Source organism: Heterodontus francisci, chromosome 30 (genome assembly GCF_036365525.1).
Source record: "Heterodontus francisci isolate sHetFra1 chromosome 30, sHetFra1.hap1, whole genome shotgun sequence".
Lineage (NCBI taxonomy): Eukaryota > Metazoa > Chordata > Chondrichthyes > Heterodontiformes > Heterodontidae > Heterodontus > Heterodontus francisci.
Window position 1 is genome coordinate 40,396,979 of NC_090400.1, and position 958,015 is coordinate 41,354,993.

At 42.8% G+C, this 958,015-nt stretch overlaps 2 protein-coding genes and 1 long non-coding RNA gene across 4 annotated transcripts; all 3 read right to left on the reverse strand.

The window, feature by feature from the left end:
- Window positions 1-8,255: 8,255 nt before the first annotated feature.
- On the reverse strand, window positions 8,256-10,899 carry LOC137346513 (uncharacterized). The gene is made up of 3 exons (XR_010968723.1): window positions 10,786-10,899; window positions 10,204-10,338; window positions 8,256-8,375 (listed from the first exon to the last, which is right to left on the reverse strand). It is a non-coding gene; the product is annotated as an uncharacterized lncRNA (long non-coding RNA).
- A 3,869-nt stretch (window positions 10,900-14,768) lies between these two features.
- On the reverse strand, window positions 14,769-103,312 carry LOC137346698 (PHD finger protein 12-like). 2 transcript variants are annotated; one of them, XM_068010406.1, is made up of 15 exons: window positions 102,570-103,312; window positions 102,094-102,275; window positions 65,056-65,128; window positions 60,096-60,513; window positions 51,500-51,620; window positions 31,931-32,063; window positions 30,562-30,726; window positions 27,865-28,023; window positions 25,053-25,914; window positions 23,749-23,883; window positions 22,132-22,281; window positions 20,341-20,439; window positions 19,857-19,939; window positions 16,601-16,739; window positions 14,769-15,930 (listed from the first exon to the last, which is right to left on the reverse strand). In XM_068010406.1, the coding sequence occupies exons 1-15, from the start codon at window positions 102,633-102,635 to the stop codon at window positions 15,602-15,604; spliced, it is 3,114 nt and encodes a 1,037-aa protein (XP_067866507.1). In that variant the 5' UTR covers window positions 102,636-103,312; the 3' UTR covers window positions 14,769-15,601. The 2 variants fall into 2 exon arrangements, with proteins under 2 accessions (XP_067866507.1, XP_067866508.1); XM_068010407.1 differs by lacking the exons at window positions 102,094-102,275; window positions 102,570-103,312 and adding an exon at window positions 102,016-102,090.
- Window positions 103,313-173,280: 69,968 nt separating this feature from the next.
- Window positions 173,281-660,310, reverse strand: sez6b (seizure related 6 homolog b). Its single transcript, XM_068009887.1, has 15 exons — window positions 659,425-660,310; window positions 646,277-646,410; window positions 466,690-466,882; window positions 332,744-332,929; window positions 321,347-321,515; window positions 320,234-320,400; window positions 298,750-298,944; window positions 288,603-288,741; window positions 234,029-234,225; window positions 220,681-220,875; window positions 197,997-198,188; window positions 184,936-185,130; window positions 184,212-184,250; window positions 177,866-177,983; window positions 173,281-173,558 (listed from the first exon to the last, which is right to left on the reverse strand). The coding sequence occupies exons 1-15, from the start codon at window positions 660,308-660,310 to the stop codon at window positions 173,393-173,395; spliced, it is 3,171 nt and encodes a 1,056-aa protein (XP_067865988.1). The 3' UTR covers window positions 173,281-173,392.
- Window positions 660,311-958,015: the final 297,705 nt, after the last annotated feature.

The following is a 958,015-nucleotide window of genomic DNA, read 5'->3' on the forward strand; positions in this document are numbered from 1 at the left end:
GGGGGGTAAAAGAGGAGGGGGGGGGTAAAAGAGGAGGGGGGGGTAAAAAGAGGAGGGGGGTAAAAGAGGAGGGGGGGTAAAAGAGGAGGGGGGGGTAAAAGAGGAGGGGGGGGGGTAAAAGAGGAGGGGGGGGTAAAAGAGGAGGAGGGGGGGTAAAAGAGGAGGGGGGGGGTAAAAGAGGAGGGGGGGGGTAAAAGAGGAGGGGGGGGTAAAAGAGGAGGGGGGGGTAAAAGAGGAGGGGGGGGGTAAAAGAGGAGGGGGGGGGTAAAAGAGGAGGGGGGGGGTAAAAGAGGAGGGGGGGGGTAAAAGAGGAGGGGGGGGTAAAAGAGGAGGGAGGGGGGGTAAAAGAGGAGGGGGGGGTAAAAGAGGAGGGGGGGGTAAAAGAGGAGGGGGGGGGTAAAAGAGGAGGGGGGGGTAAAAGAGGAGGGGGGGGTAAAAGAGGAGGGGGGGGTAAAAGAGGAGGGGGGGTAAAAGAGGAGGGGGGGGTAAAAGAGGAGGGGGGGGTAAAAGAGGAGGGGGGGTAAAAGAGGAGGGGGGGGTAAAAGAGGAGGGGGGGGTAAAAGAGGAGGGGGGGGTAAAAGAGGAGGGGGGGTAAAAGAGGAGGGGGGGGTAAAGAGGAGGGGGGGGTAAAAGAGGAGGGGGGGTAAAAGAGGAGGGGGGGGTAAAGAGGAGGGGGGGGGGTAAAAGAGGAGGGGGGGGGTAAAAGAGGAGGGGGGGTAAAAAGAGGAGGGGGGGGTAAAAGAGGAGGGGGGGGGTAAAAGAGGAGGGGGGGGAAAAGAGGAGGGGGGGGTAAAAGAGGAGGGGGGGTAAAAGAGGAGGGGGGGTAAAAGAGGAGGGGGGGGGTAAAAGAGGAGGGGGGGGTAAAAGAGGAGGGGGGGGTAAAAGAGGAGGGGGGGTAAAAGAGGAGGGGGGGGTAAAAGAGGAGGGGGGGGTAAAAGAGGAGGGGGGTAAAAGAGGAGGGGGGGTAAAAGAGGAGGGGGGGTAAAAGAGGAGGGGGGGGGGTAAAAGAGGAGGGGGGGGTAAAAGAGGAGGGGGGGGTAAAAGAGGAGGGGGGGGTAAAAGAGGAGGGGGGGGTAAAAGAGGAGGGGGGGGTAAAAGAGGAGGGGGGGGTAAAAGAGGAGGGGGGGGGTAAAAGAGGAGGAGGGGGGGTAAAAGAGGAGGGGGGGGTAAAAGAGGAGGGGGGGGTAAAAGAGGAGGGGGGGGTAAAAGAGGAGGGGGGGGTAAAAGAGGAGGGGGGGTAAAAGAGGAGGGGGGGGTAAAAGAGGAGGGGGGGGTAAAAGAGGAGGGGGGGGTAAAAGAGGAGGGGGGGGTAAAAGAGGAGGGGGGGGTAAAAGAGGAGGGGGGGTAAAAGAGGAGGGGGGGGTAAAAGAGGAGGGGGGGGGTAAAAGAGGAGGGGGGGGTAAAAGAGGAGGGGGGGGTAAAAGAGGAGGGGGGGGTAAAAGAGGAGGGGGGGGTAAAAGAGGAGGGGGGGGTAAAAGAGGAGGGGGGGGGTAAAAGAGGAGGGGGGGGTAAAAGAGGAGGGGGGGGTAAAAGAGGAGGGGGGGGTAAAAGAGGAGGGGGGGGTAAAAGAGGAGGGGGGGGTAAAAGAGGAGGGGGGGTAAAAGAGGAGGGGGGGTAAAAGAGGAGGGGGGGGTAAAAGAGGAGGGGGGGTAAAAGAGGAGGGGGGGTAAAAGAGGAGGGGGGGTAAAAGAGGAGGGGGGTAAAAGAGGAGGGGGGTAAAAGAGGAGGGGGGTAAAAGAGGAGGGGGGTAAAAGAGGAGGGGGGGGTAAAAGAGGAGGGGGGTAAAAGAGGAGGGGGGTAAAAGAGGAGGGGGGGGTAAAAGAGGAGGGGGGGTAAAAGAGGAGGGGGGTAAAAGAGGAGGGGGGGGTAAAAGAGGAGGGGGGGGTAAAAGAGGAGGGGGGGGTAAAAGAGGAGGGGGGGGTAAAAGAGGAGGGGGGGGTAAAAGAGGAGGGGGGGTAAAAGAGGAGGGGGGGTAAAAGAGGAGGGGGGGTAAAAGAGGAGGGGGGGGTAAAAGAGGAGGGGGGGGGGTAAAAGAGGAGGGGGGGGGTAAAAGAGGAGGGGGGGGTAAAAGAGGAGGGGGGGGTAAAAGAGGAGGGGGGGTAAAGAGGAGGGGGGGGTAAAAGAGGAGGGGGGGGTAAAAGAGGAGGGGGGGGTAAAAGAGGAGGGGGGGGTAAAAGAGGAGGGGGGGGTAAAAGAGGAGGGGGGGGTAAAAGAGGAGGGGGGGGTAAAAGAGGAGGGGGGGGGTAAAAGAGGAGGGGGGGGTAAAAGAGGAGGGGGGGGTAAAAGAGGAGGGGGGGGTAAAAGAGGAGGGGGGGTAAAAGAGGAGGGGGGGTAAAAGAGGAGGGGGGGTAAAAGAGGAGGGGGGGGTAAAAGAGGAGGGGGGGTAAAAGAGGAGGGGGGGTAAAAGAGGAGGGGGGGGTAAAAGAGGAGGGGGGTAAAGAGGAGGGGGGGTAAAAGAGGAGGGGGGGTAAAAGAGGAGGGGGGTAAAGAGGCGGGGGGTAAAAGAGGAGGGGGGGGTAAAAGAGGAGGGGGGTAAAAGAGGAGGGGGGGGTAAAAGAGGAGGGGGGGTAAAAGAGGAGGGGGGGTAAAAGAGGAGGGGGGGTAAAAGAGGAGGGGGGTAAAAGAGGAGGGGGGTAAAAGAGGAGGGGGGTAAAAGAGGAGGGGGGTAAAAGAGGAGGGGGGTAAAAGAGGAGGGGGGTAAAAGAGGAGGGGGGGTAAAAGAGGAGGGGGGGGTAAAAGAGGAGGGGGGGTAAAAGAGGAGGGGGGGTAAAAGAGGAGGGGGGGTAAAAGAGGAGGGGGGGTAAAAGAGGAGGGGGGGTAAAAGAGGGGGGGTAAAAGAGGGGGGCGGTTTGCTAGCAGTGTAGTGAAAGACAAAGCATCAGTGCAGAGAGAGTGTTAATGACAGAATAATGAACAGCCCTAGCCAAAAGCACAAACATGACTAAAACAATGGACAGGCACATAGTAAAAAAAAAATGAATGAAACAAACTAAAATCAAATAATCATTAAAAAAAAAGGCTAGTCATGTTCTGCAATTATTGAACTCTATGTTCAGTCCAGTAGGCTATAACGTGCCTAATCGGTAAATGAAGTGTTGTTCCGTGAGCTTGTGTTGCTGTTCACTGGAACACTGCAGCAAGCCCAGGACAGAGATGCATGCGAGCAGGGGGGCATGTTGAAATAGCAAGCAACAGGAAGCTCGGGGTCATATTTTCAGACTGAGCGGAGATGTTCCACAAAGTGGTCATCCAATGAGTTTGGTCTCCTCAATGTAGAGGAGACCGCATTGTGAGCAGCGAATACAGTCCACTAAATTGAATGAAGTACAAGTAAATCGCTGCTTCACCTGAAAGGAGCATTTGTGACCTTGGATAGTGAGGAGAGAGGAGGCAAAAGGGCAGGTATTACACCTCCTGAGATTGCATGGGACAGTTCCGTGGGAAGGGGATGAGGTGTCGGTGATAATGGAGGAGTGGACCAGGGTGTCGCAGAGGGAACCATCCCTTCGGAATGCTCAGAGGGGAAGATCCAGGTGGAATCACACTGGAGGTGGCGTAAATGGCGGAGGATGATCCTTTGGATGTGGAGGCAGGTGGGGTGGAAAGTGAGGACAAGGGGAACCCTGTCGCAGTTCTGGGAGAGGGGAAAAGGGGTGAGGGTAGAGGTGTGGGAAATGGGCGGGACACGGTTGACGGCCCTATCAACCACAGTAGGGGGGAATCCTCGGTTGAGGAACAAGGAAGACATATCAGAAGCACTGTTGTGGAAGGTTGCATCATCAGAGCAGATGCGTCGGAGACAGAGAAACTGGGAGAATGGAATGGAGTCTTTACAGGAGGCAAGGTGTGAAGAAGTGTAGTCGAGGTAGCTGTGGGAGTTGGTGGGCTTATAATGAATATTAGGTGGACAGCCTATCCGGGGAGATGGAGACAGAGAAGTTGAGGAAGGGAAGGGAAGTGTCAGAGATGGAACATGTAAAGGTGAGAGAAGGGTGGAAATTGGAAGCAAAGTTGATAAAATTTTCCAGTTCAGGGCGGGAGCAGGAAACGGCACCGATACAATTATCAATATACCAGAAAAAGAGTTGGGGGAAGGAGCCTGAGCAGGACTGGAACAAGGAATGTTTACGATATCCCACACAAAGACAAGCATAACAAGGACCCATGCGGGTACCCATGGCAACACCTTTTATTTGAAGGAAGCGAGTAGAGTTGAAGGAGAAGTTGTTCAATGTGAGAACAAGTTCAGCCAGGCGGAAGAGGGTGGTGGTGGATGGGAACTGGTTGGGCCTCTGTTCAACGAAGAAGCGGAGAGCCCTCAAGGATTTATATGCATTTGGAAAGGCAAGGTCTGATTAGGGATAGTCAGCATTGCTTTGTGCGTGGGAAATCATGTCTCACGAACTTGATTGAGTTTTTTGTGGAGGTGACCAAGAAGATTGACGAGGGCAGGGCGGTGGACATTGTCTACATGGACTTTAGCAAGGCCTTGCACAAGGTGTCGCATGGTAGGCTGGTCCGGAAGGTTTGAACACATGGGATCCAGGGTGAGCTAGCCAATTGGATACAAAATTGGCTTGGTGATAGGAGGCAGAGGGTGGTAGTGGAGGGTTTATCAGATTGGAGGCCAGTGACCAGTGATGTGCCGCAGGGATCGGTGCTGGGCCCTCTGTTGTTTGTCATATATATTAATGACTTAGATGTGAATGTCGGGGGCATGACTAGTAAGTTTGCAGATGACACCAAAATTGGTGGTATAGTGGACAGTGAAGAAGGTTGGCTAAGGTTACAACAGGATATAGATCAACTGGGAAAGTGGGCAAGGGATTGACAAATGGAATTTAATGCAGACAAGTGCAAAGTGATGCATTTTGGGAAGTTAAACCAGGGTAGGACATGTACAGTGAATGGCAGGGTTCTGGGGAATGTTGTTGAGTAGAGAGACCTTGGGGAGCAAGTACATAGTTCCCTGAAAGTGGCAACACAGGTAGACAGGGTGGTGAAGGCGGCGTATGGCATGCTTGCCTTCATCGGCCGAGGCATTGAGTACAAGAGTTGGGACGTCATGCTTCAGTTGTACATAACGTTGGTTAGGCCGCATTTGGAGTACTGTGTGCAGTTCTGGTCGCCGCACTACAGGAAAGATGTGATTAAGCTAGAGAGGGTGCAGAAAAGATTCACAGGGATGTTGCCTGGTTTGGAGGGCTTGAGTTATAAAGAGAGATTGGATAGGCTGGGTCTGTTTTCCCTGGAGCGAATGAGACCGAGAGGGTACATGATAGAGGTATATAAAATTATGAGAAGCGTAGATAGGGTAGATAGCCAGAGCCTGTTTCCCATGGTAGGGGTGACTAAAACTAGAGGGCATAGATTTAAGGTGAGAGGAAGGAGGTTTAAAAGGGATCAAAGGGGTAAATTTTTCACACAAAGAATAGTGGGCATCTGGAATGAGCTGTCAGAGGAGGTGGTGGAGGCAGGAACAGTAGCAACATTTAAGAGGCATCTAGACAGGTACTTGAATGAGCAAGGCATAGAGTGATATGGAATTAATGCAGGCAGGTGGGACTAGTATAGATAGGCATTATGGTCGGCATGGACACAGTGGGCCAAGGGGCCTGTTTCGATGCTGTACGACTCTATACCGTCCTGGTGAGGATGGAAGTGTAGGGAGATTGGATGTCCATAATGAAAAGGAGGCAGTTAGGGCCAGGAAACTGGAAATTGTCAAAATGACGTTGGGCGCCAGAAGTCACAAATGTAGGTGGGAAGAGACTGGACCGGGGAGAAAGGATAGAGTTGAGATATTAAGAAATAAGTTCAGTGGGGCAGGAATAGGCTGAAACGATGGGTCCGCCAGGTCAGTCCGTTTTATGGATTTTAGGGAGGGGGTAGAAGCAGGTTGTCCGGGGTTGCAGGACTATGAGGTTGGAAGCTGTAGAGAGAAGATCTCCAGAGGCGATGAGGTCATCGACAGCCCTGTAGACAGTGGCTTGATGTTCGGTGGTGGGGTCATAGTCCAGGGGGAGGTAGGAAGAAGTGTCAGAGTTGGCGATTAGCCTCTGCAAGGTAGAGGTCGGTACGCCAGACAACAGCACCACCCTTGTCAGCAGGTTTGATCACAATGTCGGGGTTAGACCTGAGAGAACAGAGCGCAGCAGGTTCAGAGGGAGACAGGTTGGAGCGAGTGAGGGGAGTAGAGAAATTGAGACGGCCGATTTCTCACTGAGTTCTCTCAAGGAAAAGCTCAAGAGCAGGTCAGAGGCCAGAGGGAGGGGTCCAGAAGTGAGCACGGAGGTGAAGGCAATGGAAGAAGAGCTCAATGTCATGCCAAGTGCGAAATTCATTGAGATGGGGGGGGGGGGGGGGGGGCATAAGGGGATAAAACTGAGTCCTTTGCTGAGTACAGGTTGTTCAGTGTCAGAGATGGGAAGGTCAGAGGGTATAGTGAATACACAGTAAGGAGTCAGAGGAAAGTGAAGGAGGATCTGGAGGGGCATTATTCCCCATCAGCTGTTGGAATTTGCATTCCTTACCCTTGAAAGGAAGAAAAAAAGCCTTTTGTTAACGCGTCGGATAAGATGAAGGATGAAATGAAACTGCGGAGTACAACAGCTTTGAGATAAGGTGAGGCAGTGCTTCTGGAGAGAGAGGTCCAGTGTGTACATGTGGCAGCGTATGGCACTGAGCGTGGATCTCAGGATGTGACGAGAGTAGCAGTCCGAGAATGTTGTATTTCTCGGAGATACCTGTAATCCTGGGTGGATTGAAAACATGAAGGATGAAACTTCAGTTGGAGTCCACGTAGAATAAGTCTGAGCCGGAGACAGTCACTGAGGAAGGGGATGTGGCTGTGAAAATGAGTTTTGTTAGACACTTTATCGAACACCAGGAGGGAAATAGAAAGCAATGAAGGTGAACAAGGTAAAAGAGACAAACAAAAATCCCGGAGAGAAGAGCAGTACTTCTTCAAGGTAGGCATTCCAAGAAGAGACATGGCAGTGAATTAAACACTAAAATAAAAGCAAAATACTGCAGATGCTGGAAATCTGAAATAAAAACAGAAAGTGCTGGAAATATTCAGCAGGTCTGGCAGCATCTGTGGAGAGAGAAGCAGAGTTAATGTTTCAGGTCAGTGACCTATCATCAGATTGGCAAAGGTTAGAAATGTAATAGGTTTTAAGCAAATAAAGCGGGGGTGGGGGAAAGGAGAACAAAAGGGAAGGTGTTGCTAGGACAGAAAGTGAGAGAGATTAACTGACAAGGAAGTTATGGGGCACAGGCAAAGAGTGTGCTAATGGTGTGGTGAAAGACAAAGCATTACTGCAGAAAGAGTGTTAAATGACAAAATAATGAACAGCCTGAGCAAAAAGTACAAACATGAAAAAAAAAGTGGGCAGGCACATGTTAAAAAAAATTATGAAAAAAACTAAAATAACATAAAAAAATAAAAATAAAAAAAGGGCCAGTCATGCACTGAAATTATTGAACTCAATGTTCAGTCCGGTAGGCTGTAGCGTGCCTAATCTCGTGAATCTTTTCTGCGCTCCCTCTAATGCCTTCACATCTTTGCTGAAGTGTGGCACCCAGAACTGGTCATAATATGTTTTGATAGGTAAAGGCATTAAAAAAAAATTATCCTTTCAGAAATGTGCTCACTGGCCCCCTATATACAAAAATTGTAACGTGGCCCCCAACGTGAATAGGTTGGACAACCCTGAAATAGGCTGATACTCCAGTGCAGTACTGAGGGAGTGCTGCTGGAGGTACCATCTTTCAGATGAGATGTTAAACTGAGGGCCTGTCCGCCCTCTCAGTTGGGTGTAAAAGATCCCTTTGAACTATTTTGAAGAGGGGAGTTCTCCCTGATGTCTGGGCTAATATTTATCCTTCACCTATTACCAATAAAGTCACATTGTTATTTGTGGGGTTTTGCTGTGCCCTAGTTGGCTGTGGTCTTTCCTACAAGTGACGACGTCTCAAAAGTACTTAATTGGCTGTAAAGTGCCTAGGGGCATCCTGAGGTGGTGAAAATCATGATATAAATGCAAGTCTTTCTTAGTAAAGCTGGAAGGCAGAATATGAGGAATTATCCTCTTGAATTTAGAAGTGGAGGGAGTATCCAGGGTTTAGCTGAAAAAATCCACTGAAACTTGTCTCAATTCACATGTCCCATTGAAATATAAAGGGCTAAAGGTTACACTGCGGAGACTGAACATGCAGCTATTGTTTTAAAGGTGTTGAAGGCACAGAGATCACCTTCCTGATGTCGAAGACCGCTGCTTCGGCACATTCCTTCCTCCTGCAAGCCAGGATCACTCGGGCTCCCCGCCGAGCCATGTCCAGCGCTGTCGCCTTCCCGAGCCCCGTATTTGCACCTGACACGGCGACAGACACACAAATGGAATTAAATTATTTCTTTAACACAATGTTAAAAAAGGTTCGGAAGTACTAAACTGCAAAAAGAAAACAAACAACGCTCCCCATTAGGGAAACGTGAACCATTTACAGTCGCCTTACATTAGAACTTGTAATAAAATTTCAGCAACTAATGTCTGTGTTATTACAAGCGAAAAGTTTATATGTTTTGTCCCAGAGTACTTAAGGAAGTGGTCCTAGAAATAGTGGATACATTGGTGGTCATCTTTCAAATTTTCTATAGACTCTGGAACAGTTCCTACAGATTGGAGGGTAGTTAATGTAACCCCACTATTTATAAAGGGAGCTAGAGAAAAAAAAACAGGGAATTATAGACCAGTCAGCCTGATGTCGGTAGTGGGGAAAATTCTGGAGTCCATTATCAAAGATTTTATAGCAGAGCACTTGGAGAACAGTGGTAGAATCGGACAGTGTCAGCATGGATTCACGAAAGGGAAATCATGCTTGACAAATCTACTAGAATTCTTTGAGTATGTAATTAGTAGAGTTATTGAGGTAGAGCCAGTGGATGTGGTTTATTTGGACTTTCAGAAGGCTTTCGACAAAGTCCCACATAAGAGGTTAGCGTGTAAAATTAAAGCGCATGGGATTGGGGGTAATGAGGTGGATAGCAAATTGGTTGGCAGACAGGAAACAAAGAGTAGGAATAAACGGGTCTTTTTCTGAATGGCAGGCAGTGACTAGAGGGTACCACAGGGATCGGTGCTAAGACCCCAGCTATTCACAATATATATTAATGATTTAGATGAGGAAACTAAATGTAATATCTCCAAATTTGCAGATGACACAAAATTAGGTGGGAGGGTGAGTTGTGAGGAGGATGCAGAGGGGCTTCAGGGTGATTTGGACAAGTTGAGTGAATGGGCTAATGCATGGCAGATGCAGCATAATGTGGATAAATGTGAGGTTATCCACTTTGGTAGCAAAAACAGGAAGGCAGATTATCTGAATTGCTATAAACTGAGAAAGGGGAAAATGCAACAAGACCTGGGTGTCCTCATACACCAGTCGCTGAAGGTAAGCAAGCAGGTGCAACAGGCAGTAAAAAGGGCAAATGGTATGTTGGCCTTCATAGCAAGAGGATTCGAGTATAGGAGCAGGGATATCTTGCTGCAATTATACAGGGCCTTGGTAAGGCCACATTTGGAATACTGTGTGCAGTTTTGGTCTCCTTATCTGAGGAAGGATGTTCTTGCTATAGAGGGAGTGCAGCGAAGGTTTACCAGAGTGATTCCAGGGATGGCGGGACTGACGTATGAGGAGAGATTGAGTCAGTTAGGATTATATTCGCTGGAGTTCAGAAGAGTGAGGGGGGATCTCGTAGAAACCTATAAAATTCAAACAGGACTTGACAGGGTAGATGCAGGATGTTCCCGATGGTGGGGGAGTCCAGAACCAGGGGTCATAGTCTAAGGATATGGGGTAAACTTTTTAGGACTAAGATGAGGAGAAATTTCTTCATGCAGAGAGTGATGAGCCTGTGGAATTCGCTCCCACAGAAAACAGTTGAGGTCAAAACATTGAATGCTTTCAAGGAATTAGTTATAGCTCTTGGGGCAAAAGGGATCAAAGGATATGGGAGGAAAACAGGAACAGGTTACTGAGTTGATCAGCCATGATCCTAATGAATAGCGGAGCAGGCTCGAAGGGCCGAATGGCCTACTCCTGCTCCTATTTTCTATGTTCCCCCACGCCAAGAAACTTGGCATTCATCCACTTAAAGGCTATTGCCGGCTGTGCATCATTGAGAGCCGCAAGGAGAAGTACCTGTGACTATGACCGTCTTCCTACGCAGCGAAGTATCACTCCTGCACTGAACTCCCGTCAGGAAATTGTAGTAAATTAAAAAGTACAGTGCGACCAGTATTGCAGCAGCTACTATCCAGGAAACCATGGCTGCTCCTGTGTGACAAAAAAAATGATTACACGTCTTGTTTAATGAAGACGTACTGCTCACATTACAGTTAAAACCCGGTTAACTTTGCTGCGCAACAGACTAAAATCACGTATAACAAAGCAGATCTCTTTGGAGAAATTTCAGCACCTCCCCGTAAATGATTATGGAAACACTTTCAGTAAAAACTATGGCTGTGTGAATTGAACACTTAAGAATGGCTGCCCCCTTCAGGTTGCTGTTAAAGACCGAGGTTCCTTGACTACTTTTTCTGCAGTTAATAAACAAAAAAATGTGGAAATTAAGTTTCTATAATTTGTTTTGGCATATTTAATTGCCGTCCATAGAAAATGTGCACTGTAATATGTATAATTTTATTTCATTTTGCTTTTCATCTGCTCTATTTTTCATAATTCAGCTTTCTCTTTTCTCTCCATTTTGTAGATTTTATTTACCTTGATTCTTCTCTCCCTCCTACTTCTCGGATTAACTTATTCCCTTGCTAACATTACTGCACTCGTCCGTCATGGGGTCAATCTTAACCTCCAAGAACAGGTAGCTTTGGGTCAGGTGGGAAGTTACCCGCCCACTTAATATTAGCGGAAGTGGCAATCAATCCACTCTCAGGAAGTGGCTGGTCAATAACAGCTATTAAGACTTCTATTTTACAATGCCTGTAATTTTTAGCCCATTTCAGCTTTGTTTAGCTGGTACATTGATCACACTACTTGTGAGCAAGAGCAGAGGTGTTTCTCCCAGCCCAAGATTATCTGCTTCACCACTACCAACAATGAGTTTTCTCTGCCTGTGGACTTGTACCACAGGAAACCTGCAAAAAAAAAACCAATCCTGCAGTTCATTATCTGCAGGGCATCCAGGAAACCCATACCTGTTGATTTCCGATCTAGAATGCTTTCCCCTCCACCACTTTGAATGCATGTCCCCATAATATCAAGGCCTTAATCTCACAATCAGCAGGATGACCAATATGTGGGTGGTGTGGGAATTGCAACAAAATGGCTGCCAAGATTTTCTTGGGGAAAAAAGTGATTGGCAGTAATTTTGGAAGTTGATAGCCTGTGGGTTAGGGCTGTATTAAAATACAGGTTGCTTGACCAATAGCTTTTATAACAGTGATCGCCTTGTCCATTTTATTACTCCATTTAACTCTTTTCAGAAAGTTGTAACTCTTCATCAAGAGGGAAGACACCGATAGTAGAGGTGCAGCTCCTTGTGGTTGAGTAACACAAACATTGGATAGCTGTGAGATTGCTAAGCATCTAGGCCTGAAAAACATACAAAAATTACACTTTTAATAACTGAAACTTTAGTTAATTTGTAAAATTGCAACACACATCTCAGTTGTGAAGTTCAAAAGTTCACATTTTCAGAGATGGGGACAAAAGTAAAATTTCAATCATGGCAAAGAGCTGAACAACCACTAGATCAGGACTCCATCTCAATGTCAAAATGTTCAGTTCAACAAAAATATTTAAACTGAAGACACCAAAAGCAGTATATAAATGTTGCCCAGGCTAATGCTTAGTGAAAAGTTATAAAAATTACTACCATTTACCTTTTCCAACACTTACAACCTTCAAATGCAATGACTGATAAGAAAATAACAAATGTGATAAACTGTCCATCTTACCTGTATTCTGAATTTGTAAGATCTCAGAGGCAAGTAAAAATTAACAAAAACCTAATTATTGTAACACTCCAAACCTGTTGTACCTATTGCTCAGTACAGGCTGTAGGATCTATCTAGACTTCCAGCACCAAAGCTCATCTGATTATTAATTTTGCATTCATCAGAGGCGCAATATTTGACATTCCCATTCTGACCTTATAGACATCTAATTCCCTGATCCATTTCGAGCAGCAGACGGGGAAGCAAGGACAAGATCGAATCTAAGCTCACAAGTAGCAGCCACTTGTGGGTGGATGACTAATGCTCATGGAGCTGTAATTGAACAAGGATCACCAGAAGGGAGGGAAAAATGTTCAACAGTGGTAACAATTTAATTACATCATACTTATTACAAGTAACCAATCAAAAGCTTAAAATATTTGTGGCTTTCTCAAGTAGCTAAGTAGAATGCTATAAATTTGAGATTTATAGCATATGTTAATCTCCACCCAGCAGTGCCTGAATGATGACGTATTCAACATCTTTTACTTTTGAAGTAGTGACTTCGTTTTCAGGATTCTGGTCTGTCATGAACAAATAACAGTAACAGACAATAGCAACACAACATTTCTGCACTGAAACCTTCGCCTGGGAATGTAATGAGACAACTACTTTAGCTTAATTTCTTACCAATAACTGAAGCAAAAAGCAACTTTTTTTTTTTTTAAAAGTCTGATGTCCTGGGTTCTGCAAGGTCATAAGATTTTGGTCTATTGACAGATAGACATGACACAAACTATGAACAATTCTATGTTATTCATCTGAGTTGACTTACTTTTATTGTATGCTATTTAAAAAAAAAAATCTTACTTCTACCTGATGGCACTCTTGTCCTCCAAATAGCTACTGTGTGGTTTCAGGCAGAGTCTCCATATGCTTTCAGGGGATCTGCCATACAGAAAAGTTTCAAAGTCACTGCTCCAAAATACAGCTTAAATTTCCACTTAATTCAAGTTTTTAGACTGCTTCATATTCAAAGATCATTTCAAAAGGGCTAAATAATCATCTCATTCCCCCACCCAAAGTGCTCAAGGATAGAAAATGATAAACCCATTCAATGTAAATTCCTTTTCATACAATTCTGTTGAAAATACTATTTGATTCTTTCTTCCTAAAACTGGAAAAGTTTTACTTCCCCCTTTACCAGATTTTTATTGGAGATTGGGTGGGTATTTCTGTGTGGTTGAGAACGAGACCTACGTGAACCCATTGGGCCCTTTCAGTTCATGCTGGAAGTGTACTTAAATCACTCTCTGATCCTGCTGGTGAACAGCAGGCTGCAAGTCAAATTGGCCTAAATATTCACTTATCTTGTAGCCTGAGGTATGCCAGCATCATTTTTGGGATGTTAACTATCTGCTCTCAATCCCATCACTTCTGAGGAACCAAATGATGTTTGCAAAATTATCCGGAGATAGAGTCAACTCATCTATGATTTTAAACCAGTGAGTTTGAGCTCTTTGGCGGTGTTCTTTGGCAAGCTACAGCCCACGGCTTCAAGCATGATGTTGCTGTCTATTGTGACAATTCAACAAGTTCCAGATAAAGATATGAAGGTAGTTCTTTGTGTCAACAACATTTCCTATGATCCCTTGCTTAGAACCAGTCCAACTGGCTGGTGTGGTATTGTCAATCTGCATTGATAATGGAACTCACTAAAATGCTTCATTCTGCATATCTTCTTTCCTCTGTCATAGAGTCAGAGTTATACAGCACAGAAACAGGCCCTTCGGCCCATCGTGTCTCTGCCAGCCATCAAGCACCTATCTATTCTAATCCCATTTTCCAGCACTTGGCTCGTAGACTTGTTTCAAGTGCTCATCTAAATACCTAAGTGTTGCGGGTTCCTGCCTCTACCACCCCTTTAGGTAGTGTGTTCCAGATTCCATCCACCCTCAGTGAAATTTTTTTTTCCTCAAATCCCCTCCAAACCCCCTGCCCCTTATCTTAAATCTATGCCCCCAGGTTATTGATCCCTCCACTAAGGGAAAAAGTTTCTTCCCATCAATGCCCCTCATAATTTTGTATACCTCAATCAGGTCCTCCCCTCAGCCTTCTCTGCTCTAAAGGGAACAACCCTAGCCTTTTCAGTCTCTCTTCATAGCTGAAATGCTCCAGCCCAGGCAACATCCTGGTGAATCTCCTCTCCACCCTCTCCGGTGCAATCACATCCTTCCAATAGTGGAATATTTTTACACAATATAATGGTTCCAACACTACATAAACTCCCATCTGGAAAGAACAGCAGTGGAGTAAACTGAGTACTTGATAGCCAAAAGCACATTAGCCATCACGATTTTAGCTCAGATTTTAGGTTCTCTTCCAACCTGATAATGGCTTTTTGACTTCCATAAAATTGGACAGAATCACTACAATGCACAGTCTCAATGGACTGGGGGACACTAAGTTGGCAGCCACTACATTTGACAACAAGTCCTTCCTGTTGAAGAAATCTTTTTTGAAATAACTGGAGATTAAAAATAATTTTCAAGCTCAGATTTTGAAAGTTAATGCGATACAAACAAAAGAAAGCAAACCACATTGACCAAGAAGGAAAAAAACAAAGGCAGTATAAGGATATATGTATATAGAATTGCACATTTCATGTCATGTGATCAGCTTATAATGTGCGATTCCAAAGCAAGAATCCTGAAAAAAAATTGTCCATCTCATTTTATATCATTACCTACCAGATGTGAAAGAATTATGATAGCACTTGGTATTAAAATATTCAACTGCAACAAGGGGTTTTTCTTTAAAAAATCTGATGTATTTACAGTCATAATAGACAGGCAGAGACAGGAACTTGGAGTCAATTTTTTATATACAGAATACATGAAAGTGTCTGTTGTAAAATTTGAAACAATACATTAACTATTTACATTTGAACTACTGTGTGAAAAAGGACCTTAACAAGCTTACGACAAACTTTTACGCTACAACACAACGGCAGCTGGTGCCATACCACAAGTTTTTAGCATGTTACACATTTAAAAACCACTGACACCATTAAAGGTGCATTAACACAGACTCTACTTTTAACACTTCTCCTTTCTCAGTGAAATAAAATACCGTTGATATTGGAAAGGTTTTGTTTCCTCTTTAATCAGTACACAGCAGCTACTTGTAGTGCAAAAGTAGCAGAAAACATCTGGGTCATAGGATTCCAGATACATTAAATAAAACAATGATCAGAGTAGATAAACATATCCTTTTATGAAAACTTTGCACATATTTATAAAAACTATTGTCACTGGCACAAAATATAACAAGTCTTTGATTATTTGTACATGTTTAGGGATGCAGTCTGAATGTATCCTAGGCTTTTCCAGTTCGTTCTGCAAAGGGCTTTACCATGACCTTCAAATAGGACCTTGTTTCTTTTTCTCATTCAGTCAACATTTACAACTATGACAAGTTACATATTTAAAAGAGAAGTCATTATACAAATTCTATGTGCAACTGCCCACAAAATCTGAGCAAAAAAGAAAAAATGCTGAAGATACTTCATTTCATGCAATATAAAGACAGCTTCTTCGGTTCATGGTTCCCCGTTTAGTCCTATGTACATTTCAGAAACCTCATGGAACAGAGTTGGATCGTAACACTGGCACTTGATGGAGTTTCATCAAATGCTTCTGTTCTAAGTCAGCATCGTGTACTAGGGTTGTTTCTTCTTTTGGCTGCTTCATTGCAAATTCTGTGATGCTGAACACAAACTGCAGGCAACCAAGCTTGATGTAACTTCCATGATGCAACAATGCAGTCCCTTCCCAGCCTGCTCCACTACCACCTATTAGACTAGAGCTGCTGGCCTTGCAGTTACATGTTTTTCCATGCAGTCCCTGGCCTTGGGAACTCATAACTGTTTCTTCCTGTTCCTCCTCTTCCTTTCTGCTCTTACAATATTCTGCAAAAGAAAAAAATCAAAAAATGTTTACCCTGTATTTCACAGTAAATAAAATGTTGCTCTGTGTTTACAAACTGTATTGGAATATTTAATGGTCCACAAGAAAATCCCACCTAAAATCAGCACTCATAAAATTATGTACAATATATCTAAGTGAGTTCCACTTTATGAACTTAAATTATCCCCTGACAATAACAGCAAATCTCCAAGTACTGTGGTCAACTGGTCTTTGGCAACTTTAATAGTGGTCAATCCTGCTGTTTATGCACCACTACTAAACTTTACTGGGGAAGAAATACACAGCGGTAGATGCCAATCACTCTTTAGGAGAGAGCCTGTGTTTTTGTTGCTGTTTCCTTCAACATGGGCTCCCAGTCCCACTGGAAGAATGGGCTACTCTCCATCCAAACAGTTTGAACTCAAAAAGTCTTGCTTCAAGTAATGGGGATGTTTACCAATATAAATTAAGCTTCCGTTGCCCAGAGCACAACAGTTTTATTGTACTATATACTTTGTTTTCTCAGTGGCTTTCACTGTTTAAAATGCTTCACTATATTGCAAAACTGCTCAGAGGGTTATGGCTGAATGGTCATATACTCTTACAGTACTAAGTTATTGTTCATCTACTCAGTTTAAATTAACTTTGGAAAATGTAAAAAAGTGTTCTTACTTATTACACTTTGAACTTTGGCAACAATACTGCTTGGTGGAGTGGGAGAAGTTTTCTCAGAGAAGTCACACGAATATAGAACGTTGTCAACAGTTGTCCCATGCTCACTGTAGTTTAGCAATTCATAGTGTTTTGTGTTCTAAACAAAGAGAAGATAAATTACCAAAAATTTATGACCAACATGCTTAGCAACAGCTTTTTACACTACATGGCTCAGTTTATTGGCAATTAACTCCTGAACTGGGGAATGCTCTATGTACCCAAAGTCTCAGGTTAAATGTGGACAAATCCATAAAATGTCACGCATCAGCTGTTTATGTGGCGCAGCTCAGGAAAAGAAAATGGATAGATAGCAGATACCTAAGCAAACAAGAGCTGCCTTACTTATCTATGTCCCACTATAAATAGTACATTATGAGTTTTAATATCCTCTGCTCAAACAAAACTGGTACATATAGACTACTGGTCACAAGGTGAATAACATTTTCAATTTAGACATTAATCTAGATTGTTATTATTCTTCCATTTGCAACTTCATTTAACAGCTAAAGTGCAACACCAGGAAAGAGACCTCAACATTGACGGTAAATATTTACATTCTTTTCCACTAAAAGCTTAACTCAGATCTGTTCCTGTTCATATCCAAACTTTCCACTTATACTGTTACATAAAAGACAGTATTCTCATTGCAATTACACAGCATAGACTGCTATGTAAACCGCTAGTCACTAAGAAGTTAAAGTAGCTTTAGCAGAAAATATTCTGAAGAAATACACAAAAAGGATCACTGGCAGACATAGGGCAACTATAGCGTTGTCATATCATCCAAATCCCTGGATTCCACCAGCCTTGTCTCTTTTGTCCATTTAAAAGAAAGTCAAGCTACAAGATGAATGAGATGTTGCAAACTGCATATTTACAGTAGCAAACTACATCAATTCTTCAGCTCATATTTACCTTACTCAAATTTTGGCAGAACATTGTGAATTGGACATTTACATAGCATAATAAATATACATTGTGTCATTTATGGCAAAGGAGGCCATTCGGCCCATCAAATTTATGCCCATTCTCTGTAGAGCAATCCAGTCAGACCCATTCCCCTGCTCTATCCCCATTGCCCAACTGCCTATCTAATTTTCTTTTGCAATCATTGATAGTCTCTGCTTCCACCACCTTTATAAGCAGAGTTTTCCAGGTCATTACCATTCGCTGTGTTAAAAAAGTTCTACCTCAGAATACCTGCTGCATCTCTTGCCCAAAACCTTAAATCTGTGTTCCTTAATCTCTACTCAAAGAGAATGACAACTGCAACTAAGTAGAGGCCCTGAAGATTTAATGCATCACCAATAATACATTTTGCATGGCAGACCAGTCTTCACTGGATGCCGCCGTGTCACAACCCTCCCCTGCCACCAAGAAAACAACTACTTTGAAGCTGGGTCAACCTTAGAAATGGTCATCACATGTTCCGCAAAACTGACATTCCAATCTAACTTACTAGGATAAGAGGATAAAAGTTTCAGCATAGGAAGCCACTTTGTCCATCATACCTGTGCCAGCGTTAGCTCCGCATTGGAGTAATCTACTCTAATATCACTTTCCTCCCTTTTCCCAGTGCCTTGTAGTATTTTTATTTAACTATTTATATCTTAATTGTCGTGGCTTCATTAGCTAACTGAGCGAAATGTATTCCCATATTCCAATAACCCTTTGCCCAAAAAATTCTGTTCTCCCCTTTTATGAATCTAGAACAAATCCTAACTTTACACCCCTTGTTACTGATTCACAAACCACTTGAAAATCAGCTTTCACTATTTACCACATACAAAATTTTGAACACCCCTACTACTTGATCCTCCTTGGCCTTTCTTTGCTCTAGTGACTGCAAGCCCTACTTTTCCAAATTTATCATAACTATTTGCTCTCATCACAGGTATGGTTAATGAGGTATTAATTACCATCTGGTCGCCAATTCTTCTCATAACAGTTACTCTCCAGTATCTTAAAGCGTAGTTATGGTCTTCCCTTTGTCCTGTTTGGTTGCCAATGTATTGTTTGGTGTCACAGGTTGTGCAATTTCATTCCATTCATGAGCATCTATTACTAATATTTGCTTTTAGCACTGAGCACTTATCCAATTTTTCTGGCCTCATATTACTTGCATTTTGCTGCCAGTTAACTGTTTTCCCCAAGACATCGATTATCAAATATATCCAGCTCTTTTCAACTATCCTAGAAGCAGCCCAACTGCAAATTTTAGTCAATTTGGACTTAGCACATCAGTATCGTACTGCTGCTCTCTGTTAGAACAACTCAAACTGCATTCTTTACTTTTAATTTGTAACCTATCAGAATTCAAATAATATCCTGTTGCATCAATGTGAATTGTTATTCTGAAGCAAGCAGATATAGTTTGCTAAAACAGGAGCAACGAGTGTGTAGGATAAGCAATTAGCTGTACAACATTAGTCATCGAGATAACTGGAAGAGCATTCCTGAGCGAACAAAGGTTCTTTTAAATACCGTTTAATTTGCAACTACGACCCCTGATTTCTCCTTGATAAAAGAACTGTAGAGGTAAGACAAGGGAATCAAGGGATATGGAGATAAGGTGGGAAAGTGGAGTTGAGGTAGACTAGCCGTGATCTTATTGAATGGCAGAGCAGGCTAGAGGAGCTACTCCTGCTCTTAGTTATGTTCTTACTTATTACATTCTTATAATTGGGTTTTCAGAGTTTTGTTATATCAAATTGCATTATTATGAAGGACATCAGCTTAGAGGCTTGCTACCTGACCCGAACGCAACGGGACGGGACCCGATGACATGTGTCGGGTTCAGGTCAGGTCGGGCCAGACACACGATAAGTGCTCTGCTGGTAAGTAATAAAAACAAAAAAAAAAAAAAAAAAAAAACTTATCTGAGCTGGGAGTCCGGGACGAAACGGAGTCTGCACAGTGAGCGAGTGACGTCACTATGATGTCACCACGCATGCACTGCAGCTTCTTGCAGGTTCGGTGTCAGGAAGGTAAGTAAAGGGATGGTTGGGTCGGGCCTGCTGTGGTTTGGTTGGGTTCTTTTACCCGCCCTAAAGCAGGCCTCTACATCAGCAAGCTCTAAAACCCAGCAAGCACTAAAATCACACAGAACTTTCAAGTAATTTGAGATGTTGTCCCGGCTAGAGGTCTATACAATTAACAATTTATTTTTTTCTTTGCATCAGGGAGAGGGTAGAATTCAGATTCATGACCTTACCTCATCATAGAATATGCAGGCATGTTTGCCCGAAACATAATTACAATGTCCATAATTTATAAGGCACACATCCATGTCTGCACCTGAAAAAAACATAAGAAAATAAATCTCAGTTACAATAATCAGTGTGCATTTTACCATTCGAATAACATAATATTAGCAGACTTTATTTTGAACATCATGATTTTGGTCTTGGTAGCTTGCCTTAAAAGATATTCATTTGTCAAATGTTGGTATCAGATTAAACCAAGCAAACTTTTTTTTTTTGAAGGTTGGGGGGGGGGGGGGGGGGAGAGATAGCAACAGTAAGTTTCCTGTCTACATTTCAAGTACATTTATTAACCATAAGACATGAGAGAATGCTACAAAGGGCACCTGGCAAAATGTAGAAGTCAGTTCAACACAGATCATTCTGAAATGCAATGATCAATCATTAGTAAGGCATGTCAATTTCAGGTAGTTGTTTCATGTAGGTTTTCTTTACCTGTTCCTATATAAAGTGTTCTGTAGCACATACTAATAGCTTGGCCTTTACCCATCAGTGGATAAAATACAGCACGTGCCTGAACCTCCTTCGCAGGGACTAGAAAGAAAAAAGCAAAGGAAATTATTCATAGTGCTAGAAAATGCAGTTGTATCCTTTCTGCAGGACAAGACACATTTGCCAAATTTAAAGAAATTCATTTGAAAACTCAATTTATAATTTGTAACTGACAAATGGTTTCATTAATAAGTGATGATACTCAGCAAATGCAACAGATGTATGTAAATTTGCACCTGCTCTGTAGGTGATGCTGGCAAGGTTACATTTATTGCTCATTCCCAATTTCACTAACGGATATTGTACGGTGACTGGCTAGGCCACTTCAGAGGGCATTAACAGTCAATCATCTGGTCTTAATTTGAGTCATATATAGGCCAGTTTAAGATGGAGTGAAAGCTCCCGATTTGGATTTTCAAGGCAATCCAGCCACTTGGTCATTTTTTCTCCGCAGCCAGCCCTAAGTTACCAGATTCTTTGACATCATATTCACAACTTGAATTTGGATTTGAATTTAACCTTTGGATTACTAGTCTTATACCTGAATAATAGGCGTTATACATCACAGAGAGAACAGAATGCACCTGGAAGTCCACTGTCATTTCATGATTCTCCAGAGATTCTGGAAGAGGGGGTGGGTGGAGGAAGATAAAATGGCACCAAATTGCTAGTGACGTACTCAGGAATGCACATTGAAACTGGTGTGTAACTTGCAAAATATTTGCACAATTCTATTACATCTCTTAGGGATGGGGATAACGTAAGGGAACACTTATTCTAAATGAATGTAGAATATTGAATGACAGTAACTACTGCCGGAACTTGCATTTATATAGCACTTTAATGTAGAAAAGCTTCCAAGGCACTTTACAGGAGCTCAAGTAAAAAAAAAAAAGATGCCATGCTAAAGAAGGAAATATTAGGAGTGAACAAAGCCTTGGGCAAACAGGTGGGTCATAAAGGTGGAGAGGGAGGTGCAGATGCTCAGGTGATGATGGCCTTTTCTTCGCAGATGAAGATCAAGGGAAGATTTGGCTCTATGGCATGCTCGCTGGTGGCTAAACAGTCCAATTCTAGATCTACAGGCTCTTAAGCATTTGGGGCACAGGAATTCTTGACCTAGGGGAGCTCGGGCGGAAGCAGCTTCCTACCGTTTGATGTCTCTCCTACAGCTTTGTGTCTTAAGGACACAAACCTATGCGCAGCATTCCTAATTTTTGAGCGCCAGTTTTTCCTGTCAGTAGCTTCCTGCTCCCACGTCTGTTGTTCGATGTCAGCCAAGGAGGGTATGCAGGGAAGAAATTCCAGTGTGTCGGGTATAGGTAAATGAAAGCATGCCCAACAACGCTGGGGTGAACAGAGGTCAAGGATGTAAATATGACCAGTCTCAGGAACAGTGGAGGAGCTGAGGGGCATAGGTGTTCACAGGGCTGGAGATGATGATTAGAGGTAGGGAGTGAAACCATGAAGGGATTTAAACTCAAGGATGAGAATTTTAAGTTTGAGGTGTAGGGGACCATGAGATATTGTAGTTCAGTGAGGCCATGGGGAGATGGGTGAGTAAGAATAGGTGCGGGATAGAATATGAGACCCAGAGTTTTGGATGACCAGAAGTTTACAAAGCGTGAGGGATGATATGCAGGCAAGAGCATTGTTGAGTCTGGAGGTGAGCAATAGATGGGATCTAACAGAAGAAGTGGGTGATGTTACGGAGGTGGCAAAATAAATGCATACCTTCAGTCTGCGTTGTAGCAGTAACTGTCTGGGTTTTTGAGGTGCTGAGTACAGATGGTAAGGAGGATGTTTTGGGAGGAAACAGTTGCTGAATCCTCTGCCAAGCCAGTACCTGGATCAACTTTTCATCGAGCTTACTCAGTTCAATCTCTACAAAAGGAACAAACCAATTTGAAGTTTCTTGAACAACTCTCTAACACAATTTCTATATAAAATTCCAAATAAATATATTAAAACATATAGTGTGGATGAAGGACATGAGTTATTGAGGTCATCTAAAATTGTAAGTACACATTTTCAATTGAGATCGTTTTTGATAGAGATGCAGTTCTCCTTTTCCCCACCCAACCTACAGTGCAACGACAGATGAGTGTGCTCATTTGCCATTTAAATTGACAATTACCAACCCTGAATACAAAGAGAAATAAAATGGATCAGTTACTAAACAAAGTTCTGCCTGACGCACAGTCCCCCTCCCCCACTGTAAGTTGTAGCATGAAATTTAGTTTTGATACTGTATTTGGCATTTTATTTCAAGTGAGCATGGAGGAGACCGGCAATTTGTACATAAGCATTGGAGGATAGTTTCCTTAGACTTCTCAGTTTTAGATGCATGTTTACAGAATTTTTGTGGAGTTAATTAATGGCTCAGACTCTCTGTACTTGTACAACTAAATTCATCTATCTTTTGAATTAAAAACTAACAAAACAAGCCGGTTCAGTACAAGAACACGAGATGAGTTCAGATATTGGCAACAGATAACCTTAGCATATAACCAACAACTAGCGTCTGGAGCATCCGCAGTATTTTGCTTTTATTAACTAGTGTCTGGAATTAGGCTCAAGATTAGCAATGGGACGAATGCAGCTAGGAAGGCACCAAAATACTAAATTCAATTCAATCACAGAAATAAAAAGCCACCTGTCAGTCCCAGAAAAGTATGTACTGAAGTGTGGGGGGAATGGTGTGAAAAGAAGAAACTGTATACATTAACCATGATTTACAATAAACTAACTGTATATGCTTCTACCTTTCCCCCTTGATAGCACAGGCATCTGAGTCAAGAAGCTGATCGTTTACCTGCGACCTCTCTCATCTGCTTCCAACCTTCAAGCATACCTTGTTGTACCTCCATTAATATCAATTAACATGGGCAGTTAGGGAACAGAGAAAGAAACCGGCAGGTAGACAGAAGTAAACCTGTATCAGGTTGATGTTTCAGAGCGTATTGATGTTTTACAAACAAATAATTTTTCCACAGTTCAGTGGTAGCAGAGATGACTTGCATAGGTACTTTGAAACCTCAATGAGCCACGCAAAATGTATCAAGCCCAATATAGTTTAAGTATCTGGTTACACTTAAGGGGATTACACCATACAGTGCGTCACCAAAGTGCATCCATTAGACAAGCTGCTCCTTTAATTGAAGGCTTCCAAGGAGAAACCTGGTCAGTCAAAATGAAAAAAAGTGCCACATACATTTCTGCAACAGGTTTTGGACCAACTGGTAGGAATGGCTTGTAATGTAACTGGAACCCAAAACTCCAATCTTTCCATCTACTAAATGGAAAGTCAACTTGAGAAACTAAGTTCAGAGGAATTTCCAAAGCATTTACCTCCACTTCCTTCCATAGCTGCCTGCAGAGAGTTGGCAAGGTCAAACATAACTGAAGTGTTTGATGGAGAAGTTAAGGGAACTGGTTTGTTTCCCATGGACATACTTGTTGACAGCACAGTTGGACTCACTTTACCTGAGAAAAAGTACATATTAGTTACAAGCAGTTTTTGAAACAGAAATTGTGCAAGTTCAGTGTCAATCTTTAACACAACCCAACAAGTCAACATGCATCATTATTCTGCATAAAATTTTCATTAGACTCTTACATATAGCAAGGAAGAGAAAAGTCCATTGAAGTTCAGCCATCCAGTAATTTACCTATCCAACCCAGTGTCCAAATGCATTCTGAACAATCCAGTGTCTGAATCTGTTATCTTACTTGTACAGGTGAAAGATATATTGCAATACTGAGTGTGCATGTCCTTGAATTACAGACAAGAGTCACAGAAACCATATAAACATTTTAATCTGACTTAAAAACACAAGATCTGTTAGCACTGAAGAACTCATAACAACTGTTAGGATTGCCAAATGTTTTATTCTGGAAAACTCATGCTTGTGTTCTACAATCTTCCCTAAGCCCAGTTTAACAGCTCCCAAATATAATGCTGGTGTACTGAGAAAATGTGCATGAACCTGGATTCCAAGGACTATCTTGACAAAGATTTAACCAACATATGCTGGTCTGTTCAGCTATTTTCTTTATAATCTGAAAACGTGAACCAAGTATTTTGTTAAGTAGTCTGACACACACTTATCATTCTAAAGTGCAATCCCTGTACTTAATAGGATTTTTAGCTACATGGGAGGGAAGTTGCATCTTCCTGCAACCAAGTCTAAAAGTTGAAATATCAAGCACATCAATTAAATGGGAGCGCTGCAGTGCCCTCACATACTCTAGTGGTAGTGTGCTTATGTGGGGCTGGACATCTCCAGATTAGGTCCTATCCTACCCTTGTCTAAGAAGAGACTGGAGCTAAACCAAGATGCAAGCAGCCTGTCGCTGTAACTGATGACATGAGCCATCAGTCTGAGGAGGATCCCTTACACTGAAAAATTAATATCGTCATGTAGATATATTTATGGATATGGTGCTCAATCATAGATGGGGTGGAGTATTGACCCAAGTTGTTACAAAGCATTAGCGTGACTCACGTATTCTGATCTCTTGATGGAGAACACTGCCTAAATATCGTGAAATTAACTGAACTTTTTTTTAACCCTTTTGTGGTTGAAAACTTGCAAAAACTTTTGTTCGCAAAATATAAGATTTTGCCACTTAACAAAGAACAAGATACTCACCTGTAGCTGCCGGTGAAATCAGGTTTCGTGAAGGTCCCAACACTGTTGAAGCACTATCTACGACTGCTCTTGGAGGAGTAATAGCCCTGGCTATAGCAGAGGACGTTGTAACCACCTTTGCCATAAATGTGGTAGGTCGCCCAGCAATCTGCACTGAGGCGGTGCTCTTATGCTGTGAGCTGCTGGTGGTCTCAGAACTGGCACACAAAGTAGATAAAGAAGCGGGCACGCTTGTCACACTGACAGGAATTCGCTGCAAGCATGAAACAGGTCCTCCTGCATTCTCTGATTTGACAAGCGCTCCCACAAAATGATTTTGGAGATTGCTGGCAGCTGGTGGTGTAGCTGGTCTCAGCTGAGAATGCAGCCATGCTTGTCCAGATATCTGGCTTGGCACCTGTGTTAACGGTCCCTTTGGTCTGTGTGTGTCTGCCAGCTGCCTGGATGGTTCTGATGAAATGGTGCATGGGAAAGGTCCATTTACTTTTACCTCTGCTGACAAAGGTCCATTAGAAGTTCCACTACTTGATGTTTTGCACGAGGTCTCTGGATATAAACTATGGGTATTTTCTTCCTGTGCTGTGGCAGCACCAGGCTGCTGAGATACAGAGGAACCTGAAGAATTCTGGCTATTGGTCCCTGAGGTGCATGTAACATTGCATGATGTCGGAGAAGGAGAGGATGTTGGTTTCTTTCCAGCTGTCTTATGCGTGCTGCTTAAAGAGCTGTCTGAACACTGGGCTGTGATGCAAGGCTTAATATCAGCCTTTTCAGTGTGTTCAGAGTCCCAAAATAATGGCATCTGCTTAGCAGATAAATGTTTGAATATGCTGCATTGAAGTGCAACAACACTACGAAGCCACTAGAGGAAAAGAAAAAACACTCGTTAAAGGGAAGGGGAAATGGTTCAAGAAAAACATGGTACTTGGTACTTTACAGCATTCATCGTCTAATGTCTACCTGCACAGCAAGGCCATAACTTTCTATTCTACGACAGCTCCTTTTATTAATATAGGGTATAAACTCAGTTGAGCACAGCAAAACCTTTCAGGGTTTCATAGAAGAAAACCTGGTGGTCAATTGATGATTAAAACAAAAAATGCTGGAAACACTCAGGTCAGGCAGCATCGGTGGACAGACATGCAGTGTTAACGTTTCAGGTCTGTGACCTTTCATCAGAACTGGCAAAGGTTAGAAAAGAATTAGGTTTTTAAGCAAGTGAAGTGGGGGTGGGGGGGGGGTGGTTGGTGGGGAAAAGAACAAAAGGCAAGGTGTGAGATAGGGCACAGGGCAGGAGAGATTAAATAGCAAATCTGTCATGGGACAAAGGCAAAGAGTGTGCTAATGCTTGCAGTGTAAAACAAAGCATTAGTCCAGAGAGAGTGTTAATGGCAGAATAATGAGCAGCTGTCTACATGAAAAACAGGCACATGGTCAAAAATAAATTTAAAAAAAATTTTAAAATGGCTAGTCATGCTCTGAAATTATTGAACTCAATGTTCAGTCCGCAAAGCTGCAGTGTGCTCTCACCACAAGTGCTTTCACCATAAGCATTAACACATTCTTTGCCTTTGTTCCATGACTGCTTGATTTAATCTCTCCTGCCCTCTGCCCTAACACACACCATCCCTTTTGTTCTCTTCCCCACCAACCATCCCACTTCCCACTTCACTTGTTTAAAACCTAATTCTTTTCTAACCTTTGCCAGTTCTGATGAAAGGTCACAGACCTGAAACATTAACTCTGCTTCTCTCTCCGCAAATGCTGCCAGACCTGCTGAGTATTTCCAGCACTTTGTTTTAATTTCAGATTTCCAGCATTTGCAGTAATTTGCTTTTATTTCAGTGGTCAATTGACAACACTGAACTGATTTATTTTGTAAATCAATGTCCCATCAAAGCTGTTAACTGACTTTTCAGGCTGGAGAATACTAATTCCATGATTAATCAGAAACATTTAAAAAATCTAGAATATTCAAGTTGCACAACATGATTGAATTTTTATCAGCGGCCTTCCAACACAGAAGTGCCACTGCAGAACCCCCGCGATATTATGTGCGGGGGCTCATTTAAATGGAGGGGACGAAGTGGCCACCCCACCATGACGTAGAGGGGGTGGCCGCCGCGTCTCCGGCAACGGCGTTCGGCGCCATTGCGCGGCCGACGCCGCCATTTTAAAGGGCTTCAAACCCTTCAGGCGAGATTTAAATATTTAAAGGTGCCGGTTCGATAAAAATGTCAATAAAAGTTTAACTTTGAATCCCCTCTTCCACCACCCCACCCCCGACCGAGTACTCAATACATAAATTGAATTAACTCCCCAAAAAAACACTTTTTGAAATTCCAAACTTAAGCATCTTTGACCCTCAACCCCTTCCCACCATCCCCCCAACCAATAGGAATAGTTTTCCCCACTCCCCACTACCCTGATAATTTTATTCCTCCCCCCTCCCCACCAATGTCTCGCCTTGGAACTCCATGCGGAATTCCGAAGGCGCCAAGTTGCAGCAGATGGCCGTTTAATTGGCGTGGGACAGCCGGCGGCATCAGGTAAGTTCATTTGCATGCTTATTACCCTCATTTACATGCTTATTACCCTCATTTACATATTTTAATGAAGGCCCTGCCACCAAGCGACGGGGGTGTCCGCACCGAGGCTTTGCTGCTGCAGCTAATATCCAGCGGGCCTTCTCGATGTCGTGTGTCGTGGTGGACCACTCCCACTAGCATTTTACACCACAACCCACGGCATCAAGGGGCTGGTAAAATCCAGCCCCATATTTCGCTCTGGTTTCCTTCACCATATTCATTACCTCCTGTTGTTCTTCTTCAGTAGCAAAGTGCTCATAGTTGGAAAGGTGCTTTTGGGACTCAGTAGGAGTCTCGTTACATATCAACTCTCCATCACGGATTCCTGCCGGTGGAAGGAGAGGAGGTGGATACTGGTACTGGGCCTTAATTGCTTCGGGAACCTTAAAGAAAGGTAAATTAAATCTGTCACATGTTGAATTGAATTTAAAGGGCCACCAAACTGAAGCTGTAAAATATAGACTCAAAAGTCATTTGCTGCAATGACAACTTTTGTTTTAGTCTAGCCAAGAACAGTTGCTGATACTGGAAGCTAAATGCAAGTTATCTAGGTATTACTAGTTATTTCAAATTTTCAATCCTGATGCAAAAAAGCTAGAGAGCCTAAGTCAGGAGGTTTCTGAGTCAAGCACTTCCCACAGTAGACACCAGGTTTACTATAATTCATCTCCCCACTCCCTGAGCCACACACAACCCCCAACAAGATATTTACATCTATGCAGCCATAAGAAAAACAATTCAAGGTACGCTGAATTCGCCAGGATATCTACTATCTTAGGAGTATCATACACCCACCCACTTTTTAAATTAAAAATATGCTGAGACAATGAGTCTCCTCTGTAAGTAGGAAAGGGTGAAGGCAGTTTCTAATACACCTTGGTTTACTCACCCAAAACACAGAATTTTGATCTTATTGATAATTTTCAGTCCAGCCAAATAGTTTGGGTCTGGTGAACCTCCAACTGCAAGTGTCTATCAAAAGCACTTCAGTTCAAAAATATTTATATATTGAAGGTAAAAATCCACAGACAATTTTCACTTTAGTGTATCTGCAGATTGACAACCTTTCAAAACAGTATTACTTGACATGTTTGCATTGATCAGCAATGAAATTAAGTGCAATCTTCAGAGGGAACTGGATCTCACTGGTGAGTATATCCTGTGCTATATAATTACTTTGGCTCTACATTTAAGCAAGCAGAGATTCAATTATTTCACACACAAATTTTACGAATATTTGGCATAAAACAAATTAGTGAAAAGGTTTTGATTACTACAAATACTTAAATTTCCTAAGAAATTTTAACAGCTCCATAAAAAACAGAAGTTGATAGATTATCAAATTTCAATGCAAGTAAAAATCGAGTAATTAGGAGTTAAAATAATACAAATGAACTAAGAAGTCAGATATGTGCCACTTTTCAGAGAAATGTTCTCAGTTCCTTTCTCAGCCATTTTTCATTCCTCTGGTGAAAGCACTCACTTGGTTAGGCAACCTGACTTGGAATATCTATGCTTGCTAAGAATCACTTTTAGACATCTCACAGCCAACCCACAATTAATGTGTAAATTCTTCCTCTTGTGACTGCCATTCCAACCTCATTAAATTACTTGTCATTTGAGGGAGAGGAAGAGAAGGGAAGGGGACTTGCACAGGACTTTGTGTCCTTGATCACTTACCCATAATTCTTAGCAGGAAAAATGTCATGGCAACCCAGGTAGCCTAAATAAATGATCATAGAGTGCTTAGATCAGAGGAACAATAATTAAACATTCACAATAACTGAATGGAGAAAATATTAGCTGCAACAAAAGGAATTCCGTTAATACGTTTAGTTCCTCTGCAAATGTTAGGACCCTTAAAAGGGTAAAACAATACGAAAGAATCCAGTACTTGTTTATTTCCATCAGGTGTTTCTAGCTACATCAGATGGCAACCCATCTGCACTATTCTATTTGAAATGATTAAAAAAAGTGATTTCTGATAATGAATTGAAATTATTTTATAAAAACAAAAATATTAGCTTAATTTTTTTTTAAAAGGCTCCTAACATTCAGCAGGCGTAGAATATTAATTACAAACTGTGCTACAGTATCTTAACAAAATAAAATTATATCTAAGGAGCATAAACAATCAATGCTGAATCTGAATGTTTCCCATTTTTACTATATTTTAGGCTCACTAAGAAAATTAGCCAGCTCCCATTATATCCTACTTTGCCACTCAAAGGGCAGCATGGATACAGGGAATGGAGACCAGCCAACATGCCCACACCCAACGCCATTATATTATGAAGATTGTGGTTCAAAATAGGAAGCCTACAGAAGGAGTTTTGATTTTTGTCAGTTTTAAGTATTTAAAAAGCCACACAGAATGCTGTCAAATAGCACCATTAATCCACTGATGCATAGATTTACATAGCTAAAAGAAGATAAGATTTTAATATTTAGCTCCCAGATGGTTCAAGTTAGTAAAGTCAGTGTGTAATTTAGTCACAGACTGGAAAGTTCCAGGTTAAATTGCTGGTCAGTGCAGAAACCAGCAAGGATGACTGCATGATTTTTTAAAAAAAAGGAATATTAAGTATTCAATATTCTGAGCTCAATACATATATGTATTACTCTACAACCCCTGCACTTCATGTACACATTGAAAAAAACATTTTTCACATATTCTTGGATTTTATCATGGGCTTAATCACTGACTTTTTTAGATGGCATCAACAATGCTGAAATTTAAGAAACCCTCCCAAAAGTGGCCAGGAAAGCAACAGTTGACCTCAGAACTTTATCCCTTACATGAAACTTAAGGCAATTCCAACCTATATGGGCAGCAATATAGTTCCTTAGTAGATTGTTTAATTTTCTTATGCCAAATTGCAAAATATGCGGAACGAGATTCCTCTCAGACTACTACTTACTTTCATATTTTTCCTCTTCACTGGCTTTATATGCCTGCGATTGGGTGGATACTTCCTGTGGATCTTGTTTAGAAAGTCTATCTTGATTGCATGCTGTGATATTCGGTCTTGAAACTTGTCAAATATTCTACACCTATTGCTTAACGTCATGTTCTTCTGATTAAGCTGAATGGAAATTAAATTAAGTTTAATAAGATTCTATAGATATTTTGACTCAATTAACTTTCAAAGTGAATTGTATTTCTCATTTCTAATTAAAACATGTAAAGCCGGTGCATGAACAATGTTATCATGGCAACCTGAGATGAGGACAAGGTTTTCAATGGATAAGGAAATTAAAAACCACTCTTGACAGACACATTGAGGAGGACACACTGTGCAAAATCATACCTTCCCTCCTTCAAGTTTACTTTATTAGCTCCTCACTTCTGTAATGCTAGGAAGCCCAGATTGTGAACTGAAACTTTGGTGCGTTTATGATAACTGATTTAATTCATATACAACACCCGCTGGATGGATAAAACCCTTCAAGTTTCAGGGTGACACACAGTACATTGCACCACCAATTCGGGATTAATTTTTAATGCATATTACTGAATTACTGATTTTGTCAATATTGTTATGGTACTGAGCGGAGGCTGAATAAATCAGAGTAACGGTCATTTTTGACTCTCCCATGCCTCTTTAGGATCAGTTCAGGGCAGCAGTGGCAGAGGTCCAAGACTTGGTGACCAGGGTAGGGAGGAAAAATAGCTCCTGCAAAAAACAGGGAAAAATAATTCTTTGGGTTTTATAACTAAGTCTAAAGTAGAGGACAAAAGGAATTTTTGAATTGTACATATAAATACAATCATGGATACAGACCCTAACATATCCAAGCTTAGAAAAAACAGGACAAGTTACTTTTGTTAATTACTTTTCCTGCTTGAGCTCATCTAGATTAGCATCAGGCTAGTTTGAAGCACCAATTTCCAGGTTTCTCTGTGAAACTGCTCCAGAATCTCGTGCAACAGAGTCACCCTACATATGGCCTCTACAATAGGGGGATGAGATGAAGCCTGAAAGCGAGTATCAATTTCTACCAGGTATGCAATTTAAGCCTTTTAAAAAATATATACTGGAAGTGCTTCCAACACACTCTTATCTTGAAAAAAGTTAAGTATTTATGCCCCTCTCCCCAAATTTCCCCTAAATAATTTGGGCGCTCCACCCTATATAGCATTAGCAAACTTCTGCAGTGCCAACACAAAGCACATATCAATTTAAAAATACATAGCACAAATGATAATCACACTCAGTTCTACATTGTAAAATAGAAAAGAGAGAGGATTTTGGCGCAGGTATTTAACAGGAGTGCAAAACTGCTTACCACCACATGTTCGATGTGATTGGGGCACATCCATCTCCCTGTTGGCATTGCAGTAAGAGGTGGGTCCAGGCAGTCCATGTGGAACAATAATGGGCAGTAATCACACTGGACAAGGGGAGCCACTCTACAACTCCTAGAAAGTAAATAGCACATTGTTATAGTTATCACTTAGGTGTAAGCAGAAACAAATAACAGACAGCAGACATGGAAGTAGATTTTACTCACCAATGGCAGTCCTTTAAATTTAGTTGGCAATTTACACAATTTTACTTACAGATAAACCATGAGGGGTAAAATGTTAGGAGAAAAGGTAGAAAATGAAAATAAGACAGCAGATTTTCCTTCCCTTCCACTAAGGCAGAATGCTGCATAGACAGAGTGCACAGAGGAAAACTGGATGGGGACAACTGCATACCGCTAAAAACCTTCTCAATGTTTTGCCCATTAATTTAAATGGACAGAAAATCAAAAGGGTTGTGTTACTAGCCTACGATCTTCCCCACCAATTTTCTTTCATGTGCTTCAGCCAGATGATCACTTATAATCAAGAAGAGGAACATCGGCCCCCATATGCCCAAGTGGTACACCATTAAAATGAAGGAATCAACTAGATTCCATGGATAGACTTATTAATGCAAATATCAGAGTGTAGTCCCATCATGACCAAAACCTTACCCATAAGTAAATGAATAAAGGAAATTCCTATATAGTGAGTGGTATGGGACTCGTTAAGTTATAAGTAGATCTGAATGTACTTTATTTTCCATTACAAAGCACTTCTTTTCTAAGTTTACTCACAGGATATAGAAACATAGAAAAATAGGAGCAGGAGTAGGCCTATGTTCAGAAGATACATCACCAAATTTTACTGTGCTTGCCAAGTACTGAATAATGATCAGTACTCAACACTTCTGCTCCACAATCTGATCTCTGGGGAATTTCCCCAAAGAGCATTTCTACTTTTTCCCTCCATGCATTATTTAGATACTTGGAGAAAAGCCTATAAAGCTAATGACAAAATGCCTCTGAAATTTAATAGCTCTTTTAAACAAGACAGTAAAGATCACAAGGTTTCAACGAAGACGACTTTTTCATCCATTCAATTTCATTTTTCCACGATACTGATTCTGCTTTCTTCTGGTTATAGCATCCAGCTTTTTCGTGAACAGTCCTAGCCTCAAAAGTCCTTCCAAGCATCACATTTCAGCTGCTGATCATACTGCTCTATGAAAAACATTTCCTGTCCTCTGTCCTAAACTTGCCCATCATAATTCTAAAGTTGTCCCCTCTGGTCCTGCTACTTTGATATATCTGTTCTGGGTTTACTTTCTCTATACTATAGATCTTATAATGCCAAGGTACCACGTGATGTCTTCTTTTTGAGGGTGAGGCAGAACTCCAGGTATGGCTGTAGTCTTACTTTTACACCCAATAATTGATTCTCATTCATCTTAGGAATCTGATTTGACTAGTCAAGGCAGTGGGAAGTTGGAGAGAGTTAACAGTAGAGATATCAGAGCCTTTATTTTCTTGTGCAAGACAAATAACTGGTTATGGATTCAGTCTTTTAATAAACCAAGATCTTGTCCCTGGGGTGAATCTCATGTATTTGAACTTAGTAAGCACTTACCTTAGCATTGGATGATGGCTTCTTGGAAGCACTGCACCATTTTATATTCAACCCTAATACCTAGGACTGCAGCTATCTGCATACGCAGTCGAATCTGGAAGCAAACACTGCACAATTCCTCACATTATGCAACAAATGATCCAAGAGTTCCATACTGTGTATGCTGCTTCACTCCTGTATCTAATACAGTTTAGTTTTTCAACATTCTATATTAAGGGAACTATATCCCTTCTATGCTGGTACAAGATAACCACAGTACTCACACTCCAAATAAAAAATGGAAATAGTGCTTATGGTGATGAATTCAAATTTCTCATCACACTGAACCAGATGCTGAGCCAAGGGAGCCCCCTTTAAAAGGCCAAAGCTAACCTTTTTCTTCCTCCAAGTTTAGAGGTTTGAAAATGATGGCCCGGCCATTACTACTGTTCAAACAGGCATGGGTTGGGCACCAAGATCAATCCCCGATGTGCAAGCAACAACAAATGCAAAATTAAGATTGGTGCAGGCCACTCCACCTCAATGGGGGAAACAGTACAAAGGTTTGGTTTAGAGGAAGTACTTCTGAGGCAGGTTAAGAGATTAGAAGCTGTTCCTCAAAACATTGCTTGATAATTAATGAACCAGCAATCATCTTTTCAGGCAACTTCTGCATGTTCTCAGTTGTGAGATAGCAAATGGAAATAGAAAAATTTGTGCTTCAATTTGTGTTTCTTACATTTGGCAGCTTCAGATACTCAGATGCTATTTGAGATTCTGGACCAATGTTGACAAAATCTAAAAAGCATCAAAGCCTACAGTCAGTTGCATGAAAGAAAGACTTGCCTTTGTACAGCACCTTTGATGACCTTAGGACGTCAAGTACTTTTAAAGCGTCATCACGGCAGCCAATTTGCAGTAAGGTCTTACAAACAGCAATGTGATAATGACCAAATAATCTGGTTTAGATGATTCTGGCAGAATGGTAAATATAGTGCCACGGAATCTTTTACATCCAACTGAGAGGGCAGGCTTTGAAATGGTCATGCAGGCAAATATCAACTAATTTACACACAAAATCCCACAAACAGCAATAAGGTGAATGACAAATTAATCTGCTTTTTGATAGTGCTGGGTAAAGGAGGAATGTTGCCCAGCAGACCAGGAGAACTCCACATTCTTTTTCAAATAATTCCATGAAAATTTCATCATCCACCTGAGCCAATCTAACAGGAAGATAAGGTCTCCACTTAAAGTTTTTCATTATTTTTTGGAAGAGACTCATAAGAAATAGGGAATTGTGCTAAATATTAAAACAATCAGAAGTCAGAGATACTACTTGACATACAGTACCCCTCATAAATCTGTACTGAAGTATAAACCCAGATTTTGCATCCAAGTCCTGGAATAGTGTTTCAAAGCTACAACCTTCTGATCCAGAGGCAAGGGTGTCGCTAGTACAAGAAAACATGGGGGGGGGGGGATGCAAATGTTACTTCAATACATGTGTGGCGTTTATGTAAAAACTTGATTTGTTTCATTTCAGAGCGATCTAGCTCAGCAATTTGCAGAGAACGCTTGTTAAACGAACAAAACTTCAATAAAAATGTTACATCAGTTTAATGCCCAACACTATATATCTAGAGACCCAGGTTAGCAAACCAATCTCTCCTGAGAATGAGATGTTAAACCAAATGAAAAAGTAGGAAACAAAACGCCACTAGCATTTTCTAGTGGTTAAATTCGGGGTGGGGGAAAGATGATTAATTCACTGGGAAGAGGTGAAAAGCACTAAAACAGAAACAATACTAATATAAGAAATGAAGCTTCAGGAGGATGACCTGATGTGTGAAACTGGCAAAGCAACCTCTGTTTATTGAATGCAGAAAAAGAGTTAAAGCTCACTGACAGCATGCTCAGACAAAATCTGCTGCCTGTACTGCTTAAAAATACACAAACGAAGGTACTTCAGAAGTCAGATTGAAATTTCAGGAGCATTACATTCTCAAGGTAACAACTCAAATGGAAAATGAATAGTGAAAAACTCTATTATTAAGATGAATAAGGTATTAAAAAGACAAACTGAGCCAATATTCAAAAACCCTGCACTGGAATTTGAGGAACGAAAATACATTTAAAAGCATCAGCAGGACGTTTGCATTTCCTCGCCTATAATTTACAAAAGAGCATTACTGCAAAGTTTTGCAATAGGTTTTTTTGAAGCTCAAATGCTGGTGTGCACACTTCCAATTTTTACTCCACTATTTCATCACATTACCTCTTTACTATGACCTCAGCTAAGACAGCTATAGGTGAGGTTTTAAATGATTAATTTTCACCTGTGTTCACTATGGAGAAGGACGATGTATGTGTAGAACTCAGGGCAGGGGATTGTGATTATACTTGAACATATTAGGATTGAAAGAGGTATTAGTGGTTTTAGCGGGCTTAAAAGTGGATAAATCCCCAGGCCCAGATGAGATGTATCCCAGGCTACTATGTGAGGCAAGGGAGGAGATTGCAGGGGTTCAGACACAAATTTTCAAATCCTCTCTGGCCACTGGAGAAGTGCCAGAGGATTGGAGGACAGCGAATGCAGTACCATTATTCAAGAAGGGTAGTAGGGATAAACCAGGTAATTACAGACCAGTGAGTCTAACATCAGTGGTCGGGAAACTACTGGAAAAAATTCTGAGACACAGGATTAATCTCCACTTGGAAAAGCAGGGATTAATCAAGGATAGTCAGCATGGCTTTGTCAGGGAGAGGTCATGTCTAACAAATTTGATTGAATTTTTCGAGGAGGTGACTAGGTGTGTAGATGAGGGTAAAGCAGTTGATGTCCTGCAAGGGAGCTTGGTCAAGAAGGTATAAGCCAAAATTGGCTTAGAGGCAGGAGGCAAAGGGTGGTGGTCGAGGGTTGTTTTTGGGATTGGAAATCTGTGACCAGCGTTGTACCGCAGGAATCGGTGCTGGGACCCTTGCTGTTTGCAGTGTACATTAATGATTTGGACGTGAATATAGGAGGTATGATCAGTAAGTTCGTAGATGACACGATGGTGTTACGAATACTGAGGAGGAAAGCCTTCGATTACAGGATGATATAGATGGGCTGGTAAGATGGGCAGAGCAGTAGCAAATGGAATCTAATCCAGAGAAGTGAGAAGATGATGCATTTTGAGAGGACTAACAAGGCAAGGGAATATACAATGGATGGTAGGACTCTAGGAAGTACAGAGGGTCAGGGGGACCTTGGTGTATTTGATCATAGATCACTGAAGGCAGCAGCACAGGTAACTAAGGTGATTAGGAAAGCATATGGGATACTTGCCTTTATTAGCCAAGGCATAGAATATAAGAGCAAGGTGGTTATGATGGAGCTGTATAAAATGCTAGTTAGGCCACAGCGGGAGAACGGTGTACAGTTCTGGGCACCACATTATAGGAAGGATGTGATTGCACTGGAGAGAATGCACAGGAGATTCACCAGGATGTTGCCTGGGCTGGAGCATTTCAGTTATGAAGAGAGACCAGATAGGCTAGGGTTGTTATCCTTAGAGTAGAGAAAGCTGGGAGGGGACCTGATTGAGGTATACAAAATTATGAGGGGCATAGATAGGGTAGATAGGAATAAACTTTTTCTCTTAGCGGAGGGGTCAATAACCAGGGGACATAGATTTAAGGTAAGGAGCAGGAGGTTTAGAGGAGATTTGAGGAAAAACTTTTTCACCCAGAGGGCGGTGGGAATTTGGAACACACTGCCCAAAGGGGTGGTAGAGGCAGGAACCCTCACAACATTTAAGTATTTAGATGAGCACTTGAAATGCCACAGCATACAAGACTACGGGCCATGTGCTGGAAAATGGGATTAGAATAGATAGGTGCTTGATGGCTGGCACGGACACGATGGGCCGAAGGGCCTGCTTCTGTGCTATATAACTCTATGGCACCAAAACTGTCCACCAGGCCAGTGAAAACAAACTAACCCTGTTAGGATGCTAAAGTTATTTTTAATTGCACATCTTGAACAATGCCAAGTCTTCGAGTATTTGGCCTTGACACCAATTCAGCAGAAATATGTGGGAGGATAAGGCAACAGTCAAGCATGTATGAGTGCTAGTTTAATAAAACAAAAAAGTGCCTGAGGAAGATCCTTAAGATTCAGCAAAAACCAGGCTTGCAAAATTCAAATAAATGTCTGCATGAAAGTGTTATGCTACCTGACCTATGTAATAGTGGATATTGGTTAAATTTACTGCAAGGTAATCAAATATTCCAAAACTGAGATGACACTTCCATCTTTAACCACAGAATATTTAATAAGAACAATGACACAGACTGACGCTGACAAGGAACTCATGAGAGGAAGCATTGGATTTGGCTCGCTTTGAAAATACTATACTTTGCCTGAGCAAACTAGTTTCTTCTTTAAGATACGGAGCATGGCTAATGCATACATTAACCCAGTAGCTGCTGAGATGACAGCTATCAAGTTTAAATTAAATCTTTGTGGGTTTCAACTAAAGTGGCATTGTCATTACAAATTTATGCTGATCAATCAGAATGAAAACACTTACTTTGATTATCAATTTAATACATCGGAAAAGTTCTTAGTACATCCAATGTGCACTCTGTCCAAGAGGACAGAGATCAATAGAGCATGTTAATCCACTTGCTATTGATTATAGTGCGCAATACTGTGATTAATCCAAAATTTGCTTTTAAATTCCATGCCTCAAAAGGATTTATTACTCATACAGATTTATATCTGGGTCTAAGGTTAGCAACTGAACTAGTCACCTGTTACATGTTGAAGAAAAATGTAATAACAGCTAAATTTTACACTTGCATGCAGTAGGTGCGCAGTCTAATTATCAGAAAATTGCATTTCCACAGTCCAAATTTCCCTTAATACATTCCTGGCAGGTGCGGTTCCATGTCAGGAGTGCTCAGACAGAAAATCTGTTCTACACTTATTTTTTCCCCTATGTTTCTTAAAGGTGTCTACTCATGTTGGAGTATGATTCATGATCAGAGGGCCCACAATACCTTCCTAAGTGACCAAAGGCAGCGAGCGTAGATGTTTTATTCAGCTGTGATATCACACCAGAGTCCAATCCTCGGCTTACCATATATATGCCCATTCCCTAAACAGCTTATTGGATAGTAATCAGAAATGAAAACTGTGACTGATTTGAACAGTCTCTTGCCTAAAAAGCTCTCAAGCTAACTGTATATTTTTGACATTATAGGAGTTAACACAAAATGGGAATCAAACCTGGGAACTTCCTGGCCTGTATGCTCATTGCCTCACCTAGTCTTGCATTTATGCAGGGACTTTATAGGAGCCAGTATATTTGTTACTGTAGTGACAGGAGTACACTCCATCATTGGAACTTCTGCATTTAGCAATATCTGCTGATGGACTTTGGTGAAGCATTCATATCAAAAACTTCTAAATGGTGAGACTTAGCCAAAAAAGTCTCAACAGCAGTGAAAATAAAGGTCTCTGATCTGCTCTGTGAAACAAAATCATCTTTGCTAATTTTTACTGCCTGAATGTCCTTTGTTCTGCCTTGTAAATCCAAAAATCGCCTACAGCAGGCAATGGGAGCACAACAGCAACAAAACTGTCCACTTCAACATATCAGAGGTACCACATATCAAACAGTTGGTCTAGCATGAGTACAAGTACAGTCTGTTCTCCAGTTAAAAGTGGCTTAATTTATCTACAAACATGAATTGAAATCAAGCAGAAGTTGCTCCATGCTGATTTACTTGAATTACTGGTTAATTCAATTTTTTTTGGAGCAAAGCAGAAATAAAGTACTGCACTCTAACTGGAGTCCGAATGATCCAGCCAAAGAGTTGCTGTGATTTATTAGCTTCACTAGCTTACTGCCTTGCAACATTCCAAATCAGCAGGCAGCAAATAATAAAATGCTACAATTTTATTTTTACAAAATCCTTCATGAATCTCAAATTGCTATGTTTTTAAATTCCCAAACACTTCTTTGGCTTATAGCTATAGGAAAAATGGCAACATGTTTTGAATTTCTGGTTGATGAAATGGTTCGAATGGACTTTCATTTAGAATATTGTGTGTGCTCATTCCTTTAACATTGCACAGCTGTGAAATTTTATCCATCAAATCCAGTATAAACCTAAATGCAAGGTTAAATCAGGGGAGTCTCAGTGCTGTCTGTCTGCACTGAGTGCTGCTGGAGGGCAGAGTGTTAAGGGAGTTTGGTAAGTAGGGGAACATAAATTAAGAAAATAAATTTGAGTACACAAAGTGTAAAGTGAGAGTTTGGTGCATGAGGGAGGCACTCCTTTCTTTCTCTCTTCTACCTTTTTTCAGCCTCCAGTAGCTGCCTCTCTCTTTGGTACAGGGGAAGGAGTTGATTGGTGAGGAACTGGTGAGTTATTTTACTTCTCATTGTAATACAAAGTTTTTAAAGTTACAGTATGTCAGCAGGTCAGCTTGGCCAAGTGAATTGTACATCCTGCGATACGTGGGAAGTCATGGACACACCGGTTGCAGAAGCTTGAGCTCTGGGTTTCGGAACTCAAGTGGCGGCTGGAGTCACTGTTGTGCATCTGCGAGGCAAAGGACTACATGGATAGCATGTTTCTGGAGGTGGTCACACCACAGGTTAGGAGCATGCAGGCAGAGAGGGAATGGGTGACCGTCAGGCAGTCTAAGAGAACCAGGCAGGCAGTGTCGGAGCCCCTGGAGTCTATCTTGCTTTCTAATCGGTTTTCCATTTTGGATACTGGTGAGAGTGATGGTTCCTTAGGGGAGTGCAGCCACAGCAAAGTCCGTAGCACCACAGGTGGCTCAGCTGCACAGGAGGGGAGAAAGAAGAGTGGAAGAGTAATACTGATAGGGGATTCGATAGTCAGGGGATCAGACAGGCATTTCTGCAGCAGTAAACGCAACTCCAGGATGGTGTGTTGTCTCCCTGGTGCCAGGGTCAAGAATGTCGTGGAGCAGCTGCAGGACATCCTTCTGGGGGAGGGTGAACAGCCAGAGGTCATGGTCCACATTGGTACCAATGACATAGGTAGGAAGAGGGATGAGGTCCTGAAAGCAGATTTTAGGGAGTTAGGAAGGAAATTAAAAAGCAGGACCTCCAAAGTACAGGCCGGCTACCCGACCCGAACTCAACAGGACCAGACGACACGTGTCGGGTCGGGCCCCTCTTCCGGGTCTGGCTTTCGTGCTCGGCTCAGGTCGGGCCGGACACACACGGTAAGTGTTCTGCTGTTAAGTATTGAAGTTTTTTTTAAAAACTTAGCTGAGCTGGGAGTCCGGGACGAAACTGAGTCTGCACAGTGAGCAAGTGACATCTCTATGACGTCATCACGCATGCGCTACAGCTTCCTGGAGGTTTGCTGTCAGGAAGATAAGTAAAGGAATGGTCGGGTGGGGCTTGGGTCAGGGTCGTGTTCGGGGCAAAATCGGAGCGACTTGGGCCAGGTTGGGTTCTTTTTCCCGACCTGAGCAGGCTTTTACTCCAAAGCAGTAATCTCAGGATTACTCCCAGTGCCACGTGCTAGCGAGCATAGGAATGAGAATTGATCGATTGAACATGTGGCTGGAGAATTGGTGTAGAAGGGAGGGCATCAGATTTCTGAGGGATTGGGACCGGTTCTGGGGCAGGTGGGACCTGTACAAGTTGGACAGGCTACACCTTAATAGGACTGGAACTAATATCCTCACAGCGAGATCTGATAATGCTGTTGGGGAGGGTTTAAACCTGCTTGTCAGGGGATGGGAACCTGAGGGGTAGCTCAAATTGGAAGGAAGTAAAGCTGATAACAGTAGGTAGAATAGTAGCAAGTGACATTAGAAGGCAGGGGAAACAAAGGAAAGCATCAACTAGGCTTAGAATGCAGAATAATGTCAAGACGCCATGGTTAAGGGCACTCTACCTGAATGCATGCAGCATTCGCAACAAGGTAGATGATTTAAAGGCCCAAATAGAGGTAAATGGGTATGATCTAATTGCCATAATGGAATCGTGGCTACAAGGTGACCAAGACAGGGAATTGAATACTCAAGGATATTCGACATTTAGGAAGGATAGGCAAAAAGGAAAAGGTGGTGGTGTTGCGCTGATAATAAGGGATGGGAGCAGTACATTGCTAAGGGAGGATCTCAGATCGGAAGAACATAATGCGAAATCTGTTTGGGTGGAGCTAAGAAACAGCAAGGGGCAGCAAACATTGGTAGGAGTTGTTTATAGGCCACCAAACAGTAGTGGTAGTGTGGGGCATGGTATTGATCAGGAGATTAGAGAAGCACATGGCATGGGTAATACAGTAATCTGGGTGACTTCAAACTGCACACAGACTGGGTAAACCTAAAGAGCACTAATGCTGTGGTGGACGAGTGTCTGGAGTGCGTTAGGGATGGTTTTCCAGAGCAGTATACTGAGGAACTGACTAAAGAACAGGCTATTATGAATTATGTAATGAGAAAGGGCTAATTAGTAATCTTGTTGTAAAAGAACCTTTAGGGATGACTGACCATAATATGATACAATTTTACATTATGTTTGAAAGTGAGGGAGTTCAATCTGAAGCCAGGGTGAAAAAACTTGAACAAAGGAAATTATGAAGGTATTAGGGGCAAATTGGCTGAGGTGGATTGGGAAAATACATTCAAAGGTATGACAGTACATAGGCAATGGATAGTCTTTAAAGAATTACATAGTTTACAGCAACTATACGTTCCTTCAAGGCACAAAAACCCCAAAAGTAAAGGCAGTCAACCGTGGATAACAAAGGAAATTAAGGATTGTATAAGATTAAAAGAAAAGACCTATAAAGTTGCCAGAAATAGAAGTAAACCTGAGGATTGGGAGGATTTTAGAGTACAGCAAAGGAGAACCAAGAAACTGATAAAGAAATGGAGAATAGAATATGAATGTAAGCCAGCAAAAATGTAAAAGCTTCTACAGGTATGTAAAAAGGAAACATTTGGCTAAGACAAATATGAGTCCATTACAGGCAGAGTCAGGAGAATTTATAGTGGGGAATAGAGAAATGGCAGAGAAGCTAAATGATTACTTTTATGTCTGTCTTCACTGAGAAAGATACAAGAAATCTCCCAGAATTAGAGATTCAAGGGATTAGGGGGAAATGAGGAATTGAAGGAAATTAGTAAGAAGGTTGTATTGGAGAAATTAATGGGGCTGAAGGTTGATAAGTCCCCAGGACCTGATATTTTACATCCAATAGTGTTGAAAGAGGCAGCTATGGAGATAGTGGATGCATTGGTGATCATCTTCCAAAATTCTATAGATTCTGGGGCGGTTCCTGCAGATTAGGAGGTTGCAAATGTCACCCCACTATTTAAGGGAGGGAGAGAGAAAACAGGGAATTGCAGACCTGTTAGCCTTATATCAGTCGTTAGGAAAATGGCAGAATCTATTCTAAAGAATATGATAAATGGACACTTGGATAATAATGATCTGATTGAGCATAGTCAACATGGATTTATGAATGGGAAATCATGTCTAACGAACCTATTGGAGTTTTTTGAGGATGTTACTAACAGAATTGATGAAGGGGAGTCAGTGGACGTGGTATACTTGGATTTTCAGAAGGCTTTTGATAAAGTCCCCCAAAGCAGGTCGGATAGCAAAATTAAAGCACATGCGATAGAAGGTAATGTACTGGCATGGATTAAGGATTAGTTAACAGGCAGAAAGCAGACAGCAGGAATAAACGGGTTATTCTCCAATTGGCAGGCTGTGACTAGTGGGGTACCACAAGGATGAGTACTTGGGCCCCAGCTGTTCACAATATACATCAATGATTTGGATGTGGGGACCAAATCTAATAGTTCCAAGTTCACGGATGACACAAAACTAGGTGGGAACGTGTTGTGAGGAAGATGCAAAGCGGCTTCAAGGGGATTTGGACAGACTTAGATGAGTGGACAAGAACGTGGCAGATGGAATACCATGTGGAAAAATGTGAGGCCACCCACTTTGGTAGGAGGAACAGACAGAGTATTTCTTAAATGATAAGAGATTAGAAAGTGTAGATGTACAAAGGGACCTGGGTGTCCTTATCAATAAGTCACTGACAGCTAACATGCAGATGCAGAAAGCAATTAGGAAGGCTAATGGTACGTTACCCTTTATCGCAAGAGGGTGAGAGTACAGGATAAGTGAAGTCTTGCTTCAATTGTATACAACCTTGTTGGACCACACTTGGAGTACTGTGCGCAGTTTTGGTCCCCTTACCTTCGTAAGGATATTACTGCCATAGAGGTAGTGCAATTAAGATTCACTTGTTCCCGGGATGGCTGGACTGCCCTATGGAGAGAGTCTGGGGAAACTGAGCCTGTATTCTCTAGAATTTCGAAGAATGAGAGGCGATCTCATTGAAACCTACAAAATACTTAAAGGGATAGACAGGGTAGATGCAGCTAAGATGTTTCCCGTGGTTGGGGAGTCTAGAACCAGGGGACACAATTTCAAAATAAGGGGGAAGCCATTTAGGACAGAGATGAGAAATTTCTTCACTCAGTTGGTTGTGAATCTTTGGAATTCTCTGCCCCAGAGGGCTGTGGAAGCTTAGTCAGAGTATGTTTTAAGCAGAGATTGACAGATTTCTAAATACAAATGACATAAGGGGATAGTGTGGGAAAAAGGCATTGAAGTTGATCAGCAGCCATGATCATACTGAATGGCAGGGCAGGCTCAATGGCCTACTCCTGTTCCTATTTCCCTATGTTCCGAAAGGAAAAGGCAAAATAATAGGCAATGTCATGGTCCTGTAGTTTTTTTGTTCCGGGAGTATGCGGTTTGCCTTTAAGGCTTGCAAAGGATCAGTATTGCTTTAAGAACCAGCAAGCCTCAAGAGTTATAGGAAGGTGCATTTTCGTTGCCTTAAAACAGCCATTTGGAGACTGCAATTCAAAGGGTGCATTCTCATTACCAGAGATACCGCCACTGGGAGTGAGTATTAAGCAATACATTTGTCGCAACCATTTAAACTGAAGGAAGAGGATTTTAGTCAGTTTAATATCTCTCAAAAAATTCAAAAAAAAAGTCAAGCCAAAACAGAGATCTCTGGTAATTTAAACTGAAGGAAAGGAAGTTAGACAGTGATAATCTTTTATCCCTCAAAAACTCTAAAGTCAGATTGATTCTACTGAAAGTGTTTGAAAGTCATTAATTGTTGAAATTCACTGGAGAAGGAAAGCATCACCTACTGCTGAAGTTAGACTACAGACAGTTCTACTGTGGAAGAACCTTTTTTTCCCGCATCGGACGACTGTGAGGACTTCAAGCAACATTGGACTGTAAATTTGCAGTGACTCCAATTTTTTCTATTTTAAATGTTGTTTATATCTTCATAGTGTTTAAGAATTTAACTCTTCTAATTAAAGAGTTAATTTGTTGATTTAAAGACACCTACTTTAGTTAGCCTCATTCGGGGGTTAATAGATGGTACGATTTGGCTGGGTCTTTCTTTAATTTGGAAAGTTTTAAATGATATGTTAGGTGATCTGTGGAGCGATGGGACTGAATTAACAGTGCGTTTCTCCCACTACAATCAGAATCGTATATTTTGATTGGGGGCTTTGACTGGAGTTGTCAGTCGTAACAGCGAGTATATACTGCTTTGTGTGTTCCAGGTTACTTTTTAGTCCCTTTACCTCCTTATAAACATGTAATGAAAAAGTTCCTTCAAAGTCCAAGAACTAACACACACACCGGCAGCAGCCCCCCACCCGCCAGGGGAATTTCAGTCAACCATCTTGGTTACCCACAGTTGGCCACCAGTGTAGCTGGCTCAGTTGCAGTCTGACATGAGAGGCCTTTCAGTTTTTGTTCAGAATTAAACTATAATCATATCATTGCGTGGGCGGAAGGGGGAGGGATTGGGCGGGAAACGTGAATCACATCGGCTGCTTAGTGTCACTGCTGCAGATGTTTATGAATGAAAAAAAAAACCATCATCCAGGCTCCAAAGAGGGTTTTTACAACTACAGATTTCTTGGCAAACAATTATAAATAACCTATTGTACATTAAGATGCAGGTACCTAGAAGTCAAACAATTTTCTAAGTTAATCTAGGCAGCACTAGACATACTTAGTCAAGTTTATATACAATCAATCTTTATCACAAAAATACTACTCTCCATGTTCCCAAAGATGATGCTTACATGGCACCATTGTTACCCAAAGTCATTTTGCTCTTCAATTTAAAACAAAATACGGCTTAAATAATCACTTATTAATAATCTAGAGGAATGTGTTGAAATATTAGTGCTAAAGCACATTTACTAAAAAGTCTATACTGTTGTTACATAAAAGGGTATGGGACAAGAGATAGAATAAGAAGTGCCAATCTAATTCAAAAGGAGTTAAAAGAAAGTCTGTGTGCTGCTGTAGAGCCCCAAATGGACTGAAAATAGTAACTGCGTAAATAAGATATAGAAAGATATACCTCAGTACTGCTGGATCAAGAAAGCTGTGGCCTATTAAACTAATGGTATTCTGGAGCTACAATGAGAATTTCTGCAAGTCCATACACAAAAGTTTGTCAAATAAAAAAACACAAACTTGGGAAAGTACACATCTAAATGTTATAATAACTTGTCTCATTTTATAGAAGCTAAATGACCAGCATTTTCCATTTTTATCTTATAAAGATGCGCTAACAGTAGTTAAGGATTCTTATGTTAACAGTACACGATATGATGGAAATAAACAGATTCATTAGCATCTGAAAAGGGATAGAACAGATTAACGTTAAGTTGTAAGTGAAAATTCCAACCCGAATGCCTTTTCTCTTTTCGATGCAGTTTAGCTTGATGTGCATTTCCAGCCAGTTTCTTCTAATTCCATATTTCTAACAGTTTTGTTTTATGCCTTTTCTCACAAGTTAAATGTTCTGACATATCATTTAACAGTAACTTGTAGCTATTGGTCTTAATGTAGAAAAATTAAAGACCAATGAGGAAAATGGACACCAAGCTAAAGAACGAACGATTAGTGGTGTTTAACAAAAGCTTCGTCAAAGTGTTATTTTAAGAGAGGATGATGGAGAGGCTTCGGAAAGGAATTCCAGAGAGTGGGACTTTATTAAATTCTTTCATGGGAATTGGGCTTTGCTGGCTAGGCCAGCATTTGTTGCCCATCCCCAATTGCCCTCAAGATTGTGGCGCGCCACATTCCTGAGCAGCTGTAGTCCACCTGGTGCGGGTACACCCACAGTGCTGTCAGGAAGGGAGTTCCAGGATTTTGATTCAGTGAGTGAAGGAACGGTGATACAGTTTCAAGTCAGACTGGTGTGTGGCACAGACGGGAACTTGCAGGTGGTGGTGTTCCCATGCATCTGCTGCACTTGTACTTCTAGGTGGTAGAGGTCGTGGGTTTGGAAGGTGCTGTCAAAGCAGCCTTCATTGCAGCAATGCATCCTGTATACCGTACACACTGCTGCCACTGTGCGTCAGGAGGTGGAGGGAGTGAATGTTTAAGTTGGTAGATGGGTACCAATCAAGCAGGCTGCTTTGTCCTGGATGGCATCGAGCTTCTTGAAATGTTTTTGGAGCCGCACTCATCCAGGCAAGTGGAGAGTATTCCATCACACTTCTGACTTGGGCCTTGTAAGTGGAGGACAGGCTTTGGGGAGTCAAGTGGTGTCTGACTCGCCTCAGAATTCCCAGCCTCTGACCTGCTCTTGTACAGACAGTATTTATATGCCTGGTCCAGTTCAGTTTCTGGTCAATGGTAACTTCCTGAATATTGACAGTGGGCGATTCAGCAAAGGTAATGCCATTGAATGTTATGGGGAGGTGGGTATATTCTCTATTGTTGGAGATGGTCACTGCCTGCCACTTGCATGGTGCAATTGTTACTTGCCACTTATCAGCCTAAACCTGAATGTTGCCCAGGTCTTGCTGCATATGTACACGGACTGCTTCAGTATATGAGCAGTCGTGAATGGGACTGAACATTGTGCAATCATCAGCGAACGTCCCCACTTCTGACGTTATGATGGAAGGAAGGTCATTGATGAAGCAGCTGAAGATGGTTGGGCCTTGGACACTACCCTGAGGAACTCCTGCAGCAACGTCCTGGGATGAAGATGACTGGCCTCCAACAACCACAACCATCTTCCTTGTGCTATGACTCCAACCAGTGGAGAGTTTTCCCCGATTCCCATTGGCTCCAGTTTTGCTCCTCGATACCACACCTCGGTCAAATGCTGCCTTGATATCAAAGGCTGTCACTCTCACCTCCCCTCCTGAGTTCAGCTCTTCTGTCCATGTTTGGACCAAGACCGTAATAAGGCCAGGAATTAAGTGCCCTGGTGGAACCCAAGCTGAGCATCAGTGAGCAGTTTATTGCTGTGTAAGTGCCGCTTGATAGCACTGTTGACGACATCTTCCATCACTCTGCTGATGATTGCAAGGAGGCTGATGGAACCGCAAATGGCTGGATGGATTTGTTCTGCTTTTTGTGGATAGGACATACCTGGGCAATTTTCCACATTGTTGGATAGATGCCAGTGTTGTAGCTGTACTGCAACAGCTTGGCTTGGGGCAAGGCTAGTTCTGGAGCACAAGTCGTCAGGACGTTGTCAGGACCCATAGTTTTTGCAGTATCCAGTGCCTTCAACCGTTTGTTGATATCACGTGGAGTGAATCAAATTGGCTGAACATCTGTGATGCTGGGGGCCTCAGGAGGAGTCCAAGATGGATCATCCACTCGGCATTTCTCGCTGAAGATGAATGCAAATGCTTCAGCCTGGTCTTTTGCACTAACATGCTGGGCTTCCCCCTCGTTGAGGATAGGAATAATTGTGGAGCCTCCTCCTTCTGTTAGTTACTTAATTGTCCACCACCATTCATGACGGGATGTGGCAGGACTGCAGAGCTTAGATCTCATCCGTTGGTTGTGGGATCACTTAGCTCGGTTGATTGCATGCTGCTTCCACTGTTTGGCATGCAAGTCGTTCTGCATTGTAGTTTCACCAGATTGACAACTCATTTTGAGGTGTGCCTGTTGCTGCTCATGGCATGCCCTCCTGTAGTCTTCATTGAACGACGGTTGATCCCTTGGCTTGATGGTAATGGTAGAATGAAATATATGCTGGACCATGAGGTTACAGATGGAGGTTGGACACAATTCTACTGTTGCTGATGGCCTACTGCACCTCATGAATGCCCAGTTTTGAGCTGCTAGATCTGTTCTGAATATATCCCATTTAGCACAGTTGTAGTGCCACACAACACGATGGAGGGCATGCTCAGTGTGAAGACTGAACTTCGTCGTTCCTGCCCATGTTTGACCTGATGCCATGAGACGTCATGGGGTCCAAAGTTGAGAACTCCCAGGGCAACTCCCTCCTGACTGTATACCACTGTGCCGCCCCCCCCACTGGGTCTGTCCCACCAGTAGGACAGGACATACAATGGCGATGGTGGTGTCTGAGACATTGACTGTAAGGTATGATTCTGGGAGTGTGACTATGGCAGGTGGTTGCTTGACTGGTCTGTGGGACAGCTCTCCAAATTTTGGCACAAGTCTCCAGATGCTAGTGAGGAGTAATTTGCAGTGTTGGGTGTGCCGACGTCATTTCTGGTGTCTAAGTCGATGTCAGGTCTTATCCTTTTTCATTTTTCTGTCCTGGTTTGGTACAACGGAGTGGTTTGCTAGGCCATTTCAGGCGGCAGTTAAGAGTCAACTACATTACTGCAGGTCTGAAGTCACATGTAGTCCAGACCAGGTAAGGAACAGATATTTCCTTCCCTAAAGGACATTAGTGAACCAGATGGGTTTTTACAGCAACCGATGGTAATTTCATGGTCACTATTAGCGAAACTAGCTTTCACTTTAATTGATTTTTACCAGTGCCATGATAGGATTTGAACCGGTGTCCCCAGGGCATTAGCCCGGGCCTCTAGATTACCAGTCCAATGACATTACCAAATATGCCACCGTCTCCCCATATATGAATAGGTAGCTGCAGGAGCAATGGTGGAACAAGGAGGGATAGATTCATGGCTGGAGTCAGAGGAATGTAATATTCAGAAGGCAGGATTGTAAGATTAGAGATGTTTACTTAGATAGTGATCTAAATCTAAGAATTTTAAATTTGATGTGCTGGGAACAGGGACCCCATATAGGCCAGTGAAGCTGTGGTTACTAGTCAAAGGATTCCAGATACATTTTATTGGCTTTTAGAAGGCAGAAAGAACATCTTTCTGATTTGTTTTTAAAGTTACCCAAGCACCTGGTAACAACTTGCATCCCTGTACATCTCAAGTTTTATACATAATGACTATTAGCAGCACAATGTAGTTTGTTGAAAAAACTGCTCCCGGGTTACTCAAGTGACAGGCCAATGTAGTGTTTAAAGAGAATCTACAGACTAATCGAACAAGTGGACACTGTTTTTGGGTGGGGGGGAAAAGGAAGTTAAATATAGGACTTGAGTTATGGATCAGATTTTGTGACAACGGAGCAGGGATTCTGAGTTCACTTACATATGTTCATTGATAGGGCTCTGTTAATAAGAGTTTAATAATCAAGCCAAATGACATACTTAAAAGCCTGTGAAATTCAGGCAAAGAAAACTGATGATTTTTTTCAGAAATGCTTTGATGGAAATTCGAGAATTCTAGCTTCCCTGATTCTGTGACACTGAAATAATTCTAGATACCAAAGCAGCTTTTCCTGTAATATTAACCCTCTACTGAAGCCATAATAACCATATGCTCCAGACAAATTAAAAACAAAACTTTAAGAACTACTTCTGTTGGGCCAATCTTAACTGAGGCATGCTTCCTTTTGTTAGTCACCCCAATATAAAGTTTACATTTATTCTGAAACATTCGTAGAGCCTCTAAATTCATTTTGGAGGCGGATTGCTTCAAAAAGACTGGCCTGATTGGCCCAAATACGACTACTTCAGCTAATTGAGGATCATGCTTGTAAAAATCAAATGGTTATGACACAGGTGTGGCAAGGTCAATTTTTGACCTTTGAGTGTCACCATTTAAACCAGAACAGATCAGGCAGTTATCTTGTGGACAGGGCTGGTAGTGCAATCAGACCCAGGATTAAATCATTCTTTAATTGTGCTCCAAAGTTTACATTATTGAGATGAATGCTTAGCACTTATTGAACTGTATCTCCTAGGATACCTATTTTCAAAAAGGGAATCTGGTATCTGAAGGAAAGAAATCACTTATCAAGTTTTGTAAAATGTGAGAAAGCTTTTGGAAGATACTGAGGCATGATGTTAATGTCCACAAATAAAATTAGAGTTCATTCACTTAAATCATTTGTCAAAATAGTGCATTTATGATTACCAATTCAAGATCAGAGTAAAAAAAAACTCAGTTTTGTTCAACGCAATACAAGTTACAGATTTATCCACATTTGGAACATCCAGTAGATTTTTAATATGTCAAATTAGCACCTAGCAGTCACTGTATTACAGAAGTTTAGTGGTTCAAATGCTGCAGCATGTTGGTTTACCTTGAGCACAAAGTGGCAGCTGCAGTTTCACACCTGCAATTCTGAAGACAGCAAGGTCACAACTAGTGCAAAATGGTGGGGCACAGAAATTGGAAAAGCTGCAGTTGCCCAGCATTATAAAAGACCAGTCAACTATTTACAGTTTGCCAGCTGCATACAGTTTCCTGAGCATTACTGAGTAGACACAAATTCTTCAACAGGTGGGCTGTCATCATGCAGATACAAACTAAATAATTTATAGTTGACAAAAGAATCTTGGCAAAATTGCACACTTTAAAATTATCTAGCACATTACTGACATCAAGGTTGAACAAGTCAAGTCTGAGTGTTCAACACTGTAGCAAGTTTTTGCAGCCCACTTGCTCACATGTTCATTTTTGTATCTAGGGATTCAGCTGTTTATATGCAAGAAGAAAAATGTAGAAATTAAATCCCCACCTGTTACAAGTGAAGCAAACTTTGACAGGCAATGGGACTAGGCCATTGTGGTCTAGTTCATGCTGTGCCCTCTTCACATTCTTCCCTGTTGTTTCCTCTTTTCTTCTCCTTTTACTGGTACCTGCATAATACAGTGTGTGTCAATATCTGCAGCAAAGATTGGTTTTGATTTACGTGCCTATCTCTAACTCCATGGTTAGATTTCCTTTAACCTTTTTTGCTCCAACACCTCAAACTTTGAGTTGAATAGGCAAGCAGTTGGAAGTAGGAATTCCTTCACAGTTCTACAGTCAGTGTGGTTCCTTATAAAAATGTAGTAGGATTCTTCCATCCATGGCTTGCTACAGGTGATAATGGATACCAAAGATTCAAGCCCCAGCAGGGCATATTTGCAATCCAATTGGAGTACCTGCCTTTGCTGTGACCTGAGCTGGAAACCACAGAAAAGCACGCTAAGTGCTTCCCAATTCATAATTGGACACTTTCCATTCCATTACACAGCAAGCAATGCATGTTTAACTTGCAGGCAATGTTCCCTCTAAGCTTTGCAGGTGTGCAACAATCCAGAATGTACCGTGCAGGGAACAAACAGGCTGTGCACAAGCAATGCTTCCTTCAAGATGTGCACATGCACAGCCATGCGGCAAACAAAGGGATCGCGCAGTGCAACAAGTAGGCCACACACAGCCAGGAGAAACTAGATGGAGCATTGCCTGCAGGCTAAATCTAGATTTCTTTCCCCCCCCCCCTCAGTGTGGTTGGGATAGTGCAGGGGAGGGAGGGGAAAGAAAAAACAAAACATTGATTTATAAAGTTCCAAATGAAAAAAAACTATATTTAACTGTAAATTTAATAGGATTATTAATGTCCCAGTAATAAAATGGAATGAAGAACAATTGCAAATTTATACTGTACCCTTCACTTTGAACTCTCACTGCCAGCACCCTCTTACAACTAACCAATCAAGATAGTTAGGTCGAAACTTCCCTGCATAGACGACAACCAAGAAGTGCTTTTACAAGGCAAGGCTATTATTTCACAGGCCCTCAGATAAGCACTTTGTCCATTAACAAGTAACCTAGACCAGAGCTCATGGAAACCCGGCCATTGATAGTTAAGTTTAAATGTGTGCTGTGATTTCAACCAATGGCTCTGAAGAATAAATCAGTACTCCACCAGTACAGCTGGTAGGCTGTTTCATGCACACTGCGGTAATGTTGTTCTTTGGGCATAGTATCCAGAAACGAATGTGATGAGGCCAGCCATTTTAGTTCTCTCCAATACGAATACTTCAAAGCACTAATACTCTCGTCCTTAAGACATCATTCGCAGTGCTTTCAAAATTCTCATTTACATTTATAAAGAAGCTATTCCTCAGCTTTAAAATGCAAGTACATAAATGAGTTCACATCTAAACATGGTCCTTTTCATTGCCTACATTTCTGATTTGTTCTAACTATATATCTGCACCCTTTGACATCTGAAAGCAAATAAGATGCATTTAAAGGAGTGTTGAGTGCCCCACTGATTGCCCAGTGGCTAAATGCACTAAGGAACAAGTTTGTATGAACTAGAGCGGCACAGTGGCGCAGTGGTTAGCACCGCAGCCTCACAGCTCCAGGGACCCGGGTTCGATTCCGGGTACTGCCTGTGTGGAGTTTGCAAGTTCTCCCTGTGTCTGCGTGGGTTTTCTCCGGGTGCTCCGGTTTCCTCCCACAAGCCAAAAGACTTGCAGGTTGATAGGTAAATTGGCCATTATAAATTGTCACTAGTATAGGTAGGTGGTAGGGAAATATAGGGACAGGTGGGGATGTTTGGTAGGAATATGGGATTAGTGTAGGATTAGTATAAATGGGTGGTTGATGTTCGGCACAGACTCGGTGGGCCGAAGGGCCTGTTTCAGTGCTGTATCTCTAATCTAATCTAATCTAGAGCAATTTCTCATTCAATTCCTAGTGTGTGCAGAATTTAAATATTTCAACCAGGAGTAGACGGAGGATTAGAATTTACCACCACATCGCTGGCCAGGGGCAGCAATCATGATTCCCTCTTCTAATCATTATCGAGTGAAAGCAAACATTGATAAGGATAGTTTTAATAGCTCCCTCAGATGCACAGCCCATAGAAACTTACTGTCTACTCAGACTAAAAATGGACACTTAGGCCAGGTATGAGGACCCTGTTGGCTACTGCAACCTCAAAAGCTGCAATCTTTGGGAAGTGAAAGGCAAGGCAGGAAAATCAAAGACTGAACTAGATGGGGAAAAGAAATGGACCTAGATTTGTGGCACAGGGGTTGGGGCTTTTAATGTACTGTTTTATATCAATAGCGAAGATTCTGTTCATAAATAAATGTGCTAAAAAGGTAACAGAGTCGAAGTAACATTCATTTACCGCTTTTGGCAACAATCCAATAAATCAGCGTTAAAAAGTCTGTATGGCATCTATTATAGATGTTGCAAAAATACTAGTTTTCCAGTTTTCAGATTTTCAAAGGAAACAGAGAAACCAAAGACAATATTTGTTGAGAACATGTGGAAGCATCTTAGTTGAAAGGAGACCATTGCGTGTTTTGGACGCTCAGACAAAGAGGGTTTCCAGTTTGCCTCTTTCCAAACTCTTGGCAGGTTTTGAAGTGAAGTGTTATGTTGAAGTAAAAAAAAATGTTTGACTGTATACAGAACTACATTTGCTCCTGGTTAATGCGATTCTAAAATTCTCATCCTTTTTCCCCCCAAATCACTCCAGTGGCCTCGCCCCTCCTTCTCTGTAATCTCCTCCAGCCCTACAATACTCATATGTGCGCTCTTCCAATTCTGGCCGCTTGATCACCCCAATTTTAATCGCTTTACCATTGGCAGCTGTGCCTTCAGCTGCCAAGGTCTTAAGCTCTGGAATTCCCTCCCTAAACCTCTTTCCTCCTTTGAGGTACTCCTTATAAACTATCTTTTGACTAATCTTTCAGTTATCTACCCTAACACCTCCTTATGTGACTTGTGTCAAATCTTTGTTTTGTGACGCTGCTGTGAAGGTCTTTGGCCATTTAAAAAAAAAATTTAGGTGCTATATGGATGCAAGTTGTTTTGTATTTTGTTGGCTAAGTGAGCTTTTGAGAAATTAATGTTATAAAAGATCACATTTGCTTCAGGGGCTGAGTGGCTTACTCCTGCTCCTAATTCATACGTTTGTATGTTATTATGTGCCTTTCCTTTCAGCAAAGCAAATGCCTGTTTCAGGGTTATGTACAGACTATTTTTATACAAAAAAATAAACATTTAGAAAATACTGAGGTAGCAAAATTATTGTATGGACAAATTAAAGACATATGGATATCAGCATTAGTCTTTCACAAAGGGCGATAACAGAAAGACACTATAGTTGGTAAAGTGCAGAAGTTAGCTTCTTTTCACATTTTATTTTGTTATAATTTTCTCCCCCCTCCCCCAAGGATATGACTCCTTGTTGGGTTATTGGATAATTTAACACACAGAAGACAGAGAATCGGGATTAATGGGTCTTTTTCAGGTTGGAAAGATATAACTAGTGGAGTGCCACAAGGATCGGTCCTAGGGCCTCAATTATTTACTATCTATATTAATGACTTGGAGGGGGCAGACTAATATATCCAAATATGCTGGCGATACAAAAATAGGTGGGAAGACATGTGATAAGCACATAAGGAATCAGCAAGGGGATATAGATAGGTTGAGTGAGTGGGCAAAAACTTGGCAGATGCAGTTTAATGTAGAAAGGTGTGAGGTCATGCATTTTGGTAGGAAGAATCAAAAGGCAGACTATTAGTTAAATGGAGAGAGATTTCAAAAAAGTGCAGCACAATGGCATCTGGGTGTTCTTGTTCATGAAACACAAAACGTTAGCATGCAGGTGCAGCAAATAATTAATGAGGCAAATGGAATTTTGGCCTGTATTGCTAGGAGGTTGGAGTTTAAAAATAGGGAAGTCTTGTTACAACTGTACAGAGTGGTGGTGAGGCTGCACCTGGAGTACTGTGTATAGTTTTGGTCCCCGTATTTAAGAAAGGATATACTGACATTGGAGGCAATTCAAAAGAGATTCATTAGGCTGATTCCTGGGATGAAGGGGTTGACTTATCAAGAACGGCTAAACAGGTTAGGCCTTTATTCATTAGAGCTTAGAAGAATGAGGGGTTATCTCAAGATTCGTACAAGATTCTGAGGGGGCTTGACAGGGTAGATGTCGAGATGATGTTTCCACTAGTGGGGAATCTCGAACTAGGGGACATAGTTACAGAATAAGGGGACACTCATTTAAAACTGAGATGCGAAGGAATTTCTTCTCTCAGAGGATAGTGAATGATTGGAATACTGTACCCCAGAGAGTTGCGGAGTCTAGATCACTGAAAGTATTTAAAGAGGAGGTAGATAGATTTTTGAAATATTGGGGAGTTGAGGAATATGAGGAGCTGGCACGAAAGAGGAGTTGAGGTCTGAGGCAGATCAGCCATGATCTTACTGAAGGCGGGGCAGGCTTGAGGGGACAAATGGCCTACCCCTGCTCCTATTTCTTATGTTATGTGCCCTTTGGTATCTCACCCAAGTGGCAACTGTACAAATGTTGACGAGTGTTGGTGGGCTATGGATCTAGTGGGAGGGGAAAGAAGACCACAGCGAGCCAGAATCTATTCTCTCAAAGGCTCCCCAACAGAATATATTAACATATTGCAATATATGCATATATACTTTCAGCTACTGATTAGCAATCGAACAGGAACCCTGGTAATTCCCCGCCACTTCACGCGAGGTAATGTCTGCAGCATAACTGAGATGAGCTAAAGAGATTATTGGGAATGCCTTGATTTAAACCCTATTGCCACCTCAATTTCATATTGGAGCCATGTCACATTTCATACATGAAACCAAAACGCTACTAAATATGGAAACAAATCACTGAACAGACAGACAGTTATGGGTTCAAATATGCAATGAAAGTGCAAGTAGATAAAGTCATAGAGTAGAAGAATAAAGATGTAATGATGAATGGCTCAAAAATTGCTTCGGCCACAGTTAGAATACAACGTGCCATTTTGGTTGTCTCATTATAGAATGAGCATTTAAGTCATATAGAGGATAAACATAAATTCAACAGGATGATGCCAGGGATAGGAAACTATAGCTAGAATTAACAACTTCAGATACTGGAACCCTTTCACTGCAGCAGAGAATGTCAAGAGGAGATTTAATAGAGGGTATGAAATAATGAATTTTGATAATATGGGGCAAGACAATCCTCTGACTGAAAGTCAATGATGTGGGCTTATCAATTTAAAGTTACTGAGATGATGAGTGGTTAGGAGAAATGTCTTTACACAGATGGCTGTTGGAGTATGGAGTGGCAGAGATCACTATGTCTTATGGGAAATTTGCATAAATATTTGCAGCAGAGGAAGATAGGCAGCCATGGAGAAAAAGCAGGACAGTGGGGCTAGCCTTGGATTACTCTAGCAAACAACCAGCACAGACATGATGGGCTGAATAATCCCTTTCATGCTGTGGACTTCGATGGCTCAGATATATTGGACCAAATTACTTTATGGGGACATAAAATGCATTTTGATACAGTAATCTGTTGAAATCAGGGAGAACATATTCTAAACCAATATATGTTCACCAAGGCAGTAAAAATCTATAATGTGCAGTAAGGCCCGCTTACCTTGTTAACTGACAAAAGGGAGTGACTGAATTATAAATTATTTTTCTAGTCTCCAGAACATCTTTATCCTCAATGGCTGTCAGCAACTGCTGCCACACCACAAGAATAAAAACTCAAGCATTTCAGCATGGGATTATGTGGTTATTTCCTCCCACAAGTATTAGACAAATACAGTTGTTTTGTTTTAAATAAAAGCAGTTAATAATTTTGTTTGCAACACAGCAGGCTTCTGCCAGTGCTGTCTTCTAATCACTGGGAGAAAGATAAACAGACCCGAACACAATTACTTTCTGAGAACACATCTCACCAAATATAGATATGATATAGAAGATCACCATGTGCTCTTCATTTTATAGTACATAACCACTTAGTATTGCTGCACACACAACAGGATGGAAAAAACACATGAAACAATGCTGAAACGATTTGGGGATTTTTAATAGATTATCTGGGCACCACTCTGTACTGGTTTTCTAAGCCATTCTTCGGTTAGTGAAATTGAAGGTTTAATGGAAGTGCCTGACAGTGGCAGCAGTGAGACAGGAGATTAATCAGCAGGAGAATTCATAGAGTCAGAGTCAAACACAGAAGGAGGCCATTCAGCCGATCGAGTCCACGCTGGCTCTCTGGTGAGCAACCAGTCAGCCCCATTCCCCTGCTCTATCAGCCAATACTTTATCCATGCATTTCCCAGCAACCAAATACATATGTTGCTTTACACCTTCTCAAAGTAAGTTGAATTGAGGTTGTGACTAAAAGCTGTCAGAGGGAGACCAGGGAGGAAGGGAGGAAGGGAGAATTGTTACAAGTGCACAGAATGAGTCGGTACAAAGCACTCCATCTACATCCTTGTAATTTGCCAGTTTAATCTTAGAGCCTAAACATCTTCCAACGTATGATACCATATGTGGCATTTAGAAAAGTTATCTCTGTATGGAATGGAACACGGGATGTAGTGAAACCAGAGTACCTCTTCATCTTATAGAAGGAATCTGCTGCAGAAATCCTCCTACCCAAAATCCTGTAGTCAAAATTCCAAAATGCTAAGTGTTTGACCCATTTGGGTTTCTAACCCTTTCAGCACTGAATGGGCATTTTGCAGCACAACCAAGAGAGTCACACCTTCCCTTTCTCTGCAGCTGCACTGCAAATGGTTCATTCTTTGACAGGAATATTATTTTCAACGACTGTTTAGGAATGAGACAGAAAATACAATAGTTAAATTCATACATCTGTAATTCCAATAAAAGTGTTCCAGAGATAAACTTTCACTATGCTGCAGTTTGCTATTGCAAATTTGTTTGTCTTGTTTTAAAATCGGTCTACAATAAAAGAGGACTTTCCTGCATTGCTAATTGTCTTACAGCACCAAAAAAGTTATTGGGGGGGATGGGGGGAAAAAAGGGGAGTTTCAAATCAACTTAAACATAAATATGACAAAATGATTATATATTATAAGCACTGATCCCATTCCACATTAGGGCCAGCGTTCAGATTACCATTAAGGGAATTCAAAGGCACAATTAATCTAGTTGGTACATATTATCCCTTTATAAAAGGGAAGGGTATTGACCCATATGTTAAGTACATACATGCCACGAGGTCAGTAATTTTAATCGAACACTCTTTGTGTTTGCTGCTCCCCACTATCCAGTCTGAGCTGCAACACACATTCAAATAAGGTACCCGAGACTGACCTGAACTGAAAGAGGGTTCTACTGGGTAGTCGGAAAATAACAACCCAAAGATGCCTTGTACACTTCTACCGAAATCTGAATGCCTCCCAAAAGATCTTTTCATGAAGTGCGTTGATGGGGCTGGTACACCGAGACGTTCACATTGCTAGACTAACGCCAACTTCACGACCTGCTTTTCACAAATGTTTATTATATTACAGTATATTTCTTGTTTATTTGCTGCAGATGCTTCAAGAACAGTACTATACTATAACTGCCCCCTTGGCCTTTGGTCTGACCTTGCAATAACACCAAGCTACTTGAAATTCTGTAATATTCCTACACTACACACCTGAAGACTACCCAAACAATTCTGGATCAATCATTTGGCAACTTATTCCCTCTGATAAAGGAAGACTGAATTCCCACTAATTATAGCTGCACAATGCTGACGTTGATCAGTGCTGATGCTGTATAGATGAGCAACCAATAATTACTATAAAAACAACAAAGATGGTCTTGTCTGAAGTTTCACAGGCTGTAATTGAAAGAGGTATCAATGGCAAAAACACACCAAGTCATTTAAAATCATTGACTGATGAGATTCCTTACACCTATTAAAAATTTATTTGTGACAACAGCAACGCTGCAGCTACTGAACTTAATTTAGTGCCCATTTCTTTAGAGTCAATTCATCCAATGTGGATGAAGTTCTCTTTTGAATATTCAGCAAGAATACAGGAACCAGGAATTACCTCTTCATTTAATCTCGTTAGCATGTCATTTAACATACTTGAGAATATATATTCACCTTTAGTTTGGAACTTTAATACACTAGTGGGCATACCAATTTTATATTGCAACGTGTTAATAATTTAAATGAAAGGTTGGATAAATGTATACCTGACCCAAATATAACATCTTGGCAAACCAACTGCATCATTGCCATGATTCAATTGTCCAAAATAAAATCCATAAGATGTGGTTAACACTTGCATTGACGCAAAGCTATTATGCAGCTGGAAACCTCAATGTGGCAATTATATTGAAATATTTATCTAATGACTATTATGATTTGTACAAATGTATACAACCTGCAACTTTTAATTATACTTACACTGTGTTCAACAGATTGGAAGAGTGATTTTGGAACTTAAAAGATGAAGGCATGATGATTCTCACTAAGAAAATAAGCAACTCGTTATATGCAGTTACACTGACTCCCTCACCTGGAAGTGCTGTGGTACACGTCAGTTCATTTGGAAGTTGAAACTGAGTTGGATTTCGCTCCATTGCTGCTGCTATAAGTATTTCAAATGGATTCCTTATTTGCAATTGGGAGCAGTCCACCTCCATGGCAGCATTTTCATCGTCTACATCAATCATGTCATCGTCCACCTCGTTCTGCTCCGAAGTGGGCGTGTCAGTGCTTGCATTTGACGTCGGCGTGCCGGGCCGGCTAACACGCCTTTCCAAACTTTTTGTTTGTGCAAATGATCTACAGTTACTTTCCACCCTGGAATCCAATGCTTTACTGGAAGTTTTGTCAGGGAATTCCATGTCGACAGTAGGGGATGCTGTCCTTTTAACCGTCTGTTTGTCCATAACTCCATTTACTTGGCTGAGTCTTTCTTTTTTCTCTTGCTTCTACACAAAGGGAGAACATTTTAATTATTTGCCAAAAGAGACAAGACTGTTAACAGAAATAAAAAGTATGAGAGCTGTAACAAGTATGTGACATGGCAGCTAACAAAGAAAAGCTGAAATGCTCTAAAATTGAAAGATTTAACTGAATTGAACCCAAGATCAAGTGACTTGTAATTAATTGAACAGCACAAATGGATTATCTTCAACTCCCACATAGTTTAGATACCTAGTGGATTTTTAAGAATTTACCACCATTGTACAATTAAGGGCAAATGGCGAGAAGGTTTCCAAATAGGTCAATTTTAAACAAGCGATTACCTAATAGACTTTGAAATCTAGTCAATTTTTACTGGGAGACATGCGGGACAGGAGGGTGATTTGTGAAATAAAAGCAAAATACTGCAGATGCTGGAAATCTGAAATAAAAACAGAAAGTACTGGAAATACTCAGCAGGTCAGGCAGCATATGTGAAAAGAAGCAGAGTTAAAGTTTCAGGTTTGTGACCTTTCATCAGACTGGCAAAAGTTAGAGAAGAATTAGGTTTTAAGCAAGTGAAGTCGGGGGTGAGGGGATGAGAGGGGAGGGGGGAGTGGGGTTGGTGGGGAAGCGAACAAAAGGGTAGGTGTGTGATAGGGCAGAGGGCAGGAGAGATTAAATAACAAAGCTGTCCTGGAACAAATGCAAAGAGTGTGTTAATGCTTGTGGTGAAAGACAAAGCATTAGTCCAGAGACAGTGTTAATAGCAGAATAATGAGCAGCTCTGTCTACATGACAAACATGCACATGGTTAAAAAATTAAATTAAGTTAAAAAAAATATTAAAAAAAGACCAGTCATGCTCTGAAATTATTGAACTCAATGTTTAGGCCACAAGGCTGTAGAGTGCCTAATTGAAAGATCAGGTGCTGCTCCTTGAGCTTTTGCTGATGCTCACTGGAACAGGTCAAAGACAGACATGTGGGCATGAGAGCATGGGGGCGGGGGGGGGGTGGGTGTTGAAATGGCAAGCAACTGGAAGCTTGGGGTCATATGTTCGGACTGAGTGGAGGTGTTCCTCAAAGCCATCACCCAATCTGTGCTTTGTCTCCCCAATATAGAGGCAACCACGTTGTGAGCAGCGAATACAGTATACTAAATTGAAGGAAATACAAGTAAATCGCTGCTTCACCTGGAAGGAGTGTTTGGGGCCTTGGATGGTGAGGAGAGAGGAGGTAAAAGGGCAGGTATTACACCTCTTGTGATTGCATGGGAAAGTGCCGTGGGAAGGGGATGAGATGTTGGGGGTGATGGAGTGGACCAGGGTGTCGCAGAGGGAACGATCACTTTGGAATGCTGACAGGGGAGGGGAAGGGTAGATGCGTTTGGTGGTGGCATCACGCTGGAGGTGGCGGAAATGGCTGAAGATGATCCTTTGGGTGTGGAGGCTAGTGGGGTGGAAAGTAAGGACAAGGGGAACCCTGCCACGGTTCTGGGAGGGAGGGGAAGGGCAGAAGTGTGGGAAATAGGTCGGAGACGGTTGAGGCCCCTGTCAGCCATATTGGGGGGAATCCTTGGTTGAGGAAAAAGGAAGACATGTCAGAAACTAATTCCACATCATCATCTATTGCACCTATATCACTACTCACCACCGCACTGATACCTTCCTTTATCAACAAAGCTATCCTACCTCCTTCTCCTTTTTGTCTATTTTCCCAGAACGTCAAATACCCTTGACTATTGAGTTCCCAGTCTTGGTCACCCTGCAACCACGTCTCTGTAATAGCTATCAATTCATACTCACTAATTTCTATTTGTGCCTCAACTCATCTATCTTGTTACAAATGCTGTGTGCATTCAGATAAAGAGCCTTAAACTTTGACTTTTTGCCATTACTCCTCATTCTGGTTCCAATTTCTGCTGCACTCTTCTGCTTATATTTTCTGCCCCTTCCTGTCACACCTCGATTACCATTTGCCTCTTCACTACCCTGCACCTCTGCTCTCACTTCTTTTTGATTTTTTAAACTTCCCTTGAATTGAACCCTCCCCTCCCCCCCCAATTAGTTTAAAGTCCTGTCTACAACCCTAGTTATAAAATTCGCCAGGACACTGGTCCCAGCATGGTTCAAATGGAGCTCATCCCAACGGAACAGCTCTCTTCTTCCCCAGTACTGCTGCCAGTGCCCCATGAATCGGAAACCATTTCTTCCACACCAATCTCTGAGCCACGCGTTTACCTCTCCAATCTTATTTACCCTACGCCAATTTGCATGTAGCTCAGGTAGTAATCCGGAGATTATTACCTTTGTGGTTTTGCTTTTTAATTTAGCCCCAAGCTGCTCTTAGTCCCTCAGCAGAACCTCTTTCCTCGTCCTACCTATGTCGTTGGAACCTACAGGAAGTGTAATACTTGCCCTTTTACCTCCTCTCTCCTCACCATCCAAGGCCCCAAACACTTCTTCCACGTGAAGCAACGATTTACTTGTATTTCCTTCAATTTAGTATACTGTATTCATTGCTCACAATGCGGTCGCCTCTATATTGGGGAGACCAAACCGCAAGGATCTGTTTTGGGGCCACTGCTGTTTGTCATTTTTATAAATGACCTGGATGAGGGTGTAGAAGGGTGGGTTAGTAATTTGCGGATGACACGAAGGTCGGTGGAGTTGTGGATTGTGCCGAAGGATGTTGTAGGTTACAGAGGGACATAGATAGGCTGCAGAGCTGGGCTGAGAGATGGCAAATGGAGTTTAATGCGGAAAAGTGTGAGGTGATTCACTTTGGAAGGAGTAACAGGAATGCAGAGTACTGGGCTAATGGGAAGATTCTTGGTAGTGTAGATGAGCAGAGAGATCTTGGTGTCCAGGTACATAAATCCCTGAAAGTTGCCACCCAGGTTAATAGGGCTGTTAAGAAGGCATATGGTGTGTTAGCTTTTATTAGTAGGGGGATCGAGTTTCGGAGCCACGAGGTCATGCTGCAGCTGTACAAAACTCTGGTGCGGCCGCACCTGGAGTATTGCGTGCAGTTCTGGTCACCGCATTATAGGAAGGATGTGGAAGTTTTGGAAAGGGTGCAGAGGAGATTTACTAGGATGTTGCCTGGTATGGAGGGAAGGTCTTACGAGGAAAGGCTGAGGGACTTGAGGTTGTTTTCGTTGGAGAGAAGGAGGAGGAGAGGTGACTTAATAGAGACATATAAGATAATCAGAGGGTTAGATAGGGTGGATAGTGAGAGTCTTTTTCCTCGGATGGTGATGGCAAACACGAGGGGACATAGCTTTAAGTTGAGGGGTGATAGATATAGGACAGATGTCAGAGGTAGTTTCTTTACTCAGAGAGTAGTAGGGGCGTGGAACGCCCTGCCTGCAACAGTAGTGGACTCGCCAACTTTAAGGGTATTTAAGTGGTCATTGGATAGACATATGGATGAAAATGGAATAGTGTAGGTCAGATGGTTTCACAGGTCGGCGCAACATCGAGGGCTGAAGGGCCTGTACTGCGCTGTAATGTTCTATGTTCTATATTGGGTGACTGCTTTGAGGAACACCTCCACTCAGTCCAAACGCATGACCCCGAGCTTCCGGTCGCTTTCCATTTCAAGATCCACCCCCACCCACCTCTCATGCCCACAGTGTTCCAGTGAACATCAACGTCAGCTCAAGGAGCAGCACCTGATCTTTCAATTAGTCACTGTACAGCCTGGCGGACTGAACACTGAGTTCAACAATTTCAGAGCATGACTGGTCTTTTTTTTTTTTAAGTTTAATTTTTTTTTACCATGTGCCTGTTTTTCATGTAGACAGAGCTGCTCATTATTCTACTACTAATACTCTCTCTGGACTAATGCTTTGTCTTTCACTGCAAGCATTAACATACTCTTTGCCTTTATCCCAGGACAACTTTGTTATTTAATCTCTCCTGCCCTCTGCCCATCACACACCTTCACTTTTGTTCTCTTCCCTTCCAACCACCTGCGTTCCCCGCTCCCCCCCCCCCACCCCACTTCACTCGCTTAAAACCGAATTCTTTTCTAACCTTTGCCAGTTCTGATGAAAGGTCACAGACCTGAAACGTTAACTCTGCTTTTCTTTCCACATATGCTGCCTGGCCTGAGTATTTCCAGTACTTTCTGTTTTTATTAAGGTTGATTTGCGGGTTTTGTATGCACTCAACTTCAGCATCGAATGGCACCACAGCTGAAATGGGGCACTAATCTCTTGGTGCAAGCATCACGAGTAGCCTTAGTCTCAGAGTTAGGAAGCATTCTAGGGTGAAAAAAAAAGTTGATAGTCTCCCAGCAATCACTGCCAGAAAGTGCATGTGTGCACACATCATTTAACAGAATAGGGTTTAACGACGATACCTCATGAAATGAAAAAGCAGCTTACTGAAACTCACCGTCTTGATTCACATACTAGATTGGCTACTTTGCATGAATCAAGAGGGCTACATTCCTATGAAACTGCCTTTGGGAGAGGAGGAGATAATGGGTCAGAGAATAGTTTATATTCCCTTCATTACCAGTAAAGCTCTATGCATTTTTTAAAAGCAAACCTACTTACTTTTCTGCGAACTGTGCACCTATGACACATCCAGTCCCCAGGTGGAAGCATCTCCTCACTAAGTGGAGGGTTACTGTAACAAAGAAGAAAGCAGTTCAGCTAGCTGCATTCAGAACTTAATACCATTTAAATGTCAAAACGATACACAATACAAACTAAATTCTAACTCATTGCAGCATTCCTTGTAGATAACTGAAAACAAATATGGAAATTCTGGAAAAACATTTTGAATACCGTTAAAGACTAGTGTTAGAACTGGAAAATCAGCAATCTCCAACCAGTTCAACAGACACAGCGGATTCTAAAAAGCAGTACATAGCCTGCTTATTCTTCCATCCCAGAGGGGATAGCTTGAGCCAACTGACAGCACTCACAAATCTGCATCACAAGATCGTGGGCTTACGTTCTAACCTACAACTTGAACACAGAAAACTAGTCTGACACTGCAGTGCAATATTGATACACACTGTCGGAGGGATTGTCCTTCAGATGAAGCCTTGCATGATGTTGTGGCATTCATTGTAATTGGGATGTTTCTGCAACATGCTAAAATGCTACATAAATTCATGTCATTTTCAGGATGAAGCCCTACCACAGCAACACTGCTAAAAATTAAGTAAACTTACTCAATAAGCATAGACGATACTGAAACTGTGCTAATGTTTTCTTCACTTTCCATTACCCGAGTTGTGACAGCATGCAATTCAGCTGCATGGGTATCATAATCTTCGCAGGCATCCACATGAGCGCATCCAGCAGGGGTCACCAAATGCACTGAGGCACAGGAATCATGCTTCATTTTTCCCTTTCCAACTCAAAAATACTGAAGCAAATCGTTGCACCCCCTTCACTGAGATTAGCTAACGCAGCAGAGATCAGCAATGAATCTTGGAACTTCTCTGGTATGCATGGTTCAACTACTCAATGGATAAACTCACTGAGCCACTGCAGAGCATCAACTGACTTTTCGAAATTGTCTTTAGTTGTTCATGGGACATGGGCATCGCTGGCAAGCCCAGCATTTATTGCCCATCCCTAATTGCCCTCGAGAAGGTGGTAGTGAGCTGCCCTCCCGAACCGCTGCAGTCTTTTTGGCATAGGTAATCTCACAGTGCTGTTAGGGAGGGAGTTAACAAGAATTCCAATACCTCAGCGACAGCTGTAACCAATTACTGTAATAAGTGGAACTTCTCTTGCAACTGCTTTGCTCTTTTGGAAGTGTGTGTTTGGCATATAGATAAAGTAACATCATGCATGTTGGCAAGACCAACATAGAATACTCATCATTTGCAGGGAACAATACTCAAAGAGGAGAGAGAGATCTAGGTGTTACTGTGCACAGGTAGGTTCATGGCCAATGTAGAGAAACTAGTTAAAGCAAGTAGTATTGGATTGTATTAACAGAATCACAGTATAAATCAAAATGACACAATTTTAACACTGGACTGATCACTGGTCAGGCTGCATTTAGAGTACTGCATCCAGTTTTTGTACCTCTGCATAGTGAATGATAGTGATCTTGGAAAAGGTCCAAAAGAGAGCTAAAGAATCATCCCTAGCTGAACAAACTTCAGCTACTCAGATAGGCTCAAAGACTTGGTCTATTTACTTTACAGCAGCATAGATTTGAAGGCGACCTGGTAGAAGTCTGTAAAATAGTTAAAAGGCTGGATAGCGTCCCTATTGATAGACCATCACAGTTTAACAGATTAGGCAGCACCAGGAGACATAGTTTTAAATTAAGAGACGGAATAGACTGGATATTAGGTGGTTCTCCTTTTCAGAGCTGTAAGCCTCTGGAATACACTGTTCACCAGCTGGTGTGGTGGGTGCTAACTTTTTTTGCCTTCAATAGAAGATTGGACCAGTTCTTGACAGGGTCAGAAATAGCATCATATAGAAGTTAAGTTTCTTTGTAGATAACACTTGGTCCACGAGATCTCCAGGATGGGTTTAGACTGCCAGAGGTTCAAAGTATTTTTCCCCTTATTTTCCATGCGGTTCTCTATTTTTTGCCTCTCCTAGGAGATTACAAAACTGCAAGGGTGGGTGGATTGGAAGAAGTGTTTAATCATGCTGGTGCGGCCATCAAGATGTGAACCAGACACGATGAACCTACTGGTCTTTGCCTGCCCATTAACTCCTTGCGTTTGAATATATAATATGGCAACTTTTTCTGGCAACAAAACCAAGATTCAATTTTAAATATTCATCACCTGGGGTTTAGAGATTACAAATATTCTATTAAGGGAAATGTCCGCTGCAGATTGCAGTGAGCATCTTTTAAATCTACATGCAACTATATACTTAAAAAGGTACAGGTCAGCAATAAGGGAGTTTAATTATCACTAAACACACACAGCACCTGTAAAAAGAAAAGGTAGTGCTTTTTGCCCCTAGAATGTTTTTTCAAGTATGAAACCGAGCTTCAGCTATCTGATGGCAGCCAAGTTTCATTGAAGCAAGCTCTATTAAACAGTCATCTTTCTTGCAAGCAAGTATACAAATTCCACTTAGTTTTGATAGGCAAGCAATTTAGATTCAAGTTATTCACAAGTATGCCTGATTCAATGCAGCGAATCATTTTATTCTCAATAAGCTAGACAAACAACCTGTAAAGCTAACTGGAAAAAAAATTATATTTCTACAGCAGAAGTTGGACAGGCTAGGTGTGTATCCGCTCGACTTTAGAAGAGCAAGATGTGACTTGATTAAAACATATAAGATTCTGAGGGGTTATGACAGAGTGGATGTGGATAAGATATTTCCTCTTGTGGGAGAATCTAGAACTAGGGGTCACTGTTTAAAAATAAGGGGTCGCTCATTTAAAACAGAGATGAGGAGAAACTTTTTCTCTCAGAGGGTTGAGAGTCTTTGGTACTCTCTTCCTCAAAAGGCGGTGGAAACAGAGTCTTTGAATATTAAGGCAGAGGTAGGTAAATTCTTGATAAGCAAGAGGGTGAAAGGTTATCAGGGGTAGGTGGGAATGTGGAGTCGAGGTTACAATCAGGTCAGCCATGATCTTGTTAAATGGCACAGCAGGCTAGAGGGGCCGAGTGGCCTGCTCCTAATTCGTATGTTTGTATGTATGAATAAGCCATATTAATAAATGATGTAATTGAAGAACCAGACAAAAAACAAGACCTTCCCACAACCAAACAAAAAAAACAAGTACCTCCCATTACAATGAGACCTTCTACACAACGCACAAAGAAACAGATTCCCCCATATACAAAAAAGGTGATACTTTCTTCAAACAAAAAATGAAGAATGCCACTGAGGTTGAAAACTTGGAAGCTTCTCAGGCCTTTAGGACTTGTAAAAGTTGATTCTAAATTTATGTCAAATGGATCCTGATGTCAAAATCCAGTTAGGAAGCAGCCACTTCCATTCTTCCAGGAAAGAAGTCAAAATCAGCTTTGTGCACAAACATGCAAAGAACAAATTGGGAGGAACTCTGTGTGCTAGTCAACGTCAAAAGACAGAGATGCACACAGCATAAATCTATCTCACCACTTCAAAAATAAAATGGAAATATTTAGTCATACACTATCAGCAAGTTTTCTTATGGTTTAAAAATAAAATCAGAGAAGCCTGAAAGGAGTCATTTGACAAGTTTCCTTGTCCATACAGATTCATCACTTTGATTTCTAATGGGGATGGAGCCATCTTATTAAATATATAAATCAGATGAATTTACACTTGTTCAGTAAATTTAAAACCAGATGTTTCTAAAAACATTACTCGTCACAGTTCACATAGAAAATAAGAGCAGTTTATATATGCTAAGTTATCTGGTAGAGCCATGTGCAGTAAAATACATCATAAACAGCTCACTGAGATCTAGCTACCTTCTTTTCAGACTTTATGGTAAACACCAGAAATCTGGCAGTTCACTACTGCAAAAACTCCTCCTCCTGCTGGTTAATACACAAAAGTGCAGTGAACACAATTTTAGTTTGCAAAAGGAATATGTTTTCTAGCCTTAATTTTGAATGCCATCTTACAGTTGGACCACATATAATCCTGTTGTGTGGTGAAATATAGGCAAATAAACCAAATCTTCCTAAGCCATCGCCAACTCCTCCAACAATGCAACTTTTTCTTCTAAAATCAAACTATTAACTGTGCACAAGTTCTTCAATACTTCAGGTAAGTCTTAATTACTTGCATATACAACAGATACTGACTTTTTTTCCCCCTTAAAAAATGAAAAGCAGCATCTCACTGACTCAGTGAAGATTGTGGGGCAGGGGCATGAAAACTAATAAAAATCAGGTCAGCCAGAACAACTGCACAGTGACCTCCTTTTAGAATGGGCACATAGTAGGGTATTGGATGAGACAAGTTAAGAGTTGCCTTTGATCCGTGCCACAATCAAACCCATCTATGCAGACAACTTGGGAGGAGATACTGAAAGGGAGAAAAGGTATGGGCAGGATAGAAATTAAGTCTCAAAAATGGATTTACTGTAATGTGTCTGGTGTCTCCCATAGGGTCTGGCACCTGAAATTCAGTTGAAAACATTCCACTGCTAAATCACTGCTTTTAAAATCGTTGCAGGTAGGGTGGCAAATACAAGCTGTAATAAACTACATATTTCGATGGCAAGCCTTTGAAACGCAAAGATGGTGACCTCAGTTAGTCAAACAGCCCTCAAATCTATGATGCACAACAGCTCCCTACTGCCTCAAAAGATCCAACTAAATTTATTATGCTCAAACATACAGCCAGTTCACCATGTGCCACTTTACATACTGCTATATAGTTCTAACCTGATTAAAAAAATGATTGTACTACTAAATTTGGATTATCCAGTCACTTAAATTAAGCAACAAATAGAACAGCAAAGTGGGAATATAATACTAAAAGAACTTCATAATTTAAACAACTTTGAATTACAGGAGTGGACAGTACTGTGCTGCAACCTTTAATTTGGCATGCATAAATGATGTGAATGGAGCCACAAGAAAAAACAGTAACCTGCACTTATACAGCACATTTATGCCAGAAAAATATCCAAAGACAATTCACAGAAGTGCAAAGAAAAAACCTGATGTCAATCCAAAGATCAAATCAAGGCTAGATTGACAGAGGTTTGATAAAGGTTTCAACAGTGGGGTGAGCTGGGTGGTGATGCAAACACAATTACAATGCGCACACTCCACCAAAACTGAATCACTGACCTTCAGTCTAGTATAATCCGAACATTCTGCACCAATGATAACAGAATACTCTTCTGTTATATGCGGTCATTTGCAGATTGCCATGCAAGTGAACAAGCTTTCCCTCAATAGTGGACATATTAGATTATTCATCAGTCTGTGCTTTGGTAGAACTGTAATAATGGCAATATGCATTATTATAGTCTCATTGGCCATGTTTGGAATGAGTCAAACCACATCTCAATTTTCTCAAAACAAAAAAGGGGCGGGAAAAGCATTCTGTAAAGTTGAACATTAAACCTTTGGATTTAAATGAAAGGTCTTGATTGCATGAATACAGAGGGTCCATGTGTCTTTGGTCCTCCTTTTCTTCATTTGTCTTACCTCAAAAGACTCTGAAACCAAGACACAGCCTGGAGCTGTGGTTTCAACAGTGTCCAATGAGAATGCTGGAGCACCACTCAAATCAAAAGGTAAATATGACCGTACTGAAATGAAGTCAGCTCTCCTAGAACAGGAGTGACATGTGAAGAGGATGGGGCTGGGGCGGGGGAGGGGGGGGGGGGGGGGCGTTTCAGATCAACGTAAATCTAGCAAATCCTACATCTTTACAAGAATGCTTAGTAAAAGATACCTGGTTCTGAGTCATTACCAAAACTTTCCTGGGCTTGTGCCACAAAAGCACAGGCATACTGACCCATCTACATTCCTAGTTAAGTAATAGACTGCTGTTGCAATTCCTCTGGTTAACACCAAAAGGCATCCAACCAATTTGTTGGGAGTATAAAACTAAGTTCACCTGCCTCAAGACAAATCAGTATAGTTATTTAAATGCATTCAAAACTAAAAAAAAACTCACCAGAAATCCTGAACTTATAAACATTTTAAAGGGTACAATGCCAACAATGGAAATTAATGTTCTTGTTGGAAATGCCTAAAGTTATCAGGCTACTTGTTCCTTCTTAAAAAGTAACGGGCAGCCACATAATTAGAAGACAGGCATTTTTAAAAACCTGTTTGCCACAGACAAGGGAACAAAGCTTTAAATTAGGTACCACACTTCCAGAATGCTAACAGGTCTGGAGAAGAGAAAGAATGAGGATCTATCTCTCCCTTTGGTGGGCCACAGAGAGGATGCTTAATGCATCTAGCATGTGTATTGTAAACTCTCAGTCTCTTCAAACTCTCAAACATATTCCCTTGTTTCTTTGAAGGTGGTGTAGTGGCATCAATTTCCTGTCACCATATTCCGTGTCAAAGTCAACTGCAACAGACATCAGACTGACACAAATTGCATCTGCTCAACCCTGAAGTCTTTTGTTGACCATCTGTTTGCGAAATCTAATATTTTTGTCTTGTCAGCAAATCGAGCACCCTACCGCAAATCCGAATTATCTACCAAAAAGAAACCAACACCAACAGGAAATCCAATTAACAAAGCCAACTCATTAGACAAAAATCAATATTCCAATCACGAAGAAGCAAGGAAGATAGAGTCATAGAGTTACACAGCACATAAACAGGCCCTTCAGCCCAATGCGTCAGCGCCGACCATCAAGCACCCATCCAACCTAATCCCATTTTCCAGCACTTGGCTCGTAGCCTTGTATGCTATGGCATTTCAAGTGCTCATCTAAATACTTCTTAAATGTTGTGAAGGTTCCTGCCTCCACCACCCCTTCAGGCAGTGTTCCAGATTCCAACTAACATCAGTGAAAATTTTTTTCCTCAACTCCCCTCTGAACCTTACCTTAAATCTATGCCCCTTGGTTATTGACCCCTCCGCTAAGGGAAAAAGTTTCTTCCTATCTATCCTACCAATGCCCCTCATAATTTTGTATACCTCAATCAGGTCCCCCCCTCAGCCTTCTCCACTCCAAGGAAAACACCCCTAGCCTATCCAGTCTCTCTTCATAACTGAAACCCTCCCGCCCAGGCAACATCCAGGTGAATCTCCTCTGCATTCTCTCCAGTGCAATCACATCCTTCCTATAAGGTGGTGCCCAGAACTGTACACAGTTTTCCCGCTGTGGCCTTACTAGCATTTTGTACAGCTCCATCATAACCTCCCTGTTCTTATATTCTATGCCTTGCCCATATGCTTTCCTAACCACCTTAGCTACCTGTGCTGCTGCCTTCAGTGATCTATGATCAAGTACATCAAGTACTTCCTGGAGTCCTACTATCCATTGTATATTCCCTTGCCTTGTTAATCCTCCCAAAGTGCATCACCTCACTTCAGGATTAAACTCCATCTACCACTGCTCCGCCCATCTTACCAGCCCAACTATACCGTCCTGCAATCTAAGGCTTTCCTCCTCACTATTTACGACACCACCAATTTTCGTGTCATCTGTGAACTTACTGATCATACCTCCAATATTCACGTCTAAATCATTAATGTACACTACAAACAGTAAGGGTCCCAGCACCGATCCCTGTGGTACACCACTGGTCACAGGCTTCCATTCGTAAAAACAACCCTCGACCACCACCCTCTGCTTCCTTCCACTAAGCCAATTTTGGATTCAATTTGCCAAATTACCCTGGATCCCATGGGCTCTTACCTTCTTAACCAATCTCCCTTGCGGGACCTTATCAAAAGCCTTACTGAAGTCCATGTTGACTATATCAACTGCTTTACCCCCATCTACACACCTAGTCACCTCCTCAAAAAATTCAATCAAGTTTGTCAGACACTATCTCCTCCTGACAAAGCCATGCTGACTATCCCTGATTAATCCCTGCCTCTCCAAATGGAGATTAATCCTGTGTCTCAGAATTTTTTCCAATAGTTTCCCGACCACTGGCGTTAGGCTCATTGATCTATAATTACCTGGTTTATCCTTGCTACCCTTCTTGAATAATGGTACCACATTTTCTGTTCTCCAGTCCTCTGGCACTTCTCCTGTGGCCAAAGAGGATTTGAAAATTTGTGTCAGAGCCCTTGCTATCTCCTCTCTTGCCTCACATAGCAGTGGGATACATCTCATCTGGGCCTGGGTATTTATCCACTTTTAAGCCTGCTAAAACAGCTAATACTTATTCCCTTTCAATGCTAATATGTTCAAGTATATCACAATCCCCCTCCCTGATTTCTACACCTACATCGTCCTTCTTCATAGTGAATACAGATGAAAAGTAACCATTCAAAACCTCACTTCTGTTCTCCAGCTCCACAAACAGATTGCCACTTTGGTCCTTAATGCACCCCACTCTCTCCCTGGTTATCCTCTTGCCCTTAATATACTTATAAAATGCCTTGGGATTTTCCTTTATCTTGTCTGACAGTGGTTTTTCATGCCCCCTCTTCGCTCTCCTAATTACTTTTGTACCCCCCCCCCTTACACTTTCTATACTCCATGGTTGAAAAAATGCAGAGAAAGCAAAAGGTAGGATTTATGAAGACAGCCTATAGAAACAAGATCTTTTCAGCCTCTGAAGAAATCCAAGAAGTGATCTTAGAGGTGCAAGATACAGTTAAGAAAGCGGAAACTGTAAATACTGCTTTAAATTAAATTGCAAGAGTAGGACAATCACAAGTTCAAATTAGTAAATGGTAAATTTAGGACTGAAAGTAGGAAGTTGTTCTTCATACAAAGAGTGAGCAACACTTGGAATTGATTTCCAGACAAAGGAGTAGTGATGCGAACCCTAGAATCATTTAACAATGACATGTAGCAATTGGGCATGGGATGTGGGGTCTTTCTGGATGAATTAAAATGGGTCAAAAGGCGTTCCTTAAGTATAATTATTTTGTAATCTTTGAAGGTGCAGAGAAGAGGAAGATGCATTGTGTCATAATATTAATCTTGATTCCATTTTTCTCTGGTTATACCCTGTATGCCAAAAAAGAAAGCTGGTGCTCAACACTATCCTGCAGTATTCCTGGGCTATTTTAACTTTGGTAGGCATTCAATATCAGAATTTTTTTTTTTACATTTCCAAAATGAAGAATGCAACATCCTACAATCAAATTTTGAACAGCAGATGAGCTCACATTTTGCAAAAGCATGCCCAGTAAGGAGGATTAGACCACTGCACTAGATAGGGTCTCTGGCACAATAGTTGAAAACACTTATTGCTCAAGCTACAAACATATGGTGGGGATTTGGACATGCCTTAGTTTCATGCTATATTCATTCTCCTACATATGGAAAACACAACAAGTCTGCCTACAAAATGGATTGAAGACTGTCAGTGATTTTTCATGCATAATGGCCAATCATGGTGATACCTGCAAATCCATCCCACCTTCTGGAAATGTGAATCACTAACAGCCAGTGTAATATTGCCTTCAGCGATACCAGTGTCTTTCTGTTTGCAGAACACACAAGGATTACTGAAGCACTTTATAACATCAATGCGCTTCTTTTAAAAAAAAGTGGACTTATAAAATGATTAAATGTAAGCATCCTGATTTTAGGGTTAAGCCAGATAACTATTCCCCAGATACAGCACAAACCCATCACTGGCCTACTGTAATAAAAACAAGAAATGCTGGAACCACTCAGCAGGTCTGGCAGCATCTGTGGAAAGAGAAGCAGAGTTAACGTTTCGGGTCAGTGACCCTTCATCGGACTGGCCTACTGTAGCTCAGGTATGAAGTATAGAGTTGTTTTCCCATTTTCAAATTCTCTCCACACTCATGGGCACAGCTGGCACCTTCAATAACTGCATGGCAGAGATATGAGTGACTTGCATTGGAAGGAAGAATTGAGGATGCAGTTAATCAAGTACATCAATTCATTTTGGTATTTACTTCATATGTTCCTTAAAAAATAACTTTGCTAATAAAATCCAAAATGCTTGATGATAAATTCTTTTATTTTTAACCTGAAAAAGAGTGAATTGGTTTGCAGCTGATTGCCCAAGGCTTTTCAGAAGGAATACAAATCAGAAAACTACAGTCAAACAGTTTTCGGATGAAAACCAGATCACACTACAGAACAGCAGCAACACTACACAAGAGCACATATGGCATCAAGCAGTCCTCGCAAAACTGGAGTCAATGGGAATATGGGGGAAAACTCCCAGCTTGTTGGAGTTGTACCTAGCGCAAAGGAAGATGGTTGTGGTTGTTGGAGGTCAATCATCTCAGCTCCAGGACATCACTGCAAGAGTTCCTCAGGGTAATGTCCTAGGCCCAACCTGCTTCAACAATGACCTTCCTTAGTCATAAGGTCAGAAGTGGGGATGTTCGCTGATGACCGCACAATGTTCAACACCATTCTCGACTCCTCAGATACTGAAGTAGTCCGTGTAGAAATGCAGCAAGACCTGGACAATATCCAGGCTTGGGCTGATAAGTGGCAAGTAACATTCGCGCCACACAAGTGCCGGGCAATGACCATCTCCAATAAGACAGAATCTAACCATCTACCCTTGACATTCAATGGCATTATGATCGCTGAATCCCCCACTAACAAACATCCTGGGGGGGGGGGTACCATTGACCAGAAACTGGAGTAGCCATATAAATACCGTGGCTACAAGAGCAGATCACAGGCTAGGAACCCTACAGCGAGATTGTTAATTTGCTGGCAGAAAGAACTGGATTCTCAGCTACAGTGTTGATAACCTGAAAGTTTATGGTAAATAACATTACGTAAAATGTTACACGGGTTCGAGGGGAACAGAGAAGATTGGGAGAAAATGTTGATGCAGAAATCGTGGAATCTGATGTATTGCAAATCACAACACTTTACTGAGAGACACCCATCATCTGTGATAGGCAATAGTTTACTATAGCGACAGAATAGAGAATACCTCAGACACCAAGCAAATATTTGTATCATTCCATAATTTACTGTAGGTAAAAATAAAACACAATTAACATTAAAATGGCAGAGCTCATAAATGTTTAAATCTGTTCAAGGTAACATTTCATTGCTTGAAATCAAAGACGTGCACCAAATGTTACTGGCCTCTGCTATTCTTCTTTGTTCCAGCTCTGGAATTCGCACAAGCTCAAAGTGAAGTTGTTCGGCCAATGGCATTCAAACGCAAACCAATCACAATTAACTTCCATGCAGAAGACACATTTACTTCTTCCCTATGGGGTCTCCTTAACACTTGGCAATAAAGATAAAAAATTCGTTACACTCCTGTAGGGGTTAGCCATGACTCAGTGTAGCATTCACACCACTTCAGAAGCTTGTGGGTTCAAGGTCCACTTGACAGACTTGAGCACACAATTTAGACCAACACTTCAGCACAAAGGTATAGTCCATTGGATGAGATAGCAAATAAAAGTCCCCATCTACTCTCCCACTTAAAGATTTAATAGCATGATTCAACCAGGAGCAGGGGGGCTCCCCTGTGATCTGATCAAACTTAATGCCTTAACTAACATCACTAAAATAGCTTATCTCTTCAATTATCTTGCTGCTGTTTGTGATACCTTGTTGTGCACAAGTTGGCTGCTGCATTTCCCTATGTTACAACACTTCTGGTCCTTCGCTGGCTGGGGAAAGGCAGTGAGCAAGCACTGTTAAAAATAATATCCCCATTGTATAATGAAGAAAATGATCAAAATAAGTTTTATTCAATAAAACTTAACTTTCTCATCTGACAAATAAAGGTTTTTACAGAAGTTCTTCCAGAGTTGCAAGCATGTTTTGCTGTGTCAAAAATCTCCATATTGGCCCAAATGCTTTCAAAAGTCTCCAAGACACTTCCTAGTGATCACTGCTTATCTGCTTCAGTGACAGGACCCAACCTAACATCTATGCCAGGTGGAAAAAATAATGTTTGGCTGTATTTTGTTATAGAAATAGAATAGTATTTTGAAGAAATATGCACTCTAAATGTTCCTTTTCCTTTAATACGCGCTTCAGTTTTGACAAGCTACAGAACTTCAACAGACTGGCGGAAGGAGATTGGCAAATAAGTGATCGTTCTTCTAGTGTACATGAGATCTACAGTGAAAATTTCTTAAATCTTGGTTGTAATTTTTTGACGTTAGTCATCTATGAAATCTACTGGTCATGAGAAGTTCGTGCAAATTCCCCCACCCTAAATTTAAAAGATTAAACAAAAATCTCAGATACTTATGCAATCTTGTTTTGGGATTTCAAACCGTGCTCATTTTTCCATAAGGCTATGCTGATACTTCTATATAATGTATGCATGTGAATTTTTATTCCTTCCACAATTAGTGGGCAGTATGGAAGAAGCTAATGCATACTTTAAAACTAGTAAACATTCAATGGAGCATATCAAGAACTTAGGTATTCAGCAGCAAACATTGGGAGACATGCTAGCTAGCAATGAATCTTGATTGTGTCGCCACCAACTTAAGTTGGAGGATTTAGAATGACATAAAACAAGACAGTTCATTTGCTAGAAAGTGTCACGGAGGGACTTATGATTAGAGATCTACTTTTACAGGTCAAAGAACGCCTGACTGCTTTCTCAAGTCACTTTTCAGCAATAAGTACACTTGGTGGGGGAAGTGGGAAGTACTGATTATTTTTCTTCAATGAACTTAGCAGTGCATTCAGCTGGGCAGTACTACTTCTATAGGGAGGAAGCAAACAAAAGCAGACATTAGAAGAATGGATTTCTCATTTTAATAAATAAAATCCCAAACTTACAGCACTTGGCACTATCGCTTTTCCAAATGTCAGCCTACTAAAATTGGACTTTTGACAGTGTAAACAAACTGCAACTTCCAAATTCCATTAAACTCAAGCAAAAATAAGTTTACAGAATTTCAACCTTTATGAACTTATACAAAGTCACCACTGAACAAATACAACTTATCCTCTCATTTTTAAACTTCGTTTTTTAAACCGTTTTGCACAAAGTATGCAAGAGCACAATTTAATTTTGACTCTTCTATTTTCTCTGGTCGGTGGTTGGGGGCAGAAAGCTTCACTCTTCCCTATATATATTTGCTCTAGTCATCGGGACATAATGGACAACACAGCAAACAACTAGAATACAAGTTAAGCAACTCTGAAATATATTCCCCAATTAGACCTTCGTCTATCCATCACTTACACTAAATGAGTAATTTTGGCTTCCAGCAGTGTATAATGGAGAAGAAAGAATACAGTCTTAAGCTTTGACACAGATTACATTTGTAACTTCAGGAATTTCACAAGATGAAAATACTAAATCATGACAGAGCACAATCATCTAAATGTAACACTTTAAATAAAAGTATACCTTGCATTTGGGTCTTTTGATGTAATTTCCTGAAATGCAAAAGCGTCATACAGGAACAAAATGATCAGAAATGCTATTATATGGAAATGTAATACCACGACTACACAGGCGAACTTGAGTATGTCCAAAAATAACCAGTGCACAAGCAAAGTAGCTACAAGTTTTAGAAAACTTTTCACTGCCATAAAAGTAAATTCATCTATAAAAGACAGTCAATGTATAACCAATTAGTTGGCCAACATAATAAATCACAATCAAGACATTATTTAATGTTCGAGATACTAAACTAAATATTTTAATATAGTTTGCATTTGCAATGTTCATAGTGATGCCAGTGAGGTCATGTTGCTGCAACCAAAATGAACATTAACTCTGTTATTTGTGCAGGAAAAAGCAAAGCAATTCAAAAAGGGACAGGGCACTAAAAATATCAGCAATATAAAAGATACCAGCATATTTTGTTTAAAAAAGGTTTCATTAGGCTCAAATGCTCTGAGTCAAAAAGCCAGCAATTAGTTTAGTATATTTTTCGACAACTGTGTAGTAGTCTGAGTAAAGTGATCTCCAAGCACCACTCTCCTGTTTATAATAAGCACATAAGAAACTTGTGGCGCAGTGGCTAGCACCGCAGCCTCACAGCTCCAGCGACCCGGGTTCAATTCTGGGTACTGCCTGTGTGGAGTTTGCAAGTTCTCCCTGTGTCTGTGTGGGTTTTCTCCGGGTGCTCCAGTTTCCTCCCACAAGCCAAAAGACTTGCAGGTTGGTAGGTAAATTGGCCATTATAAATTGCCCCTAGTATAGGTAGGTGGTAGGGAAATATAGAGACAGGTGGGGATGTGGTAGGAATATGGGATTAGTGTAGGATTAGTATATATGGGTATATATAAGAGCCCTTTCCTATCCTGAGTGGTGTGAAACAGGGCTGTGTTCTCGCACCCACACTTTTTGGGATTTTCTTCTCCCTGCTGCTTTCACATGCGTTCAAATCCTCTGAAGAAGGAATTTTCCTCCACACAAGATCAGGGGGCAGGTTGTTCAACCTTGCCCGTCTAAGAGCGAAGTCCAAAGTACGGAAAGTCCTCATCAGAGAACTCCTCTTTGCTGACGATGCTGCTTTAACATCTCACACTGAAGAATGCCTGCAGAGTCTCATCGACAGGTTTGCGTCTGCCTGCAATGAATTTGGCCTAACCATCAGCCTCAAGAAAACGAACATCATGGGGCAGGATGTCAGAAATGCTCCATCCATCAATATTGGCGACCACGCTCTGGAAGTGGTTCAAGAGTTCACCTACCTAGGCTCAACTATCACCAGTAACCTGTCTCTAGATGCAGAAATCAACAAGCGCATGGGTAAGGCTTCCACTGCTATGTTCAGACTGGCCAAGAGAGTGTGGGAAAATGGCGCACTGACACGGAACACAAAAGTCCGAGTGTATCAGGCCTGTGTCCTCAGTACCTTGCTCTACGGCAGCGAGGCCTGGACAACGTATGCCAGCCAAGAGCGACGTCTCAATTCATTCCATCTTCGCTGCCTTCGGAGAATACTTGGCATCAGGTGGCAGGACTATATCTCCAACACAGAAGTCCTTGAAGCGGCCAACATCCCCAGCTTATACACACTACTGAGTCAGCGGCGCTTGAGATGGCTTGGCCATGTGAGCCGCATGGAAGATGGCAGGATCCCCAAAGACACATTGTACAGCGAGCTCGCCACTGGTATCAGACCCACCGGCCGTCCATGTCTCCGTTATAAAGACGTCTGCAAACGCGACATGAAATCGTGTGACATTGATCACAAGTCGTGGGAGTCGGTTGCCAGCATTCGCCAGAGCTGGCGGGCAGCCATAAAGACAGGGCTAAATTGTGGCGAGTCGAAGAGACTTAGTAGTTGGCAGGAAAAAAGACAGAGGCGCAAGGGGAGAGCCAACTGTGCAACAGCCCCAACAAACAAATTTCTCTGCAGCACCTGTGGAAGAGCCTGTCACTCCAGAATTGGCCTTTATAGCCACTCCAGGCGCTGCTTCACAAACCACTGACCACCTCCAGGCGCGTATCCATTGTCTCTCGAGATAAGGAGGCCCAAAAGAAAGAAGTATATATGGGTGGTTGATGGTCGGCACAGACTCGGTGGGCCGAAGGGCCTGTTTCAGTGCTGTATCTCTAAAAAAAAAAGTAGCCACAGTAGACCATAGAACCCCCTCAAGCCTACTCTGCCATTCAATAAGATCATGGCTGAACCTGCATCAAATCCACTTTCATGACCTATTCCTTGATCCCCTTTGTGCCCAAAAATCAATCACTCTTGGTCTTGAATATACTCAACAACTGAGCCCTCTGGGGTAGAAAATTCAAAAGACACACAACCCTCCAAGTTAAGAAATTTCTCCTCATCCGTGTCCAAATGGCTGACCTGAGCCTATGTCTCCTAGTTCTAGACTCTCTGGCCAGGTAAAACCACCTCTCAGCATCCTTTCAAGTCCAAGAATTTTATACATTTCAAATGAGATCATCTCTCTTCACATCTCCAGAGAATATAGGCCCATCCTACTCTCCTTCTCCTTATAGGGCAGCCCTCCCATTCCAGGAATCAATCCAGTGAACCTCTGTTGCATCCCTTCCAAGGCAAGTAAATCCTTCCTTTGGTAAGGAGGCCAAAGCTGTACACACTACTCCAGCTGTGGTCTCATCAAAGCTCTATAAATCTTTTACACTACAACCCCCCTCGCCTTCATAATTATTTGCTGAACCTGCATGTTAACTTCCTGTATTTTGTGTACAAGGACATCCAAATCCCTCTGAACACCAACATCTACTAGTTTCTCTTTTTAAGAAAGTACTCTGCTTTTCTGTTCTTCCTACCAAAGTGGATAAAATTTCACATTTCTCCATTATACTCCATCAACCATCTTCTTCCCTACTTAAACGTTCTGCATCCCTCTGCAATCTTTTTGTGTCCTCCTCACAGGTTATTATCCCAGTTATTAGAACATAGAACATTACAGCGCAGTACAGGCCCTTCGGCCCTCGATGTTGCGCCGACCTGTGAAACCATCTGACCTACACTATTCCATTTTCATCCATATGTCTATCCAATGACCACTTAAATACCCTTAAAGTTGGCGAGTCCACTACTGTTGCAGGCAGGGCGTTCCACGCCTCTACTACTCTGAGTAAAGAAACTACCTCTAACATCTGTCCTATATCTATCACCCCTCAACTTAAAGCTATGTCCCCTCGTGTTTGTCATCACCATCCGGGGAAAAAGACTCTCACTATCCACCCTATCTAACCCTCTGATTATCTTATATGTCTCTATTAAGTCACCTCTCCTCCTCCTTCTCTCCAACGAAAACAACCTCAAGTCCCTCAGCCTTTCCTCGTAAGACCTTCCCTCCATACCAGGCAACATCCTAGTAAATCTCCTCTGCACCCTTTCCAAAGCTTCCACATCCTTCCTATAATGCGGTGACCAGAACTGCACACAATACTCCAGGTGCGGCCGCACCAGAGTTTTGTACAGCTGCAGCATGACCTCGTGGCTCCGAAACTCGATCCCCCTACTAATAAAAGCTAACACACCATATGCCTTCTTAACAGCCCTATTAAATCCCTGAAAGTTGCCACCCAGGTTATGTACCTGGACACCAAGATCTCTCTGCTCATCTACACTACCAAGAATCTTCCCATTAGCCCAGTACTCTGCATTCCTGTTACTCCTTCCAAAGTGAAACACCTCACACTTTTCCGCATTAAACTCCATTTGCCATCTCTCAGCCCAGCTCTGCAGCCTATCTATGTCCCTCTGTAACCTACAACTTCCTTCGGCACAATCCACAACTCCACCGACCTTCGTGTCATCCGCAAATTTACTAACCCACCCTTCTACACCCTCATCCAGGTCATTTATAAAAATGACAAACAGCAGTGGCCCCAAAACAGATCCTTGCGGTACACCACTAGTAACTAAACTCCAGGATGAACATTTGCCATCAACCACCACCCTCTGTCTTCTTTCAGCTAGCCAATTTCTGATCCAAAGCTCTAAATCACCTTCAATCCCATACTTCCGTATTTTCTGCAATAGCCTACCGTGGGGAACCTTATCAAACGCCTTACTGAAATCCATATACACCACATCCACGGCTTTACCCTCATCCACCTGTTTGGTCACCTTCTCGAAAAACTCAATAAGGTTTGTGAGGCACGACCTACCCTTCACAAAACCGTGCTGACTATCGCTAATGAACTTATTCTTTTCAAGATGATTATAAATCCTATCTCTTATAACCTTTTCCAACATTTTACCCACAACCAAATTAAGGCTCACAGGTCTATAATTACCAGGGCTGTCTCTACTCCCCTTCTTGAACAAGGGGACAACATTTGCTATCCTCCAGTCTTCCGGCACTATTCCTGTCGACAATGACGACAAAGATCAAGGACAAAGGCTCTGCAATCTCCTCCCTGGCTTCCCAGAGAATCCTAGGATAAATCCCATCTGGCCCAGGGGACTTATCTATTTTCACACTTTCCAAAATTGCTAACACCTCCTCCTTGTGAATCCCATCTAGCCTAGTAATCTGTATCTCAGTATTCTCCTTGACAACATTTTCTTTCTCTACTGTAAATACTGACGAAAAATATTCATTTAACGCTTCCCCTATCTCCTCTGATTCCACACACAAGTTCCCACTACTATCCTTGATTGGCCCTAATCTAACTCGTCATTCTTTTATTCCTGATATACCTATAGAAAGCCTTAGGGTTTTCCTTGATCCTATCCGCCAATGACTTCTCGTGTCCTCTCCTCGCTCTTCTTAACTCTCCCTTTAGATCTTTCCTGGCGAGCTTGTAACTCTCAAGCGCCCTAACTGAGCCTTCACGTCTCATCCTAACATAAGCCTTCTTCTTCCTCTTGACAAGCGCTTCAACTTCTTTAGTAAACCACGGCTCCCTCGCTTGACAACTTCCTCCCTGCCTCACAGGTACATACTTATCAAGGACACGCAGTAGCTGCTCCTTGAATAAGCTCCACATTTCTATTGTGCCCATCCCCTGCAGTTTCCTTCCCCATCCTACGCATCCTAAATCTTGCCTAATCGCATCATAATTTCCTTTCCCCCAGCTATAATTCTTGCCCTGCGGTATATACCTGTCCCTGCCCATCGCTAAGGTAAACCTAACCGAATTGTGATCACTATCACCAAAGTGCTCACCTACATCTAAATCTAACACCTGGCCGGGTTCATTACCCAGTACCAAATCCAATGTGGCATCGCCCCTGGTTGGCCTGTCTACATACTGTGTCAGAAAACCCTCCTGCACACACTGGACAAAAACTGACCCATCTAAAGTACTCGAACTATAGTATTTCCAGTCAATATTTGGAAAGTTAAAGTCCCCCATAACAACTACCCTGTTACTCTCGCTCTTGTCGAGAATCATCTTCGCTATCCTTATTGTTCCAGTTTGTCTAGTTGCCAAGACCTGTTCACAGTGCATCCTTATTTGTGTGTTACATTTAAAGACTACAGAATTTAGAGTCGTGGGCATTTACTAGGCCTAGAGTCTCTGGAGTTTAAAAGAATGAGAAGTGATCTAATTAAAATATATCGAATTCTTAAGGGGCTTGACAGGGTAGATGCTGAGAAAATTTTTCCCCTGGCTGGGGAATCTAGAACACATGGTCACAGTTTGTGAATAAGGGGTTGGCCATTTAGCACAGAGATGAGGAGAAATTTCTTCAAACATAAGTGAATCGTCCTCAAATTCATGTTACTCGTACATCTGCAATTTTCATCACTCTACCACTGGCAGTGTACCTACAGCTGCCCAGCCCATAAGCTCTGAATTCACTCCTAAACCTCTCCGCCCCTCTCTCCTCCAAGACACTCCTTTGACCAACATTTTGGTCACCAGTCTTAAAATCTCATGTCGCTCAGTGTCAAATTTTGCTTGATAATGTCCTTGTGAAGTGCCTTAGGACATTTTACTGTGTTAAGGTGTTAAGGTGTTATATCAATGCAAGTTGTTGTTGCTGACAGAGATAAATGAAGCAATGCAGTCTGGCCCAACTTGAATTATCTGATCTTTATTTAAATTTCATAAACAATCCTGGATTCTTCCACATTTATCTCTGAACACAACTACATGATATTTAATACAACCTCTTGGGATCCTTAGCAGATTCATTAAGGAATTCCATCACAACTTTCTAATTTTTCCTCAATCTAGAATCCTAGATTCATAAAGTTACAGTTATCAAGATTGCACTGCAAGTTACCTTCACTTTTCAAAAGTTCAAGTACATTACAAACCAAGCGAGAGAAAAAGGTCATTTATAAAGAACTGGCTTTTTCAGTATCCGATTTTCTGGTTCCAAAGAAATGCTTCATAGGCAACTCCTGCAGCTTGCTGAAGCCTCTGGACCAAGTTTAGTTGTATTTTTTTCTAAATTGAAGAGCTGTAGCAAGCAATTATGGCGTTGGAAGGAAAAAAGCAACAGCCTCAGTTAAAAAGTGACAGCCATGGATGTGAGGCAGAGAAGTAAAGAGTTTCCTTGAGAAGGAAAAATGAGAGCATCTGCTCTGAGGGAAAGTGATGAGAAAAACCCAATTTCTCTTTATGGACAAAATGTGATTCTCCTGATTTATTGATCAATAAAATCAGAAACCAGCACCAGAGCTCAATATGAGCTGCTCGATAATTTATGTTGTCTGAACCCCAGTGAAACAGAATGAGCTATGCTGGCTTAAAAGCAGGTGAGCATACATTAGAGTCAACTCTCAATTTGAAGTTTAGCCAAGCCATTAATTACAAGCTGTGATAACACATTTTCACATTACATTAGTCAAATTAGAACACTATGGCAAGTTTTGTTGTGAAATATCTAGTCCTTACATTTGTCCATGATTGTAATCGTGAAGATACTTCCTCACTACACTTAGAGCTCCTCTAACTAAATAGTTTTTTTTAAAAAAAAGAGATTATATATAAGCCTCAGATATTGAGTTATTGAAATATACAACACTCAGCTCATTATTAAGCATTTGTGTTAACTGTTAATTAAAACTACACAAGTTAACCAACTTCAATGTAATACCTTTCAGCATTATATCATCCAAATAATTTAACTCTTCAGCATTGACTACAATTAAACAATGGCCTCAATACTGTTAATCATATTTTCAACATCATACCTTAGGTGCTATATGTACAAAGCAGCAAACTTAACTGAAATAAAAAGAAATAAAAAATATTTTTAAAAGCAGACTCAACAAATCTGGATGATAACCCAGGTCATACCTTTACACAGCTCACTGCAGACAATGGAGAATGGCATTAGCAGAAATTTGCCAAAAGGTTGTCTTTCTCCCCATCCTCTTAACAATAGTATAGAGCAAGGGTTTCTAAATCGCAAACTAGAGTCTTATTTTAGACCACCAAGTCATTTTATCCAGACAGCGCAGAACTGTGAGGAGTTAAGATAGATTTACATTAGGTTTCTGTGACACTTGGGAAATTTGTGTTTGTTACTTTTCCAATGCCCTTACACCAACTTTGCATAATGGTCACAAGAAATCCCAAAATTGCCTGTGGTGTTGTCTTATGTAACATCTTTCATATATCCAAAAGGCTTCAGAAACTCATTAAAGTCACCTAAGACCCAGAAATGGCAACTGCATTGGCTGACTTAGCAAAATTGAACAGGAAGCGTTGACAGAAAATGGAGATCAAAAAATAAAATCATACAAGCAAGTATGGCTTGTGGACAGGAAGTGAACACCCCACATTGACAGTGTTAAAAATGGAAATTTGAGAAGGCCACGCCAACAGCCTCTTAGAACATCTCTAGTTATATTTTTCTCCTCTTTTACACCTCCTTGCAGGATGCACTGACCAAGAGGATGTACAAATATGTCCATGTTTTCTAATAGACTACTAGATACTGGAAAACTCTCCCTGCTGGGATGTTCTAGGATCTAATCAATGTAGGCATCATCATTCCTTGGCAAAATTAACTACAAACCCCAGAACACTGAAGCATCAAGCAATCTTTGCTACAACAGGTAAATTCACTTGGGTAAATAGTTACACAACAGCAAGACAGATATAATTATTAATCTGGCTTACATTTTTGTACACAACACATGCAGGTTTAATGCAAGTTGCACAGGCTGTGTAATCCAAAAAAAACTTACTATATTTGATCCTTATTGCTCCCAAATGCAATGCTGCAACATGGAATATATAACACATATAAACTATGCTCAAATCATCAAATAACAGAAGACTTCCATTCAAGACGAATATTGGTCACAGATGTGTTCACACAACACCAGTACTGGGTTCTATAGAAACCTGGCACATAGAACCCTACTGCTTTTATATAGGTTTAAAACTGACAACATGGCAACTAAAATCTCCCATCCCTGGAACCATCCCGGCAAATCTCCTCCGCACCCCCGCATCCCTCCCAAAGTGCGGCAACCAGAACCTCATACAACACTGCAACTGAGGCCCAAGCAGAGCCCTACAAAGGTGCAACATAACCTTCCTGCTTCCACACTCAATGTGGAAGTCTCCACCCGCAAAGCCCAAGATCCAACATGCCTTGCAAACCACTCCCTCAATATGCATGGCACCTTCAAAGATTGATGCACATGCACCTCCAGGTCCCTCTGTTCCTGCATACTCCTGATGTCCTGTGGAAAGTTGCAGACAGTTGAATAAAACTCAGGTTTTGCACCTTCCGGCTCTCTTACAGCTATCAAAATCCTCTCAAATTCTGGCTACTCACTTCTGACACCACGTTCCATGTGGTGTATAAAATGGCTACTGCTGCTATTGAGGGAGGGACAGGACTGGCAGCTCAATATTCCAGGATATAGAATCTTCAGGCATGACAAGGGAGGGGATAAAAGGAGGTGGTATTGCACTGTTGATCAAGGAGTCAATTCCTGCAGTAAGGAGGGATGATATCTTCGAAGGTTCCTCAAATGAGGCCATATGGGTAGAACTTAAAAACAAAAAGGGGGGAATCACGGCTGGGAGTGTACTACAGGCCTCCAAATAGTCAGGGAGAGATAGAGGAGCAGATATGTAGGCAAATCCCAGACAGGTGTAAAAATAATAGGGTAATAATAGTAGGGGATTTCAACTTCCCTAATATCAACTGCGATATTCTTGGTGTAAAAGGCTTAAAGGGGGCGGAATTCTTAAAAATGAATACAGGAGAGCTTTTTGAGCCAGTATGTAGAAAGTCCTACAAGAGAACTGGCAGTACTGAACCTAATCCTAGGGAATGAAGCTGGACAAATGGTCGAAGTCTCCGTGGGGGGGAGCATTTCTGGGAGAGTGACCATACCCCTAAGATTTAAGGTAGTTATGGAAAAGGACAAAGACAGACCGGAAATAAAGATACTGAATTGGGGGAAGGCCGATTTCAGTATGATAAAACAGGATCTGGCCAAAGTGGACTGGGAGCAGCTACTTGTAGAAAAGTCTACATCAAGCCAATGGGAGTAATTCAAAGAGGAAATAGCGAGAGTTCAGAGCCAACATGTACCCGTTAAGGTGAAGGGTAGGACCAACAAGTCCAAGGAACCCTGGATGTCAAGTAATATAGAGGATTGCATCAGGAAAGAAAAGGGAGGCTTATAGCAGATTCAGAGCGCTGAAAACAGCGGAGGACCTAGAGTATAGAAAGTGTGGGGGAAAATTTTAAAAAGTAATTAGGAGAGCAAAGAGGAGGCATGAAAAAACACTGGTGGGCAAGATAAAGGAAAATCCTAAGGCATTTTATAAGTATATTAAGGGCAAGAGGATAAGCAGGGAAAGAGTACGGCCCATTAGGGACCAAAGTGGCAATGGGTGTGTGGAGCCAGAGAATATAGGTGAGGTTTTAAATGATTATTTTCATCTGTGTTCACAATGGAGAAGGATGACGTAGGTGTAGAACTCAGGGAGGGGGATTGTGATATACGTGAACATATTAGGATTGAAAGGGAGGAAGTATTAGCTGTTTAAGCAGGTTTAAAAGTGGATAATTCCCCAGGCCCAGACGAGGGGCCAGGCTGCTATGTGAGGCAAGGGAGGTGATAGCAGGGGCTCTGACACAAATTTTTCAAAACCTCTCTGGTCACAGGAGAGGTACCAGAGGACTGGAGGACAGCAAACGTGGTACCATTATTCAAGAAGGGTAGCAAGGATAAACCAGGTAATTACATCAGTGGTTGGGAAACTACTGGAAAAAATTCTGAGGGACAGGATTAGTCTCCACTTGGAGAGGCAGGGATTAATCAGGGATAGTCAGCATGGCTTTGTCAGGGGGAGATCGTATCTAACTAACTTGATTGAATTTTCGAGGAGGTGACCAAATATGTAGATGAGGGTAAAGCACTAGTCAACATGGACTTCAGTAAGGCTTTTGATAAGGTCCCACAAGGGAGATTGGTTAAGAAGGCAAGATCCCATGGGATCCAGGACAATTTAGCAAATTGAATCCAAAATTGGCTTAGTGGCAGGAGGCAGATGATGATGGTCGAGGGTTGTTTCTACGAGTGGAAGCTGTACCGCAGGGATCGGTGCTGGGACCCTTGCTGTACATTAATGATTTACACGTGAATATAGGAGGTATGATCAGTAAGTTCGCGGATGACATGAAAATTGGTGGTGTCGTAAATAGTGAGGAGGAAAGTCTTAGATTACAGGATGGTATAGATGGGCAGAGCAGTGGCAAATGGAATTTAATCCTGAGAAGTGTGAGGTGATGCATTTTGAGAGGATTAACAAGGTAAGGGAATATACAATGGATAGTAGGATGCTAGGAAGTACAGAAGGTCAGGAGGACCTTGGTGCACTTGTCCATAGATCACTGAAGGCAGCATCACAGGTAGATAAGGTGGTTAGGAAGGCATATGGGATACTTGCCTTTATTAGCTGAGACATAAAATATAAGAACAGGGAGGTTATGATGGAGCTGTATAAAACGCTAGTTAGGCCACAGCTGGAGTACTGTGTACAGTTATGGGCGCCAGGAAGGATGTGATTGCACTGGAGAGGGTGCAGAGGAGATTCACCAGGATGTTGCCTGGGCTGGAGCATTTCAGCTATGAAGAGAGACAGAAAAGGCCAGGGTTGTTTTCCTTGGAGCAGAGAAGGCTGAGGGGGAACATGACTGAGATATACAAAATTATGAGGGGCATGGATAGATTAGATAGGAAGAAAAATTTTCCCTTAGCAGAGGGGTCAATAACCATGGGGCATAGATTTAAGGTAAGGGGCAGGAGATTTAGAGGGGATTTGAAGAAAAAAGTTTTCACCCAGAGGGTGGTTGGAATCTGGAACGCATTGCCTGAAGAGGTGGTAGAAGCAGGAACCATCACCACATTTAAGAAGTATTTAGATGAGCACTTGAAATGCCATAGCATACAAGGCTACAGGCAAAGTGTTGGAAAATGGAACTAGAATAGATAGGTGCTTGATAGCCGGCACAAATACGATGGGCCAAAGGGCTGTATGACTTTACATGACATCAGAAGTCACATGTACAGAAGGCTAAAGTGTGCAAAAGTAGGGAGCCGGGGTTGTTCTTCTTGGACAGGGGAGATTTGATAGAGGTGTACAAGATTGCGACAGGCTTAGATAAGTTAGACAAGGAAAAACTGTTCACATTAACCGATGATACAAGGACTAGGGGTAAGATATTGAAGATTTTGGGCGAGCAATGCAGGGGGAATGCGAGGAAGAACTTTTTTTTTAACGCAGTGAGTGGTAATGACCTGGAACTTGCTGCCCACTAGAGTGGTGGAAGCGCAGACAATGACTTCAAAAGGAAACTGGATGGGCACTTGAAGGAAATAAATTTGTAGGGCTATGGGGATTGAACAGGGGAGTGAAACTGACTGGATTGTTCCACAGAGAGAATGTCTGCATGGAAACGGGCCGAATGGCCTCCTCCTGTGCCATAAATGACAGAGAACAAAAGTGTTACATTATTGCAATCTCCAACTGCTTTTACTCAATACTGTACTGAATATAAATGAAAATAACCAGGTGGTTATTTATATTAAGCAAGAGATGTTCTCAGAATTTTACTATCATGCAACAGTTCAATGTGGTTCATCGCAAAAAAAAAAATCAATTCAGGGACTAAATTAACTGTTTAAAACACAAAATGATCATTCTTAAAATTTTCAAATCACTAACCTTTGATCCACGATCATATGAACATTGAATCACTAAAGTACAACAGACTGATGCGAGTTAATAAATGACTTTTGGGTAATAGTCTAGTGTAACAGTGAGCATGTGAAATTTTTGTATAATGTCCACTTGAACTGAGAAACTATTTTGCCATGTAGTTTTAAAAGTGTGGAGGATGAAGGGTTGGCCAGGAGAACATTGGAACAGCCAATTCCAGAAGTGTCTCAGGCACTGATCAGGATTTTGACAGCAGATGGGCTGAGACAGTGGTGGAGGCGAGTGACGTTATGGAAGTGGAAGTAGGCAGTCTTTGTATGGCAAAAGATGGGGGCAGAAGAACATTTAATCATCGAGGAGAAAAAATAGGAAGCTTAATTGTTTATGGTAATGACCCTTTTCTGTTTTTCCACATGATTTCTACTCAGTCCAAATTGGCTTTGTTGGACTGCCACAACCAAATGCGCTATTTTTCCACCTTAAGATTGAAAAAAATAAACATTCTCACAAAAAGCTTACTTCTAGCATCACCATAACATGTTCAAAGGTAATGAAAATATTAAGAAAAGCATAATATACGTCATTACAGCAAGTCTAAACTTTAGAGATGTTATATATCTTTAAAGAAAAGTAATTTTCACCATAATTATTTCAGTATGTGGTCATATGGCTTCTTTGCATCCCGGAATGCAAAAATAAACCTGCCTTCTTTTCTCTACTGCAAGCCATCGTCTTAAATCTGGCTACCCGTCTCCTCCATCCTCTACCTCCAACAAGTGCAAGGAGCTCATGGATTTCTTTGTCTCTAAGATTGAGACCATCCGATCAGCTGCTTCTGCCACTTTCCTTCCTTTCCCTAGCCCACCAGGACGAATGTCCTCTAAGGCTCCCCGACCCGAACCCGACTACATGTCAGGGTTGGGTGGAGTCTGGCCTATATGCTGTGTCCAGCATTTGCGCTCGGATCAGGTCGGGCTTGTCTGTACAGTTTTGTTTTGTACGGTTTATTTTTTAATCTACATTTTGACGCAATTTTTTTCTGTTTCAATAACATGTTTGATATTTTCGGGTCAGGCATGAAAAGTAATTAAAGGACTCTGGCTCCAGCTGGGCTCGGTTTGGCTGTGGTCGGGTCGGGCCCGGGTTAGGTTTTAATTTTATACCTGAGCAGGCCTTTACTCCCCCCTGCCCTACTACCGAACATGTATTTTTCTCTACTTTCTCTCTCATCTCCCCGCATGCCCTCTCCAAGCTCATCTTGCTTACAAGATCCAGCTCCTACTTTCTCAACCCTATTCCCACTAAATCACAGACCACCCAACTTCCCTTCCTGGCTCCCATGTTAGCTGACATTGCTAACTGTTCTCTCAGGTTCTCCCCCTCTCTCCTTGAAAGTTACTGTCATCACCCTTCTCAAAAAAACTAATCCTTGACCCCGCTGTCCTTGCAAACTACCATCCCATCTCTAACCTCCCTTTCCTCTCCAAAGGCTTAGAATGGGTTGTCACCTCCCAAATTTGTGCCCACCTTTCTTGGAACTCCACAGATTGAATCATTCCAATCAGGATTCCGTTCCTGCCACAGTACCGAAAAAGCGCCAAAGCTCACAAAAGGCATCCGATGTCACTGCAATAAAGTCAAACTATCTCTCTGTCCTTTGCAACCTGTCTGCAGCTTTTGACAAGATTGATTGCACCATCCTCCAACTACATCATCATCCAGCTGGGCGGGACTCAACTCGCCTGGCTCCATTCTTATTTCGCTAATCATTGCCAGAGAATCAGCTGCAATGGCTTCTCTTTCTGCTCCTGCTCTATTATCTCTGGTGTTCTCCAAAGTACCCTATTTCTCACCTACATGCTGCCCGTCGCTGACATCATCTGAAAACACAATGCCAGTTTCCACATGAATGCTGACAACACCCAGCTTTACTTCAGCACTACCTCTCTTGACCCTTCCACTGTCTAAATTGTCAAGACTGTTTGTCCGACATCCAGTACTGCATAAGCAGAGATTTCCTCCAATCAAATATTGGGAAGACTGAAGCCATTGCCTTCAGTCCCCTATTACAAACTCCGCTCCCTGCCATCAAATTCATTCCTCTTCCTGGAAACTGTCCGAGACTGAACCAGACTGTTTGCAACCTCAACATCATATTTGATCCCGGGATGAGTTTTCAACCACATATCTGCACCATTAGGACCGCCTATTTCCACCTCCGTAACATCCCAACTCCACCCCTGCCTCAGCTCTTCTGCTGCTAAAACCCACATCCATGCTTTTGTTTCCTCTGGACTTGACTATTCTAACAGACTTCTGGCCAGCCTCCCACAAATTTACCCTCCATAAACTTGGTCATCCAAAACTCTGCTGCCCATGTTCTAACTCACATCAAATCCTATTCACCCATCACCGCTGTTCCCACTGACCTACACTGGTGCCAAATTATGCAATGCCTCAATTTTAAAATTCATATTCTTGTTTTCAAATTCCTCCGTGGTGTTGCTCCCTACCTATCTCTAATCTCCTCCAGCTTTACAACCTTCTCGGATATCTGCACTTCTCGAATTCCGGCCTCTTGAGAACGCACCCCCCCTCCCCCGTGGATTTTAATTGCTCCAACATTGCTGGCTATGCCTTCAGCTGGCTAGGCCCAAAGTTCTGGAATTTCTTCCATAAACCTCTCCACCTCACTTTCCTCCTTCAAGAAGCTCCTTAAAACCTACCTCATTTGACTAAGTTTTGGTCATCTGTCCCAATATCTTATGTGACTTATTTTGTTTCATAATGCTTCTGTGAAATGTCTTGGGCATTTCATCATGTTAAAGGTGCTGTATAAATACAAGTTGCTGTTGTTCTGGAAACTTTGGGAGTTGAGTTCTAAGTTATGTTATATCCCACATCTAAGGACACTAACAGAAAGTGTTATACCATCAACATGCAAATACTTGGTTTGCAACAAACTTTTTAAATAAGCACAGAATTCATACTTATCAACTTTATCCCCTCCAACTGAGGACACTAACTCTCAATGGAACACAGGGCCACCAGTGCAAGTAATTTTCTTGCACCAAGTAAGTCTTTTTGTACATAGCTACACCAATAATATCCAACCTGTTATCCTGGGCCACATATAGTCCCCAATCCTTGGCAATCCAGCCCTCAAAAGCCTGGGTAATGGAGTCCTATCTGTATTTATATTTTTGTTTTGTGGGCCTGTAGGTTGGGAAAAGGCAATTTTCAGCATTGTTCCATTTGTGGATAATCTTAAAAATCAGATCAGCAAACTCTGTCAGCATCAACAAGTTGAGACACATGTAAGTTAATGGGAGCATAGACTTAAACTTTATAGGTGGCCTCCGATACTCCACAGTATAGATTAATGAAGCCAACAAAAAAGTTGAGATATTCACGGCCTAGATAACAGCTGTTTTTATGCTGAACTTGTGGTGCTAGCACTCGATAGGTGGCCTTAGCAAACCATGGAACCAAGATGCACAATGCAGGGCTAAAGGGATGCTTGCAGGCAGGCAAGGAGGGGGCTTGGAGAGAGAAGTGAAGTGAGGGAGGGAGGGAAGAGACAGCTAGATGGGGGAAAATAGGCTTTTTAAAAAAATCTCTAGACTAGGTCAAAGGATGTGGGAAATGAAGCCAATTGCAGCACTCTTAGCATTTCAACTTCAGATCTGAAACCTTGGTAATCTATATAGCTCAGTACCACACTAATCACAAAGCGATGGGGGAGGGGCAGCCAAGTCCTAATCCAGGTCAGTAAATTTAGTTAGGTGTTCAAGTGCAGAAACATTATAGCACTAAACAGTAAGCTTGCTTTAGATAGAACATAAAAATCGAATTTCATTTATTTCTGCTCATCGGTACTAAATGTAATGTATGCCAACATAACAAAAATTATTCAACATACAAAAGGGGTGATAGATATAGGACAGATGTCAGAGGTAGTTTCTTTACACAGAGAGTAGTAGGGGCGTGGAACGCCCTGCCTGCAACAGTAGTAGACTCGCCAACTTTAAGGGTATTTAAGTGGTCATTGGATAGACATATGGATGAAAATGGAATAGTGTAGGTCAGATGGTTTCACAGGTCGGCGCAACATCGAGGGCCGAAGGGCCTGTACTGCGCTGTAATGTTCTATGTTCTAAAACTTATTTAATCAATTGTTTCAGAATCCTACTTAACACACTATTCTGTCCAACATGCTCTTATCTGCTCAAACCATTAAGGTTCACGAAGAATGATAATTTAAAACAACCAGGCCTAATAAATAGTTTCTCCAACCCAGCAGGTTTGTCAAATGCGTGTAAAATGAATCTGTGTCAAAGTGAAAATCCTCTTTAAAACAAGCATTAGTTGGCTGTTTTTAACTGGCATGTGCTGCACTATGGTAACTACTCTTCTTCTAAATTACAAGTCACAAAGTTAGTTAACAAAGCCTGAAACAATATTTAGGTTCATGTGGCAGTCCAGTGACACCATAATCAACTTTGGCCAAACAAAAAAGGCACCATTTTCCAAATAAAGTCAATGCAAAGTATTCAAATGAATTGAGAAAGATTCAGATTAGGCCTGATAATCACCCAATTGGTTACAACAGTCCATTTATTTTAACTCCATTAAAAACAGCCATTATAATCAAGGAACCAAAGACTAACTTACTGTTTCCAGCACTTTCTGTTTTTATTTCAGATTTCCAGCATCTGCAGTATTTTGCTTTTATTTAACCAAAGACTAACTGCTGCATTTACCTAAAAATGACATTAAACAATGCTGATAGTTACAGCAGAGATACTGATGTACAGCTCATTTTCTTAAACTCTGATAATGCCAAGGCAAAAGCAACTATGGATCAATCCCTCCAACTAAACTTACCAAACTCTAGTTTATATAAAAAAATCACATTGAGACAGTGTATATTCATCAGAAGAATTTTCAACAACATACTGTTTAAACAGAACTATTCTCCATCATTTTTCCTCAATCAACATTATCTGTTTGTGGAAGCTTGCTTTCAGCAAATTAGCTGCCACGTTTCCTATACTACAACAGTGACTACACTTCAATAAGTAGTTCATTGGCTGTAAGATGCTTTGAAATGTCAAGTGATCATGAGAAGTGCTGCATAAATGCAAGTTTTTTTTTCTTTTATTGAGTTCTATGACTTTATTGCACTCTATTTGGCTGGATGCGATCACAAACTTCTAATCGACAGCATAAACATACTTTCTCTTACTGTCTTCGAAAATAATCTGGTAAAACTTCAAGTTTCATGATCCAATATATCATAAGCTATTAAATATTTTAGCCAAATACCTTTTTAAAAGCCTCAACAAATGTGGCATTCAATTGTTGGAAACCCACTATTAATGACCCACAAAACATTTTCTGCATTCAGCATTTTTAAAAATGCTCAAAGAATTGCCTGAAACTGTTCAGTTTAGAGTATTAATAACTGAAAAGAGGCAAAGTGGCAAAACACAAAGTAACATCACAACACAATTAACTGTCACCATCTCCTTCATGGTCACAATGACCTCAATTTAGTCATCACCTTCATGGCATTGCCTGAAATGAACACCATGAACTTGACTGAGGGATAAGCATTAACTCATCCAGACTTCTGCATTTATACAATCTATAATCTTAATAGGCAGAGTCTTTAATCCCTTTTAGTATTATAATGTCTGACCATTTGTGTTAATGTTGCTCAAGACGTTTCTGGGTTTTGCTTTATCATTTTAGGACATTTGCAGAACGAGCTACAATGCATCAATTACATATTATGATGCAACAGGGTATATGGGACTCGACTGATTCCTAGGATGAGGGGGTTATCTTAGGATGAACGGCTGGGTCTGTATTCATTGGAGTTCAGAAGGACGAGAGGTGATCTTATTGAAACATACAAGATCCTGAGGGAGAGAGACGAAAACTAGGGGACACAGTTTAAAAATAAGGGGTCTCCCATTTAAGACAGAGATGGGGAGTTTTTTTTTTCTTTCAGAGAGCCGGGAGTCTGTGGAACTCTCTTCAGAGAGCGGTGGAGGCAGGGTCAATTAATGTTAAGGCAAAGGTCGACAGATTCTTGACAAACAAGGGAGTCAAAGGGTATTGGGGGTAGGCAGGGAAGTGGAGTTGAGTCCACAAACAGATCAGCCATGATCTTACAGAGTGGCTGAACAGGCTCGAGGAACTGAATAGTCTACTCCTGCTCTTAGTTCGTATAGGTTAATCCTAGACTACCTAAAAGCATGTTGCCATTCAAATTACATAATTAACCATTTTTAAAAATGCAACCTTTTATAGAACAGAATCAAATACTGGAAATACACAGCAACTCTGTCAGCATCTGCAGAGAAAAAAAGCAGTCTTCAGACAGGTTCCTTTGTATGGTGACATGTCACAGCTAAAAGTGTTAGCTATTTTCTCTTGCTAGTTGACCTACAGATCTTTTTTTCTTCAGGGTGCTAGGTGAGAATCTCAGTTCAGAGCTTTGCTCATAGTCACTGTGGGTCAGAAACGTCGGGACTATACATGGTTTTGCCTCCACTACAACATTCATCGCTTTAGAGGCTCTATGCTAGGAACCCCACAAGATTATCTCCACTTCACATCCCCGTTTCCCCTTTCCATCACGACTTTTATAAATACTCTGCATAACAGATTATATCAGTTTCCAAAGACAAAGGTTTAAAATGGAAGCTAAAAGAACATTTGTGTATTCCAAGAGTATGAAGACTTAAACATCTGGCTACCTAATTAATTTTGATAAGGAAAAGACAGAACACTATTGCAGTCCTCAGAGCAATCGGAATGCAGTCTTGAAAAATCACTGCTCCCTCTGAGTCACTGATATTTACTGGGAAGTTTGATAATTAGTAGGTGTTAATACTAATCACAATCGAAACGTGCATCAGTTGCAGAAAATATCTTTCCAAAATATTTCAACTGGCACCTCGCCTCTGAAGAATTTCTCAACTTAAACTACCACTCAAATTTCAAAAAACCACTGTCCCAGCTAGTGCAATAACTTAATGTGCTCCACACCACTCAAAAGCACCAACTATGGAAATTAAAGAACAAATCAGCCTCTGCAACTAGTACTGGTAAAACATTAGTTTTATTAAAGTTGAGGGTACCACAGTATTCTAGGATTGCCAAAATTAATCTCTGGCTTCCAACAAATTGTAACAGCAGCAAAGACAGACAGCAAAATATAAAAGCCAAGATTATAGAATACCAAATTGTCCAAACATTAAATTGCTCTGCCCAAAATTTACTCTGTGCTCTTGAGTGTTATCTTGTGCCATTAAAAAAATTCACTCTCATTAAACAGGCAAAATTTAAGAATCCAAATCTTTATAGTCCCATGCTTTGTTAAGCATATACTTAAAGTGCACAGTATAGGCCAACATTTCTGGATTGACTTGATGACATTTGGCATCATCTGCAGACTTATTCAGCCTGAATACCTGAAGTCTTGTGTGGTCATGTAAATGTTATAATGGCTAATCTTAAATGCCAACATACAACAATTGTGCATTTCCTTCCTGTTTAAACCTGCAAGCTTTTAAATTACACAGAGAGGGCATGCAAGTAGTAGAACTCATTCAAGAAAATTTGCTATAGTAAGATTGCTGCCATTTCACAATTATGGCATCTACAATGTACAGAGCTGTACTATTAGTTGTATTTCCAAATGTACAGTTGAGACTACATCTTTAAGACAAGGGAAATATACCTCGAGCGATCTCAATTCTATCCTAATGTGCTACATTAATTGCATTTTTCTGTTAGTACAAACGCAAGGATCACCTACAGGTTTAAACAAATGAAAAGTTCAAAAGAAATCCAAACAAAATCAAGGGCAAGAGTTGCCATTTGGTCCACTGAAGATCAATTAATTAAAAAGACACAACCAATGCTGAAGCCACCTATATAATGATGAATGGTCAATGACCTGAAATGTTAACTCTGTTCTTCTCTCCACAGACGCTGTCTGACCTGCTAAGTATTTCCAACATTTTCTGTTTTTATTTCAGATTTTCAGATCTGCAGAATTTTACATTTACATAAGGTGGTTTGGCTTCAAAATACAGGTACAATATTACACAAAGCCGATGAGTCAGACACCCAGTAAACCACATCCTCCAGGACTGACAGAAACAAAATAAATGCCATCTGGTACAACCTAATTTTGTGGGCTTAATCAGTTGAATCCATGTTAAAGAATAAACAATGTTTTTTAAAAATGTGAGATGCAGTATTAGGGAAAGCAATCTGATAATGGTGAATACCAGAACTTATTTAAGAAATGAAACATTAAATGAAGACAGCATATATATTGCTGGTACAGAAAAATTGCCAACACTGTTGGGGCACCATCACCACAAAAACTTGCAGCAGTTCAAGAAGACCCACCACCACCTTCAGGGCAACACTCAATGGGGCAACAGATGTAACCTGGCCAACTATGCCCACAATAAGAACAATTTTTTCACCTCCAATCCATTCAATTGCACTTCAGTTTTAAAGTACAGAAATCCATAATTAAATGGAAGCATTAAACCACTGTATTGGATTTTTCTTTAAAATTATACTTAAGAGTACATGCCAGTTGACAAAGTTCCATAAAAAGCATTTTAACTGGAGTCTTAACGTAAAACTGACATTGTTTATACAGCAGCATATCCCCACGGCAAGAGGCGTTGTGTAACTTCCTGCACTCAAAAACAATTGCGACTTTCATGCCCAATTAAGACTAAAAACTTCAAAAATAACTGTCATACAAGTTAATGCAACAGCTACTCTCATGAAAGAACCACAGAACGGATTAGGAATTTATGATTGAGATTAAAAGCACCCAATAATGACGCGTCTACTGACTCATTAAAATGGCTGCAGACTTTTAGTTTAGAGTTAAAAATATAATCTGTACAGAAGAAATACTGCTTCTGATATCTGGCACATTCCCCTAATTATGACAAAGAACAAAAGTGCTTGAATTTTTATCCTATAACATTTGCAACCAATCAAATGACACTATTCTGCATGACCCCACCTTGCTAATACCATCCAAAGTTCACTAGCCCTGGTTAGTAAACTCAGGCATTCAGCACGGAGAGGAAGCAGGAAAGCAAATATTGTAAAGTCAATAATGATCACTGCAGTTTGAGAGAGGAAGTGGATTATAAAATTTTGGTTTAGCCCAATCTTCAGTACTTCATCAAAACAAGATGGTTTAATATAGCCTTATTCAGGGGTCATACTATTGCACAAAAAATAACTGCTCTACTTGCATACTAGCCGTAAAAATTACAAGCATAGATTTTTAAAAACTCAATATAATTTTATGTGTCATTAATATCATAGTTATCAGCTCAGTCGCTAGCACTCTCACCTCAAAGTCAAAAGGTTGTAGGTTCAAGTAGCACACCAAAGACTTGAGCACAAAAATCTAGGTTTACCTTTCAGTGTAGTACTGAGGCAGTGCTACACTGTTAAAGGTGTTGTCTTTCAGACGAGACATTAAACTGAGGCCCCGTTTGCACCCTGAGGTGGACGTGAAAGATCTCAAGGCACAATTTCGTAGCAGGGAATGTCCTGGTCAACATTTATCCCTCAATCAACATCACAAAAATATTATCTGTTGTTGTTGTTTGTGGAAGCTTGTGTGTGAATTGACTGCTGCGTTTCCTGTCCTACAGGTACTCCATTGGCCATAAAGCTCTTTGGGACACCCTGAGGTTGTGAAAGGCACTATATAAATACAAGTTTTTTTTTAAGTGTACTGTTTGTGGTGTTCAGTAAATATTGCAGCAGTGAGCAAAGAAAAACAATTAATAGAAACATGATCCCAATCATATTTTTTACTTGGCCTAATTGAATGTCTACAATATCAAAATGAATGTTGCTCAACTTCTAGACCTCCAGATTTGAACATGCTAGAAACTTATAAACCATAAACACTTGTGGACATAACTTGCAGGGTAATGAATAATCAAGAATGCTTTATTTGCTGAAATACAACACAAGAATTCTGAAATTCAACAATGTCAAATGCTTCAAGTGTATTTCTGTGCAGACCAGATGATGAGAAATTAGATAAAACTGGACAATGATATAACTACTGGGTGACAAGTGTGGAGTTAATTTACATATGAGAAATAAAGCCATGAACTATCATCTACTAGAGGGGCTCTGGAATCGATCAGACCAATTTAACAAAAAAGGGGGGAAATTTAATGGATTATTTAAGACACCAAACTGATCTAACTGAAAGATATATCTGAATTTAAAGCCTCAGGTACTAGTGGGGCTTGCAATGCATTACTTGTTCTGCATGATGTAGATACATATTTTGAAAACACACTAGATTTTAATAAGCCAATGTTAGGTATTTACACTGACCAAGTATCACAGTTTTAAAGTAAAAGTTTTTAAAATTTCGATCAGTGCCAAAAAAGATTAGAGCTGTGCCTGCATTACTAAGCAGAATGGAACGCCTTTCATGAAAAGCCAAAGTAATATGCTCCACATAACCCAAAAGGATAACGAGAACTTTCAAAAGGTAAGTTTTTTAAATAAAGTAGGAATCTTGAAAATGCTATGTCAATAAACGACAAAGTGAGTCTCGAAGCTTCCTCAAAACGCAAACACTTCTTTCCAAAATCACCAAGAACGTTGCCAACTCAGCTCAAATCTGACACTAACTCCCCGAACCGAGAAGTCAACTAAAATGGCGCTGCGAATCGAAAATATAATTTAAACGGAGGTCGCCATATTGCGTATTTGCAAACACACAAAGTAGGGGAAAGGAAGGCATCCGCCTCGGTGCAGAGATCGGTGCTCAGGGACCAGGCCTGTGAGCAGGAAGCGATCTCCCAGGACGAACAAGGCCGTGAAGAGGAGAAACACAGACGAGTGTTGAGTCAATAACATTCGCCCCCCCATTCACTTACACACCCTCATGAGCCCCTGTTTGCAAAGTCGAGAGAGAAAAGGGGTGAGGGGAGATAGAGAAGGCTCGGAGTAGCCAGGGCCTGAGTCAAATAACAATAGAACCTCCTTTGAATAACGGTGCCACATATTGAAGCATTAACAGCTTCCTTCACCTATCTAAAGTTCAGATTCAGCTTCAGGCCTCGCTCAGACCCCATTACCAATAGGTGGAGGAGGAGGGAACAGGTCAGGTCGATAGTTTTAACCGCAGCTACTGCAGTACAAAAAGCAGCCACCAAAACACAGGCCAGGTCCATAATCTCTGAGGCCCAGCCTTGGAAATCCCATTTAAAACATAGAGCCCGTCAGTATCCAGGCTGCAGGAAACACCAGAATGGGAAATCAAGAGACACAAAATAAAAACCCTGACCATTTGCACCGGGTTTCACTGTATTACCCTCTCCAACCCCGGCCCAGGCGCTCCTTCTCTGGGTGAGGGGGGTTTGGAAAGGCCGCGGCTGCAGGAGTGACTGACCAGCACTGGAGGTGGAAGGCGGCCGGGCAGTGATCGCAACAGAGCAGGTCTCCCCCCTCCTTGCAGCTATCGCAGGTGTCGTGGTTGGTGGCCCGGCCGCTCCGCCGCGGCTCCTTCTCCAGCTTCTTCGCCTTCTTGTCGCTCTCCTCGCTCTTCGGAGGGGCCAACAACGCTTGGATTTTCTGCAGCAAAACAGGGGAGGAAAGATTAAACATATGTATGAAAAAAAAATCAGCAAGGAAGCGGCTCTATCTGCGGCCCGGCCTTTATACAAGATTAGCATCTATTTACCCTCCCCACCAAGCCAATAGCTGGCAAGATGTGGCTATTTCTGGAAATAACAAAAGGACAAATAATTAATTAAAAAAGGAAAAGATCGAGGCCATTTGTACTGAGAAGGGGTTTTTTTTTTTGTAGCTATTAATTCCAACCTGGACTGCAGATTCGTTTGGGCGCGATCAGCGAGCAAACCTCACCTCCATCAGCCCTCCGGAGGTATCCAAGTCGTAGACAATCGTCTTCGTCTCCATTTTATCCCACATTCAACACGGCCGCTTCTTCTACGCGGAGAGGCGGCAGCAGCAGCCCTGTGATGGAGGAAGCCCTCCTGAGCCGTCACCAACACCCACAGAATCCGTCAGGGAGAAAAAAAAAAGAGGGGGCCGCCGACCCGCTTCCGACTCTCAGCCAACCGAAGAAAGATAAATGCACAGGAAAAATAACAGAATAATAATAAATCCACAACAATCCCCGGTCTGCAGCCGTGCGCATTCAACGGGCTCCAACAGCAGCAGCAAAGCCAGGCCTCGGCCGGGGCCTAACCGACATGAAGCCTTCCCTGGGCGACAATAATATTGGCGTCGAACCACTCGGTTTCCATCCGTGCGAAAAGACCCCAGAGACACAAGCATGAAGCAGATAATCCCGTGGCTGGACGGAGGGTCGGGAAACGCAGGCCGCGGGTGGCAGGCGGTGTATTCCCCGGCTCTTGGAGCTGCCTGAAGCCCGCCAGCGCATACACAAACACTCGGAGGCCAAGCTTCTCCCTTTACATTTTTTTCTGCCTCCAAGTTGGCGCAAACTTTCCACACACATCACACGTTCTGCGCAAGCGCCACAAGGTGGCGGGGGGGGGGGCGAAGAGTCGGGGAGAGGAGACCAACTGCGCACGCGCTGCAAAATTCCCAGCGAGTCCCCACCACGCAAGCGCAGCCCGCCGCGGTTTGCTGTCAACGCGCAGGCTCCGGATGCCTCCACTCGGCTTCGGCTGCTGCGCGTTCTCGTCCGCGGCGCCACAGGCTGCAACCGCGCATGCTTTGGCTGGCTGAGGTTGCGTGCCCGTGACGTCAGGCCCAAATCTTGTCGTGTGATCGCCGCCGAAGAGCTCAGCCAATCGCTTGCTCGGCTGCTCTTTCGTCATCACATCTTCCATACCGCCGCCTTTGGCCGAATCGGAGAAGGCAGCCGGTTAAACGCTTCCTGCTCTGCATGTGCGCTGTAGCCACCCCAAAAAAAACTCAATTACTGCGCATGTTCACTTCGAAATGAATGACGTAATTGCTTCGTGAGGGATCCTGGGAGTTGCAGTAAAAGTTACAGAAGTTTTTGGAATGTAGACCAATGTTCAAATAATGCAAACTGGAGTTGTTGGAAAATTGCTGAACATAGTAGTGCGAGAAATTGCTCTTATTTATTGGTCTTATTCATAACAATGGTTTTGTCGATATGCAACATGATTTTTTGCTGTTTCTTTGTGGACTCGCATAGGTAAACACGGGGTTTCATCAATCTACCCATGACTTTATGACTTTAATTTGGAGGTTTGCCCTTAAGTCCTTTGAAATGGTAAATGAGCAGGTTTAAGCCTATTAGGGATATCCTCATTGCATACTAAGTAATCAGTCTAACAAAGGCTGTGATCTACAATGAAAAGCGTTAGTAGTCATTTTTTTATGTTTCAAGTTTATTTTCACCACTTTAGTCAAGCAAGAGCATACTTTTGAAATTAGATCATGAACTCTGCACGTCCAGCTACTGTTACCGAAAGCTAAACCGGGTCAAAGAGGTAGGTTTGAAGGAGGAATGCAAGGTGGAGAGAGGGAGAGGTATAGGGAGGGTATTCCAGAGCTTGGGGTCCAGGCAACTGAAGGCATAACCACCAATGGTAGAGTGATTAAAATCAGGGATGCACAAGATGCCAGAATTAGAGGAACGCAGATATCTAGGAGGTTGTGGGGCTGGAGGAGATTACGGGGATAGGGAGGGGCGAGGCCAGGGAGGGATTTGAAAACAAGGATGAGAATTTTAAAATCAAGACATTGTTTGATCAGGAGCCAATGTAGGTCAGCGAGCACAGGGGTGATAGGGTAAAAAGGCCCTGGTGCGAGTTAAGACATGGACAGCAGAGTTTTGGATGATCTAAGGTTGACAGAGAGTAGAATGTGGGAGACCAACCAGGACTGCATTAGAATAGTTGAGTCTGGAAGTAACAAAGACATGAATGAGGGTTCAGCAGATGAGCAGAGACAGGGGTGAAGTTGAGCGATGTTACGGAGGTGGAAATAGGTGGTCTTAGTGATGGCACTAAGAATATGAAGTCAGAAGCTCATCTTAGGGGAAAATGTGACTCCAACATTGCAAACAGACTGGCTTAATTTCAAACTGTTGCGAGGGAAAGGGATGGAGTTGGTAGCTCGGTAACGGATTTTGGAGCCGGGACCAAAAACAATGGCTTCAGTCCTTCCACTATTTAATTGGAGGAAATATCTGCTCATCCAGTACTGAATGTTGGATAAGCAGTCTGATAATTTAGCAACAGTGGAGGAGTCAAGAGAAGTGGTGGTGAAGTAGAGCTGAGTGTCGTCGACATACATGTGAAAACTAACGTTGTGCTTTCAGACGATGTTGCCGAGGGGCAGCATGCAGACGAGAAATGGGGGGGGGGGGCAAGGATAGATCTTTGGGGACACCAAAGGTGATGGTGTGGGAGCAGGAAGATAAGCCATTGCAAGTGATACATAGAATCATAGAACGTTTACGGCACAGAAAGAGGCCAGTTGGCCCATCGTGTCTGTGCCAGCCAAAAAACGATCCACCCATTCCAATCCCACCCTCCAGCATTTGGTCCATAACCCTGCAGATGACAGCACTTGAGGTGCATATCCAGACTCCTTTTGAATGAGTTGAGGATTTCTGTCTCCACCACCTTTCCCGATAGTGAATTCCAGACACCCACCACCCTCTGGGTGAAAAAGTTTTTCCTCATGTCACCTCTAATCCTTCTACCAATAACCTTAAATCTGTGCCCCCTGGTAACTGACCTCTCCGCCAGGGGAAACAGGTCCTTCCTGTCTATTCTATCTCGGCCCCTCATAATTTTGTACACCTCAATTAAGTCACCTCTCAGCCTCCTCTGTTCCAAGGAAAACAACTGGAGCCAATCCAATCTTTCCTTCCAGGTTGGAAATAGTCAAAGGGTCATAATGACAGAGGGAGGCCATTCGGCCTATCAAGTCCATGCCAGCTCATTGAGCAATCCAATCAGTCCCATTCCCCAGTTCTATCCCCATAGGCCTGCGAGATTATTTCCCTCAAGTTCCCATCCAATTTCCTTTGAAATCATTCATCGTCTCCATTTCCAACACCCTCATGAGCAGTGAGTTCCAGTTCATTACCACTCGTTGCATAAAAAAGTTCTTCCTCACATCCCCCCTGCATCTCTTACCCAAAAACTTGAATCTGTATCCCTTAGTCCTTACACCATCAGCTAATGGGAATAGCTTTTCTTTGTCTACCCTATCCAAACCTGTCACAATCTTGTACACCTCTATCAAATCTCCCCTCAATCTTCTTTGTTCCAAGGAAAACAACTGCAGCTTCTCTAACCTAACCCTGTAGCTAAATATCCCTCATCCCTGGAACCATTTTGGTAAATCTCCTCTGCACCCTCTCAAGGACCCTCACATCCTTCCTAAAGTGGGGTGACCAGAGGATGCAATACTCTAGTTGTGGCCTAACCAGAGCATAACCTCCCTGCTTTTGTACTCAATACATCTATTTATGAAGTCCAAGATCTCATATGCTTTGCTTTTGTTACCCTCACAGTCAACTATCAAAAAACAGCTGAAGGAACTCCCTCCAACATAAGGTCAGAAGTGGGGATGTTCGCTAATGATTGTACGATGTTCAGTACCATTCGCAACACCTCAGATACTGAAGCAGTCTGTGCCCACATGCAGCAAGATCTGGACAACATTCAGGCTTGGGCTGATAAGTGGCAAGTAACATTCGTGCCACACAACTGCATGCAATGACCATCTCCAACAAGAGAGACTCTAACCATCTCCCCTTGACATTCAACAACATTACCATTGCTGAAACCCCACATCCTGGGGTTAACCATTGACCAGAAACTGAACTGGACCAGTCATATAAATGCTGTGGCTACAAAAGCAGGCCAGAAGCAGGAAATTCTGTGATAAGTAACTCATCTCCTGTCTTCCTAGGTACAAGTCAGGTATGTTATGCAATACTCTCCAATTGCCTGGATGGGTGCATCTCCAACAACACTCAAGAAGTTCAACACCATCTAGGATAAAGCGACCCGCTTGACCATCACCCCATCCACCACCTTAAACATTTATTTGCTCCACCACCAGTGCAGAGTGGTCGAAGTGTGTACTATCTACAAGATGCACTGCAGCAATTCACCAAGGCTCCTTTGATAGCACCTTCCAAACCCATGACCTCTTTCACCTGGAAGAACAAGAGCAGCAGTCGCATGGGAACATCACCAACTACAAGTTCCCCTCCAAGCCACCATCCTGACTTGGAACTATATCACTGCACCATCACTGGATCAAAATCCGGGAACTCCCTTTCGAAGCGCACCGTGTGTGTTACCACACATGGACTGCAACGGTTCAAGAAGGTGGCTCACCACCACCTTCCGACAGGCAATTAGGCATGGGCAATAAGTGCTGGCCTTGCCAGCAATGCTGACATCCAAGAATGAATTAAAAAAAACTATTCCAATGCTCTCTAGCCAGCTTCTCATCTTCATAAGCTTCAGTTCATTTAAAACTCTGCTGCCTATATAGGAACAGACCTCAAGTCTGGCACACCCATCACCCCTCAGTTCTTTGTCCTACACTGGCCATGAACGCTTCAAATTAACAATTTCTCATCCCTGTGTTCAAATCCCTTCATGGTCTCACCCCTCCCTGTCTCAGTAATCTCCTCCAGCCTTACAATCCTCCTCCAACTTTGTATTGCTCCAACTCTCTTCACAACCGACATTGCCGTGCCTTCAGCCATTAGGGCCAAAGCTCAGAAATTCCCTCCCTAAATCTCTCCACCACTTTCTGCTTCTTTAAGACCCTCCTTAATGCATACCTCTTTGACCAAGCCTTTTATCACCCTTCCTAGGCTTGGTGACAATTTTCTGTCTGATTATGCTCCTGTGAAACACCTTGGGATATCTTTCTACCTTAAAGGTGCTATATAGGTAAAACTTTTTCCTCCTCGTCTTTCTCAAACTGTTTGCAGCCTTTAATATGGTTGACCACACCATCCTCCTCCAACGCCTCTCCACCATCGTCCAGCTGGGTGGGACTACTTTCATCTGGTTCCATTCTTATCCAACTAATCGTAGCCAGAGAATCAATACATTAAGAGTAAGAGGATAACTAAGGAAAGAGTAGGGCCCATAAAAAACCAAAAAGGTAACCTATGTGTAGGGGCGTTAGATGTTGGCATTGTTCTTAGTGAATACTTTGCATCTGTCTTCACAAAAGAAGGGGACAATGCAGATATTGTAGTTAAGGAAGAGGACTGTGAAGTATTGGATGTGATCAACATAGGTAAAGAGGACGTTTTAATGGGATTAGCATCCTTGAAAGTTGATAAATCACCAGGACCGGATGAAATGTACCCCAGGCTGTTAAAAGAAGCAAGAGAGGGAATAGCAGAAGGTCTGACCATCATTTTCCAGTCCTCACTGGATACAGGTGTGGTGCCGGAGGATTGGACGACTGCTCACCACATTACAGGAAGGACATAATTGCTCTGGAGAGAGTACAGAGGAGATTTACAAGAATGTTGCCAGGGTTTGAAAGTAGCAGCTGTGAGGAGCAGGATGCATCAAAGTCCATCATCACGGTCACCTTCACAGGCACTGGTGATGTAGTCCTTGTCCTGCTGTGAAGTTGCAGTTGTGGATGCTGCAGTTGGCAGATTTCAGTGAGGACGTCCTTACTGAAATGCTGATATCTCATACATTATTGCTCACTGAGGTTCAAGTAGGACAATTGCTCCATGAATATCCTGGGCAAATATGGCCTCCTGCTTAGAATTATTTTCCGACTCCTTCCTGTAGCAACTTGTCCTGCTCTGTGCAGCTTCTGCTCATTTTCCCAGTCATTGTCCATTCTGAGGGGAGGGCCTACTAATGCACCCATGTCTGGCATGGTTTGTGTTACAAGCTCACAGGACCAGTCTAGTGTGTACTGAGTTTTTATTGAAACTGACTTTAATGGCTGCCCCCAGTCAGAATGCCTAATGGTAGAGGTCACATGACTATGGCAAGCAAGGAGGCACATTGGTACAGTATTGCATTTCTATCCCAAACTTCCCCCTTTTCATACAAACAAAACGCAAAAAAAATTGCATGCATTATCATTTATACTGTATGTTGCCCAAGTTACTCACTATGCACACAACTGTTCTCATGCGTTACTAGTTCAACATTCTTGTCGGTCTCTACCCGTGCATTGCACACATAGTCATTAAATCGTGCCGTTCTCTTAATAGTGCGCGTGCGCATTGTCGTTTGTTGTTCATCTGGTTAATTTTCCTTCTCTGGCGAGTGTTGTTCCCTTGTCACTTGTTGCCATGGTAACTGTTGTTGTTTCACTTCCGTTTTTGGTGTGCAATGGACCGCTGGGGCTGATGGTTGTTCTGTGATCTCTGCAGTTGTTGAGTTCTCATCTTCCTGATTTGCCGCCTGCCTGCCGTGAAGGAACAGTTTCTCCAGTTGTGCATGTGTGCCTGCGGTAGTGACGGTATCTCTGGTCCTTCACTGCCACTGCATATGATCGAGGAGACACATGCTGTATGCAGGTCCCAAGTTGCCCTTTGGGTTGATTCTTGTTGAGCACATTGAAGGATTGTAACCTGACTGGCTCTCCAATGCTCAATCCTGGCAATGGTTCGGCAGTTTTGTCAAAATGAAATTTGGCATTCTGCCATCTCACCTTGATTTTTGTCATCCGGAGCACCCAAATAACAGCACTACTGAGCTCAATTTCACACCCTCTTTCTCTAAATATATTTTTACAAATTCTTGCTTCATAATTTTTTAGAATGTAAGAAAGAGAGAAAAAGGTGCTAGCTAATTGATGGAGCAAACATTCCCAGTGTCATTAATTTGACTTTGGTAAAGTCTAGATTTATTACTTCAGTAGGAGCCAATTCTTTGTTTATAAAAAAGGAAAATTGGCACATTGCTGCTTCAGAGCATTAAGTCACAGAGCAGTTGGGCATGGTTCCACTCCTGTTATTTCCGGTCCTGTGTGTGCCATGAGGGTCAGGTGCCAAATGAATGCTTTATACTACCTAGCAGGAAGAAAAGTTGAATTGAATTGGTAGGTGAGTAACTAATCTAGCTATTTCTATATAAAGCAAGAAAATAATTGGTAAACAGCTTGTACATTCCTGCACTCACTCCAAGTTACAACAATGCCATTTTTAAACAAATGATTTTGGCTGGATTCTTAGTAAAACTTTCAGTTCTGACACCAGTCCTACAAGATTCCCCCTCCCAATATTTAGAGAGCATTTTTTAAAACAATATATTGAAACAGAAAGATATCCTACTGTTGGTGTAAAAATGTTCAAAAAGTATAAGGATTAATTATAAAGCCATAATTGCTTCTATACAGTGGCTAGGAGATGAGGAGCAGTCAATTTGATATACAGTCTCAGCCACAATTAGTCAGCTTATCCTTGGCTCTCAGGTATGGGCTTATGTTGCAATTGAGTGAGAACATGCAGATAGCGGGCTAAAAAGTGGATAGTGCCAGTTTTCCGGAGTGGGGATAACGATACACGAGCGATACGCCCGCTCGAGGTGATGCAGGCACGATTCAAACTTTATGCTGCCTGCTCATTACCATGATTGTAGCATGCAGCCCAGCGCTAAACTACTGGGAGTGCCGTCCTCGCCCTGCTCTGTGGCTGCAGGTCTGGTTGAAGGAGGTGGCACAGTTCAGTGACCGCCTCCTTACTGAAGTGTAGTCAACTCTGACACTACTCCTGGCTGAGGTGCAGGTAGGAGAAGCACTCTCCGAAAACCCTAGCTGGGTCTGGCCTTCTGTTGAGAGACCTCCTCCCCCTCCCTCTGCGTACAACTTTCCCTATCTGTTGCCTGTGTTCCATCTCCCTGTTTTGCTGCAGCCCAAGAGGGACTGCACTATAGCTCCCATGAATGATAGCATGCTTTCTGCTCAGAGGCCTTCAAACTTCATTGAACTCCTGGGAAAAGTCCAGTACCACTCCTTTCTGACTCCAACAAACTTCGAGAGCTCCTTCAACAACACAGTGCACTTCCACTAACTCTGCAGCAGCAGCAAAGCAATGTCAAAAACACCTCACCTGAAAATCCATTGTTGATGCCTTGAAACAGTGGGTTGGGGGTGGATTGGGAGGGGGGTAGAACCTCATGCAGCTGCACATCGTTTCAGCTGAGTATGTTTAAGAGAGGGCATTAACAGGACCTGTGAGGTCCAAAATGGCAGGCCAGGTGTCAAGTCAGCATTTGACTCTGAGAGATGTCACATTCTGCCCAACCTGCATGTTTCCGGCACATGCATTGTACGCCTGTACTCGTGCCCTTCCAAGCATGGCACACCACACGAACCTGGCCGGAAGTGGATGGCTGCAGTTTTCAGCACCTCCAGGCTCCCGTAGTGCTGACATTAGGGGCAATACAAAGCCCAACCTTGAAGCCAGAGTCCTTTAGCCCAATTACAGTTGAAAAAATAGCCTAGCTATGGTAAAAATAGAAGTACTCTGTTGTTAAAATTTTAAAAAGCATTCTTTATTTATTGGATTACAAGTAATAGAATATTCACAATTCTGATGGCTGTAAAGTGAAATTAAAGCATACTGCTCTTTAAAGAGAGTTGTTCCATATTGTGCTTGTTCTTATTTACAGGCTCTCTTCTTCATTGCACTATGATGTGCAAAACATCCCTGATCATTTCCAATATTAGTTGTAACCAAATAGTATCAGTCACAGCCTGAAGCTACGACTGGGGGTGGATAGCAGCTGATCTGGGGTTATTTATATGCAATGATGATATCACTGTATTGGACTGCTGACTTGACAATTTTCTTGATTTGGAGTACCTTCATCATATGGACTGAAGCATGTCAACAATGCAGCTCACCACCACCTTCTCAAGGGCAAATTTGGATGGGCAATAAATGCTGGGCTTGCCAGCGATGCCCACTCTTCACAGATGCCCAGAGCTCTTCACAGCCAATTGATTATTTTGAAGCAGAGTCAGTAGTGTTACATAGGCCAACATGACAACCATTTTAAACACAGCAAGTGATGATGTTGGCTGAGGAATAATTACGACCAAGATACCAGAAAAACTCCCCTGCTCTTCAAACAGGACCATGAGATTTTTTTTATGTCCACCTGTCCACGGTTTTCTGTCTCCTCCAAAAAAGGTACCCCTGACAATGCAGCACCCCCTCAGTACTATATTAAACTGGAACCCCGGATCTACAGGTATTTAAAAAGGAAAAGAGTAAATAAAGTGAGTGTTGGTCCTCTAGAGAGTGAGAATGGGGGGTTAATAGTAGATAATAAGGAAATGGTGGATGAAATGAACAAATATTTTACTTCTGTCTTCACTATAGAGGATACAAAAAACATTCCAGTAATAACTATAAATCAGGAAGCGAGGAACTTGGTGAAATTACAATCACTGAGTGGTACTGAGCTAACTGATAGAGCTGAGGGCTGACAAGTTCTCGGGACCTGATGAACTTCACCCTAGGGTCTTAAAAGAGGTGGCTAATGAGGTAGTAGATACGTTGGTGTTAATTTTTCAAAATTCGCTAGATTCTGCAAAGGTTCCATCAGATTGGAAAGTAGCAAATATAAGCCCTCTATTCAAGAAGGGTGGGGGGTTGTGGTGAGAGGCCAGTTAGCTTGACGTCTGTCATGGGGAAGGTGGTAGAATCGATCATTAAGAAGGCTATAGCTGGGCACTTCGAAAAACTCAAGGTTTTCGGGAATAGTCAGCATGGTTTTGTGAATGGGAAATCATGTTTAACCAATTTATTGGAGTTCATTGAAGGAATAATATGTGCTGTGGATAAAGGGGAGCCCGTTGACGTACTGTATTTGGATTTCCATAAGGCATTTGACAAGGTGCCACATAAAAGGTTATTGCATAAATTAGGAGCTCAGGGTGTAGGGGGTAACATATTAGCATGGATAGAAGATTGGCTGGCTGGCAGAAAACAGAGAGCATGCATAAATGGGTCCTTTTCTGAGTGGCAGGATGTGATGAGTGGAGTCCCTCAGGGATCTGTGCTAGGATCTCAACTTTTTACAATTTATATCAATGACTTAGATGAAGGGAGCGATGGCATGGTAGCTAAATTTACAGATGACACAAAGATAGGTAGGAAAGTACGTAGTGAAGAGGACATAAGGAAGTTGCAGTCCGATATAGATAGGTTGAGTGAGTGGGCAAAAATCTGGCAGATGGAGTATAATGTGGGAAATATGAAGTTGTTCTCTTTGGAAGGAAGAATGAAAAAGTAGAATATTACTTAAACGGAGAACCACTGCAGAATTCCGAGGTGCAGAGGGATCTAGGTGTTCTAGTGCATGAGTCACAAAAAGTTAGTACACAGGTACAGCAAGTAATAAAGAAGGCTAATGGAATGCTATCTTTTATTACGAGAGGAATTTAAAATATAAGTAAGGATGTTATGCTTCAGTTATACAGGGCATTGGTGAGACCACATCTCAAATACTGTGTGGAGTTTTGATCTCCTTATTTAAGGAAGGATGTAAATGCGTTGGAGGCGGTTCAGAGGAGGTTTACTAGATTGATACCTGGATTGAGCAGGTTATCTTATGAGGGAGGGTTGGACAGACTGGGCTTGTTTTTACTGAAGTTTAGCAGACTGAGGGGAGACTTGATTTAAGTTTATAAGATCCAACAGTCTTGACAAGGTGGATGTGGAAAGGATGTTTCCTCTTGTGGGTGAGTCCAGAACTAGGGGGCACTGTTTTAAAATTTGGGGTCGCCCTTTCAATACAGAGATGAGGAGAATTTTTTTCTTACAGGGGGTTGTGCAACTTTGGAACTCCCTGCCTCAGAAGGTGGTGAAGGCGGGGTCATTGAATATTTTTAAGTTGGAGGTAGATAGATTCTTGTTAGGCAAGGGAATCAAAGGTTATTGGGGGCAGCTAGGAGTGTGAAATTCAAGATACAAACAGATCAGCCATGATCTTATTGAATGGTGGAGCAGGTTAGAGGGGCCGAATGGCCTACTTCTGCTCCTAATTCATTTGTTCGTTTGTTTTCAAGTTCCTAGAGTGGGGCTTGAACCCACAACCTGACTCTGAAGCAAGAGGGTTACCACTGAGTCCAGATGCCAACTTAATGCAATCTACCTGGCGCACCATAACAGATTATTTTGTGGAGTATTTAACCAATATTTACCATGTCCTCCAGCATTAATCTATCTGAGAATAGTGCCTACTGTTAGTAATATCAGCATGTAACAAGAAAATCACTATATAACGCAAAATTCATGATTGATTTGTTAATAATCTCAGACCATGGAAAGTATTACTCTGATGACTTCTGAATAGAGACTAGTAAATGTATTCTGTATTTAAATCATGGTGAAAGCAACATAATGGAGCCCGTTTAACATACAAATTGACAGTAATATGATGGAGCAAGTTACTTTATTCATTCAGCTAGGAACAAATTGCATAGTAAATAGTGAGACCGTTAACAATGTAAAATGTTTATTACATAATCATAAAAATTTTGAGTATGAACGGTGTAAGGGTTTACATCTGTTACTTCCAAGGACCATTAGAAATTATATGCCTGGGTCATTATGAGCTGTGAGAAAATAACAGCTGATGAAGTCTAGCATGCACTTATTACAAAGAACAAAAACTCATGGCTTGCTTCATTGGTACACACTTAAAATTCAGCATTATGGTTGTTCTGGACCCTGGGCTTTGTTGCACTACACTGCAAATCCATCTCAAACCTTTGATACCTATTTCTGAAATGGTTCTACATTCCAAGGAATGACAGAACGGTTATGTCTCTTTCAAGACTTTTTTTCTGGAATTGGGACCAAGATTAAAAAGTATAATGGAAACTATGACTAATAAATACAAATTAAATCTATTGTATTTGTGATCCAGCCAGATAATCTACTCCCAGATTATAACCAATTTCATTCTGAACTGGCAGGTAAGAAAGATGCAAGGGCGAGCAAGTGATGAATCTGTTGCTGGTTGTCCTTCCGCCCATTCCTATGGAGATTTTGCCTGGGTGCTCTGGTTTCTATTTGCTATTCTCCGTAGCTGCTTGACTGAGAATAGGAATTCAGCAGATCAAAGGCATGAAGACACATCACAGCATTCTCTAGCCTCTTTCATTGGTTTTCTAATATTCTACCACATCATGAGCCGGCAGCTCTTAGTCCCAGCAGCACCACTGGGAGTGGTGGCCACTGCTGGGACTGCAGCCCAGCCGAGGACATGGAGCCAGGAGACCAGGTAAGATAGGGTTGCCTCGCCGGGCTAATTGGTCGCGCCCTGGTGAGGCAAAGATGGTCGTTTTTGGGGAAGGGAGCGTCTCGGGTCCTGATGGTGGTTGGGGAAGCGGGGGCGGCCCTCAATCGGGCACCCTGTGCCCATTTGTCCGGACTTCCCCTGGCGTGCTGAGAAGCCACCAGGTTTCACTGGGCAGCCTTCCACTTAAAGGCCTAGATTGGCCTGGGGTGGGCAGCCCATTTCTCGCCCCTCCCTCTGGCCCATGTAAAGTGGAGCGGAGGTGGGAGCGGGTCGGGAAGGCCTCCCGGAGCTTCCAGCTCAATTTTACACCACCCCCCCCCCCCACCGGCCACCATCTGTCTCGCTGGGGTGGCGTAAAATTCCAGCCCTTGTATTGGCAAATTAACAATCAAATGTATTACAGTAGAAAAAAAGGCTCTTCCTCTTCAATTCCTCAACAAGACTTAAATTAGCACTGCCAACGAAAAAGTGCCCAAATACAATGGTTGGTAAGGAAAACGTGTTTCCAATTTAAAATTATCACACCACAGAATAATTTACAAATCCCACAAGATTGTGGTAATTTCTTCTTTTTAACAAATTGGAATTAGAAAAACATCTCGTGCATAAAATAACTTCATGCAATATTAATAGAAAAACAAACAGAATCAAGGCCTAGGGACAAGACAGACATTAACATTTAAAATAAGATGTAATAACAGTTCCTTAAAGTTTATAACAAATTAGTTTTAATTAACATAATTATAATTATCATAATTATATGTGCACCTCATGATAAATCTTTACTGGCCAACCCAACAACAAGTCATGCAAATCCCCATCCTCAATGATGGAGGAGCCCAGCACGTCAATGCAAAAGAAAAGGTTGAAGCATTTGCAACCATTTTCAGCCAGAAGTGCCAAGTGGATGATCCATCTTGGCCTCCTCCTGAGGTTCCCAGCATTACAGATGCCAGTCTTCAGCCAATTTGATTCACTCCATGGGATATCAAGAAACAGCTGAAGGCACTGGTTACTGCACAGGCTATGAGTCCTGCCACCATCCCGGCAGTAGGACTGAAGATTTGTGCTGCAGAACTATCCGCGCCGCTAGTCAAGCTATTCCAGTACAGCTACAACATTGGCATTTACCCGACAATGTGGAAAATTGCCCAGGTAAATTCTACCCACAAAAAGCAGGACAAATCCAATCAGGCCAATTACCACCCTAGCAGTCTACTCTCGATCATCAGCAAAGTAATGGAAGGTGTCGTCGACTGTGCTATTAAGCAGCACTTAAACAGCAACAACCTGCTCACTGATGCTCAGTTTGGGTTCTGTTAGGGCCACTTGGCCCCTGACCATATTACAGCCTTGGTCCAAACTTGGATAAAAGAGCTAAATTCAAGAGGTGAGGTGAGACTGATTGCCCTTGACATCAAGGCAACATTTGACCATGTGTGGCATCAAGGAGTCCTAGCAAATTTGAAGTCAATGGGAATTGGGGGAAAACTTTTCACTGATTGGAGTCATACCTAGCACAAAGGAAGATGGTTGTGGTTTTTTGAGGCCAATCATCTCAGCACCAATACATTGCTGCAGGAGTTCCTCAGGGTAGTGTCCTAGGCCCAACCATTTTCAGCAGCTTCATCAATGATCTTCCCTCCATCATAACATCAGAAGTAGGGATGTCTGATGATGATTGTATGATGTTCAGTACAATTTCCAACTCCTTAGATACTGAAGCAGTCTGTATCCATATGCAACAAGACCTTGACAACATTCAGGCTTGGGCTGATAAGTGGCAATTTGTGCCAAACAAGTGCCAAGCAGTGACCATTTCCAACAAGAGAGAAGCTAACCAATGCCCTTGACATTCAATGGCATTACCATCGCTGAATCCCCCACTATCAACATCCTGGGGGTTACCATTGATGAGAAACTGAACTGGAGCAACCACATAAATGCTGTGGCTACAAGAGCAGCTCAGAGGCTGGGAGTTCTGCAGCGAGTTGGGCACCTCCTAATGCCCCAAAGCCTGTCCACCATCTACAAGGCACAAGGCAGGAGTGTGATAGAATAAAGGCCGGCTACCTGACCCGACCCCGACGGGACCCGATGACATGTGTCAGGTTTGGGTCAGGTCGGGTTGCACTTCCGGATCCGGCATTCGGGCTTGGGTCGGGCTGGGTTAGACAAGCTCTATCGCAGGTAAGTGGTTCCAATGTTAATGTAATTTTTGGACTAAAAAGGTAGTTTTGTTATAGTTATTTTAAGCTTGTGCCGATCAGCAACAAAGTGAAAAACGGAAGGTAAGTTAACTGATGGTTGGGTCGGGTCGGGCGTGGGAAAAATGGAAGGACTTGGGCCGGGTCGGGCTCAGGTTGGATGTGGTTCTGTCGGGCTCAGGTCGGGTTTTTTTTGCAGACCCGAGCAGGCCTTTATGATGGAACACAGTCCACTTGCCTGAATGGGTGCAGCTCCAACAACACTCGGGAAGCTTGACACTTGTTTGGCACCCCATCTACCACCTTAAACATTCACTTCCTCCACCACCGACGTACAGTGGCAGCAGTGTGTACCATATATAAGATGCAATGCAGCAACTCACCAAGCCTCCTTCAACAGCACCTTCCAAATCTATGACCTCTTCCACCTCGAAGGACAAGGGCAGCAGATGCACAGGAACACCGCCTAGTTCCCCTCCAAGTCACACACCATCCTGACTTGGAACTATGTCATCGTTACTTCACTGTTGCTGGATCAAAATCCTGGGACTCCTTACCTAACAGCACTATGGGTAGACCCGCACCAGATGGACAGCAGCGGTTCAAGAAGGCAGCTCACCACCACCTTCTCAAAGGCAATTAGGGATGGCCAAGAAATGCTGGCCTTGCCAGTGACGCCCACATCCCACAAACAAATAAAAAAAAGTACCTCAGTCTAATTAAATACAACATTCCAGAATCAAAGCTTTGTGAATATACATAATTTATCTTAAAACCCAAATTGTACTTCTACATAAATACGATAAACTGCTCCAAATATCATTTAACCAAAGTACTTCAAATGAAAGATATCAGGCTTAATGTATTATAGAATTATATAAATTATTGCACAAGGCCACAATTAAAAAAATACATGATATGTAAACCTTACTATTGATGGGTGAAAAATTACCCTTTAGAGTAATAATGCTCCTATTCAAATGAAATGGAGATACACTTTAAAACAAAAGGCACAGTGAATAATTACAATAGACATAAATGGTTTCCTTGCAACATAGGAAACAAATATTTCCAAACATAAACACTTTAATTGCAAAGTTCTTTACCACTAATCTATAAGCAGTGATACTTCAGTGATCAATGTATATTAACGACACTTTTCTTCTAAATGAATGCAGTAAAAATATTTTACAGTTCTATAGTCTCTCATAGGACTAAAACGGTAGAATGTTAATAGGCACTGGTAAACATGGTCCAGACAATTAATGCTGTTGTAAAGATCATTTAATGCATTTCCAATGGTTTCTCGTGCCAACAAAAACCAACCTAAGTTGGACCAGAAGAGGACACTAATTACAGTATATTTCAAGCACAATACTACAGAGTTTATAATGTTGTGTAGCTTTTGAAAATACATTCTCATCAATAAGGCTCTCCATTACAAGCCTTTCTCAGTTATAGCTAATGGACCTGGGTCACAGGTTTCTTCATTTAAATTTCATGCCATATTTGAGTACATTCACTCACCACATTATAACACATGGATTGCATGTCTCCTAAGGACTGTGTTATATAATGGTAGTAGACTCTCATTGCCATTAAGTACCATTTAGGTGCAATGTAATCACAATCAATTTTGCTGGATTTCTAAAAGATTTGGAGTGAACTTAACTACCCTGTAAGTAAGTGGTAGCAGGGTGCATGCAGAGTATACATTAATCTGAAAACAAATCCATACATTTTCATTCTGGATGGCACCTATTAAACTAACGCACAGGAATAGATATGAAAGAATAAAAATGAACTTCTTATAATGACTAGTAGATAATTCCTGATTTGCTCACAGTATAGATAAGTACACTGCAAATCTGTCAGAAAACCAATTTTGCGTTAAATCAATGACACCTTCTTGCAATCTGTCAGGTTGCAGTGATCCACAATAATCATTTAGCAAAAGAATACTGATGCTGTGTAAGAGCTGATGTGGAGAACATTAGCATTGCAACATGAATACAAGATTTGTCAACCTTTTGGGGAGATCAACTGCAAATAACCATAGTACAATTATATACAGTCTAGAAGATGATACTGTCAAAGAAAATCAGAATAAGCATTTTATTCATGCAAGAAGCACAATAGTTCAACAAGGTGAAAGTACTCAAAAGTCCTTTAGCATTTTCTATCATTAAGCAGGCTGTTTAAAAAAACATTTTTAGTCACACTGCTCAATCTTTTTAATGAGCATGAGATTGCATTGATTTCCCGCCTCCCCCCACGCTTCCCTCCCCACTCCCCATTTCACCCCACCCCAGCCCCACAAACCTCTATCAAGTGTTTTGGAAAATGTTGTCAGATAACAGATTGAGATCATTCATCATTCCATAGCCATAGCTTTTTGCTGCAGCTTTTCCCTTCAGTAAATTACCCACTTAGACCCATGCCTCAGTTTCTGTGAAGGCAAATGGGCAGTCCAGTCGCAGACTTTAACCAATGGCTGCTTTGGCCTGGCACAAGGAGGCAAAAAGTATCCCTCTTCCTCCCCCAATCCCTCATTGAGATGAATCATTACAATTTTCAATCTTTTTGCTCTGCATGGCTGGTGTGAAGAGTTGAGTGCAGCAGGAGACTGAACTCGTGCCTTCTCACTTGAGAGCACTAGACAACAGCAACCAAACATTTAGCACTACAGCTCTTCTTGTTTTAAATACATAATCCTTTGTTTATAATCATGTAATGAATTCAGGTTCTGTAATCCATGAATCTTTTATAGGAACATGCATTTTTCTGGGAGGCGCAGTCCTTGGCAACTTGTAGAGATTGGAGAAGCATGATATAATGCCAATATATTTTAAAACTGATTTTTAAAAATCATATATAGGTTTATTGTTCTTTGGATACATTTTGAAAAGTATATATTCCTTTAATCTGTATAATGAATGATAACCTGAATTACATCAATTTAAATTGGTGAAATAAAAAATGACAATTGATAATTCCAAATGCTACAATGATTTTTCTTACCCACAAATATGGTCCATTATTTTCACTTTACAAGTTGTTTTACTACTTTTAGTTAAACCTCCCATAACATTTGTCAGTGATAGCTTTTGTTAGACTAACAGATCTATAGTACTGACAAGTTTTCCAAACTAGAGGGCTGTTCCTCAAGTGCTAACGTGTTTTCTTTTCACTGATGATACCAAGCACAATTAGAAATGGCAATCTGAACGTTTATGCTATGAGTTTTGGAAGTTGATGGCAGTCAACAAGACTTGCTTATTTGTATAAGTTTGTCTAACATTTCATTTGACCATTTAAAAAAAAACTTCTTACTGTTTTGAGAGAATGTTGGCTTGTGATTCCTTCTCTCAACCAGGAAATTTTATGAGTGGAGGTGAGAAATTTCACTGAGGAAATGAAACTAAAACTTCCATTCCCCCCATGGGCCATTTCTACTACATTACCTAACATCAGTCTGAAGAGCAATGGAAACACAAACCTGGGAGCAAGTCTTGTGCCCATCCTTTTAGACAGAGCCTGGGATGTGATAGGGAAAGATCTGAAAAGGAAGGAAGACTGAAAAAACATAAACTGGAGGAAAAGAATGTACCAAGAGCAATGTCTGCAATACATGTTTAATAATTTACGAATACTTGCTCCGTGTATAAAAATAAATACAATGTCTAAACCTCCTTATTTTAATAAAATAATTTTTCTTTACACACAGTACAAATTATAGCCCCTGCTGCTGGATAACCTGCACCATTTCAATCTCTACTTAGCATAAACGTTCAGATTTCTGTTTCTAATTGTGCTTGGTATCATCATAACTTTCTCGTTCTGTGAATTGATATTGTTAAAGCCTATTAGATCAATATTTGAGGTGTTGGAAGATGCTGTATATCAGTGAGAAGTGCAAATGGGAAATGCAAGTCGGTAAACAGACAGCGCCACCTGCAGGGCTGCATGGGAGTGGTTTATTAATCTCTGACATTCTTTCCTAATCAGCACAGAAGAATTGTGTCTGTGCCAAGTTAACTGATATCAGTCTGGGTATAAGTAGGAGGCCTACAATTAACCCCAGAGGGTCTAGACTAGGAAGGGCAAAACTCAGTCAGAGTTTCTGCTCCTGATTCCTCTTCAGTGTCCACTTTTAGAAGAAGGTGTGTATGTGTATATTTGTGTATATATATATATATATCTTGGATAAGGTCAGGATTGTTCTTGGCTGTGATGCCATTCACAGCTGAATAGTCTGTCATGGTTAAGAATCAGATTTGGAGCAAGAAAGGTTTCAGCAGGAGTCCAGCATCTTTAGAAGAGGGAAACATTGGGAGAGAAAAGAATTGTATAAGAATGGAGATACAGCAATGCTGTTGTAGTTGCGTAACCATTTACTCTCATTAACTAGAGTTAGGTGAGCCTTAATGGTGCAGCACAATAGATTTCTGTATATTTCACACATTTACCACTTCAGATCTTGTTCATATTTTGACCATTTATTGGTGCAGCCCTTCTTTGCAGTCCAATATATTGGTGGTATTGATGTTACGATTTTATCATACTGTTTACAGCTTTAAGCAAACTGTGACAGTAGGATAAAGTGCACAACTTTAGAACTGTCGTCAGGACATTCTTCGGACAAAGATTGATTGACATGTGAAACAGACTTCCGAGTAGGTAATGGAGAAAAAACTCTGGAACTGTATGACAGACAGTTGAGTATTATGATGGGGAACTATAGGTACTTTCTGCATGGATGATGGGACAAATAATCTTTCTCACTTATATCTATCTGGTGGTTTTGGAAAGCTATATAATCTATTTCTTAAAACTATGCTTGTAATATTTATATTTTACAGGAAAGGACATCAATAAATTTGATCTGCATACTTCAGTGTTATTGTGTTGTTTAATGCTGATTTTAGAACTCCAGTATAGTAAAGATCATGATTACTATTATTGTAAATGTTAGAGAGACTGATATTTACCACACAGTTTAATCCAACATTAACACAGTGGCGGGATCTGAGTGGAGAGTGGTGGTGCGATAATGGATGGGAAGTGTGGAAGATTGTGGACTGGTGGGAATGTCCAACTGCAACAGGGTGCCTCATTCTTGTTTTATTTCTAGGGTTTATGTCTCTAATGCGCGTGAATGGACATGCGATGCACTTGCATGACATGATTTTAGCTCAACTATTTAAAGGGGAGATGGTGGCACAGTGGTAATGTCACTGGACTAGTAATCCAGAGGCCCAGACTCATCCCCTGGGGATAAAATCAGAAAGTACTGGAAATACTCAGCAGGGCTGGCAGCATCTGTGGAGAGAGAAGCAGAGTTAAGGTTTCAGTTCAGTGACCTTTCACCAGAAGTCCCACATAAGCTGCCAGTATTTCCAGCACTTTCTGTTTTTATTTCAGATTTCCAGCATCTGCAGTATTTTGCTTTTATTTTAATCTTTTGGGGGCATGGGTTCAAAGCCCACCACAGCAGCTGGTGGAATTTAAATTCAATTAATTAATATATTCAATTAATCAATAAAAATCTGGCATTGAAAGGTAGTCTCAGTTATGGTGCCATGAAACTATCATCAATCATCATAAAAAAACATCTGTTCAATTTAATTTCTTTAGGGAAGGAAATCTGCCGTCCTTACCTGACCTGGCCTTCATGTGACTCCAGACCCACAGCAAAGTGGTTGACTCTTAGCTGTCCTCTGAAATGGCCTAAGAAGCCACTCAGTTGTCAAGGACAATTAGGGATGGGCAACAAATGCTGGCCATGCCAGTGACACCTTCATCCCATGAAAGAATAAAAAAAAAGGTCTAAAGCACAGATGGAAATTAGAGGAGTTGAGAGCATTGCGGGAGAGACAAGTGTTTTCAGATGGAAAGGCAAAGGCTAAGCCTGGATTAATGTGACACCCCTTGAAGTCATGCTAGGTGCAGTGAAGGCTAGGAAGGAGGTTCCATTCTCCAGGCAGAGCAAGAAAGAAACCCGCTACTGTGATGAATGTGGTTGAATTGGACACCAGCAAGATTGCAGTGCTCTGTACCTAGATTCAGTGCAGGAAGCAATTTAATGACCGCACCAGGTTAGGAAATGTGAGCATATTTGCAGATTCACTGACATCCTGCTGTGCACCGCCCTCCACTCTGTCCTGTCAAGTGTACTCCTTCACATCACTCCTCACACCCGCTTAACTTTCAGCAGCACTCATTATTCCATTTCAATGCACTTCCTTACCTAGCCTTTTTTCCATTCACCGTTGCCACTCACTTCAATGTGATCCGACCTCAGTCAGCTCACCTGATTTTCAGCACACGTCCTCAAATGCAGTTCTTGATACATTGGCATGGTAGTTACCCCCACCGAATGTACTGCATCCATTGGAAGCACACGTGCCTTACACATCCTCATAGGTCTCTCCTGCCCCTTTGAGAAGAGAGCACAAGATACAAGCAAGAGGGAGAAGACCAAGAGTGGGCATCACAGATTGTTCGGTTGGCATCTGCAGAGCAGCAGGTCATGAAAATAAGCTCAATGCCAACATTCCTAAGCAGCGGAAATGGGGAGACTTAGACCGCACTGCTGCATGGTGACTGCGTTAAACATCTCTTATGTTTACGCCGGGTTGCTGGATATATTATACATATGATTTATCTCTGAGCAATGCAGTATCACACTTGTATTAAATCATCAGCTGGTTTATTTACAGCACTTAAAAATATCTCTGCACTACAAGATCTCAGCACAATGTCTTCTTCAGAATAGTCTGTGTTTTGTAAAACATTCTAGGTCTAACTCTGTCACATATCAAGCTTTGTGAAGACTGTGGTGTCATGAAATGATGCTGACAGTTCTTGAATTGTAGGAAGTGGATACTTGTCTGGTATGACAGCACCATCCTCCATGAGGAGATGTTCCCTAATTTGTGGAATTGAAGTCTTTTCAATTAATTGGTCACATATTAGTTCATTCGTTAGTGTGCCAAATTTACATGTAGATGCCAATTGCTGCAAAGGTGTCACATATTGTTTAATGGACTCACCATGTCCCTGGGATTTCTGGTGGAATGCGTATCGCTCTATCATCACACTTTTCTTTGGTGTGTAGTATTTTTCCAGAGCACTTACTGCCGTATCAAACATAGAGGCATCCTCAGTGAGCTGCTCAAATATCTGCTCGCCATCTGCTCCGAGACAACGTACAAGTATCGCTTTCTTACAGTTCGCTGCAACATCAGGGCTGTCCATCCCCGTAGTGAACAACTAGATCTTGAACCTCAAAACCCATCGCTCCCAGCACAAGGGAGCGTTGAAAGAAATTATTCTGGAGCGGATAACATTATATTTTGCTGAATCATCCTCATTGCCATGTTTTTGTTATGTTTACGCCAGGTTGCTGGATATATTATATATATGATTTATCTCAGAGCTATGAAGATATCACACTTGTATTAAATCACCAACTGGTTTATTTACAGCACTTTAAAATATCTCTGCACTACAAGATCTCAGCACAATGTCTTCAGAACAGTCTGTATTTTGTACAACATTCGAGGTCTGTCTGTTTTTAGATTCAGTTTCAAACTCTTTAGCTCCACCCATAGGCTTAAGCAATCAAGCACTGTGAACACAGATAAGTGGTCAGACTAATACAATAAAACCTAGATCAATCAACCACTACAATCTCTGACCTACACCTCATACAAGACTAGGTTGTGTTGGCTTAGTTTCAGCATCAAATGAAATAGGATCACCTTAATCATGTGAATTTCAACATTTTTACACTCCCGTGACTAAATCAGATCCATCTCTTCTATCCTCCAGGGCCATAATGCGCAGAACAGCAGCCCTTTCCCATTGCAGACAAAATTTCCTCAGAGAAACTGATTCCTTCTGAGGGTGCACTGTCACAGGACACATGCTTACCAGGGACCAGCACTGGTACGAGGGGCTGGATTTTTCCAGCCCCATGGAGACAGGGTTGGAGATGGGAGTTGGAGGGGGGGAGCTGCATCAGGACTTTTTCCCAACGCGTTCCCACTGCCAGCAAAATTTCCCAGGGTTGCACTGCTAACAGGATGGTCTGCCCGCTCCAGGGTGGTTAAGGCTCCAATTAGGGGGTATTTTACGGCATTGCCGGAACTTTCCCAATGGTGGAGCAGACTCTTGTTGCGTGCAGAGACTGCCAGCTCATTGGACGCTGACTCCCTGCGGCAGGCCGGAGGGCCATCTCAGCTGGAGGCTCCATGCTCCAATGAAAGGACCACATGGATCAAAGGCCTCCATCCAATCCTGTGGAGGGGTTTCCCCTCCATCCCGCTGTCCCTACTGGCTTTGTGAATCTTCAGTGCAGCTTTTCTGTGTTGGCCGGCCAACATGAGGTACCCACATCTGGCTACATGTTGAGCAGTACCTACTTCTCCCAGTAGGACTGCCTTAGTTCCATAGTTTTGGGTCTTCTGATTAGGCTTAATGGGACGGTGAGCTCAGAGGTGACCAATTAGGAGGCCGCGAACCAGAAGATCATGCCGCCGATCTCACTGCCAGGGAGTGCGGGCTCGGGACTCCCATTTGGTCTTGATGTCGGGGTCCCATAGCCTGCAAGAAAATCCATCCCAAGGATATCAGTGGGTCCTGTTAGATGGATGGGATCTCAAGTGCAGCTCTTGCGGGCCGCTTTGGTAGCCGGCTGCTTGCGGGGAGCTTTCCCTCCGGTCGATTTGCGCGCTGTCTGCTTGGTTCTGGCCATTCTGGTAGAAGATGTGGAACAAAGACACTGTAAATGTTGAGGCTGCTCAGGGACTGTCTATTTAAGACACTAGAGGGACCGCCCTAGTGTTGTGATTGGAGGCTGCCCCGTCCATCAGTCAAGTTTGAAACCAGCTCTGGGAAGGAAAAGGGCGGCGGGAAATGCTGGGCCCTGATTGGTTGAACTGCAACTGAAACTGAAATTTAATCAATTTCAAAAAGCCCGCCAATCTCAGATTAGCAAACAAGGCAAAGATTTTTTTTGATAAGACACCTAATATAACGGGAACAATTATAAAATCTCACTCCCTGTAGCTTTATTTGTTAGTCATTGGTCAAGTGGTCATTGGATAGACATATGGATGAAAATGGAATAGTGTAGGTCAGATGGTTTCACAGGTCGGCGCAACATCGAGGGCCGAAGGGCCTGTACTGCGCTGTAATGTTCTAATTCTAAAAAAAAAAAATTCTAAGTGGTGAATGACAGTTCACCAGTGAGCATGTGAAAACAGCGGTGGTAAAGACTGCTGTACAGAGTCCACGTCAGAGGGTGTATTCTTCTCCAAATTCTGCTCAGCTGGGCAGAGGTGCTGAACTCCAGGGACCGTCAATGAAAAGGAGGATGGTAGAAGATCAGCACCAAACACACGAGGTGCTGGCAGTCCTGTCAGGCACACATTCCACAATAGCAGAGCGGATGGAGGAGTCCAGCTCAAGTATTTGTGGATTGATGTTGCAGGCCATTGTGAGGCTGTCTTCCATGGATAGAGAGGCCTCCCCTGTGGAACTTGAATTGTATCATGCTAATTAGTCCCTGCACACTCTGACGACGGCCCTGCAAACTATGAATCCCACTATTTCTCTGCCTTAAACAGAATGACAGATACATCAGTTGTGGTCTTACAATGTATCCCTGATCTGCTCCAAGCTGTTCTCCTGCAGAGAGGGAGGATTGATGTGCCACTGGCCTAGGAGAGGGATGATGGTGAAAAAAGAGACATGAAAGTGGGAACTAATCATTATCTCACCTGTTGTCCCCCCACCCCCTCCCCACCCCCTCAACCAATAGCTGCCATGTTGCCTCGTCTCCCAATGGCCGAGTCTGCCCCTGCACTGGTACAGGCGGAGCAGTCTTGGGAGGGGCCCTTACGGGCTCCAACAACCAGAGGTCATCGCCGTGAGCATCTCAGCAGTCAGAGCAAGGGAACGAGCAGCCTGGCTCTACCTTTGCTGACGCCAAAAGGGTTGCATTATGTCGGAATGATTGGGAACGAAAAAGAAAAGTACAATTCTAAAGGGGGTGCAAGAACAGAAGGACCTGGGTGTGTATGTGCACAAATCATTGAAGGTGGCAGAAAGTGCTGGAAAAACTCAGCAGGTCTGGCAGCATCTGTGGAGAGAGAAGTAGAGTTAACGTTTCAGGTCAGTGACCCTTCATCAGAACCGGCAAATATTAGAAATGTAAAAGATTTTAAGCAAGTAAAGTAGGGGTGGGGCAAGCAATAACAAAAGAGCAGGCACTGATAGGACAAGGTCACAGAATAGCTTTGCGGAACACCTCCGCCCAGTCCGAAAGCATGACCCTGAGCTTCCGGTTGCTTGCCATTTCAACACTCCCCCCTGCTCTCATGCTCACATCTCTGTCCTGGGATTGCTGCAGTGTTCCAGTGAACATCAACGCAAGCTCGAGCAACAGCATCTCATTTGTCGATTAGGCACACTACAGCCTGCCGGACTGAACATTAAGTTCAATAATTTCAGAGCATGATGGGCTCCCCATTTTACTTTTATCTTTAGTTATTTTTTCTTTTTTCTTTTATTTTTCGTGTTTATTTTATTTTAGTTTGTTCAGTTTGTTTCTACTGTGCATACCCACTGTTTTTTTCATGATTGTGCTTGTGGCTGTTCAGTTTTCAGTCCATTAACATCCTATCTGTACTAACACATTGTCTTTCAACACACCATTAACATATTGTTTGCCTTTGCTCCATGACCTTCTGGTCAGTTATCCTGTGACCTTGTCCTATCAATACCTTCTCTTTTGTTATCCCTTGCCCCCCCCGCCTTTGCTTAAAATCTTTTACATTTCTTATCTCTGCCCATTCTGAAGAAGGGTCACTGACCTGAAACGTTAACTCTACTTCTCTCTCCACAGATGCTGCCAGACCTGCTGAGTTTTTCCAGCACTTTTGGTTTTTATTTCAGATTTCCAGCATCCGCAGTATTTTGCTTTATTGGAGGTGGCAGGGCAGACTGAGAAACTGGTTAAAAAGGTATATGTGATCCTGGGCTTTATAAATCATAAAGTACAAAAGCAAGGAAATTATGGTGAACCTTTATAAAACACTGATGCAGCCTCAACAGAAGCATTGTGTCCCGTTCTGGGCACCACACATTAGGAAGGAGGTGAAGGCTTTAGAGCGAGTGCAGAAAAGGTTTACAAGAATGATTCCAGGGATGAGGGACTTCAGTTACGTGGATAGATTGGAAAAGCTGGGGTTGTCCTCCTTAGAGAAGAGAAGGTTGGGAGGATATTTGATAGAGGTGTTCAAAATCATTGAGGGGTCAAGACAGAGTAGATATAGAGATCCCTTTGTTGGAGGGGTCGGGAACCAGAGGACACTGATTTAAAGTGATTGGCAAAATAACCAACTGCAACATGAGAAAACACCTTTTTATGCAGTGAGTGGTTAGAATCTGGAATGCATTGCCTGAAAGGGTGGTGGAGACAGATTCAATTGTGCCTTTCTAAAGGGAATTGGATAAGCACCTGAAGATAAAAAATTAGCAGGATTCTGGTGAAACGGCGTGGGAGTGGGACGAGCTTACAAAGAGCCAACACGGACACGATGGGCCGACTGACCTACCTCTGTGCTGTAACCGTTCTATGATTTTATGATTCTTTATAGGTCACTAAGGGCCTGCTAATCAGTAATTATGAAAATGTTGTGTCAGGAAATGTCATTTATTTATTCACATAAAGTTTATTAATTTGCATCACTGTGTTCACCATTCTTGCCTGGCGAGTGCCAACTCGGGTGTTCAGTTGTTTGCTGAATGCATGAATTGACTGAGACCAATTGATGCAGGTACAAAGGGTGGATGGTTGGTCACACGCTGCTTTGTTTCAGTGGTGTGTGAGGAGGGAGCAGGGGATGTGATAGTCGCTTTGGTCCAGTGTGAGTGACGAACTGATCTATCAAGCTATTAGTGTATCCCCAGCAATCTGAGCATCGATATGATCGATTGGCCAGGCATTGGAGGCACCATCTTTATCCACCTCTTTCCTTCATGTTCTCTGTGTTGGGACCTCAATTATTAACAATATTAATGACTTAGATAATGCAATAGACAGCCATATATCCAAGTTTGCCATTGACACTAAAATTGATGGCCTAGTAAGTTGTGTAAACAGGGGCATAAAATTACAAAGAGACATTGATAGATTAAGTGAATGGGTGAAATTGTGGCAGATGTATTTCAACACAGGTAAGCGTGAGGTTATCCATTTTGGAACAAAATTGGATAGATCTGTAGGTTTTTCATAAAGATTTATTTTCATAAATTGTGTTAAAAGTGAAGAACAATGTGACCCAAAAATGTTCCAGAGTCTATGTACACACGTCACTATAATTCAGTATAAAAGCAAAATTCTGCAGATGCTGGGAATCTGAAATAAAAACAGAAATTGCTGGAAATGCTCAGCTAGTCTTGCAACATCTGTGAAGAGAGGAACAGAGTTAATATGTCAGGTCAATGATCTTTCATTAGAACTAGGGTGTCACAGGGTTTAAGCAAGTACAGAGGCAGTGAAAAGGAGAAGGGTGGGGGCTTTCCATATTGGGAAGTCCCTAGGATTCTACCTCTCTTCTGCCGAGCAATCTGGATGCCAGGAACAACCTGACCTGTAGGTTAGTGTGACTCCCCATGAAGAAATGCTAATTAGTTGATGCTGCCCTAAACCCAGATACTCCAGTGAGGTCAGAGCAGAGGCCAGCGTGCCCATTCTGCCACCATTATGCTGGCAGAGTGGGGCCGAGGGGTTTTGGGCACAACTGTTTTACACAGGTTACAGAGGTAGGCAGTGGAGGTGGATGATATTGCAAATTCAGGAGGGAACTGGATAGAAATTTGGCAAAGAAACTGATTGGGGGATGTGGAGAGATGAGCTATTGTGTAATATCTTTTTTGCTAGATATTCCACAATGGGGATATGGATTTTCATGCATCTCAACTGGGAGGTATTACCTGGTAAGAGCATAAAAAGGAAAATTGGGTGGAGCGTGGATCTTTAGTGGAGCCTGCCCGATTTTTGTTTCATTCATTCAAATGGAAGGAAACTCTGACAGCTCTGTTATTGCTGTGTGATCCTCCTCAGCTGATTTCCTCTCTTCACTCCGCCCAGGCAATACTTTACATTCAGGTGGTTGAAGTAAAAATCTACCCCACGATCTCTTTTGATCTTGCGCATTCCTAACTTGTAGCACATGAAAAAGATTGCTTGTGCATGACATAAGTGCTTGAAAAGATATTTCTGCTTGAGACTTAAGCTTTAAGGAAAGGCAATTGGGATTAAAAATTTGAGTCCGCACTTCCAGTAGAAAGCTTCACCTCCAGGTAGTGTTTATCAGTTTTTTGGGGTGATTTTCCAACGATTGTTGGCAGTGCGTGCCTTAATATTCTTATGTGTGCATTCACAGTCGATGCTCCCGGCTGGTGATGTGGACTGTGCACTAATATAGAGAGGGTGAGTTTTATAAATGAAGAGGGGGTGCAACAGACTTTTCTAGATTTCCCTTCTCCCAAAGCAGACTTTCCTCTTGTGTTTCATTGTGAAGAGTCTTGATGATGCACCAGAGTCACATTAATCCAGACAGCCTCTGCAGGTGAGTCACATTTGCGCAATTTATTTTTATACAGGAAGGCAGAAGATCCACAATTCATTCCTGCGTGTCCTTTTTTCATGCCAATTTTAATGCATCATGGGGAAAAGCACAGGTGTCAGTTCTTTTTTTAATGAAAAAGAAAAAAAGATACAAAACGCTCTACTATCTCCATTACGGGTCAACGGCAGGACACAAGTTATAAAGATTCCCTCTCCAATTCACCAAGATATATGGCTTGAATTTCCTATATCTGTTATATTGATCCCAAGAATAAAGTCACAGTGTGGAAGCACATGATGTTGTGAGTTGCGTAAATGGAACACATGGAGCGATATCTACCCAACAGAGCATTTGGGACAAGCTGACAATCAATATTATTAACAAAACAATTCAAAAGTGTCATTCATCTTCCCAGTGCCTCATTTGTCTTGAAATCAAAAGGTAAATTGTACTTTTAGGAGATGAGTGCAAACAAACAAATAAAACCTAAAATTCAGCAACAAATGAACCCCACATGCCTAAACGCATGGACATACAGCCTGCTGAAAAGACCAGGCTTATTGCAACAACTCCAATGGAACATTTCAAAAGCTTTGTTCTGATACTTCTGCAGGAAATAGAGTTTGTCAGTTACTGATACAGTTACATTTCCAGAGACATCTGCATAGAATAACTGGCATTAAGCAATGCCTGTAACCAATCTCATGTCTGGGGTGGTGATAGAAACTCCAATCTCAGAATATGCAGAGTTTTAATTACTAAGAGTTTTGTCATCATTTAAAAAAGATGACTGTTGGAAAAAATGAGTCCTTTCTTTACAGGACTAAATTGGGTTGCTTTAATTTATTTAGTAGCACTGAAAGAGGTAAGATAGTTAAGGATGAATTCTGAAACTGCAGCTGGAATTTTACCGACACATTGTGGCTCCCACCCCTGGGACTAAGTGCAGGTCCCGATTCCATGTGGGAGAAAGGCGGGACCATGGAGAGGATTTTACCAGCGGTAGCCAATTAAGAGGCCACCACCGGGACTGCCATCCCATTAGGTAATGTAGCCTGCCTCTCTGAGCTGCCTGCCCAATCAGAGAACTGGCAGTTCTGCAGCCTTGGCAGTGCCACTGCTACTCCTGAGTGGTGACCACTCCTGAGGTTGCAAGGAGAAGGATAGGCGCCTCCATTTTGAGGTTCCCCCGAAGTGCCTGTGAGAATTTTTTAAATGTCTCGGGGCTAGGCAGGCAGGCCCCGGCGATCGGAGGGAGGAGCAGTTGGTGGTGGCGTTGGTGTTGGAGCCAATTGGATGACCATTGCTGCTGAGGGGCCGCTCCGTAGGACGTGAAGCCTCCGAGAAGGAAGGCCCCCGCACCCCCCACAAGAATCCACTGGGAGGTTGCCTCGAAGTACCTGGTTGTCTACTCATGTGGGTGTGGGGAGGGCTGTTCTGATGCTGGTAAAATGCCTGAGGGGGCGTAAAATGGCTGTTACTAGGCCAGTTAGTTATCTTAATTGGCTGCCCACTTCCAGTTGGCAGGTGGCTGAGCTACTGCCATTCCCGCCTTTCAGAATATCCTGTGGCAGCGGGAAGACTTTGGGCTTCCCTCCTGATGCCTTCCACTGCCATTTTACCAGCCCTCATGCCTCCCAGCCCATCTCCAGAGGGCTGGTAAAATCCTGGCCTATGATTCTTTAGAATAGGCGTTCTCAACCTTTTTGCTTCTGAAGTCCCCACTCCCAAGTTACAAAAATTCCACTAACCCTCTGTAACACAAATATTTTTTAAGAATGGCTCCTGCCACAAGGTAAATTTGCACACAGAAAGATCCCACAAGAAAGAAAATCAGATGGACCTCCCTATATGATTTGTTTCTAAGCTCTAGGCTCACTTCCCACAATAAAAAGTCAACTTTCATGCACCTCGCTTGACTGCTGACTAGGATCTGGAACCGCAAGCTCCTGGTGACAACATGCCACGGTCAGCTCTGTAAACAGCTCCCACGGACAAGCAACGGCCAGCTGAATAAAGAGTGAGAGGTGAAGTCAGCTGAACATGCACTAACAATCTTTGACTAATTCTCAGCCCATGTACTCCACAAAACAGACATCAAACTCTGCTGACATGTTGCTCTGCTTACCAGATTTAAACATGGCAGCAGGAAAGCATGTGCCATTGCCAACTGTCATTAACAGATTTGGGGAAGGAGAGAGGATGGGGGGTCTCCTCTCCTCCAGCATCAGCAGTGGCACCACACCAGCTCAACTTGCACCGGTGCACTGAACGAAACTCTTTTCTTTGGATGTGGGTAAAAATATATATCCAATTTCAAGGTCTCGTTCTTAGTAATAATTGTGGCACCACTGACATTGACAGTGATCAGTTTCACTCTTTTTTTTATCATTGACCCTGCTTGAAGAATGGGATTTTAAAAATCTTGAAAGATGCTGATTTGGCGACTCTGAGGGGACCGCAGACCCCCTCCCTCGATGGAGAAGTTCTGCTTCAGAACAATGCAATAAGCTCATAATATGTGTTATGTAGCCACAATTGGATTTTACATTGACATAATGTAGATGTCAATGGTTTTGCAAAACTTACTCAAATTGTATTTATGCTGGTACAGGGAGATGACATTTCATGGTCTTTAAAGGAACCCATACCAACATGACCCTGAATTAAGTGTGAGCAGTTTCCTTCCCCTTCTCCCCACACAGAATATTGTAACTTGAATCTTAACATTTCACATCAATTGGATGATTAATTTGAAACTGAGGCCATCCTGATTCCCACTGAGGTGGAGTGCTGTACATTTTCCCTCTGATTTCACATTGGTATAATGGTTCAGCTGCTAAGTTAAGACATCAGTCAAAGCTGCAGGAAAACAGTCTCTTCAAGGGAAATGTTTACTGTTGGCATATTTGAACTGAAGTTTACATGTCAATAGTGCAACATAAATTCAATGGGGCGGATCTTGAGTTTGTGCCTTGTTAAAACTGGTGATTAGTGAGTCAGCGACCTGTCTTACATCTCTCCGGACATTTATTTCCATTGAAGCCAGTTTTTGGTCCACCATGAAATGTAATGTTCACGTTAATAAACATAGGATTTGCTACAGAACAATGCCTTATTTCCTTTTCACACAAACACTGCTTTGCCACTGTATGAATACAGAATTATCAGCAAGAACAATCTTGTAACAACATTTCAAACAGAAGTACATGGAAGTGGTTTTGATATGTTCTCTCTTCTCTATTTCTTTATTTTATTTTTGCGGATTAAGCTGAAGAATTTCTACTGGGGAATGGAACAGTTTTCCTGTCTGCATTCATTATCCAGCATCAAAGACCTTCAGGTCAGAAGCAGCTTTAAATTGTCCTCACGTTGCCCCAAGATTGTGCCCAACACTATTCACAGAGGAGAATCCCCCATTGGCTGGACCGGACTTCCCACAGAATCCAATTCACTGTGATTGCCTCATTACTGCCAGAAAGTGCATTTAAATTGACTAGGTGCTGTGTTGAGATAGTGCAGAGTTGAGATAGTGCAGATTTATTTCATTGGGAGAGCATAACAGCTGTCAGAAGGAAGAATCTTTCATCCTGCCTGTCTATCTTCAGTTCAAAGCCAGGTCCTATCATGAGATAACAATGTTCTAACTGCCTGGGATACTAAGGCCTACATGAATTTATATTTTCCGGTACCAAATATGCATAAATAGGCACATCAGTGATATATATTTCTAAAGTTCCAGCAATGAACACATTCAATTCAAGGCAAAAGCAAAATATTGTGGATGCTGGAAATTTGAAATAAAAACAGAAAATTCAGGAAATACTCAGCAGGTCTGGCAGCATCTGGGGAGAGAGAAACAGAGGTAATGGGCTGGATTTTACCAGCAGTGTTGTGACATTAAGACTATTTCCGGGTCCCGACCATGCTTGTAGTTGTATGATATCTGGTAGAGTTTTATAGTAGGCGACCAATTAGTGGCTCACCTCTATGATTGCCGTCCAATTAGGGACGGTGGGCATGTTCAGGAGGCGGGAGCTAGATGTAGTGGGCAGCATTTAAAGGGCGCCATTCAGCTATCAACGTGGCTGCAGGCAGACTGCATTATTACAGAGAGCGCAGGAGTAGAGAGTAGCAACATGGCAGGCAGTCGTGTAAAGGCAGCCCCACGATTCAGTGATGCCTCCCTGGGGGTTCTGTTAGAGGCGGTGAGAGCCCGCAGGAGCCTTTTATTTCCTGAAAGTGGAAGGAGGAGACCTGCCAGCCAGACTAAGCAGGCATAGCCGGAGTTTGCTTGAGAGATCAGCAGCCGCAGTGTGGTGAGCAGGACATGAGTCCAGTGGAGGAAGAGCTTCAAAGACCTTCTGGGGTCTGGTAAGATGCAACACCCAGGCGTGAAGTAAATAGATGCTGAGCCCATCTCTGAGCAGAAGGTCCTCAAGGTAGGCATCACCCTGAAAGCTTGTGACATTTTTGCCCATGTCAACTCTTCACCCAAGGGAAGGGTTCACAGCACTTTAGTTTTTGGAGGATGTAGAATTAAATGCGTGGACAGTAAATTGCCGTGCTCATTACATGTGAATGTGCCTCGTGATGTTGTGATGGGAAGTATCACAATATTATCACTCTTGATCTGCATCTTGAAGTAAAAATGATCATGCAACACCCGGGAAAGGAGTCGTTCCATGGATGGAGTGGCTCACCTGGCAGTTCTGATGCTGATGAAGGAAGAGGAGGAGGAGGCCCTTGACATTGGCCAGGGGGCTGCAGAACAGGCAATCGCTGAGGGTGAAATGGGTGTCGGTCAGAGAGAGGGTGAAAGCTTCTTGTCCTGTCCAGGCAAGTGCCTTGGAGCAGCTTCCTCATTCCAGTAGACCACAGTTGACGGTCAGCCAGATGGCTGATGAAGCAGCTACTGAGAGATAGGTGATAGAGTAACTTATATGTTCTCTCTTCCATAAGGCTAATGCTGGAGGAGTAGTGCCAGCCGATGTTGGAGGCTGGGCTGACCTCAGAGGAAGAGATGCACTCTGATCACAGGAGTAAAGCGCACCCTCCATGAGGGCAGATAAATGCACCTTCGTGGGGACTCAGGCGCTGTTAGAACAGGTAGCATAAGGTGAGCATCACGTCACATATGAGTAGGAGCAGATGATGGAGGCAGCGGCAGCTGCGTGCAATCCCTATCGGAGGACGGAGGACAGCTCCAGTCATTCTCACCCGGCTGGAAATGCTGAGCCTCGAGGGTCATATACAAAGCAGGTGCTTGTGGAGCAGCAAAGGGAGAGGCATGGCTATCTGTCAGAGTTTCGTGAGGCAGTGTGGACCCTTGGGCAGAGAATGGAGCATTCCATTCATGACGTGAACATGGCTATGTCTAAGGCATATTAGCACAAGAGCTTCTCCATTGAAAGAGTGAACATCCTCGTGGAGAAGTCCAACGAACAGATGCAGGAGCTGTGGACTGACATGAACAGAATGTATAAAACATTCTGCAGCATTGGCACTCCATTGCAGTGAAGGTGCATGGATGCATGGACAGGCAGACAAGTGCTTCCTGCTCCTGGTTAGTGCGGATGTGCAGGTGCGCCATGAAGGGACTGAGTGAGACAGGGATGATGCAGATGGTGCTACTCTACTCTACTCCCATCTTCTGATGCTGTCCCCCTCGGCCCCTCTGACAAAGACACAAATGATACTTCAAGCCCCCATGACCAAGGCTGACCTCGCACAGATGCAGCTGGCGCAGCCTGGGCACCACGACTGCAAGGATGGGAACCACAAGCATCTCAGCCACTGGGATGCACACCAGAGCAGTATGCCTCCACTTATACTTCAGCCACAGGGGGAAGTACGAAATAGAAGCTCTCGTAAGAGGACAGAGTGGTCAGATAGTCCTCATCAATTGCATCCTCCTCCAACAAGGTGGATTGCTTTTCTACATGATCCGTCTTTAGTTCTATCCCTCTCTGCTGGGCCATGTTGTGCAGAGCCCAGCAGACCACCACAATGCATGACACCCTTGTTGGGGCATATTGGAGGGCACCTCCCCATCCCCCCGGTCAAAGCATTAGAATTGCATTTCGGGGGGGGGGGGGGGGGGTGGGGGGGAGCGGTGCGCGATGGCCTGCACAATGGTAGCTGTTGTGCTGAGATGACTGTAGTTGTATCACTCCCGCGCCTCAGTTGTGGGGTTGTATACAGGTGTCTTCAGCCATTCCTTCAAAGGATATCCCTTGTCAGCCAGGAGCTGTCCACAGAGGCTGCCTTGCAGCATAACAGCTGCAGCCCCTGCCACTGCCTGAGGATGAATGAATCATGATAGCCAGGAAACCTAGTGCATACCTGAAGGAACCGCTTATAATGGTCACACATCAGCTGCACGTTGAATGAGTGGAACCTTTTCCTGTTGATAAAAATACCATCTGGTGCCGCTGGGACCCTGATGGCCACATGGCCGCAGTTGACCATGCTTTGCATCTGAGGAAGACTCCATGGCCCTCTGTGCCTGCCTGGCTGCATCTGTGGTGAAGTTAATGAAGTCCAATGCCCTCTAATACAGGGCAACTGTCGCCTGCCATATCCCACACAAGTCCCTCGCCAATCGCTGAACTGAGCCAGATACTAAAAGATTCAAGGTGATTGTCACTCTGGCAGTAGGTGTCCACCTGCTGTTTGAGACCTTCAGGAGGGCAGACAGATCAGCCACCACCTGCCTCGATAGGTGCAGCCGTTGATAACATTGCTGCTCAGACATATTAAGGGAGCTGATCCTTTGTTGGGACACCCGATGCTGCGGGTGGCAGCTTCTTGCCCCATCGACTCATCAACCAGCACCTCTGCATAAGCCTTTGTTGCTGGGGCTGCTGCTCCTCGCTGCTGTTCCTCCCCACTACTCCAGTCCACCTCCAAGTAGGTGGCCCCCATGTCCAGAGACAGCTTCAATTACTAGGACCTCAGCTGCCAAATTTCCCTTGCACATTGCAGTGACCCAGAAGGAGCCCTAATTCAAGACCCACCCTCTCATTCAGCACTCCCAATCCGAAAGATCTGCTTCTACCAAGGCAAGTCAGTGGCAATGCGTGAGCTCCTCTTTTTATACAAAGCAATTAATGACTGCCGCTTTGGTCAAGGGTTTCCCACTGTGCAGCTGCCTCATCTGCCTGGACGAGGTGCTGACACAGCGTGGGGCCTGTGCACCTCTGACAAAATTGCGACAATGTGTCACACAACCTCTCAAGTGCTTGCCTTAATTGCCCTAATTGCCTGCCCACTGCTACCGGGTGGGTGGCCATCATCCCCGAGAAACTGACTGCGAAGGAAATCGTGTGGAGGTGGCAACATGTCGATCCACCGGCATGACGCCTCCTGTGCAAAATTGCCAGTACGTCCACCTTCAAACCTGCCTTTGCTTCCATGGTAAAATTCAGCTCAACATTTCAGGTCGATAAAAGACCTGAAAGGTTCTCTCTCCATACATGCTGCTTGACCTGCTGAGCATTTCCAGCTTTTTCTGTGCAATGTTGTACATGCAAGTACTGCAGCTATCAGACAAATTGTTCATTTTTTTAAACCGACATTGTGTTAGTCCTACTTAGAACGTTTGGCAGCCTGGCTTATTTGGCAGCACTTTCACCTGGGTTAGAAGGATGTGAGCTCAAACCTCACCTCAGAATTTTAGCATATAACCTATGCTGGCTGTCTAGTGCTGAGAGAATGCTGTGATATTGGAGCTGCTGTCTTTTCAGTAAGATGTTAAATAAAGATCCCATCTGCCTATTTACGTGGCTATTAAGATCTCATGGCACTAGTTCAAAGAAGATTGCTCATTCAATTTGCGCCAAAGAGTTCTTCCAGTACCCTGGCCAAAATGAACACCACCAAAAATAGATGAATTGATCATTCATCACATTGTTGTTCGTTGGATCTTGCTGTGTGCAAAATGGCTGCTGTATTTGCCTACCAAAACTGCACTTCATTGTAGTTCATGTGAAGTGCCTTAAGATGTTTCTGAAAGATAAAATGCTTTATAAATGCAAATATTTAAAGGCATGGCTATAAATGTATTCCTGGCGATTTAGTTCTGAAAGATGTCTGTTGGTTCCAAAAACACTTTTCTCCCTTTATTTTCTTCACAACACTTTAAGGTCCCCTCCAATTGCAAGGGGGGAAAAATTCAAGCAAAATTCTCTGGCTGTGGACAATATTATTCCTAAATTACCTAGTAGAAGGCTTTTAGTCTCATCCCCAATGGAATGAGCAATTTCAAAGCCATATTCTGTCTTGCTGCCCAGCTGAAAAATGATAAAACTCATTCCTCAAGACAGATAGAATTTAATAAAAGCAAAATACTGCACATGCTGGAAATCTGAAATAAAAACCGAAAGTGCTGGAAATACTCAGCAGGTCAGGCAGCATCTGTGGAGAGAGAAGCAGAGTTAACATTTCAGGTCTGTGACCTTTCATCAGAACTGGTAGAATTTAATAGTTGTATAAAAGGAAACTCTGTAAATGTTGGCAACACATAGCACATCCATCAGCATCAGAAAACAGTGAAGATAGGTTAACACAGAGTCTTCATCAGAATTGGCAACATTTCAACAAAAAAAATCTACTCCTGAATTAGTAACCTATCTTTTTGTTTCTTAAATGCTAACAAATCTGCAGTGCATTTCCAACAGCTTTGTTTTTACTTCAGAATTTAATAATGGCTGCCTTGAATGCAAACGTACAACTTACCAGCTATATGATGCTGCAGAAAACACTGTTAGCTGTTTTGAACATTGAGGGAACATTTTCCATTGCGCGATTAGAATTTCCAAGGCTATGAGTAAGTTAAACCTCCAAAGGGTCAATTTTCATTTAAACTACTGCAGGTAACATGATTTCACAACAGTTTGGAATCTTTTTCAGAACTAAACTAGAATACGGTATTAAGCAGCAGTTTTCAAAAACAATGAGAATTATAATTTAGTGGAATGATTAGTTGTTGTTAATAAAGAGGTTATCAAGTGTCATTTATGTGCATGCCATTTTGCTTGGTTATATCGCTTACTACATGCCCTCCTTTTCCGACATGCTTGTAAACTGTTGCTGCATTTTACATCTTCTTGTCCCAACAATGCCACTAAACCAAGCTCATTAAAGCTGGTAGCTACAATATTCATTTCCTTAGTAGGGCCTGGGAAACAAGAAGTATATTTGGTTTGGCAAATCAGTATATACCTAGTAAAAGTGCAACATTGACTATCAAATCACAACCATAGCCATTCAAGAGGCAATTTGCCATATTTTTAGAAAAAAATTATTTATTGCAGATGTGATACTCTTTTATAAAAAGAAGAAATGTTTGCAGTGTTTGTGTGTTATTCTTTATAGGGTGGCAGGAAAGATGGCCTAACACAGACAATTTATTTATAAGCGAGCTGGCTAGTTGCACTTTTGCTCCATTTATGTCTAAGAAGTAGAACATTATGCCTGTAGGAATGGCTGGTGGCAATCATTGATCTTTTTCCTTTCAATATTCCCTTGAAAGTTCTGGAGATTTTATTAGCTGTTCTGCATGGGAAAGGATTACAATGGACAGATGATTGGCAGCATGGACAACTCAATGCCAAATCAATAGGCTCTCAACTGGTCTGCTCACAATAAGGGGGGAGGACGTGGTCAGGTTCTTGTCTTGATAAAGGAAAAGTGGCTAGGAGAGTCACCCCATCCCACTCTGGACAAGCATATCATCCAAGGTGCAGCTTTGTTTGTATCTGTAGAGATGCCCACAAGAACCCAAAGAATAGCAGGAGAGGGGATGAAGAACATTGAAGAATAATTATAAAACCTTACAAATAGAAGTAAGCATTTAACTTTGCAAATGAGTAAGCAAAAGTAATGTCTGTTCATGTGTACGTGAGTGGAATATATTGTGCGGGTAAGGTGTAAGCCATAAGCTGTAAATGACAATTGGATATATTATGGATGCATGTCATACCATTATTCAAGAAAGAAGAGAGAGATAAACTAGGGAACTATAGGTCAGTCAGCCTAACATCGTTGGTGGGGACGTTATTGGAAACCATTATCAGGGACAAAATTAATTTTCATTTGGAATGGCATGGGATAATCAAGGAGAGCCAGCATGGATTTGTTAAAGGTAAATCATGTCTGACTAACTTGATTGAATTCTGTAATGAGATAACATAGGAGGTTGATCATGGTAGTGCAGTAGATGTTTTATATATGGACTTTCGGAAGGCATTTGACAAAGTGATTGAAACCCAAGGAATTAAAGGGATATGAAATTGGCTCAGTGACAGGAGCAAAGGGTGTTGGTGGATGGATGTTTTTCAAACTGCGAGATGGTTTCAGTGGTGTTCAGTTTTGGGTCTATCACTCTTTGCAATTTTTATAAATGACCTATACTTGGATGTAGGGAGCAGCATTTTAAAGTTTGCAGATGAGACAAAACTTGGCCAAGTAGTAGATCATGATGAGGATAATTATAGGCTTCAGGATGACATAGATAGGATGATAAAATGGGCAGAAGCATGGCAGATGTTCAATGCCGAGAAGTGTGAAGTGATGCAGTTGGAAGGACTAATATGGAAAGACAGTGCACTATAAATGTCACAAGTCTGAAAAACGTGGCTGAGCAGAGACACCTCAGTGTCCAGATACACAAATCCTTAAAGGCGGCAGAACCAGTTGATACGGTGGTTAAAAAAGCAGATGGGATATTTGGGTTTATAAATAGAGGAAAAAATATAAAAGCAAATGCTAGAACTTAATAAATCACTGGTTAGGCCTCAGCTAGAGTATTGTGGACAATTCTGGGCACCACATTTCAGGAAAGGTGTATAGGCATTAGAAAGCATACACAGAAGGTTTGCCAGGATGTTCCCAGGGATGAGGGAATTCCGCTATAAGGTTGGAAAAGTTGGAACAATTTTCCTTGGAACAGAGAGGATAAAGAAGTGACCTAATGGAGATACTGAGAGGTTTTGATGGAGTAAAAAGGGAAAGTATAGTCCCTCTGGCAAGTGGGTCTATAACTAGAGGATCATATATTCAAAATCATTAAACAAAATTCACAGGGAAGATGAGGAGAAATTTATTTACTCAGAGACTTGTCAGGATCGGGAATGCAATACTTGAAATGGGGTGGTGGACGTTGATTGCATAAACAATTTTCAAAGCGAATTGGACAGGTAGTTGAGGATGAGGAATTTACAGGGTTACAGACAAAAAGCAGGGATGTGGGACTAAGCATGACTGCTCTTCCAAAGAGCCAGCACAGTCACGATGGGCTGAGTGGCCTCCATCGGTGCTGTAAGTTTCCATAATTCTATGATTGACTGAAATATATGATACATTGTAGGTGCAAGTTATATTGGGTGAGGATCTTTTTTGTGAAACTATAGTATTTACAAAATAATCACACATAACCTTTTCTGGACAAAGTATCATCATGGTCCTTAATTCAGGCTCAATATGAGGATAGTAAGATTATTTCAATTCATTTCAATAATTAGTATAAACCGTTACCATGTCTTCAGCTCTGTGGCTTCAAGTAAAATGGAGCATTACACGGATAGTGGGCCACCGGATGAAGGCAAGCAAATGTATGTTTTACCACAACATTTTTTATGACTCTTTTTATTCCAAAGTTTCTTTTTGCATCAACACAGTTTCTACTGAGAATGGAGAAATAATTTTATTTTCCGTAGTAATTATACTATGCCTATCTCAGTCCCCAGGTTCAGGTATTTTGATTCAGCGAGCCCTGATGTAAGGGGACCTGTCCAAACTCAGCCAATTAATCCGATCCCAAAAGGTTCGTGTAATGCACCATGGGAATATAGATAAAAATGCATCATTACCACAACTTTACATTTTAAAACATTTTACATTTTTAAAACAAGTGGATAAATACATAGCAAAAGGCTAACACTGCAGAATAATTACTATGTGACTGTGTCTACAATGCACACAGAAATGTACAGGTACACCTATTACTGAACTTGCACTCACTCGACAAGCAGATTGACATCTCATTGGCACACTTAAGTGTGGTTAGTCTTTATTCTTTGTTGGGGAGAAAAGTTGTTTTGAGAAATAGGCTTCAGAAAAGTTGGTTTGCGGAATAGGCTTCGGAAAGCAAAGTGGATTTCAAAACAGTCGTGAGGGACAGGAGGGCAAGAAATGCTGAGAAATTGTCTAGAAGGCAAGAGGGCTTTTCTGTAGTGAACAAAGTCCATCTTTAAATTGAAACCTCATATTCTCGTGTCTCCTGAAAATCAAACAACATACAGTAGAGCAAAGTAGTATTTCCATGACAAATGTACTCAACACTAATGATAGGTTTTATTAATGAAAGCACTGAATACAGTATTGATTAGCACAAGCATGTCATTCTCGCCCCCCATTATCTCTGATTGCCAAACCTTTCGCCTGCAGAGATCTCCATGGCAACAATCAGCAATGCATTGCAAACACAATTGTGCACCTGTGAATGGAGACTGTGAGTTTGAAACATATTCTCCTCATTGCAAGACCAACATCTCATCAGATGGAACAAATAATTTAACAGAAATAGAGCAAAAGAACAAAAATGCAAAAAAGAGGTGATAGAAATGTAAAATTATGTGAAGTTCACATGCACATGGCTCACAAGGGTCACATACCTCTATCTCAGCTCCCAAAACATTGGAACATCTCCAGATTTCTGAATGATAATAGCCTTGAAACTTGTAAAGTCAAGACATTTGCAGGCCCTATCCAGTGTTAACCTGCATTAGTTGAATGGGAAAGGGGGCCGGGGGGAGGACAGGGTGCGGGGGAGTGGTGGCGGTGGGCAACAGTCAGCAGGTTTAACTCCACATTCAGGCAAGTATTTTTTAAAAAAAGAAGTACGTTCTTTTGTGGCAGGCTGCAGCCGTGCCTTTAAGGATCATCTGTTAGACTGCATGGAGACTTAATTTGCTGAAGCAGCTGGCCTGATACTAGCTGTCTTCAGGGCCACACAATTTTGCACAGGGGGCCTCAAACAGGCATTCAGCTTTTTATTTGTATATGCAAAGGGGCTAAGGCCTGTTTCAGGCATGGGCCCTGGGCACCTATTTTTGTGATGATACCAAAGTAACAGGCAGCAAAATTCAGACTCATAATGATTGCTTGCTTCCTGCCCGCCATATTGGAGGCTTAAGACATCTGAAAACTCCTGGAAACGGGACGCGACACCATTGAATTTCTAGGGCATGATGTGCATTCCTTACCACATTTCATTTGCTAATGGCATTTGAATGGCAAAATTGTCATTGTTTAAGCCGAAAACACAATAATACCATCATATATTTGTAATTCCCAGGCATGCATAATGCTGCACTGGACAGTAAAGACATACCACAAAGCCTTGCGGGCTACGTTTAAATAAATGTTCCATTTAATTTACCTACATTGCATATTAACTGTGGCTCAGTTGGTAGCACTCTTGCCTATGAGTTGGAAGGTTCTAGTTTCAAGTCCCACCACAGAGACTTGAGTGCAAAAATCAACACTGCCACTCTAGTGCAGTACTGAGGAAGTGCTGTGCTATCAAAGATGCCATCTTTCAGATGCAATGTTAAACTGGGGCCTCATCTGCCCTTGCAGGTGAATATAAGAGATCCCATGGCACTATTTCAAAAAAGAGAAAGTGAGTTATCCCCAGTGTCCTGGCCAATATTTATCCCACAATCAACATCACTAAAACAGATTACCTTGTTATTATCACAATGCTGTTTGTGAGAGTTTGCTGTGTGCAAATTAGCTGCTGTGTTTCCTACATTACAATAGTGACTACACTTAAAAAGTTCTTTATTGACTGCAAAGTGCTTTGTGACATCCTGTGGTTGTGAAAGGCTCTAAAGAAATGCAAGTCTTTCTATGTTGCTGATGTCAACAGATCTTGGGGTTAAGGGTTTGATTTAGAATTTATCCTAAATCTAACCTCCAAGCTTATGAAATTCAAAAAGGAAAAGCCAACGAATAAAAAGCATAAGCACACATCGGACTGAGTTATCTGGCCTATGAGGACCAGATTGCTGAGGCTTGGGATATGTTTTCAATGTTAATGGACTATGTAAATGCAAGTTATTCTGTTGCTGAGTCTTCAAACAGAATCATCACTATACAGCCGGTGGGGGGTGATACTTGATACTTTTTAAGTGCAGCTAGACTTCAAATCATCAGATCTACATTAATTATAAAAATACTGAAATGAACTGACATTTAAACACAATGCAAAATAATGCAAATGATATCCATCAGAATCAAAAGCAGAATAATCTGGAAGCATTTAGTTGGTCAATCAGTGTCTGTGAAGAACAAACTGTTGCTGTTTTAGGTTTCTATCCTTTCTCACTTCTGAGGTAGGGCATGAGCCCAAAACATTGGCTGTGTGTTATCCCCACAGAAGCATTTCAGCTTTTTCAGTTTTATGTTCCAATACTTAAGTAATCTATGAAAGGAAAATGCAGCATTTTGAAGACCAAGTACTAACAAAAAAAAAACAACTGGTTTCCAGAAATTGCAGCCTGAAACTATGTTGTGCTGTGTAATTGTCAAAGGTCAGGTCTTTGTCCTGACACACTCTCGATGTTGGTTAATTCCTTCCCCAGTTCACTTTCTCTTATTTTGTAGATTACTTTCTTCCCTGTTCCACCCATCTCTATGTGATACACTGGCCGGAATTTTATGTTGGGCGGGATGCCCCGCCCACTGGCTGAAAAGTCAGGGGTGAGCCCGCCGCCTCCGGTTCTGGGAAGCCATGCCATGAATATTTGCTCCCCAGGCCCTTAATTGGCCTTGGGCAGGACTTCCACCTCCTTGAGGCAGGAAGGCCCGCCTAATGGAGCTGTTGGCCAATCAGTGGGCTGGCAGCTGTTAGTCCCAGCAGCGCCACTGGGAGCAGTGGCCACTGCTGGGACTACACCCAGCCATTGCAAGCAAGATGAAGGATGGCCCCGGAATGAAGATAAGTTTTTGGCCTTGTCGGGGACAGTCGACTGGGCCCCGGGGAGGCAAGGGCGGGGGCGGGTGTTGTGCAGTGGGACTGGTTGGGGCTTTGGGGGCAGTTCTCCATTGAGCGCAGGGTGCCCGATCAGGAGGGCTCCCCTCGCCAGCCCGCATGAAAGCCGCCAGGTTTTACCTGGCGGTGTTCTTGGAGCCTTTGCCATCTGCCTGTGGCGGCAGGAGGAGACCCTTAAGTGGTAGTTAATTGGCCACTTAAAGGCCTTGATTGGCCTGGGGTGGGTGGGCCATTTCTTGCCGCTGCCCTGTGTAAAATTGCAGCAGGGGAGGGAAAGCATCGGGAATGGCCCCCCCTTGCCTCCCACTCAAATTTACACCCCCCACCACGCTTGTTGGGAGGGCTGTAAAATTCCGGCCACTATTTCTTAATTATGAGGTCGAAAGTCACTTATTCTCAGGTGTTTAGCTGCATCATTTTTGATGGCGCACACTGAGGTCAGTTAAATCCACCAACTGATTTCTGTCAAGATTTGAAGGACATTGGAAACTCAATGTGGAAACTGCATGGGAGAACTGTACCTACCACTTGGTGGTGTAATAGGTCAGCTCAGAAACATGCTGAGTGTGCCACTGCTGCTCTGTAGCTTGCAGTTGCAGATGATTGCACAGTAAAGCGACCTTAATGCTTGTTTACTACGACTTCCCAGCTGGGCATATGTACACTTGTAAGATCCTGCAATTTAGATTGAGCAAGGTTTGCCACATTCTTCTATCTGGAAAATTACCAGTTTCTATTTGTGTGCGGCAAACATAGATAGGCTTATAGGCTTTGTGTACATTTGTTGGAAGTTTTCTTTCTTTGCTCTCCCCATTATAAATGCTGGGTTACAACAGGCCAATATTGAGGATCACCTCAAAGATTGCTCCATGTCTTCATCAGATTTACACTAATTATAAAAATACTGAAATTAACTAACAGTTAAACACAATACGAAATAATGCAAATGATGGCCATCAGAATCAAAAGCAGAAAAATCTGGAACCATATATAATGTAGAAAATAAATGCCAGCTTAGATCCACTATGATTAAACCTTCAAACTCAACCACTTTCACACCTACTGTGTTCCCTCGAGAATTGTAGTAATAAATATAAGGGGGAATTTAACTCCTCCCAGCTGTCAGACACAAGCAGAGCTTAAAATGGAATGGGTCAGTTTCCTGCTCCAGTCGTACCCAGCGGTGATTTCAGTGCTGCAGTTTTATTGGGCCTGAATTAGGCAAGAGCTTGAACTAATGCAAATTGGGGTCCTATGACATACTTAGGACCACAATGGTAGTTTAACTGACAGCTGAACTGGCACCTGCCAGGGATGCCCTGCTCCATGAAACCCAATATACAGGGGGAAGATACCCTGTAAGGTAAGTTTTAAACTATCATTTGTGGTGCCTGGCAACTTAGGTTAAGGGACAGGTCAATAGAGATGCAGTGGCAGACATTTAAGGGGATATTTCAGAATACACAGAATAGATACATTCCAATGAGAAAGAAAAATTCCAAGGGGAGGACCCACCATCTGTGGTTAACTAAAAAAGTTAAAGATACTATCAAACTTAAAGAAAAGGCATATAGTTGCGCAAAGATCGGTGGCAGGTTGGAAGATTGGACAGAATATAAAAAACAGCAAAAAATGACTTAAAGGTTGATAAGGAGGGAAAGCTAGCTAGAAATATAAAAACAGATAGTAAGAGGTTCTATACATATTTAAAAAAGAAAAGAGTTTAAAAAGTGAGCGTTGGTCCTATAGAAAGTGAGTCTGGGGAATTAATAAGGGGAAATGAGGAGATGGCAGATGAATTGAACTAATATTTTGCATCGGTCTTCATTATTGAGGATACAGGTAACATCCCAGAAATAGCTGTAAATCAGGAAATGGAAGGGTGGGAGGAACTCAAGAAAATTACAATCACCAGGGAAGTGGTACTGAGCAAATTGTTGGAACTGCAGGCTGACAAGTCCCCGGGTCCTGATGGACTTCATCCTAGGGTCCTGAAAGAAGTGGCTAGTGAGATAGTTGATGCATTGTTTTTGATTTTCCAAAATTCCCTAGATTCGGGGAAGGTTCCATGAAATTGGAAAATAGCAAATGCAACTCCTTTCTTCAAAAAGGAAAGGAGACAGAAAGCAGGAAGCTACAGGCCAGTTAGCTTAACATCTGTCTTAGGGCAAATGTTAGAAGCTATATTAAACATGTTATAGCAGGGCACTTAGAAAAATTCAAGGTAATCAGGCAGAGTCAACATGGTTTTGTGAAAGGGAAGTCATGTTTAACCAATTTATTGGCATTCTTCGAAGAAGTAACATGAGCTGTGGATAAAGGGGAACCAGTGGATGTATGGTACTTAGATTTCCAGAAGGCATTTGATAAGGTACCACATCAAAGGTTATTGCAGAAAATACAAGCTCATGGTGTAGTTGACATGGATAGAAGATTGGCTAGCTAACAGGAAACAGAGAGTAGGCATAAATGGGTCATTTTCTGGTTGGCAAGATGTAACAAGTGGTCTGCTGCAGGGATCTGTGCTGGAGCTCAACTTTTTTCAATTTATATAAATGACTTGTATGAAGGGACCAAAGGTACGGTTGCTAAATTTGCTGATGACACAAAGATAGGTAGGAAAGTAAGTTGTGAAGAGGACATAAGGAGGCTACAAAGGAATATAGATAGGTTAAGCGAGTGGGCAAAGATCTGGCAGTTGGAGTATAATGTGGGAAAATGTGAAATTGTCCACTTTGGCAGGAAGAATAAACAAGAAGCATGTTACTCTAAATGGTGAGAGATTGCAGAGCTCTGAGATGCAGAGGGATCTGGGTGTCCTAGTGCATGAATTGCAAAAGGTTATTATGCAGGCTCAGCAAGTAATTAGGAAAGCTAGTGGAATGTTATCGTTTATTGCAAGGGGAATTGAATACTAAAGTAGGGAGTTTTTGTTTCAGTTATACAGGGCATTGGTAAGACCACAACTGGAGTACTGTGTACAGTATTGGTCTCCTTATTTAAGGAAGGATGTAAATGCGTTGGAAGCAGTTCAGAGAAGGTTTACTAGACTAATACTTGGACTGGACAGGTTATCTTATGAGGAAAGGTTGGACAGGCTTGGCTTGCATCTGCTGCAGTTTAGAAGAGTAAGAGGCGATTTGATTTTTAAAAGTTTATTTGTTCATGGGATGTGGGCGCCGCTGGCTAGGCCAGCATATATTGTCCATCCCTATTTGCCCTCGAGAAACTGAGTGGCTTGCTAGGCCATTTCAGAAGGCATTTAAGAGTCAACCACATTGCTGTGGGTCTGGATCACATGTCGGCCAGACCGGGTAAAGTCTGCAGATTTCCTTCCCTAAAGGACATTAGTGAACCAGATGGGTTTTTACAACAATCGACATTAGTTTCATGATCACCATTAAACTAGCTATTTTTAAATTCCAGATTTTTTAATTGAATTAAAATTTTACCATCTGCCATGCGGGGATTCGAACCCATATCCCTAGGGTTTTAACCTGGGCCTCTGGATTACTGGTCCAATTACATTACTATTGAAACATATAAGATCCTGAGGGGTCTTGTCAGGGTGGATGTGGAAAGGATGTTTCTTCTTCTGGGAGAATCTAGAACTAGGGGTCACTATTTAAAAATAAGGGGTCGCCCATTGAAAACAGAGATGAGGAGAATTTTTTTCTCTCAGAGGGTAGTGAGTCTTTGGAGCTCTCTTCCTCAAAAGGTAGTGGAAGCAGAGTCTTTAAATATTTTTAAGGCAGAAGTAGATAGATTCTTGATAAGCAAGGGCATGAAAGGTTATTGGGGTAGGCGGGAATGTGGAATCGAGGTTACAATCAGACCAGCCATGATCTTATTGAATGGCGGAGCAGGCTTGAGGGGCTGAGTCGCCTACTCCTGCCCCTAATTCATATGCTTGTATGGAGGAACAGGAGTACTTCTCCAGGCCCCACAAGGAAAGACTGGGCCTCTATTATGGCAGGCTCCTCCCGTCCCACCAGCAAGACCCTGCCAAACCCACCCACACCCACCCTGCCTCCCACAACCCTCCATAGCTTACCTGAGTGCAGTCGGACAGCCTCTGGGCCACCTGATCTTTGCTCAAAATGGGCCCAGACCAAAATCTACTCCACTGATTCATCGTTAAGTGGAAATAGTTTCTTCCTAATTTACCCCATCAAATTGCTCATAGGTTTGAGCAACCCTTTCAGATCTCCACCTAATTAATTCTGTTCTAGTGAATCTTAACACAGTAGGATGTCAATCCCTTTCGGAGATGAAGGAAGAGGAGAATATTGGTGAGAATTAAAAAAGTACATAAGAAAACGATGATGCACCTTTAAGGGATGATATCACAAACAAAATTAAAATTATCAGGTTACAATGTATTTTAATGTAATTATAGTTTTTAACATATTTTTAAAAAGAAGTAGTTATCCCTCGGATTTGCTCATGGTATGTCAGGGTGCAGGATACATGGAGTTACAACATTACGTCATGCCTGCAACCTGCAAAGATAATATCACTGGGATCTATTTAGATAGGGAACTCACATTGAATAATTACATAGGCAATTTTCAGTGTGAAATGTTGACATGAGTAGCATAACCAAAAATCATGACAATAGGAATTAAAATTTATGAGTAGGAGAGTTCTCTATGCATGCAGTTAGTTAGGATTGCAGCTATTTTAAAAGCAGTGGGAGAGAATGATGTCCATGATCCAACTCTTAGATTTTAAATGATCCCAATGGCACAAGGGTCTATGGCCAGAATTTTACGCACCCCCCCAAAGAGCAGGTTGCGGCTATCTGACGGCCTGGGAGGGGGGGCACTCATGATCAGGCACCCTGTGCCCAACGGAGGACTGCCCCCGATGCCCCAACCAACCTCAACACCCATCACACACCCCCCCCCGTACCCCCAATCAACCACCCTTGCCTTGCCGGGGCCTGACTGATCACCGCCGGCGAGGCCCCAAAAACTTACCTTTTCCCAGGGCCGTCCTTCCTCTTGTTCTTGAAACTGTCCTCTTGTTCCCGCTGATTGCCCGGCAGCTCCATTTGGCGGGACTTCCTGCCTCAATGAGGTCCGGATCCCCAGGCCATATGGAGGCGGGTTCGCCACCATCTTTTCAGTCGGTAGACAGCTCCCGTCCATCAAGGGTAAAATTCAGACCTATAATTCTGCTGTCAGCCAAGCAATGTAAACATTGGTTGCTCTTCTGTGATCTGAACTATATAAAAGTCTATTTGGTCTGTAGACACTGAATTACATTGGCTGCCAGAGAATAAAGTAGCACAGTGGTTGGGTCACACAGTCCCCTTACACTCATTCAGATCGAATGCACTATCACATGTTCGGCCAGTTGAATAGAATTCTGACCCTAAAAGGAAGGAATATTGTAGAGGCTACTGTTTCTCCTCCAAAGCTCACTGCGAGGCCCTTGTTAACTATCTGTTTACAGACGAGTTTGCGAATTTACACAAGTTAGATTGGACATTTTCACAAGTTCCAGTAATATTCAACAAACTCATCTAGAGGTTTAGCCAATGCTATGAAGTATGAATACCTTTAAGGAATATTTTGAAATAATTTTACCCACAAAATTTATTTTACTTAGTACAATATTGAGCGGATTTGCTCCAAATTAGGGATCCACAGGTTTGAAAGAGACAGCCCATTACAGATGAAGGCATTTCCTAGACTCCCAGCAGCCAAAATGGCTAGAGCCTTATCTGACTCCAGGCCAGCAGCACAAACTGTTGTTTGAGTTGCAGTTTGTCAGACTGAGCTTCAAGAGGTAATTTTCAATCTCCCTCTCTTTGCTTACTTGAGAACCAAACCCTACTTGTACATCTCAAGCAGTCTTTTAGAATTCCAATATGTTATACCAGGAAACTCCTGCTTTCCTTCTAATTTCCCACCTCAGGCCTCATGATCATGCTGATTTGGCATCTGATGGGAGTTCTGTTGTTTTTAATGGACCTCACTGAGTTTCTGACAGAAATACTTTTCTCTGCAGGCTTAATTTTAATCAGGCACATCAGAAAGGAAGCGTCAGTACCGTTTTCTAATAATACCCAGGAAGGGTATTTTCAGACATTAGTTCAAACAGCATACCAGACAAACCTTAGCTTCTGAACCTTTGCATTCTGAAGATGACTGCAAGTCTATTGAAGCCACTGATCAAATATATGTTAAGAACACAGAACACTTGTTGAATGACTTGCTGTACTCACAAGAGGGGAAAAAAACATACCGTTTTCCAATGTCATGGAGTACATAATAACGAGACTAAGAATTACACTTGTAAAGTGTGCAGTTGAAAAAAAACTTCAAAAGAATTATGATTGCAAAGAGTACAGAGAGCAGCTTTAAGTACAATGATGAATAAAACATCACTCAGGGTGTTTGAAGTTTGTTGTTCCTTCAGACTAACTGGCTATGTTCACAATTTCAAAATTCACTGGGGCCAGAATTCTGCAGAGGCGACAGAAGTCATACTGCTGAGGGAATGTAGGGTGGGGGTGGGGGTGGACCCTGCTTCGGCGGGCGATAGGATCCAGAGCTGTATTTTTCCGGCGCAGCCAATTAAGGATGGTGGCCAGGCCCCCAGGAGCTGCCAGTCCAATCAGAGGGCCAGCAGCCCAGCAGCCTCAGGTGCGCCACTGCTAGCGGTGGCCACTGCTGGAACTGCAGCTGGAGGATGAGGGCGCATTGATGACCGTGCATCCTCAAAGTCAGGTAAGTAGGATCTGGGGGCACTGGGGACAGGCAGGCCCCGGAAAGTCGGAGGGTGGAAGTGGGGGACGCTGAAGACAGAAAAGCAACGTATTATTTAAATGGAGAGAGACTGCAGAACTCAGATGCAGAGGGGTCTGGGTGTCCTAGTACACAAAACACAAAAAGTTAGTATGCAGGTACGGCAACTGATTAAGGCGGCAAATGCAATGTTGTCATTTACTGCAAGGGGAATGAAATATAAAAGTAGAGATGTTTTGCTACATTGTACAGGGCATTGGTGAGACCAAATCTAGAGTATTGTGTACAGTTTTGGTCTCATTACTTAAGAAAGGATATAATTGCATTGGAAGCAGTTCAGAGAAGGTTCACTCGACTGATTCCTGGGATGGTGGGGGGGGGGGTTATCTTATGAGGAAAGGTTGAACAGGTTGGGTCTGTATTCATTGGAGTTTAGAAGGATGAGAGATGATCTTATTGAAACATATAAGGTCTTGAGAGGACTTGACAAGGTGAATGTTGAAAGGATGTTTCCCCTTGTGGGAGAGACTAAAACTAGGGGGCACAGTTTAAAAATAAAGGGTCTCCCATTTACGACAGATGAGGAGAAATTTTTTCTCTCAAAGGGTGGTGAGTCTGTGGACCTCCTTTCCCTGGAGAGCTGTGGAGGCAGGGTCATTGAATGTTTTTAAGGCAGAGGTAGACAGAATTTTGACAAACAAAGGAGTCAAAGGGTATCGGGGGTAGGCAGGAACATGGAGTTAAGTCCACAAACAGATCAGACATGATCTTATAGAGTGGTGGAACAGGCTCGAGGGGCTGAATAGCCTACTCCTTCTCCTAGTTCGTATGCTCGTATGTATGATTATATGACAGGCTTTGGTAGGAAAAACAGAAATGCAGAGTATTTCTTAAATGGTGAGAGATTAGGAAGTGTTGATGTCCAAAGGTACCTGGGTGTCCTTGTTCATAAGTCACTGAAAGCTAACATGCATGTGCAGCAAGCAATTAGGAAGGCAAATGGCCTCTATTGCAAGAGGATTTGAATACAGGAATAAAGAAGTCTTGCTGCAATTGTATCGAGCCTTTGTGAGACCACACCTGGAGTATTGTGTACAGTTTTGGTCTCCTTAAGATATACTTGTCATAGGAGGAGTATAATGAAGGTTCACCAGACTGATCCCTGGGATGACGGGATTGTCCTATGAGGAGAGATTGAGGAGACTGGGCCTGTATTCTCTACAGTTTTGAAGAATGAGAGGTGATCCCATTGAGGCATACAAAATTCTTAAAGGGTTCGACAAGGTAGATGCAGGAAGAATGTTTCCCCTGGCTGGGGGTTCTGCGAACCAGGGGACACAGTCTTAGAATTAGAGGTAGGCCATTCAGGACTGAGATAAGAAGGAATTTCTTCACTCAGAGGGTGGTGAATCTTTGGGATTCACTAGTCCAGAGGGTGTGGAGGCTTAGTCATTGAATATATTCAAGACAGAGATCAATAGATTTCTATATATTAAAGATATCAAGTGATATGCAGATAGTGTGGAAAAATGGCGTTGAGGTAGAAGATCAGCCATGATCTTGTTGAATGGTGGAGCAGGCCCGAGGGGCCGAATGGCCTACTCCTTCTCCTATTTACATGTTCCAATGCCGCGGGGGTGGCCAATGCTGCCAGCGGGCCCTCCGTGGGACAAAGAATGCACAAAAAGGAGGGCCCCCGCACCCTGGAGCCCACTGGGAGGCTAGTGCTCTCCCCATGCAGTGGCGGCCCTCCCCACTTCTGGCAATATGCCAACGGAGGCAGGAAAAGGCCACTTATGTAGCTCAATTAGGCTCTTGGTGGGTGGGCTACCTGCCACCTTTCCCGCCACTGGCAAAATGGCATGGTTGCGGGAAGACATCAGGCAGACCCCCCAACACCTTCCTGCCTCCCAGCCCATCCCCAAAGGGCTGGTAAAATTCAGCCTTCGATTTCCTTCATCCTGTATTGTAACCAAAATTATTAAATATATTTATAAAAACAAAGTAGGACAAGATAGTAAGCCTGAAAGACTTGAAAGGCATGGTCAAAAAAGGAAAGGTACTATAGTTTTAAGGCAGAACTCATCAAGACATTCCTGCTCGTTTTAATCTACTTGAACAATGAGAAGGTTTGGGTCCAGTCAAGGTACATTCCCGTGAGGGTGAAAGGTAGGACAAACAAAGCCACAGCTCCCTGGATGACGAAAGAGATAGGGAGTAAGATGAAGCAGAAAAAGGGTGAATATAATAGATGTTAGGTTGATAATACAAGTGAGAACCAGGTTGAAATTAAAAAGTTTGGAGGGGAAGTGAAACAAGTAATGAGAAGCAAAGAGAGTATGAGAAAAGACTGGCAGCTAACATGAAAGGGTTTCCGGAAATCTTCTATAGGCATATAAATAGTAAAACGGCAGTAAAAGGAAGGATGAGGCTTATTAGGTAGCAAAAAGGGGATTTATGCATGGAGGTAAAGGGCACGGCTGAGGTACTAGGAAAGCAAATGGCATGTTGGCCTTTATTGCAAGGGGATTGGCATACGGGAATAAGGAAGTCTTGCTACAATTGTACAGGGCTTTGGTGAGACCGCATTTGGAGTAGTGTGCAGTTTTGGTCTCCACATTTAAGAAAGGACATACTTGCATTGGAGGCGGTACAGCAAAGGTTCACTAAATTGGTTAATGGGATGAGGGGTTTGTCCTATGATGAGAGGCTGAGTAAATTTGGCCTATATTCTCTGGAGTTTAAAAGAATGAGAGGTGATGTCATTGAAACACACAAGATTCTGAAGGGGCTGGATAGGGTAGATGCTGAGAGATTGTTTCCGCTGGTTGGGGACTCTAAAACACGGGGTTACAGTCTCAGGACAAGTCTTTTAGGACTGAGATGAGGAGAAAGTACTTCACTCAAAGGGTGAGTGGGTGGGAAAGTGAAGTTGAAGCCCAAGATCAGCCATGATCATATTGAATGATGGAGCAGGCTTAATGGGCCATATGGTCTACTCCTGCTCCTATTTCTTGTGTTCTTGAATGAATACTTTGTATGTGTCTTTACCAATGAAGAAGATGCTGCAAAATCACAGTAAAAGAGGAGGTAGTTGAGACATTGGATGAGCCAAAAATTGATACAAAGGAGGTATTAGAAATGTTGGCTGTACTTAAAGTTGATAAGTCACCATAATCGGATGAGGTGCATCGAGGATACTGAGGGAAGTAAGGGTGGAAAATTCGGAGGCACTGGCCATAATCTTCCAATCCTCCATACAGAGGACTGGAGAATTGTAAATGTTACACCCTTGTTCAAAAAAGGGTGTAAGGACAAGTCCTACAACTACAGGCCAATCAGTTTGACCTCAGTGATGGAAAAGCTTTTAGAAACAATAATGTGGAACAAAATTATGAATCATTTGGACAAATGTAGGTTAATTAAGGAAAGCCAGCATGGATTTGTTATGGGTAAATCATGTTTAACTAACTTGATTGAGTTTTTTGTTTAAGTAACAGAGAGTGTTGATGAGGGTAATGCGGTTGATGTGGTGTACATGATCTTCCAAAAGGCGTTTGATAAATTGCCACATAATAGGCTTACCAGCAAAGTTAAAGGCCACGGAATTAAAGGGACAGTGGCAGCATGGATATGAAGTTGGCCGAGTGGCAGGAAACAGGGTAGTTGGTGAACAGTTGTTTTTTAAACTGGAGGAAGATATATAGTGGGGTTCCCCCATATGTTAATCAGCTGGACTAGGATGTGCAGGGCACGATTTCAAAATTTGCAAATGATACAAAACTGGGAAGTATTATGAACTGTGAGAAGGATAGTGATAGACTTCAAGAGGACATAAACAGGCTGGTGAGATGGGCGGACATGTGGCAGATGGAATTTAATGCAGAGAAGTGTGAAGTGATACATTTGGTAGGCGGAATGAGGAGAGGCAACATAAAATAAAGGATACAATTCTAAAGTGGGTGCAGGAGCAGAGGATCTGGGGGTGTATGTGCACAAATTATTGAAAGTGACAAGGGAAGTTGAGAAAGTGGTTAATAAGGCATATGGGATCCTGGGCTTTATAAATAAAGGCATAGAGTACAAAAGCAGGGAAGTTATGGTGAACCTTTATAAAACACTGATTTGGCCTCAACTGGAATATTGTGTCAAATTCTGGACACCACACTTTAGGAAGGATGTGAGGGCAGTAGAGAGGGTGCAGAAAAGATTTATAAGAATGATTCCAGGGATGATGGATTTCAGTTAGTTAGATAAATTGGCAAAGCTGGGGTTGTTCTCCTTAGAGAAAAGAGGGTTGAGAGGAGATTTGATACAAGTGGTCAAAATCATGAGGCGTCTAGACAGAATAGATAGGGAGAAACTGTTTCCATTGGCTAGAACCAGAGGTGAATGGGAAAAGAACCAAAGACGACATGAGGAAAATCTTTTTTTGCAGTGAGTAGTTAGGATCTGGAATGCACTGCCTGAGAGTGTGTTGGAGGCAGATTCAATCACGGTTTCAAAAGGGAATTGGATAAACATCTGAAGAGAAAAGATTTGCAGGGCCACGGGGAAAGGGCAGGGCAGTGGGACTAGCTGAGTTGCTCCTGCAGAGAGCCAGCACAGATATGAAGGGCTGAATGGTCTCCTTCTGTCCTGTATCCATTCTACGATTCTATGATTTCTTGCATTTCAATCTGAAGCAAAAAACATACCTGTTGAAAACATCTATATTCTTCCCAGTACCCAAGGACAGCCACAATATGTCCAGGTCAGTTACTGGACCCAACAGTGATAATATAGCTGAATGATTTATTAACAGTAGGAGTATGTCTGAATGTGTCACAGCATCAAAGGACAAATATCATAATTTAGTGCTCCCATTGCAGAGCTTTGTATGACAGGAGCGCATATTGGGAATTTGAATGAGGTCTATCTGCCCGATTTGTAGCCTGCATGATTTTCTATCCATTGAAATGAATAGATGAAAAAATGTACAGGGCACAAATTGTTTGTGCTTATGTCTGTGCCAAAATTCTCTATATGTGAATCTCAGTAACCACAGTGCTAAATTGTTAAATTTATTTCCTTCCCTTCAGGAGAGCCAAAGTATGCAATAACATCATTGCCATGCCACCATTACACGTGAGTGTCTCCACAGATGCAGTGACATGGACATTGGTTCAGTCAGCTGCTGCCTCTAATGGTTTACACAGGGATGCTGTAGATGTGGACTGGTGCACAGCAGGTGAGCGAGGGTGATGTGTGGCTTGCAGAGCTCATGTCGGTTCCTATGGAGCAGACAGCCTTTGTCTGATAGGCCACTTCCGTACATCCCTACCTCACTGCTAGTCCTGCGTGCAGATCCTGAGTGCCATCTGCCCTCCCATGCGTCTTTCATATTGTAGTTCCTCAGCGTCCAGCTTCACCTCGATTGAGAGGGCTCCTTTAATGGTGACATCTGCAGGTGGTAGCCTGAGTGCAGTTTATGAGCATTACAACCTATGGTTCTCTGGCAATGGTGCCAGAACTAATGGCCCTTTGGGCCTGGCTGTGAGAGTCCGTCCTGAAGCGGACAGCCTCACTGGCCCTCTGGTGCAGGGCATTGGTGACCTCCCTGATGCAGGGGTGCACTGCTGACTGTGTGACCCCACAAAGGTGTCTGATGGGTCACTAAAAGGCTGCAGAGGCGTCAGGCTTGAGAACCGCTGCCACTATGAAGAACAAAGGCATAGGATGTCCACCGGAGCCCGTGGGCTGCAGGGCATCCTTGAGTAGGGCGCAGAAGTGTCACCACCCTCTCTATATGCGCAATCTCCTCTGACACTGGTGCTCTGATATCCGATGGCATGTCATGTGGGGCATGTAGATGCACGGCAACCATAATGGCGGGCTCCCCATGGGGGCTGCTGCTCACGACCAGGGCCTCTACGTGGATCACACCTGCCTGTTGATATTGCCTTTGGCGCAAACGGATCCTCACGTGCAGAGGATCACACAGTGTAGGATGAGCCATACCTATTTCCATGTGATAAATAAAGTTGAACACTGCATGTATTCGAAGGTTCCTAACAGGGCAGGGATTGGTGTTGATGGGTACATCAAATGCTTTCCTGGATCAACTCTGTGGCGTGCCATGGCATTGCCCATCTTGGCCAATGCTCAGAGTGGCACAGCATTGACCACATCAAGATCCTACCAGCTGAATTGATTGCCCCCATCATCCATAAAACCTATTGCTCCTGCCCTTTCTGGCACCCTCCCCACACACAGGGTGCCTAGTGTGCCATTGCCCCCTCACAAACACAGAGCGTACACTGTTAACAGAGGGATGGTACACGATACCTCCCTTCATACCAGCACAGCTTTCCCTCCAGTAATCCCAGACCCCCTCCCTTTCAGAATGCAGACTGCGACCCCTGTGTATTCCCCCCCCCCTTTTAGGATTGTAGAGTTAGACCCCTGTGTATCCCCCCTCCCTCCTCCCTTCTGTAATGCAGAGTGAGGACCCGCCGGCTTTTCAGATCGTGAACGGGACCGCACGTGACGGCTGCCCGTTCAACGAAAAATCCGGCAGTGTCGGTGGAGAGGCGGCGGGCTGCATAATCAGCATAGGTATGTAGGCATTACCATATGTTGATTGTGGTGCTGCGGCCATGCGGCGGGGAGGGGTGGGGGGGGAGCCACACTGAGGTCCCGCCACTGCTGGTAAAATGCTGCGGGCCCGTCTCGACGTAGCGGGTGGAGGCAAGCCTCTCCCTGCAGCATTTTAATGGCCCCCTCACCGCGATCCGTGGCATAGAGGGGCTGGTAAAATTCAGCCCATTGACTTTGAAAGAGCAAAACCCCCTCCAAGTGAAATTGGCATCTTGGGGCATGTGGAGCCAATTCCTAACCTTGAATTTCATTAGAAGGTTCCAGAAAACCTGAAGCAGCCATGTGACCATCTGCCCATCGCAGGGGGAGCTGGTTTTGTTTCCTTTGGACAAAGAGACAAGCAGTAACTGAGTGTGCTGCAGCAGAAAAGGCTGCAGGCTTCCCGTTCTCTCTCTCTCTTTCTCTCTCCCCATAAAGCATCAAGTTTGAAAACCTCTGCGTCTGTGGATCCTCCAAGTTTACAGACTGCTACAGCCAGAGACTGGGGGAAGAGAACCAACTACAACTCTGCCTTCAAGAAAACCCTGAGCAAAGCAGGCCAACCAAAGTGCACTTTGACCAGCCGAGGACTTCAATAGTACAACTCCAGCCAGACAATCACTGAATCATCCAACCTCAAACTGTGTATTTAACTTATTTATTCTGGTCTTTAATCCAACCACCAAATCTATTTAATATAATATATAATATATCACTATCCAAGGCCCCAAACAATCCTTTCAGGTGAAGCAGCGATTTTTACTTGTACTTCTTTCAAGTTAGTATATTGTATTCGCTGCTCACAATGTGGTCTCCTCTACACTGGGGAGACCAAACGTAGATTAGGTGATCGCTTTGCGGAACATCTCCGCTCAGTCCGAAAGCATGACCCTGAGCTTCCTGTTGCTTGCCATTTCAACATATCCCCCTGCTCTCATGCCCACATACTTGTCCTGGCCTTGCTGTAGTGTTCCAGTGAACATCAACACAAGCTCGAGGAACAGCATCTCATTTACTGATTAGGCACACTACAGCCTGCTGGACTGAACATTGAGTTCAATAATTTCAGAGCATGACGGGCCCCCCCTTTTTATTTTCAGTTATTTTTTCTTTTTTCTTTTCTTTTATTTCAGTTTGCTTCATCATTCATTTTTCTTACCATGTGCCTGCCCACTGTTTTTTTCATGCTTTGGGCTGGGCTGTTCATTTTTCTATCCATTAACACCTTCTCTGCACTAACACTTTGTCTTTCAATGCACCATTAACATCCGTTTGCTTTTGCTCCATGACCTTCTGGTCAATTATTCTATGTGACCCTGTCCTATCAACACCTTGCCTTTTGTTATCTCTTGCCCCACCCCCGCTTTATTTGCTTAAAACCTATTACATTTCTAACCTTTGCCAGTTCTGATGAAGGGTCACTGACCTGAAACGTTAACTCTGCTTCTCTCTCCACAGATGCTTCCAGACCTGCTGAGTATTTCCAGCATTTCTTGTTTTACACCAAATCTATTTTTCCCTCTGCAATCTATTTGCGTGTGTGTGATTCTAGTGTGAACATGTGGATGAACGTGTAGCATATTTAAATTATTTTTAAATCAGGTTAGAGCGTTAAGCATAATAAACTTACCTGTTTCTTGGTTGAACTCAAGAAAACATGTCCAATTGGTTCTTTCACAATCACATTAAAGGAAAAAGGCAAAACACTCACTGAAGTGGTAAGCACAACCACTTTTTAAAAAAGGAATAAACACTGTTGCGGTCAAATAAGAGGAAGGGGCGAGAAGGGTTTCTGAGACCCCCCCCCCTCCTCACCTGATCCTAACAATATCTGTGTCATGTTTCAGGATCTTTTGACCAGTTTTCCACAGAACGGTTTTGGGGAATAAGAGTTACCTTTAAATGTTGGGTTTGAAAGCATAATATATTCATACAAATTAAAAATAAAAACCTCTTAAATGATTGGTGGTTCAGATACTAATGCTAACTTTGAGGTTCTTTTGCCATGCGATGCAAATACTGAACTATTTGTTAGTATGTCTTGTCAATTGTAAAACATTTCATACTTTTTAGATTAGATTAGAGATACAGCACTGAAACAGGCCCTTCGGCCCACCGAGTCCGTGCCGAACATCAACCACCCATTTATACTAATCCTACACTAATCCCATATTTCCCTACCACCTACCTATACTAGTGACAATTTATAATGGCCAATTTACCTATCAACCTGCAAGTCTTTTGGCTTGTGGGGGGAAACCGGAGCACCCGGAGAAAACCCACGCAGACACAGGGAGAACTTGCAAACTCCACACAGGCAGTACCCGGAATCGAACCCAGGTCCCTGGAGCTGTGAGGCTGCGGTGCTAACCACTCCGCCACTTTGAAGGTGAAATCCATCTTGGACAGTACCACAAAGTGATGATAGCGAATTGATGGCCAGTTTTTACACTGCTCAATTTTCTCTTCCATTGACTTTAAGGAAAAAGAATATTGTGCGGAGTGTAAAATGGGCTGCCGATTCACTATCGTCTTGAGCTGCCTGTTATGACAAATTATTACTATGTGAAGGTGTCAACTGTGGCTCAGTTGGTAGCACTTCACTTCTGAGTCAGAAGGTTGTGGGTTGGAGTCCCACGCCAGAGACTGGAACACAGATGGAGCAATGCCCCAAGTCTCCTTAGACAGCACCTTCCAAACCCACGACCTCTACCAACTAGAAGGACAAGGTCAGCAAATGCATGGGAACACCACCACCTGCAAGTTCCCCTCCAGGCCACACACCATCCTGATTTGGAACTATATCACCACTCCTTCACTGTTTGCTGGGTCAAAATCCTGGAACTCCCTTCCTAATAGCACTGTGGGTGTACCTGGCCCACATGGACTGCAGCGGTTCAAGAAGGCAATCACCACCACTTTCTCAAGGGCAATTAGGGATGGGCAATAAATGCTGGCCTGGCCAGCAATGCCCACATCCCATGAATGAATAAAAGAAAAAGAAATCCAGGCTAACACTCCAGTGCAGCACTGAGGGAGTGCTGCACTCTCAGAGGTGTCATCTGAGGCCCAGTCTGCTTTTCAAGGTGAATGTAAAAGATCCAAAGCACTATGTCAAAGAACAGAGGAGTTATCCCTGGCTTTCCAGCCAATATTTATCTCTCAATCAACCTCATAAAAAACAGATTATCTGGCCATTATCACATTGCTGTTTGTGGGAGCTTGTTGTGTGCAAATTGGCTGTTAAGTTTCCCACATTACAACATTCACTACACTTTAAAAAGTACTTCATTTTCTGTGAAGCACTTTGAGATGCCCTGAGGTCATGAAAGGTGCTATATAAATGCAAGTCTGTCCTTCTTTCTATAAGTTATACTGAATGAATTAAAGCAGTACGACCCCATCTGGCCACAGCTTACCTAGTGTTTGCACAGTCTGCTGTTAGACAGCTTGAAGAAGTACCAATACAAAAGGCATGAATATCCAATTCCTTTCACAAGGATGTTACTGTTTTTACATCTCCATCGTGAAATACATAAAGAGACACATCTGAGAGCTTTTTACAGGGTAGTAGATAACCAGTGTACACTGAAGAGGAGGAAAGAGGAGAGTCAGGTGAAGACAAAGGAACTGTTAAAGAAAGGAGCTTTTAGAAAATGGGAAGGAGGTGGGCAAGGTGGCGACAGAGGGGAGGAGCAAGGTGGCTGCAGGAGCACACAGCAATGATGGAATATGTAATGAGAAGTACGGCAGCGTCGAGGGTGCAGACGTGGCCACAGGGCCAGTGGAGATCATAGAGCTTGGAAACAGCCAGGCCATGGATTTATTTGAAGGTGGTGTCAAAGATTTTAAGTCAATTCTCTATGTCATCAGAATATGGTGAAGCTTGGTGGGAACACTGGCGATGGGGATGTGGACCTTAGTGCAATTAAGGACACAGGACATGACATACATCCTGGATGACTTGTAATTTATAAATGGTGGAAGCGGGGGGGATCAGCATGGAGAGCACTGGAGAAGTTCACCAGTCTACAGGCAAAGGTGTAGATTAGGCGGAGGGGTAGGGGTTGTGGTGGAGACAGGCTATATTGTGGTGAGAAAGGAAGCAATCTTATGTGGGAGAGAAAATTGAGTAAGTACAGTGATAGCAATCTCACCTTCAAGTCAGAAAGATGGGGACGTTCAAATCCCACGCCAGCGACTTGAGCATAAAATCCAGACTGACACTCCAGTGCAGTACTGAGAGGTGTTGTTCTGTCAGAGGTGCTGTCTTTCAGATGGGATGTTAAACCGAGACTATGTTTGCCCTTTCAGGTAGATATAAAAGATCCTATGGCACTACTTAGAAGAAACGGGGAGCTCCCCCTTGTGTCCTGGCCAATATTTATTTATCCCTCAACTAACACCACAAAAACAGATGATCAAATTGCTGTTTGTGGGATCTTGCTGTGTGTAAATTGGTTATCAGACTCCCTATAGTATAATAGTGACTACACTTCAAAAGTACTTAATTGGCTGTAAAGAGCTTTGGGAAGTCCTGAGGTCATGAAAGTCATGATATAAATGCAAGTCCTTCTTCCCTTTTCTGATCAGCGTCCCCCTATTTAGTTATGCTCAGCCTTCTTACACACATGCTTAGAAACATCTGAATATAGAACCGCAGTCACAAACCATCCTGACTTGGAACTATATCACCTTTCCTTCACTGTGGCTGGGTCAAAATCCTGGAAGTCCCTCCCTAACAGCACTGTGGGTATACCTACACCACATGGACTGCTGCAGTTCAAGAAGGCAGCTCACCACCACCTTCTCAAGGGCAATTAAGTATGGGCAATAAATACTGGCCTCGCTAGCAATACTCACATCCCATGAACAAATAAATTAAAAAAAAATTAGAAGTAAAAGAGACACTTTTCATCTGCATAGTGTGTTCCAATTAGCTGATTTACTTGAACATTACCATACTCTTAGAAGATGAAAAGTTGACATTGGCAGCTTCATGTTTTACTCTCAGATGATCCTCAGCTGCAGGAAGAAACATAGCTAGGTATCACAAGTAGAGGTCAGGAATGACAACCTGCTGAGGCTAAAATAAGAAGAACAACAAAATTAAATTTGGTGTAAACAACATTAATGGTTCCCAGATGTTGATTATCAGTTGATTACCTCCTTATAAAAGTAAGGACAAAAATAGACGGCCTCTTGGCAACTGAGAACAGGACGTTAGACACACTAGCTAAATGTTGATGGGATATAACCCATTCCTATTAATTAAATTGAGAGGATTATTCTATGGGCTTTTCAACCATACTCGGATGCCACCAATTGTCCAGCATGTCAAACTATTTGTAACCAAACAAATGGAAAAAAGATTTGGTAAACAATTTGTTATAAAACAGCACTCCTTAAAACCATCAGCAATAAGGTTATAGACAGATGATGCACCATGGACATGTTATTCATGCAGCAAATGGATCCGACCACAGAATGCACGTGTGCTGAAGTTGCAAGCATATTATAATGTCAGGTCTTTTCATTAGATGATTGTGATACTCTGTGAGCTCCTAACACTTTCAGGTAAAGTCATTGATGTCATGCCCACAGTGAGGGAGCTATGATTGAAAGAAGTAGATCAGAAATTGGCCTGCACACTGTAGCCCCCAATTCTTGGACCTGCTTTAGCTTTGACCATGGTCATCCAGTGGGAGTATGATATTGATTAAATGTGCAGTGGAGTCTTCCCACTTATCCATCATTTCAGTGATATTCATGGAAACAGTCTCCACAGCTTGCACACAAGATCAATTCCCTTTAATAATTGCTCTTTTGAACTCTGTGCTGCTGAGGTCTGGGTCTCTAGGCACCTCATCCAAGGATGGGTATCTCTGTTCCCTGATCAATAGCTTAAAGGGGCAGGGTATCTTGGGAAACTATTTGTCCATTTATTTTTTGGTGAATTTAGTCAAATTATTTGAGACGACAAATTGAAAAGATCATGGGCTGAATTCTATAAGCCCGCCGCCGAAACTGGTGGCGGGTGAAAAAAAAAGGCGGCTCGCTTGTGTGGGCCGCACGCCAAAGAACCACCGCGATCCCAAGTGGGCAGCTCATTTAAATAGCCAGGGTGGTTCCCCCACCTCCCTACTGGGAAATTTAAATATTTAAACGGAAATGGAATTAAAATAAATAATATATCTCTTTTGTCCCTCTTCCCCCCCCCCCCCATAATAACAATTAAATGGATTATTTGCCCTTTCCCCCCAAAAAGCACTTCCCTTTACCATCTGACCTTCCCCCCAAAACCGCACAAACTTTCAACTTCAACCCTACACCCATGACACTAATATGACCCCATTTTCCTTGCCCTCCCCCCCCACCCCGATAAACTTACCTCACTACCCCCCCCCCCCTCCCCACAAGTGTTTCGCCTTATCCGAAGGTGTGGCCGTGCTGGCCACAGGGCTGAAGATCGAGACGGGACGTTAGGAGGAAACGTGAGATTCATTAATTGAATTATTTAAATATTTAAATTGTGGCCCTCATCGCCGAGCGGTGGGTTCGGCGGGGGGCTGCATCGAGGCCTCACCGCTGCCGGTAATATCGGGCCGGGCCCTACCGGCATCGAGGTCCATGGCGGGCCTGATCCGGGGGCCATCTTTAGGTTCTCCCCCACCCCGCCACAGATCCAAACATCAAGAACTCCTTAAAATCCAGCCCCATGGTACTCCAGATGTTGAGTCCCATGCATATCCACTTGCTATTGGCTACTGACACATCTGCATCACAGGGAAGTTCTCAGAGAAAAGTTGCTCTGAAGAGTCAGTGAGGTTATGCTGAGAGTAGCTGAGCTTTAGAGAGGAGGAGGTCTAATCTCTAGTACAGGAGTTTTGCTGAGTTCGTTCCTCTGAGCCAGTAGTATTGGGGCCTGTACAACAAGGTTAGGGAGGGGATAATCAGTCAGGAATGTCACTTGTGATTATTATCCAGTGACCATTGATGGAAGAACATAAGGGTGAATGAGAACAGGTTTGTAATCAGTTGTGATTCCTCCAGTCATTGAATACTGACTGTGGATACTCACAGTCAGGGCTCACAAGTAAATGATCTTTGGGCAATATTCTTGAGGTTGCCTAGCACCCATGGGACTGTACTTAACCATAAGTAGATATCTTCAGGAGAGGAAGGGAGAAAACTGGCAATGAGAAAAATATAAATTCCCCATTTAGGTCCAAGAATTCAGTCCGCTATAAAATGTCTCTGTACAGCAATACCAGTCCTGTAAAAACATGCTACACAAAACCCAACCAGATAGATATATTTTTAAAAAAGAAAATAATAGAGTACAGCGTAAGGGCAGGTGAATGGGATTAAGTGGTTCGCTCTTTCAGAGAGTGGATACAGGCTGAATGGGCTCACAATGCACTGTAAAGTGGAATGATTCTAGATCAAAGGTCTAATCAAAGGAAGAAATGACAGAAAGTCTGTGTAGAATCAGACTGGGACCTGAGAGGAAGTCAGTAACCAGAATAAGAAAGGCAACTAGTTTTGGGTTTTCAGGGATAAATGGACAGGATCATGAACTGCAATCCACAAAACATTGATAAAAATCCCAGCATCTGGTCTAATTGGCGCAGATTTATCAGTCCTAATTGTTGGGAATAGGCAAAGCACTGGCTTGTGGCATTCATGGAAAAAAATCGGAGAATGGGATCCCCAAAATACGATTAAAAATCCTGGAATCATATGTAATAAAAATGGAATCTGACTTATTCAGTCAGTGTACATTATTGGTCTTGATATTAAGCACAGAACAAAAGTGGGCACAAATGTGACTTGCAAAACACCAACAATAACTACTTGTATTTATGTAGTGCGTTTAACGTAATAAAACATCCCAAGGTGCTTCACAGAGGCATTATAAAACAAAATATGACCAAAAGCTTGGTAAAAGAGGTAGGTTTTAAAAAGTAAAAACAGAAAGTGCTGGAAATACTCGACAGGTCAGGTAGCATCTGTGGTGAGAGAAGCAGAGTTAACGTTTCAGGTCTGCAACTTTTCATCAGAACGGTTCTGATGAAAGACCCTACTTAGGGGCTATTTTCCATAGGTGACAACAGTTCCTGCTGTCAGACTGGCCTCCTGATGAATGCGTAGGCTGGCAGCTCCTTGGAGGCGGCCTCCTGGTGGCAGGCCGGGGGTCCATTGGAATTGGAGGCTCCATTCCCCCAATGATGGAGCCGCCAGGAGAAAGGCCGTAGCCATGGCCAAAACCAATTCTGTGGATGGGTTCCTCCTCCACACCAATGGCCCAACCAGCTGTAGTCCTCTTCATTCTCAAATTTGCAGGAGGTGTTTGACAGCTCTTCCATTTTGAGATGCTGCACTCATCTTTGTGCCTCAGCAGTGCCCACCTCTCCCGGTGTGGCTGCCAGCCATCCTGTGCTGCAGACTCTCTGATTGGGCCTCAGGAACCCACCCGCTGTCTTTAACAGGGTAGGTGCTTGATGGCAGGCACAGACACGATGGGCCGAAGGGCCTGTTTCTGTGTTGTATGACTCTATGACGGTGAATGTGGAGGCAGCCTCTTAATTGCCACCTTCCGTAAAGTTGATCTGGCGGGCGCGTTACCGGCAAGCAGGGGCTTGGCATCTGCTTATGGTTCTGATGTTGGGAATCACAACCCAACCGGGAACATTCCGGCCTAAGACTCTCTCACATCCTCCCTATGGAACATGCAGAGTAGTAGAGGCCGCACAATATGATTCTGACTACTCTCTGAGACAGGGAATGGATGGTGCTGAGCTTATTGGGAAAAGTGTTATAAATAATAGCAAATTGGATTTTTAAACTACATCAAGATCATATTGCTGTAAATTGTTATTTATGAAAGTTGATTAGACCCATATAAGTTTAGCAGCTGGAATGAGGCCATTTGGCCCATCAGGTTTGTCCCAGCTCTTTGCTGGAGCACTCCAAATCTAATCTCTCTGCCTTCTGGAACCACAATAGTTAACAGCACAGAAACAGGCCACTCAGCCAATCAGTCAAACCAACTCCATTTTCTTCACATAGTTTAGTAAATCTGGCCTTCTTTCTGATGTCAACAAATTTACTCTGAGTCCTAAAAGGGCTCTCCAATTACTACCATGTGGACAGTATGGGTTCATGATTGCTGAGAAATGAAAGGACCATAATGGAGTGAGATTCTGTCACTGCCTCCCAGAAAGGCAGCTGCATACATTTTCTGGCATTGACAACTTGACAAGTTTCTTTCAGCCCAAATAGAGACATTTGTATATTAATCAGTCAGGGGCACTTTTGACTGCCTCAGTAGCATTAAAATATAAAAAAAACTGACATAGATCAGGAGCAATGGCTGTGTCAGGGTTAAAATGCACGAGGAATGGTGACAGCCAAAACTAATGGCTGAAATTTGCAATGATAACAAAAATCTGAGCTGGCTAAGGTCAGAGCCAAGCAGCCGTTTTTTGACTGAAGCAGGTAAAATTTGTGGTGGCTCTAGAACCAAGTGGTAGCTTAAGCCAAATTCCTTTCCAGTTAGGAGTCAAAGCCACTGTGCCTGTGGGCAGCCGTCAATCTGTTTGACACTGCTTGGCCTCCTGATCAGCTAAACCCATGGCCAAGTGAAACATAAGCAGCCAATTATGTTTGTCAGAGAGATGTCAATTACAGTTTTAAATGGTGACCATTGCAAGTAATAGGGAAGCCCACAGGAAGTCAAAGACTTTTGGCACAAAACCAGTTCTATAAGTTAATTTTGGGAAACAGGGAGCTGTTAACCCTTTGTCTCCTGCCGGGCTGCTCATTCTCTGCCACAGAAAATGATGCCAGGAATATTTCACAATCCAGCCCCAGGTAGCCCATAAAGAAAAGCACAAAATGAAAGAAGAGTAAGAAACAACAGCAAACAAAATGAACAGATGCCACACACTTTAATAATAAATTAGTATTCATCCACAGTTGCTAGAGACCATATTGATTAGCAATCACATTATCCAGTATGGCGCAGATTTCTTATAATAAATAACAATTAAATTGGGAGTAAATCTTTATGCATATGGTACAATCCTTTAATTTGACTGACATTAGTTTTTTTTTGTGTTTATTAATATTCCAACTGGTATTGCATGTCATTGCAAATAAAGCTTTTGGACTCAGTAGACAGATTTTCCCCGCTACAGGGTATTAGCTGTTGTGTATTCTACATAATGTTCAGAAACAAAATAATACCAAATCCATAACTCGAATTAATGGACTATACGGTAATGCCTTGTGTATGTTTTGGTTATTACTGTTTCCATCTTAAAGCTTAATTTGTCAGTCAACCTGGTTTGAAAAATAAATCACTAGTTTGCAAATAACAGTCTTTATCAACTAGAGAATGGATTCCAAATGTCGCAAAATATCATTCTTTTCCACACAGTTTGGTCACACATATACCCTCTTCAGAACAAAAAATCAATACTAGATCTATTTGTAGTTAAGTGGAAGTCTAAAATTTGAAAGAATTTTTATTTTGTTTTTGACTGGGGTTTGGACTTTTGTGAGAGTCGCTGCGTTAATATTTTGATTCAGGACTGATAATAGTGCTGGTTATTAGATGATTTGCCACTTAATTTACTCACTGCCCACTGAGTACCAGGCCAAAGTTTTCCATGACCCCATGCAATTAGCGTGGGTCTCACACTTTGGCTTATTGTGAAATCATGGATGCATTGTTGGTCATCTACTAAATCAAGTGGAGCGGGATTCTGGAAAATTTCTCCCATAGAATACAATTTTCCTATCTGCGCTAAGGGTGCAACAGCATTTGTGAGTGAGCAAATGCTACCTGCGCTCCTTGACTACATAGCAAGGCTGCTTGCTCACTTTGTAGTCTCACACTTCTCTCCACAGAAGGTATTAAGAACCTGTTGCTTTGTCTCAATTAGTATATCTTTCACTTTGTTGTGGACAAGTTTTATGCGAACAAAGATTAGTGGAGTGAAATTATTCTGGGCAATGTCAGCAAACGCTTAATACATTTGTATGAAATTTAGTTTTCTGTTATTATTTGGAGGCATATTTTCAACGTGTTAAAGAGTTCATTAAAATAACAGACATGGGATTACCTTTGAACATGTTAAACATCCGTATTCGAAGGGTGTTTTTACAAGACCTAAGAAATGTGAAGGTTCATTTTCGATTTGGCCACAGGTCAGACAGGCAAGTGGCTGGGGTCTCCTCTCCACCTGCCCAATGACGCTGGTGGGGCATCCAATTAATTTTGAGCTGCCAGAGCATTTTGTGCGGTGACAAGTAGCTCACCAATTGTGGGCACGTAGGAAATCTGGAGTCTCCTTCATGGAGCCAAGCAGCATTCAAATAAGGGTGAGGGAGCAGCTGATCACAAAGAAGTGGTGAGACAGGGCGGGTGGATGGTCTGGCTGTGGGGAAGATGATTTTTGTGGGGCAAGGAGGAACATTCCTTAATATTCATAAGCTTGTCTGGAACAATTTTCAAATGGCCTCTGTTGATTCCTTGAATGACAGCTGATTAGACTGAGGTATGTCCAGTGCGTGCTGCCCTTTTGTAATGCTGAAGTTGCATCAGGGTCCTATTCAGGTCATAGGACCCCAATCTGAATAGATTAATAAGGCTCCTTCCTGTCTGGAGTAGGAAGGCTGGCTGCCTAAATTGAAAACTGCACCAGGTGCAGCAAAGGTGACAGGTCAGCACTGAGCTTTTTTCCTCTTTTCATCTCACTACGACCTGTTTAAGTTGAAAAGCAGAGCAGTAGCGAGATGAAAATACCCTGTGTTAGTGCAGCTGACTCTAATGTAAGACTCCCAGGGCACAACGAGACCGGCGGTCCGCTTTTAATGAAGCTGCACACAGCTATTCTTCCTGTTTGAAACTCAGAAAGTTCCTGACAATGAGTGTGTGTGGGGGCAGTGGTGGTGAGGGGGGAGGGGGTGGGGAGAAATGGTCATTCCCAGGTCTTTATTTTGTTCAGCTCTGGGCAACAACCCGCAAGAGGAAAAAATCTGAGCCTTCACTTGTAAGAACAAAGAGGTTGAGATCTCTTAAAATTCCTTGGCAGTGGCTTTATATCAAGAAGTAGGCTGTTAGCACCCTCAATGGAAAAGTATCAATAAGTGAACATACGGCTTTTCATATTATGAGTGAAAAAAATCCTATCTCCGTATACGCGCAGTCAACTAAACAAGGTTTCACCTCAGATCACTCCATTTACCAACTATAGCGAAAAGTAGGCATGATCATTAGGTGCTGCTTCTTGTTTTTGGTTTTATACTGGAGGCTTTTCCACTCAAATTAGTGAATGAAAGAGAATAGGGCCCCACAAGTGAACATTTCTAAATGTCAGCCTCTCTCTTCATTAAATAATTCACAGTATTTTAAAATCCTAAATCATGGACTATATTGTACAAATATTTTAACAGGTTAAACGAAAATGAGATTCAGCATCAAATGCTTTTTAAATTGAGGTGAAGGGGACAAGGCGCACAAGACTAAGGTGGAAAAGAACAGGGAGAAGATGAGGTAAATCATAAAGTATTGAATAGGTGAGCACAGGCTTGTGCTTTAAAAGCCTTTAAACTGGGATGTCAGTGCTTGATGACGACCCCCTAAGGTTTGTTGTAAAGCAGTGAGTTCAGTCAGCCCGTCCCTGGCCTATGGGAAAGTTGTTTTTAAGAGCTTGTAAAGTATCATCAATTCTCAGGTAAACTGCTGATGCTCCAGAATTTTCAACATGTCGGAAACCACATCTGCATTCTTCTTGATAAGGACAAAACTAATTTCAGGAGCTCTGGATGCGTTTTGTTCAATACCTACTAATAATACAGATTCTTCTGGCCAGATTGAACCTTTTTTAAAATTCATTTTATGGGGATGTGGGTGTTGCTGGCCAGGCCAGCATTTATTGCCCATCCCTAATTGCGCATGAGAAGGTGCTGGTGAGCTGCCTTCTTGAACCACTGCTGTCCATGTGGGCTAGGTACACCCACAGTGCTGTTAGGAAGGGAGTTCCAGGATTTTGACCCAGTGAACAGTGAAGGAACGGTGACATAGTTCCAAATCAGGATGGTGTGGGGCTTGGAGGGGAACCTGCAGGTGGTGGTGTTCCCATGCATCTGCTGCCCTTGTCCTTCTCGATGGTAGAGGTCGCGGGTTTGAAAGGAGCCTTGGTGAGTTGCTGCAGTGCATCTTGTAGATGGTACACATTGCTGCCACTGTGCGTCGGTGGTGGAGGGAGTGAATGTTTGTGAATGGGGTGCCAATCAAGTGGGCTGCTTTGTCCTGGATGGTGTCGAGTTTCTTGAGTGTTGTTGGAGCTGCACACATCCAGGCAAGTGGAAAGTATTCCATCACACTCCTGACTTGTGCCATGTAGATGGTGGACAGGCTTTGGGGAGTCAGGAGGTGAGTTACTCGCCGCAGGATTCCTAGCCTCTGACCTGCCCTTGTAGCCATGGTATTTATATGGCTTCTCCGGTTCAGTATCTGGTCAATGGTAACCCATTGGATGTTGATGGTGGGGTATTCAGCAATTGTAATGCCATTGAATGTCAGGGCTGCCGGCATTTACAGGATATAGAGAAAGCTGGGAGTCGGAGGGAGAAACCTCTTGGTTGTGTTGGTAAGGTCGCTCAATAAATATCGGATTTCTACTTCATTGTTAATCTTTACTGAGAGTGACTGGATTTTGAATCACCCAACCCCCTTTATTGCACATTCATATTCAGTAATACAGTAATATCCCTTTAGCATCATAATACCCAGAGACACTGCACCAAAGTAACACAGCGTACACAATCGATTCTAAAGCAATAGATACACAGAGACCACCAAGAATATAAACATAAATGTGCTAACTTATATAGAAGGTTTTGCAACAAGGTAATGTGTTTAGAAACAGAAACTAAAAGGGAAAAAAATAACTGACACACCAAAATGCCACACTGAAACTGGAGCAAAAATTATACTGAAAATAAATTAGAATGGTAATGATTTTTAAATATACAATGCAAAGAATTTGTGAGGCGACAGACTGATGGCTTCAGTACAGTTTCATGCCAATGGCATGCAGTCGGTGAGAGGACAACTGTGATGTGATGGAAGCTGCTCAGGTAAGGACAGGCGCACTTTCAGGATCCAAATCCCTCAGCTGGAGGGGCTCATTACTTACTCCTGTCTCATATATGGGATTGTCGAATGCCGATTCCACGGTGATGTGATTGTAAGGATGAGGGCCGGCCAGTGGCAGCCTTAACGTGGACTTTCCCTGGAACCTGGGAAGAGAAGTGAAGTAAAAGAGGCCGTCTCAGCTTAGTTAAGTCCCTTCATAGAGAAAGCACACTGCATGTTAGGTGGAGGCTACAAATATTCAGTTGTTACAGAAACTGAGTGTTGGTGGACCCTTATAACAACAACTTGCATTTATATGGCACCTTTAGCATGGTAAAACACCCCAAGACGCTTCACAGGAGAGTCATCAAACAACATTTGATACCGAGCCACTTCATGATATAAGGTTTCATTGAAGACGTAGGTTTTAAGGAGTGCTTTAAAGGAGGAGAGAGAAAAAGAGAAGTGGAGGGATTTAGGGAGGGAATTACAGAGTTTAGCGACTGGGCAGCTGAAGGCACGGCCACTAACGGTGGAGAAATTAAAATCGAGCAAGCACAAGCGGCAGCCAGAATTAGAGGAGTGCAGAGACCTCGGAGGGTTGTAGGGCTGGAGGAAATTACATAGAGGGGGTTGAAAAAAAGGATGAGAATTTTAAAATTGAGACATTCTCAGACAGGGAGCCAATTCGAGCAAAGGAGTGATGAGTGAATGGGACTAGGTGCGGGTTAGGATATGGGCAGCAGAGTTTTGGATGAGTACGAGTTTATGGAGGGTGCAAGGTGGGAGGTCGGCCAGGAGAGCATTAGAATCGACGCATCTAGAGACATCAAAGGCACGGATGAGAGTTTTAACAGCAGATGAGCTGAGGCTGGGCAGAGACTCTATGCAGTCACGGAGAATACAGTGTTACCTGAGCTTGCCAGAGTTTGAGATTTAGCTCATAAACTGTGCTGTTCATAAGCAGCAAGTAGCTGAGTCATACAGAGCAGAACGGTTCCAGGTTCAATCCCTTATTTTTGTTGAATTTATTGATCTGAGGCAAGGCAGTGATAGAGGACCTATAATTGGCTTTGGTGCTCCTGTGTTAGCTTGAGGAAAATCAGCTAGGTTTTCCATTCCTGATTGTTAATTGCTGCTGGAATTGTGCTTGGGCAGATGTCAGATGAGGGTGCCCAATGAAGCAGAGGTGGGAGCTACGTTTTTAAACTTCAATCCTTAGCTGACTTGTAAGAAAACTGGCTTGTGAGGTGAGATTTCCAGTTAATTAGGAGCTGAATAGAGTTAGATGTGCTCATATTATCAGAACAACCAGGTCAAATATTGACTTTATTTTTTGAGGTGGACTTTCTAATTTCAAAATTCCTGATGCGACATCTCATTGAACAGAAAATCTGGCGGGCTTCCTAATGGGCATGCATCTAATCCTCCCCCTTCCTCCTTGACTTTCCTGTATTCACTGCATCTCGGCGATCTAATATGCCCAGGCGCAGGGCCAAGAAAATGTACTCAATGTTTGGCACAGTCCAAAGTAAAGAAAGTGAACACTGTCGAATGTTTAAAATTACAACTTTCAATTTTCAGCTTAAAATTACATTAGCAATGAATATTTCCCCAATGTGTTCTGATTTAGATCCTTGAAACACTGGGGCAAACTTTAAAGCCGCTTAACGTAAACCTACTCAAATCAAACAACTTTTGTGGCTTTCCAATAGTGCTGATCAGATTTGGTCATTTCCATGCCAGGCTACAAAAGGCTGCACCATAGAGTAGCAGAGTTCTCCGTGCCATGAGCTTCATATCTCAGGGGAGGGACAGGACAGAACCTCAGGACGTCTCCATAACCAGGGTAAATCACCCTGGATGGCCATCATGTCTATTTTGTGCCTGGTTCCGGAGAGTCAAAAACAGGGGCCGAGGATGCTTCCCCACTGTCTCTCAACCGGGAAATTTTCAAAATAACAAATGCAAGCAAGTTTAAAAATGCAGATGATTGTTAACCAAAGCCTAACTGCATGTGCAGATTGGAAACTGTGGCCAGAATTTTGTCTTGGCAATGGGGACCACCGGTAAAAGTACCGGCGAGAGCCCTGCGTTGCCTCGTCTGGGGAAGGCCCACCAAATCAAATGCCAATTAGGCACTTAAGTGGACAGCAGAGGGCCTTCCTGGGATCAAGGACCCCAGCGGCGGTAGTCATGCCTTCTGAGAGCTGTTGGCCAATCAGAGGCCTGCAGCTCTTTAATTGAGCACCGCCACTGTGGAAGCGATGGTTGCTACCCGTACCAGATTCACTCGAGGCCCTGGAACTTGGCCACTGGTAAGTCACAGCGGGAGGGGTTTCACGGGGTGGGGGTCGCGGGTGTAGGGGGTCAGCAGCAAAGGCAGGGGGATGGCTCTCAGCGGGCTACTCCCTGTCCGATGTTGGGTCCCTTGTTCAGGCTCTAAGTGCCTTTTAATGAGGGACACCCCCGACCCTCGGAGCCAGCAAGCAAGCAACCTACACGTATTCGCTTGACGTGATCCCTGTACGGCAACAAGCCCACCCACTGCAGGTCTAATTCCGGCAGTGGGATGAAGCCCTTAATTGGGCATTAATTGGCCACTTGAGGGCCTCAATTGGCAGCAGGGTGGGAAGGCTGTTCACAGTGCTTCCTGTCCCGGACTTAATTTGGATGGAGGTGGGAAGTGGCTGGGTCCTCACCCACCACCATCCCACCCGATTATATGCTCTCCCTGGCTCCAAATCCAATGCAGGTGAGATCTTAAAATACCCCCCTGACTCTCTAATTCCCTCCCCATTGTACAACCAAGGCTCTCACTCCAAGGCGTCAGATTTGAATTCAACCCGTAGTTATTCCAGTTGGATAGGTAACATTATCCCTGCATTTTCTGCGGCAAGGGACATTTTGGGGTAGAGTTCCTACTGGGTTTTAGTGTAATTTTCCCAAAAACATCTATAAGAGTGTAAAAGATTGATGAACTACAAGCACAAATTAGGTCTCGTGCAAATTGAGTTTCTGCGATCTGTGCTGTTTTAAAAAATATTGTGCCGGAAGCCACCCCCATCCACAAAACTGTCAACACCCCCAGATTGAATTAATCACCATGGCGAGTTTCCGCTAGTTGCACCCATTTGCGGCCTTTAGAAGAGGTTCTTCAAGTTAAGCCTTTTTTTTTTTAGGTGCAAGGGCACTGGTAGGTATATTTTAAAAGTTTTCATATGTTAAAAAGTATTTAATTTACAAGGAACTGGCTAGCGTACACCAATGAAACTAATAAATGGTCCTGTATATTTTTTTTAAGTGATTTTCAGTGATAATCAGGTTACTGGCCCAGGGAGGACGAGACACTCTTAATAAAAATACCTATTTCTTGTGAAAAACCCATTTTCAGCCGTATTAATAAAACTGCACCAGGCTACCACTCTTAAATACATCAAGGAATACTTTTTAATGCAAGGGAAAAAAATATCAATTACATTTGTGAATATGAAAGTGAGTTCGAGTGGTAACTTGAACCATCACTTCACTTTGGGAAAGGTAATGCAGTTCTGGAGGAGGTGGTGGCGTAGTGGTAATGCCACTGGACTAGTAATCTAGAGTTCAGGCTAATGCTCTGGGGACATGGGTTCAAATCCCACCACAGCAGGTGGTGAAATCTGAATTCAATTAATCTGGTAATGGTGACTGTGAATTGATTGTCGATTGTTGTAAAAGCCCATCTTGTTCACTAATGTCCTTTAGTAAAGGAAATCTGCTGTCCTTACCTGATCTGGCCTACATGTGACTCTAGACCCACAGCAATGTGGTTGGCTCTTAAATGCCCTCTGAAATGGCCTAGCAAGCCACTCAGTTCAAGGGTAATTAGGGATGGGCAAGAAATTTGGCCGAGCCAGTGACACACACAAACAAATAAAAAAAAAATTTCGAGCACAATTTGGGCCCAGATTGTTGATTGTGCCCAAAGTGGAAACTCTACCCCATAATGTGTAATCCTTGGAATGTGTCAGATGAACGTTGTTTATTAAATTACTCATGTCACAATCAGGAAAAAGGTGCTCTTCATTAACGGAAGGCAGTCCTGCCGAAATGAGACCCAACAGACAATGCAGATCGTTAAGTTGGGAGCATATGTTTAGATGAAGGTATCCAACCATTAATAATTGGAAGAATGCAGCCCGCTATATCCTTCATGAAGTTAAGAGATATTTATCAGATTGCTGAGTAATGATCTTTGCCTGTCTATTCATAAAATATTTTATCACAACAATATAAGAAATGATTACTGCAATAGACTTTGCAATAAGAAAAAAGCAACTTCATAAGTTGTCTACAATAGTGCTTTAAACAAACTTTCTGAAAATGTACTTGTTAATATCCTTCATTTTTTATTCTTGCTTTCATGCAAATTTATCAGAAGTTACTAAGTTCAGTCACTGCTGCTAATTTTGCACTTTCTGCAACTACTCACTTTGTGAAGTAGAAATAGATTCCACCAATGAGGAGAGCTACGACAATCACCGGGATAAATACTGCGATGGCAATATTATTTCCTTCCATCTGGTTCAGAGAGGCTGCAGGCTTGGCCACTGCAAGAGAAGCAGGTGCCTTACACACATGTAAAGCATACATTCATAAATAAATAAAACCTATCTTTTAGGGAAGTGATAGATGAGAATATTCTAGGTCATAGTAAAAATCTGTAAATCTGCCAGCTGGAGGACTGGATTGGGCTGAAAATTGGCCATTTGCTGAATATTAACGAGTCTGAATTGACCCTCATTTTCGCAAAATTTGAAATTTTACAACACAGGAGGCGGTCATTTGGCCCAGCACATCTGTGCCAGCTCTCTGAAAGAACTCTCCACTTAGTTCATTCCCCTGTTTTCTTGTTTGGAATTTACATTTTTCAAATATGTATCTATGCCCTTTGTAAAAACTATCATGGATTCACCTTACTGTTAGGACTGTTACTGATAGGGTATTTAATGTCCTAATCATCCCCGGTAGAAGATAAATTCTCCACAACTCTTGCTTTAATTCTTTTGATGGTAATCTTAAATTTTGGCCTACTGTCATCCATTACCTGCCAAGACTGAGGCACACATTATTTCACCACATGAACATTAGAACTTAAAATTGTGGCTGGGAAGAAAAGAGGGCTTATCACAAGGAATTGCCAAGCCCCTGACTGGAAAGACATTTGCATAGTAACAGACAGTACTTGGAACGGACAAAGGGGCCACTTCCTGCTCCAATTTAATCCACAATGGACTTTTGATTACCACACATTGAAGGTGAAGAGGCTAACTGCTAAAATGGCTGAATACACAAACAGACATGGTCAAATAAGTTTAGTCACATGACTAACTGACTTGGAGTTTTTTGAATTTGAACTGGCTACAGAGTGTTGGAAACAGAGAAAACTGTTTGATCCTGGACTGAGAAGATCTCTCTCCTGTCTGCTCTCATCTCTTTCTCACGGAACTGAAGACACATTGAAGACACATGAACCCCAAAAGAGAAAAGTCTCCTACAGTGAACAAGGTTTAAGAAGAATACTGGGCCCCAACGAAAAGCAAGACTACTTACAAAGGGACTACAGTGAGATCAAAGCTCAGTAAACAAGAAACTCTTCTGATTGCCTCAAACCTCTCTACTTTATTTTTCTTCTGCTCTTTTCTGTCCCTATTTGCATGTGTGTATCACATGTGCATGCTAGCATGAAGGTGTCGTATATCCATAGGCGTTAACCGAATTAGAGTTTAAGTTTTAATAAATTTCACTTTTCTTTTTTAAACCTAAGAAAACCTGGTGTACTCATTTCTTTGCCTTATAATTGGAAAGCAGTGAACAAGGATTCACCAAGGGTGAGCTCAAAACACAGTGTTTTTAAAAATCAAACTCTGTTACAATAAGACCAGATGAAGACAGTAAAAGACCCCTAGACACCTTTCTCACCTGACCGGTGGAAGTATTTTTTCTGATTTATTTTTGCAAAAACTTCATAATTCTGAATGCCTGTTTGTTCTCAGCTTAGCCGTTGTCTAATGAAAGTAACTTCAGTTTCTCTAGTATCTCCTTGGAAGTAAAGCCTGGTCTCATCTTAGTGAATCTCTTCTGCAACCTTTCCATCACCTTGATATTCTTCGACAGTAATGTATCCAATACCTGGAATTTGTGTAACAGAGATCTCAGTAATAACCAGCTGGTAACTTGCCTTCAAGATGTTTTACACAGCTGGATGCTTATCTTGCCTTCTACATTCCTATGTTTTGCCTCAAATCATTACCCCTTTCCTGTATTTGATTATCCCCCAGCCATGCATTTGAGGAGTGTATTAAATTGAGTAAAATAGCAAAATTTAATTTTTTGAAACAGGTTTTAGAAATGAAAAAGTCAGCTACTGATTCTGTATCTGTACCTTTGTGGCATTGGCACATATTATATATATATAAATATTTAAAATGACCTCTGTGATCCAAGCTACAGGCTAGTTCTGCAAAAGTACATTTAATTCCCCAGTGTAAAACCACTATAATTCATCCAACTCGCAACTCCCCTTTTCAGTCCTGACCTTTGTCCTCCAGAAGAGCATCCCCTCGTCTTCCCCAGCTTGTGTCCTTGTCCTACGTTTGTAACTGGTAGTAGTATTCTGGATTTACCTTTTCCATTCCCTTAACAATCTTATAGGTCTTTATGTTACAGGTGACACCTTTCCAGGCTGAAAAACCCAAGTTTCTTCCGATTTTCCTCATAATTCAGGTCTTTGACGCGAGTGTCAACCTTACCTCAGTGCTAGCACCCTTGCCTCTGAGTCAGAAGTGTGCGTGCTCATACACCAGGATTTGAGCACATAATCTAGGCTGGCACTTTTGAGGAAGTACTATATTGTTGGAGGCACCATCCTTTGGAAGTGATGTCAAACTGAGATCCTCTCAGGTAGATGTAAAAATCTCATGGCATTATTCGAAGAGGAAAATTCCTTCTTTTGAATTCAGGAATTTTCCTCCACACAAGATCAGATGGCAAGTTGTTCAACCTTGCCTGTCTAAGAGCCAAGACCAAAGTACGGAAGGTCCTCATCAGGGAACTCCTCTTCGCTGATGATGCTGCATTAACATCCCACACAGAAGAGTATCTGTAACTACTCATCAACAGGATTGCGGTTGCCTGCAATGAATTTGGCCTAACCATCAGCCTCAAGAAAACGAACAGCATGGGACAGGATGTCAGAAATGCTCCATCCATCAATATTGGCGACCACGCTCTGGAAGTGGTTCAAGAGTTCACCTACCTAGGCTCAACTATCACCAGTAACCTGTCTCTTGATGCAGAAATCAACATGCATATGGGAAAGGCGTCTGCTGCTATGTCCAGACTGGCCAAGAGAGAGTGGGAAAATGGCGCACTGACATGGAACACAAATGTCCGAGTATATGAAGCCTGTGTCCTCAGTACCTTGCTCTAATGGCAGCGAGGCCTGGACAACGTACTTCAGCCAAGCGCAACGTCTCAATTCATTCCATCTTCGCTGCCTCTGGAGAATCCTTAGCATTAGGTGGCAGGACCATATCTCCAACACAGAAGTCCTCGAGGTGGCCAACATCCCCAGCATATACACCCTACTAAGCCAGCGGCGCTTGAGATGGCTTGGCCATGTGAGCCGCATGGAAGATGGCATGATCCCTAAGGACACATTGTACAGCGAGCTCGTCACTGGTATAAGACCCACCGGCTGTCCATGTTTCTGCTTTAAAGACGTCTGAAAATGCGACATGAAGTCCTGTGACATTGATCACAAGTCATGGGAGTCAGTTGCCAGTGATCGCCAGAGCGGGCAGACAACCATAAAGGCGGGGCTAAAGAGCGGCGAGTTGAAGAGTCTTAGCAGTTGGTAGGGAAAAAGACAGAGGCGCAAGGGGAGAGCCAACTGTGTAACAGCCCCGACAACCAATTTTATCTGCAGCGCCTGTGGAAGAGTCTGTTACTCTAGAATTGGCCTTTGTAGCCACTCCAGGCGCTGCTTCACAAACCACTGACCACCTCCAGGCGCTTACCCATTGTCTCTCGAGACAAGGAGGCCAAAGAAGAAGAAGATTCGAAGAAGAGCAGGAGAGTTCTCCCAGTGCCCTGAACTCTGCTGGTCAACATTTATCTCTCATTCAACACCACCAAACAAATTTAGCAGCCATTTATCTCATTGCTTTTGTGGGACCTTGCTGTGCTCAAATTGGGTGCTGCATTTCTGTACCAAAAACAGTAACTAAACTTCAAAACAAGAAGTAATTCATTGGCTATAATGTGCTTTGGTTCCGAGGATGAGAAAGTTGCTATATAAATGCAAATTCTACCTTCAGCGATCAGCTTAATGGATCTTCTCTACACTGCATCCAGAAATGCCTCAGTGTCCCTCTTACAATCTGTGTAATCTATAACTCTCAGCATTTTAAACAACTTTGATCATAACTCTTCTTCTACTCTCTTTTTTCCCGATGAAAGCAAGTTTTTCTTATTCTTTCATGGGATGTGAGCATTGCTGGCAAAGCTAGCATTTGTTGCCCATCACTAATTTCCCTTGAGAAGGTGGTGGTGAGCCGCCTTCTTGAACCACTGCAGTCCATCTTGTGTGGGTACACCCACAGTGCTATCAGGAAGGGAGTTCCAGGTTTCTGATACAGCAACAGTGAAGGAGCGGGGATATGGGCCCAAGTCAGGATGATGTGTGACTTGAAGGGGAACTTGCAGGTGGTGGTGTTCCAATGTCTCTGCTGCCCTCATCCTTCGAGATGGTAGAAGTCGTGGGTTTGGAAGGTACTGTCGAAGAAGTCTTGGTGAGTTGCTGCAGTGTATCTTGTATATGATACACACTATAAGTTAATTCCAACAATTCTTTCCTGATAATTGGAAGCCCCAAGTCCTGGAATCATTCCTGCTGCTTTGCTTGGAATCCTCGCCAAAACATCAAGGCCTGATTTTAAACCCCCACTCTGCCTGGTGGGAATAGTGCTGGGAGGTGGTGGGGGAGGGAGGGTTTTTGTTGCATTCCTGAAATATTCCCACAATCCCCCCCCCCCACCCCATCTTAACTTGCTGAATTCAGGCACAGTAAGGCCGTCTGTCTCAGTGGAGCGGAACCTTAAGTTTACGTTCTGTTATTTTGTTTAGTAAGTTTGGGTGGGCCATTTTCTCCTTGAATTGTGAGTGGAGTACTCCCTATAATGGAAGACATCTAGTGATATATTTGCCTGGGTGTGGGCTTCACTCAGTTCCACAATCCCCAGACTTGCTTAAATTAGATCTGTTCATTGTATGCGTGTTTTCTATTTCCTATTCCAAGATGCAACACCTTACATTTATCTCCATTAAAACTTTATAGCACTTCTCATTAATCAACAAAGCCAGGTCACAGCCTACAACACTTTATACTTTGTGAATTGATTAAATAATTTGTTGATTTTTTGAACTACATGGAGCAATACTTGCCACCAAGAAACATTATTGGCACAGATACGTAAGTAAATCAGCAGTAGTTTATATAAACCATAAAGTGCCGACATTCCAATACATTACTGGCAATCACATATTCCCTGGAGCTTCAAGTGCAATAAAAGGAACATGGTTTAGACGATCCACAGTCCATCTTGATTTAATGTGCTTGTTTGCTGATGTAGCATAATCAATCCACTGCTTTGTAATTGAAATACTGTTAGAAATGGCTCTCCCGAATCTGATGCACCATCTTCCTAACTGGGATAGCTAGTAAGGGGTCATTTTATGAGCTCATGTTCCCAGTGCATCTTCACTTGCATGAAGCATAGATCAGGAATATGGGTCTGTGCTCCCTCAGGTTTTCCATCTGTTTAATTTCAATGGACGACAATTTGTGGGGTGGAATCCCAAGTTCCGCACCAAAATTATTCATTCTTAATATTATCAATCAATAGGGATGACATGGACTAACCATTTTGAGGGAGTTTCTGTACTTGAGTTTTACATATTAAAGGCAGAGTTTGTGCTCTGAGACATTCCGAAATCAGATATATTTTGTCACCCACATCACCTTCAAAGTCTGAAGTTATGGAATGACATATGGGCACAAACAATGCAGCGAGGTCTGGGCTAGAAACTTCATGTCAAAATATGAAAACAATCAAGCTTTCAGTTAAGTTTATTTCAGTAACAATAATATCACAGAATTGTTACAGCGCAGAAGGAGGCCATTCAGCCCATCGTGTCTGCACCAGCTCTCCGAAAGAGCAATTCACTTAGTGCCATTCCCCTGCCTTCTCCCCGTAACCCGGCATATTCTTCTTTCTCATCAAATAAATTCAGAAATGATCAGTGGGCCTGTACTGTTTTCTAGTGCCACTTTATAAATTATGGGTAGATCATTCTAGAAAATTATCTTTATGATTTATGTGAGAGAAAGACTGGTGTAAATTGAAGATTCAAAAGTCCAAGTATGATTGAAGTGGAGACTGGGAGCCCAATTGTAAGTCCATGTCAGAGTGTGAATGGATTGCACTTGAGTTAGCTCTGCATTCTGCATGAGAGGTCTGCCTATTTGAACAGAAGAAATATCACCACATTGTGCCTCACACAGGGTCAAACCTTTGAACCAGATTCTGGCGCTCAAGTAAAACATTTAGTGAAGGAATAGATATTTATAAAACTATTCAATGCCTTTTTGGGGATATTTCTTTCAGGCAAACTATCCAATGAATTTAAGTTGTTCTTGGAATGTGGACGACACTGTCAAAGTTGTACTTATTACTCATCCCTGAGGGCATTAAGGGTCAACCATATTCCCTTACCTTCAAGTCTACGTTCATTGAAGTACTTGTCATCAGTAACTGAAATGAAAATCAAATAGATGTCATTTTAAGCAGTTCCAGCAGGGCCAAAAAGTTTTAAAGTGACTAAATAAGTCAATTCCATTCTTGTTTTAGGCATTGAATCCTGTGATTTTGCCTGTTTGTAATTAGACTCCTTGGTGTATAAGAACTGACAAGCCCTAATCAGTTTTTATTACATGCACTACAAGCTTTTATGGGATATTTAAGGGATTACGTTGTGATATTATCCACTCTTCAGCAAATAAAGCAAAACTCCACTGTTCCATACCAAATGCTTCCTTGGTGGTCCAGTGGTATAACAAATGAGTAACATCTGCACCCTACAGTGATGCAACACAAGGTCCTGCCTACCCTCCCTGCACTGTAAGCTGTCAGTTATACTTGGGTCATCAAAGGAAGGCCCATAGGCAAGTGCAGTAAAGTGTGGTAAATTGGACCCTTCATGATCTGGAGTCATTGCTGCTGACATCCTTCTAAATGAAGGTGGAATAAAGCATTAGTAGAGTGCACATGCACACACAAAGTCTGAGAGCATAGTCAAACTAATAGCAAGCCCATTAAAAGTGAATAAAACGTTAACATTTTTGACAAAGTCGCTTTTTCCCCATAAAAGCAATGAGGTTCACCGAAAAGAAGTAAGACGTTATAGTTTACTCTCTATATCATGTACTGCAAATATTACCTTTACAGAATGGAGGTGGGTTGCTCCACTCTGAGGGGTGTCCTGGGATGCACTTGATGCTGGCTTCCCCTATTAGCTCATAGCCATCATAACAGGCAAACCTCAAGGTCTCTCCTGCTTGGTACAACCTCTTCTCTGTTGTCTGGTAACCATTGTCAGGTACCCCTGGGTTGTGACAAGGCTCAAACACCTCCGCTATGAAAAACAACGTCAAAGATGTTTTCAGTAGTAGTAAAATTAAAAGAAAATAGATTTTATTACATTTCCTTTAATAGAATTACGCATCTGTTGTAATATGTTATTTAAGTACCAATCTAATAGTGCATAATAAAGAGACAGCAATATAAATTGCCTCATTGACTGTAGTGATGGTGTATGTAATTCCCATTTGTAATAAAGCAGCTACCCTGCTTCCAGCATTAGTTACAATGGTCTATTAGTGAGCACTGGGGTTGGAGGCATCTCTCCATTTCATTTACATATTTCCAGTTTGAGTATTGCTCAAAAAAGAGACATGCTGTCAAAACTTTTTGTCTTGCACTCATCAGCACAGACGCAAGAATGCCAAATTTCAAAGGGAGCAACAATTTATACTGCATGAGAAAAGGGTGCTGATTGATTGGCAAGTTAACTCTGGTCAAGGCGTTGCCATGGAGAATACACCAGGGAACTGTTGTCCCTCATGCCAAAGCACCCTTTTCTCATGCAGTATAAAGCATTGCTCCCTTTGAAATGTGACATTCTTGCGTCTGTCCTGATGAGAAGGACGAAAGGCTTCGACAGCATGTCTCTGTTTTCAGCAATACTCATATTTCCAGTTCAGAGAACCGTTAGATGGAAAAAAATGTTAGAGGGCTAAAGGTTGAGGAAATTACACTAAACAAATTGTATCATTGTGTCACGATCCTGTGTTTTGTTCTCCTTGGGAAATAAGCAGTCGCCTTTAAGGCTGTAAAAGATCAGTACATCTTTAAGGCAGTAATTCCAGAGACTGAGTGAAAGTGCATTCTGGTTGCTTAGCTACAACCATACAGAGAGGGAGAACAGGACATACAATATATCCATTTTGTTTTTGAAAACTGGCTAACTGGCTTGCTCAGAGACAGACAGACTTTTAACTCTAACATTTTTTTCCATCATGCCATCCAACAGTTCTTTGAACGGGAAATATGAAAAAAGAGACATGCTGTCGAAGCCTTTCGTCCTTCTCATCAGGACAGACGCAAGAATGTCACATTTCAAAGGGAGCAACAATTTATACGACATGCGAAATGGGTACTTTGGCGTAAGGGACAACGGTTCCCTGGTGCCAGAATGTACTGACGGGAGAAAGACAATTTGTGTAGCTTCTCTCTCAAAGTTCTAAAAACTTAAAGCCAGATTAATTCCTTGAAGAAAATAGTCAATTATTGATCTGCTGTGTTCATCGCTGGAAAGAAGAGTTTGATGCTTCAAATGCTGAACTGAACTGCTGAATTCCTGTCTCGGGAAAGATCCTTTCCTCATCAGGCCTTGCAAGACTGCAAGTAAACTTTGAATCAGAGGACCGTTCGTCAGGAAGTGTAATCTGCAAAGACTTTATTGTTATTTTACTTTTTTTCGGGCAGCTAATTAAACAACAAAATACTGTTAGTTTGAGTATATGGATGCGAATGCGGGAATTAGATTTCTTTAAATAAGTTATAAGGTCTTTAGATATTGGCTTATCTTAGTGATGTTTAAGATTTTAGTTTTTAAAAAACAGTTAATTTATTGATATCTAAAGATACCTGGTTTGGTTGGCCTCATTTGGGGGTTACTAGATTGTTTCAATTTGGCTGTTGCTTTCTTTGATTTGGAAAGCTTAAAGATATATGATGCGACCTGTGGAGCGATGGGACTGAACTGACAGTGCATTGCTCCCACTGCAATCAGAATCATATATTTTGACTGGGGGCTTTGTCCTGAGCAGTTGTACCATAACAATTGGAGACAGTGGAAGAAGTTCACAGAGGAATGAGTGAAACAGTAAAGACAACTAAGGGTCCAAAAGCCGAACTGGTCATGAAGTACAACGGACAGAAAGAGACCAAGCAGGATGAAAACTGTTAGGGCAAAGATAGCTCTCAATCCAAGCTACATATTTGGGCATGTAAAGGGTGAATGCTTTGGCTTTGTTCAGAAGTTGTGGCGTTGTCAACCAGCGCCGCTTTGATCTGTAGATAGCTGAGCATGTTAAATATTTATTTTTCTGATGTAATATACCACTTCAAGTGAACTGAAACTTCAGTTTAGGCACAGTGTAAATGTGACTATTTATAGTATCTGGGAGAGGTTTCACTATGCTGGTTGCAGTTTACTATTTAAATACCTGTCATTCCCTTCTGGGTGCTCGTGTGAGAAATTCAGAGAAAGGTCTGAGTAGTGTTAACTCTATTGTTGTCTTACTGCCAATATGATAACCCAGGCTTTCCACCTTCCCTTTGCTGATTTTTAGGTGCCTCTGGGGCTGGAAGAGGTGGAAAGGTACTCAGTGTGGCACATTGCTGCATACCTGCCATGTTCCGGAGCTCCAGTGATATCAGAGCACAGGATTGGCGCACTTATTAACAAACATGCTAACAAAAGAAATACAGTCTCCACCATGTTTCCTGCCATTTGCACTTCCTGCATGCTGGTGCACTTGTTAGGTCTTGGCACCCAGTGTTTAGACGTCGGCAGAGGAGGGAGGCCTGCAGAGAAGACTGGCATGTGCAAATGTTCTCAGAGTGTGCCTGTGCACGGGCTCATAACTAAAATAAAACATTTTCTTGCAGACAGCTCCTCAGCTGCCTCTTTCTTCCACTGCTGGAGCCTATCCATCCCCAAGGCCCTCAGATTAAACCCCCTCCCGGCCCCCGGTAAAGACTGGTGAGCTCGCCTCCCACCCTGCAAATGGCCCTCTGGCTGGAATCAGGAGGGCATCTCCAGAGTAGGTGGAGGTCCCTACCTGCCAGAGATGCATCTCAAACAAAGTTGGGGTGGTGAACCTAAGCTAATGTGATCACCTTGCCAGCGACAAACTGGCACCACATGTGCACAGTAGGGCATTTCTCTTAAAGGTACAGCCTATGCAAATATCAATCATGTGATCGGACCCAAATTTGTATTCATGTTTTGGAATTGAGCCCAATTTTGAATTGATTTGGGTTTCAAATTCATTGTTGAGGTTGTTCCTGCGGGGTCACAATCGAAACAGAAGAACGTGAAGAATTAAACCAGGAATGATCACAAGATTGCTATGAACGTGCGTCTGAAAATACTACATTAAAACTGTGTCTCAAATCTTTCACTTCTCGTGGCAGGACTGTCAGACAAAGCCATGGTACCAACTGGTGGACCTAATGAGCACTAGTGAGAATTAGTGAGTAAACTAGCCAGGAATATAAAAACAGATTGTAAGAGCTTTTACAAGTATATAAAAAGGAGAGTAGCTAAGCTAAATGTTGGTCCCTTAGAACAGACAGGAGAAATTATCATGGGGAACGAAGAAATGGAAGAGATGTTGAACAAATATTTTGTGTCTGTCTTCACAACAGAAGACACAAATTACATACCAGAAATAGAGGGCAACCAAGGGGATAATAAGAGTGAGGAAGTTAAGGTAATTAATATCAGCAGAAAAAAAGTATTGCAGCAACTTAAGGGACTAAAATCCAGCAAATCCTCAGGACCTGACTGCTTACATCCAAGGGTTCTAAAAGAGGTAGCTGTAGAGATAGTGGTTGCACTGGTTATGATTTTCCAAAATTCCCTAGATTCTAGAATGGTCCCAGTGGATTGGAACTTAGCAAATGTCACACCACTTAACAGGGAACTACAGGCCTGTAAGCCTGACATCAGCCATTGAGAAAATGCTGAAATCTTAACAATGCCTTAGAAAATCATAACATGATCAAAGTCAACATGGCTTTACGAGATGGAAATCGTACTTGAAAATTTATTAAAGTTTTTTGAAGGTGTAACTAGTCAGGTAGATAAGGGAAAACAGTTGATGTAGGATAGTTTGATTTCCAAAAGGCATTTGATAAGGTGCCATACAAAAGGCTGACAAGCAACATAAGGACGCATGGAATAGGGGTAACAGATTAGCATGGTTAGAGGATTGTTAATGGACAGGGAGCTGAGAATAGGGATAAAAGGGGCATTTTCCAGTTGGCAGAATGTAACTAGTGGAATGCCGCAAGGATCAGTGCTGGAGCCTCAGCTATTTGAAATCTATATTATTGACTTAGACAAAGAAACCGAGAGTAATGTATCTAAGTTTGCTGACAATACAAAGCGAGGTGGGAATGTAAGCTGTGAGGAGGATACAAAGAGACTGCAACAAGATATTTATAGATTACGTGAATGGGCAACAAGGTGACAGATGGAGTACAGTGTGCGGAAGTGTGAGGTTATTCACTTTGGTAGTAAGAACAGAAAAACAGAATAGTTTTGAAAAGCTGTGAAACTTTTAAATGTTGATGTTCTGAGAGACTTGGATGTACTCGTACAAGGAACACAGAAAGTTACCATGTAGGTACAACAAACAATTAGGAAGACAAATGGCTTGTTGGCCTTTCTTGAAAGGGGATAGCAGTACAGGAATAAAGAAGTCTTGCTACAATTATACAGGACTCTGGTGACACCATGCCTGGAGTACTGTTCACAATTTTGGTCTCCACATTTAAGGAACGATATACTGTGGAGGTGGTACAGCAAAGGTTCACTAGTTTGGTTCCAGGGATGAAAGGATTATCCCATGTTGAGTCAGAGGCTGAGTAAATTGTGTCTATACTCTCTGAGGTTTAGAAGAATGAGAGGTGATGTCATTGAAACGTACAATTTTAGGAAGGGGCTTGACAGGGTAGATACTGAGCATTTGGGCTGGATTTTAAGGAGCCCTCGACACCGGGATCAGTGGCGGGGATGGGCCTGAAGATGGCCTTGGATGAGGCCTGCCACGGACCTCAACACTCACAGGGCCCGACCTGATATTGCTGGTGGCGGCGAGGCCTCGTGGCAGCCCACCCCGCCGCTTGGTGACAGGACCGCAATTTAAATATTTAAATAAATTAAGATACCTGAATTAATTTCTCTCCTGTTGCCTCCTGATGTTCCACCGTGATCTTCACCCTGGTGGCCGGCACTGCTGCGCCTTTGGATCCCTGTTTGGGGAAACGAGGCACAACACTGGTGGGGAGGGAGGAGGAGGAAAGTTTTTCTGTGCGCTGTGCGGGGGAAGGGGGGATGGGGTCAAATAAATGTCATGGGTGTAGGGGATGGTAGGAAGGAAAGTTTAAAGTTTGTGCAATTGGGATGGGGGGAGTGGAAGTCAAATGGTAATGGCAAGTGTTTGGGGGGGGGGGAAGGGCAAATAATTAACTTAATTGTTACTGGGGCGGGGGTGGGAGAGGGGAAAAAGAGATGTATTTATTTAATTTCATTTAATCTTTCTTTAAATATTTAAATTTGTGGGTAGGGCTAACAGCCCTTTAAAAATGGCGTCAGTGCCTGTGCACAGGCCACTGATGCCATTGCTGGGGATGGACAGCCCGCCCCCTCTACATGAATGGAGGGTGGGGGGGGGGTGGGGGTGGCGGCCCGCCCTGGCTATTTAAATGAACCTCTGCGCTTGGAATCGCGGTGGTTCTATGACGTGTGTCCCGCACGGGCGGACTGCCATTTTTGGCGCCAATGGCGGGTTTATAAAATGCAGCCCACTGAGAGGTTGTTTCCCTTGGCTGGGGAATCTAGAACATGGGAGCACAGTCTCAGGATAAGAGGTAGCCCATTTAAGACCGAGATGAAGAGAAGTTTCTTCACTCAAATGGTGGTGAGCCTTTGAAAGTGTCTACCCTAAAGGGTTGTGGATGCTTCATTGTTGAGTATATTTAATGCTGAGATGGACAGATTTTTGGTCTTTCAGGGAATCGAGGGATAAGGGGAGCAGGTGAGGCAGAAGATCAGCCATGATTGTATTGAATGGTGGAGCAGGCGCGAAGGGCTGAATGGTCTACTCCTGGTCCTATTTCTTATGTTCTTAACCACTGACCTGAAACACTGGCACATCTGCCATCCAAAAATGTGCTCCAGGGAAACAAGTTAAAAAGTATAGGCTGAAATTTTACTGGCAATGCATTGGCATCACTGAGTGTAATATTAAAAAAGCACAATATTTTAAATGCAAAGTTGATCTTTTTGATCCATCCTGCTTCCTGCTGGAAGTGGCAATTATGTGAGCAAGTCACATCTGAATTCTTTCGCCTCAAAATGCACACATGCTAAGAAAAGCTTGCCAGCTGCACCAGTTCCCCAAGTACGTTGTGAAATAACCTTAACCTCACATAATTTTTCAATTTTCTTTTCATTATAACAGCAGACATGATGTTGCTTAGTGAATGACAATCAATTAATAAAATGACTGGATTTCCTCTCTCATGAGAGGATTAAAATGACAGACTTTACTGTATTAACAAGCTGTTGCACACTGAGATTAGCAAGGACAAATGTGGTTCCATTACAGGTGGAGACAGCAGAATTTATAATAGAGAATAGGGAAATGGCAGAGAAACTAAACAATTACTTTGCATCTGTCTTCACAGAGGACAATACAGAAAATCTCCCAGAAATATTTGGGAACCAAGGGACTTGAGAAAATGAGGAACTGGAAGAAATTAGTATTAATAAAGAGGTAGTACTCAAAAAAAATTAACTGGATTGAAGGTTGATAAAGCCCCTGGACCAGATGAGCTCCATCCCAGAATGTTGAAGGAGGTGGCTATAGAGATAATGGATACATTGGTGGTTATCTTTCAAAATTCTATAGATTCTGGAAAGGTTCCTGCAGACTGGAAAGTAATAAATATAACCCCACTATTTAAGAAAGGAGGGAGAGAAAATGGGGAACTAACGACCTGTCAGTTTGACGTCAGTAGTTGAGAAAATGTTAGAATCAATTATAAAGGATGTGATAACTACACACTTAGAAAATAAAGATATTATTGAGCAGTGTCAACCTGAAAGGGAAATCATGTTTGACAAACCTGTTGGGAGTTCTTTTGAGGATGTTACTTCTCGCATAGATAAAGGAGAACCAGTGGATGTGGTAGGCGGTCATGTGTCACCTTTGGCATGTTTCCGGCAGTTCCTGCAGCCATACTGGTGCCAAACGTCGTGTCCTGCACTCCTTTGGACCCCACCAGAAAGAGAAAGGCCGAGAGGGGGGTTTTGACGACTGGGCAACTCTCAACCTCCATAAATTTGCCCAGGCATGCGCCATGGAGAGGTCACTCCATAGTTGCCTCACAGCGACTGAAACAACACGGAAGGCAGCAGTTACGGGTTATAAGTCCAGAGAAGAGCCTGTCACTCCAGAATTGGCCTTTATAGCCACTCCAGGCGCTGCTTCACAAACCACTGACCACCTCCAGGCGCGTATCCATTGTCTCTCGAGATAAGGAGGCCCAAAAGAAGAAGAAGAAGAAGTGGATGTGGTGTATTTGGATTTTCAGAAGGCTTTTGATAAGGTCCCACACAGGAGGTTAGTAAACAAAATTAGAGCACATGGGAATTGGGGATAATATATTGCACTGGATTGAGAATTGGTTAGCAGACAGAAAGCAGACAGTAGGAATAAATGGGTCATTCTCAGGATGGCAGGCTGTTACTAGTGGGGTACTGCAAGGATCAGTGCTGGGACCACAGCTGTTTACAATCTATATAAATGATTTGGATGTGGGGACCAAATGAAATATTTCCAAATTTGCTGATGAGACAAAACTAGGTGGGAATGTAAGTTGTGAGGAGGATGCAAGGAGACTTCAAGGGGACTTGGACAGGCTAAGTGAATGGGCAAGAACATGGCAAATGGAATATAATGTGAATAAGTGTGAAGTTATCCACTTTGGTAGAAAAAACAGAAAGACAGAGTATTTTTTAAATGGTGAGATATTGGGAAGTGTTGATGTCCAAAGGCACCTAGGTGTCCTTGTTCATGAGCCACTACAAACTAGCATGCAGGGGTGCAGCAAGCAATTATGAAGGAAAATGGTATGTTGGCCTTCATCGCAAGAGGATTTGAATACAGGGGTAAAGAAGTCTTGCTGCAATTGTATAAAGCCTTAGTGAAACTGCACCTGGAGTATTGTGTACAGTTTTGGTCTCCTTATCTAAGGAAGGATATACTTGCCATAGAGGGAGCTCAATAGAGGTTCACCAGACTAATCCCTAGGAATAGAACGTACCAGACGCCTTGCCAGAGAGACAGTCTACTAGCCAGGAATCAACAGTGATGTTGAGACGGTGGTGAAATCCTGTGAGGTGTGTCAAAATTGCCAGCCAAAACAAAAGGAACCCTTGATCTCACGAGACACCTTCACATCTAAGGGCGAAGATTGGCACAGATTTATTTCATGTTCAAGGTGATGATTTCCTCTTTGTTATGGATTACTTCACCACATTTCCAATCATCAGACAGCTGTGAGATACGTCAAGTGCAGTGGTTGCTGATATGGTCAGTGCCATGTTCAGCCTGTTTAGCCTGCCGAAAGAAATTATCTCTGATAATGGGCTGCAATACGCAGGAAGACCATTCCAAGACATGTGTGCCAGGTGGGGAGTCCATCACGTGACATCATCGCTGCATTATCCAAAGTCCAACAGCATGGCTGAACACATGGTGTGCATCATCAAATCACTACTTTTAAAGTGTAGGCAGAAGGGACAATATATCAAGGTTGCAATGCTGCAACTCTGAGCTACTCCAACAAACATGGGCTTACCATCACCTGCAGAGTTGATATTTGGTAGGCAGGTAAGAACTACCCTGCCCAGTCATCATCGCTCTAAGTTTTCCACAGTAAAGGATATACTTCTGTCAAAACAAGGGAAGATGAAGGCATCGTATGACAGGCAAGCAGGACCAGATTTCGCTCCATTACGAGTAGGACAGAAGGTCTGAGTCTTCAATCATACTTAGGGAACTTGCTATCCTACAGAGGTTGCCAGGATAGGCAACCAGCCCAGATTGAACGAGGTCCAGACACCTAATGGTGTAACTCTCAGATGGAACTGAAGTTAACTCAGAGAGCTGTACGACAGCGTTACATGTGACAACCCTGAGGCATTGCAGACACGTCCAAAGACAAAGTCTGAAGATGAACAAACACAGAGGAAGAACATGCCAATCTGCATTCTGCTCTGGGAAGAGGTTTACGATAACAAGATCTGGATGAACAAGCAAACCTCCTCTTTTCGAGAGTGTTAAACTTACTTACTGTAAATAGTGATTTGTTTTAATCATGTATAGTTAGTCCAAACTACAACATCATTGTTTATTGTACACACATTTTTATCTTTGGAAAAAAGGGGGATGTTGTGAGTTGATTTAAGAGCAGACCACCTTAACAGGCTGTAAGTGAAGGTCACCGGAGGAAGTGATATGGCATCACACATAACAAAAGAGTTGTGGGTGTAGTCCGACAGAGTGGAATATGTTTAGACGTGGCTTGTGCAGTGACTGTTTTATATATATGTTCTAATTTAAAGTATAATAAAACCCCATGTTTTCTTTGGGTATTACATGCAGTCCTGAGAGTCTTACAATTGTTCACATATCAAAGGACCACGCAATATTACAGATGTTACATGAGGAGAAGCTGGGCAAGGTAATGAGTGTTTAGGATTTGGAATGCATTACCTGATCAGGTGGTGGGTACAAATTCAATAGTAGCCTTCAAAAGGGAATTGGATAAATATTTGAAGGAGAAAAGAATTGCATGGATATGGAGAAAGAGCGGGTAAGTGGGACTAACTGGATTGCTCTTCAAAAGAGCCAGTGTAGACTTGGTGGGCTGAAAGGCCTCCTTCTGTTCTGTAATATTCTATGAAACCTTAACTCTGTTTTTCTCTCTCCATAAATTCTGCCTGGCCGTAAGAAATAGGAATAGGAGTAGACTCCTCGAGCTTGCTCTGCCATTCAATAAAATTATGGCTGATCACAGATCTTAATTCCATTTTCCCGCCCCATCCCAATATCCCTTGATTTCCTTCATGCCTAAAAATCTATTGCTCTCAGACTTGAATATACTCAATGGCTGAGCATCCACAACCCTCTAGGGTAGATAATTCCAATAATTCACAAACCTCTGAGTGAAGAAATTCCTCCTCATTTTCGTCCTAAATGGCTGACCTGTATCCTGAGACTATGACCCCTAGATCTAGACTCCCCAACCAAGGGAAACATCTCCCAGCATCTACTCTGTCAAGCCCTCTCAGAATTTTACATGATTCAATCAGATCACATCTCATTCTTCTAAATTCCAGAGAATAGAGGCCCATTCTATTCTACCTCTCATGATAGGCCAATCCTCATATCCCAGGAATCAATTTAGTTAACCTTCACTGCATTCCCTCCAAAGCAAGTATATCCTTCCTTAGATAAGGAAACCAAAATTATGCACAATACGCCAGGTGTGGTCTCACCAAAGACCTGTACAATTGTAGTAAGACATTCATTTTCTTGTACTCCAGCCCCCTTGCAATAAAGGTCAACAGCCATGTGCCTTCCTAATTGCTTGCTGTACCTGCATGCTAACTCCCTGTGTTTCTTGTATGAGGACACCCAAATCTCTCTGTACACCAACATTTAAAAGTTTCTCACCATGTAAAAAAAATCTGGTTTTCTATTCTTCCTTGCAAAGTGAATAAGCTCACATTTTCCCACATCATGCTCTGTCAGCCAACTAGTTGTCCACTCACTTAACCTGGCTAAAAAGAGCAAGGAAATTAAGGAAGTTAATAATCAGCAGAGAAACTGGAGAAACTAAAGGACTAAAATCCCCGGGACCTGATGGCCTACACCCTAGGGTCCTAAAAGAGATAACTGCAGAGATAGTGGATGTGCCAGCAATGATTTTCCAAAATTTCTTAGATTCGGGAATGGCCCATCAGATTAGAAGTCAGCAAATGTTCCATCATTTTTCAAGAAAGGAGGGAGAGAGAAAACAGGCCAGTTAGCCTAACATCAGTCATTGGGAAAATGCTGAAATCTATTATTAAGGAAGTCTTAACAATGCACTTAGAAAAGCACAGTATGATTAGAACAAGTCAACATGGTTTTCCTAAAAGGAAATCCGGTTTGGCAAATTTGAGTTTTTTGAGGATGTAATTAATAGGGTCGATAAAGGGGAACCAGTAGATGTACTATACCTAGTTTTCCAAAAGGCATTCGATAAGGTGCCACACAAAAAGTTAATAGGCAAGATAAGGACAAATGTATTTGGGACTAATATTGAGGCATGGCTAGAGGATTGGTTAACAGACAGGAAGCAAAGAGTGGGCATAAATGGGGCATTGTCAAATTGGCAGGCAGTGAAAAGTGGAATGCCGCAAGGATCAGTGCTGGGGCCTCAGCTATTCACAATCTATATGAATGACTTATATGAAGAGAAAGTAAGTAATGTATCTAAGTTTGCTGATGATACAAAGGTAGGTGGAAAGGTAAGCTGTGAGAGGACACAGAGAGGCTGCAAAGAGATATAGACAGGTTAAGTGAGTGGGCAACAAGATGGCAGATGGAGTATAATGTAGAGAAGTGTGAAGATATGCACTTTGGTCGTGAGAATAGAAAAGCACAATATTTTTTAAAAGGTGTGACACTTGTAAGTGTTGATGTTCAAAGAGACTTAGGTGTGCTTGCAAAAAGAACACAGAAAATCAGCATGCAGGTACAGCAAGAAATTAAGAAGACAAATGGCATGTTGGCCTTTATTGTAAGGGATTGGAGTACAGGAATAAAGAAACCTTGCTACAATTATACAGGATTTTGGTGAGACCACATCTGGAGTACTGTGTGCAGTTTTGGTCTCCACATTTAAGAAAGAATATACTTGCACGGAGGCAGTACACCGAAGGTTCACTAAATTAGTTTCTGGGACAAGCAAGTTGTCCTATGATGAAAGGCTGAGTAAATTGGGCCTATATTCTTGGAGTTTAGCAGAATGAGAGGCGATCTCATTGAAACATACAAGATTCTGAAGGGGCTGGATAGGGTTGACACTGAGAGATTATTTCTGCTGGTCGGGGAATCTAAAACATGGGGCCACAGTCTCAGGATAAGGGGCCGATCATTCAGGACTGAGATGAGGAGAAATTACTTCACTCAAAGGATTGTGAATCTTTGGAATTCTCTACCCCAGAGGGTTGTGGATGCTCCATCGTTGAATACATTTAAGGCTGGGATAGATAGATTTTTGGTCTCTCAGGGAATCAAAAGACATGGCAAGCGGGCAGGAAAGTGGAGTTGAAGCCGAAAATCAGCCATGATTGTATTGAATGGCGGAGCAGGCTCATTGGGCCATATGGTCTACTCCTGCTCCTAATTCTTGTGTTCTTGTCTATATCACTTTGCAGTCTCTCTGTGTCCTCCTCACAGCTTACTGTCCCACCTAGCTTTGTATCGTCAGCAAACTTAAATCTGTCACACTTGCTCCCTTCATCTAAGTCATTAATATTTGCTGAATATTTCCAGCATTTTCTGCTTTTGTTTCTCATTTCCAGCGTCTGTATTATTTTGCTTTTGCCTGAGGAACTACATATCTTCAAAACACATTTAGAAATAAACATAAGCTTCAGTATATCCTGTGAAATTAGACCAAAAGGCAAAATCTGTGTTAACTGACAATGCAAAGGTGTGTAATGGTTCGTGCAGGTATCTACATGCCATTAATATGAGAAAACTCAGCTTCTCAGAGTGATGTACATTATAGATGACAATTACATTATTTTGGAAATGCTGAATAAATGAATACTTCTCTAATGCAACTTTTCCTCCTCACAAATGTCATCTCTTCTGGAGTGAATTTACAACGTAAGCCAATTTACAGTATATACGGGTGTGAGTTGATGCTGAGATATATGATACAAGATAGGTGTGAATTGCTAGTTTCTACACATGTGCATGCCAGTATGAAGAGAGAGGATTTTAGGTTAAAAAGTTTGCATGTGCAACAAATCTTATATGAAGTATAGAACACCATAGTAAAGGTTAATATACTCACGGATACACTTAGGAATCCTATCACTCCATTTAGGGTTCCCAGACTGCCTGTTGTAACATGTCAGTATATTGCTCCCAGCCAGTGTGTAGCCTTTGTTACAAATATACTGTACTGTGGAGCCAATTGAAAATTTGGGATCTGAAATAATTCTGCGGCTATGATCGATGTCACCGGGGTCAGTGCAGAATATAACTAGGATGAGAAAACACAGAAACAAAATATTAACAAGATGAGGAAAAATTATTAACAAGGAGATGAAGAAAAGTTTTTTCATCCAGTGGGTGGTGGGGGTCTGGAACTCACTGCCTGTAGGGGTAGTAGAGGCAGAAACCCTCAACTAATTTAAAAGGTGTCTGGATATGCACCTCAAGTGCTGTAACCTGCAGGGCTACGGACCAAATGCTGGAATTAGATTGGGTGGCTCGTTTTTTGGCTGGTGTAGATACGATGGGCCAAGTGGCCTCTTTCTGTGCCATAAACTTTCTATGATTCTAACCTGCATTTAGCGGTGTTTCATTTGCCTGTGCTTGAACGGTAAGTTGCTTGACCAAACCTGGCTGCTTACTGGTGTGTCCTCTATTGATTGCGCTGCAAGATTCCTCAAAATGGAGGCTTCCCCCAATGGCTCAGTGGAAAGTTGTGGAACACAACAACAACTTGCAGTTCTATAGAACCTTTAACATAGTAAAATGTGCAAAGGTGCTTCACAGATGTGTTATCAAACAAAGTTTAACTAGAATAGCCCATTCTCTGGTCTGGAATTAAATTACATCAGCCAAGACAGTGGAGGGAATGCTATAATTGGTCTCAGTGAAAATTGGATTAGTTAAGGGAAAATCGACCAGGGTTCCCACTCCTGGTCACTAATCACTGGCCTTGGTATAAAGTGGACACTTGTGGAGCTAGTTTGGATAAGATGGTCCCAGTTACTGCAGAGCCTGTGAACACTCACTGAACAATGATCACTTGGGTGAGGCACGAAAGAGCAACTGGGCCCATGGAGCCATATCCCAGCATGACTCAATGTCCTTGGTAGGGATGGAAGGGGAGGAAAGTTGGCCGAGAGAAAACCTTAAATGACACAAATGTAGCAGTTTTTAATTTGTGACATGTTTACACAGAATCTATCTAGTCAGGTGACAGAATCTATCTAGTCAGGTGGGTTCTCATACAATAAGCATACACGAATGACAAACAATGTACCATCCTGTATTTGTGGCCCATTGTAGGTGTGTAGCTCTATTGGAGGAAAATCAGAGTGCTGGAGGGGTGACACCTATGGCAATATTCATTCTGAGGACTCTCTCATGTTTCGGAGCAGCTTCTGTCCGCCTAGCTGAAAGATATGTCCATTAAAGGAATATCTCAGCTCACGCAGTCTCTGACATTTTAAAGAAGGTGAGCCCGATCTTCAGGACTGTTTGAATTGAACAAATTGCATGAAAATGTTTCTGCAGATTAGCCATCTTCCTCTTCTCTGCCATCCAGGCAAGGGAGCCTATAGCGAGGTTAAATTTATAGCTTTTAAAGGGCCACCAGGAGAACCACCAACACTGATCTAGATTTATGATTTGAGCTGCACACTGTGGAGAGTAAGCTAAGATACATGAGCCTAGGATGAAAGGGAATAGGTATGGTTCTTTCTTTCCATTGCTTTTCCATCTGATTCCCTGGCCTCTGGGGCAATTTTAAGGCACGTTTATCTTTCTCCAGTGCTGCCAACTCCTGACCTGCAAGCCTCAATATTGACAGCAACAGAGCCCATCTCTAATGATCTACGCAAAGCACGGAGCTGGATTCAGCATTTTGACTTATTTATATCATGAAGTAAACTTGTGTCATGGACAGAGGCAAGAGTACCAAGGCAAAATGGGACTGTGCTGGCAGAGGCACAATTGGTGAAATGTCCCCTGTTGCAGTGTAAAATTCTATGATTCTAATAAATTGCTATATTACTTAGCATATGTAGTAAAACACCCAAGGCACTTCACAAAATGACACCAAACCAAAGAAGGAGACACTGGGACAGGTGACCAAACGCTCCATGAAAGAAATAGGCTTTAACCAGCCTCTTAAAGGAAGAGAGAGAGAGGTGGAAAGGTGAGAAGTTTTGGGAAGGAATTCCAGAGCTTAGGGCCTAGACAGCCTTAGGTGTTGTATCTGTCTCCAGAGGACTCTACCACGCACAGTTAATTACTTCCTTGCCCAAGTAACAAAGTACCGCCTGCACCAAGGCTGTTGGGGCTGCCGTTTTGTTTTCAGCCAATGTGCCCATTCCTTTGACTCAGACTTTCATCCATGGGAGCCTACACGATGCTTCTCCATTATTGTGGAAAGTATGTGTTCGCAACATAAAGTACTGAATGTGATCTCTCAGCAACTACACATGTTCAAATGCTGTGCATGTACACTTGCTTCTCATATTGGCGTTAGTCTCTGCCTTTGCTCTCTACTGAATTCCCTATATCAGGGTACCTTTAATCAGAGACCAGAACCAGCAAAACACCTGAAGTATTTCACCAGCAGATGCAGCTACCTGATGTTCACAGCCGTCCCAGGATTATTTTACATGTGCGAGTAATTTCCAGTTCAGATCCCAAGGCCCATAACTGCCATCAATATCAGAAATATTATTGGCTTTGTCTGCAGGATACTGCTTGTCCTTGGGGCTCTCCAGAGACCTGAAAAGCTTATTCACACCTTAGCTGCTCAGATTGAAATCCTTGTTCGTGACCTGTAATCGTGCCTAGGCTTCAGGTGGTTAAATGGAAGCTCTGCTTGACAAGTTTTAAAGCTTAACTGGGCATTTTGTACAATTGTAGGACAATGGATAGTAGCGGAGAGTTATAGAATCAAAGTTCCAACATGCAATAGCATAACACAGATTATTTTTGCGGATCAAGCTATATTTATACAGAACTTTCACACACGAATGGGCTAGTCTATAGCGACACTGATTATACATGGGTTTTGGAAGGAATGGGAATTCAATGACTGAATAGTTGTCTGGGCATAATTGAGGAGCAGGGCATGTGTAGGCTCAGCACGGCCATTATGACTAAAGGGTACGAACTAGTTAAAGAAGATCTATAGGGACCATCTGTCAACTGCACTATGAGTCCATCACTACCCTATGCATTGGTTACCTACAGAGATCTCAGAACATTGTCATTGTTACCAACAGAATTGAGAGAGAACTGAAACCGCGGTTCCTTTCCCCATTTCTGTCCATAATCAGTGTGTTTTTGAAAAGGAAGCTGTGTGTGTTTCTTAACCCCTGAGTGTGTGGCCAATTTGAATAACCAGCAGCACACTTTTTATGGGTTTAAATGAAGAGGATTAGTTTTATTCACACGTAAACACACACACACACAAACACATGCCCTTAAAAGGAGAGTGGCACTTTGACAAATTACAAGCAAAGGAATAGTTCATAAGTCACGTGATTTGGCTTGTCTTGGGGAAAAGGCATGCGTTGCAGGCATTTTCATTCCTGAAATGTAGTTAGGTGGATTCAATAGCCGGAGTTGTATATTGAAATCATTGCAGGATTCTGTCAAAGAGGTGGATTTTCAACAGGTCACAAAGTTAGTTCTTTGTAGACTTATTACTACGTGGTTGGTTTTCTGTACTGGTGGACTTGAAAAGGAACAGGATTGGAGACCCTAAGATGTTATAGTCTCCAGTTCTCAGTTCATTTAAGGCACGATGGCATTGCCTTGCCTGCCTGGCTGCTTTTTCTGCTGTTGAAAGATCTTTAAAGGGAGATCAACATGGCTGCCCCACCAAGTAATTTCTCACAGTTCCTTTTCCAAATATGGTGGGGATCTGGGTTGATTAGCCTCATCCTGTTTATTGTTCTAAGACATTCCTCCTGAAGGGGGTTAAGCCAATCACCTAAAATAAAAGCATAATACCGCAGATGCTAGAAATCTGAAATAAAAACAAGAAATGCTAGAAATACTTAGCAGGTCTGGCAGCATCTGTGGAGAGAGAAGCAGAGTTAATGAAGGGTCACTGACCAGAAATGTTAACTCTGCTTCTCTCTCTACAGATGCTTCCAGACCTGCTGAGTAATTCCAGCATTTCTTGTTTTTATTTAAGACAATCACCTTCCTGGTTTCAGGAGAAAACTATTCAATTCAGGAATGTCTCCCTAGGGTTTCAGGATGGGCGTTGATGACTCCTCTCAGTCTGTAAGATACTCTTTTGTCCTCTCGGACAGCGAGTCAGTTCTTGAATACACAAGTCAAGGTCATCTGACCTTCGGCCATCTTTGCAGCCCATGTCCACTTTTAATGTCCACTGTGGTTCATTTAAAAGAAAAGGAAAATTCAGTTCCAGAAGATGCTATGCTGAATACAGCCCATGTTTAAAGTTATGAATAAGACATGCCTGTACTGGGCATGACACCAGGCACCTCACCAATAATGATGCAACTGAAGCTCTGTATCATCATGCACCCAGTCAAACAGCATTCAGCAAAGACACCAGAGCCCGCTAATCTTACAGGGAATCATTCACTGTACACATGGACCCATTCCTGCACCAACCAACAATCCTACACTACAATAAAAAGAAACATTTGTTATTATTCCACAAAATAATGCATGGCCTTGTCCACGGGGAAGGAGAAACCTCATTCTCCAGAGAGTGGGGAGAATGTGGAACCTGGGTGGCAAATAGCATAGATGTATTTCAGGGGAAGCTAAATAGGAACATGAGGGTGAAAAGAACAGAAGATGAGGAGGGGTGGGAGGAGGTTAATGTGGAAAATAAACCACATGGACTGGTTGGGCTGGATGGCCTGTTTCTGTGCTGTACATTCTATGTAATTCTATGCAATTGTGCGGAGGAGGGGTAAGCAGGCCCACATGATGTGTTCACCATGAGGCAAATCAGCACAGCTTTTGAAGGATTGATACGGAACATAGCAACAGGAGTAGGACATTTAGCCCCTCAAGCCTGTTCTGCCATCCAATCTCATCATGGCTGATCTGCAAATGAACTCCCTATTTGGCCCTGTTGGGCATGTGTGATTGCTGACCCTTCTCCAATATTCCCATACAATAGCAGTTACAATAAGATATGGGACAGACAAATCCCCTCATTCAGCAAATACTTTTCATGTGTTAAAACAATACTTCAGATGCTTGGACCAGTCAAGGGTGGCTTTACAATGTGCCTTAAAATTTACAGTAGTATGCCACACAATATTCCCATGGACACTTAGCAGTTGACAGGAAAAAAGACAGAAGCGCAAGGGGAGAGCCAACTGTGTAACAGCCCCGACAAACAAATTTTTCTGCAGCACCTGTGGAAGAGCCTGTCACTCTAGAATTGGCCTTTATAGCCACTCCAGGTGTTGCTCCACACACCACTGACCACCTCCAGGCGCTTACCCATTGTCTCTCGAGATAAGGAGGCCAAAGAAGAGAGTCCCATGGACAGAGGCCTCCCCATGGGCTTGAATGCAAACAGTTGTAAGTCATGAAGAACCAGAGGGATTATGATGTGCTGCAGCCAACAGCAGTAGTTCAGGCAGTGCATTTAAGGAGACAGTTTAAACCTTTAAGTGTAACAGCAGTGCTTAGAAAAAAATTATTTTGGTTGTGATGATTTGAAAATCCAGCAGGTGGTGCTAACTCCCCAATAGTTTTCTATTATTCAAACTGTTGAAAGCTGCTTTCTACAATTTTGCCAAATTGACCATGACATGGAAAATTCCGGAATAAGATTAAGACTTTGACATTTTTCTTTCCATGTGTTAAATGGAGCATGAATACTTTTTAGATAGAAGTCACTTAGTGATGGTTCTGTTGTTTATGCTTCTACTGACATGGAACATTAAAAATGAAAGGGCTTAGTTATTACAAGCCAAACTTCCATGAGGCACTTACCCAGGGAACTGAGCCAACTGGTTGCGTTTGACTGTTGTTGATGAAGTCTAGTTGTCAGTCATATTTCACTCTACAGGTGTTTGCGATACCTCCATGGCCCAACAGCACCATTAAGTACAGTGAAGGAACATAGTAACAGGACTAGGCCATTTAGCCCCTCGAGCCAAAGGAGGAGGAACTGCAGTTGGTAATCACTCAATGAAGGCTGTCGGTGGAATAATTGGAGATGGCAATGTTGAAGGCCACACACAGCAGAGTGTTTGGATGCCTTCCCTTATTACACTTAACTCACGCTCATACACTCAGCATGATAATCTGGGGGTGCATGGTGCTACCACTTGTACTTTGTCCCCACGTGCATACCCTTGTCCCTCTTCGCTCTTTCTAGGTCCATGAGACATCTTGGGTATTGGTGCTGCCCATGCTGAGTGGGGAGTGGAGGGGGCGGGGGGGGGGGGGAAGAACCCTCTCAGAATGAAATCTTTCATTCTGGCCTTCCTAAGCACCAGCACAGGAACTGGCACCTTATGTGTTATTGGTAGTAAGTTCAAGGGAACTGCACTGGGTGATACACCCAGCACAAGTGAGTAGCAGCAAGTACAAGTGCAAAGGGAAGCCCAGGAAACAGCCCATTGGAGTGAAACCTCACTTCCTAGCTCAGCTGAAGAGGTTACACAATGCAGACTTGATAGATCCAGCCTTTAAAAGGGATAAGTTCTGTGCACCATCAGTTGCTCACTGCATTGGACTGCCTGTCAGGACATTTCTGCACTATGGAAGAGTTTACTACCAGCTTGTTTGGGGTTTCTGATACAAGGCATTGTCACTCTGCAGTCATCCGTAGATCTGAATACACACTATAGCTGGTCCCTCTGGCACCAGTGATAACATCTCTGAGGGGTGGTCATACTGAGGTCATGTAGCATCCACCATCTCCTCCACCTTGCACTAGGCTGGATCACCAACTGGATAGGGGCTTCAATCGGTTCCCAGGTTCCCTATGGTCTGGTTTCCTGCAGATGAGGGAATCTTGTAATTTTAGGAAACCCCAGCATCCTATAATGCTGCTTCTAGATGTCCATGGTGAAAGTGATGGAAGTGTTTGCTCTAGTAAATATGAATCAGTCACTTGATTAATGCTAGCATGAGCCGCCAATTGACTGATTTGCAGATTTCCTCTGTGGCAGCCTTGAAATAACCACAGGCAAAGAAGCCGAGGGTTGCAGTGATCTTAACTGCCAGGGACAATGTTAGCTGTGGGAATTGCTGTTGAAGTGACCCAACTCTGAGATAGCCTCCTTCGAGAAGCCCAGCCTCCTTTAGCACCGTTCCTCAGACAACTGCAGGTATGTTGTCCTGGGTCTACACACTATGTTGGCTGGTTAACGAATCCTCCTTCTATTTGTTCTTCCTGCATCTTCAGCTCTGTGTATTCCTTCTCCTCCTCCTCTTGCCAGAGTGCAGCTGCTAGAAGGACAACACCACCACCCCCCCTCCCCCCATGATGAGAAAAGTATGCTGTCAAAAGCCTCTTAAAAGTTCTAGAACATTCAACAGGCAGTACAAGCATTTTGAAATGGTCTAAGTAGCCAAAATCCACAAGCAAAATCTCTCCCAAAAATTGTCACATTTTACCTGAGGTCAGTTGAGGATCCATTTAAATAGCACTGGAAATGGTCACCTCCTGACTTGTGCCACCCACAGTTTGTGGGTGGTATCAACATGCGTAGAGACCAAAATGACGTCCAGTTCACGATGAAAATTGCCCCAAGTGCCCTGACTATCAGCATCAAACACTCCGCATGGGATAAGACAGAGATGTACTCCCCACTATACTGCCCCAACAACATACTGCTGTCTCAACCTCAGGCAAGCACCAGGAGGCTTATCACGCCAGGGTGATGCAGTAATCGTGAATATGCTGAAAAGTATTGGCCTTTTCAGTTTCTGATTAAACTGTGCAAGCCTGTGGGGTTAGATCTTGCACCATACAGCAAAGCTGACTGTTGCTGAGTCACTGCTGGACCTCCCAGTGGGAAACCTTGGAGTCATTTGAGAAACTGCTGGCGACTGTGATGGGGACATTGTAGCTTTTTACTACAAAAAGGAATTATGACGGACTGAATATATATTTAATGATACTAAGTTGGCATACAATGAAATATTTTATTAGCATTAAAGGACAGAAAGTTTCATCACACTCTGGGAGTTGAGGGTGGGCCACAGGAGACAGCATATCCAACTGAAACAGTGGCCAGGTGATCTCATCCCAGCCTTTTTCCAATGCTTCACTTGAACTGACTATGAGGAGGGAGGACTGAATTGCTAGGTTATGTTACTTCCCACCTACTTGCAATGAGATCATACGTCCATACGAATTAGGAGCAGAAGTAGGCCACTCAGCCTCTTGAGCTCGCTCCGCCACCCAACAAGACCATCTCTGACTCGAATTCAAACTCCCATCTACCCCGACAATCTTTGATTCCCTTGCCTAACAAGAATCTATCTACCTCCGCCTTAAAAATATTCAATGACCCCACCTCCACCACCTTCTGAAGCAGAAAGTTCCAAAGTCACACAACTCTCTGAGAGAAAAAATTTCTCCTCATCTCTGTCCTAAAAGGGTGACCCCTAATTTTAAAACAGTGCCCCTTATGTTCTGGACTCACCCACAAGAGGAAACATCCTTTCCACATTCACCTTGTCAAGACCGTTCAGGATTTTATATACTTCAATCAAGTCTCCCCTCACTCTTCTAAACTCCAGTGAAAACAAGCCCAGTCCGTTCAAACCTTTCCTCATAAGACAAACTGTTCATTCCAGGTATCAATCTAGTAAACCTCCTCTGAACTACCTCCAAAAGCATTGACATCCTTCCTTAAATAAGGAGACCAAAACTGCACACAGTATTCGAGATGTGGTCTCACCAATGCCCTGTATAACTGAAGCATAACATCCTTACTGTTATTTTCAATTCCTCTCGTAATAAAGGATAGCATTCCATTAGCCTTCTTTATTACTTGCTGTACCTGCATACTAACTTTTTGTGACTCATACACTAGAACATCTAGATCCCTCTGCACCTCAGAATTCTGCAGTCATTCTCCGTTTAAGTAAGAACAAAGAACAAAGAACAAAGAACAGTACAGCACAGGAACAGGCCATTCGGCCTTCCAAGCCTGCGCCGATCTTGATGCCTGCCTAAACTAAAACCTTCTGCACTTCCGGGGACCGTATCCCTCTATTCCCATGCTATTCATGTATTTGTCAAGATGCCTCTTAAACGTCGCTATCGTACCTGCTTCCACCACCTCCCCCGGCAGCAAGTTCCAGACACTCACCACCCTCTGTGTAAAGAACTTGCCTTGCACATTCCCTCTAAACTTTGCCCCTCGCACCTTAAACCTCTGTCCCCTAGTAACTGACTCTTCCACCCTGGGAAAAAGCTTCTGACTATCCAAGTAATACTCTGCTTTTTTATTCTTCCTGCCAAAGTGAACAACTTCACATTTTCCCACATTATATTCCAGCTGCCAGATTTTTGTCCACTCACTCAACTTATCTATCTCCCAGCCTAGTTCACTTCAGCTAGCTCAGCTTTCATGAGATGGGGAACTCAATAAATGGAGAAGCACAGGAACACAAAGCTGTGGGCTGCTAATCTCAGCGTATCATAAACAATGCATTACTGGGCTACTTCACGTTGGTTCCTACTCTAAAGTAAACTGTCGCCAATGCAGCACAAAGATCCCTCAGAGTAGTAGCATTTCAATGACTGTGGGGTAAAACCAACATCCAAAAAGCACGAAGCATGGCCAGCTCCCATCTGGGTCTCGAAATATTCTTGGTCTTATTAGTTCCCATTTTGTCAGAAGTCACTTTCCAGAGCATTAAAGTTGCTTTATGCTGCATCACTTTTGAACACGCTCATTTGTTTTGTTTTTATAATACATAGCTAGTGGCTGATAACATCATCTGCTAATATACAGCTTATTGTTTGCTTAAAACAAAGATTTTGTCCATAACGTTGCAACTCTGTGTTTATCTGAGAGATTCAGTCATTAGGTTCTGGTGATCTGCTTTGTAGCCTTCATTGCAATTCTCATTTCCCCTTCACACAATTGGCTCTTGCACTGCATCATATTGAGTGTAGATGGTGCTGCAGTTCATAATGTACTAAAGATTTTTTTGTTAGTAGAAATAGCTTTCAGTCCAAATCTTAGCAACTGTGAATTAAAGGCTTGCCACGTAAATGGCTGTATTTGATGATTTGATGTCAGCAACATTTGGCTCTTGACAAGTAAGAATGTGGAAGGCAGCCTGACTAAGGAGCCAGTACAAGAATATCCCAGTCCATGTGAAGTCATTATACAAACTTGCTGTCGACGTGTTCACTGGATTGTGAAAAATGATGGCATAAGATAGTTTTAATCACTATTTATTAGTGACAAATTCCAAAAGCCAGTCAGCAAATAAGGACTTCTAAATTTGGCAACAGAAAATGGCTGTTCGCATTTACCCGGTATTGACAAACCAATCCTCGGATTCTACTTGCAGCAGACGGTAGTCAATAGTTACCCTGTGCACCAGATTTTGGAAAATATCACACTTGGCTCATATCTTTGTTATGCGAATACATCTGTTATTCGAATAGGTTGAAAAGGTTTCCCATTTGTTGGCAAGATCCAACCACTCAACAAAGAAATAAACGTGAATGGGTGAAAAACGAAGGGACTTTATCTTAATTACCATATCTGATCCATAATGTACATTTTCCACGGCACTGTTCAGGTGTGCTCATGGTGAGTTGAAGGATACATACTACAGTGGGGAAACAGAATGGGTCTGGATGGGGCAGCGGTGGGGGGTTGAGAGCATTTCAGGGGGATTGGGTTTGGGAACACTTGGGGAAGTTAGAGGGCTGGGATCACCAAATGGGTCAGATGTAGGACCACTTGAGGGAGGGGAGGTCTGTAGGTTTGGAAGCGTTAGTCTGGGATTGGGATCTGTGGCTGCCAGCACTGGCAGTGAGGGGGAGGAGTGGTAATGTTGTGTTGATAATGCGCAGGAAGAGAGAGATCGCGCAGGAAGAGAGAGATCGCGCAGGAAGAGAGAGATCGCGCAGGAAGAGAGAGATCGCGCGGGAAAAGAGAGAGATCGCGCGGGAAGAGAGAGATCGCGCGGGAAGAGAGAGATCGCGCGGGAAGAGAGAGATCGCGCGGGAAAAGAGAGAGATCGCGCGGGAAAAGAGAGAGATCGCGCGGGAAAAGAGAGAGATCGCGCGGGAAGAGAGAGATCGCGCGGGAAGAGAGAGATCGCGCGGGAAGAGAGAGATCGCGCGGGAAGAGAGAGATCGCGCGGGAAGAGAGAGATCGCGCGGGAAGAGAGAGATCGCGCGGGAAAACAGAGATCGCGCGGGAAGAGAGAGAGATCGCGCGGGAAAAGAGAGATCGCGCGGGAAGAGAGAGATCGCGCGGGAAGAGAGAGATCGCGCGGGAAAAGAGAGATCGCGCGGGAAAAGAGAGATCGCGCGGGAAAAGAGAGATCGCGCGGGAAAAGAGAGATCGCGCGGGAAGAGAGAGATCGCGCAGGGGAGAGACAATGATTGCGTGGGTGGGAGAGATCATGTGGGTAGGGGGAGAGAGAGATAGAATGCACGGGGCAGCGGGCTGTAGCTTGCAGCAGGTTTGTTTTAGGGGCTGGGATAACACTCCTGTTCCTCCTGGCCCACAAGCAGAGCTGGAACAGGACTTTCCTGCTGGATAGGAACATGGAAACAAAGGACTTAGGAGCAGGAGTAGGCCATTCAGCCCTTCGAGCCTGCTCCACCATTCAATAAGATCATGGCTGATCTGGTTGTGATTTCAAATCCACTTTCCTTTCTGCTCCCCATAACCCTTGACTCCCTTGTCTATCAAAAATCTATCTAACTCAGCATTGAATAAATTCCATGACCCAGCCTCCATTGCTTTCTGCGGAAGAGAACTCCACAGACCAACGACCTTTTCAGAAAAAAAAATTCTGCTCATCTCTGTCTCAAAAGGGAGACCTCTTATTCTTAAACTGTGTTCCCTAGTTCTAGTCTCACCCACAAGAAGAAACATCCTCCCAGTATCCATCCTATCAACTCCCCTCAGGATCTTCTATGTTTCAATCAGATCACTTTTCATTCTTAATTCCAATGGGTATAGGCGCAACCTGTTCTTCATAAGATAAGCCCTTCATCCCCAGAATTAGTCAACATTCTCTGAGCTGTTTCTAACACAATTATATCCTTTTTCAAATAAGGAGACCAAAACTGTACATTGTATTCCAGATGTAGTCTTACCAAGGTCTTGTACAGCTGCAGTAAAACTTCTCGACTTTTATACTCGATTCTCCTTGCAATAAACACCAACATTCCATTTGCCTTCCTAATCACTTGCTGTACATGCATACTTTTGTGATTCATGTACCAGGACATCCAGATCTCTCTGTACCACCGAGTTCTGCATACTCTCTCCATTTAAGTAGTATACAGCTTTTCTATTCTTCCTGACAAAGTGGACAAGTTCACATTTTCCCACAGTATACTCCATCTGCCAGATTTTTGCCAACTCACTTAACCTATCTATATCCTTTTGTAGACTCTTTCCCTCTTTTTGACAACTTACTTTCCTTCTTATCTTGGGGTTACAACTAGGTGAGAAAGGGGTCTAGGGTTCCCTCTCAGTCTTCACTTGGTCTTACCACAACGAGGTTTTATTTTTTAACACACCGTTTTTTTTTTGCTCCCTCTTAGTAAATTCTTGTTCACTGCTTTCCAATTGTAAGGCAAAGAAACCAGCCAAACAGGTTGTCTTGGGTTTAAAGAAGAAAGGTTGAACTTTATTAAACTTAAACTCTAATTCGGTTAATGCCTATGGATACGCGATGTGCCCACGCATAAACACACATGCAGATAGAGACAGAAAACAGCAGAAGAAATAAAGTGGAAAAGTTTGAGGCAATATTTGAAGATGGTTTTGGTTACTGTTCTTCGAACTCACTGTAGAGTCCTTGATTGTAGGTACATCTTGCTTTTCGTTGGGGCCCAGTATTCTTCTTAAATTTTGTTCGATGTAGGAGACTTTTCCCTCTTGAGGTTCACATCTTCAGTGAATTTGGAGTTCCATGAGAAAGAAATGGGAGCAGACAGGAGAGGTCTTTACAGTCCAGGATTAAACAATTCCTCTCTCAAACTGTCTGTACAATTAAAAAAAACTCAGGTTGTCCAGCAGGTTAGTCATGTGACAAGCTGGTTTGACCACGTCTGTTTGTGGATTTGGGCATCTTAGTAGTCATCCTGGAATGTGAGCTTCCTCACCTTTAATGTCTGGTGATCAAAGTCCATTTTGGGTTGAATGTGTCAGGGAATGGTCCATTGTCTCCACAAGCACTGTCTATTAGAATGTAAATGTTTTTTCCAGCCATGGCTGATCTTTTTAACCAGTCATTTCCTTGCTCCAGCAATAGTTCAAAATCAATGTTCATATGACAAAATTAATATGCCTCATTCTAGGCAGGTGAGGGTCTGGATGACACCTCCACAGCCAGCAGAATGAAATGCGATTTTTAAAAAGAGCATTTCATTAAAAGGGTAGGGAGATATACTGGAGAAAAACAAGCGTCTCTCTCTCTCATTCATTCACATTCATTTATAAATCCTAAAACTTATTACAGCCTGTCTTTTCTTGGTGTCAGTAGTACTTTAACTACCCCCTTTTTGGCATCCTAATAAACATGTGGTCCTTTGGGGAGGTTTTTCTTCAGTTTGTCCATTTTCATGACTGCCTAGCGTCTTTGTTCCTATTGAGGTCTGCAAAGGGGGGTGGGGGTAGATTTAATTAGCCCTAAGATGGAATTTTTTTTCCCTCAGGGGAGTGAGTAGTGGGTGGGTCTATTCTAAACTCTCTTTCAGTGCTTTGCTGAGTCATGCAAAGGCTTTTGACTTCAGGGGATGGTGGTTCTCTTTTTTTCAGACTGTGGGGGAGGATTCTTTGCTAATCTCCCCTTTGTCCTCTAGGACACTCCTGCCTGCAGGTATTTGTGTAGACTCTACTGCACTCCCCTGTGGCACTTCGACTAGGTGAGGCATCACCCTCACAGTTTATCTGCCCCCTGTCTCTGCAGATTCCTGTAAATGCTGTTAGCAGCTCTGGTGGGGTGCTTCTAGTGTCTGCATGTACATAGGAGACTGTGGGGTCTAACTTTTCACCTTTTTCAGGGTTGTTTGACTGGATAGTAGGGGTTTTCATCAGGGATTCCTCCCAGACTTCCTTTAACCTGCCCTCTTGGTCGCTTTTTCCCCTTCCCTTTCTATCCTTTTGCCAGGCTTGTGCCTGCCTGTCCCCTTTTGTTCATGGCAGGGGTCCCTTACAGTTCACCAGCCCTCTGCTGGAGGGTCCTCCTAACACCAGTACAGGACTTAGGGGTGCAAGTTTCACTGTAAGTTGGGGTTTCCCCTTAACCTGGCACATGTGACAACTCCTGCAGTACTCCACCACATCTTTGTGGAATTTTGGCCAGTCAAACTTCTGTCTTATGCGGGCTTTGGTCTTTGGTATATGGGCATGTACAACCACTGTAGTTTCGTGGGCCCTTCTTAATATTTCTCTCCGGTTCCTCTGCAGCACCATTAACTGGTGAACTACTGTCCACTCCTTGCTCACAGGTCTGAGAGGAGAACTCCATTTTCTCATCAGTACCTCATTCTTTAAATAATAGCAATCAGGGACTCTCTCTGCTTCAATTTCAGATTGGGCAGTCTGTGCTAACTCTCACAAGACTGGGTCAGCTCGCTGAGCCTCAGCTAGATGGGATTTATTTAACTCATTCCCTGGGTCTTCTAAATTTCCAAAGAAAGTCTCAGATAGACCTCATGGCCATCTGCCTGCAGTGCCAATTAAGTCTCTTCTGGGGGAGCTGGTTTGATCATGGCCTGATCCACTACACATTCAGGGAAACTGCAGGGGACCATCTCCTGCCGCTGCCCTGTCTCTCTGACCTCCTGCAGTCTTTCTTTCACTATTAGGGGGTGGGGGCTACCACCTTCACCCCCGCCAGATCATTACCTAGGAGCAGGTCAACCCCGTCCAAAGGTAAACTGGGGAGAATCCCTACGGTCACTGGTCCCGAAACTAGGTCGCACTCCAGGTACACCTAGTGTACAGGTACAGGCATACACTGCCCTCCAATACCATTCACCACCATTCTGGTGTTCACTGCCCTCTCTGGGGGAAAGGTCAGGCCTTTTCCCAGTAAAAGGGATCTGGTGGCCCCTCTGTCTCTGAGAATTACTATGGGCTTGCTTGCCCCACTCGAGGGGTATGGGATTACTTTCCCTTCAGACACAAAACCCTGATAACCTTCAGGAACAGTATTAAATTTTCCTGCACTTGCGGTAATAAACTTCCTGGGTTGCACTCTTACGACAGTTAAAGCTACAGCTTGCTCTGTTGTGCTCTCCTCCAGGATTCCTTCTTCACTGAGCGTGAGTGCTGTGAGTGCCCTGACTAACCCTACAGGTTTTTCCTTTAATTTCCAGCAGTCAGCTTTTAGATGACCTGCTTTATTATAATGGAAGCACACAGGTCTCTGGGTCTCACACCTGCTCACAGCACCATCCTTTTTGGCTGGTGGAGGGCCCCCTGTGTCTCCTGCTTCCTTTCGCTCCCAGGACTGCTTGGGCTCCTAGCACCTTTCCATCCTTTGTTCTTTTTGGATTTGTGGGGGTGACTAAGAAAGGTTTTCCTCTGGGAAACCGACCTATAAATTAAAGCAAACTCATCAGCCAGAACTGCTCTCTGAACCCACATGTGCCTTTATGGACAGTGGGAGGGAGTATTTAAATTCCTCTAACAGAATTACTTCTCTGAGACTCTCATAGCTGAGCTGTACTTTAAGAGCCCTCAGCCACTGGTCAAAAGCCAGCTGCTTACTTCTTTCAAACTCTAGATAAGTTTGAGTAGCTTGCTTCGTGTGGGTTCCAAACTTTTGGCGACAGGCTTCGGGTACTAATTCATATGCCCTGAGGATAGAATTTTTTTGTTTGTTCATAATTCAATGAACTCTCATCTGGCAACAGGGAATAAACCTCACGGGCTTTTCCAGTCAGCTTGCTTTGTAATAAAAGAGGCCAAGTCTCAGCTGGCCATTTTAGCTGCCTTGCTAGTTTCTCAAAAGACACAAAAAACACCTCCACATCTTCCTCATTGAATTCTGGGATTAGTTGAGCTAGTTTTAACAATTTTTTACCCAGCCCTGAATTATGATCCTCCATATTAGCCATGCTTTCACTGGGGTTACTCTGTCGCCCCCTAGTTAACTCAAGCTGCTTCAGCTCTCTTCCTTCACATTCTTTCTGGAAGGTCCTTTCTCTCTCTCTCTCTCCTGCCTCTCTTTGTCTTCAGTTCCTTCTGGAAGGCTCTTTCTTTCTTTCTCCCCTGTCTCTCTCTTTCTCTTGTTCTTTCTAATGCCTTTCTTTTTCTTCACGTTCCTTCTGGAAAGTCTCTTTCTCTCTCTCCTCTAATTCAAGTTTCCTCTGTTCCAATTGTACCTTTGCTAGCAGTACCCTGTCTGGGTCTACTTCTAACCCTGTTTCTGCTTCTTCAGATTCAAGGGAAAAATAGTTGGCCACAAGCCTTAGGAGTTCAGACTTCCTAGCCTTGCCATGTACAGTGATCCCACACTGCTCAGCCAATTTTCTCAACTCCTCCATAGACAGTGTTTTTAACTTATCTCAAGTTACTTCACTCTGACTTGGAGAGTTACTGGCTTCAGTCGGAGACATGTTAGTATTCTAGCACACACAACCACAAGAAAACCTGTATTGAAATCTTGCTCTTTTTCGATGGGGAACAATTTGGCTTCCCACTTCCAATTTCTTTCGTTTGTCTGTGGGTAAAATCCAGGACTGTAGCCCCCAAATTTCTGTTATGAGCAGGTGAGAAAGGGGTCTAGATTTCCCTCTCAGCCTTCACTGGTCTTACCACAACAGAGTTTTATTTTTTAACACATCATTTTTTTTGCTCCCCCTTGTAAGGCAAAGAAACCAGCCAAACAGGTTTTCTTAGGTTTAAAGTAGAAAGGTTGAACTTTATTAAACTTAAACTCTAATTTGGTTAATGCCTATGGATACACGATGCACCCACGCTAGCGTGCATATGTGACAAACACACATGCAGAAAGAGACAGAAAACAGCAGAAGAAATAAAATGGAAATGTTTGAGGCAATATCTGAAGATGGTTTTGGTTACTGTTCTTCGAACTCACTGTAGAGTCCTTGATTGTAGGTACATCTTGCTTTTCGTTGGGGCCCAATATTCTTCTTAATTCTTATTTGCTGGAGGAGACTTTCTCTCTTGGGGTTCATGTTTCTTCAGTGGATTTGGAGTTCCATGAGAAAGAGATGGGAGCAGACAGGGGAGGCTGTGGTGAACCAGCCAGGAGAGGTCTTTACAGTCCAGGAACAAACAGTCTCTCTCTCAAACTGTCTGCACAATTCAAAAAAACTCAGGTTGTCCAGCAGGTTGGTCATGTGATGAGCTGGTTTGACCATGTCTGTCTGTGGATTCGGCCATCTTAGTAGTCATCCTGGAATGTGAGCTTCCTCACCTTCAATGTCTGGTGATCAAAGTCCATTGTCGGTTGAATGCGTCAGGGAATGGTCCTTTGTCTCCACAAGCACTGTCTATTAGTATGTAAATGTTTTTTCCAGCCATGGCTGATCTGCTTAACAAGTAATTCCCTTGCTCCAGCAATAGTTTAAAATCAATACAAGAAATGCTGGAAATACTCAGCAGAGTATCCTTCCTCTTAGCTAAGCAGTCCTTTATCCATGCTAATAAGTTACCCCCAACACCATGTGCTCTTATTTTGTGTAGAACCTTTGATGTGGCACCTTATCAAATGCTGAGCATTTCCAGCATTTCTTGTTTTTATTTCAGATTTCCAGAATCAGCAGTATTTTGCTTTTATTTTGGAGTTTAAAATCAATGTTCATATGACAAAATTAATATACCTCATTCTTGGCAGGTGGGGGTCTGCCTGACACTTGGTGTCATTGGCAAATTTAGCAACCATACATTCAGTCCCTTCATCCAAGTCATTGATATGAATTGTAAATAGTTGAGGACCCAGCTCTGATCCCTGTGGAACTCCACTCATTACATCTTGCCAACCTGAAAAAGACCCATTTATTCCTACTGTCTGCTTCCTTTTAGCCAACCAGTTCTTTATTCTTGCTAATATGTTACCCCCTACACCATGCACTTTTATTTTGTGTAGTAACCTTTGATGTGGCACCTTATCAAATGCCTTCTGGAAATCCAAGTACACAACATCTACATGTTTCCCTTTATCCACCTTGCTTATTACTTTCTCGAAGAACTCTAATAAATTAGTTAAGCACGATTTCCCTTTCACAAAACCATGTTGACTCTGAGTGATCTCATTATGATTTTCTAAGTATTTTCCAGGCTACCTTTGCCAATCTGATTCGCCCAATCTGCATGTAGATTAAAGTCACCCATGACTATTGCAGTACCTTTCTTACACACCCCATTTATTTCTCCCTGTATACTCTGTCCTACAATGTAGCAACCATTAGGGGGCCTATAAACTACTCCCACAAGTGACCTTTTATCATTCCTATTTCTTATCTCTACCCAAACTGTTTCTACATTTAGCTCTTCCAAGCTAAGGTCATCTCTCGCTACTGTACTAATGATACTGTTAATTAACAGAGCTACCCACCACCTTCTCCTAGCTTCCTGTCTTTTTGAAATGTCGAACACCCTTTAATATTCAGGTCCTAGCCTTGGGTCACCTTGCAACCATCTCTTTGTTACGGCCATGATGTCATACATATTTATTTCTAACTGTGCTAACAATTCATCTATTTTTTTAAATGAATGCTGCATACATTCAGATACAGAGCCTTTAACTCTCTCTTTTTACCATTTCTGCAATCTTTGGCTTTATCTGCTGGTGTAGTCTTATGTTTGTACGCTCTGTCCATTCCTGCCACACTCTGGTTATCATTACCCAAATTAGTACCCTGCTTGATTACCTTGTTGTTTCCCTTTGATTTGCCACATCACCTCTCACATGATTCTTTCCCCCTACGATTTAGTTTAAAGCCCTCTCTACCACCCTAGTTATATGACTTGCCAGAACACTGGCCCCAGCACAGTTCAGGTGAAGACCATCCGAATGCTACAGCTCCCATTTTCCCCAGTACTGGTGCCAGTGCCCCATGAATCAAAACCCATTTCTACCACACCAGTCTTTGAGCTACGCATTCACCTCTCTAATCTTATTTACCCTATGCCAATTTGCTCATGGCTCAGGTAATAATCCAGAGAGTATTACCTTTGAAGTTCTGCTTTTTAATTTAGCCTCTAGCTGCTCATACTCCAAATGCAGAACCTCTTTCCTAGTCCTACCTATGTTGTTGGTACCCAAGTGGACCAGGACAACTGGATCCTCCCCCTCCCACTGCAAATTTCTCTCCAATACAGAGCAGATGTCCGGAACCCTGGCACTGGGCAGGCAACACAGTATTATGGACTCTCGCTCTTGGCCACAGAGAACTGTGTCTATCCCCTTGACTATACTATCTCCTACTTCCACTACATTCCTATTTACTCCCCGTGCTTGAATAGCTTCTTGTACCACAGTGCCATGGTCAGTTTGCTCATCCACCTTGCAGCCCTCACTCTCATCCAAACAAGCTGAAAGAACCTCAAACCTGTTGGACAGCTGCAAAGGCCAAGGCTCCTCCACTTTTGCCTTCTTGATCCCCTTACCTGCCTCACTCAGAGCCGCACCTTCCTGTTCTTGACCACTGACCAAATCAGAAGACCTTATCCTAAGGGGTGTGACTGCCTTCTGGAACAAAGTATCCTGGTAGCTTTCCCCCTCTATGATACATCGCAGTGTCTGTAACTTGGCCTCCAGCTCATCAACTGAGCCAAAGCTGCTTGAGCCGTAGACACTTACTGCAGACATGGTTGCTGTGGATCACACTGGTGTCGACGAGCTTCCACATACTGCAGCGGCAACACATCACATGCCCTGCCATCCTTATTGTGTTCCAATTAACTAAATAATTATTTTCTTAATTAATTTTTAAATTAATGCCTCTTCTCACCAACACTCACAGTACTAATTTAAACCTTGGTAATACAATAAACCTTACCACTTAAAAATAAAACAAAACAGGAGTCTCCCCAACTTCTTAGTTCCCTTCTGCTTGCGTGTCTTACTTAATTATAAGGTAGCTACTTAAATTTTAATTTTACGTTTTTCTAATTGCCAACTATTTACACATGCACCCTCACAGTAGTATACTAACCTAGCTATTTACAGGTACTCTCAAATAGCAGTTATCTACCAACCAATCACCTTACAGCTTTCCTGTGATGTCACTGTTTGAGTCTTTTTTCAAACTCAGTCAGTATGTGCCGACTCCTGAAGCTCCCTTGCAGGTCTGGTTCTTCTCCGGTCCCTGAAGGTAAGTGTAGGCCCTGAGCCTCGCTCTGTATTTAGCTGCTCCCGCTGTTAGGTGCTCCCTCACAGGTCCGGTTTCTCTCCGCTCCCTGAAGTTAGTTGAAGGCCCCAAGCCTCGCTCTGTATTTATCCTGTCCTACTGTTAGGTACTCCCTTTCAGGATCCTGTTTCTTTCTACTCCCTGAAGGATCTGGCAATTCCCACCTCCCTTCAGCAGCTGGGTTTCCTTAGTCCTGGGAAACTCAGCCCGCAACCATTAACTTCAAATGGCTCCCAAAATTTGAGGAACAGAGCCTCAGTTAACTATTATAATCACTCACACGCCTCTCAAGATCAGGTTACTCAGACATCCCCAGAACCGCGCCAGTTAAGTCAGAAATCGGCATGTTGCTGGCGGGTTGGGGCAGATTTCATATTTTTACTAATTTAATCCTCTCTTGTCATGGGAAGGTCACAATTTCTCCCCAAGAAGTTAGCAACTTCATGTAGTTTGATAAAACCTGGCTCTACCTGTCCAAAATTTCTCTTGACTCCTCCTCTGGGTGTTAGGCTCCTTACCCAACATCCAATCTTGGATGAGCTGCAATTTTCTCCAGTTAAACATTGGGATGTCTGAAGCCATCATCTTTGATCATCACCACAAATTCTTTATCCTTGCCACCAATTCTATCCTCCGCCTGCCGCCAACCACTGCCACAGGCTGGACAAGGCTGCTTGCATTCTTAACATCCTATTAGACCCTGAGCTGAGCGGTTGGCTCCAGGTCCTCTCCATCACAAATATCCAAAACTTCCATCTCTATCATTGTTCCCTGCTGCTCTACCTCAGCCAATCTGCTTTAGAAACCTGCATCCCTGACTATGCAGCCTCCAGACTCGGCTACTCCAAAGTGGTCCTGGACTGCCTCCCATTCCCCACCCTCTGTAAAATTCAGCACATCCAACACCCTGTACCCTCTATACTACCTTGCACACCACCCCTGTCCTCAACTATATGTGTCCCTCAATGCTTAATTTGAAATTCTCCTTTTTTGTGTGTTTAACACCTTTCATTGCCTCACCTGCCCCACCTCCAGCTCTGTAATTTCCTCCAGCCCTACAACCCCTGGCCACACACCAAACTTGCTGCTTCTCAGACTCTGCCATTTTGTGCACTCCCTCTTTCCTTTTGCCCACCTGCAACTTTAGCTACCAAGGCCCCATGCTCTGCAATTCCCTCTCTAATCCCCATGCCTCTTTGCCTCCCTCTCCTCCTTTAAGATACTTCATAAAACCCAATTCTTTGACGAAGCCTTTGACTCCCTCCTAATGGCTCCTTCTTTGGCTTGACACTTTTTAATTTGCTTACGTCTCTGTGAAGCACTTGGGGATGTTTTCCCATGTTAAGTGTGCTATTATATGTTACTGTTGCCACAGCCTCCCCCCTTCCCCAGGAAGTATCTGGCCTTTCTTTATTCAGTGATGTGCAGTGCCATCATGACTGAGACTGGGAGCCTGCTGCTTGGGGATTCAGTAGGAAGGCGTCCGTTCCCTGACACGCTGTTGTGCAACACATTCATAAAACATCCCAGTGCAGCAACCAAGGAAATATGCTTTAAATATGACTCAGCTAAATATATATATATATATATATATATATATACATATACGCCAAAAAATAAAGTTTGTGCATATTCACAAACTGAATCATTTCTTGTATGATATATAACAAGTGTTTAAAATGATGTTGTCCTTACTTATTATTTTACATAATCACCACCAGGACTGCTATAACCATTACTTTGTGCCAACCTGGATGTGTGTGTGTGTCTGGCTTGTGCCTTGTGCAACTGTGACATATTAATTCAGTCTCCAGCTGAGGTCCCTGTCTCAGTTGTTCTTTTAACCTAAACGCACATGAGTTCATGTTATGTTGAATGGCTGTGGGCTGCGATCACAGTTTAGTTGGGATTTTACATAAGGATTGGGCTTTTCTCAAATCAAGAGGTAACGACTGAGAAAATAGCAGCCATAAAAGCACAAAGGCACTTACAAACTCATACATTTTCCAGTGGCAAAAAGATAAATGTGGAATTCTCTTAAATATATTCTCAGTACTGACATTTACAGCTCAGGAAGAATAAAGGATCATAGCCTACACTGTATAGTGGACCAGTATTGGAAATTTTCTGAGATAACCCTTTGATCCATATAAGTAAAGTAACCACATTATTATGGGATAGAAAGAAGGGAGAAGTCCAATAAATAACTCACTCTTCTCACATGTTGGGGGATCCCCACTCCACGACAAATCCCACTGGCACATAAGGATGTCTGTCCCTATGAGTTCGAATCCTGGGTAGCACTGGTATGTCACCACAGTTCCATGGACTAATTCAGGATGGGAAGCCGTTTTCCAACCATTCGGAATTTCTGGCACTTCTGGGCAGGTATCGTTTCTCAAAACCTCTGTGGAAGAAAGTAACCATGGTCACGTAGGGAATGACCTCCACCAAGCTAATAGCAATTTAGATTTAAGCAGTATCCAAAAAATGTGCAATAAAATGTTTGTCTAATTACATTTTTTTCATTATCAAGACGGCAGAGATAATGGGCCAGAATTTACCATAATCGGTGAACGAACGAGTGACACCCGCTGTGCACTAGATATTAAATGTGAAAAGACAAGGCTGTAACCTTTTGCATGCAAGTTGCTGCAAGTGGAACATCAAAACAGTGTGACGCCCTCTACAGGGCATCTGGGATCTGTGTGAACCAGCAAAGCAACCGTCTTTCTCCTTAACCAATCAGATTGAAGAGGCTCAATCGGGCTCTGGGTAGGAGGCCGCCGAGCACCTTCTTTGCCACTGGCAAGGTGGCACAGCAGATTGAAGACAATGGGCACGCCACACTCCACCCACCATTTTACAGGCCGTCCCACCTCCCAGCCTGTTGCCAAAGGGCTGGTGATATCCAGACGCATGTCTATGACGTCAGGATAGGAACTTCACACCATTCAATACAGGAGCCTGACCACGAAATGCCATTTTTAGCAGTTTATGGAGGAGCAGCGGATAACGGACAGCAAATTCCAGATTTTCACATTTAACAGCACATCTGTACTTGCCTGAATTTGCTGTCTGATTTGCACATAAATAATGGTAAGTACTATTAGCCTCGTTATTTTATTTTAAAGTCTGGCTCATTGTACCACATTTCTCATAGGTAATTAAAGTAACGTAATCAAGAACCAGAAATGAAACATTGAACCAATTTATCTACATCACAGATTAGGCACTGCAAGTTTTGTTGAAGCAAAATTCAATTTTATTTTTATATAATCCAGAAGTTTACCTTTGCTCTCGACTCAATGCAACACATCTATCCTTGATGATAACTACCCAAAGACTTGGGACAGAATTTTACGGCCCCCCACATTGAGCGGGTTGGTGGCCGGTGGGGGGGCAGGCATAACATTGAGTGGGGGTGGAGTGGAGGGGCCGTTTCCGACCCTCTCCCACCCGGCTGCAATTCTACACGGTGCTGCGGCAGCCAATCAACTGTCACTCAAGGGCCTTCTCCCACTGCCGCGGGTATTATATCCTCGGTGGCTGGACAGCAAAGGTCCCAAGAACCCTGCCTGGTAAAACCATGCGGCTTTCTTGTGGGCTTAGGTGGAGGCCCTCCTGATCGGGCACCTGTGTCCCATGGAGGGCTGCCCCCGAAGCCCCAACCGCCCCAACACATAACTCTCTAACACCCCCTCTCCCCCCCAACAACCTAATAAAATCCCGGGCCCTGGTGTGGCCCTAAAAACTTACCTGAGATCCGGCACCGTCCTTCCTCTTGCCTCCAATGGCTGGGTGTGTTCCCAGTAGTGACGACTGCTCCTGATAGCGCTGCTGGGACCAAGAGCTGCTGGCCTGTTGATTGGCCGGCAACTCCATTAGGCGGGACCACCTGCCTCAAGGAGGTTGAATTTCCGCCCAAGACCAATTAAGGGCCTGGGGAGCGAAAACTCCCAGCCTGGCGGCGGTGGGCTCGGCACCGACTTTTCAGCTGGTGGCCGGGGCCTCCCGCCCAAAGTAAAATTCCAGCCCTGGATTCTGATCGACTGTCTCATTTTAAATTACAAAAAATAACAGACAAGAGCTTCAAAGAGAATGGAAATAAATTAACACCTTTTATTTTACTGTGGATTTAATTAAGTTTCTTCTGACTTACCCAGAGCGGCCAACATGTCCATAATATCATATTCCACTGTGAGGGTCTTGAATTTACTTTAATTGGAAAAAGTTTGTTGTTTCGTGACTTCAATCTTGTTAGGCAATGCCACTATTTTTATACACCAAGTGAAAGTATTAGCAATGTCTAATTATCAGTGATTTGGGACAACCTATGAGTTACTGTTAACATTTTTAATACCAAGCTGTAGTGTCTCCATTTATCAGATCTCAACACTTAAGCTTAGAATTTCTGCTCAGGTAGCACTGACTCCAGGGTGTAATCTGAGCTGAGGGCATTGAGAGATTCCTCATGAGCTCCCTTCTCACCCATGCCACTTTATAACAGAAATTACATTGGGATATAATATGGGTGGTGGGTGTATGATAATTAAATGTAACTCATGGGAATCCATCTACAATGTCCTTCCCAACATTTCGATATTGGAAAAACTGGGTTCCAGGAATACTGGTGTTCAAAGAAAGACCTGGATTTATATAGTAGCTTTGCAACCTCAAGACTTCCCAAGATGCTTTACAGCCAATTTTTAAAATATATTTATTTGTTCTTGGGATGTGAGCATTGCTGGCAAGGCCATCCCTAATTGCCCTTGAGGTGGTGATGTGCTGCCTTCTTCAACTGCTACAGCCCATGTGGTGCGTGTACACCCACAGTGTCGTTAAGGAGGGAGTTTCCAGGATTTTGACCCAGCGACAGTGAAGGAACAGTGATATAGTTCCAAGTCGGGATGGTGTATGACTTGGAGGGTAACTTGCCGGTGGTGGTGTTCCCATGCATCTGCTGCTTTTGTCCTTCTAGGTGGTGCAGATCGTGGATTTGGAAAGTGCTGTCGAAGGAGCCTTTGTGAGTTGCTGTAGTGCATCTTGTAGGTGGTACACACTGCTGCCACTGTGCGTCAGTTGTGAAGGGAGTGAATGTTTAAGGTGGTGGATGGGATGCTGATCAAGCGGGCTGCTTTGTCTTGGATGGTGTTAGGCTTCTTGATTGTTGTTGGAGCTGCACTCATCCAGGCATGTGGAGAGTATTCCATCACACTCTTGACTTATGTCTTGTCGATGGTGGAGAGGGATTGGGGAGTCAAGAGGTGAGATACTCGTCATAGGATTCCCAGCCTCTGATCTGCTCTTGTTGCCACAGTATTTATATGGCTGGGGTCCAATTACGTTTCTGGTCAATGGTAACCCCCAGGATGCTGATGGTGGGGGAATCAGAGATGGTAAGTTGTTGAATGTCAAGGGGTATTGGTTAGATTTTCTCTTGTTTGAGATTGTCATTGCCTGGCACTTGTGTGGCGCAATGTCACTTGCCACTTATCAGCTCGAGTCTGAATTTTGCCCAGGTTTTGCTGCATGTGGGCATGGACTGCTTCAATATCTGAGGAGTTGCGAATGGTATTGAACACTGCAATCATCAGCAAACATCCCCACTTCTGACCTTATGTTGTAGGGAAGACCACATTGCCTCATGGATGCCCAGTTTTGAGCTGCTAGATCTGCTCTGAGTGTATCCCATTTGGCACAGTGGTAGGACCACACACCACAATGGAAGGTGTCCTCAGTGTGAAGACAGGACTGTCTCCACAAGGACTGTGTGATGGTCATTCCTAACAATACTGTCATAGGCAGACACACGTACAACAATTAGATTTGTGGGGACAAGGTCAAGCAGGTTTTTCCCTCATGTTGGTTCTCTCACCACCTGTCACAGGCCCAGTCTGGCAAATATGTCCTTCAGGTCTCGGCCAGCTCGGTCAGTAGTGATGCTAATGAGCTACTCTTGGTGACGGAGACTGAAGTCCCCTATCCAGAGTACATTCTGTGCTCTTGCTACCTTCAGTGCTTCTTCCGAGTGGTGTTCAACATGGAAGAGCACTGATTCATCAGCCGAGGGAGGGCAACAGGTGGTAATCAGCAGGAGGTTTCCTTGCCTTTGTTTGACCTGATGCCATGAGACGTCATGGGGTCTGGAGTCAATGTTGAGGACTCCCAGGGCCATTCCCTCCCGACTGTATAGCAGTGTGCACTACCTCAGGTGGGTCTGTCCTGTTCCTGGGACAGGACATACTCAGGGATGGTATTGGAGGTGTCTGGGAGATTGGCTATAATGTATGATTTGGTGAGTATGACTATGTCAGGCTCAACTAGTCTGTGGGACGGCTCTCCCAATTTTGGCACATGTCTCCAGATGTTGGTGAGGAGGACTTTGCAGTGTTGACTGGGGAGTGTGTGCATTTTTCATTTCCAGTGCCTAGGTCAATGCCGGGTGATCTGTCCCGTTTTATTCTTAATTAATCTTTCTGTAGTGGTTTGATACAACTGAGTGGCTTCATAGGCCATTTCAGAGGGCATTTAAGAGCCAACCACATTGCTGTGGATCTGGAGTAACATGTAGGCCAGACTGTATAACAAAGGCAGAATTCCTCCCCTGAAGGACATTAGTGAACCAGATGGGTTTTTATGACAATCTGGTAGTTTAATGATTATTATGGAGACCAGCATTTTATTAATTAATTGAATTTAAATTCCCCTAGTTGCCGTGCATATATCATATCTGCAGAGGATTAGTCCGGGCTTCTAGTTTACTAGTCCAGTAACATTATCACTATGCTACTGTCCCTTCGAGTACTCTCTTTTTGAGTTGTAGCTTCTGTTGCAATGTAGGAAATGCAGCAGCCGATTTGCATGCAGCAAAGTATCTATTTTAGTGATGTTGGTTAAAGGACAGATATTGTCCAGGACACCAGGGAGAACTCCCATTCTTTTCTTTTAAATATTTCCATGGGATTTTTTACATCCACCTATGTGAGTATTTGGGGCCTTGGTTTAATGGCTCCTCTGAAAGATGGCACTCGCTAAGTACTGCACTGGATTGTCAGTCTCGATTATGTGCTCAAGTCTCTGGAGTTCAACTGGCTCTGGATGTTGCAGGGGTGTTTAAAAATGAAAAGGTTTTATAAAGCCTGTACAGTAGATCATAGGGCTAAGGTGGCTTTTAAGAAGAAAAAAGTATTATTTTTACTTTGGACGCAGCTCACAGTCACTGGCTATGCTACAATGCAGCAGGCCTTTGAAGCTAGTCACACCGCTTTTTTTGGCTGTTCCCAATAAGGGTCCCACTTGGATGGCAGGGATTCCAAACAAAATTATGCCCATGATCCCAACCACATAAATTTCTTTAGGGTCTGGGACTTATCTTTTCTGTGAGCTGTAGTTCAAACCTGCTTTTCACCAGGTTTATGTCCAATCGGAAGAACTAGGACTCGACATCTACATCCCCTTTCCCCCTTGTATGGCTAACCATGTGTTCCTTTTTTTAAAACTACTGTTCCTAATCTTCATTTCCCCCACAAAAAATTTTTCTATACTAACACTGTAACATTACTTGACCACTTGAAGAGATTTTAGGCCATACTTGTGTGATATTTAATGCAGTTTCTACCTCATCAATTTGTTATTGTTCAAGTACCTCTCGTGTATAATTGGCTCCTAAATGTATCCTGCAATTTATGCGTGCGTTGTACAAGCTGTGAGATATTTTAACTTGCAGACTAATTATGCTCAATTAGCTGTTTAAGGCGCTCTAATGGTTACAATTCAATCTGGCTCAATTAACATTGCAATAATTAATCCGTTGATATGTAGGGCGAGTAGAATGAATGGTACTGTATTAGCAAAAGATGAATGTGCAATTTATGTGGTTGACTTTTTCTGGATCATATACTTCGGTAATGTATGTAGATGACTATTATTTCACTATTGCAGGCAAATTACTTCTAGCAAACTATATTTCACAAGAATTGACATCAAAGGGCAGTGTAATAAAAAGACAGTTGCCCTTTAATTTTGCACAGTGAGCACTGTTGCCCTTTATGTTGTTCACTGGCATGAGCTTGAAACCCAGGAGAGCTAAATTTCCTTTCAAGCTTTTAAAATGTATTTATTTTTGCAACATAATGGAGTCATGTTCAGTAAATATTTAAAGCCAGACACTACAAAAGAGCAGTGTAGGAGATGAGTATGCAAGCATGAAACACCTGCAGCATTTCCTGAATGCAAATGTTGTTTTTAAAAAAACCATCATACCCAGATTGCCATTGAAATGTATGAAATAGAGAACAGCAAAATAATTGAGAATGGGAAAGAATACATATGTACATCTAAGATATGGGTAACTAGTTTATCAAAACACTGTAGGGCAACTAAGAAGGGCTAGGGAGATCAGAAAGTCTGGTGCATAATTCACTCTTCTATGTTTTCTTGAGTGCCCATTGAGTCTGTTAACCAAAGCAGCAAATGAGGGAGCAACTAGTATGCCGCTGTGAACTATAATCTGGATTTTGGTGGGACGTTTGCACCACCTGTTCCCCAAGAGTGAATTTCACACAGCAGGCAGCTACCCTAATATAATCCTCAATATTCACTCTGGAAGAATGTGTGCTGACACTGAGCACATTAAAATCGACAAAGATAGCAAAGTGTAAGTGGCAGTTTTATTGTGCCTGCTGGCTAGTGCACAACATGAACTGACACTTATTGTTGCTCGAACAATGCACTAAAGTAATCAGATGTAGAAAGGCCTGGAGTGAAAGTGGACAATTTCCACTTAATATGTCACAAAAAAGCTCAATAGCAACTGTCTCAGATTGGAAATATGGGCGAAACTTCGATCAATTTTCATCTCCCATGTAACCGTATGTTTGACTAGTGCCAACAATGTCCTGGGAAAAGCAATGGGACATGAAAAGATGCACTTCATGCTCATGCTGAAGTGCATTGCAGATGGCTTGAAGCTCATGCAGATCATTTTTAAAGGTAACACATTGATAGTGAATGCTAAGGTTTCATTTGGAATAATCACTTTGAAGACATAAGAGAAGCTGGAAGGACAAAGATGCTAGGAAAGTCAAGTTGCAGAAGGTGCGTACTAATGAATGGGAGCATTGGCTCAGTTGGTAGCACTCTCTCCTCGGAGTCAGAAGGTTGTGGGTCCAAGATTCACTCCACAAGTTTGAGCGCATGATATATGCTGACACTCAGTGCAGTGCCGAATGAGTGTGCACTGTCAGAAGTACCGTCTTTTACATGAGACGTTAAACCGAAGGCCCTGTCTGCCCTCTCAGGTGAAAGTAAAAGATCTCATTGTACTATTTGGAAGAAGAGAATGGGCATTCTCCCAGGTGTCCAAGCCAATTTTGCCTTCAATCATCATTGAAACAAATCATCTGGTCAATATCACATTACTGTTCGTGGGACAATACTGTGCGTAAATTGGATGCCATGTTTCCCACATTACACCACTTCAAATGAACTTCAATGGCTGTAAAATGCTTTGGGATGCCATGAAAGACACGATAGAAATGAAAGTCTTTATTTTTGCCTTGTGCTCTGTGTTAATATGGGATGTAATTTGAATGCTCAACCGAGTGAAGAACCTGGTAAAAGAGTGAATAGATTTGTGTGTGACATAATACATTGTCATTTGCCTGAGGAAACTATTCAAGATAGATTGGAATTACTTGGATTCAGCTACCGGTACCCTAGCTAAGCATTAGTAATATAAGAAAGGAAGGTGAGAAGAAAAGAACAATCAATTAAGTATTTTTGAAGCTATGCATTACTCCAATTACCAAGTACAAAGCGGACACCACCAGAACAGATGATCATAGTGGCACAGAAAATGGTGGCTATCATCGCAATGACATTATAAACTCTGTTGAATATTCGGAGTCCAATTCCGACCTTGAAGGATTTTAATTTACCAGAAAAGTTTAGTCGTTACATTATTTGAAAGAATTCAACATTAAAAGCCTGTATTTTTTTTATTGTGCATGCACGGTTGCAACACTGCCTCATATCATACACATGCATCATAGGTTATCAGGAGATTCCAGGCAGTAACTATAGGGGTTGCAGTATATGGGAGAATATACTGTAACTGCTAAATTAACTGATCTAACGTATTTTATTTACATTTAGAATTTTACACTTAATGCTGTTTTGCCAAACAGACTCAGAACTGCAAGGCAGAATGAATAAGAATAGGGAGAACATTAAGATCTTCACATTTTGTTTTTGCTATATTCCAAACACTTGTGCTATGTATTGTTGCATTGTCAGTGGTTTTCCAAAGAGGAACGATAAAATCCATTCCTGTCACTGACAAGAGACTCCATAGCATAGAATCTAATTACACTTTGTATTGGAATTTGGCTGAAATAATATTTTATTTTCATCCTCTAATACCTTCATTTGAGTTATTGAATTTTGTGAGACAGACACAACCTAATATTTTCCATGTGAAGATTCATCATTTAAAAGTCACCTTGAGACTAAACCAGTAGGTTTATAACTGAAAGATTTTGCCACCATTTCTCTACAGCCAGGACAAATTGATGATTTTGATTGTAGAAACACATTTCCACCAAATTTTAGCAATAAAGGCCCTAATTTGTATTACCTGTGCTATTTCATTTTGGTTTGTTTCTGTACTGCTGAAAATGAAGTCTAGTTTTGGGAGGAATGTGATTTCCTTTGGGAAGGGGTGCAGATATTTGCTCTAATACTGAGTGTACTATCTCTTACTAAGAATGGTGAGCACTATATCCAGGTTGGCACTTCAGTGTAACGCTGAGGGAGTACTGCATTGTTAGTAGTACCATCTTTTGGATAAGCCCTTAAACCAAGACCTCGTCTGCTTGCTCAATTGAACATAAAAGATACTATGACACAGTTTAAAGAAGAGCAGGGAACTTTTATTGGTACTCTGGCCCATATTTCTCCCTCAACCAATGACACTAACCCAGATTATCTGGTCATTTATCTCACTGCTCTTTGTCTGCAAATTAACTGCTGTGTTTGCCTCCATTACAACAGCGGTGACAGTTCAAAAGTACTTCAGTGACTGTGAAGTGCTTTGGGACTTCCTCAGACATGAAAGGTGTTATATAAATGCAAATTCTGTCTTTTTTTCTTTAGGCAGTGTGCATGCACACCCATCAATCCCTACAACAACTCACGCACCGCTGATTTCAGCAGAGCTGTCAATTTTAAATTGAATGGAAAACCTGCCTGTTTTAAACATGTATTAGTGAGTCAGGCGTGTAAAGAAGAGCCATTGCTGGCAGTTAACAAACATATAAGTTCCAAAAGACATGCAGTACTCAAAAGGGTTAATCTGCGCCAGTAGAAGTAACATTAGCTTGTTACATCTACTGGCGCAGATTAAAGAGAGGTGACTCATTAAAAAATAACCAGCAGTCCTGATGAACACAAAGGTTCTTGTGGATAATCAAGAACGCAGTTAACCACTGTACTCTTTTTATTATCACTGCCGACCAGATCTAGTGAGGTAATATACACATCATTAAACATTCACATTATACATAAGATCTGCTTATAAAATGCACCAAAATAAAATGCATCAAATAAAATACATCAAATGCAAGAAAAAACACAATGGGATGGATTTTAGTTCTGGGGGTTGGGAACCCGGCATTGGGCGCATTTCTGGGTCCCGATCTCGCAGAGCGTTGACACCTGACTCCCAGCGTGATTTTTCACGAGCTGGCCAATTAATGGGCAGGGAGTGCACTCACCATCCAATTAAGGATGGCAGTCGGGTTCCCAAGGCTGGAAGGCCAATAGGAGGCCGACCAGCACTCAGATCGGCAGTCCCACTGTCAGAGGTGGGAGCTGCTGATGTATGTAGGTGAGAGAGAGCACCTCAAGAAGGAACTGCCCTCTGAAGACTTTTGGAAAAGATTAGATTAAAACTGGCTACACCTGCCAGACCTCTACTGTGGAGGGTAGCCCCTTCACGGAGCAGCCTGCGACCACGGCTGTTTCCATCTCGCTATGTCTGCTGTGGGGTGGGGGTGGGTTTCAAACAGTGCTGGATCGCTGAGCCCCGTCCCTTCTGCTGCTGAAAGCCCACCTCCGTACATTGGCCAAGCTTTGGCTGCTGCAGGGGGCCCATCGGCTGACTGGAAAATTCCAGTCCACCTCAGAACATTGGCATAGATTGGCCCTTTAATAGCCTTAATAGGTTACCCGCCACTTGCGGGCGTGTAGCCAACACCCCACCCTCCCCTCCCACAACCTGCCGCTACCAAAATGGACTGGAGGCAGGAACATGCTTGCAAACCAGCACGCTGTTGTCCAATGCCAATTTTCTGCCCTCCTGTTTCGGGTCCCACCTCCGACAGGAATCAAAAATTCTGCCCAACATTTTCTGAAGTGTCTATGTTCTAGTCTCCCCTCTAGACAATCTTAGGATTTCAGTGGCTGCAGCCCCGTTCAAAATCATCAGTGGCTCAGATCGGTAACTCACTGGTTTGGGGGACAATAGGTAGCAGCCCTTGGCCCGACAGCTCCATTTTCCCTCACATTGTATTCCCAATGCTTGATGTCATCACCCTGCCTTCAAACAAAGCAGCTCCTCATTTTGCCAGAAATTTAAAAAAAAATCTGTTCAGGGGATGTGAGCAACACTGGCAACGTCAACGTTTGTTGCCCATCCCTAATGGCTCTTGAGAAGGTGGTGGTGAGCCTCCTTCTAGAACTGCTGCAGTCTGTGTGGTGTAGGTACACCCACAGTACTGTTAGGTAGGAATTCCAGGATTTTGACCCAGTGATGATGAAGGAACGGTTATATATTTCCAAGTCAGAATGTGTGTGACTTGGAGGTGGTGGTGTTCCCATGTGACTGCTGCCCTTGTTCAGTACAGATAGGAGGGAGTGAGTCTTTAAGGAGGTGGATGGGGTGCCATTCAAGAAGGCTGCTTTGTCCTGGATGGTGTTATGAAAGTACTTCCATTTTTTAATATTTTTGTGAGGACTCATATTTCAAAATTGTGGAAATGGATCCAGAGATGCTGGACGTATTTTTTTAAACACGTCACTGGAAGGACTTTATTTAAAAACACCTGCTGGACCTCACATCAGCTAAGTGACTATGGGAGCTGTTTACAGAGAAGTGACATATCAAGATTTATGGTGCTCAAGAGTTGGTTTCAGTTTGGATATTGTTTAAAGTCTGTTGGGATTGTAGCCTGCTGAGAGAAACACCAAGCTCATCTTTTCTCCACCTCTCTGAGAACCCTGAAAATCCAGTGTGTGATAGCAGAAACCCCTGACGCTGCATTTCTCCTGGAAAGCTTGTCAGATTAATCCTCAACGCTGCCTGAAAAGAACTGCTCCAGAAAGATCCTGGGATGCCAGAATAAAGGGACAACTGAAATCATTCCATATCTTCTTTTCCTTCAAGAATTAACAAGTATTTGGCCAAAGTATTCTTTTTTGTAAAAGATCTCTGCAGAGAAAACTTTTTTTTTCTTTAACTGGTGTGTGTGTGTGTGTGTGTGTGTGTGTGTGTGTGTGTGTGTGTGTGTGTGTGTGTGTGTGTGTGTGTGTGTGTGTGTGTTGGGCTAAGGTAGCAAGAAACTTTCATATTTCACTCTGTGTGTTAATGCTTTACATCTTTACTGGATAAGTCTAGTTTTAGAATAAATTAATAATTTTGTTGTTTATTAAAGAAACCTGATTGGTGAATTTTATTCTGAATTAAAAAGAGTATATAATTGGCCATATCAGTAACTGGGTAAACATTTAAATATACGTTGTGACCTGTGGAGAAGTTGAACTAGAGAAAGACAGAGCACTCTTCCCGCCTCGGCTGTGACAATGGTGTCGAACTTCTTGAATATTGTTGGAGCTACACTCATCCAGTCAAGTGGAGAGTCTTCTATCACACTCCTGACTTGTGCCTTGTAGACGGTGGATAGGATTTGGGGAGTCAGGAGTGAGTTAATCACCACAGAATACCCAGCCTCTGATTTGCTCTTGTAGCCATAGTATTTATGGAGCTGGTGACCACTGAGATATTGATGGTGGGGGATTCAGTGATGGTAATACTGTTGATTGTCAAGGGGAGGTTGTTAGATTCTCTCTTGTTGGAGATGGTCGTTGCCTAGCACTTGTGTCGCGTGAATGTTACTTGCCACTTATCAGTCCAAGCCTGAATGTTGTCCAGGTCTTGCTGCTTGCAGGCATGGACTATTAGACCAGCATATCCTCAATCAAAGGACAGCAAAGCTTGATGTTTGCCTGAAAGCAGAATGTATTGTGAAATATTACAGTTAAACTTGCAACTGCTTTTGATGGGAGTAAAGATTAATCGGCGATGCTGGATCAACTAATATATGTAAATATATTACCTTTTTGGTAGGTGGATGAGGAGAACACAACTAGTCCAGAGAATACCCCTCGCTATTTCTATCACATGGAAATCAAAGGGGATACAATCCACTGTTGCTAATGACACTGAAAATCTAAGAATTCTGATTAATTTTACTTGGAAACTTTCAGCCAAAATCACCTTGTAAGATGGAATCAAAGCAACTTTTTCAGTTATAAAACAGTACCATCAATCATTCAGAATATTAAAGCAGGTCTCTTTAGATCACTGTTTCTGCAATTTTAATAATTTTGATTGGCACACTCAGCTGAGATTTTTGTAATTATCTGTCAAATCTGTTTGCTAGAACAATTCTTAAATTGGCTATGCTTAATGAAACAACAAAAGCAATTAGTGCCACAGTAATAAATTGTTGGACTGACCTTTAAAGGTTATGGAAACTTTCTACCAATGATATGAGGTACAATGTCTGAATACAACAGATGGGACAAAACTGGAGGAACTGATAAGTCAAACGATGGCGAATAGTGATGTGAGAATTACAGAGGACACGGCAGCTAATTTAGGAAGCTGCTTAGTAATCATGATACCAGATTCTTGGAAAATGGACATGAAATCCAGTGTAGACTAATACTTGACCTCAAGCTTCTCTTAATCAATTTCACTGGGCTTGTCTTAGGGAGTCCACTTTCTACAAAATTCATGCATTGCCTCCAACCGGCAGAAAGGCCAATTATTGTGATTGATGTCGTCCGCCGGGACATCCATAGCTCAGACTATCCCACTCTCATAACTTCAGAACAATTGTTCAGCAATTATCTGTGTTTCACTAACCATTTGCAAGGGTGGAATAAAGTTTCTGAACAAAATGTGTGGCAGGAGGATAGAGATGAATGACATTGGATCTCAAGCAATGAACATTGCAATAATAGTAATTATTTGTGGCAAATACATACTGCAGCCTAATTATTGGTTGTCATTTATTTAGAGATCTGAGGAGAAGGACTGACTCATAAACCATTGCAACTTGTATACTAGATTTTTTTAGATCAGTTATATAAGGCATATTCCACAAACAAAGCTGTGAAAATCCCGGGTGCAGTTTGTATGCAGGACCTTCTTGTTTTCAGTCAAAGTTAGAAATTGTTGAGTTTAACTGGACAAACAAAATCTTTTGGCTCACCATAGAAATGAATGACAAATCCCTGTTGATATCCAAACACATTGCTTGCCGGATCAGATTGGAACTGGATGGTGACATCTGCCACGGTCGTGTACAGCTTGAACGGATGGTGGGTCCCTGAATACTGGCCCAATATTCTTGCTGTTAGATCATCCCCATCGTAGAAAGTGAGAACATCATTCTTTCCCATGTTTAACCTGTAAAAGTCACACAGTTGTCAGTCACATTTGAAGTCAACACTTTCCAAGACAGTGGACACTAATTAGTTATTGATCATAGAAAATTTACAGCACAGAAAGAGACCATTTGGCCCATCTGCCGTGTCTGCGCCAGCCGAAAAATGAGCCACCCAGCCTAATCCCACCTTCCAGCATTTGGTCCGTAGCCCTGCAGGTTAGGGCACTTGAGGTGCATATCCAGACACCTTTTAAATGAGTTGAAGGTTTCTGCCTCAACTACCCTTTCAGGAAGTGAGTTCCAGACCTCCACCACCCTCTGGGTGAAAAGATTTTCCTCATCTCCCCTCTAATCTTTCTACCAATCAATTTAAATCTAAGCCCCCTAGTCACTGACCTCTCTGCTAAGGTAAATAGGCCCTTCACCTCCACTCTATCCAGGACCCTCAAAATGTTGTACATTTGAATCAAATCTCCCCTCAGCCTTCTCTGTTCCAAGGAGAACAACCCCAGCCTATCAAATCTTTACTACTAGCTTCATTTTTCCAGTCCCAGCAACATCCTCGTAAATGTTGTCTGTACTCTCTCCAGTGCAATTACATCCTTTCTGTAATGAGGTGACCAGAACTGCACACAGTACTCAAGTTGTGGCCTAACCAATGAGTTATACAGTTCCAGCATAACCTCCCTGCTCTTATATTCCATACCTCGGCTAACAAAGGAAAGGATTCCATATGCCTTCTTAACAATCTTATTGACCTATCCTGCTACCTTCAGGGATCTGTGGACATTCACTCCAAGATTCCTCACTTCCTCTACACCTCTCAGTATTCTCCCATTAATGGTATATTCCTTTGCCTTGGTTGACCTCCGTAAATGCATCAGCTCACACTTCTCCGGTTGAATTCCACTTTTCTGCCCACCTGACCTATCCGTCGATATCTTCCTGCAGTCTACAGCTATCCTCCTCGCTATCAACCACATGGCCAATTTTTGTGTCGTCTGCAAGCTTCTTCATCATGCCACCTACATGTATGTCCAAATCGTTAATATATACCACAAAAAGCAGGGGAACTAGTACTGAGCCCTGCAGAACACCACTGGAAACAACCTTCCACTCGTAAAATCACCCGTCAACAATTAACCTTTGTTTCCTGCCACTGAGCCAATTCTGTATCCACCTTGCTACATTTCCTTGGATCCCGTGGGCTTTTATTTTTTTAACCAGTCTGCTATGTGGGATCTTGTCAAAAGTCTTGCTATTTAGACCACATCAAGAGCACTACCCTCATCAATCTTCCTTGTTACTTCTTCAAAAAATTCAATCAAGTTGGTCAGACAAGATCTTCCCTTAACAAATCCATGCTGACTATCCTTGATTAATCTGTGCCCTTCTAAGTGACAGTTTATCCTGTCACTCAGAATTGATTCCAATAATTTGCCCACCACTGGGGTTCGACTGACTGGTCTGTAATTATTCAGTCTATGCCTCGCTCCCTTTTTAAACAAAGGTACAAAGTTAGCGTTTCTCCAATCCTCCAGCACCACACCTGTATCCAGTGAGGACTGGAAAATGATGGACAGACCCTCTGCTATTTCCTCTCTGGCTTCTTTTAACAGCCTGGGATATATTTCATCCGGCCCTGGTGATTTATCCACTTTCAAGGATGCTAATTCCATTAATACTTCCACCCTCCCTATGTTTATCACATCCAATACTTCACATCCCTCTTCCTTGACTACAATATCTGCATCATCCCCCTCTTTTGTGAAGACAGACACAAAGTATTCATTAAAAACCATACCAACATCTTCCGCCCCTACACAGAGGTTACCTTTTTGGTCTTTCCTTTGTCATGTATTGATAAAACATCTTTGAGCTCACCTTGATTTTGGTTGTCAATATTTTTTCATGCCCTCTCTTTGCTTTCCTAATTTCCTTTTTGATTTCACCCCTCCACTTTCTATACTCTTGGCTTTCTGTAGTATTGAGTTCTCAGTGTCGGACTTAAGCTTTCCTTTTCTGCCTTATCTTACCCTGAAAGCTCCTTGACATCCATGGGGCTCTCGATTTGGCTGTCCCACCCTTTTCCTTTGTGAGAACATGTTTACTCTGAACCCCTTGAATCTCTCCTATGAATGCCTCCCAATACCCTGACACTGATTTACCTTCAAGTAGCTGTTTCCACTTAGCACTTTCGCTAAATCACTCCTCAGCTTAGTAAAATTGGCCTTGCCCCAATTGAGAACTTTAACTCCTGTTCTACCCTTGTCCTTTTCCATAATTAAGCTAGAACTGACTGAAGTATGATCACTATCACCAAAATGCTCTCCCACTGCCACTCCTTCCACCTACCCATCTTCATTTCCTAAAACTAAGTCTAAAACTGTGGCCCCTCTTGTTGGACTTGCTACATATTGGGCAAAAGGTTCTCCTGAATGCACCTCAAGAATTCTGCTCCCTCAATTTCCAGTTAATATTGAGGTAGTTAAAATGGGTGTGATCCCAACAAACAAATGGCATTGTATATTAAGGCAGTATAATGTACAGGTTGAATATCCAATAGATTATTACTGTTGCTTTAAGGATGTTATAGGATCATTATATCCTGTCTAGTCTGCAATCATCTGCATTGGCTATTCCACCGTAAAAGCACGCTGGAGCATTCATTCTAACCACACCAAGGGAGAATATGCCCAAATCATGTTTATGTCTGTACACATAGTCACTGCACTGAAGAGTAGAGTAATAGCAATACTAATAACTTTAACTGGGATTCCAATCGATAAAACTGAACAGTGACTGGAATATTTTGTATTTCCCTGCATGCTTCCTTATAGTTCAGGGTTTCAACAACACCATATCACTCTGGCATAAGGTAACATTGAACACAAAAGCAGTTCCTAAAACCTAAATTAAACACAAATATGTGAATTTACCCTTCCCCATAAGACAATGTATTTCATTTATTTTTATAACAGAAGTTAAGGTTTATTTATCCTTGGTGATGAAACAGAATGATGAAAGTTTTTATAAATCAAGTGTCAAAGCATTTCTGATCAATCACGAGTGCATCTGTACACTATTAGAAACCACTTCCAATCGGGCTGAAAGCAAGCTGGAATGCACAATCTCTGGCAGAATGCGCCATGTTTCCACAGCAACCTTCTGACATAAGCATTAACTGCTCAGAGCCAGTGCCTGAAATCAGTTTTTCATATCTCCTTGGCAGCATCTGAAATGTTTTAACCAACAATATTGTAAAACTGTTATAAGGGTGCAAAGAGTGTCTCATGGTCTTAGAGTATGTAAGATGGTGACAAGAAAGGATTTATAGGTGAATTAAATGGTACAACTATTCTCTGCACTTCAGAAACTCTTATTCTCATCTAGAACAGTTGATGTGAAGTAGTGGGAACCCATAAAATAATTAATGGAATAATGTTCACTCTTGAGATATAGGCAACACTGGTGAGGCTGGCATTTATTACTCATCCCTTGTTGCCCTTGAAAATGTGAAGGTTGGCCTTCTTCTTGAACCATCTGTGTGGTGAAGCTGCTTCCAGGGTTATGATCTAGTGACGATGAAGGATCAGCCACCCATGTCCAAGTCAGGATGGTGCGTGACTTGTAGGGAAACATGGAGGTGATGATGTTCCCATGCACTTGCCGCCCTTGTCCTTTTCGCTGGTGGAGGTCACAGGTTTAGAAGCTGCTGCCGAAGAAACCTTGGCGAGATGCTATAGTGCATCTTGTAGATAGTACACATTGCAGCTAATGCTGGGGTGGGTGAATGTTTAGACTAGTGGATGAAGTGCCGAACAAGCGGACTGATTTGCCACGGATGTTATGTTTCTGACCTTACGATGGAGGGCAGGTCATTGATGAAGCAGCTGAAAATGATTGGATCTGGGACACTGGCCTAAGGAACTACTGCAGCGATATCCTGAGGCTAAGATAGATGACCTCCAACAAGCACAAACATCTTCCTTTGTACTAGGTATGGCTTCTGCCACTGGAGAGTTTTTCATCTGATTCCCACTGATGCTCCTTGGTGCTACACTTTGTTGAATGATCCCTTGCTGTTAAGGGCAGTCATCTACACCTCACTCTGGAATCTAGGTTGTGCCCATGTTTGGACTGAGGCTGAAATAAGGTCTGGAGCTAAATGGTCCTGGCGAAATCCAAATTGAGCATCAGTAAGCAGTGAGTAAGTGGCTTCGACAGCACTATTGAACACCTTCCATCACTTTGCTGATGATTGACTGTAGGCTGATAGGGTGGTATTGGCTGGGCTGAATTTGTCCTGCTTTTTGTGGACTGCACATACCTGGGCAATTTTCCACATTGTCGGTAGAAGGCAGTATTGTAGTTGTACTGGAACATTTTGGCCCAGAGGGTGGCTAGTTTTGGAGTACAGGTCTTCAGCACTGCTACGGAGATATTGGCAAGGCCTGTAATCTTTGTCATGTCCCATGCACTCAGCACCTTCCTCATGTCATGTGGCGTGAAATGAATTGGCTGTAGATGGCATCTGTGGTTATGGGGACAGGAGACTGTGACAGATCATCCACTGAGCACTTCTGGCTGAAAATGGATGCGAATGCTTCAGCCTGTTCTTATGCATTCATGTGCTCAACTCTGCCATCGTTGAGGATGGGAATACTCATAGAGTTTCCTCCTTCCATTAGTTACATAATTGTCCACCACCATTCATGACAGGATTGCAGAACTTTGACTTGAGTCATTGGTTATGGGATCACTTTAGCTTTGTTTATATAACATGGTGCTTCTGCTGTTTAGCATGCACGTAGACCTGTTTTGTAACTTCACCAAGCTGGCAACTCATTATCAAGTGCACCTAGTGCTGCTCCTGGCATGCTCTCCTACACTCCTTATTGAACAAGGGCTGGTCATCTGGCTTGAGGGCACTGCAGGAGTGAGAGATATGCCGGTGAGTAGCCAAATCATAGTGCTTATGTTACTGTTAATCTCCAAGAAACAATCATGACTTACACCTCGATAAGTGATTATAGCCCGATCATTAATCCTGTAGTATGGACATCATTACACATTAACTGCGTGGAGCATACAAATGTATGGCCAACATCTTTCATGAACAAAATGGGCCCTGATTTTATTATAGAAATAAAAATGATTTAAAAATGAATACAAGAGGGTCGCTTCAAGGTGACAATCTCATCTCAAATCCAGACACGGGTTACAGAGTTTAAGTGACATCATCTAAATAAGGGATTGTCAGTTTTTAAAAATTCTTTTCATGGGATGTGGGCATCACTGGCAAGGCCAGCATTTGTTGCCCATCCTAATTGCCCTTGACAATTGAGTGGCTTGCTTGGCCATTTCAGAGGGCAGTTAAGAGTCAACTACATTTCTGTGGGTCTGGAGTCACATGTCAACCAGACTGGGTCAGGACGGCGGATTTCCTTCCCTGAAGGACATTAGTGAACCAGATAGTTTTTTTATGACAATCAATGATAGTTTCATGGCACCATTACTGAGACAAGCTTTAATTAATTCAATTTAAAATTCCACCAGCTGCCGCTGTGGGATATGAACCCCTGTCCCCAGGGCATTAGCCTGGGCCTCTGGATTACTGGTTCACTGACATTACCACTACACCGCCGCCTCCTCACTTATGCACATAGTAGGAGAATCCTCTGCAAATATTTAAACACTCCTGGGTATCCCTTGTCCTACTTCCAAAAGACAATGTCAGATAAAAAACAAACTGCATAAAAGACTTATTATTAGTTTTTAGTTTTAGAGATACAGCACTGAAACAGGCCCTTCGGTCCACCGAGTCTGTGCCGACCATCAACCACCCATTTATACTAATCCTACACTAATTCCATATTCCTACCACATCCCCACCTGTCCCTATATTTCCCTACCACCTACCTATACTAGGGGCAATTTATAATGGCCAATTAACCTATCAACCTGCAAGTCTTTGGCATGCGGGAGGAAACCGGAGCACCCGGAGGAAACCCACGCAAACACAGGGATAACTTGCAAACTCCACACAGGCAGTACCCAGAATTGAACCCGGGTTGCTGGAGCTGTGAGGCTGCGGTGCTAACCACTGTGCCACTGTGCCGCCCAAAGTACAGCAACATAAATAATGTACCAGCAGATCAATAAACCTGATGATGGATAGGCAGAAAGTTGATAACCTCGCAGATTGGGGACCCCACTTTGAAAATCTATGATGAGAACATTGCTTCACAAAGGCTTTCTGGCCACCATATCCTTTGCACAGCATGTTTTCAGTATGACTTATTTCTGCCTATCCTTTTTGCTACTGGCTCCTAATCATTTTGCAGAATAATGGAATAGATAGCAACTGAAAGATTTGTGTCTTTTATTTGAGAAAGTGAGACACATTTTTAAGATATGGCTCCATTTTTAAATTACCTAGGCTGTCGCAAAGCATCACAACATGATACATTGTCATGCTATCCACTATTTCTCAGCTAGCATATTAGGGGGTGGTGCTCAGTGTCACGTGGCTGTGTTTGACTGTCAGAAAGCAACCCTGACAAAGACAGTTTCTCTCTCACTGATGCTGCTGACTGGTTAGTTGATGAATTCTTGGGAGCTGTTGCTCAATGAAAGTGGAATACCATGTATCACTTTAATATCCTCTATCTCCATTCTTTATGGTGCTTGCACTTGGAGTTTTAATTAAAATGAAATGCATTAATAAGAACGGAACAAAAAGCACAAAACAGGCCAAAATTACTGGAAAATAATAAGCAAATTTACAGTCTTAATGCCAGTTTAGACTTTACTTACAACTGTGCAAGTTAAAGGCTGGCTCGGGTCTGCAAATGAAACCCGACCCGAGCCCGACAGAACGACATCTGACCTGAGCCCGACCCGGCCTGAGACCTTTAATTTTTTCCCGCGCCCGACCCGACCATCAGTTAACCCAGCCTCGGTTTTTCACTTTGTTACTTAACTGCACAAGCTTAATAAAACTGTAACTGAGCAAATTTTCTAGTCCAAAAAGTACATTAACATTGGAGCCACTTACCGGAGGTGGTGATAGAGTGTGTCCGACCGGCCCGACCCAACCCCGAATGCCGGACCCGGAAGAGCGACCCGACCCAACCCGAACATGACAAGTCGTCAGGGCCCGTTGGGTTCGGGTCGGGTAGCCATGCTCTGTTCCATGTCAGGATAACCCAAACTAAATGCAAGCCCCCTGGGTTTATAGTTGGAGTTAAATTACTAGTGTCACGCATACAAGAAGTGTGACGATGAAAAATTCTGGACTAAAACTGAAGAGTTATAAAAATTTATGTTTTCTTTTTAAAAAATGGACCTTTCTTTTAAAAAGTGAACAATGTACTCCAAAATGGCAGCCTTTGTATATTTAAACTGTCTGACGGGGACAGAGTAATACCTTCAAATCTAAGAGATATCAATTGTTCTCATCCTGAAATATTCCTGAATTAAATGGGCTCTACTGAAACAAAGAAGGTGTGAAGCGGAAACATCATAACTGGATTATTCTCATCCTGAACCCATCAAGAGACACTTTTTTGACACAAAGAAGGTGTGAGGTAGCCAAATCCTAGGCCATTATTGGTCACGACAGAGAAGAAAATACTTGTCTGCCAGCAGAGGCCAGATATAACACATTTTACCTTAAAAGGCAGCCTTCGCGAGAGAAAGAGAGACCCAGAAAAAAGCATCCGAGAAGCTTTTCCAGCTAAGGGGCTGGAGAATTCCAGCAACCCAGAAGGGGCATGCCCTGCTGTAGAATTCAACATCTACACTTATACAGCAGTGATCCATTGTCTTCAACTGAGCTTTCAACCAAGAGAGAAACCTAAAAGCACCTGAGGACTGCAGCCAACAAGAACTTGACTTCCAAGAGAATTCAACAGGTTTACTGTGATCCCAGAAACCTAACCCCCACGTAAACACACTTACCCCTTTACCTCTCTATCTGTCTTGTGCGTGTGTGTGTGTGTGTGTGCGTACATTCGCGCGCAAGCAAATGCGTGAGTGGATGCGGTTGCGCCAATTTAGGGTTAAGGCATATTGATTGATAAACCTATAAGAAAACCGGTTGCTGTCTGTTTATTTGACAAATAAAACACAAAGGGGTTAAACCCTAATGTTTAGATAGAGGATCTGGATCGGCGCAGGCTTGGAGGGCAGAAGGGCCTGTTCCTGTGCTGTAATTTTCTTTGCTCTTTGTTTGTTTTAATAACAAAAAACACTTGCTGTGGTCAGGTGGGAGTTGAACAGTGAGAACCACCCAAACCCCTCACCACATGGCCGTAACACTAGCTCGATACACACACTCACTGGCACTTTCTAGCTGAAATGGTGTCAATGTGGATAACTCCTCATTGCTTATACAGGACCAGATATTGAAATAAAAACAAAAATTGCTGGAAATACTCAGTAGGTCTGCAGCATCTGTGGAGAAAGAAGCAGAGATAACGTTTCAGGTCAATGACCTTTCATCAGAACAGTTCTGATGAAAGGTCATTGACCTGAAATGTGAACTCTGCTTCTCTCTCCACAGATGCTGCCAGACCTAAGTATTTCCAGCATTTTTTGTTTTTATTTCAGATTTCCAGCATCTGCAGTATTTTGCTTTTACCAGATATTGAAACTTGGCTGCTAATTCACATGAAATGCTGCAGTTGTATTGTATAAGCTGGCTCTCTAATCGGCTGTCTAACAAAACTATTAGTGATATTTAATAGTTGGCATTTTTAGATTTGCTAGATCTCATCAGGTTGCCAAAGCCATTGAATGGAACATTTTTTCCAGTATTGAGAGGTTGCAGGTCAAGTATAGCGTAGGCACACGTTGGCAGAAGCTCAGAGCTAGGATTATACAACATCATGAAAGATAGGTGACCATGCCTTTAAATTGCTCTTGTTACAAAATAATGCAGTTAGATTCCTGTTTATGAGATTAGAAATTTTTTTTAGGCGGGTGGTGCTGAGGGCAATTCATACTTCTAGTTACACAGAACAAAGGGTCGTTGCTCAAATGAGTGAGGGTTAAGATAAAATACAAGGTGCTCTCTCTGGCACATGCTCACTGCTAAGTATTATGACTAGTGTCCTTAACATAAGGAAAGGGAGCAGGAGTAGACAATACGACCCTTCGAGTCTGCTCTCCCATTCAATACAATCATGGCTGATCCTTGGATCAGCTCCACTATCCCGCCCACTCCCCATATCTCTCGATTCCCTTAGTGATGAAAAACCTGTCTATCTCAGCCTTAAATATATTCAATGATGGAGCATCCACAACCCTCTGGGCTCATGTAATTCCAAAGATTCACAACCCTTTGACTGAAGAAATGTCTCCTCATCTCAGTCCTAAATGATTGGCCCCTTATTCTGAGACTGTGCCCCCATGTTCTAGACTCCCCAGCCCGGGGAAACAACCTCTCAGTATCTGACCTGTCAAGTCCCTTCAGAATTTTGTATGTTTCATAGGAACATAGGAGCAGGAGTAGGCCATTCAGCCCATCGAGCCTGCTCTGCCATTCAATACAATTATGGCTGATAATCCACTTTGATGCCTTTTTCCCCACACTATCCCCACATCCCTTTATGTCATTGGTATTTAGAAATATGTCAATCTCTACTTTAAACATACTCAATGCCGGAGCTTCCACAGCCCTCTGATTAGAGAATTCCAAAGATTCAGAACCTTCTGAGTAAAGAAATTTCTCCTCATAGGGAGGTGATAGGGAATATGGGATTACTGTAGGGTTAGTATAAATGCGTGGTTGTTGGTCGGCACAGACTCGGTGGGCCGAAGGGCCTGTTTCAGTGCTGTATCTCTAAATAAATAAAGTAAAAATAAAATTTCTGTCCTAAGTGGCTTCCCCCTTATTTTGAAATTGTGTCCCCCGTTTCTAGACTCTCCAACCAGGGGAAACATCTTACCTGCATCTACCCTGTCTAACCCTTTAAGTCTTCTGTAGGTTTCAATGAGATCACTTCTCATTCTTCGAAACGCTAGAGAATATAAGCCCAGTTTCCCCAATCTCTCTTCATAGGATAGTCTCGCCATCCTGGGAACAAGTCTGGTGAACCTTCATTGCACTCCCTCTATGGCAATAATATCCTTCCTTAGGTAAGGGGCCCAAAACTGCACACAGTACTCCAGGTGCGGTCTAATTTTTTTATTCCTTCATGGGATGTGGGCGTTGCTGGCAACGGCAGCATTTATTGCCCATCCCTAATTGCCCTTGACAACTTCATGGCTTGCTAGGCCATTTCAGAGAGCATTTCAGAGTCAACCACATTGCTGTGGGTCTGTAGTCACATGTAGGCAGATTTCCTCCTCTAAAGGACATTAGTGAAACAGATGGGTTTTTACAACAATCAATGATAATTTCATGGCACTATTGCTGAGACTAGCTTTCAATTCCAGATTTTTTTTTAGTATTTAATTGAATTTAAATTCCATCAGATCCAGTGGTGGGATATGAACCCATGTCCTCAGGAAATTGGCCTGGGCCTCTGGATTACTAGCTCAGTGACACCGTCTCCCCCGCTACCTAAGATTCTATACAATTGAAGCAAGACTTCACTACTCCTGTACTCAAATCCTCTTGCGATAAAGGCTAACATACCATTAGCGTTCTTAATTGCTTGCTGCACCTGCAGTGACTGCAGCTTTCAGTGACTTACTGACGAGGACACCCAGGTCCCTTTGTACATCTACACTTTCTAATCTCTTACTATTTAAGAAATACTCTGCACATCTATTCCTCCGACCAAAATGGATAACCTCACATTTTTCCACATTATATTCCATCTGCCACACTCTTGCCCACTCACTAAGTCTGTCCAAATCCTCTTGAAGCCACTTTAAACCTTCCTCACAATACACATTCCCACCTAGTTTTGCGTCATCCACGAACTTGGAAATACTGCATTTGGTCCCCACATCCAAACCATTGATATATATTATGAACAGCTGGGGCCCAAGTACTGATCCCTGTGGTACCCCATGAGTCACAGCCTACCAATGCGAGAATGACCCATTTATTCCTACTCTCTGTTTTCTGCCTGTTATCCACTCCTTAATCCATGCCAGTATATTACCTCCTATCCCACGTGCTTTAAGTTTGCTAACCAACCTCCTGTGGGGAACTTTATCAAAAGCCTTCTTAAAATCCAAGTATCCCATGTCCACCAACTCCCCTTTATCAATTCTATTAGCAACATCCTCAAAAAACTCCAACAGGTTCATCAAACATGATTTCTCATTCATAAATCCATGTTGACTAAGCCCAATCAGATCATTATTATCCAAGTGTATGTTTATGAAATCCTTTAGAATAGCTTCTAACACTTTCCCTATTATTGATGTAAGGCTAACAGGTCTGTAGTTCCCTGTTTTCTCTCTCCATCCCTTCTTAAATAGTGGGGTGACATCTGCTACCTTCAATCTGCAGGAACCATTCCAGAATCTATAGAATTTTGGAAGATGATCACCAATGCATCCACGATCTGCAACACACTGGGATGTAGAATATCAGGTCCTGGGGACTTATCAACAATCAGCCACATTAATTTCTCCAATACTCTAATTCTGGGAGATTTCTTGTCTCTTCCTCAGTGAAGACAGGCACAAAATAATCATTTAGCTTCTCTGCCATTTCTCTATTCCCCATTATAAATTCTCTTGACTCTGCCTGTAATTAACCCACATTTGTCTTAGCCAAATGTTTCCTTTTTACATATCTATAGAAGTTTTTACAGTCCGTTGTTATGTCTTTTGCTAGTTTACATTCATATTCTATTCTCTCTTCGTCCTCCTTTGCTGTATTCTAAAATTCTCCCAATCCTCAGGTTTACTGCTGTTTCTGGCAAATTTATAGGCCTTTTTAAATCATATACAGTCCTTAACTTCCTTTGTTATCCACGGTTGACTGCCTTTAATTTTGGGGTTTAAGTGCCTTGGAGGAAGCTATAGTTGCTGTAAACTATGTAATTCTTTGAAGACTACCCATTGTCTATGCACTGTCATACCTTTTAATATATTTTCCCAATCCACCTCAGCCAATTTGCCTCTCATACCTTCATAATTTCCCATGGCTTCAGATTGAACTATCTCACTTTCAAATATAATCTAAAATTCTATCATATTATGGTCAGTCATCCCTAAAGGTTCTTTTACAACAAGGTTATTAATTAGCCCTTTCTCATTACATAACACTGGATCTAAAATAGCCTGTTCTCTAGTCGGTGCCTCAACATACTGCTCTAGAAAACCATCCCTAACACATTCCAGAAACTCATCCACCACAGCAATGTACTGCCTCCAATGCAAGTATACTCTTCCTTAAATATGGAGACCAAAACTGCACACAGTACTCCAAATGTGCTCTCACCAAAGCCTTGTATAATTGTAGAAAGACTTCTTTATTCTTGTACTCCAATCCCCTTGCAACAAAGTCCAACATGCCATTTGTCTTCCTAATTGCTTGCTGTACCTGCATGCTAATTTGCTGTGTTCTTTGTACGAGTACATCCAAGTCTCTCTGAGCATCAACAGATACATGTTTCACACTTTTTGAAAATATTCTGCTTTTCTATTCTTACTTCCAAAGTGAATAACCTTACATTTCCCCATATTATACCCCATCTGCCACCTTGTTGCCCATTCACTTAAATTGTCTATATCTCTTTGCAGCCTTTGTATCATCCTGACAGCTTACATTCCCACCTAGTTTTGTATTGTCAGCAAACTTAGAAACATTACTCCCTATCTCTTCGACTAAGTCATTAATATGGATTGTAAATAGCCGAGGTCCCAGCACTGATCCTTGCAGCAATCCACTAGTCACAGCCTGCCATCTTGAAAATGCCCCTTTTATCCCTACTTTCTGCTTCCTGTCCATTAACCAATTCTCTATCCATGCTAATACATTACCCCAACTCCAAGCGCCTTTATCTTGTGTACTAACCTGTTGTGTGGCACCTTATCAAATGCCTTTTGAAAATCAAAGTATATTATATCTACTGGTTCACCTTTACCTACCTGACTAATTACACCCTCAAAAAACTCGAATAAATTTGTCAAACAAGATTTTCCTTTTGTAAAACCAGGTTGACTTTTTCAGATCATACTATGATTTTCTAAATGCATTGTTAAGACTTCCTTAAGAATAGATTCCATCAATTTACCAATGATTGATGTCAGGCTAACTGGTCTGTAGTTCCCTGTTTTCTCTCTCCCTCCTTTCTTGAATAGCAGTCTTACATTTGGTAACTTCTAATCGGCTGGGCCTGTTAGAGAATCTAGGGAATTTTGGAAAATCAGAACCAGTGCATCCACTACCTCTGCAGCTACCTCTTTTAGAAGCCTAGGATGTGGGCCAACAGCTCCTGGGGAATTGTTGGATATTAGTCCCTTAAGTTTCAGCAATACTTTTTCTTTACTGATATCAATTACCCTAAGTTCCTCGCTTACCCTCTAGTTCTGGTATGCAATTTGTGTCTTCTACAGTTAAGCAAGTCCCTGTATGGTAAGCTGGTTCGAGGTATCTAATTGCATCTGCGTCACCAAAAGTGGCAGCCACGCAGAGGCAAAATGCACCTCTGGATCTGGTTGAAAAAAAAAGCTGTCATAATGTGATGATGAAAGTCACTTCTGCACACAATTGCCTCAGACAGACCGAATGTCACCTTGACAACATTATAATATGAACAGCCACAAATCTTTTCAAGACTGGAGGATGCCACCAATCTTAACAAAAATAAATTTTCATACTGTTATCTTCAGCTCCGTCTTGTGATGAAAAATTGCCCATTCTATCAACACACGCCTGCTTTGTCCCTATAATTTACCTCGGCTTGATGTCTACCAAGAACAAGATGTCAGGAAACAATGCATACTTTTGATTAGATGCTGCATGCAATGTCAAACTCCCCCCCCCAAAATTAATGAAAATCCATTATATATCAACCATCTCTGTGACCTATTACCACTGTTTAACTTACATCATAAAAAGCCCCAGGATATTAATTACCCTGACAGCATGTCATAACACATACTCTGTAAACACCACTGTCGACTCTTCAGATTCTCATGGCTGCCCACGAGCCGAATGAGATACACAACATCAAAAACCACTGCCACTTTATGTCTTTGATATTGAAAATATGTCTGGCAGAATTCATTAGGGGGCTAATCTATGGCAGTAAGCTGTAATAAGTATATGTTTTTGTAGTAGTGACATTCCTTTTCTATAAAACCTTATCAACCAAAGAAAATATATCTGCCTGATGTCAGTGGCATATAAGCTACAGTTTCAGAAGCTTGCATTCGTCCATGTGATTGTAGCTAACAATATTAGACAGGTCCTCCTAATATATATTCTAGTGCATAGGTAAAACAGCTGCATTTCATGTACTAGCACCAGACAGTTTACAGCAGCTCAGGATCAATGTTACTTGAAGATCAATGTCGCCTTGATCTAGAGCAGTGTTGCAAGTAATTTTTGTCAAGGCTTGTAACTCAAGCCGTGTTTTATTCAAGAACCACTCTCTGGAATCCTTTATCAATGCACCATCGAGTGAATGGGACGTGGGTCCACCATCTGGAAATCCTCACACAAGGTTAGCTTCAGATTTCATTAATTCAGTTATGAGCTATTGCCTACTGGAGGGTAGGAATCTTGTACTTCTGTTCTCCCCACCCTCCCCAATCCCAGAATGGAAAATTAAAAGCGATTTTCAAATTTAAAGTTGTTTGAAGGTTTTCATAGTGAGAGCCATAACGGTGAGTAAGATGGCTTTACACTATGTGAATTTTCTCTACGACTGGTGAGCAGGCCACTGTCTTAGAGAATGGTGTGCTGCTGATAGATCTCCATAGCCTCCCTAATGCATCTTGTATGTCAATGCGTAATTGATGCGATGAGTTCAGTAAGTATCCTATACAGCCCACACCAAACAAATCAAGAAGTTCAACAAGCTGCCTCTATACGACTTAAGCAAATCACAACCTACAACGACGACCAATCCTTGTAATAGGACCATCGTCAATCTCCTCAGCAATGTCTGACTACTCCAACTCAAAAAACACATCACCACCTAATCTGCAGCCAACAAACCCTGACGAGAACAACAGTATGTATCGACTTACCACAAGACACAATAGCTGACCAATCAGCAGCAAGAACAATAGCATGTACTGACGTATCATGGGACATAATTAACCAACCAATAGCAACAAGAACAAGAAGATGTAATGACTCACAGCTGTAAGATCCCCCCCACATTCCCATTCTCCACCACGTATAAACCCACTGTCTCCACCCGTTCCAGTTATTTCTCCAGATGACGGGCAAAGCACATGCCCGAAACGTTGAGGCCTGCCAGTTCGTCTAAGAGCTCCTTTTTCAAGGAAACAACTACTCTTTTCAGAACAAATTCACATGGTGTAAAACTGTAGAATCATCTTATTTTCAAATCGTTTTGTTATTGTATCTCTCTCTTTTTGGTTCTCTCTTCCACTTCCCATATTAGGAACTATTTCCCGAGTTCTCAGTCAACTTGCTGTCAGGCCTCAGCCAATGCTGTTCCATATGAACTAAACATTTATATAGCATATTTCACACCCTCTTTCTCTGCTACAGAATGAAATGCATTATGTTCTCCGTCTCTCCTGCCTTTCTGGGGTACACTTTTTAAGGGTGACTTCCAGTATCTCACCCACAAATCCGATACTGCTGAGTTGCCGGTCCCATGATTGGCTGGCAGCTCTTGGAGGCAGGATCCCCGTCTTTAAAGGGCTGTTAATTGGCCTGGAGCTGTAGAATCGCTCTGGGGGGGGGGGAGGGGGAGGTTCCAGCAAGCTGAGGCGGGATTCCTGCCGCCATTTCAGCCTGGTGCTGGGAGTGCTGCCGTGGGCACAGAACTCAGCCCACTGTGTGGCGCGGGGCAATGAGGCCCCAACTGCACCAACTCATTCAGATATTTTATATAGGTAGAGAAGAACCACCTTGTGAAACACTATTAATTATGAATGGGTTTTCAAAGATAACTAAGCTGAAGACACAGCACATGGGATATCTTTACTGAAGAAGGATGACAAATCATTTTAACATTTAAAAATTCTAAAACCTCCAGACCTAATTCTGGTACAGTTTTACATTTCCTTTACCATCTTTTCCAGATGAATTTAAGTCCTGAGCATGCAACTGGTGTGGGAACTCAAGTTTAAGTTGCATCTCAAGCAACATATGCAATTAGTAATGGAATACAGTTTACAAAAATTATGAAGTAACCATTCAGTTCAGCAATCATTTCTTTTTTCTCCCTCTTGGCCCGTTCTTCCTTCATCTCAAATTCACAATGCAAAACTAACCACAATTTAGCACAAAGTCATGCTGAACCACCAATTGAATCAGAGGGGCAACAAATGGAAAAGTTAACACAAGTGGATAGTTGAAGCAGTGTTGAAGCACTTGGCTGTGCTACATCCAACGTGGCAATGTACAAATTGGGGAAAGTGCTTCATTGCCTAGCCTTGACACTGTTTGCCTTGAGAAGTCTAATGAATAATAAAAAAACCCCTCTTGGCTCAGACTCCAAATGTCATTATTTTTCCAATCAGAAAGATGTAGCTCCAATATTTGTAGTGAATTTGCAGCCAAGTTGCAATCACTGGCCCAGTACAAGTAGTGAGGAGTACCTCACATTGACTGATTTGAGCCTAGAGGTGGCAGATTTACACCTGATTGGATTTACAACTCGTGTCAGTTCAGATGGAAAGTGTCAGTGTGCATCAGGCTGGTAACTGTAACTTAACTCTAACTGTAAACCTGGAGGATTGTATTGAGGCTGGATCATCCCGTTTGCATATGGCTGCAAGTAGAATTAGTCTTTAAGACTTCAATTTTAATGTTCACCTTCCTGATTATTAGTCCTGCTGTTGCACATTTTGTTCCTTTATGATTATTAATCTACATATTTTATTTAAATGCAGAATGCAAGTAGCATAAAGCAGAGAAATCGATAATGTGTCTGTGACATATATGATGGGCTATTTTATAGAGCACTAGCTCCTAAGAAAGCATCAGCTAACCTGTCAGCAGCATCAGAGAGATAGAAATTATCAGATGATGGCAAATGAATTTACAGCATTAACAAAACACCATCATTCTCTCGAATGTTTGATTTTGGGGCAGAATTGCTTCTGAGGGATGCAAGGGTCGAGCTCCATTGAAATGTTCTTGCCTTGCCACTTTGAAGTATTATTTGGTGCTATCCTGAATCCACACACTGCTCCTTTCCATGGCTGTAGGTGAAGACCAGCAGCTTTCAAATGCATTCGCCTCCCAGTCCTCTGATGAGACCAAGGAAGCGGTTTTCAACTAATGCCAACTTGTGTTTTGCCTGACAAATGAGCAGTGGCAATGGGAAATTGGGGTGCGGGGGAGGAACCTTCGTAAGCAGCTTCTCAACCTATTTCATGCACTGTGCCGATTAAAACAGGCCTGCCTGAAAATCGCAGCAGGCAGCTCTGTTAATGGGTATACAGCACAAAACAGGTGAGAGGCTGCTTATATATATGCAAATTGGGGTCTGACTACCCCACTTGCAATTTTGTGAAGTACAACTTGACACATATCTGCCCCTGTGTACCAGCCAGTGAGCACTCCTAACTTGCACTCTTTAAAGTGACTGTTGGAGATTGAAAACTGCCTGGAACATTTTTAGGGGACAATAGGGGCGGGAGATTTTTTTTTGCAGGAACCCTCCTCTCCTTCTGCTCCCACAAAAGCACAAAGGCCCACTACCAGTCACTGGATCAAGCCTCATTGGTCTCTTCCTTCTGATAGCGCTGGCTTCCGTCTGGCTTGATTCCTGGAGCTCCTCAACCTGGTGTGCTGGGCTGCCCGCTAGCACTCAAAGAGCTTTTAGCAGCTCATCCCAATTACTCTGGTAGGCCCGAACCTGAAAATGGCTCGGGCCTCCCGATGCTGGCTTTGGGTGATTGCTGAGGCTGTGCTGCTAACATCATGCCTGACTTGGGTGGAATTTGAACCTCTCCCACCCACAAAATTATATAATTTGCCCTACACTAGATTGTGAAAAACTGCCCAAGACTTCCTCAAAATCTAAACCGGATATAGTTCACCCTAAGAATCATTTACCTTAAACATTATAAGATGCTCCTAATCTCGCTGGAAATAGAAGTCTAAGTTGCAGGAGAGCAGCTCTAAACTTCCTTTAGCTTATTGCTCGTACCAGTTAATTTTAACAGGTGCTGTTTCCTGTAAGTCCGCAGGATATCCTTGGGGAATTTGGGCGCTAACTTTTTGCACTTGGCACAACGTATAATGGTATCAACAGGAAGTCTCTGTTTCTATCTCAGCATTTCAATTGGTTGGATTTTATTGTTATCAGGTGCTGGTGATGCTACAAAGCTGGCTCCATGGGGTTTTTAAATGTGCGAGAAGTGGAGCCAGTGGCAGCTCAAACGACCCATTAGGAAATTGCTCTCCGCAGCCACCAGACGATACAGGTTGGACTGTTTATGCTCGAGTGCAGCTGATGGCGGATAACTCATTTACCATTGGCACTCTTCCAAAGTAAAGCATTCATGCACTTTCTCTTCCCAATCTGCAGCTAAATTCACTGTCTCCACTTCTTCCTCCGTCTCCTGGAGAGACCAACTAATGTAATGTAATTTCGATTGTGCTGGATTGTAAAATGAACTCCTGCCCAAGAATGCTTCACAGAGCAGATTCCTTTCATCTTACAAGTAAATGGCTGCAAACGATTTGTTGTCAAACTGGATAGTTACTATTGCACTTGCAGGCAGCCTCTCTGGGGCGAAAAGGCAGCCAGATTTTAACATGGCTCTTTCAGAAGTTTTCTGCCAGCAATTTTAACATTCTTGCTAATTCATGTACTTGGAAATTGCTCAGCTTTATTGTTATTAACGTAATGGTTGCTTTCTTCAAATGATTTATCATTTCATCCGATAAAATGAAAGAGCAAACAAAATCCACATGACTAATTGCAACTTTTGCTGATTTTGTTCTCCCACAGCTTGCCATAAGGGGGTGCTCAATGTGCAGCTGCCAAACAACAGTATTTTATAATCAAACAATCCTTTGAAACTATTTGATCTCCTATGACGATGCTGACAGAGAAAAAAATGGGAACATTTTTCAGCATGCTGCATAGTTAATGTATCAGGTAACAGAGAGCTGAATAGTGAACAGAAAAGTTGAGGTATTAAATGCAAGTCCTTTACCTCAGGAGCTGTGCGTTGCTCTGGATACCAGAACAATGGGTCAATTTAAAAAGAAAATCAAATAATAAATATATTTTCAAACAATAAGGATATCTTCTTTAATGTGGTTTGTACAGAGTAGTTATTTCTAATGATAAATTAATCCTGACAGTACCAGTTTAATGCAGACTCATATTTTCAGTGTTGCAAATCAGGTAAATAGCTTATAAATGCAGAAAAGCAATCAGAATTTATGAATGATCTAAATTAATAAATTAATGTGGAGAATAATGTTTTATACAGTGGAGTTTTGAGTTATGCTTGTCAATGGGGACTGATGAAAAAATCCTCACCAAACATTGCATCACTTTTCACATTTTTCTCCAAATCTCTCAGTAAAATGGCTCCAGTACGTGTGTGGGAGACTTGTTTACAGTCTTACTTCAAGATACGAGACAGCAATTGATACAATTACAGTTCCATCACTGACTCACTTACACATAGGGCAGGCAACAAATTGATAGCTTTATTGGGAGGCCTGTTTGCTGGTCATTTACTTCACAATACATAAGGAAAGCAGCAGTTTAGTCAGCAAACTCAGTGCAGCAAAATCTTACATCAATATTGAGAATTTTCCTTTGATCAGTTTAATTATTGGATACTTTCCCAGGAAAGATGTGTAGACCATATTTTTTTTTTAAGACAGGTTTTTGACCAACCTCTTAATGGTCAGAAAGACAAATTCTCAGGTGGTATTGTCCGAGGAAGGTTGCTCCCCTGTTTTTGTTTTTTCTTGCTTCATTAGGTCTTCCTGTGACATTTGCCAGTCGCAAGGCCACTGTTTAATTGCCAAGTCCAACTCAGATGAAGTGGGTTTCAAAACATGGCCTCCCCGCACTTCATAAAATGGACATGGTTCCACTGTGGGTAATACCCAGAGTTCATGCTGCCAGCAGGGAGCCTTGCCTGTTGAGTATGCATACTGGGTAATATTGGCTGGGTGGTAGTACTCTCATCCCAAAGACAGAAGGTTGTGGGTTCAAGTCCCACTCCAGCGACTTGTGCACATAATCCAGGCTGATACTCTTGTGCCGTACTGAGCGAGTGCTACACTGCCAGAGATGCAGTCTATCAGGTGAGACTTTAAACCAAGGTGCTGATGGCCCTCTCAAATGGACATAAAATATCCAAAGGTGCTATCTTGAAGAAGGGCAAGGGAGTTCTCTAGGCCTTCTGATCAATAGTCATTCCTCAACCAACATCATTCAAAACACAAATTTCTGGCCACTATCTCATTGCTGTTTGTGGGATCTTCCTGAGCGCAAATTGATTGTCCTCTTTACAGCAATGACTACACTTCAAAATTATTTCATTGGCTATAAAGTGCTTTGGTGACACATAAATGTAAGTCTGTCTTTCTTCTTGTCATTTCCTAGTGTGCACTGAATGTGGCCGATGCCCCCATCAACAATGAAAAGACTGGGAAAGCTGGCCCATGTGTTTAAATGGCTTTGTAAATCATTTTTGCTCATTTTAATCATGGATTTCATTCCTAACAGTTTTCATTCTTGATCGTTGAAAGTAGGCAGGCAGGCAATTGTCAGCTCTTTGCCAAATGCTGCAGGCGGATGGGGACACCTTTTAGGAGTGAGAGTTATTAGCAGGGGGACTGAAAAGCCATGTCCACAAAGTGCCTCCACCACAGCCAACATGCAACATACATTTACAGAGGTTGCTGAGAGGCCATTGGCCAGGACTGTTTCACCTTCCCCCAGCAGAATGGCAACCAAGGTAGGAATAGAACTTGTATAACACTGTCTAAGGTGTCTGCCCTGGCTTGCCATTAACACTCTCACCTCTGAGATAGAAGGGTGTGGGATCAAATCCCACTCTGGAGACTTGAGCACATGTTCTAGGCTGACAACAGTGCAGTAGTGTGCTCCACTTACAGAGGTGCTGTCTTTCAGATGAGACTTTAAACTGAGGTTCCGCTTGACCTCTTGCAGTGAATGTAAAACATCCAATGGCACTATTGTGAAGAAAAGCAGGAGAGTTCTCTAAGTGTCCTGGCCAATATTTGTCCCTCAACCAATATCACTAAAGATTGCTCTGTGAAACTTGGCGGTCATGTTTTCTACATTATAACAGTGACTAAGGCCGGAATTTTATGGTGGGCAGGGGGGAGTTGTCCACCGACTGAAAAGTCGGTCGCGATCCTGCCACCGCTGGGCCTGGGGATCTAGACTGGATTCTACGGTTCCCAGGCCCTTAATTGGTCTTAGGCGGGACATCCACCTCACTGAGGCAGGAAGTCCCTAATGGAGTTGCCGGCCCATCAGTGGGCTGGCAGCTCTTAATCCCAGCAGTGTCACCAGGAGCAGTAGCCACTGCTGGGACTGCAAACCAGCTGAAGAATGAAGATGTTGGGGAGCACTGGAAAACAGGTAGGAGGGTCAGTTGGGGGGCACGGGGGGCGTGTCGGGCGTTGGATAGAAAATTGGTTGGCAGACAGGAAAAAAAGAGTAGGGATAAATGGGTCTTTTACTGAATGGCAGGCAGTGACTAGTGGGGTACCCCAGGGATTGGTGCCAGGACCCCAGCTATTCACAATATATATTAATGATTTAGATGAGGGAACTAAATGTAATATCTCCAAATTTGCAGATGACACAAAACTGGGTGGGAGGGTGAGTTGTGAGGAGGATGTAGAGAGGCTTCAGGGTGATTTGGACAAGTTGAGTGAGTGGGCTAATGCATGGCAGATGCAGTATAATGTGGATAAATGTGAGGTTATCCACTTTGGTAGCAAAACCAGGAAGGCAGATTATTATCTGAATGGCTATAAACTGAGAGAGGGGAATATGCAGTGAGACCTAGGTGTTCTCGTACACAAGTCGCTGAAGGTAAGCATGCAGGTGCAACAGGCGGTAAAAAAGGCAAATGGTATGTTGACCTTCATTGTGAGAGGATTCGAGTACAGGAGCAGGGATGTCTTGCTGCAATTATACAGGGCCGTCTTGCTGCAATTATACAGGGCCTTGGTGAGGCCACACCTGGAATATTGTGTGCACTTTTGGTCTCCTTATCTGAGGAAGGACGTTCTTGCTATAGAGGGAGTGCAGTGAAGGTTTACCAGACTGATTCCTGGGATGGTGGGACTGACGTATGAGGAGAGATTGAGTCGGTTAGGATTATATTCGCTGGAGTTCAGAAGAGTGAGGGTGGATCTCATAGAATCTATAAAATTCTATCAGGACTTGACAGGGTAGATACAGGAAGGATGTTCCCGATGGTGGGGGAGTCCAGAACCAGGGGTCATAGTCTAAGGATACGGGGTAAACCTTTCGGGACTTTGGGATGCCATGAAAAGTGCAAGTTTTTCTTTCTTTACTCAGCACACACTGCATCTGAGAAGAAAGTAGAATTTAATAATTCCGTCACAAAAAATATTTTAACTTTAATTTTAGTTTTGCTTCAAAAGCTGTCCCAGCGTTAAATATGTTCTCAGTGAAAGAGCCAGTCCGATGTTTGTGATGGATCTACTTACAACTTTACTTTAAAAGGTAAGAGGTCGCAGCTTCCCGCTACAGATACAGGCCTCTGCCACTTAAACATGGAACAAACTGACAGTTTCATTGGGAAGTTTGCCCACCGACTCACGCACCACAATACATGGCGAAAGCAGCAAATTAATTACCACCGTTCCCTCCAGAAAGACCCACGTTAATGTTTAGCACTTTCCTCTGATTGGTTTAGCCACGCAATCATTTCGCAGGGAGTGTGTGCAGTTTTGAGATAACCAATGTTTGGTATTAAATAAAAAAGCACAAGTGCGCTGTTTACATTCAATAAAAAATGGAGTGGAATCCTGCTAAATATATAAGTACCGCAGAGATGCTGGAATCTTGAAAAACAGGCAAATGGGGATGGCACAGTGGAGTTCAATTCTTTGATTAGATATTGATCTGTACCCCAATTCTTCTCCCTCATAAAAAGTAACATTCCAATATAATACAGTACTGAGTGGATTTACTGCTTTAATACCTAAGGATTTGTAAAAAAAATCCTCCCCTCCTCTGCAATGGGTTTTATTTCTTCTGGTAGCTCATGGGATAACACGTTGACATATTTGAATGAAGTTGCTAACCAATGCATTTTAAAGGGGTTATGGGCTTATTTCAAATGGGAGGACTATGTTGAAATAATGCAGGAAGCAATTCTATGAGAATGTGTTAAACACCCCTCTACCAGAGGCAAGGAAACCATCTAGGTTCCTAGGAACAGGAGGTTAGCCATGTAATCCTTCGAGCCTGTTCTGCCATTCAATGAGATCATGGCTGATCTGTTCCAAACTTCTACCACCCTTTGGCTGGGATTTTACGGGCGCCCCCCACCGAGGCGGGTTCGGAGTCAGGGGGGCATGGAGAATCATGACTGCTGGCGGGTGGGGTGGAGGCCCAGCGATCTCTTGGGACCGGGATAGGCCGATGATGGCCTTCCCGCACAGAGGCGAATTGAGGCCCTTAAGTGGCCTATTAAGGGTCAATTAAGGGGCCTCTTCCCGCCGCCACTGGGATCTTAGCAGCAGCAGTGGAGGTTGGGGGCGGGGGGCCTCTGCTGTGCGGGGAGTACACCTTGTAAAATGAGGCACCCTCCCTGTGAGTTTGGGGGGTTTTGCCTCCTTTGTGGCCCATGGAGGACCCCCACTGCGAATAACTTTACCCCCTGGGACACCCTTCCCCCAGACTGAACGGCTAACCCCCCACTCCCCCTCGCTTGGGCCTTCTGGACTGGCCTGGGCGACCTCACCTCACCTGCCTGTTCTGGGGTTCCACCTCAGGGCCTGGGTCCGAGGCCTCCGTAATACCGGCCTTGGCCACCACTCCATGACTGGCCAGCAGCTCTTGGGGGCAGATCCCCATCCCTTCAAAGTCTTTAAAAGGATGGGGCACCCACCTCCTAAAACTTTGACACAAAAAGACCAGAGGATTGCTCTGGGGTGGGGGGGGGGGAGGGGGGGGCAGAGAGGTGGGGGGAGGTTGGGGAGGCAGAGGCGAGGTTCCCCACATTTTTTGGCCCAGTGCTGGGAGCCCTGCCTCCAGCACAAAATCCAGTCCTTTGAGTGTAGTGTTAACCTAATTTCATTCTTGAAGGCAATGACTGATCAGAGTTATGGAGCCATAGGTGGACCAACCCTCAAGTATCCCGCTCATTCTTTCCGTATGAGGCCCGGCAGTTTGTCAATGGTCTGTTTGACTATGGAGGCATCACAGCCATCCCTGTTCAACACAAGCACACATGGGGGTAATTTTATTTTATTTTTACCCGGGTAAAGTTGCCAGTTTACACCTATCTAATGTTGCACTGGAGTGGGAATAAAATGGGTGGCAATTTCCTGTCGCCACACACACGCACAAAGAAAACGTTCCAGGAGGGAGCACTGAACAATGATCAAGTTGATCAGAACTGGTTCTGATGGAAGGCTCCATCTGAATTATAAGCCTATCTTTTCCTTGGAGATGCTGATTGACCTGCTGTGCATTTCCAGCATTCTGTGTTTGAAATTGCACTTGCTTCCTGTATCACCAGACTATGGATGACCCTGATCAGGGTCTTAGACTTGAAAATCCCCTCCCTCCACTTCCTTCCTGGCATATGATACAAAGCAACATGGTAAAACTCAGTGGCAATAGTGGGAGCAGTTAGCACTGGCAGGGAAAAATGGAATGCGAATAAATCCCAAACAGGGGCACTCAGAAATAAAGGTACGAAGTCACATGTTACAACAAAAAATGATGTTTAAGAATGTGTTCAAGTGGCTTTGGAGTTTTTAAAAAAATCATTAAAAGCTTGAATTTTGGTGCCACCAACTGAACTCTGAACCTGTCCAACACACTTTGGTCTCACAAACACTTGGTTATGTTCTGAAAAGTACAAGCAAATCATTTGCCCCTTTTACGTTAGATTAACATGAAGCAATTCATTTGAGCCACTTCCTGCGATTGTTACAGAGCCAGATGTAAACACAACATGATGCTCACAATACAAGCACCACACATCCACAGAGGCAGTACAGAGGCAGACTACCTGAGTCTTTGCATGTGATAATGTATGAAATTGAGTTACGATAAAGGTGCCTCTCATATTCCCCCATGGAGTGAGTTGTCCCACATAGCTGTCAAAGATCTGAAAAAGCTCCTTTTCTCTTCATCAAACTTGATTGCTTTCAGACACGTGTATTTCACACAGAAATGCAAAAAGGATTAATTTCTACAACTTGGCAATTTTATTTTTGTTATAAACAGAAACAAAGGGAGGAGACCGAGCTGTGAATTTGTACCTGATTTAAATAACTCCAATACCCCAATCCTCCATCTTTTTGTTTAATTATAATCTTTTAACTTGGAGAGTTTCCTTTTGTTTAGAAAGGAATTTAATCTTAATGATTATGTTATTATTTGGCAATGGGCAGGAGCCACAGTGGTGTCATACGTAACTGGTCTGTTTGACATAGTTTATTGAATGTGATTTGTGGAGCAAACAAAAGCTTCACCTGAAAGAAAATTGCCCCATAAAAGTGGAAGTTTTTCTTGGGCTTGGGCTCGATTTCCAGGCCCTGGGGCCAGGAGCGGGTGGGGTTCTGGGGGCATGGAAATACTGGTGCCGGCTGGCCTGCCAGTTCCCTGGCTCCATTCTGCCCCCAGGCCATTTTTAAGGAAGCAGGATGGCTGGGGGGGGTGGGGGGGATGGTGGGTGCAGGGATACCCGTTTGCACACAACGGGTAGCCAACCCAGCTCTTTAAGAGCTTATTATGGCCATTTGAAGGAGGACGACTGGGATTTTCCAGTAGACCTCCAGGTACCCTCAGGTAGTGGGAGCTGTGTTAGCTGCCTGGAGGCGGCCTCCCAGTAGAAGGCTGGCGGGGGTGGGGGGAACAGTTCTGGCAGGCTGCGAGGCCCTCTCTGCAGGAGCAGCCACAGGCCACCCCCACCCCCAACCCCCTCCACAGTGGTGGCCTGGCTGCAAAACCCATTTTTAGTTTAAATTTAGAAAAGCTGGAGAGAGGACACCTCCATTTTGAAGCGCCCTCTCCCTTACTTACCCTCTATTGCAGCCTGCTGCCCCTTTCAAGCTGGAACGCCTCAGATTGGCCCCAAGCCCAACTCCTAATTGGTCGCCCTGGGCAAAATCACAAAGAGTGACTATTTCCCACACAGTGTGGGCTTGTGACCCACATTCCAGTCTGATGGTGAGGTTCAGAAGCCAACAGAGAAAATCCTGACCCTTGTCTTTGCTCAGCATCCATTTTGTCTCATAGGTTTTCGAAGTTAATATATGCATGTTGTTGTTATTGTTGCGATAATCTGTATGTTTTTATTTTTGTCTCTACAAAGGCTGCTTGGACGCAGCACAATTATTCAAAGTCTCCTGAATTAACTTATCTACCTTGAAGTTTAAAGGCCTATTCGTTGGAGTAAATCTGGGAAAAAATTTTATTTTGGAGAATTGTGAATAGCAATGAAAGAGGATAATGGGGTTTGAACACTGTCCCTTCACCTCTTGAGACAGGACTTTAACTCCACTTTGTACTACCTGGATCAAAGCCCCCTCACTCCTGTCAGATGTAAGGGACTTGCACAGAATAAATATCAGCTCAGCTGCCAGTGGGTGTTTTTGCATGTACAGTGCACAACTCGGAATCAACTGGCATTCTAACTTGTGTGCCATAACGACTGCTGGTAAGGAAGTACAAAAACACACACTGGTGCAAAAGGTGTTTTTCTGAAGCTTGGGTTGAAGCACAATGGGGAGGGGTGCAGGGGGATGGGGGAAACAAAGTGGGTTGACCATTCCACTAACTAACACAGCACAAGGCAGAAAACTTCATTCATTCTTGGGGCAGAGTAAGGATAGAAGGACTCGTTATCTGGCACTGCTATCTCAGAGTTGGGAATAATTGATGCTGATTCTGGCGGGGCGGTGGGGGGGAGGGGCACCTATATTCAACATCGCTGTGGTGTTTTATGGGTGTAAAACAGGCACAGTAGTAACCAATTTGACCATGCACAGGCCTTTGTCTGATCTGCATGGGCGTTTGGACCATTGTTAAATTGGTTAGGAGCTTTTTTTAGGCAGACCTGAAATGAGCTCCTGCTACCATTTCAGATCCAGCCTAGTTTAAATTAGATGGAGTTTACATAGAAACATAGAAAATAGGGGCAGGAGTAGGCCATTTAGCTCTTTCAGCCTGCTCCGCCATTCATTATGATCATGGCTAATCACCCAACTCAGTAACCTGTTCCCACTTTCCCCCCATATCCTTTGATCCATTTTGCCCCAAGAGCTATATTTAACACCTTCTTGAAAACATACAATGTTTTGGCCTCAACTGCTTTCTGTGGTAGCGAATTCCACAGGCTCACCACTCTCTGGGTGAAGAAAGTTCTCCTCATCTCATGATTCCTGGTTCTAGACTCCCCCACCATCGGGAACATCCTTCCTGCATCTACCCTGTCAAGTCCTGTTTTATAGGTTTCTATGAGATCCCCCCTCACTCTCCTGAACTCCAGCGAATATAATCCTAACTGACTCAATCTCTCCTCATACGTCAGTCCCGCCATCCCAGGAATCAGTCTGGTAAACCTTCGCTGCACTCCCTCTATATCAAGAACGTCCTTCCTCAGATAAGGAGACCAAAACTGCACACAATATTTCAGGAGTGGCCTCACCAAGGCCCTGTATAATTGCAGCAAGATATCCCTGCTCCTGTACTCGAATCCTCTCGCTATGAAGGTCAACATACCATTTGCCTTTTTTACCGCCTGTTGCACCTGCATGCTTACCTTCAGCGACTTGTGTACGAGAACACCGAGGTCTCGTTGCATATGCACTGTGGGTGTACCTGCCCCACATGGACTGCAGCAGTTCAAGAAGGCAGCTTACCACCACCTTCTCAAGGGCAATTAGGGATGGGCAATAAATTCTGGTCTGGCCAGCGATGCCCACATTCCATGAATGAATAAAAAGAAATTCCCCACTCTCAGCTTAAAGCCGTTCAGATAATAATCTGCCTTCCTGTTTTTGCCACCAAAGTGGATAACCTCACATTTACCTACATTATACTGCATCTGCCATGCATTAGCCCACTCACTCAACTTGTCCAAATCACCCTGAAGCCTCTCTGCATCTTCCTCACAACTCACCCTCCCACCCAGTTTTGTGTCATCTGCAAATTTGGAGATATTACATTTAGTTCCCTCATCTAAATCATTAATATATATTGTGAATAGCTGGGGTCCTAGCACCAATCCCTGTGGTACCCCACTAGTCACTGCCTGCCATTCGGAAAAAGACCGTTTATTCCTGCTCTTTGTTTCCTGTCTGCCAACCAATTTTCTATCCATCGCAATACACTACCCCCAATCCCATGTGCTTTAATTTTACTCGCTAATCTCTTATGTGGGACTTTGTCGAATGCCTTCTGAAAGTCCACATAAACCACATCCACGGGCTGTCCCTCATCACCTCTACTAGTTACATCCTCGAAGAATTCTAGTAGATTTGTCAAGCACGATTTCCTTTTCGTAAATCCATGCCGACTCTGTTTGATTCTACCACTGTTCTCCAAGTGCTCTGCTATAAAATCTTTGATAATGGACTCTAGAATTTTCCCCACTACCGACGTCAGGCTGACTGGTCTATAATTCCCTGTTTTCTCTCTACCTCCCTTTTTAAATAGTGGTGTTACATTAGCTACCCTCCAAACTGTAGGAACTGTTCCAGAGTCTATAGAATCTTGTAAGATGCACCAATGCATCCACTATTTCTAGGGTCACTTCCTTCAGTACTTCAGTAGATTATCAGGCCTTGGGGATTTATGGGCCTTCAATCCCATCAATTTCCCCAACACCATTTCTCTACTAATACTGATTTCCTTCAGTTCCTCTCTCTCACTAAGTCCTGTGTTCCCCAACATTTCTGGTATGATATTTGTGTCCTCCTTTGTGAAGACAGAACCAAAGTATGTATTTAGTTGGTCAGCCATTTCTTTATTCCCCATAATAAATTCCCCTGTTTCTGACTGTAAGGGACCTACATTTGTCTTCACCAATCTTTTTCTCTTCACATACCTATAGAAACTTTTACAGTCAGTTTTTATGTTCCCCGCAAGCTTGCCATTTTCCCCTTCTTAATCAATCCTTTGGTCCTCCTTTGCTGAATTCTAAACTGCTCCCAATCCTCAGGTCTGTTGTTTTTTCTGGCAAATTTGTATGTCTCTTCCTTGGATCTAATGCTATCTCTAATTTCCCTTGTAAGCCATGGTTTGGCTACCTTTCCTGTTTTACTTTTGCGCCAGTTTGCAATGCTTACTTCTGGATTTTGAGCTGCTTAACCAGCTGTGTTTAAAGGGACCACTAGAGGCCACTCAAAAAGAGGCTGTAAAAGGAACAAAATTTTGCTTTTGCGGAGTTGGAAGGAGCTCCTCTTGGATCCATAAAACAACTACAGGCTGCTTTCAACACGGCCTTGTTCCTCTCCCAACCATCTCCCCTCCTCAGACTTCACTGTGGGTATTGGCACAGGATGAAATTGTAAGGCCCAGACTGGCGGGCTGTATTTAGGTCCCTGAGTGGTGCCCATAGCTTGCCTGAATTATGATACTGAGGCCTGAGGACTGACTATGTACAGGCCTCAGTCCTCTCCGTTCTGGCCGTCAATGCAGCAGGCTACCGCAAACACGCTCTGTTTGGGGTGCTAATGAGTTTAGATTCCCAGGTGTCAAAAATAATCCAACATTGACAACCTTCACTTTGATGAAGGTGCACAGAAATATAAACAGTACACATCAAAATCATTTGCATTTTCGTGTCTGAGAAATCTTTTTTTTCAATTTTCAAAGATGAAATCTCGAATTGGGGGAAAGAAATGAAAGGTTCCTCTGAAGGAACGTCTTGGAAGCTGTCCAAGAAAAACTTCATTGTGCAAACCGATCATAGTTTGAACACGGAAAGTGACTCAATCTATTCCCAAGTTATTTTGTGCTCAATGCTGATCACAGTCCTAGTCAGCTGTGCTGTAACAAATTGCTTCGAATTAACTGGGAGGTGGGTGGTGGGGGGAGTCAAGAAGAGAAACTTGGATCTGCGGGTCACGCAGAGGTCCTGCTGGGTTTAAGCATTGCGGGACGTTTACCATGTTAAAGGTGCTATACAAATGCAAGTTGTTGTTGGGGGGGCAGCTGAAGAGATCATCGATGGGGGAACATTATGGGGGGATTTTGAAGTAATCACTGGTCGGGTGGGGTGACTGTGGGTTGAAGAGAATGCAGATTGGAGGTGGAATGGGGAGATTGCAGGTCAGGGAGGGAGGATGTATGTTGGTGGAGACTGCGGATTGGGCAGGTGGTGATATCACAGTGGTCTTTGGATCGCCAGTTGGGCATTTTGGGTCATGGGGAAGGAGGGAGGTGAGAAGCAAGTTTGCTTCAGGGGCCTAGGTGAAACATTCCTGGTCCTCTTGGCCCTCAAGCAATGCTGGAAAGTCATTCACCTGCACTCTCGCCTCCCTGCAGCTCTGGGCCCTGGGAAACCCATGCTACAAGCCATTAAATCTAATAGTTTTTAAAATTTGAGGCATACATCCTCATTAGCATATTTAAATACCTGACCCGCCTCCATTGTTAGTCGCCTGCTCCCCAGCTTGCCTCCATTATAACCGGAAGCGGGTGCATTCGAGGCGGGTTTCAGATTTTTAAAATTTTAACCTACCCCTATCCTCTTCCACCCATTGTGGGCAGGGGTTAAAATAACCCCAGTGGTATTCTTTCTGAATCTAACAGGTTTTTGCACAGATCCTCAGACTCTGCATATCCTCAGACTTCAGGCTTTCAAAATCTGAGCTTGTCTCATCTAATTGCTGCTTTTGGCTGAACCACATATTTGCTCTCCTTTTCAACACTGTTGATATCCTGTACTGTAAACTTTACCTACACTTACGTTTCTCACAAATGTATCTTTTTGTCTGCATATGCAACGTGCGAATCAATGGGCAATGTTGGCGTTGGCCTTACCAATTATGCTCAAACGAAGCTGTGGACAGAGAAGTAGCGAGATAAATAATGGAATTCCGGATAGTGGGCCCAAAGGCAGGGCCGCTAATGGTGTGACGAAAGGAAGGCAGGGATGGACAAGAGGTTAGAGTTTGGGGGTTTCTAGGGCTGGAGGGGGGGTGGGGGGGGGTGTGGTTGGGTGGTGATGGGAGTGTTACAGAGGTAACAGGGGGCAAGGTCCCAGAGGGATTAACAGAAAAAATGTGAGGGCAATATAAGTAAAAATAATTGAGCCTAGTGTCCATTTTCAAATGCAGACAATATGGAAGTATTATAGCTATTGATGCTTTTATGACTGCTGAGGCAGGTGTTAGTGTGTGTGCAGAGCCCATCAGCTGACTGCTCTCCCCAGAGAGCCACTGTGCCAGCTAGCCAAGGAACATACCTTTTTTGTACTAAACTAATCAATCAGTTGTCACTGTGCATTTTGGCCAAAGTAATCACATGGCAGGTAATGCTGAAAAACGATTACAAAGAGCGATGAATGCGAATGTTATTAAGGAAGCTGCAGTTTAGTTTATTTAATAAGGCTCTCTGCATATGCCATTGTAATTCCAAATTGTCACCGCCAGCACAGGCCAGTAGTACACATGAATCACAATATTCTCACTTCACAATTAAGTTGCCAGCATCTGATTGACTACTTTTGTTCAGAATAATTTGCAGCCAGTGTTTGCCGAATTCTTAATTCACACCTTCCAAAGCCTTTCACATTTAACCCTTGCCGGGCCAGGGAAAACAGAATTGGTCCATTTTAAGGCAAATGACTGATAGCCACAGAGCTATCAGCATCGGACAAGGCTGAGGTGTGAAATTTTCCATTGCAAACAGTGTAGTTGAGGTATGATTAAAAGTGACAGCTACATCAATCACTAGGCCTGCAGGGAACCACAACCGGAATTAATAGATATCTCTTCACTCCTCGCTCTTATCCTCTACTTTCCGACTCTTCCTTTTCTCTCTCCCCACTCCACTCTTCCTGGTCTGCGCAATTTTCTGAATCAATGGAAACCAAGGAATCCTCTGCATCTGGAGCCAGCAGCCACAATGGTAGTGAATGCCTTGTGTTAAAACTACGGGAGGGATTCTCAACACCACAAAAAGGGGGCAAAGTGGGTGGGGCTTCTTCAGGGCCTGCCCAATGGCGTAGATAAGAGGCACAAGTCATGTTAAGGTTTGTGCCTTGTGCCCAGAGCACAGGCCAGCTGCCAACGCTACTTGAGCCAGTTATTAACAGTTTGTCCGTGGGGCGGGGGGGGCAGGGAGGAGAATTCGGGCAGAAGTGACGTCACTTAAAAGCAGCCTGCACCTCTTAAAGGGGATGTGCAGTTCGCCTGTGCTGCGTCTTGCGATGCTTGATCGTGGACAGTGCGGTGGAATGATTTTCATTTCAAGGTAGTGCCATGGAGCTCCTCGTGGAAAAGTTAAGCAAGAGGAAGGAGGTCCTGTTTATGGCTGATGGGACAAAGGTGCCCAGGCAAATAACCCAGCAGCAATGGACAAAGGTGGTCGAGCAGGTGAATGTGCAAAGCACCTCACCAAGGACCTGTCGGCAGAGCTGCAACAAATTCAATGATTTGGCTAGAGCTACTAATGTAAATCTATTAGAACTCTCTCACTCTCTGTTCAGCCCTATATGGCCTATAGCCCAAGCATTGCCAAACCTTCCCTCCACTTCCCATCCCTCACTTCCAATCACAGCAGCACCCATCACTGCACTGCCTTCTGCTGCCACATGCACAGTCTGCACTTGCTCTTGCCATTACAGTTACCACCTCATCTTCCTTACACAGTGACAGCAGTGTGTACCATGTACAAGATACATTGCAGCAACTTGCCAAGGCACCTTTCAAACCCGCGACATTTATCACCCAGAAGAATAAGGGCAGTAGAATCACGGGAAAGCCACCACCTGCAAGTTCCTCTCCAAGCCACACACCATCCTCTTTCTTCACTGTCACTGGGTCAAAATCCTGGAACTCCCTATCTAACAGCACCATAGGAGTATCTTCACTACATGGACTGCAGCGGTTCAAGAAGGAGGCTCCAACACCTTCTCAAGGGCAATTAGGGATAGGCAATAAACGTTGGCCTTGCCAGTGATGCCTATATCCCATGAATGAATAAATAAAAAAACCCTGCTTCTTCTTTAAAGCACCAACTAAACTATGCTACTCTGTCACAAGCATCTTCACAACACTTTAACAGGTCACACACTAACACACACTCCCTCTCTTTTTGCAGGATAAGCTGGCACATAACAACAGGGAAGATACTGCCAAATGGACGAGGCTGCCATGGATGCAGTGGGCAGAGGGCAGGCCAGAGTGTTGTGTGCGATGAGGCTGGAGGATATGCCCTGGCCACCCTACTTTCTTTCTCCTCACATACACAGTATGACAACCTGCTATTTTTTTAATTCATTCATGGGATGTGGGCATCGCTGGCTAGGCCAGCATTTATTGCCCATCCCTAATTGCCCTTGAGAAGGTGGTGGTGAGCTGCCTTCTTAAACTGCTGTAGTCCTTGGGGTGTAGGTATACCCACAGTGCAGTTAGGAAGGGAGTTCCAAGATTCTGACCCTGCGACAGTGAAGGAACAGTGATATGGTTCCAAGTCAGGATGGTGTGTGACTTGGAGGGGAACTTGCAGGTGGTGGCGCTCCCATGCGTCCGCTGCCCTTGTCTACCTAGTTGGTAGAGGTCGCGGGTTTGGAAGGTGTATTGTATTGCGCTGCCACCCAATTGCTACTACTTACACTTGCCACCAAAAAGAAGCTGCATTTATATAGCACCTTTAACATAGTAAAATATCCCATGGTGCTTCAAGCTACATTAGGAGATATTAGGAGACGGGGTTTTAAGGAGCAGCGTAAAAGGAGGAGGGAAAGGTAGAGAGGCCGAGAGGTTTAGGGCGGGATTTCTAGAACTTAGGGCCTAGGCAGCTGCCACCCCTTGTCCTGCTCTCCTCTTTCCAGGTCCATTGCAAAACTTAGTCCCAGCTGCAGCAGAAAATGTACAGGACAATCCTCTGGAAGATGTCGTATCACTTGCTCTCAGCCTTTCAAGCACCAGTTCAGAATTCCACAATCTACGTATTCTTGAGAGTCAGTTAAAGGAGTCTGCACTGGGTGAGTAACTGAACACAGGTCAGCAGGTGTCAGGCAGGGGGAAAAAATGCCCAGGAACCAGTTTTCCAAAAGGTAGGCTGGCACTCCACCTCTCCTATGGATGAAGACTTGCGTGACACTGCCTATAAAAGACTGTTGGCAATGCACTAGCAACTGCTTCATGTATTGGACTGCGTGTGTGTGAGGCCTTCATGTGTTACACCAATGCACTGCGGGTTAATCGTGGCATGTGTTGCCACCTCAATGCACACTGCTGTGCTCTCATCCTGTGGCAACTGCTGTCAGTTTTGACGGACACTCAGAATGCTGCTAACCATACTCTGGGTTCCACTATCATTACCTTCAGGAGAGATAGGGACAAAGTTGGCTACAAACAGAACTCAAATGCTCCCATATTGATTGGTATATCGAAGTACACAGTTTTTTGACCATTTGACAGTTGCAGAGGTAACGGTGAATTTCTAGTGAGAATTATCATTCAACAAATTTTGAATCAGGTACCAAATTCACAAAAGACGATTTTTCTTCCTTCCTTCCTCTATTATTTTATTGCTTCCAAATCAGTATCAGTGCAGTTCAGACCAGCCTTCAGGATGTGCTTAAGGCTGTTTTTGTTCATCGTGACTCACCATTTCAATCTCCATCTATAGCATTTTTGAGGCAGGAAGTTATGTAGATTTTTGTTTGTTGCCTTCTCCCTTGGGGAATACCACTCTTCCTTCTCCTCCCCCACCCCTCCAACCTACACAGGGAATTACAGATACAGAGATCAGCAAATGAGCTTTCAATCATACATCATGTTGGAAGACATTTCTCACTACACCGTCTGCAACCCGCCATATTAAGTAAAGCATTTCCAATCTTTTTCCTCCCTGAATAGGTATAGAAAAATTAACCCCTCACATGTTTTCCAGTGACACATATTCAGATTAAAGCAGGTTCCACAAAGGCTGCTCTGCTGCACAGCCTGAATTCACCCTGTGTTTTGCAAGAGAAAAATGTATCTTTAAGCACACGAGTGACAGTGTTTGCACAGCACAGGCTGTTTAAGACTTTTCACATTGGAGTGACCAGTTCAACCTCAACAAGTGTTTCTTTTAATGAAACTATTGTCAGAGTGTCCTCAAATTGAATGTGACATGATGAAGTCGTAATCCAGTAAGCAAGTTATTTTTCTCTGCTGCCAGGGAGAGACATAAGCTGCTTTTATATTGTGCTTATGCTGTGTTAGTGCTGCCAGATGCAAGTCTCCAACAACCAATGCCAAATCCCATGTCAACTTGCCAGGTTTGCTAAGGCTGACAGTCAGAAGACCTATCGAAGAAAAAGGTGGGTGGGGAAGAGACTTGTCTTCTGTAAAGTTTGACCAAACCCTTTTTTCCATCCATTCACAAACACAAAATACAATGACACAAATCAAGTTGAAACACATCACTGCATGAATTGCACATGATGATGTTATGATCAGCTGAGGAGGGGTGAAAAGGGTCCCCTCTTGCCCTTCTTCTTATTTGACCACAACACAGTTTATTCCTTTTTTAAACAATGAGTGTTTTACCTTTTACCTTTGTTGTGATTGTAAAAGAGCCAATTGGACAGGTTTTCTTGAGTTTAAACAAGAGGTGAGTTTATTATACTTAACAATCTAAACACTACCTAAATAAAATGTAAAAAATTGCACCACACATTTACACGAGAAATAAACAAACACACACACACAGACACACACACAATGATGAGGAGTACATTTGTGGTTGGATTAGAGTCCAGAACAAATAAAAATTAATCCATCATCTACCGCATAAAGTTGTATTCTTGAAGTCTTTGGCTGGTAAATGTTCACTTTGTGGCTGGCCCACCTGGTTCAGGGTTTTCTTGTAGGCAGAGTTATGGGTGGCTTTTCTCCCCTGGTGTCTTTGTTTTGGATCCAGCAACCAGCAGCTGGATCAGGCCTTCTGGTGACAGAGAGACACACAGCCTTGTCCAAGGGAAAACTCCCAGCTTTTACAGAGATGGGCAGAGAGTCACATGACTGCCTCAGTGTATTGTCTGGAACCTTCTAATGAGATTCAGGTTGAGGAATTTCAGTCCCTCAGGCCTCAGGATGTTAACATTTACACCTGAAAGCATTGGCCCTTTCAATGTTAATATGCCAGGATGGTTTTGAATGTCCTGCTGATGACAGCAATCTCCTGTGGTTCACTCAATAGACCAAGCTATTGTTTTGGGTACAGGTTCATCAGACATGTGTCTCCTGTTTGAAGCCTTGGAATGTGCAAGGTATTCAAATGCAAATTGCAGTGGCCATCTTGGCTGCCAGCTTTTAAAATAGTTACTGTCGAATTCTAGCTCTTTCTGTTACATTAAAAATTTAATGTAGGCTTCCAACTGATGAATTAAAAAATTCCTCCTTTAGCATAGCAGGTTTTCTTGCTTTATTTTTTATTCCTTCGTGTGATGTGAATGTCGTTGGCTAGGCCAGCATTTAATGCCCATCCCTAATTGACCTTGAGAAGGTGGTGATGGTGGTGAGTCCTTTGGGGGTAGGTACACCAACAGTGCTGGTTTCATTCCCTTTCTTAGACTTTATAGCGGTTTGATACAACTGACTGGCTTGCTAGGCCATTTCAGAGGGCATTTAAGAGTCAACCACATTGCTGTGAATCTGGAATCACATGCAAGCCAGACCAGGTAAGTACGGCAGATGTTCTTCCCTAAAGGACATTAGTGACCCAGATAGGTTTTTACAACCATCAACAATTGTTTCATGGTCACTTTCGACTAGCTTTTAATTCCAGATTTATTAATTGAATTCAAATTCCACCATCTGCCATGGTGGGATTCATACCCATGTCCCCAGAGCGTTAGTCTGGGGCTCTGAGTTACTATTCTAGTGACATTACCAGTATGCCACCGTCTCCCCATTTCTTGATAATGTCCTTGTGACAACAAGGCTCCAGAACTCTGTTGCTGTTTCCTCTCCAAGAAACAGAAAAATTGTTAAACACTTCTTTCACGAAGACCATATTTTTTAACATATGTCATGGGACATCATGCATTTCCTAAGAGCTCCATTTTTTTTTCGAAACCTGGAAGCAGCGTTAATAATTCTTTAAAACGGGCTATCTTGTTTAATAAACTCCTGCGTGCTCGAATTAGGGGAAATTAGTAGAAAAATTATGAAGAAATATTTTTGTGTTAAGGGGAGTTTTAAAAAAAAACATTTGCTCACTTCCAGTTTGCCCTTTATGCAACACTGTATTTGAGCACAATATTAAATTGTATAAAAATGTATAAATATTCAGACGCATCAATAAATAAATCTTTCTTACCATCTATTTGGTCAGTTTTCTTACTTGTTAATGGAACTGAAAATAATTTCAGGAACCAAGTGATGCTGATTTGGAGAATACTTGAATGCATTGAATATTATTGTTTCTTTTGTCCATTCATAACCCAACCCATTCAGTGTATAAGTCACATCCTCCTTTCATCATTTCCTTTTCCAGCAAAGCAGATTTTCACAATGTTCCTTTTCTGTGGTGGGAAGCAGTTTAACAGGCAAAAGACTGAGTTTGGAACAACATTTCAATGTTCCAGGCATCCTCCGTTCTCAAAATGTACGTGTCTGCAAGCTTTCAGTTTGCCTCAGTTGGTAGCACTGGTTCTACAGAGGCACAAAGTCAGGGGTTTAAGCCCCACTCTAGGACATGCACACATAAACCTAGGCTGACACTCGAGTGTACTACTGTGTGAATATCTGTCTGTTGACACTATTTGAAATAAAGCAGCGAGTAATCCTGCCTTGACCAAACAGCTCCAAATATACAAGCAATATAATGCAGATGCTGGAAATAAAAACAGATAATGTTGGAAATATTCAGCAGGTCAGGCAGTGTTTGTAGTGAGAGGAACAGAGTTAATGTTTTCAGTCGATAACCATGCGTCAGACAAAAGGGATCTGATTCTGGGGGTGGGGTGGGGAGGGAGGCGTGGGGGAGTCAGCCGGGGGTGGAGGAAGGAATTCAAACCCAGGGGTGGGTGGGGTGGATCAGGGGGCTGCTCAGCCCAGGAGTGAGGGAAGAGGTCAGAGGCATGGGACGTAGGTGGGGGTGAAGGAGGATAATCGGGGCCTTGGGATGGGAGGGGGGGGGGGAGGGGTAATCAGAGGCCTGGTGGGGGAAAGTTGGGGGAGGGAGGTCCTCAATTGCGGGGATTCCTCAGGCAGGCACACTGGATCCAGGAGGCAGGTGTATAGATACTCACCTCCTGGATCTGCTAAATCCTCACTCTGATGTAGCTGCTGGGTTCCCCAATGTTTGGAAAACCTGGCCAGCCAGAGTTAAAGTTGAATAGCTGATTGCTCGCTGTTATGATTTTCACCTGAAGCATGAAGAAACTGGACTCATGATTTCTGTTTGTGTGTAGGCTTTATTCAAGAAAGCTGCCCGGATCTGTCTTAGTTTCACTTTTGGAACCATGCCACCTCAGTGTTGTCTGACAGCATAGTGAGTGGTCTTGCAAACACAGCGCAGAGCAACCAAACACTCGCAGCCTCATTGTCATATTTAAAGTAGTTACCTGCCTCCTTGGAGCGGGTTGGCTGCCTGCCCACCTTTTTGGCTTCAGTTAAAGCTGGAAATGGACCAGGTTGGAGGTGGCTTTGGGTTGGGAATCTGATTTTTAAGAGTTTAACACGCCCACCAGAGGCGAGCCTGCCCATATTTTACAGTTAAAATTCCCCCCATTAACACTGTTTCTCTCTCCAGATCTGATGAGGGTTTCCAACATTATCGTTTTATATGCCATATTTTGTTGATTATTCATGTTGGATTTCCTTCATTCCTTTGCCTTTGGTTATTGCTGTACCCTATGTGTGAGAGCAAATTTTGCAACTCCTGATGATCAGTTACTTCTACTATCCACTGGTGGGGCCACCTCCATACTAGAGAACGGAGGTGCCACTGCATAGAGATGGAGGATAACCTTGACCCCATGGCTTACAGATGGGGGCTGGCTCTGCTGAGTGCTGTGGGGTTTTACTATTCCACCAGCCTGCTGCAGGGATGTTCATGTTCAGGACCTTTTTTCTCAGTTATGGCTTAGTGACTTTCCATGGACGAATGCGATGATGTGAGTTCTTCTCAGGTGGGGCCTTGTGTTATGTGGGGGTGGGGGGGGGGGGTGAATGGGCGGGTTTTCTTTTTAATTCAGATCCCATCACAACAGGATTTACAGGAACGATTGTGTGATGTAATTTACACACAGCTGGAATGAATCTGATTAAAAACACACGGCACAAATTGCCAGTTCACTACACATAATTGTTGAGATGTTTGCTTCTGCAAACAATGGTATATTAATTAAGTTGATGGTTTCTTTCAGAACCCCATCCAGAATGCTATTTATTATGCGCATGCTTTGCAACACACTTTCCATCTCTCAGTAAATATGTAAATAGGCAGGTCCTAATTAAAAAGCTGAACAAATTGGTTGCATGAATAATCTATCACAGTTTAGACATTGTAGGTCACTCCTCCATAGTTGTCACATGATAAGATAATTACATAAAACACTCATTTTGACTACTTTGTATAACTGGCTATACTGACTTTCCTAATGCATTGCTAAGTCTAAACTTAACTGTGAATTGAGAAACTACTCTGATGTATATTTCCTTAATTGCAAAAACTTAATGTCCATCTCAGATTATAAAGTGCTGGCTAACTTCAGTGTAATTGCCCAGCTGTCTCTACCATATGGTTACACTCAAGTCTTACTCAAGTTACTTTGCTTACATCTCAAAGCTCACACATACTCCAATTTAAACAATTATTTTCCTTCCTCCCCACATCCCCTCAGTACCCACTGTAGATATTTTGTTTAGAACTCCAGTAGAGAGGCTAATAATTGTATTAGCCCCAGTGACTACAGTCACTCAAAATAGCTCAGACTGAATGCAAGCTCGCAGGGTTTACACTGCTCACATTAAATTCATGCACCAGGCAGTTTGCACATCACTGACCTGACACATGCACTCAAGCCTTCTTTATGCCCACAGAAAAGTGCAGGAGATTCACACCAGGTATTAAGGCTAGCCAGACACACAAGTCCTGCTTTATATATGTGCTTGGCCAATTAAGAAGTCAAGAGTACAGTATTTTTATAAAGGAATGCATGACATGAATTGGTTACTCTGCAATTAGAGTTCCCAATCCTCCTGAATTTTGGTGGTCTACCAGAATCAAATACCAGTGATTGTTTTCCAGTATGTTGCTGCTGGCGACTCTGGAGAAATGGCCCTTGTATGCATGGTTCACGCATGCAGAGTACCCTGACTGTCATGACTTGCACACAAAGTGTCTTGTCTGAACTGCCCTGCTGCTCTCACTGATATTCAGAAGGCACTGCTTCATTGCAGGTTGTTAGGATGAAAACATCGGGGCCAATAAAATCAGCTTGAAACTTGAAAGTCCTGAGAGAACAACTCAGGGAGGGTGAAAACAACACAAACGGGGGAGGGAGAGTGAAACACGAACTAGAGAGGGAGAGAGAGACACATAATTTGGGCAAGGGAGATAGAGCAACACAAACTGGACAACGGAGAGGGAAAGCCACATAAACTGGGGCAGGAGAGAGAGAAACACAAACTGGGCAATGAGAGAGAGAAACACAAACTGGGCAATGGAGACAGAGAAACAGAAACTGGGCAACGGAGAGAGAGAAACACAAACTGGGCAACGGAGAGAGAGAAACACAAACTGGGCAATGCAGAGAGAGAAAAACAAACTGGACAATGCAGAGAGAGAAAAACAAACTGGACAATGGAGAGAGAGAAACCCAAAGTCGGCAAGAGAGACAAAGAAAGAAACACAAACTGGACAAGGGAGAGAGAGAAACACAAACTGGACAATGGAGAGAGAGAAACACAAACTGGACAATGGAGAGAGAGAAACACAAAGTTGGCAAGAGAGACAAAGAAAGAAACACAAACTGGACAAGGGAGAGAGAGAAACACGAATGAAGGGAGCATGGAGAGATAGCAACATAAATTGGAGGGACATAAAGTTCATGTCAGCCTGTGGTGTGCTCTGTTGTATTAGCTGTTTTATTATGGCAGCTTTGATGCAGCCTCACCTCCCTCAAGCTGGGCATAAGTCATAGAATGTGGGAGTCAGTGAATTGAATTAGGTTTGGTTTTAGTTTTATATTTATTCATTTTAGAACTTGCTGTATATTGGAAAATATCATAACATTATACGAAAACTTTAGTTTGCATTTACTTCTATTGAAGTTTTTGTCGAATCACTGATGTTAGAGTTTCTCACAGCAGTCAATACTGTGGAAACATCACAGAAGTAGTTTTTATTGAAATATTACTTATAATTAAAATCTTACATTCTTTGGTATCCTTTGATTTATAAATTATGATATTCATATCACTACAAAACAAAAAGTAATTTTTTTTAAATTCAGAGCTTGTGATACTTAGACACTCAACTAAGATAAATGCAAAGAGTGGACAAACATGGTGATCAAATGTCACATGATCAAGTCTCCAGGAATACATCAAGCCAGAGTGGGCAAAACTATCTGCAACAGGTCCAGCTGGCTGCATGCTGTAAATTTGACATCTGCATAAATTAATGGCACAAGTTGAAACAGGGTTTTAAAAACTTCAGTGCAGCATAGTGGAGTATTTTCAGAAATCATGTACTGCCAGTACAGTCCAATCGTCAACCTTTCACTGCCTCGACAGAAATAACACTTTCATTTCTTTTTGTTCTGAACTCTGACAGTCCCAAAATTCCTGGTCTGGTTAAAATCAGGATCCCTGATCAAGCATTGGTTAAAGTCAGGGTCCCTGGTGAACCACTGGTCAATTTTTTTAGCTGATGCAATACGAACGCTAATATGGTGGGATCTCAATTATCTGCAGTCCAATTATCCAGCAGAAGTCTTATCACCTCACTGCATAACCTATCAACACCAAACTCCTTCTGTCTGACATAAAGCACATTTACAACCCAAGCAAGATTTATGAAAGGCAAAATACTGCAAATTTTACAAATAAAAATAAAGCAAGTTGGAAACACCAGCAGGTCAATCAGCTTCTGTGGAGAGAATAGTCAACACTTTGGTTTAATAATCCTTCAATGAAAGATTTGCATATTAATAGGATCAAAAAAAGGAGAGGGGGGGGGGAAATCTAAAAGAGAAACAAGCACATAGAAGTAGTATTGGTTAAGTGATTGATGGATGATGTAACAAATCATCTCAGTCAGGCAATAGAAAGAATCACTGAAGAAATTAAAGACATTAAAGAGACAAAGGACGTGCAAATAGTTCAGGCAGCTGAGGCCAAGGAATCTGAGATAAGGAGAGGAAATGGAATGGGAATAGAGGCAGCTCTGAAATTTAAATAGAAGATATTAGCAACGTACAGTGGGCCCACCAGCTCCACAAAATACAGAACAGGCTAACTGGAAGGAGGAGGATGATTTGCATTGATATAGCGCCTTCACTGCCTCTGGCCGTCCCAAAGTGCTTCACAGTCAATGAAGTATTCTTGAAACATAGTCATTGTTGTAATGTAGGAAATGTGACAGCTAATTTGTGCACATAAGGGGCCGTAACTTGTTTCAGTGATGCTTTGGGCAGAGGAGGAGGTAGGTGTCCACCTCAGTTCTATCCCAAGACTGCCAGGACTGCATTAAATGAGATGCCAACTCCTTGCATGAGAAAGAATGACAAGATGGAATCTTCAGGAAGGTCAGAGGCATTTTGAATAAGCTTACTCACACAAAAAAAAAATCAAAAAACGGAGACCAAGCCAAAGGAGACATTAGGAGCATGCGCTACAGCTTAGCTTTAAGGATGGTCTTGCTGTGGTAGAGGCAGATTCAACTGAGGCCTTCAAAAGGGAACTGGATAATTATCAGAAGAAATGAATTTGCAGGGCTACAGGGAAAAGGCGGGGGAGTGGGACTAGCTGAGTTGTTCTTGCAGAGAGCTGGCACTGCCATGGCGGGCTGAATGGCCTCCTTCTGTGCTGTAACCATTCTATGATTCTATGAATTTGACAAGCTTTGGCTTCACCTTCTCAATTTGGGCATAGACTCTAAATCGATCCTTAGTGCATAGAGCGCAGCAAGGTGCTCCATACAGCAGTAAGATAGGCAGAGTCCCCACCCCTCTCAAACACTGTTGTGAGAAAGGCCTCCCTTATCCAATCCAAAACATCAATCAGTCTTCTCTTGTCTACTATCCTCCTCCACCTATCCAGGATATTGACAGCCCCTGTTGTAAAGGAAATGGAGGAAATAGCTGAAGACCAGAGGACTGCAGGATGCCTTGGAGAAAGCGAAGGTGCTGTTCCTGAGGCTTGCACTGAGTTTCATTAGAACAGAATAAGAGACCAAATCTAAGATAGAGAAGTCAGAATGGGAATAGGAGAGGGAATTAAAGTGGCAGGCCAAAGGAACTTAGCGTCACATTTTCAGGCAGAACGGTGGTGTTTGGCTAAGTGATCCCCTGATTTGTGATCCTGGTTTTGTGTATTGCCCATATTATTTTCTCACATTTTCCTTTGGCCAGCCACTACCCCAGCTATCTGCAGGTCCTTTATTTCTTTATTACTTCTTTCTATTATTTCTAACATCATTGAGCATCATTCCACTGATGCCTCCTCTCTGTGCTTGGCTGTTTTTACCAGATTCTCTCCTTTTTCTGATCCTATAAGTCTGTCTCTTATTTTTTAGTTCTGAAGAAACTTCAGACATCAATGGTCAGTTCTCTCCATAAATTCTGATTGACCTGCTATGTATTTCCAAGAAGTATCCAATTCAAGTTATTTTATTGGTTTTAGTATTTGTTTTCATTTGCACTCTTAACATATTCCTGCACCATATATGGACCATCAAAGTTTGGGAACTCTGCATCATCCCTCCTTAAAATGAATGCTTCACTCTCCTTCTTCTTCTTCTTTGGCCTCCTTGTCTTGAGAGACAATGGGTAAGCACCTAGAGGTGGTCAGTGGTTTGTGAAGCAGCGCCTGGAGTGGCTATAAAGGCCAATACTAGAGTGACAGACTCTTCCACAGGTACTGCAGATAAAATTGATTGTTGGGGCTATTACACAGTTGGCTCTCTCCTTGCGCTTCTGTCTTTTTTCGTGCCAACAGCTAAGTCTCTTCAACTTGCCACTCTTTAGTCCAGCCTTTATGGCTGTCTGCCAGCTCTGGCGATCACTGGCAACTGACTCTATTACACAACAAAGACCAAGGAATGGCCATTTGATCCACTGAAGTGTTCGCGCTCTTTAATATTTTCACTTTCCCAACCATTTCTATCCTGCCTGGAAGATTATTCTAGATCTTTAATACGCTTTGTATTCTTCACTAGTTTACAGTTACTTCCTCTGATCCTACCATCCTTATTTTTAAGTAATATTGAGAACTAAACTCATCTGAGGCAATTATTGTGCTACATAGTTCAACGAGTTCCAATTTAATTGTCTTCTTTCTATGCTGTAAAGACTGCACTTTATTAACCAGACCACACATCTTCCCCTTGGAACAGTTTCTCTGCATCTTCTCCAGTAGTTGCACAGTTATGTTGTAGCTCACCGATCAGAAGTGTGGTCTGAACAGTATAATTTTACAATCTCAGCATCACCTCAGTCGGAGCATTCCACATGAGCACTGGCTATGTATCACAAGATTTTATTATCAAATGTATAGACAATGATGACAACACACTGACAATGATGTCTAATTCTATTTCATGCTGTTTGTAGTTATGTTGCACACCCAGAGTCATTTTTCGAGTATGTGCAGATAGTGGGGGAACTTTGCCTCCTGGCATCACATTGTGGCAAATTGCCAGTAGGGTACTCGCTGTTTTCCCATATGCAATCCTGGTGGGCAATGGTCTACACCAGTAGCACATTATCAGAAAATGACCTCGATCATATCACAAAAGGTGCAACACTTGGCATTAAATGTTAGCTGCCATCAGCCCGCCAACTGACAGAAGTGATCAAAACTCTTCTGAAAATTTTAACCTCCATTAACAGTATTTGTTTCCCTCTCTCAGTGTCGTCCACAAATTTGGTTTCAGAATTCAGGCCATTTATGTAAGCATTACAGGAGTCCACTCAACACCTCCTGCAGTCAAACAAAGCTGACTTTGTTGAGCACTTGTTTTTGTAACTTTTATCCACTCCCTATGTGGTCTTTGGATTCGCAAGGTTTTCAGCTTACTTAACAGTTTTAATTAATAACAGTGATAAAATAGTTCATACATCTAAAGTAATTTTATTAACTACATTACCGCGGTAACTCTAAAATAAAGAATTAAGAAAACAAATGTAAATCCTTTCCCTCATTCTCTACTTCCTCTATTTTTATTATTTTAACTTTACTTCAAATCTATTTCTACATAAAACGTAACATTCTACACCCATTAAAATTTAATTTTAGCTGTTCCTTTTGACGCCTTGGACCCATCTGATATTTTAGAGGAAGGACCCACATAGAAACAAATTGGTTTCTAATTGGCTGAATTTTGCTTTAAATGTTTTCAGCCAGTTGAGGTTCAATGGTCTAAGGCTTGACTCATAAGCCTGACAAGGCTAACCTTCTAATGGTTTTATTTTGACAAGTTGTTTGCATCCCCTCCCGAAGGTTAACTCCTTGCAGTTTCAGAGGTATTTTGCAGATATGACCCTTCATGTATTAACCTTGACAATAAATGTCAGTATGGTATTTAATCCTCCGGGCATTAGCGTTGAGCTTGGTCCTTTCCTCACCTGAAATCCATACTTTCAGTAATGGCCACAGGAAACCAGTCGGGAGCAGAAACCTTGTCTGATTTCCCCCCTCCCTAACCCAGGGATGGTACAACTAATTGCAGTGTCCTCACTGCAGCTGCCCCAGCTGGGATCAGCTCAGATGTACATGGTCTGTCCGTCTCAAACAATTACTAATCAGACTCTCGGTGCCATCAGGGGAACATTTGTGAAGTTTCAAAACATCAAAACAGAAAGCAGAATCACTGCATGAGTCTCAGCAAAAACTGGCAGACATACTGAGACACAGGGGTCATTACATTCATTGGGCTCTATAGAATTAAAAAGCTCTGGGTTTGAACGATTGAAAGAAAGACCTGCAACATGCAATTGAGCTGGGAGAAACTGGACCTGCTTTACCCTGTTAACAAGTTAACTTTGCAGCAGATTTCCCATATCATTTTAAGAAAAGGTCAGCAATCACACACTCCTCCTCCCAGCTTCCCTAGCTCCTAGCTATCAGTAAATTGATCTGACATCTTTCAACGACCCAGCATTGCTAATAATAGCTGTATAATAGAAATTCAACCCATTAATTTAAACTGTCAGATAAACCTGTAGATCCTGTTGCAGATAACCTTGCCACAGGATGGAAGTTTTTGCATACCCAACTCCAAGCGGACACAGACCTGACCCGAGCTTAATAAGGATACATTTTCAGAGCAGTAGAACTGTTTGTGGAATGACCAAGTGATGGCTGCAAAATTGGGCAGAAATATTTATCACCAGTTTCCTGCCTGAATTAGGTACAATTTTAATTTTTAATTTTACAACCATACAGATATTAAAATGGATGGGAATTGTACTGAATGAGATTGCACTGATATCATCACAGGAAAGGTATTCTGTGCTGATTCTTCTCACCTGAGGCGAGCAATGAAGACAAGGCTTGTTAACTTGGACCACAGGATTTCTGATGGGTGGATGTTTCACAGTGTCATTTTCCTTTGGGTTTTTTTTCTGATTACTGATTAACTGGATTTTTTTATTCAACAAGATTTTTAATCATTGCTGACAAAAAGTGGAATACAGAAATCACTATAGGTGTACCTTTCTATTGATGTTTTTTTGGAAGAGAAAGGACATGAAGAAACAGGAGAGGATCGACACCAGAGGTGCACTGCCCACACCTGCTCTTGTCCATACATTGTTTTTACAAAGATAGGCAAATGTCTCAGTCAATGGTCTTCACTGACTGTGCTTCAGCAGGAAGACAGAGATAGCTGCTCGACAAAATCCAGCATCTGCATGTTCACCGTAACCCTCGAATTTTATGGTCTCAGGCTCATTTCAATTTACAGGGGATTTCAACAATATCAGGCAATTGACAATGCACCAATCAGGTCACTGATATATTGTTTACCAGGGACAACACCTTCATCACCTTCCTGTCACCAGAATGAGTGGACATTCATTCTGCTACAGCTCTATGCTCTATGCATCAACAAAAGCAGCTTGCATTTACATAATAGCTAGCAGCATGGAAAACTTCCCAAAGGTACTTCACAGAGGATGCTGAGAATTTGTAGCAAAGGTTAGAATTGTAGCATCTTACAGCACAGAAGGTGGCCATTCAGCCCATCATGCCTGTGCTGGCTCTTTGTCCAATTTAGTCCCAGCTTTTCCCTATAATCCTGTCCTTACCTGGATTCCCAAGTTAAACATGATTTCACCTCTATCTGGGTTACCTATTCTAGTGAAAATGAAAACAGAGCAGATTTCTCCACCCACTGAGCCACCATGACCATATTGTTACAGCTCATGTAGGGAGCCTCTGGTGGTAACAAAGACACATCTAAAACATTTTTGTGTGGGTGTCATGACAATCATTTGGAGAATGTGTCTTCTCAAAGCAGGTGTGGAAAGAGATGCAGTGGTTTTTGTCGAGGTTCATCCCAAGCAGCTCTGTAACACAGCAGTCTGTGCTCTACGGGCTGTTCCCAGGGACGCACACCGAGACAAACATCAACTGCTGCTGGAGGACTAACAATTCGGTGAAAGATGCCCTTTGGTCTGCCCGAAACTTGCTGGTCTTCCAGCGCAAAGAGTTGTCCACCACCGAATGCTGCAAACTGGCACATTCCAAGGTCCAGGACTACGTGCTGAGGGACGCACTAAAGCTTGGGGCAGCCGCAGCAAAGGCTCAATGGGGAAAGACCACAGTGTAAGGTTCCCCCCACCAAGCTGAACTGAGGGGCTGGATCCATGGGAAACCCCTCGAACTGTATCGGGAAAATTTCTGTCTCCTGTATAATGTAAAAATGTATCTGGCAGGACAAATGTGAAATGGAAGGGTTGTGAGGCAACTCATAATTGTATAGAAGGAAACGGATCACTTTTGCATTGTTTGTATTTTTTGACTTGATGCTGTTTTAAACTGTTTGGGAATGTAATTTTTACAGATTTTTATGAATAAAGTATATTTTGGAAATAAAAAAAAAATTTTGGAGAATTGTATCAGGAGCATAATTATACCTCTTCCAAGAGAGGATAGGAGAGCATGAAAGGCTTCTTCTACAGTAACATACTGCAGTACACACGAGGTTACAATTGACTGACTCATCAATTAGACTAACAAGTGCACTATAGTTTTCTGAAAATGAATGTTGATTCTCCTGTTTGCTCTAAAATTCAAGAAGATCTCATATTTTGTTGCAATGAAATAATGTTGCACAAAAAATTTGGGGGGTAGGGGAGTGTTTGTGTGCGATACAACACATCGAGGTTCTGCTAATGCTGAATGAATCAAATCAGATGAGATTTTAATCTAATTTCATCCCATCTAAGCCCTGGATTGTTTTCCAGGCCCTTTGTGCCTTTAAATGCTGTTTTCAAATCTCACTGCAGCCTTCTGACTCTATGGGGCCGCTTTGTCTAAGTGAATGGCTTTTGAATGGGTTAAAATTGGGCCTTATGGGGGAGCTTTAACCTCAGAAAAATGGGTGGGCTTAGATCGGGTGGGGGAGTAAAAGTGTTAAAAGTCTGAGCCCCACCTGGACCTGCCCACTTCCAGTTTTAGCAAAAGTGGGACAGGGCAGGCTGGTGACTAACCACTCCAAGGAGGTGTGTTGGCACTTTAAATATTATAATGACGTTGCATGTCACATTTGTATTTGCCATTGCAAGTTCAACTCTCGCCAAGCCTCGAGAAACCCACTAGCTAAATTGAGGCGAGGGACTGCTGAATCAGGAGGTAAGTGGCTTTCCACCGACTTGATGGATTCAGTGTGCCTGCTCCCACAATCGGACATGCCGCCCCTATCTTTCCCATCTCTGATATCCACCCCAGCGAGGCCTCCAATCCTCATCCCAGGCCTCCGACCACTCACGACAAACTTCCTCCAAGGCCTCCAATCTCCACCCAAACGAGCCCCACAATTTCCACCCAAGACCTCTCCCCTCCTCAGGCATTCAAACTACCACTGAGGCCTCCGACACCCCTCCCAGACCCCTTGCATAGGACCCCAGGACCAGAACACCGCCCTCCGCCCTCCCTCCAACAGAAACCCCGGGACTAGAACACCCCCACCATGGACCCTGGCATTGGACACCACCCACCGAAACCATTCCCCCCAATCCCTGAGATCAGCTGCCACTACACCAGGATCAGCACCCTCAGGAATTACCTCACCCCCACCCACAGGATCACCCCTCGACCCCCCACATCCATGGGAATAAGTCCCCCATAGTCAGTGTAGTGTATTGTTTATTTATTGTTCATTTGATATGCAGTGTATTATTCATTTGAGGCCATTGTACAAGCTTGGTGTAGCATGTGCAGTGTGACACTAGAGGGAGGCGATAATAAAGGTTCAGTTTGCAGCAGTAATCCAGAAAGTAATGCCGTGTATTTCTTCCAGAGATTTACAATAGCAGATCTACAATGTGAGATCTTACAGTCAGGGCGTGGACCTACCTGGTCCTGTGACCTCCTTTGGATTGCTCCCCGCCCGACTGGAAGCCACACCCATCAATCAGGCTGGCATCTGGGCAGGGAACCTGTTGGTGACATCACACATATGCTGCAGACTCCAAAGGGATCCAGACTACCGGGTTCCCCACCTCTCAACTGTCCCACCCACCCCCCCACCCCCGTTCTTGGTGGGTTAAGTAAGTTAAAATTCCCCCTGACACTGCAGTTATAACTGCATTGCACATCTATTTTTCACGTGCATCTTCTCATTGGACAAGTATCAAATCTTAGATCCTTTGCTTATCTTCACATAGCTCCTATACCTTGATTTCCCATTAGGAATTATTTTAAAGCCTATGGTAACCACATTTGGTTAAACTAACACCAGTTGAAAAATCAACAGTCTAAATTCACCAAAATGTAAAAGAGTTCACTATAATTTCAATCGCATCTTGTAATCATAGCAGAGTTCTCCTGAAATCAACAATAACTTGCGTGAGTACAGCACCCTTCATGCAGACGAATGCCCCATGTGGAAAGGAGATGTCAAACATGGCAAGGATTAAAAAGGGTGGGAACATAAAATGATGTCTGTTTTATATCACTGTGGATTAGTCAGAGTTTTGAGAGACTTTTGAAGGAAGAGAGAGGTAGTATGATTAAGTGGTTTTGGGAGAGAACTCCAAAGAGTAGGGCGAGGGTTGGGGCATGGAGGGGGGTGGTGGGTGGGGTGAACTGTAATCCAGAGACAGAGGAGCAGTGGGTATAGTGTTAAGATGTGTGGCTGAAGATGATTATTTGGGGCTTGTTGTGTGATCGCTTTAAGAGTGATGTCCCTTTAAGAACACTGTTAACAATGCTAATGAGCTAAGTACCAGGATATAATCATGTGATTAGAAGCCATCATCACTCTGCAATGTAACACCTTGGACAAAGGTTTTGTATATAGTATGCTCTGTATTGTATATACTAGTTTAGCTGTTAATAAACCTTGAAATTGTTAAGGAACTGGAATCCACGTAACTCATTGTGTTGCTTAAGACAACACAAGACACTCATGACAGGGCTGGTGCAGTGAGGCTATGGAGAGGTCTGAAATAGTTTATTTACTTCTCAGGATTGCAGCAGAGTGCCCTGGAGCTCTTATATAGACTAAAGTGGAACTATAACTCCCTTGTGTCTCAGTTATTTTTATAATTAAATGGACAGAGATAATTTTATATGTTTTAAAAAAAATACATATTAACAGATTAGTCTCAAATGACACATGAACAGAAGCTTGCAGTTCAACATTTGAAAATGCCAGCTTCCTATTCCTTTAAGTTTATTCAACAAAGATTTATTTTAAAGCTCTTCTGATTCCTTTGTATCCCCCAAGGTTTCCTAGCAACTTCTTTTACCTCTGACTTCTGATTGTTTGAATCCAGTAGCTTTATTCACTACCGTTCTTCTTGTCTCAATATTCTTGGGCTTTTTCTTGTCTTTTAAAGGTTTATCATTCTAAATTTGTCATTGATCTCAAATCTTTGAATATTGTCAGACTTTTAAATATTTTTCTCACTTGCCTTCCTTGAACTCCCCCATTCCAGCTTTCTGGTATTTGTAGCTCAGAAATGTTAAGGACTGATTACCATGGCGATAATCCTCCTTACCAAATGTGACACAGATTACATAGTGCTGCTTTGACTTTCTACATTATTCTTTGGAAGTTACAGTTGTGACCTTCTTTGTTTAGTGGATAAATGCACTGACCATACAGACCAGGAGCACGTGAGGTTTGATCCTGAGTATGTGCTGAGTTAGCAGATCTCAGATGCTTTAACCTGCCTCAGCATCACTAGGCTGCAGAGTGGAAAACCTATCCACAGCTTCCAAACTTTATCACTATTCAGTGATTGCTGCTGGTCATCTTTGTGAGCTTGACCATTTGAAGAGGGAACTGAGGCGCCCACGTTTAAAAAGCCCTCCGACATGCATTGTCTTAGCTTATGCCAAAAGGGTGATGGCGAGGTGGTGCTGTCCACAAAGCTGCAACCCAGTTACTGCTTTCAAGAAAAGAGAAGCAAAGGGAAAAAATAGTCTCATGGAAAAGCTGTAGGTACAAATGTAAGAAAAGATTCATATTGTCCTTAACAAAGTAGAGTTGGTTGTGATGATGGGTTAAATGAATTCTGGTGACAGATTCAGTTGCCAAGTTGAAGCACGGAGCAAGGTTCAGAATGAGTGATGAACCAGTGGTAGACTCAGGTCATAGGTGAATGCTGCTGTAAATGTTGAGACATGTGGAGAGCACTTGGGGGGCATGTAGGCAAACAAACCCAGGATCAAACAACAGACAGAACATTATGGGCAGAATTGGCATTGGCTTTCAGCCACATTCAAAAGGGACAGTGCCTTGTCTGACCAAACGAGATATTCTTTGCATAAACCAGATCCACAAGGCTTAAAAATCTTCATGACTTTTCATATAAAGATGAGAATAGCAATTCAATAACAAAGCAAAATGCAGAAAACCATCATTTCAAATGGGTCCTTATAAGGCGAACATCCCAAAGAGAAACCCAGTGAGTCTTTTTTGGTCTAACCAGCCTTTGTGCAGCAGATAGTAACTTCACTAGTGAGGTATACAAAGTATCTCGGAATGTAGTGTGTGTACTAACAGCTTGCTAAAGATGCCCAGATAGAGTTTATTGTGGAGCCTGAATATTGGAATTAAGGCGGAAACAACCAATTGCTGTTCAAAGTTAGCGAAGACCAATAGCTCTAGTTTGTGCAAAACAGAAAAGATCTGGTTTCACTCCAGTTTCTGTGTTGTGGTATTGATAAGATAGAATGTGAACTGTCTGCAGATACTTTGCCAGTGATTCAGTTGTTTCCCAACAAACGATGGCAAGTATATAGAGTCAGCATTGGGCAATCAAACTAAGTTGCATATCTGCAGAATGTGCTGCAAATATCCAACTAACGTTACTGGAACAGGTAAGATACTTATAGCTGTGGGACTTCTACCAATTAGAGAGCACAGGTATGAAATCCAATACTGAAATGCAAAGCTTTGCTCAAGACACTTTCATATTGATGTAACTGCAACAAATTACATTTCTATAGCAATCATGACATTTAAAATGGACATTCAGGAAAAGGTCAGCCAGAGAGTCTGAATGCGATTTTTGAAGAATGTTGGGGCACGGTGGTGGTTGTGGGTTGCAAGGGAGAGGTGCTGAGAGAAGGTCTCCCAGAGGGCAGGGCTAAGGAAGGTGGAATGGCAGGGAGCATGGAACAAGAAGTAGGCTAGCTGAAGGACATGTGTTGGGATATGGGGTGGAGGAGATGACAGAGGTAGAGGGTTTTGTGGCTATGGACGGATTTGAAGGTGAAACAAAAAGGCAGTTCTCTGTAATACAGGAAGCCAGTGGAGCTTGCTGAAGAGAGGAGTGTTGGTTTAGTGGGCTATAGAGCAGGTGGGAACACAAGCCCCTGGCATTCTCGGTGACTTGTGGTTTATGAATGGTAGAAGTGGGAGAATGCTAGAGAAATTCAACTGTGCAGTTTAGGGTTTTGACTTACAAGAAGGAAGGTGGAGGCAAAAGCGAGAAATGCCGAAAGATAGCAGCCTTGGTGACAAACCAGAAGTGGGGAAAAAAGCCGAGCTCAGGCTTCCTGACTACACCAAGATTCTGCATCTCTGGGCTAAGCCTGCGGTGTCCTCTCCACCTCTCTGACCTCCTTTAAGACTTGAACTTCTACCTCTTTGACCAAGCTTTTAGTCAGCTGTCCTATTATGTCGCTTAATGTCAAATTTTGTTTGATTACTCCTGTTAAGTGCTTTGGGGGCATTTTACTACATTAAAGGCACACCATAAATGCAAGTTGTTGTTGTGGCTGAGAAGGGGGATAGAAAATGGCTGTAAAATTGAAATTCACAGCATATCGCAGGTTAATGAGTATAACTTTATTCAAAATGCTCACAAATCTTCACAGTTAATAGCTTCCATCTCTCAGTGTTCAATTTCTACAGGCTCCAGGTCTGATGAAGCCATATTTCCAATTCCCAAACCAGTTGCCTTAATCATGCATGGTGAGTGCACAGTACACTTTGCTTTATTTTGCACTTACACTCGGAGGTCTAGCATGATTCGCTTGTCTTCCTCCACGTGTATCCCCCAAATGCAGTCCTGACCCTTGTCGTAGGCTTCTGGCCAATTGGGAGACAGCACAACGCCAGCAGAGTCTGTAATCTCCCCACTGCAGACAGCTGTAATAAAACAAACATTGTCAGTATCTTTAAGCAGTTGTAAAATAAACCTCAGTCAGCCCACTGAGATGCTATAGACACTCTTTTAACAGTTCGGTCTCATCAAGCAGCCCTTTACTTTAACTACTTGCTGCCATTGTTAAAGTTACTTGCATGTCCTCACTGTCATTTTCCAAAGTGATTTTCTGGATGGAAATTTGTAAGACTCTTAACCATCATTTTTGTATTTGCGTGTGTTTTTATTCTTCTTAAACTGCTTTCTCCTGTCTGTAATCAGATGTAGCAGTGACAGCCGAAATGCTTTGCTAACCACATAGCTTGAAATGTTGCAGCAACAATTTGTGTACAAAAGCATTACCTTTTACAATGAGAGACTGCTAAAATTGACAGTCACCAGAATGGTAAGTAAGATCATTTCAGTCAAAGGCCAATCAAGGTGCTGGCCACATAGAATAGTCGAATGGCAATACATGACCACAGTTTGTCACAGCGTGAGTTTCTGATATGGGCTGTCGGAGGTGGAATGCATTAAGTGGAGGTAAGACATCTCTGTTTCCTGAGGGGGGCGACTTGACTCTGGCATCTCGAAGTAGCCAGGTATAGGGCAACAGGATCTTGGAGCAGTCTCCCAGGTTCGGCTCCTTCCTGGAGATCTTGTGGTGGCGGGATGGGGGGGGGGGGGGGGGGATCTATTGAATGGCAAGAAATAAAGAATACAAATGTAAGATTCTTCTAAGATGGTGCAGCTGAAGAATTTAGCACCACTGAATGCTGGGTCTTGGCTTCAGTCTCTACTTTCTTGGCTTTTCAGATCTCAGGGAAGTTAGTGTGCGGAGAGGCTGTGAAGAGGCCAGGCAGAGAGGAAATGAAAACCAGAGGAAGGTTCACTGGATGGAGGGACAGGGGCTGCCACATCTAGTGACTTGCTTCAGAGAAGTATAGGCAAAAATACTGGGAATCTGCAGACCCAATGCAGGAAGTATATGGACTACAAGCATGACCTGTTTTTGAAATCTTCCCTCACACACACAATCTATTGGCAAAAGTAACCTAGTGAACTCAAAAGAATGAGCATATTAGTGGCTTCTTAGTCAAGTAACGGTTTTTGCATGAAATGCAAGTCTGAAGTACATTAATCATTTATTTTGACTTAATTCCCTTTCAGACCAGAATTTCAATAAGCCATTGTTTCAATTAAAACACCACCAGGCAACAAAGTTTGCAAAGTATTCCACTGCAAACATGGGTTCAAGGGACAGAACAGAGGAGGGGAGGAACACAAACCAGCAAAAGGACTTTTGTTGTTTGTGCAATTTCTGTTCATATCTGGCTTTCCATAATATGCACCTCTGCAAATTCCCGATCTTCCTTCTCCTACATTTAATTGCACAAGGGGGTCCTGCGTGGCTGACCCTTGTATTTCCATGTTACTCCCCATCAGGAGGTGCTTAGCCTCTATTTACTTTCTCCCTTGGTAGTGCAGCTAGGAGCAGAAATTATGGGAAATCATACATCACAAGCAGGCTGGTAACAGATGCCGTACACTCTTCCTTTTTGACACCTCCCATCATACTTCCATCCCAGGTGACAACATTTCTTCTGTCAGTAATTTTACTGGAAATGTTAGTGATGAGCACAAAATAGGAATTTCATTCTCCAGGTCATAGCACAATAATTCCACAAGTTCATTTTTAGCCTTCTCTATGCTCTCTGCCCAGCCACATAACACACACACCCTGCTCTATGCAACCTTGTCATTGTAGCACATTCTGTTGCTGTACTCAAACTGCTTTCTCATTACTCTCCTCTGAATTAATATATACTCCTTGCATCTTACTTATTCCAGAAGTAACTAGTCTCCATCTAGGCCAACCAGCCAACCATTCACATTTTGCCTGCGCAGTCAGCATTTTACAGCCAATGTCCATGTTTGTCAGTAAAAATCAGCAGGGATTTAAGCTTCCATGCTGCTCTGTGGTCACCTCAGGGGCCACCATGCTCAGTTTTAATGATGTCATTCCATTGCAGGCTTCTATCTGTTGCCTGAGAGAAAACGTTTGCAGGAAACAAAGATAATGACAGGAAGTGACATCTCATTAATCCTGAATGTGGCCTATCATCCTGTATTGCCATATAACAAACTATATTGATACTTGGGCACATACTGAGCTCACAGTTTAGTAAGATCAGTATTTGCCATGCACTTAGGACTGCCGATTCTGGTAAGACCATATTCCAGGAGATTTCCTTATATGATCTCTAACTGGCCCATCCCCTCACCTCCATATTCCAACTATTGGTTAAAATCATACATCAATAATGGTAGCTATAATACCCACAATCCTCTGTGCTATAGAAACTGCTCTAACCATCATGTGGTTTGGCCGTTAGAGCACATATGTACCAGGACTGCATTTCATCCTGGGTGCATGTTGGCCCTGCTGTTGGTTGTCAGTCTGACTGAAGTGATTTTTCACTCTGCCCACTGCTTATAGAAGAGCTGGATTCTCAATCAAAGCAGCAGTAGTTAGATGTCAGGAGCTATAGTGAAAGAGTAAATTGTGAGGAGAATCTCTTTGAACTAGGGTAAGAATGGAAAAAAGTTTATTAAGTAGGGAGAGGAGAAACAGCCTCTTTGTGAACTGCAGAGGTGGGACAGGGTGTGTCTATTTGTTGTAAGAAGGAAAAGAGCATCTCGGTAAACTTTGGGGAAAAGGATGGCTATCAGTGGAGGAATAGGAAGGGGTGTGATAAACAGTTCACCACTTAAAAATTCTGGAAGAAATCTTTTTGGCTTTTGAAAATGCTGGCAGACACTTGCTGCAATCACCTGCTGAACAGAATTCCTTTCCTCCCCTAGAAGTGGCAAAGTCAGCAGTGGAAGAAGCAGCAGGAGAACTTACAGCTAGAGAGGTGAGAACATCAAAACCTCTAAGTTGAATTTGAGCCTGCAATTCATTCAATTTTGTTCCTCATACTCCATGCATTTGTATAAAGAACACTTTCTTGGGTCACTTGCCTTAACCTGTCCTTCTGATATAATAATGTTTTTCTTACACGTTTCTTATTCCTTTCTCCTTGTAACTACTTTACATCTTTTAGTTTTCCCTTTACCTGTAGTGCCTAATGCACAATTTCTGACTATTACACTGCTATCTTCTTTCTCATTTGTTTTAGAATATTTATTTAGACTACCTTTTCCACCTGAGCCGTCCCCAACATTGCTAGTTTAAAGTCTTTGTGAGTGCCCTATTTTTCCTTCTGCTAGGACCCTGGGCCCAGCCCAGATCAGATGGAGCCCATCACAATGATACTGTTCCTTCCTGTTCATTACTGGTGCCAGCGTTCCATGAAATGGAACTCCTCCTTCCCATACTAGTCCTTCAACCATCCGTTCATATCCCCAATCTTCTTATCCCTATGCCAATTTGCACATGGCTTGGGTACGAATCCAGCGATTATAACCCTTGAGGTTCTGTTTTTAATTTAGCTCCTAGCTCCAGGTACTCTCTGAACAGGACCTCTTGCACACTCTTTCCTACGTTTCTGGTCCCAACATGAACCACAAAAACTGGATTCTCCCGCTCCCTCTCCAATATCCTTACAAGCCAGCTTGAGATGTCCCTGGCTCTGGCACCAGGTAGGCAACACATCAAGTCGACTCTCAATCCTGCTTATAAAGAATGCTATCATTCCCCCTAATTATTGAATCTCCTACAACTATGGCATTAGTTTCCCCTCCTCCCTTTGGACAGCCTCCTGCTTCAAGGTGCCATGCTCAGCATTCTGGCCATCCTTCCAACAGTCTTTATTCTTATCCTCACAGGTAGAAAATAAATTGTACTTATTGGACAGAATCAATTTCTGAAGATCCTCATTCTCTTTCTCACCTGGGCTCTCCTTACTCCGTATGCTGTTGATCAGAACTTACAATATATCTTCTAAAGGTTGCCACCATACCATTGGTATATAAGGAGAGATGAATATTTTTTTAACCAGATGGAGAAAAGGAGAATAGTGCCTTTGTGTCACTATAGAAACACATTATCGGATGTAGCAACATAGAGTACCAATACATAGCCACAATTTTTCTGAAAGCACCTTATGGAAAATTCTAAATATTTTTCCACAGTTCTCTGCTAAATAAAAGTGGAATACAAGAACACAAGAAATAGGAGCAGGAGTAGACCATAAGGCTCATCAAGCCTACTCCGCCATTCAAAATGATCATGGCTGATCTTAAGATTCAACTCCATTTTCCTGCCCGCTCGCCATACCCCTTGATTCCCTGAGACACCAAAAATCTGTCTATCCCAGCCTGAAATGTATTCAAAAATGGAGCATCCACAACCCTCTGGGGTAGAGAATTCCAACGATTCACAAACCTTTGAGTGAAGTAATTTCTCCTCATCTCAGTCCTAAATGATCGGCTCCTTATCCTGAGACTGTGTCCTCATGTTTTGGATTCCCCGACCAGCGGAAATAATTTCTCAATGCCTACGCTATCCAGGCCCTTTAGAATCTTCTGTTTTAATGAGATCACCTCTCATTCTTCTAAACGCCAGAGAATACAGGCCCAATTTACTTAGTCTCTCATCATAGGAGCAGCCCATTCTTCCCAGGAATCAATTGAGTGAACCTTTGCTCCACTGCTTCCAATGCAAGTATATCTTTTCTTAAATGTGGAGACCAAAACTGCACACAGTATTCCAGATGTGGTCTCACCAAAACCCTGTACAATTGTAGCAATACTTCCTTATTCCTGTACTCCAATCTCCTTGCAATAAAGGCCAACAGGCCATTTGCCTTCCTAATTGCTTGTTGTACCTACATGTTAACTTTCTGCGTTCCTTGTACAAGCACACCCAAGCCTCTTTGAATATCGACACTTATAAGTTGCACACATTTTAAAAAATATTCTGCTTTTCTATTGTTATGACCAAAGTGCATATCTTCACATTTCCCTACATTATACTCCATCTGCCATCATGTTGCCCACTCACTTAACCTGTCTATATCTCTTTGCAGCCTCTCTGTGTCCTCCCCACAGCTTACCTTTCCACCTACCTTTGTATCATCAGCAAACTTAGATACATTACTTACTTTCTCTTCATCTAAGTTATTAACATAGATTGTAAATAGTTGAGGCCCCAGCACTGATCCTTGTGGCACTCCACTTTTCACAGCCTGCCAACTTGAAAATGCCCCATTTATGCCCACTCATTGCTTCCTGTCTGTTAACCAACCCTCTATCCAAGCTAATATATTACCCCCAACTCCATGAGCCCTTATCTTGCGAATTAACTTTTTGTGTGGCAACTTATCGAATGCCTTTTGGAAATCCAAGCATACTACATCTACTGGGTTCCCCTTTATTTACCCTACTACTTACATCCTCAAAAAACTGTAATAAATTTGTCAAACAGGATTTCCCTTTAGTAAAACCATGTTGATTTGTTCTAATCATACCCTGCTTTTCTAAGTGTATTGTTAAGACTTCCTTAATAGTAGATTCCAGCATTTTCCCAATGACTGATGTTAGGCTAACTGGCCTGAAGTTTCCTGTTTTCCCTCTCCCTCCTTTCTTGAAAAGCAGTGTAACATTTGCCAACTTCCAATCTGATGGGACTGTTCCCGAATCTTAGGAATTTTGGAAAATCATAGCTAGCGCATCCACAATATCTGCAGCTATCTCTTTTCCAGCCCTAGGATATAAGCCATTAGGCCCTGGAGATTTGTCAGATTTTAGTCCCTTTAGTTTCCCCAATACTTTTTCTCGACTGATATGAATTTCCTTAATTTCCTCACTCTTCTTAGCCCCGAGGTTACTGCCTATTTTTGGTATGGAACTTCTGTCTTCTACTTTGAAGACAGACACAAAATATTTGTTCAATGCCTCTGACATTTCCTCATTCCCCATGATAATTTCTCCTGTCTCTGCTTCCAAGGAACTGACATTTACTTTAGCTACTCTCTTTCTTTTGATATACCTATAAAAGCTCTTACAATCTGTTTTTGTGTCACTGGCTAGTTTACTCTCATATTCTAATTTTTTTCTTTTTTATCAACTTTTTGGTGGCCCTTTGCTGGTTTCTAAAACAGTCCCAATCCTCAGACTTGCTACTCTTTCTTGCAATGTTGTAAGCCTTTTCTTTTAATCTAATACTATCCTTAACTTCCTGAGTAAGTCATAGATGGGTCTTTCTGTCAGAGTTTGTTTTTCAAAGGAATGTATTTTTGTTGAACATTTTGAATTGTTTCTTTAAAGGTTTCCCGCTGCTCATTTACTGCCATACTTTTAATCTATTTACCCAATTTACCTTAGCCAGTTCTCCCCTCATGCCTACGTTTAAGTTCAAGATTCTTGTTTGCGATTGGAGAATGTCATTTTCAAACTTAACATGGAATTCAATGGTATTACGATCACTGTTTCCCAGTGGATCTTTTACTATGACATTGCTTATTAACCCTGCTCCATTACACCATACTAAATAAGATAGCTTTATCCCTAGTTGGCTCCACAATGTATTTCTCCAAGAAACTGTCCCGAAAACATTCTACAAACTCATCTTACAGACCACTTCTGCCATTTTCATTGTCCCAGTCTATATGAAGATTAAGGACCCCACAATGATTACATTGCCTTTGTAACAAGCTCCAATAATTTCTTGTTCAATGCTCTGTCCAATGGTATAACTACTGTTCGGGAGCCTATAAACTACTCTCACCAGTGTCTTCTGATTCTTGCTATTCCATATTTCCACCCATCCTGATTTCACTATATGATCTTCCGAGGTCAGATCCTTTCTCACTAATGCCCTTATGTCATCCTTTACCATCAGTGCTACCCTTCCTCCTTTGCTATTCTGACTGTCTTTCTGAAATATTATGTACCCTGGAATATTTATTTCCCAACCTTGATCACCATGCATAACCATGTCTCTGTGATGGTGATTAGATCTAAATGACGTACCTCGATTTGTGCCACTAGTTCATTTATCTCATTGCAGATGCTTCGCGCATTCAGAAATAGAACCTTTAATTTCATTTTTTTGCTTCTATTCCCTTCAATGACCTTATTTGCTGATGTACAATTTCTGTTAAACTCTGTTCCTTTCTGTCTCATTCTGCTTGTCTTTACCCATAATGCTATACTGTTCCGTTGCCTTGGCCTTTCTCTTTGGATTTCTAAACCTCACTTCTCCCAAACCCTCCCCCACTTTGTTAGTTCACACCTCTAGCCTTACCCGCTGGCTCACTCGTGAGTTTGTACGCACTGTCCCTTCCTGTCACACCCTGATTATCATTATCCTTATTGCTATCTTGCTCTCTTGCCTTCTCCTCTCTCTTTAAATTATCACATCTTCCCTCACTTGATCCCTCACCCCCACTGTTTAGTTTAAAGCTCTCTCTACTGCCCTCATTACATGACTCGCCAGAACACTGGTTCCAGGATGGTTCAGGTAAAGACCGTTGAATGTTGATTATAATCCCCTCCCCTTTGCATTTTGTCTAATTGCATGTTGTGGGTAGGTCTATATTCAGGCCTGTTCTCAAGTGGCCAGATCTTTTGGTGGGGTGGGGGTGGCGGGTGTTGCTGGGTGCTGAATTAGTGATTTCTAGATTGGCAGATATGAACCTCTGGCTCTGATCCTGCTCTCAGTACCAGTGTTAACTGGGCAGAAGTGTTAGACGCCCTCCTTTTCACATTTTACTTAATCTCCCCTCCTGCAGAGATTTATTCAGCGCATGTCTTCTTCTCACCATTCTGTGGCACGGCCCATTGGAGTTCCAATACACTATGGCAATACAGTAGCTACCATGAGCCCTTGTTTTTTTAACATTGAAAATTGTTGCAGAACCCATTAGCTTTGAATTTACACCACTTGGTGATTAAAATTAACAGCTGAATGTCTCTGTTAAAAGGAATTTAATGTTAAGTGCTTGTATGCTAATCTTTGTATAATTTCAATGCCAGTTGACCACACCCCACCACAATTCAATAGTGTGCCTGTATCATAACTTCTCTCCAGCAAAAGCTTCTGTTAACTCAGTTGCTTCGCATTACTACTTTAGATGCATCACTTCATGATATTGTTAGAAAAATGCTCTCATATATCTGCAATAGGAGTTATATACTCAGATTTTATAGCTGTATAATATTCAGTAATTGATAGAAATACATTGCAGTGCTATCATTTCGTCATCTGCAAAATGGTTAAAGGCTCTCCATGGAATTATTGTTTATTTAGTGCAGTGTTGATGAGTGATTGACTGGTGCCACAAAACAACGGAAGGGACATTCTTCTGCCATCAACAAACCGCCACAAGTTCACACTTTCCACAGAAGTACCGATACTGCATTAGAAAGCCCAAGCATATTCAGGGCAAATCAACATGACACAGTGAAGAGGGATAAGCAACCCTTACAATAAGGTGCTGTCCACAGTGAATAATTACCATGATTGTCTTTAGGCCAGTGCATTACCACTTCAACTTTTTGTCATCAACAATCTCTCATGCACTTGCACCATGTAACAAACCATGACACTTTTCTCCAATAAGAAACAGTATTCCCTGGCTCAAAAGTTTCTGCCCCTTTGTTACTGGCCTGAGGCTTCCCTGTAGCAGGGCACAGGCTGGTCTACATTTGCAATATTCCCAGCCTCCCACTTCACTTTCCATCCTTCATTCTTACAGGATGTTCTGGTAAACGATACCCAGGAAAAATGGTGCTGTGAGCTGTCCCCAGGGCTCTACTATCTAGGGATGGGATCAATGAGAGAGCTGGGGCAAGGCAGATCAAAGTAGATCTCTTTAAACATTGCTTTTTGCCCTCTCCCTTTCTCCTTGCAGCTACAAATTGATTTTGGGCCATCTGACTGCCAATCTCCACTGGCAACCAGGAATATCTCATCAACCAGAACAGCCCCTTTCTTTCCTAACCCTAACTATAGTATTAGCTCATGTCAGGGCATGAACCTAGGCTTCAGCTGTCTCCTGGGTATTTAACTGATCCAGGGTAGGAAATTCAGATGATTTTGGGGCTGTTCAGATGGAGCATAGTGTGTTGTTCCTGTTTAGCGACTGGCATGAGGTTGCCAGGATAATCTAGGATTTTAACTTAGCTGTAAAAACATTTATATCAAATAAATAACATAACAACGGGCAATAGGTGAGTTAAACACATCTTAATGAATGATGCAGAAACATTTCACGAGCAGGAGGAACAGTAAGATAGTGTGTAACCCACAGAGAAGTGGTCAAAGAGTTGGGCTCATGTTCATTCAAATCAGCAACACGTAACTACATTACTATGGATGGGGAGATAAGGTTATGTAAATGGTCCTTAGGGAGTAATTATATCCATTACTACAAAATAAGTTTGCAAATAAAACCTCTCAACTCTTTCATGGTCCATGCACAATTTCAGTCGCCACTCTTGGCTGTCAGTGGAATCTCCTCTGTGTGAAATGGTCTGTAAACCATTTGTATGTGTCAATAAACAGCTCAAAATGATTTCATTAATTTTTTTCCATCAAAAGTATTGAACAGCTATTGAGTCCAACCATGTGAAAATTCTGAGCATTGGCAGAATCATTCCTGCTGTTGGGCTCTTTAACTCCCGCCAAGTGACTCCCCTGGGTAGCAATTGCAATCTCATTTCAATCAAAACATAATGGTCTAGAAATTTGGCGTGCGTGCGGCTGGGGCGGTAGCAAACAGAAGGACCAATTTAAATGAAGTTTAAGGTCTGGGCACTGCACACTGATTTTTTGGCTTTCACCAATCTGGTGGGTGGCATATTTCCAGCTTATAATGAATGTGCAGTTCCTGCCCACCAGGTTCGAAGAGATGATAGAGGTAAACAACGTGCTATCAAGACTCTGCTAGAATTCATTTGTTCTTCAAATGTACCAAGGTTCTGGCTTGCACTTGCTATTATTCCTGCTGTTGGTTCATGGAAAACTCATGTTCCTACATTGGATAAAACTGGTGTGATCTTACCTCTGCAGGCTGGCTCAGTCTCATTCCACTGGGGATCCCGGATGTCCACACATTCTATGATCACTGATCCTTGTTCCAGGGTGTATCCTGGATCACATGAAAACTCAGCTACGGTTCCCACTTGATAAGATGCGTCACCCGTTGTGAAATTTCCATACTTAATGAATGGCTCATAGCAATGACCCTGTTCAAAGGCTGAAACAGAAAGAAGATACACATTCAAAAAAAAAACGTAGAAATTCTGAAGAATTAAATGCAACCACCAGCAAATCATCCATGGCAGTGCTCACAAGAAGATGTTTTATAACATTAGGGGCATTACCAACAAAATGCAATGGGAAATGTGTTACATAGTAAGTGAACACTATAGACAAAATTGTTAATATATTTGTGACGAAAAACACACCTGCCAAAATGAGACATCGATTTCGTTACTGGACTTGAAATAACTGGTTTAAAAAGACCACAACAGTGGCTGAAAACATGGCTGCACATTTGCATTCTAAAAGACAGTTGCCTGAAGAAGACAATGGGAGTGCCTCCCTGATTCAATTAGCTAGATGGATTTTGATCAAGAGACATTGAATGTGTAAGAGCCAGCATTCCACCACCCCCTGCCCCCCAGAGAGTGTCTGTGAAGCTTGAAGGAATCTACAAAATCTCGCAGGCGAGGCTGCTCTAAGTAAGGAGCTAATCACATGACTAACTTGCTGGCAAGCTGGGGGTTGTTTGCATTATGCCAGACAAAAAGGAACAGTCTGCAATTTGAAGACAAAAAGAGAAGGAAGGTTTCTCCCTGTCTCTTGCGCTCTCTCTCTCTCTCTCTCTCTCTCAAGCAAAGTTCCAGGGAGCCACGGAAGTAACTTAAGCCTCAAGACAGAAGACCAGTGAAACAAGTTTGAAAGTGTGCACTGTGCCCCAATGTGAACTGCAAGACTTAACTTCAATCAAAGACTTTATATCAAACCTAAAGCCAGTAACTGAACTTCAGCTATTACCTCAAACCATTCCCCTTCTTTCTCCTCCTCTGTTTCTATTCGTGCGTGTGTTTATTGCTTATGCATGCTAGCATGGTCACGTTGCGTATTTTTAGTAGTTTTAACTGAACTAGAGTTTTAAGGTTAATAAAACTAATAAATAAGGTTAAGGGCGGCACAGTGGCGCAGTGGTTAGCACCACAGCCTCACAGTTCCAGCGACCCGAGTTCAATTCTGGGTACTGCTTGTGTGGAGTTTGCAAGTTCTCCCCGTGTCTGCGTGGGTTTCCTCCGGGTGCTCCGGTTTCCTCCCACATGCCAAAAGACTTGCAGGTTGATAGGTAAATTTGCCATTATAAATTGCCCCCAGTGTAGGTAGGTGGTAGGGAAATATAGGGACAGGTGGGGATGTGGTAGGAATATGGAATTAGTGTAGGATTAGTATAAATGGGTGGTTGATGGTCGGCACAGACTCGGTGGGCCGAAGGGCCTGTTTCACTGCTGTATCTCTAAACTAAACTTAGGTTAAGGTTAATAAACTTCTTCTTAAAATCTGAGAAAACCTACCTGGTTGATTTCTTTGCCATTACAATTAGAGAGCAGTGAGCAAGGACTCACTGAGAGGGAAGCTAAAACATGGCATTTTTCAAAGTTAAACCCTGTTACGGCCAAGCCAGGAAAAGGCTGAGAGGGGGAGTCCTAGACCCCTTTCTCACCTGGTCGTAACAATATTACTGGACCTAAATTACAACAGTGACTACACTTCAAAAGTACTTCCTTGACTGTCGACTCAATAAGATGCCCTTTAGCCAATCCCCCATGGCAATGCACATGGAGAGTGAAAACTAAATGGAGTTTTCAGGTGAAGCTGAGTTAGAGAATGGTTTATAACTGGTCCAGGACAAACTGATGTAATTTATTTCTCATTTACAGCCATAAAGTTTGACATTTTGTGTAGTATTTGATTCTATTTTATATATTTAAAAAAAATGCTTTGGATATTTGGAAAGCACACAAGTAGCGTTGGTTGGGGTATATGCATTTTTCTGAAGCTCAGACTGAGGATCTTGGAGGCACAAACTGAGATGGTACAGCACCACCGGTGGTGGGAGATTTTAATTACAGTGTGACATTTAAATTGGCAATTTCAACAACAGCTTGCAATATATAGCGCCTTTAAGAGAGTGATTGTCCCACGATGGTTCACAGGACTGTTATCAAACTAAATTTGGCATCGAGCCACATAAGGAGATATTAGGACAGATGACAGGTATGTTTTAAGGTGCATTTTAAAGAGGAGAGACAGGTAGTGAAACCTCTAGGTTCTCTTTCTAAGGGATGGAAAAAGATCTTCTCACTTGACCAAACGAGGCTGGATGGAGATTGCAGAGGAGGTCAGCAGCCGTGGGATCACCCAACGCAACAGGATCCGGTGCAGGAAGACTGTTAATGTCCTACTTCATTCTGCCAAGATGAGTGCTGCATACCTCTCTCCTCTTCAGGGCTTGTACATGGGAGTCAGCGTAACATAGGGAGGGAGTCACCACAAAGGCGATGGCAAGGGGGAGGGCTGGGGGGGGGTTCTACATCACCACATCCTGACAGATACACGGATCTCGGTGACAGGCCGCTTTCTTTCACAGCTCAGCTCCATGACGTCCCTGAGAATGGAGATGGGGAGGAGCCATGTCGGAAACCCCAGTAGGAGATGAGGCTTTTGCTCATCATGCAAAGTCTTACAATGTCCCTCTTTCCAACTGCAGGACAAATGGGCCCATAGTGCCAGGGGGACCTTGCAGACTGGCAGAGGAATAGCTGATATCCAGCCTCTTTCCATGGCTGAGGAGGCAGCACTGGAGCTAGCGGATGCTGAGACTGGAGTCTCCACACAAGACGGTGAGGATTTTCTTCATTCGACATCCACCACACTTCTGGAGATCCACATCATGTATGGGTGGCATGACAAGATCTGCACAGCTGAACCCACACACATTGGTGTCCTCTCATGCAGGTCATCGTCCTCAGGAGGCTCCAGCTGAAAGAGGGCAGTCATCAACCTCTGAGGAGGAGTAGTCAGAGGAAGCACGGTCCCATGACTCTCCTGCACCTTCCACCAGCGCAGATACTTTCACCTCAGTTGATCTGCGCTCAGTCTTAGAATCAGGGTTACAAGCTGGTGAGAGCAACACACACGCACCCGGGCAGCTGGCTGAGGCTGAGACAGCTAAGGCCTCTGACAGTCAGAGGAATGTGCATGGCCAAGCCCATGCTAAGCCTGAGGCTGATGATGAACCTCTGGTTGCTGACAGAATAGGGTATGCTGGAGTTGCAGAGAGAGGTAAGGCAACATCTGGCGAAACTGCCATAGGCCATGCACAGCCATAAGCGGACAATGGAGTCGTCCATACATGCCATGAGTGCTGCCATGTCTCAGGCATGTGAGCACATGGCTTCATCTATCGAGAAGTTGGTGACCTTCATGGAGAGCCAGATCCCACAAATGCACGCAGACCTGCACACTATTGCCTTGGCCATGAGCTCAGTGCAGCAGTGACAAGGCGAGAGGATGATGTCCCTGGAGTCTTCTCCAGCTCCTCCTGCTACTCTGGTCAGCAGGGAGGTTCAAGTGAGCCTTGAAAGGGAGGATAAGAGAGGCTGACCTCCATAGCTGGGGGCGTCCCTCAGGGCGTTCTGAATGTGGACAGTGGCTCCTCAGCCCATCCGCCAGTGAGCCCAGCTTCAGTAGCCGCGATGCCGGAGGAGAGTCCTGCACCTGTGCGGGAAACCCTCAGTCAGCCAGAGCCTTCCAGGCCTCAGACAGCCAGAGGACAGCTGCTGATGTCATTACAGGCCAAGGGGCAGTGTGATCAGCAGCCTGTCTCCAGCCCAGCTGCTAGTGCAGGGGGTCACTGACCTCACTGCTAAGGTGAATAGACCCTTCACCTCCACTCTATTAAGGCCATTCAAAATTTTGTACATTTCAATCAGATCTCTTCTCAGCCTTCTCTGTTCCTCCTTGCTGCATTTTTCCAGTCCTGGCAACATCCTTGTAAATCTCCTCTGTACCCTCTCTAGTGCAATTCCATCCTTTCTGTAATGAGGTGACCAGAACTGCACACAGTGCTCAAGTTGTGGCATAACCAATGTTGCAATTCCAGCATAACCTCCCTGCTGTTATATTCTATACCTTGGCTAATAAAGGAAAGGATTCTACATGCCTTATTAACCACCTTATCGACCTATCCTGCTACCTTCAGGGATCTGTGAAAGTTCACTCCAAGGTCCCTCACTTCCTCTATACCTCTCAGTCTTTTCCCATTAACCGTGTATTCCTTTGCCTTGTTTTACCTCCCCGAATGCATCACCTCACACTTCTCCAAGTTGAATTCCATTTGCCACTTTTCTGCCCATCTGACCAGACCATCAATATCTTCCTGCAGCCTCCAGCTATCCTCCTCGCTATCTACCACACAGCCAATCTTTGTGTCATATGCAAACCTCTTGATCATGCCACCTACATTTACATCCAAATCGTTAATATATACCACAAAAAGCAGGGGACCGAGTACTGAGACCTGCGGAACACCACTGGAAACAGCCCTCCAGTCGCTAAAACACCCGTTAACAATTACACTTGGTTTCCTGCCACTAAGCCAATTTTGTATCCGCCTTGCTGCATTTCCCTGTATCCCATGGGATTTTATTTTTTTAACCAGTCTGCCATGTGGGACCTTGTCAAAAGCCTTGCTAAAATCCACGTAGACCACATCAGCTGCACTATCTTCATCAATCTTCCTTGTTCTTCTTCAAAAAATTCAATCAGGTTGGTCAAACAAGATCTTCCCTTAACAAATCCATGCTGCCTATCCTTGATTAATCTGTGCCTTTCTAACTGACAGTTTATCCTGTTTCTCAGAATAGATTCCAGTAATTTTCCCACTACTGAGATTAGACTGACTGGCCTGGAATTATTCAGTTTATCCCTCGCTCCCCTTTTAAACAGAGGTACAACGTTAGCAGTTCTTCAGTCCTCCGGCACCATACCTGTATCCAGTGAGGACTGGAAAATGATGGTCAGACCTTCTGCTATTTCCTCTCTTGCTTCTTTTAACATTTCATCCAGCCCTGGTGATTTATCAACTTTCAAGGATGCTAATCCCATTAATACTTCCTCTCTCCCTGTGTTTCACATATCCAATACTTCACACTCCTCCTCCTTAACTACAATATCTGCTTCGTCCCCCTCTTTTATGAAGACAGACACAAAGTATTCATTAACAACAATACCAACATCTTCTGCCCCTATAGGTTACTTTTTTGGTCTTTCATGGGCCCCTACTCTCTCCTTAGTTATCCTCTTACTCTTAATGTATTGATAAAACATCTTTGATTTTGCTTGCCAATATTCTTTCATGCCTTCTCTTTGCTTTCCTAATTTCCTTTTTGATTTCACCCCTCCACTTTCTATACTGCTCTCGGCTTTCTGTGGCATTAAGTTCTCTGTGTCAGACATAAGCTTTCCTTTTCTGCCTTATCTTACCCTGTAAGCTCCTTGACATCCATGGGGCTCCAGATTTGGCCGTCTCACCCTTTTTATTTGTGGTAACATGTTTACTCTGAACCTCTTGAATCTCCCCATTTGAATGCCTCCCACTGTTCTAACTCTGATTTATCTTCAAGGAACTGTTTCCAGTCCACTTTCGCTAAATCACTCCCCAGTTGAGTAAAATTGGCCTTGCCCCAATTGAGAATTCTAACTCCTGTTCTATCTCGGTCCTTTTCCATAACTATGTTAAAATTGAATGAATTATGATCACTATCACCAAAATGCTCTCCCACTGCCACTCCTTCCGCCTGCCCATCTTCATTTGGTACCACTAAGTCTAAAACTGTGCCCTCTCTTGTTGGACTTGCTACATACTAGGCAAAAATGTTCTCCTGAATGCACCTCAAGAATTCTGCTCCCTCAATTCCTTTCACACTAATACTATCCCAGTTAATATTGGGGTAGTTAAAATCCCCTACTATTACTGCCCTGTCGTTCTTGCACTTCTCAGAGATTTGCCTACATATTTGCTCTTCTATCTCCCTCTGACTGTTTGGGGGTCTATAGTATACTCCCAGCAGTGTGATTGCCCCTTTTTTGTTCCTTAGCTCAATCCATATGGCCTCATTTGATGAGCCTTCCAACATATCATCCCTCCTCAAAGCTGTAATAGTTTCCTTGACATAAAATTGCCACTCCCCCTCCTTTCTTATCCCCCTCCCTATCGCGTCTGAAAACCCTGTAACCAGGAACGCTGAGCTGCCATTCCTGTCCCTCCTTAGGCCATGTTTCTGTAATAGCTAAGAAATCATACAGCCACGTGTCTATCTGTGCCTTCAGCTCATCTGCTTTATTTTCTATACTCCTTGCATTGAAGTCGATACCCTTGAGCACTGCCAACTCTTTTTATTTTCTAACCTTTGTTTCCTCTGTCTTTCAGACTCATCCATTAAGTTTCTGCTTTCCATTTTCATTTCTGATTTTGTCCCGACTGAGTCTACCCTCAGGTTCCCATCCTCCTGCCAAACTAGTTTAAACATTCCCCAACAGCACTAGCAAAACGTCCCGCAAGGAACTCAGTCCCGGCACTGTTCAGGTGCAACCCGTCCGGCCTGTACAGGTCCCATCTCCCCCAGAGCAGGTCCCAATGTCCCAGGAATCTAAAGCCCTCCTTCCTGCACCATCTTTCCAGCTACACATTCACCTGTCTTATCCTTCTATTTCTATACTCACTTGTGGGTGGCACTGGGAGTAATCCGGAGATTACTACTTTTGAGGTCCTGCTTGCTAATTTCTTACCTAGCTCCCTAAATTCTGACTGCACAACCACATCCCTCTTTCTGCCTATGTCGTTGGTTCCGATGTGGACGACGACCGCTGGCTGTTCATCCTCCCCCTTCAGGATGCTCTGCAGCCACTCAGTGACGTCCTTGATCATGGCACCAAGGAGGCAGCAACACACTATCCTGGATTCACGTCTGCGGCCACAGAAATGCCTGACTGTTCCCCTGACTATTGAATCACCTATCACTATGGCTCTTCCAGTCTTCCCTGTACCTCACTGTGCAGCTGAGCCACTGGTGGTGCCATGGACTTGGCTCTGGCTGCACTCCCCAGGTGTCACTGTCCTCAGTATTCAGAACTAAAAATCTGTTGGAGACGGAGATGCACTCAGGGATCTCCTACACTACCTGCCTGATTCTTTTTGACTGCCTAGTGGTCACCCATTCCCTCGCTTCCTGCATACTCTTAAGCTGTAGGGTGACCACATCGATAAAAGTGCTATCCATGTAGTTCTCATCCTCATGAATGCACTGCAGTGTTGCCAGCTGCCATTCAAGTTCCAAAACCGGAGCTCAAGCTGCCACAATTGACAATACTTGCTGCACAAATGGTTCTCCAGGATACAGGAAGCATCCTGGAACTACCACATAGCACAGGAGGTGTACTTTTGAGGTTGAAGCACACCTGCCATGCCTTTATTTATTAGTTGACCCTTTGGTACTGCTGAAAAAACCTTGCCAGTACTACAACACCTTGGAATTAATAAAACCTTACTAGTGCTGATAAATCCTACTAAAAATCAATACAGTTCACTAGTTAAAATAAACCTTACTCAAAATAAACTCATCAGCTACTCACTTGCTCCTTATTAATACTTAATTTATACTCTTTTTTTAGTCTGTCAGTTAAGAGGCTATAACCCAGTTATTTACACACCCACACTAACAGTAGTGTACTAACCCAGCTATTTACTGATACTCCCAGTTACTAACCAACTAATCACCTTACAGCTTTCCTGTGATGTCACTGTTCGCTGTGTTTTCAAACTCCGGCGTGCCTGGACTCCTGTCTGCTCCGCTCTCGCTGTTTCCCGCTCTCAGAGTGAACTCTCATTCTCTCTCTCCCGGTCTCTTTATGCTCTGCTCCGCTCTCGCTGTTTCCCGCTCTCAGAGTGAACTCTCATTCTCCATCTCCCGGGCTCTTTATGCTCCGCTCCGCTCTCGCTGTTTCCCGCTCTCTATCGTTATTATAGTTCATGTTCATCATTGAAAAATGCTTATTCTTTCATGCCTTAATTGTGAGATTCTGCCTTTACCCTTGCTTCCTCATTGACCTGCCAGTGTAGGCACAGCCCTCCTTTGGTAAGCGTCTCAGATGTGCCAGAGGGCCTAGTGAAGCTGAGCACTAGGCATGGAATCCAGATAGAAAGGAGGCGACAGATTGAATACATTGAAGTAAGTCTTTATTGTGTTCACTTCAGGAGGCCATTATGGTGGCTGGAAGTGGGTAACTGTGACATTGTCTGCTGCCTCCCTTGCACGTCGCTCAATGTGCCTGGCCTCCAGTGCTGTAAGCTCATCACCCTCCTCCACGTCCTCAACATCAGTTGAGGAGTGTCATTTAATCATGTCCTCTTCATGCAAGGTCTCCCCCTCTGCAGTGCTGGATTGTGCAGAGCACAGCAGACCAGTGCGATATGAGAGACCCTCGCTGGGACATACTGCAGTGCTCCACTGGATTGACCCAGGCAAAGGAATCTCATCTTCAGCAGCCCAATGGCCTGCTTGATGGTTTCTCAGGTGGAGCCGTGGCAAGTGTTGTACCTCTCCTCAGTTGCATTGCGAGGATTCCTCACATGTTGTCCAAGAACCCATCCCTGAAGGCGAGCGAGGATCCAGAATAGCTGTGGAAACCTGGGACTGTCAAAGCATGTAGCCATCGTGACTGCTTCCCGGGAAGCAGGCACACGCCTGTAGGAAACTGGTTCGGTGGTTGCAGACCCGTTGAACATTCATGGAATGGAAGCCCTTCCTGTTGATGCGGGTGGTTGGCTGGTTCCTTGGAGCCTGAATGGCCATATGCATGAAAACTATTACACCTTGCACCAGGGGGAATCCAGCGATGACCCTCTCTGCCTGACTATCATGGTTGGTCCAGTATTTTTTTTATTCATTCCTGGGATGTGAGCATTGCTGGCTAGGCCAGCATTTAATGCCTATCTCTAATTGTCCTTGAGAAGGTGGTGGTGAGCTGCCTTCTTAAACCGCTGCAGTCACATGGGGTATGTACACCTATAATGCTGTTAGAAAGGGAATACCAAGATTTTGACCCAGTGACAGTGAAGGAACAGCGATATAGTTCCAAGTCAGGATGGTGTGCGGCTTGGAGGGGAACTTGCAGGTGGTGGTATCGCCATGTATCTGTTGCTCTTGTCCTTCTAGGTGGTAGAGGTCATGGGTTTGGAAGGCGCTGTCTAAGGAGCCTTGGTGCGTTGCTGCAGTGCATCTTGTAGATGGTACACACTGCTGCCACTGTGCATTGGTGGTGTAGGGAGTGAATGTTTGTGGATGGGGTGCCAATCAAGCAGGCTGCTTTGTCATGAATGGTGTCAAGCTTCTTGACTGTTGTTGGAGCATCACCCATCCAGGCAAGTGGAGAGTATTCCATCACACTCTTGACTTGTGCCTTGTAGATGGTGGATGGGCTTTGGGGAGTCAGGAGGTGAGTTATTTGCTGCAGGATTCCTAGCCTCTGACCTGCTCTTGTAGCCACAGTATTTATATGGCTACTCCAGTTCAGTTTCTGGTCAATGGTAACCCCCAGGATGTTGATAGTAGGGGATTCAGCAATTGTAATGCCATTGAATGTAAAGGGGAGATGGTCATTGCCTGGCACTTGTGTGGCACACATAGTCCCCAGCCCTCTTGAACAGGGTATTGGTCACCTCCATGAGGCTGTGGTGGGCTGCTGCTTGACTTCCACCACACATGTCCCTGGTGAATACCCTGGAAATATTCAGACATGTGAATGTTTAGTACCACAGTGATCTTCAGGAGCACGGGCATTGGGTGACCCCTGAATCTCATAAGTCACAACTGGTCCTGCAGCATGGCGCATAAATCGATGACAGGCTCCCCGAAGAGCTGCAGTCTTCACTGACACTGCTCCTTTGACATTTGGAGGTAGCTGGGTCGAGCCCAGTACACTCTCTGGCAGAGGTGGGCCCTCTCTTGGCATGGCTGGCTGCTGTTGCACTCATTGTGGAGCTTCATGGGCAGGTGCAGCTGCCTCCTGGCACTCCCTCCATTTGAGGCATCACATCATGCCACGGGGGTTCAAAAAGACAGGGTGTATGAGACCCATGGCAGCTGATCAGTAGGCCACCAGAGCATTGTTCTTATAGAGATGAACTTGCCTTGGCACCTTTGCCTTTGCTACTCCCTCGGCTAATGTGCTAATGGCCCTAAGTGCCCACCCTTGCTGAGAGTCAGCTTAGCACCTAGTAGTATGGCCACCCGACCTTCTCACCCAGTAGTATGACCACCTGGCCCTCTCACCCAATACAGTGGTTACCAGGGAGTACCACCCGAGACCAAGCCCACCCAGTACTGCCACGAGACCAAGCCCACCTGGCACTGCCTCCCAGAACCAAGCATACCCATGCAGAGTGCACAGCACTGAAGGTTGACAATGGCCTCCACTCAATCCTCTTCCCCTATCCAGTGCTCATTATGGCTGCCTTCCCGTCACAGCACTGAGGCCTCGCCTCCATGTTGCCACCTTTCAATGGTTGGGAATCCGAAGGCACATGAGGCCTACCTGCCGTTCACTTAATTCCAAGCCCCCCAATGAATCGCCATCAATTGCACGCGAATGTATTACAATGACTTGCTCAACAATTGAAATGGCACTTACTTCATGTTGGGACAGCAATGCCGCCTTGGAGCTTTCCCACCACTGACCAAATCCAGAACCGATGTCATGACGTCAGATTTCTGGGCGGGAGCATCCATAGCTATTCTCCGGCACCCCCATGCCTCCACTCCCACTCTTAATGGCCTCACTAAATTCGGCCCTATATGTGTACATGCAGAGCTCCACGCCTCGCAATTTAAAATTGACAAATAGAGTGGGGGTGGTTCGGCACTCAGTAAATTTAAATTCATTTTTGGTATGTTTAAAAGACACTCAGGGTGTCTCAGAGATCCACAGAGCACATTATAATGCCCCATTGGATACCACACTGGAATTATGCTCCAGGCAATGTCAAGACCAAGCATTTGCGCAGTCTCTCACCATTCCCCTTGAGAGTCAGGTTGGAACCTGACTCTGCACTTATTTTGTGACTCTGGCAGAAGGGTGAAGAAGGAACCATTGCACAGCAACGCTAACATTGCAATACAAATGCAACCTTCCACTTTCAAGGAATAATTCTGCAGATACCCACTTGACATTGCCTCCTCTACTTCCCAAGCAAAACTGCGTAACACCTGTCTAACCTCACCTCAAACAATGCACTGGGTTGGTTTTCCTCCTTGATATGACATGTCCAAGGTGCCAGCAGTTCAGGAATCATCATATTCTGCAGTACAGTTCATTATTTATGCTTCTGCTTATAACTCTCAGTTATTATCCACCCCTTTTCCTTTAAAAGTGTTGACACAACATTTGACAAACATTTATTTTTCCTTGGAAAAGAACCAAAGACCCTTGTATTTTAAGTACAAGTTCCCAGGCAAATGGTGGAATAAAAAATAATGAAAGACTTACATTTATATAGCAGTTCACGTACTCAGGATACCCCAAAGCACTTTGCAGCCAATGAATTGCCTTTTCTTTTGAAATGTAATCAATAGTATCATTGTGGGGAAAAAAAATCAGCCAATTTCTGTTCAGCATGATTGCGCAAACTGCAAAGAGGTGAGCAAATCTATTTTGGTGCCGTTGTCTGATGGGTGAATGTTGGCTCGGCCATCATCTGTTGGTCTAGGGGTATGATTCTCACTTTGGGTGTATAAATAATTAACGTGTGAAAAGTCCTGGGTTCAAATCCCAGACGAGCCCTTCTCTGTTGGGCGGCACAGTGGCGCAGTGGTTAGCACCGCAGTCTCACAGCTCCAGCGACCCGGGTTCAATTCTGGGTACTGCCTGTGTGGAGTTTGCAAGTTCTCCCTGTGACCGCGTGGGTTTTCTTCGGGTGCTCCGGTTTCCTCCCACAGCCAAAAGACTTGCAGGTTGGTAGGTAAATTGGCCATTATAAATTGCCCCGAGTATAGGTAGGTGGTAGGGAAATATGTGGGGATGTGGTAGGAATATGGGATTAGTGTAGGATTAGTATAAATGGGTGGTTGATGGTCGGCACAGACTCCGTGGGCCGAAGGGCCTGTTTCAGTGCTGTATCACTAAAACTAAAACTAAAACAAATCCTCGAACAATGGAGCACTCTTCCAGTACTACACTGTCTAGATTATGTACTCACATCCCGAAGTGGGACTTGAACCCACAACCCCTGACTCAGGAGCATGAGTGCCACCAATGGAGTCAACCTAGCACCACGCTGAAGAGACATCCTTCACCAAATTGTGAATTGGCATTGCAAATGAAAAATATTTATTAAACATTTTTTCCATCCTGTAAAATAGATATTGTTTACTAAAACATTTACTTTTAGCTGCGGAGCACAAAAGGATACAGAATTAAGACACATGGATTAATAATTTTATTAATTTTATAATTTTATTTCCTGTTGTAATTGACTCTAAATTACTTTAATTGACAAAGGGCACATTATTTTGTGTAGTTAATTTATTGCAGTAAAACATGTCTAATAATCTCAGGCATTCACAATGCAAACTAATTGCTTTAGTGAACTACAGTACTCCCTCACACTCTGCAATACACCACAACCTTTTATATAAAGTACCGTTTACAGTTCTGTCACGGAACACTTGATGTGCACTTGTTCAGTCTGACAGATAGGACTTAGTGTTTCACAACATTTTCGGGGAGCTTCTCATGTCCTCCAGTTGTGTCTGATCTTCTATTTTATAAACCCACTGCTGCCAGTTCATATTGGAAATTATTCTAACAGCCCCAGGAAAAACTGTTCAGTATCATCAGAGTGTTAATTTGTACACAGTGTGAATTGGGCTGTAGAATTTCTCGGCATATAATTATTAATAAACTATTACTTCTGGACTCGCCTCAGTGATCTCAACTTTACACTTAATGAAGTTGTATATTAGATAGGTTACAAAGCATAAACAATGCAACATCACATATAGATCAGATTCATTGAGAAGACAAAATAGCTGCAGGGGGACTGAAAATGAGCCTAGATCATTTTTGTCAATGTAACCCATTATGTAGCCAACACAGCTCGTCAAGACAGAATTCACTTCACTAACATCCGCAAGGGATGCACAGACATATAATTTTCTTTTTCCGTGTTTTAAAACTGGAGAAGGACTGCTCCATTTCCTTTTATTTGATTAATTTACGATTTCATGAACTAGCTGGCTCCCTTTGCGAATCTCAAAGAGGAGGCTTGAACATTTATTGCCAGAGGTGCTACCAGAGATTTCGAGCTCTTTAATTAAGATTCTTTCTGAATATTGATAGCTTCTCAGTTGTGGCGTGCTGAGCTCAGTGTCCGTCATTGCAGGAGATGCTGAAAGTCACTCCCTGTTCCCATCTGTAAATCCATGATGGAAAAGGGCCTACACCATGAAATCTTACTAACAACCCATTTGTCACAGAGAAAAGCACAATCATATTCCACCAGCATGCTAACCGACAAAGGTAAAGCCTGAAGCTGTCATCAATAGAAAAACATCTTTACTAATATTCCTGCCTGAAGCATGTTTGAGGAAAATATTCCTAACTTTGCCTTTCAGACCTCTTTTATTACCTTGCAAAACTCCTTTTCTCTTTGGGATATCTGGGGCCACAGATGCCACTTTTATGATTAATAATACTTTCGACAAATGAAATCCATTCCCCCGCACAGAACATTATGGAATACTTGTACCTCATTTGATAACATTCTTGTTGTGCTTCTGCAATTTTTATTTAATTTTAATTTCAGTATGTAACATTAACAAGAAAAGCACGAAATCAAGGAAAACATAATTGTTGTTTTTCATCCCTGTTAACTAGACTAATTAAAATAAAGCTCTGAAAATAAGTGGGCCCGATATCCCCATTTTAATAGAACCCAGGAGGTGTTCCATTTCTTTCTGCAATTAATGATTTGCCAATGAAATCACAGGAATGCAAGGCTTTGAATATGAAATTATCAATGTGCCACTAATTGGGGTGGAAGGTAAAAGTGGAATATGACACCAAAAGTGTAGAACGACATGTATCAGCACTTGCTCTGGCAATGGTGTTGTACTTTTTTTTTTAAGAACAAAAGACTCAGAACTCAGAGAACATAAGGTGCACGAATGAGAAAAGGGAGTTCAAGTTTGTCAACCTTATGAGCCATTCAACTTCACATCGCACAATTTCTTATGCAAGATTCTCAATAATCGTTTGCCGGAGGGTTCAGGTGAGCGAGATTTAGAAAATTAATGAGAAAGGACAAGGCAATTGTGCAGGGTAGCGATACGGGTAATGATAACCATTGACATTGTGTTCTGAATTTTGCAAGTATGGGCTAGCACCCAGCGACCGAACAGTAAGCTATATCAATAGGAAGGGCTTCCATTCCCTCAATGTCCAACTGGTCTGTGACCACAACAGGAGCTTCCTCCATGTGTGTGATCACTTTCCTGGCAGCTGCCATGACTCTCTCATCCTCTGACAGTCCAGACTGCCTCGGTTCTTTACTCCATCCCCGAAATTGCATGGCTGGCTCTAGGGGACAAGGGAAATCCCTTGAAGAGATGGCTACTGACCCCTTTACAGGAGCCCCAGACAGAGGCACAGAGGCGAAAAAGCCAATGCCACGTGCTCAGCAGGCCAACCATTGAGCAGGCCATCAGGTTTGGAAGATGCAATTCTACTGCCTGGATTGGTCAGGTGGCACCCTCCAATACGCTCCTGCAAGGGTCTCAGTCATCGTGGTGGTCTGCTGCACCCTCCATAACATGGCCCTCCAGAGAGGTGAGGACCTTGAGGCCCTGGAAGGAGACAGCTCATCAGGGGAGGTGCAGGAAGCAAGAGAGGAGAAAGAGGGGGGACCTCCCACCTCTCCTTCACTGCCTCCGGCATTAGGTTCAGGTGGGCATCAATTGTCTGCTTTGCCCTCGTGCCATGCCTTCAGCTCCCCTATGAAATTTCGCTTCCCTCTGGTGCTGTGGAAGGCAGATTTCTCCCTCAGGACAACCAGCAGCCTCAGAGATAGCTGCTGTGGAAGTCTACATGAACACTGCACTTCATCTGACCCACTGCCATTTTCACTCCCAGTGCTCTAAAAGGACAGGAAACCCGTTCCATACCAAATAACGGCTTTGCCACTTGAAAACTGTAATCTGAATCAGCTTCCCAGAGGATGCAGGTTTCAGACCCAAAACCAGACCTGGTTCTTGTTTCCTGCCTCCATAATGAAAATCCAGCCTAAAGAGTCCGCAAAGAGATATAGATTGGGTAAGTGAGTGGGCATAAATTTGGCAAGTATAATGTGGGAAAATGTGAGGTTGTCCACTTTGGTGGGAAGATTAGAAAAGCAGAATATTATTTAAATGGAGAGAGACTGCAGAATGCTACGGTACAGAGGGATCTGGGTGTCCTCGTGCATGATTCACAAAAAGTTAGCATGCAGGTGCAGCAAGTAATTAGGAAGGCAAATGGAATATTGGCCTTTATTGCAAGCAGGATGGAGTATGAAAGTAGGGACCTCTTGCCAGAACTGTACAGGGCATTGGTGAGACTGCACCTCAGGCTGGATTTTAGAGAGGCCTCAACGTTGGGATCCGTGGTGTGGGGGGTATGAAAATTCCTCTGGATGGGGCCCGCCATGGACCTCGACGCTGGCAGGGCCTGTCCCTATATTGATGGCGGCAGCGAGGCCTTGTGGTGGCCTCCCCCACTGCCGCTTGGCAATGGGATCGTGATTTAAATATTCAAATTCATTAACTTACCCGAGTTAATGACATTCCCGTCGCCTCCTGAAGTGCCGCCGCGATCTTCTTCCCGGCGGCCGGCACTGCCGCGCCTTCGGATCCCCGTCCGGGGAAACGAGGCGCAACACCTGTGGGGAGGGGGGAGGAGGTAAGTTTCTCTATGCGGTGGGGGAGTGGGGGGAGGTGGGGAAGTGGGGTCAAATTATTCTGATTGTTGTAGGGGATGGTGGGAAGGGATAAAGGGATAAAGTTAGAAGTTTGTGAACTTTGGAGGGGGGGTGGGGGAGCGTCTGGTACACAAGGTAAGTATTTTTTGGAGGGGCGGGGGAGGGCCAGGAATAAGTATGATTAATGGGGGGGAGGGGGAGGGTGAGAGAGGGGCTGAAAACATGTATGTAATTTTTTAAAATCAGTTTTATTAAACTTTCCCTTTAAACATTTAAATTAAATGTAAAGACTGGACGCCCCTTAAAAATGGTGCTGACGCCTGCGCAGTGTCTCTGGACGCCATTGCTAGGGTTGGCTCGCCCGCCGCCTCCACATCATCGGGGGTGGGGGCCGCTCCGGCCATGTAAATGAGCCACCACATATAATATCACAGCGGCTACGTGGAGTAAAACCCGCGCGTACGGGCCGCCATCTTTTATGGCCACTGCCGTAATCGACGGCGGCAACATAACATTCAGTCCCTGGAGTACTGCCTACAGTTTTGGTCTTGTTATTTAAGGAAGGATATATTTGCATTGCAGGCAGTTCAGAGAAGGTTCATGAGGTTGATTCCTAGGACGAAGAGGTTGTCTTATGAGGAAAAGTTGAGCAGGTTGGGCCCATACTCACTGGAGTTTAGAAGAATGAGAGGTGATTTTCTCAAAACATAAGATTCTGAGGGGGCTTGATAAGGTAGATCATGAGAGGATGGTCCCCCTCGTTGGGGAATCTAGAACAACAAGGCACAGTTTCAAATAAGGGGTCTCCCATTTAAGACGGAACTGAGGAGGAATATCTTTTCTCAGAAGGTTGTTAATCTTTGGAATTCTCTACCCCAGTGAGCAGATTTTTGATCTATAAGGGAGCCAAGAGTTATGGGGTCAGGCAGGAAAGTGGAATTAAGTCCACAATCAGATCAGCTATGATCTTATTGAATGGTGAAGTATGCTCGAGGGGCCGAATGGCTCCTATTTCTTATGTACTGGTGCAATACTCTTGTTTTTTTTCTTTGTTATTTGGGTTTTGAATTACTCACTAACAACTCACAGCTCCAGCGACCCAGGTTCGATTCTGGATACTGCCTGTGTGGAGTTTGCAAGTTCTTCCTGTGACCGTGTGGGTTTCCGCCGGGTGCTCCGGTTTCCTCCCATAGCCAAAGACTTGCAGGTTGATAGGTAAATTGGCCATTGTAAATTGCACCTAGTGTAGGTAGGTGGTGGGAGAATTGTGGGGATGTAGCAGGGAATATGGGATTAATGTAGTATTCGTATAAATGGGTGGTTGTTGGTCGGCACAGACTCGGTGGGCCGAAGGGCCTGTTTCAGTGCTGTATCTCTCTATGACTCTAATGCCACAGTATTAACAACTGGGTTGAAGTGTCCACAAGTTCTCAATGCACTAGAACGTTTCAATACCACTGCTATGACATTACGATAATTATTCTGGCTAACAGGACTTTAAGTTATGAGAAAATCTAAAGGAACTGCAACTCATTTTTTTTGGAAAAGAGGAACCTAGAAATGATCTAACTGAAACTTTCAAAATGATGAAGGGAACGGAGAAAAACTGATCGAGGCCAATTGTTCTCGACGGTGAAGGCTTCAAGGGACAAGAGCTAAACATGAGGAAGCTAGGTGTAAAAAGGAAAGTCAGGTTGATTTCTTTCATCCAAAGCAATTAGAGCTCTGGAGTAAATGACCAGGTCAAGCTTTGAAGCAGCAAGTACAAATGGGACTGAGAAAGAATTGAATGCATTTTTGTAAAAAGATGGGATTGAGAAATACGGTTGAGAAGGGTTATGTTGATCTGTGAAAAAGGACAGTCAGTCTTTAACTGTTCCTAAAATTGACTGAAAGAAGATTTTTCCACCTGTAGGGGAGACCAAACTAGGGACCATAAGCACAAGATAGCCACTAATAAACCTACTAGGAAGTTCAAGGCAAACTCCTTTACCCAGAAGAGTGGTGAGAATGTGGAATTCTCCACAATTAGTTGAGATAAATGGCATAGGTACATTTAGGAGGATACAGGACAAAGAGATGAGACAGAAGGTTAAGCTGATAGAGTTAGAAGAGATGAAAGGAGGCTCGCGTGAAGCATAAACACCAGCATTGGCCAGTTGGGCCGAATGGCCAGTTTCTGTGCTGTGTAATTCTGTGACATATTTGCATATCAAGGGCTTGGGGACATCTGTAACCTGTACCTGATTTTACATTGGTATTGTGGTTGAACGTTAATTGTCCAACCCACAGCCAACATCTTCTGTGTTGGTTCTACTGAGGCTGACTTCTAGTCAGAGGCCTGAGACCTTATACACCTGATTCATGCTCTCACCAGTAACGCGGTAACAGTACCCACATATTCACCGTTCCGATGAAGGGTCACTGACCCGAAACGTTAACTCTGCTTCTCTTTCCACAGATGCTGCCAGACCTGCTGAGTGATTCCAGCATTTCTTGTTTTTATCCCACATATTTAAACATTGAGAATAGGATTGGAGTCATGGCGGAAAATTCACAAAATCCATTTGAGAGATGTCTGTTCAATAATACAAAGAACAGGTGTAGAAGGGGCAGGTAAAATAGTAGAGAAAGAGATTACAATGGATTGCTTTATCACAATGGATTAAATTAGTGGACAGTATTGCACAACATGATTTCAACTCAGATAAGATAGAGTTAAACAAATGTGAGAATAAAAGGGGGACAATGAAAGAATACTGAAGGAGAGACAAAAGTGACAGATTTCCAGCTGCCAGTCCAAAGTTTGGATTCAGAACTTCAGTTCAGTAATAAGATATATCCATTTAAAAAGTCCCCATTTCCCTTCCTGCAGCCTGAACCTCTGTCAACTTTCGTGAAATGGAATGACAGCACAAACACTTTAAATCCAGCAAAGCGCAGGAGGAGGTTCAGGCCCTGGGGAGGGGACGGTGGAAATGCCAGTGGAAACTTTTTAATGGATTATTTTGTTACTGACACCAAGTTCAAGTTCTGAACTTTATGTCAGCAGCTGGAAATCATTTAAAAACATTCCAATTTCTTCGCTGTAGTGGGTGAATAAATGCATTTCTGCTGAAGTGACCCAAACCAAATTGAGCCAGAAAGACTCTGAAGTCTCTGCTGAATTAAACCCTTGGAAGCTGGGTGGATTTGGAGTTCAGTTCAGTGCTTATTTTCAGCATTTTCCAGCATCCACTATAAATGTCTGTTTCTGCACTCCACACTATGGACTGGATTTTGTAGTCCCGCCACTGGGAGCAGCAGCAGGTGTGGAACATGGTGGCCGACCCCCCCCCCCACGGGACCCATGCTGCTGTGATTATGCGGCAGGAAGCCACTTTACATATTGACGGTGGCCTCTCTTTCCCACCCCCCCCCCCCCCACCAATCAAGTGGCGGGGCAGCCTCGGCGACACTGTGAACGGTGTCGCCTGATTTGCGAGCAGGTGTTGGTGCCAATTTTAAAAGGCTGCCAGCCCGAAAACAAAATGCAGAGTTGCCCCCATCCCCCCCATCCATAAAATAATGCAGAGGTGACCCCCCCCCCTCAATGTATACACTGAATGTAGAGCTGACCCCCTTCCCCCACCACCCACCCTCCCCCTCCCTCCCCCCCATCTATACTCAAAATGCAGCGATGACCCCTTCCCCTCCTTGGTGGCGCCAGCTTCTCCTGGATGGGAAAACGAAGGCGCGAGTGCCGCATGTCATTCTGAAGATCAGGAATGGATGGGAAGATTGCGGCGGATGACATGGTAATGTATGCAGAGAGGTATTTTAAATATTCTAACTAGGATCCCGTCGCACAGTGGCGGAGGGGGCGCCGCGGAACTTCCCCACCTCTGGGAAGATCAGGCCTGGCAATCCCGATGATGGGTTCTGTGGCAGGGGAGGGAGCTGGAGAATCGGAGTGGCAGTGGCTGCCATGGAATTCGACATCGAGCTGAGAATAAAATCCATTCCCATGGGTGCAGATGGCAACAGGAAAAGGGTAGAATTGAAGACTAAATCAGGTTAGGTCAACACCTCAAAACAAAACAGAGCTTCCAAAGAACCATGGGGGAGCAGGTAATCAGAGGTGTCGGTGGGGGAGGGGAGGAATGGAGTTTGGAGGTCAGGAGATGGCAAAGGTCTGGTGGGGGCGGGTGATGGTGGGGGAAATCACAGGCCTCATGCTGGGATCTGAGGCCTCATGGGGAAGCTCATTGGGAAGAGGGGTTGTCCAATCGTGGAGGCTTCTCAGGAAGGCATCTGGATCCGAGAGGTAGTGTAAAGACACTGACCCTCCTGAATCCCCCAAGTCCTCGCCTTGATGAAACTGCCAGGTTTTCTGACACTTGGGAAGACGGGCCGACAGGAGTTAAAGTTGAAACCTGAATGACAATGGGGCTTGAAGCCTTATTATCATATTTAAAGTACCAACCCGCCTTCTTGGAGTGGGTTGGCTGTTTGCCCACTGTCCAGCTTTAGTTAAAGCCAGAAACGGCAGATTTGAGGTGGGTTTGGGTCAGGAAACAGAATTTTCAGACTTTAATCTCACACCCGACCCAAACCCACCCGCTCTTCTAGGTTAAAACTCTCTCCCATGGGTTGGATTTTACTTTACTAATAAAGGTGAGGCTGTTAAACGCGGTAAATCCAGAGGTTGGCTGAATGATAACCCTGGTCTTCCAAAGGGTGCACTGCTGCAATCTTCACTGATGGAATTTGCACAAAAATCCATGATACTGCATGAACTTGGGCTAACTGTCCACTATTCTCACTCAAACAATGGCTGAAAAAGTTAAGGTTTATTCAATCAGGAGTAACTGAGTTTATAATGGCATAGTAAAAGATAATTACTGCTGAACAACTTCTCTGGCCCTGAGTAAAATTATTTGACAAGTGTGGAGTCTCATTCCCTCAGAAAGGTTATTTAAAAAAATGTTTAAAAAAAATATTTTTTATACAGTTTTCCTGTTTTGCTCTTTTATGTCTTTCCCTCAATCCCATGTGCATGTCCAAATCTTTATTTTGCCTCATGTACAATGATTTAAATGTAACTTATATTTCCTGTTTTGCTGTTTGCGTGGCTCTATGAGAATTCTTCAATTTGATTGGTTGAACAATTTCCCTGCTGCTTGTCCTGCTCACAGACATCATAAATCCCCTGTAGAGGGCGCTAAATTCAAACAGAGGCTGGAAGAGAGTAAGTTTTCACTGACAAGCCTGTTAAAACTCTGTGGACAACCGCACGTGAGGTGAACAGCAAAAGCAGTTCCTTCACCATTCACAGCAAAATCTGAGCCCAAAGCTTTCTTTGAAAAATCACAAGATTTTTCTTCTGTTTTTAAAAGAAAACAAATCTGACCCTTAGAAATGAAAAAAAAATCAAATGATCTTTCATGCTCTGAATGGTTACCTTCGTATCTTAAAGCCAATCCAGTAGATGTACCAGAGCTGTCAGTGGTTAATTCAATGAAGAAATGTTGAGACTCGCTGACAATGCCTTCAATGGGCAGATATTCCACTTCATAGGAGTCATAAACTGGAGGAGCATCAATATTATTTCCATTCCGAATTATGAGTCTGGCAAACAGAAAATAACTTTTCAAATACGCACTCGGATTTATTGCAGTTGACATTGTTGATAAAGAACCATTGAGCTGTATAAATTTATTTTCTTGTTCAATGCAAATAAGGGACAACATAATATATTTTATACAAGTATTTTGAGAAAGAACATGCTAGATTAGGATCTCCCAGAAACTTAGCAGCTACAGTAATGTCCTTGTTGGTGCTGTCATTCATTTTGAAGGCCAGTGCCAACTCAAAACCTCAAATCTCCTCCTACATTAGTCAGCCCATCAAGGTATAAGTTCTCTTCTACAAGGTATTTGTGAAACTCAGACTTCACAGCCTACTAACATATACTTATCCATTTTGAGATTCTTTAAAATACAGCTTTGCATACCACCTTTATACATACTTAACACCCAATTTGTCATAGAGTCATAGAGAGATACAGCACCAAAACAGGCCCTTCGGCCCAATGAATCCATGCTGACCATCAACCACCCATTATATACTAATCCGACATTAATCCCATTTTCCCTCTCACATCCCCACCTTCCCTCAATTCTCCTACCACCTACCTACACTAGGGGCAATTTTTACAATGGCCAATTTACCTATCAACCTGCTAGCCTTTGGCATGTGGGAGGAAACCGGAGCACCCGGAGGGAACCTGGGTAGTCACAGGGAGAACTTGCAAACTCTGCACAGGCAGTACCCAGAACCGAACCCGGGTTGCTGGAGCTGTGAGGCTGTGGTGCTAGCCACTGTGCCGCCCTTCTGTCCTTTTGCTTACTGAAAGCTGCTGCAGTCACAGGTCTAGATTTACCCTCCATTTGTGCTCAATAGGCAGAAAATTCAGCCCATGGATACTTCAGAACAGCTATTTGTTTGCACAATCAAGTCTATACTGCTTGCAGGCAAGAAAAGAGTAAAGAATTACATTTACTGCAGAAATTACCTGTCATCATCTTCAGCCAATGCAACTTTCTCAAAGTGCAGGTGCAACTTCTGTCCTTCAGGAGCTTCGATCAACCAGTAGCAGGTCAAGTTGTTGCTATAGTTACCCGGAAAGTTGGGCGAGGTGATGCGGCCTACAGTTGCATTCCTAATCAATCCCCCGCAGGTAGCTGCAAGAGAAAGTTTGCAGGTTTATTCAGTGCCCACACCTCAACTGAAAGAGTACAATAAGGAACAGCATCCAAAGCACTCACTCCTTGTCTCTTTGCTGTTTGTTATAGAATGTTAATGTGGCTTTGGAAGGCCTCTTGTAAAGGTGTGCTGAGTTGCATAAAAATATGCATGGCACCTTCAACATTTCTTCAGTACTTCACAAGTAATTGTAATATTTTTCGATGGTTTCACAAAGTTCATCAGGTTATTATTTGTGAAAACTCTTATATAAAGTTAAGTTCTATGACAGTGCTGGCATTGTCAAATATATACATAAACATACACACACACAAAAATTTTATATATATATACATCTTACAAATATTGGGCAATGCCAGCACTATTGTAGTATTCAGTGTGAAATTCAGGTTTGGCGAAGTGAGCACTTACTGATTCTGTGTGGCTCCGTGAAACATTTGTGAGATCACAAATGCCAAGGGCCACATTAATGGAAAAAATATATAGTTGCAGTCATCCACTTTTTCATCAAGGGCAGAAAGGATAATTCAGCATTAAAAAGGTGATTACCCTCCAATCCAGTGGCCCTAACACTGCACTCTGTTCGATTTCATTTCATGTTGCGATAAAAGATGTTCTTTGCATTCCTTGCAAAAGAACAATTAAAGGTTGTACCTAAATCAAAGGATTTAAGCAACAAATTAAATCATTGTCTTAGGGAATGAAGAGATAAGGATGGAGCATAACCTCACATGAGATACTTTAGTGAAAATTGGGTTTCAGCGTTCTGTTTGTCAGGGATGACATTTATTCTGAAAATTATAGTTCAAATGCGAAACAACCATTAAAATGACAGTGAAGAGGATTATTACAGTAAATGAAGAATAAAGCACAATGGATACCATGGAGAAATTACACAACAATAAATCAAAAAAAACACACATGGGCCTGAATTTTACCAGTGCGCCATGCTCTGCATGAAGGTTTTCAGGAGACATTTACATTTTTAAAGTGACACGGTTTCAATTCAATTAAAATAATATTTTTTTAAAACTTAAAATCCACTCTCCCACCACCCCATGCATAAATAATTAGTTTTATGCCCTTTCCCCCCCAAAAAATGAGTTCTCACTCATGACCTTCCCCCCCCAACCTTTATTCCCTTTGACCCTAAAACCCTTCCCACCATCCCCATAGCCAATAAGGATTTTTTTCTGCTCCCCCCACCCACCCCCCGCTCAGCCCTGATAACTTTATTCCTCCCTCCTCCCCACCAGTGTCTTGTCTCGGAACTCCGTATGGAGTTCCGAAGGCATGTGAGTTGCAGCCAGCGGCAGTAAAATTAGCATGGGATGGCCGCTGGCAGCAAGTAAGTTCATTTGCATGCTAAGTGAGCTAATTTCAATGTTCTAGTGAAGGCCCCGCCGCTTGGCGGCCGGGCGGGGGCGCACCGAAACCTTGCTGTCGCCACCACCATCCAGCGGGGCCTTTTCGGCATCGTGGGTGGTGGCGGGTCGCTCACGCAAGCATTTTACGCGCCTCCCCGCCATGATCCACGACGCCGAGGGGCTGGTAAAATCCAGCCCATGGTATACCTGAGGCCATTCCTCTTATTGAACCTGTTTTACATGCCTCACCGAATATATCCCATCATAGAATGCACACAAGCCATTTAATCTTCTTATAAAGGGTTCTTCAAACTTTATCCCAACCCCCTCCCAAAAGTAAATTGAGAATGCCACCAGGTGTGCTTAGCTTTACATCTTTATATTGATGCCCTTAACATGTCTCCAAGCCATCTAGTTTTTCATAAATCATGCATGCATTTATTCACCTATGAGGTGAGCTGAGCTTTATTCTTGATATCCATTATGACTGATTTCTTCCATCACCAGCCTTTGCCTTCATCCCTCCCCCATTACTGTAAAGACCTTCATCTTTAGCCTTCATCACCTTAAGACTAGACTTCTCTAATATTCTCCTAGACAGACTCTTAGTCTCAAACCTCCTTAAATTAAAATTTGCACAGATTGTCTCTTCATTGTAGAGCATTTTGATATGGTTTCCTGTAAAGATGCTACTTAAATGTAATTTATTGTTGATTTACTATTTATAACAGCAGAGAAAATAAACCATGTTAATGTGTTGTGCATTATCTCATGTGGCACAGCATGATTTCTGGGCTGCAACGATTGGATTTTTTTCTCATATTCAACTGATTATTATGTGACAAATGTGCCATAACTGTGCTATAGTTGTTTAACCATTCATTAGAAACAACAGGCTTGATGGGCAGATTGGCCATTCCTCATTCCATACCTCTGATGCTCTTGCACACAATAAGTTTGGGTGGTCTTAGCTCAGTTTCTAGTGAGTGTGGATCCACAGGATCAAAATGTGCTCCCAGCTCAGCAAGAATTGCAACTGTGCTGGAAATCTCCCAGAACATCTGGTATGGGAATTGCAAAACCTAACATTAGCATATTATTGTGGTATTGAGCTGGGGGTTAGATAGAAATTACAACAGTCCATGTTTATGCTCTATAACCTCAGAGAGTTGTGGAGGCTAGGTCACTAAATGTATTTAAGGAGGAGGTAGATAGATTTTTGAAATCTCGGGGAGTCAAGGGTTATGTGGAGCAGGCCAGAAAGAAGAGTTGAGGCCTGGGACCGATCAGCCATGATCTTACTGAATGGCAGGGCAGGCTTGAGGGGCTGAATGGCCTACACTTGCTCCTATTTCTTATGTTCTTATGAGCAGTTGTCCTAATGCCATGTGGGTACCTTGTTCCTATATTCAGTTATTGCCTTTTCCCTCAACCGTTTGTCTAACTTCTTCTTAAATGTTGTCATGGTGTCTGCTTCAATCACCAGCTCTGGTAATTTGTTTCACAACCTCCCAACCCTCTCTGCAAAAAACACGTCTCTTACGGTGTCCGAAATCTCTTGTATTTAATCTTACATCATTCCCTCTTCCTAGACCCCTCAATCGTTGGAAACAGTCTGCTTTAATCTACTTTGCCAAATCCCTCCATAATTGTAAACACTTCGATCCTCTATTGCCTCATCATTCTTCCTATAGTGTGTAGTTAAAAACTGCACACAGTACTCCAACTGTGGTCTTACTAAGGCTTTATATAGTTTCTTTATTATAATGTCTCAACTTTTATATTCTATACGTCTTGCCACAAAACTCAGTATTCTGCTTTTCATGGCCTTATCCACTTGGGGTGTTGCTTTTAAAACTTGAACTCCTAAATCCATTTGCTCTTTTACATCACCAAGCTTTCCCCCAAAGTATAACTAATTATTACTTTTTCTGAATAAATCAAAATATACCATGTCACATTAAATTCTCTCTGCTCCTTTCGACCATTCCATTATCTCATCAATATTTCCGTGCAGCTTCCTTTGGTCCCGAGAATTATTCACTTTGTTTTCTATTTTAGTATCATCTTCAAATTTGGATACTGCTCCCACGAGCTGTATATCCAAATCATTGATGTACACAATGAACGGAAGTGGTCCTAGAACATAACCCTAATAGACCACCACTTACCTCTAACCACTCTGAGAAAATTCCCAGAACTCCTGCCATCTCTTTCCCCCGTAAGTTTTTCATCCAATTTGTTGCCCTCTCCTTGATTCCATTCCCCTCAATCTTCTCCAATAATCTCTGCCTGGTACCTTATCAAAGGCTTTCTGAAGGCCCACATACACCGCTTCCACTACATTTTCTCAATCCATGATATCAGTCACCTCCTCAAAGATCTCTACCAACTAACATCACACATAATCTCTCTTTCTGAAATCCATGCTTGAAGTAGACACTTGTGGCAGAGTGGAAGAGCTGAAGGGGGAATGATCTTTGCTGACTACTCAAGGACATTCACAAGGCTAATGTCCTCAGTTAGATGATCAGAAACATTCACCAAAATATACCAGTTAGAAAAAAAAATCAGACTTGGAAGGTGCAGAGGTTAAGGCATTCACAGACAGGATTATATATTCATGGAATGAAGAAAGATTTAAATGTTACTCCATTAACATTTACAGGATCCAGTGGCTCCCTGTCAAGGTAAGCATTTTGGGGTCGAGTTTCCATTCATTGACGCTAACTATATCAGTGCAATCCAGGCAGAATTGGCCGACCAGTGCGAAAGATTGAGGACCTTTAAACAAGAGTGAGTTATACCCAAGTTAACTTATGCTCGTGTTTTCCACAATCTTTTACACTGGTTCAGTTCAGGATTCAATCGGCCCAAGTAAGACCCCGCCCATGAAACTGGCCACGCCCCCGAGTCAAAACTGCAAAACTCCGCTGGTTTGGGAAGGTTCTTCAAATTGAGTTCATTTTCTTAGGTGTAAAGGCATGTTTAAAAAGTTTTTTCATGTCAAGAAATATTTAATTTACGAAGAAATTGACTAGAGTACACCAACAAAACTATTCAATGGTTCAGTATGGTTTTTTTTTAAAAAGCCATTTTCAGTGATTTAAAATCAAGCTGCTTTCAGATGGAGGACTTGACATCCTGACTAAAATACTCAGATTTTTGATAAAACCCATTTTCAGCTGTATTAATAAAACTGCACCAGGCTACCACTCTTAAATACAACAAGGAATACTTTTTAATGGCAAGAAAAAAAAAGAAATAATTACATTCTAATATGCTGCCTGATTACACTGGCTCGCAGCAGATTTTAACTTTGTGATTATGCCAATAAATTTTAATGGAAACTGGAGGCCTAACCCAACCAGTGCCGTTTCAAGCACATTTTGGGTGCAAATACCTGACTGCATCCAAAGTGGAAACTCTACCTCTTTGATCTCTGCCTGAGGTCTGAACCTGCAAAAAGAAGCATGAACTTGCTTGAATGGTAGGGTTGGGATGTTGATGAAATGTGAGATCAAATAGGTATGAATGCCCTGGACTTTGACAAATTGTGGCCCACAGGCTGCAGTTTGGACAGATCCACTTGAGTAGTGGGGAAATGGGGGTCAGGTAGCTCCTTATACTGAACATTGGGAATAGGTCTAAGAGATAATTAGATATATTTTTGGAGATGGAAGGGACTGAGGGATATGGAGGGAGGTCAGGGAGGTGGGATTGAGAGCTATCAGAAAGGGACGGGATTGTTGGGTCTAATGACCTTTTCCTATTTCTCATTAACGTTGTTGCTCTTTTATGCTCATCTCTGGAGCATCAGGGATCATGGGACATACACCCACCACAGGCCTGCCAGGAACTAAAGTCATGTCATCCTCCACCACAAGAGGAAATGGAAGCGACATTTATTTACAGATACAGCACGGAAACAGGCCCTTCGGCCCACCGACCAACAACCACCCACTGATACTAATCCTACATTAATCCCATATTCCCTAGCATATCCCCACCATCTACCTATACTAGGGGCAATTTACAATGGCCAATTTACCTATCAACCTGCAAGTCTTTGGCTGTGGGAGGAAACCGGAGCACCCGGCGGAAACCCACGTGGTCACAGGGAGAACTTGCAAACTCTACACAGGCAGTACCCAGAACTGAACCCAGGTCACTGTGCCACTGACAGGAAAAACTGTAACGGAACAATGGGTTATCTTTAACAAAGAGATGCTTCAGGTACAGGCTAGGTACATTCCAAAAAGGGCAGAAAATAGGGGAACCAAAAACAAGGCTTCTTGGTTGACAAGGGAGATAGCGATTATGATGAAACAAAAAAAGGTGTATGATGCAAGCCAGGTGAATTCTTCAAGTGAGAACCAGGCCAAATACAATAAGTTAGGAGGGGAGGTGAAGAGGAAAATAAGACTGGTAAAGACAGAATGAGAGAATTAAATGGCAGTCAACATAAAACGGAACCCAAAAATCTTCGACCGGCATGTAAATAGTAAGTGGGTAGTAGGAGGTGGAGTGGCGCCTATTAGGGACAAACATGATAATATATGCTTGGAGGCACAGGGCTAGGCCAGAATACTGAAGGAGTATTTTGTATCAGTATTTACTAAGGAAGAGCAATCTGACTAAATATCAGTAGAAGCAGAGGCAATGAATAAGGTAAAAATTGAGTGTGAGGAGGTACTGGAAAGGCTGGCTATGCTCAGGGTAGTTGTCACCTCATCCGGATGGCTTGTTTCCCAGGTTGTTAAGGGAAGTGGGGGGTACAGATAGCGGAAGGGCTTTCCATAATCTTCAATCTTCCCTAGATACTGGGGAGGTGCTAGAGAACTGGAGAGTGGCAAATGTGACACCCTTATTCAAGAGAGAGAGTGTAAGGACAGTCCTAGCAACTACAGGCCAGTTAGTTAATCAGCGGTAGGTAACTTTTTAGAAACAATAATCGGGGGGGGGGGGGGTAACAGGCACTTGGAGAGGTTTGAGTTAATTAAGGATAGCCAGCACTGATTTTTGAAAGGTAGATCATGCTCGACTAATTGAATTCAATTTTTGATGCAGTTACAGAGAAGGTTGATGAAGGGAATGCAGTGGATGTTGTTTATATGGATTTTAAGAAAGTGTTTGATAAAGTGCCACATAAAAGGTTGGTTATCAAAACTGAGGCTCATGGAATAGGAAAATTTAGTGTACAATTAGATTGAAAAAATTGGTTCAAGAACAGAAAACAAGAAGTCATGGTAATGGTTGTTATGGTAGGATATTGAATACATGTGTGACACCAAATTATACAGGGACAAATACCAACTGGTCTGAATCTGACTAGATCTGAAACTTTGGAAAGAACCTGAAAATGGTCATCTTGTTTTCTGTTCAACACTCACATGCATGGACATGGAGGCACACAATTCTCCAATGCATACACTGTAAACAATAAATGTATCTTTCAATTGAAACATGGTGCTATATTACAGTTGGGTAAAGGTCAGTGTTCATGCCCCTGGCAAGTATTGATCTTGGCTCTCTAAAACAACAAACATTTTGTACTCTACAGATTTTTACAGATATTGAAAAAAGATTTTTAGTATTTTCAATACATCTGCTAAAGAAAAAAAAAATGGGAGAAAAGGGGGGCATCTCTCAAGTCAGATTTAAACCATTGAGCATAACAATATTAATGTAACACTCTTTTAAAGCTGTTTTTATGTTGCATTAAGACCTGTGCAAGAGGCACCAACTCTTGATGCTTATGTGTCACACAGCCAGCAACAATCCAAAAGTGAAGATGGCAGGCTTTGTGAAGGCTGGCAGTTGGTTGACCCCATTTTTATTGGGCCTGCTGGCAAGATTACTGCTGGGTTTCAGCTAGTAGTGTGAGACCCTCACAGAGGAGCCCACAGCCCCGAATACAGGTCTTGCACAACATAAAAGCAGCTATGATTCAGACTCTCAGAACAAACTGGTCTCGCGCAAATATCTGTATGATTCCAGCTGCTGCTGCTTGGTGGGCAGCATCTGATTGAACAGAGGGAGAGCAGCTAGGCCTTACCAAAGTAAGCTGACTACAGGTACCCGCTGGTTAAATTGTAGCAGTTCATTACTTGTGCCTAGAAGCAGATTGATCTGTTTTCTAAACTCAAGAAAGAATTTCGCTGTTAAAAATGTCTCGTACAAACGCCTCCAGATTGACATATGCTTTGAACTGGGGAGATCTGACCTCCCTCAGACTGAAACACCCATCTTGGTTTTGATATTCTCAGTTTGCTTCTGGGTTGGAAACTGCAGGCTTCAAAGGTCACTACAGAACATCAAACCACTGCAGCAAATCTGTCCAAGTATTAACCTTGCATACACCCAGACACACATAATACTAGGAGGCCAGAAAAGACATTTAAAAAAATATATAGGCAGTTATTACTAAAATACTAATTAGATTTAACAGCCAGAGGAAACCTTTCAGATTTGACTGAATCTAATGGGAAAACCTTCAAGGTGATTTTCCAATGTTGCGGAGGTCAGTTTCAGTTTAAAACAATGACATTGACTCCACCCCCGCCCCCCCCACCAGGAGTGCAGCAATGATTCATTAAATTTTAATCTGTGTAGCTATTTCATTGATTATGTTACAGTTTTACATATGGCCAAAGACCTGCAGCCTGTGAGTTAGGTGATCTCAGACAGAAGGGGCTCTCTACACCTCTAGGCTGGAGAGGAAAAATTTGGAGGAAAATGAAGTCTCCTGATTGCTACCCAGTGGAATTGTGCATTGGTGAGAACACTGGCTGATGATCCTACCACATATCTACACTAAGACAGCCTAATTCCAGGTTTGTAATATCACCCGACTTCGACCTCGTCTCAGCTCATCTGCTGCTGAAACCTCATTCGTGACATTGTTACCCCTAGTTTTGATTATTCCAGTGGACACCTGGCTGCCCTCCAACATTCTACCATCTGCAAACTAGAGGTCATTTAAATCCCTGCTGCGCTTGTCCTAACTCGCACCAAGTCCTGCACACCCGTCTCTCCTGTGTTTAATGATCTACATTGACTCCTGGTCAAGCAGAGTCTTGATTTTAAAATTCTCATCCTTGTTTTCAAATCCCTCTATAGCCTCGCTCCTCCTGATCTCTGTAACCTCCTATCCTACAACACTGAGATGACTGCGCTCTTCCAATTCTGGCCTCTTGCGCATCCCCGATTTTAATCGCTCCAGCATCGGTAGCTGTGCCTTCAGCTGCCTCGGCCCTAAGCTCTGGAATTCCCTGCCTACATCTCGGCCTCTCTTCCTCCTTCAAGAAGTTCCTTAAAACCTACCTCTTTTGGTCATCTGGCCTAATATTTCCTAATGTAACTTGGTGTCAAATTTTGTTCCACAACGCTCCTGTAAAGGGCCTTGGGATATTGTATTACATTGAAGGTGCTAGATAAATGCAAGTTGTTGTTGTTATCCAATAATTCAATAGGACTACATCATGGCACATTCAGAAATTCTGTTTTACTGGCTTCAATGCAGCAACTCTGCAAATTTAACAGTTTAGATAGCTCTTCAAAGTACACCTTAAATACCAATTGGTTATTTGACTACAAGGGCCATCACAGCTGAGCCAGATGCATTTTCCATCAGGCTCACTAGAAAGCGATAAGGAGTGTGAATCCTGGTTGATATTTCTCTACCTGACCCAAGGATACTGAGGCTAACCGGAGTGCACCTAATACCATCTCAGTTGAGATGAGCTGACTCTGCACTCTTCCTGTTCTGGCTCAGTTACTCATCAGATAAACCTGCTAAGCCATGGAAGAGGAGTTGGGTGGCAGAGATATTTAATTTTTTTTTCAAAGAAGTGCCGCTTTTTATTTTGAAACGTCAGCTGTGCTCACAAAACCCTAAGAAATTTGAAATGCAAACTAGTTTTGAAACCGAGTTAAGGGAAATTATATCAAAATTATGCTTCATCTATCATTAACAGCAGCTTTTTCACTTGTAAATATCCATGAGTATATTTATGAGCAGTAGCTTAATTTAACCGTCGAAGTAAGACACACTGAGACTGTTATTTTGATCGTATTGCTTAGTTAAATGGAAAATAAATTGGATGAGTTTTTGTGCTCCTCAAGGTGACAGATTATGAAGCGAGGAATGAATCACTTACCCAAGGGAAAATCTGAATTTTAATTTTAATTAATCAAAATGCTCAACTCTTGCTGTATCCCACCACACTCTCAGTTATGTGCTCAAAGGGACCAGGGAAAAGGGAGTCGACAAGCTGGAATTAAATGGAGTCAGCAATAACAGGACTCTGCTGCTCCTGATGGTATAAAACCTATTGAGAGTATAGGGTCTGTTCGCTTTGGCTTTCGACAAGGTAACATGTGGTACCCAGAAGAACACTACAGAAAAATCAAACCCAGCTTATTCTATTTTGACAGAATATTGATGCCATTGCCTCCAAATTCTAAGCAGTTTATATCAATAATATATGGAAATAAGAAACAGAATTTGTTGCTAGTTAATGTATTCTATTACAACTAGCAATTATGCTCAAACTGTGTCACATTAGTATTAGTTTTAGAGATCTATTTATGCTTAGTGGTTTACATATAATTTCGAGTTTTATATAAGTGTACAAACAAAATCTGTTTCCATTGATGCTAAATGAATTTTTGTTCCATTTTGTCCTCAGTGATAGCATAAAATACTCTTGGGTCGGAAATAGAATGGTCCGTTAAGCTATAAACCTCATCCTACTCTGGATCAATAATACATCTTAACTCGAACTTCAGAAGAGCACCGTCTACTGCATTAGCGTGAATGATTCCACTTTCAACCACAATTATAGCCTCCCCAGGAAAATTGCTCATTTATGTCAAACCGTGGGTTGTTGTGCATTGGGCCTTCGATTGTATCGATCAGGGTAGAGCATTCTTAGAATTGACAGATTCGTCTGAACTGGATTCATACACATATGCCAGAGATTACAGGACAGACTTCTCACTCACGGCAGGAATCCTTTTTAGAATCTTCGCAATACAGATTGTGGAGGAAATGAAGCTTTAATAGCTCCACAATCAGGCGACACAGAGCAATGACACTGAGGAGGCCCATGGCTCCCCTTAGCAACAATACTGCAGCAGGAGATTGCTGTTTCACAACAAAAATGAATAGTCTTACAGGATAGAATTAGTAAAAAAATCTGGAATCAAAATACGGGGAACAATAAGGAGGAAATGAATTAAAAGAAAATAGGTTGGACAAGTTAAAAAGAAAATACGAGTGTGCTCAAATTATTGAACCACTTAAAATGAAAAAGCAGGCATGATGTTAAATGATGATCATGATTAAACAGAAGTTTACAAAGGCAAAGAAAGAGTCATACATAATTGATTTGGAAAATTATGCATTTTGAAGTTCATCACAGTTGACCTCATTTTCCTTCAGTTACTTTTCAGACAAGCACATTTCTTTTAACATGATGGGATTTGGTTTTTCCCTATTTTTCCAGAGTTGAACAATGATGAGATGCACAACAACAAGTTGTATTTATATAGTGTCTTTAATGCGGTAAAGCATCCAAAGTCACTTCACAGGAGCGTTATCAAACAACATTTGACACTAAGTTACCTCAGGAGATATTTGGACAGATAACCGAAGGCCTGGTCAAAGAGATAGGTTTTAAGGCGTGGCTTAAAGATGAAGAGAGCAGTGAAGAGCACTGCAAAGCCATATCTATTCAGAAGGTGCACAGCCTACATACAATCCATCTTGCTTTGAAACATCACTTTCAAATTATTCTATTGTCAAAGGTAAACCATGCTCCTCTGATCCTTACCAATGCACTCTGGTTCCTTGTCACTCCAGTGAGGTCTGCTACCATTGACACAGGTGAGAGAAGAGAAACCTTGTAGCCGGTACCCAGAGTTGCAGCAGAAGTGTGCCACTCCACCAGGATGGAGGCTGGTGACAGACACATCGCCAGAAGAAGGTTTCTGTGGAAATCCACAGCTGAGCAAATAAGCTGTAGAAAGACAGAGGACAGTATTAGATTAAAAAAAGACAATAAAATCCACGGGGAAAGAAAATTATGGGCACTGCTTTATTAAAAAGGCATTCTCAGAGCATTGGGCACTCTTTGCTCGCTGGCAACATCTGGATATTATTCCACATGAAGCGGAAACAGGACTGAATTTTAATGAAGTCAAAGCCTCGTAGTTAATGGGGAGAAATAATTCTACACAAATAATTTTATGGGGACCAAGCAACTCCAATTCCCTTCTCAAGATTAACATTTGAGTGAAACTGGCTTTTCATGTTTTTTGACTCTGCAAGCACCACCTTCCTTGGTTGAAACAGTGGACTGCCAGACCATTACCACTGCAGCCCTACAGCCAATCATGAGGAGGTGGATGACGGTGGTGGAGGGTGCTAGCTCTCTGATTTTCTGGAAAATTTTCTTATTTCTGTCAAGGAACTGGCTTTGTGAGGAGTTCCCAGTGTGTGCCTTCATTCTACAACTCCATAGCCCCAATATGTGCAAAAATACTTTTCTCCATTACTTTTTAAATATTGTCCACAACATAAGGTGCCATTTATCAGCTCATCTCAATACATGGAGATTCACCGACAAACATGCCCTGTCTTGACACATTGCGTTAGAACACCAAATACATGAGGTCCACCATGTGCATTTATGAGGTTTTTAATAAATTCTATGTAGGAGTTTGATGGCACTGAAATCCCAATAAGACCCAGGTTTCAATGCCCATCTCTACTTACACTGCAATCAGTGACTTTGTGCTATAGTGTCAACTTCCATAAAATGTTTTTATTAAAAACCTAATCAAAATGAATAGCTCCTGACCTCATTCTACTCACTGCTTACAACATGATGCAGCCTTTTTAATGGACTAATATTTATTCCACAGTATGTGTTCGTTTACATTATATTTATCACTGACTAACCTTTAAACAGATCTGCTACACTTATTGCAATGTAATACTTGTATTTATAGAGTGCCTTGTCAAGTTAGTCTCAAAGCACTTGATACATCTAATTACTTTTTATTGGGCAGCAACTGGTACATCTGTAAATACAGTACCCTTCTATGCCAACAAAGTCCTGTAAACATCAATATGAGTGACTAGTTAATCTGTTTCCTGGTGGCATTGGTGGAGGGTAGATACTTCTGAGAACTGTCAGCACATCTTGTCATATGGTTTTAAGACTGTTATAGTAATGTAAAACATCCACTTGAAACAATGGAACAGGCCATTGAAAATCTTGTCTGAAAAGTAAGCAACTTCAACAGTGCATCGTGAACATGAGTCTCAGAATAAGGGATCAGCCATTTAGGACAGAGGTGAGGAAAAATTTCTTCACTCCAAGGGTTGTGTATCTTTGGAATTTTCCTCTCATAGTTCAGTCGTTGAGTATATTCAAGACAGATGTTGATAGATTTTTGGGTAGTAAGGGAATTAAGGGATATGAGGATAATGCAGGAAGGTGAGGTTGAGGTAGAAGATTAACCATGATCTTGTTGAATGGCAGAGCAGGCCTGATGGGTCAAATGGCCTACTCTAGCTCCTATTTCCTATGCTGTTATGTACTTACCTCAGGATCACATTGGAGTATCAGGATACAGTGCAAATCCTTGTCAGGGGCTCAAACTTCAGCCTCTGAGACAAGAGTGCGACCAACTGAGTCAGCCTATCACATTGCGGAGATCGCCGAGGTTTGAAAATCAGTAAAAAGAGGAATGAAGAGAGTGCTGCAGCCAATATCATTTTCCCATACCAGTGACATTGATGAGTGACTCAGTTAGACAATTTATTCTGGGCTTATGGCCCAAAAATGTAACAATTTCTCAATCAACTTTGGGGTCTTAAAATGCTATAAAGGACAATCAAAGATTCCTGGTAACAATGCACGGTGCAGCACGCTGGCGCAACAGTAAACTATGGGACGTGAGGTATGGCCTGTGATTACCCACAAGCTCCATTAGGAAGGTGGATGGAGACTAAGAAGGGGGAAGGAGAACATAACTTGAACTTGTAAAAATAAGATTAGTTCAATAATGCCACTTCCCTTTGTAAAATGCAATGTAATCTGCATGAGGCTGCAAATAGCATTTAGAATCCTCTTAGTAGCTTTGAAAATCTTCACAGAATTTGCATCATGTTACTTGTCAGAAATAATTTTCTGCATATTTATAAACCATCCCAGGGGAAACTGGATAAATGTACCTGTCGACTCAAAATAACCAGGCATGTGGTCTGTGTTCTAAATAAGTCATTCCCATTCACTTTCTTTCCCTTGCCAATTTTTGTCTTTTTCCCCATTTCTCCTCCTCAGAAGCCATTGTCTTCTTGATGGCAACCTCATTCAAGTGATTATTAGTCATGCACAAGCTTGGTTCTGGCAGGCTGCTCAACCACATTGGGCTTGATCCAATATCAATAGCCCACGTAAGTTGTGTGGTAGCAATTAGCAGTGGGAAACCTGACAAATTTTTCCCTTTGTTGACCTTACTCTGCCCTGGCTCACTCAGCACATATCGAGATCAAATCTAGAATCTTCCTAGAGTGTTTTGCTGGATAAACTTACTGAGCCATTGAAGTCTTTCACTCATCCTCTTGATATGAACTCCTTCTTCATAATAATATTAAATACAAAATCGCAAGGTCAAAGTATAGAATATTTCCTGCTTCACCGCACTAAATATAATAAATGCACTGACAGATTTCACCCAAAAATAACAGCAAATTTTGAGTCTATGTTTAAATCCATATGAGTGTAAGTGTTGCATTTTTTTTCTGTTGTGTTTTACTTACAGTGAAATGTTAAGGGGATGATTAGCTAAGCTGTGCTACAAAAACTGGCTGTTTTTATTTGCATTTTCATATAAATCCTGATTAAAGTGGAAGATATTTTGCAAACCAGTTGACATTTAACAGGATTTGACTGGACTGCAGCTAAGCATAAATTCCCAAATTTGGTCTCTGTTCTCATTCACTCCTATTGACAAAATTATTTCATATTTAGAACAACCATTTTAAATGCCTGCATCAGGGATCTCTATGTAAGCTGGATCCATATAAAATGTAGTTTGATGCAATTAAAATTGTCGCATCACATCAGCTTGTACTGTGAAACAAGTTGTTTTATGATATATGATGTGAAGTTTCCCTCAGGATACAGTTTGCAGTGAAATAAATGTTAGCATCTTTTTCAAATCCCACAGTACAATACCACTTCTGTTCAATTTATCCAATTGAAGGTGTTTCTTCATCTATTACTGTCAGCCGTAATATTCCATCAACAAAACAGGAATGGAAAGAAACACAGAAGGAAATAGGCTGTCCACCCCATCAAACAAATACCTCCCACACATGTACAATATAGCCCAGTATGGACTGTACCCTTCAGCTTAATCTCCTCCCGAAGAAATGCTTCTCGATTTTCAAAGCCAACTGAAATATTTATCCAACTTCATATCTCCACTACAGATCTCGCTCCCATAACAATAACTTGCATTTATATAGCCCCCTTAATGTGGTAAAATGTCCCAAAATGCTTCACAGGAGCATTAACAAATAAACTTTGACACCAACCCACATAAAGGGAGATCTTAGGGCTGAAGCTTGTTTAAAGAGTTAGGTTTTAGGGAGAGGGAGGTAGTGAGGTGAAGAGGTTCTTGGAGGAAATTCAAGAGTTTAGGGCCGAGGTAATTGGAGGCAATGGTGGAACAATTAATATTGGTGACCCACAAGAAGCCATTAAAGTGGAAGTGCAGAGATCTGAGGGTTGTGGGGCTGGAGGAAATTACAGAGATAGGGAGGGGCTAGGCCCTGGAGTGATTCGAAAACAAGAATGAGAATTTTAAAACTGAGGTGTTGACAGACCGAGTGTTAATGTACTTCAGCGAGCTCAGGGGCAATGGGTGAACAAACTTTGGTGCAAGTTCGGATATGAGCCGCAGAGCTTTAGCTGAGCTCAGGTTTATGGAGGGAGGAAGATTGGAGGCCGGGCAGGAAAGCATTGGAATAGGCAGGTCTAGCAGTGACAAAGGCATGGATGAGGGTTTCAACAGAAAATGAGCTGAGGTAGGGATGCTGTCAGATGATCTTACCGAGGTGGAAGTAGGTGGTCCTGGTTAGGGAGCAGATAGGTGGTCGGAAGCTCAGTACAGGGTCAAATGCAATGCAAAGGTTGTGAACAGTCGGGTTTACCCTCAAACAGTTACCATGGAGAGGAAAAGCGTTTGTGGTGGGGACTGAAGATGGTGGCTTCGGTCTTCCCACCATTTAGTTGGGGGAATCTTCAATTGGAGTACTTTATGTCGACAAGGAATGTGATTAATCAGAGACAGTGGAGGGGTTGAGAGAGGTGGTGATGAGGCAGCGCTGGATGTCATCAGCATAAATGTGGAACTTGACGTGTTTTCGGATGATGCCACAGAGGGACAACATCACATGAATTATCACATTTTGACTGAGTTGGTAACCCTCAAAACAGCAAAGTAGGTAATAAAACTATTTATCTTGTGGATTTAATGAAGAAAATACCACAAGGCTCTTTGCAGAGGGAGGAATGGGGAGGGGTGTGGTGGAGAGAAGAACAAAGAACAAAAGAACAAAGATAATTACAGCACAGGAACAGGCCCTTCGGCCCTCCAAGCCTGCGCCGATCCAGATCCTCTCTCTAAACATGTCGCCTATTTTCTAAGGTTCTGTATCTCTTTTCTTCCTGCCCATTCATGTATCTGTCTAGATACATCTTAAAAGACGCCATCGTGCCCGCATCTACCACCTCCGCTGGCAACGCGTTCCAGGCACCCACCACCCTCTGCGTAAAGAACTTTCCACGCATATCCCCCCTAAACTTTTCCCCTTTCACTTTGAAGTCATGTCCTCTAGTAATTGAATCCCCCACTCTGGGAAAAAGCCTCTTGCTATCCACCCTGTCTATACCTCTCATGATTTTGTACACCTCAATCAGGTCCCCCCTCAACCTCCGTCTTTCTAATGAAAATAATCCTAATCTACTCAACCTCTCTTCATAGCTAGCGCCCTCCATACCAGGCAACATCCTGGTGAACCTCCTCTGCACCCTCTCCAAAGCATCCACATCCTTTTGATAATGTGGCGACCAGAACTGTACGCAGTATTCCAAATGTGGCCGAACCAAAGTCCTATACAACTGTAACATGACCTGCCAACTCTTGTACTCAATACCCCGTCCGATGAAGGAAAGCATGCCGTATGCCTTCTTGACCACTCTATTTACCTGCGTTGCCACCTTCAGGGAACAGTGGACCTGAACACCCAAATCTCTCTGGACATCAATTTTCCCCAGGACTTTTCCATTTACTGTATAATTCACTCTTGAATTGGATCTTCCAAAATGCATCACCTCGCATTTGCCCTGATTGAACTCCATCTGCCATTTCTCTGCCCAACTCTCTATCTATATTCTGCTGTATTCCCTGACAGTCCCCTTCACTATCTGCTACTCCACCAATCTTAGTGTCATCTGCAAACTTGCTAATCAGTCCACCTATACTTTCCTCCAAATCATTGATGTATATCACAAACAACAGTGGTCCCAGCACGGATCCCTGTGGAACACCACTGGTCACACGTCTCCATTTTGAGAAACTCCCTTCTACTGCTACTCTCTGTCTCCTGTTGCCCAGCCAGTTCTTTATCCATCTAGCTAGTACACCTTGGACCCCATGCGCCTTCACTTTCTCCATCAGCCTGCCATGGGGAACCTTATCAAACGCCTTACTGAAGTCCATGTATATGACATTTACAGCCCTTCCCTCATCAATCAACTTTGTCACTTCCTCAAAGAATTCTATTAAGTTGGTAAGAGATGACCTTCCCTGCACAAAACCATGTTGCCTATCACTGATAAGCCCATTTTCTTCCAAATGGGAATAGATCCTATCCCTCAGTATCTTCTCCAGCAGCTTCCCTACCACTGACGTCAGGCTCACCGGTCTATAATTACCTGGATTATCCCTGCTACCCTTCTTAAACAAGGGGACAACATTAGCAATTCTCCAGTCCTTCGGGACCTCACCCGTGTTTAAGGATGCTGCAAAGATATCTGTTAAGGCCCCAGCTATTTCCTCTCTCGCTTCCCTCAGTAACCTGGGATAGATCCCATCCGGACCTGGGGACTTGTCCACCTTAATGCCCTTTAGAATACCCAACACTTCCTCCCTCCTTATGCCGACTTGACCTAGTGTAATCAAACATCTGTTCCTAACCTCAACATCCGTCATGTCCCTCTCCTCGGTGAATACCGATGCAATACCGATGCAAGTAACTAAAGAAAGAGGAAAATAGATGAAGGAACAGGCTCTAAGCAATGGACGGAGACTTAAAATAGGTGATCAGAAGCTTAGTTGCAAAGAAGGATTTTAAGAATGTTTTAAAGGAGCAGTGGAGAGGTAGAGTGCTTTAAGGAGGATGTTCCAAACCATAGGACCAAGGTGGCTGAAGGCTCCGCTGCCAATGGTGCAGGGTAGGAGGGGTAAAGCAGAGCACCATGGTTTCTTACTCATTTTATGATCCAGCACAAGACAGACTCCAATTTCCATATATCCCTTTGTGGCTGGACAATTCTGATATTTACCCTTGGATTGTGGCAGTGGATGAGCTCTTAATTCATGTACACGGTTGGTAAGCTTCTCTGCAGGCCAATCAATGTGGTTTCAATTATTTGCCAGTTCTGGTAATGCTAATCTGTTCTGATTTTTCAAACTAGGTTTTTGGGTATTGGAAGTTAGTGGTAATTATGAATACGTTTGTCATCGTGCATTAAGCCCAGAGTTGACAGAAATCCGAAGGAGGCACAAGGACTTTTCATCTGGCTCAAACCCTGTCACTTAAATTTGTTAGGCATCTGGACTTTGGAATGGTGAATTATGAGGCATAATTCAGATTGGTTTTGGCACACAAATAGGGGAGACACTCAACACTTGGAAAAAGAAACAAAGAAACCACAACCTAATCCCAACAGTCAATGAAAACATTTACTGGGAATGGATTTCTTTTCCACCATTTGCCTCTCATCTAAGTGAAAAATTCTGTGAAGAAACCTCTCTTTAGTAAAGTGCATCAATGACTTTTGAGTGTTTATGTTTTTGCTTGTTTATAAAAATATTAAAAATTATATTTCATAAAGACTGTATAAATTGTCAAACTCATTCACGGTGCACCAAAGGGTAAACTTTCCATTTCTGCACTTCTGCCACATGCTGGGAATGTATATTGTGAAACTGCCTTGGTTTTGTGTTCGTTCATATTAGGACGCAGAGATTTTACTCTTAAATACTCTTAAGGCAGGAATGTAAAGGCAGAAACTTGCTGACAATGGGCAAGTGGTGATAGAGAGGTATATGAGGGTGTAAGCAACCGCTGACTGCTTTTGGGGTGGGGGGTGTGGGGACAGGCTTGTGGACAGGTATAAGTTCGGGAGTTGGGACTTGATGCTTCAAAAGAGGCTAAGAGCAGTTTAGTTCCCAACCTCCTGTCTGCCACGCCCACCCTTTCCCATGACACTGCTAAATTCCAGCCATCTCCAATACTGTGAAACTGCCCCACTATCCATGCTCTGAAACCTCATCCCCAATCTTGACTGATCCAGGACCCTATCTCCAGATTTCCATCCACCTCAGGAAGATGGTAGCCTCGTGGTAATGTCACTGGACTAGTAATCCAGAGATCCAGGTGAATACTCTTGGGACACAGGTTCAAATCCCACCACGGCAGCTGGTGGAATTTAAATTAAATTAATTAATAAAAATCTGGAATTGAAAGCTAGCCTCAGTAATGGTGACATGAAACTATCACGATTGTCATAAAAACCCATCTGGTTCAACAACAAATTCCCATCCTGACTTGGAACTACATCCCAATTCCTTCACTGCCGCTGGGTCAAATTCCTGGAATTCCCTTCCGAACAGCACTGTGGGTGCGCCTGCACCAGATGGACTGCAGCGGTTCAAGAAGGCAGCTCAGCACAACCTTCTCAAAGTGGCAATTACATAAGAACATAAGAACTAGGAGCAGGAGTAGGCAATTCAGCCCCTCGAGCCTGCTCTGCCATTCAATAGGATCATGGCTGATCTCATCTCAGCCTTAACTCCACTTTCCTGCCCGTTCTCCATAACCCTTCAACCCATTACTAATTAAAAATCTGCCTATCTCCTCCTCAAATTTACTCAATGTCATGGCATCTGGGGTAGTGAATTCCACAGACTCACAACCCTTTGCAAGAAGTAATTTCTCCTCATCTCTGTTTTAAATCTGCTACCCCTTATACTAAAACTATGACCTCTCATTCTAGATTGCCCCACAAGAAGAAACATGATAGTCGAATGAAGGGTAGGTAGTTAGTTTGATCTTAGAGTAGGTTAAAGGTTTGGCACAACATCGTGGGCCGAAGGGCCTGTACTGTGCTGTACTGTTCTATGTTCTATGTTCTATCCTCTCTACATCTACTTTGTCAATCCCTTTAATCATCTTATATACCTCAATTAGATCTCCTCTCATTCTTCTAAACTCTAGGGAGTAAAGGCCTAAACTGCTCAATCTCTCTTATTGAGACAAACCCCCCCCAAACCCTGGAATCAATCTAGTGAACCTCCTCTGAACTGCCTCGAATGCAACTACATCCCTCCTCAAGTAAGGGGACCAAAACCGTACACAATACTCCAGGTGCGGTCTCACTAATGCCTTGTACAGTTGCAGCAACGCTTCTCTACTTTTATATTCTATTCCTTTAGCAATAAATGCCAAAATTCCATGTGCCTTCCTTATTATCTGCTGTACCTGCACATTAGCTTTTTGCGATTCATGCACGAGGATATCCAGATCCCTTTGCACCGAAGCACTCTGCAGTTTCTCTCCATTTAGATAATAATTTGCCTTTCTATTCTTCAGACCAAAATGGATAACCTCACACTTATCCGCAATAAACTCCATCTGCCATATTCTGGCCCATTCACCTAACCTATCCATATCCGTTTGTAAATTTCTTATTTCTTTACTGCAACTTACTATCCCACCTATTTTAGTGTCGTCTGCAAATTTGGCTTTAGTATCTTCTATCCCTGCATCCAAGTCATTAATATAGGGATTAGGGATGGGCAACAAATGCTGGACTTGCCAGTGATGCCCATATCCCATGAAACAAATAAAAATGTTCTTGGAACCCCTTCCACAATTGCCTAGATCACATTCCCTATGCTTCTCGATCGCAGATCCACCTCCAGTACTCCCAGACCCTGAGATCTCTTTCCCCAGTGCTTACAAATCCGAACAAACTTTTCCCTGTAATTTTGCATACCAGCATCTATCTGGTATTTCCAGCCGCTCAAAACTCCACCCTCCCAACAGTCTGCCCACCCCACACCCTCTCCCCAGTCTCCCTAACCATGAGAACGCTCCCCTCTCCAAGTGTGCTTGGTAATATTATTTATATTATTTGCCATGGTGCCCCTGTCTTCCAACTCAACATAACCAATGACACAAAAGATCTGCCAGCATTCAAAAGGTTAATTTGATTTGGGCAGGCAATGCATTCTCATAACTGTCAACATGCAGATCGCGTAACAATAATACCAATGTACTGAAGTGACACATAAAGCAGCTCAATTGCTACCTTAACAGACGGGATTGGAATAATGCTCATCTGTATTGTAATTAAATGGGAAGTTGAACAAGCTCCAATTTTTTCTTTGTACCCCTTCATACAATAGATCACTGGAATGCTTATTGAAATGGAAATGTGAAAAGTTTACCCTGACTCTGGTCAATGCCTATTTTTAAAGAAATCATTGCTTTGCACTTAATTACTCTAATAAATGATGATTTGAAGAACAGGGAGCGCAGTCATGTGCCAAATGGTGTCTGCCAAACAAAACACCTAAAGCTATTATCAATAATTTGTCTGGGTGCAATTTCTGAAAAAGCTGGATCTTTTGAAATAGAAGTAAACTGATTATCGACAAGGCAATGCATCGTTTCAGTGATGATTGGTGTGATAAGTGATAAGACAACAACACTAATGCCTCATTGATAGCAAAGAACTCATTCTAAAACATGCTGTATACTCTTGCAATGATCTTCCTCTTTCCTAGTAAACCACCTCATCTACACCAAGAAGGAACAAAAGAGAAAAACAATCAATCTGATTTCCTACCATCCACAAGGGCACCCAACTTCTTTCCATGCTACAATCAAAGTAATTTAACTCATGTTTTCTATGAAGTTAAGTTCACACCAGTGACAATGGAACTTATTGTAAATAAACAGGTTGGTTAACCCAATCATACCAACAACTGGAAGTTCAATCAGTTCAGAAATCTCACAACCGAATGCTGGTGTGAACTCTCTGTCCATTTAATTTTACCGTTGCATCCTTCCCGTTCAGTGTTCCCATTACATCTACTTCATCCCCACTTGCTGTCTATATGAAACACATGGGCCTGGATTGTGCTTGCCACTGACCTTTAAGAACACTGTCCACAAAGATCTAGTAATCTTTCTGGCATGGATTAGCCTTTTCCTGATTGCAGTTTAAATCTGGCACCAAGTTAGTGGGATCGCCAGTTGTCACAATGATGTCATCAGGCAGAGTAAGCAGCCAATCACATTGAGGTATTCTCATAGCCAGAAAACCAGCACTGAAGTTTTCACTTGTCAATTAAAATTCTACAGAGAGCAAAATAAATGATTGGGACATACACATGGGATTAAGGTAGAAGCTGAAGTATCAGAAGAAAATTTTCTTTAAAAAAAATAAAAATGTGAATTTTATCAGAATGGAGAAAACCCACAAATATATAATTGTTTTGCCAAAGCCAGAATTATTCCAACAGCACACCTTATGGGGAAGCATAGAATCACTGACATCAACTTCTAGATTTCTGTGTTTAACTGCACATGTGCGGACTCCTGAAGTTGCTGTCAGTTTCATAGGAGTTATGACAGTGAAAGCTGACAGTTTTGTTGTTATTACTACTGCAAAATCTGGGCCATGGTTTACACAAGCAGTACGCAATGCCTACAGCATTATTCTGACCTCCTGCTTCTGATGAACAATCTACTATAGCGCATAGTGCCACAGAACTCAGAGGGAAAGTTTAATTCCCTCTTATCATCTGCAGCAAACATACTGCCACCAATGGGTTTATTAACCTTTACCTGATTACCGACAACCAGGATCAATACACATACTTTATAGAAAACTGGATAAAAGGAATGTTTTATGTACTTTTGATGAGACCACCCACAAAATAATTTAAAACTTTCTTCAATTATCAAACTTAAAACAGAACGATAATTCAAGTCACCCTAATGGACAACAACTTAGATTTCTATAGCGCTTTTAACGTAATAAAATGTCACAAGGTTTTTCATGGAAGCATTATTAGACAAAGACTGATATTGTGCCAAACAAGGAGATACGAGGATGGGTGACCAAAAGCTTGGTTAAAGTGGGAGGTTTTAGGGAGCTGAAGAGGCAGAGAGGTTTAGGAATGGACCTCCAGTTGAGAGTTGAAAAAGTCTGGACCAGTTCTGATGAAAGGTCATTGATTCGAAACTTTAACTCAGTTTCTCTCACCACAGATACTAAATGACTTGCTGAGTGTTTCCCAGCATTTGCTGTTTTAATTTCAGATTGCCAGCATCCGCAGTATTTTGCTTCTGTTTATAGGTTAATAAATGACAGCTAACACACATTGGTTAAAGGCAACTCATGTCTGCCAAACATGATTGAGTTTTTTGTTGAAATGACAGAGATGAAAGCAGTGCAGTTTGTGTCGTGCATATGGACTTTCAAACGGTGCTTGTTAAAGTGTTACATAATAGCGAAATTAAAGCCCATGGGATTAAAGGGGCAGTCCTAGCGTGAATACAAAATTGGTTAAGAAACATAAGCAGAACCTAGTGGTGAGTGGCTGTTCATCAGACTGAAGGGAAGTACACAGTGGTATTCCCAACGGTCAGTATTAGGACCACAGCTCTTTATATATGTATTAATGACCTGGGCTTGCATATTAGAGGACATAATGTCAAAGTTTGCTGATGACATAAAATTTGAAATTGTTGTAAACACTGGAGGAGGACATTCGCAGGTTTCAGGAGGGCATAGATAGAGGGTGAAATGGACAGGCACTTGGCTGATGAAATTTAATGCGTCTAAGTATGAAGTGATACATTTTGTGAAGATGAGAAGAGGCAATATAAGCTAAATTATACAATTTTATGGGGATGCAGGAACAGAGAGACCGGAGGGTTCACAGACACAAATCTTTAAAGGTGGTGTGACAAGTTGAAAAAGTTGTTAAAAAAGCATATGGGATCTTTGGCTTTAAAAATAGAGCCATAAAGCACAGAGGTTATGTTGAGCCATTATAAATCACTAGTTCGACCTCAATGGAATATTGTGTCTAATTCTGGGGAATACACTTTAGGAAGGATGCCAAGGCCTTGCAGAGGGTGCGGAGGAAATTTACTAGAATGATACTAGGGATGAGGGACTTCAGTTATGTGGAGAGACTAGAGAAGCTGGGGTTGTTCTCCTCTGAGCGGAGAAGAATAAAGGGAGATTTAAAAGAAACGCTCAAAATCATGAAGGTTTTAAATACAATAAGTAAAAAGAAACTGTTTCCAGTGGCAGGAGGACCAGAGGACACGTATTTTATGTTAATTGGCAAAAGAACCAGAGGAGAGATGAGGAGAATTTGTTTATTTAGCAACTTGTTACGGTGCTGCACGGCACTGCTTGAAAGGGTGTTGGATGTAGAGTCAGTGCTAACATTCAAAAGGAAAGTGGATAAATACTTGCAAAAGGAGAATTTGCAGGTCCATGGGGAAAGAGCAGGCAAATTGAAGGGGGGGGGGGGGGGGATGGTGGCGCAGTGGCAATGTCACTGGACTAGTAATCCAGAGCCCAGGCTAATGCTCTGCAGACAGGGGTTCGAATCCCACCAAGGCAGATGGTGAAATTTGAATTTAATAAATTAAATCTGGAATTAAAAGCTAGTTTAATGGTGACCATGAAACCATTGTCGATTGTTGTAAAAACCCATCTGGTTCACTAATGGCCTTTAGGGAAGGAAATCTGCCGTCTTTACCTGGTCTGGCCTACATGTGACTCCAGGCCCACAGCAATGTGGTTGACTCTTAAATGCCCTCTGAAATGGCCCAGCAAGCCTTTCAGTTCAAGGGCAATAAATGCTGGCCTAGCCAGCGATGCCCACATCCCACAACCAAATAAAAAACAAACTAATTAGATAGCTCTTTCAAAGAGCTGACATAGGCTCAATAGGCCAAATGGCCTCTTTCTGTCCTCTGTGATTTTATGTTCGCATTTTTTTTGCTTCTTTCAGCAGTTATCTGCAAACAGCTTATATGTGTAAATTTTTTTTCTCCAAGAATCAAATGAAATGCATTGAACCAAGGACATCTGCTGCTAAATGCTTCTGCTTGTAACCCTCCTCTTCAAATTGAGCTACTGTTTGATAAATGGTAACAATCTTTCTATCCAGTAAACTGCGGGACACTGCTAAATGATCCTGCATTTGACCACCACAAATTTATTCTGTGCAGCGTTTAACAATACTGTTTGAAAGGAATTAACTTTCCATATACCCTCTGTTTTAAAGCAGTGTATTGATTCCTGTTGATTTCCTTACGGTCTCCATTGGAAGAAATATTAAAAAAGCTCCATTTGTAGAATTTTTTTGAAGAATTTGTTTAAACATACAGTATTCCGCTAGCCACACGACAGATTAACCTTTAAAGTGCCAGTAATATCACAGCATGCTGCTCCCCACAGGTTTTGTGCAAGAATTTCATTAAGTCAATAACTTCCCCATGTTCTTATGGAGTTTTAAATGAATGTAATTTTTGAAAACTGATATGCACTACTTTACAACAGTGACTGTAATTCAAAAGCTCTTCAGGGACATCCTGAGACTGTGAACATCACTGTATAAATGCAAGTTCTTCCTTTTCCTTTTACACCACTGCTCTGCTTGGGGCTGAAACCTTACCACCCACTAGGGCTTCTCTTCTTTGCGTTTTGTCCTGCAGAGGTGAGAGTTAGTGACTGGTGTTATGACCAGGTGAGCAATGTGTCGAGGGGGTCTCTTGCTGTCTTCACCTGGTCTTATTGTAACAGAGTTTAATTTTAAACACACTGTTTTGAGCTCTCCTTTTGTTTTGTAAATCCATGTTCACAGTTTCCAATTATCAGGCAAATACCAGAGTACAAACAGGCTTTCTTTGGTTTAAAGCAGAAAGATGAAATTTATTAAACTTAACTCTAGTACGGTTCACACCTGCGGATATACGGCGCGCTCACGATAGCATACATATGTGATATAAACATGCAAAAAAGGGACAGAAAAGAATAGAAGAGATAAGTAGAACAGTTTGAGACAATCTCTTGTTACTGTTTCTCGAGCTCGCTGTAGTCCTTGGTTGAAGTTGTATTCTTGCATTTCGTTGGGGCCTAGTAATCTTCTTAAGACTTTGTTCATGTGGCAAATTTTTCTCTCTTTCAGTTTCACATATCTTCAATGGTTTCAGTTCCCTGAGAGATAGGCGGGCAGAGAGGAGATGTTCTTAGTTCCAGGAGAGCACACGGCGTTCTAACTGGCAAATCCTTTGTCTGGGAGCTCAAAATCAAAAACCTCCCAGTATGCTCATTAGGTGTATCATGTGACTAGCACTTTATATGGAACAGTCTTTTCAACATCTAGTGGAACTGGGGGGCTTTGACCACTTCTGTGTATTGGAAAACAGGGACTGGCTCCCCTTTGTTTCCACATTGTCTTGTACTTATACAAATGTTCCTCCAGTCAGAAATTGCAATTTTTAAAGTTTTAATGTTCATGTGGCAACATTAATGTGTGCCTCGGTCTTGGCAGGTGTGGTTTGCCTGACACCGGCTGTTGAAAAAGTAAGTGAAAATATGTGGGATGTATGCTTAGAGCAGATGTGTTGAGAAGTGGAGACAGGGCAAGGGAAATTGAGAATGGGGATGTGATGAATATAAAGGGAAGTGTGTGATATGGGGTGAGGAAGGAGAGTTGGGAGGGGTTGGTAATTGTGCAAGTAGTAGTAAATGAGGAGGGAATGGTGTCGCTGCATGGTGTAAGGTGAGGAAAGGAAGAAGTGAATATGCTTGTCATGAGAGAGAGATGTTGGGATGTGCTCTTTTGATGGCAAGGTGAAAGAAGTATTCTTCTGCTGAAAGAGGTGGAGAGGTTGCTGCTCTCATGAGGTCACTGAACTTCTTCCGACATTGCAGTCATCAGGGTGGGGAGGGGGGCGTGGTGCTGGTGGCACTGAGCCTGCCAGTGACCTGTGTCCAGTTCAGGGCCAGAGCTTCCCTGGGGACCTCAGGATGCTCCTATGGCTGGTTGAGAGGAGAACCTCACCTCAATTAAAACCTCCAGGAAGCAAGGCGGCTCTTCTGCTCACCTATCGCTGTCAGATACTGAAGATTTGGCTGGGCCTCTTGAAACGATGACATGAGCTGCACAGGTACATTCGAAAGCAGGGATGTCACCTCACTGGAAGAGGTGCATCCCCATTGTAAATAGTCTTCAAGCATTGAATCCAGGAGTAAGTCACAAGAGTTTGTCAGGTTGCCTGATTCACGCCTGCAAGTGGGAGAGCAGCCCATCATCTGTTCTGAAGTGAGGTATGGGACCTCAGGTCATGGAGTCCATTCAGGACTTTCACTTGCCTTGCACACTCCCACTGTCCGGAATAAGCTTGGAGTTAACATTGGGACCAAGATCTGGACTGAAATTCCTGTGCAATATTGAGGAAATGCCACACTATTGGAGTGTCTGTCTTTCAGATGAGACATTAAACTCTTTCTCCAGGGAAGAAGCAGAATTCTCCCGTTGACCTGGCCAACATTGCTCCCAATCACCAGATCAGCAACACCAGAAACTGATGGTTGTTCAACCCATCGTAGTTTGTGGGATTTTGCTGTGTGCAACATTTGCTGTTTGCCTTCAGAGCAACAGTGACTGCATTTCAAAAATAATTATTTGGATGCAAAGTGCTTTAAGATATCCCGAGACTGTGATAAGGTGCTATATAAATGCAAAGTTCTTTTCTTGGGATACATCCCACTTACCCAAGTTCAGAGAGATTAGGTACGACTTGGGAGTCAAGTTTTGAGACTCCCCCCGCACCCACCCCCCTCCCCCCCCAATGGTCTACAGGAATACTGCAGGGTTTATCTGATAAGCTTCCTGCTGATCATCCAGCTGGGTTCACTCTATCTTTAGGGCATTGAACCTGTATGGTTATCTGGAATCAAGCAGCAATTTCCAAGTTGAGAGGTCATTCCTTCCAGGTCCCATTTATGATCCAGTTTGGCTGGTGAATCATCAACAGTGTCTCAGAGTACAGCAGACCAGCCTGGCTCACATATCAGATTATCCAGTCTAATACGGAGGTTTGACTTCGTTCTGAACTTCCACTGCTCAGCATATTATCTTGGAACCACCTCACCCCCAAAGAGACCTTGTTTATTGCCCCTTCCCAAGCATTATAGTCATTAGATGGTGGGAGATAGGTTCTGCAGATGATCATTTCCAATCCAAGCTCCTTATTGACTTTATTGCTACTAACAGATAAAAACTCGTAAGGTTTTACAGCAACATATTTTGCTACTTCTACCCCACTTGTTAGAATTAATAAAGCGATTCCTTTGATTTTTTTAAGGTATGAATCATTCAAATCGTGGCTATAAATTAGAGTACCAGTTCATTGGAATGCAATTCTTCACAACAGATTCAATCTTTACTGTATCTAGCTTCCTGCCGCTAGCAAAGAATCATTTTAGGGTGGGTTGTATCCACTAAAGTATACGAAACAGTCATTTTAAACAATAAATTACAGAAAGTCCCATGCTTTCAATTGAATACAGTTGGCAGAAATTGAAAATTCATAAGAGCGTGCTGCAATTGTGACATGCAAAATAATGAAAACCCAAAGCAATTTAGACTGTTTGTATAATGTTATTTTATCATCTTTGACCAGCAGAGCTTCTTTTCATTTTGGTGCTTTGAGGGCTTCTATTCACCAGCCTCCAAATAGGATCTATCTGTCCAATACAATCATAATAATGCAGCATTTTTCGGAATATTACTCCTAAAACCATTTTTAAGCATAGCTGATAGCAAACTGGTGAATTTTAAAGTAATCATCACTACTGTGTCTATTTACTGACAGAATCTGACATTTAAATTTAACCAAAGTGTGCCCAGGATGACATCAATTTGCGATCTCAAATGACTTGTTAGTGAAGCAAGTTCCACAGTTGCCATGAAACCAGTATTCACCTACAGCAACTGGCCTTTCTCCTCTCTTATTTCAATCCCATTCCAATCACTCCCCAAATGTTCCCCAGCAGGGATGAAAAAGGACCTGCCTCTCTGGTATCCACACCACAATCCAGCGGCTGCTTTTCCAAACTTTCCTTGTAGCTAAATCAAAACCATTAGTTTATGGTAAAGGCATGCTTGTTACTGAGCTGCTGCCAATATCCTGGACTGTTATTTCTGAGTTTGCCATTTCAGAAGCTTTTCACTGTTAAATGGTTGATAGCATGCCACTAAATAGCCAATGTGCTCATCTGTGTTTAACCACTGGGACACACAATGTCTGGCTCCACAAAAATCAACCTTTGCAACGCCCAACCATTCATGGCCTTGCCTCAAGATTGATGCCTCCCGCCAAACTACCTGCATCAGCTGGGCACCAGGTAAAGCCACTCGTTTTCTTGCCTCTGTCGATCGGCACACTGCTCCAAATGTGTTAGTAGCTTGCCAATGGATATGCAACAAGGCCCAATCATGAAGGTTGGAAGCAATATCATATTCTAAACAAAGGTATAGCTTGAAGACAAATTTACTGCTAAAGATTAGAAGCAATCTGAAGTCTAGCAGGCTCGCTTCATCCAGCTTCTGGCTGATGCAAGTGTTCAAACAGCCGATGTTCCTACCTAGACTTCAACTGTAGATAAAAGAATGATGATGTAATCTCTCAGGTACAGCTCTAATAATCCTTTTAACAAATGTAGGTGTGGGCAAAACATGGCTCTATTCTATACAAGGGTAATACTGCTGCCAAACAGGTGGAACTTATTCCCTCCAGCATCAATATCACCACATTCTTCTAGAGATCTATGGTGGTCAAAGCCTAAAATAAAGGGTACATTTGTATCATGGTAAATGCCCAAGCCAGAGGAAATAAGTTAACCGCTGTTAATAGTTTCACTGTTCACAAATCTAGAAAGTGTAAGACATTACTTTAAGGAACACTTATCTACAGGTATATCAAACATTTTAATTGTGTGTCTGTATGTTCTGGTTCATCTCATTCGAGATGAACATCAACCTGGAGAATTCACTATCAACATTTATGGTGACTATTTCCTTTTGGCAGTCCATTCACAAATGACAATCTTTTTGTAATACTAATCTTGTACAATATCCTTTGTAACCAATTTTGGTGCTTGGAGAAAGAAAAGGTGTGCATGAGCGATTGAGTGGGTGAGTGAGTGAGAATGCTTGTGTCTGACTGAAGAAGTGAGCAAGCATCAAAGCAAGTGTGAATGTTTCCATGTGAGTGAACAAGCATGTGCGTGCATGTGTGATCTTACAGAAGCAGTAATGGAATATAAAAAGCATTGTAGTGTGCTGGAACAATAACATTTAAAGAAAGCATTTGTATTTGTAACTTTCATGTCTTCAGGACACTCTTTTGATCCACTTTTGAAATATAGCCACTGTTGTTTTGTACAGCCAATTTACATATAGCAAAATCCTACAAACATTAAATGACCTGATAATCTGTTTTGCTGGTGTTGGTTGAGAAATGAATATTGGCCAGGACCCCAGCAGTACTTCTTCAAACAGTAACAGGATATCATTTATATACACCTTAACAGTGGACGGTGCCTCGGTTTAATATTTCATCTGTAAGATGGCAACTCTGACACAATACAGCACTCCTTCACTGGCACTGAGACATCAGCCTAGATTGCATGCACAATTCCTTGGACTTTCAACCTTTGGACTTAGAGCTGAGATTACCAAAAGAAGCCAATCTAACACTTATATTGCACCAAACAGTGGATGGACATGAGTTCCATTTTCCTGTCCCCTTGCACCTGGCTTCTACTTGGCAGTCATTCCCCCACCTCCAAAGCTAAATTGCAGGCAACAAGCGTTATTTGCAGCTCACTAAAACTCAGGAGAAATTCAACAAGTTCAAGAGGTTGGTGAAGAAAATGGAATAAAGAGGAGAGGCGTTCATACCTTCAAAACAAAAGCACACATTCAACTAACAGCTGAAACTTCTCTGCCCTTTAAGCACTAAATTTGTCTTCAAGCTATACTTTTGCTTCGAATGCGATGTGTATGAAGGTAATGTCATGTTACAAAGTAACATTTACCCGCTGTGGACCATCAAGTGTCTTCACTGGCACTGAAAGATTGCAGCATGACTAATAACTTAGTGGTAAATGACCAAGCTACATAATAATTAATAAGGAGGCACAGCAAGTTGATTAGAAAGCAGCTTTATCAGGCAATTGTCCGTATCATCAGAAAAACATCATTTAATGTTCTGCAAGTTCTTTCTTTAAAGACCATGAAGACTGATTAAGTCTACAGTTCATTCCTAAATTGTCTTCTCCAGCTGAGAGTGTTGAAATAGAGGCCATAAACCTTTCCATAATAGGGGTGAATAAGGTCGGTCCAATCTGGATTTGGGTGATTGAAAAGCACAAATATCTTATAGCCATTGGGTAAATTTTTCTCCAATTGAATTTCTTTTTATATTAGAAGTGAAAGGGATTGCTGGCTTAGCCCCAAGTTACTAATAGGATTTCTGCAGCTAAGTTCCTCTTCTGTCCAAAAGTATCAAGCCTACAACAATAACTTGCCTTCCTATTCTTGGTAGTGGACAACAGAGATTAGAGTTTTCTGATCAATACCCCTGTACATTTTTCATTTAATGCATATATTCCCCGAGGTCCCTGAACCTCCACAACAGGGTGCTGACTCAATGAATTTCATGTGCTTCATAGGGGTACAAATTGTCCATTTATCAATCACAGAACGGGTGGGAAGCAGATAAATTTATCAGTGGGATTGCCTCAGGCCAATCTGCACAGGCGTTGATCCCACTATGAAATTTGTTTGGCCTATTTTTTGCGTGCACCAAAGAATATTAGTGAAGCAGTTTGGATTTTACAACAATGCGATGGCTTTGTGGTCAATTTTGTTTATTGATGCTAGTTTTTTTATTTCCAGATTTATTTTATAAAAGAAAATCCAAATTCTCAATCTGTCACGGTGGAATTCACTAAATTGTTAGCCTAGGCTTCTGAATTACTAGTCTAGAAGATGTCTAGCCTTATGCACTTTCCACCCCATAAAATCTAAATAAGACACTTCGACTGAGATGCCCGAGTTAAGAACTGCCCTACAGGAAAAATATATGCAGCCCTGTTTATAGAACAAAATCAGAACACCAAGTCTGGAAAATCCAGAGATCAGTGACACGGATAGTTTTCAATCACTGCAGGGAAAGCATGGGTTACCTAAAAAGAAATACTTTGGAACAGCACAGTAATTAGGATTATCTTCAAAACGCCCACATTTAGTTAAGTAGATTGAATCCACGTGTGGTCCCTGGGCTGTGGGATTTAGAGGATAACATGATGTGATGAGCTATTTGCACGTCTGCAGCTCAAGATTAATTTAGCATTTGCGTAAATTACAAAATTGTTCATGGTAAACAAGTATTAAAAGATAAGACAGGCCTTTTATTTGTTCTCAACTATTTATGGGGTGCCAGTTTATTGTCTACTTGGAGTGTCTCCATGTTGTGCAGTTCCTGCACCTGAATAAGAACATAAGAAATAGTAGATGCACTGAAGGCTTGGTCCCAGGCCTCTGCCAGAAGTTCAGTTAGGCAAGGCATTTGTTGCAGCAAGTCATTTGCTATCACTCAGGTGCACTCAATAACAAGCATTTTCACTGCCTTTGGGAACACTTTTACAGGAATGAGGTACACAGGCAGCCAATCACACGAGGAGCTGGATTTTGTTGAGCTCCTGTCATTGGGTTCCGTGGCAGGGGGGCTGGAAGATCGCAGTGGCCTGCCGCGGAGCCTGACACTGGCCCAATCTTCCCGGCAGCGGCGATGCTTCATGGCGGCTCACCCGCCACTCGGCGATGGGACCCAACTTTAAATATTTAAATAAAGGACATGAATAAATTAACATACCATTCCCCACAATCTTACTGGCTATCTGCAATCTTCCACGTGACAGCTGGCACTCACGCACCTTCACTTTCCCGTCCAGGGAAAGTTGCCGCCAACGAGGTGGGCAAGGGGGGAACGTAGGATTTTTAGTGTAGTGTTGGGGGAGGGGGGGTGGGTGAAGAAATGGGATCAACTCTATTTCTAGTGTGGGGGGGGGGTGGGGGCTGAGGGGCGACCTCTGCACTTTGTGCAATTGGTGGGGCGAGAGGTCAACTATTCAATGTAAGTATTTTGGTGGGGTGGGGGGGGGGGGGGAGGGGGTTGGTGGGGAATGGGGCTACCATTTATTTTCTGTGTACTGTGGGGTCACACATGTACAGTGTGGGGGGGGTTTCCGGGTTTGAACTTTGTAATCAATGTGCAGGTTTGGCAGCTCTTTAAAAATGGCACCAGCGCCTGCGCAGAGGCAGCTGGCGCCGTTGCCAGCATTGCACAGCCCGACCCGCCACATATGGAATCGAGCTGCCGGACACTAGATCACAGCGGGCTGCCATTTCGGTGGTGGGGGAATAAAATTCAGCCCGATGTGCGGCAATCGTAGAAATCTGCAGCATTTGTCACACTCTGTTAAATCACTTGCTGTAACTATGGCTGTCTGTTGAGAGATGGATGAGAGCAGTTTTCCCAACTTGCCTTTCCTCTCTGTTGGCAGGTCAGTGGTTTCTGACAATATCACACTTGAGATTGAGAAGCCACTGTATGACAAGTGGTGGGTGGGAGGCCTGAGGCTTCCTGTTCATCCATCATACATTACAGTGAAAATGAGATCACTGCTTCTTGGGTTAAATTCGTTCTAGCACAATTTTTGCCTCTTCCAAGAATAAAAACTCATGGAGTTAACTTTTTAGTTAAATATACAATGTATGATAAAGTAATGGTTATGTAACGGGACGAGTGATCCGAAGTCTGGAATAACAATCCAGGGAACGAGTGTTTCAATCCCATCATGACAATTTGAGAATTTGAATTTAATTTTAAAAATAAATCTAGAAATAAAAAATGTTTCAGTAAAAAGAAGTGACCATGAAGCTGTCACATAGCCATAAAATCCAAACTGCTTCCCTGATGTTTATTTAGGGAAGTAAACTTGTCATCGTTACCTGTATCCTATATGCGATTCCAGTTCCACACTAATATGATTGACTCTTAACTGCTCTCTGAAGGAACCTAGCAGCCACTCGAGTTGTATCAAACTGAGACAACAAACTACGGATTGCAATGGTTCAAGAATGGGTAGCGATAAAAGAGAATAAAGGATCAATCACACCAATAAGGGCAGTTTACAGACAAATGCAAGGGAAGTGGAGAAAGAAATATGCAAACGTATTAGGGAAATGTGCAAACAAACATAGGATAATTTTCATGGGGGATTTCAACTGTCAAAAATTAATTGCGCAGAAGAGGTAGGTAAATACGATAAGGGAATGGAGTTCCTGTAATCTGTACAGAACTCCATTCTAACCCAGTAAGGAAGAAGCCCAACAAGGAAGGATTCGCTACTGCATCTAGTAATGGGCAGATAAGGGAAGGACAAGTAGGGGAACATCTGGGTAATCGTGACCCAGATATCATACATTTTATCATAATTGAAAAAGACATAAACATGACAATGACTCGGGTATAGATTAGAGAAAAGCTGATTTTGAGGGGCTGAGAGTAGAACTTGGGAAAGTAAAACAGACAACAATATTGGCAAATAATGATGTAGAACAGCAATGGGAAACATTTAAAACAAAGTTCAACAGAGTCCAGAAAAAATATATTCTCTAAATAACAAGAACAAACTAACACGTCCTTCTCGACATGCCTGTCGCCTTTGGCATGGTTGACCACACCATCCTCCTCCAACGCCTCTCCACTGTCGTCCAGCTGGGACTGCTCTCACCTGGTTCCATTTTTATCTATCTAATTGCAGCCAGAGAATCACTTGCAATGGCTCTATTTTTGCTCCCGCATCGTTACCTCTGGTGTCTCCCAAAGATCTATCCTTAGCCTCCTTCTATTTCTCATTTGCGTACTGCCCCTTGGCGATATCATCCGAAAGCACTGCGTTAGTTTTCACATGTACGCTGACAACACTCGGCTCTACCTCACAACGACTTCTCTTCACCCCCCACCACTATTGCTAAATTATCAGACTACTTATCCGACATCCAGTACTGAATGAGCAGAAATTTCCTCCAATTAAATATTGAGAGGACTGAAGCCATTGTTTTCGGTCCCCACTCGAAACTCTGTTCCCTAGCTACCAATTCCATTCCTCTCCCTAGCAACAGTCTGAGATTATGACAGTCTGTTCACAAGCTTGGTGTCACATTTGACCCAGAGATGAGCTTCCGACCTCATATTAGCACCATCACTAAGACTACCTATTCCCATCTCTGTAACATTGCCTGACTTTGCCCCTGCCTCAGCTCATCTGCAGCTGAAACTTTCATTCATGCCTTTGTTACCTCTAGACTTGATTATTTCAATGCACTCCAGGCAGGTCCCCCACATTCTACTCCCCATTGACTTATCATCCAAAACTCTGCTGCCCGTGTCTTAACCCAGACCAAGTCCTGTTCCCCTATAACCCCTGTCTCGCTCACCTACATTGGCTCACGGTTGAGCAACATCTTGATTTTAAAATTCTCATCCTTGTTTTAAAATCCCTCCATGGCCTCGCCCCTTCCTATCTCTGCCATCTCCTCCAGCCCCATAACCCTCTGAGATATCTGCGCTCCTCTAATTCTGGTCTCTTGGGCATCCCTGATTTTAATCGCTCCACCATTGATGGTCGCGCTTTCAGTTGCCCAGGCCCCAAGCTCTGGAATTCCCTCCCTACACATTTCTGCCTCTCCACCTCGCTTTCCTCCTTTAGGACACTCCTTCAAACCTACCTCTTTGACCAAGCTTTTGCTCATCTGACCTAATATCTCCTTTTGTGGCTTAGTGTCATATTTTGTTTTATAATGCTCCTGTAAAGCGCCTTGGGACATCCTACACTGTTAAAGATGCTATATAATTGTAAGTTTTATTGTTGTTGTAAACATTAATAAGAAACCATGGATGAATAAAGAAATGAGGGAAAAATTGAGGGTAAAGAAAGAGGCATGAACAGTTGGGGAGAACATGACAAGGAAGAATACAATAAGATTAGAAGAGAAATCATAGAACTATTAGGAAGGCAAAAAGGAACTATGAAATTAAATTTTCGGGGAATATAAACAAAATAGAAAAATATTTTACAGGCACATAAATAAAATAAAGGAAATTCAGATTGAGAATAGGACCATTAAGGGATGGACAGGATAAAATCATAGACAGTGATTAGAAATGGCAAAAATATTAAATAATTACTTTGCTTCTGTATTTACCAAGGAAACAGATCAGGTGGACATGACATCAGAAGATGAGAATAGAAATAATATAAACTGTATCTTAAATAAAAAGGGGAGAAATATTAAATAAGCCATCAAATTCAAAGAGATAAAACCCTCTTGCATCTGTGCATTTTGAAAGAATCTAGGGAAGTGATAGCAGTGGCACTATTGCACACATTTAATAATTTGTTACAAAAAGGTGTAGTGTCAGGACTGGTAGATAGCTAATATTATACTTAAATTTAAGAAGGGAAATAGAACATGTCCAGGAACTATAGACCGCCAGCTTAACATCAGTAGTAGGAAAAATAATGGAATCCCTACTTAAAGAGAAAACACAAAAACATATAGAAAACAAATATACAACAATGAATAGTAAGCATGGATTTCAGAAGGGGGCATCTTGCTTGACCAACCTCATTGATTTCTTCAAATATGTAACAGAGAGAGTAGACAAGGGTAACATAGTAGATGTAATTTATCTAGAATTCCAAAAGGTTTTTGATAAGGTGCCACATAACTAATGAATAATGTCACAGAATGCAGAGTTGGTGACAAATAGCAGAATTCATAGCTATCTGGTTGCAAGATAGAAAGCAAAGACAAGGGGTCAAGGGCAACTATTCAAAGTGGCAGAGGTGGGAAGTGGGGTCCCACAAGATGTAGTGCTGGGATCACTGTTGTTTACAATTTATATTAACAATTTAGACTTCACAATGAAGAGCACCATTTCTAAATTTGCAGATGACACCAATTTGGGGGTGAGGGGGGAGTCAATACTGAGGAGAACTGCAACAAATTACAAGAAGACATTAATAAACTTGTAGAATATTATTATTGTTAAGAAAAATAAGGAGGTCACATATTACTTGGAAAAGAAGAATCTAAGTGAGGTAGAGCCGCAAAGAATGAATATGTGTGAATACACTTACTATTAAAAGTTGTGATGCAGGTTTTATAAGGCCCTACAAATTGCAAAGCAAGCCTTAGGACTTATTTCCAGAGGGAACTGAAAAGTAGAGAAATTATGCTAAATTTGTATTGAACCTTGATTAGGCCACACTTGAAGTATTGTGCACAGTTCTGGTTGCCATATTATAAAAAGGATATAGATGCACTAGAGAGGGTGCAAAAATGATTTACAAAGATGATACCAGAACTGCAAGGTTGTACTTTTCACAAAAGGATGAACAGACTGGGACTTTTTTTCTCTTGAAACAAGGATGTTGAGGAGTGACCAAATAGATGTCTTTAAAATTATGAAATCTTTTGATGGAGTAAAAACAGAGAGAGCGTTTCAACTTGTGAGGAACAGCAAACCTAGAGGCCATCAATATAAGATAGTCACCAGGAAATCCAATAGGGAATTCAGAAGAAACCTCTTCACTCAGAGAGTGGTGAGAATGTGGAACTCATTAGGGAGTAGTTGAGATGAATAGTATAGATGCATTTAAAGGGAAGCTAGAAAAGCATATGAGGGATTGAGGAAGGACGGGAGGAGGTTCAAGTGGAACATAAGTGCCAGCTAGACTGGTTGTGCCAAATGGCCCGTTACTGTGCTGTATATGCTATCCAAGAAGGATCCCACCTCCAGCTTCTCAAAGCAACCAGAGATGGGAGATTAATGTCAGCTTTGCCAGCGATGTCCACATCACAAGAATTATTTAAAAAGTGGTTAATACATCGACAGATAAACTTGCCTTTGCATGTATGATGAAAAGCTAGAATGAAGACTTCTCCTCCCATCTTACACTCAGGAGATAATTAACAGGCCATTTTCTTGATGATAAATATACAAGCTCGTAAAAGAAAGCTGGAGAAAAAAATCTCTCATGGGTTGACCCTGTGGCACCTTCTTTACAGTTAAAACTGTAGAATCCCTTGAACGCTTGAATTAATTTTCATGAATGACTGCATAAGTAAACACCGGTGAAAGAAGTGAAGGAATTGGCCGTAATTAGTCTATATTTACCGTAGGAAATGCTTCCAATGGGAACTTTGTGCCCTCAGTTATCCCTTAACAGGTAGGTATTACAAAGTTGACACGATCCAGAAAGGCTAGTTGTAACTTCCAGGAACAATGCCACTATTCAACTGAACAGAATGTCCATTTGATTCCATCAGTAAATCAGCCGCACACCAACAGTGCTAACCTAGATTGAAATCTGTTCCCAAATATATTCTACAAAAGCCTGTTCAGTGAACATTCAGTGCCCCTTTTCAAATGAAACTAGGCAAAAGATCTACATTTGTACATTATGAGGTTTGATGATCCCATTATGGTTTGCATATTTATTACAGCATTTTAGAATGGTCTACGTTGTTGAACATAGTGGTGACATAACCCCATGTGAAAGCAGGATCAAACTTCACTGCAACATTTTAAAATTGTACTATTTTTAAAAATGGTTGAGAGAGATTGTACAGTCTTGTAAGAAAGAGCCTCCTTGGGGCAAGGCCAAGCCTCTATGGACCAATTCAGAATAATTGTAGTGGTGTGATCACTGAGTTTACAAAAATCAAGATCTATGTCCAAGAATATTGGTTGAATAGATATACAAATGTTATGGCTGACTACACCATTACACTAATGCCATAGAATTTCTGTCATCTAAAATAGCTCTGCAAGAGAGGAATCTTAATGGAAGAATCTTCACAATGATATATCCATGTACAGACTATTTGAACAAAATAATAGTCAATAGCACAAAAATATAGATGATCTGGTCTGTCTCCTCATTTGCTGTATCTGGGATCATACTGTGAGCAAATCGGTTGCTCTGCTTTCCTTTATATGACAGTGATCACACTTAAAAGAAAATTGGTGGTGAAGTGCTTTGGAATATCCTGAGGATGCGATAAAGAGCTTTTTCCCTTTCTTACTCCAACTGAAAAAATTGCCAGGAATTTCAGTCTGGTATTGGGATGAGTACTGGCTGTTTGTAACAAGAATCTGCAGCTTGTAAATCAGAGATTCCCAGCGACAATCCAATGTAACTTACATATCGACAGGGAAAGACTTCATAAAATTTGATCACTGTGCAGGAAAAGAGATTGAGTCTAGACATTGGCATGTTGGAGAGATCCCTGCACCAGAACCAGTAGGCCTGAGCACACGTGATATTGGGCCTTGGCCCCCTGTTAGAAACTAACAATATGCTCTGTGTATATATGCATGTATTCAGCTTGGAATAGGTAAAGGAATAGGTTAGCGTTATAAGTTTCGTTTGACTGGAAACTGCTTAAAGCTTCATTTTTCTAGAATCAAACCAGTGGAATGATTATTCTTAGGTAATGATAGCTGTAGCTAGCCCAAAAAGTGGCCCATGTTCAGACAAGGCCACTGCAAAAGTGGGAGAGCAACTGCTGGATGCTGAAAACAAAACCATATTACAGAGCCGTGTTGGGCTTTTCATTTAACCTTGCCTAATTAAGATGCTGAAATACGTAAGTTAATTAGTGTGTGGAAGTAGAATACAAGTTATTTTAGTGAACAACTCCATGGTTCAATAGTCTGATGAGGAATTAGAACAGATAGACTAGATAGCCATGACATACCTTATGAAGACACTTAGACATAGATAACGGATAGTGGAACAGATACAACTAATGAAACTTTTAAGAGTTATTTTGAAGGCTAGGGATGGAATGTTTCTGGGGAGGATGCAACAGATGTAAGGGCCTTATTGATCAAGGGCAGATGGTACTTGTGAAGGCTCAAGAAGTTATGGCAGGTGGATCACATTAAAGGTGGGTTTTCAACCCATAGTTCACACAAAGAACTTGACATTTTATAGGATATTTCAACATAAAGTAAATATTTATAGAACCATAAGGTCTGTCAATAGTCCATCCAGGTCCACCCTGAAAAAGGGTATTAAAAAGACTTTGGGAGGACTTGGTGCAGTAGGCGGTGGACAGCAACTCTTAAGGGTAGATCCATGCCAACAGTCTTGGGTAGTTTGAGAAGTTGTGAAGTCATGAGGCACCAAGAAGAAAAAAGAAAGAAACAGCTGTTCGCACAAGCCAATGTCTTGCCCAACCTAGCGAGTAGCACTCGCTACTTGTCATTGTTGTATATTTTTGCTGCATAACTAATGTGTTATATCCTGTCTTAAACTCTGATTAAATTCAACATGCCCACCATATCAGTTGCAGTCAAAACTGATTGCATGACTAAAATTATTACAAATTGGCAAGTGCAGCTGGGAGCTGCAAATGGATTGTTGTAGTTGATCAGAGTTAATGGGATGGCAGGACTGTCCTATGAAGAGATATTGGGGAAGCTGGGCCTGTATTCTCTAGAGTTTCGAAGAATAAGAGGTGATCTCATTGAAACCGACAAAAGACTTAAAGGGGTTAGACGCAGCTAAGATGTTTCCCCTGATGAGGGAATCTAGAACCAGGATACACAATTTCAAGATAAGGGGGAAACCACTTAGGACAGAGATGAGGAGAAATTTCTTTACTCAGAGGGTTGAGAATCTTTGGAATTCTCTACCCCAGAGGGCTGTAGAAGCTCAGTCATTGAATATGTTTAAAGCGGAGATTGACAGATTTCTAAATACCAATGACATAAGGGGATATGAGGATAGTCTGGGAAAAAGGCATTGAAGTGGATGATCAGCCATGATCATACTGAATGGCGGGGCAGGCTCAATGGCCTACTCCTGCTCCTATGTTCCTAAGATGGGCTCAGTCAACAGCCTGACATAGTCATACTCACTGAATCATACCTTACAATGTCCCAGACACTGCCATCACCATTCCTGGATATGTCCTCTCCCACCGGCAGGACAGACCCAGTATAGGTGGTGGCACAGTGGTATACAGTTGGGAGGGAATTGCCCTGGGAGTCCTTAACATTGACTCCAGACCCCATGAAGTTTCATGGCAAGAGGTCAAACATGGGCAAGGAAACCTCCTGCTAGTTACCACCTACCGCCCTCCCTCAGCTGATGAATCAGTACTCCTCCACATTAAACAACACTTGGAGGAAGCACCAAGGGTTGCAAGAGCACAGAATGTACTCTGAGTGGGGGACTTCAATGTCCATCAAGAGTGGCTCGGTAGCACCACTACTGCCTGAGCTGGCCAAGTCCTAAAGGACATAACTACTAAACTGGGTCTGCAAGCAGGTGGTGAGGGAACCAACAAGACGGAAAAATATACTTGACCTTGTCGTCACCAATCTGCCTGCCGCAGATGCATCTGTCCATGACAGTATTGGTAGGAGTGACCACTGCACAGTCCTTATGGAGATAAAGTCCCCGTCTTCACATTGAGGACACCCTCCATTGTGTCGTGTGGTACTACCACCGTGCAAAATGGGATAGATTTCAAACAGATCTAGCAATGAAAAACTGGGCATCCATGAGGCACTGTGGGCCATTAGCAACAGCAGAATTGTACTCAACCACAATCTGTAACCTCATGGCCCAGCATATCCTCCACTCCACCATCACCATTAAGCCGGGGGACCAACCCTGGTTCAATGAAGAGTGCAGGAGGGCATGCACCAGGCATACCTCAAAATGAGGTGTCAAAATGGTGAAGCTACAACAGGGGACTACTTGCGTGCCAAACAGCATAAGCAACAGGTGATAGACAGAGCTAAGCTCTGCAGTCCTACCACATCCAGTCGTGAATGATGGTGGACAATTAAACAACTAACAGGAGAAGGTGGCTGCACAAATACCCCATCCTCAATGATGAGGGAGCCTAGCACATCAATGCAAAAGATAAGGCTGAAGCATTTGCAACAATCTTCAGCCAGAAGTGCTGAGTTGATGATCCATCTCAGCCTCCTCCTGAAATCCACAGCATCACAGATGCCAGTCTTCAGCCAATTGGATTCACTCTGCGTGATATCAAGAAACGACTGAAGGCAACGGATACTGCAAAGGCTATGGGCCCTCATAACATCCGGCAATAGTACTGAAGGCCTGTGCTCCAGAACTTGCCGCACCCCTAGCCAAGCTGTTCCACTACAGCTACAATACTGGTATCTACCCGGCAATGTGGAAATTTGCTCAAGTATGTCTTGTAAACAAAAAGCAGGACAAATCCAACCTGGCCAATTACTGCCCCATCAGTCTATGCTCAATCATCAGTAAAGTGATAGAAGGTGACATCGACAGTGCCATCAAGCAGCACTTGCTTAGCAACAACCCGCTCACTGACTCTCAATTTGGGTTCCATCAGGGACACTCAGCTCCTGACCTCATTCCAGCCTTGGTTCAAACATGGACAAAAGAGCTGAACTCATGAGGTGAGGTGAGAGTGACTGACCTTGACATCAAGGCAGCATTTGACCGAGTATGACATTAATGAGCCCCAGCAAAACTGGAGACAGGGGGAAATCTCTCTGCTGGTTCTGTACCTAGAAGAAAGAAAGATGGTTGTGATTGTTGCAGGTCAATCATCTCAGCTCCAGGGCATCACTGCAGGAGTTCCTCAGGGTAATGTCCTAGGCCCAACCATCTTCAGTTGCTTCATCAATGACCTTTCTTCAATCATAAGAAGTGGGACTGTTTGCTGATGATTGCACAATGTTCAGCACCATTCGCGACTCCTCAGATACTGAAGCAGTCCGTGTAGAAATGCAGCAAGTTCTGGACAATATCCAGGCTTGGGCTGATAAGTGGCAAGTAGCATTCGTGCCACACATGTGCCAGGCAATGACCATCTCCAACAAGACAGAATCTAACCATCTCCCCTTGACATTCAACGGCATTACCATCGCTGAATCCCCCACTATCAACATCCTAGGGGCTACCATTGACCAGAAACTGAACTGGAGTAGTCATATAAATACTGTGGCTACAAGAGCAGGTCAGAGGCTAGGAATCCTGAGACGAGTAACTCACCTCCTGACTCCCCAAAGCCTACATCTACAAGGCACAAGTCAGAAGTGTGATGGAATACTCTCCACTTGCCTGGATGGGTCAGCTCCAACAACATTCAAGAAGCTTGACACCATCCAGGACAAAGCAGCCCACTTGATTGTCACCACATCCACAAACGTTCACTCCCTCCACCATCGACGCCAAGGCAGCAGTGTGTACCATCTACAAGATGCACTGCAGCAATGCACCAAGGCTCCTCAGACAGCACCTTTCAAACCCGTGACCTCTACCATCTAGAAGGACAAGGCTAGCAGATTTATGGGAACACCACCAACTGCAAGTTCCCCCTCCATGACACACATCATCCTGACTTGGAACTATTTCGCCGTTCCTTCACTGTCGCTGGGTCAAAATCCTGGAACTTCCTTCCTAACAGCACTGTGGGCGTACTTACCCCAAATGGACTGCAGCGGTTCAAGAAGGCAGTTCACCACCATCTTCTCAAGGGCAATTAGGGTGGGCAACAAATGCTGGCCTAGCCAGCGACGCCCACATCCCTGGAATGAATAAAAAAAGTCAAGGTACATTAAAAGGCACCAGACGTTGCGATTGTGTGGAAAACCTCGTGGCTTATGGGTTACGGCAGAAGAAATTCGTCACTAAAATCAAAAACAAATGGCGAGTGCATTTTTTAGGGAAGAATTCATGAACAGTCTCGGGAAGAGGTTAGGAGTCCCGGGGACATGAGGTGATTGGATTGATACAGGATTACAGGATGGGTTACTCTGAGATCTGGGGTGATGTTGCAACCGAGGTACCTGCAAAGAAAATTAAGTAGGTTAACATCTGTCAGAAAGCTGAACTAGCGAGGGCAAATGAACACCAGAAACTAGAAATAGCAATCTAAGTTGTTTGCTGCGAGCTGCAGCAAAAGCTCTGGGAACTCAGCACAAGAGGGAAAACAACAGAGAGTTAGTGAATCAAAAGAAACTGCGAAGATGACAGTTCAAAAGGTGAATGTAAAGAAACTTTAAAATTGAAACGATCACTTAAGCTGATAGTAAATGCTGCTAGCTTCCGTGCTGAGAAAAATGAGACACAACGGTTACTGAGTGAAAGTAAGTTCCTGTGTTTCTTTTGTCTGGAGTCTGTCTTTGAATAGTGTGAGTGATTGGTTGTTTTGAGTGTGTTGCCACCCATCTTCTGGGTATAGAGCTAGAAGTCATTTCACCCTTTGTAGTCCTGTCTTCAATGTCAGTAGTATAAAGTGCGTTTCATTTATGTTTGTTACTTGTGTTCTCTGTGTATTTTTGTAAGAAACTTGAGTCATGTTTTTGCTTTTGAACAAGTTGAAGCTCTAAATTTTCCTTGGGCTCAAGACCTGGGAATATCACAAAAAATTTGGCACTTGGAGTTCACAACCTGTTCCAAGAATCAATATTTCTCAGTTACATGAAAGTATGAAAGTGTGAATGCCAAAGTACAGTCTATTCTTTTCAATTTAAGAATGAGCACTCAGAGTTGAGATGAAAGAAATTACGTAATTTATCTTTTTTGAAAGCACATGCTGTTTTGTTTTGCTTTATCCGTTCTGTGCTCAGTTAATAAAATATTGATCTGAATTAAATTGGAATTATTGAGGTTAACTAAACTCTTAATTACAAAATAAAAGCAAAATACTGCTGGAAATCAAATAAAAACAAGAATTACTGGAAATACTCAGCAGGTCTGGCAGCATCTGTGCAGAGAGAAGCAGAGTTAACATTTCAGGACAGTGACCCTTCATCAAAACTCCAGTTCTGAAGAAGGGTCTCTGACCTGAAACGTTAACACTGCTTCTCTCTGCACAGATGCTGCCAGACCTGCTGAGTATTTCCAGCATTTCTAGTTTTTATTTCTTAACGACAAAAACTTGATTTCCATTTCAATTGTGAAATTTAAAAAAATTACGTAAAGTGAATTACGCATGAGAATGTTTTTCTCCACAGATGCAGAGAAGTTAACCCTTTCCGCTGACATCATTTTTTTTTTAGTCGACCAAACGACTGTTGTATTGCTGAATGCAAATTTATAAATTGGGTATTATTACATTTTAAGTTTCTAAATTGACAGATATGATTGGACTCTTAACCTGAGCCACAATGGATTCTTTGTTTATTCTTTTAAACAGGTGACCATGGTTTTCAGGTCTGCATGAATACTGATAAAACTGCACGAGATGCAGCAGTTTGAAGAATTTAAGAATTTATTTGCAGACATCAAGGGCTGGATTTTAAACAGCCCTTGGCGTTGTGATCTGTGGTGGGGTGGCCTGAAGATGAATCCAGACGAGGCCTGCCATGGACCTCGATGCCGGCAGGGCCCGTCCCGATCCTCCTGGTGGCAGTGAGGCTCCGTGGTGCCCCCCACCACCGCTGGACGACGGGACCACAATTTGAATATTTAAATGAATAAAATGAATTAATTTAACTATACTCATCCGCGATCTTGAGAGCCGAACGCGATCTTCAGCATGGCGGCTGGCACTCTCGCGCCTTTAGATACCCGTCCAGGGAAACGGGGAGCGACACTGGTGGGGAGAGGGGGGTGTGGGGTGGGGGGGTGGGGGGGAGAACGGGCTCAAATAAACATCATGGGTGTAGGGGATGGATGGAAGGGTTGTAGTTTAAACTTTGTGCAGTTTGTTGGGGGGGAAGGTCAGATGGGGGATAAGGGCAAATAGCTAATCTAATTGTTATGGGGGGGATGCGAAAGGGGCGTTGGAAGTTTATTTATGTAATTCTGGGGGATATCTCTTTAAAAATTGAAATATCTTGACAGGGCTGACAGCCCTTTAAAAATGCCATCAGCACCTGCACACAGGCAGCTGACGCCATTGCTGGGGACGGGCAGCCGTGCCCCACCCACATGATTGGGGGGAGGGGCGGGCTGCCCCAGCTATTTAAATGAGACACTGAGCTGAAGATTGTGGTGGCTCTTTGGCGTGCGGCCCACATGGGCAGGCCGCCATTTTATGAGCTTGCCACCCATTAAATTCACCCCCAAATGTCACAGCATAGTGATAATTTGGATTAAGGCTTTGCTTTCAATGACTTGACCTGAGCCCATTCAGGCCACTTGTTATCTTCCAGACAAAGTGCTTGAGAAGGGGCGATATGAAAGCCACCTCCAAATTAGCTGCAAGCAAATTTTGTCTCTAATGTAAAAACACCATGTAAAACCACCAAGCCTGTGGTTCCTGAATATCAGGAAATAAAATGTCTTTTTATGTGGGGGGAGGGGGGAAGGGGGGGGGGAAATAAAAGTGAACATTGACAAAGTCTGTCAATCCAACAACAATGCTATTTGAATTTGGCATAATTTTGAAATGATAAAGCTCCAGCACAATATAACTGTTTTTTGTTTTGGTGGGGGAGGGGAGGGGGGTAGGTAATGAAAGGCCATCTAAAATAAACAAACAAACAAAATGTGTTAGTAACTGATTTCTGTTTTAAACATACTATAAGAAAATTGTATTGGACTGTGTGTTTGCACATGCCAACCGTCCTGCCCGACCTGAACCAGTACTCGCAACTTGTCATGGTCATATGTTTTTGCTGTATAACTAGTCTGTTACATACCATCTTAAACTCTGATTAAATTCAACATAGCCACCATGTAAGTTGCAGTCAACCCAAATGGAAAGATTAAAATTATTACACCCCATTCATATGAAGCTGTTCAGCTGCAGATGTCAGCTGGGCGCCCAAGGAAGCTTGCCAGTGAAGATCACAATGTGAAGTCATTATGTTGCTGGCAGTGGCTCTTGGGTAGGTCCTGGGAAAGAGGGCATCCAAGGTTGGGGGAAGAGTAGACAACCGGGGGAATGGTGTGGGGCGCAAAGCGAACGGACAGGAAGTGGCTGAGCAAGAGACTGGCAACTGTCTTCAGCACTCCTGAAGAGCCGGGTTGAACATTTCTGCATAATCCAGCTCTACATTCAGGTTAGGATTTAAAAAGAAAATCTTGACTTCTTGATGGTTACCTGCAGCAGTCCCTTCAAAGGCTATAATCGCACGTAGACCACTTTTTCCTGAAAAGAACCAGCACGACTCTGGCTGCGTTTGTGGCAGCCCAAATTTGCACAGGTGGCCTCAATTGGCCCTAGGTTTGCACATGGAGAGCGCCCAACACCCGGTTCAGGTGTGGCAACTCAATGTCTCTTTTCTCTGCATTACAGAAAATTATTACAGGAAGAGGCGCACTTTTGGCTTGTATTGAGCGCAAGCACCTCACCCGCCATACTGCATGTAGAAGAGCACATTTTGCATCTGTGAAACAGGCATGAGGCCATGTAATGACCTGCACATCAAAGTACTCGCCGCTTGGACACAGATATTTACACACTTTAACATTGAAGCACAACCTTTAGTAAATACACTGTATCACATCTAATACTGTCTGCTACTCCTGGGAGTCAGAAAGATGCAGACATACGCGTGCCTGGATATTTAGTTACAGAAAGGAGAAAGGTTTCTTCTGATCACATCAGCATCATTTCATATTAAATATAATACAAATATTAAAACATTTTGCACAACTGTACTTCTGCATTGATTCTTTACACTTCACACTTCATTTAACAAATCCTCCAATGTATTAAGGATATTCAAACAAAACATTTGCACAGGTGCAATACAGTAAAAACCCTTGGTATTGCACAAGACGACTATCCATACAAGTGCTACATTATTGACGGAAACAAACTGGCATGTCTGTGACAAAATGTCAAGACATTTCTCACAGAAAGCTTGTGAGGAACCGGACAACCTAACTTGTTTCCGTGTAAACATTCTCTGACATTGCCTAGTATTCCCAGAGATGTCTTTTCATTGTTTCCATATCAGTACTCTTTCCGGACAACTGCAGTGCACTGCTTGCCATTGAATAGCACGTGTTAAGTGAAGCATCCACAAGCAGGCCTATGAACAGAATAGCAAATCAGACAATGGAGCTGGATGGACAGAAGAATGCATTAAATAGAAATGCAGAACAGACAAAAGCCCTGACGCCTACACAATGTAAGTCCACCTCCACCAATTGTTTGGTGCCAATAGAGGACTCCAAAGAGAATTAAAACTTTATATCAAATCGATTTCTTACCAAATACTACTTTCAATTGTTTAATTTCTGCAGATAAAGAATTCTAGTGTGATCTCTTTTGGTTCTTGTACAACAAATACAGATTTATTTTCTTTCACGTCTCTACCAGGCTCCAGGAATTTCTGGAACATGAAACACTCTTGCAATATCTATTTCCCAGCATCAAATATATTTTATCATTTTGTCGGCCCAGTGTCAATTCATTTCAAAGCGAATATTTTCCACTTAACTGAAAGGAGCAATTACTACTTCAGAAAGGGTACTGGTGAACAGCAGGTGTTTATGCCATGGTGCTTACTGATTAAATAAAGTTCCTCCATCACTACTGGCAGGATAGAAATGTCCTTTAAGAGATGGTGGGCTGAATTTTCCTCTGCTGCGGGACTTCATCTCTTTGCCTATAGTCAAGCTTTCCGCATTGGGACACAATACTGAAGCAGGGTGGGCTCGACACACACTCAGAAATTTACCCCTTGCACGACATGAGAGTTTTAAAAATTCATTCATGGGATGTGGGCGTCGCTGGCCAGGCCAGCATTTATTGCCCATCCCTAATTGCCCTTGAGAAGGTGGTGGTGAGCTGCCTTCTTGAACTGCTGCAGTCCATGTGGGGTAGGTATACGCACAGTGCTGTTAGGGAGTTCCAGGATTTTGACCCAGCGACAGTGAAGGAACGGCGATATAGTTCCAAGTCAGGATGGTGTGTGACTTGGAGGGGAACTTGCAGGTGGTGGTGTTCCCATGTATGTGCTGCCTTGTCCTTCTAGTTGGTAGAGGTCGCGGCTTTGGAAGGTGCTGTCTAAGGAGCCTTGGTGCATTGTTGCAGTGCATCTTGTAGATGGTACACACTGCTGCCACTGTGCGTCGGTGGTGGAGGGAGTGAATGTTTGTAGATGGGGTGCCAATCAAGCCGGCTGCTTTGTCCTGGATGGTGTTGAGCTTCTTGAGTGTTGTTGGAGCTGCACCCATCCAGGCAAGTGGAGAGTATTCCATCACACTCCTGACTTGTGCCTTGTAGATGGTGGACAGGCTTTGGGGAGTCAGGAGGTGAGTTACTCGCCTCAGGATTCCTAGCCTCTGACCTACTCTTGTAGCCACGGTATTTATATGGCTACTCCAGTTCAGTTTCTGGTCAATGGTAGCCCCTAGGATGTTGATAGTGGGGGATTCAGCGATGGTAATGCTGTTGAATGTCAAGGGGAGATGGTTAGATTCTCTCTTGTTGGAGATGGTCATTGCCTGGCACTTGTGTGGCACGAATGTTACTTGCCACTTATCAGCCCAAGCCTGGATATTGTCCAGATCTTGCTGCATTTCTACATGGACTGCTTCAGTATCTGAGGAGTCATGAATGGTGCTGAACAATGTGCAATCATCAGCGAACATCCCCACTTCTGACCTTATGATTGAAGGAATGTCATTGATGAAGCAGCTGAAGATGGTTGGGCCTAGGACACTACCCTGAGGAACTCCTACAGTGATGTCCTGCAGCTCAGATGATTGACCTCTAACAAACACAAACATCTTCCTTTGTGCTAGGTATGACTCCAGCCAGCGGAGGGTTTTCCCCCTGATTCCCATTGACCTCAGTTTTGCGAGGGCTCCTTGATGCCATACTCGGTGAAATGCTGCCTTGATGTCAAGGGCAGTCACTCTCACCTCACCTCTTGAGTTCAGCTCTTTTGACCATGTTTGAACCAAGGCTGTAATGAGGTCAGGAGCTGAGTGGCCCTGGCGGAACCCAAACTGAGCGTCACTGAGCAGGTTATTGCTAAGCAAGCGCCGCTTGATGGCACTGTTGATGACACCTTCCATCACGTTATTGATGATTGTGAGTAGGCTGATGGGGCGGTAGATGGCCGGGTTGGACTTTTTTGTGTACAGGACATACTTGGGCAATTTTCCACATTGCAGGGTAGATGCCAGTGTTGTAGCTGTACTGGAACAGCTTGGCTAGGGGCGCGGCACGTTCTGGAGCACAGGTCTTCAGTACTATTGGCGGAATATTGTCAGGGCCCATAGCTTTTGCAGTATCCAGTGCCTTCAGTCATTTCTTGATATCATGCGGAGTGAATCGAATCGGCTGAAGTCTGGCATCTGTGATGCTGGGGACTTCAGGAGGAGGCCGAGATGGATCATCAATTCGGCACTTTTGGCTGAAGGTTGTTGCAAATGCTTCAGCCTGATCTTTCGCACTGATGTGCTGGGCTCCCCCATCATTGAGGATGGGGATATTTGTGGAGTCACCTCCTCCAGTTAGTTGTTTAATTGTCCACCACCATTCACGGCTGGATGTGGCAGGACTGCAGAGCTTAGATCTATCCATTGGTTATGGGATCGCTTAGCTCTGTCTATCGCAAGCTGCTTACGCAGTTTTGCATGCAAGTAGTCCTGGGTTGTAGCTTCACCAGGTTGACACCTCATTTTGAGGTATGCCTGGTGCTGCTCCTGGCATGCCCTCCTGCACTCTTCATTGAACCAGGGTTGGTCTCCTGGCTTGATGGTAATGGTAGAGTGGGGGATATGCCGGGCAATGAGGTTACAGATTGTGGTTGAGTACAATTCTGCTGCTGCTGATGGCCCACAGCGCCTCATGGATGCCCAGTTTTGCATTGTCAGATCTGTTCGAAATCTATCCCATTTAGCACGGTGATAGTGCCACACAACATGATGGACGGTATCCTCAATGTGAAGGCGGGACTTCGTCTCCACAAGGACTGTGCTGTGGTCACCCCTACCAATACTGTCATGGACAGATGCATCTGCGGCAGGCAGATTGGTGAGGACATGGTCAAGTATGTTCTTCCTTCGTGTTGGTTCTCCTACCACCTGCCGCAGACCCCGTCTAGCAGCTATGTCCTTTAGGACTCGGCCAGCTCGGTCAGTAGTGGTGCTACCGAGCCACTCTTGGTGATGGACATTGAAGTCCCCCACCCAGAGTACATTTTGTGCCCTTGCCATCCTCAGTGCTTCCTCCAAGTGGTGTTCAACATGGAGGAGTACTGAGTCATCAGCTGAGGGAGGGCGGTAGGTGGTAATCAGTAGGAGGTTATCTTGCCCATGTTTGACCTGATGCCATGAGACTTCATGGGGTCTGGAGTCGATGTTGAGGACTCCCAGGGCAACTCCCTCCCTACTGTATACCACTATGCCACCACCTCTGGTGGGTCTGTCCTGCTGGTGGGATAGGACATACCCGGGGATGGTGATGGCAGTGTCTGGGACATTGTCGGTAAGGTGTGATTCCGTGAGTATGACTATGTCAGGCTGTTGCTTGACTAGTCTGTGGGACAGCTCTCCCAACTTTGGCACAAGCCCCCAGATGTTAGTAAGGAGGACTTTGCAGGGTCGACAGGGCTGGGTTTGCCGTTGTCGTTTTCAGTGCCTAGGTCGATGCCGGCTGGTCCGTCCGGTTTCATTCCTTTTTATTAACTTTGTAGTGGTTAGGTGCAACTGACTGGGTTGCTGGGCCATTTCAGAGGGCATGTAAGAGTTAACCACATTGTGGGAGAAACGGCAGGTGACGAGAAAATGGAAAGAGACTGATAATAGCGAACATAGGCAGGTTGAATGCAACAAACCAGAGGAGGTTTTTGAAGCAATTGAGGGGAAAATAACTTTGGGGCAAGTAGCAAAGGGTGGCTAGTGGCGGACAAAGAAACCTTTTCTTGTGGTAGAGAGGAGTGGGAGATGAACAGCAATCCAAGGTTGGAGGTGCATAGGATGATGACATATAGGTATTGAAAATTGTTCAGTTAATGTTGGAGCAAGACTATGGAGGGATTTGAAAATGGGAATGAGGAGCTTGAAATCAATATTCTGGGGAGTAGAAACCAATGGAACTTGGTAGACACAGACATAACGGGTGTGCAGGACCATGTGTGAGAAAGAAAATGGGCTGCAAAGTTCTGGATTTTATGGAGTTTGTGAAGAGGGGTGGAGGGGAAGTCAGTGAGGAAAACATTTGAGAAGTCAGTTTTTGAGGTGATGACAGCATAGGTTAGGATTTCAGCACCAGAATATAAAAAGTAGGGACAAAGATGTATGTTTTGGAGATGAAAAAATATGTTTTGACTGTGCAAGAACAATAGCTCAGCATTAAAATTATGCACCACTTGGTTTGACCTGAATACCAATAAAAAGTTCTCTTTAGACTATTGTGTACCCTGTGCACTCCAGGTGGCAGTAAACAGCAGTCGGAGATCCCGCAGATGGGGATGGTTACCATGAGACATTCAGACTCTTGGTAATTTTATCGCCAAGTGGAAGATGTCAGTTTCCTCACGAAGGGAATACTGAGCATCGTGAACAGCACTCCACCCCACATGCCCCAACATAATTTTAACACAGCAGTCAATGATTACTGCTGGGGAATTAAAAGACCAACTGGACCAATTAACAGGGGGTGGATCCAATTAAGTTAAGCCATGCTTCATATTCCAATCTCTTAGAAGGTGGACATCAGCATGACAGGGTAGTTTTCAGATCAGCTGCATGGGTTGCACTGGTGCATGGTCTATCCCCAATTCCTTCTGCCCATGATTTTCCGGTTGGTTAGATGATGTGTACTTAAGTACTTGCATCATTTTCATTCCTTGGTCTCAAAAGAGACCCCAGGCGTCTGCAAAAATATTTAAATTAACACCTGCCACTCATGTGGAGCATAGTGACCAGCTTGGGCCAAATGGTCTTTTTCTGTGCTGTAAGTTCAATGTAATTTCATGGCTTTTGCATCAGGATTGCACTTTTGACCTTCAAAGCTCAATTTAAGCTCTTAAAAAAGGATTGTGATTCCTTTACGAGTCCTGAAATTTGAGAATTTTGTTGAATGCTCATGATTCATGTGGGAAATGTAAACACATAGAAAGCTATCATTAAAATTCCCATGTGATTTCATGTGCTTATCAAAAGCAAAAATGTGGGGCTTGAGTGCATTTCCAGTGTTGGCACATTTGTAGTTCTAAAAATGGATAACAGAGTGCAACAATTTACGGAAGATTCCAGAAACAGTTCAACGTGCAGCAAAGAACAGGCAATATGCTACAGACTTTCAATTTGTACCTGAATTGATAGTGAAGACTGGAGCAGCACGGACGGCATTGGGTACAGAAGTGATAAAAATTCATTTTTTGATTGAATAAATAAAAATCTTGCATTAATTATAAAATTAATTGGAATGTTGTTAATTGCGCTGCAATGTTATTTGTTTTAGCAGAATATATCTAAACTATTTTCTCCGGGTGCTCCGGTTTCCTCCCACAAGCCAAAAGACTTGCAGGTTGGTAGGTAAATTGGCCATTGTAAATTGCCCCTAGTATAGGTAGGTGGTAGGGAAATATAGGGACAGGTGGGGATGTGGTAGGAATATGGGATTAGTGTAGGATTAGTATAAATGGGTGGCTGATGGTCGGCACAGACTCGGTGGGCCGAAGGGCCTGTTTCAGTGCTGTATCACTAAACTAAACTAAACTATTTATAATGAATAGCATATGCTTTCACAGTATTTGCACTGATGTAGCAGCCCCTGTTCATTACTTGAAAATAAGTGTAAAATGAAAGGAAAAAAAAAATGAGGACTAATTTTAATATAAGTAACTGCAATCAGGTGGGCCCTTGAAGCAGCAGTACAAAACATGACTGGAAAATTGGAGGGAGCTTTTAATGGATGGCAATCCAGTGCAATGGTTCTCCGCCCATTCTTCCTGACCAGTTACCCCATTTTAGCCACTTTCTTTAAATCTGCCACAATTAACATCTCATTGAATGTATTAACTTAATGCTCAAGTGCACTGTATCTGAATATAAAGCAATAATTCCTCAGTATGCTTTTAATGACAGGATATCATCTGAAATGTGTCAGTGCCTGTCAGCCCAACCATGGAGTTACATATTTCTCAAGTAATAAAAACTGCACATCCAATATTGTGGCGTGAAAGTATTTACCAAAACCTGGGGTGATGCACATAAAGTACTTTGCTTTTTCAGTTTACAACAATTTGAAGGAGATTGTATGATGCTTCGCAACACAAGCAGGCCTTCCCTGTGACAACTGTTCCAGGTCCTTGCATCAATCATCTTGAAATAGGGTTGGCTGCAGATAATGATCTGCTGCTACCTTAAAACATTTGCGCTGATTACTACTGTGAACTCCTGCAAAGCACAGGGATAGTACAAGAAAGTGAAAGTTTTTGCAATTAGACCTTGCAGAGCATGTACGCTGACTGCAGAGAAAGGTGGAAGAACCACTTATAGCAGTGTCCATCAAACCGCTAGTTGCGGCAGACAAGATGTGCTTAACTGCTAATTCTATTTTCAGAGTTCTGTTTGCAAAGTTGGATGTAAATTGATGCAATTATAATATTGTAAAACTAAGAAGAATAAAAATAACTGTTGAAACTCCTTAACACCCCTCAACCTTTTCTTCCTCTTCCAATATTCAGGCTTATAAAATCTAAGCTTGTTGTTAGTGAATCAGTACCTCCTGATTTCCTCAATTTCTCTTCATTTTCGACTGTGGTGTTGAGCAACTTATTCTGTAACGCTTATTATCCTTCAGTGAAAAAAGCTCCATCGAACTTCCTTCTCATTCCTAACTAATTAATATGTTCCTTCTCCTATTTAAATCTTTCAGCATAAGAAATGTTTTCCCGCATCAGTTTTGTCCACCACCAGCTGGATCACCTTACAGCCTCATCTACACCAAAGAAAACAAGCCCAACATCCTTATCCTTTCCACATGACTGCAATTCCGGTCAGAAATTACCTTTGCTGCTTGCCTCAGCACTCTCTCAAGGACAAAAACAGCAATTGTTCTTTTTGATTTAAATCAGTACTTTTTCAATAATTGAACTGAATGGGAAAGCTCCTATAAATAAAACTCTAGCATTGATTCGGATGAATCATGACAGTTAAAAACTTCAGCTGTTTAGACTTGCTGATGTGTTGCTTGCTCTTTCAAAAAGGAGAGCAACAATTGGCCTTTTTAAATCAATTTCTATTTCATTCTGTAAGCATGAATAATTTAAATGATAATGATCAGTAATATAAATGGAAGATAATGAAAGACAAAGGAGTGAAATAATTCAGCGGAGCACTTATTGGTACGCAGGTTATTACTGTATTTGCTGCATTAACCTGATAAAATATTTTATATACAGTACATTAAGGTACTGCTAGTCATTTTGTTAATGGTGATATTGAATCTTCTGTCATTTTAATTGATTTTTGAATTATTTAACCTATTTATATTAATAAAACAATATCGCAGTGATTATTGGATCCGTGACTTAATTTCTGTCTTAAGTAAGGGCAATTGATCATTTTTAATGATAGTACATGAGGCAGCAAACTATACAGTACTCTGCAGTCCAATGACAGTTGGGACTACTAAATGACAAATATAATGAATAAACAGCTTCCTTTGCATTCCTGCTGATCTACAGCTTCAGTCACTGTTTCATAGAAAAAATTCTTTGGCTGGAATTTTACGGTGAATGGATGGGAGCCAGACTCCAGGAGAGGTGGCCACTGCTCGGACTGCAGCCCAGCTGACACCATAGATCGAGGAGGGAAGGTAAGTAGGGGCGTGCCTCACTAGGGGGATTGGTCCTTCCCTGGTGAGGCTGGAGTGGTCACTTGGGGGGAGGGGGTGTCTTGGGTCCCGGGGGTGGGTTGGGAGGCGGGGACAGCCTTCAATCAGGCACCCTGTGCCCGACTGCCATGCCCCTCCCCCTGCGGCCTTTCACATCCCCAGGATACCCGCTTGCCACGGGTAAAATACCCGTGGAGGCGGCGAGGGCTCTTAAGTGGCCACTTAAGAGTCTTGATTGGCCTCGGGCAGGCAGGCCGTTTCCCACCCCCGCCCCCCCACCTGACTGCCGTAAACTTGTCCGGAGGTGGAAGCGGGGCGGGTAGGCCTCCCGGAGCCTGTCGCTCAAGAGGTAGCAATATTTCATTAAGCACTCGACCTTGCCATTTCAGTAAATTGCTATTTCAAGATAAGGGTGCGATTTTAATTGTATCACCATTAGGGGGATACTATCACAGTACATTGTTTTCTATTACGGCATTAAAATAACATTGTGCAATTAGTTCCCTTTCGAGGTAGTGCCTTTCCATCCATATTATCCTCTTGGGGTCAGGAAGATGGGATAGTCCACTTGCTGGATATATCCACGACATTAGCAATTGCCCCTAGTATAGGTAGGTGGTAGGGAAATATAGGGACAGGTGGGAATGTGGTAGGAATATGGAATTAGTGTAGGATTAGTGTAAATGGGTGGTTGATGGTCGGCACAGACTCGGTGGGCCAAAGGGCCTGTTTCAGTGCTGTATCTCTAAACTAAACTAAACTAATCACCATTTACTTGAGTGGTCAAAATTTTCTGCAGGGTTTTAAAAGTAGCGAATTACCTGCTTATTTGGACCTAGTACGAGTTGTCACCTTTTTTGCCTTAACTACATTGCTCTGCCTTTTAGAAAGCTCAGGCATAATCAGAACTTTAAAAAAAAACCTTTGCTCTTGATTTTTTTTTAAGGTGCCTTCAGTTGGAATAGTTTAATGATAGTTCTATCTGAGGAGGGGATTTGCCAGGTTCAAAAACAGGTGATGAGGCAATAAAGTTTGCTCTCTGTGAAAGATCCTTCTCTCATCGCTCTTTTCATTGCAACCTTTCTTGCCTGATCATTTCTACCTTGTTCTTTCCAATCTCATCCTACACACTTCCTCCTCCTCCTCACACCCCTGTTGAAATCAAGTTTCATTGTATCATTTCCAATTCTAAAATATAACTGTGGAACTCTTACAATTTTCAGGCAAAGATTTACTTTGTGTTCTATCCTGTTCTATTCAACCTTGGTGGTGTCTTGAAATGACAGACCTTGGCCTATTACTTAGGCTCCAAAAAATAACAAAAAATGTCAGAAGAGATACTTATTTGGACCAAAGGCTTTACCATTCAGGAATTCTGTCTACCTGGTGAGCAGTGTGTGAGTGAATGTAAGTTACAGAGTGTAGTCATCTCAAAGATCTCAATAGTGAACTTGGCAGAGTATGGGGTGGAGGGCCTTTAACTTCTTCAAGACAGGTGGGAGAGGGTCTGGGGTTGGGTGGGGGGGGGCGGTTAAAAATTTTAAAATGCGTAATGTGACATGAACCTGCCACATACACACTGCCGTTGTTTTTTTAAGGTAGAAGGTTGTGAGTAGTGTGTGTCCTACTCTCGAAAGGGACAGCTGATAATCTTTAAACCAGGCTTCCACAGTGCAGTTTGCAACCCGGCAGCTAAATGGAGAGGGCAACAGCACAGTCAAGCAACTGTGTGCTTTTTATAGCACTGCTTGTGAGCCAAGGGGGAGCAAGCAAACCTTCCCCTCCTCCAAACCTGAAATCTCAAGCCTTATGCCCTATGATCTCTCAGCAACCCCAACCCCCCTTTATGCCCTGTGCTGTTTGCCAATCTGCCCCCTTATGCCCACAATCTTTGCAGCATTTAGCAAAATATATCAATTCGGCAGGACCTCAGTTTCTACAGCACAACCACGTACTCCCACTCCCTCCCCTCCAATTTCAGGGCCCGTATTCAGCCCAGCTGCTATCAACTTAACTCATAACAATGAAACCGACACATGTCTTCGAGTAGTTTTGCCGCAAGATTCCTCCAAGCTGTTAGGGAATATGGTGCTGGCATTGTTCCGACTACAACGTCAAATTATATTCAGGAGGTGTTTCAGCCCTTGACGGCCATGATTTGCCATGTTTCAAGAAGAATCCCAGTTGTAAAGTCAGAAAATGTTCTAGAATATTGAAGGGTTATTTGCAAAAGTTGAGAATGTGTTTGATTGTACACACACCAACACTCCCTCTAAAAATTCACTCTCCCCAGATTCAGCTCATCTCTAATGCACAAAGTACCAAGATGTTCATTGTGACATATGTCCTTGGATTTATGCACGATTTTGCTTAACTGGTGTACAACTGCTTTTTTTTTTAAGCAGGATGACAAAGGTTGTTCGACCTGTGAGGATTCTTCAATCTACAAGCAAGGCTATGTTAGGTTATGGTTTGATAACCTGGCTGGTGAAACTTGTGCAGAAGCCATAGAGTGAAGCTTAAAAATTAGATGCAAGATTAATTTGGATGCGTCCAAGTGTAGATGGAGATGGAGATACCTGTTCAGGAGTGCAAAGCTGTGAGGTTTCTCTTCCTCAGTGTGCATTGCAAACATAAGTTCCTCTTAAGTTTACCAGCCAGTGCGGGGTGCAAACTGTTAACAACGTAAGTAGCATCATCAGTCAGTCAGTGCAAAACAGTCTACAGCTTTGAACTTATGAAATATTTATGAATGCCAGTGAAACTAAGGAGGCAAAACAAACAGCGATGCGCAGAAGGGTGGTGATCTGATATGGGTCAGAGAGCTGTGCAATATGTGACTGAAAACCACAGCAGAGAAGGAAATTTGCCCTCTTTGCCCATTCCTTGCTACACTGTTAATAATGTTAAGCCAGCTTATGATGCATATCACATATAATAGATTTCATATATTTCTTATATATATGTGTGTTTGTTGTAGAATTACTACATAGTAACACAATCATATAAATATGAACCACAAAGCATTTAGAGAATCCTTTCCAACGGTCCATTTGTCACAAGCAGGAATATTCTGAGGTCTTGGAAATATTCTTTCAAACTGACCTTCTTCCAGAATTCACAAAATCAATTGACCGGGACTGCTGTGTTCTGAAGCTGACTTTTGTGACTTCTGCCAGAAATTCACCAGTTGGTTGCCTGTCGGATATTATTCGACAGTGTCAGGACAGCTCCAACAGGAAAAGAATAAAGCAGCTGTAAGATTGTTTCTTCTGTTACGACCAAGGCGGGAGAAATGCACTGTTAATTCAGTCCCACTTCTCCACGGGTCACAGCATATCAATGAATTTTCCCACCTACCGAAGAATAGCCAATTAGATACTCTATTTGTCCTGCAGAATAAAGCACACCAATCAGGATTCTTTAAACAACAACATTAACTATTTATTCAAAAAAAATAAGTATTAACCACTAATGAGATAAATCTATATATATGAAAGCTCCTTATTTCCCCAGCCCTCATGCACACAAACATGCATTCAAAAAAAATGGTTAACCGAGAAAAGAGGGTTTTGGTTTACAGCTGTTTCTTAGGAATAGAAGGAATAATACAATAAATCAGTTTGTCAAGTTCTGGTAGGAAATTCTTTGGTTGGGTGAGGTGTTCCAGAAACAAATAGTCAGATGCCACGTGAAGTCTCTCCGGGCGAGATTGATGAACAGTCTGTGATGGGTAGGCGTTCAAGGCAATTCGACTACAGCAAGCATCACATTGGTCTTTCAGCAGGGGTGGAGCAACTGATCTGCTTAGGACTCATGGCAGCATATAGCAGAAGCTTTCTTCAGGTTCCAGGATTTCCCAAAACACAGGAGGAAACAGGATCCACACTGGATGCAGGAATTCTTTGGAGACAGGAGGCAATAGGAATCTGCCACCTTTCAAATACAGGGTTTCATTTCAAGAGATGCAAGTTTCCTTTACAGAGAGGTGTCTTTTCTGGGTCTTCCACTTTGATTTCCAGGCAGATCAGAAACCGAATTTCAAAATGCCTGCTCTTTGTCCAACTTACTGGTTTTTAAAAAGGGTCCAAAATGAAAGTAAACCTCCCTGAGCTGATCACATGACCAGACACAGTGTCTCCCCTGTCATTCAAAATGCTGCTCTGAGGAGGTCAAAACCTCTGGCTGGCTTCCTTGCAACTGCTTGCTTTCCTGTTCTTGTATACAAAGTCAACATCCAAAAAATTGCAGCTATTTGCAGGTGTCCATGTCCATTGAAAATCCTTTTTTCAGTTTAAAAAAAAACACACAGAATTCTAATATTTTAGTACAAAAATAAAACCTCTTGTAACACTTCCAAAATCTTGGAAACAACAATTATAACTAACAGATGATTTTTGTGAGGCTACTGGCATATATTTTAAAATCCTAGGCAAATCCTTGAATTTTATCTGAAAGGAAATAGTACATTGTATAAGGTACATTCAAATTTTTCATCAAGCCAGAGAGAATGGAACAAGGCAGAAATGATTTTTCATAGTGACCTTCATATAGAGCTGAGCACTCTGATGTAAGGGACAACGCAGCTTAGCTTTAATACAAGGCTTCCTTCAATGTTCCAGACATGGCAGAACTAAAAACTTGAACTTTCAAGGGTCTGCCCTTTTCTGCTGTGCCTGATGACCTTACTCTTTCATGAAATTCTCTACAGGGCACTAGTTTCAATTTGTGGCAGATATGAAACATCTCCCACAAGGAGAAAAAAAAAATCTGACAGCTTGAATTTTGCAACTAGTGTACCTCCTGCCAGTTGAATCGAGTACCTCATTACCAGAGGTGTGCACAAGATGTTGCGCTACTCACTTACCCACCGTTTGAGCTTACAGAGAGCACAGAGGTGTTGGAACATGAATCGTTAGGGAGAAGTATGCGTTTTGTTTTTCTACATTAGATGGCAGACGAAGAGAGAAGGCGTGTGTTGTGTTTCTGCTGAGGTTTAAAAGATGGGGGAGTTTGAGATGGTGAAAGGAAGTCAAGTCCTGAAAACAGTGTGAGGAACAAAAAACAAAGTAAAGTACCACAGGTTTGGAAACAGCCAGTGATAGTTCTATTACACAAGGTTGACTTGAAATGGTGTAGGATTTTCAGAGGCATTAGTGTTCTCAGTGTGCCAGGGCAGTGCTTGCTGGAGGTCTCCTGAATAGGATGCAGGGCCAACTGGGCAGAAGATAGTGGGAAAGTCAGCATAGCACCAGAATAGGATATGGATGTACTGAACAGATCCCACCATGAGACAGATGATTTGGAGGACTGGCGGGGTGATGTTGGGGTTGGGGGTGGGTGCGGGTATGGAAAATATCTGTGGATATGTTTTCTTGACCTTTTTGTAGGTATAGTTGTGAAGTAGCTGGAAAATGATTCAAGTACTCAAGAAAATATATGAGTGGACAAAGACTCAACTGAAGCGAAAATATTCGAGTACCTCAAGGTGAAGATAGGAGTCCATCATGTACAATATTATTTGTATAACAATGGGAAGTGGAGACATCAAAGACAAGGAGATGGAACGTGCAAAGATACCCATCCAAATATTGTTTTGCTATCAAGTGAAATTGATCAACTGATAGCATGTAGCTGCGCAGATAACTGGCTTTTACATAACTATCACTGCAGTTGTATGGGGATGAGCCAGGCAGAGTAAGTATCCCTTCCTCTGATGCAATGTGTTGTATGTTTGTTTGGTATGCTGCCACCTTAATAAGCTTAGTTAGTGCAGCTTAGAGAAATTCCTTAGTCTGGAGTAATTAGAACATTAGCCTTTATTACAACTATGTACAGCTTCACACCAGGGTGTGTGTGACTCCTCTAAAGCCACGCTGCATCTCTCTTCAAGTCTCTCTCACATGTGGTCTCTTATATCATCATGGTAGGAAATATTCTTTATACTCTCTCAACATTAACCCTTTTAGACCCTTATAATACAGAATGTAATGTTAAGATAACTGGCAAAGCCTAATTGAGGTATACACGAGAGTGAGCAACCCGATGGGCTTGATTACCTAACCTTCATTGAACATCTGTGACCATTGACATTGAAGGCTGTCAGCCTTTTTCACCGTAGAGGACATTAAAAGGCCAACTTGATCTTGCCCTTTTCCAACAGTGATCCGTAGAAGAAATCCATTAGACATTTTCTCTCCAATCTGGAGGCACTGAGGCCAATTGTAGAATCCCTACTGCTTCCCAGGCACAGCTCGAGGTCTAACCTTGGGACCTCTCTAGTCTGCATGACTTGGAGAAAGTGGCCCCCAATTTCCTCGGACCAGCTGCTGAATCTAACACAGGATGTGACTACCCACGTATGCCTGACATCATTCTGCTTTCCAGTGTGAACACTGCTTGCTTGTATCAAGCAGGTGCCTGTGCCACAGGTGGTGTAAGTGGGGCCCCTGCCTCAGGTGTAAACTCACAGCTGGGCCTGGTGCTGAAGATTTTTGTTTTGAAAAAATTGGAAAGTTGATGCCAGTAAGAGTGGCTGTGAAGCTATAGGATTGTTGTAAAAACCCAACTGGGTCACTAATGCACCCTGGAGAAGGAAACCTGCTGTCCTTACCCAGTCTGTCCTAGATGTGAGTCTGGTCCCACACCAACATAGTTGACTCTTTACTATCCTCTGAAGTGGCCTAGCAAGCCGCTCAATTGTATCAAGCTACAAGAAAGGAATAAAAGAATAAAACCTTATGGATCACTCGGCTGACACCTAGGCATCGAAGCAGGGCACAACAAAGGCAAACTATCAAACCTACAAAGTCCTTCTCATTAACATCTGGGAAATGCCAGAGGGTGATCACTGAAAACCATATAGAAAAACAATGTGAAGTGCAAACAGGAGCTGAAACTATGTTGAATATAATAAAGGTGACAGTTCTTGGTCAGTGGTAGTACTCTTGCCTCGGAGTCAGAAGGCTGCAGATTTCCTGCATTACAACAGTGACAACACTTCAAAAAGTACTTCTGTGAAGCACTTTGCGACGTCCGGAAGTCATGAAAGGTGCTATATAAATGCAAATATTTCTTTCTTTCTGAGGCTCTTCAATTGTATTGGACTGGGGAATGAAGAATAGGATGATTAAAGGATTCGCCCTAGACACTCATCCTGTAGACTGAACATCTTATCCTAAATTATCTGGTTTAATATAGATTTAAATAACACAAGTGTATATTGCGGGCGGGCGGCACAGTGGTGCAGTGGTTAGCACTGCAGCCTCACAGCTCCAGCGACCCGGGTTCAGTTCTGGGTACTGCCTGTGCGGAGTTTGCAAGTTCTCCCTGTGTCTGCGTGGGTTTCCGCCGGGTGCTCCGGTTTCCTCCCACCTCCAAAAGACTTGCAGGTTGATAGGTAAATTGGCCATTGTAAATTGCCCCTGGTATAGGTAAGTGGTAGGAGAATGGTGGGGATGTGGTAGAGAATATGGGATTAATGTAGGATTAGTATAAATGGGTGGTTGTTGGTCGGCACAGACTCAGTGGGCCGAAGGGCCTGTTTCAGTGCTGTATCTCTAAAAAAAAAAATCCTTGATCTTCCAAGACATGATGACGGCTGACCACTTTGCATATGAACATACAAAACTGATGGGCAGGAAAAGAGACTACATGAAAAATTTAGACCAGAAGAGAGCATCTACTATGAATGAAAATGGAATCAAAAAATACAAGAGATGTCATTCGTAAACTATTGACTATATGCTGACAAGATGAGTTCTATGTAACATAATGTCATAAAAATAGGCAGAAGAATCGGACATTTCACATAGAGGTAGGTACTTGGACATGGATGACTGGATTAATTTCCTTGGTATGTATTTTTGATGTGTTTTTATTTTAGGTGCCTTGCATTTATTTGGTTTCAGGAAAAATAAGGATAATCCACAAGTTCTGAAAGAGTCTGGTTACATCTTTAGCCCTTTCATGTATGTGAGAATTGTGCCTCACCCACAAATATTAGGTCTGGAGCTCTGCAATTTTCTTTTATATATGAGCTTCGCTACTGATTTAAACAAAAATCAGGAGCCTCATCATCAACTTCTTTGTTTTGATCTGAGGGAAGGTGGCTGCCAGGAGTGAAAAAATAAAAGCAGAAGAATTGAGACAGATTAAGAAAGGAGCAGTCAGAAAATGATGGACAGAGCAAATGAGCATCCCATGGGATATACGGAGAAAGAGAGGGAGAGAGAAAAAGAGATTAAAGACCGACCAAGTCATAGAACTAAAAATATGGATTGTTCCCACTGTGAGAGCATTTGTTCCTTAAATGGCTGCCTAATCCAGCTTCAAATTTAATACTAGCATATTGCTAGGTAGAGATAAGAAATTAAAAGTGAAGGAAATGTGAGAGGAGGTAGAAATGATCTACTAACACTTGCCTTGCTGTGTTTGGTTCAGTCCTGTGAATTTATAATGCTTTAGCCTACAGCACGTTTCCAGGATGAAGAAAGGCAGGTAGAGCTCTGTTTTTAATTAGAGTCAAGTTTAAACTGGTAGTGCAGCTGTCACTTATCACCAGGTTTCTTGACCATCATTCTATTGGCCACTTCAGCATATAATTGAGGTTGACCTTTTGATGCAATTACAAAGTAGTTCTGTGTTGTGAGTGGTACCACTCTATCGAAGGGCAATTTAAATTGAGGTCCATCTGCCTGTTCTGTGATTCAGGTAGATGTTGAATATCCCATGGCATTATTTGGCGCCCTGGCCAACAGTCCTCCCTGAACAACTCCACCAAAGTAAATTGCCTGGTTACTCATCTCTTTTTTGGGGGACATTACTATGCACAGAATGGCTGCCACTTTCACCAACAGACATTCTGGGCTGAATTTTCCTGGCCCATTGCAACCAGCTGGTAAGCAAGAGGGCTGGCAAAATGGCAGAGGAAGGGAGCCCGACATCTTCCTGCCACCATGCCATATTGCTAGCGGCGGGCAACTTGGCGATTTGCTCTGGGGGAGGGTTTGGCCTCCCTTATGGGCATTCCACTACCCACGGAGGGGCCCTCCGGTGGCAATGGTCGCCCTCACGGCATCGTGCCGCTGGTGCTCAATGACTCCCCCCATCATGATTACCGGGGCATGTCTGCCTGGCACTGGCTTCCCACAACCACACTTACCCCTCTTCAAGGGTGCCCTGTCATTGAGGTGCCCTCTCCCTGGTGTTGCAGCGTCAGCAGTGGCCACCGCTAGTTGGACCACTGATTGGGCCAGTAGCTCTTGGGGGCGGGCTGCTGTCCTTAATTGGATGGCAGCTCTGGTTGTAGTTCTTGATTGGCCTCCAGCAATATACCATCCCATGTCCTGCTGTCAGCCAAAGCGGGGTCGGCTCTAGCTTTTGGCCTCGGCAGTGGGACTTCATCATCAGCACAAAACACAGCCTAATATTCCTCAGCAAAGGAATTAATTGAGTATAAGACAATTTGAGGCATTTCTGAGAAATGTAATAAAATGTTATATATAAATGTGAGTTAGCCCATTCTTTCTTTCTACCTTTTTTTTACACTCGGGGTTCACTGTTTTCAGACATTTAAAAAAAAAACATTAATATAATTTTTGGATGCTGTGGATGTGCTTGAGTGCAGACTTGTTTTTGATTTGGCAAAGTCTAGAATCAACTTTGATGTGCTTCAGTTGCTTCCAAGAAGCTTTTCCTAAATTTTTAAAGTGCTCAAGAATCAGAAGAATTGTTTTTCATTTATAGCATCTACAAATCATTCATAATGCAGATACATCAGCTGCAAAAAATATTCTCAGCTTTTCTCCTTGCATAACTGCAGCATAAATTGAAAATACTCCAGTGTTAAAGCTTCCCTAGATATCATACTGTGATGCAATTGCAACAGTGGGGACTATTTGATGAAATATCATGGCATGCCATGTTAATAACGTACAAATTGTCCAGAAGATACCCCGGGAATTGTGGTTGCTGGACAATTTGCGCTGCTCCACTGTTAGCTTTGCAAAGACAGTATTTCGCATTTAACCTCCCTGTGAGTTTCATGGAGTTTCTACATTTGCACATTAATCACTCCTTAAACACACCACAGAAAGTTAAGTCTAGCAGTTTATAGCCAAAGTACCCTTTTAGTAACGCAATAATTGTTAATGACTGCTGGTTAACCTCTCTGGCCCAGAAAGTGAACGATTAAACATATGAATTCTCATTCCTTCAGGTAGTGAATTGCTGTTGGAAATTTTAAAAATGTCAAATCTTATTTTTACATTTTTTTTTTTACTGTTTCCTCTGTCTCTTTTCTCTTTGCCATAATCCAATTTCTTTTATTCCCTATCTTTATTTCTCTTACGGTACCCGATTTGACATTGAATTCACTCTCCTTCTCAGTTCCTCCTTGCTTTATTTTTCAATTTTTTAATCTCATTGGTTAAGGAGAGATATAGTTGGCCCTATTGTTTACCAAGGTCCCAGCTGCCATGGAACTCTCATTATCAGTTCACACTTGCAGTAATTTACAGGACAAAATGTTTTTGAGCTGAATGGTGCAGGAAAATGCCTAATAGGGTACACCATAGATTCTCTGCTTCAGCAAATGCCTGTCCTGTATCTCCACATGGCACCACTACCACAGAAAACCATCTTCTACTTGTTCAAAAACATTGAACAAGTTTTCCTTTTACACCTGATGCCTAAATTTGACTTTGAACTTTGCACAGGCTGATGAGGTAAAAGTCTGCTTTCTCTTCAATGGAAATAAGTAAAATAAATATGATTGATTTCAATTCAGGTGCCAGTGGGTAAGAACCCAAAGAAAAGAGCTGTCTATAATTCAATGTTGATGGCCATTACGACGTGGCACTCTTGTCTCTGGGTCACAAGGTAATGGGTTCAAGTCCCACTCCAGAGACTTAAGCACATTATCCAGGCTAACACTCCAGTGCAGTACTGAGGGAATGCTGCAGTGTTGAAAATGTCGTCTGTCAGATGAGACATTAAAACAAATCCACATCTGCCCACTGTGGTGGACAGAAAGGTTCCATGGCACTATCTTGAAGGAGAGCAGGGGAGTTATCTCAGTGTCCTGGTCAATATTTATCCCTCAATCAACATCACAAAACAGATGATTTGGTCATTATCACATTGCTGTATATGCTCTGTTTGGTTGCAATGCGTCGTACATTATAACACTGACTACAATTCAAAAGTATTTTGGGATATCCTGAGGTCACAAAAGGTGCTATATAAATTCAAGTCTTTGTTTCTTCGAAAGAGAAATCACCAGAGTGGAAATGTTACACAGGAAGTGGGAGAGCAGTACGGCATTAAATTCTAAAATCAATGGGACTTGGTGTCTGTTGCGTTTCCTCTTTCTCGACGCAACCACACCAATCACATAGACTAGATTGGTGAATCTAAAAGGTGGGTCCTATATTGAAGATACTAACTTATATACAGCAATATTGCGAAGGTAGGGTTATGAGCCTTGTTTATGTAGCTGCTTTTAACAGCGACATAGAGATCTCATGGGTCTGTACATCACATCCAGTCTGGTGATAAACAACCATTTCAGATACGCCCCTTGAAGTGATATCACAAAATCCCCCTTTTTTCTAAATTCAAAATGTGTCATAAAATAATCAGAACGATTTATTATACAGCGAGTGAAAAAAGATATTAAATGTTTAAAATATATAGCAACAAATTTACAAGTCTGTGAAGCATGTTGGAGGTCTAATGATATGCCCTGACCTGGTCACTAAGTTCAGTTGGTGGTTGCTGTGCAGTCTCACGATCTTGACTGTCATTGGGAAGGTTGGGTTTGGGTTATGTCTTCGAACATGTCCTGTTGGCAATGGGATTGCTCAGCACTTCTTGGTCTGGAACTTCTCGAATCTGACAGCAGTTGCTATGCTATGTCATGCCGTTGGACATTTGTACTTGTACTTTTTGTCCAATGTCTTCTTGTAATTGTAAGAATTCCTTCTTTGGGGTGCTGAGTTGCTGTTTTTGTGCTCTCAATTCTGAGATGGTATCCCTCTCCCTCTGAATATCATTCTCTCGTGCATGTATCCACTTATTTTTGATCTTCAGATCAGTCTCCAGTTGGACCCTGCACTGCTTTGTTGGCTTCTATGATTGTCTTGATTTTGAGTTTAACTCAGAGTTTGTAGCCCAGCTCCTGCAATGCTTGCTACTGTTCATCACAGACCATCTATGGTAGTTGTGGATTTTCATCAATGTGAGATCTTTACATGCCTGTAGGCCTGCAATTGGTGGACCTGTAGTATCCACGATGTAAAAAATTTGGGATGACTAGGGTGAGTTGTTATATTGGCACTCAAGCCAAATGGATCCCAAAGACGGAATCGCTGAACTATTGTACGCCATGAGCTTGGTGGTGGTCAGTTGAGCTATAGTGTGCTATTGTTATGGATACATATTCTTCAGGATTTGCAGCAGTAGAATATTGGTGTCAGTCTTGGTCCAGAACGTGTATTTGCCAGGTTTTTGTGGGCAATTAATCTGGATGGAAGCAAAGGCTTCCAAAGGTCCCACAGTATCAATACACTCTGCGAGGTTGACTGTTTGAAATGCCTGCTCACTTTGTAGGTCAGTGCCTTGGTCATGCTCCCCTTCCAACCTTTCAGTCTGGCTAGTCATCTCGTGTATTTTTTGCCTTTGAAATTTGGACTGTTCTCTCTGTCTGCTGCGATGTCGTACTTGTCATGCATCCAACTGTGGCTTGTCTTGTTGTGACTTAGGTTTCTTGAATTGGCACTTCCAGTTGCCACAGACTTTGCAAATATCATGGAAGGTGAGATAATTTCTTAGAGAATGTATAAGGCCACACTGCCTACATGGCTTGCCAGATTTGGCTGTGCTGGCAACGGTGCAAATAGTAGATGAAGCGCACAGGGTTTGTAGGCTCTGCCTGCCCATAAGGATGGCTTCGAATTTATCACCGCTTTTAAGCGAGGCGTCTGAACTGTAGCCTTTGGGTTGGTCCAGGAGATCTTTATGGAATGCTTCAATGGGGGTGGGAGCTATCACAAGCTCCTGTCAGCTAGCTCAGCCTCAGAAAAATCACAATCACGCCCTTTATCTCTCAGTCGGCTCACGAATTGCTCTATCTCCTCTGGCTGCTGCCAGAATGACATAAACTCCAGTCAATGTATTCTAAAGGTGAATTTGACTTTCAACTGGTCTTCCATCATGGACTATATTTTACTCGGGTCTTTTAAGTCACCTCCAAAAGACCGGACATATTTAACCTGTGGAGGCCTTCATTCCTAATGGCAATTTTAATTTTAAGTGCTTGTCTATCTGGCTCAGTAACAGCCAAGTCAAGAAAACACAACTCCATTCTCTGTCTGAATAATTTAAATTCATTGAGGAGGTCCGCTGCCTTCCAAGTTAGGGATGGAAACTTCGTTGTCATTTTTGTTTTGGCAGTATTGGAGTCAGGAATAAAGATTTAAACTTGCACCGCCCTTAAGGGGTTAAGTTCTGTTGTCACCATCTTGCTCTTTAATTGGCAGTGCAAGCTTTCTTTGTAGCCAAAAAAAAATGTTTTGTTGCTTTGGGAAAAAAACTCACTGCAGCAGCTAAAAAAAACTTCTTGTCTGTTTTGAAAAAAAATCACTGCCTGTCAAAAATCACTGCGTGGGAAGGCGACCATAGCCTTGTGGAGCAGTATAGAAAGGTTTACAAGTATGGCGCCTACTCCAGGTTCGCATGCTTTCTTTAGGCCCCGCCCACAAAGTGCGGGTTTGGCGTGAAAAAAAACTCATCTGTCTCCCGGATCACGCGTTATCTTTAGGCCCCACCCAAGAAGAGCAACTTCAGCACGAAAAGGCTCTCTCGGTGAGTAATGACAGTGGGAAAAAAGTTATTTTTTTTTCTTTTAGCTCTCCTGATCAGCTATGAAGTGATCAGTAATGGAGCTAATTTAAAAAAAATATATATATAGCTCGCCTGAGACCCTCAAGAGGAAAAGGAAAATGGCTATGGAGGTCTTCTGGCTTTCTTGAATGCCTGGAGGCTGCTGTGCAGATACTCCTGCCTGGCCATACTGCGATAGATCATTCACCCTCCCCCGAACTCCCGATCTGGTGGCCCGTCAGCGATAATGGTGCTCCCGCTCAATGGAGCTCTGCCCAGCGCACACTTCTCTGAGTGGGCTTCACACGGATTGCTTCCTGCACAAACCATTATCGCTGCTCGATTCAGACTCAAGTTCCCTTAAAGTAAAGCTGTAGAATTGAGACTTGCGCCTGCCAGTCGACATGAGGTGCGATGTCCCAATGATGCAGACTTGCTGGGTGTTCGATGTCAACAATATCACAGAGTCACTTACACAGACTTCAATGCTGCCGCAAGGATCGCAGACGAACCTAAAGAGCTTCCAAACCTTCACACTTGAGCTTCCGAAGCAAGCAGATGTGTTCAGCTTTGCAGGATCTGCAGAGACTTGAAGTTAGATCTTCAACAACCACCAGCTGCCACCATATTGTGTTACCTCTTTCTTGACGTAAAAACGCCAATCACACAGACAAGATCGGCAAATCTAAAAGGTGCGTTCTTTTATTGAAGATCCTAACTTACATAGAGCAATACTGGGAAGGTCGGGTAACACGTCTTGTTTCTGTAGCTGCTTCCACCAACTGCCTAGAGATCACATGGATCTGTACATCACATCCTGTCTGGTGATGGACAGCCATTTCAGATACACCCCTTAAAGTAATACCACAACAATGTCATATTTAGGCTATATATATATATAAGATATAGCAAATAATAGATTGTGAATTAGTGCACCAAAATGTAGTGCAACAGAATGGTAAGACATGGGTCTGTGTCTGTGGTCCCCAATGCTGCTGAGTTACTTACAGAGGTGCTAGAGGAGTGATGTTAGTGAGGTGGAATTAGCTACTCTTTGTGCTGGAGAGGAAGCAGAGTTTGGGGTCAAATAGGATGTCAAGATTGCAAATAGCCTGGTTCAATTTGTGACAGGGGCTAGGGAAGGGATAAAATCAGTGGCAAGGGTACAGAATTTGTATTGGGAGCTAAAGGTGATGGCTTTGGTCATTCTAATGTTTAGCTGGAGGAAATGGTTGTTCATTCAAGATTGGAGGTTGGACAAATGGTCTGATATAATCTTCTTTGGCCTCCTTATCTCGAGAGACAATGGGTAAGCGCCTGGAGGTGGTCAGTGGTATGTGGAGCAGCGCCTTGGGTGGCTATAAAGGACAATTCTAGAATGACAGGCTCTTCCACAGGTGCTGCAGAAAAATTTGTTAGTCGGGGCTGTTACACAGTTGGCTCTCCCCTTGCGCTTCTGTCCTTTTTCCTGCCAACTGCTAAGTCTCTTCGACTCGCCACACTTTAGCCCCACCTTTCTGATATAATAGAGATGGTTAAAGGGAAGAGGTGGTGGAGAGGTAGATCTGGGTGTTGTGAACATACATGTAGAAGCTGAATCAATGCTTTGAATGATCTCATCAAGGGGCAGGATCTCAAAGAGAATTTAACTGATCAACCTATCGTGCATTTCAAGCATTTTCTGTTTCGAAAGCCTTACAACACAAGGATATAAATTACTGATGAGAATGGCTTAGTACAATCATATGAAATCCTCTGTCAGTGCTTAAAATAAATGTGATAAACACTGGCCATCAACTTTAAATGCTTCAGTTGGCATGTATGGCAGCATTCTCCATTTCTCCGTAGAGAATCCTGTGTACAAATGAGACCACCAGTGCTGCACCCAGGAAACACTCCATTCCTTGGAGCTGTGGAATTTTACCCTTGGACCAAGGAGTTAGAGAAATGCACTTTGTTTCAAACTTCTCAAAAGATGTCAAGTGTTTGCTGGGCTATTTCTTTCAGCTTTGCTGACACACAGGGTGGACTTCTTACTGAAGTAATGCTAGTATTGAAACCAGGGAATGGTGGAATACAGTTGAAATTATAGGATTACTGAGGTTAACATCATCGGATTCAGGAACGACTCCAAGTCAGTTTCTTGGCCACCAAAATGTAACCAAAGAAATAATAGAATTACAGAGTGAGTAAAAGATGGTTAAAGTTGATGGTAATTTTGTTGGTTGTTTCAATTTAAACAGTAATGGATGGCGAGTCCCTTTTCCCCCTTTACAATGGGGTGCTGACATTCAAAAAAGACATCGCCTCGGCTGTAGTTATGAGAATAAAACCTTGGCTATGAGGTAGAGGGACAAGATCAGTGCCAGAAGTGTTCCAGTGGATCTGAAGGCTCTTGGACAGCACCAGAGTTTGCACTGAGGCAGACAGACATTGCTAAGAATTTTTTTTTTTTTGGAGAGTTGCGTGTTCAAGAATAGTGATGCTTATTGTGTGGCAAATTTGAAATGCGATTAATCTCTCCAGCATGAGGAGATTCCATCTTTCAAATATTTATCAACTGAGTCTTGCATAATGGAACATGGACACTCAGTTCGACACCTCACAATTCTTGTTCTCGAACCCAGTGGTCACAATGGAGAAGAAAGGCACAGCTCGGCACTTAGACACCATTGGAGCACTGAGTGAGGAGTCCCCGAATCTGCAGAAAATGATGCACATGCAGGGTACCTTTTCCCAGCAGCATTCCGCAGTGACTTCAGGGCAGTGTCGGCAGTGTAACTGATTTTAATCATCAAACACCATCAAGTAGATGCCATCCAGTACGTTGGCCATGTGTTGGTGCAGGAGGACTGCCCTTCTGAGCCAGCAGAGAAGGAGCTACTCAACCTGCAGAAATACTGCCACAAAATGGAAAAAAACATTCCATTTCTCAGCAATTACATCCCTTACTTACAGTACATAAAAATTAGAACATAAAACAATTTAATCAGCTTTAGTTACACTATGTAACACACTCTTAAGTAATAGTTATCCTGTACAACTACCATCAAGCTGCTGTTGATTAAACTTAGACCAAATAGAACAGAGAAGCAGAGACACTATTCACAATGATGAATTGCAATCTTCTACTTTATGTTTGATGTTACACAGACTTCCAATCACTTTCTCTTCCATGCTGAGGTCAAATATCTTCATTTCATTCAGGATGTGCAACACAGGAGCAGAATTTTATTACATTTTTCAATCAACTATTTGACCCCAATCACATTAAATACACTGTACGACAACTATTCCAATTCACTACTGTCCTAACAACATTCTATAGAGCATAGATTAGTGCTGCACATCATCTCCCATTTCCAATTCTGAGAAGTGAAGGGTCCCTTATTAAATTTGTAATGTTCAAAAGTTCAAATTGCTGAATATAAACTGTACCTCGAAAGTAATTGGCAAGTTGGCATTGATCCTGTTTTGTTATGACAGCTGGTCCATGGGGTAAACTGATAGACGAGCAGGACTGACAGATTACTATCAGTGAAACAGTTTGGTGAAGGGCAACTGAACAAATATTATTTTAGTCTTCGTGGCCAAATTTTCTCCTCAAAGATTTTGTATCAGTTTTCCTTTTACTTTGAGAGGTTTTGGATATTTTGTGCCTAACGCTTTCTCTGCAATATATGAAGACAAGGCAGAGAACTGGGGTAACAAGGTAGAACTGCCATGGTTAGCAAAAGTGGCAGAGTAGGCTTGATAGTCTGAATGGCCTACTCATCTATTCCTTTCAGGTTTGCATGACCAAAGTAATCAAAATACCAGTTTCCTCTTCCTCCCCATCTCTATTGAATGGGTTCAAGGCATAGATTGAAATAATAAATTAGTCAGTGTTATGAAGAGACACACTGCTGCACTGCTCTTTCCAATTAGATATTTCTCTACATTTGCAGATAATTATTCTGGTTGAATATCTGATCTTAGCTATTTATCCCCCTAGGAGTTTTGCTGTTGGTACATTTAAGGAAGTGCTGGAAATTGAAAATGTTGGACACTTGAACTGGTGTGAATGGCTCTGGGCCCAAATAAGATATGACAACTTTATTTTCACTGAATGCTATGAATTGCGAACTGTTCCACAGTTCATTATGTTCTCATTTTAGCTGCGCTGTTAAGTATGGAGGGTTATATTTTGAAGTTCATATTCCTAATAAGTACAGTTGGCAGGTTAGACTCATTATGGGTAGCGTGAACTGGAAAATTACCCCCAGATGCCACATTAGCGCTCCTGTGTTCTCACCTGGTGAGTTCATAGTGTCAGCTGGACAAGACACTGATAAAAGGCCAGGCAAGTCTCCATCGGGAGAGAGGGGAAAATCAGCCACCAACTCACCTGAAACTGCTGTCTTGCAGTTCTCATTAGTCAACTCAAAAGTATCACTGAAAGGGTTATAAACCATACATAATTTGGCAAGGTGTATGAGATTTAATAAAAAAATGTTCTGGCCTGGACATGGACATTTAATTTATGATATTGAGTGGTAGAGCCCTAGGGAGCAAGGGCATCAAGCCCAATTTGGGAGGAAATAAAACTGAATATATGAATTCAGAACTCAAAATATACTATATAATGAATAAGGGAATAAATAATATTTTGCTTGTGTTTTTCATGCATCAATTCAATCAGAGCGTTTACTTTCTGCTTACAATAAATAGGCTAATGGCCATGTAAAAATAGCTTGTGGAAGTAATTAATAATTCAGTTTAGGGGTCAATTCACTATATTCAGATAAAAATGCATTGCTTTAATAATAGACTGAATGCCCGATTACAGCCCACGTAAACTCAGTTCGTTATTGGGCATTACAGTGAAAATATATTTTGCAGGAGATGCCACTGTTTATCTTTATACATGCAAAGCCTTTTATCTTCAGCCCTTTGAACCCCACCTACAGCAGCATCTTCTGGAAATCTTGCATGTGTCACGGATTAAAATACTTAATTCCTTTTGGAAACCAAAATAATCGCAGCAGCATAATGTAAATTCAGTTGGTTCATGGACCGAAGAGCTTAGAGACAATTAAAATTTCAGACACCATGCAGTCTGTCGTCACTGATTTGGATGAGTAGGAATCTATTTAGCACATACATATTTAATTGCACTTCACTGTCAAATTGCATTTTTGAAATTAGAAATTACTGAACAGTAAAGCTGTAGACTATAGTGAAAATAACTTTCTTGTACTGCTGAAGAATAAATCGAATAATAGAATTAACAAATCCCAAATTTGTAATGCATTATACCCTTCACAAGCATCAATAATGTAACACCTATTGGACTTTGACTGTGATGCCGGAAGACATTCAGTTTCATTCAAACATCTATATTTTTGTTTCTAGTTTTACTGTTGATGTTTCCCCTTTGCTTCCCTCACAGCCACTTGATTTTAGGCAGCTTCAGCTAACCATCAGTGAGCAATGTGTGCAATCTTTCTAAGCTTTATTTTGAGTTTGTTTTTTTAAAAACTCAACGAGCTGTTACGGTCTGGAATTCAGTGCCTGAAAGGATGATGGAATCAAATTCAATAATAACTTTCAAAAGGGAATTGGATCTCTGCTTACAAAAGAACATTTAGATGGGTCAGTTTTTGTCCAGTGTGTGCAGGAGGGTTTTCTGACACAGTATGTAGACAGGCCAACCAGGGGCGATGCCACATTGGATTTGGTACTGGGTAATGAACCCGGCCAGGTGTTAGATTTAGATGTAGGTGAGCACTTTGGTGATAGTGATCACAATTCGGTTAGGTTTACCTTAGCGATGGGCAGGGACAGGTGTATACTGCAGGGCAAGAATTATAGCTGGGGGAAAGGAAATTATGATGCGATTAGGCAAGATTTAGGATGCGTAGGATGAGGAAGGAAACTGCAGGGGATGGGCACAATAGAAATGTGGAGCTTATTCAAGGAGCAGCTATTGCGTGTCCTTGATAAGTATGTACCTGTGAGGCAGGGAGGAAGTTGTTGAGCGAGGGAGCCGTGGTTTACTAAAGAAGTTGAAGCGCTTGTCAAGAGGAAGAAGAAGGCTTATGTTAGGATGAGATGTGAAGGCTCAGTTAGGGCGCTTGAGAGTTACAAGCTAGCCAGGAAGGATCTAAAGGGAGAGCTAAGAAGAGCAAGGAGAGGACACGAGAAGTCATTGGCGGATAGGATCAAGGAAAACCCTAAGGCTTTCTATAGGTATATCAGGAATAAAAGAATGACTAGAGTTAGATTAGGGCCAATCAAGGATAGTTGTGAGAAGTTGTGTGTGGAATCAGAGGAGATAGGGGAAGCGTTAAATGAATATTTTTCGTCAGTATTTACAGTAGAGAAAGAAAATGTTGTCAAGGAGAATACTGAGATTCAGACTACTAGGCTAGATGGGATTGAGGTTCACAAGGAGGAGGTGTTAGCAATTTTGGAAAGTGTGAAAATAGATAAGTCCCCTGGGCCAGATGGGATTTATCCTAGGATTCTCTGGGAAGCCAGGGAGGAGATTGCAGAGCCTTTGTCCTTGATCTTTATGTCGTCATTGTCGACAGGAATAGTGCCGGAAGACTGGAGGATAGCAAATGTCGTCCCCTTGTTCATGAAGGGGAGTTGAGACAGCCCTGGTAATTATAGACCTGTGAGCCTTACTTCGGTTGTGGGTAAAATGTTGGAAAAGGTTATAAGAGATAGGATTTATAATCATCTTGAAAAGAATAAGTTAATTAGCGATAGTCAGCACGGTTTTGTGAAGGGTAGGTCGTGCCTCACAAACCTTATTGAGTTTTTCGAGAAGGTGACCAAACAGGTGGATGAGGGTAAAGCCGTGGATGTGGTGTATATGGATTTCAGTAAGGCGTTTGATAAGGTTCCCCATGGTAGGCTATTGCAGAAAATACGGAAGTATGGGGTTGAAGGTGATTTAGAGCTTTGGATCAGAAATTGGCTAGCTGAAAGAAGACAGAGGGTGGTGGTTGATGGCAAATGTTCATCCTGGAGTTTAGTTACTAGTGGTGTACTGCAAGGATCTGTTTTGGGGCCACTGCTGTTTGTCATTTTTATAAATGACCTGGATGAGGGTGTAGAAGGGTGGGTTAGTAAATTTGCGGATGACACGAAGGTCGGTGGAGTTGTGGATAGTGCCGAAGGATGTTGTAGGGTACAGAGGGACATAGATAGGCTGCAGAGTTGGGCTGAGAGATGGCAAATGGAGTTTAATGCGGAAAAGTGTGAGGTGATTCACTTTGGAAGGAGTAACAGGAATGCAGAGTACTGGGCTAATGGGAAGATTCTTGGTAGTGTAGATGAACAGAGAGATCTTGGTGTCCAGGTACATAAATCCCTGAAAGTTGCTACCCAGGTTAATAGGGCTGTTAAGAAGGCATATGGTGTGTTAGCTTTTATTAGTAGGGGGATCGAGTTTCGGAGCCACGAGGTCATGCTGCAGCTGTACAAAACTCTGGTGAGGCCGTACCTGGAGTATTGCGTGCAGTTCTGGTCACCGCATTATAGGAAGGATGTGGAAGCTTTGGAAAAGGTGTAGAGGAGATTTACTAGGATGTTGCCTGGTATGGAGGGAAGGTCTTACGAGGAAAGGCTGAGGGACTTGAGGTTGTTTTCGTTGGAGAGAAGGAGGAGGAGAGGTGACTTAATAGAGACATATAAGATAATCAGAGGGTTAGATCGGGTGGATAGTGAGAGTCTTTTTCCTCGGATGGTGATGGCAAACACGAGGGGACATAGCTTTAAGTTGAGGGGTGATAGATATAGGACAGATGTTAGAGATAGTTTCTTTACTCAGAGAGTAGTAGGGGCGTGGAACGCCCTGCCTGCAACAGTAGTAGACTCGCCAACTTTAAGGGCATTTAAGTGGTCATTGGATAGACATATGGATGAAAATGGAATAGTGTAGGTCAGATGGTTTCACAGGTCGGCGCAAGATCGAGGGCCGAAGGGCCTGTACTGCGCTGTAATGTTCTAATGTTCTAATTTGCAGGGCTGTAGGGAAAGAGCAGGGAAATGGGATTAACTGGTAGCTCTTTCAGTGAGCTGGTACAATCTTCCAATCTTACCAAGGCAAGATAAGAATGATTTATTCTCCACCCCACCCCAAATCCAAATTGGAAATTGTGGAAATTTGTGATAAAGGATGGCAGATTAGAGCATCCTAAAAAAGCCTGTGGATTATGAGATGCTTTAGCATCAATGGGACTCAAATAATAGCACATTTTCTTTTTTTATTTTGAAACAGTTTTTGAGAGTGTATTGGTTAATTCACTGATCAGCTGAGCTAGACCAACACCACAGGTTTACAAATGCTGCTTCTTGATTCACTCACCGGCATACATAATTGAGCAACAAGTACAGAGGCCCTTAGTCTCCTCTCCTTCCTGCTCCATCACACATGGCTCAATTGAATCTGGCTAAACCTAGAGAAGCCTATCCACAAATCTGAGTAGATCTTCACACTCTTCGCCCCAGAGCTCTGCACTGTGACAGACACGTTATTTACAGTTGTTTAGAGTAGATGTTCATCCACCTAAGATGATGCATTCCACAGCATTTTCACTTCACTGGATTTGTTTTTCATTTCAATTCTATGTTCTGCTATTCTCAGAAGAGTTCAGTTCTGTTGTACATTGCTCATGGTAAATGGCACTAAATTGGCGAACAAAATCGCACCATTTTAATTTAGTTGATTTTTTTTTTACCTGTATCAGCAACATCATATTTTACAAGTGTTAAACAGGGTGAATTTCCTGCAACAGCGAACAGCCTGGATGAAATCCTATTTACAAAAATACTTCGTGTTTTCCTGAATGTTGGTGAAACTATTCTGTAAAGCTTGAGGGCAAATTCCCCCAAGGTAAAAAATGTGTTCTGAAGAAAGGTCAACAATCTGAAACAATGGGAGGAATGTTAACCCCCCAAAAACAGGTGGGTTTGAGTCAGGTGGAATGTTAAAGTACTAAAAATCTAAATCCTGAACCAACCTCCCAACTTCTGGTTTTAATGGAGGTGGGACTGGGGATGGGGTGGGGGGGGGGGGGTGTGGGTGAGGAGGGGTGGCTGACAATCCCCTTCCCAGGAGGTGAGTTGGAAATTTAAATATTGTAATAAGCACTGTATGCCTCATATTTATACACCATTTCAAATTTAATTCTGGACTGATGGGTTTCCTGGGCCTCAGGAAACTCGACAACAACAGAGAGGCCAGGATATTTGGATCCAAGAGGCAAGTGCCTTTCCACTTAGCTGCCAGATCCAACATACCTGCTTTGCCAACCTCTAGCAATTGAACAGCCCCCTGACCCTTCCGATCTCTGCCCGAGGCCTCTGAGGGTTTGTCACTCACTGCCGGGTGCCCCACTCCCAGCAAGTCAAAAAATTAAAATTCTTCCATTAACTCTATTTCTCTCCCCACAGATGCTGTCTGACCTGCTGACTGTTTCTAGCATTTTCTGTTTTTATTTCAAATTTCCAACATATCCATTATTTTGCTTTTGTTCACCTGTAGAGTACCTAGATTGTGTCCACTTGGCTCAGTTGATGGCACTTGTACAACTTTGAATCATAACATTATGGGTTCAAGACCTAATTCAAGAGTTGGGGCGGGCTCAATATCTTCAGGTGGCCAGGATTCCCATTGTGTGACTTTTCCAACGGCAGATTAGGGACATCAGAATTTTGAACCCAATAGTTAGTTTATATCACTGCTAGAAGTGTCTGATGAACAGAATGTTCGGCTTGAATTCAAGTGAAGCTGAAAACCACTGCTGACTAAATAATACTTACAGAAAAGGCCAAATAATCACCATGGAAACAAAAAAAAGCAATACATAATTAGAAGGAACAAATAAGTAGGTTCTGACGAGTATTAGTCTTGATCCCTCCTGTTAGACCATGGTTTAAATCAAACACTCATACAGCTTTTAAGAACAGCCCATTTATCATCTTAGATCCTCCTACGGGTTCCTTTCATCTTCCAACAATTAGAAACCTTGGCGAACAATGGGACAGGCAGGAAACATTACAATTAATTCAAAATTGAGCTTTCTGTTATTTGGAAGTACTCTTTTCGAAACAAAGCACCCCAATGTGAATTCACACACATTAATTGGAATGCAGAATTCCAAGAAGTCTGCTGCCAGTTGGAGTGCTGATGAAAGGAGCCTATTTACTGTTAAAATTTCAGCTTAATCTGAATTGCTTGTTTTTTTAAAAATATGTTTTAGTGACTGGAAGTCAGTGTCCAGTGGCGTACCACAGGGATCTGTGCTGGGTCCCCTATTGTTTGTCATTTATATAAATGACATAGATGACTATGTGGGGAGTAGGATCAGTAAGTTCGCAGATGACTCAAAGATTGGCCGAGTGGTTAACAGTGAGGTGGAGTGTCTTAGGTTACAGGAAGATATTGACGGGATGGTCAAATGGGCAGAAAAGTGGCAGATGGAATTTAATGCTGAAAAGTGTGAGGTGATACACTTTGGAAGGAGTAATGTGACACGGAAGTATTCAATGAATGGCCTGACACTGGGAAGTTCCGAGGAACAAAGGGACTTTGGCGTGTTTGTCCATAGATCTCTGAAGGCAGAAGGGCAGGTTAATAGGGTGGTGAAAAAGGCATAAGGGACACTTGCCTTTATCAATCGAGGCATAGATTACAAAAGCAGGGAGGTCATGTTGGAGTTGTACAGAACTTTGGTAAGGCCACAGCTGGAGTACTGTGTGCAATTCTGGTTGCCACATTATGGGAAGGATGTGATTGCATTGGAGGGGGTGCAGAGGCGATTCACCAGGATGTTGCCTGGGATGGAACATTTAAGCTATGAAGAGAGGTTGGATAGCCTTGGGTTGTTTTTGTTGGAGCAGAGAAGACTGAGGGGTGACCTGATCGAGGTATACAAGATTATGAGGGGCATGGACAGGGTGGATAGGGAGCAGCTGTTCCCCTTAGTTGAAGGGTCAGTTATGAGGGGACACAAGTTTAAGGTGAGGGGTGGGAGGTTTAAGGGGGATTTGAGGAAGAACTGTTTTACCCAGAGGGTGGTGACGGTCTGGAATGCACTGCCTGGGAGGGTGGTCGAGGCGGGTTGCCTCACATGCTTTAAAACGTACCTGGATGAGCACTTGGCACGTCATAACATTCAAGGCTATGGGCCAAGTGCTGGCAAATGGGATTAGGTAGACAGGTCAGGAGTCTTTAATGCATCGGTGCAGACTCGATGGGCCGAAGGGCCTCTTCTGCACTGTATTATTCTGTGATTCTGTTTGCAATGCAGAGGAGTACATCAGAAATGATAAAATAGAAAAACGCTGATACCATGTAGAAAGGTAGCATCTTTCAGATCAACCAGATAGACATGAGCATGGAAATGGTTTCTGAAATAAAACAGCTTAATTTTGGATCAGATAACACATATGGCCAGAGTGCCAACTTTTGTGATGGAGTAGAAAGAAAACCAATTGAACTGACCTATTCCAAATACCTGGCATCTCTCAGTTTTAAGCTCTCTAGCTTTAGAGAGAAGTATCACCAACATTAAGGAAAACGGCTATACACAACAGGTAATGGTACTATTGAAAGCAACGGTCTCTTTTGATTCCCCAAATTGCTGTGTTCCTTACTAGATTTTCCTTTAACTCATACAAAAAAAAGCAGGACAAACAGGGAAATACAGGCATATGCTGAATGCACTGATACACGGACAAGGATTGAATTTTTAAGTAGCTTTTATACAAGGGGTGGAATTCCACTTTTGTGTAACACGTGTTATGTAAAGCAAATACCCAATGTAAAAGACCAAGCAAATTTGGGCTCATCTGTGCTTTACACATAAATAGCCTACACCTGAATTTCCTTGATCTTTGATCCTGCCTTTCATTTTTTTGGTGTTTGATTTTTTAAAATTGACCCTCGTTGAGACCTGCACTGTAATTTTTTTTTAGTTTCTTTGCATTTTATGGCATCAGTATACCTCATATTAACAACTGAAAAGCTTCAATCAATGGGTTGTGCCCATTGTGAATGAAATGATCAAGAAGTATGAAAGTGTCCAGTGCTTTCCATGTGCCCCAATTGTTTCTGCTGATTTCTACCTGTGTGCCTGTTCCAGTGTACGTTAATAAGCTGGCAGGAGATTTGGCTGTAAATTGACATTCGCAAAATGACCACACAAATGGGGATAATTTCACATGTAACTTCCTGATTATGCCCCCACAGGAAATTCTACCCCATTGTGCTAAAGTTAATGAAGTGTGTGGTGTGCATATTATTTTTAGCAGTCTTGACTGATGTTGCCTTCCCTAGGAGAAGCTGTCTTTTCAGTTATGCACTAGCTTTTGATGACTGATTAAGCTTTTACAATCATTACCTTTTGCCTGCTCTTCTCTCCCAGTTTCCAATATTAATCAAGTTACACAGAACATAATCTTGTATGATACCACCTCTGTGTTCTGTAAAGTATTTGCTGCCAATTTAATAGATATAATCACTCAGAATTTAATGGATATTCTGAATGACAAAAAAACATGAAAATGGGATGTGATGAAAATGTACCCGAACGGCTACAAAATTATGATTGCAATCAAATCCTGGTAATAGAAACTCTGGTAGTATTTCAATTTCATAAAAATGGTACACAGTGTACATCTAACAGGGAATAGAGAGAGAGAGGCTCATAAGTGCATGCAAATAAGGTGGACTACCACTATTAGGGGAATAACAATTTTCCATAGTTTCTACAGGTCACAAGGTCAAACATGGTATCAACTGGCATGCTGACTACTGGCAGATCCAGCTTGGCCACATTAAGGCTATACTCCCACTTTTCCTCCACAGTCAAATCTACTTATTACTCCAAGCAGTAGAATTAACATCCTCTTCCTATTTACCACCACCATCCATCTCCTCTGACCTCCCTCCATTGCATCCTTGATGCTCACCTTGAACACCATATGCAAATAAACTCAAGGACTTCATGTTCAAAGTCAAATCCATTTGCACAACGAGCCTTACTACATCTGGCCCCTCACCTCTTGCACGTCTCCTCTTGACTCTGTCAACCTTCCAGCCAATCAAGCCCTTAGCTAATTTATATTCTTTAGTATCTGCCCAGGTACCTCCTTCAACATATGGTAGACTTCATCATACTCATCTATTTAATAAAGCCCTGCAGCTAGTTTATCTGCTGCCTCCCATCCCAGCTCCTGACTATCTGATTTCCTTTTCTTCAACCTCCATTATTAACCTATTTTCCAACGCACACCCTCTTTTCCTTCAAAACTGATGTCATAACGACTTTCCACAAAAATTCACCCTCAACCCTGCATTTTCTTTTTACCAACTGATCTCCAAGCCCTCTCTATCTTGGCAAAAGCTTGGAAATACACTCTCAATGATCTCTGTTCAAAACCTTCTGGCCCGATTCGTGCTTCCCCACAGCACAAAGACGCAACTGGCCAAAGTCATAAATGACATATTGTGCGACTGCGTCCACGATTCAACAGTCTCTCAGCTCCTGGATCTTTCTATTGATTTTGAGACCAACAAGCAATCCATTTTTCTCTACAGTTCACCTATATGCCTATATGCCACTACTCACCATCTCCTGGCTCTGCTTTGAAAAACCTCCTCAAAACTCTTGTCTGCGACCCTTTTTTACTCCTTGTAACCTTTCCATTTTCCTTTTCTCCCCACCTCCTGCTTCATGTTTGTGGTTTTTCCTTCTGCCCTATAAACTGATTTGAGACCTCTCACCGTATGGGAAGAGCCCAGTAGAAATGTAAGTTTTTTTTGTGAACTTTGAGCCCCCTAAGATGATCAAAATATGTTTGTTTTTCACCCAATCCCAGGTAAGGTCAGGAATGCACTATTGGATACACAATATGGCTTTCCATACTTTGCTTCAGCTATGTGCATCCATTCCAACCTCAGAATCACACCCCCAACTGAATCAGTAAGATACAATATTTATTTTCTGGTGTTGATTTAGCACTGAATTAGGGGCAGTTTTGTGCCTATAGCTAAATTCCAGTAGGAAATGGCTTGAAACTGCCCAAACTCATTTTACACAGGGTTTATCAGCTGCATCCAGAGATGGCTTTTATGCTATCGGCAAGCTTTGAACCTAAGACCCAAAGGAGAAAAGCCATTGATTAATCCATCATACCATCCATACAATATTTTCACATTAACAAAAAAGCTGCTTAATGATTAAGTGCCAGTTTTGTGTCTTTAAATGTGTTTTTTGCAACATTAGAAAAAATTGTGCGCACTTCAAGTGACACTAAAAATAGTTGTGAAGACTATATCCACAAGTTATAATGACATTAACCAACCAAAAAGTAACCCATGTATTACAAACATAAAACAAAAACTGCTGTTAAATACTTATTGAATTAATAATTAATAATGAAATGCCATTTTTATAGATAGAAAAGAGCGAAGTCCAAAGTACGGAAAGTCCTCATCAGAGAACTCCTCTTTGCTGACGATGCTGCTTTAACATCTCACACTGAAGAGTGCCTGCAGAGTCTCATCGACAGGTTTGCGTCTGCCTGCAATGAATTTGGCCTAACCATCAGCCTCAAGAAAACGAACATCATGGGGCAGGATGTCAGAAATGCTCCATCCATCAATATTGGCGACCACGCTCTGGAAGTGGTTCAAGAGTTCACCTACCTAGGCTCAACTATCACCAGTAACCAGTCTCTAGATGCAGAAATCAACAAGCGCATGGGTAAGGCTTCCACTGCTATGTCCAGACTGGCCAAGAGAGTGTGGGAAAATGGCGCACTGACACGGAACACAAAAGTCCGACTGTATCAGGCCTGTGTCCTCAGTACCTTGCTCTACGGCAGCGAGGCCTGGACAACGTATGCCAGCCAAGAGCGACATCTCAATTCATTCCATTTTCGCTGCCTTCGGAGAATACTTGGCATCAGGTGGCAGGACTATATCTCCAACACAGAAGTCCTTGAAGCGGCCAACACCCCCAGCTTATACACACTACTGAGTCAGCGGCGCTTGAGATGGCTTGGCCATGTGAGCCGCATGGAAGATGGCAGGATCCCCAAAGACACATTGTACAGCGAGCTCGCCACTGGTATCAGACCCACCGGCCGTCCATGTCTCCGCTATAAAGACGTCTGCAAACGCGACATGAAATCGTGTGACATTGATCACAAGTCGTGGGAGTCAGTTGCCAGCATTCGCCAGAGCTGGCGGGCAGCCATAAAGACAGGTCTAAATTGTGGCGAGTCGAAGAGACTTAGTAGTTGGCAGGAAAAAAGATAGAGGCGCAAGGGGAGAGCCAACTGTGCAACAGCCCCGACAAACAAATTTCTCTGTAGCACCTGTGGAAGAGCCTGTCACTCTAGAATTGGCCTTTATAGCCACTCCAGGCGCTGCTTCACAAACCACTGACCACCTCCAGGCGCGTATCCATTGTCTTTCGAGATAAGGAGGCCCAAAAGAATAGATAGAAAATTAAAGAATTCAAAGATTTTTAAAAAACTACAGACAGGGATGTTTTCAAGCCAGAAATATGATTAACTATTATGTGAAAAAAATATTTTGCATCTGCCTTCAAAAGCACAAAGACGACAGAAAAGTGGCAGTGTGTTTACAAAAGTCTCAATCGGGAGCAATCAAGCAACTAGTTAGATTCCATTGACCCCATTTGGCCTACATGAATTGCTTATAAACAGTTACCAACTTCCGAGTACGAGTTAATAGATTTTGAATATAGTGAAGTGAATTGCATCAGTACAAACCAAAGTGGCTCATTTATGAAGGGAGTGGGGTTTTAAAAGAACTGTCACATGAATAGATTTTGATGTAAGATTTGTTCAAGAAAATTGGACTGTACATAAAGTCAACAGCTTATACATTTTATCTAAACTCTCGGTGATATACTGAGGTTGTTTAAAAGGTTTATGTTTACTCACTCAAGGCGCAATTTTCATGTTATTTTACCTGCTGTCTCGGATAAACTAGTGGATGGAAAACCAGAGTCTGTTACAGACTGTTACAGTGGTGCTCTTCCCTGCCCAATATTCCTCTAAGTGCCGTGACCAGACAACCCAAATGTGTATAGCAGTCTCTGTAAATATAAGTTTCATGCACTGGGTTGTGTGTCACTGAGTCATACAGAACAAAAAGATTCCCAGGTTCAATCTCTACTGTGGGCTGGGATAGCTGAATCAGCCAAGAGTCCTGCTCCTGACTTCTTGTCTTGCTGGAAATGTACATTTGTATGCTAGATTAGGATGCTTGGCTGTGATGTTCATCACAGACTGCAGATGAAGACTAGCCACCAGTAAGGGTATTAGAGGTTGAATATTGGCTGTAGAACTGACCTAGCATGAGTTGCTGCATCCAGGATCAAAAGGCAAGAAGCAAAAACTGGAATGAACAAAAACAGATGCTTTAACTGTACACTAAGTTGAAGAAAACATTGCTGGCTCAAGTCCATTGCCTGTATTAATGGCAGTATCTTGTCCCAAAGGAATAGTTGAGGTGAAGAGCATAGATGCTTTTAACGGGAAGCTAGATAAGCACATGAGGGAGAAAGGAACAAAAGGATATATTGATAGGCATAGATGAAGAAGGGTGGGAGGAGGCTCATGTGCAGCATCAACACTGACATGTTCCTGTTGGGCTGAATGGCCTGTTTCTGTGCTGTAAATCCTTAATACTTTATAAAGTTCCATCATTTCATGTTAAATGGAATGCAAGAGGAAACCTGTAAAATTATTAATGCTCCTGTATCTTGGGTGTCTGTGTGTGTATGAACGGTGGTGGGGGGGGGGGGGGGGGGGGGTGCGGTGGGGGGTGGGGGAAGGGTTGCTTTCCTTTATTGTCTAATTCAACTGCATTGGAGACAGTAATGCAAGTTAATTTGCTTGTTTTTTCAACTCTAAACTCAAGGATAATTTCAGTGGACAAGAACTGAAACACATGGATTAAAGAATAATAAATAGGAATTATGTGAGGAACATTCCAAATGAGCACGATTTTTAATAAGTCCATAACAAGACAATTTATTAGGGATACGGTTCACTTTCCAGCACAGATATCTTATGTAAGTGCTTGGACCATTTAGATCACAGAATAATGCTATTCTGAATTTTCTATTACACTTTCATAATGCTGTAAATCACATACCTCCATGTATTGTGACGTATATCATCAGTTTTCAAATATGTGCACTAGCACACAAAATACTTCGGGAATTAGTAAATCTGGAATTAAAAGCTAGTCCAATAACAGCCACGAAACCATTGTTGATTGTTGTAAAAACCCATCTGATTCACTAATGTCCTTTAGGGAAGGAAATCTGCTGTCCTTACCTGGTCTGGCCTACATGTGACTCCAGACCCACAACAATGTGGTTGACTCTTACATCCCCTCTGAAATGGCCTAGCAAGCCACTCAGTTTTACCTAACCACTACGAAGTCAATAAAAAAGAATGAAACTGGACGGACCACCTGGCCTCAACCGAGGCACCGGAAACGACAACGGCAAACCCAGCCCTGTCGACCCTGCAAAGTCCTCCTTACTAACATCTGGGGGCTTGTGCCAAAGTTGGGAGAGCTGTCCCACAGACTAGTCAAGCAACAGCCCGACATAGTCATACTCACAGAATCCCAAACACCGTCATCACCATCCTCGGGTACGTTCTCTCCCACCGGCAGGACAGACCCAGCAGAGGTGGTGGCACAGTGGTATACATTTGGGAGGGAGTTGCCTTGGAAGTCCTCAACATCGACTCCGGACCCCATGAAGCCTCATGGCATCAGGTCAGACATGGGCAAGGAAACTTCCTGCTGATTACCATCTACTGCCCTCCCTCAGCTGATGAGTCAGGACCCCGCCATGTTGAACACCACTTGGAGGAAGCACTGAGGGTGGCAAGGGCGCAGAATATACTCTGGGTGGGGGACTTCAATGTCCATCACCAAGAGTGGCTCAGTAGCACCACTACTGACCGAGCCCTAAAGGACATAGCTGTTAGACTCGGTCTGTGGCAAGTGGTGAGGGAACCAACAAGAGGGAAAAATATAGAGTCATGGAGAAATTACAGCACCGTAACAGGCCCTACTTGACCTTGTCCTCACCAATCTGCCTGCCGCAGATGCATTTGTCCATGACTGTATTGGTAGGAGTGATCACCACACAGTCCTTGTGGAGATGAAGTCCCGCCTTCAAATTGAGGGGACCCTCCATCGTGTTGTGTGGCACGACCACCGTGCTAAATGGGACAGATTTCGAACAGATCTAGCCATGCAAAACTGGACATCCATGAGGCGCTGTGGGCCATCATCAGCAGCAGAACTGTACTCAACAACAATCTGTAACCTCAAGGCCCGGCATATTCCCCACTCGACCATTACCATCAAGCCAGGAGACCAACCCTGGTTTAATGAAGAGTTCAGGAGGGCATGCCAGGAGCAGCACCAGGCATATCTCAAAATGAGGTGTCAACCTGGTGAAGCTACAACCCAGGACTACTTACGTGCCAAACTGCGTAAGAGGCATATGATAGACAGAGCTAAGCGATCCCATAACAAACGGATCAGATCTAAGCTCTGCAGTCCTGGCCACATCCAGCCGTGAATGGTGGTGGACAATTAAACAACTAACTGGAGGAGGTGGCTCCACAAATATCCCCGTCCTCAATGATGGGGGAGCCCAGCAGATCAGTGCGAAAGATAAGGCTGAAGCATGTGCAACAATCTTCAGCCATAAGTGCCGAGTTGATGATCTATCTCAGCCTCCTCCTGAAGTCCCCAGCATCACAGATGCCAGACCTCAGCCGATTCGATTCACTCCGCGTGATATCAAGAAATGACTGAAGGCACTGGATACTGCAAAGGCTATGGGCCTGACAACATTCTGGCAAAAGAATTGAAGACCTGTGCTCCAGAGCTCACTGCGCCCCTAGCCAAGCTGTTCCAGTACAGCTACAACACTGGCATCTACCTGGCAATGTGGAAAATTGCCCAGGTATCTCCTGTACACAAAAAGCAGGACAAGTCCAACCCGGCCAATTACCGCCCCATCAGTCTACTCTCAATCATCAGTAAAGTGATGGAAGGTGTCATTGACAGTGCCATCAAGCGGCATTTGCTCAGCAATAACCTGCTCAGTGATGCTCAGTTTGGATTCGGCCAGGGCCACTCAGCTCCTGACTTCATTACAGCCTTAGTTCAAATATGGACAAAAGAATTGAACTGAAGAAGTGAGATGAGAGTAACTGCCCTGGACATCAAGGCAGCATTTGACCGAGTTGGCATCAAGGAGCCCTAGCAAAACTGGAATCAGTGAGAAATCTCTCCGCTGGTTGGAGTCGTACCTAACGCAAAAGAATATGATTGTGGTTGTTGTAGGCCAATCATCTCAGCTCCAGGACATCACTGCAGGAGTTCCTTAGGGTAGTATCCTGGGCCCAACCATCTTCAGCTGCTTCATCAATGACCTTCTTTCAATCATAAGGTCAGAAGTGGGGATGATTGCACAATGTTCAGCACCATTCGTGACTCGTCAGATACTGAAGCAGACCATGTAGAAATGCAGCAAGACCTGGACAATATCCAGGCTTGGGCTGATAAGTGGCAAGTAACATTCACGCCACACAAGTGCCAGTCAATGACCATCTCCAACAAGAGAGAATCTAACCATCTCCCCTTGACATTCTATGGCATTACCATCACTGAATCCTCCACTATCAACATCCTAGGGGTTACCATTGACTAGAAACTGAACTGGAGTAGCCATATAAATACCGTGGCCTAGAAGAGCAGGTCAGAGACTAGAAATCCTGTGGCGAGTAACTCACCTCCTGACTCCCCAAAGCCTGTCCACCATCTACAAGGCACAAGTCAGCAGTGTGATGGAATACTCTCCACTTGCCTGGATGGGTGCAGCTCCAACAACACCCAAGTAGCTCGACACCATCCAGGACAAAGCAGCCCGCTTGATTGGCACACCATCCACAAACATTCACTCCCTTCACCACCGATGCACAGTGGCAGCAGTGTGCACCATCTACAAGATGCACTGCAGCAACTCACCAAGGCTCCTCAGACAGCACCTTGCAAACCTGCGACCTCTGCCAACTAGAAGGACAAGGGCAGCAGGTGCATGGGAACACCGCCACCTGCAAATTCCCCTCTAAGTCACACACCATCCTGACTTGGAACTATATCACCTCTCCTTCACTGTTGCTGGGTCAAAATCCTGGAACTCCCTTCCTAACAACACTGTGGGTGTACTTACCTCATATGGACTGCAGCGGTTCAAGAAGGCAGCTCACCACCACCTTCTCAAGGACAATTCGGGATGGGAAATAAATGCTGGCCTGGCCAGCGATGCCCACATCCCATGAGTGAATAAAAAAAAAAGTTACACTCACCCCTACTTATCTCTCCAGCCAATAATGACAGTTGAGGAAGGAACTCAGCTCCAGTATTGATGGATTTGAAAAGAAATGGGGCGAGGAACAGTATGTGTGTGTGTGTGTGTGTGTGTGTGTGTGTGTGTGTGTGTGTGTGTGTGTGTGTGTGTGGTGTTATGGAAGTGATTCTGCATTTTTTGTTAAAATCCTTTTTGAGGAATTCATCGTCAAACTGGATAAATGTTGTACCAGTTTTTTTCAAGAGGGCACTGAAAGAGCTAGGTTGGCAACAATGTTTACTGGCTGTCACATGATTCAAGTTAAAAATAGAACAGAAACCCTGGTAACAAGGGAATATGTGAGCACAGAAGTCAGTCGTGCCCCCCTTGATAGGACAAGCCCAGGAGCAGTAGCATGCACCTAAGAGAGAAAACTCACAAGCTTTCAGTTGTAGTGTCAGTGTGTTTTACCTTCTGGATTGAGCAGCTGATAAAGTTAGCCTGCTGCTGAAAAGTGAAGGAAGGAGAGAAGACCACAATCCAGCTCACTTGCCAGCAACTCTAAAAGATCCTGAGAAGTCCACTATGTCAACTCATCTCATCTCCTGTCTTTGAGGAAAAGCCTGCTAGATTGGTTCTCAACGCCACCTGAAAAGAACTGTTCTAAAAGATCTCAGTGACCCGTCTATGTGTACTTGGAAGTTAGACTGTATGCCAGTTTTGGAACACAATATATATCATTTGCTGTTTTCTTCAGGAATGAGCAAGTATTCAGCCCAAGTTTTTTTTTGTCTGTAACAGAGTTCTGAACCAAAATCCCTTTTTATTTTTCCGGTTAACCGGTGTATGTATGCGTGTGTATGTGAGAGGGAGGGGCTAAGGTAAAAGGGGACTTTAAAATTTCAATCTGTGTGTTTATGCTTCACCTCATTACTAGTTCAGACTTGTTTTATAATAAACTGATAATTTTGTTGTTCAGTAAAGAAAGCTGGTTCGTGTGTTCTATTCTGGGAAAAATAGAGTGCTGTATTGGCCAGTGGGAAAATGTAAATATATGTTGTGACCTGTGGAGAAGTGGGACTAGAATAAGCAGTGCACTCCTCCCGCCTCAGTCATAACATAGGGGAGACAGGCAATAACTGTGCTACTGTTAACATCTTATCCTTGGGATAACACATTAGATTAATTGACTGACTTTTCCTTTAAAGGAGATAGAAATCATTACAAGCTTTGAAAACAAATTACTATGAGTTTCCCATGGTAACTGATAATACAGGCAGAACTAATCCCTTTAATTATTCTATAACCATCCTGCAAGGAACATCTTTGGAGAATTGTCAACTCAAATATAATCAAGTTTACAGAACCACACTTTCAAATAAAGGCAGTCTCTTTCACTCTCATGGGCACTGTATTAAACTTGTCCAAAGGTTAGAGAATTAGTCCTTTAATTTACACTATGTGATTAGTCGCAAATGAGCTAACGTGTTTGCATTCAATTATTTTGTACACTGGATTAACAAAGGCCTTTCAAATTGTGCTAAATAACAGTAAGGTGTTCTGCAACTTGCATTTATATAGAATCTTTAATGTAGTAATGTCCCAAGCTACTTTACAGAGGGGAAGAAAAACTAAAGAAGAGAACAAGTGCTGAATCACAGATGGAGAGATTAGAAGGGGTGAAAGCTCAGTCAAAAACATAGCTTTTGAGTCTTTTATTTGGTGTGAAGAGAAAAGGAGGCAGAGAGAGCTAGGGAGAGAATTCCAGAGAGTAAGGCAAAAAGCCTCTGCCATTAATGGTGGCAGGAACGAATGGAAGATATGAGCATAAGAGCAATGATGGACCTTCTGGTCCAGACAGCCTGCCCAACACAGTTGCGATGCCTTGTGCATCACAATACATAGGCCGGAATTTTATGCTGGGCAGTTGGGAGCCGGACACCGATGTAAATGTCAGTGCTGATCCCGCTCCCGCCCAGCCTGGGGATCCGTCCCGTATTTTACGGATCTCCAGGCTTCAACTGGCCCGAGGCGGGAATGACAGCTATGGCTGGGTGTCCTTTCACGTCTTCGGCACACCTGCTTGCCATGGGTAAAATACCCATGGAGGCGGGCGAGGGCCGTTAAGTGGCCACTTAAGGGTTTTGATTGGCCTTGGGCGGCCGGGCCGCTTCTCATCACCCCCCCCACACCCCCGCCGGACCTCCGTAAAGTTGGTCGGAGGCGGAATCGGGGCAGTTAGGCCTCCTGGAGCTTGCCGCTCAATTTTACGCCGCCCCCACGCCACCATCCGAACCGTTGGGGTGGCGTAAAATTCCGACCATAGACTCTGCACCCAGCCAAACCATATCGTATCCAGGGAAAGGTGACAAACCAGTGAAAAATCCAGGCCTATTTGTGAGGCTGGGGGGAAATCTAGGAAATTCCTTTCTGACCCTTGTAGGTAATCAGAAATATTCCAGTGCTGGCCCTAATAATGCCCTGCAGCAACTGTATTTCGTGTGAGGCGAGCTCCTCCCCAGCCAGAAATAGGTCCAGATGCACAAAGATGCCTGAATCAGAGAACTAAAAGGGTGGGAGAGAACATAAAACTTCAGCATGTGGCAGAGATTGGGTTGAGCAAGGCCATGGGATGATTTGAAGGCGAGCATATTTCATATGTTGGGGAGCTGGGAGCCACTGCAGGTGAACGAGGAGGGGATTGCAGGTAAGCATAAAATTTATTGGTTGATAAAATAGTGAATAGAAATATTTCAGGTAAACGTATTAATGCATGTGTAATTGCTATTGTATGTTGCAGTTTCCATCCCCATGTTTTATCAATAAAAAATTAATAAATAGCTTTTTCCAGATGACTTGAAACTGAAAGTTCCAAAGCAATTTCTCTCTTGCGTGCAGTCACTGCTGTCAACTGATAATTTTAGCTGTAAATTTCTCTTTAGTAGATACTTTTTTGTCTAAGTTGCAGATTTATGTACGTTAACAGCACTGTTTCACATGGTTAACTTCAGAATATCAAGTCCTAGGATTTGTATTGCTATAATCTATCAAACGTAAGCAAGGCACGTTAGAAGCAAAAAGAGCACAAAACATTTATACTTCAGAAAATCCGTCATTACAACATAAAGCATACCAGAAACTGAACAGAAAATATTTGTCAACACTAGTCATGAATTGCTGATAAAGGAATTGATATTAAGAATATTTCCGCGCTTTGCACCTTGGCAGCTGAAGGCACAGCTTTCAGCTGTGAGCCAATGAAGGTCAGTGATCACAGGGATGATGGGTGAATGGGACTTGGTGCGAGTTAGGACATGGGCAGCAAAGTTTTGCATGAGCTGAAGTTTACAGAAGGTTGAAAGATGGGAAGCCAGCCAGACGTGCGTTGAAATTCCAGATGCTGGGGGAATGGTTCATTTCTTTTTTATGTAAAGAACTCCAGTTGACGTCCCAGCAATTTGCAGGGCGATGGGGAAAAAGGCAGGGGAGTGGGACTAGCTGGGTTGCTCTTGCAGAGAGAAGGCAGGTTATGACATGCTGAATGGCCTCCTTCTGTGCTGTAACCATTCTATGATGATTCATGGCTAGAACATATCCAACCGCTGAATAAACTGGAGGCCATGTGCAGTGAATGCCTTTCACTACTCACAAAAAAAACCTGTTCAGCTGTGAGGGGTTTTAAATGTAACATTTAACCATTGCATGACATTACACCCATGGGGTGAGGGTGGCTTGGAGGAAAATGAGGGTAGGGACATTAGTAAGTTCTCTCACACTTCACGGAGGGTGTTTCATTGGCAGCGGCCTGTGTGCTGGACAGTTAGCCTGTGGGAAAAAACAATTTGAAAAGGCTGGATGAAAGGTTAAAATTAATTCCTGTTTAGTTTGTTCAGTTCTACCCATATATGTATGCTGTAAAGTGTCCATCCCATCTGGCCCATGGAGTGCCATGTGACTGAGGAGAAGGCAGCTGCTGCTGCTGGTGGTGTAGCTCCTGGTGTAGCTGGTGCTACTCCTCTTGTTCCGAATCAGAGGTCCAGGCTGAAGCTACTCCCACGGTGCAGTGAAGGCTGATAGCAGGAATGATCATATCAAGGTGAGTAAAGTCCAAGGCAGGTGAAATGACTTCCAAAAGGTTGGAAATCACCTACAAAGCAGTGACAGCATATTCTCAGAACAAGTGCTGTGAGCAGAAGCCTTTCACATATGCTGGCCAGCAGTGATGCAGTTTCACTGTTTAAAGGCTTCCCAGCCTGTCAATTTCATTGATCAATGACTCCCCGCCGTTCTCTCGCCTTGTTGACCTTGGTAAGCTCTGCACAGCTCGGGAAACCTGCGTGGTGGTTGTTAAAGCCAGAATTCAGCGTTAAAGACTGAATTAATCGATTACTTAAATATTTAAATGCCTGACCCAACAGCTTCACAGGGCTTTCCTGCTTGCCTCCAAATGAACCCCGGTAAAACCTGGAAGCGGGATCATATCAGGTTTCTGACCTGCCAGCATTTTTCAGGGCTTTAACTCCCTGTCATGGCAGTTAAAATTCTGTTTGAGGAATGCCATTTAGCCCCACATGATTCACCCATCTGGAGAGGTCTTGGGCTGGATTTTCAAACGCCCATGGGTGTGAGGTCGGGTGCTGGGCTTGGGGGCCGGGGGGGGGGTGGGGGTTGTGCGGTAGGGGGGAGCCAGCAACCCGCTCACTTTCAATTAGCCGCCTGTTAAGTTTGTTAACAGGCTGGAGAGGGCCAGAAGGAAATTTTCAAAGTGGCACATGGGAATAGCGGAGGGTCTGGAGCTTGTTAGTGCACACCTGTTGGGAGCACTGCGGGGAACCATAATGTGATTTTGCTACTGAATTGAAGTGTTGATGATAAAGGGTTATTTAAACTGAGCTGCTGAAGCGGTGGCATAAAGTTGTCATCGCTTGAGCAGAGTGGGTCAAGTACCTTGTGATTAAGTGTTTGTCCACTTGCATGCACCGTGAGGCTGCTGGCTCTCTCTCTCCTGCCTGCTCCAATCTACAAGACAATGGTAAGCTCAGTCATGGCTGCTGTCTGCCTCTGAGCCTTGCACTCAAGGGCCAGTTCTTGCTTCCAGCCAGAGCCCGGTGTCACTAATTCGGTGCCGAGCTTGTCTCTGGCCCAGTTAGGGGCTTTGTATATTAAAATAGTGTCACGTCAGCGACACAGATGCGACATGGGGTCAGGACCCGGGAATGATCTGGGTGTTGGGTTCCCGAGCCCCGAGTGAAAAACCAGTCCTTTAACTCTACTCCTAATGTCAATTCTTTCTTAAATGATTTCAGGGTTTTTTGTTTGACTGCTCAATTTGGAATTTTACTCTACATGGTGATCAGTATTTGTGTGAAGATGATCTTTTCGTGACACCTATCCTAAAAATAGTCTTATTTTAAACTTGTGTCCCCTCGTTGTAATCATACAGATTAATTTAAACTATTTTTTTGGGTTAACTTTTATTACACCCCACCATGATCTTATATATTTCTGTAAGATCATCTCCCTTGGTGATGACTATGCTGAAAAACCAGGCTGAAGAGCCAAGGCCTATGGCCCATAAGTTACCTTCTTTCAAGACTGAAAGATTCAACTCTCTCCAATCTTTCCTCACAACTCAGATCCCCAACACCCATGATGAAACGTCTCTTGTTTAGTTTTAGTTTAGAGATACAGCACTGAAACAGGCCCTTCGGCCCACCGAGTCTGTGCCGTCCATCAACCACCCATTTATACTAATCCTACACTAATTCCATATTCCTACCACATCCCCACCTGTCCCTATGTTTCCCTACCACCTACCTATACTAGGGGCAATTGCTAATGGCCAATTTACCTATCAACCTGCAAGTCTTTGGCATGTGGGAGGAAACCCACGCAGACACAGGGAGAACTTGCAAACTCCACACAGGCAGTACCCAGAATTGAACCCGGGTTGCTGGAGCTGTGAGGCTGCGGTGCTAACCACTGCGCCACTGTGCCGCCCTTGTTTCTTGGCAACCAGAACTGGCCACGGATGTGGTCTGACTTTTACATTTGATCATGACCTCTTCTGACTGATATTCTACTGTTCTGGCGGTGTAGTTCAACATGCTGTTGGCTTTGTTGATTGCTGCTCTGCATTGGTTGGATTGATTTAGTCTGAGTCTACTAAAGGCCCTAAATCTATTTCAACGTCACCCTTAACTGTTTCAACTTCATTCTCTATGTGAAGCACTTTACACTTATCTGCATCAGATTTCATCTGCCACTGTCTTTCCCACTTAAATATCGTGTCCAACCTATCCTATAATTTGGAGCTGCTCTCCCATTTCCACTGCTCCTCCTAGTTTGGAATCATCTTCAAGTTTCCGAATCCAGGTCATTTATGTAAATTAGTAACCGTCGCAGTCACAGTAATGAGACCTGACGCAATTCACTCAGGAAATCCCCCTTCCCCAATTTAACACAAACACGACTAATATGTTCTTGTTTCCTACTCTTCAACTAGTTGCTCACCCGAGGATTTACCCCAAAGCCCCACGACTTTGAGTATAACTAATTCTTTCCACTTTCTTTAAACTGTCTTTATTTCCACTGCTGTTCCATGCCCATTAAATCGTGACCAGCCCCGAGAATCTCTCATCTTCCCCTGCTTGAGGCAGCGATTTCAATTCAAACACCAGACACAGTAACACTTCAGTGTATATAATAATCTTTAAAGTTACTTCCAAGAAGCACACTGATTGTTTTCTCTTTTTTATATGATCTCCTGCTGTGAACAGCTGGAACTTCAAAGCTGTTAACCAATCCACTGTTCCAAAATGGAGAAATTACTTGTGAACTGCAGGATATTTTCATTAGAGAGCGACTGTTTCTAAACAGTTCGTTTTCTCTGAAAACAATGAGTACACTCTCCAATGCTAAAGGTATGGGATAAATTATTGTCTTTAGCTCTTCTAGTATAGAGCTTCATGCACCATCAGTACACATGATGGCTCATGCTATTAATTTTAATGGACAGAAATGTGAGCCCATGAGTTGGGTGGGCTAGAGATGAAAAGTCACCTTATTGTTTTCTCCATACAGATATACAGCCCAGGTTTGATCCCTAATTACTTGGTATTAACAGATCTCAGCCAGGAAACTTGTACTGACACAACAAGTCTCCATTTGTCCAGGCAAAGGAAATCAGATAGGGCTTCCACTCCTGAGCCCTGTCCAATATTGTTTTAACATAAGTACCTTAAACTTTCACTGCCTCCACCACCAGCGCACATTGGCAGCAGTGTGCACCATCCACAAGATGTACAGCTGCAACTCACTAAGGCTCCTTCGACAGCACCTTCCAAACCCGCGAACTCTGCCACCTAGAAGGATACGGACAGCAGATGTTTGGGAACACCACCACCTGCAGGTCCCCCTCCAAGTCACACACCATCCTTAGTTGGAACTATATCGCCGTTCCTTCGCTGGGTCAAAATCCTGGCACTCCCTCCCTAACAGCACTGTCGGTGTACCACACAGACTACAGCATCTCAAGGCGGCAGCTCGCCACCATCTTCTCAAGGGCAATTAGGGATGGGCAAAAACTGCTGACTTTGCCAGCGACGCCTACATCCCATGAAACAATTTTTAAAAATTGAAAAATCATGCCGATAAATCCAACATCCATAGTGCAGAACATAATCAATGTTGAAAAGATTAGAAGATGGATTAAATCATAACTAAGTCTAAATATGATTGCGCATGTGGTCCAAGGATGAGGAGAGCCAGGTTCAGTTGTAATGATCCTGTATTCTGTGGTTAACTAGCCTGTCAATGCTCAACGTCTATATTCAAGCAGGAGGGATGGTTATTTGAATGAGATTTCAGAGGGCTGCAGGGCTCAGCTTGAGTCACTGTGTTCAGGAGAGGAAGAGAAAACAAACAGAGGAAAAGAGCAAATTATTTTTGAACAGCAAATGCCAATTTGCTACTTTTAACCCCACAAGCTCACGTTATGAAAGGATCAGAAAAATCCGAACCTCTGGTCAATGGTCTCGAGACACCTTGGCTGGAATTTAACATCCTACACAGGAGCAGGCTGGTGATGGGCAGATCGTAAAATTGAGTGGGGGGGCCAGTGGGTGCTGTTCCCGGTGCGTTCACGCCTGAGCTGCAATTTTACGAGGGGCAGCAGCGAGAAACGACCTACCTGCCCCAGGCCAATCAAGGCCCTTAAGCGACCAATTAACTACCACTTAAGGGCCTCTTCCCGCCACTGCTGGTATTTTACCAGTGGCCGGCGGGCGCCTCAGGCCCCCCAGAAGGTCGCCAGGTAAAACCTGGTGACCTCTTTGCGGGCTGGCAGAGGGGGTGGGGGTTGACTTCCTAAACGGGCACCCTGTGCCCCATGGAGGGCACCGTCCCCCCACTCCCCCAAAGGCTCAGCCCCCCCCACCACCCACTGCACAACTGACACTCCTTGCCTCATCGGGGCCCGGCCGATTGTCCCCGGTGAGGCCCCACAAACTTACTTTTCTTCCAGGCCAGCATCCATGATTCTGTTGTTGGCTGGGTGCAGTCCAGTAGTGGCCACCGGTCCTGGCGGCACTGCTGGGACTGACAGCTGCCGGCCCGCTGATTGGCCAGCAGCTCTCTGAGGTGGGACTTTGTGCCTTAGAGCGGTGGAAGTCCTGCCCAAGGCCAATTAAGGCCCTGGGGCACGTCAAATCCTGGCATGGCTCCCCAGGCGCTGCGGAGGTGGGCTCATCCCCGACTTTTTGGGTGCTGGGCCTCCCACCCAACGTAAAATTCCGGCCTCAGTCAAGTTTGCAAAGTATGGGTTTCCAGGTAGCGTGGCTGGTACTATATCATATTAATTAGCTGGATTTAGCTTTCACAGCAACTACATTTAGCCAAAAAGGCATTGGAAAAGATTCTTTCTTTTCTTTTTCTTCTTTTGGGCCTCCTTATCTCGAGAGACAATGGATACGCGCCTGGAGGTGGTCAGTGGTTTGTGAAGCAGCGCCTGGAGTGGCTATAAAGGCCAATTCTGGAGTGACAGGCTCTTCCACAGGTGCTGCAGAGAAATTTGTTTGTTGGGGCTGTTGCACAGTTGGCTCTCCCCTTGCGCCTCTGTCTTTTTTCCTGCCAACTACTAAGTCTCTTCGACTCGCCACAATTTAGCCCTGTCTTTATGGCTGCCCGCCAGCTCTGGCGAATGCTGGCAACTGACTCCCACGACTTGTGATCAATGTCACACGATTTCATGTCGCGTTTGCAGACGTCTTTATAACGGAGACATGGACGGCCGGTGGGTCTGATACCAGTGGCGAGCTCGCTGTACAATGTGTCTTTGGGGATCCTGCCATCTTCCATGCGGCTCACATGGCCAAGCCATCTCAAGCGCCGCTGACTCAGTAGTGTGTATAAGCTGGGGGTGTTGGCCGCTTCAAGGACTTCTGTGTTGGAGATATAGTCCTGCCACCTGATGCCAAGTATTCTCCGAAGGCAGCGAAGATGGAATGAATTGAGACGTCGCTCTTGGCTGGCATACGTTGTCCAGGCCTCGCTGCCGTAGAGCAAGGTACTGAGGACACAGGCCTGATACACTCGGACTTTTGTGTTCCGTGTCAGTGCGCCATTTTCCCACACTCTCTTGGCCAGTCTGAACATAGCAGTGGAAGCCTTACCCATGCGCTTGTTGATTTCTGCATCTAGAGACAGGTTACTGGTGATAGTTGAGCCTAGGTAGGTGAACTCTTGAACCACTTCCAGAGCGTGGTCGCCAATATTGATGGATGGAGCATTTCTGACATCCTGCCCCATGATGTTCGTTTTCTTGAGGCTGATGGTTAGGCCAAATTCATTGCAGGCAGACGCAAACCTGTCGATGAGACTCTGCAGGCATTCTTCAGTGTGAGATGTTAAAGCAGCATCGTCAGCAAAGAGGAGTTCTCTGATGAGGACTTTCCGTACTTTGGACTTCGCTCTTAGACGGGCAAGGTTGAACAACCTGCCCCCTGATCTTGTGTGGAGGAAAATTCCTTCTTCAGAGGATTTGAACGCATGTGAAAGCAGCAGGGAGAAGAAAATCCCAAAAAGTGTGGGTGCGAGAACACAGCCCTGTTTCACACCACTCAGGATAGGAAAGGGCTCTGATGAGGAGCCACCATGTTGAATTGTGCCTTTCATATTGTCATGGAATGAGGTGATGATACTTAGTAGCTTTGGTGGACATCCGATCTTTTCTAGTAGTCTGAAGAGACCACGTCTGCTGACGAGGTCAAAGGCTTTGGTGAGATCAATGAAAGCAATGTAGAGGGGCATCTGTTGTTCACGGCATTTCTCCTGTATCTGACGAAGGGAGAACAGCATGTCAATAGTCGATCTCTCTGCACGAAAGCCACACTGTGCCTCAGGGTAGACGCGCTCGGCCAGCTTCTGGAGCCTGTTCAGAGCGACTCGAGCAAAGACTTTCCCCACTATGCTGAGCAGGGAGATTCCACGGTAGTTGTTGCAGTCACCGCGGTCACCTTTGTTTTTATAGAGGGTGATGATGTTGGCGTCGCGCATGTCCTGGGGTACTGCTCCCTCGTCCCAGCACAGGCATAGCAGTTCATGTAGTGCTGAGAGTATAGCAGGCTTGGCACTCTTGATTATTTCAGGGGTAATGCTGTCCTTCCCAGGGGCTTTTCCGCTGGCTAGGGAATCAATGGCATCACTGAGTTCCGATTTGGTTGGCTGTATGTCCAGCTCATCCATGACTGGTAGAGGCTGGGCTGCATTGAGGGCAGTCTCAGTGACAGCATTCTCCCTGGAGTACAGTTCTAGGTAGTGCTCAACCCAGCGGTCCATCTGTTTGCGTTGGTCAGTGATTATGTCCCCCGATTTAGATTTGAGGGGGGTGATCTTCTTGATGGTTGGCCCAAGAGCTCTCTTCATGCCATCATACATTCCTCTGATGTTTCCGGTGTCTGAGGCCAGCTGAATATGACTGCATAGGTGTTGCCAGTAGTCGTTTGCGCAACGCCTAGCTGTTCTTTGTGCAGTACTTCTGGCTGCTTTAAGTGCTGCGGATGTTAAATCGCTGGGGGCTTTCTTGTAGTTCAAAAGTGCATCAGCTATTATGTAAATTTTCATAGGCCAAAATAGGTTTTCAGACTGCGCCAGTTTTGGTGCTCCAGAACATAGCTTCATCCCTCTCAAAAAAGCCACGCTCAAAAGAACTGTCCCTAAGGTAACAGCTAATTTTGATTAATTTATACAAGTCATCAGAGGATTCGAATTAGGCCCAAGAACAGCTCAATTACAGCTTCCACTTTGTATATACATGCATGGAGAGGAATTCCTCCGTGCGTAACTCTTATTCCACAGGGAAAGCCACTGAGGGTACATGATTTTTCCTATGGGATAAATGGAAAATTTTCAAGTCATTAGTCCCTGAGGAAATGGGTGATATTGGCTTTGAAATTCTATCAGAGTAAATAACTTCATATCACTTGATTATAATCAAACAATAAATGGGGATTTAAAATGGTGAAGCAATTCTCTTACAGGCCTAGTCTGTGAAACACAGGTTATTGAACTGTATTTCAATGGAGTTTATTTAAATTCCAGCGATGAGTTGTAAATGAGCCTATTTTATGAAAGAGGGTGGCCATTTGCAGGATGCATTCATTGCTGGTAACAGTGGTCCCTCGTCCCATAACTACTTTATTACTTTGCAATAATGTTCAACTTGCCAATCACATTTATACCAGATTTAGGACACTTGCAACGCAAAGCACATCTATTTCAGCTCTTTATGTACAGTGGGATGATTGTCAATCTCATGAGATTAATGTTATTTGTCAGGACATACCACTGAGCGAGCACTCAAATGGTTCACCAACTTTGTGTGGCATTTGGGACAGCAAACCTCAAATCCATGGTTCCAGGCTAATACGTTTTAGTCCTTTACAAAATAAATCTTTAATAAAGGGCTTGGTCGTAAATGCCCTGAAATAATTTTACTATCAAAAATATAACTTTTTTTTTATATTAGCCTCTCGACTGGTGGACTTTTATTTTGTGCTTCATAAGTAATAATTTGCATCATATTTGGGGTCATGAACGCCTTGAGAGTTTTTATTGTATTGGATATTAAACTGATTTTGTTGATGTCACAGGACCATTTCTCAGTGTGAGGAAGGATAAGGGCAAGGTAGAGAAGTAGAAACAAATATTCTTGACACAGCTCACTGATCTAGCAGCACACTGCCATGGGGCAGTAGGCCAGATGTCTAAGCCCATGATGAACACTACATGTTTCCGATGACTGAATAAATTAACTTACACTTTAATATGTGATTCTGGGATAATGAATGATTTTCTTATAAGCAATTGCATGATTCTGTACATTTTTCTGTGCAAAATCCATACTCTAGTGGTCTTGCCAATGGCCTTCCATATGTTGAGTTCCCAATCTCCCCCATTAATGTCCTGAGTGGAATATAAGCAAATTCCCACAAGGAGGGAGAGAGATTTGAGGAAGAGTCACCCTGCAACATTGACTGTTCAACTCTTTGCTGAGCAGTGGGCCACCTATGGAAAAAGATGGTGAAAATGTATTTTTTGACTACACGACCCTGTTATGTGATATAATTGACTTGGAAGGAGGGCGAGAAATGTGAAAATAATTCAAACATTCATATTGTGTCACAAGTGAACCCACTTATCCTTCATAGTCAGGAGTGGCAGTACTTGTGAATTATTTATTCCCAATAATTATTTTATGTATAATAAAGAACATGAACCACAAATTGCTGGAGATTGTGAGTGTTGTGGAATCATGGTCTAACTAAAGTTCATGCCAATGTTCACTAACGGCTTCCAGTTTAAACAACTGCAGCTTTCATTTTGGGGAGAAGTGAATTATTTTTGTTTTTATAATGTAACAGAATGTTGTCTCAAGAGTGACTTAACTTTAACTGTAGTGTAGATATCAAATGAGAAAACTAAATTTAAAAAAAAATTACATTTAAAACGAATCAAAGTTGAGTTTACCCATAAAAATGGGATATTGCCTTGATAATCCTAAAGGTTTTCTTTCATCATTGATCAAATAACTACAAGGCCAAAATGGAATTCTTAATAAATATCAAAGCTCACTTTAACCTTTCAAATGAGATGAAATCATATTGTTATTCTAGATATCTATGTGGTTTCCGTGGCAATGACAACTTTGCTGGAAGCGTTGTGCAATATCTTGCAGCTCTCCTTATTGGAAATGCTTTCCATTGACCATGGCTTTATAACACAGGCCAGATGTTAGAACTTGGGAGCAGTGGAGAACTGGAATGCAAAGAATAAAACCCAATCTGAACCTTTGACTGACGTTCAAATTCCACCTTCCTCCCTGGGAACCATTTTGCTGTATTCTCCCTTGTCAGATTCTTATGAATATAGATTATACAAATTTCTTCAAATGACTTCATTTGTTAGAAAAGTTTTGAATTTTTCACATTTCATTTCTTAAAACACCATGCACCATTCTTCACTGAGTGGGCAAACTAGTGATACAGGGTGGGATTTTCCTGCAGGCTTTTGGGCTGGATTTTGTGGAGGAGGTGCGGCTCAAGGTGCTGGGAGAAAGGGTGGGGGAGCCCACCTCGGCCTTTTTCTGCCCACCACCCCACCCTCCCCCAAACTGGAGTGATCCTCTGTTGTTTCTCTGCCGAAGTGTCCTGTGCTGGGATCTCCGTCCCTTTAAAGACGGGGATCCCACCTCCAGAGCTGCCAGCCAATCACAGGGCCAGCAGTATCAGCAGCGCCACCAGGAGCAGTGGCCACTGCTGGTACTGCACAGGCCTTGGACCCAGGCCCAGCGCTGGAATCCTGAACCTCAGGTAAGTGAGACGAGGTCGCCGGAGCCAGTACAGAGTTGTAGGTTTTGCTGGCGGGCATCCTCTGTGGGCCACAAATTGCCCACAGAGGAGAGACCACCCCCCCTAAGCCCATGGGGAGGGTGCCTAATTTTACAAGACGCCCTCCCTGCCTGGCAGAGGCACCCACCCACTCCCCCACCCACCGCAACTGGTTAGATCCCCGCGGCGACAGGAAGAGGCCCTTAAATAGCCATTAATAGGCCACTTAACAGCCTCTACTGACCACTGGGTAGGAACGCCACTGTTGGCCTATCCCGCCCCTGTCAAAATCGCTTGGCGATGGGCCCTCCGCCCCCACCACCCATCACAATTCTATGGGCCCCTCGCCTTGGAACCCACCTCAGGGGGGCCCATAAAATCCAGTGGGAAACAGTTACTCACCTGTGATTATTCCTGAACTGATCAATTAATGGCCAGAGGGTGGACTTGCCATTCAATTAAGGACGGTGGATGGGCTCTTGAAGCTGGAGGCCCAATAAAAGACCTTCCAACTTGAAAGCAGCAGCACATGCCATGGTAGGTAAGTGAGGGAGTGGGCGCCCCAAAATGGAGGTGCCCTCTCTCCAACATTTGCAAATCTAAAATAAAAAATAAATTCAGCAGCTGGGCCACCACTGTGGGGCAGGAACCCCTCCGTAGGGTGGCTTGTGGCTGCTGCTGAACCCAGTCAAGCAGTGGGGGGGGTCTCTAAGCCTATCTGGAGTGCTGACACCATGGTCTGCTGTCAGAAGGCCATATCCACCTAGCTAATCTGTTCCCTGACACATGGAAAATCCAAGTCAGCCTCCAACAATAGGCCTTTAATTACTTCAATTGGCTACCTGCTACTTGTGGTCAGGTAGCCCTGCAGGCCCCCCATCCCCCCACCTCTGGGAATATGGCCCGGGGGCAGGATGGAGCTGGGAAACTGGCATGCCAGCCAGAGGGGCTATTTTTAGTGCCCACCCAGCTCTGTTCCCAGTCCCTACAGGGCCTAAGAATCCTGCCCTTGTTTTTAGATCTCAACTGACGTGAATCTGTAACACAGAAAGTATGGAAGAGTCATCCAGTTGGGAGATGACACTCCCTTTGATTTCCTCTCCTTATCGGTAATAAAATGCCTGGCCTCTACTTTAATCCCTCCTCCCCACTCAATGGAGTCACCTAATAAACGATCATAGATAACTTCATTTTATCACTATGTGACACAGCACTTTACATAGGATTACATAGGACAAAAGGCACGGAAACAGGCCATTGACCCAACCTGTCCATGCCAGCATTTATGCTCCACTCAAACCTCCTCCCATCTTTCCACATCTAAATCCAACATCATTACCCTCTATTCCCTTCGCCCTCATGCGCTTGTCTAGCGTCCCCTTAAATTCATCTATACTGTTCGCTTCAACCATTTCCTGTAGTAGCGAGTTCCACTCTCTGGGTAAAGAAGTTTCTTCTGAATTCCCTATTGGATTTCTTGGTGACTTTCCTATATCGATGGCCTCTAGTTATGCTCTCCCCATACTTGAAAACATTTTGTATCCACTCTATCGATACCTTTCACCCCTCAGCCTTTTATTCCAAGCGTAAAGAGACTCAACCTGTTCATCCTTTCCTGATAAGTATACCCATTCACTTCTGGTATAATCCTTGTAAATCTTCTCTGCACACTCCCCAGCGCCTCTATATTCTTTTTATAATATTTCGATCAGAACGGCACACAGTACTCTAAGTATGTTCGATACAGGTTGAGCATAACTTCCCTACTTTTTAATTCTATCCCTGTAGAAATAAATCCTGGTGCTTGGTTTGTATCTTAGGGGCACTTTCTCACTGGCTTGCCATTCAACTATATTCTACCTGGAACAATCTTTGAGAATGTTTTGATGAAGAAGCATGAAACAGTAATCAATCCACATTCAATAATCTGAACTCATCCTCGCAGCTACAGAAGAAAAAAACCCTTGTTTCATACTGAAGCCTCATCACTGGGTGATAATGATAAGCTACAATTAAAGAAAATAGCAGCTCTGCTTGGTTGTCCCTTTGAAGAGGAGACTGACATTCTGAATGGCTGAGTGTTCACACCTTCAGCAACTGTTTCGTACCACAGGCCCCCTGAAATATTTTCAACATTGAATGAACTGATCTGAGAAGTAAGGGCGCGGAGGGAAAGATTACTCTTAATGTGTTCAAGACAGCAGCTGCAGCATTGACACACCTAATTCAAAACCATTCCCTTGTTGTTAATTAGTACTGTACTTGTAAAAGAACATACAGCAGACATAAAGAATCATGAAGGAACACTTCTGAAAACCTGATGCTGGAGATTATCCTTGATGAATTCCTATGGAGTATCTTTTTTGATAAATCTGTGACTGCACGAAACATCTGATTGCAGCTGTAATCAGCAATTTTTTTAAGGATCAAACAGAGACTGTAGTGCTAATCAGGAGTAAGCTTCTGCTCATTTATAATGATGGTTTTATCACTTAACACATATCTTTAAAGGAAGTATAGTTATTCCAGTTTTCCACAATTTGTGATTACTGTATACATCACTATTTCAGGGTGTCTCAGTGACTGAATGCTATTATGCTGATGTGTTTTATTGAATTATAATTTTCTTTAATCCACTGGCTGGAGATCTGAATTTGTATTTTTCTTTACAAGACATTTTTAAAAGACAAGCTGCCAGCAAAGCCATCCTTTCAACTTAGGATGATCACCTAGTTTGCTGCACTGCATCCTACATTGAAAAGGACTGTGAGGAGAGAGACAAAATATCTGCTCAGTCCCCAGCAAGAACCAAGAACCAGGACGTTTAAAGGAACTACCTGTTCTTTCAGTAAGCAGAGAGATAATGTTAACTGCTATGTTTGAATCACTGGGTGACTGTCATGTGACAAGCCCCTCACCATCTGTGGTTTTAGGCTGGTATTTCTCTCTGCAGCAGGGAAGAAGCAACTTGACTTTTACATGTGCAGACCCTAAGTGGGAGTCTCTCTCGCTCCATTCCAGCTTGAAAGCTAACAAATCCTGCTTGCTGACTTACCACCTTTGCATACTCCGCCTACAATCAGAAACCCTACTGGAGGAAATAATCTGCATCGCTATCTGCAAGAGACTCACCGAACCAGTCATCTACCTCTTCAAACTAAAAGCCTCAGGACCACTGAATTCAGCTAGAAGTCAGCCGAATCACCAAACGTCACAGACTGTATACCTTTTTATGGACTCTAACTCAACCAATCTACCTTTCTCCACTCTGTGACCTATTTGTGTGTGTGTAAACCTCTAGTGTGTGTGAGAGTGTGAAAGTTGGTGCGTTGTTTATTGTTTTATTGGTTCAGTTTAGGTATAATAAAGTTAACCTTTTTCTTTGTTAACTCAAGAAAACCTGTCCGATTGGTTCTCATTTTGATCATAGCAAGTAAGTAATCAAACACCAACTGAATTGGCTAGTACATCCGCTTTAAGAAAGAATTGAATCTGTTGTGGTCAAATAAAGAGAGGGAAAAGAGGGAAGCCATTTGACCTCTCCTCAATTGACCATAACACTGCCCGTCTGCAGTTCCATTGTACTGAAATGTGCTTTTGCAGAAGATACTGTTTTTCATTGCAATCTCTAAGTAGTTACCTCGCTTCACATTTTAGAAAACAACTTTAAAAAATGACTCAAGTTCCATTGACCTGTTCTAATGCCATTACATTTTAAACTGCTTTCTACAACCATGTTTGAATTATCATGCAGATTTGATGGGAGCCTCTAGGTCCTTGACAATACTGCCCTGTAATGTGCCAGAATTGGCTGTGTTGAATCTATGTCCACTTGTCCCTCCTGAGTCTTTTTACCCTAGAAGGGCATAAACTTTGGAGAGATTTGATTGAGGTCTTTAAGAAAATGCAGAACAAAGCACATCACAAAAATCTTTTAAAAGTAATAAATGTAAAGAAAACCAGCCAGTTCCTGCTGAGCACATTAACTTGAGAAGATCTGGATAAGCCAGGGGTTTGAACAAGTTATTTAAATACAGCTGCTAATGTAAAGACAAACTTTCCTGAAATCATCAAGCAATAGCAATTAGCCTGTAACTGACCGAGAATCATAAAATAGTACAGCGCAGAAGGAGGCTATTCGGGCCATCAAGTCTTCCCCAGCTCTTTCAAAGAATAATTCAGTTGCTCTCATTCCCCCGCTATTTCCCCATATCCCTACAACATTTAATCCTTCAAATATTTATCCCATTTCCTTCTGAAAGCCACTGTTCAGTCTTAGTGCATATTTTGAACATTGCATTGTTGGAATAAAAACAAAATGCTGGAAATACTGAGCAGGTGGAGAGAGAAGCAGAGTTGACGTTTCAGGTCCGTGACCTTTCATCAGAACTTGCTTTTATTTAATTGTTGGAAGTAGCTGAATAAGTATGAAATCAGATTTCTGTTCTAGTATTGTTACCTTACAGGGAAAATCCACAAGAAAAAGGTTGTAAACCTGATGGCTGGGATTTTGTTGAGCTCCCGATGTCAGGCTCCATGGCTGGGGGTGGGGGAGGGGGGTGGGAGATGCTGGAAGATCGCAGCAGCAGTGGTCCACCATGGAGCCTGATGCCGAGACTGCCGGGCCCGATCTTTCCGGCGGCGGCAAGGCTCCGTGGTGGACCTCTCGCCGCTTGGCGATGGGCCTCTACTTTAAATAATTAAATAAAGGCAATGAATACATTTAAATATCATTCACTGTGATCTTAACAGTTGCCCGGGGTCTTCCATGCGACAGGTGGCACTCGCGCCTTCACTTTCCCGTCCAGGGAAAGCTGGTGCCACCAAGGTGGGGAAGGGGAGAACTTAGGATTCTTGGTGTAGTGGTGGGGGATATGGGGTCAACTCTACATTTCTAGTGTGGGGGGGGGGGGTGCAAGGGGTGACCTCTGCACTTTGTTGGGGGTGGGGGGGGGGGGTGGGAAGAGGCCAGCTCAGCAGTTTAAGTGTTTTGAGGGGGGGAGGGAAGAGGGCAACTATGCAATGCAAGTGTTTTGAGGGGGTGAACGGGGTCACAATATATTTGCTGTGTACTGGGGTGGGGATGGGGTTCAATCATGCACTTTTTATGGCAGGTCTGGCAGCCCTTTAAAAATGGCACTAGCACCTGTGCAGAGGCAGCTGGCGCTGTTCACGGTGTCACTGAGGCCACCCTACCATGTGATGGGGGGGTGCCCCGCCCTGCGTATTTAAATGAGAAGCCATGTGCTAGATCACAGTGGCATTGTGCTGCATTTTTTTTGCCCGCTGAAAATTCAGCCTGGGGTCACTGGGCCCCTCCCTAAGTTCCTCCCATCACCTGCTTCAGATTGCAACAATATTACACTTGACACAGCGAAATTTTGGGAACTAGATAAATGAATAATGATTGGCAACTGAACTGTTAAATTAGAATCCATTTTGACACTAATGCATTTTAAAGTTCGGCACTAATATTACTTGTGTCTCATTATTAATGAGACTTGATGGTCTTGCACATTGTGCAGATTTGGAATGAATAGGAAACAGTACTGCACAAGATTAATTAACTTTCTTCCCCAAATTACCCTAGCCAGAATTTTTGCTATATTTTTTTGCAGAGAGGCAGGAAACTGGAGCAGTATCCATTTTTATCCGATTTCTGCCCCTTACTTGCTCCAAGGTGTAATACTGGGGGACGGGGATTTGCTTCTTCTGCCTGGTTCCCTCACTCCTGACATCACTTTTGGGATAGGGCCCAGGATCCCTGGAAACCACACTGATCACGCCTCCTGTACAGTTACCTATAAGTACACCTGGACGAAATGGGCTTACTTCACTTACAGGGCTGACTGTGGGCCCCACAATGCCATATTCAAATAGTAATCAACTAACATTTTGAATTTGGGGCCCTATCAGTGAAAAAGCATTCGAAAAGAAAACTGGGTTCCATTAAATCTTCAATCAATCTGGTAAGTGATAATTCGCCTATACGGTGTGTCTTGGAGCCCTGTAATATTCTTCAATTGGAGATGGCTTGAAGAGCTCTGTCAATGTCAAGGCTTGGGAAGTGATTCTTGTTAAAACAGAAGTTCTTGCCGCTAATTGAATGAGACAATGCTATAGAACATGTGACACGGAGCAGGGCAGAAAGAAAGGTTTAAAAGCTGGGTACAAGATTAGATACTTCAGAATCCAAGCGAAGCCTGGCCAGCCATTCTGCTCAAGCTTGCAAACTGTAATGTCTGAATTCTCCAGTAATTTGTATGTAAGTATGATCCTACGTATGTGTATAATTATTAATTATATATGTGTAATAATTAGTAATAATAGTTATTGCATGCTTAATTTGTATGAAAGCCAATCAATGCCTTGGTACCCTATTCTCTTACGGAATTACTTATAAATGTCTACATAAGAATATCCATTTCCCAACCAAGGCAAAGCTTTTTACATGAGTTCAATGATTTGAAGGTGAAGAACACTGAGCAATCGAGTGTCATTTGTCTGTCAGGCAATTTCCTCCTTTAAAAGCAGGTATTTTGGAGATTTTTCAGTGAAAGACACATTGCATACAGTACAGTCTTCTGAATCATATGTTGACCTTTAAAAGCTGCATTTTATCCCCCAGAAGAATGCAGTAGAATTGCTGTGTAAAAATGAAAGTATGAAAGGTTCGATTGAATGTGAATGTGAATTAACATTCCTACATTCCATGCATTTCTCGAACTGTACTTCATACTCATTGTTAAAATTACAAATGAATATTTTTAAAGTTGCGCTATAAGTTTCTTTTAAATCAGGTACTATATAATGGCCTGATTGTTCCCCTGCTGAAACTACTCTGCATACAGTCTCTGTCAGGCTTTCTGTTTGAGCACATTTCAGCAGGGTCTGTAGTCACTGTGCCTCTTGTTCTATCGATGGGTTTATACCTGATTTCTAGTCAATTATACAATAAAAAAGTCAACTTGTAACGAAGTCTGCCGCTTTTTACTGAACAGCTCTATAGCTGATGACATTGACTGGTTTGGACTGGCTTTGTTTATAAGAGTCAAGTGGTTAATCAGAATGCTCCTTTGTCATTGGAGCCTCTGCCCACCCCTTATAAAGCTACTGATGTAAAGCGGGCAGAGCCAGGATGAGGAACTCCCAGTTGCCTGTTCCGTATGGAGTAGCATTTCCTTTAAATTATCTCAGGAACACTACTGCATAGAAGATAAACAAATTCAGAAGATGTATAACCTATTTTGACAAGCCATTTTACAGTCTCCTCACAGAGAATTAGGAACTCCACTAGCTGCAGGAAGTCAATGGGGCATTTAGGAGGAAATTATCATGGCTTAGGTTGAAAGTACTGAATTTATGCAGAAAGGGGTAATGAGCTGGAAAGGTCCGACTGCTGCGTTTTTGGGTTCCTGCTGCTTGGCCAATAATAAAGTGATTGACCCAATCACCAGTCGAGAACTACACGGAGTATAAAGCTAAAGAGCCTGAGCTGTTCTATTATACATTACTCAAAACGAGCTACAGTTTCACTCCATTCAAATGCTTTGTGAATGTTATCCTAATAAAATGATCCTTTTCCCAAAGTTAACAAATTATTGTCCAATTCCATGGCACCTGAATGTTGTGGGGCAGTGCACTGTAATGACAGAAAATTCATCATGTCTTGCGCCCTCACAGATTTATTGAAGTAACATTTTTTAAATAATAAAATAGTGTTTTCAGTGCTAGTTGGCACTGTGGGTTAGGTACATGTTGAAGTGGCTAATACTATCAGTTGTATTTGTGGACACTTGACAGCAGGTTGCCCACTCATTTTGTCAGATTTTAGGAGGGCTTGCAATCTGTGACTGGGGAGGAAAGAAAAACATGCCAAAAAATGAAGGCAATATAGATCTTTGTCCTGTCATGTGCAAGCCTGTTTCCACTCCACATGCATTCATTCATAGTACACTCAGTCCTGTTTAAGTTTCATTGTACTACACACACGCATTCAGTAATGGTACAGTTAGTCTTGTTCTGCTCGAACTTTGGCTAGTTTATAGAAATACAATTGAGGTAATTTTCATCGAACTCTCACCCCAATAAGAGAAACTGACAGGTTTGGATTGGCCGCCATTTCACACTCTGCCTGATTTCACTTTTCATTGACTCTTCCTTTTTGAGGAATCCTATAAGCAGAGATGAAATATTGCTTGTGGTTTTATTTCCAATCTGTTTGAATCGCTAGTGGATCTGATAAAGAGGCTACATTATTTTCAACTTCAAGTTGGGAATGATAACTTGCCTAAATTTGGCCGTGATTCTGTGGGGTCAAAATGGATCTGAATTTGAATTCAGTACTGCAGCTGAATCAGCAGGGTGGGGACCTTCATTGCTCTAGGTTCAAATGCCTACACTTTCCCTTACACTTACAGGACAATGAACTGCTACAGATCCAGACAAATACCCAATGCCACACTTCCGCCTTCCAAAATAGACCACAACGAGCTCAGTAAAATAGCCAGCCGAGACCAACAAATATGGGAATAAATCCACTAAAGCTACATAAAATTACTTTTTGCCCCAGTGATGGATAAATTTTGGGATTACAAAATGTCATTGCACAGAAGGGCAGTGTTCACACCTGTGTTGTTTATATGGTACAATCAGAACCAATTCCAACTTGGACTGAATAAGTTCAAGCAAATCCATTTTAGAACAGTGTAAATGATCCCCTTCAACTTGGTGCTCTTTAGATTAAAGACGAGAGAAAAGGCATTTCAATGTTGTGAAATGCCAGTGCCATGCGCTGCATCAGGCTAATTTGGATGGTTTAACCTACTTGCCCTTTGTTATGAGATTATCTCTTATTTTCCTAAACACTCTTCCATTTGTCCTTCGGGTTAATCGTGTTTATTATAAACTTCCATTCCTAAAGATATGTACCTCTGGATAAATTATGTGTTTGGAGCAACTAATTTGCCCTTCAGCAGGTGCCTGATATTATAATTAACCCTGAGCAAAACACCATCATTCCACATCTATATATTGTGTTCGGAAGCAACTAATTAACATTCTGCCAGTTGGAGTGATTTCCATGAGGGATTCAATCAGAGAGAAATTGGCTTCCTTTTGTACTTCAGCATAATTGGAGATAAAATAAAAACGCACCAGTTCTTTTAAATTAGGGATTTGAAAACTGTGAAGCACTGTGGGATCCCATTATTTGCAACAGGTTTGGATGAACACAAAGAGTTGTGGGCGGGTAGACAGAAACAGAACAGAACTTTGCACATAAGAGGATTGTGTCTGCCATTACTTACTGTGTCAAGAGAGGAATGGTGACATATCCCATCAATAATTTTGGTGCAACAGTTAACGTGAGCTTAAATACAGAGGTGACAGAGGTGGAGGTAAGAGAGGAGGGAGAGTTGCACTATTGATTAGGGAGGACATCACGGCAATACTTAGAGAGGATATCCTGCGGGGAACGTCCAGCGAGGCCATATGGGTAGAACTTACAAATAAGAAAGGGGTGATCACTTTGATGGGATTATACTATAGGCCCCCCAATAGACAAAGGGAATTGGAGGAGCATATATGTAGGGAAATTTGTTAAGTGTGTCCAGGATAGTTTTCTGAAGCAGTATGTGGATGGCCCCACTAGAGAAGGGGCTACACTTGACCTCCTCTTAGGAAATGAGGCCGGGCAGGTGGTTGATGTGTCAGTGAGGGAGCACTTTGGGACCAGTGAACATAACTCTATTAGCTTCAAGATAGTTATAGAAAAGGATAGGACTGGTCCTCAGGTTGAAGTCCTAAATTGGGGGAAGGCTAATTTCGATGGCATCAGACAGGAACTCTCAAAGGTTGAATGGGAGAGGCAGTTTACAGGTAAAGGGACGTCTGGCAAATGGGCGGCTTTTAAAAGTGAGATAGGAAGAGTTCAGGACCGGTATGTTCCTGATAGATGGAAGGGCAAGGCTGGTGAGTTTAGGGAACCTTGGTTGATGAGGGATATTGAGGGTCTGGTCAGGACAAAGAAGGAGGCATATGTCAGGTATAGGCAGCTGGGATCAAGCGAGTCCCTCGAGGAGTATAGGGGATGTAGGAGTACACTTAAGAAGGAAATTAGGAGGGCGAAAAGGGGCCATGAGATTTCCCTGGCAGATAAGATAAAGGAGAATCCTAAAAGATTCAATAAGTATATTAAGAGTAAAAGGGTAGCTAGGGAGAGAGTAGGTCCCCTTAAGGATCAGTGTGGTAATCTATGTGTGGAGACACGGGAAATAGGCAAGGTCTTAAATGAATACTTTCATCTGTATTTACCGTGCAGAAGGTCATGGAAGCTAGTGAGTTCAAGGGAGGGAACAGTGATATCCTGGAGCATATCAACATTACAAAAGAGGAGGTGTTGGAGGTTTTGAAGCGCATTAAGGTGGATAAATCCCTAGGGCCTGACCAGGTGTATCCTAGGATGCTATGGGAAGCAAGGGAGGAGAATGCTGGGGCCCTGACAGAGATTTTTGTATCATTGTTAGTCATGGGTGAGGTATCGGAAGACTGGAAGATAGCTAATGTTGTGCCTTTATTTAAGAAGGGCAGCAGGGATAAGCCAGGGAACTACAGGCCGGTGAGCCTTACATCAGTAGTGGGAAAGTTATTGGAAGTTACTTGTGCGTGGGAAATTATGTCTCACGAATTTGATTGAGTTTTTTGAGGAGGTGACCAAGAGGATTGACGAGGGCAGGGCGATGGACGTTGTCTACATGGACTTTAGCAAGGCCTTTGACAAGGTCCTGCATGGTAGGCTGGTCCAGAAGGTTCGAACACATGGGATCCAGGGTGAGCTAGCCAATTGGATACAAAATTGGCTTGGTGATAGAAGGCTGAGGGTGGTAGTGGAGGGTTGTTTTTCAGATTGGAGGCCAGTGACCAGTGGTGTGCCGCAGGGATCGGTGCTGGGCCCTCTGTTGTTTGTCATATATATTAATGACTTGGAGTGAATGTAGGGGGCATGATTAGTAAGCTTGCAGATGACACCAAAATTGGTGGTAGAGTGGACAGTGAAGAAGGTTGTCTAAAGTTACAACGGGATATAGATAAACTGGGAAAGTGGGCAAGGGATTGGCAAATGGAATTTAATGCAAACAAGTGCGAACTGATGCATTTTGGGAAGTTAAACCAGGGCAGGACATCTACAGTGAATGGTGGGGCCCTGGGGAATTTTGTTGAGCAGAGAGACCTTGGGGTGCAAGTACATAGTTCTCTGAAAGTGGGAACACAGGTAGACAGGGTGGTGAAGGCGGCGTATGGCATGCTTGCCTTCATCGGCCGAGACATTGCGTACAAGAGTTGGGATGTCATGTTACAGTTGTACATAACGTTGGTTAGGCCGCATTTGGAGTACTATGTGCATTTCTGGTCCCCGCACTACAGGAAAGATGTGATTAAGCTAGAGAGGGTGCAGAAAAGATTCACAAGGATGTTGCCTGGTTTAGAGGGCTTGAGTTATAAAGAGAGATTGGATAGACTGTTTTCCCTGGAGCGAAGGAGGCTGAGAGGGGACATGATAGAGGTATATAAAATTATGAGAGGCACAGATAGAGTAGATAGCCAGAGTCTGTTTCCCATGGTAGGGGTGACTAAAACTAGAGGGCATAGATTTAAGGTGAGAGGGAGGAGGTTTAAAGGGGATCAAAGGGGTAAATTTTTCACACAAAGAATAGTGGGTAACTGGAATGAGCTGCCAGAGGAGGTGGTGGAGGCAGGAACAGTAGCAATATTTAAGAAGCATTTGGGCAGGTACTTGAATGAGCGAGGCATAGAGGGATATGGAATTAATGCAGGCAAGTGGGATTAGTATAGACAGGCATTATGGTCAGCAGGGACGTGGTGGGCCAAAGGGCCTGTTTCTATGCTGTACGACTATGACTCTATAAATAGGACCAAATTTTGTAATTTTTGACTAAAGTTATTGACAAGAGGAATTCCAACTCCCATGTCGTAATGCCAGGGCAGTGTCATAAAATTCCATGCATCACAGTTGCATTTGGATCTATCCAGGAAGACTTTCAACTTCCACATAGATGCTGTGTGTGTGGAGGGGCTGGGTGAGTGTCGGGGGGGGGTGGGGGGGCTGGTGGCAGGGGGAAGCTGTGATGGCCTTGAAGAGATTTAACATGAGCAAGAAAATGTTAAATTGGATGTGCTGAAGGACTGCGGCCTGCCAACAAGCCGGCTGGTGGCAGGGTGGGGGGCGTAAAATTTAGTGGGAGGTGGGGGGAGCCAGTCCTGACCCCCTTCCGCCCCTGCCATAATTTTTGCGGGGCTGCGACAACAAGCAACGGCCTGCCCGCCACAGGCCAATTAAGCCCGCCCAACAGTAATTCTGGCCTGCGAGTCAGCGTAGGGGTGATGAACAAGTAGGACTTGGTGTGGGATAGGATAAATGCAACAGAGTTTTGAGGAGCTGAACTTGATGGAGAGTGGATGATGGGAAGCTGAGCAGGAGAGCACTGGAATAGCCGTGTCTGGAGGTGACAAACGTATGGGTGAAGGTTTCAGAGCAAGAGTGGAGACCAGTGATGTCAAAGAGATCAAAGTAGGCAGTCTTTAATGATGGAGAGGGTATGTGGTCCAAAGCTAAGTTCAGGACCAAATAAGACACCAAAGTAGGGAACAGGTGGCTTTCCCCAATACCACTGTGGACGCATCATCACCACAAGGGCTGCAGGTGTTCCAGAAGTTAACTCACCATCATCTTCTCAGGGCAACTAATGACAGGCTATAAATGTGGCCTTGTCAGCGTTGCACACGTCCTGTGAACAAATGAAAACAGACCGCCCTATTCTCTGTTTTTCTTGTCAATGTTATGCACTTTGGATCTTAGCCCTTCATCCAGGTTTCTCAATAAAAATAAATAAGGACCATGCCAATCAAAACCACTTACAGGTACTGAATAATATGTCATCATGAAGGTGCATAATCAATAACATCTATGGCTTAATAACATTCTTTTGGACATCATAAAGAAGCTTCATTGAATTCAGTATTCCTGTTTAACTGATGATTGGCATGACATCTTTAGCACTGCTACGGTGCTAATGATAATGCATTCTATTGACTTGCTGGCCCAAAGGTGGGACCTCCAGCAACTGGTGGTTTGAGACCCAAACTACATATCAAGGGGATAACAGGGCACAATCTTTTTAACTTTTTTTAAATTTAACTAACTGCCCTTCATGCATGTCTTGGGACCTCAACGCACAGGCCTAACACTGACAGTCTTTATGACGATTGAATTCCAGGAAGTATGATTGGTTGTTAGGGGAGCCATCATAAATCAGCTCAGTTAATACAAAGTGAACGAGAGCAATTCAACAAACAAATCACACTACATTTTTTAAAACCAACAGAACAGATCAAAATTGTCAGCATTAAATCGCCCAAAAGGAGGCTGCTCCATAGTCACACATCACATATGCAATAAAATCAGATACTGAGTATGCAACAGAAGCTAGCATCTCATCATTCAGGTCTGTCAATGTGCAGAGGGATATTTTTAAATGGTGAACGCAACCTGACCATTTATTAAAATCTAGTCAGAAACTGGGTGAGAACAAAATAATTCCACACAGCAATAAGGTGGAATTGCAATAAATCATGCAAAATAGTCAGTGCACTGTATAGACGAGTAACTTCCACTTGGGGATAAGCAATGAGATCCCTGTCCACTCTCCTGAAAAGGTGCAATGGTGAGGTTTTGCCTCTTTTTTAGAGTCTTGGGGCAGACTTTTTAAATTGCTGCACTGTTTACCCTCCTTCTGGCATTATTGAAGAAAATGCGCATTAAACAATGTGAAAATTAATATTTTTCCCTCTCTCAATAACAACGTTTGGGTAAATAAGGATCTTCTGTCGGTGAGAAGGATGGAATCATTTATAACCCAGTTGGCATTTCATTACATGCATTATTAATTCTTCATAACTTGAGGAAAATGATTCATCCCATTATGCAGCTTTAACCTGAACTCTACTCCCTCTTTAGTGTATCCAACATTCATGGCCAAACATCCATGTTACAAAACTTGTGAGTCCTGGAGAAATAGGTATTATTCATGCCGAAATTATCAAGAAACCTCTGTCAGGATTAGGTAACAAACTAACAAACAAGAGATTTGCAGGAAAGTTCATTCGGAATCCACTGCTTCTATGCGGTATAGTAAAATACATGCAACGTTTACATTGATTAAGATGTATTAAATTTAAAAAAAAGGTATTTTGGTTTCAGAAGAGTTAACCAGTTTTAGGATTAAATGTCAATTGCACAAAGGCAGGAGGAATCTGTCTGGATGGCCTAAATATGTCAACACTGGCACTGGGGAGCCAAAACAACTTTCTGCTGCTGGAAACTACTGACTTGAAAAATGAACAGGTTTGCCTCCAAAGGCCTACAGAGACAGAGGTAATTGAACAGCGAAGATAGTCATGGTAAATGAGTAATTCATATTTTTCTTGGATCAGAAAGTGAGTACCAGTCATTTAGTTGACCCAGATCCCTAAAGAGGGCTCTAGGTTAGCAAAGGTTTGATCCCTCATCATTCTGGAGCATTGCAAATGTTACTGTTCAGGGCAGGCCTGCTCTAATAGAACAATTTGCATTTATATAGCAGTTTTAGTTTAGTAAAATGCCTGAGACGCTTCACAGAAGTGTTATCAATCAAAACCAGCCACAAAAGGAGACATTAGGACAGGTGATCAAAAGCTTAGACAAAAAGGTGGGTTTTTACAGAGCATCTAAAAGGAGGAGAGTGCCAGCGAGAGAGGTTTAATGAGTGAATTCTAGAGTTTAGGGCCTAGGAAGCTGAAGGCACGGCTGCCAGTGGTGGAGCGATGAAAATCAGGATGTGCAAGAGGCCAGAATCGGAGCAGTACAGAGATCTCAGAGGATTGTAAGGCTGGAAGAGGTTACAGAGATAGGGAGGGGTAAGGCCATGGAGAAATTTGAAATCAAAGGTGAGAATTCTAACATTGATGCAATACTGTTCAAACACTGGTGAAACAGGGTGATGGGTGAATGGACTTAATGGTTGGCATCCTTCCATCTACGAAAGATGAAGGAATGGACTTAATACGAGTTAGGATTAAGGCAGCAGAATTTTGGATGAGCTCAAGTTTACGGAGTGTGCAAGGTGGGAGGCTGGCCAGGAAATCAGTGGAATAGTCAAGTCTAGCGGTAACAAAGACATGGATGAGGGGTTCAGCAGCAGATGAGCTGAGTTCACCATGATTGGTTTCAAATTGCTGATACTTCTGATATATACACAAGAGCTTTGACAATGAACTAATACTTTTCAAATGTTTTGCTTCTTTTAATAATAAACAATTGCCATGGGTGGAATTCTCAAAACGGGGTCAGGATCCCGACGCCTGGATGATTTCCGGGTCATGATCCCGCACCTCAGCTGCATCGCCAGCACAACCTGACCTTTAAATATTAATGCCTTAATTGGGCAGAAGGTGAGCCAGCACCCAATTAGTGGCACCAAGCTTCTGCAGGAGACAGGAGCTGCCTGCAGAGCGCATGTGGCGAAGGCAGGCAGCAGCCACAATGGGGCCTTCCACTGCCTTGCCGAAGAGAGTCGGCAGCTCCTTGGAGGGCCAGCAGAATAGAGGTGAGACACTGCTTCCAAATTTTTTTTTAAATCCTGCCCTTAGCCCAATACAAGATCCCCATATGCCCAAAATATTTCATCTTCCAATAATAAAGTTTGCCCTCTGCCCGCTGTGGGCCCGACAACTTTGCACCATTGTGCACCAGACTGGTTGAGCTCACTGGAATCCTAATTGAAAATTACCATGTGGACCCCCGTCCTGCCCCTTAACGAGCTCCTCCATGAGCTTAATGGGCCCTTAATTGGAGGTAAGCAGCTTCCTTGGCTCCCCCCCCACTGTCCTCACATTGAAAACTGCGGACTGTGCAGAGGCGTCGGGTTCAGCTGACCTCTGGGAGCACAATTTTCAAATCGTATCTGTATCAGGTCCCGGCCCCGCTGGCATTTGAAAATCTGGCCCCATGAATTTACTAATCACTCATACATGTTAAAGGAAATAATTCACCTTAGGAGTCATTCAGAATTGTTAACATTTTATAACAAGGGGGTGGACTATACCAAAATACTGGCCTGATCAGATTCTACAGTACTTATGTTTTTTTTTTAAATTCAGAAGTCCTGCTACAGATTTGGATTAATATTTCTTCTAAAATAGTCAGTAGTGTGGGACTCCAGCAATTACTGAATGCAATACACTGGTCTTAAAGACCTCGATGCCACATTTACATCTGAATCCACACTGCTCAGATATAAGAATCAATTTAATGTAACCACTGTAAAATTAGGAATTCTGTGAATCAGAGCTCCTGACCTCTGCATCTGATTCATGCTCTCACTGAGAGAGACTTATTGCCAAAAATAGAGTTTGGTAAAATTTACCCTAATATAATATATATATTATATATATGAGATAATGATAACAATTAGAAGAACTTATTTAACAGAGCAATGCTATAAAATCATTCATTTATGTGGAATCAGTTAGAAGATTCATTAAAAATTGAAGATTACGAATGATTGAAATGTGAATCATTTATATCTTACCTTTAAAGGGTTAATCTTTTCTCATTTACTCTCCTTATAACAATGTTTCATTTATTGATAGCCCAACCTATCAATAATCAAGTCTGTACAATACACACCATGGTGATTCCTTCAGGCTTCTCCGATAAATCCTGTTCATTTAAAGATTCAATTTGAATGTGACAAAATCGATTTTATTGGATTCACTTTCAAAGCAAAAAAGTTCATTTTTTTATTGCCATCAGAGCAAGGATGAGATCAGTGACAGAAAATGTTCCATTAGCTTAGATCCAATTTTTTGTTGTCGTTATCGCTGGATTGAAAAACAGCCGAAGGCATAAAACTCTTGAGGCCCAATATTCCTGAGTGTTGGCAGTGATAAGCAGTACAATTTGTGATGTGCTTAAGTGTGAGATAATGGGACCTTTCCTGATTGATATCCAAGAAGGATATCTGGTTGTTTGAAAAGGGAATGAATATTGCTACCAGCTCACTGCGTAAACTTGCTCCTTCTGATGCACAGTAGCAATACATAGAGGCACTTTTGATATGCAAACCTCTGCTGCCAATGTTGAAAGGCAATGAGGTCCATGATATGGAACAGCCTTCAAGGAGCATTTCTGAAATCTCTCAAAACATGCATTGGTCTCTCCAGACAGATATCAGTGACCACTGCCAAGACTTTCCCTCCAATATTGACATGCACGCAGAAGGACACCAACAGGGTTTCAGCAGCAGATAACCTCTCAAGTTACTGCCAGCTGTTTGCCAGCACTTGCCACAGGACAAGTGATAGAAGAAGCTTTACAGAGCATGTTGGCCCCCAGAAAAGATAGGCTATTCCTGGTGTACGGGCATAACCAACTGGGTCTGCAACATATAGAGGAAGGTGACCAGTGGCATCACAAACAGGTATTCAATAGAGTTCTCAGGTACCTGCCACACAAGACCACATAGGACATCACTTATGAAGAGCACAGGGGTGAAAAAAAGCACATCAGTACATGAAACATAATTAAACACTGTGGCACAGCATGTTAAATGCATTCTTGCGTTAATAAAAGCAAATGCTCATAAGTACTACAATCAGTACTGTTTAACATTTAAATAAGCAAAAAAAGGTCATTTTGCTTTGCTTATGACTTATGTGCCGAGACAGCTGATCTCGAAAAAAGCAGTGGTAAGGAGAGGAAAGTTAAGTCAGGGTTACTCTTCCTGTTTTGTGTCCATTGGATAGTGTACTGGTGTGGATGTAGGTTGTGGACAGAGTAAGGCTCACCTGTGATGACCTTCCCCATTGAATAGCCCGCTGATATTCACTGTCTAGGGGTACACAGCTGCTTAAAGTGAGGTACTAGAGCTCTGCTGGCACTCCAGCAACAATCAGTGCCTTCAGCAGAAGAGGCAAGGGAACTGGAATACCCTTTTAAACACCAAAACAAACTAATCAGGCTTACCGTCCTTTTGAAACAGTCATTTGGAAACACAGAACTTGAGTATTGCTGAAAAAAGAGACAGGCTGTTGAAGCTTTTCATCTTGTACTCATCAGGACAGATCCAAGAATGCCAAAAATGCCACAAAGGGAGCAACAATTTAGACCGCATGAGAAAAGGGTGCTGATTGTTGGCAAGTTGACTCTGATTGGTCAAAGCATTGCCATGGAGAATGCACCAGAGAACTATTGTCCCCACGCTTTTGTTTAATTCAAAATAGGCGCACTGCCTGGACATGTTCTTTTTGCCTGCAGAGGATAGGTCCTTGCGTATGAATATATGTAGCTTCTAGCAAGCGTGGGTGAGCCACATTGCGAGCCCAACTGATAATCTTAAATTGGTTGTTAGTGTAATTCTTAGCACACTTGGGATTGTTCAGTAAGTACTGTCAAATCGCAGAATCACATCTAACATTAGACATTGTGCTCTGAGTTTTGCAAGTATGAGCTGGTTGAGTATGGTCAGTACTCTGCCTATTGTTAACAGCCGAAGAGATGTGCTGTTTGATACGATCCGCCAGTCGTTAGGACGTACAGCCTATGTACCTGGCATTGTACCAGCACTTGAATTCATATACAACATTATTCATTTGTGTGGTGGGCAGAACTGCTTTTTGGCTTGAGGACAGCATCCTGCTAGTGGAAAATACATGTTGCTACTGCATAGTAGCAGTGTTAAACGGCTAGCTTCACCTGTAGCTCAAATTTTGAGATACCTTACTCTTCCAGGGTAATTTGAGGTAGACGAGGCACTTTTCTGGTCAGTAAGTGGCAGTCTCAGGCCCACTTGTGAGTGTGCGCAGTACACAGTGAGCAATGATCTGATCAGGGTAACCATTATCCCGCAGGGTAGCTTTGATGCGCCCTATTTTGGCATCAAGATTGCATGGTGAGCATATGGCTCTGGCCCTATTTACAAGATTGATGATAAGGCCAATCTTATTGTGGGTGGAGCAGTAGGAATCCCAATGTGTATACTTACTAATGAAGGGAGACTTGCAGTAAAGAATCCATTACCGATTTCTCAACTAGCACGTTGAGGAAAGGGAGCTCATTAGACTGCTGCACTTCAAGGGTGAATTTGAGCATGGAATGGAGCTCATTAAGTTGTGTAAGGAAATTCTTACATGCAGTTGCAGATTCAAATATTGCAAATGCATCATCCACGTATTGGAAATATACAAGGGGTTGGAGGTTAGGGGTCATTCCATTGAAAACTTGTTTCTTGTGGAAACTGATGAAAATGTTAGCCAGAACTGGCCTAGAGGGGATCCCATGGCAACACCATCTATTTGGACATGTTTTGAAATGCTTGATTAATTCAGAACTGGGCTCCTGCTCCAAAAAGCATTTGATGTGAGGAAGTGCAGTGCTATTGCTCCCTTGAGTACTTTGGACTGCAGTGGTTCAAGGCAGCTCACCAACACCTTCACAGGGGCAATTAGGGATGGACAACAAATGCTGGCCTTGCCAGCGATGCCCACACCACACAAGAAGAATAAAAAAAAAATGAATGCCGATCGATTCTATGGCCATAGTCACTGACGTATCTATTCATTCCAACGAAAAGAAAAATCATGTATCCATGGATCATTACTAAAAGATCTAGACTGTGTAAAGTGTTTGACCACAATTCAAAATTAAATCTCAGCAGAAGTCAGGCTTCTAACAAATTGGGAGAAACACATTCACTGCAGAAAACTTTAAAAGTTCACTGCTACTCCTCTGCAGTTTTGGACCCCACACATGATGGGTGATGGAGAGATCCTGGAGAAGGTTCAGAGAAAGGTTACAGGACAATATCCTAGTGTAAGACTCCTCAGTTATTACATTAGGCTTAGTGATCTGGCGCTTTATACTACAGAAAAATAGAGACTTTGAGGAGATTTGATAGAGGTCTTTAATATAGTGAAAAAATTAGACTCAGTCCTAAAGGATTTGGTTGGCAAGGACAAGGGGACATATCTATTAGTCATTTAAGCATGGATCTAGGTTAGATGCTAAGACGCACTTCTTTCCACAGAAAGTCATTGATCACTGGAATAAGTTGCTAGCATGTGCCGTAAGCGTAGATTCAAAAGGGAGCTGGCAGGGTTCCTGACACTAGGTAATATATCTGCATATATAAGATAAATGGGTCATTGTAGGTTGTGTCGCCCAAGTACCATGATTTTTCTGGAGGTTGCTAATTTGCCTTGGAGGGTAGGAGAGGAATTTCCCAAAGTTTGTTCCTTGGAGATTAGATGGTTGCATAGATTTGTGGTGATGCGTGTGGGGCCGTGATGGTGAGGGGGGTATCGGGTTAAAGGTGTGCAAAGGTTACACCACACCAGGATAGGACAGACTTAATGGGCCAGTTGACTTTTACATGTACTTCTTTTTTGTATGTGCATGTGCTCACCTGACTGTTCAGTGGATGTACACACCATGTGCTATAGTAATGAGCACTGCAGACCAAGAATCTCCATGGTCCAATCCCAAACTGTACAGAGACAGCCAACCTCAGCTACAGCATTTGTGGCAACACTGCAATTGTCAGTAGCATCCCCAGGCAAAGTGAGAGAACAAGTGGTACCTGACTCCTGCTGATATAAAGTCGACAAACACTGGGAAAGTAGCTGTACAATATCTGTTTAAGAACAAGATTGGGGCCTTTAAGGATAGGTGTATGATGATTAAATACTCCATTGGACATGACTCATCCTGCAATGTGTTGGGACTGGAATGGGTGAGTGGGGGTTGGGAGGTGGGGTAGTGGTGAACAGAAGGCAGCAAGCCATGACCGAATAGCAGAGTAGAATAGATATTATGGGATTTTGCACAATTATTTTTGTAGATCTACTTGCATCAAAATTTCCCTCAAGAAATTAAATTGATGGGGCAAATTCAATGAACAGAAGGCATATATATCCATCCTGACATCTCTACTATCCAACACTGGTCAGCTCTCCTCTAAACAATGGGGTCAATATTGAGGCTTCCCGTCTGGCAGACTTGGGGCTTTAGTGCCCTGAAAATGCTGGGGAATGACTTCCTGGCCCATTCCTGCCATTGTTGTGGCTGCTGTCATCCTCCACATGGCCTATAAAGCACTCACCAGAGTCAAGGAGTAGGACTACTTAAAATGCAATTCGGAGTTCTATGACATTCATAGGACCCCACTTGCCATCTTAGGCTTGTATGTAGCTGACAGGTAAATCTCTGTTTACTTTTGTGCTCCTCTGGGCCCCACAAACCCAACCTGGATCACTCCTGCTGTAGTCTCCCCAAGCTGAGAATGGACACCACCTCCCTCCCCACGAAGGCCAGCCAGACCGACTGGTACTGCACTGGATTGGAGCAGGCAGAATGCCTCCCCCCCCCGCCGGAAGATTATTTTCCACCCACAACCAGCTGGGTGAATGCCAATGAGTCTGATCCCTCAAAATGGACTAGGTTTCACCACAGGCATATTAGGCAGCTAGCTGGTACAGTCCAATGGCTGGCTGCCCAAGTCGACTCGAGCGAAAAAATCTATCCCAACATTTCCCCACCCCAGCAACACAGGTCTGCAACTTCCTGAATCACGCTGATGCTGAAATTTGCACTGGTTTCTACACCAATGTTGCTGATGGGAACTTACCCTCAAATCGGGGCCTGAGAAAAGCACCAAACATGCACATCTTCCTTTTGAAATCCCTCTTTATCTTACTAATATTAAGAAAATTATAATTTGAAGCCATTAAACCATTATTTATGCACATTAGGCACAGCATGATTAAGAAAATACAATTGTGGAAGTTTTTCTCTTTTTAATGTAACACATTCTGATGCCATTAAAAAGCATTCAACGATACAGACAATACAGTGGGGGGTCTCAGTCTCAGGAAAAAGACAAAAATTAAAAATTAATATAAAACATCAGAAATACTAATGTTGGGTCTTGATGCATAATTTTGGCAATAAACTTACACCCATTCAGAACAGGCACAACTGCAAGAAACTCACCTTTTCTGGTCTTTTGCATGGGGTAGAGTTGGATTAATGAGCCAAATGGGGTTTCAACAGATGTAACTCGGAAGTGGCGCAAATCATTGAGGGAATTTGCACAGCAATGTTTCAGCGTAAAACTGGCATAAATCCGTTACGTGCTAATTTTCTCAGGGTAAAAAAAAGTGCAACTCTTACGCCACACTTACACAGAAACTTTCCAGCGATTTTCATGCGAAATGTGATCTGTAGATCATCATAATTTGTGTTACACGTCAACTCATTAGACAACCAGAGAAGTATCCTTCTTTGTCGCATTTTCTTTTGAACAGTTATGTGCAATAATCATTAAAACAGATTCCAGTATGAGCAAAAATGCTAGAGCCTTCAACAGAAAAGGACATTTTACATTACCCAGCTACCTTTCTCGAACAAATGCGTTTGTTTCAATAACCTAACTTTATACTTTCCTCTCATTATTGAGCAGATCTTGGATACATAGGGCTGGATTATTCCAGCACCCCCCGCCACACACCACCACCCCCCACCGCCCCCCCCCCCCCCCCCCACCGACTTTGCTGGTCATGGCAGTGAGGCCTGGAAAATGCCTCTGGGAGAGGCCTGCCATGGGTCTCGATGCCAGGAAGGCCCCGCCCCATATTACCAGCAACAGCCAGGACTCGTGGCTGCCCCGGCCGCTCGTCAACAGGAGCAGGATTTAAATATGTTACTTAATGAATTTATGATCTATCTGCTCCCGTCGGCTGCCCTGCTGCCATATTCCAGCCGGTTGTCAAGACTCCCGTGCCTTCGGATCTCCAACCAGAGCTCCGATGTGGGACACTGGTGGGAGGGGGGAGGAGGTAGGTTTTCAGGGCAGGCGGAGCCGTGTGAAACCTTTTTGATTGGTCTAGGAGGTGGTGGGAAGAGGTAAGCATCAAAGTTTATAAACTTTGGGGGGCGGGGCGGGGGGAAGGTTGGGACTGCAAGGCATGTTTTTTGAGGGGGGTGGGGGGAGGGCAAGTAATCATTTGTTTTGTCACGGGAGGGTGGGAGAGAGTATTGAAACTTCTATTAAGTTTTTCATTTTTCATTTACGCTTCCTATAACTTCAAAAATTTAATTAAATTGGAAGCCCTTTAAAAATGGCACCAGTGCCCGCGCAGTGGCGCTGGACCCCGTTGCCAGGGACGGAAGACCCGACCCCTCCATGTCATCAGGGGGGCGCTCTGACTGCCACCTCTCTATCCTCCCCAACCCCCACCTCGTGAGCCCACTCCCTCCCAAACCTAGCTTGAGCCCGGTTTTAGTACCACTCCTTGGTGTGTGGTGACGGCAATACAGCAGCAGCAACCGGTCTCTGATTGGCCAGCAGCTCTGCAAGGTTGGGACTTACGGCAGCGGGGCCCTAATCATACAGAAAGTCCACAGCTGTCCAATTAAGTGCCTGATTGGCACTAAATTCAGTGGGCCTTCTGTACAAGAGCTGCGTGGAGATCTCAGCATCGGTTTCCCCTGACGTCGAGACGCTTACGGTCAGCACAAAATTCCACCCATAGTCTCCAACCATGTACATACTAAACTGAGAACTACCTCCTGTTCCTCTGGGAAATTAGATTGCCATTTCAAGAAATGCACAGTAAATCCTGTTTACAGTAAAGGGAAATTACAGCATATTACCTTCGAAGTTCTGTTTGGACCTGTAAATAATTACAATTGTGACGAAATCTGCAAATGATTTGTTTTTGTCGGAAATTTCATTGCACTGTGGGATTGATGGTTATTTTCTACAGAATTAGAACAACAACTGGAGGATTAATAAAGTATGGGATCAAAATTCTCTTGCCACCTCAGTGAATCATAGATGTGATTATAAATCTAATTTTCAAAACACACCACACAGTCCCAGTATAAAGTACATTAGAATCGCTACCTAGTTGAAACATCAATTTATTTAAGTAAAGTTGATTATAGCTTTGAGCTACCTATTGGCTCATCAATCTTTTCAGCATGACGTATCCTTGGATGCCAGATTCACAAACTTCCTATTATGGGATGAATTTTACCGGCCCCTCGGTTGCGGGTTGTGGCGCGGGGGCCGGTAAAATTATGTGGGGAGAGGCCCGCCTCGACCCGCAACGTCGGGAAGGGCCCAGCTCCTATTACTGGTGGTGGGGGGACCTCGGTGCGCCCTCCCCCCCGCCGCCTGGCAGCGGGCCCTCCATCTCCATATGCAGATTGCCAATAAATGTATACAAAATAACAACTCCACACGGCGTTCCGAGGCGAGAACCCGGTGGGGAGGGGGAAGGAATATAATTTTCAGGGCGGGAAGGGTGGAGGAGCGGGGAAGTCAATTTTTATTGGATGTGGGGATGGTGGGAAGGGGTTGAAGTGCAAAAGATTGAAGGTTGTGGGGGTAAGTTCGGGTATTTGAATAATCAATTGATGGTCATTTCAGGCAATGAAATGATCATGGGGGGGTTGGGGAAGGGCCTCCATCACTTATTTTTATATTTAATAATAGATTATTTTCCCTTTAAAAATTATAATTATTTGTAAGGGCTTAAAACCCTTTAAAAATGGCGCCGGACGCTGTTGCCAGGGACGCAGCGGCTGCTCTCACATGTCATTGGGGGCAGGCGCTCCACCCCACTATTTAAATGAGCCCCCATACAAAATATGGCAGGGGCTCCTCGGCGACACTGAATGAGGGAATCCCGCTGAGTTTAAAGGGCGCCGCCGCACAGCGCGGCACCCAAATAGAATTCAGCCCTATGATCCAGTTATTGCTCCTTTCTCTTTGCCGTTTACCTGTATGCTATCATCAAGCAGTGAAGACAATGAGCAAGAATTGGCAGTTGCAGCTTTCCACTATCAGTGCCACCCTAGGAGTTAATTGATAGGTACACATCAACAGGACAGGACAGGTAGTCATTTCTTCTCTGTTGTAGGCAGACAAGTCTGTGTAAGATCTTGCAAAAGATTATCTATGTATTAAAAGATGGTTGAAGGGCCGTTCACTGAAATGATCTTAATCACAATGTTAGAGGTGTGAAGGAAACTCCTTTAATAGCTATATTATTTGAAAATGGAACGAAAAAACCTTCAAATGCTGGAAATCTGAAATGAAACACACAGTAGGGGTTGTCTGTGTCTGAAAAGAGAAAATACAGCTTGGCCTTTGCAGTCTGGACCCTTCATCAAGAACGTTCTGACTTAGGATCTAAATGTTAACTTTTCTTTTTTTACTTCTCAGATGCTGATAGACCTGTAGGATGTTGCCAGTGTTACCTGTTTTGTATAATTTGGAAGAATTTCTCTTCTTTTTTTCTCTCCATATCTGCAGCCATCTGCCTGGCTAATTTCTCCTCATTTTTTTTTTTAATACCATCAACACCCTTTTTGACTCTCCCGCTATGTTCACTTGGATGATATTAATCACAATGTATACTCTCCACTCTGTCCCATCCCACCTTTTTTGCCTTCTGGTTTGGGCTCCTTTGCCAGTTCTGGAAATCAAGATCATTTGACTATAACCTTCTCAACCAATTTCCAGCTCTTGTTAGGAGGGGAGATTTCTGTGATGTGTTTAATATGAATCCCCCAGCACGCCTGTGCTCGCTGACCTACATTGGCTCCCCATCAAGCAAGGTCTTGATTTTAAAATTCTCATCCTTGTTTTCAAATCCCTCCATGGTCTCGCTCCTCCCTATCTCCGTAATCTCCTCCAGCCTCCAAGATATCTGTGCTCCTCTAACCTTGGCCTTGTGTGCATCCTTGATTTTAATCACTCCACCATTGGTGGCCAGCCTTCAATTGCCAATGTCCAAGGTCTGGAATACCCTCTCTACACCTCTCCACCTCACTTTCAAAATCTACCTCTTTGACCAAGCTTTTGGCCATCTTACCTAATATCTCCTTTGGTGGCTCGGTGTTATACTTTGTTTTATAAAGCTCCTGCGAAGTCCTTTGGGACATTTTATTATGTTAAAGGTGCTACATAAATATAAGTTGTTGCTGTCATTAAGTTGTTGGTAAGTTATGTTGTTTTTGTTGAATCATGACCAAGACTTGTGCCTGCAACTGGCGTGTGCTTCCCTTACCTGTCATTTCTTAATCCCCATGTCTCTCCTTATCCCCCACCACTGATGGCCCCTTTGAGACCCTGTGCTCTGGAATTCCTTTGCTTTTCTCTTATGCATTTCTACCATTCTGCTCGTCTTTAAGACCTCCCTGAAAGCTCACCTCTTCGATCCTTTTATTCACTTCTTTGGTTCAATGTTGAGTTTGCTTTGATTATGCCTCTGTGAAGCAAGTTGGGATGTTCTTCCATATCAAATGTGCAACAAAAATGCTAGTTGTTGTTGTTGTGAAAATGGTTGAATGAATCTTTGAATTCTGTATATATCTTTGTGTCCAGTAAGCCTGGATGTCCATTTATATGGGTGTGATTTGAAGCAGCACGGAGCCAGCCTAAAGGCCGGAGAGGTGTTATTGTGTTACTCCTGCATCATGTGATTATTATAATGAAGCTCTGACCGAAGCATTCTCTGCCCTGCCTATTCCCGCCATCCCTACTGACCTTCTACAAATGTATGAACTGCAAAACAAAAGTGGAGACCCGGTGTAAGAGACATTTTCCCCTTTTTTTCTACCCATTTACACCCCCTCTACTATATACTTAAAAATCAGCTTCCCAATTGACTACTTATTAGCCTAGTTTACAGGTTTTAGCATAAACGGGTTAAACATACCCTGTAAATCATAGATCGAGCAAGTGGTTTCTTCAGTTGAGAGTGAGTTGAAATGTGTTTGAGTAGCCAGTTTGAACTTAACAAAGGAGCACCTTCCATTTTAGTAATTTTGCTACTTAATATAACGCCCCAGAGTAAAATTCCAATTTTCCTCTATCAAGTGCTGGAAATAAATAAAACTAAACATTTATCTCCCTCACTCTGGCTCCAACTTCCATGAAATTGTGAACATTTCTGACAGGATTTCTAAAATATTTTATGTTATCACATGGTACGCTATCGTTTTGAAAAAAATACAGGCACAGCAGATGCAGAATTGTCCACACTTGAATATTTTGGCTAATCAATTCAAACTGGACCAATTGGGATTACCATGGGCATGGAATTTGGTTTGGTCCTGAATTTACAACATGAGATATTATGTGCAAATACTTGTTTATCTGAAATTCCTCTCCCCACCATTTTGGCAGAGGTACTAAGCCCGTTTAAAATTAATGGATTAACATTTCCAGTAAAGCAAGAGAGGAGAAGTTCAGGAAAAACAAGTCAAATGGTCATCTAAGAATAGGTTAACTGAAAACATGGTCATAAGCCTTCAAAAATTCTCTTGCGTATGTCTTGATCATGAAAGCTCTACATAAGTCAAAGAGCCAGTTTTGTGAGACCCCTTCTGAGGTCCCCCTAATACAGTTGAAGCTGATGGAAACCACTTAATTACTTTGAACCCCCACCAAAGAATTTGAAAAAGTATTCATAGATCAGCCATTTCAAGGTCCATGTTATTCAAAATTTGCTTTGAAAAGTTGATACTTGTGGATCTCCTCATGGTGTTGCTCACAGAAAGTCAGGACAATGCAAATTTCCCTCAGAGTGATGATGTTTGGTGATGCTCCAGATACGGAGCTTCTGGAGTGCCATCGATTGGCAGCAATGTGCAGTTACAGGTGTGACTGTCTAACCAGTAGCTTTAATAATAGGAAAATCCTACAGGCATACCACCTGGCAACACAATGCCCAAATAAGGAGTGCATGACATACGCAACAATTTAACAAAAACAGTTAGGAATCAGTTTTATCCTAAATAATGTCATTAAAGTACACAGGCAGTACTACATAATCACATTGCGATAAGATGCGAATGACAGATCTCAGTGTATATGCATTAAGTGCTGATTATTAACCTCAATGAGATTTTTTTTCGATTGAAAATAGCTGAAGGGAAAGTAAAACCAGCTGCCATCGTTTTAAACATTTTTTTTTAAGCATAGGTTTTGGATTTATTGCTTTTAAATCTCGGCAATTAACGAACATCCCGCAAGGGCTTATGGTACCAGTCCACTGGAAATCTCAAAATGGCACTCGTACCAAAGGTGAAGCAGGAAAAAAAAAAAAGCACAATTAGGGCTCCGATGACATTAATAAACTTATTGAGCTCAAATCTCTTACTTAAAGAGGTCATCTGAATCCCTCAATTGTGTTACAGCTTGTAATTCCCTTCCAGGCAGCATTAATCTAAATGTAAGCTGAAGGAACAGATAAGCACAGGGATCCGAAATGTGTGGAGAGGAAAGACAAGGCATTTGGGTAGCTGCAAAAAGAAAAGGATTGATCTTTGAATCACTGCCAACAGTGCATTCGTAATAAAAGATTTCTTAATACGCAGCTGATTTAAATCCCAGCCCTTGGTTTATGCTAACTGAACAATGAAATTTACAGAAAATAGAAATAGGTTTTAATTCCCAACAAACTAACTCGTCTTTGATGTATGAAGGAAGAGTTTAGAAGATTTTTTTTTCCATATATGGGCTATTAGAACATGCGATACCTGGCCACAAGTGGCTATTGAGGAAGAAACTGGGATATCATGTAAATGGAAATTAGATTAGAATTTGAGAAGGATCAATATAAGAAAACAAATAGAAAGGACAGGTCCAGTTGAAGAGCTAGTACCGGGGCAGGCACAATGGACCAAATGGCCACATTCGGTGCGATAGTTTCTATGATATTAAGTCACCCACAATACCCATGAAGCTAAAATCTGTGCTATCATTCTGATTGGAGTTCATTGCAGGAAAATGATACAATAGCATTTCCCTTGCTGGTGAACAAATACAGTGTAGAGAATTGCGCTGGTTACACTGCTTGAAGCAATATGGCAAACATGCTCAAAAAAAATATGGTTATGATTTTGCTCCACGATGTAACAGCAGCAGCACGGCTTTACTTGTTCAGGACAACTGGTAGAATGAATGAATGGCATTCACTTCACATGAGGTTGCTGCCCCAAAACAGAACGTTAGTACTAGATCAAGAGGAACAGCTAAACATCACTGGATTCCATACACAGAAGGAAAGTGGGGAAGAGCTGAACTATTAGATATGGAGGAAGAAAAGCTATTGGGGTATTATCATTCTTTTAGCAAAAGAATGGGAGCATGCCTGCTTTTCCTTGTAAATAAGATCTCACTAAAATAAATACAGGAATGCATGACTTTGAAATGAGATTCCTGATAATACAACTTTACTCTCAAGTTCTTAATTACAAAAAAAAACATGCTTCCTGCCATTTTTCAATAAAAAAAAAGAGGAATTTCCCAGGATTCAAGTTCAGGCTTGTAGAATGCTTAATAGTTTGTTGGAAACATACATACATATATTTCAGTAGCAGTCATAGATTTACCCTTCCTGGACTAAAATTCTGTTGGGTAATCCAATTGATAATTTGGGACGATACCAATGATCTCAATCTTCCTTGTGACGGCCCAGGATAATGATAATCACATTGAGGTGGGGGGGGGGGGGGGGGGGTGGTGGGCTCTCCGACGTTGGCAACGGCGTCAGCTTCCTGTGCGCAACGCGCTTGCACCCTTTTTAAAGGGCAGCCAGTCCTGCTGGGTCATTTACATTTTTAAAGAGCTACCCACCACCCCCCCACACAATGTACCGCCGATAAATCTATCGCTCCTCCCCTCCCCCACCAATAACAATCAAATTCATTTGCCCTCTACCCCCCTCAAAACGCTTACATTCAATACTTGACCTTCCTCCCACCCCTCCAAACTGATCAAAGTGCAGAGGTCTCCCCTTCCCACCCTTCCCTACGCTAGTAATTTGCATTGGAGCCCGTTCCCCCATGCACACCACCCCCCCCCACCATTACAGTAAAAATCATAAGCTCCCCCCCCCACCCTTCCCCACCATGGTGACACCTGCTTTCCCTGGAAGGGAAAGTGAAGGCGCATGAGTGCCAGCTGCCGCTCGGAAGATCGCGGCCCGACGGTAAGATCACTGTTGATCTTATTTAAATGTATTCATTTCATTAATTTAAATATGTTAATCTGGGTCCTGCCGCCCAGCGGTGGGGGGCCGCCATGGAGACTCGCCGCCACTGGGAAGGTCAGGGCCGGAACGCCTAGCGCCATGCAGCCGGACATTGGGCGCGCAGTAAAATCCCGGCCCAAGAATTTTGATCTTCCCACGTGATGCGCATTTACAAAAGCTGCCAGCATTCTCTTTGGGATTGGCAAACGAGTTCTTAAATCCTGCTTACAGCAGGTTAGTTATGTCAAAATGTGACAGAGACTGCTGTGCAATACCTGGCCACAGAGAAAATAAAAATCCCACATAGCTTGAAACTCCAAATGCATCTTCTTGACAGAATGTTAGACCCTTCATTTTATCGATGCTCGGGGAGTTGCTGAGTGAGAGAATGAATCTCCTTATAAACGAGCTGGCATACGATTAAAATGTATTATGACTGTGGGAGAATTAATATAGTGCAGCCGTTGACCCTTGGTTGTGTTGATTTAGTCCTTGTACAAGATTATTATCCAACTGCACGAACTTTATTAATTAAATCTGCATTCTTATTCATACCGCATTAAAAAAATTACAACCTATTAAAATACAAAGTCATTCAGCAGGTCCTCTCTTTAAGGGAACTCACTGCTTGAAGCTCTGCTACTGGCATTAATATACCACCTTTAATGTGGTAAATGTCCCAAGGCGTTTCAAAGAGGAGAAATAGATATCAAACAGTGTTAGGAGACCAAGGGAAAAAAATGATGGCAAGCGTAGGAAAAAAGGTTATCAGGCTTTTGAATGCAGGAGACATACAGCAAGTTGAAGGGGATTAAGGAGGGAGTTCCAGAAAGTAGGGCCAAGACACCAGATGACTCTGGCACTAATACTGTACAGAAGGAGTTGACAAAGTACAGAAGGTTAGAGACAGGAAAGCACAGGCTGCGATGTAGAGTTAAAGGAGTTTGTAGAGGTAGATTGGTGAAGTCATGTAAGGCTTCATAAACGACTGTGACGGCTTTGAAATCAGAGGTTAGTTGAAACAGGGATGATGATCAAGCAGAACAGTATGTGGCAGGATGTGGATGGTGCAGTTTTGCACGAGTTGGAGGTTGTGTAGGGTGGAACTCGAGAGGCTGGTGAGGCGAGCCTTGGAGAAGGTGAATCTGGAGATCATGGAAGTGGATAAACGCTGAAGTAGAAAATCAACAATGATCTCACTGAACAGCGGAGCGGGCTAGAAGGGCCAAATGGCCCAGTTCTGCTCATATTTTTTTAATGTGCTCATGTTTTTATTGATGGAGGGTGAGGCAGAGATGGACAATGTCGTAAAGGTGGAAGTAAATAGGCTCAGCAATGGATGAGATGTACAGTTTGCAGGCCAGCTTAGTTCAGAGTTAAATGGGACACTAAGGTTATGCACCATCTGATTTTGCCAGTGAACAGCTGGGGAGAGTGAGAGGTTTGTGAAAACCATTTAATGGCATCAGTCTTCCCATTGTTCAACTGGAGAAAATTCTAGCTTGTCTGAGACTTGATGCTGGCAAGACAGATGTGCTTGTGGAGCATTGTGTTATTAGCATACATGAAAACTAACCTCATACCTAGCGATGAGGAGGAGGAGGAGGAAGTTTCTTGAACTTTAAGAAGTCCATGAGATCCTTAAACTTGCTTTTGAAGGTAAGGAAAGAGGGACTGGAGCTAAGTGTTGGAGAAAGCGATTGGTCAATTAGTAAGGGATACTGAGGTTATGGACTTGTCAGCCCGCAGCTCCAACAACTTGTTCAGTACCATTTCCCTGGTGATTCTAATTTTCTTGAGTTCCTCCCTCCCTTCCATTTCCTGACTTACAGCTAATTCTTGCAAAATATCTCTCAATTTATCTGCCACCTCCTTACTATCCATTATTAATTCCCCAGACTCACTTTCTATAGGAGCAACGTTCACTTTGTTAACTCTTTTCTTTTTTAAAATATCTATAGAAACTCTTATTATCTGTCTTTATATTTCTAGCTAGCTTTCTCTTGTACTCTTATTTTACCTTCCTTATCAATCTTTTAGTCCTTCTTTGCTGTTTTTTATATTCTGTCCAATCTTCTGACCTGCCACCATCTTTGCGCAATTATATGCTTTTTCTTACAGTTAAAGATAGTATCAAACTTATTCAGTTAACCACGGATGGCGGTCCCCCCCTTGGAATTTTTCTTTCTCATTGGAATGAATCTATTCTGTGTATTCCGAAATAGCCCCTTAAATGTCTGCCACTGCATCTCTATTGACCTATCCCTTAACCTGATTTGCCAGTTCACTTTAGCTCTGGTTTCATGCCCTAATAATTGCCCTTATTTAACTTTAAAATACTGGTCTTGGACCCACTCTTCTCTCCCTCAAACTGAATGTAAAAATTCAATCATATTATGATCGCTGCTACCTAGGGGCGCCTTAACTATGAGGTCATTAATTAAACCTATCTTGATGCACAATACCAGGTCTAGTATAGCCAGCTTTCTGGTTGGCTCCAGAATGTACTGTTCCAATAAATTATCCCGGAAACATTCTATTAACAAAGTGCTTAATTGGCTACCCGTCTCATGGGTTCAGGTAGCCCTGCTGGCCCCGCACCTGCCTCAGCAAAAATGGCTGTTACAGGGAATGGGGTTGGGAAACCAGCACGCCCGCTGGCGCCGGTATTTTCAGGTCCTGTCTACCTCCGTACCCAGTGTTTATGCTTCACATAAGCCTTTTCCCACCCCCTCTTCATCTAACCTTATCAACATGACCTTCAATTCTTTCTCCCTCATGTTTATCTACTTTTCATTTAAATGCATCTGTGCTATTCGCCTCAACTACTACTTGTGGTACCGAGTACCACATTCTAACCACTTTCTGAGTGAAGAAGTGTCTCCTGAATTCCTGATTGGATTTATTGGTGACTATCTTATAATTGTTGCCCATAAGTAAAATATTTTCTCTACGTCTACCCTATCAAACCCTTGCATAATCCTGACGACCTCTATCAGGTCACCCCTCAGTCTTCTCTTTCCTACGGAATAGGAATAGTTTCCAGGCTGTTCAGTCTTTTTGGATAAGTATAACCTCTCAGTTTCGGTATCATCCTTGTAAATCTTTTTTTCCACCTTCTCCCGCTTTTAAAATTCCCATCCTTGTTTTCAAATTCCTCCAAGGACTTGTCCCTCACTATCTCGATAACTCCCTCCCGCTGTATAACCTTCAAGATCTCTGTGTTCCTCCAATTCTGGCCTCTTGTGCACTCTCAGTTTTAATTGATTCACAATTGATGGCAGCCTTTAGCTGCCTCGACTCAAAGCTCTGCATTTCTCTCCCTAAACCTCTCTGTTCCTTTAAGGCACGCCTTAAAACCTACCTCTTTAACCAAGTTTTACGTCGCTTGTCTCCTTATGTCCTGATGTGGTTTGCTGTCAAATTTTGTTTGATAACACCCCTGTGAAGCACCTTGGAGCACCTTACTACATTAAAGGTGCTATATAAATTCAAATTGTTGTTGCGTCTATATCTTTTATTAAAATATGGAGACCAGTTTGGATTTTGCACTGCCAAATGTGACAGATTTTATTTCAAGTTCATTTTTGTGACAGGTATATGTGTATCTGCAAAGTCAGCATTGAAACCACCAGTTCAGCACCAGATTTCCAAACCAATTTAATTTACAACAGTTCAGTTCTCACTAAATATGAACAAGTGTTAACAGGACAAGTTCTGTCCATGCCAATCACAGCTCTGCAGTTTGAAACGAGTACTCTGAAACCTCTTTTGATTTGCATTACATTTGAAGAGAAAAGGTTACAGCATTAGCTCAAAAGGGCATGCTTTGTGGTTGAGAGATTTCTCTGTGCTTTCTGGGTCAGTGTTTGGGTTCCACCCTTGAGCAAGAGGCACATTGTGAAATACATGCTCTGATTACAAAGTGCATTGACTGCAGTTGCAGTAAGTATACATTGCCTGAAGTATTGGTATTACTAAGGAGGAGTGAAAAATCAATGTCATATGAAGTGATTTGAATTTGGCAACCTGCGCCTTCTTCAAAAAATGGTTCTACGCTCTGTGAATGTTTTACCATTTCACTTCCCTCATGAAATCAGCAAACTACACAAAAGCTAGTGTCTGTGATTGTTGCCACAGATATAAAAGATATGGGTCTCTTTTACATTTTCACAGCAGAGGCATCTTGGGCTTCATCATTTAAGGAAGAGCACGTGGCCAGTTATTTTTCAATCAGAGACATGTGTCCAATTGCTACTGATGTAGGGGGAAAAGTATAAATCTCCCAAAAACAAATGCTGGCGCTCTTTATTAGGTCTAAAGGGCTAATGACGGGTCTTAAATAATTCCTCAATACGCCAGTGATAACCGAGGGGAGGCACAGTTGTATCTGCAGTATTTGACTGCCGGGTAATGGTGCCAGCTTGGTCTATTGGAATGCACATGTGCCAATGTTCCCTGCAAGTGAATGGCAACATGGTCTCATTTGCAAACTTCATTAAGACCCAATCATCACCACCCCACCCACTCCCCCATCCCCCACCCCAATCAGTGCTGTGGCCTCAACTATTTACAATCTACACCAATGACTTGGATGAAGGGATCGAATATATGGTAGCTACATTTGCAGATGACACAAAGGTCGGTAGGAAGGTAAGTTGTCAAGAGTACATAAAGAGTTTACAAAGGGATATAGATTGGTTAAGTGAGTGGGCAAAATTTGGGAGATGCAGAATAATGTGGGAAATTTGTGAACTTGTCTACTTTGGAAGAAGAAAAGCAGAATATTATTTAAATGGAGAGAGATTGCAGAACTCAGTACAGAGGAATTTGGGTGTCCTGGTGCATGAATCACAACAAGTTAGTATGCAGATACAGCAAATAATTAGGAAGGCAAATGGAATGTTGTCGTTTATTGCAAGGGGAATAGAATATCAAAGTAGGGAAGTTTTGTACAAATGTATAGGGCCTTGCTGAGACCACATCTGGAGTATTGTGTACAGTTTTGGTCTCCTTACTTAAGAAAGGATAAAATTGCATTAGAAGCAGTTCAGGGAAGGTTCACTCGACTGATTCATGGGATGAAGGGGTTTTCTTATGAAGAAAGATGGATCAGGTTGGGCCTATACCCATTGGAATTTAGAAGGAGAGGGGATCTTATTGAAACATAAAATCCTGAGGGGACTTGACAGGCTGGATGCTGGAGGGATGTTTCCAGTTATGGGCAAGACTAGAACTAGGGGACACAGTTTTAAAAAAGGGGTTTCCCATTTAAGACGGAGATGAGGAGAAAGTTTTTCTCAGAGGGTTGTTAGTCTGTGGAATTCGCTTCCTCAGAGAGGAGTGGAGGCTGGGTCATTGACTATATTCAAGGCTGAGTTAGATAGATTCTTGATAGACAAGGGAGTCAAGGGTTATGGGGGGCCGACAGGAAAGTGGAGTTGATGCCACATTCAGATCAGCCATGATCTTAGCAAACAGTGGAGCAGGCTCAAGGGGCTGAATGGCCTACTCCTGCTCCTAATTTGTACATTTGTACATATGTTTGTAAAAAAAAACTGGATCCTAATTATTAGCATGTTTGGTTGACAACAATATGCTTGCTGAAAAATGACCTAAGGACCATCTCTAATTCAAGGATAATGAAATAATTTACAACAACATATTTCCTGTTGCGTGTCAATTGAACTGGTACAGAGGGAATGGGATAAATGTAAATTTAGCATCTGAAACTATATATTTTGTCTCCTTTTCCAGGATCAGCATCAGGAAGCTTTTGCCATGTCTGGCGAGCTGTTCTCTTCTGATTGTTGGTTTCAACTGGTGAAAGAACAAAGCCAATTTAAGATGATCTTCTATAGACACAAGTTTTACCTTTTATTTGGCACAGCAAGATCTGCAAATTTGACTTCAATTCTCATTGTGACAAAGGACGAAGCTCCACAAATTATAAAGAAAATGTAAAAAAAAAAACTGCCCCCAAACGATAGCTTTTGAAAATCCATGTTTATAGGGGGAATGGTGTGGGGGAGATTTCTTTGGGGCTCCCTGCAATTACTTCAACCAAGACAACCAGCAAAAGCTTCTGAGCATGTATCCTACATCCTTGATTGAGTCACTCTGAAATATAAATTATTGACTTTACAATGACAGTTAAATCATTACAATATATACTTCCTGGAATAGGGAACAATGGTTTGCCTCACCACACATTCATTCACACATGCTCAGAATTATTTTTGGATATACAAGCAAACCATAAGCTCTTCATTGTGAGCAGTTTGAAAGGTCATTCTCCAACAGCAATTTATATGATAGTATCCTGACCCATCAATAAATTGAAGTACCACTGCATGTAGGAGACAGCAATGCTAGTCTAGTTTAAAAACACACATCATAAATATTAATGCTTTCCTCCACTACGTAACTACATAATATTCCTGCTCAACACGAGTGCATAGGTTAACTCTAGTACCTGTGCCACAAACTGTCAATAGTGCATAGCCAGAGACTGAACTTGAACTTGTGCAAATAACACAACTGCATTTTGAACTTGTATTGGGACAGTAATAGCATCAGGCTCACAAACAAATGTCATAACTGTGTTGCACTCAGTTCCAGTGGAAAATCATACATTTTCAGCAGAGCAAAAGGCACAGATTCAAACATGAATCAATAAAATAGAACAAACATAATCAAAATAGCTGTCCTGGACCCTTGTACGAGGGACAACAATATTTTTTGTCTACCCTATTTGAGCCAACACCAGTTGTCAGCAATAATAGTGAATAGATCATGACATGGGGCAGAAAAAATTAAAATTTGGAATGCATATCAGGCACTAGAATTGATGTTATAGTTCGAACTTTGGTAAAGAAAAGGTTTTATCAATGATGTGCTATTGTACTGAATTTTGTATTCTGGGTGCTGGATTGTGGAGTGAGCATTTCATGGTGGAGACTACAAGGCTTTACTTACACAAAGGAATATACCTGGAGTCCTACCAAGCCTCATGTTTAATAGCCAAATTACTTAAACCAGCACAGAAAAATGACCTCATTACCACATTGTGCAGTGTAGGAAACCTCTGAATCACCAGAGATCCTACAAACATACAAAACTAGGTGACAATAATTGAAAGGCTAAAGTTACAGTGTAGACTGAATAAGAATGTTTATATTCCTCAGGCATACAATTTAAAGTATAAAAAGGAAAAAATAAAGACTTGCATTAATATAGAGACTTTCATGACCACTGGATGCCTCAAAGTGCTTTACAGCCAATGAAGTATTTCTCTGAAGTGTAGTCACTGTTGAAATGCATGTATAAAGTAATAGCCTCTTGGACAATGTACTGGGTCCAACCAGCATTTGTGGAACTGTATTGCAGCAAGGGCCTTACACTTTGACAGGAAGAAGGCAGTGGAGGAAGTTACTGAAAAATAGCCATACATTTGCCTGCAAATACGTTTTATTTGGCTGCTCATTGCTAATACAGAGACCTTTATAGAGACCCAAGAAAAGAAGCAAACAGAGCAGAAACGATACCAAAGAAATAGCATTTATTCAGCAGATTATCTTAATAAGATTGTCTCTTGGAGATATATGATTTGGAGGAGATGTTATTGGGTTTCTCTCAGTGACTGAGCCATAAACCGCACATGTTATATCAGGCGTGCTTGTAAATCGGAATAATATACACAGTGATTGCTACAATTTCATTTTCCCCTCATTAAATCTCATTCCAAAGTAGCCATTTTACCTCATGAAGTTGGAGTGAGGCGTTGTCATGGATTTCTCCATGACAATGGGAGGGGGAACAGTGGGGAGAGAGGGTATGGGTGCTTCCTCCATCATGTTGCCACTTTTGTAGGTGTGATTGGTTTGGATGCCAGCTCACCCAGAAATCCTTTGGCAGTTCTGCTTATTATACACTGCAGTCAATTTAGCTGCAGTCCAGAAACTGCACCACATGTGACAGTCACTGCACTGCAAAAAACAATTCATTATGAGGAGCATTTTGAGCTGCTTTCATAATATGATCAGCCATTATCAAATTACAAGTTTAGAAACTTTTTTAAATCACTTAATTGATGTATGATCCCCTCTGTGCTCTCTTCTAAGGCAGGCACTTAACCTTCATGGTCTCAGATGCCACAATCTTTTTTTAAATTAAAAAATACATGTTGCTTCACAACTAGCTGCAGTAATGCCTGGCTTGTTACTGTTCCAGCCAAACATTTAGATGATAGGACTCCAATATATAAAGCGATGGCCCCTTATTTTAAAATCTACCTTCCCTTATTTGCATGGTCTGTCAATTGTATTTGTGTTTCTTTGAAGACAATGATTGGGAATGAAAGAGTCCACACAAGTTGCACTCCTTAGGCAATTGCTGGTTATAATAGGTCAGAGATAAAACATCCAAATCCAATTGACTGTCACTGTTCTGAATAGTGCCATTTGGAAGTTGCAACAGGTATTGCTGCTCTTCCAATCTCTACTAGAATCGAGAATAGCATCTTTCAAAAATGACAGACTTTTCTAAGTATTTTGCCTGCATTATATTTCTTTTCTCCAAAGTTTGGCTCCTTTATCTTGCCTTCTTGTATTATTGTTCCCACTGGTATCTCTTCCACTGCTTTTTTTCTGTAAATTACAGATTGTATCTGCGGGTGACAAAATAATCTAGGGTGTAGCAAATGGCTCGAGCGAGATCAACAAAGCAGAGAATTGCAAAGAAAAAAATAATATTTTCGTGAGGAGAACTTTTTGCTTGTCCAAGATGTCAGGAATTTTTTTTTCTTTGTCCCCCCAAAACAGAAGCAACATAAGCTGGAAAACTGACCAAGCAAGATACAATTGGCCTGAAATATAGGCCAACGATATGTGGTTACACATACAATGCAAAGAGGCGTGGGCTTTTCTTAGCATACATAGCAGGTATGTACAACATTCTAGCACTCACATAGTGAAAGAGTATGGCACAAATTGTGAGGATTTTCTCTCATTTCTTGGGCAGAAAATGTGAGCTCTTGTGGATATGCACTGGTATCCCTTGGTGCTAAATCTAATTGTTAAATAGTTTTAAAATTGTTTAGATTGCTGCTGTAGTGACATGGAGTGGCACTGAGAGGGGAGGAACCAGGAGTGGTAAAAGTGGGAAGGAGCCAGGAGTGACACAGGGGAAGGAGCCACGAGGAACACTGAGGATGGAAGAGCCAGAAGTAGAACTGGGAGAAACCAGCCTGCACTGAGCGGGGGAGGAACCAGGAGTGGCACAGAGAGGGGAGGAGCTGGGAGTGGCACAGAGAGGGGAGGAGCTGGGAGTGGCACAGAGAGGTGAGGAGCTGGGAGTGGCACAGAAAGGGAATTTGGATTTGGTGTCGATTTCCATTCACACGTGTGGATGACCACACACCAAATCAAAAACACTGATGGCCTACCTGAAACAACTGACATAAACTCAAAGATGGCAGTAAAGGTTTGTTGTTATAGAAACATTTTTTGGAGCGCAACATAAGTATAAAATTCATATTATTATACTTTATGCAATAATTCTACTTTTATAGCATTTGGTTTGGTGGGGTGGGGCACGCAGTAGTGAGGGGAAGATTCCCCCAAGTGTATTAGTAATAATGTAAACAAAGCAGACAGAGGGCTGGATTTTATGCAGGAGGTGGGGCTACTGGCACCAGGTTAAAAAGTGGGTGGGACTCCCCACTCCCCCTCTGCATTTTGTCAGACCCCTGGAGCGATCCTCTGGTCTGTTCGGAGCAAGGTTTAAGGAGGCAGAATTCTCATCCCTTGAAACACTTAATAGGGATGGGGATCCTGCCTCCAAGAGCTGCCGGACAATCACAGGGCTGGCAGCTCAGCAGTATCAGCAGCGCCACTGGGAGCGGTGGCCACTGCTGGTACTGTACAGGCCTCAGACCCAGGCCCAGTGCTGGAACCCCAGACCTCAATTAAGTGAGGCAGAGTCATTGGGGACAGTCCAGAAGGCCCCAGCGAGGGAAGGGTGGGGGTGGATGTTTGGTCCAGGAGGAGGGGTGTCCCAGGGGGTACATTTGTTTCTGATGGGGGTCCTCCATGGGCCACAAATTGCCCATGAAGGAGGGCACACCCCAAGCCCGCAGGGAGGGCACCTTATTTTTCAAGGCATCCTCCCCATATGGTGGAGACCCCTTTCCCCCACCTCCCCACCACTTGTAAGATCCCAGCAGCAGCGGGAAGAGGCCCTTATTTGGCCTCTGGGCAGGAAGGCCGTTGTTGGCCTATCCTGCTCCCGGGAGAATCAGAACTGACAATCCCAGCGTTGGGTTCCGCAGTAGCTTCTGCCACCCTGATTCCCGAGACCCTCCCCCCCCCACCCACTGCCCACCACGAAACCCACTGTTGGGAGGAAAACAAGTTCCAGCCCAGAGTTTCTATGTTCAATATTTCTAGCAAACTTCTCCTATTGGGATGCCTAAGCATTGTAAGCAGAGAAAGCTTTTCCCATCTTCTACGACAAATAATGAATAGAAAAAAAATCTTTCCTCATTTGTTGTTGTAATTATCACAGTGGACACTCATCACTCACCATCTTTTGCATTACTCATATATACTGTAGTCACCTTAGGCTCCTGTAATTAACATTAAATTTTTGCTTTATCACCTACCCACTTCTGAAGACAATGGAATGGGAAAAAACAAACAGTATAAAAGAGCACTAAATATTTATTTTCTATCTTAACTTTCTAAATAGATAAGATGTAAACATTCATTGTTGACACAAACGAGTCTTTTGCAAAGATATTTTACATTCGGTTTCTTTAAGAGCTCAGTTTGAGCTAATGGGAAGGTAGTGATATTGTGTATGATTAGCACAGGTGAGTCTCTTACACAAACATCAGTGATAAATATCTACGTAAGCCCACTCTATTGGATGTAAATTTTCAATTGTGCAAGATCTAGCAAGCTAGTGCTCTTTTTTAAGTAAAGTCTCTTGCTTTCAGATTTGATAAAATACTCAGGCACAAAATACTGGCATTGCTTTTGTCCCATCATTCCACCCCAGTGTGTAAGCACTTACCTTGATAATGGAATTGGAATGAGCCTGGATTTCCAAGTTGAATGCTTTGGAAATGTATAGAAACTCGATTGCTTGGACTGCGAATCACCTGCCCCTTCATTAAAATCGACTCGTTAGCAAGAACTGTTGGTTCATCTCCATCGAGCCCTTCAATTGTTAGCATCTCTCCTTCAGACAGGCTGATGTTCTTGACCTACACAGAGATTGTTTGGAAGACATAGTTACAAAACGACCAATTACCAACGTGTTTTGGCGTGAGCAAAGCAGAGTGGGTATGGGAGCAGCAACAGAAGTCCTATGCTTTGAAGCTTATAAATTCTGTCTTGGAGTATTACATATATTTAACTCTATCAAGAAATTTATGTATAGATGTTAAACTTAGCAGCCCTTCAAGTTAAATGTAAATTTAATGATCCAGTTCACCTGGCATCGAGTTGCATCATAAATAAACATTGGTTGCAAATTAGGGCTATAATATTGTAATTCTATCTTTGGTTCATGTAAGAGCTGTACTGTCATAACAGATTGTTCTAGCCCACTTCACTCAAGTGTCAGAATGGCATTTGAACAAATCACCAGTTCAGAATGAATCATGAATATTGTGTAGCACTGGGGGACAGCAGTAGGAAAGGAAAACTGAAAACAGGGAGTACATAACTACTGACAGTACACCCCTTTCGAAATCAAGTTACAGAATACAATTTCCCCATCAATTTTTATCTTGTGATACCCCCATCTCCTGGTCTCTAATTCATGGGCGTTGGTTACCTAAAGCTCTGCCTTAATTGATTTTTTTCCCTTCTCAACCATGTGAATCAGAAGAGGTTCCCCTCCCTGAATCAGTTAGGTTTTTACAATTCTGGTGCCAGATTCATCAAATTTAAATCTTTGTCTGATCGGATTTAAACTCATGGCATCTGGGTTGCTACTTCAGCATCATAATCAATAGGCTACTGTGCCACGCTGAAAGGATCCCCTCTTCGAGGGGCAGACATTGCCTCTAGTAAACCAATACAAACCCAGCAACACAGAACTAAACGAACACACACAATTTTCTGCAAACTTGCAAATGTTAAGGACAGCTATTGCTTTCCACAGTGCAGTACCAGTCTAATTATGGGTGAATGACATTTTAATTAGTAACAGAGTGTTTTATTATAATTTTAATGGTAATATGATTTTAATGCTTTTATTTGTCTTCTATGATTTTTCTTACCTTGCTAACAGGGTCCTTGTGGTTAAATGTGTTTTTAGTTTTAGAGATACAGCACTGAAACAGGCCCTTCGGCCCACCGAGTCTGTGCTGACCATCAACCATCCATTTATACTAATCCTACACTAATTCCATGTTCCTACCACATCCCCACCTGTCCCCTACATTTTCCCCACCACCTACCTATACTAGGGGCAATTGCTAATGGCCAATTTACCTATCAACCTGCAAGTCTTTGGCATGTGGGAGGAAACCGGAGCACCCAGAGGAAACCCACGCAGACACAGGGAGAACTTGCAAACTCCACACAGGCAGTACCCGGAATTGAACCCAGGTCGCTGGAGCTGTGAGGCTGCGGTGCTAACCACTGCGCCGCCCCAAACTGGTGTTCCTGTATGTAATTAATTGCCTGATGGTAACAAAATGAATAGAAGAAAATATTCATATACGAAGAAAATAACAGGATTGCCATGAAATCTTCCTGTTTAGGTTTTTAAAATGTACCAGGTTAATGGGGAAATATTTCAGGATTAAGATGTTGAATTACTGTAAAATAACCAAACTATTAATGTCACCAATGCCTCTGCATATCTGTGGCTACATGGTTCTGTTAGAAACAAATTGATTCATTGGCTAAATACAGAGTCAAAATGTTTATAAATCTAAAATGAATAATTTGCATTAAAAAGTAAACCATCTAACTCTTACTTCCTGTGTTAACTATTAAAAGATGTGATCTGGATGGATAAAAACTGTTCCTGCAGGCTCCTTTACAGAGTGCCACAATTACTGTATACAGAAACATGGACACTGTACAGCTGACATCTCAAAGCCCTGGAGAGATATCACTAGCGGTGCCTCTGCAAGATCCTGCAAATTCAGTGGCAGGACAGGTGCTCCAATATCAGCGTCCTCTCTTGGGCCAACATCCCCAGTATCGAGACACTGGTCATGGCTGGTCAGTTACATTGGGCAGGCCACATCATCCACATGCCTGACACAAGACTCCCAAAACAAGCTTTCTACTCTGAGCTCCGTCATGGCAAGAGGCTACCAGGAGGACAGAGGAAACGTTACAAGGATGTCCTTAAAGCCTCCCTGAAGAAATGGGATATCTCCACTGATTCGTGGGAATCTCTTGCCCGAGAACGCACAAAATGTAGAAGAAACATCCGCGAAGGTGCCAACCAGTTAAAACAACATCGACATGCCCAGGCAGCGACCAAGTGCAAACAGCAGAAAGAGTGTTCAGAAATTTGAGCATCCCATTCACTTGCCTCACTACCCACCCCACTTGTAGCAGGGTGTGCAGATCCAGAATTGGACTATTCAGTCACGTAAGGACCCACAACCCTGGAGTGGAAGAAAGTCATCCTCATTCCCGAGAGACTGCCCAAGAAGAGGAGAGGATCATTGCTGCTCACGATTGTCGTGGAGTCTTCCTGTGTAGACTGAGTTCTATGCAGCTCGTGTTTGGTTTTTTTTGGAGATAGTCCCTGATTTGAAATTGAGATTAAAGGTTTCCAGATTCTTGGGAGTCAAACACAGGTTGCACAAACAAACAGCCTTGTGACTGAGAAAGAAACAGTAATTTTTTCAACCTAGGACATGTAATCGGGGGCTTAGGTTTTCAGTTTGACCAGAGGACTTTGGAGAGCAGTTGTCTAAAGAGACTGCAAAAGCTGCAAAGCTGGCTAAAGTTTCCCAGAGCTGCTGAACTGAACCTGTTTTCTGCGAGCTACCCTTTGGAAAATACAAGTTGCTTTCACTGTTTCCGGTGCCTTAGAGAGTTACGAAGGGCAGGGCCAGTGAAACTACACCACCAGAACTGTTGTGAGAAAAACCACCAAGTTCTAGGAGAGTACGCAGCTTTGGTGGAGATGGTATCGGTGGGATTTGGATTGCAGGGAAACTGCCATCAAGTGGAAACCAGTGTTTGCAACTTGGGAGACAGAGATCTATTTAAAAAGTTCAAAAATCTGAAGGATTTTGTGAAGGATCGGCATCAACCTGCCAATAAGACTGGCAAAGGACTTGTGAGATACATCCTTATAGTATCTGATAGTTAACATGTAACCTTTAAGATATACTTACACCAATTGTGTTTAAACTGTTAGTTCATGTTTATTTCATGTTGGTTTTGGTTTGAGTGTTAAAGTAACATGTATAAAGTGAAATCTTATCAGTTTGGTTTTTGTTTCCTAAATTGGGGTCCATTAGTGCATTTGCTTTTTTTTGGTTTGTTGGTGGTCTCCATGGGGATCCGAACAAAATTGGGGGCTCATCCAGGATGGGTTCCATGATCAGGCTGTGAAACTGATTCACTTGAATTTTCCAAAGTTTAAACAACCAAGATTTTGCATTTACTTTGGCTGCAGTCAGTGGGAAATCAACATGAGTACCTTTGATGCTCAGGCCTTTGTGGAGCTTCATTGGATTAATGCGGGAGGCCGAGGTCAGAAAGATCAGAGAATTAAAATGACAGGCGACTGGAAGCTTGGGGGTCATGCTTGAGGACTGAACAGAGGCATTCCACAAAGCAGTCACCCAATTGGCATTTGGTCTCCCTAATATACAGCAGACCACATCATGAGTAGTGCATAGTATATATTAAATTGAAAGAGATACAAGTGAATCAGTGCATCATCTGGAGGGAGTGTCTGTGGCCTTGGACAGTGGAAGGGAGGAGGTAAAAAGGTAGGTGTTGCATATTGTGCTCTTCTGTGGGAAGGTGCAGCAGGAAGGGGAGGGGATGTTGGGGTGATTGAGGAGTGGACCAGGGCATTGCGGAGGGTATGGTCAATTTGAAGGACTGAAAGGGGAGGGGAGGGTAAGAGGTGTTCAGTGGTGGCATCATGCTGGAGTTAGCAGAAATGGCAGAGGATGATCTGTTGAATATGGAGGTTGGTGGAGTGGAAGGCAAGGAAAAGAGGAATCCCGTTGTGATTCTGGGAGGGAGCGAAGGGGTGAGAGCAGAAGTGTGGGAAATGGAACGGACATGGTACTCCTAGTTCCAATGAAGGGGCATCGACCTGAAACATTAGCTCTGTTTCTCTCTCTAAAGATGCTGCCAGCATTTCCAGTTTTTATTTCATATTCCAGCATCCACAGTATTTTGCTCTTGTGCAAGTTTCAGCCACGGCTCATTCAAGGATCTGCGCAGATATGATGCATAGGAAATTCAGGTGCCTGTACCCCTCCCACTCATCACCACTCCACCACAATCACCCCATCAAAGAGAGCTGGGACAGAGTATAACATGACAAAGTAGAAACACTGACTAGGTCCTACAAATTATTTTGATTACTTAGGTCACATCTAGCAACAGCTCTGTATTACAACCATCAACCTTTCACAGCTTTAATTCAAAGACGATGCAGCTTCTAATTTAGACTTTTTAATTTATTAAGGAATGTATATTTTTGGTAATACTGCCAAAGACCTTGCACTGACCATAATGACCAAGATCTATTTCACTGCCCTTCTCCTTACTACTACTTTAGGCTAGAGGGATTCAATGCATTAATCATTTCATATTTAAGCAATGCAATCTGGTACATTGCTCATAACTCTGACCTTTACAGGATTATATTTCTGCTTTTGCAGCTGAACCAGAATCTGCTTTATGTTTTATATGGGTAAATGCTACATCAAGTAAATTCTGAAGGCAAAGCAGTTATTAACCCATTCCCCAGGAACTAACCGACAACAGTCTAGAAATGACTAATATTAGCAGAAAAACCTTCAAAGTATTTCGATGAGTTTTCTTTATCCATTTTAATGGCAGCATTAACGATTTAAAATAAACAGGCACATTGAGATAGCGGATGAAGGAATGTTATGTGAACACAGCAAGAGTTCCTTCGCGAATATCCCCATCAATAATTCAGAGGCCACTATCTTCCTTTCCTGCATTCTTTGGTGTTAGTTAGCTTGAAATTAGGATTTTTCAGCAGAACTCCATCCCAGGTAGCTACGCATCTGCTGGTAGGTCTGTTGTCACAAGCATTTTGGTGTCTGACTGGACAGAATTATTGATCTTGAAATAATGTTCGTGCCTAGCTTAGGAACAAACCTCTTTTGGTACAGCTCTGAAATTACAGCCTCTGGGGTATAAGTTCATCTTGGGCAGGAGTGAAATCGGGTAATAATAACTCGAATTAAAATTAGGTGGGTGAAGAAGAGGCTACTGAGTCGTAACCGCCTGTTATGTACTAATGCCGAAACCAAATTCGTAGCCCTCAATGTTTCCACAACTGTAATACACCACTTGTATTCAGACCTGCACCCAAAATCAACGTCTGAGCATTTAAGAGGCATCTTATCCTTTTAGTGAAACTATACTGTGGGGCAAGTTTAACCGACCGGATAAAAGGGGAGAATTGTGCCTGTGACAATGGGGAAGAAAAGCATGGCAGCTGCCAGCCTTCCCTGTAAGTGGTTTTAAACCTGACGCATAGCCAATGGAGTCCTTTGCATACCATTGTAAAACCTTAAACTTATTTGAATTGCATTAGTGCTCATTTACACTTGTATGTACTATGTGCTTTGGCATGTCTGCATTTTGATAACAAAAAGTCCTTCAGCTTCATTTCGTACAAGAATGAGAGGCAATCAAATATAATGTTCTTTTTATCCTGCTAATTGCAAATCAAAGTCCTCTAAACTTCCCACCATAGTCGAGTTTCCAATTACCAGCAAAAATACAATCTGGTCAACTGGTAATACAAGCGGCCTGCATTCTGGCAGTTTTAGCTGCTGCAGAATTTTGTTGAGCCGTTATTAGAGTGAAACTATCATCTTCTCTTGCCTGCTTTGCAACCTCTCACACATTGGCAATCCGGACACCAGTGTCTTCAATAATTTTATGTTTCCTAGGTTGCAGTTATACGATCACTTTCGGGTCAATTTGAAGCACTGAAAAATTTAGATCAATAATCTAACTCCGTATTGAGGATTGCAAACCCTATCAGGGATTTCAAAGAACAAAGAACAGTACAGCACAGGAACAGGCCATTCGGCCCTCCAAGCCTGCCTAAACTAAAACCTTCTGCACTTCCGGGGTCCATATCCCTCTATTCCCATCCTATTCATGTATTTGTCAAGATGCCTCTTAAACGTCTCTATGGTACCTGCTTCCACCACCTCCCCCGGCAACAAGGTCCAGGCACTCACCACCCTCTGTGTAAAGAACTTGCCTCGCACATCCCCTCTAAACTTTGCCCCTCTCACCTTAAACCTATGTCCTCTAGTAACTGACTCTTCCACCCTGGGAAAAAGCTTCTGACTATCCACTCTGTCCATGCCGCTCATAACTTTGTAAACCTCTATCATGTCGCCCCTCCAGCTCCGTTGTTCCAGTGAAAACAATCTGACTTTATCCAACCTCTCCTCATAGCTAATGCCCTCCAGACCAGGCAACATCCTGGTCAACCTCCTCTGTACCCTCTCCAAAGCCTTCATGTCCTTCTAGTAGTGTGGCGACCAGAATTGCACGCAATATTCTAAGTGTGGCCTAACTAAAGTTCTGTACAGCTGCAGCATGACTTGCCAATTTTTATACTCTATGCCCCGACCGATGAAGGCAAGCATGCCGTATGCCTTCTTGACTAGCTTATCCACCTGCGTTGCCACTTTCAGTGACCTGTGGACCTGTACGCCAAGATCTCTCTGCCTGTCAATACTCCTAAGGGTTCTGCCATTTACTGTATACTTCCCACCTGCATTAGACCTTCCAAAATGCATTACCTCACATTTGTCCGGATTAAACTCCATCTGCCATTTCCCCGCCCAAGTCTCCAACCGAACTATATCCTACTGTATCCTCTGACAATCCTCATCACTATCCGCAACTCCACCAACCTTTGTGTCGTCCGCAAACTTACTAATCAGACCAGAAATTCAGTTTTTCAGTTTGCAGACAACAGGAAAACTCAGGCGTCGCAGGGTCTGAGGGTACATAGGAATGTTGGATGAAGGTCCAATACTGCAACTCAGCAATGGAATATATAGATGGAGTTGTCCATCTTTGTACATATAATCCTGTACAGCTAAGATTCCTTTAGGTTTTCACTTTCAGTGCTGGTTTAGTCTGATGTAATTGTGCTTGCATGAATGTATGTCCATCATCCTGAACATGAATCAAATCAGTTTTGTGATTGTTGAAGAATTCAAAAGATCTAAATAGCAGTATAACTCTGGACCACAAGCTGGCCTCAGATTGCCTTATGCGGTACAATTGAAGGCTTGTACTTTTGAAAAATTCTATCAAAGGTAAAGATCCGCTTGGTACAATAATTGTTGTTCAGCAACCTATTGAGTCACTAGAATATGTATAAGTAGCAACCTAATGAGTAAGAATGGGCAGTTCATTATGTCAAATGATAAATGCTGCGGTCTTGGAGGTCATCCCGTTCCAGCCACATATAATACTGGGTATGGGGTAGTATAGCAGTTATGGTAAATGAATAGAAACCTAAACTTTGTGGCTATGGAAAGTTGTGAAACTGAATTCATTAAATCTGGTCATTTGTGAGCTACCATCAGAAAAAGTGGCTCTGAAAATTGCTAGATTGTTGCACAAGCCCAGCTCATCTACTGCTGTCCTATAGTTCTTAGCCACCTGTTTTCCACCCTGTCTAATTTTCCTGCCAGAGAGGCAGATTTTAATTGAAATGAGCCAAACATGTTATATTTCTGGTCGTGATTGGCAACCAAACTGATCAACTTTATTTCACAAATTCAACTCCCATTTACAATTATAAACAAGGCCTCAAGTGAGCTACTTGCAGTTGTTGACATTGACAGTTTTGCTTACCGGATGTGAAACGTTTTTTTATCTTTCAGCTGGCAGGCGATTATTGTTACTGCGGCATGTTCCTTAAACTGTGATTTTCAGGTACCAGATTAAAAAAAAACTCAAATCCCAGTGCTGAAATTTTTCTTTCAACTATATTATTTATTCCATTCCCTGCTTAATCACTGCTAAATTTGGGCAAGAGGTGCAGGGGAAATGTGAGGAAGAACTTTTTTGTGTAGTGGGTGGTAATGACCTGGAACTGGCTGCACACAGGAGTGGTGGAAGCGGAGACAAAATTACTTCAAAAAGGAAATTGATGACTACTTGAAGGAAATAAACTTGCAGGGCTACAGGGATTGAGTGGGGGAGTGGGACTGTCTGGGTAGCTCTGCGGAGAGCCAACATGGACTTGATGGGCCTTCTGTGCCATAAATGACTATGACTGTAAATATTCGTTCGTTATTTCTTATGCTTTACATTTCTTGATTGAGGCTACTCATTTTCCTACAACAGACTTCCTGTTGAGAATTACTGATAAGTATTTGAACTGAAGACTAATCGGGTACCGATCATCAAAAAAATCACTCGTATTTACTGAAAAATTTATTTTGTCCTCAAATGCTCAAGTTCAAATGTTATTTATATCAAGAGACTTACAATTTTATCCCTTTTGGGCTCAGAGTGCACAAAGTTCTTCCATTTTTATAAACAACACCAATACTCCTTATAGAAATGTCACATGGGATTTTTTTTCCAATTAAATTAAAAATAATTATTTATCTCCCTGCTCTCCGACGTCCTATCTGGTATTACTAATGTTATCTTTAGGAACTATGCCATGTTTGCCCATTATGAATTCTGGAACTTGTTTGCCAGATGTAACTTCTCTGCAGGTATTGCAGATGATGCGTATATGTGGAATCTGCATCATTTCACTTTTAATACAGTTATTCCCTAACACAGTGTTGCATTTCAAATGATGGAAATAAAAATAAAATGCATCGAAAATGAAAAAGTTTCAGATTTTCGTGTAAAATATCTGACAGAGACAGATGTCCTTTTTTGCCTTTTCACATCCATAATTTTTGTGTACTCACCCCCATTGTTCCAATTCCTAATATAAAGCACTATTTTACACAAAAGTTAGACATCGATAGGAACATCCTGTGTCCACATGGAAAAGGAAAAAAGAAAAAAGTTCCTACATAAGTAAATCCCGCATGGTCTGGCGAGAAGATTAAGCAACAGTAACTCCATTGACAGAATAGTAATCAAGGTATTTACATAGCACCTTTAATGTAGAAAATATGCTAAGGTTTGAGGGGGGGGGGGGGGGGAGGGGAGAGGGGTGTGAGGAAGTGTGAAAAAGTAAGCAAAATATTTAAAACAAATCTAGAATTGAATGCTGCTTCGTGTTGCAAGTGTTTAAAAAAAGATCTGCATTTATATAGCACCTTTCATGACCTCAGGGCAACCCAAAGTGCTTTACAGTCAATGAATTACTTTTGAAATGTAGTAACTGTTGTAACATAGGAAATGCAGCAGCCAAATTGCGCACTGCAAGCTCCAACAGCAGCATTGTGATAATGACCAGGTAATTTGTTTCAGTGATACAGTCATAGAGTTATAGAGTTATACAGCACAGAAACAGGCCCTTCGGCCCATCGTGTCTGTGCCGACGGACCATCAAGCACAACAACTATTCTAGTCCCATTTTCCACGATGTTGACTGTGGGATAAATATATAGTCAGGACAGGGGGGAAATCTCCCCTGCTCTTCAAAATAATGCCATGGGATCGTCTATGTCCACCTGACAAGGCCTCGCTTTCGAGGTTCATACAAAAGACAGCACCTCTAACAATGTAGCACTTCCTCAGTTGAGCATCAGCCTAGAATTTTGTACTCAAATCCCGAGGTAAGGCTTGAACCCAGGACCTTCTGACTCAAAGGTGAGATTGCTACTAACTGAGCCACAGCTGATAATTACTAGGAAAGGCACCTGAAAGCTTAGTGGAAAAAATTGGGTTTAAAAAATGTTTTTAAACTGGAGAGGAAAAAGAGTGAACGGTGTGGAATAGGGGTTTACAGAGGATGGCTCAGCAAGCAGATCCCAGTGGATCAAAGTTCCATTATTAACGGCGAGATGAAGGAAGAAGGAAATATACATAAGGCCAGAATTGGAGGAATAAAAGGTGAGGAGCAAATCCAAGGCTGGAGAACGTTGCACAGTTAGGGTGGGTTGTGGATATGGAGGGGTTTGATGACAAGCATAAAGATTTTGCCTTCAGTATTTGAGAAGCAGGGTGCCAATCCAGGTCACCAAAGATCTATTGGATAAATGGGACTAATTGTGGCTAGGTTGTGGTGTTGAGTTTTCAACGAATTGAAGGTAATGAAGACTGGAGAATGAGGAAACAGTATAGTGCAGTGCGGGTGGGGGAACAGCATGTAGATGAGGAAGAGTAGGGGACCAAGGATAGACCTTTGGAGGATTTGTGAAGTGACTATGTAGGGGGCAAGAGGAGAAACCATGGCTGAAGGTACACAGGTTGCATTTGGACTGGTATCAATGGAATCATGATTTTGGTCTCTGGTTTGGGACAACAGAGGAATCATTCATATGGAGCCTTTCACAACCTCAGGTTGTCCCAAACACTTTATAGTCAATGAAGAAATTTTGAAGTGTAGTCAGTCTTGTAATGTGGGAAATGCAGCAGCCAATATGTGCACAGCATGATCCTACTAAAAGCAATAAGATAGGGCTGAATTTTTCTGAGCTCCAGACATCAGGCTCCATGGTGGAGGGGGCCGGAAGATTGCAGTGGCCCGCCACGGAGCCCAATGCAGGATTGCCGGGCCCGATCTTCCCAACGGTGGGGAAGCTCCGTGATAGCACATCTGCTGCTCTGTGGTGGGACCCGGATTTCAATATCGAAATCAACGATTTAAATACAGTTAAATGGAAGCCAGAGCGATCTCACCAAGCGGTTCTGGGTCCATTTGACATGTGGGGTAAGCTGGTGCCACTGAGATGGGGAAGGGGGGAGCTCTGCATTTGTAGTGTGGTATGGGGAGAGGAAGGGGTCAACTCTGCATTGTCAGTGTAGTGGGGGGGGGGGGTGCAAGGGTTGAACTCTGCACAGGCCAGTTTGGGTGGTGAAAGGAGTCAACTCTGCACTTAGTGCAGTTGGGATGGAAAAGGGGTAATCAGGGCTCTTCTGGTGTACTTGGGGGGGGGGGGGTGGCGGTGGGCAGTGGGCCAAACTTTATTTTTTGTTGTAGTTGTGGGGAAGGGGATGGGGGTCAACTTTGATCTGTCAATGCAGGCCTGGCAGCCTTTTAAAAATGGCGCCAGCGCCCAAGCAGAAACAGGCTGCACGTGCTAGATCGCGGCGGCATGGTGGAACGTGGCCCGCACATGCGGACCGCCATTTCTTCCACCTGCTACCACTCCTGGCGGCGGGAAAATAAAATCCAGCTCATAATGTTTTATCAGTGATGTTTGTTGAGGGATAAATATTGGCCAGGACACGTGGGAGAACTCCTCTGCTCTTCTTTGAAATAATGCCATTGGATCTTTTACATCCACCTGAGGAATCAGACGAGGCCATAGTTTAACATCTCAACTGAAGGTCTGCACCTCTGACAGTGCAGCAGTCCCTCAGTACTGCACTGAAGTAACAGCATACATTATGTGCTCAAGTCTCTGGAGTGGGACTTAAACCCACAACATTCTGACAGAGAGGAGAGTGCTACCAACTGAACCAAGGCTATCAATTAAGCAGGAAGGTATGGTCAAAAATACAAATGCTACAAGAACAACTTGTATTTATATAGTGCCTTTAATGTAGTAAAGTGTCCCAAGGCGCTTCACAGGAACTTTACCAACAAAATTTGACACCAGGCCAGTGAAGAAGATATTAGGTGAGATAACTAAAATCTTGGACAATGAGGTAGGTTTTAAGGACCATCTTAAAGGAGGGAAGAGAGGTTGGGAAGCAGAGAGGTTTAGGGAGGGAATTCCAGAGATTAGGGCCTTGGAAGCTGAAGACCCGGCTACCAATGGTGGAGCAATTAACATTGGGATGCATAAGAGACCAGAATTGGAGAAGTGCAGATATCTCAGAGGATTGTAGGGTTGGAGGAGAGGTGGGAGGCCATGGAGGGATACGAAAACAAGGATGAGGATTTTAAAATTGAGTCATTGCTTAACTGGGCGCCAATTTAGGTCAGCAAACACAGAGGTGATGGGTGAATGGGACTTGATGTGAATTAGGGCATTGGCAGCAGACTTTCAAATGACCTCAAATTTAGGGAACTGTCAGAAAGCGACAAGAAGGAATAATTCATCCCAATCACAGTCAAAGATCATGACTTGGACTAGGATGGTCTTGATGCTGTGACTTGAACAATGGGATTCAAATAGGAGTTATGGCAGAGATGGTATAGATCCAGGAGGCAGTGACACATCTGAGGACATTAGCGAGGAAAGGGATAAAACAGAAAATGCTGGAAATACTCAGGTCAGGCAGCATCTGTGGTGTTAGCAGTTAACAGGAGTTAACATTTCAGGTCAATGATCTTTCACCAGAACTGGGGAAAAGAGAGGAAAGGGAGGTTGGAGATGAAAACAGTAACTTCTCGTCTCCCCAGATGTAACTATTTCCATCTTTATAAAAATGTCCTTTTATTTCGAACAATGTCATCTTTCACAATGTTGATCAGAACTATTGGGTTCTCTTAACAAGGAGAGATCCTTCCACTAAATTGCCGCACATATAAGAGGAAATCAAAGGGCAGCAGCATATGAGTACAAGTCCGGTGTGAGCTGCAATGGTGTTGTCTTTTTGAGTAGACTGCATTTCTCAAAGAGCTGTCGGACAAATCTCAAAGCTCTTTTTCTCTTTTAGCTCGATGACCTCTTTAGTCAGCCTTGGTAGTGGAAGAATCTTACTGCTCAATTTAGTTGAGCTCCCAACGTCGGGCTACGTGGCAGGGGGTCTGTGGCAGGGGGTGCCGGAAGATCGCTGAGGCAGTGGCCTGCCACAGAGCCCAATGCTGGGATTGCTGTGCCCGATCTTCCCGGTGGGAGTGAGACTCCGTGGCTAGCCCCCGCCGCTCGGCGATGGGACCCGACTTTACATATGCCAACAGCCTCTCTGCATACATTATTATGCAACCCTGTGCGATTCAAGCAACAGGTTATGATCTTCAGCTGGACGTACGGCACTCATGTGCCTTCACTTTCACGTCCCAGAAAAGCTGGCGCCACCGAGGCCGGAGTCCTCAGAGCCTGTGAGGTTGGTAAGTACAGTCCTGCTCCTTTGTTCTTTGCGAAGCTGAATTAATTCGCCTGATGGGATCTGAACTCTGCATCCATGAAGGAGAGGGACCCTGTACCCTTGTTCCATAAACAAGGTTCTGTCCTCGTGACTGGCTGGGGGGGGGGGAGTGTAGGGGGCTCACCCTGCATTCGGGCAAAAATGTTTGGGGAGGGGGAGAACAATAGAAGTGGATGAGCCCTTTATGTGGAGTGGAGGGCACAAATGTAAATGTTGTACTCTCCTGTTGCTGGTTCTCCAATGCAGGCAACATGGAATGATGTTACAGTGGTCAGGCTGGCTCGCTCTCATTTGAAGCTAAGACGGGCAATGTCACACCATACCATACAGCTAATGCCGGAACACAGCTGAAACAAGAATTTACAGAACTCTCTGCCCAGATAGGTGCCAATGACCTTGTGAAGGAACTGAGTTGAGCTCAATCATAGAGATGGGGATGGTCCACCCTGTCTTTCTGGATCCTCATGCCGTGATGGGGCCTATCCATCAGAGACAGGACCAAAAGGTCCATGTGGAAGCTCCCAGTTGCGAGCAGCAGCAGCCACCAAGGCTTATTGTAGCCCAGAGACTCCAGTGGGTCTACAGGACTCGGATGACATACCTGCAGATGTCATAGCGCCAATGTCAGAGACAACTACAGATGTCCAGAGAGGTGGCGATACATCTCTGCACACTGCTGAATAATAACCTGTAGCCACTGGGCTTTGATGGTCAGCCTATGCCTGTGGCCCTCAAAGTGATAGTGGCTCTAAACACCTACACCTCCGCATCCTTCTAGGGATCAACCGGCAACTTGCATGGAGTCTCGCAATCAGCAGTGCACTGCTGTATCAGGGAGGTCACTGATGCCTTGTACAGGAGGGCCAGCGACTATGTGCACTTCAGAACGAACCCTGAGAGTCAGCCCAAGAGGGACATTGGATTTGGGGCCATTGCGGGATTCCCACAGGTGCAAGGGGTCATCGACTGCACACATGTGGCCTTAAAGGCTTCAACTGAACAACGAGCTGCATATCTCAACAAAAAATGCTTCCACTCGCTCAACGTGCAGCTAGTATGCAACCACAGGAAGAACTTCCTGTAAGTGTGTGCCCGCTTCCGAGGCAGCTGCCACGACTCTTTCATCCTGAGCCAGTCCCAGGTGCCACTGCTGTTCACTCCACTGGCTCATATTCAGGGTGGACTCTTGGGGATAAGGGCTACCCCTTGCTGACATGGCTCCTGACACTAGTGAGGAACCCAGTAGCGATGCAGAAGAGAGATACAACGCCTGCCTCAGCTCCACCTGAGCTACCATTAAGCAGGCCACTGGCATGCTGAAGATCAGCTTGCGCTGCCTCGACAGATCGGATTGAGCCGTACAGTACGCACCAGACAGGGTTTTGCGCATCATTGCTGTATGCTGCGTTCTGCACAACATCGCAGTACGGTGGGGGGTGGGGGGGGGGGGGGGGAGGCCTTGTGGATGATGAGGTACAGGAGCAGGAGACATCCTTTGATGATGAGGCCACAGAGGACATCCTGTAGCAACTGGTCATGGGAGCACAGAGAGCATTGATGGAGGGCAGACATGGCGAGAATCGAGCAAGGCATACAAGACAACGCCTGATCATTGAGCGCTTCCACAATCCATGAAGTGTAACATACACTCCTCAGACCACATACCACTGTCCTGCATCTCGTCTGAAGTCTTCTGCCTCTGTAACATTTATCTTTCTAGCACGATTGGCAGCAGCTGACTAAGCCATTGCCCATGTGACTGCAGCTGTGCAGGGTCACATCATGAATATCGGCATGGCAATGATGTTATTCCTTACACTGGCAGTCCTATCAGTCTAATGATGTAATGGGAGGACACATAATCGGTACATGGAGTCATACGTTCTTCACGCAGGAAAGACTACACTTGTCAGAAAAACACATTTACTGATATTGTGTATTACATAGCTGTCTCACCCGTGAATACCCATATGTGTCAAGGTGTCTTTTTATATTGTTTGCGGGTGCTTCTTCATAGTGTGGCCTCTGCGCTAGCAGTAGGACTGGAGGCAGGCTGATGACAAGGACACCCCTTGGCCTGGGATAACTTTGGCAGTTGTCCTCTGTTGGCCTGAGGCCTGGAGGATCCCAAATGCCTGAGGGTCTCCTGCACCAGTGCAGGGCTCTCCTCAGGCATCATGGCTGCTGCAGCTGGACTTACCAGCGGAGGGGCTGAGGGGCCGGTGTCCACATTAGAATCACTGAGGGGGGACCTCAGGTGTGGTGCACATATTCCCCTCCTCCTTCTCAAGGATCGTAGGAACATCCCTGCTTTCCAGAGAAGGACCAGCAGCTGAAACACTCTCCAGGCCCCTGATCCCTCTCTTACCTTGCCACTGCTGCGTCTGATGGCCAAGGCGAGTGTTTTCAGGTCTGCGCGTACCAGTGGAATTTGGCTCTCCATGAGGGTCTCCATCCTCTCCATGGATGAAGGCATGTGCTCATATGCCTGGGACATGGCAGCTGTCACAGCCGGGATGGACTCCCCATCGTCCGCTCAAAGCTGCTCATGGCCTGTGGCATTTCTGCCAGATATTGCCTTACCTCTCCATGTGGCTCCAGCATGCCCTGTGCTGTCAACACCAGAGGCTCATCATCAGCCTGGGGCTCAGCATGGGCCTGGACACCCACAGTCCTCCAACTGTCAGGGCCTCGGCTGTCTCAGCCACAGCCAGCTACACCGCACGTGTGTGGTGCTCTCACCAGCTTGTGAGCCAGTACCTAATACCAATTGATTACCCACCACGGTGAGTGTATCTGTGCTGGTGGAAGGTGCAGGAGTGTCATGGAACAGTGCATCCTCTGAGCTTGTCTCTTCCTCAGAGGTGATCATGTCTGCAGGGCCTCCAGGGCCGACTTGGAGCGTCACCCTGCAAGATACAATGTGAAGAACATACCATTTATGGTATAAATGTCGCTATGGTGACAGCATAGTATCTGCATATGAAAGGCAATTAGAAATCGTTATCACTCTGTTCACCCAGGACCCCAAGCTCCATGTCTGAAATAGCATGTGCGCCCTGGCTCCCAGCTAGCTCCAGCTCCTCTTCTTTGGCTTGAGTGAGTGGCTTCAGGTCTGGCACTCTGGCACCGGTCCTGCACGCCTGCCTACTATTGTGGGCCCTCTGCCTTGAAGAGCAAGGATGCAGATATTGAACATTTCCAAACATCAACATCACAGTTGTAACCAGATGGGTGCTTCAACCAGGGCTGGGGGATGCTTTGGTATATGGACTCACCCTGCCATGGGTGTGACATGCTCTGAGGTATAAACGAGGGTGACTTGATGCACATATGTACCATCAATCCTCCCTGACCTCCATGTTTTTGACATGGCAGTGGTACCCATGTGGCATACCATGTAGGGACACCCAGGTCACACCGAGCTGTGCCATTTACCTTTGCCGAGTGCATGAGATCATTGACTCTCTTGCTGCACTGGACCCAGTCTCTCTGGATGACCCCAAAGCAGCATACCTTCTCTGTGATCTCCATTAGGCTTGCTTGGTCAGGTGGGAGGACCTCTTCTTGCCATATCTGAGGAAAAGGGACCTCCTGCCATTCCCTTGCTGTCTGGAAGAGAGTGAGCAGGGCGGCATTGCTAAACCACAGGGCCACCCGCCCTCAGATGTCCATCATTGGCGCAGGGGTTCCCGGGGTGCTGCTTTTATTTTATTTATAGATACAGCACTGAAACAGGCCCTTCGGCCCACCGAGTCTGTACTGACCAACCACCCATTTTATACAAATCCTACACTAATCCCATATTCCCTACCACATCCCCACAATTCTCCTACCACCTACCGACACTAGGTGCAATTTACAATGGCCAATTTACCTATCAACCTGCAAGTCTTTGGCTGTGGGAGGAAACCAGAACACCCGGCAGAAACCCACACGGTCACAGGGAGAACTTGTAAACTCCACACAGGCAGTACCCAGAACCGAACCTGGGTAGCTGGAGCTGTGAGGCTGCGGTGCTAACCACTGTGCTGCCACTTGAGGGCTGGTGTGGTGTTGCAGACACTCCTGGCCTTTCTGCTCCAGCACGACAGCAACAATGTTGGAAGAGCTTACCTGCAGGGCTGCCTGCCTTTTAAAGATGGCACCAGCAGCTGCGCACAAGTCAGCTGATGCCGATCACAGTGTTGGTGTCGTCGCCCTAGCCATGTAATTGGGGGCGGCTGCCCGCCCGGCGCATTCAAATGATCCGCCATTTTTATCACTCACTGCCACTCCCGGCGGCAGGAAAATAAAATCCAGCCTTTAGTAGGTCTTATAGTGTATTCAGCTCCAAGATAAACCTTTGCCCAGCTGGAGAACAGATTGCACTGCAGCACGGTGTCATTTCTATGGGATTCTTTCCCTCAAAACATTTTTTCTTCAAAATATATTCAAATGTAGCTGCGCTTTGTAAAGAAATCTCAATGTGTGATCACTGACATGATGCTGTTATTATGAAATACAACAACTTGTATAAAGTAATGCTTTCAACATAGTAGAAACTCCCAAGGCACTCCACACAAGTGATTAACAAATAAAATATTTTCGCAGGTACAACTCGAGTGGCACAGCTCTCAGTTTTACAAAAATACCACTGACCCGGCTCTGCTTGGCATTTGAGTAGCATCCGGGGATTGACTGATGCAATTTAAACACATCTAGAAATTAGTGCTGCTGTAACAGCCCTTGGATAATCACAACCTCTTGTTGAGAAAGCATTGCAACACCAAATCGGTTTTTGCTTGCTGTCCTTTTCAGCAAACATTTCACTCCCCTTCCAGGGAAATTTCCGAGAAAGTGTATAAATTTAGCAGACCCCTACCCATGACTAAATGACTGCACTGTGGGCAAAATACATCACAAGAATTGCCACTGTATGTGCAGTGTTTACAGATCAGGGAATTGTACTGTACGCTTAATGAATGAACATCTTGCAGTCCATGAGGCTGTCACCTTCAACAACATAGTTTTCAGTCGTACTGTTACAAACATCGGGTTAAGGCTTTCTACAAGCCTCCCAAAAAGTGGCTTAACTACTTTGTTATGCCTAATGATTAACTATTAATATGGAAGATAGCAAAAAGAATATTCTCTGTGAAAGCACAATACTGGTAATAAGATTAATACCTAAAATTACTGACAGGAATAAATGAATTTAGTTAGATGCCTGTGAAATGGTCATAGGTCACTGACCTGAAACATTAACTCTGCTTCTCTCTCCACAGATGTTGCCAGACCTGCTGAGTATTTCCAGCATTTCTTGTTTGTGTTTCAGATTTCCAGCATTTGCAGTATTTTGCTTTTATTTAACTTGTATGAAATAATGCTTTCAACATAGTAGAAACTCCCAAGCACTTCACATAAGTGATTAACAAATAAAATTGGACGCCAAGTCACAAAAGGAGATATTAGAACAGGTGACCAAAAGCTTGATCAAAGAGGTAGTTTTAAGGAGTATCTTACAGGAAAAGAGCGATGCAGAGAGGTGGAGAGCTTTAGGGGTGTCGGCAGATGAGTTGAGGCAGGGGCGAAAACTAATGGAAAAAATCTCCCTTTGCTCGCTGTGGCAAAATTATACTTCCCATAATTTATAGAGTCATAGAGTTATACAGCACAAAAACAGGCCCATTGTGTCTGTGCCGGCCATCGAGCACTTAACTATTCGAATTCCATTTTCCAGCACTTGGCCTGTAGCCTTGTATGCTATGGAATTTCAAGTGCTCATCTAAATACTTCTTAAATGCTGTGAGGGTTCCTGCCTCTACCACCTCTTCAGGCAGTGTGTTCCAGATTCCAACCACCCTCTGAGTGAAAGAATTTTTCCTCAAATCCCCTCTAAACCTCCTGCCACTTACCTTAAATCTATGCCCCCTGGTTATTGACCCCTCCACTAAGGGAAAAAGTTTCTTCCTATCTAACCTATCAATGCTCCTCATAATTTTGTATATCCCAATCATGTCCCCCCCTCAGCCTTCTCTGCTCTAAGGAAAACAACCCGAACCTTTTCAATCCCGCTTCATAGCTGAAATGCTCCAGCCCAGGCAATATCCTGGTGAATCTCCTCTGCACCCTCTCCAGGGCAATCACATCCTTCCGATAGTGTGGTGCCCAGAAATGTATAGAGTACTCCAGCTGTGGCCTAACTAGAGTTTTATAGAGCTCCATTATAACCTCCCTGCTCTTATATTCTATGCCTTGGCTAATAAAGGCAAGTAGCCCATATGCCTTCCTAACCACCTTATCTGCCTGTGCTGCTGCCTTCAGTAATCTATGGACAAGTACACCAAGGTCCCTCTGACCCTTTGTACTTCCTAGGGTCCTACCATCCAATGTATATTCCCTTGCCTTGTTAATCCTCCCAAAATGCATCACCTCACACTTCTCAGGATTAAATTCATTTGCCACTGCTCCGCCCATCTTACCAGCCCATCTATAATCGTCCTGTAATCTAAGGCTTTCCTCCTCACGATTTATGACACCACCAATTTTCGTATCATCTGCGAACTTATTGAACATACTTCCTATATTCATGTTTAAATCATTAATGTACACTACAAACAGCAAGGGTCCCAGCACCGATCCCTGTGGTACACCACTGGTCACAGGCTTCCACTCCTCGACCATCACCCTCTGCCTCCTGCCACAAAGCCAATTTTGGATCCAATTTGCCAAATTGCCCTGGATCCCATGGGTTCTTACCTTCTTAACCAATCTCCCATGCGGGACCTTATCAAAAGCCTTACTGGAGTCCATGTAGACTACATCAACTGCTTTACCCTCATCTACACATCTAGTCACTGCCTCGAAAAATTCAATCAAGTTTGTTAGACACGATCGCCCCCCTGACAAAGCCATGCTGAATGTCCCTGATTAATCCCTGCCTCTTCAAGTGGAGATTAATCCCGTCCCACAGAATATTTTCCAATAGTTTCTCTACCACTGATGTTTAGACTCACCAGCCTGTAATTACCTGCTATCCTTCTTAAATAATGGTACCACATTCACTGTCCTCCAGTCCTCTGGTACCTCTCCTGTGGCCAGAGAGGATTTGAAAATTTGTGTCAGAGCCCCTGCTACCTCTCCTCCCTTGCCTCACATAACAGCCTGGGATACATCTCATCTGGGCCTGGGGATATATCCACTGTTAAGCCCGCTAAAACCGCTAATACTTCCTCTCTTTCAATGCTAATATGTTCAAGTATATCACAATCCCCCTCCCTGATCTCTACACCTACATCGTCCTTCTTCATAGTGAACACAGATCAATAAGTAATCATTTAAAACTTCACCAATGTCCTCCAGCTCCACACTTGCCACTTTGGTCCCTAATGGGCCCTACTCTTTCCCTGCTATCCTCTTGCCCTCCCTGGACTTGTTGATCCTACCCTTCACCTTAATGGGTACATTTTGGCTCTGAACTCTCACTATTTCCTCTTTGAATGACTCCCACTGGTCTGATGTAGACTTTCCTACAAGTAGCTGCTCCCAGTCCACTTTGGCCAGATCCTGTTTTATCATCTTGAAATCAGCCTTCCCCCAATTCAGTACCTTTACTTCTGGTCCATCTTTGTCCTTTTCCATAACTACCTTAAATCTTAGAGTTATGGTCACTATCCCTGAAATGCTTCCCCACTGACACTTCTACCACTTGTCCGGCTTCATTCCCTAGGATTGGGTCCAGTACTGTCCCTTCTCTTATAGGACCTTCTACGTACTGGCTTAAAAAGATCTCCTGTATGTATTTTAAGAATTCTGCCCCCTTTAAGCCTTTTGCACTGAGACTATCCCAGTTGATATTGGGGGAGTTGAAATCCCCTACTATTATTACCCTATTATTTTTACACCTGTCTGGGATTTGCCTACATATCTGCTCCTCTATCTCTTCCTCACTGTTTGGAGGCCTCACAGCCAAGTGATTGCCCCTTTTTGTTTTTAAGTTCTACCCATATGGCCTCATTTGAGGAACCTTCTAAGATATCATCCTTCCTTACTGCAATAACTGACTCCTTGATCAACAGTGCAATTCCACCTCCTTTTTTACCCCCTCCCCGGTCTCGCCTGTAGATTCTATACCCTGGAATATTGAGCTGCTAGTCCTGCCCCTCCCTCAACCATGTCTCTGTGATAGCAATGATATCATAATCCCACATATTAATCATTGCCCTCAATTCATCTGCCTTCCTAGTAAGACTCCTTGCATTAAAATAGATGCAATCCAGCCTTGCATTTTTCACTTGTGCCTCAACAGGTCTATATTTGCTCTGCCTTCCAGACTGACTCAATTTCTCTTTTAAATTTGACTGTGCATCACCTCCTACTGTAACTCCACTCTGTATCCCATCCCCCTGACAAATTAGTTTGAACCCCGCCAACAGCACTAGCAAACCTCCCAGCAAGGATGTTCGTCCCATTCCGGTTCAGGTGCAACCCGTCCAACTTGTACAGGTCCTACCTTTGCCGGAAACAGACCCAGTGATCCAGGAAATTAAATCCCTCCTCCTGCACCATCTCCTCAGCCACGCATTCATCTGCTCTATCCTCCTATTCCTATACTTACTAGCACGTGGCACCGGGAGTAATCTAGAAATTACAACCTTTGAGGTCCTGCTTTTTAATCTGCTACCTAGCTCCCTAAATTCTTGTTGCAGGACCTCATCCCTCTTTCTATCTATGTCGTTAGTACCAATGAGTACCACAACCTCTGATTGTTCTCCCTCTCCCTTCAGAACGTCCTGCAGCCGCTCCGTGACATCCTTGACCCTGGGCAACATCCCATCCTGGAGTCTTGTTTGCGGCCACAGAAACGCATATCTGTACCCCTGACGATCGAATCCCCTATCATTATAGCTCTTCCACTCCTTTTCCTCCCCTCCTGTGCAGCTGAGCCACCCATGATGCCACAGACTTGGCTCTTGCTGCATTCTCCTGAGAAGCTATCTCCCCCAACAGTATTCAAAGTGGAAAATCTGTTAGAAAGGCAGATGGACCCAGGGGACTCCTGCACTACCTGCCTAGTTCTTTTACTCTGCCTGACAGTCACCCATTCCCTTTTTGCCTGAGCAGTCTTTACCTGCGGTGTGACCACCTCCCTGTACGTGCTATCCACGATGATCTCAGCCTCGCAGATGCTCCACAATGTCTCCAGCTGCCGCTCCAGATCCAGAACGCAAATTTTGAGTAGCTGCAGCTGGAGACACTTCCTGCACACGTGTTCTCCCTGGACACTGGAAGTGTCCCTGACTTCCCACATTGCACAGAAGGAGCACTCCACATTGTGGAGCTGCCCTGCCACGACTTATCCTTAATTTATCCCCTTAAAATACCCAAAAATTAGATTATTTACGCTATGGACCTTGGTTCCCCAAAAGAAACACTACCTACTATATAAAAAAAACCTGTAGACCTTTATCTTTACTTTTAGTTACTTACCCAGCTATTTAGAGTTATTTCCGATTCGCAGTTACTTACCAACTAATCACTTTGTAGCTTTCCTGTGATGTTACTGCTCACTTTGTTTTCAAACTCCGGCAGGCCTGGACTGCTCTCCGCTGCTCTCCCGGAAGGTAAGTGACTGGGCCGCGATCCTCGGGCTCAATTTATCAGCTCTGCTCTCGGTGTTTTCCCCACAGGTCCGCTCCTCTCCGCTCCCGGAAGGTGTCAGCTGCAGCTATGTTGGTAGCACTCTCACCTCTGTGGCAGAAGGTTGTGGGTTTAAGAGCCACTCCAGAAACTTGAGCACAAAATCTAGGCTGCAGCTTCAGGGCAGCACTGTCAAAGGAACAGTTTGCACCACATCTTTTGGATAAGATGTTAAATAGAGGGCCTGCCTTCCCTCTCGAGTGGACATCAAAGATCCCTCAGCACTATTTTAAAGAAGAATAGGGGAGTTCTTCCTGATGTCCTCACCAATATTTATCACACAAACAACATCTTTTGCTGTGCACAATTTGGCTACCACACACTTCCGGCACTACAAGAGTGAACTGTACTTCAGAATGTGCATCATAGGCTATAAAGCACTTTGGAATGTTTTTCCTTTCTTTGTAAAAATCTCTTTTGACACAATTCTTATGAATCATTATCATAGAACAGTGGACAAACAGGAAGTTCTTCCTGGTGTCAGAGACAAAAGTTATTCCTCAACCATCGTCACTAAAGAAAAAACAATTTATCCGGTCATCATCACATTTCTATTTATGGGTCCTTGGGTGCAAATCGGCTTCCACATTTCCTATATTTACAACAGTGACGACAGTACAAAATTGGCCACAAAGCATTTGGCATGTCTTGACATAATGAATGGTGCTATATAAATGCAAGTCTTGCTTTCTTTTAAATGTGAGAAATTATTCATAGAATCCTTGTCCCAGACATTCCTTGAAGAAGATCAATTGGGTTTTTAAGTATGTAGTAAGCCATCAATAGCAAAGAAACAGACCATTCAGAACAAAGAAGAACACGGACTGTATTGAAAGCAGCCGGGTAGCACGAAGATGGAAGTGCCATAGTGCTCCCAGCCTCTCATTCCAGAAAATATATGAATAGTGGCTCCATTCAGACAGCAGTCATTCATGTTGAATACTTGAAAAAATGGAAATTCAAATTTACACAGCACTTTTTCACATCTCTAAATAATATACCAGGGCTTCCGATCCAAAAAAATAACCAGAAAGGCTAATGAAATGTAACCTTTCATAGAATATAGGCTACAATATAAAGGGAAGTTTTACTATCACTATAAAAAGCCCTGGCTGGATGACATCAGAGCTTTGTGTACAGTCTAGGCACTGCATCTTAGAAAGGATATATTGGCTTTGGAAGGAATGCAGCGGAGATTCACCAGATGTTAGCAGTGCTCTAAAGGTTAGATATTGAGGAAAGATTTCATAAACTCGCCTGTATTCTTCTGAAATACGGAAGGGTTTGGGTGATTTGATTGAGGTTTATAGGATGTTACCAGAAATTAGTAGTGTAGACAGAAACTTTTTTTGCTGGTTGGGGATTCTAAAAGAAGGGGTCAAACCTTAGAATCAGAGCGAGGCCAATCAGGAGAGGAGTTAGGAAACACTTCTTCATGCAAAGGGTGGTATAGTACATGTATATGGCGACGCGGTGGTGTATGGTATTTTTTTTTTATTCATTCATGGGATGCGGGCGGCGCTGGCCAGGCCAGCATTTATTGCCCATCCCTAATTGCCCTTGAGAAGGTGGTGGTGAGCTGCCTTCTTGAACCGCTGCAGTCCATTTGGGGTAGGTACACCCGCAGTGCTGTTAGGAAGGGAGTTCCAGGATTTTGACCCAGCGACAGTGAAGGAACGGCGATAAAGTTCCAAGTCAGGATGGTGTGTGACTTGGAGGGGAACTTGCAGGTGGTGATGTTCCCATGTATGTGCTGCCCTTGTCCTTCCAGTTGGTAGAGGTCGCGGCTTTGGAAGGTGCTGTCTAAGGAGCCTTGGTGCATTGTTGCAGTGCATCTTGTAGATGGTACACACTGCTGCCACTGTGTGTCGGTGGTGGAGGGAGTGAATGTTTGTAGATGGGGTGCCAATCAAGTGGGCTGCTTTGTCCTGGATGGTGCTGAGCATCTTGAGTGTTGTTGGAGCTGCACCCATCCAGGCAAGTGGAGAGTATTCCAGCAGACTCCTGACTTGTGCCTTGTAGATGGTGGACAGGCTTTGGGAAGTCAGGAGGTGAGTTACTCACCTCAGGATTCCTAGCCTCTGACCTGCTCTTGTAGCCACGGTATTTATATGGCTACTCCAGTTCAGTTTCTGGTCGATGGTAACCCCTAGGATGTTGATAGTGGGGGATTCAGCGATGGTAATGCTATTGAATGTCAAGGGGAGATGGTTAGATTCTGTCTTGTTGGAGATGGTCATTGCCTGGCACTTGTGTGGCACGAATGTTACTTGCCACTTATCAGCCCAAGCCTGGATATTGTCCAGGTCTTGCTGCATTTCTACACGGACTGCTTCAGTATCTGAGGAGTCACGAATGGTGCTGAACATTATGCAATCATCAGTGAACATCCCCACTTCTGACCTTATGATTGAAGGAAGGTCATTGATGAAGCAGCTGAAGATGGTTGGGCCCAGTACACTACCCTGAGGAACTCCTGCAGTGATGTCCTGGAGCTCAGATGATTGACCTCCAACAACCACAACCATCTTCCTTTGCGCTAGGTATGACTCCAGCCAGCGGAGGGTTTTCCCCCTGATTCCCATTGACCTCAGTTTTGCTAGGGCTCCTTGATGCCATACCCGGTCAAATGCTGCCTTGATGTCAAGGGCAGTCACTCTCACCTCACGTCTTGAGTTCAGCTCTTTTGTCCATGTTTGAACCAAGGCTGTAATGAGGTCAGGAGCTGAGTGGCCCTGGCAGAACCCAAACTGAGCGTCACTGAGCTGGTTATTGCTAAGCAAGTGCTGCTTGATGGCACTGTTGATGACACCTTCCATCACTTTATTGATGATTGAGACTAGGCTGATGGGGTGGTAATTGGCCGGGTTGGACTTGTCCTGCTTTTTGTGTACAGGACATACCTGGGCAATTTTCCACATTGCAGGGTTGATGCCAGTGTTGTAGCTGTACTGGAACAGCTTGGCTAGGGGCGCGGCAATTTCTGGAGCACAGGTCTTCAGTACTATTGCCGGAATATTGTCAGGGCCCATAGCTTTTTCAGTATCCAGTGCCTTCAGTCGTTTCTTGATATCACGCGGAGGGAATTGAATTGGCTGAAGTCTGGCATCTGTGATGCTGGGGACATCAGGAGGAGGCCGAGATGGATCATTAACTTGGCACTTCTGGCTGAAGATTGTTGCAAATGCTTCAGCCTTATCTTTCGCACTGATGTGCTAGGCTCCCCCATCATTGAGGATGGGGATATTTGTGGAGCCACCTCCTCCAGCTAGTTGTTTAATTGTCCACCACCATTCACGGCTGGATGTGGCAGGACTGCAGAGCTTCGATCTGATCCGTTGGGATCGCTTAGCTCTGTCTATCGCATGCTACTTACGCAGTTTGGCATGCAAGTAGTCTTAGGTTGTACCTTCACCAGGTTGACACCTCATTTTGAGATATGCCTGGTGCTGCTCCTGGCATGCCCTCCTGCACTCTTCATTGAACCAGGGTTGGTCTCCTGGCTTGATGGTAATGGTAGAGTGGGGGGCCAGGTCAGGCCATGAGGTTACAGATTGTGGTTGAGTACAATTCTGCAGCGGCTGATGGCTCACAGCGCCTCATTGATGCCAAGTTTTGCATTGCTAGATCTGTTTGAAATCTTTCCCATTTAGCACGGTGATAGTGCCACACAACACGACGGATGGTCTGCTGAATGTGAAGGCGCGACTTCGTCTCCACAAGGACTGTGCGATGGTCACTCCTACCAATACAGTCATAAACAGAAGCATCTGCAGCAGGCAGATTGGTGAGGACGAGATCAAGTATGTTTTTCCCTCATGTTGGTTCCCCCACCACCTGCCTCAGACCCAGTCTAGCAGCTATGTCCCTTAGGAGTTGGCCAGCTCGATCAGTAGTGGTGCTACCGAGCCACCCTTGGTGATGGACATTGAAGTCCCTTACCCAGAGTACATTTTGTGCCCTTGCCGCCCTCAATGCTTCCTCCAAGTGGTGTTCAACATGGTGGAGTACTGAGTCATCAGCTGAGGGAGGGCGGTAGATTATTTTAGATTTTAGATATACAGCACTGAAACAGGCCCTTCGGCCCACCGAGTCTGTGCCGACCATTAACCACCCATTTATACTAATCCTACACTAATTCCATATTCCTACTACATCCCCACCTGTCCCTATATTCCCCTACCACCTACCTGTAGTAGGGGCAATTTATAATGGCCAATTTACCTATCAACCTGCATGTCTTTTGGCTGTGGGAGGAAACCGGAGCACCCGGAGGAAACCCACGCAGACACAGGGAGAACTTGCAAACTCCACACAGGCAGTACCCAGAATTGAACCCGGGTCACTGGAGCTGTGAGCCTGCGGTGCTAACCACTGCGCCACTGTGCCGCCCAGGTGGTAATCAGTAGGAGGTTACCTGGCCCATGTTTGACCTGATGCCATGAGACTTCATGGGGTCCGGAGTCGATGTTGAGGACTCCCAGGGCAACTCCCTCCCTACTGTATACCACTATACCGCCACCTCTGATGGGTCTGTCCTGCCGGTGGGACAGGACATACCCGGGGATGGTAATGGCAGTGTCTGGGACATTGTCTGTAAGATTTGATTCCGTGAGTATGACTATGTCAGGCTGTTGCTTGACCAGTCTGTAGGACAGCTCTCCTAACTGCACAAGCCCCCAGATGTTAGTAAGGAGGACTTTGCAGGGTCAACAGGGCTGGGTTTGCCGTTGTCGTTTCCGGTGCCTAGGTCAATGCCAGGTGGTCCGTCCGGTTTCATTCCTTTTTATTGTCTTCGTAGCAGTTAGGTACAACTGAGTGGCTTGCTAGGCCATTTCAGAGGTCATGTAAGAGTTAACCACATTGCTGTGGGTCTGGAGTCACGTGTAGGCCAAACCAGGTAAGGACAGCAGATTTCCTTCCCTAAAGGACATTAGTGAACCAGATGGGTTTTTACAACAATTGACAATGGTTTCATGGCCATCATTAGACTAGCTTTTTTTAATTCCATATTAATTGAATTCAAATTCCACCTTCTGCTATGGTGGGATTCGAATCCATGTCCCCAGAGAAATACCCTGGGTCTCTGGGTTACTAGTCCAGTGATAATACCACTACGCCACCGCCTACCTTTTATGGAGAGGCGGTGGCCTAGCGGTATATCAGGAGGCGGTGGCATAGTGGTATTGTCACAGGGCTGACCCAGGGTATTGCTCTGGGAACATGGGTTCAAATCCCACCACAGCAGAAGGTGGAATTTGAATTCAATTAATAAATCTGGAATTAAAAGCTAGTCTAATGATGGCCATGAACCCCATCTGGTTCACTAATGTTTTTTAGGGGAAGGAAATCTGCCATCCTTACCTGGCCGGCCTACATGTGACTCCAGACCCACAGCAATGTGGTTGACTTTTAAATGCTCTCTGAAATGGCCTAGCAGTCAGTTGTATCTAACCACTACGAGGTCAATAAAGAATGAAACTGGATGGACCACCCGCCATCGACTGAGGCACTGGAAATGACAATGGCAAACTCAGCCCTGTCGACCCTGCAAAGTCTTCCTTTACATCTGGGGGCTTGTGCCAAAGTTGGGAGAGCTGTCCCACACACCAGTCAAGCAATAGCCTGACAGAGTCATACACATGGAATCATACCTTATAAACAATGTCCCAGACAACACCATCACCATCCCCGGGTATGTCCTGTACCACCTTCAGGACAGACCCAGCAGAGGTGGTGGTCCAGGGGTGTACAGTCGGTCGAGAGTTGCCTTGGGAGTGTTCAACATCGACTCCGGACCGCATGAAGCCTCATGGCATCAGGCCAAACGTGGGCAAGATAACCTCCTACTGATTACCACCTACCGCCCTCCCTCAGCTGATGAATCAGTACTCCATGTTGAACACTACTTGGAGGAAGTACTGAGGGTGGCAGGGCACAGAATGTACTTTGGGTAGGGGACTTCAATGTCCATCACCAAGAGTGGCTTGGTAGCACCACTATTGACGAAGCTGACCGAGTCCTAAAGGACATAGCTGCTCGTCTCGGTCTGCGGCAGATGAGGGAACCAAGAGGGAAAAACATACTTGACTGCATCCTCACCAATCTGCCTGCCACAGATGCATCTGTCCATGACAGTGTTGATAGGAGTGACCACCGCACAGTCCTTGTGGAGACGAAGTTCCGTCTTCAAATTGAGGATACCCTCCATCGTGTTGTGTGGTACTACCACCATGCTAAATGGGATAGATTTCAAACAGATCTAGCAATGCAAAACTGGGAATCCATGAGGCGCTGTGGGCCATTAGAAGCAGCAGAATTGTACTCAATCACAATCTGTAACCTGATGCCCTGGCATATCCTCTTCCACTCTACCATTACCATCAAGCCGGGGGACCAAACCTGGCTCAAGAAAGAGTGCAGGAGGGCATGCCTCAAAATGTGATGTGAACCTGGTGAAGCTACAACCCAGAACTACTTGCATGCCAAACCACGTAAGCAGCATGCGATAGACAGAGCTAAGTGATCCCATAACCAACAGACCAAATCTAAGCTCTGCAGTCCTGCCACATCCAGCCATGAATGGCAGTGGACAATTAAACAACTAACTGGAGAAGGTGGCTCCACAAATATCCTATCCTCAATGATGGGGGAGCCCAGCACATCAGTGCGAAAGCATTTACAACAATTTTCAGCCAGAAGTGTCGAGTTGATGATCCATCTCGGCCTCCTCCTGAGGTCCCCAGCATCGCAGATGCCAGACTTCAGCCAATTCGATTCGCACCGCGTGATATCAAGAAATGATTGAAGGCATCGGATAGTGCAAAGGCTATGGGCCTGATAATATTCCGGCAATAGTACTGAAGACCTGTACTCCAGAACTTGCCGCACCCCTAGCCAAGCTGTTCCAGTACAGCTACAACACTGGCATCTATCCGACAATGTGGAAAATTGCCCAGATATGTCCTGTACACAAAAAACAGGACAAGTTCCAACCCGGCAATTACCGCCCCGTCAGTCTGCTGTCAATCATCAGTAAAGTGATGGAAGGTGTCATTGACAGTGCTATCAAGCGGCACTTGCGTTGCAAGAACCCGTTCAATGATGCTCAGTTTGGGTTCCGCCAGGGCCACTCAGCTCCTGACCTCATTACAGCCTTGATTCAAATATGAACAAAAGAGCTGAACTCAAGGGGTGAGGTGAGAGTGACTGCCCTTGACATCAAGGCAACATTTGACTGAGTATGGAATCAAGGAGCCCTAGCAAAACTGAAGTCAATGGGAATCAGGGAGAAAACTCTCTGCTCGTTGGAGTCATACCGAGCACAAAGGAGGATGGTTGTGGTTGTTGGAGGTCAATCATCTCAGCTCCAGGACATCACTGCAGGAGTTCCTCAGGGTAGTGTCCTGGGCCCAACCATCTTCAGCTGCTTCATCAATGACCTTCCTTCAATTATAAAGTTAGAAGTAGGGATGTTTTCTGATGATTGCACAATGTTCATCACCATTTGCGACTCCTCAGAAACTGAAGAATTCGGTGTAGAAATGCAGCAAGACCTGAACAATATCCAGGCTTGGGCTGATAAGTGGCAAGTAATATTCAAGTGCCAGGCAATGACCATCTCCAACAAGAGAGAATCTAACCATCTCCCCTTGACATTCAATGGCATTACCATCGCTGAATCCCCCACTATCAACATCCAAGGGCTACCATTGACCAGAAACTGAACTGGAGTAGCCGTATGAATACCGTAGCTGCAAGAGCAGGTCAGAGGCTAGGAATCCTGCGGCGAATAACTCACCTCCTGACTCCCCAAAGCCTGTCCACCATCTACAAGCCACAAGTCAGGAGTGTGGTGGAATAATCTGCACTTGCCTGGATGGGTGTAACTCCAACAACACTCAAGAGGCTCGACACTATCCAGGACAAAGCATCCTGTTTGATTGGCACCCAACCACAAACATTCACTCCCTCCACCACTGACACGCAATGGCAGCAGTGTGTACCATCTACAAGATGCACTGCAGCAACGTACCAAAACTCCTTAGATAGCACCTTCCAAACCTGCAACCTCTACCACCTAGAAGGACAAGGGCAGCAAATGCATGGGAACACCAAGGCTCCTTAGACAGCACCTTCCAAAGCCGCGACCTCTACCAACTAGAAGGACAAGGGCAGCACATACATGGGAACATCACCACCTGCAAGTTCCCCTCCAAGTCACACACCATCCTGACTTGGAGCTATATTACCATTCCTTCACTGTCGCTGGGTCAAAATCCTGGAACTCCCTTCCTAACTGTGGGTGTACCTACCCCACATGGACTGCAACGGTTTAAGAAGGCAGCTCACCACCATCTTCTCAAAGGCAATTAGAGATGGGCAATAAATGCTGTCCTAGCCAGAGACAAAAAAAAGTTGTGGAACTGTCTCCCACAGAAGAGCAGATGCTTGCTCAATCAGAAATTTTAAATCCAAGATTGATAGATTTTTGTTAGCCATGGATATTAAGGGATAAGCCAAGGATGGAATTAAACTACAGATCAGCCATGATCTCATTGAACGGCGGAAGAGGCTCAAGGGGCTGAATAGCCTCTCCTGTTCCTATGTTTTTATATCCATATAGAATGTGTTACATTAAAAATTTCTCATTATTTGTGGGCAAATTATGCTTTCTTGAAATAAAGAATATTCTAGAATAAAGCTATAATGTAGCCTAATAGGTGAGGATCATTTTAAATGTGTACTTTTCACATACTATTACAATACTGTTTTTGTGCAAATGTTTAATTTAAAAACCAATCCTTCATAAGTTATATTTGAGAGAGAGCAGAGCTATGTGGTTAGTTTTGGATTGCTCCTTCTGTGCTGTAAACAGTTAAGATTCTATTGTGTGAAATGATTAATAAGGTATATTTAATCTCTTGACAAGCTGATAAGTAGACAATGGCGACTAATATGATAATGCCTTCAACTGTCAGCACAGAATAGAAGGACACAGATTTAAAATAGAACAGAATCATAGAAATTTACATCAGAGGGAGGCCGAAATGTTGACTAGATTCTCAGAATGGACAATCGATTCTGAGATAATTAACTCCTTCAAAAAGGAACCGCATAAACATTTGATCAGAAACAGGACTGCTGGTTATAAGGAGAGCAAAAAACAGAGATGATCAAATACTAAACAGATAACCATGATTCTTGCACCAATGGAGTAGGTTGTGGTAATACGTGAGGACAGATGTTTGCAGGACAGCAAGTCAGAGTTGAACAATTAGAATGAAAACATGGTTGAATATTCTGGATTTTGTTTGTTCACAATTCGAGGAGCATTCATGGAAAAAATTCCCTCAGGAGATTAAATGGCGGATACTAGTCACGATGGGTACATCATTATAGAGTCATAGAGTTATACAGCACAGAAACAGGCCCTTTGGCCCATCGTGTCCGTGCCGACCATCAAGCACCTATCTATTCTAATCCTATTTTAGAACATTGAACATAGAACAGTACAGCACAGTACAGGCCCTTCGGCCCACGATGTTGTGCCGAACCTTTAACCTACTCTCGGATCAAACTACCTACATACCCTTCATTCTACTATCATCCATGTACCTATCGAAGAGTTGCTTAAATGTCCCTAATGTATCTGCTTCTACTACCACCGCTGGCAGTGCATTCCACACACCCACCACTCTCTGTGTAAAGAACCTACCTCTGACATCTCCCCGAAACCTTCCTCCAATCACCTTAAAATTATGCTCCCTGGTGATAGCCCTTTCCACCCTGGGGAAAAATCTCTGGCAATCCACTCTATCTCTGCCTCTCATCATCTTGTACTCCTCTATCAAGTCACCTCTCATCCTTCTTCGCTCCAATGGGAAAAGCCCAAGCTCCCTCAACCTTTCTTCGTAAGACATGCCCTCCAGTCCAGGCAGCATCCTGGTAAATCTCCTCTGCACCCTCTCTAAAGCTTCCACATCCTTCCTATAATGAGGCGACCAGAACGGAACACAATATTCCAAGTGCGGTCTAACCAGGGCTTGATAGAGCTGCAGCATAACCTCGCGGCTCTTAAACTCAATCCCCCTGTTAATGAAAGCCAACACACCATACGCTTTCTTAACAACCCTATCAACTTGGGTGGCAACTTTGAACAATCTATGGACATGGACCCCAAGATCCCTCTGTTCCTCCACACTACCAAGAATCCTGTCTTTAAGCCTGTATTCTGCATTCAAATTCGACCTTCCAAAATGAATCACTTCACACTTTTCCAGGTTGAACTCCATCTGCCACTTCTCAGCCCAGCTCTGCATCCTGTCAATGTCCCGTTGCAACCTACAACAGCCTTCCACGCTATCCACAACTCCAGCAACCTTCGTGTCATCGGCAAACTTGCTAACCCAGCCTTCCACTTCCTCATCCAAGTCATTTATAAAAATCACAAAGAGCAGACGTCCCAGAACAGATCCCTGCGGAACACCACTGGTCACCGAGCTCCAGGCTGAATACTTTCCATCTACTACCACCCTCTGTCTTCTATGGGCCAGCCAATTCTGTATCCTGACAGCCAACTTTCCCTGTATCCCATGCCTCCTTACTTTCTGAATGAGCCGACCATGGGGAACCTTATCAAGCGCCTTGCTAAAATCCATATACACCACATCCACTGCTCTTCCTTCATCAACGTGCTTTGTCACATCTTCAATGAATTCAATAAGACTTGTGAGGCATGACCTGCCCCTCACAAAGCTATGCTGACTGTCTCTAATCAAACCATGCTTTTCCAAATAATCATAAATCCTGTCTCTCAGAATCCTCTCCAATAATTTGCCCACTACCGACGTGAGGCTGACTGGTCTATAATTCCCAGGGTTATCCCTATTCCCTTTCTTGAACAAGGGAATAACATTTGCCACCCTCCAATCATCTGCGACTACTCCAGTGGACAGTGAGGACGCAAAGATCATCGCCAAAGGCGCGGCAATTTCTTCCCTCGCTTCCCGTAATATCCTTGGGTATATCCCGTCTGGCCCCGGGGACTTATCTGTCCTCATGTCTTTCAAAATTTCCAGCACATCCTCCCTCTTAACATCAACCTGTTCGAGCATATCAGCCTGTTCCACGCTGTCCTCACAAACGACCAGGTCCCTCTCACTAGTGAATACTGAAGCAAAGTATTCATTTAGGACCTCCCCTACCTCCTCCGACTGCAGGCACAAGTTCCCTCCACTATCCCTGATCGGCCCTACCTTCACTCTGGCCATCCTCTTGTTCCTCACATAAGTGTAGAACGCCTTGGGATTTTCCTTAATCCGACCCGCCAAGACTTTTTCATGTCCCCTTCTAGCTCTCCTAAGTCCATTCTTCAGTTCCTTCCTGGCTACCTTGTAACCCTCTGGAGCCCTGTCTGATCCTTGCTTCCTCAACCTTAAGTAAGCTTCCTTCTTCCTCTTGACTAGCTGTTCCACATCTCTTGTCATCCAAGGTTCCTTCACCCTACCATCCCTTCCTTGCCTCATCGGGACAAACCTATCCAGCAGTCGCAGCAAGTGCTCCCTAAACAACCTCCACATTTCTGTCGTGCATTTCCCTGAGAACATCTGTTCCCAATTTATGCTCCCCAGTTCCTGCTTAATAGCATTGTAATTTCCCCTCCCCCAATTAAATATTTTCCCATCCCGTCTGCTCCTGTCCCTCTCCATGACTATAGTAAAGGTCAGGGAGTTGTGATCACCATCTCCGAAATGCTCTCCCACTGAGAGATCTGCCACCTGGCCTGGTTCGTTGCCAAGTACCAAATCCAACATAGCCTCCCCTCTAGTCGGCCTATCTACATATTGAGTCAGGAAACCTTCCTGGACACACCTGACAAAAACTGCTCCATCCAAACTATTTGCACTAAGGAGGTTCCAATCAATATTATGGAAGTTGAAGTCACCCATGACAACAACCCTGTTACTTCCGCACCTTTCCAAAATCTGCCTCCCAATCTGTTCCTCTGTTGCTATTGGGGGGGTCTATAGAAAACTCCCAATAAAGTGACTGCTCCTTTCCTGTTTCTGATTTCCACCCATAATGACTCAGTAGACAAACCCTCCTCGACGATCTCCCTTTCTGCAGCTGTGATACTATCCCTGATTAGCAATGCCACTCCCCCACCTCTTTTACCTCCCTCCCTATTCCTTTTGAAACATCTAAACCCCGGAACATCCAACATCCATTCCTGCCCCTGTGATATCCACGTCTCTGTGATGGCCACAACATCGTAGCTCCAAGTACTGATCCATGCTCTAAGTTCATCACCCTTATTCCTGACACTTCTTGCATTAAAATAGACACACTTCAACCCATCATACTGGCTGCAACTTTGCCCTGTCAACTGTCTAACCTTCCTCACAGACTCTCTGCACTCTGTATCTGCCTGTTCAACAGCTACCCCATCCACTGATCCGTAGCTCCGGTTCCCATCCCCCTGCCAAACTAGTTTAAACCCTCCCGAAGAGCTCTAGCAAACCTCCCGCCCAGGATATTGGTGCCCCTCCAGTTCAGATGCAACCCGTCCTTCTTGTACAGGTCCCACCTTCCCCAAAAGGTATCCCAATGATCCACATATCTGAAGCCCTCCCTCCTACACCAGCTCTGTAGCCACGTGTTCAGCTGCACTCGCTCCCTGTCTCTAGCCTCACTAGCACGTGGCACCGGCATCAATCCTGAGATTACTATCCTGCTCGTCCTGCCTTTTAGCTTCCAACCTAACTCCCTATATTCACTTTTCAGGTCCTCATCCCTTTTCCTAGCTATGTCATTGGTACCGATGTGTCCCACGACTTCTGGCTGCTCCCCCTCCCCCTTAAGAATCCCGTAGACTCGATCCGAGACATCCCTGACCCTGGCACCCGGGAGGCAACATACCATCCGGGAGTCTCGTTAGCGACCACAGAATCTCCTGTCTGTTCCTCTAACATTGAATCTCCTATCACTATCGTTCTCCTATTCTCCCCCCTTCCCTTTTTCAGCACCTGGCCCGTAGCCTTGTATGCTATGGTGTTTCAAGTGCTCATCTAGATACTTCCTAAATGTTGTGAGGGTTCCTGCCTCTACCAACCCTTCAAGCAGTGTCATTCCATGCTTTCTTATATGTGTGTTTCGTCTTCATGTTGTTTCTGGTTCCCAGATGTTGGAAAGAATCACACATGAAAATTGGAAAAGGCTGGAGTCAGTCTTGTTTAATTCAGCACCATGCTCTGTGCTGTAGAACCTGATTCTTGTGTTACATATAACATGACTCCACAGTGCAGCCGTGAATGAGGCCCCCCAGCCCCTCCCCCCACTGGAACACTTAAACATAACTAGTTCCTAGCTAATTAGTTCACTTTACAGATAGTATAACAATGTATACATATATAACAATGTGTAATCATCAACAGCCAGAAATTAGCCAATGTTCATCCTCGTCTGATGAAACTGTTTCTTTAAACTAACTAGTGATTAGTCATATTTAATAATTTGCCCATCTTTTGCTCTGGAATCGCACAATCTAAAGACTAAACAGGGCAATACTGAACAATGTAACCCCTATTCAATGCCAGATTCTATTCTCTATAATGTCAGAGAGATTTGATTGGGCTGTCAGCCTCAACAAGATCATGATCAGATCAGCTCTACAGCAGGTTCTGGCATCTAAAATGGAACTTAGGTCATGCCATGAGCAGAAGAGCTGCTGCAGCTGCAGCTGATTTTTTTCTTAAATCTTAAATGTCAGTGCAGAGTCCCAGTAAGAGAGAGCTTCGTTCATTGTCTGCTGTCCTTGGACCCAGTCAGTACTGCCACCTGGAACTCTGCCCCTTGCATAGTCAAGTTCAAATATAGGATTGACCAATAGTTCCTGGACCAGGCGTGTTGAAACATGCATTAGGCTGGGGGTGGGAATTGCTGACTTGTTAAATGGCACCACTGAAACATTTCTCCAGTGTTTTTCGTGCTTTTGGCAATCACTACAGTTAAACTCCTGAGACATGTATGCTCATTAGTTTATGTTTGCTGAACTAGCTATGCCAGCTAATAGGCAAAAAACCCTGTTTAACTGTAATTATTGGAACTTCTCCAAATTAGTTTGATGCCAATAATATAACATAATCTGCATGCTCTGATTTTCAAACGTGTAAATACATGACACATTCAGTGAGACCACTAAGAGAAATTCACAGTACTTCACTCAGACTTAGCTCTCGGATGTCTGTTTCATTGATTTTGCAATAATATTGGGGCATACTAACCGTCTGTGTCAGTTATAAACCCTCTGCTGAACCAGGAACATAACAGTTCCACGTTAAACAAAGATATAAATATGCATCCTGCATCTCAAATAAATGGCAATTAAATGACACTTAAGTATTTTATAGCAGTTTGATTCAACTGAGTGACTTGCTCAGTCATTTCAGAGGGTAGTTCAGAGTCAAACACATTGCTTTGGGTCTGGAGTCACATCTGGAGGCTGTGAGGAAGAACTTTTTTTTTTACACAGCGAGTGCTAATGACCTGGAACTCGCTGCCAACAAAGGTGGTGAAAGAGGAGAAAATGAATGATTTAAAAAGGAAATTGGATGGGCACTTGAGGGAAATAAACTTATAGGGCTACAGGGATAGAGCCGGGGAATGGAACTGATTGGATTGCCAGAGAGCTGGCATGGACCCGATGGGCTGAATGGCCTCCTTCTGTGTCATTATTGCTACGACTCTATAACATATATACATTTACTCCAGACTTTTACTCCCATAGTTAATGTATGGAAAAGCATCTATATGTCTTAAATATATTAAAGCATACAAGTGCATTTCATGTCAGCTATGCAGGCCATATTACACAGCATATGTATATTTTACACAGATGCTGACTGTATTTGAGGGTGCTAATAACAAGCTATCACCCAAATACTACAAAGAGTGTCTCGACACTGAAGCTGAAGGTATATATTACACACTCAAAGGCCTCTTCTGAAAATTATATGCAACTATTTACCAATTCTGGCATGCAAAATGTCAATATGTATTTTATTTTAATCGATGCACACATTGTCTTTTAAGTAAAAATGGGGCGCACTTTCATCTTTTAGGTTTCCTATGGACTGACCATTTGTAGTGAAGAGTGGCAGGGAGGGAGGGGACAGAGTGTGAGGAAGAGGGAAAGATAGGTGAAGAGCAAGAGGTGGGAGAAGAGGGAGGGGGAAGGGGGAAGAGGGAGAGGAGGGGAAGAGGAAGGAAAGGGGGAAGAAGGAGAGGAAGGAAAGGGGAAGAAGGAGACGAAGGAGGAGAAGAAGGAGGAGGAGAAAGTAGGAGAAGGGGAGGATCACACAAAACTAGGTGGGAATGTGTTGTGAGGAAGATGCAAAGCGGCTTCAAGGGGATTTGGACAGACTTAGTGAGTGGGCAAGAATATGGGAGATGGATTATAATGTGGAAAAATGTGAGGTCATCCACTTTGGCAGGACGAATAGATGTGAAGTATTTTTAGAAAGTGTACATGAACAAAGGGTTCTGGGTGTCTTCGTCAATAAGTCACTAAAAGCTAACATGCAGGTGCAGCAAGCAATTAGGAAGACTTGTTCCCAGGATGGCGGGACTGTCCTCTGGAGAGAGATTGGGGAAACTGGGCCGGTATTCTCTAGAGTTTCGAAGAATAAGAGGTGATCTCATTGAAACCTACAAAATACTTAAAGGGTTAGACAGGGTAGATGCAGCTAAGATGTTTCCCCTCGTTGGGGAGTCGAGAACCAGGGGACACAATTTCAAAATAAGGGGGAAGCCACTTAGGACAGAAATGAGGAGAAATTTCTTTACTCAGAGGGTTGTGAATCTTTGGAATTCTCTGCCCCAAAGGGCTGTGACAGCTGTCATTGTGTATGTTTAAAGCAGAGATTGACAGATTTCTAAATACCAATGACCTAAAGGGAATGGGGGATAGTGTGGGGAAAAAGGCTTTGAAGTGAATGATCAGCCATGATCATATTGAATGGCACAGCAGGCTCGATGGACTGAATGGCCTACTCCTGTTCCTATGTTGCTATGTTCCTATGTGGGAAGAGGAAAAGGGGGAAGAGGCAAAGTGGGGAGGGCAGAGTGGGGAGGGCAGGGTGGGGAGGGGAGCGCAGGGAGGGGGAGAGCGAGAGTGGGGGGAGAGCAGGAGAAGGGAGTGCGGGTGAAGATAAAGGGAGGAGGACCGAGGGAGGGAGGGAGAGAGATGAGGAGCTGGGGAGGGTGGAAAGGGCGGGAAACAGAGGGGGAAGACAGGGGAAGAAGGGGAAAAGTGAGGAGATGGGGTAAAGAGAAGGAAGGGAGAGCAGGGTGGAAGAGATAGGAGGGGTTATGGCGATAAGGGAGTAGGAGAGCAACAGAGCAAAAGAGCCAGGGCGAGGGCAAGGGTGAGCAGTGGAGGGTGAGCTGGACCAGGAGAGGAAGCGAGAGCCAAATCCACCCACCACTCAAAGATGGTGAGGATGTTAACGGCAATGCTGCATTTCATTTTTCCCAATTTGCTTCCTTTTTCTCACCACCTGAAGATCCCTGTGCTGGTATACAGCTTTATTACTGCTGGCAAAGCCTCTCTCGGCCACTCTCTTATTGTTCTTCATGTGTGAACCTGGGTTGTGAGAGATGGGAGACTATTCAATTGCAAGAGCATTGTAATCACAGCCAATGTCGACATTCACACATGACTTTTTGGGCAGGAGTCAGCCGAAATCCTGGTTCATTTCTCTCCTCCCAAGGACAGGATATGCACGGAGTTCAACTGTATCATCCCTCCTGATGTCCTTAACATTGTACCCCATCAATACTCTAACAGTTTAACCTGGCATTGTGGAAAATATTTTGTCATACATTTCTGATTAATTGGATGCTCAAATTGAAACCCCCAATCTAATTTTCCACACGGACTGCTTGGTTATGCCATTCGTTGGGTTGCAACACACAAAGTGCCCAAGATTTTTCTCAAGGAAGACTCTGTTTTAATGCTCATACCCAGAGCGCATTGGGATGGTTTTACTTCATTAAACGCTCGACACAAATGCAAATTGTTCTTGCTGAGTAAGGTACCAATTTAAAAGGCTGAAATCCCTTCACAAATCAGGAGTAAGTCTTTGTTCTAAAGTCTCTCCACATTACCCAGCGAAAGGCAATTCCTGCAAATGTCAATCAGCATGAAATGCTAATAACTATCAGAATTTCTTACATGCTTGCTCTGTTTATATCTCCAACTCCACTACTTTCCTGTATAATGTGCTATTCCACTTTGGCCAACAGCACAACTTAATCAAGATTGAATATGGTCCATATTCCTTTACATTGGGTGAACAACAGCACAAATAGTCCAAGAAGAATGGGCTTCCATGCCTTTCACATCCTCACATCCAAAGCACTTTGCAGCCAATGATTTGCTTTTAAAAAGTGCTGTCGCTTTTGTTTTGTAGCTAAAGTTGTTGGAATGGGTTTGGGCCACCCAATATTGGACACTATATGAAGATTCAGCCTCTAATTTCAGCTGCTTAAAAATAAAAAGAGTTTGCAAACAGTAACCAAAGTTGTGAGCTGAACCCACCTTCCCACTGCAGGAATTCAGTGCTCTTTTGTCCACGAAAGATATTTTGAAAAAGACAGACCAACATGATCTTTAGATCTTGACCACACAAGCGTTTTCCGGCTTTAATCTGCTGAATTAAAAAAAAACGCAAGGGGCGTGCTGCAAATATTTCATTCGTTTGAGGAGAGAAAAAACACTTGAGGGGTCAAGCATCTTTCTGTCACAACAAACTTACATTGAAATGATGCAAGGACGCAGTTTATTTATTTGTGTTCCTTTGCAAATTAATGACTTGCCCTCCAGCCAAAAATCTCCTGTCCAGGTTTATATGTGAACAATAGCTGATTGAATGAGATATCGTCAGGTTGCTGCAGATAAAGACAGGATTTGCAGGATACAAGTTTGCTACTGACCATCTCATGAAAACAGTGCCCTTCCAAAAATATTTGGCCTGATTTTGCTCTCTCCTTCCCCTGCCCCCCAATCCCATTCCAAATATCACACAGGCCCACTGCACTGCACTTGTGAAGAACTAAGGTCATCTGACAGTGCTGGGGAGGGAAGAATAAAAATTTAGCTGAAAATGTAGAGATCTTTGTGTTGTTCCCAGGACTTCATCAGATCCCTCCAGTCTGAGGAGTTACCTGTTACAAGGCCTACCGCTACCTTTTTAAAGTGCCCTAGCCTTTCAAAGGACCCAAAGTAAAATGGAACCAGATAGCTAGGGATTAGGGTTACCAACTCTAGTTGCACGTATTCATGGAGAATTCATCACATCACCGTGCATCTCCAACTGCCCCGACAGCTAATATTATTCTAAATAATAAATGAAATGTTCAAAGAAATCGAAAACAAATTTAATTTTTCTAATGTCCTTACGATTTTTCTTCCAAGTTGTTCATGGTAGTCATTGATTGTCCAGCAGATCAATTTTCAATTCCTGGACAATCCAGGGCAATCCTGGAGGATTGGCAATCCTACCAGGGATTCCTAGCTCCGAACAGGTATCCCCCATTCCCTCCCTTTTCCTCTTTGCAGTTCCTGGGAACTGAGTGTTTGTTCCCAATACAGTGGCATGGGAAATCAGCACAATCACATAAAGATCAGCCGCCCCAGCACATCAAACACTCAAGCAGCGGCTGAAATAAACTGAAGCAATCGGAGGAAAGTTCAAACTTCTTCAAAGCCGAGTGTTGTCTCTTTGAAATTCATAAAATGTCCTCCTTTATCAAAAATATTCTATTATCTTTAATTATCTATCTTCTGAAGACTGTATGCATAGAAAGAAAAATGTTTTACAATTCGAAAATGTCATTTCCACTTTAGTTCCACTGGGCACATCCCATTGTGATAAATCTTTCAAAGCTTCCTCTCTTGATATATTGTGTGTATGCTATCATTAATCTGCACTTCCAATTATGAAAACTATTGAATTAACTAATTTTTAAATTGAAATGACTGAAATAGCCTTCAGAATTTATGGGAACAAATGAAAAGATAGCTTTTTATTCCTTGATTTCCACATTTCTTTTGTCCTCCTTTAGCCTGCCTCAGAATTTTGTTTGTTTGTTGACGGAATTAAATTAATACATTAGAAGGCTGCATTTATACAAAAACTTTTGAATCCCCAGGCCATTCACAAGCGTGTCACAACTGGTAGTACAATGGTCACCATACTGGATTAGTGATCCAGAGACATGAGTTCAAATCCCACCAAAGCAGCTGGGGAATTTATATTCAATTAATTTTTAAAAATCTGGAATTAAAAAGCTAGTATCAGTACAGTGACCATGAAACTACTGGATTGTCATTAAACCCATTTGGTTCACTAATGTCCATTAGGGAGAGAAATCTGCTGTTTCTTATGCAGCCTAGCCCATATGCAACTCCAGACCCACAGCAATGTGGTTGACTCTTAACTGCTCTCTGAAATGGCTAAACAAGCCACTCTGTTGTATCTAAAAGTAAGACTAGATGGTCCACCTTGCATTGACCCCTACACTGGAGATGCCAAAGACACTGCCAGCCCAGTCAACCCTGCAAAGTCCTCTTCAGGAGACTTGCGGCAAAAGTTTTTTTTATTCGTTCATGGGATGTGGGTGTCGCTGGCTAGGCCAGCATTTATTGCCCATCCCTAATTACCTCTGAGAAGGTGGTGGTGAGCCGTCTTCATGAACCAGGATTTTGACCCAGTGACAGTGAAGGAATGGCGATATAGTTCCAAGTCTGGATGGTATGTGGCTAGGAGGGGAACTTGCAGATGATGGTGTTCCCACGCATCTGCTGCCCTTGTCGTTTAAGGGGTAGAGGTCGTGGGTTTGGAAGGTGCTGTCTAAGCAGCCTTATCTTGTAGATGGTACACACTGCTAGTAGAGGGTGTGAATGTTTGTGGATGGGGTGCCAATCAAGCGGGATGCTTTGTCCAGGATGGTGTCGAGCCTCTTGAGTGTAGTTGGAACTGCACTGATCCAGGCAAGTGCAGAGTAATCCATCACACTGCTGACTTGTGCCTTGTAGATGGTGGACAAGCTTTGGGGAAGTGAGTCACTCATCACAGGATTTCTAGCCTCTGACCTGCTCTTGTAGCCATGGTATTTATGTGGCTATTCCAGTTCAGTTTCTGGTCAATGGTAACCCTGAGGATGTTGATAGTGGGGAACTCAGTGATCATAATGCCATTGAATGTCAAAGAAAGATCGTTAGATTCTTTTTTTTTCAGGTATTCATTGCCTGGCAATTATGTGAGGCGAATATTACTTGCCACTTATCAGCCCAAGCCTGGATATTGTCTAGGTCTTGCTGCATTTCTACACGGACTGCTTCAGTATCTGAGGAGTCACGAATGGTGCTGAACATTGTGCAATCATCAGCGAACATCCCCAATTCTGACCTTATGATTGAAGGAATGTCATTGATGAAGCAGCTGAAGATGGTTAGGCCTAGGACACTACCCTAAGGAACCCCTGCAGTGATGTCCTGGAGCTCAGATGATTGACCTCCAACAACCACAACCATCTTCCTTTGCGCTAGGTACGACTCCAAGCAGCGGAGAGTTTTCCCCCTGACTCCAGTTTTGATAGGGCTCCTTGATGTCATACTCGGTCAAATGATGCCTTTATGTCAAGGGCAGTCACTCTCACCTCACCTCCAATTCAGCTCTTTTGTCCATGTTTGAACTAAGGCTGTGATGAGGTCAGGAGCTGAGTGGTCCTGGCAGAACCCAAACTGAGCATCACTGAACAGGTTATTGCTAAGCAAGTGCCGCTTGATAGCACTGTCAACAACAGTTCCCATCCCTTTACTGATGATTGAGAGTAGACAGATGGGGTGATAATTGGCCAGGTTGGACTTGTCCTGCTTTTTGTGTACAGGACATATCTGGGCAATTTTCCCCATTGCCGGGTAGATTCCAGTGTTGTAGCTGTACTGGAACAGCTTGGCTAGGGGCGCGGCAAGTTCCAGAGCACAGGTCTTCAGTACTATTGTCGGAATATTGTCAGGACCCATCCAGGAGGGTTTTCTAGAGCAGTATGTAAATAGTCCAACTCGGGAAGGGGCCATACTGGACCTGGTGTTGGGGAATGAGCCCGGCCAGGTGATTGAAGTTTCAGTTGGGGACTACTTTGGGAATCGTGATCACAATTCCGTAAGTTTTAGAATACTCATGGACAAAGACGAGAGTGGTCCGAAAGGAAGAGTGCTAAATTGGGGGAAGGCCAACAATACCAAAATTCGGCAGGAGCTGGGGAATGTAGATTGGGAGCAGCTGTTTGAAGGTAAATCCACATTTGATATGTGGGAGGCTTTTAAAGAGAGGTTGATTAGCGTGCAGGAGAGACACGTTCCTGTGAAAATGAGAGATAGAAATGGCAAGATTAGGGAACCATGGATGACAGGTGAAATTGTGAGACTAGCTAAGAGGAAAAAGGAAGCATACATAAGGTCTAGGCGGCTGAAGAAAGACGAAGCTTTGGAAGAATATCGGGAATGTAGGACCAATCTGAAACGAGGAATTAAGAGGGCTAAAAGGGGTCATGAAATATCTTTAGCAAACAGGGTTAAGGAAAATCCCAAAGCCTTTTATTCATATATAAGGAGCAAGAGGGTAACTAGAAAAAGGATTGGCCCACTCAAGGACAAAGGAGGAAAGTTATGCGTGGAGTCAGAGAAAATGGGTGAGATTCTAAACGAGTACTTTGCATCGGTATTCACCGAGGAGAGGGACATGACGGATGTTGAGGTTAGGGACAGATGTTTGATTACTCTAGGTCAAGTCGGCATAAGGAGGGAGGAAGTGTTGGGTATTCTAAAAGGCATTAAGGTGGTCAAGTCCCCAGGTCCAGATGGGATCTATCCCAGGTTACTGAGGGAAGCGAGAGAGGAAATAGCTGGGGCCTTAACAGATATCTTTGCAGCATCCTTAAACACGGGTGAGGTCCCGGAGGACTGGAGAATTGCTAATGTTGTCCCCTTATTTAAGAAGGGTAGCAGGGATAATCCAGGTAATTATAGACCAGTGAGCCTGATGTCAGTGGTAGTGAAGCTGCTGGAGAAGATACTGAGGGATAGGATCTATTCCCATTTGGAAGAAAATGGGCTTATCAGTGATAGGCAACATGGTTTTGTACAGGGAAGGTCATGTCTTACCAACTTAATAGAATTCTTTGAGGAAGTGACAAAGTTGATTGATGAGGGAAGGGCTGTAGATGTCATATACATGGACTTCAGTAAGGCGTTTGATAAGGTTCCCCATGGTAGGCTGATGGAGAAAGTGAAGTCGCATGGGATCCAGGGTGTACTAGCTAGATGGATAAAGAACTGGCTGGGCAACAGGAGACAGAGAGTAGCAGTGGAAGGGAGTTTCTCAAAATGGAGACGTGTGACCAGTGGTGTTCCACAGGGATCCGTGCTGGGACCACTGTTGTTTGTGATATACATAAATGATTTGGAGGAAAGTATAGGTGGTCTGATTAGCAAGTTTGCAGACGACACTAAGATTGGTGGAGTAGCAGATAGTGAAGGGGACTGTCAGAGAACACAGCAGAATATAGATAGATTGGAGAGTTGGGCAGAGAAATGGCAGATGGAGTTCAATCAGGGTAAATGCGAGGTGATGCATTTTGGAAGATCCAATTCAATACAGTAAATGGAAAAGTCCTGGGGAAAATTGATGTACAGAGAGATTTGGGTGTTCAGGTCCATTGTTCCCTGAAGGTGGCAACGCAGGTAAATAGAGTGGTCAAGAAGGCATATGGCATGCTTTCCTTCATCGGACGGGGTATTGAGTACAAGAGTTGGCAGGTCATGTTACAGTTGTATAAGACTTTGGTTCGGCCACATTTGGAATACTGCGTGCAGTTCTGGTCGCCACATTACCAAAAGGATGTGGATGCTTTGGAAAGGGTGCAGAGGAGGTTCACCAGGATGTTGCCTGGTATGGAGGGCGCTAGCTATGAAGAGAGGTTGAGTAGATTAGGATTATTTTCATTAGAAAGGCGGAGGTTGAGGGGGGACCTGATTGAGGTGTACAAAATCATAGACAGGGTGGATAGCAAGAAGCTTTTTCCCAGAGTGGGGGATTCAAATACTAGGGGTCACGAGTTCAAAGTGAGAGGGGAAAAGTTTAGGGGGGATATGCGTGGAAAGTTCTTTACGCAGAGGGTGGTGGGTGCCTGGAACGCGTTGCCAGCGGAGGTGGTAGATGCGAACACGATAGCGTCTTTTAAGATGTATCTAGACAGATACATGAATGGGCAGGAAGTAAAGAGATACAGACCCTTAGAAAATAGGCGACATGTTTAGGTAGAGGATCTGGATCGGCGCAGGCTTGGAGGGCCTGTTCCTGTGCTGTAATTTTCTTTGTTCTTTTGTTCTTTATTCTAAAGCCCTGATTTTACTGAGGCAAGGGGCAGCCGAGATGGAGGCAGCTGAGATGGGCGAGACCCCCTCCCCCACCTCAGCAAAGAGTTTGTGAAACCTTAGCTACTTCAACTCACATGCCTTATTTAAATAACACTGAACTGTCCACTGTCCAAAGCCGAGGGGGTGGGTGGGGTGGTGGTGGTGTGGGGGATTGGTGAGCTGGATGGATGTCAACACCAGCAGGTGGAAACAGGAATTGAGATGGGATCCAGATGTCACCAGGAGTTCAAAGAAATGGTCCTTGGCAAGCTAAGTCAGGAAGGATGGGAGTCTGGACCGATCACAACCAGAGAAGATCCGGGAGTCAGGGGTGGGGAGCCCAGGCTGGAGGAAGCTCAAGGTTTCAATAAGAGGAGCACTCCTGCTCTTGCTGGGCCATAAGGAACATTACTGAAAGTTGGTAAGTTAATCCTTACTAGTCTGAATATTGCTTGCCGCCAAGCTTTTTTGACAGCTTGGGGACTGTCAGCGACCCGCATGCTTTGGATCAAATCAAATCAAGGAAGGGCTGATCACACTGGATACAGCAAAGGCTTTTGGCCCCAAAAGCATTCCAGCTATAATGCTAAACACTCATGCTCCAGAACTAGCTGTGTCTCTAGCCAAATTGTTACACTACAGCAAATTGTGTTTGATAAGCTCGGTTTTTGAATGAAGAAACAGCGGTATTGATGAAAGAGAAAGCAGTAGTTATAATAATATATAGATTTTTGGAAGGCATTTGATAAGGTGTCTCACTTTTTGGGAAAATTCAGGTGCATGGTAACAGCACAGATAGATTAGTTGATTGATTGACAGAAAAGAAAACCCTTAGAGTAACTGGGTGGGTACTGCTCAGATTAGAAATTGTTGCAAGGTGGTGCACCTCAGGGTCAATATAGAGAAATGATTTTAGTGGACATAGGGAGCATGATAGTGAAATTTCCTGACAACGCAAAAATAGAGGGCTTGACAAACATTCAGTGGGACTGAAAAATGTGACAAGGAGGTAGATCGATGAGTGCATTGGGCATCTTGTGGCAGGTGCATTTTAATGCTGAAAACAGCGAGGCGAAACATTTTGAGGATGGAGGGGTGGTGAAGCAAGGAATGGGAGTGTTCATTCAATGGAGATTAGGAGAAATTTCTTTATACAAAGAGTTGCTGGAGCTTGGAATGCTTTGCCACAGCAAACTGTTTTGGTAAAGATCATTTTATCTATTAAGGATAAAATGAATCAACATTTGAAACAAAGGAATATAATGGGTCCTGAGAGGAGTGTGGGACAGTGGGATTAGTTTTGGATTGGTGGAACAGAAAACACAATGGCCTCCTTCTGTGCTGGGGGCCTCCATGCTGCTGTGGGACTGGCCATCACCACCCTCATGGCTGTTCTTAATGAGTGAGCCAAAACCAAGAAAGTCAGCAGGCTATTAGCCAGTGGATGGCATCAGAACCAAGACTTCATCCTATGCCCGCGAAGGCACATTTCCAGTAACAGTCACTGAATAACCATTAGGCACTGTCATGCCCTTACTGAAAACCTAGCAAGATCAGCTAACTCAGCACAGACTTAGTTTGTACATTTTAATATCACAGGTTCAAACAAGAAATGTGGCGAAGAAACATGCATGTGTATGCACTTAATTTCAAACATCATTCCACTTGGTTTGACATTTGTTTCCCCACCAGCACACTCTTCTAAGGCAGAATATACTTAAAAAATTTAATTCACAGTAAATAATCTACTGAACATGTTAGTTTAAAGGAAAGTAAGCAGCACAGTTCATTTAAGAGGGCATCATTCTGATGAACCACCATATAAATTGCTAAATCCTCTCAAATTGAAAGCGTCACAGAGGGTTTCAAAACATGTATCTATCAAAATGTTTTTAAATACATATTTATTGTTGAATACGATAAGAATAAAATAGCTGACATTTCTCAAAATGAAGTTAAATTTAAATCACACCCTTAATTATGTCACTTGCTTATCTCTACTCTTAGTAACTGTAAAAATATTCTAGTTCTCTGTACCACAGTTCCTTTAATTCAAACCAACTGTCGAGGGATGTATTTGCTTTTGAGAGTCGTGGGAAATTATACACACAGGACTTGTGGTTATGAAGACTGCCTAACTATGACCAATTATAAGAATTATGTCATTGAGTATTTCTACAAAGTAAAGGGCATCCCAAAGTGCTCAACAGCCAATCATACACTTTTTGAAGTGTAGTTCACTGTTGTAATCTAAGAAACAGGGTAGTGTGCATAGCCAATGATGTTGCTTCAGAAATAAATATTGGTCAGGACATTAGGGTGAGCTCCCTTATTCTTCTTCAAAGTAGTGCCATGGCATCTTTTACTTAAGAAACAGGCAAGGCCCTCAGTTTAACATTCTCATCTGAAAGTTAGCATAACTCCCTCAATAAAACACTAGCATGTCAGCATAGATTAGGTGCTCATCTGTCTGCAGCAAAACCTGAACCCACAACCTTCTACTTCAGAGGCAAGAATGCTCCCTGCTGAGCCACAGCTGACACTGACCTTTGATGTCTAGTGGAACAGTTTAAAAGAATTAGAGACATTCTATAATATAGCACCTAGACACACCTCCCGAAATGTTATGAAATACATATTATGAAATACAAAAACTTGTTATGTGAGTAAACATGGCAGGCATTTTTTTTTACTCATAGCAAGATTCTGCAAGCAACAATGACCAGTTTATTTCAATTGGTGGTATTGGCTTATAATATCTGGAGAACTCCCTGATCTACCTAGTGCCATAGAAACCTAAATATCCACCTGAACCATGGTATATGATTTATCAAATCCAAATATGACACCTCCAACAGTGCAGCATCCCTTCAGTACTGCATTGTAACATTAGGTTCGTGTACATGCTGCAGTCCTGAAGTGGGACTTGAACACACTGCTGTCTGACTCAGCATAACACACTGTTACCAGTTGAGCCAAGTCATTCCAAGTTCTTGCATATAGTGGCACTTCCTAAAGCGTCACACTCACTTCCTGTCACACTTTAGTTGTCATACAGTGAGCAACTCTGTAGCAGATCTGATAATATTCAAAAAAATGTAACTGAATGATCGAAATAAATATACACACCCAGAAAGAAAGCACACACGATAATAGGAGTGCAAAGTGTGACGTTTTGAAAGAATGGGCTCCACCATTTAGATTTAACTGCTCTCTATATTATTTTCTGAATAAGTGATCTATTACTTTCTGGAAAGATACAATAAAGGGTTAATCTACAGGTCAGCATGTGTGTACCGATTGTACACGACAGCAGCTAAATCATTTCCCCTACAATGTTTTCCTTCAGCAATTGGAAAATCAAACTCCTCCAGGGTACCATATCAGATATTTCCACCTGTCATTCAGCCACAAGAGCCTCTTACTGATACCAAAAAAATCCAGCTGTCAAGGAAAAGCTCCAATTTTAACACACAGTTTCTGGTTAAAAAAAACCTGTTATAGATGTCAAATCATCTCAACCATAGCTGCTGGCGTGGGGGTAAAAGGAGAGAGCACACTCATAAATCTCTACAGGTAGCAGTACCAACCATCATTGCCAAATGTGCAATTAACTGAACTTGGTTTCACCCAATGGCTCTATTTCTTTCCTGGTTTAAATAAAGGGCCCTGCCAAAAGGTCTTGAGTTTAGATCAGTCAAGTCAGCACCTCTGATACTGCCAGATAATAAGGGATCAAATAGATTTCTCCATGAATTTATAGACCTGCAATCTCAGAACCACTGTATTATCAATCAGATGGAATTAAGAAGGCTGATAGCTTAGTGAAGAAATACACGAACTGTATATCCACTGGATCCACCTGAATTGTTGAAGACAGATGGAGCCTTGGTTTAATGTCTTATCCTAAGAATGGCATCTTCTGAATATGCTCAGCACTCATGATAGCATAATAGGTCAATATTCCTTCCTCAGCTAACTCCACCAAGTTAGCCCTGACGTTGACTCCTAGCCTGTGTTGAGTTAGACAATTTTAGTCAGGCAACGATTGCTGGCAATACAATTGGTGTTGCTGTTCGTTAGCTAGAGAGGGGTATAAAAAAAAGCTGGGTAATCCTATCCTTGGTCATTTGTTTGTGAATCCTGCTGCAAGTGCATATGAATGGACATTTAGTGAAGTCAGCATCAGGCTTGGCTGTGACGCCTTTCACAGTGGAATAATTTGCATTCACCTACTTACATATCAACGTTTGCATTTATATAGCAACTTGGCCTCATCAGAACATCTGAAATGTTTCATGCAATGAATTACTTAATACACTACTTGTTATCTAGCAAAAATAGCAGCCATTTTGTGCCAATAATATACCTCAAATAGAAATAAGAACTATTTGTAGTTAATCTATTTTGTTTGGTGATATTGGTTGTGTCCTCAGTACCTTGCTCTACAGCAGCGAGGCCTGGACAACGTATGTCAGCCAAGAGCGACATCTCAATTCATTCCATCTTCGCTGCCTCCGGAAAATCCTTGGCATCAGGTGGCAGGACCGTATCTCCAACACAGAAGTCCTCGAGGCAGCCAACATCCCCAGCATATACACCCTCCTGAGCCAGCGGCGCTTGAGATGGCTTGGCCACGTGAGCTGCATGGAAGATGGCAGGATCCCCAAAGACACATTGTACAGCGAGCTCGCCACTGGTATCAGACCCACCAGCCGTCCATATCTCCATTTTAAAGATGTCTGCAAACGCGACATGAAGTCTTGTGACATTGATCACAAGTCGTGGGAGTCAGTTGCCAGTGATTGCCAGAGTTGGCGGGCAGCCATAAAGGCGGGGCTAAAGTGTGGCGAGTTGAAGAGACTTAGCAGTTGGCAGAAAAAAAGACAGAAGCGCAAGGAGAGAGCCAACTGCGTAACAGCCCTGACAACCAATTTTATCTGCAGCACCTGTGGAAGAGTCTGTCACTCTAGAATTGGCCTTTATAGCCACTCCAGGCGTTGCTCCACAAACCACTGACCACCTCCAGGCGCTTACCCATTGTCTCTCGAGACAAGGAGGCCAAAGAAGAAGAAGATTGGTTGGGAGAACTCCCTACTCTTCTTCCAATGGTGCTATGGGATCTTTAGCCTCCATCAACAGGCAGGCAGGAATAATCAATCAATTCTTGGGCAAGCACTAAAGGATAGCTGGCAGCCATGGAACCACAGACCAGCATGCATCATCAGTTTCAAGAGACAAGCCAGTGAGAGGGATTATTAAAACATCTATTTATATATCCTGCATCTTGATGAGCTAGGGTCCTCAAAGTCCATTGTGCTGTTTAATTGCATTTTTAACAGAAACTATTCTACGACTAGAGAGGAAATGGTGCTTTAATATTTCCATTTCAGCTATGAATATAAATATATTACAAGTGACCTAGACATAGGAACAGAAGGCCATATAGCCCCTTGAGCCTGTTCCACCATTAAATGAGATTGAGGATGATTGTATCCTATCTCCATATACCCACCTCTGCCACATATCCCTTAATACCTTTGGTTAACAAAAATATATCAATCTCAAATTTAAAATTAACAATTGATGTAGCATCAATTGCCATTGTTGGAAGAAAGTTCAAAACTTCTACCACCTTTGTGTGTAAAATTATTTCCTAATTTCACTCCTGAAAGGTCTGGCTCTAATGTTCAGACTATGCCCCCAAGTCCTACACTCCCCAACCAGCGCAAATAGTTTCTTTCCCTCTCTACCCTATCTGTTTCCCTTAATATCTTGAAAACCTCAATCAAATCATCCCTTAACCTTCTACATTTCAGGGAATACAACCTTAGTTTGTGTAATTTCTCCTCATAATTTATCCCTTGGAGCCCAGATATCAATCTGGTGAATCCACATTGCACTCCCTCCAAGGCCAAAATATTCTTTCTTAGGTGTGGTGCCCAGAACTACTTACAGTACTCCTAACCAGTCTAACCACAAGCTATTATTAAAGATGTTATAGAAAGGCACTTAAAATAATTCAAGGTAAGCAGGTAGAGTCAACATGGTTTTGTGAAAGGGAAATCATGTTAAACCAATTTACTGGAGTTCTTTGAAAAAGTGACATGTGCTGTGGATAATGAGGAGCCAGTGGGTGTACTATACTTAGATTTCCAGAAGGCATTTGATAAGGTGCCACATCAAAGGTGATTGTGGAAAATAAAAGCTCATGGTGTAGAGGGGAACATATTGGCATGGATAGAAGATTAGCTAGCTAACAGGAAACAGAGAGTAGATATAAATTGGTCATTTTCTGGTTGGCAAGATGTAATGAGTGGTGTGCCACAGGCACCAGTGCTGGGGCCTCACCTTTTTACAATTTATATAAATGACTTAGATGAAGGGACCAAAGGTATGGTTGCTAAATTTGCTGATGACACAAAGATAGGTAGGAAAGTAAGTTGTCAGCATATAAGGAGGCTACAAATGGATATAGATAGGTTAAGTGAGTGGGCAAAGATCTGGCAAATGGAGTATAATGAGGGAAAGTGGGAAATTGTCCATTTTGGTAGGAAGAATAAAAAAGCATATTATCTAAATGGTGAGAGATTGCAGAGCTCTGAGATGCAGAAGGATCTGGGTGTCCTAGTGCATGAATTGCAAAAGGTTAGTATGCAGCAAGTAATTAGCAAAGCTAACAGAATGTTTTTGTTTATTGCGAGGGCAATTGAATACAAAAGTAGGGAGTTTATGCTTCAGTTATATCGGGCATTGGTGAGACCACGTATGGAGTACTGTGTACAGTACTGGTCTCCTATTTAAGGAAGGATGTAAATGCATTTGAAGCAGTTCAAAGAAGGATCAATACCTGGAATGGGTGGGTTTGTCTTATGAGGAAAGGTTGGATAGGCTAGGCTTATATCTGCTGGTGCTGGAGTTTAGAAGAGTAAGAGGCGACTTGATTGAAACATAGAAGATCCTGAGGGGTCTTGACAGGGTGGGTGTGGAAAGGATGTTTCCTCTTGTGGGAGAATCTAGAACTAGGGGTCACTGTTTAAAAATAAAGGGTCGCCCATTTGTGACAGAGATGAGGAGAAATCTTTTCTCTCAAAGGGTTCTGGGTCTTTGGAATTCTCTTCCTCAAAAGGCAGTGGAAGCAGAGTCTTTGAATATGTTTAAGGCAAAGGTAGATAGATTCTTGATAAGCAAGGGGGTGAAAGGTTATTGGGGGTAGACAGGAATGTGGAGTTGAGGTTACAATATGATCGGCCATAATCTTATTGAATGGCGGAGCAGGCTCGAGGGGCCGAGTGGCCTACTCCTGCTCCTAATTCATATGTTCATACGAAGCATAACTTCTACCCCTTTGTATTCTAATATTCATTAAATTATTCAACTGAATGCAAATAATTGCTGAAAAAACAAGCAGAAAGGTCAAATCTCTTGAAGGATCTATTACTCTGCTGATAGCTATTGACGCTTTATTATGGATATATTTATGATCATCAGCAAAAGCATTCTTATCTTATTTAGTGCTCCACAATTGCCTAATTATTGATTGCAAGTGATCTAATAGGGATTCAGGAGGATCATCTTCACCCAAAGGTGCTGAATTTAAGAGCAAAATCTGTCTCTCACCTTCTGGGTGAATGCTTTTCATTTGAGCCGTAGGTAAGCTGGTACTACAGAGTGGCCCACAGATCATTGGCGCATATACTATTCCAGAAATAACAAGAGAGCATCTCTGGGACTGCCATCTTGTTAACATATGTACTGCATTTATTATGACCTAGGTAGGAGGAGTGCACTGTTAATTCAGTCCCACTTCTCCACAGGTCACAACATATATTTTTTTTAATTTTCCCACTTACTGAAAACTGTGAATCAGATACGCTCCTTTTCCCAGAATAGAACACACTAACCAGGTTTCTTTACTGAACAACAAAATTAACAGTTTATTATAAAACAAGACTTAACTAGTAATAAAGTAAAACAATAGAACAAAGATCAATTTTTTTAAAAACCCAACATTAAATTTTTAAAAGTCCCCTCTCTATCTTAATCAAATTTTCAAGTCCCTATTTACCTTAGTCCCTTCATAGTCACACACATATATGCATACCAGTTAACTGAAAAATAAAAAGGAATTTTTAGATTAGACCTCTATTACAGACAAAAGCAACACCTGGGCAGATCATTTGCCCGCCCCTGAAGAAAATAGTAGATGTGACACGCTGCACCAAACTGGCACACAGTCCAACCTCCAAGCACAAACAGTCAGGTCACTAGAATCTTCCAGAATAGTTCTCCAGGCGGTGTTAAAAAGTAATTTAGCAAGCCTTTCTCAAATACCAGAAACAAGATGAATCAACACAGGGGACTTCACAGAATCTTTTATGGAGTTTCTGGAAAGCGAGCTAGGTTATGGTCTTCTGTCCTTTTTTGACACTTCAGCAGCACTTGACTGTATTTCCTTCCAAAAGGTATAACCACACACACATTGACTAACAACCAAAAAGCTTGGTGAGTTTTTCTTTTCTTTGGGCTTGTCCAATCAAAGGAGCGCTCGTCACTTTTCTGCCTCTGTCACCAGGATTTCTGTTCGAAGCCTAACACGAGTCATGTGACAATCAGCAACACTGTTGCCAATCAGGTTCCCTCAATGTCCTCTTGATTAAAAAACTGATCCAACATTAATTCAGCTCAACTATAAATTCCTTAATTATCTTTTTTAATAAAAACAATCATTTTCATCACATATTAAATTGCTGATCTATCAAATATTCATTTGATGTCATTGCTGTGCAGCCATTCTTCTATTGCTTCCCCAGATATCACTCCCACGGTCGGTTTATAATGGTCAGGTCACAACGCAAACCAAAGTATTGGACGTTGGTAAGACATATTGCCTCAAAGCAATCATACGCATTATGTTGGCTGCAATCGCATACTCTTTTGGGGTAAATTTTCAGCTTCACCGCCTGAGCAGTAATCTGTTGGAGAGAACCAGCTCCCTGTTGTAAAATACATCTGATTTCCCTCCCATTAATTTTAACTGGATGAAGATCACCTGAGTACTATAATGGGTGGGCAGTCTGCTCTGCCAGAGTACTGTTCAGCCAGTGAACATGAAAAATACTCCCATGTCCTTTGTATTTTCATTAGTAGGTACATAATAGTCCTTTTAGGAAAGAATGTAGGAACAGGAGTAGTCCACTCAGTCCCTTGAGCCTGACCCACCGCTCATTTAGATCATGGCTGATCTAAATCTCATCTCCATCAACTTACCTTGGTTCCAAAACACATAATACCCTTACTTAACAAAAGTCTATCAATCTCAGCTTTGATAATTTCAATTGGCCTAGTCTCAACAGCTTTTTAGGGGAGAAAGTTCCAGATTTCCACCAACCTTCCTGATATCATCACTGAACAACCCAGCTCTAAGTTTAAGATAGTGCCCTCTTGTTCTGGACTCCCCCACAGAGGAGAGCTTCTTTCTAGCTACCCAATTCAATCCATTAATCATCTTCAACACCTCAATTAGACCCGAAAAGACCTAATCTTTTAGACTATGATTTTAAGGGTTAATAATTTCATACTTTCTTATTTTACTGATATTACTGGGATAAGACACACACAGTCTGATTTAGCTGACGTTTATTCCCAGGTAGTGCACATTCGCTGGATTCCACAATCTGGAAAAGGAGGGCGGAGCCACCTTGCATTGAGTCTCATCCATGTCTTTGTTACCTCGAGACTTGACAATTCCAAATCACTCCTGGCAAGTCTTCCACATTCTATCTTCCAGAAACTTAAGGTCATCCAAATTTCCGTTGCATGTGTCCTTACTTGCACCAAGTCCCGTTCTCCCATCCCCCCGGTGCTCGCTGACCTACACCTGGTCAAGCAATGGCTCAATTTTAAAATTCTCAACCTTGTTTTCAAATCTTTCCATTGTCTTGTCCTTCCCTACCTCTGTAATCTCCCTACAACCCTCAGATATCTGCACTCACTTAATTCTGGCCTCTTGAGCATCCCCCATTTTAATTGCTCTTCATTTGGTGGCTGTGCCTTCAGTTGCCTAGGCCCTCAGCTCTGGAATTCCCTCCCTAAACCTTTCCACCTCTCTATCCTCCTTTAAGATGCTCTTTGTCCAAGCTTTTGCCATCTGCCTGCATGGACACGATGGGCTGAACGGCCTCCTTCTGCACCGTAATTTTTCTATGGTTCTATGCCCTAACATCACTTTACGTGGCTAGATGTCAAATTTTGCTTTATAATGGTCCTGTGAAGAGCCTTGGGACATTTTATTATATTAAAGATGCTATATCATAGAACGGTTACAGCACAGAAGGCCTCAAGTTGTTGTTGTCTCCAATGCCCTGATTTTGTCCCAGAAATTCCGATGCTTCCTATAGGGGAGCAGAGCCAGGCCTGCTCCTGCAATAGAGGTAGGCACACTGCAGTGATTTATGGGAAGTGAGAGCAACCGTTCCTCATGCCCAGGGCCCTGCCATATTCACGGCTGTGAAAAATGCGTCACGGAACATGAAATCTTGGGTCCTCTGTGAAATCGGCCATTTTGCAAACTTTACTCATTTCATTCATTGACACAAGGCTCACCTCGCTTATTGCTGGGCATGTGTGAAAATCGTGCATTTCAGTGTTTGACACACGGCTCAACTTGCTGATTGGTAGATGAGTGAGGGCTTCCGGTGCAGTTTTGAGAGAAGCAGTCTCAAGTATTAACAGACAAGTGAGAATGCCAGAATGAGCAAATCAAAAACGGCCACAACCATTACTGCAGCACATCGAGTGAAAAAATTTGGAAGCCAAATTCTGCATGCTGATGGTGGAATACTGTTTTGTATATGCTGCAGTGTTTCGCTGGATCAATGGTTCAGCGACACTTAGATTCCGAAAGTTATCGCAGCAGAAAGAGAGCTTCCGATGCTGCACTGCTGGAAAATGAACACGCAAAAAAAACCAAGCAATTATTTCATCTCTTTTTAAGATGTTGACAGAGGACGCAGAAAATCATCAGCTGGTTACAGCGGGACTTGTGGAAGCTTCGCAAGCACCAATATACCATTGTAAAAACTTGATTACTCAAAGCTGCAGGCATTCATTCAACATAATGTGCAAAATGGTGGTTGCTTGCCAAGTGCAAATAAAATAGGGTGCATTTGCTGACAACGCAACCACTAGGTGGCTCTGTACTAGCACCTGCGCAAATGCAGCCTGTTCCACTCAAACGTCACAGTCTGTGACATTCAGGCAGCTGCCAGGATTAAAGATGGCGCTGCTCAATTTATCACAGAAAAACAACTTCAACCCATGGCAGCACACAATGGACATGTTTGATACACGAAGAACACTGCGCTGTTTAAAGCCTCATCAGAAGGACAGCACGTCTGACAGTGCTGCACATCCTCCATAATTCTGAGGTTTCAGTGCCATCCCACTCTCCGGCTGCTCATTCCCCACGTCCCCCCCCCCCACCTGCTCTCGGCCGCTTGCTCCCCATTTCCCCCCACCCTCCCATCCTGCTCTCCGGCCGCTCATTCCCCGCTTCCCCGAATCCCTCCAGATGCTAGCTCAAGCCCGCAGGCCATGCCGCTTCCCTCCTCTCAGCTACGCGCTACTACGTCGCCCGTCACCCCTCGTGGCCCACTTTGCTTCTTCAGGCAGAGCGACTCCTGAGGCCCTGCTTCTGTGCCCAGCTGAGCAGAGCTGTGTCTGTTCTCCAGCATCACAGGGGCACTGCCCAAAGCTGCCTCTGCCTTTGGCACCCCCTCCTGCACATTAGCGCCATACCCATCACCCAGTGCCACCATAATTAACCATGCACCAGGACCCATCAAGGTGATTGTAGCTGCGCTGGTGGACAATCGCTTTGGAAAGTGTGATGGTGCCTCTTCTGAGCTCTGCTGTTCCTGTGCTTGACTTGGTGAGAGAGGAAGCATCTGTGCAGCAGGACCCAGTGATGGAGGCTGCCCCTGCAAAGATGCAGGTGCAGCAGCTTCTGGACGTGCTCCCATGGGCACCTCCACGATGAGGACATCCGTTACATGCATCGTAGTTGCAGGCAGAGACAAGTGAACAGGCTGCCTCAACCTCCTCCGAGACCACAAGGGGAGCACCGTGTAGAAGTGGCTGAGTGTGGAGGCCACCACATTGGGCAGAGCACTGAGTGGGTCACCGGGGTGTCTTCTACCTGTAAGAGTGCACTATTTTCCTTTATGAGCACCATGTAAATATTGACACATGAAGCCAGACATGTGAGCCTCCTGTTATTAATAAATTATGAAGAGATATGAAGTGGTTAAGGCAAGCAAGGACCTGTCTACAGTGTTGGTGAAACCTCTGGGCAGATGTGCATCCTTCATTGGTGGTAAAAATTTACATGTTGCAGGCTGCATCTTCAATGGAAGTGTTAACACAGGCAGCTCAGGGCGAGTTCCAGACGATGCTGATCCTCCAGAGTCAGAGGAGCTCACAGGATATGAGCCTGAATCACATGATCTCTGACGTTAATGGATTCCTGATGAGAATCTCAAGCCCCGTGCCAGGCCCGGCTGCCTTGCTATGCAGCCAGCGCACCTCAGTGTTCTGCATCTTTCCCCTCCACCTCCTCCTCTTCCACATTCTTCTCCTCCTCTTCCTCTGATGAGCTGTGTTCCTCAGCTTCTTCAAGGTCCATACCTCTCCGGAAGGCCAAGTTATGCAGAGCACAGCAGACCATCACAACGAGCAAGACCCTTGCAGCTGTGTACTGCAGGGTGCCACCCGATTGGCTCAGGTACCGCAACCGTATCTTCAGAAGCCCAATGGCCTGCTCAATGGTTGTCCAAGCAAGCAGATGGCTTTGGTTGTGTCGCCTCTGTGCCTCTGGCTCTCATAGAGGATTGAGTAGCCATCTCTTCAAGGGACATCCCTTGTCCTCCAGAATCCATACACGGAGTTTGGGGGTTGATGAATCTGACTGGCCAGTAACTGTGTGCCCTGATGGCCACATGGGTGCAACTGATGATGCCCTGCACCTGGGGGAACCCAGCGATGGAGACGAAATCCAATACCCTCAGTGCCTGTGAAGCTGCACCTGTCTGTAATTGTACGTGCTGTCCAGCTCTGGCAAACAGGGCACCAGTGACCTGCGAGATGATGTGCAGCCACTTGAGAGATGCCACCAAGGTCCACAGCTGATCCTTGGAAGGAGCCAGAGGCGAAGAAGTTCAAGGCAAGAGTGACTTTGACTGCCACTGGCAGGGCATGGTGAATAGAAGGCCTTCAGTGACGATGGCACAGATCTCTGTGACCATCTCCCTGGAGAGTCGCAGTCTCCTGTGGCACTGGTTCTCAGTCATCTCAGGGTAGCTCTGCCTTCAGTGGTAGATCCAATGCTAAGGGTATGGCCTCTATGTCCTTTCTGCCCCTCGTTACTCTCCTCTGCCCTTCCTCCAGAGGGTGTTGCTCCTCATTGGCACTGGACCCAAAATCTGAGAGTCATGCCCCCATTGCCAACTGCTGCCTTCCTTGTGCTTAGGAGGCCCCCTCAGTTGTGTTTGGCATCCTTGCCTCCTCCTCTATACCCCCGCGATGCCAGGAGAATGACAACACCCTGCTCTGCTTGAGGCACTTTCTGCCCACTCTCCCTGCAACCTGTGCTGAGCTGATGGCACCCGAGTACCAATGGCCGAATCTGCCCTCTGCACAATTCACACTTTCATACGGCCCATCTAATTCCCTGGGGGGGCCATGACTGGCTCCCCACTGTGCGCCCGCCTCCATTCAGCTGGTCTGCCCCAGATAGCGTGTGCAGCCGGTGCACCCCTGTCAAAATCACAATATGCCCCTTAATAAGCTCTCAATTAGCCCTTTAACAAGCTTAATTTAACTTAGTTATGAAGTGGGCAGGTTTTCGGGGCCACCTCCACCAACCACCACTACCCCACACCCCCCCCATCCCCCCACCCTGGTGAAACTCACCAGTGCTGGTATTTTCAGCCCCGCCCGCACCAATTCCCTCCCTGGCAGGACCTGAAAATTCAGTCCAACATGTCTCACTTTAGTGATGTATAACATATTAGAACTCAAACTTTAGAGTACACTCTAGAGATGAAAATTTATAATGAAACCAATGTCAGGTTTGAGCACTTCTGATTTAGACAAAATCAATTCATTGTTGTTTCAAATTCACCTTACGCTGCTCAACATCTGCAACCTCCATCAGCCCTATATTCCCCCAGGAAGAAAACTAGTCCAACTTTCTCAAAAACACTAGGGATGGGCAACAAATGCCGGTCTTGCTGGTGGTGCCAATACCTCAAGAATTAATTAAAAATCAGTAAATGAATGTCGATGTCCTTTCATTAGCCATTTGGATCTTATTCCACGTATTTGTTTCTCTTCCAATCTCTGTTGCCACGATGACTGTAAATATTCCGAACAAATTGCTTGAAGTAATTTTTTTTAATGGTGAGAAGCTAAATAAATGAAAATGAAGTATGAAGCATGTAAAATGAATAGATTATTCCACAAAGCAATTAAACCCTCACATTATCACAGCAATTGTCAGGAAGAAACACAATTATGGAACTGATTAATTTGCAAGGAATAGTTTCCTGTGCCAATAAGGGCACATACAAACAGTTTTCTCGTCATGAGAATACAGTTGTAGACCCCGGTCTGTACCTGCACTTCTCCACTTTACTGCTAATTAATACACATTGCCAATTAAAAGCTTTTCAAAGCCAGCACTAGATGAAACAATGCTGACATGTAAACAACCTGACAGGAGTGAGCATTCAACATAGATTTCAAGGACACCAATGAAATGGCATTCATTTGAGGTCAGCTGTGGCTCGGTTGATAGCACTGTTGCCTGTGTCAGAGGTTATGGGTTCAAATTCCACTCCAGAACTTCTTTTAAAATTCGTTCTCGGGATGTAAGCATCACTGGCTAGGAGGGCATTTATTGCCCATTCCCAATTGCCCTCGAGAAGGTAGTGAGCTGCCTCTTGAACCGCTGCAGTCCATGTGGTGTAGGTACATCCACGGTGCTGTTAGGGAGAGAGTTCTAGGGTTTTGATCTAGCAGCGGTGAAGAAACGATGATATAGTTCCAAGTCAGGATGGTGTGTGGCTAGGAGGGGATCTTGCAGGTGGCGGTGTTCCCATGTGTCTGCTCCCTTGTCCTTCTAGGCGAAAGAGGTCGCAGGTTTTGAAGATGCTGTCAAAGAAGGTTTGGTATGTTGCTGCAGTGCATCTTATATAAGGAACATACTGCTGCCACTGTGCGTCGGTGGTGAAGGGAGTGCCGATCAAGCAGGCTGCTTTGTCCTGGATGGTGTCAAGTCTTCTGAGTGTTTTTGCAGCTGTACTCATACTGGCAAGTATAGAGTATTCCTTTTGCTGTTCTCTTAGAAACAGCCACAGGTCCCTCTTTCGCTCTCCCTCTCTCTTCAGAGGTCCTCGTTCTTGTTTCTTCCTTTCAGGCTCCAGACCTCGGAAAGCCTGTCGAATTTATTCAGACCAAATCTCAATAATCATTTGCCTTTTACAATTCTCAGAGTCCATAAGTCTGACCATAGCAAAACCACCTGGCCTTCCTTTGTTTCCAGGTGTTAGAAATTGCAACTCAACTTTGCATTTCAGAGCCCTTGCCTTCCTGTTTACAATCTGAGAGTCTGGGAGAGTGAAACCCATTGTCCCTTAGGTGTTACAACCTTGCACCCTGCTTTCAAAAGGGACTCTGATCTGGATTCCTTCTTCTCCTGGCTTGTCTCTGGGCTGAGTTGGTGTGAGGTCACATGTTTCCTCTGAATGTCCATTTTACACTGCATTACAGATCACAGTTTTTAAAACATAACCGTACTACAAAGTCCAGCATTCATAACAACTTCAAAAGTACTTCATTTGCTGTAAAGAGCTAAGAAATGCCTGGTGGTCATTATATAAATGCAAGTCTTTCTTTTTCCATTCAGTAAATAATGTTCATTCCTTTATTTTGTATCTGCTTAGATTCTGAGCATGTGGCAAATACATTTTTTTATTATATTTTAACTGTTTAAAAAAAACTCAGCTATGTCTACTTGCAGTGTCTCTTAGGATAAACAAATCTGTACAACCAGACAACAATGGGTCAATGCAGCCTATATCCAACCTAAAAACTTCAAAAAACAGAGAATGTTAAAAAAAACTGCAGACTCAAACAATAGTGTAAAACTGAAAAAAAAACACTGACTAAAAGCCCATGACCAAGGCCACTGGTTCAAGGTAACTAAATAAGTTCAATTTATTTTTATTACAACAGATTTCATGATTTTTTAAAAAAGTGTTCTGGTAATACATTCCAGGGTTTTTTTTTGTGGAAGCTGAAACCTAATGGCCTCTCATATGACATACGAAAAGAGGTTGTTACAATGGGTGCAGAATGGGATATGGACTTGTCACAACCGAAGCACGTATTCCCAATATTCCATTACAGGAGGAAAATACTGAAATAAGCAAAAAGTAATTTTGCCAATGCTATATGCAGAATATTTTTTTAAAGAGGTAAGTGAGCTCTAACAATTAAAACTTTATTTTTGGGGTCAGGGGAGGAGGGGGAGGGGACATCAAGGACATAGCCCTCCTAAAGTTATATACATTTTTTCACTTTTTGGTCCCCTTTGGTCATGATTCAGCATGTATTCTTGAATGATTACATGGGCATTTATGCTCAACTAAAAGGAGCTGTTATGAGTGAAGATTGTCTGAATTTTCTACCTTCAGAACATAGCACTGAGTGTAGCACAGCGAGCCTACATGCATTCAAGTGTCGCTGCATGAGATAACAATGTAAATAATAATCATCTGTATGCTTACTTACATCATAAAATTACTGAAAGACATGAATACATAATAGAACCTTTTTAATACAGCAGTGCAAAGCGCATAATAACTTGTATTTCTGTAGCACTCAAGAGCAGGAAGACATCTCTTTGCACATGAAAGTAAAGAGGAACAAAGTGCAACAAGCAGTCAATAAATTATAAAAATTATAAACTTATAATATGAGAGCACCAAATAAACTGTTAAATGGTTTCAACTGTCACTCACCAAACCCCACTATCACCAGGTACTGTATCTTCTTCAGATGCAGTTTGCAGAGAAATTATCCTATTTAACTCGCCACGCTTTCAGAAAAGCACCCTCTTCAGCTCATACTGCTGCTGTGTTCCCTTTTCCTTGTCAATTTGGCCAGACATTCCTCTTCCTATCCATCCCAGTTAAGCTGTACTCGGCATCTCCCCGCAGCAGCAGGCCCCTTTGCCTTCTACAAAATTGAGGCGGAGGTGGGAATTTTATTCTGCCCTTGGATTCTCTGACCCCGTTCCTTCTCAGTTAATGCCGGCACAATCCTGCCTCCCCACGGCTCCCAGTTTCCCCTTTCTTTAACCCATGCACTGCTTCAACTTTTACCCACTCCTCTTTTTTTCTTGTCATCCACTTCCCACATCTTTCTAATGCCCTCCATTTCCCCTTCCCTTCATGACTTCAGCTCCCATTGACTTCCACTTTATTTGCCAACCGCACTGCCCATCTTTCACTGCTATCTGTTCTCCCCTTCATGTTTCACTGCCGTCCATTTCTGCTTCTTCTTTCTACTTTCATCCATTCTCCTCCTGCACGCTCACTGACATCCATCTTTTCCTAGGACTGCCATCTATTCTGTCCCAAACCTGAAATATTTTCCTTCCTACCCAATTGTGTCCAGTGGCTAACACACAAAAGAAGGTTCCCCTCTTCTCTCCATGTTGCTCTAGAACCATTGAACCGTAGAAACATTATGGCACAGAAGGAGGACATTCAGCCCATCGTGTCCATGCCGACCAAAGAAACTAGCCGCACAATCTAATCCTACCTTCCAACACCTGGTCCATAGCCTTGCAGGTTACAGCACTTCAGGTGCATGTCCAGGTACCTTTCAAAAGAATTGAGAGTTTCTGCCTCCACCACCATTCCTGGCAGTGAATTCCAGATATCCACCACCCTCTGGGTGAAAAAGTCATTCCTCATGTCCCCTCTAATCCTTCTACCAATCACTTTAAATCTGTGCTCCCTGGTAATTAACCTCTCCGCAAGGGGAAACAGGTCCTTCCTGTCTACTGTATAAGGCCCCCTTATAATTATGTACATCTCGATTAAGTCACCCCTCAGCCTCCTATGTTCTAAGGAAAACATACCTAGCCCATCCAATCTTTCATCTTAGCTGCAACGTTCAAGCCCTGGCAACATTCTTGTAAATCTCCTCTATACTCTCTCCAGAGCAATTATGTCCTTCCTGTAATGTGGTGAGCAGAACTGTACACAATACTCCAGCTGTGGCCTAACCAGCGTTCTAAACAGTTCCAGCATTACATCCCTGCTTTTGTATTCTATACCTTGGCCAATAAAGGAAAGCATTCCATATACCTTCTTCACTACTCTATCTACCTGTCCTCCCACCTTCAGGGGCATGTGGACATGCACTCCAAGGTCTCTCACTTCCTCTACATCTCTCAATATCCTCCTGTTTATTGTGCATTCCCTCGCTTTATTTGCCCTCCCCAAATGCATTACCCCACACTTCTCTGGATTGAATTCCATTTACCACTTTTCTGCCCACTCAACCAAACCATTGATATCATTCTGGAGTCTACGGCTATCCTCTTCACTATCAACAACACAGCCAATTTTTGTGTCATCAGCAAAGTTCCCAATTATGCCTCCCACATGTCAGTCCAAATCATTAATATATACCACAAACAACAAGGGACCCAACACTGAGCCCTGTGGAATGCCACTGGAAACAACTTTCCATTTGCAAAAACATCGATTGACTACTACCCTTTGTTTCCTGGCCCTGAGCCAATTCTGGATCCAACCTGCCAAATTCCCCTGTATCCCATGGGCTTTCATTTTACTGACCAGTCTGTCAAATGCCTTACTAAAATCCATGTAGACCACATCCTCTGCACTACCCTCATCAATCCTCCTTGTCACTTCCTCAAAAAACTCAATTAAGTTAGTTAGACATGACCTTCCCCTAACAAATCCATGCTGACTATCCCTGATTAATCTGTGCCTTTCTAAGTGACAGTTTATCCCTTCCCTCAGAATAGATTCTAACAATTTACCCACCACTGAGGTCAGACTGACCAGCCTATAATTATTTCGCATATTTAAACAATGGTACAACGTTCATAGACCTCCAATCGTCTGGTACCTCGCCTGTATTTAGTGAGGATTTGAAGATGATCCTCAGCGCATCTGCTATTTCCTCTCTGGCTTCCTTTAACAACCTGGGATACAATCCATCTGGCCCTGGCAATTTATCCACTTTCAAGAATGTCAGACTCTCTAGTACTTCCTCTCTCATTATGCTTATCGTATCTAATATTCCAAACTCATCCTCTTTAACTACAATGTCTGCATCATCCCTCTCCTTTGTGAAGAGAGAGACAAAAAACGGACTAAGAACCCTGCCAACATCTTCTGCATCCACGCACAAGTACTCTTGTACATCTTGGATAAGCCCTACCCTTTCCTTAGTTATCCTCTTGCTCTTAATGTACCTTGATTTTACCTGCCAATAATTTTTCATGTACTCTCTTTGCTTTTCTAATTTCCTTTTTTACTTCACCCCTGCACTTTCTATACTCCTCTAAGCTTTCTAAACTATTAAGATTCTTGTGATCGTCATTAGCTTCCTTTTTCTGCTTTAACTTACCCTGTAAGCTTCTAGATAACCAGGGGGCTCCAGATTTGGCAGTACCACCCTTTATCTTTGTGGGGACATGCCTACACTGTGCCTGTAGTATCTCGCATTTGAATTCCTCCCACTGGTTCGCTACTGATTTTCCTTCAAGTAGCTGTCTCCAGTCCACTTTCGCCAGGTCACCTCTCAATTTTGTAAAGTTTGCCTTCCCCCAATTTAGAACATTTACTCCTGTTTAATCTTTGTCCTTTTCCATGATTATGCTAAAACTTACCGTATTATGGTCACTGTCTCCAAAATGGTCATCCACTGTTACTTCATCCAATTGCCCAGCTTCATTACTGAAGACTAAATCTAGAATTGCGTCCCCTCTCATTGGGCTTGTTACGTGCTGGCTAAAAAGGTTTTCTTGAACGCAGTTCAACAATTTTGTGCCCTCTGTGCCCTTCACACGGTTTGTCTCCCAGTTGAAATCCCCAACTATTATTGCCCTATAGTTTTTGCACTCAGAAATTTGCCGACATATTTATTCTTCTATCTCCCTCTCACTATTTGGGGGTCTATAGTACACTCCTAGTAGTGTGGCTGCCCCTTTTGTATTTCTGAGCTCCACCCATATGGCCTTGTTTGATGATTCATTTGGCATATCATCCCTCCTCAAAGCTGTTATTGATTTCTTAACGAATAATGTTACACCCCCTCTTTTTTTTTATCTCCCTCTCTTTCCTGCCTGAAAACTCTATATCCAGGGATGTTGAGCTGGCATTCTTACCCCTGTTTAAGCCAAGTTTCTGTTATAGCAACAATATCATATTGCCATGTGTCTATCTGTGCCCTCAGCTCATCGGCTTTATTTACTCTACTCCTTGCATTTAAATGCCAGCCAAAAGACTTGCAGGTTGGTAGGTAAATCGGCCATTATAAATTGCCCCTCGTATAGGTAGGTGGTAGGGAAATGTCGGGACAGGTGGAGATGTGGTAGGAATATGTGATTAGTGTAGGATTAGTATAAATGGGTGGTTGATGGTCGGCACAGACTCGGTGGGCCGAAGGGCCTGTTTCAGTGCTGTATCTCTAAAAAAATAAATTACCTTTAACACTGCCAAATTCCCGTGCGACACAATTTTTAACCTTTGCTTCTTCTGTCTTTCAGAGTCACTCGCTAATTTTCTGCCTCCTGTTCCCTGCCCTGAAATTGTCTGATCTAAGACTGTGGTCAGGTTCCCATCCCCCTGCCAAATTAGTTTAAACCATCCCCAACAGCACTAGCAAACCTTCCTGCAAGGATATTTGTCCCAGTCCTGTTCAGGTGCAGACCGCCTGGCTTGTACAGGACTCACCTTCCCCAGAACCGGTCTCAATGCCCCAGAAATCTGAAGCACTCCCTCCTGCACCATCTCTCCAGCCATGCATTCATCTGGTGCATTTTCCTATTTCTATACTCACTAGCACGTGGCTCTGGGAGTAATCCAGAGATTACTACCTTTGAGTTCCTGCTTGCTAATCTCATTCCTAACTCCCTAAACTCAGCCTACAGGACCTTATCCCTCTTTCTTCCTATATCATTGGTACCAATGTGAAACACGACCTCTGGCTGTGCACCCTCGCCCTCCAGAATGCTCTGAAGCCGCTCGGTGATATCCATGACCTTTGCACCAGGGAGGCAACATACCACAGCACAGCTAAGCCACCCATGGTGCTCTGGTCATGACTCCAGTAGTGCAGGCTACCAGTGTGCCCCCACCTCCATGGCCAAGGCTGGGACAATCCGAGGTCAGCTTGGCAAGTTTGAATCACCGTGGATTTCTGGATATAGACACAAATGTGCCAACCCCATGTCTGCAATACAACTGCCTTTGTAAAAGGTTAATGGTTGGAAACTATGCAGATTCAAAGTTAACACAAACCAGCCTTGGTTTTATTTTCCATTTATGAAAATAACTGTGCATCAATTCTTTGGGAATAGATACAAATGCACAGTAAGGATGACAATCACCAGAGCACAAAATAATTCTGATTTGTTGCATGTAGATTAACCAGACTATTGAAAAACTCTGCTGACTGAGTAGAACAACATACCAACAAATATATTAAAACCAATACACAGATTCTTTATAGTGAGACACTCATTTTGAAAATCTATATATAAATAAGGCTAATTCATCACAATATCATGGGTACCGCTTATTACCAAGGGCTCTCAGGAGTTTTTCCATTTATATTGACAATATTTTTTTTTAAACTTAGACATTTTTGCTGTAGACCAGGGCGAGAATGTGCTGTCGTCATGCTCTGGATTTTTTTTTTATATCCATTCATGGGATGTGGGCGTCGCTGACCAGGACAGCATTTATTGCCCATCCCTAATTGCCCTTGAGAAGGTGGTGGTAAGCTGCCTTCTTGAACCGCTGCAGTCCATTTGGGGTAGGTACACCCACAGTGCTGTTAGGAAGGGAGTTCCAGGATTTTGACCCAGCGACAGTGAAGGAACGGCGATAAAGTTCCAAGTCAGGATGGAGTGTGACTTGGAGGGGAACTTGCAGGTGGTGGTGTTCCCATGCATTTGCTGCCCTTGTCCTTCTAATTGGTAGAGGTCGCGGGTTTGGAAGGTGCTATCTAAGGAGCCTTGGTGCATTGCTGCAGTGCATCTTGTAGATGGTATACACTGCTGTCATTGTGCGTCGGCGGTGGAGGGAGTGAATGTTTGTAGATGGGGTGCCAATCAAGCCAGCTGCTTTGTCCTGGCTGGTGTCGAGCTTCTTGAGTATTGGTGGAGTTGCACCCATCCAGGCAAGTGGAGAGTATTCCATCACACTCCTGACTTGTGCCTTGTAGATGGTGGACAGGCTTTGGGGAGTCAGGAGGTGAGTTACTCGTCACAGGATTCCTAGCCTCTGACCTGCTCTTGTAGCCACGGTATTAATATGGCTTTCCAGTTCAGTTTCTGGTCAATGGTAGCCCCTAGGATGTTGATAGTGGGGGATTCAGCAATTGTAATGCCGTTGAATGTCAAGGGGAGATGGTTAGATTCTCTCTTGTTGGAGATGGTCATTGCCTGGCACTTGTGTGGCGCGAATGTTACTTGCCAATTATCAGCCCGAGCCTGAATATTGTCCAGGTCTTGCTGCATTTCTACACTGACTGCTTCAGTATCTGAGGAGTCATGAATGGTGAACATTGTGCAATCATCAGTGAACATCCCCACTTCTGACCTTCTGAAGGAAGGTCACTGATGAAGCAGTTGAAGATGGTTGGGCCTAGGACACTACCCTGAGGAACTCCTGCAGTGACGTCCTGGAGCTGAGATGATTGACCTCCAACAACCAAAACCATCTTCCTTTGCGCTAGGTATGACTCCAGCCAGCGGAGGGTTTCCCCCCTGATTCCCATTGACCTCAGTTTTGCGAGGGCTCCTTGATGCCATACTCGGTCAATGCTGACTTCATGTCAAGGGCAGTCACTCTCACCTCACCGTTTGAGTTCAGCTCTTTTGTCCATGTTTGAACCAAGGCTGTAATGAGGTCAGAAGCTGAGTGGCCCTGGCGGAACCCAAACTGAGCGTCACTAAGCAGGTTATTGCTAAGCAAGTGCCGCTTGATGGCACTGTTGATGACACCTTCCATCACTTTACTGATGATTGAGAGTAGGCTGATGGGGCGGTAATTGGCCGGGCTGGACTTGTCCTGCTTTTTGTGTACAGGACATACCTGGGCAATTTTCCACATTGCAGGGTAGATGCCAATGTTGTAGCTGTACTGGAACAGCTTGGCTAGGGGCGCGGCAAGTTCTGGAGCACAGGTCTTCAGTACTATTGCCGGTATATTGTCAGGGTCTATAGCTTTTGCAGTATCCAGTGCCTTCAGTCGTTTCTTGATATCACGCGGAGTGAATCGAAATGGCTGAAGTCTGGCATCTGTGATGCTACGGACATCAGGAGGAAGCCAAGATGGACTATCAACTCGGCACTTCTGGCTGAAGATTGTTGCAAATGTTTCAGCCTTTTCTTATATTAATGAGGTGATAACATTCACCAAATGAGATAGGACTGATTTACAACTTTGCTGCCCCTCTCCCCAAAGCAGACATGTTCTTGTTTTTAATGCTCCCCCTGTCCAGCCTTAGAGCCTTAGAATTCAGCATTTTAATCAGACTAAGGGTTCAAGAATTTCTGAGGACAGTTCATTTGCAATTTTTTCCCCTCAGTGATGCAATAGCTTTGCGAAATAATTCAGCCCTCCAGTTCAATCACATTCTGCCTTATTGACCATTGTGCCTGGTAATACTTACACATGGCTGCATATTTTCATTTGCCAAACAGAGCATGTTATTTAAGGAAAGCCAAGCAGCTTCCACTCCATTACAGAAGTGTCTTTTTACAACATCCCCTTTCCCATAATCAACTGCTGAGCAGCTTTGTTTATTACCCAGCACCATGACAGATATGAAAAATGATTTAAAAATGGTAAAAAGATTCATTTTACCATCCTGTCATTTCCCTTCATTTAATTCTCTCACCGTTGCTTCAAAACAACAAACTAAAATGCAAATCAAACAACACTTGTCTGTTTGAAAATAATTATAGCTGATTCCAATATTGCTTATTTTGCCAACCCAGGATTTAATTAGTTCTATATCACTTTTCAGGAACACACTACCTGCAGGTTCCTATTTTACATGCTTGTCACCCCAGCTGTGCCTTGGCCGCCTATTCAGCAAAACACATCTGACATTTTGTTGAATTTGCATTGCCATAATCCATCTTTCCATGCTTCGGTTAAATTGTGATATTAACTCACGTGGGGTCGCCATCATATGGTACTCATTTCAAATGACAAATCAGATGATTCAATCTTTGCACTGAAAGCAGTAAAGTCAAGACGACAATTTGCAGGGCCTAGTGAGATCTCTGCAAATAAACTGCAGCAGTTGCTTTTAAAACAATGCTTTCCATTGTGCAGCCTTTCGATAATAGGAAAACAGTAATAAAATGTACCGGATGTATAAGGAAGACGAGAAAAAGACACGCAGCAAAAACAAGCTTGCTGTTTTCTGAAGCAAATAGAAAATGCAAATTAGCCTTTTGCCGATATGGTTCAAACGTTCTGCACATGTTTTAAGACCCTAAACAGCTCTCAAAAGGTTGCTAAGTAAAATATTCCACTACATTACATGGACGGGAATTCGAGTAAAATCTTTTAATGCACATTGTGAATAGGTATCACGTTCAGTCTATGTTTTGATGTGAAGCAAAAGCTTACACGGATTTGTAAATTTGCAACAGTCAAGAAAAATGGATAACATTAAACCTTCTTACGGTAGCACGTTCCGTGTTGCTTTTAATTATTAGAAGGATTCTTGTCCTCCAGATATTGAGCTGGCTAATAATTGAGCATCTAAGCAGACAGAAATTATTAGATATAAAACAACACATTAAAAAGAAAAGATGTTAATGAGACAATATTGAGAGCATTTTACCATTTATGAGACGGCTTTAACATTGAATACTGCAAATTTTATTTGTGGCATGATCTATTAACAAACTGTAGAATAAATGCTGAAGTGCAATAGTTCTGAAGTGTGAATGATTTACAGCCCTTCATTCTGGCTATTGCACAATCCTGGCTGCACAAGGAAGTGCAGGCCAGTGTAATTGTTAAGGATGTATAGAAGATTTGGATGTGACAGGCCCCTTTAAGGAGCATTTACCATATCGTATTCATATTTTCTAAAAAATTTACTTATTGCGGTGCATGTTTACTGAAGTCTGCACTCGCTCTACGCATTGGGAATAATGACAGAGACTACAATACTTATTTCAAAATGGCACTTTTAGCAGAAAATGGGTTCAAATGATTCCTCCACCACAAACACCATGGCCAGGATTTTATGGGCCCCCCTGAGGTGGGGAAAAAAGCAGGGGGGGGTTGGGGAGATGGAGTATCGCAGAGGCCCCATTGCCTCCCAATCGCACAGCAATCTTCCCAGGGGTGGGATAGGCCAAATATGGTCTTCCTACTCAGAGGCCAATTGAGGCCCTTAAGTCCCCTAATAATGGCCAATTAAGGGCCTCTTCCCGCCACTGCTGGGATCTTACCAGAGGCAGGGGGGCATGGGGGTGACCGCCACTGTGCGGGGGAGGACGCCTTGCAACACACGATGCCCTCCCTGTGGGCTTGGGGGATCCCTCCTTTGTGGGCAATTTGTGGCCCACGGAGGACCACCAGCGGGAACAACTTCATCCTCCAGCACTCCCCCCTCCCTCCGGACTTCATGACCAACCCCCAACCCACCTCGCTGGAGCTTCTGGACTGGCCCTGGCGACCGTACCTCACTTAACTCTTGTCCCAGGGTTCCAGTACAGGACCTGGGTCCGAGGCCTCTGTTGCACCCGCAGTGGCCACCGCTCCCGGTGGCGCTGCCGATACTGCTAGGCTGTTGGCCCTTTGATTGGCCGGCAGCTCCTAGAGGCGGGATCCCCGTCTTTTAAAGGGATGTGGATCCTGGCTCATGAATCTTTAATTGACAAACACCAGAGGATCGCTCTGGGGGGGCCACAAAAAGGCAGAGGTGGGGTACCCCCACCTTTTCGGCCCAGCCCCTGGAGCAACGCCTCCAGTGCAAAATCCAGCCCCTCTTTTCCACCCCAACCACCAACTTGCATATTGTCCAGATTAACACAGAAGGAACAGCTACTTTTATGAAGCTGCCTGAAAAAGTAAAAAGCATGTTACGAGCGAGTGGTACCTTGACATCCCATTGCCTGCCAGAGTCAAGTTTCAAGCAAGTTTGTACACAGGTGAGCAGCCTGCTCCATGAAATTAGTGGGAGCTTTCAATTTTTTTTTCTGGACTCAGAGAAGCAGGAATGCTCCCCCGAGTCCCTAGAGAAACTCCAACCTACTGCTGGCACATTCAGGGTCCTCTTCTCTCACACCCATTGGCTCAGCGTAGGAGCTGGTTGATTTCCTGCTTCCCTAAACCAGTCAGCTGCAATGGGGAACCCATGTGCTAAAATGAAGCCTGGGTCTCAAATGATGATCGGGTCTCATTTTGGCACAAAAAGAGGGGCGGAACAGTCAACTTTGCACCTATTCGATCCACCAGTTGAAAATTGTCAGTACTTGGCCCCCTCGGGTTTCAGGTTGGGCCCCTCTGCCTTATAGTATTGGCTTATCATTTTTTTGTGAGATTTCTGCTGTGTTTTCTCCTGCTGGTTGTTGGATATCACAAGATAAAGACAAATTTCTCCCACCTGTCTTGTGAAAACCTCTTGGCCCACATGTCGCAAACCTGCCCATTACTTGTGCATGCAGTTTAGTTTAGATCTGGTGCCTGAGCCAGCATGCACTGCTGCTGCTGTTTCCTAGGAGCCTTGTTTTCACTCCTTCTCACATTACCACAATTCCCGCTGACCTCGTTTTAGCGTTTGTATTGGGGAAACTCATCCCAATTAAATATAAAGCAACCTTCAATTTGATCTCAGGTGAGAAATGGGCATAAATGCAAAAGACAGGGGTGGAGTCACACATTGAATGGAACATGGCCAAATATACACAGGTTGTCGGGGGGAGGGAGTGTAGTCTGAATACCACAGCTAAACAAATTACCCTTTCACCAAAAGAAAAGAAATAAAGAACTTGCATTTACATAGCGCCTTTCTTGACCTCTCAATGTTCCAAATTGCTTTGTAGTCACTGAAGTGCTTTTGAGGTGCAGTGACTGTTGTAATGTAGGAAACACAGCAGCCAATTTGCACACAGCAAGCTCCCACAAACAATGTGGTAATGAACCAATTATCTGTTTTAGTGATGAGGGATAAATATTGGACAGAACACCAGGGAGAACTCTGCTGTTATTCTTTGAAAGATGGAACCTCGAACACTGCAGCAATCCCTCAGTACTGCACTAGAGTGTTAGCCTGGATTTCTGTGCTCAAATGCCTGGAGTGGGACTTGTGTCATTGTGACTCTACGAACGCACAACCTTCTAACTAAGAGGCCAGAGTGCTGCCCACTGAGCCACTGCTGACATGTATAAGTACAACTTATAATAACCAGAATGCACCAAAAGTTGTATTTAACATTCAGGTATAACTTAATTAATTGAGAAAATGAAATGTTCCAGCTTAACACTCATAAGCTAGGGGCTGAGTAAAGCTAATATTCCATAATAAAGGACTCAACTGTTGGCTAACACAGATCAGCAGTAATCTCAAGCAGCCTAAAAGGTCTCAACAAGTGCAATATCTTTATAAACCTTCTCATTTAGAGCATCACCATGGTTACCCTGGTGTGACCGAAACCATAATTGATATTGGCTTAATCTGTCAATCAAAAACAACACGGATTCTGACCAGTATCAGAAGCTTATGAGAAGTCTTTCTGTAAAGCTCCATGAATCAGCTTCAAAAGTTACATTTTACTTTTTCTTTATGGACCCTAAAAAGACTTTGGCCGACTTCTGCTCCCCTGAATGGTTCTGTTCATTTAATTCATGGAAAGTAACAATCTAAGGACTGTTTACCATTAAAAGTAACCAGATCTAATTCTGATGAAGGGTCTGTATCTTTTCTTTTTTCAGATTTTGACAGGTCTGCTGTGTATTTCTTACCCTTTCTGTTTGTAACTGGATCTACCATAAGAGCTCACATCTCAAATCTTACATTAAAATGGGTATAAGGATAGCAGGTGCCAATAGGAAATTATCTTTTGTAGATAATTACACTTCAAAGATTACATTATATCATCAACTTTACAAACCATAATCTTTCTCAGCAAGAACAGTATTAACCCACGAAAGAGAGCAAATATCCTTCAGAAGTTATGCCAAGCTGTTCTAAATCACTGGTTGGGCCTCAGCTGGAGCTTTGTGTCCAATTCTGGGCATCACACTAATTAGGATACAATTTTAATTAGGTGTCAGCTGTGGCTCACTTGGTAGTAATCTTGCCTCTGAATCAGATGTTTCTCAGTTCAAGGCCCACTCCAGGACACAAAAATCAAAGTTAATGCCACAGTGAGGGAGTGCTGCACTGTTGAAGGTACTGTCTTTCAGGTGTGATGTTAAACTAAGGCCCTGTCTGCCCTCTCAGGTGGATGTAAAAGATCCTATGGTATTATTCTGAAGAAGAACAGGCGTCCTGGCCAAGAGATCTCCCTCATTCAACATCATAAAAACAGATTATTACATTGCTGCTTGTGGGAGATTTCTGTGCACAAATTGATTGCTGCATTTCCTACATTACAACACTTCAAAAGTCCTTAATTGGATGCAAAGCACTTTGGTGCATTTTGCGGTCATGAAAGGTGCTATATAAATGTAAGTCTTTTTGTCTTTTTTGAAAGCAGTGGGAAGGTGAGGGGCAGAGTGGTTTAGGAAGGCAATTCCAGAGTATAGGGCTGAGATAGCCGCTATAGCTTTGGCAAAGAGAGTAGGGTTGGATGCACAAGAGGGCATAGTTTGAGCAACACAGAGTTCTCGGGGGGTGTGGAGGGGCGTGATTTAGGGCAGGAGGAAGTTACAGAGAGAGGGAGGGCTTAAAACATGAAGTACTTTTATACAGGCTCATGTGGATGAGGTCCACAAGTATCTCTAAAACAAACCAGGAGGACCATGGTCACATTTGCACTCACCCCATCACCACTAATTCTATATATTAAAACTGAGAAATCTGTTGAATTGGATAAAGCTGCACTGGAAATGCTAATGCTGAATGCATGTGGTAATATTTCAGCATGAAAATCCTACTCAATGATGATCTATTGACTATTAAAGATTCTAAAAGGTACAGATAAATGGAACCAAACCCTAATATGCTTCACATCACCACAAACTTTACAAGCGGCTGTGATGAAACATAGGTATAACAGGCTTAATTAGGCAGAATTTGGATATAGTTAATATATTATACCTTTTAGAATTAAAGACAGAATAAATGGTCAATTTTAAAGACTCACTGAAATTCCCTTTTAAGAAGGTAGAGTTAAAATTCTAAGGTCGTTCAAGGTTTCTGTTACAATGGAATTAGAACATGACACACATTGAAACATCCTATGTGATGTCAGTAAGAGGTAGCTATAAACTTAATTAGTTGATAGTGTTGGTGATGCAGACAGACTGACTCAAAAGAAGAGTTCAAGGTACCATAAAAAAATTAGATAATAAAATAATAAAATGAAATGGTACTTACAGAAACAGATGCCAAGTAAACCCAATTATAAACATTTTGATCAGATAACAGCTCACAACTTCAAGAGCAGGGAATTTCCAGCAAAAATATAAAGTGGGGATGGTAGCTAATGATATTATCATATATGGATCTCAAAAGCAGGAACAACACACACAGAAAGGTAACACCTCCATGCCAAAAGGTCAGATGATAGCTTAGAAACAGTATAAACATGAGGGTTCTTGAAACAAGAAACCAGAAGTATTGAATTCCTCATCAATGCTTCAAAACCTATGGCTTATTTGGGGAATTTAAGGTAAAAGTTTACTTTAAATTTTGAAGGATATTCTAAGATATTTTGCAGTAACAATGTCAAGATTGAACTTTTGGATTCTATTTTAGAAATAAGATTATGTGTTACATCTCTTAGTAATCTTTGATATTGTGGTATACTTAGCCACTTAAAGTGTACTGCATGTTCAATTCTTTAATAAATATATAAAAGTTAATAAATCATCTCATGTAGCATTCTGTATACAACAACAAGAACCCCCTCTCTGTGTCTCCTTAAGTGGGGAGATATGTATTGAAGAGAGATTCCCAGACCCTTATAATATCTGGGATAGTTATGACTTAGCCTATTTTTAAAAATAATTATATAGCTATCTGAAAGATGGTAATATTCTCTGTTAGTTTTCTTTCTTTGGATCCAAATGAGTGTCTATAAGAATTTGTCTAGTTTGAACTTAATTAAGGGAGACTTATAGGGATGTATGCTTGATTTGGTTTAGTCCCTATAAGGGGTTAAATTCATAAATCACTTCAGGGCCACAGTCTCAAGCTCAGATGTGAAAATGTAAATAGACAGTTTAATGTATACACAGGATGCAGAATCTATAACAAACTGACTGGGATGCAATTGAGGCAGATTATGTCGGTAAATTTAAGAAGGAACTGGATAGATATTTGGTTAATAAAACAATTGAAGGGTATGAGAAAGAGAGTAATGTGTAGTACTTTTCAAACATTTGGACCAATCAGGTTGATTGTAATGGTCTCTTCTAGTTCTGCACATAACACACCATCCTGACTTGTAACTATATCCCCGTTCCTTCACTGTCAATGGGTCAAAATCCGGAACTCCCTTCCTAACTGCACTGTTGGTGTACTTATAGCCCAAGGACTGCAGCAGTTCAAATAGGCATGCTCACCACCTTCTCAAGTGCAATTAGGGATGGGCAATGAATGTTGGCCGAGCCAACGACGCCCACATCCTACAAACAAATAAAAAAAACACACTACTCAGTATTCCTTGATATTAGATGGAACAAGTGACTTTTTTTCCTGTTAATTTTTGCTCTTCCTTTTCTGAGTCTACTGTGGTACTGCTCAATGGGTGCTGGTTATTTCTGACTGCCTTGCCCAAATTCTGGTGACAGCCACAACTATAGGGGGCATCGTTGCTGAGCTCAGTGCCCTCCTCATTGAATGGACACATGCAGACACACACATGGATACGTAAAGCTTCTGGAGCACAGGAATCATGGTGTGTTGAGGCCTACTGTACCATCCCTACCACTGCTCCAGTCAAGATCAGCCAAAACAACACAACCTGGGCATCGAGTCAGAACCTTTGTGGTCTATATGGATCAGCTACTCACTGGATAAACTCACTGGGACAACACAGAGGCCTTAGGGAATGTGTCATTTGGCTTCACTAATTGTGTAGGACAGTCTCTAGACAAGCTCTGCATGAGTAATTATCAGGCATTCTGGCTTTCAGCTTGTTTGTTTTCCCCATAGACTCCTCAAAAAGATTGCTTCTTGGATCCTTCGCTCTTTCTCCTTCAATCTCCAGAGATTGGTACTTTAAACATGCATATGCATACCATTTTACAGCATATGACACATGCAAAATTTGTCCTATACTCACTTTGGTACTGAACCAGATGTATGTAAATGAGACTCTCCCTGTGACCAGAGAACTCATTCTGCCCTGAATTTTTTTCTACAACTTTCTCTCCTTAGCCAATTCTCTCCTGTGAGTATAACACAGAAAATTTACAGCGCAGAGGAGACCAGTCGGCCCATCATGTCTGTGCCAGCCAAAAAAGAGCTAGCCAGCCTAATTCCACTTTCCAACTCTTGGTCCGTATCCCTGTAGATTGTAGATGAGGGTTTCTGTCTCTACCACCCTTTCAGGCAGTCAGTTCCAGACTTCAACCCCCACCCCTCCCCCCCACCTTATCCTGACCGGGTGAAAATTTTTTTCCCAACTCCCCTCTAATCCTTCCACCAATTAATTTCAAATCTATGCCCTGGTTATTGACCTCTCTGTTAACTGAAAGAGACCCTTCCTATCCACTTTATCTAGGCCTCTCAATTTTATGCACCTTAATTAAAGCTCCCCTCAGCCTCCTCTGTTCCAAAAAAAACAATCCCAGTCTATCCAATCTTTCTTCATAGTTAAAATTCTCCATTCCTGGCAACATCCTCGTAAATCTCCTCTGTGCCCTCTCTAGTGCGATCAAATCTGGTTGGAATATGACTCTTGTACCTTAGCAGAGTGCTAATACAGGAATATGAGTGTCTGCAGAACATTGGTTGAAAAATGGGATTGAGGGGCATCACAGCTCAATCCTGCCCTCACTTGACAATCACTTTCATCCCGAGCTCCCTGGATAGTATCCAGTTGAATGTTCAATTTTCCACAACCCCATCATAACTTATCACAGACCAATAAGAAATATGGAGTCTTTGTCTTCAGTACCACACCATAAAATCTACTTAGCAACGATATCACTGGGGAATTTTTCCCCCTCTGATTTAAACATTGCAGTGTCATAGGGCCTCAAATTGATGAAGATGTGCATCAAAAAAGATGTTGTAAAAATTAACCCTTCAAATCCAGCACTTTCTTTTTTTAATACTCCATACAAGTTGAAGTTTTTCCTATGTTGCTTGAACTGGAATTTTTTTAAAATCGATAACAATTCTCTAATGCTAAATTCAGCATCTTTCTCAAGAATAAGCCAGCAATGTGAATTAGGCTGATTACTACAGTCATTTGGGTTGTTAAAGTTGGAAATAAAGGGTCATTATTCATATTCTGAAGCACTGTATGCTGCTCTGGAAAGATGGCTCCATTGTGATTCATCTCATTTTTCTGATAATTATGAAAATGACAAATAGATTATTTTAAAACAAATCATGATTTCTTCCCACGTGTAATCAAGTCAGTTCTTCAACTTTACAAGGTCATCATATAAAGTCCAAGTTGAATAATATAAATGACAAACTATTGGTGCAGCACCGTTGAACCTGGTGGAAACCCATCTTGCATCTAAACTGTGTAAATATCAACACCACAGTTCGAATTCACAGCCCACTTATTTCTGACAGGTTTGTTCCCTTCCCATTGCTGATTCTGGATGTCCCACTTGCCCCCTCGTGCTGATCCAAAAACTTAAACTCAGCATTCATCTGGATCATCATGAACTGGGCACGACTGGCCACCTCCAATAACATTTACAGCAAGTTTTTGCATATGCAGCAGGGCATCCCCTGGGGAGCAAGAGTCTCATCCAATACTAGTGCTAGGGCTCAACATGGCACTTGTAAGGAGCATGTACATAATAGATGAACTGTACATTGATTTAAAATCAGGTGCCAAACATTAAGATGTGTTTAACTTATACAAATGCATTATCAACCATCACTTGCTTGGCAGACAGTGATCCTTGCACCATAAAAGCTTACTAGCATGAGGCGATTAGAGTTAAGAATGGGTACTCGGCTGATATATGCCAGAAGATAATAGGATGTGCGCAGGTCATCATTATCAAAGCAGCTTTTATTTTGGGAAGTGTTCCAATATTCCTGCACTAGACTGCATGAAATGGTTGAATACTGCGGGTGTATTTATAATGCAGTCAGTATAAAGTGTCAAGGTTACAACAACTAGAGAATGTTAAAAAAAAATTCTGTAGCCACATAGTCTACCATTAGATTTTCCAAAGCCAAGGGTCATCTAACTCAAATTTGGAACTGTGATTCCATTGTATTAATGTAAACTGATTAATTTATGAAAATAAAATCCTTGTGATTTGATAGCGACATCTCCAGATATAAACAGAAGCATTGTGTGGCTTTGTAGGACGGTGAAGCATCAGTTAGTTGAGTAATAGATTGGCTGCCTCCTGGAATTCACTACACATAGGACTCTCCCACACAGTGAGCCGGATTTTGTGCAGGAGGTGGAGCTCCCACTGCTGGGCCAAAAAGGAGGGGAAATCCCCGCCTCTGCAATTTTGCAGCCCTCCAGAACGATCCACCGGTGTTTTTCAATCACAGATTGATGAGCCGGGATCCCCAACCCTTTAAAGACAGGAATCCCACCTTCATGAGCTGCCTGCCAGGCACAGAGCTGGCAGCTCAGCAGTATTGGCAGCACCACCGGGAGTGGTGGCCACTGCCGGTGCTGCAGAGGCCTCGGACCCAGGACCCGCAGTGGAACCCCGGACAAAAGTTTGGTGAGGCAGGGTTGTCAGGCCCAGTCTGGAAGGCCCTGGGAAGGGGGGGGGGGGGGGGGTGAAGTCCAGGGGCGGGGGGAACCTGGGGGGGTAAAGTAGTTGTCACAAATTGCCCACAGAAGAGGGCCTCCCCCACCCAAGCCCACAGGGTGCGCGCCTCGTTTTAAAGGCGTCCTCCCTGCATGGCGGAGAGCGCCCTCCCACTCGCCGCTGGTAAGATCCCAGCAGCAGCGGGACCAGGCACTTTCACATAAGGGTCTCAATTGGCCTTTGGGCGGGAAGGCCGTCGTCGGCCTATTCCAACCCCCAGGAAGATTGGGCGATGGGGAAGTGACAGGCCCTTTGCCCCCACCGCCACAATTCTCCGTGTCTCCCTGACTCCGAACCTTCCTCAGGGGGGCCCAAAGAATCCCAGCCAGCGAGTTTCCAGTCTCAGCCATGACACTGGAAGAAGCAACATGCAGAGGCAAAACACATTTCCACAGTAATTGCAAGTTCTCCAGATCTTTTTCAAGCACCTCCAAGTGGTCAGATTAAAGAATAGCTGAGGCCTGGGAGCAGGCTACTATATGATCATAGGAGTTTGCAGAACACAGGCACTCCATTTGGTCATCATGTCATTGCTAGCTCTTTGCTAAAGGAATCTAAAACTAATCCCACTTCCCGAGTTCCTCCCCATATCTTACTCTTCTTCAAATGTTTATTAACCCTTCGCTTAAAAGATGCAATGGTCTCTGCCTCAAGCACTCGCGCATTTCTAATAACTCTCTGCACAAGGAAATTTCTACTAACCTCTCTCTTCATTCTGTGCTATTCATGCTTTCACCTTGCAGTGAAATGGAACGTGTTCAAGGAAGCTTAATGCTAGGAGACTAGAAGGGTCATAAAATAGAAGTAGAGTCCAACAGCTCCTCATCTCTCAGTCACACACACATTTCTAATCCTTAAATGATGTTTGATGAGGGAAATTGATCTTTCTTCTTAACGCTTTTTTTTTTGCTTACCTCTGCTAGCCGTCCGTGTCATGCAACATATAGGGCTGGACTTTCAAATCGGGATCGGGAACCCAACGTGCTGCCACTGCATCACTCACGCGACGCTATCTTTAAATGTAAATGCCCAAATTGTGCTGAAGGTGAGCTCACACCCAATTAGTGGCACCGAGTGACACCAGGAGGCAGGAGCTGTCTGCAGGGCGTGTCGGGTGGCAAAGGCAGATGGCAGCCATGTTGGGGCCTACTGCTGCCTCGTAGAAGAGAGCAGGCAGTTCCTCAGAAGGCCAGCAGCCTCAACAAGCACAAAAGTGGCCAAATGGAAGGTAAAACGCACAATCCGGTGCATGATCCCCCAGCTCCCGAAATCTTTCATTACCATTAAAAAAACTTTAACCTCTGCCCGCTTTGAACCCGAAAGCTGTGCTCTAACACGCACTAGACTGTCTGGGTTCGGTGATCTAACCTTTGAAAATTGCCTTCTTGCCCTCCCCAGCCCAGTAACAAGTGCTTCAAGTAGCTCAATGGTCTGTTAATTGGAGCGAGTTCCCTGTTTCCCCCCTCCACCCCTCCCTTTGAAAATTGCCTCATGATCTGGAGGCGGCAGGATCCAGTGCCACCCTCCGGGAAGGCAATTTTCAAATCGAGCCCGCACCCCTTCCCAACCCTACTGGCAATTGAAAATCCCGGCCATACTGTCTGTGGTAGCAGAAACCTTCATTCAGTTCTCTACTAGTGACAGTCTTGTGCTCAATATTTGGAGAGGGTAAGGAATGCCTGCAGTAACTCACATTGGGATAATTCCTCTCCCCTTTTGAAAAAGCAACTTTTTATTACCTTTCCCAAAGCCAAAAATGGGATCATATCAGCTGGTGCTTAAACCTATGTACTCTGCTACTTTATGTGCAGTAGCTTGCTCCTTTTCCAACCCCCCAAAGACTTTAAATGGATTTTCAACAAAACCCAGTATCTGCCTGGAGTCTTTTTTCAGACCGACTCATCGACACATTGCAAGTTTGTCAGCTTATAGTAATGACTCTTTTATTATCTAGAAAGCACAGAAGCCAGCAGATACCATGGATTACATTTATCAGACGATTACCATTAAACACTTACCACTTGTCTACAAAGAGTTTAAGGAAAAATTATTACAAAAATCTCATCCTTAATTGCATCTTATCAACATGGACTGCTGGTGGAATCAGGAGTCCTTTGGGATTTCTGCAGGTTGAAGATGGAGTTTTGACTATTAATTAAACTGTGTAATTAAGGCAGGCTAGAAGTAAATGATGTAGCACCAGAAACATCTGTTATGATGAGGAGTTAGGCCCAAAGAGAAAAAAACACTCCAGAGGCAGAGGTGTCCAAGTTAAATGCTGGGGTCAGGCAACAAAATGCCAATCTTCGAAAATTAATAATTCCTGGAGAGAAACAATGATGGATTTACTTAGCCTTTCCCATCTCAATCAGCTGATGAATACAACAAGGGGTGACCTGGTGTTAACCTTTGAGTGGAAGCGACAAGATTTTACATCATATTTTTCGACTATTATGAATTCTGGACTTTGTAGCACGATTATGTTTTAAAAACTGTGATTTTTTAAATGTAGTTCAAGATGGAGTCAGAGAAATCATGAGACCTCACATCAACTCTGCTTCAGGACAAGACAGGAATCTTGGTTACCAAGACAACAACGAACCCAGATCAAAGACTCTTTTCAAAAGCAGAAGGCAAGGTTGCAACAACCCTTCCAGAATTTCAGATCGTAAACAAGGAACCAGTGGCTCTGAAGATGTAAAATACGTATAGAAATGGTTAACACCTGGAAACAAAAGAAAGCCCAGGTGGCTCTCTGTCACCAGACTTGTAGGCTCTGCATATTGGAAAAAACAAATGGCTATTGACCTTCTGTTTCTGGATAAATTCCACAGACTTTGGGAAATTTGCAGGCTGAAAAAGAAGACTGGAAGACCAGACCAGCTGTGACAGCCTCAAGAGAAAGAGAGAGAGTGAGAGAGAGAGAGGGAACACCTGACACAGTGAAAGGCTGCGAAGACTTGAACCCAATACAAAAGTCGAGCTTTGCAGAAAAGAAAAGCCAACGGGATCATGAAAAACCACCTTATTCACGGATGTCCAAGTGAAAAGTACTTGGAGTGAGTGAGTGGAGAGGACATTGACTTTGAGAAGGGCTGGCTGATCCAACCCATTGCAACTGAGAGGAGTTTGGGACTTTTAGCTGCAAAGATTTTGCTTCAAAGAAGACTGTGTAATGTATAAACATGCCATGGGGCTTACAAATGTTTCAATAAGTGAAGAAAATACCTTTCTCTGTAATCGAGTTAATGGTGATTTTTAGTTTAGCTATTATAAGAAAAGTCTTAAAATATGAAATCTTGACATGTAATTCATTAAATCGGTCTGGGGAGTTTATACCTCGTATTTTAATGTTAACAGTCTCAGGGGGTCATAACACTATTAAATTAATTGGCCTATCAACTTTCATAATGACAAGGCCTGTACATAACGTATGTAGCAATGAAGCCACTGCTATATAGAAACAAGGGATTTAGTAGATATACAAGCTGACTTGGAGACACACAACACACCATGTAAAGCATTGCTCATTGTAACTTTGGTCCATGTTATTAAAAATGGGAAGAGAGCAGGTGGGCTGTTTATTCTAATGGGAGAGTATTGGGAGCATTAGATTCCTCATTCCTGAGGCCAGCTTGCACTCCTTCACTGACTGATAGAGATTTTCCTCACTTGGGTAAGTTTTGCCTGTTAGATGAGCTGCAGCTCAACGATGGTTACATCCCAACATCTCTTTGCTGCTAAATTGCAGAACCATAGAGAAGCCCACTGACCAGATTATCCTGCCTTCTAAGCTTCGGACAGAGATGGCGGGGTGGGTGTGGGGCTGGGGAGAAGTGGGGTAAAACTGAGTGCATCCCAAGCAGGAGGAAAAGTTTGGATTTTTAAGAATGGAATATATGTTTTTCAGTACCCTGGCTGCCAGTGCTTCCAAACATTGCACCACACCTTTTTTATTCATTCATGGGAAGTGGTGTCACTGGCCAGGCCAGCATTTATTGCCCATCCCTAATTGCCCTCGAGAAGGGGGTGAGCTGCCTTCTTGAACCGCTGCAGTCCTTGGGGTGTAGGTACACCCACAGTGCTGTTAGGAAGGGAGTTCTAGGATTTTGACCCAGCGACAGTGAAGGAAGGTGATATAATTCTAAATCAGGATGGTGTGTAGCCTGGAGGGGAACTTGCAGCTGGTGGTGTTCTCATGCATCTGCTGCTCGTCCTTCTAGGTGGTAGAGGTCGCAGGTTTGGAAGGTGCTGTCGAAGGAGCCTTGGTGTGTTGCTGCAGTGCATCTTGTAGATGGTACAGACTGCTGCCACTGTGCATACACCTACACCCTGAATATGCAGTCTCCAAAGAATACAACTGCCAAATTAGCAAAAACATGCCAATCCAGGCCAATTTGACCAGCCTATCACTAACCCATCTCAAATCTAGAGGTTATTTTGGATAGACACAGAACCCCAGAGAGCAGTGGAGGCTGGGTCATTGAATATATTCAAGGCTGAATTAGACAGATTTTTGATCTACATTGAGTCCAGGGCTATGGGGGGCAGGCAAGAAAGTGGAGTTAAGGCCACAATCAGATTAGCCATGATCTTATTAAATGGCGGAGCAGACCCGGGGGGGCCAAATGGCCTACTCTTGCTGCTATTTCTTATGGTATGTTCTTCGGTTGTCTCCCCTTAGCTTTGGTGACCAATGGAGTAATGTTCGGAAGAACTGTGACCTTCCAAATGGATTCCTTATAGAGGATACCACAGTACAACCTGAAGAATCAAACCTTCCCCGCCAACAGTGGACAACCATTAACCACCTCAGAACCAGTCATGATAGATACGGTCACCCCCTCCATAGCTGGAAGATCAAAGCATTCCCATCATGAAACTGTGAAGTTCCTAATTAGACCCTGGAGCACATCGAACACTGCGCTGAGGAAACTCTCAGGCACCTTACATGACATCCACGCTGTTAAACCAGAAGCTTTCGCCTGGATATCCGACTTAGGTAGTGATATTTGATCTGCTTTTTGCTACGACCACAGGAAAGAAGATGATGTTTCACAAAGTTTTACTGAAAATATCTAGCAACTACTTTTGCCCATATGTGAACCTCCAGGAAACTTGTATAGCAACAATCCAGTAATATTAGCTTGTAGACAGTAATTCCATTGCTTTGTTACAAAGTGAAGAAAAGTTTTCTAGACTAAAGCTGGATAGCTACATGAGAAACTATTGATTACGTAGTTAAGCTACTGGCAGTTCAGTGGCACTCTGCATGGTGAAAGCTGTCTTGTTAAAATTCGTAATATTTTCATAACTCTGTCACATAAAATATTACCGTGAGAATGTGTGTTCATTTTTACGTACATTGAATAAGTCTGCTTGAAATCTCCTTTTATCTGGAGTCCCAGGAAGTGTCCAAATATTTCACAACATAGTGTCACCAAAGGCAACCTCATGGGATTCAGTTCCAACCAACAAAGTTGCTTTAAGTTAATCAACGGGATTATAACTGTAAAAGGTAAAGTTTTGTAAACCAACAGCATCTGTGTGCATCTTGAGACAAGGCCTTAGGGTCCTTTGGATGGCGGGGGAAGGTAGAAACTCACAGCAGTCTGATGGCCTCAATGTCAAATATTTTTCAAATGTGGAAGTCTGAAGGATTACGTACTTTTTTTCCACTCACTTGAGAAACTTATTGCAGCAGATATTTGTTTTTTAGTTTTAGAGATACAGCACTGAAACAGGCCCTTCAGCCCACCGAGTCTGTGCCGACCATCAACCACCCATTTATACTAATCCTACACTAATTCCATATTCCTACCACATCCCCACCTGTCCCTATATTGCCCTACCACCTACCTATACTAGGGGCAATTTATAATGGCCAATTTACCTACCAACCTGCAAGTCTTTGGCATGTGGGAGGAAACCGGAGCACCCGGAGGAAACCCACGCAGACACAGGGAGAACTTGCAAACTCCACACAGGCAGTACCCAGAATTGAACCCGGGTTGCTGGAGCTGTGAGGCTGCGGTGCTAACCACTGCGCCACTGTGCCGCAGTGATGGTGCCTTTGCCATGTCAGCACAGGTACTTTGCCACATAAAGGCCTTGGCAGCTGGAGTATAACTTTTATTTGTACAGTAACAGGCCAATAATTTATTTAATTAGTTTTCTATTAGAATCCACTCAATTCCCTGTTGACATTTTTCTCCAGATTTTCCAACATTACAACAGGGATTACACTACACAAGTCCTTCGCTGGCTATGAAGTGCTTTGGGTCATCCTGTAGGGAAACGTGTTAGAGAAATACAAGTTAGCTAGTTCGTTCCTTCTTTCTTCCTGTCTCCTCCTCCTGCCTCCATCCTCGGTGGCATCTAAAGTCTAAGGCCACGAATATCCATGAAGCCACTTAACAGCGGTGGAGCAGAAACAGTTCCAAGGAAATTCCCATCTTAAGGGAAGCCTACACATTGCTCACATACTTGCTCAATTAATGGAAAATGCATGGGACCAATCATGTGAGTGAGAGAGAGAGAGAGAGAGAGAGAGAGATGTGTAATAGGAGAAACATGGACTCATTTCCAAATCTATTGACAGTATTAAGTGCTGTCCATCACTGCTCTGTTGGTAAAGCTGTCATAGAGTGATACAGCACTGATACAGGCCCTTTAGCCCACCAAATCTGTGCCAATCATCAACCACCCATTTATACTAATCCTACATTAATCCCAAATCCCTTACCACATCCCCACCTTCCCTCAATTCTCCTACCACCTACCTACACGAGGGACAATTTACAATGGCCAATTTGCTTATCAGCCTGCAAGTCTTTGGCTGTGGGAGGAAACCAGAGCACCCGGCGGAAACCCACGTGGTCACAGGAAGAACTTGCAAACTCCGCACAGGCAGTACCCAGAACCAAACCCAGGCCGCTGGAGCTGTGAGGCTGTGGTGCTAACCACTGCGCCACTGTGTCCTTGAGTAACAACCCTAAAGGAAAATTTCTTGCCAGTCTATTTTATTGATCTAAAGTAAATGGCCATGTTCTTAGATTATTCATATAAAGATCAATTTAAGTAACTGGACTTCAGAGATGGAAAAAAAACAAAACTTCAGAATAGTGTGTCAAATTCAAATTACACCAGGACACACCAGGGCTTGGAATCAGTATTTCCTTTAGAGTTGTACTACCTTCGATAAGTTAAGCTCTTAAATTTTAACAGACAGCAACAACAGTTACTTTGAAATAAAAACAAGAAATGCTGGAACCACTCAGCAGGTCTGGCAGCATCTGTGGAAAGAGAAGCAGAGTGAACGTTTCGGGTCAGTGAGATTGCTTCAACTCATAGTGAAGAAAAGCTCTTTAAATTTAGCTTTACAATCCATTGTAATCCCAAATCAGAAGATTGCTCACATCTTGCTCTGATACAATATTTTCACATCACAGACTCCTGGTACTAAGTCTTTGAGAACTGAAATTTGGGATATGCATTCAAGTCAGGTTTGTGCTATAAACATAGGCTCAGTGGAGACTCGATCAGGATTGCCAGCACTAATTGATTCTGCCTTTATCTCTTCTCCCTGGGTTGAAGTGAGCCTGTTTCCAGAGTGAAAGGAAGCATCTGTCACCCCTGTTTTAATCATCTTCACCACTTAGCTCTGTAATAAATTTTACTTGGAGAATTACAGATGTATATTGTAAATAATCAGCAGACAAATATTTAAAACTACATTAATTGACAGATTCAGTGACAAATACCAAGCAGTGCTGACCTGCAGTTGCTCTCCAATACTGAGGGCTCCATACAGTTTGCTAAACATATTGAGATTCCGAATGAAAACAATTTTGTACTAATGGAGCCCAGGCTACAATGAAAAATCATGGCCGTCACCTGCATATATAATTGACTCTCAGATAGGAAGCAGAGAGTGGCAATAAATGGACAGGAGAGAAGTATGTAGTGGGGACCCCCAGAGTTCTGTATTAAGACCATATGCTTTTCTTGTTATAAATAAATGACTTCGGCATAGGGTGTTTAATTTTGAAGTTTGATGATACAAAACTAGGCAATATTGTAAATAGCGAGCAGGATAGTAGCAGATTTCAGGGGGGCATAGACAGACTGGTGAAATGGGCAGACACATGGGAATGCAATTTAATGAAGTGTCAGTGTGAAGTGATACACTTTAGGAGAAACAACATGCAGGCACAATACACTCTAAATGGTACCATTTGACGTGGGCACAAGGGCAGAGGGACTGGGGCATGGGGGCATATTGAAAAATCCTTGAAGGTAGCAGGGCAAGCTGATAAGGTGGTTAAAAAAGAACAATGGATTTGTAAATAGGGCTGCCACAGAATGAAGTAGAAACAGTCTCTCAGCTGCCTAAACAATATTTTTCCATCAAAATTTTTTATAACATGTGCCAGTGCATTGCAACATTTTGAGCTTGTTCGCAGTGCCTTCTTTAATTAATCCTTTCCCAGCCCGTTCTGCTGACATTTTAACCTTAGATACCAGGGCCAAAGCAGCAGCTCTGGTGTTGAGCATTTAAACTGAGCAACTGGTGGGAAATAGGGGAGACTGCTTACTTTCCCCCTAACTCAAGATGATTTGTATGCATGGCGGCCAAACATGCCCTCCAGAGGGGTGGGGGTGCAATGTTGGTGGAATGTGGAAGGGAAAGTGCATGGTGACAGAGCTGGTCTCTGAGCATGTTACTGCTCTTATCTACTTCTGATCTCCCAGGAAAAAAAACATGATACTGTTGGAAAGCCTAGGCCCTGCTCTCTGTTGTACATTTTACTTCCCCCCACCCCCCCAAACTTCATTATTGTTCCAAATCAATTCAAACATTTAGCTTTTTTCCTACCTTCTTACTAATTTTATTTTACATTTTATCCGGTTTCTTGGAACTGATCCAGCTTTTAAATAAGTTGCCATTTTCCAGCATATCGGATATGTTCAAGGCAATGTGTCTGCCATTCAGATACGCACAGCCCAGCTGTACATGAGGGGCTGGATATTCCTCTACCGTGCCATTCAAATCCAGGCAGCTGAGCAGCAAAAGATGAAAGGAAATGGGGCATGGAGCAATATTCCCTCTAAATGTTCTTTGGACACATCGGGCTACATATTCCTCTGAGCACTACTTTTTTTTATCCATGGGCAGTTTATGTTTTAAAAGTCATGACTTACATTAGGCTGGAAATTCTTCCTGACAAACCGACAAAGTTGTGAGCAGCCTGTTTGTTTCAACACCTGGTACATTCCAGATTACTGTGTGGTCTTGCATGCGCACATCTTAGAAGGAACATTGGCATGGAGACCTACCACCGTCTTTGACAGCACAGCCAGAACCCCTCCACTTTCCCCTCCCTATGCCAGCATCAATGTCAACCACCCCACCGTCTCACCACCCTGCTGTATTTAAATGCTTTGGAGGAAAGCGAAACCAGCCATTTACCCTGTCTCCCACTTCAACCACCACCAATCTCAGGGACCAACAGGAGGAGAACCTCCGAGCTTGGACACTATGGAAGAGATAGCACCGAGTAGTGGCACCTCTCCCTCTCTTCAGACTTCTTTGTGTTCCCACTGCCCACGGAAAGCCACTTTAGAATTTTGAAATAATCTCCCTGGTGATTCCTGCCGCTTTAATTAGCTTCATTCATCTTCCAGTACCTATGCATTCTAAGTACCTTTGGACTTTGCTCCCTCGTCGTCTTGGGTTCATTATTTGGGGTGAGGATGCCCCCACACATATATTGAATGAGCCCTGACCAAGAAGAATGGCCCAGGGGTATGGGAAATGAGGGGGGGGAGGGAGGGTTGGGGCAGTGGAACTCCTCACTTAACCTTCCACCAGTGGCAAGTGTGCCCCAGCGGAAATTCTAGCCCTATTCTTCCCCAAGAACCACTTTCTTGATGTTACCTTCAAACTAAAGCTGCCATTTGTGTACAATTTGAAGCTCTGTTACCTACACATCCTGAGTGAAGCAACCCTTAAAATCGAAGAAATTAATCATTGATGTCTTTTATTTCAGGGAGAATTTGCTGCACACAAGTCATGTGAAATGATTAATGTTTTGTAGCAATATTAAAACTTGTCATGTCTTTTGTCTGTGACTGAAGAAATGGCCTCCTCATCTCTATTAATTATTTCCAAGTACTATGTTGTCCCATTAATAGCATGACGGCTGTTTAAGTGAGTATTAAAAGCTCATATTCACACAGGCAACAGCTGTAATTGATTTAACAATGATAATTTATAATTTTATTGAGTAACAAATGAGGAGACAGAGTTTAAACAATGTATTTTTATTTTACTTTTATTGTTCTCTAGAAGTCATGTTGGAGAATGATTTCATTCAGTGCAAGCATTGTTCCTGACTGGAGACCACCCAGGGTTGTAAGTGAAAAAACAATATCAGATTGATTTGTTGCATCAAATCAAACTGTAACGCTCTCTCCCAATTCTGCCACCGCTAACTGATCAGTTCAGCCAACTGAATAAACAGTTTATTCTTCCATTCACTGTGTATATCCTGAAATTGGGTCGGAAATTGGGTCAGAATATTGATCGCATTCACATTGGATTTTATTTGGAAACAAAGTTAAGATGCAAATTGGACAAGGCCCAAAAATGGGTGAAGGTATCACAGTGTGTAATTAACCTGCGTCCGTTCCTTTCGATGCAGGTTGCATGCTGTCTGCTGATTTGCATGATAGCTGCATTCAGCCAGTGCTAAACAAGTCTGTGCAATGATAGTGCCACTTAAAGCTAGCCTGCATTACTTAAACGAGAGGTACATTCTGGCTGGAGCAGGTGCTGGAACTAGTTGCAGAAGAGAGTGAGAGCAAGGAGAATGCTGACTAATTGCATAGCAGGGCACTGAGCAGAAAGTGTGCTGTGACGCTGTGCTGAATGCCTTGGTGGAGGAAGTGGACAGGAGGAAAAAAGTGCCTCTTTCTACAGGAGGCCTTTCAGACAAACTGCAAAGGCAACGAGTGTCGATAGCTGTGGCGGTCAATGCCAGGAGTGTAGCCATGAGCACCTGGATGCAGTCCCGCAAGAAGTTCATTGACCTCACACGAATGGTCAAGGTCAATGAATTCATCTTCACACTAACTGAACCACTAGCCTCACACACTGCTCAATGTACCACACCCCCAACATTCTCTATCAATCACGACTGAGAACATAAGACCCATAGCTTCACCTCAACCTCATGCAGTTAGCACTGCTGCAAGCCTCACATCCACATCTCACAGCTTGCACACACTGTCGGCCATTCAACCACTACAGCCACATCACCTGAGCACATTGCACCAAACTCACTGGCTCCATTTCCTTCTCTCCTACAGGAGAAGGTAGCGCGTAACCAGAGGAGCAGCAGCTAACTGGCGGGTGACAGGCATCCTGTATGTCCTTAACCCCATGGAGAAGATGGTGCTCGTTACATCTGGAGCGTCTGTGACTGCAGCCATAGCCAGCAGTGGGGCTGAAACCACTGAAGGTGATGGCATGACCTAATCCTCCTTCTCACATCCCATTTCCCCCTCATTTACAAACTGCAGATGGCGTAAGCTTGAACCTCTCACTCTCGCCCCCAACCCTCCCCACAACCCTACTTTAGTGCCTTTCTCCTTTCAGATACCCAAGAACTGCCCCCAGCCGGGAAATGGGGGAAGAGTATGAGATAGAAAAGCAGGAAGATAATAATGAAGAAACACCGTCTCTCGTTCTCACACTCGCCGCCACCAGCTCAGATACTGATACTGTGTGCACTTTAGAGAGCAGTTTAGAGGTGGGATCTGCATGTGGAGAGATACCAACCATGATTGGCAGCAGCCAGGGCAGGGGACAAGTCTACAGATGTGTTATCTAAACCAGAGCGTGGGGGCGCCCATGGGTTCTGTTGCAGGGGACTCAGATGAGCACTCTGATGTGGTGACCTACAGAAGGTGGCTGATGGGTATGCACACAGAAATGCTAGGCCTGCCAGAAAGCCTGCAGTCAATGCCAAGGAGCACAAAGGAGTCCAACACCAACTTGGCACAAGGCTCTCCACAGAGAATGGAAGTGGTGACCAACTCCACGTGAACATTTGTGGACCCATTCACACTGCATCATCTGATGGCCGATGTCTCAACTTTCCATTACAGCACAAGCAGAAGCCACCCAAAATCTGAGTGCAGCAGTGCAAGCTCAGATGGAGGTCATGCAAGTTCAGCTTGTTGCCACGCAGGCAAAGACTGCTGCCATCATAGTTGTGGATACCAGTGTTCAAAGAGGCTTGAAGAGTGTCAGCAATTCAGCAATCTGTCCTTCAACACAGTCCTTGGGTGGCAGAGGTGCCACCCCAGGCAAGTGGCAGTGGCATCATTGAGTACAACTCTGTTATTTTCTCTCAGGATGATAGCATTCATCTCCCCCCCACCGACCCCTGCCACTCCTCCAGTGCCCTTGCTGTTGCCTGTCAGTCTGCCAACCCAGACCGCTGCCACCCATTGCAAGGTGGTACAGTCCGAAACTGGGCCTTCTAGAGCCACAGCTGCTTGAGGATGTCCTGCAAGGCCATCTGCAGTCTCTTCCACTGAAAATTATCAGCCTTCCACCAACCATGCTGCAGCCACCGGGGTAGGACTGCCTAGGAGTACTAGAACAGGCAAAGGCACATGGAAGACAGGCACCAAGGAAATGCAAAGGTGAATAGCTAACGTTTGTATGCAATATGGCATGGATTGGTTTATAAATTTGCTTTGGAATGTTTGTTTTGTGGTGGGGCTTTTATTTTAGCATTGTAACCCGGGGGATGCTGCGATGATCAGTAACAGATGGGAAGGTAAGACCTGGGACTGTTGGTGAATGGGGATTTGGAGTTGTGTTCACCACTACCAAACTCGGATTAGTCAGCCTGTGTTAGTTGCCTCCTGCCTTCCACTTCCTCCTCCTCAGCTGGTCACCTTATAGTTGGTGACAAGGGCTGTGCCTTCATGATGGCAAGGTTGTGCAGCATGCAGCAGACAAGCACAAACTTTGACATGCGCTCTACCAAGTACAGCAGGGATCCTCCAGAGTGGCGAAGACAAAAGAATTGTTTAAGCATGCCAATGATCTGCTTGCTCACCTTTTGTGTAGCAGCATAGCTCTTGTTATATGCACGCTGTATTGTTCCTTTGGTACATGATTTCAAGAAATATCCAAAGATACATATATATATAGGTCACATCGCACTTCCGGGTCTGGCATTCGGGCTCGGGTGGGGTCGGGCCATATTGGACACGCTCTATCACCACCTCAGGTAAGTGACTCTAATGTTAATTTACTTTTTGAACTTTAAAGGTGGTTTTGTTAGTTATTTTAAGCTTGTGCAGGTAAAGAACAAAGTGAAAAACGGAAGGTAAGCTAACTGACAGTCGGCTCGGGTTGGGTCTGGCGCAGGAAAAAATGGATGGACTCGGGCTGGGTTGGGTCTCATTTGCAGACCCAAGCAGGCCTTTACTATATCAGCCACACCAACACACACCTTACTCTGTCAGGTTACACCCACAACTCCCTGGTCATATGTGACATGACATTCCTTCCTCCAGTGGCCTTCACCTGCAGCCTCTTAAGATGATCCCACAACACATGCTGCCCAAAAGCACTTGAGTCGTGCACCAGAGTAGTGAGCCATGTTGTCAGCAGATAGCTCTTGTCGCCCAGTAGCCATCCCCTGCTTTGTCTAGGTGGCTCAAATACAGATGGTACAGCCAACTGCCCAGAATGAAGGCATCATGACTGCTGCCAGGATACCAGGAATTGATCTGTATAATATGCTGCAAATGGTTGCACTCCACCTGAGGGAGTGGAATTCCTTCTAGTAGCAGGGTGGACATACAGTGCCCCTTGCACCATGGGGAAAGCCGTCGATCCTTACGAAGCTACATGCTTGCTCTGCCAACTTCTCTCTGGCAAGAGGGAATGAAATGTATTCAGCTCTCTTGGGATGAAGAGCCTCAGTGACAGCCTTATGCAACAGTGGATAGCAAACTGGAAGATGTTGCAAATATCGATCATGGAAGGAGCAAGAAAACAAAGATTAACAGCCACTACTGTCAATATCATCCTCGTCCTGCTCTGAAGCTGTAATTGTTGCTGCAGCAGGTGGCAGATTTCAGTGAGTATCTCCTTAGTGAAGTGGAGGTATCTGACACACTGATACCCATTGAGATTCTGGTAGGTGTATCTGAACAGATATGGCCCACTGTTGAGAGCCTTCTCCCTCTCCTCCTCCCTCTTCCAGCAGCTTGTCCTGCTCTATGTCACCTCTGTTCATTCTCCCCGTCATGTTCGAATTCAAGGGAAATGCAAAATACTGCACCCATGTCTGTGAGCAAGTGGTTTGTGCAGAATCCTTGAAGGCAGGACAAAGTCCTTCATCAGATTCCACTCCACTCTCTGTTGACTTCAGCAACCTGCAACAACTCTGTAAACTAACAAACACTTCCACAGTTACAGCAAGAGGCAGTAGAATTCAATCAGCTACTAACCTGTAAATAGTTCCCTTTAAATAGTGCAAGTGGAGGGTCTTTCCTGCTGCCTAATATGTGCTCAGCTTTGCGAGGTTAAGAGAAGGCGTCAGCTACAGCATTGAGCTCCAAAATGGCAGTGCTGGCGTCAAATCAGCATGACACACTGATTGACATCATGATCTGCCTACTTGCTTCCTGTGAGCATGCTAACACCCTCACTAAAATGACATCCCGCGCAGCTAGCACCAGAAGTTACGCATGCACCGCGGCTGCCATTTTAGAAGCAAAACTGTATCTGTAGCGCTGAAAGATCGGGCGCGATAGAGCCAAATTTCGCAGCTGACATGTCCAGGTTTGCCGACTCAAACCCTTCACTTTGGATAAACTTAAGGTTATCTTTTTTAGTCAAATATATGTATTGTTACAATCAGTTGAGAAAGAGGGTTCCCTCTCAACCTTCACCTGGTCTTACCGTAACAAGGTTTAATTTTAAACACACCTTTTTTGTTAGCTCCCCCTTAGTGAATCCTTGTTCACTAACTTCCAATTATAAGGCAAAGTAACTAGCCAAACAGGTTTTCTTAGGGTTTTAAAAAAAAAAGGTTGAACTTTATTAAACTTAAACTCTAATTTGGTTAATGCCTACGGATACGTGATGCGCCGCGCCCAGGATGGCATGCATATGCATTGCACACATGCAGATAGAGACAGAAAAGAGCAGAAGAAATAAAGCGGAAAAATTTGAGGCAATATCTGAAGATGGTTTTGGTTACTGTTCTTTGAACCTATTGTAAAGTCCTTGATTGTAGGTAGGTTTTGCTTTTCGTTGGGGCCCAGTATTCTTCTTAAACCTTGTTCGATGTAGGAGACTTTTCTCTCTTGAAGTTCATGTGTCTTCAGTGGTTCCAGAGACTTGTGAGAAAGAGATTGGAGCAGACAGGAGAGGTCGCCTCATTCCAGAAGCAAAGTCTTTTCTCAGTTCAGACTCTTTGTACAATTCAGAAAAACCCAGGTTGCCAAGCAGGTTGGTCATGTGACTAGCTGGTCTGACCACATCTGTCTGTGGATTCTCTTGTCTTAACCCAGCCTGAAATGTCACTTCTTACAAACAATATCTGGTGCTCAAAGTCCATTTTGGGTTAAATTGGAGCAGGGAATACCTCCTTTGTCCCTCCAAGCACTGTGTTAGTATGCAAATGTCTTTCCAGCCAAGTGTCTGGTGATTTTTTAAGTAGATCCTTTCTTCACTCAAGCAACAGTTTTAAAATCAATGTTCATATCACAAAATTAATCTACCTCACTCTTGACAGGTGTTGGTGGGGGGGGGGGGGGGGTGGTTCTGCATGATAGTATGAATACAGTGGATTGTGATCAGATTGTAGCAGTAGAACACTAGCCTCTAATCAGTTTGTGGCCATACAAAATCTGGATTGTAATTAGATTGTGGTCGTAGAATACTGGACTAACAGCAGACTATCTCTTTAACTAGGTCCCAAACTCTAGTCCAAACACACAACACACTTGGGTTTTTACCTTTATATAATCCTAAAGTAGCACTTGCAATCATTTGTTAATAATCAGTGATTTTGTCAAAAATCATTCATTCCTCTCCAGGGGCTCAGTGGGAAAATGCACTTTGTCATGTGGTGTTGGGCCCCATTTAATACCCAACATTTACTCACGATTTTATCAAAGGTTTCAGATGCTCTCACAGCAGTCCACATGGCGGAAGCCTCATTAGGATCCTGTAAAGTTTAGCTATCTGCTGGGCAATTGATCAAGAATGCGTGACAGTCAACTGATCTTCAACTTGTAAAAGTAATTTATTCCATATTTAATCATAGTCTTTTCCAGTTACACCTTAATGTGTCTTGAGCTGTATTCCGAATCCATTCCATCTCCTACAGAGACAAATAATAGATGAAGGGGTTGGATAGGTCAACACCTACATCCATTTTCTCTAAAATGATTTAATCTAGCCATTCTAGCTCTTTCCCTTCACAGGCTCATTCTCCGAGCTATATATTTACTAAAACTTTGATGTACTCATGAGCAAAAGAGAGAGATTGCACCATAGGTAATCTATTTTGGGATCGTCTTCCCTCTAGCCGATTAAACTCAAACCAACGAATGAGGTAACTTGCATCCTATTTCAAGGTCAAAGCTAAGTCGATCGCAGATGTAATTCTAATTAATGCTGGAGACACCAAAGAATTTAGTTATCAACAAGATCCGTAAATACTTTCTCGGTCAAAGTCACCCCAACTCTCCCTCCTCTTGCACCCCCACCCCCAGAAAAAGGTCCATTTCACATGGTCTGGACAAGGAAATGCTTTTACAATTTTATACAGTGTGAAAACATTACAACATAGAAAGGTACTGCAAAAAAACTAGATCAAGCCAGATGTTTCATGGTTCAGGCTGGATTTATAACAAACACAAGTAATTATGGTGACAAAGCTGGATACATCTAAAAGAGACAATATGCCTCCTGCTCGGCTTATCTGCTAAATCTCAATCAAGGGTTTAAACTTGTATGGTTCAATTCAGAGATTTTGTGCTGAACTTTCAAGGGCCTGTGGAGGTGGGTCTGGAGGTTGTGGGGGTGGGGGGGGGGAGGGAAGGGGGTGGGGCCCGAATACAGAAGGGAAATCCAACCAGGCTGGCTCCACAACACATTTCCGTGCCCATGGGATTATGCAGGAGTCGGGGTAATGGCTGGAATGGTTACCCAACCGGCTGCAGTGGGTAAACAATAAAGCACTCTCCTGATTTTGCAGCTGGCGCACTGGGTACCCGCAACGTCAGGAGGCCATCTGTGACACAATGGTGGCCTCCCAGTAGCAGGCTGGGTAAACATCGGAGCCAGAGGCTCCATTCAATGTGGAAGACGCCGCTCTAAAAATCGGCGCAACCCCGGCAGTGCCCATTACGGTGGGGGGCTTTCCAAAACTTTTTGGCTCCCTTTTGTGGCCAGTGACCGGGAATGGAGGCACCCTCATGACTCCCTATATACTTCAGCAGTGCCCACCTTTGACGGTGGGGCTGCTAATCCATGACTATTGGATGGTCTCCTATTGGCCATCCTTAATTGGACAAGGCTTCCGTAGGTAGGCATTTAATTGGCCGTCTCCTCCAAAACCTTTCCTCTGGGTCCTGCTCCCGGCATTTGTGGGTTCCTGACCCGCATTTCATCCCAACAGCAGGTTTGGGACTCAGGAACGAAAATTCTGTCCTTAAAGTTTTATCTTTTCATCCAATACCAATGTTATACTTGGATATTTGTGATGCAGATCTTTGGTTCAGCGTTCCTATGGCAAAGAATAATCCAAGTATAAAGCCATCATATTCAAAATGGCACCAAATATGTTACATCTTCTGAGGTCATCCAAGGTGGTTGTCTGGCAGCAAAGAGTAAGTGCAATGGGAGCTAACAATGTCCAATATTACAGTGTCATGGAATGTATAGATGATATAGTTTATATCCAGTTCGAACACAATTCAAATTTTTCCAGTTTGAATGCACTGCTAGCTCAGTGTGTGTGATGGTCAGATAATGATAAGACATGCAGTTTTGGGTGTTTTTGGTTTCCTACATAAATAGGATGAACACTGTACACATGGAGACGCATATGGATATACAATAGAGCCCATGAATGTTGAAGAAAGCCGAAATGTTCATTGTTCTTAATGGCCTGAGTTTTCCTGTTCACATTCACTAGCCTGCGATTTCCCCCCACATTAAAATGAATGAGGGGAAAAGTGCAAGCATACAAGCGGAATACACCAAGTCAATCTGATCAGTCCAACAGAGTTATTACTATTCACTGTTCTTCAGGAGTCAAAATTACAACAATAATTTGCATTTGTGTAGCATTGAGCAAAGCAACTCAAGCTGTTTCATCTGGAAAGGGGGAGAAAATTGAAAATAACGCAAAAGTTCTGAGTGTATGATTGGAAGAAGGAGCTGTCCATGTAATACATTCAATCAGGTCAAAAAACTTTTCAAAGCGGAGGCACCATTAGTTTAGCTAAGGAGTGTTATATTGAAGCAATTCTATATGTTTTGAGGCTTCACCAAAAATAAGCCTGTCTTCCAAAAACACTGCTAACTCTGAAAAACAGAAAAACAATGAAGGTAACATTAGAGTACCGGCTCTTTAACTCTAAACTGTCCATTTATCCTTGGTATCCAGACGATATTCAAAAATGTATGTCTCAAACAGCATGTCATCCTAACTGCAGAGTTCTTTACTAACTCCCAATGTGAGGTCAGTGTTTCACCAACTTGTTCATCATTGCAGGCACTTTCACTTCACCTACATTCTCTTTCTGCTAGCACTTACTGAAGAAACATTTACCTTTTTGGTTCAACTTGAACCAATTTAACCTTGAGGCAATCGCTGTACATCCTACATCTGTGAAGAAATAAAGAATTCAAAAAAAATCCCTAGTGTTTTAAATTTACATACCTTTGATCTGTGTGTGGTACTACAAATTTAGGGAATTATCTATATATCCAGTCACATACAGAATAATATTTGCAATATATCATGTGCTGACTATTACTTTTTTTTTTAAACCAACACTTTTATTCTCTTCCCCACCCCCCACATGCAAAAATTATGACACTTCAGAATGACACAATTTCAAGTGGCATTCAGTTGATCGTATTTATTGTGCTGGAAAGTATTAAAAAGGTCTACATATAGCATCTCTGAAAAAATAAGATAGACCAAACATATTTAATATGTTAAAGAATACAAACCAAACAGCTCATTTAGGCCTTGAAATGAGATCCTATAGCTCCAGAAACTGGCGAATGCACTGCATTTAATACAATTTGTACACATATTCAGCCCAACAAATTTAAAGCTAAGGCAGCTGTCATTAACACTGCCTACACTGGAGATGCTGGACTTGCAAATTATTCAGTAATCTAACAAGGTCAAGTAGGTGCACCCTATATAATTTATAGTGTATTTTTAAGAAGTCTACCAAAAAGCATCAATGTTACATTATAAAGACAAATAGCCATTTACCATGTGTGAAACATTACATTAAACGATTCACTGCTAAATTGTTTTATTACTGTGCCTGACTAATTAGAATAATTTTGCATAGCAATGAGCATGTTAAATGAAGATCAAGCTTTGACATGCTCCTTTAAAAGTGGTGTGCATTGTAATTCAGCTAACAAATCAATATTGACTACCAGATTTCACAAAAATATTGCTCGCATATTTTCAATTGAAATTTGCAAAAGGAATGAAAGCACTTGAGCTGCTTACTTATAGGAAGCCTGTGGCAGAAACTGTGTTGAAGTGGGTAATGAGTTAGACTGGAACAGCAATCATGAAACTATTTTTTAAGAATTACTCCAAGTTGATTTATTTGCACAGATCATTCAATGCAATGCAATTCAATGCTGTATCTCTAAACTAAATCTAAACTAAGCAACATAAAGTCACGATTCAGAGTTCGCCGACATCAAAAAGTTGCTGAAGTGCTCCAGAATCTTTTTACAGCAAAATATTGTTTGCTACAAAAATGCTGGATACATCAGGTATTGCAACAAGTTTAATTAAATGAATAAAACAGCAAGCAGAGGTACATCAACATACATTTCAAGTGAAGTTGCTGCATCCCCACACTGAGGGGGATTTAAAGGTGTGCTGTCCACTACTTCTGAAGACAAAAACTGGTCACAGAATGGAATGTGCTCCTCTTAGCTGAAACGGATTGTCATTCCAGCACACAGTCTGACTAAATCTAAACCCAAAGTCACCCGAATTGACTGATTTGTTCACTTTGCCAAACATTAAAAGTTGGACCAATTCTCAATTGTTTTCTTGTCTCTAAAAATAATTAAATCCATGAAAAGTTAACTAATTTTTAATTAAAATGGTTATACCCTAAGTTGCTCTGTATATTTGTCTACCCTACACCAAATACAAACTTCATCAGACAGAGTGGCTCACAAGATCAATGAACAAAAACCCTGGATTGGTGATGGGGATAGGGAAGGAGGGAGAGTAGGCAGAATGAAGAGTCTGTACAAAGCAGCAGATTTTGCTCTCATTCTGATTGCACAATGTTCAGCACAATTTGCGACTCCTCAGATACTGAAGCAGTCCGTGCGGAAATGCAGTAAGACCTGGACAATCTCCAGGCTTGGGCTGATAAGTGGCAAGTAATATTTCCACCACTCAAGTGCCAGCAATGACTATCTCAAAGAGAGAATCTAACCATCTCCCCTTGACATTCAATGGCATTACGATCATTGAATCCTCCGCTATCAACATCCTGGGGGTTACCATTGACCAGAAATTGAATGCAAGTAGCCATATAAATACCGTGGCTGCAAGAGCAGGTCAGAGGCTGGGAATCCTGTGGCGAGTAACTCACCTCCTGACTCCCCAAAGCCTGTCCACCATCTACAAGGCACAAGTCAGGAGTGTGATGGAATACTCTCCACTTGCCTACAAGGGTGCAGCTCCAACAACACTCAAGAACCTCGACATCAGCCAAGACAAAGCAGCCTGCTTGACTGGCACCCCATTCACAAACATTCACTCCCTCCACCTCCGGCACACAGTGGCAGCAGTGTGTACTATTTACAAGATGCACTACAGCAATGAACTAAGGCTCCTTAGACAGTACCTTCCAAATCCACGACCTCCACCACCTAGAAGGACAAGGGCAGCAGATGCATGGGAACACACCAGCTGCAAGTTCCCCTCCAGACCACACACCATCCTGACTTGGAACTATATCGCTGTTCCTTCATAATCCTGGAACTCCCTTCCTAACAGCACTGTGAGTGTACCTACCCCACATGGATTGCAGCGGTTCAAGAAGGCACCACCACCTTCTCAAGGGCAATTAGGGATGGGCAATAAATGTTGCCCGAGCTTGTGACGCCCACTTCCCATGAACGAATAAAAAACATTTCTGCACTCAATTCACTTCACAGCTGTTACATTGAATTCCGAGATATAATCACTCATTGGTATAAAAATATTGATTTCAAACCTCACAAACAACGGAAAAGACAGTGAAGCAAAACCTGGGATCTCTGGGCTAAATTTGAAGATTGCCAAGTCTACTCAGAAATCACCTGTAATTGAAAAGAACTAGGAGGGCTTGATGTTTGGTGCACGGATAACACAGAGGCAGCCAGAAACACAACATATCACCTTTATAACTACATGCAATTCAAATTTTAATGAAGTTACCATTTTAACAGATTAAACTTAAAATAATTCTTGGATAACACTAAAATCTTGCGGAAGAAAATAAAGAGTTGAAAAATATCAGCAACAGAGAATTGCAAGGCACAATCCCAGCATAACGATAAGAAATCCATCATTCGTACAAGCAATGACAGAGTTTATGACAGGTTTACAAATACTGCGGAAATGAAGAATGAGGTTCTCCTGTTTACTACTGGTTGTGTCAAAACTTTTATAAATCAAAAAAATTGGTAAATTGTATGAACAAATGTGTAGCACGCTCATTCTCCATTCCTGTACGCCCTATTGTTTTGCCATCGTTAACCCATCTAATGTTCACATCAGCGTATAAACAGCTCAATCAAGAATTCAGCACGAGCGTGTTAAGTAAAGCACGCTGATTGGAATTTGTACATGACAGCCCTTTCTTTCCCCCAACCCAAATAGATAACTAGAATCCAAAAGCTACAAGGTATTTTTTTTTAAGAAAAGGAACTCATTCTTTGGTGCTGTGGCAATAATCATTGGCCACCAAGATGACCAAGCATAATATTTGCATAATGAAAATGGTCTCTCACATAAGCAATGTGCCTTTATGATGCTCTGTGCTGAAACAGCCATACAGTTGGACAGAAAATATAGCATTACATAAAAATGGAAGGATGCTGTGTTGCTTTGTGTATGCATGACATCAAGTTTGTTAAAGGGCAAGCTCATTGGAACTGGGTCCAATTTGGGTATTGACAAAGTAAACTAATTTGAAAAAAAAACAGCCCAATTTAGCTCAGTTCAAATTCTCAATTAAAATCTGCAAACAGCCTCATCTGACCATCTTAGCTCACAGGTGTCCTTTTAGAGGTTAAGAGGTTTAAGCTATCAAATCCTGTACAGTCATCCAGATTCAGATCATATTCCATTTGAGTTTTGGCACTCTGACAGTAAAAAGGGTAGCATCTTCAAGACAAAATGTTTAGCAAACATTTTTTTCTATTTGAGGATGGAGAGAAACTAGAAGAGCGTGAAAAAGGGCTATGTACAGAGGGAGTGCTGAGGATTTAAACTGAGACTCTGTCTGCCCTCTCAGGTGGATGTAAAAGATTCTGTGGCACAATTCAAAGAGCAGGGGAATTCTCCCCTGTGTCCTGGCCAACATTTACCCCTCAACTAGTATCACTAAAGTGGATTATCTGACCATTATCACACTGTTGTTTGTGGAAGCTTGCTGCGCACAAATTGGCTGCCATGTTTCCAACATTACAAGAGTGACAACACTTCAAACGTACCTCATTGGCTGTAAAGCGACTTGTGACATCCTGAAGTTGTGAAAGATGCTATAAAAATGCAAGTGAAAGCCTTTCTTTCTTGGTTTTATATATTTGCCAGATTGGATGAAGCACGTTTTCTAAGATGAGTGACTAACTTTGCATGTGATCTATCTGTACATCAGTTTGAACTGTGTTGAGCTCACTCCCTTTTTGCAGACTCCGAATGATACAGGCTTAAAAATCACTAAAATTGACATTTAAAAACAAAAATCTACTTACATAGGACAGGGTGCATTTATTAAGACAAGTTAAAATCAAAAGAAAACGTGAATGTGTGTGAGTGGGTGTCAAGTAAGAGCAAGGTTAGGCTTGGCTGAGATGCCCTCCCCCCCCCCCCCCCAACCACACCACTGCCCCAATGATTAAACAGCCCAGCAACACTCACTGTGAAGGCCCACACATGAAGGATGGCCTCTTAAGCAAGGTGCCAGAGGTCAAACAGCATTCATGAAATGCTACCCCAGCATGAATTAGTGTCTTTGGAGAAGCAAGGGTGAAACATAGGAAAAGAAAGAAAAAAATCCTTGTGGAAGGTCAGGATGGTGCTGCTGAGCGAGAGTCAAGTATTGGGATTTGGCCATCTTTCAGCTACAATGTGACACGGATAACAATGCAGTGATTCAGCATTTTCTACGAATTCACTTTATCAGCAAAAAAGAACTCATTGTAAGTAGCTTGAAATAACCTTGCTCTCATTCATAGAAAATTCTCTGTAATCTCTCTCTCTCGAGGTTAAAATCTCAGATGCTTCAAAGGCCAGACTACAAGCCTAGGTAGGAACTGAGATATTTACTGTGCAATGGTTTTTTGCAGGATGCCCTGTGATGATTGTTAAATGCTCTGTGATTGTGTAAACATTCCACTTACTCTACATCAGTCCCAGATACTGACAGTTCTGCGTCATTTGATGATGAATTATTGCAGTAATGGTCCAGTTATACAGCATTTGATCAAATCCATTAAGCCATTTGTTTTAAATCAACACTAGATCTCCTGTGGCATCGTTTGAGATAAGTCAAATAACATACCATCATACAATTTGGGTACCGGTTGTGGCTTCTGCATTTCTTACTTCTACCTTCCTCTCCCCATTATCAGAATTTTTCCACATCATCTCCCTGAATGTTGATTTCTCCAACTGTGCCTCCAGCCATTTTCTAACAAATCTCTATCATCTATCTCTTTCTCTCTCTTTATTATTTGGCAGTTTATGTAGCAAACTGTTGCTTTTATATTCGATGAAGATTTTTTCCAGTGATACTGGTTACTCATGTCTAATTTGTGCACATCTGACTGCAACCCCGTTGTCTCGATTTGCTAAGACCAGGGGCAAGGAAGACACCTGGTTTTTAAAAAAAAGGGCTCTCACAGCCTCCAGTTATAGCAAATCCCAGTGAGTTTTACTTTCAGTTTACAGCAGCTGGCTTTGCGAGACCGAGGAGCCAGCAAGACTTTTATGTAATAAAAGCAAAATACTGCAGATGCTGGAAATATGAAATAAAAACAAGAAATGCTGGAAATACTCAGCAGGTCTGGCAGCATCTGTGGAGCGAGAAGCAGAGTTAACGTTTCAGGTCAGTGACCCTTCATCAGAACTGGCAAATATTAGAAATGTAAAAGGTTTTAAGCAAGTAAAGTGGGGGTGGGACAAGAGATAACAAAAGAGATGGTGTTGATCAGACAAGGTCACAGAGCATAACTGACCAGAAGGCCATGGAGCAAAGGCAAACGGTATGTTAATAGTGTGCTGAAAGACAAAGCGTTAGTACAGAGAGGGTGTTAATGGACAGAAAAATGAACAGCCCTGGCCCCAAGAACAAACATGAAAAATAACAATGGGTGGGCACAGTAGAAACAAACTAAAATAAAACAAACAAATACAAAATAAAAAAGAAAAAATAATTAAAAATAAAAACAAAAAGGGGGGCCCGTCATGCTCTGAAATTATTGAACTCAATGTTCAGTCTGGCAAGCTGTAGTGTGCCTGATCGGTAAATAAGATGCTGTTCCTCGAGCTTGCATTGATGTTTGCTGGAACACTGTAGCAATCCCAGGACAGAGATGTGGGCATGAGGGTGGTGGGGGTGGGGGGGAGGGGTGGTTTGGTGTATGCTGAAATGGCCAGCAACCGGAAGCTCAGGGTCATGCTTTCGGACTAAGCAGAGGCGTTCTGCAAAGCGGTCACCCAGTCTGCGTTTGGTCTCCCCAATGTAGAGGAGACCACATTGTGAGCAGCGAATACAGTATACTAAATTGAAAGAAGTACAAGTAAATCGCTGCTTCACCTGAAAGGAATGTTTGGGGCCTTGGATAGTGAGGAGAGAGGCGGTAAATGGGCAGGTATTACACCTCCTGCAATTGCAGAAGAAGACTTGGCACAATATAAAATCCCATTTAAAGCAAAATACTGAGGTGTGGTGGATAGTGAAAGAAAAATTAAAATTGAGGCAAGTGATCAAAGTGACAAGAGACAAAAGGCATTCTTCTCAGAAGTACCTCAATATGCCATTTTCAACGGGGCCCCAGGTAAGGGAAAATGGTATTCAAGCAAGTTACTCCTCTCAGTTCCACTGTCAACTGACCAATACATTTATTGCACCATCCACATGTGCTGAGTGAGAACCATTTTCAACATTCCCATGACAGAGACTCAACAAAATGTGCCACAAAATATTATGTGGAATAATTAAAATAGCCAGAACTACATTATAATTGAGAGAGGAATTATGCTGAGATGACTTCAGTTTCTTCCTTAACATTAGAATTTTAATATGTCTATTCAAATACACCTGGCAACAGATACAGTACCTTTTAGATAAACAGATGTGTCTCCATCGCCTTAGCAAACACCGAAAAGCAGCAATGTTTGTTGTCAGTCTCACATGTACTGGGATCAATTAGCTGGCCCTCCGAGTACAACTATGGTTGGGCCTGAAAATTGTCGGAGATTTTGGGGTTGCAGTCAGAATGTGAGTTCTCTGAATAAAAATGGGCAACACAGGACAACAGCTTTCAAACATAGTTAGCTTTAATGTTTATTTCATCCCAGAAGAGAACTGGACTCATTGACCTCTCCATTCAGCAGTCTGCAACCTGCTGTCTCAGTTCTGCTCTGTTGTTACAAGCCCACTGCACACATCTGTGTTGCACTTCACTGAATTGGAACTGATGTCAAAGTTGTTTATTTTTTTAATTGTCCTTCCTACAGAGAAGTACAACAGTGAGCAGCAAGTGCATAGCTGTTGCCAAGAGAATGAACTGCAAGTACATAGATAACCAAAGTTACTGAATTTCTTCCTATCTTGACTATCTTTTCTCCTCTGGTCCAGTCTCTTCCCACCTACATCCGTGACTCTTCTGATGCCCTACGTCATTTTGACAATCTCTAGTTTCCTGGCCACAACTGCCTCCTCTTCACAATGGACGTCCAATCTCTCTACACCTCCATCCCCCACCAAGACGGTTTGAGGGCTCTCCGCTTCTTCCATGAACAGAGGCCCAACCAGTCCCCATCCACCACCACCCTCCTCCGCCTGGCTGAACCTGTTCTCACATTAAACAACTTCTCCTTCAACTCCACTCACTTCCTTCAAGTAAAAGGTGTTGTTATGGGTACCCACATGGGTCCTAGTTATGCCTGTCTTTTTGTGGGATACGTCGAACATTCCTTGTTCCAGTCCTACTCAGGCCCCTCCCCCAATTCCTTTTCTCATACATTGATTGCAGTATCGGTGCCCTTTCCTGCTCCTGCCTCGAACTGGAACACTTCATCAACTTTGCTTCCAATTTCCACCCTTCTCTCACCTTTACATGGTCTATCTCTGACATTTCCCTTCCCTTCCTTGACTTCTCTGTCTCCATCTCTGGGGATAGGCTGTCTACTCATATTCATTACAAGCCCACCGACTCCCACAACTACCTCAACTACACTTCTTCACACCCTGCCTCCTGTAAGGACTCCATTCCATTCTCCCAGTTTTTCCATCTCCAATGCATCTGTTCTGATGATGTAACCTCCCATGACAGCGTTTCTGATATGTCTTCCTTTTTCCTCAACCGAGGATTCCCAACTGTGGCTGACAGGGCCCTCAACCATATCTGGCCCATTTCCCACAACTCTACCCTCACCTCTTCCCCTCCCTTCCAGAACCACAACAGGGTTCCCCTTGTCCTCACTTACCACCCCACCAGCCTCCACATCCAAAGGATCATCCTCCGCCATTTCTGCCACGTCTAGCATGATGCCACTGCCAAACGCATCTTCCCCTCCCCTGTCAGCATTCTGAAGGGATTGTTCCCTCCATGACACCCTGGTCTACTCCTTCGTTACCCCAACACCTTGTCCCCTTCCCACGGCATCTTCCCATGCAATCGCAGGAGGTATAATACCTGCCCTTTTACCTCCTCTCTCCTCACTATCCCAGGTCCCAAACACTCCTTTCAGGTGAAGCAGCGATTTACTTGTACTTCTTTCAATTTAGTATACTGTATTCGCTGCTTACAATGTAATCTCCTCTGCATTGGGAAGACCAAATGCAGATTGGGTGACCGCTTTGCAGAAAACCTCTGCTCAGTCTGAAAGCATGACGCCGAGCTTCGGGTTACTTGCCATTTCAACACACACCCCTGCTCTCATGCCCACATACTTGTCCTGGGCTTGCTGCAGTATTCCAGTGAACATCAATGCAACCTCGAGGAACAGCATCTCATTTACCGATTAGGCACGCTACAGCCTGCCGGACTGAACATTGAGTTCAATAATTTCAGAGCATGATGGGCCCCCCTTTTTATTTGTAGTTACTTTTAATTTTTATTTTATTTTAGCTTGTTTCACCATTCATTTTTTTTTAACCATGTGCCTGCCCACTGTTTTTTTTCATGGTTGTGCTTTGAGCCAGGGCTGTTCATTTTTCTGCCCATTAACACCCTCTCTGCATCAACGCTTTGTTTTTCATCACACCATTAACATACCATTTGCCTTTGCTCCATGATCTTCTTGTTAGTTATTCTCTGTGATCCTGTCCTATCAACCTTCACTGTGGTTATCTCTTGTCCCACCCCCGCACTTTACTTGCTTAAAACCAATTACATTATAACCTTTGCCAGTTCTGATGAAAGGTCACTGACCCGAAACATTAACTCTGCTTCTCTCTCCACAGATGCTGCCAGACCTGCTGAGTATTTCCAGTGTTTCATGTTCGTATTACCGGGGGAGAAATTGGTTAAGGCCCAAAAACAGGCACGGGATCACCTTGCATGATTAACCCCCGCCCGTTCCTTCTGATACAGTCAGCACACAAACAACATGCTATCTGCTAATTTAAATGACAGCAGAGTCATAGAATCATAGAATGTCTGCAACACAGAAGCAGGCCATTCAGCCTGTTGTGTCCGTGCTGGCTCTCTGCTTGAGTAACTCATCAAATCCTGCTCCCCTATATTTTCCCCTGTAGCCCTGCAAATATTTTCTCCTCAGATAATTATCTGAAGCCAAGCGCTGAATGCACTGTTGAGTGGCTGCATGCCTCAGCAGGGGGGCCTAATTTCTTAAAGTGGAGGTGCATTCTGGCTGGAGCAGGTGCTGGAAGCCATTCTGTACAGGATGAACATCGACTAATGGTGCAACAAGGCAGCGAGTGTGCTCCAAGGTTCTCGGATGCAGCACTGGAGGGCCTGGTGCTGGAGTCGGACTGGAGGGGAGAGGTCCTCAATCCAAAGGGTAGTTTAGTTTCATTTAGAGATACAGCACTGAAACAGGCCCTTCGGCCCACCGAGTCTGTGCCGACCATCAACCACCCATTTATACTAATCCTACACTAATCCCATATTCCTACCACATCCCCACCTGTCCCTATATTTCCCTACTACAAAGTCCTCCACAGTGACCCTACAAAAGAAGTGGGAGCTGTTAGCCAACATGATCAATGACAGCAGCATAGCCCCGAGGACCTGGACGCAGGATCGCAAGAAGTTCAATGGCCTCACATGATTGGCCAAGGTCAATGAATTCACCTTCAAATGCCACATCCCACCAATTGAACTACTATCATCACACCTGGCTCAATTCACCTCCGTCCCTTCACTCACCTACCAACAATCACTATCAACCATGACTCATACCTACCTATAGCTTCATCTCACCTTCACACAATTCACACTGCTGCAAGCCTCACACCCAGATCTCACAGCTTGCACACATTGCCAGCTATTCAACCAAGGCAGGCACATCATCCAAACACATTGCAGCACACTCACTGACACACTTTCCTCTCTCTTGCAGGACAAAATAGCACATAACCACAGGCAGCAGCACCTAACTGGCGGGGGGACAACCACGGCTGCATGTTCTCGTCCCAATGGTGGAGACAATGCTCGCCATCGTTGAAGCAGCCATGACAGAGGCCGTGGCTGAAACCATAGCAGATGATGGTATGTTCCTACCTAATCCATCTTCTCAGATCACTCATGCCCCTCATTATGTAATCTCTTCTGATTTACAAATTGCAGAGAGTGCAAGTATGCACCTCTTGGTCTCCCCCACTTCCCTTACCGCAACCGTACCCTTGAAGCCTTTCACTTTCAGATACCCAAGAACTGCCAGGCAGTGATGCAGGACCGTGAAGTGCATGAGGAACAAGAGACTGATGATGATGATGAATCACAGGTCATGCAATCTCACAGGCGCAGCCATCAGCTCAGGCACTGGCACTGTGCATACTTTAGAGGGTAGCATAGAGGCAGGATCTGCAACTGGTGAGTCACCGGACACAAGTCAGTCAACAAATTACTCAGATTGCTGAGGCACTGCCCCAGGGGAGTGGCAGTGACTCCGTAGAGCATGAGACCCTCAGGATGACAGCATTCGTCCTCGTTCCACCGCCACTCCACCAGTGCCCTAGGTGTTGCCCAGCCAGCCCGCCCAGAGTCCCAAGGTGGTGCAGTCTGAAGCTGCGCCTTCTTGGGTCAGAGCGGCTCAAGGGTGTCCTGCAACACCACCTGCAATCTCTCCTATTACAAACTGGCTGCCTTCCACCAGCAATGCTACAGCCAGTGGGCTACACTATGTAGGAGCACTAGGCCAGGCCAAGGCTCTAAGAGATTGTACAAAGGTGATTAGTTGACTTTTGTATGGAATATTGGGTCATTTGTTGGATAGGTTGGTTTGGAATGGTTGTTTTGTGGTGGCTTTATTTCAGCATTTTGATCAAGAGGACGCTGTGATGGTCAGTGACAGAAGGAAATAAGGCATGGGACTGTTGTGCAAAGGAGAATTGGGGTTGTATCCACTGGTACCATAGTCAGATAAGCCAATCACAGACAGCCCAGCCAGAAAGGGAATGTCCTGGTTGCCTCCTCCCTTCCATTTCTTCTTCTTCCTTCTCCTTTTCTGCTGCTCGCCATATATCTGGTGGCAAGGGCTGTGTCATAGAGTTATACAGCATGGTGCGAGATTGTGTAGGATATAGCAGACCATGATAAATCGTGACACGCCCTCTGGCGAGTACTGCCGGGCTCCTCCAGAGTGGTCCAGGCAGCGGAAGTGCTGCTTGAACATCTCAATGCTCTGCATGCTGCCCACATGTGATTGGGTTACGCACTGGAGTCATGAGCCAGGTGGTCAGCGAAGAGCTCTCATCGCCCAGCAGCCACCCTTAGGTTTGACATGGTGGGTCAAATACTGAGAGAACAGCAGACTGGCACAGAAATAAAGGCATCTTGCCTGCTGCCTGGATATCGCGTTTCACCTGCATGATGTGCTGGGCAATTCCGGTACATCTCAGAATTTAGATGTGGTGCCCACAGGGCCACGTGCGTGCCATTCAGTGGCATTCTGCACCAGGGGGATGTCCTTTATCCAGGCAAAGCCACGTGACTGCTCCACCTGCTTTTCTCTGGTCAGAGAGAATGCTTTGTTCTCCCCACTCCTGGCATAAAGAGAGTCAGTGACCTCCCTTCTGCAACAGTGAATGGAAAGGTTACAGTTGTTCAGCCTGGCAAGTATTTAGATGTGAAGTAGTTCATGGCTACATTCACTTGCATAGCCACTGGCAGCACCGTCCTCGCCCAGCTCTGAGGCTGCACGTCTGCCTGCGAGTGGTGACAGATATCAGTGAGCACCTCCTTCATAAAACAAAAGACGTCACACATACTGTTCTTTGCTGAGGTTGAGGTAAGAGAAATGCTCCCAGAAAACCCTGAGTAAATAAGGCCTTCTGCTAAGAGCTCTCCTCCTCCTTCATTTGAGAGCAGCTTTTCTTCCTCTGTGTTGCCTCTGCTCAATCTCCCTGTCATTGTAGAGGCCAAGAGGCCATAACTGGGAGCAAGTGGTTTGAGCAGAACCCCTGAAGTCAGAACCAAGGCCTTAACCATGTGCAACACCATTCCCATTAGACTTCAACAACTTTAAACAGCACCAGAAAACTCTCAGAACATCTGCAAACTCAGCAAGACCCATAGAAATCAATCAACAGCTAAGCTGAAAGTACTTTGAATAGCACTGGTGGGGCTCCTTCTTGCTGCTGAATGCATATTCAACTCAGTGCACATTTAAGAGAGGGTTTTAGCTGGATCGGTGAGGTCAAAAATGGCAGCGCTGGCATCAAATCAGCTTCACACGTTGACCAATGTCACAATCTGCCTACTCTGCATTCTTTTGGCTCATGCTTGTATTGCCTGTGCTAATGCCCTCACCAAAACAGCATCTAAGCAAGGGCCGCACCGGAAATATGCATGCGCAGCATGGACATCATTCAAGCAAAATGCCACTTGTATTGCTGAAAATACTGGCACAATGCAACTGAATTTTGTGGCCACTGTATCTTGTTCAGTTGAAGTGGGAAATACAGTGTTGTGATCTCTGATCACTGTCCATGAATTGTTGTAGGGTTCCCTTGTGTCAGGGATGCTCAACCCTAGGTTACCTTGCCACTGCCTTGTACTTGTATTTCTTTCAAGTGAGTGTCTTACAATGTGGTCTCTTCTACGCTGAGGAAACCAAACTCAGACTGGGTGACTACTTTGTGGAAAACCTCCATTCACCCCGCAAGCATGACCCCGAGTTTCCAGTCACCTGTCATTTTAATTCTCCACCTTGCTCCCAATCTGACCTTTCCATCCTCGACCTGCTGCAGTGTTCCAAAGAAGTTCAATGTAAGCTCGAGGAACAGCTCATCATCTTTCGCCTGGGGCACTTTACAGCCTTCTGGACTCAACATTGAGTTCAACAATTATAGATTGTAACCTCTGCCCCATTTTGTTTCATTTTTCTTTGCTTTTTTGTTTTTTTTTCACTTTCAAGTGGCAGCTGTTCATGAACCTGCTGTTCATACTTTCTCTAGACACATCTTTTGCTTCTTTACTTGTCCCATTACCACTCCCTTTGGCGTTGCACCATGAGTCCTTTTGTCATTTAATTTCTTCTGCCTTCCACCCTACCACAGACCTTCCCTTTTGTTCTTTTTCCCCACCCTCCCCCCTTTCATTTGCTAAAATCTATAACATTTCTGACTTTTCTAAGTTCTGATGAAAGGTCACAGACTGAGAACTTTGGGTGGAATTTTATGCTCTCCCTGGCGGCGGTTCTGGAGTTGGGGTGGGAATAAAATCGGGTGGTTTTGTGGCTCGGTGGGGGTGGGGGTAGTGGGGGGAGCGGTTCCTGCCACCATCAGACCTCTGCCGCCACCAATTGATGTCCTTAACTGAATAATTAATCCCAATTAAGGGCCTCTTCCTGCAGAAGCCGCAATTACCCATCCGGCGGGCGGCCCTATTGACGTGCAGGAAGTGTGACACGAAAAACCGTGCAGGCTGCTTCCCGGCTCCGGGGGTGGGAGGTGTTCAAATGCCTGAACGAGGGACCCGGCCTTGGGAAGGGGGGTGGGGGAGCATGCTCGCTGAGGGCCACATCCCTGCCCTTGCTGCCGACCCCCCACTCCCGGGACCCTCACCTCGCGAGACCCCTCCTGCCTTGACCTACCTGAGGCTGGTGTCCAGCAACAACCCTTGGCCTCCAAGATGGTCATTTCCAGCAGCAACCACCGCCTCCGTGGTGGCGCTGCAGCTCTGGCCTCTGATTGATCGGCAGCTCTCCAAGGGCGGGACTTCAAGCGACAGGGTCCTAAATCTGATGGAAGGCTCACTGCTGTCCACCTAAGTGCTTGACTGGCACTAAATTCGGCGGGATCTCTGTCAGTTTCCCAGACGTCGAGACCCTTGCCGCCAGCATAAAATTCGCCCCATTAACTCTGTTTTTCTCTCCTCAGATGCTGCCAGACCTGCTGAGTATTGCCAGCATTTTCTGTTTTTATTTAAAATTTCCAGCATCCACAGTATTTTGCTTTTGTGTTACCTTGCCATTAATTTGGCTTGGCAATTCCAATTGGGTATAACAAGTCTTTACTGTAATAACAGCAGAATCAGTCTTTTTTTTTATTCATTCATGGGATGTGGGCGTCGCTGGCCAGGCCAACATTTATTGCCCATCCCTAATTGCCCTTGAAAAGGTGGTGGTGAGCTGCCTTCTTGAACCGCTGCAGTCCATTTGGGGTAGGTATACCCACAGTGCTGTTAGGAAGGGAGTTCCAGGATTTTGACCCAGCAACAGTGAAGGAACAGCGATATAGTTCCAAGTCAGGATGGTGTGTGACTTGGAGGGGAACTTGCAGGTGATGGTGTTCCCATGTATTTGCTGCTCTTGTCCTTCTAGTTGGTAGAGGTCGCGGGTTTGGAAGGTGCTGTCTAAGGAGCCTTGGTGCATTGCTGCAGTGCATCTTGTAGATGGTACACACTGCTGCCACTGTGCGTTGCTGATGGAGGGAGTGAATGTTTGTAGATGGGGTGCCAATCAAGCGGGCTGCTTTGTTCTGGATAGTGTCGAGCTTCTTGAGTGTTGTTGGAGCTGCACCCATCCAGGCAAGTGGAGAGTATTCCACCACATTCCTGACTTGTGCCTTGTAGATGGTGGACAGGCTTTGGGGAGTCAGGAGATGAGTTACTCGCCACAGGATTCCGAGCCTCTGACCTGCTCTTGTAGTCACAGTATTTATATGGCTATTCCAGTTCAGTTTCTGGTCAACGGTAGCCCCTAGGATGTTGATAGTGGGGGATTCAGCGATGGTAATGCTGTTGAATGTCAAGGGGAGATGGTTAGATTCTCTCTTGTTGGAGATGGTCATTGCCTGGCACTTGTGTGGCGCGAATGTTACTTGACACTTATCAGCCCAAGCCTAGATATTGTCCAGGTCTTTCTGCATTTCTACACGGACTGCTTCGGTATCTGAGGAGTCGCGAATGGTGCTGAACATTATGCAATCATCAGCGAACATCCCCAATTCTGACCTTATGATTGAAGGAAGGTCATTGATGAAGCAGCTGAAGATGGTTGGGCCCAGGACACTACCCTGAGGAACTCCTGCAGTGATGTCCTGGAGCTCAGATGATTGACCTCCAACAACCACAACCATCTTCCTTTGGGCTAGGTATGACTCCAGCCAGTGGAAGGTTTTCCCCCTGAATCCCATTGAACTCAGTTTTGCCTGGGCTCCTTGTTGCCATACTCGGTCAAATGCTGCCTTGATGTCAAGGGCAGTCACTCTCACCTCACCTCTCGAGTTCAGCTCTTTTGTCCATGTTTGAACCAAGGCTGTAATGAGGTCAGGAGCTGTTTGGCCCTGGCGGAACCCAAACTGAGCGTCACTGAGCAGGATATTGCTAAGCAAGTGCTGCTTGATGGCACTGTTGATGATACCTTCCATCACTTTACTGATGATTGAGAGTAGGCTGATGGGGTGGTAATTGGCCGGGTTGGACTTGTCCTACTTTTTGTGTACAGGACATACCTGGGCAATTTTCCACATTGCAGGGTAGATGCCAGTGTTGTAGCTGTACTGGAACAGCTTGGCTAGGGGCGCGGCAGGTTCTGGAGCACAGATCTTCAGTACTATTGCCGGAATATTGTCAGGGCCCATAGCTTTTGCAGTATCCAGTGCCTTCAATCGTTTCTTGATATCATGGGGAGTGAATCAAATTGGCTGAAGTCTGGCATCTGTGATGCTGGGGACTTCAGGAGGAGGCCGAGATGGATCATCAACTCGGCACTTTTGGCTGAAGATGGTTGCAAATGCTTCAGCCTAATCTTTCGCACTAATGTGATGGGCTCCCCCATCATTGAGGATGGGGATATTTGTGGAGCCACCTCCTCCAGTTAGGTGTTTGATTGTCCACCACCATTCACAGCTGGATGTGGCAAGGCTGCACAGCTTAGATCTGATCCATTGGTTGTGGGATCGCTTAGCTCTGTCTATCACATGCTGCTTACACAGTTTGGCACGCAGAAAGTCCTGTGTTGTAGCTTCACCAGGTTGACACCTCATTTTGAGGTATGCCTGGTGCTGCTCCTGGCATGCCCTCCTGCACTCTTCATTGAACCAGGGTTGGTCTCCTGGCTTGATGGTAATGGTAGAGTGGGGAATATGGCGGGCCACGAGGTTACAGATTGTGGTTGAGTACAATTCTGCTACTGCTGATGGTCCACAGCGCCTCATGGATGCCCAGTTTTTGCATTGCTAGATCTGTTTGAAATCTATCCCATTTAGCACGGTGGTAGTGCCACACAACATGATGGAGGGTATACACACAGTACTCAGACAACAATTATCAGATTCAAGGGTGGTATTACCCGAGCCTTTGGACAGTAGTGCAGCGTGGAAGGTCTTGTTTAAAGCTCTGCTGTGTTTCAGTTTGTTTGTGATCTTTCACATATACCCCCTTCCTTATGCCTCTGTGGTGCATAATCACCACTCGAAACTCATCGGATCCACTCTGTCAAGTTTCAACCAGCCACTCTCTTACATTGAATACAGTGATCCTGCTTGCCTGGAATTAGTTGCGACTTCCCTATAATCAGTCATCAAAACATACAATCAGTCCTAATGAAACGTCACTGACCTGAAATGTTAACTCTGTTTCCCTCTCCACAGATGCTGCCAGACCTGCTGAGAATTTCCAGCATTTTCAGTCTTTGTATGCAACTGGTAAATTGGAAACAGTTGGCAAAGTTAAGGCCGTTGAATGTCATTTAACTCTTAACGAGGTATTTGAAGCTGGACAGAGTGGAGACAACCATCTAACAGTTAATGAGGCCATGTTGCACACAAACTTGGAGCACTTTAAAGAAATTATAATCTATGCAGCAAACCTTTTATCTTTGTTGATTAAAACCTTTGCCTAAAACCTTTGATGATCAATTGCACAGAAATGCACAAAATCTGATGTCCAGGCGTATGTCACACAAATTATATAAGGACAAAAAGTCAGTTAGCTTCACGAGCTACACAGCTGTGACCTGACAATATCAATGGGGCAGCTCTACCAAATTCTCCCATACTTCCCAAGTCTGGAACTCTCTCCCCTAAAAAGTTGTTAAGGCTAAGTCAATTGAAAACTTCAGAATTGAGATTGATAGTATTCTGTTGTCAAAAAAAAACTTGCATTTGTCTAGCACCTTTCATGACCACAGGACATCCCAAAGCACTTTACAGCAATGAAGTACTTTTGAAGTGTAGTCACTGTTGAAATATAGAAGGAAATTTGCAAACAGCAAGCTCCCACAAACAGCAATGTGATAATAACCAGATAATCTGTTTTTGTGATGTTGATTGAGGGATAAATTGGCCACCTGCTCTTCGAATTAGTGTCTTGGAATCTTATCTGTTCACCTGAGAGGCAGACAAGGCCTCAACTTAATATCTCAAATGAAAGCACCTCTGACAGTGCAGCACTGCCTCAGTGTTGATTTTTGTGCTCACATCCTGGAGTGGGTCTTGAACCTCAGCCCACAACCTTATAATTCTTTGGTGAGAGTTCTACCAACTAAGCCACAGCTGACACTTAATACGAGGTGTTAAGGGTTATGAAACCAAGGAAGGGAGATGGAAAAGTAAACTATCGGAGTTGCTGGTACTCTGGAATGAAAATAGAAAGTGCTGGAAATACTCAGCAGGTCTTGTAACATCTGTGGAGAGAGAAACAGTTACTGTTTCAGGTGGATGATCTTTCATTAAAACTGGAAAAAGTTAGGAGGTGTAATAGTTTTTAATGCTGGTATACATTTAATGCAGGGGGAGGGAAGGGGGTTAGATGGAGTTAGGTTGCAGATCAGTCATGATCTAATTGAATGGCGGAACAGCTTTGAGGGGCTGAATGGCCTCCTCTTGTTCCTATGCACATGTTCCATTAGTGAACCTCAAATTCAGCAACAGGTCTTAGTCTGGCATTGCCCATATCCCAAGAACAAATATAAAAGAAAAATCATGTCCATGCCTTTTTTATGTGAAGTTGGCACCTTTCTAAATCTTGAAATGAAGTAGCTCAGAATGTGATTCTGTAAGAAACCATGAAATTTAATCTGTGTGAAGTTGAAAGTTGCCTATAACCATTCTTGACCTGTGTCCTTTCTCTTAACTTCTCATTTTGATTTAAGTCCCATTTGTTGCTGGCAAAAGGCCTTTATTAAAAGCTTTATCACATCAATTCTTAGATTTATTAGGATCCTTGTTAATGTGTTTAGCTCCTACTGACAGGAAGGCCTTGAATTTTAATGAACCTGCTGCAATCAATACAGCATATATAGTTGATCCAACAATCATTTCTGAAGTTAGTGGCCAAAAGGTCCAATAAAAATACTGTTAAATAACACAAATAGATGTGAAGAATCAGCTAGAAGGTTAAATAGTCGCAAACAACATAGCCATTACACAAAAATATATCTAATTAGACACCCAATACAAGCCATAAATCTAGCAAATAACCGTTAGCAGCAGTTGTTTGTTGTTAAGTGAATAATTTGAACAAAGCAGTATTTCATTACTTAGAAACCAAGGCCCCTGAAATTCTACAGAGGCATTCAGTCATTGGCCAAAATTCTGGCAGAACCTTGAGGGAAATGGCATAAACAGCCATTTTGAGTCATTTACCCTGTTTTTCAACAATAACAACTTGCATTTATACTGCACCTTTAATGTAGTAAAATGTCCCAAGATGCATTATGCCACAAAATGTGGCATCAAGCCACATGAGGAGATAATAGGACAGGTGATCAAAGGTATGGGAGGTCTTAAAAGAGGTAAGAGAGGAAGCAAGGCTGAAGTTTAGGAACGGAATTACTGACATTTTCTGGGGCTTCTGTGGGTCTCCTGCTGGAGTTTTAGGGCCAATTTCGACAGCCCAGTCGGAGTTCCTCCTATGCTGGTAACAGCATTTGAAATCTGGATGATGCATTGAATCTCCCCAGTTGGCACGCCCTACAGTGATAGTGCATGGCCGCATACAAGGAACAACCACTCTGAGTTCCTGATCTCAGTCTTTCTGCTGAGGGGAGGTGCTTCCCAGCAGGATAAAAGTGAAGGGTCAAATCAGGCTGACTTCACTCACCTCCTCAATATTCCAGAGCTCTGGGAAAAGGTCACCCGCCAGTTCAGGCAATGATAGGGCATGGCAATGGCAGAAAATACCTCTTAAAAAAGGGCTAAAAACAGAAAATGCTAGAAAGACTCAGCACATCTGTCAGCATCTTTGGAGAGAGAAGCAGAGTTAATGTTTCAGGTCTTTGACCTTTCATCAGAACTGAGAAGCTAGAAATGTAATAGGTTTTAAGCAAATGAAGTGGGGTGGGGTGGGGTGGGGAGGTTGGGAAGAACAAAAGGGAAGGTCTGTGATGGGTGGAAGGTTGTATCATCTGAACAGATATGATGGAGATGGAGAAACTGGAAGACTGGAATAGAGTCGAAGTCTTTCTTATTTCCTTTACTTTGTGTTCGGATGGCTGCTATCCTGTCATTCACACCACTTCCAGACACATGTTTTGTGAAGTAGCGATTTACTTGTACTTCTTCCAATTTAGTATACTATATTCGCTGCTCACAGCGTGATCTCCTCTACACCGGGGAGACCAAACGCAGATTGGGTGACCGCTTTGCGGAACACCTCTGCTCAGTCTGCAAGCATGATCCCAAGTTTCCGGTTGCTTGCCATTTTAATTCACTGCCTTGTTCTTATGCCCACATTTCTGTCTTTGGCCTGCCACAGTGTTCCAGTGAACATCAACGCAAGCTCAAGGAACAGCACTTCATCTTCTGATTAGGCACTCTACAGCCTTCCGGACTCAATATTGAGTTCAATAATTTCAGACTATGAGCCCTATTATTTTATGTTTATTTAATATTTTTATTTTATTTATATTTTATATATATTTCTTCATTTTAAATTATTTATTTTTTAACCATGTGCTAGTCTTAAACTTATTTTTCATGTTTTTGCTTTCGGGCAGAGCTGTTCATTATTCTGCCATTAGCACTCTCTCTGGACTCGTGCTTTGTCATTTGCTACAACTATTTGGCACTCCATTTGCATTCTGTTCCATGACATCTCTGTCATTTAATCTCTCTCCTCCGTCCAATCACAGTCCTTCCTTCATGTTCTTCTTTTCCCCCCCCCCTTCCCCTTTCACTTGCTCAAAGACTGTTACATTTCTAACTTTTGCCAGTCCTGATGAAAAGTCATAGACCTGAAACATTATTTCTCTCTGCACAGATGCTGCCAGACCTGCTGAGCATTTCCGGTACTTTCTGTTCTCACATCTTTTGTTTCTTTACTTGTCTCATTACCACTCCCTTTGACTTTGTATCATGAAACCTTTCGTCATTGAATCTGTCCCGCCCTCCACCCTATCACAGGCATTCCCTTCTGTTCTTCTTCCCACCCTCCCCGCCCCCACCTTTCACTTGCTCAAAACCTATTACATTTCTAATTTTTCTAAGTTCTGATGAAAGGTCATTGACTTCAACATTAACTCTATTTCTCTCTCCACATATGCTGCCAGAACTGTTGAGTATTTTCCAGAAATTCCTGTTTTTATTTCAGATTTCCAGCTTGCAGTATTTTGCTCGTTAAAAAGGGCCTTACCCTTAATCTAGAAAAAAATGTGCAAACTATTTTGCTTTTTAATGAAATTATCTGCAAAGAAATTAAAGAAACAACTAACCAATAGTCTTAAAGCTGTTGCTGTGTGACTGAGAATTTGTGTAGTGCCAAATTACTGGCAGAGAGTGAAGGATTTCTGTAGCCAACAACTCCAACCCTTTATTCTCATAACAGTTTACATTACCAAGTGCATCCCAGCCCCCAATATCAAACAGTATCATCAATGAATTTTATTGGGCTTGCAAAGCAGTTATACTACATGCATCAGATGTGCAAATGATTCACGATTGCTGAAAAGAAGGGAGTTCTGAGGGGTTCATCCAGATCTGGCTATTTCCAGTTCGCAATATGCAAGGACAATGAGACAAGGTCTGGAAATGAATAAAGAAATCTTATGTGTCTAGTCCTTTGTTCAGAATCCTCTTGTTCCATCCAAGCCTCCAGTACAAACCCTTCCCTATGAATTGTCTCAAGTTCACTTCCTTTTTCCCAATCCCTATCCCACAGTTCAAACTCTGGCCAAGTAATAATTGAAAATTACCAATCTCCCTGTGCAGTTAGAGTCAATCTGGTAAATTTTCTGCTTCTGTCCTCTAAAAGGCAAACAGGGAATGCATATCTTGAAACTAATGAACAAGAAACTACAAACTTGGGCCGCACAATTTCACAATGTGAACTCGTAGTGCACGTCAGCATGCAAAAGCAAAAAGAAATTGCCCAAGTGAGCCCTGCTGGGATTTTATGTAGTATTTGAGCAGCCAAATCCAGAAATATTGGCCTTATTATAAAACTCAAAGATAGCCTGATTGGTGCTGCTTGGGCCTCAGCCCGATGATGCCAGTAAAAACAAGTAGAAAGACTTATATTTAAAGAGCACCTTTCACTAACACCAACATCTCAAAGCACTCTGCAGTCAATGAAGTACCTTTGAAGTGTAGTCACCATTGTAATGTATGAAATGCAGCAACCAATTAGCACACAGCAAGCTCCGACAAACAGCAATGTGATAATGACCAGGCAGACTACTTTTGTGATATTGGTTGAGGGATAAATGTTGGCCAGGACTCAGGGGATAACTCCTCTCCTCTTTTTAGAAATAGTCCCATGGGATCAGTTACGTCCACCTGAGAGAGCAGACAGACCACGGTTAAACCTCTCGTCCAAAAGAGAGCACCTCCAACAATGTAGCACTCCCTCAGTACTGCACTCGAGTGTCAGCCTTGATTTTTTTTGTACTCAAAGATCTTAACTGGGACTTGAACCTAGAACCTTCTAACTCAGAGGCAAAAGTGCTACCAACTGCTAACACACTAACACTCACTCCTGACCTGTAAGGATACAGCATTAACATCTTTTTTGCAGCATCAATGGAGAGAAAAGGAGGGATTCTAATCTGCTACTATGACTCTGTACTGGAAAACAGGCTGACTGCTGCATCTCACATTGATAACGTTGTTCACTGCTTCGACAAAAATACCACCTTACCCACTCTCGCAGTGTGAAGTACACAAAACACACACAGCTCACTTTTGGTCACTGCCAGTTAATGATGGTATATTCGGCACAGCACAGGTTGCACTCAGCAAGCTCTTGAAGTTTAATGGCTGCGATGAAGTCATCAGCATTCTCAATGTAAAAGTATGTATAGGTTTTTGTTTAAAGCAACAGAAAGGTACAAACAAAAAGCACTGTTTTAGATAAAAGTTTCTGTATGGACACAACAGTTTGTGACCACGAATCTAAGATGATCGTTTGCAAGCTGTGCATGCTCTTGTGATAACACTATCACACCGCCTGTTCTTAACATCAGCCTGTGATAAGAGCTGTAAATAGCACAAAGCCATATGTTTCTAAGTTTAAAAAGGTACCAAGCACAGTTGACTGGATCCCTTATCCATTTTTAATGTTAGTAAGAATCTGACAAGACAGTTGGCTTCGACTAACATTGAAAATTTCATCCAGGCTTACACATTGACAATCTTGTACATGAAACAAGCAGAACTCCACTCTGCTACAGAACAGATCGCTGCAGAGCCAGCAGTATAACTGTCAGCCTACATCACTCTACAACATGAGCCTGTATCAAACTACAATCAGCAGCATTTAATTGGTATTAAAATGGATCCGAACGGCAACATTCGCTCTTTAAGTGAATTTGTCAAAACACAATGTTCCAAACTGATGCCACGGACATTCATAAGAATTTTCTGTCTCAGGTTCAAAGGTTAGCCCGGTGTCATTTTTCAGGAGCCTGTCAGACATTTCTTCTCCAATTCTGTTTTGACTTTTTCCCTCATTATTCTAGCACAAATGATTTCTGTCATAAGTGCCATTTCCAAAGGGGAAACTTTAATTACTCTCTATTGGAGAAGTCTCCTCATATCTGTGCCATTTGTGAAAATGTGATTGATGTTCAATTCATGATTCTTTGTTGCCATGGCAAACAGAAAACCTCACTACATTCTGCTAAATGTAAAAATATTGGGTTTGATGCTAGTCTTTCACCTCGGGGTCATGGGTTCAAATGCAGCCTAAACTGATTGTTGATGGTTTGAAAGTCTCCTGGCCTCTCAGCTGTAATGGCTTTATGAGAAATGAGGTGTCATGCTGTAATTATGACCTCTTGGGGCCAAGTTAACATTGGCAGTTTTCATTATGTGTACATATTTATAACAGAAACATGAAAGTAAGCATGACTTTTAAATGGAGACTGAATTACTTCTGTTCATTGTGGTGCAATTATTCCTCACCCTTTAACTCCCCAGTCACCTAAAGACTACACTGGAAACTGATTCCCCATATCAAAGCTACTGGAGCTCAACTAGTGTTTTATAGTTTACTCTCCTGAACATGGAGGAACTCAGTACCAGTAGAAGATATTATTTCTTTTTAAAATCAGTACTTCTACATATATGAATTATGGGCCTTCTAGAATCAGCCACTGCATAACGTGTGCATTTCACACACACAAGCAGAAGGAAAATGTTTAATTTGCACAGCTGCCTTAATGCATTAAATTATATTTTATAGCGCAGTGTCGAGGAAAAGGCAGCAGCAATTCTGCTGTTTGTAAAAGCCCAAAATTGTAGTGAAATAAAATACCAGTTAATTTAGTGTAATAGAAACAGAAAATACTGGAAACACTCAGCAGGTTGGGCAGCATCTGTGGACAGAGAAACAGAACTCCTTCAGACGAAAGGTTACAGACCTGAAACGTTAACTCTGTTTCTCGCTCCACAGATGCTTCCCGACCTGCTGAGCATTTCCAGCATTTTCTATCTCTATTTCAGATTTCCAGAATTCGCAGTATTGGTGTTTGAGTTAATTTCATGGTCTTTGTTAAAAAAGGATTGCTGATCAGGGCAACGCTCTCACCCTTCTTTCACTCATTTGAAAAAAAGCATTCTACTTTAACTTCTCATCTGAAGTTGGTACTACAATAATGCAGCATGCCCCAGTGCTGTACTAGAGTGTCAATGTGCATTTGTGTACTCAAGTCCTGGGTTGGGGTTTGAACCCACAACCTTCTGATTAACAGGGCTACCTACTGAGCCAAACACAGACCAGAGATTGAACCCGAGACCCTCCTGGTTTGTATGGTCCGGTTACTCGCTGGCCAAACCATCAAGGAAATTTTACTTTTAATTTCAATTTTAGAAAGGGACCCCTTTATTATTATAAAGACACATGCATATACAATAAAATAGTTCCTGGCTTGAGCCTGTTTCATTACAAATACAGACATTCTAATCATCACAGAATTAGCATGGTTGTTTAGCTGAGGCGCAACTGGTTAAAGCAGGTGAGCAGGAAGTGATGGGAACAAGAGGTGGGAAGATATGGAGCCATAGACATCAGCTTGAAGTCTCTAACATGTTCAACTATATTTCCATGTCGTAGTTCTTTTCCAAACACTGTTTTGCTGTGCTGGTATTTCAATGTGTATATGTTAGAAATCCCTCAAATTTTAGCAGTTTCCTAATGAGCTATGGCAAACAGCTTCTCATTACCGTTAAAACTGTCATTGTGTTTGATTACAGGATGGCCTGGTTCACCAGGTTTCAGACAAATTTCCACAATAACACTGCTTTTATTTGCTAATACTGTTACAAAAGTGATTGTTTTTGTTAAATTTTTTTTTGAGGAATTCACAAACTGAAGAAATATTGGACCAGTTTTTTTCCCCAAGAGGGTCATCAAGAGGACACTGAAAGAACTGGTTTGGCAACAATGTTTACTGGTTGTCACATGACTCAAGTTAAAAATAGAACACAAACCCTGGTAACTGGGGAAGATGTGGGCAGAGAAGTGACAGTCACGCACCCATTGACAGGACAAGCACGAAGGAAGAGACCCAATTCTTGCTGAATGTTTAAAGAGTTAAGCCTGCAGGAGAAGAGAATTCCCAAGGAAGGAGAGAAGACCATAACCCAGCTCAGCTTTCCAGCATCTCTCTAAAAGACCCTGAGAAGTCCACTGTGTCAACTCATATTGTCTCCTTTTCTTGCAGAAAAGCCTGCTAAATTAATTTTCAATGCCGCCTGAGAAGAACTGTTCTAAAAGATCCCAATGACCCATCTATGTGTACTCAGAGGCCAGACTGTATGCCAGTTTTGAAACACAACATATCTCATCTGCTGTTTTCTTCAAAAATGAGCTAGTATTCAGCCTAAGTGTTGTTTTTGTCTGTAACAGAGCTCTGGACAAAAATCCCTTTTATTTTTCCAGTTAACCAGTGTATGTGTCTGTGTGTGTGTGAGTGAGAGGGGCTAAGGTAAAACTGGAACTTTAATATTTCAATGTCTGTTTATGTTTTACTTCATTACTGGTTAAGACTTGTTTTATAATATACTGATAATTTTGCTGTTCATTAAAGAAACCTGGTTTGTGTATTTTATACTGGGAAAAATAGAGTATATGATTTACCATAACAGTGAGTGGGAAAATTTAAATATATGTTGTGACCTGTGAAGAAGTGGAACTAGAACAAACAGTGTACTCCTCCCACCTCGATTGTAACAATACCTTTGAACTACCCTATTCAAGTACGGATTAAGAATAGCAGAGATCAACTAGGATTCCTTCAGGAAAATTTGTTTGAGGCACAAGCTTATAGGGAAACCAGCTCCACTGTTAGAGATTAGTGAGAGTCAAAAGATATGAGGTAGATTGGCACATGATGTTCAGTCAGCTAGTATCTACTACACTGGGTCAATCTCTGTCGTACTCTCCTTTAATTGAATCTTGCTAGTTGAATATAAAATGATGGCAATATAATCTGCACTACAACAGGCACTACAAACAGGCAATAGTGAAAGGAAGTCAGAAAGCGAGAGGTGAACCATTAGTAGAAAACTGTTGATAACAATCTACTTTTATGATCTTAGTGTTTACCTGACAAGAATAGGTCAAATACAAATAATCTTTTGCGGATTGAAGCCGGCATTTTAAAATGTTATGTTTTTCTTAATTTGATTCACATGTAATCATCATTTTCTCAGTACCTTTTTCGCAGTTTGAGCAGGTGCATATTTGAAGTATTTCAAAACAAAATATAAAAAGCTCAGCTTTTCTTAGATCTAATCTGTCTTGGGTGGCATTGGCAATGAAATAAATGCTGCTCACTTCTATTTAGCTTTAATGCAACCTTAGTTCCCTTATGGGAAGGCTGTTATCCTCAGTATAAAATGTGATTTAAGCACACAACGATGCATGGCACTGCCCTCATGGTAATATCACTTTGGTACTGCAGGGGCACAAAGTAAGCATTCATATTATGAAACATTGGCAGCAAAATTCTTCTGCCTTTCACTGACTGGTAAATACACTTAAATTTGAGTCGGCCGGGCACGTAGTGCCTTAATTTTGATGTGGCCAATGAGGAGGGTCGTTAGTATAAATGGTGAAATTGGTAACTGACAACTGGGGAGTGGGACATCAATTTCACTCGGTCATTAGATAGATAGGGAGGAGGAAAGCTGTTCATTTTATCATCGCTCATTCATTCAGAAAGAGCCTGCAGTTCCTCCGATCATGGCATCCAACTGTTTCGAATGAGGCTGCCACAATGAAGAAAAGGTTTCACTCAATGCTACATTCTCTTTGAATGTCTTTCCGGCTCTATTATGCATTAGGGTGGATTCCTGATTTGGATGCTTCCAGCAAAGATCCATCCTCCAAGGCAGCATTGGTTGAGAAACTGCGTCTGCAACCCAATGTTCCAATTATCTTAATTAATGGATGGAAAGTTAGGTGTTGCAGCTACTTAATTTCCTGACAAATTCTTCCCGAGAGCATCCGATCAAGGATTCAGCCCTATAACAAAGCATAGGAAACATACATCTTGCTTTCAAATAATTTCACTATTTAGCACTTCTAAAGGTACTTTGCTGAATTTTGCTCATTAACTGTAAAAGGCGAGAGTTCAAAGAATTTTTTTTTATTTACACCAATACCAACATACAAAATTTATGTGCAAGGAACAAACATCAGGGTCTATCAAGCCTGTCCTACACTCACAATAGCTGCATCATGATGTCTGGACACCTCTCCTCTGGAAATCTAAAGCAAAGAACCTTGGATATTACCAGACCGCAACTCTTCACGTAGTTAATAAAAAAAGAAATATATCGAATAAAATAAACATGCAGCAATAGACACGTGCAAGCGTATTACAAGGTGTATTACACAGTTGAGGGGTTTAGAGAACATTGTGAACCTTGAGGCCACAGCTCAAACTCCATCTGAAGTTGTAGGTTTGTACAAAGTGGCTCGATTGTTGTTTGACTTCATTTAAATATATTTAAAAAATTGCTGCTCACTCAATCAAAATGGTTCTTTTAATTATTGACATGAGCAAATATTAACTCTTGGCCTCATATACTTTGACATAAACTGATATAAGCCATTGCTCACAGAGCATGTTGAGAGGTACTTACAGGCACCATACATAGGCCCCCACCTTCTTGTCAGAGGCTCAGTTCATTCTATTTTACTTCTATAAGTCTGCCAGGCTTTGGTTGCGAGCTTCTTCAGATTACACTGTGTGTCACACAACATTAAATTTAACACTGCAGCTTGTTATAACGTACAGTACAGTCAGCTCTCAAAGACAGTGAGATGAAGACTACAGAGTGCATTATGTAGAATATCAAAGATAAGAGGCAAGCTGGAAGCGTTTTTAAATCTTACAAACTTCTGGAGTCATTTCAACCCCCCTCCCCCCAAAAAAATAATCACATTGTACAGCTTTCTGTAATTTATCCCAATGACACATTGTATTGATGACACAAAATCGAATGATTATGGCAGAGCTCCTACAGCCATGTTTGGGGCAAGGGTTTTTTATTATTATTCATTCATGGGATATGAGCATCGCTGGCAAGGCCAGCATTTATTGCCCATCCATAATTTCCCTTGAGAAGGTGATGCTGAGTCGCCTTCTTGAACTGCTGCCATCTGTGTGTTGGTGCTGTCAGGTATGGAGTTCCAGGATTTTGACCCAGCAACGATGAAGGAATGGTGATATATTTTCAAGTCAGGATGGTCGATGACCTGGAAAGGAACTTGGAGGTGGTGGTGTTCCCATGTTCCTGCTGCCCTTGTCCTACTAGGCACAGAGGTCATGGCTTGGAAGGCACCATCGGAAAAAAAAAGAAATAGGAGCAGGATTAGGCTATTCAGCCTGGCGAGTCTGCTCTGCCATTCAGTAAAGTCATGGCTATCTTCTAGCTCAGCTACACCTTCCTGCACTGTTTTTATATTCCTTGGTTTCTTAGTATACAAAGTTTATCAACATCGGGTCTCTCTACACCTCCATCCCCAATTGGATGGTCTTGGGCTCTCTGCTTCTTCCTTGAACACAGGTCCAACCTGTTTCCATCCACCACCACCCTCCTCCACCTGTCTGAACTTTAAAACAGCTTAATTGGCACCAAACCCATAAGTCTAAACATCAGGAGGATAGCAGCTAGCATTGAACAACTTCTCCTTTAAGTTATCTCATTCCCTTCAAATAAAAGGTGTTGCTATGGTTACCCTGCATGGGTCTTAGCCATGACTGCCTTTTTGTGGGATATATGGAACATTCCTTGTTCCAATCCTACTCAGGCCCCCTCCCTCAACTCTTTTCCGGTACATCGATGACTGTATCGATGCTGTTACAATCAGGTGATTGACCACAAAAGGGTTTATTCCTTTTTAAACAGTGGATGTGCTTACCAATTCAATGAGTGCTTAACCTTTTATCTTTGTTGTGACTGTAACAGAATGAATTGGTTTTCTTGAGTTTAAACAAGAAAGAGGTGGGTTTATAGTACTTAACCAAAAACCCGGTCCAAATAAAATAATAAACTACGCTACACTTTCACTCACACACAAGAATCATACACACACAAAGAGATTACAGAGTGATAAGGAATAGTCTGGATTGGATTGGAGTCCAGAACAAATAAAAATAATATACACTCTATCGTGTCTGTTAATTCCATTGTCTTCCAGCTGAAGTTGTGATCTTGAAGTCTCTGGCTGATAGAAGGGCACTTTGCGGCTGGCCCACCTGGTTCAGGTTATTCTTGGGGACAGAATTGTAGGTGGCTTTCTTCCCTGGGGTCTTTGTCTGTAGCAATGGTTGACTTGGATGTTCCACAGTCGCAGACAGGTTTCAAAACTTGCAGTATATCTGGAGAAAAAGAGATTGTGAGAGAGACACACAACCCCACTGGGGTCTTGTCTGGTTAGCACTCAAAACTTGTCTGCATCAAAGTCTCAGGAGCTTTGTCCGTTTGCAAAAGACTGCTAGTTTTTCACAGATGGGGAGGCGGTCACATGATTGTCCAGTGCCCTTGTTTGCAATTTAATTAGATTCAAGTCTAGGAATTCTCAATCTCTCCTGGGTCTCATTGTTTCAATGTTCACCCCTTGGAGGTACGTCTCCACTGTTAATGTTCCAAGATGGCTTTGAATGTTTTGCCATTAGAAGTGAAGCTGTTAGCTGATTCCAAATTCATGAGGCATTGTTCTGGTGGTGGTTAGCTCAGACATCCATCTCTCCTTTGATACCTTGATGTGTAAGGTATTCAGATACAAACTATGGTGCCCATCGTGGCTGCCAGCTTTCCTTTTTAAAAAGTTAAATGTAGGATCCCAGCTTTCATTTTAAAAGTTTAATGTAGGTTTTCAACCAATGAATTAAAATTCCTCATTTGACATATAACATTTTCTTGACATCGCCATTTCCTGCTTCCAATTTCCACCCTTCTCTCCCTTCACATGGTCCATCTCTGACTCTACTTTGACTTCTCTGTCTCCCACAGCTACCTTGACTACACTTCCTCACACTCCTGCTTCCTGTAAGGACTTAATTCCATTCTCCCAATTTCCCCATCTCTGTCACATCTGTTCTGATGATACAATCTTCTACACCAGTGCTTCTGGTATGTCTTCTTTTTTCCTCAACTGAAGGGTCCCCCCCACCCCACCATGGTTGACAGGACCCTCAACCATGTCTGACCTATTTCCCGCACATCTGCTCTCACCCCTTCCTCTCCCTCCCAGAACCACAATAGGGTTCCCCATGCCCTCATCTTCCATCTCAGCAGCCTCCATATTCAACAGCTCATCCTTCGCCATTTCCACCTCCAATAGTGAGATGCCACCACAAAAACACCTCTTCCCCTCCCCTTGCAACATTCCGAAGGGACTGTTTCCTATGGGACACTCCTCTATTACCTCCAGCATCCCATCCCTTCCAATGGCACATTTTATGCAAACACAAGAGATACAACACCTGCCCTTTCACCTCCTCTCTCCTCATTGTCCAATGTCCCAAAGACTCCTTCCAAGTGAAACTGTGAGTTATGTATACTTCTTTCAATTTAATATACTGTATTTGCTGCTCACAATGTGGTTGGCTGTACACTTGGGAGATCAAACGCAGATTTAGTGACCAATTTGTGGGACACCACCAATTAGTCCGCAAGCATGACCTGGTGTCCTGCTATTTTAATCCTCCACCATGCTCTTACGCTGACATCTTTGACCTCGGCTTACTGCAGTGTTCCAATGAAACTTGATGCAAGCTTGAGCAACAGCACCTCATCTTTCGATTAGGCATTATACAGCATTCTGAAGTCAACACTGAGTTCAACAATTTCAGACCGTAATCTCCGCCCCCATTTTGTTTCCTTTTATTTTCTTTTCTTAATCTTGTTCTTCCCTTGTTTTTGCTTTCGGATGGCAGCTGTTCATTATTCTACCATTCACACCTCTTCTGGACACATCTTTTGTCTCATTACTTGTACCATTACCCCTCCCTTTGGCTCTGCCCCACCAACTCTTTTGTCATTTAGTGTTGCCTGTCTTTCACCTTATCACAGACCTTCCCTTTTGTTCTTTTCCCAGTCTTCCCCATTTGACCTACTTAAAACCTATTACTCTAACTTTTCCTAGTTCTGATGAAGGGTCATCGACCTGAAACATTAACGCTAGGCTGAATTTTGTTCGGTGACTAGGGTCCTGGTGGCAGGCCAGAAGCTTTGGGGGGGGGGGTTGACCCTGCCTAGGTCCTCCGTCAGACATCCGTTGCAATTCCACGGCGGGCAGCCAATTAACTGCCTGTCACTGGGGGCACCATCCCAAATGGAAGGCCGGCAACTCTGCAATACTGGCAACACCACTAGCAGCAATGGCCACTTCCAGTATTACAGGAGGCCCTGCAGAGGAAAAGACTGGAGAAGACCCTGGGAAAGGTAAATGGGGTTGGGACTGCTGGGACCATTCAGGCAGGTCCCAGAGACGGGGTGGGGGGGGGGGGCGGTGGCGGGGGGAGGTTGAGGCAATCACTGCCGGGAGGGCTTCTGGGGCTCTGCATTGGCCCCACAGAAGGGACCCCCCCCCCAACCCTCCCAGAAGCCCACGAGGTTTTATCTCGCACCATCTCCCTGTGGCAGCAGGCCCCTCCACCTTTTATTAAACTGAGGCAGAGGCAGGAAGAGGCCTTTGTGGCCTCGATTGGCCTGGGGCAGGAAGGCTGTCCTCGGCCTTCGCTGCCCCAGACTAAATTGGAAGGTGTCGGGAAGGTGATGGCCACTCCACACCCCAACCCCCGCCCCCACCGCCTTCAATGCAATTTGATGGGCCCTGCCTCACCTCTGTTCCCATCCCTAGGGGCCCACAAAATTCAGCCCCCTGTTTCTCCACAGATGCTGCAAGACCTGCTGAGTATTTCCAGCATTTTCTGTTGGTATCTATCAATCTCTGTCTTGAATATACTCAATGACTGAGCGTCCATCGGCCTCTGGCGTGTTGAATTCCGAAGATTCACAACCCGTTAAGTGAAGAAATTTCAGTTCTATTCTGCGACTATGACCCCTGGTTCTTGACTTCCTAGCCAGGGGAAACAACCTCCCAGCATCTACCCCGTCAAGCTCCTTAAGAATTTTATATGTTTCAATGAGAATATCTCCATTCTTCTGAACGTTGGAGTATATAGACCTGGTCTACTCAATCTCTCCTCATAAGACAATCCCCTCATCCAAGGAAGAAGCCTTGGCAAGTTGCTGCAGCATACCTTATAGATGGTACACACTGCAGCCACAATGCACCGGTGGTGGAGGGTGTAAAGGTTCAAGGTATGGTACATTATCAGACTTGATTTGGGGTAAGCAAAATAGTTTTGCACTGTAAAAAAGTTACGGCAGTATCTAAAGCTATTCGAAGCAGCACATGTACTGCTATCTAGTGTTGTCAGTTTGACTGGCTAACATTTTGGGGATCACTGTGTGTTAGCAAAATCTTTCCGTGAAATTGTGAATGTCAAAAAAGAGTAAAATTGCTTCAAGGAATTAGATTTACAGTCTTACACAGAACAAACTTTCAAGGATCTTCCTTGAGTCACCTACTTCCCTACCAAGTAGAATATAAAAGATTCATTTTTTTAAAATCAGAAAATGCATAAACCTTCCATTAGGAAAATCCATATTTATAACTTAGATTCAGAATGTTATGTTTAGTCGAGATACCAAAGATCCCTGTTAGAGCTTCACTTGATCTATACTGGGAAATGTTTTTCCAGAAACTTAGGTACCCTTGTACATGAATCACAAAACGTTAACATGCTGGTAAGCGAGCAATTAAGGGAAAAAGTGGAATGCTGGCCTTTCCTACAAAGGGATTGGACTCTAAGAGTAAGGACGTGTTGCTGCAATTATATAGGACCTTGCTGAGACCACACTTGGAGTGCACTGTTCCTTTAAAATGTAGTTGCTGTGCACGATCCCTTTAAATGTTTTCGCTCTGCCATGCACGCACCATATTTTCTGCTACACAAGGCCTGCATGGTACTTTCCGGGCTGCTTTGTGGCCATGCAGCTTATTGGTACTGTGCACAGTTTTGGTATTCTGACTAAGGAAGAAGATACTTGCCTCCGAGGGAGTGCAATGAAGATTCACTCAACTGAATCCTGGGATGAGGGAATTGTCCTATGAGGAGAGACTGAATACACTAGGCCTGTATTCCCTTAAATTTAGAAGAATGAGAGGTGATCGCATATAAAATTCTTAAGTGGTTTGACAGGGTAGATGCTGGAAGGATATGTCCTTTGGCTGGGGAGTCTAGAAGTAGGGGTCATAGCCTCAGAATAAGGGGTCGGCCATTTAGGACTGAGATGAGGTGAAATTTCTTCACTCAAAGGTTTGTGAATCTTTGGAATTCCTTGTTCCAAAGGGCTATGGATGCTCAGGCAATGAGTATATTCAAAACAGATCAACAGATTTTTGGATACTAAGAGAATCAAGTGATATCGGGAATTATGCAGGAAGATGGATTGAGGTAGAAGATCAGCTATGATCTTATTGAATGGCTTATTCCTGCTCCTATTTCTTAAGTTCTTATACAGTTTTGCATATTTCTTGGAGTGTGCATCTTTATTCTTGACATCTTCATTGTCCTATAATTGTGTAGCCAAAGTGACATCCTAATTTCTATCATACCTGCATTTAGCCGTGACGGTTTAATGGGTAAAGGCACTTTGGCTTAACGCGACATTATCTACAATCAGACCAGAAAGCTCCAAGTTCAAGGTCTCAACTTTACCTCACTCATGACTTTAAAGGCAGGATTTTCACTGACTCAAAACCCATTCACTTATGCAGGGTTTAAATCAGGCCCTAGGTGTCACCTTGGTTCAGTGATGACATATTCACCTCTGAGGCAGAAGATTATTTGCAGAAACCCCTTTCAAGGACTTGAACGCATATTCTAGTCTCATACTTCAGTGCAGTAACTGAGAGAGTTCTATATTGCCAGAGGCCCTGTCTTCAGATGAGATGTTAAACCCTTTCAAGTGGATGTAGAAGAATCCATGGCAATGTTCAAAGAAGATCAGGGAGTTCTCCTAGCTAATCTTTACTTCTCACTCAAAAGCCACCAAAATACATTAACTGGTCATTTCACAAAATCACAGAATTGTTACAGCACAGGAGGCCATTCAGCCCATCGTGTCGGTGCTGGTTCTCCAAAGGAGCAATTTACCTAGTGCCAGTCCCTGCCTTCTCCCCGTAGCCCTGCACCATCTTCTTTTTCAGATAACAATCCAAATCCTTCTTGAATGCCTCAACTGAACCTGCCTCCACCACATTTTCAGGCAGTGCTTTCCAGATCCCAACCACTCCCTGAAGAAACAGATTTTCCTCATGTCTCCATTGCTTCTTTTGCCAATTACCTCAAATATGTGCCCTCTTGTTCTCGATCTTCCCACCAATGGGAACAGTTTTTCCCTATCTACTCTGTCCAGACCCCTCATAATTTTGAATACCTCTATCAAATCTCCTCTCAACCTTCATTTCTCCAAAGAAAACATTCCCAACTTCACCAATCTATCTACATATCTGAACTTCCTCATCCCTGGAACCATTTTTGTAACTCTTTTCTGTACTCTCTCTAATGCCTTCACATTTTTCCTAAAGTCTGGTGCCCAGAACTGGACACAACACTGCAGTTGAGGCCAAACCAGTATTTTATATAAGTTTAACATAACTTCTTTGCTTTTGTATTCTATGCCCCGATTTATAAAGCCAAGGATGCTGCATGCTTCATTAAACACTCTCTCAATGTTTTATGCACATATACACCCAGGTTCCTCTGCTCCTGCACCTCCTGGGATATTGTTGCATGTATATTGTCACAATTGCCAACAAGAGAACAATCAGTACACTTGCAAAGTAATTCATTGGCACGATAACTCTTTGGGATGTCCTGAGGATGAGAAAGTAAAGCAAGTTGGTTCTTTGCATTGCACCGAATGCTGACTCTGAATGGGCAATTGGTCAGCACTGGTATCCTTCAATAAGCAAAACAAAAAAAAAATCAATTCTGAAATATTGTCCTGGACCTGGGTTCAGAACCCACCCCCAAAATGAGTAGGTGGTGGTGTCATTTTTCACAGTTGAGAAGAATCATCATTTCATGTAGTTCCATTATGTATCCCAGCAGACAGGAACTCACCACACAAAGATCAATCTGAATTCACGACTTAAAATGTCAGACTCCTACTTTGGCATAACTGTCTATTACATAACGAAAGAGGCCCTACAATTGCAAGGGGTCCTACTCAGATGCAAATGGCTTGAAGTTTAAAACATAGAAACATAGAAAATAGGGGCAGGAGTAGGCCATTCGGCCCTTCGAGCCTGCTCTGCCATTCATTATGATCATGGCTAATCATCCAATTCAGTAACCTGTTCCCGCTTTCCCCCCATATTCTTTGATCCCTTTCGCCCCAAGAGCTATATCTAACTCCTTCTTGAAAACGTACAATGTTTTGGCCTCAACTGCTTTCTGTGGTAGCGAATTCCACAGGCTCACCACTCTCTGGGTGAAGAAATTTCTCCTCATCTCAGTCCTGAAAGGTTTACCCCGTATCCTTAGACTATGACCCCTGGTTCTGGACTCCCCCACCATCGGGAACATCCTTCCTGCAGCTACCCTGTCAAGTCCTGTTAGAATTTTATAGGTTTCTATGAGATCCCCCCTCACTCTTCTGAACTCCAGCGAATATAATCCCAACCGACTCAATCTCTCCTCATTTGTCAGTCCCGCCATCCCTGGAATCAGTCTGGTAGACCTTCGTTGCACTCCCTCTATAGCAAGAACATCCTTCCTCAGATAAGGAGACCAAAACTGCACACAATATTCCAGGTGTGGCCTCACCAAGGCCCTGTATAATTGCAGCAAGACATCCCTGCTCCTGTACTCGAATCCTCTCGCTATGAAGGCCAACATACCATTTGCCTTTTTTACCACCTGTTGCACCTGCATGCCTACCTTCAGCAACTGGTGTACGAGAACACCCAGGTCTCGCTGCATATTCCCCTCTCTCAGTTCATAGTCGTTCAGATAATAATCTGCCTTCCTGTTTTTGCTACCAAAGTGGATAACCTCACATTTATCCACATTATACTGCATCTGCCATGCATTAGTCCACTCACTCAACTTGTCCAAATCACCCTGATGCCTCTCTGCATCCTCCTCACATTTCACCCTCCCACCCAGTTTTGTGTAATCTGCAAATTTGGAGATATTACATTTAGTTCCCTCATTTAGTTGTACTGATGAAAGTAGACATTTACACAATAATGTGTTTGAATGAAATCCTTTTGTACCGTATTTGAACAAAGGATTTAACCCATCTATTTTAATTCCACATGATTACAATATCATATTTATTGCTCATATAGCACAATGTGATTACAACCCAAAGCAGTCCTAGCAGAATGCCAGAGCAATGATGTTCATTCAGCAAATAGACCGTGTTGAGTATTGCTACATTTTTACATAAATGAGTACTCACATCAAACTAAATGCTGCAGGTACATGAATGAAATGTCTTCAATACCATGCAAATAATGCAGTTCCTCAGTACTTTCAGTATGATAAATTGTATACTTAATGATTATTGATTCTGTCACCTCAACTTCTCTCCTCAATGATGATAAGCTTATGCTTCCATAAATAGTCTTCCACAACCTATCCCCTGGCTTCATACATGAAGATCGCTTGCTCAGGATGCTGAGGACAACTGGAACAAATTTATTGCTTGCGCAGTTGAGATCAGCTCACTCACACTGACTAGGTGTTAACACCATACAAAGGGCTATAGTTTAACTGTGGTTCAGTAGCAGCACTCTAGCCTCAGAGCCAAAAGGTTGCTGGCTCAGATCCCCCTCCTGACGTTTGACCACAAAGGCTAGGGTGATGCTGCAGTGCAGTAATGAGGGAGCACCATCTTTTGGATGAAACGTTAAACTGAGGCCTCATCTACCCAATTAGATACAATGCTGTTGTTGACCAACCACATTACAAAATTAGGCTTGCAGCAGGTTTAAAAAAGATCCGTCAGATAGTCAGGCTTACTCTACAGCAACATGCCATGACATAATGGAATTGGGAATGTTTTCAAATTCAGAGCAAACTGAAATCAAAGTGTCTGTGTAAATAGACAACCGCTCCCCACTGCTGTGGTGTGGCTCAATGAGTGCTTTGTTTAAATGCCCGGCCTACGCACTTTGTCCCTTTGCGGCTGATCGCAACCTTTGTGATTTGGCACCTCTCACAAAAGGGACTGTGTGCATGTGTGGTCCAGGACAGCTAAATGGAGCATTCAAAGAGCTGCATTACAGGCATAGTAGAGCCACGTGCAGCTTGCAAGGTGCCAGATGGCCGCCCCAGCTACAAGTTATGAATGGAGAGAAAAAAAATGCTGTAAATGCTGGAATTCTGAAATAAAAATAGAAAATGCTGGATTAACAAAACAGGTCTGCCAGCATCCGAAGAGGGAAATGACAGGTTGGCATTTTAGATGCAGACCTTTTGTCACAAACTGGAGATCAGCAAACTTATTAATAGGATTTAAGAAAATGAAAGGGGAGGAGGAAGAAAGCTAATAGCCAGGAATCAAAAAGAGTGACTCCAATCACAACACGGCAGTAAATGGATTAATATGCTTTAAAAAGTTGTAAAGAAATTAAATTCGCCAGATGATATATATTAAAAAAATCTGAATGAAGCAATGAAAAAGTATTAAAAGAACGTGGTGATCTAAATAACAGATTGTGAAAAGGGCATGGGAAGATATAGTCTACTCTTAATCCAAAGTCATTTTATTCAAAAAATCTGATAAATCAATTTTTAGCACTAGATTCTATTCCCACTTTGTGTTATTAAACTTGCTTAATACAAATTATTGAATAATTCAAATTTCTGAGGGTAAGAAACAACTTTGAATTATCAGAATCAAGCTGTATGCACAAAAGCGAACAATGGAGAAAAATGGAGTGGAAAGTGGTTTGGAGAAGCTGACAGGAGTGTCGCAGAGATTGTTCGGGCCTGAATTGTTCGAACCAATGTTCCAGCCATAGGGTGGCCAGGAGAAAAATAAAACTCCTGAAGTAAGCATTGAGCTTGGTGTGAATGCGAAGAAGCCAAAAATGAAAGGGCGAATGGGAGTGGGACAGGGAGGAGAGTTGTTAGCTGCAGCTCAGCAGGAGCACTATTGCCTCTGAGTCAGAAGGCTGTGCGTTCAAGTCCAATGCCAGAAACATAAGCACAAAATCTAGGCTGACAGAGTGCTGCACTGGTGGAGGTACCATCTTTCAGATGAGATGTTAAACCCACTCTATTATCTCAGTTGGAAGTAACAGATCCCATGGCACGATTTTGAAGAAGAATAGCAGAGTTATCCCTGATGTCTTGACCAATATTTATTCCTCAACCAGCATCACTAAATCAAATTATCTGGTCAATATTACATTACTGTGGGACCTTGGCATGCACAAATCGGCGATTGCATTTCCTACATCACAACAGTGACTACACTTCAAAAAGTACGTAAAAAGGCTGTAAAAAGCTTTGGGATGTCCTCAGATTGTTTAGTTTAGTTTAGTTTAGAGATACAGCACTGAAACAGGCCCTTCGGCCCACCGAGTCTGTGCCGACCATCAACCACCCATTTATACTAATCCTACACTAATCCCATATTCCTACCACATCCCCACCTGTCCCTATATTTCCCTACCACCTACCTATACTAGGGGCAATTTATAATGGCCAATTTACCTACCAACCTGCAAGTCTTTTGGCTTGTGGGAGGAAACCGGAGCACCCGGAGGAAACCCACGCAGACACAGGGAGAACTTGCAAACTCCACACAGGCAGTGCCCAGAATTGAACCCGGGTCGCTGGAGCTGTGAGGCGGCGGTGCTAACCACTGCGCCACTGTTATATAAACGCAGGTCTTTCGTTCTTTTCAAATTGATGAGCTGAGGGGGAGGCCCTTGCAAACTTGATGAAGTTTTACAAAGCAATCACCTAATCTGCGTTTCATCTCACCAATGCCGATGAGGAAACTTTACGCTCGGTTGGAAGGAGTACATGTAAATTGCTGTCTCACATGAAAGAAGCGCTGGAGGCCACGGGCAATTGTGTCATCTTTGCTACAGTCACTGGAAGGACAGCCTAAATCTAGGGAAGCACAAGACAACAGAAGGGCGTCATGGAAAGCATCTGTGGGATACTTTCTTTAATCCAGTGGAAAACTAGGTTAGACAATCTTATGTGGCCAACGCAATAGGATAAAGTTACCTTGCACAAGTAAAAGTTATTCCATGTCTGTGAGAGAACAACTCAACTGGAACTATCTTGCCCTAAGCCACCAGCAGTTGGAGAGAAAAAAAAAAATCAAGCAGCTGCGCATTTGTTCTCAGCACCAGCAAGCACCAGCTGTAACCATAGCAACTCTCGGCTATTAAGTGCCGCGGAGCTTCCTGTGACATCAGGACCACAAGCAAAAAACATGCTGGCTCTGCACAACTGACACAAAATAATCTGAGGCAAGGCTCCAGGGAAGGCTCACAGAAATCATTTTTGTGTGCAAGAGCCGTACCCTGGCATCTTGCAGCTTTTAAGGTCAAATGTTGAAACTTAAACTTGCACATGACTCCATGTAGTCCTGTGTTGCTCTTCAGATAGGGAACAGTATATTAGCTGCAACTATCTGCCTGACAGCGAGTTTTAAAAACAGTCAGAAACACAGCTAGGTTTCACATTAGGAAATGGCAGGTACCAGGCCAAGACTCAAAAATGAGATTTTCTTTTGGCCTTTCTTAGAAAATATCATTACTTATCTCACTACAGCAACCATGACTCATTTAAATAACTATCTGCCATAACCATGACGGAGAAAAAGGGAAAGCGATGAACACCGTGGTGGGAGAGGTGACCAAAAGCTTTGCCAAAAAGATGAAAATGTTGGTCTCAATGATGAGGCAAAGGGAAGAGGTTGGAAAATGCACAAAAAAGGCACAAGTTAAGAGGCTACAAGGCGCAGGAACAGGCTGCACTGATCAGGCAGGGTGAGATGTTGAAGGGATTTGAAGGTGACAACAGGGATTTAAACTTAACATAGCCTGGAGTTTCCGTTCGATTGTGTTGGCTTTATCGGTACAATTCATCCGAAATCAGTGGAAATGATTGCAGAATTTTAAGCGCAAATGGCACTTGACGCCACTTGAGTTTCCACAGTATGAATTAACCATCAGTGAGCGTTTCTGTTAATTATGCTTGTTTGCAGGCCTTCAAGGAGGCTTCAAACATTAAGCTGAGAATTTTGGGCACATGAATAAGTACATTTTAAAAAGATTTAAGATGTAATTATTCAGAAAGACCTGTGCTCCATAACTTGCCACACCCCTAGCCAAGCTGTTCCAGTACAGCTACAACACTGGCATCTACCCGGCAATGTGGAAAATTGCCCAGGTATGTCCTGTACACAAAAAGCAGGACAAATCCAACCCGGCCAATTACCGCCCCATTAGTTTACTCTCAATCATCAGTAAAGTGATGGAAGGTGTCATCAACAGTGCCATCAAGCAGCACTTGCTTAGCAATAACCTGCTCAGTGATGCTCAGTTTGGATTCCGCCAGGGCCACTCAGCTCCTGACCTCATCACAGCCTTGGTTCAAATATGGACAAAAGAGCTGAACTCAAGAGGTGAGGTGAGGTGAGAGTGACTGCCCTTGACATCAAAGCAGCATTTGACCGAGTATGGCATCAAGGAGTCCTAGCAAAACTGGAGTCAATGGGATTCAGGGGGAAAAGTCTCTGCTGGTTGGAGCCATACCTAGCGCAAAGGAAGATGCCTGTGGTTTTTGGAGGTCAAACATCTGAGCTCCAGGACATCACTGCAGGAATTCCTCAGGGTAGTGTCCTAGGCCCAACCATCTTCAGCTGCTTCATCAATGACCTTCCTTCAATCATAAGGTCAGAAGTGGGGATGTTCGTTGATGATTGCACAATGTTCAGCACCATTTGCGACTCCTCAAATACTGAAGCAGTCCATATAGAAATGCAGCAAGACCTGGACAATATCCAGGCTTGGGGTTATAAATGGCAAGTAACATTTGCACCACACAAGTGCCAGGCAATGACAATCTCCAACAAGAGAGAATCTAACCATCTCCCCTTGACATTCAATGGCATTACCATTGCTGAATCCCACTATCAACATCCTAGGGGCTACCATTGACCAGAAACTGAACTGGAGTTGCCATAAAAATACCGTGGCTACAAGAGCAGGTCAGAGGCTAGAAATCCTGTGGCGAGTAACTCACCTCCTGACTCCCCAAAGCCTGTCCACCATCTACAAGGCATAAGTCAGGAATGTGATGGAATACTCTCTACTTGCCTGGGTGGGTGCAGCTACAACAACACTCAAGAAGCTCGACACCAACCAGAACAAAGCAACCTGCTTGATTGGCACACCATCCACATACATTCACTCCCTCCACCACCGACGCACAGCGGCAGCAGTGTGTACCATCTATAAGATGCACTGCAGCAATGCACCAAGGCTCCTTAGACAGCACCTTCCAAACCCGCGACCTCAACCAACTACATTCCCGGCAGCAGACCAGCGGCCAGAATAATATACAGTCCCCTCCCCCCCTCACCTGCTGCCAATGCAGAAAGATTGCCACAGGCTGCCCTGTGGAGGGGTTTCTCTCTACCACAGGGGTCTGGCAGCTGCGGCCATTTTTATTTTCAAACTTTTAATAAGTGCTGAAAGAGTGCCTCCATCTTGAGACACCCTCTCTCTCCCTTAACTTGAATCCGCACGTTGCCACTCTCTCAGAGCTGGAGAGCATCCTATTGGCCCTTCTATATCAGGAGCACACCCGCAGGCCATTAATTGGCCATTCCTTGGAAAATCGTGTCACGTGACTATTTCTGACATGGTGCGGGGTTGGGACCCACATTTGGTCCTGGCATCAGGGTTCCGACCTCAAAACAAAAATCTTGCCCTATATTTTATAAACATTGCCCAATTGCAAGGTTCATGCTAAAATCTGTGTTCGTTGTTATGAAAATGAGTTTGAGGGGAACCACAGGGGAAGAAAAACTCTTCAAAATGGATGCAATATACACCCATTTTGCCTATTGTGCCCAAAGTGGAAACTCTACCACAATGTGTTTGGGCATAGGGAGCTAATGTAAGTCTGCAAATACAAAGAGATATAGGACTATAGGATTTTGGGAGGGACAGGATAAAGACGGTAGTGCTTTGGACAAGTTGGAGTTTATAGGATGTGGAGGACAGAAGACCGGAGGGGAAGGACATTGGAGAAATTGAATCTAAAGGCATCAAAATCATATCTAAGGGTTTCAGTGGCAGTGGGGTTGAGCTTAGGGTTGAGGCAGGCAATGTGTGGAGGTGAAGGTAAGTAGCTCTGGGGATGGATAGGGCATTGGGGTTTGAAGCCTGGCTCTGGGCCAAACAAGATGCCAAATTTTCACATGCTCTGGTTCAACTCTGAACGGCTGGGAAGGTAGATCCAGTCAGTACAAGGGAGTGGTGTTTAAGGGGAGATTGAAAACAGAGGCTTCAATCTTCCTAGCTTTTGGTTTAAAGAAATTATGACATCTATGATTTGATTTCAGACCAGAAGTCTTACTGGACAGGAGGTGATCATATAGTCAGAGGAGGTGTTGCCAGCACACATTATTAAGTTTGCGGACGACACAAAGGTGGAGTTGCGGATAATGATGAGGATTGTCAGAGAATACAGCAGGATATAGATCGGTTGGAGACTTGGGCGGAGAAATGGCAGATGGAGTTTAATCTGGACAAATGTGAGGTAATGCATTTTGGAAGGTCTAATGCAGGTGGGAAGTATACAGTAAATGGCAGAACCCTTAGGAGTATTGATAGGCAGAGAGATCTGGGCATACAGCTCTACAGGTCACTGAAAGTGACAATGCAGGTGGATAAGATAGTCAAGAAGGCATAAGGCATGCTTGCCTTCACCGGTCGGGGCATAGAGTATAAAAATTGGCAAGTCATGCTGCAGCTGTACAGAACCTTAGTTAGGCCACACTTGGAATATTGTGTACAATTCTGGTCGCCACACTACCAGAAGGATGTGGAGGCTTTGGAGAGGGTACAGAAGAGGTTTACCAGGATGTTGCCGGGTCTGGAGGGTATTAGCTATGAGGAGAGGTTGGATAAACTCAGATTGTTTTCACTGGAACGACAGAGGTGAAGGGGCGACATAATAGAGGTTTACAAAGTTATGAGTGGCATGGACAGAGTGGCAAAGTTTAGAGGGGATGTGCGAGGCAAGTTTTTTTTACACAGAGGGTGGCGAGTGCCTGGAACTTGCTGCCGGGGGAGGTGGTGGAAGCAGGTACGATAGCGACGTTTAAAAGGCATCTTGATAAATACATGAATAGGATGGGAATAGAGGGATACGAACCCCGGAAGTGTAGAAGGTTTTAGTTTAGACAGGCATCATGATCGGCGCAGGCTTGGAGGGCCGAATGGCCTGTTCCTGTGCTGTACTGTTCTTTCTTCACATACGGAAACTGATCAATATCTGCACATGATATCAACTAGGCACTGTGTAGAGACAAAAATAATTTCAGACCAAGATTCAAATAATGCAAGTCATATAGATTTGCAGCCATTTTGTACAAGCTGTTTAGGCTGGATAGACAACAAAGGTTCTGGTCAACTCACTCACAATGAGCAAATAAATATTCAACATTTCCTGTGCAGGATCTCTGTATATTTGTCTAAGTTTTACAACCGTGACAGAACAAGATTACCCAGCAGGGAGGCAAGACTATCTAAGTTTTACTCCAAATACCACTTGGGAGGTGGTCTTTATTCACAGAACATATTGCAGCTCCTACTGTTCCCAGTTGCGTGCCACACATATTACCAACAGCTTTCACCAGTCACACTAACAGTCGTACGTGCCATACCATACAACAATACCCTAGAAAATATTTTAGGTTATGGCTCACCACAAATATTCTATTGCACAGATTCTTATTTTAATTTAGTATCAAACGCTGCGACAATAAGACCCTGTACCAATTGACACTTAGGCAAACCATAATACTCAACCCCAGTTTGTTGCTCTGGTCAATGAACAGCCATTTTATTAGCACTGAGAACTCTATTTTCCCACAAAAATAAATGCGATGGATCCTTGTCATTGCAGCAAAAATAAATGTCATTTACCAGAGGATTAAAAAAAAGATAAGTTCTTCTCCGCATCTCCCAAGGCGGTGTTCTTCTGCATGTTTTAATAGTGAATGAATAATTTGAAATCTTTACAATTTAAAACCCTGGGCCTACTTGACGTTGACTGTTTTGATATCATCCTTTATTCAAAAGGCACCAATTGAGGTAGGAAATTCCTTGGAAATTGGCTCCCCAGTGACTTCCTTGCCATCTGATGTTTCACAAGAGTTCAAAAACGCAAACAAATGAATTCTCAATGGGTCACTGAGATGTTACGCGAGTAAATTAAAGTCCATCACTCACTCTTAGCAGGCACTGCATATTATTCTTCCATTTATTGGCAGGGGCCAACTGAATAATGTATGCACAAATTAACTTAAATTTTCTCACAGACAGAATCCCTGTCTCCAGCACACGGACTGCTTTCCCACGCAAATTGATGCACAGTCATGCTGTGTGTGTGCTTTTGAAATTTTATTTAATGTATTTATCTGGATTTTGTTCCAGAGACTGGATTTCTGGAGTGCACCTATAGGAATTCTAAACGCTGTGTTAAAGTCCGATCCATTCACCGAGAGGAACTGCCCTCAGTTTTTGCATTTCGATGTTCAGTGTCACCTCTACTTTGTCCTGAATGAAGAATGAATTTTTCTTGCCATCATTTGAAAAGCCGAGTGGATACACTCAGTCTCTGTTTTTCATTTTATTCAACACTGATTTCACATGGTTGCTTTCAAAGACCCAGTGGAAACAATTTGCTGACCGAAGACAGGTCAAAAGAAAGTTACTTGGGCGGAAACAAAGGAGAAATGTTGCTTCTGTTCTGCTTTACACTAAGCTAGTGTGTCACTGGACCAAACATCTTACATTTTAAATGTTTAGCTGCCAGCCTTTTCCCTGGATTCCCAGTGCTCCCTCACATCAGGTGCTGCAGAGATGGGAATGGGAGGGAAAAAAAAAGACAAAAATGAAGGCAAGCCTGCCTAAAGCCGATGTGATGATATATCTTTTCAGTCATTAACACCTGCAGATTGGAGATGTTGGGAAAGTGGGGAGGCAGTGAAGCTGAAATGGATGAAGTCTCACACTTACAGATTTAATTTGACTCAGATGCTTCAATCTGCACTGGCCCTCTCTCTCCCTGGCTCTTTACTCCAGACACAAATCATACCTCTGTTGTACTCCTCTTATGGAAATCAGCCTGAATACATACGGGTATGGTAGTATAGTGGTGATAATTATTAATCCAGAGGCCTGGCCTAATTACCTGGAGACAGGAGTTCAAATCCCAGCTTGTGAATTTGAATACCGTTATTAAAAAGAAATCTGGAATAGAAAGCTAATGTCACTAACGGTAACCATAAAGCTATAGGATTGTTGTAAAAACAGAACTGGCTCACAAATTCCATTTAGGGGAGGAAACCTGCTTTCCTTACTCGGTTTGTCCGATATGGGACTGCAGACTCACAACAATGTAGTTGTCTTTTAACTGCCCTGTGAAATGGAAAGTATAATAAACATAAAAACCGGATGGACCACACAACTTCAATCTATTCATTGGATTCGGATATGACAAAGGCACATCCCGACCAGTTGACCCTGCAAAGTCCTCCTTACTAACGTTTGGGGACTTGTACCAAAATTGAGAGAACTGTTCCACAGACTAGCTGAGAAAAAGCCGGACATAGTCATATTCACAGAACAAAAAAAAATCCCCTCAGCAGACAGGCCACCACTGTGGAGGCGAAATCCCTCTACAGGATGGACTTCGGCTGCAGCTGAAGCCAGGCAGGTGGGAAGGGCCTCTAAGGCAGGTGGGGAGGGCCTCAAAGTCTGCCTGGAGTGCTGGCACCCTCCCACCCCCGGTCTGCTGTCTCCAGGCAGCTACATCGTTCCCTGACGCCTGGAAAATTCCATCGGCCTCTTTCAATTGGCCTTAATAAACCTCTAACAAGTTCAACTGACTACTCACCACTTATGGATAGGTAGCCCTGCTGCCCACCCTCCCCGCACCCATTCATGCCTTCGGGAAAGTGGCCCGGGGTCAGGATGGTGCTGGGGAACTGGCACACCGGACAGCGGCTTGAAAGTCCCTGCCTGCCTGCATGCTCATCCACATCGGGGCCTAAAAATTCAGCCCCATGATTCTGCTATTCACGTCTTCGCTAGACACTTTTTTTTGCTTCTTTGCTTGTCCCATTACCTCTGGCCTTGTATCATGAAACCCTTTGTCATTTAACCTCTCCTGCCTTCTACCCTATAAGAAACTTGCGCTTTTGTCCTTTTTTCCACCCTCCCCTCTTTCACTTGCTCAAAACCTACTACATCTCTAACTTTTCCCAGTTCTGATGAAAGGTCATCGATTTGAAAACTCTGTTTCTCCCTCCACCAGACATGCTGAGTATTTCCAGCATTTTCTGTTTTTATTTCAGATTTCCAGCATCTGCAGTATTCGCTTCTCCTCCGATACTGAAGCAGTCCATGTCCACATGCAGCAAGATCTGGAAAACATGCAGGCTTGGGCTAATAAGTGGCAAGTAACATTCATGCCACACAATGACCATCTCCAAAAAGAAAGAGTCTAACCACCTCTCCTCAACATCAAATGGCATTACCATTGCTAAATCTACCACTATCAACATCCTGGGGGGTCACCATTGACCAGAAACTGAACTGGATCAGACACTTGAATGCTTTGGCTAAATAAGCAGAAGAGCCTAGGGATTCTGCAGTGAATGTCTCACCTCCTGACTTCCCAAAGTCTGTCCACCAACTACAAGGCACAAGTCAGGAGTGTGATGGAATACTCTCCACTTGCCTGAATGGGTGCAGCTCCAACAACACTCAAGAAGCTCGACACCATCCCAGGATAAAGCAGCCTGCTAATTGGCAGCCCATCCACCACATTAAACATTCACTCCCTCCACCACTGCCGCACCATTGCTGCTGTGTGTGTCATCTTCAAGATGCACTGCAGAAACCCACCATGGCTTCTTGGACAGCACCTCTCAAACCTGAAACCTCTACCTCCTAGATGGACAAGGGTAGCAGGTGCATGCGAACATGCAAATTCCCAGCATCACACACCACTCTGATATATATCATTATTTCTTCATCATTGCCAAGTCAAAATCCTGGAACTCCCAGCCTAACAGCACTGTTGGAGTATCTTCACCAAAAGGACTGCAGCCGTTCAAGGGCAACTGGGGATGGACATTAAATGCTGGCCTTGCCAGTGATGCCCAAATCCTGTCAATGAACAAATTACAAAAAAAAACACATATCCTTCCTCGTGTAACAGATTTGTGAAACAGTATTTCCAAAATACAAAATGGCTATGTGCGAATCTGCATGTGGGTTATATAGGTGTTATAGAGATAGGGACATTTATTGTCACTGTAATTATATTAATTCAAGTAAATTTAACTACAGTTCTGAGAGATGGGGCCAGAACTAGTTTGAGAATTTGTACATCGTCACTGGCTAAAAGGCAAACAAAGCCTCTGGGATTCAGCAATGGACCTTGCCTTCCGAAACAGACATAAGTAAGATAGTGTTTAATTTTATGTTAACTGAATTAAACATTGGACTATTATGGGGGTTTCCCTTCTGCCACCCCCACCCCCAAAGCTACTGATTACTGGAAGGGTATAGTTTCGAGGACTGAGATGAGGTAGGAAGGTGACTGCATTGACCCAGCTCTGAGGCATGAATCACTTATGATCGATCTACCTTTCAAAAGGTTGACTGGATTGACTGGGAAACAAGGTCAGGCTGAAGGTGAATGCAATGGCAGCTGCAGTTCCCCTCTCCTGTATTCAAACCAACACCCCTGGCATGAAAACTGCTTCTCAATTAAAATTAAGTTTTAGCTGGACAGTTCATTTTTTCAACAGCCTGTCCATTTTAATCAACAAGCAACAAAAATCCACCTTCCTGCGTTTTTCCTTTTTCTTTCATCCAGTATTGTGTGGTTTACAGTATCACATGAAAGCTGCAAAAACAACTTGGGTCCTTGAAATGAAGTTCATGAATGCTAACTGGGAGAGAATCAGCCAATCCCAATAATTCATGGCCTTCTGTCCAAATCTGCAGCATCTAAACAAAGAGCTGGCATACTAGGGAAGAATCAAAAAATTGAAACAAGTATTCAAGACTGTACCAAATAATAGTTGAGATCAGACAACAGATGAAATAGTAGATTGTAATACAATTTCTAAATAGTTTCCTTCAAGACCCCCCTGACATCTCTGGATTGACAAACCGAGATCACCTGAATGTACGAATCACTATGTAGAAACAAAATTCAGGGTAGTAATTTGTTATTAAGTAACACTGGAAACAATAGAAAGTTGAAAATAGCTCACACTAAGATCATAAAGAAACACTACCTGCTAGATTGATGACTGAAGGAGGGAAAATAAATGGAAGCCACAGTGATAAATACTTTAATAGTCTATCTTGTTCTTTTATCAGAAGTGCTTTTTCAAATAATTAAACAAGGTGAAAGAGAGGAGGATTAGCAAGATTAGCCTGAATGGAATTATTTCAAAAAGTCGCCAACAATTTCGAGGTGCACTCTGGCAGTGGAGGAGATTGTTTGTTCACACATGCTCAGGAAATTACCCTCAGGTCTCCTTGAAGGATGAGGACACATTCTGTTGAAGAACATTTGATTTAATGAATATATAAAAGAGCACTGCTCAATCTGAATTTCATTTTCAATCCACAGTGCTTTCAATGATTTGATAATGTGCATTATCTATGACAGTAATTTGTCTCAATTGCTTACTATTTCTTCTTTACTGTGACACTCTACAACTGCACACTTTAATGCAGCAGCTGAGGTGTTGAAACATTCGCCTGTAAAATATAACCTCGACTGCATACCCTCTGGACTTTGTTTTCCACTATTGATGCTCCGATACCTGGAAGATTCCAAACACCGGTATTCCGACTACAGATTGATTTATTTAATGTAAACTTTACGATCCCAGCAAAACACTTCCATTATCTCATCCAATCTATCAGCACATTATTTTGCTTTGACGTCTGTTAGCTTCATCAAAATATGTTTCTGGAGAAGACTGATGCCAATTTGTTTTGTAGAAGGCAATGATTAGTTGGTAGCAACCAAGAACTATGGAAAGAAAACTTGTCAATCTCTCCTATTTATGTTATCATCCATTCCCTCACTTCCTCCTCATCCAAAATATCCTGTCAATCTGAATGTTGAAATCTTGAAATGCATGTGGCTGTGGAAAATGTCAATGCCACTTCCCAAACAGACAACCAGAAGCAGACTTGAGCTATGCACAAAGAGAACAATCTTGACTCCCTCCATTGGCTCCCCTTTTCCGCAGAGCAACACAGCCAACATCAAGCAAATTCATTCTATTGAGTAAACCAAATGTGAGTGTCAGGCAAAGCTGGGAGTTAAACTGAATCTCCCATTCGACAGCAACACAGCGAGTGAGCTGCCTGAAAGGGGCTTTTAGAGTCAATGGTTAGGAATGTGATTGTTTGCTCTGCGCAAACAGGTTGTTTACAGAAGCAGAGAGATTCTGATCTTATGAAGGTTTCAAAGCCCCATGACATTTTGTGATAAGGCAGCTATTTTCATCAGTGCTGCCTGCACAGACTGTAGATTTTGACTCACAGTTGTATTGCTTGTACTATTTATCATTCCATAAACTCAAAACTAATTGCACCAAACCTATTTTATGTTCTTCTCAGTCTCCATCATATATTCCTGACTAAATCTAGACTCAATTAAATCCAGATAATAAGCACAATAACATTTAAAATAAATCTATTAAAATTCCTGAAATGATACTGTGCTTATTATTTGGATTTAATTGAGACCAGATTGGCATGCTGTAGCAGCAGGTAGACAGGTTATTGCAGATATTGTAACCTTTATAAATTAAAAACCAGCTAATTTTCAAAACTGAATAATAGTCTTAGTAAACTCCTGCTAAGAGGCTGCTGAATAAATGCTATTTTTCCGTAGATCATTTGTATCTAATGTATACAGCACACCACCAGTATATTAAACATGCATCCCACCAGTGGCGTCAAAATAGCTAAGGATAAAGTTGAAAGGGTTTTAGGCATTTTAGTAGACTTGACACTGAAAAGGTGTGTTTACTGCAAGACAAACAGAATGCCAAACTACATTGCCAAATCCATAGAGTATGCACTGGCAGAAGTCATGAACAAACTGTCCTGGTTGGACCCCATCCTGAATATTCTGTCCACCTCTGGTCACTGAGACATAAGGAAGCTAGTCAAACTGCGGAGACAAATCTGAGCAGTTCCACAAAACTAATTCTAAGGGTCAGGCACTGCTTCAGCTTTGAAAGGAAGTGATTGAAAGGTGACCACAAATAATACACAAAATCTTAAATAGTATGAGAAAAAGATCTGTGCCAATAGTTCAAACTAAACCTAGAGGGTTGGGCAAGGGTGAACAGGTTCCCACAAGTAAATGGCAAATTTAGGACTTCACATAAACAATGATCAACACAAGTAATTGGCCTATGGATGCAACATTGGAGAAAAATCCTGGGAATCAATTAAGAACTAAATGGATACCATGATATGGGGGCTGAGGGGGGTGGGGGTGGGGAGCACAGCAGTGAGGGGTTGGAACTCTCTGCATGGATGAGTTAAGAAGGATCAACAGACCTCCCCCATCTGTATAATAAAAGCAAAATACTGCGGATGCTGGAAATCTGAAATAAAAACAAGAAATGCTGGAAATACTCAGCAGGTCTGGCAGCATCTGTGGAGAGAGAAGCAGAGTTAATGTTTCAGGTTGACGTTTCAGCGAAGTGTCGGAGATGGACCATGTAAAGGTGAGAGAAGGGTGGAATTTAGAAGCAAAGTTGATAAAGTTTTCCAGTTCGGGGCGGGAGCAGGAAACAGCGCCAATACAGTCATCAATGTACCGGAAAAAGAGTTGTGGGAGGTGGCCTGGGTAGGATTGGAACAAGGAATGTTCGACATATCCCACAAAAAGACAGGCATAGCAAGGACCCATGCGGCTACCCACAGCAACAACTTTTACTTGAAGGAAGTGAGTGGAGTTGAAGGAGAAGTTGTTCAATGTGAGAACAGGTTCAGCCAGGCGGAGGAGGGTGGTGGTGGATGGGGACTGGTTGGGTCTCTGTTCACGGAAGAAGCGGAGAGCCCTCAAACCGTCCTGGTGGGGAATGGAGGTGTAGAGAGATTGGACGTCCCTCGTGAAGAGGCGGCGGTTGGGGCCAAGAAACTGGAAATTGTCAAACAGGACTGTCCCGGCAGACCCATTGTGTCAGCCTGCTCCTGCCCCAGTGAACTTATTTCTTCCTATCTTGACTCTATCTTTTCTCCACTGGTCCAGTCTCTTCCCACCTACATCCATGACTCTTCTGACGCCCTACGTCATTTCAACAATTTCTCACCTTTACATGGTCCATCTCCGATACTTCCCTTCCCTTCCTCGCCTTCTCCATCTCCGGGGATAGGCTGTCTACTACTATCCATTATAAGCCACCGACTCCCACAGCTACATCGACTACACTTCTTCACACCCTGCCTCCTGTAAGGACTCCATTCCACTCTCCCAGTTTCTCCGTCTCCGACGCATCTGCTCTGCTGATGCTACCTTCCATGACAGCGCTTCTGATGTCCCTTCCTTTTTCCTCAACTGAGGATTCCCCCCCACTGTGGTTGACAGAGCCCTCAACCGTGTCTGGCCCATTTCCTGCACCTCTACCCTCACTCCTTCCACTCCCTCCCAGAACTGCGACAGGGTTCCCTTGTCCTCACTTTCCACCCCATCAGCCTCCATATCCAAAGGATCATCCTCCGCCATTTCTGCCACCTCCAGCCTGATGCCACTACCAAATGCATCTTCCCATCCCTTCCCGTCAGCATTCCGAAGGGATCGTTCCCTCCATGACACCCTGGTCCGCTCCTCCATTATCCCCACCACCTCGTCCCCTTCCCATGGCACCTTATCTGCAATCGCAGGAGGTGTAATACCTGTCCATTTACCTCCTCTCTCCTCACTATCCCAGGCCCCAAACATTCCTTTCAGGTGAAGCAGCGATTTACTTGTACTTCTTTCAATGTAGTATACTGTATTCGCTGCTCACAATGTGGTCTCCTCTACATTGGGGAGACCAAACGCAGACTGGGTGACCGCTTTGTGGAACACCTCCGCTCAGTCCGCAAGCAGGACCCCGAGCTTCCAGTTGCTTGCCATTTCAACACTCCCCCCTGTTCTCGTGCTCACATCTTTGTCCTGGGATTGCTGCAGTGTTCCAGTGAACATCAACACAAGCTCGAGGAACAGCATCGCATTTACCGATTAGGCACACAACAGCCTGCCGGACTGAACATTGAGTTCAATAATTTCAGAGTATGACGGGCCTCCTATTTTACTTTTATTTTTATTTTTTTTTAATTTTTTCTTTCTTTCTTTATTTTTTGTGTGTTTATTTTATTTTATTTCATCTTAGTTTGTTCTGTTTGCTTACCCACTGTGTTTTTTTCATGTTTGTACTTGCGGCTGTTCAATTTTCAGTCCATTAACACCCTTTCTGGACTAATGCTTTGTCTTTCAACACACCATTAACATATTGTTTGCCTTTGCTCCACGACCTTCTGGTCAGCTATTCTGTGACCTTGTCCTAGCTACACCTTCTCCTTTGTTATCTCTTGCCCCATCCCCGCTTTACTTGCTTATAACCTTTTACGTTTCTAATATTTGCCAGTTCAGGAGAAGGGTCACAGACCTGAAACGTTAACTCTGCTTCTCTCTCCACAGATGCTGCCAGACCTGCTGAGTATTTCCAGCATTTCTTGTTTTTACTTCCCCATCTGTATCTTGTGATTTGAACGGTTTCTCATTCTTCTTTGGCCTCCTAGTCTCGAGAGACAATGGGTAAGCGCCTTGAGGTGGTCAGTGGTTTGTGGAGCAGTGCCTAGAGTGGCTATAAAGGCCAATTCTAGAGTGACAGACTCTTCCACAGGCGCTGCAGATAAAATTGGTTGTCAGGGCTGTTACACACTTGGCTCTCTCCTTACACTTCTGTCTCTTTTCCTGCAAACTGCTTAGTCTCTGACTCGCCGCTCTTTAGCCCCGCCTTTATAGCTGTCTGCCAGCTCAGGCGCTCGCTGGCAACTGACTCCCACGACTTGTGGTCAATGTCGCAGGACTTCATGTCATGTTTGCAGAGGTCTTTAAAGCGGAGACATGGACGGTGGGTGGGTCTGATACCAGTGTCGAACTCGCTGTACAATGCGTCCTTGGGGATCCTGCCATCTTCCATGCGGCTCACATGGCCAAGCCATCTCCTGCGTCACTGGCTCAGTACGGCATATATGCTGGGGATGTTGGCTGCCTTGAGGACTTCTGTGTTGGAGATACGGTCCTGCCATCTGATGCCAAGGATTCTCCGGAGACAGCGAAGATGGAATGTGTTGAGATGGTCGCTCTTGGCTGACATATGTTGTCCAAGCCTCGCTGCCGTACAACAGGGTACTGAGGACACAAGCTTGAAACACTCGGACTTTTGTGTTCCGTTTCAGTGCTCCATTTTCCAACACCCTCTTGGCCAGTCTGGACATAGCAGCAGACGCCTTTCCCAAGTGCTCGTTGATTTCTGCATCTAGAGACAGGTTGCTGGTGATAGTTGAGCCTAGGCAGGTGAACTCTTGAACCACTTCCAGAGCATGGTCTCCAATATTGATGGATGGAGCATTTCTGATGTCCTGTCCCATGATGTTCGTTTTCTTGATGCTGATGGTTAGGCCACATTTGTTGCAGGCAGCTGCAATCCTGTCGATGAGTCTCTGCAGACACTCTTCCGTGTTGGATGTTAATGCAACATCGTCAGCAAAGAGGAGATCCCTGATGAGGACTTTCTGTACTTTGGTCTTCGTTCTAAGACAGGCAAGGTTGAACAACCTGTCATCTGATCTTGTGTGGAGGAAAATTCCTTCTTCTGAAGACTTTTGAACGCATGTGAGAGCAGCAGGAAGAAGATCCCAAACGGTGTAGGTGCGAGAACACAGCCCTGTTTCACTCCACTCAGGATAGGAAAAGGTTCTGATGAGGCACCGTTATGCTGAATTGTGCCTTTCAGATCGTCATGGAATGAGGTGATGATAGTAGTTTTGGTGGACATCCGATCTTTGCTAGTAGTCTGAAGAGATCACGTCTGCTGACAAGGTCAAAGGCTTTGGTGAGATATATGAAGGCAACGTAGAGGGGCATCTGTTGTTCGCGGCATTTCTCCTGTAGCTGGCGAAGGGAGAAGAGCATGTCAATGGTGGATCTCTCTGCTCGAAAGCCACACTGTTCCTCAGGGTAGACACGCTCAGCCAGCTTCTGGAGCCTGTTTAAAATGACTCGAACGAAGGCATTCCCCACTATGCTGAGCAGGGAGATTCCACGGTAGTTGTTGCAGTCACCGCGGTCACCCTTGTTTTTATAGAGGGTGATGATATTGGCATCGCGCATGTCCTGTGGTACTGCTCCCTCGTCCCAGCACAGACAAAGCAGTTCATGGAGTGCTGAGAGTATAGCAGGCTTGGCACTCTTGATTATTTAAGGGGTAATGCCGTCCTTTCCAGGGGCTTTTCCACTGGCTAGAAAATCGATGGCATTACTGAGTTCCGTTTTTGTTGGCTGTTCATCCAGCTCATCCATGACTGGCAGAGACTGGGCTGCATTAAGAGTGGTATCAGTGACGACATTTTCCCTGGAATACAGTTCTAGGGAGTGCTCCACCCAGCGGTCCATTTGCTTGTGTTGGTCAGTGATCGTTTCCCCTGATTTAGACTTGGGGGGGGGACGGGGGTGTGGGGGGAGGGTGATCTTCTTGATGGTTGGCCCAAAAGCTCTCTTAATGCCTTCATACATTCCTCTGATGTTTCCGGTGTCGGAGGCCAGCTGAATACGACTGCATAGGTGTTGCCAGTAGTCGTTTGCACAGCGCCTGGCTGTTCTTTGCGCGGTGCTACGGATGTTAACTCACTGGGAGCTTTCTTGTAGTTCAGCAATGCAGTGCACTTAGCAGCTATGATTGGTTCCAAATTCTTCAGAGTGAGATTGAAACCAGTCTGCATTCTGCTTCTCATGTTTGCCAAAGGTGGTCATTGCTGAGTCATAGATGGCGTCTCTGATGTGGGCCCACTTGGTCTCTGCATCCACTGCAGGAGTGTTTTGAAGGGCTTTTGCAAGTGAATTAAGAAACTTTTGTGACAGCTGTGGGTAAGAAATTCTGTTCGTGTTGATGCGCGGGCGGCCCTTCTGCTTGGAGTGATGTAGCTTCTTTGGTTTGAGCCTAACTTTGTTGCACACCAGAGAGTGGTCGGTGTCGCAGTCCGCACTGTGGAAGCTGCGTGTGATTTGAACGCTGTTTAAAGAGACTCGACTTGTGACGATGAGGTCCAGCTGGTGCCAACGTGGGTGTCTCCATGAAACCTGGTGACAGGGTTTAGTTCTAAACAACAGGTTGGTGATGCAGAGGTTGTGATAGGTACACAACTCCAGCAGTCTCTGTCCAATCTCATGCACCCTTCCAATGCCATAGCGCCCAAGGCAGGAGGGCCATGAGTCATGGTCGGCCCCAACACTGGCGTTAAAGTCCCCCAGCAGGAACAAATGTTCGGTATTGGGAATGCTACTAATGATATTACAGAGTTCCTCGTAGAACTGGTCTTTAACTTCAGGTGGGGAGCAGAGTGATAGAGCATAGATGCTGAGTAGGTGTACTGGACCAGAGGCGGTGAGCAGTCAGATGGACAGTATGCATTACGAGCCATTTGTAGGTGGTTCTATCATGCTGAGCAAAGAGTTTCTGATGGCGAAGCCCACTCCATGCTGTCTTGGTTCTTCTGGATCCCTACCCTGCCAGTAGAAGGTGTAGTCTTGCTCTGTTAGAAATCCGCTCGCAGGGAGGTGTGTCTCCTGCAGTGCTGCAATGTCCACATTGAGTCTACTGAGCTCGTTGTTAATGATGGCGGTCTTCCGAGTGTCGTCGATTTCTGTAAGGTCTTCCGACAGGCCAGGACACATAGTTCTGATGTTCCAGCTTGCAAAACGCCGGGCTGGTACCTCCTTTCCTTTTCTTGTCCTGCTGTTTGGTGCGGTATTACAGTCCACTTGTCAGGCAATGACCCTGAGCTCCAAGCACCCATCGAAGCAGGTGGACTGTGGTCGGACAGAACCTTACTGACCGGGGGGGCTGCCCGGGTTGAGGCAGGTGATAGTTGTCCAGTGAGATGCGATGACCTCTCCCACCGACAAAGGCAACCTGTGGTGCCCAATCTCTAAGCCAACTGAGCTGGACTTAAAACCCGTAACTGCTGCCTTCCGTGTTGTTTTGGTCGCTGTGAGGCGACCATGGAGTGACCTCTCCATGGCGCATGCCTGGGCGGAATGTATGGAGGTTGTGAGTTGCCCAAGCGTCAAAACCCCCCTCTCGGCCTTCCTAGTGGGGTCCAAAGGAGTGCAGAGGACGACGTTGGCATCGGTATGGCTGCAGGAACCCCGGAAACGTGCCAAAGGTGACACATGACCACCTTAGGGGTTCCGCTCTGGATTTTCTGTTAGGGTTTACTCCCTTAGCCTTAGTCTCTCTCGAGATGCCCACAAGGCAGTGGGGTTTCTCATTACAAGTCAGAATATAGGATCGGCTCCTGCAACCTAATGCCGTTTACAAGGAATGGTTTGTGTAGTCACTTGCAGGGGTTCAATAGTATTGCCTGAAGGGCATATGGAGATACATGTATAATAAAGTGGTTAATTTTCTTTACGTTAAAGAGTAAATTTGCTGAGTACATACTAATGGTGAGATACCTTGCCTGGACAACTAACGTGTAAACACTAATATCACACAGGAATTATTATACACAATCATCATCCAAAATCATTGACATGCAAGCACCTGAGGGTTGCTATTAGCTCTCAGGTGCATATTTGGAGTTACTGCACACTAGACTCATAAAACATAACTGTTATCATCACTGACAGTCCTGCTAAAATGGCACCCATTTTCTAATAAAAGATAATTTATAGAAGGTACAATTGGTTGTCATTAGGAAAAATCTAGTAAATAAGCAATTGACCTTCTTACACTGACAATGTATAATGCAATTAGCGTCCTGAGGTGCAAATCAAAAATGATTGCATTAGAGCAGAGATAGTTTAATGGAGCTGCAACAAATCACGTTAGAGGATATTTGCTTGACTTCCGATGACTGATATCAACACTGACGAAAAGCGACACTTTTGTTCAACCATTTCTCTTTAGAAACTGCAGCCATGGGTTAGAATATTCTTTCTACACTAAAAAATCATTCAAATAGATTTAAACAGATTGCTCACATCATAGCCTACATGAATAAAATTCTTGAAAGAATTCCATGATATATTCAATTGTTACGACCAGGTGAGCAAGGTGTCTAGGGGTCCCTCTCAGCCTTCACCTGGTCTTACCATAACAGGGTTTTATCTTTAAACACACTGTTTTTAGCTTCTCCTTGGTGAATCCTTGTTCACTGCTTTTCATTATAAGGCAAAGAAATGAGCACAAACAGGTTTTCTTAGGTTTAAAGAAGGAAAGTTGAAATTTATTACATTTGAACTTAAACTCTAATTCGGTTGACACCTATGGATACACGACACACCTACGCTAGCATGCATACGAGATACACACATGCAAATAGAGACAGAAAAGAGCAGAAGAAAAATAAAGTGGAAAACCTTGAGGCAATATCTGAAGAGCTTTTGTTACAGTTCTTTGAGCTCACTGTAGAGTCCTTGATTGTTGGTAGATCTTGCTTTTCGTTGGGGCAATATAGTCTTCTTAAACCTTGTTCACTGTCAGAGACTTTTCTCTCTTGGGGTTCATGTGTCTTCAGTGGATTCAAAGGCTTGTGAGAAAGAGATGGGAGCAGACAGGAGAGGTCTTCTCAGTCCAGGAGCAAACAGTCTTTCTCAGTTCAAACTCTCTGTGGCTAGTTCAAAAGACCCTGGAACAGCCAGTTAGTTATGTAACCAGCTGGTCCAACCAGTCCTGGATTGCATCACCTTAGCAGTCTCTGGAACGCTCCTCATACACACAATACCTGGTGATCAAGGTCCATTGTGGGTTGAATGCGTCAGGGAATGGTCCTTTGTCCTTCCAAGCACTGTCTGTTAACATATGCAAATGTCTTTTCCAGCCATGGCTGATCTGTTTAACAAGTCATTTCCTCGCTCCAGCAACAGTTTAAAATCAATGTTCATGACAAAATTAATGTGCCTCATTCTTGGCAGATGGGGGCCTAGCATGGCACCATTAAAGCACCAATACACAGCAGTGGTTATGGTAGCCTAGTAATTATGGCACAGTACAAGCATCGCAGAGATCATGAGTCCAAACCCCACCTTGTCAAGTTGTGAAATTGAATTCAATAATTTGGCTGGCACCAAATAAAATGACATGAAATCTGCTGGTGGGTCATAAAAACTCAGCTGATTCACCAATGTCCTTCAGTGATGCCATCCCTATCCAGTCTGGCCTACACTATGTGATTGGAATGCTTTTGGTGATAAAACAAAGAACAAATATTACAAATGTGCATTGCTGAGGATTGACATTGCTAAATTTCTGATCTCAGGGTGAGGAAGAATGCCAGAGGGGAAAATCTATCAGCAGACCATTTTCACAAATATTCAGCATGGCCTTGTTCCTAGGTGTAGAGCTGTGTGGTGCAGGGAGGCATTATTAAGAAAGAGGAGAAACTGAGCTTAAAGAGGGAGTTCTATCCTCACACACACAAAAAAAAATGTTAGAGGTGCTTCAGTCCCCTGGGCTAGATTTGGGAAAGTCAGCCAGGATTCTCTCTCTTGATCATTATCCAGGCACCCATGATGGCAAATAAAGTGTGTATAGAGCAGAGTTGGGCTGGACTGTGATGTCACCCCCTCTGCACTGAAAACATTACTGAGACTCACTGCCTCGGATCAAACAGGAAGAATGGCACTTCAATAAAATACCATAATACCCATGATACTGTACCCCAGCATAAGTCAGTACCTTCAGAAGGGGAGGGGGAAGGGGGGAAAATTATTTGAAGTACTCAAGCTGCTGCAATTTTAAAAATGTGTTCACAAAAATTGGTACAAAGTGCAGGCTATAAGACACTAATTTCGTGTTCCCAATCTGGCTAGACTGGAGCATAGATTGGAAAAGTTAGAAGCAACAATGTGGTAGCCCTTTTACCAAACCTTACACCTTTTGATTGTGGTTCCCTCTGGGAGCATATGATTGGTGAAATTTACCCTCATGCGTGCACGTTGGGGCAACTTACTGCAGAGAAACAAAACACAATGTTGTGTTTTTGAAATTAAGTCAGCACTGCTTTGCCAAAGGGGATGTATGAACTATGTTTCATCGAGGAGCGAGCTACTTAAATATCACAAATATGGAGCCGTATCTAACTCCTCTGCAATGTGTTAATGCAGGGTACAGCTGCCACTATCTGCAACCTGCTGGTTATAAGCATTAATACAGAAGGTGTCAAATCACCTGCACAAACTTGCCTTCAACATCACAGGCGGCACATCTAATCACAACGGTCAAATGGAAGCTTCATTCCATTTACACCTTCCGCCACAGTTGCTATCTGTCTGCGGTAATGGTCGTAGGTGACCCTGCTCAGGGCAAGCTGCGCACCTAGAGGTCCTCATGGAAACCGTGTCAGGTCCATTAGCCCTTCGTGTGAAGTCGCCACATTTATCCAGCTCATCCCCGACAGCGGGGAAATTGTATGTTACACTTAGTAAATAATTTAAAATGAACCATTTTAAAAAAGATAAACCTGGCTCACCTCTTCAACCATTTCTGCACTATTTGGTTCCTTATAAGAACACAGTTAAAGCAATGCTCAGGCGAGCAGTCACTTGGATTTAATCGATTTGAAAAGGTTTATTAATCTGTTGATTGTGGATTCTTTGGAAGGTCATTTATAATGCAAGTTGGAAATTAGCTAGCTATCTCTCGCTTGTCGCTTTTATCATCAAGATTCTGGAATCAATCATCTATCCACTGCTTCGCAGCTGTGGCCACAGGACTGAGTGGCAGGATGATACTACTGAGTGACGTATTCCAATTCATTATGGCATGGATAGATAGGACTCAGGTTTGAGACTGCAATTTTCTCTACAACAATTTCCCAGTCTCAGTTCTGCCATCCCTGTAAACAGGAGGTCATGAAGATAATAATCAGGAATAAAAAGTCAGCAGGATGCCCACCATTCCAATTTTCAGACGGACCTCAGCTTAGGTAGCCAGTGCGCCCCCCAGAAACAGGCGGTCTGACTAAAATATTCAAATCAGGGTCATCGTGACCCCATAACCCCAACAACATTTTCATGTCAATTGCTACTTCCTCAACACACTCAAACTATGGTGGTACAAGTGGGAAGGCAGCTATTTACATGAATGCAGTGAATCTGTAGTGCTGCTGGGCCCCTCTGTTGCTGTTGTAACTCCTGGACCCCCATCTAATACTGCTGTAATTCCTCAACAACACCCAACTCCCCTTGCACTCCTCCCCCCCACCGCAATACTACTGTAACTCCTGGATCCCCCTGGAGATGGTGGCATAATTGTAATGTCACTGGACTACTAATCCAGGGGCCCACGCTAATGCCCTGGGGACAAGCGTTCACCACGGCAACTGGTGAAATTTAAATTCAACTTATTAATAAATCCAATTAATTAATAAAAAATTTGGATTGAAAGCTACCATTAGTAATAGTGCCATGAAATGATCATCGATTGTCATAAAAACCCATCTGGTTCATTAATGTCCTTCAGGGAAGGAAATCTGCCGTCCTTACCCAGTCTGGCCTACATGTGACTCCAGATCCACAGCAATGTGGTTGACTCTTAACTGCCCTCTGAAATGGTCGAGCAAGCCACTCAGTTGTCAAGGGCAATTAGGGATGGGCAACAAAAGAGGCCTTGCCAATGCTGCCCACATCCCATGAAAGAATGTTTTAAAAACTACTGCTCTAACTCCTGGATTCCCCGCAACTGCTGCTGCTTGACCCCATTTCCTCTGCTGCTGCTGGACCTCCTGGCACCCTTGCACCAGGAATTTGGACCGAACGGACGGAATAGGAGCCGACTGGGACCATGTCAGGCAGAAGACATAGGGTAGCCCCAGTTTATCGATGCCTCCCCGGAGATTCTCCTCCAGGCTCCAAGGGAAAGGCGGGAGGCCCTCTTTCCTAGGGTCAGCAAGAGATCCTCCTGCCTGACCAACAAGCCTGGAGATCGCAGAGGAGGTCAGCCCTGGAACTGAGTCCAGTGCTGCAAGTGGGTCGATAGCTTCCTCCATACTGATCTCCTCTTTGGGGTTTGCATGTAGCTACGTGGGACAGAATGCTACGTGGGGAGGGAGTGACAACAAAGGCAGTGACAAGGGTGTGAGGTATCACCACATCCTGTCAGACGCATGGCAGCATTTCAGCAACAGGCTGCCTTCTTTCAGAGCTCACCCCCACTACGTCCCGAGAGCAGACGTGGGGCAGAGTCATTTGGGAGACCCCACCAGGAGATGAGGGGCTGCCACTAGCATAAGTGTACTGTTGTCCTTTGTGCAAGGTCCAACTGTGTCCCGCTTTCTGCTTGCAGGGGAAACAGGCCCAGAACACCAGAGAGATATTGAAGACTGGTGATGGGATCCCTGATATGCATTCTCTTCTGAGGAAGAGGAGGAGAAACAGTCAGAAAATGCACCATCACATCCTTCCCCTGCACCCTCCACCAGCGCAGATACTCCCATGTCAGTGGCTATACGCTAGGGCTTAGATTCAGGGTGATAAGCTGGTGAGAGCACCCGTACATGGCCGAGCAGCTAAAGGAGGCCCTGACAACTGAGGCCACTGACAGTCAGAGGACTGTGGGTGGCCAGGCCCATGCTGAGCCCCAGCCTGATGATGAGCCTCCACTGTTGGCAGCACAGAATATGCTGGAGTTGCAGAGAGAGATAAGGAAACAACCGACAGAACTGCCAGAGCGATTGCGCGGCCACGAGTGGACGATGCAGGAGTCCATCCATACAATGAGTGCTGCCGTGTCTCAGGCATGTGAGCACACAGCTTTCGCAATCGAGAGTTTGGCAACCCTCATCAATCATGTCCTCCCAAGGCCTCTCCCCCACTACCTCTGCAGTGCGAGATTGTGCAGCGCGCAGCAGACCACCACAATATATGAGACCCCCTCTCTGGGGCATACTGCAGGGCTCCCCCAGTTCGATTGAGGCTCATTTTCAACAGCTGAATGGCCTGCTCGATGGTGGCTCAGGTGGAGCTATGGCAGGTGTTGTACCTCTCCTCCACTGCAGTGCGAGGGTTGCTCACAGGCATGAGTGGCCATGTCTTCAATGGGTCCCTGTCACTGAGAATTCACCCCTGAAGGCGAGTGGGCGGCCTGAAAATCTGTGGCACCTGGGACTGTTGAAGCATGTAGGCATCATGGCTCATGGCTGCTTCCCGGGAAGTGAGCACATACCTGCAGGATGGGCTTCCGGTGGTCGCAGACCAATTGTACATTGATGGAATGGAAGCCCTCCATGTTAATGAAGGTTTCTGGCTGCTCCGTGGAAGCCTTGATGGCCACATGCAAGCAATCGATAACACCTTCTGCCTGACTGTTCAGGCCGATCCGGTAAAGCATTTAGTCGCCGGCCCTCTTGAACAAGGCATTGGTCACCTCACTGATGGGCTGTTGCCTGGGAGACCCTATACATGTCCCCAGTGTATTCCTGGAAAGAGCCAGACGTGTAGAAATTGAGTGCCACGGTGGTCTTCAGGACCACGGGCATAGGGTATCCACCGAAGCCCATATGTCGCAGCTCGTCCTATAGCATGGCGCATAAGTGGGTGATGGCCTTCCTGGAGTACTGCATTCTCCCCAGCACTGACACTGCCGCTCGGACATTTGGAGGTAGTTGAGGCAAGTCTGGTACACTCTCTGGCATGGATAAGCCCTTCTTGGCGTGGCTGGCTGCTGCCCAGATGGATCTTGGCCCGCCCTCCCTCTGAACCGCGGCTGCATGGCACAAGGGCCCACAAAGACTGGGTGTATGAGACCCATGCCAGCTGACTGATGCCCTTCCTGTGCGCTGTCCTTGGAGAGATGTACTTGCCTCGGGACCATTTCGTTGCTACTCTCCTCTGAAGACATGCTAATGCCCCTCAGGGCACACCCTTGCAGAGAGCCCAGCACCCGAGATTGCATTCACCCTTGCAGAGAGCCCAGTGTTATATATTTGGTTCTTCATGCTGCCACCGTATAGAGTCTAGCCAGGGAGGTTCTTAGACTGTATTGTTTAAACATTAATCTTTGTTGTATAGTAACTATATATATTCCACACTAGCCTGTGTGTCTCCTTCAAAAGCCAGGCTGTAACTGTTCTCGAGTCTCTCCCACATGATCTCTTGCATCATCATGGTGGATGTTGATCTTTACATTCTCTCAAGATTAACCCTTTGATACCTTTATACTACATCTGCCTCCAAATCATTATCCCAAAATCTATTTAGATACATTCACTTTTTTATTTACATGCTGCCCCATCTCCCTCCAAATCTCTGACTTCTTCAATTCAACCTATCAGGAGGCTTCACAAATCTCCCTGATCTTGTTGTCAGATGTGGAAGATTGGTAGTGTTTACTGATCCCTTGTTTCTTGACTTCAACGGCCTTCGTTGAGGCTTGTAGCATTTGGTGCTTCTTGAATTTTCAGTTCATCAACTGAGTCATCTAAATGTATGACCGATTGACATTGTTGATGTAAAGGAATAAGATTCCTTTTATTTCTCCTTATAGAGCCTTCTTGAGTTTGTACTAGGTAAGACCACTGTTGATTCTGGTCTTTCTGGAAAATTACTCCCTTCTCTATTTGGTATCCTACCTATACCTTTTGCCCTTTGGACAACTTTGGTAGGCTTCTTGTACAGTATGTTATACTTATGGGTCTGTTTGTTTCGATGCAACATTTCTTTGTCTTGTACTTTCTGATAGTCCTTGCTTTGCAATCCTCGAAGTAATTTCTTGGGTAGAATTGGAAGTTGTGTTTGCAGTTTTCTTCCTATTAAGAGTTCTGATGGCGCTAATCCGCACAATAATGGAGTAGTTCTGTTTGTCAGTAGTGCTAATTGAAAATCTTGATTTTTCATCTACTTAGTTTTAATGATTCTGCGTGCTCGCTGAGCTTCTCCATCTGATTGTGGATACTTAGGAGAGCTTGAGAGGTGAACAAATCCACATTCTTCTGCAAAGTGTGAGAAGTAATCGTTTGCAAATTGTGGTCCATTATCAGATGCTATCTGATCAGGTATACCATGTGTTGTGAAAACTTCTTGTAAAACTCTGATAACTGCTTCAGTTGTCGTTGTATATATATGCTTATCAATCCGTTTTGATAAGTAATCCACTATAATTAGATAGGATCTTCCCTCAAAGAAGAATAAATTCCATTGCCAACCATTTCCAGGGTCCAGTTAGGAATGGGGTCAAAATTAGAGGTTCTCTTTGATCTTGTCTGTGTAACTGACAATTTTGTTGGACTTGCTTCTTCCCAAGTTCTCTGTCCGTGTAGCACTCCTGTGGGAACTTGCTGCATTTCTCTTTCTTGCTCTGGTAGTCTTTGAGTTGCATGGCGGGCTGTACTATGTTGTGCGGGTTCTCTGGTGGAATCCAGACTCTCTGCAGTGCTCAGGTCACGTTGGGGGGGGCTCTCCCTCTGTCCTGGCTCCTGGATTCTTCTTGCTTATCTTCTGCTACTTTCTTTATAAGATGAAGGTCAATACAAGCTCTTCTACTCAAGAGTGAAAACTCCTGATTGCTTAGGACATACAGTGTTTCCAATATCCGCTGACGAAAATGCTTGTTTCAGATCATTGATTTCGCCCAGAAAATATTTTGATTGGTCTGCTGCAGGAGGTTGCGTAACTTCATTTACCTCTCTATTCTTAACTACTTTTCCTTTAGAGGTAGAGGTAGTTGAGATTTTATATCGGCACACCTTACTGAAATGCCCTTTTTTTCAACAATAAAAGCATTCTGCTCTATTGGCATTGTTCACGCCTGTGGGAAGTTTTTTCACCACAGCGCTGGCAGGGTTGAAAGGCATCTTTTGTTCCTTTTTTCCTGGTGCCTGTTGTTCAGCCCTCTGGTGAAAGAACTGAACAGTTGCAGGAGGTTTCCTGTACCAAGGTCTTTATTCACCTCGCAGGATTGGCCTGTTATTCTTTCTGTCCTCAGCTTGCCTCACCAGCATATAGCTCTTTTTAGGGTGAGGTCTTTTTCAGACTGTAAAAGGTCTGATATGGAATCATCTGCAACACCAACAATACAATCTCTGAGCAATTCCTCCCTAAGGTCTCTATACTCCCATCCCTCTGCAAGTCTGTAAAGGTCATTCATAAAGGTATCGACCGTTTTGCCCTGTTCCTGGACCTTTTTATTGAACTTAGCTCTTTCAAGAATCTTATAGCTGTGCAGATTGAAATAGGAATCACAAGCTCTTAAGACTTCAGCGAATTTGGCTGATGTTTAATCATTATGTTGTTTTGCTATTATATCAGCTCGAGCACCAATTAAATATAACAATGTGTTCACTTGCTCGGTTTCGGACCTGCTGTCCAATTTCAATGCAATTCTGTATCTGAGGAACCTTTTCCTCCATAGTACCCAGTTTTGAGTCTGTTTGGATCCCTCATGACTTTTTAAACTCTCTTGCACTCCCAAATTTTGATCCATTTTTAAAACTTTTATAGGCTTTTTAGGGAGTTCCCCTTTAAGAAACTCTTTTTTTTTAGGCTAGCCTGCTTTGATGGAACATAGCAGGTGCTTGACAGTGTTCCCTGTTTATTTTTTAATAGGCTTCTGGTAGGGACTTTCCCTTTCTTTTAACAGTTCACTGAAATGTTTACATAGCTGCCTATTGGACTTGACAGAGCTGTTTGATAGACAGTTCCAGTTGCTTCTTTTAAAACTAGATTTTATATATATTGTTTAAGCTTGACTGCTTTAATGATTTTTTTTCTTCAGCTTAGCTGCATTAATGGACACTCTGCTGTGTTTGGGGGCTTTTCCGTGCTTTTTTTTCACTATCAAACTTTTTTTCAGTTTGCGCGCTTTTCAGGGTTTTCCCAATCTTCACCCTCAAGTTCAGCCCGAGTGAGGGATTGGGTTTTCCCCCTTTTGTCTCTCTCGCTCACACTGAGCCTTTAGAAAATTAATTTTTTAAGCTCTTCAAAGGCTTGTGTTTTTACCGGGATTTCTCGATCGTTGGTACAATGAATCTCCTAATCGCTTGCTTTTCAGCCACACTTCCAATTCCATGGAACGTTTCTCCACCTTCTACAGTATGTAATTTGTTTTTTCTCTTCATCTACTTGTTTTAAAGCTTCTCTTCTGGCTGAAAGATGATCGTTGCTTCAAATTTTCTCTTCTGGGTTTAGGACTTCAATCCCAGTGCTGTTCACCATGTTTGGCTCTTCATGCTGCCATCGTATAGAGTCTAGCCAGAGCAGTTCTTAGACTGTATTGTTTAAACATTAATCTTTATTGTATAGTAACTATATACACTCCACACTAGTCTGTATGTCTCCTTCAAAAATCACGCTGTAACTGTTCTCGAATCGCTCCCACATGATCTGGTACATAATCATGATGAGCGGTAATCTTTACATTCTCGCCAGATTAACCCTTTGATACGCTGACACGACACCCGTGCACCCAGGACTGTGCCCACCCTTGCAGAGAGCCCAGAACCACAAGCCTGACAATGGCCTTTGCTCCCCCACTTCCCCTATCAAATGTTCCCTATGGCTGCCTTCCTGTGGCCTTGCCTCAGTGCCATCACCTTCAAATGGCTGGGGATCAGAAGGCATGTGATCCCCATGCACCATTGACAAAATTTGAAACCCCCCCCAAAAAATTGGCTTTAATTCAATGCAAATGCGTTTTAACTAGCAGTTCACCAATTTAAATTGCAGTCCTACTGCTTCTTGGTGGCAACATCGCATTGGAGCTTTCCCACTACTGACAAAATCTGGAAACGGCATCACGACATTGGGCTTCTGGGCGAGCACATCCACCCCGATTTTATGGTCCCCCCCATGCTGCCACTCCAACTCCTGCTGGCTGGATAAAATCCAATCCCCACTTTTATTCTTCCCTCATTCCTCAAGATGTTAAAGTTGAAATAGCTGCACAATTTCTAACTCCAGTACCTTCTTACTTCAGATCCTAAAACTGCGAATTGGCTTCCCTGCCTCCTACAACCTACAAGATTATTAACACAGTATGACTTGGCCATTTTTCTTTATTTTTCCTGCATTTCATCCTCTTTTCACTTTGATTGCAGTCCACAGAATTGGTTTTGGCTCTTCCATATGGCTTTGTAATAAAAAAATATCCCACATCGGTGGGTGGGGGCATGGTTTGGGGTGAGTGGGGGGCAATGTTGAGGGAAAATCATTGATTGGTAGGGTGAGGCAGCAAGGTTATTCTTATATACCACCGAATAGCTCATGCTAAAAGAAACAGAGATACATAGACATTATAATGAGGCAAAAGGCCCTTCAGCCTAACCAGTCCATGTTTGCATTTTTTCCAAATGTGCTTTCACGTTTGTATTTCCTCATCCCAGGGAGAATCACAGCGATTGTGCATTGTGCCATCTTCGCAGCTTCAACATCCTTCCTGTAGTCTGGACTCCAGTACTGTACATAGTACTCTGAGGTCTTAAGGCTTTACATAGGCTTATCATTCCCTCTAGGCTTTTATATTTTATCTTGTGATAAATAGTAAAATTGTATTTCCTTTATGATGGGGTTATCAATTTGCAGTGGTGCCTTTAATTGTCCTGTAAAACTGTACCCCACATTTCTCGGCTCTTTCAAAGCACTAGCTGACTTCCATTTAGTACTAAAAATGTATCATCTCACACCTACAGACATTGATTTGAACCTACCACATTTTATTCCATTTTCCCCTTCTACAGAGGCCTGAAGGCAGACCCGTTCTCCCAGCTGGAGAAGGGTCCATGGCATCGAGAAACCTGAACAAGGAGGAAATATACAGAGCTGCTTGGGATGAACCTCGACAAAAACCACTGCATCTCTTTCCACACCTGCTTTGCAAAGACACATTCCAGGAGTAGGTGGGCAACCGTCTCTTCCCCACCACAGCCACCGCGGGGCATTGCGTGGAGGGGGCGAGACTTCGGGCGTGCATGAAGGATCTGACGGGGAGGGCCCTTCTCACCACCAGCCAAGCTACATCTTGGTGCTTGTTTGAAAGTTCTGGTGATGAGGCATTCCGCCAAATGACTTTGGCGGTCTGCTCGGGGAACCATCCGACAGGATCCACCGTCTCCTTTTCCCGTCGGGCCTTGAGGACATTCCGTGCAGACCACTGCCTGATGTATCAGTGGTCAAAGGTATTTTCCCGCAGAAACTGCTCCACGAAGGATAGGTGGTACAGCACGGTCCAACTGCATGGAGTGTTCCGCGGCAATGTGACCAGGCCCATCCTTCGCAACACCGGGGACAGATAGAACCTCAGCACGTAGTGACACTTGGAATTTGCATACTGGAGGTCTACACACAGCTTGATGCAGCCGCACACGAAGGTGGTCATCAGGATGAGGGCCACGTTGGGTACATTTTTCCCGCCCTTATCCAGAGATTTGAACATCGTGTCCCTCCGGACCTGGTCCATTTTAGATCCCCAGATGAAGCGGAAAATGGCTCGGGTGACCGCCACAGCGCGGGAGTGGGGTATGGGCCAGACCTGCGCCACGTACAGCAACAACATGAGCGCCTCGCACCTGATGATCAGGTTCTTACCTCCAATGGAGAGAGATCGCTGCCCCCACATGCTCAACTTTTGTTGTACCTTGGCTACTCGCTCCTTCCAGGTTTTGGTGCACGCCCCGGCCCTTCCGAACCATATCCCCAGCACCTTCAGGTAGTCTGACCTGACGGTGAAGGGGACAAAGGATTGGTCAGCCCAGATCCCAAAGAACATGGCCTCGCTCTTGCCGTGGTTAACTTTGGCTCCCGAGGCCAGTTCAAACTGGTCACAGATGCTCATCAGTCTGCGCACAGACAGCGGATCCGAGCAGAAGACGGCGACGTCATCCATGTACAGGGAGGTTTTCACCTGAGTGCCTCCGCTGCCTGGGATTGTCACCCCTCTTATGCTCGCATCCTTCCTAATAGACTCAGCAAAGGGTTCAATACAGCAAACAAACAAGACCAGGGAGAGAGGACAGCCCTGTCTGACTCCAGATTGGATCGGGAAACTTTCTGATTCCCACCCATTGATTGAGACTGCGCTACTGATGTTTGTGTAGAGCAGTTTGATCCAATTGCAGATTCCCTCCCCAAACCCCATTTTGGAAAGCACGTCCATCATGTAGGTGTGCGATATCCTGTCAAAAGCCTTCTCCTGGTCCAGGCTGATGAGGCAGGTGTCCACCCTCCTGTCCCGCACGTAGGCGATCGTATCCCTGAGTAGCGCGAGACTATCAGAGATCTTCCTGCCGGGTACAGTGCAGGTCTGATCAGGGTGAATCACCAACTCCAGAGCAGACTTGACTCGACTGGCTATGACTTTGGACAGAATCTTGTAGTCAACATTAAGTAGTGAGATGGGCCGCCAATTTCTGATTTCTGCCCTCTCCCCCTTCCGCTTGTAAATGAGGGTGATGATGCCTTTCCTCATGGATTCTGACATGCTGCCGGCCAGGAGCATACTTTCGTATACTTCCAGCAGGTCCGGGCCGACCCAGTCCCACAGGGCCGAATACAATTCAACCGGTAAGCCATTGCTTCCAGGAGTTTTACTCGTCTCGAAGGACTTGACGGCCTTTGTCAGCTCGTCCAGAGTTAGTGGCTTGTCCAGTCTCTCCCTCCTGCTGTCATCTAAGACCTCTGTGATAGATGACAGGAAGGACTGGGAGGCTCTGCTGTCTGTGGGCTTCGCGTCATACAGCCCAGCATAAAAGGATTTGCTGATCCTTAGTATGTCGGACTGCGAAGACGTTACTGAGCCATCTTCTTCCTTCAGGCTGCTGATAACAGAGCTCTCTCTGTGTACCTTTTGGAAGAAGTAACGCGAGCACGTCTCATCCTGCTCAATGGAGCGGACTCTGGACCGGAAGATGATCTTGGAGGCCTCCTTGGCAAAGAGCAAGGCCTGCTGGCTCTTCACCTCTTGGAGATCCTCCTTGACCTCGACCCCCATTGACTGCAACCGGAGCAGATTTTGCATACTTTTCTGGAGTCGGGACATTTCCCTCTGTCTCTCTCTCGCCCACTGAACATCTTTGTGGATGAAGAACCTCTTGATGTCCTCCTTAATCGCTTCCCACCAGTGAACTGGAGACTCAAAGAGGGGTTTCACGGTCCTCCAACCTTTGTAATCCCTTTTGAGTTCCTCATCGTTCTCTGGGGTCAGCAGTGTAGCATTGAGCTTCCACGTCCCTCTGCCAACCCGCTGGTCGTCCTGTAAGTGACAGTCGGCCAGTAAGAGGCAGTGGTCGGAGAAGAACACCGGCTTGACGTCGATGGATCTGACCGTGACAGCACGGGACACAAACAGTAAGTCAATCCTGGAACGGGCAGACCCGTCCGATCTTGACCATGTGTATCTGCGCTGTGCTCCGTCTGCAGGTTTGCTGAAGACGTCGTGCAGTTTGGCATCTTTAACTGTTTCTATTAGGGAAAAAAGATCATCCACCAATTGACCAGGAATGAGTGGAGAACCTAACCCATAACTGCTGCTACCCGCAGCATTACTAATGAAACCCACCTCTAGGTAGTGCTTGGTCCGTCCGGAGGCAACAGTACAGCTTTATTTAATTCACAGCACTGCAGCTGAAGTCAGGGCCACCAGCAGCAAAAGTAGCTTTGCCAAGTGAAAGTATTGGCAACTCCAGCAGTAGTATAAAGCTCTTAATGCCACAATTCTTATTCACGAAAATTGGAAACATTCACCGCCAAGCTGCTCAAAGCCTCTGTCTAAATATCAGTGTCAGTAATCATTTTAAGTAGTATGTATATTAAATATTCTAACCATATTAACAGTTCCATTGCTTCTCATAATTGGAAAAAGCTTACTGTTAGCAATTTAATTGCAAGATTTAGTTCAAAGTATTATTTCATTACAAGCATGTACTGATAGCTGTAATCTATCTTTTACACTGTGGGGAAAAATAAAATCTGCAAATACGATTATGTGCTGTGCATGCAGGAGTGGTAGAGCTGACCCTATCTCATTTCAGGGAGCAGGGATTCAGGTTAGTGCAGAGCACAGCTTCATATTCCGGGTAAATCTTGTATGTGGCTTGAGAGTCCAATTATTTATTTTTTCTAATTCAACTTTCCGAAGCCCTATTTAGCTATTGGTACTAAACTAAAAATGTTGTAGTCCTCAACAACGACGAAGGTTAACATAAAGGTAAATTAAATCGTCTTCTCAGGTCCACAGCAGCTTCCTAAACACAGGAGCAAGCTCGATGGAAAGAATGGTCTTTTTTTCCTACATGGTGTTCTCAATGAGTGCTACATTCCCTGGTTGCATAAGACTAGTTGAATACAATAATCAGATTCTGTGCTTAGTATAAATTGAGGATGCATGGTGGTAAAATCTCATCTTGGTTGCCTGGGCAATAATCTGGCGGAGCAGATCGTCCACTTATTGTAGAACTGGACCAAATTTTATTTCATTGATTTAATGAAATGGATGAAAGTTTATCCCATTGATTCTTCTAACTGATTAGGAAAGTTTATTGCTTTACCTCCTGGTGAGAAATATTTCCATCTGCAGACAAGACCAGAACTAAGGGCTGCAAGTATAAGTCCGTCACTAAAAAAAATCCAATAGGGAATTCAGGAGAAACTTTTATCCAGAGAATGCTTAGCATCTGGAACTCACAATCCCAAGGAGCAGTCGAGGTGAACGGCATTGATGCATTTCACAGGACACTAGATAAACCCATGAGGGAGAAAGAGATAGAAAGATGTGTTGATAGGGTTAGACAATGTGTAGGAGGAGGCTTGTGTGGTGCATAGATCTCTTAGCTGAACGGCCTGTGTCTATGTTGTAAATACCATGTACTCCGAGTTTACGCCACTGGATAGTTCTCAGTGATCATGATCGCCTGATATCATTCCCAGATCCATCTTATTAAATTACAGTTTATTCTCCACTATTTGAAATCTGTTTTGCATTCTGACCTCATCACATTAACAGTTACTAGCAAATATACCATGGGGTTGCTCTTGGTGAGTGGGTGATTGTGCTGCTTCATAACAGGACTGCTTTCAAAAAGTGCAACAGGGAAAGTGTGACAAGGAAAATGGTGCAGGAAATAGACTGGAATGCTGTAATTACACCCTCCTGCTAATGGTGGCACTGCAGGACCTTCACGCCTGCCATCGACATCATCACACTAGTAAAGCCTTTAGGTAAATAGGTTTAGATAAATTAAGGTCCATTAAAATTTAAGAATTTTATAGAAAGTGTGTGCTATAAACAAGACTTTTAATATATTATTAATCTGCAGTGATGATGCATATGGGAAATAAAGACTAGGTATAGTCTTTAGGGAAAGCAGAATTAGAGATTAAGGGATAATTGTACCAGACAATTCACACATAATTCTGCCCGGCATCATTATTGTTACACTGGTAAAGGTTTTAGGGATTTATTTTGTCAGGGAAATGAGTTTATGTAAATTAAGCTATATCTAGGTTTAAGATCGGAGATAAACTGGTTGAGCCGAGATGTCAAAAAAGGGCTTTTTTTTTGTCGGAAGAAATGGATTTTGTGGTGCTTTTACACACTAAATCACAATTTATAGCCATGCAGAAATGTTATTTTCCATGAGCGCCAGCCTCACCAAAATCTGTAAGAAGTCAGGAGAATCTCCTGCAGATTTGCTCCAAGTCCCAGTACTGGGAGGCAAGATGGAAAACGAACAACAGCCTGGAGCAATCTGGGCAGGCCCTGGTGTGATAAAGAAGATATAAACCTTAGAGTCAGAGAGTGGAGCAGAGTTGGAATGCTTGGATGATGTTTTTATAATTGTGCTTACCAGGAGAATCTGTAAATTGAAGTTTGTGTTTATATACATCATGTTTCAATTCCAATTGGCAGAGAGGCCAAAAGGGGATAAAAGTAGAATTTGTTACTCCAAAGATCTCGACATTGCCCATCAACATTGCTCAATAAGTGATAATTACCCATCATGGGTTTTTTTCATACTTACACTCAATATGTACAAAATATATGCAGATAATTCCACTGCTGCATATTTCTGATAAAATGCTGTTCCAAAGACCTCGTTTTAGTCTGTACATTCTGGTCTATAATATTCCAGTAATCCTATGATAGTGTGTGGTGTCATACAAAGCTGTATTTAATCCAATATGTAGTTAAGATAATTTGTAAGATCAGTTTCTTAAAAAGTACAGCTTCGAAAGTATAGGGAGAAAGGTTCACTTATGGGAACCAAATACAATGAGTGAAACAAGAATTTGTAACACTGCGCCATTATTATTTTTTTTAAAGAGATACAGCACTGAAACAGGCCCTTCGGCCCACTGAGTCTGTGCCGACAACAACCACCCATTTATACTAATTCTACATTAACCCCATATTCTCTACCACATCCCCACCATTCTCCTACCACCTACCTACACTAGGGGCAATTTACCTATCAACCTGCAAGTCTTTGGCTTGTGGGAGGAAACCGGAGCACCCAGCGGAAACCCACGCAGACACAGGGAGAACTTGCAAACTCCGCACAGGCAGTACCCAGAACTGAATCCGGGTCGCTGGAGCTGTGAGGCTGCAGTGCTAACCACTGCGCCACTGTGCCGCCCAACATCAATATCAGTGTTCATTTACTGATGGTTTAAACGGCAAAATTAAATCTAAAACGGCCCACAATCTAAAGGCAGCACGCTCGTTGATGCCAATTTTACTGGTCCAATGGCTCTTCCCACAATCATAGAATCTTGCAACACAGAAGAGGGTCATTCAGCCCATCGTGCCTGTGCTGGCTCTTTGAAAGAGCTATCCAATCAGTCTCATTCACCCCTGCTCTTACTCCAAAGTTCAGCAATTTTTTTTCCTTTTTAAACATTTGTCCAGTTCTCTTTTGAACTCTCTAGTGTGCCCATCCTCGATATTCGCACAGTAGCAGACTCCATTAAAGCTTATTTGCACAATAAATCATTCAAAAAATAAATCAGCTGCTACTAATCTCAGGATAAGTACTTCCAATTTCTAGCACTTGGTGTTTCAATAGACTGGGTGCTTGTTTGAAGTTGATTGTAAATTCAGTTTCCACACTAAGCCCGCCAAGTGTGTGGAAAGATTAATGCATCTTTTTTGCTGAACAGACTCAGCTTTAAGTACAGAATACTGATTAGAATAGTGATATTTGTGGAAGATCGTATCTAACTTTAGAAATGTCATATTCATGGGTTGAGATAATCAAAGATAATAAAATGGCCCCAAATTCTTTGGTGGTTCCCTGAAGGAAGTTTGCTATTTTCTCATTTCCATCTTTCAGCCCGCTTGACTGTAAATTGATTTCTTTACAATTGTATACAAATATAGTTATCCAAAATGGATCAAATTTCAGTTACTGAAGGGACTACAGATTCTGGAGATAAAGCCTCAGCTTTGGCTATCTTTTACCAGCTTTCAAAACACAGAAATTCATTTGCTGTCAAAGCTTCGCCAAGGTATTTCTCTAAATTCATTTTGTCTTTCAATTTGTGACTGCATGGACCTCTCCAAGGGCATTCTAGACAACTTTCCTTTAGACCATTATTTGCATAAATAGATGTGGTCACCTCCCCCAACTCTTTCATCTTCCTTGGTTATCACTTTAATGTGCTTCTAATTTTCAACTTCTATCTTTTATCACACTGAAAGTTGGAAAGTTTATGAAATGAAATATCACAAACTATGATAAATACAGTACAAATCTCACAAGCATATAGAAACTGCAAAGTAGCATCGCATTTCCATCATTATTATAGCAACCACAAAAGAAGAACATTGGAAATTCAAAAGCAAAATACATACTGGTTCCTTCAACCATAACCATCCATTGGTATTATTTGTCTCATTCTGTACTGAATAGAGAAAGCACCTTGCATCTGAATATGCTGCACCTGCCTAGGATTGCTTGATGCCGAAACTGGGAGAGAAAAAGACCTATTACTCAAACTAGCCTATCCTGTACTGTCATAGTGCGGCTTTTAAACATCTGCCCCACCCCACCCACACAATCTCTTAGTAAAAGGAAGAAGCCCGTGGGGTTAAAAACTAAGGCCAATTTAGAGTTGAAAAAAACCTGGGGAATTTCTCCCTGATCTCCAAAGGTTAGCGGACAAGTTCCAGCAGACCATGGTGACTGGTAGACAGATCCCTCTTAACCCACCCACCTTTTATATGCAGTTAAGTTGGCCACACGCAGGATCTTATCCAGCTCCCTATTGAATGTTCCAATAAATCCACACTGATTGCACATTCTGACAATTTGCTCCAGTGCTCGATGAGTCTCTGCAAGAGGAAGTACCCCCTAACAAATAACTTAGTTCCATGCTTACATAATGTATACTTATGTCCTCTGGTCTTCCCCAATTAATTGAATAGCCTATCTATGTTGACTAATGTGGAAAAATCTATTCCCCAGCACAACCATTCCTCAACTTGGCGAGCATGAAAAAAATAAACAGGCTGTCGATAAGGGCAGAATTAGGAGTTACCAAAATAGAAACTGCTGAAAATGCACAGCAAATCATTCAGTACCAGAAGAAAAATTGTTTAATATTTTAAAGGGAAGGTTAATTTTGATAAGAACTGACAAGGTCAGGCTGAAGAAGTCTCTTTACAGGAATAACCCAAAGCAAAGAGCAAAGTGGTTCTATAGGCTATTTTCTGTACGCTTCATTAATAGCTCACAGCAGGCATTTGCTGTGTTATGATATCATGTTTTTAGGATTTGTTATGAAAGTGCTTCTATTTTTCATATTTTGTTGCAGACTTATGGTTGAAGATTGTGGAGATGGACTCATTTGGGACTGAAGTGTTTCCAAAGATGCTGGATTTTGTTTTTATTTTTTTTAAAAACAAGGTCATTGGAAGGACTTGAGTTTTCGTTTAAAAGCAACATTTACTGGATGTCACATGTCTTCAGCAATGTAAACAGCAGGTGCCTTCTGACTATGGGAGTTGTTTACAGAGAAGTGATATGTCAAGATTTATGGTGCTCAAGAGTGGGTTTCATTTTTGAATACAGTTTTGAGTCAGTTGGAGGTCAGCCTCTAAAAGAGACCAGTTTATCTTTTCTCTACCTCTTTGAGAAACCCTGAGAATCAAATACAAGAAATATATAAAGCAGCATTTCTCCTGAGAAGCTCCTGGAAAACATCCTCTCAACATCTCCTGAACGAACTGCTTCTGAAAAAATTCCAATGATCCGTCTACATGTACTCGGATGCCAGACTGTATGCTACCTGGAACACAACATATCTTATCCCCTTTTCTTCAAGAATTAACAAGTACTTTGGCCAAAGCATCTTTATTTTTTCTTGAACCAATGTGTGTGCATGTGTGTGCGCGTGGGGCACGTGTGCATGTGCTGTGTGCGTGTCTGTGTTGGGTATTTAGAAAGGAATATATCTATATTTACTGTCATATTTCAAACTGTCTGTTAAAGCTTTGCCTCCTTATTGACGAAGTCTTGTTTTATAATAAATTAATACTTTTGTTGATTATTTAAAAGATCTGGTTGGTGGATTTTATTCTGAAATAAAAATACAGCATATAATTGGCCATATCGGTAACTGGGTAAACATTTAAATATATGTTGTGACCTGTGGAGAAGTGGAACTAGAGAAAGGCGGTGCACTCCTCCCACCTCAATCGTAACAAATGTTTTTGAATTCTTTCCTTCCTCAGAAAGATTTAAAAAGTTAAATGTTATGTTTTAAAGCCTATTTACAGAAGAGTGAAAAAAATCTCCAAGGTGATAGATAATCCAAATGTTAATGTTCCAGCTCTGATGTTTCCCCATATCCTGTAATAAACAAAACAATAGCCTATTAAAACAATCTATAAACACCTCATACACATTGGGCTTGATTTTATGCAACTGGTAGGGTCCCAAAGCCAGGCCTAAAGGCTGTGGGGAACCCCGCCTTAGTCATTTTGGCTGAATTTCACGGCACTCGGACAATTAACTGTCCAGTGCCAGGGTGGGACAGGGATCCCACCTCCCAGAGCTACCAGCCAATCAGAGGGCTGGCAGCTCAGCAGCGCCACTGCGAGCAGTGGCCACTGCTGGAACTACAACAGTCATTGGACCAGGAGTGGCAATGGAGCCCCAGACTGCAGTTAAGTGTGGGGACCAGTCAGGCAGGCCCTGGCGAGGGGTTGGGGGGTGATGGGTTGCTGAGGACAGGGGAGCTGGTGGTGGCATAGGGGCGGCCTTTGCCGCCAGGGGCTCTCCATGGCCCACAGAGGAGGCTCCCCCACCAGCCCACACAGAGATTTCCTGATTACTGGGCTGTCTCTACACATGACAGAGGGCACCCACCCTCCGCACCCCCCTCCCCCCATCCTCACCACCGCCACTGGTAAAATGCCAGTGGCGGTAGAAAGAGGCCCATTAATTGGCCACTTAAAGGCCTCAATTGGCCTCTGGGCAGGAAGGCCGTCTCGACATTCTCCACCCCTGACTAAATTCAATGGTGTTGGGAAGGCGACAGGCACTCCACCCTCCCCTCCCCCCTCATAATTCTTTGGGGCACCCCACCACTCTGCCCATCCCTAGATGGTTCATAAACCTCAGTCCATTGTGTTAGAAAGTCTCTAATCCCTTTTGGCTGTCAACAGAGGGAGATTAAAAAATGAGTAAGAGGCAGTCAGATGTTTATCTTTAATTGGGTGGCTGTGAGGCTGGGCAAAGGATGTGACAACATTAGAATGTTGGAGTAGTTAGAAGTTATTTTGCTTAAGCCAAATGAAGTGGGAAAATACATCATCATTGCTTTGTATTATTTTTCTGTATGTGGATTAACTGGGAAATAAAGCAGCTTAATAGTTTATATCTGGTTTCGTCTCACTAAGTGTTTGTTCAGTTCAGCTTCAAAGTAATGGAAGTGGCATTTGTGTGGACAACACAGGAATCCACTTCAGAACACAAGGAAACACTTTTGGTACACACTTGGGTCACATTATAGCAGTAAGATATTGAGCAGTATGGGCACACCCATAAATGTAAAATGTTCAGGCAGCTTTCAAGAGTAACTGTATCACTGTATTCAAGGAAATATCAAAGTCAAAACCATAAACTTGTAACACATAACCTTTTGCCATTAATGCATATTGTGTCACACATCAGTCTGAGATAGAAATTGCTCAGTTTCTGTTATGAAAAGGGAGTTTAAGAAGAGAAATTCATAAATCCTGGGATAGAGATAGACCTGAAGGAAGAGGTAAAAACGTGATCTTTCCTTGTTCAATTTTTGCTTTGGTTATGTTCCTCATGATTTGTTTCAGCCACTCTTCCACTGTCAGGTGAAAATGCCCCATCAATTATTGTCTACCCTTGGGCTTGCATCTACAGAATAGAAGCAGGCATCTCATAGAATAGTAACTGGTGGTAACAGTTCAAAAAGGCTAACACACATGGTCACTTGAACAATTTAGGATCAGTCCACTATACTGTTTTTCCTTTACAAGTACAGAGGGTACTAGCTTTAATAAGCTGCTTGAACAAAGGATTACAAAGTACTGACCTGAAGTTCTACTCCATATCCTCTGTAGACTGTAATAGCATAGATGCAATCCAAGTTGCTGTAGAACAGGTGACTTGGGTATTCTGGAGACTCAACGTAACCCTCAAAGTCTGTGAAATTTAAACTGCAAGGAACTGAAAAAGAAAATGGACAAAGGAATTAGCACTTGCAAAACATAGTCTGGGTCTCCCTTGATCCCATTTCACTTTCTATTCTGCTCAAAATTGACTTCTTGAAAGGGTTTGCTGTGCAGATCAATAAAGATCTTTTGTCCCCATTGACTGCGGTAAAACTGCTGAAGTGTGACTCTGGCTGTGATGAATCAGTTTTCACATCACTTGTTTGGGAGTGGTGGCTTAATTCCTCTCATTCAAACATGAAAAAGTCCCACAGGAGATTTCAAACTGTCCAAAGCATTAACACCAGATTGCACCGAATGTTTCCTCATTTTGGCCTTTATCTCTTACAATCTATAATGAACATCTTTCTTTCAGTTAGTTCACCAAGTAGCAATGCGTAAATAAAATTGCAATGGGCATCCTAAGTAAGAGCTTAACTTGCAGACTTCCCCTCAAATGATTTAAAAGAAGCAACAGAAACAAGAATACTGCATTTTTCATGATGACAAGATATGAATTTACATCCCAACTCAGAGATTTCAGCACAAAGACAGAGCAATCAGCTACCATCGGTGCTGGCTCAAAATCAAAGCTTTCGATTTTAATCCTGTTTCTCTGCTCTTTCCCTGTATTTCATCATATTTTCCTACCACAAGAGTTTATCTATCTTTCAAAATAATACAATTCAATTATAATTGTCACAATATTATGCCTTCATTATAAAAACAGGCTAATTTTTTTGAACTTGGTTTATAAGTGGACTAAAGAAAGTGCATACTATAACCACAATTAGGTTCAATTCCCAGAACAGCTAAGTGATGAACTTTGTGCTCATCAAGGTAAGAAATGAAGATTCTTCCCTGTTAGCTACCCAGACCATTATCAACAACTCTCAGGTCATCCATGGCACATTTAAGTGCAGGATAAAACTGCTTGCATTTTCTCTCAATAATGTTCCTCAGCTTTGGTCGCATGGTCGCTTTCCGACTAACACTGGGATATTTTCCCATTTCCCAAATTAGGGTCAGTTTTGTGCTGTTAGAATCATAGAAAGTTTACAGCACAGAAAGAGGCCACTTGGTCCATCATGTCTGTGTCAGCTGAAAAACGTTCCACCCATTCTAATTCCACCTTCCAGCATTTGGGGTCCGTAGCACTGCAGATTACAGCACTTGAGATGCATATCCAATCTTCTTCTAAATGAGTTGAGGGTTTCTGCGCTCAACCAACCTTTCAGGCAGAGAGTTCCAGACCCCCACCAACCTCTGGGTGAAAAAACTTTTCCTCATCTCTCCTCTAATCTTTCTACCAATCACTTTAAATCTATGCCCCCATGTCACTGACTGCTCTGCTCAGGTAAATAGGCCCTTCACCTCCACTCTATCCAGGCCCCTCAAAATTTTGTACATTTCAATCAAATCACCCCTCAGCCTTCTCTATTCCAAGTAGAACAACCCCAGCCTATCAAATCTTTCCTTATAACTGCATTTTTCCAGTCCCGGCAACATCCTCGTAAATCTCCTCTGAACCCTCTCTAGTGCAATTACATCCTTTCTGTAACGAGGTGACCAGAACTGCATACGGTGTTGGCCAATGTTCATCAGGAGCTGCTAAGTTCCACAACCCATTTCATATCTGGACACATACAGGCAATAGATGAGAAACTTGCCCCTCAGTCAGATCTGGATTTGGATTCAGGAGCCAGAGGTAAAATGTCAGTGTCGAATCCAACACACCACCATCACATACCCTGTTTAGCTTTAAAGTTCTGATAACAAACAGGCCTTTTGTTGACAACTTTAAACTCTTTACCTCCATGCTTCAATTCTATTGCAAAAAAGTCAGATATCAAGCTGTTTAGACAATGCAATTAGAATGGATAAAAGACAGACCACGATAAATGGTCAGTTGTAAAAGATAAACTGAATAATAAAATGTCAGATAAATATATTCAGGATTGCAAAACATTGAACTTTTCTCTTTTCAATAACTGATCCATTGGATTTTTGGAGAGGGAGGGTAAGGATCCAGTTGTTGTGATCCATGTTAGAAGCAACAACATAGGGAAGAGTAAGCAAGAGGTTCTATTTGGACAGTATCAGGAACTAGGAGCGAGATTAAAGAACTGGACATCAAGAGTTATCTGAGGGAGTGTTGGAGGAAAGAGAGGTTTCATTTCATGGGACACTGGCACCAGTACTGGGACACTGGCACCAGTACTGGGACAGGAAGGAACTATACTGTTGGGACCAGGGTCCTAGCAGAAAGGATAAATTTAAAAAAAAATCAGAAGCACTTCAAACCTATAAATGGAGGTAGGGCACAGGTGGAAAAGAAAGCGAAAAATAGTTCGAAAACAAACAAAAAGGAAAAGAGTAGACTAACAGTCAAAAGTTTTACTTGAGGCACTACGGGGAAAAAGAAAACTAAAAGATATAAATTAATTAAACCAAGAGAGAGAAATAAGAAACATATGAGTAAAACATTAGAGTAGAAGGGCAAGTAAGGGTGTGTAGCCCAAATAAGCATTCTTTATACAAACATAAGGAACAAATTGAAGGCATTGTAGTTACAAAACGGAGAACATTGCAGATGCACTAACCATATAATCTTTGAAAGTTCTCTCGATTTGGGAACCATTCGTTTAGATTGGAAAATTATGTATGTCAGTCCGCTATTTAAGGAAGGTGGGAGAGGGAAACCAGGGAATCATAGACCAGTTAGCCTAACATCTGTTGTCGTGAAATTATTAAAATCTATAATCAACGACAGAGTGACTGAACACCTTGAAAATTTTCAGCTGATCAGAAAGAGCCAGGATGGATTTATAAAGTGTAGGCTATGCCTGATGAATCTGACTGACTATTTTGAAAAGGTGACTAAAGTACTGGATGGGGGAATGTCAACAGAAGTTATCTATATGGACTTCCAGAAGGCACTGACTAAAGTCCCTCATAAGAGGAGCTCATGGAATTGAAGGCAAATTATTGCCCTGGTGAGAAAATTGGCTGGGTGGCAGGAGACAGAGCATAGGGATGATGGGCAGGTACTCTAATTGATAGGATATGACTAGTAGGGTCCCACAACGATCTGTGTTGGAGCCTCAACTATTTACTGGATTTATTAACAATTTAGAGTATGGAATAGAAAGCCACATATCCAAGTTTGTGAATGACACAAAGATAGGCAGCACTATAAGTAGTGTAGATGGGAGCATTGTATTACAGAGATATTACTCGATTAAATGCATGTGTAAAACGTGGAAAATGGATTTCAACGCCAGTAAATGTGAGGTCATCCACTTTGGACCTAAAATGGATAGAACAGAGCACTTTCTAAATGGTGAAAAGTTAGAAACAGTGGAGGTAAGAGAGTCTTGGGACTGCAGGTACATAAATAATTAAAATGTCATGAACAGATACAGAAAATAACCAAAAAGGCTAATGGAATGCTGGCCTTTATATCTAGAGGACTAGAATAAGTGGGAGTAGAAATTATGCTTCAGCTAAAGAAAGCCCTGATTGGACCACACTTGGAGTACTGTGAGCAGTTTGGGGCACCACAACTTAGGAAGGATATATTGTTCTTGGAGGGAGTGCAATGTAGACTTACCAGAATGACACCTGGACTCTAATGGAGGAATTTTATGCTCTCCCCTGCTGTGGGTTTGAAGGCCAGGAGAGCATAAAAACGGGTGAAATGGTGACACGGGGTGTGGGGGGGATGCAGGGGAAACCCCACCACCTTCCTGCCTTTGCCAAAATGAAGTCCAAACAGGAAGGTCATTTCGGCCTTCCCACGCTGCAGTCAATTGAGGCCCTTAAATAAACAATTAATGCCCAACTAAAGGCCTCATCCCACTGTTGCCACAATTAGCCGTGAGATGGGCCTATCGCCACACGAGAAGCACAGCACGAAAAACCACGCTTCCTGGCTCCGGGTGGGGTGGGGGGGGGGGGGGGTGGGTGGGATGGGGAGTGCGAGGGGAGTCCACTCGTTAAAAGGCAATGCCTGAACAAGGGACCCAGCATCAGGAAGGTGGGGGGGGGGGGGTGCTCTGAAAGCCAACCCTCTTTCCTTTCTACTGACCCCCCTACACTCCCCTCCCTTGCAAGCCCCAAATGTGGCCTGGTTGCAGCACTGCTCCTGGGCCTCAGTGGTGGCACTGCTCAGTTAACGAGCCTCTGATTGGCTAGCAGCTCAAAGGGCGGGTCTCCATCGCCAGGGTCCTTGATCCTGTGGAAGGCCCGCCACTGTCCACTAAAATGCCTAATTGGCACTAGATTCAGCAGGCCTCCCTCAAAGGAGGTGACTCTGCGCTCTCGGTGTCGCCTTTTCCGGACATCGAGACCCCTGCCGCCCGGATAAAATCTCAGCCGAAGTGTTAAATTATGAGGGGAGACTATACAAACTAAGGTTGTACTCCCTGTAATTTAGAAGGCTAAGCGTTGATTTGATCGAAGTTTTCAAGATATTAAGGGGAACAGATAGGGTTGTTCGAGAGAAACTATTTCCACTGACTGGGGAGTCGAGGAACTCGGGGACATAACGGAAAGTTAGTGTCAGACCTTTCAGGTGCAAAATTAGGAAACACTTCTACACACAAAGGGTACCAGAAATTTGGAACTCTCTTCCCCTAACGATGTTATGTCAATTGATAATTTTAAAACTGAGATTGCCAGATTTTTGTTTACCAAATGTATTAAAGGGATATGGGGCAAAGGCAGGTATGTGGAGTTAGGCAGAGATCTGTCATGATCTAATTTAATGGCAGAACAGGCTCGAGGAGCTAAATCGCCTGCTCCTGTTCCTCATCAGAATTTTGAAAGGTTATTGCAGTAATTTCGGGTTAAGAGGTGATACTTCTGCATCCGTTCTCATATCTCTTTCTCTGAGCCTCACTGTGACCCGTGGATCTAAAACCAAGTATCCAAATTCCTTGACTGTTTCTGGCTTTGGGTTAATCCTTCTTTTCTAAAACTAAAATTGTTTGCTGAATGAAAATACTCAACAGGCTTCAGTACAAGCACATTATTCACATAAAATATATGGAAGAATGGTTTTGAAAATTACTCCTCAGAATTTTGACAAGCAACATTGGTTACATAGTATTACAATAATTATTGGAAGATTTACACTCTTCATAGAGAAATTGTAAACACATCATTTATATCTGTGTTTGCTAGCAACCGCCAAATAAGAGAGGGAATCTTTATTTAAGTGCATATTTTTTGCTAAGTTAGACCTGCTGCTAAGAACTCAGAGTGAATCTTAAAAGTTACTTTTTTTTTACAAGTTTGAGCAAATAATATTCATTTCATTTTCAATAGTCGGCACAGTGCCCGTTACTCCTTTAAGATGTGAACGATCACCAGAATTTTCTCTGATAGTACAGACATAGGTTTTGCAGAATTTCAGTCGTTCACAGCAAAGTTCCTGTAATCTGTTGCAAATTTTCAAAACCAAATTTGAGGTACTTTAGGCATTCAAGAATGTGTTTTAAATTTAATATGTAGCGAATCTACGAGATAACTAGAAAATGATTACTCGGAGAAATCTGGTTAGACCACATCTGAAGTACAGTGAGCAGTTCTGGGCACACTTTAGGAAGGATGTATTGGTCTAGGAGGGAGTGCAGTATAGATTTACCAGAATGATGCCTGGACTCCAAGGGTTGAGTTATGAGGACATTACACAAACTAAGGTTGCATTTCCTGGAATTTAGAAGGTGAAGGGGTGATCTGATCAATGTTTTCAAGATAGTAAGGAGAACAGTTAGGTTAAATAGAGAGAAACTATTTCAGCTGGTTGTGGAATGGAGGACTAAGGGGCGTAGTGTAAAAATTAGAGGCAGAACTTTCAAGAGTGAAATTAAAAAACACTTAGGTCGCAGATCAGCCACTGAACGACAGATCAGGCTCAAGGGGCTATACTCCTACGAGACCTTCAAATGACATAATTAACACAAATGAGAAGCTGGAGTGGTTTCAAAGCTTGGCCCTTCTGAGGCTAGTTACGTCTCTATTGTCTACCAAGTCAATTTAAATGTTAGGGTAGTCTTTGTCCTCGTTATTCATTTACTTCTATTCCCTGAACATAGATTTGGAGCACTCACCAGAACCAAGTTTAAGAATGTACCCACCAGCACCACCCCCAACCCCTGACCCTACCCCCTCTCTCATGGGCTCCCCAATGCACCGTATTAACAAGGGCAGAGTCTTTCCCACTTGGGCATTGCAAGTTGGTATTGGGATGGCAGAAGGCTATTACATCAGTGCTGCCTTCATTTTGCTACTCAGCATTCGAATATGGTCATGAATTGATAAGTTGTTCTTAATTTGTCCGGTCAATGCCTATTAAATCTCAAATATTTGTGCTGGTGTGTTTTTTTTCAATCAACATATCACGCCAGAGAATTTCATATCACAACCTCTTCTGAGATGTTACTTCAATCTCTCAGGTGTCTCCCATATTAAAAATAATCCTTCCACGCTTTCAGTGTCCCCTATTCTTCCTGAGTGCCTGTATCCTTGCAAGTTACAGATCACAAGGGTTTACACTTATCTCAGTGCAATAATGGCTATGAGGACATGGAGAGCAGCCTATGGATCCGAATATATTTTTTCTTCTCACATTAAAAGTTCATTGAAGGTCAAAGGTTTTAAATAAAGCTCAGTTTTAATTATAAAATGCTGAATACATATCATGGCTGTTGTACATAAAAGCAGGACTCTGCTGCATTTAATTAAAGTACAAGATGAGTTGAGCACTTCGATTACCTTAAGGTCAGCCAATTCAGCACAGAACGTGCATCTCTACACTAAAACAATTAGTAGTTAGTTTGATCAGCATTTCTTTTAAGTTGCTATTTTGGTACACATGGCCTGATTTAGAAATTTTAAAAAATTCCAATTTCCCATTCCCTCTCGCTATAAGTAGTTCAAATTGTGATCCTTTTGTTGGGTCTTGGGCTCACAACATCTCCGCATTGACCTAGGCACCAGAAACGACAATGGCAAACCCAGCCCTGTCGACCCTGCAAAGTCCTCCTTACTAACATCTAGAGGCTTGTGCCAAAGTTGGGAGAGCTGTCCCACACACCAGTCAAGCAACAGCCTGACATAGTCATACTCACCGAATCATACCTTACAGACAATGTCCTAGACACCGCCATCACCATCCCTGGGTATGTCTTGTCCCACCAGCAGGACAGACCCAGCACAGGTGGCAGCACAGTGGTATTCAGTCGGGAGGGAGTTGCCCTAGGAGTCCTCAACATCGACTCCAGATCCCATGAAGTCTCAGGGCATCAGGTCGAACATGGGCAAGGGAACCTCCTGCTGATTACCACTTACCGCCCCCCCATCCCCCCCACTCAGCTGATGAATCAGTACTCCTCCACATTGAGCAGCACTTGGAGGAAGCACTGAGGGTGGCAAGAGCACAGACTGCACTCTGGGTGGGGAGACTGAGCTGGCTGAGTCCTAAAGGACATAGCTGCTAGAATGGGTCTGCTGCAGGCAGTGAGGGAACCAACAAGAGGGAAAAACATACTTGACCTCGTCCTCACCAATCTGTCTGCCACAGATGCATCTGTCCATGACAGTATTGGTAAGAGTGATCACCACAGAGTCCTTGTGGAGACAAAGTCCCGTCTTCACATTGAGAATACCATCCATTGTGTTGTGTGGCACTATCACTGTGCGAAATGGGATAGGTTTTGAACAGATCTAGAACTGCAAAACTGGGCATCCATGAGGCACTGTGGGCCATCAGCAGAACAGCTGTACTCAAACACAATCTGTAACCTCATGGCCCAGCATATCCTCCACTCCAGCATTACATTCAAGACGGGGGATCAACCCTGGTTCAATGAAGTGTGAAGGAGCGCATGCCAGGAGCAGCACCAGGCATACCTCAAAATGAGGTGTCAAAATGGTGAAGCTACAACCCAGGACTACTTGCATGCCAAACTGCATAAGCAGCATGCAATAGACAAAGCTAAGCGATCCCATAACCAACGGATCAGATCTAAGCTCTGCAGTCCTGCTACATCCAGTCGTGAATGGTGGTGGACAATTAGCTAACTAACTGGAGGAGGTGGCTCCACAAATATTCCCATCCTCATTGATGGGGGAGCCCAGCACATTAGTGCAAATGATAAGGCAGAAGCATTTGCAACCATCTTCAGCCTGAAGTGCCGAGTGGATGATCCATCTCGGCCTCCTCCGGAAGTCCCCAGCATCACAGATGCCAGTCTTCAGGCAAACTGATTCGCTCCATGTGATGTCAAGAAATGATTCAAGGCACTGGATACTGCAAAGGCTATAGGCCCTGACAACATTCCGACAACAGGACTGAAGACCTGTGCTCTAGAACTTGCTGTGCCCCTAGTCAAACTGTTCCTGTACAGCTACAACACTGGCATCTACCCAGCAATGTGGAAAATTGCCCAGGTATATCCTATACACAAAAAACATGACACGTCCAACCCGGCCAATTAACGTCCCATCAGTCTACTCTCAATCATCAGTAAAGTGATGGACGGTGTCATCAATAGTGCTATCAAGCGGCACTTGCTTAGCAATAACCAGCTCAGCGACGCTCAGCTCCAGACCTCATACAGCCTTGGTTCAAACATGGACAAAAGAGCTGAACTCAAGAGGGGAGGTGAGAATGACTGCCCTTGACATCAAGGCAGCATTTGACCAAGTATGGAATCAAGGAGCCCTAGCAAAACTGGAATCAATGGGAATCGGGGGGAAAATTCTCCGCTGGTTGGAATCATATCTAGTACAAAGGAAGATGGTTGTGGTTGTTGGAGGACAATCAACTCAACCCCAGGACATCACTGCAGGAATTCCTCAGGATAGTGTCCTAGGCCCAACCATCTTCAGCTGCTTCATCAATGATCTTCCTTCTATCATAAGATCAGAAGTGGGGATGTTCGCTGATGATTGCACAATGTTCAGCACCATTCCTGACTCCTCAGAAGCTGAAGCAGTCCGTGTAGAAATGCAGCAAGACCTGGACAATATCCAGGCTTGGGCTGATAAGTGGCAAGTAGCATTTGCGCCACACAAGTGCCAAAGAATCTAACCATCTCCCCTTGATGATCAATGGTATTATGATCGCTGAATCCCTCACTATCAACATCCTGGGGGGGGCGGTTACCATTGACCAGAAACTGAACTGGAGTAGCCATATAAACACTGCGGCTACAAGAGCAGGTCAGAGGCTGGAAATCCTGCGGCGAGTAACTCACCTCCTGAATCCCCAATGCCTGTCCACCATCTACAAGGCACAAGTCAGGAGCGTGATGGAATACTTTCCACTTGCCTGGATGGGTGCAGCTCCAACAATACTCAAGAAGCTTGACACCATCCAGGACAAAGCAGCCCGCTTGATTGGCACACCATCCACAAACAGTTGCTCCCTCCACCACCAACGCACTGTGGCAGCAGTGTGTACCATCTACAAAATGCACTGCATCAACTCACCAAGGCTCCTTACACAGCACCTTCCGAACCCGTGACCTCCAACACCTAGAAGGACAAGAGCAGCAGATGCATGGGAACACCACCACCTGCAAGTTCCCCTCCAATTCACACACCATCCTGACTTGGAACTATATCGTCATTCCTTCACTGTCGCTGGGTCAAAATCCTGGAACTCCCTTCCTAACAGCACCGTGGGTGTACCTACCTCACATGGACTGCAGCAGTTCAAGAAGGCAGCTCACCACCACCTTCTCAAGAGCAATTCGGGATGGGCAATAAATGCTGGTATGGCCAGCGACACCCACATCCCATGAACGAATAAAAAAAAGAGATAAATAACGTAGGAGTACAGGAGCAAAGTGATTAAGTCACTGGACTAGTAACTCAGGGACCTGCAGAATAATCTGAAGTCGAGAGTTCAAATTCTACCATGACATCTTGTGACTGAATTCAGGTAATCAAATAAATCTAGAATAACTAGATAGTATCAGCAATGTTGACCATGAAGCTGTCAGATTGTTGCAAAAATCCAACTAGTTCACTAACGTTCTTTCGGGAAGGAAGCCTGCTGTCCTTACTCAATCTGGCCTATATGTGACTCCAGACCCACATCAATATGGTTGACTTTTAACTGCCCTGTGAAATGGCCTAGCAAGCCACTAAGGCAGCTCACTACCATGTTCTCAAGGGCAATCAGGGATGGGCAATAAATGTTGGTTTTTCCAGCAACACCCATATCCTGCAAAGGAATGAAGTATTCTGCTCATCATGTATTTTAATTATACTTCAATCCAGTGCAGAGTCTCTGCTTTTTATACATTATTAATCCTGCATTACAGCGTCATTGTGCCACATTGTTCGATGAAATATGTCTGGCAACGGGGTGAATGTTACACATGAACAGCATCCTTATTATTTCAAAACATTACAAGGGCTCTGGAACAACTTGGTAAGTTGCATGAATCACAATTTAAAAAAGCTGAACAGCAGGTCACTGGAACACCAGGGTCCATATCAAACATTCAGAGGAAATACTTACTTAAACGAATGAAAATAATTTCTTCAAAAGCAGCTAGCACTTTATTACAAATGCTAGTTACTAGAGTTTAGGGAGAGAAATTGGCCTTAAAATAAGATATTTTGATGTTCAATATTGTCCCCTCTTTTATAGGAAGGTATAAGACTGAACTGGGCTTTGTGAATGCAATGAAGCAACTTGTCTACTGATCGCCTTTATTCTGTGGACACATTTATAAAACATTACGAGAGGTAATTAAAATGCATCTTCTTTAGCTCTAGCAGAAACCATCTTCAAAAGGTTTACTTGAACAGGCCAAATCCTTGGACACCAGCACCTGCCAAGCCCCCGCTGTGATCAGGTCTTCCAGATAAATGCTTTGGGTTGGCCTGAGGTTGTGAAAAGTGCTACATAAATGCAACTCTTTCTTTCTTTAAATTGCTGTGGCACATTTCAGTAGCACAGCCTCAATCTTCAGCCACCTAATTGCCTGCACTGTGAGTTGGTCACACAATGTTGGGTGCACAAACCACTGCTGTACCAAGGCTATAAAATGTTCTGAGTGCATAAAAGCAAGAGTGGCGTCTTTGCGTGTTATCATGAAGTAAAACTGCAACAGAAAAACAAATTTCTAAAAATTATACTTGAAGCAAAAAGAATCTTGTTCATAGAAATGGGTTGTTATTTAGTTCATGTACTTACCAATTCCATCATGGAACGGCACTGCCCTAAATATTATGTCCACTATTTTGTTTGGATTCAAGTGCTGAAAATATTGGGCAGGAGGCACATTTTCAGACATGAGATTACGTCGGATATACAGCACAGAAACAGGCCATTCAGTCCAACCAGTTCATGTTGGCATTTATGCTCCACTCGAGCTTCCTCCCATCTTTCCTCAAGTAAGTCTATTGGCGTCACTCTCTATTCCCTTCTCCCTCATATGCTTGTCTAGCCTCCCCTTAAATGCATCCAAACTATTTGCTTCAACCACTCCTTGTTGTTGTGAGTTCCACATTCTCTGGGTAGACAGGTTTCTTCTGAATTCCCTATTTAATTTCTTGATGACTATCCTATATTGATGGCCTCTAGTTTTGCTATTAAAACCTTTCATAGTTGTAAAGACCTCTAAGAGGTCATGCCTCACTCAGCCTTCACTTTTCAAGAAAAAAAAAGAGACCCAGCCTATTCATGATTATATCCCCATTAATTGAGAACTATTGACAAACTGCTTATATCTTTGTCACACATCAGTGGTGAGTTGAAAGCTGCCCACATTTATTGAAGGTAAATCCTACTTCATCAATATGGTCTCTTGATAAACTGACCAAATTTACAGAATATTCCAGCAGTTAGAATACAAGCCATGTTAATCTGTTAATTGTGTATCAATTGTTTAATTATATGTAGGTGGAGGGTGTTAATTGTGTGTCTTGCTTGAGCACTTATAAGCAGACACCTACTGAAACTGGTGGAGGGTTTGAGTGAGGAGCTAAATGTTTGTAATCCTTTTACTCTACAATAAATGTGAAACTGACTAAAGATAGGCTCCTTCTATAACAAGCTTTCTGGAGTTTAGCGCGCTATAGGAATGTGCAATTGAATTTGTCAGATTTGAGCCACTTTAAATATGACTTGTTCCGTGGACTTGAACTATGAAGAAGCTTTTGTTCCAAAGCACAGTTCAAGCCAATTTAATTGTGAATCTCATACCACTGGCCCAACTTGGCAGGTTTGAATTCCTGAAAATGAGGACAGGTCGCATAGAGACAGTACACAAATGGCATCATCTGTCCAATGCTCTACCTGCATGTGCTTTCTACCTTTCTCTTAGTGAAAGAATTTGGAAAAACCCATTTTGAAAATCCAAAAGAATCAGAACTACTTGCAATTAGATTTTTTCACCTTTTATAAAATTCCCTTAGGGTCTGTTGTGGAATTTGATTGCTGTGATTGGTGAACAACTCCAATATCACTGTATCATGCGGTAGAAGGCAATCTCAACGGACCTTGGTCTTTCTTCATCTCGCAAAACCCATGTTCCTAAATTCAGAGCAACTAGAATACCTAACCTGGTCTATCATTTATCCTTGGTCAGTCACAGGATATACCCTTTGGTGCCAAATTGCACCAACTTGAACAGAGATCCTTTTGAGGGATATAATGGCCAACTGATATTTAGTGCTGTTGTACTATCTACATTTGTAGCAGATTGCAATATTACTGAAACAGTAACAATTATTTGATCTGTATTCAGCCTTGTATTTTTGCAGCACTATTTGGGATTTAAGCAACTTCCCCAACAAATAGGACAGGTTGGCATGGTCCTGCTGGCTGGACTCAGACCACTGGCAGAGATGCTAAGCAGGTCCACTGCCTGCCTTTGACTTTGGCTGCTGCATTGAGCAGGGAGACCAAGAATGGGGCATGGAGTAGGTGGGGGGCAGTTAGGGAAGAAATACCATAACTCCTCTGCCTTAACCCTCCCCTCCCAAAAAGATAAACTTGTACCTGGTGTCTGGACTGTTGTAATTATAGTTGTTGTAATGATGGTCGTTGTCGTAGTTTCCTCATCAGCCTCGCTAGCAGCTGAAGTGATGGTTGGGTCTAAAGCAGGATTATAATTTTGTTCAGTACTAGGTCCTTGCACTTGATGCGTGCCTGCTTCTGTTGTTGTGGTAATGGCTGTTGGTGTGTCGCTAGTCACCACAGTAGCTGCCTCTTGGTCACTGAAATGCCAAAAGATATTGGACTTGCTCTGAAGGGTTCCAGTTGCAATTGAGGGGCTGCCAGGTTCAGTTTGAAGAAATGCAGTGTTACTATTTTGGAAAGCTGTTTCTGGAATCTCGGATGTAGCTGTGCTCACAACAGCCGTTGTTAGAGAGTCTGTGGTGGCAGCCATTCGCACGATGGGTGGAGCCTTCCCTCCATGCGTTACACTAGTATTGTCAGCCAAGGGAGCAGCATCAGTTGCCAAAGAAGCAGTAGTACCCAATGTGGTCATTGGAGAAGTTGAGGCCATTGTAGTTGTTGTGGTGATGTCAGAAAAAACAGCAGTGTCATCGGTGACTATCTGATTAACCAAAGGATCCTGAGATTTCTGCGATCGAGAAGCAGGCAAGGTAGGGTCAATTCTCATTCCCATCTTAGCAGCAAAAAATGGTTCCTGTCCAAGAAAATGTTTCTTCAGCAAGGTCTCATGGATGATTTCTTCAAGCAACGGGTGATGGTTGTTGATGTTGATATTGGGTGTTGTACTAACAAAGTGAAAATCATCTTCTGGATCAGTAGTCGTAGCAGTGGTATGTCCAATTTCTGTCTTGACATTGCTCCTTCCATTCCCACTGACGGTATTCAGATCTTTGGACAGGTCTTTAAAAAAAAACAAGAACAACATCGGTCACTCCAGGATTATGGGAAGGAATACAAGTTTACCTTCAGAACAATGGTGACTGCATTTCAAACATAATTCATCGGCTGTGAAGTGCCTGTGAATGTTAAAGGTGCTAAGTAAATGAAAATTCCAATTTCTCTTTATTATTCCACCGTGCATAAAAGCCTTTCTTCATCTTCCTTTTTATCCCCCAAAATATACTTTATTCATCAAAATCTGTAAAAAATACATTACAACACAGTTCAAAACAGCACCAAGTTGACATTCCAAGAAGTTCAAAGGAAATCAGTTTTCTTCAATACAGCAGTGAGTTGCCTTACAACCCTTCCATTCCATTTTACATACCATGTACATTTTACAGCAAATCCATATTTGGTGTATATAGACTGAGAGGTTTCCCATGGGTCCAGCCCCTCAGTTCACTTTGGTGGGAGGACCTTACACTGTGGTCTTTCCCCATTGAGCCTTTGCAGCGGCTGCCCCAAGCTTTAGTGCATCCCTCAGCACGTAGTCCTGGACCTTGGAATGTGCCAGTCTGCAACACTTGGTCGTGGACAACTCTTTGCACTGGAAGACCAGCAAGTTTCGAGCAGACCAAAGAGTGTCTTTCACTGATATGATGGTCCTCCAGCAGCAGTTGATGTTTATCTCTGTGCGCGTCCCTGGGAACAGCCCGTAGAGCACAGACTCCTGCATTACAGAGCTGCTTGGGATGAACTTCGACAAAAACCACTACAAACCTTTCCACACCTGCTTTGCAAAGACACATTCCAGAAGGAGGTAGGCAACTGTCTCTTCCCCACCACAGCCACCTCAAGGGCAGTGTGCGGAAGGGGCGAGACTCCGGGCATGCAGGAAGGATCTGATGGGAACGGCCCTTCTCACCACCAGCCAAGCTATGTGCTTGTTTGAAAGTGCTGGTGATGAGGCATTCTGCCAAATGGCTTTGGCAGTCTGCTCGGGAACCATCCAGACAAAAGTGAAGTAGCAATACAAATATATAAACCTCAGTCACCCCCTCTAGCAGTTATTGATCCAACAACCTTTAAATGATGTCAATTGATACTGTATCAACTATAAGCTCTGTAAATTTGTTCTACAGGTTCATTATCCTGTGAAGACCAAGTTTTCCTGATCGTAATCCTTTGGGGATTCCAATATCACAGGCAAATTGCTCTAATCAATGTCATTATGCAGACCAGACAGTAAACGTTTGTAACCTATGATCAATACCCCCATTTCTAGATTCAATATATCATTATAGGCGTAAATTGAAACTATAAAAGCATTTTATGAAATGCAAGGACCACATTTCAAAATGGGATGATAGACTTTTCTCCTTGATAGGTGTTGTGGATCTCAAGTGAACGGAATTCCCCATGGACATGAAGATTAATGTCATAAGCAATCATACTATATTTAATATAATTCCTGATTGCACAGACCAAGGCCCATATCTTATCAACATTGTGAATTAATATATTTGGGGTAAGGTTTGCTCTGCCCACTATTCCAGTATTAAATACGTATTTAAAAACACATCCACAACTTTTCCATAAAAAACAAAGAATTCTTCCTTTGACAATTCCTATATTATTTTCAAATATTAGAATAGTGTAATTTAATTGTCTTCTTTTAATAAATTCTGTTTCTAAGTATTAAAATGTCACTGTTAATATTACCACTTGTCTAATTTTAGACAGTATGATGCCAAAATATCTACGACAAAATGAAGCAATTCTGTTCTTCTTTCAGCTTTGTAGAGATTCACTTTTTTAGTTGCTGATCATAAGGGCCCAAAAATCCTTGGACCCACTGGTTCAATGGTAAAACAATTCCAATGTTGGGACAGATAGGATCCAGAAGTGCCTAACCTTTGCCTAAAAATTTATGGCTGTCAATTTGTGCAATGTTCAGCCCAAACCTGGCCCATGATGGAGAAGGAGACAGAGCTGGTAGGAAGGGATTACCAAGGGTTGATAATTTCTTTGGCGACTGCCTCTCTTCCACTCAGTGATCTGCTTACAGATCAGTTTATGGCCAGAAGTGGGGATCACATGTCCATTCAAAGATAATTGGATATCATACTCAAAACTGAAAAAAAAAAAAATCACAGAATCAGTGTTTGAAAGTAGCGAGATAAACTTGGAACAGAATTTCAACTGTTTTTTCTTGAACTCCTTGGCCCCAAGGAGTTTTGAGCCCCTTATGATTCAATTCAGGAGGTTCTGTTAACTAATTTCAGAGTTTTTTTTTTACAGATTGTAGAACTTACAAACTATTATGAAGTATTTAAAGCACAGAAACAAGCCATTTGACCCAACTGGTCCATACTGGTGTTTATGTTCCACACGAGCCTCCTCCTACCTTCCCATCTGAGCCTTCAATAAATCCTTCTAGTCCTTTCTCCCTCATGTGCTTATTTAGCTTCCTCTTAAATGCATCTTTGCTGTTCACCTCAACCACTCCCTGTGATAGCAAGTACCACATTCTAACCACTCTCTGGGTGGAGAAATTTCTACTGAATTCCCTATTGGATTTATTCTTGACTATCTTATACTGATGGCCCCAGGTCTGGTCTCACCCACAAGTGGAAATACCTTCTCTACATCTACCGCATCAAAACCCTTTCATAATTTGAAAAATCTCTATCAAGTCACTCCTCAATCAAGAGCCCCAGCATATCAATCTTTCTTCATAGTTATATCCTCTCAGTTCTGGCATCGTTCTAGCAGATCTTTTCTTCCACCTTGTCCTGTGCCCCTGTATCTTGTTGTGAACTGTTTGCAACACTCCAAGTATAGTCTAACAAAGGTTCTATATAGCTTTATCATAATTTCTCTGCTTTTCAATTGTATTCCTCTGGAAGTGAACCCCAGTGCTTTGTTTACTTTTTTAGGCCATATGAACCTATACCACTTCAGTGATTTGTGTATCAGTACTCCCAGATCCCTCTGTTCCTCTACCCCATTTAAAATGCATAATCAAGGCTGACATTTTATGGGATTTTGGAACATATGACTTCGAAGCAGGAGTAGGCCATTCGGCCCTTCAGGCCTGCTTCGCCATTCCATAAGATCATGGCTGATCTGGCTGTGGTCTCAATTCCACTTTCCTGTCTGCCCCCCATAATCCTCGACTCCCTTGTCTGTCAAAAATCTATCCACCTCAGCCTTGAATCAATTTAATGACCCAGCCTCCATTGCATTCTGGGGAAGAGAATTCCACAGACTAATGACCCTTTGAGAAAAAACATTCTCCTCATCTCTGTCTTGAAAGGGAGACTTCTTATTCTTAAACTGTGTTCCCTAGTTCTAGTCTCCCCCACAAGGGAAAACATCCTCCCAGTATCCACTCTATCAAGTCCCCTCAGGATCTTACATGTTTCAATAAAGTCACCTCTCATTCTTCTAAACTTCAATGGCCCAACCTGTTCAACTTATCTTCATAAGACAAGCCCTTCCTCCCCGGAATTAGTTGAGTGAACCTTCTCTGAACTGCTTCGAACACAATTATATCCTTTTTCAAATAAAGAGACCAAAACGGTACACAATACTTCAGATGCAGTCTCAACAAGGTCCTGTACAGCTGCAATAAAACTTCCCTACTTTTATGAAACAAAACAAAAAGTGCTGGAAATACTCAGCAGGTCAGGCAGCATCTGTGGAGAGAGAAGCAAAGTTAACGTTCCAGGTCTGAGACCTTTCATCAGAACTGGCAAAGGTTAGAAAAGAATTAGGTTTTAAGCAAGTGAAGGGGAGCGGAGGGGGGGAGAGAACAAAGGGGAAGATGTTTGAGAGGGCAGAGGGAGATTAAATAACAAAGCTGTCCTGGGACAAAGGCAATGCACATGCTAATGCTTGTGGTGAAAGACAAAGCATTAATCCAGAGAGACTGTTAATAGTGGAATAGTGAGCAGCTCTGGCTATATGAAAAGCAGGCACATGGTTAAAAAATAAAATATTAAAAAAAGGCCAGTCATGCTCTGAAGTTATTGAACTCAATGTTCAGTCTGCAAGGCTGGAAAGTGTCTAATCGAAAGATCAGGTGCTGCTTCTCGAGCTTGCATTGATGTTCACTGGAACACTGGAGCAGGCCAAAGACAGAAATGTTGGCATGAGAGCAGGGGGGAGTGTTGAAATGGCAAGCAACCAGAAGCTCGGGGTCTTGCTTTTGGACTGAGCGGAGGTGTTCAGCAAAGCGGTCACCCAATCTGCAATTGGTCTCCCCAATGTAGAGGAGACCACATTGTGAGCAGCTAATACAGTAGACTAAATTGAAAGAAGTACAAGTAAATCGCTGCTTCACCTGAAAGGAGTGTTTGGGGCCTTCGATAGTGAGGAGAGAGGAGGTAAAAGGGCAGGTATTACACCTCCTATAATTGCATAGGAAGGTGCCGTGGGAAGGGGACGAGGTGACGGGAGTAATGGAGGAGTTGACCAAGTTGTTACGGAGGGAACGATCTCTTCGGAATGTTGACAGGGGAGGGGAGGGGAAGATGCATTTGGTGGTGGCATCATGCTGGAGGTGGCGGAAATAGTGGATGATGATCCTCTGGATGTGGAGGCTGGTGGGGTGGAAAGTGAGGACAAGGGGAACCCTGTCGCAGTACTGGGCGGGAGGGAAGGAGTGAGGGCAGAAGTGCAGAAAATGGGCCGGACACAGTTGAGGTCCCTGTCAACCACATTGAGGGGGAAGCCTCGGTTGAGGAAAATGGAAGACATATCAGATGCACTGTTGCGGAATGTTGCATCATCAGTGCAGATACATTGGAGACGGAGAAACTGGGAGAATAGAATGGAGTTCTTACAAGAGGCAGGGTGTGAACAAGTGCAGTCGAGATAGCTGTGGGAGCCACTCAGTTGCCAATTAATGGCCACTTAAGGGCCTTCGCCCGCCTCCAAGCGGATTTTACACATGGCAAGCGGGCGTCCTGGAGTCAGGAAAGGCCACCTTGTAAAAGCTAGCAGCCTCTCAGTGCCCCAGGGTACAGGGTACAATCGGGCACAGGATGCCCAATTGAGGGCCGCTCCCGTTTCCCCAACCACCCTCAGGAACCAAGACGCACCCCTTCCCCCCAAATGACCACCCCACCCGACCGCCCGATTACCCCCGGCGAAGCAACCAAAACTCACCTTGGATCCTGGCTCCCAGATATCCTCTTCAGTAAGCTGGGCTGCTGTCCCAGCAGAGGTCACTGCTCCTGGTGGCATTGCTGGGACTAAGAGCTGCCGGCCCGCTGATTGGCCGGCAATTCAATGAGGCGGGACTTCCTCCCTCAAATGGGTGGAAGTCCCACCTCGGAATAATGAAAGCCTGGGGACCCATAAAATGCAGGATGGATCCCCAGGCGAGGCGGAAGCAGGTTCACCACTGACATTTACGTCAGTGGCCAGCTCCTGTCCAATAACTAAATTAGCCACAAAAAAAAAGTGTTACAAAGTCGGGAACAGATGGCCTTGAAGAGAAAAATGTATTTGACAAACATTTTTTCCCCACAATCAACATCATGACAAATTTTGGGAAAACTGTATTGCCAACTGAAACCAACCTGTCAACAGTGGACCTATGCACCAGTTCACTCATTATGGGGAGCATGTCGTAACTTTCTTCCTTGCAGGTTTATTTGTGCATTCACTCTTTTAGACTCTCAGCTCAAGCTTAAGTTCTTGAAAAAGTCACTATACCTCTGCTAAGTGTGACAGATTTCTGAGGAACAATTGAGGGATCATAGACGGATCATTGCATCTACAGTTGTTATTCAAATGATGCAGAAAAATGAAATTACTTTTATGGTAGGATAAAAATAAATTTATTTTAAATATTAAAAAAGGAGGGACAGAAGAATAGAGTTACTTCATCTAGGTTAGCAGCTATTTAATTGCATTTTTAACATGGGCCCTGGAATTCCTTAGGTTATCTATTGCTCTCCCGCATAACTCCAGCGGGAGATGGATGGAATGCCCAAGGCAACAGCAGTTTTGCAGGATTTCTGGAAGTTTTAAAATCGACCTGTGAAGTGGAATCTTTTACCACCCATTAGAATGCAGATGATGGGTTGGGGGAGGGGCAGTCTCGTGCTGGAATCCAAGTACGGATTTCCAGCTTCCACTCCTTAGTCAGGACCAGGAGGTTGCATAGCAACTGGTATTCCCAGTGACAAGAGGTGCATCAGCCTCTGCCAGAATGCAAGTAGTTCTGGCTAGTTGGGTCAAAGCCAGGCAAATGCCCCCAGGATACTGAAAATAATTTTTTTCAAAATTCTAAATGCCAGCTAGATTGGTCCCCAAAGGTGGTAGAGGGGAACCCATAATTTCTGACAGCACTCAGCAGTCGGGGGCCAGGGCTACGACTGAAGTGACCCTTGCACCCATGTGTCCCATGCAATTCAGGTGACTCCTCATTGGCCTTGCAAACTCTGACGGGGTCAGTGCTGGACAGCACCTTCAGGTGTGATCCCAGCATTTACACCAGGATCGTGGCCCTTGCAAATTTTGTGCATGGAGTGTAAATCTACCTGATGCTGCAGCAGATGAAACATACATACATACAAACATCTGAATTAGGAGCAAGAGCAGGCCACTCGGCCCCTCAAGCCTGCTCTGCCATTCAACAAGATCATGGCTGATCGAATTGTCATCTCAACTCCCACATTCCCGCCTACCCCCAATAACTTTTCACCCCCACCCTCTTACTTAACAAGAATCTATCTACCTCTGCCTTAAAAATATTCAAAGACTCTGCTTCCACCGCCTTTTGAGAGAGCTCCAAAGACGACCCTCAGAGAAAAAATTTCTCATCTCTGTCTTAAATGGGCGACCTCTTATTTTTAAACAGTGACCACTTCAGTGGTGATGCCTTCATTCAGGGTATCTTGTAGAAGCATACTATCATTGAGGGATGGACAAACATCATTCACCCCATTCAGTAGTGAGGCAGTCATGGGAATTGATTTGTGAGAATTTTAATAGAGTGGTCATGAATGGAACAGACACGAGAAAAACTCAGGATAAAAAAAAAGAGCATTCATCAAGAAAACTACAAAAGGTAGGTAATGAATATTAATGTGATCGATATAAACAGGCCACATCATGAATTTGGACAAGCTAGCCTATGAGCAGATGTGCCTGTTCAGCTTTTCTGTTTCTGCACAAGGGAATACTCAATCCTTCTTGTAAGAAGAGAAAGGAATTAAACATAAATGTAGATTATGGTGAAACATAGAAAGGTTTATAGCACAGGAGACAGCCATTTGACCCATCGTGTCCACACTGTGAAGTAGGTCTGCATTTTATAGGAGTGCTGAGAAATATAAAGCAGATCAAAAGGGTCATGACTGCTGACTGTACCATCTTGCACTGGAAGGCAACAAGTGTGGCAATGCTAATCTACCTTCGCTGTGCATGATACTAGTGGCATATATTGTTGGTGCCCTGTTTATTAAAAGGAACTGTTTTCTCCAGCCCAAACCAATGTTTGCATTATAATTCTCAGATAGTGAGACATTGCCCTAAGGGAATATTAACCAGGGCGCACACAGGAACATCACTAGGTAGAGCAGGGTTGGTCTACACAATAGTGCAAAAAGGACGCGTAGCGAATTGGCAGTCAATTTTTCACTGTGCCCAATCTTCTTTCCACTGAAGTTCACAGAATGATAGTTCAATCTCTTTTTGAAGACTTGGTTTGAAATGAAAAATTTTGGCAATATTTTTCAAGTCAATGGAAAATAAAAACTGGCGAGGTGAAAAAAATGCCTGCCCATTTGCTACAAGCCTGTTTTGCGCTGCCTCCATAGACCAATTTCACTGCCAGCTTGTCCAGTCTATGCAGCCACAGTGGAAATAAATGCCACATCATTTATTTTCACAGACAAACAGAAAAGGTTACAATAATATAAAAGTAAAATACTGCAGATGCTGGAAATCTGAAATAAAAACAAGAAATGCTGGAAATACTCAGCAGGTCTGTCAGCATCTGTGGAAAGAGAAGCAGAGTTAACGTTTCAGGTCAGTGACCTTTCATCAGAACTGGCAAATATTAGAAAAGGTTACAAGCTGGCCAAACTCATACAACACCTCAATAATCCAAGATCAAATGGAATAAAGGATAATGGCCCGTTCCTCTGCTGTACTGTTCTTTGTTCTTTGGTAATATACATGATTAAAGTGGAGAATACTTCTGCGAATGCATCCATAACTTCTTCCTAGATTATTACATATTTAACCCAACAAGAAAAGATGCATTGCTTGATATAGCATTACAAAAGTGCTTCTGTTTTGTCAAAAATATTTTTTTGAGAATTCATAGTCCAACTGAGGAAATGTTGGACCAGTTTTTTTTCCAAGAGGGTCATCAAGAGAACACGGAAAGGACTTGTCTGACAATATCATTTACTGGTTGTCACATGACTCAAGTTACCCTGGTAACTGGGGAAGATGTGTGCAGAGAAGTGACAGGTAAGAAGGTGGACTTTCTGTTTCAGGCTTCACTTTTGAATTGGTTAGAGTTGGGAATGAACTGTTTAAAAGGAGTTGTAGCTTTAAAAAAATAAAAATAAAAAAAGGACAGAACTCCAGCTCAGTCCAGCCTGCTCCATCTCTTTAAAAAGCCTGCAGAAAAAAGAAGAGAACTTCCAAAGACAGCAGAGAATTCCCAAGGAAGGAGAGAAGACCACAATCCAGCTCAGCTTTCTTGTACCTCTCTAAAAGACTCTAAGAAGTCCACTGTGTCAAATCATCTCGTCTCTTGTCCTTGAAGAAAAGTCTGCTAAATTAATCATCAATGCCGCCTGAAAAGAACTATTCTAAAAGATTCCAGTGAGCCGTCTATGCGTACTCAGAGGCCAGACTGTATGGCAGTTTTGGATCAGAACATATGTCATCTGCTGTTTTCTTCAAGAATGAACAAGTATTCAGCCCAAGTGCTTTTTTTCTGTAACAGAGCTTTAAACAAAAATCCCTATTATTTTCCCGGTTAACCGGTGTGTGTGAGTGTGAGGGGCTAAGGTAAAAAGGGAACTTTAAAATTTCTAACTGTGTGTTTATGCTTTTCTTCATTACTGGTTTAGAGTTGTTTAATAAACAACAAAATTATCAGTGTATTATAAAAGAAACCCAGTTACTGAGTTTTATTCTGGGAAAAATAGAGTATATGATTGACCGTATCGGTAAGTGAGAAAATGTAACTATATGTTGTGACCTGTGGAGAAGTGGGACTAGAATAAACAATGCACTCCTCCCGCCTTGGTCGTAACAATGCTTAGGGGAATCATGCTGGGAAAACAATTGCTGGTTGAACAGGAAGACAACTGGGAGATACTATACAAAAATAGGGGCGGCACAGTGGCGCAGTGGTTAGCACTGCAGCCTCACAGCTCCAGCGACCCGGGTTCAATTCTGGGTACTGCCTGTGTGGAGTTTGCAAGTTCTCCCTGCGTCTGCGTGGGTTTCCTCCGGGTGCTCCGGTTTCCTCCCACATGCCAAAGACTTGCAGGTTTATAGGTTAATTGGCCATTATAAATTGCCCCTAGTATAGGTAGATGGGAGGGACAGGTGGGAATGTGGTAGGGATATGGAATTAGTGTAGGATTAGTATAAGTGGGTGGTTGATGGTCGGCACAGACTCGGTGGGCCGAAGGGCCTGTTTCAGTGCTGTATCTCTAAACTAAACTAAACGATTATGAGCCTTTCTTTTTGACTCCTTGTAAACTCCCATGGTACCACGGCAAGGCAATAGATTTTGTCTGTGGAATAAAGCTAGCCCATTTTCTAGTTAGAAGTGCTTTAGCTTCACTTTCTTTGATGTGCTTTCCATTGATCCATTTCAGTGTCATAGGCATTTTTTAGGCATGTTTGGCTATGAACTTGCCACACCAAACAAAACTACTTCAAAAGGTCTATTTTTCTAAACAGGAATTTCACTTTCATTAATCTAACAATTGAAGTAAAGCAATAAAAAGAAAAACAGTCAACAAACAAGATCTCTGCAACAAGAAATCCTAGTTCTCTTTAACTCTCTACTGCCCCTCATTTGTCACACTGCTTGTCCAACCTCCAGTATTGGAAAAGCACAAATTTCCTCCAACTAAATATTAGGAAGATCTCCATTCCCTAATCATCTACTCCATCCCTCTCCGTCTGAGGCGGAGCCAGACTGTTTTCACAACCTTCACGTACAATTCGACCTTCGGATGAACTTCCGACTCCGTATCCACTCCATGAGCAAGACCGTCTACTTTAAAGGCCTGCCAAGGTCAGGAGGAAAAAACCCGACCCAAACCCGACAGAACCACATCAGACGCAAGACTGACCCGGCCCGAGTCCCTCCATTTTTTCCCGGACCCGACCCAACCAGAGCCCGGCTTGACCACCAGAATGTTCACTTTACCTATCTTCCGATTCTGAATCTGCAGGAAGCTGCAGCATGAGCACGATGACGGCATAGAGAGGCTCACTCGATCACTGCACAGACTCAGAGTTTCCAACCTTGACGTCCCGGACTCCCAGCTCAGGTAGGCTTTTCAACCTTTGACACTTACTAAACTCAATTTCCCAGCAGAACAAAACGTAATACTTACTGTGCGTGTCCGACCCAGACCCGGCCCGACACGAACCCGAAAGCCTGACCCGGAAGAGCGACCCGACCCGAACCGAACCCGACACGTCATTGGGTCCAGGTCAGTTAGCAGGCCTTTAATCTACTTCCAACTCCACCTCCGCCCTTGCCTCAGCTTATCTGCTGCTGAAATCACGCCTTTGTTACACTAGACCCGACTATTCCAATACTCTCCTGGCCTCCCACTTTGTACTCTTTCTAAACTTGAGCTCATCCAAACTGTGCTGCCCATATCCTAACTTGCATTAAGTCTCTTCACCCATCACCCTATATAGGCTGACCTACTGTGGTACCCGGTCTGGCAGAATCTTGAGTTTAAAATTCTCATTCTAGTTTTCAAATCCCTCATGGCTTCACACACGCAGCCCCACCCCCACCCCTACCCTTACCCCCTACCCCTACCTCAGTAATCTCCTCAAGCCATAAAACACTCAGATCTCTGCATTCCTTCAATTCTGGCCTATGTGTATCTGATTTTAATTGCTCCACCATTGGTGGCCATAACTTCAGCTGCCTAGGCCTTGAGCTTTGGAATTCCCTCTCTAAACCCCTGCGCCTCGCTACTTCTCTCTCCTCTATTAAGATGTTCCTTAATATTTGCCTCTTTGGCCAAGCTTTCGGTCACCTGTCTTAATATCAACTTATGTATCTCGGTGCCAAATTTTGTTTGAAAACACTCCTGTGCAGTGCATTGGGACGTTTTACTACATGAAAAACACAACATAAATGCAAACTGATGCTGTTGTTGTTAAATTCCAGAAAGCTTTTTGTGGAAATATAATGCTGGAGCTTACACTTACTCATTTATTGTGCAGAGTAAAAGAATTACAAACATGTAAATCCTCACTCAAAACCTCCCCCAGTCCCTGTGAGTATCTGCTTATAAATGCTCAACTAAAACTCCAATTAACACCCTTCACCTGCATATAATCAGACCATTGACACACAATTAACAGTTGTTGTGTGTTATGAATCCAGCACTTTGAACACTCCCTGACCCCTACCTGATCTCCTTATAAACCAACATTTTCTATTCAAGAAAGTTGTACCATATGACATCTCCTGGATAATAGACATTAAAGATATCAAGCTAACGGGTCTTAAATTTTCAGGATACTTTCGTCCTTTTTTTAGTGGAGCCCTAAACTATTTCCAATTTTCTCACAACCACTGTTTCTAGTGAGCAGTGCAAAATTCAACCAACAGCTCTTAATTCTACCTTCATTTCCTTCCACTTTTGGATGCATTCTAGCTGGGCCTGTTGCCTTATAAATATTCATCAACTCCTTTTTTTAACGACTGCTTCATTACTTATATTTATTTTCTAATTTGCTTGTATATATTTTCTCATTTTCTTTGTGAACTTGGATGCATCTCCTGCCCTCCAGCTGCTAGGAGGAATGTATTCTAATTCTATACAATCAAAACTGTTGTAAAAATGTATCATTTACAATGTCAATATTTGTGTATCTCTCATCACCCTGACACCGTGTTGGCATTCTTGAAAACCACTGTGAACACCACCCAAAATATATTTGATTGTTTCTAACATTATTCCCAGCATTTCTTTTTACATAAAGTAATTTTCAAACCAGCTCCGGGTAGACACAAGCTGCATTACTTACCTCTATCTTTTGCATATTTCTTTATCTACATAGCTAATCTTTCAATGGCTTGTCTTGCACCAACATTGATGAAACATCTTGGGCGGGGTGGAGGGGTTAAATTGGATAGGCCCCGAAAACGGGTGCGGGGATCACAATGCACGGTTAACCTGTACCTGTTGATTCCAACTTAGTTGGACTTGCTCATTTGAATGATCTCTGCTAACCACGCTGTTCACTGGCTGGGCGCCTTAGGAGGGGGTCAATTTCCTGAGTAACTAGCACCATTTAAAGCTCGCCTGCGCTATTTAAAGTTAGCCAGCACCTCTTAAAGGGGAGGTGTATTCTGGCTGAAGCAGGTGCTGGCAGTCATGGTTGAAGTGAATCTAACCTGGGAAAGAATGAGGAATGGCACAACAGGGGAGTCTGCCCGAAACTTGTTGGTCTTCCAGCGCAAAGAGTTGTCCACCACCGAATGTTGCAGACTGGCACATTCCAAGGTCCAGGACTACGTGCTGAGGGACACACTAAAGCTTGGGGCAGCCGCAGCAAAGGCTCAATGGGGAAAGACCACAGTGTAAGGTTCCCCCACCAAGCTGGACTGAGGGGCTGGATCCATGGGAAACCCCTCGAACTGTATCGTTAATATTCTCAATTGCTGTAAATGTAAAACTGTAATTGACATGACAATTGTGAAAAGGAAGGGTTGGGAAGAAACTCATGACAGTATTGAAGGAAACTGATCTCCCTTGCAATGTTTGTGTTTTTTGGTGCTGTTTGGAAACTGTTTGGCAATGTAATTTTTACAGATTTTTATGAATAAAGTATATTTTGGAAATTAAAAAAAACAGGGGAGAGAGTAGGCTCCATAATTTTCAGACGCTGCATTGGAGGTCTTGGTGGAGAAGGTAGAAAGGAAGAGAGGGGTCCTGTATCCACAGTGGGGAAGCAGGCCCTCCAGACACAAAGTGGAAAGAAAGTGGGAGAAGATAGATGTGGAGTCAGTTCTAGGAGTCAAGCCCCGAGAACCAGGATGCAGTGCCACAGAAATGACAGTGGCCTCACGAGTGGCCCAAGGGCAGTGAATGCATCTTCAAATGCCATATGCTGCCAACTGCACCAGTAGCCTCAACCACTGCTCAAATCACCACACCCCCATCACTCACCTATCAACAGTCAATCAGGCCTCATACCCAACATTCACAGCTTCATCTCACTCACTTATAGTTAGCACTGCTGCAAGCCTCACACCCATATCTCACATCTTGCACACACTGCCAGCTATTCAGCCATGATTGTCACATCAGCCAAACAGATTGCATGACACTCATCGACACTTTTCTCTCTCTCTTGCAGGACAAGGTGGCACACAACTGGAGGCAGCAGGAGCTAACCAGAGGGTGACAGGTGAGATGGTGCTGGCCATTATTGGGACGGCCATTGCTGAGGATGTGGCCAGCAGTGGGACTGAAACCATCAAAGGTGACAGTATCCACGTACCTAATCCTCCTTCTCATATCCTATGTCGAGTGGCACTCTTGGGGAGTAGCAGTGGCTCCACAGAGTGCTAATGTGCTGCCCTCTCTAAAGACGACAGCATTCATCCTATCACGACCATGCTGTTGCTCATCAGCCAGCCAAAACTGCCGAGATGGGGCTGTTCACAGCTGGGGTTTCTATGTCTCCAGCTGCTTGAGGTCATCATCCTAGGTCATCGGCAGTTTCCTCTACTTCCACCAGCTATTCTGCAGCCACTGGTGTAGCACCGCGTAGGAGCACTGGGATAAGAAAAGACGCCCAAATGAAATGCACAAGGGTTGACTTTTCTTTGGAATATGGCATGATTTCATTTATAAATTTTCTTGGAAATGTTTGTTTTGTGGTGGCTTTTATTTTTGCATTGTGGCCAAGCAGATGCTGTGATGGTCAGTGACAGAGGGAAGGGTAAGGTGTGGGACTGCTGGTGAATGAGGAATTTAGGTTACAGTTACTGGTATTGCACACAGATAAGATCATTACAGACAGCTCAGGCAGAAAGGGATTGCCTTCTCCCTTTCTCTTCTTCCTCCTCAGCTGCTCACTGTACAGCTGGTGACAAAGGGCTGCCCCTTCATGATGGCAAAGGTTGTGCAGCATGCAGCAGACCACCATGAATCTTAACACCCACTCTTAAACTACTGCAGGGCTGCTCCGGAGCAGTCCAGGCAGTGGAAGTGTTGTTTCAGCATGCCAATGGTTTGCTTTATCAACACTTTGTATGGAAGCATGATTTTCATTGTATGCACAATGCGCATGGGAGTGTGGGTTCCGCACCCAGAATCATTTGTCATGTCCTCAGCAGAAAGCCCTGGTTGCCCAGTAGCCACCCATTGGTTTGCCACGGGGCTCAAATGCAGCTGGCACAGTAGACTGCCGCCAGGATACTGGATATTAAACTGCAGGATTCACTGTGTAAGGTTACGCAACAGCTGGATGTTGAAGGGGTGGAGTTTCATTCAGTTCCGGTATAAGGCGAAGTTGACACACAACACACGCAAAGCAATGTACGTGCAGTCAATGGTATCCTGCGCCATGGGGAAGATTGCAATCCTGGCAAAGCTGCGAGTTCACTCCGCCCGCTTGTCTCTGACAAGAGAGAATGAAATGTAATTACCAATAACTCTCTTTCAAAGAGAGCTTTAGTGATCTCTCACACAACAGTGGATGGAAAACTGCAAAATGTTGCAAATATCTCTAATACCAGCCTGAAAGGCGCCAGACACATTAAAGTTCATTGTTACAGCCACCTTCACAGCCACTAGAAATGTGGTCTTTGCCCTGCTCTGAGGTTGCAGTTGCAGCTGCAGCAGGTAGCAGATTTCCTGCATTACAACAGTGATTACACTTCAAAAAGTACGTTATTGACTGTGAAGTACTTTGAGATGTCCAATGGTCATGAAAGGTGCGATATAAATGCAAGTCTTTATTTCAGTGAGGATGTCATTACTGAAGCAGAGACATCTTATACATGTACCTCACTGAAGTTCAGGTAGGAGATTTGCTCCCTGGGCAGATATGGCCTCCAGCTGAGAGCCCTTCTCCCTCTCCTCCTCCCGCTTCCAACAGCTTGCCCTGCTCTGCGTGGCCTCTATTCATTTTCCATGTCACACAGTATTTCCAAGGGGAATGCCTCCTTGCACACCCATGTCTGGGAGCAACTTTCTTGTGCAGAAGCTTGAAGTCAGTAAAAAGTCCTTTAGTAACTGCCACACCACTCCCTGTAAACTTTTGCAACTTGAAAACTATAGAAATCACCAAACACTTGCAGAATCGAAGCAACAGCCAGAAGAAATCAACTAGCAACTAACTTGTAAGTCATTGATGATCCCTTTAAATAGCTTTGGTGGGGGGGGTCCTTCATGCTGATGAACACGTGTTCAGCTGTGTGAGGTTAAGAGAGGGCATTAGCTGTAGCATTGAGTTCCAATGTGGCACTGCTGGTGCTAAATCATTGCACACTGACTGACATCATGATCTGCCTGCTCCGCATATGTCCAGAGGACATTTACCACACGCATGCAACGCCTGCACTAATACAGCGTCTGCTGCTATTCATCCTAGAACAGCGCACGTGCTCGGTGCTGATGACCTTAATTTCTCATCCCTTTGCTTAAAGCATTCTTGCTGTGACCTCCTTACAGTACTTTTCCACCTATGCTGCAAAAATAACTTGCATTTATGCAGAACCTTTCATGTGACAAAATGATCCAGCTGTTTTGTAAGGGGAACCGAAGGGCACAGAGAAGGAGAAATTGTGATAATTGACTGAAGGAGCAGTCTATCTGGGAGAGTTGACAGGGTTCAAGAAAAGTGGAGGCATTTTGAAATTGTGGTTGAAGCCACTGATTGGAGTGAAGAGAGGCACACAGCAAGCGAGAGTTGAAAGAGCAGAAGGTGCAAGCTCATATAGAAGGCTGGCACAGATTGCATGGCTGCAACATCACTTCGCAATTCCCCCCACCAAATCTTTAAGACCCTAAATCCACTTGTTATTTCAACACCTTTAAAACTCATCCCTTGATTCTCTTTTGTTCTCTTCCTCTGACCTCAACAACTTCTCTATCAAATCTTCACTTTGCCCACTACATGTGCAGTGATTCCTTTCTTACTGGTTAAACAATCCATCAATAAATTTGTCTTCCTCTCTAAATGCTCTTTAAAATTAATCATGCATCAAGTAATGTACACAAAAAATGTTGGATAAACTTGGCAGGTCAGTTTAATCCGGAAGAGAAATTTGATGTATGATTCATCATGGGAAGGCTGATGTCTTTCCAATACTGACTGGTCTGATGTGTATTTCTGGCATTCATGATTTTTTTTCACCTCAAATTTAAGGAGCTTTTTAAAAAGTGTATAGAGTTATATTTTAGATGCACAAAGAACATGTTTCTCCTTCCTGCTTTATGTTTTTTAAAAAAAATTTGACATTCACAGCACACTTTCATATCAGCATTAGTGCCTGCTATTCCTCTCATTTGCTAAAAAAAAAATAATCTTCCCTGCTGAGTAAAATCTCTCCACAAAGGAAAACAGCTCCTTGACACCCAAATTGTAATTCTTCCTTTGTTATTGAATTTCTAAAGTTTGCTGTCAATGGATAAAGCCCAGGCAGGGCAATAACAGGCGAAAATGCTTCCCTTTTATCTTCTCCTTGGAGGAGATTTTTTCAGTTGTGATTAGTTCGCCTTTTCATGCAGATCTGCAATTTTGGATTCTCACCCATACATTGAGGCACTCTCATGACTCGCCAGCTGCTGTGTTTTCCTGGCTCAGGTGACTCTGGATTGACACCCATATTAGTCACTAGCCCAAATTTTAAGCAAATGTATCTTCATGTCCCTTGATCTGTCCTTTGTTTCTCTCCTAAGTCTTTTCCAAATGACGATTGAGAATTTCCTAAAATTTTGTAAGAATCTCCCGAATATATGTGATTTTAAAGCTCAAAACATCTACAGTGTCTGAAAGTTTCTTGAATATACCTTCAGTTTATTTTAACTGAAAGCTTCTTAAAATACAAGGACCTTAGTTATTGTATGGCTGGGCGTCCCTATTGGCTCAGCTGAGGACAGCCAAACAGACCAGAGAAATTTCGGTCCCTAGTCTGATCTCAGCCAGGGTAGTAGCAAGTGTATTACAATTGGTCTCTTTGTGCCTTTGTTTCCATTCATGCTCACAATGCACGGCAGTTGAAAGGCCTGCTGAAACTCTGTCAAGGCTGACAAATGGTGAACGGCCTCTTGGGTGAGGTAGGGAAGAGATGCTGGAACCCATGGAATTGGATCTCAGAACCCAGTCATAAAAGCAAGGGAGAAGGGTGAATAAACAATATTGTACCCCCAAGAGCAGTTTATACAATTCGTTCACAAATTGTTTTTTTATTTGTTTTGGGGGACGTGAGTGTCACTGGAAAGACCCACATTTATTGTCCATCCCTAAATACTGTCAAGAAGGTGGTGGTGAGCTGCCTTCTTGAACTGCAGTCCATATGGTGTAGGTACACCTAGACTACTGTTAGGGAGAGAGTTCCAGGATTTTGACCCAACAACAGTGAAGGAGTGGCAATATAGTTCCAAGTCAGGATGGTGTGTGACTTGGAGGTGAACTTGCTTGCGGTTACGTTCCCATACGTCAGCTGCCCTTGTCCTTCTAGGTGGTAGAGGTCATGGGTTTGGAAGGTACTGCCGAGGCAGCCTTGGTGAACTGCTGCAGTGCAGCTTGCAGATGGTGCACACTGCTGTCAGTGTGCTGGTGGTGGAGGGAGTGAATATTTAAAGTGTGAATATAACTCCTTTAATCAAAAAGGGAGGGAGACAGAAAGCAGGAAAGTACAGGTCAGTTAGCTTAACATCTCTCTTAGGGAAAATGTTAGAAGCTATTATTAAAGACCTTATAGCAGGGCACTTAGAAAAATTCAAGGTAATCAGGCAGCGTCAACATGGTTTTGTGAAAGGGAAATCATGTTTAACCAATTTATTGGAGTTCTTTGAGGGATTTTCATGTGCTGCGGATAAAGGGGAACCGCTGGCTGTACTGTACTTAGATTTCCAGAAGGCATTTGATAAGGTGCCACATCAAAGGTTATTGTGGAAAATAAAAGCTCATGGTGTAGGGGGTAACATATTGGCATGGATAGAAGATTGGCTAGCTAACAAGAAACAGAGAGTAGGCATAAATGGGTCATTTTCTGGTTGGCAAGATGTAACGAGTGGTATGCCACAGGAATCTGTGCTGGGGCCTCAACTTTTTGCAATTTATATAAATGACTTAGATGAAGGGACCAAAGGTATGGTTGCTAAATTTGCTGATGACACAAAGATAGGTAGGAAAGTAACATGTGAAGAGAACATAAGGGGGCGACAAAGGGATATAGATAGCTTAAATGAGTGGGCAAAGACCTGGCAAATGCAGGATATTATGGCAAAGTGTGCAATTGTCCACTTCGACAGGAAGAATAAAAAAAGCATATTATCTAAATGGTGAGAGATTGCAGAGCTCTGAGATGCAGAGGGATCTGGGTGTCCTTGTCATAGAGAGATACAGCACTGAAACAGGCCCTTCAGCCCCCCCGAGTCTGTGCCGACCAACAACCACCCACTTATACTAATCCTACATTTAATCCCATATTCCCGACCACATCCCCACCTTCCCTCAATTCTCCTACCACCTACCTACACAAGGGGCAATTTACATTGGCCAATTTACCTATTAACCTGGAAGTCTTTGGCTGTGGGAGGAAACCAGAGTACCCAGTGGAAACCCACGCGGTCACAGGGAGAACTTGCAAACTCCACACAGGCAGTACCCAGAACTGAACCTGGGTCGCTGGAGCGGTGAGGCTGCAGTACTAACCACTGCGCCACCCCTTTGTTCAGAAATATTTGCTCAGGTTTGTGAAAGTGCAAGATAAGTAAGATTGTTAAACTGATGTTAAAGTGGAGGTTGACACCACGATGAGAACATCCTCCAATCACCATTAATGTCAACAGCCATTCCAACTCCAGACTCATTTCCTTGTCCATATGTCTGCAAAATCCTCTAACCCCTCTCTCACACTCCTATATCTGGATGTGTGAATTGCAAAAGGTTAGTATGCAGGTACAGCATACAGTTAATAGAATGTTATCGTTTATCGCGAGGGAAATTGAATACAAAAGTAGTGAGGTTATGCTTCAGCTATACAGGACATTGCTGAGACCACATCTGGAGAACTGTGTACAGTACTGGGTCTCCTTTTTTTTTTTAGAGATACAGCACTGAAACAGGCCCTTCGGCCCACCGAGTCTGTGCCGACCAACAACCACCCATTTATACTAACCCTACAGTAATCCCATATGCCCTACCACCTACCTACACTAGGGGCAATTTATAACAGCCAATTTACCTATCACCTGCAAGTCTTTGGCATGTGGGAGGAAACCGGAGCACCCGGCGAAAACCCACGCAGACACAGGGAGAACTTGCAAACTCCGCACAGGCAGTACCCAGAATTGAACCCGGGTCCCTGGAGCTGTGAGGCTGCGGTGCTAACCACTGCGCCACTGTGCCGCCCCTTATTTAAGGAAGGATGAAAATGCACTGGAAACAGTACAGAGGTTTACTAAACTATTACCTGGAATGGGCGGGCTGTCTTACGAGGAAAAATTGGACAGGCTAGGTTTGTATCCGCTGCAATTTAGAAGAGTAAGAGACAACTTGATTGAAACATATAAGATCCTGAGGGGTTTTGACAGGGTGGATGTGGAAAGGATGTTTCCCCTTGTGAGAGAATCTAGAACTAGGGGTCTGTTTAAAAATAAGGGGTCGCCCATTTAAGACAGAGATGAGGAGAAATTCTCTCAGAGGGTCATGAGTCTTTGGAATTCTCTTCCTCAAAAGGCGGTGGAAGCAGAGTCTTTGGATATTTTTAAGGCAGAGGTAGATAGATTCTTGATAAGCAAGGGGGTGAAAGGTTATCGGGGGTAGGTGGGAATGTGGAGTAATCAGTTCAGCCATGAACTTATTGAATGGCGGAGCAGGCTCGAAGGGCAGAGTGACCTACTCCTGCAGCTAATTCGTATGTCTATATGTTCGTATGTGTATGGGATGCCAATCAAGCGGGCTACTTTGTTCTGGATGGTGTTGAGCTTCTTGAGTGTTGTTGGAGCTGCACTTAACCAGGCAAGAGGAGAGTATTTCATCACATTCCTGAATTGTGCCTTGCAGATGGTGGACGGGCTTTGGGGAGTCAGGAGGTGAATTACCTGCCACAGAATTCACAACATCTGACCTGCTCTTGTAGCCACAGTATTTATATGACTGGTCCAGTTCAGTTTCTGGGGGATTCAGCAATGGTAATAACATTGAATGCCAAGGAGAGATGGTTAAATTATCTCTTGTTGGAGATGGGCATTGCCTGGCACTTATGTGGCACGAACGTTACTTGCCACTTATCAAACCAAGCCTGAATATTGTCCAGGTCTTGCTGCATGCAGACACAGACTGCTTCAGTATCTGAGGAGTTGCAAATGGTACTGAACACTGTGCAATCAGCAGCAAACATCCCATTTCTGGCCTTATGTTGAAGAGGCCATTGATGGAGCAACTGAAGATGGTTGGGCCTACGACACTACCCTGAGGGACTCCTGCAGCATTATCCGGGGCTGAGGTAATTGGCCTCCAACAACCACAACCATCTTCCCTCAATGAGAGTGCTCTTTTAGTCAGTCAATGATTGCTGCTAGTTTGAGGTTCTAATAAGATACATCAGTTAAGCTCAATTAGTGAACCCGTTGGCTCTGGATTTATGCATCTGACTCTATGATGTAACCATGTAATATAGGCTGAAAGTGCAGTACTGAAAGAATACTGCCTTGTCAATGGAGCCGTACTTCGGATAAGTTGTTAAACTGAAGTCCAATCTGCTTGCTCTGGTGGGCAATAAAGTTGGAAGCAGAGCAGGTTGTTGTTCTGGTTCAAATAAGGTCCTTTCTCATCTGAATCGATTTTGTGGTGACATAAAGGGAATGAAGAGTTTGTACAAAGAGAAAGGTGCAACATGTACAACATCACAATATAGCATTACTTTGCTGCAATATATAAAACCAAAAATAATGATGTCGATAATGTTCTTTCTTTGCCATGATAAATCATAAAACAGGATACATGTTGGAGATGAACAGTGGAGGATTTACAACACCTAGGGAAAACCCATTTCCAAGAAAAAGGCAGAATTAATGGAATCCAGCAATATCATAAATTCATTTTTCTTTTAAAAATAAATGTATTGCCTTATCAGGCGAAAGATCTAGAAGATACCTCTCTGCCAGTCACCAGTGACAGCCAGTTTCCTTCAGCTATGTGGTGGATCCATAATTCATGAGCACCATAGGGAGAAGTGAGTTATGACAGTCTTTTACACGAGTGAAAGAGCCTTTGGAACCCACCGTCACTGAAACACTCTGCTTATTCTATGGGAGTGAATGATCGCCAGTCTCTTAGTTTGGCATTTACATTCATCTTCCGCTGCTGTGCAGAGCTGCACTTATGCGATAATTCACACGTTTGTTATCACTTGGATTTTTCCACTTGTGTGAATTATTAGCCGACTGGAGCAAATTTCAACATCCCTCTCTTTCAGTCCTCCTGAATCATAATTTAATCATCGCCATTTAATTAAATAACGCACCAGACAAAAAGAATGGACTGGCAATCAATGTTCACACTTTCACAGTAATAAATGCTTGCCTGCATCTCCGACCTGCGATAGCGTTTCATTTTCGCAATTTCTTTCAATCTCTCGTCTCATCACGTGTCTAAACACCCCAGCGCCGTCATGTAGGGAGTGTGCACATTTCCAGAGCCCAAGGCAGGTTTTACAGCAATATAAACACTTGTAAATAAAAATTAAATAACAGTAAACTAATCTCTGGGACAACCTGCAAAACAAATAGATTCTAAGGGATTCAGGGCTGTGGCACAATCTGGGGGTTCAGCTGACGTTCACCTGCTGTTCAAGCTTTGCTGTCAGCCAAGGAACTCGTTCACAGCTTTAATGGGGAGATGCCACAAACTGAATTGTTCGTGAACTATTGCAGGAGTAGGAGACTGCTGGACCACAAAATAATAATGAAGAATTTCAGCACATTTTGCCGCTGTATAAAGTTAATATATACAAATGAAAATGCATCTCTTATGAGTCGGTGCCAATTTCGCTCTTAAAATCACGGATTAAACTTTTTTTTACAAGTTATTTTTGCTATTCATTGTATTGCGTGCAAACAAAACAGTGACACTGAAGTTGGTTTCACTCAAGGCAACCATCTCTCAGAATCCTTTGCCACAGACAGCAATTGGAACAATTTGTTGAGAGCAAAAGGTGAAATCTTCATGAACACAATTACTGTGAAATTCAGGACAGAAGGTAGAAATTCTATTCGTCACAAATGAATGTGACAAGTTGCAAATGAGTTAACAATCTGAAAATACTCGCAATGGTAAACTACAGCTTTCAGGGCAAGTTATAACACTGAAGGTTACATTAATTATGCTGCAGAAGACCACATTTTCCATGAGAAAACCCCATTAAGTTGAATGATGCTGTTACGGGGGGAAGCGGTGGAGGGGTCGGCGTGGGTGGAGGAGTGAAGCAATCAACTAAGAAAAATCTTTTTCTTCTAAGCTTTTCACAAACGTTACTGCTGGGTAAAAGGTCAGCAGGCTTCATCCAAATCGTCTAGTTCGTTTGATAAGTTGTATTTAGCAGGGGAACAAAAGGAGGATGAATTCAGTAACAAGATTCTGGAACATTCTGTTCCTAACAGCATCAATGCCATATGCATGGAGACAGCCTGTAAAATGTTGACAGATGGGCCTGTATTTTTGTAGAAGCATGCTTTCAAAAGTGAGTTATGTGCAGCGATAGGCTATTTATTACTTGCATTTGTCAGGAAGCATTTGGAACATCTCCAGATTCTCCGGAGAGCGTGATAGGTTTGTTACTTTGCAGCAAAATATGTCTGCAATTTCTATAGAGCTGTCAGCATTATGGGGCAAGGGCAAGAGTTTTGTAATAGTCATAACTAGCATAGCCGAAAGACCAAATAAACCACTTCCACACTCGCGCTACTCTACAAAGGGTCTCTGAATGTCTTCCCTGCTTCATTACTGAGGAGAGGGCATACAATCGTCTGATTCTGCAGGAGAACCCTAGGCAAAGGTTAACCTATCACTGCAGATGCACAACATTCTGATCATAAGGTTACCAGCGATCCCACTATTTCTATTATCAGGCTACGGAGGGCCATGTTATGATGAGGAAGCAACAGTGCATACAATGGAATTCTTTTTAACACCTGTAGTTAATACACAAAATTTTGTTGGTACCATCGAGAAGTGGAATCAAAATCCTAACATGACTACCTTGGTTTGCAAGACAGTTGCGACCAGAATACAACCAACAAAACAAAAAGCACAGCACAACTGAAAAGCACAGGAGTTGAGAATGTTGGCGAGTGCCTCATTGTTGATCGCTGCTAGTGATCATACAGCCAAAGTGAGGAGACCCATTAGACCTCAGGATACGAAATAACCTTTAAAAGTTGGGCTCTCCTCCTCTATTCCCCTTCACCTTCCCCACACCAACAGCACTGTGGGTGTACCTACCTCAGATGGACTGCAGCGGTTCAAGAAGGCACTTACTGCCACCTTCTCGAGGGCAATTAGAGATGGGCAATAAATGCTGGCATAGCCAGTGATGCCCACATCCCATGAGTGAATTAAAAAAAACTACTCCAACTTGTTCAGGTTGTTGCGAAGCACATTAAGATCATTAGACAGGACAAAACAATATACATTATATGTTGTGAGAGCACCGTGCATTCTCTGAGCTCGGTGGTGTGCGCACCGTGCGTTCTCTAAACTTGGTAGTGTGCACTGTGCATTCTCTGAACAACTTTCTTTACATAACACCTTTAACATAATAAACTGTCTCAAGGTGCTTCACAGGAGCATTAAAAAACAAAATATGACACTGAACTGCATAAGGAAATATTAGGTCAGATGACCCAAAGTTTGGTCAAAAGGGTAGGTTTTAAGGAGTGTCTTAAAGGAGGAAAGTGAGGTAGAAAGGCAGAAAGGTATAGGGAGGGTATTTCAGAGCTTAGGGCCTCGGCAACTGAAGGCATGGCCACCAATGGTAGAGCAATTAAAATCGGGGATGCTTAAGAGGCCAGAATCGGAGGAGCGCAGGTATCTCAGAAGGTTGTGGAGCTGTACGAGATTACAGAGCTAGGGAGGGGTGAAGCCATGGAGGGATTTGCAAACAAGGATGAGAGTTTTTTTTAAATCGAGGTGTTTCTTGACCGGGAACCAATGTAGGTGAGCGAGTACAGGGGGATAGGGGAACAGGACTTGGTGCAAGTTAAGACACAGGCAGCAGAGTTTTGGATGACCTCAATTTACATAGAGTAGATTGGAGGAGACCAGCTAGGACTGCATTGGAATAGTCAAGCCTAATGGTAAGGAAGGCATGAATGAGGGTTTCAGCAGCAGATGTGCTGACACAGGGGTGAAGTCGGGCAACGTTATGGAGGTGGAAATAGGTGCTCTTAGGTGATGGCATGAATATGAGGTTGGAAGCTCACCTCAGGGTCAGATGTGACATCAAGGTTGTGAACTGACTGGCTTAATCTCAGGCTGTTGCCAGCGAGAGGAATGGAATTTATAGCTAGGGAATGGAGTTTGCAGCAGGGACTGAAAACAATGGCTTCAGTCTTCCCAACATTTAACTGGAGGAAGTTTCTGCTCATCCAGTACTGGATGTCAGATAAAGCAGTCTGAACATTTAGCAACAGTGGAGGAATTGAGAGAGGTGGTGGTGAAGTAGAACTGGGTGTCGTCAGCAAACATGTGAAACTAATACTGTGCTTTCAGATGATGTCTCCATGGGGCAGTATATAAATGATAAATAGGAGGGGACCAAGGATAGATCCTTGGGAGACACCAGAGGTAACGGTGCAGGAGCAGGAAGAGAAACCATCACAGGTGATTCTCTGGCTATGGTAAGAATGGAACCAGGTGAGAGCAGTCCCACTCGGCTGGACAACAGTGGAGAAGCGTTGGAGGAGGATGGTGCGGTCAACTGTGTCAAAGGCTGCAGACAGGTCGAGAAGGACGAGGAGAGAAAGTTCACCTTTGTCACAGTCACATAGGATGTCATTTGTGACTTTGGCAAGAGCTGTTTCAAGTAATGTGGCAGGGGCGGAAACCTGACTGGAGGGATTCAAACATAGAGTTCGGGAAAGATGGGCATGGATTTGGGAGGCGACAACACATTCAAGGACTTTGGAGAGGAAAGGGAGGTTGAAGATGTGTTGGCAGTTTGCAACAATGGGATCAAGAGTTCGTTTTTTGAAGAGGGGCTGATGACAGCAGATTTAAAGGAGAGAGAAACAATACCTGAAGAGAGAGAACCATTAATATAGGCTAACTCAGTGGTGCATGCGCTGTGCATTCTCTGAACTCAGTAATGCCTGCACTGTGGGTGATCCTAACCTAGGTGCGTGAGCCCTAGTAGTAGTGTTAGGATTGGGATATCTGGAGCCTGCGTGCCAGTGACACGTTGCAGAGACCTCTAATTACTCTACAGCAGCTGGAATCAAATTACACATTGCAGACAAAATGTTGGGATGGATTGTCCTCCAAGGGCACCAATCAAAAATCTGGTCCAACCTACTTGTGATGTAAATCAATGCAGCTAAGAATATAGTACAAATTTACTGCTTTTTAAAAAGTCTGGGAACTGAAGAGGTGGGAGTGAGAGGGGCGTGGGGGGTGAGGTGGTGAGGGGGGTGGTGAGGGGGGTGTTGGGATGAGGTGGTGGAAGGTAGATATTACACCATTTTAACAGATTTTAAATTGTGGCAAATTTCAAAAAGATGACAGAAAAGTCAGATTTTTCTCTTGAACTCCTTAGAAATTCATCTGCCGCACTGCACGAGTTGGGTGATTTCCATTGTTGTCAAAGCTGCCGAGTGGCTAAGAAAATCAAGCAAAGTATAAAACCGCTGCCAATTTGCCATCACCCATTTTGAGCCGCAGCCCAAGATCAATTTCATGCCCAGAGAGGTCAATTTTGAGCTTTGCCTATCCAGCTGGTGGAGTGTGCAAGCATGTTGCCTGCACTCAAAGTGAAGATTCAGCAGTGATTTTGAGCACCATTAACATCAGGCTGGCAAACTGTGGGGCTCCAAATGGGCATCCTGATGCAGCTTGCCGCATTGAGACCTACCAGTAATGGGACACGCCAGTCAGCAGAAAGGTAACTGGGAGAGGCCTTGGGCACCAGTGGTCTAGCTTATTTTCTGAGGGGCTTCGAGGAGAACTGCTTCTCCTTGCCTCAAAAGCAAGATCAAACTAAGCTTGGTCCCTCTTCTATCGTCCCTGGAAATGATAATAGCGTGAACCCTATATGCTTCAACTGTTTCCAACCTAAATAGCAATTGGGGTCTAGGACCATATTGAAACAGGCAGGCGCTTCAGGAGCCTACAGGAAGGGCCTTTTAAAAATGACAGTGGCCGCATTCTTGGGATTAGCATAGCAGTAACGCTACCAACCTCATTTTGAAGCCATTACCACCTTGCTAACACCAACTGATACAAGCTAAAATCAAGTCCATGGAGTCTGTAACTGTTATATATTGTTATACTATGTGTAACGTGCTAGGAACTAATTAGCTAAGAACTAGTTGTTATGTGTAAGCATTCCAGTGGGGCCACATTCACGGCTGCACTGGGGAGTCATGTTATATGCAACACAAAACCACATTGACCAGTTCCTACAGCAAGTAGCATGGGTGAACTGTATTAAACAAAGACTCAAGCCTTTCCAGTTTAAAGTGTGATTATTTCCAACATCTGGGAACCAGAAAGCAAGACGACGACGTAACATGGTGGCAGTGAGTGTCTGTGAGTAAATCTAGAACATTTTAAAGGAATTAGATTGGGAAAATTGACCCAAATTAGTGCCAGAGAGAGAGAAAAAAAATACTGAGTGACTTAGGCGAAAACAAAAAACAAAATATCAGCCGGGACAGGAATGAATGCACAGCTACAGCCCATAATGAGTTGGGAAGCTAATGATGCCATAGAGGCATCTGAGATGTTTAAACAAAAGTGCAGATTGACATTCAGTAGTTTCCTAAAATGCATGAGTGAAGGGGAGAGGGTCAGCTATATCCTTCTGTGGGCTGGAGATAAAGGATTACATTTATTTAACAGCTGGGAATTAAGTGAAGAGGACAGTAGAAACCCAGGCAATTTTTTTGAAAGATTCAGCACCCATCTCCAGCCAAAATCAAATCATCAGATGTATCGATATGAATTTCAAGGCCTCAGACAGGAACTAGGAACCTATTGACAATTTTGTAGCAAGATTGAAAAATGCAGCCAGAAAATGTAAATTTAAGGACACAGATGAAAGGCTGATAGATCAGCTCATTTGGGGTTCTGCATATCCTGAAGTACAGAAAGCTCTAATCGAAAAGGGCAAGCTCAAAATATTGCAGGCTGTTGACACTGCCAGAGCACATGAAGCCATAAGCAGACAGATGAAGACTCTGACTACCCAAACAGCTAGCCTTCAGTTAAACCAAGAGAAAGGCAGCAGGGTTGATGCAGTGAAACAACTAAAGAATGTACACCAGACAGAGAGAAAGATGTGCAGGAGCTGTGGACGACCACATGAATTGACAGATAGAAGGAAATGTCCCGTATATGGATCAATCTGCAGAGCTTACGGAAAGACCAATCACTGGGAAAAGATGTGCAGAACAAGGCAAGAAGGTGGTAGACGAGTCACCAGAGCCCGAGTAACAGGGCGAAGGAATAGTGAAAGAAACCAAAACATCCATATCCTGGAAGATGACGATGGGTTTGAGAACATGATAGATATAGGAATCATATAATTGCATGAAAAGTCTGGATGTGACAGTTCCCAGAGAAAAGATATTCACAAAACCATTCAGATCAGGAAGAGGCTGAGAAATAAGCCCACAATGATAAATCTGAAGGTGAAGATTGATACTGGAGTACACAGTAACATCATCCCAATCAGACTATTCCAGAAGATCGTTCCTGCAAATTTGGAGGAAAATGGTTATCCAAGGAAAGATGCCCTGAAACCAAACAATGTCATGCTAACAGCATACGGGGAACTGAGATTCGACAGCTAGGAACAACCCAAATCAGAGGGACACACAAAGGAAAAGATGTTAACTGTATGTTCTACGTCACAGAAATAGATGGTCCTGCTATCCTGGGGTTGAGCAGTTGCGAAGAGCTGCAGATTATCTCAGTAAACCATGAGGTGCAGGGAGCGACGCTGAGGGTTGACGATAGTACAACCATTGAAAAGCACCCTCTGATCAGAAGCAAAGAAGATCTGGTTCAAACATACCAGAGTGTTTTGATGAGACAGTTGGATGCTTTGAAGATTTTGAGTATCACATCACTATTGACCCAGCGATGAAACCAGTGATTCATCCCCCACGTAAAGTACCAGTAGAACTAAAAGGAATGCTTGAAAGAGAGCTCCAAAAACGGAAGAAAAGAAGGTGATCGCCAGAGTCACAAAACCTACAGATTGGGTAAATTCCATTGTGGTAAGAGAGAAGATAAATGGATGGCTAAGAATTTGCCTAGATCCCAAAGATCTTAACCAAGCAATAAAGAGGGATCACTATCCTATTCCAAAACTGGAAGAAATCACACCAGCACTGGCAGGGGCAAACGTTTTCAGCAAGCTTGATGCCAGAAATGGCTACTGGAATGTGAAGTTAGACACAGAATCTACATTGTTGACAACATCCACCACACCCTTTGGACAGTACAAATTCCTGTGTCTACCTTTTGGCCTCAAAGTGAGCCAGGATGTGTTCCAACAGAAAGTAGATGAGACGTACAGGAGATGCAAAGGAGCAGGCGGCATAGCTGATGATATTCAGATATATGGTGTAGATGGAAATGATCATGACAACCATCTACATGAAGCCATGGAGAGAACCAAGAAAGCTGGGATTAAGATAAACGCAGACAAATGCATTGTGAAAGTGACAGAATGCCAGTTCTTCAGAATGATGTACACACCTGACGGAGTCAAGCATAAAGAATCTCAGCCATCTCGGAAATGGAAGCCCCAAGAGATAAGAGAGAGTTGAGAAGTTTCCTTGGTTTGATACACTATATGAGATCCTTTATTCCACACGTCAGAACACACAGCAAACCTGCGGGAGCTGATGAAAGAAAATGTAGAGTACCAGTGGTCAGAGTCACATGACAGGAGTTTTCAACAAACTCAAAAAGGTAGTATGCAAGGAGACAAGTCTGTCATATTATGATAGAAAGAAACCTGTCACTCTGCAAGTTGGTGCTTCCACAAAAGGACTGGGAGCAGCCCTGGTACAAGAGGGAAAGCCAATAGAATTTGCATCCAAAGCTCTAACATCAGCTGAGACAAGATATGCCGACATAGAAAGAGAGCTTTCGGCAGTCATGTATGGACGAGAGAAGTTCCACACATATCTCTATGGGAGAAAGTTCATTGTGGAGAGTCCACTGGAGCAGATCTACAAGAAAAATCTATGTAAAGCACCAGCAAGACTGCAGAGGTTACTTTTGAGGCTTCAGAGTTACAATTTCACTCTGAAATATAAGCCAGGAAGAGAAATGGTGTTGACAGATGCCCTATCTTGGTTGTCACCACAGGAGAAACATGAGATAGAAGATCTAGGTATAAACGTTCATCACCTAGTGAACGTAACACCACCAAAACTTCGTCAAATTAGAGATGAGAGCAGCAAAAATGAGGATTAAAGATGCTATTTCAGCAAATGATTGAGGGATGGCCTGACAAGATACAGCAAACACAGGCAATACGGCAGTACTGGTCTATCAGAGATGACATCACACTAGAAGATGGTGTTCTGCTGGCCAGATCCAGAATAATCATACCCAAAACAATGCAGGAAGAACCTCTCCAAAAGATACATGAAGGCCACATGGGAATGGAGAAGTGTAAGCTCAGAGCCAGATCAGCTGTGTACTGGATAGGCATATACAAGATATTGAAAATATAGTGTCTATATGCAATGTACGCGAGAAGTACAGAAACACACAGCAAAAAGAGATAATAGCTACTGAAGTACCACCCAGACCATGGCATACCGTAGGAGTCGATTTATTCATACACAATCAAGAATGGTATCTCACAGTCATAGACTACTACTCAAAATTCCCTTTTATCCGGAAGCTAAAAGACTTGAGAGCCACGACAATCATCTCAGCAGTACGAGTTGTGTTCACTGAGCAAGGGATTCCTGAAAGATTAATATGTGACATTGGCACCCAATTTACATCCAGAGAATTTAAGGAATTCGCTGACCAGTATGGGTTCAACACCATCACCTCATCACCACATTGCCCACGGGGACATGGATTTATAGAAAGACACGTCCAGATGGTCAAAAGAACACTTGTGAAATGCCAAGAAACGAAGGAAGACCCAAACCTGGCCTTACTGTCACTCTGATCCACACCTCTCAAGGCTGACATGAAATCACCTGCAGAGCTGTTAAATAGAAGAAAATATAAGATAACTCTGCCAAGCAAAATACATGCTTCAAGTGACCAGGAGGAAGTGAGACAACAACTCACTGAAGCACAGGTAAGAGGAGAGCAACACTTCAACAAGTATGCTAAATCACTACCTGAACTGTTGAAAGGACAAACAGTACACGTACAGGATCCAATCATGAAAACCTGGAGCCCAACAAAAGTTGTTAGTGAAGCTGAGACTCCAAGGTCACACTTTATTGAGACCAAAACCGGTAACCAAATGAGAAGGAACAGAATCCATATACGACCTACACCTGAGCTGGAACAACAGAAAAGACCATCAAAAACACTGGAAACATCACTATCCAGCGAGATAACATTATCACCAGCAAGTGACACAAGAGTACAGCAAGCCAACTCACCACTGAGAGCAACAAATGCCAAATCTACATTTTGGAGGCACCACATCTTACCACCCAAGCAATACCATAAATAATATTTTTTTTAGAAAATAATACACACTATAAAACTCTAAAAAGGGGTTCAGATTACTTCCAAAAGTTGGATGATAATCTTCTTTAGTTATATTGACAATTATATTGATATGGGGAATTATGTTTTAAAGAATGAGGGATGTTATTTATTGTTATACTATCTGTAAAGTGCTAGGAATTAATTAGCTAGGGTCTAGTTTTTATGTGTAAGTGTTCCAGTGGGGGGCCACACTCACAGCTCCACACAAAACCAGTTTGACGAGTTCCTACAGCAAGCAGCATGGGTGAACTGTATTAAACAAAGACTCAAGCCTTTCCAAGTTTAAAGTGTGATTATTTCCCAACATCTGGGAACCAGAAAACAGCAAGAAGGCATAACAGTAACTCCCTTCGTTTATCCATGTAGGATTTTGTTTTGAAATTTTCACTATCATATGGCTGCTGGAACTGCTAACAACAAGATACCAATTGGTTGAGGAAGGCTTGTAGGCGCTGTAGATGTAGAAAGGGAAGGGGAGAGGGAGTGGGCTGTTCATTTTAAAAACAATCAACTCATTTCTTTTACTTACAGGAATAGAGATATGACTTTCCCAACTTGCTGACTTTGTCCTCCATTAGTTGAGGTCACCAAACCAAAGAATTAACACATAATTTGCATAGGACTGAATAATCAGCTCATGAAATGAATTTTACAGTTGCAAATAAGAACCCTTTGAGTGATTTTTGAAAATCTAGCCTTTAATTCCAAAATTATTAAACTGTAGGTACTTAACTCAATTTACACATTTTACCAAGATTTAATTTAGATTATTTGAAATTTTAAAATGCTGAACTGAGTCTGAAGAATTTCCTCCCCTTCTCTCTCCTCTCCCATCAAAAAAAATCTAAAATGCGAGCAAAGTTCAGTAAGTTCATCTCACTTAGCATTAAAACTGACGTGAAGTGAACTGCACTTGTCTACTTAATACAAATTTAAACCTGGCGACCACATGGTAGCATGACAACCAATTCTTAGTCCTTCATGTTTGCATGCACACTTTCAATTCAGTCTTTCCTTCGATGTTTAAATGGCCTGCAATTTAAACTGAATTGATTTAAATCTGATCAAGGCGAATCTGAATTTGTAGCCTCAATGCAAGAGGAGTCTTTACCTGCAGCCAACACATAAATTACAAGGGTCCACAAGGAGGGATTTAACTCAAACAGATGTGGAAACCATAATTAGGACGCCGTGAAACTTCAGCTCAATTCTTTTGTGTGGTGTAGTGAAATTGAGTTTTATAAAGTGAAAATGATTTTTAATCAAATGTGAGTGACATGTCAGGCTAGTACAATACATTGCGATAGTGTTCCAAGATGTCCAATGTCCAAAAATTAATTAGTTGCATATAAGATGGAAAAGTATTTGAAGGCCCTGGAGTATTCTTATCATGGTGAGATAACTTTTTTAAAAAAGTAAACACCCAATGCCAACCATGGCAGAGAGAGGCTGATGCTGAAGCAGGGTTCTTCAATTCCCAGCAACCCTCTGATGCTATAATAAAAACAAGAAATACTCAGCAGATCTGACAGCATCTGTGGGGAGAGAAGCAGAGTTAACGTTTCAGGTCAGTGGCCCTTCATCAGAACTCTGATGCTAATTATTTTTAGTAAAGCAATTAAAGGAGAGGATGCAGAGACTGGGCATAAAACAACATGGAATACATTTTGTGTTTGGCATGATTATTCCCAGTGATGCCACTGGGGTAGTCAGGAAATAGAGTGTTACTCCATTTTGCTGGTTTTGTGCAACATTCCATTTTCTTTCTGGCATCAAGATCTTCGTCATAAGCCAATTCGATGTCAATGCACTCTTGTGCAATTTCCCAAGTTTTATGGAATGGTCATTAAAGGTTAGTCATGTTCTGGCCTTTCACAAAGTAATGTCTTAACGGTCAAGTGCTGAAAGCAGCAGCCAATGAATGTGAAAATGGATATAACATTCAGTGCTCCTGAGGTTTTTAGAGGTCAAAGATGATGATGAACAACAATGTGAGAGATGCCCATGTGTACAAGAGACAGTCTAGCTGCACCTGCCAAAATCCACTGAGCTGTGGTTCAATACACAAGTGCACCAACGAGGGACTGTCAGAAGAGAACTGTATAAATTTCTAAATTTTATTTAGGAAGCAGTAATAAGATTGCGTTGCAGAAACTGACCAGGCATCCTCAATCACAGAGATGGCACTGCCAGGGCAGTCAAGGTCACAATCATGCTCAACTTCTATGCCTCTAGGTTCTTCCAAGCAAGCATAGAGGAAATATGCAACAGTAATTAGATGCAGTGTAACATCAAGCAGGTCCTTTGTTTATCAGGAACAGCTTTATCACTTTCTTCTGAAAAAGGAGTAACATCATGACATGGTAATTCTACACTGCAAGTTCCGGGGTCTTTTTGATAACACCCGGGTGGCCATCTCGGCCCCTAGAGAAGTCCTGTCCTAAGAGTACCATTCACCAAGAGAATCACCCACTGTGCTTAGGACATCTGCCACTGGGGTAAAGACCACCTTTACCAAAGATAATCAAAACAGAACATGCTGGAAATACTCAGCAGGTATGGCAGCTTCTGTGGAGAAAGAAAGAGAATTACCATTTCAGGTCGTGACTGCATTCTGACTGCCTCTTGCAAAGATGAACATCTTTGACAACTTGGTTCATTGTCAACTTTGACCAATAAAAACCTCAAGAGCACCGAGTGTTATATCTATTATCATATTTATTGGCTGCTGAATTCAAAATTTCGGCACTTCACCATTAAGACATTGCTTTGTGAAAGGCTAGAACATGACGAATCTTTAATACCCATTCCACATGTAAAACTTGGGAAATTGCATAAACAGCTGCACATGCAATTAGTAATATTTTTATTTAATGTTTTTTATTCAGAGTATTTATGTTTTTTCAAAGTTTCTTTTTAGCTTTGACTTTTTAAAAAGTATTTCAAAATACATCTTTTGTCAAAATATTTTTTGTTTTTGTTTTACAGTTTTACACTTGGAATCTAGGCCTTGGAAACCAAAGGGGTCTTCTATAGGCCTCCACACTTTCCTCTGCTGAGAGGGAAGAGATGGTTGTTCAGGAGAAACATACCACAGAGGGAACTTTTGACTGCTACTCATTGGTACCCATGCCTTCCTGTCCATGGAAGCAGTTGGACAACTTCAATGTGACTTCTCTGGACTGCTTTAGAAAGCTGCACCTCTCTCATGAAACAGTAACTTCATTGTGCCAGCACACAAGGGGAGCAGTACACAAAGGGAACCTTCAGCTGACTAATTCCAAGTCCTCTGCCAGATGAATCCTGCATTCACGGTACCCCTTTGACAAGAAAGTCAGTTCAGTCTCCTGCTGACATTAAGCTCTCTACAGTTACCAAGACTCCCATTTAAAGCTCATTTTGCAACTTCTTCATACAGGTATTCCTCCAACTTGCCCGAAATCATTCTGCACATATTCAGTTAGTGTCAAGAAACATTTCATGGTAATTCTGACAATCTTTCTACTGTATAAAGCCCCTTGCCTCCCCTGGTTTCCCGCTCATGTGTCCTTTCAATCTTAAGCCTCCTACTTCTACGGTGACAGGATGCTCTGAGCTGGGAGTAATGGAGCAGTGCCTACTTCTTGGATCATTCGTACAGAAACAAAAAGAGATACATATGATAGAATTTTGACTGAATTATGCCACTTCAAATATTACCATTTTCCAAGGAATGTGTTTGAGTGTATGCCTGGGTACCAGTTGAATGAGTAACTAGGCAGAGAAGAAAGATCACGAGAAGGATAACTATCAACTTCGTTCCAGTTTTGGGTAGGCTCCCAGCTAGTTGACTCCATCCATGTGCTTAATCCAAGGTGACCTCCTCAAAGACACTCAACAGCTTATAATTGTGAGGCACTCCACCAAGGCTCCCTCCTGTTGCATGTCACCTTGTTGCACAAGTAAAACAATAGCGCTGTAATGTCAAAAGCACCTGGAGAACATATAGTGAAACTCAAGTGACAGTACTGCAACCCATTTTGTGTGTGAGAGTATATAAACGCGTAATGCAGCTAGGTTTTATGAGGAGTTTTTTTTTCCTCTTTGGAGATGCCAGATAGTTTGATTGACAACTTGCATCTGGTGAGCGTTCAAAGGACTATAGTGCAATCATGTGTAACTGGGCATGAAGAAACATTTTCTGATGTACCAAACATTTCTGTGAAGTATGAACAAAGCGCTGGTGTCTAATCATGGCTAATTTCTTCAGGTCTAAAAACTTCTTCATAGTTTTGTGCCAGTGTCTCGGAGTAGTGCGGTCCCATAGAAATGATAAGTCAGCTTCAGGGGATAAGAAGTCATAACACCTAAACACCAGACTTTGAAGACCAGGAGCACTGGTTAGTCAGTGCAGTGTTTTCAGACTAGAAATGTGTTCTACACAGATATCCATCCCACTGTTCTAGGTGGTAAATTTCTTGAAATCTTCTCAATCTGGTTTAATGGTAGGTTGCACTTTTTCCTGCAAGTCAGGAAGCTTTTCTTGTGGGTTCATTGTCAGACAAAGCATTCTCATTGCTTCAACTTCCTGCAGCAGCGCCTTAACAGTTCCTTCTGTAAACCCAGTTGCAGTTCCTTAGCACCCAGTTCATAATAATTGTTCACAAAGTAGAAGGTTTGACAATTATGTACAAGTAAAAACTCTTTTAAAAATGATGCTGCAGCATCTAATATGCTGTCCTTTATTTTTATTCATTCCATGGGATGTGGATGTTGCTGGCAAGGCCAGCATTTGTTGTCCATCCCTACTTGCTCAAGGTGGCGGTGGTGAGCTGTCTTCTTGAACTGCTGCAGTCCATTTGGTGCAGATACACCCACAGTTCTGTTCATGAGGGAGTTCTAGGATTTTGATCTAGCGACAGTGAAGGAAGGGCGATATATTTCCAAATCAGAATGGTATGTAGCTTGGAAAGATACTTGCAGATGGTATGTTCCCACGTGTCTGCTGCCCTTGTCCGTCGAGGTGGAAGAGGTTTTGGAAGGTGCTGTTGAAGGAGCCTTGGTGAGTTGCTGCAGTGCATCTTGTATATGGTACACACTGCTGCCACTGTGCGTCAGCGATGGAGGGAACGAATGTTTAAGGTGGTAGATCGGGTGCCGATCAAGTGGGCTGCTTTCTCTTGGATGGTGTCAAACTTCCTGAGACTTGGTGGAGTCATATAGGCAAGTGGAGAGTATTCCATCACACTCCTCACTTGTGCCTTGTAGATGGTGGACAGGCTTTGGGGAGACAGGAGGTGGGTTACCCACCACAGAATTCCCACCTGTGACCTACTTTTGTAGCCACAGTATTAATGTGGCAGGACCAGTTCAGTTTCTGGTCAATGGCAACCCTCAGGATCTTGAACCATTAACCTTTCCATGACTAGCAAGTTACATGCTGGACCCTTCCTGTGGATACCAAGCTGAAATTCCTCTAATGGTTTAATGGGTACCCACCACCTAGCTGGGCTCAGAGAACTCATGCAGATCAGGGAGTCCTTGGTTTAATCCCTACTCTGTAATGAAATCCCTGTTCTCATTGGTCTCAGTCTAACAGCCACTAGGGCACTATCATTGACCTCAGTGCTCTTTGGCTAGGCACAGAAAACAATAGTCAAGATTGAAGACGGGGTCAAACTACAACAGTGATGCCATTCCAAAGCCTGCTAACACTCAGTACGTCTGCTGACACTCAATATGGTCACTTGGACAAGCTATCAACAGGTGACAAGTGCCTTTGAAACAGTACCACAGCAAGACTTCAGGAGAGCAGGAAACAAAATTCTTGGGTAGGGGGTAAACAGATAAATTACTTAAGTACTCAGAAGTGGTCTGGTCCATAGCAGTCTACACATTCAGAATTGTAGTGCTCAGCAAAAATCTGTCACTAGGCTTAGATTTCAATGAGTCTCTAAACACAAGAGGGATGAAATGAATGTTTTGCTCCTGTGCTTCTAAGTTGTATTGATCATTTTATAATGAAAGGGGGAAAACAAGAAAAAGCAGATTAAATGACCCTGGCCTCTGCCTGTTGGTTGTAAATTAAATCTGTGTACAGTAATAAAAAGGCAAATCCTTCACAGCACTCATGAAATAGTTATTTAGCCTTTCAAATTTAGTTTTAAACAAGTTGGTCTGTAGTCCAGCATCAACCTTCATTGGACTCACTAAAGGCAAAGTGGGAAAACACTCAGGTGAAGGGCTATTAATGAGTACAGCAGCTGGATCTTCCCTTTCAAAAATGTAATATATATTTTTTAAAAATCAACCAACCAGTCATTAATGCCCTTGAACTGTCAGCACTGGACAATCCCAGGTGGGCCTGGGACGTGCTTGTTTTCACTTTAGCACATAATAATTGTGCTGATGAAAGGGAGCAGTGGTGAGGATGAGGGAGATGCAGGGCAAGGCAATAGAGCAAATAATGGACGAGGCAATTTTCCTATCCTTCAACGCTATTAGTAACCTACCATTTCCAGCCTGGCAAAAACATTACAATGACATCCCTCGCACCAAATTGTACCTTTGTACTAAGTTATATAGCTAAAAATACAGAAGGCCAGCAAAAACATGATCTTGTTTCAAAAAAAATTAAGATAGCAACACCCTTAGTGAGGCAAAGATGCACAAAATTTAAACTACTGGCTTAATTATCTTATTTACAAATTCAATACGTAAAGAATCATTAGGTTCGCTACCTCTGCTTCACGATGTGGTAAATTTTCTTTCATGAGGTGATGCAATTAGATGGAAATCACCAAGGGAGGTTTAATGTCTTTTGGTTAATGCATATATAGTCATCAACCTGTTAAATTTTACACAGACATATTAACCAATCTGCAACTGGATGAAACGAAACAGGCATTGTCCTGAAGAAAATAGTAATTTTACACAGTTGACAGAAGATGCCGCCGAGGGGCTCTATAATGTTGCACTAGCAAGTTAAACAAAAATGAAATCAGACCCAGTGTGCCTGAGCATTAAACTCTGCAGAGTGCCAGCTAATTCACCAGTGCACCAAATGGTACACCGATCATGTTTATGGCTTCTCCGTGTGAGACGGGTTAATTAGAACCAAAGTAAAAGCTGTTTTGTCCTGAACATTTTTCATCCACTGGGAACTAAAACTGCCCAAACTCATTTCACTTAGGAGCCTGGACTGGTGCTACATAGAAGGGTCTTGGCTCTATTCAATTTGGATCCTCAAAATAAAAGGCCACTGTTCTAATCCTGGCTCCACCTCGTCTAACAGGAATAAAAGATGTTTCAAACATTTCAAATGACTAATTAGCAGGGTTCTTTTATCTTGTTGAAATATATTTATAGCAACTGCAGTCAGATCCTAGATTGACGCCATTAAACGGTGTCAACATTAGACAGCAGTCTGGAAAATTGGTACAACATAATGGGAAATCTTTGTTTTCATCTTTTTCCTCCTCCGCTCCTTCCCACCTCATACATGCACACACCCAATAATAAATACAGTACACATGCCAATGATCTAAGTTTTGCTGTTACTGTTTGCTGTCAGCTGTGTTCAGGCTTCAGAATCAGTGGTAAGAAGATCTGAATAATCCTGAGCAGCACTGTGTAGCCCTACTCACATGCGGCTAAGAATGCCTGTAGATAATCAGGCAACTAATGAGAGAAGGAGGCTCCATGAAAAGCCATAGTGGAGTCAGCATATGAAGGCAAGATACAAGGCTAAAGCTTTTGCAAATATCTTCAGCCAAAAATGCCAGTTGGCGATCCTACTTGGTCTTGTCCTCATATCTCTGGCAGCTTAGATACAAATTTCTAGCTAATTTTATTTAGTCCAAGACATTAAGAAGCAATTGAGTGCATTGAACACAGCATAGGCAATGTGCTTTCATTGCATGCGCAATTGTAATGCTGAATACCTAGGCATCAGAACTAGCCAATCCTTTAGCCAAGCTTTACAGTGCAATTGTAACACTGACAATTGATGTGAAAAATATCCCAGGCAAGTCCTTTCCATAAAAAAAGGACAGATCGAATCAAGACCATTCTTACCCTATTAACCTTCTCTCAATCATCAGCAAAATGATGGAACCACTGCCCCAAATCTTGTCATTCTTGATCTAGATATGAAGGTAAGGCTTAAAGGCAAAGAAGGAGGAAAAGCAGCTGCCCTTGACATCAAAGCAGCATGCAACAGACGATGACACTGAAGAGTCCTACCAAAACGGACATCAATGGAAAAGTCCTCCATTTGACTGGGGTTGTACCACAGATAGTTTTTGTAATTGGAAGCCAAACATGGGAATCCCAAGACTGGTGCCGGAGTTCCTCAGGGCAGTGCCCTTGGCTCCGCCATCTTCAATTGCTTCAATGACCTTCCTTCCTTTCATCACAAGGTTAGGAGTGGGGCTGTTCACAGACAATTTTATCATGTTCAGCTCCGTTCACAACTCTTCTGATAATGGAGTAGCATAGCCCAGCCTATGACAGGACCTAATACTTCAATAGTGCATCAAGTTCTCTATGCCAGAGTAGGAATGTTTTGGGGCTTCAAGTTTAATGGGTATTAGTGTGCTCAGCATTTCAAACTTTTTCAAGGCCCACGTTTGTGCATATCCCTCATTTTTTGCCGAAGGGTGCATACACTGGAACCTTATGACCAGGTTCCTCTCTTGAGAGATGTTCCCTAACCTGCTATGTATTCTCAGCAATTTGTATTTTTATTTCAGCATCTGATAGATCTTGTGCATGGATGGAAACAAGTGAGTCTTTAGAAGAGAATGGCAAACATCCACCTAATTTAGAAGCCGGTTGTAAAGAACATTGTAAAAATACAGAAAATCCCAGTGTGTCCAAATTATAACCATTTCAAGCAGAACCTGGCTTCATTAAAACAAAAAAAAAGTCGATTACTGATAACTAACAGAAAAATGTAATGGAGTGAAATATTAGTAAATAAAACAGCAGGCGCAGGGGAAAAGCAAGTAACACAGACTTGCTTACCTCTCATGACTTATTCATCGTGAGGCACCAGTGTAAGATACAATTTGCCCTCGAGTACTGTGGCACATACCTTTCCTATTTCATCAAATAGAAAGTAACAGAAGGGTTCTGACACAGACTTATATACTTATTCAAAACCATCACTAAAAAACTATCACCAAATGATTTGAAAAATCTGACTTTCACAGGTTTTCCTTTTCAGAATTAACCTGCCACATGGTGTCAACAGATGCCTCTTGTCTAAGAATGAGGTCCTCAAGCATTTATTTCTGTTCGCACTATTGTACCTGTAGGAATAAAGTAATGTTCCGTTTCTGCAACCTGTAGCAGCAGGGTTTACAAGTGTATTTGCATTCAAAAGCACTATAAATATGGTATACACATGTTTCCAGTACATTCAGTATGGAGGACATCATGTCCAGTTTACTAGATGTCATTAACAAATAACATAGGTGGAGAAGGAGCAACTGGAATCAAATGAAGAAACAAGAATATTAATCGGGATAGCAATACCGAAAACAGCTCACACACTCCAGTGAATGCTGACTCTCCCTTCCATTGCCTAAATACTGGTATTAAGTTTCTTTCCCATTCCCTCTCCTAGATAGTGCTGACACCTTGCTCTTTCTCTACCAGCCCCCAACCACCACCACCACCCCCCAAAACTCCAGTGAATGCTAACAGTTAATGAAAAGGGAAATCAGACAGGCTATACAAGGGAATTATTCCTTTTCATTCCTTACATTACAAAAAGAACTCATTTAATTTTTTTTATTCGTTTGTGGGATGTGGGTGTTGCTGGCTAGGCCAGTGTTTATTGCCCATCCCTAATTGCCCTACAACAGAGTGGCTTGCGAGGCCATTTTTTTTTAAAGAGTCAACCACATGGCTGTAGGCCTAGAGTCACTTGTAGACCAGACCGGGTAAGGACAGCTGATTGCCTTCCCTACAGGACATTAGTGAACCAGATGGGTTTTACGACAATCAACAACGGTTTCATGGTCATCATTAGACCAGCTTTTAATTCCAGATTTATTCATTGAATTAAAATTTCACCATCTGCCAATAATACTGGGAAACTGCCACATTGGTAAGGCTGGCACCTGGAAGGTTATTACATCAAGAAGTTGGCGTGAGGGTAACTGCATTAAGAAGTAGGGCAGAATGTGAGTAGCATCAAGTGTGAATTAGCTCAGCAAGCTTGGAATATGGGAAAGGGCGAATCAAGGATATTCCATCCATTAATTTAGATAGATGGAAAATTGGGCAGGCTCCCTAACAGGGGTGCATATTTTCCCTGCCTAATTTCCTTCTATGCCCAGGAAATCCAATGCACCTTGAGGTATGCCACAGACTTTTCAGTCAGGTGGGGGGGGGGGGGGGGGGTGGTAGAGAGGAGGAAGATGGGATCAGGCCAGGAAGTAGGTCATGTATGGGATTTCAACCTAACAGAACTCAGATAAACTCAAAGACTCGGAGATCCCGGGTTCACATAAAATGTGACACCTCCATATTGCAAATGACAAGTTACCACCTCTGATTTAACAACACAGAGGCAGGGCTGATCCTTATCTGTCCGAGGTCACAAAATTTAATGAGCTTTGAATTAATTTGAAAATTGGATTTGGTCAGTCAATGAAGATACCCTGCTTTGTGAATAAGTGAGCAGGCAGTGGCACTAATCAATATAATTGTCCCGACAAACCAGAAAAAGTGTTCATCAGTGTCAGCCATAGCTATACTAAACAAGCCAAATGACTAGGAATTCAGTAAGTGTATCACATTCCTGGAAAAAGAACAGTCCACTTGCATGTTGCATTGCTTTATACACAACAAGCAGCTCAGAAAATCATCTATTCTATTAAACTTCAAAAGGTTCTTTTCCCTGTGAAGGACGACAGGTCACGTATATTTGACACCTATTTAGAAGTCTCATTTCTAAAGGTACCAGGATAGATTGCATGAATGAGGACATATCACAAAAGTGCAGTGGATAGGGTGACCATGGAGATTGTGGGAAGGGCTTCTGATGTCTAAATTGAGATGAATTGCAAAGAGAATGCAAGTGGAGGTAAACATTTTAACTCATCCATGGCACATCTAACTCACAAATGCTTAGTACCACAGTGGTTGCCAAGGAGCAATCATCAGAATATAGAAACAATATACATTCAAACTATTCATTCCTTAAGGTCATTTCTGTCAGAGTGGCCATCAGTTACAGTATACATCAAATATTGGTGATATTGGCACATCTATCCAAGAGCAAACTGAAGTGACCTGCATACGAAATATATACCCTTTGTGACAAGGATATACGTGAATCCATCCATCAGGAAGAGAAAATCATGCAGGGTGTATAACGGGCACTGATCCCAGTTATTCGCTATCATGTGTGAGTTAGTGTTACTCTTTGCTCAGTAACACATGACCAGAAAAAAAATCAATAATTCACAAAAGAGGCAACTATTTTACTAGCATGCAGCTTTCCTTTACAAATATTTCTGTAACAAATCTTATTGGTGCACAAGAATTCCTGTTCATGCATGGGCATGGTTTAGATTTTTCAACCGTTTTTCCATTGAATGAATTTGGAAAAAAACGTTACCTTCAAAGTGTGACGGAAACCGCACCTGCCAGATGGAAGTATAGTAATTCTGCATATAGAGCATTATTTGAACGCTTATTGGACATTGAACATAACTTGTTTCAAAAAGACCACAAAACAATGACTGAAAACATGACGGCACATTTGCATTCTAAAAGACAGTGACATGGAGAGACAATAGGAGTAGTCCTGGATTCAATTAGCCAGATGGGGTTTGTCAATAGTGATGATCAAAAGACAGAGAGTCACTGAATGTGTAAAAGTCAGCATTCCAACCACCACTGCCCCCCCATCCCCCACTGTGAGGAATCCACAGACCTTGCAGGTGAGGGTGTCTCAAGCAAAAGGCTAGTCACATGACTAAGCTGCTGGCCAACTTGGAGTTAATTGAATTGTGCTCACAGAACAGTTTTTGGAAGAGACTGCAATTGAACTTCAAGTAGAGAGCACTCCCTCTCTGTGTCTCTTTCTGTCTCTCACACAAAGTTCCAGGGACCCACGGAAGTAACTTAAGCCTCAAGACAGAAGTCTTGAGAAACAAGTTTGAAAGTGTGCACTGGGCCCCAATGAGAACTGCAAGACTTAACTTCAATCAAAGACTTTACATCCAACCCAAAACCAGTAACCGAACTCCATCTATTACTTCAAACCTTTCCCCTTTAATTCTTTCTCCTCCTTTGTCTCTATTTGCGTGTGTGTTTATCGCATATGCATGCTAGCATGGTCGCGTCATGTATTTTTAGTAGTTTTAACAGAGTTAGAGTTTTAAGTTTAATAAACTTACACCTTGCTTGTTTAAATCTGAGAAATCCTGTCTGCTTGATTTTTTTACAATTACAATTAGAGAGCAGTGAGCAAGGACTGTCTGAGGGGAAGCGAAAAAAAACTGTTTTTAAAAGTTAAGCCCTGTCACAGCCAAACCAGGAAAAGGCTGAGAGGAAGGCCCCAGACCCCTTCCTCACCTGGTCGTAGCAAAAGATTTTAAAATTGGTGTTCGAAATGACTGGCTGCTAATTTGCTGGCTTTCATATTATTTCTTCAATTGACTGTACGTAAGTAATCGTAAGCTTATATCCATAATTGTTAAACACATCACACCCACTGTGTTGGAAGATTTTCCATCTCAGTGACTGAACAGTCAGTTTAGGAATCAATACCAACGCCGGAAAGGAAGTCTAGTTTTTGCAGCAGAAAAACTGCTGAGGCAAAAAGGCCCCAGAAAATTTGGTTCAAAACGTCAGAAAGCAGAAGAGTTAACCTGTTTTATGTCAGCTTCAAAATAAACCACTAAAGTGGATAACATAGCCTGTTCATTATTTTCGAGTTATGTAGATTTAACTAAGTGAATCCGATAACTATTGCTCTGTATGCTCACCTAACTGTACAATAAAGCAGCTCAGTGATTCAAACCAAGCCTTGTCTCATCTAGGGTTAACCTGATCTATGTTCAGAGAAATTGAAGAAATATATGTGGCAAAAGGTAGTGTTATCCAATTCACGTTACTAGGGGATCCACTCTTTGTTCTGCCATTTTGTAAACAGTTATAGGACTGAGTTAACTCTCGCAAAAGTAACAGTCTGACCTCCTACTGAGTGACTGAAATTCCTGAGATGATACAAAAGCAAAATGCTGCAGATGCTGGAAATCTGAAACAAAAACAGAAAATGCTGGAAATAGCAGTCAGACAGCATCTGTGGAGAGAAAAACAAGAGTTAATGTTTCAGGTGTTACCTTTCCAGTGTTTTCTGTTTTTGTTCCTTATGGGGCAGACCCCAAACTCATAACACGTATGCTATCTAAATGCAGGGCTTTTTATACAAACTTTACTTCTTATCTTTTAAACGAAAGTATTCACCTGACATTCTTCTTTCAGTACTGCACTGTGGGCGTGCCTACACCATAAGGACTAACAGTTCAAGTAGGCAACTCATCAGCACCTTTTAAAGGGTAATTTAGGGATGACCTTGCCAATGATGCCAACATCCCATGAACCAATAAAAAAAGTTAGACATTAGTGCACATGAATGAAAAAAATACAACGACTTTAACCATTCAAGTGTTGCAAAATAAAGTAATGCAAAATTTCATCTGTTACCCATGCAATGTCCACCCTATCATGGAAGGTATCCAGTAAACCAATTTGCAATGCACGTTTTTGTTGGTCAAGGGTCACACTAAAATGAAATATGGCTTGAAGGTGGGCAAGTGGCCAAAGAAAGCCTGTTTGGTGACCTTACGCATCCTGAATTGATTGCTGCAAACATCACCAGACACAAAAACAGACCTACCAGGAAGTTGTTTGATCTGCTTGCCTGCCTATTTTGAAACAGACCAGTGAGAAAGTCCAGCCAGACAAGACTAGCCTCACTGGAATGTTGTAGTGATTTTGTCCCACCCCACCTCTCACGACCCCTCTACCATCTCTAATTTATCAGACTACTTGTCCAACATGTAGTACCGGATCAGCAGTAATTTACTCCAACTAAATATTGGGAAGATTAAAACCATTGTCTTTGGTCCCCACCACAAACTCTGTTTCTTAGCCATTAACTCCACTTCTCTCCTTGGAAACCGTGTGAGGTCGAGCCAAACCATTTGCGACCTTGGTATTGTCTTTGACAACAAGGTGAGCTTCTGACCATACATCACTGCCAGCACAAAGATCGTTTACTCCTACCTCTGTAACATGGGCTGACTCTGACTCTGCCCTTGCCTCGGCTCATCTGTGCTGAAATATTCATCCATACCTCTTGACTTGACTATTCCAACACACTCCTGGCCAACCTTCCATCTTCTACCCTCCATAAACTTGAGGTCATCCAAAACTCTGCCGCTCATATCCTAACTCGCACCAAGTCACAGGTCATATTCATCCATCGCCCGTGTGCCATGACCTTCATTAGTTCCCTGTCTGACAATGCTTCAATTTTAAAACACTCATCCTTATTTTCAAATCCCTCCATTACATCAACCCTCTCTTTCTCAGTAACCTCCTTCTGGCTGTATAACTCTCCGACATCTCTGCGCTCCTCTAATTCTTTTTGTGCATGCCTAATTTTAAATGGCAGCGTTTAATGATAACAACCACTAGGTGGCGCAGTACTTGCACATGTGCAAATGCAGGCTCTTCAACTGGAACGCCCGTGTCCGTGACATTCAGGCAGCTGCCAGGATAAAGATGGCGCTGCTCAATTTATCACAGGAAATGCTTATGGCTAGATCGTTCTAGCAAACCAACCTTACATTAAGTTGGATGGAAGCCCAGTAATATGCTACTACGTAATTATAGGATACTAAAAGTAATCCTCAGGTCCATTTAATATTCCAATAACCCCATTAAATACAAAAGGAATTTTATGATTGAATTTCCATTGGAAGATAGTGAATTAGCACCCGATTGGTGGAAAAGAAAATCAGGCAGAGTATAAAATGTGCTGCCAATTGGTTATCGTGATTCGTTTATATGACCGAACAGGACTGATTTCGCCTGAATGCAGCTACTAGCTCCTGCCCCACTGGCTGCTCTTCGCCCCCCCCCCCACCCTCGGCAACTCGCTTTCTGCTCCTTCTCCTAATCAGCCACTTGCCCACCCCCCCCACCGCTCGCTCCAGATCTCAATGCTCCCCCCACTCCCCTGGCCAATTGATCCCTGCTCGCGCCACCTCGCTTTCCAGCCGCTCACTCCCCGCCACCCCGCCCCCCTCCCCTCCCAGCCGCTAGCTCCAGGCCGGCGATTCCCTCCTCTTGGCCACTCGCTCCCACGTTTGATCAGTTACCACGCGCCGCCCGACGAAGGTGGGCCACAAGGGGTGACGGGGTGACGTAGGAGTGAGTGGCCAAAAGGAAGGAAGTGGCGTGGCAGAGAGGTAGTGGCTGGAGGGAGGGCGGGGAGCGAGCGGCTGGAGAGCAGGGTGGCGCAAAGCGAGGAACAATCGGTCAGGGGGGGAAAATCGAGCTCCAGTCTCAAGTCTCCCATTCAGCCACTCCCTCCAGCCAAGTGGGGGGGCTGCACACCTGATGACGCTTTATCGCGTATGTACGAAGATGGACGTGGCACAGATAGGCGATGACATTGGGCTGCACGATGGCATCATCCCGCGCATGCGCCACTGAGTCCTGGCAAGATGTAGCTGCGCATGTGCGCAGTTTGGCGCACTCTGATGACATCAGCGGGCTGCTGCGTTGTCAGGAGTCACTTTGATTTTAAATTGCCCTGCCATTGATGGCCGTGCCTTCAGCTGCCTGGGCCCTAAGCTCTGGAATTCCCTCCCTAAACCTCCCTGCTTCTCTTTCCTCCTTTAAGACATTCCTTAAAACCGACCTCTTTAACTGAGGTTTTGGCCATTTGCCCCAATATCTTCTTATTTGGCTCCGTGTCAAATCTTGTTTTACAACATGCCTGTGAAGCAGTGAGATGTAACAACTCTAAGTACTCCCAGTTCTGACCTGTTTCTGTCTCCACAGATGCTGCCAGACCTATTGAGTAGTTCCAGGAATTTCTGTTTTTATTTCAGATTTCCAGTATCTGTCATATTTTGCCCTTGTCCCCGAGAAGGTAGTTGATTCAGGCCTACTCCTGTTCATATATTTCTATGTTTTTAGCAGTTAAGCCAGCATTTTCTGACAACTGGAGTCGAGGGTTAGAGAGATAATTAACAACATAGCTTGCATGTTTTTTTGAGGGCAGAAATAAGGGGGGAAAAAAATCAATCTACTCCAAGGTAGGGGGTTGACAGGTGATTTGGGAGATAAGTCTGCAATAAAGCAATTACATATTGGTTCTGGATGGAGCAGGCTTGATAAGTATAAGAAAAGGCCATCTCGCCCAAATTCCCATCAAATGCTTTTTTAAGCTCTTATGCAGTTAATATTTATTTCCCTCTGTAAGGTGTGAATCTCCATATCAGAAGCTCAAACCATCAGAATAAATAAATAAAACCCAGTACAATACATCCAACAATGCCTGACCAGTGATAGGATTCATGAATTACACATGGCTACTACAGAATAGGTCATGACGCATAATTTGCATTTGCTGCTTTCACAATGATAACTGTATTTTTCTCAGTAAGGGGGAGAGGGAATGTGTAATGGATAGATCACATTTTTAAAAAAAGTAACTAAGTTCAAAAACCGTTCGCAAGATCTCAGGGTTTGTGTGATGGAAACCATTCAAGGCAAACCTCCCCAAGTTTTAGGCCATTCAAACCAACAGTGTAGCTCACAATTTAAAGTTAAGACACACGAGATTATCTGCTGCCATTTCTTCTCTCATTCACTCTCTCCTCTCCCATTCCTAGGCAGGCTATTATGCATAAGATGATCATTAACAGAAAGGGTACAGTTACAAGTGGAGATTACAATATGCACATTATTTTTTAAAATAAATTACAAAAGATATAAAATTCCTGAATAGCTGCATACCAAATCGACAAGTCACTGACAGACATCGGTTTCTGACACAATTTATATAATTGTACCCGATAGTTCAATTTAAAAATAAAATCATTAAGCATGTTTTAAATGCACATTAGCTCAAACCCCATAAAACACACTGACAGATTTATAGAATGATTACAACACAGAAGGAGGCCATTCACCCTCTCTGAACACGTGAATCTGTTCATTATTCATTTAACCATGCCAGTACATCAATCATGATAACTCCAACTCCAACCCACACATACACTGAACTTTCCAAGCTGTTGCAAATTGCACAACGATTATAAATTCTGCAATTCCGTAAATTCTGGAAAATCAACTAGGCATATTATCACTTTGCTGCATATATATTAATATTGCATATCAATATCTCTGAGAAAGGAAAGAGTTTTGACAAATTTGGTGACAGGTATCACCAAAAATAAAAGAGCCCCGTTAATTTAATACACATCAATCTAATGCAATTATTTTGTAAGAAAAATCATATCCAGTAATATCAATTTATTTGCTCATTCAATATCTCTGAGAAAGGAGAGAGTTTTGAAAACTTTCCCTCTGACATTTTTCTCTTCCCTTTCCTTACCAGAAGGTGGTGACTCATGCTAGAGTACAACTTAGCAATTGCTGGAGGTCTTACACCGCCTACCTGATATTTAGTCTTTCACAGATCTAAATAACTGCAGCGAACCTGATCATTTTTCTGTCTTCTCCAGCAAAACGGTTCTGAGGCTTGGTGTACACAGCAGAGATCATCAAACTCAACAGGGATCAGACCAGGGGCTTTCCTAGTTTGTGGCTCAGTACCTGGCTCACGTTCAACAAGATTGGAGGAATAAAAGTCTCTTTTCTCTAGTGCCTGTAAGAACGCAAAAGAAATCAGTTTGGGCAGCCTTAACCCAGTTCCCAATGAGCAAATGGACAAGTGCAGCTAATTTGGTATCGGCACCACAAACCATACTCTAACTGCGGCTACTTGACTTGCTCAGTGAAGGGTGGCTGTTCTGGGAAGTCGGAATGTTATTCTGGTGCAAGAGAAGATGCACTTCTGATAATGACATCGATGAGTCAACTTTCTTGTCTGAATAGTTACTTTGTTAAGTGGCCCCCTAAAAGTGAAGAACAGAACTTCAAGCTGGTAATGTCAATACTTTTTACCCCCAGTTAACTTCACTTTTACCAGCCCCATAATGGGGAGGAGGGGGAATGAAGGGCAAACAAAGCAAAGGCCCTATTTGACCTCTCTTATATTGATCTAAAGAAGTTCAATGTAAGCTTGAGGACCAGGACTTCATCTTTCTACTAGGCACTTTGCAGCTCTCTGACCTTAACATTGACTTTAACAACTTCTGACCTGATCTCTAGCTGCCATTTTCTCTCTCTGATAGTGAGTGCTGGCAGTATGGAATGGGTGTGCCAGCATGGTTGTGGATGGGAGTACGAAGGGAGAAGGTTTTTACGTGCAATGGGGATCTCTTGTCAGAACCCCACTGCTGGGGTGGTCTGTTCCCTTGGTGCCAACCTTTTTTCTGCCACCAGACTCCAAGACCTCTGAAGCCTCCTCCACCTTGACAGTTTTTTTTTTGTATATCCCTTTCTACCAATCCCCCTTTCTCACATATTCTATTACTTCTCTCTATGGCTCCTTTTGGCGATTGCTAATATCACTTCTAGCATTTAAACATCTTCTGTTCCGCCCCCGCAAGCAGTCCACAGGTTATTCCATTTCTTGCGCTGCATGGCTTTTTTCTCCTCTCCCTTCCCTTGTTCTTTTTCTTTTGAAATGCTGCTCATGTGTAACTACCTTCCAGTCCTGAGGAAGGGTTTAAGACCTGAAATGTTACCTTTTCCTTGTCTACCTTTCCTCCTGATTAATTCCAGCTTTCTCTTCTTTTTTTCAGTATTAGAAGAATGATCAGGGTTGAGTGGTAACCATTTAATATACAGCTGTATCTTCAACCCTGTCAATGTTGCCTCATTTCGTACTGTATTCAAGATATTAGGGAACCATTTTCGAGATCCTCACTAGCGGAGACTGGGCTACGTCTCTGGTGGACTTTCATCATTGGCTAGATGGTAAGCTAGGAGTGGATCCCTGCAAAATTAATAACTATACCCGCATTGAAAAGGGCAGAAAAGAGCAACACGACTGATCAAAATATAAACTAATGTTCGTTTTGCCAGATCTTTCTGGACAACACTTTTAGCAAACCAGGCAGCTTTATATTTTGATAGACGCAGATTGAACAAGAGCTGCATTTGAGGAAGTTGTGTGCTAAACACCCTACTGACATCAATATAATGACAACTAAAGGGTGCTAAATGATTCCAAGTATCTTCCACATGGATCAGTAAAGACAAAAGCATTTGGTATGCCCAGAATGCAGCTTTTTGCTGTAAGAAGTTAATGCCTTCAAAGGATGAACTTTGATGGGCTGAATGGTGTTTTCCCATCACATGTCCTCTCACAAGTCACAGTGATATACACATGCAAACCAAACACGTTGGAATGGATTTTCATAAGAGGTGTGGAGTTTGGCTCTGAGGCGGATGTGTCGACAATTTCACACTACTGGCCAGCATGCCAGTCTGCTGGCAGGTGCCTGCCTCTGCATATTTGAAAGGAGGTTGCTTCATTGCGGGGTGCTGGGGGGCAGGGGTGGGGTAGCCAATTAGGCTAATTGCAGGGCCTAGTAAAGGCACTCTCCCGATGCCATCGGCAATTTTACAGATGCCAAATGACCCTGCTGAGGCCAAATCCTAGTTGATGTATGGAGGCAGTTACCTGGGAGCAGCTCTGGCTACAGGCCATCTTGTGGAGGGGTTTTCCCTTCACAATGCTGACCTGTCAGCTGCATCGACTCTATATTTTTAAATATTGAAAAGTGTTCAGGGGCACCCTCCTGATCTCCCACCTACATCAGCAGCTTGTAGGTGGGGCAGCCAATCTTCCAGTGCTGGATGGTTTCCTATTGGCCCTCCAGACTCGGGAGCCTGCCCGCTCTCCTTAATTGGACGGGAATCTCGGAGGCAGCCACTTAATTGGCCACCTCCTCCAAAATCTCGTTTTGGGTCACGCCACCGGCACTTGTGGACTCGACCCCATTTCATGCCAACAATGGGATCAAGGCGCGGGAGCAAAAATCCAGCACATTATGGGCTCTTTTCACTTAAATGATAGATGAACAGAATCACAGCAGTTCTGAGAGATGCTTACTGACTGAGTGGATTTGAGTCGGTGTCATTTTCTAAGCTAGTTTTCACAACTGCCTCAGGCTGTACTCTGAAATCTTGAAATGCCCAGGATCAGACTCCTGTCAATAAAGCTGATTGCTTTATCTAGGGATTCATTCCTTAGTAAATTGTAATGAGAGATACTGAAGCAAGCTAATTGATATTGCAGTCAGTAATACCAGCAGTCAACCCTGACAATTTAATACGGTCGCTTTAATGCTTTTTCAAGGCTATAGCATATTGGCATAAAATATGCAGAAGCTGAAACAGTTGTTCAGGATTGATGGAGGTTTCAGATTAATTTATAAAAGGGACAGATATTTGATTATTTTACACAGCACTGCACTTTTAGTTATGTGGCTTTCTTTTCCGCTGAGGTTTTGTGCCGATCAAAATGAAAAATGTCCTTGCTGTGGCATGGAATGCCTTTTCTCCCCTCCACTTTTGCCATGCTTCGCTTTCATCAAGCATACCCATAACAAGCATAGCTTCACTACTGTACCAGTATATGAGGGATCTGGAAACAAGAGGGCAGGCAGTACACCTACCTCCCCAATGGTGGGACATAGATATAATGTACTGTTGTTCTGCAGTGCAGTGCTTTAAAAAAAAGTATGTTAAAAATCTCATCTTCTCTGCCAGTGTTATTTTGTTTCTGACACCTTGTCCTGAATTTTACTGTTTTTCGCACTAGAAATCCTAACAATGTGCTATTTAGGACAACTGTGTGTTCTGGGCTCATGTCAGCTTGGAATTGAGTAAGATAATCAAATTGATTCCACATAGAGGCAGAGAATAACAACCTTACAATACACTTGTCTCGGTTGAATATGAATCCATTCATTTTTGCTGAAATACTAACAGAGTTTCGTCATGAGATACTGAATGATCATTGATAAAAATGTTTTAAGATATATTAATATAGCAAACCACTAATTAAATAATAATATTTTATTTATTTATTATTTTTTATTTAGAGATACAGCACTGAAACAGGCCCTACGGCCCACTGAGTCTGTGCCGACCATCAACCACCCATTTATACTAATCCTACATTAATCCCATATTCCTACCCCATCCCCACCTTTCCTCAATTCCCCTACCACCTACCTATACTAGGGGTAATTTATAATGGCCAATTTACCTATCAACCTGCAAGTCTTTGGTTGTGGGAGGAAACCGGAGCACCCGGCAAAAACCCACGCGGTCACAGGGAGAACTTGCAAACTCCGCACAGGCAGTACCCAGAATTGAACCCAGGTCGCTGGAGCTGTGAGGCTGCGGTGTTAACCACCGACCTGAAACGTTAACTCTGCTTCTCTCTCCACAGATGCTACCAGACCTGCTGCGTATTTCCAGCATTTGTTTAAATTTCAGATTTCCAGCATCTGCAGTAGTTTGCTTTTAATTAAGCTAATTAAATAATAATAGGTTCTGAAGCTACTTTATGAGGCAAGAACTTTATTTCTTCAAGAGTAACTTTCTGGGATTGAATTCAACTCCCTCTTAATATAATGCTCTTTTCTCGCCAGTTTAATGATTCCCTGTTTTATGGAACTAGAGAAGTGCTGAATGCATTCAGATTCAAAAACAACGCCCCATGTCCTAATTAGTAAGTTTTTTTTACTTTCTACAAATACCTCCTTTGGCACTCATCCACTTTTTTTTCAATGACTTTTACAGAATGGATTCTAAATTATGCACAATGTGATTGGATGTAAAACATAGCAATTATGCACTGAAGCTTTCTTTTCACATCTCAGGGGCTTTGGTCAACTCCAACCAAAACAAACAGGCAGACCTCTGACAGCATCTTGAAAGACAACACTACATTAATTAGTGAAGGAGCTGAAAAGTCAGCTGCATTTTGTATTTGGGTCTGAGATAAGCTGCAGGTTTCAGAATGTGCACAGCTACATTCTGAGTCTCCTGCAATGGATAGTCATTAATAAAATCACATGCTGCGTGTTTACAGCACGGCTCCAAACATAGTAATGAGGTAGACATTAATGCAGGGATGATCTGATCTGATTTTTCACGTATTTGGGTTATGATGCATATTTTAAGTCCATTTTTATGACGGTTGGATTTTTCTTGCTGTTTAAGGGGTTGGGACGTCACAACACAGTGAGGAGAAACTAATTAAGGAATGAGCACAAATGATTTCCTTGCATTGCTACTTGCAACAAAATTGTTTACAGTGTCACTACTTATGGCAACTAGAAGAAATCATTCTCACAGGTCCCATTGCATTTACATTGCCAGTCTGTTATCAGCACCAACCAGCAGTATAAACTAGGTGGCCGGTGGCTAGGAATCCACAAACAGTGATGGTTTTGGCTGGTGCCTCCATAGGGAGCAAACATAAATTTAATAAGTTTAATAAGCATGAAAGACATGGAGACGTTTTTAACCCTTCCTGCACCAGGTGGAAACATTGGCCGGAATTTTACGGCCCCCGTGGGAGCAGTTTGGAAGCAGGGTAGGGGGGGTATTAAATTGTGTGGGAGTTGGGGGGTGCCAATCCCGTCAACTCTCCCACCCTTGCTGCAATTTTACAAGTGGCAGGAGAGGTGAAAAATGGCCTGCCCTCCCCAGGCCACTTGAAGCCCTTAAGTGGCCAATTAATTGCCACTTATGGGCCTTCTCCCACCACCGGGCGGGCACTTTGTCAGCTGTGGAGGCTGCCCAGTAATACCATGTGGCCGCTTTGCGAGCCGGTGGGGGGGGGGGCCTCCTGATCGGGCACCCTGTGCCCCTTCAAGAGCCCCCCCAGCAGCTCCCACCACCCTCCTGATTGTCCCCAGCAAAGCCCAAAACACCACTTACTATTTTTGGTGCCTGCGTCCATGATTTTCCTGAAGCTGGGTGCAGTCTCAGCAATGGCTACCACTCCCAGTGGTGCTGCTGGAACTGAGGAGCTGCCAGCCCCCTGATAGGCTGGCAGCTCCTGGAGGTGGCACTTCCTGCCTCAGAGGATCAGATGTCCCGCCAGAGGCCAATTAGGGGCCTAGGCCACGTAAAATCTCTGCATGGCTCCCAGGCTCGGCTGAGGCGGGCTCACCCCTGAATTTTAAGTCCGTGGGCTGGGCCTCTGCCCCGGCATAAAGTTCCACTGTGGGAGGGGTTAAAAATCAGGTGAGTGGACTTGTTGGATTAATGTCACTCTGTTTCAGGCACCATTTTTTCTTTGCCAACTTTCCAAGCAGGTGGGAGCCTCATTAGAAATGACAATGTACTGGTCTGATGGCATCATTCAGATCTCAACGTGAATTTATCCAATAAACTCACAAATCCCCAGGGCTGTCAGCAAAAGCGGGCAGAGTCTGGTAAACTGATTTGACCTCTGCCCTCATTTCTGACATTTTTTGCCATAAACAGCCATGAAGACGGCACCACCTGATAAGGCATATCTGTTTAACAGTTTCAAAATTACAATGAGATATCTTGTTTTATTTTCAGCTACTGCATTGAATTATACTGTGTGCTTTTAGTGGCCCAACATTAACGAGTTTGTATGACATCCTTTTGCACTTAAATTGAAATTTGAATTTTGTACAATGAGTTGATTGTTCATGAATTAATTTCATTCCATACGTGCCATAATTAAATGTAAATAGCTTTTAAGTGATAGGCAAATGACTGAAGTGTTTAGTAACCTTCAAGGTCTACTTTCTATATGTATAAATTTCCTACAAATGGTGCAATTATGAAGGGATTTCAACTTAAGAAAGCCATCAGATCTCATGCTATCACACCTCTACAAAAACCCAACTGGACTCGGTTGGTAGCACTCTTGCCTTGGAGTCAGAAGGTTGTGGGCTCAAGAGCCACTATGCACTTGAGCATCTAAGCCATGGCTCAAGTCTCTGGAGTGAGGCTTGATCCCATGATTTACTGACTCAAAATGAGAACACTATCAATGAGACAAGAGTGAAACATACAAAAAGTCACTGTACTCCAAAAATAATTCATTGGTTGTCAATCACTTTGGAACATCCAGAGACTGTGAGAGGTTCTTCATAAAAATAAATTCTCTCTTTCTCTTTCCACACATCAACATAAAATGACCCAATCCCATCAATTGTCAAAAACTAACCAACCTTTTGTGTAATTTATTCCCTTTGTTTTTTACTTCCTGACTCAGATAACTATATGCAGATAAAAGTATTTATAACATAATAACCCAGATTTTACAGTGGCAATGATGGTAAAACCGTCAATGTTCACCGTCATTACACCATTGAAATTGACAGCGACTTTGGGAGAATGACAGAAGTTTCTGTCAGTGACCCTATGCTTCTCTGGATGGTGCGCTGTTTAGGCATCCCCCTAAAGACTGCAATCAATGAGCAGCTATGAATTGATGAGAACTTCCAATCTTACGCTATTAGTCTCATCGTAAAAACCCTTGAAAAAGTGACACCTTGTTGAATGAGGTGTAATTGGGTTTTTAAACAGCATACTCACTTTATAATACTGCTAAACTGCCTCACTGGCCATGAAAAACTAATTTTCTATTTGTGGAATGTCAAATGTTTCCATGATGAAGAAAAAAAATCCACATTTCTCAAATATTTTTGTGAAGTTAGTTTATGATATTTTGCTTCTATCTTAATCCAATCATAATCATTTATTTTGCTATCTAAAAATTTCATAACGAAGGATTCAGTGCTTTTAACTTCCTGGTTTGTTGTGTGTGAATGCTTCAATGTGATTGGCTGACATTACCGTTGCTGCATGCCAAGAGATCCCCTTGACTTGGTGTCAGATTTAGGTTACCATTGGGAAAGGGGACGTCCAGGTCATGAAGATCGCTGTTGCTTCACTGCTGACCACAAAATCTAGCCCAATATAATCTTCAACATATAAAAAAAATTCACAATTCTGGAAGCAAAAAGTAAGCACACTCAAAAGGTTTGTTATTTGAGTTTGAAAACATGAGGAAGAAGTTATGCTAATAAAGGCCTGACCCTCTCCTAGGCTTGAGGCTCGGGTTTTGCATGCATGCATTGTGGAAGTTGTAGTTTCATTCTGCTTGTGTAAAACTACAGCATTCAAGAACAAACAGAAAGAGAAAACAATAAGATTCAACCTTTATCAGCATTTTATCCATTTTTTTCTTTTTTTATTCATTCATGGGATGGGCAATCAATGCCCATCCCTCATTTCCCTTGAGAAGGTGGTGGTGAGCTGCCTTCTTGAACTGCTGCAGTCCATGGGATGTAGGGTACAACCACAGTGCTTTTTTCTGTAGCAGTATGCAACTGAATGGCTTGCTGGGCCATTTCAGAGGGCAATTAAGAGTCAATCACATTACTGTGGGTCTAGAGTCACATGTAAGCCAGAATGAGTAAGCATGGCAGATTTCCTTCCCTGAAGGATATTAGTAAACCTCATAGGTTTGCATGACAATCTGGTAGTTTCATAATGATTATTGATGAGACTAGCTTTTTATTCCGGATTTATTAATTGAATTTAAATTCCACCAGCTGCCACAGTGGGATTTGAGCTCCTGTCTCTGGAGCATTAGTCCAGGCCTCTGGATTACTAGCCTCTGGATGCTACCATCCCTGTTGAATAAATGTCAGAGCTAACGCTGTTATTTGGGATGAGGCTTTTTATATCAGTGAGAGGGACTGATATTTGTGATGGGCAGGAAAAGAATGTTAATGAGGCTCTTTGATGCTCAGCTCACATGCTGTGGCCAGTCAGTCAGACTGAGAACGTGGCAAATGAGCACCTGTTCAAGATGCTGGAGATTCAACTGTTTGAAAAGGCCTCACTAATGCAATTCCACACCAACAGGTACAGCTATAAGTCCATCATGAGAAGCAAGTGGGAGAAAAACTCCTCTCTATATAATCATGCAAGTAGCAGTGAAATAGGAGATAATGTTGGAGGGAGGAGAAAAGAACAAAGAAATAAATGGCTTGCATCTTGAACAAATCCACAATCGGAATAGAAAAAAACCCATGGGTGGAGAGAACACAAAGTTAACTGATTTTACAAAAGCTTTGTAAAGGGTTAGGTAAATTGTATTATAAATATTATATCTGTGAGGCTGTATTTTGCAGTGAGAGAGCAATATTTAAATATTTTTACCCAACATCAATCCTGTACTTAGCTACACTGCAGTGACAGACAGACTCTGTCATGTTTAGGTTGCAGTGGGCTGCAGTACACATCAGGAGCTGCAGGTCCTGAACTACCCATGATCAACACCATAGAGTGGTTCCTTATTCAGACTATAATTATTATATAAAATCACAGAAGCCCTGTTTCCAAGACCGTGTTCACTTTTCCAGTGTTCTGTGAGAGGTGGCAATTTGGGATTAGGATACCAAAATTAGGTTTCACACATTTGTTAATTATTTAGATAGGATGATTCAAATTAAAAAAAAAAATTGAACCGTAGTCACACATGATTTAGGTATTGAAAGTGATTTTGCAATGTGCTGAAAACAACCATTAAATAAGGCAGGTTTCTCCATCTGGAGGTCACCTGCAGCCTTGCAGCTCACCATGGCAACCTTGTACATCTGGATATTTTACCGGGCAACAGTGATTACAGTTGCACTTCCATATATGTGTACATGCTGATAGGCAAACACTAGAAATACTCTTGACCCAACTGACCCTACTGATGAGCAGACTTACAAAAGCCTGCTTTCTCGCAGGCTTGCTGCATGTTAGTGTGCATCATACATCTTATTAAAGTAGCTCTTCAATTATTCTGTTGGATATCAGACTACAATTACACGAAATACTGCATCAGCGGAACCATTTTAAAGTTACCTGAGTATTTTGCACACCGGTTAAAACTTCACAAATCTGAAAGACTGCAACTCGTCATTTGCCAAGTTGCTTGATGTCACGTTTGCAGTGCAGTATCTATTTACTGGTCTACACAGAAGTACTTTAAAAAATATTAACGAGTAGTGGCCGAGATGCCAAGTGAAGAGTAGAAAAAAATATAAATGCAACAATTCACAAAGGGTTAACAATTAAGTCTCGAAGTGAAGTCTTGGATAATGGGATCAGGCTAATGATGCCTGCTGATAGTGGCTCGATGTGATGACAAAATACAGGAGATGAGAAGCAGGGTGAGATTTTAACTCACTCCAAACCTATTCACAAAGTAAAAATCGGGCCCCGAGTGCCACTTTGCTGATAAAGGGAGATCTGAAACTGGTTTATGCCATTCCCATCTATTGCTAGGGCAATAGACTTTAGAGTGACGTCACAAGGGAAGGAAATGATTATTTCAGGGAACGCCCCCCCCCCCCCCCCCTCGAATGACTTCCACAACAGCCCACGTAGAATAATTCCATGTGGAAAGTACCTTCTTCACATCTCATTTTTGTGAGTGAACTCATCCTCCTCTTTGGTTCTCTTAGCTACATCTATTGTTGCCAGGGTCAGTGAAGTGTAACTCTAACAGATAGTTGGTAACTCAAGATATTATTGTGTTAGAAATGAAAGCATTTATTTAGTTTTCTGTACGCAGCTGTATGCAGAGTGGAGCTGCTACAATATCTCCCATTATGTACATTGTTGGGTGTAAGTCTAGAACAATACATGTCTGTCCTAATGTTAGCATTGCTAACCTATCTTTTTCATTGCTTTATTTGAATGTGGCAGTGAATAAAGTAGCAAGACACACCGTGCAAGAGTCAGGCTGTGACCAAAGGAAACTCCATTGCAAGTTGCAGATTCACATATTCCAGTGGAGAAAATAGGGACAGATGGTTGCAAACAACCATATTATTCTCAAAAAGCTGTACTTTGGCAGCCTGCCTTACCAAAAATCTTCTATTTATCATATTATGCTTCAATTTTTGTTGACTATGATGCAATTAAACTAGAATCACTTATGTTCTGTGGGTACAACATTTCTGCTCAGTCCAGTACCCACTTCTAAGTTTTGTCAGAAACCCAAACATGGGGCTGAATTTTTGGGGCCACCCCCCAGAGGCAGGAACGGAGGCACGCTGCAGGGGGTGGGGGGTCAAAAATACCAGTGCTAGACAGAACGATGTTCCCAGCACCCGCAAAGTTCACCGGGAAAGTTGGGGGGGTAGAATGGCAGGATAGGAATCCTGCTCTCCCAATTGAGGCCAATTAATGCAGTTTAAAAGCTCATTGAGAGCTTGTCACGGTTGGATGTTGAAATTTTTAAAGGGGCACACGGGTTTCCCGCCCCTTCAGAAAAAGAGCAGCTGAAGGGAGGTGGGTAAAGAGTCGGGAGCCAGTCATGGCTGTCTCGGGGCATCACCCGAACCTTAAAGAGAGTCAATGGGGCAAATGTAGGCCGTCACTCATGGTCTCCAGCAGTAGATGCAGGTCAGCATTGATGAAGTAAGGGACTGCCCTATTCCGAGTGCCAGGCCTCCAGCTCCCCTGTGACATCTTGCTTCCCTCTGGTGGAAGGCTTTGGGACAAACTGCAGATCTCACCCTCAGGACAACCAGCAGCCTCAGTGATGGCTGCCATGGGAGTCTAAATGAGTCCCACACTTCATCTGAACTACATCTGTTCCCACCCCCATTGGCTCTAAGTGGACAGGAAACCCAACCCATGCAAATTAAGGCTTCCCCACTTGAAAATGTTAACTTATCAGTTTTCCACTGAAGGCAGGTTACTGACCTAAAAACAAACCCAGTTCCTGTTTCCATGGCGTCGCTCCAGAATTTGTAATATAATCTCACTCATATGAGTACAAGGATCATGTTAATGGTGTGAACATATAATAATTGTGTACAAATAGCAGACACAAGAATATAGGGCAGGATTTTCTCTCCAGGGGCAGGAAACAGAGTTCAGGACTGATTCCCTCTAGATACTAACTTAGCAACCAGTGGAAAGCATCAAAATCTTTATTGTTTCTAAGCATTGTAGTTTCAATATCATCCATTGTCTTATTGCTTCTATTTAACATTTAATCAATCAATAAATCTGTTTACTGGTTTTAACCTGTACACTCTGGTTAGGAGAGGTGATATTTTCCAACTTATGAAAGAGTAACTTGAACATGAAGGGTGACCTGTCTTGAGTCATCAATCCCACAATTAGAGGATGATCATTAATCCCATGGTATAAGATTTGTTTAACAGCAAAATCGAAAAGAATACATACAATGACCATTGTTGGTTAAATCACAATGCAGGAAGAGTTAGAAGCCCAAGAATGGAAAGAATATGATAGTCTGTCAGTCTCTGGTCTCCTGGAACATGTTTGATGACCTTCAGGAATTAGGAGAATTTCTCAATTTTCTCCTTGAATTGACCCAAGGTTTTTTGCCTGAATTGTTGCCTCTCCCAGATTACATGGATGCTGGTGGGTGGGAGACAATGGTGATCCTGCTGCCATGTTGCACCTAGACTGTACAAGACAGCTGGTCTTTTCATGTCCCGCATTTATGCAAGCTCATATCACTCAAAATGACCTGAGTTTACTCAAACTTTGAGTATTTACAACACAAAATCTTCCAATTCATGTCACCTTGGGACTTCAATTCAGTTTGCTCTCGTTTCGCAAGCAGTCCCAAAACACTGCAGTGCAGTCAATTACTTGCGTTGTGCGAATAGAAAGACCTTCATAACTCATACATTTATTCAGTACTTTCATGTTTAGGGTTTTTTCCCCACAGTGAATGCTACAATATTCTATTAGAAGACGGGCTCAGAATATTGAGAGTTAGCAAGATAATTAAGATTTAAATTTAACCAATGTAATATTGTATCTCAGAATTTAAAATGCATTAGTAAAATACACGTTTTCGCAACCTTAATGAGGTATGATGTGGTCTTAGTTATGTTCAGTCACTGTAACTTGGTTTTCTCAATCACATTAAAGTTAATGGAAGAAGTGGGTCATTACTCAGATTGCTAGAAGGCAGCTCGGGTTCTTTTTTCAGACTAAAGACCTGAGAACTTAGCCAATAAGAATAAAATGGTGCAATTATTCCATTTATTTAATCAGATTACCATGTCGGTTTACTTACCTGCTCTCCCATCATTGCATTTCACAACATGAAGTGGCCATTGCTCTGGCCAAATTTGTGAATGTTTCTTGTGTTTGTGTCTCTATTTGTAAAACAGCAGGGTCAATGTTCCTCTTTTCATGCAAAAATAATAGAAATGCTCATTTATGTCCAAACTCTTAACAAAATGGAGGAGAATGTATGGCTTTGAAATGTGTGATTTCTGAGATTGCAATTTCACTCCGGCAACGAACAACAATCAATTGCAATGCTCCTGTTGTACAATTTCTCTGAAGCTTTTCAAGTAACCAGCGAACCACTTAACCAATATAAATATCAAAGGGTTTGTTACTTGAGCTGCAGAACAGTTAAGTGGTGATTATATTTTTAGCCTTGGAACTCAGAGGTCTTGACTAATGATCTGGAAACATGGGGCAGAATTTTGTCGAGGCAATAGAGGTCTCGATGCTGGGCCAGGAAGGTGAAGGGAATCCCACCTTGACCATTTGTTGGACCCCCGGCCGTATTTAATGGCACTCGAGCAATTAACTGCCTGGTGCCAGGGTCCCCATTCTTTTAAGGACAGGGGTCCTGCCTCCCAGAGCTGCTGACCAATCAGAGGTCCGGCACCTCAGCAGTCCCAGCAGCGACCACTGGGAGTCGTGGCCACTGCTGGGACTGCAGGTAGGCCCAACAGCCATGGAACCCTAGATTGGAGGTGAGTGGGGGCAGGGTCACCGGGGCCAGTCATGCAGGGCCCAGCGAGGGGTGGGTTATTGAAGGCAGGGGCAGAGATGTTACCACAAGGGCGATCTTTGCCACTGGGGGTCCTCCACGGACCACAGATTGCCAACAGAGGAGGACCCCCCCCGCAACCAGCCCACAGGGAGGCCACCTATTTTTACTGGGTGGTCTCGCCATGTGGCGAAGTCCCCCTGCTGTTGGTTAAATTCCAGTGGTGGTGGGGTGGAGCCCTTGAGTGGTCATTAATTGGCTACTTAAGGGTCTCAATTGGCTTCCAGGCAGAAAGGTCATCCTCGGCCTTCTACACCCCGCACTTAATTGGGAAGGAACTCGGGAAGGCAACTGGCACTCCACCCGCCCCCAACATACCCTCCCATTCAATAGCAGCCCACACCTCCCAGCCTGCTCTCGAGGGGGGGGGGGGGTGGGGGGGTTTAAATTCTGATCACGAGTTCAAATCCCACCACAGCAGCTGGGGGAATTTAAATTCAGTTAATTAAATAAATCTGGAATAAAAAGCTCCATCAGTAATGGTGACCACATAACTACCGAAATGTTGTTAAAACCCATCTTGTTCGCTAATGTTCTTTAGGGAAGGAAATCTGCTGTCCTGACCCATTCTGGCCTATATGTGACTGCAGACACACAGCAATGTGATTGATTCTTAACTGCCCTCTGAAATCGCTAAGGAAACCACTCAGCTGTAACAAACCGCTATGACAAAGTAGCTTTAGCACAGGATAGATGTGGGCAGTGCAGTTCTGGATGAATTGAATTTTAAATTGAGTGGAAATGGTCAGGGCGGTAGGAAATAACATGTTGGAAGAGTTGAGCCCGGAGCTGAAGAATGTACGGATGATGGTGGCGATGAGGTAGGAGTAGAAACAGGTAGTAGTTGCAGTGGTAGAAATGGGCAGTCTTGCTGTTGAGTAGGGTTTGGTTTCAGCTCAGCTCAGCTCAGGGTCAAATAGAATGCTGTGAAGCAGAGCATTGGGTTCATTGTGAGTATAGTAGTCAGGAAGGTGAGTGAACTAAGGGGTGAGGGTGTGGTGGGGGGCGTTGGTGGTATGAAGAGGGCCAAAATTTGGGGCTAGGAAATCGAAAAGGCAGATAGGAAGCATTTTTCCTCAATTTCCACAGGCCATTTTATTTATTTTTTGGTTAATTGCTGAACATAGAAGACTTGATCATTGATACATTCTCTCAATATTATACCTATTCAAAACTAATGACAATATTTTCAATAAAATTAGTGAAGAAAATAGATCAGCTCTTAGATATTTTAATCAACACACCTTTCATTTTATAATTGGCCAAGTATATTCTAGAAGCAACATATTCAACTGAATATTGACATTAAGGAAAACGCAATCAATTTCCTCTGACACAAATTCAAGGTCACTCTCACTTGATTGAATTCTGGGCTACATTCCCTGAACACTCGCAAGCAGCATGCATGACCTGGCAACTTGGCTGCTCATCCGCATTGTGCCATTTGGGGGCAGTCATGAGGGAGAATGTCAGCTGAACCTGGAATTATGCTTGGTCCTCCCAGTCTGTGATTCTACACATTAACACGCCAGGCTTCAATTGATAACATTTCCATACTTCCTCACGCTAGTCCTTTTGTTCTCACCAAAAGAAAGCCACAATTCAAATAGTCTTTTTTTAAAATGTAAATACACCCTATAGACAGCACTGTTGCACTATTTGAAAGAACAGCAGGGGTGTTATCCCCAGTGTCCTCTCTTTACAGTTCATGGAGCGCCAATCTACAATCTAAGTGGTCATTTTACGACCCTGCATTGGTGCAAGGTTTTACCATCCAAAGAATTCAGGCAAGGATGCAAAATCATGAGGGGCGGTTGGGGGAGGGGTGGTGGTAAGGAAGAAAGGTGAAGGGACATCGGCCTGAATTACAATGTTTGCTCCCACTAGACGGAGCTCTGTATAAAATCATCCTGCGCTGTTAGCCATAATTCAAACACACACACAATTATTAAAACATAGCTTTGCTAATCCTATAGGAGCAGATTATATGTATAGATAGATACCTCTTAAAAACATTTTCTGACCTTGCAGAATAAATTCTCTTCTTCTTTGGCCTCCTTGTCTTGGGAGACAATAGGTAAGCGCCTAGAGGTGGTCAGCGGTTTGTGGAGCAGTGCCTGGAATGGCGATAAAGGACAATTCTAGAGTGACAGACTCTTCCACAGACGATGCAGATAAAATTGGTTGTCGGGGCTGTTACACAGTTGACTCTCTCCTTGCACTTCTGTCTTTTTTCCTGCCAACTGTTCAGTCTCTTCGACTCACCACTCTTTAGCCCCACGTTTATGGCTGCCCACCAGCTCTGGCTATCACTGGCAACTGACTCCCACAACTTGTGATCAAAGTCACAGGACTTCATGTCACCTTTGCGGACGTCTTTAAAGCGGAGGCATGGACGGCCGGTGGGTCTGATACCAGTGACAAGCTCGCTGTACAATGCTTCCTTGGGGATCCTGCCATCTTCCATGCAGCTCACATGGCTAAGCCATCTCAAGCGCCACTGGCTCAGTAGGCTATATATGCTGGGGATGTTGGCCGCCTCAAGGACTTCTGCGTTGGAGATATGGTCTTGCCACCTGATGCCAAGGATTCTCCAGAGGCAGCCAAGATGGAATGAGTTGAGACGTCGCTCTTGGCTGATATACGTTGTCCAGGCCTCGCTGCTGTAGAGCAAGGTACTGAGGACACAGGCTTGAAACAATCGGACTTTTGTGTTGTGTCAGTGCGCCATTTTCCCACACTCTCTTGGCCAGTCTAGACATAGCAACGGACGCCTTTCCCATACGCATGTTGATTTCTGCATCGAGAGACAGGTTACTGGTGATAGTTGAGCCTAGGTAGGTGAATTCTTGAACCACTTCCAGAGCGTGGTTGCCGATATTGATGGATGGAGCATTTCTGACGTCCTGTCCCATGATGTTCATTTTCTTGAGGTTGATGGGGGTTAGGCCAAATTCGTTGCAAGCAGAAGCAATCCTGTCGATGAGTCTCTGCAGACACTCTTCCATGTGGGATGTTAATGCAGCATCATCAGCAAAGCGGAGTTCCCTGATGAGGACTTTCCATACTTTGGTCTTCGTTCTAAGACGGGCAAGGTCGAGCAACCTGCCATCTAATCTTGTGTGGAGGAAAATTCCTTCTTATGAAGACTTGAATGCATGCGAGTGCAGCATTGAGAAGAAAATCCCAAACAGTGTAGGTGCGAGAACACAGCCCTGTTTCACACCACTCAAGATTGGAAAGGGGTCTGATGAGGCACCGCTATGCTGAATTGTGCCTTTCATATTGTCATGGAATGGAATAAATTACAAATCAATTTTTCTCTTGTCTGATGTGACTTTTCAGTCTACCACTTCAACAGTAAGATTGTGGGTAAGAATTCCATGTAGAATCATAGAATAATTAGAGCACAAATGGAGACCATTTGGTCCATCGGCTCCAAACTGGCTCTCTGCAAAAGATATGTAGGTGGTCCCATTCCCTTTCCCCATCGTCCTACAAATTTTTTCCCTTCAGGTGCTTATCCAAGTCCCTTTTGAAAGCCACAATTGAATCTGCCTCCTCCACCCTCTCAGACAGTGCATTCTTGGATGACAATTAAAATGGTTATTCTTCATTTATTTCAGCATAGTCTTGTCCTAAGGGTCATTTCAACAATAATCACAGCATTTCACAGAAAACACTAAACACCTGGAATGTAAATCCAGAGCCAAGTGCTGACGTGAATCCAGAGAGAAAAAGAGTGACACTCCCTCCTCCAAGCAAACATCCTCTTTTAAGTGGCTCTCTCCTCCACTTCACTTTGCTTTTCCAAAGAGTCGCACTATGCTTTGTACCCAATGCCAGATCAAGCTTCGACTCTGGGATTACTGTTGCCGACTCTGGTAGGATGCATCCCTGGTGATTTAATCACATGACCTCCCACAACGAACCACCCCACCCCGCCCTGCCCCGGCACTCTCGCCACTGATGCATTCTCCAGGGACACTTTTTCCACGCTACTTGGAAACTGATAGCTGATTGACTAACAGTCTTTTTCTCCATTTCAATATTTTTATAATTAATGAACCAAAGTGTTCAATGAGAAAAAAAGCTAATGGCTATGATTTTTCTCCTGGGTTGCTCACAGCAGTGTCCTAGAGAATGATCTTCAATTCCTGGAGACTCCAAAACAATTCAAAAGGGTTGGATTTAGGTTACATTTGTACCATCACTGAAACATCAGCGCAGAGTGAAATCACTATACTTCCAGTGTAAACGTACCCCAAGTTTCTCATTTCAACTTTTACATTCAGATCAGCAGTGGCTCCATTATTAGAATATTAAATGAGAATTTTAAAACAAGTATATTTGTTCGGTCATTCATTTGTTCGTTGGCGTCAACTTCTTCCCAGAAGGTTGACTGCCATGGATCTTCACCTCTGTCTGTCCTTACACATTCTGCATAGGGCAACTGCATCCAGTCCATTATATCTGTCATCCTTTTTCTTTTCTGCTTCCCTCTCCCACATTTTCCATCGATCTTTCCTTTCAATAATTGTCTCTATCTACCTTCTGCTCTAATGATGTGACCGAAGTACTGTATCTTTCTCTCTTTGATGTTATGCACTAATTTCTTCTTTTCTCCAGTCATTTCCCGCACTTCCTCATTAGTATTTCTGTCTGTATAGGATATGTGGAACCTCCGATAAGTCCACATTTCAAATGCATTCAGTTAATCAACAGTCTCTTTGTTTGTTGTCCATGTCTCCGAGGCATATAACATAGATGACAAAATGTAACACCTTAGCATTCTTTTCCTAAGATTCAGGGTCAGTTTCTTTGATGTTAACCAGTCCTTCATTCTGACAAAGCTGGTCTTGGCTGTCTCAATTCTCCTTCAGATCTCACAATCACATCTCCCATCATCTGTGATAAGCTGCCCAAGGTATGTGAACCTTTTCACTTGTTCCAGGACTTGTCCATTTACTCCAATTTTCACTTCGGCGGTTAGGTCTCTGCTTATTACCATTGCCTTGGTTTTCTTCACATTCATTCTTAATCCATATTCCAGACTCCTTGCTTTCAGTTTGTTCACAATTTCCTGTAGTGCCTCTTCTGACTCTGCAATCAGTGCAGTGTCATCTGTTGTTAAGGTTCAACCCACCAAATATTGCAACCTGGTAGATGTTCTATGTCTCTGAAGATAGCTCCAGTGTACAAGTTGAACCGTTTTGGGGACATAACACATCCCTGACACACTCCTCTTTCGATTAGGAAGCTGTCTGACAAGCCACTATCAAATCTCATCACTGCTGATTGTTTCCAATATAGATTCTGAATTATCCTTTTATAATTTGTCAATTTCTAGTTTGTTTAAGCACTCCATTATTTTCTGATGGTAGACTCAATCAAATGCCTTCTCATAGTCTATAAAGCATATATACACAGATTTTTGTATTTCCAGATTTATTTCAATTACAACTCTCAAGTTAAAGATGCCCTCTCTTGTTCCTTTCTTTGGTCTGAATCCTGACTATCATCTATCTCTGCTTCTCTAGACTGGTCATTTCTTTCCAAAATGATTGTTAAAATCACTTCCATTGCATGGCTCATGAGGCTTATTGTCCTGTGCTCTGAACACTCCAGGACTTTTGATTTCTTTGGGAGCTTAATGAAAACAAACTACATAAGATCCACCGGTATGAATCCTGTTCTGTAAATTTTGTTGCACAGGTCCGTCAGTATCCCAATGTTATCATTCAGGGCTTTCAGGCATTCTGTTGTTATCTCGTCGATACAGTGCTCCCAGTGATTAGATACTTTCAAAGTGGTATCGCGCACACACACACGCCCACACACACTGGATTGCAGGCATTAGCCACTGGCAGGCAAGGAATGCTTAAAAAAAATTGAAACCAAACAAAAAAAATTAAAATCAAGGGTGAAATATTGAGAGCATTACTATACCAACCTACATAATGCTCAACTTTTAATATGAAGAGAACTACTTGACTGCTGCGTCCCTATGACCTGCCAAGGCAAGATCCAAAAAGGTTACTGTATTCTTTTCCACAGTTAAATGGATATTGAAGCAAGTGACTCAAAATTCATCAATTATTCTTTGATAATCATGTGCGTGTGTGTAGAGGACTTCTTGGAAATAGCCAGCATGAAGCAAGGCGAATGGTGCTCAGTTGAGCAAGGGCCAGTTTTAAATCCACAGGCAATTTGTCAACTACCCCAGCTAAAAGAGGATAAGTGTGTAGCCACTAAAGGCAGTGAATAATGGTGAAAACAAATGGGACTGAGGTACAATAAAACAAAGCCATCCTTCTTCCTCAGCAGGAGGCCAAGAATCGATGCATTCATCACAGGCACTGAACTGCACTGCAAACCTGGCCTCATCTCAGCTCCATTCCACCAGTGACAGAGGGGAAGAGACAAGCTCCTATTAATCAGCACAGCAGCAGTGGCAAAGGATGATTTCAATATTTAATATTATTCCAAAAACAAAAAAATAATCAAATGGGAGAGATGGCAGATTGGCGAACAGATGAGCAAACTACATTGAAACTCATGAACAGATGATGATAGGAAGCTCAGAAGAGGATTCTGACACTTGATCACACTTGGAAACATTGTTGCTGTCACATTTGTTATTTAAATGCCCTCCAGAAGTGCCAGCAATTTCTCACCTTTTAATGAATACTTAGAATAAAAGCATTTTTCTAGTAAAAATAGAATGAGCTTCATGCATCTCTTTAAAAAAAAACACACCATGTAAGATGATAGCATGTCACAGAACTGAGGGGCAGCATTTCAAAAGCTCAGTTTGAACAAGACAGCATTATATTTGTGCAGCCAACCATGCCAGGCACTTATGTCCCTGCTTAGTCTTGAAGTCAAATATCACAGAAAGACTTTTGAGAGTATCTTGTAATTTTATTCTCCAATCTCCTGCCCGGGATGTGTGTTGCTTGTGGCCCAGGTAGAGAGCAGGTGACATGCAATCTGGCCTTCACCAACATCACTCGGCACCAGCCAAAACGACCCATGGAAACCTTTCCCTCGGTCAGTGCTTGGACTCTGATTGGCTACCACAGGATGTAGCCGAGATAAGGAACTCACCAGGCACATTTTCACTGACCTGATCCACAGGGAGTGGGTTGGTCAGGAAGACGGCTGGGGGCGTGGAGGGGTGGAGGGGTGCCCGGTGGAAATGCTCCATTCAGGATTCTCACTCCATAGCCTGTTAATGACATCAGTGGTTGGTTCCCCACTCAGAGGCCCAGCTTGATTGACAGCTGAGCCTTCAGTCAGGCAGGGAGCGAGTCACTGCCAACACAGCAAAAGCTAAGTCCAGGAATGGCAGAGAGACTGGGGAGGTGGGAGGGCACAACAAAGAGCTTTGAGTCCTGAGAAGGAGAGGGGTGGTCCAAGGTCTTGTGGTGGGGGAATTGGAGGCTTTGCGGGGGTGAGGGGACAGGTTTGAGGCCTCTGGGGGTGAGGTGGATGGCCACTGGGGGACAGGGAGGAGGCCAATCACATAGGTTCCTCCTGCAGGCATTTTCCTCCTAAATCCAAGTCCTCACCATGAGGAAACTGCTGGGTTACCCGATGCTCGGGAAAGTTGGCCAGCAGCGGTAAAAGCTGCTTAAAAATGAGGCTCATGGCCTCATTATCATACTTAAAAGTTGCAACCCACCTCCTCGATTCAGGTCGGCACTGCCCACCTTCCAGCTTCAGTTAAAGCCAGAGATAGGCAGGTCGGAAGCAGGTTTGCTTTGGGAAACAGATTTCTGAAACTTCATCATCCCATTTGACCCAAACCCACATTTTTTTTAAACTTAGAATTCACCTCAACGAAGCAGGGGAGATCCAAATCTTCAAAATAAATCTTATCTACATCAGATGATCCAACTGGGCAATACCAAGATAAAAATTGAGCTTAAATTAGGCATTTATATTTTACATTGCAGTTTGGTTTTTGTTCATTTCGAACAGAAGAGTAGAATGAGAAATATACAGAAATAAACACTCAGTACTATGACATTGAACGTAACCTTATTCTTTTCAGATTTTATTAGACATACTCCATGATTAAAAATTATTTTTAATACAGGTATTCCCAAATTGGCCACACCTGACATTGTGCATGCTTCATGATTTCTTATATAGTTCAGCATTTCAGGTAGCCGAACAAGAGCCAGTTATCAATGTTCCAGAATTTGGGAATTCCTAATTCATCAAAAAGGTACAATTTTATTTTAAGAGACTAAAATTATTTCACAGTAGAAATGTGAGGCAGCACAGTGTAAACCACGAGAGAGAGAGAGAGAGAGATCTCTTTACAGGAATGTTTAATTTATGGTATGCTGTGCTGCAATGGAGGGTTTCTGTCATTAACTTCACCTCAGGTGTCAGGCAAAGCCCAGTCACCTGCCAATTGTCTCCTTGACTCTCTCACACATGCTTCCTGATAGCTGGCCTGGTCAAAAGCTATATTTCCAGTGGCCATGGAGTAGGTCTCCTGCCTTCCCTTTGCAGATGGGGGAGAAGTGTGATCTAAGTATGAAGTGGGTTGGAGAACTTCACAGTGCAGTTAAGCACAAGCCCACTGTAGGTTAACTGATGAATCCACTTCATGATAGCGTCATGCTCACGGGAAGTGCAGCGATGGAAAATACTGAAGAGTGTTAAAAATTGACTTTTCCTTGAAGAAAAAGTGGACAATGTGCTGCAAAATAGCTGCCAAAGGTCAAACAACCTGGCCCTGTATATTCAAACCGTCTTACTTTGTTAAGGACACCCATCCTGAACCCATGAAGAGACATGGGTTCTTCTGAAACAAAGAAGGTGTGAAGTAGCCACATCCTGGTCCATTGCTGGTCACCACAGGGAAGGGAGCTCTGCGTCTCCCAACAGAGGCAACATATGAGAGACTTTTACCTTAAAAAGTAGTTCTCTGGAGAGGGATAGAATCAGAAGAACAGTGGCACAGTGGTTAGCACCGCAGCCTCACAGCTCCAGCAACCGGGGTTCAATTCTGGGTACTGCCTGCGTGGAGTTTGCAAGTTCTCCCTGTGTCTGCGTGGGTTTCCTCCGGGTGCTCCGGTTTCCTCCCACATGCCAAAGACTTGCAGGTTGATAGGTTAATTGGCCATTAGCAATTGCCCCTGGTATAGGTAGGTGGTAGGGAAATATAGGGACAGGTGGGGATGTGGTAGGAATATGGAATTAGTGTAGGATTAGTATAAATGGGTGGTTGATGGTCGGCACAGACTCGGTGGGTCAAAGGGCCTGTTTCAGTGCTGTATCTCTAATAAAATAAAAACCTGTCCAGCCGAGAGCTGAGACCCCCAGCAAACGCCAATTAGGGATCCCTGGTTTGAATTCTACTCTTAACTTGCTGCAGCAGAGAACTGAAAGTGATCACCGTCTCCAGGCTGAAATGTCAACCAGCAGAAAAATCTACGAACAACTCAGGCCTGCAACTTTAAAAAGAGAAATTGTCCTGAGAAGATTCAACAGGTTTACCGTGAATCCCAAAGACCTGCCTCACTTCAAACCACTTACCCCCCTTTTCCTCTCTATCTTTTCATGTGTCTGTGTGTGTGTGTGTGTGTGTGTGTGCGTGTATATATGTGTGGGGGGGGTGGGGGGGAGTGAGTGTGTGTGGGTGTGGTGGCAACCATTTTGGGAATGAATATTCCTCAATAAATAGTTAATCTCTTCTGTTTTAAACCTACAAGAAAACCCACACTTGACAAATAAAACACAAGGGGTTAAAACAAAAACACTTGCTGCAGTCAGTTGGGAGGTGAACAGTGGGAACCCCACCCACACCCCTTACCATCTGGCTGTAACAATATAATAAAAGATTTTCCAAAATCTGAACTACATTTAACAATGTAAATGTCAGGCAGATTTTTTCCTCCAGACCCAGGTCAAATGTAAATGATGGTTTAATTGTATCCTCCTTCCACCATCTGTAAACATTGTGCATGAAAAGAGATTTCAGAGCCTCGATGCAGGTCAGATTGGATGAGGCCCCAGCGCAAAGCAGTCCATAACGCGACACTAATTGACAGTAACTTGGCACTCACTCACTTAGAGATGGCATATGGATTGCTGAAATGGGAAATCAAAATATTTATACGAGGGCAGTACAATGTGTTCTGGGATTGGGGCAAAGTAGAAGCAGCTTTGCATTGAACCTCTATTACCAGTTGGACTGGGGTGGCTCAGTACTGATAATGGGTACCAAAAGGGAGGTATGCCTCAGTGTTTACACCCTTCCTCTTAATGGTGATCCCACCCCAATCAAAACAGAAGTGAATTAAGCACTTAGGATCATTGACTATTTCACATTGACTCACTTCAGAGGGTTCATGCTAGTTGAGGTCACCATTAAGTTGATTCTTAAAACCAGTCTCTACTTTATCACCTTTACACCATGATATCGCAGTGCTTTGATCCCGGGTGTGCTAACCTTTCTGCATATGGAGTTCAACGGATCAATCTATGAAAGTATCAGCATTCTACTGTATGGAAATAGGAAACAGTCACATATCTGTTATCAAGGATTAGAAAAAGATGACTGCGTGATATAATCAGGTCTCTGCAATCGCACCTCATGTTTACTTTTGTCAGAATTTAGCAGGGTTCTTCATGAGAAGGTAGTGAGTGACTGTTTAATATGTTTAGGGGAAGGCTTTCTGCCCATTTATACATAAAGTCAGAATGTTACATCACCAAAAAGAGGCCCTTCCAAGTCTACACCTGTATTTGTCCCTACCTAGTGTAATCTCACTCCCCTGCCTGCACTCCGAATTGAAATTGTACTACACTCTAATAAATTTAAAACAGATCATAACAGCGTATAATATACAAAAGAATTTCATATAAATATGTTTGATGCAAATACCACATCGTGCAATTTCACCCCAAGAATGGGAAAATTATGTCTGGCAGCAGACACTTCCCCTTCAAATGCAAGTGGAGTGACATCATTTCCTAATCTATGGTTTAGCATAAAAGAATGAAAAGAAGGGCAGTCTGGAAATGTGACCACCACAGACAAGTTACAAGGAGGTGGCTCAGTGTTGTTTATGATACCCTTTATGAGCCAAAGTTTGCACATCAGTTATTTCTTCAGGACTATGGAGACAGGTGATTGCAGGAAAATCATTTAATTGGCAAATGTCTATTAAAGAAAATTAGTTAATATTTCTGTTCAGCTAAAATATGCTTAAATTCAGAGAGAAAAACATCCTTGGCTAATTCATTTTTGATAGTCACATCAGAAATATCAGGTATCTAGTGAAAATAGTGCAGAAAATTTCAACCGAATGTTGTATTTTCATAGGAGAAAAATCTAGACTGTAGGGGATATCTTGCACAAATGCAGGTTAAACGTCTGACATGCAAAAGGGCTGGCCAATTAATTTGCCGCAGTTAACAAGTCCTCGTGAGACACAAAAACGTGGAGAATGTTTCAGTAGGTTTGTGGAAAATGTGTCTAGCAGAGCTGTTCAATACCACAGGCATTCTTAGAAAATCCCACTTAAAATGTGACCTGCTCAGGGACAACTCACATCACAAATACCCTCCTCCCTTCCTTTATAACTTGTCGCAGTCTTCTCTTGAAAGATGCGAGTACTTTAACTCAAGGGCAATGGTTTGGAAGGGGATGTTTTTCAGCATAAATTAAATGTGCTAGACAATAAAGTGTCGTCACCTATTCAATAAAATAGCATAATTGCAATGTTTCCATCCTTCATAGAGCTACAGTTAGACACTTGCAAATTATCCAGCTTAATTAACATAATTGGCAAAACACAGGGACACAGGAATATTTTAATAAAAGACTAGTCAGTTGGAAACTATTAACTCATTTGTATGTGAGATCAAATGAACAAAACAGCAAAGCTGAAGGACATGGAATCAAACAGGCAGATGACTCGAGGAGATACATGGAGTTGGGTTCAGAAACAATCTATAATCTAGTGTGTATTTTTACGTTGACCAAAAAAAGTTTCACTTTTGCAATAGCGCAGTATAACTTGGGTGAGAAATTACCAGAGTTAAATTCAAGCAAGTAACTGGTGAAATGAGAATAGAAAGTGCCAGAAATATTCAGCAGGTCTGGCAGCATCTGTGGGGAGAGAAACAGAGTTAACGCTTCAGGTCTGCCACCCTCCATCAATTGCGAAGAAGGGTCACAGACCTGAAACGTTAACTCTGTGTGTCTCTCTACATAGATGCTAGCAGACCTGCTGAGTACTTCCGTCACTTTCTGCTCTCATTTCAGAGTTCCCGCATCCGCAGTATTTTGCTCTAAAGTAACTGGTGAACACAGTGAGGAAATAATCTCCCACTGCTGCCATTTTAGAAAGATCTACTTGCAAATTTAAATGCAAACTTTTTTCCTATAAATTTTTTCTAATGTTAGCCCCTTCTAATGTCCCTTCCACTCAAAGTAACATTACAATTCAGCTGGCAGTTGGAGATCAAGGAGCAGAGCTGTCCTCATGTATGGAGCAGCTGAGCACAGATCTTTAATATTGCTGAATGGAGTGCAGTGCAAATGCAGCAGAATAATTTGGGTCTTCTGGCAAACTCTAATTAGCTACTGGCCTCAAAGCAGTTCCTGTAGTACAACAGCACCCAACATTATCACCATACTTCAGTATCTCCCATGTTCACACATGTTTGAGTAGGATTATGGCTTGGAAAAAAGTGCAGAGGGGTGCTTAATATTTCCAACTGTTAAAGTCTTCCTAGGTGCACCACTGTAATGAGAAACAACTGAGCTTCAGGAATTTGTCTTTGTTCATTGTCTTAGTTAACAAATGAGCTTTCATTGCTTTAGAATAATTACAAAAACATACAAAAATCCATGCAGAGTCATTGGCGTCTTTATTAGGGATCTTAAAGAAAATGATCTCAGAGAAGCAAAACGTTCTGATAACATATTGCATTCATTTTCTTCGTCACTCACTTAAACTGAGGGCATAAATAATAAATCTCATTTGATCTCTTTTGGTGCATAATTAGAATTCACTCTAATCCCAGTCACTTCATATGCCTAGAAGTTAAACATTGACCTTGCTGAAAGACAGAACATCTTCCACTTCATCTCATAATTATTCTTGGTGGATGTGAGCACCTTGGTGATATAAGTGCAAGGTATTGAATTACATTTCCAGTTTACACATGCATTAATAGTCAAGCAGTCTTGGGTCAAGGAAAACAGGAGCCACTCCATGTAAATACATGGCATGTGGCTCAAAACCAACTCAGAAAATTACCTACCAGTGTAGCAGTACTGTTTGTGCTTGTGACCGCTTGAATGAGAATGCCAAGTCAAGGTTTACAATTACGCGTAAAATTACCAAGTGAGTTTTGTGCTGCCAACTCCCATTAGCTGGGGGTAACAAAGGTACTGTATTAATTCATTTCACTGTAAAGCTTTACCATCAAGCTACAGAACAAAGGGATGATCAGCACATCGAGTGGGCTGGTTTCAAATTTAGCGTTTCAGGACAGTCGCGTCATTTATTCACCAGTACATCATTTCATGTGCTTGGAAAACAGACTTTATGCTTTGAAGTGTAAAAAGACTTACCAACTTTCAGCTGCCAAGGTAGTCAGCTGACAATAAGAAGCCTGTGCTTGCTTAAATAGCAGTGATCACAGAGGCTTCTTGTGGTAATGGTTTCATGCAGGAAAGGGAAGAAAAGGGAGAAAATATTGTCGAATTTTCAGTTATATATGTCCACCAGAAACCCCTGGAGCTTTTATGATGGGACAAAAACAGCACTGAGTAATGGAGATCATTTCTCTGTTAGGCGATGCGCTCAGAAGTGAAGAACAGTAATTCAATGCAACATATTACTGAGGAATACAATATACCTAGTCAAAAATGTTACTCTAGTACCTCTAAGATTTCAAGTTTCTCTCTGGGCTTTGAGCATATAATCAACGCAGACACTCCAGTGCTGTACTGAGGGAGTGCTTCATTGTCAGAGGTGCTGTCCTTTGGATGAGACATTAAACTAAGGCCTAGTGCCCTTTCAGGTGGATGTAAAAGATGCTATAACACTATTCAAAAACCAGGGAGGTCTTCCAGTGTCCTGGGCAATATTTCTCCCTTACACAACACCAGCAAAAATGGTTTAAATCTTACTGTTTTTTGAGGACAAATGAATATCACATTTAAGTACATAAGCATTTTGTCATACCGTGACATGCTTTGGGACAATTCAAAAGACAAAATTTATGATGCTCTCAAAATTGTGGAACTTTTTAACTAAAACAGAAATGTGGGAATGTGGGCAGTAGGGTTTGGGCGTAGCTCCTAAGAACTGAAATATTAACCCCATTTTATGCTCTCTGCAGCTGCAGCCTGACCTGCTCAGAGTTCCCAGCATTTTCAGTTTTGTTTCAGATTTCCAGCATCAGCAGCATTTTGCTTTTAGTTTTATGGTGAAACTTTGTCCTGCCTTCAGTCGCTCCGTCCTTCCACAAACGGCAAGGGTCCAAAATCCAAGCATGCGGATGGCTGAGCACTCACTACTTCCCAGTCTGTCTCATCGTTTCCTCTCAACCTCAGGCTCTAGCTCTTCACCTCAATTTCTTTGTTTAAAAAAGTGAAGGAAAAAGGTTTGCGAAAACCTGGTTATTTCATTGAATAAGTTCAGTCCTATAGTAGGAAAGTAGGTAGGAATAAATGTGGCGAATGTAAAAGGGAGGGTAGGGTCTTCACTAGATTAAGTTGATACAGACCATACATGCCGCACATTCCAGAACATTCTTGAAAACTTGTCAATGGTGGTTATGTAGAATAAATAGAATATTGTATTGACAGGGAGTGCATGACAGATTTATTTCACTTTTACCATTGTCTTTAGCTTAGACCTCCCGCAAACCTAAAACAAATGCAGTAAATCACAAAAGCAAAACACCAAATATGCTGAAAATCCAAAAAAAAGAAAGTGCTGGAAATACTCAGCAGGTCAGGCAGTATCTGTGGAGAAACAGTCAATTACCTTTTGTTAGTAAATCACAACCTGTTCCCATAATATCACAGCCTAAATTTTTTGCACACACAATGGTGATACATAGCTTTCCCCTGCCCAGTACCAAATTGCAGCCAATGCAATGTGCACTGACAGTAGGCTGTTTGTTTGCTGCCAACACCTACTTAAAGCTCATCTCTATATACATTCTTCAATTTTTATTACCCACTATCCCTCCTCCTTCCATGACTCCCACCACCTTGACTGTACAATGAATGATCTTGGGAATAGTTACCTTTAGTGGTCAAGAAAGTAATGGAACAGGGACTGTGGTAAATGTGAACAAGATCAGAGTTTATTTTTTCAGTTATAATGTGCAATTTGCATCAATCAAAATTTCAGCTTCAAAATCAATACAGACTGAGCTGTGTAACTTGTGGGGGAAAGTTACCCAAAGTGTACTAAACAACCAAGACCACCTCCAGAAGTTATAATGACTCCACCTTCACGCTTGGCGACAGACAGGCAAATTTGCATTTATATAGTGCCTTTCATGACCTCAGGATGTCCCAAATTCCTTATAGCCAATTAAGTACATTTGAAGCATTATCACTGTTGTAATTTGCTGCAGCAGATATCTAGACTGCCCGAGAACTTCTTAAACTTCACTTTGAATCTTTTTCATGTTAGCAGACAGCTGATGGAAGAACCAGCAATCCAATGTTGAAGTTCAGATGCTTGCAATTGTGGGTCTGATTTCCTTATCAGAGGGAAGCACTGGATCCAGCAGTGTAACTTAGATCTACAGCACTGTTGTTAAGATATACTGGTCTCATACTATCATCTGAAAATTTGACAGTTCCCCGCATTCTAATCACACCACTGTAATGAATATAGAATAGTCTTTTAAAACTGCCATAAAATCTTCCTGAAAGAACAGCAGTTCAGGTTCTAAGACCATTGTTATCGACAGCACTATTGCTCTATTCAAAGAGGTAATCCTTTGGATTCAACATTTTATTTAAAATGAAAAAAAATCCTCCTGAACAAAATCTGGGCCTGAATCACAAGCTTCATTTCACTGTGACAGTTTAATGAATTTGGTCATCATAAAATGTAAAAAATTTTCATTAACAAATGTCTGTTTGTACTTCATTCCCTGTCACTAAACTCCATTGATCAATATGAAGCCCAGTCAAGGAATTGTCAGGATTCAAAATTTAAGACCCTTTATGTTGATATCACAATGACTTGTAAATGATTTTCATTTGCAGAAATGAAAAAAAGCAACATTGTATAAAGTGTAAAGTACCATTGTAAGAACCTAAGATATAAGAAATAGGAGCAGGAGGAGGCAATATGACACCTCGATACCATTTGTCTTCCTAATTGCTCGATGGGGCTGCATGTACACCTGCATATTAACGTTGTATGACTTCTGTACAAGGACACCGAAATCCCGCTGTATACCAACATTTATTAGTCTCCCACCTTACAAAAAGAAACTGCTTTTCTATTCTTCCTACTAAAGTAGATAATATCTAATTTCCCCACATTATACACCATTTTCTACCTAATTGCCCACTTATTTAACCTGGCAATATCCCTTTGCATCTTTCTCGCAGTTTACTTTCCCAGTTAGCTTTGCATTGTCGGCAAACTTGGTGCCCTCATTCAAGTCATTAATATAGACAATAAATATCTGAGGCCCAAGCACTGATCCTTGTGGCAGCCCACTCGTTACAACCCGCTAACCCAAAAATGACCTGTTGATTCCTACTCTCTGTTTTCTGTCTGTTAACCAATCCTCAATCCATGATAATATATTACCCACAATCCAATGCCTTTTGAAAATGCAAATATACTGCCATCCACTGGTTCCCCATTATCTAACCTGCTAGTTACACTCTCAAAAAACTGATCAATTTGTCAAACATATGTCAGGCAAGTCCCCCTCCTGCCAAGACTGAGGCACACATTATTTCGCCACATGAACATTAAAACTTAAAACTGCAAGTCCCTGACTGGAAATACGTTTGCATAGTAACAGACATTGTTGGAATAAGAGACAAAGGATCATGCCCTGGCACATTCAACCAACAAGAGACTTTTGATTACCAGATGTTGAAGGTGGGGGGGGCTAGCATTCCAGGTTGACTACTAAGATAGCAGAATCCACAAACACAGAGGAAGTGGTCAGACCAGTTTTAGTAACATGACTGACTGACTGTTGGAGTTTTTTGAATTTGAACTTCCAACAAGGAATTTGAACTCAAAGCTCCTGGCTCATGGTTTGAGAACATCTCTCTCCTGCCTGCTCTCATGTCACTCACAGCAGCATCGGAAACCATTGAAGACATATGAACACTAAGAGAGAAAGGTCTCCTGCAGTGAACAAGGTTTAAGAAGAATACTGGGCCCCAACGAAAAGAAAGAGCTGCCTACAATCAAGGACTCAACAGCAAGCTGGAAACACAGCACAATAAGCAAGAAACTCTTCTGAAATTGCCTCAAACCTCTGCATTTTATTTTTCTTCTCTTTTCTGTCCCTATTTGCATGTGTGTATCGTGTGAGCATGCTCGTGTGGGCACGTCGTATATCCGTAGGCGTGAACTGTATTAGAGTTTAAGTTTAAGTAAGTTTAATAAATTTCACTTTCCTTCTTTAAACTGAAGAAAGCCTGTTTGTGCTCATTTCTTTGCCTTATAATTGGAAAGCTGTGAACAGGGATTCACAAAGGGGGAGCTCAAAACACAGTGTGTTTAAAATTAAACCCTGCTACTAATAAGACCAGGTGAAGCCAGCACAAGACCCCTAGACACTTTCTCACATGGTCGTAACACATAATTTCCCTTCCATTAAACTATGTTGACTCTGCCTAATCATATTATAATTTTCTAAGTGCTCTACAACCATGTCCCTAACAATATATTCCAGTGATTTCCATATTACTGATGTCAGGCTAACTGGCCTATAGTTCACTGTTCTCTCTCTCCCTCCTTCTTGAATAGTGGGGTTGCATTTCCTTCTTTCCAATCCAGAGACCATTCCAAATTTAGGGAATTCTGGAGGATCAAACCCAATGCATCCACATTCTTTGCAGCCACCTCTTTTAAAACTGTAGAATGTAGACCATTAGGTCCAGGGAATTAATCGTTTTTTAGTCCCATTAATCTCTCCAGCATTATTTCTTTACAAACATTAAGTACATTAAATTCTCACTCTTATTAGACCCTTGGTTCCTCACTATATCTGATATGTTTCTTGCATCTTCAGCTGAGACAAAGTATTTGTTTAGCATTTTGGCCATTTCCATTTTCCCCATTATAGTTTGTCCCTGCCTTTGTCTGTAAGGTACCCGCATTTATTTTTGCTAATCTCTTCCTTATTATATAGTTGTATAAGCTCTTACAATTTATTTTTTACGATTTCTTGATTGTTTACTCTTATTCTTCCTTTATTAGCTTCTTGGTCTTCCTTTGCTAATTTCTAAAAACCCTCTAAGTCCTCAGGCTTACTATTCTTTTTGGCAACATTGCGAGCCTCTTCTATGCTAATACTATCCTAACTTCGCTAGTCAGTCATGGTCGGACCACTTTTCCCATGGCATTTTTATTTCTCAAAGGAATGTGTATTCATTGAGAATTATGAATTCTTTCTTCGTATTTGCTATTGCTTATCTACCCTCATATCTCAGGGTCATAGAGTCATAGCAGTACACAAAGAGGCCATTCGACCCAGCAAATCCATGCCAGCTCTCTGCGGAACAATCCAGTCAGTCCCAGTCCCCCGCTTGATCCCCATAGTCCTGCAAGTTTATTTCCCTTAAGTGCCCACCAATTTCCTTTTGAAATCATTGATCATCTCCACTTCCACCACCCTCGTAGGCAGCGAATTCCAGGTTGTTACCACTGGCTGTGGAAAAAAGTTCTTCCTCACATTCCCCCTTCATCTCTTACCCAAAACCTTCAATCTGTGATCCCTTGTTCTTGTACTATCAGTTAATGGAAACAGCTTTACTTGTCTACCTTATCAAAACCTCTATTTAATCTCCCCTCAATCTCCCTTGCTCCAAGAACAATCCCAGCTTTTCCAACCTAAACATGTAGCTAAAATCCCTCATCCCTGGAACCATTCTGGTAAATCTCCTCTGCACCCTGTCAAGAGCCTTCACATGCTTACATAGGAACATATGAATTAGGAGCAGGAGTAGGCTACCCGGCCCTTTGAGCCTGCTCCGCCATTCAATAAGTTCATGGCTGAACTGATTACTCCACATTTCCACCTACCCCCGATAACCTTCCACCCCCTCGCTAATCAAGAATTTATCTACCTCTGCCTTAAAAATATTCAAATACTCTACGTCCACCGCCTTTTGAGGAAGATAATTCCAAAGACTCACGACCCTCTGAGAGAAAAAATTTCTCTTAATCTCTATCTAAAATGGGCAACCCCTTATTTTTAAACAGTGACCCCGAGTTCTAGATTCTCCCACAAGGAGAAACATCCTTTCCACATCCACACTGTCAAGACTCCTCCGGATTTTATATGTTTCAATCAAGTCGCCTCTTACTCTTCTAAATTCCAGTGGATACAAGCCTAGCCTGTCCTATCTTTCCTTCTAAGACAGCCCGCCCATTCCAGGTATTAGTCTAGTAAACCTTCTCTGTACTGCCTCCAACCCATTTACACCCTTCCTTAAATAAGGACAGCAGCACTGTAAACAGTACTCCAGTTGTGGTCTCACCAATGACCTGTATAGCTGAATCATCCTCCGCCATTTCCGCCACCTCCAGCGTGATGCCACTACCAGTCGCATCTTCCCCTCCCTTCCCCTGTCAGCATTCCGAAGGGATCGTTCACTCCGCGACACCCTGGTCCACTCCTCCATTACCCCCACCACCTCGTCCCCGTCCCAGGGCACCTTCCCCTGCAATCACAGGAGGTGTAATACCTGCCCATTTACCTCCTCTCTCCTCACTATCCCAGGCCCCAAACACTCCTTTCAGGTGAAGCAGCGATTTACTTGTACTTCTTTCAATGTAGTATACTGTATTTGCTGCTCACAGTGTGGTCTCCTCTACATTGGGGAGACCAAGCGCAGACTGGGTGACTGCTTTGCGGAACATCTCCGCTCAGTCCGCAAGCAGGACCCTGAGCTTCCGGTTGCTTGCCATTTCAACACTTCCCCCTGCTCTCATGCTCACATCTCTGTCCTGGGATTGCTGCAGTGTTCCAGTGAACATCAACGCAAGCTCGAGGAACAGCATCCTCATTTACCGATTAGGCACACTACAGCCTGCTGGACTGAACATTGAGTTCAATCATTTCAGAGCATGACAGCCCCCCATTTTACTTTCATTTTTAGTTATTTTTTCTTCCTTTTTTTTCATTCTTTTTTTTACATTTTTTACAATCTTTTTTTTGCATTTATTTCATTTCATCTTAGTTTGTTCAGTTTGCTTACCCACTGTTTTTTTCAGGTTTGCACTTGCTGTTCAATATTCAGTGTATTTACACCTAATCTGTACTAATGCTTTGTCTTTCAACACACCATTAACATATTGTTTGCCTTTGCTCCGTGACCTTTTGGTCAGCTATGTGGCCTGGTCCAATCTAGACCTCCTTTGTTATCTCTTGCCCCACCCCCACCTCACTTGCTTATAACCTGTGACTTTTCTAATATTTGTCAGTTCCGATGAAGGGTCACTGACCCGAAACGTTAACTCTGCTTCTCTTTCCACAGATGCTGCCAGACCTGCTGAGTGGTTCCAGCATTTCTTGTTTTTATTATAGCTGAATCATAACTTCCCTACTTTTTTATTCAATTCCCCTCGCAATAAACGATAACATTCTATTAGCTTTCCTAGTTACTTGCGGTATATGCATACATGCATACTAACCTTTTGTGATTCATGCACTCGGACACCCAGATCCTTCTGCATCTCAGAGCTCTGCAATCTCTCACCATTTAGATAATATGCTTTTTTTATTCTTCCTGCCAAAGTGGACAATTTCACACTTTCCCACATTATACTCCACTTGCCAGGTCTTTGCCCACTCACTTAACCTATCTATATCCCTTTGTAGCCTCCTTTTGTCATCTTCACAAGTTACTCTCCTACCTATCTTTGTGTCATCAGCAAATTTAGCAACCATACCTTCGGTCCCTTCATCTAAGTCATTTAGATAAATTGTAAAAAGTTAAGGCTCCAGCACTGATCCCTGTGGCAGACCACTCGTTACACCTTGCCAACCAGAAAATGACCCATTTATGCCTACTCTGTTTTTTGTTAGCTAGCCAATCTTCTATCCATGCCAATATGTTACCCCCGACACCATGAGCTTTTATTTTCTGCAATAACCTTTTATGTGGCACCTTATCATATGCCTTCCGGAAATCTAAGTACAATACATCCACCGATTCCCCTTTATCCACAGCACATATAACTCTCTCAAAGAACTCCAATAAATTGGTTAAACATGATTTTCCTTTCACAAAACCATGTTGACTCTGCCTGATCACCTATAATGTCTTTAATAATAGCTTCTAACATTTTCCCTTAGATGGATGTTAAATTAACCAACCTGTAGTTTCCTGCTTTCTGTCTCCCTCTCTTTTTGAATAAAGGAGTTGCATGTGCTCTTTTCCAATCCAACAGAACCTTCCCCAAATCTAGGGAATTTTGGAAAATTAAAACTAACACATCAGCTATCTCACTAGCCACTTCTTTTTAACACCCTAGGATGAAGTCCATCAGGACCCAGGGACTTGTTAGCTTGCAGCTCCAACAATTTGTTCAGTACCACTTCCCTGGTGATTGCAATTTTCTTGAGTTCCTCCCTCCCTCCATTTCCAGATTGACAGCTAATACTGTGATGTTACTTGTATCCTCAAAAGGGAGGATCGATGCAAAATATCTGTTCAATTCATCTGCCATCTGCTTATTATCCATTATTAATTCTCCAGACTCACTTTCTGTAGGAACAATGCTCACTTTGTTAACTCTTCTTTTTTAAATATCTATAGAAACTCTTACCATCTGTCTTTATATTTCTCGCTATCTTTCTCTCGTACTCTAATTTTACCTCCCTGACCAATTATTTAGTCATCTTTGCTGTTTTTTATATTCTGTCCAATTTTCTGACCTGCCTCCCATCTTTGCGCAATTATAGGCTTTTTCTTTAAGTTTGATACTATCTTTAACTGTTTTAGTTAACCACGGATGGCGGGTCCCACCCTTGGAATTTTTCTTTCTCGTTGAAATGCATCTATTCTGTGTATTCTGAAATATCCCCTTAAATGTCTGCTATTGCATCTCTATTGACCTATCCCTCAACCTGATTTCCAGTTCACTCTAGCTAGCTCTGCTTTCATGCCCTCATAATTGCTTTTATTTGAATTTAAAATACTAGCCTTGGACCCACTCTTCTCTCCCTCAAACTGAATGTAAAATTCAATCATATTATGATCGCTGCTACCTAGGGGCACCTTAACTTTGAGGTCATTAATTAATCCTATCTTGCTGCACAATGCCAGGTCTAGTATAGTCTGCTCTCTGGTTGGCTCCAGAACATATTGTTCCAAGAAATTATCCTGAAAACATTCTATGTACTCGTCATCTGGGCTACCTCTGCCCATCTGATTTTTCCAGTCAATGCGTAGGTTAAAATCCCCCATAATTATCGCTGTACCTTTCTGACAAGCTGCCATTAATTGTTCCTTTATACCCCATCCTACAGTGTGGTTAATGTTAGGTGGCCTGTCCACCACTCCCACGAGTGACTTTTTGCCTTTATGATTTCTCATCTCTACCCAAACTGCTTTACATCCTGGTCTCCTGAACTTAGGTCATCCCTCTCTATTGCGTTAATACCATCATTAATTAACAGGGCTACCCCTCCACCTTTTCCTAGCTTCCTGTCCTTCCTAAATGCTATGTACCCTTCAATATTCAGGTCCCAATCAATGTCATCATGCAGCCATGTCTCTGTAATGGCTATCAGATCGTACTTATTTATTTCTATTTGCGCTCTCAGTTCATCTGTTTTGTTTCGAATGCTGCGTGTATTCAGATACAAAACCTTTAATTTTGTCCTTTTATTATTTTTGTAACCTGTCGCCTTATCTGTTGATTTACTCTTAGATTTGTACACTCTGTCCCTTCCTGTCACTGTCTGTTTATCATTTCCCATATTTAATATCTTTCTCTATTGCCTTGTCTCTACTCCTTGATTTACCATGTCTTCCCAAATTTGATCCCTTGCCCTCACTATTCAGTTTAAAACCCTCTCTACTTCCCTAGTTATGCGATAGCATTCCTGAAGTGTGGTGACCAGAACTGGATGCAATACTCGAGTTGTGGTCTAACCAGAGCTTTATAAAGATTCAGTGTAACTTTCGCGCTTTTGTACTCAATACCTCTATTTATGAAGCCCAAGATCCCATGTTCTTTGCTAACTACTCTCGCAGTATATCTTGTCACCTTCAAAAATCTATGCACATGAACTCCCAGGTCCCTCTGTCCCTGCATACTCTTTAGAACTGTGCCATTAAGTCTTTATTGCATCTCCGTAGCTCTTCTACCAAAATGCATCACCTCACACTTCTCTGTATTAAATTATATCTGCCCCTTCTCTGTGCATTTTGCTAGCCTATTTATGTCCTGTTGCATTTGATTAGTATCATCTGCACTGTTTGCCACTCCTCCAAGTTTGGTATCATTGGCAAATTTTGAAATTTTACTCTGTATTTCAATATTCAAGTCATTTTTATATATATGAAATAAGCAGTGATCCTAGAACTGATCCCTGGAGAACAGCACTGTCTACCATTCTCCTATCTGGAAAATAAATATTTACCACAACTCACTATTTCCTGATTTCCTATACAATTTTTTAAACCCACGCTGACACTGACCCTCCTATTCCATGAGCTTCAATTTTGTTAACTCGCCTTTTATGTGGTATTTTGTCAAATGCTTTCTTAAAATCTATATAGACAACATTCACTGCATTCCCCTCATCAATCTTCTTTGTTAATTCATCAAAAAATTAAATCAGGTTAGTCAAGCATGATCTGGCTTTTACTAATCTGTGCTGGCTCTCCTTATTTAACTCAAACCTTTCCAAGTGCCTGTTAATTTTTTTCATGATTATTGTTTCTAAAACTTGACCCACCACTGATGTTAAACTGACTGGCCTGCAGTTACTAGGAATGTCCTCATACCCTTTCTTGAACAAGTATGTCACATTTGCCACTTTCCAGTCCTCTGGCACCTCTAAACTACCTTAGCCACATCACTCCTCAATTCTGTGTAATTGGCTTTAAGTTTAAGATTCAGCCTTAACCAGATGGCTCTCAAACTCAATATGAAATTATATCAGATTATGATCACTCTTCCAAATAGGATCCTTTACTCTAAGATTATTAATACGGTCTCATTACACAACATTAGATCTAAAATAGCCTGTTCTCTAGTTACAAAAACAAGAAATGCTGGATTCACTCAGCAGGTCTGGCAGCATCTGTGGAAAGAGAAGCAGAGTTAACGTTTCGGGTCAGTGACCCTTCTTCGGAACCCTCTAGTTCTCTAGTTAGTTCCTTGACATATTGTTCTTGAAAGCACTCCAACATATATCAGCTCCTAATGTGAACAATGCTATTCATTCCTGTTAACCAAACCTACACAAATTGCTTAACCAATGCTTCCTTTAAACTTTGCAAATGCAGTCTGAATTATTGCTGAGCTTTTCTTTCTTGTCCTGGTTCAATAGCTTTCACGTGCATCCCATTTGATTTTACTAGGTTGCCATTAACCTGCTGTCCCACCAAGGATGCCAGAGACTCAGTTAAATTGATCTTGTAAAGAAATGTTGCCAAAAGTAGAAGGCCTCACTCTTTTCAGCGCAGGTGTTAAAATTCTGTTTCTGTTCTCCCCATGCAGATCGCAAAATTCCACACCACCAGCCAGGTTATTTTCTGTCCACTGGTTTTAATTAAGTGGAATTTTTACCCTTTGGGTTTTTATAGTTATTACTCTTTGCAGACTTCCCCAGTCATTGGGGAGGGTGCAGCTTTCACAAAATAAACTCACTCCCAAAGCTTAGCTTCAAAATAACTGTGCAAGACCAGGCCCACAGTGTCAACAGTAGCAAGTCACTAAGATGTCTGGCACATTAATCTGTCAGGCATATAACAAGAGGGGAAAAGGTGGCTTACTTTCAATAGGAGGCACTAAGAACACTGTTAACTTGGAGGCAAATGAAAACTGACCATGAACATACTGCTCACACAAAATCACTAGTGTTGAGGTCTATGTTAGTGACAGTAACAATCGTGGTTAAAGACGACTGCCAAAGGCGGTGACAAGCTTTTCTGAAGTGTTTTTTTTTTAACAGAAGCACTGTCACACTTGTGCTGATACAAAGCACTTATGGCTTTGGCATGCAGTCCATTTCTTTTAGCTAAGAACATATCAGGTGCAAAATAGTAAAGTTATGACACTAGTTTCGCTGCCCCAGATGAATCAAAATTGCTGGAAGTCATTTGTGGAATATGAAAACGACTTCACATGCTTACAGACTGTCAACGTATGAGACGTAGGCCTCCCGCTTCTGTATGGCTGAGAATAGTTTCCAGAGGGAAATGGTTTCCATTACTGAAAAGTCTGTTCTTATCATCCTTACCAAGTATGAGAGAGAAATTTAACTGTGTGCCTGAGGGGAGATAGATCATAGGGACTACTCAGCAGGAAACTCACTTGGGTAGGAAGGAATGAAGATCTCTACCAAGCTCAAGAGCACAGGAATTATTTTACTTAAAGACTAAGATCAGTAACAGGTACAGCCTATCGCTTTTCCAGTAAGGTTTTGTGGCAGACTGCTCGCTTTAATCTGATTTGCTTTGATATCCTCACGGCTCATGCTGAATTGAAGGCAGATTTAAGGATAGGTGTTGGGGATGAGGGATAATCCAGACAAATACAAACGGAAACAAAAGTTAATGCAATGTATGATGATACTAATCAAGGTTTCAGCCTCAGCATGACTGCTGGCATCCATGGTTTGAGCCACGGTGATATAACAAGAGGATAATTGGAGTTACCTAGGCAACGGCTTCAGAGTTTTGATCACTTTGCTTTCTACTGCAGTTTTGGCAGCCTTGCTTTTTGCTTTTAATGGTTTATCTCAGTACTTTCTGAAAAAATATTTAGAGGGTAACTTTCAACTTAGGTGGGTAAAACAAGCGACATTGGGCCAGCCAATTGTTATACATCTGGCCAATTTTCCTTCCATCTTTTTTGTTCCCCACCCCCAATGATTTAGCTTCCTGAAGTGTACAACCCACTTTAAGGGTTCATTTGAAAAAAGGACAATTAGAGTATGGATCAGATGCCGAGTGATGCTTCCTCAATGCTGCTCCATTAAGCACTGTTGGGTCAAACAAGAAGGGGTTACATGCAGAGTAAATTTGATTGTATTTCTTAAAATAGGTCATTAAAGTAGAAGCTATTAAGGCTAACACTATCACACTGAGACTACAGCTGAAGGAATAAAAGGTACTGAGGTTAATGGCAATGCAATCATGTTTTTAGAATTCCCTTCACTGATTCATTCTTACTTGTCAAATAGGGCACTGCTCGTCCTTTACCATGCATGGATAATCCAAGCTATAGGTGTTACACACAGGGTGCCCTGGCAGAGTGCCCCTCCTTCCAAGAAATATCTTACCGTATTCGAAATGAGCTATACCCTGTTTTTCAAAGGTAGGATTTTTTTTGCTGCTTCATAATATGAATAATGATGCTTTATGCCTTCTTCCTGCTCTATAACCAAACATTGTACCTCTCCCAAAAATGTAGGACATTCACAACAAGAGCAGTTTGTATTGCTCTGGCAAAGGAGCTGGCATAAGCACGATGGGTTGAATGGCCTCCCACTATGTTGCAATTTGCAACGGTTCACTCTTCCAAAAGTACTGAAATTGGACCAACATGCTTGCCATTCCCTTGACAGATAGCTTGCATCCAAGCCGGAGAGCTTGCTGGCGATGATCAGCCTAACTCGAAAGAATTACAAAAATATCTCTCTTCAGTATTTTTCATCATGTTCACAGATTGTTGCACAAGACCGTCATTTATGGAGAATTTCATTTTTAATTTATGGAGGATAAAACCTAGCTCACTCTGATGGCCATTTCAACAACCTCGCTGATTGCTAAGCGAGTGGCAAGATCAGGTAATTAACAACTTTTTCACAAGAATCATCAAAAACAACGGTTCACACACAAAAAAAAACCAGGGGCAGGACATTAAACAAAACTAAACATTTCGGTGCATGAATGAAGTAGTATCCTGATCTGAGAGCGAGAACAATTACATTTCTTATCGTACCAATGACATCAACTTTTTTGTAACATGATTGCACAAAATTTATTATACTGTTCTTTGGAAAAAAAATCCCCATGATATTAGCCCTTTAATTGCAGCCTCCCATTGTTTAGCCTCACTTAGAAGTCATACAAGGGTCAATTATCTGATATTAGCGCTGAAGTCGGAAGACAAAGGGACCAAAGACGTTTTGCTGGGTTGACCTCACAGGATTTTCTGAGGTAAGCATCATTTGATTCTCTGAGGTCAATCTCATTTAATTCGCAGCCCGCATTAGCCTGTCTCCAAGAGCTGGCTATTAGGTGGACTGGGAAACCTGCAGCTGTCATTTCTTGCTCCACTCATTCACTCACATTGCAGCAAAACTCCATGACACATTATGTAAGTTCTATTTTGAAGGTGCATTTTCAGTCACCATTCCAGCACATGCTCCTCTGCTGTGCCTATTGGTGATCTAGAAGAGAAAAACATACTGGTGCCCAATATGACAGTATATCATGGCACTCTGCAGTACTTAATCGTCCACCAATAGAGATCTACCTTCTCTGGGGGGAGGGGGGAATTAGATAGGTGGTTCATGTGAATGTACTACGTGATTTGCAGAGCACAAGCCAGGAGGAGCAAGAGGTGGCAGTGCAGCTGTAGGAATCTCACGGGTTACTGCATTTTAAAGAAGGGTGATGTGAACATCAATATCTTCTTCAGTCGTTAAGAGGGTACATCAGCACATTGCAGGGTGTGGCTTCACCACTCTCATTTCCTCTCATAAATATGCTCCCACACAGATTGCTGGACATGCTGAGGTGGTTCCCAGCAGCATAGGCATGACTGGAGTAGTGTGATGAATGTGCTGCCTCTCCAGGCCTCTAACCCTTAAAATAAGAGAAGATGGGGCAGAAAGTAGACAGGACCAGCCAACAAGCATAAATATGGCAAGGTAGAATTGCCCACTGGTTTGCGGGGAGTCTTGTGTTGCCTAAAATTCAGATGAGCTTTGATTCTGCTGTGGTTTCCAATGAAAAAGGTGATGAAGTTGTTTGCTCTGGTGAACAATGTGATCCGTTACTTGTTATATACATGAGCTGCAGATTCAGTGATGGTGAGCAAATTCCCTCGGAAAACTTTGAGTCAGCCAGAGGCATAAACATTCAGGGCTATTGTGACCTTGACTGCCACGAGCAGTGATGTCCCTGTGGTGGAATTTGATGGCAGGTCAACTTTGACTAGACAACATCACTCTGTCATTGCCTGCCCAGTGAATCAGAGCCTGTAGTTTTCCTTAGGCATTGCCAACTAAATGCCAGGTTTATTATAAAGAAAGGATGCAGCCTGAATCTGTCAACCCAGAACGCTCCTGGCAAAATGAGCACACATTACATCCCTGGAGAGAAAAATGTGGAAATAGAATGTGCATTTATAGTAACAAAAGAAAGTATAAGATCAGAAAAGACATTTAATAAATCTCAAAAAAACAATATCCTTCAATCGCCCAATCCCTCAAATATTTATCCATTTCTTCCTTAACTTTTTCCATGCTGTTTGCCCATTGATGGTATTTTAATTATAATATTAAAAGGAACCACTCACCCATATTGGGCAAAAGGGCCTTAGGCCAACCTCAGATGCAACATCATGATCTGGTGAGGTGGATTGCTGCCTGATCTGATCCATGGCGTCTGCTCCAGTCAGATGCAAACAGCATTTCTGGCCATCACAATTTAGGAAGATGTGAGGGTCCTTGTGAGGGTGCAGAGAAAATTTACCAGAATGGTTCCAGGGATGAGGGGTTTTAGCTATGAGGTTAGGTTGGAAAAGCTGGGGTTGTTCTCCTTGGAGCAAAGAAGATTGAGGGGAGAATTGATCGAGGTGTGCAAGATAATGACAGGTTTAGTTAAGATGGACAAAGAAAAGCTATTCCCATTAGCTGATGGTACAGGGACTGGGGACACAGATTTAAAGGTGTGAGCAAGAGATGCAGGGGGAATGTAAGGAAGAACCTTTTTTGTTTACACAGCCAGTGTTAACAACCTGGAACTTGTTGCCTATGAGGGTAGCAGAAGCGGAGATGAATGATTTCAAAAGGAAATTGGATGGGCATTTGAGGGAAATAAACTTGCAAGGCTACAGAGATAGAGTGTGAGAATGGAATTGATTAGATGCTCTCACTGGCACAGACCCAATGGGCCGATTGGCCTCATTCAGTGCCATAATGACTCTGTGACTAGAATTTCACTGATGATGCACCGATATCTCAACGATCTTAATTTTCACAAATCTTTTGCTTGTCCACACATGAGGTAAGAATGAAGCAAACAACTTGTATCACAAACCAGTTATACTGTGCTGAAGCTAAATATGCTCACCAACTCTTGTCCATAGGCCATGTCAGTATAGGATGCTGCATTAAGCTGCACACTGTAGGTCTTGTGCAGTACTATTTTCAGCCTGAATCATAATATTTGTGAAGTAAATATTGTGTAATAGTGGGTGCTTTGCAATTCAACAAATACTACTTAGTTCTACAACAGCTTAGTGAAGAGATGGCATTAGAGGAATACTTGTCATCACCAACATCCCTTGTCCAGTCCTTACACATCAGTAAAGTATTTTGCAACATGTGACTGTGGGCATTCTGATTTTCAGAATAACAGCAGTATTTCACACACATTATATTGGCTTTACCAGAGGCCAACATAAATTCAAGGCTATAATGCTCACTGAGGTACCTGGCTGGATTGCTGTCCTGAATTTACAAATATAATGTTTTATTAATGCAACTTTCTTCACAGATGGTGCCCCACAACTTGCGTGTTTAGTGTTGATGTGTGTAGGAGTGTTGACTCCACTGGAATAATTTTCCTGCATTCCATGTGCACTGGAAAAGAAAAAAAAAACTGCAGAAAACACTTTTGGAAGTGCAGCAAGTACTAGTCATTTCTATTCTTCACTGGTTTTGGAATTAAAGCTGACAGATGTTATTATCCCTCGTTTCAACAGCCGACACTGAAGAACATGGTCAAGGGATAACACTCATATTTCCTAATCATTTAGGTTTGAGAGTTACAAATCTGACTTTTCCAGTGGCAATTTTTGACCAGGGAATTTCTGCTGCAAGTAGAACAGGATAGAAACAAAAAATTACAAGTGCTGAAAACTGCTAATGCCTCTGGCAACCCGAAATAAAAATTAAAATGCTGGAAATTCACAGCAGCATCTGCAAAAAAGGAAGAGACAGATGGTGTCATGTAAAGTGTGTATTCTAGCCAATGGTGGGATGCAAGAAATTCAGGTTCATTAACAATGATGTCAGGCAAGCAGTTCAACAGTTGTTCTGGTGGACAGATAGAATCCAGAGTACTATTACTTGTATTTAAATAGCACCTTTAACAAAATAAAGCCTCCCAAGGCATTATAAAATGAAGTATTACACTGAGCCACATAAGGAGATATTAGGCCAGATAAGCAAAAGCTTCATCATGGAGGTGGGTTTTACAGAGTGTTTTAAAGGAGGAAAGTGAGGTGGAGAGATGGAAAGATTTAGGGTGGGAATTCCAGGGCTTTGGAATGAAGAGGAGCTTCTTCAATGAGGAGGAATTTCTTCTCTCAGAGGGTCATTAATCTTTGGAATTCTCTTCTCCAGAGAGCAGTAGAGGCTGGGTTTATGCAGATTTTTGATCTACAAAGGAGTTAAGGATTATGGGGGGCAGGCAGGAAAGTGGAGTTAAGGGCACAATCAGATCAGCCATGATCTTATTGAATGGTGGAGCAGGCATGAGGAGCCAAATGGCCTCCTCCTATTTCTTATGATCTTATGGCCACCAATGATGGAGCGATTAAAATTGGGGATGCCCAAGAGGACAGAATTGGAGGGGGGTTGTGAGGCTGCAGGAGATTACAGAGATAAGGAGGGGTTGAGGCCACGGAGGGATTTGAAAACAAGGATGAATATTTCAAAATCAAGGCATTGCTTGACTGGGAGCTTTGCTGTAAATCAGTAAGCACAGGAATGATGGATGAAAGGGATTTGGTGCAAGTTAGATCATAGGCAGCAGAGTTTTGGATGATGTCAGGCTTTTGGAGGATAGAATATGAGAGGCTGGCCAGGAGTGCATTGGAAAGGTCAAGCCTCGAGGTAACAAAGGCTTGGATGAGGGCTTTAGCAGTGGATGAACTGAGGCAGGAGTGAATGTCGGGCAATGTTACAAAGGTGGACATAGGCAGTCTTAGTGATGGCGTGGCTATATGGTTGGAAACTCATCTCGGGGTCAAATATGAGACATACATTGCGAACAGACTGGTTCAAATTCAGTTACCAGGGAGAGGGATGGAGTCAGTGGTGAGGGAATGGAGTTTGGAGCAGGGACCAAAGACAATGGTGTCAATCTTCTAATATTTAGCTGAAGGAAATTTCTGCTCATCCAGTACTGGATATTGGAAATGCAATCTAACAATTTAAAGATATTGGAGGGGTCGAGAAAGGTGTTAGAATGGTAAAACTTGGGCGTTGTCAGCGTACACGTGGAAACTGACGTGTTTCTGAATGATGTCGCCAAGGGGCTACTTGGAGATGAGAAATAGGAGGGAATCAAGGATAGTTCCTTGGGGAATACCAGAGGTAACAGTGTGGGAGCAGGAAGAGAAGCTATTGATCAGGTAGGTAAGAATGGAACCAAGTGAGAGGAGTCCCACCCAGCTGGATGATGGTGGAGAGGTGTTGGAGGACCATGGTATGGCCAACTGTGTCAAAGACTCCAGACAGGGTGAGAAGGATGTGGAAGGATAGTTTGCCTTTGACACAGTCACCACAGGATGTAATTTGTGAATTTGTTAAGCATTATTTTGGTACTGTGGCAGGGACAGAAACCCGATTGGAGGGATTCAAACATGGAGTGCCAGGAAAGATGGGAACAGATTTGGAAGGCAAGAACGCCTTCAAGGACTTGAGAAGAAATTGCACTTAAAATTCTGCGATCCTTTGCGCTGCTTACGCCAATTTCAGCCAAATGGCCTTGATAAAACCAGCACAATCAAGTGGAAACTCCAGGCCATTACATATAGGCAAGCTGTGCATACAGCATAAACTGGTGCTACCTGAAACACACAGCGTAAAGTGCATTTAATGCATATTTATATCCACCTTTGAGAAAAAAAGGTCTGCTACAACAAAAGGCACAAATCACACACTGATGGAGACACTTAGCAGGCTAAAACTATGACCTCCTTTAAAAATAATGTGATGGAGACTATTGGCTGGGAAGCCACAGAGTGTTGGTAATGCGTGATTCAGAGAAGAAGTATGAACTCTTGTTTTGTATATTTGTAATTGCCTATCTCTTTGTGCAAATTAATCATAGCCAGTGTAAGGCAGTGAGACTGTGTTGAACTGCAAAATACTTAAATAGTGTGTGAGAAAACATATGAACCCAGATCTTGCAGTCCCATTAGTATCGAACACAGACATTTGTCCCTATAGAGGGCTACAATGGCACCGCAACCTCTGGCGAGCTCACTTACACTGATAACCAGAACTTGCGGTACACCTGAATAGGCCCACATTGATGGTCAAGGTGATCCTATTCTTAAAACGGTCAGGACCATTAATTTGAAAAATTTGCCTCTGCACAACTTGCACAAGCTTTTAATGTGGAAAAAGTCAGGGCTGATAGGCAGCAGGAAGATAAGGAATTTCTCCCTGCAAACTAAAAACCAGGTAAGTTTGTATCTTTTTTGACAGTCAGTGGCATAAGCCACAGCTCTGTTGCTGACAGGAAGATCCGGGCCATTATGTTACCTTGCCACACCAGCAGCAAACCCGGCCTTTATCCATTCATCCTAGGCCCAACCATCGTCAGCTGCTTCATCAATGACCTTCCTTCAATCATAAGGTCAGAAGTGGGGATGTTCGCTGATGATTGCACAATGTTCAGCACTATTCATGACTCCTCAGATACTGAAGCAGTCCGTGTAGAAATGCAGCAAAACCTGGACAATATACAGGCTTGGGCTGATAAGTGGCAAGTAACATTCGTGCCACACAAGTGCCAGGCAATGACCATCTCCAACAAGAGAGAATCTAACCATCTCCCCTTGACATTCAATGGCATTACCATCGCTGAATCCCCCACTATCAACATCCTAGGGGCTACCATTGACCAGAAACTGAACTGGAGTAGCCATATCAATACTGTGGCTACAAGTGCAGGTCAGAAGCTAGGAATCCTGAGGCGAGTAACTCACCTCCTGACTCCCCAAAGCCTGTCCACCATCTACAAGGCACAAGTCAGGAGTGTGATGGAATACTCTCCACTTGCCTGGATGGGTGCAGCTCCAACAACACTCAAGATGCTCGACACCATCCAGGAAAAAGCAGCCCGCTTGATTGGCACCCCATCTACAAACAAACATTCACTCCCTCCACCACCGATCCACAGAGGCAGCAGTGTGTACCATCTATAGGATGCACTGCAGCAATGCACCAAGGCTCCTTAGACAGCACCTTCCAAACCCGCAACTTCTACCAACTAGAAGGACAAGAGCAGCAGATGCATGGGAACACCACCACCTGCAAGTTCCCGTCCAAGTCACACACCATCCTGACTTGGAACTATATTGCCGTTCCTTCACTGTCGCTGCGTCAAAATCCTGGAACTCCCTTCCTAACAGCACTGTGGGTGTACCAACCTCACATGAACTGCAGCAGTTCAAGAAGGCAGCTCATCACCACCTTCTCAAGGGCAATTAGGGATGGGCAATAAATGCTGACCTAGCTAGCGACGCCCACATCTCATGAATGAATTAAAAAAAAACTCAGATCCCGGCAGCATGATGACTTCAAGCACACAGGTTACAGACACACTCCAGGTGGTCATAATTATTTACAACATACTTATGAATGAGAAGATCTATTTACCCTGTTTCTGTTCATCCATCCAGAACAACCCCATACTTCTCCTCCAGTCTTGCATCCAATTGTTTCTGAACTGACTCCTGGGTTTATGTCTCCACCATTCTGTTCTAAATTTGGTCAGTCCCAGCATAAACATCAACCTCCTGATAACCTTACAAATGCTTTCTTCTACTCATTTGAAATGGTTTCGGTTTGTTCTATCCCCATTGTTTAATTTGAAGTGTTACTCCAGATTAAAATTTTCCATAACACTTACTACTTTACAACACTATAAGATCACTACTCTGATGGCTTCTTTGCACGTTTAAATGCCAAGTCTGTCTAGTTTTACCTCATAACACTGACACTGGGGATCAGCCTCGTGGCCCTTCTCTGCACTGCTTCTAGCACTTGAAGATCTCCCTCATTTCTCACTGACTAGAACTGGACACGGTAGTCAAGGTGCAGCCTGACTAGAGCACTGTACAGTTTGATCGCTACCATTTTTGTTATGCAAACCACCATTCTATTGTTGCTCTGTGTTGACTGGGCATATTGAGCAGTTTATTTCTGAAAATGTAGCGTAGGGTAGATATAAAGCTAAGGATGGGAACAAATTGCAGGTGAGTGTACATAGTCTTTCAGAAGGTCTTTCTCAACGGCATGTCGGCAGCAGCAATGTTAGAGAGAGCAGCTCAGGGACTTAGCTGAATGTATCCTGGATGGATAGCTGATGTAACAGTCTTTCTGGCTGCAGTGGTGATTCTGCAGCTAAATCCTTTTGGTTCGTGTCTGGATTCTTCATTCAGGCTTCTCCTCCTCTACACTTAGACTTTTTGTGTAGCTTAAAAATGTTTGGCAGCAAAAACAAATTAACGTAGTGCTGGTAAATTTCAGAGAAAGCGCCTGACTGGCCTTTAAGACCTATTTGAAATCGTCAAGATTAGCACACTTCATGTGAAAACAAGAGAATTGCAGTCTTTCCCCTTAATTAACATTTATATGCGTTTTTGAATGAATAATGAGGTGCGACAAAGCACATAGCTGGATTGGAATTGTGCAGATAGGTTCAGCAGGCAAGAAGGGTGCAAATTCAGGAACACGAAAGTTCGTGCACTCTCTTCTGCTAAATTGGCAATAATTATTCCATAAGCACTTACAGTGAAAGCAATGTTCACATTATAGACAGTTTGTTATTAGTAAAAGCAGCACTGCTGTTTCTTTTATCCTCTTGCATATTAGCTTTAAACTTGCTCAAAGCCAGAAGTGGATTTATTTTCCCAGCATCAGTGCTATTTTCTCGTGTTCCGGTCAAATTGTTATGTTATATGAAGGTCAATTTATTCAATACAATAACAAAAGCTAATGGACACACAGCACCTTCTGTAGCGTGATGGATTAAAATGAAATGTAAAATGTCATAATATATTGGCCATCTGTCACCAAGCATAGAATTTGGTTGATTATGGTACTGTGGCTTTGTTATGGCCTCTGTGTTTAGCTGCTAACCTTATATTTAGCTTAGCACCTTTAGTGTGCATGTTATTTATATTATGTCTCCTCTCCTGCCACCAAGTTCTTCAGCTGAAAGGAAGAAATAGTCTGAAGCCGTGAACTTCTCAAGGTTATCAATGCAGCTTCGCAATTAATTAGGAATGCATGTAATTTCTTTGGCATGGAATTTATCTTGCTAATTTTTCATCTTTTCAGAAATAGAGAGCTATAATTTTTTTTTTAACACTAACTTGCAGCCTGACCCTGATCTGGTCAATTTTATTCAATGAGAGTTATTGAGTTTGACAATTGTTCAAGGCAGGCATGCAAGCTTGAGCACCATGTCTGGGGATCTTACTATGGAGGTTTGCCTAACCACCATCCAGCAACACCTTTTCACTCGTTTAGCATATGCCACAACCACCTTTTCCAAAGACATGATTCTTCTTTGCAAACAAGAGCAAAACTGAAGCAATTAGTCACAGAAAGAAAATGGAATAAACATTAATGGAGCCAGTGCACAATGAAAGATTAAATCAAACTGCTATCGTATGTTGCAAAATTAAGCTTTACCAGTGTCATGCAGACCCCCACCTGCCAAGAATGAGGCATATTAATTTTGTCATATGAACATTGATTTTTTTAAACTGTTGCTGGAATGAAGAAATGACTTGTTTGAAGATCACCAGACACTGGGCTGGAAGGACATTTGCATACTAAGAGACGTTGCTTGTGGAGACAAAGGACTATTCCCTGTTCCAATTAACCCCAAATGGATTTTGATCACCAGACATTGAAGGTGTAAGGAAGCGCATTCCAGGCCCTGCTAAGATGATACAATCCACAGAGCCAGGACTGGTTAAACCAGCTGGTCACATGACTAACTGGCTGGTCCAGGGTTTTTGAACTAGCCACAGGACAGTTTGAATTTAGAAGGCAGTGTGCAACTGAAGCTGGAACAAGCAAGTCTCTCTCCTGGCTGTCTCTCTCTCTCGCTCTTTCTCCCCAAGCCACCAGACCCAAGGAAGATACGTTATCTTCAAGAGAGAAAAGACACCTACATCGGAACAAGTTGAAGAGTGAACTGGGCTCCAACGAATTGCAAGACTTACCGGCAATCAAAGACTCCACATTGAACTTAAAGGACTGTAACTACCAGAAATTGCCTCAAACCTTTCCCCTTTATTTCTTCTACTTTTTCTGTCTCTATCTGCATGTGTGTTTATCGTGTATGCATGATAGCATGGTCGCGTCGCATATTCTTAGTCGTTACCGGATCAGAGTTTAACATTCATAAACTTCTACCTTTCTTGTTTAAATCTAAGGAAACCTGTTTGACACAAGGATTCACTAAGGGGGAGCTAAAAATATGGTGTTTTAAAAATTAAACCCTGTTACAGTTAAACTAGGCTGAGAGGGAATCTGTTAGACCCCTTCTCACCTGGTCGTAACACCAGCAACACTGGATTCTTAGAGACTTGTCAATGGCAGTTCAATCTGGCTCTTTATTAAAAACGTAACCATGAACAACAGGAAGTGTATGCCACAAAATTAACCTTCCCACTGCATGCCAATTTGACGCACTGCATTTTGCCTTCACCCTCAAATTAGTCCACCAATCTTCAAGGATTGCTGATTGTATGAGAATGTTGTTACTGAAATGACTTTGTGAACATCTACTGTTGAAGTCTGTTAATTGGGATAGCCTGTTGGGAATGCAATTATCCTATTTCTCAGATTGTCCTCATTAACGATGTTCATTGAGCACATTTTCAGACCTCTCTGACCCACTAATTTTCTTTTGCATAAATTTTAGCTGCATGAATTAGCAAGGTGACTTACATCAAGATGGCTGCATTTTCCACAAATTTGTAATTCATCTTCAAAACAACATGTCGTTAAAATGGAACTTGTTTCATATTTATCAAATATAGGGGCTGAGCTATTATTTTCTCAGTGTTTCAAATATTATGAATGCGACTAGGACACATTTCTCTTCTCCATTAACCTACCGTGGATTACATGTATAACATCCCTGCCCACCCCAAATAAAACTGAAAATGATCCATCGTACTTTTGACCTAATTCTCCAACTAGAGTGCAAGGAATGGCTATTGTCCCTTTGCAGTAATTGCTTTTTCTTTTCAAAAAAAGTAACAAATGCATCTAAGCCAAAACTAAATTATCAAATATACTTTAGACTGGAAGTGGTGTACCCAAGGATTTGTGCCAGGACTTGAAATTGATGACATCACCACTCTATCAAAATTCTTCATAATTTAAAAAACTATTTAATCTCCTCTTTGGTCCCAAGAACAAAAACAAGACCCAACATGAAAGATTGCTTTCAACCTTACTCCAGTCTGAACAACACCATTTGCCCTAACACTGTTTCCTCTCTGTCAATTAACTTTCTATCAATGCTATTCCATTTCCCCTTGGACCAGATGACAGAATTGTTTCATTAACTGTCATGAGACGCCTTCTGAAAATCCATATACACTACATCTACTGCATTCCCTCAATAACTTGTAGGAAAAAAATCCCAAAGTGCATCACAGAAGCATAAAGAACAGTCTCAATTAATCACTTCTTCAACAAGATTATTCAATTTGTTAAATGCCCTTAAAGTTTTGACTGAGTTTTAATCTCTCCATTCATCCACAGAACTCAATTGCTTGATGTCCCCTTTCCTGTCCTTAAGGGAATATATTTACTTCATACTATGGGCATCTCATTTGTGATTGTTGACCTGTTTGCTAACTTTCCTTCTCTGCTTCTCTTTTATCTCATTGCCTTCTTCCAGTCTAGCATCTTTATCTTTAACGATCAATTGTCAATTTCTATTCATACATCGAACCTACCTCTGATATGGTCACTATTTCCCAACTGTTCTCCTACTCTCACATCCCAATTGTTCTCCCCCTGTACTGAATCAAGCTATTTTCCTTGTTGGACTAGGCACAGTGATCTAGGATGCATTCAGAATGCACTCTATAAAGCAAGTCTAAGTTGGATCAAATGCGTTAATTTTATTCTGTTCGGCCTTGGAATAGTTAAATGATTCAACATTATTGCCATTTTTCCCTTACATTTATCTCCAAACTGTCCACAAATTCCCACTTCTATCTAATCTCCACTTTTGCTGGCCTGTAATGCACACCAAGAAATGCACCACTTGTCTTATGTCTTAACTATCTATTTGCATGACTGTTGAAACCAACATCTCTTGTGGTGTAAAACGAGCATATCAATTCCACTCCAGCAACCACATGAATGGTAAGTGTTGTCCACACCCACTGTACAATTTCAGGGAGGTCAGTGAAGCAGCATTTTATTATGGCTACTTTAAGTAGGATCACAAACGAAGTGTTTGTTCCCAGGCTGTCTTTGCTTAATGGACATTTTTTATGGATTATTTTCTTCTGAACTGAATGACCTTGTGCTGTATGTAGAGACACGGCTCCACTTACACCAGTAGAACTTCAATACCTTGGCTAACTAGCCAGTTTTCATATCATTTTTATTTGTTTGTGGGATGTGGGCGTCACTGGCTCTGCCAGCATTTATTGCCCATCCCTAATTGCCTTTGAATTGAGTGACTTGCTAGGCCATTTCAGAGGGCAGTTGAGAGTCAACCACATTGCTGTGGATCTGGAGTCACATGTAGGCCAGACCAGGTAAGGACAGCTGATTTCCTTCCCTAAAAGACATTTGTGTACCAGATGGGTTTTTACAACAATCGACAATGGTTTCATGGCCACCCTCAGACTAGCTTTTTTTTTTTTTTTACAGTGAATGCTCAACCATCCTACATCCTAGCCAATTAACTATGGTGGGAGTCTGGGTCATCAAACACCACTGGCTAGCTTTAGAGCAAGAACCGATTTCCCCCCACCACCACCCCATTGCCTAGGGCATGGATACCAACTCTAAGGCCCTACCTCCTCCCCTCAAACTATATCACTGAACCATAAAGCAGCTTGTTGACTGTTGGTGACTGCATTCTTTTTGAAAAAAACAACTAATCACAAAAGCTTCCTTGAACAGGAACTTCCAGAATATGGAAATGAGTGATTTACTGGTTATTAATCCAGTACATTTTCTGTAGGTCCCTTTATATCTCCAGCAACCATCAGGTCAGAATTTGTTCTCCTCAAGGTTGGCTTTAACGGCACATTATTCCACTGCCTAATATATCAAAAAGGGTGGATTGAGACCCAATGAAGTAGCATAGCCCTAAATGTCACACACCGATTTGGGAGAAAACTTGTGCCTGACATAACACTGCATCAATGGAGCACAAAGTATTAGAAATATAGTACAGAGATTGATAATAATGGAACATCATTTTGTTCAGGCATTATGGCCCTGAGGGTCTCATTATCAACCCTTGTGAGTGAACACCTCAGGGCTGGTAATAACCGTAATGTTAGAACAAAATGAGGTTATTACTATATTTTCAGGAATTATGTATTCTTTCAACTACTGTAGCTTTTACAACAATATTATACAGCCTCAGCACTGGAAAGCTGCAGTTTTGCTGAAAGGAGCCAAAAATTGCTCAAGGCACGCTAAAAAAAAAGTTGTCATGTAACCGAGAGCTGAATGAGTATAATCCCTAGGGAACTTGGTGGCACAGTTTGTTAAAAGTAGGGTGCAGCTTGAATCTAAACCATACATTAGATACAATCTCAATGTAGTCAACTCAATCAAGCTGGAAAATAAAAACAGAATTTGTCAGTTTAGGTTGGATAAAGTTGGGAGTTTTCTCACAGTGGGAAAATTTGCACTTTTTCAGCCAGAAGCTCAGCTTTCATACCAAAAAGCAAAGACAAACACAACAAAATAAAGGCATTAAGCTTGTACTTCAGATGGTTGGAATCAGTTTGAGATGTAAGGAACCACAAGTGAATGGAAATCTCATGTCACTAGATGTCTTTGTGCAGAGAGTACCTTGTTTGGTAGTTCCCTAATTTTAAAAAGCAGTACTTTTGATGCATTGCAGATAATTTGAGAGGACATTTTCAATGGCCATATGAAGGTATTCAATTGAAGGAGGATGACAGGAAGAGAGGAAAAGACAGGCACTTGAAATTAAGTCATTAGATCCTACACGCAAGGTGATTGGATCTTGTTTAAAGCAAGAAATTCTTGAAGTACAACCAAAAGAATTAATCTGCAACAGAAGATTTGACCCAACTCAGCTACATAAGCAGGATGGATGGCAATGAGATAGGCAAGATGAAGCAGTTTAAAAATGTCAGATAAATTTGAAAGGAAGACCATAAAGATGGGCAAAGACACCTGCAATTGGTACCAAACAGTATTATGTCAGCCCTGAGAGAAAGGTAACCATTTTTGGCAGCATTGAGCAGAGAGAAAAGCCCGAGTTAACAAAACAACAAGAATAAGTTAATCTGGAAAATCCATTATCAGGATTTTAACGTTAAAGTCATTAAGATAAGAATCTGATTTTATACTTGCTATTAGTGCAGTAAGATGCTAATTGTAAATTTCTGCTCTATAGCACATCTTCTAGGGGTCCACTGAATAGCAGAAATAAAGATATAATTGATTCTTGGTGTACTGCTGTGCTGTTGCCATTATTTCAGTGTTCAACACCAGGCAAAGAATGGCAACCCTAAATTGTGGCACGTCCAAGAATTAATTCCAGTGACATTTCATTAAAACAAAATAAAACAAAAACAGATGGCCCAAACACAATTACAGATTTGTCAGATTAGGTACGAGTGTTTTTTAGTTTTAATATGTAAAGTCTACTCCCATTAATTCAAAATAAGCAATTTGGATAAAGGATAAGGATAATTTGGATTCTGATTGTGCTTAAAGAAATAAAGGCTATTGTGACATTTTAACTCAAATGCTTAATTTGAATGACTGGAGAATTATTGTTTGGGGCGGGGGTGCAAAAACAACATTTCTCAAGACTGTAATTTTTTTTATTCGTTCTTGGAGTGTGAGCACAGCTGACAAGGCCAGCATTTATTGCCCATCAATAATTGCCCTTGAGAAGGTGGTGGTGAGCCGCCTTCTTGAGCCGCTGCAGTCCACGTAGTGTAGGTACATCCACAGAGCTGTTAGGACGGGAGTTCCAGGTTTTTGACCCAGGGACAGTAAAGGAATGGCAATATATTCCAAGTCAGGGTGATGAGGTGAGACACCTGGAGGGCAACTTGCAGGTGATGGTGGTTCCATGCTTGTCTTGAATGATGTCAAGCTTCTTGAGTGTTGTTGGAGCTGCACTCATCCAGGCAAATGGACAGTATTCTATCACACTCTTGTCTTGTGCCTTTTAGATGGTGGCTTTGTGGACTCAGGTGGTGAGTTATTGGTCACAGAATTCTCAGCATCTGATCTGCTCTTGTAGCCACAATATTTATGTGGCTGATCCAGTTAGGTTTCTGGTCAGTGGTAACCCCCAGGATGTTGATGGTGGGGGATTCAGTGATGGTAATGCCATCAAGGGGAGATGGTTAGATTCTCTTTTGTTGGAGATGGTCATTACCTGGAACTTGTGTGGCGCAAATGTCTCTTGCCACTTATCAGCCCAAGCCTGACTGTCATTCAGGTCTTGTTGCATGCAGCATGGACTGCTTCATTATCTAAGGAGTTGTGAATAGTACTGAAAACTATACAATCATCAGCAAACATCCACACCTCTGGCCTTATTTTGGGGCGAAGTCATTGATGAAGCAGCTGAAGATGGTTGGGCCTAAGATACTACCCAGAGGAACTCCTGCAGCAATGTCCTGGGGCTCAGATGATTGACCTCAACCACAACCATCTTCCTTTGCGCTAGGTATGACTCCAACCAGTACAGAGTTTTCCCCCTGATTCCCATTGACTTTAATTTTGCTAGGGCTACTTGATGCCACACTCAGTCAAATGCTGCCTTCATGTCAAGAGCAGTCACTCTCACATCACCTCTGGAATTCAGCTCTTCTGTCCATGTTTGGACCAGGGCTGTAATGAGGTCTGGAGCTGAGTGGCCTTGGCGAAACCCAAACTGAGCATCAGTGAGCAGGTGATTGCTGAGTAAGTGCCGCTTGATAGCACTGTTAACGACCCCTTCCACCAATTTGCTGATGATAGAGAATAGACTCATGGGGCAGAAATTTGTCAAATTGAATTTGACCTGTTTTTCGTGGACAGGACATACCTGGGCAATTTTCCACCTTGCCGGGTAAATGCCTGTGTTGTAGATGTACTGCAACAGCTTGGCTTGGGATGCAGCTAGTTCTGGAGCACAAATCTTCAGTAGTACAGCTGGAATGTTGTCAGGGTCTATAGTCTTTGTGGTATCCAGTGCCTTCAGCTATTTTTTGATATCACGTGGAGTGAATCGAATTGTCTGAAGACTGGCATCTATGATGGTGGGGACCTCAGGAGGAGGCCAAGATGAATCATCCACTCAGCACATCTTGCTGAAGATTGTTGCAAATGCTTCAGACTTTTCTTTTGCACTGACGTGCTGGGCTCCCCCATCATTGAGGATGGGGATGTTTGTGGAGCCTCTTCCTTCAGTTAGTTGTTTAATTGTCCACCACCATTCACGACTGGATGTGACAGGACTGCAGAGCTTAGATCCAATCCAAAAGCACCATACTGCGGATGCTGGCAATTTGAAACAAAAACAGAAAGCACATCTGTAGAGAGAAAAACAGAGTTAACATTTCAGGTCTGTGACCTTTCATCAGAACAGCAAAAGTTAGAAATGTAATAGGTTTTGAGCAAGCAAAAATAGGGGAGGGGGGGGTGGGGGGGGCGGTGGAGAAGAAAAACAAAAGGGAAGGCCTGAGGGCAGGACAGATTAAATGACGAAAGGTTTCATGGTACAAAGCCAAATGGAGTGGTAATGGGACAAGTAAAGAAACAAAAGATGTGCCTGGATGAGGTGTGGATGGCAGGATAGCAGCCAGTCGAACACAAAGTAAAGGGATTAAGAAAGAAACAATGGGGAGGGTGAGGAAAATTTATCAGCAAAAAAAAAAAAACCCATAAAATATGAATAAAATGGGGGCAAAGATTATGATCTGAAGTTATTGAAGTCAATGTTCAGTCCGGAAGGCTGTAATGTACCCAGTCGAAAGATGAGGTGCTGTTCCTCGAGTTTGCGTTGAACTTCATTGGAACACTGTAGCAGGCCAAGGACAGGTCAGAGTGGGAACAATGTAGAGAATTGAAATGGCAAACAAAAGGAAGCTCAGGGTTGCACCTGCAGACTGAAGGGAGGTGTTCCGCAAAGCGGTCACCTAGTCTGTGTTTGGTCTCCTATACATTGGGGAGACCACATCGTGAACAGCAAATACAGTATACTAAATTGAAAAAAGTAAAGTAAATCGCTGTCTCACTTGGAAGGAGTGTTTGGGGCTTAGGATGGTGAGAAGGGAGTAGATAAAAGAGCAGGTGTTGCATCTCCTGCACTTTCATGAACAGGTACCGGAGGAAAGGGGAGGTGTTGGGGGTGACAGAGAAGTGGACCAGGGTGTCACGAAGGTAACAGTCCCTTCAGAATGCTGAAAGGAGAGGGGAGGGGAAGATGTGTTAGGTGGTGGCATCACGCTGGAAGTGGTGGAAATGGTGGAGGATGATCCATTGAACATGGATGTTGGTGGGGTGGAAGGTGAGGACAAGGGGAACCCTATTATGGTTCTAGGAGGAGGGGAATGGGTGAAAGCAGGATTGAGGGCCCTGTCAACCACAGTGGCATGGGGGACCCGCAGTTGAGAAAAAAGGAAGACATATTGGAAGCGCAAGTGTGGAAGATTGTATCATCTGAACAGATGTGACGGAGAAACTAGGACAATGGAACTGAGTCCTTGCAGGAATTGGGGTGTGAGGAAGTGTGGTCCAGGTAGCTGTGGGAGTCCGTGGGCTTATAGTGAATATTGGTTAGCTTATCCCCAGAAATGGAGACAGAGAAGTTGAGGAAGGGAAGAGTCTGAGATGGACCATAAGAAGGTGAGAGAAGGGTGCTAACTGGAAACAAAGTCAATGAAATTTTCCATTTCAGGGCGAGAGCAGGAAGGGGCATCTATACAGTCATCAGTGTACCGGAAGAAGAGGTGTGCCAGGACCTAAGTAGGACTGAAAGAAGGAATGAACCACATATCCCACAAAAAGGCAGGCATAGCTAGGACCGATAGCAACATATTTTACTTGGAGGAAGTGAGATGAGTGAAAGGAAAAGTTGTTCAATGTGAGAACAAGTTTAGCCGGGGGAGGAGGGTGTTGGTGGATGGAAACTGGATCTTTACTTTGGATCTCCATTCATGTAAGAGTTGGAGAGCCTCCTGATTGTCCTGGTTGGGAATAGAGGTGTAGAGGGATTGGACGTCCGTGGTGAATGGGAGACGGTGAGGGCCAGGAAACTGGAAACTGTTGAAGTGACAGAGGGAATTGGAAGAGTCACGGATGTAGGTGGAAGAGGCTGAACAAGGGGAGAAAAAAAAGAGTCGTGATAGGAAGAAGTCAGTTCAGAGGGGCAGGAACAGGCAGAAATGACATGTCTACCAGGACAGTCCTGCTGGTGGATTTTGGGAAGGAGGTAGAAGTGGGCTGTATGGAGTTGGGAAATGATGAGGTTGGAGGCCATGGAGGGAAGATTACCAGAGGAGATGAGGTCAGTGACAGTCCTGAAAACAATGGCTTGATGTTCAGTGGTGGGATCATTGTCTGAGGGAGGTAGGAGGAAGTGCCAAAAAGTTGGCGTTCAGCCTCTGCTAGGTAGGGGTCAGTATGCCAGACAATAACGGAATCAGTCTTGTCAACAGGTTTAATGACGATGTCAGGGTTGGACCTGAGAGGAAAAAAAAGAGTGCAGGAGCTTCATCCAAACACATCTTTTATTTCTTTACTTGTCCCATTACCACTTCCTTTGACTTCGTACCATGAAACCTTTTGTCATTTACTCTGTTCTGCCCTCCATCCTATCTTTTGTTCTTATTCCCCTCTGCCCCTTTCACTTGCTCAAAACCCATTACATTTCTAACTTTTGACAGTTCTGATGAATGATCACTGGCCTAGAAACGTTAACTGCCTGACCTGCCGGGTTTTTCCAGCATTTTCTGTTTTTGTTTGATCTGATCCGTTGGTTGTGGGATCGCTTAGTTCTGTCTATCACATGCTGCTTCCGCTGATAAGCATGTATGTAGTCCTGTATTGTAGCTTCACCAGGTGGGGACGTCATTTTTATGTATGCTTAGTGCTGCACCTGGCATGCCCTCCTGCACTCTGCATTGAGCCAGGGTTGCTCTTCTGGCTTGATGGTATTGAGGGATATGACAGGTCATGACGTTACAGATTGCGGTTGAATACAGTTCTGCTGCAGATGGCCCACACTGTCTCATGGTTGCCCAGATTTGAGCTGCTAGATGTGTTCTGAATCTATCCCATTTAGTATGGTGGAAGTGCCACACTACACAGTGGAGGGAATCCTCAGTGTGAAAGTGGGACTTCATCACCGCAAGGACTGTGTGGTGGTGACTCCTCCAACAGTGTCATAGACAGAAACAACTGCTACAGGTAGGTTGGTGAGGACGAGGTTGAGTAGGTTATTCCCTTTAATAAAAGCAAAAGTGCTAGAAATACTTAGCAGATCTGGCAGCATCTGTGGAGAGAGAAGCAAAGTTAACATTTCAGGTCAGCGACCTTTCATCTGAACTGGCAAAGGTTAGAAAAGAATTAGGTTTTAAGCAAGGCGAGTGGGGTGGGGAGAGAACAAAGGGGAAGGTGTTTGATAGGGCAAAGGGTGATTAAATAACAAAGCTGTCCTGGGACAAAGGCAAAGCGTGTGTTAATGCTTGTGGTGAAAGACAAACCATTAGTCCAGAGAGAGTGTTAATAGTGGAATAATGAGCAGCTACATGGCACGCTACAGCTTTGCACATTGAACATTGAGTTCAATAACTTCAGAGCATGACTGGCCATTTTTAATATTTTATTTTTTTAACCATGTGCCTGCTGCTTTTCATATAGTCATGTAGCTGCTCATTTGCTAGTTCTGATGAAAGGTCACTGACCTGAAACGTTAACTTTGCTTTTCTCTACACAGATGCTGCCAGACCTGCTGAGTATTTCCAGCACTTTTTGTTTTTATTTCAGATTTCCAGCAACTGAAGTAATTTGCTTTTATTTTAGGTTATTCCCTTTTGTTGGTTCTCTCACAGCCTACCACAGACCGAGTCTGGCAGATATGTCCTTTACAACTCAGCCAGCTTGGTCAGTAGTGTTCTACCAAGCCTGTCTTGGGGATGGACACTGAAGTCCCCCACCCAGAGTACATTCCATGCCCTTGCTACCCTCAGTGCTTCTTCCAAGTGGTGTTCAACATGGAGGAAAAATGATTCATCAGCTGAGGGAGGGCAGTAGGTGGTAATCAGCAGGAGGTTGCCTTGCCCATGTTTGGCCTGATGCCATTAGACTTCAGGTCCACTCCTCCTGAATGTATGCCGCTGTACCCCAACCTCTGTTGAGACAGGACATACCCAGGGGTGGAGACGGAGCAGTCTGGGTCATTGGCTGTAAGGCATGACTCAGTGAGTACGACGATGTCAGGACGTTGCTTGACTAGTCTGTGTGACAGCTTTCCCAATTTTGTCACAAGACCCCAGATGTTGGTGAGGAGGACTTTGCAGGATGTCGAGGTGTCAATACCAGGTGATCCATCTGGTTTTATTCTTATTTGACTTTTCTATAGGAGTTTTGATACAACTGTGTGACTTGCTAGGCCATTTCAGAGGGCAAATAAGAATCAGCCACATTGTTGTGGACCTGGACTCACATGTAGGCCAGACCAAGTAAGGACAGCAGATTTCCTTCCCTAAAGGGCATCAGTGAACCAGATGGGTTTTTACGACAATCCAGTAGTTTCACAATCGTCGTTCCACATACCAGCATTTTGTTCCAGATTTATTAATTAATTGAATTTAAATTCTAACCGCCCCCTCCCCCGCCAGCTGCCGGGGTGGGTTTTGAACTCGTGTCTCCAGAGTATTCGTTCAGGCTTCTAAAATAGATTACTCATCCAGTAACATTACTACTAAGTTATTGTTCCCCTTGAACTTGGTCAGGTTGGTTCAGCGATAGCACTCTTGTCTCTGAGGCAGGCATTCATGGGTTCATGCCTCACTGTGGCATCTAATCATGTTGACACTTCACTGCAGTTCTGAGGACGGGCTGCATTATCGAAAATATCATCCTCTTGGATGAGGCATTGAACCAAGGCTCCACACATAGAAGATCCCATGGCACTATTTGAAGTGAATACGTGGCTAAAAAATGTACTTGCTCGTCAGTAGTTTCAACTGATGGGTTTCAGTTCATTAATTTTTTTTCCCCTCCATGTGATTCCTTCCATTCAGCAGACTTAATGGGAACTCGCATTCCCCAAGTGTGAAGCATTGAGCAAAAGCTTGCACCAGGGTATAAATTATCTCTCACATTTATTCGACAGGATACGTAGCAAAGAACAGTTGAATAATGACCTGAAGATTGAAAAGCTCACAGCAGCTAGTGTTTGTGTAATTAATGCCTTTGAACACGTCAAGCTGGTGCCATTAACCTGTTGCGTTTGAATATTTCTGTTGACATTGGGACTTGCTCTTTGCTGTCATGGAATACCTGTCACTTTAATTCAAGTTAGAAACTTATAAACCCAATCCCTCAGCAAGGGAATGGTGGCTGAGTCACCAAAATATAAAGCGGAGAGACGAGACTGAAAAAAAAAGGTGAAATGTTGAACAAATACATTTTTTGCGCTACATATTCACAAGTAAGATTCAAAGCGTAAAGCCGAAAAAATATCATTTTGTGCTTTGCAAACTATGTGCAACTAATTTCACAGTGCCGATAACTAGAAAATATTTACAACTAGGGTATATCATGCTAGCCAACCTATAAATATTGTGAAAGAGGGCCAAGGCAGGTAGTCAAAATTATCTGCGTGTTTTCAATCTCACTCTTTTCAATTTGCCTATTGGCTCTGTAATATTCCAGTTAGCAGCACAGCAGTCTGCTGCTGTTATTCTGCCTTACAGTTTGCTGTGTTGTCCATCTAATTAACCAAATGATAGTTCTAATCAAGCACTCCTGAATGTTATCCTCTTGGAGAAGCCTGAATTTCCTCTGCCCCATGAATTCTTGTTGGTTTAGCAGATTTGGAGGGTGCTTTTGGAGAATTAAATGCATACTTTGAATTCAAAGATTACTTCCGTATTATCAATTATTGTTAAATTGCAAATTTTTACAATGTTAACATGCACACATTCAAGCAGCCTAATTTTTTCAGTTAAAAGGAAAGAGCAGCAGATGGTCTGTAAATTTCCAAGTACTGCGCTGCTCATATTTAATGCTGATCGGCTGACATCCTCAAATAGAAATATTTATAATAAATTGTAGGGAGAAAAATGTTTTATTCTGAACTGACAGAAGCAAATGGTCACAGGGAAGTTGGAAATGTGCAGCAAGAGAAAGAATGAAAGAGCACTCTCTTTTGTTTCAGTGTCATGGCAAAGGCTTTTATTTAATAATTGAGAAGTGAAGTTAACTGCAGCACGAGAGAATTCTGCTGGTATCGATAAAAGAAAAGTATTTGCTCTTCATTAATTCAACTAACAGTTTTCAATCCATGAATTTATCCTCCTGTAATTCCTTCCATCTTGTAGATTTGATGGAACCAACAGTCCCCATGTGTAAAGCAGAGTTAAGGTTTACACTGGACTATAAATTATTCCTGATACTACACAGAATTTACAACAAAGAATAGTTAAAATAAAACAGGCCCAAGACTGGGAGGCTTGCAGCAACTGTAGTTTGTGTGACTTATTGCCTTTGAACATTCTCTTAAGTCAGTCCTTCACCTGTGTCACGCTGGGCTTGAACTCAGACAAGAAGAAGAAAGGAAATGAGTGCTTGTTCTCTGAAGGCTTTTAGCAGGGAAAGGCAAATCATAGAAAATCAGTCCTGAGAGGCAAAAAAGTGAATGTAAATGTAGCACCTTAAATCAGCATTCTCAGCTTTGAGGGGTCTAGAATCATTAGAACAGAGCAGGTGGTCAATGAGGGATTGGCATCACATTATACAGATAACACACTGGGATTCTATGATAGTCCCTCTGAAGACTGTGGATTCAAGCCCCACTCTGGAGGTTGACCTTATAACCTTAGCTGACATACTGGGCTGAATTTTACGCCGTCCCAGTGGGTCGGATGGTGGCGTGGGGGCGGTGTAAAATTGAGCGGGAGGCTCCGGGAGGCCTACACGCCCCGCTTCCACCTCCGGCCAAGTTAATGGCGTCGGGCGGGTATTTTACCCGTGGAAAGTGGGCGTGCTGGGGAGGTGAAAGGCCGCCCAGCGATAGCTGCTGGCCTTTCCGCACCCCGGGGCGAGGGGAGGGGGATGACATGGCAATCAGGCACAGGGTGCCCGATTGAGGACCGCCCCCGTCTCCCAACCCATCCCCGGGACCCAAGACGCCCCCCACTCTCCCCCCAAAAGACCACTCCAGCCTTACCAAGAAAGGACCGATCGTTCTGGTGAGGCATGCCCCTACTTACCTTCCCTCCTGGATCCATGGCTTTGGCTGGGCTGCAGTCCCAGCAGTGGTCACCGTTCCTGGTGTCACTGCTGGGACCAAGAGCTGCCAGCCCGCTGATTGGCTGGCAGCTCACTGAGACGGGACTTCCTCTCTCAAGTGGGTGGAAATCCAGCCTCGGGCCAATTAAAGCCCGGGAACCCGTAAAATGCGGGATGGATCCCCGGGCTAGGCGGAAGCGGGTTCGCCACTGACATTCACGTCGGTGGTGAATTCCCGTTCGCCCAAGGTAAAATCCAGCTCACTGATGCTGCTCTGGAGTCATCATCCTTCAAATGCTACAGTAAACTGAGACTCTATTTGCCAGTTCTGATGCTTTGGGTGGATGTTAATGGACCCAGGTATTACATGAAGAGGAGCAGCAAGTTTTCCCAGGATTCTGGACAACATTCTTCCTTCAACCATTACTTGTACTTGAAAAATTGAGGAGGTTTTGTTAGAATAAAGGGACATTACGGGGTGATTTGAGAATGCTATTTAAAATTATGAAGGGATGGGACAGCATAGATAGAAACAGATAGATTCATTTTAACCTAACTCGCCTGTCAGAAAACTGATGGGATGGGATCAGTCACCCATCCATTTTACATCCTGGCCAATTTTACTTTCCATGGACTTGATTTTGTTCAGGTAGTGTGGTCAACTGAGCCAATCCTTTTAGTTTCCCACAGGGTGGGTTAGGTTGAAACTACTATAGAATTATATAGAAATTACAGCACAGACGCTGACCATTCAGCCCAGCTGGTCTATGCCAGTGTTAGTACTCCATCTGAGCCTTCTTCCATCCTACTGCATTTCACCATATCAGCGTAGCCTTCTATCCCTTGCTCCATTATGCACTTATCAAGCTTTCCCTTAAATGCATCTATGCCATTTGCCTCAATTACTTCATGTGGTAGCATGTTGCCACTCTAATCACTCTCTTGGTGAAGAAGTTTCTCCTGTGGTTCATAGTGGTTGAGTAGGTCTAACGTAAATAGAAAATTATGAAGATCAGATTTAGGACAGAGAAACTGTACATGGAAGATTGTAAGGCTGTGAAATGCATTGACTTAGTGATTGAAGCAGAGACCATGTAAACATTTAAGAATAGGTAAGATCAGTATTGAAGGGGAAAAAAGGGATATGGGATCAGAACAGCTACTGGGGATTAGGATCCCATCCCATCAGTTTTCTGCCAGGCAAGTTAGTTTGCTCTATACGAGATTCAATACTAACACAAACTGGTTGGTTGAATGGCCTGTCTCCATGTTGCAATTTCTATGGAATACAAAGAACAGATTAACTGGTCATTCATTTTCATACAATTTATGGAATTTTCCTGTGCAGAAAATGGCTGCCACTTTTCCTACATGTCAAAAACCACAACATTTCAAAATAATTCACTTTGAATTGAAATACTGAGATGTTGAGGGACATGATAAGGTGCAATAAGTCTTTTTATTTTTGGACACGACGATTGCATAATTCATTACAATGATGACAAAAACAACAGCCAGCAAGTAACATCTGCTCAACAGTACTGTGTTTTTGCTTATTCCTATCTATCATGTGCCACAGTAAGGAGATGTCTGTCTTTATTTCATTGAGTTCTGAAATAGCTGGAGTTAAAATTGATGCAATCTTTCCTTACTAAAGGTTAAAATAAAAGGTGAGATATGAGTGGTCTGCAGGACCAGGTCAGTCTGATTGATCTGCAAATTAATCAGGATACAGGCACTTCTCTCTAGGCATAAATTCAATTTGATATGGTCAAGGCATTAACAGATACTGAGGATGCAGATAGTATGGAAGCAAACTGCCCTTTAGCATTCCACCAACAATTTATACTACTGTAGCTTTGACCATGCATGATTGATTTTGGTCGCACTTAGAATAATTACTGGTGGATTCGCCAATAGCCTTTAGTTCTGACAGGAGATTGGAACTCTGTGAATGAACGAAGATTCACAACGCCTACCTACAACATTGTATCTGCTGAGACACAAACCTAGCATCCCAAAATGTTGTCACTTATTAGACTCTACGAAATACATTCCAAGAAGGATACTTAAATCCCACACAGACTAATTCTATTTATTTTTAATTATTGTGACAATTCAGTATCTTGCTCTATCATTTGGCTTCTATGTATTATTTAGCCTATAAATAAGTATAATCTTAGCCTGCTGATGTGTTATTTTATGCCTTTAGAATGGAACACAAGAACATTTTAAGCATCCATGTGATCTCCAAAGACCAATATAATCTGTCCCTGCAGGGGGAAATGAGAGCCAGAACACCAGGAGAACCTACTGTTATTCTTTGATTTTTGACATCACCTGGACTGGCAGATGGGGTTTTTGTTTAAAGTCTTATCTGGAAGATGCATCTCCAACAGTGCAGCATGACCTCAGAAGTGCCAGCCTAGAATATAAACTCAAGACAGTGACACCAACTGAAACAAAAACAGAAAATGCTGGAAATACTCAGCAGGTCTGGCAGCATCTGTGGAGAGAGAAACATTTGACGTTTCGAGTCTGGTATGTCTTCAGAAGAAGTCATATCTGACTCGAAATGTCAGCAGTGTTTCTCGCTCCACAGATGCTGCCAGACCTATTGATTATTTCTAGCACTTTCTGTTTTTATTTCAGATTTCCAACATCTGCAGTATTTTGTTTTTATTTTAGTGACACCAATGGAGCCAAGCTGATGTTAAGAGTGCCCTGACCTCGTATACGTACATCATACTTTTTAACACACTCCCAATGTATTATTCTGTGATTCTGTGAGGTTTGGTAATTTTGATATGCAATCTGATCTTGAAGCAACTACCTGTGGTTATTATTTCCAACACTGGCTTATTGCAAGTTCAGTGTTAGAGTAAACTAATTAAATTCTATCAAAAATTGAACATCTTCTCTTCAATAATGCAATGTTTTAACTTGTCAGTAACACCAATAAATTGTTTTGCAACATCAGCAATTAACAAGTTTGCAAAATTAGGCTATAAATATTTAGATTTCATTCCCTATTGCTGCATTAATATAGTCATTGTTCAATAACACAATCATTAAAGAGGCAGCCAAAACCACTTTGCCTAGTTGTTTCAACTATTTTTTGCTTCTACATTGTTCTTTGATCCTGCAACCTGGATCTTCCACATGGCCAGATGAAGGTAAACTGCTGGATGTTTTCAAGACTTGGAAGACAGAAAGAACCATTTGTTCCTGGGTCTTAATGCTTGCCATTAGTATAACAACCCAGTTTAAAAAAACCCTGCTCTGGCCGCAATGCAATCACCACTTGTGTTTTGCCACATCCCCACAATAAAGTTATGCCATGATGTCACCATTCATTTCATGATGATGCACATGCACAGTGGCCAATTTGTCACATCATTCTGCACATACATTTTTCCTTGGAATACGCTTACTTGCTGGTTCATGGGGAGATCAGCAGTACAACTGAAGTAAAATCAGGACAGTAGTGCTGTTAGGCCTTACTCCAAATATCAGGTCTGTAATAAAACAGTCCACTGCACAAACAAGCAACTTTTGAGGAGGGGGGACAGGAGTGGTTCTTGGATTGAATCAGATGAGCTTGGTTGAACCATGGTAGTGTCTGAATAAGTGTCTGATTTTGGTCTACTGTTCAACACTCCTTTCTTGAGATGCAAATCCTTTTGAGAAAATAACATTTACCCTTCCAGTCTCAGTTTTAGAAGGTTAGCTGTTTCATTGTTCTACTTAATTCATTGGAATGCATTAGTATCAAATAAACTATTCTATCCATGCAAAACAAAACTGTCCAAATAGATGAGGTACCATCTTAGCTGATTACTTGAAGATGACAGCATTTCGCTTGCTGACCCTGACACCAGCTCAGTTTGACGGCTACAAAAATACATTGAAGTTACAACACAGAAATAGGCTATTTGGCCCAACTAGTCCATATCAGTGTTTATTCCCCATGCGAGCAAATAGCAGTGGGTTTCTTCACTTTAGCAAACAAAATAAAATCAGAGAATCAGAGAACGGTTTCAGAACAGGAGGAGGCCATTCAGCCCTTCATGTCTGTGCCAGTTCTCTGCAAGAGCAACTCATCTAGTCCCACTCGTCGGTCCTTTCCCCATAGCCCTGCAAATTTTTTCTCTTCAAATAAAATTGTGAAGAAATAGCCTTCACTAACTTAAAAGAACACTAAATAAGAATTAAGATTCCAACAAACTGGGGGAATCCAGCTATTGAAAGGTAAGACAGAACACACCAATACTTTATTGTTGATAACGGACACCTGGTAAAATATGATGCACATTCTTCCATGCTTTGCTCCCCCGAATATTGGAGAGTTACTACGGCAGGAAGGGGAGGAATTTATATGGCCCAGGGAACACACCAGGAAATTTAAATTGGAAATTTCACAGGCAGATGAATGCAATAATGAGACAGAGAGAGAGTATGTGTTTGTGCAGTTTTGGTTGCTCACATTGCAATTAAATTTAAATTGGGCAATTAAATAATCACTCCACTGCACGACTGGAAAAAAAGTTCCCACAGATTAGAAGGTAATTGTATTGTATAATAAGATATTTACTTTACATAAATTTTTTAATATAAGCAATGCCACAAAAAAGGTAGAGAGAAGCACCAAAATCACTTCCAACATGGAAGTCAGATAAATTCAGCTGGCTTTGATCAATCTGCAATTCTGACAACATATCCTCCTCAAGTCAGATTGGATGAACATAGTGTCACTGTTCCTTTGAGACAGTAACTCTTGTTTAAAAGATCCTTAAAGTCACACTATAAAATGAGTAGTGAACCTCAATTCATCATTACATATTAGAGGTTGAAAGAAAAATTCAATAAATGCTGGATATTTACAGTCAGATTAAGCAGCACCTTTCTCTTCCAGATGCCAATGGACTTGCTGTCCAACCTTTTCCATTTTACTGCATAGCTGAGTTCCTCTCAGACATTTAAAACAATTCTTAATGATGTTGTAAAAGTTTCTGTGGAACTTATTTCAATTGTAGAGACTAGAGAAGCTGAGAGTGCCCTCCATAGAGCAGAGAAGGTTAAAGGGACATTTAATAGGGTTGTTCAAAATGAGGAGGGGTTTCAATAGTGAAAATTGAGAAAAACTATCTCCAGTGGTAGGAGAAATACGATAACCAGAGGACACAGATTTAAAGAAGCAGAGGGAAAATGAGGAGAATTTTTTAAGCAGCGAATTATGATGATCTGGAATGGACTGTTGAAAGAGTAGTGGAAGCAGATTCAATAGTAACTTTCAAAAGGGAACCGGATATGTATTTGAAGGGAAAAATTTGCAGGGCTATAGGGAAAGAGTAGGACAGTGGAACTAATTAGATAGCTTTCAAGAGCCAGCACAGACACGGTGGGCCAAATGGCCTCCTTCTGTGCTATAGGACTCTAGGAATTTATAGTACATCATAAATCCAATGTAAAGTATGTATTTACAACTTTGTGTGAAAACACTGACCAGAAAAATGTATTTACAATGTTGCTACCACATAATCTTTATTAAAGTAATATCACAGCTCCATCAGCTAATGGGAATGGGTTTTCTTTGTTCACTTTATCTAAACTTGTCATAATAGGAACATAGGAAATAGGAGCGCGAGTGGGCCATTCAGTCCCTCAAGCCTGCTCCGCCATTCGACCGCATCACAGCTGATCCTCTACCTCAATCCCATTTTCCCGCACTATCCCCATATCCCTTGATATCTTTAATATCTAGAAATCTATCAGTCTCTGTCTTGAACACGCTCAATGACTACCCTCCACAGCCCTTGGGGTAGAGAATTCCAGAGATTCATCACCCTCTCTGAGTGAAGAAATTCCTCCTCATCTCAGTCCTAAATGGGCTCCCTCTTATTCTGAGACTGTGTGCCCTGGTTCTAGACTCCCCAGCCAGGGGAAACATCCTTCCTGCATCAACCCTGTCAAGTCCTGTATGAATTTTGTATGCTTCAATGAGATCACTTTTAAACTCCAGAGAATACAGGCTCAGTCTCCCCAATCTCTCCTCACAGGACAATCCCGTCATCCCAGGGATCAGTCTGGTGAACCTTTGTTGCACTTCTTCTATGGCAAGTATACCCTTCCTTAGATAAGGAGACCAGGACTGCACACAATACTCCAGGTGCTCTATACAATTGCAGCAAGACTTCTTCACTCCTGTACACCTCTATCAAATCTCCCCTCAATCTCCTTTTCTTCAAGGAAAACAATCCCAGCTTCTCCAACCTAACCTTGTAGCTAAAATCACTCATTCCTAGAACCATTCTGGTAAATCTCAGCAGTCTCTTAAAGGTCCTTACATCCTTCCTAAAGTGTGGCAACCAGAACTGGATGCAGTACTTTAGTTGTAGTCAACCTGAGCTTTGCTGACCACTCTCTCAATATGTCCTGCCACCTTCAAAGACCTATTCACATGCACCCCCAGGTCACTCTGTCTCTGTACACTCTTTAGAACCGTGCCATTAATTCTATATTGTCTCATCCTATCTCTTCTGTCAAAATGCATCACCTCACACTTCTTTATATTAAATTCCATCTGCCACTGTCTGCCCATTCTGCTAGCCTATCTATGGCCTGTCGCAGTCGATTGCCATCATCCTCACTGGTTACCACAATTCCAAGTTTGGTATCATCAGCAAATTTTGAAAGTTTACTCTCTATTCCAGATCCAAGTCATTTATATATATCAAAAAAGCAGTGGTCCGAGCACTGACCCTTGGGGAACACCACTGTCTACCATCCTCCAGTTTGAAAAAGAACCATTTACCACAACTCGCTGTTTTCTGTCCTCAAGCCAGTTTTTCATCCAAGCTGATATATACTAATGACCCTCCCATTCCATGTTAACCAGCCTTTTATGTGGTACTTTGTCAAACATGTTCTTAAAATCCATATAGATAACATCCAATGCATTCCCTGATCAACCTTCTCTATTACTTAATCAAAAAAGTAACTAGATTAGCCAAGCACAATCTGCCTTTTACAAATAAAGACAAGAAACACTGGAAATACTCAGCAGGTCTGGCAGCATCTGTGGAGAGAGAAGCAGAGTTAACGTTTCAGGTCAGTGACCCTTCTTCAGATTTACAAATCCCTGATGGCTCTCCTTAATTAACCAAGTGCCTTGATTTTTTTCCCTGATTTTTGTTTCTAAAACCTTACCCACCACTGATGTTAAATTGACCAGCCTGTAGTCACGAGGAACGTCCTTACACTCTTTCTTGAATAAGGGTGTCACATTTGCCACTCTCCAATCCTCTGGGACCTTCCACATATCTAGGGAAGATTGGAAGAATATGGAAAGCCCTTCCGCTATCTCCATTCACACATCCTTAAACAACCTAGGATGACTAGATGACTTATCTGCTCTAAACACAACCAGCCTTTCCAGTACATACTATCAATTTTCACCCCAACCATTACCTCTGCCATCTCTGCTTCTACTGATATTTTGTCAGCATCCATTTCCTTAGTAAACTGTTATGGCCAAGTGAGGAGGGGGGGGGTCGAGGGATTCCCTCTTTTTCCTCGTTAGACCACAACTTTCTTAAAGTGGATGTGATGGCCAATTCAGTAGGTTTTTGATTACTTACTTGCTATGATCATAACAAGACCCAATCGGACAGGTTTTCTTGAGTTAACAAAGAAAGAGGTTAACTTGATTGTACCTAAACCGAACTAATAAAATAATTAAGAACGTGCTAACTTTCACTCACACACAGACTCTGGAGGTCTACACAACACACAAATAGGTTACAGAGTGGGGAAAGGTAGAGTGGTTGAATTAGAGTCCTGATATATATTAATGACCTAGACTTTGGTGGGCAGAGCATAATTTCAAAGTTTGCAGATGATACAAAACTTGGAAGCATTGTGAACTGTGAGGAGGATTGTGTAGACCTCCAAAAGGACATAGACAAGTTGGTGGAACAGGCAGACAGGTAGCAGATGAAATTCAATGCAGAGAAATGTTAAGTGATTCATTTTGGTCGGAAGAACATGGAGAGACAATATAAAATAAAGGATACAATTCTAAAGGTGCAGGAGCAGAGGGACCTGGGTGTATATGTGTATAACTCATTGAAAGTGGCAGGTTGAGAGAGAGGTTAATAAAGCATACAGTATCCTGGGCTTTATTAATAGGGACATAGAGTACAAGAGCAAGCAAGTTATGTTGAACATGTACATGACACTAGTTCGGCCTTAGCAGGAGTACTGCATCCAGTTCTGGGCACCACACTTTAGGAAAGACATGAGACCATTGGAGAGAGTACAGAAAAGATTCACGAGAATGGTTCCAGGAATGAGGAATTTCAGTTATGAAGACAGATTGCAGAAGTTGGGACTGTTTTCCTCAGAGAAAAGAAGGCGGAGAGGTGATTTGATAGAGGTATTCAAAATCATGAGGGGTCTGGACAAAGTAGATAGAGAGAAACTGTTCCCACTTGTGAAAGGATTGAGAACAAGAGGACACAGATTTAAAGTATTTTGTAAGAGGAACAAAAGTGACATGAGGAAAAACCTTTTCACGCAGAGTGTGGTTAAGGTCTGGAATGCACTGCCTGAGGAAGTGGTGGAGGCAGGTTCAACTGAGGCATTCAAAAGGGAACTAGACTGTTATGAAAAGGAAGAACATGCAGGGTTGTGGAGAGAAGGCGGGGGAATGGAACTGAGTGAATTGTTCTTTCGGAGAGCCGGTGTGGACACGATGGGCTGAATGGCCTCCTTCTGCACTGTAACAATTGTGATTCTGTGAATGATCTGAGGAGTTCTTACTCTAATATGCCTTTCTGGTTTTATTTCATTTAATAGTATTTACCAAAGTTAATCATACACCATCGTTACAACCAGGTGAGAAAGAGGTCTAGGGCTCCCTTTCAGCCTTCACCTGATCTTACTGTAACAGGGTTTAATTTTAAACGTACCATGTTTTAGCTTCCCCTTGGTGAATCTTTGTTCACTGTTTTCCAACTATAAGGCAAAGGAACCAGCACAAACAAGCTTTTTTAGGTTTAAAGAAGAAAAGTTGAAATTTATTAAACATAAACTCTAATTCGGTTGACGCCTATGGATTCAAGCCGCATCCCATGCTGGCATGCATATGCAATACACACATGCAAATAGAGACAGAAAAGAGAAGAAAAATAAAGTGGAAAGGTTTGCGGCAATATAAGAAGAGTTGTTGTTATGTACGGTTCTTAGAGCTCACTGTAGAGTCCTTGATTGTAGGTAGATCTTGCTTTTCGTTGGGGCCCAGTTTTCCTCTTAAACCTTGTTCGCTGCAGGAGACTTTTCTCTCATGGGGTTCATGTGTCTTCAGTGGATTCAGAGGCTTGTGAGAAAGAGATGGGAGCAGACAGGAGAGAAATCTTCTCAGTCCAGGAGCAAACAGCTTTCTGCCCAAACTGTTTGTACAAATTCAAAAAACTCAGGTTGCCCAGCAGGTTAGTCATGTGACTAGCTCATTTGACAGCCATCTTAGCAGTCAACCTGGAATGTGAGCTCCCCCACCTTCAATGTCTGGTGATCAAAAGTCCATTGTGGGTTGAATGTCAGGAAATATCTGCTTTGTCCTTCCAAATACTGTGTTAATATGCAAATGTCCTTTTCCAGCCACGGCTGATCTGTTGAACAAGTCCTCCCCTCACTGCAGTAACAGTTTAAAATCAATGTTCATGACAAAATCAATGTGCTCTGTTCTTGGCAGGTGGGGGTTTGCATGACACCATTCACATTTTAAAACAAAACATGGGTGTTAAAATTCGAATGCAATTCAAATTTTCCAATTACATACAAACCGTTAAAGGACAACTAACAGCTTATGTTTGGACTACATGTTCCCTGGAGTGAACAATTGGTTGGATGCTGCATCTGATTTTCTAACCACTAATTTAAATAGCCAGAAAGTCATGCACAGCATGTGCTCAAAGTTATGGTGATGTGCTTGTTGAGACGTCATTCCTGTAATGTTAAGAGTTGAGTTGGGCTGCTTGTTTTTTCAGCCGGCGCAGACACAGTGGGCTGAATGGCCACTTTCTGTGCCATAACTTTTCTATGGTTCGAAGACAGCCTTCAGTTTTAGAGTTCAAATACAGTATTGTGCAGTCAACTGACTTCAGCAGAACAGGGTCTTTCTAATTTTATTTTAAATGAAACTAATACAGTTGATTGCCAGATTACTTTCAATGGCATGTGCGCTTTAATTACTCTGTAGTTGAACACTGATGGTAAATTCATTGGTATTTTAATGCATAATAAAACTGAAAGCAGTTGCATGCTGATTGAAGGAATATAAGTGCAGCAAAAGCTGTGGCAGTGATGTGCTTGAGTAGCAGGGGCAATCATTTTTGGAATTTTTATACTCCAATATGACTTACAGAAGAAATATACAGAATATGTCTCTTTCCTCTGTTAGCCTATCCTTTGATAGTGTTTGAAGCCATATTGCTTACTTTGTTAATGATATAAAAAATATATGGCTTATTATTATGTAGACCATTAGCATTTCAAGCTATCACCAAAAGTGACATGAATGCACCTAGGGGTTAATTTCCCCTATACTTTATTTTAGCACACTAGTTAATGCGTTCAAGCTAAATTCCTGCCTGTTATTTTAATGAGATCCCCAAACTGTTTACTTTAAAAATAGCACAGAGGAAATTAAAACCTATGAGGGTGAAAGAGTTCTGCTGTTCATGATTAATAATGAAACATGTGTAAAATTCATGTGTCTACAAAATCACGACAAGAAATCTTCCCCCGTGGTGATGAATAGAGAACGATTTATTTTCCAGGATTTGGCTTTGCAAATTCTTGATCCTGAAAGCTGTATAATTCTGCTTCTTCTGGTCAAAACAAAGCATTCATCTCTGATACAATTCAGAATTTCTCAACCAAATCTTAACAAATTACAGTCTGCTCCCCCAGACAGATACTGAACAGGGTGCTGGAGTAAGAAAACATTTAATCAATGGCAAAACACTGGTCTTTGAAGCAAAACTATATGTGGAAAAAATACATCTTTTTAGCTCCTTACTGTGAGAAACGTAGCCCTTCTTATTCTCACATTACTTACATACATTTCCCTCATGAAAGTTTACTCCCAGATGAGATATTTCACTGCTTTAGCCAAAAACAGATAGCAGCTCAAATAGGAATTTAAGTAACAGCACGTGAAGGAATTTAAAGTGAAGTATGAGTTGAGTTTTTAAGCACATGATGGTGACAGGGTATTTTATCCACTCCCAATATATAATTGGAAAGTCCTGGACAGACATCCCACTGATTTTCTGATATGCACCAGTTTAAGCTTAGAAAACACCTCAAGTTTCTGCTATATTGGTTTTCTTTTAACGTTTTAAAAAAAAAAAGTGTTATTACTAAGCAACCTTGCTCTGCAAGTCAGTCAGTCTCTATGTCACAATGCAATAGGTTGTATTTTAAATATTTCATTTGAGAACATTGTTGGTAGGCAATATATGGTAAAGGGCACATAAATTATGTTGACAGTTTTTTTGTAAAAAGTTTATTGCAAAATATCACTGCAGTAGCAAAGGCAGCAACAGAAGGGATGGAGATTGCTGTGAAATAATATGCAATTGTTAGGAAGGAGGGGTGGCAACAGTTAGACTTTGTAAACATAGACTGGCACATAGGACAATGCTGATATGGTAGAACTGAAGTCAAAGGTACAAGAAAGGGGGATCACAAATGAAGGTCTACTACCTGACCCGAACCCGACGACATGTGTCGGGGTCGGGTCGCACTTCCGGGTCCAGCATTCGGGCTCGGGTTGGGCCGGACACGCTGTATCACAGGTAAGTGGTTCCAATGTTAATTAAATTTTTGGACTAGAAAGGTAGTTTTGTTAGTTATTTTAAGTTTGTGCAGATCAGCAACAAAGTGAAAAACAGAAGGTAAGCTAACTGATGGTCGGGGGTCGGACGCGGGAAAAAGTGAAAGGACTTGGGTCGGGTCGGTCTCTGATAAGGTTTTTTTTTTCAGATCCGAGCAGGCCTTTAATCACAAATTTATTATTAACAAATAAAGAGACAAAACAAGGAGACTGAAAAATGGGAAAAAAGGGAAACTAAATTAAAAAGGGATTTGGAAATGAATACCATGCTGAAAAGCCTCCTTGTGTATGGGAATGCTGCAGTGTTGGGCTTTGTCCACCACATTTTAAGTGTATTTGATGGACATTTTTGAAAGGTTCCTCTGAGAGAGGAGTGGGTGAAAGGGAGGAGGAGGAGAGGAGTGACAAGAGGGAGAAGCGAGAAAGAGAGGAGAGAAAAAGAGAGATAGGAAAGAGAAAACAGAGAAAGAAAGAGAAATAAAGGAGAAAAAGACAAAGGAGAGGGGAGAGAAAGGGGGATAGAGAAATGAGACAGAAGAGAGAAAGCGCAAGAGAGAGAGATTAAAAGGAGATAGAGAGAGGAGAGCTAGATTCAGCGGAGAGCTAGATTCAGCAGAGAGCTCTCCCAGAGGACTGTCAGATGCTAGAAAAAAAATCATTAACAATAAATTATGGGGAGATTATGGGTAGAATAGAGGACTGTGGAAATAGACTAGGTGGAACCTGACATCAGACACAGTGGGCCCAAAGGTCAGTTTCTGTGTTGTTACATTTCGTGATTCTATGTCGTCAGTCATTAGTCCTGACTACTCATGAGAACACAATATCATTGCCAGTTTAAGGAACTTTAGATTATTTTCTAGTAAATAGTTTGTGCTCTGTAGAGTGAACAATAATCATGTAAATTTATAACAATGTACAATACATTGTACTGAAATATTTTCTAACCCATTGCTACTTAGCAATAGTTATTATACATTTGCTTTCATTAATTCAACTGCAACAGAGTAAATCCAGTTAATATCACTGTATCTTAGAGTACTGAGTGCACTGCAGCTGTAAAGCTTTAATGTTTCAGCTTTCGACAATGCAAGTTTGCACCTATAGTCCAATAAGACAAATTACATTCGTATCATGATTAACATTAGTTGATTTGAATCTATTAGCTAGGAGAGGCTCAGCCAAGTCGTATCATGAATACATCATAAGATTTAAATCCTGCACATTCCTCAGTGAAACAAAAATAAGCATGTTTGCAAACTTTCCAAGAGGGTAAGATGCACACAGCATGTAATTAGTTATTTTAATAGGAATCATTTATAATGCGATAAAATTTAATGAGTTTATACTGAAGGGTGCCAAATCTCTTTTTATGTTTAATCTGGATTATTCTACGACTCCCCCAATGCCTCATTAATTGTTTCTGTTACAGGTTCATTGCCTCGTGCTTTCTTTTACACGGATCAAAATAACTTTAGCTGTGCTTTCTGATTGGTATGCCATTATGATGCATTTTGCTATACTGTAGTGCAGATTAAAATCAAGGAAATCAATGAAATGGACCAATGACATGGTATAAATTCAGCTAGTTAGAGCAAACTAACCTTCCCATCAAATTAACTCTAGTTTTAAGGCTGCCATACTTGCCATGTTGACTTTGCTCCATTCCTAGGATACTTGTGTAACAAATATTGATAGCAAAGGATAGGCATCGATGTGAAACTCCAAACAATTTTTCAAAAATCAGGAATGAAATTAAAATATCTTGTTTGGGATTCAAATTCATTATTTCATTACAAATAGCCAAAAAGGAAATCTTCCTCCAAAAAGGCTTGCAGTGAGTCACAAGGAGATGCTTGTACTCATATGGGTTGGAGCCTCCAACCCACCCTCATATATGGGTATGGAATAGCATTTATTTATTTATTTTTTTTTAGAGATACAGCACTGAAACAGGCCCTTCGGCCCACCGAGTCTGTGCCGACCATCAACCACCCATTTATACTAATGCTACACTAACCCCATATTCCTACCACATCCCCACCTGTCCCTATATTTCCCTACCACCTACCTACACTCAGGGCAATTGCTAATGGCCAATTTACCTTTCAACCTGCAAGTCTTTGGCATGTAGGAGGAAACCGGAGCACCCGGAGGAAACCCACGCAAACACAGTGAGAACTTGCAAACTCCACACAGGCAGTACCCAGAATTGAACCCGGGTCACTGGAGCTGTGAGGCTGCGGTGCTAACCACTGCGCCGCCCTACTGCGCCACTGTGCCACCCTGTTAAATAAAAGTTTGCTTTCAATTTGCTTCCCATTACATGCCATTGAGCACTTTAAAATATCAAAACTTAGGTAACAGTGGACTAACTAAATCAGACAGTGATATAGAATCTGAAGGGCCATGTGATATATTACAATTAATTTTCCTCAATAACAGAGTTACTTTCAATATGTTTTGAATGCTCATCTAAATCTATTTCGATAAATTTTGAAATGAATTCCCTATTCTATAACCTCGAGTTGAATCGTGTAACCTGTTTAACAAAATATAACCATATCATTGATTTTGGAAACTAGCTGGAGGGGAGGTGGAGGCCTGGTGCAGCAGTAGATATGAAATCTGCTACTGCTTACAGAAGCAATTGCAGCACAAGGGGAACAGGCAACCTGAGTGGGTAGGACAACAGCCAGATCGAAGAAAGAAGTGACATGTGTTAGGCCGAGTCCTCCTTATGGAGATGTGACGTATGAGGGACGTTCTGTTTGAGGTTGTATGCCAGAGACCCCAAAAGGAATGTGGTGCATCTAACCTGCACCTCAAATTCCAGACTCCCGTGACAGGACTATACCACATTGGTATTAACATAAATTTCAATGTTGGGCTCTCTATATTTTTAATATTTCTTTCTAGGAATTAATACATTAAAATTATATTGTGATAAGTGTAAGCATGGCTCAGTTTGTTGTACTCTCATCTCCAAAGTCTTAAATTTGTCAGTTCAAGCTCCACGATGAACCTGAGCATATAATTCATGCTGACTACTGCATTCTTGTTCTTCAGATAAGATGCCCTATCTGTGCATAGTAAATGTACAAGATCCTATAACTTCATTGGAAGAATAGCAAGGAGTTTGCCCAGTATCCTGGACAGCATGTGTCTCTCAATCAACACCAGCAAAAACAAATTATCTGGTTATCCTCTAATTTACTGTTTGTGGGATCTTGTTGCATACAAATTGGCTGCTACATTTGCTTACATAACACTGACTATATTTCAAAACAAATCTATTAACTACAAAGTGCCTCAAGATGTTCTGAAGATATGAAGAGTACAATTTAAATGCTAGCTGTTTTCCCCTACAATCTGGAGGTTGGAGGTTTCATTGCATCGGTGGAAATGTAACTGCAACTAATGCATTAGCGTACTTTCAAAGGGGGCTATCTAGCAGGTACAAGGAAGATTGATTAATATCAAAATGGCAATTATTATCAAATGTTAGCCAGGCCCCAGGGAAGGGGAGGAAGGAGAGAAGAAGCAAACACCCATTCTATTAGTGATCATATTCTATAAACATTAAATTAGGAAGATCAGTCAGGCAGCTCCTGTACCTTTTAAAATCCTCTTTCTTGATCGTAGTTTGGACTTCAAAGCAAGAAAATAATAACTGTTGAATTATATCAAAGTTGCTTCTGTGAATCTCTGTTTTGCTAGGCAGCTAATGAGCTGGAACTAATTGCATTCTCTGAATATTCAACTTCACATATCAACGAAGTACACAAGATGCTTTGTTGAAAACAGAATGTGAATTCAGAGATCCTGACATCCCAATGTGAAGTTGTGCTGAAGGGAGCACGGGGTATGGAATTAGGGCTGCACTGGTTCAACCCCATCTTTGACCCATTCTTCCTTCAAGCAAAGAAGCAATGAATTTACCTGCAAGAATGTTACTTCGGAGATCTATTTAAGCTTTGCGACCTTTATTATTTTGAAACTAGAATTATAAATTAGGTAAAAGTATTATGACGTTAATAAAATACGTTATATTTGCTCTTGCTTCTTTTTAATTTTGCTTCTTAATAAACTGGATTTGCATTTGTAGCCTGCAGTATATGGTCTGTCATGATACTGTTTGTCCAGAGCAAGAAAGCATGTATGCTGGTAACCAGTGCTATTTCCAATGAGTAGCTCATCAGTAAAATTGTTGATCCTAATGACTTGCCATCCCAGATTATTTTGCACACAAGTTCAAATTTCAGAACACAGGATGTATGGGCTCGGCGTAGAAGCGTACTGCAAAATCTGGTTGCTGTCGGCAGATGTTGCTTTAAGCAACATTTCCTTTGTCCAGGTGCCAAATCCTAGACTGTGACAAAGCTTGAAATTATGGACCATGTAGGAAAAGGAGTAGTTTCAGCAATTAGCTGCATTCAACGTGTACATCAATTGTAAGCTATCTACAGGGGATAGACACGCAAATAACTTAGACAAGTGGTAAAGACATCAGATACATCAAAAATAGGCAATCTCGTGTGGGTTAGCGGGACTCTGTAGTTTGTTAAATGGTGCAAATAACACAGATACATGTCATTATCTGCTAGAAAGTGAGTGCATGGACAAGAACTGGGTGTTAATGAAACAAACACACACATATCTAATGAAATTACAATCAAGTTCACTGAAATAATCTCGAGATGGGGGGGAACATTTAAAAAAAAAGAAAAACAGCAACACACGAAAGTAAAGTGAGTTGCACATAACCTGATTTAAGGAATTATACAGAATAATTCAATTTAATAAAAACAACAAAGATCCTATTCCAAACACAACGGGTACCCAGTTTAGGATACGTATTACTTCCATTAATACAAAGCAAGATACTCTATCAAATTGTTGGGCATTAAAACAACATAAATAAGTTTTTACTTCACACCAACCTCATTTAAGACCAAGAATATGCTCAGCCATCTCTAAAACTCCAATACCACAAGACTATAGCCTAGCATTTTCAGTACTTGTACAATTTTACAACGCACTGGGGAAACAGAGCAGTAAAGGGGAACTTAAGCAACCATTAGAGACACTTAGAGAAAACAGATAAACAGCGCTGCACTCACCAAACGCATTGCACTCAGATTTGTGCTACAAACACACAGAATGGTGAACAGATCTGTTTGAGGGATCAGGCAAATAACTGGTGGTTGCCTCGGGATATTTTGGTTTGTTTTAAGCTGTGTTACGATCCCATTAGGGACCGTTAACTTTTAAAAAGAGAAAGTCAAATGCCCAGTTATTACTGAAAGAATTACACCACAAGATTTTAAATTTTAAACAAAAATGTTACTGTACAAGAGTTAAATAAAGCAAAACACTATAATTTGGAAACACTTGTATTTTAAATTTAAAATCCTAACAGAACATGAAGATGTATACTTCAAACTCTAAATCTCAACAGAACACTCCTATTCGACTGTTACTTCCACCCCAAGAATTTTCCTATATGTTACAGGATCTTGGCGGTTTATTCTCTTCTCCTGGGACCATTCCAAAGTGTACCACAGCTCTTAGGAATTCACTTTGATTTCCTTAGTTTCTTAGCTGTCTTCTGAGATATGAGATCGCCTCCCGAATCTGGACTTCCCAGCTTAAGCACGGGCCTGCCTCAAAACAGAAATGACCCTGGTTCCTGATGGCCTCTTTGCTCCCGAGTCCAACTGACTTCCAAAAGAAAACTTGCTTTTCCAAACGCCAACTGCTTGTCTGTGTCAGCGAGCGCACAGATCAAAAACCCAACAGGCACCCCCTGCATCATCTATCTCCATAGCAATGTGGTACGTGTAGGATGTCCCAGATAGCAACTTAAGCAAATTACCTCCACAATTCCTTTTACATCTCTGTGATTTCTGATAACCACAAGAATAATTGATATTGCTAACAATGACAGAGCAATTTCTTCTAAACCTTCTGGTACCAACTGCCCAACTAAACAAGCCGTTCTGTAGTTTTATAGCTCTCACCTCTCTAACGCTGTCTCTGTAGGCACTCATGGAGGGATTTTTGAAGTTTAAATCTTCTCTTTGTTCTGGGAAATAATACGAATAATTTAAACCCCTGATTGCAGCAGCTGCAGACACACTGTTTCCATCAGGAAGTTCAGAAAAGTTCCCATTGTGTAGAGTCTTCACACTTCCCAATATAACCTTATTAAATAAACATGAGCCACCCTTTGATTTGTAACCTCCCTAGGTTTGTTTGCCAGCTTCTCAAATCAGGTGTTTTTATTTGTCTTGCATTTAAAAAAAATCAATTCCCAATTTAACAGTTACCTCTAGAAAATTAATACAAACCATGAACCAAGTGATTGTAACAGCTGCTTAACATGCATTACCTGTGGGAGTGGTGGTAGTAATTTTGTAGGCTGTGTTTATATTCTTATATGGTTTATGGCGAAGTTTGACGAAAACGAACCTATTGGGGACCTCATTCTGTTAGACAAAATCCGAACCACACTGGTGTCACTATGCTCCAAAAATGGTCTGACAAAACTAAACTACCAACATGAGATATTTAAGCCATTTGGAGTTACCTAATCTGGCTCACTGGCTGCCAACATCTCCATGAATGATTAAATTTAGATGTGAATCTTATTTATTGTACATTGCTAATTAATGTATTGTAAAATCAGAATTACGTGCTTGTCTGCTAACATCGCTAACCGTGATAGCTAGACTAGAGAGTTCATGCAAGGATTTACAAATAAACCAAAGAACTTTCTGACAGCAATGCTGTGGCCTGTCAGATGTTGAAGAAATGACTGCATTTTCCATTATGGAAACTCTTGACAGGTCATTGATCTCATTGCTGTTTGTGCGAGCTCACTAGGCTGCATTTTATCGGCAAGCTGTGAAAGCGGCAACCTTCCGACAGGGAAGCGCCACCGCAGAGTCCCCGCGATATTATGCGCAGGGGGCTCATTTAAATGGAGGGGGCGGAGTGGCTGCCCCCGGCAACGGCGTCCACACCACCGCGCAGGTGCCATATTTAAAGGGCTGCAAGCCCTTAGAATTAATTGTAATTTTTAAAGTAATATTTTGGTGCATTTAGTGTACAAATTGCAATAAATGCTGGAGGCCCTTTCCCACCCACCCCCAATGTTTGTTTTTGGGGCAATATGATCCTTATTCCCAACCCCAACTCCCCCCCCTCCTCCTCCCCAACAAACTCTTCACTTTAGCCTTTCAACCCCTTCCCACCATCCCCACAGCCAATAAAAAACCTTTTCCCCGCTTCCTCCACTCTGAAACTTTTACTCCTTCCCTCCAGTTTCTCACCTTGGAACTCCGTATGGAGTTTCTTTCGGCATGCGAGTTGTGATTGGCAGCCGTAAAATCGGTGTGGGACGACCGCACCAGCAGGTAAGATCATTTGCATCTTATTTATGTTCATTTAAATATTTAGATGAAGGCCCTGCCACCAAGCAGCAGGGGTGGGGTGGGGTGGGGTGGGGTGGGGTGGGGGTGCGTACCGAGGTCAGCCTGCTGCCGGTAATATGCAGCGGGCCTTTCTTGATGGGTCGAGGCTGGCCCTCTCCCCGCAGAATTTTACGGGCCCTCCCGCCGCAACCCACAGCATCGAGAGGTTGGTAAAATTCAGCCCACTGTGTGTAAATTGGCTGCTGCATTTACTTCTATAATGAAAGTGACAGCATTTCAAAAGAATTCTGTAGACGACACTTTGAGATGTTCTCAGAGAAGGCTCTACAAATGAATGACAACTTGCATTTAAGATTTCGTGTTATACAGTACTTCACAGAAATGCAAGGTAAAACTAATAGATCTTTGGCACGTCATGATTTTGGAATGGGAGGCAGCAAGCAATTACCATGTAATCTATCAGGACATGAATCCTTCCCCTCCTTTCCCCAACATAGCCCGAAGCCAAGGAGAACATATTTCCTTTTGGGGGAGGGGAATAGGGGATGCAACCAAAACCTTGGTCAAAGAGGTGTGTTTTAAGGAGGGGAGGGTGGCCAGATTCCAGTTGAAGATGGACTAAGGTAGGAAGGGAGGCAGATATTCCTTGTGATGGGGAGGGCATGGGGTCAGCAGCTCAACCTCTGTAAATAAGATTTCAATCAATCTGCATTTTTAGAATCTGAGGGCACTGGGTTGATCACTTCCCTTCAAGTAATATTTTAACAGAAAAGAAAGCAAAAGAGAAAGCAATGAAAGTTTCAAGTCATCTGATTCAGACCAACACATGTCCAAGAAGAGGCTCAGAGTCAATGGCCAAGATATGGAATTTGTAGCAATGGCCAAAGATGCCAATGTCTTCCTAATGTTAGCTGAAGGAAGTTATGGTCCATCCAAGATTGGATTTTGGGCAAGCAGTCTGGCTGTTTAGAGGCAGTGGAGGGGATCAAGAGAGGTGGCGGAGAGGTAGAAATGGGTATCACCGGTATAGATGTAGAACTTGACCCCATGTAAATATGGGTCTTGCTTCTTTTTGGGGTAGAGGGCAGCAGGTAAATAAAAAAAATGTTACTTTCTTTTGTCATACAACCTGCAAAATCTTAATTGAAGGGACATATCAAATGTCCAGTCCCTACCCTTGGATTCTAAAAATATGCTGACTCATTTAAATTTTATTTACAGGAAATAAAGCATCACCATTTAATAGTCATGGAGATTAGTGATCAGCACCAAAACACTTGCTGGTGTGTCTTTTCAGCCATGTAAGAAGTTAGCCCTTTGTTGTTCATGCCACTGAGCACATTCTATGGACACAGTCTGTATAATAAAGATAAGCATGGAGCTACATCTCTTGATTGAATAGGTCATGGACACAAAGCAATAAACAGTTATGAGACAAAAAACCAAATGTCGTCAGTCATTAGCCAACTGTTAACAAAATATTCTTTCAAGACTTGAGTTAATAATGACTTGCTTCTGCATCAATATGGAAAATTAGTCGACATCAGAGATGCGTCATTTATTTGACCAACTGCTGCAGATAATAGCAAAAACAATCAATGCTGCATAATTTCAGAGGAAGCATACAAGTGCATTTCAACATTTTCAGATGTTAATGATGGCTATTACTGCCACACTATTACTTGTGTGTCACAACTTCCGGACATCTAATGCATCAGCAGCATTGGAAAACTGTAAATAAATTAATGGTCTTCTATTTAAAAACCTCTTTCAAACACATTATTTCAATATAACACCATGGGCAACAACATTAAAATCACATCATGGTAATCTATCATCTATTCAACGCCAGCTGAAGGAAATAGTAATCTAATCATTCAAAAGCTACTCTGAAATTTGACCTTTTTGAATTTTGAGAGTTATAATTTAGTACTGATTGTTGCTTGTTTTTTGAAACAACTGACCCATACTGCTCCACAGGAATTAATCTGTGCAACACAGTATCAGCAAGATATTAACCTGCACGCAAAATGTTAGATTATTTAATTATCACATTTGCATTCCTGTATTTGTTTTCATTGGTGTGTTATTCCGAAGTAACATTGATTGTACTGGCAGTTGGCAATGCTGCAGAGCAGAAACCAGAGTCAGGCTGCCATTTGAGTACAAGAGAAAATTATCGGCAGCTGGAGATTTCACACCCAAAGTAAAAAAAATCTCACATGCTACAGTATAACTCCTATTTCTTGGAATTCAATGCAAAAACAGACATCTGTTGAGCATGCTACGTCGTAATCCGATGAGCATAGGAACAGGAGTAGGCCATTTGCCCATTGATGCTGTTGTTCCATTCTCTAAGACCATGGCTGATGTGCACCGCAACTCCATTTACTCATCTTGTCTGCATATTCATTACCCATCAAAAATCCTGTCTCAGTCTTGAACTATCATTTGACTCAGCATCCAAAGTCTTTGAGTGAGCTCCAGACTTCCACTACCCTTTATATGAAAAAATGCTTCCAGATTTCAAACTTAAATGGTCTCCCTATGATTTTAAGATTATGTCCCCTTTCTCTCAATTCCTCCACCAGGGGAAATAGTTTCTCAGTATCAATGATATTGAATCTAGTTATCAATTTAAATCACCCCTCAACCTTACAAACTCAAGGGAATACAAACCAAGTTAACGCAACATGTCACCACCACTTAGCCTTTTAAGTTCTGATGAATTAGTGCAGGGCCCCCTCAGAGGCCATTGTAGCTTTCCTGAGGTGCAATCCAAAAATTGAATAAAGTAGTCCAGATGAGATCTGACCAAGGCTCTATACAACATCCTATCGGCCTTGGCTCAGTAGTACCACTCCTGCTTCTGTCAAAAGATTATGGGTTCAAATCTCATTCCAGAGACTTCAGCACATAATCTAGGCTGGCACACACTGCAGCATTGAGGGAGTATTGCACTGTTGGAGGTGCAGTCTTTTGGGTGAGACATGCGAGGAAGACCACATCTGCCAAAAATGAGGCATATTAATTTCGTCATATGGAACATTAATTTTAAACTGTTGCTGGACTGAATAGATGACTTGTGTAAAGAGACCACAGCAGTGGCTGAAAATGTAGTGCTCATTTGCATTCTGGGAGACAGTTGCCTGGAAAAGACAATGGAACTGCTTGCTGGTTCAATTAACCAGATGAATTTTGACCGAAAGACGCTGAGTGTGTGGAAAGCTAACGTTCCAGACCCCCTACTGAGGATGTCTATTGAGATTGAAAGAATCCACAAACAATCCAGGTGGGAAGCTGGTCACATGACTGACCTGCTGGCCCAGGTTTGGTTTGAATTATGTTCACAGAACAGTTTGGGTCAGACTGCAACTGAACTTGGAGAGCCTTTCCTCCTCCCTCTCTCTCACAAAAAGCACAGACTGCAACTGGATTTCAAGAAGACAGAACACCATCGAAACAAGTTTGAAAGAGTGTACTACTGGGCCCCAACGAGGCAGCAAGATTGAACTGCAAAGACTTTACATCAAACTCAAAAGACAGTAACTGAACTCCAGCTATTGCTTCAAACCTTTCCCCTTGATTCTTTCTCCTTTACTGTCTCTATCTGCGTGTGTTTATCACGTATGCATGCTAGCATGGTCATGTTGCTTATTTTTAGTAGTCTTAACTGAATTAGAGTTTTAAGGTTAATAAACCTACACCTTTCTTGTTTAAATCTAAGAAAACCTGTTTGGTTGATTTCTTTGCCATTACAATTGGACAGCAGTGAACAAGGATTCACTGAGGGAAGCTAAAAACACTGTTTTAAAAATTAAACCCTGTTACGGTCAAACCAGGAAAAGGCTGAGAGGGAACCCCTGGACCCCTTTCTCACCAGGTCGTAACAGACATCAAACCAAAACCCTCTCATCACTCACAGGTGGAGATAAAAGTTCCCACAGCACTATTCAATGAAGAGTTTTCACACAAGTTTTAAAAAAAAGACACCAAAATAAAAAGTGATTAAAATGCTAATGAAATAAGCTTCGATGAGGTTTCCTCAAAGAATGCAAAGCAATAAGCATTTGGTTAGCCCGTCTCTGCAATCAGTAACCTCTCACTCATTGGTTTGAGCAGTGGTTGCCTGGCACAGGTTTTCGTTTTGGGTTGTGAACAGAGAGATAAAAAAAGTAGAGATAGACAACAGGCACTCAGGTCTTAAAATTGAAAGCTACATGGGCAAGCTTTCATCAAGCTCAGAAGAGGCCTAGAAGAAGGTAATTACGAGTTATTTTGTTCAAGTCAAGCAAGGCAATTCACTAATGTGGGGAAGCATAGTGTGCTTATTACAATTATTAATACATGTTCGTATATATAGTCTTCATTTCTTGATTGGATTATTATTGACCAGTCTTTTTAATTATGTCTGATATTTTTGTAATAAATAAGTGTTGAAATAAATTATTTTTCTTAAAGACAATTTTTATTTCCCTTGTGATTTTTCTCATGGGTTGCTTACAACAGTGTCCTGGAGATTAGTCATTACTAAAATTTACTAATTTTCTAGATTGATTTTATTCCTTCACTGTCTTGTACAGCTCTAGAAAATTCTTTCTCAGAAACCTCCTTTCAAGACTGACCAAACTTCCTGCGCTCTTTGCTCATAATGGAGGCCTCCAAGATTGGTGATCAGACTCATGGTTTTTTACTGCACTTCAGTGCTTCGTCTCCCTTATGATTATCAGAACTGGATACAGTACTCAAGGTGCGGTCTAACCAGAGCACTATACAGTTTGTTCATGACCTACTCAGTTTTGGCAATAAAGTTCCAACATTCCTTTGGCTTTGTTCTTTGTTGATTGCTGTGGTGCAATGCTGGAAATTTTGAATGCCAAGCCTACAATGGCCTTTTTCAATTTAATCCTGAGCTATTTCTGCACAATTCATTCAGTACTTGTGTTGCTCATTTCTCATTTCAAAGTGCAGTACTTTAAACTGGATTTTCATTTCCCCACTACTTCCCCATCCTCCTTCCTCCACCATCCTGGGGTGAAAACTAATGAGGGTACAGTTGGGGAAGTGAGGCACTATGTCACTCCAGTTTAACTTAAGTTCAAGTCATAGTTTTTTTATGCATTCTTAACTGCATAATTCACCCATAGCTCTAAACAATCCAAAGAGTACTCTTCACCTTGGAGAGGGTGCAGAGGAGAGTTGCTGGAATGACATCAGGGACGACGGACTTCAGTTATGTGAAGAGACTAGAGAAGCTGGGATTGTTTTCCTTCTAGTAGAGAAGGTTAAGAGATTTAATATGCGTGCTTTAAACTATGAAGAGTTTTGATACAGGAAACAAAGAAAAGGTGTTTCAACTGGCAGGAGGGTTCAATAAGCAGAGGACACAGATTGAAGATAATGGTCAAAAGAAGCAGAGTGGAGATGAGAAGTTTTTTTAAAAAAGCACAATGAGTTACAATTTGGAATGCGCTGCCTGAAACGGGTGGTACAAGCAGATTTAATAACACTTTTCAAAAGGGAATTGGATACATACTTGAAGAGGAAATATTTACAGGGCTACGGGGAAAGAACAGTGGAGCTGGACCAACTGAATAGCTCAAAGAGTAGGCTGAATGGGCTGAACAGTTCCACTCTGACTACAGGAATAATGAGCATTAAAGGAACCATCATGGTACGCAAGTCAAAAGAATGAACAATGCAGTGTAAGGAAAGGAATAACAGATATTGTTGTTGTAAAGAAAAGAGTTTAGTTCCTTTTTCAGTGTTAAAACTTAGTCCTCCAAAGTGTGCTGCTGTATTAAAAATGACCTCAAGTATGAGAGCATTACGGTCAAATAGTGCTATTATTAGATTACGCTTGAATCAAATGCACCATTAACATTTTAATAGAATAATTTAATGTGTAAAACTCAGAAGAGTGTCAACCTTTACAAGGAATAAAATCAATAATTCTTTATTTCTAAAAGGATGAATCGGTAGCCAAGGACAGTGAGGCTATTTATAGGATAAGGATTTTGTGAGAAGAACTGTTTACATCATCAAGTAGTAGGTGAAATGGTCAGCTAAGAATGCTAGAGATTGGCATAAATGACAGAATAACTCTCCACCTCTTACAATTCTAAAAGTGCAGCAATACACTATGACAAAAGTCAAGTTACGTTGTATTTGTATGATGGAGGGTTCTTCCAGGGGACATTGTTTGAGTCTTGAATCAATGTCACCAATGAATTCTCATCTGTCATGACCAGCAGTGAGAATTTCAATGTAGTCTGGGCATGTAGAGACACAAACATAAATGAGTGCTCTTAGCCATTTTTTTTCCTCTTTGAACTTAGGAAATCAATCTAATCCTATAACTGTGTGAGGCAATTTACATAATTTGAAGGGTTTTTTTTTTCCTTTTACATGGTAGTTCTTTGGAAGAATTTTCAGGAAGAGTGAACTAATAAAAACAGGTGCGGAACAAACTGGTATAACTGTATCTGTGCTGACACTATAAGACGGAATACATGCACACAAAACTAGACTAATCATTTTAGCAGTAGACAATGTGCACTAAAAACTTGTGAAGGCTTGACCTATAGGAAGTAGCTTCTACACAATTTTGAATTTCCATAACAGCCTTTGGGTCTTTGAGATTGGTAGATGCTACAAAAAATAACATTTGGACTTGACCAGTCAGTTGGGATATTCATCTGTCCTTTATACAATCATTTCACTGGAGTTCTGTATAATGGTGTCCACATTTTTAGAAAATCTCATTTCTGCAGGTTCTACATGGTTTGAATTATTTTGTCACAAGTGAAGTCAATATATTGATTCTGAAAGCAAATGATGCCATCTGAAAAGTAGAGAGCCATGATGCCATGAAACAGAAAACTAGTGGGATGCAGATACAAGCCATCAGAAACGGTCTCTTTTACTAAGGCTCAACAAGTGAATAGAATCACTGAGCGAGCAATGCTTCTCATGTCTGTAGCATCTGATGCTATGTCAAGATTAAACCATTTAAATGCAAGAGTTAATGGAGGTAAGAGAGATGTGGTATGAAGGGTGATGCTTTCGAGTGTAATTGGGTTTTGTAGTGCCTCCTCTATGTCCACAATACAGTGCATCTGGTTACAGTGGGAGAAGAACTTAATACTGGAAATGACTTGAGATGTGCGGCCATCTAATTATTATAGAACAACAGCCACATTCCACATATACCTTAAGTAAAGTGCATCTCGGTCTGCATGATATGAATCCTCAATGTGAAACAATATTGTATAGTATCTCATTAAGTGATAATTTTCCTCAATTATAGGAGAATGAGTTTCATTGTTGTCTTCCAACTTCTCCAAAATGTTTATGAAATTACAAGACTGCTTTAGCATTGATGATTGTAATAAATCACTGATATGATTTACTGCTGCAATTGTAATTGGAAATTCGTACAAGCTAACTAATTAAGCATATTAAAATATATAGTCTTATATGGCAATTAGATGCCACAGCCATCAACTAAATTTTCAACTAAAGAACATTCCTAGATTTCCCAACACTGCATCTGTGCAGTGACAACAGAAAACATGAAAGCTTGATATATTGCCCAAATTGGTAGTTATGTATACATCTTAACATATTCCTTCAGTAGTCATGCTTAATCATTCAGGATAGCTTATGATTAGTGCATTTGAAACAGAGCTAGGAAACAATTAGGTCAAATGAAACAACAACATTTTGGTCCCAAAAAATTAAATCCAGGAACTTTGTAGTTCATTGTTAAATGTCTATGGACATGTGTTTAATGATTTTATTTGTTGGCAAAACTAATACTTTATTTGCCAGAACATGTTACTTTTGCAGTCAATATTTTCCCCTTCCATCTCTAGCTATTCTCCATCAATTTGGTAGGGGCTTCAGTTCGACAATTGATCGCCTACAGTTTATTGCCCTGAAGATCAGTAGGAGATGCTGAGCTGCAGCCAGACACAGGGCCAGTTGTGCAATGGGAATGGATCATGACAGATAATTTAAGGACGGGGGAAGCCAGCAATATTTGACCAAAAACATATCATGTAATGTATGATCAGTTACTTCTACCACTGGTAGCACCTTTTGAATTGAGCTGATAATTATTTAAATCCAACAAATCCCAGCAACTATTCAAAGAGTATTTAAATATGTTGAACTCTTCAAATCAGAGTTGGTTGGAACCTCCAGTGTGTGTACTCAAATATCATCTACAAAAGAATAGCTTAGCCTAGAGAGTGCAACCATTTGATTTGAGGAATCAATATATTTACAACATATACATATATTACTGTTGGATATTTGCTTGTTTGGTTATTGTTTAATACACTCACTTGATAGTTAAAGTCTGAATAAGGAAGGTCCTGCTGTTGTGATCCTTGATCACTTTACCAGTGAAATGCAGGAAAACATCACAGGTTTCCTAAGAATACTGGCTACAGAAGAAACTTTAGATCAATTCCCAAAACACAGGTTTGCCTGCCCCCCATCCCACAACCCCCTCTCAGCCAATTCCATCACCAATCCAATTGTGCCAACATTACAAAATTTTATATGTAGACATTTTATTTAATACTTCTGATTCAGGCGTTTCATTCCGCGAGGGGCGGAGGTGTCATGGTCCTGTAGGTTTTTTTTTCGGGAATATGTGGTTTGACTTTAAGGCTTGCAAAGGGTCAGTATTGCTTTAAGAACCAGCAAGCCTCAGGAGTTATAGGAAGGTGCATTTTCATTGCCCGAGAAACAGCCATTTGGAGACTGCGATTCAAAGGGTGCATTCTCGTTATCATAGATACAGCCACAGGGAGTGAGTATTAAGCGATACGTTTGTTACAATTCAATTTTGAACTGGCTTTTTAGTTGAAGACAGTTTGTTCTAACAGAACACAGACACAGAGGACACACAGACAGATAGCTGTGGCGACAGCACCTGGAAAAACAGCTCTCAACCATTTAAACTGAAGGAATAGGATTTTAGTCTGTTTAATTATCTCTCAAAAGTCTAAAAAAGTCAAGCCAAAACAGAGAACTCTGGTAATTTAAACTGAAGGAAGGGAAGTTAGACTGTGACAATCTTTTTTCCCTCAAAAACTCTAAAGTCAGATTGATTCTATTGAAAGTGTTTGCAAGTCATTAATTGTTGAAATTCGCTGGAGAAGGAAAGCATCACCTGGAGTTAGACTATGGACTGTTCTACTGTGGAAGAAAATTTTTTCCACATCGGATGACTGTGAGGACTTCAAGCAATATTGGACTGTAAATTTGCAAGGACTCTAATTTGTTCTGTTTTAAATGTTATTTATATCTTTATAGTGTTTAAGAATTTAGTTCTTCTAATTTAAAGAGTTAATTTATTGTTTAAAGACACCTGGTTTGGTTAGCCTCATTCAGGGTTTAATAGATGGTACAATTTGGCTGGGTCTTTCTTTAATTTGGAAGGTTTTAAATGATATGTTAGGTGATCTGTGGAGTGACAGGATTGAATTATCTGTGCGTTTCTCCCACTACAATCAGAATTGTGTATTTTGATTGGCAGCTTTGACTGGAACAGTTGGTTGTAACAGCCAAAATTACAAAATTTTATATGTGGGCGATTGATTTGATATTTCTGATTCTTTGTACAAAAGGTTTGTACTGATACACAAGTCGAGCAGCTTTTTAAAACAATGTCAAGAGACAGAGATTGACTTTCTGTCAAATGCAAGTTCAATATATTCATGCATAGGTTGCTATTGGCAGGTACGTGGCAGGATTTCACTTGATTACTCAAATGATGCATAGAGCCTGTGTAAGTACCTGTATAAATACAGGTATCAGTCAGAGAGGGGGAGGGGCAGGGAAGAAAGGCCATTAAGGTCCTGCATAACTGGGCTTCATCACGAGAAAATAGGTCTATACATTTATCTCCTGTCACACATTCCTCCCACCGCCAAAGACTTGCAGGTGATAGGTAGATTGGCCATTGTAAATTGCCCCTAGTGTAGGTAGGTGGTAAGGAATATGGGATTACTGTAGGGTTAGTATAAATGGATGGTTGTTGGTCAGCACAGACTCGGTGGGCCGAAGGGCCTGTTTCAGTGCTGTATCTCTAAATTAAAAAAATAAATTTCTACAGAATCCTCAGAACAAATTCCTTGGGATTCCCAATGATTTACACTGTATTTTACGGATTTAGCCAGATCCCTTGTAACAGTTTCTAAATGCCATCGGCTTTGAGTTTTGTCAGCAGAATCTGAAAAAGGAGTGAAACTTTACACCATGTAACTATGAACTCATTTTCGTTGTATTCATAACCTACTTTACCAATGAAAAGAAAACCACTTGTTTTGGCACACTTTTCAAGTCCTGGTTTAAATGACAAATGGCTTGTAAATAGCAATTGTTTAAGTAGATAATAAAGGCTGAGATTGGAAATATAATGTTTATTCTTTCAAAAGGGAATGAATTTCTTAAAAATCCATACATAAATTTGACAGTCTGTCTCACTTTTAAAACTCTAATAGGTATATATAAAAAGAAATCATGCTTGTTTCTTCTGATTGTAAACCTGCCTCACCAGAAACCTGCAGTTAACTTCAATCTCCTATTTACAACAGTTAGAATTTGTGATCTTAGAAGAGATAGGGTTGGGTCAACGCAGCTGCAGCAGAATAATAGGGTATGCAACATATGGTCCTGAGTGAGTATGGTATTATCCAACTTACTTTGTACAATGCCACAGGAAATCTGCTAGCATACTTAAAAAAAGAGAACTCAAAGCTTCTTATCTCGGATGCATGTTAAACTTTTAAATCTCAACTTGTATCTGTTCAAAGTTAATTCTGTGATCCTGCATTCCCAATGGAGAAGCAACACTCGGAGGGAGCACAGGTTAGACTCACGGCCACAGCAGTGTAGCCCCACTGTGGGCATTAATCCCTGCTGAGAGGGCAGCATTGTGGAAGAAGCACCAAAGTGCAAAGGCGGAACAAAGGTCAGCTACGAACTGAAAAACAAAAAAGGTCTCTGGCAATAATCTGTTCTGTCATATTTTTAAAACTGACCTACATGTAATACAGACATTTAAATTAATTACATCCTTATCACCAGGGGAAAATATACTAAAGCATAGTGAAGGCCCACTTTGTCAGTGTCGGTGAATTGACCACGATTAATGTTGAAACCAAACCAGATAATGCTGGAAACGCTCAGCATTTCAGCCAGTGTCTTTCTTTCTTTGGCCTTGTCTTGAGAGACAATGGGTAAGCGCCTAGAGGTGGTCAGTGGTTTGTGGAGCAGCACCTGGAGTGGCTATAAAGGCCAATTCTAGAGTGACAGATTCTTCCACAGGCACTGCAGATAAAATTGGTTGTTGGGGCTGTTACACAGTTGGCTCTCTCCTTGCGCTTCTGTCTTTTTTTCTGCCAACAGCTAAGTCTCTTCGACTCGCCACTCTTTAGCCCCGCCTTTATGACTGCCCGCCAGCTCTGGCGATCACTGGCAACTGACACCCACGACTTGTGATCAATGTTACAGGACTTCATGTCGCATTTGCAGATGTCTTTAAAGTGGAGACATGTACGGCCGGTGGGTCTGATACCAGTGACAAGCTCGCTGTACAATGTGTCCTTGGGGATCCTGCCATCTTCCATGCGGCTCACATGGCCAAGCCATCTCAAGCGCCATTGGCTCAGTAGGGTGTATATGCTGGGGATGTTGGTTGCCTCAAGGACTTCTGTGTTGGAGATACGGTCCTGCCACCTGATGCCAAGGATTCTCCGGAGGCAGCGAAGATGGAATGAATTGAGATGTCACTCTTGGCTGACTTAAATTGCCCAGTCCTCGCTGCCGTAGAGCAAGGTACTGAGGACACAGGCTTGATACACGCGGACTTTTGTGTTCCGTGTCAGTGCGCCATTTTCCCACACTCTCTTGGCCAGTCTGGACATAGCAACGGACGCCTTTCCCATGCGCTTGTTGATTTCTGCATCGAGAGACAGGTTACTGGTGATAGTAGAGCCTCGGTAGGTGACTTCTTCAACCACTTCCAGAGCATGGTTATCAATATTGATGGATGGAGCATTTCTGATGTCCTGTCCCATGATGTTCATTTTCTTGAGGCTGATGGTTAGGCTAAATTCATTGCAGGCAGCCGCAATCCTGTCGATGAGTCTCTGCGAACACTCTTCTGCGTGGGAATTCATGCAGCGTTGCCACTGGCTAGAGAATCAATGGCATCACCGAGTTCCGATTCTGTTGGCTGGTCGTCCAGCTCATCCGTGAGTGGCAGAGACTGGGCTGCATTGAGGGCGGTCTCAGTGACAACATTTTCCCTGGAGTACAGTTCTAGGTAGTGCTCCACCCAGCGGTCCATTTGCTTGCATTGGTCAGTGATCGTTTCCCCTGATTTAGACTTGAGGGGGGGGGCGATCTTCCTGATGGTTGGCCCAAAAGCTCTCAACGCCATCAGACATTCCTCTGATGTTTCCAGTGTCGGAGGCCAGCTGACTACGACTGCATAGGTGCTGTCAGTAGTCATTTGCACAGTGCCTGGCTATTCATTGTGCAGCGCTTCTGGCTACTTTAAATGCTACGGATGTTAACTCGATGGGGGCTTTCTTGTAGTTCTAGAGTGCAATGCGCTTAGTGGCTATGACACGTTCCAGCTCTTCAAAGTGAGATTGAAACCAGTCTGCATTCTGCTTCTCACATTTGCCATAGGTGGTCATTGCTGAGTCATAGATGGCGTCTCTGATATGGGCCCACTTGGTCTCTGCAACCCCGATAGGAGTGTTTTGAAGGGCTTTTTCAAGTGTATTTAGAAACTTATGTAACAGTTGTGGATAAGATATTCTGTTAGTGTTGATGCACGGGCGGCCTTTCTGCTTGGAGTGATGTATCTTCTTTTGTTTGAGTCTAACTTTGCTGCACACCAGGGAGGGGTCAGTGTCGCAGTCCGCACTGTGGAAGCTGCAAATGATTTGGACACTGTTTATAGAGGCTTGCCTTGTGAGGATGAGGTCCAGCTGGTGCCAACGACGTGATCTTGGGTGTCTCCAAGAAACCTGGTGACGATTTAGTTTGAAAGAATGAGTTGGTGATGCAGAGGTTGTGATAGGTACACAACTCCAGCAGTCTCTGTCCATTCTCATTCATCCTTCCAATGCCATAGCGCCCAAGGCAGGAGAGCCATGAGTCATGGTCGGCCCCAACCCTGGCGTTAAAGTCCCCCAGCAGGAACAAATGTTCGGTATTAGGATTGCTACTAATGATATTATGGAGTTCCTCGCAGAACTGGTCTTTAACTTCAGTTGGGGAGCAGAGCATAGATGCTGAGTAGGCGTACTGGACCAGAGGCGGTGAGCAGTAGGATGGACAGTATGTGTTCCAAGCCATTTGAAGATGGCTCGATCATGATGAGCAAAGTGTTTCTGATGGCTCTTCAGGATCCCTACCCTGCCAGAAGAAGGTGTAGTCTTGCACTCTTAGAGATCTGCTCGCAGGGAGGCGTGTCTCCTGAAGTGCTGCAATGTCCACATCGAGTCTACTGAGCTTGTTGTTAATGATGGCGGTCTTCCGAGAATCGTTGATTTGTGTAAGGTCTTCCGACAGGCCAGGACACATAGCCAGCGTCTATGCACAGGTGAAATCATGCTTCAGTGCTGATCCAGTGCACAACTGGTTTCGCCATCCATTACTAGATCTGTCTTGACCACATCCAGCACTATCAGGCCTCACCGTCCCCTGCCAAAACTGCCCACCACTGCAGGATCATCATCCTGGAGAACAAAGTGAACTCCCTGGATTCTTTTCTCCAACACTAACAAGCTCCTTAAACCCCTTTCCACCACCCCCCGCCCCCACCGCCCCCCCGACCCTCCTAATGAACTCTGATAATCTATACCCACCAAAATAGATTTGGTTGCCTCTGCAGCTTCCCCACATCAACCATCTCCAAACCCCACCCCAGGATCTCCCAAGTCAGCCTGTAATACAAATCTTTCTCTCTGGTTTTGTTCTTAATTTGTCTTTACTTACAACTTTATCAGCTCTTTCTTTTAGCTCCTTTTTTACCTCTGCCCACAACCCCTTCTTCCAGACCAGTCCTGAAGGGTGAAACATCAGGCTTTTGACTCAACCCTTCTTGGTTCCTTGTCCAAGTGGCCATTATTTAGGAACATAGGAAATGAAGTAGGCCATTCAGCCCCTCAATCCTGTTCTGCATTTCCAGGAGATCATGACTATTCTGTATCTTAACTCCATCCATTGAATTAGCCAAATTATTAATCATTGGCAAGCCATTCCACCCTTGGACTGAATCACAGCCAAGTCCAATCCTGTCATCACCCAATGTCTTTGAAACTTTCTACCGCAGAGGATTGTGGATGCTTAGTTGTTGAGTATATTCAAGACTGAGTCAGACTTTTGGGCACTAAGGGAATCAAGGAATATGGAATTTGGGCGGAAAAGTTGATTTGATGGAGAAGTTCAACAATGATTTTATTGAAAGATGGAACAGGCCCAAGGTGCCATATCATCCACTTCCACTCCTATTTCTTATGTTATTAAGGTCCACACAACAGGAGTCACTGGATACTAATGAACAGAAACCCTGCCTAATATTCTCTTCGCTTGCCCAATGTAAGAAAGTAATGGCTTTACTAAAATTTGACTCCACGTTGAAGCTTGACCATATTCACCATTGTGCCCTGCAAATAACTGATGAGAGAATAATTTCTTGTTTTTAAATTGAACTGGCTGATCTGTGGCAGCAACAGCAAGGAATCAGGTAACACTATCAAGAAGGAACATAGACAATCAAATTAAAGGAGATATCTGTTGATATTAATGAGGCACGAGGCCTTGAGAAGTCCTGCAAGAGTGAAATAACACAAAACTTAAACTGTTGACTTCTTCTGCAAACACCTTTATCTGGAAGTTGGCAAGCTCAACGGATAAGACTTGCAACCAATCAACACCCAAATGTTCCAGTGGTCCTTCACATGATGGAAAAATTACTGTTGGAGGTCTAAGGAAGTTGGACAGCACCAGGGCAGGCTTCCTCAAACAAAGGGCCAGCATATGCTTGGACATTTTGGCCTAAGACAAATACCAGTTGGACAATAAGGCACTGTCAGTGTGATGTCTTGTCACTCCCTAAAGTTAAGGGATTAAAAGAAACTGTTAGAGAAAACTTTGGTGTTGCAACCGTAGGGAAGGAGCGACTTGGTCAGTTACTAGAGAACTACAACCAACGCGAGGTTGACCACTCTTGGGTGATTGTACATATTTTGCTTACAATTATTTATTCCTGAAATATAAAGTAAGTGTTAAGTAGCCCATTGTAGGGTAGAGCATTGTACTGAATGATTTTTTAGATATCTGGATTAACACAGTAAAGTTTGATATCTGACTCAGTGCCTTGAGTGTATTCCATCATTCCTGTAATTCGCATGTTTGAACCAGAATAAGTACACTAAAATGTTCTACACCAGGACACTGATGCCAATGGTAACTGCTTTTTCTTCAACCTCATGCTGCCCCAAATTAGAAATGACTTTCCTTTCAAAGTTACCTCTCTGTTACCTCCGCCTAACCTCCAGTTCTCACTTCATCGTAGTGACATGACCGAGATTGATAACTCCGAAGTGGGGGCATTGTATATGAGAAACCATGCCTCACTACATAGTATCATGATGTACTGCAACTGAAACTACCTTCAAGGTTATAGTCCACCTTACATCACAAGGTCAAAGGCTTATAATTCCAGATTTAGCAACATTAACTTATGTATAAAACTTATACAACCTACGGACGATCTTAATGTAATTTAACAAGTAATGATCTAAACTTAATTGCCAAGATTTCTGAATGGCCTTTATTTTTATACATCCCTCAAACGATTGGAAATCTGTACAATTAATCTTAACTACACTACCTGGCACTAGGAATGACTAAATTATACCATTTAAGGTTATAAATTACACATTGTACTACCTGAATACAGAACTGTCAAGTAACACTGCAACTTATACTGTACTAAATAAAGTCTATGTTTAGTAAAAGATTTTGGAACAGACACAAAAGAAATGCAAAGTGCAGACAGATGAATTGGCTTAATTCATTGGGAGCAAAATTGGAATAATCCTAGAATCAACACACATTAGACCCAGACTGTCACAGGAGCATGTTTAGAAGCCCATTGTCTGGTAGACATTACATTGAAGCACCCAACATTTACTACAGGCACTACTAACACATTCCTAAATCCTACCTTACATATTCTCCATTCATGGATTATGAAGATGCTGCTCTGCCTACATAACACTGACTACACATCAAAAATAATTCATTGTGTCAGAAACACTTTCAGATTAGGCATTACATAATACATTACAGAAATACTTATGATTTCCTCCCCCCATTTACTCTCAGAGTTTGACACACAAAGCTTTTATGTTATTCTCATGCTTAATTGGCAACATTCTCTATTAAAAATAAATTAAGATTTTTTCAAGTAATTATCATAAACCAAGCTTTTGAAAACTTCACAGAAGAGACTCCTTTGTAATTTGAGGTTCAGAAAGTACTGAAATATTGTAGATAAAGAGAGAGAGATGGGTTACATACTTTTTAAATACGTAATAACACAGAGATAAGATTGAAGTTTCCAATATTATAAAAGCAAATTAAGAATTTAGAAGGAGGTAATTTGCCCCAAACCAGGAAAGGAGAATCTCAGCAAGTCAATGAATACCCCACACACATTATATTGGAAAGTCTTTGATCCATTTTTGACACTGAACAGAAAGATACAAGATTAAGACTGGGGCACAGGTGGGGAGAGAAGCATTTTGAAACAAAATGCTGAGCAGGCAGCAAGGTTTTTGAAAAGAGAAAGCTGGAAGGAATTTTATTGAGGCTAACTGGTCAGAAATACTAGAGGAATAGTTAGAAGTCACCTGGTATGCCAAGTAAGTTGACACACAAATGTGGAAAAGCATGGTGTGGGTCCTTATTTGTATCATTACATGAGGATAAGTTGTGCTGTTTGAATTAGGTGAGTCCAATCATAAAGGCTGTTCTTTACATTCACAATGTGAAATACAACAATCTATCACTTTGTATCAGACTTTGTCTCATGTGGGCGGCACAGTGGCGCAGTGGTTAGCGGCGCAGTGGTTAGCACCGCAGCCTCACAGCTCCAGGGACCTGGGTTCGATTCTGGGTACTGCCTGTGTGGAGTTTGCAAGTTCTCCCTGTGACCGCGTGAGTTTCCGCCAGATGCTTTGGTTTCCTCCCACAGCCAAAGACTTGCAGGTTGATAAGTAAATTGGCCATTGTAAATTGCCCCTAGTGTAGGTAGGTGGTAGGGAATATGGGATTACTGTAGGGTTAGTATAAATGGGTGGTTGTTGGTCGGCACAGACTCGGTGGGCCGAAGGGCCTGTTTCAGTGCTGTATCGCTAAATAAATAAAAGTTTAAGTCTGCCTTCAGAGAGATTGAAGAAGCACTGTTTTGAAAGATACCCAATTACAAGAAATGCTACTGTAAATGTCCCTGCATTACATCATCATGCAAGTTAGAAACATGACAGTGAGCGTCAACTCCCACCAAAGTAAAATGCTCAGTCTGTTTAAGGGAGTGACTGATGCCACTTAACTTGAGAATGTATCTAAGATGGACCTGAATTTGTAACACATGATAAATTGCTTCTCACTTGACCAAATTTGCTCTGCTCCTATCGTACATTTCTGCAGCATTTACTAGCACTATAAAGGCTTAGAACAGGGGTGTGATAAAATGTAATTTTCAATGTTTTTAAAATACTGCATATCTGGCAGCCACTGTATGTGGAGGCTGCTTTTAATGAAGTTCAGGGGAGGAGGCGGGGGACCAAATTGTTTGCCCAACTTCAACCGACTAGATACTACGCATAGTGAATAGTTCCTGTAAATGTGAATGTCACAGTAAGAGAAAACTTGAACCCTTTACTCTGATAACTGTTGATCTTGTCTTCATCACTGCTGCAACTTACAACAGTGAAGCCGAGAGTTGGGTCAGCTACTTTTGGAAACAAATAGGTGAGTTTTATTTTAGACTGCTATTGTGAAGTCACACAGTTAGTAGTGAGCAAATGGGAGCAAAATCAGGAGTTAATTTTGGCACCAGCTCGCGAGGCACTGTGACAAGTATTATTAGGCAGTTCTCTGAATAATTGAGATAGCAAGCAGAACATAGTTATCTCATCAGTGGTGTCAACAATAATTTGTTCAAAGATGATATTTTTGAAAAGTATTCAATAAGACAGAAGTGTTATATCAGTATACCAACTGGGAAATATAGCATGTTTAAGTTGGGAAATTTAACCTGTCTGGAAGTCTCTATTTCAAACATATCTAAAATACTTTTCTATGAGTGAGTTACACAACATCAACACAACATTTACATTTTGTGTTGCTTTTGCACATTTTGCAATGAAAGTATAACGTTATTAAAGTAAACTTCCATGATAAATCAATTAGCTTTAAAAGACTTTTATTTGTTCTGCATACAGATTAGAATACAATTGGAAACTCCTTCATTTTGTAATATTTCAAAAGGTTAAAAAGTAACGCGTGGAGCTGCCTGCAAAATAATAGTAACTTAACAGGAATGTCTGTATATTTGGTTTTTCTGACAATTTTTAATGAGAGCCTTCTAATATACATTAGATGCATTGATTTCCTAAAAGATATCAATATTTAATTTTCACGGTGGCTCCAATGAACACAAATCTTACTTGTAGGCCAGAGTAGCATTTACGCCCCAAAATCAAGAATGGAAATCTTGTGTGTTGGGACACAGGATCAAGCTCTTACGAAACTTTAGCTCTTTCCCAAACTAAATGAGCGGCAGGATAGATTGAGCATTCTTCTGCACAAAGAAAAATCAGATGGTGGGAGGGTGAGGCACGTGGACGAATCCAAACTAATTTTTTTCCCCCACTATTTGCTTGAAATTGGGGAGTGGTGATTGAATAAAAATAAAATAAAATGGTGAGGCCTACCATTGTGTTTCCCCGCTGAGCCTGATTTCTCTCCCCCTGCCAGAATGACTATTGGCGACCTCTTCCTTGTCCATTGCCGATAAATACCAATGAGAAAATAGCCCCTTAGGGAGCCACCGGATTTTTCTGCTGACCTACCATCGGCTCTATTGACGGCAGGGTATGGTGGGGACTGTCTAGGCAGAGGACGAGTACAAGGTTACATTTCTTCTCTTCAGGGCTCTCCTACCCCTTTTAAATCCCCTCCTCCTCCAGGTGTCACAGCACCAGAACTCTCTATCCTTGCAGTGGCGGGCTCTCAGGTCATGTAGCGAATCCCACTCTGAGCTCACCCTGTATGATGAACCCTGACCCAAGGAAACAGGTCAGAGTTATACACAGGTTCCCAGCCTGCTGCTAGATCATTAACGACAAGCAACTACAGCACAAAATGTTCCCATCAGGCCACTGTTGTATTCCTCTCAGCAGCCAATTAAGAGTAACATTGCTAGTGTCCAAGACTCTCTTTCTAGTCTCACTCTACCAGTTATTGCCAACCATAGAAATCTGTGAAGAAAAATATGGGATGAAATAGAAAAGGGAATAGTTTCCTACATTATCACAATGTCGAGACTTTAAAAGTACTTAGTTTATTGTAAAGTCCTTTGGAATTACCCGAGGCCATGAAAAACACTGTATAAATCCAAGTCTATTTTTCTTTTAGAGAGTCAAGAATATGTAAATTAAAAATGTTTTGAAAATGAACTTCAAGAACATTATGGGCCAGATTTTACTGTGAAAATAATAACTAGACCACCATTATTTATGCACAAATCAGACTGCAACTTCCAGCAAGTGCATATGCGCAGTTAACATGAAAATCCAAGACATGCTGTGCCTCCGCAAGCTGGAGGAAAATGGCCCCTTACCACCTGGCTCCCATTCAAATGTATTGAACACCTGAAATTCATGTACTGATGTCATAGATACAAAATAAACTTGCCACAGAAAGCCGTGTCATTCCAGCCTAAATACTCTTTTACTTTGTAGTAAGTCTTAATTACCAATGAACAACCTTAAAATGAGCAAGTGTGGAATCTCATTCCTTCAGATTTTAATTATTGCTGGAGACCTAATTAAAAGTACTTTTTCTCCTTTTTCTTCCTGACTCTTAACTCTCTCTTTCAATCTAATCTTGCTTTTCCTCTCTGTACCTAATTTGACATTTCTGGGTTCAGACAGTTACTCACAAATGATTCTTCAATCTGATTGGTTAAGGAGATGTATCATTAATTGTCCTCTTCACACAGGTCCAAATGCCCTTTAAAGGGCGCTACACCATTTGGATGTTTGGCTGATAACAACTTGCTGTGCAAAAGCCCATCGAAAGATTGCCCAACAGTTCCTTTATCACTCACAGCAAAATACAGTCAATATATGGCTCTGTACATATCAAGGATTCTATTTTAATAATTTTAGATGTTTAGCTCTGCAGACATTTCATTGTATTTTGATGGCTGAACTGTCTTCGGGTAGACAGCGTGAGACTCTGAAGATTCCCAGAAAATAGTGAAATCCCAACCTTAAGGCATGGCTATATCAGAATTCCAGAAAACATAGAGCTCAGGAAAATAAGTAGTGAAATGAGAAACTGAACTGGACCAGCCACATAAATGCTATGGATACAAGAGCAGGTCAGAAGCTGGGAATTCTGCAGCGAGTAACTCACCTCCTGTCTCCCCAATGTCTGTCCACTATCTACAAGGCACAAGTCAGGTGTGTGATGGAATACTCTCCACTTACCTGGATGGGTGCAATTCCAACAACACCCAAGAAGCTCGACACCATCCAGGACAAAGCAGTCCACTTGATTGGCACCCCATCCAACACCTTCAACATTCACTCCCTTCACGACCGACACACAGTGGCAGCAGTGTGTACCATCTACAAGATGCACTGCAGCAACTCACCAAGGCTCCTTACACAGCACCTTCCAAACCCACGACCTCTGCCACATAGAAGAACAAGGGCAGCAGATGCATGGCAATACCACCACCTGCAAGTTCCCCTCCAAGTCACACACCATCCCGACTTGAAACTATATCGCCATTCTTTCACTATCGCTGGGTCAAAATCCTGGAACTCCCTTCCTAACAGCACTGCTGGTGAACCTACAAGGATTGCAGCGGTTCAAGAAGGCAGCTCACCACCACCTTCTCAAGAGCAATAAATGCTGGCCTAGCCAGCAATGCCCACATCCCACGAATGAATTAAAAAAAAAGTAGGATATTATGTGATCTCATCCAGATTCATGGATATTTACACTATACAATTTATAGACTAAATCATGATTAACTTAACCAGCCTTCTTTCCTCCAGGGATTATTTTTTTTAAATATTCAGAACCGTGTCCCTGATTTAAAATTTGAAAATTCTGCACCATCGTGTTTTGTCTGAAAAATACAATGCCTGTTTTATGTTTGGAATTTCGAATACACTGAATAGCTTCAGGCCCAACTCTCAGCATGGTAATATATAATGTCCATTCTAGAAACAAGTTGATAGCTTAGCACGCACAACACGGAGAGATTAAATGTCAGTTCCTTTCTACCTTAGAGAACATTACACCGCCATCAATTGAAATAGACTTCTCAATAATGAATTTCTCCATGTAACTTCATACAGCACGGATGGGCAAATAAACAAAGCAACCAAGTTCTGAACATTTATTAGAATAAAGTTATCAGTATATCGTATACACAAGTCTTGACAGATGAGTTACACATTTGACGCAAAGTCATATGCAGCAAATAACAATATAAGTACTAGTGCATGTCTGAATAAACATAATTTTCCTTTGAAACATCCATTATTGCTCCATCAGCTGTCAGCACTGCCTGTGGGAAGGCTCACAGTGTTTTACCAAAGGAATTTTATAGGATGTAAGCGAGCCTCAAAATTCCAGCATTCTATGAATCCAGAAGGTTCTATAAGACTGAATAAATGACCTTATAGCAGTTTTATAATTTTTACTCGAAATTACCAGTACAGCTACAACACTGGCATCTACCCAGCATGTGGAAAGGTGCCCAGGTATATCCTGTACACAAAAAGCAGGACAAGTAGAACCTGGCCGATTGACACCCCATCAGTCTACTCTCAATCATCAGTAAAGTGATGGAAGATGTCATCAACGCTGCCATCGAGCAGCACTTGCTTAGCAATAACCTGCTCAGTGACGCTCAGGTTGGGTTCCGCCAGGGCCACTCAGCTCCCGACCTCATTACAGCTTGGTTCAAACATGGACAAAAGAGCTGAACTCCAGAGGTGAGGTGAGAGTGACTGCCCTTGACATCAAGGCAGCATTTGACAGAGTATGGCATCAAGGAGCCCTAGCAAAGCTGAAGTCAATGGCAATTGGGGGAAAACTCTCTGCTGGTTGGAGTCATACCTAGCGCAAAGAAAGATAGTTGTGGTTGTTGGAGGTCAATCATCTGAGCTCCAGGACATCACTGCAGGAGTTCCTCAGGGTAGTGTCCTAGGCCCAACCATCGTCAGTTGCTTCATCAATGACCTTTCTTCAATCATAAGGTCAGAAATGGGGATGTTCGCTGATGATTGCACAATGTTCAGCACCATTCACGACTCCTCAGATACTGAAGCAGTCCGTGTAGAAATGCAGCAAGACCTGGACAATATCCAGGCTTGGGCTGATAGTGGCAAGTAACATTCGCGCCACACATGTGCCAGGCAATGACCATCTCCAACAAGACAGAATCTAACCATCTCTCCTTGACATTCAATGGCATTATCATCGCGGAATCCCCCACAATCAACATCCTAGGGGCTACCATTGACCAGAAACCGAACTGGAGTAGCCATATAAATACCATGACTACAAGAGCAGGTCAGAGGCTAGGAATCCTGAGGCGAGTAACTCACCTCCTGACTCCCCAAAGCCTGTCCACCATCTACAAGGCACAAGTCAGGCATACGGTAGAATACTCTCCACTTGCCTGGATGGGTGCAGCTCCAACAACACTCAAGATGCTTGACACCATCCAGGACAAAGCAGCTCGCTTGATTGTCACCTCACTCACAAACATTCACTCCCTCCACGACTGACCTACCGTGGCAGCAGTGTGTACCTTCTACAAGATGCACTGTAGCAACGCACCAAGACTCCTTAGACAGCACCTTCCAAACCTGCGACCTCTAACAACCAGAAAGACAAGGGCAGCAGATGCATGGGAACACCACCATCTGCAAATTCCCCTCCAAGTCACACACAATTTGACTTGGAACTATATCGCCGTTCCTTCACTGTCACTCGGTCAAAATCCTGGAACTGCCTTCCTAACAGCACTGTGGGTGTACCTACCTCACAGACTGCAGCAATTCAAGGTAGCAGCTCACCACCACCTTCTCAAGGGGCAATTAGGGATGGGTAATAAATGCCGGCCTGGCCAGCGACACCCACATAAAAAAAAACTCGAAGCAAAACTGCAAGAAGGGTTTTTTTTTAAAGTAAGCACACTGGTTTTACTAAGAAACAGAGTTAGGTAAATTTTTAAAAATCATTACCTCCCACCCAGCTATATAATTTGCTCAGTAATTTTATAAATGTTTTCCTTTCAGGCATACAAGACATCAATTAAAAACAGGGATGACCCCCCAATCTGTATGTAAGCTTGCTGGTTGGTGTATTGCTGGTTGCTGGATGTCCATGTAGGTTTTTCCTTTTATACTCAATTGCACAGCAGGTAATTTGACATCCACAATCTCTTAGCTTACAATAGTATTTTGACCCCCATAAATTTGTATTATAAATTCTGAAGAGTTTACCAATAATCAGGTCAAGGAAAATAATGGGGGGAATTTTATGTTCTCCTCCGTGGCAGATTTAGAATCAGGGAGAGCATAAAATCGGGTGGGATGGTGGCTTTGGGGTGACCCCGCCACCTTCCCGCCTCCGCCAAAATTAATAACCAGGGCGGGAATGCCTGTGAATGGCCTTCTTTCCCCACCGCCAATTAAAGCCCTTAGCTGGGCAATTAATGCCCAAAGGGCCTCATCCCACCACCACTACAATTAGCCAAATGGTGGCCGGGCCTGTTGCTGCATGGGAAGCACGGCAAGAAAAACCATGCTCACGCTTGCTGGCTCCGGGGCGGAGTGGGGGATGGAGGGGAGGTGGGGGGGGAGGGGGGGGGTGGAGGATGGCAGTTGGGGACATCCCTCGTTAAAAGGCACCCTCCTGCCTTGCTGCTGACCCCCCTACAAACCCCTCCCCCACAAGACCCCTCCCGCCCTGACCTACCTGTAGCCTTGGTCCAGCGCTTCTCCTAGGCCTCGGGTGGGTCCTCCACCAGCAGTAGCCACTGCCTCTGCGGTGGTGCCGCTCACTTAAAGAGCTGCCAGCCTCTGATTGGCTGGCAGCTCTCAGAAGGTGGGCCTTCCTTTACCAGAGTCCTCGATCCTGTGGAAGGTCCACCACTGTCCAGTTGTGCCTAACTGGCACTTGATTTGGCAGGCCTCACACAGAAGAGGTGACGCGGGATTCTCGGCAGTGCTTTTGCCAGATGGCGAAACCCCCTTCGCCCGGATAAAATCCCAGCTAATGTTACTACGTTGTACTTGCATCCACTTGTTCTATGCTCCTTGTTCATGTTAACAACTTGCATTTGTATGGTGCCTTTAATATAGTAAAACATCCTGTAATGCCATGTCCTATATATATTATCCACCATCTACCCACATTAAAATCGATCTGCCACATCCATCCTATCTAATTGCTCCAAGTCTCTGCAGATGATCCATCATTTTCTTAATCACCTGACAACAAAGCTTCATGTCATCAGCAAATCTAATAATTCTGCACACACCTTATTCCTAATGATAGTGATTGATATGGAACATCAGGACTCTGTGGATCATCACATTTCCCCATTTCATATGTATCACCATCCTCCGTCTTCTGTTGCTCTTCCAAATCTCAGTCGACCTCGACAATTTCAAGACCTGTTCACCTGCATTTGCGGAAATAATTATAACCTAGTGTGAATCAGTTGCCTGTCCTATTAATTACACGGTCGAGGGATTCAATGGACCAGTCATAAATAAAGTATTAGTGCACAAAGTTGCTTGTTCATTACAGCAACGTTTCTAAATAATATTAGTTTCAATAAAAAGTTATCATACTCATCTTTTAACTGTGGTGCCAATAGGATATGATACAGACTGGAAATAAAGACATTAAGAGCTTTTCGTATACAGTGAAAAAGAGCAATAGTAGAAAAGGAAACAAAACTAGTCATCATACAACAATCTTTGGCATCCGCATTTACAAAAATGTGTAATTTTTACATTACAGATTCAATAGGTTTAAACTGCCATCATAATGTTGGAGAATTTACTGCCCCAAATGCAAAACAGCATTACATGGCACTCAGCAATTACACTAAAATACACAATACAAAGACTATCACGGTCATAGAATGATGCAGGACAGGAGGAGGAGGCCATTTGGCCCATCGTGCCGTTGCTAATTCTTTGAAAGAGCGATCCAATTCATTCCACTCCCCTGCCCTTTCCCCATAGCCCTTCAAACTTTCCCCCTTCAAGTATTTATCCAATTCCTTTTCTTAGAAGTTATTATTTAATCTGCTCACACCACCTTTTCAGTCAATGCATCCCAAATGGTAACAACTCCCTGCGCTAATTTTTTCCCCCTGTCACCTCTGGTTCTGTTGCCAACTGCCTTGAACCTGTGTCCTCTGGCTATCAACGCTTCTGCCATTGGAAATAGTTTGTCCTTATTTACTCCATCAAAACCCTTTGTGACTTTAACACCTCTATTAAATCTTCCCATTACCTTCTTTGCACGAAGGAGAACAATACCAGTTCATGTTCACCTTTGAAGGTGGATAGACAATTTGATCAGACTGTTAAAAAAGCATACAGGCTTTATAAATAGAAGAATAGAGCTTAAACAAAAAGGAAGTTATAGAAAACAGTTATAAATCACTGGTTAGGCCTCAGCTGGAGGATTGTATCCAATTCTGGGCACCACACGTTAGGAAGGGCTTGGGAAAGTTGCAGAGGAGATTTTACTTGAATGGTGCGGAATGATGAGGGACTTGTGTTAGGTGGAGAGACTGGATAAAGTGGGATTGCTCTCCATACTGCAGAGAAGGATAAGAAGAGATTTAATAGTAGTGCTCAAAATTATGAGGAGTTTTGATACAGTAAATAAACTGTTGCCACTGGCAGAAGGGTCGGTAAATAGAGGACACAGATTTAAGATAACTAACAAACAAACCAGAGGGCAGGTGAGGAGTTTTTTTTTTTATTTGCGCGAGTTATGATAATCTCTGGAATGCATTGACTGAAAGGGTGTAGGTGCAAATTCAATAGAAACTTTCAAAAGAGAATTTTAAAATTTGCATCCTTGTTTTAAAATCCCTCCATGGCCTTGCCCCCTCCCTATCTCTGTAATCTCCCCTAGCCCCAAAACCCTCTGAGGTAGCAGCACTCCTCTAATACTGGCCCTCCCATTTTAATTAATTCACCATTGGCGGCTGTGCCTTCAACTGCCAAGGTCCGAAGCTCTGGAATTCCCTCCCTAAACCTCTCTGCCTTTCTATCTCTCTATCCTCCTTTTAAGCGCTCTTTAAAACCTGCCTCTTTGACTAAGCTTTTGGTCATCTTTCCTTATATCTCTTTATGTGTTTCAGTGTCAAATGTTGCTTGATAACACTCCTGTCATGGACCTTGGGTTGTTTTATTACGTCAAAGGTGCTATATAAATACAAGTTGTTGTTTTCCCTTTGAAAAGGAAATACGCAATTTTTTTTTCCACTCATTCACGGGGCATTGCTGACTAGGCCAGAATTTATTGCCCATCCCTAATTGCCCATAAGATGGTGTTGGTGAGCTGCCTTCATGAACCGCTGCAGTCCTTGGTGTGTAGATGCACCCACAGTGCTGTTAGGAAAGGAGTTCCAGGATTTTGACCCAGCGACAGTGAAGGAACGGCAGCGATATAGTTCCAAGTCAGGATGGTGTGTGACTTGGAAGGGAACATGCAGATGGTGGTGTTCCCATGCGACTGCTGCCCTTGTCCTTCTAGGTGGTAGAGGTCGAAGGCTTGGAAGGTGTTACTAAAGGAGTCTTGGTGAGTTGCTGCAGTGCGTCTTGTAGATGGTACACACTACTGCCACTGTGCGTTGGTCATGCAGGGAGTGAAAGTTGAAGATGGTGGATGGAGTGCCAATCAAGCGAGCTGCTTTGTCCTGGATGGTGTCAAGCTTCTTTAGGGTTGTTGGAGCTGCATCCACCCAGGCAAGTGGAGAGTATTCCATCACACTCCTGACTTATGCCTTGTAGACAGTGGACAGGCACTGGGGAGACAGGATGCGAGTTATTCGTCGCAGAATTCCCAGCCTCTGATCTGCTCCTGTAGCCACAGTATTTATGTGACTGGTCTAGTTCAGTTTCTGGTCAATGGTATCCCCCAGGATGTTGATAGTGGGGTTGCAATGATGGTAATGCCATTGAACATTAAAGGGAGATGGTTAGATTCTCTCTTGTTGGAGATTGTCATTGCCTGGTACTTGTGTGGCATGAATGTTAAATGCCACTTATCAGCCCAAGCCTGGATATTGTCTAGGCCTTGCGGCATTTGACATGGGCTGCTTCAGTATCTGAGGAGTCGTGAATGGTGCTGAACATTGTACAATCATCAGTGAACATTCCCATTTCTGACCTTATGATGGAGGGAAGGTCATTGATGAAGCAGCTGAAAATGGTTGAACCTAGGACACAACCCGGAGAAACTCCTGTATTGATGCCCTGGGACTGAGATGATTGACCTCTACCAACCACAACCATCTTCCTTTGTGCTAGGTTTGATTCCAACCAACGGAGAGTTTTCCCCTGGATTCCCATTGTCTCCAGTTTTGCAAGGGCTCCTTATGCCATACTCGGTCAAATGCTGCCTTGATGTCAAGAGCAGTCACTCTCACCTTACCTCTGGAGTTCAGCTCTTCTGTCCATGTTTGGACCAAGGCTGTAATGTGGTCAGGAGCTGAGTGGCCCTGGCAAAACCCAAATTGAGCGTCAGTGAGCAGGCTATTGCTGAGCAAATACCACTTGATAGCACTGTCGATGACCCCTTTCATCACTTTGCTGATTATGGGGAGTGGACTGATAGGGCGGTAATTGGCTGGGTCAGATTTGTCCTGCTTTTTGTGTACAGGACATACTTGGACAATTTTCCACATTGCCGGGTAGATGCCTGTGTTGTAGCTATACTGAAACAGCTTGAATAGGGCATGGCAGGTTCTGGAGCACAAGTCTTCAGTATTACTGCCAGAATGTTGTAGCCTTTGCAGTATCCAGTGCCTTCAGCTGTCTCTTGATATCACATGGGGAGGCCAAGATGGATCATCCACTTGGCACTTCCGACTGAAGATGGAAGCAAATGCTTCAGCCTTGTCTTTTGCACTGACATGAGGAAAATATGAGGAAAGAGGTGAATGAGACGAATTGGATAGATGTTTCAGAGAGTCAGCACAGGTATCATGGCTGAAAGAATTTTACAGCACAGAAGGAAGTCAATGAAGTATTATTGCTCATCATTACTATAGTGGAAGAGCCATTAGAGGAGTCTGCTAGTGGTGAATTCCAGGTACCATTTAATGCTGACCTCCATTGGTGCTTGTACCAGAAAATAAACCCAATAGTTTTATACAGAACTGGGTCAATGAAATTGTGAATTTGAAAACTCAGCAGCACTGTCCCCATCACTTCCAGACAATCTATCGTTTTCCTGACTCAGAGAGCATGCTTGAATTTGCACCCTTCTAATAGGGTCACGAGTGATTTTACTATGATTTAGGCAGCTTAATCCAGCTCCCAGTAGAAACCAAATTTTAGCACATAAGTCGCTGACTGTACCTCTGAGCACTGGACGTCATCCCCAGCTTATAAAACTCTTGCATACATTATGCTTATGAGCTACATTCTTAGAATAAATAAAAATGTAATAAATAAACAACGGGGTAACATTCCCACTTCTTGTCCTAAAAACATAAGAAATAGGAACAGTAATACACTATTCAGCCCATCGAGCCTGTTCCGCCATTCAATATGATCCTGGTTGATCTTCTACCTTCCACCTTCAGCACAAGCCAGATATTTCTTAATTCCCTTAGTATCCAAACATCTATAGATTTCTGTCTTAAATGTATTTAGGGATTTCATTTTGTCAGTGCAAAGCGGAATATTGGATGTGAAGAATTAAACATCTATTTTAGCATTGCAAAACATTCTGCATCATCAATTTTCTTATTTGTTCCAAAACATCTATCTGTAAAAGCCAGTCCCTTCAACCATGCTTTTGGTTTCTCCTCCTTAATCTCTCTCATCTCCAGTTAATTATAGGCCAGTTGGTTTGGCATCTGTGGTCGGGGAAATTTTGCAATCTTTGATTAAAGATGAAATTGCCAAATATCTAGATGAAGAGAAAATAAATGGAAGCAATCAAAATGGATTTGACAAGCTTCCACTCAGGAGGCTACTGGAGAAGCTTCAAGTGTATGGAATTAGAGTAGCAAATTGGATCAGGAACTGGTTAGAACGGAGGAAATGGAGATTGGATTTATCAACAGTTTCTTGGAATGGTTTGAAGTACATGCAGTGACCCAAATGGATTTTGTTCTGGGACTGTTTCTGTTTGCTGTGCACATACATCAGTAATTTGGATATATGGCAAGAGGGAGTGGTGCTCAAATATGCAGATAATACTTCAATAAGAGGTAAAGCAAATAATTCTGAGGATCAAAGGAAGGTGCAAGGGGGTATTGATAGTATAATGGAATGGACAAAGAAGCACTGGTGGCTGACAAGTTTATAATGAGGGTGACATAGATACAAGATCGGAAAGACAAGAAACATTTTTACATAGAGGGTTGTGAGACTGTGGAGTACACTGCTAGAATTAAATTAAAGCAGAAATTATGCTAACATTTAAGAATATGTTAAGATAGGTGATTGAAGGAAAGGGCAATAAAGAGCTATCCTGCTGATGTAGAGGGTAAACACTAACCAGGAACAAGTTTACCACCTTCTAGATCTGAAATATCTGGCCTAAAATCTCTAAAAAGAGAACCATCAAGCCTAAAAAGAGCTTTCATACAAGTAATTCAATAAAGTACCCACAGCAGGATTGGCAAGAAAATCACATCTATCTAAATGAAAACTTATTAGAATTAGAACATTACAGCACAGTACAGGCCCTTCGGCCCTCGATGTTGCGCCGACCTGTGAAACCATCTGAACTACACTATTCCATTTTCATCCATATGTCTATCCAATTGCCACTTAAATGCCCTTAAAGTTGGCGAGTCTACTACTGCTGCAGGAAGGGCATTCCACGCCCCTACTACTCTCTGAGTAAAGAAACTACCTCTGACATCTGTCCTATATCTATCACCCCTCAACTTAAAGCTATGTCCCCTCGTGTTTGCCATCACCATCCGAGGAAAAAGACTCTCACTATCCACCCTATCTAACCCTCTGATTATCTTATATGTCTCTATTAAGTCACCTCTCCTCCTCCTTCTCTCCAACGAAAACAACCTCAAGTCCCTCAGCCTTTCCTCGTAAGACCTTCCCTCCATACCAGGCAACATCCTAGTAAATCTCCTCTGCACCCTTTCCAAAGCTTCCACATCCTTCCTATAATGCGGTGACCAGAACTGCACGCAATACTCCAGGTGCGGTCTCACCAGAGTTTTGTACAGCTGCAGCATGACCTCGTGGCTCCGAAACTCGATCCCCCTACTAATAAAAGCTAACACACCATATGCCTTCTTAACAGCCCTATTAACCTGAGTAGCAACCTTCAGGGATTTATGTACCTGGACACCAAGATCTCTCTGTTCATCTACACTACCAAGAATCTTCCCATTAGCCCAGTACTCTGCATTCCTGTTACTCCTTCCAAAGTGAATCACCTCGCACTTTTCCGCATTAAACTCCATTTGCCATCTCTCAGCCCAGCTCTGCAGCCTATCTATGTCCCTCTGTACCCTACAACATCCTTCGGCACTATCCACGACTCCACCGACCTTAGTGTCATCCGCAAATTTACTAACCCACCCTTCTACACCCTCTTCCAGGTCATTTATAAAAATGACAAACAGCAGTGGCCCCAAAACAGATCCTTGCGGTACACCACTAGTAACTAAACTCCAGGATGAACATTTGCCATCAACCACCACCCTCTGTCTTCTTTCAGCTAGCCAATTTCTGATCCAAAGCTCTAAATCACCTTCAATCCCATACTTCCGTATTTTCTGCAATAGCCTACCGTGGGGAACCTTATCAAGCGCCTTACTGAAATCCATATACACCACATCCACTGCTTTACCCTCATCCACCTGTTTGGTCACCTTCTCGAAAAACTCAATAAGGTTTGTGAGGCACGACCTACCCGTCACAAAACCGTGCTGACTATCGCTAATGATCCAGGACTAATTCCTTGTTGAATCAGTTCGGGAGATGAGGTAGATTCATTTTATTTTATTTTATTTTTATTTAGAGATGCAGCACTGAAACAGGCCCTTCGGTCCACCGAGTCTGTGCCAACCATCAACCACCCATTTATACTAATCCTACACTAATCCCATATTCCTATAACATCCCCACCTTCCCTGTATTCCCCTACCACCTACCTATACTAGGGGCAATTTATAATGGCCAATTTACCTGTCAACCTGCAAGTCTTTGGCTGTGGGAGGAAACCGGAGCACCCAACGAAATCCCCTGTGATTCAAAGGGAGAACTTGCAAACTCCGCAAAGGCAGTACCCAGAATTGAACCCGGGTCGCTGGAGCTGTGAGGCTGCGGTGCTAACCACTGCGCCGCCCAAACATCAATAAATTCCTTCATAACTAAAGGTGTATTATATACTGGATTTAGTGGCAGCTTAATAGCAGGCTCCAATAATCACATTGCTAGTGTTACGACCCAGTGAGAAAGAGGTCTAGGGATCCCTTTCAGCCTTCACTGGTCTTACTGTAACAGGGTATAATTTTAATCACACTATGTTTTTAGCTTCCCCTTGGTGAATCTTTGTTCATCGCTTTCCAACTATAAGGCAAAGAAACCAACATAAACAAGCTTTCTTAGGTTTAAAGAAAAGTTGAAATTTATTAAACTTAAATTTAAACTCTAATTCGGTTAACGCCTACGGGTACACAATGCGCCCACACTAGCATGCATACATGATACATGCATGCAAATAGAGACAGAAAAGAGAAGAAAAATAAAGTGGAAAGCTTCAGGCAATATCTGAAGAGTATTTGTTATGGCTCTTCGAGCTCACTGTAGAGTCCTTGATTGAAGGCAGAGCTTGCTTTTCGTTGGGGCCCAGTATTCTTCTTAAACCTTGTTCGCTGTAGGAGACTTTTCTCTCTTGAGGTTCATGTGTCTTCAGTGGATTCAGAGCTTGTGAGAAAGGTCTTCTCAGTCTAGGAGCAAACAGCTTTCTGCCCAAACTGTTTGTACAAATGCAAAAACATCAAGTTGCCCATCGTGTTAGTCATGTGGTTAGCTGGTTTGACCATGTCCGTTTGTGTATTTGGCCATCTTAGAAGTCAACCTGGAATGCGAGCTCCCCCACCTTCAACGTCTGGTGATCAAAAGTCCATTGTGGATTGAATGTCAGGGAATGGCTGCTTTGTCCTTCCAAACACTGTCTGATAATATGCAAATGTCTTTTCCAGCCACAGCTGAGCTGTTCAACAAGTCCTCCTCTCACTCCAGTAAGAGTTTAAAATCAATGTTCATGACCAAATTAATGTGCCTCATTCTTGGTAGGCGGGGACCCAGCATGACACTAGATACAGCAAATAGAAAAGATGCTAAGGGACTCTGAGAAGTTTCAGTAAAATGAAGTTTCATGATCTTATTACATTGAAGTTTGCTGCAGTTACAATTATGCCAGTGGTCTGGTTTGCTTGCTCTTTGTAGCCATGAATTCCTTGCTAATATTATTTCACTGAGGGGTGAGCATACAAAGCATTGTATCTACTCTTTGATACTGCAGGTACTTATCTTGTGGATTTTGTTGCAAATATTTTACGAGTCTTCAGAGAGTTAACAGCGAATTCAGCAGTGTTAACTTTCATTTGCTGAAAATATTATATAATTTGTGATAGGGCAGCAAGTGGCAGATAACCTTCAGTCAAAAAGCATCTCATAGAAACATTCCTTTTAAGGCAATTTTAATTGGTCAATAATGCACTGAAATTTTATTTGACACTTGTTTTGCTGATCTATCATCACTACTATCAACACTTGTTCCAGCTCAATGTCATTCATTCCAGCATTGGCAGACTCGACTTAATAAAAAAAAAAGGTATTTCATTTGCATCAGTAGTGACATCACCATATAATAAATAATATACAGTCTACTCCTTAAATCAAAGTTGCTCAATTCAAATGATCTGATAATTAAAATTTTAACACACAATCCCACTTTGCAACGTTATTTAAAATGCGTAACTCAAATTATTGGAAAGTTCAAATGTTTCTTTGCACAAAGCAGCTTCTAATTAACAGGAGTTAGAAAAGGAACCATTTCATATAAGTTACTGAAATTCAAATTAAAAACAAAAAAAGTGAACAATTATACAGTGCAAAGGACAATAACTTAATTCTAGTCATTGTCCTGAAGGTCTAACATACATGCCTTAGCAACTAGCCAGCTGAATTTTGAATTAGGAACACACTATCAAATGATCAGTACAGAGTGCTTAATCCATAGCAAAGGCTGCAGTGTCAGTTAACCAGTCTGCACATCTCGTGGTCATGATATTCTTTCAAAGCAGTCCATCTACATTTGAATCTTTTGTTTTGAAGGAATAAGGCTGTCATTGAAATGTTCTTGCATGTCAAAGAGATGAGGCCTGGGTGACATTATCCCCACCTTTGAGTACCTGCTAGCAGTATGCAAGTTATTCTTGAAGGCAGAAAATTAGGGAGGGGTAAAGTGGTATGAACATCAGCTTTTACCATCTAGTTGCGGGGGTGGGCGGGGGGTAGTGTGAAAGAGAAGGATTAGCATTTATTTTGTTTCCAGTGCTCAATAATGCCTGCTATACTCAAGGAGGCCAGTTGGTGAGGGATAGAACTGCAGCCAATCTTTACACACTTTGAAAAGCATTTATTTACAGAGTTATACATTACAAGCATGCACCTCCTAACCCAACCACAGGTTCAATCTGTGTCTATTTATAGGGGAACAAGTCAACTCCCTGGTTAATACCCACCACCTGCAAACAACTGAACACAATTAATATACAATTAACAATGCCAATAGAAAGTTCATTAATGGTTCCTAATGCCTCTTCATGCTGTTTTCTACTGGATACTATAAATTCTCTGATGGCACTCATTGCTGAATTGGAGCTAATAGTATCTCCTTGAAAGAACATGCTGGTGAGTTATGTAAAAAAAAAAGCGTTGTCTTATTTTAGCATGGGATCCAGAGCAAAGGCTGCACAGAAAACACATAGGGGGGAATTTTACACTGGCGGCAGGGGTCTCGACGTCTGGAGAAACCGATGCCAAGGTCCCCGTGTCACTTCTTCTTCGGAAGGCCCGCCGAGTTTAGTACCAATCAGGCACTTAAGTTGCGAGCAGCGAGCCTTCCACAGGATTAAGGACCCCATATCCCGAAGTCCTGCCCTTGCAGAACTGCTGGCCAATCAGAGGCTGGCAACTGCAGCACCACTGTGGAGGCAGTGGCTGCTGCTGCAGGTGCATCTGCTGGAGGCCGAGGAGCATCATTGGAACCAGGCCGCAGGTAGGGCAGGGTGGGTGGGGTCACAATGGAGGGGAGGGAGGAGAGTCAGCAGCAAGGGCAGGGGGTGGACATCGGTACCCTCCCCATCCCATACCTGATGCCGGGTTCTACGTTCAGGCACTCTGCTTTTTAATGAGGGACACCCCTCCCTCCACTCCGGAGCCCAGAAGCAGCCCACACAATTAATTGCAGCTACGGTGGGAAGAGCCCTGAATTTGAGGTTAATTGCCCAGTTAAGGACCTCAATTGGCTGTTGACAGGCCTTCCCGCCCCAGACTAAATGTTGGCGGAGGCAGATGGTGGCGGAACCCTCCACACGCACCCACCCCCACCCCAATTTTAGGCTCTCTCCGTCTCCAAATCCGCTGCAGGGGCAGAGCACAATATTCCCCCCATATTTCCCCCAACAATTGCTGAGTGGTGGACATCATAGCTGAATCACTGTCTGGGCTCTTCATGTATGAGTAGCCACTGGGCCTCGGTATCAGAAAGCTGTTGGCTATTGTGGAGCTGTATTCAAGCATAACTCAATGTTTTTAGAAGAATGGAAGAAAACTGGAGGGTGTGGAGAGAAGTCATTTCCTCAAAATATTTGGATTAAAACCATGGCTAAATGGTTTTACTTACAGTACAATATGTTAAGAACACCATCTTTCTACAATGCATTTTATCTACAAACTGCAATTTGTTCACAGTACTGAAATAAATCCAATAAGAAATTCAGAAGAAACTTCTTTGTGGAACTTGCTACCATATGGAGGGGGTAAAGCAAGTGACAAAGACATTTAAGGGAAACTAGAATTGATAGATGTTAAATGTCTAGTTGTTGAAGGTAATAGGGTGAACAGGTGTTGGGTGTTGGTTATACATACATCTGTGTACTATTAACTGAAGAGTCAGCCAACACCGGGGGAAGTGTGTTGGAGTGGAGTAGTAAGCTCTGTGGCAAGCAAGAAATGGTCTCCACCAAAGCATCCAAGTCTCAGTATCTTCTTCACAAACAGGCTTGGAGGTGATTCTGACAAAAGGAATAGAGGATATATTGATAGGTGAGGGGTGAACTAAGGTGGGAAGAGGTTTGTGTGGAGCACAAATATTGGCATAAATCTGTTGGACTGGCTTGTCGCTGTGCTGTAAATTCTAAGTAATATGTAACAATGTTAGCAGCAGAGAACCACAAACACATTCACTACCAGACACAAACAGGCATCAATTTTTAATACCCAAGTTATAATTTTCTTTAACAGCTGGCATTTGTTTGGCACAGAGGCAGCTAAAACCATGAAGAGGAGCTTGTACACCAGAGGTCCTGCCAAATACAATAACACTGAACATCTTCAGGGCTCGTTCACAATACAAAAATCGGGAAAAGAAGTTATTTCCTATTTGTTCCCATTTATATAACTTTATTATAATGTTTGAAGTCAGCAAGCTAATTTTAAATTCTTGAGTAGAAGCACTGCACTTGGTCTCTCCATTCCCCTCAGATATTCTGACTACATATCCACGCACATTAATTTTTTAAGTTCTCAGCTTTAAAATTGTGTTGCCAGGTCCTCAGTGATTATCAAAAGAGCACAGCAGCATTATTTATGAGAATTGGAAGGTTAAAGGCTATAAAATGGCTTTCTTGTCAGCAGCAGAACAAGCAAATGAAAAAGAAGATATTCTGCCTGTTGGTGATGACATTTGTACATATAAGTATCAGGTTCTAAAGCTTTTGAAGTGAAGGCAAATTTTTTTTAATGCTCTTGTACAGTTCTATAGAAAAATACCTTTTCAAATTAAACAGAATACTGATACTAACAGGACGATGGAGACTACAATAATCTACCTTTTTTTAAAAAAAAGCCAATTCTGATGCAATGGAACAATTTTCTCTTCTCCAATGTAGCAAAAGAATTTCTGGAAACAACGTGTAATGAAAGAAGGAGATCTACATTTATACAGTGCCTCATCACATCACTCAGAACATTTCTCAAATGTGCCGTAAATTATTTTGAAGTGTAATGGCTGCTATGTGGTCAAATGCAGCAGCTATTTTGCAAGATCATACAAACAGCAATATTGTGGAGAGTAACTTAATCTTATACATAATTAGCTTTCACGAAATCAGATGTGTTTTGAAGTTGACCCGGATGGTCTCTGGAAGTTGAGAGAACAAGGAGAAATTGTAATGGCCATTCTCAATACATGTTCTAACATCCCTAGCTCAGCAAGTGATAGTTATCTCTGCAGTGCAACATATAAGGGACAGTGACGACACTGGGGAAGCATTCAACTGGCACAAGAATTTACACATGTAACTTTGCTAGCATTCTATATAGTATTCTTTGGATTGACGCCAATAATGCGACACTGACTCTGTTCAGGCACTGTTTGAGTCTGCACCCAAATGAATGGAATTTTCTCAATAATTTGAGGTAAACACATTTACATAACTTCCTGGTGCTTTGCATACGCGATGCAGCAAGACTAGTGCTATGCATTATGGGGCATCCCACTTAATTCTAATCTTTTTTGAAGGCCTAAATAGCTTTGCACCTAGCCGTGTTCAGGTCCCCTACCTCATTTGCTGTCCCCACCAGGGCATGCCCAGCTGTGAAGCAGGCTTCAATCCCCGATCGACTAGAAAATGTATACCCTACACGTGTCCACATATCATGCACTTGCCATCAGATATCAGGCACAGAATGTGGGTTGCAGTCACAAGATCGAGAGTTTGAGGTATAAATGCAAATGCCTATGATCCTGGCTTAAATGCCTGTGATGTTTGAGACGCTGGGATTCAGGTCTCCATTCTCTTGCCAAACCTATTTTAAAGTTTATCTCATAATTCTACTTCATTTAACTCAACATAGTTCACTATTGCAGCAAATACATTCAACAAAACACAAATTAGGGAATTAAATATATGGGCTACTCATTATAGTTAATAGCCATTTACTGCAATCCATTTCAAATATCTCCTAGGAAATGTTGTGATATTTCAAATTTTCCGAGTACAATTTCTTAGCTAATTAAATATTCTCTATCCCTTCTCTATCAAAAGGCACAAACTTTATCAAAGATTTATCAAAGTGTGCTTCTGTCAGCTTAAATACATATCTCGATGGCATGTACATTTCTTATTTGACATACCAAGAATTAAAGGATACATGATGCGAGCATCCGCTAAAACCTCTGTTTACAGAAATAGCCAAAAATGATTCAGAATTGCAAGCTGCCATTAAACTGCCTGAAATAATCCACTGCTTCAGGGCATGGTTGTGCTTAGCATCCCTGTACAGGACTTGTTAAACGAAGCATGGCAAGAAAAGCAAAATACTGCAGGTACTGGAAACCTGAAATAAAAAGAGAAACCACCGAAAACACTCAACGGGTCAGGCAGTACCCATAGAGAAAGCAAAATGGGCAGCTTAATGTTTCAGTTCTATGACCACCAATTCTGGCAAAAGGTCATAGACCAGAAACTTTAACATGACTTTTGTTTTCTCCAAAAGAAGAATGGTAACTAATGCGAATACTAGAACTCCAAAACAGAGGACACAAGGCAAAAGTTATTTTACAAAAAGAATTGCTTGTTCAAAATCATTCAAAAAAACCAGCCTTTCAAAAAAAAAAATGATCAAAACCACAGAATGGTTGAACAGAGGTAGGATAAAATCAAAGTTGCTGAGAACATGTTATGCTGCAAAAAAAAAAATGTTTGAACAAATCAATCAGAATCAAATGTAGTTAAGCGCAGAATACAATTTTTAGAAAGTAGCTTATAAATGTTTCAAGTCTGTGGAGTTTTGCCTTAGATAAGTCAGTGCAGATCAATTACTGATGAAAATGACTTTTCATGGAATTGACACTACGGTGCATTATGAAGCTGGCATGCCATTTTAAAAAGGGTTGGTACCATGCTGTGGAGACTTCTTAGAATGACCTATTCAGAAGAAAAGCCCAGTGCTTCTGTGTCTGCTGCAGATATTAGTGTTCATATTGTGATTTTTGCATTTTTGTTCTCAAGTAGTTGTAGTGAAATTTGTCTTCCTTTAAGAAATGAGGGATGTCAGTGCTGGGGGAATAGGTGTTTTTTTAAAAACCTTTTGCACAAAGCCTCTGCATCAAGTGAATATCAATCACAGCACACACTGGCTAAAGTTCATCAATTGTAAGAGTGTGACATTTCTGTTTTCCCCAATAACTATCCTCATGTCTGTGACCATGCCAGTGGGAATGCTGTGGGCATCTTTGTAATGAAAACTAATGCCCACTAACAACTAGCTTCAAATTGTACAAAGTGCTTTCAACTACGTGCATAAAATAATAATGTTCAGACCCAGGACTTTGATAGAAGATCTCAAACAGGTTTATTAAATAGCTAACCTACTATACAATGCAAAGCTATCTATTTATAGGACTTGCCTCTTGGTTTAACAGTTACAGTGACTTCATCCTGGTACTTAGCTTATTCGCATACTAAGATCTTAAAGGGACATCACTCTTAAAGGAAATCACAAAACAACAAACATCCAGACAGGTCTTTGTTTTTCTATTTTCCTTTTGCTTAGTAAATGTAAAATCTTTTTGCAGAAGGAATTGTTTGATGGTGCATTGCATCGGTCTCACTGGTGTCCCCACTCTGCATACCTCTGTTTACCAACACGGCAAGAGCGTTTTTATGACACTTTAATTTCCTTCTCCTTTTCACCGACAATCTATGTTGACAAGTTACATGGTATATGGACAGCTGATGATGACTACCACATAAATCACCACTTTAAGAAGATGGCACTGATATCTTGTTTCAATGCAGTAAGTCGGCCCTTTCCTTGTGCAATTCCTTGCCAAGATATGGATAATACTGGCAGGGCCACATTTATTGCTCATCCCCAACAGGCCTTCCTCTTAAAGTAGCAAGTGTCTTTACAACTGAGTAGCTTATTAGGCTACTTGATAGAGTCAAACTCAGTGTGGGAGTGGAAATCACATGTAGTCCAGACCAGGTTAAGGATGGCAGGCTCCCTACACAGAAGAGCTTTGTAATGAAGAGTGAAGGGCATTAATGAACCATTTGAGTTTTTATGGCAATCCGGCAGCTCTCATATATCACTTTTTTGATGCTAGCCATGATTACCAGATAGATTCAATTCAATTTCAGTGTGCCATGGTGGGGTTTGAACTCTCAAAGTCTGGGTTGCTTGTCCAGTACCATAATGCCGACACTACCATACCTTTCATTCTTCACTCAAACACCATTTTATTTTCCAGGAGTAAATATTATGTCAGTCAATATTGAACCAGTGATTCTTACTGCTTCTACTGATGTGCAACACAAAGAAAATCCCTTGACTTGTTGGTCAATTTGAATTAGTAATTCAAAATATTAAGTGCAGTAGTCTGGAACTGAGATACTCATGCACCATCAAACTATACACAATTCAAACATTAGAATTAACAACATATCAAATTAGGACCACTGCCAAATCAGGCAAGCCAGTTAACAATTATGGGGCTCTTACTTGAAACAAATTTTCCAATCGTTCTGGAAGATTAACTTGTCAGTACAGACCTACACCAATGCAGAGCAGCACTGAAAAGCATACGTTGCACACAACGAGCAATGATTGCATGAGATTATGGATGACTGAAATTGTAACTTGATGTACAACATGGTGCCCTATTGAGGTTAAGGTCAATGCTCCATTAAAATGATGTCCTGCAGTATTGCTGACAACTCAATCTATCTGCACCAGAGGCCATCGCATTATTTCTGATGAATTGTGCCATTCCCAAGAATCGAGGCACATTAAAAGTTCTCACTAGAAGTGACACCTGCTTTAGACTCATTTTTCATAGAACTCTTCTATTGCTAATATTAGAATCAGGATCTCGAGATTAGAAAACTCTTGCGATAAAACAACTTGAGATAATGCAGTGGAGACCTGTTCAACAGCATACACATCAAATTTAGTGGATGGGTATTTAATGATTGTGCACCGGATAGTCAATTGAAAAAGGTTTGATGAATTAGAGGTACTTATACACTGGAACTGATCTGTGTAGAGAATATCATTACGATGATGCTAATGATAACAGAGCAGTTTTTGACTGTTGGTGATGCAGAGTCTGGGCTGCTTCCGAAAGTACAATCATTTCAGTGCAAGTCTTCAGAGCCATAAAATACATCAGACACTGGGGAAAAAAATAGAGGCTACAATATAATCACCAAAAGCAAATGCCTAGGATGGGAAGAAAGGATACATGAAGTTGTTTCACAGCGGAAGGTTGCACCAATAAAAGCGGCAGTGTGAAATGAACGTTAGCAGGATTATTAACATTTGAATTGTTATTGGAAAGTTGATTTAATCTGTTGGCATTTTATTTCTATTAGTAGCAAGTCTAAAATCATTTTTAAAATACTTGAAGGTCTCATTTTTGGCTTTCGCAAAGTGAGGGCTATTTGTGCTGGAGAATGTTACTTTTTCTTAAACTTTGAACATCCAGCCACAAAATTTTTTCCACTTCCCATATTTGCCATCCTTATGGCTTCTCTTTATAAGAGATTACTAATTTTGGCCAAGACTGCCAACTCAATTCACATAGATATTTGGCAGAGATAAGAGACTTTTCTCCCAGAGATAGCTGAGCAGCATGCAGAACTAAAAGAAATAATGAACTAATTTGCTATTAAGTAGCATATTAACACATATTTTAGGACACCTTAAAATGATTCACATGCAATCAACTGTTTTGAAATGCAGTTTGCTCACAGCAATGTCCCACAAGAAGTAATCAAAGGAATAACCAGTTAACTGTTGCTGGTAGTATTGGCCAAGGCACTTGGAAAACCCTGGTTCTTCTTCAAATAGTGCCATGGGGCTGGATTTTATGATGAGCGGACGGGAGCTGGCCACTGACATAAAAGTCGGCGACGAACCCGCATCCGCCCAACCCGGGGATCCAACCCGCATTTTACAGGTCCCCAGGCTTTACCTGTTCAGAGGCGGGACCTCCACCCGCTTGAGGGATGAAATCCAGCCTCATTGAGCTGCCCGCCAATCTTTGGGCTGGCAGCTCTTAGTCCCAGCAGCGCCACTGGGAATGGTGGCCACTGCTGGGACTGCAGCCCAGCCGAGGACATGCAGCCAGGACCGAGGTAAGTTTGGTTTGACTCCCCAGGCAGATCGGACAAGGCCCGGTGAGGCAAGGGTGGGTGTTTTGGGTGGGGGGGGTGGGGGGGGCATCTCGGGTCCTGGGGGGTTGGGGAAGCGGGGACAGCCCTCATTTTGGCACCCTGTTCCCGACTGTCAGGCCTCCCCCTCACCCCTCCGGTGGCGCTGGAAGGTTGTCAGCTAGCACTGGGCAGCCTTTCACATCTACCAGACACCCGCTTGCCAAGGGTAAAATACCCGTGGAGGTGGGCGAAGGCCCTTAAGTGACCACTTAAGGGCCTCAATTGGCATGGGGCAGGCAGCCTGTTTTTTGCCCCCCTTCAGCCCACGTAAAGTGGGGCAGAGGCGGAAGCGGGCCGGGAAGGCCTCCCACTCCCCCCCCCCACCCCCCCACATGGTTTGCTGAGGTGGCGTAAAATTCCAGACATGGGATGTGTTACTTCACCCGAAACACAGGCAGATAGAGCCTCAGTTTAACATCTCTGATAGTGTAGTGTACCTAGCAGGTGTACTACATTATATCATGCCCTAGGTCTTTGGTCAAACAATTGGTACTGTATATTGACAGGCATAGAGTATGAGCGAGGACAAACCAATGCACTGGACTCTGGGCACAACAATTTAATAGATATTCTTGGAATCATGGATGCTTCAAGCGGAGACTGAATTGGTGGCATTGAACAGTTCAGCAAATCAAGTACTTGCTACAATGCGTTGGTTATTCAGGTTAATTACACCCCGTCTCTTGCAATCTCTTGCTTTTCAGTTTGTACTGCTCTCACTCAGGACTCAATGGAGGAGAAATCTTCATGGCAAACAGGTGATCAAACAGTTTTGTCTGCTTTCTGCTAGTTTGCTATACGAGACACCCAAATGTAACAAAACCTATAATCCCCATCGGTCACCTTTGGATTTTGTCAACTTAATCATGCAAATAGAGAACAAGTATTTTGGAGGAACAAAGGGAGAGCAGATGGAAACCAAAAATGAGATCACCGATTAGAAACATTAGATTCAAGTTTCAATGTTTAAATGAGATTGTAGGAAAATAGTTACTTTACTTCAATCCCATTTCTAGGCTCCAATTCCACTTCCGTAAGTCATTAGAGATAAAACAAAATGTAATGAGCTTTTCACCTTCATTTGCTTGAAGTGCATTTTCATAGGATGATAGGTAACTCCGTGAATTACTAATCATTACTCCAAACATTGTCTTTGCTCTCAGTAATAAATGAGTTAAGCATTCAGAACACCTTATTGCAAAAGTAATTACGCACACTAGGTTTTTGAATTAAATGCACCAATGTATGATAGGAGCCTGTGTACTCTATGTAGATTAACATTTGAATTGTAAAAACAAACAGATTTCATCTTCATAAAGGCCATGAACAAGCTTTCTCTGTATGGTAGTTCCCTTGTACTCATGACAAGAGAGTTGACAGGGCTGAAGACTGGAAATGCTTTCCTCTTTTTGCACCCAGGTCAAGCACAGCCCACAGGCGATTGCAGCACGAGTTGTTCCGTATTGCTTCAACAACGTTTGACTTCCCCAGCCTTAGAAGTGCTCCCCATCTGCTTCAGCCTGACATTTCGAAAGCTCACACTCCCTCCTGTTCATTTCAACATCCTGAAATTAGCACCAGAACATCCTCGAGCACTAACACCTCCAGAGACCAGGATTGAATGCTTCAGAATTTCACTTCACTCACCACTCTTAAAAAGCAATATTACGTTTGGAACTTCTGCTTTGTAAGCTGATAAAACCCATTTATTTCCCATGATCACTATCAAAGAAAGCTACATTTACAGAGACTGCAACATTTTAAATTATACCTACAACTTAATGTTTATACTTGCGGATATTCTGTAGTATGGCTTAGGTGAATAATTGATAGATTTTCTTCTGTTTCTTGCATTTGGTTAGTTAAGTTTCATAATCTTTGTCACCAAGTGTTGAGTTTCTTTATCTTTTTCCTAGTTCATTATTTTAATCTTCCCTGGTTTTATGCAATGTTTCTTCATGTCCTTTGTATGGTTCGGTTTATTGTGCTTGACCCAGTTTGTTTTTATGCTGATACTTACCTAGTGGCAGATCCTAATCTGTCTGTGTGTGCGTGTCTGTGTATCTGTGGTTGGGGATGGGCAGGTGCCAAGGAGGGGAAGCTGTGAGACCTGGCATTGAAGCATCAGAGAAAACAGAAGGCAGAGGGGAAACGCAGAAAGATTTGGAAATGAATTATCGCAGATGAACGGGTGATGGAGCAGAAATGAAAGATAAATAAATTGGGGTTGATGAGGTAGAAAGAATAAAAAGGGGTGTAACGAAGAGTGGTGGTGGTTGAAAGAAGTAGAATCATGACTGCTGAAAGGACTTGTGGGAAAAAAAGATCAGAGATATGACCAGACACAGAGTAGGGCCATTATGTAGAGATGGAAATAGAGTGAATTAGTGTCAAATTAAACACAGAAAGAGAAATAGAGAAGAAAAACATTGGATTGGGAGAGAGGGGAAAAAAAGACAAAGGAAAAGTAAGAAAAAAAATGTAACAATTTATAAACCTCAAGGAACAATTTACTACTTGTAGGAATAAGATTCCTGTTGAAATTGTTCTCTTTCTGGGCTGAAGAGATTGATTCCATTGAGTGCATTGTAGGAACATAGCTCTCATCATTAAAAGGGTCCTCACATCATTGAGTACCAGCCCTAACTTTCTGCGCCGAGTTTACTTAGTTTGAACAGTGCAAATGCAACAATTTATTGAACCTGATGGAGGTTGACGGAGAGCTCCTGTTTTTGCAAAGCTAACTGAAGTAAATTGTAAAGCAATCCATGGTGATTTGCACCACATATCACTTCCTCACCAGAAATTGCTGAGTTGCTTTTTTTACACACTAATAAAGGGGTACACATTAAAGACACTGTTACTTTCCCAGCAAATTCTGGATCATTGTTCAATTGTGAAACTGTTTGCTGGGTTGCCAGTTCATAAGAACATATGAAATAGGAAAGGAGGTATATCATATGGCCACTTGAGTCTGCTCCGGCATTCAATTTGATCATCGCTGAAAATTCTACATCAAGTCCACTTTCCTGCCTTATCCCCATATCCTTGGTTCCCTTGGTGCCCAAAAATTCATTGACCTCAGTCTTGACTTATACTCATTGACTGAACATCTGCAGGCCTCTAGGGCAGAGAACTCCAAAGATTCACAACTCTCTGAATGAACAAATTTCTCCTCATCTCAGACCTAAATAGCCGACCTCTTATCCTGAGACTATGACCCCTCATTTCAGATTGTCCTGCCAGGGTAGGCAGCCTCTCAGCATTTAACCCGTCAAGACCTCCAAAAATCATATACATTTCAATGCATCACCTCTCATTCTTTTAAACTCCAGAGAATATCGACTCAATTTCAGCCCTCTTATAAAAGATAAAAAGTAACACTTGCATTAATATAGCGCCTTTTATGACCACAGGGCATCTCAAAGTGCTTTACAGCCAATGAAGTGTATTTACTGGTGTAATTTAGGAAAAGCAGCAGCCAATTTGCACACAGCAAGCTCCCGCAAATATCAATGTGACAATGACCAGATAATTTGTTCGTGATGTTGACTGAGGATAAATATTGGCCAGGTCACCAGGGACAACTCCCCTGTGCTTCCTTTGAAATAGTGCCATGGGATCTTTTACGTGCACCTGAGAGGGCAGGTGCAGCCTCAGTTTACCATCTCAACTGAAAGACAGCACCTCCAGCAGTGCAGCCCTCCCTCAGTACTGCACTGGAGTGTCAGCCTTGATTTTCTTTGTACTCAAGTCCTGGCATGGGACTTGAACCCACAACCTCTGAATCAGGAGCACGAGTGCTACCAATTGTGCCATAGCTGGCACCTTTGAACCCAGGAATCAATCTAATAAACCTCTGTTGCACCCTCTCTACGGCAAGTGAGGAGACCAAAACTGTACACAGTATTCCAGGTGTCGTCTCACCACAGCTCTGCATAATTGCAGTAAGACTTACTTACTCTTGTAGTCCAATTCCCTTTCAGTAAAGGCTGAAATAGCATTTGCCTTCCTGATTGCTTACCCTACCTGTATATTAACTTTCGGTGATTCGTGTACAAAGCACTCAAATCCCTCTGAATCCCAACATATACTGATCTCCCACCTTTTAAAAAATATTCTCTGTTTCCATTCTTCCTACCAGAGTCTATAATTTCACACTTCTCCTCTTTATACACCATCTGTCACCTTCTTGCCCAATCATTTAACTGGTCTATATCCCACTGCATCCTTCTCACAGTTTACTTACCCAGCCAACTTTGTATCATCAGCAGACTTGATACATTACACTCAGTTCCCTCATCCAAGTCTTTGATATAGATGATAAATAGTTGAGGCCCAAACACTGATCCTTGTGGTACTCCATCAGTTACACCCTGTCATCCTGAAAATGACCTTTTCACTCCTACTCTCTGTTTTCCATCTGTAAAGCAATCCTCAATCCATGGTAATATATTACCCCCAATCTCATGAGCTCTAATCTTGTGCAACAACCTCGTATGCGGCACCTTATCAAATGCCCTCTTAAAATCCAAATACACTCGATCAACTGGTTCAATCCTTATCTACCCTGTTATTTACACCCTCAAAAAACTCAAGAGATTTGCCATACACATTTCCCTTTCATTGGGATTTTCCAAGTGCCCTGTTATCATGTCCTCAATAATGGTTTCTAGTAATTTTCCCACTACTGATGTCAGGCTAACTGGACTATAGTTCCCCGTTTTCTCTCTACCTCCTTTCTCGAACAGTGGGGCTACAATTGCTACCTTCCAATGCCTGGGGACTGTTCTTCCAGTAGTTCCAGGGTCCAAATCAAAGCATCCACTGTGACTGCAGTCACCTCTTTTAAAAAAAAACTAAACAATTTGAATATCATCCACATGTTTCTATAGATATTTTAATGTTTCCTAAAAGAGTACCATATTAAGTGGCTGAACTGCCCTTCTCAAAACAGTCAACAAAACAGAAAACTATTGTTTGATCATATTTAAATCTATTTTCTCTTTGATTGGACAGTTTTCCCCAAGTAATAGTAGGTAGTGACTGGTTTGGATTAAAGAGGATAGTAAATTACCAGTCTATTCCTGATTTTTACAATAGCCTGGGCAGAATTCAAGAATATAATCCTCAGTACAAACACCCAGCCAATGTATGGGTGCAGTATATACTATCCACAGAATGCAAAGCAGCAGCAGCACATCCAGCTTACATCAACAGCCCTTCCCAATAGAACTGTCAACTCTGACTGGATGAATTTTTGAATTTTTCATCACATGAACTCCTCTCCAAATTCCCTTCCCACAGGCTCCCCTTTGCCCCAACACTGGTTGCCCAACATGTCCATTCCCACGGCGCAACACTTTCCCATTGACGACTGAAAATCAAACGTTCGTCATTACCTGATTGGTTGATTCTTGACTGTCAGTTAAATAGCCTTTTTTGTCCCAGCTCCAGCATTTTCTTTTCAGAAGTAATAAACAGATGCGTTGAAAGTAACTACATTTTTTTAAATGTCCGTGATCTTCATCCTGGGTTGTTCCCAGCAGCGTCAGCAATTAATCTTCAATTCTAGGAGACTCCAGAACAACTGTACTGCCCGACCCCATGAGCACCACCACGCAAGTGCAGTATTGCCATTGGAACACTCTCACCTCCAAGTTCCATTCAAATCACAAGGTCCTGACTTGAAGATACACCAGACCTTCAATGTCACTGAATCAAAATCCTGTAGTTTTTAGAAGCCATAAATAAAACACCTTCTCAAGGCAAATGGGGATGGGCAATGAGCAGACCTAACGACCTCCCAAAAGCAAATAAAAATTGTAAATGCACTGGAGCTCCAATTTTTTATTGTGCTAAATCTAGACAATTACAAGATTAGTTTTGTCTGTTCAAAATCATTATTACAATCATGGAGCCTTCCTTTCATCAGTGTAAGTACATAGCAACACATTTAAAATCTATTAAACGTAATGTTTTTATGCTCTTTATTAATTAAAGTAATAATTGACACACAGGAGTGCAGCCAGTCATAACTGAAGAGAGAAAAGTTGAAGGACAGAATTGCTGATTGAACCCTTCCATCAAATTGATGTTTATTTCTTCTAATTATAATGTATTATGTGAACACATGCACATTTATCTAGCCAAATATTAAAAAGGCTTGCATTTCTAACAGTGTACATAGTAAATAAAAAGTACTTTATAAAGCCTGTAATTCTCCTCCACCACCCATCCCAACTTTCTTTGATTGAACCCACCAACTGAGGATCACACTTCATGATAACATCAGGATCTCACTCAATTGTCCATGAACTGAAACTGAAGAACACCTACTTAGCAACCAGAGATTGCCACCAGGTGATGGAAAATGCTTTAAAAAAGGGCTGCCGATTTAATAAACCCAAAATGGTATACAGTGTTTGCAATGCATCACCTACATTGAATCAAGTTATGCAAATTCCTCAAGATTCTTTGACTGGGGAACGAGCAGGCTTTATAACATTTTTCTATTTGCATCAGTAATTAACTGGAGTTGAACGAGCGACGTCACTACAGTTATCCCCTGCATCCCAGCACTTGCAGGTAAAGACACAACCAAAAGTGATGCTACTTGGGTACTGAATACAAAGAGTGATAAATATCTCCAAGGCATGGAGCTTGGGTAAACAGTGTTCAGCAAAGCACTATCAGCATATTTAAAGAAGGATCCCCACTGCCTTCCAGCAGGTGTCCCTTTCACCTGCTCACAAAAGCAAATTAATAGTGGAATCAGGGAAAAGGCAGCAGGATGGGTGGTTGTTAGATGCACCAGCCATTTTAACTGCCTTCCGCCATGCAGGCATGATTCGAGTTAGACCTCACGTCTGTAAACTGCTGCCAACATAGGGCATTCTTCTACAATTAAAACAGATAGGCCCAGATTTTGTAGTCAGTGGCGAAGCAACGGTGTTCACCCTTGACCTCGTGGAAAGCTTTCCGAAAAGATCCAGCAATCCCTGTGGCATGGATATTCATCTTTCTCAACATTAATTTGAAGATGGTGCCAAGTCATGGGGATCTCCAGGATTTCAGCAACAGTGATGTCATCAAGAAGCCAATCACGTTGAAGAATTCTCACAAAACAGGATGTTAAAAGCATCATTTTTTGATATCATTTTACAAAGGGCAAAATAAAAATTGGGACACATACGTGGGATCAAAGGTAGAAGTTGAAATATCAAACAAGCTTTAAAAATATTAAAAATCTGGGGTGGGGGATTTTTTTTTTTTTAAATCAGAATGGAGAAGTTTGAGCAAACTTAAAATTAGTTTGTCAGGGCTAGAGAGGTTGTTCAATTATGAACCTCGTAAGCCACTTAAAAACCCAGTTATACCTCATTCAACAAGATGCAACTTTTTCAAGTGTTTTTACAGTTAGACTAACAGCATAAAAGTGGAAGTCTTTGTCGCTTCAGTGATTTCTAATTGATTGTGGTCGGCAGGGACTGCAGCAGTGCACATTGTGGAGAAGCATAGAATCACTGACAGCGGGACGGTAGGGAAGAAAAGTAGACAGAAGTATCCACATCCCACAATAAATATTGAAAGCAGTAAGTTCAATGCTGACCAGCACTGGAAGAAGAGGAGTTAAAATCACATTCAGCTCTTCAGGTGCTTCTGACCCATATAAAATTGTCCATAATTTATTCAGCTGTTTGGATCCAAACCAAAGAGCTGAAGGAAAACAGCCTGGATATTCAAGGGCTAAGTGTTTTCTGCCAATTTGTACAAATATGATGCTGAACTCTTCTTAACTGATGCTGTTGTCTGCATTCACTCCAACAAACACCCATGGAGGTGTCTGCTAGACCAGTGCATTCCTACTTAATTTAAAAAAAGTAACTCCAATGAACAAGACTCCTGTTCCAGTTACAAAGATGGACTTTCGCTGTAAACAGGAGTGTCGAGCAAAGCCATTCTCTCCTAAAGAAGTACTTCAGTCTGTTGGCAAACTATTCTGTAGAGAATTACAAGATTCATGTTCTTCACAATGTTTGATGGAAGATTTCAAGAGCACTTTCCATGACTGCAGGTTGTTGGATAAACCCTATGACAGGATGTGAAAATATCTTGAAAACTGACGCAGGCACATATTGAGGGAAACATTCATTTGAGCAAAGTGCAATAAATTGCACTGGGTACAGATACACATACATTGATAATGAAACCTTGACTGAGATGAAGACAGCAACAAAGTTGTGTCAAATAATTGAAGTTAACAATTGGATACAAAGCAAAAATTTTGGGGGAAAGTAAGACACGGATAAGAATGGGAGAGAAAGAACTAAAGGGTCGATTGGAGTGGCCTTCGGTGCAAGAGGAAATAAAAGTTATGTATTATTAATGAGGCTAAGAAATGATTGAACAAATCGACCTATCTTAATTTATATAGGAAAGAAACAAAGAAGCGGCACTTAACCTCATTTAAAGTAAAGGTTTGCGTTTGACAAAAAACCTCTGTAGAAATTACGTAAAATGTGATAATACAGTAAATATGCCAAATCTGAAAGTAGGTGCATCATCATGCATAATGTCAAATAATCCAACAACATTTGTATACCATGGCCAGAATTTTACATTGGGGACAAGGCTCTGACCACCGGCCAAAAAGTCAGGGGCCTCTGCCGGGCTTGGAAGCCACGCCAGTCGAGGGGGTGGGGTGGGGGGCATGTTCCAGTGGGGGCAGCTTGTGCCGTGGGGGAGGGGGACCCTGCATGGGGCACAGGGTGCCTGATCAGGAAGGACCCCCCCCAGTCCACAAGGAGACCACCAGGTTTTACTGGGCGGCCTCCTGAGCTGCCCACCGATTGCTGATACGAATATACCGACAGTGGTGGGAGGAGGCCCTTAAGTGGCAATTAATTGGCCTGTCATGCAGGCCCCCACCTGCCAAGAATGAGGCACATTAATTTCGCCACATGGACATTAAACTTCAAATTGTTGCTGGGAGAAAATGAGGGCCTGTTACAAGGTATTGTCAGGCCCCTCGACGGAAAGACATTTCTTGCATACCAGCAGACAGTGTTGGAACAAAGGAACTAGTCCCTACTCCCAATAAACAGAATGGACATGGTCTGATCAGTTTAGTCACATGATTAACATGACCAACTGGCTGTTGCAGAGTTTTGAACTGAGTGTTTTAAATTGGAGAAAACCATGTTTGAAGACAGAAGGCAGTTTTGTTCCTGGAACAAGAACATCTCTCTCCTGTCTGCTCCCATTTCTTTCTCACCAGCTTTGGAATCCATTGAAGACACAAGAACCCCAAGAGAGGAACGTCTCCTGCAGTGAACAAGGTTTCAGAATAATACTGGGCCCCAGCGAAAAGCAAGAATTACTTACGAGCAAGAACTACCTACAAAAGAATTCTATGGTGCGTTAGCTTTTATTAGTAGGGGGATCGAGTTTAGGAGCCATGAGGTCATGCTGCAGCTGTACAGAACTCTGGTGCAGCCGCACCTGGAGTATTGCGTGCAGTTCTGGTCACCGCATTACAGGAAGGATGTGGAAGCTTTGGAAAAGGTGCAGAGGAGATTTACTAGGATGTTGCCTGGTATGGAGGGAAGGTCTTACGAGGAAAGGCTGAGGGACTTGAGGTTGTTTTCGTTAGAGAGAAGGAGGAGAAGAGGTGACTTAATAGAGACATATAAGATAATCAGAGGGTTAGATAGGGTGGATAGTGAGAGCCTTTTTCCTCGGATGGTGATGGCAAACACGAGGGGACATAGCTTTAAGTTGAGGGGTGATAGATATAGGACAGATGTCAGAGGTAGCTTCTTTACACAGAGAGTAGTAGGGGCGTGGAACGCCCTGCCTGCAACAGTAGTAGACTCGCCAACTTTAAGAGCATTTAAGTGGTCATTGGATAGACATATGGATGAAAATGGAATAGTGTAGGTCAGATGGTTTCACAGGTCGGCGCAACATGGAGGGCTGAAGGGCCTGTACTGCGCTGTAATGTTCTATGTTCTATGTCCAGTGAGCTCGAAGCACAGTAACAAGAAACTCTTCAGATATTACGTCAAACCTCTCCATTTTATTTCTCTTCTGCTCTTTTCTGTCCCTATCTGCATTTGTGTACCGCATATGCATGCTACATGCGCGCGACGTGTATCCATAGGTGTTAACCGAATTAGAGTTTAAGTTTAATTTTTAATAAATTTCAAGTTTCTTCTTTAAAGCTAAGAAAGCCTGTTTGTGCTCATTCTTTGCCTCATAATTGGAAAGCAGTGAATAAGGATTCACCAAGGAGGAGCTCAAAACACTGTTTAAAAATAAAACCCTGTTACAGTAAGACCACGTGAAGGCTGAAAGGGACCCCTAGACACCTTTCTCACCAGGTCATAAATTGTCCTGCAGCAGGTGAGCCATTTGGCAACTCCCCCCACCGCTGGTAAAATTGCAGTGGCGGTGGAAAGGCAACGGGAACAGCACACACCCCCCGCCTCCCACTCAATTTTATGAACCCCCCCCCCCCACCTCCCCAGCCTCCAGCCCGGCCCATGAGGGGTGTAAACTTCCGGCCTATAAGTCCAAATCAGATTAATCAAAAAGGCAATTGCCATGCAACCTACTGTAGTATAATTTAGTATTTTGCTTGGGGTAGAACTTCCATGATGAATCACATCTTTGAAACTATTCATGATCACAAGTAACAAATTATAGACTGCACATATGAAATGCTTCCTTTATTAATATTTTGCATACAGTATATAGAAATGTTAATAGTCTCATCACTAATAAGACCTTCCACTTTTTCTCTTGGTAAAATTAAGTGATCTCGTGGTTTGACTGGGTTGTGCTAGTTATAACTAACAATGTTGGACTAGGTGGAAATCGCATTCATAAGACACTCTCCAAAAATGTCAAACAATCTTTTGCATTTCAATACTATGTGAAAATATTCAATTTATGATTCTGGAAATGTACTGCTTCCAGGGCAATCTATTTCAATCAATCCTTGGTGAAAAGGGTGCTGGTGAATTACAGATCCTTTCATTTCTCAGACAAGTTGTGAACACCTATTGATTGGGAAGAGGTAGACTGTTCTACATCACTGAAGAAAACACTTACTTATGTCTATTCATTAAGATTTTAATGTACAGGTTTCATGGACTTGAGATTATGTGATTACACCATCCCGGGTAGGACTATAATTCTTTGTTACCAGAAGTAAGAAATTCTTCCAGTTTAATTAAAACCTGGGATGGAATTTTATGCTCTCCCGCATGGTGGTGTTTAATCGTGGGGAGAGCATAAAATCAGGTGGGATGGTGGCGGGGGGATCTCTGCCACCATCCCGCTTCCGCCGAAATTTAGTCCACCATCGCCAATTGAAGCCCTTAACTGGGTAATTATTCCCTAATTAAGGTCTTCTTCCCGCCGCAGCCACAATTACCCGTGCGATGGGCGGCCCAGTCACTGCATGAAAAAACCGTGTGGGCTGCTTTCCGGCTGCGATGGCACGTAGTTCCTGAACGAGGGACCTGGCATCATGAAGGAGGGGGCCAGCTGAGGACTAACACCCTGCCCATGCTGCTGACCCCCCTCGCAACCACACCCCCCCCCCACCACCGCGGCCCCCACCCTGCAAGACCCCTCCCACCCTGACCTACCTTAAGCCTGGTTCCAGTGCCGCTCCTCAGTGTATGGTTCTCCTCTGTAGCACTGCAGCTGCCAGCCTCTGATTGGCCGTCAGCTCTGCAAGTCCGGGACTTCTGTTCAAAGAGGTCCTTAATCCTACAGTAGGCCCGCCGCTGTCAAGTTTAATGCCTAATTGGCACTAAATTCAGCAGGCCATCTGTAAAGAGCCAATGCGGGGATCTCGGTGTCGGTTTCCCCCGAAGTCGAGACTCCAGGTGCCAGCATAAAATTCCACCCAGTGACTTTATCGTTGAAAATTTTTTTTAAAATACAAAATATTTTTAATGTCTGTGTATCACATGGAAAGAATACAAGTGAACAATATCTACAGCAACTAAATATAGATTTCCAAGCAAGACATCAAGCACTTTTCCTATCGCAGTTACAACATCTGTTTATGCTAAACTTGTCTTCTGAATAGTCATGTCAATGGTAACTATATATTACTTTTTAGAAGAAATGATGCATAATTAATTTTCAAAGTGAATGACCAGGAGTAACAGTAAAACGCAAAGTGCAATCCTGTTCTTCACATACTATAAAACAAATATGCCAGTTATGGTCTTAATATGCTCAAAAGCTGTTTTTTTCTTAAACTTGCAAAAAGCATATTTATTTCCATGGACCTTAATCGAGAATATTTATTCAGTTTTGTTCAGAACACTTCATTTTACATGTGTTCTGTGCTGCTTAATTATTCATTTTAATTATTGAAATGACATTTGTAGCTTAGCTTAGAGCTAAGACATAAGAATTTTTGGGAACAGGCAGCATCCATCAGGGCTAACAGGCATGTCCCATTTTGATCAAATAACCATAGCCACCCAAGCACTAGTTCACTCAATCCAAAAATCTGTGTAATTACCTCTTGAACGCAGGGTGAAAACATTAAGCCCGACTTGCTTTCTCAGGATAACTTCCTAATTTTAAAAAATGAACATTTTTAAAAACCTTATGTACTTGAGCCTTCACCACAGTGAACAAATTGACAGGATTAATTTCATCAGTTCCTTTAAAACTCTTAAAAATACCATTAGTTCAATTCGAAGTCTACACTGTGCCAAAGCAAACAAGGCCATCTACTTAATGGATAAGGACAATACCAGTTCAGGACAATAATAAACTTCCAGTGATCAGATGAGAATCACACAGAGCAACTTAGATACGCTCTATCCAACACCTGATACGCAACACAACCACTTTTGAGATTGTATTCTTATGTTCTACTGTTCTTTCAAAATCATGAGGGATCTGGATAGAGTAAACAGGGAGAAACTGTTCCCATTAGCCAAAGGATCCAGACCAGCGGACACTGATTTAAAGTGATTGGCAAAAGAAGCAACAGTGACATGAGGAAAATATTTTCTATGCAGCGAGTGGTTAGGATCAGGAAGGCACTGCCTAAGAGTATGGTGGAGGCAGATTCGATTGAGGCCTTCAAAAGGAGAACTGGATAATTATCTGAAGATAAAAAATTTGCAGGGCTATGGGGAAGAGGCAAGGGAGTGGGACTAGGTGAGTTGGTCTTGCAGAGAGCCAACCTCTTTCTGCGCTGTAACCATTCGATGATTCTAAGTAAGCCAGTATCTTTTTTTCCTTTTTACTGCAACTAGGCTAATAATAATAATATTAATTTACCGATCTTACTTCTCTTTCCTGATCATTGTCTTACACTATCATTCAATTTACCACACGGATCCTTTTTTTCCCCATTCCTCCTGTACTGTCACTCCTATGATGTCAGCTGTGGTTCAGTTGGCAGCATTCTCGCCTCCGAGTCAGAAAAATTGTAGATTTAAGTCTCGCTCCAGGACCTGAGCACAAAAATCTAGGCTGAAACAGCATTGCAGTATCCGATGTTCTCTCTCAGATGAGTTGTTAAACCGAGCTCCTGTCTGCCCATTTTGGTGGATGTAAAATATACTATGGCACTATTTCAAAGAGGAGCAGGGGAGTTGTGTCCTGCCCAGTATTGATCCCTCAATCAACATCACAAAAACAGATTATCTGGTCATTATCACATTGCTGTTTGTGGGAGCTTGCTGTGCACAAATCGGCAGCTGTGTTGCCTACATTACAACAGTAACTCCACTTTAAAGGTGCTTCATTGGCTGCAAAGCATTTGGGATACCCTATGGTCATGAGATGTGCCATATAAATGCAAGTTTTTTTTTATGCTAAATATTTTACAAATATTAACATTGAACTCCACCTACCATCTTTGACTAAGGTTGCACTGTTCCTCACTATTTGTTTAATCTCCTACTGTGGCATCATCTTTTGGAGTTGGATCCAAAAGGGTCAAATGCCAAAACTGCTTCTGTGAACCCTTGCCAGAGATGCAAACCAAGGAGTTTCAGGTAAAAAGATGGAGCATGTTGGTGTCTTATCTAATTTAAGAAAGCCTTTTGTACTCCTTAAATGAAGGGAGCAGAATGAAGACCCAGCATACCTGTAGCATTTTTAAGATAAGCCTAAACCACTGAAGTTTAAAATTTCTTGATGCAGAAAACTGATTGATGTACTTGCGGGTTCCCTGAGAATTTTAACATGGACATTTTTCTCCTTAAAACTATAGTACCATTTGTTATGAAGGCTGTACTTTGTAACATGATTGTGTTTTTAAAAGTTTAAGATGGAGTCTGAGAAGTCAGGTGACCTCACATCCACTCTTAAGGACAAGACAGTAATTTTGGTTACCAGGACAACAGAGAACACAGACCAAAGACTTTTGTTTTGAAAAACAGAGACTGCAGGAGTATAACATCTGAAGAACAATGGGGTTCACCCTTCCAGATTTTTGGATTGTAAACAAGGAGTCAGTGATTCTGAGAATGCAAATGTATCAAGCAGCTGTTAATACCTGGGAACATTGGAAGAACCAGGTGGCTCAGCTGAAACCAGATCTCTGGACTTTGCATATTGGAACAGGACAATAAGCTATTGACATTTGAGTCCAGATAAATTTAACAGATTTTCTTAAGGCAGGCAGGCTGTTGGAAGGGAACCCAACGGTTGCAGCCTCAGGGCAGGCTGTAAGGAAGACAACCAGGGGTGGCAGCCTTGAAAGGGAGAGAGAGAACACCTGTTCCTGCAAACCTGATACAGTGAAAGGCTGCGAAGACTTGACTCTGTTTTGAAAGTTGAAGTTGCAGAGAAGTAAAAGCCCAACAAGATCACCAGGTACCATCTTATTCACGGACGTCCGGGTTGAAATTACTCGGAGAAGTGAGCAAAGAGGAGATTGACTTTGAGAAAGGTGTGGGAGATCCAACCCATTGCAACTGGATGGAGTTTGGGACTTTTAAAGACAAAGATTTCACCATCAAAGAGGACTGTGTAACGTATAAGTGTGATGTGAGATTTTAATAAGTAAAGAAAATACCTTTCTTTTTAATTTGGGGTATCAGCTACTTACAAAGTACTATTTACTTCATAGGGATTTCCTTTACTTTATTTGTTGTAATAAAAGACTTAAAATGTAAAATCCCTGTGTAATTCTTTAAATTAAACCGGGGGTTTAAATCACATATTTTAATGTTAATGATCTCACGAAGGCCGTAACACATTACAGAAGAAATATTTATTAATAATGTTCTTGCATAATTAAAAATGACTTATTTCCCTCTCAAATATAATTTCCTGAGCAATTAATTATCCAGTGCAAGTCAGATTAACAGAACTGCATTGCGGATGTGGCCGGTTGTACTCAACAGATTGTCATTTTGTAAAGTGCTATTGCTCTTATTGTGGCAATACCTGGTTAGTTAGTATCACCAGACTTTATCAGAGAAATCAAAGCTAGGTTTGTGATGATTAATACAAAGTAATAAAATATTATTAAACCAGTCCTAAGCATGGCCTAACAAGCATAACGCATCACACTATTTCCTTCTGATCTTATTTCTTGAATATGCAAATCGGGGATCTATTACCTGTTTTACAACCTTGTTGCCAAACTGCAGAGAAACTGATGGCATACTCCACTCAGTTTTTCCAAGATCTACTGTAACTTAACTAGTGATCCTTAAAGGGCGGCTGTCAAAAAAAGTGGGGCCACGTATCCTCGTATCTCTACAACACGAGTATAGGCCACTGAAGTCCAGGCTGTTCACCTCCCTAGCCTCAAGGCCCACCTTCCGGCCGGCTTACTGCCCGAGAGAAATCAATTTTTCGCCCTTCAAATTTTAACATCAATAAAGATCTGCATGCATATTTACATATACAAGGCTTAGAAAAACTAAGAGAATGCCGTCATCTTCTTGTATATAATGGACTTGGATCAACCGGTTGTTGTAGATATACTTTACAAGACATGGTAAATGGAATGGGATTTTCTTTGACACATTTTGCAACCATGCACCAATTCCATCAATTGAAACAAAGAACTTGCTGTCACGTTTGAGCATTTTAAAATACCTAAAATACTTATGGCCATATTTAGAAATTGATAATGTTGACAGAAACTTTTTCACATTACAATCATCTTTAAACTTCAGTGTCAGCTACTATTTAAAAGTCCAGATTTATTAAAACAGTCTTTTGTAATTCCACACGGGATGACTGAAGCATAAGTTTTCTTATTGCACAAGTTCATTCAGATAATTTTTCATTTATTCCATCTGTGAAAAGCCACAAGTTCACTTACAATCCAACAGTCAAATTTCTGAATGACAAGACATTTCAACTGATTAAGATGGAGATTCACTGTGCACAAAACAGTGACTATTAATTTGATGCCAGTGTATCCTTCATTCTCATTTTAAAGGCAAAGGTTACTGAATATTGCTGTTTTACATGAATAATCCATTCAATATATTCAGGGAATGAATTAACGTGTATGCATTTCAATGTATGATATAGAACATTTTTCACTAATGCACCACTAGACTGTGACAAAGCTGACCTTGGAATGCTTCATTTGTCATTAATGGCCAGTATATAATGAATATTTGGTTACTGCCTCATGAATAATACTGAGTTGAGTATTCATTTTTAATATTAATTTCATTTTTAAGTGAATCATACTTAAATTGCGAAGGAAATAATTTCCACTCTTTTTTGCAAAGGAAGGAAAGGTTTGCATAAAATACAACAAACATGCATAAAATTGATGGCACGTTCAAAGCTCTTCATTTGTCTTGCGAGTTACAATAGGCACAATACTGACTGTTGTGAACGATGACACTGAGGTCTTTGTTGTTCCTTCTGGAGCCAATTAAATCTGAAATCCCTTTGATTCAATTGAACTACCGACTTCTAAATAATTTCCTGAAACCTTGTGCCATCATATTAGAGCATCAGTGGCTAAGCCATGCAGGCGTAAGTGAGTTACGCCATGTCTTAATTTCTTGGGACCAGTCAGCCAAGCTCCAATTAAAAAAATAACAACTCTGCCATTCATCAACATCAATGGTAATTTCAAATTTGCTGAAATAAATGCAGAATACAGGCTTAAAGACAGGATTCTTGGTAGTGTGGAGGAACAGAGGGATCTTGGGGTCCACGTCCATAGATCCCTCAAAGTTGCCACCCAAGTTGATAGGGTTGTTAAGAAGGAGTATGGTGTGTTGGCTTTCATTAACAGGGGGATTGAGTTTAAGAGCTGCGAGGTTATGCTGCAGCTCTATAAAGCCCTGGTTAGACCACACTTGGAATATTGTGTTCAGTTCTGGTCGCCTCATTATAGGAAGGATGAGGGGTACAAGATGATGAGAGGCATAGATAGAGTGGATAGCCAGAGACTTTTTCCCAGGGCGGAAAGGGCTATCACCGAGGGGCATAATTTTAAGGTGATTGGAGGAAGGTTTCGGGGAGATGTCAGAGGTAGGTTCTTTACACAGAGAGTGGTGGGTGCGTGGAATGCACTGCCAGCGGTGGTAGTAGAAGCAGATACATTAGGGACATTTAAGCGACTCTTGGATAGGTACATGGATGATAGTAGTATGAAGGGTATGTAGGTAGTTTGATCCTAGAGTAGGTTAAAGGTTCGGCACAACGTCGTGGGCCGAAGGGCCTGTACTGTGCTCTACTGTTCTATAACGCTACTTTGATGGCCACTGCAATTGAGACCATTACAGAATGGTGCTGGTGGGTGCATAATTCAATTTGTCATCCATGATTTGTGGCATCTCCCAAATACTATTGGGATGGTACATTTGTTATACGATCCTGCAGCATTTAGAAATTGATGAGGAATGAACACAACCAGGCAGTGCAGCAAAAGTCTCAAAACCAATATCAGGTTATTCAAGAAAGGAGGGAGACAGAAAGCAGGAAAACATAGGCGAGTTCGCCTAAAATCAGTCATTGGTTAAATGCTGGAATCCATTATTAAGGAAGTAATAGGACATTTAGAAAATCATAAAACTATGTTGACTCTGCTTGATTGTGTGAAAGCAAAATCATGTTTGAGAAATTTATTAGAGCTCTTTGAGGATGTATTGAGCAGGGTAGATAAAAGGGAATCAGTAGATGTAGTGTATTTGAATTTCTAAAAGGCATTCAATAAGATGCCATATAAAAGATTACTGAACAAGATAAGAGCTCGTGGTGCAAAAGCAAAATACTGCAGATGCTGGAAATCTGAAACAAAAACAGAAAATGTTGGAAACACTCAGCAGGTCAGACAGCATTGTGCAGAGAAAAACAGAGTTAATGTTTCAGGTCTGTGACCTTTCATCAGAACCAATGGAACTGATGAAAGGTCACAAACCTGAAACATTGGAGGGGGTCTTGACTTCTGGAGAAAACAACGCCAAGATCCCCCCCCCCCCGTCGCCTCTTTTCCAGAGGCCCGCCAAATTTAGTGCCAATCAGGTAGTTAAGTGGACAGCAGTGGGCCTTCCATAGGATTCAGGACCCCATCACCGGAAATTCTGTCCTTGGAGAGCTGCCGGTCAATCAGGGGCCAGCAGCTGCAGCGCTACCACGGAGGTGGTGGCTGCTACTGGAGGCAACCATCCTGGAGGCCAAGGACCAGCACTGGACCCAGGCCCCAGGTAGGTCAGGGCGGGAGAGGCCTCACGGAGTGGGGGCTTGGCGGCAAGGGCAGGGATGTGACCCTAAGCGAGCCCCCTCCTTCCCGATTCCGGGTCCCTCATTCAGGCACTGTGCCTTTTAACAAGGGATGCCCCCCACCCCCTTGCCCCTGGAGCCAGGAAGCAGTCGACACCGCTTTCAGTCGCGACAGGGCCACCGGCTGCATAGCTAATTGCAGCTGCAGCAATAAAGAGGCCCTTAATTGGGGGTTAATTACCCAGTTAAGGGCCTCAATTGGCAGCAGAGTTGGAAGGCCATTCACAGGCCTTCCCACCCCGACTAAATTTTGCTGGAGACAGGATGATGGAGGGGTCCCCACCACCATCACCACCTACCCGATTTTATGTTCTCCCCACCTCCAAACCCAGCGCAGGGAGAGCATAAAATTTCCCCCATTAACTCTGTTTTTCTCTCCACAGATGCTGCCTGATCTTTTGCGTATTTCCAGCATTTTCTGTTTTTGTTTAAGAGCTCAAGGTTTTGGGGGTAATAGCAATGATGATTGGCTAACCAACAGGAAACAGAGCCAGGATAAATAGGGCATTTTCAGGTTGGCAGACTGTAACTAGTGGAGTGCCACAGGGATCAGTGCTGGGGCCTCAACTATTTACAATCCATATTAATGACTTGGATGAAGGGACTGAGTGTATTGTCGCCAAATTAGGTCACAGACCTTAAATGTTAACTCTGCTTCTCTTTCCACAGATGCTGCCTGACCAGCTGAATATTTCCAGCACTTTCTGTTTTTATTGCTGTATGGAAATAGCCTGATTTTCAGCTCACTGATACAAACCCAAACTTGATCCTTTCTCTGTTATTGAAATTAGAGTAGTAATTCCCACTGATCCTTGTAGTCTGAAAACTGTATTTTCTTACACTGCAACAAAGTAACTCCATTTAGGATGACTGAAGCACAGCTTCTGTTATTTCACAAGTTCATTCAGTCACATTTTTGTACAGCTCCATTAAGAGGTGGACTACAATGAATATGGAAGATTATTTCAGTTTGATTTTCACAGACGCTATTCTGGCTTCCCTGAGTGGTAACCCTGGAGACCTTGGCACATTCTAACAAAGCAACCCAAATCTCTGCTATAGAAAAATGTCTCCCATTGCACATTACCTTTTGTGCCAGTTCAATCTAACTGCAGGGGAAATGACACATGCTATGGACTGTTGCTTGTCAAAAGTAAGTTGAGACACGTGAAAGTCCTCTCATCTACTCCATGGAATCATAAGACAAATGTGTTTGAAACAAACCTGGGAATTTCCTCAAAGATTCTCTCATTCCGTAACTTCTTGGAAGCACGGTGGAGAACAAGGTCACGCAGGTAAGTGGAATTTCTGCCGCACTTCCCGCAAGGTTACAATGGCGGAGTAGGAGCAGTTCCAAGGAAGTTCCTTAAGGTTTTATCAGCCATCAAATTGCCTTTTTTAAAAGATAACTTCAGTTAATACTTGAAAGGTTCCTTTCAGATGCCTACTCGTTGGTATTTCAGTAATTCTTCAATTACTAATGGCTAGGAAAAAAATAATAATTCTCACAGGTGTCACCAGGTCAACAGAATGTGAACCAAAAGGCAGTGCACTGGTCTTCAGAAAAAAAAAACTCCTTCAAATTATGAAATTCAGAAAGGATATTGGCCCTAAAAGGGTCAGCTGGACTGCTTATCTGAGGCAGTTCCTCGGTGGGGTTTGGGGACAGAGTGGCAGTGGACGGGAGGTGGGGGCAGAGTGGCAGCACAGGGGAAGTGGGATTCACAGCATACCTCTGCACATCTCCATGCAGCTGGCTGGAGAATAACACTGTAGGAAGCCTGGGGACAGCCACCTGAGCACACTCCTGGTGGAGCAAGATCATTTGAAGATCTGACCTCAAACAAAGGGCAAAAATGAAGTAAAAATTGAAGCAATTCTTTCTGTCCTAACCAAGCTCCTAGTAGAAAACCCAGCATAGTCTTTTTCAGATCTACTGTACAAATTTGTTTGTAAGCAAAGGTTCTTAAATGCAAGAAAGATAAATTAGGAACAGTTGAGTATTGTGGAATTATGAGCTAGGCAATGCAAAATGAGAATTAATTCTAACAAAGCAAAATACACATTTATCTTATTTCCCAAGGAGCTTTTCTGCTATGAAAGGAAGTCAGGTGTCAAAGCAAACCTCAGCATATTAAACATTTCACAAATACCTTTCATCCATTACTATTAGATTACAGTTATGTGCATCTATCTTGCATCGAGTTACTTCTAGGCACAAAGCTATTAAAACACCTCCAGATAATTGTGTAATGCAATCAAAAGATAAAATACATGCAAAAAGTTAAGGCACACACAAAACCCTTCCCCGATCATTTGTAAAGTTTCCTGCTGCAAATGTGAATGTCACATGTGATTCTTTTTCTTCAGACATAGGCCTCAATAGGGTAGGCAGTGGCGTAGTGGTATTATCACTGGACTAGTAACCCATGGCTTGGCCATGTGAGCCGCATGGAAGATGGCAGGATCCCCAAAGACACATTGTACAGTGAGTTCGCCACTGGTATCAGACCCACTGGCCGTCCATGTCTCCGCTTTAAAGACGTCTGCAAACGCGACATGAAGTCCTGTGACATTGATCACAAGTCGTGGGAGTCAGTTGCCAGCATTCGCCAGAGCTGGCGGGCAGCCATAAAGGCGGGGCTAAAGTGTGACAAGTCGAAGAGACTTAGCAGTTGGCAGGAAAAAAGACAAAAGCGCAAGGGGAGAGCCAACTGTGTAACAGCCCCGACAAACACATTTTTCTGCAGCACCTGTGGAAGAGCCTGTCACTCTAGAATTGGCCTTCATAGCCACTCCAGGCGCTGCTCCACACACCACTGACCACCTCCAGGCGCTTACCCATTGTCTCTCGAGATAAGGAGGCCAAAGAAGAAGAAGTAACCAGAGACCCAGGGTATTCCTCTGGGGACATGGGTTCAAATCCCACCACAGCAGAAGGTGGAATTTGAATTTAATTAATAAATCTGGAATTAAAAGCTAGTCTAATGATGGCCATGAAACCATTGTCGATTGTTGTAAAAACCCATCTGGTTCACTAATGACCTGCAACTGCTTAGATTTGGGGTAGGCGGTGGCGTAGTGGTATTATCAAAAGGTTGTCACAGATGCCAGACTTCAGCCAATTCGATTCACTCCGCGTGATATCAATAAACGACTGAAGGCACCGGTAACTGCAAAGGCTATGGGCCCTGGCAATATTCCAGCAATAGTACTGAAGACCTGTGCTCCAGAACTTGCCGCGCCCCTAGCCAAGCTGTTCCAGTACAGCTACAACACTGGCATCTACCCTGCAATGTGGAAAATTGTCCAGGTATGTCCTGTACACAAAAAGCAGGACAAGTCCAACCCGGCCAATTACCGCCCCATCAGCCTACTCTCAATCATCAGTCAAGTGATGGGAGGTGTCAACAAAAGTGCCATCAAGCAGCGCTTGCTGAGCAATAACTTGCTTAGTGATGCTCAGTTTGGGTTCCGCCAGGGCCACTCAGCTCCTGACCTCATTACAACCTTGGTTCAAATATGGACAAAAGAGCTGAACTCGAGGTGAGGTGAGAGTGACTGCCCTTGACATCAAGGCAGCATTTGACCGAGTATGGCATCAAGGAGCCCTATCAAAACTGAGGTCAATGGGAATCAGGGGGAAAAGCCTCCGCTGGTTGGAGATACCTAGCACAAAGGAAGATGGTTGTGGTTGTTGGAGGGCAATCATCTGAGCTCCAGGACATCACTGCCGGAGTTCCTCAGGATAGTGTCCCAGGGCCAACCATCTTCAGCTGCTTCATCAATGACCTTCCTTCAATCATAAGGTCAGAAGTGGGGATGTTCGCTGATGATTGCACAATGTTCAGCACCATTCACGACTCCTCAGATCCTGAAGCAGTCCGTGTAGAAATGCAGCAAGACCTGGACAATATCCAGGCTTGGGCTGATAAGTGGCAAGTAACATTAGCGACACACAAGTGCCAGGCAATGACCATCTCCAACAAGAGAGAATCTAACCATCTCCCCTTGACATTCAACGGCATTACCATCACTGAATCCCCCACTGTCAACATCCTCGGGGCTACCATTGACCAGAAACTGAACTGGAGTAGCCATATAAATACCATGGCTACAAGAGAAGGTCAGAGGCTAGGAATCCTGAGGCGAGTAACTCATCTCCTGACTCCCCAAAGCCTGTCCACCATCTACAAGGCTCAAGTCAGAAGTGTGATGGAATACTCTCCACTTGCCTGGATGGGTGCAGCTCCAACAACACTCAAGAAGCTCAACACCATCCAGGACAAAGCAGCCCGCTTGACTGGCACCCCATCTACAAACATTCACTCCCTCCATCACCGACGCACAGTGGCAGCAGTGTGTACCATCTACAAGATGCACTGCAGCAATGCACCAAGGGTCCTTAGACAGCACCTTGCAAACCTGCGACCTCTACCAACTAGAAGGACGAGGGCAGCAAATACATGGGAACACCACCACCTGCAAGTTCCCCTCCAAGTCACACACCATCCTGACTTGGAACTATATTGCCGTTCCTTCACTGTTGCTGGGTCAAAATCCTGGAACTCCCTTCCTAACAGCACTGTGGGTCTACCTACCCCAAATGCGCTGCAGCGGTTCAAGAAGGCAGCTCACCACCACCTTCTCAAGGGCAATTAGGGATGGACAATAAATGCTGGCCTGGCCAGTTGACGCCTACATCCCATGAATGAATAAAAAAAATTATGGGTAGGTGGTGGGGTGCAGGCGAGCCATTGAAACAGGCCGGGGCCACCAAAGTTAATGTTTTTTTTTAAGGTCTGTTGCCCGCCTGGCAGCCAGCCTAGTTGGCAGGCAGGATGGAGAACCATTGACAAGAGGTTGCAGCCGGGGACTCTTGGGGACATTCCCCTTCAATCAAGAGGGGGGAAAGAGGTTGTGATTAGGAGGGGAGAAGACAGGCCCACAATAGTGGGTGGGCAGGGGGTAGCAGTGAAAGAGAGATTGGCAATCAGGAGAACTAGGGGTGGGTCCAAAAAAAGGAGACTGCGTTCGCAATTGGAGGCTTCCTCAAGGAACCTGGGGAGATCACCCCTGCTCATCCTGGCCCAAAAACAGTGCTGAAAAAGACACTTATCTTATGGAAGCAGCAGTTCCCGTCTCCCTTTCACTGCTGGGATTCCCAAACCCTGAGAAACCCTTGCAGCAACAGCCCATTTTAAATCAGGCTTCCAATAACACTGTGGGAGGCAGATTTAAATATGTTAATTAAGTGTTCCATCACTCCATGACAAGATATTTGGATGCCTTGACATCGGTCATGAAAAAGGTGATGAGCATGGTGTGTTGGGGACACATTCCTCATATTTAACTCATTAATTGCCCTGACGCTCTCCCAGCCATGATATAGGGGTGGGGTGGTTTAATAGAGGCCATGGTCTTCATAGAATGTATTTAGTATTTACACACACTACCTGTAAATGTATCACATTCCGCACCATTTGTTAGCATTATGAAATCGGAACATAGTTGTTTGCCCTCCCCTTCAACAAGGCAAAAAGGCTCATTAAACAATGCTTCATGAAGATGATGTGTCCTTGAAAATTACGACACCAAATGTAGTCCCATGAACAAAATTTCACCTAGTTGTGGCAGCACATTTAGTGACTTTAATGAAAAATCTGCAATTTTGTCTTGCATTACTGCTTTAAAAAAAAATTTAAATTGAAGGAATAAGTGAGTAAAGCTGCAAAGATATGCACATCGGTTGTTTTACATGCTGCTTCAGAACTGACTTAATCCCGTAGTTTGTCTACTGAGTTACGTTGTATTTCTGCCACTTCCTCAAGCAAGCAAGTTGACTTTGCAGAAAAAAACACTACTCAATTTAAATAGTGCAGATAGTTAGAACCAAATGTAATATTTTATGTTAGTCAACATTTGTACAGATACTGCAGCCTTCACTTGATGGAGAGAGCAAAGATTATTGCACTGTGTGCCTTGTAGAATAGAAAACCCACCTTTATTGCTCACAACCACTCAATCTCATCACCTTCTTCCTCTGGCCTTCTGATCTCTTGCATGAAATTCACAGCAATTAAAATAACACATGTGGGCTGTAATTTAACCCCCCCTCCCCCCACCCCCAGGAGCGAGCTGGGAGGTGGGGGAGGGGTGGGGGGATGCAAAAAATCAGATAGGATGGCAGGAGTGCAGTGCCCATCGCCTACCCACCCCAATGATATTTTACCAGCCGCAAGGGAGGAGGCTGGTGGTCCGTCCGCTCTTAAGCCAATTGAGGCCCTTAAGAGCCTCTTTCTGCCACTGCTGGTATTGTGCCAGTGACGGATGGGCACTTCATCCCAGTAATACCCAGCCTCCTTGCGGGCTGTTTGGGGGTGGGGGGGGGGGGGGGGTAGGGCTTTCCTGATCCATCACCCTTTTCCCCATGTAACACCCTCTCAATTGAAACATCCCCCATCCTCCCAACCTTGCCAGGGCCTGGCCAATTGACCCCAGAGAACCCTGACCCCACTTACCTGCTCAGAGTCTGATTGGCTGGCAGCTATTGGAGGTGGGACATCCTGCCTCATTTGTACAGATACAAAATACAGAGGAGCAGAAGCTATGACCTCAGGCAATTAATTGGCTGAGCCACGCAAAATGTGGCTGTGGCTTCCAGGGCTGGCAGAGGCGGGCTTGTCCTGGCTTTCCAGGCAGTTGGCGGGGACGCCGCCCCATGAAATTCCGGCCATGGGAGATGATAAATTTCTGTGCTGGCCAAATGGGAAACACTGTATTGGGCAATAATGTCTTCAGGGAAGGGAAAAGGATTAAGAGCATACTTTTATTATCTTTTATGTTTCTAGACAGAAAGTTACTCCCCCACTGAGAATTAGCAAGGAAATGAGCAGAAAAAGCACCGAGAAACGTCAAGATAGAAAAATGTAACCTGGCCGCTGCTGTCAAATAAGAGTCCCTGAATTAGTCTCTTAGTGCTGCCACTATCTACCCAATGCAAACTATTAAGAGCCATGGCTACCTTATTCCCTAGTGCTAGTTTCATCATTTGTTCGGAGTCCGTCTGTCATAATGAAAAATGACTGCAGGGTTCAAGTGTTCTGTTTGCTCCACTTGATTATTAAAGCTATCACTTGCTAATTAGCCTGAGTTCCTTGTGTCCTTCTCACAATAACACCACTAGGATTCACTTACAATTCATTTACTCAATTTTGTACACTTTAGATTTCAATATTTTCTCCTCCATAATTTGTTATTGAGAGGGAACATAAGAACAGGAGCAGGCCATTCATCCCTTTGAGCCAACAAGGGTATTAAAAGAAATAGGTGAGGAGATTGCAGATGATCTGGTCATAGTTTTCCAAGGATCTCTAGATTTGAGAATTGTGCCTTTGGTTTAGAAAATTGCAAATGTCACTCCATAAGGGAGTGAGAAACCAAGAAACTGCAGACCCATCAATTTAACTTCAGGTTTGGGGAAGTTACTGAAATGTATCATTAGGTGCAGAGTGATTGAGCACTTGGACAAGTATAAGTTGATCAAAGGAAGGATGTGAAGGCTAGGTCATGTCCAAGTAACCTAGTTGAATTTTTGGATCTACTTATGTTGTCTACATGAACTTCCAGATTTGATAAGATTCTACACAAGATAATTATTAGCAGAAAAGAAAAGCACACAGAATTGAACGTAAGAATGGGCAGTAATTGGCTGGGAGGTGGAAGACAAGGTATTACAGATAAAAGGAATGTATTCTGATTGGCAGGATGTGACAAGTGCTGTTCTCCAGGGAAGTGAACTAGGGCCTCAATAAGTAAGGAAATGGCAGACTTGTTAGATGAATACTTTATACCCATTTTCACAGTTAGAGGAAGAGGACAAAATACCAGGAGTACAAGATAACAAATTTAAGTCAAGGCGAGGAACTTACTGGATACGTTGAAGAAAATTATAATGACGAAGATAATGGGACTTAAAATAGACATCTCCAGTACTTGACAGTTTCTACCTCAGTACATTGAAAGACATAAGTGAGGAAATTGCAGTTGTATTAGTAATAATTTTCAAGCTTTCTGGATTCGGGAATTGTGCCTTTAGATTACAAAATTACAAATGTCACTGTTATTTAAGTGATGGAGGAAAAGAAACAGGAAGTTACAACCCTGTCAGTTTAGCATCAGTTGTAGGGATATGTTTTTTTTTTCCAAAATATACTTTATTCATAAAAATCTGTAAAAATTACATTGCCAAACAGTTTCCAAACAGCACGAAAAAATACAAACATTGCAAAAGAGATCAGTTTCTTTCAATAATGTCATGAGTTTCTTCCCAACCCTTCCGTTTCACAATTGTCATGTCAATTACAGTTTTACATTTACAGCAATTGAGAATATTAACGATACAGTTCGAGGGGCTTCCCATGGTTCCAGCCCCTCAGTCCAGCTTGGTGGGGGAACCTTACAGGATGTGATGGGCAATTCATACTGCCTGAAGTTACAGAACAGCATGTGTGTGTCATTGTTTACATTCAATGCACAAAGCAGCCCCACATTACAGTCTAGCCAATTAATGCCTTAAAAGAAAATCATAGGAACACAGGAATGTACATGATCAGAAAAGACCATTGCACTCAATCAAGCTGGTCCCAGTGCAAATTGCCTCAAAGAAAACTTTGCTTTAGCTTAGAAGTCCATGGTTCATCAGTTTGTTTCAAGTCAAATTTGTGTTTTCAAGATCATGATTCTTGAAATAAGAATACACCATTACAAATAATGGCTCAGCCGGTTATGTGTAACTTTTATCTTTATTTGTGGCCAATTAAATCATGGATTACTGCAAATTCTTTGGAAATGTAGGAAGAAATAATACATTCTCAAAGGTGAGAGTCATAAACAAGATAGAGAAATGTTTACAGCAACACATACATAATATAGGAAAATGCATACACTTTGTTTCATCATATAATGAATAACTTTTAGAAATATTTTTCCCATATCAAGTTTGTTTTTTCAAAAAATATCCATTTTGTTCAGAAATAATTTTGCATTTATATGAAAATTACAGTTGACTGCATAGGACATAATATTGAATCACTGCTTTAAAAACACCTTCAGCGACACTTAGCAACTATTATTCTGAACAGTTAATCATTGAGGACAGTTTCTGCAGAGATGAGAGCAAACTACTTCTAATACTTGCTAGTAAAACTGCCAAACCTTCCTGCTTTCATTATCAAAAGTGTAACTCATTTAACAGGAACTGAACTTCTGACCTGCACGCAGCAAGCTGACAAACTGTTCTAGCTACTGAGCTAATCTAGTAACTGTACAAAGGCTTATTTTCTTGGTGCTTTTTGATTGCCAAATTTGGCAAGCTCATTAACTCCTATTTAGAGCAGACATGCTATAAGCAGCTGAGCTCCTGCGGGGAGAAATGAACTGCAGTCACCCTTCCTAACTGAGGACATTCTGCTTGAAGAAATCTATTTCACTATTTAAATATCCAATTTCCACCAATATGGCAGAATGATTCATTTCAATTCACGACGATTGAAGCATTTCTAGCACATCAAGTATGGGTAATATTTACACTACCCTTTACCATGCATGTCATCAGCTTTCAATATAAGTATTTAATTATATGATGGATGCACTTTCAGGATTGACTGTTTTGAGTCCGTGAAGGTCTCCTCACAGTTATGCTTTGGAACTAGTAAACTGTCTGCGTTAATGATCACTATTAGTAAATAGGTGTTTGTTTTGGAATGCAAGATTCAGAGAAGGTGCAGCAGCGACAGAAGAAAGCCACTCCACAAAGCCACTTAGCAGCCAAAGTTTGTAATGACATCATAAGACAGAGAAAAAGCCAAATGAGAAATGTTGGCATCACCATTTACTATAGTGAGTGCCAACAGGAAAGTGAAATCAAAAATCATGCCAACAGAAAGTAAGGATTGTTTGCCCTACTCAAGCTATTTAAATGTACAATTGTATTGGGACATTTCATTATACTTAGGTCCCCTTGCATCCAATGAAGCGGTCTGTTTCCAGTCCTTTGCCCATACCACTCTTACCAGTGGCTAGGATGCATAAGTTAATGCTCTGCCTAAAAATCTTATGTTAGGCGGTGGCTCAGTTGGTAGCATGCTTCCTTCTCAGTCAGAATGTTGTGGGTTCAATTCCCACTTCAGAGCCTTGAGTACATAATCAAGGCCAACACTCCAGTGCAGTATAAAGGAGGCAATTGCAAGTGCTGCTGTGTCTCAGAGAGGTGGTTTAATTGAGGCCCCTTCTATCTTCTCAGGTGGATCCCAGAGAGCAAGGGAGTTTTACTCAGTCTTCTGGCCAAATAACATGCAAGACAGATGGTCTGATCATTTATTGCTGTTTGTGGGAACTTGCCGTTCGCAAATTGACTGCCATGTTTCATACGTTACAACGATGACATTTCAAAAGTACTTAATTGGTTATCAAGTGTTTTGGAATATCCTGGGGTTGTGAAACGTGCTGAATAATATAACCCTATCTTTCTTTGAGAATGCAGTGCCTATGCTCTGTTCAATATCTAATTATTCAACTGAGTTTATTACATGGAAAATCAATCCTGCAGATTGCTACATCAATGTGCTGTGTTGGTGAATCTTCCCTTCACAGACCTTTCTAACTCCTTGTCTGCCCAACCTATTTAGGATCTCCTAAAAGTCTTAAAGCAGTAGCATGCAAGCAAACAACTCGGAATGATCACTGGATGCACCGGTTCAGATTTTCCAAAATTCCCGAGATTCTAGAACGGTTCCAGCTAATTGGAAGTTAGCAAATGTAACACCGCTGTTCAAGAAAGGATGGGGAGAGAAAACTAGGAACTACAGATCAGTTAGCCTGACATCCGTCGTCGGGAAATGTTGGAATCTTTTATTGAGGAAGTCTCAACAATGCACTCGAAAAAAATCAATGTGATCAGACACAGTGAACATGGTTTTATAAAAGGGAAATCATGTTTGACAAGTTTATTATAGTTTTTTGAGGATATAACTAGTAGGGTATAGAAAAGCAACCCAGTAGATATAGCATACTTAGATTTCCAAAAGGCATTTGATAAGGTGCCACACAGGGTTAATACACAAGATAGGTGCGCACGGAGTTCGGGGTAATATATTAGCATGGATATAGGACTGGTTAAGGGACAGGAAGCAGAGAGTAGGGATAAACAAGGCATTTTCAAGTTGGCAGGCTGTAACTAGTGGAGTGCTGCAAGGATCAGCGCTGAGGCCTCAGCTATTTACAATCTATGCTAATGACACAGATGAAGAGAGAGAGAGTAATGTATCTAAGTTTGCTGACAACACAAAAAGCTAGGCAGGAGTGTAGGTTGTGAGGAGGATGCAAAGACGCTGCAAAGAGATATAGACAGGTTAAGGGCATAGGCAACAAAATGGCAGATGGAGTATAATGTGGGGAAGTATGAGGTTAATCACTTTAGTAATAAAGAACAGAAAAGCAGAATTTTTTTTAAAACGGTGTGTAAGTTTTAAATGTTAATGGTCAGAGATGCAGTGGTTTTTGTCGAGGTTCATCCCAAGCAGCTCTGTAACACAGGAGTCTGTGCTCTACGGGCTGTTCCCAGGGTCGCACACCGAGACAAACATCAACTGCTGCTGGAGGACTATCAATTCGGTGAAAGACACCCTTTGGTCTGCCCGAAACTTGCTGGTCTTCCAGTGCAAAGAGTTGTCCACCACCGAATGTTGCAGACTGGCACATTCCAAGGTCCAGGACTACGTGCTGAAGGACACACTAAAGCTTGGGGCAGCCGCAGCAAAGGCTCAATGGGGAAAGACCACAGTGTAAGGTCCCCCCACCAAGCTGAACTGAGGGGCTGGATCCATGGGAAACCCCTCGAACTGTATCGGGAAAATTTTGTATGCTGTAAATGTAAAAATGTATATGGCATGACAATGAAATGGAAGGGTTGTGAGGCAACTCATGATTGTATAGAAGGAAACTGATCACCTTTGCACGGTTTGTATTTTTTGACTTGATGCTGTTTTAAACTGTTGGTGAATGTAATTTTCACAGGTTTTTATGAATAAAGTATATTTCGGAAATTAAAAAAAAATGTAAAATTTTTTTTTTTAAAAAGTTAATGGTCAGAGAGACTTGCAGACTGGCACACTCCAAGGTTCAGGACTACGTACTGAGGGATGCACTAAAGCTTGGGGCAGTGGCCGCAAAGGCTCAATGGGGAAAGGTCACGTATAAGGCCCTTCCGCCATAGTCTACGGAGGGGCTGGAACCCATGTAAAACCCCTCAGGCTGAATGCAACAGAGAATGCTCTTGGTATGTAATGCAAATGTACACTGTAAATATTACCTGGAATGGGAAGAGTTGTGATGCACCTCATTTTCTGTATTGAAAGAAACTTATCTTTATGAAATGTCCAATTTGTATTGTTTTGTAATGTACTTTTGGACAAATTTTTATGAATAAAGTATATTTTTGGAACAAAAATATGTTCAGAGAGACTTGGATGTACTTGTACAAGGGACACAAAAAGTTAGCTTGCTGGTACAGCCAGCAATTAGGAAGGCAAATGACATGTTGGCCTTTATTTCAAGGAGATTGGAGCACAAGAAGAAGGAAGTCTTCCTACAACTGTATCGGGCTTTGGTGAGACCACACCAGAGTACTGTGTGCAGTTTTGGTCTCCATATTTAGGGAGTGATATACTTGCTTTGGAGGCAGTACAGCAAAGGTTCACTAAATTGGTTCTTGAGATGACAGGGTTTTCCTATGATGAGAGGTTGAGTAAACTGGGCCTATACTCTCTAGAGTTTAGAAGAATGAGAGGTCATCTCATTGAAATATATAAAATTTTGAAAGGGCTCGATTGGGTACATAGAGAGGTTGTTTCCCCGGCTGGAGAATCCACAACATGGGGCTATCACCTCAGGATAAGGGGACATGAGGAGAAATTTCTTCATTCAAAGGGTTGTGAATCTTTGGAGTTTTCAACCCTCGAGTGTTGTGGATGCTCTATCATTGAGTATATTTAAGGCTGAGATAGACATATCTTTGATCACTTCGGGAGTCAAGGGATATGGAGCAGGCAGGAAAGTGCAGATGAGGCAGAAGATCAGCCATGATCGTACTGAAAGGCGAACAGGCTCGAGGGGTCATATGGTCTACTCCTGCTCCTATTTCTTATGTTCTTACCAAGTTTTTCAGGAGACCTGTGCCATTGGAATGGTACATCCATGGAATAGGCCCCATTTTATGGCACAAAAGCAAGTGAATTATGATGCAAGTGATTTACAGCATAACTTACACCAGTCACTATTTCCCCAAAACTTTGTGCCATGCCACAACTACCCTCACCAAATGAGTGTTTAAATTAATTATCATAGCTCCATTTCTCCTGATAAATCCAATGGGACACCCAATTTCCTGAATAAACACTTGCTTTCTTGCAACTACCACACATGCTGGTAATTAATGGCGTTGGTGACCTGGTAGCAGTGTGACTTATAGATTAAAAATATCCAGCAATGAGACAAACATTTGCACCTTAAAATAAGTAGCAAATATCAATAACAACAATAGAATGCATGAAGTGCCTTCAAAAATTAATTGTACCTATTTCCTGTAAAACTTTTTAAAACAAAATAAATCAAACACTGGCTGGAATTTTACGTCGGGGCAGAAGCCCCACAAAACAGCCAAAAAGTCTGGGGCGAGCCCATCTCTGCTGGGCCTGTAAGCCACGTCATGAGTTTATGTGGCCCAGGCCCTTAATAAGCCTCGGGCAGGGCTTCCACCCCTCTGAGGCAGGAAGTCCCATCTCCAAGAGCAGCCAGCCAATCAGTAGGCCGGCTGCTCTTCAGTCCCAGCAGTGCCACCGGTAGTGATGGCCACTGCTGGGACTGCACCAAGCGAGAGGAGAAGCAATGGAGGCAGCCCTGGAATTGAGGTAGGTGTGTGGGGCCTTCCTGGGGACAATCGGCTGGGCCACAGAGAGCTGGGTGGGGGGCTGTGCTCCAACAGGGGCGGCTTGTGCCATGGGAGGGGCCATGGAGGCTGCCAGGTTTAACTGGGCGGCCTTCTCAGCTGATGAAGTGCCCGTTCACCACTGTTAACATCCCAGCAGTGGTGGGAGGAGACCCTTAAGTGGCAATTAATTGGCCACTTTGGACCTTAACTGGCCTGGAGCAGGTAGGCCGTTTGTCACCTCTCCCGCCATTCGTAAAGTTACAGCGAGGGCAAGGCGGCGAAGGGAATGGCACCCTTCCACCCTACTTCCCACTCAATTTTATGCCCCCCTCGCCTCCAGCCCACTCCCAGTGGGGGGAGGGGGCATAAAATTCCAGCCACTGAGTCAAGATTTCATGGCCTCAAAATTCGAGTGCACCCGATGGGCATGGGGTAAATATGCTTCATCATAATAGTGAGATCTGCAGCGTCTCATTGTGAAAACTGATGCAAATCCTCTTCTACAGAATAGACCTACATGGTGCACCCCTACCTTTCTTTGCGTCAATCTGAGGAATGGAGTATGCATAGTAGTTTATGTAATTTTACAATTCTGTAACAATTTTATTTAAACTGCTATCGACAAAAACACCTGCATCTAGATTAAATTTTGTTTTGTTTTCTCAAACTTTCAGTTTATTGATGGAAAGGAAAAGTTTTAGCTTTAAAATCTTCAACCTATTTATGCAGAAGTTACCTTAAAGGTAATTGATGGAGTCAAGGGAGACAAACAGCAAGTGCATTCATCACCTTGAAAATTAGACTATTTATTACTAAAATATCTGAAGAACACACAAAATATAACTCCTCCAGTACACTGGGGACTAATTAGTAGGGTCCAGGTACAGTTAAGTTTACAGGGGTATCAGAATTGTGGTGATTGCTGGAAATACAGAAAGCCTTGGGGAAAATCGCACCGAAGCATTAATGAGATCAGATTGTCCAAAATCACAAAGTTCCAGAAACCCCAATTTAGCAAGTGACAGTTAGTCTATTGTCAACTTTCAGGTGTCAGAGATCCAAGTGATGGCAGGTCAGAGAGGATTCATGGACAAAAGATGTATCTGCTAATGTTCTGCGTGAACTTTTGGATTGTTAGAAAATGTGCAGATGCAACTTTTCTTTTAATCATTCGAGGGACGTGGGCATCACAGGCAACACCAGCATTTATTGCCCATCCCTCATTGCCCTTGAGAAACTGAATGGCTTGCTAGACCATTTCAGAGGGTATTTAAGAGTCAACCATATTGCTGTGGGTCTGGAGTCACATGTAGGTCAGACCAGGTAAGGACAGCAGATGTCCTTCCCTGAAGGACGTTAGTGAACCAGACAGGTTTTTACAACAACCGACAATGGTTTCATGGTCACCATTAGACTAACTTTATAAATTTCAGATCTTTTTTTAATTAATTGAATTCAAATTTCACCATCTGGTAGTTGGATTTGAAACCATGTCCCCAAGGCTTTAGCCTGTGCCTCTGGATTACTATTCCAATGACATTACCACTACCCCACCAACTACCTGTCAGCTTTGATCCTTGAGCACACAATAATGAGTTCTGAAGCACAAGTACTGCAACCATTATTGAATAAAGGCTGGTGGACAATGTCATCATCAATCTTTGTCATGACAATTGATTCCGTCTTCTCAGTACTGAAGGTTGTACACTATTTATTTGGCACAGTCCAATTATGTCTACATCTTCAGCACTGATTTGGTTTGTGTCTTTCTTTCAAATCAAATGATAATGGTGGGTGATCTGATCTGTAAATCGGTTACTACTTTTGAGGATATCAACCAAGTCATCAGGCCTACATATCCTGCATTCAGCTGGTCTATCTTGTGGGAAATCAATCTTTCCATTGTGGTCTCCCGTGTTCGGTTAATAACCCGATGATGTCAGGAATTCATAGCATTTCACTTACTATTCAAGTGGAGATGTACAGTATCTAATGCTTTAATAGATGGCTTTTGGGGCTCATGCTTGAAAATCTCAGACTGGATAAGAGAGGGAAAAGAGCAGAGAAAAAGAGAGAGAGAAATATCAGAGGGAAAAAAAAAGGACAGGAATAAAGAAGGAAAGGATACATGAACATTATTGGCCGTTGCTCTGGGTCACAAATGAAAGATAATGCTTTCCACTTTCCATCATGGTTTATGTTTTTGGGGTGAGTCGGCACCTCAGTTCGCCTGTGACTAATTGTCTTGTATCGAGTAATTAAGAACATAAAAGAACTTAAGAAATAGGAGCAGGAGTAGACCATTCAGCCCCTCGAGCCTGCCCCGCCATTCAATAAGATCATGGCTGATCTGTCCCAGGCCTCAACTCCTCTTTCGGGCCTGCTCTGCCTAACCCTCGACTCCCGAGATTTCAAAAATCTATCTACCTCCTCCTTAAATACATTTAGTGGCCTAGCCTCCACAACTCTCAGAGGCAGAGAATTCCAGAGATTCATCACCCTCAGAGAAGAAATTCCTTCGCATCTCAGTTTTAAATGTGTGCCCCCTTATTCTGTAACTATGTCCCCTAGTTCGAGATTCCCCACTAGTGGAAACATCATCTCAACATCTACCCTGTCAAGCCCCCTTAAAATCTTATAGGTTTCTATATGATCACATCTCATTCTTCTAAACTCCAATGAATAAAGGCCTAACCTGTTTAATTCATCAATGTTTGCAGCTATGAGTTACTTGGAGAGGAGAAACAGGTTGAGGACACCGCCTTGCACAGGTGCTACAAATGATTACCACTAGGTAATGCAGTTAGCAGTAATTGGCCAAATCTTACACAGCAAACAGCAGACATAGGAAAATGACAGAGGTTTCAGGTTCTTCATTTGGAAAATACAGAGATTGTTTAACATTCTACAAAACAGCCATATAAACTAAATAATGGATTACAAACCACAGGCTTTGGCACAATCTCATAATTCCATGCATTTTAAGTCCAGATTTTCTGTCAAGACTATGACAATAATTAATTGAGGATTCTTCTCCTGTTTAATTAGGTTAAAAAAAAATGAAACCCAATTAAAACGTTCCCTTTTGATATTTAAGTTCCCTATATACTTTATCAGCTATGTAGTGTGTAGCATCTGCTGATGATCTATTCAAAGCATCAAATGGCAAATCTCAAGAAGTGAAAAAACTTCCTTTCGAATCACTTATTTTCTGTGCGTGGGGACACAGAACCTTTATCTCATTCAACAAGTTTACTTGTACAAAACAAATGCTGAACATGCAAGGCATAATAATAATCGGAACAAAAACCTGCACTTTACATCAAAATCTCTAAAGAAATCTTGGATTGGGCACTATGTTGTTGGCATTCACCATGATCTATAAACAAAGACAGCTTCTTCAATGATCCAAATTGTATTTTAATTCGACATCAATTAGGCTCTCCATCATTTTATTCTCCCCTCCACATATGTGGAGGAGCCCAAGAAAGCTTTGGTACAGGGTTTGTTGATGGAAAGTCTCTCCAAGTTATTTTACAACAACTTCCATTTACATAGCATCTATTAACACAGTAAATCATCCCAAGATGCTTCACAGGAGTGTTATCAAATAAAATTTGACATCAAGCCACAAAGAGATATTAAGACAGGTTGATCAAAGACAGAGGTTTTAAGGTGCATCTTAAAAGGAGGGCAGAGGGGTAGAGGGACAGGCAGGTTTGAGGGGGGAATTCTAGAGCTTGCCACTTAGGCACCTGAAAGCACAACTGATGGGGATAGATCCAGCAAAGATTTTCTGTGTTTTCCAGGACCCAGGGAATTGTTCTTTCAGGGCAGCCAGGAGCTAAAGGATAAGCTGTACAATAAGATAATCTGGTTTGAAATATGCAATACAAGGGGAGCAAAGATTATACTGCACATTTGCAATAGACTACTGGGTAGAGCAAAAAGGAACAACTTGTTCTATGAAGAGATAGTTACGAGCATAGCAACCGACCAATCTTCATTAAGCTTTTTAGCTATGTTTATTTTCTAGCACCATTGGGCATCTCACTTGTGACTGAAAGTCTCCAACTGAACATTTCAAACTGAAACCTGGCATATTCCTGCACAAGGGTAGTTATCTGCTGTAAGTGGAAGGCGTACAAAGTCAAAGCAATTTGGCAGGATTGTATCATTAATCATTTTTCTTTTAACAAGTATTCTCCTTTAAGGCACTTACTTGGCTAATGAACTGAAAATAATAGCAACAGAATTTGATGATTAGAGATTCAAGTCCCCCACAATGACAACCAACCATGTGTATTGGAGGTTTTCTAAGATATCTGCTGAGCAGCTTATTGGAGAAGAAAAGGTGCTTTGTGTCTGTTATCCAATAAAAACTCACATTTTCTGAACCAATCACGGGGAGAATTAGTAAAGCAGGCACTAAGGATCAAACATGCATTCAAATGGAACAGGTATAAAGTACAGTACAGGTGCTTGTGAGAGGCAAATGCTTAGTTTTTGAATACAAAACGTATTCAAATTCAATTTGCTCAGCTTGGCTTGACCTGTGTTTTTGGTATCCTGAGCAAAATTCCTGAATTTGCACGTTTTTAAGCCCTTGAAGCATTAGGGCATTTGATTTTTGGTTCAGCACAGATGGAACTTTGCTGATGCTGATCCCCCAAAACACAGCAATCTGCATCCAATAACTTTATAGAAGGTACATGGTATTAAATGACTATGAACAGAAGGGGAGAGGGAATAAAAAACTAATACAAGCCAGATGCTAGCTTTTAAAATGTGTCTCTCTCAAAATACTGCTGAGGTATGAAGGATAGTCAAAGTCACAAGTCGAGACACTGAAAGCACCTTGCATTATGTCTAATGACAGTGGTTTGAACAATTGAGTAACTTTTCTAACTCTTTGGAGAAAATATTGAACACATTACACAATGGGTCATTGATTTCCTCAAGAATTGTGCAGTTCAGTTCTGCTAGCACTGATAATCACTTCCTTATCCGAGCCTTAAACAAAGTTAGGGTACTGCATGAGCTTTGGCTTATATACAAAAGGGAGGGAAAGCAGCCCTGATCTCTCAGTTCATCTTGATTCTTTTTGACAATGCTCAGTGAATTTTTGGGATGACCAATTCCACCTTTCCACTGTGGAATGCCATTGTGCAAAGTTCCTTAATGGAACATACATTCAGGGAAACCTAAAGAGGTTACAAGCTACACAGGTTCCATTTAAAAAGGAGAAAGCCAAATGTTGTCCAGTCATCATCTGGATTAACATTTACAGACCAATCATGCCCACTCTTCCATTTATTCAAAATGGTAGAAAATAACCTCTGACCCCATCTCATGTCATGCAACTGTAAACAGAAAGTTAAATAAAGGCAGGGAACTGCATGGGAATATTTGCATGTGGAGATACCTTCTCCAGCAAGGAGCTTCTGATGCAGGTCACATTCACCACCCATACTTTTAATTAAATATTCAGTGGAAACCTGATAATACTTAGCTGGAAGAGTGACAAAGAAACAATAATGCAGCTCGATTCCAACATCTCGGCATTTCACAAACATTTGAAATGGTGCCACGACCTTAAACAAACAGCAGCTTGGAACACAGAACAATTGCGTCATGAGTTTCAGGGGATGAGGGAAGAAAACGTGAAAAGAATTGGGGAAGAAAGGAATTGGAATGTTTGATGAACGAAAATGAAAGTGTGTGAAGGTACAGAAATATTAAATATATGGTACATCAGTTAAGTTCGATTCACATCTAATGGAAAATAAACTGCACTATTCCACACACTGAAAAGTTGATAGATGCACTCAAATTATTGAATTACAGTCTGTTACTCCAAGCATTAAGTTATAATGTCAATTTTAATCTAACTGCATAAATCAGTGTCATTTAAAATATAATCACTAAAATAAAAGATAATTTAGATGAAGTAATAAACTGACAAAATGCTAAACCTTTGCTTCATTTGTCAACTTGTCTTTTTCACCACTTTCATTTTTCTTTTTGTCTCATTTATTTCACTTGTTCTCTACATTCAGCCTCTCATTTCATTTCCCATGCTGCCTTGTCAAGTGAAATGCTTTCACTCACCTGCTCTCACACATTTTCTTGAGTTTTACTATGGTTTTACTTTTAAAAAAAAACTAGTCTGCTTTCTACTCTTTTACCTACCTTTTTAAATTCATTCACAGGATGTGGGAATCGCTAGCTAGGTCAACATTTACTGCCCATCCCTAATTGCCCTTAAGAAGGCAGAGGTGAGCAGTCTTCTTGAAGCGCTACAGTTTATGTGGTATAGGTTGCTGTTAAGTAGGGAATTCCAGGAGTTTGACCCGGTGACTGTAAAGAAATAGCGATATATTTTCCAAGTCAGGATGGTGTGTGACTTGGAGGGGAACTTGCAGGTGGTGTTTCCATGTGTCTGTTGCCCTTGTCCTTCTGGGAGGTAGAGGCCATGAGTTTTTGGGAGGTGCTTTCGAAGGAGCCTTGGTGAGTTATTGTATCCATCTTGTACATGGCACAACCACTGCCACAGTGCACCGGTGGAGAAGGCAGTAAAGGTTTATGGTGGTGGTGGTGGATATGGTGCCAATCAAGCACTTGAGTGTTGTTAGTGCTGCCATCATCTAGGCAAGTGGAGAGTATTCCATCACATTCCTGACTTGTCCCTTGTAGAATGCGGACAAGCTTTGGGGAGATACTCACTGCAAAATACCTGGCCTCTGACCTGCTCTTGTATTCACATTATTTTTACGAACATGTCATTGTGCCACTACTTTATTCATTCATTAAAAAAAATGTTTTTAAAACAAATGCGCATGCGTTGATTTTAACCTTCGTACAACAGTCCCTTTCTTGAGAGGCATTGTCTCACGGACAGCTGTGTTTCTTTTAAAATAATTGAGTTCATATCAGTGCTAAATTATGAGTATGAAGAACACGGTACACCTGCTCCACTACAAAAATATTAAAAGTAATACTACAAACTAAAAATCAAGGATGGGTTTGACATTTAACATGAGGAGACTGATAGGTCACTTCTATGTCACAGCAGACGTCTGTTGCAATGATGCAAAGTGAATAACTTTACTGTTCTTCCAGCTAAGACTAAAAGCTGCAAGTTCCACTTCAAAGAATGATTTTTCCCACTTTAGCACATTGATCACATTTATATCACCAGTAGTCAGTTTCTGTATCACTGTTGCAGAGAAATATATGCCCAGATTTTTTCCATTTAAAGTGAGAAACCTTAGAGCTGAATGTGTGTATACAGTGGAAAAAGTACAAGAAAGAAAATCAATACAAAATAAAACATAGGATGTGAAATCCAATCTGAACAGAAATATATATATTTTTAAGTATTTGAAGCCCTCATTGCAGTAAAATACTAACACAAAACACATCCACACCATATATGAAAGAATCAATGAAAACTGAAAGAATGGGAATTTATATGGTAACTTATCATGTTGCTCAGAAATGTCACTTGAAATGCCATAACATACAAGGCTATGGGCCAAGTGCGGGGAAATGGGATTAGTTAGGACGGGTGCTTGATGGCTGGCGCAGGCGCGTTGAGCCGAAGGGCCTGTTTCTGTGCTGTAAAACTCTATGACTCTAATACAGAGTAAAATTTCAAAATTTGCCGATGATACCAAACTTGGAGAAGTGGCAGATGATACCAATCAACTGCAACAGGACATAGATAGGCTAGCAGAATGAGCAAACAAGTAGCAGATGGAATTTAATGCAGAGAAGTGTGAGGTGATGCATTTTGGCAAAAGGGATAAGGAGAGGCGATATAGACTAAATGGCACAGTTCTAAAGAGTGTTCAGGGACAGAGGGACATGACGGTTCTTATACATAGATCTTCGAAGGTGGCAGGACATACTGACAGTAGTTAGCAAAGCATATGTGGATGTTGGGCTTCATAAATAGAGGAATTGAGTACAAAAACAAAGAAGTAAAGCCTGGCTCGGGTATAAAATTAAAACCCCGCCCTGGCCCGACCCATTAACAGCCAACCCGATCCTGACCCGGGCCCGAGTCCTTTAATTTTTTATCGTGCCTGACCTGACCCAAAAATAACAAACATATTATTGAAACAGAAAAAAAAAATCATAGATTAAAACAAAAACAAGATGAAACAAAACAGTACAGTCCAGCCCGACCTGACCCAAGCCCGAATACTGGACACACAATACAGACCCAACCTGACCTGAACCCGACACATAGTCTTGTTTAGATGTGTTCGGGTCAGGTAGCCAGGCTTTACAAGGAAGTTACGTTGAATCTTTATAAAGCTCAGGATAGGCCACAACTAGAGTACTGCATCCAGTTCTGGTCACCCCACTTTGGGAAGGATGTGAGGGTCCTTGAGACAGTGCAGAGATTTACCATAATGGTTTCAGGGATAAACGATTTCGTTTTAAGGTTGGGTTGGAGAAGCTGGGAGTTGTTCTCCTTGGAGTAAAGGAAGTTGAGGGGAGATTGTTAGCAGTGTACGAGATTTTGACAGGTTTAGATAACATGGAAAAAGAAAAGCTGTTCCCTTGAGCTGACAGTACAAGGACTAGGGGACACAGATTTAAGGTTTGTGCAAGAGATGCAGGGGCAAGGTGAGGAAGAACTTTTTTACACCGCGAGTGGTAATGACCTAGAACTCACTGCCTATGAGAGTGGTGGAAGCAGAGATGGTCAATGATTTCAAAATAAAATAACAAGGGAAATAAACTTGCAGGGCTAGGGGGATAGAGCAGGGAAACGGAACGGACAGGATTGCTCTACAGACAGCTGGCATGGACTCGATGGGCTGAATAGCCTCCTTCTGTGCCATAATGAATCTATGACCCTAAGAAAACCCATTATCTGAGTGACTTTTCTTTAGCTGGGGAATCCATTATTTAAAACATTATTTCTTTGGATAATACTCTCCTGGATTACTTTCCTCTTTAAGTAGAATATTGTTTTCCATTAATCTATTTTTCAGGAAAAAAGCTTTTCTCATGAGAAGCAGATTATGCAAAGGGTCTCCCAGATCACCAATGATGGAGAGAATTGTAGTTATATGTAAACAATTCCGAAAAGCAATATTCCTCCTTCCAAATGTTGGTGAAAATAACATTCCCAAAACAAGTGCACCTGTTAACAGGTGCCATTGAAAAACCGCTCTCCCAATGGTGAATTTGAAGGTTCATTGCATTGGCAATATGCGAATATTTGACATGATTAACTCTCTAGACTGTCACCTGATCAATTCCTAAGTGTCATTGCTGGCTGCCCTGAAAAGCTAATGATCCAATGTTCTGGCAAATGAGGAAGGATGAACACTATGAGAATGATATAGCATACAAGTATTAATTGAATATAGAAACCTTTTGAAACTCAAAAAAACAAACATTCTCCATCCAGATCCTGGAACTTGACTATATGAATCAGTCTTCCACATTCAGCTAGGTGCTTTCCACAAGTACCCTCATCTTCCCTAATAGCCCGCTCATTTTGAATACAAAATTAGGTTTATTCCAGTTTTCAATCCCATCCAAGTATAATGAATTTTATGAGAAGGAGGATGATTCCGATTTGAAATTTTTTTTTAAATGCACTACAAAAAATCAATCAGTCTCTTTGAAGGTTATGACAGAAACTGAAATTCTCAAAAGGACAGAGAAATACCTAGTGTCAAAATGTTGCCAAGTAATCTGGTAATCATAATGTATAATTAATGTATAATTGGGCTGAAAGATCAAATGCCAGAAGTGTATGTTATTTATAATTGCAGTACTGCACACAACTTTACAACACAAATGCCGACAAAGTTTTCAGTCTTTCCATACTTCTCACATTCTATTCCAGCTGATTGGGGTTTCTTCCTGCTGGTAAATCTGTGTAGAGTTATTAATATTATGTAGATATTTTTATTAGAAATACTGCGTGCTTTTCAATAATTCAATGGAACAGAATGTAAGAATGATGGATGGGTTTAGTTTTCATTCGTATTAACCTTTTTGCACTTACCATCTTGAGCTGCTGTTTTATGAAGCAAGATTCTATTTGGCAAAAACACAGTTTGGAGAAACAAAGGATTTAAGTAGACACACGGATAATGTTGTAGCACTTTTTGTCCACAAAAAGCAAGACAAATCCAATCCTACCAATTACCACCCCAAAGGTCTACTCTCAATCATCAGCAAAGCAAAGGAAGAGGTCACTGACAGTGCTATCAAATGGCATTTATTCAGCAACAACCTGCTTACCAATGCTCAGACTGGGTTCTGCCATGGGCACTCGGCTCATTGCAGCCTTGATCCAAAACATGGACAAAAGAGCTGAATTCAAGAGGTGAGGTGAGAGTGACAGCCCTTGGCATCAAGGCAACATTTGACCAAGTGTAGCATCATGGAGCCCTCGCAAAATTGAAGTCATTGGGATTCAGGGGAAAGCTCTCCATTGGTTGGAATCATACCTAGTGCAAAAGGAAGGTGGGTGTGGTTGCTGAAGGGCAATCATCTCAGCCCCAGGACGTCACTGCAGGCGTTCCTCAGGTTAGTGAAAAGGCCCAAATGCCTTCAGCTGCTTCATCAATGACCTTCCCTTCAACATAAGGTCAGAAGTGGGGATGTTCGCTGATGATTGCACAGTGTTTGGTACTATTCACGACTCCTCAGAAGCAGTCTGTGCCTGCATGCAGCATGATCTGGACAACATTCAGGCTTGGGCTGATAAGTGGAAAGTAGCATTCGCACCGCACAAGTGCCAGGCAATGACCATCTTGAACAAAAGAGAATCAAACCATCTCCCCTTGATGTTCAACAGCATTACCATCGCTGTATCCTCCATCATCAACATCCTGGGGTTTACCATTGACCAGAAATTTAACTGAACCACTGTGCCTACAAGAGCAGGTTAGAGGCTGGGAATTCTGTGCAAGTAATTCACGTCCTGTCTCCCCAGTGCCTGTCCACCATCTACAAGGCACAAGTCAGGAGTGTGATGGAATACGTTCCACTTGCCTGGATTAGTGCAGCTCCAACAACACTTAAGAAGCTAGACACCATCCAGGACAAACCAGCCTGCTTGATCAGCACCCCATCCACCACCTTAAACATTCACTCCCTCCACCACTGATGCACAATGGTAGCAGAGCGTACCATCTACAAGATGCACTGCAGCAACTCATCAAGGCTCCATCGACAGCATCTTCCAAACCCACGACCTGTAGCACCAAGAAGGACAAGGGCAGCAGACACATGAGAACACCACCACTTGCATGTTCCCCTCCAAGGCACACAGCATTCTGACTTGGAACTATATTGCCGTTCCTTCACTGCTGCTGGATTGACACCCTGGAACTCCATTCCTAACAGGACTATGGGTGTACCTACATGACACGGACTGCAGTGATTCAAGGCGGGGCTCACCTTCACCATCTCAAGGGTAATTAGGGATGGGCAACAAATGCTTGCCCAGCTGGCGATGCTCACATCCCATGAAAGAATTAAACAATTTTTTTTTCAACTCTGTGGTAACTGAAGTGCAGATGAACACGTCTCAGTTCAGATAGTCAAGTGTCAATATTCATTATTCTCAGAAGAGGTAAATGCAGCCAGATAATCCTTCTCCAATGTTTTTTAAAGCAGAGTAGCATCTTCTTTGTAACTTCATGAAAGTGACATTTGCAGTGAGGAATTCACTTCAGACCAGAATTAAGGAACATTGTTGAGACAGAGTAGATTGAGTTTTCTTCTACATTTGATCATGCTACACAGAACTTGGGAATGCTAAATGTCAACACTGTCACGCCAACTTGCTTTGTTGAATGATAATTTTCTTTAATCCACTGACTGGAGATCTGGATTTATATTTTTTGAAGAAATTTGAAAAAAGAACAGATAAAAAAGATGACTTTGCTGGAAGCTTAGGATGGCCACCTAATTTGCAACACTGTATTCTACATTGCAAGGCTTGTGAGGAGGGAGACAAAATGTCTGCTCATGCCCCAGCAAGAACCAAGATCCAGGAAGTTTAAGGGAACTACCTGTTCTTTTTAGCAAGAGAGAAATACTACTAACTGCTATGTTTGAATCACTGAGTGATTATCATGTAACAGGCCCCTCCCCATCTATGGTTTTAAGCTCGTGTCTTTCTGGAGCAGAGAAAGGAGAAGCTTCTGGACTCTGAGGCATGCAGACCCAAAATTAGGGCATCTCTCTCTCTCCATTTCAGCTTGAAGATTTCAAATCCTGCTTGTTGACTGTTCACCTTTGCATACTCTGGTTACAATAAGAAACCCCATTGGAGGAAATCATCCACATCGCTGTCTCCAAGAAACCCACCAAACCAGCCATCTACCTCTTCAAATTAAAAGCCACAGGACCACCGAATTCAACTAGAAACCAGTCGAATCACCAAACCCCACAGATTGTATCCCCCTTTTCTCTATGGACTCTAACTCAACCAATCTACCTTTCCCCAGTCTGTAACCTATTTGTGTGTGTGTAAACCTCTAGAGTGTGTGTGTGTGAGTGAAAGATGGTGCGTTGTTTATTATTTCATTAGTTTGGTTCAGGTACAATAAAGTTAACCTCTATCTTCGTTAACTCAAGAAAACCTGTCCAATTGGTTCTGGTCATGATCATAGCAAGTAAGTAGTCAAACACCTACTGAATTAGCCAGTACATCCACTTTAAGAAAGAATTAAACCTGTTGTGGTCATACAAGGAGAGGGAAAAGCGGGAAGCCCTTCAACCTCTCCTCACTTGACCCTAACAACACTCAATGCTTAAAGTCAAGAGTTCCATTCCCGAGTACTGCCAATGCCGTACCTCCAAATACAAAACACACCACAATATATGTTGAAATTGCAATTAATGGCCTAAGGAAGCTGTGGATCATCCTTGAGTATTCATTACCAAAAGGCACCATTTTAAAGGAGAATAATTTAATCACTACATAAGTTTAAAGTATAAAACTACAGACCTAAAGCTTCTTTTTGTATTTGCTATGCCACATATTGAAACAGCTCTTCCATTCAGAAAACAAATTGGCTCTAAAGCTTCTGAAGCACATACACCACATTGATTGTGTTTTACAGTTAGATACATCACTGACACCTGTAACTGAGCCAAAACAAATTAGACCAACAGAGCCTACCAATGATTGACCTAATTCGGTGAAGCTTCTCATTTGGTATTTGTGCATACCAGGGCTAGGCAGTTTAAAATACTATTGACTAAATACACAGACTGTCAAGGCAATCATCTCACCGTACACGTGTGGACACACACACACCTGCAACACTGTTTCTTGCTTTAAAAGGGGTCTAACAATTTTTTGTCTCAATACTATTATCTGTCCATTCAGACGATGACACCCCAAACCAAGACAATCTAAGTCTTGCCCAGAAATAGTGCATTTCCAATTTTGGGGGAACCCAAGGTTTATGATTGAAGAATCTGCAATATTACTATATAAAATTAGCAGTTTTACAAAAGCATCTATCTACATTGCTCAATCTATTTTAATGTTGCTCAGATTTCTGACATTCCTCCCACTCCCACAATTTTTTTTTTTGGGTTGGGGGAATGGGTCTGTACAAAGAAAAGAAAAATGCAAGCTAAATGCAATCTGCGTGTTCCTTCTTCTGTCCTCAAATCAGCTAACAGACGTGACTCATTCACCTGTGTGCACCAAAAGCACTGTCTGAGACACAATAAATCGCTCTGCAGATGAAGCAGAAAGATTTTGACATCACATTAACTAGATGCAGCAAAACCTGTCAAAAATGTCCATGTGGAATATTTACATATTCTCAGATCCCATTGGCATTAGTCTGACAGTGCTGAACATGTACAATCCTACCAGATTCGACATTTCCCGCATTGGTCAATGGAAAGATTGGCAGTTTTAATTCACAATAATGTTTGGGTAATTTAATACCGACTGACTGGCCCTCTTGCTGTGTGGATATATAAAAAAAAACAGAAATATTCCCCATTAGATTTTCAGTGCAATTTTAAGAAAGAGCCTGAGCAAGTGACTAAAACAGGTCATATATACTAATATGCCACTAATAAACTTAATTTACAGTGACTGAATACTCTACTTGATTTCACGCAATAACACGTTGCTGTATTTATAGAAGAGGGGAGACGGTGGCATAGTGATAATGTCACTAGACTACTAATCCAGAGGCCCAGGATAATGCCTTAGGGACATGGGTTCAAACCCTAAGGCTGGAATTGAATTTCAATTCAATTAATTAATAACAATCTGGAATTGAAAGCGAGGCTCAGTAATGGTACCAATATGTCCAGTAGGGAAGGAAATCGGTCATCCTTAGCTGGTCTGGCCTACATGTGTCTCCAGACCCACAACAATGTGGTTGACTCTTAACTGCCCTCTGAAATGACCTAACAAGCCACTCAGTTCAAGCACAATTAGGGATGGGCAACAAATGCTGGCCTGCCAGTGATGCCCACATCCCATTACTCTAGGTTGCCTTGTAGTTTGAAAATGACCAGACTGCAGTGAGGGGTTATTTTCTGCTTTTAGAAACTGGGCTGTTAATCTCGCCATTTTATTTGTTTATTTTTACCAGCAACAGATGGAACTGTCAGCTGGACAAGTCTGTGGATTTCCTTACCCTTACTGACTGAAATTTGGCCAATGGGGATGCATCTGCGATAACGATCAATTCATGCTTCTTAAGTGACTGAACAGCCACTTAACTAATGGCCATCGATGTTAATCCACCAGAGGAGAGCAGAAAACTGATGAAATGAAGCAAAAGGGTAAATTTGTACAGCCTGATTCACAGGCAATTTTGGATTTTGAAAACCTGATACACAGATCAACCATTGGAACGGAAATATTTTCTCTTATGCATATAATCAACTCTGACTTTTCAAATCACCAAGAGTAAACCAAGTATCAAATATTGTGTGCATATAGTTTGTATTAAAAATTGAAAATTAATCTCAGTCCTAGCCATCTTTATACTTGAAAACATCTATTTAAACATCCAATCCACGCAATTTTTGATTTTCCATGAAGGGAATAAACGAGACAGATTAGGATTTTTTGACCATGGACAGTTCCTCTTTTTAAATCCACCACACATCTTCTCCAGCAGTGCAGCACTCTCTCAATACTGCACTGGAGCACCAGCCTAAATTATGTGCTAAACATGGTGCTGTAGTTAGTGTACCACTACTGGGTTACATTGTTACTTAACAGACTTAAAAAAACGAGAGTAAATTCTTCAAAACAAAAAAAAAAAGTCAGTCAATTTTAATCTTTTTTGAGGGGTGCAAAATAAATCAGGGCCAAAAATGATTTTTTCAAAATGATTTGTTTCAATATGAGTTTGTCTCCCTGTTTCTGCCAGTTTGGATACACATCATTGTTGCTCTTAAACAATGGAAAATATCTCCCGACATACAGTAGTCACTTGGGAGATTTCAGAGGAATGCAATGATCAGGCTGGAAGAAAACGGCTTATAGGGGGCAGGTATTTATAACCAGCAGTCAATGTTGAAAAACAATTCCCCTCTAATTGACCTCTGGGCCTATTTACAATCATTAGACCATAGGATAGAGTTCCACTCCAACAGTAGAATGATATAGTCCATGGCACAATGCTTCTATCCTTAAAAATGTAATACATCCACCACAGAAGATGTGTTCAAGGTGAAAATAAAAGTAGTTTTGGTCTACGCCCCCGAACAAAAAAAAGCCAGTTTTCTTTGGAAACCTAGGACTCGAGGTCAACTGATAATTTTGAGTCACCCCAACTCTAAGAATTGGACATAAAAGATCCCAGATCATTATTCAGACAGCAGCAGTGAATTCCTCTAGTTTTTTTTATTCATTTATGGAATGTGGGTGTCGCTGGCTAGGCCAGCATTTATTGCCCATCCCTAATTGCCCTTGAGAAGGTGGTGGTGAGCTGCCCTCTTGAACCGCTGCAGTCCATGTGGGGCAAGTACACCCACAGTGCTGTTAGGAAGGGAGTTCCAGGATTTTGACCCAGTGATAGTGAAGGAATGGCGATATAGTTCCAAGTCAGGATGGTGTGTGGCTTGGAGGGGAACATGCAGATGGTGGTGTTTCCATGCATCTGCTGCCCTTGTCTTTCTAGGTGGTAGAGGTCATGGGTTTGGAAGGTGCTGTCTAAGGAGCCTTGGTGCATTGCTGCAGTGCATCTTGTAGATGGTACATATTGCTGCCACCGTGTGTCGGTGGTGGAGGGAGTGAATGTTTATGCATGGGGTGCCAATGAAGTGGGTTGCTTTGTCCTGGATGGTGTCGAGCTTCTCGAGTGTTGTTGGAGCTGCATCCATCCAGGCAAGTGGAGAGTATTCCATCACAGTCCTGACTTGTGCCTTGTAGATGGTGGACAGGCTTTGGAGAGTCCGGAGGTGACTTACTCACTGCAGGATTCCTAGCTTCTGACCTGCTCTTGTAGCTACGGTATTTATATGGTTACTCCAGTTCAGTTTCTGGTCAATGGTAACCCCCAGGATGTGAATCCAATTGGCTGAAGTCTGGCATCTGTGATGCAGGAGGAGGCAGTGATGGATCATCCATTCGGCACTTCTGGCTGAAGATTGTTGCAAATGCTTCAGCCTTATCTTTCGCACTGATGTGCTAGGCGTCCCCATTATTGAGGGTGGGGATATTTGTGGAGCCACCTCCACCAGTTAGTTGTTTAATTGTTCACCACCATTCATGACTGGATGTGGCAGGACTGCAGAGCTTAGATCTGATTCATTGTTTATGGGATCGCTTAGCTCTGTCTATCGCATGCTGCTTATGTTGTTTGGCACGCAAGTAGTCTTGGGTCGTTGCTTCACCAGATTGACATCTCATTTTGAGGTATGCCTGGTGCTGCTCCTGGCATGCCCTCCTGCACCTTTCATTGAGTGTCCTGATCAATATTCATCCATGAACAACCACCTACACCCAGGTTAACTGGTCATTTCTCTCATCTGCTGCTTGTGAGACCTTGCAATGTATAAATTGACTATGTGTTTGCCTACATAACAATGACTGACCTTCAAAAGTAATTCATTAAAGTGCTAGGAGATATCTGGAGACATGAATGGTTCTGTTAAAGTCACTAAATAAATACAAGTTGTGTTGTACATAAAATGCACATTCTTTCTCGAAGTATATTTTTCAGAAGTAAAGGAATTCATTGAGCTTTAGAAATTGATATTTAAAGATCATTTTGATCATGTTAAAGATTAGGATTCTTTGTGTATGCACTTAACAAGCTGATGTACAAGCATTGGGAAATGCAATACTTTCTATTTCAATATGTACAAGGCCCCACTCTTACCTGAAGACAATACCTAACTTCAGCCTCAGAATAGCCTCCAACCTGATGAAATACGTGCACAAGCATAAAATTCCCCCTTCCAGTTTTATCCTCTTGGCATCTCAGAATAAGGAGCACTAAATGAGTGCCAACTAGTATTGAACTTTGGGGGTCGTTTTATGCAGTAGACTGATGTCTGTAGAGAACTATAGGATCAGTACTGATTTCACACAAGGATGGTTACCATCTGTCAGTGACAGATTTTTGTGCGATGCTGTATTTGCACAGCTGTCAGCCCATTATTTTGAAATATTTTTCAAAATAATTTTACACAAAATCTGAAGTTACTAAGATTGCTAACCCACTTCCTTCTTTGAAAGGACAAATAGAAACTTCTTGGAATTGGACCACAGTCCAGAGCATTGCTGGCAACTTCGCTACTGACTCCTGCCAGAAAAGAACATCCACGCAATAATTTTTACAAACAGGTGTCTTAATGAAAGTGAAGTACATTTCACAACTACATTAACCTGCGCAGTGCAATACTGTTAGATTGAAATAAGTTGCTTTCAAATTGTTTCGAGTGACAGCTGAGAGGGCTGGGCACTCTTGCGTGCTTGTGAAAATTTGAAAATATAACGTGTAGCTAAAATGTGACCACTAAGGAGAACAGCAATACTCTGCATCAATTGGTAAGACTTCAGTTCTAGCCCACAGCATCTCCCCATTTGAAAATATGGATGTCAATCAACGCAACCCTGTCCTACATTCTCAGATAATCAAACGACAGCCTTAAATCTTATTTGGCTGCACTGTAATGAGATTTCAAGAGAGGGGCCAATCTTCTAATGAAACATAGCAACATCTATTTATCCAATCCACATTGATTAATTCTGGGGCCCTGAAATGCTAATATTATTAAATCTGTTAGTTAGAGCAGACAATCTCATAGGGAATTATTTCAAGATGAGCCCGATGATAAAAAGAACTGATAGAGATTTTATCAATTGCATTTTTTTTTTTTAAACATAAAGTGCTTTGTTTGACGAAGCATATTGTCATAACAGAGTCTCGCTTTTTCTAAAACTGCAGCATTTTTGTAGCAGAGATTAAAATCAGTAACACGCTATTGCTAAACCAAACCATAAACTCTACACAAAGCAGGGGATACTCTGACACAGGGAGTAGTTAAGACATTTTTTTTTAAAAAAAGGAAAAGTGGATAAAAATTTGAAGTAGAAGATACAGTGCGAGCAAGATGGAGGAGGGCAGAAGGATTAGTTTTGCTAGTGGGATTGCTCTAGAAAAGAAATAGCACAGACAAACCAAATGGCTTCCTGCTGTGCTTTTTTTTAATGGTTCTATGGCACTTCCACTTGAGCTAGGGACACTGAGAACTATCTCCAGTGTAAACCAATATCTTCAGAATGCTGTGCAACACACCTTTCTATCTACAGGTCTATTTCTTTAATAAAAGCAAAATACTGCGGATGCTGGAAATCTGAAATAAAAACAAGAAATGCTGGAACCACTCAGCAGGTCTGGCAGCATCTGTGGAAAGAGAAGCAGAGTTAACGTTTCGGGTCAGTGACCCTTCATCGGAACCGAAACGTTAACTCTGCTTCTCTTTCCACAGATGCTGCCAGACCTGCTGAGCGGTTCCAGCATTTCTTGTTGCTATTTCTTTAACCCTCACTGGGAGAAAATGGAAGGCAAAGGGAACCACAGTTTCAGGGGAATTTTAAAGCAATTTTTGCAATCAATTAACGTACTGAAATGACTGGAGCTCACAGCACAAGTCAAACAGTAAGAACTCCATTAGACATTTGTAAGTATTCCTGATAGAAAGGTGTCAGCAACCTATTCTTTCAGGACAACACCAATCATCATATGTGTATCACGAGGTTTCACAATTGAGCTAAAGGGATGTCGGTGAGATTAATGTAATCCTATATCCTAACACAAAGCATTAGAAAATGTACAGAAAAACAGCAATCTATTTCATACCTGCAAAGAATGTTCAGCACTTCAGATATTTTGTGTGAAATTATTCATAGCAGTAATCAAATGACAGGATAAAGAAAACAACAGCAACTTGTATTTATATAACATAAAAAAAAATGTTTCACAGTGATTCACAGGAGTGTTATAAGGTAAAATTTGACACGGAGCCACATAAGGCGATCTTAGGGCAGATGGCCAAAAGCTTGGCCAAAAAGGTAGATTTTAAGGAGCATCTTAATGGAGAAAGGAGAAATAGAGAAGCAAAGGTTTCGGAAGGGAATTCCAGAGCTTAGGGCCTAGGCAATTGAAGGCACAGCCACCAATGGTGGAGCAATTAAAATCGGTGATGCTCAAGCGGCCAGAATTAGATGAGCGCATGTATCTTGGAGCATTGTTGGGCTGGAGGAGATTACAGAGATAGGGAGGAATGAGGTCAAGGAGGGATTTGAAAACAAGGATAGGAATGTTAAAATGAAGGCGTTGCTTGACCAGGAGCCAATGAAGGTCAATGGGCACAGAGGTGATGGGTAAACAGGACTTGGTGCGAGGAAGAACACAGGAAACTTTGGATGACCTCCAGTTTAGAGTGTGGGAAGCCAGCCAGGAGTACATTGGAATAATCAATTCTAGAGTCTCGCTGAGCCAAGGCAGAGGCGGAGTTGGGCGATTTTATGGAGCTGGAAACAGGAGTCTTCGTGATTGTGCAGATACGTGTTCGAAACCTCAACTCGGGGGTCACACATCACAGCAAGGTTGTGAACTGTCTGGTTCAGCCCAATCTTTGGCTAACAAAATTACTATTCTGCAACATGAGTGAGTCAACCCAGACCACCTTCAGATGCATCGTAGTAGCTGACTTCAGTAGAGCAAGGACCCAGCTGCAAATAATAACCATCATCAGAGAGGTAATGACGAAGCCCAAAACACAGTCTAGAACACTGCTGCCTTTTCAAACCACTTATCTTAAAACATCAGCAGAAAGTAGACTCTCACTTGTCAGATCTGACCTCGTTATTTTTAATTGAATGAATTGCTTGAACGGACATGGGTGTTAACTTTTCCTCCAGAGATGAATGCAACTCCACAAGCTACACAGTTTAACTACAGTTCTGGTATGAATGCCATCACTGGAACCTACTGACAGTTATTAGCACTGGAGGTTAATGTGGACATAAGTAAAGAATATTAACAAAAAATTATTCTTTATACAGTGGATGTACAGCAAGTAATTTTAACCTTGGTGTTCAAGTGGTGAATAATTTGGAATCAATTGATTTTCCAGATTTCAATTGACAGAGATCTATTCAAAAAATAGTCCACCAATTCAAAATACTGGCCACATCAATAACAAAGTTTGAGCGCTTAGTTCTTTCTTTCACTTGGCTGACTTAAGTCACAGTAGAAGACACAAATTACATACCAGAAATAGAGGGTAATCAAAGGGCTATTAAAAGTGAGGAGCTTAAGGCAATTAATATCAGCAGAAAAAAAATTGGAGAAACTTAAGGGACGAAGAGCCGAAAAATCCCCAGGAGCCGATGGCCGACATCCCAGGGTTCTAAAAGAGGTAACTGCAGAGATCGTGGATTCACTGGTTATGATTTTCCAAAACTCCCTCGAATCTAGAAAGTACACGATTGGAAGTTAACAGGTGTAACACTGCTATTCAAGAAACGTGGGAGAGAGAAAACAGGGATCTACAGATCAGTTAGGCTGATATCAGTCATCGAGAAAATGCTGGAATCTGTTATTAAGGAAGACTAAACAATGCACTTCAAAAATCACAGTATGATCAGACAGTGTCAACATGGTTTTATGAAAGGGAGATCATGTTTGACAAAGTTATTAGAGTTTTTTTGAGGATGCAACTGGTTGCCATGGTTGGTTGACATCCTTCCATCTACGAAAGATGATGAACACACAGTAAACAATCCATTTAGGTGGGGTGTCTTCTCTTGGTGCACCTTTCTGATGGCTGTGAAGGCCAATCCTTGAGAGGCAGGTTCTGCCACAAGTGTTGCATGTGAAGCTGCCAAGTGACGCTGTGAGTTGTTGTTTTTGGTGTTGACGTCCATTGCCAAGCTGCTGTCGCGATTGGTCTTCGTGGTGGTGCATACCAGTCCACAGGATGCGTCTCCAGTTCCCCCTTTCACTAGCTAGTGACTCCCAGATGCGATAGTCGACATTTCAGGCCTTCATGTCTTGCTTGCAAGTATCCTTGAAGTGGAGCTTTGGGCACCCCACTGGCCATCTGGCCCCGGCTACCTCACCATACAGAAGTCCTTGGGTATGCAACCATCCTGCAGATGTGCCCAATCCACCAATGCCAACTCTGTTTGATTAGTGCCAACACACTTGGGAGCTCTGCCTTTGAGAGGACTGCTGCATTTGTGATCTTGTTCTTCCAGGATATGCCCATAATATGCCGCAGACAGTTTCGGCGTGAAGAATGGAGTGAAACAGGAGTGTGTCCTAGACCCAACTTGGTTTGGCATCTTCTTCTCCATGCTCCTGACTTCCACCTTCCCTGCAGATATGGAAGGAGTCTACTTGCACACTAGATCAGATGGCAAGATCTACAATCTATCAAAGCTGAAAGCAAAGACACAAAGACATTGCGTCCGGATCAGAGAACTCTTCTACACTGATGATGCTGCGTTAGTCACTCACATGGAAACTCAGTTACAAAGACTCGTGGACTGTCTCTCTCGTGCCTATAACTTGTTCTCCTTGACTATAAGCGTCAAGAAAACTATGGTCATGGATCAAGGTGTTGCATCTCTGCCCCTGATCACACTAAATAACACCCCACTGTAAATGGTTAGCAAATTCTGCTACCTTGGGTCCACGGTGACAGACAATCTGTCCCTTGATGCAGAGCTCGATACATGCATAGGGAAAGCAGATACCACATTTGGCTGACTTGTGAAATGCGCATGGGATAACACCAAGATGACCCTTAGGACCAAGCTGAGGGTTTATAAGGCCTGTGTTCTCAGCACCTTGCTGTATGGCTGTGAAACCTGGGTGATTTACAGCTACCAGGAAAAGAAGCTCAATAATTTCTATCTTCACCGTCTGCGGCACATTCTGGATATATCCAGATGTAACTGGTAGGGTAAATAAAGGGGAACCAGTAGATGTACTACACTTGGATTTCCAAAAGGCATTCGATAAAATGCCACACAAAAGGTTAATACACAAGAAAATGGCTCATGAAATTGAACGTAATATATTAACATGGATGGAGGATTGGTTAATGGACAGAAAGCAGAGAGTAGGGATAAAGATAGCATTTTAAAGTTCACAGACTGTAACTAGTGGAGTGCCACAAGGATCAGTGCTGGGGCCTCAGCTATTTACAATCTATATTAATGACTTAGATGAAGGGACCCAGAGTAATGTATTTAAGTTTGCTGACAATACAAAGCAAGATGGGAATGGAAGCTGTGAGGAGGACACAAAAAGGCTGCAAAGAGATGTAGAACAGGTTAAGTGAATGGGCAACAAGGTGGCACATGAAGTATGATGTGGGAAAGGGCGAGGTTATTCACTTTGGTAGTAATAGAAAAGCAGAATTTTTTTTTTAAAGTGTGAACCTGTAAATGTTGATGTTCGGTGGAACTTGGATATACTCGTACAAGGAACACAGAAAGTCAGCATGCAGGTACAGCAAACAATTAGGAATGCAAATAGCTTGTTGGCCTTTATTACTAAGGGATTGGGTACAAGAGTAAGGAAGACTTGCTACAATTATGTAAGTTTTTGGTGAGACACTCCTCGAGTACTGCACACAGTTTTGGTCTTCATATCTCAGGAAGGATATACTTGCATTGGAGGTGGTACAATGAAGGTTCACTAAATTGGTTCCTAGGATGAAAGGGTTGTCCTATAATGGGAGGTTGTGTAAATTGGGCCTTTACTCCCTGGAGTTTAGAAGAATGAGAGGTGATCTCATTGAAATATACAAGATTCTGAAAAGGCTTGACAGGGTAGACATTGAGAGATTGCTTCCCCTGGCTGGGGAATCTAGAATAAGGGGCCGATCATTCAGGACTGAGATGAGGAGAATTTCCTTCACTCAAAGGGTTGTGAGTCTTTGAAACTGTCCTCCCCAGAGGGTTGTGGATGCTCCATCATTGAGTATATTCAAGACGGAGATTGTTAGATTTTTGATCTCTCAGGGAATCAAGAGATATGGGTGCAGGCAGGAAAATGGAACTGAGATAGAATATCAGCCATGGCCGTGTGGAATGGCGAAGCAGGCTTGAGGGGTGAATGATCTACCCCAGTCCTATTTTTTAATGTTCTTAAGTTACTTAATGTCTCTTGCTTGCTTGGTTCAAATTAAAGCACGAGTATCTTGTGTTATAACTTTAATCTCTCTGAACCTCAGATCTGGACTGTTGTTGAATTCATATGCACTAACCAAGCACTTATTTTCTACACTGCAACTAATTCAATTAAAGCCACTTTTTCGAACAAAAGGGCTATGTTTCATACCAATGTGATCCAGAATATTTGACTGAGGTGATGCTGTGCAGCTGTCATTGACTACATTAACTTTATTGCCTTGATATACAACACTTGCGTCTGACTAACCCCGTTCTTCAGTTCACCTTGAGTTCAGAAGTTCTTCACTCACACGTCAGTACAAAACAAACCCCAGAGTGGAAGCGACAATTCTGAGGATGATAAATGCTTGATGGCATTAACTGACTATTTGTTGCAAAATTTGGGTATGTGGGAAATGCGTAAAACCCCTGACTGTCCTTCCTAAAATCAATTATTAGTACTTCATTTATAACAACAAAAACATGGTTACTTTCAAGTTTGCCAGCTTCCTCGCTGCAGAATTTGTCTCATTAAAGTAGTTAACAATTCTTAAATAAACAAGACTGTAGTGTATTTCACAATGAAACTGCCATAATGATATCACAACCATACATCATCTTTGGAGCACCATCATTGGAATGCACTGACAATCAGCATTAGGAAGCTGATGGCATAAAAACAAAACTAACCATTTACAATGTCATTTTGATCTTGGGATTCAGCCAATGAACATTAACTCCTGAAGTTTCTCTTTTGGATTCATCAATTTAGTGCTTCAGAGTTGAAAGTAACAAGGAATTTTCCCTCAACCTACTGACAACCCTTAAACAAATATGAAAATATACTTAAGGAGTTTTAACTGAATGGATCCAAACTGCAAATAAGCACATACAAATTTGAAATAAACAGATACAGCTCCTCATTTTACCAGATATGAATATTTGAAACACATGAAGTATTAATATACATTTATATCTATATACTTAAAATCTTACCACTGAATGCACTGTCTGATGCAACATTTGTAACTTATTCTTATAAATTCCCATGTCCACATTTATAACAGAAATTTCCTATGTAAACTTGTCACATTGTATTTACACCCTGCTGCCACCAGTGGTCCTGTAGCAACTTAATTTTGAGTCTTTGTTTCCTTTGGCATCCTTGTCTCGAGAGACATTGGGTAAGCGCCTAGAGTTGGTCAGTGGTTTGTGGAGCAGCGCCTGGAGTGGCTATAAAGGCCAATTCTAGAGTGACAGACTCTTCCACAGGCACTGCAGATAAAATTGGTTGTTGGGGCTGTTACACAGTTGGCTCTCTCCTTGCACGTCCGTCATTTTTCCTGCCAACTGCTAAGTCTCTTCGACTCGCCACTCTTTAGCCCTGCCTTTATGGCTGTCCGCCAGCTCTGGCGATCACTGGCAACTGACTCCCACGACTTGTGGTCAATGTCACAGGACTTCATGTCGTGTTTGCAGATGTCTTTAAAACGGAGACATGGACGGCCAGTGGGTCTGATACCAGTGATGAGCTCGCTGTACAATGTGTCCTTGGGGATCCTGCCATCTTCCACGCAGCTCACATGGCCAAGCCATCTCAAACGCCGCTGGCTCAGTAGGGTGTATATGCTGGGGATGTTGGCCGCCTCGAGGACTTCTGCGTTGGAGATATGGTCCTGCCACCTGATGTCAAGGATTCTCCGGAGGCAGCGAAGATGGAATGAATCGAGAAGTCACTCTTGGCTGACATATGTTGTCCAGGCCTCGCTGCCGTAGAGCAAGGTACTGAGGACACAGGCTTGAAACACTCAGACTTTTGTGTTGTGTCAGTCCGCCATTTTCCAACACCCTTTTTGCCAGTCTGGACATAGCAGCGGACGCCTTTTCCATGAGCTTGTTTATTTCTGCATCGAGAGACAGGTTCGTGGTAATAGTTGAGCCTAGGTAGGTAAACTCTTGAACCACTTTCAGAGCGTGGTCGCTGATATTGATGGATGGAGCATTTCTGACGTCCTGTCCCATGAAGTCCATTTTCTTGAGGCTGATGGTTAGGCCAAATTTGTTGCAGGCAGCCGCAATCCTGTTGATGAGTCTCTGTGGACACTCTTCTGCGTGGGTTAATGCAGCATCGTCAGCAAAGAGGAGTTCCCTGATGAGGGAATTTGTGTCTCCTGATCCTCAATCTATATTACACAGAAGCTCCAATGCTCCAATCACCTCCCAAATTGCCCTGATTTACTATTAAAATATTTAATCTTTTGTACAATTATAATAATACATCAAAGTATTATATAGAAAGAACAAATTATATGACTTGGGGACTGAATAATGTTAATAATCATCACCCCCCCACAAACCCCTCCCCCCTGTATTGCCCAACCTCAACTGGAGGCTACACATGTTTTTCACTATGCACACACACACACACTAAATCTGTATCAAAATGCAAAACTAATTTAGCAACGCTATAACAGGAACAGAAAGGACACTTTATCCTAATAGCAATTTCCTCTGGGCTTTGTAGTCACTTAAAGGACTATTTGGTTATCTACCTTCCCTGCTATCACTGAATTACAAACATGATTGCCTGCATAGTCAGCCAAAGATTACCAGTGCAATGACTACAACAAATCCACCACAGTTCTGCATTTACTTGGAAGAGTGATGGAAATTCAGGCTTTTTTTCCCTCCCTTATCGTTCCACCAAGAATGATAGATCCACGAAGATTCTGCTCCTTAACAGTCAGAAATAAATCATGAGGCTGGCACTTGCCTTTTCACTGATCAATGCCAAGAACAATCAAACTATTCTCAGATCATCCTGCAACATCTACACAGTAGTTAAATACACTGTGTGCTCAGAACCTTGGGCACCATTTGTTTTCATTTAAAAATGCACTATATTCAAAAAATTTAATTAAGAAGTCCCACTAGTTTAATTAGATGAAATAAAAATGATATGATAGGTCACTACAGGAAGTCAAATGTAGCAATCCCAACTATGATGTGGTACATATAATTAACATTCACTATCAGTTAGCATAATCGCTTTAATAGAAGTTGCATTCAAAAAATCACACTCACTTCCCCAGTCTATATTCAAATCCAACATAATAATTTAAAAAAATTCCCAGTTGCCATTTTGAACTTTTGTCATCATTTTACTTGCAAGTATCCTTCGATGAAGAAAAACAATTCTGTAATAGTTTAGTTGTTATGGTTCTCTTCCTCAGTAACTTCAAGAATCAAGAGATTGGCTCAGTTTTCTATGAATGTAAATGGTTTTACGTTTTTTTTTTCATTTGCTCTTGGGATGTGGACATGGCTGACAAGGCCAGCATTTATTGCTCACCCTAATTGCCCTTGAGAAGGTGGTGGTGAGCCACTTTCTTGAACCGCTGCAGTCCATGTGGTGTAGGTACACCCACAGTGCTGTTAGGGAACAAGCTCCAGGATTTCGACACAGCGATAGTGAAAGAATGGCGATATAGTTCCAAGTCAGGATGGTGCGTGACTTGGGGCAGGAGGTGGGGGTGGGAGGAGTGGTGAAGCTTGGAGGTGGTGGTGTTCCTATGAGTCTGCTGCCCTTGCCCTTCTTGGTGGTAGAGGTCGTGTGTTTGGAAGGTGCTGTCAAAGGAGGCTTGGCAAGTTGCTGCAGTGCATCTTATGAATCGTACACACTGCTGCCATTGTGCATCAGTGGTGGAAGGATGGAATGTTTAAGGTGTTGGATGGGGTCCCAATCAAGTGGACTGCTTTGTCCTGGATGGTATCAAGCTTTTTGAGTGTTGTTGGAGTTGCACTCATCCAGGCAAGTGGAGAGTATGCCATCACACTCCTGACTTGGACCTTGTAGATGGCAGGAGTTAGGAGGAGAGTTACTTGCCACAGAAATCCCCGTCTCTGACCTGTTCTTGTAGCCATGGTATTTAATTGGCTGGTTCAATTAAGTTTCTGGTCAATGGTGACCCCCGGGATGTTCATGGTGGGGGAATCAGCAATGGTAATGCTGATGAACATCAAGGAGAGATGGTGAGATTCGCTCGTGTTGGAGATGGTCATTACCTGACACTTGTGTGGCGTGAATGTTACTTGCCACTTAGCAGCCTAAGCCTGAATGTTGTCTAGATCTTGCTTCATGCGGGCATGGACTGCTTCATTATCTGAGGTGTCACGAATGGTACTGAACACAGTGCAATCATCAGCAAACATCCTCACTTCGACTTTATGTTGGAGGGAAGGTCAATGATGAAGCAGCTGAAGATGGTTGGGCCTAGGACACTACTGTAATGTAGTGCAGTGGTGCTTTCACCTTTAAGAAAGTGTACCTTTAAGAGATCAGACCACTGATACAGCTGATGGCATCATCAGGCATATATAAGGAGCAGAATCAATTTTGTGACATTCACTCAGCACATGGCTTTACAGAGAGCAGAAACACACCAGCAAGGAAAAGACATGTACCTGAATCCATGCAATGTATATAAGAAAGACAATAAATATTGTTTGTGTTGAATCTGAATATAAAGCCTACGGTTGCCATTTAAAGAAAACTTAGGAACACAGCACAACACAACAACTACCCTGAGAAACTCCTGCAGTGATGTCCTGGGTCTGAGATGATTGGCCTACAGTAACCACAACCATCTTCCTTTGTGCTAGGTATGGCTCTAACCAGTGGAGAGTTTTCCCCCACTTCCCACTGACTTCAATTTTCCTAGGGCTCCTTGATGCCACTCTGTCAAATGTTACCTTGATGTCAAGGGCAGTCACTCTCATCTCACCTCTGGAATTCAGCTCTTCTGTCCATATTTGGATCAAGGCTGTATATAATCAGGTCTGGAGCTGAGTGGCCCTAACGGAACACAAACTGAGCATTGGTGAACTAGTTGTTGCTGAGTAAGTGCCGCTTGATACCACTGTTGTCAACACCTTCCATCACTTTGATGATGATTGAGTAGACTGCTGGGGGTGGTAATAAGCCGGATTGGATTAGTCCTGGTTTTTGAGGGCAGGACATACCTGGGAAATTTTCCACATTGTTGGGGAGATGCTAATGTTGAGGCTGTACTGGAACAGCTTGGCTGAGGGTGTGGCTAGCTCTGGAGTACAAGTCTTTAGTACTACAGTTGGGATGTTGCCAGGGTCCATAGCCTTGGCTGTATCCATTTCTCAATATCACATGGAGTGAACTGAATTGTCTGAAGACTAGCATCTTTAATGGTGAAGCCCTCAGGAAGAGGCCAAGATAGATCATCCACTCAGCACTTCTGGCTGAAGATAGTTGCAAATGTTTCAGCCTTGTCTTTTGCACTGACGTGTTGGGCTCCGCTATCATTGAGGATAGGGATGTTTTTGGAGCCTCCCCCAGTTCGTTATTTAATTGTCCACCACCATTCATGACTGTATATGGAAGGACTTCAGTGCTTTAATCTGATCCATTTGTTGTGGGATCACTTAGCACTGTCTATAGCGTGCTGCTTCCGCTGTTTAGCATGCGTGTAGTCCTTTGTTGTCGCTTCACAGTGTTGGCACCTCGTTTTTAGGCATGCCTGGTGCTACTCCATGAATGTTCTCCTACACTCCTCATTGAACCAGTGTTGGTCCTCTGGCTTGATGGTAATGTTAGAATTAATGGATATGCCTGGCCACGAGATTACAAATTGTGGTTGAATACAATTCTGCTACTGCTGATGGTCCACAGCACCTCATGGATGCCCAGTTTTGAGCTGCTAGATCTGTTCTGAGTCGATCCCATTTACCACAGTGGTAGTGCCATACAACACGACAGAGGGTGTCCTCAAGGTGAAAATGGGACTTTGTCTCCACAAGGACTGTGCGGTGGTCACTCCTACCAATACTGTCATGGACGGTTGCATCTGCAACAGGTAGATTGGCGAGGGTGAGGTCAAGTAGGTTTTTCCCTAGTGTTGGTTCTTACACAACCTGCCACCGGCCCAATCTGGCAGCTATGTCTTTCAGGACTCGGTCAGCAGTGGTGCTACTGAGCCACTCTTGGTGATGGACGTTGAAATCTGCCACCCAGAGTACATTCTGTACCATTTCTACCCTCAGTGCTTCTTCCAAGTGGTGTTCACCATGGAGGAGCATTGATTCATCAGCCGAGGGAGGACAGTGGGTGGTAATCAGCAGGAGGTTTCTTGCCTGTGTTTGACCTGATGTCATGAAACCATATTATGTGGTAATGAGCCCAATAGATGATGAAATCCCAGGTTTGAACCTTGGTGAGTCCTGAGATAGCAGATGCCTGCTCAGGTAACAGCCCAGGTAGCATAATTGCTCTAAGTATCAAGGCTTAGGAAGGAAAAAAAAGGTTCTCATAATTGCTGGAAAGTGTATACACATAGGCATCAGTTGAGGACGGGAATGGATACCCTCAACAATCAAACAACTTTGAAAGACTCACTGTCCATTAAAAAGGTCCCACTGGGGCCCAGTAATTCCTTAAGGAGAGGCGGGAAGTGAACAGGAGGGAATAAAAGAAAAAAATGTCATCACAGTTTTGATTGATACACCAGGATTGTGCCCAATGTTACCCTCCAGTACTGACCACGCTGGAGTTTGCAGGGTCAGTGCAAGGGCATCTCATTTAAATGGGATACCTTGGGCACGTCTGCCCACATTGACAAGAAACTCTGGCATCTGCACATCCACGGGAGGTAGTGGTTGGTCCAGCATGGAAGCAACAGTAAAGAGGAAAAGCCATTCTTTAAAAAGACAATCCTTCAAATCAACCTAATAAAACCCATAGTCCATACCTGGGCTTCATTCAATGACATCAAAATTACCATCATGGTGTCACTGTAACATTACATTTAACAGTTCAATCTAAAAGCTAGCTAATGTGCTTTGAGTACAGACCTGTCATACTTATTATGACAGTCTTGGATGCATATTCAGTGTGTTACACCAGAAAATTCCAGTTGAAGTTTAGATTACAGTATTTAACATGTTCCTGTTAAAAACAATTTTTTAAAGAAGAATTGGTACCTGCCACCAGAATAAACAATCTGTAACAGCAGCCTGATTTGGCTGCAGTGAATCAATTTGATCTTTTGCAACTCAGTAAGTTTAGACAGAAATCCTTCTCGAGCCATATGGCAACCTTAGGGGTAATTCTCTCCTCAATGTCGCAATGATAAATCACATACTGCTTTCTTCCTCTGTATCTTTACAAAAAGGCACTGCCCATCATCAGACATTTTTTCTTCATTTGGCATTAAGAGAAATACCACACTTTCAGCTGAAATGGAAAGTCTTGACCTCGCTGAATCAGACACTTTTAGCTTCCGAATACCAGGTGCTTGCATAGTAGGGAAAAAGGGAAAGGGGAGAGGGAAAACAGGCAGTGCAGAGCACTGTAGAATTTTTTTTTTCTTTTTAAAGGTAATGGACAGATTGTAAGGAGATCAGATAGCAAATAATTGGGGCATCCTTTTTCAATTTAGCAGAACTGAGTGACAGAGCATCAAGAAAGAAAAAGAAACTGGTATTTTGTAATAATGTGGAATATTTCAACAAAATCAATAGGAGTTTCAGATTATTTGTCATTGTTATGCAAATTGAATGCAGTTCTGTCCCCAGTATTCCAATTACATTTTGCTCAGTGCTTGAGCACAGTATGTAAATTGCAGCCCTGAAATAAATTGTTCTGCAAAGGTAATTTTTCTTCTTCCAAATTGCCAAAACAAATGATAAGAGGTTACAGCATGAATGGCAGTTAGAAGTTAAGAAGTGTCAGAAAATAGAAGATTACTACGTTTTTCTCTTCTCAGCTGACCATTTCTATAACTTCCTTTTCTATTAGTAATACTCTCAGTCTTCATCACAAATAATTGTTTTCATTCTCTGTGCAGGGTAAGCATTTTCGATGAAAAATTATTTAAAATGGTCAGTCTGGCATGGGAATTAATGCAATCTAAAAGAATGTAGGAATAATTTACAGTTCTACACTCAGAGGCAAGGAACCTCACACATCAGGAGCACATAACAAAATTTGGGCATCTATTGTCCCATATTGCCTGTAATTTTGCTGAACATTTCACACCAGCATTTCCACAATGTGTTGCCACAAGGCAAGATCCCCTCCCCCACCATCCAAAAAGAGGTGAAGCTTTACAGCCACGGAAAGTGGAAACTTTTCCAAAATCACCAATGTTGTGCTCAATCGTCCAAAAGGAGATGATGCTCTGCTGCTTAATTTAGAATTTCAGATAGGAGCTGAGAAAGAGTAAACACAGCTAGAATATCTGATACTATTCTCACTCTCATTAATGCAGATCTGAAAACTTCTGCTTTACATACAATACCAAGAGAGCTCCTGTGGCTCTGTCTCCACAAAGTCAGCACAAAGTAAATTTCTCTCAAAGCGTATTGGTAATGGGGGTGTAGGGTCTGCTGTGGCTCAGTTGGTAGCACTCTCACCTTTGGGCCCAAAGATAATGGGTTCAAGTCCCACTCCAAAGACCACAGTATAAAACCCAACCTGCACTCCAATGCATGCTGCCGGAGCTGCCATCCTTTGCATGAGACCTTAAACCAAGGCCCTGTCTGCCCTCTCAAGTGGATGTAAAATATCCCATAGCACTATTTCAAAGGGCAGGGGAACTCAGCCTAGTGTCCTTGCCAAAATTTATCCCTCAATCAACATCACAAGAGAGAGTCTGGTCATTATCATATTGCTGTTGGTGGGATATTCCTGTGCATAAATTGGTTGCCACATTTTGCTGTTTGAGAGAGGTTCGCTTGGATAAATTGACTGCCACGTTTCTTATATCACAACAGTGACTACACTTCAAAAGTACTGTGAACTGCTCTGAGCGATCCCAAAGTCATGAAAGGCACCATATAAATGCAAGTCTCTTTAGGTACAGGTATGGGGATCTGCAGCTTATGAGGTTTCATCTATTGGTAGACTGCCACAGAATGATGATATCCAAATAAGGAATGAAGCACATACGTATATTGTAGGCATCAGTGCCAATTCTTGTGGATCTCCACCACTAGAATAGAAGAGGTTTTAACAGAAACTGTTCCATGACATTTTCTGGCACGCCATTTCCTATTTGAGAAAATAGTGAGCTGCTCATTATTTTAATCATGACAAATTCACATGCAATTTATGATATTGTGCCACACTTGTGATTGTATGAAAAAGTTTGCCACATTTTCCATGAAAATAGTGTCATATTGTAAGGTCTTTTTGGACAAATTACAAGTAAATAGCTGTTCACAACAGCCACATTCTGTTTCATGAATACATGACCAATTTAATTTGTTATAGTTTTTGCCCAGAGCTGCACGACCAACCTGCAAAATCACAATACACCAAATGTAAAGCTGAAGTGGTTTGTTGCTTTCAGTTTTCTCCTTCAAAAATCACTATTGTCCATTCAATCTTGCACCCTGACCCTACTCTGAATATTTAAAGAGGTTAATACTGTAATTGCTTCACCTCCCTGAACTCCAAATGTTCCATGACTGCAGGGTCCCATGAGGTTTCTGACCAGAGTCCTCAAACACATACTGGCTGCCAGTTTATTAAGACACCAGTATACTGTGTTACGGTGCAATGGTATTTTCAGGCATGTGCTGAACCTTTGTCATTCACAACCATCATAAAGATAAACATTTCAATAGGCATAGTATATTTTTTGTGGCCTTGATATAAAATCAATGGAAAACTCAACGAGAGGCCAGTCAAGGACAAGGAAGAAAATATTCCAACCCCTTTATTTAGCAATGCAATATGTGATATTTCCACATTTTGCCATTACTGCAAAATTGCACAACCTGATTAATAATTAATGTGCAGATATATCATAACCTAATTGACTTACTTTTTGGAAACCATCAATTGTAATATTCATAACGGAAAATCCAATAGCACTAGATTTAATCCTGTGATTGTGATAAATCCAGTATGCTTTAGAATTACAGATAGCAGACATTAACCAAAAATAAATGATGATGATTTCTAATTACGCAAAAATGTTATTCTTACTTTTTGAACTTTTTAAAGGCTAATCTAACTGTCATTGTGAATTTGCACTCAGTCTTCTTTATATATATCTATATAAAAAAAACTAGTTCTTTCAGAGAAATTGCTTGGCTATAATGAACATGACCAAATTTTCCATCCATTTAAATGAATGGATAGACACGAGTGGGATATGATGCGGCTTAATTTCCCTCCCAGTCATCTGTAGTCAACCTGCCAAACATCTAGCCTAGTTTGAATCTGATTTGAAGCACAGTACTAAATGGTAGATAGCTGTCCTGTGCATTGTAACTAGTGGAACTGGTTTTCAGCTCAATACTTTGAGTTGTATGATCCAACTCAAACCTTTATTTGCTTTATTTAAACAAAATTTTGAGAGTGCTACAGGAAAGAGACATCAGAGTCACCTTGATGAAAAAGGAATTAGAAGGTTATTAGGTGCTTGCTGATTTTACAAAATTATTCTTCCAGTGGGAAAGTTTTGTATATCAGGAGTGCACAAAGACATTGTGGGCGTGCTTCAGACGATTTTTCAATCCATTATTATAATGGAGGCATAATTATGGGGAGCAAGCACAACTTCCAACATGCATTTCGGGCAAGCAGCTTTGCCTACTGCAAGCAAAATGACAGAAATCTGGTTCTTCACATTTCCTCTGTGATCCAGCAGGTAGTAAAATAAGTAGAAGCATTGCTGTCATTATGAAGAAAAGCTGCTGCTGAAAGTAAAGAAAATTCCCTTCAGAGCACTCTTACCAAGTGTAAATTAGACCCACAAAACATGGAACCCTTCATTATTCAGAGTCTCACAAGGAAATCGCTACAAGAAGGGATACGAGCCCAGAAATGCAGCCCCAATATGGCGGGCAAGAACTGTGCACACATTTTCACCCAGGAATGTGCAGCCTGCTATTTTAAATAAGGATAAATGGGCATCTTTTACCTATGCCCGAAGCAGGCTGTAGGCCCTTTGCACACGTAACCAAAGAGCCTAATGTCCGTTTGAGGTCAGCTCTCTAAGCCCTGCAACCAGCACCCCCACCCACCCCACCGATCTCCAGGCCCCATGACCCCAGATTGACTTAAGTTACACTAGCAGTAGTCAGATGTTCCATTGCTCTTCACCAGCAGGCTCTGAGGCTACATCAGTTCTATTATAAATGAGGCCAGAGGCCCAATATCAGAGGAACTTCAGGCCTCACCTGTTTCATTGCAGACAATGAACCCTGGATCCTTGTGAATGGGTACACCAGAATTTCTGGCCCATAATGTTTGTTGTTATTTTCCCAGATTGGCTGGTCACAGTCAGATGTAAGCATTACAACAGCCTGTCACTAGTTGAGGCCTGAGGTTGATTTAAGTTAAAACAGAAGTAATAAAATGTCACTTTGCGCCAAATCTTTATCGAAGGTCATAAACTAATTGAGCTTCTGACAATTTCAGTTGAGCAGGATTATACTTTTATGGAGTAAAGCAGCCTGTTCTAATTTGCACCACTAGGAAGATCAGATGAATGTGAACAGGAATGTGAACAGAAAGGACATTCCATTGATTTACACAGAAGATATATAGTTGCTAGACTTTAGTGACCAAATACTTAATCCTTCAATGATGCATGCAATCCACTACATACTGCTAAAATAAAACCCCTCAGCAAAATTATGGAAACAACCATTTCCACCCACACTGAACAGCACTTGGAAAGACCAATCTAGACAGAAAGACTAAATTTCCTTTTTGCTGTAATAGCTGCGGCTATCCAGCAAGGGCAGGGCTTGCACCCCCATACCCAACCCGTACCGGGATCATTTAATTTACATATTGAAAGGTGCAGGAGTAGGGCTGTCAGTGTTGTCTCAATTTAAGGTTGGGGAGGGGTGCGGGTTGGGGAAAGACTGTGATTTTCTTTGTAAAAATTATTCCTGCTCTGAGTCTACGAGGCCATTTAATTTTTTTTTTAACAACTGTACAATGGCTCCTGGAAATGCTGGATGCCTAGAATGCACCTGTTAAGCAAGGTAAAAGGGAACATATAGTATTCAAGTGACAGGATGATCTCATATTCCAGCATGTTTAACGTATTTGGGCAGATGTATTGTGCTCCTAATTTATTTCTGGTGAAATATCTCATCCAGCCCTATATCTTTCCCTCCCCCATACTAGAGTTCCTATTATTCTGGCCTCTTGTGCATTTTCCTCCCAAGCCTTCAGCCCTTGACACTTTACCCTAAAGCCTGCCACCTTTCCACCTCCCTCTCCTCCTTTACAACCCAGCACAAATCCCACCAGTTTGACCAAGCTTTTCATTACCTCTCCCAATAACTCTTTCTTTGGCTTTGCCACCATTTCTTTTCCTTTCCTACATTAATGACATTGGCCTAAAGATTTGTTTGTGCCATTGCTGCCAATATTAGGCATCATTAACATCATTACCTGCAGTAGTGGCCCTCAGGTACGTCTTCAGGCGCCATGAGGAGGAAAACGATCGTGAGGATTTTCTTTTGGGGGTTGGCAGACCCAAAGCAAGTTGCTGCCATTTTGTTGCTCTTATTTGAGCTCTTCTGCTTCTACAGGGTCTTATTTTGTTCTTGCCTTTTCTTTGGATGAATCTTATCCCTTGAACTATTTTGCATCATCTTAACAATTTTTATATTTCTTTGTTTTTTTTCATGTCTTTGCATTTCCTCAGAGGTGAGCTTTTACATCATCTAACAATTGTCCATTCAACAGTTTGTAAGTAATTCAATCCATTGTTTTCTCAGCGGTGGGAGTATTTGTCCTTTCTCTTCCCCCCGCCTTTTCTGAACCCTGTTAAAATGCTGGCTTATCTTTCAGCTTCCAGTTCTGACAAAGAGCTACAACTGAAATTGTAGCTGTCTTTTCTATTGACAGATGCCAACTAATCTGTGCCTTTTTAACATTTTCTCTTTATTTCAAAGCATTACTTGTAGATCTGTGCGCAAGTATGGGACATCAGAATTACAAGTGCAGTACTGTGAAGAATGTTACTTCAAAGCAGCAGTACTGAACCATAATTTCTCTCCTCTCTTTGTACTATGACTTTTGTTAAATCAGTTTAGCAAGCAGGTAGGTGCACTGTCGATTATTACTAGCAATGTTGCTCTGTCCATCGTGTAGGAATGTTCTCTATCCACCAAAGAACATACTGGTTCACAGATGGGCCTGGCAATGCACAATTTTATCAAAGCAAACTAATACTGAAATGTTCCAAAATGTTTCCCCCCATCTCACGTTATGTTGTGCCACTGTTAGCACTTAAGTAAATGCAGGTAGTCCCAAAATATTTGTTAGGCCCAAAGTTCAAATGACAATACTATAGCTGGGAGCCTACTGATCTATAACTAAAGCTCCAGGATGGTACAGATAACCTTATTACAGAAGTTTTTGCACTGAGTTATCTAATGAGACTGGATTAACAATATGCAAAATATAATTGATCATTCTTCGTCACAACATTTGTTCATTACATTGCCTCAACATAGTAAAATATTTACCTTCGTGCAGCATTTCCTACTACAACTACTAATCGTTAATTGAGCTCGTGTCAACAAATTAATAGATTTATGCTCCGAGTTTTCAATGTGTTTTGGCATGCAATTATCTTAGAGACCACTGTCAACACATTCCCATTCAAGTGAATCCAAGTGACCTATCACAGGCACAAATGGATTATTGTAAGTACGTTAAAGATAACATGTTATTGGTATTGTTCTACAACTCAGAAAATTGTATTAGTCATGAATATATCAGTGCTTATGAGATCAACTACATAGGTGGCATGGACTTCAAATTATTAATACTATAGCATAGGTATTCATAAAAAAGGCGAGATGGGATAAGAGCCATTTTAAAGGTGTTTCACTTCATGAAAAAGTACTGGGGGGTGGAGGGACCTGAAAAGCTGTAAATACTAGAAATCCATTAGAAAAATAAACAAGTGCTGTGCAGAACCGTAACCAGAAATCCCAGCCTCCATTACACAACCTGGTCTCTCCTCTAATTTCTAGATTCCGCCAGGTTGGACCACCAAATTTCCTATTGGTATTATCAGGTATGCAGTCACGCAAATGGTAAAGTTGGGGCATAGCTGAAAATAGCAAAAATAAGGATGATGTCTTTCTGGACAGCCCCACATGCAGAAACTCCCTTCAGTGCACACGCCAGAAATTATGCAGTACCAGACAGCTCCTGTAACAACTGCATGGGGCCCAACTGTTAGTTGGGCTGTCTTAAGAAAATATAACGGCAGCCTCAGCCCTAAAAAGCTCCAACTGGCACTCAGTAGAATGCCACCTCACTACTTCCACCCATTTAGGAGTAGCAGCTTAGGTTCAATTAAACATAATCTTATAATCATGCACAAAAACACTTACAGGGAACAATTATTTGGTAGCACTTTAGCAGTATGTGTTCAGAGAGCACTCATGTTATTATCTTGAATAATAATTCATTAGAAGTAAGGAAGGTAATAATTAAGAGCTGAGATGCATCATTGAGCAATATTGAATCGAGTGCATATTACATTTTGGGACTTTTGATATTGTATTTTGTTTACTGCTTGGATTTTAAAAACAGTGAATTCTGAAAGATTTATAACAAAAGGAAAACTAAAGGCTTGTCCTTGAAGATATATATTAAAATCAGACAGGCCAGTTTGTGAAATGAGACAGCCTACAATCTGCTTCATACAGATATAATAAGGATTATTTGTCATAGACCAGTACGAGAAGGTTTATTGGCAAATCACTATGCGAAGGAAGTTAGAATTTCAGCCCTCCCTAGGCTCAGGACAAAGGGCAACATAGCCAAAAAGAATTTAAGCAAGAGATTGTAGCACACAGCCCTATGGCAGGTACTGAAAGATGAAAAATACAGAAGGTAAGTTCTTACATTTAGATGCAACTTGAAAGAAAAGTATTGCTAAAAACAAATCAGCCCATGCTCAGAAGTGACAGGACATGCAGTTTATTCATTTTTTCCCCATGTTTGAAGAGAGATGCAACAATGAGTTAAAGGAAGTGGAGTATGCTTTGATTGTTGCCATCTGTAAAGTAAAGCAGTTTACTGGTCAGCAACTGGCCTTATCTCACCAAGTGTTCCAGTTTGCCTTTGAAAAGGCACATAATACAGGCACATGCAAAAGATCTAATATCCAACTCAGTTCGTAAGGAGGCCCTGCTGTTATATCCTGGAGTTACGCTATCATATAGGTTAGTTGTTGGCAATTTTGGGCACACTCCTCAATGCAAAATAATCAGGCAGCCAGTGTTTAGCACTTCTGTAGCCAGAAGAATATCCAAGACAGAGGATAAACCTTTAATACTCCACTTGGCCACTGTATAGGGCAGATGACTGCCATGTGTTGAGTGCCAAAGGAAACCTAGTTGAAGGTTTGATCCAGAGACTGCATAAGGTCTCACTCTGCAGCTATTTCATCATGAGTATCTTCTCCTGGTATGTTGGATGCTGTTCCTCCCAAAACATTTCTGTGGATATTGCACTGCAGTGGAGCATGCAGCACATCATGACGACATGTGAAACTTCCACAGGATTGTATTGAAGCACACTTCCTGATCAGTTAAGGCAATTGGGGTGTTGGCTTTAAAATCGCTGTGACTTGCTCTGTTTTGATCTTGGTGACTGCAGATGCCCAGTTGTAGTGACGGTCAGCCAGAGTCTGTAAGTGTCTAACAGGTGCCATTACCCAAGGCTATAAACCCGAGCAGCCTTGTGAATTAAAAAATGCTGACACTCACAAAACCCTCTGAAATCAAGAGAACTTGTCAAGAAGAAATTGACAGCGTGTGACTGCTCCTGCTCATTATCTATGGTTGGCTTTTTCCAAACAGAGCAGTTCATTGATGCATGTACCCATGTACAGCAGGTTGGTAGATATGGGGGATATACCTGGGTTTATCTGGAAGGTAGACATACTGCAAGGACTATATTCACCTGTGTTGCACAAAACTCAGACAGCCCCTCTGCTGAAGCACAGCATCAGGTAGCACTGCTCGTAAGACACGAAGTACAGTTCCCACTGTTGATGTTGGACTTGGTACTGTGATAATTATAGTGGAACCTAACCTGTTAAGCATCGCTCCTTTGCTTGTCCTTTCAGAAAACATAAATAGAGTGGGATTTCCTTGGGGACCCCACTTTCAGAGTAAAAGCAAACAAATAGGTGCAAACAACCCAGTGGCTGAAAGATAAACAAATGAAAAGCAACTTGCACAAGAAGCCTTTCCAAATTAGCCTATTTGGAACACTTACTCCATTGAAAAAAAAATACTTGCACTTGTATAGCATTTTGCATAACCACCGGACTTCTCAAAGCACTTTACAGCCAATGAAGTACTTTTGAAGTGTAGTCACTCTTGTAATGTAAGAAGCGCGGCAGCCAATTTGTGCACAGCAAGCTCCCACAAACAGCAATGTGATAATGACCACATAGACTGTTTTTGTGATATTGATTGAGGAATAAATATTGGCCAGGACATTGCACTTCTTCAAAATAGTGCATGGGATCTTTTACATCCACCTGAGAGAGCAGATGGGATCTTGGTCTAACATCTCATCCTAAAGACAGCATCTCTGACAGTGCAGCACATGCTCAATTCTTAGTCCTAGGGTTGGATTTTGTTCTCCCCCAGGCGTTGGGTTCCGTGGTAGGGGTGGGGGTAAGGGTGGGGAGGGGGAGGTGCCTGAAGATGGCTCCAGATGAGGCCCGCCATGGAGTTCGACGGTGGGAGGGCCCAGCCCAATCCTCCAGGCGGTGGTAAGGCTCCAGGCAGTCCCCACCACTGGACGATGGGACCACAATTTGAATATTCAAATGAATAAAATTATAAAGTTACATAGACTTACCTGCGATCTTGAGGGCCTGCTATGATCTTCGGTGGGGGATACACAGCACCACACTGGTGGGGAGGGGGAGGAGGTAAGTTTGTCAGTGCAGGAGGTGGGGAACAAGGTCAAATATACACAATAGGTGCACAAATGGTGGGAAAGGTTGAACCTTAAACTTTGTGCAGTTTTTGGGGTGTGGGGGGTGGGGGGGTGGGAAGGGAAGTTCAGATATAAAAGGTACATGTTTTTGGGGATGGTGGGGGGAGGGTGGGCAAATAGTAATTGTAATTGTTATTGGGCGGGTGGCATTAGACATTTATTTATTTATTATTGGGGGTAGGACTTCAAAAATTTAAATTGGGCGGCAGTGCTGGAGGCCCTTTAAAAATGGCACCAGTGCCTGCCCACAGGCAGCTGATGCTATTCTTGGGGACAGACAGCCCGCCCACTCCATGAGATTGGGGTGGGGGGAGGTGGTGGCAGGCTGTCCCAGCTACTTAAATGAGCTGCACTCGAGATTGCGGTGGCTCTTTGGCGTGCAGCCAGGCTGCCATTTTTTGAGCTCGCCACCACTTGAACCCAGAACCTTTTGACTCAGAGGCAAGAGTTCTGCCAACTAAGCCACCGCCAATACTTGCACAGGTTTAAGAGAAGTCAGCATCACCTTCTATTTTCTGAAATGATTGACTGAGCACAGTCACTTGCATCGATTGTTCTGCCCACGCAAAAAAGTAGAAATACATGTGCTTCCCTCAGCAACTGATTATTTTAATTCTGAAACCAGCATCTTTCCAATTTTCAGAGAAACTGCTGGCTTGACGCATGAGTGGGAATGGTTGGACAGTGCAAAAATGGGCACTGCCAATTATGCCCATCTTTCGACTTCCTAAAGAAAAACAGAATGCTGGAAATACTCAGCAAGTCAAGTATCATCAATGAAGAGAGAAACAGAGTCAATGGGCTGGATCTTATGACTGGCGGATGGGAGCTGGCCACCGACATAAAAATCAGTGGCAAACCCGCATCCGCCCAGCTCAGGGATCCGACCCACATTTTATGGGTCCCCGGGCTTTAATTGTTCTGAGGTGGGAGTTCCACCCGCTTGAGGGAGGAAGTCCCGCCTCATTGAGCTGCTGGCCAATCATTGGGCCGGCAGCTCTTCATCCCAGCAGTGCCATCAGGAGCGGTGGCCACTGCTGGGACTGCAGCTCAGCGGAGGACATGGAGCCAGGACTGAGGCAAGTTTGGTTTGCCTCGCCAGGCAGATTGGTCACGGCCCGGCGAGGGAAGGGTAGTCGTTTGGGGGGGGGGGGGAAAAGGAAAAAAGAGAGGCCGTCTTAGGTCCTGGGGGTGGTTGCAGAAGTGGGGGCGGCCCAAAACTGGTCACCCTGTGCCCGATTGTCAGGGCCCCACACCAACCCCGGTGCGCTGAGAGGCCACCAAATATCACTGGGCGGCCTTTCACGTCTACCTGACGCCCGCTTGCCACGGGTAAAAAACCTGTGGAGGTGGGTGAAGGCCTGTAAGTGGCCGTTAAGTGGCCACTTAAGGGTCTTGATTGGCCTGGGGTGGATGGCCCGTTTCTCGCCCCCTCTCCCACCCCGCAGCACACGTAAAGTGGGGCGGAGGCAAGAGTGGTTCGGGATGGCCTCCTGTAGCCTCCCGCTCAATTTTACACCACCCTCCGGCTCCCTGGGGTGGTATAAAATTCCAGCCAATATTTCAGGTAGATGACTGTCAGAACCTGAATCAATTTGACACATTGGCTGTTGGGGTCGAGAAGGGGTGTGGGCGCAATTTGAAAATTGCATTTATGAAGGACGGTACTACATCCCGCTGCTTCTAGAATACAAGGCAATTTTCAAAGGTAGGGGGGAAAAGAATGGGGAATCTGCTCACCTCCAATTAAATGGGCCATTAAGCTTCTTGAGGAGCTTGTTAATGAGCTGAGGAGGACAAGAAGACAATTTTCGAAGTTGAGATTGCCAACCTCTAATAGTCTGGTGCATATCAGAGCACAGCTGTTGGGTGCAAAGCAGGCAGAGGTTAAAGTTTTTTTTAAATGATGGAAAATATCAGGAGCTGGGAGATCTTGCGTCAGATTGTGCGTTTTACCTTCCATTTGGCCACTTTTGTGCTTGTTGAGGCTGCTAGCCCTCAGAGGAGCTGCCTGCTCTCTTCTACAAGGCAGCAGCAGGCCCCAACATGGCCGCCGTCTGCCTTTGCTTTGCAGGCAGCTCCTGCCTTCTGGTGACACTCGGCGCCACTAAATTGGCACCAAGTTCATCTCCAGCCAAAATTCGAGCACTGACATTTAAAGATAGCGTCGCGAGAGCAACAGAGTTACCCGTTGGGACCCAGAAATTATCTGGGCATCCTGATTTGAAAATCGGGCCCGTTAACTCTGTTTCTCTCACAACAACTGCCTGACTTGCTGAGTATTTCCAGCATTTTCTGTTTTTTTGTTTCAGATTTCCAGCACATGCAGTATTTTGCTTTTGTCTCTGAGTTCCTAATGATGATTTTACATTAAGCAGTGGAAGATTTCCCCTATTACTATGTCGAAGAAAAGGAGATAAAATTTAAATAAGGAAAGAAGCATTAAAAGGCAGTGGAAAGAGGCACTGTCAAAAGCATGAGGTGATAGCCAAAGTTCTAAAGATTGCATTCCGTACACCATCAACATTCTATGTTAGCAATCTGTCGAGACAGTAATTATGCTGAAGTTTTTACTTTTCATTATTCTTTATATGGATGGTTTGAATGTGCAGTGTTCCCACCTTCACATTAACTACTGTTCTGCCAAAGGCTACAGTCCGATTGCAATCCTACTGATGTACATATTACAAATAAGGAACATGAAAAGGCAATTCAGCCATTGAATCCATTCTGTTCACACAGGTCAATCTGACACTAAGTGGATCATTTTATCTTCGCCCTGCTTCACTTCCAAGCCTTTAAGCCTCTATTTCCTATTACATTATGAACTTAGTCATTTCCTTTGTAAATGCTTAAATGGTGCCTACATTCTGAACAGTGGCTGCACTCTGTAGTAGTTAATTGCAAGTGTGAGGTTATTCCTCATGTCATGTTCAACTCACAATTTCCTAGGCTTACAATTCTACCCTTCTTTTGTAAGCACTTGTTTACATTGACATTTCGGGTTTTTAAATGGCGTACTAACTTCATAATTACTGCTGAACAGCCTCACTGTTCCTGATAAACTTAATTTATATTTGTGGAATGTCAAATTTCTCCATTAAGATAAAAAAAAAATCAATTAAAAAAAAAAGTTTTTTTTTAATGACAATTCAGCTTCTACTTTGATCCCATGTGTATGTCCCAATCATTTATTTCACTCTCTATTACATATTAATTCACAGTGAAAAATTCAGTGCTTTTGTGCTTTTTACTTCCTGGTTTGCTGTCTGTGATAATACTTCAATGTGACTGGATGCTTACCATGCTCGAGAGCAGCACCGTTGCTGTTTGCCTGGAGGTCCTCTTGACTTGTCACCAGGTTCAAACTGATGTGGGAAAGGAGAATTCCACACTACAGAGATTGCTAGATTTTTTTGGGCAAGTTTCTTCAAGGTCAACGATGAGCCCTGTCGCTTTGGTCACTGACCATGAAATCCAGGCCCATTGACATTCTTATTCAGCATTATTTTCATCTTTGTTTTCCTTCTTTGATCCCTTTTGATTTATCTTGATCTATTTGGTAGGGATTGTTGGAATAGGTTTTTTTGGTCCCCCAAGGCTGGGGGCACAGGAGCAGACTGGAGAATCTAAATAATAGCCAGACCTGCATCACATTTGTGCTGAGTACAGTTTTCTGCTGAAGTAAACAATTCTTTTCTTTCCCAGATGCAAACAATATCATGTAAATATGATAATGCATTGAAATAAAGCTTCAGCATTTGATATGGCTGCCCATGCTAGCCTCCCCTGCTGACCAGGTCTGTGGGACTGCTACCTTTCTGAATATTGATGCAATGGAAATATTCACAACATTTTGAAAAGGTGAGATAATTTCCCTTCATGTTCTGCCCACTTGCAGTCACTTACTTCTAAGTGACTGCATCTGTTAAATTTTCCAGCCACCCCAGCAACGGTGCTGCCCTCAAGCAGGGTAAGCAGCCAATCAAATTGAAGTATTACCACAGACAGCAAACCAGGAAGTAAAAAGCACAAAAGCACTGAATGTTTCACTCTTAATTAAAATGTAATAGAGAGGGAAATAAATGATTGGGACATACACATAGGATTAAAGTAGAAGCTGAAATGTCAATTAAAAAAAAATCATCATAAATGGAGAAATCTGACATTTCACAAATATAAATTAAGTTTATCAGGAGCGGTGAGGCTGTTCAGAAGTAATTATGAAGTTAATACGCTGTTAAAAACCCGAAATGTCAATGTAAACAAGTGCTTACAAACGAAGGGCTGGATTATAAGCCGAGGAAATTGTGGTTGAAGTTCAAAGTGAATATGTAAATAAAACCAGTCCTGGAAAATCTTGGGCTCTGCGAACGTCATAAGTATTGCACTGATCATGCAGTTGTTTCATCAGTTTCTTTGGCCACATCGACAATCTACCTCGGTGACTCATCAATATTCAGAAAGGTAGCAGTCCCACCTGAGGGAGGTCCCACAGACCTGGTCAGCAGGGGAGGCTAGCATGGGCAGCCATATCAAATGCTGAAGCTTTATTTCAATGCATTATAATATTTACATGATGCAATAGTTGAAAGTTGACATTCCAGTCCCAATAAAATGCCAAATCAATGTCAGATCAAAACACCACACTGGGAGCATGCATTGTGCGAAAGGCCAACTTCATTATACAGTGCAAAAATTGCTCATTTAAACAAGAACTCAAGGCTCCCTGTAAGAATTGTGCCTTGTGCAGTCAGTTTACCTCAAAGTGGGAAGTTTTCTTGCTAAATGCACTAAAGGACAACTGGGTAAAAATAAAAGCGTTGCGGGAAGGTGCTGCACATGGCCAGAACACTGCAAAAAGAAAAGGCACCTTTAAGAAACTGTAAATATTTCTAACAGCTATTTTAGCTTTGCCAAGTTTAGGGGTATAACAAGTGGCTTGAGAAATAAACATGAAAGTAGGAAATGAAATCCGGTTGTATTTAGGGGAAAAATCTCAGTATAAAGATAGAAAATGCATTTAAATAATCTAAACCATAGTGTGGGGCTATATAGCAGTGGGGTGTGTGAGAGAAGACTAGCATCTGGCAAAAAAATAAAAGACAGGGAAACCTAATATGAAGTCACAGATCAGCTTTTTAAACAGTTGGTGAAATGAGGTGTGTGCACTCCAGGATAGCCTTCTCAGTGCACCATATCTAGCAGGATGCAGTGACCACACACAATCTAGTCTACATTTTCCAGCAGGAGCTGGGAACAGGTGCAGGAGAACAGGGAATCTGGCAAACTAAAAGCACCATGCCCAAAACTGCATACTACAAAAAATACCACCTGTAAATGTTTATTACTTATTACTCATTCATTCCAAACCCTCACACAAATTAAAACTTTTTCCATTGCATCTCATGCATACCTTCACTCCATAATGGCATCGAAATACAACTTACAATTTGCAGTCTTGCCACACTCACACCTTCCAAGGGGTTCACGTCAAATCATTGTTAACAGAACTTAGTTGCATGATGTATGGCTGCTTATCAACACGTTGAATAGGCACAACCCTTCAACCCATTTACTAAAATCCAAAGACTTCGAACATTCTTCTACATACAGGTTGGCAAGCCTTGTATCCACAACTAATATTTGCATGTCTCAAGGGAAAAACAGAGCAGCTTAGATTTTCCATTTTAGTGGAAATGGGAGTCATCTTTGATGCATAGGAGCTTTTGCCTGACACATCAATGAGCTCCCAACCACGAACAATTTTCCTACCTTAAGAGAATTTATGTAATTTTGGAGAGATCCACCTGGAGTGAATGACAAAATGGGTGCTCATGCATTGGATTCACAGCATTGCTTCCAGTATAAATGGATATGTAAAGCTTTTCTGAATCTGTATATAAGCAGCACCAGGCACCTGAGGTAGCCCTTGCAATCAAATTGCTTGTCTCACGCCAAGTAATCATAATTTCCTCCGAGCATCGGGAAGACTGAAGCCATCAATCTCAACCACAAACCACTGATGCCATTCTCTTCCACCGCCACTTACTCACACTGAATTATACCATGCAAAACATGAGCATTCTGACCCACAGCTGAGCTTCAAACACCATTTCCTGCTCAACATGGAGGCCAATGACTTATATCTCAGCAACACTGGCTTCTTCTATCCCTATCTCACACTACCACTGAAAACTTTAACTATTCTTTGGTCTCCTCCACATTTGATTTCTTCAATGACCTTCTGGCCAGCTTCCAATCCTTTTTATTCCTCCATAAACTTGTTCAAAACTCAGCTGAATATATTCTGTCCTGCTCACCCATCATTCCCATTCTTACTAGCAGACATTGGCTCCCTTTCCCAAACATACTAAATTTAAAATCATTGTCTTTGTCTTCAAATCCTTTTATGGTTAGACCCATCTTATCTCTGCAGCCTCCTCGAGCATTACAACCCTCCCACATTCTTCACCACTCTTTCCTTTTGTGAATCCTGCTCTTCCTTTACCCACTGTTGGAGGTAATGTCTTCAAATGTCTCAGCCCATCTCTTCGGAATTCCCTCCCTGAACCACTCCACATGTAAAAGTCTTTCAGCCACTCCCCCAAGTCTGCATATTGACAGTCTATATTCTGCTGAGAGGTACAAAATAAGATATGCAACACATAATGCCACAGTGTCAAAACATTCAGTTGCTAAGAGGTCCATTTATCGGAGGAGGATAATTAACATAAAAGCTTCATTAAACCTAAAAGCTTATTCAAAACAAAATCTTCCCCAAGGGCACTTGGAAAACAAAGGTAACTAGACAACATTATGTATGATTATGCTAATCAGAAGTGCCAGCTTTGCGCACGGTCATGTTCAGAAGTGATTAGATGATCCCATGCTCCTAGTGGAGAATCAGCACTCAAAGAGCATGGGTGAAAGGTAGGACTATAGCGATGTATCCTGACTTCTTTCAGCACAGCTCCCTGCTAGAAGCACGTTAAGAGTTGAATCAGGCTGAAAAAGGAAAATATTGGAAATCAAACATTTTCACATTTTTGTATAAAATTCCTTTGTCTGCTACTTTAGCGGCTTTGGAGGCACTAAACTGTCTGAAATGAAGACATTAACCAGTCATTAAAATCAGATAACCTAATTGCATATAAACATTGTAGATTTTGAAACTGCAATATTAACACAATGCTGACATGTACTGTGGCCATCTTTATAAACAATCGCAGGTTAGATGTTCAAAGCTAATGTAGAAGAATGTAAAATAGCTCTGGATCAACATTTATACATATTTTCAAACTTATAATCTCTCAAAAAAGACTTGCATGTATTTCATGACCACCAGACATCTCAAAGTGCTTTACAGCCAATGGGATACTTCTAAAGTGCAGTCACTGTTGTAATGTAGGAAACACGGCAGCCAATTTGCACACAGCAAACTCCCACAAACAGCAATGTGATAATGACCAGATAGTCTGTTTTTGTGATGTTGATTGAGGGATAAAGATTGGCCAGGACATTGGGGATAACTCCCCTGCTCTTCTTCAAGATAGTGCCATAGATCTATTACATCCACCAGAGATAACAAACGGGGCCTCAGTTTAACGTCTGATCCAAAAGGCAGCACCTCTAACAGTGCAGCACTCCCTCAGTACTGCACTGGAGTGTCAGCCTCAATTTTTGTGCTCAAGTCCTAGAGTGGGACTTAAACCCAGGACCTTGGAGACTCAGAGGTAAGAGTGCTACCAATTGAGCCACAGCTGACATAAATATAGTACAAAAGCGATAGCATACTGCAAATAACAACAGATCTAATTAAAACACGATCTGCAAAGAACATTGGAGACCTAGTGTGAGGCATTAAATCCTATCAGTTTAATGATTCACAAGCCTGTCCTTCTCAAATTAAAGCAGGTTGACATAATTCACGTAGCAAGAAAAGAAACAGTAAATGATCAGATGTGAGGACATTGTCTCTGAAGGTCATTGTCGTCATATCATGTACTTCACATCATATGCATGCATTTCGCCTTGTAGCGCTGAAAAAGAGATCAAATTGATGTGTTGCTTTGGAAACAGCATAGATATAATGTGTCAGAGTGGCCTTCAGGGAGATAGTGACCTTTAACTACATAAGTAAATGACCAAACTATGGAAAGAACAATCTTTCACATTTATTACGCATGAGGCTACTACAGCCTTACAAATTTTAAAATTTAAATTTCATTTTTTCTCTTTCTTTTGGGTTCCTAAGAAGCAGATTATCCCTTGGATGTGATGGGAAAATTGCCAATCGGTTCATCCAGCCTGTCACTGCCAAAACTAACTTAGTATGACTTGACCTCTGTTACGGATTTGCATCTGCCATAGATACTTTGTTGGATTCAGCCACACCAGTGACTCTATTAAGCAGTCAGAGTATCTTACTATTAAAGGATTTGACTCACACTGCCTTGTATCTATTTGTACAATAACAAAAGTCCTGGGATCCAAACAGTAGCATCTCTTTGCGAACTGGACTGTCTCCAGCACATGAATATCTACAATATGTGTTAACTCCATTCCTTCAGACAAAATGAAGCAAAGCTTTGTTCAAATTGTTGAGCGGTTTTCCTCCCCTCTACAGTCTGGTGAAATTACAGACTTTAAATTCTTTTAATTCAATTTCTTGAACTCATCTCCCGGTAACAATACAAAATAAAGAATATGCTACTGTTTCCCACTTCAGCGTTCATCTTACTTGACTTAAGCAAGACATCTCCTACAGTAGTTCTAACCTCTGCCTCAGCAAAGACCATTACAGTTTGCATTCCAACAAACCAAACTACCTTTGCAGCCTACTTCACATCCCCAAAAGCCGATCGCTTCTGTATTTTTCAAAGCCCAACTCCAAATTAACTCTCACAACTGAAACACCACCACCTGCAACCCTATCCCCCCCCGACCCCCGAGGAAAATCTACCCAAGTAATTTAGCAATGACCACCACTGAGTTCAAATGAATCGGATGGTTGCAGCAGCAATTAGTGTGAATAATCACTGAAATCTCAAATTATCTCCCATTGTCAGATGTACTGTTCGATCCCAATATACAACGGACAGTTTGCAAGTTAAATTTCACTCAATAGTAGAAATTTAACATGTATTACACCAACCTTCCCCCATCACCCCCTGTATATTGAACAATTAAATGTAAAATGTAATTACTCCTTATGGACTGTGGTAGGATTTGTGCAAACACAGGAATAGTGATATCTTAAAATACTATGACCATGGTTTCATGTAACTCTCTAGTTTGGCATAAAATATAAGGAAAACCTTGCATGTCAGTGTCTTCATTGAAGCAGCAGGTAGGAAACTGTACACAGACTAAGCCAGTGCACAGAGACATATTTCAGCATTGCCCATTGCAGAGGAGAGATACATACTGTTGCTTGTTTGTCACTATTTTGCCCAGAAGGTGCTTATCTGTTAAAATAAAACCTGAAGAAGTGAATAGCTCTGCAGAGAGTCCTTGGGAAGCAACCATGAGGGGAGGGGGCTGTACAAACTTATTGTTATCTAGTTAGACCCTTGATCTGAAGGCAAGTCATCTTGGGTACTGTGACATTTTCCAATGGCCATTTATACAGCAGCATTGACAGAAGCCCATGAGCAGATTGCCCGCCAAGCCATTTGGACAGCGAATGTGCTTCAGGAGGAGGCGGGAGATGATGATAGGGGAACTAAAAGACTGAAAAGTGTTTAGCCTTCAACGTCCAACAAATGTGAATGATTGTGTTGGTTCCTGTACCCCAGCTATTTGTTTCTATACTTAAATGTCCAGAGTATATTATTACAGATTGAGTAAAATTAAAATTTGGTAAAATGTGGCTTGGATATAGATGTTCATAATTAATGATAATTTTGCTTCCAGAAAACATCTTTGCAAACATTGAAGTAACTATGCATACATAACTAAAGACATAGGCCTGGAGCTTCCACTCAATTGCGCTGGAACCTGTATAAAACCCCTTGGGCTGTAGGCACCAAAATATGGTTTTGCTGTGTAATTCAAATGTACATTGCATGTAAAATGGAATGGAAAGAGTTGTGAGGAAACTCACATTATGTATCGAAGGAAACGGATTTCTTTCGGACTTTCTGGAATGTCAACTTGGAATTGTTTTGAACTGTTTTGTAATGTATTTTTTTTTTTAAACAGATTTTTATGAATAAAGTATATTTTTGGGAAAAAAAGACCTCCTTAATACACAAACGAGTGATGCTGTACTTTGAGTTCAAGCCCTGCTGCCTCAAAACGGAGCTCTCCTCTGAATGAAATTTGATCGAGACACACGCAGGACTCTATTTAACCAGACTGTGAAGTATGAGTAACAGAGCTACTGTAGGCTAAAGGCAACTATGTACATATATCTGCCTTGAAATTAGGTTCATTGAATATTTTTGTATGCAGATACTTAACATCTGTATGAAATTCCTTTGTCTGCTAGTTGAACAAAGGCTTTAAAACTGTTCAAATAAATAGCTTAATCCCTCTGTTAAAATGGGGGCAAGGGCATTTTTTACAAATGTGTTTGGGTACAAATATTCAAACAGCTTAATTTCAGGGCACTTTTGTTCTATTAACAGTTTCCATTGCGACCGGCCACAGTAAATCAATGTATTTTGTACCAGATAGCGAACAGCTTTGAAACGATTGACGACAAGACTATCACAGGTTGTTCCACAAAAGTACTAAAAATTAAAAAAGGACTAAATTGAGTTGTGTTCCTTCCAAAATATGTATCTTAAATGTCAATTTGATATAACTAACACTTTAAACTGCCTGAAAAGAATGACAACTTAATGTGCACTTTATGGTGCTCCCCCACGGCTCTGGAATTGTGCAGCAAGTTCCCAATTCTTCTAAATAAAAAAAAACACAACACAAACAACACACTGCCAATGTACCATGAAATAAAACCCAATTGCTGCTTGTGTAATGCTTTTTTTTTGAGGCGCCTCACCATTTGTGTTCTCCCTTGCTCCTCTCAATGCTTTCTGAGATTTAACTGTTCTATCTGCCCAAAGTTAAATGTAGCATGAAATAAAAAACTAACTTTGCCTTTCACTCTGCAACGGCTTCTAGCTAAACTGTTTAAACCCTGTTTAGTTTCTCTGGGCCTAAGATGGTTTGTCAGTTTTGCCAGTGAACAGAATCAAGAATTAAAGCTGTATTACACTGTGACCTATTTCATTAAAATGACAAATTAGAGATTAGCTACAGGAGTTCTCCCCAGGATGGAGGCTAATACTTCATGTTCTGCAATGGCTAAGTAAATAGAACATAGTCACATTCAGACAGATTATGGAGCTGGGTGGAGGGGACCGTTGAATCTGAAGCATCAGCCCAATGATCTGCAAAATGAATTGGATAAACTATGCAATTGGACTGTCAGTGGCAAATGAAATATAATTATTGATAAGCATAAACAGTGTTGCTCATAGGATGATAACATAGTCTACATGTACACTCTGAAAATTGTGCTGGAAACAACTAAGGGGGAAGCTGAAAGAAATCCAGAGGTTTTAATTGATTAAGCGCTTACCAAGTTTGGTCGCTGCAAACCAGGAATTAAGTAAACAAATTGTTAAACTGTGTTGCTAAAACGAGGGGATTTCATACTAGTGCATTACAGAGCTCTGTCTAGTCAGACTGCCTTGTAAAAGATTAAAAACATTGAATGGAAGCGATCTCAGGAGATCTTCAAAATAATAACAAAAAGGTATAGGAAAGGTAAAAGGAAAAGAAACTGCTGCAAATGTGAAATAAAAAAAACCCAGAAAATGTCAAAATACATAATAACTCTGCATGTAATTGTAAAGTGATTAATGGCTGGAATGGACTTCCAGGTAAGGTGTAGAATCATAGCAATTTGCAGCACAGAAGGTGGTCATTCAGCCATCGTGCCTGTGCTAGCTCTCTGAAAAAGTTGTTCACTTCGTCCAACTATCTTGCCCTTTCCCCACTGCCTTTCAAAACTTTCAAACGATTATCCACTTCTCTTCAAACAGCCAATATGGACTCTGCTTCAACCACCTACTTTAGGACATTCCATATCCTAACAACTCTGCATGAAAACTTGTCAGCTGCAGCTCAGTTGATAGCATTCTTGCCTCCAAGTCAGAAGGTTGTGGGTTTAAGGCACACTCCAAGACTTGAGTAACCTTGAAATAAATTACATTTCACTGATAAACTAATACATTTAAAGGAGGATTATACATCACCTAATCATCTTGAGAATTCTATTATTGTATTGAATACACAATAAACGTGAGGATGAGAGTGGTAGAGAAGTGAGAGACCTTAGAATGCTTGTCCACAGGTCCCTGGCAGGACAGGTAGATAGAGTGGTGAAGAAGGCATATGGAATGCTTTCATTTATTGGCCAAGCTATACAATACAAAGGCAGGGAACTGTATACAACGATGGTTAGGCCACAGCTAGGGCATTGCATACAGTTCTGGTCACCACATTACAGAAAGGACATAATTGGTCCGGAGAGAGTACAGAAGAGATTTACAAGAATGTTGCCAGGGCTTGAAAGTTGCAGCTATGAGGAAAGATTGGATAGGCTAGGGTTGTTTTCCTTCGAACAGAGGAGGCTGAGGGGTGACTTAATTGAGGTGTACAAAATTATGAGGGGCCTAGATAGAGTAGACAGGAAGGACCTGTTTCCCCTAGCGGAGAGGTCAGTTACGAGGGGGCACAGATTTAAAGTGATTGGTAGAAGGATTAGGAGAGACATAAGGAAAAACTTTTTCACCAAGAGGCTGGTGGGTGTCTGGAATTCACTGCCAGGAATGGTGGTGGAGGCAGAAACCCTCAATTCTTTTAAACATGCACCTGAAGTGCTGTAACCTGCAAGGCTATGGACCAGGTGCTGGAAAGTGGGATTCTATTGGGCAGCTAGTATTCTTTCTTCGGCCAGCATGGACATGACGGGCTGAATGGCCTCCTTCTGTGCTGTAATTTTTCTATGGTTCTATGGAAAAAATTCTCCTAACCTCTTACTTTGTTCTTGTAGTGATACATTTATACTATCCAGTTACTGACTCACTTATGAGTAGTGTTTCATGATTTACCTTACAAAAACTCAACTTTATTTGTTCTAATGAAAAGAGCCCCAGTTTCTTTAGTATCTCTTCAGATCTAAAGACTCTATTCCCTGCTTTCAGCTTACAACAACTTGCGTTTACATAGCACCTTTAACATAATAAAACATATTACGGCGCTTCACAAGAGCATTAAAAAGTAAAATTTGACACCAAGGCATGTAAAGTGTTATTAGGGCAGAAAAACTCAGTCAAAGAGGGTTTTGAGGAGCATCTTTAAAGGAGGAAAGAGAGGTGGAGAGGTTTAGGTAGGGAGTTCCAGAGCTTAGGGCCTCGGCAGCTGAAGGCACAACCACCTATGGTGCAGCGATTAAAATTGGCATTCTCAAGAAGCCAAAATTTGAGGAGCACAGATATCTCAGAGGGTTGGGAGCTAGGAGAAGTCACAAGGTTAGGAAGGGGCCAGGCCATGGAGAGTTTTGGAAACAAGAATAAGAATTTTAAAATCGGGGCATTCCTTAACGAGGAGCCAATGTAACTCAGCGAGCACAGGGGTGATGGGAGCTAGTGTGAGTTAATACATAGGCACGAGTTTCGAATGACTTGAAGTTTAGTAGTGTGTAGGAGGCTGGCCAGAAGTACATTGTAATAGTCAAGTCTAGAGGTAACAAAGGCATAGATGAGGGTTTCAACCAGTGAGGATGATTGAGGAATTTTAAATGTGAGAGAGTTACATCCCAAACCACTTAAGCTGGTGTTTCCTGCAATCTTTTACACTGGTTCAAGATTCAATTTATCTGAATCAGGCCCCTCCCACAAAATTGGCCATGGCCCTTGGTTTCTGCTGATTTGGGAAGGTTCGTCAAATTGCACTGATTTGCTCAGGCACATCGGCACAAGTAGGCATATTTTAAAAGTTCTCTCACAGCAAACATATTTAGTTTACTGAGAAACTATTGAATGTATACCAATGAAACTATTTAATGGTTCAGTGTATATTTTTTTTTTAAGTCAATTTCAATGATTTTAAATCGGGTTACTCACTGCGTACTTTTACTAAAATGCTTATTTTTGGTGATAACCCATTTTCAGATGTATTCATAAAACTGGTGACTGCCCTCAAATACATCAAGGAATATTTCTTTTAAATGGTAAAAAAAATAACTATATTCTATTACTTCATCTGACTTTGCTGGTTCATTGAAGATTTTACGTTTGTGGTTATTCAAATGAATTTTAGCAGAACCTTGAAGCATTACCTACACGACGTAATTTCAAATGTATGTTGGGTACAATTACCCGATTGCGCCCAAAGTAGAAATTCTACGCCACAGTCTTTATAGACGGGTCATTCCCTCATAGCAAGGCTGGAAAAAAACTGAAAGGAGGCAATGAAAAGAATGAGTTTCTGTTAGGAGCTTTACTATAGGCCAACAGAGGACAATACTTTGTTTAGGTGAAAATGGCCATTTCATCGTCAATTTTTGCTGACAGAAATATTAGTGTATAATACTGAACTACACCTCTCAAGCAGTTGGAAGGAATTTATGTATGCATGAGATGGCTTCATGCAGCCATTTTCTTTTTTTTTTAAAAAGCCCAAGTAACTCTTCGAACTTTAACCTAGAGTCAGCTCCATAGCTGGTGATATTGTTCAATGACATGTACATAAACCCATTGCTTGTCACCAGTATTGTGATTCATATAACCTAAACATAAACGTCACTTATATGACAGATTAATAAACACTAATTTAAAATGGGTTTCAGCTTTGAGCATGAACTGTGAAGTTGTGTCAAGCAGACAATTCTTCAGACGGAATCTCAGCTAAATCAAGTTCTTAAGTCCTTCACACGCTAGAATAAAGAAGTCAAAAATAAGCTTATTTCAGGGGGTCCACCCTGTGCATGATGTTCTTCTCATCATTAGCTATGGATGAGTTAGTGGCACTCTCGCCTAAGTCAGAAGGTTGTTAGTTCAAGCCCCACTCCAGAGATTTGAGAACAAAATCAAGGTTGGCACTCTGGTGCAGTACTGAGGGATGCTACACTGTCAGAAATCCCATCTTTTGGGTGAAATAACAGAGGTCTCGTCTGCCTGTCTTAAGTGGATTTATAAGGTCATGGCAGTATTTTGAAAAGATGTAGGGGAGTTCCCTCCAGTGTCCTGGCCAATATCTATCCTTCAAGAACACAAGAACAAAAGAACTAGGAGCAGAAGTAGACCATATGGCCCATCGAGCCTGCTCCGCCATTCAATACGATCATGGCTGATCTTGGGCTTCAATTCCACTTTCCTGCCTGCTCCCCATATCCCTTGATTCCCTGCGAGACCAAAAATCTATCTATCTATCTAGCTTTAAATGTATTCCATAATGGAGCATCCACAACCCTCTGGGGAAGAGAATTCCAAAGATTCACAACCCTTTGAGTGATGCAATTTCTCCTCAGCTCAGTCCTGAATGATTGGCCCCTTATCCTGAGACTGTGTCCCCGTGGTCTAGATTCCCTGACCAGTGGGAACAATCTCACAGCTTCTACCTTATCAAGCCCTTTCAGAATCTTGTATGTCTCAATTAGATCGCCTCTCATTCTTCTAAACTCCAGAGAATATAGGCCCAATTTACTCAGTCTCTTATCATAGGACATCCCCCTCATCTCAGGGACCAATTTAGTAAATCTTCGCTGTACTGCCTCCAGTGCAAGTATATCCTTTCTTAAATGTGGAGACCAAAACAGCACACAGGTCAATAACATCACTTAAAAGAAAATTGTCTAGTCATCACCACATTGCTGTTTGTGAGACCTAGCTGCACGCAGATTGGCTGTTGTGTTTCCTACATTACTTCGGAAAACATGTTTTATTGACTGAGTCACTTTGGGACATTTTGACGCAATGAAAAGGTACTATATGAAATATATTCTTTCATAACTTTAAACAATCAGATAATTGTGCATAGTGCACAGCCAAATTTTAGATATGAGCTCCCAATGGACAGGACTCCCCAAGAGCATGAAGGCAGAAAATCACCCTCTATATATTTCACTTAATAACTTTTCACTTCAGCTTCAGATAGTTCATCCTTTCATGCCATTATTTAAATAGCCTCTGTCTATTCATTGTGAAGTATAGCTGTGGGCCAGTATCTGACAGCAGCCATTCATTCACAGAGCAAACAAGAAGCCCAGAATGAACAAGGAAGCTTAAAGTAACTGGACTTTATAATAAGATCTAATCTATAAGTAACGCTGCGTTTCTTGTAAACAGGTAGCTGAAGCATGGTTGAAGGTGGCCCTATCTCCAAAGTAGGCATGCTGAAATAAATTATTTAAAATGACTAAACTGGAACAATATGCCTTTATGTCTTATTACTAAATTAAGCAGTTACTGCATCTGCGCAACTGTGAACTCTTCAACTTCACGAACATTGCTATGCAGTTTTAAGTATCACTCTGCAAAATTGGATAGCAAGTGGGAAGAGGATTTTCCTATCAACGCTTTCTACTCCAAGAAACCATCCAGCACAGTGTACTAACATAGATTAGACCCACACTCAAGAGTAAAATTGCATTAATTAGTGTTATTTATTCACTGAATGCTCTGAGGGAACTATGATTACTAACAAAAGAAATTGTGGGCTGCAGTACGTTCACTGTTTTGTTAAGAAGGTCTCAGAGATACTTTAATGAGTGTGTCAAATCTCACTTATTTTACAGCTTGTCTGCCAAATAAAGATGATGGATTTCTGCAATAATATAACTCCTGAGAATGGAAGGGAATTTGCTAAAGACTCCGCGTACAAACATCAGTGGTGATGCATGAGGGTTCATTGGTTCAATAACGCACTGAACCTGAACCTCACTGCACAAGTAAACACAGATAGACGGGCCAGTAAGTAACCACAAAGGGATGATTTTCTGAGTGAATAAAGCAAATAATCCCCTCCATTCTTCTCCAAATGAACAGAGCGTGCGAATCCTTTGCTATACTTGATGGCTGAATAAATCAATGCAACAATACTTGAGAGAAAAGAAGTAGCTGATTAAAAATTCAATGTAAAGTATGAAGTAACAAAACACAGATGAACTCTTGGGCCAGGCAGACAGACAGACAAGAATGCTCTACTCCAGTTCTCTACATTTCCATGTTACTCAAGATGATTAATTAATCATATATTAAATCAAACAAAGAATGATTAATATATTCTAAACACCAATCATGGTCTCAGATCTACTGAAACTTATCCAATCTTTTCACAAAACAGATGTGCTAAAAAGTTCCTTTTACATTATTTGCATTTAATTGGAATAAATCATTTTTTTCTAAATTGCAGAAAGGTTTTTGTTGTGATTATTTTAATGTGATTAAAAACTAAACTCCTGTTGGGTGTTTGCATAATTAGGCTTGTGGCACAACAGAAACAAAACCCTGTTCTCTTTCTTTAAGTACTCTTTCTCATTTACATTGCTCTCACCCCCCGAGAACAAGCAGATATTAGGTTTTGGGTTAAGGTGGGCTGGCAGTCACCATTCTGATACCACTACAGCCATTTCCCCTCCTTCCCATTCACTAAACTGTTTGTAGCATAAAAAGAGGAGCAGTTTCATAAACAGTACTTCCAAACACTTAGACCTAGATTCTTCCTATGGGTATGAACATAACAGAAAGGTGCATTTGGCAGCAACCATGGATGAGGAAATGAGCAACACTCCATTTGTCAGTTTAATGGGAAATGGCCAGTCAATCAATCACAGACCTTTTCTGGGAAGGGGGAACTTCTTTTCAGTAGCCCTGGGATCTCAAATCAGCTTCTTAGGAGCCAGACCTTCAAATACTTGAAGATCCACAATGATAATCCTATGAAATGATCTTTGATTTTTCTCATTTTTCAAATGTAACCATCTTCTTCAGTCTCATTGCCTTGGCAGGGTCCCCCTCTTGCCCATTATACAAGCTTCTCCAGGTAATGTAGACAGGTGAGCCAGGTATCAAACCAATGTGCATCATATATTCAAAAGGTTGTTAATATGGCATCACCATCGATTTCTGGAAAAAAAAATTTGCATTTCAACATCCTGCAATTAACATGAGCCTCAACTGCCAAACAATATTTTCGCATTTTATGATTAGCCCTTGATCCATTAGGACTGTATGAGAAAATGATAAGGAGGGTTAGTTTTAAAAAAAGGAGTTGAAAAAAATGTATAAGTGGTGGTGCAGCACACCTGCTCTACGTTTCCAGCACTCCCTTTGCATGAGTACTCGTGCAAAAGTTTACTTCCAATTGCAAAGTTTAACTATTCCATTGCGAAAAATTTGCAGTACTTTTTAATTATCCTGTTAGTCTTTTTATTTGTGAAAACAGAAATCTATCATATGGATCTCCATGGATTCTGTACATAGCTTTGCCAATTTGCATTAGCAGCTACTAACTGAATCATTGTGAATTTCTGACAAGCAAATAAGTTTGTCATCCATCTCACACAGCAAGTCCTGATCGGGACTGCTACACTGTTGGAGGCAATTTATTACAGAGATGGATATAGGAAGATCTCAGTCCTTAACATTTATTGGTCAGAGGTTGCAATTTAAAAGTAGTAATAAATCCAATACTAATTTATCAACAAATGCTTTGGCACCAAGGTGTCACCAATGATGTCACCAAGGGTTCAATCAATTAGATTATAAACTCTTCTATGCATCTGTTCGGTTAGCCCAAGTACTCAAGACTACTCTGTTAATATTAAATTGCCAAGTACAAAAAACTATCTGAACTGATGTTTGCAGTTTGTGAAGTCTCTGGCTTTCTGAAGTGATTTTGTCGTCTGGCTTGAATTGACTTTTCATTTTTATCAATGAATGTATTGAAATACTTAGTTTCTGTCCTAAATTTCAGAAATTGGAAGTAGTTTGGAAAATTGTAATTCAGAGAACTTTTAAAGCATTTGGAAGGGTTCAGGTTCAGCTCAGAGAGTAGTGACGTGACAGTTTATCATATTACATAGAGCACAGAATGCACATGCAGCTGAGCAATTCAAGCTTGATCAGAAGCAGAATATATCATGCATGTAATTTACTGATTTCATATTGTTACGACCAGGTGAGAAAGTTGTCTCGGGGTCCTTCTCAGCCTTCACCTGGTCTTACCATAACAGGGTTTAATTTTAAACACACTGTTTTTAGCTCCCCCTTGGTGAAACCTTGTTCACCGCTTTCCAATTATAAGGCAAAGAAACCAGCACAAGCAGGTTTCCTTAGGTTTCAAAAAAGATTGACATTTATTAAACTTCGGTTGACGCCTATGGATAGACGACACGCCCATGCTAGCATGCATTCGCGCCTTCTTTTGGGCCTCCTTATCTCGAGAGACAATGGATACGCGCCTGGAGGTGGTCAGTGGTTTGTGAAGCAGCGCCTGGAGTGGCTATAAAGGCCAATTCTGGAGTGACAGGCTCTTCCACAGGTGCTGCAGAGAAATTTGTTTGTTGGGGCTGTTGCACAGTTGGCTCTCCCCTTGCGCCTCTGTCTTTTTTCCTGCCAACTACTAAGTCTCTTCGACTCGCCACAATTTAGCCCTGTCTTTATGGCTGCCCGCCAGCTCTGGCGAATGCTGGCAACTGACTCCCACGACTTGTGATCAATGTCACACGATTTCATGTCGCGTTTGCAGACGTCTTTATAACGGAGACATGGACGGCCGGTGGGTCTGATACCAGTGGCGAGCTCGCTGTACAATGTGTCTTTGGGGATCCTGCCATCTTCCATGCGGCTCACATGGCCAAGCCATCTCAAGTGCCGCTGACTCAGTAGTGTGTATAAGCTGGGGATGTTGGCCGCTTCAAGGACTTCTGTGTTGGAGATATAGTCCTGCCACCTGATGCCAAGTATTCTCCGAAGGCAGCGAAGATGGAATGAATTGAGACGTCGCTCTTGGCTGGCATACGTTGTCCAGGCCTCGCTGCCGTAGAGCAAGGTACTGAGGACACAGGCCTGATACACTCGGACTTTTGTGTTCCGTGTCAGTGCGCCATTTTCCCACACTCTCTTGGCCAGTCTGAACATAGCAGTGGAAGCCTTACCCATGCGCTTGTTGATTTCTGCATCTAGAGACAGGTTACTGGTGATAGTTGAGCCTAGGTAGGTGAACTCTTGAACCACTTCCAGAGCGTGGTCGCCAATATTGATGGATGGAGCATTTCTGACATCCTGCCCCATGATGTTCGTTTTCTTGAGGCTGATGGTTAGGCCAAATTCATTGCAGGCAGACGCAAACCTGTCGATGAGACTCTGCAGGCATTCTTCAGTGTGAGATGTTAAAGCAGCATCGTCAGCAAAGAGGAGTTCTCTGATGAGGACTTTCCGTACTTTGGACTTCGCTCTTAGACGGGCAAGGTTGAACAACCTGCCCCCTGATCTTGTGTGGAGGAAAATTCCTTCTTCAGAGGATTTGAACGCATGTGAAAGCAGCAGGGAGAAGAAAATCCCAAAAAGTGTGGGTGCGAGAACACAGCCCTGTTTCACACCACTCAGGATAGGAAAGGGCTCTGATGAGGAGCCACCATGTTGAATTGTGCCTTTCATATTGTCATGGAATGAGGTGATGATACTTAGTAGCTTTGGTGGACATCCGATCTTTTCTAGTAGTCTGAAGAGACCACGTCTGCTGACGAGGTCAAAGGCTTTGGTGAGATCAATGAAAGCAATGTAGAGGGGCATCTGTTGTTCACGGCATTTCTCCTGTATCTGACGAAGGGAGAACAGCATGTCAATAGTCGATCTCTCTGCACGAAAGCCACACTGTGCCTCAGGGTAGACGCGCTCGGCCAGCTTCTGGAGCCTGTTCAGAGCGACTCGAGCAAAGACTTTCCCCACTATGCTGAGCAGGGAGATTCCACGGTAGTTGTTGCAGTCACCGCGGTCACCTTTGTTTTTATAGAGGGTGATGATGTTGGCATCGCGCATGTCCTGGGGTACTGCTCCCTCGTCCCAGCACAGGCATAGCAGTTCATGTAGTGCTGAGAGTATAGCAGGCTTGGCACTCTTGATTATTTCAGGGGTAATGCTGTCCTTCCCAGGGGCTTTTCCGCTGGCTAGGGAATCAATGGCATCACTGAGTTCCGATTTGGTTGGCTGTATGTCCAGCTCATCCATGACTGGTAGAGGCTGGGCTGCATTGAGGGCAGTCTCAGTGACAGCATTCTCCCTGGAGTACAGTTCTAGGTAGTGCTCAACCCAGCGGTCCATCTGTTTGCGTTGGTCAGTGATTATGTCCCCCGATTTAGATTTGAGGGGGGTGATCTTCTTGATGGTTGGCCCAAGAGCTCTCTTCATGCCATCATACATTCCTCTGATGTTTCCGGTGTCTGAGGCCAGCTGAATATGACTGCATAGGTGTTGCCAGTAGTCGTTTGCGCAACGCCTAGCTGTTCTTTGTGCAGTACTTCTGGCTGCTTTAAGTGCTGCGGATGTTAAATCGCTGGGGGCTTTCTTGTAGTTCAAAAGTGCAATGCGCTTAGCGGCTATGACCGGTTCCAGCTCTTCATTATGAGATTGAAACCAGTCTGCATTTCTCTTCGCACTTTTGCCGTAGGTGGTCAAAGCTGACTCATAGATGGCGTCTCTGATGTGGGCCCACTTGGTCTCAGCATCCCCTGTGGGAGTGTTTTGAAGGGCTGTTACAAGTGAATTTAGAAATTTTTGTAACAGCTGTGGGTGAGAAATTCTGCTCGTGTTGATGCGCGGGTGGCCCTTCTGCTTGGAATGATGCAACCTCTTTGGTCTGAGTCTAACCTTGCTGCACACCAGGGAGTGGTCGGTGTCGCAGTCCGCACTGTGGAAGCTGCGTGTGATTTGAACACTGTTTAAGGCGGCTCGCCTTGTGACAATGAGGTCTAGCTGGTGCCAACGACGTGATCTTGGGTGCCTCCATGAAACCTGGTGACAGGGTTTAGTGTGAAAGAACGAGTTGGTGATGCAGAGGTTATGATAGGTACACAACTCAAGCAGTCTCTGCCCGTTCTCATTCATCCTTCCAACGCCATAGCGCCCAAGGCAGGAGGGCCATGAGTCATGGTCGGCCCCAACCCTGGCATTAAAGTCCCCCAGCAGGAATAGGTGTTCGGTGTTGGGGATGCTGCTAATGATGTTATGGAGTTGTTCATAGAACTGGTCTTTAGCTTCAGGTGCGGAACAGAGTGTTGGAGCATAGATGCTGAGTAGGTGTACTGGACCAGAGGTGGTGAGCAGTCGGATGGACAGTATGCGTTCCGAGCCATTTGAGGGAGGCTCTATCATGCTGAGCAAGGAGTTTCTGATGGCGAAGCCCACTCCATGCTGTCTTGGTTCTTCAGGATCCCTGCCCTGCCAGAAGAAGGTGTAGTCTTGCTCTGCTAGAGAGCCACTCGCGGGGAGGCGAGTCTCCTGAAGTGCTGCAATGTCCACATTGAGTCTACTGAGCTCGTTGTTAATGATGGCGGTCTTCCGAGAATCGTTGATTTGTGTAAGGTCTTCCGACAGGCCAGGACACATAGTTCTGACGTTCCAGCTTGCAAAGCTAGACGACGCGCCCATGCTAGCATGCATTCGCGCCACACACATACAAATAGAGACAGAACATAGCAGCCAAAATAAAGTGGAAATGTTTGAGGCAATCTCTGAAGAGGTATTTTGTTACCGATCTTCAAGCTCACTCTAGAGTCCTTGATTGTAGGTAGATCTTGCTTTTTGTTGGGGCCTAGTATTCCTCTTAAGCCTTGTTTGCTGTAGGAGACTTTTCTCTCTTGGCGTTTGTGTGTTCAGTGGATTTGGAGTTCCGTGAGAAAGAGATGGGAGCAGACAGGAGAGACCTTCTCAGTCCAGGAGCAAACAGACACTCTCAGTTCAAATTGTTTGTACAATTCAGAAAAAGCCAGGTTGCCCAATTCAGTAAAACCCAGGTTGCCAAGCAGGTTAATCATGTGACGAGCTTGTCTGACCACATCTTGGATTGTATCACCTTAGAAGTCTCTGGAATGCTCCTCTTACACAGAATACCTGGTGATCAAGGTGGGTTGAATGTGTCAGGGAATGGTCCTTTACCCTTCCAATCATCATCTGTAAATATGCAAATATCTTTTCCAGCCACGGCTGATATGTTTAACAAGTCCTTTCTTCACTCCAGTAACAGTTTAAAATCAATGTTCATGAAAAAATTGATGTGCCTAATTCTTGGCAGGTGGGGGCCTAGCATGACAATATTCAGGGCAGGAAACCTTGCCCGTCAGGAGCAGTGTGACTTTCCGACTGTTTCAAATGGTTAGAATATTAATCGGATTGTGGATTGGGAATTATATGTGCTCTTACCAGTTGAGCCTCCACTTCGAGTGCAAATTTGGACAATTACCCCTTTTAAATATTTGTAATGGGTCAGCTAGATGTGAGAAGATGACAAGTGCCAAAGAACCAGGAAGAAAGATGATGGATGATTCCCTCAAGATGTACCTCAGGAGCCTGAATCAGCCTACTACATCCCAAAGGAAGATAATTATTTTGATGCAGTGGTTAAGTCACTGTCTGATGAAAGGGGTTGTATAAATCACCCACATATAAAACAGGAGAATCACTAGCATAAAAGTGTACGAGAGTACGCTTCTGGCCGGCAGCAGTTCTGAATCCATGAGGAAAGCCCTGATCTACAATCGGAAGGGGGAGAGGGAGGAAAGTCAGAAATTGGCAGCACTGCTTTAATCCTGCCCAAAGTCATCGCCAGTCAGGTCAAGTCACCTCTGCAGTTGGTGATTCACCCTGATCAGAGCTATACTGTAACCGGCAGGAAGATCTCTGATAGCCACGCGCTACTCAGGGATACGATCGCCTATGTATGGGACAGGGAGGTGAACACCTGTCTCATCAGTTTGGATCAGGGGAAGGCTTTTGACTGGATATTGCACATCTACATGATGGATGTGCTCTCCAAAATGGGGTTTGGGGAGGGAATCCGCAATTGGATCAAACTGCTCTACACAAACATCAGTAACGCAGTCTCAATCAATGAGTGGGAATCAGAATGATTCTCAATCAGATCTAGAGTCAGACAGGGTTGTCCTCTCTCCCATGTCATGTTTGTTTGCTGTATCAAACCCTTTGCTGAGTCCATTAGGAAGGATGTGGGCATAAGAGGGGTGACAATCCCAGGCTGCGGAGGCACTCAGGTTAAAGCCTCCCTGTACATGGACAACATTGTCGTCTTCTGCTTGGATCCAACATCAGTTCACAGGTTGATGAGCATCTGCAACCAGTTCGACCTGGCCTCTGGAACCAAAGTAAATTGTGGCAAGAGCGAGGCCATGTTCTTTGGGAACTGGGCTGATCGATCCCTTGTCCCCTTCACCGAGCAGCATTCTCTCTCCATTGTGGGTAAGAACCTCGGCATCAGGTGCGAGGCACTCACGTTGTTACTGTACGTGGTGCAGGTCTGGCCCATACCCCACTCCTGCACCGTGGCAGTCACCCAAGCCATCATCTGCTTTATCTGGAGATCAAAAATGGACCATGTCTGCAGGGACACGATGTTCAAACCTCTGGATAAAGGGGGGGGAAGAAAACGTACCCAATGTCGCTCTCATCCTGATGGCCACCTTTGTGTGTGGCTGCATCAAGCTGCGGGTAGAACCCCAGTACGCAAACACCAAGTATCACTACGTGCTGAGGTTCTATCTGTCCCCGGTGTTGCGAAGGATGGGCTTGGTCACATTGCCACGGAACGCTCCATTCAGTTGGACCGCGCCGTACCACCTATTCTTCGTGGAAAAGTTTGTGCAGAAAAACACCTTTGACCACCAATCCACCAGGCAGTGGTCCACACGGAATGTCCTCAAGGCCCTACGGGAAAAGGAGATGGTGGATCCTGTTGGATGGTTCCCCGAGCAGACTGCCAAGGTCATTTGGCAGAATGCCTCATCACCAGAACTTTCAAACAAACACCAAGACATAGCTTGGCTGGTGATAAGAAAGGCCCTCCCGGTCAGATCCTTCCCGCACAACCGGAGTCTCACCAACTCCGCACGCTGCCCTCGAGTTGGCTGTGGTGGGGAAAGAGACTGTCAGCCACCTCCTTCTGGAATGTACCTGTGCAAAACACGTCTGGAAAGAGATGCAGTGGTTTTTGTCGAGGTTCATCCACAGCAGCTCCATAACGCATGAGTCTGTGCTCGACAGGCTGTTCCCAGGGACACAAATCAAGATAAACATAAACTGCTGCTGGAGGACCATCAACTCGATGAAAGACACTCTTTGGTCTGCCCAAACCTTGTTGGTCTTCCAGTGCAAAGAGTTGTCCAGAGTGTTGCAGACTGGCACATTCCAAGGTCCAGGACTACATGCTGAGGGACACACTAAAGCTTGGGGCAGCTGCCGCAAGGGCTCAATGGGGAAAGACCACTGTGCAAGGTCCTCCCACCATAGTGTACCGAGGGGTTGGAACCTGTGTAAAAACCCCTTGGGCTGTATGCAGCAAAATATGTTTTTGCTGTGTAATGCAAATGTTCATTGCATGTAAAATGGAATGGAAAGAGTTGTGAGGCTACTCACGTTCTGCATCGAAGGAATCTGATCGCTTTTGCGCTTTCTAAAATGTCAAGTTTGAACTGTTCTGTAATTTTTTTTTTAAAACAGATTTTTATGAAGAAAGTATATTTTTGGAAAAAGAAAATGGAAAGTGCCAGTTAATTTTACCAAGACTCTCTAGTACTTAATCTTCAAAACTGAATGGTGTTGTTATGCAATGTGAAACTGCACTAGTGCATGCAGCATTATTGAAATTCCAAAATTGGAAATCTGTTTGTAACCATTTTACTGTCACTCATTCTACTATGTAGAAATCGTGAAATAAAAGTAGTTGTTGGTATTACATTTAAATTGTAGCCTTTTCACCCCTCGGTATCTCTGAGCTGAATTAAGGTGATATAGCGGTGTTTGATCATACTCAGTCCTTCTGGTCGTTCAGCAGTGTCTGCATCTTTTTTTAAAAAGGAATTAAGGGAGTGGGCAAAGAGGAACGAATGAACACATCTTTGGGAAGTAAATGGCAGAAAAATAGGATAACAAATGAGATATCCAGTCTATTATCCTAATATTGTCTGAAGATTATTGCAGAGTTCGGCCACAGATTGGGGACAGATTAACGCCAATGCTCAGTAGGTTAATCTGTCCCCACTGCGACAACTGAGCTCTTCCAATAAGGATTTGCAGTGCGCATCTGCTATAAAGACGTTATTTTGGCAGCAGTTCTGGAAACCCCAAGCAGGTTCACTGAGTCATAAATAAGTAATGGTATTCCCTGCATAAATAAACATTTCTATATTCATGAAAGAATGCAGTTTACATCAGTTTCGTAATAATACAGAAAGAGATATATAAAAACATCAAACATTGGCCACATTCGACATTTGCCAAGCTGCCTCAGGGCAATGACATGACGCTATGGTTTGCATTAAAGTTGAGTTTCTAATACCATTTGTGTGAAGTGTTCCGTGTAATTTATTTAAGGATGTAACCGTGTTTTCAGCTGATCGAGCAGATCAAAACACTCGGTTTCTTCCGTCAAATAATTGAGTTTCACGTTTAAGACAGGAACCCAAGAAAGCTAATTAAATGTGTGCCTCTGTTGCTTTTATTTAGCCACTGGAGAAAATAAATGTGCATTAGCGTTAAATGGAATATCATATTTTCATTAAGTTCGAATTCTCAGTAAAATGCACGATAGGAGTATTAGGACAGACTTTACGTAAATGTGACATGCTCTCAAAATATAGGTTTGATGGTAACAGAGCATACACTTGGGGAGGCCTTCTGTACATATGATGGACTAAATAGACAAATGTTTTACACATTCACTTTTATTAAGTAATCCAAGATATGTGATCACTTGTGATCACATTTAAAAAAACTTCTGTAAACATTGATATTAACCTTTATAAATAAAAGAACTAAAGCCTGAAACAAAAACAGAAAATGTTGGAAACACACGGGTCAGTCGGCATCTGGGGAGAGAGAAAGAGAGTTAACCTTTCAGATCAATGATCCTTTGCTTATATATTTTCATCACTGCTCCTTGATGAATGTGGTGCCTAAATAATCGATGGCTGCATTTACACTACAATGCAAACAACTGCTTCATCCCAATGTTAAGATGATATCTTTTAAAAGTGACTCCCCGTTCCACAGATAGGTCCTGACTCCAGATTTACACAACAATTTTAGAATAATTAACCACTTTGGACTGATGCTGCAGTCATAGATTACTACTATATATGGCAAGACTGTCCACTTGTTTCAGAAATTCAAATGAGCATGATGGGACAATAAACAGATCAAAATTATAAATAAAACATCCTTTTTTCATGGTTAATGCAACCTCAATAATCTAGCTACAATTTATTTTAACTGTGAAGGACTAGTTTTAGAGTGTGGTAATTTTAACTGCCTTAAGGGCTGCGCATGCAAAACTGCTTGGTTTTTCTCTCAGTTTCTGGTGTGTCATCTTCATCCCTGTGGCCACTGCTCCACCTTATTTTGTGACTGAACTCTTCCCATCAGTTCCATGCACTCTATGATTTTATGTATTTTCTCTGCTAGATCTCCCACTTGCCCATTTCCCAAACAGTCTGCAGCCTATGGACCCTGTTGAATATCCCACTTAAACTTTGCCAAGTAAGTGCCTTTCAGCTCAGTTCCTGCTCTGAACCTCTGCTTCCAGAAATCAGCTCCACAGTTTGAATTATTCTTCAGAATTGGATCTATTTCCTGGGCTTTTCCTCGCTGTTTACTTCCCTTTGCACAACAAAGAATTCTTTGTGCAGATCAGTTGAATTGTCTATTGTCATTTCTGGTTTACAGGCTTGCAATCCACTTTCTCTGCTACAGATGCAGCCAACAGCCAATGAGAAATACTTGTTTCAGTTCCTGAATTTCCAGGAACCTCAGGTATAGGACAGGCCTTGTAAAAATCAGACAGAAGTAAATGATCCACCAATTTAGCTTGGAAAATTCCATGCATTTCTTGCAATCTGGCCTGGTTATAAATAAATTCTGACAACATGTAGTTAAAGGGCTTCTTCCATTGGACAGAGTTTAGGCAACAGAGGACCATTTATCGTTTTTATTTCATGCTGTTCAGGACACACCACTTCGGTTATGAGAAGCGTGCAGCATTTCAACATCTCCTATAGACAGGAGTGAGATAAATCATCAGCAGCAGCATCAGCATCACCATCATAAACCGTCCTCATTTTAAAAATCTTCATTGTGCTGATTCAAAGGGTGGAAAGAAGAGGTTTACCAAAAAAATAAAAGCAGTCTGTGGCATTTTCATACGTCTCCCAGTAGTCGAGCAAAGTCTAGAACATAGAGGATTAGTGACTGGTGGTCATACTGCCCTTTTTGGGCAGGGAAATGTGGACAATGATCAATGAAGGGAAGAGAAAACACACTTCTGATATAGTGAGCAGAAACATCAATTAGCAACCCATATACAGGAGATAGGAGACAGTAAATTAATATGGAGGAGTACATTAGCAGCCATGAGGGATTTCTCTGCTTTCACACTTCCAATAAATCTGCCTTTGGGATCCAGAATATTTTCTGGTCTTAAAGTCATTACAAGTAGTGATCAAAAGAATGCACCAAGTTTTTCCTCTCAATAGTTATTTATTTTCAACCTGATGCCATTCATTAATTAGGATGATAGGGCCAAACAATTATTAAGTGGCTTGCTGTAATAAATGATGTTTCGCACAAGATCCTCAAGTAAATCCATACACTAGTCAATATATAAATATATGAATATACATAGATCTAACTAAATTTACTAAACACTAAAATCTTTAGTCAGAGGCTATTCATACAGAAACTATGAATGAATGCAAGGTCATTTTAATAACTGATAGACTAAACTGGCATTGAAAATATACTGAATTTTACAATAGGATTTTTTCCTTCACATTCCATCTCAATTTTCTCTTCTGCTATTCTGAAGCTCACCAGTACTAAAATTAAATAACCATTTTTCATCTACGAATGAAGACACTGAGTGTTAATAGCTGATTCAACATGGGACCTCACAGCCAAGCTTGTTCTCCTCCTCATCAACAATCAAGTACTTGTGTGTATAGGGGTTGCAGCTCACTGGATAGTAATCAGAGGTGACAATCCTGACACATTTTTCCCTCCCTAGGCAATTTTAACACTCCAACCAAAACCATGACCAAGATCTGTCATCTCAGCAAAGATCAAGGATGGAAGCTCAGACGTTTGCAGGTTCAGTGTCACATTGAGCAATACACTTGCCAACCCAATAATCAAGAGGAATTTAACAAGCAAACTTGTTTTGTACAATCAGTAAAATTACAAGAAATAGCATGTTACACTGCACATAAAAATTACTTTCTTCATTTTTTTTAAACGATGAATTAAGATTTTGAGCGAAGGGAAAAATTTTGCTAACCCTATTCAAATACTGCTTTAACATCTCACACTGAAGAGTGCCTGCAGAGTCTCATCGACAGGTTTGCGGCTGCCTGCAATGAATTTGGCCTAACCATCAGCCTCAAGAAAACGATCATGGGGCAGGACGTCAGAAATGCTCCATCCATCAATATTGGCGACCACGCTCTGGAAGTGGTTCAAGAGTTCACCTACCTAGGCTCAACTATCACCAGTAACCTGTCTCTAAATGCAGAAATCAACAAGCGCATGGGAAAGGCTTCCACTGCTATGTCCAGACTGGCCAAGAGAGTGTGGGAAAATGACGCACTGACACGGAACACAAAAGTCCGAGTGTATCAGGCTTGTGTCCTCAGTACCTTGCTCTATGGCAGTGAGGCCTGGACAACGTATGTCAGCCAAGAGCGACGTCTCAATTCATTCCATCTTCTCTGCCTCCGGAGAATACTTGGCATCAGGTGGCAGGACCGTATCTCCAACACAGAAGTCCTCGAGGCAGCCAACATCCCCAGCTTGTACACACTACTGAGTCAGCGGCGCTTGAGATGTCTTGGCCATGTGAGCCACATGGAAGATGGCAGGATCCCCAAAGACACATTGTACAGTGAGCTCGCCACTGGTATCAGACCCACCGGCCGTCCATGTCTCCGCTTTAAAGACGTCTGCAAACGCGACATGAAATCCTGTGACATTGATCACAAGTCGTGGGAGTCAGTTGCCAGCGTTCACCAGAGCTGGCGGGCAGCCATAAAGACGGGGCTAAAATGTGGCGAGTCGAAGAGACTTAGTAGTTGGCAGGAAAAAGACAGAGGCGCAAGGGGAGAGCCAACTGTGCAACAGCCCCGACAAACAAATTTTTCTGCAGCACCTGTGGAAGAGTCTGTCACTCTAGAATTGGCCTTTACAGCCACTCCAGGCGCTGCTCCACACACCACTGACCACCTCCAGGCGCTTACCCATTGTCTCTCGAGAAAAGGAGGCCAAAGAAGAAGAAGAAGATTCAAATATAATTTTTTTTTAATAAAATACGATTGATTAGAAATGATGGTTTGTAATATTAGCCTAGAAGTGATTAAATTGCCTGACTTTTTTGTCCAGCTTAAAATAGTGAACACAGAAATGTCAGATGAAATTGTTAAGGATTCATACACTCATATCACAATGAATATTTAGACTTTGGGCACTTGGAAGCAATTAAATTCAGGAATCTTGCTTAGGGCAGAGATAATATCTGGACCCAGATCTTCCTCTACAGCACTTGGTGCAAAGCAGCACACATAGGAAAATTGGATGAGGTAGACTGCATGTGCCAGATTTTTATTCTGGGTCAGGACTCCGACATTCGGAAAACCTCCACCTCCCAACCTTGCACTACAAGAGCCTGACACGGCTTGCCACCCAATTCAGGATGTTTGGTGGGCTTTCGAAGCTGGAGGGCCATTGGGAGGCTCTCCAGCAGTGAACTATCAGCAGCTCCACTGGCTGAGGTGGGAGCTGCCAATGCAGGTGGAGAGAGAGAGAGAGAGAGCGAGCATGTGTGCCTCAACATGGAGGTGCCCTCTGAAGACGAGGTATGTTTATTTTAAAATTTAAAAAGGCCACAGCTGCCCAACCATGTTCACTGAGGGGAAACCCTACCCAGGGACGGCCAGCAGCTGCAGCCATGATGGATGCGGGTGGTGGAGAAGGGGAGTTCCCTTCCCGGATTAAGCGCAACAACACCCCTCCCACCGTGAAGCTACCTCATTGCACTGGTCGTATTTAGGCCGCTGTGCAGAGCCCGCATGGCGACTGGAAAATCTCAGTCACCGTGGGAAAGGGGCCTCAATAGAGCCCCTAATTGGCCTGAAGTGGCTGCCCGCCACTTGCAAATCAACACGAGGGCTGGCAGCGAGAAATTCTAGGATTCCTCACCTCCGATCCAGACCCTGTCGGGACTTAAAAATTCAGCCCATGTCTTCAAGGCAGCCCACTCCATTTTCTGTCCAGTTAAGTTTAATGGACAGATTTTCTGTTGGAGGTTCTGCCTGTGTGATGCTTCATGTCCAAGGACTGAAAAGTAAAATTGGCCACACACGTCAGAAAAACAAAGTCTTAGCAACTTATCAAAACCAACTGAACCACAGTATAAGCTACTCAAAGAACACTTGAGAGTATTATTTTACAACATACATGGAAATACAGTGATCCATCCTTTTTTTATATATAAACAAAGGACAAAAGACAGCAGAAGTAATGCAGCAGAAAGTCACTGATGGCTAGCAGCCACCTGCATACCACATGATTAGACCCGAAGTCTTTAAGATTTATTTTACTGGTTGGTGATGGCAACAGCACAACAGCAGCATAAACATGTCATCTAACCAAAGGGCTCAGATGACAACATAACACACACATTAGTATTGTAACTTGGTCACCTGAAAGCAGGCTGTAATCTAACATTGGTTATCAATAATTTACGTGTACAGTCAGTCAGTGACTGTATAGGATTGTGTCATCGTGACTATCGGTTGATCACAAACAGCCTGCAGCTGATTACCTGGAAATCCCTACTGCAATACATTTTTGGAAAGTGGTTAATCTTGATTGTTTATGTTTGCTTTTGTCAATAAACTTTCAGAGTCAGGTACTTGGGGTAGTAACATTTGTTACGACCAAGGCAGGAAGAGTGCACTGTTTATTCTAGTTCCACTTCTCCATGGGTCACATAATACTTCAATTTTCCCACTTACCGATACGTTCAATCATATACTCTTTCCCAGAATAAAACACACTAACCAGGTTCCTTTAACAAACAAAAAATATCAGTTTATTATAAAACGAGCCTTAACCAGTAATGAAGTAAAGTATAAAACACAAAGATTGAAATTTTAAAGTTCCCTTTTTACCTTAGTCCCTCAAACTCACACACACACATATAAACCAGTTAACCGGAAAAATAAAAGGGATTTTTGTTCAGAGCTCTGTTAAATACAAAAAAAACACTTGGGCTGAATATTTGTTCATTTTTGAAGAAAACAGATGAGATATGGTGTGTTCCAAAACTGGCATACAGTCTAGCCTCTGAGTACACCTACACAGGTCACGGAAATCTTTTAGAACCGTTCTTTTCAGGCGGCATTGAGACTTAATTTAGCAAGAATCTTGTCTCTTCCTCCATGACATTTCTTCAGCAGGCTTGACTCTCTATCTCATTCCAGTAGATAAACACTGACACTATAACCAAAAGCTTGCGAGTTTGCTGCTCTCGCCGGTGCACTCTGCTGCTCCCGGGATTTTCAACTGTCACTTCTCTGCGCACATCTTCCCCAGTAACCAGGGTTTCTGTTTTATTTTTAACTCTCGTCATGTGAGAACCAGTAAGTTGTTGCCAAACCAGTTCTTTCAGTGTCCTCCTGATGACCCTCTTGAAAAACAAAACTGGTCCAACATTTCTTCAGTTTGATTATGAATTCCTCAAAAAATATTTAACAAAAAAAAGTACTTTCATAACACATTACACTGGGCCCCTTCATTGCATCTTGTTTATCATAGAGTCCACGACACTGGGTACAATTCATGAGAATGAGATTTTCATTATAACCCACACACCAACACAAATATAATTAACAGTAGCAGGGTGCATCAGTCACTACAGGCTATGTGCAAGTGGCATTAATTTATTTTTCCCTCTTTTCCAGGTCTTTCGCTCCCATTTTGATAAAGAAAGAAAATCAAGCGAGTGTTTAACAGGTGGTCAGTTTGATAATGCCTATTTTGCATGATTCCCATTAAACCTAGGGCCATGGGCTGGCTCACATAGCTGTAAAAGATTACAAGGCACTACTTTCAGAGCAGATTTCTTTCCAGAGTTTCTGGCCAACATTCTTCTTGAAGGTCTTTCCTTCATTGTCATTTGGGGTACCTGGTTGTGCACAACTGGCATTTATCTATGCAACAATGATGACTGAACTTTAAACATTCTTCATTATTGTAAATATCGTGGGATATCATGAGGATGTAATAAAGAGCTATATAAATGCAAGTTCCTGCTTATTTTCTGATTGTAAAAACTGGACTTTTGGTATCCAGTTTACACTTCAGAAATGTTTAGACTATCCAATGGGAAAGCTAAGCAGACAAAAGCCATAGCCCTGAATGGCTGGAGTGCAGATGCTGTTTAGAAAGCTTTGAAGAAGTTCTTTCAATTGTGCAAATGACAGTCTTTACATCACATCAGCAATGACAGATGATTGCGTTCCATGACTAAGATCAATATTACCAACTTATTAACTGTAATACGACCTGAAATTAACAGATGATACTGCAGTATGAAGCCTAATCACCTGGTGATGACACTCACTGTACACTTAGAGAGACACTAACAAAAGGGTGCAGTACTGAATCAGACGTCAGTGATTTGAACACCTTGGATAAACGTCCAAGCAAAGTTTTCACTTTTTCTCCCCTAAGGTTTATCAGACAATATGACTGTCACTGTGAACAAACACAAACCGTATACATAACAAAAGCTGGAACTTGTATGAAACAGGGGCTCATAACTATCTTTTTAAAAAGTTAGTTTTGTGTTGAGAGAAAAGGAACACTCAGCCAGCTACATAGAGGAGCAGACAGCAAGGGTAATTCGAAACCAAGAAACTCAATTTAAATTCGAGCAGTTTCCAAACAGCTAAACAGTAACCAACCTCACCCATTTCTGTTCCCAACAAGTCCACTCATCAGAAAGATGGTTTTGAAATGTGATTCTATTACATTTATGTTGCAAAGGGGCTTCTTTCTCTAAGAAGCACAGCTGACAAGAAAACTAAACAACCTTGGAGTCTGTTTAACCAAAGAAAATGATCTTGTACTTGCACCCTATTGTAATTATCTTTCCTCCTACACCTCATCTCCTAACCTAGGAACATAGGAGCAGGAGTAAGCCATTCAGCCCATCAAGCCTGCCCTGCCATTCAACATGATCATGGCTGATCATCCACTTCAATGCCTTTTTCCTACACTATCCCCATATCCCCTTATGGCATTTATATTTAAAGCAGAGATTGACAGATTTCTAAACATACTCAATGACTGAGCTTCCACAACCCTCTGGGGTAGAGAATTCCAAAGATTCAGAACCCTCGGAGTAAAGAAGTTTCTCCTCATCTCAGTCCTAAGTGACTTCCCCCTTATTTTGAAATTGTGTCCCCTGGTTCTAGATTCCCCAACCAGGGGAAACATCTTAGCTGCACTGACCCTGTCTATCCCTTTAAGTCTTTTGTAGGTTTCAATGAGATCACCCCTCATTCTTCAAAACTGGAGAGAATACAAGCCTAGTTTCCCCAATCTCTCTTCATAGGACAGTCCCGCCATCCCGGGAACAAATCTGGTAAATCATCATTGCACTCCCTCTATGGCAATAATATCCTTCCTAAGGTAAGGGGACCAAAACTGCACACAGTACTCCAGATGTGGTCTAACCAAGGTTCTATATAATTGAATCAAGACTTCACTACTCCTGTACTCAAATCCTCTTGCGATAAAAGCCAACATACCATTCGCCTTCCTAATTGCTTGCTGCACCTGCATGTTAGCTTTCAATGACTTTTTGACGAGAACACCCAAGTCCCTTTGTACATCTACATTTTCTAATCTCTTACCATTTAAAAAATACTCTGCACATCTGTTCCTCCTACCAAGTGAATAACCCCGCATTATATTCCAGCTGCGACGTTCTTGCCCACTAGGCTGGATTTTACGTCGGGCGGACAGGAGCTGGCCACCGACATAAAAGTCGGTGGCAAACCTGCTTCCACCGAGCCTGGGGATCTATCCCGTATTTTACGGGTCCCCGGGCTTTAATTGTTCCAAGGTGGGACTTCCACCCACTTGAGGGAGGAACTCCCACCTCATTGAGCTGCCATCCAATCATCGGGCCGACAGCTCTTAGTCTCAGCAGTGCCACTGAGAGCGGTGGCCACTGCTGGGACTGCAGCCCAGCTGAGGACATGGAATCAGGACTGCAGGTAAGTTAGGGTTGCCTCGCCAGGGGCAATTGGTCGGGCCCAAGCGAGGCAAGGGTGGTTGTTTGGGGGGGAATGGGGTGTCTCGGGTCCTGGGGGTGGTTGGGGAAGCGGGGACGGCCCTGGTGCCCAATTCTCAGGCCCCCACCTCCCAACCCGATTCCGGAGTGCTGATAGGCCGCCAACTTTCACCTATTAGCCTTTCCCGGCTCCAGGATGCCCGCTTGCCATGGGTAAAATCTCTGTGGAGGCAGGCAACAGCCCTTAAGTGGCCGTTAATTGGCAACGTAAGGGCCTTGATTGGCCTGGGGCAGGCGGCCCGTTTTTTGCATCCCCCCCCCCCCACCCTACGTAAAGTGGGGCGGAGGCGGGAGCGGATCGAGAAGGCCTCCTGGAGCCTCCCACTCCATTTTACACCACCCCCCCTGCCACTATCCGGCTCGCTGGGGTGGCGTAAAATTCTGGCCACTAAGTCTGTCCAAATCCCCTTGAAGCCGCTTTTCATCTTCCTCACAACACACATTCCCACCTAGTTTTGTGTCATCTGCGAACTTGGAAATTCTACATTTGGTCTCCACATTCAAATCATTGATATATATTGTGAATAGCTGAGGCCCAATCACTGATCCCTGCGGTACCCCACTAGTCAAAGCTTGCCAATACAAGAATGAACCGTTTATTCCTACTCTGTTTTCTGCCTTTAAACAATCCTTAATCCATGCCAGTATATTACCTCCTATCTTATGTGCTTTAACTTTGCTAAGCAGCCTCCTGTGGGGGACTTAGCAAAAGCCTTCTGAAAATCCAAGTATACCACGTCCACCGACGTCCCTTTATCAATTCTGTTAGTAACATCCTCAAAGAACTCCAATAGGTTCGTCAAAAATGATTTCCCATTCATTAATCCATGTTGACTCTGCCCAATCAGATCATTATTATCCGTGTCCATTTATCACATCCTTTAGAGTAGATTCTAGCATTTTCCCAACGACTGAAATAAGGCTAACAGGTCTGTAATTCCCTGTTTTCTCTCTCCCTTCCTTCTTAAATAGTGGGGTGACATTTGCTACCTTCCAATCTGCAGGAATCACTCCAGAATCTATCGAATTTTGGAAGGTGATCACTAATGCATCCACTATCTCCAAAGCTACCTCTTTCAACACTCTTGGATGTCGAATATCAGGTCCTGGGGAGTTTATCAACCTTCAGCCCAATTAATTTCTCCAATACAACCTTCTTACTAGTACTAATTTCCTTCAATTCCTTATTCCCCCTAATCCCTTGGATCTCTAATTCTGGGAGATTTCTTGTATCTTCCTCAGTGAAGACAGACACAAAGTAATCATTTAGTTTCTCTGCCATTTCTCTATTCCCCATTATAAATTCTCTTGACTCTGCCTGTAATGAACCCACGTTTATCTTAGCCAAAAATTTCCTCCTTATGGACCTATAAAAGCTTTTGTAGTCCGTTTTTATATTTTTTTGCTAGCTTACATTCATATTCTATTCTTCTTTATCAGTTTCTTCGTCCTCCTTTGTTGTATTCTAAAATCCTCACAATCTTCAGGTTTACTACTATTTTATTTTTATTTATTTAATTTTATTTATAGATACAGCACTGAAACAGGCCCTTCGGCCCACCGAGTCTGTGCCGACCAACAACTACCCATTTATGCTAACCCTACAGTAATCCCATATTCCCTACCTACATTAGGGGCAGTTTTTTTACAATGGCCAATTTACCTATCAACCTGCACGTCTTTGGCTGTGGGAGGAAACCGGAGCACCTGGCGAAAATCCACGCGGTCACAGGGAGAACTTGCAAACTCCGCACAGGCAGTACCCAGAATTGAACCCAGGTCCTTGGAGCTGTGAGGCTGCAGTGCTAACCACTGCGCCACTGTGCCACCCAACTTCATAGGTAACTTTATAGGCCTTTTCATTTCATTTTATACAATCCTTAACTTCCTTTGTTATCCACAGTTGTCTGCCTTTACTTTTGGCGTTTTTGTGCCTTGAAGGAATGTATTTTCCCAATCCACCTCAGCCAATTTGCCCCTCATACCTTCATAATTTCCTTTGTTCAAATTTAACACCCTGGCTTCAGATTGAACTCCCTCACTTTCAAACATAATGTAAAATTGTATCATATTATGGTCAGTCATCCCTAAATGTTCTTTTACAACAAGATTATTAATTAGCCCTTTCTCATTACATAACACTAGATCTAAAATAGCCTGTTCTTTAGTCAGTTCCTCAACATACTGCTCTAGAAAACCATCCCTAACACACTCCAGAAACTGGTCCTCCACAGCATTAGTGCTCATTAGGTTTACCCAGTCTATATGCAGATTGAAGTCACCCATGATTACTGTATTACCCATGCCACATGCTGCTCTAATCACCTGATTAATACCATGCCCCACACTACCACTACTATTTGGTGGCCCATAAATAACTCCTACCAATGTTTGCTGCCCCTTGCTGTTTCTTAGCTCCACCCAAACAGATTCCACATTTTGTTCTTCCAATCTGAGATCCTCCATTACTAATGTACTGATCCCATCCCTTATTATCAGCGCAACACCACCTCCTTTTCCATTTTGCCTGTCCTTCCTAAATGTCGAATATCCTTGAATATTCAGTTCCCAGACTTGGTCACCTTGTAGCCATGTTTCTGTAATGGTAATTAGATCATACCCATTTACCTATTTGGGCCTTTAAATAATCTACCTTGTTGTGAATGCTGCATGCATTTAGTTAGAGTGCCCTTAACCTTGTCTTCTTGACATTCTGCATTCTAAGCCTAGTTGATGAATTAGAATTAGAACATTACAGCGCAGTACAGGCCCTTCGGCCCTCGATCTTGCGCCGACCTGTGAAACCATCTGACCTACACTATTCCATTTTCATCCATATGTCTATCCAATGACCACTTAAATGCCCTTAAAGTTGGCGAGTCTACTACTGTTGCAGGCAGGGCGTTCCACGCCCCTACTACTCTCTGAGTAAAGAAACTACCTCTGACATCTGTCCTATATCTATCACCCCTCAACATAAAGCTATGTCCCCTTGTGTTTGCCATCACCATCCGAGGAAAAAGACTCTCACTATCCACCCTATCTAACCCACTGATTATCTTATATGTCTCTATTAAGTCACCTCTCCTCCTCCTTCTCTCCAACGAAAACAACCTCAAGTCCCTCAGCCTTTCCTCATAAGACCTTCCCCTCCATACCAGGCAACATCCTAGTAAATCTCCTCTGCACCCTTTCCATAGCTTCCACATTCTTCCTATAATGCGGTGACCAGAACTGCACGCAATACTCCAGGTGCAGTCTCACCAGAGTTTTGTACAGCTGCAGCATGACCTCGTGGCTCCGAAACTCGATCCCCCTACTAATAAAAGCTAACACACCATATGCCTTCTTAACAGCCCTATTAACCTGGGTAGCAACCTTCAGGGATTTATGCACCTGGACACCAAGATCTCTCTGTTCATCTACACTACCAAGAATCTTCCCATTAGCCCAGTACTCTGCATTCCTGTTACTCCTTCCAAAGTGAATCACCTCGCACTTTTCCGCATTAAACTCCATTTGCCATCTCTCAGCCCAGCTCTGCAGCCTATCTATGCCCCTCTGTACCCTACAACATCCTTCGGCACTATTCACAACTCCACCGACCTTAGTGTCATCCGCAAATTTACTAACCCACCCTTCTACACCCTCTTCCAGGTCATTTATAAAAATGACAAACAGCAGTGGCCCCAAAACAGATCCTTGCGGTACACCACTAGTAACTAAACTCCAGGATGAACATTTGCCATCAACCACCACCCTCTGTCTTCTTTCAGCTAGCCAATTTCTGATCCAAAGCTCTAAATCACCTTCAACCCCATACTTCCGTATTTTCTGCAATAGCCTACCATGGGGAACCTTATCAAACGCCTTACTGAAATCCATATACACCACATCCACGGCTTTACCCTCATCCACCTGTTTGGTCACCTTCTCGAAAAACTCAATAAAGGTTTGTGAGGCACGACCTACCCGTCACAAAACCGTGCTGACTATCGCGAATGAAGCTCGCCTTTGTTTTGCCTGCCTTCTAATGTCACTTGCTACTTTTCTACCTCCTGTTACCAGCTTTACTTCCTTCCAATTTGAACTACTCCTCAGGCTCCCATCCTCCAACAAGCTAGTTTAAACCCTCCCCAACATTTGCAAATCCCCCTGCGAGGGAGGATATTAGTTCCGGTCCTGTTAAGGTGTAGTCTGTCTGTCCTGTACAGGTCCCACCTGCCCCAGAACTGGTCCCAATGCCTCAGAAATCTGATTACCTCCCTCCTATACCAATTCTCCAGCCACCTGTTCATTCGATCAACTCTTCTCTCCCTATGCTCATTCGCACGTGGCACTGGGAGTAATGCTGAGATTTATGTTTGGAGATTCTGCTTTTTAATTTCCTTCCTAACTCCCTAAAATCAGCTTTCAGGACCTCATCTTTCTTCCTACCTATGTCATTGATACTAATATGGACCATGATCTCTGGCTGTTCACCCTCCCCCAGAAGGATGTCCTGAAGCCACTCCGTGACATTCTTGACCCTGGCACCAGGGAGGCAACACACCATCCTGGAGTCATGTTTACTGCCGCAGAAATGCCTGTCTGATCCCGTGACTATCAAATCCCCTATCACTATTGCTCCTCCACTCTTCTTCCTTCCCTCCTTTGAGTCACCTGCACAATACTATAGAAACATACAAATTAACCTTTAAGTCCTGCCATTTTGTTACATTGTTATTTTGCTCTGGAGTTTACTGCTATTTCCAGAAACATGCCCAGCATAGTGACCATTCAATGCTGCAAAAGCGTTCAGTCTAATAATGAACACACTTTGAATTGGCACGAAAAATACACAGGTCCTAAAAAGTCAAGTTAGTTAACAATGCAAGACATACATGTATGACAATCTCCGACTTTTCAATACAGTTTCTTAGAGCGTGAAGCTTTGCTGAAGGACACAAAGATTAGCTAAGTCATACAACCAGTTATGCACGCCTCATATGTGTTAGTTCATATACAATTAGAACTATTTCCTTCATCATTGTTAGGCCACTTCTCAATTATTAATTTAACTTTAAAACACTCTGATAGAAGTGAGTGTAAATGCTGTCCATAACCCCAAACCACACTTGATATTTATACTGTAGTCTTGCTCGCATTAAACAGGTTCCAGAAGCTGGCTGAGCGTGTCTACCCTGAGACACAGTGTGGCTTTCGAGCAGAGAGATTCACCTTTGACATGCTGTTCTCCCTTCGTCAGCTACAGGAGAAATGCCGCGAACAACAGATGCCCCTCTATGTTGCTTTCTTTGATCTCACCAAAGCCTTTGACCTCGTCAGCAGACGTGGTCTCTTCAGACTACTAGAAAAGATCGGATGTCCACCAAAGCTACTAAGTATCATCACCTCATTCCATGACAATATGAAAGGCACAATTCAGCATAGTGGCGCCTCATCAGACCCCTTTCCTATCCTGAGTGGCGTGAAACAGGGCTGTGTTCTCGCACCTACACTGTGTGGGATCTTCTTCTCACTGCTGCTCTCACATGCGTTCAAGTCTTCAGAAGAAGGAATTTTCCTCCACACAAGATCAGATGGCAGGTTGTTCAATCTTGCCCGTCTAAGAGCGAAGACCAAAGTACGGAAAGTCCTCATCAGGGAACTCCTCTTTGCTGACGATGTTGCATTAACATCTCACACTGAAGAGTGTCTGCAGAGATTCATCAACAGGATTGCGGCTGCCTGTAACGAATTGGCCTAACCATCAGCCTCAAGAATACAAACATCATGGGACAGGACATCAGAAATGCTCCATCCATCAATATCGGCAACCACGCTCTGGAAGTGGTTCATGAGTTCACCTGCCTAGGCTCAATTATCATCAGTAACCGGTCTCGATGCAGAAATCAACAAGCGCATGGGAAAGGCTTCCACTGCTATGTCCAGACTGGCCAAGATTGTGTGGGAAAATGGCGCAGCCACGGGGCTAAAACGTGGCGAGTCGAAGAGACTTAGCAGTTGGCAGGAAAAAAGACAGAAGCGCAAGGGGAGAGCCAACTGTGTAACAGCCCCGACAACCAATTTTATCTGCAGCACCTGTGGAAGAGTCTGTCACTCTAGAATTGGCCTTTATAGCCACTCCAGGCGCTGCTTCACAAACCACTGACCACCTCCAGGCGCTTACCCATTGTCTCTCGAGACAAGGAGGCCAAAGAAAAGAAGTCTTGGTTATATTTTACAGAATTCCTAGCAGTAATGCAGGCAGTTACTATGTTGGGCACATTTCTAAAAATGTCAAGAGCAATGTAACAGAATGACAGGATTCAAAAGTTCATTTATATGTTCAGGCAGCATAGTGGTTATGTTATAGCACTAATGACCAAGAGAACGAGTTCAAATCCCACAATGGCAGTTTGGAATCAGTTACAGATTAGGAAATTTCAAAAACTGGTATCGGTGAAGGAGACCATAAAGCTGTTGGATTATCTTAAAAAAAACAATTGCTTTATGAAGGAAAAAACTTGCCGTCCTTACTTATCCAGTCTGGCCTATATGTGACTCCAGTTCCACACAAATGTGATTGACTCTTAACTGCCCTCTGAAGTGGCATAGAAAGCCATTCAGTTATATCAAATCTTCAAATATAAAGACCACCACCTTCAAGGACAACTAGGAAAGTGCAATAATCACCAGCACTGTTCACATTCTGAGAATTAATAAAGAAAATTTGTTCCAAATGAGACACTTGAGGATCTAAAAGAGATTTTTTTTTTTTGCCTATCCCTGTAGTCTTCTCAAATTAAGCACCATCTGTAAACAGCAAGGCGGCCTGGTGCCCTACTCCATAGTTTCATCAGCAGATTACATGCCACTATCTGGGTGGAATGAAAGCATGACACAGGTTGGCGAGAGTGAGGAACCAACTTGAAACTTCCTTTGCAAATGCTCTCAGTTCAGAGGGGAATAAAAGCTATGCCCTATTATGTGGTCTTTACATTGGTTCCCTAATGGGAGCCACCACCATACAAACTTAGAAACAGCACATGTTTGTGAAGAACAAGATTGAGATCCATTTCTGTTTTCAATGGTCAAAGAAAGGGAGAGAACCTGAGGCATCTTTCTACAACTTATACGACTTTTCATCTACCAAGTGCTGGTTGGCAAATACATTCTGGTTAAATTTGGTTTAATACTCTGGATCAACTTTATATAAAGATTGGAGGAAAACAAAATTGCATAGAGAGAATAAGAATTTGGTATGCATGAGTTCAGCAACAGAATTCTACATCTATTCAAGATAGGTCAATGCATTCAAGAATAAAAATTTCCAATCACAGGGCTATACAAAGCCAGCAGTGTGACCCAGCCATCTCTTCTACACTGCTCTAAGTAGGTCCTAGGATCAAACAACAACATTACTTACAGGAGCATGTTTTCATTACAAATTCCTCATCATTGTATCTTAATGGACTACAGTGCTGAAGGAGTACCAATACACTCTGTCACTCTTAGCACTACATTCCCTCATCCTTGTACATTATTAATTAACATTAATATTTAAAAAATTAAACAATACTTTTAAAAAGGTCGTAGTCTGGAGAAAAATCAACTCTGCCTCTTTCTGCATATTTTCTGACCAATTACAATTCAATGATATCATGGCAAGAGACTACAACCAATCACCTGACAATGAAAATAGAACATTCACTTGTTTAAAAAAAAGTGAAACAGTATGAGTTTATTTTTTTCAAGGCCCATTTTAATGAGTGCCCTTGATATAGAAAATAAAATAATGGAGGAAATGCAGTTTTAATAATTTAACAGGAGCTACGGAAGCAGTGACTGTAAAGCCGACTTCTCAGAGTAGGTCACAAATTAATTTAAAAGCTTCTTCACGCCAGCAGAATGTAGAGTTCAGTGGAGGTCCGAGTGTCAGAATCAGAGTTTCAAAGCAGTACAATCAATTCTGGAATTCATTCCGTTATTACTAGCTTCTTCAGGGAAAGATTAAAATATCACTGGAATATGTACCACAACACGTAGGCCCATGTTGTCAGCCAGACATGTAGGCAGCCTGTCCCATTACTGTGGCACCATTACACAAACACAATATCTGTCAAAATTGGAACTTAAGCTCTTGATCGAACAAAAGGCATTGAAATGCAAGCACTGGACTATCCATTAGCCTGATCTATACAGTGACTTTTATCCATAATTCTCATTCCTGACTAAAAAATATTCAAACTCCACCACTATTAACAACCAATTTTCAATCAGGTTGTTTAACAGAGAATCTTACATTAAAAAAAATGTTTTGTATTTTGCAGAAAGAAAGAGACAACTTTCCTGTGGGACATACTTTGAATATTCTTTTCTATCAGTTGATCATGGAGCAGCATTTAAGGCAGTCATGCAAAAATCATTAACCAAAGCTGGTGTAGTCTCTCAGATGAAGATAGCAGTAAGTGAAAGCAGTGGCACACAAGGTGACAAGTCGGGCAGGGGAAAACCATAAGAAGATAACAACAAACTTCCCCGCAGTCTGTATGGTATTGCAATTCTAATTGTTAGCTCCAGAAGTTTCTTTGGAAATGTTAAACCATTATTATTAGCAAAGGCTCGGTAATTATGCATAGATAGGTATATTTTTCCCTGGTCATATTTCACCAAGATAGTAGCGATTAGAAGAAACAGAGGCATGGAACTTGCATTATTTATAAAAGCACATCATCAAGATCTCAGAACATCCAAAAGTGCTTCACAGCCAATTAATTACTTATACAATTTAGTCATTGTTGTTCTGTAGACAATTTGCACACAGCAAGGCCCCACACACAGCAAATTAGTCCATCAGCTTTTGAAGGGTGAGGGGTAAATGATAGCCAGGACACTGCAAGAGTGCCTTGCTCTTCTTTGAATAGGCAATTATGATCTTTTATGTCCAGCTTAATGGGTAAAGAGGGCCTTGGTTAAATATTTAGTCCGGAGGACAGAATACACCATTTTTAGTCACATTACAGCCTTTTTCTAAAAATGACCAAAAAAGAAATTTGCCACAGAACACCCAAGAAAGTAATTGTCAGAATAAGGGAGCTCTGGGGAAAAAAAATGAATATTTCAAATCAAATCTAGTTTTGTACAAGGTAGGTTTTTATAACCAATGTTTTTCTCATTTAACTTCCAACCATCCCTTCCCCTCTTGTGGTTTATTCTGCAGCATCTGTGCATGAATAATGAAGGTTTTTAAGTCGATGTATTAATTTTCCATTGAAAAGAAACAGAAGAACGTATTTAGATTTCACTGAGCAGAAATATTTTCTGTTTTGTTGCTGCATTTATAACTTGCCATTTTTAAATATGGTTATTTCTGGAAAGTTCTAACAACCTGCAATGTGATGTTTGAGTTATAAGTTAAGAATGAATAAAATGTTTTCCCATGTTCACATGCTTAATCACTGCTTCTCTGACATTCAGTCTTGGATGATTCCTTCAGTTAATCATTCATCTTGAGTTCCCACCATAAACTTCACACCATCACCTCTCCATTTTCCTCCATGGTCACAATCTCGGACTGTTTACATCATCCATGTCCTATTTTTCTCTGAGTTGGACTTCCAACCCCAAATCATTACCTTCACAAAGGCCACCTAACTTTCACCTCTGTGCTGGCCTCGACTTCAGTCCCTCTCTCACTGAAATCCCTCATCTATACCTTTTTCACTTCCAGACTCAATTGCTCCAATACTCTCCTGCTTGTCTATCATTCAACTTCCTCTTCAGAAACCTCAGCTCATCTAAATCTTTTTATTCTTTCATGGGAACGTGAATCGACTGATCACACCCAGCGAGGCCCCAAAAATTTACCTTTTCCCGGGGCCGTACTTGCTCTTCTTTTTGAAGCTGGGTTTCAGTACCAGCTGTGGTCATTGCTCCCGGTGGCTGCTGGGACTAAGAGCTGCTGGCCCGCTGATTGGCCAGCATCTCCATTAGGCGGGACTTCCTGCCTCAGACCAATTCAGGGCCTGGGGACCGTAAAATGCGTTCTGGATCCCCAGGCCAGGCGGAGGTGGGATCGCCACCGACTTTTCGGTTGGTGGACAGCTCCTGTCCGACGAAAGTAAAATATGGCCTTTATTAATTTGGTACAATTGTGTTGCAGGGTGCATGGCTAATCTCCTGGATTACATAATTGTATAAATACATATTATGCAGTGTAGATAGGTCAACTCTGCAAAGCAACTGATGCGCCATTCATTTGTGGGGTGATTTGTGCTGTTAAACCCAAGACGGTATCTATGGCAAACAAAATTTATAAAAGGCTATAAACAAAAAATATTGTAGGCTTTCCCCAGTTGCACACTCAAAATCGAAAAGTAAATATTGCAAATCTCCATCAGATTGGTTTAAGCAAGAGTTACAAATTTGGGGTCTGCCCAAGATACTTTCTCTGTTTCAGTGGCATCACTTACTTTCATTCTGCATGTCATAATTTGGGATTTGACTCACACTGTTCTGTATCTACCCAAGGTTATAATCTGATTTGAACTGGCTATTCGCAAAGCTCTTTCATACATATACTTGTACATGTACTTCTTCAATTTTTCTGAAGGTGGACCTAGGAAGCATTTAGGGAAATAAAGCTGAATATGAATCAATATTTCACACTAAGATGAACCTACATCATAGCATGAGGATTAGACTCATTTAATTCAAATGAATGCAAATCAAATAATAAAAAAACAATATGCCACATCTCCCTACATTGTTCAAATGATCCAAAAAAAAGTGTGCTTCAGGAATAGGAGGATGTTATTTAAGTATGATTGGTAGCAATGCAACAGGAGCTAATGGTTTCTGTTGGAATAATATTTCAGGATTAATTCAGTATAAAGTTAGTGAGATATTGTATTAAATAAATAGGGAGGCATGTTAGTCCATTCAGTAACTGAACATACTGACATGCCCCAGCTTGAATGTGTGCCCTACTAGATTACGGGCATGCACGGCTAGAGAATCTAGAACGGGGGGGTCACAGACTCAGGATAAGGGACTATTTAGGACGTAGATGAGGCATAATTTCTTCACTCAAAAGGTTGTCAACCTATGGAATTCTTCCAATCCAGAGGGCTTTGCCTGCTCAGTCAATGATTATATTAAGACTGAAATCAATAGATTTTTGGGCATTAAGAGATTCAGGGGATATGGGGATAGAGTGGTAAAGCGGAATTGATGTACAAGGTCAGCCACGATCTTACCGAGTGGTGGGACAGGGCCAAGGGGGTGTATCGTCTACTCCTATTTATTATGTTATTAAATAAATAGGTGATAAATGATTTCAGAAGGATTTGTATGGTTGACCATTAAATCATTAAATACCAGTAGCAGGTTGCCAACCAGCACTTTGTGTCAGACTAAATTGAGTCGTTGGCCTGTTCATGCTACTCTTGGGTGGCGTTATTTTGCTAGCTTTCTTCAGGTCTGTCATCTGTCTGCAGGACCTGCAAGTATTGTAGCCAGCTTTCACCTTAGCTGCCACGTCCTGCCAAGCACATCAATCTAGATATGTCACTGGCAGTAAGTTTGTGGTGCGAATTGGATTAACCCCTGCAAAAAATTAGTCAACAACCCTTTAACCACATCTTCACCCACTTTGTATCATTTGTAAAATTCAGTAGGTGGTGAATATTAGTGTTGGAAACATCAGTTTCAAACAGATCACTTACATATTAATTTGCAGGCAGTGTCCTGAATTTCCATTCAGACATGCTGGAGATCAGATTTAAAAATATATATTCGTTCTTGGGATGTAGAGAACTAGAATACAAGGGGGTTGAAGTTATGCTACAGTTGTACAAACCCTTGGTTAGACCACACCTGGAGTACTATGAACAGTTCTGGGCACCACAACTTAGGAAGGTTATTGGAGGCCTTGGAGGGAGTGCAGCGTAAATTTACCAGAATGATATGTGGACTTCAAAAGTTAAATTGCAGGGAGAGATTCCACAAACTAGTGTTGTATTCCCTGAAATGTGGAAGGTTAAGGGGTGATTTGATTGAAGTCTTCAAGATATTTAAGGGAACAGATGGGGTAGATTGGGGAAAACTATTTCTGCTAGTGGGAGAGTCTATGACTATGGAGCATTGTCTAAAAATTAGAGCCAGACCTCTCAGGAGTGAAATTAGGAAACACTTCTGTGTGTAGAAACGTTTGGAATGTTCTTCCAAAAAAGGCAATTGATGCTATATCAATTGTTAATTTTTAATGCAAGATTGATGGACTTTTGTTAACTAAAAGGCATTAAGGGATATGGGACAAAAGCAGGTATATGGACTTAGGTTGCAAATCAGCCATGATTTCATTGAATGGCGGAATAGGCTCCTGTTCCTATGGGCATCAATGGCAAAGTCAGCACTTATTGCTCATCCATATAAATTACACACGCGTGAATTGGGCATCCAAAATTGTTAGGTAGCAGTTAATATATAGAAACTGAAGGGAACATATTAAATTCTAGGTAAGTTACTTTCAACAATCTGTTCTTCTGTGTGTGTGTATAGTGTTTTTACCCCCCTGTTGGCACTTGTGCTCTTCTGAGCCTTTGTGCCAATTGCCCCAAATTACATTATTGCACTGAGCTACATAACTGCCACCAGTAATGATTTGCACTGGTGCCAGTTAAGTTTTAGGAGTGAAAAGGAAGGTGATGACCAGCAAAGGGATGCCAAGTAGTTCAAGCTGCTGTGAACATGGGCGTGTGTGCTCACCTACTGGTATCTGCAAACGTACTTCATTTTGGCAGAGAATTCATGTATATAGAGACTCATATTCCCAAATTAAAAAAGCAATTTTATTTTTGTTTTGTTTCTTTTCCAACCAAACAAGCCAAAAGCAAATGCTACTTTGTTCAAGGAGTTTTCCTTTACACTGCCATATATGGGCAGATCATGTGCACTGTGGGATCCCTTTGGAAAGAATGCAAAAAGTCCTTTCAATAATGTTGTCAATAAGATTGCAAATGGCATTGAAACTGGTATGACAGCCATTTCTGCCCATCTAAAAGTCAGAAAGTACATACAGTGGTAGGTGGTGGCATAGTGGTAATGTCACTGAACTGGTAATCCAGAGGCCCAGGTTAATGCTCGGGGACACAGGTTCAAATTCCACATGACGGTGGGTGGAACTTAAATTCAATTAAAGAAAAAAAAGTCAAGAACTGAAAGCTAGTCTCACTTTCATGACACCATTACTATTATCGATTGTTGTCGAAACCCATCCAGTTCACTAATGTGGAAATTTGCCGTTCTTACCTGGTCTGGCCTGCATGTGATTCCAGACCCGCAGCAATGTGGTTGACTCTTAACTGCCCTCTGAAATGGCCCAGCAAGCCACTCTGTTGTCAAGGGCAATTAGGGATGGGCATAAATGCTGGCCTTGCCAGCGACATCCACATTCCATGAAAAATAAAAAAAATTCCAGTGGGAAGCCAGTGATATTGACTGCCCAGCCACATTATGCCCATTTTATCGAGTGGAAAATGTATTCCGATGTTGGAAAGTTCTTCATTGTGCAGTGTAAATTTAACTTAATACTTTTTACTGTTAACATTTTGGTTTTAAATCTAGTATACACAGCTCCAATCCTCTACTCAGCTACTCTATAGGTCAGTGACTCCTGTTGTTGCACAATTGAATAAACAGTAATTTATTTTTTAAAAAGTCACATATGAAATTCAATTAATATTATTCAACAGAATAAAATAGTTTCAATCAATACTTTACTCTGTATCAGTGAAGAGTGAAAACAATTTGCTGGCAAAAATAAAGGTTTTCAGCTCCCGGTAATTGCAAGGGGCAGGCTCCAAGGAAAAGATCCATCAAACAATTAATTCCACAGTTGCAATTGTTTTCTGTTCTTATTATAGTCACTTCATATTCAGAGAAAAAAAACAATTGGTTAACCACACCAGCCATTCATATGAAAGCATGGTGAGCAAGATTACAGTGATTAAGCAGTGCAAAAGTTCAAAATCTTTGGACTAAAATGTATAGTTGCCAGTGAACACATTGACCTGGCGATTGCAGTAGTCATGATGGTGAAACTGTTGGCATTCACTGAAATTGACAGCAACTCATGGGGCTGAATTTTCAATCAGGGTTTGGGATCCAGAAATGGTGGCTGGTTCCAGGTACCAACCAGCATGGCATGCTTTAAACGTCCCCACTGGGATTTTCAAATCCTCAGCCAATTAAAGGCCAGGGAGCAGGCCTCCAGCCCA

Coding starts and splice junctions, on each gene's coding strand:
- LOC137346698 (XM_068010406.1), bottom strand. CDS start 102,635: ATGTGGGATAAAATGGAGACGAAGACGATTGTCTACGACTTGGATACC. Junction 60,514..65,055: donor GGTGCACAGTTCGCAGAAAA/GTAAGTAGGTTT, acceptor CCCTTTGTGTAG/AAGCAAGAGAAAAAAGAAAG. Junction 23,884..25,052: donor GATTTCACCGGCAGCTACAG/GTGAGTATCTTG, acceptor ACTTTTTCTCAG/GTAAAGTGAGTCCAACTGTG.
- sez6b (XM_068009887.1), bottom strand. CDS start 660,310: ATGTTGTTCTTGTTTTTTTTTAAAGACCTGTCCAAAGATCTGAATACC. Junction 646,411..659,424: donor TACAACAGTCCAGACACCAG/GTACAAGTTTAT, acceptor TTTCTTTTTCAG/TTCCTTGCAGTTTAAATTTC. Junction 184,251..184,935: donor CCCACCTCCATTCTGTAAAG/GTAATATTTGCA, acceptor TTTTCATTTCAG/TTACTGATGACAAGTACTTC.